The following is a 1,153,433-nucleotide window of genomic DNA, read 5'->3' as shown; positions in this document are numbered from 1 at the left end:
CAACAACAACAACATATGCAAGTGTCCAAGTGTGTAAAAATTCTCTACCAAGTGGTGTCACTCTGCGGCCACCATTCGGGTTCAACTTGAATCGCACAGCACTCATTGATATGAATGAAGTACTCCCGCTTTTCCAAACTGCTTGATTCAAATAAATAATGAAAGAGAGAAAGTGTTTTTTTTACTATCTAAAAATTTGTACGCGAACAAACCTAATTTTAGAATTGCAAAATATAAAGCAGAGAATGTCCTGCGATTTGGGAATATGTTAAAGATACGTGTGTATACACATGCAAATCACTTACCTTAAAATAGTCTGGCATTAGCATTGGCAATACAACTGCTTCTTCTAACAAACGCTTGGCATCATGCAAATCGGCAATGTCATTCCAGCGTATTTTAGGGTTACGTTGTAAAATATCACGTTCTAGAAGAATTGGTTTTTATTAGATTCATTTGATGTTAACCTTTTTTCCCTAAAAACAACCACTCACCCAAAATATCGACCAACTCAGCCTCAATGTGATTGTTCGGTTGAAATTTCTTTTCTTCTTTCTCCTCTTGATCGGGCGATTCATCATCTCTGGCCTCGTCATTATCTTTGTTCGAGCCGTTGTCTTCTTTATTGGAACTAGTGGAGTTCGTACTGCTAGCCGCCGACTTGCGATTTGTTGTCGAAGCCCGTGGTCCACTGCTATGAGTATTACCGGAAGAACGTGCCGATGATGCGGTATTCGATTTTTTATTCAAACCGTTGCTCGAAGCATTGCTTCGTGTTGGTATTGTGCTTTTAGGGGGAGCTGACTTTTTGCCAGGTATATTTCGATTACGATTCGGAACAGCGGGTCTATCAAAAGAAGGGGAAATGTGTTTGTTATATTGCTGTTAGCCTTCAAAATGCCTGATCCAATATTCCTGTTCATTTCTAGGGCACGAAGGATAGTCGAGAAGCAAGTACAAACTAAATAAAAAAATTCGATGCCTGTTTTTACCGTATTTCGTATTCCATATTTCAATTTTTATACACAACATTTTTAATATCTAACAAAGCGAATCTGAGTTCACAATTTAAGATCAAAGGAGTTATTATTTTAGAACAGGTGGCGCAACATTCTGGTAAGGCCGAAATCAAGATTATTGTGGCCTGCCCAATAATTTTGCACCAATTTTCTATTCGGTATAGAAACAAAAATAAACCCATTGCTCTAAACTGGAAGTGAGTCCAATAAAATCAATCCAAACAGCTAGTGGAATTTTTTAATATTTTTTCTGTGATTGAAAGAGGCTTGCTTATTTTTATGTTAGCGGGCTGACTCTTTCTCTTTATTCCTCTTCATTGTTTGGGGCAATGTTTGAGATCAATGGACTTGAGCTTTCTTTGACTTTGGCTTCTGAACCATGAGGTCGGAACCTATAAACTATTTACTTTTATGTTTGTGTGTTTTCGAAAGCGGACTGGGAGTGTACAAAAGCAAAATGTTTCGCAATCTCTATGGATAAGTCTGCTTTGATTTATATTTTAGAATACTTGATCTAGTTTTTTTTTTCTCCCTCATACTGCTTTTGGATATATTACGAGCTCAATTTCATCTTTTCAAAAACTTTGATTTGCTTTTTCGAAACGTATAAATGGCATATGAAACACTTATGCAGGTAATCGTATATATGCATGTAGGTTTATTGTGGGGATTGATTTTTGTTGTTATCCATATCGTAATCTATGATAAATTCTAAGAAGCTTTGCCCAAGAAACCAAAATTAAGTTTGCGGGTTTTAACAACAAAACGATTTTGATTTTAAAACTTCTTAGAAATTGTCGTAGATTACGACTTTGACTTGGAGTCTTTTTGGGCCTCACAAATTGACCGGTTGATTGGATCTTGTGAATTTTGCAAATTATTTAAAATTTCAATTGTTTATTCCTTCATGCAGGAATTAGTTCTAATTTAAGACATATCGTTGTACATACTTTTCTGGTCTTGGTGGCCCCCAAACATCAGGATCCTTGGGTGGTGGAGTCCAAATATCTGGATCCGGACGAAACCACGACGAAGGGTCTTTAGTTTCAGTTTCACTGGCTTGTGCTCTGAATTTTGATGCAAACTGTGAGCTCTGCAAATCCAAAGTCATATCCGACAATGTACGTTGTATTTCTTTGATCTGTGAATACTCCTTGGTAATTTGTTGTTTAACCTAAAATATTAAAGAAATGTTCATTAATTTAACCGATACCAAATACGTTTATTACTATTGTATTTTCAATTACCATAGTCCATTTGCCCTTTCTGAGAGGATCATTAGTTGAACTAATCATGCGTGCCAATAACCCCTGAAGACCCTCATAATATATGGATGCTGAATCATAGTCACCGGTAAGGGCCGTGTCTCTGGCCAATTTAGCATTCTCACATATTTCCGCTATTGAAGACTTGGACATCACGGTCATTCCTACACAAGATTTGGTCTTTTGCTTGCCACCTCTCAATAGCTAAAACGATAATAATGATAAACATAATAATGGATTAATCGCTTTTATAACGACAATGTACATCTACTGAGGAAAGTCGGCCATAATCTACCTTATGAAGGCCAACACCATATGGGATGTAAGCGAAATTGTGTGAGAGGTGAGACTAACGCCCCTCGTGCTGAGAAATTCTTATATCAAAAACTGATGAAAATGTTGAGTAGATGAAGAAAATTGTTGAACAGGACGTCATAAAATGATCATAATTGTCAATGGAGACGTTAAGACTCCTCAAACAGAAATGTAGGTTGGGATGACCAGGGGAATATTAGAAGTATATACTTTGGGAGTAGAGTGCGAATCATATATCCAAGTTGGAATAAGGTTAATCCAGAATGGAGAATTTTAAATTATCTGCCAAATATTGTACGAGAAGAACCCAAAGACCTAGTTTTGTAACTCTGAACATATTTACTTAAAATTTAAAATTGTAGCGAAGCTCACCGGGACAACTAGTAACTAGCTACAATAGTATATAGTCGATACTTCTGTCATTGAACCCTATATTTCGATTCCACTTTACCTATTATAGATTGGTATGGTGGGCTTAGGAAATAGTAAAAACCGTTAATGTCCTCTTCTGCGCATTATTTTATTCATTATAATACCCTTACTTTAAAGATTGTCTTCGCATAGTGTCCTGTGAACTTGCAGTTCAAATATATTTTATCGAATCCAATTTTGGTGTTTGGTCCAATCCACCCAAGCAATATATATGTAACTGCGACAGATGCAATTTCTCTAGATGACAAACAATGAAGATGACAAAGAAGCTTTACTTCCTTTGTTAGATTAAAATTTGCAACAATAGAAATAGAAAGTGGAAAGTGATTTGTGAGCATAAATATAAATTTAAAAATTATTTAACATTTACACAGCTAAATTGTTCTGGTTGGTAGAAAGCAAACTGGCCTCACATAAGTATTGTATTTAAGGAAAGGAAGTAAAACAGATCAAACACGACCTTCTTGCGTTAGTTAATCTCAAACGGTGTTGCACACAACCTATTGTTAATAATTGAATGACAATCAAGTCTATTTAAATATGTGTATGCTTGGTTGTTTGTCGCAACTTTTGATGACTCTTCTAGTTTCTGCCTACGGCTTGCCTGCTTGTATGCCAGTGCGGTCATCATTTTCTGTTATCAAGAACGGAATATCCAACGCAATATATTGCATGCAAATAGTTTAATAGTTTTATGTTTTTACATGACATTGCCGTCGTCACCTCTTCTGCCCTCCATACAAAAAGAATTTAAGATTTCTTGTTTCATTTCTAACGCACTTTTCTTCCGTGGGCTTCATCGTTGCAAAGGAAGTTACCCTATGCCCTGTTTTCTTTGGTAACTTACGGTTATTGACATGAGTATTGAAATTTCCTTTTAGCCGTTGTCCCGTACAAAATGTTTGTTATGCTTTGTTATAATTAATTTTTTTGTTTTAACTTGCGGAATTTTCAGAATTTTTCTTTAGGTAGGTGTTGCTTATGGTCGTCCAAGTTAGGGATCTTAAAGTCGACTTTCGACTAATCGATTAATCGACTATTTGTATGAGCAAATCAAAAATTCGAAGTCGACTTTTACCGGATAAAAAAAGTCCATTAATCGATTTTAGGTTGGTACCATATTCGCTTTTTGGGATATTTTTCATTCAGTAGCAAGGCGGATTTAAAAAGTTGGTCTCACGCGAACAGCCGTTAACAGCTGGCCAGGTTTGACGGTATTAAAATGTTTTTTTGTATTCACTTTGTTGTTATCTTCTTTCTCGCATATTCTCTGCTCATGTACTCACACGTATAGACACACGCGCACAAATTTCTTTGTGTGTGTTGGCAAAACTACGATGCGCAAGGTTGTTCAATCGCCAATTTATTGTGCATCCCGAGAGTGACAGGGCAAGGAGGAGAGCCATTCGCCGAGCCAATGAACAGCCATCACAATTTACCGTGGGCGAAGTTACGAATGTCATCCGAAGTTACGAATGTCATCCGAAGTTACGAATGTCATTGAAGAATATAGATTCACCTAGAGTTGAGTACCTTATTACGGTCCTCAACCTGTCTTTTTAACATTCTTTAGTTCCCGATGTCTGGAAAATGGGCAGAGTGATCCCGCTACTGAAGCCTCGAAAGGACCCAAGTTTGGGGGTGTCGTACAGACCGATCTCCTTTCACTCACCGGTAGCAAAGACGCTTGAGGCATTGCTGCTTCCGAGCCTCGTAGGAGAATTTCCATTCGCCGAACATCAACATGGATTCTGCACAGCACAAGAACAGCTTTGTAAGCCATCACCGCACATAATACACTATCGAAGGCATTCGATACGGTTAGCCATGCCAAATTACTTGTGATCATCGCCAACGCGTCCCTCCAGCCAGGCCTGAAACGCTGGGTCGCGAATTTTTTGTGTGGTCGCCAGTCATTTGTGGAATTTAGGGATAAGAAGTGGAAGCAGCGTAGAGTGAAACAGGGAGTTCCCCAAGGTGGGGTGATATCTCCGGCACTGTTTAACCTCTACCTATCCTCCATTCCACCCCATCTAGACGGCATATGGATCGTATCATATGCGATCATGGCATGAGGCCCCCCAACCATTGACATCTGCAATAGGTTGAAGCTCTACTTCAACGAACTTGCCTCATATTTCGCTGCAAGAAATCTGAAGATATCTGCCACCAAATCTTCAGCCACTGTTCACTACAAATATGTGTGAGGTGAATACTGAACTGACTGTGATGGTCGATGAAGAAATTATACCGACCATCAAGTGTTCCAAAATACTTGGCGTCACATTTGACAGCTCTTACACATTCCCCCCACATGCCACAGCAATTTGCGATAAGTCAAAAGTAGAAACAAGGTCCTCAAGTCACTTGGTAGCACTTGGGTTGCAGACAAAGAAACCTTGTTGACCACGTACAAAACAATTGGCCGGTCTGTGGTAAGTCATGCAGCGCCAGTGTGGTCTCGTCAACTTAGTGGAATATTATTCAGATCTGTCAGAATGCCGCCCTCCGAACTGCGACGGGCTGTCTCCTCAGTTCTCATGAGGACCACCTTCATCAGGAGACAAAGATCCTACCAGTGCGAAGACATAACTACATGCTGTCTAAGCAATACCTTTGCTTGTGGTTAGATATCCTCCGCCCAGAAGCCTTAAGGTAGATCTATATGATCTAGAGCGTGGGGTTCAGCGCTACAAAAGAGAACCTCTAGATCAAGCGGCGTATCAAGCATGCCTAAACAACATTCATGCAGCCACGGTAGCAGATGTGGTAAATGGCTACTGGGGAAATGTAGTCCTTAGAGAACGTCCGCCTTCCATTGCACCTGAAGAAGAAGAGTAGTTCTCGCCCAATTACATTCCGGCAGATGCAGCCGCCTCAACTCCTACAGACCAAGGATTGATGCCGACGTGCAGACCAAGGATTGATGCCGACGTGCAGACCAAGGATTGATGCCGAGCCAGACCCACTCGACTCAGACCCATACCCCTGTGGAGGCTCCCCATCTTAGTTTCAGAGTTCCTGGGTCTTGACACTCAAGCAGGCGAATTACTGAGAGTTGGTTGTATTTTTTTACGCAATAATTAAGTGCTTAGAAGATTTGATATTTTAACCATCACAATTTTCACATGCGTATTTTATTATTTCCGTAATTGATTCGGCTTTAATTTCTTTGAGCTAGAAAATTTTTTTCAACTATACATACTGCTGCCCAGTCAGCATTTGACAATACGAGTTGTAAACAATCCACCAGGGTTGCACAGAAAAATGTCGTCGTTCTAAATTCTTGCACCATGGTTGAGAGGCTCAAAATGTTATCGACAGTTTTTCTTTCTCTAAGAAGCCTGGAGCCATTAATCCTGGATTTAAATAGTTGAAAATTCTTTTTCGCGCTTCGCTTTTGTGGGATTTGTTTGCAGAGTTGAATTCCTAATGAGTGCGCATGGTATGTAACTCTAACTTAATGGCAACGAAATGCTCGTGTAAGGTGCATACCGCCCTTTAAAAAGTTGCTTGTCCTGCGCTTCCAAATCGGAGTAATCGTTGTCAAGAAATTGTTATCGAATAATCGATTGCAAAATGTCGTGCAAAATCCATTCACAGGAATTGAGAACACTAACCCGTGACCATCACGACTCACGTGTAGAGAGAGGTCGTGTCATGCTTAAGCCACGTGATTTGTGGGTGAGATTCAAATCCACGGTCACGGACAACCGTGATTCAATGTACATTCTTCGACAGTTTTCTCGTGAGTGTTTCCTGCGTGAGCAACATTTTCGTCTTTTGAGCGAACGTGAGCCGATGTTAAATGTTGGCGTGAGTAAAATTTTTTCTCATGAGCATGAGTTGAATATGACTTACGTGCACATCTCTAATCGTGATATCTCTAGGTTATCAATTCCTGTAAATGAATGAACCAAGAACAAGACCAAAACACCCTTCTAATTAGATTGAGTAGGATACAATAAAATTTCTTCTGCTTCAAACCCTCTGCTACATAGGGCTTTTCCAAACACCTAATAGGCAAAGTTAGTTATTCTTAGGGATAACTCAACTACCGCATTTCAACTCGGCAAATAATCACTTATCAACCGTTGACCGGGTTACAAGGGCATAGCAATTTGTTCGCATTTACTTGGATTAAAACAACAACAAGTTCTTCCTAATAAGGTAAATATTGTATTTGTTATTGGTTTAATTTGTTATATTGACGATTTTGAGTTCAATCATTTCATATATTACAGAAGAATAGTCCTTTAAAAATGCAACAACAATTTTTTTAACAAAATTATGTACACTAAGTTAGACGTTATGATTAGACCCAAATTTGGAGAAGATGCTCTTATTTATTTGAAAGTGATTTGAAATGTATTTATTTGATGATTATGTTGAGTTGTTTGCATTTAAATGGTGCCACATTTTTCAAATGGAAGGACAATGCTGCGACCTACAAATTATTTTAAAAGAGCTTCATATTGTTCATTGGGTTACATAAATTAGAGGCCGGCCTTTAGCCATAATTTCGACAAGTACCTTATGATTGATCAAAATCTTGAATGCGCTGCACTAGTTGAAATGAGAGCTACACGATTTAAGTTCGTTAAATTTAGCAATATAATTAGAGCCTTTTGTATTATAAATTTTACGAAAATAATCTTATTTCTAAGATGGCTGCATCCGCCGGAACATAGTTGAACCACAACCGCTCGAATTTGCCGGTGGAGGTAATTATCTTCAAGCACTTATGGGTGGCGTATGGTCTCCTAGGACGGTGTTCACTCTGTTGCCGCTTTCGCTTTCATCATATTAAAAGTAACACTTCTACTGTACCTCATATTCTCAAAACACTGTACCACCATACGGTAAGATTCTCTATTCATAGACTGACAAATAAATGATTTCGCGCAAACTACAAACTGCAGATTAAGCAAAAAAGTGTAAAAATGCAAATTTTTCCCATGAACATTCCACTAAGAAACAGGGGCAAATTTCTCACATATCAACGAGTGCACTCCGATTCAACTTTAAGCTCAATGATGGGGAGCCTCCTTTTTATAGCCGAGTGCGAACGGCGAGTCGCAGTGCTACACCTTTTTGGAGAGAAATTTACAAGGCATAGCATCGCTTAAAATTTTTTCTGATGGTCTCTCCAGAATTCGAACCCAGGTGTTTAGCGTCATAGGCGGACATGCTAACCCCTACGTGGTACTTTTCTCGGTCATTGATTGAAAAAAGATATCACGTAATACTTTGTAAGTTGTCTCCAAGTAAAAGGAGGAACAAACACTATTGTTGCAGATTTGCGGAGATAGAGCAGTCTTGTGCCAGACATACTCCTGGATAGCTCCTGGTACGCAAAGCCGTTTGCAGTGGGGATCCAAACGTCTCGAATAGCAGTGTCAGTCACAACAAGATTTCGAGCCAGCCGTAGCATAACAATGACACCACAAATGTTAGAACTTCCAGGCGCGACCACAGTTTATGGATTGTGGAATGCTTTTTTGTCAAATCGCTCGCAGTATGTAGTCTGCCGTGATCGTGTTTCTAATATTAATCCTATTTCTACTGGTGTACCCAAGGTTCTGTCTTGGGACCAGTTTTGTTTATGCTCTATGTTAACGACGTTCGTTCTTGTGTACAACATGTAGAACTAGCAATATATGCCGATGATTTTCAGTTGTTAAGTACAACTGACTCTGGTACGCTAGAAAGTTGCATCTCAAACCTCGATAAAGATATTGGACGAGTTTGTCAATGGGCTCGGTCCAATAACTTAACAATTAAGATTGGTAAAATAAAATGCGCGGTATTAAATTGCTCACGTCATCAATACTCTTCTCAAAATATTGTTCAAAGCAATGTTGTAACATCGATTGATACTATGAACTCATTGGGTTTTGTAATTGATTCCGACATTGGGTTTTGTAATTGATTCCAAACTAAACTGTGTACGTAAAAAGCTATACAACTTGAATGTTATTTTACCCACACAAATAAAATATATGCTGATTCATTCGTTGCTGATATCTAATATATTGTATGGTGCTGAGGTATATTCTGAATCCAATAGGACTTATCTGCTTAAGCTTCAAAAGTGATTCCATAGCATACTACGGTTTGTTTATGGTCGTCGTTGTAGACGAGACTACGAATATTTTGTGGATGTGCTTTTGAGCACTTTCTCAATATTAAATGCCTCTGTTTTTTCTTTAATATCCTTATGTTCCGTGAACCCAGTTACCATCTTCCTTACTTTCAATTCTTGCATTCAACCCGTAATTCTCTAATCCAACATTTCTCATAGGCAACTCAATTGCATTCGTTTTATCACTGATGATATCTCACATTTGCTGCTTTTTCTTATTGTTTGAACGGATAATTGTGCGTTAGACAATGTTACTAATTTTTTAAAAAACAATTAGTAACATTGAGAAGTGGGTAACAAATCAACACATTGCAATATTAGTCCAACTCGGACGAACGTATACATATGTCGGAGCTATATCTTAATCTGAACAGATTTTTTCTAATTTCAATAGGCTTCGACTCTAGGGCCAAATGCCTGTACCAAATTTAAAGATGACTGGATGAAGGATTGGAGGCCACCGTAGCGCAGAGGTTATCATGTCCGCCTATGACGCTGAACGCCTGGGTTCCAATCCTGGCAGGAACATCAGAAAATTTTTCAGCGATGGTTATCCCCTTCTATCGCTGGGGACATTTGTGAGGTACTTACTTTGCCTTGTAGAAACTTTTTCCCAAAGGGGTGTCGCTCTGCGGCACGCCGGTCGAAATCAGTGAGCTTAAAATTGAATCGGGCAGTACTGATTGATTTGGGAGAAGTTTGCCTCAGTTCCTTAATGGAATGTTCATGGGCAAATTTGCATATTTGGATTAAAATAGCGACCTGTAATTTGTACACAAATTAACTCGACTCACCTTGTCAGACAGACCGACTGCCTCTCTTCCTTCTGGGTGTTACAAACAAATGCATTTAGTTATGATACCTTGTACCACAGTAATATTGTTGAGTATAATTAATGCAATTTTCTCTAAAAACACAATTTCAAAGTAATTTTTTCTAAAAATTAATACTGAGTTCGAATTTTCGCCCGCAGTTCGAATTTTCGCCCGCAAAAAATGGTGACGAAGAAAATGTGAACACGTAGAAGTGGTACTGAGTTCTATGAACAAAATTGTAACGTCATGTCGCTGTGTCAATACAAATTTCGTTTAAATTAATGGCAAATGGTATTAAATGCTCACGAAGTTGCTTTTGTTGTGTGTGGAAGTTGTGGATAGTAGAATGCTTCATACGGAGTAACTGTAATTGCAGTCGCGGACAATCAGAGGTATCGAGTGGAGAGATTCAGTAAGAGGTCCGATGGCACCTGCTTAAATACTGAGTGCCTATGATGCTGCAATCCACATGCAAATGTGGCTACAATAACAACAACATTCCAATGACATTTTCCTTATAGGCCAAAACGGAATGAGCTTTGTTTTTGAGCGCTGAGAGTTGAGAAATGCTACTCTACAAATAAATTCCACAAAAGCAACGATTTTGGTTGGTTTTGATTTGAGCGTCGCGTTGCAAAAATGCAAATCTGTACAAAAATTCCACAAAAACAACGTGGAAAAGTTAAAAAATTTCCAACTTTGCCGCTTGAAAGAGACCGTCATTCCATGTTGCCACACGTGAAGTTTTCGGTCGTCAAAGTTAAAAAATTTTTAACTTTTGTGAGTTGCATTTTTCAACGCGCTCGTTCTGTTAAGGCCTTAAAGGTGGAGTTACATATAAAAACATTAAAAACGCATCTCTCTGTGCCAACAAATCCCACAAAAGCAAAGCGCAATAGTTAAACAGTTGTTAACTTTGACACCTAAAAACACTACTTCACGTATGACAGCACAGTATATGGTTATCTTAAAAATTACAAAATTTCGCACTGGCAATGCTGTAGTTGAAAGAGAAACGTGCAAGAGAAAAAAAAAATCACGACCCGTGTAAGAGAGACAGATTTTCCCAATGCCACTGAGTATCCGCACTGTAATAGCAATGTTTGTAAATTGTGTGCGTTTGTTTATATGTACTCTCCACAGGGGCATGGGGGAAACAGACATGGATACATCCATTATTTTGTGTATTTCATTGGAGCGCATCTGGCAAAAGGTTTTCTACATGTCTCGCATCGTATGTGCGCCACTAAACAACTTAACTTCCAGCCGAGCTCACAGAGAGCAGTAGTGTTCAACAGAGGTATAGCCATTGTCAGTCAGTCTAGCGGCGGAAGCGAGTGTGCAAAGTAGTCAATCCAAAGGGGAAACAAAATTTAATTGTCGTATCATTTGGTTTGGCATTAGAAAATTAAAAAAGCAAAGAAAATCTGAAACGTAACTGTTTCAAGTCTTCAAATCTGTGTTAACAGCACAACAGCCAAATAAAAAGTGTGTATAACTAAGAGGGTGATTCCTCCAAATCCCGAGTGAAAACAAGTGCCAAGGCATTTCGCAAAGAGAAGTTTTATTTAACGACCAGCCCAAATCAAAAGTATAAAACGTAGTGGCAAAAGTAAATTTGAAATTTGTTTTTTTTGGAACAACGCATTTGAGTGAGAAAATCCAAGTTATTCTTTAAAAAGCAGAGTGTCAAAAAGGTATGTTGCGTTTCCGTTAAAAGAGCATTTGAAGGAAAAAAAAACATATTGTCGATCCAATTTCTAATTTTAAGTTAATTGGTAGTTAATGGTAGAAATGGTGAAAATTATGGATTTTCCGGTTGTGTTAGCTTTGAGAATTATGGTGTGGAGTTGCCTAGTTAGGATGACACCACGCCTTTTATGGCCCAACACTTCGGGGGTCCGATAACATAACGCATGTACATGCCTACATAAGGTGCAAGCAACGAACTCTATTGGTGGCCATTGCCGACAAAGTATGTATACCCGATTTGGTTAGGAGCATAACCGTTATTTCCATACCAGCCAAACGAACGATTCGGAGCGTTCAGCACCATTACGAGCAGTAGCAGTAGCAACAGCAGCATACATAAATATTTGAGTTAAATTTTAAATGCCTTTTACAGTTGGTAATTAAATCATTATCGAGGTATCTGGCATATTTGTGGTTTATCTTCTTCTGTTTCTTCGCTTTTTCTGCATCTGCTCATTCATATTAGTATTGTTGTGGCCCTCTTTAAATGGGCTCAAATAACATCTTACATGTTCCATAGTTGTATTTGACTGTTTGTTTCTTGTGTTTTTTTTTTATTGGTGGTGTTGACGATGGTGGTCTATGGCAACAAATTTTCTTGTGTTGCGGCCAACCACCCTTTCCCCTCCCCTCCTCCCCAACACATTAAGCCTAAGATAAGGCGCATACATAAATAGGCATGGGCGAAGTGGTTGTTATTTGGCTTTGAAATAAGAGCAGCAACGCATATGGCCTGGCCTACATGTATCGATTTTCCCTAGCAGCCTAGCGAATGAACACCGAACCACTTTTCTTTTTGTCTCCTTTTAAGTGCTCCTCTTTTTTGATTGGGTTTTATGATAGGTGACATCTAATGAAGTATTTCAAAAACTCGTCTAGGTGTCATTGATTTTTGACCACTACAAATGAAAAAGAAAGTTTTTCCTTGAACGGTATTTCATAGGCAATTAATTGTTATGATATGAGTTGGGTGTATGTTGTTGTCCTGGCCACTGCAAGTTGTGCCTATTTATTTCGTTGATAGTGTTTATGGTCATAGTAAAATGTTTTGACGAACAAATTGCCGGTTTTGCAATTTTTTTTGAATTTTTTTAATGCAAGCCAAAAAATACTGCGAGGGCATTGAACTTGGCCATATGCATTGACTGTTACGTAGTACAACAGCTAAGGTTTTAACTTAGTTCGACGTTTGGGTGCATTAACCAAAAATGAGGCTAAGGTTTTCAGCTCTGCCCCATGGTTTTCCCCATAAAAACTACACAGTGGTATTTCGATAGCTTTGGGTTTTTGGGCATATTAATTCAACCATTTTGAAGCAATCCCATGGCAGCCGGTTGTGCGTACCGGATTGACCCGATGGAGTTCTCCATCGGCAAGGGCTGCCGCCTCAGTGCACAACACACTGCTACCAACAACAACCGCGGCATGGGAAAGTTGTGAGCACCACAAAGGCTGGAACATTGAGGTCGCGGACAATCAGCGGTATTGAATGGAGAGTTTCAGTGAGAGATCGGGCGGCACCGGCTCTTGCACATATACTGAGTGCCTATGATGCTCGATATGACAAGGCGTGTTATTGGCGTCTTCATATAGGAGCTTGACGAGGATCGCCACCACCACATGAAAATGTGGCTACAACAACCAACCAACAACAACCATTTGGAAGGGCTATAGTCACTGTGGTTGTTGTTGTTGCCACATTTTCATGTGGAGGTGGCGGTCCACGTTAAGCTCCTGTAGATGAGCAAGGACCAATCACCGCGGCAATCCCATGGCAGCCGGTTGTACGCACCGGATTGACCCGATGGAGTTCTTCTTCGGCAAGGGCTGTCGTCTCAGTGTTTAACACACTGCTACAACAACAACAACAACAACCGCGGGAACAGGCGCCAATAACTCGCATTGTCATATCGAGCATCATGGGCGCTCAGTATTTGTACAAAAGCTGGTGGCGCTCGATACCGCTGCTCCGTATGGAGCACTCCACTATCCGCAACCTGTGGACACGCCCGGTAGCTCGCAGCTAAGCTTCTCGTGACAACAATAAACAATGAACAGATCGGACCTCAATGTTCCAGCCTGTGTGATGATCGCAGCTATCCCGTGCCGGGAGTCACACTATAGTTAGTGACTAAGCTAATTAATTAGCAAATATATGAAAATAATTGAAATGAAATTATTCCATATGACCTACGAGTTGTAATTTGGCCTACGATCTGTAATATGACCTACGAGTTGTAAAAAGTTGTAATATTATGCGATGGCCAATAACGACAAATTCCTAGAAATATCATACGTACGCGTTCAGTTTGTGATTAGAACCCAGGGACTGAAATCTGTTTCCGACTGCCTGACTATAATACGGTCCTGCAGGTTTAGATCCTGGCGATCACGAAATGCGTGAGATAGTATTGTGTTAACACTAGGACGAAGAATGTGAACACCTTTATGTACAGTAAACTGGCAACCAGGGCAGTACCAACCAGGACGGTAAGGACTTGACCAGTCTTGGAGCGTAAGATGGAAATTAACGCCTTCTCTATAAGGCAAATGAAAGAGGAGACGATTTGGCGGTGAAGGCCAGAGGATAGTCGTCAATAAACTTGGTAAACCCGAAACCTTTTGGGTCTACGCAGGTGAAGATTGCGCTTGTAACACTGTGAAACAGCGAAACGGTCGGTAGGACGACGAAAATCTTATGGGGATTTCCGACTCATGAGAAAACGAGGCAATTACTAAAAGAAAGTAAAAAGGAGGACAGTATAACTTTCGGTATTATAACGGGAAACATAGGACTACGAGCTCAGGCCTGAAAGGCTGGGGCGCGAATTATCTGTGTGGTCGTCAGTCATTTGTGATTTTTAGCGATAAGAAGTCGAAGCACCGTAGAGTGAAACAGGAAGCTCCCCAAGGCGGGGTGATATCTCCGGCACTATTTAAACTCTACCTATCCTCGGTTCAACCCCCTCCAGACGGCATAGAGATCGTATCATATGGGAACGATTGTACGATCATGGCATCAGGCCCCCCACCCATTGTTGACATCTGCGATAGGTTTGTTCACTAAAAATACGCGTTAGGTGAATACTGAGCTGACTGTGATGGTCGATAGAGAGAAATGATTCTGACCATCAAGTGTCCCAAAATACTGGGCGTAACATTTGTTAGCTCTTGCACATTCTCTCCACATGTTACAGTAATTTGCGATAAAGTCAAAAGTAGTAAAGACTTGAGGACCTTGTTCTCAAGTCACATGCTGGCAGCACTTGGGTTGCAGACAAAGTAACCTTGTTGACCACGTACAAAGCAATTGGCCGGTCTGTGGTAAGTTATGCAGCGCCAGTGTGATCTCGTCAGCTTTGTGACACGCAGTGCAATAATATTCAGATCTGTCAGAATGCCGCCCTCGGAACTGCGACGGGCAGTCTCACCTCCATCAGGAGACAAAGATCCTATAACATGCTGTCTAAGCAATACATTTTGGGCTGTTATCGCAGAGAACATCCAAATCATCATCTCGTGGATAGTTATCGACCGCACAGAAGCCTTAAGGTAGATCAACATGATCTAGAGCATGAGGTTCAGCGCTACAAGAGAGAACCTCTAGATAAATGGCTACCGGGTGAATGTAGTCCTTGAAGAACGACCGCCTCCCATTGCACCTGAAGAAATTGACCTCCCCTGGCAAACCAGAGTAGTTCTGACTCAATTACGTTCCGGCTGATGCAGCCGCCTTAACTCCTACAGAGCAAGGATTGATGTCGACGTGCAAGATATATGTCCCTATTGCAACCGGGGACCGCACGATATACGTCACCTGTTTAACTGCCTAGCCAGACCTACTCGACTTAGATCCCTGTGGACGCACTCCATCTTAGTCGCAGAGTTCCTGGGTTATGACACTCAACAGAATCAAGCAGACGAAAGATAGAACACAACAAACTGATACAACAACAAGAGCTCACTTTTGCAAAATAGGTGCGGCAAGGGATAGCAAGTGATGTGTAGGGCATGTAAAGAGACATCGACACTTTGGCGGAGACACAATACCAGAAATGAACCAACTTAGGGTCAGGGTATGGAAGACTTTGTAAGTAGCACGGAATTCCCGACTTAGATTATCTTTTTTCGAGTTTACTTTTAGTATTTAGAGCGCACAACAAGAAGATTGAGGGCTAAGGTGTATGTCCATAGTGACATGGTGGGGATTAATATCCACACCGTCTTTTCAACCTAATCTCACCTAACCTAATTGTGTCCAGTCAAATACTTTTAGCAACACCCCAACTTTGCTGACTTTTAAATGTTTTTTGCTATGATATTCTTTGAATAGAAAGCATTAAACAAAATGGGCAATGGTATCTCAATGCGATCCCATATAAACCGATCGCTTTTTATGGTTAGATTAGGTTTAAGTGGCAGTCACTCACTTAGATGTTTTTGTTCTTTGTGATACCGCAGGAACACGAGAAAGAAGATGGCTTCAAGTTCATAACGTTAAACCACCCAGATCGATTTAAAAAGCCCAACATATCCGCCAAATCTGGCAAGTTCTCAAAGAAATAAGAACCTAAAGTGGTACTCTTTCTGCCTGCTAGTGCGGGACTCACACACATCAGATGTTTTATACAATGACTGACAACTTTGTTCTAGCCAGCACCAGCAGAGCAGTAGACCTCTTCAAGTCTAGACTAGGCCACTTAATTTTGGAGTGTTTACAATCCTCTCTTTGTGATCATCTGTCATTCGCTGCCCTTCGGCAGCAGTTTACTTCTCACAAGAGGTATACCCAAAGATTCCAGTTCCCCTGGAATGTGTAAGGTTGTTGTTGTAGCAGTGTGTTGCACATTGAAGCAGCAGCCAACGCCAATGAATGATTACATTGGGTCAATCCGGTATGTATTTACAACCGGCTGCCATAGGATTGAATGTGTAAGGTAGTTCCTAGTCTCTCAATTATATTTCTTGAGCCTCTAGAGAGCGTAATTCTTATCCAATTTGGCTGATATTTTGCACAATAACTTCTACCATGATCTCCAATATCTAAAACAAGTATGTCCCATAGCTTGATATAGCTATATAAAGAGATACCGGCCAAAAAACTTGGGAATGTGGTCTATGGCGGAGGCATTAGCGAAGGAGGGCCAAAACACTTTGAATGGACATAGAATTGGCTAAATTTTTTGAAAGTAATGAAATTTTTTAAATGTTGGGGGGAGGTGTGTGGAGATAACCTTTCTGGTGAGTGCCTAGCCAGCCCACCCCCTGAAGCCTTTCTGTGCTTATGGGTGGAGAGAATATAAAATTCGGCCCGGCCGAACTTAGTAAGCTTTTAATTGCTTTCTACTAAATTTCCCATGAACATTCCATTAAGGAACAGGGAATACTTCTCTCATATCAATGAGAGCCGTCCGATTAAAGTTTAAACTCAATGATAAGAGGCCTCCTTTTTATGCCGAGTCTGAACGGAGTACCGCATAGCGACACCACTTGGTAGAAATCCCATGGCAGTCGGTTGTATGTATCGGATTGGCCCGATGGAGTTCTTCATCGGCATGAGCTGCCGCTTTAGTGTATAACACACTGCTACAACAACAACAACAACCACTTGGCAGAGAAGTTTTAACATGGCTTACCTTACTCATGGATACCTTACCGGTATCCACCGCTGCAAATTTTGTTGATGTTCACGTCGGGAATTGAATGTCATAGATAGGCATGCTGACCACTGCGCCACGGTGGCCTCCCTTAATAGCTTTCTATGGGCTTTATATACCTTGATAACCTAAATAAAAGGGTTTGAAAACTGTTGTTCGATTTTATAGATTTTTTATAAGTACGTTGAAAATTTTCCCAAATACAAAACTTTGCAAAATTACTTTGCAAATGTTACGTACATGCATACCAACTTTGCAACTTTTAGAATAGATGACATCACTTGGCAGCTTTTTTACTCTATCTAATTTCGTGTATTTATATAATTCGCCGTTAAGCGGTCTATGGAAGCTCTACTAAATAAGGAGTGCCTAATTTTTAACATGCAAATCACTATCGAATTACATAGTTGCCCTCTCCATGTTTGTTGCAGAATTGTGTTGCATTCCTATGAAGGAAACTGTTCTTCGATACATTTTATTTTAAGTCCATCAAATGCTTAATGTTTTGTTTGTTGCTTTCTCGACTTCATTTTACAGCAAAAAAAAAGAAAAAAAAAGAAATTGTTGGAAATCTGCACTACATTTGGGGATATTTTGTATCTTTTTTCCTATTCTCTTCTAGTCTGTATATGCACCATTAATCTTCACTGAAACTCAAAAAATAACATTCACCACCCACAACTTAAGCGACTATAACACCAGCAAAATCTTGCTAGCTTAAAAGTTGACGAAAGAAATTAACTAAATTTCACTTTTGTGTCAAGTCAGAAAGAAGCAACACTTTTTTTAAACATGATTAGCATTCTTTTTATTGCCAATAGGCTATTTAGCACCATGTCCAGACAGGGACCCAGACCAGTTGTTGTATGCGGACCCTCGGGTTCCGGCAAGAGTACCCTGCTAAATAGGCTTTTCAAGGAGTATCCCAATACTTTTGGATTCAGTGTCTCACATACCACGCGCAAACCTCGACCTGGCGAAGAGGATGGTGTCCACTATAACTATGTTGAGCGCGATCACATGGAGGCGGCTGTGGCTAATGGCGAGTTCATAGAGTCGGCGACATTCGGGGGCAATATGTATGGCACCAGCAAAGAGGCAGTGCGCAAAGTACAAAATGCCGGCAAAGTCTGCATACTAGATATTGAGCCGCAGGGTGTGGAGCAAGTGAAAAAAACCGACCTTAATCCCATTTTGATATACAACAATCCCCCTTCAATTGAGGCCTTAGAGCAACGTTTGCGTAAGCGCAACACCGAAACGGAAGAGTCTCTCAAGAAACGCTTGGATGCCGCTGCCAATGAGATTGCCTATGGCCTAACACCTGGCAACTTCCACAAAATCATTCATAACGTGGATATCGACGAAGCCTATGAACAATTCCGTGAATACATTGTGGCCGAATTAAAGGCACAAGAAGCTGCCGGCATAAATATATGCTGGTAAGAGGCCCCCATCGGCCCCTTTTTACTCACTCCCAAAGCGCATTTTATTGTATATTAATCTCTAAGTAGAAAAGTACATGGAGAAATTAATGTTTGGCATTTAACTGAAGAAAAATGAAAATTACAATTGGAGTACTTAATTCATGTTTGCATTTTACGTCAATAAAAAAAAACTTGAAATTGTTTTTGTTCTATTCAAAATTTTCTATTGGTTTCTATTGGCTATGATATATATACACGCATGAAACGGTTTCTAAAAAAATAGGATAATATACACCTTTCGCTTTAGAGTATAATTTTTTGGTGTGTGCATATACAATATTCGAAAGGCTTACTGTGAGATCTCCTTTCTACTAATAAGAAAACATAAATTCCGACATAAAAAAACACATTTTTTTCTACATGGGGGAAATCGTTTTAGACATTATTTTCTTGTAAGAAATCTGTATAAAATTTGTACAATAAAAATTAATGTAAAATTGAAAATAAAATAAAACAAACATTTTAAAACACAAATATCTCTCCTTTATGTTACATTCTCGTTGTCAAAAGCTCGATTACGAATCCTAGCAAACATAATCAGAAAATATTTTCAGCGGTGGTTAACCCCTCCTAATGCTGGCTATATTTGTGAGGTATTAAGCCGTACATCAATAGAAAAAATCAAGCAAGGTTTTTGTGTGCTGCTAAGAATCGAACTTGTGTTCCATTCATCCAATGATTGTGTGTAAATGCCAAATCGGCCCAGTTTAGATATATCTCCCATGTAAGCCGATCTCCCGATTATACTTTTTGTTACCGTAGAGAGCGCAATTAACATCCGATTTGATTGCAATTTTGCGCAATGAGTTTTTATATAGCATTCAACGGATGCACCATGTACAGATACAATCTGTTTAAAATCTGATATATTGGGTTACCCAAAAATTAATTGCGGATTTTTCATATAGTCGGCGTTGACAAATTTATTCACAGCTTGTGACTCTGTAATTGCATTCTTTCTTCTGTCAGTTATCAGCTGTTACTTTTAGCTGATAGCTGACTTTTAGCCGGTTATACTTCTTGAACCTCTAGAGAACACAAAACTGTGCTGATTTGGCTGAAATTTTTGCTTCAACATACGTGCCAAGTATGATCTACATCAGTCCATAACCTGATATAGCTCCCATATAAACTGATCTTCGAATTTTACTTCTAGAGCCCTTATAGGACGCAATTCTTACCCGAGTTGAATGAAATTTTGCACAATGACTTCTACTACCTCCAACATCCAAAACAAGTGTGGCCCGAATCGGTCCATAACCCTATTTAGTTCCAATACTATATTCATATCAATCCCCATCCACTATTGCCTATAACAAGTAAAAGCGTGCCATGGATCGCATTTGTCGAGTTTTTTTTCCGGTATCTCTTTTTAGGCCAACAAAGGATAAAAGAAAATAATTGCTATACTATTGGAGCCATATCAATTTGAACGTTAGAAACCATAGTAGAAGCCATTTTGTAAAATTTCAGCCAATTCGAATAAGAATTGCGATCTTTAGGGACGCAAGAAGTAAAATAGGCAGATTGGTTTTTATGGGACTTGTATCAGGCTATAGACCAATTCAGACCATATTTGGCACGTATTTTGAAGATCATGGGAGAAGCCGTTGTACAAAATTTCAGCCAAATCGGATAATAATTGCGCCTTCTAGAGGCTCACGAAGTCAAGGTCTTAGATCGGTTTAGATGGCTGCTATATCAGGTTATAGACCGATTTGACACAGTTGTTGGAAGTAAAAAAAAGCACGTCTTGCAAAATTTCATCCAAATCGGATAAGCATTGTGCCCTTTAGAGGCTCAAGAAATCAAGACCCCAGATCGGTTTATATGGCAGCTATATCAGGCTATGGACCGATTTCAACCTTACTCAGCACAGTTGTTGGAAGCCATAACAAAACACCTCTTGCAAAATCTCAGCCAAATCGGATAAGAATTGCGCCCTCTAGTGGCTCAAGACGTCAAGATTCATGATCGGCTTATAAGGAAGCTACATCAAAACATGAACCGATATGTCCCATTTACAATAATAACCAACCTACACTAGTAAGAAATATTTGTGCAAAATGTCAAACGGCTATCTTTACTCCTTCGAAAGTTAGCGTGACTTCGACAGACAGACGGATGGACAAAGCTAGATCAACTTATCATGACGATCAAGAATATATATACTTTATGGGGTTTTAGACGAATATTTCGAGGAGCTATAAACAGAATGACGAAATTAGTGGGCCCCATCCTATTGTGGAGGGTATAAAAAGAAAAAAACGAACGAAAAACTTGACAAATGTGGGGAGGATATATAAGATTCGGCACAGCCGATCTTAGCACGCATTTACTTGCTTTACTTATCGTGTTTCGTTATATCTCCTGTTATATATGTATATATATATTTTTTCATATCTTCTAGTGGACTTCGAAATGTATTAAAATCTTCTATCTTGATATAGCCCCCATATAGACCGATCCGCCGATTTAGGTTCTTAGGCCAATCGATTTTGCTGAAATTTGGGACAATGAATTGTGTTAGGTCCTTCGACATCCTTCGTTAATTTGGCCCAGATTGGTCCAGATTTGGTTAAAGCTGCCATATAGACCGATCCTCCGATTTAGGGTCTCAGGGCCATAAAAGCCACATTTATTTTCCGAGTTTGCTAAAATTTGGGACAGTGAGTTGTGTTAGGCACTTCGACATCCTTCGTCAATTTGGCTTAGATCGGTCCGGATTTGGATATAGCTGCCATATAGAAAAATCCTCCGATTTAGGATCTTAGGCCCGTAAAATCCACATTTATTTTCCGTTTTACAGTGACTTGTCTTAGGCCGTCCAACATCGTTCTTCAATTTGGCCCTGATCGGATCAGATTTTGATACAGTTGCCATATAGACCCATCCCTTGATTTAATGTTTTGGGCCCATAAAAGGCCCATTAATTGTCCGATGTCGCCGAAATTTGGGACAGAGAGTTCAGTTAAGCCCCTACACATATTTCTGCAATTTGGTCTAGCTCCGATATCTCGATTTAATGTCTTGGCCCCAAAATAGGCGCATTTTTAATCCGATTTAACTGAAATTTGACACATTGACTTATGTCAGGCTTTTCGACATCCATGTTGCATATGGTTCAGATCGGTTTATTTTAGATATAGCTACTAAAAAGACCAATATTTTGTTATACACAATTGAACAATGACTTTTACTTATTAGTAATTGGTCCAAATTGGATCATATTTTGATATAACTGCTATGGGACTAAGGTATGCAATTTTCACCGGATTTTGATGAAAGGTGGTTTACATATATAGCCGAGGTGGTGGGTATCCAAAGTTCGGCCCGGCCGAACTTAACGCCTTTTTACTTGTTTTAATTGATCGAATTTTTTAAATTTGCCTTGTTTTGATATAGCTGCCATATAAACCGATCTTGGGTGTTGACTTCTTCAGCCTCTAGAGGCCGCAATTCTCGTCCGATTTGACTGAAATTTTGCACATAGTGTTTTGATATCACTTCCAAAAACTGTGCGAAGAATGGTCCTAATCGGTCCATAACCTTATATAGCTGCCATATAAACCGATCTTGGGTCTTGACTTCTTGAGCCTCTAGAGGGCGCAATTCTCATCCGATTTGGCACAAATTTTGTACAACAGCTCCTCCCATGGCCTTCAACATACGTGTGCAATATGGTCAGAATCGATCTATAGCTTGATACAGCTCCTATATAAACCGATCTCCCGATTTCGCTTCTTGAGCCCCGAATCGGACTGTATCTTGATATAGCTGCTCCTCCGTCCTTATTCATTATACTTTGTTTGCCTAAAAACAGATACTGCGCAAAGAACTTGACAGATGCGACCATGGTGGAGGGTATATAAGATTCGGATGGGCTGAACTTAGCACGCTCTTACTTGTTATAAGCTGACTTTTAATGACCCATTAATGCTCTCACGATTTCCCACATAAACCCGTGAGTTATTGGCCTTTATTTGAATCATGAGAAAACAGTTGCTCTCACGCAATTAATGTAACATAATTTTCAGCTTAGTTGTCTGCTTGACATAATAAATGTTGTGCGAGTTGAATAAATGGACGGGTTTATATTACATACTATGAAAGTTATGCATCATTGCATAGCTAGCACAATTTCATATCAGATAGCAAAAAATATATACATGAGTTGATTGGTGCCACAATATGAATAATATGGGTCAGGATACAAGCAAAATATTTGAAAGAAATTATGAACAATTAATTTAAGTCCCATATAGTACCGATCGGACTATATGACAGTTTAGGGGGGTTAATATTGATCTGGGACCCCATAATGTAGATATATATTCTTACACCGGTATTCACAAAACTTAATATAGATTTGAAATAGGTTTATTTGACAGATTTCCTTTATAGAACTGTCAAATAAATATATTTTATACGTTTACATTGGCTTCTAAATTCGGATTTATGGCCTTTTCGAGATGTAAGTGCTTAATCCTGGGCTTTTTTGCAGGCTTTACCATACAAAAATAAATCAAATTTTCGCAGGATTTATTTTTAAATTCCAAATAAACCCCTGAATAATCGATAAAAGTGCCAAAATATGCAACTGTTTTCAGAAATTATGTATGGATGTGTGTCATTTTTGGATTTAGTTAGATCAGGATCATAGAAATTTCAATGTAAACATGCTATTAATCTCTTGACATTCAAGTCGATCTAGGCATGTCCACTCGTCTGTCGAAATCACGATAGTGATCGAGGCGTAAAGCTATTGTAGATGGTTGAAATTTTGCACAGATATTGACGTAGGTCATTGGGGATTGCAAATGGGTCATATCTGTGCAGATTAAGATATAACTTTAATATTAGGTGATTGCTCGACTCGACTTCTTGAGCTACTAGAAGCTGCAATTGTTATCCGATTTGACTGAAATTTGCAAGTAGTATTCTACAACGACTTCCAACAATCATGCAAAGTATATTCCATAACCTGATATATCCCCCGATTTGCAAATTGCAAATTTTGCCCATGAACATTCCACTAAGGAACAGGGGCAAACTTCTCACATATCAATGAGTGCAGTCCGAATCAAGTTTTAAGCTCAATGATAAGGGGCCTCCTTTTTATAACCGAGTCCGAAAGGCGTGCCGCAGTGCGACACCTCTTTGGAGAGAAGTTTTACATGGCATAGTACCTTACAAATGTTGCCAGCATTAGGAGGGAAAACCACCGCCGAAAATTTTTTCTGATGGTCTCGCCAGGATTCGAACCCAGGCGCTACGGTGACTCCCGGTGGCCCTCTATTTAACATCTTGAAACCCCGAATACCGCAATTGTTATTCGGTTTGCCTGAAATTTTGTACCTAGAATTTTGTTATAACTTCCAAGTACTGTCGAAATCGTTTTATAACCTTATGTAGCTCCCATATAAGCCCATCTTCCTATTAGCCTTGTGTGGCCCCTGGCAGCATAAATTTTTGCCGGATTTGGCAAAAATTTGACACGTAAAGTACAACTGTCATTCAACTTTGTGTACCTTTTTGAGTTTCCAAGATTCGGGCCGGTTGAACTAAGCACGCTTTTACTTGTTTTGAACTCCATATAATGCTAGTTCGTCTAACAAACCCTCGCTCGGAGGGGTTGCGCCTTTTTTATCTTGGATGTTAAATGTACTCCATGTCTACAAACCTTTCAAGAAGTTCCACATTGCTCAACACCGAAATTCGGCTTGAATATCAGATTCAACGTTCCACTTGACCTCAAATTAAAATATCTGATTTGTGTTTTTGGTTAACTATTAAGAAGGGTGATCAAAAACCTTGCTCCTCAATGGAATATTCGGCTATGCGCAATAACCCCCAATGAAATAAGTCCTAATTCACTAGGTCCTAAATAAAAATTAAATAAGCCCTCACATAAAAAATTAAATAAAACCTGAAAAAGTTTAATAATTTAAAGATAAAAATTAATTTTTTTTTCAAGATTAGGGACTTACCTATATTTAAGGGTTAAAAATGAAATGTGTCCCCAAAAACTATGAAACTATTTCTAAAAATTTTGGGTTAATTTCACTGCGCAATAAGTTCACAAATGTATGGAATTTTTTATCTTTTCTTTGAGGATTATTTGCTTGGTTTTATTCGTATAGCCGAATGTTTATTTCGTATAGCCGAATATTCATAGGAAAATATGAAAAATATATGAGTAATAAACCGACTATTTCTTAAAACGGTTTTCGGACTATTCGAAAAATTAACTTTTTCAAAAAACTGGAATAAGTTTTGAAATTTTGAAATAAAAAACTGGTTAAACCGGCTACTTCAGGTATAAAACAAGTAAAATCGTGCTAAGTTTGGCCGGGCCGAATCTTGGGAACCCACCACCATGGATTCTGCTAAAAATTTGTACAAAATAAATTTAGTTGAAGGGCATAATTTTGTTCTACATACCAAACTTCTATTAAACCAGCAAAAATTAAAGCTTCTAGGAGTCGAACTAAGATAATCGAGAGACCGGTTTATATGGAAGCTATATCGAGCTATAGACCGATTTGTGCCGTACTTGGCACGGATGTTGGAAGTCATAACAAAACACTATGTGCAAAATTTCAGCCAAATCGGCTTCCAGAGGCTCAAGAAATCAAATCGGGAGATCGGTTTATATGGGAGCTATATCAGGTTATAGACCGATTTGGACCGTACTTGGTAGAGTTGATGGAAGTCATAACAGAACTTTACATGCAAAATCGGACAACAATCAATGCGGCTTCCAGGGGCTCAAGGAGTCAAATCTCGAGATCGGTTGATATTGGAGCTATATCTAAATCTGAACCGATATGGCCCATTTGCAATTCCCAACGATCTACATTAATATTAAATAAATATAGCGGCTAGCTCTATGTGTTCGACCGCTATCGTGATTTCGACAGACGGACGGATGAACGGACATGGCTAGATCGACTCAGAACGTCGAGACGAATAAGAATATATGTACTTAAGGGGGTCTTAGACGAATATTTCGAAGTGTTACAAACGGAATGACTAGATTAGGATACCCCCATCCTATGGTGGTGGGTATAAAAATCAATTTATGTTTGTTTGTTTGTATGCATGTTCCGCATAGACTCAAAAACGTCTGAACCGATTTTGTCGAAATTTTCACGAATGTTGTAGAAAGAACAAGTGGTGAAAATAGGGTACTAAATTTTTTGATATCTGAATGGGGGAGGACCCTCCACCTTACTCTAATTTTCAGAAATGCTGGCTTTCGGAGATGGGTGGTGCGATTTAAGCGAAATTTTGTTTGCCCTCTTATAGTAACCTAGAAACCAAAATTTGGCATCTAAATTTTGGATGGGATATCTAGGGGAGCCACCTCACCCCCAAAACCCACCAAAGATATATTGGGTTGCCCAAAAAGTAATTGCGGATTTTTCATATAGTCGGCGCTGACAAATTTTTTCACAGCTTGTGACTCTGTAATTCCATTCTTTCTTCTGTCAGTTATAAGCTGTTACTTTTAGCTTGCTTTAGAAAAAAAGTGTAAAAAAGTATATTTGATTAAAGTTCATTCTAAGTTTTATTAAAAATGCATTTACTTTCTTTTAAAAAATTCCGCAATTACTTTTTGGGCAACCCAATATATAGACCAATCACGACAATATGGGAATCAAATGAAAGGTATTTAAGATAAGAAAAGGTATATGATATCCAACTGTGGGGCAAGTGTTTGGCGGACAACCCCAACCCCCGAAACACCCCTAAATAGGACATATTTATTGACCATGGCAATAAGGGGCTCAAATTAAAGGTATTTGGTAGTAAAGCTTGAAATTTATTCCTACTTTCGGGACCAAGTTTCTGGGGTCTACCCCAAAAACAGGAATTATTTACTGACCATGGCAATAAGGGGCTCAAATAAAAGGTATTTGATTGTAGAATACGAATTTCATAACCAAGTTTCTACGAGTCCTCGCCTTCCCCAAAACATCCCCCAAATTTGAGCCCCGACCATGGCAATATGGGACTGAAATGACAGGTATTTGCGAGTACAGCACGAATCTGGTATCAACATTCCAGATAAATTGTCTATGGGTCACCCCACCCCCCATAATACCCCCCACATAGCACCAATTTGCTGATCATTGCAATATGGAGCTCAATGAAAACTTTTAATTTCTTTTGAGTAGAGCACGAATCTGATATATATTTTCAGGGTCAAGTAACTGAGTGGCTGCCTCATCCCCCAAAACATCCCCTCAACCGGACATATTTGCTAACGATTGTAATATTGGGCTCAAATGAAAGATATTTGGGAGGAAATAGGACGTATTTGCCGACCATGACAATTTTGAGCTCAATGAGAATAGAGAACGATGTCAATAGCTTTTAAGGGTCCATCCCTAATACATACCGGACATATTTGGCAATAAGGGGCTCAAATGAAAGGTATTTGAGATAAGATACCGAATTTGGTTACTAGTTTTGGGGCCAAGTGTTTGGGGGACGCCTCATTCCATAAACTTCCCTTAAACCAATGGCAATATGGGGTTCAAATAAATGGTATTTGAGAGTAGAGCATAATGCTGATATTTTTCAGGGCTAAGTGTCAGGGTCTCTTTTTGTCCATAGGCAGGTCATGTTCGAAGATGTGCTATATGGGACTATATCCTCTTGATATGTCCTATGTTGATATGCCTATAAAAGCAGGAGTCATCGTCCGATTTTGTTGAAATTTAGCACAGTGAATTATGTTAAGTCCCTCGACACCCATGCCGAATATATTGTAGTTCAGATCGGTCTATGCTTGGAGAAATTTTCCGATTGTGTTGTAAATTTTTATCATAAGACCCCTTCAAAATATCCCCGGATATAGTGCAAAAATGGAAATTTTGTCCATGAACATTCTACTAAGGAACAGGGGCAAACTTCTCACTTATCAATGACTGCAGTCCGATTCAAATTTAAGTTCAATGATAAGGGGCCTCGTTTTAATAGCCGAGTCCGAACGACGTGCCGCAGTGCGACACCTCTTTGGAGAGAAGTTTTGCATGGCATAGTACAAATGTTGCCAGCATTAGGAGGGGAAAACCACCGCTGAAAATTTTTTCTGATGGTCTTGCCAGGATACGAACCCAGGCGTTTAGCGTCATTGGCGGACATGCTAACCTCTACGCTACGGTGGCCTCCCTCCGGATATAGTGCAGATTGGACAATATTTGGATGTAACTGCCATATGGAGCGACCTCCTGAATTACGGTCGGGAATCAATATAAGGCCCATTTATTTCCACTCGTTAGAACCCTCAACCGCCATTCCAAGTTTCACATCAGTTAATATTTCGATATAGCTACATAGATTCATAAACGGATTTGGAAGAAATGTGGTTAATATAAAAATCCGAGCGGGTGGGTATCCAAATATTATTAATGCCTTTTTTCTTATTTTTACTTAAATGGAAAAAAAGGAATTGAACCCAATATGAATTTTAATTTACTTTCATTAACTTTTACTTGTTCGACAATTCTTTTCGCAAATGGAACCTTCTATTCTCTCTTATATGGAAGCTACTATTCTTTCAGTATATCAAGCCACTCCTAACTTATTATGCGTAGTAAGATCATCGTCACATTGTGTTACAAATGATATCAAGTTCAGTGACAAGAAAGCAATAGAAACTTTTCGTGAAAACATAAACGAAGTTTTACAACCAAAACAATGGGGGAGTCATTGCGAAAAGCAGGAAATAAGATGGTGAAATACTGAAAACAAAAGACTGTTAGAACGTCGCAATATCATTGGACCATCACAGTAGGAAAATTACGTTTTCAGTTTGACATTTTGGCAAATGAGAGTGAAGCTATCTCAAAAGATCTTGAAATAAATAAAACTTTCAACAAAAGGGGAAATTTCAAATTTTACAGTTGAATTTTAGTTATGTTTGTTATGTGAACAATGGTTTAAACATTTTTTAAGTGAACAATTTTAAGATTAATTTTAGTTAATTTCTTTCTAATTTGGGGCCGCTATTTGCAAAGCAATATTTAAAAGATTTCTTCTATTATAGTATAGGTTTAGGTTGAATGAGTTGCACCGTGGGATAGAAATAGAAACTAGTAATCAATCTGCCGTTTGAGAACGGGTAGAGATATCTCTTTGGTTAAATTGGTTAGAGCCGATTTGTTAACGAAATCATATGCCCTAGTTGATCTAAAAGTTGTACAGATAAAAGTGTCATGAAAAAAACAAAAAAGAAATACGGTCCAAATTTTTTTACAAAAGTACCAAAAATACTCGTTTTGGCAAATTTGATTTCAAAATCGGAATTTTTTAGTAAATTGCCTGTAGTGTTTGTTGCAAAAAATTGTTTGCATGGGAATATATGAAATAAAAAATACATAAACCCAAATGGAGGGTCTGGTCTTTTTGTTTTGAGAACTCGGAGAAATTTTCTATTTTTTTTATAAAAAATTGTCAATTGTCAATTTATCAGCAAAAAGAGTAGCAAAAATTGTAAAAAGCGAAAAATGAGTAAAATTTTGTAAAAAAAAAGGTTTGACGAAAAATATTTGAAATCATGGTCTTGGAGTAAGCCAAAAACCAAGAAAGTCACAATGTTCGAATGGACGCAAAAAAGTTAAGCATCGCCCTCGAATTCGGTTCAACCGCTCAGCTGTCGATTTGAAAGACCCATCAGAACACGTGGGCTCAAATCCCGGCACGAACATAACAATAATTGCCAGCGGTGGTTAACTCCTTATTACTGATCTAAACCTTAGTCGGGCTCCGCTCATTGATTTGAGAGGAGTATCTTCTGGTCCCAAATGGTATGTTTGTGGGAAAATTTAAAAAATGTAGTTGATGAAAAGTTAACTCTTTTTGCATTTTTAGTTAGTGCCTTTTACCCTTTTCGCCAGTTTTCAAATCACAATTTAACTGTAGCTCTTTGCCACGACGAGCCTTATAAATCGAAGTATAAGGCTCGCCGTGGCAAAGTGCTACAGTTAAATTGTGATTTGAAAACAAAACTCAAACTGGCCAAAAGGGCAAAAGGCACTAACTAAATATGCAAAAAGAGTTAACTTAGTGCCTTTTTTTCGTTTGGCACTAGGAGTAATCTCTTCGGAATTTGCGTGACCTAGAAAGCGCCATATCTAATGCACTAAGTTGGCATTCCTGTACTACATCTGCTTCAGTTGACATATGTTTATCAAATTTTACTTAAAACAAAATCTTCAACATGTCTCCTTTACAAAACACAACCAGTAAGGAAAGGCAAAAGTCGGGCGGAGCCGACTATATAATACCCTACACCACCGAGTATATGTACTATTGTAATTGACGGAACCTATGTTGAAATCTAGTCAGACTTTAATTTTGCATACCTATTCAAAGATTGAATAAAACCTTGTAAGATTTTCTTATGATAGAAAATCTTACACGCTAAATTTTATATAGAAGCCATATCGGATGAAATATACATGTGGGAGCTATATCTTAATCTTCTTCGATTTTAATTAAATTTACACACGTATTGGGACGTCAAATGAAACATCTCTCGCTAAATGTTGTAAACATCAAACCAAAATTGTGGCTACTACAGCCTGAAAAATCCATATCAGATGAAATATATATATATATATATATATATATATATATATATATATATATATATATATATATATATACATATATATATATATGGGAGCTACATATATGTATCTAAATCTAAACCGATTTTGATGATATTTTGCACATTGTGGCGTCAAATAAATCATTTTATGCATATAAATATCGGACCAAAATTGTGGCTACTACAGACTGAAAAATCCATATCGGATTTTTCAGGTTTATATCTAAATCTGAACCGATTTTGATGAAATTTTGCACACGCATTGTGACGTCAAATAACGTCATGCGTGTAAAGATCGGACCAAAATTATCACTATAGCCTTAAAAATCTATATTGGATGACATATATATATGGGAGTTATATCTAAATCTGAACCGATTTTGATGAAATTTTGCACACGTAGGGACGTCAAATAAAACAATTCATGCAAAACTTCGTAAAAATTGGACCAAAATTGTGGCGATTACGGCCTTCAAAGACCATATCGGATGAATGATATATGGGAGCTATATCTAAATCTGATCCGATTTCTTTCAAAATAGCGTTCGTTCGTGGACAAAACACTGACTTGTGCAAAATTTCATGAGAATCTGACACAAATACGAGCTGTACCTTGATTATAAGAATACATGGACAAACAGACGGACATAGCTAAATCGAATCAGGAAGTGATTCTAAGCCGATCAGTATACTTATCAATGGATTTACCTCGTCTCCTTCTTAGCGTTGCAAACAAATGTACAAAGTTTTAAAACCCTATACCGCAGTGGTGGTGTAGGGTATAAAGAAAAGGCTAAGGTATTTAAGCAGCATTTTTCAATGGAGACTAAACAATAAAAATACTTTTTAGACCAAACCAGTAAAATCGTGCTAAGTTCGACCGGGCCGAATCTTGGGAACCCACCACCATGGCTTCTGCTAAAAGTATACACAAATTATTTGGACCGTACGTGACACTTGTTGGAAGTCGTAACAGAACACTACATACAAAATTTCAGCTCCATCGGATAAAAAAATTAGGCTTCCAGGGTCTTGAGATGTCAAATCAGGAGATCGGTTTATATAGAAGCTATATCAGGTTATACACCGATTTTGATCATACTTTTCACGATTGTTGGAAGTCATATCAGAACCCTATGTGCAAAATGTCAGCTCAATCGGATAACGACTGGGGGTTTTAGCAGCTCAAGATATCAAAACGACAGATCGGTTTATATGGTAGCTATATCAGGTTATAGACCGATTCAGAACATAGTTGACACGATTGTTGGAATTTGGAACACTGTTTGCAAATTTTCAGCTCAATGGGTTAATAGTTGCAGCTTCTAGGAACTCATGAAATCAATTCGAAGGTAACTTTATATGGCGGCTATATCCAAATCTGAACCGTTGTGGCCCATTTGCTATCCCCAAAGACCTATATCACTAGGTTAGGTTAGGTTGAAAAGAGGGTGCAGATATTAATCTGCCCCATACCACTATAGACATACAACTAAGCCAGTAATCGGCTTGTTGTGCGCTCTAAAAACTAAAAAGTAACTACGAAAAATCAAAATTATAAGTTAGGAATTCCGTGCTACTTAAAATATCCTCGTGCTACTTAAAATATCCTCCGGATCACCCCATAGGATTTTCGCCATCCTACCAACTGTTTCGTTGTTCCACAGTGTTACATGCGCGTTTTTCGCTCACGCCCTTGAATCGGACGCGTTGACCCGAAAGGCTTCGGGTTAACCAAGTTTATCGATGGCAATTCTCTGGCCTTCACTGCCAAATCGTTTGCCATTTCATTCGCCCTTACTCCGTTATGGCCCGTCACCCAAACGATGCGGATTGTGCCATCCTCAGAGAAGGCTTTAATCTCCTTCTTACACTCCAAGACTGTTCGTGAACTTACCTCCTGGTTGTTATTGCCTTTATGGCAATTTTACTGTCGGTAAAGATGTTCCCACTCGACGTCCTCGTGTTAGCACCACACCACTTCACGCATTCCGTGATCGCCCGGATCTCCGCCTGCAGCACCGTTTTATGGTCAGGCAGTCTAAAACAGATCTCAGTCTCTGGGTTCTCAATGTAAACCCCCAGACCCACTCTGTCCTTTAGCTTTGATCCATCCGTGTAACATGATCTTCCAGATGGCAATACTAGGGTTCCGTCAATCCAAGACTGTGCCGATGGCAGCGAGGCACTGCTCGACTTCAAGGTTCATCTCAGGTATCCGATCGGAAACCGCTTCCCTTTCTTTCAGGTTTCCTATCGTCGCCTCGAATATACCGCGATGGCATGAGCTGCTCCCATCCTCAATCCATTCTCCCATCGCCTTAAGTCTCATAGCCGCAGTGGCTGCCTCACACTTAATCTGTATGTCAATGGGTCGGATATCTAGAATAGTCTCCAGTGCCCTAATGGGCGTGGTTCTCATCACTCGGCCTATGCCAAGAAAACATGTTCTCTGAATTTGTTATATAGTCCTAATGCTGCACTTTTTCTCCATAGTAGTCTACCAAAATACTGACTACTTACGTAAGTAAGTATTGGTCTAATCACGCTTCTGTAGAGCCAGTGGACTCTCCTCAAATTCAGCCCCTATTTTGAGCATACGGCCCGTCTGCGTAGTACCGAATATCTGTGAGCCTTCTCAGTGCGAGTGTGAATCAGTGAATGTGTCACTTCCAATTAGGTTCCTTTTCAAGATCACTTCTAAGTATTTGACCTTGTCAGATATCCAAATCGTTTTATTGAGGAAATGTGGCGCGTCAAATTGGTTCACCTTCGCCTTCCTCGTGAACAGGCATATTTCTGTCTTCTCTGGCTAGACCCCTGGGTCTAGCCCAGTCATATGCCATATGCATGGTACGGATCCTTACCCCTTAGAAGTATTATAACATCGTGTGCATAGCAGACGGGTTCAAATCTCTCCTCAGTCAGCATCCGTAATAGGTTATTTATGGTGGTCACCCAAAGGAGTGGCGATGAAATGTCGTGCCATGTTCCACTTTCTCCCTTGTATTTATGTCATGGGACCTGTAATTTATCCACCTGTTCCTTACCATATGGTTTATCCAGTCTCTAAGGACCCGCTCCACCTACGCTACTGATCTAAGGATTGGACCAATGTGTCGGTCCGCACATTATTAAACGCCCCTCGATGTCAAACCGCTAATGTGTACGTCTTGGCATCAAAGGATCCTTCTATTTTATGTACAACCTAATATAGTTTGGTTGTACATAAGAAGTATCTGTGCAAAACTTCGTGCAGCTAGCTCTATGCGTTCGACCGCTGTCATGATTTCCACAGACCGACGGACACAAGGACGGACGGACGGACGGATGGACGGAGGTGGCTAAATCGACTTAGAATTTCAAGACGATCAAGAATATATATACTTTATGAGGACACAGATTAATATTTCGAGGTGTTACAAACGGAATGACTAGATTAGTGCACCGCCGATCCTATGGTGGAGGGTATACATTTTACATGGGTTATCGGATTTGGGCATTCTTAGCGGCAAAGTCATTGTAAATGTTGTCATCAATCCAAACCACGTTTCAGGGATTTTGAGCGCTCTCCAGCAAAAAAAAAAAAAGAATTTTGGAAATCGGATCACCAATAAAGATGTGGCACCCCGAAAAAATGCCGAAGTAACCAAATTTAGGGGCCTACCAAGAGGCGCCCAGACAATCTTGGACCTTAAAATTTTGCATATGATCTCGTTAACACCTCATCTCTAACCAGTTCAAATTTCAATGAGGTTTTTCTACCCGTTATCTAACGGCAATTTTTTTTTAAATTTTTTTTTTCGATTCTATCCACAGATCTTTCCCAAGTCTTAAAGGTAGGTCTTTCTCAAAACACACGACTTTAAATTTGAGTTTAAGATATGTGTTATAGTTTCAAATACCTTCCTTTTGCTCACCATATTGTCCCGAAACATGTTCGCTTGGTTGGCTTGGAGCGACCCCCCAGACATTTGACACCAAGTTTAAGCAAAGAGGATTGAAATTACAAAGACATTTTTGTGCGGTATGTCCAGTTTTTTTTCGAAAAAAACAGGCGATTATTTGCTTGGAAGTGCTTTGTGCGCGAGCAACTTTTGTTGGATTTGGCTCATCTTTAAACACCCATATAGTTGACTGTTGTTTACTTTCGGATTCATACGCGTAAATCCACGATTCATCACCTGTCACAATGTCATAGACGTGTTTCGAAGCACCGAGTTCGTATTTTTGGAGCATTTCTTTCGACCAATCGACAAAAGCCTTTTTTTGAGCGATTGACAAATTGTGTGGGATCCAACGCGAACAAACTTTTTTGACGGTCATATGTTCATGCAATATTGCATGTATGCTTGTCCCACTAAAATCATCCTGGATTAAACTACGACGTCGGTTGAATTCACCATACCATCGATAAACACTAGTTCTTGGTGGAGCTTCATCGTCAACAATTGAATTATTAAGTTCATCGATGCACTGTTGTTGAGTTATTCCACGTCAAAAGTTGTTAACAATAATCGCACGAAAATGTTCACGATTTAATACGATTTTGGGCGAGATGAATCTTTTAAGTTACTGTAAACAACACAAATAACGCTCATATGTCAAAACGTTCTGAATACGTATAACCTCAAAAATGTCAAGCTTTACGGTAGAGCTGTCAGTTGGCCGATTGCAAAACAAGGGGTTTCCAATCCCAAATATTAAAGGAAATCCTCGTATATATAATTTATCTATGATTTAAGTATCAGATTCGTCCTCAACCTTAAAAATATCTCATTTCAATCCAATATTTTACTATGGAGTAGTATGTTGCCATTTTTATAATTGTATAAGGCCTTGTTTAGCTTTGCTGTAGAATGAATATATAAATTAAACTAAATACCGTCCGGACCGGCTTACATGCCCGATTTTGTTTGGAATGTAGGGTTAGGCCGCATATCAGTGTGCGATGGGGGATTTGGGGTACATTCCTCTAATTACTTGGGGCAAAGTTTTATATATTCGTTCTCTGCTCCCAGGGACGATATCCCCTGTTCCTTGATGGGAAATTCATGGGAAATTTAGTAGTATTCTGCTCCCAAATACCTTTCATTTGACCCATATTTTCCCAGATGTTGTATATATCTGTTTAAGACGGTTTGAGATATCAGATTACCGTTTTTGGCTTATTTATACCAAACTTCACTTAAATCGGTTCATCCATCTCTGAAATATTGCAGTAAAATGGATCTTCCGTTACCTTCAGATAGCAAAGAATTATATAGCCGTCCAGACCATCAATGAGTGCAGTCCGATTCAATTTTAAGCTCACTGATAAGGAACCTCCTTTTTATAGCCGAGTCCGAAAGGCGTGCCGCAGAGCGACACCTATTTACGGAGAAGTTTTTAGATGGAAAAGTACCTCACAAATGTTACCAGCATTAGGAGGGGATAACCACCGCTGAAGCACAAGGGAAAATCTGTTGGTAATGTGAGCGTTTTAATTTTTATGCTCACCGTAACATGGGGGTGTATTAATTTAGCCATGTCATTTGTAACACCCCGATATATTGGTCTAATATCCCATAAAGTATAAAAATTCTTGATTGTCATGACATTTTAAGTCGATTTAGCCTGTCCTTTTGTCGAAAAAACGGTAACTTACGAAGGAGTAAAGTGAAATTTTCCACAAATATTTCTGTTTGTTTGGAAATGTGATTACCTTACAAGTATCGGTAGCACTAGGAGAGGAAACCACCGCTTAAAGTCTTTATGACGTTTTCGTATGGAATGGAATTAGGGCGCCCACCGTCAGAGGCGTACATGATAATCTCTGAGCTACGGTGGCCCGATAGGAAAAATTTGAAAGTAGAGAAGTTGATGTATGTAGGTCATTCGGTACTGAAAATGGCCCATATCAGAGTTGGATAAAGCTCTCATAAAAAGGAGTCATTCGATTTGATTTCCTGAGCCTCTGGAAGACACGATTTGACATCATTAGCAGTAGTAGTCTCAAATTTGCGTAATTTTAGCTGAAACGGCAATTAGTTAAACTACGACACTTTTCTGGAACTAGCATATATTTTTTCTAAGTGTATTACAATGCCGTCTTCTAATGTTTATGTGGTATCTAAAAGCGTGAGCGCATGTCCCACAAAATGATTTCGATCACTATATTGAAACGATCAGCGTGCTTTTGAAATGTTGAGTACTGATTCGTTTGAGCACACGTGCTGCGTACACGCTCGTACGCTTCTGGTGGTTGATGTGTAGTGATCTCAAGTGATTTGGTGTAACTTAGAAAGTGGAGCATGTTGAGTGAATGAAAAGAAAAACAAACATGTGGGGCAACTGTACGTCATGCGACATAATGAAGGTTTGATGATAATGAACCAAACAATTTATGGTGGAATAGGTGTCTATCAAAGGGCCCAAGAAAGTTTTCATTTCTTTACATACTTTATTAAGTAGAAGAAGAAAAGAAATTGTAATAATTGATAAAACAATAACAAAAAACTTTGAAAAGTGCATGGAGGTTGACACATAAAATTATATGAAAAACAAAAGAGATTAGGTATGTTGGAGGCAAGACATTTCAGACGAGGTAAATAAAGGGTGTTTTTTAGGCGTGTGGTTTTCAATCTGCCCACACTTTATTCGGAATTTGTTTTGGTTTGGTAGTTGTCCCTCGATTTATACTCTGTTTGGTTTGTCATTTCATAACGTATAGACTTTTTGCTGACATACGGCTCTAAAATGCTGCAAAAGTTAGTTGAAAATTGGTCTCTGGTCTTAAATTATTCGGACTGGCCATGGCGACCACTTACCATGGGTAAGTGGAGGATATACTAATCCAGTCATTCCGTTTGTAATATTGGGTTGCCCAAAAAGTAATTGCGGATTTTTCATATAGTCGGCGTTGACAAATTTTTTTCACAGCTTGTGACTCTGTAATTGCATTCTTTCTTCTGTCAGTTATCAGCTGTTACTTTTAGCTTGCTTTAGAAAAAAAGTGTAAAAAAAGTATATTTGATTAAAGCTCATTCTAAGTTTTAATAAAAATGCATTTACTTTCTTTTAAAAAATCCGCAATTACTTTTTGGGCAACCCAATATTTCGAGATATTGACCTAAGACCAGATAAAGTAAATATATTTTTGATCGTAATGACATTCATAGTCGATCTAGCCATGTCCGTCCGTCCGTACACCCGAAAAAACTCCCAATATGATGGGGAGAAAACTGAGACAAAGTTGAACAGGAATGGCAAATGTGGCACAGGAATCTCCTTATCGTCACGTATATGCCAAGACCTTAATTTTTCCATCGCCGTTCACCACCTTCGAATTCGGGTCTTATTTTGAGCCTATGCCCCTTGACATAGCGCCCAGCAACTGTGAGCTTACTTAGTACTCTCTAAAATGAGGCCCTTCCAGTTCAGATTCATATCGAAGTTCATTCTCATGTATTTGGTCTTCTCGAATATCGAAATCTTTCTATTGAGGACACGTGACCCCAGAATTAGCCAGTATTTGTCTTTCTGGTAAAAATTCTTCAGATTTATGTTCAGAGCACTAGGTCGAGCTCCATTATGCGATCTCCAAGTCGCTTTCTGCAGACACGATTTGGATTAAAGACGAGTTCAAATTACTCTTCAGTAAGGATCCTTTCTTGTCTATTTATGGTGGTTACCCAATTGAGTCAATAATAGAAAATTGTCCACCTGTTATGTAATATAATAAAGTAACCCTTGAGTGGAGCGGACGTGTTTTCATTTCGCTCCTCGAATAAAAATATCCGTATCTCGGAATAGGCACTTAATACGAACAAATTTTAAAGCCTTTCAGGAGTAGGCTCAAAATGGACTCCAAAGACCCAACAGCTGCGGTGATGCGGTCCGCCCCTCCTTTAGGTGCGGGTGCCTTGGTACCAGCAGTCAAGAGTAATGCTTCAACCGTACAACCATTCGTCAGACTAATTAATGAGGAAGAGACGGACAGCTTTAAAGTAAAGGTGGTGTTTCCGATTCAGATTTAGACATCGACAGTGTGAATGAAACAGTCAGTCATCGCAGACGTATCGAGAGATGAGGATGGAGGGGTGACGGCAGAAGTGAGCGAGAGAAAGCGATCCGGGGCACGACGAAGGAGGCAGAGGAGTATGCACCGACAGCGCAATCGGGCGGAAAGGTGGGATGTTGGAAGGGATCGAACTGACTTTCCAGGCACTTCTGCAGAAGCTGGGAAGAAAATCAGATCTCCCGAAGAGAGATCTCACCAAGTGAGCCCTCCTGCAATGGAGACTCGAGGCAGTGTCCTGTCTCAGTCGAAACAGGTACGAGGGTAGCGCGCACGGCACCTGATTCTTCATGGAGGACTGTGACTTCCAAAAGGACGACACAGCATCACGGAAGGGAAAGATGGTCTCTGAGCTGAGCTAATTTATATAGTCATCAATGTCGGCAGTGCATCCGGTAGGATTCCATTAGATCATCGGTCTCAAGTGGAGGATCTGGTTAACGAGCGGATTTTCGAACATGTGTGGAACTCTGTAGAGAGTCCACCCATATACACGCTGCGCTTTGCGTCAGCAGAATGTATTGATACCGTTAAGAAGCTCGTCGGAAGTGTCCACATACCCAGGGGCTCGACAGCTCATAAAGGCAAGCAGATCCAAGGTTTGGTCGCAGAGAAATTGAAGGTCTTCCACAGAGAGGAGAAGGAAGAAAGAACTCTCCTTGTGGAAGGCATGGCTCAAGTCTCCGTGAAAATTTCGGCTAAGACTAGAGGCATGGCGCACTACGTGTTCAAGGCTGTATTTTTCAAGATTGAGAAGACTAGGAAGGGCGTTGATCCTCATTAATAGGAAGACTGGGACAAGCGAAGATGCCAATATTAAAACATCAGGCTGTGTGGGAGCGAGAGACTCAACGCAGCCTAACAAACAGGGACCCAACGTTGAAACCAGTACCAACTCCCTCAAGATTCGGAAGACTACACTGATAGAAAAATTACTGTACTTTTCCAATACCGCCTGGTATTATTTTGTTCGCGTCATTGCCGAAGATTTTTAATATCATTTGGTATCAATTCAATACAAGACAAAGGCGTCACATTTGTATTTGTTGTCATCGTGTGTTGTTGTTGCGCTTTGTACTTAAAATATTGACGCCATTACTGATAGAAAAATGACGGTACTTTGCCAATACCGCCGGGTATTATTTTGTTTGTGTCATTTTTAATACCATTTGGTATCAATTCAATACCAGACAAAGGGGGCTGTCAAGAATCGATGGCGTCACATTTATATTCTAGTCATTGCGCCAGAACTGTTATTGAGCTTTGTACTTTAAATATTGTCGCGATTATAAAATATTTGTTGAAAAATAAATAAAATGTTTAAATGTTTTAATGCAAAACGTAAAAACCTGTTCAAATACTCGAAAGCGGTGAAAAGGAATTCTACATCAAAAACATGATAGTCTATTGTGTGGAAAGCGATGCTGTGTTGGTGTATTCATATGAAAACCACTTCTGGGAATCGATGGATATGGAATCAATTGCTGAATACAAAGAATTGGGGCTGGTCACGGTGTAAGATTACTTTATGTAATTATTAACATAACAATCAAAATAAAATTAGATTCCAATTATTTTCATTGGTTTTTTTTTGGTTAATTAAGGGGTGGAGGGGTCAATAACGGTTTAGAACTAAAACCAATGACGGTCTGGTGCTAAAGCCGATAACAGATTTTTATTAAAACCAATTTATCCCGAAGCTTTTCTGGTCGACGCAGTCCGAGTTAAGAGCGTGGAGTACGAACGCGCATGTAACACTGTGGGATAACAAAACGGTCGGTAGGACAACGAAAATCCAATGAGGAGATCCGGATTGTGAGAAGATGATGCTATTACTTAAAGGACGTAAGTAGGAGGTCAGTAAAGCTTTCGGTATCATAACTGACGTTGGATCATTTCCCATGTTATTGCCCGGCTTTCGTGGCTTACAGACACCGGTATTTAGGTGGGGACACGATACAAGACATGAACCAACTTAGGGGCGTTGTTTGGAAGACAATTAAGGATTGTGTAAGTGGCACGGAATTCATAACTTAAATTTTCTTTTTGGAGGTTACTTTTTAGTATATAGAGCGCACAACTAGCCGATTACTGGCTTAGGGGTTTGTCCATAGTGGCATGGGACGGATTAATATCCGCACCCTCTTTTCAACCTAATTCCGCTTTGTTGATCAACACTCGGGTTATGTGCCCAATATATGTACATATGCAATAGGATGTTATGAATGGGAAAAATCGCCTTGTTATATCGAGCATCATAGGCACTTAGTGTTTAATGCAGTGCCGCCTGGCCACTCACTGAGACTCCACTCGAGTGTGCTGATTGCAGATAAAGTTACTCTGTATACTTAAGAAGCATTTTACTATCCGCAATCTGTGGACATGAACTGTATGTTGCTCTCAGCCGAGCAATCGGGCGGGTGGCTGGTAGTTGATATTGGATTTTTTTTTTGACAGGTTTTTGGTCTGGAATTTTAAGACAATAATTACTTGTAACATTTTTTTCACTTACAGAAAACAAGTTTTGAAGAAATAATTTTATTTGCATTTTGATAATACATACATTGCTTCAATAATTATGTCAACATTGTGGTTATTTCAACAATCAGTGCAGTTGGTTAAGTGGCCTCTTCATAGGCAAAGATGTCTCGATAAACGAGACATTTTGGCGATTATATCTACATTGCAATTGTTGACTTAAAGATGCATTTTTTTCTTTAAATAGCAAAAACTGTAATAAATGGCATTTTGGGGAAATTGGCGCAGACAACTTCGCCATAACAAAGTTGTAACTTGCAAATACCAGTCCACTCCATCCTTCCACCCATAGCGGCATGTCACCATTATTGCAGATAATTTATGCGGCACGAAATACTGTTCAAATGTTGTTCAAACAAATGTGAAAAATGCCATCTAGTGTACATGTTTTTGCAGACACAAGTGCAAACATATACATCCGTACTTTTCTATGTACCAGCCTGTATTTTTGTGTTGTGTAATAAAGTTGGAGAGAAGAAAAAAAAACAACTCGTTAAAACGTCGTCTATTGTGGATAAAATATGACGTCAATATGCCGGCCCATTGCTTTGGAAGATTTTATCTATGAAATGTGCTAAAACTACATTTTTGTTCAATGGATTTCATCGAAAGGGCTGCTAAAGAAACGAATTGACAGAGGGACAAGGGGATAACATTGTTGGGGAACTAAATTTTATTGTCATTATTTCCTCTGCCCCAAAGTACAATGAACTTCCCTTTCTGGTAGTTTGGGCCTAGTTAAGCAAAACAACGTAACGGGGCAATGAAATGCCACCACCCTATAAGATACCCCACAAGCACTTCCTCACATCTGTGCGCCAACAGACAAATAGACGCTTCAATACAAGTGTTTTGTATCCAACAACTTGTAAAGTACTACTTAGAGAAACTCCAACAAAAACAGCAGCAACAGCTACAAAAGCAACAACCTACGGGGGAAATGCTAAGAAGTTCAAGTGTGATGTAATGATACCTACCGTGAGTACCGCACCGTATAGTTGTGTAGTTGGCATGCTAGAAGAAGTCAGTACAGCTTGAACGAAATTATCGTAGCCACAAGAGATGTGTACATGGACGCAACCTAAATGAAATTTTTAAACTCTACACCACTACTGTGGTACAGGGTATTAAAACGTAGTTCATTTGTTTGTAACACCCAGAAGGAAGAGAGATGGACTCATTGATAAGTATACCGATCGACTCAGAATCACTTTCTGATTCGATTTAGCTATGTCCGTCTGCCCATGGTAATTTGTGTACAAATCGCAATTTTCATCTGATCATCTTAAAATTTTGTACAGGCATGTTTTTCGGCTTAGAGACGAAATGGGAAAAATGGGTTTTTCGGCTTTTGAAATGGGAAAAAATCGGTTCAGATTTGGACATAGCTCCCATATATATGTTCGTCCGATTCTCCCGAAATTTGGTAAGAAGGATTTTCTCTTGACTCTTAGTGTTACTGGTAAATTTCATAGAAATCGGTTCAGATTTAGTTACAGCTGTCATATATGTATATCCTCCGATATTCACTCCAACAGCCACTGCAAGCGCATTTATTTACCAATCTTGTCAAAATTTTGTACAACTCTTTCCTCGACGACTACCACTATATCGGAGAAGTTTGTTCGAAATCGGATTAGATATAGCTCCCATATATATGTTCGTCAGATTTTGGGTAATTTGCAATATTATTGTCATTTGTCAACCGTAGTTGCTACAGTTTGAACATATATGTCTGAAATTTGATACGGATTCTTTAATAACCCATCTAAAAATATACGCCAAGGTCCATCAAAATTGGTTCAATATTGGATATAGCTCTCACATTGTACTAATAGGGTAGTTGTAGGGTATTATAAGGTCGGCACTGTCCCACTTTTGATTTTCCTTACTGGTTGTTTTTAAGGGCGTCAGCGAAATTTTCATATGAGAAATACCTATGCAGTGTTGCATTACAAACATTGAAGAGTTTTTTTTATTAGCGTTGTATGAAAATAAATTCAATTAAATTTTTTTCGGTACTTTTTTTGAATAATTTAACAAACAGGGCTAATTATAAACAAAAAAAAATTTCATTCGGTGTTTAATTTTTATAGTTAACATAGCTGGTTTACATTGGAGACAAAAAAGTTTACAAACGCCAAAAATTAATTCAATAGCTATAAATGACATTTTGTTTACGACAAAAATGCAAGAATTTGTGTCGAATACAAAGCACGGATATTTCTTCCAGTCTGGCAACGATCGGTGCGACGGTTTTTTGTTTGTGGCATTTTTTCAGTTTGTAGCATTTTTTCAGTACTAGGCTTTTTCGCCTTAAAGCCTAGTACTGACAGCTGCCAAAACGCACTATAAAAAAATGGTGACGAAGATAATGCGAACACATTCTGTACAAGTGGTACTGAGTTCTATGAGCAAAATAGTTGCGACATGTCGCTGCATCAGTATAAATTTCGAAAAATTATACAACTCTGCTTCCATACTGTTGCCTTTGTTGTGTGTTGTTGTTTGACTTTTGTTTGTGTTCTGACAAAGAAAAGAGTCCGTCGGATTTCGAAGTAATTTAATAGTCATTTTCGCTGTAAATTATGTCCGTGCTAGGTTTAATGTAAGAAATCACTTTGGAGTTTCTATCTAAACTAAAGGAGGTCACCGTAGCGCAGAGGTCTGCATGTCCGTCTATGGCGCGGAACGCCTGGGCACGAATCCTGGCAGGAACATCAGAAAATTTTTCAGCGGCGGTTATCGCCTCCTAATGCTGGCGACATTTGTGAGATACTTTGCCATGTAAAAACTGCTCCCAAAAGAGGTGTGGCTGGCTCTGCGGCACGCTGTTCGGACTCAGCTATAAAAAGGAGATCCCTTATCATTGAGCTTAAAATTGAATCGGACAGCACTCATTGATTTATGAGAAGTTTGCCCCAGTTCCTTAATGGAATGTTCATAGGCAAATTGCATTTAGTTTTGCGAACTGTGACTGCAAGTTTTCCACCATTTTTGTTGTGAATTTTAGTAATTTCAAAACGTTGTTGATGAGCGTATTGTCGTATTTTTAATAATTGGATAGTTTCTACATGTTAAATTTCAAAGAATCACAGCTTCAAAAGTGACAGCTATCGAAATACCGGGTTATTCAAAATAACACCTCTTTTTGAAAACCCTGTATCTAAAACCTCTTTCCTCATCATGAAGGCAAAGACAGTAGATCAATAATTTAGTATGTCCTATGTTGAATTTTGAACCGCCTCTAGAATCATCATGGAATAATCTTTTGTTTCATTGTTGTGGCTGTTTTAACATACGACATAAACTAAGTCTATAACCGTAATTTATTAGCTAAATTCTGATAAATATCGAGATCTAGGAGCATTGTAATAGCAGTAGAAGGTCCTCAGAAGAAGATCCTCAATATCAAAATAATTTTTAGCCAAATTTAATGGCGCAATTGTTTTAAATTATGATTATGTCAGCTTGTTTATGCCGGTTATTTGTTGTACAAAAAGACAGCTTAAGTTAATATGAGTACAACCAGTGTTGCCGTTTTTGGTAGGTTCCTACCAAAATTGGTAGATTTTTATTCTCTTGGTAGGTTGTAGACCTCAGTTTTTTGGTAGGTTTTTCTAACATTAAAACTCCAAGTTAATTTCTGAAAAAATCGACATGGATGACTCACTCGTTAAGAGCGCAGAATGAAATAATGGATGTCGATGCTCCAAATATTGTTATAAGGGGTCTCACTGCTTCAAATTTCAGGAAAAAGGGCGCGTTCTCTGTTATTGATTATAACTGGTACTAGATTTAAGGTATCTCTTCTACATATCGTAAATTCTGGGTAGGGAATGTGGCTTTTGTGCATTTAACGCCTTTAATCGGAAAACAGGGCTATGTGGCAGCTGCATACAAATATGGTCAGATCTGGTTCATACTCATATGTTGAGGGGTCCATGCAACAGTGATGGCGAAAATTGGTTTCTGTGTTCAAACACTTAAATCGGTAGATCGCTTTATTCAAACCCGGCAGGGTTGTTCATTGAAGTCAGTTTGTTTGATTTATGGATTTACTTATGATTTAGTGGAGTGATTTCAGCAAACAGACGGTCGGAAATGTCTAGATTCTCTATAAATAACGACGATCTAGTAATTTGGCTTGTAGAACATTTGGTAGGTTTTGATCGGGTTTGGTAGGATTTTTCTTAAATTTTGGTAGGAAATAATTTTCTTGAGTGGCAACACTGAGTACAACTATAAAATTTATTGTAATTTCTGTACAACTTCTATTGAGTTGTATACTATTTAACAACAATAAAGAAATTTTCAAACCAAGGGATAGTTGGTTTTCATTATTGACTAATAGCTAGGACAAAAGTACTCCAACCTCCATGCATCGTGACCAACATAAAACTGTCAATGATTTCGTGTTCTAACTTCTCATGACACTCTTTAACACTTTTTTCGAAGGTGTGGGTTAAAGAGTGCGTTCGTGACAGTAATGCTTGGAATACATGCAACCAATAAATGTACTAATTTTGCTTATTCCTATTTTGATTATCTAGTTAATATACAATTTGCATGCTTCGACAAAAAAATAATTGTTAACCTTCAATAACAAATAAATATTAAACCAGGCAAATTTATTTCATTTAGTTCGAATGCTAATGAAATGCAATAAATTTTCTGTTTCACTACGAATTAATCTCTGTTTCACTAATCGAATTAACCAAAGAACTAATGTACAACGTAAAATTTGGTCGCACTGAATCTTCACCATGGATTACGTATGCCAAGTTCTCATGACGATGTATGTATGTTGAGAGCCATGATGTCAAAAATGGATCATACTTGGCACTTATGTTAGATATCTGTTGCAGCCAAAACGAATAAGATTGCGTCTTCCAGTGCACAAGAAATTTAATTGAAAGATCGGTTTATATTGGGTTGCCCAAAAAGTAATTGCGGATTTTTCATATAGTCGGCGTTGACAAATTTTTTCACAGCTTGTGACTCTGTAATTGCATTCTTTCTTCTGTCAGTTATCAGCTGTTACTTTTAGCTTGCTTTAGAAAAAAAGTGTAAAAAAAAGTATATTTGATTAAAGTTCATTATAAGTTTTATTAAAAATGCATTTACAACCCAATATAAAACCTATATGGGGATTTGACTGATAAGAACCATAAGTGGCATGAATGTTAGAAGTCTCTACAGCAAATTTAAGTCAAAATTAATAAAAATTATGTATACTTCAGCCTTAAGAAATCAAATTGAGATGTTGTTTAGTATAGTTGCTATATTTTTGCCTTGGCCGATATTAGCAGAATATAACAGGTTTTTGGATTCTCATCCGATTTGGAAGAAATTTTGTACAACGGCTTCTCTCATGACCTTCAACATACGTGTCTTATATGGTCTGAATCGATCAATAGCTTGATACAGCTCTTATATAAACCGATCTCCCGATTTTGCTTCTTGAGCCCCTACAAGGCGCAATTCTTATCCGAATGAACTGAAATATTACACAATGACTTCTACAATTTTCAACATTCATTTATGGTCCGAATCCGACTATAACTTGATATAGCTCCAACAGCATAACAGTTCTTATTCAATATTCTTTGTTTGCCTAAGAAGTGATACTTTGCATAGAACTCGACAAATGCGATCCATGGTGGAGGGTATATAGGATTCGGCCCGACCGAACTTGGCACGCTCTTACTTGTTAAAATCTAAACAAATACGACGAAAAGGATCTTTATTTGCAAATTCGCTTTGATGATATTGAATATTAGGCAGTTGAAATTTTCTCGTTGGTCTTAAAGGAACGTTAATATTACGCCTGCTCAATAAAAATTCGAACTTCAAATTCCCGTCTAAAACATTTGAGGTGAACTTGATGTTCAACATTTTCCTGCGGCTACTGAGAGTAGGAAGCTTTATTAAATTTAATCTAAATGTATAGGAAGGAAGTGTTTGATAATTCCAACCACGATTACGAAGGTAAAATAGTAGAAATTGTTTCTGTACTGACTCAATTTTATTTCTGTGTATAGTGTAAATCGGATCTCAAATAGAGGGCCCATATTTATACTTCGGACAAGAGAAATATATAAGTTCTTAGTAAATGATCATCAAATTCTTTACTCCAACTTTTCATAAGTCCAAGAGAACCAAAAGATTTATTCATCATCATAGAAATATGTTGTCTAAAATTCAATTTACGATCTAAGAGGATGCCAAAATCTAGAAAAGTTTCTTCTATGTCAATTCCACGACCGTTTAGATGATAACTTAATAAGATTGCGTTCTATAGAAAGACATTAATTTACATTTCAAGTTATTTAGTTCCATTAAATTTACATTACACCACAAACAAAAGTTATCAAGAACAACAGAGCGATTGGAAAATTTTGATGTCATAAGCATACATTAAGATTGAAGAATTTTTAATAACACAAGGTAAACCATTTATAAACAGATTAAAAAGAGTTGGACCCAGATGACTGCCCTTTGGAACGACGGGTTTCACAATAATTGACTTAGAAAAAGAATCGCCTAAGTGTACATTCTGAACACGTCCAGATAAGCAAGAATTATCCCAATTTAATATTACAGGAGAAAACCCTTTTAACGAGTTTAAACAAAAGTAGGCTATGATTGACTGTATCGAACGCCTTACTAAAGTCGGTATATATAGCATGAGTCTATTTCGTCTGCCTAAATTTGTAACAGTTGATCGAGCTGTTCGAAACCCGTGTTGCGCATCTGAATAAATTGAAGAAACTTGATGGGAGATGTTATTAATCATAATCTTTTCAAGAAGTTTTGGTATAGTACTTAACTTTGCAATGCCTCTATAATTTGATACATCGAACCTACTACCAGATTTAAATAGGGGAATAATATAGGATTTCTTCCATAGTTCAGGTACAAGGACTAATTTTATAGATCTATTGAAAATCTCGGTTAAAGGAAATTTAAGGTGATCAGCGCAAAATTTAAGTACACTAGCGGGTACCCCATCAGGGCCTGGTTTAAAAGAGCATTTTAGAGATTTCAAGTTCTTAGAAAAGGTATCAATAGTTATTCGAGACATAGGATTGAAGAATCTCGTACGGATATTCAGTGTTGATTACATACATTTTATCAGAATATGTCGAGGCAAAAAAGTTTGCAAACATGTTACAAATTTCTTAATTTCCTTCGGCGGTTACTGAACCATGTTTAAGGGAGTTAGGAAGAGTGCAATATCTTTGCTTCGAATTAACAAATTTATACATTTTTTTTGGATTTGATTTTACTCGTTGCTTCATGGAGCATAAATAATTACGGTAGGCATTATTATTAAGACTCTATTAGAGCTACATCAGATGTGCACAATTTCTCTGGTAATCTACGTATACACTTCTTTGTAAATGTAAATACACTTCTTTCTTTATACCAATATACGCAAACAAAGTTTCAGAGATAGTGAATGGATATCTAATAATCTGTATATAAGCTCAACTTATATAAAAGTTTTAAGGATTCCATGGTGGTGGGTTTTCAAAGTTCGACCTAACTCGGTTTTATTTACCCATTTAAATATTTTATATCTGGTGTTGGTGTCTAATTGTTCTAAGCGTGCCTTGGGCTAGTGTTCACCATATTATTTTTTGTTTTTGATTTGTCATCATCGACCAGACAAACAACCACCCCCACCTAAATACAATTGGACTTGAAGTGTTCGCTATTTGCTTATGACATCATATGTTGTTATTGTTTAGTCGCTAACATCAGTCAGTCATCATTCTCTATAGGCAGGTTTCAAAGTACGATACCTTCGAGCAACTAAATGATTTTTAAAAGGCCCAAACTGAATTCGAATATTTGATGCATTTCGCAGTTGGTAAGGTAATGGGCTAAGATGAGTTCGATTATAGTCTCAAGGAAAGGGAACCCAATTGTGTCGAACTTTAGGCCGGTAGGCAGTTCTCACAGGAAATAGTTGTGTATTTCACATTCGATTTACAAAATGTAAATGGAAAGAAGCTATGCATGTTTGGTATATGCTACTAAAATCGGAATTTGGTGCATAGGTAAGTATATACGCATATGACGCTGAACGCCTGGGTTCCTCTTCGCATTGCGGGACAACGTTCAAGCTTGTCTACAGTTAGGAGGTTCCTTATCTTGGTCTGAAATATGCATCGAACAGGCCTAAATAATATGACAAAAATCTACCTGAATTATCTCAATGGAACTGTTCAGTGTAGTTGTACGTTATATAAAAGCAGTTAAGACACAATTGTCTATCATGACCAAATTAAAAAACAAACCAAAAAAGTTAAATCCGGGAGGAGGTTTAAGATATGAGGAGGAGGTTTTAGATATGTAGGGATGGCCCTTCTTGGAACATCGCTACATTAGGTTTAGAATAGCACGGCCAACGCCGAATCCGATAAGCTTTCGGAAAACCAACTGGAAAAACCACCTGAAAACCAACTGGAGAAAATTCGTAAGACTACTCAGAGAAAGACTTGGGCAGATACTTTGAATTGTCCAAGCATAAAAGACATCGACGACAATGTCAACAGGATTACTACTGTAATAGTGGGTTCTTTCGAAGATAGTTGTCCTCTTCGAGAAAGGAAGTCACCCCAAGAAAAACCCTGGATGACCGGGGAGATTCTTAACATTGAGAAAGATGTCCGTAAAAAAGCGACAGTTTGCATTTTTTTTTGAAACGTTAGTTGACGACATGGGAGTGAGAGCAGAGACAACGGAGGATATGTTGAGGCTTTTGATGAAAACGCATTTTCCACAGTATACGACGGGGCTCACGGAGACACTGGAAGTTGGAATAACGAGGTTGGTCGAAGTCTCATTACAGAATTTATGGCAAAGGAAGCTTGAGGAGCTTCCCACCATTTGAATTACACAGATCTGATGGAATATATTCGGTGTTACTACAGATGGAGGCCGACTATTTGACGCCCCATCTAGCCACGGCTTTCACAGCGTGCCTAGGACTTGCACATGTTCCGTAAGCCTGGCATGAGGCAAGGGCGGTATTAATACCCAAGCCCGAAAAGGCAAGTCATGCGACACCAAGGCCGACAGACTTATAAGTGTTACGTCCTTTCTACTCAAAATCATGGAACGTATTGTGGATATCGTTATAAAGATTAGAACATCCAGCGAACTGTTCAAATTCAAACAGTATGCCTATGTCAAGGGAAGGTCGGTGAAGACTGCCCTGCACAAAGTTGTGCATAACATAAAAGAATCCTTCATTGGCAAGATGTACACATTGGCGGCATGCATTGAGAACGAGTGGGCTTTTAACAATTTGAGGACCAACACACTGATCCAATTTTATCGCCACTGACTAGGAAGGGATTTGAACCAGTCTACAACGCAGACAATTTTATAATACTTTGAAGGGGTGAGGATCCGAACCAGCTATGCAGAAGGGCCAAAAGGGTTTTGCAGATGACTTACGACCGCGCTAGACTTAGGGGTCTACTGGTCTAGGGGGATAGCTGTGAGCACCACATAGGCTGAAACGTTGAGGTCCGATCTGTTTTCACGAGAAGCTTAGCTGCGAGCTAACGTGCGCTTCCACAGGTTGCGGATAGTGAAAAGCTCTATACGGACAGGAGATATCGAGCGGAGAGTCTCAGTGAGAGGTCGGACGGCACCCGCTCTTGCACAAATACTTAGTGCGTATGATACTCGATATGACAAGGCGAGTTATTGGCGCCTTTAAATAACCAATGGCGGTCCTGTTCTCGCGGAGTTCGGTCCCTTGGACCGGAACGAAATTGCCCACATACAGGGGCATGAAGAGGATCGCCACCTTCACATGAAAATGTGTCTACAACAACAACAACCTTGGGGTCTCAATGTTAACCCAGAGAAGACTGAAATCTGCATGTTCATCCGGAAGACGCACCAACTTGGCCCACCTTCGTCTTCCTCGTGAACAGGCAGATTTCAGTCTTTCCTCAAGGTCAAATACTTAATAGTGTTCTTGGACAGGAAACTGAATTATAAGTATCGCATTCAGCGTACCGAGAAGGCTCACAGATGTTGGGGACTATGTATAGGGCCCGAAGTCTCGAAATGGAGCCTGAATCCGAGGTAGTCCCCTGGCTCTACAGGAGCATGATTTGGCCAATACTTACTTGCGACTCAGTAGTTTGGTGGACTGCGAAGGAGAAAAGTGCAATGTAAGCATAATACAACAGGTTCAGAGAACATTTTGTCTGGGCATAGGCCGAGCGATGAGGACCACAACCACTAGGGCACTGGAGACTATTCTAGATATCTGACCCATTCACACACAGATTAAGCGTGAAGCAGCCACTGCGGTTATGAGACTAAAGGCGATTGGAGAATGGATTGATGATGGGAGCAGTTCATACCATCGCGGTATAATCGAGGCGACGATAGGAAACCTGGAAGGAAGGGAAGAGGTTTCCGATTGGATACCTGAGATGAATCTTGAGGTCGAGTGCAAGATACTGCTGCCAGCTGAACAGTTTTGGATTGACGGAACCCTTGCATTGCAGTCTGGAAGATTATGTTACACGGATGGATCAAAGCTAGAGGACAGAGTGCGCCTGGGGTATCCATTGAGGACCCAGGGACTGAGATCTGTTTCAGACTGCCCGACCATAATAGGGTCCTGGAGACGTAGATCCGGGCGATCGTGTAGTGGTGTGGTGTAAAGGTGAGGACGTCGAGTGTCAACATCTATATGATCATCAGGGCAATAACAACCAGGACGGTAAGGTCCCGAACAGTCTTGGAGTATATGAAGCAAATTAACGCCTTCTCTGAGAATGGCACCATCCGCATTGTTTGATTTTTTGACCATAACGGAGTAAGGGGGAACTAAAGAGCAGACTAATTGGAAGTGAGCTCATAGTCCTATATGATCCATTATGCTACCGAAAGCTATACTGACCTTCTTCTCACCTCCTTTCATTAATAACCTTGTCTTCACGATCCGGATCTCCACATAGGGTCCTACCAACCGTTTTGCTGGTCCATAGCGTTCGTCGCTCACACCATTAACTCGGATTGCGTCGACCCAAGAGGCTTCAGTTTAAACAAGTTTGTTGATGTAACGCCTCTAGCCTTCCCCCAACTCCGCTGTGAAAGCGTTAATCTCCTTCTTATACTCGAAGTCTTGAGCATCTATAGGAAATCAATCTTAACCACATATATAAAAAACAAATCAAGGGATTTATTGCCAGACTTCCAATTAGCCTTTTATAGTTTCTGCCTATAAGGAGAGTCCGTTCAAAGCACTTGACAATTGGAGTTCATGGTGGAGGGTATGTATGATTCGGCCTCGCGAAACTAACGCTTTTTACTTGTTTTTATTTTTTGTATACGCACCACCATAGGATGGGACGGTATACTAGTCTAGTCATTCCGTTTGTAACACCTCGAAATATCGTAATCGTCTTGACGTTCTGAGTCGATCTAATCATGTCCTTCCGTCTGTCGAAATCACGAACGCGGTCGAACGCATAAAGCTATCCGCTCGAAAATTTGCACTCATATTTCTTATTGATGTAGGTTGTTGGGGATTCCAAATGGGCCATATCCCATAGAAACTCATTTGCCGATTTGACATTTTGAGCCTCTGGAAGCCTCAATTGTTATTGTTATTTGGCTGAAATTTTAGCACGGAGTATTTTGTTATCTATGGTAACAATACAAATCGGTCTATAACCTATTATAGTTTCCATATTAATCTATCTCCCGATATGTTTTCTATGGTCCTAGAAGCTTAAATTTTACCCTTAAACTTAGTTTATTTCACTAAATTTTAAGCAGAATCCATGGTGCTGGGTTTCCAAGATTCGGCCCGGCCGAACTTAGCACATTTTTACTTATTTTTTAACTTTCTTTGAATGTAATGGCTAAATAAAAGCTTAAAATGCATTTTTTTTCTAAATAATTTTTTTTGAGTTATGTCACTCTTCCAGTATATGAGCGTATGAAAGAATTGGCAACACCTAAACAAACGCGCCTGAAAATAGACAATAAATTTGAAACACTAATCAATACATGCTACATGCTGTAACGCATTTTCCTATTTAAAAGTAAAATAATAATGGTCTATTTAGCTGTTTCTATAAGTGTGTACAAATAATCAATAATGTGTTGATTGATGTTTACAATAACGTAAATATCATAACCTTTCGAGCAAGAGGTTATTCAATTTATTTTTGGTTTTAATTAAATTCACTTAACGATTTTTCTATTTTCTCTTTAGCACATTATGTGGTTGCCATTTAAAAATTAAAATGCCAACCCCACCATATATGCATATGTAAGAATGTACATCTGTCTGGTGTTTCGCTTGGTCATGGGGGTCATTCACTGCCTATGATGGACTGTCATATGTGCTAACGCTGTGGAAATGTGTGCTGTGTTCCAAATACCATGTAAAGCGGTCATCATCACATCCGCTTGTTTTAGTGCAATTTTAACAAATTTAATTGAATTGAATTTAATTCAACTTGTTTGTGACAAATTTTACAATGGAATTTGCACCCCCATGCCAGTCCAGCCAGCCAGTCAGCCTCACTGGCAGACAAACCCAATTGCAAATGGGTTGGATATAAAAGCGAATTGAACTCATCCATTCATACATTTTATAGTACTACGAGTATACACACAAAAAAGTACTTTATTTGGGAGAAGTTTAAGGTTAACCATTTAGCGCTGTTTTTGTTGGTCTGTTGAAAATTGTCTAGACTGGGGACATTCATGGGACGGACTTAGCGGAGCCATAGTTCTACAAATAAAGTCAGGCACAAATAACTCGTGGCTGAGTAATAAAATTAATGTAATGGCTGTATGGAAAGTGGCACTCTATCCATAGTGTCAAAGGAAAAGGGGAAGGTTGTTTAGCATAAGGGTGAACATGAAATTATAAAAGAATTGTGTTGGCAACATGGAAAGCTGTAAATATGATAGCAATGAAGTTTGGAAATTTTATGCTCACCATTTGAATGCTTTAGAAAAACACCCACACGCACAAAGTATGAATGCCAAGAAGAGTTTCGGAGTAATATCAAAAAATCAGGGTTTTGAAGTTTGAAGTTTATATTTATTGAGTCTTTTTTTAAACATTGAAGTAGAATTAGAAACATAATAAAGAAAACTTATGACTATAATGTATTATCGCAATAACATATTAGGTAGTTTCAGCGCCTGGCTTTAGCATAAAAGGTAAAATGTAATATGGATACATGAAATTAGAATTATTGACGTCCTTGCTCCCGAGACTACTATTAAATAGAAAAATCTTAATCTAGGGTTTGAACTTAAAGCTACAAATAATAAAATAAGCAAAAAATAATAACAATTATAACTAAAAAAAAAAAAAAAAAAAAAAAACAAGGAAAAGTAGGTTAAGATGTAGCTAAATTGTAATGCTATTTTTTTTGTTTGCCTGCTACTTGATTTGATTACTTTAGGCATTTTATTAGAAATTTTGTTGGAAGAGATGATTTTGACTTGTGGAATATTACTGTAAAGAAACTACCTGATCCATACATTGGTACACATTTCGAAATGGGGATGAAACGCCTATCCCTCAAGGAAGCACGCACGTGCCTTTCCGTCCCGTCCACACATCTCCAGAGACCTGCAAGGGGTACGTTCGCAAGAATACCCAGATCGCAGAAGAACCACCTCCACAGAAAGGAGAACCTGCATCTCTACAAATCCGGATATGAACAGAGCAAGTGCTCGATAGTCCCCCCCTCATCCTCATCAAGATTTCTCCTGCAGAAGTCATTGTGCAGTATACCCATTCGCGCCGCTACGCGACTTATGGCACAGTGTCCGGTTATGACCATTGTCCATGTGCTTAGCGACCTCTTATCGATCGCCAGTAACTCCTTTTCCCTTCTCCGGTTGATGATAGGCAAGGGCGCCTTAGCGGTCTGGCAACCATTCGTCGAGTCCCATCTCGCCACCTACCACGCTCTGGCCATCTCATCTACTATTTTCAGTAGCTCGTAGGTTAGACCGGCGACTGCTTCGGTCGGTGCAGACAAAACCCGCCTTGCGCATTACTCTGTCGCTTAATTTCCTGGAATCCCTTTATGTACGGGAACCGCCGTCATACTGTCTGTTTTAGGACGGTAGATCTCTTACCAGAATTTTTTAATGCGGCTACTGTAATGGCACAGACCTCTGGCTGCAAGACCGAACACTTGTCCGATAGTCTCAGAGACATACCCATGTTGAGTGCGTCGGAGTATACCCCCCAATTCAGTCCCTGACACCATCTAGGAGCCATTAGAGAAGATTGATCCTCCTCAAACACAGCATTCGCCTTCCATTCATCCCTCCTGGGAAAACGAATCCTGAATGTCCTAATCCCAATTGGTACCAGTGCCAAATATTCGGAGATCCTCCTCAGTCTTCCCTTCGCATCAAAAGCATTCACAATGGGACTAAGGCCGCACCTGTCCTCCTTCAGTATGCCTATATCTAAAAAATCATTTTCGGGGTTACCTCAACTTACTACCGAATATGCTTCTTCAGGTTTAAAAAGCGCACAGTGCCTAACGGCTGCTTTCCTCCGTATTCCTCTTCCAAAACAACTTCGAATCGAGGACTATGCTAAGGTACCTCGCATTCTTCGACAGCTGCAGGGTGATGTCTTATCTCCGGTATATTGTATCTGCATCTTCCTTGGGTTGTTCCTCAATCCATTTCTTGAAGCCCATCGCCACAATCTCCTAGTGACTCTTTCATGATCTCGCTAATAGCCGACAGAAGCCTGCCTCGGATCAGCATCATGACGTCGTCCGCATAAAGATTAAAGGCTTTCCTCTTATCGCCCGCCATCTGACTACACAATTTCCCGGGTTCGCATTATTAACCCTGTCGCAAAGCATATTATTTGTCCACTGGGAGATAATAGGGTGGATCACCTTGCGGTCTAGTGCAGCGACTTTTGATACTATCTCCCAGTTTTTGAAGGCCCCCTCAATATCCAAGAAGGCCGCCATAGTGTACTCCTTCCGCCGGTTTGACGATTTTAGGTTAGGTTGGGGGGCACGAAACTATTTAGCAACCTCGGTTGCTAGCTGCTTCACTCGGAGACCTTAGGTCCACTGTGTTCTTGATAGAGAAAATTAGAAGAGAAGAAGATGGAGAAAAAAAATATATAAACATACATCAGAGGACGAAAATAACGCATAAAACAAAAAAAAAACACCGTCAAGAGTATGATCCTGTCAGCCAGATCAAGCCTCTACAGAATTCCAGAATGACAAGAGGGCTTAAAGCCTGTAGGAAATCCAGGCTGGGAAGGAAGTGTTCATCCATTTTCTTGTGTCTTCTCCTTGCAATGATGTCTCCAACTCCTCCTCGCTATCGCACATCCTGCAATCTGCCTCTCAATGCACCCAGCGCGACGTCAAAGACCTGACGTTGCAATGAACAATCAAAACACCTACTACCAGTTCTAAGTCATGCTTTCTCAGCTTTAGGATAAGCGACGTCCTGTTTCGCAAAATACTCGGCCACAGGACCTTTGATACCCTACAATCTACAACACCAGTCCACTCCTTCTTCACGCAGTCGTCGTAAAAAACTTCCACCCTACTTACTGGATCTATAGCAAGATCTGCGGCAATCAGCGATCCATTCCTGGTCAGCTCGTCTGTCACTTTGTTCCCCGCCACACCTTGATGGCCTGGACCCAGCAAAGCCTGACAGCCTTTCCCATGGTTCTTAGAAGCTCTTTACATCTTCTAACCAGTTTTGACCTCATCTACACCAGTGCCGCCTGACTGTTCACGTATATCGTGACAGTTTGATCGGGTCGCCGCTCCCTCATTAATATCGTCTCCAGTGCCTTCAGGATCGCAAAGACCTTTGCCTGAAAGACGCTGCACCCGTCCAGAAGTCTATAAGATTCCTTGATTCCAAGGAATTCAATGAAGACTCCTGCTCCAGTGGGGACACTGCACACACTCAATATAGACCCATCCGTGTATATAGAGAAAGGCGGGGTGCCACTAACCCAGGTCAGTAAGAAGGAGGTCAGTATTGAAAACAATTAAGAATTTTGTAAGTAGCACGGAAATCCTAACCTAAAATTTTCTTTTTAGAGGTTACTTTATAGTTTTTAGAGCACACAACAAGGCTTAGGTGTATGTGGCATGGGCGGGTTAATATCTGCACCCTCATTTCAACCTAACCTATACCTCCCGACACCCGACTCGATTATGGTCTAGATCCGACCATATTTAGATATAGCTGTCGACATAGGCTCTAAAGCACAAAAAAGACAAATTTACTATTCGATTGCGCTGGAATTTGAAACAGTAAATTATATTAAGATGACTCCCGACATTCGACCCAAATATGGTCAAGATCGGACTATAGCTGCCATATAGACCAGGCTTCCAATTAAGCGTTTGATCCCACAAAAACGGATCTATTGCCTTATTTAGCTGAAACTATAACTTGTATAAGACTTCTCAGGATCTGAATCATATATAATCCAGACCAGCCCATATTTGGATATAATTATGGATATGGTATATATATCCATGGTGAGGGATATCCAAAGTTCGGCACTTTCTCCACGCTATAGAATGTTAAACAATTGATGGTGTTTTCTCAACGTTAGTAACGCATGGGACATTACTTGGCATAAGTTAAATTACCTTGACTGTTCGAACAGACTTTGTTGCAAATGCACCAGTGCTTGTGGAAGGTACTTTTGCAAATGCTTGCAAAGGTTCTTTCATCGCTGGCGGCACGTGTCGTTTTTCGGTTTTGGTTTTGGTTTCGGTTTCGTACGACGCAAAAGGACACACATTCAAGGAAATCACTTGAAGCAATTGTTTATCATTTTGATGACTCATAATTTGCCACAAGGACTCAAAGATAATATCTATGCCTGAATGTGCATAAATATGTGTGAGCTCGTGCCCCCAATGTCATTGGAATGAGACGACAATCCGCCTGGTAAGTCGAGGAGGGGGAAAATGGGGTTGCTTGCGGCCAAGACATGTTAATGTTAAACTGCAGCAATTGCTGTAAGGGGTGCTGAGTAGGGATGATATTTTGTTGGTCGTGCGCCCATTCGCTTGTCTTCATTTGTGTTTGCTTCCACCAGCAACGTTGCTTATCTTTCCCACACATCTGCAAAACATGGAGCATGCATCTGCGCATAGGCGACCTCGCCGGCAGACAACTGCAATAATTTAAAATTTAAACAAGTTTCATGTTTTTAACTTCAGTTCAACGGTGCTTTAGTGGTGGTAAGGTCATTTCTAGACATTTCAATTTCTGCCCCAAAAATGTGTTAAGAACAATTACAAATCAATTTTGGACAATTTTCAACTCATTAAACTCTCAATTCACAGTGGAGAAGTTTTTAATGTTTTACTGTTAATCTGAATTGAACAACGATACCGTTTGTCATTTAAGAAGTGATCAAGTCATGCGGCATATAAAATTCATTCCGTCAACTGAAATGCTGACAGCATAAATACCAATATAAACATCCAGGCCGAATTATGTATACCATTCCATTGTGTTGGAAATATTTCTATTGCATTGATTACCAATGAAATATATTCACATGCAATGCCAGTCATTTGGAGATGTAAAAATTGTGATTTGAAAATCAATCAAAATGGTGGTAGTGCTAGAAGTCAAATCAGTAGATGAAAATCTGGATAAATGTAGGCCGTACGTGGTTGTCAAATAGGCAAAATTGATTTTTCCAAAATTCAGAATAAATCGAATGGGCCTTTCGCACTCAATGAACTGAAAGAGTTAAGTTGTCAAATAGGCCTATACAGAATCTTCATCTTAATATTGATAGATAGGACTTGTGAAACTCATGTGAGCTGCTATCTCAAAATAGGATGAAAGTGCAAATGCTATGACATCCATATATCTAATTGTGAAGTCGGTCAATGTGGTAGTTCTAACGAAATGTCTGGACTGTGTTTGAATCCACATGTTTTGTAAAATATTAATCGAGGGTGTGGCTTGCAGTTCCAAATTTTCAAGAAATTCTAAGACAAAAGCCTTTTATGAACACAAATCGTTCAATATGTGCTCTATATTCAAATAACAACCTATTGGGACGAAATTTGTCTCAAATGTTGCTGATGCCTAGGAGAAGATGCAAATGCAAATTTTGCCCATGAACATTCCACTAAGGAATAGGGGCAAACTTCTCACATAGCAATGGGTGCAGTCCGATTCAAGATTAAGGTCAATGATAAGGGGCCTCCTTTTTCTGACCGAGACCGAACGGCGTGCCGCAGTGCGACACCTCTTTGAGAAATTTTTAGATGGCTGAAATACACAGAAAATAACCACCGCAATAAAAATTCAACTACTTTATTTGTATGTGAAAAGAGTTGATGCTCAACAATTTTGGTAACTGAAATAATGATTTTTGTTTTGAAGTGTGTCTATTGATACTTGACAGTAAAAACTTTGGAATTTTTAACAATTTTGTTTTTTTGAATAAGTTGTTGACAGTAAAGGAGCATTTTTTCAACAAACAACACACCAATTTTGTTGTTAAAAAACAAATATATAAAAATAGCAGATCTACGACTCACCGACAAATATTTTGTTATGTTTTGCGCTCATCAAACTTTATTGTTGATAATTCATATTATTTGATAGCTTTCTAAGCGAATGATTGCTGACATCCAATTTGTATCTTGGGTTGCTGAAATTTTAATTTAATTTGTTGCAGGAAAATTGACAAATTTTGTAGTTGATTTTTTAACAAAAGTTGTTGTTTTTGAAAATTGTTTTTATCTGTGTACCAAATGGTACAGTACCTTACAAATATCGCCAGCATTATGTTCTCGCCTAGGTTCGTGTTTAGGTGGGTAATAAAATGTGCACATATTTGATAACTTCGCCTCAATAAGCGCAAATCGGGCAATGCATTGATGAAATGATTCTCATAAAATTTGTTAAAAATATAAAAAGGTCTTACGGGAGTACTATGTGCCAAATTCCGCGAGGAGTGGTTAAAAATTTACCATATTATTGCAATATTACTAAAAATCGGACATGCAGTGGTGGAAAAAATAATGGGGACAACAGTTACTACGAACTATATTGAACAAAAAGAGTAAGAAAACATGGTTACTTCTATTAAAGGCTGAAACTGGTTATTCGTTAACCTGTTGAGCTTTAAACGGTGAACTTAAATAAGAAATTAAATCTCATTTAATTCACGTATGCTCGTTATAGTGATGTTTTCGGAAAATTTACTTGGAAAAAAATAATAGGGACACATCAAATCCTGGTAATTACTTATGAATTGTCTTTTTTCTGAATTTTAAATGTAAGAGGAGAGAAAAACATGCAGTTACACTACTGATTGACATGCTTTGTTGCAATATTGTTTCGTAAATTAAAGCATTAGCCTTTAAATGGTTCGCGGATTTCACACAACTGAAGAAGAGAAAAAAGTGATTAAAAATGTAAAAAAAAACATATAAAATAAGAAAAGTTTAAAATTTCTGGTATGCCCCAGAGGTTTTCAATAAGGTTTAGGTCTCATTATTGCGATAGGCCTCCCAATCTTGTTACAGAAAGCTCTTAGAATTAGAATTTCGCTTGTTTGGAAGGGTGTATTGAGTCGTTAACTTACAATAACTGTCACTTGAGTGTCATTTTTCAACTGTAAAGGGAAGCATTTTATTCCGTAAGACCCTCGTGGTAACCCTCAACACACATTTTGTCCCTAATCCATAAAATGGAATAAGGACCAGTTACAGAAAAACACCCACAAATTATCAATGAGACGCCACCATGCTTCACGGCTTTCTAGAAGGGATGCTTAGAATTGCTTTCTTTGAGCTTGTAATGCTTCAGAAGTAAAAATCGGCAAATACATATATGTATAGGGGCTATCCCGTGAAATTTCAAAGTAATGAGAAGAGTCATATGAGAATCCTTCGTGCCAGATTTCGTAAGGATCAGATAACAAATAAAGTTGCAAGAAAGAGGAAACTATAGAACATTACATGTGACCTGCGCTGGAATGAAAAAGAAGTTTCACTTTAAGTTCTTATATTTTTGAGGACTGTATATTTAGCGGATGTAAACATTGGCAAGTAATACGCCGTTCTGAAGTTATGTGGCTGGTGCAACGGAAAAAACTTGAAGTCCTCTTTCTTCTTTTATTCCTGTGGTATCATAATGGACTAAATTATCTAGCTGAGTCCGATTGCAGACCAGCACTAAAACCAGCATCAGATGATGTGGTCCTAAATGCGGCTAAGATGCGCAAACAAGCCATCCTTTGAATACCGCTGAGTATTGAACAGAAGTTGGACTTTTGAAGCACGGTCTACCAGACCACAACACCATATACCATTAAAGGTCTGACAACTGCAGTATATGCCCAGTGCATAACACGCGGTTTAAACCCAAAATTTTTGCCAATAGCTCTCTTGCAGGTGTACAGGCAATCCCATGGCAGCCATCTCAGGGTACAAAACATTGCTACAACAACAACACACCTTTTCAAAATATTTGATTTGAAGTTCGATTTTCAGTAAATGGAAAAATGACTTGTATCTTCGTACTATTTGTGTCTTACACGGATTTACGGCTAGACAACTTTTTGTAGCCCTCTTCGATGTTGCACTTAGAGCTTCCTGAAGTATATCTCTAAAAGTGCTGGGTAACTTTTTCCTAACTTTAATAGCCACGTCATCAGCATACACAGAAAAAAATATCACGGAAATTTTTCAATTAAAAATTTAATTGAAAATAAAAATGTTTTCCACTAAAAACTTAATTGAATCAATAATTTTTTAATTGAACCCGGAAATTTTTTCAATTACAATCGTGATTGAAATTTGTCATTTTCAATCAAAAAATTATCGTAACTTATTTCAATTATGATCGTGATTGAAATTATTGTAATTTTTAATTAAAAAATGAATTGATTTACCCGCCACCGAAGGATGGGGGCATATTCATGGTGATGGTGGGTATCCAAAGTTCGGCCAGGCCGAACTTAATGCCTTTTTACTTGTTTTAATTGAATCTGAACTTTTTTCAACGACAGCACTGTGATGACTTTCGGTTTATGAAACAGTCTAGCTCAAATTTTGATAAATACATACAATCTTTCTACAACCTTTTTAAATTTCTGGATGAAATTCTAATCTTATTAGTGATTAAAATATGCATATTGATGGCATTCTAGATACATTTTTTTGTTGGGTTTAATTCCCCTACGCATGTTATTCATAAAGTTACTGCCTCACTACTCTTTTTCTTTTATAATTGGGAAAACAATATTTTTCGTTTAATTTTTAGAAAAACCCTCGGAGTTGTTTTGTTTCTAAGGAGTGATCATGGACACAAACATAAACCTCATATTCATATTTCAGGAGTTTTACATATGTGAACCATGTTGCATCGAAATCGAGGGTGCGCCCTATACAGCGCGCAAAAATTTTTAAACAACCTTCGTATATTTTCCATTAAATTTTTAATTCGTCCAATAAAAAAATGAATTGCATTTTTCGAAAATTTTTAATTAAAAAAAATTTAAAAAAAAATTGTCAATCATTTTTTTATTGAATATGCAATTTTTTTTAACCATTTTTTTCAAAAATTTTGATTGATATCATTTCAGTGATTGAAGAAGTTTCAATTAAATTTTTTTTCTGCGTATGCGACCACTTTTATACCCTTTCCTTCCAGAGACAATAATAAGGTGTGATTTTTTGCTATAATCTTTTTGGCAACACTGGTTTAAACAGCTCACGTACGTTTTGTGTTTTGTTTCACAGTCAAACATCTTCAGTTTGGTCTATAACTTAACCATGAATCGTCTTACAAACGAACAATTAATGCGTGCTCTGTTAAGAAAGTTCGTCGCGCGCTTCTTCCATTTTATGGATGAAGCTTATTTTTCGCTCAATGGGTACGTAAATAAGCAGAATTGTCGACTTTGGAGTGAAGATCAGCCAGAAGCATTGCAAGAGCTACCAATGCATTCAGAAAAAATCACAGTTTGGTGCGGTTTATGGGCTGGTGGCATCATTGGACCGTACTTCTTCAATGATGATCCGAATCGTAACACAACTGTGAATGGTGAGCGTTACCGTGAGATGATATCCATTTTTTTTGCCCAAAATGCAAGAGCTTAACTTGCATGACATGTGGTTTCAACAAGACCGTGCCACATGCCACACTGCATTTTATTTCACGTTCCGGACCGGTCAATTAGCCGCCTAGATCGTGCGATTTAACGCCTTTAGACTATTTTTGTGGGGCTTAAAGCTCTATACAGACAAGCTCGCTTCAATTGGTGCATTGAAAAGAGTATGCCACAATTGGACTAAGCGGATGGATCATTTGAGGCGCATTACGGTCAACATTTGCATGAAATAATCTCAAACATTAAATTATATGAACCGTACTATCGATTCAAATAAAGATTTCAAGCATTTTTGTATGTGCATTGTATGTGTTTTTATACCCACCACCGGAGGATAGGGGTATATTCATTTAGTCATTCCGTTTGCAACACATCGAAATATCAATTTCCGACTCAAAAAAGTATATATATTTTGGATCGTTGTAAAATTCTATGACGATTTAACGATGTCCGTCTGTTGTAATCACTCTACAGCCTTAAAAAATTGAGATATTGAGCTAAAATTTAGCACAGATACGTCTTTTTGATGCAAGCTGATTAAGTTCTTGAACAGGGTAAATCGGACCATATTTGGATATAGCTGCTATATAGACCGATCTGCCGATAAAGGGTCTAATGCCCATAAATGCTTTATTTTTTATCCAATTTTGCTGAAATTTGAAACAGTGAGTAATTTAAGGCTGTCAGACATCTTACCCAAATATGGTACAGATCGGACTATATTTAGATATAGCTGCCATATAGACCGATCTCCGGATAAAGGGTCTGATACCAATAAAAGCTTTATTTATTACCCGATTTCTCTGAAATTGGAAACAGTGGGTTATTTAAAGTCTTTCGACATCCTACCTTAATATGATGCACATCGGATTTTATTAAGATATAGCTCTCATATATACCGATCTGTCGATAAAGGGTCTGAAGCCTATAAAAACTTTATTTTTTTTATCCGATTTTGCTGAAATTTGAAACAGTGAGTAATTTAAGGCTTTCCGACATCTGACGCAAATATGGTACAGATCGGACTATATTTAGATATAGCTGCCATATAGACCGATCTGCCGATAAAGGGTCTGAACCCCATAAATTTTTTATCCGATTTCAATGAAATTTGAAATAGTGAGTTGTTTAAGCCTCCCGACATGAGTCAGATCAGACTATATATATATAGCTTTCATATAGACCGATCTTCCTATTTAGAGTTTTAATCCCATAAAAAACAGATTTATTGTATGAAAATGTCTCTTGTATATGAGTTCTCGGGATCTGTATAAAATATGATCGAGACCAGCTCCTATTAAGATATAACTACGTATATAGTAGTGGAGTTATAATAAAATTGGATGATTATTATATGCTTGTTTATTTTGGTCCACATCGGTCCAGATTTGGCTAAGGGTGCCATATAGAAAGAACTCTCGATTAAAAGTCGTTGCCTATAGGGCCATTTATAATCCGATTTCGTGTGTCCTTTATGGTTCAAATCGGTTTATATTTGGATATAGCTATGGCATTTACATTATTGAAAGCACCTACAATGTCAAAAAATGCTACTATTGACATTTTTGAAAGTTTTAGTTATATTATTTTTTATATTAACTTTTAATTACAATAAATGAATATTTCTTCTATTTACAGTTAAGTCGTAAACCATGTCTACCAGTCCAAAGCCAGTAAAGAAAGTTCCCATTCATTTACAGGTGAGTTAATGTTTGTAATAACAGCGGAAATCCATTTTTCAATTTTTTGTTATTTACAGAGTGCTCAAAATCGCATTTACATTAAAAATGGCCAAATTGTTAATCACGACAAAACATTTAAAGCCGATGTTTACATCGAAGACGGAACTATCAAGTAAGTACAGTCAACGAAGTGGCTTGATTTAATCACCATCAAAATGATGGCAAAGTGGTTTTAAATGTTCATAAATAATTTCAAAAACTTAAGGGCATGGAGAGTGCCATTGATGCTAGTTTTGATGATGTTTTAACGATTTCAAATAACTTTTCGTAATTTTTCGAACATATGCCAGCTCGAGATCATATTCAATGCTTTCTATTCAAAGAATAGCATAGCAAAGAACTGAGATAAGGAGAGTTAGAGGTTAATCGATTTGACAAAGGTGTTGATGAAAATACATGGCGTTTGAAAAATCACGATCCACTTACCAGTCAAAGTGTTTTGAATAATAACACACACTTGGCCAACTTTAACAAGTTCTTTGCTATGGTATTCTTTGAATAGAAAGCATTGAATATGATCTCAAGGTGGTGTTGACAAAGGTGTTGATAAAGATACATGGCGTATCAGAAATCGCGATCCGCCATGCCAGTTGAAGGGTTTTGAGCACAGCACACACTTGCCCAACTTTTATAAGTTCTTTGCAATGGTATTCTTTGAATAGAAAGCATTGAATGTGATCTCAAGCTGGAATATGTTCGAAAAATAACGAAAAGATTTGAAGGATCAAAATAAATGAGAGCGGGCAGACATTTCAAATAGCAGCAGAAAAAATAACCACTAAAATCAGATTTGTGCTTTTAAACAAAAAATATAGGCCTAAAATTTCAGTTACATGGTGCTTAAAATCCGTGATTATGATTACCCTTAATAAAATGCTTACATATAATGCTTCCAGGTTTGTTGGACCTCCCACGGAAATCATCGTACCCGGTGGAGTGCGCATCATAGATGCTGCTGGTAAATTGATAATGCCAGGTGGAGTTGATCCTCATACTCACTTTGAGTTACGTGTCGGTGGAATTATGTCGGCAGATGATTTCTATCAAGGAACGAAGGCCGCAGTATGTGGAGGAACCACCACAATCAGTGAGTATATAAATGGTGACATCGTGAATTTTTCTAATGAATAATGACATTTCTATTGTAGTCGATCATGTCCTACCCGAAAAGGGAGAGTCCCTGGTCGAAGCCTATGACAATTGGCGTTCATGGGCTGATCCTAAAGTATGCTGTGACTATGCCCTGCACATGAGCTTAACATGGTGGTCCAAATCGGTTTCATCTGAAATGAAAATTATGTGTGACGAATTAGGTGTGAACTCTTTTAAAATGTCGATGGCCGGTAGAGGTCAGCTGGGCGATTCGGAAATGTTGGATGCTTTGGAGCGTATACGTTCTTTGGGCGCCTTGGCTTTGGTTCATGCCGAGAACGGAGACATAATTACCAAAAATGTCGGCAAATTATTATCAGCTGGAGTTTCAGGTCCCGAGGGCCACGAACTGTCGCGACAAGAGGAAGTTGAGGCGGAAGCAGTAAATCGCGCCTGCATATTAGCACATCAGGTATTTATTATTACCTAATTGCGATCCAGAAAGTCTTGAAAATTTTTAATGTATAACAATTTTTAACTGTATAACATCGAATCCAGGGGGTTCAAAGTTAGGGTGATGGTATTAGGTAAGTAGAGCAAAATCCCGAAAAGATTTAGAGTTCGCCGACCATACTCGTTTTAAGGGCAGTTTTAATATGACCTAAGCTAAAGTCGACGGTTCTTCATACTTTGCAGCATATCCGAGATATATTAGAAATGGGTGGACCAATTTATGCGAATTTTTTTTTGTATCACGATTATCCCAAAAAAAAAAACAAGTCAATATTAATATTTGAGGCATGTATCTTGAGGGAATGCCCTACCCAGAAGCACATGTAGACTTTTCGGTTTAATATCGGACCCAAATTGAAGGTATTTTTCAACAGAGTACGAATGTGATATAACAATGAGATACCAATTGTCAGGGGAGCGCGCATCACCCCCTTAAGCCCCCGAAATGGGCATTTAGATAGATAGGTAGATAACGACTCTGATATACAAAATTAGGAGCCAAATGTCGGCCCGACCCAATCCCAAAAATAATTAAACTCAAATTGGGCGATTTTTGGACAAGGGCGCTCCCCCAAGACATTTGACCTCATATTTAAATATCTGATTTGTTATTTCGGGTCCCGATTTAGTTCTTCATCGGAATGACTGCCGCCATTGTGCGTGTTCGTCCTTTTTCGTAATGGGAGAGGCACATCCTTGAGTTCCTTCTCCGCAAGTTCCTGATCCGTGCGGGGATTGAAAAGAACCCACGACCTTGGTTCTTTTCGGTTTGCCAGAACCGCCTCCAGCATCGGTCGGTATCGGCATGGGTAACCGATGCATGAAGTGGGTGCATTTCCGATCTTGCTCTTGACTTACGTCACCAGAATATGCTGCAAGGTGCTGTGCGAACATAGACACCAGTGGGTCACAAGCGACGTCGCTTTTGGCGTCCTTTGAGAGCGACCGTCTCTCATTGCACCTGAAAAAATTACCGGGAGCCAGTGTGTTTCTGGCTTAATTACGATCCGGTAGATGCAGTTGCCTCAACTTCTACAGAGCAAGGATTGATGCCAACGTGCAGGATATGTGTCCCGATTGTGACCTGGGACCACACGACAGATGTCACCTGTTTAACTGCCTTGCTAGACTCACTCGTTTCAGACCCAGATCCCTCTGGACGCACCCCACCTTAGCCGCAAAGTTGGACCTGGATACTCGACACAATCAAGCAGACGCAATATAAATAGAACATAACCCATTGCTACAACAACAACAACTATTAAAGTTCAGACAAAAATTCGCATAAATCGGATTACCCATCTCTGATATACCACAAAATATGGGAACCCTTTGCTTTCGGCTTAGGTCTTATTAAAATGGCCCTAAGAACTCTGTCCTGAGAACTCCAAACCCCTTTAAGGGTTTGTTTTACTGATCTAATACCATCGCCCTAATTCGGAATTACCCAACTCCCAAACTATGACCCTAAAATTGTTCCACAACCAGGGCTGGAGAGTCGAGGAATTTTGGATCGACTCCAACTCCGAACTCGGAAAATATATGTTTTGAATTAAAAACAATTCAAATATGTTTTTATATCCACACCATAGGATAGGAGTGGTTGGTTAATTTAGTCATTCGGTTTCCAATATATCTAAATATCCATTTTCGATCTTGTAATGTATATATATGTATATTTTTTATCATTAAATTCTAAGAAGAATTTGTCGTTTGTAGTCACGTTACAGCCTTTAAAAATTCGTATATTGAGCTGAAATTTGGCATAGACCCGTATTTTGCTATATACAGGTTAAGATATTCAATGGGCAAAATGGGATAATATTTAAGTAAAGCTGCAATAAAGACCGGTCTACCGATATAGGGCCTTGAGTCAAGAAAAGGCGCAATTATTATCCAATGTCGCTGAAATTCTACATTGTGGGTCCCTAGGCTTTCTTGACAAATATGGACCGATCGGACTGAATTTCCGATCCAAATAGGGTCCTTTTTTCAATCAACCAACACGCAGGGGATGTCCCCTATATATGCAGTGCATTGCGTTGGAGAGGATAGTTAAGGATAGGAGGGGGAAAGAGGGAGTAGTGTTTATTGACACTTGTTTTGAATTCATGGATGTCGTAAGTAATAGAAAAAACATCCGCCGGAAGTCGATTCCACATACGAAGCGTCCTTGTGAAAAAGAAATCTCGGTAGTACATGGTCCGATTAGCTGGCCAATCGATTACAAACCTGTGCGCGTCTCTAGAAATCCTTGTATTTCTGACAAACAACCTCAAGTCAGGAATCAGAAGACTGATTTCCGAATAACACACACCTTGGAAGAATCGATAGAACAGCGCCACACAACCAACATTTCGACGATGTTCAAGGGAATCAATAGAGCTGGATACCTTACCATCTCCAATCAACACCAACGCCCGCCTCTGGACACGGTCAATCAGCTCCAAGGATGATTTTGGAGCTCCGGCCCATATATGCGAGTTATATTCCATCTTCGGCCATATGTACGTAGTGTAGATATTAAGGAGATCAGCGGGAGTGAAATATTTCTTATACCGCTTAAGAAAGCCCAAGCACTTGAATGCCTCTTTCGACACTTCGAATACATGTTTTGACCAACGGACATCACATTGAATCTTCATGCTCTGAACATCAAGAGCCTCTGACTGCTTAATATCTACACCGTCGATAGATATTGACGGTTGTAAAGTATCAGTGAATCGTTTGTGGGACAACAAATCTACTCTGTTCATTCGACACCACTCAGAAATGGCAGCAAATCCTGGCAAAGTGTTACGTTCATAATCCGCTTCCTGCCTTCAATTTTTCGAAGACTCGGCCTATGTCCGAATGAAAATAAATGACAGAGGTTGCTGTCATCCGCGAACGAGTAGATCGTTTTCGAAGTCAGACCCAGTAGATCGTCAATGAAAACAAAAAAAAGAGAGGGAGAAAGGACAGAGCCTTGTGGTTCTCCTGCGGTCAATTTATTTCGTCAGATGAGAATCCATCTACAACAACTCTTATAGTGCGATCTCCGAGAAAACTTGATATAAATCGAGTGAAGTTATTACCGACACCAAAAGCGACAAGCTTTGAAAGGAATGCACCGTGCCAGACCCTGTCAATTGCCTTGGAGATATCCAGAGCCATGACCTCTCTCTTACCGAACTGGCGAATAGAGCGACTCCAATGTTCAGATAGGAATGCCATCAGGTCTACCGTGGAGCGATTTCTGCGGAATCCATATTGTATGTCGCCAAGAAGACCATTGGAGTATCTCACAAGATGGTAATTGATCATGCTCTCCATAACCTTGGAAAGCGCAGAGCATAACGCTATTGGTCGGTAATTCGCAGGGTCGGTTGCCTCACCCCTCTTGGGAATAGACTGCACGTAGGCAAGATTGAAAAGATTGCGTAAAGGATGAGTGAGCGTCGAAGAACACTTGCATAAAACAAGCGACGATATGCCATCCGGCCCGGGGATATTTACGTTGAGATTTGCAAAACCCTTTTGACTCCACGTGTTCGAAAATATATCTGGGCTATATTTAGATATAGCTGCCTTATCGGTAGATCGGTCTGTCAGTATAGGGTGTTAATCCCATAACAGGCTTTTTTATTGTGCGATATTTGGACTAGTGAGTTTTAGTAGGCTCCCCGATAACCAAACGGAATATAGTTCATATTGGAACGTACTGAGATTAGCTGCCATATTGACCAATTTGGACATGTAGGGTTTTAAGCTTATAAAAATCTGTCCTTATTGCTCGAGTTTAAGCGAAAACTTGGAACAGTGGATTGCACTATAATATATTGTGTAGATCGGACCGTATTAGTACGAGTATAACGCTTCCATAAAGACCGATCCGCCTATTATTGTCTGAGGCACATAAATTCATTTATTACCCAATATTCGTACCGAACGTGGTCCAGATCGAAGCATTTTATATATAGTTTCCATATAGTCCAATTTTATGACAAAGGGTCAATAAAAAAACATAATTTACTCGTTTTCGTTGAAATTTTGAACAGGGAGTAGCACTACGCCCTTGAATATCCATACCGAATATAGCCCAGATTGGACAATATATAGATATAGCTGCCATATAGACTGATCCCCCGACTTAGGATACTCAATTTATAAAGGCTGTAGCAAGATTTCTTTGTAGGGTCGGAAATGGAAATTTCGATGTGTTGCAAATGGAATGACAAAATGAATATATCCCTATCATATGGCGGTGGTATATAAAATGAAGAGAGAGCAAGAGTGTGTGAGAGCAAGCAAAAAATTTTGACAGTTTGCAAATTTCTGCTTGTTTTTTTTCCAGCAGCAACTTGAAGCTTCGAACAGATGTTTTTTAAAAATCAGCTGCTTTATTCAAATAAATAACGAAAGAGAGTGAATATGTACTCAAAAATTTGTGCAAATTTGCACAAATTGTTGCTAGAAGTCGTTCGCGTACTTTATTTGCCAGTAGTACAGAGCGTGAGATCGATCATAATTTTGAGTGTTTGAATGCTTGCAAATTTCTACTAGAGGTTTTTTTCCCAGTAGAAATTTGCAGAATTGAACAGCTGTTTTATGAAATTCAGCTGTTTAATTCAATTAGTTAGCCAAAGAGAGTAAAGGCTGTTCTTACCCTCCTGTAAATTTTTACTGGCAAATTTTTGCTGGAAAAGAATGTTGTCTTACTCTCTGCGAATTTTTACTGGCACAATTTTTTCTAGAATAGTACGCAGAATTGTTCTTAAAAAAGGTTTGATTGGTCGGAGTCGAATAAATTTTTTCGACTCCGACTGCAGTAAAATTCTCCGACTCCGCAGCCCTGGTAACAACATACTATTGCCTAACGTTTGGAAGAGTTCTTTTCGATGCTATTCTTTGAATATTTCCAGCATTGTGATCCAGTCTTGGACCTTAGTGGTCTAAAGCCGGATGATATCCTGTTAATGTATCCTTATTTAGCTAAAAATTTCATATAAACCTTTTTTGATGTATTTTTTCTATTAACAGATGAAAGCGCCTCTGTACGTTACATCCATTACATCAAAGTCATCAGCCGAAATTGTGGGACGCGCTCGTCGCAGCGGCTATTGTGTGTTTGGTGAAACATTGGCCAGTTCTATTGGACGCTCCATGCATGGTATTCCCAAACATGAGCGTGTTTTCTACACTACCAGTCCTCCAATTCGTGAATCACCGGAAACTCCAAGACAACTAATGAAGTCATTGGCTTAGTGAGTACTTTAAAATACTTTCCTGCAAAGAGGTGCCGCACAGTGGTGCAGAACCGTTTTAATGGGCCAACATTCTGTACAATTAGAACCGATAGTATTAATACCTTAAACCATGTCTGGGGTAAAGGGTATTATAACTGAAGCAAGAGAAATTGATCCACTGCCCAGTAGTCTGATTCGATTTAGCTGTCTATCTGTCTGTCCATGTTAATTTGTGCACAATGTACAGATCGCCATTTTCTTCCGATCATCTTCAAATTTGGCACTGGCATTTTTTTTTTGGCTAGACACAAAGTCTATCGAAACTGAAAAAGTCAGTTGGGATTTTCATATGTTTCCTATACACATATACCACTGCAATGTGTATCAAGCGAAGATCCTCGCAATTAAATAAGTGATGGAATGGCTAAGATATTATGTCATAACGACGACTAGCATAAATATCTTCTCCGATAACCAGGCGCCATTAAATCCCTGGTGAACGTGTTTCTGTATTCAAAGACCGCCCCCGACTACCGCAGATCTCTCAACGAGATAGCTGAACAATTCAATATTCAGTTTTTCTGGGTGCCGGGCCACTGAGATATCCCAGGAAATTGTAGAGAGAACGAGCTTGTGAGACTAGGAACTGCCTTACACATTGCAGGGGAACTGGAATAAGCAATACCTTCGGGTATGCTATCGAAGAAACCATCCAATCTTGTGGATAGGTATCCACCACCCAGAAGCCTTAAGAGAGAAGCCCATAAGCCCAACGCTACAAGCGGCAAGTCAAGCGGATCCAAACAACATTCATGCAGACATGGTACCAAATGCGGTGAATAGAAGAATAAATGAAGAAATTGATCTACCCCGGCAAACCAGAGTAGTTCTTCCTCAATTACGATGTGGCAGATGCAGCCGCCTCAATTCTTACAGAGGAAGGATTGATGACGACGTATGTCACGTGTTTAACTGCCCAGACAGATCCCTCTGGACGCACCCCCTCTTAGTCGCAGAGTTCCTGTAACTAGATACTCAACAGAATCAAGCAGACGAAAGATAGAACATAATATACTGCTACAACAATAACAACAGGAATCTCTAGCTAAGTGTTCAGGATCAGGCCCGTAGGGCAACAAATAAAAACAACAAAGGAGGGGTTAATTTCAAAGTTATGTGGCTTAATCTAGTGTTGAAGAGGTCAACCACTTTGCTGTCGCTGCCTAGAACAGACGTCTCAGTCATAGTGTCCGTCATGTCCGATTTTTGCTAATATTGCAGTAATGTGGTCATTTGTTGACCTATTAGTACGAAATTTGGCACGAAGAATTCTGTTGTAAAACTCGATATATAGCGCCCATTTAGTTGTATTGGCCAGCTTCCATGTAGGTGTAGGGTATTTTATAAACGTCTCTTGACGTCTTTTGCCATTCCTTACGTGTTTTAATAGTGTTATTTTACATTTGTATTTTGACGTAGCGCAGAGGTTACCATATCCGCATATGACGCTGAACGCCGGATTCGAATCCTGGCGAAACCATCAGATAAAAATTCCAGCTGGGATTTTCCCCTCCTTATGCTGGCGACATTTGTGAGGTACTATGCCATGTTAAACTTCTTTTGCACTGCGGGACGCCGTTTGGACTCGGCATTCATTGATATGTGAGAAGTTTGCCCCTGTTCCTCAATGGAATGTCCATGGGCAAATATGCATTTGCATTATTTGAGAGATACTACTTAAGCCTAGTACTGGGTTCGATGTATCGCCCGACACGGGATAACTATGAGCACCACACAGGCGGGAACTTTGAGCTCCGATCTGTGTGGTGTTCATTGTTATCACGAGAAGCTTAGCTTCGAGCTACAGGGCGCGTCCATAGGTTGCGGAAAGTGTAATGCTCCACACGGAGTAACTGCAATTGGAGACGTGGACAATCAGTGGTATTGAGCGGAGAGTCTCGGTGTGAAGCCCGGCGGCACCGGCTCTTGAATAAATACTGAGCGCCTATGGAAAGGCGAGTTATTGACGCTTTTAAATAACCAATGGCCATTATGTTCCCGCTGCGAACGGTCCTGTGGACCGTAACGAGTTTATTCACCAGTAAGAGCTTGATGAGGATATCAAGTAGATGTCTTTGCTCGATCGAACGTTATCGCGATTTAAACTACTGGACGGACAGGCATGGCTAGATCGACTTGAAATGTCGAGACGGAGGTCCCTATCATTGAGCTCGGACAACACTCATTGATATGGGAGAAGTCCCCATAGCATCCTTAATGAGATATTCTTGCAATTTTCAATTGTTAATAATTAAAATTGAGTTTATTAAACTTATTTTTGTTTTGTTTTAGTGATGATCTCCAAGTAACCGGCAGCGACAATTGCACCTTTAAGAAAGAAGATAAAGCCAAGGGTATGCATGATTTATCGAAAATTCTTTGTGGCACCAATGGTGTGGAGGATCGTATGTCCCTTGTTTGGGAGAAAGGTGTACACGCAGGACTTTTTGATCCCAGCCGTTTTGTAGCCGTCACCAGCACCAATGCTGCCAAAATTTTCAATTTATATCCACAAAAGGGACGCATAGCCACCGGATCAGATGCTGACTTAGTTATCTGGAATCCCAACGCCACCCGCACCATTTCCAAAGATACACACCATCATAAAACCGATTTCAACATTTTTGAGGGCATGGTCTGTCATGGAGTACCGGAAATGGTATTGGTGCGTGGACGAGTATGTGTTGAACATGGCACAGTGCGTGTGGCTGAAGGTTATGGCCGTTTCTTAAGCCCTGAAATCAGATCGCCCTATGTCTATGATGTGCTGGAGGGGAAGGTGAAATTGAACGAAGAACGTAATGGTGGTGAGGACCAACATGAGGAACAGTTAAATGGGGATATGAGGAAAATGAATATGAAAGCTCTGGAGATTGAGATACCATATCAAGAATCGTTATCGCCATCTCAAGGTTTGGCTGCGGCAGGAGGTGGTTCATCGTCGTGTGGCATTAATTCCCCATCTGGGGTGGGTCATGTTCAAGGATCAAGGAATATGCAAGAATCGACATTCTCAATAAGTGGTAAGTAGCAAACATGAAAATTAATTCATAAAATAATTTTGCCATAGTTTATTTTGCTCGAAGCCTTAAATGCTGATGTATTTGTGTTTTTATACCCTCCACCATAAGATGGGGGGTATACTAATTTCGTCATTCTGTTTGTAACTACTCGAAATATTCGTCTGAGACCCCATAAAGTATATATATTCTTGATCGTCGCGACATTTTATGTCGATCTAGCCATGTCCGTCCGTCCGTCCGTCTGTCTGTCGAAAGCACGCTAACTTCCGAAGGAGTAAAGCTGGATGCTTGAAATTTTGGACAAATACTTCTTATTAGTGTAGGTCGGTTGGTATTGTAAATGGGCCATATCGGTCCATGTTTTGATATTGCTGCCATATAAACCGATCTTGGGTCTTGATTTCTTGAGCCTCTAGAGTGCGCAATTCTTATCCGATTTGAATGAAATTTTGCACGACGTGTTTTGTTATGATATCCAACAAATGTGCCAAGTATGGTTCAAATCGGTCCATAACCTGATATAGCTGCCATATAAACCGATCTGGGATCTTGACTTCTTGAGCCTCTAGAGGTCGCAATTATTATCCGATTTGCCTGAAATTATGTACTACGGATCCTCTCATGACCATCAACATACGTGTTTATTATGATCTGAATCGGTCTATAGCCCGATACAGCTCCCATATAAATCGATCTCTCTATTTTACTTCTTGAGCCCCCAAAGGGCGCAATTCTTATTCGAATTGGCTGACATTTTACACAGGTCTCCAACATGTAATAATATAATAATAGCAGAGCAAATCTTTTCTTATATCCTTTTTTGCCTAAGAAGAGATGCCGGGAGAAGAACTCGGCAAATGCGATCCATGGTGGAGGGTATGTAAGATTCGGCCCGGCCGAACTTAGCACGCTTTTACTTGTTAAAATAAAATCCAGTGTATCTTACCTATATATGCATAGGTCGACCCGGTAACTAAGTTAGTAGCGTGTTCTGATTACCAGTGCGAAAATTGTGGGTTTGATTTTCAACAGAGGCCTGGTCTGTCGCTACAATGGTGTCACAATAGACTAATATAGTCTAAGTGAGTCTGCTTAGAAAATAGATTCCCACTCCAGCCTAGCCTAATATACCTATGTGTATATAAAAAGGGTACTTAATTTTTATGATATCTGAAGGGCAGGTTTACACCTAAACTAGACTAGATTTCAGGCATGGGCATTTGTTTGTGCCCTTAAACACATGCACACACCCTTTTTCATATTAACGTGTACGTGCACGAGAACATGGTCCATGCATATCACGCCCTGTAAGCTGGATTTTAAGTGGCCCCATATATATACATGACCCCAAATACTAATATCACGTTCGTACTCTACTTCCAACTTTTTATTTGCTATCCATATTGTCCTATATATTCCGATTTCCGATTGCCCTATATGTCCTTTAGGGTTTTTTTTTGTATGGGCAGTCTCCATACATTTTCATTTCCCATACACCCATATTGTCCTGATTGTTTCCAATTTTGTTTTGGGGTGGGGCGCTCCCCCAGGCTGCGTGTGTTTGGGTTAAGAACGGTACGCATCTCGAACGGAATTTTCGGTAGCAAACATAAAGTACATATTTTCTATTAAGCGTTGTTAAGTACAAATAAGTCCATTACGTGGTGTAAAAAAGATGAATTCAGAAAAAATTTCCAATGGGTTCAATGTCGCCCTGTAACAAGTATGTAAGTCGGAACTCGAAAGACAAAACAATAAATGGCCCAAGATACAGATTGCTTGCAATGATAACAGCTTGCTGGTTCTAAACGGTAGAACTAATGAAGATAAGGCAGAAGAGTTCACTTACTTAAGCAGTAGAGCAGATTCTGTTAATGATATTTGTGTAGTACTGGATATCCCGGAACACGTAGAAAACATTAAGGTTGATTGTGAAACATGGTTAGAAATCTACCAATAAATTGATGTTGAGAAAATCCTATAAAAAACCTGTACCAATCAAGGTTGGATTGTAACTTAAATAATGTTAGCCATGGTACAATTGAGAGGTAGTGTCATTAGCACATTGACATTTAAATGTCAAGATGGTTTAAGAAATTAACTTTATTTTACAAAATTTTACTTTACTTTAATTGGCTATGACAGAACATTTGTCCCATTAGCCGAACGTAGAATAGCGTTCCAATCCAAGATTCGAAGTTTCTTCCACCTCCTGATCTTTCCATCGGGTTTTTGGTCGTCCCGGTTTGCGTGTACCACCGTGATCGCCTTCAAAAGACTTCTTTACTGAAGCTTCTTCATCCATTCTAACAACATGACCTAGCCAACGCAACAAAGTAGCATCTGTTCGCCTTATTTTAAAACAGGTGTCATTCGTTTCAGTTACGGCGGTGCTGACTATCTTAAAGTTGTGGATCCAAAAATTCTCCATTTTCTTTATCTGATCGGTTGAACTGGGCGTTTTTGGAGTTGATACCATCCATTTTGTCTTATCTCCATTTACTGCCGGACCAATTTTCAACGCTTCTCTTTCGATTCTTTCAAAGGCTGCTGTTACTACTTCCGGTGACCTATCTATGGTATCGAAGTCGTTGGCATAAGCTAATTGCGTAATGCCAATTTTTTCAAAATGGAAGATTGCCAAAATTCTTCTGTGACAGTGAAATTGGCAAGTTAGGATAGGATAGGTTTAAGTGGCAGTCTGCCATCAGACTCACTTAGACGTTTTCGTCCATTGTGATACCACAGGAACCGAAGAAGGAAGATGCCTTCTATTGTAGTTTCTGCCGTTGAACCATCCAGATTGCTTTAAAAATCCCAATAATTTGCGAATGTTCACATTCGCTAAATCAGACAGATTCTCAGAAATGAGAACCTAAAGTGGAATTCCTTCTAACTGCTAGAGCGGGACACAGAAGGTGTCTATAGTCTCTCCTTCTCGATGTCCTCACAGCTTCTGCAAAAGTCTTTGCTGGCAAACTTCAGTCTGTCAGCATGTTTTCCGATTAGACAGTGACCTGTCGGACACAATGACTGAGAAGTCTGTTCCAATGACAGCAAAGCGGTAGACCTCTTCAAGTCTAGATTAGGTCACATAGTTTTGGAATGCTCGCAGCCCCCTCTTTGTGAGCATCTATAATTCGTTGTCCTTCGGACTTGGTCCTGAAAACTTAGCTTACATGTTGCTAGCGGCATACCCACAGATTCCAGTGACCCTGGAATGTGTAGAGCAGGTCGTAGTCTCGCAAGCTCGTCTGCTTTACAATTCCCTGGGATATCTTTGTGGCCCGGCACCCAGAACAGGTGAATTTTGAACTGTTCAGCCATCTCGTTGAGAGATTTGCGACATACAGGGTATTATAACTTAATGCATTTGTTTGCAACACCCAGGAGGAAGAGAGATAGACCCATCGATAAGTATACCGATCGACTCAGAATCACTTTCTGATTCCATTTAGCTATGTCCGTCTGTCTGTCTGTGTCTGTCCATATTAATTTATGTACAAACTACAGGTCGCAATTTTTATCCGATCGTCTTCAAATCTAGCACATAATTTTTTTTTGGCGTAGAGACGAAAGCTTTTGAAATTGGAAAACATAACCCATTCTCTCGAAATATGGCTGGAAATACTTTATGGTGACTCTCGACATTACTAGAAAACGGTTCAGATTTAGATATAGCTCTCACATATATATATATATATATATAGCTCTCACGTATATTGGCCAATTTTCACTCCTAGAGCCACTTCAAGAGTATTTATTGACCAATCTTCCCAAAATTTTGTACAACGCTTTCCTCGACGACTACCACAATATCTAAGAAGTTTGCTCAAAATCGGTTCAGATTTAGATATAGCTCCCATATATAGATTACTTTGAAAAGAGGGTGCATATATTAATCCGTCCCATGCCATTATGGACATACACCTAAGCCAGTAATCGGCTTATCGTGCGCTCTAAAAACTGAAAAGTAACCTCTAAAAAGAAAATTTTAAGTTAGGAATTCCGTGCTACTTTCAAAATCCTTAATTGTTTTCAATACCACTCCCCTAAGTTGGTTCATGTCTGGTATTGTGTCCCCACCTAAGTGCCGGTATCTGTTAGAGGCGAACGCCGAGCAATGACAAAGGAAATGCTTCAACGTCTCATCATCTTCCCCGCATGCCCTACACATGCCACCACTTGCCGCACCGATTTTACATAAGTTAGCTTGTAGTCCTATAAGTTCCGTTATGATACCAATAGCTATACTGATCTCCTTCTTGCTTCCTTTCAGTAATAGCCTCGTCTTCTCACGATCTCGTTTCGCTGTACCACAGGGTTGCATGCGCATTCGTCGCCCACGCCTTAACTCGGACTGCAGTCCCCGCCCCGAAAGGCTTCGGGTTAACCAAGTTTATTGACGGCAGTCCTCTTGTCTTCATCGCCAAATTATCTGCCCTTTCATTCCCCCTTTACTCCGTTATGGCCCGGCACCCAAACGATGCGAATTTTGCCATCCTCAGAGAAGGCGTTAATCTTCTTCTTACACTGCAAGACTGTTCGTGACCTTACCGTCCTGGTTATTATTTATTGCCCTTATGGCAATTTTACTGTCCGTAAAGATGTTCACACTCGATCTCCGCCTGCAGGATCGTATTATGTGCAGGCAGTCTAAAACAGATCTCAGCCCCTGGGTTGTCAATGTAGACCTCCCAGGCCCACTCTGTCCTCTAGCTTTGATCCATCCGTGTAACATGATCTTCCAGATGGCAATATTAGGGTTCCGTCAATATATATGTTCTTCCGATTTGGAGAAATATTGCAATAAAGTGCTCATTTATTAACCGATTCTCTGGAAATATGGCGGGAAGGATTTTCCTATGACTTATTATTACTGGTGAATTTCATAAAAATCGGTTTAGATTTAGATATAGTTGCCATATATGTATATAGCCCGATTTTCACTTCTAGTGCCACTACAAGCGCATTTATTGACCAATCTTGCCAAAATTGTGCACAACGCTTTCCTCGACGACTACCACAATATCTAAGAAGTTTGGTCAAAATCGATTTAGATTCAGATGTAGCTCCCATATATATACTCGTTCGTTTTTGAGAAATTTTGCAATAAAGTGCTCATTTGTAAACCGATTTTCTCGAAATTTGGCAGGAAGGATTTTCTTTTGACTCTCAAGATTACTGGTGAATTTCATCGAAATCGGTTCACATTTAGATATAGCTCTCACATACATATATCGCCCGATTTTCACTTCTAGAGGCACTGCGAGCGCATTTATTTAACAAAAAAAAACTTTGTACGTTTTCCTCGACGATCACCACAATATCTAAGAAGTTTGGTCAAAATCGATTTAGATTCAGATGTAGCTCCCATATATATACTCGTCCGTTTTTGAGAAATTTTGCAATAAAGTGCTCATTTGTAAACCGATTTTCTCGAAATTTGGCAGGAAGGATTTTCTTTTGACTCTCAAGATTACTGGTGAATTTCATCGAAATCGGTTCACATTTAGATATAGCTCTCACATACATATATCGCCCGATTTTCACTTCTAGAGGCACTGCGAGCGCATTTATTTAACAAAAAAAAAAACTTTGTACGTTTTCCTCGACGACCACCACAATATCTAAGAAGTTTGGTCAAAATCGATTTGGATTCAGATGTAGCTCCCATATATACTCGTTTGTTTTTGAGAAATTTTGCAACAAAGTGCTCATTTGTAAACCGATTTTCTCGAAATTTGGCAGGAAGGATTTTCTTTTGACTCTCAAGATTACTGGTGAATTTCATCGAAATCGGTTCACATTTAGATATAGCTCTCACATACATATATCGCCCGATTTTCACTTCTAGAGGCACTGCGAGCGCATTTATTTAACAAAAAAAAACTTTGTACGTTTTCCTCGACGATCACCACAATATCTAAGAAGTTTGGTCAAAATCGATTTAGATTCAGATGTAGCTCCCATATATATACTCGTCCGTTTTTGAGAAATTTTGCAATAAAGTGCTCATTTGTAAACCGATTTTCTCGAAATTTGGCAGGAAGGATTTTCTTTTGACTCTCAAGATTACTGGTGAATTTCATCGAAATCGGTTCACATTTAGATATAGCTCTCACATACATATATCGCCCGATTTTCACTTCTAGAGGCACTGCGAGCGCATTTATTTAACAAAAAAAAAACTTTGTACGTTTTCCTCGACGACCACCACAATATCTAAGAAGTTTGGTCAAAATCGATTTGGATTCAGATGTAGCTCCCATATATACTCGTTTGTTTTTGAGAAATTTTGCAACAAAGTGCTCATTTGTAAACCGATTTTCTCGAAATTTGGCAGGAAGGATTTTCTTTTGACTCTCAAGATTACTGGTGAATTTCATCGAAATCGGTTCACATTTAGATATAGCTCTCACATACATATATCGCCCGATTTTCACTTCTAGAGGCACTGCGAGCGCATTTATTTAACAAAAAAAAAACTTTGTACGTTTTCCTCGACGACCACCACAATATCTAAGAAGTTTGCTCGAAATCGATTCAGATTTATTTTAGATCGGGTGCAAAACATAAACAGAAAAGGGGGAATTCCCATTTTTTTATGCCTCCAAGGCGTAATATCTAACTTCAAGTCCTATTATTTGCGACGAACTTTTAGCCAACTTCTTAAAGCAACTAATGGAGATAATATGCCCTCAATAAAAGATTTTTGGAAGAATTATAGCATCAGGATGGCTGTTGAAAATATAATCCAATCTTGGATGGAAGTTAAGGAATCGTGCATGAACGGAACTTGGCGTCAATTATGGCCCGAATGCATTATCAAAGATATGGAAGAAATTAATGATGTTCCGAGCATTTGAAAAGAACTCGCAGAAACAGCAAGAAATGCTAATTTTGAAGGTATGGAAGAAGAAGACATAAGTGAGCTTCTTTTATACGACAAAGAGCTAGATAACGAGAGTTTGATATCAGCTGAGATGAATAATACGCTGGACACACATACACTTGAAGTTGAACCAGAGATTAGAAAGCTTACTTAACGCAAGCAATTGGAATTTTTAAAAATAATGATCCGAACGAAGATCGAAGTCTAATGGTGTCTAGAAATGTAACCGAAGCTATTAATTGTTATAAAGAAATTTATTTGAAAAAAAAGCTTTGACAATCCAACAAACCTTAGATAATTTCATAAAAAAATCAGCAAGTTTGCCAAATCAAACTGAGGAAGATTAAATCGACGAATTTAATTTTATATGATGAATTCCTTATTTTTAATTTGTATATTACTTCTCCCCTTTTTATTGCCTGTGAATAATTAGTTTTTTTTTTGATTAATATCTATAATAATAATAATGCTAATGTTAAGATTTTCTTATAAATTTTCGTATATTAATTTAAGTAAAAATAAAAAATTACCTCAAACAAGGCCATGGAACCGATTCAATAAAAATCAATGTAAATGTATGGGTAAACGTGTTTCGGTATGCGTCACATTTCTCCGGTCCCTATTAGCGACGCAAACCGGGATATTAGTGAATATGTTTGCCAGATTTTGGGAAATTTGCAATAATGTTGTCATTCGTCAACCGCAGCTTTACAGGTTGAACATATTTGCTTTGCTCGAAATTTGATACTGGCTGTTTAATGATCCAACTGAAAACATCCGCCTAGGTCCATCAGAATTGATTCAGAATTAAATATAGCTCCCAATTTGTACTTATAGGATAGGCGAAGGTTATTCTAAAGCGGCACCGTCCTACTTTTGCCTTTCCTTACTGGTTTAATAATGAGTTCTGTAAATGTTTCAATGTGTTCATATGTTTCTTTGAAAATGTTTCAGAATTTGCTTATTAATACATTGCATTTTGTTTTCTTCTTTGCAGAGGAACTGGACACAACCGGTAATCGCTCATGCATTAAAGTACGAAATCCCCCTGGTGGCAAATCATCTGGATTTTGGTAATTTTCGCTGTTGGATGGAGGATGACATTCTATTCGCACAATAGATCTAAGAAATTTTCACAAAAATCATTGGAAAGGAATTTATCATAAGATACCCGGAAACACACACACACTCACTCACACACACGCATTCATACATACGTATATTTATACAAGCGATTAAGAAGGAGTATTCTTCATAGGCAAAACAAAAACTGATAGCAAAGGACAACCCTTAATTGACCAATTGGCCTATTATTATTTATTTTATTGTTTTTTTTTTTATTTATTCTGATTAGCATATAATTATTATTATTATCTAATATAAATGCAAATATACATGCTTAGATGTAAGTACATGTTAAACCCATGACAACACTTAATGCTAAATACCAAAATCAAATTGTTTGTTTTTTTTTTTTTTTTTTTTTTTTTAATCAAACACCTTCAGTATGTGTTATTTATTTTTGTTAAACACTATTAGGGGATTTAAAATTTTTCGAAATATGCAAAATAGAGTCCCATTAGTGCAGCAGAGATATTCATGTGAATTTATGTCGAAGGGAGTCGTATGGATGAGCAATGAGCAATTGTACATGCACATGTGTTCAGTGTAACCAACTGGAGGGCAGGTCAGCTTCTGGTTTTACAACAATGGCAAATTTCAAATAATTAGCATAAATTTATTTAAAATCACCCAAATGGGTTTGAATTGAGTTGTTTTTATTTGTTTATTCGTTTTGTTTTTATTGTTAATGCCAAAATATTAACAAGTCCATTTAATTTCAAGTGCTTTAAACATTTAAAATTCCATTAACCGTTGATGATATGTTGATGCTAGATGACGACTGATCAACAACAAGTGTATATCGTTGATGTCCAACATGCGTTATTGGAGTTTGCAATGGGATCTCTCCGAAATTGAAAGAGATCTAAAATCATAAAAACACCCTACATTTCCTTTGAGCGATATTGAAACGCATTAAAAGCCCAGAGGAAACGCGTTAACAAAGAATGGTAGTTACCATAAACCAAATACACAATATTTAAGGCTTTTTCATATTTTTTACTTAAATATAACGAAAAACAAAACTAAATAAGAAGAGACAAAAAATAACACACCATTATTTACTCGAGCATATTAACCATTAAATATGTATTTATATTTAAATTAACAACATAGACTAGTAAATAAATACATTCAAAATAATATTACAAGCTGTCTTTTATTTTATTTTTTTTTTGGACATAAAGAAAATAGGAACAAATTTTTTTTCTAATGTCATAACATCCAGACCAAATCGGTAATTTGTAGGAATCTCTTACTCATGGGATGCTGACGCATACTGCAGCAAAGTCATTGTAAATGTTGTCACCAATCCAAATCTGGCATCAGAATGAAGATCGAACCACAAACGCCGTCGTAAATCGCCAAAAACAAGCCAATAAAAATTAAAAATCGAATATTCTCGAAACCACCCAGCAAAAACTTGGTAGGTACATTCGATTATTTTTGGCATGTAAAATAATGGATAACTCATTATCCACCGTAGCGCAGAGGTTAGCATGTCCGTCTATGAAGCTGAACGCCTGGGTTCGAATCCTGGCAGGAAGATCAGAAAATTTTTCAGCGATAGTATGCTGGCGACATTTGTGAGGTACTTTGCCATGTAAAAACTTTTCCCCAAAGAGGTGTCCCTATGCGGCACGCCGTTCGGACTCGACTATAAAGAGGAGGACCCATATCATTGAGCTTAAAATTGAATTGGACAGCACACATTGATTTGTTAGAAGTTTGCCCCAGTTCCTTAATGGAATGTTCATGGGCAAATTTGCATTTGCATTATCCTTAGATTTACTAACTTCTAAATTATAACGACTTATCAACAGGAATACCATCTGCGTTACCGGTAGTACAAATGTTATTACTTACAACATTCGATGAAGCCCAAAAATAAACACTTATTTGTAATAATAGAAAAAAATCATTATTATAACCTTGGTATTGATAAAAATACCATTAAGAAACTGCGGGCAAACTTATCTCATACCCATGAGTGCTGTCCATTACAAGGTTAAGCTCAATGACGAGGGACCTCCATTTTATTGGCGAGTCCGAATGACTTGCCGCAAAGCGACACCACTTAGTAGCACTAGGAGAGAAATACTGTGTCGGTATTAATATAAACAAGTAAGAGCGTGGAAAGTTCGGCTGGGCCGAATCTTATATACCCTCCACCATGGATCGCATCTCTCAAGTTCTTTGCGTAGTATCTCTTTTAAGGCAAACAAAGAATTATGAATATGGACGGAGGAGGATTCAAAACAAACAAAATTTGTGCCAAATTGGATGAGAATTGCGCTCTCTAGAGGCTTAAGAACTCAAGATCCCAGATCGGTTTATATAGCAGCTATATCAGGTTATGGACCGATTTGAACCATATTTTCGCATAAATGTTGCAAGTGATACCAAAACACCACGTGCAAAATTACAGTTAAATCGGATAGAAATTGCGCCTTCTAAAAGCTCAAGAAGTCAAGACCCAAGATCGGTTTATATAGCAGCTTTATCAAGTTATGGACCGATTTGAACCATACTTCGTACAGTTGTTGGAAGTGATATCAAAACACTATGTGCAAAATGTCAATCAAATCGGATAAGAGTTCCGCCTTCTAAAAGCTCAAGAAGTCAAGACCCAAGGATCGGTTCATATGGCAGCTATATCAGGTTATGGACCGATTTGAACCATACTTAGCACAGTTGTTGGAAGTGAAACGATACACTATGTGCAAAATTTCAGTCAAATCGGACGAGAATTGCGCCCTCTAGAGGCTCAAGAAGTCAAGACCCAAGATCGGTTTATATGGCAGCTATATCAAAACATCGACCGATTTGGCCCATTTACAATCCCAACCGACATACACCAATAAGAAGTATTTGTTAAAAATTTCAAGCGGCTAGCTCTACTCCTTCAAAAGTTAGCGTGCTTTCGACAGACAGACGGACGGACGGACGTACAAACGGACATGGCTAGTTCGACTTAAAAAGTCACGACGATCAAGAATATATATACTTTATGGGGTCTTAGACGCATATTTTGAGGTGTTACAAACAGAATTACGAAATTAGTATACCCCCATCCTATGGTGGAGGGTATAAAAATATTTTCAATTTTTTCTACCTCCCTACAAATTCGTTGATTGTTCCGCATGCTATGGACGTAATAATATCATCAACTAAGATAATATGTCATTATTTTTTGACAACTTATTGCATAAGCATAAGTACTCATTTTTGAACTATTGGTATGCTTGTGCGGAAGGACTTTCCTCCTAGGACATCGCCATGTAAAAGTAATTAGAAACGATGCCTAAAAATAAGTAGTTATTAGTTCTTGAATGAGCTTACCTTTCGGGTTATTTGGTAATGAGAGTTTTTGCCGGGCAGTGGAGATGTGGCATACCTCTAGCTTTTTTGTAGAGATTTTTTAACACTATCCAGCAGAAAAAGAATTTAGAAAACCGGACCACAAATGAAGTTTTGGCAGTTCGATCAATTTTTCGAAATGCCGAGCTGACTAACTTTAGGGCCCTGCCAAGAGGAGCCCGGACTATCTAGGATCTTCAAATTTTTTTATATGATTTCGATAACACATCACCTCTTACCATCTCAAATCTCAGATTTCTTCTTTCGAGGTTACTTAGTATTAAGAGCGCACAACATGCCGACTATTGGCTTAGGTGTATGTCCATATTGGCATGGGGCGAAATATTATCCGCACCCTTTTTCAACTTAACCTAACCTTAACCGTTACAAATTTGACTTTATACGATATTCAACTGACCAAGGACGCCAATGCAATGTCTGATAAGCTGCTGGTGGAATATTTTTATGCATAAATTATTATATTATCAATCGCACGTTGGAGGCCACCTTAGCAAAAAGGTTAGCATGTCCGCCCATAACGCTGAACACCTGGTTTCGAATCCTGGCGTAAACATCAGAATCAGTTTTCAGCGGTAGTTATCCCCTCCTATTGTTGGCGACATTTGTGAAGAACTATGTCATTTGAAACCAGGAAAGAAAGGCTAAAGTAGGACGAAGAAGACTTTTTATATATGAAAGCTATTTCTTATTCTGAACTGATTTTTATGAAACTTGGAGATATGTTCTGATCATTTACATAACACTCCGTGGTGGATTTTGTGTAGTTCGGTTGAAAATTGAAATTTTTACAAAAAGGGAGCTATATCCAAATCTGAACCGATCAGTAACAAAACAATCCATGCCAAACTTTGTGCAGATCGGTTGAAAATTGTAGTTACTGCGGCCATTTAAGTGCAAATCGGGTGATACATCTATATGGGAGCTATATCTATATCTAAATCGATTTTTACCAAAATCAATAGAGTTCGTCCTTGGCCAAAAAAAAATTAAATAGTCAAAATTTCGTGACGGTTGGACAAAAATACAACCTGCACCTTGACAAGAAATGTGTACAGATATGGGTAAATAGAATCAGAAAGTGATTCCGGGTCGATCGGTATATTTATCAATGGGTCTAGCTCTTGTCCTTCTTAGGGTTGCAAACAAATGCACAAACTAATAATGCCCTATAGGTTAGGATAGGTTCGATTGTAAAGAGGGTGCGAATATTAATGCACCCCATGCCACTATGGACATACACCCAAGACGGCTTGTTGTGCGCTCTTAATACTTAAAAAGTAACCTTGAAAAATAAAATCTAAGTTAGGAATTCCGTGCTACTTACAAAATCCTTAATTCTTGTTCATGCCACGCCCCTAAGTTGGTTCATGACTGGTTTTGTTTCCACCTAAGTACCGGTGTCTTTTAGCCGCGAAAGCCGGTCAATCCTAAAGGAAATGTTCCAACGTCACATCATCTTCCTCACATGCCCTACACATGCTATCACTTGTCGCGTCGATTTTGCATGAGTGAGCTCGTAGTTCTATGTTTCCCGTTATCATACCAAAAGCTATACTCACGTTCTCCTTACATCCTTTCAGTAATAGCTTCGTCCTCTCACGATCCGGATCACCCCATAGGATTTTCGCCGTCCTACCGACTGTTTCACTGTTCCATAGTGTTATATGCGTTCGTTGCTTGCGCCCTTCGTTGACCCGAAAGGCTTCGGGTTAACCAATTTTATCGACGGTCCTCTGGCCTTCACTTACAAATCGTCTGCCCTTTCATGCGGTTTATGCTCAAAAGATGCGGTTTATGTCATCCTCCGAGAAGGAGTTGTTATTGCTTATGTTATAACTTATGGCCATTTTACTGTCCGTAAAGATATTCACACTCGACGTCCTAGCATTAGCACCACACCACCTCACGCATTCCGTAATCACCCGTATCTCTACCTGCAGGACCGTATTATGGTCAGGCAGTCTAAAACAGATCTAAGTCCCTGGGTTCTCAATGTAGACTCTCAGGCACACTCTGTCCCCTAGCTTTGATCCATCCATGTAATATGATCTTCCAGGCGGCAATACTAGGGTTCCGTCAGTCCAAGGCTATGCCACTGGCAGCATTGCCTTTCACTCGACCTCAAGTGTCATCTCAGGTATCCGATCGGAAACCTCTTCCCTTCCTTTAAGGTTTCCTTTCGACGCCTCGATTATACCGCGATGGTATGAGCTGCTCCCAACCTCAATACATTTTCCCATCGCCTTAAGTCTCATATCCGCAATAGCGGCCTCACATTTAATCTGTATGTCAATGGTAATCTGTATGTCTAGAATAGTCTCCAGTGCCCTAGTGGGCGTGGTCCTCATCGCTCCGCCTATGTCAAGGCAACATGTTCTCTGAACCAGTCCATCAAAATACTAAAGCGTAAGGTCGTATTGGTCTAATCACACTCCTGTAGAGCCAGTGGACTATTATCGGATTCAGGCTCTATTTCGAGCCTACATATTGCCCAACATCTGTGAGCCTTCTCAGTACGCTCCTGAATGTGACACTTTCATTTCAGTTACATATCCTGTACCACAGTGGTGGTGTAGAATATAAAAATGTATGGCAGCCATGTAAAAGAAGTGTCGCTCTGCGGCACGCTGTTCGGACTCGGCTATAAAAAGCTTAATCTTGAATCGGACAGCACACATTAAGTGAGAAATTTGCCCCATCTCCTTAATGGGAAGATCATGAGCAAATCTGCATTTTGCATTTACGTTCAAATCGTAAAGCCATAGTCATTACCTTGCAGAGAATGCTTTAATTTTTTATGAACAGTAGTACTTCCCGGCCGACGCAGGATAACTGTGAGCACCACACGGGCTGAAACTTGAGCTCCGATTTGTGTTGTGTTTATCGTTATCACAGGACGCTGGCGAGTCCACAGTTTGCGCATAGTGGAAAGTTTCGTTTTTATGGGTAGTAGCAGCAAATGCGGCCACTGACAGTATGCAATATCGAGAAGAGAGTCTCAGTGAGGGGTCAGGTGGCAATGACTCTTACTTAAATACTCAGTGCTAATGATACTCAAAATGACAAGGCGATTCATAGGCACCTTCAAATAACCAATGGTCAACATCAGCTTCTCTTCTCGGGTTATTGGCGGCTAGAGGCGAGTATGGGATCTTGGGGCAAGCGGCTCGCGACATTGAGAGATGCGTGTTCGATCCCACATAATTGAGTCATGTGTGTTTGTGGCTGGGACTGTAACCCTTAACGATGAAGACGCACTCAAAATTAAAAAAGGACCATAATCTGCGGATCTGCACTTGGAATGACTCTTTATAAAGAAAGCGGATTGTATTGGAGGAGTATAAGGTAGATATTGCCGCCTAACAGGAAGGTAGATGGAAGCCGTTCATCAGACCTGCTAAATGTACCATCGATCCGAGGAGGAACATTCGGATCATTACCATGGTGCAGCAAAGGTTGGTACCCGTTTAAGCACGGCGAGAAATGTACGATGGGTATCAGAAGACTCACCCAAGAAACCCATGGTACGAAAAAGAGTATCGAAATTCTACACAGAGCGATTCTGCAATCAGTAGCAAAGCGCCAGATGAAGGAGAGGTGTCGGGAGAAATGGAGAGTAGTTGTTGTTGTAACCACATTTTCATGTGGAGGGGCGATCCTCGTCAAGCTCCTGTAGGTGGGCAAGCTCGTTCCGGTCCAGAGACCGATCGCCGCGGGAACAGTGGGCCATTGGTTATTTAAAGGCGCCAATCGATCATCGTAGGCACTCAGTATTTGTGCAGGAGACGGTGCCACCCGACCTCTCATTGAGACTCTCTGCTCGATACCGCTGATTGTCAGCGACTGCAGTTACAGCAACTCCGGATGGAGTTTCTCCTGACAGCAGTGTACACCACACAGATCGGACCTCAATGTTCCAGCTTGTGTGTTGCTCATAACTATCCCGTGTCGGGAAAGCAGAGTAGTGTTTCAGGACTGCTACTTTTCACAATATGGAAAGACAATATTTTTTCAGCTGCTAATGTTCGACGATGCCAACGAAGACAATACCGCAGAATAGAATGTTTACCTACTAGTCAGAATTAGGTCTAAGTAGCAGTGACCTGACTGACGAACAGCAAGGCAACAGGAGCCGATGAGTTGCCCGCTGAACTATTTAAGACCGGAGCCGATACGCTGACAATATGTATGCATTAGCTCGTCTGAGCGATCTGAAGAAAAGATTGGAATCTCAACATGTCCCATATTTTCGTTGACTACTAAGCCGCTTTGTTCAGCCCTATACGTTCAAAAGTATTTCAAGCCATGTCTGAGTTTGGTATCAAATAATAAGACTCTGCAGGAGGACACTTGCTGATACACGTTACCCAGTAAGAAAAGCAAAGAATCTCTCCGAAACATTCGGTACCAAAAGAGTTTTCAGACAAGGAGAGAGCTTATCTTGTGGTTCTCCTGCTGGAGAATATTAAACGAGATGCAGATGTCAATACATATGGTACACTTCTCACAAGAAAACACATGTTACCCGCCTATATCGACGACATCAATATCATGAGTTGGTCACCGGAAGTAGTAACTGGAACCTTTGTAAGAATCGAAAGAGAATCAGTTTAAGTGGATCTGGCAGTAAATGGATGGTATCAACTCCTTTAACGGCTAGTATAACTTTGAGATAGTCAGCAACTTTATCGTAACCGAAACGAATTACTCTAGTTTTGAAATAAGGCGAAGAATGATACTTTCAAGGCCACCTCTCGAAGGACGAAGATTGCACTATACAAGACACTGATACCACCCGTGTTGTTATATGATTCCGAGACATGGATACTTGTGAGAGCAGACGAGGTAGTTCTTGGAGTGTTTGAGAGCATGTCGAACAAGTCTTTCGAAGTCGTGCATTGCCTCAAAACTTGGTGTCATAGATTTTAGAAGCAGCGCAGACGATCGACTTTCTTGGATCGCTATTCTAAGTTCGTGACAACAACTATGTACACCCTGTCAAGCTTTATCTCTACAGTATCAGACTCGACTTCAACCTTTGTACATACCCAATATACATAAGTCACTTTAATGTCAAATACAGTACATATATTCAAGAACTGGTACATATATTCATTAACTGGATTCGCAAAAGATTGCGAAACAAATATTCAAATGATTTTTCATTGATGAAGCCTCGTGATCATCAATCATATTTTACAAAATGATCAAATTGTGCTTAAAGGCACATTATCATTTGTGGTTGCTTAATGGAATTTTATATTCGTCTCGAAAGCAAACTGAGCTTTAAAAAATTTAAAGAGAATCTAAAACCACAATGTAGTGAAATTAGCTAAACTTTTTCATACAAAATGCCTTAAAAAGCAACATGACATTTGTATCTATTTTAAGTGAAATATGATTTGCTGATTTACAGTCTCCTGACTTAGTACAGCCAATTGTGTGGTTTAGATGAAAACAAGTTTTTCACAGCGACGTAGTAACACGAGTTGCCAAATTAAGAATTTACTTGGTTTTTTTATAGCCATATTTGTGTGGGGATTTAGCGATCCTCTTCAATCTGCATAGGTGAGCAAGCTCGTTTCGAGAACGTTATGGCCATTGTGAGGTCTTATAAGTTCAGATTTTAAAAAATGGTTAATATTTCATTCATTCATTCATTTTCTATTAATCAAACATAGCCCTTCCGGGCTTTTCATTAATAGATTTAGGTTGGGTTAGGTAAGGTTAGGTTGAAAAGAGGGTGCAGATATTAATCCTCCCCATGCCACTATGGACATATACCTAAGCCAGTAATCCGCTTGTTGTGCGCCCTAAAAACTATAAAGTAACCTCTAAAAAGAAAATTTTAAGTTAGGAATTCCGTGCGACTTACAAAATTCTTAATTGTTTCATTAATAGATTGAAACATATTCAAGTTTTCATAATACAAAAATCAATATTAAAATCGAATATAATACTACCACTAAAATAAATATGTAACAAATTTATTGAATGTGAAAAAAATTCTTTTTTTTTAAAAATTAGTAACATTGTCTAACGCACAATTATACCAAGAACAAGTAAAAAGGCGTTAAGTTCGGCCGGGCCGAACTTTGGACACCCACCACCTCGGGTATATATGTAAACCACCTTTCGTCAAAATCCGGGGAGAAATGTATACTTTATGCCCCATAGCAGCTATATCGAAATATGTTCCGATTGGTACCAAATACTAATAAGTACCAAAAAGTCATAAGTTCAATTCTGTATATTAAAATATTGGTCATTTTAGTAGCTATATCTAAAAATAAACAGATCTGAACCATATACGTCACGGATGTCGAAAAGCCTAACTGTGTCAACTTTCAGTAAAATCGGATTACAAATGCGCCTTTTATGAGGCCAAGACTTTAAATCGAGATATTGGTCTATATGGCAGCTATATCCAAATCTGGACCGATTTGGGTCAATTGCAAAAATATGTCGAAGAGCCTAACACAACGGACAATAAAAGCGCCTTTTATGGACCCAAAACCTTAAATCGAGATATCGGTCTATATGGCAGCTATATTCAAATCTGGACCAATCTGGGCCAAATTGAAGATGGATGTCGAAGAGCCTAACACAACTCACTGTCCCAAATTTCCGCGACATCGGATTATAAATGCGCCTTTTATGGGCCCAAGACCTTAAATCGAGAGATCGGTCTATATGGTAGCTTTATGTAAATCTTGATCGATGTAGGCCAAATTGCAGAAATATGTCGAGGGGCTTAACTTAATTTTAATTCACTGTCACAAATTTCGGCGACATCGGACAATTAATGCGTCTTTTATAGGCCCAAAACCTTATATCGAGAGATCGGTCTATATGGCAGCTATATCCAAATCTGGACCGATCTATGCCATATTGCAGAAGTATTTCGAGGGGTTTAACTTAGCTCACTGTCACAAATTTCGGACAATAAATGCGCCTTTTATGGGCCCAAGACCTTAAATCGAGAGATCGATCTATATGGTAGCTTTATGTAAATCTTGAACGATGTAGGCCAAATTGCAGAAATGTGTCGAGGGGCTTAACTTAACTCACTGTCCCAAATTTCGGCGATATCGGACAATAAATGAGCCTTTTATGGGCCCAAAACCTTATATCGAGAGATCGGTCTATATGGCAGCTAAATCCAAATCTGGACCGATCTGGGCCAAATTGAAGAAGGATGTCGAAGAGCCTAACACAATTCACTATCCCAAATTTCGGCGACATCGGACAATAAATGAGCCTTTTATGGGTCCAAAACGTCAAATCGTGCGATCGGTCTATATGGCAGCTATATCCAAATCTGAACCGATCTAGGCCAAACTAAAGAAAGATGTCGAAGGGCCTAACACAACTCACTGTCCCAAATTCCAGCAAAATCGGATAATAAATGTGGCTTTTATGGGCCTACGACCCTAGATCGGCTTATCGGTCTATATGGGGGCTATATCAAGATATAGTCCGATATAGCCTATCTTCGAACTTGATCTGCTTATGGACAAAAAAAGAATCTGTTCAAAGTTTCAGCTCAATATCTCTATTTTTAAAGACTGTAGTGTGATTTCAACAGACAGGCTGACAGACGGACGGACATAGCTAGATCGTCTTAGATTTTTACGCTGATCAAGAATATATATAAAGGGTGATTTTTTTGAGGTTAGGATTTTCATGCATTAGTATTTGACAGATCACGTGGGATTTCAGACATGGTGTCAAAGAGAAAGATGCTCAGTATGCTTTGACATTTCATCATGAATAGACTTACTAACGAGCAACGCTTGCAAATCATTGAATTTTATTACCAAAATCAGTGTTCGGTTCGAAATGTGTTCAAAATTTGACAAATTTTGTTCAGCGATGAGGCTCATTTCTGGTTGAATGGCTACGTAAATAAGCAAAATTGCCGCATTTGGAGTTAAGAGCAACCAGAAGCCGTTCAAGAACTGCCCATGCATCCCGAAAAATGCACTGTTTGGTGTGGTTTGTACGCTGGTGGAATCATTGGACCGTATTTTTTCAAAGATGCTGTTGGACGCAACGTTACGGTGAATGAACACATTTCGAACCGAACACTGATTTTGGTAATAAAATTCAATGATTTGCAAGCGTTGCTCGTTAGTAAGTCTATTCATGGTGAAATGTCAAACCATACTGAGCATCTTTCTCTTTGACACCATGTCTGAAATCCCACGTGATCTGTCAAATACTAATGCATGAAAATCCTAACCTCAAAAAAATCACCCTTTACATTATAGGGTGGGAAATGGATATTTCAATGTGTTGCAAACACATCCTTCGGTGGTGGGTATAAAAGGCAGGAAATGTGAGATATCATCTGTGATGAAAACGAATTCAATTGAGTTGTCTATAAGAAATGTTGGATTAGCTTATACTTAAAAGTGTATTGACATACTGAGATTTTTTTAAGACTATTAGTAAGAGTATTACAATACATAGCATAGACAAGCGAATTACAAATGATCTTTCACATACAACATGATTGAGACTTTCAATAAGAATTTGAGAATTCCGGGTTGAATTCAAGAATTGAAATTGGTTCATGTCTGGTATTGTGTCTCCACCTAAGTGCCGGTATCTGTTGCCCGGGAAAGCCGGGCAATGACCAAGAAATGCTCCAACGTCTCATCATCTTCCCCGCATGCCCTACACATGCTATCACTTGCCGCACCGATTTTACATAAGTGAGCTCGTAGTCCTATTTATCGTATTTTTTTGTTATTCAACACATCCACATATTTCAAGAAAAAGATTTGGACCCCTCATCAATATTTACCAGCGTCGTTACGAAATACCTTCCCAAAATTGAAAATGAAACTATTCACCAAAATTAAAATGAAATAATTTCCCAATAATAATTTCGGGTCTTACTTCATTAATTAGAGATTGAAGCCGGTAAGGGAATTTGCTCCAAATATAAATTTAAGGCAGTATATAGGTTAGGTTTAAATGGCATGCTGCCATCCAACTCACTTAGATGTTTTCGTCCATTGTGATACCACAGGAACAGAAGAAGAAAGATGTCTTCTAGTTCCTACCGTTGAACCATCCACATTGCTTTAAAAAGACCATTAACTTGCGAATGTTCACGTCCGCTAAATCAGACAGGTTCTCAAAGAAATGAAAACCAAAAGTGGAACTCCTTCTAACTGCTAGTGCGGGACACACACACAGAAGGTGTTCTATAGTCTCTTCTTCGATGTCCGCACAGCTTCTGCAAAAGTCATTGCTGACAACCTTCAGTCTGTCAGAATATTTTCCGATTAGACAGTGACCTGTCATGACGGATTGAATGACTGAGACATCTGTTCTAGCCAATTACAGCAAAGCGGTAGACCTGTTCGATTCTAGATTATGCCATATAGTTTTGGAATGCTCACAGCCCCCTCTTTGTGACCATCTATCATTCGTAGTTCTTCGGGCCTGGTCCTGAGCACTTAACTTACATGTCGCTAGAGGCATACCCACAGATATCGGTATTCCAGGAATGTGTAGGGTAGTTCTTAATCTCTCAAGCTCATCCGCTTTACAGTTCCCTGGGATTTCTCTGTGGTCCGACATCCAGAACAGGTGAATTTTGAACTGTTCAACCATCTCGTTGAGAGATCTGCGACAGTCGAGGGCGGTATTTGTGTTTCAGAAATACGTGATGAATATTTTACAGAAAAATTTGAAGATAAATTAGAAATCATTTATTGTTATTGGATAATAATTTTTTCACTCCACTTAGCAACTATAAAATTGATTTTTGAAAATACATTGACTTTGATAACCCATAACTAAGCACCTAAAAAGCGTAGGGCCCTTACACACCTTATTTCATAGGCTAAACAATTATCTATCATATTCCATTAAAATTAATCGATTATCTTATATGGTTCAAGAGATATGATAATTGCAACAAAAAACTCAAACGGCGCCACTGTGAATTGTTTGATAACTTAATATGAATGAGAAGGCACGCGCCCCAATATTAGATTGAGGTGAGGGTTTAGATTTAATGCACACACAACGAGCAGTTACTACAGCTTTTCGAAAAATTAATAACGCATCTGTTAAAGTGGGTCTGTGAAAAAAAGAGATTAAATGTTGATGTTAGAGTTATCGTTTAATATGTCAACAAGATTTCTGAAGGACTGAGACCAAGAACACTGAATTTTGGGAACTACAGGTTCGCGGACACGAAATGTTGCCAAGTTCACACTGGTATATCTGTCACACTAGAAATGACAGCTACATAATATTTGTTTAGGCCACCAAAAGCATTTGCTTTCGAGTTTTTGATGGATTTCAAGCTTAATAGTGTGACTAACGTGGCGATAGCATGTCTGCCTATGCCGCCGAACGCGTTGGTTCAAATTCTAGGTTCAAATACCGGCGTGAACAGCAACAAAGTTTTCAGCGGTGGTTATCCCCCAACACTAATGCAGGCTGCATTTGTAAGGTATCCTGCCATGTTAAACTTCTCTTCCAAGTGGTGTCGCTATGCGGCTCGCTGATCGGACTCGGCATAAAAAAGGAGGTCCCTTGTCATTGAGATTAAACTTTAATCGGACGGCACTCATTGATTTGAGAAAAGTTTACCCTGTTCCTTAAAGTAATGTTCATGGGAAATTTCATAACTGTAGTGTGCCAGCTTTAAATTTGGCTGGAAAATCACAATCAGTTATTGTTGGCGAACTCAAAAACCTTAAAGTGAACAAAACGTTTGTGTATTGCACCACAAATCGGTATAATGATACATGTAGCGTTGCGAAACGCCATAGTGGTGGTCTAAATATAGAGCAACAATACCTGAAACGGTTCCGCGGGTAAAGGCTCGAATTCAATAAAATCCATGCCGTATTGGCCATCAAATGGCTAAGGATTTCAATATATCTAGTGAAAGGGAGCAGCATATATTGAAAAACGAGCCCGAGATTTGCCTTGTTCCAGAAGACACATGATCTTAAGCCAAAATAAAAGAGTTGCTGCACTTGCACAAACGTGGTGAATTTTTGGAACATCGTGTTTTAAGACGAGAAGAACTTGCCAATGGGGACATTTGTAAATATCCAAAATAATCACGTTTACTCAGGAGCAGCTGATGATGATGTCGTGGACAGCTATGACCGCTCTCCAATTCTTTTCATCGAGTGTTAAAGTAAATAATACTTGTTATCGGCAAACGAAAGCTGTGGGCACGTAAACATTTCGCTAGTACACCATGGACGTATCTAACAACAAAACTCGTCACTGTCACATAAAGCATGTGTAAACCAACAATGGCTAAAAAATTATGTACCGCACTTCATTTCGTCCACACAGTGGCTTTTCAATTCGCCAGATGCCAATCCGATAGACTTTTCTCTTGCGGTCATTTCAAAGAGGAAGGTAAGGACTGTAAAATATGATGTGCTGAAGAAAGGGGATGGGTCAAAATACCGGCATATGACATGCGTGTAGCTTGCTTGCATCGTTTCTTGGCTGACTTAGATCAAGAGTAATGACAAAAGGTGGTTATAGTGAATGGATTCTGAAATTTATATTACTTCCACTCATTTTACCATTTGAATCAATAAAATAATAATTTCACACGAAAAAAGGGGGTCGTTTGAATTGTAAACACTTGGTGTCAGCTACCCTGCCTCGACAACGGAGGACATGTTGAGGCTTTTGATGAAAACCCATTTTCCACAGGATACGACGGAACTCACGGAGACACCGGAATCTTGGAATAATGACGTTGATAGAATGTTTATAATTACGGAATTTATGGTGAAGGAATCCTTGAAACCATTTAAGTCACCCGGACCTGATGGAATATTTCCGGCATTACTACAGGAAGAGGCAGACTATCTGGCGCCTCATCTGGACTTGCATATACTCCGAAAGCCTGGCAGGAGGCAAGGGTGGTGTTTATACCCAAGCCTACATATCCATAAGCCTTAAGTCCTTTCTACTCAAAACCATGGAACGTATTGTGGACACCTTGATGAAGAGGAAGAGTATGACATCCAGCGAACTGCTCAAATACAAACAGTATGCCTATGTCAAAGGAAGATCGGTGGAGACTGCCCTGCACGAGGTTGTGCATAAAATAGAAGAATCCGTTGATGCCAAAACGTACACCCTGGCGGTATGCATCGACATCGAGGGGGCTTTTAACAATGTGCGGACCAACTCACTGATCCAATCCTTAGACCAGTACCGGGTGGACCCCGTCCTTAGAGACTGGATAAACCATATGCTTAGGAACAGGTGGATAAATTGTGTGTCCCATGGCATATATAAACGAGAAAGTGGCACAAGCCACGCCACAGGGCGGCATTTTAGCGTCACTCCTATGGGCGACCACCATAAATGACCTATTACGGATGCTGACTGAGGAGGGATTTGAACCCGTCTGCTACACAGACGATGTTATAATACTTCTAAGGGGTAAGAATCCGAACGAGCTATGGAGAAGGGCCGAAAGGGTCTTGCATATGGCCAGAGAAGACTGAAATATGACTGTTCACGAGGAGGATGAAGATGGGTCAATTTAACGCACCACGTTTCCTCAATAAGACGATTTCGATATCTGACAAGGTCAAATACTTAGGTGTGATCTTGAACAGGAAACTGAATTGGAAGTGTCACATTCAGGAGCGTACTGAGAAGGCTCACTGATGTTGGGCACTATGTAGACGGGCCGTAAGCTCGAAATGGGGCCCGAGTCCGAGGATAGTCCACTGGCTCTACAGTAGCGTGATTAGACCAATACTTTCTTACGCCTCAGTAGATTTGTGGACTGCTATGGAGAAAAGGTGCAACATAAGGACCATACAACAGGTTCAGAGAACATGTTGTTTGGCATAGGCGGAGCGATTAGGACCACCTCCACTAGGGCACTGGAGACTATTCTAGGTATCCCCTTGACATACAAATTAAGTGTGAGGCAACCACTGCGGCTATGAGACATAAGGCGATGGGAGAATGGATTGAGGATGGGAGCAGCTCATACCATCGCGGTATAATCAGTCTTTCAGGGGCTCAAGAAGTCAAATCGGTGATCGGTTTACATGGGAGCTATATCTGGTTATAAATTGATTTAATTGTTAAGAGTCATAACAGATCACCACATTTAAAATTTCAGCCAAATCGGACAAAAATTGCGGCTTTCAAAGGCTCAAAAAGTAAAATCGGGAGATTGGTTTATTTGGAAGCTATATCCAAATCAGAACTGATATAGCTCATTTGCAATCCTTAATAACCTACATTGATTTGAAGTATCTGTGCAAAATTTCAAGTGGCTAGCTTTACGAGTTCGACCGCTATCATGATTTTGACAGACGGACGGACATGGCTAGATCGACTCAGAATGTCGAGACGATCCAGAATATATGTACTCTATGGGGTCTCAGATCAACATTTCGAGGTGGTGGGTATAAAAACGCAACGTGCTCGCAATACCCAATTTTAGTTTCTAAAACCCGAAACTCCCTGCACTGAAGAAAAGTTGGCCGAAAACTTAAGATGTTTCCCTATTCGTAGAATTTTGGCAATGAAAATGAGCCAAAGAACCAAAACTTTGCAATAAAGATGTTATCTTTAAATTAAGTTTTCTATTTACTAACGGACATGACCATCATGATCATCATTTTGATCGCTGATTGATTCTTATTTTACTTAATAGATGATTGTCTTATTATTATTAATTGAAAAATTATTTTTTTACTTAGCTTAGTTTAGCTTAGCTTTTACTTTTAAACTTAGCACTTGAACATAAAAAAAACTTAACATTTAAAGACGGCCCTATTTGTGAGCCTATTTTGCGTCTTTACCGTTCACTGTTGTCTTGTCCCAAGATCAATTTCCTAACTTTCAACGATATTTTGACCTTCACTTTCGATTTATGTGTTTAATAACACGACCTATAGTTAAGGATTTATTAACCTATTTTTTCACAAGCCGATTATTGACTTAGGTGTATATCCATAGTGGCATGTGTCGGATTAATATCCACACCCTCTTTTCAACCTAACCTATTAATAAACTTTATTGCGTGTTGATGCCTAGAAACTAAAGCTCCTTCATCGGCCTCTATGTAGGCGGCTAGGTCGTGAAGGGCTGTTTCAGTGGACTTGCCCTTACTTTATGCATGCTGTTGCCGAGACAGGCGATCTCCAGGAATCTTTGCCCTAAGATATGTTTCTACAGACCTCTTTAGAAACTTCAATATAAAGGATGACAGACTAATAGTACGAAAATCTTTCGCCCTTGGCTGCCAAGGCTTTTCTGCTTTCAGAATGAAAATGACCTTTGTGTCCCTCCAATCCACAGGTATTTACGACATGCTGATATAAGCTGAGTAAATCTCACTTAGTCAAGGAGCCCGTCTATTGGACACAGCTTGTAATTCAACCGGTGATACAGCATCACGGTCTGACAATTTAAAGAAGTGGAAACTTTTTACCGCCCAAAGGATTTTTGACTCAGTAAAGATTCTCCCAACAACCTCCGACGAATGCATACCAGTGACAACCTCTTCTGGTGCCACATTGTTCGTTGGAGAGTTTCCCGGAAAATGTGTATCGACGAGTAGTTCTAGAGTTTTCTCACTAGTCACTGTCCATACATTCTCTGACTTCTGAATTTATAGGTTTTGAGTATAGGATCCTAGGAACCTCAGACATATCCTTCACGGAGAGGCAGTATTCCACCCAGGATTTGTTTTGAGCCTTTCTCAGCTCGCTCTTGCAAATATTTACTTAACTCAGCCTTATAGACGTTCCAATCGAGTGGTGGCTTTCGGCCTGTTGAAGAGTTTTCTTCAGCCTTTCCTTAGACTAACTATTTCTGGGGTCCTCCATTGCGGTCGCTGTTTGCCACATGTATCCAGACAAAATTGAAAAACAAATCTAGAAATCTTGAGAATCATTAACTAATCTAAGAAGCAAAAGTCTTAAGGGTAAAAAATTGAAACTTGGCAACAATTGTGCTTAGTACGGTTCAAATCGGTGTATAGCCTGATATAGCTCCCATGTAAACCGGTCTCTCGATCATCATTGTTCGGTTCCAAAAAGCTTTAATTTTTGCTGGTTTGACAGAAGTTTGGTATGTAGAATAAAATTATTTTATTTATCAGAAGCAAGTCCTTAAATATGTTTTCGTTAAGACTAGATGTGGATTCAGGTTAGGTTAGGTTGTAGTGGCAGTCTGCAATTAGACATTATTAGAGATGGGTAAATACCCGGGTATTTACCCATTTATACCCAAAAGCTAGGTATTTATAATTTTGCAGATATCTTGGGTATAAAAACTTTTTTCAAAATTTTTTTGATGATTTCGTATACTTTGTATTTATATACAAAGAAGAACTTTGTATTTACATACCCGAACCTTCTGATCTCATAAAATTGGATTTTTTATATCCGCTTTATAGACCGATCTGCAGACTTAAAGTCTTGAGGCAATAAATTGGTCGTTTTTCATCCGATTTCGATGAAATTTGGCACAGTGAGTTCTGGTAAACCCCTATTCATTTCTGTAAAGAGCGGTTCATGTCGGACTATATTTGGATATAGCTGTTTTTAGACCGACCACCCGATCTCCCGATATAGGGTATTGAGCCCGTAAAAAATCCATTTATTACCCGAATTCGATGAAATTTGGCACAGTCTGTTCTGTTAGACCCCTATCCATTCCTGTCATATGTGGGGTACAGATCGGACTATATTTGAATATAACTGCCATATATACCGATCTCCCGATATTGTGTAATGCGCCTATAGGCGCAAAAGGAGCATTTTTCAACCTATTTTGATGAAATTTGAAACAGTGAGTTTTGAAAGACCTCTACACCTGTTTTTTGAATATAGTCCAGATCGAAACATATTTGGATATAGCTGCCATATAAACTGATGTGACTTCTTGAGCCCTGGAAGCGTCAATTTTCATCTGATTTTGCACATAGTATTCTGTTATGACTCCCAACAACTGTGTCAATTACGGTCCAAATCAGTCTATAACCAGATAAAGCTCCCATATTTTGGCAGAATCCATGGTGGTTGGTTCCCAAGATTAGGCCCGGGCGAATTTAGCACGCTTTTACTTGCTTCAAAAAGATTCAGCTTTTCACGTGAACAACTGTCAAGTTCACGTGAAAACTCGAATAGAGTACCAACCCTTGGGTTAGGTTATTGTGACAGTCTGAAATTACACTCATTTGGACAATCGACAGACAGACCAAAACCTCAGGTGGAAATCGAACACACAATCACAACAACACAGCTACAGAGGCTCTTATTGGATTTAAAATGGTTAAATTGGTTAAAAGGTCTTTATGGCAACCCTATTCTAATCAATGTGTAATACAGTGATGAACCAACTTTCGCGTTTCCTATCACATGTAATAGGATTTTTTTTCTGTACTTACGACAAGACGGATCGCAGATTCGGTGAAATGCGACCGTATGTCGTGAGATGTTAATCGTTTCTCGGCATTTTGTTTGTTCTCTTTTTCTCGGGAATGTGCGATATTACCTCTCTGCTCCCGGCATCTGTGCAGAAGACGTTGTGGTTTTCCCATTCGTTCGTTGAGTTGATGCGTTTGGTGAGATCGATTAGATTCTATGGGGAGGTGTGTTTGAGTGTGGTGCAACTTTTTTGAATCTAAAAACTGTTTTTATGTTATTTGCTGTCGGTTGGTTTGTTTCAACATTTTCGTTTTCATTTCTAGTTTTCTTACTTTTTTACTCAAAGCGATCGGTTCGGTGAAAATTCAACGGAGAAAATCGACAGGCAAAGGTGCTCTGGTTCGTTCGTTCAACAATTGTTTTATAACAACACCAACACGTACCCGATATTTTTGGAAAAAATAAAAACAAATTTATACATATTCTCGAAGAAGAAGTTGAAAACAAAAAAATTAACAAATTAGAGAAAAGGTGAATGTTTTAAATATAAAAAAAAAAAATACATAGGTGTCTACTTTTGCTATAAAATTTTAAACCACATGATAAATTTAGATTTTGGTAATGAAGAGTTTTTTAATGATCAATACAATGCGTTCGATATCTAGAAAATGTTAAATACGAGCATTTGTTAAAGTTATGTCAAAATACATATTTCTATTTCTAAAAAGTAAACACATCAAATTTTATGGCAATTTGTTATTTAAAATGTTCCGGTTAATCTGAATAAAATCCCATATGAGATAATACAGTGGCAAGCAAAAGTGTTGTTGCTGTCTTTCATCGGAACCAAACAAACCCCCATTAAATTGGTGATTACTTGGAAAGAAAAAATGTAAACTAAATGTGTTCTTATCACTACCACATGGTATTAATAGTGAATTAATCCCGTTTTTTAATAATACCATATGGTATTGTAACATTTGATATTGAATAATGTTGTTGTTCTAGCAGTGTGTAATACACTGAGGCGGCAGCTCTTGCCGATGATGAACTCCATCGGGTCAATACGGTACGTACAACCGGCTGCCATGGGATTGATTGAATAATGTCATACCGATAGGTATTGATGGGTACCCTTTTTTTCTATCAGTGTAAGTATAATCAAATAAGTTCCAGCTGATGTTGGACTAAGCCAACCATTTGGTATTTTACACCAAGCGGTGAATTAAAAAATATTTGTGACAGCTACATAAGAAAAGAGTCTAGGGGTTCAAGAGGTTAAATCGAAGACCCCTTTATATGGGAACTTTATCCAAATCTGAACCGATATAGCCCATTGCTATTCCCAACGACCTACATCAATAAAAAGTATCTGTGCATAATTTCAAGCTAATTTCTTTATTCGTTCGATCGATATTGTGATTTCGACATGGCTAGATCGCCTTGGAATGTCAAGACGATCAACTATATAAACATTATAGAGTTGCAAATCAATGTTTTGAGTTGTTATAAATGGAATGTCTAGATAAGTAAACTCACCCCTTCTATGGTAGTGGTTATAACAAAAACAAAACCTATTGATCTAAAATTGACGCAATTTCATTAACAAAATAAAACAAGTAAAAATGCATTAAGTTCGGCCGGGCAGAACTTTGATTATCCACCACCTCGGGTATATATGTAAACCCCATTTCGTCACAATCCGGTGAAAGTTGGATAACTTATGCACCCAAATTCGGCACGGACATTCAGTGGTCTAACAAATGTAAGCCACTTTTGAATTTTGTATTTAAAATTTCAACAAAATCGGGTAATAAATAAAGCTTTTATGAGCTTCAGACCCTTAATCGACATATCGGTCTATATGACAGCTATATCTAAATACAGTGGCGGGTGGCCTAAAACTACTCACTGATTCATATTTCAGCGAAATCGGATAAAAAGAAAGGCTTTTATGGGCTTCATACTCGTTATTGGGAGATCGGTCTGTATGGCAGCTATATCTAAATATAGTCCGATCCGAACCATATTTTGGGACGGATGTCGGGAGACTTAAAACTACCCACTGTTTCAAATTTCAGCCAAATCGGATAAACGTAAAGCTTTTATGGGCTTTAGACCCTCTATCGGCAGATCGGTCTATAGGGCAGCTATATCTAAATATGGTCCGACCTCAAAAATATTGGACTCGGACATCGCGAGTTTCAAAACAAGTCACAGTTTTAAATTTCAGCGAAATCGGGTAATAAATAAAGCTTTTATGGGCTTCAGACCCATTATCGGCAGATTGGTCCCTATGGCAGCTATATCTAAATATAGTCCGATCTGATATTTGGATCCTATGTTGGAAGTAGTAAAACTACTCACTGTTTCAAATTTCAGCGAAATCGGTTAAAAAATAATGCTTTTATGGGCTTCAGACTCTTTATTTAGAGATCGGTCTATATGGTAGCTATATCTAAGTATAGTCCGAATTAATCCGTATTTAGGACAGATGTCGGGGTAATACATAAAGCTTTTATGGGCTTCAGACCCTTCGATCTGCCGATAGATCGGTCTATATAGCAGCTATATCCATATATGGTCCGATTTGGCCTGTTCAAGAACTTAACCAGCATGTATCAAAAAGACGTTTCTGTGCCAAATTTCAGCTCAATATCTCAATTTTTGAAGCCTGTAGTGTGATTACAACAGACGGACGGACATACACATGGATATCGTTAAATCGTCTTAGAATTTTGCGACGATCCGATATATATATACTTTGTAGGGTCGGAAATTGATATTTCGATGTGTTGCAAACGGAATGACTAAATGAATATACCCCTTATCCTACGGTGGTGGGTATAAAAATACTATTCAATGTTGGCTTGTATTTTTATTATTCCATCATTTTTTTCTAATAGAACAAAATCAGCATATTGTGTGTGGCACAAGTTATTTGGACCTATTTTAATACCAATTCGCAAACACGACATAGAGTTACGAAAGCAAGTGTTTCAACAAAGTCCTTGACCAAATTTATTACAAGTGTACGATTCATATGAACGTTTTAAAATAAAAAAATCTTATTTTACTTATTTGCTCCACATAGCATTTCTGGCCTGGTTTACCAAGTGGCCGTTGTCATAAGCATGTGCAAGTCTACACCAGAGTAACGCGCTCACTGCCGCCTATGAATTTTTTTGATGTTCCTTCCCATAACGCAGTCACTTCCTCTTCACTTGTGTGATGCTTGGTGCGAATTTATTTCTACCACATACCACATTTAGATTATTTTTAAAATAGTTTTAAATGTCAAAAATCATTAATAAAAAAAATGTAGAACACAGTGTATTTCATAGAAGTTAATCGGGTAAAATCTAGATCAATGTGTTGTATGACTGTGTACCGCAACAAATATTAAAATGAACCTGAAGGACGTAGGACTGGTTCTAAACTGGTGATTTTACCGGTATTTTGTGACCCTTATGATAGGCAGTTTCTACATGAACAAGCCACCGGAAGTTGCCTATAATGTTGAACTAGTCACTTTACCGGTTTTAAATACTGGTCATTTCACCGGTTTAAAAAAATCAGCCATTTCACCTTTAACCAATTTTAGACAGGTGTTGCAATTTCGCATCAATGACTCGGCGAACATTTACATGAATGTATTGGCGCTATGTTACTAATTTGTTTTGAAAAAAATAATAATTTTCTCAAAACGTTGCCTGTGGTATTTTTATTAAAAATTTCAAGGAACATTTTTTCCGAAAAAAATTCACTTTTATATAACCTTAATATTGAAATGGGAAGAGAGAAATATGTTATAATATTAATTTTAGTAAATTTCAAACTCCACTATAAGATACGAAAAAGTTAAAAATATATATCTTTCAATTTTATTTTTGATAATAAATATAGTGTTTGTCATATCTTTTTTTCCAACCCCGATTTTTCGGGAGCTATACTACACAAAAGGGGAGGCCACCGTCGCGCAGAGGTTAGCATGTCCGCCTATGACGCTGAACACCTGGGTTCGAAAGGAGGGCATTGATCAAATCTTCGTGACGAGTTTGGCTAAGACTAAAGGAGGGACTAAAGACTAATACGGGAGCAAGGCTGTCTTTTTCAAGGTTTGGAAGACAAGGATAGGCAAAAATTCTCATATTGAGACATCACGCCATGCAGTGGCAGGTGACTTAATACCGCCCAACAAACAGGGGGCTGACGACGAGACAATCACCGTCTCTCTCATGATTGGGAAGACTAGGATAAGCAAAGATCTTAATACGAAAACAACAAGCAGTGCAGGAGCGAGAGACCCAACACAGCCTAACGAACAGGGACCAGACGACGGACCCATCACCGACTTTAAGATTCGGAAGACTAGGATACGTAAGGATCCATATATACATACATCAGGCAGCTCAGCGACAGGAGTCCTAAAGCAGCCTGAAGAACAGGGAGCCGACGTTGGGACCATTACTCACTCTAAAGAAGCCCATATACTTAAGGTTTGGACGACAAAGATAGGCAAAGATCCTAGTATTGAAACATCAGACAGTACAGGGAATGGAAACTCAATACAGCCTAACGAACAGGCAGTGCAGTGACAGGAAAGTCAGCCTAAAGAAAGCCTAATGAGCAGGGAGCGGGTTCATTACCCATTCCCAAGAAGCCCATTTATTGGAGGACCAATGATTGAGGTTATCCCGATAAGTGGAGAAAATCAGCAAGTGCAAGATTCATATTGCCTTAATTCAGGAGCCATGGACGACCCGGAACAAAATTTCTGGACTGAACCATATCAACTACGAAGTATTCTATGCTAAAACTGGTACTCGTCCGAGGACCAACGCCGGATGCAACAGTGGTGAGACAGAGAAAAGGAGGAGCATACCTGGCATCACTTTTTCTGCCTCTCGACTCTCCGACACCATCATCTACGTCGGAGCTGTAACGGTCGGTTGGGGAAAGCAAAACAGACAGGAAATGAGGTATTAATAGGGTACGATGCGAACTCCCACCACATTTTGTGGGTTCTACTAACATTAATAAGGGGGGCCAAACCCTGGCAGAGTTCTTAATACTGAAGACCTGATAACACTTAATATTGGTAACACCTATTAACACTTAATATTGGTGGAGGTTTTAGATGTGACAATATGTTCGGAAAATCTAATCGATGAGGTTCAGGACTGGATGGTCACCATGGAACACTCTTTCTCTGACCGTCGCTACATTAGTTTTTGAATATCACGGCTAGCGACGAATCCGATAAGATTCCGGAAGAAGGACTGGCCGAAATTCGGAAGGCTGCTCAGAAGAAGACTTGGGCAAAATAATTTAGATTGTCCAAGCAAAGAAGACATTGACGAAAATGTCAACAGGGTTACGACTGCACTGGTGGGGTTCTTCGAAGAAAGTTGTCATCTACGGGAAAGGAAATCAGTCCAAGAAAAACCCTGGATGGCCGGGGAGATTCGCAATATTGGGAAAGAGGTCCGCAAACTTTTTAACAGAGCACGTCGTAAAAAAGCGGAACTTTATTGGGATGTGTATTACACACGTTTCAAGGAATACAGTAACCACCTGAGCGGCAATACGGGCCTCCTGGAAGCTTTTCTGAGAACAGGTCGATAGCATTAATGACGCCGCCAAGGTAAATAAATTTTTCTCAAAAACCCATGTCCAAACTGAAACGTTAGTAGACGACATGGGAGTGAGAGCAGAGACAACGGAGGATATGTTGAGGCTTTTGATGAAAACGCATTTTCCACAGGAAACGACGGGACTCACGAAGACACCGGAATCTTGGAATAATGAAGTTGACCGAAGGCTTATCATTATAGAATGTATGGTGAAGGAATCCTTGAGGAGCTTCGAACCAGTTAAGTCACCCGGACCTTATGGAATATTTCCGGCGTTACTACAAAAGGAGGCCGATTATCTGGCGCCCCATTTGACCAATATTTTCACAACGTGCCTAGGGCTTGCATATACTCCGAAAGCCCGGCAAGGCAAGTTTTGCGACATCAAAGGCCTACAGACCCATAAGCCTTACGTCCTTGCTACTCAAAACCATAGAACGTATTGTGGACACCATGATAAAGTGTAGGACATCCAGTGAACTGCTCCAATACTAACAGCATAACTATGTCAAGGTAAGGTCGGTGGAGACTTCCCCGCACCAGGTTGTGTATAAAATAGAAGAATCCTTTGATGCCAAAACGTACACACAGGCGGTATGCATTGACATTAACAATGCGGTATGCATTGGCGTTTAACAATGTGCGACACACTGATCCAATCCTTAGACCAGCATCGGGTGGACCCCGTCCTAAGAGATCGGATAAACCATATGCTTAGGAACAGGTGGATAAATTGTGTGACTCATGACATAATTATAAGGATGTTATAATACCTCTAAGGGGTAAGAACCATCTATGCAGAAGGGCCGAAAGGGTCTTGCAGATGGCACATGACTGGGCTATACCTAGATGTCTCAATGTTAACCCAGAGAAGACTGAAATATGCCTGTTCACGAAGAATAGAACAATTTCGATATCTGACTAAGTCAAATATTTAGGTGTGATCTTGACCAGGAAACTGAATAGGAAGTGTAACGTTCAGGAGCGTACCGAGAAGGCTCACAGATGTTGGGCACTATGTAGACGGGCCGTAGGCTCGAAATGAGGCCTGAGTCTGAGGATAGTCCACTGGCTCTACAGGAGCGTTATTAGGCCAATACTTACTTATGCCTTAGTAGTTCAGAGAACATGATGTCTTGGCATGGGCGGAGCCATGAGTACTACGCCCATTAGGGCACTGGAGACAATTCTAGATATCCGACCCAAAGATATACAGATTAAGTGTGAGGCAGCAGAAACTTAAGGCGATGAGAGAATGGATGGAGGATAGAAGCAAGTCATATCATGGTTGTTTAATCGAGGCAACGATAGGAAACCTGGAAGGAATATAAGAGTTTTCTGATCGGATACCTGAGACAACTCTTGTGGTCGAGTGCGAGGCACTGTGTCGAACTATAAAAAGGAAATTGATTTTGCTATAGTTTTGATTTATAATATTCAAATGAAAAGCAACCACCAAACATACACTTGGTTTTGCTTCCCACTGTATAAAATGGTACTTAGGTTTAGGTTAGGTTAGGTTGAAGAGGGTGCAGATGTTAATCCGCCCCATGTCACTATGTACATACACCTAAGCCAGTAATGGGCTCGTTGTGCGCTCTAAGAACTATAAAGTAACCTTTAAAAAGAAAATTTAAGTTAGGAATTCAGTGCTACTTACAAAATCCTTAATTGTTTTTAATACCACTCCACTAAGTTGGTTCATGTCTGATATTGTGTCTCCACCTAAGTGGCGGTATCTATTAGACCCTAAAGCCGGTCAATAACAAAGGAAATGCTCCAACTTGTCATCATCTTCCCCGCATGCCCATAAGTGAGCTCGTAGTTCTATGTGTCCCGTTTTGATACCAATAGCTATACTGGCTTTCAGTAATATACTTCCTTTCAGTAATAGTGCGAGTGCGAGGCACTGCTGTCAGCGACACAGTCTTGGATTGACGGAACTCTAGTATAGCCATCTAGAAGATTATGCTACACAGATGGATCAAAGCTACAGGACAGAGTAAGCCTGGAGATTTACATTAAGGAGCCAGGTGTGGTGTTAATGCAAGGACGTCGACTGTAAATGTGTTTATGAATAGTAAACTGGCCATCGGGGGGACAACAACCAGGACTTTAAGGTTACGAACAGTCTTGGATTGGATTGTTAGATGGAGATTAATGCCTTCTTTGATGATGGCACGATCTGCATCATTTGGGTTTCGGGCCATAGCGGAGTAAGGGGGATGAAAGAGCAGACGATTTGTTAGTGAAAGCCGGAGGACTGCCGTCAGAGTAAGGGGCGCGGGCGAAGAACGCGCATTAAACACTGTGGAACAGTGAAACTGTCGGTAGGACGATGAAAATCGATGAAAATGGGGAATTCCAGAAGACGAGGCTATTGCTGAAAGGAAGTAAGTAGGTGGTCAGTATAGCTTCGGTATCAAAACGGGACACATAGGTCGACGTTCTCACTTATACCAAATCGGTGCGGCTAGTGATAGCATGTGTCGGGCATGGGGGGAAGATAATGAGACATTGGAGCATTTCCTATGTTACCAAAAACATTTAGAAATTTAAACCTTCTCCTATAAGGAAACCTTATACGTATAAGGAAACATTATGTTTAGAATTTAATTTAAAACATTCAACCTAAACTCGTTAGCAAACAATTTTTACTTTATTTGTAAGCGATTCTAAACACAAAATATTGAAAGTTATAACTTAAATATTATTCATTCTACGATACAAAACAGAGGCAAAACCATTAAAATAGGATTTGTTATGTTGGATTCCTGGCATAACGATGTGCATCTTTTCAACAGAAAATTAATTTATTGCGCACATTTAGTTCGAAGAACTTAGTACTACTTTATGGTTGTTTCCGCAGACAGTTTGGTATTTGGAATTCTTTAGCCAATTTATTTGGTAGTGATTGAATAACAGATGTGGAAGATAACAATAACTCCAATATTATGGCGTAGGGTCTTCTCTTGCTATACCTGTTCAGAATAATAAATTCTATAAGAATATTTAGAATAAACAATGCCAAATTTTTTCAATGCATGATCGTATGAAAAACACGTGTTTTAAGTTCTAAGGCCCTTTTGCCAACTTCTGTTGAACATTTACTTCAAAATGTGATGAAAGGCAAAAGTCAAGCCAGTTAGAAGTGTTGACATGTCATCAACTTATATTAGACATCAACTTATATTAGAGTTTTATTAATTTTACATCTAAAATTTTACCTGTTAGCCAATTAACTTAAAAATGTTTTTGAATCATTCGCAATTTTCTTTGAATTTTTTTTTGTTTCAAATAGGATTCATACTTTGCAATTCTTTTCTTTCGACATTAAGTGATAAGTGTAGGAGCATTAAATAACTTGTAAAAAGGCGTTAAGTTCGGCCGGGCCAAACCTTGGATACCCACCACCTTGGGTATATATGTAAACCACCTTTCGTCAAAATCCGGGGATCGAAATATGTTCCGATTTGTACCAAATACTAATAAGTACAAGTCATTGTTCATTTGTGTATAACAAAATATTGATCTAAAAATAAACCGATATATACGACACGGATGTCGAAAAGCATAATATATAGGTCACTGTGTCAAATTTCAGTGAAATCTGATTATAAATGCGCCTTTTATGGGGCCAAAACTTTAAATCGAGATATCGGTCTCTATGGCAGCTATATCCAAATCTGGACCGATTTGGACCAAGTTGCAGAAAAATGTCGATGAGCCTAACACAAAATTCGGCGGAATCGGACAATAAATGCACCTTTTATGGGCCCAAAACTTTAAATCGAGAAATCGATCTATATGGCAGCTTTATTCAAATCTGAACCGATCTGGGCCAAATTGAAGAAGAATGTCGAAGGTTTTAACACAACCCACTGTCCCACAATTCGGCGGAATCGGACAATAAATACACCTTTTATGGGCCCAAAACTATAAATCGAGAGATCGATCTATATGGCAGCTTTATTCAGATCTGAAGTATGTTGAGGGGCTTAACTTAATTCACTGTCACAAATTTCAGCGACATAGGATAATAAATGCGCCTTTTAGGGGTCCAAAGCCTTAAATCGAGAGATCGGTCTATATGGCAGCTATATCCATATCTGAACCGATCTGAGCCAAACTGAAGAAGGATGTCGAAGGGCCTAACACAACTCACTGCCTCAAATGTTGGCATAATCGGACAATAAATGTGCCTTTTATGGGCGCAAGACCTTAAATCGAGGGCAGTTATATCCAAATCTGGACCGATCTAGGCCAAATTGAAGAAAGACGTCGAGTGGCCTAACACAACTCAATGTCCCACATTTAAGCAAAATCAGATAATAAATGTGACTTTTATGGGCCTAAGACCCTAAATCGGCGGATAGATCTATATAACAGCTATATCCAAATCTGGACCGATCTGGGCCAAACTGAAGAAGGACGACGAAGAGCCTAACACAACTCACTGTTTCAAATTTTGGCAAAATCGGACAATAAACGCGACTTTTAAGGGTGCAAGACATTAAATCGAGGGATCGGTCTTTATGGCAGTTATATCCAAATCTGGACCGATCAAGGCCAAATTGAAGAAAGATGTCGAGAGGCCTAACACAACTCACTGCCCCAAATTTCAGCAAAATCAGATGATATATGTGGCTGTTATGGGTTTAAGACCCTAAATCGGCGGATCGGTCTATATGGAGGCTATACCAAGATATAGTCCGATACAGCCCATCTTCGAACTTAACCTGCTTATGGACAAAAAAAAAAAAAAAGAATCTGTGCAAAATGTCAGTTCAATATCTCTATTTTTAAAGACTGTAGCGTGATTTCAACAGACAGACGGACGGACATGGCTAGATCATCTTAAGTTTTTACGCTGATCAAGAATATATGTACTTTATAGGGTCGGAAATGGATATTTCGATGTGTTGCAAACAGAATGACAAAATGAATGTACCCCCATCCTTCAGTGGTGGGTATAAAAAGGAAATTGATTTTGCTATAGTTTTGATTTATAATATTCGAAAGAAAAGCAACCACCAAACATACACTTGGTTTTGCTTCCCACTGTATATAAAAATGTACTTAGGTTTAGGTTAGGTTGAAAAGAGGGTGCAGATATTAATCCGCCCCATGCCACTATGGACATACACCTAAGCCTGTAATCGGCTTGTTGTGCGCTCTAAGAACTATAAAGTAACCTCTAAAAAGAAAATTTAAGTTAGGAATTCCGTGCTACTAACAAAATCCTTAATTGTTTTTAATACCACTCCACTAAGTTGGTTCATGTCTGATATTGTGTCTCCACCTAAGTGGCGGTATCTATTAGACGCTAAAGCCGGTCAATAACAAAGGAAATGCTCCAACTTGTCATCATCTTCCCCGCATGCCCATAAGTGAGCTCGTAGTTCTATGTGTCCCGTTATGATACCAATAGCTATACTGACTTCCTTCTTACTTCCTTTCAGTAATAGCCTCGTCTTCGCACGATAGGATTTTCGCCATCCTACCGATCGTTTCGCTGTTCCACAAATCGTCAAATCGTTTGCCCTTTCATTTCCCCTTACTTTATGGCCCGGCACCCAAACGATGGGGATTTTCCCATCCTCAGAGAAGGCGTTAATCTCCTTCTTACACTGCAAGACTGTTCGTGACCTTACCGTCCTGGTTGCTATTGCCCTTATGGTAATATTACTGTTGGTAAAGATGTTCACACTCGACGTCCTCGCGTTAGCACCACACAAATTCACGCATTCCGTCATCGCCCGGATCTCCTCCTGCAGGACCGTATTATGGTCAGGCAGTCTAAAACAGATCCCTGTCCCTGGGTTCTCAATGTCGACCCCTAGGCCCACTCTGTCCTCTAGTTTTGATCCATCCGTGTAACATGATCTTCCAGATGACAATACTAGGGTTTCGTCAATCCAAGACAGTGCCGATGGCAGCAGTGCTCGCTCTCGACTTCAAGGTTCATCTCAGGTATCCAATCGGAAACCTTTTCCCTTCATTTCAGGTTTCCTATCGTCGCCTCGATCATACCGCGATGGTATGAGCTGCTCTCATCCTCAATCCATTCTCCCATCGCCTTAAGTCTCATAGCCGCAGTGGCTGTCTGGGTCGGATATTTAGAATAGTCTCCAGTGCCCTAGTGGGCGTGGTCCTCATCGCTCCGCCTATGCCAAGACAACATGTTCTCTGAACCTGTTGTGTGGTCCTTATGTTGCACTTTTTCTCCATAGCAGTCCACCAAACTACTGAGGTGCAAATAAGTATTGGTCTAATCACACTCCTGTAGAGCCAGTGGACTATCCTCGGATTCAGGCCCCATTTCGAGCCTACGGACCGTCTACATAGTGCCCAACATGTGTGAGCCTTCTCAGTACGCTACTGAATGTTACACTTCCAATTCAGTTTCCTGTCCAAGATCACAACTAAGTATTTGATCTTGTCAGATATTGAAATCTTCTTATTGAAGAAACGTGGTGCGTTAAATTGGTCCACCTTCGTCTTCCTCGTGAACAGGCATATTTCAATCTTCTCTGGGTTAACATTGAGACCTCTGGGTCTATCCCAGTCATATGCCATATGCAAGACCCTTTCGGCCCTTCTGCATAGCTCGTTCGGATCCTTACCCCTTAAAAGTATTATAACATCGTCTGCGTAGCAGACGGGTTCAAATCCCTCCTCAATCAGCATCCGTAATAGGTCATTTATGGTGGTCACCCATAGGAGTGACGATAAAATGTCGCCCTGTGGCGTGCCCTGTGCCACTTTCTCCCTTATATTTATACCATGGGACACATAATTTATCCACCTGTTCTTAGCATATGGTTTATCCAGTCTCTAAGGACCGGGTCCAATCGGTACTGGTCTAAGGATTGGATCAGTGTGTCACATTGTTATGTGCGGACCGATGTCGATGACCATGCATACCGCCAGTGTGTACGTTTTGGCATCGAAGGATTTTTCTATTCTATACACTACCTGGCGGTCTCCACCAACCTTCCCTTGACATAGGCATGTTATTTGTATTTGAGCAGTTCGCCGGATGTCGTACTCTTCATTATGGTGTCCACAATACGTTCATGGTTTTGAGTAGAAAGCACGTAAGTAAAATGGTACTTAATAAGTTGGCAGATCAATATTTCTAAATGTTACAGACAGGATGACCATATTGGTAGACCTGGTGCTCGGTGTAAAAAGATGGTAAGTTTTGATCTGTTTCGCTTCGGTCTAGTCCAGGAAATGGCTATTATTAATATCTGTTCTATGGTGGTTTTATCAGGCATAGATAAAGTCTAATTAAGACCAAATTCTCTCATTCTGTGCTAATGGGTATAAATATCATTTTTTGTTTGTTTACAAATAAAACCATGAACACTACTTTTTTGGAGAAATGTGAGCACACACTTTTAAAGGAATAGATGTAGATATAAAATAACTATAGAAAGATCATTGAACTTCATTGCCTATGCATATGGAATAAACGGATAAATATAATCATATTTTGAAATAAACATTGAAACGTAAACACGTTCCCAAATGTCTATTTTAGTTCATAAAAAAATGTTGACCAAAAACCATTTATCAACGTCAATGTAAATGCCACTAAGCAGAGGTAGTCTACAAACTGATACATACCAAATCGCAATAGGTTCGATCGATGGCATTGTACTCGATTGACCAAAAACAACCGCAGGTCGACGTAGCTGTAGCTATCAAAAAAAAAAAAAACAATTCTCTTTCGCTGAGAGAAATTTGTCTAAAATATTTGAATAAGATAAACGTTGTGTTCGAGAGTACTTATCGTAGCGCACAAATCACAAAATTTATGACCCGAGATAGAAAAAGTCAAACTTTTCAACACATTCATTGCCAGAGTGTGCAGAGCATTTATTGTTGATTAAATATGTTCTATTTCAAAGTTTATGAGCGTTTTGCTTGTACAGTAGGGTAGGTCTTTTGTCGTGAGGCTCACAAAAGACATAACATCGAAAATGTAGGTGTTTTCAATTCCAGCTCGAGCTTATTTGACGAAGAGTAAAAATTTGTCTGGCTACCCTATATACGGCACACGATTCAGAGATACCGCCTTCAAGGCTTAAGTTGCTGGTTGAAGCCGATTCTGCAGCGAAAAAGTGCCTCTTTGTGGGAAGTGATGCTAATCGGATATTGACGAAAGGGCCGAGTTGCTTATTGAGTATAAAGGGTGATTTGTTTTGAGAGCTATAGGAATGTTTTCAAAAAAAAAAAAAAAAAAACAAGTAAAAAGGCATTAAGTTTGGCCGGGCTGAACTTTGCATACTCTCCACCTCACAAAATCACAGAAAATCCAGTGAAAAATGCATACCTTATGCCCCATAGCAGCTATATCGAAATATGTTCTGATTTGGGCCAAATACTAATAAGTACAAGTCATTGTTCAGTTGTGTATAACAAAATATTGATCTTTTTAGTAGCTATATCTAAAAATAAACCGATCTGAACCATATACGACACGGATGTCGAAAAGCCTTACATAAGTCACTGTGTCAAATTTCAGTGAAATCGGATTATAAATGTCAGCTATATCCAAATCTGGACCGATTCGCGCCAAGTTGCAGAAAAATGTCGAAGAGACTAACACAACTCACTGTCCCAAATTTCGGCGACCTTAAATCGAGAGATCGGTCTATATGGCAGGTTTGTTCAAATCTGGACCGATCTTGGCCAAACTGAAGAAAGATGTGGAAGGGCCTAACACAACTCACTGTTCTAAATTTCAGCAAAATCAGATAATAAATGTGGTTTTTATGGGCATTTGACCCTAAATCGGCGGATCGGTCTATATGGCAGCTATATCCAAATCTAGACTGATCTGGGTCAAATTGAAGAAGTATATCGAAGGGCCTAACACAACTCACTGTTCCAAATTTCAACAAAATCGGCGGACTGGTCTATATGAGGGCTATATAAAGATATAGTCCGATATAGCCCATCTTCGAACTTAACCTGCTTATGGATAACAAGTAGGAGCGTGCTAAGTTCGGCCGGGCCGAATCTTATATACCCTCCACCATGGATCGCATCCGTCGAGTTCTTTGCGCAGTATCTCATTTTAGGCAAACAAAGAATAATTAATATGGACGGAGGAGGAGGAGGAGCTATATCAAGTTATAATCCGATTCGGGGCTCAAGAAGCAAAATCGGGAGATCGGTTTATATGGGAGCTGTGTCAAGCTATAGATCGATTCAGACCATATTGCACACGTTTGTTGAAGGCCATGGGAGAAGCCGTTGTACAAAATCTGTGCCAAATCGGATGAGAATTGCGCTCTTTAGAGGCTCAAGAACTCAAGATCCCAGATCGGTTTAAATGGCAGCTATATCAGGGTATGGACAGATTTAGACCATACTTCGCATAAATGTTGGAAGTGATACCAAAACACCACGTGCAAAATTACAGCCAAATCGGATACGAATTGCGCCTTCTAAAAGCTTAAGAAATCAAGACCCAAGATCTGTTTATATAGCAGCTATATAAGATTATGGACCGATTTGAACCATACTTCGCACAGTTGTTGAAAGTGATATCAAAACACTATGCGCAAAATGTCAGTCAAATTGGATGAGAATTGCGCCCTCTAGAGGCTCAAGAAGTCAAGACCCAAGATCGGTTTTTATGGCAGCTATATCTGGTTATGGACCGATTTGAACTATTCTCAACATAGTTGTTGGAAGTGATATCAAAACACTATGTGCACAATTTCATTCAAATCGGATAAGAATTCCGCCTTCTAGAGGCTCAAGAAGTCAAGGCCCAGGATCGGTTTATATGGCAGCTATACCAGGTTATGAACCGATTTGAACCATACATCGCACAGTTGTTGAAAGTGATATCAAAACACTATGTGCTAAATGTCAGTCAAATTGGATGAGAATTGCGCCCTCTAGAGGCTCAAGAAGTCAAGACCCAGGATCGGTTTATATAGCAGCTATACCAGGTTATGGACCGATTTGAACCATACTTCGCACAGTTGTTATATCAAAACAGTACTTTATGGGGTCTTAGGCGCATATTTCGAGGTGTTACAAACAGAATGACGAAATTAGTATTCCCCCATCCTATGGTGGAGGGTATAAAAAAAAGAATCTGTGCAAAGTTTCAGCTCAATGTCTCAATTTTTAAAGATTGTAGCCCGATTTCAACAGATAAACGGACAGACGGACGGACATAGCTAGATCGTCTTAGATTATTACGCTGATCAAGATTTCGATGTGTTGCAAACGGAATGACAAAATGATTATACCACCATCTATCGGTGGTGGGTATAAAAACACTTAAAATTCAGAAAACTACATGAAATCTTTATTTGAATCGATAGTACGGTGCGATGGCCGGGGTGGCTTCGGTGGCACTCGGTAGATGGTTTCCGGACTGCGAAGGCGCTATGGCGGGTCATCGACCCAAGAAAGACGAGGGAGTTGCTGGCGTTCGATAAGAGGTCGATGAGTACTTTGACAGGGGTCCTAACCGGACACTGTGCCATGGCGGCGCGCTTTGGGATATCGCACAATGACTTCTGTAGGAGTCCTCGATGAGGATGAGGAGGATACTATTGAGTACTTGCTGTGTTCCTGTCCGGGTCTGCGGAGTCCTAGGCTCTGCTGTTCTTCTATGATCTGGGTGAACTTGCAAACGCACCTCAGGTATGTCTCCTGAGGTTTGTTCAGGGAATAGGATGGTTCCGACGGGGGGGGGGCCACAATTTCCGGCGTAGATAGATCCGTGCTTGCGTAGGGACGGCCGGGTTTTCACCCCTCGCTCGGGTTCTCCACTCCTACGAAGTCTCACATTTTCTTTCTATTCCCTTTCTCTCTCTAGGGTTCCACAATGTGCCAAACTGGAGCTATAGTGAACTCAGCTTTGATGAGCAACTTCACTCAACCTAACCTAACTAACGGTTCATTTAATTTAATTTTTGAAGATTATTTTATGCAAATGTTGCCCGTGACTGAGCCTGGAATGGTCCATCCACTTAGTCCTCGAATAAATGCTTCAATGTTATCTTTCAATGCGTCAATTGAAGCGGGCTTGTCTGTATGGACATGAGTTTTAACATAGTCCCACAAAAAAGTCTAAAGGCGTTAAATCGTACGATCTAGTCGGCCAATTGACCTTTTCCTAATGTAAAATAAACTTTTCACCCAACTCGCCTCTGAATATGTCCATTGTAACGCGTGCTGGCATGTGGCACCATCTTGTTGAAAGCACATGTCATGCAAGTCAAGCTCTTGTATTTTGGGCAATCAAAGTTGGATATCATTTCAAGGTAGCGCTCACCAATCACAGTTACGTTACGATTCACATCATCTTTGTGAACTTTTCTGGGTGCATTGATAGCTCTTGCAATACTTCTGGCTGATCTTCACTCCAAAATCGACAATTCTGCTTATTTACGTATCTTTGAGCCAAATGTATTGAACACAATTTTAGCGCGATGAACTTTCTTAACGCACGCATTTTGATAATAAAATTCAATATTTTGCGTTGTTCGTTTGTAAGACGATTCATAGTTAAGTTTTAGACCAAACTGACAATGTTTGACAGTAAAGGTAAACACGAAACGTGCATGAGCAGCTATGCTATTCTTTGGATAGAAAGCATAAAACAATGGTCTAAAGCCGGATATAAAGGAATCTCAATTAGATTTTAAGACCCAAAAAAGAAAGCGCAAACAGGCATCACTGCCTAAACACAAAACACCATTGGCAGCATCAGCCGTTATGTGATCGTAGTGCGAAAAGCAAAAGATTTTTGAGTTTGTTGCTATTGGCATTGTTGGATAAGTTGGATTTGAATAAGGGAAGTAAGATTTTACTTGTTTTCTATTGCGCTTGTGAATCAAATCGTCTTTAAGAGCCTCGTTCAAATTCAGATGTATGCTTTACTACCTACTCCTCAAGTTGGGATGGTATGTAAAGCACCATGATCCAGTGATCCGCTGATGATATTTCTTGGTCGAAATTTAAATCATGATATGGATAGACAGTCAAATGCTTCTAGCAACACCAAACTTTTGCTGACTTTTAAATGTTTTTTGTTATGCTATTCTTTGCATAGTATTTCGACAGACAGACGGACGGACATGCCTAGATCGACTCAGATCCTATCCTCCAAGTCTATTGCAGTAGAATACATTCAGTCAGAGAATGTATGGACAATGGCTAGTGAGAAACCATCACAACTTCTAATTTATACACATTTTCCGGGAAACTCTCCAACGTGAACTGTGTCTGAGTCGAAAATCCCTTGGGCGATAAATGATGATGTATCACCGGTGGAATTACATGCTGTGTCCGATAAACAGACACCTAGAAGGTTCTTTCGTTGTCAAGGAATAGCATTTCTGGACATTGATGATGTTTTCAAAAATGTAAAACCAACATCAAACATGAGGAAGCTGCAGTTTATAGGCATCAATACCTACCCTAAGAAAGTATATTAATAGGAGTGTTTTGTTTACCCATTAAGCGGATTTCCTCGCTTAGTTTGTATGGAGAAAAATGCTATCTCCGCTTAGCTAATTTTATCGCTGTTTATTGAAAGATATGGTGTCATTATTCAATTTGAATGAGAAAACTAAAAAAACTAATTATTTCAGATGTGGTGTCAGTGTTGCCAACGTTAAAGTATAAAGCGGGAAAAGCGATTTATTTATCCATAAGCCAACGAGTCCGCTAGACTGGTAAATAAAACGCGGCAAATAACTGACTTACTAAAAGATGCATTACGACAGGCTTGGAATTTGTAGATCTAACAAGTAAAAGCGTGCTAAGTTCGGCCGGCCAGAATCTTATATACCCTCCACAATGGATCGCATTTGTCGAATTCTTTTCCCGGCATCTCTTCTTAGGCAAAAAAAAGGGTATAAGAAAAGATTTGCTCTGCTATTTGAGCGATATCAAGATATGGTCCGGTTTGGACCACAATTAAATTATATGTTGGAGACCTGTGTAAAATGTCAGCCAATTCGAATAATAATTGCGACCTCTAAAGGCTCAAGAAGTAAAGATCCCAGATCGGTTTATATGGCAGCTATATCAGGTTATGAACCGATTTGAACCATACTTGGCACAGTTATTGGATATCATAACAAAATATTTCGATTCATTCATTCATTCATAAATTCATTCAAATCGGATAAGAATTGCGCCCTCTGGAGGCTAAAGAAGTCAAGACCCAAGAAGTAAAGATCCCAGATCGGTTTATATGGCAGCTATATCAGGTTATCGACCGATTTGAACCATACTTGGCACAGTTGTTGGATATCATAACAAAATACTTCGATTCATTCATTCATTCATAAATTCATTCAAATCGGATAAGAATTGCGCCCTCTGGAGGCTAAAGAAGTCAAGACCCAAGAAGTAAAGATCCCAGATCGGTTTATATGGCAGCTATATCAGGTTATCGACCGATTTGAACCATACTTGGCACAGTTGTTGGATATCATAACAAAACACGTCGTGAAAAATTTCATTCCAATCGGATAAGAATTGCGCACTCTAGAGGCTCAAGAAGTCAAGACCCAAGATCGGTTTATATGGCAGCTATATCAGGTTATCAACCGATTTGAACCATACTTGGCACAGTTGTTGGAAACATAACAAAACACGTCGTGCAAAATTTCATTCCAATCGGATAAGAATTGCGCACTCTAGAGGCTCAAGAAGTCAAGACCCAAGATCGGTTTGTATGGCAGCTATATCAGGTTATCAACCGATTTGAACCATACTTGGCACAGTTGTTGGAAACATAACAAAACACGTTGTGCAAAATTTCATTCCAATCGGATAAGAATTGCGCACTCTAGAGGCTCAAGAAGTCAAGACCCAAGATCGGTTTATATGGCAGCTATATCAAAACATGGACCGATATGGCCTATTTACAATACCAACCGACCTTCACTAATAAGATGTATTTGTACAAAATTTCAAGCGGCTAGCTTTACTTCTTCTGCAGTTAGCGTGCTTTCGACAGACAGACGGACGGACGGACAGACGGACGGACATGGCTAGATCGACATAAAATGTCGCGACGATCAAGAATATATATACTTCATCGGGTCTCAGACGAATATTTTGAGTAGTTACAAACAGAATGACGAAATTAGTATACCCCCCATCCTATGGTGGAGGGTATAAAAAGATGGGTGAGCAGAAGGACACCGCAAAGAGGTGTACTGTCTCCTGTACTTTAGAATATACCATTTTCAAAATATATTATAGTATCTGGAAGAGAAATATGTAAAAGTGGTCGCATATGCTGATGGCGTGGCTTCGGCAAGTGCTGCCATCTCAGTGTACAACACAATGCTACAACAACAACAACAATGTCGCAATTACGGTTAAGGGAAAGTTTCCCAGCATTCCTATAGATATGCTACAGGAAGTCCTACGTACGATGGTTCCCTTGCCGGTGAATAGGGCAAAATTTGCTTATCCATCCATTGGCAAAATTTGGGGATTTAGGGATTTAAACCACCTGCCAAGCATTGGGTGCATACTGGAGTCGTAAGACCTATATTATTAGATGTGTTGTGGTCTGATGGGCGGCACTTCAAAAATCCACCTACTGTTCTATAGTCAACCGAATCCAAAGGATGGTTTGTTTGTGCATTATAGCCGCTCTATGACTCTAGACTTTATTGAGATTAGGTTGCAAAGATGGTGAGGATATTAATCCGTCCCGTTATGATACCGAAAGCAATATTGACCTCCTTCTTACTTCCTTTCAGTAATAGCCTCGCCATTTCACGATCCGGATATCCCCATAAGATTTCCTTCGTCCTATTGACCGTTTCGCTTTGTTTATTGAAGGCATTTGTTTGGCCTTCACTGCCAAATCGTCTACTCTTTCATTAACCCTCTGGACTTTGTTGCTTGACTTATTGCAGCGGCCATTGCTGTGAAGCTAACGAAGTTTTCTCTTTGGTCATGCGGCGGATACGAACACTGTGTTACCCTTGATACAATGTCCGATGTTCCAGGCAGTGTTGCCACTCAAGAAAATTATTTCCTACCAACATTTAAGAAAATTCCTACCAAACCCGACCAAAACCTACCAAATGTTCTACAAGCCAAAAATGTGGGTTTTATACCCATCACCGAAGAGTTGGCCATTATCATCATCATCAAATTATACATTTTCGACCCTACAAAGTATACATACTATATTGTCGTTATAGTCACATACGATCTAGACATGTCTGTCCGTCTGTTTGTTGAAATCAGTCTACAGCCTTAAGTTTAAAAATGGCCCATGGCTTGATATAGCACCCTCTATACCGATATCCCTATAATAAAAGTCGTATTTTTGCCCTGATTTTAAGGAACAACTGTGCTGAGTTCGGATAAAGCAATCCCCGATTTAAAAGTTTGAATGACAAGAAATGCTCGTTTTCTACCAACTTTCGCCGCGATCAAACCATATTTTTATGCTGCTGCAGATGCCCCGTTTTCCGATTGAAGGCATTGAACGCACAAAAACCGCATTTCTTAGCCAGAATTTACAGAATTTGGAAGAGATCCTTTAACACTCGTACCAGTTACAGCCAATATCAGAACTTACGCCCTTTTTAAAGCAGTAAGACGCCTTGTAGCAGTATTTGGCTCCTCGACATCCATAGATTTTTTCTGCACTCTGAACGAATACTCAAAAACGACAAGAATTGAAATAATTTTTAGTTATCCTCAGCGATTTTTCAGTTATTAACATGGTATTTATAGGTTGGAAAAACATACCAAAAATTGAGATTAACCTACCAAACTACCAAGCGAATAAAAACCTACCAATTTTGGTAGGAACCTACCAAAAACGGCAACACTGGTTCCAGGTAGTGTAGATTACACATTGTCTGAAAGCTTTTTGAAAAAAAGTACTGTATCACTATTCCTGATAGAATCGATATTCGATTGGAGCTACAATACCCCTAGTTATAGCCGGTACTTGGACTTCTATTCGGATGGTTCCAAACTAGACGACCAGGTGGGCTTAGAGTGTACTATGAACAACTACTCATATCGAGAAGGCTACCCACATTCACTGCCGTGTGTATAAAGCGGAGATACTTGCAATTAAAGAAGTGGTGGAATGGGTAAGATATAATGTCATAATAACGATTGGCACAAATATCTTCTCATACAGCCATGCAGCTATCAAATCTCCAGATAATGTATTTCTAAATTCAAAAACCGCCTCGACTTTGCAGATCTCTGAACGAAATGGTTGAACAGTTTATTTTAAAGCGATCTGGATGGTTCAACGGTAAAACCTAGAAGGTAGCTTCCTTCTCCTGTTCCTGTGGTATCACCCCAGACGAAAATTTCAAAGTGGGTCTGATGGCAGACTGCCACTTAAATCTATCCTTACCACTGAATTTTGAAAAGCCTCCTTTCATTCAACAAGCTACTTCGAAGAAGATTTAAGAGAGCTTAGTACTGAGCGATTAGGACCACGCCCACTATGGCACTGGAGACTATTCTAGATATTCGACCCATAGACAGACAGATTAACGAGATACGGGCAATAACGGAATACGTACGGTGAGGACTCACCATCAGGGCTTATATAACCAGTATGATAAGGTTACGAACGGTCTTGGAGTGTAAAAAGGATATTACGCCTTCTCTGAGGATGGCACGATCCGCATCATTTGAATGCCGGGCCATAACGGAGTAAGGGGGAAGGAGAAGGTGTATAATGTAATTATACCGAAAGCTATACTGATCACCTTATTACTTCCTCTAAGTACTCGCCTCGTCTTCTCACGATCCGGACCTCCCCATGCTATTTTCATCGTCCTGATGACCTACTTTTCACTGTTCTACAGTGCTTCATGGGCGTCCTTTGCTCAGGCACTCTACTCGGACTGCATTGCCCAGAAAGCCTACGGATTCACCAAGTTTAATAATGAAAGTCTTTTGACCTTCACTGCGGAATAGTCAGAGAAGACGCTTATCTCTTTTTAAGACTCCAAGTACTTCCGTACCATCTGAAAACGGCAGAAGAGGTTTGCTGTTTTAGACAAAAATGAATGCTGTCCCGTTAGATCAGATATATTTGCTGCTGTTATAATAAATTTTTCTCAGTTTACCTATCTATGTATGTATATTGTTTAAAAGACCGGGGACTCGTGATAATATGAACTAATTAAAACCAAGCCCGATCACTTTTGCAAGATTGTTCACATTTGAAAATAGCATTAAATTTTCCTTCACAAACGTTTTTCCTATAAAAATAAGAGTTCCTTATGTTAAAATTGTTGTTTACCAGCTGAACCATGCTAGCTCCTTTGTTCATTCTTTCACTCTCTTTTATTGGAGCCCTACATTGCCATGGTCGGTAAATAAGTCCTATTTGAGGGTGTTTTGGGAATGGGAAGGCCCATCAGTCATTTCGCCCAAATGTGGATATCAAATTCGTGATCTGCACTCAAATAACTTTCTTTTGAACCCCGTACTGCCATGTTCGGTAAATATGTCCGTTTGGGGTATTTCGGGGTGGGGTGACCAGACACAATATTCCTGCTATAATCTTTCTATTATTTGAGTCCCATATTGCTGTAGTCAGACGTTTGGTCCCGAAAGTGGATATTAATATAGTGCCCCATATTTCCCTAGTGGCTAAATGTATTCGGTTTGGAGATAGTTTCAAGAGTGGGGCACCCCTCCCCCCTCAAATGAGTTCATATTTTGGAGTAATCAATGAAAGAAAACAAGTAAAGGTGTGCTTAGTTCGGTTCGGACAAATCTTATACACCCTCCACCACGGATCGCATTTGTCAAGATTTTTGCCTGGCAATCAAAGCAATATTGGATAGAGGCAATGAAAGAATAATGGATAAAAATTGCTATGCTATTGGAGCTATATCAGGTTATGGACCGATTCGGAACACACTTGGTTTGGATGTTGGAGACCATAGTAGAAGTCATTGTTGTTGTAGCCACATTTTTATGTGGAGGTGGCGATCCTCGTCAAGCTTCCGTAAGTGAGCTAGCTCGTACGGGTCCAAAGGACCTATCGCCGCGGGAACAACGTGGTCATTGGTTATCTAAAGGCGCCAATAACTCGACTTGCCATATCGAGCACAATAGGCACTCAGTATTTGTGCAAGAGCCGGTGCTGCTTGGCCTCTCACTGAGATTCTCCGCTCGATACTGCTGATTGTCCGCGACTGCAGTTGCAGCTACTCTGTATGGAGCATTCCACTATCCGCAACCTGTGGACGGGCCCGGTAGCTCGCAGCGTAACTTCTCGTGACAGCAATGAACCCCACACGAAAATCGGACCTCAATGTTCCAGTCGGTGTGGCGCTCACAGCTATCCAGTGCTGGGAGAAGTCATTGGGCAAAATTTCAGCCAAATGGGATAAGAATAACGCCCTATTGGGGCTTTACCGTAAAAAGTGAAAATTTCTATCTTAGCAATTTTAAGTTTGAACGGTCTGCTTTCAACTAAACTTAAGTTATTTGAATAAAACTTATCTAACTAATTAGTAGTATTTCGTTTGAAGAAAACAAAATTGTATCTATTGCTCCCCAAATCTTAAACCCTTCGACATCATCCTATTTCATACATATTCTAATCACACCCTTGATCACAAGTGTACCACTGAGTATTTTATATGGAGTTTAACGCGCCGTAGTACAAATGTACCAAGGCACAGTGATAACAAGTCGAAAAATATTGGAAATAATTCCAGAACTTTTGAATGGATAGGAATACGTACCTTAACACAGTCAATGTCGGGGTATTTTCCAATAAGTATGCATCATTATGGGACCCTAGTGGGTCCAGAAGCCGGTCCATGGGGCTTGAAAGTTGGTCACCTCAAGTATATCAAATTTCGGAATCCCTGCCAAACAGTTATTTATGGGTTAATCGGCTTGGTTCTCCTTTTAAAGATAAAAGCCTACAACAACTGGTGCAAAATGTCCATTCCGCTTTATAACTGAAAATTTCCGAAAAAAATAAAAATTTAGCATTTTTTCTTAAAAGTGTAACCAATGTTAAATAATAGTTTACCTCAAAACTAGTACGAAATTATTTCACAATTTCATTCATACCATCTGACATGAGGTTATAATGAAGTTTCAGCTCCTAAAATTGGCCACTGTGTATTTTATAAGAGGTGCAACAAGCAGTGGTACAAATGAAGCAAGGTAGTTAGAGGTAAAGTGTTTTGTTAAGGACTCATTCATAACAACACACATGAGGATATCATGAAGTTTCAGCTCTTAAAATTTATAAATAATATATAATAAAAGATGGGTTTAAAGTCAATATTGGTACAAATATACCAGAGATGTTAAGGTTTTAGTGTTAACTTTGGTAAAAATCTTCCAATTGTACTTCTAGAATTCATCTGATTTGTCGGCTAGTAAGTTGTGTTATTAAAATTCTAATTGCAAGAGGAAGGAACTAGGATAGGTAAGGTAGGGTTAGGTGTAGGTGATAGTCTGCCATCAGACACACTTTGACGTTTTAGTCCATTGTGATACCTCAGGAACAGAAGAAGGAAGATGCTTTCTAGTTCCTACAGTTGAACCATCCTGATCGCTTCAAAAAGCCCAATAACTTGCGAATGTTCGCATCCGCTAAATCAGACAGGTTCATCTATTATTCGTTGTCCTTCGAGACTGGTCCTGAGAATTTAGCTTACGTGTCATTAGAGGCATACCCACAGATTCCAGTATCCCTGGAATGTGTAGGGTAGTTCCTAGCCTCGCAAGCTCGTCCGCTTTCCAATAACAATAACACAGTGCCTGTAGCCGTCACATGACCAATTAGAAAGCTCCCTTTACCTCACGGCAGGGGTCACTGCAATTTGTCTAGAGGCATAAGATGTATCCAGAGGCATAAGATGTAGCATTAAATTCAGTGCATCAGATGGTGCCGTCCTCAGTGCAGCTGTGATGCACAAACTAGCCATCCTTTGGATCCGGGTAAATATTGAGCAGTAGGTGGACTTTTGAATCGCCATCCACCAGACCACAACACCATATAGCATTATGAGTCTGACAACTGCAGTATATACCCAATGCATGATACGCAGTCTAAATCCCCAACTTTTGCCAATGGCCATCTTGCAGTTGTATAGGGCTAGAGTTGCCTTTCTTGTCCTTTCCAAAATGTTGGATTTGAAGTTCAATTTGCCGTACAGCAAAATACCCAGGTATTTTGCGCTTTTTGTAAATGGAACATTCTCTCCACCCAAGGAGACAGGTTCCACAGTAGGCAACTTATTGTATATCTCCCGCTGAAAAGAACTACTTCTGTCTTACACCGATTAATACCTAGACCACTTTCGGTAGCCCACTTTGCTGTTGCACGTAGAGCTTTCTGAATAATATCTCTAAGAGTGCTGGGAAACTTTCCCTTAACCGCAATTGCCACGATATCATCATACGCGACCACTTTTACGCCTTTTTCTTCCAGAGACAATAATATATTGTTAATGGCTATATTCCAAAGTAGAGGAGATAGTACACCTTCTTGAGGTGTTCCTCTGCTGACCCATCTTTTTAGATCCACAGATCCCAAGCCTGCCGTAATGCATCTTTTAGAAGGTAAGTAATTAATAAACTTTCTCGCGGTAGAGTTGATGCCTAGAAAATCCAACTTCTTCATGGTTGACGTCGGTTTTACATTATTGAAAACACCTTCAATGTCAAGAAATGCATTGTATAATCCTTGACAACGAGGGAACCCTTTATGTAGCCGACTAGGTTGTGAAGGGGTGTTTCAGTGGATTTGCCTTTACTATATGCATGCTGCTGCCGCGACAGGCAATCTCCAGGGATCTTTGCCCTTAGATATGTTTCTATCAACCTTTCAAGAGTCTTCAGCACAGAGGATGACAGACTAATAGGACGAAAATCTTTCGCCTTCGTGTGGTAGGGTTTTCCTGCTTTCGGAATGAAAATGACTTTCGTGTCCCTCCATCCCACAGGTATATATGATATGATCTGATACAAGCAGAGTATATTTGCCTAAGCCAGGGAACTAGTCTATCAGACACAGCTTGTAATTCAACCGGTGATACATCATCAGGGCCTGGCGACTTAAAGGATTCGAAACTTCTTATCGCCCAAAGGATTTTCGGCTCAGACACAATTTCCATAATGGCCTCCGACGAGTGCATGTCAGTGACAATCTCCTCTGGCGCCACTTTGCCCGGGAAATGTGTATTTTTGCAAATTTTGAGCATGAACATTCCACTAAGGAACTGGGGCAAATTCTCACATATCAATGAGTGCAGTCCGATTCAAGTTTAAGCTCAATAATAAGGGGCCTCCTTTTTATAGTCGAGTCCGAACGGCGTCCCGCAGTGCGACACTTCTTGGGAGAGAAGTTTTACATGGCATAGTACCTCATAAATGTTGCCAGCATTAGGAGGAAAAAACCACCACCGATAATTTGTTTCTGATAATCTCGATAGGATTCGAACACAGGCGTTCAGGGTCATAATCGGACATGCTAACCTCTGCGCTACTGTGGCCTCCATCAATGTGTAATTCTAGTGTTTCCTCTCTAGACATTATCCAAACATTCTTTGACTTCTGAATATACCCCACCGTAATAAGTCTCGAAAACAGAATCTTCCTTATTCTTGAGGCCTCAGATGTATCCTCCACGAAACTGCATAATTCCACCCAGGATTTTTTCAGAGCCTTTCTCAGCTCGCCCTTATATTTTCTTCTATTCTTCTGCAGTCCTTCCTAGGACCAACCAGCTCTGGGGTCCACCATGGCGGTCGCTGTTTGCCCCTTGGTTTGGCACTAGGGCATACTGACACAAGCGAGTCATTCAGGGTCTACGTAATCCGCTTGACCACTAGGTCTATATCGTCCATAGTTTCCACTTCCTTTTCTAGTCTAGAAGGGATAGTGGTGCAGAATTTGTGCCGAAATTTATCCCAATCCTCCTTTCTTCTGTTTAGCCAAGGGACCACTACTTTCGTATTTTCTCCAAGGCTGAAACTAATATAACGATGATCAGAGAAGTCCAGTACTTCCCAGTCGCATATTCTACCACTTATATCTTCCGATACAAAGGTAATATCTAGTACCTCCTCCCTGTTCCTGGTAAAAAAGGTCGGTGTATCCCCTTTATTACAAAGCGCCAGATTGTAACTTATAATATATTCAATAAGCAGTTCACCCCTTTCGTTGACATCCGAACTTCCCCATATTTGATGATGTGCATTAGCATCACTTCCTACAATGAGGCTCTTCTTCATTACAAAAGCGGCTTCAACCAGCGACTTAAGGTTTGAAGGCGACATCTCTAAATTGTGTGCCATATGAGACTTGTTTATTTCAAGGCTGGATACTACTAAATCTTCAGTGCTTCAAAGGAACTATTGTATATAAACTTTGTTTGTCGTTGTCCATATTGGGCTGCTTGGTCAGTCTTTATTGGTTCCTCCTCCTTGCGAGGAGTTTCTTGGCCTCATTTCTTTTGAACTTGGAGTTTGAGTTTTTTTCGGCACATACATACATATAACTTTACTTGGTACCACTGTGTCTTCTATTAACTAGGGGAAAAAGATAGTACTTGTTGCTAATTTGTCTCTATGCCTAATCAGTACTTCAATGTGGTATCAAATTCAAGTAGACCCCCCGTGATAAAGGCGGCACACGACACCTCTCCCTACATCCTCACAATAGCAGTAAAAATAATCACAATTTAAAATATGGACGCAAATAAATAATTGCCGTTTCTTTTGAGAGAGAGGGTCTGCGCTTATCAGAGTCAGATGTGTGAAATTTGGAAATAGTTTTGATGTGACGAGAAACACAATTGCAACGCTGCCCAAGTGATTAGTATCAATTAGCATAGCCCCGAAGAAGGAAGATTCATAATATTTGTTGTGTACAGTATGAATAGGAATTTGCTTTTTATTTAACATATGGATTCTTCAAAATAACTACCTAAATGGCAAAGTGACATAAGTAGCAAATTTTACTTTTTTATATAGTTTTTCAAGATACTTGAAAATTCAACAACTAATTAGGAATCTTACCTGTGAAACGCCAAGAAAAAATCTCGTTTGTAAAACAAACATTCAACACAATTTACCCTATTCTGAATTCTAATTTGGCCAAATGTTATGAAACAAATTTGAGTAAATTTATATGCATTCATTATTCAAAACAGTTGAGAAAAGATTCATCAGTTCTACCTCGTTTAGTGTTGTAAATTATACCAAAAAGGATGTTATTTTATTAGATGTGCTCTTTGGCTTTTCATAGGTTAATCGGTTTGGGTTCCCTTGTTAATAATGGCTGGTTTGTTTACATTTCATTTTTATAGCATCTTCAAGACGAGTAGAGAGAAAGACTGCAGCTTAAGGTGTAACGAATTCCACCTAATTCCATATTGTTATTAATCCATCATGTTGCACAGCCCCAAACCGGTGAAGAAGGTGCCACTTCATTTGCAGGTTCGTTTTATTTAATACTTGATTTACAACACCAACTATATATTCTGGGTGTTTTTTTTCCAGAGTGCCCAAAATCGAGTGTACATTAAAAATGGTCAGGTCGTCAATCACGACGGAACATTTAAGGCTGACGTTTACATAGAGGATGGCATTATCAAGTAAGTTTTTAAAAAACATTATACATTCATACAGGCATACTTAAGACGTATTTCATACTGGAAGCTGTGTGATAGGATCTATCAGAAGTTTGACAACTCTATTATTAAGCAGCGTTATCGCTGAGATTTCTGAAAAAAATCGTTGGCAATGGAAAAATCCGCATATAGTTTTGTGGTTTCACATCCGATGTAAAATGATACATTTTAGGTATAGAATCGTAAGTAAAAATGAATGCTGCAAGTAGCTTTATATGGGTTTTACAGGGTAGCTGACACGAAGTTTTCATACGACTACATGTTTTTTGTAGAAAAATATTTTTATTTTCCAAGTTTTTTGCCTGTTAGGGCGAACATCATTAAATTTTACAATTTTTGTTGGTTTCTCTTACGAGACGACCTCAATGATCGGAGATGCAAATGGAAAAGGAAAGCCAAAGATATCAACACACACCAACCACTATGGGACGCGTTTCGTCTTTGTTTAGAATACTTTTCAACCATATTAGGTGTGATGGCTTCAAGGGCTGTGCGTTGGTATGTTGTATTTGAATCATATTAATAGCGAAAACGCATCTATGAAACAATTACCACATTAACCACGCTCGCCAACCCTGTCTATTAGCTGTACTTTTCCCAATGTATGTATTTTTGTGCAATGACAGACATTCTTTCTGTGACAAATTACACTACCTCCGTACTACACATGATTTTGTGCTTCTGTTGGAAGTTGTATTGATGGCTTCGAACGCTAAGACAACGGCAATGGCTCTCGCTGCCATTGTATCGCTGTGTTTTATGCGACGGTGCCGAGCCGAGTGGTACGTCCATTGTTGTAGTTAGTTGTGGATCACCACCATGGCTTTTAGCTACCAGTATCATTATAACCTTTTATGATGCGACACATAAATATTTTGTTCACTTTGAGGTGTTTGAGTTCGCCAACAATAGCCGTTGGTTGAACTCCATCATGAATAATATCTTTTTAAATCAACTCAGAAGCCAATACTTTTGGTGGCCTGTAAACAATGCAATGAGCTGTCAATGAAACAAATATCATTGTACTGTCATTTCAAGTTCGAAACATAAACCAATGTGATCTTGGTAGCATTTCTTGTCACCTTCCTCAAACTTTAGACACATCAGCAACAATTGAGGCGTCCGTATATAAACCTGTATTGATTAGCGCCAGTTATAATCTCAGCCGACTATGATCTATAAGAAGTATTTCTGCAAAGACCCTGTATTGGAAGATCGGTCTTTATGCCAACTATATCTATATAGTCTGATCTGGATCATATTTAGGTCAAATGTCCCTCAAATTTATGTCGCAGGACACAAAATTTATCCAACTGTTCCTTAGCATATGGTTTATCCAGTCTCTAAGAACCGGCTCTATCCGATACTGGTGGACCCGGTCCATGACATAAATATAATGGGGAAAGTGGCACAATGCACGCCACAGGGGGCATTTTATCGCCACCACTTTGGGTGACCACCATAAATGACCTATTACGGATGCTGGCTGAGGAGGGATTTGATCCCGTCTGCTACGCAGATGATGTTATAATACTTCTAGGAGGTAAGTATCCGAACCAGCTATGTAAATGGGCCGAAAGGGTTCTCAATGTTAACCCACTGAAGACTTAAATCTGCTTGTTCACGAGGAAGACGGTGGTGGGCCACTCTGACGCGCCACGTTTCCTCAATAGAACGATTTCGATATCTGCGACGATAGGAAACCCGGAAGGAATGGAAGAGTTTTCCGATCAGATAGTTGAGACGACACTTGAAGTCGAGTGCGAGGCACTGCTGCCACCGGCACAGTCTTGGATTGACGGAATCCTAGTATTGCTATCTGGAAGATCATGTTACACGGATGGATCAAAGCTAGAGCACAGAGTGGGCCTGGGCGTTTACATTGGGAACCCAGGGACTAAGATCTCTTTTAGACTGACTGACCATAATACGGCCCTGCAGGCGGAGATCCATGCGATCACGGATTGCGTGAGGTGGTGTGATGTTAACGCGAGGACGTCGAGTATGAACATCTTTACGGACAGTAAACAGGTCATAAGGGCAATAACAACAAGGACAGTAAGATAACGAACAGTCTTGGAATGTAAGAAGGAGATTAACACCATCTCTGAGGATGGCACGATCCGCATCGTTCGGTTGCCCGGCCATAACGGAGTATGGGGGAATGAGAAAGCAGACGATTTGGCAGTGAAGGCCAGAGAATTACCGTCAATTAACTTGGTTAACCCGAAGCCTTTCGAATCGATGCAGTCCGAGTTAAGGGCGGTACGATGGCGAAAATCCTAGGGGGAGATCCAGATCGTGAAGGTCATTATAGCTTTCGGTAACATAACGGGACACATAGGGTTACGAGACGTTGGAACATTGTCAATGTCATTGTCCAGCTTTCTTGGCTAACAGATACCGACGCTTAGGCGGGGACACAATACCAGACATGAACCTACTTAGGGAGTGGCATGGAAAACAATTAAAGATTTTATAAGTAGCTCGGAATTCCTAGCTTAGGGTTTTTATGCGGTTACATTTTAGTATTTAGAGCTAACAACAATCTGATTACTGGCACATGTGTACGTCGTCCATTGTGCCATGGGGCGCATTGATATTAGCACCCTCTTTTCAATCCGACCTAGGTCGGATATCGGGAGTTGATAGCCTCGTAGAAAACAGTCCGTCCGTGGCGGTGACTTTCGACCCTTTATCTACGTAGCGCCACCGTAGCGCAGAGGTCAGCATGTCCGCTCATGACGCCGAACGCTTGCGTTCGAACTCTGGCAAGAACATTAGAAACAAGTAAAAGCGCGCAAAGTTCGGCCGGCCCGAATCCTGGGAAGCCAGCTTCTGCTAAAAATTTATACAAAATAAATTTAGTTTAAGGGCATTATTTATTCTACATACCAAATTTCTGTCAGCAAAAAATTAAATTAGGTATGATCGAGAGACCGGTTTATATGAGAACTATATCAGGTTATAGACTGATTTGGACAGCATTTAGCACAGTTGATGGAAAACGTCAGCAGTCAAATCCGGATATCGGTTTATATGGGAGCTTTATCATATTATAGACCGATGGGAACCGTACTTAGCACAGTTGTCGGAAGTCATAATAGAACACTACCTGCAAAATTTCTGGCAAATCGGACAAAAAATGTGGCTTGTAAGGGTTCAAGAAGTCAAATCGGGAGTTCGGTTTATATGGGAGCTACATCTAAATCTGAATCGATATGGCCCATTTGCCACCCCCAACGACCTACATCAATATTTAGCATCTGTGCAAAATTTCAAGTGGCTAGCTATACGCGTTCGACCGCTATCGTGATTTCGACAGACGGACGGACGGTCGGTGGTGGGTATAAAAAGAACAGCAAAGTGTGAAAGTAGTCAAAATTGTGCTACTGTTGAGCTTACATCTTAGGCACGTTTTCACTGTATATACAGTGAAAATGTGTATATTGTATTACCTAATGTGGTTGAATAGGTGTGGACAATGTGTTGACAATATGTTGACAATGTGTTGACAATGTATTATAATTGTATATTTATTTTAGGTGCACCTGCGTTTTGGGCTTATCGCTATCTCCATTTCGTCTGCCACATATAAAAATATATTTAAAATGTTTCAAACTCATATAAATTTGATTTGCACATTATTTGTTCACACATCTGAGTCTTTGTTTAATTTTTATCTTTTTTTGTCATAGGTGTTTTAAATTAGTCGGGTCTGCTCTTGGTTGCACTTTTCCTTTCGCCCCTTGCAACGACTCGCGATTATCAATAGAATGGAGTGTCAAGATTTCATATTTTTTCGTCATTAGAGTTCTGACATAAAACAAAAATGTTGTCTGTCGAAACAAATAATTTTGGCGCTTTGTTTATGTGATAATAGCACAATATTGTTAAGGGAAAGTGAAACGTGGACAGTGCCGATTATCATTCAGTCATAATAGAAAACAAATGTTACTTGTTTTTAATATTTAAACAAGTTCTTTGTTGCAATTGAACAAGTAAAAATGGCTTGTTGTTGTCCATGCTTACCCTGTAGGAGTTGAGGCGGCTGCATCTGGCTTGTTATAATTGAACCAGGACTACTCTGGATTGCCGGGAGAGGTCGTTCTCCAAGGACCACACTACCGTGTCTGCATGAATGTTGTCTAGACCTGCTTGATATGCATATTGATATAGAGGTATGCTCTTGTAGCGCTGAACCTCTTGTTCTAGATTATGTAAATCCACCACAAGATGAAGATTTGGATGGTCCATGCGACAACAACCCAGAAGGTATTGCTCGGACGGCATGTAGTTATGTCTTCGCATAACTTTGTCTCCTGATAAGGGTGGCCCACCTGAGATGTAACAGCACGTCGCAGTTCGAAGAGAGGCATTCTGACAGATCTGAATATTAGTTCACTGTGTCACATAGCTAACAGACCATACTGGCGCTACATAACTTGCCACAGACCGGCCAATTTCTTTGTACCTGGTCAACCGGGTTTCTTTGTCTGCACCCCAAGTGCTGCCTGTAAATGACTTGAGGACTTTGTTTCTACTTTTGACTTTATCGTGACGCCAAGTATTTTGGGACTCTTGATGGTCGGAATCATTTCTCCATCGAACATCACAGTCAGCTCAGTATTCACCTCGCGTATTTGTAGTGAACAATGTGGCTGAAGATTTGGTGGCAGATATCTTCAGATTTCTTGCAGCTAAATATTAGGCAAGTTCGTTGAGGTAGACGTTCCACCTATCGATGTCATCAATGGGTGGGGGCCTTATGCCATGATGGTACAATCGACCGCATATGATACGATCTCTATGCCGTCTGGAGAGATGTAATGGAGGATAGTAGAAGGTTAAACAGTGCCGGATATATCATCCCGCCTTGGGGAACTGTTTCATTCCACGGTGTTTCGATTTCCTGTCACTAAATTTCCACAAATGGATTTAGATAATTCGCGATCCAGTGTTTCAGGCCAGGCAGGAGCGACATGTTGGCGATGTCCTCAAATATTGGGTTGCCCAAAAAGTAATTGCGGATTTTTTAAAAGAAAGTAAATGCATTTTTAATAAAACTTCGAATGAACTTTAATCAAATATACTTTTTTTACACTTTTTTTCTAAAGCAAGCTAAAAATAACAGCTGATAACTGACAGAAGAAAGAATGCAATTACAGAAAAAAAATTGTGAAAAAATTTGTCAACGCCGACTATATGAAAAATCCGCAATTACTGTTTGGGCAACCCAATAGTTTGCTTTGCTTGACCGTAACGAATGCTTTAGATAGTGCCACGAGGACCGTCCTATCATATGGCATGGACTGAAGCCATGGCAAATGTGTGCGGTGATGGAATGCAAAGTAGTTGTTGTGCTATGCAATCTTCGAAATCTATGCTGATACTCGCCGAATGGAAATTCTTCAGCGAGGCTCGGTAGGAGTAGTCCCTCAAGCGTCTTGAGAGAAGCGAGATCGATCTGTACGACTCCTCATTGCTCAAGTCCTTTCTAGGCTTCAGTGATCACTTTGCCCATTTTGCAGACATCGGGTACTATAAGAATCCTCAAAGACGGGTTAAGGACAGTTGTAAGGTACTCGACTCCAAGTTAATCCAGATTTTTCAGGATCTGGATTAACTTGGCGTTGGACTCCGACGAAATCACTGCATTGATGTTGAAAAATCTGGATTTACCTGGAGTCGAGTTCCTTGCAATTGTCCTCAATTTGTTTTTGAGGATTCTTATAGTACCAGATTCATTTCGCCTGGTTCACTAAAGTGGCGATTGGTACACTCTCTAAATTCGGCGCAATAGGCCTTCTTCTGATCGATAAACGTCCGGCACTTAGAGGTTATGAAGTCGGCTGGTCGGTCGATGGTCAGTATTATAGGGAGATGGTCTGATCCCAAAGAAATGACGGCTTGCCGTCACTCAGAAGATCAGGGGATGCAATGGAAATATCTGTTGAGCTGCTGCACCTCATCGTTGTCCTAGTGGGTACATCCATATACATCATGCAGAACGTGGAACCTTCGATATACTCTGCCAAAGCTATGCCCCGCTGGTCGTTACCTACGGGAGAATACCATGAAACGTGAAGGGTATAAGAGGTCCCTAGAGCCTAGAATATCTGAATTTTGTAAAATACATCAGCATGATATATCTGGGAACGTAAATGATTACCTAGGGACATTTTAAAGTGTGAAGTAGTGGGTAAAAATTAAAAGACAACCAACCTTACCAGACAGGTTTAGTTAAAGATTTTACCGAAGCTTTTGGGAGAGAGAGCCCTATATGGGCGGCCATATATATAGTCGATCTCTCTATTGACCACGGTTCAGATCTGGATATAGCTCCCATATCGATTTTTTTCGTCCGATTTTCGATAATAATGCAATAAAATGGCCATTTGTTAACCGAAATTTGGCAGGAAGGATTTTTTTACGACACTTAATATTACTGGTGAACTTCTTGGAAATCGGTTCAGATTTAGATATAGCTGTCATATATATCCAATTTTAACTTCTAGAGTCACAGCAAGCGCATTTATTGACCCATCTTGCCAAAATTTTGCTAAACGCTTTCCTCGACGACTGCCACAGTATGTGAGGAGTTTGCTCGAAATCGCTTCAGATTTAGGTATAGCTATCATATATATGTTCGTCCGATTTTGAGAAATATTGCAAAAACTGCTCATTTGTTAACCGATTCTGTCGAAATTTTGCAGGAAGGATTTTCTTATGGTGAATTTCATGGAAATTGGCCCAGATTTTGATATAGTTGTCATATATGTATATCGCCAGATTTTCACCACAAGAGCCTCTGCAAGCGCATTGTTTGACCAATTTTGCCAAAATTTTATACAGTCGGCATCGCCCGACTTTTGCCTTTCCTTACTGGTTTTTGTTGGAGAAATTCACTGTTACCATTAATTTAAATTCTGTTTTTCGGTCTAAGAACGGAGACAGGACGTGTACTTCTGTCAAGGATATAGAGAGGTGTAATAAACTTCGTGAATTGTGCCCGCATAGCAAAGTTCTACACTCAAAGAATTTTTTAGTAAAAAGAACAAAAATGTTTCAGCAGAATGCCTGCTGAAAATGGGATAGCACTAATTTTATGCTAAAACAGCAAACATTTCCAGCTGTTTCCAAATGGTAAAAAGTTAAAAAAGCTCAAAAATGTCATAAATATTTCAAAAAATTTTATATTCCATCATATCTTTCAATTTTACAAGCATATTTTTATTTTTTAATTTTCTCCAATTTGGTAAATTTTTAAAGACTTTAAATAACAGCAGACAAAATAACTGCTACTACTATTGTATATATTTAAGCTTTAAGGCAAAAAATAAAAAAATTCAAATTGGCAATTTTTATTATAAATATATAGCAAATGCCTCAATTGCTGTTTAGGAGTTCAAAACTCTTGCATGCATTCATTCAAATGTTTAAAATTTTCAATGAAATATCAGCAGACTATTTTCTCTGGGTGTATATTCTGTTTTATACTCAAACAACTTTTTTTTATAAATTTCTAGATTTGTTGGACCAGCTTCGGAAATAAATGTTCCCGGAGGCGTACGTGTAATCGATGCATCAGGACGCATGATTTTACCGGGTGGCATTGATCCCCATACGCATTTCCAATTAAAGTTCGGTGGTGCTGTATCAGTTGACGATTTCTATCATGGCACAAAAGCTGCCATTGCAGGAGGCACAACTACTATAAGTAAGTTACAAAGTAATGGCTAGTAATTCCAGACCTTATATTCCAAATTCTTTACAGTTGATTTTGTTTTACCCGATAAGGGAGAATCCTTGATCGATGCCTATCACAGATGGCGTTCTTGGGCTGATCCCAAAGTTTGTTGCGATTATGCTCTGCATGTGGGCGTTACATGGTGGTCTAAGTTGGTATCGGATGAAATGAAAATTTTATGCCAGAATCTGGGCATCAACTCCTACAAAATGTTTATGGCCTATAAAGGTCTATATCAGTTGAATGATTCAGATTTGTTGGACAGCTTTGAACGTATTCGGGAGTTGGGTGGTGTAGCACAGGTAATTAGTTGTAGCAGAGCTATAAGAAAGCTGTACTAATTTGATTTTGAATTTGAATTTTTTAACAGGTACACGCTGAGAATGGTGACATTATAGCTAAGAATGTGGGTAAGCTTTTGTCAGCCGGCATTAAAGGTCCTGAGGGCCATGAAATGTCCCGCCAGGAGGAAGTAGAGGCTGAGGCTGTACATCGAGCTTGTATTTTAGCTCACCAGGTAATTGTTTGGCAACTTTTTGTGAGAACACGAAATTATGTGCTTTCAACTTTCCCGTGCAGGTGGATTGTCCTCTATATGTGGTGCATGTCATGAGCAAATCTGCTGGCATCGAATTGGCCAGAGCACGTCAGCGTTATAAGAATCGTGGTATTTATGGTGAGACTTTGGCTGCTGCGTTGGGCACGGATGGAACCCATTGCCATAACAAATGTTTCCATCATGCCGCAGCTCATGTGCTTAGTCCTCCCTTGAGGCCAGATCCGTCTACTCCAGAGTTTATGATGAAGTTGTTGGCTAAGTAAGTTCTAGGAATTTTAATTGTTTTCTTTGGATCTCGCTTAACTTTTGGTATTTGTTCTGCAGCGATGATCTCCAAACCACAGGCAGTGACAATTGCACATTTAATAGAGAGCACAAGGAGCTGGGCAAGGACAATTTCACCAAAATCCCGAATGGTGTCAACGGTGTTGAGGATCGCATGTCTGTCTGTTGGGAAAAGGGTGTACATGCTGGCCTTCTAGACCCATGCCGCTTTGTTGCTGTTACCAGTACCAATTCAGCCAAAATCTTTAATCTTTACCCTCAAAAGGGTCGAATAGCTGTTGGCTCTGATGCCGATGTTGTCATATGGAATCCCAATGCCACGCGTACCATCTCCAAAGAAACTCATCACCATCGATGTGATTTCAATATTTTTGAGGGAATGGTTTGTCATGGAGTACCCGAAATTGTATTAGTTCGTGGACGTGTTTGTGTTGAAGAAGGCAATGTTCGAGTAGCGGAAGGATATGGAAGATTTTTGAATACACCAGTGCGTCCACCCTTCATCTACGATGTCATGGAGGGAAAAGTTCCCACAACTGAGGAAAGTAATGGCAATGCAACCAATGAGGCTTTAAATGGCAATATGAAAAATATGGATTTAAGGGCCTTGGACAGCGAAGTCTCATATCAGAAACCCATTTCTCATACATTGCTGAGCGCGGCCAGTGTTCCCGGCGGCCAGGTGTCTCCTCACAGCCCCACAGGCCTTGCTCACGTTGAAGGTGCCCGCAATATGCAAGAGTCCACCTTTTCGATAAGTCGTAAGTGATAATCCCACAACTCCACAACAACAACAACATTCCAACTAACATTCCTCGAGGGTTGCTCGTTATATACATACTTACTGCTCTTACTACATTTATTTAAATAAAGTACTCTCATACCATAGACAGCAAGTGTACGTGAGTCTGATCTATGGTTCTATCTATTTGTACATTTGATTGAGCATATACAAATTTGAATATGAGAAAAAGAACTAAATCTGTTAATTTTAAAGATAAATAAGGAACCCTAGTCTTAAAGCCGAGTCCAAGCGGCCTAGACGTAAATTGCACCAATGACGCTTATCTGAATAGGTTTGGATTTTAGTTAACAGCTTTTTAATTTGTGTCAGGTTAGGTTAGGGGGGCAGTACTTTTCTTAACAGTCTCACTTTGACAATTTTAGTCCATTCTGATACCACAGAATTGACACACCACCTCATTGGTAATCTGATCACGCTACCAACTCGTCTACCGGGCGCTCTTAATTTGTGTTATATGCACGCCATTTTTTTCTATGCTTAGCAATCGTGGATCGCATTTGTCAAGTTCTTTGCCCTGTATCTCTTTATAAGTAAACATATAATAATGAATAAAAATTGCCGTGCTATTGGAGCTGTATAAGATCATGGACCCATTCAGAGCATATTTGGTTTGGATGTTGGAGACCATACTGCAAAATTTCAGCCAAATCGGATTAGAATTCCGCCCTATACGGCCTCAAGAAGTGCAATTGGGTGATCGGTGTATATGGGAGCTACATCAGGTTATGAACCGATTCATATTTGGCACGTATGTTGAAAGTTATCAGCCAAATCAGACTAGCAATGCGTCCTCTAGGGGTTCCAAAAAGATCAATCGGGAGATCCGTTTATATAAGAGCTATATCAGGTTTTGAACTGATTTAGACCATTCTTGACACGTATATTGGAGGTCATAGGAGAAATTATTGTACCAATCGGATAAGAATTGCGCCCTCTAGTTTATATGGGAGCTATATCAGGTTTTGGTACCATTCAAACCATGCTCTACACATATGTTGAATGTCATGGAAAACGTCATGGTAGAAAATTTCAGCCAAGTCCGATAAGAAATGCGCTCTTTAGAGGCTCAATTGGGAAATTGGTTGATATGGAAGCTACACCAAAGCATAGACCAGTATGGCCCATTTACAATTCCAACCAACCTTCTCTAATAGGAAATATTTGTGCCAAATTTCAAGACGCCAGCTTTAGTGCTTAGCGTGCTTTCGACAGACAGACGGACGGGCATGACTAGATCGACTTGAAATGTCATGACGACCAAGAATGTCTTATGGGGTCATACACCAATATTTCGATGTGTTACAAACCGAATGACGAAGTTGGTATATCTCCATCCTATGCTGGAGGGCACAACAAGTAAAAGCGAGCTAATATCGGCAGTGCCAAATGTTATATACCCTCCAGCATGGACCGCGTTTGCCAACTTCCTTGCCCGGTATCTTTTTATAGGCAAAATTCGGGACATCTTAACATAGAGCGATTTGTGGGAACACTATACCAGACATGAACCAACTTAGGGGAGTGGCATGGAAAACAATTAAGGATTTTGTAAGTAGCACGGTATTCCCAACTTAGATTTTCTTTTTCGAGGTTAGTTTTTCTTTTCTTTTTTTGTATTTAGAGCGCACAACAAGCCGAATACTGGCTTAGGTGTATTTCCATAGTGGCATGGGGCGGATTAATATCTGCACTCTCTTTTTAACCTAATCTTCCCTAACCCTAACATAGAGCGATTAGGCCCATTTATAATTCCAAAAGACCTACTTAATGAGAATATTTTTTCAAAAATATTTATTTGCTCGAAAGTTAGCGTACTTTCGACAGAGAGACGGACGGACAGATCGACTTAAAATGTCACGTCACACAGTGAGAGAAAATTGAAAAAAAATATGCCATGTGATAATGGGTACAGATATTACTCTGGAATTTGAAATGGTTAGAGCTGAGGTGTGAAATAGAACGTGTGCAATATTTCAGGCCCTAGGTTGTCGGGGCGTTTGGCAGGCCCCTTTAATAGGTCACATCGGTATTCCAAACAAATTTTGTGAAGTGACTTCTGTTATGACTTCCAGTTACTAGCCAATTATCGTCTTAAGATTTTACTCTCTGAGCACATACACATAGAAAAAAATACCCACGGCGTTGTAAAGTTGACCTCTTTGGTTCATTAAAGATAATCAAAACACAGATGTTATCAAATCAATAACAAAACAAAAAAATCACACGAACTTTCCATTAAGGAAAAAGGGGCAAACTTCTCATCACACGATTGTTTGTTTACAAACGCCTTATCACAGTCTATCATAGACGCCTATATAAAATAAAAAATTTTTAAGAGTCAATTCAACTTAAGGCTTGTATGCTTACGCATTTTTAGGATGATGTTCATACACTTGGCAATACGCGTTCACAAAATCAGCCACGTACGTTGTCAATATTTTGAATAATGCCTGTTTATGATAATAACACCATTGCACAGTGGTCTCGCTCGTATGGAGAGGTGCGACAAAATTTTTCTAATGAAGCTATCGATCTGAACATTGGTTTATAGGCTTCTAGTGGGTAAAAAGAACTATTTCAAAAAGATCATCAACATTGGTCTTAGGTATAGCCCCTATAAAGTGGAACCACCCAATTTCACTTATTTTAAAGGAGTTTGATGGTATTTTTCAACAAATGTTGCTGTAGTTTGCCATTTTGACTTCTCAGAGACCAAAAAATAAGCAAACAAAAAATTATTAAAATTGGTCCATGTTTTGACATAGCCCCCATATTGCGCTGCCGCACGATTTCACCTATTTCGATGGGTTTGGCGGGTTTTTTTCAACAAATGTTGCTACAATTTACCATTTGGCTTCTTAGAGGGCAAAAAATTTGCATACCAAAAATTATCAAGATAAGCCCATGTCTTGTCATAGCCCCATTTAGCGGTACTGTCCAATTTCACATATTTTGAATGACTTTTCTACAAATGTCGCTGTAATTTGGCGAACTTTGGATGCCTACAACCTCGGGCATGTACATAAATTAACCGCATTTCGTCAAAAATCTATGAAAAATGTAATGTATTGAGCAATAAAAAGGGTTTAAGACCGCACACTCATAGAGAAAAGTTTGCTTAACATAGCAAACACTGTCTGCTGAATATTAGTAGTTAATTTAGCTGCTGTTGTAGCAGTAGTTTTGCTATTACAGCAGTCGTTCTGCAATTTCAGAGCACGGGCTGACTGCTGAAAAGTCTGTTGTTTGCTGAAAATTACTGCTGCTTAATTATGAAGTGAATGTTATAAAATACAAATGTAAATGTGTGTCTCAGTGGATGTTTTTAATAACCACTGAATGTATACATTCCACAATAGTTTTCTTTAAATTTATAGGGTGATTTTTTTTTAAAGCTAAAGGAAAGTTTTTCCAAATCCGCATAGTCCAATTTCGGCATACTATTTCCAACATTTCGGCCAGTATCTTATGAATAAATGCTTCAATGTTGTCTTCCAGTGCGTCAATTGAAGCGGGCTTGTCTGTATAGACATGAGCTTTAACATAGTTCAAAAAAAATAGTCTGAAAGCGTTAAATCGCACGATCTATGCGGCCAATTGACCGTGCTGCTACGCGTGCTGAGTGGCATGTTGCACAGTCTTGTCGAAACCACATATCATCTCACATTAGCGCTCTTCATTAACAGTTACGTTACAATTCGCATCGTCTTTGAAGAAGTACGGTCCAATGATGCCACCAGCCCATAAACCGCACTAAATTGTGCCTTTTTCTAGACGCATGAATAGCTCTTGCAATGCTTCTGGCTGATCTTCACTAAAAAATCGACAATTCTGTATATCTACGTATCCATTGAGCGAAAAATGAGCTTCGTCGCTGAACACAATGAAGCGCGCGATGAACCTCTTTAAAAGAGCACGCATTTTGATAAAAAATTCAATAATTTGCAAGCGTTGTTCGTTTGTAAGACGATTCATGGTTTAATTATAGACCAAACTGAATACAGTGGAACATAACACGAAACCTGAGTGTTTAAACCAGTGTTTCCAAAAAGAAAATAGCTAAAAAAATCACCCTTTATAACGGCAAATTTTGGAAGGACGTTTAGAGTTTGTTTTAGTTTGTGGAAGGCTTCTAAATGTAGGTTCTTTTCAAGTTTCCCGTTGGGAAAGGCACTGGTTTGAGTCGATGTGTGAGAGCTCGTTTTGTCATGGTGAACAATGACTCGTCTTCTTTTGTTTGTTTTTCGAATTTCTCGGATGACTTCAGGCACTCAGAATTGACCGTCCTACTTTGTTCACACGGTACAGTCGCCACATGACCAGTTTTGCCAAGGAAACTGGCTACCATTTGCTTCGAAGTGCTTCTTCCACGAATAACTTTCGTTAGATTTGGCTCATCTTCGAAGACCCACAACGTCGATTGTTGTTTTGTTTCGGTCTCATACGCATACATCCATGATAAGATAACCTGCGATTTTATACACAATCGTATTTTTTTAATATATCTTTGCCCGAATCGAAACGAGCTATTTTTGTGGGATCCAACGAGGATAGCCCTTTTTTACGGCCAGGTGTTCTCTGAACGGAATTCGTCTTTGAGCAAGTTTCGGCCACGATTGAATTTACTAAACCAGTTTCACAGTTATATAGGATGGTGCTTCATCGACATACAAAGATTTAAGTTCATCAATTAAAGCACTGTTGTCATGAACATCCACGTCGAAATTTGTGCAAAACGATCGCACGAAAATATTCACGAGATAATTATACCCTAGACCACCACTGTGGTACAGGGTATTATAACCTAGTGCATTTGTTTGTAACACCCAGAAGGAAGGGAGATAATCCCTATGCCCGTCTGTCTGCCTATCTCTCCGTCCGTTTGTCTGTCTGTCTGTCCATATTAATTTGTGTACAAACTGCAGGTCGAAATTTTCATCCGATCGTCTCCAAATTTAGCTCATACATTTTTTTGGCGTAGACACGAAGCCTTTTGAAATTGGAAAAAAATCTGTTCAGATTTGGATATAGCTCCCATATATATGTTCGTCCAATTTGGATTAATATTGCAATAATGTGTTGACCAATTCTACCGAAATTTGGCAGGAAGGATTTTCTCTTGACTTTCGACATTACCGATGAATCTTATCGAAATCGGTTAAGATTTAGATACAGCTCTCATATACAGTTGAATCTCGATTATTGTGGTCTCTATTAACCGGTTATCCCTGTTAACCGGCATACTGTGCGTTTGGTTTTGTACCTCTATTCACCGTGGGTTGCCTCTGTTATCTGTGCTTCAAAAATGCTACCTCCGTGCACCACTCACATTTTAAATATAAAATTCTGAAATTCCCCTTTTTACTTTGAATTAAAGTTGCTTATCAAGTTACATTTAGTCTGTAATTGAAGTTAGTCGGTCAAGATGTTTGTTCGAAATGGCTCCAACTACAAAAAAAAAAATAATTTCATAATTACTTTAAATATTCATAGATATGTAAAGGGTGATTTTTTTAGCTATTGTCTTTTTGGCAACGCTGGTTTAAACAGCTCATGCACGTTTCGTATCTTGTTTCACTGACAAGTTTGGTCTACATAATTTAAACACGAAACGAACAACGCTTGCAAATTATTGAATTTTATTATCAAAATGCGTTCTCTGTTAAGAAAGTTCATCGCGCGCTTCCTCCATTCCAACGACGAAGATCATTTTTGGCTTAATGGGTACGTAAATGAGCAGAATTTCCTATTTTGGTATGAAGATCAGCCAGAAGTATTGCAAGAGCTACCAATGCATCCAGAAAAAGTCAGAGTTTAGTGCGGTTTATGGGCTGGTAGTATCATTGGACCGTACTTCTTCAAAGACGAAACGAATCGTAATGTAACTGTTAATGGTGAGCGCTATTTTTTTTGCCAAAAATGCAAGAGCTTGACTTGCATGACAAGTGGTTTCAACAAGACGGGGCGAGTTCGGTACGCTTTTTGAGTGGCGAGTTCGGTACGCTTTTGAACTATTTTTTGTGGGGCTATGTTAAAGCTGATACAGACAAGCCCGCTTCAATTGACGCGTTGGAAGACAACGTTGAAGCATATATTCGTGCGATACCGGCCGAAATGTTGGAAAGGGTATGCCAAAATTAGACTAAAGGATGGACCATTTGAGGCGCAGTCACGGTCAACATTTGCATGAAATAATCGTCATGCACTGAAATATATGGACCGTGCTATCGATTCAAATAAAGGTTTCTTGCATTTTACCTTTGTTATACTAGTTTAAATAAAAGTCAGAGAAACTATGTATGGTACTACCAGAAATTAAAAAAAAACACATAAATAATGAAATTTTTAGAGAAAACCTCTATTAACCGTGTTTTCGATTTTCCGTGCTCAGCGCGGTCCCGAGCCAGCCGGATAATCGAGGATGAACTGTATATATATCGCCCGATTTTCACTCCTAGAACTGACCAATCTTCCAAAAATTGTCTACAATGCTTTAGTCGGCGACTTCCACAATATCTAAGAATTTTGCCCGAATTAGGTTCAGATTTAGATATAGGTTAGGTTAGATTTAAGTGGCTGTCTTCCATCCATCAGACACACTTAGGCGTTTCCGTCCATTGTGATACCACAAGAACAGAAGAAAGAAGATGCCTTCTAGTTCCTACCGTTGAACTATCCAGATCGCTTCAAAAAGCCCAATAACTTGCGATCGCTAAATCAGAGAGGTTATCAACGTGAATTTTGAACTGTTCAGCCAGGCGGTTTTTGTGTTCAGAAATAAGTTCTCCAGGGATTTAATGGTTGCCTGGCTTTCTGAGCAGATATTTATGCCAATCGTCCTTATTACATTACATTTTAGCCATTCCACCACATACTTACTTGCAAGGATCTTTGCTTGATACACACTGCAGTGGTCGTGTAACCTCTTCGATATGACCAGTTCTAGATCTTTAAAGTACACCCGTCGTTTAGTTTGGAACCATCCGTATAGAAGTCTATGTAACTTCTGTTACCAGGGATATCGTAGTTCCAATCGGTTCTATCAGGAATAGAGGTACAGTAATTTTTATCAAAAAGCGGCTCAGGTAGGGTGTAATCCACACTGCCTGGAACATCGGATATTGTATCAAGGATAACACAGTGTCCGTAGCCGCCACATGACCAATGAGAAAGGTCTCTTAACTTCTTAGCAGTGTTTTCTGCAATTTGGGTAGCCACAATGTCCAGAGGCATAAGATGTAGCATTAAATTCAGTGCATCAAATGGTGTCGTCCTCAGTGCGGCTGTGATGCACAAGCAAGCCATCCTTTGGTTAAGTATTGAGTAGTAGATGGACTTTTTAAGCGCCGTCCACCAGACCACAACACCATATAGCATTATAGGTCTGACAACTACGGTATATACCCAATGCATGACACGCGGACTAAATCCCCAACTTTTGCCAATGGCTCTCTCGCAGGTGTATAGGGCAAGAGTTGCCTTTCTTGCCCTTTCCAAAATGTTGGATTTGAAGTTCAATTTCCTGTTCAGCAAAACACCCAGGTGTGGAACATTCTCTCCAGCCAAGGAGACAGGTTCCACTGTAGGCAACTTGTATCTCCGACTGAAGAGAACTATTTTTGTCTTGCACAGATTTATACCTAAACCACTTTTGGTAGCCCACTTTGCTGTTGCACGTAGAGCTTCTTGAAGTATATCTCTTTTTTATTTTTGTCTTGCACAGATTTATACCTAAACCACTTTTGGTAGCCCACTTTGCTGTTGCACGTAGAGCTTCTTGAAGTATATCTCTTAGAGTGCTGGGAACTTTCCCCTAACCGCAATTGCCACGTCATCAGCATACGCGACCACTTTTACACCTTTTTCTTCCAGAGACAATAATATATTGTTAATGGCTATATTTCATAGTAGAGAAGACAGTACACCTCCTTGAGTTGTATTAATGGCTTCGAACGCTAGACAACGGCAACGGATCTTGCTGCTGTTTCGTGTGCCCAGTTTGAAATCACCGCTATTCGAATCTCCGATCATTGAGCTCGTCTCGAAAGAGAAACAAAACGAAAGATTGTGAAATCAAATGTTCTTCGCCCTAATAGACAAAAACAAAAACTTGAAAATAAAATTTCGGCATAGCCCGGCCGGGATTCGAACCTGGCCGCGCTGAGCAGCAGCGAAAGCCGTTGTCGTTGTTTAGCATAAGAAGCCATTAATACAACTTTAAAAGATGCATACAAATGACATGTGTATGCCATGGACGCTTAGTAGTCGCACCTCGCTTACATAGTAGACACGTTTCCGCGGTATATTCGATATAAGTACGACCTACCAATATATGACCCTTGAAGCCTCCACACCAATAATAATTCATTTAAAGATATTTTTAAAAAAAAATATTTTTTACTACAGATAAAATTTCAATTAAAATAATAAAACGGGAATTAGGAGAAAATTCATATAGAATTATTTCGTAGAAAAATGTTCGTTAAATGTTTTTCTTTCGGAACAATTTTAATTAAAAATTTTGTTGGAAAAATTCCATGAAGATTTTGGTTTAAAGAAAATTTTAATAATTTTTTGATTAAAACAATCATCTTTTCAAAAAATTTGTTGTGATACGGTCTTTAAAATTATTGCATTAACCCATTAACGGCATAAAATACCCAAGAATATAGCTGCTTAGAAAAATTATAGCTCGAGTTAGAAAAGACGTAGGAAGTTTGGATTGGCGTAAAGTGGACGACTGAAATCAGTTACAACAATTTTCCCCGTCATGTTTTGGGGGAGAATTGGATTGTCAAAAGTAGCCAATTTTTATATCCCAAAAAAATCAAACGAAAAAATTTCTCATAATTCTTAGAAGTGAGATTTCTGGTATTCCTTTTAATGTCTTATTGCATTTGGTTTCTATATTAAAAAAATAAATTTATTTGACATCAGGTGCGATTTTATGCGAAAATCATTAAAATCAGATTTCTTCGCTAAATGGTTATAAAATATAAAGAAAATGATTATTTTGGTGTAGGGGCTTAGGAAATAAGAAGTTTTTTCAAACATTTTTAAAAGTGAAAATATTTAAAACAATTGCTACATCAATGTAAATTCTCTAAATTATGATTATATAAAATGTCATCAAAATCGGACAACGGAATCGAGGGTCAGGCGTAATGGGTTAAAATTTTGTCCCTAAAATTATTTTTTGAATTTTGTATAAAGAAACAAGTAAGAGCGTGTGCTAAGTTCGGCCGGGCCGAATCTTAAATACCCTCCACCATGGATAGCATTTGTCGAGTTCTTTGCGTGGTATCTCCTATTAGGCAAACAAAGAATAATGAATAAGAACTGTTGGAGCTACATCAAGTCCGATTCGGACCATTGAATGCTTAACATTGTAGAAGTCATTGTGTAATATTTCAGTTCATTAGGATAAGAATTGCGCCTTGTAGGGGCTCAAGAAGCAAAATCGGAAGATCGGTTTATATGGGAGCTTTATCAAGCTATAGATCGATTCAGACCATATTAGACACGTATATTGAAGGTCACGGGAGAAGACGTTGTACAAAATCTCTGCCAAATCGGATGAGATTTGCGCCCTCTAGAGGCTTAAGAAGTCAGGATCGCAGATCGGTTTATATGGCAGCTATATCAGTTTATTTACCGTTTTATGCCATACTTGGCACAGTTATTGGAAGTCATAACAAAACACCTTATGCAAAAATTCAGCCAAATCAGATGTGAATTGCGCCCTCAAGATGCGGCTCAAGAAGTCAACATCCCAGATCGGTTTCTAAGGGAGCTATATCAGGTTATGTACCAATATGCGCCATACTAAGCACAGATGTTGGAAGTCACAACAAAACAACTCATGCAAAAATTCAGCCAAATCGGATAAGAATTGCGCTGAAAAGCTGAAGAAGTCAAGACCCAATATCGGTTTTTATGGCAGCTACATCAGGTTTTAAACCGATTATAACCATACTTAGCACGGCTGTTGGAAGTCATACCAAAAGACTACGTGCAGTCAAATCGGACGAGAAACGCGCCCTCTAGAGGCTCAAGAAGTCAAGACCCAAGATCGGTTTATATGGCAACTATATCAAACATAGACCTTTATAGCTGATTTACAATCCCAATCGACCTACACTAATAAGAAGTATTTGTGCAACATTTCAAGCTTTACTCCTTCGAAAGTTAGCGTGCTTTCGATAGACAGACGGACGGTCGGTCGGACATCACTAGATAGACTTGTAATGTAATGGCGATCAAGAATATATATACTTTATGGGGTCTTAGACGCATATTTCGAGGTGCTACAAGCAGAATGACGTAATTGGTATACCCCCATCCTATGGTGGAGGTTATACAAATTTTAGGAAAATATTGTTTGCTACAGATAAGCATAATAAAAATACTCTAATGCTAAATGTAGTGTCGCACAATGCAAAATTTTATTAAATTTTATTAATAAAATTTTATTTTAAAAAATAATCTCGAAGTTAAGTTGTTTTCAGAGAGTTTTTTCGCTGAAATTTTGTCCTTAAAAAATTCATTAAAATTAGTCTTTAGAAAAAATGTTATTGAAATTTTGTCTTTAGAAAGAATTTAATGAAAATGTTGTCAGAAGAAAAAATTTTATAGAAATTTTGTCGTAATAAAAATAATTTCGACGGGTCGGGTCTGTGCTGAAGTTTTGTCATTGAGGAATGTTACGCTGAAATTTTGACTTTAGAAAAATTTCATTCCAATTTGGCTCTGACCTCAGCAAAATGTTGTCTTTGTAGAATATTATAAATAAGTAATTTTGTCATGTTAAAAAATGTTAGTAAAATTTTTTGTTTAGAATAAAGTTAAATTTTTCCTCGGGGGCTCGGGACCGAGGCCCCCCCACCCTGGCTACGTCACTGGCTCCCATACATATGTTCGTCAAATATTGGGTAATTTGCAATAATGTTGTCATTTGTCAACCGTAGTTATTACAGATTGAACATATTTGCTCGAAATTTGATACGGATTGTTTATTAACCCATCTGAAAACATACGGCGAAGTCTATCAAAATTGGTTTAGAAGAAAATATAGTTCCCACTTTGTACTTATAGGGTAGGTGTAGGGTATCATACAGACAGCACTGCCCGATCTTTGTCTTTCCTTACTGGTTACAAGTAGCACGGAATTGTTGATGATTAGATGTATTTGTCAATGTTAATTTTCAGTATTTAAAGCGAACAAGTCGATCACTGGCTTAGGTGTATGTCTATAGTGGCATGGGGCGGATTAATATACGCACCTTCATTTCACCCTAAACTTAGATAGCCAAATCTAATTCAACTTTTCTTATGAAAGTATTTATTTACAATTTTTTAAAGGAACTGAAAACGACACAAATGATAGTCGTGGGCCAAAACATTCTGATGTGTTACGAACAGAATTATTAAATTAGTTACCCTCTATCTTAGTATTTTGAATGCCGCGACCTTAGCTGACAATAAAGCTTATGCCTTCTGATAGACTAAAGCTTATGCCTTCTGATAGACTAAGGCCTATGCCTATCATATTCATGCAGAATTTTCCAAAAAATTTTCCCCGATTATGAAGAAAATCCATTGTTTGGGGAAACTTCTCCTACAACGGGCAACACTAGTGGCATGGGGTGGATTAATTCCCGCACCCTCTTTTCAACCTAACCTAAACTAACCTAACTGGTGCAGAGCTTTGGTAAAATAACATGCTGAATATAAAACAAAGTGATTTAATTAATCGCTATACAAACTTTGCAATATGGCTATTAATTTCCTATTAACAAACAAAATAGTATTTGTTGGATTACACCAACAATCGATAGCATTTGAAGATAAGCATTATCACTGGTAATTCCCAATAAATCACTTATTTGTTCAAGAGTCTGATTAATTGTTTTTCATGAAAATATTTGATGTGTCAGTGAAATAGTTCTCTGCTAAAATTACGTCTCATTTATTTGTTTTTTTTTAATGTTGTTTTTTTTTCGACAATCATTTATTGCTTAAATGAAGCAATGAAAACAAGTAAAAAGGCGTTAAGTTCGGCCGGGCCGAACTTTGGATACCCACCACCTCGGCTATATATGTAAACCACCTTTCGTCGAAATCCGGTGCAAAACTCATAACTTATGTCCCATAGCAGAAATATGTGAAGGGGCTTAACTTAACTCTTTGTCCCAAATTTCGGCAACATCGGACAATAAATGCGCTTTTTATGGCCCCAAAACCTAAAACCGAGAGATCGGTCTATATGGCAGCTATATCCAAATCTGGACCGATCAGTGCGATAATGCAGAAGTATGTCAAGGGGATTTACTTAACTCACTGTCCCAAATTTCGGCGACATCGGACAATAAATGCGTGTTTTATGGGCCTAAGACCCCAAATCGGAGGATCGGTCTATATGGCAGCTATATCCAAATCTGGACCGATCTGAGCCAAATTCACAGAGGACGTCGGAGAGCCTAAGACAACGCACTGTCCCAAATTTCAGCAAAATCGGATAATAAATGTAGCTTTTATGGGCATATAACCCTAAATCGGAGGATCGGTCTATATGGCAGCTATATCCAAATGTGAACCGATTTGAGCTAAATTGACGAAGGACGTTGTAGGGCCTAACACATCTCACTGTCCCAAATCATAGCAAAATCGGCTAATAAATGTGGCTTTTATGGGCCTAAGACCCTAAATTTGAGGATCGGTCTATATGGCAGCTATATCCAAATCTGAACCGATCTGAGCCAAATTGACGGAGGATGTCGAATGGCCTAACACAACTCACTGTCCCAAACTTCAGCAAAATCGGATAATAAATGTGGCTTTTATGGGCCTTAGACCCCAAATCGGAGGATCGGTCTATATGGCAGCTATATCCAAATCTGAACCGATCTGAGCCATATTGACGGAGGATTTCGAATGGCCTAACACAACTCACTGTCCCAAATTTTAGCAAAATCGGATAATAAATGTGGCTTTTATGGGGCTAAGAACCCAAATCGGAGGATCGGTCTATATGGCAGCTATATCCAAATCTGGACCGATCTGAGCCAAATTGACGGAGGATGTCAAAGGGCCTAACGCAACTCACTGTCCCAAATTTCAGCAAAATCGGATAATAAATGTGGCTTTTATGGGCCTAAGACCCTAAATCGGCCGATCGGTCTATATGGGGGCTATATCAAGATATAGTCCGATATAGCCCATCTTCGAACTTAACCTGCTTATGGACAAAAAAAGAATTTGTGCAAAGTTTCAGCTCAATATCTCAATTTTTAAAGGCTGTAGCGTGATTTCAACAGACAGACGGACAGACGGACGGACATGTCTAGATCGTCTTAGATTTTTACGCTGATCAAGAATATATATACTTTATAGGGTCGGAAATGGATATTTCGATGTGTTGCAAACGGAATGACAAAATGAATATACCCCCATCCTTCGGTGGTGGGTATAATAAAAATACAACATATTTATACAATGAGTAGCCTTCGAAAAAAGATCATTGTTCCAATTTTTAATATTAATCGCGCATTATGTTTGGATTTTTTTTTTCTTATATTTTAGAGGAAATTGACCAAAATGGCCCTAGATCATCAATTAAGGTACATAACCCGCCTGGAGGCAAATCATCGGGATTCTGGTGAATGTTGCATCTGTTCATGATTTGGATCGTTTTGTGTTGTTTGTGAATATGCCTAAATTTATTTAAGTTAATGACATTGACGCATCTCCTAAGGTTTACATTTACTTAATTTATTGAAATAAATAAAATAAATCATTTCATCATCAACTGCAAGTAATTTTTTTTTTATTGCCAAGTAAACTTCAAACTTACTTTTTAAATGACAATTATAATAAATGACAAATGATAATAGATAATAAATTAAATGACAATTATAATAAAAAATAATTTCCATTATTTATTGGGTTTCCCAAAAAGTAATTGCGGATTTTTTAAAAGAAAGTAAATGCATTTTTAATAAAACTTTGAATGAACTTTAATCAAATATACTTTTTTTACACTTTTTTGCTAAAGCAAGCTAAAAGTAACAGCTGATAACTGACAGAAGAAAGAATGCAATTACAGAGTCACAAGCTGTGAAAAAATTTGTCATTGCCGACTATATGAAAAATCCGCAATTACTTTTTGGGCAACCCAATACATTTTTGGACATACAATACTATTTTTTTTCTTGTGGGAAACATATATTTTTAAAACCTTACCATCATTTTCAGGACTCGAACCGGAAATCGAACCCACTTTCCCCGTAATGGTAATCCCAGCACGCTACCAACTCGCCCACCGGGACGTGCACAGCCGATATTGATGATAGCATAAGTCATCTAATCTCTGTTGTGCTTCCTTGCCACTGCGGCGTAAGGGGGCGGCTCCTTACCTTTCTCAGCGACCATCTCCCCTTCATTAATGGCTGTGGCATCCCTTTGCAAGTCACTCTCCTCCATGAAGACTAAGGGGACTTGCGCTCTTCCTTCCTTGCTGTTACGACTTTGTCTCTCTCCACAGGACACTGTGGATGGAGACTCTAGAGCGGGAGGGCTGGCTTGGTCTTTCCAGAGTACTTGAAAGCGTGCTAAGTTCGGCCGGGCCGAATCTTATATACCCTCCACCATTGATCGCATTTGTCGAGCTCTTTCCACGGTATCTCTTTTTAGGCAAACAAAGGATAAAAGAAAAGAATTGCTATGTTATTGAAACAATATTAAGTAATGGTTCATTTCGGACCATAATTGAATTGAATATTGGAGACCATAGTAGAAGTCATTGTGCAAAATTTCAGCCAAATCTAGTAAGAATTGCACACTTTTGGGGGCTGAAGAAATAAAATAGGGAGATCGGTTTATAGGGGGGCTGTATTAGGCTATAAACCGACTCATACCATGTTCGACACGTATGTTAAAGGTCATGGGGGAAGCCATTGTATAAAATTTCAGACAAATCGGATAATACTTGCGCTCTCTAGTGGCTCGAGAAGTCAAGACCCCAGATCTGTTTATATGGCAGCTGTATCAGGTTATGGACCGATTTGAACAATTATCAACACAGTTGTTGCAAGTCATAACAAAACACATCGTGCTAAATTTCAGCCAAATCGGATAGGAATTGTTCCTTGTAGAGGCTAAAGAAGTCAAGACCCCAGATCGATTTATATGCCAGCTATACCAGGACATATCTGTTGAAAGTCATAACAAAACACCTCATGCAAAATTTCAGCCAAATCGTATAATACTTGCGCCCTCTAGTGGCTCGAGAATTCAAGACCCCAGATCGGTTTATATGGCAGCTATATCAGGTTATGGACCGATTTGAACTATTCTCAATACAGTTGTTAGCAGACATAACAAAACACGTCGTGCTAAATTTCAGCCAAATCGGATAGGAATTACGCACTCTAGACGCTCAAGAAATCAAATCTCCAGATAGGTTCAGGTTATTGACCGATTTGATCCATACTCAGCACAGTTGTTAGAAGTCATAATAAAGCACCTCATGCAAATCGGTCAAAATCAGTCAAATCGGATAAGAATTGTGCCCTCTAGCGGCTCAAGAAGTCAAGATCCCAGATAGGTTTATATGGCAGCTATATCAAAACGGGGACCGATATAGCCGATTCACAATCCCAACCGACCTACACTAATAAGAAGTATTTGTGGAAAATTTCTAGCGGCTAACTTTACTCCTTTGAAAGTAGCGTGTTTTCGATAGACAGACGGACGGACGGACAGACGGAAGAACAGACGGACAGATGGACGGACATGGCTAGATAGACCTAAAATGTCATAACGATCAAGAATATATATACTTTATGGGGTCTTAGACGAAGATTTCGAGGAGTTACAAACATAATGACGAAATCAGTATACCCCCATCCTATGGCGGAGGGTATAATAATACATCTGCTACCATTTTTATGTAAAAGAGTTATATTGTATAACTTGACCTTCAGCAATGTGGAAAATATCCAATATAAGATAGTGAGTCGTTGAATATGGACTTAAGTGGCTTAAACAAAAACAGTTTTATATTTTGTTAATTTCTTCTTTCTTAAAGCAAAGAGTTCATTAAAATATAAAACTCAGCACCGTTGGTTCATGTCTGATATTTTGTCTCCACCTAAGTACCGGTAACTGTTGGACGCGAAAGCCGGGCAATGACAAAGGAAATGCTCCAACGTCTCATCATCTTCCCCGCATGCCTTACACATGCTACCACTTGCCGCACCGATTTTACATAAGTGAGCTCGTAGTCCTATGTGTCCCGTTATGATACCAATAGCTATACTGACCTCCTTCTTGCTTCCTTTCAGTAATAGAATCGTCTTCTCACGATCTGGGTCCCGCCCATAGGATTTTCGCCGTCCTGCCGACCGTTTCGCTGTTCCACAATGTTGCATGCGCATTCGTCGCCCACTCCCTTAACTCTGACTGCGTCGACCCGAAAGGCTTCGAGTTATCTAAGTTTATTGACAGCAGTCCTCTGGCCTTCACTGCCAAATCGTCTGCCCTTTCATTTCCTCTTACTCCGTTATGGCCCGGCACCTAAACGATGCGGATTTTGCCATTCTCAGAGAAGGCGTTAATCTCCTTCTTACACTGCAAGACTGTTCATGACCTTACCGTCCTGGATGTTATTGCCCTTATGGTAATTTTACTGTCGGTAAAGATCTTCACACTCGACGTCCACACCCCTTCACGCATTCAGTGATCGCTCGGATCTCCGCCTTCAGGACTATATTATGGTCAGGCAGTCTAACACAAATCTCAGTCCCTGGGTTCTCAATGTAAACTCTCAGGCCCATCCTGTCCTCTAGCTTTGATCCATCCGTGTAATATGATCTTCCAGATGGAAATACTAGGGTTCCGTCAATCCAAGACTGTGACGATAGCAGCAGTGTCTCGCACTCCACTTCAAGTGTCGTCGCAGATATCCGATCGGAAACCCTCCCCTCCTTTCCAGGTTTCCAATCGTCGCCTCGATTATACCGCGATGGTATGAGCTGCTCCCATCCTCAATTCATGCTCCCATCGCCTTAAGTCTCATAGCCGCAGTGGCTGTCTCACACTTAATCTGTATGTCAATGGGTCGGATATCTAGAATACTCTCCAGTGCCCTAGTGCGCATGGTTGTCATCGTTCCGCCTATGCCAAGACAACATGTTCTCTGAACCTGTTATATGGTCATTATGTTGCACTTTTTCTCTATAGCAGTCCACCAATCTACTGAGGCGTAAGTAAGTATTGGTCTAATCACGTTTCTGTAGAGCCAGTGGACTATCCTAGGATTAAGGCCCCATTTCGAGCCTACGGCCCGTCTACATAGTGCCCAACATCTGTGAGTCTTCTCAGTACGCTCCTGAATGTGACACTTCTAATTCAGTTTCCTGTTTAAGATCACACCTAAGTATTTGACATTGTCAGATATCGAAATCGTCTCTTGGAAGCTATTCTGCGACAAGGTCGATAGCGTTAATGACGCGGCCAAGATGAAAAAATTTCTCTCAAAAAACCATGTCCAAACTGAAACGATAGTACACGACATGAGAGTGAGAACAGAAACAACGGAGGACATGTTGAGGCTTTTGATGAAAACGCATTTTTCACAGGATACGATGGGACTCACGGAAACACCGGAATCTTGGAATAATGACGTTGATCGAAGACTTATCATAACGGAATTTATGGTAAAGGAAGCCGTGTGGAGCTTCAAACCATTTAAGTCACCTGTACCCTGATAGAATATTTCCAGCGTTACTACAGAAGGAAGCGGACTATCTGGCGCCCCATCTGCCTAAGACTTGCATTTATTCCGAAAGTCGCCAGGAGGCGGAGGAGGAGGTATTTATAGTCAAGTCCGGCAAGGCAAGTTATATGACACCAAAGACCTACAGACCTATAAGCCTTACGCCCTATCTACTCAAAACCATGGAACTCATTGTTGATACCATGACAAAGAGTAGGACATCCAGCGAGCTATTCAAATGCAAACAGCATGCCCACGTCAAGGGAAGGTCGGTGGAGACTGCCTTGCACGAGGTTGTGCATATAATAGAAGAATCCTTAGATGCCAAGACGTACACATTGGCGGTATGCATTGACAACGAGGGGCGTTTAACAACGTGCGGAGCGACACATTAATCCAGTACCGGGTAAACCTGGTCCTTAGAGACTGGATAAACCATATGCTAAGGAACAGGTGGATAAATTGTGTTTCCCATTATATAAATATAAGGGAAAGGGGAACACCACAGAGGGGGCATTCTATCGCCACTACCTTGGGTGACCACAATAAATAAACTATTACGGATGCTGACTGAGGAGGGATTTGAACCCGTCTGCTATGCAGACGATGTTATAGTACTTCTTAGGGGTAAGGACACAAACTAGCTATGCAGAAGAACCGAAAAGGTCTTGCAGATGGCGTATAACTGGGCTAGACCCAGGGGTCTCAATGTTAACCCAGAGATGACTGAAATATGCATGTTTCACGTTTCCTCAACAAAACGATTTCGATATCTGACAAAGTCAAATACTTAGGAGTGATTGTGGATAGGAAACTTAATTAGAAGTGTCACATTCAGGAGCGTACTGAGAAGGCTCACAGTTATTGGGCACTATGTAGACTGGCCGTAGATCCGAAATGGGGGCTGAATCCGAGCATAGTTCATTGGCTCTACAGGAGCGTGATTAGACCAATACTTACTTACGCCTCAGTAGTTTGGTGGGTTGCTATGGAGAAAAAGTGCAACATAAAGACCATACAACAGGTCCAGAGATCATGTTGTCTTGGCATAGGCGGTGCCCACTAGGGCACTGGAGAGTATTCTAGATATCCGACCCATTGACATACTGATTAAATGTGAGGGAGCCACTGCGGCTATTAGACGTAATGCGATGGGAGAATGGATTGAGGTTGGGAGCAGCTCACACCATCGCGATATAATCGAGGCGACGATAGGAAATCTGGAATGAAGAGAAGATATTTGCGATCGGATACCTAAGACGACACTTGGGGTCAAGTGTGAGACACTGCTGTCAGGGGCACAGTCTTGGACTTACGGAATCCTAGTATTGCCATCTGGAAGATCATGTGCGATTGGATCAAAGCTGGAGAACAGAGTAGGTCTGGGGGTCTACATGGGGAACCCAGGAACCGGGATCTACTTTAGACTGCCCGACCATAATACTGTCCAGCAAGCGGAGATCCGGGCGATGTGGTGTGGTGCTAACGCGAGGACGTCGAGTGTGAACATCTTTATGGACAGTAAAATGGTCATAAAGGCAATAACAACCAGGACGGTAAGATCAGAAAACAATCTTGGAATATAAGAAGGTGATTAATGCCCTCTCTGAGAATGGCACAATCCGTTGGGGGGAATGAAAGGGCAGACGATTTGGCAGTGAAGGTCAGAGGATTGCCGTCAATAAACTTGTTTAATCCGAAGCCTTTCGGGTCGACGCAGTCCGAGTTAAGGGCGTGGGCGTCGAACACGAAACGGTTGGCAAGTGATGGCATGTGTAGGGCATGCGGAGAAGATGATGAGATGTTGGAGCATTTCCTATGTCACGTCTAACAAGTGCCAGCACTTAGGTGGGGACACAATACCAATACCAAATTCCTGACTTAGATTTTCTTTCTCGATGTTACTTTTTTAGTATTTAGAGCGCACATCAAGCCGATAACTGACTTAGGTGTATGTCAATAGTGTCATGGGGCGCATTAATAACCGCACCCTCTTTTTCAGTCTAAACTAACCTAACCTAAATGAATACCAATCCATTTGAAACACCAGATAAGGTTGACATTTTTTTTTTTAATTTTACACTTGCACTACTTATGCACAAACGACTATGTTACTTACTTCAAATACAATAGATTTAATTTATAAAATTGATCACAAAACGTTTTGTACTCATAATACTCAAAGTACGCTCTTTTTTGGTATACCTTCCAGTTGAAGATGAAATCATCTTTAAACAATAAATCGATGAAGATAGGGTAAACCGTTAAGAGACATATATATTGCTACAGCAATTAAAATGAAATAGCAGCCGATTGTTATGATATAGCTGAGTTATTCCATCAGATTTGTGTTTGTTTCTCATAGCTTATCTTTAGCATTATCCTCCGCCAATTTAAATACTATCCAAACATCGAAGAAGCTGACGATAAATATCTATCCAATCATCGGTAAACTTCTGTCTGGCTTGCAAAGTACATCTCATCACGTCCTTTTGATCCTCCCCAAAATCATCGTTCAGTTCTATGGCAACTGCCGAGGCATTAAAATGCATTCCCAGCGATGTGTGGGCACCTTGCATGGCCTAAATGTAAATTCGACTTGAAGTATTAGAGACGCAGCTGGCCAAGTGCCATTGTGAATACATACCGTAGTGGAGTAGCATCGGAAGAAGGGTCCATGGTCTTCGATGGTACTGCATGCCTTCATATTTGAACACATTTCTTCGGTTGCTTTGGCGAGCAGCCATTTCTCCAATTCGACATCAATATCCTGCTTGGAATGTTGCACCTTCAATTTACTGCGTTTACGGACAACACTTTCACAAGCTAAATGGGAGTCCATGTAGAGTAACGTATTTGCGTTTTGCTTTTCTCTATAGTCATCAAAACACTCCAAGTTTGTCCTGGTTAGCAAAAATGCCTGGCATCTACAGATGCCGCTGACAGCCACTGTGAAAATCAGGTAATTTCTTATAGCTTGTGGCATCGTTCTTCCCACCACCATGTCGGAGCACCAAAAGCTTTCTAATTGATAATGCCTATTGAATTACCATTAAATCGGACGACTCCAGTATGTCTTATCTCACCTGTGACAACGAAGGTGTACCACTGGTTGTTTTTATTAATTTAATCATGCCCAGGGCTGCGGATTTGAGCATTTTTGATTCGACTCCGACTCCGGAGTCGACTCCGAGCACTTAAAAATGCGATGTTTTTATACCCACCATACATATGGCAATGGCAATTTGCAAATCTCGTCATTTCGTTTGTAACACCTCGAAATATTTATCTGTACAGTCACCTTTTTGGCCTAAAAACGTAGCCAATTGAAATTGAAAAAAATGGGTTTATATATATGTTCGTCCGACATGGGCTAATATTGCAATAATATCGTCATTTGGGAACTGATTTTAACGAAATTTTGCGGAAGGGTTCTCTTACGGCCCTCCACTTCACTGGTGAATTTGATTGAAATCGGTTCAGATTAAGATATAGCTCCCATCAGGAACGTAGCCGGGTGGGGAGGGGCTGCCGGGCCCGATCCCCCTCCAAACTATTTTGTGTAAAGAAATAAAATTTCAGTAAAATTTTCTTTAATACAAAATTTTATATGAATAATATTCCATAAAAGCATAATTTAGCACGTCACAATTATTTTTCTAAAACACAAAATTGTAATGAAATTCTTACTTAAAACCAAATTTCATTGAAAATTTTTGTAAAGAAATTTTATTGAAATTTTTTCGAAATAGTTTTTTTAAAGACAAAATTTTATAACAATTTTTCTAAAGACTACATTTTTATAAACTTTTTTCCAGATTTAAGGATTCTATAAAATTTCTTCTAAAGATTAATTTTCATAGATTTTTTTATACCCACCACCGAAGGATGGGGGTATATTCATTTTGTCATTCCGTTTGCAACACATCGAAATATCCATTTCCGACCCTATAAAGTATATATATTCTTGATCAGCGTAAAAATCTAAGACGATCTAGACATGTCCGTCCGTCTGTCCGTCTGTCCGTCTGTCTGTTGAAATCACGCTACAGCCTTTAAAAATTGAGATATTGAGCTGAAACTTTGCACAAATTCTTTTTTTGTCCATAAGCAGGTTAAGTTCGAAGATGGGCTATATCGGACTATATCTTGATATAGCCCCCATATAGACTGATCGGCCGATTTAGGGTCTTAGGCCCATAAAAGCCACATTTATTATCCGATTTTGCTGAAATTTGGGACAGTGAGTTGCGTTAGGCCCTTTGACATCCTCCGTCAATTTGGCTCAGATCGGTCCAGATTTGGATATAGCTGCCATATAGACCGATCCTCCGATTTGGGTTCTTAGCCCCATAAAAGCCACATTTATTATCCGATTTTGCTAAAATTTGGGACAGTGAGTTGTGTTAGGCCATTCGAAATCCTCCGTCAATATGGCTCAGATCGGTTCAGATTTGGATATAGCTGCCATATAGACCGATCCTCCGATTTGGGGTCTTAGGCCCATAAAAGCCACATTTATTATCCGATTTTGCTGAAGTTTGGGACAGTGAGTTGTGTTAGGCCATTCGACATCCTCCGTCAATTTGGCTCAGATCGGTTCAGATTTGGATATAGCTGCCATATAGACCGATCCTCAAATTTAGGGTCTTAGGCCCATAAAAGCCACATTTATTAGCCGATTTTGCTATGATTTGGGACAGTGAGATGTGTTAGGCCCTACAACGTCCTTCGTCAATTTAGCTCAAATCGGTTCACATTTGGATATAGCTGCCATATAGACCGATCCTCCGATTTAGGGTTATATGCCCATAAAAGCTACATTTATTATCCGATTTTGCTGAAATTTGGGACAGTGCGTTGTCTTAGGCTCTCCGACGTCCTCTGTGAATTTGGCTCAGATCGGTCCAGATTTGGATATAGCTGCCATATAGACCGATCCTCCGATTTGGGGTCTTAGGCCCATAAAACACGCATTTATTGTCCGATGTCGCCGAAATTTGGGACAGTGAGTTAAGTTAATCCCCTTGACATACTTCTGCATTATCGCACTGATCGGTCCAGATTTGGATATAGCTGCCATATAGACCGATCTCTCGGTTTTAGGTTTTGGGGCCATAAAAAGCGCATTTATTGTCCGATGTTGCCGAAATTTGGGACAAAGAGTTAAGTTAAGCCCCTTCACATATTTCTGCTATGGGACATAAGTTATGAGTTTTGCACCGGATTTCGACGAAAGGTGGTTTACATATATAGCCGAGGTGGTGGGTATCCAAAGTTCGGCCCGGCCGAACTTAACGCCTTTTTACTTGTTTAAAAATAAATTATCGCAAAAAAATTTTTAAGGCAAACTTTTGCCCAGTTGTGGGCCCATTTGAAAATTATTTATTAAAGCCATAAATAATTTGAATAACATTTTTATGACTGCTCATTGCGACACTTCATCGTGCCCAAACTTATTAAAGTCATTTTATTTTGCTTTTCTATTCTAAATAGAAACAAAGACAAAATCCATTGGTCTAATCTGGACACAATTCAAATAACACAAGTAAAACCGTGCTAAATTCGGCCGAGTGGAATTTTGGGAACCCTCCACCATGGATTCTGTAAAAATGTGGGAGCTATATCTGGTTATAGACCGATATGGACCGTACTTTTCACAGTTGTTGAAAGTCATAACAGAACACCACATGCAAAATTTCAGTCAAATCCAATAAACATCGCGGCTAATAAGGGCTCAAGAAGTCAAATCGGGAGATCGGTTTATATGGGAGCTATATCTTGTTCTGGACCAATTTGGACCGAACTTGGCACAGTTGTTGAGAGTCAAAACAGAACACTATGTGCAAAATTTCAGCCAGCCTCATCGGAAAAAATTGCGGCTTCCAGTGGTTAAAGAAGTCAAATCCGTAAATTAGTTATGGGAGATATATCAGATTATAGACCGATTTAAACAGTACTTGGCATAACAAAACACTATGTGCAAAATTTCAGCTGAATCGGACAAAAATTGCGGCTTATAAGGGCTCAACAATTCAAGCCGGGAGATCGGTTTATATAGGAGCTATATCAATTTCTTGACCGATTTGGTCTAGTTGTTGGAAATCATAACAGAACGCCGCATGCAAAATTTCAGTCATATCGGACAAAAATTGCGGCTTCCAGGTGCTAAGAATTTTATTAGCTCCCATATAAACCGATCTCCCGGTTTGAATTCAGTTTAAAGCCAAATTGGACCGTACTTGGAAGTCGAAACTGAACACCACATGCTCAATTTCAGCCGAATCGGATGAAAAATTACGGCTTCCAGGGGCTGAAGACGTCAAATCGGGAGATCAATTTATATGGGAGCTATATCAGGTTATAGACCGATTTGGACCGTACTTGGCACAGTTGTTGTAAGACGAAACAGAACACCACATGCTCAATTTCAGTCAAATCGGATGAAAAACTACTGCTTCCAGGGGCTCAGGGGATCAGTTAATATAGGAGCTAGATCAAAATCTAAACCGATATTGCCCATTTGCAATCCCCAATGACCTACATCAATGTGAAGTGTCTGTGCAAAATTTCAAGCGGCTAGCTTAACGCGTTCGACCGCTCTCGTGATTTCGGTGTAGATCGGTTGGGACTGTAAATGGGCCATATCGGTCCTTGATTTGATATAGCTGCCATATAAACCGATCTTGGATTTTGACTTCATGAGCCAGTAGAGGGTGCAATTCGTATCTGATTTGGCTGAAATTTTGCAAGAGGTGTTTTGTTTTGATTCCCAACAAATGTACTAAGTATGGTTCAAATTGGTCTATAATCTGATATAGCTGCCATATAAACCGATCTTTGATCTTGACTTATAGAGCCACAAGAGTGCGAAACTCTTATCCGATTGGGCTGAAATTTAGCATGAGGTGTTCTGTTTTTATTTGCACCAACTGTTCTAAGTATGGTTGAAATCGGTTCATAACCTGATATAGTTGTCACATAAACTGATCAGGGGTCTTGATTTCTCGCGCCTTTAGAGGATGCATTTCTTATCCGATTTGGCTGAAACTTTGCATAATGTGTTTTGTTATAACTTCCAACAACTGTGCCAAGTATGGTTTAGATCGGTTCATAACCTGATATAGCTGTCATATAAACCGAACTGGGATCTTGATTTCACGAACCTATAAAGAGCGCAATTAATATCCGATTTGGCTGAAAGTTTGTTCAACCGCTTCTCCCATGACCTTCAACATACGTGTCAAATATGGTCTGAATCGGTCTATAGCCTGATACAGCTCCCATAAAAACTGATCTCCCTAGTTTTCTTCTTGAGCCTCTAAAGTGCCCAATTCTTTTTTTGAATTGGCTGCAATTTTGCACAATTACATTTACTATGGTCTTCAACATCCAAAACGGGTATGGTACGAATCGGCCCATAACCTCATATACCTCCAATAGCATAGCAATTCTTATCCATTATCCTTTGTTTGCCAATAGATAGATATCGGGCAAAGAGCTTGATAAATGTCATCCATTGTGGAGTGTATGTAAGATTCGACCCGACCGAAAGCTTTTATTAAAACGCTTGAATTAAAATAAACAGCAAAACGATCAGATTCCCAGCAAAAACTTGGTAAGTACATGTCATTATTTTTGGCATGTAAAATAATGGATAACTCATTATCCTTAGATTTACTAGCTGCCAAAATATAATGAGTTATCAACAGGAATACCACTTGTGTTACCGATAGTACAAATATCATTACATACAATATTCGATAAAGTTCAAGAATAAGCACTTATTTGTTATCATTATTATAACCTTGGTATTGATAAAAATGCCATTAAGAAACTGCGGGAAAAGTTATCTGATACCAACAGTATGCGTGCTGTCCGTTACAACGTTAAGCTCAATAATATGGGACCTATGATGTTCGATATGACAAGGTGAGTTATTGGCGCTTTTACATAACCATGGCCATACTGTTCCCGAAGCGATCGGTCTTTTGGACCGGAAAGAGCATGCTCACCTATAGGATCTTGACGAGGATTGCTACTTCCACATGAAAATGTGACTACAACGACAACGACGACGACTTAGTAGCACTGGGAGGGAAATATTGTGGCGTTATTAATATAAAAAAATATTTGAAATTGTTTCTACCTCCCCACAAATCGGTTAATTGTTCCGAATGCTGTGGGCGTAATATAAGGGAAATTAAAAATTTAAAAATCATTTTGCTGGTCCAAACATGTTTGAGTCTAAATAGTTAGTTTTTTGCAACGTTTAACTAAGATAATAGGGTTGCCCAAAAAGTAATTGCGGATTTTTTAAAAGAAAGTAAATGCATTTTTAATAAAACTTAGAATGAACTTTAATCAAATATACTTTTTACACTTTTTTTCTAAAGCAAGCTAAAAGTAAAAGTACAAATTTGTCAACGCCGACTATATGAAAAATCCGCAATAACTTTTTGGGCAACCCAATATATCATTATTTTTTAACAACTTGTGTGCTTAGGCATAAGTACTTATTTTTGAACTATAAGTATGCTTGTGCGGAAGGACTTTCCTCCTAGGATATCACCATGTAAAAGTAATTAGAAACGATGCCTAAAAAAATATCGTAAGTAGTTATTAGTTTTTGAATGAGCTTAACTTTCTGGTAATTTGGTAATGAGAGTTTTTGCTGGGCTACTACAGAAATATCAACATTTTAATTTTTTATTAAAACAAATTTTTGAATTTAAATTTATTGTTGAAACATTTTTCTACTTTGGCCGGAGTCGGAGTCCAGATAATTTTCTCGACTCCGACAATGGGCAAAATTGCTCGACACCGACACCAAGACTCCGACTCCACAGCTCTGATCGGGCCTGACTTTGGCACGGTTTTGTTGTTGTTGTGTCATTCACGGTGGTCGTTGTTAGTTGAAAAGTGCCTAGATCGTCGATGTCCAGCCCCCTACGGTAGAGTTGATGGCAAGTCACACGTATTCTTATTCTCTTTGTTTCAGTCGTTGTTGAGGCAGCAACGAATGAACATGCGCAGACGTATATTCATCGTTTTTCTGCTCATTCATTTTAAAAACAATGAGTTTTGTTGACCAAACCCTTGAAAGAAATAAAAAAGTGTTTAAAATTTTTAATTTTATGCCTACTTCTGCAAACCACTAATCATTCAGTCAAAAAAAAAAAGATTTTTTAGATACTGAGAGAATTAAAAATACTTAAAGATAGTAATACACATATATAGTCACATTTTCATTTTGGACATAGCTGGTCTAGATAAGAGCCGTCAACAAATATCGGCTGCCTAACACAATCATCATTAAGCATATCTCTAGACTGAAATAAAAAAAGTAACGTTTTCTACAATGACAAAGAAGAAAAAGCAAAAATGCAGATACAAATTAAAATTCCCTCTATTCAATTATATTTTGAAAAAATGAAAACGATCATTAAATAAATAAGTGTGCCTATCAACTGTTCTATTTTTTCCAAATCAGTGCTACAAATTCAAAGAAAATGATTATTACCAATAACAACAAGTAAAAGCGTGATAAGTTCGGCTGGGCCGAATTTTATATACCCTCCACCATGGATCGCATTTGTCGAGTTCTTTTCCCGGTTCCCGGATAAAAGAAGAGAATTGATATGCTATTGGAGCTATATCAAGTTATGGTATGATTCGGACCATAATTGAATTGAATGTAAGAGACCATAGAAGAGTCATTGTGTAAAATTTCAGCCAAATCGAATAGGAATTTGCGCCCTTTAGTGGCTTAAGAAGTAACATAGGGAGATTGGTTTATAGGGGGGGTTATAGACCGATTCAGACCATAATTGACACGTATGTTCATGGTCAGAAGAGAAGCCGTTGTACAAAAAATGTAGCCAAATCGGAAAATAATTGCGCCCTCTATAGGCAGAAGAAGTCAAAATCCCAGATCGGTTTATAAGGCATCTATATCAGGTTGTGGACTGATTTGAACCATATTTGTCACAGTTGTTAGAAGTCATAACGAAACACGTCATGCAAAATTTCAGCCAATTCGGATAACAATTGCCCCCTCTAGTGGCTCAATAAGTCAAGACCCCAGATCAGTTTATAGGGCAGCTCTATCAGGTTATGGACGGATTTCAACCATACTTAACACAGTTGTTGGAAGTAGTAACAAAATACGTCATGCTAAATTTCAGCCAAATCCGTTAAGAATTGCGCCCAATAGTGGCTCAAGCAATCAAGATTCAAGATCGGTTTATATGGCAACTATACCAGGTTATGAACCGATTAGCACAGTTGTTGGACGTCATACAAAAACGATATGTGCAAAATTTCAGCTTAATCGGATAAAAATAGCGCACTCTAGGAGCTCAATAAGTCAAGACCCAAGATCGGTTTATATGGCAGCTATATCAAAACATGGAACGAGAATAAGAAGTATTTTTGCAAAATTTCCAGGGGGTAGCTTTACTCCTTCGAAAGTTAGCGCGACAGACGGACGGACGGACGGATATGGCTAGATCGACTTAAAATGTCATGACGATCAAGAATATATATACTTTATGGGGTCTTAGACGAATATTTCGAGGAGTTATAAACAGAATGACGAAATTAGTATACCCCCATCCTATGGTGGAGGGTATAAAAAGTGTTGTCGAGAAACGCAACCATTGTCATTTGATAAAAAAATATATTTGTTAACATTAACAAGTGGATGTTTCTTGGTTTAAACGACAAAATTTAGAGAATTGCGCGTCACATCCTTACCTGATTATTAAGCAAATTCAGAATAAAATCATCAGATTTCACATAAAGGAGACAACCGTAGCGCAGAGGTTATGTCCACCTATGATACTGAACGACTGGGTTCGAATCCTGGCGAGAACAAAAAAAAATTATCTGCGGTGGTTACTCCCTCCTAGCGCTGGCGACATTTGTGACGTAAAAACTTCTCCGCTAGGAGATGCCGTCTATAAAAAGAGGTGCCTTATCATTGAGCTTGAAATTGAATCGGAGAGCACTCACTGATATGTCAGAAGTTTGCTTCTGTTCCTTAATGGATTGTTCATGAGCAAACTTGGATTTAATTTCACATAAAGAGGATACAAATCGAAATACCAAAAAGTAGCTTAGGTTAGAGTGGCAGACTTATTTCTAAGCAGACTCACTTATACTATTTTAGTCCATTATTATACCACAGTAGCGACAGACCAGGCCTCTGGTGGGAATCGAACTCACGATTCCCGACTGCTTCCGAAAAGAACATAAGTACAAGTAAAGGGTGATATTTTTAGGGCTACAGGAAAGTTTTTCAAAAAAAAAAACATAAAATTGGGAAAAATTCATAAGATCTTTATTCGAATCGATAGTACGGTCTATATAATAAAATGTCTGAAGATTATTTCATGCAAATGTTGACCGTGACTGCGCCTTAAATGGTCCATCCGCTTAGTGCAATTTTGGCATATTCTTTCCAACATTTCGGCCGGTATCTCACGAATAAATGCTTCAATGTTGTCGTCAGATGCGTCAATTGAAGCGAGCTTGTCTATATAGACATGAGCTTTATCATAGCAACAAAAAAATAGTCTAAAAGCGTTAAATCGTAAGATCTAGGCGGCCAATTGACCGGTACCGAACGTGAGATAAAATTTTCATCAAACTCGTCTCTCAATAAGTCCATTGTTATGCGTGCTGTGTGGCATGTGGCAACGTCTTGTTGAAACCATATGCCATGCAAGTCAAGCTCTTGCATTTTGGGCAAAAAAAAAGTTGGATATCATGTCACGGTATCGCTCACCATTCACAGTTACATTATGATTCGCATCATATTTGAAGAAGTGCGGTCCGATGATGCCACCAGCCCATAAGAAGAAGCGCGCGATGAAATTTCATAACAAAGCACGGATTTTGGTAGTAAAATTCAATAATTTGCAAGCGTTGTTCATTTGTAAGACGATTCATGGTTAAATAAATTATAGACCCAACTGAAGATGTTTGACAGTGCAACAAAACACGAAACGTGCGTGAGCTGTTTAAACCTGTGTTGTCACAAAGATAATAGCTAAAAAATCACCCTTTATTTATATATAACTGTAATAGCAGTCGCGGACAATCAACGGTATCGAATGAAGAGTCTCAGTTAGAGACCGGGTGACACTGGTTCTTGCCTAAATACCGAGAGCCTATTTCACTTACTTTTCTTAAATTGACTATGACGGAACATATGTCCCATTGCAAAAATGAAAATTTGCCCAAAAACATTCCATTAAGGAACTGGGCAAACTTCTTAATGAGTGCTGTCCGATTCAATTTTAAGCTCAATGATAAGGGTCCTCCCTTTTATAGCCGAGTCCGAATGGCGTGCCGCAGGGCGACACCTCTTTGAAGAGAAGTTTTTACATGGCACAGTATCTCACAAATGTTGCCAGCATTAGGAGAGAATGATCACCGCTGAAATTTTTTTCTGATGGTCTCCCCATCTTTGATTCTATCATAGGCTGCAGTTACTACTTACCGTCGATGTCTTCGGCATAGGCGTAGTTCTTCACATTTGCATCTCGTATAAACTTCTTCAGCAGGATATTTAAGAGATCACAAGTTAAGCTGTCTCCTGGTCTTACACCTCGTGTGGTATTAAACGGTTCGGAAAGGTTCTTTCCTAGTTTCACTGTATCAGCATAAGACATCTTGCAGAGTCTTATTAATTTTGCAGGGATATCAAACTGAGACATAGCCTAAAATATCTTTGAACGTATAGGACTGTCGAAAGCGGCTTTGTAGTGAACGAAGAGTTTGCAAGTGTTGACCTTTCGTTCTCGGGACTTTTCCAGGATTTGGCGCAGTGTGAATATCTGGTCTATGGTGGATTTAACAGGTCTAAAGCATCATATATAGGGTCCAATTATCTCTTTGACTTTAAATTTTAATCCTTCTCAAGAGTATCTTGTATGCGATAGGGAGGAGACTTATTCCAATGTAGTTGGCACATTCCATCTTGTCTTCTTTCTTGTGTACGGGAAATAGTGTGCAGAGGTTCCAGTCATCGGATATGAGTTCTTCTAGCCAGATTGCGCAGATAAGCAGATGCATACGCCTTATCAGCGTGTCGCCTCCGTTGTTGAAAAGTTGAGCGGGCAACCCATAGGCTGTTGCTGCTTTATTGTTCTTCAGTCAGGCCATTGCTAGTTGAACCTCATTCTGAGTAGGAGGTTAATATTCTATAACATCATCAGGGATTGGTTCACCGCCATCATCGGACAATAGCAGCTGGGAAAAATGTTCTTTTCTCATCCCAAGCACACTATCTGTATCAGTAATCACATTTTCTTCTATGTCTCTGCAGGAAGATGCTCCAAAGCCATCGGTTTGATTCTTTGGTAAAATTTCTGGTCTTCATTCAGACTCCTGTACATCTCAATTCGCTCACACGCACGTCTTTCCATTTCTTTTTATTTCTGCGGAATAGACATTTCTACTCTCTCTTTTTCTCCCGATACCTCTCCTTCATCTGGCGCATTGCTACTGATCGCAGGGTTGTTCCGTATGCCGCATTCTTGGCTGCAGTAGCATTTCGACACTCTTTGTCGTACAATGGGTTCTTGGGAGAGTTTTCTGGTACCCAAGTATGGATTTCGCGGTATTTTCCATGGAGTGAGCAATGGATTGGCACTGCGCCGTTACATCATCGAGACAACGAGTGCTTTCACCAAGCAGTTGGGTCAGTAAAGTGAAGTATGGCATTGCATCTGTTGTGTTTGCAGCTTTTCAATTTCCAGCTTCCGCGCAGTATCAGATCGTATTTTTCTCGCCATGCTCAAAGTAGTGTGAACCTTTGCTCAACAATCCGAATCCTAGGATCGATCGTACATCTAACATACTGGATGAATGCCTTCAATCTATCACAATGTGATCAATTTGGTTCCTTACTTCTTGAACTGGGGAAATTTGGTGCCGCTAATAACCATGTTTTTCGCCCATCTTCGCAATAAAATCTCCCTGAACGATTTTTATGTCATGGGCGGGGCAGCGGTCGTACTCTCTCTGTAGGCGCTTGTAAAAATTATCCTTGGCCTGCACGTCCTTTTCTTCCGTCGGGGCATGGGCACAAATAAGGCTTATGTTGAAGAATTTGGCTTTTATGCGGATTGTGGCTAGCCTCTCTTCCACCGGACTAAACATGGAGACAAGGTGTTTCAGTCTTTACACTGAGAACCTATGATGCTCGATATGATAAGACGAGTTATTGGCGCATTTAAATAACCAATGACCATCATGGTTCTGTGGCGATCGGTTTTATCGACCGTAACCATCTTGGCCACCTTCACATGCCAATGTGGCTACAACAACAAAATTTATATCAAGAACTATATGTATAATTTATCTCCATTTTATGCGCCACCTGAGTGCAGTAGTCTGTTAGCCGGGAAAGCCAGGCATTCACTTAGGAAATGTTCCAAAGGCAAACGCTGTCACTTGCCCAGAGCTTGCATAAAATCAGCCACTAGTCCTGTGTCCTGTAATAATACCGAAATCCATACCGACCTCCTTCCTCTCAGTAATAGCCTCGTATTCTCACGATTCATATCCCCCATAGGGTTTTCGTTGTCCTTTCAATCGCTTCAATTTTCGTTCCACAGCGCTCGTTGCGTACGCCGCTAAGAATAGGACCGGACCAGACCTTGATGGCCGTTTTTCGAACTTTTGATAGAAGACACCTTACTGTTCAATATTATGCCCCGACAGAAGACATTGAAAAAGAAGTCATACTAATTCTACAACCAAAGAATGGCATCCATATCCAAGCTCCCCATACGGGATATTTAAATAGTTATGTGTAGGGTCATTAATTAACCATCTTGGTACTTGCAGAATAGACGATTACGCCTTAGATGCTTTCCCAGCTTATGCTGTCGAAATATCTTCCGGGTTCCCTCCTTCCCCAACGGCTTGGGCTCAAGGCTGGATGAATAATACACACAGGGCTAATCGTGTGCCGTCTTGGCGCCTTTCCCTCCTCTTCGGATCGTCATAGGGAGATTTTCAGTTTCCTCCAATTCACCAGATTTAGGATGTATGGTTGATAGTTCCTCAGACAATTATGTACGATATTCAGCAACAACCGCTGAGTCGTCTCCAGATTCCCCAGCCCCACCGCTTCAATACACTTTCATCTTCAATTTGTTGAATCCGTAGGATACAACTCCTTTATGCTTGTTTAGGTCTGCGAGGAAGCCGGAGTTTAGTACGAACACTACATGTGTCCGATTGCCATCAGCCTCATCCAAATTACTACACTTCCGGTATATAGTTGAAAGATTGGAATTACACACCCTTAGTCTTCACAATATGGATTCTAAAGCATGATTTTGTGTCATTGGTCGAGAAGAAATATCTGTCTTCTTGACTTAATCCAGTGTTGCGCCTTTCCCTGAACTCCCAAACTGTTTTAGGGAGCAAAAATCCATGTCAATTGAACTTTGATCTCCGAAAGCAATGAGTTTAAATCGGCCCCATATCAGTCTTCATCGTCACAATTCCGCAAGGACGTCGGAGTATACAGAGGACAGTCCATTGACTATCGCCCTCCAATTGTTCCTAGGCATGCCGCCCTGTTCTTCTCTCTTCTCGTTAACTACAATCACCAAGCTGACTTTAGCGAAATTAGCAAAGGTTCTTGAACCCATATTACTACTGTACGCCTTAGTTCTTCTGCGGATGGTATGCCCTCGAGGTGACTTCAGTCTTTCGGCTGACTGCTATGCCGTTTCCGCAGCCAGACAAGTAGCATTCGGAGAGAGTTTAAAGATAATTCGTTTCCTAGAGTAAGGGCTAGTCAAATTATAGGTGTGCTAAGATGAGATTAGGTCGGTCTTGTCCTCAAGTCTCGAATCAGGTAGTTTTGCGTCAAAAGACCGTGTTAGCAAATGGAGCCTACGCAGTGGATAACACTATCGTATATATCCTTGAGCGGCTGTAAAATTTTTCATAGGTTAGGCTGAAAAGATGGTGCATATACTAATCCGCCCCATGCCACTACAGACATACTCCTAAGCAAGTAATCGGCTTGTTGAGTGCTCTAAATACAAAAGAAAAGTAACCTCGAAAAAGAAAACCTAAATTAGGGATTCCGTGCTACTTACAAAATCCTTAATTGTTTTTCATGCTACTCCCCTAAGTTGATTTATGGTATAGTATCCCCACCTAAGTGCCGATATCTGGTAGACGCGAAAGCAGGGCAATGACAAATGAAATGCACTAACATCTCATCATCTTCCCTGCGTGCCCTACACATGCCGCACCGATTTTGAAGTGAGCTCGTAGTCCTATGTATCCGTGTAACATGATCTTCCAGATGGCAATTCTAGGCTTCTGTCTATCCAAGACTATACCGCTGGAGTAGTGCCTCGCAATCGACGTAAAGTCGGATATCTTGAATAGTCTCCACTGCCTTAGTGGGCGTGGTCCTCATCGCTCCGCCTATACCTATACAACATATTCTCTGAACTTGTTGTATTGTCCTTATGTTGCACTTTTTCTCCATAGCAGTCCATAAATTTTTCGCAACTAACTATGTATCTCAAGGTATTCTTGCGTAGCGAAATAACAAAACGTCTGCTGCACACAACGGCTCAAAAATATGTCCATTTGAATTCGTTAAAATTAGAAAAACACTGTATCATTGATGTGTAAAAAGTTTGACCCTGTTCCTAAGTGGAATGTTCATGGACAAATTTGCATTTGTGTACTCTATATACACTTAGGTTAGGTTAGGTAAGAGTGGCAGTCCTTTACAGACTCACTTAGACAATTTTAAGTCCATTGAGATACCATAGTAGCGACAGACCAAGGCTTCTGGCTGGAATCGAACCAGCTCGGCTACCGGGGCGCCCAATATATACCCTTAAAACTAAGTGATAAGATAATATACAAGTTTTTAAAGTTTTGGTGACATTTTTAGGCTATAGTCCAACTGTCACCATCTTCAAACAGCAGAAAATGTTTTGTAAAACACCACAGTTGTCCCATTTTTAGCAGATAGTTTGCTATTGCAGCAACATATTTTCTGTTTAAAACTGTCGAATAGCGCTCTCCCTAATAGCAGCAAAAGTCAGCTGATAATAGCAAACACTGTCTGCTGACTGTTCGTAGTTAATTTTGCTGCTTTTACTGTACTAGTACTGCTCTTAGTACTTAGTAGTACTGCAATTAAGCAAAATGTTTGCAATTTCAGAACTGCATACCGACTTTTGGGACGTCTGTTGTTTGTTGAAAATATCTGCTGCTCGAATTATGATGGAATTGTTTGGAGGCGTATTTAAATACTATGTGACAAATGTTATGGAAATGACAACAGTGGAACATTGAGAGTTCGACAAAGTGACATTTTGACTTGACCGAAATTTGTAGAGGCGTTATATGGAATTTTCCGTACAACCATAAAGATTCGGGCTTCGAAAACATTATTTGATTTATTTCACATAAACCTACCCATATGAAAAGCAAATTCATCCCACCGAACGTAAAGTTCATCACACACAACCAACCCATTAACTTTCATATTAAGTGACACTCGTTCTAAGATAGGGAATGGAAAGTCTCATGCTAAATTTTAAGAGAGTGACGGATCGTCGTTCCTCCAGTGCCCTTCACGACCTGATGGGTTACATAGAAGAGTACTTGGCTGGGATACAGAAGGGGCATTTAAAAACGTGGAGTTGGGGCTCCTTTCTCGTTCTCTGGTTGATATGGGAGGCTCCCTCTTCTGGTGAACTGGATGGATGTTATGCTGATGGGGAGAATAATCAAAACATCATTGACTGAGTGGCCTTTGAGGCAGATTGAGACAAAGGGGACACCACAGGGAGGGGTTTTATCCACTATTTTGGGGCTCTTCGTTATCATTTGGATCCTCGGAGTCTTCGAGGAGGAAATAGTGAAGCTGGTTGCCTATGATGATGACGTCGTTATTTTGTTTGGTGGTCGTTTTCTCTATACTGTCCCGGATATCATTCAGGGCGCGCTAAGGAAGCTATCTAGAAGGGCGAAGGCCAATGGGGCTGCCATAAACCCCAGAAAGACAGAGCTGATGTTGTTCACATGAGGGAGTAAATGTGGAGATTTCAAGAGAATGGTCCTTGTTTGAGTGGTGCTGCAGCTCTCTCGGGAGACTAAATACCTGGACTTTATTCTTGTTTAGAAATAAAACTTGAGAAAAAACTGTGAGAAGAGAGTCAAACGGGAGCTGAATGCGCTCAACGTATGTCCCAACTCTATAGGTAGGAGTTGGGAACTTAAGCCAAAGATGATGCACTCAATGCACACGGCTGTGGTCTGGCCGATCCTTACCTACGGATACCTGGTGTGGCAACGGGCCCTTGAGAGGGTGGGTCTATGCGGCATGATGAAGAAGCTACAGGGTGTTGTGGGTGTGCTGATATCAGAGGCGAGAAGGAGTGCACCGAGGGCAGCACTGAATGCGAATGACCTGAGACCTTTGCACTTGAACGTGGATTGCGATTGGGTTGAGGACTGCCCTCAAACTGAGAGAGTCCGGGACACGGCGCTCTTCAGATTTCGGGCATTCGTTTGTTTTTGCTGGCGTGGGATAACTCACGAAGGACGCTGTGCCTTTTTTCGATGGCGATCTGGAGGTTGCCTTCCCGGGGACATCGCTTTGGACTAGGGTCACTTCGCTCTTCTTGAGTCCCTCTATTTACACCGATGGGTCCTAGCTGGATGGGGGCAGCGGCGCAGGTTTTTTTTCGAATTCTTGGAACTAGGGAGTCACATTAATATCTAAACGGGTGCAGAGTCTTTCAGGATGATGTTTTTCCAGGAGGTTCGTTTTTCCGCTCTGATAATCTTTTTGTATTCCTTGAGCCGTGTGTTATACACTTTCCAATAAACCTCCGTTTTTATACGACGTGCTCTGTTGTAAAGTCTGCGAACCTCTTTCCCAATGTTGCGAAATTCTCTGGTCATCCAGGGATTTTATTGGGCTGATTTCCTTTCTCGAAGAGTGCAACTATCATCGAGCTTTGTCGGGAGATGCAAGGAGTGTCTCGGAAGTTTGGGGGCTGCTGTAAGACTGCGCTTGGTTCGGGCCATCAACGAGTATTGGGGAACGAGTCGGCTGACAAGCGGGCCAAGTTTGAATCACAAATGGACTTTGTGGGTGTGACGCCGATGATGAATCCCCCACCAGTTTGTGGATGGATAGAGGTTCTCCGGAACGAGGACGTCGACTGCCCTTGAGGTTGCAAAGAGCTACTTTGGATTTTTAGTAGGAGTCCTTACTGGCCACAGTGATGTCAAGTCGCTGACATCGCTATGCGCTCGGTGCGATGAGAAGTGTTGTAGGGTTTGTGAGCATGAGGAGGAGTTGGAGGCGGTCAAGCATCTGCTCTTTTCTTCACTGAGCTCTCTACAGTCTTTCGACATCGAAGTCATTCTGGACTTCTGTAACGGATAGCTGACTCTATTTCGGTTTTCGTTTGTCTCTCTCTTTTCTACATGTTTTCTCTCTCTCTCTCTCGTATTTCATTTCTTTCTATGACGATCACAATGTTCTAGAGGTTTCCGAGTGAAGCGATTGTCAACGCGTGTCCCTTTACCTAACCTCACGCAATGAAGGATCTTTATAATAAACATATGGGAGCTGTATCAAGCTATTTAACAAATCAGACCATATTATGCACGTATATTGAAGGTCATGAAGGAAGCCGATGTACAAAATTTCTGCCAAATCTAATGAGAATTGAGCCTTCTAGAGGCTCAAGAAGTCAAGATCCCAAATCGGTTATATCAGTATATCAGTTTAGGTACCGATTTGCGCCATACCCAGCACAGTTATTGGAAGTCATAACGGAACACCTCATGCAAAATTTCAGCCAAATCGGATGCGAATTGCGCACTCTATTGGCTCAAGAAGTCAAGATCCAAGATCGGTTTATATCACAGCTATACCAGATTATGAACCGATTTAAATCATACTTAACACAGTTGTTGGAAGTGATACCGAAACACTACGTGCAAAATTTCAGTTAAATCGGACGATAATTGCGCCTTCTAAAAGCTCAAGATCATGACCCAAGATCGGTTTATATGACAGCTATATCAAAATATCGACCGATTTGACCCATACTCACCGCAGTTGTTGGAAAATTTCAGTCAAATTGGATGGAAATTGCGCCCTCTAGAGGCTCAAGAAGTCAAGACCCAAGATCGTTTTATATGGCAGCTATATCAAAATATGGACCGATTTGAACCATACTTATCGCAATTGTTGGAAGTGATACCAAAACACCAAATCGGACAAAAATTGCGTTCTCTAGAGGCTCAAGAAGTCAAGACCCAAGATCGGTTTATATGGCAGCTATATCAAAACATTGACCGTTTTGGCCCATTTACAATACCAACCGATCTACACTAATAAAAAGTATTTGTGCAAAATTTCAAGCGGCTAGCTTTACTCCTTCGAAAGTTAGCGTGCTTTCGACAGACAGACGGACGGACGGACATGGCTAGATCGACTTAAAATGACATGACGATCAAGAATATATATACTTTATTTGGTCTCAGACGCATATTTCGAGGTTTTACAAACAGAATGACGAAATTAGTATACCCCCATCCTATGGTGGAGGATATAAAAAGAGAGATAATATTTTAAGAAACAGCGCCGTTTTAATTAGAAAACTCCCGAAAAATCGAAATTAAAAAAGTAACAATCCCTCCATCTCCAAGATCTACCGTTTTTGAAATATAGGGTAATATTTCAAAAACGTCAGATCTTGGAGATGGGTAAACCGATTTAAGCAAAATTTTTTCCGCACTCTTTTAGTAACCTAAAAATAAAAAATTTGGTATTCAAATTTTGGGGCGGGAGGCTAAGGGGACCTCCCTACCGCCAAAGCCAGCCTCAAATGAAAGGCATTCCAGAATAAAAAACCAATCTGACATCCAAATGTGGGACCAAGGGATTTGGGAACCGCTTCAGCTCCAAAATAACCCCCACAAACGACAAATATATATCAACCATGGTAATATGGGACTCAAATGAAAGGTGTTTCGGAGTAGAGCACGTATCTGATATGAACTTTCGGGTGCAATCCCTAGATGGTCGTCCCATCCCAGTTAGGTCCCCCAAATTGGATGTATTGCTGACCTAGTCAATATGGGGCTCAAATAAAAGGTATTTTAGAGTTGAGCACGAATCTGGGCCAAGTCTCTAGATAGCCGCTGCACCCCTAAATACCCCCGAACCGGACATATTTTCTAACTATGGCATTGCGGGGCTCAAATTAAAAATGTTTGACAGTAGAGCACAAATCTGAAATTAACATTCGGGACTTATGTCTAGGGGCCGTCCCACTCCCATAACTACACCCGAATTGGACGTATTTTCTGATGTTGGCAGTTTGGGCATCGAATAAAAGGTATTTGACGGACATTTTTGCCGACTATAGCTATAGGGGGCTAAAATGAAAGGTGTTTGAGGGCAGAAAACGAATTTGGTATTCCAAATGTGGGACCAAGTGTTTGGCGAAAACCTCCTCTCATAAGCTCCTCCTAAGCCAATGGCAATATGAAGTTCAAATAAAAGGTATTTGAGAGACTAGTATTTAAAATTATACCACGTATCTGATATCTGTTTTAGAGCCAAATGTTTTGGGAACACTTCATCCAAAAAAGTCCCCTAAACCAGTTATACACATATACCGACAATGGCAATATGGGGCTCAGATGAAAGTTATTTAGCAGTAGAGTGCGAATGTGATATCCATTTTTGGGGCAAAGGGCCTGGCTATCCTAATCCACCACCGAAGCAAAGTCGGACATATTTATGAACCATGTCAACATGTGAATTAAATGTGAAGAAGTAGAGAACGATTTTTATATACCCTTTCGAAGCGAAATGACGTTCCACTCACAAAATACCCATGGGAATATCGGGCTCAAATATAGGATTTTAAAAACGGAATACATTTAACATCTAAACTAAAATCACCCAAAACCCTCTGAGCGATCTCATAAACCATCAAAGATTATATATGATATGATTTATATAAAAATATTTAGAATATTTATTCAAAGGAAGATTTGATTCGCATACTGTGAAAGAAGGCGCACCGGAGCGGGCCCGGCTCAGCTAGTTTCATTATAAAAAGAAAGTTATGCCGTTAACAATGAAAAAGAACAACAGCCAAAAGGCCACCACGACCACGCTAACAGGACCAAATTTTCCATAACCAAATAACAAAGTGGCTGCTCTATGTTCTCGAATTATACCTTTGAGGTCTTGAATCGACGATGGGCTTTTGGCGTAAACCGTATCTTTCACGTGTCCCAAAAGGAAGAAGACGCAAGATGTCACAAGATCTCGATGGCCAATTGTGAGCACCTTTTTCTTGGAAAACCCTTTATATGCATATTTCATCTAAGTTTTAATTTTCAATGTATCCAACTCCTAATGTGTCAACTATAGGACATATAGGCAACAGCCAAGTAATGGCTGGCGTTGTTATGGTTACCAACAACAAACCAACTGCCCTTTATTTATGCACACGAATAAATGTTGCTGTCAAGGATACCAGTTTTCATTTAGCCAAAATAAAATCAACAAGAAAATCTAAAGGATATCGAAACTCAAAAGTTGTACACAAACATTAATCCCCTGGGTGTCGCATCTGGCATTCGTTGGAAGATAGGAAAATGCTGCATCAAGGAATAATCCTGCGAGAAGGACATATAACACGAACTATTTATAATTTGGTAATAAATGACAATCCTTTCACTGGCTTTAACAATAATTGGGAAAAATGTCTTCTTTCCATTTTGTCAGATTAAAGACAAGCGCTATGAAGATGTCATTGAGTGTATTATCAACTTAGGGGAAGCGGCTAACACCCGGGCCGGTTTGTCCACTTTGGGTTATTGCTACTATCATGCCCAGAAATACGAGGAAGCCGCCACCTGTTATGAACAACTTTGTACTTTAGTTCCAAAAATAGCCAAATACAAGTGAGTAAGAAGAGAAAACACATTTTGCACACTTCAAAGGCATTTTCTTTTAGATTTTATTATGCGCAATCTTTGTACCAAGCCGGCATATTTGTCGATGCCCTTAAGGTCTTGAAACAAATCGGTGATAATGTTGAGCTCAAAGAGCAATGCCTGCAACTGCAGAGTGCTATTTTGTATTCGAGCGAAGATTTTGCTGGAGCCCAAAGTGTGCTCAATCAACGAACCGGTGGCACTGCGGAAACTTTAAACGATGAAGGTTGCCTGCTGTATCAGGCCGACCAGTTCGACAATGCAGTACAACGTTTCAACACCGCATTACAAGTGGGTGGTTTCAACCCTCTGATTGCATACAATTTGGCATTGTCCCATTTTCGTAAAAAGGAAAAGACACAGGCCATTGATTATACAGGTGAGTAATTGTGGTTTTTTTACTTCAGTCACAAATTGAGAGAATTCCGATTAAGCCAATTTCGTCCGTCTATCTGTCCATGTATTCTTGTAATCAAACTACATGTCTTATTTGTTTTGCCGAATGTCATAAAATTTTGAAGTATGAAGACTATATTTTAAGTAAGAATGCTATGCATGTATGTATGTAATATCAGCAGACTAATTTTTCTGGGTGTAGGGTGGGGGTATACTAATCTAGTCATTCCGTTTGTAACATCTCAAAATATTGGTCTAGGACCCCATAATGTCTGTCGAAGGCGTAAAGGTAAAGGTAAATATTGATATAGGTCGTTGGGGATTGCAAATGGGCCATATCGGTTCAGATTTGGATTAAGCTCCCATATAAACCGATCTCCCGATTTGACTTCTTGAGTCCTTAAAAGCCACAATTTTTGTTCGATTTGGCTGAAATTTTGCATGCGGTGCTTCGTTATGACTTCCTATAACTGCCAAGTACGGTTTAAATCCGTCTATAACCTGATATAGCTCCCATATAAACCGATCTCCTGATTTGACTTCTTAAGCCCCTGGAAGCCGCAAGTTTTGTCCGATTTGCCTGAAATTTTGCGCATAGTATTCTGTTATAACTTCCAACAACTGTGCCAGTGAGTTCTGGGCAGAGCCCTTTTCATTTCTGTGAAGTTCGGTTCTGATCCGACTATATTTCGATATGGCTGCCCTTAGACCGACCACCCGATCTCCCGATTGAGGCCATAAAAGATCCAGTTATTAGTCGAATTAGCTGAAATTTGGCACAGTGTGTTCTGGCAGACCCCTCCTGTCAAATGTGGTACAGATTGGACCATATTTAGATATAGCTGCCATATACACCGATCTCCCGATATTGTGTAATGAGCCTATAAATGGAGAATTTTTCATCCTATTTCAATGAAATTTTGGCACAGCGAGTTCCGGTACCCCTGTAAACCTTTTTGTTGATTATCGTCCATCTAATCTATATCTAAATCTAAACCGATTTTTATAAAATTTTGCAGATATGTTTAAATCAGATCGGTTGAATGTTGTAACTACTACGACCATTTACGTGCAAATCGGGCTATATATATATGGGAGCTATATCTAAATCTGAACCGATTTTTACCAAAATCAATATCATTCGTCCTTGAGTGAACAAATACGACCTGCACTTTGATTACAAGAATACATGGACTCACGGACGGACAGACGGATATGGCTAAATCGAATCAGAAAATGATTCTGAGTCGATCGGTATACTTATCAATGGGTCTAGCTCTTCTCCTTCTTAGCGTTGCAAACAAATGCACAAACTTATAATATCCTGTACCACAGTGGTGGTGTAGGGTATATATATAATGCCATCGATATATATATATATATATCTTTCATCCCATATACACTTTAAAGGCTGTACTTGCCGGACTTTTGAACCATTCTTCACATAATTTGTGTTAATGTCTAAACAATGTCATGTCATCAAAATCGGACCAGATTTGGTTTCCTTCTAATCTTTCAATCTATATGGACTGTAGTAGCGACAGTTTTCATCTGATCTTTACAAAATTTAGCATGAGATGTTTTATTTTAGATGTTTGTTATATTCCATTTCTCAGTGAATAAATTTGTTAAATTAAAATCTTTGCTGTTTTGCTTTTATTACAGCTGAGATTGTCGAACGCGGTATAAGGAATCATCCGGAATTGGGTATTGGAGCTCAAATAGATACTGATGGGAGTGCTCGAAGTGTGGGAAATCCCATTACTATGGCCCTTTCTGGTATAACACAGGCACTTAATTTGAAAGCAGCTATTGAGTATAACGATGGAAATGGTAAGTATGGGCATAAGGAATGAATAAATAAAATGCGTGAACTAATAAAATGTGGCCAACACATATTAATGAGGTCTAATACTTGGTTTCTAACCAACTGTTTCATGTACTTACCCGATTAATTATATAAATCGAAACCAATTTGCTTTTAAATTTTGTGAAACTTGGATATAAATGGCGTCATGTACACCCATAGAAAAAAGTCGGATGTTCGATGATATTACAGCAATATTTCTGCTGTTTTAGCAATAGCAGGCTGACTGCTGAAAACATTCATAGAAATTAGCTCTGCTGAAGGTAGCAAACACTACTTGTTGACCGTAGTTAATTCGTTTGCTGCTATTACAGAATAAGTTCGGCCTTTATAGCTAAATATTTGTTTTTTCAGAACAGCAGGCTAATTGCTGAAAGTTCTGTTGTGCCTGCTGTTTAAGTTGTAATAGGGTCGTTAAAAGGAGAGTTTACTAAAATAATTTAAAAAATAAAAAAAAAATTAAAGAACAGGTTTTAATTTTTTGAAATAAAATGAAAAAAACACATGATCGGAAACAACAAACATAAATAATAGCATAACATTTCTCAGAGCAGATGTGATCTGCGGTATGAAACAACATTCCAACAAGAACCAACTGCAAAAGATAGAGGTAGAACGTTGTTGTTGCATTGTACACAAGTTATGTGAGCTGTTGTTGTTGTGCTTACTATTAGCAATCTTCTTATCTATAAAAACCAATTTGTGTTTGTTTGGAGATGGGTGGTGCGATTTAAGCGAAATTTTGTGTGCTCTCATATAGTACCCTAAAAATAAAAATTTGGTATCCAAATTTCGGATGGGGTACTTAGGGAGCTGCCCCACCCTAAAACCTGCAAAACATATATTTACACCAATCACGACAATATGGGACTCAAATGAAAGGTATTTAGGATAAGAAAACGTATATGATATCCAATTGTCGGACCAAGTGCTAGGGGGACCACACCAAGCCCCAAAACACCCCTAAATCGGACATATTTACCGATCATGGCAATCATGGTATTTGCGAGTAAAATACGAATCTGATATCTAAATGTGGGACCACGTTTCTGGGGGTTCTCCCCTTCCCCAAAACACCTCCCAAACTGGACTTTTTTACTGTCCAGTGGAATATGGGGCTTAAATAAAAGGTATTTGAATGTAGAATTAGAATCTGATATCCAAATATGCGACCAAGTGTTTGAGGGGCCACCACCCCCCAAAAACATCCCCCAAAGGGGACAAATTTACGACCATAGCAATATGGGGCTCAAATGAAAGGTCTTTGGGAGTAAAGCACGAATATCAATATTGGGGAAAAGTGTCTATGGGGCCACCTCACCCCCACAACACCACCAAAATATTTGTATTTGCTGACTATTACAATATGAGGCTAAAATAAGAGGGTTTTTAGAGTGGAACACGAATCCGATATATATTTTCAAGAACAACTCACTGAGCGGCCGCCCATCCCCCAAAACACCCCCCAAGCCGGTCATGTTTGCCGACTATGGGACCATTAGGGACCAACTGTCTAGGGGACGTCCCACCACCATAACAATCCCCAAATAGGACGTATTTGCTCACCAAGACAATTTGGGTCTTAAAGAGAATGGAACTAAATATTTATAATTTTTAGGGCCAATACCCCAAGCAGGACATATTTACTGACTTTTGTCATAAGGAGTTTAAGTGAGATTAGAAAACGAATTTGATATCCAATTTGAGGGTTCAAATAATTGATATATAGATATATGAGAATAAAGTACATTGCTGATATATTTTCCGGGGTTAGTGTTTGGGGGACCACCCCAATCCCAAAAACACCCCTAAATTGGGCATATTTACCGGCCATGTAAATGTGGAGCTTAAATGAAAGGTATTGGGGGTAGAGCAAAAATTGATACCCACTTTCGGGATCACTTTTCAAAATGGATACCCACTTTTCCCAAAACACCCCATAAACAGCAACTTTTTAGTAACCATCGCAATATGGGGCTCAAATAAAGGCATTTGGGAGTAGAATACGAATTTGATATGCAAATATAGTACTATGTATTGAGGGCATCACCCCTTTCCCAAAACACCCCCCAAAGGGAAAAAAAATTTTCGACCATGCCAATATGTGACTCAAATGAAAGATATTTGAGATTAGAAAACGAATTTGATCACTTATTTTGGGGCCATGTGTTTGAAGGACGCCTCATCCTGTAAACTCCCCTTAAACCAATGGCAATATGGGGATTAAATAAATGGTATTTGAGAGAAGAGTACGATGCTGATACTTTTTCAGGGTTAAGTATCTGGGGGACCACCTCTCTCCCGAAAACACCACTAAATCAGACATCATGAGAATATCGTGCTGAAATAAAGTATTTTAAGAATGGAGTACACCATACATCCAAACATAAATTCGTGGACCAATAAAGATCATATGGGATTCTGGTAAAGGCACTTATATTGTTAAACTGTTAGTCAAGCGATATACTATTGTATTTTCGTAGCATGGTATTTCACAAAAAGCTCTTTAATTGTCGAAAATAAATATACCATGGAAACTTTTGTTCCATATAAAGTAAAAGAAGGCGCAGCGGAGCAGGCCCGGGTCAGCTAGTGGGTAATAAACAAGGGAAAAATAATGTGGCTAATTGCCACATTATTTTTCCATACATACAAAGTTAGTTCAAAAACAGTAAGGGAGGCCAAAAGTCGGGCGGTGCCGACTTTATAATACCCTACACCTATCCTGTAGGTACAAAGAAGGAGCTATATCTAATTCCGAACCAATGTGAATGGACCTCGGCGGATGTTTTCAAATGAGTTATTAAGCAATCCGTATAAATTTTCGAGCAAATATGTTTAAACTGTAATAAATACGGTTGACAAATGACAACAACGGCATGCCTATGTCAAGGGAAGGTCGGTGGAGGCTGCCCTGCACGAAGAATCCTTCGACATCGAAGGGGTTTTTAACAATGTGCGGACGGACACACTGATCCAATCGTTACACCAGCACGGGGTGAACCGAGTTCTGAGAGAATGGATAAATCAATCAAATCAGTTGATCAATTGTTGGTCCCATGACATTAAAAATAATTGAGAAAGTTGCACAAGGCTTGCCATAGGGTGGCGCTTTATCAACACTCCTATGGGTGGCCACCATAAAAAACCTATTACGGATGCTGACTAACGAGGGATTTGAACTAGAGCTGGGAAAATATTGATGGCACTATCGATATTTTAGTTTTTGGCGGAATATCGATTGGTATTTTTCTTATCGGCAAAGTTACACTTTTGTCAAATTGAACAAAAATTAGTGATGCGATCTTGAATGTATCCAAACCACACATTTTTTCAATCGTCTTTCTTGTTGAGTACTTAAAGTATCGTTCGAATCGGCGCATAACCTGATATAGCTTCCTTATTTTCATACTTCGTAAGCCTATGGAAGGCGCAATTTTCATTCGATTATGCTAAAATTTCGTTCAATGATTTCTCTCATGCTTTCCTACTGGCTTTATTGAATTTGGTTTTAATCTGTTCATGCATTGATATTGCTTCTATATAAATCGAAATCCTTATTTTTACTTTTCATATTGGTTTTAAATAAAGGTGATAGGAAATAAACAATAGTATCGATATTTATTATTAGAAATATCGAATGTTGGAAATATCGATAGTTTGCCAACTCTAATATGAACCCATATGCTACGCAGACGATGTTATAATGTTTTGAACATCAGGGCCTGAATCAGCTATGTAGAAAGGGGTTTGCAGATGGTATATGAATGGGCTTGACCTAAAGGTCTCAATGTTTACCCAGAGAAGAGAGAAATCCGACTGTTCATGAAGAAGACGAAGGTGTGCCAATTCGACGCACCGCGTTTCCTTAATAGAAAGATTTCCATGTCTGACAACGTCAGAAACTTAATTGGAAGTATCACATTCAGGAGCGTACCGAGAAGGCTCACAGATGTTGGGCACTGTGTAGACGGGCCGTAGGCTCGAAATAGGTCCTACATCAGAGGATAGTCCACTTGCTCTACAGGAGCGTGATAAGACCTTACATACACCTCAGTAGTTTGGTGGATTGCGATGGAGAAAAATGTAAGGATAATACAACAGGTTCAGATAACATGTTGTCTTGGCATAGGCGGAGCAATGAGGACCACTTCCAGCAGGTCACTGGAGACTTTTCTAGATATCCGTCCCATAGACATACAGATTAAGTGTGAGGCTGCAACTGCAGCTATGAGACTTAAGGCTAGATGATGGGAGCAGGTCATATAGCGTTAAAACCAAGGCGACGATAGGACACTTGCAAGAGATGGAGGAGGTTTCCGAAAGGATATCTGAGCCGAGAATTGAGGTAGAGTGCGAGGCACTGCTGAGAGAATGCATAGAGAATAGGAGCAGGTAATACCATCGCGTTAAAATCGAGGCGACAATAGGAAACCTGGAAAGAGAGACGACACTTGTGGTCGAATGCGAGGCATTGCTACCAGCGGCACTGTCTTGGACTGACGGTACCCTTGTATTGTCATCTAGAAGTTCATGGTACACGGATGGATCAAAGCTAGAGGGCAGAGTGGGCCTGGAGGTCTACATTGAGAACCCAGGGACTGAGATCTGTTTTCGACTTACTGACTATAATAAGGTCCTGCAGGCAGAGATCTGGGCGATCACGTAATGCGTGAGGTGGTGTGGTGTTCATGCGAGGACGTCAACTGTGAACATCTTTACGGACAGCAAACTGGCTATCAGGGCAATAAAAACCAGGACAGTAAGATCACGAAAAGTCTTGGAGTATTAGAATTTAAGGCTTCTCTGCACAGGTTGGGTGATGGGTCGTAGATAAGTAAGGAGGATTGAAAGGCAGTGAAGGCCAGGGGACTGCCGACAATAAACTTGGTAAACCCGAAGTCTTTCAGGTCGACGCAGTCCGAGTTAAGATCGTGGGCGACAAACGGTGGAATTTCGAAACGATCGGTAGGTTGACGAAAATCCTATGGGGAGATCCGGATTGATAGAAGACGAGGCTATTACTGAAAGAAGTAAGAAGGAGGCCACTGTAGCGCAGAGGTTAACATGTCCGCCTATGACGCTGACCGCCTGGGTTCGAATCTTGGCGAGACCATCAGAAAAATTTTTCAGCGGTGCTTTTCCTCTCCTAATGCTGGCAACATTTGTGAGGTACTATTCCATGTAAAACTTCTCTCCAAAGAGGTGTCGCACTGCGGCACGCCGTTCGGACTCGGCTATAAAAAGGAGGCACCTGATCATTGAGCTTAAACTTGAATCGGGCTGCACTCATTGATATGTGAGAAGTTTGCCCCTGTTCCTTAGTGGAATGTTCATGGACAAAATTTGCATTTGCAAGAAGGAGGTCAGTAGTGCGTATTAATGCGTAGTGGAAATGTCCATATTGAAAGTCATTAAAAACAACTACTCCTTTAAAGCCAAAATGTTGGTATTTGAAGCTACAAACTTTTCATTTTACTCTAGTTGGATAATTATTGGTTTGTTATCGTAGTATATGTGGTTTGTTGGTCCGCCGTAATATGCATTCACTATTTTGGCAGATTTTGTAGTTCAAACGGCAGATTTTTTTAATCAAAATTGCGGAGTTTGCTGAAACAACAGCCATATGTCCGCTAACGTAGCAACCATGACTGCTTTCTCATTTTCAGCTCAAAAATAATGCTGTTTGCAGACATGTTTGTTATTTTGGAAAACCATTTTCGACGAGTGCATAAATTGAATGAAAATTTTGCTCGTCTCGATCTGGCAGACGAGTTGAGAAGTACTTGCAGTCTAAATATAGGGTTTCGTTATTAGATATCAAGTCTCATGATCAACCAGAGTAGTTCTGGTTTAACATACTTCCGGAATAAGCAATTAATACTATTGTATCTATATAGGTATTCGATAGACCACGTGCTAGCAAATCCCATCGAATTTTTATCAAAGTAAAAATTTTATCGAAAAACCGTTTCCATTTAATCTGAATTTTATTTTTCTTTGGTTTTATTGTATAGTCGACTCAGCAAGAGATGCTCTACTAGATCTGCCACCAAGAGCTGAAAGTGAATTAGATCCAGTGACATTGCATAACATGGCCTTAACGGACCCTCAAGGTCCAGTGGCTGGCTTGAGGAAATTGGCGTTTCTTCTTGATTTGGGTCCACCGGCATGTCCTCGAGAAACATTTTCCAATATTTTGCTCATTTGTTGCAAACATGAAATGTATGAGACAGCAGCTGATATTCTGGCCGAGCATACGGATTTGACCTACAAGTATCTCTCGCAGGTAAGTTTTCAAATATTCGGCAAAGAAAGCTTCAGATTTAAAGACTACAACTGTTTGCCTTAGTATCTCTATGAGTTGCTGGATGCCTTGATAACAGCCCAGGCCTCTGCGGAATCGGCTGAAAAGAAGTTGGGTACCTTGGCCTCAAGTCTGGCTGGGAAATTAAGAAGTTTGGCCGCTAAAGTACAGGAAGTGAGATCGACCACGGATCAGAATGCTTTAAGGACGGCCTTAAAAGATTACGAAAATGCATTAGAGTTGTAAGTATTTGGATTCAACAGTCAAGCCCGCTTGGAATGTTAATGCGATTGGCTGTAAAAATAGTTCTCTTCCTTTAATTTCTATCATCTTTAAGGTACCTACCAGTTGTTATGGCTCGGGCTTGGATTTCGTGGCGTGATGATGATTTTGTAGGAGCAGAAAGAGAATTTCGCTCCAGTGCTGAGTTTTGCTCGGAAAATCCTGTTTGGCGCTTGAATGCAGGACATGTTCTCTTCATGCAGGGTGACAAATACAAAGAGGCTGCAGCCTTCTACGAGCCCATAGTCAGGCAACATGGGGATGATGTACGTCATCATTATCAATGAGATTTTCCTTACTTATGGCTATCGTTTCCAGATAATGACAGTCTCTGCTGCTGTTTTGGCGAATTTGTGTGTTTCCTACATCATGACTTTCCAAAATGAGGAAGCCGAAGAATTGATGCGCAAAGTCGAAAAGGCCGAAGAACTCAAGGGCAACATGGGCAAACAATACCACCATTTGTGTATTGTCAACTTAGTGGTGGGCACTCTGTATTGTGCCAAGTCCAATTACGAATTCGGTTTGTCGCGTATTGCCCACGCATTGGAGAATGGTTCGGGGGCCCGGCTCTACGCCGATACATGGCTGCATGTCAAGCGCTGCATTTTAGGCCTTTTAACTGGTATGGCAAAGCAGAACATCATCTTGGCCTATCCATCTGTACACGAAGTAATGAGTTTCCTCAAATCGTGTGAAAGTAAGTAAATAATGAAAAGTGAACTGGTTAGTCCTTAAAATGAGCATGTAAGATACGTTAAAAAAATAATAATTTCATTTAGGACCAATGTATGCTATTGTTGCAGCCACACGTTGCAAGCATACATACTGATTCTTCTTTTCTTCTCTCTCTCTCTCTGAAATAATTCTGACCCGGTAATGGCCCTCAGATCCCACTTTAAAAATGTGGCCGCTTCAATTTGAGCGGTCCACAGAGCCTCTGCAGTCAGATTTGATTGTTTCGCCGGATGATTGGTATCATGGGGTCAGTGCTGCATTCAGGGCAGATATTAGGGATAGTATCGTCCAACCTTGAGCGATACGAGTTTAGTCTGTTACACCATCCGGATCTCAGTTAGGCCAGAGTTGTTCTGGTCCTCCCTGGTGGATATTTCCTGCCATCAGCACTTGCTGGTGGGCGCCCACCACGGAATGATAAAGTCGTGCGGATTGATAGGACAGCACTAGTAACTGCTTCTTGGTGAATATTCATCCCGCAAGACCACCTTGTGTGAGGCAGTTGTAAGCGAAACAATGAAGTGTTTGTGGATGGTGTTCTTTAGCATTCAGATATTCTTCTTTTTGTTCCTGGGAGGGGGACCAGCGTGGTAAGTCGGAAGTTCGGGTGGTTCTCTTGGTAGCAGCCCAGGAGAAACTGTTCAGATAAAAGTTCACAGTGGTCCTTAACCTTAGGATCATTGTTTCCTCGTATAGATGGTCGGTGCTCGCCATATGGTGACATCCTGTCATAGTCCTTTGTGCCGTGTTTTGACAGATTTATACTTTTCGTAGTCCTTTGTGCCGTGTTTTGACTGATTTATACTTTTCGAGTGTGTTTCGGACACCGCCGCGATCCACATTGGGACCGCGTATTTTATCCCCGGTTGCCCGATCGCCTTATGGACTATGAACTGGGCTTCCTTGCCCATTCCTCGGGTGCTGCCAGCCAAAGTTTTGAGGACTCTGTTCTTGTTCCTTGCCCTTTCGCAGATCATAGTTGCGTGTGCCGAAACTGAGAAACGGTTGTCGAGGATTACTCCCAGGATCCTTGGATGCCTCATGGTTGGGACCGTTTGCCCGTCAACCTGTATTTCAAACTGATTGGTGTTCCAGATGGTGAATAGTGGAACTGATGATTTGGTGGGAAGGTTTTTGGGTTAAAGTTCCTGAAAAATTCTGTCAAGTCGCGGAGGTAAATACTCATTTGTTCGCAGAGTCCATTTGTGTTATTGCCCCTCGCCTGGGCGAAAACGCCAGAGTGGTGGAGCGAGTTTAGAAAGGTAGAGGTTAAACTGAATTTAGGAGAGGACACCCCCTTGTGATGTCCCTGTTTAACTCTACGGCGTTTCGACTTCGTATTTTTAAACTCCACATATGATTGTCGGCCGCACATATAGTTCACAATTCAACTCTTCGTCAAATTCGGGAGATCAGAATCAATGATGTGGTTGTCATATACCTTTGAGAGGTCGAGAGCTACGAGGACAGTTCATTCATGAGGTCGTTTCGCATTAAAACCGCGGCTGATATGTCTGGTGATAGCGGTGCAGAGACGAGCTCAGGTAAAAGCAGAGCTTCAAGTGTGTTTGGGACCGCGAATAAGAGAGAGGTTGGCCTGTAAGACTCTTGTTGGTCCGCAGGTTTACCCGGCTTTAGAACTGCAAAAACTTGAACAAACTTACATATGTCTGAAATCAGCAGGGTTGATCGACCACTGATCAGAAAGCTTTGAGGACGGCGTTAAAAGATAACAAGAATGCTCTAGAGTTGAAATACCTTCAGGTATTTCATTTTCACTTCACCCAATTGCTTGAGCCTCAGCATCGATATACCATCATGGCCCATAACGTTTCATGGCTTAGAACTTCTTTGATCTCGGCTTCAGTTATAGTTCAGTTCAGAACGGGAGTTTCCATGTCTTCCCAAAAGGTGATCCTTCTCGCCATGTCTCTAGGTGGGTGCACTAAATTGTTTACCAAAATGATGTGCACACCGTTTTGAATCTGGTATATGTTGTCTATTGAAGGCAATTGCGACTTGGCATGTTGTTGAGTGATCTCGCTGTCGACCACAATCTGTTGACAGTAGATTCTGTGTTTCTCGACTTGCACCAACCATATATTCCGTTTCTGATCTCTGACCAAACTGTCAATCTCTTCGTTATGTTATATGCTGCCAGGGTTGGTCAGGCGAAGCTCGTCGCGTTTCTCGGCCAATCTTCCTGCTTAGGCCGGGAAATTTTGATGGTTGGTATTTGACCAGCTGGAATATAACAGGCAGCTGCTGTCGTGATGATTGAGTATTGAACCCTTGCTGTGATGTGAACATCCGAAGGGGCGGTTTTCGCCAGAATGCATTTTCATTATAGTCTCAAACACCTGACAAGTTTGCCTTCTTCCCGATAACGTACGATATGTTCGGCACTTGGAGATTATGAAATCATTCCGTGGACGAAGCTCTATTATAATAGGAACGTGGTTTTAGACGAGGATGACAATCGTTTGTTGTCAGATCTATCAAATTTGCGCTGACTATTGTAATGTCAGGTGAAAAAGAGCAATTGGACACAACCCTGATTTGGGCGTCGTCGTTTATGGTGCAGAACGGGAAGTTGTCTATATGTTCCGCCAGATCCATGCCTCTCTAATCCTCCTCTCTAAAAGCCTGAATGCAGAAGCCCATGGTGAGAGTTAAAGTCTCCCATGGCCATGTGGTCCTAGCCCAAGAGCAATGTTCCAACATAAGGGCGATTGTCTGATTGGTAGGAGGACACTGGCAGAATGTATAGTTAAATAGTTCCATCTCGGACGGCGATCGCTTGCTATTCGAGATGTTCTCTCGGTGGATTATGAACTCTATGCTCCCCCCTACGCTTTCTCTATCGGTCTCTTCGTATGACGTTGTAGCTCACACATCTGTGAAGTCCAAAATTGCTGTTTAACTTTATCTCTTGCATCGCATCAATTAAAGCCTTGCTACATGACACTATCTGCTCTTTGCTAGCTCTGTGTTGGTTGTAACGCCTATCGGGCGAATTCTTCCTCATTCAGTCTTTTATGAACTATTGTTATATACCCATCTATTGCGTTCCAATTCTCCTCCGATTCTAGCACAACGGTTACTATATTGTCTGCCATTAGTAGTCTATTTAAGAAGAACTCCAACATGTTGCGACCTATGCCGAATCTTGAACATGTAAATACCACATGTTCTGTGTCCTCCTCCATTGTAGAGCAACTTTGGCACCGTGGAGAGGTGTCATGTCCGAAGCGATACATTTAACGATTACCTGTAAAAAATTGGGTCAGGTTGAAGTTTAGCTCCCCTTGGCTCCGCGTTAACCACTTATTTATGTTTGCAATAATTTATAAGACCAACGGCCATTTGGAGAATTATCCCCTCGGCTCTGCCAGTTTTGCACCGTTGTCACTCCCTCAGACCTTCGAATGGCCTTTCTGGGTGTGCTTTCGTCTCCGAGTACTGTTGTGTATACTGGAATGTTCCCTAACAAGCATATCAAAGGGGATCATCCCTGCTACGACATGTGCTACATAGCTTGAGATGTTTCTGTAGCCACTGCACATTCGGAGACAGTTTCGTCGAGCTATGAATGTCATGTGGGATCTTGAAGACGTCTTTAGTTGCTGTTCCTAGGGATCCATACATTAGACAAAAATGTACGACACTTGCGAGTAAGGCTCTTCGGCGTTGCCTCGGTCAGCCAATGTATGGCATCATTCTGGAAAGTACACTGGCCACATTCGATATCTCTTTGACGGCGAAATCCACGTGCTAATTGAATTTCAAGCGGCCGTCTTTCAGGACTCAATGGTATTTCGAACTTTCGGCCAATTTTATCGCCAACTTGCCCACTTTAATAGTCAGGTTCTCCTTTTTTCTCTTCCCACTAATGAGTTTTCCGTTTTATATTCCGCCAGATGTGGGTTCATTGTTGTTAACCAGTCTTGAACTACTTTGATTGCCTCGTTCCAGTACAACTCTACTTCATCGAAGTGACTTGCTTGGTCCAATATGGCAATGTCATGTGCAAATCCAACGATAGTAGCTTCTTGTGGTAATTTAAGTCTAAATATTACCGTCGTACATGATGTCCCACAGAAGCGGACCAAGTTCCGAATCTTGTGGCACTTCGGAGATTACATTAATGAAACGACGCCCCTATCTGCGCGACACATAGTACTCGGTTCGAAAACTAGCAGAATTGAAGGCGTTTTTGATGTCGAGAAGTATGAATGCGCAGTACTTTCTTCTTTTGCCCTTTGCCATAACGGCGTTTCTGACTCGGGACATACATCGTGCACGTCGGCATCAATCCTTGCTCTGTAGGAGTAGAGGAGACTGCATCTGCCGGAAAGTTATTGAGCCAGAACTACTCTGGTTTGCCGGGGGAGGTCAATTTCTTCAGGTGCAATGGGAGGCGGTCGTTCTGCAAGGACTACATTCACCCGGTAGCCATTTACCACATCTGCTACCATGTCTGCATGAATGTTGTCTAGACCTGTTTGATGTGCCGCTTGATCTAGAGGTTCTCTCTTGTTGCGCTGAACCTCACGCTCTAGATCATGTAGATCTACCTTAAGGCTTCTGGGGGGTGGATATCTATCCACAAGATGATGATTTGGATGGTCTCTGCGATAACAGCCCAAAAGGTATTGCTTAGACAGCATGTAGTTATGTCTTCGCACTGGTAGGATCTCTGTCTCCTGATGGAGGTGGTCCACACGAGAACTGGGGAGACAGCCCATCGCAGTTCGGAGGGCGGCATTCTGACATATCTGAATATTATTCCACTGCGTGTCACAAAGCTGACGAGACCACACTAGCGCTGCATAGCTTTCCACGGACAGGCCAATTGCTTTGTATGTGGTCAACAAGGTTTCTTTGTCTGCACCACAAGTGCTGCCAGAAAGTGACATGAGGACCTTGTATCTTTTTTTGACTTTATCACAAATTGCTGTGGCATGTGGGGAAAATGTATAAGAGCTGTCATACAGGGTGGCTGATGAAAGCCGCTACCAAAAAAAAATGTAATAACTTTTTTTCTATTTAATAATAATAATTTAATAATTAATTTAATTAATTAATTAATTAATTTAATTAATAATAATTTAATAATTAATTTAATAATTTAATTTAACATGAATAAAAGAAAAATGTATTCCATACACCGAAAAAAAAATGTAGCAATATTCATCATTGTAGCAATATTCATCAGCCACCCTGTATGTGACGCTAAGTATTCTGGGACACTGATGGTCGGAATCATTTTTCCATTGACCATCACAGTCATCTCAGTATTTACCTCACGCGTATTTGTAGTGAACAATGTGGCTGAAGATTTGGTGGCAGATATCTTCGTACAATCGTCCGCATATGATACGATCTCTATGCCGTCTGGAGGGGGTGGAAAGGAGAATAGGTAGAGGTTAAATAGTGCAGGAGATATCACCCCGCCTTGGAGAACTTCCTGTTTCACTCTACGGTACTTCGACTTCTTATCTCTAAATTCCACAAATGACTGGCGACCTCAAAGATAATTCGCTACCCAGCGTTTCAGGCCTGGCTGGAGGGACGTGTTGGCGATGTCCTCAAATAGTATGGCATGGCTGACCGTGTCGAATGACTTTGATAGGTCCAACAAAGCAGTTGTAGTGCTATGCAGACTTCGAAATCCATGTTGATGCTCAGCGAATGGAAATTCTCCTACGAGGCTCAGGAGGAGTAATGCCTCAATCGTCTTTGTTATTGCTATTATGGGAGAGTGGTCTGACCCCAAAGAGAGGACGGCTTGCCAGGATATGTCACTCACGAAATCAGGGGATGGAATGGAAATGTCTGGCGAGCAGCTGCACCTCCTCGTAATCGTAGTGGGGGCATCCTAATTCACCGTGCAAAACGTAGAGCCTTCAATCTGCTCTGCCAAAGTCATGCCACGCTGGTCGTTACCATCAAAGATCAAAGTCCCCTAGAACCAGACGATTATGGCCAGATAGTAACGCATTTATGTCGGGGTTGTAAGCTTGGCCATTAATTGGGACCAACCGGCGGTATGTACACGTTGTATAGCTCTATCACGGCAGTACCGGACCGGACTACTATCCCCATACACTCCATGTAAGGGCCACTAGCGCCAGGCGCAGGCGAGATGGGTACATATTGCACGGAATGGTGTATCACGAAAGTCAATCCCCCACCTCCATTCCTTGAGCGATTCGTACGTAGCACATTGTATCCATGACAAGTGTTGGTCAGCTTTGTCTCCTGGATCGCTGAGACCAATATAACTTTCCGACTCATGAAATCCACAATCTCATCGATCTTGCCACGGAGTCTGTTGCAGTTTAGCTGCAAAAACGATACACTTCCCAGCACTGGCCTGGCAATATTTGGGCCGGTATGCTGCCGTTGCGTATATTGCTGCATGGGAGAGGTCGGGGGGGTCACATAGTCCGACGACGAGGACGTAGAACGCGACGACGACGCTTGTGACCCACTGCTGGCTATGTTCGTACAGCACCTTGCAACAAAATGTACCAACTCCATGCACCGGTAACCGACACCGTCCGGTGATGGAGGCTATTCTGGCAAACCGAACAGAACCAGGGTCCGGGGTTCTTTTCAATCACTGCACGGACTAGAAGCATGCGGAGAAGACACTCCGGGATGTGCCTCTCCCATTACGAAAAAAGACGAACACGTACATTGGGGCGGCAGCCCTTGTCGATGGCGGCGGTAGCCCTTGCCGATGGAGACGGCAGCCCTTGCCGATGAATGCGGCAGCTCTTGCCGATGAAGGCGGCAGCCCTTGCCGATGAAGGCGGCAGTCCTTGCCGGCTGCCATGGGATTGAGCTCTGCTGGTGATCGTCATGGGTGTAAGACTAATGAGGATCGGTTCGCGCCAGGGAAAGTCTATGCAATTTCTACTTCTTTGGTCGTGGTGAAATGGCTACATTCTATGTGGTGCACTTAACCGATGATTAGTGTATTTGCACGCTGCATTGTGCGCAGAACCATGGTGCGGGGTTGATCTCTATTCCGAATTGGACTTGGAGCAGGATAGCTGGAAATTCTTGATACTTGCGTGAGGAGAGGGGTAGCGATTCCTAACCAGCGTCTGGGAAGGCTGGATAGTTCCGGTATCGAGTGAAGAGTTTCACCGGCTCTTGCTTAAATACCGAGTGCCTATGATTAGAAGAGTTATTGGGGTCTTTAAATAACCGATGGCTATCACGTTCCCATTCCACGTTCATCTACAGGAGATTGACTAGCATCGCTACCTCTACCTGCAAATATGTGGCTACAACAACAACAAATCAAGGGCGAACATTATTAGGTCTTAGATTAATACCCTTGGTGGAGTGCATAAAATGGTAGATCAGGGACATTTCATACAATGATTCCCGTATTGCCCGAAAAAAGAAGCATCGCGTATTTCTCTCAGCCGATACTAACAAGTAAAAAAAAGTTTAAGAACCTAAATTGTTGTTACACCCTACCCATTCAAATTAATTTTATTTTCTTGCTTCCATTACAGTCAATGGCATTTTTACACCGGCCAATATTTATAGCGCATCCGATGAGGTGCCTGCAGAACCGCTGACAATTGGCTTAGAGGCCCGCAAGTTGCGTCTGCTACTATTGAAACTAAGCGAGTACGAGAATGATTGAGACAAATGCTGCAAGCTTTCGTTTAAATATTTAAATGGTTTATTTATTTAATATGAATTTTACATTACACTACACTTTCAATTAACAAAAAAGTAACAATATTGTACGACAAGGAGAGTATAGTTATATATAATTTGATAATAAAACATAAAATGAGTTTAGTGGTGATTGGTATCGGCAAATGGATGTTTATGTTAAAGTGTAGATATAATTTGCCCAATTGGAAGTGTGACAAGAAAAAATCAATGGACATTTATAGATTTATTAGTAATGTTGTTGTTTTTTTTTTTTTTGTTTTGCTATTGGTTTGGTGTTTTCCCTGGTGACTGCTGATAGATGGCAGCCAAAGAGTAATGCACGAACAAAGAACAAATGGATTGAGGGACAACTAAAAGAGGATTATGCGCGATTTAATGTTTCACAATTAATGACCATTTGTATGATAATGCGCTATCGTTTATTTCGGTATGGATTTAAATCTCTTAAAAAAAAAACTGGCAATAAATGTCATTTCCATACCTCCTCAGGTCAGTGAATTGGTTAAACGGGGGAGTGTGAAGGGGTTTCTAGTATGTTGTATATACGAATGGATGAATAATGCACCATGTTTGCGATTATTTTAATTGTTTTTCGTTTGGATCAAATCTTCACAGACAAGTATTTGTATGTTTGTGTGTGTATGTATGTGTTTGAGTGTATAATAAATTTTATAGAAAATTGTTTGGCTGCTTCTGGACCCAGATGATGATGTTGTTGTTGTTGTTGTATTAATCATCTGCCAACACTGCACTGCTGGCCATTTCACTGACACCGCATGAATTATCGCCGCGATACACACGATAATAGCCCTGCTCACCCCATTTGCTGCCCCAGGAGTTCTTGATAATCCAATAGGGCAAAGTTTTATTGAACATGGGATAGTCAGAGACACCATAGCCCACAATCAGTACACCATGATCGAGATTTTTGTGGGAGCACAACATATGCCAGGGATGTGACACACCGCCACGATAGAATTGCATTGCATTAGCATTGATACCTAAAACGAAAACGATAAGAGTTACAATAAAAGTATCTTCTCGATAGGGTTTGAGCTCTACCTACCTATCGAAATGGGGCCATTAGCAATTAACCACTGAGCCATGGCTGTTTCGTTCTTGGGCAAATCAACGTGACCCTTTACTTTAACTTGTACTCTCGATTTGTCAAAGTGACACTGTTCTTTGCGGGCATGATAGGGATATTCACTTTCCAATTCCAAACCACCAATTTTCTCAATAGCTCTGCAAAAAAGTTAATTAAACCATTAGAAGAAGGAGAAGAAAATTTAAAATGTAAAATAACAGTTTGCCTAGCAGAATCAGTACCGTTTTCATACCCTCCAACATAGAATGGGGCTATACTAATTTCGTCCTTCCGTTTTTAACACATGGAGACATTGATCTGAGACCCAACACAATATATACATATATCCTGGATCCTCTTGACATTTCAAGTCGATTAAGCCATGTCCGTCCGCCTGTTAGTCTGTCGACAGACAGTCCTTTTGCGTGGTTACTTTCGGAGGAGTAGAGCTAGTTGCTTGAAATTTTGCACAAGTACCTTCCTATTAGTGTTGGTCGAATGGGATGGTAAATGGGCCACATCGGTCCATGTTTTGATAAAGCTGACATATAAACCCATATCGTATCTCGACTTCTGGAGCCTCGAGAGGACACAATTCCCATCTGATTTGGCTGAAATGTCGCATAAACTGTTTTGTTTTGGCTTTCAATAACTGTGGTTAGAATGGTTCAAATCGGTTCATTAACTGAGATAGCCCCATATAAACCGACCTCGGAACATGACTCTTTGAGCCTCTAAAGGGGGATAGTCTCATCCGATTTTATTGAAATTTGCCGATATTACCGAAACGTGCCAATAATGGTCTGGTTGCATGAGGTGTTTTGTTTCGACATCCAATAAATGTGTCAAGAATGGTCAAATTCAGTTCATAACCTGATATAAATGCGATATAAACCGATTTCGGATCTTGACTCTTTGAGCCCCCAAAGGGCGCAATTCTTATTCGATCTGGCTGAAATTTCGCATGAGGTGTTTTATTTCGACTTCCAATAAATCTGCCAAGAATGGTCCAAATCGATTTATAACCTGTTATAGCTGCGATATAAAACGATCTCAGATCTTGACTCTCTGAGCCTCTAGAGAGCGCAATTATTATCCGATTTTACTGAAATTTCGCATGAGGGGTTTTGTATCGACTTCCAATGAATGTGTCAAGAATGGTCAAAATCGGTTCATAACCTGATATAGCATCGATATAAACCGATTTCGGATCTTGACTCTTTGAGCCTCCAAAGGTCGCAATTCTTATTCGATTTGGCTGAAATCACGTAAACTTTTGCTATGGCTTACAACAACCATGCAATCCCATATCAGCCAGTTGTACGCACCGGATTCACCCGATGGCATCCTACATCGGTAAGGGCTGCCCTCTAAGTGTATGTGTTCGTTCTTTTTTTCGTGGGGAGCACATCCCGGAGTGCCTTCTTCGCACACTTATGGATTGAAAAGAACCCCGGACCCTGGTTTTGTTCGGTTTACCAGAACCGCAACCATCATCGGTCGGTGTCGGTGAGGTGTAACCGGTGCATAGAGTGGGCGCATTTCCGATCTTGCTCTAGCCTTACGTCACTACTGGAGTATAGTCGCACTGAATATGTTGCAAAGTGCTGTGCGAACATGGACAGCGTCTTCGTCGTCGGACTATGTGACACCCCCGCCCCCTCCCGTGCGGCAATATAAACAACAGCAGCATCCCAGCCCAAATATTGCTGGGCCAGTGCTGGGAAGTGTATCCTTCTTGCAATTGAATTGCAATGGTCTGAAAAGCAAGATCGACGAAATAGTGGATCTTGCCGTATCCCGAGAGTGACAGGGCTAGGAGGAGAGCCATCCGTGGTCTCCGAGCCGATGGACAGCCATCGCAATTTGCCGTGGACGAAGTACCATGGCACCAAGTCATCAAAAGCGTTGGGCCCCGACGGAATCTCTACACTGATTCTGAAGAATCAGGTTCTAACTGGAGTCGAGTACTTTACTCCAGGCCATGGGATAGGACGGTCCTCGTGGCAATAGACCTATCGAAGGCATTCGACACGGCCAGCCATGCCAAAGGACATCGCTAATACGTCCTTCCAGCCAGGCCTGAGACGCTGAGTATTGAATTATCTGTGTGGTCATTTGTAAAATTTAGGGATAAGAAATCGAAACATCGTAGAGTGAAACAGGAAGTTCCCCAAGGCGAGGTGTTATCTTCGACACTTTTTAACCTCTATCAATCCTCCATCAGGAGACCAAGATTATACCCTTGCGAAGATATAACTACATGCTGTCTAGAGACCATTCATGTTGCAGAGACCATTCAAATCATCTTCTTGTGGATAGGTATCCACCGCCCAGAAGCCTTAAGCCTTCTATGCTACAAGACAGAACATCTAAATCAAACGGGTCTAGACAACATTCATACAGACACGGTAGCAGATGCGGTGAATGGCTGACGGGTGAATGTGGTCCTTGGAGAACTACCGCCTCCCATTACACCTTAAGAAAAAAAAACATTGGTAAGGAAACAAAAACATTTGATTACTGTAAAATTTTGCTCGCGAAACAATTAAAAATTTTAGCGACTTTTCCAACCTAGGTTAGGTTAGGCTAGGTTGAAAAGGGGGTGTGGAATCCGCCCCATGCCACTATGGACATACACCTAAGCCATTGCCTTGTTATGTGCTCTAAAAAGTACAATGCAACCTCGGAAAAGAAAATCTAAGTTAGGAATTCCGTACTATTTACAAAATCCCTAATTGTTTTTCATGCCACGCCCTCGTGGTTGGTGATTTTCTCGTTAGTCTTGATTGGCGCTATGAATAGTGATTCACGCTCACGCACGAAGAATTTTAATACTATCACGCACGCCCACGTTATTAGATTTGGATTTCACGTGATTCACACGTGACATGACTACTCACGACTCATGTACACACCTCTACTTCCCATCCTTTCCAATACCAATACCTTTCATTTGATACCCATATTGCCTCAATCGGTAAATATGTAATTTTTGATGGTTTTTTGGAGTTTGGGCGGGCCTCCGACAGTTGGGTTCAAATTGTTATATCATGCTCGCACTCTACGCTTACATACCTTTCTTTAAATATCCATATTGTCCCATTCGGTAAAGATGTCCGATTGGGTGGGTATTGGGTAGGGCTTCCCCCAAGGTTATTTGACCCCAAAGTTTTATACCAATTTTGTGTTTTTGGATTACCATAAGGGGGCATACAAAATTTCGTTTTAATCGATGCACCCGTCTCCGAGATCTGGAGTTAGGGGGAAGGTCCGCCTCCCTAGCGGATATCCCAAAAAAAGGTACCCTATTTTCACCGGTCAAACAAACAAAGCGCAACACTTTCATTTTTAAATAATAGAAGATGTGTTCAGTGCAGAGAGGCCACCGTAGCGCAGTGGTTAGCATGTTCGCCTATGACGATGAACGCCTGGGTTCGAATCCTGGCGAGACCATCAGAAAAAATTTTAAGAGGTGGTTTTCCCCTCCTAATGTGAGGCACTATGCCATGTAAAACTTCTATCCAAAGAAGTGTTGTACTGCGGCGCGCCGTTCGCACTCGGCTATAAAAAGGAGGCCCATTGAGCTTAAATTTGAATCGGACTGCACTCATTGATATGTGAGAAGTTTGCCCCTGTTCCTTAGTGGAATGTTCATGCGCAAATTTGCATTTGTGTTCAGTGCATTAGTCTAATGAGATTTCGACAAGAGGAAGTCGTAAGTAAAAAAAAAATGGAAAAATGGAAAGGAGGCAATGGAGCACTTGCTTTATTCATGTCCGGGTTTGCAGGAGCTTAGGCTCTTCATCTTGGTTAGACAGTTTTTCTCCAATGTCAGGGAAAACATATTAAAAGGTTTCCCTAAATACATGGACAATGGTTTCGATAGGGGACTTGATAAGAACCTCATATGCTTAAATGAACATGGACACGCAGGGTCACTAACAGGCACTGGACCAGTGGTCTTCTTTTATTATCCGATTTTGCTGAAATTTGGGACAGTGAGTTGAGTCCAGTCGACATCAAACTTCAATTTAACCCAGATCGGGCCAGATTAAGATATAGCTGCCATATAGACCGATAACTCGATTTAGGGTTTTGGGCCCAAAAAAGGCTCATTTATTGTCTGATTTTGCTGAAGTTTGGTACAGTGAGTTGTGTTAGGCCCCTCGACATCTTTCTGCAATATGGCACAGATCGTTCCAGATGTGGATATAGCTGTAATGTAGACCGATCTCTCGATTTAAGGTTTTAGACCAAATTTCCGATTTCGCCGAAATTTGGAACAGGGAGTTGTGTTAGCCCCTTTGAGAGCCCTCTTCAATTTGGCCCAAATCGGTTCAGGTTTGGCATAGCCTGCCATATAGACCGAACTCTCGATTTAATTATTGGGCCCATAGAAGGCGCATTTATTTTCCGAAATTGCCGAAAATTGGGATAGTGAGTTCTACAATTTGGCCCAGAACGGATCAGATTTGGATATAGCTGCCTTTTAGACCGAACTCTCGATCAATCCAAATCGCACCATATTTCGATATAGCTGCTATGAAGGCATCAATTATGAATTTATCACCAGATTATGACGAAAGGTGGTTTACATATATACCCGAGGTGGTGGGTATCCAAAGTTCGGCCCGGCCGAACTTAACGCCTTTTTACTTGTTTTTTTATTTCTATTACTTACTCAAAAGCATTATCAGGTAATCCACCATTGCATGCTGAATCGGATGTATCACAATCTAATAGCTCTTGTTCCGAATATTCTTGTAATTTACCAGTTTTCACAGCATGCAAACCTTCAAGATTGCCGGTAACACTGAAAGCCCAACAGGAACCACATTGTCCTTGATTTTTAACCTATGAAATGAAGTGTACAAAAAAAATGAGAATGTACAATTGCTATAGGGGACAGTGCAGAACTTACAGGTGTAATGACACCCTTGTCTCTCCAATCGAATTCTCTAGGCAATTCAATGTTGGGAATTTCCGCTTTAGGTGTTAGAGCAGCCTTGGCCTGATCTCTCTGCCACATGCCGGTACGTTGTTTATATTCGGTGCTAGTTAAGTCAGCAAATTCAGTGATGCCATACTTGGCGCTACCTAAAAACCAAAGTGACAAATAATGTAGCGAGTGATTGATGATGTAACGATCAGACAGGCCATAGAAAACAAAAATTGCCTATTTTTTGTACCTTGCTCATTTTCATTTAAATCCTGAATAATCTTCAAGTTTTGTCTGAAGATACGCAGACGCATTTGTCTCTCCATGTTGGTGTGATAGCGGCGCTTATATTTGACCTGGAATTTGGAGAATAAATGTTCGACTTTGCTCAGGCTATGGTGATTTAGTTTCTTGTGGCTCTTCTTTTCAGCATATTGAAGGGAACGTCTTAAACGTTGCTTCACCAGCTTCCTTTGTGGGCAATTGACAGTGATTTCGTTCATATCTGCCCAACTTTTAGACCAAATTTGCACCTCACAACGAACTTCTTCGCCTTCCGAATCGATTAGATCACAATCGATTTTGGTCAATGTTCCAGACACCAATTGTTTGCTAGCCTTGTGTACCTTTGAAAGTCTGCAAGAGAAATGGATTTATAACAGACATTTTTAGAGCCGCAAATTGATGCTAGCTGAACATACTTATAAGAGGGTCCATCACCGGTAGCCAATTTTTCCAAAGATTTTGTAAGAAGTTCTTCGGCCTTATCATTACTGAGACTGGTAGTTCCACCGACAAGATTAGCACTACGTTTGGCACGAATCATTGGCTCTTCTTCAACCTATATGTAATTGAAACAAAAAGGAGATACATAAAATATTTGACTTTCGTAAATTAATAAAATTTTAATTTTTCATATATAAAGAAGAGAGGACACAACAAAACTACAATATGCTTCAATGTTGTATTAATGAAATACTAGCTAGCACGGTCAACTAGCTAGCGCGGTGTAAAATCGTAAAAGGAAACAAATATGACTGATGCTGAACTGATAAAGAAATTCATGTCACGAAGGACCGGAATCCACACTTGAATAAAGCCGCAAAAATACCATAGGGCGGTATTTGGACTTTATAACAAATTACGATGTAATATGTGTATTCTGCTCCCAAAGACTTTTTATTTGAATCACTTTTTATCTCTATCGGTCGACATGTTAATTTTTAGAGACATGTCCCCAACCTTGGACATAAGATTCATATTCTACTCCCAACGACTTTTTATTTGAATCTCTTATTTTTTCGATCGGCCGACATTTCCAAGATTATTTATGGGAGTGAGGCAGCCTACAGAAACTTTGTCCCGAATATTTTTTTTAATTAATTTTTTTACAACTAAGTTACATTTATCTAGTAATTTTAAAATAACGCATAAACAAATAGTATAAACTAGAAAATTTAGCCTAGTTTGAATTCATGTTGTGGAAATAGTTCATCGGATTTAGGACCTCTTAAGGGACTGGAGTCTTTTGTTGATGTTGTTGTAGCAGTGTGTTATACACTGAGGCGGCAGCCCTTACCGATGAAGGACTCCATCGGGTCAATCGTACGTACGTACAACCGGCTGCCGAGGGTGACTGGATAGCTTCCAACAATGTTGTATAAGTCAGAGTTAACATGACCCTGTAGTTTATTCGCATGGTTCAGGGCGTTGATGGAGACTTGGGATTGAGAACATTTCTTCCTTACTCCCAAGTCTCTGTGCAGATCGGTGTTACGTATGTACTATGGTGCATTAGCTATGGTACGAAATATCAATTTTTGTATTTTTGTTTTGATCTTTTCTATTTCGTTCTTGGCAGCGCAACCCCAAAGCTGTATTCCGTATGTCCATATTGGTTCGATCATTTGATTATACAAAAGAAGTTTATTTTGAATCGATATTCTATGGTCGACTAGCATCCAATACACGGGATAGCTATGAGCACCACACAGGCTGAAACGTTGAGTTCCTATCTGCAAGCTACCAGGTTAGTGGAATTCTCCATAAGGTGTAGTTGCATCGACAGTCGCGGACAATTAGCGGTATCGAGCGGAGATTCTAAGTGAGAGGTTGGGCGGCACCGGCTCTTGCATAAATACTGAGACAAGGCGGGTTATTGGCGCCTTTATATAACCAATGGCCATCCTGTTCCCGCGGCGATCGGTCCTTTGGTCCGGAACGAGCTTACTCACCTACAGGATCTTGACGAGGATCGCCACCTCCACATGAAAATCTGGCTACAACAACAACAACAGCTCGGAGAATTTTATTTTTTATTTTCTTCCTTTTTTTTCTCGCGCGCTCTTTCCTTTTAATTTTTGTGTCTAGGGACATTCCCAAATACGTTGCTATGTTTGCGAATGTTATTACTTTTCCATTTATATGCAATGGTAAGTAAAGAATATTAATATCAGATTTGTACTCTAGTCTCATATACTTTTTAATTATATTGTCCTTATTGGCCTACATGTACTTATGTGAGTTTTTAGAGGCTGTATGGGGCCTCTAAAAATTGTCCTTAACTATGAATAGTAGATCCGTGTTCTAGTACCAAAGGGTTTTCATGTCACCATTCAGCCTACTTTTCGTTTTGGAAGGTATTTTTTGGCCACCGACACTTCGTCCCAAATTATCAATATCCCGACAGTTTATCAAAAATATTACTACCTTTATTAGAGACCCATTTTGTGTGGATGGGTATCCATGTCTAGATGGCGGAAGGCTTTCCACAGACACTTGGCCCCAAATTTAGATATAGGATTCGTAGTCAACTCCTTAATACGTTTATTTCGTATCCATAATATCCTGATCGTGTGCTGCGCATGATATATCCTGGCACCTGCTTTGCCCATGTTGATGCTGCAGCGTTTGCCCATCGTTGGTTCCCTTAGCTTTTGTGGTTGTGTTCGGTCATCCGTTGATTGATTGTGAGTCCCAAGTTGAAGCAGATATGTGTGGCGTAGCCCGTGAGTGCTGCCGTGTCCTGTTTGTGTTTATCGTCCTGATGTATGTTGTTGTGGTGCATACTTTTGTATGCTGGCTTAAGGTCGGCTTTCTTCCAGGTGACCAGTACGGAACTGTTTGGGGTTCAACTGGTAGTAGTATTTTAAGGTTACTATCTGATGCAGCGACATGTCGCTATTATTTTGCTCATAGAACTCAGTACCACTTATACGGAGTGTGTTCCGTTATCTTCGTCCCCATTTTTTTTTAGTGCGTTTTGGCAGTTAGGCAGAGAAAAGTAGAAGTCAGTACAAAGCTTTACAGCAAAATTATCAAAGAGCAACATTTTCGCTGTGCCTTCTGTCACCCTCCAATAGCTTTTATTTTAACACTATTTTGGCATGGTCGGTGAATTACTCCTGTTTGGGGTTGTTACACTCAGTCATTTCCCCTAAAGGTGGTTGCCAAATTCGTTCTTTACTTCAAATATCCCATATAGCCATGTTCAAGGTCAAATGAGTCCTATTTTGGGAATGTAAGGTGGAGGACGGTCCTCCAGACAATTGACCTCGAAACCGATTATCAGTTTCGTGTTCTACTCCAAATATCTTTCATTTGAACCCCATATTGCCATGGTTAGCAAATATGTCCTGTTGGAAAAGGTTTTGGGGGTGAGGCTACCCCTAACACTAGGCCACCAAATTGAATATCAGAATCGTTTTCTACTCTCAAAAACTTTTCATTTGAGTCCCATATTGTCATGATTGCTCTTTACAACCCTTTTGCAGGGTTTGGGGGTGGGGCGGTTCCCTCAAGTACCCTACCCCAAATTTGGATAGCAGATATTTGTTTTTAGCGTAATCCATCCATTTCCGATTTCTGGCGTTTTTAAAAATAACGCTAAGGGGGAGGGTTCTTCCCAATTCGGATATCGTAAAATGAAGTACTCCATTTTCACCACAGGACAGCCACCAAACAAACCAACAGACATAAAAGGGTTTTTATATATAAGAAGATGATAAGTAGATGTTCACAACCAAGTGTTTGAAAACAATTAACTATGGACCGCATGGGATAGGTTCTCTGAATGACTTTCAAATATTAGGTTAGGTTGAAGTGGCCGTCTGCCATCGACTCACTCATACTTTTTCGTCCATTGTGATACCACAAGAACAGAAGAAGGAAGATGCCTTCTAGTTCCTACCGTTGAATCATCCAGACCGCTTTAAAAAGCCCAATAACTTACGAGTGTTCACATCCGCTAAATCAGACAGGTTCTCAAAGAAATGAGAACCTAACATGCAACGCCTTCTGATTGCTAGTGTGGGACACACACACAGAAGGAGTTCTCTCTTCTTCGATGTCTTCACAGCTTCTGCAAAAGTGGTTGCTGGCAACCTTTAGTCTGTCAGAATGTTTTCCGAATGGCTGAGACGTCTGTTCTAGCCAATGACAGCAAAGCAGTAGACCTCTTCAAGTCTAGATTAGGCCACATGTAATGCTCATAGCCCCCTCTTTGAGACCATCTATCATTCGTTTTCTTTCGGGTCTGGTCCTGAAAACTTAGCTTACACGTCGCTAGAGGCATACCCACAGATTCCAGTATCCCTGGAATGTGTAGGGTAGTTCCTAGTCTCTCAAGCTCGTCCTCTTTACAATTCCCAGGGATATCTCTGTGGTCCGGCTCCCAAAACAGGTGAATTTTGAACTATTCCGCCATCTCGTTCGGAGATTTGCAACATCGAGGGCGGTTTTTGTGTTTTGGGTTTTGTTCTCCAGGGATTTAATGGTTGCCTGGCTGTCTGAGAATATATTTATGCCAATTGTCGTAATGACATTATATCACAGGCATTCCACCACTTCCTTAATTGCAAGGCAAAAGGAATGGCAATTGCGCCTTCTAGAAGATCAATCTGAAGATCGGTTTATATGGCAGCTATAACAGGTTATGAACCGAAACACTTCATGCTAAAATTTCTGCTAAATCAAATAAGAATTGTGCCCTCTAGAGAAGCAAGATCCTAGATCGGTTTATATCGCTGCTATATCAGGCTATGTACTGATTGGACCACTCTTGACACAATTGAATCATGTTTGAAGTTGAAACAAAACACTTCATGCGAAATTTCTGCCAAATCGGATAAGAATTACGCCCTCTAGATGATCAAGAAGTCAAGATCCGAGATCGGTTTATATTGCAGCAATATCAAAACATGGACCGATATGGCCCATTTATTGGGTTGCCCAAAAAGTAATTGCGGATTTTTTAAAAGAAAGTAAATGCATTTTTAATAAAACTTAAAATGAACTTTAATCAAATATACTTTTTTTACACTATTTTTCTAAAGCAGGCAAAAAGTAACAGCTGATAACTGACAGAAGAAAGAATGCAATTACAGAGTCACAAGCTGTGAAAAAATTTGTCAACGCCGACTATATGAAAAATCCGCAATTACTTTTTGGGCAACCTCCACGATGAATCGTATTTGATACAATACAATCCCAACCGACCTACACAAATATGAAGTATTTGAGCAAAATTTTAGGCGGCTAGCTTTATTCCTTCGAATGTTAGCGTGCTTTTAACAGACGGGTAGACGGACGGACATTGCTAAATCGACTTAGAATGTCAAGACAATCAAGAATGTATATACTTTGCTGGGTCTCAGATAAATATTTCTATGTGTTACAAACGGAATGAAAAGGTTAGTAAACCCCCAAATGGGTCCTTTGACCGTTCACCCTAATACGCTTTCGCGCCCACACTCTCTGCCATATGACAAGGATACAGTGGTTGTTGTACAAATGAGAACACCTATGATAAAGGGTGATTTTTTGAGGTTAGGATTTTCATGCATTAGTATTTGACAGATCACGTGGGATTTCAGACATGGTGTCAAAGAGAAAGATGCTCAGTATGCTTTGACATTTCATCATGAATAGACTTACTAACGAGCAACGCTTGCAAATCATTGAATTTTATTACCAAAATTAGTGTTCGGTTCGAAATGTGTTCAAATTTTGACAAATTTTGTTCAGCGATGAGGCTCATTTCTGGTTGAATGGCTACGTAAATAAGCAAAATTGCCGCATTTGGAGTGAAGAGCAACCAGAAGCCGTTCAAGAACTGCCCATGCATCCCGAAAAATGCACTATTTGGTGTGGTTTGTATGCTGGTGGAATCATTGGACCGTATTTTTTCAAAGATGCTGTTGGACGCAACGTTACGGTGAATGAACACATTTCGAACCGAACACTGATTTTGGTAATAAAATTCAATGATTTGCAAGCGTTGCTCGTTAGTAAGTCTATTCATGATGAAATGTCAAACCATACTGAGCATCTTTCTCTTTGACACCATGTCTGAAATCCCACGTGATCTGTCAAATACTAATGCATGAAAATCCTAACCTCAAAAAAATCACCCTTTACAATGAGACCACCTGTAATTGTTTCGCAAAAATTGTCCCTACTGGTCCACTTTTCCTTTTGGATGGTGTTTTTGGGGTAAGGGGGAGGGTGCGCTCCCATTCCGATATCAAAATGATATAGCCTATGACTACAACACCATCTGTGAAAATTTTAAGAAATTTGGTTGGCGTTTTCGAGGCTATGCCCGACAAAAAAAACAAAAAACACGATTTGACTTTTAAATAATCGATACTTGTTGTTTTAAGTATTAGGAAGTAGAATAGAGTATTTCAAATTTATATACCAGAATTCATCTCTTTTTATACCCTCCACCATAGGATGGGAGTATACTAATTTCGTCATTCTATTTGTAATTTCGTCATTCTGTTCTGTAACATTTTATAGAAGCGCTTTGAAAACATATTAACCAGTTTCTCTGTATTCTTTTTGAATTTAGAAATTTAAAAAGATTTAATTGGCATACTTTTAAACTATAATTATCCAATATCTTTAAGTATATTCTCTTGGCTATAACTTTTAGATTTTCAAACAAATTGTCCCCCTTGGCATAACAACATAAAAAGTATGCCATCGCAAATAGTATCACTTGACGTTTTCGACATACATAATTTTGCAATGCATTTATTCATTCATTCATGCCTTTTGTCAAGCACCATTAAGTACTTATCTGGCTTAATGGAAGATCTATTAATATTTATTCATTGCCCCCTTGTGGACACACAACAGACACATTGTGGGCTGAAGTGGGAGTGGAGCAGAGGCAGCGAAGCCTCATTAGTTATATTAGAAAACGTTCATTACATAAATCACGAGAAAAGGGTTTCCAACCGACATTTATCTAAAAATATTCCCCACTACTATGGGGCAAATGTATTCAGTTTAATAGCTGTCTTAATTGCCGGTTGGCCTGTGATGTGTACGTCCGTGTGTTCACATATTGCTGTCGTTTTATTAAAGGTGACAAAAAACGGTAAATAAAGTTTAATCAGTGAATTATTTTGTTTTATGGCCCTAAACGAGGGTTGAACGCAAAGGCAGATGCTTTTGCAAAATCCTTTGTTCAGACAAATTGTTTTGGGATACTGCCTGAAAACAACCAACATTCTTAAATAGCATGTAGAAAAAAAATACAACTTGAGCTTTTCTCAAGAAACCCAAACTTAATGATGAGTTTACATGGCACATCTGATGTACGATCATTGTAATAGTATTGGTGAAAACAAAGGTGTATTCGTCACATGTACATACAACCATCATTCATCGCTAAAAAATAGAAATCATTTGATTTTTTTCGATGAATGACGTCTATCGATTACCGTTTACAAAGAAATGTGTAATCAGAACGTGTTTTTCAATATGTGTCATTTAACATATTGAAAAACACGTTCTGTGGCAAATAAGGTTAAGAAATGAGAAGTAAAGTAAGAAAAATTAAATAAAATCGAAGAAAAAAAATCGATGTACCGTTTTAGGCAAAAGCTGTAATCAACACGTACACACGATACAGTACGATCATGATGTGCCATGTAAATTCTGTTTAAAATATGCAATATCTGGGGTGGGGGTTTTTTACCCTCTTATGGTAACCTAACAACAACAATTTGTTATCAAAATTTAGGGGGTGGGGCACCAGGAAGTGATTAATGTCGCAAGCATGATTTCATTTACTAAATTTTCGCTCGAAGGAAGCCACGCATGATCACATGATTATATTTTGACCTACAGACTGAAATCGATTATCCATAATGGCTCCGGTCCCGATCATTCCGGATAATCGATTTTCCTGGATAATGGAGTACATTTATTTTTCCAGCTTTACCACATGGCTTTGCCCAGGGACTGAGATCTGCGATCACGGAATGCGTGAAGTGGTGTGGTGCTAACGCGAGGACGTCGAGTATGAACATCTTTACCGACAGTAAAACTGCCATAAGGGCAATAACAACCAGGACGGTAAGGTCACGAACAGTCTTGTAGTGTAAGAAGAAGATTAACGCCTTCTCTGAGGATGGCAAAATCCGCATCGCTTGAGTGCCGGGCCATAACGGAGTAAGGGGAAATGAAAGGGCAGACGATTTGGCGGTGAAGGCCAGAGGACTGCCGTCAATAAACTTGGTTAACCCGAAGCCTTTCGGGTCGACGCAGTCCGAGTTAAGGGAGTGGGCGACGAATGCGCATGCAACATTGTGGAACAGCGAAACGGTCTGTAGGACGGCGAAAATCCAGATCGTGAGAAGACGAGGCTATCACTGAAAGGAAGCAAGAAAGAGGTCAGTATAGCTATTGGTATCATAACGGGACACATAGGACTACGAGCTCACTTATGTAAAATCGGTGCGGCAAGTGATAGCATGTGTAGGGCATGCGCGAAAGATGATGAGACGTTGGAGCATTTCCTTTGTCATTGACCGGCTTTGACGTCCAACAGATACCGGTACTTAGGTGGAGACACAATATCAGACATGAACCAACTTAGGGGAGTGGTATTGAAAACAATTAAGGATTTTGTAAGTAGCACGGAATTCCTAACATAAAATTTTCTTTTTAGTGGTTACTTTATAGTTTTTAGAGCGCACAACAAGCCGATTACTGGCTTAGGTGTATGTCCATAGTGCCATGGGGCGGATTAATATCTGCACCCTCTTTTCAACCAAACCTACCACATGTTAAGCAGAAATTATGCAATAATATGAATAGAAAAAATTAAATAACATCAACAATTCAAAGATTTAATGGTTAATTTTTAAAAAAATTGGATCCCGAATAGTATTTTCTATAAAGTTTCACAGTGTAAAGACATTTTTGGGCGAATTATATCATCATCAGATTCATCTGAATTATTTTCTTCCTCAATCTTATCTGTGGCATTTGTTATATCTGTGATACCATTATATGACAAAATATTGAATTGAGAAGCATTATTGACACACCACCGGAAGCCACTGTAGTGCAGAGGTTAGCATGTCCGCCTATGACGCTGAACGTCTGGGTTCGAATCCCGACAGGACCATTAGAAAAATTTTCAGCTGTGGTTATCCCCTCCTACTTTGCGTGTAAAAACTTCTACCCAATGAGGTGTCGCTCTGCGGCACGGCGTTCGGACTCGGTTATAAAAGAAGGTCCCTTAACATTGAGCTTTAAATTGAATCAGACAGCACTCATTGATTTGTAAGAAGTTTGCCCCAGTTCCTTAATGGAATGATCATGGGCAAATTTGCATTTGCATATTATCACACCTGACCCATCTTTTTATTTCCTCAGTGTAAAAATCATTCATTACATATAAAGCTCCTTGTTGTGCCATTCTCTATCAAATGAACTAAGGAAATGCAATTTGGTGAAAAACATTTTTCAATGACATTTTCAGGTTTGAAATCATTTATGTTTGGATAAGCCAGTTGTCTATCAGCAGAAGGTTCATAGTTAAGACAAATTTTCTTCCAACGATCTCTTATTTCGGCAACAAAAAGAACTTTTCCTAAGGTATTTGTTTAGTGGCCGAACCATTTATAGTGGCTTTGTAAATAACAGGAAGTTAGTGAACATTCTTTGAAACTTTTGGCCGAGGTCTTTTCCAATAACTAACGCCTGGCACTGGTACGCACAATGATGCAATTGGTCACTCTTTGACACGTAATGCTCATCTACAACTGCTTCTTTATGACGATAAACGTCTGGGTTCGAAACCTGGAGAGACCATCAGAAAAAATGCAGCGTTGATTATCCCCCTCCTAATGCTGACGACATTTGAGAGATAGCAGCCATGTAAAAGCTTCTCCCCAAAGGGATGTCTCACTTCGTCATGCCGTTCGGACTCAGCTATAGCAAGTAAAAAGGCGTTAAGTTTGGCCGGGCCGAACTTTGGATATCCACCACCTCAGGTATATATGTAAACCACCTTTCGTCAAAATCCGAAGAAAAATGCCCCATAGCAGCTATATCGAAATATGTTCCAAATTGGACCAAATACTAATAAGTACAAGTCATTGTTCAATTGTGTATAACAAAATATTGATCTTTTAAGTAGCTATATCTAAAAATAAACCGATCTGAACCATATACGACACGGATGTCGAAAAGCCTAACATAAGTCACTGTATCAAATTTCAATGAAATTGGATTATAAATGCGCCTTTTATGTGGCCATGACTTTAAATCGATATATCGGTCAATATGGCAGCTATATCCAAATCTGGACCGTTTTGGGCCAAGTTACAGAAAAATGTCGAAAAACCTATATGGCACATATATTCAAATCTGGACCGATCTGGGCCAAATTGAAGAGTATGTGTGTACCAGTGCCAGGCGTACTACGAGGGGCTTAGCATAACTCACTGTCCCAAATTTCGACGACATCGGACAATAAATGCGCCTTTTATGGGCCAAAAGCCTGAAGTTGAGAGATCAGTCTATATGGCAGCTATATCCAAATCTGAACCGATCTAAGCCAAATTGAAGAATTATGTCGAAGCGCCTAACATGACTCCCTGTCGCAAATTTTGGAAAAATCGGACAATAAATGGACCTTTTATGGGCGCAAGACCTTAAATCGAGATATCAGTCTATATGGCAGCTATATCCAAATCTGGACCCATCTGGTCCAAATTGAACAAAGATGTCGAGTGACCTAACACAACTCACTGCCCTAAATTTCAGCAATATCGGAAAATAAATGTAGCTTTTATGGGCCTAAGACCCTAAATCGGCGGATCGGTCTACATGACAGCTATATCCAAATCTGGACCAATCTGAGCCAAATTGAGGAAGGATAACTCACTGTTCCAAATTTCAGCAAAATCGGATAATAAATGTGGATTTTATGGGCCTAAGACCCTTAATTGGCGCATCGGTCTATATGGGGGCTATTGGAAGATATAGTCCGTTATAGCCCATCTTAGAACTTAACCTGCTTATGGACAAAAAAAGAATATGCGTAAAATTTCAGCTCAATATCTCTATTTTTAAAGACTGTAGCGTGATTTCAACAGACAGACGGACGGACATGGTTAGATCATCTCAGATTTTTACGCTGATCTATCGGTGGTGGGTATAAAAAGCAGTTCTCATATCATTGAGCAAAATCTTGAATTGGACAGCACTCATTGATAAGTGAGAAGTTTGCGCCTGTTATGTGTGAAAATTTGCGTAAAATGTGCATCTACTCCCGTATAATAGAGGTAATCACGGATAATCCTTTCTATCTCGGATAATGGAGGTTCCGAATAATGGAGGTCCGACTGTATTTCACAAATCACTACACTCATGCGTGATTAACGCGTGATATGACAACTCACGACTTGCGTGCACACTTCAACCAGATATCTCTATATGTTCAAAAGAATTATTTTCAAGATTTTTCGACTTGAAAACACTGAGCGTTTCTGAGCTTGTTCAGGGCCTTCATTGATACTATCATGTTCTTCGGCTATGATTTTTGTTTTTGTGTCTCTCGAAATCAAAGACCAACCACTTTTCCCCTAACAGATCTGAGAAGAGGCAAAAGAAACATGTATTTTTTTTTTGAATTCTAAGTAAAAACTTTATTTGGAACCATACGGGCTGCATATCAAATGTCCAATACACCATAGACTAACTGAAACAATAAACAACACAGATTTTCTGGTTAAAGTTCAATGATAACTTCATATGCCGACCTGCCAAACTAAATGAAATATTTGGGTATTCTTTTGCAACGATACTCAGTTACATTCCCCGAATGCCCACACCCACATTCGCACACTCGTTTCATTATGAACAACAGCATAACTGAATAGGATGATATGGCAGGGAATGGCATGTAATGAAAAATCATTGCCTGGCTTAAGGTTTAATTAAAATAATCAGGTTATCATGTAAAAGTTTACCCTCTGCCCCAAGGCATCTTCATTTGCTTCTTCCGTATTGTCGCCGCCAGCTTATGCTGCTCCGCAATGTCTGGTTGGCTGTTTGTATTGAAGTCATTGTCGTCGTCATCATCGTCATCGTCGCCATCGTCGTCACCCAAAGCTATTGTTGCAATGAATTTTCACACATGGAGAAAACGCCAACACAGTGAGACGGCGGAAGGACGGACGTACGGCTCAAAGGACAAACGGACGGAGGGAGGACATGATGTTACAATACAAAACGAATGCAGGAAAACGACAAAGACAACGATGACACACAAATGACAAACGCACATAGCGATACTAGCGAAACGGCTCAAACGGTTGGGTGGCAGACGCAAAAATGGCAAGGACGACGACACATCAAACGGAAAAACATCACAAAAAGGACAAAAAGCATTTGCAGGAAACAACGATGTTCAAAAGCGTTCACACACACACACAACACTCTCTCCCTCAGACACACAAAGCCGATAACCTGAGCCCTGTATTAATGGAACACAGAGAATAAGTTAGATGTGAAGATACGCTTGTGGTAAATGTGAATGTGCCATATGGTTGGCTGGCTGGCTGGCTACATACTTTGTGAGGATTGTACTGAAATTGATGAAATGTTCATCGTTGCCATGGCTCGCTTTTGGTTTGTTCCAATCGAATGTAAACACACATTTTTAAATGTGAAATGTGCTCCAACAACGAACGGAGCAACACTCAACATTCATCACTGATTTCGTTCACGATGGGATGAACACAAATGTGATATTGCTGTCTAACGGCTATAATGTTGATGATGATTATCTTTGCAGTGCTGATGCAGATGTCAATGACAATAAACCATTAAAAAGGGTTTTGATATTTACACCGAACTTTTGAAATGGCAAAAAATGCAGCTATGTAACGGCCATAGATTAAAAATGTTCACATATTAGAAGTTAAAGAAGCTTTTAGCCTGAATTATTCCTTCAGTTCACTTTAACGCATTCACAAATAGGATGCCTATCCTTGGTGTATTATAGTCAAGTTGGTGTAATAGCACGTTTAAATTGAAATTCCTGTTCGTTTACACTGCGTTTTTGGGAATTTAAGTGACATACACAAGCGTACATGACGGTGCATATCACACACATCTATACACAATTCTTGCAACAGTTGCATATTTTGGTACTTTTATCGATTATTCAGCCATGAAACCGCGCTTATTTGGGATTTTAAAATAAATCCTGCAAAATTGGGATTTATTTTTGTATGGTAAAACCTGCAAGAAACACAGTATTTAGCACTTAAATCAAGAAAAGGCCATAAATTCGGCTTTAGTGGCCAATGTTATCGTACTTTAAGTAAGAACGGCATCAAATTTAAGTCGGTTAAAATTTTTGTATTCTATGGAATTTCGCAACAGCATGCTGGCGAATGATTTATCTGATGAAGCGTATTCGTCAACTTCATAGCAATCGAAAGATTCAAAGTCAAATCAAGAAATGTTCCATGTCCATGCTCTTATTCAGTACAGATTAAGATGCAGTCATCACATAAAATTTCATTGAGACCGAATGGGAAACTGACCTTGAGCTCTGAAAAAATCAAACGGTTTGTTTCTCAGCGACACTCCAAAACTTTTTGCCATCTTTAAAAAACCTGTGCACTTCACATTGACAGAATGTGGACATTTCCTTTACAAAAGTTGTTGTTGATTCTTATTTACAATAACAAAATGTTAAATTAATAAAAATCGGATAAGAATTTCGCCCTTTAGGGGCTCAAAAAGTGAAATAGGGAGATCGTTTTATAGGGGAGCTGAATTAGGTTATAGACTGATTCAGACCATATGTGGCACGTATGGTGAAGGTCATGCGCCCTCTAGTGGTTCAAGAATTCAAGATCGGTTCATATGGCAGCTATATCAGGTTATAGACCGATTTGAACTATACTTTGCACAGTTGTTGAAAGTCATAACGAAACACGTCTTAAGAAGTCAAGACCCAAGATCGGTTTATATGGCAGCTATATCAAAACATGGACCGATTTGGTCCATTTACAATCCCAACCGACCTATACTACTTAAAAGAATTTGTGCAAAATTTTAAGCGGCTGGCTTTACTCCTTCGAAAGTTGGCGTGCTTTCTACAGACAGACGGAAAGACATGGCTAGGACGACATAAAATGTCATGACGATCAAGAATATATATACTTTATGGGGTCTGAGACGAATATTTCGAGGAGTTACAAACAGAATGACGTAATTAGTATACCCCCATTCTAGGGTGGAGGGCATACAAAAGAACTTGATAACATCTGTGTTGATTCACTTTTAAGACCAAATGTGGTCAATTTGTCATCGCCGTGCTTGGTTTTTACTATGGGAGTATCGTACGAAGGCACAAAATGTCTTGGTTACCGGCTTAACTCTTAGAAAATCTCAAAAATTATATGAAGGCCAACCAGGAAAATTTTTTGAGACTAATGTACGAATCTGATAAAAGTAGTTGAGGCCAAGTGCCTAAAGAGCTGCCATAGGGCACTGAACGGCAATGTAGGCCGACCGGGACAAATGAAAAAGCTACGGGAGTACAGAACGAGTTGTGCAACAAAATTGACCCAGCTGTGATCTGGGTCTTTAAAATTATGTATTTTATATAATGGTAGCTGAGACGAAGTGTTACCAAATTCACTCAAATATATCTCTCAAACTAGAAAGGACTGCTACATGATATATATTTTATTGACAGCTCATTACATTGTTCACGAAGCATCGAAAGGAAATTTAATAAGAGTTCAAGGATAATAGTGTGACAAATCACTACCGGCTATTGTTATCGAACTCAAACACCTCAAAGTAAATAAAATCATTAAAATGATACTAGTATCGTTGCCAAACGCCATGGTGCACAGTGGGATAGAACCGAAAAAAAAATAGTAAAAAAATCTGCTATTGGAGAACGGATAGAGATAATTCTTCGAAATTTTAAATTACATGGTTAGAGCTGAGGTGTTATGGAGATAATATGCAAAATTTCAAGGACTTTAGAAGTCCGGTCGCCTCTTAACAGGGCTCTAAATTTGGTCACCTCGGTATTTCGAAAAATTATTCGGGTTGCCAAACGTTTATGTGAAAAATAAGGGAAAAGTTGCAATTTACTGAAAAATTCTAATTGAAAAAATTTTTTAATTCTTTTAAATTTAATTCAGCTAAAAGTGTCTTAAAAACCAAAAATAATAACCGCGCGAATTTTTTTCACAAAAATACCCATTTTGGACAAAGATGGTTTCCAACCAGGGATTCGAAGCCTGTTTTTGCCGGAGTGGGAGCGAATTTTTTTAACCCGGAGCAGAGCGGATTTTGAGATTGGAAACCGCTCCGAAAAAATTAAAATGTTTAAAATACACATTTTTTGTTTGACATGAGATAACTTTAGAGTTAGCTTTTGTTAAATCGTTATCAAAAAAATTTTAGAAATTAGACCGATTTGTACCAATTTTAAAAAGTTCTACTTTCTAAGCAAGTGAAAACGTACTAAGTGCGTTTGGTTCGAATCTTGTATACCATCCACCATTGATTGCACTTGTCAAGTTCTTTTTATAGGCGGACACTAAAAAGGATCAAGCAACAAACTTCATGGATTTTTATTTATATTATTCATTTAATTATGTTTATAACCTCCACCATAGGATGGGGGTATACTAATTTCGTCATTCTATTTGTAACACCTCGAAATATGCGTCTCAGACCCCATAAAGTATATATATTCTTATGACGATCAAGATCGTTTTAAGTCATTTTAAGTCTATCTGTCGGAAGCACGCCAATTTTTGAACGAGTAAAGCTGGGCGCTTGAAACTTTGCACAAATACTTTTTAGTAGTGTAGGTCGGTTGGGATTGTAAATGGGCCAAATCGGTCCATATTTTGATATAGCTGCCATATAAAACAATCTTGGGTCTTGACCTCTTAAGCCTCTAGAAGGAGCAATTCTCGTTCGATTTGACTGAAATTTTTCACGTGGGGTTTTAGTATCACTTTCAACAACTGTGCTAAGTATGATTCAAATCGATTCATAATCTGGTTTAGCTGCCATACAAACCGATCTTGGGTTATGACTTCTTGAGCCGCTGGAGGGCGCAATTCTGATCCGATTTGGCTGAAATTTCGCTCGAGGTGTTTTGTTATGACTTCCAAATCGGTACATAAACTGATATATCTGCTCTATAAACTGATCTGGGATCTTGACTTCTTGAGCCTCTATAGGACGCAATTCTCATCTGATTTGGCAGAAATTTTGTACGACGGCTTTTCTCATGACTCTCTCTCAACATACGTGTACAATATGGTCTGATTCGATTAATAGCTTGATACAGTTCCCATATAAACCGATATCCCGATTTTGCTTCTTGAGCCCCTACAAGGCGCTATTCTTATCCGAATGGACTGAAATATTAAACAATAACTTCTACAATGTTCAGCATTCAACCAATTTATGGTCCGAATCGGACTATAACTTGATATAGCTCCAATAGCATAACAGTTCATATTCATTATTCTTTGTTTGCCTAGAAAGAGATACCGCACAAAGAACTCGGCAAATGCGATCCATGGTGGAGTGTATATAAGTTTCGGCAATGGAGGTTTGTAATTATGCAAAATTTCACCCAAATCGGATAAGATTTGCACCCTCTAGAGGCACAAGAAGTACAATCGGGAGATCGGTTTATATGTGGGCTATAAACGGTTATGGACCAATTGAGACTATAGATTACAAAAATGTTGGAGGTCATAAAAGAAACCGGTTTGCAAAATTTCAGCCAAATCGGATAATAATTGCTTCCCCTAGAGGCTCAAGAAATCAATTCAATTTGTAAGGATATAGCCCGATATAGAAGGCGTTCAAGAATACATATAATCGGAGTTGATTATTGCTTGATATTGCAAACGTAATGAACAAATTAATATATCACGGTGTGTAGTAGAAGAAAATTTAAAAATAAAGTAAAGTAAATTTAGAAATAAAGGAGCGCAGGCGGTGCAAAAAAAAAATTTGGAAGCGAAGCGGAAAAATTTTTCAGTCATTGATAGGCAAAAATTCATTCATTTGTGCAACAGGAAACAATTTCAAAAAAAGTCAAGAAGTCGTCGCCGTAATGGACAGCAATGACCGCCAATGGCCGCTCTTCTTTATTTTATCGAGCCTGGCGTCAAAGTAAATGCGACTTGTTATCGGGAAAACATTTTTAAAGCTGCTTTGGAGCTGTGGACATGCAAACATTTCGCTCGTAGACCATGGACGTACCAACAAGACTCCGTACAGTCATATATAGCAAGGCAAACCATAAATGCCTTAAAAATCGTATTTCGTCCACAAAGTGGCTTCTATTTAATTCTATTGCGGTATCTGTTTTAAGGCAAACAAAGAATAATGGATAAGAATTGTTATGTATACTATTGGAGCTATATGAAGATATTGTCCGATTCGGGCCATAAATGCTAAATTTCAGCCAAATCGGATGAAAAGTGCGCCGTCTAGTTGCTCAAGAGATCAAGATCCACGATAGGTTTTTATGGCAGCTTTATCAGGTTATGGACCGATTTGAATCTTATTTTGCAAGTTGTTGGAAGTCATAACAAAACACTCCGTGCAAAATTTCAGCCAAATCGGATGGGAATTGCGACCTTTAGCGGCTCAAGAAGTCAAGATCCCAGATCGGTTCTGCATATACAGCTATATCAAAACATGGGCCGATATGGTCCATTTACAATCCCAACCGACCTACACTGCTAAGAAGCATTTGTCCAAAATTTCAAGCGCCTAGCTTTACTCCTTCGAACGTGAGCGTGCTTTCGACAGACGGACGGACGGATATGGTTGGATCGATTTAAAATGTCATGACGATAAAGAATATATGTACTATATGGGGTCTTAGACGAATATTTCGAGGTGTTACAAATGGAACGACGAAATTAGTATACCCCCATCCTTTCTCCTCTCACCTTTTCTCCCGATTCCGATACCGTTGATAATGAAGGTTGCAGGGTTGTCGCATTGATAGGGCACAATTATCCCATTGACTTTAGGTTTTAATCTTTCACACAGTACGCTCGAGAGTATCCTGTATACGAAGGGGAGGAGTCTTATTCCTCTGTAGTTGGCCAATTCCGTCTTGTCTCCTTTCTTGTGTACGGGACATAGTATGCTGAGGTTCCAATAATCGGGTATGTGTTCTTCCAGCCAAATTGAATAGTCAAGTTGATGCAAACGACTTATCAGCGTGTCGCCTCCGGTCTTAAATAGTTCAGCGGGTAACTCGTCGGCTCCTGCTGCCTTGTTGTTCTTTGGTCGGGTCACTGCTACTTGGACCTCATTCTGACTAGGAGGTAAACAATCTATACCATCATCAGGGATTGGTTCTGCGGTATCCTCTTCCCCGCCAACGTTGGACACTAGCAGTTGGGTAAAATGTTCTTTCCATATCCTCAGCATGTTATCTGTGTCAGTTACCAGATTTCCTTATTTGTCTCTGCAGGAGGATGAGCCTGAACCAAAGCCATCGGTTTGATGTTTAATTCTTTGGTAAAATTTCCGGACTTCATTCTGACTCTTGTTCATCTCAATTCGCTCACACTCACGTCTTTCCATTTCCTTTTTCTTTCTGCGGAATAGACGTTTCTCCTCTAACCTTTTCTCCCGATACCTCTTCTTCATCTGGCGCGTTGATAATGAAGGTTGCAGGGTTGCTCTATATGCCGCATTCATGGCTTCAGCAGCATTTCGACACTCTTGTACCATGGGTTTCTTGAAGGAGACTTCCGTTACCCAATAATTGCATTCATCAAGCAGTTGGGTCAATCGAGTGGAGTATGCCGCTGCCATCTGTTGTGTTTGCAGCTTTTCAATGTCCAGCTTCCGTGCAGTGTCATATCGTACTTTCCTCGCCATCTTCAAATGGGTGTTAAGCTTTGCAGCAACAAGGTAATGATCCGAATCTATATTCGTTCCACGGATCGATCGTACATCTTAAACGCTTGATGAATGCCTTCCATCTATCACCAAGTGATCAATTTGGTTCTTCGTGTTTTGATCGGTTGACAGCCATGTGGCTTTGTGAACATTTTTATGTTGAAATCTGGTGCTACTAACTACCATGTTTTTTGCCGCAGCGAAATCTATCAGCCTCAACCTATTACTGGACGTTATCTCATGGAGGCTAAACTTTCCGACTGTTTGACCAAAAACATCTACCTTTCCTATCTTCGCATTAAAATCTCCCAGAACGATTTTAATATCGTGGGCGGGGCAGCGGTCATATTCTCTCTGGGCGCTCGTAGAAAATATCCTTGGTCTGCTCGTCTTTGTCTTCCGTCGGAGGATGGGCACAAATAAGGCTGATGTTGAAGAATTTGGCTTTTATGCGGATTGTGGCTAGCCTCTCATCCAACGGAGTAAATCTGGAGACAAGGTGTTTCAGTCTCCGACTAACCACAAATCCACAGCCAAATTCATGTCTAGTGTTATGGCAGCTATAGTATAGTTCGTTACCACACCATCGCACTTCCTGTAAGGCGGTAATATCTGCCTTCCTATAAAGAGTGCGGACATTCCAGGTGCAGATCCGCAAATCATGGTCCTTTTTTCGTTTGCGTGGGTCGTAACGTTGGGGGGGTCCGTTTTTACTCCGGGGGCGGGTTATTGGCCCAGCGCCCCAACCGCATGGGTTTTGTGGGATTGCACATGTATTCCTCTTTGTGGCGAGCCGCTTGCTCCAAGATACAACGCTGGCCACCAGCCGCCCCTAACCTGTGAACAGACGCTGATGTTGGCCATTGGTTATTTGAAGGCGCCAATAACTCGCCTTGTCATCTCGAGTATCGTTGGCACTTAGTATTTAATTAAGAGCCAGTGCCACCTGATTCCTCACTGAGACTCTCCTCTCGAAAATCGCTGACTGCCCGCGGCCGCATTTGCAGCTACTCCGCATAAAAACGGAGCTTTTCACCATCCGCAACCTGTGGACGCGCCCGGTAGCTTTCAGTTAAGCTTCGCGTGATAACGATGGACACCACACAAGCCGGAGCTCAAAGTTCCAGCCTGTTTGGTGCTCAAAATCGAAGTGCTCACGGTATATTCTATTAATTTAGCTTTGGTCCATGAACCTTTTAATTTTTGGTTTTAAACCCCCCCAAAAAATGCCAACAACAAATTCCTAAAATCAATGCAACACTTGGCCACAAACAAAGGTCTTTGCAGTGAAAATAAATCTCTTAACAAACATAGATATTTACATATCTTCCTTCCAATACAACTTCCATAAAATTAGCTATCAAGCGAAGAGACTCTAGGACACGGAGCAATTCATTTGTTTGCCCACCACTAGTTGTGCTGGTTGTGGGAGGTTTCGGCCGCCAACGGATAATAAATTCCTAAATCCAAGTTCTAATAAAACTTTATTGGTGGTAGGCAGAGTATGGATAGATAAGAAATCCGACTCTTTGCAGAAGATATGAAGATTTTCCGCACTATCATCCACACATAAATAAGTATGTGTCCACATACATGAATGCATGCATGCCTGCCTATCTGCTAATATATTTATGTACATACATATATTTGCCTTGCCTTCTTTTATCTGGGCACCGCCGGCATCACCATCATTTTCCGCTGTGGGTTACGGAAACTTTCGAACTATTTTAGCAGCATCTTAAATGACAAGTTTTCTTGCCAAAAATGAATTATTCAAGAGCCCAATCGTGGAGAGGTGGTGTTAAGTGCTGGCTGGCGTACAGTTAGTGGTAATGGGGTTCGTCGGTCGGGGGGCGAGGTGGCAAGGTGGCAAGAAGTCATTAAATGACTCCAGCGAAAATTGTTGTTTACCAATCTAAGCCATCAGCTGGATGGATGGATGGATGAATGGAAGCAGAAACGGCAGCAGCGAAATAAGAAGACAACTGGGAGGAACTTTTGGACTAACAAACAAATGTAACACCATGTACTTAAGTGCTTACATTGGAAGGATCATGGCGAATAAATTAAAAATCATATTGTTTGTTCTTTTCACTCCCATTGTCAACAAAGAAACCCATCCCGCCCGTTCGCTGCCCTTGCACCCACTCCTCACAATCCTTTCAAACATTATCACGTTTTCGTTATATTTCTTCAGGGCCAGAAGATACAGGAATCCACAAGTCTCTGCCAACGAATGGGTTGGAATGGTGGTACAAATGGGAATCCTTTAAATTGGGTCTCGCTGCGCAAGAAAGGATTGGCACAACCAACCCTACGGGATTACACTGCACATGATTGAATTTAAGAATTGGGGATTAACGCAATTAAACATTTGCATAATCAGGACTACGACTTCGACGACGACGAAGGATAGATGAATAGAAACACATAGAATGATGTGCTGTGGCACAGCACGTTCGCAATTTTATGCAATTTAAAATAAATTTCCGATTTGACGGAATACAAGGATGACTTAGAGCCAAACGTTTTAATGGGAATAAATGCAAATCTAATAACACAGATCTACGATTTGAAAAGAACTAAAATTAAATGAGGTAAAGTTTCGGATGGTTATGTGAACACTTGGAGAAAAAAGTAAAATGTAGCATTATTTCCGTAATAAGTTTAGCTCCAATGGCAAATATTGAATAAAATTTAAATAAACAAGAAAGAGAAGGCAAAAGCCGGGCGATGTCGACTATGTAATACGCTACACCTACACCATAAGTCTTAACTGGGCAAAATCATTACATGGACGCTATATCTGAATACGAACCAACTTTATGAACTTCGGCAAAGCTGTTCGTTCGCATAGCCAATAAAACAGATTGAGTGCCCGTAAATGAAGGTCTCATAAAAAACCGGGAAATATATGCTCATTAGACTGTCCCACCTATACAGATGATTTTTTTTGCAAATAGAAAAACGCATATTATCGTTTTGATTCACAAAAACGAAATATTATGGCGATCGGTTAACGATAACTCGTGCCGACACGACGCACAGTGGGATGGGAAAAAAATAAGTGGAAATAGATCTGCCATTTTGGAACGGATAGAGATATCTTCATGAAATTCATGATTATAGCTGAGATGTTATCCAGTTTATATGCAAAATTTCAGGGCCCTAGAGGTCACAGAGGAACATTGGTGGGCCCTCAAAGTTGGTTACCTCGGCCCTACCAAATTTTGTTCGGGCTGTCAAAAACGCATTTATGGTCCGGTTTTTAAAGTTTGCCAAAAATACACTTTTGTGAAAAATAAAATTCAAATTGAAAATATCATACAACCAAAACTACTAAAGATATCGTTAAAATTTTTCACAAATTTGTAGATGAATATCTTTAAAAAAAAAATGAGTACAAATTTTGGCTACATTTCTTGATGAAAACACTCAAAATTCCCACGCTGGGGAAAGATGCATTTTTTAGTAAAATGTCCGTAGAGACCTCAATCCTAAGATGGCGCAAAAAATATTTTGCATTTAGTTTTAGTTAATACTTGGGCCAATGATAATATTTTATAAAGTTGGGGGTCTCAGTTTTGCGTTTTGAGAACTCGAAGAGTTTTCCCTGTTTTTTTTTCTTTTTTTTTTTTTTTTTTGTTAAAAAATACCAATATTGTATTTCACAGATCTCCTATTAGAGTAAACACAATTTATAAAAATTATGCATAAACGCATCTACCTTAAGTCTTCTTTACAGTACAGTAAGTAAAATTGATAGCGCTTGGCCAAGTTTTCTGTATAAAGACGAAACAACGAAATTACCTTTTTTTACAAAAAAAATGCCAAAAATTAACTTTTTCACATTTTTTCATTTGTAACTCGCATAACTTTTGACTGAAGAATCGAACCTTAGCATATATCACAACAAAAAAATAGTAAATTTTATTAGCTTTCCAAATCAAAAAATTTGAAATCGGTTCAGAAATACTTTCACAAGCAACAAAATAAGAGACCAACCTCTGCGAAAAGTTCAAAAAAAAAAAAAAAAACAAGAAAAAAGGCATTAAGTTCGGCCGAGTCGAACTTTGGATACCAACCTCAGGTATATATGTTAACCCCCTTTTGTCCAGTGAAAATTGGATAACTTAAGCACCCAAATTCGGCACGGAGTGGTCTAATAAATATAAGTCACTGTTCAATTTTGTAGAGCAAAATATTGGTCTTTTTTACAGCTATATCCAAATATAAACCGATCTGAACCATATAAGAAAAGCCCAACATAAGTCACTGCGTCAAATTTCAACGAATTCAGATAATAAATGCGATTTTTATAGGGCCAAGACTTTAAATCGACAGATCGTTCTATATGGCACCTATAACCAAATCTGGACCGATCTGAACCAAATTAAACAAGGATACAATAATCATCCTAATTTATTATAACTTCAATAGTGGCTGGTCTCGATCATATTTTATTCAGGACCGGAGAACTCATACACATGCAATATTTTCAGACAATAAATCCACACTTTATGGGATTAGGACCCTAAATTGGAAGATCGGTCTATATGACAACTATAGCTATATAATCTGATCTGACTTATATGTGGTAGTAATGTCGGAAGACTTAAACCAACTCACTATTTCAAATTACGGCGAAATCGGGTAAATATTAAAACTTTTATAAGCTTAAGACCCTTAATATATTTCTATTTTTGGGTCAGATATTTACTATATTTGGGCCAAATGGCGGGTGGCTTTAAGCAACTCACTGATTCAAATTTCAGCGAAATTGGGTAATAAATAAAGCTTTTATGGGCTTCAGACCCTTTATCGGCAGATTGGTCTATATGGCAGCTATATATAATTATAGTCCGATCTGAACCATATTAAGGTCGAATATCGGAACCACTGTTTCAACTTTAAGCGAAATCGGGTAATAAATAGAGCTTTTATGGACATCAGACCCTTTATCAGCAGATCGGTCTATATGACAGCTTTTTTTAAATATAGTCCGATTTGAACCATGTTTTTGTCCTATGTTGGGAGGTACAAAACTATTCACTGTTTCAAGTTTCAGCGAAATCGGTTAAAAAATAAGCTTTTACGGGCTTCAGACCTCTTATCGGGAGATTGGTCTATATGGCAGCTATTTCTAAATATAGTCCGATATGAACCATATTCGGGTCGGACGTCGGAAGGCTTAAAACTACTCACTGTTTAAAATTTCAGCAAAATCGGATGAAAAATTAAGCATTTATGGGCAATAGACACTTTATCGGCAGATCCGTCTATATAGCAGTTATATCCAAATATGGTCCGATTTGGCCCGTTCAAGAACATAGCCAGCGTGCATCAAAAAGACGTATATGTGGCAAATTTCAGCTGCAGAGTGATTACAACAGACGGACGGACAGACGGACATCGTTAAATCGTCTTAGAATTTAACGACGATCCGAAATATATGTACTTTGTAAGGTCGGAAATCGATATTTCGATGTGTTGCAAACGGAATGACTAAATGAATATACCCCCTATCCTACAGTGGTGGGTATAAAAAATTTGTGAGCCAAATTTCTTGGACACTATAAAAGATATCCCGCACATTGTAGGGCTGAGGTGACCAACTTTGAAGGTACTACATCCAACTTTGTAAGTAACCCAGATGAGTTTTTTATGTCCTTGAATTAAATTTGTAAACAAAGTCAAAATGTATATGCCATTTATGGCTAAGACTTGAACTGTACCCTAAGCCTATACTGTGATTGTAATGCTGAGTACTGATGGACTCAGAAATTCTTCCTAACTCGGTTAAGTGATGTCCGCCTTTCAGCGAATTCTTTCTATACCGTTTGTCTTTTTTTTTTTTGTAATCATCGTGGAGATTGCATTTGTTTTTCCAACATCACAAAACTTTTCACATATCACTTTTATAAAAACATGATATGCGAATTTTGGTAGAAATCCGTCCACATTTACATAAGGCTGAACACAAAATTCGCCCTCGACTGTCGCAGAACTCTCAACGAGATGACAATTCAAAATTAAATCTGTTCTGTGTCCCGGGCCACAGATATATTCCAGGGAACAGACGTCTCAGTCATTGTGTCCATCATGACAGGTCACTGTCTAATCGGAAAACATGCTGACAGACTGAAAGTTGCCAGCAACGACTTTTGCAGAAGCTGTGAGGACATCGAAGAAGAAGAGACTATAGAACACCTTCTGTGTGTGTGTCCCGCGCTAGCAGTCAGAAGGAGTTTAGGTTTAGTTCTCATTCGGTACCCATTTCTTTAAGAACCTGTCTGATTTAACGGAACATTCGCAAGTTTTGAACATTCGCAAGTTTTTATGCTTTTTAAAGCGATCATCTTCCTTCTTCTGTTCCTCTGTATCACAATAGACGAAAACGTCTAAGTGAGTCTGATGGCACACTGCCACTTAAACCTAGCCTAACCTATTCGGATAAGTGAAATTCGTGTCTAGTTAAATGATATAAGCATACGGGCAAGAGCATACTCAGGTCAAGAAGGGCAATGCTCAGTAGAACTCAACTCAAGAAGGGCAATGCTCAGTAGAACTCTTTTTAAGTCAGGGACAATCATAAGCGATTTATCAAAGTATGTTTTTGTGAATTTTATTAAAAACTAATTAATGACGAATTCCTAATATACCAGATAATTTCTCACAGGAATAAAGTTATCACTTATGCGATTTCAGTTTCATATTCCGACTTCCATGCATATAGTAAAATTCACAAAAGAAGACGTTGAGGAAAATTTCGAGAAGATCGATACATATGATCGTAATGCGATTGTAAAGGTTCCAGAACTTCTGTGCAGTCTAATAAAACTGCTGAGCAAAATTTGAAGATGATCGGAGGAAAGCTGCGATATTTACTTTGTTCATTAATTAACAGGAACAGAGAAACACGACTAAATTGAACCATCATGTGATTCTTAGTCATTATGTTGAACATTTTTCATATTGTGGGCTCGAATTGTGATTGCAATATCTGAATGCAGCACACTTAAACCATTTTGAATTCAAATTAACAAAGGACTCACTTTGAAAATTCTTATTTTAATCAAGTTTGTGGCAGGAAAAAGACTTGAATTACTTTCACATAGACCACAAATTTTCCTTAAATAACTAAAGTTGCATTAAAGTATACTAACTACTGAGATTGATGTAAGTCAATAGTCGGCAGCCTGTGTGTCATCCACAACTATATGACAATGCATATACTTACTCGTACTTGTACGACCACCATTTGCACTTACGATTAATTTCGATAAGCCAGGGGTGCTGGCAGATTGTTGTTGTGAAGGGACAACATATTTTAATGACCATGGATTCCCTGAAATGTCAAACACAATCGGCCCCTAATTGTAAAGAGTACGAGTAATTGACAAATGGTCTTGCAGAATAGACAAATTATTTTTGGCAGGCAGGGAGACTGGAACAGCAGTGCTTTGCCTTGTTCATCGTCGTTGATAGATTGATGACCAAATGCAGATTGAATAAATGAACAAATTGGCAGTCACGAACTTGTTTGAGAAAATTAAAAAATCCCTTCGTGGATAGGAAATTAAAACGCCATAAAGCTTTGGGATGAAATACGCTTCTAAAGGGTACGAGTAAATTAGAATGTTTCTTATTATTTGTTTTTTTTTTAAACATTGCCTAATCGACATTTTATTTGCTTTTGAAGATACTGAAGATTTAGGGTAACAGTTGATTGACTATCATGTTATGTAATGAAAAATGTTGACATTACAAATATTGGGTTGCCTAAAAAGTAATTGCAGATTTTTTAAAAGAAAGTAAATGCATTTTTAATAAAACTTAGAATGAACTTTAATCAAATATATAATTGCCATTTTGTTCGATAACCTTTTGCCATCTTCCTGGCAAATTTAGTATTCCACGCTCATAGAACTTCTGGCCTTTATCTGCAAAAAACTGAACCAAGTGCGATTTTATAGCCTCATCATTGCCGAAAGATTAACCATTTAAGGAGTTCTGCAAAGATTGAAATAAATGGTAGTCTGATGGTGCAAGGTCAGGGCTATATGGTGGATGCATCAAAAGTTCCCAGCCAAGCTCACTCAGTTTTTGGCGAGTGACCAAAGATGTGTGCGGTCTAGCGTTGTCCTGGTGGAATATGACACCTTTACGATTGACCAATCCTGGTCGCTTCTCCTTGATGGCTGTATTCAATTTGTTCAATTGTTGACAGTAAACATCCGAATTAATCGTTTGGTTCCTTGGAAGCAGCTCAAAATAGCTCCAATCCCACCAAACAGACAGCATAACCTTCTTTTGGTGGATATCAGCCTTTGAAGTGGTTTGAGCTGGTTCACCATGCTTGGACCATGATCGTTTTCGACTAACGTTGTTGTAAACAATCCATTTTTATCTCCAGTTATGATTCGTTTTAAAAACGGATCGAATTCATTGCGTTTAAGGTGCATATCACAAGCGTTGATTCGGTTTGTTAAATGAATTTCTTTCAATACATGTGGTACCCATATTAAAATTGACGCCAAACAAACAAATGTAAACCAAATTTCGCGCACTTTTTTCCTAAAGCAAGCTAAAAGTAACAGCTGATAACTGACAGAAGAAAGAATGCAATTACAGAGTCACAAGCCGTTGAAAAAATTTGTCAACGCCGACTACTATATTACCGACAATTACTTTTTGGGCAACCCAATACTATCAATCTCTAAGTAGGGCCCCAAATACATATTGGGTTGCCCAAAAAGTAATTGCGGATTTTTCATATAGTCGGCGTTGACAAATTTTTTCACATCTTGTGACTCTGTAATTGCATTCTTTTTTCTGTCAGTTATCAGCTGTTACTTTTAGCTTGCTTTAGCAAAAAAGTGTAAAAAAATCATATTTGATTAAAGTTCATTCTAAGTTTTATTAAAAATGCATTTACTTTCTTTTAAAAAATCCGCAAATACTTTTTGGGCAACCCAATATGTATGAGAAAATTGAAAAGCTAATATTCAACCTGCTTGTTGTACCAAACTGGTTTTTGGGTCAATGCCTTGCACTACGGAAACCAAAGGACGTCGCCCGATGTTTCAAGGCGATGAACTCTCCATTCCTAGTTAAAAAAAAGCAATCGCTTCTTTGTCATTGTCTAGAACACGGATCTGACTGATACTGTCTGTAATGATTTTAGTGACTATAGTAGTAGTAGTTGGAAGGTAATCTGAAAGATATAGGGCTTTCCTAGAACTTGCATATACTACGAATGCCTGGCAGGCGACAATGGTTGCAATATACCCAAACCCGGCAAAGCAAGTTATGTGACACCAAAGGTCTACAGATCTATTTCTAATCCTTTAGTCCTTTCTACTTAAAACCAGAAAAAGGTTTTGAGGCACACTGCTCCAATCCTAAGGCCAGTACAGTGTGGTCTGGGTCCTTAGAGACCGCGTAAAGCATATGCTAAGGAACAAATGTATAAAATGTGGATCCAATGATATAAAGATAAGGAGAAAGTGGCAGGGGAGCATTTAATCGCCACTCCTATGGGTGACAGTGGCCAAATATTGGGTTGCCCAAAAAATAATTGCGGATTTTTTTAAAGAAAGTAAATGCATTTTTAATAAAACTTAGAATGAACTTTAATCAAATATGATTGTTTTACACTTTTTTTCTAAAGCAAGCTAAAAGTAACAGCTGATAACTGACAGAAGAAAGAATGCAATTACAGAGTCACAAGCTGTGAAAAAATTTTTCAACGCCGACTATATGAAAAATCCGCAATTACTTTTTGGGCAACCCAATAATATGCTTGGTGGCAGGATTATTAATGTGAACCTGTGAGATAGTGTGGTCAAAATGCGGGTGACGATTCTCGCTGATTCTGTGGAACCTCGTGATGAATGAAATCCTGTTGGATCTCGGCGGAAATGACATAGTCCTCGCTTCGAAGCTGTACTGAAGGAGGAATACGTAGGAAAGAAGCCGTAAGGCACTATGCGCTTTTTACTCCTGCAGGAGGATCTTCGGTAGGAAGTGGGGGGTAACCCCCAAGATGAATTATAGGACGGATATTGTGAGACCAGTACTGATCTATGGGGCATATGTGTATTGGAGGGCTAAGAGGACTCGTACGAGGAAATTTGAGAAATTCGGAGTCGCAGGGGCACTGAGATCCGTACCGCAGGAGGGTCTGGAAGCAATATTCGGGAGCTCGACATGCTGAAGGAGGACAGATGCGAAGGGGTACACTGAAAGTTATCTCCGACTCCATGATACCTGTACCGATTGGTTTAAGGAAATTCAGGATTCGATTCGATTTTCACTGATGGCTCCTAGATGGTGTTAAAGACTGTTGTTATTCGTGTTGTAACCACATTTGCATGTGGAGGTGGCAATCCTCGTCAAGCTCGTTCCGGTCTATACGACCGATCGCCCCGGGAACATGATGGCCATAAGTTATATAAAGGCGCCAAAAACTCGCCTTGACGTATCGAGCATCATAGGCACTCAGTATTTAAGCAAGAGCTCAGCCACACTGAGTCTCTCCACTCGATACCGCTAATTGTCCGCGATTGCAGTTGCAGGTACTCCGTATGGAGCATTCCACTACCAACAAACTGTGGACGCGCCCGGTAGCTCCCAGCTGAGCCTTTGTGATAATGAAGAACACCACACAGATTGAAGCTCAAAGTTCCCGCCTTTGTGATGCTCATAGTTTAGTCCGTGCCGGGTCAGCGACTGTGTTGAAAGTCTACTCCGACTCACTCACTATCGGCATGTTTCTGAGACAAATGGACGAGTGTACGGTTTTTCAGGCAGAGGTTTTTGCTATTACAAAAGCCGCAAGATAAATTCATGTTAGGGATTTACCGCCTCAAAATTCAGGATTTATGTGGGTTCTTGGCCTTGGGTTCGAGGACGGTGAGGTCGAGGTGTATATTGGATTGTTTGAAGTGCCTGGATAAGCTGCGAGTCCACCATGTGACGCTGACATGGTTTCCTGGAGGGGTTCATCTGCGCCGGGTGAACCAATGGGACGCGGCATATAGCCGGACCGCTAGAGCGCTCAGACCTCTGAAGGACCGGAATACCGCACAATGACTTCTGCAAGGAGGAGGAAACAATCGAGCATTTGCTCTGCTCATGTCCGGGTCTGCTGGGACGCAGGCTCTCATTTACGGGTAGGCGGTTCTTCTCCGTTCTGGGTGATCTTGCGAACGTACCCTAGGGAGATCTCCTGAGATTTGTGGACGGGACGGGATAGTTCCGTCAGAGGCACCTACGTGCTTGCGAGAGGAATGGGCGTTTCACACCCCCGCTCTGGTTCTATATTCCTTCATAGGAATATAGAAACCTATATTCATTTAGTCATGCAACACATCGAAATATCCATTTCCGACACTACAAAGTATGTGTCCATCTGTATGTCCGAGTGTCCGTCAGTTGTAATGAGTTGAAATTTTGCACAGACTCGTATTTCTTTTATACACAGGTTATGTTCTTGAATGGGCCAAATCGGACTATTATTAGATATAGCTGCTATATAGGCCGATCTGACGATTTAGGGTCTTAAGCCCGAAAAAGCAGAAATTTTTGCCCAATTTTGTTGAATTTTGAAACAAGAAGTTGTACTAGGGGCCCCTATATTCAAACAGAATATCGGACCCTATTTACATATAGCTGCCATAAAGACGGATATGCCGCTTTCGATAAAATTAAAAACAAGCTTTTTAAGCCTCCGACATCCGATTCAAATATGGTACAGATCGGACCATATTCAGATATAGCTGCCATATAGAATGATCTGCCGATTTAGGGTCTTAAGCCCATAAAAGCTGCGATTATTATCCGATTTCGCTGAAATTTTAAATAGTGAGTTGATAAAAGCCTTCCGACATCCGACTCAAATATAGTTCAGATCCTACTATATTTAGATATAGCTGACATATAGACCGATCTGTCGATTTAGGGCCTTAAGCCCATAAACGCCGCAATTATTACCCGATTTCGCTGAAATTTGAAATAGTGATTTGATAAAAGCCTCCCAATATCCGACTCGATATCATACCACGCCACTAAGTTAGTTCATGTCTGATATTGTGTCCCCACCTAAGTGCCGGTGTCTGTTAGCCGCGAAAGCCGGGCAATGACATAGGAAATGCTCCAACATCTCTTCATCTTCCCCACATGCTCTACACATGCTATCACTTCTTCACATTAATCTTCCAGAAATTGTCATTCCCCTTCAACTTTGGCCAAAAATTATCATTTCTTCGTATGAATCAAATGAATGGTAATTTTGCTACGTATTGGCTAATCATAAAACAAATCTGTAAAATTGCAAATTTTGCCCATGAACATTCTCACATATCAATGAGTGCAGTCCGATTCAAGTTTAATCTCAATGTGCGACACCTCTTTGGAGAGAAGTTTTACATGGCATAGTACCTCACAAATGTTGCCAGCATTAGGAGGGGGAAAACCACCGCTTAAAATTTTTTCTGATAGTCTCCCTAGGATTCGAACCCAGGCATAGGCGGACATGCTAACCTCTGCGCTACGGTGGCCTCAAATCTGTTTCCCATGAACATTTTGGTAAAAAAGTATATCTTTCTTTGTGTTGGGCGAACAATCCTACATTTTTTAAGTAAAATTTAGACCTACCTAAATGTTCAACCAAAATGTATGCACTATACAGGTCTTTGTTCTACATTACGTTGACCACGTCTGTCTTTCGAAGAAAAGTTACAATTTACTCAAATTAGCTAATCCTTAGGACTAACATAAAATTAATAATAATAAAATTTTTAATTACGAAAAATGTTCATGACAAAATCCATAGAACCATTCACATAGCATTAATGGACAAAGTAGCAGATGTCACTAGTAGTCATAGTCCCACCTCGGACGTTTACTTCAATGAGTGACAGCAAATAAATACCGAGGATAACTTTAATACGACAATTTCTGCAATAACATTTCCTGTGCAAATAATGGCGAGCGCCATCACAAGCGCGAACTCGAGCTGGAGGCAGAGGCAGAGTGGCAATTAGTTTAAACATTGTTGGGGGAATAGAAAATATGGCCAAAATATTTAAGTTTACATCTTGGTGCGCACTCAAATGCGCGTTGTGTGATATCCCTTCGTCAGACTCGGAAAATTTCAAACAAAAAACAAGGACGACTAAATAATTTCCTAATTAAAACTGTTTTGTTTGTAGTAGGAGTTGTACGCACGTTGGGCGCCACATCTGGCCATGTATTCAGCCAACCCCACCCCTTCGTTCTTAGCTCGGACAAAACTTTGTGGAGATTCGAAAGGATTTCGGAGGTTTTATTTTCGCCTATACCCACAACCCATGATGTCGAGATGACAGCACGCTACTATTTATCTACAAATCCGTAAAGTTGTACTGCTGCTGTTTTTGCTGTTGCTACTGCTGGTAGGAAGTTCATTATGAATACAAATAATGGCCAACACGGGAGTACTTGGATGAAATTCACTTCATTCGAATAAATATGCAACAATTCCAAGTGGCGTTTTATGACCAACACCAATATTCATGAGACAAACAACAACAACAACCGGAGTGGGAATGACTACATAGAGGATGATAATGTGTGTACGAGAGAATATGTTTACCTGCTTCTGTTGCCCATCATCGGCAACAACATCAGCGCCAGCATCAACTTTGCGCCGGGCATTTAAAGAGTTTTCAAAGTTAAAGGCACCAATGGAGAAGATGTCATCCAACCACTTTTTGTCATCTTCACTTAGTTCGGGCACACTTGCCTCACTATCGTCCGAGGTGGCGGTGCTCTCAGTGCTAGTGGCAATGTTAGTGGAGGTTATTTCGGCTTCATCCACAACCGTCTCGGCTGTAGTTTGCTCTTCAGCCTCATTCTTCGCCGCATCCTCCCCTTCGTTGGCTGTTGTAACCTCCTCCTGATTTTCGCTTGCGGTAGTGGTGGATGTTGTTTCTTCCGTAGATTTATCACCATCACTGGGATTTTCCATAGGTTTTTCGTTCTGGTGGATTCTAAGGTTATTGGATGAGGAGGATGTACGTTTAGAACTTATAGCTGAGGGAAATATTTGATCTTCAAGACGTTTCATTTCTTCATTGGTGAGTTCATTGCGTGAACCCCCATTGAATACCGTACTCTTAACATACTTATCGTTTATGTCATTGGCCCGCAGTCCCGATTGACCGGGTACGTCCCCATCGTCTGCGGCATTGCTGCTGCAGTTGGAATGTTGCAATTCGCGCACTTTGTCACCCCATTCGGTGCGCAACCAAGGCTTCTCCAATATCACCAGATGGCAAACAATTTCGGCATCTTGATCCTTTGTGTCAATGGCATTGACCATTATGTCATATCTGACGCCATTGACAATCTCCCGAAAAGCATCAACGATATTGATGAAATTTATGGACAGAGGCAAAAATGTCATGGCAATATTCTGCACTCCAATTAAATTTGGAGAAAGATATTCACGTTCGCCCGGATTCAAAACATGTACAAATTTTATGGGCTCCTCCGATACGGGCTGCATCTCTGACTCCGATTCTGTTTCATTCTATTTTGTGGTGTTGTAGATGCACATTCATGTAACGTTTTGCAAGGGATGAGGGGAAATTGATGTTTGACCACAATGAAATAGAACAAAGGATATTCGATTTTAAGACAAGGACACACAAATAAAACAACATACAGTTCGTTGTTACTTTGGATTAGTAAACAAAAAAGCATCAGAAGCATTGGTGGATAAGGGCAACAAGCAGCTGTGTGTGCATGGGCATGAATACATAGCAATTATGAGTAAATAATTGGTAAGTCATAAATGCAGTGTGTAAGCCGTAGTTAATTTTAATTACATAAATACTCAATAAAAATAAATGAAGTTGAGGTAAGGTATTAACATAAAGTAAAGCATATATTGTCCGATGTCCGTCCGTCTGCCTGTTTGTCTTTTGAAATTATGATACAGTTATCATGACACACTCCCATATAGAATCATGTACGATTTCTGGTCTAAGTTTGATAACATTATAAAATAGCTCTAATATAGATAAATGGTCGCGATTTGACTATTGAGTTCGGAAAAGACTAATTTCTCAGCAAATTTGAAATGAGTGAATGATATGTGTTCTTCAGCTTATTCATCTTCGATTCTTATTCTCGTCTAAAATTGATAACATTATAAAATAGCTCTCATATCGACTATTGGTCGCGATTTGATTCTAAAGTTCGTAAAAGACTCATTTCCCAACAGATTTCGAGTCAGTAATATTAGTTCTTCAACTTTTTTTATACCCACCACCATAGGATGGGGATATACTAATCTAGTCATTCCGTTTGTAACACCTCGAACTATTCGTCTAAGACCCCATAAAGTATATATATTCTTGATCCTCTTGACGCTCTGAGTCGATCTAGCCATGTCCGTCTGTCGAAATCACGATAGCGGTCAAACGCGTAAAGGTAGCTGCTTGAAATTTTTATACTTAATATTGATGTAGGTCGTTGGGGATTGCAAATGGGCCATATCGGTTCAGATTTAGATATAGCTCCCATATAAACCGATCTCCCGATTTGACTTCTTGAGCCCCTGGAAGCCGCAATTTTTCGCTGTAGTGTTCTGTTATGATTTTCAACAACTGTGTCAAGTACGGTCCAAATCGGTACATAACCTGATATAGCTTCCACATGAATCGATCTCCCGATTTGAGTTCTTGAGATCTTCCAAGCGGCAATTTGTGTCGAATTTGGCTGAAATTTGGCATTTAGTGTTCTGTTATGATTTCCAATAACTGTGCCAAGTACGGTCCAACTTGATATAGCTCCCATATAAACCAATCTCCCGATTTGATTTCTTGAGCCCTTACAAGCCGCAATTTTTGTCCAAATTAAATTATGCCTTTCAACTAAATTTATTTTGTATACATTTTAAGAAGAATCTATAGTGATGTGTTCCCTAGATTCGGCCCGGCTGAACTTAAAACGCTTTTACTTGTTTAATCTAATGTGCTCATATATTTAAAATTTTTTATTGGAATCGTTAAATTGATTTATGCCATTTACTTTTTACAAATAGCTTCCCGTTAATGCTACCCGTAAATCCGGTTCAAATGGCCTATTAGTAAGCTCCATTCCACGTGGTTGAATAACACCGGTCCAATACTTGATAACGGATGAGCTGAGGTTAGAGGTTAGATTAATTTTTAAGTGGCAGTCTGCCATCAGACTCACTTAGACGGCTTTCGGTCATTGTAATACCACAGAACCAGGCATTTAGTTTCTACCGTTGAACCATCCAGATCGCTTTAAAAAGCCTAACAACTTGCGAATGTTCACATCTGCTAATTCAGACAACTTATCATAGAAATGGGAACCTAAAGGACTCTTTCTGACTGCCAAGGAGGGATATACAAACAGCAGATGTTGTATAGTTTCTCATTCCTCGACGTCCCCACAGTTTCTGCGAAAGTCGTTGATTGCAACTTTCAATCTTTCAGCATGATATCCGAAAATACAGTGATCTTTCATGTCGGACTCAACGACAGCAAAGCGGTAGACTTCTTCATGTCTATCTTAAGCCACTTAATTTTTGAAGTGTTTTCAACACGCACTTTGGGACCATCGTTATTCGATGCCATTCGGGCCTGATCCTGAAGACTTTGCTTACATGTCTCTAGAGGCATACCCACAGATTCCAATTCGCCCGGAACGTCTAAAGTAGTTCCTAGTCTCGCAAGCTTGTCTGCTCTATCATTCCCTGGGACATCTCTGTGGCCCGGCACCCAGAGCAGATGAATTTTGAACTGTTCAGCCATCTCGTTGAGAGATCTGCGACACTCGGGGGCGGTTTTTGTGTTCAGGAATATGTTCTTCATGGATTTAATGGCTGTCTGAGAAGATATTTATGCCAGTCGTCGTTATGACACTATGTCTTAGCCATACCACCTCTTGTGGTCGGGTAACTTTCATGATATGACCAGCCCTAATTCGTCAGACCCCAAAGCCCATCTGTTCGTCTAGTTTGGAACCATCCATAAAAAAGTCTATATAACTTATATTACCGGGGATATCATAGTTTCAATCGATTCTGTGAGGAATAGTGGTACTGGACTTTTGATCAAAAAGCGGCTCAATGCGTAATTCACACTCCCTGGAATGTCGACCATTGTATCAAGGTAGCACTGTGTCCGTAGCCGCCGCATGACCAAAGAGAAAGCTCCCCTACCTTTACAGCAGTAGTCGCAACAATTTGTCTAGCCACAATGGCATTACGTGCAACACAGGCATTACGTGCAACATTAAATTCAGTGCATCAGATGGTTTCGTCCTCAGTGCTGTTGTGTTCTACAAACAAGCCATCCTTTGGATCCGGTTGTGTATTGAACAGTAGGTGGAATTTTGAGGTCTGACAACTGCAGTATACACCCAGTGCATGACACACGGTTTAAAGCCTCAACTTGTGCCAATGGCTCTCTTGCAGGTGTATAGGGCAAGAGTTTCCTTTCTTGTCCTTTCCAAAATGATGTGTTTGTAGTTCAATTTACTGTCCAGCAAAACACCCACTTATTTTGCGCTGTAAGCAAATAAAACATTTTCTGCTCCCAAGGAGATAGGTTGGCACCTTGGGTAACTTGTAGCCCTCTTTGCTGTTGTACGTAGAGCTAGCTGAAATATATCTCTGAGAATGCTGAGAAACTTTCCACAAACCGGAATAGCCTCGCCATCGGCACACCCCCTTCATGTACACCCTTTTCATCCAAAAGACAATAATATATTATTATAGTATAGAGGAGACAGATCTACCGATCCCAAGCCAGGCGTAATGCATCTTTTAGTAAGTTATTAATAAATTTTGTTACCACTGGGCACTACTGTTATTATATTCACTTCAGTATGCATTCTAGGAACACGAGACGGTGGTTTAATGTCAAACAAAGTAAATTTGGTGCGGATGAGAACAACACGAATTGTCGATTATGATAACCATAAAAAGGTCGCAATAGACATTTGTCAGAGAGCACAAATTTTGATAATTTATGTCAACAATTTGCAGTCGTTGCTCTTTAGTGAGTTCCTTTACGATGAAATGGCAGAGTATACCGAACACATTTCATTGTCACTGATGAGGTTTGAGCCAGAGATCTACAGTTATATACCGCAAAAATACTTGTCTTTGGGAAACAATGCAAATAACGCAACCATACAACTTCAACCAACGCAAATGCCTTGTACAAAAGCACAAATGATTTTGTGGTGGTGTTGTACCGCTTTGACTTAAACGAGTGTAGTCTGAGTTTAAACTACCACCGCAAATACTTATGCTCATGTGACTCTTGTATATTCTGTGGTATGATGGGTGTGTGCAAAAAAACGCAAACACCTCGATATTGTTTTATTATAGAAAAGTTTGAAAAGTATCCAAAAAATTATGAAAGTTAGTAATCAGGAAAGAAATTACATATTAAAAATATATTTTTGTTAAAATAAACGGGCTTCCTCATCGTTGCAAAAGCAACACCGCAATTATGATTCGAGTCAGTGTGTTGTGTTGATGCGGTATTTCCATTCTCGTCTTACATTCACGCATAACTCCGCCATGGGCAAAGACGATGATAAATGCGATGGCATGCGAAGTATGAAAATCAATATAGGAATATTAATACGATGGCCACTCATATGGCGATATAGATACACACAAAAAATAATTCAATGGCCATAAACGAAAAGGAACTTTTCGGCAACTACTTTTATGAAAAACGTTGGGACTTTGTTTACGATAAAAATCGGCTGAAATTTGGCATAATGACCTGCCACGATTTTCGAACCAAAAATGGTCAAGATCAGTACATATTTGGATATAGCTGCCTTATGGACTGATCTGCCGATTTTGGGTCTCAGGCCCTTTTATAACCAGTCTTTGCTAAATTTTGGAACTGTGAGTTGTATCGAGGCTCCCAACACTTGCCCCGAATTTGGTCCTGATGGGGCTATATTTATATAAATTTGCCACAGAGACCGTTTTTCATGCGCATTTATTACCCGATTTCGCTGAAATTCAGAACAGTGTGTTTTATTAGGACCGTCGATATCCAAACCAAAAATGGTCCAGATCGAACCTTATTTGAATATAGCTGCCATATAGACCGAGCGCCTAATTTGGATCTTAAGCTTATAACAGGCGCATTTATTACCCGACTTCGGTAAAATTCGAAACAGTGAGTTGTATTAAGACTCCCAATATGTCACGATAATGGTCCATATCGGACTATATTTAGATATAGCTGCCATAGAGACCAATATTTAGCTTTAGCTAAATACCAAAAAGGCGCATTTATTCTCCGATGTGGCTGAAATTTCAATCAGTGAGCTGCTTTTAGACTACCGACATCCAAGCCAAATATTGTCCAGATGGAACCATATTTAGATATAGTTGTCATATAGATCGATCATCCGAACAATCGCTAAACGGCGCATTTATTACCCGATCTCGCTGAAATTTTGAACTGTTACTTGTATAGAGCTTCTCGGCAACTGAACCTGAACCAAATATGGTAAAGATCGGCCTATATTTGGATATTAATATGAATATAGTAGTTTTGTAATAAATGTATCCATGGTGGTGGGTATCAAAAGTTCTGCATGGCCGAACTTAATGCGTTTTTACTTGTTTTCATTTAAAATAAAATTTTAAAAATTATCACTTTCGGAGTTCGCACAGGATTGCGAACCTCCCATCACTGACTTCTGGCAGACTGAGCTTAACCTCATGAAAAAATACCGGAAATTAGTGGTTCTAAGTGGTTCTCTGCCAAATGAAAGAAATACAAGATATAAATAAACCAAAAGAACCATCTTTTCACCAAACAAAATCATAATTTTCAATAAACAAAGCATTTTTGGCTTAAAAAATTTATGCATTTTTGCGTAAAAGAGCCATCCTTTTTCACAGACCAAGTTTATAAAAGTTGTGCCAAAACCTAAGGGGCTGTTACCCTAAAAATGTGGCAAATTCACGACTAACCTTCCACGGTGGTTCGAAATTTTGCTCAGTTACTTCAATAATAGTACTTCCGCAATAAAACAGATTTGTTTTCCCCAAAGATATTCTGAACGTTTATTTTTCTGCAAATACTCATACCCCATTTTTATGAGTATACCGCAAATCGGAAAAAACACCATCGCTTGTAGTTCTCTGGTTTGGATACAATTATAAATCAAGGTTGCCAACCCAAAGAATAACTTAACTCATACAAAAGTCACCTTTAATTTGCTTATTTCAATTTTTATAAATATTAATTGCAAATTTTTATTACTTTCTTTCAATAAAAATCTTTGATAATATTTATCTGTAACTGCCAGCTTATATTTTTATTCCCCAATGCTACCTTTACTCACCCATACATAGTAGATTTTCTTTGTTGTTTGGGTCTATCATTTGCAGAGGTTTGTTTATAGGATATGTTTGGATAAATCGAGACTACAATTTGCTTTTTAAATGGGATACCATTTAAAAAACGATAAAAAATAATGATCCAAATGTTGACTTTACGCAAGTCAATATCCTGCCCCATTTTATCCTGCGTAATTATTTCCTCTCCAATGAAGGAAGACTTTAGAAATCCAGGGATTTGAGGAAGAACATCAATGAGAAAATCGAGTAATTAGGTGCAGTTTAACGTATATGTATGTGCGATAGAAATTAATTAGTGAGCACAAAGGATAGCAGCTCCACAAAGTCAGTGGCGGGATACTAAGGCAAAGAAGTAAAACGGAATTGGAGCATGTCGGAGTTACAATGCCAATGCTGGTATAAACATTTGTTTTTATTTTAATAAATTGAATGAAAGCTTAATGGTTTCTATTTTGGGAAGAACTTTTTCGGAGGTAGAACTTTTAAAATTTTCCTTCGGGGAAGGAATCGCTCTACTTGTATGCTTTTCCTTTATACAACATTAAGCTGACACCATGATACTTTGCAACTAATAATAATAATGATTCTATTGATTGCATATTGCTTTCTCTTATTTCACCCCCCCAACTCATTTATTCAGTCTTACGCACTAATTGTTTGGCATAAATATCGCAGTAATTTAAAAATAATAAGGAGCTCAACAGTCGTCGAGTTGAATTCGAAAAAAAAAATCATAATTATAGCAATTGATTGCCATTTCCTGGAAGGAAATGAAAAGTTTTGAAATAATGGCAGAGTATTGAATTCAATTATAACAAACTAATTGTATAAATAAAGGGCTCAGAGAATGAACATGTAAAGAACAATTACATAAAGACAAGTATATAGGCATCAAGGGAGAATGTATAGAATTTTATATACTTTTATTTTTGTATATAGTAGCTGGCCCTGGGTTCTTCCTTACATCTAAAACCTTAAATTTTAATTTTATTTGGTTTCCAATTAAGAATGGCTGTTTTATTTAAATCCAATCCAGTGCAAGTCACGTTTTCTTAAAATTTCAGAACAAAGTTATACTGGATGGTTGTCAATATGCGATAACACATAACAATAATAAAGGGTGATTTTTTTGAGGTTAGGATTTTCATGCATTAGTATTTGACAGATCACGTGGGATTTCAGACATGGTGTCAAAGAGAAAGATGCTCAGTATGCTTTGACATTTCATCATGAATAGACTTACTAACGAGCAACGCTTGCAAATCATTGAATTTTATTACCAAAATCAGTGTTCGGTTCGAAATGTGTTCATTCACCGTAACGTTGCGTCCAACAGCATCTTTGAAAAAATACGGTCCAATGATTCCACCAGCGTACAAACCACACCAAATAGTGCATTTTTCGGGATGCATGGGCAGTTCTTGAACGGCTTCTGGTTGCTCTTCACTCCAAATGCGGCAATTTTGCTTATTTACGTAGCCATTCAACCAGAAATGAGCCTCATCGCTGAACAAAATTTGTCAAAATTTGAAAACATTTCGAACCGAACACTGATTTTGGTAATAAAATTCAATGATTTGCAAGCGTTGCTCGTTAGTAAGCCTATTCATGATGAAATGTCAAAGGATACTGAGCATCTTTCTCTTTGACACCATGTCTGAAATCCCACGTGATCTGTCAAATACTAATGCATGAAAATCCTAACCTCAAAAAAATCACCCTTTACATTAATCGTGACTTACTATTATGTACTAGTACTAAACTAAAACAGATCAAATGTCAATTAAAATAACATATCGTATAACTAAGAAAAAGAAAACGACTACAGAATGTTATCGATTGTTGGTAGAAGCTTCGTTCAACTACCAAATCTCAAAAAACTTGTGAATGATGATTTGAGCGTTTCTAAACTAATGCAAATTTTTCCCATTAACATTCCACTAAGGAACAGGGGCAAATTCCTCACATATCAATGAGTGCAGTCCTATTCAAGTTTAAGCTCAATGATAAGGGTCTCCTTTTTATAACCGAGTCCGAACGGCGTGCTGCAATGCGATACCTCTTTAGAGACGAGATATAACATGGCATAATTCCTCACAAATGTTGCCAGCATTAGGAGCGGAAAACCAAGGCTGAAAATTTTTTGATGGTCTCGCCAGGACTCGAATCCAGCCGTGCAGCGTCATAGGCGGAATATGCTAACCTCTGCGCTACGGTGGACTCCAAGCGTTTCTCAAGTGGTGATTTTAGTAAAGATGGCAAAAACGCTTTCAAGGCAATTTATCAAAGCGGATGTAGGGAGATGCACAAGAATTAGCTTAAGACGTACAATAAATCTACAGCTAAAGCAAAGAGGTAACCCAGTATTGAATGTTGTGGATCGCTAGATAAGGCGGCCAATGACATGGCAAGGCTGACTATAGTAATGGCAAAATATCACTCCAACCCCACCTACCATATAAAGATGGAAGACGGCATCGGGTCAAGTGACTGCGAAATCTTAAGACATCCTCCTTAAAACGCATTTTTCGGGTTGCACCGATGAGGCCTTTGAAGTGCAAACCACATCGGCTCGGGTTGAGCATATCATCAATATCGGCAAGATAATTAGCCCAGATAAAGTAAAGCCTGAGTTTGCTATCCCTGCAAAATTAATAAGACTCTGCAGGATGACACTTGCTGATACGCGTTCCTCAGTAAGAAAAGGAAAAATTTAATACCAAACGAGGTTTCAGACCAGGAGGCAGCCTATCGTGTGATCTCTTAAATATCCTGCTGGAGAAGATTATACGAGATGCATATGTGAATAAATATGGCACACTAATCACAAGAGAACACATGCTACTCACCTATGCCGACGACATCGACTGCCTTTTAAAGAATCGAAAGAGAGTCAGTGAAAATGGGTCTGGCAGTAAATGGAGATAAGACGAAATGGATGGTTTCAACTCCCAAAACGCCTTGTAAAACAACCGGTCACCGGAAGTAGTAACTGCTGCTGCCTTTGAAAGAATCGAAAGAGAGTCCGTGAAATTGGGTCTGGCAGTAAATGGAGATAAGACGAAAGGGATGGTTTCAACTCTCAAAACGCCTTGTACAACCGAAATGGAGAAAGTTGGGAACCACAACTTTGAGATAGTCAAAGTTGTGTACCTTGGCACTGCCGTAACCGAAAAGAAAGACACCAGTTTTGAGATAAATCGAAGAATAATATTGACAAACAGATACTACTTTGGACTTAGTAAGCAGTTTAGAAACAAGGCCACCTCTCTACAGACGAAGATTACACTATACAAGACACTGATGCTACCCGTGTTCTTATATGGTTCTGAGACATGGGTACTTGTGAAAGCAGATGAGGCAGTGCTTGGAGTATTTTAGAGTGATTCTTCGTAAAATATATGGACCAGTTTGCGTTAATGGAGAATATAGGCGACGATGAACCACGAGTTGTATGACGACGATAGCATAGTTACACATATCAAAATACAACGGCTGCGTTGGTTAGGTCATGTTGTTGTCTGTTATCGGCTTGGTTTGCGCTCTAAATACTAACAAGTAAAAGCGTGCAAAGTTCGGCCGGGCCGAATCTTATATACCCTCCACCATGGATCGCATTTGTCGAGTTCTTTTCCCGGCATCTCTTCTTAGGCAAAAAAGGATATAAGAAAAGATTTGCTCTGCTATTAGAGCGATATCTAGATATGGTCCGGCTTGGACCACAATTAAATTATATGTTGGAGACATGTGTAAAATGTAAGCTAATTCGAATAAGAATTGCGCCATTTGGAGGCTCAAGAAGTGAAATAGAGAGATCGATTCTTTGGGAGCTGTATCAGGCTATAGACCGATTCAGACCATAATAAACACGTATGTTGATGGTCATGGGAGGATCCGTCGTACAAAATTTCAGGCAAATCGGATAATAATTGCGACCTATAGAGGCTTAAGAAGTCAAGACCCAAGATCGGTTTATATGACAGCTATATCAGGTTATGGACCGATTTAAACCATACTTGGCACAGTTGTTGGATATCATAACAAAACACGTCGTGCAAAATTTCATTCCAATCGGATAAGAATTGCGCACTCTAGATGCTCAAGAAGTCAAGATCCAAGATCGGTTTATATGGCAGCTATATCAGGTTATGGACCGATTTGAACCATACTCGGCACAGTTGTTGAATGCTAGCTTTACTCCTTCGGAAGTTAGCGTGCTTTCGACAGACAGACGGACGGACGGACATGGCTAGATCGACATAAAATGTCACGACGATCAAGAATATATATACTTTATGAGGTCTCAGACGAATATTTCGAGTAGTTACAAACAGAATGACGAAATTAGTATACCCCCATCCTATGGTGGGGGGTATAAAAAGTAACCTCGAAAAAGAAAATCTCAGTTAGGAATTCCGTGCTACTTACAAAATACTTAATTGTTTTTCAATCCACGCTCCTAAGTTGGTTCATGTCTGGTATTGTGTCCCCAACTAAGTGCCGGTATCTGTAACACGCGTAAGCTGGGCAATGCCATAGGAAATACTCAAACGTCTTATCATCACCCCGCATGCCGTACACATGCTATCACTTGCCGCATCGATTTCGCATAAGTGAGCTCGTAGTCCTATGTGTCCCGTTATGATACCAAAAGTTATACTGATCTTCTGCTTACTTTCTTGCAGTAATAGTCTCGTCTTCTCACGATCTAGATCTCCCTCATAGGATTTTCGCCGGCCTAACGACCGTTTCGCTTATCCACAGAGTTGCATGCGCACTCGTCGCCCATGCCCTTAACACGGACTGCGTCGACCCGGCAGGCTTCGGATTAACCAAGTTTATTGACGGCAGTTCTCTCAATTCTCATTCCCAATTACTCCGCTATGGCGCGGCACCCAAACGATGCTCAGAGAAAGCATTCCAAGACTGTTCGTGATCTTACCGTCCTGGTTGTTATTTCCCTTAAGGCCATTTTACTGTCCATAAATATGTTCATATTCGACATCCTCGCATTAACATCACACAACTTCAAGCATTCAGTGATCGACCGGATCTCCGCCTGTACGACCGTACTATGGCGAGGCAGTCTAAAACAAATCTTAGTCCGTGGGTTCTCAATGTAGACCCCCAGGCCCACTCTGTCCTCTAGCATGGATCCATCCGTGTAACATGATCTTCCAGATGGCTATACCAGATTTCCGTCAATCCAAGACAGTGCTGCTGGCGGCAGTGCCTCGCGTTCGACCTCAAGTGTGGTCTCAGGTATTCGGTTGGAAACCTCTTCCATTCCGTCCAGGTTTTGCTATCGTCGCCTCGATTATACCGCGATGGTATGAGCTGCTCTTATCCTCAATCCAATCTCCCATCGCCTTAAGTCTCATAGCGCAGTGGCTGCCTCGCACTTAATCTGTATGTCTATGGGTCCGATAAATTACCATGGCTATAAATAGCATTAAACCTTACAAATTTCTAGGGCCAGATGGCAATTTATAAAATGTGCCTATCCCTCAACTAGATAGCTTTGAGCTGTACACAAGTAAATGTGGTGTTACATACCATGCGCTAAAACGCCGCCGTATGCGTTCTTTGGGTTGAACTATATTAAATTAGCCTTTTCTAAATGAGAATTGTCAATAATGAGTTTAATAAGAGATTTTATAGACAAACATGGTGTACAGAAACAATTTTCAAACAGTAAAAGAACCAAATTAAAGGTAGAACGGCGTAAACGCATTTAAAATTAAAAATTGATTATATTGTCCGTCAGACGCTTGTGTGCCTTTGTTGTGTTGCTCACACGATACAAACATACTTAATTTTACTCTTATATTTTATAAGTCCATTCGGATAAGAATTGCGCTTGTAGGCGCTCAAGAAGGAAAATCGGGAGATCGGTTTATATGGGAGCTGTATCAAGCTATATATCGATTCAGACCATAGTGGGCACGTACGTTGAAGGTCATGGAAAAGCCGTGGTACAAAATTACAGCCAAATCGGATGAGAATTGAGCCCTCTAGAGGCTCAATAAATCAAGATCCAAGAACGGTTTATATGGCAGCTATACCAGGTTATGAACCGATTTGACACATACTTAGCACAGTTGTTGGAAGTGATACCAAAACACCACGTGCAAAATTACAGTGAAATCGAATAAGAATTGCGCCCTCTAAAATCTGAAGAAGTCAATACCCTAGATCGGCAAGATCTAGCGGCTCAATAAATCCAGATCCAAGAACGGTTTATATGGCAGATACATATATTGCCATATAAACCGTTAAATATATTGCCTATTTTCAGTTGTTTGGAAATATAAAGTTCCAAAACTATAAACAAAATTCAATATCCGCGATAATTAATTCTTAGGGTAAGGTGATGTAGGAGTATTTCTCAAGAACTCGATTACCCTAGCCAGCATGTTCCCATGCTGTTGGGTTGCTCACCTGTGTGAATATGCAACGTATGTATATTCACAGGGCAACGCGGATGGGTGTCCATATGCGCGAATCAGATTACCTAAGCCAGACAATGGTCATGACCAAGGCCAGGCAATTGTCTCACACATATACACACTACACCATGCTACAAAACAGACTTATAAACGCTACAATGGATAACAACATGTTGTCAAAGCACGTTAATCGTGGAACCTCTAGAGGTAATCTCACCTTTGCTATGGCTACTTATTATCAACGACAAACTTGTCAGCTTAAACGCATGAGAATAAAAGTTGTTAAATATGCTGTCTTATAAGATCACTCCAAGTATCCTGGGTTCTAGACTGTAATGGAGACGAAACATGGAAAATCGCGCTGATGAGGCAACCTAAGCAACGGTTGCCAGATTTAGTTCAAAGATTCATGGCCCCAGATTACCAAATGGGAATCCATTGATGGGCCTATAAAGTTGGTCACCTAGTTCCTTGAAAATTTTGTGCGGGCTATGAAAGTGGCATTTATGGTCCGATTATCAAAATTTTCTTGAAAGTGCTTGACAAGTCCTACAAAAAAACATGCTTTCATTTGTCTTTTATCTCTTAAAAAGTACAATATACTAAACATAAAATTTTTGTTTTTTTAACTTTTCTCTGATTTTTGAACTTAACACTAAAATTTCAAGTATATCTTGATATCGTGAATTGTATTTATCAGAAAGCTACTAAGAAAACTACTTTTGCACATGCTTACGATATTATTTTGTAAAATTAACCATTATGTTGTAAGATTATGCAACTTTCATTGATGTATTAAAAGACCAGGCCAACAACTCTTAAAAACGCCTCAAAACACCAATGATTCACGACAAAACAAAATGTATAAGCAAGTCAATAAAAACAATGGATGAAAAAAAAATTTGGTTGATTTATGCCACATATAGGCCAGGCAGAACTGAACGAACCTAACCAAGATACACAACATCAACTTTACACTTGTCTGTCTGGCGGCAGTCTCATCTTTCTTGTTGGCCAACAAAAGACAATGACGGCGACAACGTTTTTGGTGATGATGAAATGTGGTTTAATCAACTTTTGTTTAACACAGTAGTGGCTCGATGGTTCATCCGTTTGTTATTAAAATTTAATGAATACTACGCGCGCGATATTCGAAAAAGCGCGTCATTACATAGCCACACAACGAATACGGCTTTAAAGCCATTCACGTGTAAAAATGTTGATGAGTTGTTGGCGAATTAATAAAGAATGAGATTTAAAAGGAGATTTAATAATATCAAGTAATAAAGCGATAAGTTCGGCAGCGTCGAATCTTGGAGAGCAATCATCATGGATTTTATAAAAGAAAAGAGATAAGCTTTGTTAGTAAAGGATTATTTTCCCGAGTTCTATATCTCTTTATGGTACAAAAAAACGTGGAAAATTTCCCACTAACATTAAAGAACAAAGTGCAAACTACTCACATATCAAGAGTGTTGCCCTATTTAAGTTTTAGGCTCAATGATGAGGGATCTCCTTTTTAAACCGCTTCCGAAGGACGTGCCGATATAAATCGAGCTAAGTTATTACCGACGCCAAAAGCGACAAGCTTTGAAAATAATGCACCGTGACAGACCGTATCAAATGCCTTGAAGATATGTAGAGCCACGAACTTTCTCTCACCGAGCTGGTGATTATAGCAACTCCAATGTTCCGACAGGTATGCCACCAGATCATTCGTATAGCGATTTCTGCGGAACCTATACTGTCGGTCGCTAGAATGACCATTGGACTCTTAGTATCTCAAATGATGGTGATTAACCATGCACTCCATTACCTTGGAAAACGCGGAACATACCGCTATTTATTGGACGGTAACTCGCAGAGGCCACCGTAGCGCAGAGCTTAGCATATCCGCCTATGACGTTGAAAGCCTGGGCTCGAATTCTGACGAGAATATCAGAAAAAATGTTCAGCGGTGTTTATCTCCACCTAGCGCTGGCGCAATTTGTGAGGTACTTTGCAATGTAAGAACTTCTACCCGAAATTTTGTCGCACTGCGGCACCGTTAGGTTAGGTTAGGTTGAAAAGAGGGTCTAGATTTAATCCGCCCCATGCCACTATGGACATACACCTAAGCCAGTAATCGGCTTGTTGTGAGCTCTAAGAGCTATAAAGTAACCTCTAAAAAGAAAATTTTAAGTTAGGGATTCCGTGCTACTTACAAAATCCTTAATTGTTTTCAATACCACTCCCCAAAGTTGGTTCATGTCTGATATTGTGTTTGCACCTTAGTGCTGGTATCTATTGGACACGAAAGCCGGGCAATGACAAAGGAAATGCTCCAACGTCTCATCATCTTGCCCGCATGCCCTACACATGCTATCACTTGCCGCACCGATTTTACATAAGTGAGTTCGTAGTCCTATGTGTCCCGTTATGATACTAATAGCTATACTGACCTCCTTCTTACTTCCTTTCCATAATAGCCTCGTCTTCTCACGATCTGGATCCCTTCATAGGATTTTTGCCGTCCTATCGACGTTTTCGCTGTTCCACAATGTTGCATGAGCATTTGTCGCCCACTCCCTTAACTCGGACTGCGTCGACCCGAAAGGCTTCGGGTTAACCAAGTTTATTGCCGACAGTCCTCTGGCCTTCGCCTCCAAATCGTCTGCCCTTTCATTTCCCCTTACTCCAGTATGGCCCGGAACCCAAACGATGCGGATTTTGCACCCTCAGAGAAGGCGTTAATCTCCTACTTATACTGCAGGACAGTTCGTGACCTTACCGTCCTGATTGTTATTGCCTTTAGTGCAATTTTACTGTCGTTAGCACCACACCACCTCACGCATTCCATGAACGCCCGGATCTCCGCCTAAAGGGCCGCATTAAGGTCAGGCAGTCTAAAACAGATCTCAGTCCCGGGGTTCTCAATGTAAAGCCCCAGGACCACTCTGTCCTCTAGCTTTGATCCATCCATGTAACATGATCTTCCAGATGACAATCCTAGGGTTCCGTCAATCCAAAACTGTGGCGATGGCAGCAGTGCCTCGCACACGACTTCAAGATCCATCTCAGGTATCCGGTCGGAAACCTCTTCCCTTCCTTCCAGATTTCCTACCGTCGCCTCGACTATACCGCGATAATATGAGCTGCTCCCATCCTTAATCCATTCTCCCATCGCCTTAGGTCTCATAGCCGCAGTGGCTGCCTCACACGTCACCGTTAGGACTCATCTATAAAAAGGAGGACCCTTATCATTGAATCGAATAGTACTCATTGAAAATGAACCCATGAACAGCGGCAAATTACTCACATAATTTGCCGCTGTTCATAGGCAAATTTGCGTTGGCAAATTGCAGCGTTGGTTGCGTCACCCTTTTAGGGGATAGGCTTCACGGTCGCAATCTTCCAACGCGCCGGGAAAACACTCGAACGGTAAGCAAGTTTGAAAAGATTGCCTAATGGGGGAGCGAGTGTCGAAGAATACTTGCATAGTGCAAATGAAGATTAGCCATACGTGCCCTTAATTTACGTCGATATCTCTACCCTTTTGGCTATACGTGTTCAAAAATATATATTAGATATGGAACTAGACACGTCTTCAATAATGGGAAGTGATGGATCGCTTTCCGTCGGGGAATAATTTCCCGCAGACATGTTAGCCTTGTCAAATGGGTCAGTGAATATCTAGTCATCTTTAATGAGAATCCAGATAGCCGATGAGTTGCCCTTTGCTCTTTTTAAAGAGTAAATCATCGGCGGTGCTCTTTTAGCGCTGAAAAATTTCTGATGTTCTTGTTCTATATTTTAACCGAAATCTTGCAAGGCAACTGCTCTACAACTTCTTGTAATATCTACGTAGCCTCATGTATATTACGTATTGCTCCACTAGTCGTTAAGTGCCCTGCAGCATATGAGAGGGTTCTTCAACTGAGAATTACATTGTCTAAGCATTTAAAGACGGCATTTCAAACTGACAACTAAGGTATTTTCTCTGCCAGTTATTTATATTATATCTCAAATCCTATAACGTCTTTTAGTTTAAAATCATCCGCATAGTAGTATAGTAGTATCACCCGTATCGATCTAGTAGTTCCAATCGAATATCTCAGGTATTTTGGTTACTTATTACTTATTAAAAAATGATGCAGAACTCATTGCAGATCTTATGCAATGACTAGCCAAACCTCACCTTGACTGGCTATTATACTATTTTTTGTTCTAGATCTGGATTTATTTGGATACTATAGCGTATATTGGGAGGCCACTGTAGCGTAACAATTTAAAGTGTCGTCCACGGGACCACTATGTCATACAACATTATTGCTCTGACAAATGCAGTTACAATCAAGGCATGATTCGAGGTTTTAACCCTAAAGTTAGTGGTACGTACCACCAGGGCGTTAAAGTAACGTTTATTGAATGCATCGTAATGAGCTACCCGTATCATCTTTCCTTAAGACCAACCTTCATCTGTTAAACTCCCCAACAACAATGTTAAGTGAGTGTTGTTAATGGTGTCGGATTGAGACCAATGCGAAATGATGCATCATAATGACCGGTTAAAAGTCTCGGCGAGAATAAGCGATAAACTGGTAATGAAACCAAATCCAGATTTATGTTGATCGCAGAACCCACCAAAAGGTAATTCCTCTGGTAATGGTAGCGGCAATCATTGGCGGCATTTTAAATTCAAAAAAAAAAAATGCCACTTGCATTGATGAGTTTTTGTGGTTATCATCATCATACTGTAGCACAACAATTCCAATGGCCACAAACGTGTTGAAGTTGTATTAAGTGTGATTTCCGCGGGTGCACAATGTTAATACATGACATGAATGCGTTTGTGTCGTGTCATTGGAATTTGGTGATTTTTTGCCATAAAAAAAAAAAAAATTAAATTAATTTCAAAGAGGAAAATTGGATTCGAACCACCAATGAACATTGAGTAAATACTTCAACTCGACAGCAACCATTTTATTGGGTTTTATATACGGTTTGGTTATTGGTTTTGCTATCGTTCTTTTTATCCTAGCAAAAGTATATTAAATGTCCTCCTACTCCCTTACACTCCCATCCACATGCAGCAGTGAGACACAAATCAATATCTCAGATTATCAATCGCATAGGATTCGCAACAAACGAAATTAAATTTATTAAAGCGCTTAAGCTCCTCAAAGGTAGAAGCAATGGGAAAATTATGCCAAAACAACAAAACATGCGAATTCAACAAAAATTTCAAAATCATGGCAAAACAAAATCAAATCAAGAAGACAGTGGATATCTTAGCAAAAAAAGTAGAACAAAGTATATGGGCAAACATATGTATTTTTTCAACTTCTGAAAGGCAGTGCATATAATTCCCCTAAAAAAAATAAATACATCATAAATAAACAATCCTACAGCGAGGATTAGCCAAAACAAATTGATTAAAAAAAATCGGTTGAGTCAGGCTGGGATATGAACCCAAATAGTTTGAACATTAATTAAATCAATTGATTTTTTAATTGATCCAATTAAAAAATTAATTGGATTTAAAAAAATATATATATTATTTTTTCAGTTTGGTATAATTAAAAGATTAATTAAAAATGTCAATCACCTTTTTAATTTATTCAATTAAACAATTAATTAGAAATTTCAAAAACTTTCATTAATTTTTTAATTGAATAAGCATTTTTTTCAATTGAAAACTGGAAAAGGAACAGCTAGCAGGCAGGGTGGTAATTATATCACAAAGACGTTTTCGCAATAAATATGATATAAGTATAAAACACCAACGTACGTTCCTCGAAGCCTTCACACCCAATTTGGCCGATGAGTTAATTATTCTAATCAAATGACGAAAAGCCTCCCATAGTGATTGGTGTGTGTGGTGATCTCTGGCTTTCCTTTTCCATTGCAAAAATCTCCAATATTTGAGCTCGTCTCGAAAGAGAAACGAATGAAAATTGAAAAATTTAAATGATCTTCGCCCTAACAAGCAAAAAAACTTGAAAATTATAATTCGACAGGGCCCAGCCGGGATTTGAACTTAAGCACACGAAGCAACAGCGAGAGCCATTGCAGTTGTCTAAAGCCATCAATAGCAGTTCGAAAAGCCATCAACACAACTTCCAAAAGATGCCCAGAATCATATGTATGCCATGGGAGTAGTGTAGTTGTGTAGACAAAAAATCTGTCATTACACAAACACATGCATTGGGAAAGTAATAGCTAGCAGATAGGGCTATCAAGCGTGGGTAATGTGGGAATTATATTATAGAAGCGTTTTCCCAATAAATACGATATAAGTACAACACACCATCGAAAGCCCTTGAAAAATTAAAAAGCAAAATTCGGCAGAGCTCGGCCGGGATTCGAACCTGGGCACACGGAGCAACAGCGAGATCCGTTGCCTAGAGTTCGAAGCCATCAATGCCATGGAAGTAGTGTAATTGTGGCAGACAAAAAATCTGTCATTGCACGAAAACAAATGCATTGGGAAAAGTACATCTATTGAGTTGCCCAAAAAGTAATTGCGGATTTTTCAAAAGATAGTAAATGCATTTTTAATAAAACTTAGAATGAACTTTAATCAAATATACTTTTTTTACACTTTTTTTTCTAAAGCAAGCTAAAAGTAACAGCTGGTAACTGACAGAAGAAAGAATGCAATTACAGAGTCACAAGCTGTGAAAAAATTTGTCAACGCCGACTATATGAAAAATCCGCAATTACTTTTTGGGCAACCCAATAATAGACAGAGTTGTCGAGCGTGGTTAATGTTGTATTTGTATCATAGAGGCGTTTTCGCAATAAATACGATTCAAATACAACATACCAACGAACGGCCCTTGAAGCCATCACACCTTATGTGGTTCAAAAGTTTTCTAACCAAAGACGAAACGAGTCCCATAGTAGTTGGTGTGTTGCGATCTCTGGCTTTCATTTTCCATTTGCAAGAAAATCTCCGATTATCGAGACGAACACAAAGAGAAACAACCAAAAATTGTGAAATTTAATAATCTTCGCCCTAATAGGCAAAAACTTGAAAAATAAAACAAACAAAATTTTTCAATTGAAAATATTCCAATCACTTTTTTCAAAAACAGTGATTTTTGTGATTGAAGCGGATTCAATAAAATAATTAATTGCATCAATTATATTCATGGTTGAAGTGGTTTTTTGTGTTTACTTTAATTGGCTATGAAAGAAAATGTGTCCAATAAGTCCAACTTGGACTAGATTTCCAAGTGCCTCGATCTTTTTCTCTTATCGATGATTTCTCAAAATATTGGTACCAATAAATTTTAATCAACTAAAAACGAAAACAACTGCATCTGTTTTTTTGTACATGACCTCAAGTCGAACAAAATAGGAAAATATAAAATACAACAGGTCAACTATATTACACCAACATTTTGTAGGCATACCAAACTCAGACATTGCTTGAAACACCTTCCAACGTATAGGGCAGTTGAAAGCGGCTTTGTAGCCAACGAAGCGATGCTAAATGTTGACCTGCCCTTCTTGGTTCTTTTCCGTTTGTGAAAAAGCCGTTGTCTTGTCTTCTTTAATGTGAACAGGAAATAGTATGTTGAGGTTCCAAACATGGGGTATGCGTTCTTCTATATAGTTCAGCGGGCAACCCATCGTCTTCAGCTGCCTTGTTATTCTTCAGTCGGGTCACTGCTACTTGGACCTCTTTCTGACTAGGAGGTAAACATTCTAAATCATCAACAGAGATTGGTGGAGGCCACCGTAGCGCAAAGGTTAGCATGTCCACCTATGACGCTGAACGCCTGCGTTCGAATCCTGGCGAGATCATCAGAAAAAATTTTCAGCGGTGGATTTCGCCTCCTAATGCTGGCAACATTTGTGAGTTACTATGCCATGTAAAACTTCTCTTCAAAAACTTGTCGCCCTGCGGCACGCCGTTCGGGCTTGGCTATAAAAAGGAGGCCCCTTATCATTGAGCTTAAACTTGAATCGGACTGCACTCATTGATATGTGAAAAGTTTACCCATGTTCCTTAGTGAAATGTTCATGGGCAAAATTTGCATTTGCATCAAGCATTGGTTCGGCGGTATCCTCTTCGCCGCATAGTCGAGCACTAGCAGCTGGAAACATTTTCTTACCATACCCCCAGCACACTTTCTGTATCTGCAAATATATTTCCTTTTTGGTTAGAGGTTAGCATGTCTGCATATGAAGTTGGACGTCTGGATTTGAACCCAGCTGGCGAGAAAATCAGACAAATTTTCAGCGGTATTTATCACCTCCTAATGCTGGCAACATTTGTGAAGTACTTTTCCATGTACAAACTTTTACCTAAAGAAGTGCGCAAGCCGTTTGGACTCAGCTATAAAAAGGAGGCCCCTTATCATTGAGCTTAAACTTGAATCGGGCAACACTCATTGATATGTGAGAAGTTTGCCCCTGTTCCTTTATGAAAAGTTTATGGGCAAATTTGCAATTCGAGGATGTGCCTGCACCAAAAACCATGGGTTCAATGTTTGGTTTTTTTGGTAAAATTTCTAGACTTCAATCTGACTCCTTTATACCTCAATTCGCTCACGATCATGTCTTTCTATTTTCTTTTTATAACCACCACCATAGAATGGGGGTATACTAATCTAGTTATTCCGTTTGTAACACCTCGAAATATTGTATATAAAGTATATATATTCTTGATCGACACAGATGCTTAATATTGATATAAGAAGTTTGGGATTGCAAATGAGCCATATCGGTTCAGATTCGGATATATCTCCCATATAAACCGATCTCCCGATTTGACTTCTTGAGCCCCTGAAAGCCGCAGTTTTCGTCCGATTTGGACGAAAATTTTCACATGGTGTTATGTCACGACTAACACCGATTTGACTTCTTGAGCCCCTGGAAGCCTCAACTTTCATCCGATTTGCCTGAAATTTGGACATAATGTTCTGTTATGACTTCCAACAACTGTGCTAAGTACAGTCTAAATCGGGCTATAACCTGATATAACTCCCATATAACCAGATCTCCCAATTTAAATTTTTGAGCCTTTGGAAGCGGCCATTTTTATCCGATTTACCTGAAACTTTGCACACAGTCTTCTGTTATGACTCTCAACAACTGTGCTAAGTACGGTCCGTATCGGTCTATAACCAGATATAGCTCCCATGTTTTAGCAGAATCCATGATGGTGGGTTCCCAAGATCCGGCCCTGCCGAACTTAGCACGCTTTTACTTGTTCTTTCTGAAGAAGAGATGTTTCTCATCTCTCCTTTTTCTCCCGATACTTCTTCATTTGGTCCGTTGCTACAGATTGGGGGATTGCTCTGTATGCCGCATTTTTGGCTTCAACACCATTGGTCATACCATGGGTTTATTGGGCAAGGCTTCTGTACGGATTTCGAGCCACTTTCCATGGAGTTGACAATGGTTTGCCACTGTGACGTTATATCATCAGGTCAAGGAGTGCTTTAATCAAGCAGTTGGCTCAGTCGAGTGGAGTATGCCGTTGCCAACTGTTGTGTTTGCAGCTTTTCAATGTTCAGCTTGCACTGCCAGATAACACTTTTCTCGCCACTCTCAACAGGGCAATGATCCGAATCTATGTTCACTTCTCGGATCGATCGTACATCTAACACGCTGAGTGAATGCCTTCATCTAATACAATGTGATCAATTTGGTTTACTTCTTGATATGGGGACAACTATGCGGCTTTGTGTTGAAAGCTTGTGTTGCTAACTACCATATTTTTGCCGCGGCGAAGTCTATTGGACTCAATCCATTATCGCATGTTTTCTTGTGGGGGCTAAATTTTCCAACTGTTGGACCAAGGATATATTCCTTCCCTATCCTTGAATTAAAATCTGCCAGAACGATTTTAATATCATGGGCGGGGCAGCGGTCATATTCTCGCTCTAGGCGCACGTAGAAAATATCTTGCACTTGTTGGCTCAAATCCATATCAAACGTCGAACATTACCAAGGCATATCGATATAAAGGCAATCTTAGGCAAATAACTGATGACATTTCTTTGTTTACCCTCATGGTAAAACACGAAATTATTTATTTACGTTCTCATGACATTGATTAATTTTAGAAGGAAGATGCCTTCTAGTTCCTACCGTTGAACCATCCATATCGCTTCAAAAAGCCCAACAACTTGAGAATGTTCACATCCGCTAAATCAGACAAGTTTTCAAAGAAATGAAAACCTAAAGTGGAACTCCTTCTGACTGCCAGTGCGGGGCACATACACAGCAGATGTTCTATAGTCTCTTCTTCCTCGACGACCTAATAGATGCTGCAAAAATCATTAATGGCAACCTACAGTCCGTCAGCATGTTTCCGATCAGACAGTGATGGACACAATGACTGAGACGTCCGTTCTAATCAGCGAAAGTAAAGCAGAAGACCTCTTCAAGTCTAGACCAGAACCCATAATTTTGGAATGCCCACAACGCCAACTTTGTGACCATCAATCATTTGTTGCCCTTTGCTTGAGGCATACCTACAGATTCTAGTTCCCCTGGAATGTGTAAGGTAATTCCTAGTCTCGCAAGCTTGTCCGCTCACAATTCCCTAGGAAATTTCTGTGGCTCGGTACCAAGAACAGGTGCATTTTTAACTGTTCAGCCATCTCGTTGAAAGATCGGCGACAGTCGAGGACGTGACAACTGTGTTAGACTATAGAACATTTGCTGTAGGTAGGAACTAGAAGGTAGGATATCATTATGGACGAAAACGTCTAAGTAAGTCCAATGGCAGGCTGCCACATAAACCTAACCTAACCTAGTGTTAGTTTTGTTCAACATCTTGGTGATGGCTTGAGTCATGTGATTTTTCGTTGTTGTACAAAAGAAATTCCTTGTAAGTATGCCTTGGGGCAATAAGAACAGTAAACCCATAGCTGACACCATTTAACTGATAATAACAATAACCCAATAACAACTCATATCACAAACCGATAACCAATTTTCCTGAGGATTAGAAGAAACAAAACAAAGGGCCGACTGATAAATAATAACAATAACAACTGATTAGACAATTATGACAGGGAGTATATCACAAATTGTTTATTTAAACTCTGAACACTAACTTTGTGTAGCAAAATCCAAAATGTAAACAATTAAATCTAAAAACCATTATTCTATACAAATTTATCTAATCCAATACGAACGTATATATCTTTAATTTTATTGCCTTCCTGTGTCAATGTCAACTTAATTTTATCCATGAAAATCTCTCATAAACCACAGTAGGTACATTGTCATACTCCAAGCAGAAACACGTACAAGAAATCTAGAAAGCAAAGCAGAACATCATTTTAACTCGACAAACAAAGGGAAACAATGAACGCTGCTGCCAAACGAGAAAAACATAACGATAAAATGTAAAAACAAATCAATTTATGAGCATTGTTCCATGTTTAGACAAATATTGGATGATAGTAGCGTCATGGAGCGAGTATCACGGGGTACTCATCACTGTTGCGGCAGAAGCTCAAATGTGAATTCCTCGCCACATTGTTGTTGCGATAAACATATCAGGCAGAACATCCGCCCAACCAACAGGAGGAATCTTCATAGCCTGCTGCTCCTTGCAATCGTGCTTTATCGCCTTACGCAAGATGTGGCAACACATGCAAAAGAAACCGCAAACTTGCCGCTCGGCCCGTAACCTATGAAGCCCAAGCTCCGGCTTCAGGAAGTGTGGGACCAATCGAAGGGCATGGGGAAATGCTCATCATTATCATCGACAATAGCAACATCATTGTACATCATCGAGAAGATTCACATGCGTGAAGCTCATTTACATTTTATTGGCATGGAACAGTTGATGTAGCCTAATGTCCGTACCCTTCCTACTCCACGCCTCCCTCTCTTCCTCGAGCAACGGCCAACTCTCTCACACTCATCGCATATGGTATTTTTGTTTCGGGCTGTTGATGCCATAATTTACAAATTGAATGTTTTACTTAAAAATCAATGTAGGTTGAATTTTGTTAAATATTGGGGCATGCCAGGCATGCTAAACAAAATCGATGGATGGATGGCCTTCTTCTTGGCGATGGCGCGTGTATGAGCAGCGGTTACTGCATGATTGACGTTAAGCAGATTGGCAGGAGAAGATGTGCCAATAAATCAAGATTAAATTTATGGCCCTTTGAACAAGAGCATCTTCCATGTTCGATATGTTAATGTCATCGAAGAAAAGCACAAGACAAAAAATCTCAATTTTTGTTTAGGTGACTTACTTGAAAAGGCCACATAGTCAAGAAGGGTTGAAACAAACTCCTTAGATTGAAGTTAAGATAATGAAGATTAACGATGGGAAGGAGGTTTATTCTTAACTGCAAGCCTTTTCCCCACAAACATAACAAAAAGCTTTAGAGGGGAGACTTGTGCCAAATTGATAATTGCAGTAGAACAGAAATTAAAAATGGGTTTGGCGCTCCCAGGCCAACATTATTGTAGCCCTCCACCGGTGATGAATTGTCCGCAATATTTAAGATAGAGCTCTTGAATTTGAAAGAGACATTAAAATATTTCTTGGACCAGAGGCATTGAATATTGGCCATAGAAGTTCACGTTTCTATGAAACACCAACACCCAATTTAGGCTTTGAAGCCTTTTGTCCAATTCTTTCAACTCAAGTGGACAGAAAACCTACTTGCAGAATTTTTCGAGGTTTTGGTACAACACCCACATATGCAAAATCGTAATCAGGAATTCCGTGCTGATAGCTTAATCCTTAATTCATCTCCACACCACGCTCCTAAGTCGATTCATGTCTGGCATTGTGTCCCCTCGTAAATGCCGGTGTCTGTTAGCCGCGAAAGCCTGACAATGGCAAAGGAAATGCTTCAACGTCTAATCGCCTTTCCCACATACTCTACACACACTATCACTTGCGGCACCAATACTGCATAAGCGTGCTCGTAGTCCTATGTGTCCCGTTATGATACCGAAAGTTATACTGATCTTCTTCCTACTTTCTTTCAGTGGTAGCCTAGCACTCGTCTTCCAGTTTCGGAGATTTCATTCTTAACATTAAGAGCTCCAGGTCAAGCCTTTCGGTCTGCGTAGCAGACGGGTTCAAATTCCAACTCAGACAGCATCCGTAATAGTTTATTTATGGTGGTCACCCATGGGGGTGGCAATAAAATACCCCCTGCGGTGTGGCCTGTGCCACTTTCTCCCTTATATTTATGTCTTGGGACACACAATTTATCCACCTGTCCCTTAGCATATGGTTTATCCAGTCTGTAAGGACCCGGTCCAGCCAGTACTAGTCTAGTTATAGAGTTGGCCGCACATTGTTAAAAGTCCCCTCTATATCAATGAATACCGCCAATGTGTACGTCTTGCATCGAAGGATTCTTCTATTTTATGCACAACCTCGTGCAGGGCAATCTCCACCGGCATTCCCTTGACATAGGCATGCTGTTATTATTTGAGCAGTATGCTGGATTTGCTACTTTTTACCATGATATCCTCAATAATTTGTATTACTTAAAGTAGAAAGGAAGAAAGACTTATAGCTCTGTAGGCCTTTGGTGTCGCATAACTTGTCTTGCCGGGCTTGGGTATAAATACCACCCTTGCCTTCTGCAAGGCTTTCGGAGTATATGCAAATCCTAGGCACGCTGTGAAAATAGTGACCAGATGGGACGACAAATAGTCGCCCACCTTTTAAATCCCTGGAGAATGCATTTCTGAACACAAAAACCGCCCTCGACTGTCGGAGATCTCTCAACAAGATGGCTGAACAGTTCAAAATTCACCTGTTATGGGTGCCGGGCCACAGAGATATCCCAGGGAATTGTAAAGCGGATGAGCTTGCGAGTCTAGTAACTACCCTAGATATTCCAGGGATACTGGAATCTGTGGGTATGCTTCTAGCGACATGTAAGCTGGTTTTTTAGGACCAGGCCCGAAGGACAACGAATGATAGATGGTCACAAAGAGGGGGCTGTGAGTATTCCAAAACTATGTGGTCTACTACTTTGCTGTTATTGGCTAGAACAGACGTCTCAGCCATTGTGTCCGTTATGACAGGTCACTGTCTATTCGGAAAATATGCTGAAGGCTGCCAGCAACGACTTTTGTAGAAGCTGTGTGTGTGTGTCCCGCACTAGCAGTTAGAAAGAGTTCCACTTTAGGTTCTCATTTCTTCGGGAACCTGTCTGATTTAGCGGATGTGAATTCGCAATTTATTGGGCTTTTTAAAGCAATCTAGATGGTTCAACGGTATCACAATGGACGAAAATGTCCAAGTGAGTCTGATGAAGTAGCGCTGGAAATATTCCATCATATCCGGGTAACTTAAATGATTTGAGGCTCCTCATGTTTTTCCTTACAATAAATCTTTTTAATGATAAGCTTTCGATCAATCTCATTATTCCAAGATTCCGGTGAATCCGCAATTCCCGTCGTATCCTGTGGAAAATGCGTTTTCATTAAAAGTCTAAACATATCCTCCGTTGTATCTGTTCTCACTCTCACGTCGTCTACCAACGTTTCAGTTTGGACATGGGTTTTGAGAAAAACTTTTTCAACTTGGAGGCGTCATTACCGTTCGCACAAAAACTTCCAGGAGAAACGTTTTGCTTCTCTGATCATCTTATTGTATTCCTTGAGCTGTGTGTAACACATATCCCAATAGACTGCCGTTTCTTATGGTACGTTCTGTTATAAAGTCTGAGGACCTCTACCGCAATGTTGCGAATCTCCCATAGTTTTTCTTGGTCATTCAGGGTTATTCTATCTTCGAATGACCAAACTATTCGTAATCCTGTTGACATTGTCGTCAATGAATTCTATGCTTGGACTACCTGAAGTATCCTGCCCACGACTTCCTTTGAGTAGTCTTCTGAATTTTGTCCAGTTGATTTTCAACTTATTACGCAAGCTTATCCGATTCGGCCGTGCTATTCTAAACCCAACGTAGCGATGGTCAGAGAAGCAGTACTCCGTAGAGAACTTCATCGAATAGATTTTCCAAACAAATTGCCACATCTGAAACCTCCTTCCTAATTCTATTAACAAAAGGTAGCCGTGTTATCAATAATATGTGTTATTAGGTCGTTAGTATTTAAGAATTCTGTCTGTTGGTACTACACCACGAAATGTTGTGGGAGTTCGCATCGCTCCCAATTAATTCCTCATTTCCTGTCTGTTTTGTCTTCCTCACCAGCCGTTGCATCTCCGATAAAGTGATGCCCGGCATGCTCCACGCAAACCGCGACAACCAAAAGCCCAATGGAGAGATCAAGTGGTGGGAGACACCTCGAAACTTGGTGTCAGAGACTCTATAATGAGCGCACAGGTCGAGGCGCTTGGAACGCCACTTTACGTTTGGCTAGTGGAACAAATGTTCTGTCATAGCTAATTAAAGTAAAGTAAGGTATGCTCCACCGTCTCCCGCTATGCTTACACTAATATGGTAATACTAATTTCTTCTTTGTTTCTCTTATGATTTAGCACTCGAATTCTACTTAGAAACTTTCTCTTTTTACATTTGTTTGTCGACAACTTTTCAGCGGTATCTCGTTTTAAATGCCAAGTCTGAAGTGCGCTCCCCATATCTCTCTTATAGAAGTTTTACGTTGCAAAAACTTTCACGAATTTTGCTGAAAAAATTTTCTTTGTTTTAATGTTCTCGGCCGAACGCTGGCGTTTTGGCGCGATTGGCGCACCAGTTTGACACACTCCAACCAAAATATTTATAAATATTAAAAAACATTCAGCATTTGCCCAATTTGTATTCTCTTTAATTAAGGTTTTTGCTCTTAATTCACTCATTACTCTTGTTAGACTTTATTTAAGGGATTTTCATTTACATTCCACATAAACTCAACATTCTATTAATAACGTCCTTGTAGACTTAATTATGTTTATATTACAATGACATGACCAATAGCCAATTCGGCTAACATTAATAATGCGCTTGGCCAGCTTAAGCAATGTTAAGCCATTGCGACATACGGTCTATCCAATTATCTGGCTATAATTAAGGGATAGACTCCCATACATATTGCCACGATATGGCTCATTATCCGCCATGAAGTGCTCACAGCAAAGTGAGAATGGTGAAATTTGTAACGTTAAGGTGGCATTGCATTGCCTTTGTCGTACATGGTACATAGGGGAATTGTTATGAACTCGTAACGATTTAATAAAGAAAATAAACACATTCGCAAATACTTAAGGAACATGCAATAAATTTAAGACATAAAATCGATTTTTATATCAGAAGTGAAGCATAAACATATATACCTATGTATAGTTGTATGCATGTGAGTATATCGCCATACAGTAGTCCAAATACGAAGTATGTACGTTACAGACATATGTGGACAATATTTTAGCAACAGAAAATAAATTTTTCGATGTAAAATCAACCTACAACATCATCTCATTAACCATATTTTTAGTTCACATATTAAACAAAACAAGTAAAAACGTACTAAGTACAGACGAGCCAAATTTCGGCAATGAATTCCACCAGGTTGGGTTTATGTTGCAGTCTGCCATCAGATTCACTTAGATGTTTTCGTCCATTGTGATATCACAGAAACAGGAGAAGAAAGATGACATCTAGTTCCTACCGTTGAACTATCCAGATCACTTTAAAAATCCCAACACTTTTCGAATGTTCACATCCGCAAAATCAAGCTTTCAAAGAAATGAGAACCTAAAGTGGGACTTCTTCCGACTTTCAGTGCAGGATACACACACAGCAGATATTCTATAGCCTCTTATACCCACAGATTCCAGTTCCCCTGGAATGTGTAAGGTAGTTGCAATTTCTTGGGATATCTCTTTTAAACTGCTCAGCCATCTCATTGACAGATTTAAGACAGTCGAGCGCTGTTTTTGAATTACGAATATGTACTCCAGAGATTTAATGGCTGCCTGGTTATACGCTATGACACTATATCTCAAACCTACCACCACTTATTTAATTGTAAGGATCTGCACATGATACACGACTCAGTGGTCGGGTAACCTTCTCGATATGACTAGTCCTACTTCTTCAGAGTACACCACAAAGCCCTCCTGGTCGTCTAGTTCGGAACCATCCGTATAGAAGTCCATGTAAATCCTATTACCAATCAATTCGATCAGGAATAGTGGTACAGTACTTTTTATCAAAAAGTGGCTCAGGCAATGTGCAATCCACATTGCATGGAACATCAGGCATTATATCAAAGATAACACAGTGTCCATAGCCGCCGCATGACCAATGAGAAAACTCCCTTAGACTGTAGCAACAATGTCTAGAGGCATTATGTAGCATTAAATTCAGTGCATCATGAAGTGTCGTCCTCAATGCGGCTGTGGTGCAAAAACAAGCCATCCTTTGGATACAGCGGAGTATTTAACTGTAGGTGGATTTTTTTAAGGCAACGTCCACCAGACTACAACACCATATACATGGGTCGGACAACTGCAGTATATACCTGGTGTTTAATACACGGTTTAAGCCCCAAACATTTGCCAATGGCTCTCTTGGAAGTGTATGGAACAAGTGTTGCCTTTCTTACCCTTTCCAAAATGTTGGATTCGAAGTTAAATTTCCCATCCAGCAAAACACTCAGGCATTTTGTGCTTTCTTATGGAACATTATCTCCTCCCAAGGGGACAGGTGCCACTGTAGGTCACTTAAATCTCCTGCTGAAAAAAGCTACTTCTGTCTTGCATGGATTTGCGCCTAGACCACTGAAGCATCCTGAAGTTTATCTCTAAGAGTGCTGGGAAACTTCCCCCTTACCGCAATAGCCACATCCTCAGCACTCGTGACCATTTCTACACCATTTTTTCAGAGACAATAATATACTGTTAATGGCTATATTCCAAAGTAGATGAGATAGTACACCTCCTTGAGGTGTTCCCCTAAGCCTGCTGTAATGCATCTTTTAGTAAGTAAGTTATTAATAAACTTTCTTACGGTCTCAAAACTGGCCTAGAAACTCCAGCTCCTTCATGATTGATGTCAATTTTACATTATTGCACGGAAAAAGAAAAATATAGACTACTATTTGCCAAAATGCAGGAGCTATGTTTCCCATTCTCCGTACCCTTGAGTTCCAGGAGTTCATATTCCACGAACCATTTCTGGATAAAAACCACGCCAAATCCTACTGCCATTAGTAGGACCTTCATTGCCTCCGAAGCGACAAGTTTTCAACAACAACTGCTTAGTCGTCTCCTGATTCCCCAACCCCACCGTTCCTATAGACCTTCAGCTTGTTGATACAAATCCTTCAGACTTGTTGAGGTCTGCGAGAGGAGTTCAGTAGGAATACTGCATGTCTCCGATCGCCGTCAGCTTCCAGTCGTTGGTTGAAAGATTGAGATTACAGTCTCCCAATTACGGATTCAGTGTCTGAGGGATTCCTCGGTATGCATACATGTGCCATGGGATTGGATGGATTTTCCAAAAAAATTTACACAAATGAAGGCCTTAGGTTTACATTACATATAAACAATTAAAAATAAAAGCTTCTTGGGGTCGTGGAAGATTAATTGGGGAATCGGTTTATATGGGAGCGAATTCAAGCTTACTTACCACGGAATTTTCGAAAGTTATAACAGATCACTATGAGATAAATTTGAGGCCATTGCGGCTTCCAGGAGCTCAAGATATCAAATCGTGGGTTTGGTTTATATGGGAGCTATATCAGGTTATATACCGATTTGGACCATACTCACGATCGTTGGAAATAACGGAATACTATGTGCAAAATGGTAGCCAAATCGGATAACAATTGCTGCTTCTTTATATGTGAGCTATATCCAAATCAGGACCGATATGACCCAATAACCTACATCAATAAAAGGCTCTGAGCAAAATTTCAAGGGGATGTCTTTATTCGGTCGACCTTCTATCATGATTTCCGCAGACGGACGGACATGGCTGCATCGACTTTAGCCCAAACCAGAATGAGCGCGTTAAGCTTGGTTTATGAACGTTGTGTTGACAAATGCAAACAAATTGCACATAAGGAACACGCAAAAGTTAAAGAGTTTTTAATTGTGAAGACTGAAATCGAGCGTCGTTCTGCCTTGCAACCCCTGAAGTAGTGTATTTGTGCATCTAAGTTAAAAAATTTTTAACTTTTGTGCGTTGCTTTAATGCTACATCTTCTGCCTCTGGACTTTGTGGCTACCTAAATTGCAGCGACCACTGCCGTGAGGTTAAGGGAGCTTTCTCATTGGTCATGTGGCGGCTACGGACACTGTGTTATCCTTGATACAATATCCCATGTTCCAGGCAGTGTGGATTACACCCAACCTGAGCCGCTTTGTGATAAAAAGTACTGTACCACTTTTCTTGATAGAACCGATTGGAACTACGTTATCTCTGGTAACAGAAGTTACATAGACTTCTGTAAGGATGATTCCAAACTAAACGACCAGGTGGGCTTTGGGGTGTAATCTAAAGATCTCGAAATGGTCTAATCGAAGAGGTTACCCGACCACTGTAGTCTGTATCAAGCGGAGATCCTTGGAATTAAGGAAGTGGTGGAATGGCTAAGATATAATGACATTACGATGATTGGCATTAATATCTTCTCAGACAGCCATTAAATCCTTGGAGAACGTATTTCTGAACACAAAAAGCGCCCTCGACTGTCGCAGATCTCTCAACGAGATGGCAGAACAGTTCAAAATTCGCCTGTTCTGGGTGCCGGGCCACAGATATATCCCAGGGAATTGTAGAGCGGACGAGCGGATGTCGACATTTGTAAGTTATTCGGTTTTTTTAAGCGATCTGGAAGGTTCAACGGTAGGAACTAGAAGGCATCTTCCTTCTTCTGCTCCTTTGGTATCACAATGTACGTTGCTTTTGTGGGATTAGTTTGCAGAGTTGCATGCTCAAAGCGCTCATGCTGTTATGGCCTTTAGAATGTCAAGACGATCAAGAATATAAACATTTCGAGGTCTTACAAACGAAATGACTAAATTAGTATACCCCCCATTCTATGGTGGTGGGTATAACGGACATTGCTGCTATTTTCTTGACCCCCTAATGTGTATGAGCATAATTAAAGTAACTTGGCTTAAGTAAATAATACGCGTACATAAATATTTACAGCTGCTGCACATCACCATCATCCCAACCAGTCACGTCTTTTGTATGTGGCGTAATATTATCTTTCGATATAAAATAGAAACTCAATTCCAAAGATTATTTGCACAGTAAAAGGCGAATAATGAAGCATTAACTAATGCCAGCCTGACAGAAAACAGAGGGTAGGGCGACATGACAATAAAGTTAAGTCAAATTGTGACGTCCAAAGTCAAGTCATTGGAATCATCAGTCGAAATCTATTTATTTTCGTGCATTACAACACAAAAGCCGAAAAGGAAAAAGAAAATAAGGAACAGGAACGACATTTCTGCAAACATGTCTCTGGGACAATAGAAGAAAATCTGCCTAAGCAGGAAAATTATTTTGCAATTTGTTTTAGTAGATATTCTTTCGACAACACAAAATTCATGCATTCACATTCGCACACAGTTCAATTTGTGGCAATGGGAGTTGCTAATACGGTGGCAGGCAGCAGGCAATAGGAATTTTTGTTATTGCTCATACGCTGGGATTATCTGGGACGGAGAAACTGAAATCGTATCAAAATCATTAAAGTAACAGAGAATTTAAGGATTTCAAGGTATTATGGAACTATGTCTCTATCCTTGCTGCTGACGAAATTGTTGAATCAAGAGCATCATAGGTGGGTGGGCAGTTTTGTTCAAGTGAAATGTAGTGGTAGTAGGTAACTCCTCTTCAGAGTACAAATGAGGACTGATGGCTGTTAGATGTGAATGTTGCTTCAAACAATTTGCTGCAACCACAAAAACACTAGGCAACAAAAAGTTTTAGAGAGCATTATTAAGCACAAATTTAAGAGATAGAATTCATGAATTGAAAACAACATGAGCAACTGCTATCATGGAAGACGAAACAGATTGTTTCACCCAAATGTCCGTAATGAGTAGTAAGTCGTTGATCATTCTTAAGTTTTCTTTGAAAATTATTCCCACAATACAAAAAAAAAAAAACGAATGCTTTTTCAACTACCCTCGTATGTTTGTTATTATCAACATTTTGGCATAAAAAATGCCAAATGTTGCAAGCAAAATAACTCGCTGGGGGCCAAATTCAAAGAATAATGTTGATGCAAAGGCAATTCAAAAGCTATTTCATGCAATTTTGCCATTTCCCGGAATTTTAGTCAACAACAAGCTAGCTTGGAACATGTTGTGTAAATCAATGAGAAACCCTAACAAATATCTCCACTGACAACTGACAACTTTGAGGTAAATCATGTTCCGGATTTGCGATGCGTTCTTTAATAAAGGCATACGAAAACACAAAACAAATATAAGCTAAACTTTTTTTAAGATGCACACTTTTTCTGCTGATTTCTCAGCACCAAATCTGTTATTCTAGAGGGTAGCTGAAGTGTTATCAAGTTAACATAAGTACAGTTACCTATGTCTACTACTTCTTTCCTTCGCAAACCTCTCTTCCCATTTCGGTTAAAATCAGTTATGAAGTTGCACCCCAAATTGTTTTCTACGTTTTTACCCCAAATGTGCTCTGTGGGGGTGAATATTTGGGGTAATTTGCCATATTGCATTATGAAAATACACACCCCAAATTTTAAATCGCAATTTGACCCCATATTTAATATTGGGGTGCTAATTGCATTTATTTTTACGGTGCATTTGCATACTTTGGGGTGCATTTGGTTTTGGGCTCATTTGTCATAATAAAAAAGCACCCCAAATTTGGGTTCTGTTGTCATTTTCAATTTGGAGCCTAATTGTTAGGGGCCCACTGTCAGGGCTCCCCATTTTGCTATTTATGAAGGCATTTCTTGGTCGATTTTCACTTTAACTGAATTGGAAAGCTGGCTTCAAAAGGATTCTCTTTAAAAGATAATTCATTTTTATGTAATGAAAGCAGGCACTTGTATGCGTTAAACAGCAATCTTCTTTCTCTGGCTGTACATTTTTTTTATATAAGAGCAAAGAAGCAAATCAAAGTATTCTCATGATACATTTAAGACGATACAGCTCACCGGTAAGTCAGTGTAATCCCACAAAAGCCTTTTAAAGCCATGTCAACCACCAAAATACACACATGTTTCAGTGTACAGCCACTCCTGGCCCCTTCGTCATAGCATAGGAGTTTGAACATATCCTTGTGGCGCCCCCATCCGAAAGATGCCATTGACTCAAAGCGGCGACAAACAACTTCTGGCAGAAATGCCATTGTTCTGCTGCATTTGCAAGCTGACTAATTTGGTGTTTAACTAAAGCTGGATTTCTGTGACTTAATGCCTCTTGTTTCATGGAAGATTGTTAGTCAAACTGGGTCACACCTTCCACACGTTGTGGTCGAAGGGTGTACTTCAATTTCCACTAAACTAAAATGTTGACTAAATTACTGCAGATTCAGTTTTTTCTAAGGGGTTGTGGGGTTACCCTAAGTTACTGCTTAAAGTTAAAATGAAATATTTTCTAACGCCACAAAAATTAAACTCATGGGGGTGGAGAATTATTGCTGCACATTGCGGAGAATGCAAATGGAATTTAAAAAAAAAAAAAAAAAAAACAAAAAAAAAATTAGAAAAAGTGCGAATGGGTATTTAAGTTTAAAAATAGTTATCTATGACATGCCGAGTTCCGCTTAATAGAACTAAAAAAATTTCCCAAAATATATTGATATTAAATTCCATCTGCAACTAACAGAAGAAAAAGAAGGCCTTATGTAGATTTTTTCAAATGAATGAAATTTCTGCAAGGTGGTTTCGATAGCACAGAAAATAAATAACAAATGGGAAGGGAGGATACTAATGGCGCTCCCAGAAATACACTCAGAAAGAAGTCAGTGTTAGGTTAGGTTGAAAAGAGGGTGCAGATATTAATCCGCTTCATGCCACTACGGGCATACACCTAATCCAGTATTTGGCTTGTTGTGCGCTCTATATACTATAAAGTAATTTCGAAAAAGAAAATCTAAGTAAGGAATTCCGTGCTCTTACAAAATCCTACATTGATTTACATACGTCCATACGCTACGTTGGTTCATGTCTGGTATTGTGTTGTCCCTTTGTTCCTGTTCCAACTTTGTCTCCCTCCGCAAGATACAGTCTGAAGTCACCATTGCGGAAGGGCTGGCTTGGTCTTCCCATAGTACTTGAAAGCGGGGAGATCTTATTCGTTATATGATCTTAATGCAATATGGCAAAGTTCAGCATTTTAGCAGTGTTATGTTCTTGGGGAGATTTTAATGTCTTCCCAGTTTCCGTAGAAGTTCCTGGAATGTCTGTTCTATCCTCTTCTTGAAATAGTTGAAAAGTTTTACATAAGAAAGGTTGTTCCATTTTTGTACCATCTTTGAAATCGTTGGAAAGTTTTACATAAGAAAGGTTGTTTCAAAATTTCGTACGCTTAATGAAAATATTATTTTTTGCCACCTCTTTCTTCTGTCCGCGCAACTGTATGTCTATTATACCGCGATGGTTTTACCTACTCCTTTCCTCTATCCATTCTTCCATCGCCTCATGTGTCAAAGACGCAGTGACTATCTCACACTTAATCTGTGTGCCCATAGGTCGGATATCGGACGTAGTCTTTATTGCCCTAGTAAGCGTGGTCCTCCAAGTTGAGAGCTTAGGCCGCGGACGGATGAATGTCTAGTGTGACATTGGGCAACTGTGCCCTCCGCAGAGTCATCGAGAACAGGATACAGAGCACCACGGCGGTGCTGAACTCAGGCATAAGGAAAAGTGCCCCGCTACTTTTGATCTCAAGCCTTTGCACCTGTTCTTTGGAGGTGTGGCAACGAAGATCGCTCTGAGGTGCCAAGCGCTCCTCAAACTTTTCTGTTCTGCTAGGGGATGAAGTTGCGGTGTGTAGGCATGATAGGAATCTCTGGGCTACAGATAGTTCTGACTGGTTATTGCATCGTCAGGTCCTTGACGTCGCGCTGGGCAGACTTGTGCACGGTAAGCAATGACGGAGCCTAATTGGAAAAGGTCAAGTTAATCCAGTGTCACTGCCTCGCAATTGCGGTGCAATGGCTGAAAAACTCCCCCAGATACTTAGTGCTCTCGTCATTCTGGAGACCTGTAGAGGTCTGAATTGGCTGGCTGGATCTTTCTCTTATCGGTGAGAGTTTTTTCCTTGTCCGCCTGGTTCCCCCTTTTGTCTAATGCGTATGCATTTCCAACACTACAATTTAAACGGTGATTTTTTAACTTTTATCTTTTTGGCAACACTGGTTTAAACAACTCACGCACGTTTCGTGTTTCGTTTCACTGTCAAACATCTTCAGTTTGGTCTATAATTTAACCATGAATCGCCTTACAAACGAACAACGCATGAATTATTAAATTTTATTATCAAAAAAAATGCGTGCTCTGTTAAGAAAGTTCATGGCGCGGTTCTTCCATTTTATGGACAAAGCTCATTTTTGGCTAAATGGGCACGTAAATAAGCAATGAAGATCAGCTAGAAGCATTGCAAGAGCTGCCAATGCATCCAGAAAAAGGCACAGTTTTGTGCGGTTTTTGGGCTGGTGGCATCATTGGACCGTACTTCTTCAAAGATGGTGCGAATCGTAACGTAACTGTGAATGGTGAGCGCTATCGTGAGATGATATCCAACTTTTTTTTGCACAAAATGCAAGGGCTTGGCGTGCATGACGTGTGGTTTTATCAGGACGGTGCCAAATGCCACACAGCATAACAATGGACTTATTGAGAGGCGAATTCAGTGAACATTTTATTTCACGTTCGGGACCGGTCAATTGGCCGCCTATATCGTGCCATTTAACGCCTTTAGACTATTTTTTGTGGGGTATGTTAAAGCTCATCTCTATTGAGACAAGCCCGCTTCAATTGACTCATTGTAAGACAACATTGAAGCATTTATTTGTGAGATACCGGCCGAAATGTTGGAAAGAATATGACAAAATTGGACTAAGATGATGGACCATTTGAGGTGTAATCACGGTCAACAGTTGCATGAAATAATCTTCAAACAGTAAATTATATGGACCTACTATCGATTTAAGTAAAGATTTCATGCATATTTATGAATTTTGTTTTTTTTTTAAACTTTCCTATGGCTGCTAAAAAATCACCCTTTATATGTGTATATATCTGATCAACATAAAAAATTCTAAGGCGATTTAACGATGTCCGTGTGTCAGTTCGTCTATCCTTCTGACCGTCCGTGTGCCCTTCAGTAGTATTCACGCTACAGCTTTTAAAAATTAAGTTGTTAAGTTGTGATTTGGCACAGAACTGTATTATTATTAAGTTCTTGAATGGGAAAAGTTAGACGATATATAGATATAGTAATTATATATACCGATCTAATTATTTAAGGTCTTGAGCCCATAAAAAGCTCATTTACTCTGAAATTACTCTGATTACTCTGAAATTTTAAACGGCGAGTTTAATTAAGCCCCTCGAAATCCTTGCAAAATTTGGTCCCGATCGGACTATATTTAAATGAAGTCAGCCTATAGACCGATTTATCAATTCAGAGTCGTAAACCCATAGCAGCATTTGTCATCCGATGGGATTATATTTAGATATAGCTAGCCTATAGACCAATTTGCCAATCCAGGGTCTTAAGCAGCATTTGGGCCAGATTTGGATATAGCTGCCATATAGACCAATCTCCTAATCTTTACCCAAAAACAGGTGCCCTGATTTCGCTGAGATTTGAAACAGTAAGTTGCACTAGGCCACACAATATCCGAACTAAGCATAGTCCACTTCAGAACATATTCATATTGACCGATGTGAGCATATAGAAACTTAAGCCCTTAAATGCCCGCATTTATTACCCGATTGCGCTGAAATTTAGAACAATGAGTTGGACGTACCCTCACATTGTCCGAACCGGAGATGGTCCAGATCGGACTATATTTCGATATATTTAGCTGCCATATAGACCGACCTGCGGATTTTGGGTCTTTAGTCCATTAAATCTACGTCATCTATTCATTAAATCTACGTAAGTATTGTCTCTCTGGGTTATACATGGTGACGTGTACCCCAGTGGTGTGGAAAGGAACCTGAATTACAGCTCTTGTTTGAGAACCTAAGCTTTCCCGGTAATCTCGGAGCCTTAGCTCCGGAAATAAATCTAGTACATGGCACCACAAGCTAAATTTTAAACAACTCCCAAAACTATTGCACCATTCTATGGTGCATCTCTATCTGTCTTTTTTCTAAACTAAAGTTTCTGGTAACATTTTATTTAAATTAATTTTTTTTCTACAATTTATTTCTTGTTTCTCTTTCGAGACGAGCTCAATGATCGGAGATTTCCTTTGCAAATGAAAAAGAAAAGACAGAGATCACTATACACCCTAACCACTTAGGGAGCGCTTCGTAGTTTGGTTACAATTACTCATCAGCCATATTAGGTGTGAAACACGTTGGTATGTTGTACTTGTCCGAATTTATTGCGAAAAGGCCTCTATGATACAAATCCCACATTTTTACGTTTATTACTCTAAAGGTTATTCGGACGAATGAGCACGGGAATGTTATTAGAAAGGCTAGATTGTTTCTGTGAGTTGGAGAAAAGAAATTTGCTGACTTCAGATAATAAGGACACAGATTATATTCGTTGCCTAGCACATAATCAGTGACATTGTGAATTATATTCATCCGACTGACCACCTGACAGTTTCAAAGCTTGTCAATTGTAGTATTTTCTATCTACAATAGCAAAACCAAATACCAAAAGCCAGTCACTGTAAGTCAGTTTTTTGACCAATATCTCTTTTAGCAACTTTAATTTTCTCATCGTCAACCTCATTGCGGTTGGTAAATTCTCCTTTTTCTTCTTTACCATTTGGGTATGCTTTGCCAACCAACAATAACGTTTCACCAACCGCCAAATGTAGCTGTTGTTAGTTTAAAACGTGCTTAATCTTGTCTCATTTAGAGTATTTTGGGATGAAAGTGCAACGGAAAAGCGTAAATGCAAATTTTCTCTTGAACATTTCATTGGAGAATAGGGACAAACTTTTTACATAACAATGAGTGCTGTCTGATTCAAGTTTAAGCCCAATAATGGGGACCTCCTTTTTACAGCCGAGTTCGAAGGGCGTGCCGCAGCACACTGGGATGGGAAAAAATTAGTGTAAATAGAAATAAAGACATCAACGAAATTTTAGATGGTTATAGCTGAGATTTGAACCAAATTTCAGGAACCTAGAAGGCCCGGGAACCCATTAGTGGTCCTTCAAAGCTGGTCACCTCGGCCCTACAAAATTTTGTTCGGGCTGCCAAAAGCGCATTTATGGTCCAATTTTAAAAATTTGTTATATTCTGGAAAGTGCTCCCACAAAAATCAAGCTGTGATCTGCGGGATATCTTTTATAGTGTTTAAGAAATTTGACAAGCAATTTTTTTTATTTTTGAAATTTTTACAGAAGCTGGTCCCTTTTTTGTTATTTGTGCAGGCATTTCTCATTTTTTGACTAATTTGAAAAGCTGATAACATTTACTATACTTCTGTCACGATATATGTTTAAGTCCGATACTTCAGTCAAAAGTTATTGCGAGTTATAAATTAAAAAATGTTAAAAAAATTAATTTTGGGTATTTTTTGCTAAAAAAGGTAATTTCATTGTTTCATCTCTATAACGAAAAATTTGACCTAATACACTGATAGAAAAAAGACGTTGCAAAATCATACACCAATGTTGTCGTTATTATACACAGACGTTGTTGGAAATATTGTTAACAAGCGTGGATGGTTTTGTGAACAAACGTTGTTGTTTCATACACTGAGCGTTGTGAACATCATCCCTACAAAATGTGTATGTATACCAACTCTAAGTTTAAATGACTTTAAAAATATTGTATGTACATAGGCAGCTGTGGTGCAATGTGGTAAAGCATTTCTAAATATTCAATGGAATGAATGGAACACAGGTTCGATACTCAGCAGCACACAAAATCTTTTTACAATCTTTTAAAAAACTGTGCACTAGACGTTGTCAGAATGTTAACGGGTGTAAACGTTTCATTCACATATACTGTTGTTGATTGATGAAGATTTGTATATGATCTGATAACATCTGTGTGTTGATTCGCTTTTGTGAACGAATGTTGTTCCTTTGTCAACGCTGTGCTTGATTTTTTCTATGGGTGTACTTTCATTTTAGCTTAACTTAACTGTACTTAATGTACATGCGTTTTAAATGTAATTTTTATAAATTGTGTTGACTCTACTAGTAGCTCTGAGGAGTACAATATTGATGCTTTACCACATTGCAGCTGTGGTGCAATGTGGTAAAGCATTTCCAAATATTCAATGGAATGAATGGAACACAGGTTCGATACTCAGCAGCACACAAAATCTTTTTACAATCTTTTAAAAAACTGTGCACTAGACGTTGTCAGAATGTGAACGGGTGTAAACGTTTCATTCACATATACTGTTGTTGATTGATGAAGATTTGTATATGATCTAATAACATCTGTGTGTTGATTCGCTTTTGTGAACGAATGTTGTTCCTTTGTCAACGCTGTGCTTGATTTTTTCTATGGGTGTACTTTCATTTAAGCTCACTGTACCGTAAAGAGGACTTAATGTACATGCGTTTTAAATGTAATTTTTATAAATTGTGTTGACTCTACTAGTAGCTCTGAGGAGTACAATATTGACATTTTTTATGAAAAAAATGAAAACCCTTCGAGTTCTCAAAACGTAAAGCTAAAACTCCCACTTTTATAATATGGTTTTGTTACCCCAAGTGGTCATTTATAACATGCAAAAAATTTCTTACGCTATCCAAAGATTGAGGACTCTACGGTCGTTTTACTACAAAATACTAAAAAACTAGAGAGAAATCTTTATTAATTTCGGTTATTTGATGGTCTCGATTTGAATTTTGGTTTTCAAAAATTTTTACATTTTGGTCTCATTTTCTGTTTTACCTTAATAATCCGGCCTAAATTTAATATTTTGATTTCAGCTTGTACATAGTCTTTTAAAGCAAGTGCTGACCTTTCCAAAAATATATACTTTTTATATGAAACTAGCTGAACCTGGCCTGCTCCGCTGCAATTTCTTTTACTTTTTATGGAACAAAATTATCCTTTGAATATTTATTTTCGACAATTAAAGAGCTTTTAGTGAAATACCGAGCTACGAAAATAATATATGCATATCGCAAAAGCATAACAATATAAATGCCTTTATCTGAATCCCATATGATCTTTACTGGTCCATGAATTCGCTCGCAGGGTTTAGGGTCATTAACGTTTGTGTGTTAGATATACTCCATTATTAAAAGTCTTTATTTCAGCTCGATGTTGTCATGATGTCCGATTTACGGGTGTTTTCGGGGGTGAGGTGGTCCCTTAGACTCTTGGCCCAAAAAAAATATCACCATCGTGCTCTTTTCTCAAATACCATTTATTTAGATCCCATATTGCCATTGGTTTAAGGGGAGTTTATGGGATGAGGCGTACCTTTAGGAAAGGGGCGGTGCCCCAAAATACATGGTCCCACATTTCGATATCAGATTCGTATTCTACTTCCAAATACCTTTTTTTGAGCCCCATATTGCTATTGTAGTAAATTTGTCCTCTTTGGGGTTGTTTTTGGAAGGGGCCCTTGGTCCCACATTTGGATATCAGATTCGTATTCTACACTTAAATACCTTTTATTTGAGCCCAATATTGCCATGATCAGTAAATAAGTCCTGTATGTGGGTTGTTTTGCGGAAGGGGTGCACCCCCAGAAACTTGGTCCCACATTTGGATACCAAATTCGTATTCTACTCGCAAATACCTCTCATTTGAGTCCCATATTGCCAAGGTCGGTAAATATGTCCGATTTAGGGGTGTTTTGGGGGTTGGAGTGGTCCTCCAAACAATTAGTCCTACAATTGGATAGCAGATACGTTTTCAACTCTTAAATGTCTTTCATTTGAGTCCCTTATTGTCATGATTGGTCTATATATAAATTTGGTAGGTTTTGGGGGTGGAGCTGCCCCTTACTTACCCCATCCGCCGACTATGAAGTACCCTACACCACCGAGTCTACCTACTGCATTTAATAAATCGAACCGACTGTATCGCTGTTCTACAGTGTTACATGCGCGTTTGTTGCCCACGCCCTTAAATCGGACTGCGTCGACCCGAAAGGCTTCGGGCTAAACAAGTTTATCTATGGCAGTTCTCTGGCCTTCACTGTCAAATCGTTTGGCATTCCCTCTTACTCCGTTATGACCCGGCATACGATGCGGATTGTGCAATCCTCAGAGAAGGCGTTAATCTCCTTCTTACACTCCTAGACTGTTAGTGACCTTACCGTCCTGGTTGTTATTGCCCTTATGGCCATTTTACGAATACTGGTAACCATGGTGAAAAATCTAAACAACCGTGGTAACAATTTAAACAACAATTGATTTTTGGCAGAATTTTCTACAAAAATTTCGTTCATCAGCTAAAAAATGTATATGGAAGCTTCATATAAATCAAACGTCAACTAAAACATCTCATGTTTAATTTTATAATAGGAACAAAATTATGGCTTCTACAACCTTAAAAAGCCATATATATGGCTGATTTGGCTGAAATTTTGCACAATGACTTCTATTACGACAACCAACATCCATTTTAAGTATCTGAATCGGTTAATAACCTGATATAGCTCCCATATAAACCGATTTCCCAAGTTTACCTGATTTGTATGAATTTTTGAAAGTCCATATCGATCCGTAACTTTAAATAACTTCTATAGAAACCGATTTCCTTATTGGATAGTCATTCAAAGGGCTTGTTAAATGCGATCCATGGTGGAGGGTATATAAGATTCAGCCCGATCGAACTTAACCCGTTTTTATTTGTTTCCATATGTTTTTCTATGGTATTAATTATAAAAGGTGACAAATTTTATTTTTTTTTTAATTTTATACTCTACGCCTGACAACCAAGGGTATCATAATGACTTTTTACTATTATTACCAATATGTAGTTATTATTAAGCTCTGTCAATGGTTGCTTGTAATGGAATATCTATTCCCGGTAACACAAATGGTATTTCTGTTGATAACTCATTATATTTGAGTAGCTGGTATTGTTGGGTATAATGAGTTATCCATTACTTTACATGTCAAAAATAATGACATGTACTTACAAAGTTTTTGCTGGGATCGAATGAATAATTTATATGTGAGCTATAAATAAATCTGATCCGATTTTGATGAAATTTTGCATACATAATGGTACGTCAAACAGAATGCCTGATGCAAAGTATTTTAAAGGTCGGTCCAAAATTGTAGACACATCGGATTATTGATATATATGAGAACTATATCTAAATCTGATCCGATTTTGATAAAATTTTGCACGCATATTGGGATGTCAAAAAAGCACTTCATACAAAATTTTGTAGTGATCGGACAAAAATTGTGGCTTCTACAGGCTTAATAGGCCATATTGGATGAAAGATATATATGGGAGCTATATCTAAATCTGTCATGATTTTAATGAAATTTCGCACAGGTGTTAGGACGTCCAACGAAGCACCTCATGCGAAATGATTGGACCAAAATTATGAATATTCACGATTTAAAGGGCCACATCGGATGAAAGATATATATGGGAGCTGTATCTAAATCTGAAATTTTTATGGAATTTTGCGCACATATTGGAACGCCCACTTCATGCCAAATTTTTTAATGATCGAACTAAAATTGTGGTAGAAGCCAGTAGAAGCTTAAAATGAACATATCGGAAGAAATATATATATGTGAGCTATATAAATTAGTCTGGGCCGATTTTTTTCAAAAAATGCATTCGTCCTTGGACCAAAAAAGTAACTTGTTCAAAATTTTATAATAATCGGACGAAAAATGCGTCCTGTAGCTTGATTACAAGAATACATGGACAGATGGACATACCCGATCGGTATACTTATCGATGGGTCTAGCTCTTCTCCTTCAAAGCGATGCAAACAAAGTTATAATACCCTATACCACAGTAGTTGGTTAGGGTATAATTATTCCATACATTTAAAACATTGTTGAACTCAATAATTGTAAATCTCAAAGCGTTGTATCAAATGCCATTTTTCTTAAATCTGGATTGTTTAAACTAGGGTTAAGCATTTTTAAATTTTTTTAAATTGGATATAACCATTAAAAACCTCATTTTGTCTTTAAAAGCCATAATTTTTCTAGAACCAACTCATCTAAAGCAATGAAGCATTTAAATAAAAAACAGTCAATGTCAAAACAGTTGTAATGACTTAGAGTCCCAAAAATAGGTCTTGCCTTCTATTCCACTCAAGACAGCAAAGAGGTAATTGTTATCTCAAATTAACATCGAATGTGAATCACATTTTTACGATATCATTTCCATAACAATTGCCTTACTGTGCCAATATATCTTCATAGAAGCTAATACAGCAGGCAAAAACTCAATTGTTTCTTTTTATGGCTTTTGTAGGTTATAAAGGGTGATTTTTTTGAGGTTAGGATTTTCATGCATTAGTATTTGACAGATCACGTGGGATTTCAGACATGGTGTCAAAGAGAAAGATGCTCAGTATGCTTTGACATTTCATCATGAATAGACTTACTAACGAGCAACGCTTGCAAATCATTGAATTTTATTACCAAAATCAGTGTTCGGTTCGAAATGTGTTCATTCACCGTTCAGCGATGAGGCTCATTTCTGGTTGAATGGCTACGTAAATAAGCAAAATTGCCGCATTTGGAGTGAAGAGCAACCAGAAGCCGTTCAAGAACTGCCCATGCATCCCGAAAAATGCACTGTTTGGTGTGGTTTGTACGCTGGTGGAATCATTGGACCGTATTTTTTCAAAGATGCTGTTGGACGCAACGTTACGGTGAATGAACACATTTCGAACCGAACACTGATTTTGGTAATAAAATTCAATGATTTGCAAGCGTTGCTCGTTAGTAAGTCTATTCATGATGAAATGTCAAAGCATACTGAGCATCTTTCTCTTTGACACCATGTCTGAAATCCCACGTGATCTGTCAAATACTAATGCATGAAAATCCTAACCTCAAAAAAATCACCCTTTATAAGACCCCCTCTCCTTTTTTGGTCATGCAAAACGACCATGCGATTGAACGCAAATACGATGGCCACTGTTACCACACACAAAACCCTATGGCCACAAATAAGTGACACTTTTGTTTACCCAAATAAAGGCGCGGGCCCGGTGTATTTCTTCAGTGGGGCTGACCAAACAATACCAGTCGATGGGCCCTTACATTTCAAGGTGTCAAAAATACAAAGGAATACAAAGAAATCGCTTCTAAAATATGTAGACAAAGAGTATGGGAAAAATGCGCATATTAAATCTCGATTCGAAGAAGCATAGAATTAATGGAAATTAAACGATACTTGATGAGCTAAAGAAGATGTTAAGATTAAATACCTACCTACCTACTGCCATACAAACAAACCTGTCTATTGCGCACATGGCTGTCACTTCCTCTAAAAATTGCTCGTTCCAAAACACTAAATGTCAGACAAGCTTCTTCCGTACGATTTATTGCATTAAGCGACCGGTTTGCTACAAAACACACTAAAATTTTAAAGACATCATTTATTCTACCGCTCATGCGAATTCATCTCTATGGAAATTGTCTGGGTGGCTTGGTGAGGAAAGGGCGTGACTTGAATTGTTTTCCTAAAACGGAACCAGATTTGAAAATGTTCAGCTTTTGGTCGACCAAATAACAGCAGCTTCATGTATGACCTGCCTCAATAGAGCTGGTAACTTAACGCCAAAAGACAGTCACGAATTATAATTAAATGCATGCCAGCCAACCAGCCAGAGAACAAGAGCCACCAAGTCACCAAACCAGCAATTCAGCCAGCCAGCCAGTCATCAGACACGAAATTAAACATTTGGCATGACACAGAAGAAGTGCAAAATTCACACCCAAGTGACGACGATGAAGATGAGAAGTGTTATTACGTGTCACCGACGACGCCGCACAGAGCTTCGGATGAAATATAAATAAATGTATGGTCTGCATCATTTGGACAGATTGAATTAAAATAAAATAAAAAAAACATCCAAGTGGGTTACAAACAAAAATTTTATTTAAAACAAAATATTATTTTTTATGGGGGAATGAACAACAGTAACGAAAATTCGAGTCAACAAAAAATTAAGACTTCATTACCAAAACAAATATTTTGTTTATAAAACCCATCAATATAGGATAGAGGTCACCGTAGCTCAGAGCTAAGCATGTCCGCCTATGACGCTAAACGCCTGTGTACGAATCTTGGCGAGAGCAGCGAAAAAAAAAAGATTTTCTGGCGGATTTTATCCTCTGCTAATGTTGGCGACATTGCTGAGATACTGAGTAAAAACTACTCCTCAAAGAGGTGTCGCACTGCGACACGTCCTTAAATCTTGGGTACCAAAAGGAGGTTCCTTATCATTGAGCTTGAATCGGACAGCATTCAATGCTATGTAAGAAGTTTGCCCCTACTCCTCAATGGAATGTTCATGGGCCATTTTGCACCCATAGGATGGACATAGCTGACACGAAGTGTTACCAAGTTCACACTTGTATATCTGTGAAACCAGAAATGGCAGCTACATCAAATTTGTTTTGTTCACAGCTCATTCATCATTTGCCAGCCACCAAAACAATTGCTTCTGAATTAATTTTAAAACTAAAGTTATTTGTGATGGAGTTCAAGTGCATTTGCATTGAAATGGGTGAAAATCACAACCGGCTATGGTTGGCGAACTCACACACCTAAAAGTGAACAAAATGTTTGTGTATCGCACCAAAAAACGTAATAATGATACTTGATAGCGTTGCCAAACGCCATGGTAGTGGTCCACAAAAAACTGCAACATTACCTTAAATGGTTCGGCGATCTTGGCTCGAAATCAACAATCAAATGCCTATGCTCTGAAAATATTCTGTAAAAAGATGCAGCATATTGAGCTCAACGAGCTCAAGTTTCAAGTTCCAAGAGGGCACACGATCTTATACCTGAGCAAAACAAAGTTGAACTCGAAAGAGCCAAGGAGTTGTTGTGCTTGTAAGAAAGTGGTGAATTTCCGAACATTGTGTTCTCTGATGAGAAAAATTTGTCCATGAACATTCCGTTAAGGAACAGGGGCAAACTTCACACATATCAATGATTGTAGTCCCATTTAAGTTTAAGCTCAATGATAAGGGGCCTCCTTTTTATAGCGGAGTCCGAAAGACGTGCCGCAGTGGACACCTCTTATGAGGAGAAGTTTTAACATGACATAGAACCTTACAAATGTCGCCAGCATTAGTAGGACATAACCACCGCTGAAAATTTTATGATGGCCTCGTTAGGATTTGAACCCAGGCGTTCAGTGTTATAGGCGGACATGCTTTGGAGCCGTGGGCACGCAAATATTTCGGCCGAAAACCATTGATGTACCAACAACACTCGGCACCGTCACACAAAGCACGTGTAAACCAAGAATGGTTAAAAAAATCATGTTCCGTACTTCATTTTGCCCACACAGTGGTTGTTCAATTGGCCAGATAGACTTTTCTATTTGGCCATTTTAGAGAGCAAGGTAATGACTAAAATGTACGCCAGTATGAATGCGCTGAAGAAAGCCGATGTAAGGGATTGGATTACAATACTGGCAGATTACATTCGTGCAGCTTGCAACTGCTTTTTTGACCGACGCAGAGCAATAGTCGAAACAAAAGGTGGTCACATATAGCAAAAGTAAATGAATTCTGAAATTTACACTACTTCCACAAATTTTTGTCATCTAAATCAATAAATAATAATGTGCTAAGTTCGGCAGGCCGGAATTCGGTGAATCCACCACCATGGGTTTTACTAAAAATGTACACAAAAGAACTTGGAGGGCACATGGGTACTTTACGTACAAAATTTCTGCCAAATCAGCCAAAAATTAAATTAACCTTCTTGGGGCCTTAAAGACTAATATGGAGATCGTTTTATATGAAAGGTTATAGACTGATTTGACACGATTGTTGGAAGTCGCGTGCAAAATTTCTGCCAGATCGGATAATAATTGTGGTTTCCAGGAGCTCAAGATGTCTAATCGGGAGATCGGGTTGCATGGGAAGTCGTTGGTTGTTGGAAGTCGTAACTGAATACTACGTCCCAAATTTCAGCCAAAGTGACATTTTGCCTCGGCATAGGCGAAGCGATGAGGACCACGCCCACTAGGGCATTGTAGGCTATGCCAGATATCCGAGCTATAGGCACACAGATTAAATTTGAGGCAGGTACTGTGGCTATGATACTTAAGGCGATGGGAGAATGGATAAAATATAGGAGAGGGTCATACCATCGCGACATAATCGAGACAACGATAGGAAACCTGGAAGCAATGGAAGAGGTTTCCGATCGGATACCTGAGACGACAGTTGCGGTCGAGTGCGAGGCACTGCTGCCAGCATCATAGTACACTGGTATTTCCATCTGGAAGTTAATGCTACACAGATGGACCAATGTGCAAAGATTTTAGCTTAAAATCTCACAGATTCGTTAAAAATGTTAGTTGCAAGTCCTAACCCAAGTTGAAGAGCACGACAGGGATACCCAACTAAATATTTGGGATAACTGAACCCTAAGAATCTTAAGAACAATCTGAAAACCCAATTCAAGTTACAAAAACCAGTAAGGAAAGGCAAAAGTCGAGCGGTGCCGACTGTATAATATAAGTACAAATTCGAATTAGGATAAATTACCCAAAATCTGACGAACATATATATGGGAGCTATATCTAAATCTGAATCGATTTCTACCAAACTTCTTAGATATCGTGGTGGTCGTCGAGGAAAGCTTTGTGCAAAATTTTGACAAGATTGGGCAGTAAATACGTTTGCTGTGGCACAAGAAGTGAAAATCGGGTGATATACATATATGGCAGCTTTATCTAAATCTGTACCGATTTCTATAAAATTCACCATTAATATTAAGAGTCATAAGAAACTCCTTCCTGACAAATTTCGAGAGAATAGGTTAGCAAATGAGCACTTTATTGCAAAATTTCTCAAAATCGGACGAGCATATATATGGGGGCTATATCTAAATCTGAAAGGATTTCGAGCAAACTTCTTAGATATTGTGGTGGTCATCGAGGAAAGTGTTATACAAAATGTTGAGAAGATTAATCAATAAATGCGCTTACAGTGACTCTAGGAGTGAAAATCAGGCGATTTATATATGAGAGCTATATCTAAATCGGAACCGATTTCTATGAAATTCACCAGTAATGTCGAGAGTCAAGAGAAAATCCTTCCTCTCAAATTTCGATAGAATCGGTTAACAAATGACCATATTAGTCCAAATCGTACGAACATTTATATGGAAGCTATACGAATATCCAAGTCTGAACCGAGTTTTCAATGCCAAATTTCAATATGATCGGATGAAAATTGCGACTTGTAGTTTGTACACAAATTAACATGGACAGCGGGACAGACAAACAGACGGACATAGCTAAATCGAATCAGAAAGTGATTCTGAGTCGATTGGTATACTTATCAATGGGGTCTATATCTCTTCCGTCATTCGAATACTAGCAGAACCATCTGCAAATTGTTTAGCGGTGGTTATCACCTCCTAATGCTGGTGTCGCTTTGCGGCACGCCGTTGAGACTTGACTTTTGTAGGAGTTGCCTCGATGAGGATGAGGAGGAAACTATTGAGCACTTGCTTTATTCCAGTTCGGGTTTGCAGAGACGTAGGCTCTCCTTTCTGGTGAGCCGTTTCTTCTGTGATCTGGGTGAACTTGCGAACGTACCTCTGGTATGTCTCCTGAGGTTTGTTAAGGGAACAGGATGGTTCCGACGGGGGGTGCCACAGGCTCCGTCGTAGGTATATCCGTGCTTGCGTAGGGATGGGCGGTTCTTCACACCCCGCTCGGGTTCTCCACTCATCCTGTCTCTTCTTTTACTCGTGTATAACCTCTAGTCCGAAGTGTCACACCCTCTTTCTCTTCCCTTTCTCTCGCTAGGGTTCCGCAATGGGGCAATCTGGCCTCCGAGTGAACTCACCTTTGGTGGCCAACCAATTCAACATAACCTAACCAGCCCTAGTACCTTAATGGAATGTTCATGGGCAAATTTGCAAATCATAAAATATGGGATTATCAACGAAAACAAAATATGTTCATCATTCAATTTCAATAAAAAGTAGATTTTTCAAAATTAAAGACTAATTATATGGCAACCACTGTATATGTAGAGGGGTAGTTCTAATAATTTTGTGCGGATTTGCCATAATTTTGGTACCGATTGTTTTATTACCCATCAGAACACCACTACCGTCGTCAGTCAAAATCGGTTCAGAATTATATACTTCTTTTATCACTTTTTATATAAAATTTCAATATAATGATATCGCCCAATATATACTTATAAGGAAGGTGTAACTTTTTATAAAATCGGTACCGTCCGACTTTTGCCTTACCTTACTTGTTTGCAATTATCTGATTAACATATAAGGGAAAGGCTGTCGCTTTTCTAATATGAGTTCATTATACCCTACCCAACCACTGTGGTACAGGGTATTATAACTTTGTGCATTTGTTTGCAACGCTAAGAAGGAGAAGAGCAAGACCCATTGATAAGTATACCGATCGGTTTAGAATCATTTACTAATTCGATTAAGCTATGTCCGTCGGTCCGTTTGTCCGTCGGTCCGTCTGTCCATGTACTCTTGTAATCAATGTACAGGTCGCATTTGTTGTCCGGTTTTCATAAAACTTTGCACAAGTCACTTTTTTGGTCCAAGGGCTCCCATATATATTTTTCATACGATATGCAATTTTAAAGCAATAAAAGCCACAATCTTGGTCTGATCTTCATCAAATTTGGCACGAAGTGTTTTTTTAACATCCTAATAAGTGTGCAAAAATTTTATCAAAATCGGTTCCGATGTGTCTTTTTCACTCATTAGTATCCACACTTTTGGTCCGATCTTTACAAAAATTAGCATAAGATGTTTCGTGTGACCTCTTAACGTGTGTAAAATTTCATCAAAATTGAATCAGATATATAGATATATATCCCATATATATCTCTCATCTGATATGGCCTATAAAGTCTTTAGAGGCCACAATTTTGGTCTAATTTTTACCAAATTCAGCATGAAGTGCTTGTTTTGACGTTCCAATACATGCAAAACAAATTTCATTTAAATCGGTTCAGATTTAGATATAGCTCTTATATATATCTTTCATCCGATATGGCGTTTTAAAGCTGTAGAAGCCACAATTTTGATCAGTTCTTTACCAAATTTGCCATGAAGAAATTTTTTTGAAGTCCCAATATGTACACAATGTTTCGTCGGGATGGGATCGGATCGGATTTAGATATAGCTCCCCTATATATCTTTCCCCCGATATGGTCTTTAAAGGCTGTAGAGCCACAATTTTGGTCGAATCTTTACCAAATTTTCCACGAGGTGTTTTGTTTGACGTCCCAATATGTGTGCAAAATTGCATAAAAATCGGTGAAGATTTATATGTAGGTTAGGCTAGGTAGGAGTGGAAGTCCTTTGCAAAGTCATTTAGACGATTTTTAGTCCATTGTGATACCATAGTAGCAACAAACAAAGGCTTCTGGTGGGAATCGAACCCATGGCTCCCGCTCAATCAAAGCACGCCTACAACTCTGGTACCGGAGTGCCTAGATTTATATGTAGCTTCCATATATATACCTTCCGCTGCCAGAATTTAAGTCCTATTGTAAAACTTCTTGCTGTTTTATTCGATATTTTAGTAAGTATACAAAATTGAAGACTGGCAAGATTCACGACAAGGTTCTATATATTTAAAGTCGTAGGTAGACTCGGTGGTGTAGGGTATTATATAGTCAGCTGCGCCCAACTTTAGTCTTTCTTTGCTGGTTTTATATTGAAAACAGATATCGTTTTCAATGAATCTATAGATTTATTTGGCTGAGTAAATTACATGAATATAATCTTAAACAAATGCATAGTTTCACCCCATTTTAGGGTTCAGTTTTTCTCCAAGTGTATCTTCATAGAGTCTAAATTAAGAATAAAATAAAAATTCCAAAATATTTTGTCAAAATGTACCATATTGTCATCACTGCCTTGTTGATATTGATTTAAATGTGTTGATATATACACAAATCTTGTGAATGTGGTTTCTGTCTTCCTAACTCCCCCACTTTCCCTCCCATACACTTCCAATGGCCTATTGCTCAAGCAATTGTTTGAAATTTGCTAATTGTTTATAAATAATTCAATTTGAACACACCGTTTGAGAATGAGAATGTTCAAACAACAAAAAAGTGTTGTTAGCAAACGTATGTTGAAATCCCAAAATATGACTCAAAATATTTACCCAGAATCGTTCAAAGCAAAGCCAGCTTCCGCAAATATACCATGATGAATGATGAAAATGGGTTAGGGGAGGGAAGAAACAGACCATCATTCATGTGAACAATTCCAATTGTTCTTCCAGCATTTGCTACGGAGTAGAATATTATATTTTCTATTTCTAATTTAATGAAAAATGTGAAAACCAATGATACAGAAAACATTCTTTGCTCGGCAGTTCAATCGTGAGTGTGCGAATAAAGGTTGGTTGTCCTGGGCAACTTTGGTTTAATGCTTATTTGAGTGTTGCCATAGATTTGTGGGGATTTTATACGTTGCACAGTCAAACGCTAAAGAATAGCAATTACCACAACCTTCTGGTTTTGACAGTAAAAGTTTGTGCAACAAGAACAAATAAAAAATTGGATATTCATAGTTGGCGTTATTCGCTGTCTAAATGCAATCAAGTGGAAAATAATACAGGAAGGTAGGCAGGCATAGCTCGTAGTCCAGTTTTGAGTATAATACGCACATACCAACCATAAATGTAGACCACTTCGTTATTATGTGTGATAAAAACGTTGGAAAAGCCTTTTATTTCATATTTATATTTTGTAAAAAAAAAAAACAAAAAAAACAGTAAGGAAGGGCAAAAGTCGGGCGGTGCCGACTGAATAATACCCTACAACTACCCTTTAAGTACAAAGTGGGAGCTATATCCAATTCTGAACCAATTTTGATGAACCTCGGCGAGCAAATATGTTCAAACTGCAATAACTGCGGTTGACAAATTGACAACATTATTGCAAATTACCCAAAATCTGACGAATATATACATGGGAGCTATATCTAATTCTGAACCGATTTCGAGCAAACTTCTCAGATAATGTGGTAGTCGTCGAGAAAAGCGTTGTGCAAAATTTTGGCAAGTTTGGTCAAACAATGCGCTTGCAATGGCCCTAGGAGTGAAAATCGGGCGATATATATATATGAGAGCTATATCTAAATCTGAACCGATTTCCATGAAATTCATCATTAATGCCGAATTTCGAGAGAATCGGTTAACAAAAGACCATTTTACTGCAATATTACTGCAAATAGGACGAACATATACAATATATGTATATATATATATATATATATATATATATATATATACATATATATATATATATATATATATATATATATATATATATATATATATATATATATATATATATATATATATATATATATATATATATATATATATATATATATATATATATATATATATATATATATATATATATATATATATATGTGAGCTATATCTAAGTCTAAACCGATTTTCACGAAATTCACCAGTAATGTCGAGAGTCATAAGAAAATCCTTCCTGCAAATCGGGCTAACATATATATGGGAGCTATATCTAAATCTGAACCGATTTCGGGCAAACTTCTCAGATACTGTCATATTCCGCGAAGGATTCGGTTAATAGATGACCATTTTATTGCAGTATTACTGAAAATCGGACGAACATATATATGGGAGCTACATCCAAATCTGAACCGGGTTTTTCCAGTTTCCATACGCTTCGTCTCTAGGCGGAAAAACATGCATGTTCCAAATTTTAAGAGAGAGAGACGGACGGGCAGACAGACAGACGGACAAAGCTAAATCGAATCAGAAAGTGATACCAAGTCGATCGGTATACTTATCAATGGGTCTATCTCTCTTCCTTTTGGATGTTACAAACAATTGCACTAAGTTCTAATACCCTGTACCACAGTAGTGGTGTAGGGTATAAAAATAAATTTTTAAAACGTTTAAAAGTTAATCCACACGACTAATGAAAAGCGCAAATGGATAAGGATGGATTGGGATTAAATTTGTTGCATCATAAATTCCACTTGAGAGTTGAAAAAGAAAAGTAAGAAAGGAGGCTATAAAACTCCATCGTTTAAACATAGAAAGGATTTACATTGCATTTTAGAACATTGATTTGGCACACAAACAAGTAAGAGAGCTTTGAGTTCGGACGAGTTGAAACATAACCAAACACTCCTGCAAAATTTTACCTAAATCGGATAATAGTTGCTAGACCCTAGGGGTTCAAGAAGCCACATAGGAAAATTTTTTTATATGGGAGCTAAATCACGTAATAAACCGATATTGACCATATTTGCCATTGATGGTGAAGGTGTCATAACAAAACACTGTAAGCCAAATATCAGTTAATTCGTAAAATAATTGTGCCCTATGGGGGCTTAAGACGTAAAATCGGAAGATAGGTTTATATAGAAGTTATCAGGTTATGATAAAATTTTAGGTCGTCAAATGATTTGCAATAAAGAATTTTTATGATACAGGTTAACTGACGCGAAGTGTTACCAATTCCACAGATCATATTTCTTATTGATTCAAATGACGAAAATGCGTGGAAGTAAGCTAAATTTCAGAATCTATTCAACTTTGCACGATATGACCACATTTTGTCTGGAATATTTCTCTGAATCGACCAAAAAAAACGAGTTGTAAGCTGCTCCAACGCAATCTGCCTGTATTTTTTACCATTCCATACCGGCATATTTTATACCCACCACCGAAGGATATGGGTATATCAATTTTGTCCTACCGTTTGCAACACATTGAAATATCCATTTCCGACCCTATAAAGTATATATATTCTCTATCAGCGTAAAAACCTAAGACGATCTACCCATGTCCGTCCGTCTGTCTGTTGAAGTCATGCTACAGTCTTTAAAAATAGAGATATTGAGCTAAAACTTTGCAATTATTCCTTTTTTTGTCCATAAGCAGATTAAGTTCGAAGATGGGCTATATCGGACTATATCTTGATATAGCCCCCATATAGACCGATCCTCCGATTAAGGGTCTTAGGCCCATAAAAGCCACATTTATTAACCGATTTTGCTGAAATTTGGGGACAGTGAGTCGTGTAAGGCCAGTCGACATCCCAGTTAAGTTTGGCCCAGATCGGTCCAGATTTGGATATAGCTGCCATATAGACCGAACTCTCGATTTAAGGTCTTGGGCCCAAAAAAGGCGCATTTATTGTCCGATGTCGACAAAATTTGGGACAGTGAGTTAAGTTCGGCCCATCGAAATCTTTATGCAATATGGCACAGATCGGTCCAGATTTGGATATAGTTGCCATATAGACCGATCTCTCGATTTAAGGACTTGGGCTGATAAAAGGCGAACTTCCTGTCCGATTTCGCCGAAATTTTGAACAGTAAGTTATGTTAGGCCCTTCAACATTTATTTTCAATTTGCCCCAGATCGGTCCGGATTTGGATATAGCTGCCATATAGACCGATCTCTCGATGTTTTGGTCCCATAAAAGGCGCATTTATTGTCCGATTTCGACGACGTTTGGGACAGTGAGTTGCGTTATGGTCTTCAGCAACTTTCTGCAATTTGGTCCAGATCGGTCTTGATTTGGATAAAGTTGCCATATAGACCGATCTCTCTATTTAAGGTTTTGGACAGACGCATTTATTGTCCGATTTCGCTGAAATTTGACACAGTGAACTATGTTAGGCTTTTCGACATCCGTGTCGTATATGGTTCAGATCGGTCTATATTTGGATATGGCTACCAAAAAGACCAAAATTTTGTTCTACAAAATTGAAAAGTGGCTTGTACTTATTAGGCCTTTCAATATCCGTGTAGAATTTGGTCCAAATCGAACTATATGTCGATAAAGGTTATGGATGCATTAATTATGAATCTTTCACCGGATTATGAATAAACCATAACAAGTACGCACACCCAAAGACTCCGATGGGGCCGGCCCCAATAGACCCTGGCTATGTCCCTGACCAGATTAGTGTAACCCCCCATCCTATGACGGTGGGTATAAACATAAAGATATTGAGCTGAAATTTTGTACAGATTACCTAAGCAGGTTAGGTGCTTGACCATATTTGGATTAAGCTGCCATAAAAACGAATTCCCACGTGGTTGTTGTGCTAGAGGAAACAAAACTTGTTCTAACAGCCCTAATTGATACAAGATTTCTATTCTGTTTCTTGACAAGATGTTAGATCTTTGATTTTTTTTTTTGACGCCTATACAATTCACAAATGCCCACCCACAAAAAAGAAAAAGCTTAAAGATAAATTTCCGATTTGTCATACTCATAAGGATACACGGTAGACCAGAAATCAGTGTTTGTTTTTTTTTTCAGACAATTCGATTTCCTTCTTTCCTCTGAACTCCTCTTCATTTGCAAATAACTGACATACAACAGCCTTCAGGTATCAATCGAACCTTTTATGAACCCCACTGACTTTGTAATCAAAGCAGATGGTTGGTATTGAAGAAGTAAACGCCCAGCACCCTTTTGAAAGAAGAGTGAAAAAGTTGCAGCGAAATGCAAACAAGATAACTACTATAAAAGGGAAATATGAAAGAACAAAAGAGTTTCGATAACACCAAACTAGCAGGAAATTTAGCGATAGCAAGCGGAAATTGAATTTCTGTACCCTTCGCCATAGAATATTGGAATACCAACAATGTCATTCCGTTTGTAACTCATCGAAATAATGATCTGAGTCCCAACAAAGTATATATATTTTGATCGCCTTGACATTCTTAGTCAATTGAGGCATGTCCGTCCGTCTGACTGACGAAAACAAGCTAACTTTCGAAGGATTAAAGCTATGTGTTGCAAATTTTCGACAAATACTTCTTAAATGGGCCAAATTGGTCAATGTTTTGACATAGCTGCCATGTAAACCGATCTCGGATTTTGGCTAGTTGAGCCGCTAGAGGGCGCAATTATAATCGTAAAATATATAGCTCCAATATAACCGATCTCCCGATTTTACTACTTTACTACCTATAGAGGGCGCATTATTATCCGATTTGCCTGAAATTTTAACAAGACGTTTTCTACGACATCCAAAAGACATGCCAAGTATGGTCCGAATCGGTGTAAAACCTAATTAATTTGCTTAAAAATCTCCAACATTTTTTTTTAATTTATACTGCATTTTGATACTTAGAGAAAATTTCATCCAAATTTTGTTTTTTGAAAAAATTTTATTGATTTTTTTTTTATAAAAATTTCATTGACATTTTTTTTGTAGAATAATTCTATTGTTTTTAGAAAAGTTTCATGAAAATAATGTTTTTAAAACCATTTTTTTTCAATTTTTTCTCTACGAATATTTTTATGGAAACTTTGTCTTTGAAAACATTTAATAAAAATTAAGTATTTAGAAAAATTTGATTGATATTTTCTCTTTAGATTTTTTTTTAATTTTGTCGATAAAAACTGGACAAAAGCTGGACAAAAAAAATCCAACGACAAAATGAAACAACCAACATAAAAAGTAGCGCAAAAAACAGATTAATGAACGGACGGTACGTCGAAAAATGTATGCTGGGACATGCACACATTGAAACGTAACTCTTTGGCAAACGAAGATTGCTGGTTAACACGTTTGTAGCACTTGCTAATTTTTGATGTTCTTTTTGAGTTATAGATAATGACCGTTGGTGGTTTACCTTTCTTACTGCACTCGAAGAAAGGTACCTTGATATGATCCAATGTTCGTCTCAGAAAGCATGCTTGCACATTGCACAGCTCACTTATTAGTGAGTAAGTAGAAGCATGTAATCTTTTTGGGGCAAAATGGACTGACGTTGAAGCTTGGTTTGCTTCGAAATTGCGATCTCCATAGCCTGCATTCATAGGAACCACATTTTGCCTAAAACTTAAAAAAAGGTTTTTATTTTGCTTTCTATTCTAAATGAACCGGGCCAAATAATATCTTGTGAGAAGTTTTCACTGAAATTTTGTTTGTAGCAAAAATTTCATTAATGAAATTTTACACAATGACTTCTACTATAGTCTCCAATAACCTGATAAATCTTCAAAAGCATCGCATTTCTTATTCATTATTCTTTGTTTGTCTTTAAGGAGAGACTGGGGAAAAAAATTAACAAATGCTTTTCATGGTAGAGGGTATATAAGACTTTGTCCGGCCGAACTTAGCACGCTTTTAGTTGTTACAATTAAATATGCTTCAATATTCTCAATATTACTGGGCGAACAATAGTTAACCGATTCCTCAGTATTTGTGGAGATTTTCGGCTGTAATATTAACCTTACCTACCCTTTGAGTATTTTAAAAATATAAAAAATAAAGTCTACAGAATTTGTATTAAACCAACCCACGTCAAACGTCAATTGCGGCGAACGTTTGGCAAACAAACTGCTTTTCATACTACGCATCGCTTTTTTGGAATCTTTAATGGGCGAATTAAAATCCAACACCGGTCAGTAACATCTGGTGGCAATAAATTTAATTCATTTAAATTTTTGGCTCCAACACATGCAGGTCTATAAGAAGGCAGGGTAGGGTAAGAATGGAAGTCTTCGCACACCTTACATCCAAAGAAATTTGTTTGTAAAACCAGCAAAAATGTTTTCGTAACATTAGAACATCTGCAGAAAATGAAAGAGCAAATACATTTTGCTAAAATAGCAGACATTGTTGTTTTCTACTACTTTTACTACACATTTTTACAATGTGTTGGCTCATACCAGCAAACTTTAAATCTGAAAATACATTCAACTTTCAAACCCTAATGTAGTAAACAAGCCAGAGATGAATGGTGCATACTGACGATACTCACAAATGACTTTGTGGAAATAATCGAATCCAAGACATACAAGGAAGCTAAGGGAAGCTAAAATGTCCAAGAGCTCTTATGCTACAAAAGCAAAATGTTGCACAATTCGAAGTTGCGATTACCACCACTAAACAGAAAAATGAAGGAAAACTGCAATAAAAACCCATTTTCAGCACTAAGTGTTAGTCGGCAAGAGAACAAAACAAGAAAGAAGAAAAAGTGCAAGTACATCAAAGGAAGTGAAACGCATGTTATACTCGTACCATGTCCGCGAATTTCGCTTGCAGTTTTACCGTCCCAGTTGTTATTAATAATGGCTTCAACACCCACAATTGTAACCGATTCCTGATGGTGAGTTCTTTGTGCTGATGTTGCCCAACAAAAATACAGAAGGAATAACTGTGACGTATGTTTATGATTTATATAACAACACCAGTAACACAAATGTGTTTGAACTATTCCTGCGATAAAAGAACAAAAATGTGGACCATTTCTTTAAGAGAAAATCTAATGGCTTGTGAGCTTGAAAAAGTCCATTTACCAAAGCAATCAATCAAAAGTCTTTTAAGGTCAATAGACAATACTTTGTCTCATTGTTGAAATAGGATTTGCAATGATCTCTGCATGAAATGTTCTTTCGCGGCGAATGGGAATTCGGTAATGTAATGCTACGAATTTGTAGCAATCGATGTGGAAAACTGTTCGTATCTGCTTTGGACTAACATTCAATACGAAAAGGTTTATCAAAAATTATCTGTAGATATATTATTTTATAATGATCGAAAATTTTTGAAATGGAAAATGAAAGGCAGAGGATACCACATATCAAAAATGGTAAGACGCGTTCCGACCGTTTTGGCGAGAAGACTTCAAAGGCTGTACATCGGTAGTTTGTACTTATATCGAAGTAATTGCAACACTAACCAAGTTTGACCCTTTGTCACTCTATTTGTCTCTTTCTAATGCTTGTATACATGTATTCGTTGTAGTAATATCTTTCTTTTCCATTCAGCAATAAAGGACGACGGTTCTTAGGGTCATATCATCCAACCGGACAGTGGCAGAGCGCACAGCCCTTGTAATAGCAGAAATGGAGCGCCCCAGTCTCTACACTGTGAGGCGCAACACCCATAGGGGACAGGACGAGATTCAAACGGATCATACACGGGCCGTTCGAAAGAAGACTATCGAGAGATGGCAACAAAGAGAAGCGTATGAGAATCGGGTCAGGTGGACGCGACGAATAATACTCTATGTACGTGTGTGGAGAGATACGAGGGTTGGCTTTTATATTTCGGGATTAGAGAACACAAAAACAAATATTAATCATCGAAAATCGCTTTATTGGTTTTCAAAATATTCCCCATTAAGGACTATACACTTTTGCATGCGTTTGAACCAATTGTCGAAGCACTTTTGCCACTCTGATTGAGGTATCTCCAAAACATGCATTTGAACGCATCAACCGCGTCTTCAGGTGTCAAAAAACGTTAACCTCTCATTTTATTTTTAGCGTACAGGAATAAAAAGATATCATTCGGTGCCAAGTCAGGACCATACGGCGGATGACTCATCAAACCGATGTTTTAAGTGCTCAAAAATGCAGTTGTTTCGTATTTTTGGAGCATTTCTGTCGACCAATCGACACGAGCTTTTTTTTGAGCGATTGACAAATTGTGTGGGATCCAACACGAACAATTTTTTTTGAATGCTGTTCCCACTAATGCCAAAAGTTGTCTCAATCTCACGACGGCTCACATGACGATCTTGCAATGTCAGTTAGCGCACAGCATCACTGGTTTCTGGAACAACAACTGATTTTGGACGACCTTTACGAAATTCGTCTTGGACTGAACTACGACTTCGGTTGAATTCACCATACCATCGATAAACATTGATCCTTGATGGAGCTTCATTGCCAAAAATTGAATTAAGTTTATCTATGCACTGTTGTTAAGTTAATCCACGTCGAAAGTTGTAAAAAATAATCACACGAAAATGTTCTCAATTTAATTCGAGATGAATCTTTAAGGTACTGTAAACAACACAAATAGCGCTCGTATGTCGAGTATGTATTGTATAACCTCAAAAATGACGAACTTAACGATAGAGCTGTCAGTTGGCAAAGCGGCGTAGAGTATAAATGCGGTGGTCTGGACTCAGATACAACAAAGATGATATGGATTATTACCAGATATGGGGTCCACCTCGAAGTAATGCGAAAGAGGTTCCGAGGTGAAATTAATCCCCAGGCATGACACAGGGAGGGTTTTAAGCCGATGCCGTTGATAACGGAGACCGGCATAAGTTGAGAGACGTAGACGTCACATGCCTCAAGCACATTCCCCATCGTGCCTCGCAAAAAAAAATAACCACCATATTCCCGCGTCGATCGGTCCCATGGATCGTAACGAGCTTGCTCACCTATTGGAGCTTGACGAGGATCGCTACCTCAAATATGCAAATATGTGGTTAATACAACAGCATTTACAACAAATATCAACCATTTACAACAAATATCATAGGTCTAAAAATGGGTATATCCCCATATATATCGATCTCGCGATTTGGCCTTCTGGAGTTCTAGAAGAGCCAATCATTTCCCGATTTTATTTATATGCCCTACACCATCACTGTGGTACAGGGTTTTATCAGATTAATGCATGCAATGACAAGAGCTAGACCCATCGATAAGTATACGGATCGGCTTAGAATCACTTCCTGATTCGATTTAGCTATGTCCGTCTGTCTGTCCATGTATTCTTGTAATCAAGGTACAGGTCGCATTTGTTGTCCGATTTTCACAAAATTTTTAATAAGTCTCTTTTTTAGTCCAAAGACGGACGCTATTGATTTTGAAAAAAATCGCTTCAGATATAGATATAGGTCCCATATATATCTTTCATCCGATGTGCCCTTTTAAAGCTGTAGAAGCCACAATTTTGACCCAATCTTTATCAAATTTAGCATGAGATGTTTCTAAATCGGTTCAGATTTAGATATGGCTCCCATATATAACTTTCACCCGATTTGACTTGTTAAGGCCGTAGAAGGCACAATTTTGGTCCAATATTTACCAAATTTTATGAGATGTTAGAATTGGCCAATTAAAACCCCAATACATGTGTAAAATTTCATTAAAATCGAATCAGGTTTAGATAAAACTTCCATGCATATCTTTTAGGCGTTCCGACTTATAAGGCTGTAGAGGCTTCAATTTTCGTACCATCGTAAGAAAATTGTAAAAGGTTCTATTCGATATTTCAATAGGTATGCAAAATTAAAGTCTGACTAGATTTGGATATAAGTGCTATATATATTAAAAGTATTACGTAGTACGTAGCTCTGTCCGACTTTTGCCTTTCCTTACTGGTTTAAACTAATTCAGATTCAAACTCGGGTAATATGCGTAAATTTAAGCATAATCCAAGCTTAGGCTTGCAAAGTTTCCCTATCATTTATTTTCCTTATCAAGATTTTATTTTGCAAGGTTACTTATCATTAAGTGAAAAGTTTATCGCGCACAGCTTTAGTAATAATTAGATGCCTTGCGAGCGCAATGAAAATGTAAATAAGCAACCCTCCTCCTCAAGGAAGTATATGCATATTCTAACAACAATACCAATAAACACATAACCAAGGACTTTTATTAAATTTCTCTCAAGTATTTGATGTTAACTTCGATTCCCTCCTTACCCCCTTCGACACCCATCCAACACCATTAACAAAAGAAATGGCATTCGTCGTTGTAAGGCAGGCAACAAGAAATTCTTATGAAATCATTACAACTAAAATAAAATGATGATTAAAACATTCATTGCAACAGCAGCAACAGTGAGGGAAGAGGGAGGCCCTTATGTCGACCTATTTAGCAATTAAATGAAAATATTTCGAGTGAAAAATCAATCCTCACAAAACAGCAATTATATCAACAGAAACTATTGCAACAGTTGTACGGGGAAGAGAAGACGCCGAGAGATGAGCAATGGAAGATGGAAATCCTTAAGGATGAATGGATAAGAATGCAGTTGGTGTTGGTTGCTGGGTGCAAATCCTCCAAAAATTAAAATCCAATTAACTTGTAGATGAAAAATTTGCCACAGAACATTTTCAACTAAGCCCAGCTAAGACTCGGGATGAAAAACCGACTGCCAGAGGCAAAATGTCGTTGTGGTGCCAAAAACTCTAAACAACAGGTCGATAATTCCATATGCCACTCTCGCTCAGATCACCCTCGTAGCACTTAAAGCGTCTTCTATAGAAAAAAAAACACAATAGAAGACTAAATACGAATTAAATGAAGCTTAAATTAAAAACGATAAGTGCCTGTGGTGTGCTATGGAGAGCTGTGTTGTGGGAGGAGGTCTATGTGCCACACTCACCGCAGCCGAGAACCTTTTCTATTTGGGGTGGTTGTGTGGTTGCAACAACCACAACAGTGGCATAAAAATCAAACTCATTCTGGTAGTCGCAGTCGTTGCTGCTGCCTCTGTTGAATAACTGAATGAATGAAGCCAAGATACCGACAGAGTATGAAAATGAATTTGCAGCAAATGCAAAACAATGACTGCCTCCTTGACAACGGCTATAGGTACAGCAACAACGTCTATGAAATCTCTGTAAATGAAGAGGATGCGACTGATGACGTCGGGGATGTTGCCGCTGCTATTTTTTTGTTTTATTTTTTTTTTGGTTGGCGCTCTTTGGACTCTAGCCTGGATTGCCATGGATATAATCAGAAAAAATATATGCCACCATAGCTTTAGTTGCTCAAGTTATAAACAAAGATATAAGAATGAGAAGACCGGTCGCTTGACTATGATCAGAGCAGTGGAAAAACTGGTGCTCATGTACGAGGAACAACTGACAATTATTGGCACAAATGACGAACATTGAGCCCTAGAAGTCAGAGAACTCCAAAAATAAGTTAAAAGGAAATCAATAAAATAGTTTTAGTCCTGAAAATTAACTATAATTAATTATACATTTTGTAAGCCTGATTCTAAGCTGGCTATTAACAGGGACGCAGAGAAACCATGGCAATATTTTACCCAGTTACAACTTTTGTATAAGTAAAGCTGAGTTTACATGGCACATCTGATGTATGGTCATTGTAATAGTGTTGGTGAAAACAAAGGTGTATTCGTCACATGTACCATACCTTCACATAACCATCAGTCATGGCTGAAAAATCAAAATCATTTGATTTTTTTCGATGAATGACGTCTATCGATAACCGTTACAAATAAATTTGTAATCATTAAATCATAGGTATTGAAAAACACGTTCTGTGACAAAAAAGGTTAAGATGAGTACACGCGATGAGTACGTGAGTACAAAGGGCCGTCTAAAAGGGCCATAAAACCACCCAATGCGATAAAAAATTTCGATTCATTTGAATTGTCAGGACCTGATGATGACCAATGGGTGTGTAGACTGGTTTTTATTGTTGTAGCAGTGTTGTGGATATTAATCCCCCTATGCCACTATAAACATAAACCTAGGCCAGTAATCGGATTGTTGTGCCCTCTAAAAAATAACCTCGAAAAAGAAAATCTAAGTCAGGAATTCCGTGCTACTTCCAAAATCCCTAATTGTTTTCCCTACCACAACCATAAGGTGGTTCATAAATGGTATTACTTCCTTTCAATAATAGCTTCGTCTTCTCACAATCTGGATTTCCCTATAGGATTTTTATCGTCCTATGTAGGTGTTTTTCCTTTTAAGTAGTAAAACACTTTTTGTATATAATTTTTACTTAACATACGTAACATTTTGAATTGTTTGTCAAATATTTATTTCACAGAAAACTTAGATATACATTTTCTTCATTCGTTCTGGAATTGTTAACTAATAAACAACAAAAAACCGACTTTCGGATTAATCAATTTATTTCTGGAAAATTGCTGCGTAAACAGCTGTCGGATCAAACATTTACGTTGCATCCCATAACTGGCGATCCTGCCAGGAGCTATTATTGATTTTTTTTTGGAAAAGAGGCAAATTATATATTCGGATAAACGATTGCAGCTTTTTCATCAGTTTTTCTCTGTGGAACAACAGTGAGCAGTTTGAGTTTCCGCTAATTTGGTATACCAGCTCTGTGTAGCAATTGGATTTTGGATAATTCGTTACCAATTCAATTTATTTATTCAATTTAACAAATCAATTTATCAAAATACCATTGGGAATTAGCATTGGAAAATAGCAAAAATTTGGAACCTTCTCTAAAATCTAAAATTATGGCAGATTAAGCACTAAGAGACGCCAACAAAGAAATATAGTATCCTCATTTAGAAGCGGTCGTGAGTTATATAATTAAATTATCTTGTATAATTATCTATATTCATTCAATTAGGTTAAGATATTTTAAGCAAACACCAATTAACATACCACCAAACAAATTTATATATACATATACATTTACTGTAAGCTCTTCCACCAGTATGAATCCTTCTAATGTCGCAACTAATAATGAGTCTAGCACTCAAAATGGGCAGCCATGTCCTCAGCAAAGCATAGCTTCAGCCAGTCTTGAAATAGCTGCGGTCACGGTGAAACTACCTGAATTTTGGACAAGTTGTCCCGAGGCATGGTTTATCCACGCAGAGATGCAATTCGCAACTAAAGGGATTACACAATCGAATACGAAATACGAGTACATTGTCACAGCGTTGCCTCAGGAGGTTATCATGTCTGTCTTAGATTTTATTCAAAATCCGCCTTCTAGTGATAGGTACGGAGGAATTAAGCGTATTTTGATAGAGCGTCATACTATTAGTGAGAACAAAAGGCTAGACAAAATTTTGTCCAACACGGAAATTGGTGATCGCAAACCTTCAGAGTTTTTTAGATCCTTATCACTTCTTGCTGGGACAAACTTTAGTACTGATATTTTGACAAAACTTTGGATTAGACAGTTACCAAAAAAATTAAGCGTCGCTCTGACTGCGTCCAATTTAACAGATCAGGACCAGTTAATGCATTTAGCAGACAATCTATGGGATGTGTTGCAGAAAGACAACGAAATTGCAGTTGTTAAAGGGCCAACTGCGTCAGATTCAACAAAAGATAATTTGGGGAAAATTGTTAGCACTTTAGCTCAAGCCACGAATAATTTATGCGAAGGATTTAAAAGTCTATCTCTTGAAGTTAACGCAATGAGAAGAGATTGGGAGGAGTCTAGGCGGCAATCTCGTAGTTTCGGATTTAACCGAGCAAGGTCTCGTTCCAGGAGCAGAGGATGGCTTTGCAAATTCCACTATAGGTTCGGGGAAAATGCGCGGAAATGTGAACAGCCATGTCACTTCGAATCTCGACAGAATCAAACAAACCAATAAATCCCATTGTTGAGGCGACAGACAATGGGCGGTCAGATTTAGTAACTCGTCGCCTTTTTATTTATGATAAGTCTAATAAATTAAATTTTTTAATAGATAGTGGTGCAGATATCTCTGTTTTACCTGTTTCGGCGTTTGGTTCATCTAAACGAGCATCAGATATTGTTTTGTCAGCGGCCAACGGTTCGAATATAGCTACGTTTGGTAGGAAAATTCTTCATGTAAATTTAGGACTCCGACGAGAATTTCCCTTTGTCTTTACAATTGCTAAAATTGAGAAGCCGATTATAGGCGCAGATTTTCTTCACAAGTATGGTCTCTTAGTTGATGTGAAGAACGGGGCTTTATTAGATCCACCTACTAGCTTATCAACAAAGACGGTTGGCCAATTGTGCAATATTTCCCTACCCAAGGCATTTGCAGTGGAAGATAAATACACCACCCTTCTCAAAAAGTATCCGTTACTGATATCAGAACCCGACTATTCAAAACCTGTAACACACTCAACGGTACATAGACTGACAACAAATGGTTCCTTGCCATTTTCAAAACCTAGACGATTAGATCCTTTGAAATACAAGATCGCGAAAAAAGAATTTGAGTTTTTAGTTAAATCTGGGATATGTCGACCATCAAATTCAAGTGTAGCTTCACCTCTTCATCTAGTCCCGAAAAAGGAACCGGATGATTGGCGTCCATGTGGAGATTTCAGAAGACTTAACGTCGTGACTGTTCCTGACAGATATCCATTACCACATTTGCACGATTTCAATATTAATTTGAGAGGTAAGACGATTTTTTCAAAACTCGATTTAGTTCGAGCCTATCATCAGATTCCAATGGCGGAAGAAGACGTACATAAAACTGCAATCACTACTCCTTTCGGTATGTTCGAATTTTTGCGAATGCCATTTGGGCTCAAAAATTCCTCGCAGACATTTCAAAGATTTATAAACGAAGTTCTCAGAGAATTTGATTTTGTTTTCGTTTATGTGGACGACGTATTGATTGCAAGTGGATCAGAGGAGGAACATTTAATTCATTTAGAGAAAGTTTTTAAGCGGCTAGTTGAATATGGTCTGAATATTAAGCCGGAAAAGTGTTCATTTGGGGTATCCGAACTAGATTTTCTAGGCCATAATGTTTCGAAAGCAGGAATAAAACCAGCTGAGTCAAAAGTTTCAGCGATTCGAGAGTTTGAACGACCCACGTCTCTCAAACTTTTGCAGAAATTTATGGGCATGGTGAATTACTACCGTAGATATATTCCGAGGTTGGCAGAGCTCGTAAGTCCTCTTCAAGAAGTGATACCGAAATCTCAACGGTGTAAAAAGAATTCAATAGATTGGGATGAAACTGCTGAGTTAGCTTTTGATAGAATAAAAAACTGTTTTGCGACAAACGTTCTATTAAATCATTTTGTCGAGGATGCTCCCACAACGTTGACGGTAGACGCATCAGGCAGTGCAGTAGGCGGAGTTTTACATCAGATTATTGAAAATAGAGCGGGACCATTAGCATTCTTTTCTAAGAGATTAACAAAATCTGAAGTTAAATACAGCGCTTTTGATCGGGAGCTTTTGGCTATTTATTTAAATATTAAACATTTCAGGTATTTGTTAGAAGGCAGGCAATTTATAGTTTACACTGACCATAAACCACTTATTTTTGCATTGGATTCTAAGGCGGAAAGAAGTCCAAGACAGACAAGACATTTAGAATACATCGCACAATTTACAAGTGATATTCGGTATGTAAAAGGGGAATCGAGGTGCTACGAATTCGATGCAATAGAAAATTCAGATCCTAACTTGAAACGTTTTTGTATAGAACAAGGACGAGATGATGAACTTAAAGAGCTAATTCAGGACAAGGATAAACATTTAAATTTAAGATTGTGTAAAATAGGAGTTTTAAATGTGGAATTGTGGTGCGAAATTTCTATCGATAACCCCAGACCCTATGTCCCCATCAATATGCGGGAAGAAGTGTTTAGGAAATTACATTCTATTTCTCATCCCGGAACTACAACCACACGTAAATTGATTTCACGTCGTTATTTCTGGCCAAACATATCTAAGGAAATAAACACGTGGACTAAGACGTGCCTTTCCTGTCAGAGATCAAAAGTTAATCGCCACACCAAATCTCCTGTCGAGAAAATTGACATTCCTAAGGGTAGATTTGAGCACATTCATATGGATCTTGTGGGCCCGTTACCGCCTTCGCGTGGACATCAATATATTCTTACAATCATAGACAGGTGGCCAGAGGCATATCCTATTAAGGATATATCTGCTATGACTGTGGCTAAATGTTTTGTGTCGAACTACGTGAGCCGTTTTGGGGTGCCTGTACAAATAACATGTGACCAAGGGGCACAGTTTACATCACGACTTTTCTCTGAATTAACACATTTATTAGGATGTCATAAGATATCCACGACAGCGTATCACCCTCAAAGCAATGGCATGATTGAAAGGTTTCATCGACAGTTGAAAGACTCGATCTTGGCAAGTGGTCAAAAAGAGAATTGGTACGACATTCTTCCGATAGTATTGCTAGGGTTACGATCAGTGGTCAAGGAGGATATAGGTGCATCCCCTGCGGAAATGGTTTATGGACAGACATTACGACTGCCTGGAGAGATAATAGTACCAAGTTCAAATGAAACATCCTTCGACTTTGTTAACAAAATAAGGGAATACTTCAAAAGGGTAAATTCCAGATTATCTCATCACAAGAAGGCGGATGAAGATGTGTACGTTCCGGCTGATCTCGGTAGTTGCGAATATGTGTTTGTGCGTGTGGAACATAAACGTTCGTTGCAGTACCCGTACGAAGGTCCTTATCGCGTCGTGGAAAGAGATAAAAAGTTTTCCAAAATTGATTTTAATGGCAACATTCGTACAGTATCGATTGATAGGCTAAAGCCCGCTTTTATTGAGGGTCGTGGTTCAGGAGCAAGTGGTGAGGACACGGCAAAGAAAAAGCGCGTCACATTTAATTTACTTGGCATAAATTCTCTTGGAGGGGGAGTATTGTAGGTGTTTTTCCTTTTAAGTAGTAAAACACTTTTTGTATATAATTTTTACTTAACATACGTAACATTTTGAATTGTTTGTCAAATATTTATTTCACACAAAACTTAGATATACATTTTCTTCATTCGTTCTGGAATTGTTAACTAATAAACAACAAAAAACCGACTTTCGGATTAATCAATTTATTTCTGGAAAATTGCTGCGTAAACAGCTGTCGGATCAAACATTTACGTTGCATCCCATACCTACCGACCGTTTCGCTGTTCCACAGTATTACATGAGCGTTCGTCGCCCACGCCCTTAACTCGGACTGCGTCGACCCGAAAGTCTTCAGGTTAACCAAGTTTATTGACGTCAGTCACTACCAAATCGTCTGTTTTCCATTCCCCCTTACTACGCTCTGACTTGGCACCCAAACAATGCGAATCGTGCCATCCTCAGAGAAAGCCGTAATCTCCTTCTTACACTGCAAGACTGTTCGTGACCTTACCGTCCTGGTTGTTATTGCTCCAATGGCCTGTTTACTTTCCGCAAAGATGTTTTCAATCGACGCCCATGTGTTAACACCACACCACCCCGATGGTCTGTTTAGTGTCCCTAGAGATGTTTACAATTGACGCCTTCGCGTTAACACTACACCACCTCACGCATTCAATGATTTCCCGAATCTCCCCCTGCAGGACCGGGTAATGGTCAGGCAGTCTAAAACAGATCCCAGGCCCACTATGTCCTCTAGCTTGGATCCATCCGTGTAACAATGATCTTCCAGATGGCAATACTAGGGTTCCGTCAATCCAAAACTGTGCCTCTGGCACCTGTGCCTGTCACTCGACCACAAGTGTAGCCTCAGGTATCCGATTGGAAACCTTTTCCATTCCCTTCAGGTTTCTTACCGTCGTATCGATTACACCGCGATGGTATGACCTGCTCCCATCCTCTATCCATTCTCCCATCGCCTTAAGTCTCATAGCCGCAATGACTGCCTCACACTTAATCAGTATGTCTATGGGTCGAATATCTAGAATAGTCTCCATTGTAGGAGTGAGCGTAGTCCTTATCGCTCCGCCTATGCTAAGACAACATGTTTTCTGAATCTGTTGTAAAGTCCTTATGATTCACTTTTACTCCATCGCAGTCCACCAAACTACTGAGGCGTAAGTAAGTAATGGCCTAATCACGCTCCTGTAGAGCCAGTGGATACTCGGATTTAGGCCCGATTTCGAGCCTACGGCCCGTCTTCATAGTGCCTAACATCTGTGAGATTTCTCGGCACATTCCTGAATGTGTTAATCTGGGTAAAATTGTGGATTTGAACCCCGGCGAGAACATCAGAATACATTTTTTGCAGTTTTTATCCCCTCTGGCGACATTTGCGAGGTACAAAGCCATCTAAAAATTTCTCCCCTAAGAGTTGTCGCACTGTGGCATGCCGTTCGGACTCGCATATAAAAAGATAAGTGGTCCAAAAAACGCATTTATGGTTCGATTTTCTATGTTTTATGTTTGCTGGAAGGTGCTCGAAAACCCCTACAAAAAATTTGACTAACAATTTTTTTATGTTTGCCGGTTTGGCTGATAGCTTGAAGGTCACTGGTTTGAAAATTGACTCGTGAAGAGATGTGAGTCAGAAAATGAACAGCCTCCGAATTGCAATGTTCATCGGATTCCTATCATCGTTGTCTAGGGGTATTTGAGAATAATGTTTACTAGTCGTCACTGCTTTCCAGTTCAATAATTTTCTCTCACACACGTTTAATCTAAGAACAATGTTTATTGAATGTTTGTGTTAAAGAAATTGAAAGTATTTCAGATGATTTCAGTAAATTAAAAAAAAATGATAATACTATTTATAAAGAACGATAACTTCACAAGAACGATAACAAGAAGCTAACGCAGGTCAGTGTCATCTGTCTATCCTTTTCTTTATCAACTTTCCATATTGTACCAACATCGTCGGGGTTACCACCCTACATGTTGTATAGCATGCCGCAGTTGTTAGCTTGTTGTGGTCATCTTGGATTCCATAGGAATTTCCCTGTGTGTTTTAAGCTTATATAAAGTGTGATTTTTTATGAGCTATAGGAAAACACATAAAAATTCAGCAAAACTCATGAAATCTTTATTTGAATCGATAGTACGGTCTATAATTCTCTGTTTGAAGATTATTTCATGCAACTGTTGACCGTGGCGGGTCCATTCGCTTAGTTCAATTTTAGCATACTCTTTCCAACGTATCCAATGCGTCAATTGAAGCGGGCTTGTCTGTATAGACATGAGCTTTTACATAGCCCCACAAAAAATAGTCTAAAGGCGTTAAATCGCCGATCTAGGCGGCCAATTGACCGGTCCCGAACGTGATATAAAGTGTTCACCGAACTCGCCTCTCAATAAGTCTATTATTACGCGTGCTTTGTGGCATGTGGCATCGTTTTGTTGAAACCACATGTCATGCAAGCTCTTGCATTTTGGGCAAAAACAAGTAAAAGCGTGTTAAGTTCGACCGGCCGAATCTTTTATACCCTCCACCATGGATTATATTTATCGAAAAAGGAAAAGTATTGCCATGCTATTGGAGTTTTATCAAGTTATGGTCGGATTCGGACTATAATTAAATTGAATGTTGGAGAACATAATAGAAGTCATTGTGTAAAATTTCAACCAATTTGAATAAGAATTGCGCTCTTGAGGGGATCTAGAAATAAAATCGGGAGATCGGTTTATATGGGAGCTGTATCAGGCTATACACCGATTCAGACTATATATGACACGTATGTTGAGGATGGCAAAATCCGCATCGTTTTGGGTGCCGGGCCATAACGCAGTAAGGGGAAATGAAAGGGCAGACGATTTGGCGGTGAAGGCCAAAGGACTGCCGTCAATAAACTTGGTTAACCCGAAGCCTTCCGAGTTATGGGAGTGAGTGAAAAATGTACATGCAACATTGTGGAACAGCGAAACGGTCAGAAGGACTGTGAAAATCCTATGGGGGGATCCAGATCGTGAGAAAACGTGGCTATTACTGAAAGGAAGCAAGAAGTAGGTCAGTATAGCTATTGGTATCATAACGGGACACATAGGACTACGAGCACACTTATGTAAAATCGGTGCGGCAAGTGATAGCATGTGGAAGATGATGAGACGTTGGAGCATTTCCCGGCTTTCGCGTCTAACAGATACCGGCACTTAGGTGGATTTTGTAAGTATCACTGAATTCCTAACTTAAAATTTTCTTTTTAGAAGTTACTTTATATTTCTTAGAGCGCACAAGCCGATTACTGGCTTAGCTGTATGTCCATAGAGGCATGGGGAGGATTAATATCTGCACCATCTTTTCAACCTAACCTATGTTAAAAGTCATGAGAGAAAACGTTATACAAACTTTTGACAAATTGGAAAAGAATTGCGCCCTCTAGAGGCTTAAGAAGTCAAGATCGGTTTATATGGCAGCTATATCAATTTAAGGACCGATTTGAACCATGCTTTGCACAGTTGTTAGAAGTGATACCACAACGTGCAAATTTCAGCCAAATCGGATAAGAACTGCGTTCTCTATAGGCTCAAGATTCAAGACTGATGGACGGACAAACATGGCTAGATCGACTTAAAATGTCATGACGAAGTTAGATATCATGTCACGATAGCGCTCATTCTTATCATCTTTGACGAAGTACGATCCAATGATGCCACAAGACCATGAACCGCATAAAACTGTGACTTTTTCTGGATGCATTGGTAGCTCTTGCAATGCTTCTGGCTGATCTTCACTGCAAAATCGGTAATTGTGCTTATTTACGCACCCATTGAGCCAAAAGTGAACTTCGTCGCTGAAGAAGAAGAAGCGCGCGATAAACTTTCTTAACAGAGGACGCATTTTGATAATAAAATTCAATAATTTGCAAGCGTTGTTCGTTTGTAAGACGATTCATGGTTAAATTATAGACCAAACTGAAGATGTTTGACACTAAAACAAAGCACGAAACGTGCAAGAGCTGTTTAAAACAGTGTTGCCAAAAAGATAATAGCTAAAAGGTAAGCTATGAATTGTGCGCCGGCAGACGCCAGACCAAAATAAAGCACGATAGTGTTAAAAACGGGGGCCTAACCAACCTATTAAACGTCCACTAACGGTTTGAGCTGTTTCTGATTCGCCTGTGTGTCTTTTATTCTGTAATCAATAAAAATCTTGCATCTCCGATCATTGACCTCGTCTCGAAAGAGAAATAAACAAAAATTGTAAAATTTAATGATCATCATAGCGATCGAAGCCATCAATTCGACTTCCAACAGATGCACAAAATCATGTCATTACACAAAATACATGCATTGGGAAAAGTACAGCTAATAAGCAGGGTTGTCGAGCTTGGTGGTAATTGCATCATAGATGCGTTTTCGCTATTAATACGATTCAAATACAACATACCAACGCACGGCCCTTGAAGCCATAACACCCAATATGGTTGAAAAGTCTTCTAACCAAAGACGAAACGGTGTGTGTTGCTATCTTTGGCTTTCTTTTTCTATTTGCATCTCCGATCATAGAGCTCCTCTATGAAAGAGAAACAAACAAAAACCTTTCATTCCAGTGATATTCATTCTCATGTGAACTGTTTTTTTTTTTTACTGTGGTACAGGGTATTATAACTTAGTGAATTAGTTTGTCACACCCAAAAGGAAGAGAGATAGACCCATTGATAAGTATACCGATCGACTCAGAATCACTTTCTGATTCGCTTAAGCTATGCCCGTCTGTCTGTCCGTCCGTCTGTCCAAGTTAATCAGTTCGTCTTCAAATTTGGTACGGGCATGTTTTTCGGCCTAGAGATCTGGATAAAGCTCCCATACGTATATGTTCGTCCGATTTTCAGCAATAATGCAATAAAATGGTCATTTGTTAACCGATTCTCTCGAAAATGGTCATTTGTTAACCGATTCTCTCGAAATTTGGCATGAAGGATTTTTTTATGATTGTCGACATTACTGGTGAATTTCATGGAAATCGGTTTAGATTTAGATATAGCTCTCATATGTATATATCGCCCGATTTTCACTCCTAGAGCCCCTGCAAGTACATTTATTGACCAATCTTGCCAAGATATTGCACAACGCTTTCCTCGATGACTAACACAATATACAAAGAGTTTGGTCAAAATCGGTTCAGATTTAGATATAGCTACAATATATATATATATATATATATATATATTTATTTATATATATTTATTTATTTATATATATATATATATATATATATATATATATATATATATATATATATATATATATATATATATATATATATATATATATATATATATATATATATATATATATATATATATATATATATAGCCAGCAAGCGCATTTATTAATCCATCTTGCTACAATTTTGCAAAACGCTTTCCTCGACGACTGCCACAGAATCTGAGGAGTTTGCTCGAAATCGGTTAAAATTTTTAGAAATATTCCAAAAAATTGATCATTTGTTATCCGATTCTGTCGAAATTTTGCAGGAAGGATTTTCTGATGACTATTAATATTACAGAAATCGGCCTAGATTTAGATATAGCTGTCATATATGTATATCGCCCGATTTTCACTTTAGACCACTGCAAGCGCATTGTTTGACCAATCTTGCCAAAAATTTGCACAATGCTTTCCTCAACGATTACCACATTATCTGAGAAGTTTGCTCGGAATCGGTTCAGAATAAGAAATAGCTCCCATATTTAAGTTCGTTAGATTTTGGGTTATTTGCCATAATGTCATTTACCAACCGTAGTTTTTACAGTTTGAACATATTTGCTCGCCGAGGTCCATCAAAATTGGTTCAGAATTGGATATAGGTCCCTTGTAAGATAGGTGTAGGGTATTATACAGTCGACTTTTGCCTTTCCTTATTGGTTTAGAAACTGATTTAGGTAGCTTATAAATTGCTTCCACATCATATTACAAAATCCTATTCTTCAGACAAAAGTTATGGGAGTTACAAAAAAGATACATACAAAAAGACATGCTTAGCTAATAAACATTCCATTAAGGTATAGGTGCAAGATCCTCAATGGCGTACCGCATTGCTACACCTCTTTAGGGAGAAATGCAAACATGGCATAGTACATCACAAATGTAACTACCATTGAAGTTTTTTTTTCTTTCTTATGTTCTCGCCAGGATTCGAGCCCAGGTGTTTAGCGTCATAAGCGAACATGCTAACCTCTGCGCTTAGGTGGCCTCCACTTAAGCTAATTAAATTTACATAATTCCACCTGCGAAAAGTACACTTCTTCCTTAACCCCATAGAAATCTCAGCAAGTCGTTTAGTGATACCATGACATTTGCATGTCTAAATAGCATTAGAGACTAATCAAAGGATTTGTGCAATAATCTCCTAGCCTTCCCTTTCCGAATGAAGGAATATTCCAAACGATTTATCATCGATTGACAAACTGAACAGACCAACCCCCTCCAGCCATTCTACTAGGGAGCAAATAAAATAAATCGGTAGACTGCGTGACTGAATGCGATAGAAAAACGCAAACAAAAGAAATTGAAACGAATTAAATTTGTTGATACTTCCACTTCCAACTTTTTCTGTTTTCCTTCGTTTGCAAAGAATTAATGTCAATATGCATAAACATGGATACGGAGATGCGGATATACATATGTACACACATACATACATACACACATACATGTGTATTTAAGCGAATGTTTGTTTATTAAAATAAAATATTTACATATTTAACTATCAACTGAAATCAAAATAATAATAAATATGGACAAAATCATAGAATACAGACAGACACCACCACAACAATGGAACAGTGAAACGTTGTTTTTTTTTTATTCCATTAAAAGCCTACAAAAAATGTTCTAAATTTCCGTGCGAAAAAAAAAACAAACAAATCACTTATGGATAGATCCTAAGGCAAACATTTGCAACAACAAACAAGCGAATCATCTACAGGAACACAAAGCCCCATACAAAATTCAGCTAGCTGGTATTTTAAGTTGGAAAATAGAATGCATAATTAGTTAAGATATTCTTTTGTAGTTTAATGCCCAGTCGGTCGGTTCTTTCTTGAAGTGAATGGGAAATGAGCATAGCTACGAAGCATACAAAATAATAGATGAGGGACCCAGGCGTACACAAAGTTTTAAACAAAGACGCATGCTTTAAATATGAAATTTTCTTAATAGGTCCCCTTAGGGGGGGTTCAAGAAAAAACTTTGGCAATTTATTTGCTCCCATATATGATGTGAAATTTCCAATTAATATGCTTGCATCGATGTCCTATATCGAACAGCCAAGTGCGAATTAATAGTGAACTTATTGCTAAATCCAAGAACACAAAACCGTAATCTTTGACAAAGTTGTAGATGCAACAAAAAATGTACGGTCGAAATCAAAAGATCAACAAATAGGCATCTATAAAAATAAGAAAAATAAGTAAAGGGGAAAAATAAGTAAGGGCCGGAACGAATCTTATATTCGGTTGCCCAAAAAGTAATTGCGGATTTTTTAAAAGAAAGTAAATACATTTTTAATAAAACTTAGAATGAACTTTAATCAAAAATACTTTTTTCACACTTTTTTTCTAAAGCAAGCTAAATGTAACAGCTGATAACTGACAGAAGAAAGAATGCAATTACAGAGTCACAAGCTGTGAAAAAATTTATCAACGCCGACTATATGAAAAACCCGCAATTACTTTTTGGGCAACCTCCACGATGAATCGTATTTGATACAGATACAGATGTACCTTATTAGTCATGACTACTAGAAGTCATAAAAAATACCAAGATTAAAATTTCAATCAAATAATTGCAATAGGGGCAATCAGTTTACATGCGAGCTATATCAGGTTCTAAACCAATTTGGACTATAACCCGCATGGGTGATAATTACTCCTTCTAGAGGCTTAAGAAGTCAAATCTGAAGATCGATTTATATGACAGCTATATCAAACTATGAACCATACATGGCATAGTAGTTTGATGTCGAAATAAAACACTTTGTGCAAACTTTCAGCCAAATCAAATAAGAATTATGCCCCCTAGAGGCTCAAAAGTTCAACATCCAAAATTGGTTTGTATGACATCCAAATCAGGTTTTGAACAGATCTAGACCATTCTTCGCACAGTTATTGAAAGTCAATACAAAATACTTCATGCGAAATTTCAGGCAAATCAAATGAGATATACTGCCTCTAGAGGCTCAAGAAATCAAGATCCGAGATCGGTTTATATGACAGCTAAATCAGGTTATGAATCGATTTGGACCATTATTGGCACGGTTATTGAAAGTCAAGAAAAGAAAATCTCATGCAAAATTTCAGTCAAATCGGATAGAAACAGCATCCTCTAGTGGCTCCAGAAGTCTAGATACGGGATCGGTTTATATGGCAGCTATATCAAAACATGGACCGATATGGCCTATTAACAATCTCAACCGTCCTACACTAATATGAAGTATTTGTGCAAAATTTCAAGCGGCTAGATTTACTCCTTCGATAGTTAGAGTGCTTTCGAGAGACGGACAGACAGATGGACGGACATGGCTAAATCGATTCAGAATGTCAAGAAGTCCAAGTATATATATATCAGAACAATATTTCGACGATGTTTTACAAATGGAATGAGGAAATTAGTATACCCCCATTCTATAGTGGAGAGTATAAAAATAAATAAAAGCGTATTTCGGCCAAGTCGCTTAGAATTGAGAAATATTGAGTAATTAAAATTAATAACGCCTATTTTTATGCATTTATTATAAAAACAAGAACAAGAAAAAGCGGGCTAAGTTCGGCCGTGCCGACTATTGGGTACCCACCACCAAGGTTTCCACTAAAAATGTTCCCTTACAAAATTAGTTTGTCTTTTAAATTATTTTGGTCTCAAGAAGTCATATTGGTACCTAGAGGGGCCTATGTTACCATATTGACCGATTCGGATAAAACTTGGCACTGGTGGTGGTAAGGTTGGGCTAAATTTCATACATATCAGGTGAAAAATTAGGCTTTAAAGGGCTGAAGAAGTCAAATCAGGGGATCGGTTTATATGGGGGCTATATCTTTTAATAGACCGATTGGGAGCATACTTGGAATAGATGTTGGAAGTCATAACTCGAGTCTTTGTTCCAAATTTCAGCCAAATCGTATGAAAATTGTGATCTATGGGCTCAAGAAGTCAAATCCGGGGATCGGTTTATATGGGGGCTATATTTGTTTATACGTTGATTCAGATTATATTTGGCATGGATGTCATAACTCAAGTCTTCTTTCCGGATTTCAGCCAAATCGGATGCAAATTGAGGCTTCTAAGGGCTCAAGAAGTCAAATCCGGGGATCGGTTTATGTGGGGGCTATATCTGTTTATAGACTGATTCGGATCATACTTAGCATGGATGTTAGAAGTCACAGCGCAAGTCTTTGTTCCAAATTTTAGCCAAATCGGATGAAAATTGAGGATTCTAAATAGAGCTCAAGAAGTCAAATAGGGGGATCGGTTTATATGGGGGCTATATCCTATCTAAACCGATATGGCCAATTTGCAATCGCCAAAGACTTACATCAATAAGAAGTATATGTGCAAAATTTCAACCGACTAGCTTTACGCGTTCGATCGCTTTCGTGATTTCGACAGACGAACGTACGGGTGGACGGACGGACATGGGTAGATAGACTCACAATGTCGAGACGATCCAGAATATATATGGTTTATAGGGTCACAGATCAATATTTTGAGGTGTTATAAATGGAATGAATAGATAAGTATTCCCCCATCCTATGGTGGTGGGTATAAAAATTTATACAATATTCAAAGTATTATCTTTGGTTAGCCACTAATTTTTCTCATCTGTCAAGTAGTATATGGATTCCATGCAAAAGAACGGCTCCGGTTGTGAAGTAAACAAGTAAAGCGATCCAATTTTTGATACCCTATTGTGAATTAGAGCGTATTTTTATAAATGTGGCAGAGCGCTGACATGAGGGATGATTATTGCCTCATGTTGGTTTGAATATTTTAATTGTTTCTTTTTTTTTGTTTGCTCTCTTCAAACGAATCAATTTTTTATGATACAAATCGTTTGTGATAATCAGCTCCCTTCCAAGCCGACTCCAAATTACGTGCCGCTGGGCGACAGCTCCTTGCAAAGGCTTTACATGACTGAATACGTCTCAAATTTCGCCAACACCAGACATGCGATATGTTTGGTTAGGATAGGTTTTTAGCGGCTGTCTGCATTCAGACTCATTTTAGTCCATTGTGATACCAGAGGAACAGAAGAAGGTATATGGTTGCTATATTCTACGGTTGCATTGGCCAGTTTGCTTTAAAAAGCCTGATATCTCGAAAATGATCACATCCGCTGATTCTCACAAGGCCCAATGCCATGCAGCCGGTTGTACGTACCGGATTGACCTGATGGAGTCCTTCATCGGCAAGGATTGCCGCTCAGTGTACAACACACTGCTACAAAAACAACAACAACTCACAAGTTATAAAATAAAATAAAAACCCAACCTCTTCTAGAGCAGGACAGGCTTACAGCAGATGGTCTATTGTTTACTCTTCTTCGACATTCTGCAGATATCGTTGCTTGCAACTTTTGATCTATATGTATGTTCTGCCATCAGACTGTGACTTGTCATGAAGGATACAATGAGTTAGACTTTCGTTTTACCCAATGAAAGTAAAGAGGTAACACATTTCAAGTTTAGATTGAGCTATTTAAATAACAGCTCCCAATTTGTGACCATCTGTCATCCGTTGCTCTTATCTTGGACATTATCTTGAAGTATTAGGACAAATCTTGCTAGTAACATAGTCACAGATTGCAATCCACTGAAATTTTTAGGGTTATTGTATTAGCAACATAATTGCATGTGGGGGTAGCTATACTCGTCAAGTTCTTATAGGTGAGCAAGCTCGTTGCGGTCCATAAGACCGATCGCCGCTTGAACGTTGTTGTTGGTTCTGTTGAATATCCACATCCAGGAACTCTGCGATTAAAGTGGGTTAAGTCCAGAGCGATCTGAGTATGAGTCGTGTATCTCTGGATAGGCAGTTAAAAACATGGCGTGTAGTCCCTGGTCACAATTGGGACACACGTCTTGCACGTTGCATCTGCTGAAACGCAATTGAGCCCAAACAACTCCGATTTGCCGAGGAGGTCGTTTTTTTCAGGAGTATTAGGTGGTGGTCGTTCTCCAAGGACCACATTCACACGGCAGCTGTTCACCGCATCTGCCACCGTGTCTGCATGATTGCTATCTAGACCCGCTTAATATGCGGCTTGATCTAGAGGTTCTCACTTGCACAGCCAAACCTCTTGCTCTTGATTCTTGATTCTTGTCAACTGTAGATTCAGGTTTCTGGGAGGTGGATGCCTAAATTGCCGCGTGAACGTAATGTCCATTGGTTATTTGGATAGGTGCCAATAACTCGCCTTGCCATATTGAGCATCATAGACATACCGTAATTAAGCAAGAATCGGTGCTATTCAGCCTCTCACTGAGCTTCTCCGCTTGTTAGGTCGTTCCTAGTCTTACAAAATTCTCAGCTCTGAAATTTCCTGGGATAATTCCGTTGGCCGGCATGCAAGGATCTCAGCTTGCTTGTTGCTGCTGCTAGACCAAAGAGAAAGCTCGCTTCACTACGACAATGCTCACAAACAAATCATCCTTTGTAGCAATCAACTGACTATTGAACAATAGGTGGATTTTTGAAGCGCCCTTCATCGGACAGGGAGCCAAAGTAGAGCAGAGGGTTCGAATTCTGCGAGAACATTCCAAAAAATTTTTATCGGTGGTTATCACCTCACAATGCTGGCGTCATTTGTACTACTAAATTTCCAATGAACATTATTGGTTAGGTTAAGTTGAAAAGAGGGTGGGGATTTTGATCCGCTCTATGCCACTATGGACATACACCTAAGCCAGTAATCGGCTTGTTGTGCAGTCCGATTATTGTTTAAGCTCAATGAAAGGTAGCCTCCTTTTTATTGTAGAGTCCGAACGGCGTGCCGCATAGTTACACCACTTGATAGAGAAGTTTTAACATGTCAGGATACCTTACAAATGTAGACAGCATCAGTAAGGAGAAAACCACATCTGAAAAATGTTTTGATGTTAACACCGGGATTTGAATCCAGGCGTTCGGCGTCATAGGCGGACATGCTAACCTCTGCGACACGGCCTCAACGCCCGCAATGCGACATGTCGTTCAGACTCGGCTATAAAAAAGAGGTCTCTAATCATTGAACTTTAACTTGAATCGGTCAGCATTTATTGATATGTGAGAAGTTTGTCTTGTTTCTCAATGGAATGTTCATGAGCAAAATTGAATTTTGGTCCATCAGATAGACCACAACACCATATGACAATACTGGTCTTCCAACTGCAGTCCACAAAAGACCAAAATTTGCCATCAGACCCGATGTAAAGCAAAAGCTGCCAATTGCAGTCCACAACAGACCAAAGCAAAAGCTGCCTTTTTCGCCCATAACAAAATGCTGGATTTGGATTTGAATTTCATTTTCTTGTCTAGCAAATCCATATAGCAATTTTCATATACCAAACCACTACTATAGTACACGGTATGATATGTAAAAAGTAAAGGTCGCAATTTTCATCCGATCATTTTCATATTTGGCACAGGCATCTAATTTAGCATAGAGGCGAAACTTATTGAAATTCGTTGAATTTGGACTAATATTCCGATAATGTGTTCATTGCTTGGCAATGAACGGGCACGAAATTTCTTACAAAGGATTCTCCTATGACTCTCAACATAACTGGCCATAGAAATCGATTCAGATTTAAAAGGCATTTTCCTTTACTGTTTCCTGTGGTATCATAATGGATAAAAACGTCTAAGTGCGTCTGATGGCAGACTGCCCGTCCTCTACAGCTCCCACATGTATGGTAAAAAAGCATACAATATGTTTTACATAAATTTGTGACTTATACCCGAATCTTAAACCAATTCCTCATCTCGACTTCTGATTTGGCTGAAATTTATCGTACATTTGAAAAACATGGTAGTCGTAATAATCTACCATTAAACTTCAGAATATTTTTTTTAAGAAATTGCTCCAAGTTACATTCTTTTACCAATCTCAAAACGTAATTAAAAATCAATTGTTCAATATCAAGTCTTTTCTAAAATGGCTCAGACCATTATATTTCCCGCAAAGAGTTATGTAGAATCCAATAGTCATGTCAATGCTTTCATTGAAAATCAGAAAATCAAAAGCACCAACAGACAAAGCAACCTTCTAATCAGCTCGGTTGAAAACAAAGCTTTCTTTCTTTATCAAAGCGATTGGCAATAACAAAGAAAAAGAGGTATGGGGCTAGCTTTCTAGCGAGATTGGAAGATACTTGCAAAGAGTCGGCATTGTTTATATACACAATATCAATACTATGGTATGTATGTGTGTGTGTACGAAACTTGCAAAATGAAAAAGTCAACAATAATAATCTCAACCTCATACTACTGCCATCAACAAATCAACAACAATAATTATCATTGCCATTTCGCCATTTAGCTGCAATTTCCATTATTGCTTCGGTATGTCTGGGCACCTTGGTAGTTATCAAGAATCAGACGTATACCAAACACTATCAACTGGGTCATCAATATACAATAGTTGTAAACACCTAGGGGGGGAGGAAGATAAGTAATCGGAATGCAATACTAAATCCAATAGCCAACTAATTAAGTACGCAAAACAAATTTTACTTTTCTATATCTCGCTGTAAGTCTCAATTTTAATCTACGTAGTTTGAATAAATACTTGCGCAAGTCTGAGAGGCTAGAAGCATTAGTCGTCTTATTTCAAAACCATTTGCAAAATGATGGGATGCTATGAGCTTAGTAAACCAGCACTAAGTGTGACAACAATTGTCGTGTTAGTTGTTAGATGGTGGCGGTTGTGGGGGTGCATGATCCATTTGTAATTTGCATATCATCCATCATCTTCTCACACCAATTATCAACGAATCTTTTAAACACTTTGTGAGTTCATTAAATTGTTATTATTATTGTTGCTTTTGTTGTGTTATGATGTATATTTCGTTTTAGTGCTTTTACTTTTAATGTGAGCAACAAATGAACAATTTGAGTGTATTGACTCACCTCAATGGCTGCCGGCTCAGCTTCTTGACCATGAACGCCAATAAGTGCGAATGTCAGGAGCGCAACAGTTGCTCCTATTGCGTAAATTCGCATGATTATGCTTTTGTTTTATTCAACACTTTCCTCTGATTTTGTTATTTGTTTATGTGTTTTAGAAAAACGTCACTGCCGCTTTGGTGCCGTTAATATTTCATATGGTTTTTGCAATAACTTTACAACACACTCACAAACGTTTCAAATTTGCTTTGTCACAAGTTTCACTTATTATTGTTGTTTTTTTGCATGCACGACGAATAGCAATCGAACAAAGCGATATAACAAGTTGTAAAGGAAAAATCGAAACGAATGGCAGTTTAAAATTGGATTTTTTTATATTTACGAGAAATATAACGCGTTTACGCCGCGAACAAGCTTAGAGAGGATAGAGAGATACCGAGAGACCGGATGCTGCTAGCTGATTTGATGAACTTTGATGGTTAATGGCTGTGTGTTTACTGTTGGATGTTTTCCGTTCTGTCGTCTGTTTAGCTGTTTTATCGATTTATATTGTGCTTCTTCTTTTTGCACTTTGTCTTCGATTAATCGATTATTCTAGCCGATAATCACAGTCTGTAAATTAATGCCCTATAAACCATCGAATCTTTAAAAAGGCACCAAGTACAAAGAACAGATATAAACGAAGAAAATTAAGAGAAGATTGAATTTCCAGAGAATCTGTGTATGATCCACGGATATGATTTAGCTTGTTTTCAATCAATTGTGGACATATAACTTGTTTTTAAACTTTATAAAGTGGTTGCCTTTTCTTGAGAGAGGGAAAATTCATCTATAGGAATCTACTGTCTGTGATGCAAATAATCAAGGTACTATCGATTATGAAAATGAGCATCTGAGTTTCGACAACAACTCTAATTTTGCCATCGACTCTGATATTTCGAAGTTGTAATCAAGACATATTAACCTAGGTAATGTACAGCAAACAGCTGAGAACAATTTTTTCTCACGAAGTGCACTATCTGTCAACGAGTTTTGGTTGTGTGTGTGCATTGTAGTTAAGTATAGAACCATACACACACAACCAATGAAAATAGAGCGACTGGTAACACACTCTAAATCAGAGTTGCACAAAATACTGATTTTGTTGTTGTCGGGCAACTGCTCCTACCTTTAAAATTTATCTTGATTTCAATGGAATGAATTTATCGTTAGCAGTAAAAGGCTGGTACTATTTTTGTTTGTTTTATTGGTTTCAATAGTTTCTTTTTCTTTAATTATTTGCGAAAAAATTAATTTAATACACTGGTAGAAAAATTAGGGTACTTATTGATGTACAAAAACATTGTATGGAAAACGATGCTGTGTTGGTGTATTCATATGAATACCACTTTTGGGAATCGATTGAATTGAGGTTGGTCACGGTGTAACTTTACTTTTTGTAATTATTAACGTAAATAATCGAAGTAACATTAGCTTAAAATTATTTTCAATGGGGTTTTTTTTGTTCATTTGGGCGTGGAATAACCAATTACTGTTTGGTACTTAAACCAATAACGGTCTGGTGCTAAAACCAATAATCAATTGGTTTTAAAACCAATAGCAGTTTGGTAATAAGGCTAGTACCAAACGTAAATAATCGAAATAAAATTAGATTAAAATTTTTTTCAATGGTTTTTTTTTGGTTCATTAGGGGGTGGAATAACGCATAACTGCTTGGTACTTAAACTAATAAAGGTCTGGTGCTAAAACCAATAACCAATTGGTATTAAAACCAATACTAGTTCGGTAATAAGCCTAGTACCAAACGGTACTAATCATTTTATGGTTCATCCATACCATCCAGTATTATTTTAGTACCATAGGGCGTTACTTTACCATCAACTTTTCTCTGGGTGTAGAGAAAACAGTGAGCGCAGATAAAAAACGTGGTTTGTTATGGAAACAAAAACATTTGATTGCTGTCAAATTGTTCTCGCGAAACAATTAAAAATAAGCGACTATTCCGAGACCAAAATAAAATACAAACCCTAAAGCTGATGTGTTGACAAGAGCATATACAAAATTTTAGGACGCAAGGGTGCCGGATGCCTTTTGGCAGGCGCCTAAAGTTGGTCCCCCACGGCCGGCCAAGAGGCGCCCGGACCTCCTAGGGCCTTAAAATGTAAGCACCTCAGCTCTAACTATATAAAATTTCAAAGAGATATCTCTACCCATTTTCAAACGGCAGATTTTTTACTAGTTTTTTTCTATTTTATTCCACAGTGCGACGGGAGAAGTAGCAAGCAAACTCCCCACTGAAGCTCTAATTTATGCTATACTTTTGTTTTTGTAATAGCCACATATTTGCAAGTATCGATCATCGTCAAGCTCCTTAATCCCATGGCAGCCGGTTATATGCACCGGATTGACCCGATGGAATCCTCATCGACAAGGGCTGCCGCCTCAGTGTACGTGTTCGTCTTTTTTCGTCATGGGAGAGGCACATCCCTTCTTCGCAAGCTTCTGGTCCTTGGCGGGATTGAATAGAACCCCGGACCCTGGTTCTGTTCGGCTTGCCAGAACCGCCTCCATCATCGGTCGGTGTCGGTGAGGTATAATCGGTGTATGGAGTGGGTACATTTCCGATCTTGCTCTGGCCTTACATCACTACGGGAGTATAGTAATACTGAATATGTTGCAAGGTGCTGTGTGAACATAGACAGCAGTGGGTGAAAAGCGTCGCCGCCGTCGCCTTCTGCGGCCTTCGTGATACACCATTCCGTGCAATAAGACCCATCTCGCCGGCGCCTGGCGCTAGTGACCCCTACACTGCCGGGATAGAGCTATACAACGTGTACATACTACAGGTTGGTATCTGTGTTCCAATTAATGGCCCAGCTTACAACCCCGACATAAGTGGGTTACTATCTGGCCATAACCGTCTGGTTCTAGGGGACTTTAATGCGCATCGCATTTCATGGCATTCTCCCGTAGGTAACGACCAGCGTGGCAGAGCATATTGAAGATTCCATGTTTTGTACGGTGAATGAGAATGTCCCCACTAGGATTACGAGGAGATGTAGCAGCTCGTCAGACATTTCCATTGCATCTCCTGAGTGACGTATCCTGGCAAGCCGTCATCTCTATGGCCTATAATTCTCACCATCGACTGACCATCCGACTTCATAACCTCTATGCGCCGAATCAAAAGAAGGCCGATTGGGCTGGCTTCAGCTAGTAGTCCAATCGCCGCTTCAGTGAACTGGCACCACCCTCGGATGTGCTAGTTGCCGAGAGGAAATTCCGAGACATCATTAACGTAGCAGCCGCTCGCTTTATACCAGCCAGCCAGCCGAATACCCCAAGTGCGGCCCAATTAACCGGCGCAGGCAGTGGTACTCGCAAACGAGCGTGATGGGATTCGTTGTACGGACCCCACTAACCCCAGCGAGCTAAACGTGGAAATAAACAGGGTAAACGGTTTAGGCAAGCTGTGGTCTACTCTTAAGTCACTCTCGAACCCCGGTAGACGGGATGACAGGACCTCTGTCACTTCTGGCGACGTAACCGTGACTGATCCGAAGAGATGCGCCAAGTTGTTCAACCGTCAACCTTCATCCCGAGAGTGACAGGGCAAGGAGGAAAGTTATTCGCCGTATCCGTGGTCTCCGAGCCGATGGACAGCCATCACAATATACCGTAGGCGAAGTTACGAATGTCATCCGTGGCGCCAAATCATCTAAGGCGGTGGGCCCCAACGGAATCTCTACATTGATGTTGAAGAATCAAGATTCATCTGGAGTTGAGTACCTTACTACTGTCCTCAATCTGTCTTTGAACACTCTTATAATTTCCGAAGTCTGGAAAATGGGCAGAGTGATCTCGAGTTTGGCGGAGTTGCACAGACCGATCTCCCTTCTCTCACTAGTAGCAAAGACGCTTGAGGCATTACTCCTCCTGAGCATCGTAGGAGAATTTCCATTCGCCGAGCATCAACATGGATTTTGAGAACTGCATAGCACAACAACTGCTTTGTTGGACCAATCGAAGGCATTCGACACGGTCAGCCATGCCAAACTATTTGAGGACATCGCCAACACGTCCCTCCAGCCAGGCGTGAAACGCTGGGTAGCGAATTATCTTTGAAGTCGCCAGTCATTTGTGGAATTTAGGGATAAGAAGTCGAAGCACAGTGAAACAGGGAGTTCCCCAAGGTGGTGTGATATCTCTGGCACTGTTTAACCTCTACCTATCCTCCTTCCACCCCCTCCAGACGGCATAGAGATCGTATCATATGCGGACGATTCATGGTATCAGGCCCCCCACCAATTGATGACATCTGCGATAGGTTGAACATCTACCTCAACGAACTTGCCTCATATTTCGCTGCAAGAAATCTGAAGATATCTGCCACCAAATCTTCAGCCACATTGTTCACTACAAATATGCGTGAGGTGAATACTGAGCTGACTGTGATAGGCGATGGAGAAATGATTTCGACCATCAAGTGTCCCAAAATACTTGGTTGACAGCTTTTACACTTTCTCCCTTCAGCAATTTGCAATAAAGTCAAAAGTAGAAACAAGGTCCTTAAGTCATTTGCCGGGAGAACGTGGGTGCAGACAAAGAAACCTTGTTGGCCACGTACAAAACAATTAGCTGACGTGTAGTAAGTTATGTAGCGCCAGTGTGTTCTCGTCAGCTCTGTGACACGCAGTGGAATAATATTCAGATCTGTCAAAATGCCGCCCTCCGAACTGCGACGGGCTGTCTTCTTAGTTCTCATGTGGACCACCACCATCAGGAGACAAAGATCCTACCAGTTCGAAGACATAACTATATGCTGTCTAAGCAATACCTTTTGGGCTGTTATCGCAGAGACCATCCAAAACATCATCTTGTGGATAGGTATCCACCGACCAGAATCTACATGATCTAGAGCGTGAGGTTCAGCGCTACAAGAGAGACCCTCTAGATCAAGCGGCATATCAAAAGAATCTAGACAACATTCATGCAGACACGGTAGCAGATGGGGTAAATAGCTACCGGGTGAATGTAGTCCTTGAAGAACGACCCCCATTGCATCTGAAGAAATTTACCTCCTCTGGTGAACCAGAGTAGTTCTAGCTAAATTACGTTCAACTCCTACAGAGCAAGGATGGATGCCGAAGTGCAAGATGCATGTCCCGATTGTGAGCAGGGACCACACGTCACCTATTTAACTGCTCAGCCAGACCCACTCGACTCAGATCCAGATCCCTGTGGACGCACCCCATCTTAGACGCAGAGTTCCTGGATCTGGACTCTCAACAGAATCAAGCAGACGAAAGATAGATAGACAGATATATTAATGTATGTATAAATTTGCGAAGGCAAAAATATATTGTACAAGCCAGGAGGAAGGAAAATGGATTTCGATGACCTAGAGAATTTTAGGAAAGAAAACCACTGTCATATTTTTTACATACTTATTAATTTTATTACATTCACAAGCTTATTGTAAAGTCTAAAAAAATCATTGATTTGTAACTACAAGAAAGCTCTGTCCAAACTGGACAATTCATCGCCGCTGTCATTTTCTACCACAACTAAATTCGGATTTGACTTCGTCGTATTCTTCTCCTCCGTTTTTCTTTTTCCCGCATTCGACTTAGAAGAATGTGGTGTATTCGTAGGACGTGTAGAGCAACGAGATTGAGATTTTGCAGCAGAATTCGCACCACCTCCATATACTTTACGCAGAGTATTTATTTTTTGTGACATTCTCCCCGATTCTTGAGATTTGTTATCGTTCGACATAGGCGATGATTCTGCAAAGCGTTCATAATCAATGCCTGGATCAGAGTGATGGAAAAGACCACGCCTACAACTGTGGCTACGCGAAGAGTTCTTTTTGCGTCTGGTTCGTTGATTAGTTTGACACATGTGCCGTCGTCCCTCTCTCTGACAATTGTGTGTCAATTTTCCTACATCGGGCCCCCAATGTGTCGGACCTTCTAGTAGTAGGGGCGCTGATTTCACTCGCTGTCTCATTAATTCCATATTAAGATCGTATTCACGCTTTTGTAGAGCTTGTTCTGCTTTTCGAGTGGCTAAGCGAAGTTTTATTATTTCTTGATGCGTTTCGCTGGAAGACAATATAAACAAAAAAAAATTAGAATGAACAATGTAACTTCAAGCGTATTGGTAGCCACCACTATAGAATGGGGAGTATATTCATTTTATCACTCCGTTTATAAAAGATTGAAATATCGATTAGTCTAAAAACTATATACGTATATTAGGGTGTCCCAAAAAACAAAAAGTATTTGGTTTGAATCGCATATCCATTTTTTTACCTCCACCATAAGATGGGGGTATACTAATGTCGTCATTCTGTTTGTAACTCCTCGAAATATTCGTCTCAGACCCCATAAAGTATATATATTCTTAATCGTCATGACATTTTATGTCGATCTAGCCAGGTCCGTCTATGGGTCTGTCTGTCGAAAGCTCGCTAACTTTGGAAGGAGTTAAGCTAGCAGCTTGAAATTTTGCACAAATACTTCTTATAGGTGTAGGTCGATTGGGATTGTAAATGAGCCATATCGGTCCATGTTTTAAAATAACTGCCATATAAACCGATCTGGGATCTTGACTCCTTGAGCCACTACAGGGCGCAATTTTTATCCAATTTGGCTGAAATTTTGCACGGGGTGTTTTGTTATGATGTCCAATAACTGTGCTAAGTATAGTTGTTTTAGTTTCGACAATTAAAGAGTTTTTGTTGAAATTACTTGCTAATGAAAAACTTTGTTTATTAAAATAATATTTCCTATATGTAGGCTTTGCATTCATTGTAGAAAAAAATTATGTATGTATATTGAATATAATACAGATTTTTTCATTCTCTTCGTAAAGCCTATTCAATAAATACGTGTTCAAATATTTTTGTATATTCTGCGTTTTTTATCGATTCTTGGATATCCTTAACAAAGGTTATGGGCCCAGAATCAAAGGATTAATAAAAATCGCGAAGTGAATTGCAAATATAGAAAATAAAAACATTTGTTGGAAAGGAAAATCGTTTAAAATGTCGTCGATTTTTCAAATAGAAAAGCTTGAAGAAGCGAATTATGATGGATGGAAAATCCATATGCGGTCTGTTTTAATTCATGCGGATTTATGGGATTACGTAAGTGGAGCCGCAGTAAAACCAACCGATGATGCCGGACGAACAATCTGGGAAAATAAGGACCAGAAGGCGTTGTCATCAATCCTGTTAAGTATGAAAAGGTCGCAATTGAATTTGGTTAAAAATTGTCCAACTTCGAGAGACGCATGGCTAACATTGGAAAAGAAATTTCAACCCAAAGGACCAGCTAGAATGATATATCTATTCCGCAAGTTATTAGCGACAAAGATGACCGAAAATCAAACTATGGCGGAACATCAATCCAATTTCAATAATGTAGTCGAAAAATTAGCTGAAATTGAGGTGAATATAAGCCAAGAACTCTTGTCGATTATCCTATTGGATAGTTTGTCCGAAGATTATGAAAACTTCGTAATCGCAATGGAATCCAGGGATTCTTTGCCAACATTGGAGGCCCTGAAAAACAAGTTAATGGAGGAATATGAAAGAAGGGCAAGTAAAGTCTACACAGAAGGCCACAAAGAACAAGCTTTTTTAACAAAAGGGAAAAAGAAGAATTCGGAAAAACGAAAACCAGATTTCAAGTGCTACAATTGCGGTAAAAAAGGGCACACGGCTCGCGATTGTAAATCTGGACGTACTACCTCGAATGCAATGCTTAATGAAGTAAATTGTAAAAACTACCCTCGAAGTTGCTGGGTATTTGATAGCGGTTGCACCAGTCACATGAGTTGTGACAAGAAAGTTTTTCATGAGCTGAAAAAGCATCGGGAGAGAATCGAGTTAGCAGCTAATTTCTATATTTACTCTGAAGGAATCGGGCAAGTATATTTGAAAACAAATGATCAAAACGTATGTTTGCGTAACGTACTGTATGTACCAAAACTAAAGTTCAATTTTTTATCGGTGGCAAAATTGACGGAAGCAAAACTGTCTGTGAACTTCGAAACAGACGTTGTGATTGTTCAAGATGGGGACACCGATTTGCTGATTGGAAGAAAGCAAGATCAACTTTACATCTACCAAACTACGGATGAGTCTCAAATGTGTGCCAAATTACTAAATAACGATACCTCGCTTTGGCATAAACGTTATGGGCACTTAAATATACAAAGTTTGAAGGAACTGGTAAAACAAAATATGGTCTATGGCTTAAATCTGAAACAAGTATCTCCAAAATTAGAATGCACAGTCTGCTGTAAGGGTAAAATTCATGCGGAACCGTTTCCAAAAAAGGTCGGAAGAGCATCAAAAGATGTCCTTGAATTAGTGCATACAGACATATGTGGACCAATGAGTGTTACATCTGTTGGTGGTTCCCGATATTTTGCGTTGTTCATAGACAACTACTCGAGGATGATGTTTGTCTATTTTTTGAAGCACAAAGGAGATATCTATAACGCCTTTGTAAGTTTTTTATCAATGGCAGAACGACAAACCGGAAAAAAGTTAAAAGTAATCCGCAGTGACAATGGTCGTGAGTATTTGAGTACCAAATATTCAACATGTCTCGAGAAACTTGGAGTTCAACGACAGTTGACGGTCGAATATACGCCTCAACAGAATGGAGTGGCAGAAAGAGCCAATAGAACTGTGGTTGAGATGGCGCGATGTCTTCTTATAGAATCTGGATTGGATGAGTCTTTGTGGGCCGAAGCGATTGCTACATCAGTTTATTTAAGAAATCGAAGTCGAACTGTAGCCGTGGAAGGAATAACGCCTATGGAACGCTGGAGTAGTAAGAAACCTACCGTTGCTCATATTAAAACTTTTGGCTGTAAGGCAATCAGGTTGAATAAGAGACCTGGAAACACTAAATTTCGAGCAAAAGGGCTCGAATGCATACTTGTAGGGTACTGTTCTGAATCGAAAGCGTATCGTTTATTTGACCCAAAAACGAAGAATATGTACAAAAGCCGTGATGTTAAATTCTTCGAAGAGTCCCAGAAAAGTACAAAAGAAAAATGTGATGTATTTGAAACCCTTAAAACAACTGAAGAAGAAAATCTGCCCGTACTTATTGTATCTAATTCAAGTCAGCAAATCCAGGATAATTCAATTGAGGAAGCAAATGAAAGTCCAGAAACTGACCAAGTGGAAAGTGTTATAATGCATGAATCTGCTGTTGAGCCTGAAGACCAACCAATTGAAGAAACAAGAACTTGTGAAGCAAATGTAAAAGTTTTACGATCTGGAAGACGGATTGAAAATAACTTCATAAGAAATGAAAATGTTGAAATTCCGAAATCAGTTAATGAACTCGAACACCGAAATGACCGCGATCTATGGCTTGAATCAATGAAGGCGGAATATGATTCCATGATCCAAAAAGGCACCTGGAAACTTGTCGACAGGCCTGAAAATGAACCTGTTATCAAATGTAAGTGGGTATTTGCGCTAAAACATGATAAGAACGGGAATATAGAAAGATATAAATCAAGATTGGTCGCTAAAGGATGTAGTCAAAGATATGGAATAAACTACACTGAAACTTTTTCTCCTGTAACACGATACTCGACAGTTCGTTTATTACTGGCTTTAGCAGCAGAGTTCAAGATGTACGTACATCAACTGGATGTTACAACGGCGTATTTAAACGGAGAAATTGATGTTGACATATATATGAACCAACCTGAAATGTTTGAAAATAACGAAGCTCCACATAAGGTATGCAAATTACAGAAAGCTCTGTATGGGCTTAAACAATCTGGAAGGAAGTGGAACGAAAAGCTTAATGAAGTTCTAAAGAACGTTGAGTTCGAACAGTGCACACTAGATCCTTGTGTTTATACTTTGAACAAAGGACCAAATATCGTGATTCTCGTTGTGTACGTAGATGATATTTTGCTTGCAAGTTCAAAGGAGGAAGAATTAGAAAAAATTAAATCAAAGATTGGGCACTATTTGGATATTAAGGATAAAGGACCCATAGACTACTTTCTGGGGATGGAAGTTAAGAGAAAGACGCCAACGGGACCTTTGGAAGTTTCGCAAAGAAAGATGATTTTAGAATTGCTGCAAGAAGCACGCATGGAAAATGTGAGAAAAGTTAGCACTCCTCTAGATCCTGGCCAACAATTCAAGAAATGCACAGATGGTTGTGGTAATTGTAAGAAGGTTGATGCAAAAATGTTTCAATCTCTTATAGGTTCTTTGATGTATATTGGACTTTGTACTAGACCAGATATACTTCATGCCGTTACTAAATTATCACAGTTCAACAATAATCCACATATCGAGCATTTGAATGGATGTCACCATGTCATGAGGTATTTAAATGCAACTTCCAATTTGAGCCTGCAATACAAGTGTAGTGGTAAACCATTGCATGGATTCGCTGATGCTGACTGGGCAGGAGGATCAGATGACAGGAAGTCTTTCACAGGTTTCGTCTTTATATTGGCCGGAGGTGCTGTAATGTACGAATCTAAGAAACAGCAAACCGTTGCTCTGAGTAGCACTGAGGCAGAATATATGGCATTATCCTCAGCTGCTAAGGAAATAATCTATATCCGAAATCTTTTGACCGAAATCGGATTTTCAAGACTAGTAAAAAATGCAATTACACTATATGGAGATAATATTGGGTCCCAACAGCTTGTCAGAAATCCAGTCTATCATTCAAGAAGTAAGCATATTGACATCAAAGTGCATCACATAAGGGATGTTTATAAAGAAGGAAAGCTTGACTTAAAATATGTTTCATCCAATGAAAACACTGCCGATATTTTGACAAAATCACTAACAAAGGTGAAGAATCAAAATTTAAGTGGGAAGTTGGGATTGCAGTAAAAACATAAATATTTTTTCATTAAGGGGAAGTGTTGAAATTACTTGCTAATGAAAAACTTTGTTTATTAAAATAATATTTCCTATATGTAGGCTTTGCATTCATTGTAGAAAAAAATTATGTACAGCGGTCAAAAAAAGTATTCATCATTAGCAAAATTGATAATAAATTCACTTATTTTGGGTAATTGAAGAAAATTTAAAGTAAACAAATAATGCAGTTTTATGCAATAGTTTATTTTTCGTAATATGTTTTAAAATAAATTCAAAAAATAAATTTAATTAGCGCAAAAAATGCAATTTTATATAATAACACCAAAAACAGAACAAAAAAAGTATTCATCATTGATGTGCTATCATCAAAGTCAAATTCAAATATTATTTGGGAATCCCCCTTTTCTGTTTTATTTAGTAAAGGAGGCTTTGCCCTTGACAGCAAATATTTAATTTAATTGAAAATATAGTTTTTGTCAAAATGGGTCGTAAGCAAAACGAGGTTTCTGATGAGGTAAAAGTTTTGATAATAAAACACCACAGGAATGGTTTAACTCAAAAAACTATCAGTGAAATATTAAATAGACCACGATCTACTATACAATCCATCATCAGAAAGTGGACAGAAACGAAAACTGTTGACAATAAACCAAGATCTGGTCGACCAAAAGCACTTTCAGTTGGAGATGTGCGTTGGCTAGTGCGGCAAGTTCAGAAAACTCCGAAGACAAATGCGACCATTCTTCGTAAAAACACTATGGAATATTTAGGGAAGGAAGTTACTACACAAACAATTCGAAATACACTCAAAAGGCATAGTTACAGAGGAAGAACTGCACGTAAGAAGCCCTTTATAAATAAAATAAACCGAGTGAAAAGGCTAAACTTCGCAAAAATGTATGTAAAACAGCCCGAATCATTTTGGAAAACAGTCATTTTTGCAGACGAGAGCAAGTTTAATCTTTTTGGGTGCGATGGAAAGGTCATAGTGTACAGAAAACCAAATACAGAGCTTGAAGAACGAAACACAGTTGCTACTGTAAAACATGGTGGAGGTGGTTTAATGGTTTGGGGGTGTATGGCGGCTTCAGGAGCGGGAAATCTTGAAATTATTAATGGAGTAATGGATCATAAGTATTACATTGACATTTTAAAGAGGAATTTAAAAGATAGTGCTGTAAAACTTGGGCTTGGTAATAACTTTCAATATTATCAAGATAATGACCCCAAACATTCTGCTTTAAATACCAAGATGTGGATGCTGTATAACTGCCCCAAAGTCATTAAAACTCCTCCTCAAAGTCCCGACTTGAACCCAATTGAACATCTCGAACGCAAATTGAGAACGCGCAATTTTTCGAGCAAGAGTCAAATGCAACAGGTGATAATGGAGGAATGGACTAATATAGACCAAAATATAACCGCTAAATTAGTCCAATCGATGTCAAACCGTTTAAAAGAAGTTATAAGACGCGGTGGTCGAATAACAAAGTATTAATTTTTTTAAATTATGTTATTTATTTTTTTGTTTTTTTGCAATGATGAATACTTTTTTTGTTTAATTTTTTGTGTTCAGCTGTAAAATGGCCCTTTTTGTTCCAATAAATACTATTTTTTTCTTTAAAAACAATGAAATTGTGTACATATATATCACACAAGCACTACTGCATCATTAGTTTAATATGTTTTTATTCCAATTGTCTTTTGTAGACTTATTAAAAAAAAAAAACATTGAATGATGAATACTTTTTTTGACCGCTGTATGTATATTGAATATAATACAGATTTTTTCATTCTCTTCGTAAAGCCTATTCAATAAATACGTGTTCAAATATTTTTGTATATTCTGCGTTTTTTATCGATTCTTGGATATCCTTAACAGTTTTTAGTGAAATACCCTGCTACGAAAATAGTATATTTCATATAGTCGGCGTTGACAAAATTTTCACAGCTTGTGACTCTGTAATTGCATTCTTTCTTCTGTCAGTTATCAGCTGTTACTTTTAGCTTGCTTTAGAAAAAAAGTGTAAAAAAAGTATATTTGATTAAAGTTCATTCTAAGTTTTATTAAAAATGCATTTACTATCTTTTAAAAAATCCGCAATTACTTTTTGGGCAACCCAATATATCGCTTGACTAACAGTATAACAATAATAATGTCTCTATCTGAATCCCATATGATCTTTATAGGTCTATGAATTCGCTCGGAGGGTTTAGGGTCATTTACGTTTGGGTGTTAGATATACTCCATTCGTAAAAGTCTTTATTTCATTCCGATATTGTCATGACGTCCAATTAAGTAGTGTTTTCGTGATTGAGGTGGTCTCCTAGACACTTGATCTTGAAAAAAATATCATCATCGTGCTCTTCTCTCAAATACCATTTATTTAAACCCCATATTCCCATTGGTTTAAGGGGAGTTAATGGGATAAAGCGTCCTCGAACAATGTGTACTCTTTGGGGGGATGTTTTGGCAAAGGGACGGTGCCCCAAATACATGGCTCCACATTTGGATATCAGATTCGTATTCTACTCCCAAATAATAATTTGTATTGCAGCCGTTGAGTGAAAAGGAGGTGTTTTTATTTCACTCCTCAAAGAAAAAGAAAAGCCTTTTGGAGTAGGCTAGAATGCAATGAGTGCAGTCCGATTTAAGTTTAAGTTCAATGATAAGGGGCCTCCTTTTTATAGCCGAGTCCGAACGGCGTGCCGCAGAGCGACACCTCTTTGGAGAGAAGTTTTACATGGCATAGTACCTCACAAATGTTGCCAGCATTAGGAGGGGAAAACCACCGCTGAAAATTTTTTCTGATGGTCTCGCCAGGATTCGAACCCAGGCGTTCAGCGTCTTAGGCGGACATGCTAACCTCTGCGCTACCTGCGTGGCCTCCGAACAGGAACGAAGGGAGCGCGCTTTTGTTGAAAACCCATTTTCCACAGGATACGAAGGGACTCACGGAGACACCGGAATCTTTGAATAATGACGTCGATCGAAGGTTTATAATAACGGAATTTATGGTGAAGGAATCCTTAAGGAGCTTCAAACCATTTAAGTCACCCGGACCTGATGGAATATTTCCGGCTTTACTACAGAAAGAGGTAGACTATCTGGCCCCTCGTCTGGCCAAAATTTTCACAGTGTGCCTAGGACTTTCATATACTCCGAAAGCCTGGCAGGAGGCAAGGGTGGTGTTTATACCTAAGCCCGGAAAGGCAAGTTATGCGACACCAAAGGCCTACAGACCCATAAGCCTTACGTCCTTTCTACTCAAAACCATGGAACGTATTGTGGACACCATGATAAAGAATATGACATGCAGCGAACTGCTCAAATACAAACAGCACACCTATGTCAAGGGAAGGCCGGTGGAGACAGCCCTGCACGAGGTTGTGCATAAAATAGAAAAATCCTTCGATGGCAAAACTTACATACAGGCGGTATGCATTGACATCGAGGGGGCTTTTAACAATGTGCGACACACTGATCCAATCCTTAGACCAGTACCGGGTGGACCCGGTCCTTAGAGACTGGATAAACCATATGCTAAGGAACAAGTGGATAAATTGTGTGTCCCATTGCATAAATATAAGGGAGAATGTGGCACAGGGGGGCATTTTATCGCCACTACTTATGGTGACCACCATAAATGACCTATTACGGATGCTGACTTAGAGATTTGAACCCGTCTGCTACGCAGACGATGTTATAATACTTCTAAGGAGTAAGGATCCGAACGAGCTATGCAGAAGGGCCGAAAGGGTCTTGCATATGACTGGGCTAGACCCAGAGGTCGTAATGTTGACCTAGGGAAGACTGAAATATGCCTGTTTATGAGGAAGGCGAAAGTGGGCCAATTTAACGCACCACGTTTCGATATATGACAAGGTCAAATACTTAGGTGTGATCTTGGACACGAAACTGTTGGGCACTATGTAGACGGGCCGTAGGCTCGAAATGGGGCCTGAATCCTAGGATAGTACACTGGCTCTACAGGAGCGTGATTAGTTTGGTGGGCTGTTATGGATGCTATGCAACATAATGACCATACAACAGGTTCAGAGAACATACTGTCTTGGCATAGGCGGGGCGATGAGGACCACACCCACTAGGGCACTGGAGACTATTCTTGATATCCGACCCAATGACATACTTATTAAGTGTGAGGCCGCCACTGCGGCTATGAGACTTAGGCGATGGGAGAATGGATTGAGGATGGGAGCAGCTCATACCATCACGGTACAATCGAGGCGACGTTAGGAAACCTGGAAGGAAGGGAAGAGGTTTCCGTTCGGATACCTGAGATGAACCTTGAAGTCGAGTGCAAGGCACTGCTGCCATCAGCACAGTCTTGGATTGACGGAACGCTAGTATTTCCGTCTGAAAGATCATGTTACACGGATGGATCAAAGCTAGAGGACAGAGTGGACCTGGGGGTTTACATTGAGAACCCAGGGACTGAGATCTGTTTTAGACTGCCTGACCATAATACAGCCCTTCAGACGGAGATCCGGGCGTTCATGGAATGCGTGAGGTGGTGTGGTGCTAACGAGAGGACGTCGAGTGTGAAGATCTTTACTGACAATAAAATTGCCATCGGGGCAATAACAACCAGGACGGTAAGGTCACGAACTGTATTGCAATTTAAGTAGGAGATTAACGCTTTGAGTGCCGGGCCATAACGGAGTAAGGGGAAATGAAAGGACAGACGATTTGAAGGTGAAGGCCAGAGGACTGCCGTCAATAAACTTGGTTAACCCGAAGCCTTTCGGGTCGACGCATTCCGAGTTAAGGGAGTGGGCGACGAATGCGCATGCAACATTGTGGAACAGTGAAACGGTCGGTAGGGCGGCGAAAACCCTATGGGGGGATCCAGATCGTGAGAAGACGAGGCTATTACTGAAAGGAAGCAAGAAGAAGGTCAGTATAGCTATTGGTATCATAACGGGACACATTGGACTACGAGCTCACTTATGTATGTAAAATCGATGCGGCAAGTGTAGCATGTGTAGGGCATGCGGGAAGATGATGAGACGTTGGAGCATTTCCCATGTTCTTGCCCGGATTTCGCGGCTAACAGATACCGACACTTAGATGGAGACACAATACCAGACATTAACCAACTTTGGGGAGTGGTATTGAAAACAATCAAGAATTTTGTAAGTAGCACGGAATTCCTAACTTAAAATTTTCTTTTTAGAGTTTTTTTTATAGTTTTTAGAGTGCACAACAAGCCGATTACTGGTTTAGGTATATGTCCATAGTGGCATGGGGCGGATTAATATCTGCACCCTTCTTTCAACCTAACCAACCTAACCTCGAGGAGCCTATGTTTTTGCCAAAGAACGCAAATGGTCAATGTAAATGGCTGACAGAAGAAGACGATATTGGACTGGTATCGTCCTCAAGTCCCGAACCAGGTGTCTTCGTCAGAAGTCTCTGCAGACTAGTCGCCTTTTGGCTATTGGATCCAGGCACTCCATTAGTCGATGTTTCAGTAACAGACTTCGTGTTATCGCTGTTGTTGGGTCTTTGGAGTCCATCTTAGGCCTACTTCCGGTCTTTAATCTGCTGCTTCACTAGAAACAGACGGAGACAACCTACCGCTACAATGATAATTCCATTGTAGCTCTCCCTAAGTGGCTGTCAAATCTCAATGTAAAATACGTACCTATTACGAGGTGCAGAGTATTCCTGAGGAGCGACTGAGTTCCTTGTCTTGGGAAAATGTTTTTGGGTATATACAACATATACCCATAGAATAGTTGTTGTTGTAGACGTGGGTTGTACACTGAGGTGGCCCTTGTCGATGAAAAACTCCATCGGGTCAATCCGGTACGTAAAACCGACCGCTATGGAAATCGTAGCATTAAAAATTTAAAGATTTCGCTCTAATTAATCGTCCATCCTTTTAATCTCTGAAGCAAATATGTATCTCGGTAAAAATTTCCTAAAGATAGCGAACGTCAATCATAAGGAACAAAAGGAACCTAGGCGTAATTATTGTCAAAAGTAAGTTTAATAAACTTATTCAAATACCTATTACGCCTAGCTTGGGAACTATAAATATACAGAGATGTTTCGATAGGGGGCACCACAAGAAGCTGTGGGGTTACTTTGTACAAGTAACCTACAGTATCAGCTGATTGAAAAGCACAAATACCTAGGTCTCTTGGTGGATAGGAAATTAAAGAGACTTAATGCCTCTTAATACCTCACTATAGTAAGGTTAAGTGAGGCAGCGGCTAAGGGCGCCGTACTTCCCTAAATACAGTTGGCAGTTTTTCTTGCGAGTTTTTAACTTTATAAAGACATTCTTGATACTTACTTTAATGAAAGCGACTTCCATGCCGGTGTTTTACGAACTTCCCAATCAATTTGGGGTGTCTTATCGTAATAGGTGCAATTGTTCTTCAACTCTTTCACCTTCTTTCTAGAACATTCTACCCTCAATGTGGCCGCTAGATTTGGCCTAGCAACTGGATGTACAGGTGAAGGAGAAGAGTGCTGTAAATAACATAAATTATTACAAAGAAACCGTAATGAGCGTTTAGTTACCTTGGCAGAATACGTCTTTTTCGAGGAGTCCAAATCAAAAATTTTAAATGGGATTTTATATTTGTCTTCTTTGGTTTTGGATTTATTGCGCCTTTTATTATCCTCTGTTCGTTCAGTGGAAGAATCTGTAGTGGGAGTTTCTACAACAATTTGCGGCACATTTCTAAAGGAACACATTTAAAAGTAACGAGAGTTTAATATTGAACGTATGAAAGTCCATATAAACGTATTGTATTTACTCTGATAGTTCAGGTTTGGTGGTCTCCTGGAAATAGTTACTTAGTTTACTGGGATCCTGGTACGCATTGCTATTGCCCTTAAATGCCAATTTTTCTAATGTTTTTGTTTTATTACGTAGCTCGGCCAATTCTGTGGGATCGGCCAGTGAATTAAGATCATTGAAGGATAAAGTCTTTCTTAATCGTTCGCGCAATGTGGACGTAAATGTGCTTCTAACAGGCACCCTGTAAAAAATAATAAATATAAGAAAGATAATAATGAAAAGTTTCCTATGGATAGAAGAAAATCTGTGAGATAGAAAAATATGTAACGGCAAGTCATTTGTTTGTCTTTTCCAATGAACAACTATTAAACCCCATTTTGTAAAAACCGATAAGATGAATTTTAATCCGGATGATGTGCAATATTTCAAGGCTGAAAATGCGGTGGGACATATTGGTGGGCTATCTAAGTTATTTGCCTTCGAAATTGGATAATGTTTGTCATCGCTTCCAATATATCCATTTCAAATAAAGTGACAGGTGAGAAAAATAACATTAAATTTGGATAGCCACTAAATCGATTAGTCTTTTCCGAAGCCTGTGAAAAAAAAACAATTAAAGGCGTGCTAAGTTCGGCCGGGCCGAATCTTATATACCCTCCACCATGGATCGTATTTGTCAAGTTCTTTGAATTGCTTTTTCAAATAGAAAACACCAGTCATAGAAAAACACCACCTCCAAAATTTCAGGCAAATCTAGTATAAATTGCGCTCTCCAGAGGCTCTAAAAGTTAAACTGGGAAGTGGCATCTATATCAGGTTATATACCAATTTAGACCATACTTGGAACAGTTGTTGGAAATCGAAATATGCAAAAGAATTCTATTGGGTTGCCCAAAAAGTAATTGCGGATTTTTCATATAGTCGGCTTTGACAAATTTTTTCACAGCTTGTGACTCTTTAATTGCATTCTTTCTTCTGTCAGTTATCAATTGTTACTTTTAGCTTGTGTAAAAAAAAGTATATTTGATTAAAGTTCATTCTAAGTTTTATTAAAAATGCATTTACTTTCTTTTAAAAAATCTGCAATTACTTTTTGGGCAACCCAATAATAGGGTGGTCGGTTTATCAGGATACGGACTGATTTCAAAATTAAAAATTTCATGCAAAATTTCGGCCAAATCGGATGAGAATTGCGCCGTCTAAGACCACATAAACTATATATATTCTTGATCGTCATGACATTTTAAGTCGATCTATCCATGTCCGTCCCTCTGTCGAAAGCACGCTAACTTTCGAAGTAGTAAAGCTAGGCGATTGAAATTTTGCACAAATACTTTTTATCAGTGTAGGTCGGTTGGGGTTGTAAATGGACCATATCGGTCCATGTTTTGATATAGCTGCCATATAAACCGATCTTGGATCTTTACTTCTCGACTTCTTGAGCCACTAGAGGGCACAATTCTTATCCGATTTGACTTTTTGCATGATGTGTTTTATTATGATTTCCAACAACTGTTGAACTCCGTTCCACAAATTTAGAAATAAAGATATGAACATATTGAATACCTTATGAAATGAATTCCTAGACACCATAAATTTGACAAAGCGGTCACCTTAAAACCTTTCATTGTCACAAAAAGAAATTTAAGTTAACATGTTGTCCCTTTTATTGCTGAATTAAACTTAGACTAATTGTTTTATGTTCTAAATCACTATGTCTCCCTGACGCTTTGTATTTTAAACCCACTTCCGCTTAAACATCTGAACTGGTAAGCTACCGCCTTTCACAATAAACCTCAAACACTAGCACACTGTACATTGAAACCTGCCTTTTTTCACTTTTTCTTCATTACACCGATTTACATATCTGGGAGCCTTATTTAAAATACAGTCCATTCTAGCTTGAGAAATTACCCCGGATTTGTACATGGTCCTGTGCTGAGTATGGTTGAAATCGGTCCATAACCAGATATAGCTGTCATATAAACCTATCGGGGGTCTTGACTTCTTGAGCGTCTAAAGGGCCGATTTGGCTGAAATTTTTGTGGTTTAAATTCATAACCTGATATATATGCTACAATATATAAACCGATCTTGAATCTTGACTTCTTGAGCCACTAGAGGGCGCAATTCTTATCCGATTTGGCTGAAATTTTGCATGAGGTGTTTTGTTATGACTTCTAACAACTGTATCAAATATGGTTCAAATCGATCCATAACCTGATATAGCTGCCATTTAAACCTATCTGGGATCTTGACTTCTTGATTTGGCTAAAATCCGATTTGACTGAAATTTTGTACAACGGCTTCTCCCATGGCCTTTAACATACGTATCATATGGTCCGAATCGGTCAATAGCCTGATCCCATATAAACCGATTTCTCTATTTTACTTCTTGAGCCCCTAAAGGGCGCAATTCTTACTCGAATTGGCTGAAATTTTACACAATGACTTCTTCTCCACATTCTCTTCAATTATAGTCCGAATCGGACCATAACTTGATAGAGATCCAATATTAAATCAATTCTTTTCTTTTATCTTTTGTTTGCCTAAAAAGAGATATCGGGAAAAGAACTCGACAAATGCGATCTATGGTGGAGGGTATATAAGTTTCGGCCCGGCCGAACTTAGCACGCTTTTTCTTGTTTATTTCTATTTTTGTCAAAAGAAACATGTATGAAAAGTTGGGTATGCCTACGAGACCGATATGTAAGGGAAAAGCTGCTAGAAAGTCAGTCATCGTTAGTGGCGGTACAAGAAGGCAACAGTGGCCATTACTAAGTGCCACCGAATTTATAGGTACATATGTAGTCACAACCCGTGTTGCCATTTTTGGTAGGTTTTTATTCTCCTGGTAGCTTGGGAGACTGGCCTCACGTTTTGGTAGGTTTTTCCAACATATAAATAGCAAGTTACTTACTGAAAAATTGCCCAGTAATAACTCAAAATTATTTCATTTCTGTGTATTCGTTAGGAGTACAGAAACATATACCGCATTTTTGGCTTGTAGAACATTTGGTAGGTTTTGGTGGGGTTTGGTAGGATTTTTCTTAAATTTAGGTAGGAAATAATTTTCTTGAGTGGCAACACTGGTCACAACATATTTTGTATTAATATTGGTTGCCCAAAAAGTAATTGCGGATTTTTCATATAGTCGGCATTGACAAATTTTTTCACAGCTTTTGACTCTGTAATTGCATTCTTTCTTCTGTCAGTTATCAGCTGTTACTTTTAGCTTGCTTTAGAAAAAAAAGTGTAAAAAAGTATATTTGATTAAAGTTCATTCTAAGTTTTATTAAAAATGCATTTACTTTCTTTTAAAAAATCCGCAATTACTTTTTGGGCAACCCAATAGAATGAGGTATACCGGCAATATTTGTAAGCATTATATTTACAAGCAGCCTTTCCACGATATCAATCATGGTTAGGTTAGGTTGAAAAGAGGGTGCAGATATTAATATGCACCATGCCACTATGGACATACACCTAAGCCAGTAATCGGCATGTTGTGCTCTCTAAATACTAAAATAAAAATAAAACCTCGAAAAAGGAAATTACGTGCTACTTACAAAATCCTTAATTGTTCTCCAAGCAACGCCCATAAGTTGGTTCATGTCGGGTATTGTGTCCCCACTTAAGTACCGAGTGAGTTCTTAGTCCTATGTGTCTCGATATGATACCGAGAATTATACTGACCTCATTCTTACTTCTTTTCAGTAATAGCCTCGACTTTTCACGATCTGGATTTCCCATAGGATTTTCGCCTTCCTACCGACCGTTTCGCATGCGCATTTGTCGATAACGCTCTTAACTCGGACTGCGTCGACCCGAAAGGCTTCGGGTTAACCAAGTTTATTGACAGCAGTTCCCTGGCCTTCGCTGCCAAATCGTCTGCTTTCTCATTCCCAGTTACTCCGCTATGGCCCGTCACCCAAACGATGTGGATCGTGTCATCCTCAGAGAAGGCGTTAATCTCCCTCATACATTCCAAGACTGTTCGTGATCTTACTGTCGCGGATGTTATTGCCTGTTTACTTTCCGTAAAGATGTTCATACTCGACGTCCTCGCGTTAACATCACAACACCTCACGCATTCCGTGATCGCCCTGATCTACGCCTACAGGACCTTATCATGGTCAGGCAGTCCAAAACAGATCTTAGTCCCTGGGTTCTCAATATAGACCCATGATCTTCTAGATGGCAATACTAGGGTTTCGTGAATCCAAGACTGCCGCTGGCAGCAGTGCCTCGCACTCTACCTCAAGTGTCGTCTCAGATATTCCAAGTTTCCTATCGTCACCTCGATTATACCTCGATGGTATGACCTGCTCCTGTAGACTATCCACGGATTAAGGCCCCATTTCGAGCCTACGGTCGGTCTACATAGAGTCCAAAATCTGTGAGCCTTTTGAATGTGACACTTCCAATACGGTTTCCTGTCCAAGACATGTGTAAGCCGTCTGAATGTGACACTTCCAATACAGTTTCCTGTCCAACATCACACCCAAGTATTTGACCTTGCCAGGTTTCGAAATCGTTTTTTAGAAGCAACGTGGTGCCCTTTGGCCCACTCTGTCCTCTAGTTTTGATCCTTCCGTGTAACTCTGTCCTCTAGCTTTGATCCATCCGTGTAACATGATCTTCCAGATGGCAATACTAGGGTTCCAGCAATCCAAGACTGCCGCTGGCAGCAGTGCCTCGTACTCGACCTCAAGTGTCGTCTCAGATATCCCAGGCTTCCTATCATTGCCTCGATTATACCGCGATGGTATGACCTGCTCCTGTACTCTATTCATCCTCCTATTGCCTTAAGTCTCATGGACGCAGTTACTGCCTCACACTTAATCTGTATGGCTATGGGTCGGACATCTAGAATGGCCCCCATTGTCCTAGTAGGATTGTTCCTCATCGCTCCGCCTATGCCAAGGCAACATGTTCTCTGAACCTGTTGTATAATCCTAACGTTGCACTTTTTCTCCATTGCAGTCCATCAAACTACTGAGGCGAAAGTAAGCATTCTTCTCTTCTTCTCTGGATTAACATTGAGACCTCTGGGTCTAGCCCAGTCATATGCCATATGCAAGTCCGTTTCGGCTCATCGGATCCTTACCCCTTAGAAGTATAATAACATCGTCTGTGCAGCATACGGGTTCAAATCCCTCCTCAGTCAGCATCCGTAATAGGTGGTTTTATGGTGGTCACCCATAGGAGTGGCCGCCTGTGGCGTGCCTTGTGCCACACTCTCCCTAATATTTATGCCATGAGACACACAATTTGTTCACCTTTTCCTTAGCATATGGTTTATCCAGTCTCTAAGGACTGGGTCCACCCGGTACTGGTCTAAGAATTGTCGGTCCGCACATTGTTAAAACTAGAGCTGGCAAACTATCGACAATCGGAACATTCGATATTTTCCATATTTTTTTTTTCATAATTAATATCGTTAGTATCGATACTATCGTTAATTTCCCATTACCTATATATCAAACGAAAATGAGAAGTAAAAATCAGGAGATCGATTTATATAAAATCAATATCAATGGACAGACAAAATTAAAAATAAAACCAAGATTAATAAAGTTAATTGGAAGTCATGAGAGAAAATGTTAGTCTAATCGGATGAAAATTGCTCCCCCTATAGGCGCAATGTATCATAAAGGATGCATTCAGTGTGGAATTGCTTATTTTTAAATAACTTTTGCGATAGTATCCATCGGAAAAATATCAATCGATATTAAGTCAAAAAATCAATTATCGATAGTATCGATAATGCCATCGATATTTTGCCAGCTCTATATTCACTGAGGTGATTTTTCTCACAAATTGCATTTTCGTTAAAAAGTATTTAAATATTCTAAACGCATTTCAATGTGCCTGTACACGTCTCTTAGTTTAAATGAGTGCAAATGCAAATGTTGCTCATGAACATTCTATTAAGGAACAGGGGTAGACTTCTCATATATCAGTGAGTGCAGTCCGATTCAAGTTTAAGCTCAATGATAAGGGGCCTCCTTTTTATATCTGAGTCCGAACGTCGTGCCGCACTACGACACCTCTTTGGAGAGAAGTTTTTAAATGGCATAATACCCCACAAACGTTGCCAGCATTAGGGCGAGAAAACCACCGCTGACAAATTTGTTATCATGTTCTAGCCAAGATTGAAACCTAGGCGTACAGCATCAAACTCTGCGTCACGGTGGCCTCCTTACAATTATGACATAATAACGCTTCCCGTTATATGACGTTTTCAGTAAAAGCAAATCCAGATTTGTGACGAGAATTCGAAATCTTTTTAATAAATGAGCATTGCTATTAATCGAAATTGAAGGAAACATTGGTAGAGATTTCGGTCTGTGTGTTGCCGAGTGAGTTAGGATCACAAAAACCGATCCTAACTCCTCGAAAATGACGTGCGGAACAAGATAGCATTAAGCCGACGATTTAATGAAAACACAACACTTCTACTCACTTTTCGTTTGAATGTCTTATGACATTTTCGCTTTTTTCTCTTCTTTCTTTCGATGGGCTACGTGTAAAGGAGCGTGACTCTGATCGATTTAACACCGAGGAAGTTGCAGGTCTCCTCAACTCAGATTCATAGTCTTTAAGAGATTTTCTAAATCGTTCCACTTCTTCGTCCAAATCTTTTTTTATGCTGCAATTAAAAAAAATGTCGTTAAGAATTAAAAAAAAAAATAACTTTTCCCCCTTAAATACCTTTTGATATCGAAAATTCTCTCAAAAGTTTTGCTATCCGTCAATGTGTATGCAGAATCTGGCACGGTGGATCTATTATTTGTTGTATAATCCACAATACTCTCGGATTCTTGCGATTCCGACTGATTCTCACTACGAGTTTTCGATTTGTTCGATTTCTTTTTCTTCTTGCCCTTCTTAGATTTCTTAATGTGACAGTGCGAAGTCATGGAAGAACTTGTGGTGCTAGTACTGCAGCGGTCGTCTAGCACTATGGTGGTGGTTGCGATGCCGCACGAATTCGCTGGTGTCGTTCTAAATTCACGACAGGTGCTTCTCAGTGTATCCAGTGTTGAATAAAATTCCTCCTCGGTTAAGTGAGTCAGTTCGCCATAATCTGTAAAGAGCAAAGAAGGAACGGTAAATAAAATAGTTGGATTTGGGAAGCCCCATATGAAAGTAACCTGGAATGCTGTCATAGAACTTTGTCAGGGACCTTATGCCTCCACATGACCACTTAAGGTCTGTTGTCGCTGTGTCACAAGTTTTTGTTGCTAAGGCTGTTGTTGGAGTCATGGATAAGCGTCCCAAATACATTCTGGGCCTATTGTAAATTGGAGCTGGACAATTATTGCATGGGTCAATGGGCACTTTTAAGCACGAATTTATAAAGGATCTTCCCGAATGTGATGCCATTGTGAAGAATTGTTTTGCCTATTAACAACAAAAATTGGTGTTGTGGTAAATCCTGGCCACCGTTTGTACACTTGGTCGTGTTTGCTTGTATGGCCTAAAAGGTTGCCTAGGTAACAGGGCTAATTTGTTTACCTTTACCAATTGACTTAATTTCGATATTCCTTATAAAAGAATTTATTGTGGTGCTATTTTTGCTATTGTATCAGACAACAAGGGTTACTTTATGGTTGTACTCGTACGCACCAAAGTTTTTTTTCTTTTTGCTTATCTATTCTGGGGCATGCAACACATGCTGAGAGTAGTAAATTTCTAAGACAAAACAAAGTCTGCACGCAGACAGGCCATTGTGGTATAGTTTTCCAACAAAACAAAGAGAGTTTCTTATGGACACGCTTTGGTAAGAGGTTTTTTTCGCGTGGAGACACTGTCTGTCATAAAGTAAAGTGGAAACATTCATCAAAATTTAGGGAACCCATATGTTGGTATAAGTTGTTCAAAGTGTAGTTAACATGCAGGAATTTTATTTATGTATGTTCAAACGAAATAATGAAGATATCACCACTCGCTAAGGCATGGTATCAAAATTATATCCCTCAGGATAAGGCAAGCAATCGTTGACTGATGTAAGTCCTTTTAGCATGGCGCTCTCTTTAACATAAACACAAAAATTGCTAAGAGTTTGGGATCAGGAGTGTTTGAGTAGTAATCCCATGGTAGCACTGGATTGACCCGTTGGAATCCTTCATCGGCAAGGGCTGCCGTCTAGAAGTACGTGCAAATTCAATCTTGTCATGAACATTCCGTTTAGAAACTGGGACAAACTTCTCACAAATCAATGAGTGCTGTCCGATTCAATTTTAAGCTCAATGATAGGGGACCCCCTTTTTATAGCCAAGTCCGAACGGCGTGCCGCAGAGCGACACCTCTTTGGTGAAAAGTTATTACATGGCAAAGTACCTCACAAATGTCGCCAGCATTAGGAGGGGATAACCACCGCTGGAAATGTTTCTGATGTACCTGCCAGGATTCGAACCCAGGCTTTCAGCGTCATAAGCGGACATGCTAATCTCTGCGCTACGGTGGCCTCCTCAGTGTACGTGTATGTCCTTCTTTCGTCAAGGGAGAGGCACATTCCGGAGTGCCTTCTCCTCACGCTTTTGGTCCGTGCCGGGATTGAAAAGAACCCCGGACCCTGGTTCTGTTCGGTTGCTAAGAACCGCCTCCATCATCGGTCAGTATCGGTGAGGTGTAACCGGTGTATTCTGTGGGTGCATTTCCGATCTTGCTCTAGCCTACGTGGGTATAGTCGCATTGAATAAGTTGCAAGGTAGTGTGTGAAGATAGACAGCAGTGGGTCACAAGCGCCGTTGCAACTATCCGCAACCTGTTGACGCTAGCAGATAAGCTTCACGTGAGAACAATGAAACCCACACAGATCGGTGTGGTGCTTATAGATATCCCGTGCTGCGTCCTCGTCGTAGGACTATGTGCAGTGGTACTCGCGGACGAGCGTAAAGGGATTCGTTGCACGGACCCCATTAACCTCAGAATCAGCGAGCTGGGTCTGAAAATCAACAACATTAGCAGAATTAAGTGCTGGAAAACTTGAAGCAATGTAACTTAGGTTCCGATTGAGTCAAGCTGTGGTCTACTGTTAAGTCACTCTCGAACTCCGGTAGACGGGAAGACATAAACTCACTCACTTTTGGCGACGTAACTGTGGCTGATCCGAAGAAATGCGCCAGGTTGTTCAACCGTCAATTAATTGTGCATCCCGAGAGTAACAGGGCAAGAAGAGAGCCATTCGTCGTATCCGAGCCGATGGACAGCCACAACAATTTACCGTGGACGATGTTATGCATGTCATCCGTGGCGCCAAATCATCCAAGGCGTTAGGCCCGACGGAATCTCTACACTGATGCTGAAGAATCTGGATTTACCTGAAGTCGAGTAACCTATAACTGTCCTCAATCTCCTGCTCGGTTTAACCTCTACCTATCCTCCATTCCACCCCCCGAGTGCTTATTGACATTTCAAGGTTTGTATTTGTTGTAGCCACATTTGCAAGTGGATAAGGCGATCCTCGTCAAGCTCTTATAGGTGAGCAAGCTCATTACGATCTAAACGAACGATCGCCATGGGAACATGGTGGCTGTTGGTTTTTTAAAGACGCCAATATCTCGTCTTGTCGTATGAGCATCATTGACACTCAGTATTTAAACAGGAGCCGGTGCGACCCGGCCTCTCACTGAGACTCTCCATTCGATACCGCTGATTGTCCACGACTGCAGTTGCAGCTACTCCGCATGGAGCATTCCACTATCCGCAACCTGTGGACGCGCTCGGTAGCTCCAATGTTCCAATTTCCTCTTCTGTGAGATGTCAACCTACATATCAAACGAAGCAGAAGCCATTTTCGTCGGTGAAGATGCATGATGTCGCCATTATGTATCCTCCATCTCCAAAAAGTTCGGTATCCGACAAGATGGCTATTGAAGAAGATGGTGGTGTTCCTAGGCCAGCTACTGGAATCACGAAACCAGAGAGGGCAATTGAAACCACCGTAGTGAAAATCCAACTCAGTAGAAAAGTAGAAGTTACATTTTCTAAATTTCTTCACTCGAAGAGTTTTGTTAGTAAAAAAGTAAAATATTATTAAATGCAGCTAGGCCGACTCATATATACCCTCCACCATGAATCGGATTTATCAAAATTTGTGCCTGCACTTATTTAATGGGATGCTTGTAAATCCCATCAAGAAGTGCTATGTGACAAATGCTTTCATCTTAATGATAAGAGACCTATATTTCATAGCCGAGACCGAATGGTGGACACCACTTAGGAGAGAAGTTCAACATGGCTAAAGACCTAAACAAAAGTTAGACAATAAAAACCGCTTAAATGTTTTTCTGATATTCTCGCCTCAATTCGAAGCCACGGAGAAACTACTATGGATTATTTGAGGTCGTAACATTTTTATATTGGATAACAATTGCTTCCTATCGATATTGGAAAAGTCAAATGGGGTTGACGATTAAATCCTGCTGTGGGACAATAACCACGAAGACCAGTTCCATGGCAGGCGGTTGTATGTACCGTATTGAGCCAATAGAGTCCTTCATCGGCAAGGGCTGCCGCCTCAGTGTACAACACACTGCTACAACCACAAAGACTGTCCAATAACACCCCTGTTTTGAACTCGGCTAATGTGGGCGGTAATAGTGTACACAGTAGTCGTGATGCTAAGAAAATTCAGGAACAAGGATTGGGTGAAGTAGTGACACCTGCATCTTGGCTACTGGCAGGAATAGTTAAATCCCTCTGCACTATTCCCTCTTACTCGAATTCTTTCTTGGACTCAGTAGCGCCCATTTTCAAGACATCGGAAACTGTCAGAGTGTCTAGAGACGGATTTGAGTCTGGTACTCCGGATTTGAGTCAGGACTCCGGTACATCGAGGGTCTTCAGCATCAGTGTACAGATTCTTTTGGGGCCAACTTCTAGGGTTAGGTTAGGTAAGAGTGGCAGTTCTTTACTCACTTAGGCAATTTTAGGTCCATTGTGATACCACAGTAGCGACAGACCAAGGCTTCTGGCAGGAATCGAACCCACGACTCCTGCACTGGTAATCCAAGCACGCTACCAACTTGGCTACAGGGGCTCCCTTCTACGGTTATTATGATAGGAATCACATATCCTATCACGCTTGTCTGCGAGTCCTGCCCCCTGCACCGTAAAATTAGTCCACAAATTTATTTAATCAGTTTGCATAAAATGAGCAGCACCCATGTTAAGTAAGCTCAATTGCTTTATTTTTGAAGACTGTAGGGTGATTAAAGTCCTCGTTTTCTCAGAGTAATTAAATTTTCTACTAGTGTGGGTTTTATAAGCGTGCATATCGATAGCTTAATAAAGAAAGGGTCTAACTCGATTTCTTGTTTCAGGAGAAGGAAAAAACTTAATAAATTTTTTTTTTTTTTTAAATTTTAATTAAAGCGGTATGCAATTCTCTCATTAATTATTTTATTCTTAAAAAATTTTTATTGAATGCTTCAAAATGTTGTGGTATTATAGTCATATATGGTCAAACGACTTTGACCAAATAAATGAAAAATTTTTTTTGTTTTTTCTATTTAAAATTCCATTAAAATTTTTGTTGTATCTGAAATTGTACTGAATTTATCTAGTTTTCTCATCTCCTGTAAAGAAATGACCTTAAGTGCCTTTTTACATTAAGCAATCGCTATGTTAGGAGCCACTTGTTTCCGCCCGCCCCTTACCGGGAAACAGGAGCCTATAACTCATGTTGTCATTCCCTGTATCTTTAAACTGATATATGATAACTTCCATTCCCACTAGTACAAGGCTATTTTTGAATTTGAATTGCTTCGATATTGCCTTCAATTTACGGTATATGATGAATATCATGCCCACTAGTACGTGGCAAGTTATAAAGGTCTGTAGGCCTTTGGTGTCGCATAACTTGCCTTGTCGGGCATGGGTATAAATAACACTCATGCCTCCTGCGAGGCCTTCGGAGTATATGTAAGTCTTAGGCACGCTATGATATAGTGGTTAGATGGGGCTCCAGATAGCCGGCCTTCTTCTGTAATAACGCCGCAAATATTCCACCAGGTACGGGTTACATAAATGATTGAAAGCTCCGGTTGTCGCTCTGGTAATTTGATTGTATTCCTTGAGACGTGTGTAATACACATCCCAATAATCTTCCGCTTTATTGCGATGTGCCTGCGGACGACGTGTCTACGGACCATTTTTGCAATATTGCGAATCTCTCCAATCACAAAGGGTTTTTCTTGGTCTGATTTCCTTTCTCGAAGAGGACAATTATCTTCGAAAGATCCCACTATTGAAGTTATAGTCCTGTTGACATTGTCGTCAATGTCTTCCATGCTTGGTCAATCTAAATTATATTGCCCAAATCTTCTTCTGATTGGTCCTCCGAATTTTGTCCAGTAGCTTTGCAACTTATTACGTTTTATTGGGGAAGTACTAAATTCACAGTGAGCGTGTAATATTTCGTTCCACTCTAGTGAATTACCCACTTTTTGATGTAAAAGTCAATTTATTTAAAAAACTATATTCAGCTGTGGTTGACATATAACGAGGTCAGCCTTGACGAAAAACGAGAAAACGTGTTGAGAAGCACTTTCCCACTTTTCAACAATTAAAGGAGTTTGGAAATTTGGAGTTTCTTTATAGATAAGAAGCAATGAATTTCCCAATTTACTTTTTAATCCTTTTCAGTGAGTCGGGTCTTCGTATTCCAGCAGGTCATCAATAGGGTGATTGCATTTAACTTTAAATGATTATTTTTCCTTTTTTTTAAGATGGCAGCCCCAACTTTAAATCAAAGGCCCTTTAACGGATGAACCGATTCATAACAATGGAAGCGAGTGGAGCCGACATACACAAAATCCCCAAATGTCCAACATAACAATCGTTAACTATCCCCCGAAATCCATGCAATTTTCAACGTCCCTCTCGTCGATCTCGTTGAAGCCCGTCCGCTATTCCCTCCAAACCGATCCACACTATCCCTCCAACCCAGCCTGCTCCCACCCAATCTCCTCTCTCACAGGCTCCTCCTTTTTTACTCTCTCTATCCCCCTCCTACCAACCGTTATTTACGCAATCCCATAGTAGCCGGTTGTACGTACCGGATGGACCCGATGAAGTCCTTCATCGGCAAGGGCTGCCGCCTCAGTGTACAACACACTGCTACAACAACAACAACCGTTATTTACACTGCCCCCTCACTTCACTTCCTCTAAATGGGCCAATTCAAAAATTAATTGGATCAATTAAAAATTAATCGGCGCAATTAAAAAATTATTTGGAGCAATTAATTAGGTGACTGAAACCGATTTTTATTTTCTGTATGTGATGATGTTCTGTGTATGATGTTCTGAGTAAGCACTTATCAAATTGATCAAATTCATTCAATAATGTTTATTTTTGTTTGAGCTTAACGTTGAGCTTTTCAAAATCTTCGACAATTGTGAATTGTGATTTATCATCGTCTGTCAATGGGGCATTGCCCGGCCTTGAGAGTATAACAGTTTGTAAACCAGCCTGACGTGCTGCTTCAGCCTCTGGTAAAAAAAAAAAACAATTATCAAAGGAGTAAAATCTGGAATTCGTTACAAAGTAATTACCTTTTATTACATCGGTTAGAAATAGAATATCTGCTGGGTCCTCGCCCAAATCTTTGGTAATGTTTGTATACGACTGTGTTTCTTGTTTATGGCCACTAGTCGTATCGAAATGGCCGTTAATGTATGGCAGCAGGTCGCCAAAGTCACTTTGCCCGAAAAGAAGTTGCTGAGCTTTTATGCTGCCACTAGAGTAGATTGCCAAGCGTAATCCTGATTCCTTCCACCGTTTAAAGGCTGCCGGCACATCCGAATAAACACTGAAATAAAATGTGCATCCTATTAATTCGCACCATCCACAGATTCCATTAACTCTCAACTTACTGGCCTTTAATGTCACCACAGTTGTACCCCTTTTCCCACACCAATCCTTGTAATCTCTTTAGAGGTCCCAGTTTCAAGTCTTTATCAATAAGGTAGTTTACAAAATCGCTTACTGTAGATATGCCAAACGATTCTTCTCCCAGATGAGGATTTTCATTGCTATACGCTTCAAATTCAGGCAGCTCTAGTAAGTCTTGAACAATTTCGCTGGTTTCCTTGCTAATCCAGGTCTGCTCCAGGTATCCTTTTCTGTGCGATTTAGCATATGGAAAGAGTTTGTCCTGACCAAAACATAGAAATTGTCAGAAAAATTATATTTTAAAATTTTCCTCCAGCAAAGACATTTACTTTCACAAAACTAATTGATGTAGTTGTGCCCTCAATATCTGAGAGGATAATTCGTGCCGTAAGCTCTTTAGTCGGACACATGTCTGCAATCTACTATTTACTTTTGGTTTTGTATAAATAAAAAAATATAAACAGAGATAAGAATCTCAACAAAAAAAAATCGAATATCGATAATCGATTTGGCGGGTGAAATGAAATGATAACTCGAAAAACTTACCACTATTCTTATCGGATAAGTTACTGTGCAAAAACGTTATAAAAAAGTTTAGTATAAAGAATTTAATAGTTTTCATTCAATTAAGCTGACAAACTAAAGGCTGGTACTATACTCGTTTCCACAGTTGAAAACACACATTTTCACGGTTACTTTAAAGAAATCGCAATGAAAACATAATAATTTTTGAAGATTTTTTCATCAGTAAGGGGTGGTACTATGTTCGATTTTCGCCAAATTTTTTCGTGATTCTGATTTTGTTCAGTAGGACATTCCCCAATAACTTATGCGACAATTTTAATAAAAGAATTATGTTATAAATGAGATTTTTATAATGTTTCAATAAGGTTAGGTTAGTTTGAAAAGAGAGTGCAGATATTATCCGCTCCGTGCCACTATGGGACGCCCTAAAAAAACTATAAAGAAACCTCTAAAAAGAAAATTTTTAGTTAGGAATTCCGTGCTACTTACAAAATCCTTAATTGTTTTTAATAAAGTAAACTCCAAAAATATGTTTTTAACTGTGAAAAACTAACATAGTACCAGCCATCATGAGGGAATCTCCTACTGAATGAAATCAGTATGTTTTTTTCCTTCAAAATCTATTAATTAAAAAAGTAAAAGTAAGTAAAAAATGTCGCCTAAAACGAACATAGTAGTGATATGAGAATAAGAGACTAGAGATATGAGAATGGGGAGATGGGAACAAAAATTTGCATAGCCGATATATAATGTTTCTTAATGGATTGTTCATTGGCAAATTTGCATTTTGATATATAAAAGATACAATTAACTTTCATAAAAAACCGGGAAAATTTAAAATTACAATCATGACAGAATTATTATCAAAATTTCGAAAAGAGCAATATAGTCAAAATTTTTCTGGGCTGCTTAGTCAACAATCAGTGTCCTTTTAGGCTCTTACAATAAACGAAGATCAAAGGAGACTTGCCGACTGTCTCGTTCGGAGGGTCAGTCCCATTGTAGGGCAGGTAAACCAATGAGTTGATAAATGGCCCGAGTTACTGGTCTCCAACCTCAAGATTACTGTATTCAGATAGAAGGAATATGGCCGGTACTAAGTTCGTTTTTTTTTCTTCATAGTTAATACCGCAGGTTTTTTTCGCGATCACTTTATTGAAACGCTACTCAATGATAACATAATACTTTAATTAAAATCATTTCATAAGTTATGAGGGAATGTTTAACTGAATGAAATCAGCTAGTTTTTTTACTTCAAAATCTAGTACTAGCCATTAGATTTACATATTATACCGCTTTAAACTATGATCGATTTATGCACCATCTTCAAGAAAGAAATGTAAGAATTTGAACGATTTTTCTTATCCACGCATGCGGTTTTTCGACCCTTGGTTCTCACATGGAACGCGATCTAGGGATCTCCAATTTGGGACGAAAAGTCGACTTTAAGACTTTTATCAAAGTGGCAAAATTCGACTTTTAGACGTTTCGACTTTTCTGCAAAACAGTAGACATTTCGACTCATTGTCAAAAATTTGCAAAATTTTCTGAATAAGATACTTCTATTTCCTACAAGTTTACATCAACTTTTGTCACCAAGATATAATCATTTCTTTGTATTTTCAAAAAGGGGACGCATTAAGAAAAGTTTAAAATGCAAAATTGGCGCATTTTTATATCAAACCATCCCGGTATCTTAAGCCAATATGGCGAATTTTTGCTCACCAAATTTAAAAATTTTCCACATTCCCGCTTATTCTTTCCCCTTTTTTGTATTTTTATTAAAGCTTGAAATGGTCTATATACCAGTATCCTAGCCGACTTTCAACTAGTGTTTCCAGAAATTAGAAAAATTGGAATAAAAATTTGGTGTTCAGAGCAAAAATACCGAAAATTGCGGCTACGTTAATATGGACCTACACCTAAAGTTGGACCGATATAGACTATATTCGATATATTCGCATTTTGTAGGCTTAAGATGTTCAATGTGGAGATCATTTTATATGTTAGCAACATCAAAATATGGACTGGGATCAGTATATTATAATACATTTTTCCAAACTTTATTAAAATCGGACATTAAATACGCCTTTAAGGGGCTGAAGATTTCAATTTTTAAGGACGTAATCCCAAAAATTTTGCTTGGATGTGCACAAACTTTGGGCATGAGTTATTATTACCCATCTGAATACCGCTGCTAAAGTTTATCAAATCGATTCACCCATGTTATTATATTACCATATTTTGCTTTCCGTTTAAATAACTATTCAATTTAAGAAATATTGGGTTGCCCTAAAAGTAATTGTAAATGCATTTTTAATAAAACTTAGAATGAACTTTAATCAAATATACTTTTTTTTACACTTTTATTCTAAAGCAAGCTAAAAGCAACAGCTGATAACTAACAGAAGAAAGAATGCAATTACAGAGTCACAAGCTGTGAAAAAATTTGTCAACGCCGACTATATGAAAAATCCGCAATTACTTTTTGGGCAACCCAATATATTAATAGCAACGAGAGTAAACCAAAGAGCAATAAATCGTAAAAACTTTTATCTCTGTGTAGCTTTTTTCTCTGTACAACTTTCTTTTCGACTTTACAATCGATTATTCGACTTTTTAGTCATTGAAAGTAATACATTCGTATACATGAATGTGCATATCACACACAATCATACACCATTCTTGAATACAGCTCCATATTTTGGTACTTTTATCGATTATTCAGCCATGACATCTGGTTTATTTGGGATTTATAAATAAATCCGGCAAAAAATGGATTTATTTTTGTATGGTAAAACCTCCAAAAAACACAAGATGAAGCACTTAAATCTCGAAAAGGCCATAAATCCGGATTAGCGGCCAATGTAAACGTACTTAAATTGCCGAGTACACTTATCACCATGTTTAAACGATGTTTCCACATAAATCAATTCTAGGGTTACATCTCTCAAAGGTAGATCGATTTACAATGAAATTTTCCTTATTGTACAAATGCGACAACTTTATTATTGCACCACTACTTTTATCGATCTGATTTGTTGTAATGAGCCTGTTTTTCTTAGCACAGTGCAAGTAACGTGTTATTACCCGTTATCGTGTGATATCAATTATTTTTCAGTGGAGCTTTGTATCTACCCATTGCGGAACAATTAAAGCTGGTCAAAACAACCACAATAGCATGGTGCAACCCGCCATCTGATCGACGTTTCAAGCTGATCGACATTTTGCCAACATACACAAAGCAATTTGTGTGCGTGTTTGTATACGTGTGCGCAAATGAGCAGAGAATATGCGAGAGAGAAGATAAATACAAAGAGAATGCTAACAAAAATCTGACATCTTAATACCGTCATACCTGGCCAGCTGTTAACAGCTGTTCGCGTAAGACCACCTTTTTAAATCCGCCTCGGTGATTTTGTAATAAAATAGCTGGGCTCACTTTTAGTGATGCAAACTAAATAAAACAAACGCAACATCGGACCCTGCATCGGTTTATAAACATAAAGAATATTTTATGTTTATATTTGCATTATTATTATTTTCAGCTACTTGTGACAAGAAATGCATTTGTTCTTAGTTAATTGCAGTTTTTTTTTAAATAATTATTACACAAACAAGTTTGACAGCATCTGGAACCGATTGTGAGAAAACCGACACAATAACTACTTTTTCGGCACCAGAACTAAAACGGCATAGGGTTGCCAAAGCAAAAAAAAGAACCGCACTTTAGTTGTTCAGCTGCTATTGTAGGTTTTTGAATACGAAATGCTTTAGTGGGTTTATTGTACAATAATCGTTTAAAAACTATTGTGCACTTAATGCTTCATTAGCAAATTCTTGTGAATACGGCTGTTAAAATTAAACAGGGTCAGTGTACCCGTCCACTAGCTTGTAAAATACAACAAGCCTGTAGTTCAGTACACACTTCGGTTATCCGATTTAAAAAATCAACTGGACTCGTTATCGATTGTAAGACCTAATTATCGATAGTTATTGCTGTCAGTTGTTTTGGACCTGTGTGAAAGTTTTGCGTGTTCTTGGCGAAATTTATATTAATTTTTACTGTAAAACTTTGAATTTTGGGCTACATTTATTCTTTAAAGAGTCGAAAAGACTTTAAGCAACCATATAAAATCATATTCCAAAAGTATTTTGTTTTCGAAATCAATAGTTGTACAGCTTTTGCAAAGCACAAAGTTTACGTGAAGAATAACGAATAATAAAGTGAAACAAATAATTGATACTGCTACTACAATATAAATAGAAATGATCAGCAACAGTGAATAGAAGAAAATAAATAACAAAAAAAAAAAAATTCACTCAAAGGAAAACACACATTCGATTACTGAATACACGCGACAAGAACACTGAAAATTGTCTTCCGCTCACCCCTCATTTTTTTCACTCAAAAGCCTTTCTTAAGGGTTTCATGCTTGTTTGTTTATATCATTTAAACGATAGATACACCTCCACTACCAACACCAATAAATGCCGGTGCTTCTGGTTCTCTGGGTCAGTGCTAATAATAATCTCGTTAGAAGTGAAGACGCCAGAAACAGCTGTTTGTATTGAATGACAATATTTGCCGAATTTCGACCCACTTCACCGTCATCTTTGGTTCGTTGCGAAAACAATAACAATTGTCCCCCAAAAGCTCCCAAAGTCATCCAAGGCGACAACAGTAGTTGTTGCACAGAACTAACGACGGCAACAGAGCGCAGCAATTGTAACCAGATTTGTACCCCCTAATTGACCGCGAGTCCCCTGTCAAGGTTATTGTCGTGACAAGCAAAAGCAAGATAAGAGCAACAACGGCAATAACAAAACACGGCATAATCAAGCGGGTGGAAGAGCCCAACACATTGTCATTGTTTTTCACACCAACATACTCCATCCATTCAAACAAATTCATCGAAGAAATATCCGTATTTTACACGCACTACACACATACACACACGCAGACAAAGGCGACCACACTCGTTGCCTTGTTGCGATAGTCGCTGAATGCGAATAGTGTGAACAAAGTATAATTATGAGAAAGGGCAGCACAAGGACAACCAAACACTGAGAGCCATTCGAGACCATAGGAGGAAAAAACAAAAGAAAGAAGGAAACGGTTCCTTTTGCTAAGAATGATGGATTCTCAACAAGTGCTTGTTGTACCGCCACAACAGTCTTTAACGTCAACATCCAGTTTAGCACAGCATCCACTACCGGCGCAGCAGGCACTTCAGCAACCACAATGTGCAATTTGTGGTACAACACAAAAGCTATTGAGGTGCGCCAAATGCAAATGCATCTATTATTGTTCTACCGATCATCAGCATCGGGATTGGCCCACCCACAAACAGGAATGTCGCCAATTGGCCAAACAGCGACAAATCAATAACCGCCTGCAACAGCTAACAAATGGGTGTAGTGCCATGAATATTAATTCTAATTCAACGGCGACTCCGATTTCCAATTTTAATCCCACAATAACATTTACGAACCCCTCCTCTTCCGTCGCTGCTGCTTCAGTCTGCTCTAATTGGCCAACGAACTACGGCCCGTCTTCAAATTTCCAGTATGCACATAATCCTGATGGATCTTTAGTTCTGGGAACTAATGAAAATGAAATCATGAACAGTAAAGCTGAGTCAGTGACTCACCACAGCTCAAATTCTGGTGAATTTATGGGCAATTTTGTCAATTCAACAACCTCTAATCAAATGCATGCCATGCAAGGTCCTGAGCAGCAACAGCCGTTCTCTGAAAGCATTGACAATAATCAACACGCCGATTTAGCAGGAACTTATTATCAAAATTCAGAACTACAGCGCCAACAGCAAGTAGTTCTTCAACATCATATGTACGTTGCTCCGACATCATCCCATCAGCAGCAACAACAGCCCGTCCCACAGTTTAGCAATCATTTGGTAAATCAATATGAGAAAAGTTCAAGCTATCAAATTGGTGCTGCTGTGGTCGATGATAATAATCTCATGGAGAATGCCAAGTAAGTAAATGTCAGCATTAAATATTCTTATAAATAGATGAGTTAATCTTAGTAATCGTTAAAAGCCTAAAGAATTCTCCGTTAAACTGAATTACGATTATGAGGTTAAAAAAAAAAATAAAATTTTTTAATTTTTATTTATTAATTTGTTACTAACATAAGCAAGCCTATATGGCAACAAGTTTAAAATTGCAGAATACGCAAAAGGGCGATCCAGAAGAAATCTGCTACCGGGAACAAAAAGATCCGTGGATCACCATGGTGCCGAAAACAATCCATCGCGGGAGGGTTTTAATCTAGCTAATAAGGAAATACAATCTAGCTAATAAGGAAATACAATTTTTACACATTTTTACACCGAGATATTAGAAATATGCTAAAAACATGTATAAATTGGGCCGCGGAAGTACCTATGGAGTTTTGACATTACGAGTAGATTATAATTTGGAAAAATATGCTATAGAAAAAGCAATATAAGAATCAAACCATTAAAGAATTGATAAAATTTTCACAAAGAAAACATTGAGCAATTTATTCGTAAAAATTTTTTACGAGTAGATTATTAATTCGAAAAATATGCTATAGAAAAAGCTATATAAAAATCAAACCATTAAAGAATTGATAAAATTTTCACAAAAAAAAGTAATTTTTTCGTAAAAATTTTAAACCTGCGACGTTTTATTCCTTCTATGCTTTTCTTTTGTTTTGTTAGAATTTTTCCTCTACCACACCGGGGAAGCCTTAATGTGCTCCAGAGGAAAAAAATCCCCGCGGTAATTCATGGTGAATGTACATCCTTTCTAATTCCGAGTTTCTAAACCTTACTGTCCTAACCTGCAACCCATAGAATCAGACTACACCCTATTTGTCCTGGCTACATCGTTAGTCGCATCATCCCAGCCAGCAAAAGGTCAAAAATAGGCGAGATGCGTTCAGCCCAGAAATCCTTTGCAGAGAAAAAACAACGTAGATTCCATAGTTAAAGAAACATCTCTCTGGTACGTATTTCGTCACGACAACTATGAAAAATACAAAAAATCGTGAAAAAATTTAAAGAATTTTGGAAACTTTGAAAAGAAATGTCTCAAAGTAAGAGCCAGAGTATAACCAGGCAAATCGCAAATTTATATTTTGTCCGCACTCCTGCCTGTAACTGTTTTAAACGACCTACCAACAACCACCAAGCATGCTAACCCGAGAAAGCAGCTCATACGCAGAGTTTAGAAACGATAAGTTGAAGCTCCGTAGAATCAAAGAGGGAGTTTTCCAGAGAAGTTAAACATTTATCTTTCTAAGCTCCCATAACCCCCTACTGGCGTGGATAAATGTTATACCCGGCTAACTGCTCTAACTTGGCGAAGATGAATAACATCAAAGAGCTGTGTGAAAAGATAAAAATTTATAGCCAAGTCTCAGCAGAACTTTTCAAAAGTCGGAAAAATCACCCCACGAAATCGTCAGTCACACTTCTCACCACCTCGAGGAAAGCGGTCTCAATTTCTGCATTAAATTACCCGAAGATCCTAGGTGACCCTCGATGGCCACTTTTCGTGTTGTTGTAGTGGCCACAAATTTGCATGTAGAGGTAGGAATCCTTCTATATGTGAACAAACTCGTTGCGCTCTATTGGACGTATCTCCGCGGCCTTTGGTTATTTATGGCGCCAATAACTCGCCTTGTCATATCGAGCATCATAGGCACTCAATATTTTTCCGCGACTTCAGTTGGAACTACTCCGTAACCCAGTTGCTCTCAGTTGCGCTGATAACAATGAACATTAAAATTTCTTAATATAAGAATTTTGGAATTTTTTGTCATTGGACTGCTTTTTTAACATACCTACCACAGCTTTTTCAACATACCTACCTGATTATAAGCAAAATAGTTCTCTGGCAAAGGCTTTTCTTATAAAAAAAAAGCTCGAGCAAATTAAATGAAAAAAAGGTTAGCACAATCAAAAATTCCAAAAATTTGTAAATTTTGTACATTTTGAATATTTTGATTTGCCTTAACCTTTCGAGGAGATTTTTCAAATGCTAGTTTCTCAAGAAATATTGTATATCGAAATTTTGTATTTAAAAAAATTGTCATTGAAATTTTGTCGTCAGAAAAAATTTCACTGAAATTTTATCTTTAGAAAAAATGCAAATTTTACCCATGAACATTCCACTAAGGAACAGGGGCAAATTTCTCACATATCAATGAGTGCAGCCTGATTCAAGTTTAAGCTCAATGATAGGGGGCCTCCTTTTTATACCGATATGGTCTCTGAAGGTCGTAGTCGCCATAATTTTTGTTAGATCTTTACAAAATATAACATGTCGAGATGATTTACTTGACGTCAAGAACCGTGTGGAAAATATTGTAAAAATCGATTCAGATTTAGGCATAGTTCCCATATATATTTTTCATTTGATATGACCTTTTAAAGCTCCAGAAGCCACAATTTGGGCTCGACATTTATAAAACTTAGTGTGATGTGTTTTATCCTTGTACGTGTGCTAAATTTCATCAAATTCGTTTGTAACCCATCATTCAATTAGTATTTACGGAACAGAGATAATTTTCGAACAAAAATTGGCTCCGTAGCGGATGCAAGAATTAAGGCTCCTGCTCTTATATTCGTCGGATGAACTCATTACATTTTTTTACTAGATTAGGTTAGGTTGGAAAGAGGTTGTGAATATTAATCCGCCCCATGCCACGCCTAAGCCAGTAATCGGCTTCTTGTGCGCTCTAAACACTAAAATAACCTTGAGAAAAAAGTTTAGGTCAGGAATTCCATGCTGCTTACAAAATCACGAATTGTTTTCTATACCATGCCCCTTAGTTGGTTTATATCTGGTATTGTGTCCCCACCTATGTGCTGATGTCTGTTGGCGCGAAACGGACAATGACAAAGGAAATACTCCAGCGTCTCATCATTATCCAATACTAAGGTTCCGTCGATCAAGAACTGTCTAGCTGGCAGCAGTGCCTCATATTTGACCTTAAGTGTCGTCCCAGGTATCCGATATAATACCTCTACCATTCCTTCCAGGTTTCCTATTGTCGCCTCGATTATATCGAGATGGTATGACCTGCTCCTATCCTCTATCCATTTCTGCTCGTGCTACTATCCTCTATTTATTATATCCACCACCATAGGATGGGGTATACTTATCTATTCATTCCGTTTGTAATACCTCAAAATATTGATCTAGTACCCCATAAAGTTTATAAATTCTTGATCGTCTCGACATTCTGTGTCGAACTAGTCATGTGCAGCCGAGCGTCTGTCGAAATCACAATAGCGGTCGAACGGGAAAAGCTAGCTCTCCCGATTTGATTTCTTGAGCCCTTGAAGCCTCAATTTTCATCCGACTTGGCTGAAATTTTGCACATAGTGTTCTGTTATGACTCCCATAACTGTGCCAAGTTCGGTTCAAATAGCTCCCATATAAACCGATCTCCCGATTTGGCTTCTTAACCCCTTACAAGCCGCTAAGTACGGTCCAAATCGGTCTATAACCGGATATAGCTCCCATATTTAAGCAGAATCCATGGTGGTGGGTTCCTAAGATTTAGCCTGGCCGAACTTAGCACGCTTTTTTTTTGTTACCTCACCCCGGTAGCCGAGTTGGTAGCGTGCTTGGATTACCGGTGCAGGGGTCGTGGGTTGGATTCCTGCCAGAAGCCTTGGTCTATCGCTACTGTGGTATCACAATGGACTTGAATTTGTCTAAGTGAGTCTGTAAAGGAGGGCCACTCTTACCTAACCTAACCTACCTTACATTTTTCCCCTAATAGCCGAGGTTGGAAGCGGGTTCGGATTGCTAGTGCGGAAGTCGTGAGTTCGATTCCCATTGGAGGCCTGGTCTGTCGCTACTGCGGCATCACCATGGACTAAATAGTCTAGGTGAGTCTGTTAAGAAAATAGACGACCACTCAAACCTAAACTGAGCACAGCTTCCCTTTGAGTACTATTGCAATGTGTCAATTTTTCAACCGATTCTCACGAAATTTTGCATGAAAATTTCTCAGATTGTCGACATTATTATTGAATTTCATGGAAATTAATTCAGATTTCGATATATCTCCCATGTACATATTCTCCCATGTACATATTCGTCTGATTTTATTTCATGACCCTTTGCAAGCGCATTTAATGACCAATCTTCACAAAATATTGCACAAAACTTTCTTCTACGATTACCACAATATGTCCGAATTTTGGTCGAAATAGCTCACATATACATACAATATATATTTGGCCCGATTTTCACTTCTAGAGCCCTTATCATCGAATTTATTAATCGCCTAGTTAAAACTTTCCGCAATGTCTTCTTTTATGACTTCTCTTTGTGAACGGATTTTGGTCGAAATCGCTTTTGATTTAGATATAGCTCCCATATACAGTGGCGGCTATAAAAAAAGGTACAGCGTTTCTAATTTTTAAAAATTTACGTTTAATTGAAATTAAATAACAAATACACAATTTTACATTAGTTTTGTGTTAGTTGTAGCCACATTTTCATGCGGAGGGGCCGATCCTCGTTAAGCTCCCGTTGGTGAGCAAGCTTGTTCCGGTCCAAACGACGGATCGCCTCCGGAACATGGTGGCCATTGGTTATTTAAAGCGCCAATAACCCGCCTTGTTATATCGAGCATCATAGGCACTCAGTATTTGTGCAAGAGCCGGTGCCGCCCGGCCTCTCACTGCGACTCTCCGCTCGATACCGCTGTTGTGTTTTTGGCAGGATTTCAACGAACAACCTTGCCGGGTTTGGATAGGGCGATCTCTCGATTTGAAGGGTTGAGCATAAAAAAGGCTTTACTACTCATTTTCGCTGTTACATTGAGTTGCATGGACCTCTCAACATCTGAGTATAGACCAGATCTGACCATATTTGTAGGCAGCAGCCATAAAGCCCTAATTTCCTATTGAAGGAACGCAAAAAAGACGCATTTATTACCCAGTATTTACGAAATTTGGAAGAGATCCCTCAACACTCATACTAGTTACAATCAAACTCAGAACCTAGACCCTTTAACCTGAAATTTGAAGCAGTGAGACCCCTTGTAACAGTATTTGGCCCCTTGCATACATGGTTTTATTCTTTACTTTTATCAAATACACAGAAACGACATGGGGTGAAATAATTTTAGTTATCCCCGCAATTTTGCAGTATTTCAGTATTTTATAGAAAACCTACCAAAAATTGAGGTCAGCTTACCAACCTAGCAAGCCAATAAAAACTACCAATTTTGGTAGGAACCTACCAAAAACGGCAACGCTGGTTATGATTAGGAACATAAATATATAAAACAATATATGAAACAAGGTTACTGAGTTTAATATGAAAGGCAAGCAAATATTCCGTCCAATTTTTGCTTGGAAAGCTAATTAAGGACACTTATGTTTGTCATGCATTAATTAAAAACGGGTTTAATTTGTGTTACTTACATGTGTTCTTCGGGTTGTCCTTAAGAATCATAAGGCTCAGTTAACTCTAATAATTAGTTGGGTAGTCCTATCATGCCCTCATATCATACTATCTTCAACTTGGGAGAAGGGTTGCAACTAACCTTTTAGCGAACCTGGGAGATTTTTAGTCAAACTTCTTGTACATTTTGGAATAACTCATCCGAATTTTATGGCTTTTAATACAGTATGCTGAGAGGATCACACCAATACGTTTTAGTAAAAAAAAATCCAGGGTTTAAAGCACTTTGAGGCATGCTTTAGGTAAGGTTAGGGGGGTTAGGTTGAAAAGAATGTGCAGATATTAATCCGCTCTAAGCCACTATGGACATACACCTAAGCCAGTACTCAGCTAGTTGTGCGCTCTAAAAACTATAAAGTAACCACTAAAAAGAAAATTTTAAGTTAGGAATTCCGTTGGGGCATGCTTTGGATCATTATATTGCATAAAAACGAATGAAACTGGCTTGTTGTGATCCGCAAATGCTTTCTTTGACTTTTTCATTATCTCTACGGATATAGTGATACGTTCTTTAAGCATTCTTATCATGAAAAAAAACATCAAAACTATTTTGTAGCCTCCATCATGGTTTGTAGCCTTTAAAGTATACCAAAGGTCAAGTTTCTTGTTTGACTTGGACACTAACAAATATAAACGACATACTCCATGCAAAAAACTTGACTCTTAGTATACATTAGTGGACATATTCATGATGTCGAATATGAATTATTAATACCACATCCTTATAGGTAAACATATTATAAAAACACGTTGTTGGTAAATTTTAAATTTGGAGGTGCAATTTCTTTTGATCTTAAACAATAAATAAACACTCACTGATTAACAATTTTCCCATTTTGTTGGGTTAGATGGCAAGATTGCAAGGTTGCGTTTAAGTGGCCTCCATGTGGTTTTTATTATAATTGGTAATCGTCACAGAAATGCAGCCATTTTCTCTTTTATAAATGTTCACGAAATTTAGTTGTGTACTACAACTATAATTGGGCACAGTGTTTTTTTTTTAATTTTCGATGTTTTCACAGCCATTTTTTGTTTACTACTAATTAAAATTTGATACGACAATTAGAATTCATATCGTTTATGGGTAGAAATGAAAACAATGTTGGTTGCTTGAGGAACATGAGCATGTGTGTTAAGGGTGATATGTGCGAACATTTAATCCATTTCGAAGACTTAATAACACCTGTGTACAAATATCTTTATCAACTGACAAGTACCTATGTAGGTAACATACAAGAGTACATTTATTGTGTCATAAAAAGAAACATGCCTACAGTTATAATGTAATAATACAAGAAAAAGGTATCTTAATTTGGCATTAAATATTAATAAAAAAACAAGTAAAATCGAGCTAAGTTCGGCCTGGCCGAATCTTATATACCCTCTACCATGGATCGCATTTGTCGAGGCCTTTCCATATCTCTTTTTAGCAAACAAAGGATAAAAGAAAAAAATTGCTATGTTATTGGAACAATATCAAGTTATGGTTCATTTCGGACCATAATTGAGCTGAATATTGGAGACCATAGCAGAAGTCATTGTGTAAAATGTCAGCCAAATCTAGTAAGAATTGCGCTCTTTAGGGGCTGAAGATGTAAAATAGGGAGATCGGTTTATAGCTGTATTAGTGTATAAACAAATTAACCAATTCATGCCATATTCGACACGTATGTTAAAGGTCACGAGAGAAGTCGTTGTACAAAATTTCAGCCAAATCGGGTAATACTTGCGCCCTTTAGAGCACCCTTTAAATATCAAAACACCTAATGCAAAATTTCAGCGAAGTCGGATAATAATTGCGCCCTCTAGTGGCTCAAGAAGTCAAGACCCCAGATCGGTTAATATGGCAGCTATATTAGGTTATGGACCGATTTGAACCATTCTTGATACAGTTGTTGGAAGTCATAACAAAACACATCATGCAATATTTCAGCCAAATCAGATAAGAATTTCTCCCTGTAGAGGCTCAAGATGTCCAGACCCCAGATCGGTTTATATGGCAGCTATATCAGGTTATGGGCCAATTTGAACCATTCTTGATACAGTTGTTGGAAGTCATAACAAAACACATCATGCAATGTTTCAGCCAATTCGGATAATGATTGCGTCCTCTAGTGGCTCAAGAAGTCAAGACCCCAGATCGGTTTATATGGCAGCAATGTCAGGTTATAAACCGATTTGAACTATTCTTAACACAGTTGTTGGAAGTCATTACAAATCACGTCGTGCAAAATTTCAGCCAAATCGGATAATAATTGCGTCCTCTAGTGGCTCAAGAAGTCAAGACCCCAGATCGGTTTATATGGCAGCTATATCAGGTTATAAACCGATTTGAACTATTCTTAACAAAGTTGTTGGAAGTCATTACAAATCACGTCGTGCAAAATTTCAGCCTAATCGGATAATAATTGCGTCCTCTAGTGGCTCAAGAAGTCAAGACCCCAGATCGGTTTATATGGCAGCTATATCAGGTTATAAACCGATTTGAACTATTCTTAGCACAGTTGTTGGAAGTCATAGCAAATCACGTCGTGCAAAATTTCAGCCAAATCGGATAAGAATTGTGCCCTCTAGCGGCTCAAGAAGTCAACCGACCTACACTAATAAGAAGTATTTGTGCAAAATTTCAAGCGGCTAGCTTTACTCCTTCGAAAGTTAGCGTGCTTTGGACAGACAGACGGACGGACGGACGGACATGGCTAGTGTGATTTAAAATGTCATGATGTTCAAGAATATTTATACATTATGGGGTCTTATACGAATATTTCGAGGAGTTACAAACAGAATGACGAAATTAGTATACCCCCGTCCTATGGTGGAAGGTATAATAAATGGTATCTCATTTTAGCTATTGTTTCGATTGAACATTTATAACTCAAATGACTACAAAAATATTAAAAAGCGTTGGAATCGCTGCAAAAAACAAAACCTCTTCAAAGGCAAAAAGACTAGGTGAGATTTTTTTGGCTGTGGCTCCTTACATGAGTAGGATGAAAAATATTTGCAACCAAGTATAGGGGTTTCAAATAAGAGGGTGTTGTGTTGTTGTAGCACATTTTTGTCTGTGGAGGTAGCGACCCTTGTCAAGCAAACGCATTCCAGTTCATGTGACCGATCACCGCGGGAATGTTGTGGACAGCCACTTTTTTCGACGATGATACAAGTGTGCCACTTTTTTTCTGTGCTACTAAATACCATACTTTTTTAGGGTTTTGGGCCACTTTTCTACTCCTCTGTGCCACTTTTCACAAATCATTATTTTATTGTTGGTTTTCACTTAAACAACCGTGGTACATAGTTTGAATCTTGACATAAGTATCTGAAGTTTTTTCCAGAGGTCAAAAAAAGGATTTTTACGAAGAGGTGTCGCTTAGCGGCACCTGACTATGTATTGAGGGTCTCTTTTTATTGGGTTAATTCATGAATGTTCATAGGAATACTTTAATTGGCAACTATTCAAACCCAACCAATGGGGTGGGTATAAATGAGCTTATAGCTAATCGAAATAATGATCAAAACACGAGTAAGACTGCTAGAGAATTTGAATTTTACATTCCTGCCGAGTATGGTCGAAAAAGCAAATCGCTTTTTTTCCAACTGCTTTAATTTTTATACCCACCACCATAGAATGGGGGTATACTAATCTAGTCATTTCGTTTGTAACACCTCGAAATATTGATCTGCGACCCCATAAAGTATATATATTCCGTATCGTCTATCTAGCCATATTCGTCCGTCCGTCCGGCTGTCAAAATCACAATAGTGGGCGGAAGCGTAAAGCTAGCTATTTGAAATTTTGCACAGATACTTAATATTGATGTAGGTCATTGGAGATTGCAACTGAGCTATATCGGTTCAGATTTGGATATAGCCCCCATATAAAACGATTCCCCGAATTAGATTTCTTGAGCCCCTATAAGCCTCAATTTTACCTCGATTTGGCTGAAATTTCGAACAAAGAATTGAGTTATAACGTTCAACATACATGCCATGTATGATCCGGAAAGGTCTATAAACAAATTTAGCTAGCATAATAACCGATACCCGGATTTGACTTCTTGAGCCCCTAGAAGCCTCAATTTTCATCCGATTTGACTGAAGTTTGAAGCAAAGACTTGAGTTGCCAAGTATGATCCGAATCGGTCTATAGACAGATATAGCCCCTATATAAACCGATCCCCGCATTCGATTTCGTGAGCCCTTAGAAGCCTAAATTTTCATCCGATTTGGCTGAAATTTGGCCAAAAACCCCATATTATGACTTACAACATCAGTGCCAAGTTTTATCCGAATCGGTCAATATGGTGATATAGGCCCCCCCAAGTACCGATATCCCGATATGACTTCATGAGACAAATATAATTCAAATACAAACAAGGGAACATTTTTAGCGGAATCCATGGTGGTGGGTACTTTCCACACTTTTTCTTATTCTCATTTAAATGCACCTTATCGTTTAAATCGATCTTCGGTTTAAGTCTTGAGACCCTACATCGCAAAGGAGAGCAAATTCTTATTTAATTTGGCTGAAATTGTCCATGTGGTTTACTATGATGGCCTTCAATAAGCATGTCATAGTCTCCAGAGTGAAAGAAATCGTCGAGAAAACTTGTAATACATAGTCGATTACACATACGAATCGACTTAACCAAACTTTATGCCTATATAGAGTTCGCCACTTTTGTGGCATCTTTTAAGAAAAATTATATTACTTTTTCCAACGAATGCTACTTTTTGTTCCCATTTTTGAAATTTTCCAACGGTAACGCTGGTTGTGGCAATTGGTTATTTAAAAGTGCCAATAACTATCCTTGTCATATCGAGTTTCATAGTCACTCAGTAGTTAAGTAAGTGCCGGTGCCGCTCGACCTCTTACTGAGACTCTATACTCGATATTGCTGATTGTCCGCGACTGCAATAAGAGGTGTTATTTTGGTATTCATAGAAAATCCAATTTTTTGAGATAAATGATCATGTGTTTATTTCATAATAAAAAGGAAGGCATGTTGTTAAAAATGAAATAAAAAACATCGACCAAGTGGCCGCCACCTTACAGGAACATATCCTTTCATCCGCAAAGCGGCTGTGCTAAGTCCGCGATACCATCACAAAGTCTATATTTGAGGTATTTCATCGACACTGGGCTGTTGGCGTACAACCTAATCTTCACGTGGCCTCGGAGGAAAACGTCGCAAATTGTTAAATCACAAGATCTCGGTGGCCAATTGTGATCACCTCTTCCAGAGTCCTTAAAATTTTCCCGTAAAAGAGCAATGGTTTCGTTGTTTGTGTGGAACGTAACGCCATCTTGTTTAAAGTAAACGTTGTCTAAATTAATACCATCCTACACCCACCATGAAAAAATATAAATTATCTCTCGATAGCGCAATCGTAACTTTTGATCCATAAACCACACCAAATAGTCATACGTTGAGAATGGAGAGGCTTCTCAACAATAACTCTTGTGTTTTCCGAAGTGTGACTGCAAGTTTTTGACCATTTTTTTAGTGAATTTTAAGACTTTCAATGCCTTATTGGAGAGTGTATAGTTCCTTTTTAATAATGACGTAGTTTCTGCTTGCAAATGTCAAAGAATTAAAGCTTCAAAAGTGACAGCCAACGTAATACCGAATGATTCAAAATAAAACCTCTTGTTGTAAAAATCTTATGTTCGGGTGGTCGTTCGCAGGCCCAAGTTCTTGATCAAGTAAACACGATAATTTTCAACTTTTACTCATCAGAGAAACGATGTTTAGAAATTCATCACATTGATGGAAGAAGCAGTTTTCGTTTTAACTTTTTTTACCTTGGTGTGCCTTTTGGAGATTGTAAGACTTTACATTGAGTTCGTTTTTCAATATATGTATGTATAATCCATTTACGGGATATTTTCTAAACTTTAGCCATTTGATTTCCCTTAAAACGTGGATTTATTTATTTTCAACTGATGTGGCGTTTAACAACCCTACCAGTATCATAATCGCACTTTATGGTGCTATACACAAACATCTTGTGCAATCTCATGGCAGCCGGTTTTAAGTACCGAATTGGCCCGATGGAGTGTTTCATCGGCAAGGGCTGCCGCCTCAGTTTACAACAACTACATCTTGTTCACTTTGAAGCATTTGGGTTCGCCAACAATGTTGTTGTTATTGTTGTAGCCACATTTGCATGTGGAGGTGGAAATCCTTTTCAAGCTCTTGTAGGCGAGCAAGTTCCTATCATGGCCATTGGCTACTTATAGGAGCCAATATCTCGCCTTGTCGTATCGAGCATCATAAACACTTAGTATTTAAGCAAGAACCGGTGCAACGCGGCCTCTTGCTGTGACTCTTCACTCGATAACGCTGATTGTCCGCGGATGCAGTTATAGCTCTCTGATTCTCTGCGAATGCAGTTTATGCTACTACATATCAAGCATTCCACTATCCGCAACCTGTGGACGCGCCCGGTAGCTCCCAGCTAATCTCGTGATAACAAAGAACAACACACAAAGTGGAGCTCACAGTTCCAGACTGTATGATGTTATAGTTATCCCGTTCCGTCATTGGCTGTGATTTTTCAGCCAAATATTTATAAGGCAATCACAGTATTACGCTTGAACTCCATCATGACTATCTTCCTTATTAATGTATTTCAGAAGCAAATGATTTTGGTGGCAATATAATGCGCTGTCATTAATACAAATATGGTGTAAATGTCATTTAGATTTTGACAGATATACCAGTGTGAACTTGTTAACACTTTGTGTCAGCTAACCTGTATTTTGGGGTGCATTAGCATGTGAACGCACGTTTAGCAATGTGTATGAGACAGTCGGTCGGACGACGAAAATCGTATGGATTGTTCTTGTTTTTGAAATCTTGTTTTTGCATATCAAAGTAGCGATCCTAGGCAAGCCCTCATATGTGAGCAAGATTGTTGCTACTGTTGTTAAAGTAAGATCCCCCGGCCTCCCACTGAGACACTCGTTAACTTTGATTGTCTGCGGCTGCAGTTTTTTTACGTGGCTTTTTTATCGAGCATTCCACCATTTAGAACAGGTGGATATACACCCAGGAGAACTTGCTTAATATTTCATTGAAAGAAATCTGAAGATATCTGCCACCAAATCTTCAGCCACATTGTTCACTACAAATACGCGTGAGGTGAATACTGAGCTAACTGTGGTGGTCGATGGAGAAATGAGTCCGACCATCAAGTGTCCCAAAATACTTGGCGTCACATTTAACAGCTTATGCACATTCTCCCCACATGCCACAGCAATTTGCGATAAGGTCAAAAGTAGAAACAAGGTCCTCAAGTCACTTGCTGGCAGCACTTGGGGTGCAGACAAAAAAACCGGGTACAAAGCAATTGACCGGTCTGTGGTAAGTTATGCAGCGCCAGTGTGGTCTCATCAGCTTTGTGACACGCAGTGGAATAATATTCAGATCTGTCAGAATGCCGCCCTCCAACCTGCGACGGGCTGTCTCCTCAGTTCTCATGTGGATCACCTCCATCAGGAGACAAAGATGCTACCAGTGCGAAGACATAACTATTGGGTTGCCCAAAAAGTAATTGCGGATTTTTTAAAAGAAAATAAATGCATTTTTAATAAAAAGTAGAATGAACTTTAATCAAATATACTTTTTTTACACTTTTTTTCTAAAGCAAGCTAAAAGTAACATCTGATAACTTACAGAAGAAAGAATGCAATTACAGAGTCACAAGCTGTGAAAAAATTTGTCAACGCCGACTATATGAAAAATCCGCAATTACTTTTTGGGCAACCCAATACATGCTGTCTAAGCAATACCTTTTGGGCTGTTATTGCAGAAACCATCCAAATATCCATCTTGTCGCTAGATATCCACCGCCCAGAAGCCATAAGGTAGATCTACAGAGATCCTCTAGATCAAGCAGCATACCAAGCAGGTCTAGACAACATTCATGCAGACACGGTAGCAGATGAGGTAAATGGCTACAGGGTGAATGTAGTCCTTGGAGAACGACCGCCTCCCATTGTACCTAAAGAAATTGGCCTCCCCGGCAAACCTGAGAAGTTCCTGCTCAATTACGTTCCAGCAGATGCAGCCGCCTCAACTCCTGCAGAGCAAGGGTTGATGCCGACGTGCAAGATGTATGTTCCGATTGTAACCAGGGACCGCACGATACACGTCGCCTGTTTCACTGCCCAGCCAGATCCACTCGACTCAGACCCAGATCCCTGTGGACAGAGTTCCTGGGTCTTGACACTCAACAGAATCAAGCAGACGAAAGATAGAATACAACAAACTGCTACAACAACAACAACCCAGGAGATCTCATCTGAGCTTCCCATGTTAACGACGTACACCATACAAATCGGAGCACAAATTTCACCTTTTGTGATGTTCATAGTTATTCCAGGACGGGAAAATTGTATGGGTGTATCTGGATCGTGAGAAAACAAGGCTAATACTGGGGAAATGTAAGATGGAGATCCGTATGGTTTAAGAACTACGGGCGCACATATGTAAAGTGGGTTTGGCCAGTATGGACCGTTATATTGTTTATATAATGGACATCACACCCACACACTATAGCAAATAAGCCCGTAGGATAAGAAATAATGTATGAATGAGACTATTTTGATTGAGACTTCAAGCTCGAGGCCAAGGGTTAATTTGAATTGATTTGATCGAAGGACTTTATCGGGGATGTACAATGTAAAAAAAAATTAAAACAGAATCGTAGAGCATATCTCTGTGCCGATTATCACCTTAATCAATATAATCTGATTTAATCACACAGGCCGAACCGCAAAATCCCTATCGGGATTAATGTATAAAAGTGTTAATGTACCCATCACTGACATAATGTATCATTCCAAATCCAAGTCCCTTCTCTAATAAAAATTAGTCACCCCTCACAGTGGTTTCAGTGGTTGCAGCCAGCCCTTTTCTTTTCAAAATATGCAAGAGTATGCGTGCAAGAACTTTATACACCTACCGACATATATATGTGCGAGTTTTAAGTATGAATAATTTTCTTTCTTTTATGTTTTGAAATATATTTTATTTTATTTTTTTAAACTGATAACAGATACGTGAGCTTGGTGGGTGAGCGATTGTCACTTTCAATTGAAGTTCTTTGAACGAGTGGCTGGTTGTGTTGTTCGTTCGAACATTTTGTTTGAGCCACTTGGACTTGGAATATAAAAATACATCTGTTAATTTATGAGTTCAACACGAACAGAGAACGGAAAAATAAACAGTCGAATATTTACCCTGCGATTAGATTACACTTTTCCGTTGTTCTCTTTTTCTTCCTCCAGAGCTGCCTTAGTTAGGTTTTATATCTGCGGAGGAGTGTGCGACGGTGGCGGTCACAGCGATTATCATCATAGCCATCGTCACATGCAATTTTTAAGTTATTTAGGGGAGTACGTGCGAACAGAGTGGGCCATCTATCAGATAACAATCAACGATACCCGCAAAGAAGGGGGATATGACGGCCACAGGGTTGCGGTACCACGAAAGAATACACGGCGTAAAACGCAGTTCATCTACATTGTGTACACTGATTGTCATTAGTGTTTGCCTTGAAACAACAATGACTAACTGATTAGCTTCCAGCGTCCATTGAAGTGTAAACTGATGTTGATACACAGATTTTCTGTAGAAGTGTAAATACTCCTGTCTGTCTGTCAGTTGTATTTATTGTTCGAACACAACTTTAAAGAGGCTTTGTTTCGTAGAAATGCTGTCGTTGCAATTTGTCAAAAGAAAAGAATTTGAAAGTACAGTGCATCGAAGTGGGACAGAACAACAAGAACTTACGATTTTAAATTATCGCTTTATTGACATTTCAAATTGGGTATTTATTTCTGGAATGGCATGGTAAGATTTTATCACTTTTTCCTAAGATCAGATGAATATGAGCTTAAGAAATCGAATGGAAGAAATGTTATATAAGACATTAGTTCTAAATTTAACAAGTGACGATTAAAAACGTTCGCCCAGCCGAATCTTGGCCACCCACCACTATGATTCTATTAAAAATTTCCTCAAATGAACTTAGTTGAAGGGCATATGTGTGGGTACTTGACGTACCAAATTTCTTTCAAATCAGGCAAAAATTAAAGTTTCTGGAGTACGTAGAAGACTAATCGGGATATCGGTATATATGGGAGTTATTTTCAGTAAAATGTCAGCCCAATTTCACAGACTCTTTTTTCCATGTTTCAAAAACTGCAGCTACTGCTTGTGGTTTCCGCTCCATAATATCGATGTAGTCGGCGTAGGTGAGCAGCAGTGGGATGTGTGCCATACCTATTCACATCTGCACCTCTCCTAATCTTCTCCAGCATGATATTAAAGAAATCACACGATAAGGGGTCTCCCTGTCCGAAATTTGATATTGAAGGGTACGGAGGCGCTCTTTCATATTCCTTCTGAGGAACATGTATCAGCAAGCGTCATACTGCAGAGTTTTATTAATTTTTCAGGGATACGGAACTCAGACATAACTTGAAATATCTTTGAGAGTATAAAGCTGTCGAAAGCGAATCCAAGAATTTTGGAAAACCAAATTCATATTTTCCAACTTCAAGTTTTCATCTTTGTGTCAAAAGCTCAAGTTATGTGAGTTGTTTCAATTTATTGCAATCTAGGAAAAATTTTTAAGTAAAACACAGTAAAATTTTGGCTGTAAGAACGAAAAACCTGCTGAAAATGGGACAGCATTAATTTTTTTCCTAGGTTAGGTTAGGTTTAAGTGGATGTCTGCCATCAGATTCACTTTCATCCCTTGTGATACCACAGGAACAAGAGTAGAGAGATGCCCTATAGTTCCTACCATTGAACCATCCAGATCGCATTAAATAGCCCAACAACTCGTTGTGTACATCCGCTCAATCAGACAAGTTCTCAAAGAAATGAGAAGTGGAACTTCTTCTGACTGCCAGTGCTGGATACACACACAGGAGATGTTCTAAAGCCTCCTCTTCCTCGATGCCCTCACATCTTTTGCAGAAGTCCTTACATGCAGCCTTCAGTCTGTCAGCATGTTTTCCGATCAGTCAGTGACCTATCATGACGGACACAATTACTGAAAGCAGAGCGCTAGACCTCTTCAAGTCCAGATTAGGCCACATAATTTTGTAGTGTTCACAAATCCCCCCTTTATGACTATTTGTCATTCGTTGCCCTTCGAGCCTGATCCTGAAGGCTTTGTTTACATGCTGCTAGAGGCATGCGCTGGGATATTTCTACGGCCCGGCATCCAAAACAGTTGCATTTTGAACTGTTCAGCCATCTCGTTGAGAGATCTGCGACAGTTGTGGGCGGTTTTTGAATTCAGGATTACGATCTCCAGGAATTTTATGAAATTTAATCGTTCTTATGACATTAAATCTTAGCCATTCCACCACTTCTTTAATTGCAATGATCTCCGCTTGATACACGTTACAGTGTTCAGATAAACTCATCAATATGACCAGTCAAAGTTCTTCAGAGTACCATCTGTATAGAAGTCTATCTACACTCATAGAAAAAAGTTTGCTGAAAATAGCAAACACTGTCTGCTGACTATTAGTAGTTAATTTTGCTACAATTGTAGCAGTAGTTCTGCTATTACAGCAGTAGTACTGCAATTTCAGTGTAGCAAGCTTACTGCTGAAAGGTTTGTTGTTTGCTGAAAATGACTGCTGCTTAATTATGAAGGGGATGCTGGAAGAAAAAATAGAACACATATGTAAATGTGTGTCTCAGTGGATGTTTATTATCACACTAAATGTATATTTACTTTCCACAACCTTTTTTCTTTGAATTTAGATACAAAAGGCCATGCCAGTCACTAGAGCACTAGAGTTACTAGAGCAATAACAAAAATTCCAGCTAGCTCAGCCACATTTCGAAATGTATACCAATGGATGGATCAGGTAGCTTTTTACAGGAATATTCCAAAAATTAAATATCATCTCCTCAAAATGTTTAAAAAATGCCTAAAGTAATCAAAACAAGTAACAGGCAACCATAAAAAGTAGCATACAATTTTTTTCAGCAGTGCTCAAAACAGCAGTTTTCGTTAGTTGAAATAGCAGCAAAAAATGTTTGCTAATACATCAGCCCTATGTTTGCTTAAACTACAGCAATGTCTGCTTTGCCATTTTCAGCAGACAAAAACTGCTGTTTTTCAAACACTGTTTTGAATAACAAATTTGATTGAGTGTAACTTCTATTACCAGTGATACCGTAGTTCGGTCGGTTCTTTCAGGACGGAGGCTCAGGTGGTGCGTAATCCACACTGCCTGGAACATCGGGCATTATATCAAGGATAACACAGTGTCCGTAGCCGAAGGATGACCAAATGGAAAGCTTCCTTAGCCTCACAGCTGTGGTCGCAGGAAATTGTTAAGCCACAATGTCCAGAGGCATTAGGTGTAGCATTAAATTCATTACATCAGATGGCGTAGTCCTCAGTGCGGTCGTGATGCACAAACAAGTCATCCTTTGGATACGACTGAGTATTAAAGAGTAGGTGGAATTGCAGGATCCCTTGCAGGTATATGGGACAAGAGTTGCCTTTCTTGCTCTTACCAAAATGTCGAATGTGAAGTTCAATTTCCTGTCCAGCTCAAAGCCGTCAAAACAACTTTTAACAGATGCACAGAATCATGTGTAAACCATGGGAGTAGGGTAATTTGTTTAGAAAAAAAATCTGCCATTACACAAAAACACATGCATTGGGAAAAGTACAGCTAGTAGACAGGGTTGTCAAGCGTGGTTAATGTAGTGTTTGTATCATAGAGGCGTTTTCGCTATAAATTTTGTATAAGTACAACATACCAACGTACGGCCGTTGAAGCCTTCACACCTAACACGGCTGATGAGTTATTCTAAACCAAATTACGAAACGCGTCCCATAGTGGTTGGTGTGTGTTGCGATCTCTGGCTTTCCTTTTCCATTTGCAAAGAAAATCACCGATCATTGCTCGTCTCGAAAGAGAAACAAACAAAAAATTTTAAAATTTGATGATCTACGGCATAAGAGGCAAAAAACTTGAAAATGAAAACACCCTGGTATTTTGTGCTTTCCGAGAATGAAAAATTCTCTTCTCCCAAGGAGAAAACGTGCTACTGTAGGTAACTTGTATCTCGTGCTGAAAAGAACTTTAGTCTTACGTCTTTACGCAAAGACCTCTTTCGGTAGCCCACATTGCTGTCGCATGTAGAACTTCTTGAAGTATTTCTCTAAGAGTGCTTGGAAACTTTCCTCTAACCGTAATAATCACGTCATCAGCATACGCGACCACTTTTACACCTTTTTCTTTCAGAAACAATAATATTTTCCAAAGTAGGGGAGGCAGTACACCTCCTTGAAGTGTTCCTCTGCCGACCACTCTTTTTGTATCTACATAGCCGTAATGCAGAGTAAGAAAGTTGTTAAGTTGTTTCTTACGGTAGTGTTGATGTCTAGAAATTCCAGCCTCTTCATGTTTGATGTCAGTTTTACATTATTGAAAGCAAGAAATTCTACCATTATATATTCCTTGACACCAAGACAACCCTCTATGTAGGCGACTGGGCCGTGAAGGGCTATTCCAATGGACTTGCCCTTACTATATGCATGCTGTTCCCGAGACCGGTGATCGCCAGGGATCTTTGCCCTAAGATATGTTTTTGTCAACCTCTCAAGAACCTTCAGCATAAAGGATAACAGACTAATAGGACAAAAATAGTTCACCTTCGTGTGGTAAGGCTTTCCTGCATTTGGAATGAAAATGAACTTTGAGAAACACATGTGGTATATACCACATGCTGATGTAAACAGAGTATATCTCCGTAAGCCAGGGAACCAGTTTTTGGGACTACCGTAATAGGTCTCGAGAATAAGATCTTGCTTAGCCTAGAGTCCTCCGATGAATCCTCGAAGAAGCTGCAGAACTCCTTTTAGGATTTGTTCTGAGCCTTTCTTAACTCGCCCTCGTAGTTTTTAGCTCAGCCTTATAGACGTCCCAATCGTGTAGTTCCCTTGTGGCTTTCGCCTTTTTGAAGAGTTGTCTGCAGCCCTTCCTTAGACCAACCAGTTCTGAAGTCCACCTTGGCATGGCGGTCGCTGTTTGCCCCTTGGCTTGTCACTAGGAAAAGCTGACACATCCAGTCATTCAGGGCCTTCGTGATCCGCTTGACCATTATGTCTATATCCTCCCCAGTTTCCACTTCCTTTCCAGGTCTACAAGGGATAGTCGTGCAGAATTTGTGCCGAAATTTATCCCGATACACCTTCCTTCTGTTTAGCCGAGGGACCACTTCTGCAGTATTTTCCCCAAGACAAACTAATATGACGATTATCAGAGAAGCTGTGCTTATCCAACACTTCGCAGTCGCATATCCTTCTGCTTATGTGTATATATTCTGGTAATAAAGGAGTGTTTATTTTCTTTAGTAGAAATCGCAAAATTGTAATATGTATAATATATTGGACAAGTAGCTCACCCCTTTCTTTGATATCCGAACTTCCCCATTTCTAATGTGCATTAGCATCACCTCTTTCAATGAGGCTTTTTACCCTGCAGAAGCGGCTTCAAACTGCAACTTAAGGCTTGAAGGCGTCATCTCTGAATTGTGTATCATATATGGGGAAGCCAGCCAGTAATGAGACTTATTAATTTCAAGGCTGACTACTACTGCATCTCCAGTGCTTAGCGACTTAAGAAGAAAAACATTACGACTACTCTGCAAGATTACAGGCTCAGTGTCTCCCATTTCCAGTACCCTTAAGTAGTATTAATCCAGGAATTCTTAGTACACAGAAAAAAAATAACTCGTAGAAAAACCCAACTACCAAATTTGTATGCGAAACTTTAAATTCTCAACGAATTTTAGCATTGAATCGAAGACATTCTTTGTAGAAGTACGTAAGTAAGTCTCTACAAGATGCTTCACAGACAAAAAACTACCATGTAGCGCATAAAACTCCCATGCCATTCGAGTCCCCTGGTTGGCAAAAAAAAAATTTTTTTTTTCATTAAACGAATTTTCTAAAATAAATTCGGCATAAAAAATATGAATTTACAGGGTGGCTGATGAATATTGCTACAATGATGAATATTGCTACATTTTTTTTTCGGTGTATGGAATACATTTTTCTTTTATTCATGTTAAATTAAATTATTAAATTAATTATTAAATTATTATTAATTAAATTAATTAATTAATTAATTAAATTAATTATTAAATTATTATTATTAAATAGAAAAAAAGTTATTACATTTTTTTTTGGTAGCGGCTTTCATCAGCCACCCTGTAGTATTCAGAAAAAAATTTTAGAGTGGTTTTTACCTTTTTATACCCTCCACCATAAGATGGGGGGTATACTAATTTCGTCATTCTGTTTGTAACTACTCGAAATATTCGTCTGAGACCCCATAAAGTATATATATTCTTGATCGTCGTGACATTTTATGTCGATCTAGCCATGTCCGTCCGTCTGTCCGTCCGTCCGTCCGTCCGTCTGTCTGTCGAAAGCACGCTAACTTCCGAAGGAGTAAAGCTAGCCGCTTGAAATTTTGCACAAATACTTCTTATTAGTGTAGGTCGGTTGGTATTGTAAATGGGCCATATCGGTCCATGTTTTGATATAGCTGCCATATAAACCGATCTTGGGTCTTGACTTCTTGAGCCTGTAGAGTGCGCAATTCTTATCCGATTGGAATGAAATTTTGCATGACATGTTTTGTTATGATATCCAACAACTGTGCCAAGTATGGTTCAAATCGGTCCATAACCTGATATAGCTGCCATATAAACCGATCTTGGGTCTTGACTTCTTGAGCCTCTAGCGTGCGCAATTCTTATTCGATCAGAATGAAATTTTGCACAACGTGTTTTGTTATGATATCCAACAACTGTGCCAAGTATGGTTCAAATCGGTCCATAACCTGATATAGCTGCCATATAAACCGATCTTGGGTCTTGACTTCTTGAGCCTCTAGAGTGCGCAATTCTTATCCGATTGAAATGAAATTTTGCACGACGTGTTTTCTTATTATATCCAACAACAGTGCCATGTATGGCTCAAATCGGTCCATAACCTGATATAGCTGCCATATAAACCGATTTTGGGTCTTGACTTCGTGACCCTCTAGAGGGCGCAATTCTTATCCGATTGGAATGGAATTTCGCACGACGTGTTTTGTTATGATACCCAACAACTGTGCCATGTATGGTTCAAATCGGTCCATAACCTGATATAGCTACCATATAAACCGATCTTGGGTCTTGACTTCTTGACCCTCTAGAGGGCGCAATTCTTATCCGATTTGAATGAATTTTTGCAAGTATTTCGTTATGATATCCAACAACTGTGCCAAGTATGGTTTAAATCGGTTAATAACCTGATATAGCTGTCATATAAACAGATCTGGGGATTTGATTTCTTGAGCTTCTAGAGGGCGCAATTCTTATCCGATTTGGCTGAAATTTTGCATGACGTATTTTATTTTTACTTTCAACAACTGTGTCAAATAAGGTTCAAATCGGTTCATAACCTGATATAGCTGCCATATAAACCGATCTGGGATCTTGACTTCTTGACCCCTAGAGGTCGCAATTATTATCCGATATGCCTGAAATTTTGTACGATGGATCCTCTCATGACCATCAACAAACGTGTTTATTATGGTCTGAATCGGTCTATAGCCCGATACAGATCCCATATAAATCGTTCTCTCTATTTTACTTCGTGAGCCCCAATGGGCGCAATTCTTATACGAATTGGCTGAAATTTTACACAGGTCTCCAACATATAATTTAATTGTGGTCCGAACCGGACCATATCTTGATATCGTTTTAATAGCAGAGCAACTCTTTTCTTATATCCTTTTTTGCCTAAGAAGAGATGCCGGGAAAAGAACTCGACAAATGCGATCCATGGTGGAGGGTATATAAGATTCGGCCCGGCCGAACTTAGCACGCTCTTACTTGTTTAATTTAATTAATTGAGACACTTATTACTATGAAGCAGTACTTATTGATTTATTTCACCATAAAGGTGATAATGTCGGTAGGCTAGAGGATGCGTGCAAGACTACCAAACATGAGATCATGAGTTCAATATGAAAATTATTAAAATTTGTTTTTAAGGGTAATAGTAGAGAGTGACAGAGGAAAACCTGAGAGCAGCAGTAAAACAAACGAGACAGAAAAAAACACCACCCGAACAAAGCACATTCGTTGGATGGTTAGATAGTTTTTTGCGTTGCTTATGGATACATTTTTGTTGTTGTTATATGTTAGCTTGCAAAGAGTGCCTTTCAACGACAAATTTGTACTTTGGGTCGTTGAGATTCAAAATAAATTGTTGCAGGAAAATGAACAACTTTCGTAGTTGTTTTTTCGACCAAAGTTGTTGTTTTCCAAAATTATTTTTATCTGTGTACACAAACTATTCCTCCGCACATTGATGGTTCGTGGATAAAAACCACGTCAAATCCTCCTGTAAGAAGGACCTTTTTTCTAAAACAGTAAACATTTTCTGCTGTTTTCAGATGGTAAAATGTTGATTGGAGCACTAAAATGTCAAAAGTAGTTTAATAACTTGTATATGCACTCAACCAAATTTGTTATTCAAAGCAGCAAAAATTTTTGTCTGTTTTGTTTTCAGCAGTTAGCCTACTGCTCTGAAATTGCAGAACTACTGCTGTAATGGCAAAACGCTGCTACAATAACAGCAAAATTAACTACTAATATTCAGCAGACAGTGTTTACTATTTTCAACAAACTTTCCTTGAATGTGACATCTTATCTATTAATTTTATAGGTTTTCAGAATACAATTTTGCCAAATTTTCTATAATTTAATAGTTTTCTATCGATTTCAGGTAGCAGCTTACAAAATATCTACCTATGTCATATTTATGTTTTTAAACAAAATTAATTGGCAAAATGGTATGTATATACATATTCATATATAAGAAAGTCCTTCACTATTGTTTCCTTCAAAGGTCAATAATTTTTTAAATACAAAATCAGCAGACAGTGTTTGTTGATATCAGCAAACTTCTTTCTGGGTGTTGATGCTGTTCGTTCATATACACTGATAGGAAAAAGACGTTGCAAAATCATGCACCAATGTTGTCATTATCATGCACCAATATTTTCACTATCATGCACAGACGTTGTTGGAAATATTGTTAACAAGCTTGGATGGTTTTGTGAACACTTGTTGTTTTCTCATACACCGAGCGTTGTGAACATCATCTCTACAAAATGTGCATGTGTACCAACCCTAAGTTTAATGGCTTTAAAAATATTGTATGTACATAGCCGTCTGTGGTGCAATGTGGTAAAGCATTTGTAAACATTCAATAGAATGGATGCCACGCATGTTCAGCAGCACACAAAAACTTTGTGCAATCTTTTAAAAAACTGTGCACTAGACGTTGTCAGAATGTGAACGGTTGTAAACGTTTCATTCGCATATACTGTTGTTGATTGATGAAGATTTGTGTTTGATCTGATAACATCTGTGTGTTGATTCACTTTTATGAACGAATGTGGTTCCTTTGTTAACGCCATGCTTGATTTTTTTTATGGGTGTACACAAAAGCCCGGTTTTATTTTGCAAAAATAGCCGTATCTATTTTCTATTACTATGGTGTAAGCGTTTGAAATTTGGTGAAAATTTCTGCTATCCCCGAAATGTTAATGTGAATAGATATTCTCACTTGCTCTCTTCATTTGTTTTAGGAGGGTGGGAAACTAGCGTTACCCAATGTAAGGCAAGTAATCTGACTTGCACTGAATATTGATACAAGTCTTTAACTCTCAAAACAGCCAAAAAATTCAAATTTTTGGTCTAGATTATACTGGGTCACAGTGTGGAAACTACTTTTTTGTTTTTATACCTGTTTCTAATTGCTAATAAGTTAGCCTTAACCCATACCAATTAGGTTATTTCAATAAAAACATTATTTTATCAAGAACTTCTTTGACATAAGCAGGTATTAAGTCATAAAAAAATATGTATTTTTCAACTGTCGCAACATTTGTTCTATATCTGCGCATCTTAATGTGCATGTTTGCTTTATGATGTGTTTCTTGGAAAACATATTTCAATTAGCGTAGTTGTTGTTCTTGGTTTGCCAATATTTTGTATACATTTTTATACCCACCACCATAGGATAAGTGGGTATATTCATTAAGTCATTCAGTTTGCAACACATCGAAATATCCATTTCCGATCTAACAAAGCAGCTTAGGTTGAAAAGAGGGTGCAGATATTAATCCGCCCAATGCTACTATGGACATACACCTGAGCCAGTAATCGGCTTGTTGTGCGCTCTAATAACCACCAAAGTATATATACATATATATTTCGGATCGGAACGAAGTCCGTTTGTCCGTCAGTTGTAATCACGCCACAATCTTTAAAAATTGAGATATTCTATACGCAGGTTATTCAACGGGCCACATCGGACTATATTTGGATATAGCTGTCATATAGACCGATCTGGCGATTTAGGGTTTTTCCTATAACAGCCGCATTTATTACCCGATTTGGCTGAAATTTGGCATAGTGAGTTAATTAAGCCCGCCAATATTCGAACAAAAAATGGTTTAGATCGGATATAGCTGCCATATACAATAGATCGATCTGCCGATTTTGGGTCTTAGGCCTATAACATGCGAATTTTTTACCCGACTTCGCCGAAATTTTAATCACTGAGTTATACCAGGACTCTTGACATCTGTCCCGATATAATCCAGATCGGGCTATATTTAGATATAGCAGTCATGTATCCGATCTCCAGCTTTAGGGTCTAAAGACCATAAAAGGCGCATTTATTCTCCGATTTTGCTAAAATTTGAAAAAGTGAGTCAATATGGTGCATATCGGACAATATTTACATATACAATAGCTGCCATATAGACCGATATGCCGTTTTATGGTTTTAAACCTATAACAGGCCCGATTTCGTTGAAATTCAAAACAGTGAGTTTTATTAGGCCCGTCGATATCCGAACGAAAAGTAGTCCAAATCGGAACATATTTGGATATAGCTGCCATATAGATCGATCTGCCTATGGCACCTGAACCATATATGATTAAGGTCGGCCTATATTTGGATATTAATATGGATATAGTACTGTTATAATAAATTTGGATAATAAATATATCAATGGTGGTGGGTATCAAAAGTTCGACACGGCCGAACTTAATGCGTTTTTTTCTTGTTTATTTCTAATTTGTTTTGTGTGTTAACTTTAATGTGTTAAACATACAACTGCATCGCAATAAAGCTATAAAAATAATCGATGACTAACAGTGATTACCGTCCAGTTGCAAACATTTTCAATTAGTTTGCTTTAAAAAACAAAATCAGAAATTTTTGCCTTTTCGATAAGGTTACCTATACCAGGTACAATATTTTTTAAACTATTTTGAAAAAGTATAGGCCATAATAACTATGTATATAGCATTTGCATAAAAACCAAGCACTCCATTAACCCATTTAAGACGAATGGGTGGAAAAAAACCCAAGAAAAGTGCTTTCTCAGAAAAAATTCTAACTCGAGTTAGGAAAGAGACATCCTAATATAATTAGCGTAGAATGAACGAATGAAATAATGTAAAAAAATGTTTACCATCTAAAGGTCATGTTTTGGGGGGAAAATTGGCTTCTCGAAAGTCTGCAATTTTTTATAACTCAAAAAATCAAACAAAAAATAAAAAAAATTAATTTTTGGCGATAAGCCTACTACTTTTGGGAAGCAAGTGCGATTTTATACGAATGTGAATAAAATGCACTGAATTGTTAAAAAATGTTAAGAATATGATTTTTTGTTGTAAAAACATAGTGGCTTGGGAAATAAGTAACATTTTTGTTTGTTTCTCCTTCGAGGCGAGCTCAATGATCGGAGATATTCTTTGCAAATGGAAAAGGAAAGCCAGAGATCGCAACACACACCAACACTATGGGACGTGTGTCGTAATTTGGTTTACAATTACTCATCAGCTATATTAGGTGTGAAGGCTTCAAGGGCCTACGTTGGTATGTTGTACTTATACCGAATTTATTGCGGATATAAATACCACATTAACCACGCTCGACAAGCCTGTCTACAAGCTGTACTCTTTCCAATGCATGTGTTTTTGTGTAATGGCAGATTTTTTGTCTGGTCATGTGTTCCAAGTGTCGAGTGACCTATTTAAGCTTTTTGAAAAAATTTTCAGCGAAAATAAATGGGCTTTCGGGGTTCTTATGGGTCCAATATCAAAATTTGAATTTGGTTGATTTTGTATTCGAAGTACGTTTATACTATCCAAGAACCACATCAAATCCCGTCTGGATTGCTCCCATATAAAACGATCCCCTGATTTGAATTCTTGAGCTCTTCGAAGCCTTAACCTTTGTCAGATTTGCTGAAATTTGAAACGTGTTTTACATGTTTATGTCTTCAAATACCTGCACCAAACCCTGCCCAAATTCGTCTATACGTCTATATCAATAGATCTCGGATCTGATGTTTTGACTTTCTTTTACTTTAATTGGCTATGACAGAATAATTGTTCCATTAGCCGAACGTAGAATAGCGTTCCAAGCGCCTCGATCTTCTGCGCTCATTCTATAATCTCTGACACCAAGTTTCGAGGTGTCCCTCACCGCTTGATCTTTCCATGGGGCTTTGAGCCGTCCCGGTTTGCGTGTACCATCGTGATCGCTTTCAAAAGACTTCTTCGCTGGAGCTTCTTCTTTCATTCTGACAACATGACCAAGCCAACACAAACGTTGTGTTTTGATACGTTTAACTATGCTAACGTCGTCATACAGCTCATTCTGTTCGTGGTTCATACGGCGCCGGCGCTTCATCTAGCTCCTATAGGTGAGCAAGCTCGTTCCGGTCCAAAGGACCGTTCGCCGCGGGAACATTTTGGTCATTGGTTATTTAAAGGCGCCAACAACTCGCCTTGTCATAGCGAGCATCATAGGCACTCAGTATTTATGCAAGAGCCGGCACCACCCGGCATCTCACTGAGACTCTCCGCTTCGTACCGCTGATTGATATCCATCAATGCAAACTGGTCCATAAATTTTACGAAGAATTTTTCTCTCAAACACTGCTTTCACAAGTACCCATGCCGCGGAACCATATAACAACACGTAGTGTTGTTATGTATAGTGTGATCTTCGTCTGGCGAGAGGTGGCCCTGTTTCTAAACTGCTTACTCAAACCAAAGTAGCATATGTTTGCCAGTATTATTCTTCCCTTCATTTCAAAACTAGTGTCATAAATTTAGTTAATCCGAAGCCTTTCGGGTCGACGCAGTCCGAGGTAAGGGCGTGGGCGACGAATACGCATGCAACCCTGTGGTACAACGAAAATTCCATGGGGAGATCCAGGTCGTTAGAAGTCGTAGCTATTACTGAAAGGTAGTAAAAAGGAGGTCAGTAAAGCTTTCGGTATCGTAACGGGATACCTAGGACTACGAGCTCACTTATGTAAAATAAAAGCCAAGTTGAAGAAGAATGTCGAAGGGCCTTACACAACCCACTGTCCCAAATTTCAGCAAAATCGGATAAAAAATGTGGCTTGTATGGGCCTAAGACTCTAAATCGACGAATCGGTCTATATGGCATCTATTGGGTTGCCCAAAAAGTAATTGCGGATCTTTTTAAAAGAAAGTAAATGCATTTTTAATAAAACTTAGAATGAACTTTAATCAAATATACTTTTTTTACACTTTTTTTCTAAAGCAAGCTTAAAGTAACAGCTGATAACTGACAGAAGAAAGAATGCAATTACAGAGTCACAAGCTGTGAAAAAAATTTTCAACGCCGACTATATGAAAAATCCGCAATTACTTTTTGGGCAACCCAATATATCCAAATCTGGACCGATCTGAGCCAAATTGAAGAAGGTTGTCGAAGGGCCTAACACAACTCACTGTCCCAAATTTCGGCAAAATCGGATAATAAATGTGGCTTTTATAGGCTTAAGACCCTAAATCGGCGGATCGATCTATATGGCAGCTATATCCAAATCTGGACCGATCTGGGCCGAACTGAAGAAGGTAGTTGAAGGATCTAACAGAACTCACTGTCCCAAATTTCAGCAAAATCGGATAATAAATGTGGTTTTTTTTTGGGCCTAACACCCCAAATCGTCGAATTGGGGTATATGGGGGCTATATGAAGATAAAGTCCGATATAGCCCTTCTGTAGCGTGATTTCAACAGACAGACGGACATGGCTATATATATATATAATTATATATACTTTATAGAGTCGGAAATGGAAATCGATGTGTTGCAAACGGAATGACAAAATTAATATACCCCCATCCTTCGGTGGTGGGTATAGAAAGTGTAACACTATGAGAGGGTTGGGGCGATATTTGCCAAATTTTGTCACGTATAAGTGCAACATTAGTGTAACATTTTTTTCAGAATCGAAACCACCATATGATGAAACCATGGTGGTTTGGCCGAACTTAGCACGTTTGTACTTGTTTAAACAAGCATCAGTTTATATAGGAGCTATATCAAGCTATGGACCATACTTGTAAAGGCTGCTAACAGTCATAACAAATTACCACCTTAAATTTTTTAAGCCAATTAACATATTAATTGAACCTCCTAGAGGCTTAAGAATTATATTCCTGTGATCGATATATATATATATATATATGGGAGTTATATGTAAACATGGACTCACTATCAGTTTAAAGTTGGTATCTATATCCGTGATTTTTCGATCATATTCCAGATTGAGATAATATTCAATGCATTCTATTCAAAGAATACCATAGCAAAAAATTTATAAAAGTTAGGCAGGTGTGTGCTGTTTTCAAAACCCTTTGACTGGCATGGTGGATCGCGATCTCATGTTCATTCGCCATGCATCTTCATCAACATCTTTGTCAAATTGATTAAGATGCTCTACATACCCAACGACTATTGAGTACGGTTTAGGGCACGCTTTTGTTTTGAAACAGGGCCCAATAAGTCCTCTAACTCTCCTTAGCGCAGTAAGAGAGAAGAAAGCCTTACTTTCAACTATTCCGATACGAACTAATCATCAATGCTAAGAACAACAAACACATCAAAATTGTCAAACCCTTTCTGTTGTGCACTTGAACATTCATTGAATGGGACTGCAAGTGCTTTTTGTGCTTAGGCCATATTGACCTACAGCACAGCAGCGGGCCGGTTCGTTTGGTTTGTCTGTTTGCGCTCTTTTCTTTTGATCTTTAAAATCTTTCCGTGATTTTTCCAACATATTCCAACTCGAGAACAAATTAAATGCTTTCTATTCAAAGAACAGCATAGCAAAGAACATATAAGAGTTAGGCTAGTGTGTGCTGTTTTCAAAACACTTTGATTGGCATAGCGAATCGCGACCTCTGATACGCCATCAACACCTTTGCCAAATTGATTTGGTGGTAAATATATGTTGGAACATGGATCCAATAATTTTTTTTCGGTTTTAACCGGCAAGAAAAGAATCGGGGGCGTCTAAGTTCCGCCTACTCATAGCCATGTAAGAGTACTAGGTGAGATGTAGAGAACATCCATCAAATTAAAGGTTATTAACATTTCGACGCATCCGTATGTGCACGAACGCCCACATTCGAACGAAAGAATTTCTTTTAGCTCTCGCTCTCGTCCGACGAAATAATTTCGTTCAGTAAATATTCTTTTTATGTCGATGGAATTATTTTTTTTTTGTTTCTTTTTTCCATTGTATTTGTATTTTGATCGCTTTATTGGTATAAACAATAGTGAATGCGCAATTAACGATATCAGTTTATTTATGATGACATCGGGCCACTCACACCGGTTAATTGGAATATTAAAAAATGCATTCCACAAAACACATTTTGGCACATTAATGTTGTTGTTGGAGCCACATTTTAAGGTGTAAGTGGTGATCTTCTTCAAGCACCTTTAGGTGAGCAAGCTGTTTCCGGTGTATCTTCGCTCGATACCGCTGGTTGTCAGCGACTGCCAGTGCAGCTACTCCGTATGGAGCGTTTCACTATCCGCAACCTGTGGACGCGCCTGATAGCTCGCAGCTAAGCTTCTCGTGACCGCAATGAACATCGCACAGATTGGACCTCTGTTCCAGCCTGTGTGGTGCTCACAGCTATCTCGGGCAGGGCACAATTATTCTTCAGCTTTGTTGTTCAGTGGGAAATCAATTGGCTTTAAAATGTGGCATTCAATTATCCCTTTTACTACAGGTTGGCTGACACGAAGTGGCAAATGAAAAAAAAAAAAATTATGTAGAAATTTCAATAAAATTTTCTCTTGAGACAAAATTTGGAAAAAAATTTTCTTAGAAATAAATATTGATCAAATTTACTTTAAATTTGTTTTTCCCTAAGACTAGTACTAACTTCGACTTTTCGCCCCGTAAAAGTGGTATTGAGTTCTATAAGCAAAATAGTAGCGACATGCCGCTGCAGCAGGATAAATTTCGCACAATTTTAATTGTAAATGTAGTTAAATGCTCACGAAATAGACCGAATCAACTCTGTCTTGTTGTGTGTTGTTGTTTGACTTTGGTTTATGTTCTGACAAAGAAAAGAATCCTTCAGAATTCGCAATAATTTAATAAGCATTTTCGCTGTGAATGACGTCAATACTAGGCTTAAAATGCAAAAAAATTTTAAAACTTCCTTTACAGAGAAAATGTTAATGGAATTTTCCAAAAAAGGCAATTTTCAAGAAACCGTTAAGAGTATTGAGCTTAAAAACCGAATACCCGATTTTCAAAAATCGAAGTGGTCCCCCTAAGTAAAATCGAAAAAAAAAATTAATTTTTCCAAAAGAAAATGTGACTTACAATGTTCCGTTCTGTTATGATCGGAACGATAAGACAAATCGCATTAAAAATTTTTTTAACTCAACACTAGTTAAAATGAACTAAATTTGTGTAATATTGAACTTTATATAGCGCTAAATAATTATATGCTCGTCGTTAGTTCAAAAACAGCTTAACAGCTACGGAGTTTTAGTACTAACGACCATTGAAACCGAAAGGTAAAGTTATTAAAAAAAAATCACTACTTCTGAACTCTTCGGATGGTCCAATTGGAGATTGGCGGACACATCTTTTTTGAGTTGGCAATTCCACAGCCATTAAGTTTAATTTTAGTTCAAAACTTACTAACAGATTTTAAGTTATGTTTACTTCTGAGCATGTTATTGTGAACTCAAGAAATGTAAATTGTAAACATTTAAGTTACCCTATGGAAAATGGGACAGTTCCCAAACCTTTCACGGGATAAGTCCTCTGGTGATAATGACCGGTCCCAGTTCTCGTCCCCTTGCACGGAGAAAAGCCTGTCCCTTTTATAAGGGTTTGTCGCTCGATGTTATGAATTGCCACCATTCTAACACCGTAGGATAGGTCCTGGGACAGTTCGAAAAGGATGAGTATCCTTCGCAAGTTTATTTAAGGGAGATAACATTGGTTGGCAAATACATTTAACGGATTTTTATTTTAGCAATAATTTAGCGACTTTTTAAAAAATAATTAAGAATCATAAGTTATGACAATTGAATAACTCATTCCCTCTAGGATATATCCCGTGATAGGTAACTAATTCTCCAGTTTAGTACCGGTATATTTGGGGCAATTGACTACACATTTCCCGAAGGGTACATATGCGCATTTAAGTATATAACGCCCGTTACAAAAAAAGACCAAAAAGTTTTTTATTCAAATAAACTACTTTAATTTTTTTTAAATTTCAGGAAATAAGAAGATATGATAAAGGTCTTCAATTATGGTGTATCTTTTTAAATATTTTGGGTTGCCCAAAATGTAATTGCGGATTTTTTAAAATAAAGTAAATGCATTTTTAATAAAACTTGGAATGAACTTTAATCAAATATATAATTGCAATTTTGTTCGATAACCTTTTGCCATCTTCCTGGAAAATTTAGTATTCCACGCTCGTAGAACTTGTGGCCTTTATCTGCAAAAAACTGAACCAAGTGCGATTTTATAGCCTCATCATTGCCGAAAGTTTTACCATTTAAGGAGTTCTGCAAAGATCGAAATAAATGGTAGTCTGATGGTGCAAGGTCAGGGCTATATAGTGGATGCATCAAAAGTTCCCAGCCAAGCTCACTCAGTTTTTGGCGAGTGACCAAAGATGTGTGCGGTCTAGCGTTGTCCTGGTGGAATATGACACCTTTACGATTGACCAATTCTGGTCGCTTCTCCTTGATGGCTGTATTCAATTTGTCCAATTGTTGACAGTAAACATCCGAATTAATCGTTTGGTTCCTTGGAAGCAGCTCAAAATATACCACACCCTTCCAATCCCACCAAACAGACAGCATAACCTTCTTTTGGTGGATATCAGCCTTTGAAGTGGTTTGAGCTGGTTCACCATGCTTGGACCATGATCGTTTTCGACTAACGTTATTGTAAACAATCCATTTTTCATCTCCAGTTATGATTCGTTTTAAAAACGGATCGAATTCATTGCGTTTAAGGTGCATATCACAAGCGTTGATTCGGTTTGTTAAATGAATTTCTTTCAATACATGTGGTACCCAAATATCAAGCTTTTTCACCAGTCCAAGACTTTTTATGTGATAATGAACGGTTGATTTTGGTATATTTAACTTCTCTCCTATCTCACGCTCAGTTACATGACGATCCAATTCGATTAATGCTTAAAATTTGTCAACGCCGACTATATGAAAAATCCGCAATTACTTTTTGGGCAATCAATAACTTTGCACTAATCATAAAAAATGTGTAGTTTTAGTATGTAACGCCCGTTGCAAGTGCAAATATGCCCATGAACATTCCTTTAACAAACAGGGGCAAACTTCTCACATATCAATGAGTGCTGTCCGATTCAAGTTTAAGCTCAATGACAAGGTGCCTCCTTTTTATAGCCGAGTCCGAACGGCGTGCCGCAGTGCGACACCTCTTTGGGGAGAAGTTTTTACATGGCAATGTACCTCATCCCCAGGCGTTCAGCGACATAGGCGGACATGCGAATTTCTGCGCTACGGTGGCCCTCGCCCGTAACGCCCGTTACATGCAGCAAATTGTGAACACGGAGAGCAAAAAAAAATTGCAAAAATTTATTCAGAAAATGATATGAGACTCTGAAAAAGGCATTTTTGGCTCATTGTAATATTAAAATGGCAAAAATATCTTAAAACAAATAAATTTAAGCGAAATAATGTCCTTTGAAATTTTAGGTGTTAAACCACAGCTACCAAGTTGCTCGCAACTGGGGCCTCACCAATAGTCAGGCTGGAACCGAAGTTCCAGGGGCTCCTGACTCCCGTAGTACCAGATTAAGGAATCTGGTGTGACCACGTAGTCCAACTACTACCAGTTGAACTCCAGACATTCCCGGACTGGTCACCTTATGGGATGATGCACCATGCAAGCAACACGTCATTCAGAAACAGTCAGAAATTAGGTGGCATAACCCGAAATGACTCAGCACAAGTCTGAGCCAAAACAGACGTGCCACCGAAACATTCACACACACGGTATACAGTATGTTTGTCACGAGGAATAACATCGACGCCGTGTTAAAACTTTCAAAACATCAGAAATCCACACACACCCACTTGACCAGCTCCAAGACTTCCAGCCATTTTCAGCTCACCGACTCAGCTCGATGCAGCCTACTAATTGCTCATCCATACATCGTCATTTCGCTTCACCCGTCTATCACCACATCCATCTCCTCACGACGAGCTCCGAAACTGTATGGTCCAACCACCTTCAGCTCACCGACTCAGCTCGATGCAGCCTCTTCGCCTCACCCGGCCTCCCATGCCTTCCTGCCTACCATCTATCAGCTTTTTATCCCACTTTGTGTCGTATCCAGGAAATCAATTGCTAAGGAAATCCCAAAACAACACGATCCTTGGGTAGCTTTAATATTCCACTTCAGACCGTGGTGAAGAGCTATTATATACTTTTCACCTAAATGATCCACCGTGGGGGACAATAACCAATAACATGATCTTGTTAAAAGTCTTACTCTTAATAACTTTTGAAAATTGTTATTGTTTCGAATAAGGTGGATCCCATGGCCGGATTGGTAGCGTGCTTGACTACCTGTACAGGGGTGGATTACAAGACCTTTTCTGTCGCCACTGTGGTATCACAATGGACTAATATAGTCTAAGTGAGTCAGTAGCCGAATGCGTAGCGTACTTAGATTATCAGTACAGGGGTCGTGGATTACTTGGTCTGACCTGTCGCTAGTGTGGTATCACACAACAACAACAATGGACTAATATAGTCTAAGTGAGTCAGTTTAGAAAATAGACTGTCACTATAAACTAACCTCTACATACAGTATACAATCTTTATTAATTTGGTTGTTGCGCTTCTTCTCTGTATATGTTTGAACATTCATATCGTAAATCCCAAATATTTAACTCCCATAATGGGATTTTCTATTCTCTTTCCCGAATGCAATCCCTAATATTGAATAGAATATTTTGACGACAATGTCCTTCGAAAATTTGGCGTACATGACTTCCGACGAGTGCACACGGAGTCGCCAGTAACTGTTATCTCCAGTCTGTATGTTTATCTTTGTAATTATTGTGGAAATGACGAATATTTCAAAATGTGCACATTCAAAGCGCATGAATTTATTAGAGTAGGTCGATATCTTCGAATAACCTTCAGGCATGAACGTAATCGAAAAGTTCATTAACCCATTAACGACAAAGAGGCAAAAAGATACCAAAAAATAGAGATGTCTGAGAAAATTTCTGGCCTGTGTAATGTAAGGGTTATCTCAATGCTGTTTTTATTGGAAAATATCAAATATGGAAATAGTTCAATTAAGTTGTTGACCTCATATAAGGTCATGTTATGGGGAAAATTGACGCGTCAAAAGCCAAAAAAAATTTCCAAGAGAAAAGTTTTGCTTGTTATATTTAATCGGATAACTGCCACTATTTTGCCGTTAAACAGATTAAAGATAAGGGCGAATTTGGCTTTGGTGCCAAAAAAAAGGGTGCAAAACATGTTTTGGCAGCTAAATCAAAACTACAGTACTACTACGACGACCCATCCGAACGTAGCTATAAAACATACTCGTCCCTTTATGTTTGTCTGTGTAAAGTGCGAAAGTTGTAAATTATGTTTAGTTTGATTGATTGCTTGTTGTTACTTTTTAACAGGTTTTTTGTTTGTGTAAAGCCCACCTTACAGAGATTACATCCGTTTTCTGAACACAATGTTGTAACACGGGCAGAGGAACTACTCTATTCCAACAGCCACTCTGGCAGACAATGAGTTACGTCACGTAAGCATTAATGTTTATTGTATGTGCCTAGGCTACGTGGATGTTCGTTGCACATAAAAACGGGGAAGAATACTAATTGCAAACAATTCACGCACGTACGCACAGAAGAGTACAGTACGGCAAACACTATGCATTGTGGTAATTGTGTGTACGTGAAATTTGGAACGGTTCTCTATCGGCTTTTACTTTTAAAAATTCATAACGGGAAGATAATATGACATTGGTGAGCGTAATTTAATTGCAAGGCCTTGATTCTAACACTAAGGCTGAAGCAACTTATAAATGAGTTGTTTGGATTGTTTTAGTTAACTGTGCATCAACATATCATTGCAAATACGGATCTCGATTATCTCGAATCGGCAGATCCGGAAGATTTTTACCCTCCACCATAGAATGATGGAATGATAACATCATTTAGTTTGTAACACCTTGAAATATTGGTCGAGGACCCCATTAGGTTAAGTTAAAAAGAGGGTGCAGATATTAATCCGCCCATGCCACTATGGACATACACATAAGCCAGTAATCGGCTTGTTGTGCGCTCTAAAATCTATTAAGTAACCTCTAAAAAGAAAATTTTAAGTTAAGAATTCCGTGCTACTTACAAAATCCGGGAACCCATTAAGTTTATATATTTTTGATCGCCATGACATTTTAATTTGGACATGTTCGTCCGTCTATCGAAAGCACGGTAAGCTTTTTAATAGCCGAGTCTGAATGACGTGCTGTAGTGCGACACCTCTTTGGGGAGAAGTCCTCACAAAAGTCGCCAGCATGAAGAAGGGATACCCACCGCTGAACATTTTTGATTTTCTCGCCAGGATTTGAATCCAGGCTTTCGGCGTCATAGGCGGACATACTAACCTCTGCGCTACGGTGGCCTCCAAGACGTCCAATATAATATACAATAATAAAAAATATAAAAATATAATGTCCAATATAAAATGGTCCTTCGATTAGATATCTAGACCCCGAGAGGGCACAATCTTGTCCGATTTGGCTAAAATTTTGCACAATGAATTGTGTCTTGCCTTCTAACAACTCTCTCAAGTTAGGTTCAAATCCCAAGTTTGGTCCAAATATAACTGATATAGCTCCCCCAAAAACCTATTTCCTGATTTCACTTCTCGAGCTCGTAGAGGGCGCAATTTTTGTCCGATTTGTCTGAGATTTTGCACGTTGTGATCTCCAAATATAACTGATTTCACTTCTCGAGCTCGTAGAGGGCGCAATTTTTGTCCGATTTGTCTGAGATTTTGCACGTTGTGATCTCCAAATATAACTGATATAGCTCCCCCAAAAACCTATTTTCTGATTTCACATCTCGAGCTCGTAGAGGGCGCAATTTTTGTCCGATTTGTCTGAGATTTTGCACGTTGTGATCTCCAACATAGAGCCTGAAACTATCGATAATCGCAACATTTGATATTTTCGATAGTTTTAATAATAAATGTCGATAATATCGATACTATCGTTAATTTCCCATCACCTATGTATATTTCAAACGGAAATGAGAAGTAAAAATCAGGAGATCGATTTATATAGAAGGAATATCAATGCACAGACTAAATAAAACCAATAATTAATAAAGTCAGTTGAAAGTCAAGAGTGAAATCCTTGTACAAAATGTTAGTCTAATCGGATGAAATTGCGCCCTCTATAGGCGCATGTATCTTAAAATGTCGGATTGTTTATTTTTGTTTAGTTTTGCAAAAAAAAAAATGCTTTTGCGCTAGTATCCATCGGAAAAATATCAGTCGATATTGAGCCAAAAAATTAAATATCGATAGTGTCATCGATACTTTACCAACTCTACTCCAACATCCGTATCAAGTTCGCCTTAATCACTATATAACCTAATTAATTTATATAACCCATTTAATAAGCAATTCTTATCTGATTTTGGCAAATTTGGCGATTTTTACACGATGACTTTCCCTAAATAGATATACTAAGTATATTCCGAAACGATCCAAAACCTTAGATATAAAAACCGATCTCCCGATTATATTTCTTGAGCCTATATGGACAAAATACTAAAATTTCGCATGGTGACTCATTCTACGATCTCCATTATCTATACCAAATATGGCCAAAATCGGTCCATGACTTTTAAAGTATGAGAGACCACAAAAAGAAAAAATTGAGAAATAGTAGTTCTCGAAAAGGAAAAAATTGGGAATTTTTTGTGAGTAAGTATAATGAAATGCGGGCAGCGAGCGACATTGCAAGGTAGTTTACAGTCCGTATCTATAGCAGCTTAAATTTAAAAAAAAAAACAAGTTAAACCGCGTTAAGTTTTACCTGACCGAATCTTACCCTCCACCGTTGATCGCATCTGACAAGTTTTTTGAATAGTTTTTGGTAATAGCGCCTACAGTGTCTCAAGATGCCAAATCTGAAGATCGGTTTATGACATTGGTGAGCTGTATTAGGTGATTGAGCGATTTGGAGCATACTTGGCACGGATATTGGGAGTCATAACAAACATCACCTACAAAATTTTAGCCAAATCGTATAATAAATACGCCCTCTAGTGGCTCAAGATGTATAATCCAGAGGTCGGTTTATATGGGAGCTATTAAGTTCAATGCATGAATATTATGTAAAAAATAAATTAAGAATGGAATTATGAAAAAATTCCTTAAATTTTTTTTGTGTAAAGTGGAACTCCTTTTGACTGCCACTGCATGACACACACACAGCAAATGTTCCATATGATCTTCTTCTAAATATGTCAGCTTCTGCAGAAGTGGTTACTTGCAATCTTCAGTCTGTCAGCACATTTTCCGATCAGACAGTAACTTGTAATGGCAGACACAATGACTGAGACGTCTACAAGAAGTATGATCAGGAGATCGGTTTATATGGGAGCTATATCTAAACATGGACAGATGCGGCTAGCTTAAAAGTTAGCGTGCTTTCGACAGACGGACGGGCGGACATTGTTAGATCGAATTAAAATATCAAGACGATCAAGAATAATACATTTTATGAGGTCTTGGATCAATATTTCGAATTGTCATGAACGCAATGGCGAAGTTATATACACCCAGCGAAATTAGTCTGTTGATTTGAAATTAAAAATTTTAATTTATGAATGAATTGAATGAATCCAAACATATTTTTTTTAAATTCTAAACAACAATTAATGCATTTGCTATATATCAATAAACACAATTTACCAATTTTAGATTTTACTTTTTTGTTGTAAATTTATTAGTTGTTTTGTCCATTTAGAATAGAAAGTAAAAAAATTAATACATTGGGTGGCTTCGGAGACCACGATTTCGAAGCAAACCATCTAACATCAGCAACACACATGGTTTTTGGCATTGTGTAGTTTGCTGATGGTAGATGTTCTTTTTGAGTTAGAGATATTGGTGGTAGGTGGTTTACATTTTTTACTGCGCTCAAAGGAAGGTACCCTAATATGATCCAATATTCGTCTCAAAAAGGCATGCTTCTACCATTGCACAGCTCACTAATTAGTGAGTAGGTGGAAGCATGTAATCTTTTTGGGGCAAAGCGGACTGAATATGAAGCATTGGTTTGCTTCGAAATCACGATCTCCGTAGCCTGCCGTAATTTTTCTCTGAGTCGTGGGTGTCTCGTGAGTCGTGCGTGAGCAAAATGTTTGTCTCGTGAGAGTGCGTGAACGTGATTGTATATAAAAGAGTCGTGTGTGTGAGTAAATTTTTTGTCTCGTGAGCGTGCGTGAGCCCGAGTGAAAAATCACTCACTCACGTATCACCAGTGGACGGTATAAAACATTCTTATTTTGAAATAAACCAATTTAGGGGCGTGGTATGGAAAACAATTAATGATTTTGTAAGTAACACGAAATTCCTAACTTAAGGCCTGATTATGCTCTCGTAAACATACCGTAAATGTAGGAAAACGTGTCAGTTTAGCTTTAGGTTGAATGGAAAGCCCACCATGAAGAGGTAAGTTCACTCGGTGGCCAGTCTGACTTGGGGTAAAAAGAAAATGAATAATATGTGATACAAAGAAATTACATGGAATAGCTTATGCGGCGCCGTCGTATGCGCTAATCCATGTTAGCACTATGTCGTGAAACAGATGTCTTTTTACGGATTCCACACATTCCACCAAAAACTTCACTCCCTTCCCAGAATTTCCTTTGCGACTATCGTTTTTCATATACAGGATTTGTTTCTCATTCCTCCCTCCCGGGAAAATGTATCCCGAAAACACCCCACCCTTGAGGCGTTCCACTTATCGCCCGCCTTCTGAATACATTATCTCCGAAGTCCGCGCCCTGTCACGCAGCATACATTCACACAGAGAGGGCGGTGACTGTCGACACATTTCCTCGTTCTTAAATGCACCCTCAATATTCAGGAAAGCCACCATCACGTACTCTTTCAGTTGGAGAGACGTGTCGACTTCTCACACCACTTCATGGAGGGCCGTCATCGGCGACCTGCCCTTGAGGTATGCCTGAAGTTTTCCGACGTAGACCCTACCTCACATTCAAGTCTTTTTATACCCACCACCATAGGATAGGAGATGTATACATTTAGTCATTCCGTTTGCAACACATCGAACTATGAATTTCCGACCCTACAAAGATTATATATTTCGGATCGTCGTAAAATTCTAAGACGATTTAACGATGTCAGTGTGTCTACCCGTCCGTCTGCTGTAATCAAGCTACAGCCTATAAAAATTGAGATATTGAGCTGAAATTTGGCACAGATACGTCTTTTTGATTCACGCTAGTTAAGTTTTTGAACGGGCCAAATCGGACCATATTTGGATATAGCTGCCATATAGACCGATCTGCCGATAAGATAAAGGGTCTAATGCCCATAAAAGCTTTATTTTTATACGATTTCGCTGAAATTTGAAACAGTGAGTAGTTTAAGTCTCCCGACATCCGACATAAATATGGTTTAGATCAGACTATGTTTAGATATAGCTGCTATATAGACCGATCTCTCAATAAAGGGTCTAAGGCCCATACAAGTTTTATTTATTACCCGATTTCACTGAAATTTTAAACAATGAGTAGCTGTAGGCCTCCCAACAGCGGACCCAAATATGGTTCAGATCGGACTATATTTAGATATAGCTGCCATATAGACCGGTCTGCCGATAAGGGGTCTGAAGTCCACAAAAGCTTTCGATTTCGCTGAAATTTTGAATAGTGAGTTATTTTAAACCCCTCGATATCAAACTTTAATATGGTTCAGATCGGACTATATTAAGATGTAGCTGCCATATAGACCGATCTCCCGATAAAGGGTCTGAAATCCATAATAACTTTATTTTTAACCGATTTCGCTGAAATTTGAAACAGTGAACTGTTTTAAGCCTCCCGACATCCGCCCCATATATGTTTCAGATCAAAATATATTTAGATATAGCTGTCATATAGACCAATCTGCCGTTTAAAGATTTGGAACCCATAAAATCTGCATTTATTACCCAATTTCGCTGAAATGTGATTCAGTGACCTCACCTCACCCAAATATTGTTCAGATCGGACTGTATTTAGATATAGCTGTCATATAGACCGATATGCCGATTAAGGATCTTAATCCCATTAAAAGCAGATTTATTGTCTGAAAATGTTACTTGTATATGATTCTCGGGACCTGAATAAACTGTGATATAACTACGTATATAGTAGTGGTCCAGATCGGTCCAAATTTGGTTGTAGGTGCCATATAGAACGATCTCTCGATTTAAAGTTTTGGCCCCATAAAAAGCGTATTTATTGTCCGATTTCATTGAAATTTGACGTAGTGACTTATGTAAGTCTTTTCGACATCGTTGTCCTTTATAGTTTAGATCAATTTATATTTATGTATAACTGCATGTAACTGCAAAAATTACCAATATTTTGTTCTACAAAATTGAACAGTGTCTTATATTTATTAGATCGCTCAATGTCTGTGCCGAATTTGCGTGCATAACGGGATTTACATATATACCCGAGGTGGTGGGTATCCAAAGTTCAGCCCGGCCGAACTTAATGCCTTTTTACTTGTTTGTTAATAAAATTGTTTCGTTTGTAATGTCAAATGCTACGTTTTTAAATAAGCATAATTGGTTATTTACATTTACGACACATTTATTCTACATATACGAGAGTATAACCAGGTCTTTTGATTATCTATTTTTAGGTTACTTTTTAGTATTTAGAGCGCACAATAAGCCGATTACTGGCTTAGGTGTACAACATTTTTTCAACTTATCCTATCCTAACCTATTTTGAAATATTGATTATTTGGCTCGAAATCGTGACCAGAACCCTTTGTAACTTTTGAGTGTAGCCTAGTAGCGCCTTCCAAATATTTAGTGTCAAAATACACTACACCGGTAGAAGTATTCACTAATAAGTTTGTTGCTATAAATGGCTAAGTTATAATGCTTACAATAAATACCAAAAACTCAAAAGTTCTTATGACAGATGTAAAATTTCCACTTTTGATACTATTTGCTTAAAACTGTTCAAATATTTATTTTGAGAGTATGAAAGTATGCGATTTTGTCCGAATAAATTAGCGGCTTTTTAGCAGGTTTTAACAAACCTATCCAAGCATATTTATGTGGAGTCAAAGCATTGTTGAAACCTGTGTGCAGGTTTACTGAAATGTTCCTTTCACTTATTTATGTCTGTCGTACTTTTAGGAGTTTCCCAAGGAGATCACCTTTAAAATCGGCATTTTTTTCTCTTTGCCTACCATCATCACAAAAATGCTGATTATTAATTTTTTTGGTTGCTTGCTTACTCGTTTTGGCTTTAGTCCATCATGAGAGTCACTGTTTTCAACGCAATCTTGCTGTTGATGATAGGGCGAGACGTATAGTGAGTATTGTTTGCTTATGTACCACAAAGTGTCATTGTACTCATAATCGTTATAGCGTTGGGGTTCCTTTAATACCCCCCTCAAGGTCGTTGTATATTTCACAGCGTCGGCCAATTGTATGTGAATGTGGGTGTACTTCTACGTCTAGTATATTGAAACTATTGCTTGCGTTCTCTTAGTGATGCGAATTGATCATGGTAGATCAAAATATGATATTCTCATAAGCAGAAGTGTAGAAAGGAAAATAATGATATTTAAGTAAGGTATTCGCTAGACAATTTGAGTTTCAACTATTGCAGCTGATCAAATTATCTTTCAATTAGTTCACTAGTTCAGTACTGTTTTTGTCTCTTTCTTACATCACTTTGATCAACATGTGAACAAAGATTTGGATTCCGAAGTCTATATCATAGAACAAATTATTGGTATGGATTCTCTCATCTGAAGAAATCTTTACTACAACAAATCCTAAAAACAACAACGCCAAATGATGTGTCAAATTAAAATACAAAATGCACCAGCAATGTTGCCAACACCAAAAAGGAAGTGTAAAAGTTCATTTTAGTTAAAAGACAAAAAGAGATTATATTAAGGTGGGTTGTGAATAATAAGAGTTACAATCGCATTGCTGCCACCTCTTAAAGTGTCAAATACTGAGAATGAAACTGCAGTTTGTCATTAGAGAGCTGGTGAATGTAAATAAACGAATTATGCGAATTATTCCAGATGCTTCCTTTTACTGATTTTTAATTGGAAGTTGGAAAGCGCTGCCGTTCGTAATCAAATTTGAAATTTTATAGCTAATTTTCCCAATTCTTTATCTCTCGAATGGCGGACGACGCCACGCGCTCAATCATCTGCGTTCCCATTATAAAATCAGCTGTTTTTTTTACAAACAAGCGAACAAAAAAACAGTTTTAAGCGAACAGGCTTTTGGTTTGCGCGACTATGTTTTTCTTCTTTTAATAATTCATTGTTTAAATTTTTGTAATTGTTCTGAAATTAGTTTGTTCTGAAACTTTCTTTACTTTGTTGATCAAATTTGTTTTTTTTTTTCTTTTTTTTTAATATTTCAAGGTTACATTTTTATCGCTCTAATAGAAGCTGCGTTTCCTAAATTAGCTTTGAGTTGGGCTATTGACCCTAATCAGACATCATATGTGCGAGCGGACGCGTGCTGCGTATGCTTGACAGCGGTGAGTCTGTAGCCCATGTTCGATAATGCAGCCGATATTTTGTGGAAGAGAGGAACTACGAAATATTTGAGTGTTCAAATTGTATATCAGTTCTTACTTCCATCTCTAATGCTGCGGCCCTCCACCTCCTACTCCCCCTAGGTTTGCCAAACCGCACCCTCATGTGTGCCAGTGTCTACGTGCCTACTTGCGCGTGAGGGCTGAGCTAGCGGTGACTTTTTCACCATGCGACCGAATCGACAGACTATTCGTTCGTTTCCACAAGCAAACACAAGTGGTAAATCCATGAAATAGAAGTCTTTACGACGCTGCTATGAATGGACTGCTGGACTGAATGAACGATAGTGCTATAAGGGGGGTGTGTATTCGAAGTGTGAGGTGAAGGCAGGGCACAAAGTAAACAGTACTATCTATCCTCCAATGCTTGCTTCTTGCATTTATTGTTGCGCTGTTAGGCATGGCCAGGCCATAACAATAAATTGTGTAAATATCATAACATGCCTTCAACATTACCATTTGCTATGTTATTTCTGGTATTGAATTTGATTATTTTATTGATGTGCAATTACCGTTGCTAACAGGGTTACCAACAGATTGTAAATGTTACCTGAGTGTGTAGCAACATTTGTTGATTGGCGGCTTTTATTTTAGTTTAATCTAGTGCAACTTAGATGCACTGGATGAAATTCGAGTGTAAAAGTTCACTGGGTGGCTATCGATAGTATGCGATAATAGAAAATTATAACAGATAAATGTTTTGCGCTAAAATAAAGCACAGCAAATATTTAATCGATGTATATACTCTTCACTAACTCTGAGTGATTCCAGTCACGTTTAGTTAACGTGCATTCATACCATCGATAGTGTTCCAAGCGTTTTTTCAACAGAGGTAGAGTGATATTCCTCAGATAAGATTATGAAACCAATAGCACAGCGGTGAATTAAAATGGTTACTTGAGATTTGAGTTGATTATTTTCGAATTCAAGGATTTTTTTAGGGTATTGCAAACGATACAATCGGATATTGTCCGGCTGCAGACCATAGGGTAATCTGTTTCTATTATAAATAGAACACAAAAACCCCGTTTTTTAAGTTAGACAGAAAAATGGGTTTTTTGCTTTGTAATAGCATTTGACTGGTCTCCTAGCTCGCGATTTCGTTTGGAACCATCCAATCTCATCGGTAGGATCTGTCAAAAAGGTATGTCTTCTAGGTTGAAACTATGCTCTTAAGAGTATTTCCATCTGTAGCGCAGCAAGAAAGAAAATTACTTCACTTCATATGTTTCTACCAAATGAAGACATCCAACTATTACAAAGAAACACACTTGCCCAACTGCTACTCTAAGTAATCGTTGATTACCATAAGAGTAGGTTTTCAATGTAAGCATATTTGTAGCCTTCACTGTTTCCAGTGTGCCTCCCGTTCATTCACATGTTTTGCGCCAAATTAGTTTGGTCTTCAAATAATTCATACAATCGGATATTGTCTGGCTGCAGACCATAGGGTAATCTGTTTCTATTATAAATAGAACACAAAAACCCCGTTTAAAGTTTGGCAGAAAAATGTGTTTTTTGCTTTGTAATAGCATTTGACTGGTTTCCTAGATCGCGATTTCGTTTGGAACCACCTAAACTCGTCGGTAGGATTTGTCAAATTGAACCATTGAATTCATACAGGCACAAACTCTAGTAAAGTCTTATTACTTATCTACGAAGATTTTTAAAATAAAATGTGATGTAAAGATATTCTTGTCCATCTACATAGGGTAAGTGTACCAGTAGTCGGCAGTTTAAGGATTTTGCCTCTTTCCATCCATCTTCCTTCTGGCTACAAATGTTCAATTCAATTGAAATTTTTAAAATTCGAAATTTGATTTGTTTTGAATTTAATCATAAAAAACTAAATTTCTTTTATTAAATTCTTAAAATTTTCAATTTATGAAAAAAAAAAATTTGCAATGGTCGGCATGACATGTTCCTTAGTCAGCATATAGTATTTTAGTAAAGAAAATAATAATTATTTAAAATTATTGATGTACTTATTTTAAAACACAAGCTTTACATTATTAACCTACATACTTAACCCAAAAAAACAAAACGAATAACAAGCCATAAGCTCTCGCGGGACAAAGATTGAATAGCCACAACCATAGGTTTATTTCTTGTCCGAAGATTGGTCTATATAACAGCTATATTTAGCTATATTATATATCCGATATGGGCCTATCGAAAATAATGTATAAAAGTCAATACTACCAAATTTTCCAAATTTCAAGGAAATGGGTTGAAAAATACATCCTTTATAGAGTTACGAATTTCAATGGAGAGATCCATTTATATAAAAGCTATATCTAAATATGATCCGATCTGGCTCATATTGGGTGCGAACGTAAAGAGTAACATACCCTCTCTCGCGTGCTCTCTAAAAACTAGTTGAAACCCCGAGTAACACGTTCTATAGATCTGGACTGAAATTTATTGACGGGGTGAAAAAAAACTTTATATTTGTCGAAATTTCTTGCAAAAATTTATCGCAAAAAGCAAGTACTTTCATCGTAAACAAAATCCACCGTTGTTCACAAAAGAAGCTTACTTGTAGGAAATATATCTTATGTGAAACGAAATATTTTTGCGTGTATAATTCGATACAGTCGATACAAACTACAAAGGATTTACATACATTGCTCTAGCCCCTCAGGACAAACGAAAAAGTTCGCATTTTATTGCTAAAATATATTGTAGAATTTTGCCCTACATCTTCGCCCGAACAAGCCATTAGTGAACAGGAATAGCTTATTCACATCAATGATTGCTGACCGAATCAAGTTTTTGCTCAATAACCGTCTTTTTTAGCTGAGGGCGAAAGGTGCGCCGCTAAGCGAAACCTCTTCGCAGAAAAGTTTTACATACAACGCCATCATAAGCGAGGGCATAACCACCACAGAACAGTTTTTTCCCTGTTTTCGGTAGATTTCGTACCCTGGCGTTTACCACCCTAGGCAGACATATCCACCACAGTGGCATCTAGAACTGGGTATGGCATTTTGAAACTTTGAAGTGGGTGAGAGTCTATAAATATGTACAACCTTTAAAAATTTGAACTATGTATGGAAATGAAAGAAAATAGATTTTCCTCTATTTATTATTTAAACAAAATGTTATTCAAAATTGATGAATCCTATTTTCAATGTTATTTTTGCATGCAGTTAAACTTATATTCACAAAACTTAACGAAGCCTTAAAATAGGTTTATTTGACAGGTCCATAAAGGAAATTGGTCAAATAAACCTATTTCATATCTTCATAAAGTTTTTAGAATACCGGTGTAATTGTTTTTGAAATTTTTTCTATTCAAGTTATGGCAACCCTGTATTTGACTATACCCGTACTTCACTGTGATAACTCGCGCATATATTCGTTTTTACGTATGTACGTATTAAGTTTTTAGTAAGACTATTTATTTTTGTTAATTCACACAATCTTTTTTAGTTATTCTATTTACGTAGCTAAAGAGAGGATCGCAATGGATGTATGATTTAGTATTGATTTTGCACCAGTATGGCGATAATAATAGCACAAGTTATTGAAAGCTATTTTCAAACGCTCAATAACAACAAAGTAGTGAAGCAGAAACGCGCAAATTATAACAAATGGGTCAAAATAGAATATAAATTATTTGCGGCTCTGTCCTTGAAAGCTTGTAAAAAGCTCCAAAAACATCTCCATAACTTGTTTAGCACTAAACTGTTGCAGAACGGGTGTGCAGGTTAAGGTAAGAAATAATCGAACTTGTACGCTGCAGAAAAGAAGTGTTTATATTTTTTGTTTTAAAATTCAATTCCCAGAGCATGTACAAATTGAAATGTAACTCTGGTCAATTTATCTTATTTTATACACACACCATTCAATTTTTGTCTAATAGTTGTTGGTTAAGGCCGGTACGCAGCTCTAGCAAACGTTTTCTAATACAAGACGACAGAAAAAGATTCACTATTTGGCAAATCTTTCCCTCTTTTTGCTGAATCTAAACGACATTGTTGAAATTAACCGATGATATTGTGTACAAATCGTTTCACGATGTTAAACAATATACAATCAATTTGATCCCAGGCGTTGAGCGTCTAGGGCAAACATGCAAACCTCTGTCCTACTGTGGTTCGATAAAACGAATATGCAAACCGAAAATTTTGTTTGGTGAAAAATATATAGGGGTTTAGAAATCTTGAGGCTTGTTTATATACCCATCCAACTTGGGATGAGTGTGCACTGAATTTCTTCCCATATAGATCCATCGTCTGATTTTTTATTTCAAGCGCCTATTAGGCACATATTTATCCGATTTGACTAAAATCTTGCTAATAGGTATCTAAGCCCAAAACCCCCAATAACCTGATATTTAACTCGATGTTCCGATTTGATTTCATGAGCACTTGGTTTTATGATCTGATTTGGGAGTAATTTTACATATTCCGTTCTTATCTGATTTCCATTACCTATGCTTAGTATTGTCCGAAACAATATATAAACTGGTGAACCCGTTCTTCCAATTTTAGTTATTCAGCATCAATCTCTAATTTGTAGTCCAATGGCATTGAATATTTAAGTTCAATTTATTATCTTTTATCTTGTGTAATGTGTTTTTCTATAATATTGTATTTTAGGTATGCTATACTTTTGCGCATGGCGTAGTGGGATATTCTTAAAGCTGGTAATTTTTGTGCATATTTGCGTACTTCCATCAGCCATCCTCTAACAGAACTGTTTACTTACACTCGCTGTGGGAAGTTTACCCATGCGATATGACTTCATGTTTAATGTACATTGTACATATCTATACTTAGGCTCACATATGTTTAGTCTTGTATGGGTATGTAAAGTTCAGCATGAAACGAGACAATACTCGTAACCAAGATAGTCATTGGTATATGCATATATTTGTGTGTTCAAGTGCACGTCATACAATATTTTCTCTGGATTGAGAGTGATGTCAGCGTTGCCAGTGTTTTCCTTTTCTTGTCCCATAAACCGAACGTTTGTCCTAAAAAACTCCAGTTCAAATTGAATAACTGAAGTTGTGGTAAAGCTTATTCTATATTAGATAAATTAACATAGATTGATCCACAACAATGGTGGATATCGCATCAACTTAATGTAAAAAATATCACTTTAAAACAAATATTAATTTGTTTCCAGGGGCCATTAAATTGTTTAAAACAAACGAAATACTTTGTTGCAAGTTTTTTTATTGCAATCGCTTTCCGCGTAAATCTAAAACCATTTATAAACATTCCCGAAATGAATACGAAAATTACCCCAACATTTTCTAAAATCGCTAATATTTAATACTCTGAATAATTCCCTCGCCACACTGAATTGCATTTTTCCATTTATAAATATCCCTAGAGATTTTTGTATTTACAGTGGGTTTAAAAAGTTTATAATAATATCATTTGCTAGGTATTGGGTTGTTCTTAGAAATTACGAGAACTGTACAAAACAAGTAAAAGCGTGCTAAGTTCGCCCGGGCCGAATTTAATATCCTTTCCACTATGGATCGCATTCGTCAAGTTCTTTGCCCGGTATCCCTTTATAGGCAAACAAAGGATAATGGCTTAGAATTACTTAGCTATTGGAGATATATCGGATTATATACCGAATCGGGCCATACTTGGTCTGGATGTTGGAGACCATAGTACATTCCATTGTGAAATTATAAGAATTGCGCCCTCTAGTGGCTGAAGTAAATCGGTAGGCCGGTTTATATGAGAGCTATATCAGGTTATGGATCGGTTCAGACCATATGTGGCACGTTGAAGGTCATCGGAGAAGACGTTGTGCAAAATTTCAGCAAAATTAGAAGCCTTCAACACCCTTTAGTAGGGTTTCAAGAAGTATAATCGGGAGATCGGTTTATGTGGGAGCTATATCAGGTCTAAACCGATTCAAACCATACTTGGCTTGAATATGTGGCCATACTGTATATGGTATTTCTTGTTTTATTTGCAAAATAGCACTGTACCAATAATTTTTTCCATAACTGTAGAACAAAATATTAATTGGATCTTCTTGAGAATAATTGCTAATATTATAACTCACAACATTTTCAATGCACCGGATCTTAAAAGTACCTTGGAATGGGCCAAACTTTGCTCAAATCAAAGGAGCTCAATGATCCTCTCGAAAGAGAAACAAACAAAAATTGTGAAATTTAATAATCTTCGCCCTAACAGGTAAAAAACTTGAAAAATGAGAACATTAGTCAATGTTATTGCAACAGTTTGTTGTACACCTGCTATAGTATGTTTATTGAAGACTGCGCAAGGCAGTGCACATGTTTTAATCTCTTAGCTGAAAAGTACCACGATTATTTGCATTTTATTTTACGACTGTTGCCTTTTATATTTCGGCATTGGACAACCCTTGTGTTGCAATCTGCCAACTGACAGCTCTATCACAAAGCTTGACATTTTTGAGGCTATACGTACTCAGAACGCATTGACATACGAGCGCTATTTGTGTTGTTTAAAGATTCATCTCGCCCTAAAAATAGAATTAAGTCATGAACATTTTCGTGCGATTATTTTTTACAACTTTCGACGTGGATTAACTCAATTACAGTGCATCGATGAACTTAATTCACTTTTTGGCGATAAAGCTCCATCAAGGACCAGTGTTTACCGATGGTATGGTGAATTCATGCGAGGTGATAGTTCACTCTAAGTTCGTGACCTATCGTGAGATTGTGACAACCTTAGGCATATGTGCGACGTCAAAAAAATTGTTGGCGTTGGATCCCACACAATTCGTCAATCGCTCAAAAAAAGGTTCGTGTCGATTGGTCGAAAAAAATGCTCCAAAATTTTGAGCACTCAAAACATCGATTTGATGAGTCATCCGCCTGCAAATTTGCCCATGAATAGAGATGGGTTTCTACCGAGTAAATACCCAACGCTTGGGTATTTATTGGGTAAATACCTTTTTTGGGTATTTATAATTTTACAGATATCTTGGGTATACAAATTTTTTCCAAACAATTTTTGATGATTTCGTGTTCTTCGTGTATAAACCTGAAGTTCTGATCTCATAAAGTCAAATTTTAGTTATATATAGCCGTTACATTGACCAATCTCCAGACTAAAAATTTTAAAGGGATGCCAAAACTCACTGTTTCAAATTTCATTAAAATCAAATGAAAAATGCTCGTTTTATGGGCTCAATACTCTACATCAGGAGATCGGTCTATATGGCAGCTATATCCAAATATGGTCCGATCTGGGTCTACCAGAACACACTGTGCCAAATTTCATCGAATTGAGGTAATAAATGGATCTTTTATGGCCTCAATACCCTATATCGGGAAATCGGGTGGTCGGTCTATAGGGCAGCTATATCCAAATATAGTCCGTTCGAACCGCACTTCACAGAAATGAATAGGGGTCTACCAGAACTTACTTAGCCAAATTTCATCGAAATCGGATGAAAAATGACTAATTTATTGCCTCAAGATTTTAAGTCAGGAGATCTGTCTATAACGGCTATATATAACTAAAATCCAATCCAAATTATCAGAATGTCAGGTTTACATACAAAGAATACGAAATCATCAAAAATTTTTTTAAAAAATTATTTTATACCAAATATATCTGCAGAATTATACATACCCAGCTGTTGGGTATAAATGGGTAAATACCTGGGTATTTCTCTACCCATGAACATTCCATTAAGGAACTGGGGCAAACTTCTTACAAATCAATGAGTGCTGTTCGATTAAATTTAAAGCTCAATGATACAGGACCTCCTTTTTATAGCCAGCATTAGGAGGGGATAACCACCGCTGAAAACCGAATGACTTCTTTTTCTTCCCGTACGTAAAAAATAAAATGAGAAATCATCGTTTTTCGACCTGAAGAAGCGTTTGATGCGTTTAGAATGCATGTTTTGGAGTTTCCTCAATCAGAGTGGCAAAAGTGCTTCGACAATTGGTTCAAACGCATGCAAATATGTATGGATCTTAATGGGGAATATTTTGCGATTTTCGATTGATTAATATTTGTTTTTGTGTTCTCTAATACCGAAATATAAAAGGCAACCCTCGTATTATAATGTGAAAAAGATTTTTGTTAAAATTAACTAAAAATTTCCGTTTTAGTTTCTTCTTTTATTACTCACATTACTCAAAATAATATACAATATTCAATGATAAAATATCATGTATATCAAAAATTTTAAGGTAAATTGAAACAACTCATTGTTCAAAATTCCTCCCAAATAATTTTAAATCCCTGATCAAATTCCACCATTCCCCAATACTGGCAACCCTGTGTAGAAAAACCACCACAATACTCCAAAACCAAAATCCACCTCATATTATGTAGTGCGTTTGCTCGAACTCGAAAATGTCTAAACACATATCCGACCGATTCATTCACAACTTACTACTCGTAGTGTATGGAAGAAAATTAGAAACATTTTATATTTCGGGTTAAATACTGTACAAATTTTAAATGTTTATAAATTACCAGCTTAAAAATATGTTAATTAAAAAAAATAGTAAATAAAAATAAGCAACAAAACTAATGACTGTGTGCATAATATAAACAATAAATGAATGTGATATGAAAAAACATAAAATTCAATAAAAAAAAATCAAAGTCAAAAAACAACATACCTACCTACATACATCGGTACAAAACAAACAAGGTGGATTTATTATTAGTATACAATTGAAATAGCACTAAACCGTTAATAAGTGGAAAAAATAGTACACTCTGTTTGCGTACGTGATTTTTGCTACTGCGGAAAGGCAACAAATGTCTTGTTAATCCCCTTTATTTTGGCCGGCATTTGGTGGTTCATTTTGGCGTAAATGGTGAATGAACACACAGACGCTCATTTACCAAATCAACACAACAACACATGTTTAAATGTTATCTCTTGCACATTGTAACGCTCATAGATACTCATGGCTATGAAATTAAAATAGAAGAAGGTGGAGAAAGCGAGAGAGAGAGAGAGAGAGATTAAAAGACTGAAACCGAGAGAGAGCTCTAAAACAGATTGCAAAATACTGTCTGCTAAATTAACGAACAACCTCAGAGAACTACACTACGTTTGGGACCAAACCATATGTTATCATTGAAACAGTACAGTGAGAGTAAGTGTAGAAAGAGAGTTGGAGAGATACACTTCATCCAAAACAAAACAAATATTTGCTCGACCACATTTACCTGCAAATTTGAAGTTCACGCCACAAACTAGTTGCGTGTTAGCAGTCGGCAAAGAAAGACAAAATCCAAATTCTAAAGGAATTACAACTTATCTATTTACTAAAAACAACAAACACAAGTTCATAGAAAGTTTACAAATTAAAAGTATAAATCGCTTTTAAAAAGGATACCTCAAAACCAACAAAACGTATTATATTCAACTGTGATATTAACATACATTAATATAAGTGTCCTTGTTATTATATTAAAAAGAAACAACAAAAAAACAATCAACATGATTACTTCAGCCCCAACCACGGATTATAATCAATTCTTCAAACGTTCAGCACTTCCCTCAAATGCCGAACAATATTTACGCGAACAACTTGAAATTGGGTAATTATTTGTTTTTTTTTTTTTTTGTACATATTTAAAAATAAATCACTCGGATCTGTTTTTCTTTGTGTTAAGGTATCAAATGACAATGTCAATGAAATGCCGCCTTAACTTATTACTGGTCTCCTCGGAAGTGTTTTGCAATGTTTGCAACATTTTCAATGGAATTTCTTTTCGTCATTTCCAATTGAAAATCAATATTTAGACCAGGGATAACCATGACGATTTCATTATATTTGGCAGTAGACAGTCATTAGGAAATAACCAGCCTTTGATAAGCAATTAAGGATATTAACTTTAAAAATAAACCGAGCGGAAATATTAATTGTTTTGTATAGTTTATTCGGCCATTATCAGCAGAGAAAAGTATCCCCAATGTTCCTTAATGGAATGCTCGTGGGGCATATTTCTAGTTAGTAATGAATGTATAGTCAAATTCGAGGTCTATGCATTAGATATATATTTATGTGCTATTTATTAAACTGCATTTTGCAATTAGATGCAAGATTTTGGAAAAGTGTGTAATTATCAAAAATTTAAATTCGATTTTTGTTCAACAACAGCTTTGGATTCCTTGGCTAGTTCCCTACTGCGTCCAGTAAATACAAATCGTACTCAATTCTTGATCGTCGGACATTCGGGCACAATGTTGTCTATACGTCTGACAACACTTTCGAACGAGTATAGTTCTGTAGCTAAGGCTGGCTTGTCCGACTTTGACGCTGAACGCTGGGGTTCAAATCACGACGAGAAATTCAGAGGACATTTTCAGCAGTGGTTTACCCTCCAAGTGCTGGAGATACATAAGAGCTATTTACCATAGGTAAACAGTTGTGTACATTTTTCTACTAATATGGGGTCGCTCTTCGGCAAGCCTTTCGAATAGGCCATAAAAAAGAGGTCCCTTATTATTGACTTCAAACTTGTATCGGACTCCAATCATTGATATGAGAGAAGTTTAAACGTGTTCCTTAATGAAATGTTCATTGGAAAATTTGCATTTGCAAAATACATATGTATACATTTTGGAAATTTTACATAAATTGTGTGTATTAGATATTATGAGTGCTGTCGGACAAAGTAAAGTGCGGTTTAAAATATTTTATTTTTTTTTTTTTAATTTTTTGATTGAAACACATATTTGTTGTTTTTAAATGTTTATAAATTATAGTTATTTTATCTAATAATGAACTTAACATTGAATTCTTTGAATTGAATTCTTCTGTCAAACCAGGCAAAACTTAAAGCTTTAGGAACCGAACAAGAAAATCGAGAGATCGGTTTATATGGGAGCTACATTGTTGTACAAAATAAAGTGCGGTTTAAAATATTTTTAATTTTTTGATTGAAACATATATTGTTGTTTTTAAATGTTTATGAACTATAGTTTTATTTTTAATTCGGTAAATATTTTATCTAATAATGAACTTAACATTGAATTCTTACTTTATATTTTCTATTTATAATACAAACTACATGACACTAAAGGAATTTCATGTGACAAAATAAAGCAACACTTCTCTAAAAAATATTATAAACAATTAAATAACAAAAAACAATTAGCACAAAGTTGCTTCCTTCTTTGTTATTCAGGACTTCTCTCAATCTTGTCGGCATACTTAAAGCAAGTTTCTTCAAAGTATTTGTTGGAATTGTCCTCCATTCACTTTGCAATTTTTCCAAAAATATTTGAAGATTAGACTTGGATTCCATCGAGATTTTGTCACATAGGATGGTCCAAAGATGATCTATGGGGTTTCGATCGATCATTTTAGAGTAAATTTTTACGAGCCTACCAACTCCTGAAGAGGAAAAACATCCTCACACCATGAGACTTCCTCCACCAGGTTTTACAGTATGTATAAGGTTTTTTGATTTAAGCCTTTGCGTTGGTTCACACCACACTCTTTGCCATTTATGCCATTTTTTAGTTCATATTTCGACTCGACCGTCCAAATAACTGTACTTCAAGTAAATCAGGCGTATTTATATACTTTTTTGCAAAAGCCATTAGTTTTTTTTTCTATTGGCTGCTCGTAGGAGTGGTTTTTTCTTAGCGAAGGCATTTTTAACCCCCTTCCATTAAGTCCTCTTTGAACAGTTCGAGTCGAAATATTTATTTCTAGCCTTCCTTTTATATCTCTGGCTGTCGTAAAAGAATTTCTCTTTGCTAGAATTGCAGTATGATCATCCTCAATCTTCGTCGTCTTACGTTTTCTGCCACATTATTTTTCAAACTTTTTTTCACTTCCTTATTTTATACAAAGCAATAATTTTTCTGAACCCATATTCTGATATTTTCGAAAGAGTGATGGACCATGCTTATTTTCTATATATTTAAGTAATATTGTACGAAAAAGTTAGATACCTTGCTACAAATTGTTCTTTTTTTTAATAACTGACACCAAAAAATCAGAATGGCTTTCCTTTTCCATTTGCATTTTCGATCATTGAGCTGGACTCGAAAGAGAAACAAATTTGTAAAAAAACACACTTTGTTATGTCGCGAAGACTTTTTTTACACTACAAACTTTAACATCAGAAAATTTAAAATGTTTATGGAAATAATTGAGGCACTCCCACGAATAACGGGACAGTAAAAGACAGTAAATAATACACGTAGATAAAAAATATTGAGGATTAATGACATATGACGGTTAGCAATAAAGGACAATACCGCTCATGGAATATATATCGAATGAATTAAGAGAAAATTGATTATAAATATTTGCAGCGAAAATCTATAATTTAAACTATATCTTTAATTCTACTATATGCGCGGTACATTTTAGCTGAAATATATTGTATACTATGTAAATAAAAAAGGAGAAGGACATTCAACTTACAGTGGATCAAATATCATATTCATGGGCAAAATTTGCAATTTGCAAAGGTCTGCCAGTCAACAGTTAGTATTGTATCACTACTGGGTATTAGAACATAGTTCATTTGTTTAAAAAGTGAGATAGACCCATTGAAAATTATACGAATCAAGCTGTACACATTTTTCAATTCGATCTATCATGTTAATTGTATACAGAATTACGGATGGCAATTTTCATTTGATCATCTTAAATTTGGCACAGGCAAGAATAGCTCTCGTTTATATATTCGTCCGATTTTGAGTAATATTTGGGTAATGCTGTAATTGTTTAATCCTACGAATACTACGGAAGTAGGAATTTACATTTTTCTTGGCTATGTCAGAACAATTGTCCCATTAGCCGATCCTAGAATAGCTATCAAAACGCCTCGATTTTCCGCAAACCTTTTCCAATCTCTGACACAAAGTTTCGATATTCGACGTTTCTCTTATGACTGTTGACAAATTTTGTTACTCATTTTAACACATAAACAAAAAAAAATCATTCATCACAAATTCTCTTCTTGAAAGAGCGTGGAATTTTATGGTAAACAAAGTCCCAACGCTTTTAACAAAATATGTTTATTTGTCGAATATTTCGTTTATGGCTAACAAATTATTTTTTAGGAATTGTCCCTTTGTGATTTTTCCCATCTCAGAGTCATAGATTTTTGGTTTATTTAATAAGTACGACTCGTCGACTAAGAGCAACTTTTTTAAGCCGTTTACGTTGAATGGGTAGAAAAATACCTAAGAATAGAGATGTGTTAGTATAATTCTAACACGATTTAGGAAAGAGGTATTTCAATGCACTTTGAATTGGCGTTAAGTGGACGAAGGAAACAAGATTTGTAGGTCATATAATGTCATGTTTTTGGGGCAAAATTGGCTTGTCGTAAGTCGGCCATTTTTATAGCTCAAAATTCAAACACAAAATTTTCTGTAAATTCTAGGCATAAAAAAGCAGGCCCATTATCATTGAGCTTAAACATTAATCGGACTGGACCCATCGTTATGAGAGAAGTATCGCCTGTTTCTTAGAGGAATGTTCATGGGAAAATTTAGTTGATAAATTTCCCATGAACATTTCATTAAGGAACGGGAGATACTTCTCTCATATCAATGAGTGCAGTCCGAATAAAGTTTAAGCTCAATGATAATTTAGTTAGTTGCAATTAATTTTTAGTATTTCTTAATTGTCGCCTAAAAAAATAATTCATTGTGTATGGAGGTAAATTTCTTAGACAAAATTGAAATATTTACCACCGCAAGCAATTTATTTCTAAATACTGCTTGCTGCTAAATGTTTAGTACATATGTATGTATGTATACACAATTATGCGTATAAAATATATTTCAATGACAGGGCTGCCAGATATGCCTATTTTTTGCTTCAAAATGAGCGAAGTGTCGATCAGCTAATTTGCTAATTTTTTTTACTCCGAAATTGTCGAAGAGAATTTTTACATGGCATAGTACCTCACAAATGTTGCCAACATTAGTAGGGGAAAACCACTATTGAAAATTTTTTCTGATGGTCTCGCCAGGATTCGAACCCAGGAGTTCAGCGTCATAGGCGGACATGCTAACCTCTGCGCTACGACGGCCTCCTCGATTTTTAAAAATATGCAGTGCATAGTCTATAACCGTTACTCTCGTTATCCTTAACTTCTAAATTATTGCTTGATAATTATTATTTATAACGCTTGTCTTTGGGCTAAACAATTTTATATTGATTGGGTAACAAATGCGATCTCCACTTTGCCTACAAAAAAAGGCGACAGGCGGACAAATGGTACAGGAAGACACGCTAACTTTCGAAGGAGTAAAGCTAGCCGCTTGAAATTTTGCACAAATACTTCTTGTTAGTGTCGGTCGGTTGGGATTTTAAATGGGCTATATCGGTCCATGTTTTGATATAACTGCCATATCTTGACTTCTTGAGCCACCTAGATGGCACAATTGTTATTCGATTTGGCTGAAATGCATGAGTTTTATTATGACTTCCAACAACTGTGCTGAATATGGTTGAAATCGGTCCATAACCTGATATAGCTGTCATATAAACGTATCTAGGGTCTTGACTTCTTAACCGTCTAGAGGACGCAATTCCTATCCGATTTGGCTGAAATTTTGCACGACGTGTTAAGTTATGACTTTCAACAAATGTGCCAAGTATGGTTTAAATCGGTCCATAACCTGATGTAGCTGCCACATAAACCGATCTGGGATCTGTACTTCTTGTGCATCCAGAGGGCGTTATTATTATCCGATTTGGCTGAAATTTTGTACAACAGCTCTCCCATGACCTTCAACATACGTGTCAAATATGGTCCGAATCGGTCTATAGCCTGATACAGTTCCCATATAAACCGATCTTTCTATTTTACTTCTTGAGCCCTTAAAGGGCGCAATTCGTATTTTGATTATTGGGAACAAAACGAAAAAAATGGTATGCGTTTCCCTATTTGCAAAAAAAAAAATAATTTCCTTTATAGCTATTATGGCTTTATAAGAATATTCGTTTCTCATTTATGCTATATATTGTAAATGAGAGATCGTATTTTAAATGATTTTTTAAGCTGATAGCAAAATATGCTCATGTTTTGATTTATCAAAAAAATCTTCTGGCAGCCCTGTTTTGTGCGGACGTGAGGCCAAGACATTGTTCCTTAGATTGTGGTGATAATCGTAAAATTGCAATAAAATTTTTATTTTTAACCATTTCTACAATTCTACAATATTTACAACAAATATTTTAAATTCGTTTTGTTTTTTCTATTGTTTTCTTCCAGTGAACGACGATATGAAGAACTGTGCCGTAATATCATCAATGACATGAATCAGTATGGCCTTTCAGTGGTGGATGATTTTCTGGGCCAAGAAAAGGGTATGCAAATTCTTAATGAGGTGCTCAACATGTATTCGGCCGGAGTTTTTAGGGTAAGTGTTATAATCAGAAACTAAAATTCAAGCAAATTATTAATACCACTCTGTTTGTATACCACCCCCCTAGGATGGTCAATTGGTGAATAATTTTAAATCAGATCAAGATCTAAAGACAATACGTGGAGATAAAATCACTTGGGTAAAAGGCGAAGAACCTGATTGCTCTAATGTGGGGTTTTTAATTAATCAGGTAAGTTTGTTTACATACATGTGCGATAGCCAAATATGACTAATTGCATGTATTTACCCGCATTTTAGATCGATGCCGTCATTTGCCGAGCAAATGCCATGCGAAACAATGGCAAATTGGGAAATTATGTTATAAAGGAAAGAACCAAGGTAAATGTCTAATTTTTCTCCAAAAACTGCAAGATATAAGGACATTCTTTTCAATTTTTGTTAAGTGTAGCGCTCAGCAGACCTTAGCATGGGAGTATTTTCTTACGTTCCTTCTCTTTTAGTATGACTTGACCTATATTTCATACATGTAGGCCAATTCCATTCGCGGGATTGTCTCAGGAATTCATGTTTTTAGTTTTGTTTTTTTCTGGCCTTACTAAACAAATCAAGCAGATCAAAGACAAAAGCAGAAACGCTACTGCAGTCTAGAAGTGTACATCGATAATGGGAGCTATAACCAATTCTGAACCGATTTCTATAGAATTTTGAGTATGTTTTTATAGAAACTTAGCAATACTCTCCAAATTTCGGATGCTTAGATAAAAATTGTAGTTGATGCAGCCTTATAAACCTAAAACTGGTGATAGATATTAGAGCTGGCAAACCATCGACATTCGCTCCATTCGATATTTTTCTTCTTCACTATCGATAGTTTCGACAAATTTGTTAAATATATTACAAAATATGGATATTTTCAAAGTAAAAACTCGTAAATTATGTCAGACTGAGCTTTGAATGCCCGCTACAAACCTGGACACCTGTTCAACAGCCAATCAGCTTTATTCGTCATTTGTGCTGTTACTTTCTTCATCTATGTCTGTCAGATACAAAAGATTGCTCCTTAGCAGCATGTATTTCACACATGTGTTGCACTTTTTTTACACATGTTTACTTGTATGTCGGATGAAAATAAGGTCCGCTCTAACTAGAAACACAAAATATTTATTCCAACATCCGTGTTTCATTTCAATTATTTCATATGTATTTGACGATGTGTACAACTTTCAGAGATGGTTGTTGTTGTTGTTGTAACCACATATTTTTATGTGGAGGAAGCGATCATCGTCAAAACTCCAATGAGTAAGCAAGCTCGATCCTTTCCATAAAACCGATCGTCGCGGGAACGTAATGGCATTTTGGGTATTTAAAGGCTCCAATAACTCGCCTTGTCATATCGTGTATCATAGACACTCAGTATTTAAGCAGGAGCCGGTGTCGCCCGGCCTCTTACTGAGACTCTCCACTTGATACCGCTGATTGTGCGCGACTGCAGTTGCAGCTACTCCGTATGGAGTATTCCACTAGACGCGCCCGGTAACTCCCAGCTGATCTTCTCATGATAATAAACACCACAAAGGTCGGAGCTGAAAGTTCCAACCTGTGTGATGCTCGTAGTTATCTCGGCACTGGTAAATTAGACAAGTCACACGAAAAATACATATCATCAGATAGCACTTTAAGGGTCGACCGTTTAACTGTGGCATTTCATGATGTGGCTGGCTGTGTCAGTGGAGATTTGCGGATAGGTGACTTTTCTTTGGCGACCTTCTTAGACCTAGAGCCGTCGCTCTTTTCGGAGTACAAGTATTTGGGGGTGATTCTTGGCCAGAAATTAAACTACAAAGAAACGCTAATAAGAGGTCAAAAATGTCCTGAAAGTCCTCTACTTCTGCTATAAATCGATAAGTAGCAGTTGGGGTTTAAAGTGTGAAAAAGATATAGCAAACTTTCGTAGAAGAATGGATAGAGGATAGGAGCAGGTCACACCAATTAGGTATTGTCCAAGCGACGATAGGGAATCTGAAAGGAATTGAAGAGGTTTCCGATCGCATACCTGAGACGACACTTGAGGTCGAGTGCAATGCACTGCTGCCAGCGGCACAGTTGTGGATAGACGGAAATCTGGTATTGCCATCTGGAGGTTCATGCTACACGGGTGGGCAGAAAGGGCCTGGCGTTTTACATTGAGAACCCAGTGACTGAGATTGGTTTCCGACGTAGAGACCGAAAGAAGTTTCATAGGCTAGAGGGCCGCCACTTCAGCCATACCAGACCCAGAAGAAGTCCAGAATGATTCGGGGGTATAACGAGGGAATGAAAGAGCAGAAGATATGGTAGTAAAGGCATTTCATTTGTCCCAACGTTTCGTCAATTTTTGTTGACATCTTCAGGGGATACGTCTATTTAATTAAAACATTACATTAATTTCAAATCTTTATAAAAATGTAATTAACTTACAATAAATTAGGATATATTCACATGAATTTTTTCGTCAAAAGCATATTCATTAACAACACGACTTTTATTATATTAGAGACAACTTAAATTTTTATATTGCAACACGGTAACTTATACTAATATTGTTTGTGTCCTCTTTCAAGTTCATCATCCTATCTATTTCTTGTTGTATTCTTAAGCTTTCTAAAGTGTATCTCTTTCTCTCTTTGTTTTCTTTATCAACAACATTTCTTTGTTGTTATTTGTCGATTGTAGTTTTGACGTTAGAGAATATTTTTTTGTTTGTTTGATTCGCTTTGTACGCATATTTAATGTTGTTTGTTTTGTTCATTGAAGTTCTTAAGCTTTTGTTATCTGTTAATCCAGGGATGTATTTGAAGCTACAAATATCGTTTGGTTTTTTCATTCATTATAGGGTTGCCATAAGTTCTGTTTAGTTTGCGTTTTATTTCTAATATATATTATATTCGAAAATTTATTAAAAACTATTGTCTTGATGGAATTGTTCGTCACTGATGTGGAGTACTCTGGTGATAAAACTTTTAGCGGTGTTGATTATCTGTGATTTTGGTTGTGTGCTGTGATAATTCATGATTCGACCAGATGCCATAGTCGTTTGGTACCAATCAAATTGTATTGAGGTGTTGTTTCTCCATATTTTTCTATCCAGATATGCTATATGGTTGTCCTTTTTGCTTCCTAAACCACTATGTTTTTACAACAAAAGAAAGTATGAAAATGTAGCGAAGAAAAGTGGATTTTTATAACTTTGACATAAAATCGAACCTTCTGTCAAAAGTAGTTGGCTTACCACCATAAATTAATTTTTTTTTTAATATAAAAACCATCAAATGCAGAATTCTAAAAGGATTTCCAGAAAAAGCCAAATTTTCCACAAAACATGACCTTATATGATGGGAAACTATTTTTTAAACTAGTTTCATTCGTCCACTTTACTTCAATTCAAATTTCATTAGGATAACTCTTTCCCAACTCGAGCTAGATTTTTTTAGACAGCTCTATTCTTGCATATTTTTCTACCCATTTGTCGTTAATGAATTAAAGGAGTAACTATGAAATATTTTATTTTCGATGTTCTTTATTTAAATAGTTAGATTTGTAAGAGAGTAGCTTGAATATCTATGCAGATAATTTTGTAATTTATGTTTATATTGACCATGTGATGTCTTCAAATTACATGTAATCAATAAATCAAATATCCGCACTCTCTTTTCGACCTAACCTAACAAACCCAACCTAACGTTACCATAGTGAGTAAATGAAATATGTTATTCCGCTTTGCAAGTCTAAATATGAAGGATGGATCGCTATATCGGCAGTGCGCGAGTGGTAAAAGAAACAACAAACTTTTTTCAGCTGATTTTTGTGCTAATTTAAAAGAAGAAGGAAGAAACCGTATTATTCAAAGCAGGAAATCAAAAAATGCGTTTGAGACTATTATTTGCGCGCAAAACAAACAATTCTAATTATTTTCTGTTTGTATGCTCATAATTGTGAATAAGTCACCGTCATTCTCCCATGGCGGAAACATGTGTGCACTTTGCAAGGGTGTGCAATTTTGCATTTGTCCCACACCTCACCATTGGACGTTAGCCGATTAATCTTGATGACAATGACAGAGTAGGTGGTTGATATCTTCAAGGTCCTGAGGCATTACTATTCGTCATTCGTTATATAAATTTTTGAGGGTCTAATTAGTTTGCACCGCGGTTTTTTTAGATAAGAAGTCATTATGAATGCTTTCTCATTTATTGATAATTAAGATCAAAAGCTTAAACAGGGATTTGGTTAAAACAAAATAGGTCACAGAGTACAAAGAAAATAGAAAGAGTTATTGTTCCATAAGTGGTTAAGTGGTTCAAAACAAACTTGCAAGCAAATCCACAATAATTTTGGAACAAAGTCCACATTTATGATGACAAAACTTGTCTCGATTTATGTCCGTTTTGCATTGAGGTAAAAAATATGGGTTTTGTCGTTATGTTAATAAATGTCTTACGACTGGGTAAAGTCCACCAATAGGTTGATTATTTGAAAAATACGTTTATTTAAACCTGATATACTGCCGCGCATTAAGTTTTGAATTTCGTAATTTCAAAAAAAGTTTGCATGTTTAAGAATGTAATTTAGGGGAGTAGCAGCGTTAACAAATAGGCTTCCAGTCAATGAAAATTCCATTTATCTCTGACCTTGCAATTAGTCGAAAATGCAAAAACGGATGACTGTTAGCATTGTTCAAATACTCCTACCCTATGATAAGACATATTATCCACAAGTGGCATAAAGTGAATAACAAAAGTTGAATTGGTCTGCACTCTTTGATATGAGAAAAGCGTGCACGCTATACCTTTATGCAATTGTGTATTAGCAATTTGTTTTCAAAAAGTGAAAAAAAATTGTTGTCGAGGTCGTGCCCGAAATAATTGTTTTCCTAGTGCGAATTGGGTTGGCATATTTATTTACCCGAAAAACATACCAAAGAAGTCAAAAAGTCATATCCCTCAATACTTGACTGGATTGTTATCTATTGTATGATCATTGCCAAAATAGAAATTGCGTTTGATTATTTTTGCAAATCTTATCAGAACTCAAGCACATATTTTATAAATGACATTTCTTAAATGGCATACCCATTATTATAATATATACATGCATATGCATGTGGACAATAATATTCTACGTTTTAGAAATTTAACAAATTGTTTTTTTTTTTTGTTTTCTTCCTTAGGCCATGGTTGCATGTTATCCTGGTTCGGGTTCCCAATACGTGATGCATGTTGACAATCCCAATAAAGATGGCCGAGTTATAACTGCCATTTACTATTTGAATCTCAATTGGGATTACAGAAATAGCGGTGGTGTTTTAAGGTGATTATTGCGGTTTTTTTTTGGAGTTGAATGATTTTTTTAATGTTTCCTCATTTTTATGTTTTCAGAATATTTCCCGAACAAACCAAATCTGTAGCTGATATTGAACCCAAATTTGATCGTTTAATATTCTTTTGGTCGGACAAGCGTAACCCGCATGAAGTTCAGCCTGCGTATAGGACACGTTATGCCATAACTGTATGGTATTTTGATGCCAATGAACGTGAGGCTGCCTTAAATCGCTGCAAAAATACACAGAATTCAAATAGTAAATCCACAATGGCTAACACTAACACCTTGTCAGCGATATCATCTGCCTCCAGCTCCAATGACATCACCAAAGAGGCCTCCTCCCACTCATCCTGCTCTTCCTCAACAAATAGCAATGAGAGTCATCTTTCGACAAATGAAATTAGTAGCTCCCAGTCATCATCCGCCACATATGCCTGCTCATCATCAGATTCCGCAGGAAATTCACCCGCCAATGTAAGACCCGTGCAAGTGGTATTGCCAAATTGTTACAAATAACAATCGACTCTTGCTGTCTCAGTCGAGAAGTATGAGTATCATCGGCATATAGTATAGTAAAATTTTTACCAAACCATACGCTTACATTACATAAACCAGGCCCCAATATTGTGGATGGATCTAACAAAATTTGAGATTTGAGCAACCACGAGCCCAGCGACGTGAAATCTGGCTTTTGTGGATAATTCCTTGAGTTCGCATGTACCTTAGAGCCCCAAAAGTCAGAAACGTGAGCTTAGCCGACATCATAGTACTAAAGACTGCATTAGTCAGAACTATAAATAGCAAAGCTTACGATTTACTGTTTACACGCTCTATTTTTAGCCAGTCTATGCGGATGTCGGCTCTATAAACGTTTGAAACGATTCTCCATAAGGTTGCCACAAGCAAAATGAAAATCCCCAGGGCCGAATTAGGGCATAGGTGAACCAATAAAATCGTTTGAAATTTTTAATTTCGTATTATCTATTTAGTTATCGAACGAGTGTTTTGGAAATTTAAGAAGGCAAACTCAACCATAATTTGTTAACATTTTGACACTGCAATTTACATACAATATGAAAACAATATATGTAAATGCCTTATAATATGAGATTAAATGGCCTTCGATACAAAAGATTATTCGATCACGTATGCGGTAATTCGGCCCCTGACCTTTATGGAGATCAATTAAATACATACATATGTAATGAAAACAAACCACAGAGGACAAGTTCTCTCACATCTTTGGAGAAGTGTCCAAGCATAAGTCATTCATACAACCTTTTCCCTTTTCAATAATCTTCTATATTAGTAGATTATATATTCGCTTTTGTTCTTCTTCTTGTACTCTTAATACCCTTGAGTCAATACCGTTTAGATATCTAGAATAACAAAGTATTCAAATAACGAAAATAACAAAACTGTAATACCAAACAATCAAATGCAAACGCAAATTGCCTAATTTTAAAGAGATGCTTAAAGCCATACTATAGGTTCAACATCGATTCAAAATAAAAGAAAAACTGCCTTCCACTGTAGAAAACTAAAACTGGCCTAAGATCGATTTTTCGTACAGTGGAAATTTTTTTTTGAAGTTCATGCTGTTTGAAGTGGCAAGTTTTTCTCGGATGTTGATGCTTTTGAAAAATCAGCAACAAGCAACAAGGATTTGTTGATGAATTTTGTACATAGCAATGCATAAACGTATGTATACTTTTTTATATATATATGAAAAATGCTTGTAATGGTTTCTGGCAGGAAGATGGATAAACCAAAACCAGATACCAAACAAACTTGTTTAGGAGCTTTTGATTTGCTCTTTATAGGTTTATCCGTAAGAATTCCTGAAAACTGAACTATGTATACTATTCTAGATTTTTGTATTATATACTTTTAGGATCTTAGCAAATTAAAAAAAAATTGAATGCTTTGCTAATGAAAATGATTTTTTTTTTTTGTTATAAATTTAGTTTTTTATTTGTAATGAATACTAATCATTATACACACACACCATACATTTTCATGTAAATTATTTATAATACTTGTATATACATATACATTTAAATTAAATTTTAGTATGCATAAAAATAAAAGAATAATGAAGAGAACCTCTGTGTTTTAATAAAGAGTAACAGCAGCCTTTGGAAATATCAAACAAGAGCCAGTTACAATAAGTCTGGAGAAACAACAAATTGGATGGCAACAATGCTCTGAACGCCCTGTAAGCTTTGCTAACCATAGAATGGAAACTATAACATTAAGGGAGTCAATTTTTATCTAAAGGTTGGTACTATATTCGGTTTTCTCGGTGAAACTCCATATAAAAAAAAAATAAGCGGAAAACATTGATGAGAAGTGTTCGTTTCGCTATAACTTGTTTTTTCAACTAGAGAAAATTTACATTTCTCGACGCCCAAGAAGTACACAATCACAGTTGCTTCGCAACAAGTCGTTTTCGCCAAACTTCTAATTGTTGTTGTTAGTGATCTTGCTCACATGTACTGTACTATAAATAAATATACTTCTAAAATAAATAAAAAAATGTTCCTTTCACAGCAAGCTATAGCAATAAATCTGTACGAAGTAATAACGATTGTAGAAGCTAGTGTTTTGCTTTTAGTCTTGCACTCACAACAACATTATTTTGAAACAAGTGGAAGATGCTGGCAAAGGCTTTTGGAAAGTTGTGCTAATTTAACTTATACCAATGAAAATTTAATTATATTTACAAATAAAAGCTGCATTCGTATCTTTTTAAAAAGTTTTGTGATTCATGATTTATAAATTTCAAAGAAGTTTGTTTTGGTGGAAATTCCCTCCAAACATTTGGAAGTGACTTTCTCACTCCCTCCCAGAATAGTCACTTTTTAGGTCCTTTTTTATGATAGTTTGTAGAGATTTCAAGATTAACAACAACAAAATACATTACTGTCGGAATTCTATCATTCATGTTTCGCTAATTAGTTTCTCATAATCAACTGTTATTGCTACAAATTTAAAAATAGATTTTTTGTTGTTGTTTTGGACGCTAACTCAAAAAACCCCAAACAAGAGAATGTATGTTAACTTAGCCTTCTGTAATGAAGAAAGGCCGGTAGCACAGAGGGATAGCATACTCCTCACAGTCGTAAGGTTGGCTGTTCAAATCCCAGTCAGGGAAAATCATTGCAAATAAAATCTTCGATTATTAATCTTGATTTGAAAAAGAAATAAATTAGAAAAAGGCATAAAAATTAGCCTCACTCTAAAAGTTAAAAAAAACATTTGGCAAATAAACATTTATTTTTATAAATGACGTTGGTAATCGAATTTTACACTTTTAGTCACTCATGGGTATATATCGCCAAGTGGCACGTTTTCTCCCGTACCGAGACACTAATTAGAGTAAAAAATGATATCGCCTGAGATTGTTTTCAACTTCCTTGAGTGCAGATTTAGTGACTCGCACGATAGAAAATGTTTGGAGGGTTACAACACATATATGAATTTGAGAACGGTCCACACACTCACATTTGTGTGTACACATACACATAAGCAGCTGATAAATTGATTGGTGCCATATTAATTTTTATATGTAAATGGCAACATTTTGACCAAAAGATCCCAAAAAAAATCAAATGTGGTAACCTTGTCAAACCAATGAAAGAACGATCTTGGGAAATGTTCCCCACTCCCCCCACCCCTCAAAAAAACGTAGTACCAGCCTTAATTTGCCACAATAATCTAAACAACATCAGTTTTGAGATAAAACGAAAAATAATATTGGCTAATAAGTGCTACTTTAGATTAAGCAGTCAATGCATTATCGTCTCAACCCCTGTTTTTATGGCCAACATTATTTTAGCATTTTTTTTATTTGTAGTTGTAAAGCTTTTTTTAGAAAGCTAATCGTTTTGCAATCTTCTAACGGTTTGTAGTAGAGGATATAAGCTTTAAAAAAACTTAAATTGGCCACCCTGTTAATAGCATAGAGTTTGCTATTCTGGGTTATAGTTGACATATAGTGATTTTTTATTACTTAAAAACACATAACTTGCGATCTACCGCACCGATTTGATTGATTTTTTTTTAAGGAAAAAGCTTTTTGATGTTGGCAAAACGTTCAACCGACAAAATATGAGCCATTACAAATTGTTAATAAAATATGTTTTTGTTTTTTTTAGTGCTTAATTTTTAAGCTTTGTTAATACTTAAATTATATAGACAATCTTGGTTCTGAATACGAATTTCATTGCAGATTCTTATAAGTGTTACCATATGGGTTTCCGTCCTAAGTAAGCCATACCAAAATATTACCTCCATGCCTAATTTTTCGAAAATATTTTAACAAGCAGATACGAGCATCTGGTCAAATCCGAACAAAATTTAGGCAAGAGGTTAGGTTTTATAAATAAAAAATTAGAATTTGGGATCCAATTTATATGGGGGCCAGGGGTGAGGGGGCCTCGGGACCAAGCCCCCCAAAATGATTTTGCCTGGAGGAAAATTTAAATTTAATTTATTCTAAACAAAAAATTTCGGCAACATTGCAGTTAATACTATTGAAATACAACATACCAACGCACGGCCCTTGAAGCCATCGCACCTAATATGTTTGAAAAGTCTTCTATCCAAAGACAAAACGCGCCCCATAGTTGTTGTTGTAGCCACATTTTCATGAGCAAGCTTGTTCCGGTCCAAAGGACCGATCGCCTATGGGAACAGGGTGACCATTGGTTATTTAAAGGCGCCAATAACTCGCCTTGTCATATCGAGCATCATATGCACTCAGTATTTCTGCAAGAGCCGGTGACGCCTGACCTCTCACTGAGACTCTCCGCTCGATACCGTTGATTGTCCGCGACTGCCGTTGCAGATACTTCGTTTAAAGCATTCCCCTATTTGCAACCTGTGGACGCGCCGGGTAGCTTTTAGCTAAGTTTCTCGTGACAGCAATAAACACCACACAGATTGGACCTCATGCATGTGTGGTGCTCACAGCTATCCCGTGCTGGGAAGAATAGTAATATTTAATTATAAATTATTTGATTTACATAAGCAATGAAATGGAAAATTTTAAGAACTCGGAAACACAATTTTTAAACTCCGAAATAATCACCCAGATTAATTTACATTTAAAAATAGTTCTTTCAAACAAAACCATTTCGTTTTTTTTTTTCTTGGAATTCTATAATTCACAATACAGCAGTCTAATAATTTGTGAATATATTATAAATATAGTTTTATTTTACGAAATAAATACTTCGATGTCCTATTTTTATCCTAGTTTCTTGAAAATAGACGAAAATTTGTTATTTACGATAGTTAAAATATTGCGGGCAAAACCTCGCACATTTCTGTTTGAAGTTTCGAATTAATCGATAACGGATGCCATGATCCAAAAAATGCGAAATTCGATCGTAATAAGTCGATTGCGGATGCGAGAATTAGGCCCCAGTATTTAAGCCAATTGATACGGAGCTCATGGTGATTAAGAACGAAAATTCTAGTAGAAATTTGTTAATTCTGTTAGTTGGGTTTGACCGTAGCTTTGAAATATTATTTAAACATTTTAAATTTCAATTTTGAATTTCTCCCAAGAAAATCTTTTTTTCGAATAATGATTACCTATATGTACTGTTATGTACGAAAGTTTTTAATGAAATTCGACGAGCCAAATTGCATGTCCACTAAAAGGTTGGTATTAAGTTCGTGTTTCACAGTGAAGTACCCATTTTTTCACGATTGCTTTTTAAAAAAAAAATCACTTATAACATAACTCTTTTATTATAATTTATCATATTCAAATCAAATCATATTTAATGGGTATGACCCTAATTAATGAAATCAGAAAGTCTTTTTGCTTCAAAGTCTATTGTCTTCCAAAAGTAATCTTAAACAAGTAAGGACGGGCTTAACCCTACACAACATTCGATATGCAGGCTAAGTCATCGAATTTAAAATTTGATATGTGAAACGTTGTGCAAATTTTTGAGAAGATCGATTGACAAATGGTAAAATGATAAAAAGGCCTTAAAAGTTAAAATCGGGAGATGCATATATATGGGAGCTATACCTAAGACTGAAAAAATTTCTATGAAATTCATCAAATCAAAAGAGTTATAAGAGAAATCTTCTTGCCAAAGTTTGTGTGGATCTGTTTACAAATTACTATATTATTGAGCGTTATTCAAAATCGGACTAAAATATATATGGGAGCTCTATATCTAAATCTGAACCGATTGCTATTGAATTCAACACCAATACCGGGAGTCATAAGGGAATCCTTTGAGCCAATTTTCGTGTGAATCTGTTAACAAATGACCAAATTATTGCAATACTAGTCGAAATCGGACGAACGTATATATGGGAGCTATATCTAAATCTGCGCCGATTTCTATGAAATTCACCAATAATGTCGATACTTATAAGAGAATCCCTCGTACAAAATTTCATGAGAATCGGTATAATGACGATATAATTGCAATTGCAGTCCAAATCGGACGAACATATATGTGGGAGCTATATCTAAATATGAAGCGATTTTTTCCAATTTCAATAGGCTTCGTCTCTAGGCCCAAGAAAATACTTGTGCCAAATTTAAAGACGATCGGATGAATTGCGACCTGTAGTTTTTACCACAAATTAACATGGACAGACGGACATAGCTAAATCGAATCAGAAAGTGATTCTGAATCGATCGGTTTACTTATCAATGCGTCTATCTCTCTTCTTTCTGGGTGTTACAAACAAATGCACTAAGTTATAATACTCTGTACCACAGCAGTGGTGTAAGCTCATCGTCCGTTATCGCAGGTAAAATAGAAAAAACCTTTGTAAAATCATTTCAAGCCAGGTTTTAATCAATTCACAAAAATAATATATGAATACATAGGGATGGGCGATGGGTAAATAACCAAAAGGTATTTACCCGGTAATTTGGATGAATACCTGAGTATTTACCATTTATACCCAAAAGCTGGGTATTTATAATTTTGCCGATATCTTGGCCATAAAAATATTTTCCAAACATTTTTGATGATTTCGTATTCTTGTATATAAATCTGATCTTCTCATCTCATAAAATCGAATTTTAGTTATATATAGCCGCTATATAGACCGTAATTGGTAATTTTTCATCCAATTTCTATAAAATTTGGCACAGTGATTTCTGGTAGACCCCTACCCATTTGAGGTCAAAGATCAATTTTTTACCTGAATTCCATGAAGTTTGCAACAGTGTTCTGGTAGACACACCCATTCCTGTCAAATGTGGTCCAGATCGGGCCATATTTGGATATTGATGGCAGCAATATCCAAATATAAACCATTCTCCGGATATAGTGTAATGAGCCTATAAAAGGAGCATTTTTCATCCGATTTCAATGAATGAATTTGGCACAGCGGGCGGTCGGTCTAAGTGCAACTATATCCAAATATAGTCTGATCTGAGCCCAACATCGCAGAAATGGGTAGGGTTCTATCAGAAATCACTGTGCCAAATTTTATCGAAATCGGATGAAAAATTACCAATTTATAGCCTCAAGACTTTAAGTCTGGAGATCGGTCCATATAGCGGCTACATACTACTATAATCCGATTTTATGAGATCAGAAGGTCAGGTTTGTATACAAAGAATACGAATACGGGTGATTCCAAACGAAAGCGCGAACTAGGGAACCAAACAAATGCTATTACAAAGCAACAAACACTTTTTTCTGCCTAACTTTAAAAACAAGGGTTTTTTGTGTTCTATTTGTAATAGAAACAGATTACCCTATGGTCTCCAGCCGGACAATATCCGATTACACGAATTATTTCAATACCAAATACCATAAATAGGGTTGCAAATGCAAATTTGCCCATGAGCATTCCATAAGGAACAGGGGCAAACTTCTCACATATCAATGAGTGCTGGCCTCCTTTTTGTAGCCGAGTCCTAACTGCGTGCCGCAGAGTGACTCCTCTTTGGGGAGAATTTTTTACATGGCAAAGAACCTCACAATTGTCGCCATTCTTTTATGATGTTTTTGCCAGGATTTTAATCCTGGCGTTCAGCGTCAAAGGCGGACATGCTAACGTCTGCGCTACGGTGGCCTCCCTAAAAAGGGTTAAAGGTCTCAAAATATATGCAACAAATAGTAGGCTTAGGGATGTTAAAGATCTCTTATTTTTGACAAAGTTTCCTTTTTCGTTACTTTTCAAGGTGTTTTAAGGTCATGGTAACATCACCCCTAATCGTAACCAATCTTATGAATGTATACTGGCTATCCAATGAAGAAGTCTAACTTGCACCGCAGATACTTAAATTCCATATTAATGAAAAAAAAAAACAAAAAAAAACAATTTTTATATGTAATATTAGTTTAATGTTTTATTTATCATTTTATACATTTATTTCCATATCGGTATTTATTTGGTTTTTAGTTTTCTGTTTCTCGTTTTCATGTTTAAATACACAAAGCCTGTATAGGACATATAAACAATTAATCATTACGCACTACCAATAAATAAACAATAATAGTAATAATACATAATTAATTTATTTATAAATATATATTTTATGTATATATATATGCATGTATATAATTCATTTAATATGTATGTATATTATTTGTTTGCATGTAGTATGTATGTAAGTATATGCATTCGAATGTAACAATATAACATAATTATTTAAACCTATGCATTTTTGCTATAAATACCACTACCAAAAATGAAACAGAGGAGGACTAACTGACACAACGGAGAAACTAACGAAAATTGCCGCATATTTAACAAACCGGGAACAAATGTCGGGCGCCTGCCTCAACAACATTTTATAGCGATTATGCTTAGGGACACCCAATGCCAGTGGAGTGATTCTGAGTTGTTGTGGCAATGTGAAACGTCGTACTAGGTAGGCGAGGAGAGTGTGTGTGTGTGTGTTTTGGTATTTTTAAAAAATGTATTAACAATAATTTTTCTGGATCGTTTTTTCAGCATTGGTTTCTTACCTCTGACATTAGATGTCCAGTGTTTCCCAACGATTTTCAGCCTGAGTAATGGCTGCGCGGGTGGCACGGTCGCATTTTCAAATTGCTTTAACAATGTTCATAGCTTCGCATTACATAAATGCTCACTCATCAATTTAGGTTTATCGTCTATTAATTTCATATCAAAATTGTATTTCGTTTTCTTATTTTGGTGTGTCTAATATGTTGTATGAATGTTTCTCTGTGTGTGTAGATTTTTTTTCTTTAATTTTTTGTTTATGCCAAGGGAGTTTACTTATCCAGTCTACAATTTAATTGACAGAAGTTACAATACAATATAAAAATCCAAACAAGTTTTCCAATTTCATTCTTTTTGGTTTCAACCAACAAAATTTTGTTATTATACATAAAACACTACAATTAATATAATTCTTTATTTTCTGATTGATTTTTTTCAAAATTTTATTTTTCTTACCATAACAGCGCATAATTTTTAATTGTGCTTAATTTATTTTTATAATTTTTAACAGAACAATATATATCCAGCCAAATTTGAACATACTAATTGTATTCAAATTATATTGTAATGCAATCGATAACAATATTTTGTTATTGTTAAGGAATGTGGATATCGTACTTTGGTCAGTGTACAGTAATGGTCCGCCATCTATATATCTGCTATTTATTCGGGTGTGTTCTGGCATTCACTCTCACCTTCTTCCTAAAAACAAATTGTTATTACCGGCGTTGCCACTCAAGAAAATAATTTTCTACCAAAATTTTTGAGAAAATTCCTACCAAAGCCGACCAAAACCTGCCAAAAGTTCTACAAGCCGAAAATGCGGTATATGTTCATAACCTCCAGCAAATAATTGTCTTCAATAATATCAATAATGTCAATAATTATCTTCTATTATTTAAGATTGAATTTGTTGCGCTTTGTTTATTTGTCTGTTCCGTTAAGGCTCAAAAACACAGATCGTAGAGTTTGAGCCTTCGTTGAAAATAGGGTGCTAAATTTTTTGATATCCGAAGAGGGGGCGGACCCTCCCCCTTACCCGTAGTCCGATTCAAGCGAAGTTTCATAGTACCCTAAAAACACGAAATTGGTATAAAATTGTGTGGTCAACTAACCAGGGGGGCGCCCCATCTATAAACTCATCCGAACGGACATATTTACTGACTGGGGCAATACCCATATTGTCAAATGAAATGTATTTAAGAGTAGAGCACGAACTTGGCATAAAAAGTTCACCCTAAGTATCAGTGGGTCCCTCAAAACACCACCCAACCGGACAATTATCGCTTTGGGCAATATGGGTATCAAATAAAAGGTATCTAAAAGTAGAGTACAAATCTGACATAAAAATTTATTCATTTATTCATGCCTGAGGGGCCTCCTACCCTCCAAAAACCCCTCAACAGGACATATATACCGATTGGGACAATATGGGTATCACATGAAAGGTGTTCGAAAGTTGAGTACACATCTGTTACAAGAATTCCGTCCAAGGTGTCCACGAGGCCTCTGCAACCCCAAAAACGAACATGAATGTCCGACGTCACAAACTGGGTATAAAATGAAAGATTTTTGAGAGTTGACTAGGAATCTGATTTACACATTTGGGACAGAGTCTGGGACCGGCCCACTCACCTAATACGCTTCAATAGACGTGCACTTCGATCGGGATAATTGGGAATTAAACGAAAGGTCTATGACAGTAGAGTTCAAATCTAATGTTGATATAAGGATTCAAGTATATCACGGTCACGTCCTGCCATTCAGAAGTACATGTAGATCTCGACATTAAAGGACTCAAATAAATTGTCTTTTGGGTCTTAGCGTCCCAATAAAAACAACACCAAATTATCATATAGGACGATCGAGTATATATTGCATTCAAATGAAAGGACATGTCAGAGGACAATCGCTTACCCAAGAAAGGAATTAAAAATAATAAATGAAGGCCGATCAGAATAGAAAAGGACAGCAATAAAAGGCTTTTGGTAGGAGAGTACAATTTTTACCCCCAAATTGGGATAGCCACAGGAGGACCTGCGGATCTTTAAAAATGTGGAATCCCAAGGGGTAGCTTTGAAATATGATTTTGAAAGTAGATAAACAAAACAAACAAAAAATAATTAGTGTGGATCTGAACGAGACCCGTAGTCCTGAATATCTTGATCGCCACTTTCAAAATGCTTGACTTTATAGGGCTCAAACAAAATCGTGCTCTAGCACGATGCTGAATTTATTTTAGGGTCTGCCTCCTAAACTCCCTTTAAAACGGCCATGTTTGCCTACTATGGCAATAAGGGGCGCAAATAACAGGTATTTTATAGTATAAAACGAATTTAATATCCAATTTTGAGGCCAAGTATTTGGGGGTCGTCTTACACCATAAACTCCCCCTAAACCAATTACAATTGCGGTTCAAATAAAAGCAATTTAATAGTAGAGCACGTTACTGATAATTTTCCAGGGCTAAGACTGTGGGACATTTTTGTGGATTATGACAAAAAGGGGTTCAAATCTGATATCCGTTTTATGACCAAGAGTTTCATGGACGACTTATCTCATAAACTGCCCCTGAACCACACATATACCGACTATAGCAATATGTAGCTCAAATGTGATTTTATAGGAATAGAGTATGATATCCACTTTCGGGGCAAAGGGTTTGCCTACTCCAATCCACCACCAAAACCATGAGAATGAAGTAGATCTAACATCCAAATTTTAATGGGCGGACCCTCCCCTTACCCTATTTTCAAAAGCGCCAGATCTCGTAGATGGATGGAGCGATTCACGCGAAATTTAGTACGTTAATAATAACTCAAAAACAGGGGCGGCCGCCCCACCTCAAAAGCCCGCCAAATGGAAATTTAAACCAATAATGACAATATTATTCTCAAATGAAAGATATTCGAGCCTAGAGCCCGAATCTGATACCTGGTGTACCACCTCACCTCCAAAAATATCCTTATACCGGACACATTTACCGGCCATAGCAATATAAGGCTCAAATGAAAGAATTTTGGGAGTAGAACACCAATATGATATCCACATCGATTGAAAATTCAAATAGTACTCGTAATTTGATTAAAAAGAAAGTAGTTTTATTCTGCATTCTTCCGACAGGAAGTGAAACAATTTGAATTATCGCCGGCGATTTTTTCATTGATTACCATGGTGTTTATATGTTGGAAAAACCCATCAACCTACCAAAAAAAATTTAATTTTGGTTGGAACCACTAAAAACGGCAACACTCATTTACAGATTGTGGCAGTTGCCCAACAACAACAATACATTCATTGCACTATCTGTCAAAATCAGTGACAGATGGTGCACTTCGAGAGAAAAAATTGTACCCAACTGTTTATGGTAAATTATGTCATGCGTTTTTTCAGCATTGGTTTCTAACATGACATAATTAACAGGTAGTGTACCGTACACAGCTGAGTAAAATTTTTTCTTGCGAAGTGCACTATCTGTCAACGAATATTGATTGTATGTGTGTATTATAGAACTATAACACACGCAATCAACGAAAAATAGCGCGAACTAGTTACATACACAAAATCAGAGTTGCACTAATCACTGATTTTGACAGATAGTGCACTGAATATGTTATTGTTGGGCAACTGCCACACTACCTGTAAATGAATATATCTTGGTTTCTAACCTCTAACATTATATGTCTAGTGTTTGCCGAAGAATTTCAGCCTGAGTTATGACTGTGTGGCTGGTACGGTTGCATTTTCAAATTACCTTATTACTTCGCATTGCATAAATGTTAAACAGTGTTCAAACAAAAACATATAAAAATTTATGAAATGTAGGCAATTCATTTGCCCGATAACAACAAGTTGTTTCAAGGAAGGCTAGACCAGACCAGTTTATTTGTAAAATTAATCGGAACCTACAGATCGTTTTGTTTATGTGCTTAAAATATCTGGATCTGTAGTTAACAACTGAAAATGTTTTAGTCAAATCTAGGAGAAATTTATAAGTAAAAACAACAACATAAATGGCAACAATAACAAAAAACCTTATAAAAGAAAGCAGAAACTATGGAAAAATTGGTTATATCATCCACAAATTGGTTATATCATGTAGAACAAAAACTATCTTATTTTCTGCAATGCAAATTATTTAATCCATTTTCAAAAATCGCTGACGAAAAGTCTGTTTAAACCTTATTTCTGGTCTGAAACAAAAAAGGAAAACCATAATAGTAACATCTAGTTGGTGGTCTAATAAGCTGTTAGCAGTTCAAAAACTTAAAGCAGTTTTCTTCAACATTTAAAAAGTTTTTAATTTATATTAGCACACTGTATTTTTTCCTGCACTTGAGAGATATCGATATCGTGTGAAAATAAGTGATAGCACGTACTAAACTAAAGTAATGCAGGCCCGTATTTGCTTGTTTTTAAAGAAATTTTTTAAATCATGTTGTGAGAGAGGTTTTTTTTACCAATCACCTTATATGTGAAATTTTATCTAATCTTGAAATTTAATTTTTGTAAAATTTTTAAATTATCTAGTAAGAGAGGTTTTTTTACCAATCACCTTATATGTAGAATTTTATCTAATCTTGATTAAGAACTTATCAGTATGTGAAACACGGATATGAGGTTGTAAAAAAGCCATCACCCTAATGTACATATTCAACATACATTTTGTTGAAATCTGATGAAAAAATCGCCTTTTTCCAAATCCCAAGAAGTTTATTGGGAAAGCTGTTTTGTCTAGGTGCGACCAAATCGGGCAAAAAATAAATAAAAGTACGTTTACATTGGCCACTAAATCCGGATTTATGGTCGTTTCGAGATTTAAGTTAAATCCTGTGTTGTTTGGTGGGTTTTACCCAAGATATATTCATTTCCAGGTAGTGGTGGTTTCATTGTACAACAACCACAAATCATATGGTGCAATCCGCCATCTTGTCATCAAGCTGATCTTTTGGTGTGTTTTGGCAACACAACAAGAGAAATTTGTGTGCGTGTGTATACGTGTGCGTACATGAGCAGAGAATATGCGAGAAAAGAGGTAACAACAAACAGAATGCAAACAAAAATCTGTCATCTTAATACCGTCAAATTTGGCCTGCTGTTAACAGCTGCTTGCATGAGACCACCTTTTTAAATCTGCCTTTGGATTTACCATACAAAAATAAATTCCACTTTTGCAGGATTTATATTTAAATCCCAAATAAACCCAATTTCATGGCTGAAAAATCGATAAAAGTACCAAAATATGCAACTGTTTTCAAGAATTGTGTGTGATATGCACATTCATGTATACGCATGTACGCAGTGTAAGTATGTCACTTAAATCCCCCAAAAACGCAGTGTATATGGACAGGATTTGTTCTTGGATTTAGTTAAATCCAGATCATAAAAATTTCAATGTATACGTGCTATAAGGTTTTTATGGGCTGACGGCCTTAATTGGAAGAACGGTCAGTGTGGCAGCTATATCCAAATGTTATCCGATCTATATAATATATCGAGCAGATAATGAGGGGTCCAAATAAAATCACTTTACCATCCGTAACGGTCTGATAAAATATGTGTCACATTTCGGCGAAATTGTGTGATAAATGTGACTTTTTGGGGATCCAAAACATTAAATCGGTCCATATGACAAGATATATTCCTTGCAGATATATTTTAAAAAATGTTTCCTTCCGTCTGGTAATTAATTTTTTAAAGTATTTTTTCTTTTTTGTGAGCGCTAAGTTATAAAGAAAATATATTATTTGGCAATACCGATTGTATGAATTATTACAAGACCGAATAAATTTAGCGCAAAAGGAGTAAAATAATGGTAAAGCAAGTCCAGACCTCTGAAATATCTACAAAATCGGGTTGTAATTGCAAATTTGATGGGCCATGACCTTATATACAAATTGGCAAAAAATTTGTCCATAGGGACCTAGTGTACCCTGATGGGGAAATTTTAATTTTTTGCAATAGTCAAGTGATGTTACCTTTGATCAAAGGTGGATCGATTTATAATGGGATTTTTCTTATTTTACAAATGCGACAACTTTATTATTGCACCACGCCTTTCATTGATCTGATTTGCCTTAATGAGCCTGTTTTACCTTAGCACAGTGCAAATAACGTGTTATCGCCCGTTATCGTATGATATGAATAACTATTCAGTGGGGTTTTATCTATCCAGTTTGCCTTATACTTTTTATCGGCTGATATTAATTTATATCGATATCTAGTGAGTGCGAAAAACAGGCCTATTAACCACAACTCGACGAATTAAGGGCCGGGACCACTACTATTTTCCCTCTATAAAATCAGTTAATATCAAAGAAATGGAATCGAGTAACAGAAATGTTAGTTATCCTGAACCCCGTTTACGCTGCTCATTAAATCCGAATTTAAGGCTCTGGTCAGCTGATTTTAAAACAGGGGAAACAGATGATCGAGCTATTAAATCCGGATTTAAAGAGCAGTGTAAACGGGGTTCTGGTCCTTAGTACTTTTAATTTGTTCAATAAAAAATAAGTAAATGAATTAAAATGTGATTATACTACTAAATAAATCATACGAAAACTCTTACATAAGACCATTTAACTCAGCCTGATGGACAAACCGGTTAGTATGTTTACAAATTATTGTTTTGTAATATTTTCATCACTTTTTCAAAAGCAGAATACTATATCCTGCCTGCCAAGGTGAGCAAATACAACGTATATGTATGCATGTATATAAAAAGACATAACATGATTTATAAAGTGGTAAGTATCATTTCATTTCATTAAATAAATGTTGTCCTTCGAATATTAACAGGTTTGTTCGCTGACAACTGATTACATTTTTGTCTTGTATATAGATTTTTTGTTTTAATATAGTTAAGCACAATTTTTTCTCTTATGGGAGTAATAAAGCATTTTGGGGGTGGTGAAATATTATATTTGTTTGTTTCTCTAAATAAATGTTTCTTTACCAACTCTCTAACAACACATGGTAGCTGGTAATACGAGAGTCTTCAAATAAGTTTAGGTGAGTTTCATATTATGAATAATTCGCATTTAGAATTCAATTTGGGATTTTGGTTTTGTATTTTTTATGCTTCTTTTGGTCTCTCACCTCAGCTGGGAGATGATTTTTCATTAAAAATGTCACATTGTTGTTTTTGTTATATTTTTTTTAATGCCACGATACAAATGTGGTTCAGTTTTTGTTTTTAGATTTCAACATATCTAGAAAGTAATTTTTGTGTATATTTCGATCTTGTTGAATTGTGTCGTATTTTGAGGAATAACAACGGCGCACCCTGTAGTTACTAATAAGAAATTCATTTGTATATTTTTATAATGAAAAGGGGTTCAAGTTAGGGGGAGGGGCTGATAATAATTGATATATTTATATATAGTTGTGTATATGTATATATAATTGCTATATGCCTTTTTTAGTTGATTTTTAGGGATTTACTACCAAAAAAAAAAACAACACCGCATGGCTCTGTACACCACTTCCATATTTTAGGTGCTCAAAAAAGTGTCACTTCAAGCTATCAAATTTTTGGGAGGGAGAGGGTTTGAACAAAAAAATGTTTTCCAGATTTTCTTATACATGTAAGTCTTTAGTTTTTCTTAAGGGAATGTAAGGGAATTGTTATCCTTTATACATTTTCAAAAAAAAACCAAAAGTTTTAACGGGGTTTCCTTTGGGTTTAAGTTTATCTAAAGCTCAATTGTTAATAGGTTTTGTAATCTCATCTAAAAACTGCTAAAAATTTTTATTTCATATTTGTTGGTTTTATGTTTTCTTTTTTCGTTTCTATTTTCTACACATTTACAAAAATCCAAAAAAAATTTCACATTTACGAGTAATAAAGGGTCACAACAACAATTTCGTGTGTGTGTGTTTGGAGAGTATTCAAACAGTTGGGTACTGATTTTGGTTGTGTGTTTTGTAAAATGCCAACATGTTCACTGTTTGGTTGGCTTATTTTTTTTTTTGTTTTAATTTTAACACGGAACAAGGCAAGGTGGCCAATGGTAATGAATTTTTTGTGGCAAAGTTAATGTGAACGCAGTGCAAGAGATTATTTTTTGTCTACATAAAAATTTCACTTATCGTAAGAGCTACATGTTAAGGTTTAAAGGAGAAAGGGAGAGAGATCGGATATAGGTGGAGGAGGGGAGGTATGAAAGGAATAATGGCTAATAGTCCTCGTTCTTCTTGTTTTTAAACGTAATTAAAGTAAATTTATTCTGAATATAATTTGCATAATTTTGATTATTGTTTTGGTTGTTTTAGAATTTCGTGTGCGTATTGTTAATTTAATTTTGGTTTCATCATCATGTTTTACAATTTTGGTTTCATCATGACGATCGCATGAAGGAAAAGAAATTTGACTAAAAGAATACTAAAAGAAAAGCATTTAAAACAATGTTTTTAAACAAGCAAACATTTTTGAAAACACCTGATTTGTTCCCTCTCTAACAACATCCGTTTGGTGGTCTCTTGCCATCGAGCTGATCGACGTTTTGCCTACAAACACCAAAAGAAATTTGTGAGCGTATGTACACGTGTGCGTACATGAGCAGAGAATATGCGAGAAAGAAGATGACACCAAAGAGAATGCAAACAAAAATCTGACATCCTAATACCGTCAAACCTGATCGGCTGTTAACAGCTCTTCGCGTGACACCACCTTTTTAAATCCTTAAATCCAATATATATTTATTAACAGGTAATGGCAGTTGCCCAACAACAAAATATTGAGTGCACTATCTGTCAAAATCAGTGATTAGTGCAACTCTGATTTTGAGTATGTTATTAGTTCAAGCCATTTTTCGTTGTTTTTGTGTGCTATGGCTCTTAACTAGAATGCACACACATAACCAAAACTCGTTGAAAGATAGTGCACTTCGTGAGAAAAAAATTGTACTCAGCTGCTTACGGTACACTACCTGCTAATAATGTCATGCTTAAATCCACCACCTTCTAAAGCCTTGCCAAACAATGAAGAAAAACAGATTTAATAATTTTGTTGTGAAATATATCAACCCCACTTCTTAATACTGCAAAGAGGATGGAAATAATAGAGAAATTCTTGTGCTCTAAAAATGTGGCAGCAAATGTCAAGCTATAGGTGTCGGTTATTAGTTTATTTTTTTTTTAACAAGCAGCTCTGCTGAAAAAATGAAAAAATCAAATTTGCAGCAAAAAGAAAAGAAATAAAGATACACATATTAGAAGCTACGACTAGGTCAACGAGTTATGGTTGTGTATGTGTATTATAGTTAAGAACCACCACACACAAAAAACATAAAATGGCGCGAACTAGTAACATACTCAAAATTAGAGTTGGACTAATCACTGATTTTGACAGATAGTGTACTCAATATTTTGTTGTTGGGCAACAGCCACTACCTGTAAATGAATATATCTTGACACAAACTGCATGCCATTGAGAGCAGAATTCTGCATCGGCATGTTCTTAGATAATTCTCATTTATCTATATTCACAAGTGCCACCAACCAGTCAATGTGCAAAGTTCAAATTCTTTATCTATGATACAGTAAAGTCGAGGTATTCGAACACCTATTTATTTCTTTCTATCATCCCAAAGAGAGAAAGATTAAAAAAATTAAAATTTGACTCAAATTTATTTGTGAACCTAAAAATCAAATGTATAAAAATAATTTTGAAGAATTCACTCAAAACTTATAAATTTTCCAATAAATTTATGAAATGCAGACCAGTTCCGAAAACGCAAAGAAGATTTTACTTGTCTTAATTCTTTCATATATTTTTATATAATAATTTGAATGGATACTTTAATGTAATTTTTCTCCAATAAGAGAAACCTGAAGTAAATTCAAATCTTAAATGTTTAAGGTTTTGAAAATAAACGCAAAGCAATTTTTTGCGTTTTGCGAATTTGAAAATCGGAACTGGCCTGATTAGTCAGCCTTATATTCCCAGTCTGGCTAAAGTTATTTGTTCTGAATTAAGTGAACATGCCTTGCAATAATTATTTCACTTTATTCCCGACTCTACTGCACTTGTGAAATCATCATCATCCACTACTTAAATTACAACAAATTCATTCTTCATTTTCTCGAGGCACTCCGAATATATTCTCCTTTGAATTATTTGAAATATCAAAGATATGGCCGGATAATACATTGATATACCTAAATGAAAGCATACTTTTAGGATGAGACTTAATTTTTAGTACATCTTGGTTAAACAGACAGCAAAAACAATTTAAATTACTTTTCATTAGAAAATTTTTTTTACGGGATTCACTTTCACTTTTCTCTTTAAAATTTATTAATACGCAATAAAAGCCAAAATTAACTACAAGGTCATATATCGTTGCCCGGCTTGCTCGTTTAACAGATACCGATTTTTAGGGTTGGTACTCTGTTCGTAATTTTAAATGAACAACTGTCAAATTCCACATAAAAAAGTAAAAATTGAGATTGAGTGCAAGAATAACACGGCTTTTTATGCTTAGGATATAGAGATGCGAATGCAATTAGCCCATGAACATTCCATTAAGGAACAAGAGCAAACTTCTCCCACATCCAGAGAAAAGTTGATACCAAACGTGTTTATTTCTATACCATACGGTATTGGTAGAAACTAACACCGTATGGTACAAAACTATACCACATGATAAACATGAATATGATTAGTACCGTTTGGTACTACCCATATTACTGAACTGTTTTTGGTTTTAATACCAATCTGTTATTAGTTTTAGCACCAGACCGTTATTGGTTTTAGTATCAAACTGTTATTGATTATTCCACCCCCTTAATGAACCAAAATAAAAAACCATTGAAAATAATTGGAATCTTATTTTATTTCGATTATTTATGTTAATAATTGCAAAAAGTAATGTTGCACTGTTACCAACCACAATTATTTGTATTCAGCAAGTGAAGAAGTGGTTTTCATATGAATACACCAACACAGCATCCGCTTTCGAGTATTTTAACAGGTTTTTACGCACACAAACTGTATTTAAATGTTTTATTTATTTGTTTAACGAATATTTTATAATGGCATCAATATTTTAAGTACAAAGCTCGACAACACTTCTGGCGCGAGGACAAGAATACAAATGTGGCACCGTCAATTCTTAATAGCCTCCTTTGTATGGTGTTGAATTGATACCAAATGATATTAAAAATCAAATAAATACCAGGCTGTATTGGCAAGATACCGTCATTTTTCTATCAGTGTAAAGGCCATATTGGCTGAAAGATATATATGGGATCTTTATCTGAATCTGCACACGAATTGGGACGCTAAATAAAACGCCTCGTGCTAAATTTGTAAAGATTGAATCAAAATTGTGGCCATATCGGATGAAAGAAATATATAAGAGCTATATCTAAATCTGATTTTGTAAACATATGAGGACGTCAAATAAAACTCTTCGTGCTAAATTTTGTAAAGATTGGACCAAAATTGTGGCTACTACGGCCTTAAAAAGCCATATCGGATGAAAGATATATATGGGAGTTATATCTAAATCTGGACCGATTTTTATGAAATTTTTTATACATATGAGGACGTCAAATAAAACCTTTGCAGCTAAATTTTGTAAAGATAGGACCAAAATTGTGGCTTCTACAGCCTTAAAAGCCCATATCGGAAGAGAGATATATATGGGAGCTATATCTAAATCTGAAGCAATTTTGTTTAAAATCAATAACGTTCGTCTTTGGGCCAAAAAAGTTGCATAAGCAAAATTTTGTGATAATGAGACAATAAATTCGACCTGTACCTTGATCACAAGAGTACATGTGTCTGTCCAGACAGACATAGCCGAGTCCGGACGGTGTGCTGCAGTGCGACACCTCTTTTGGGAGAAGTTTTTACATGGCATAGTACCTTTTAAGTGTTACCAACATTAGAAGGGGATAACAACCGCTTACAATTTTTCTGATGTTCTCGCCAGGATTCGAATCCAGGCGTTCAGCGCCATAAGCGGACATGCTAACCTCTGAGCTATGGTGACAAAATTTATCTAAAACGGATGCCATCATAAAAAAATGTATTGAAATTTTTTACGTAAAACCAAAGAAGTTTTTGGTTTTAGATTAGGTTTAGTTAGATATACGGTGTGTCGCCACCTATAGCGGGGGTTCAGTTCTGCTTTCGGAATAATTGTGAAAAACTTAATTTAATTTTTTACCATAATTATAGCAAATATTTTGTACTAACACAGAGTTTCCTTCATATTACAGTGATGGAAAACGGACGTTACTCTGCCAATATTATTGGTGTTATTTTATTCGCGTTGGTGGCAAATATTTTAATACCATGTGGTATCAATTTAATACCAGACGAAGTAGGATATTAAGAATTGACGGCGTCACATTTGTATTCGTGTTACCGCTGCAAGTTGGGAACCACAACTTTGAGATAGTCTGTAACTTTATCTACCTCGGCACCGCCGTAACCAAAAAGAATGACACCAGTTTTGAGATAAAGCGAAGAGTAATGCTGACAAACAGATGCGACTTTGAACTAAGTAAGCAGTTTAGAAACAAGGCCACCTCTCGACAGACGAAGATTACACTATTCAAGACACAGATACTACCCGTGCTGCTATATGGTTCTGAAGCATGGGAAGTTGTGAAAGCAGATGAGGCAGAGCTTGGAGTATTCGAGAGAAAGATTCTTCGTCAAAAATATGGACCAGTTTGCGTTAATAGCGAATATAGGTGACGTATGAACCACGAGCTGTATGACGACGATAGCAATGTTACACGCATCAAAATACAACGGTTGCGTTGGCTAGGTCATGTTGTCAGAATGGAGGAAAAAGCTCCAGCAAAGAAGTCTTTTGAAGGCAAACGCGGTAGTACACACAAACCGGGAAGACCAAAAGCCCGATGGAAAGATCAAGTGGTGGGAGACACACATTGAAACTTGGTGTTAGAGATTTTAGAATGAGCGCAAAAGATCGAGGCGCTTGGAACGCTATTCTACGTTCGGCTAGTGGAACAAATGTTCTGTCATAGCCAATTAAGTAAGTATATAGCCGATACTTTCAAAACCAAACAAAAGAAACACACAAACAAATAATTGAAAAGTATCGAAATAAAACGAATAACTCAGAGTTTTTTTAAGTTAAAGCATTGCTCGTTTGTTTTTATTTTCTTGTTAAAAAAAGAAATAAAACGTAGGTATAATCATTAAAAAATAAATGACTTATAATAACAAAGAAATTATAAAAATAGAATAAATGAAATAAAAATCACTTGTTTTAATGTTTCGAAAGCTAAAAGTATTCATTCATTTATTTTTTTTCATGTAACATATGTATGCTGTATGTGTTTGTGGGGTTCTGATCTGAACGTCTACTTCTTCTCTGGTGTGGTCAAATTCTTGTGTTGTGTGTCTACTCATATCATAATAGCAAACAAAATGAAACAATTTTGAATTGCACAAACATCTTAGTTTCATTACAATTAAAAATGTTAACAATTTTTGAAGAAATAAAATTACAATTATAATATTAGGGAGTTTAGTGTTTAGTTGCAAACACAAACTCAAAGTACTACATATAGAGTTTCACAAAAAACAAATGAATTAGAAATAGAAAGTAAGTTATTGGATTAGTTTGCTCTCCAAGCTGTTAGAAAATGATGATAGTTCTGGTCGTGATTGTAAATATCGTTTTGAGAAAACATTAATGGCGCTCAAATGATAAATAAAAAATTAAAAAGAAACGTGGGCGTTTTGTTAGGTATCGAGTGTTTATTTTAATGTATCTGTTGTAAATGTTTATTTTAATGTATCTGTTGCCTACTAAATTAGGATGTTTGTTTTGTTTTGTTTTTCTTTTCTCAATCAATTCTTTTGCATATCTTGATCTTTCTTTTTTATGTTTTTCTTTTGCAGAGGTCTACAGGTAAACTTAATTTTAAATTTCAACTTAAACATAAAGCGGTTGTGGACACACAAATAAAAGCATAAACAAAATCATAATTAAAAAATGACAAATGGTACACAATTTCTTGATTGCGTTTGTTGGTGTATATGTTTGTGTGTATTTAGGAGGGTGTATACGAGTAGAATGTGTGTGTGTGTGTAAATATATAATATTTGCATGAGAAACGATTGATGACGTTATGGGGGCGATTAATTAATTAATTTACGATGTCGCTGCTGCTGCTGCTGCTGCTGCTCACAATGATTATAATCGATGATGATAATGGCAATGTTTATTATGTTCGATAATGGTGACAATGATTACGTTTAAATTTTCTTAAAATCTTAACAAAAGGGAACGCCGGAGGAGTATGTAGTCAGATAGGTTTGGTGGTAGGGATACACTGAGTTGGGCTATTAGCATGTACTAAGTTATAATAATTATTAATAATATTTTAAATTGGTGGTGGTGATTATTGTTGTTGTTGCTGCTATTGTTGTAGTTAATAATAAGAAATTGAAATTGCTGCGGGAGGGGGTTTGCGGGGAATATATCTCTTCATTTTCTTTGCTAAAAAACACCTTCAAAGAACAGCAGTTTCATTTTGTTGTTGTTGTTGTTGTTGTAGGGTTAACAAAAATTACCCTTTTCTAATGTTTTGTAGATTATCTTCCGTCTTTCTCTCCTCATCATTCGCACTTTACTAATCTTGGTTTTATATGTATATAAAAATATGTATTTTTTAAATTAATGCTACATTTTTCTCCTTGTTTAAGTTTACTTCTTTGTTTTTTTCTTCAAATTTTCAATAATTTATATGGGGTTTAGGTCTTCTCCTTCTTTGTCTTCTTGTATGCTTGTGTTGTTGTAGTTACATATCTATAGTGAAGTGGAGTTTCTTTTTCATCAGCTATCCTTAATCTAAATATATGTTGTTGTTGTTGTATTTAAAGGACTCAGTTATTATGCTGCTGTTGCTTGATGTTCTGTTTTTCTTGGTTATTATTTGTAATTTGGTGGAGTTGGTTTGTGTTGAAGATGTTGACCACGACAAGCTGGCTTCAGTTGAAAAGGTGCATCATCCATCATCCAATTGTTGAATCAACACAGAAGCACAACACAATAAAGTCTATATTGTGTTCCTTGTTTTATGTGTTTTGTTGTTTTTGTTATTTTAAACAAATGCCCAGCATTCCAGTGTTTTAATAACAAAATCTTCTTGAGGCGCCAATGGTTCATTGCCATATGTACTGCAGGATTGGGAACGGCCTTGATTTAGATCACCATCAAGCCACAGACCGAAACGACCACTGCAATTAATAAAAAACGAATAAATTACAATTAAAATTCCATTCAATTATTGACTTTTTTGTTTGTTTCTTTTTTTTTTTTAAGCGAGACTCATATATGGCCCCCTCCTAAATACTTACTCGCCAGCACCAATTGACAAACTTTCAACGTTGCCTTTGATAAAGTACAGATTTTCACCAGTCCAATGGAAAACTTTAAAGCTGGGATTGAATTTGTACAACAATGATTCGCCGGTACCGTAAAAATGATCAGACACATGCAGGGAACATGACGTTAAGGCGCCGAATACCTGAACAAGTAGAAAAAAATAAAAGATGTTATAGACAACATTAATTAGATGGAAAAGTTAAAAGTTGTACCAATTTGCAATCAAAAGAAAATCTATTACCCTACAAAAATCACTGTCCCAATCAATAGTGTGACAAGGCATCGTGCCTGGTTTGTGTCGCATTCATATTGTTGACATGTTTTTGCATTAACCTCGATATAGAGGCTCTATAGCGCGGTATTTGTCTTATGACAAATTTAGCACATGTTGAGTTGTACATGTCGTGTGATACAAATGAAACTAACATATGAAAATCATTTTTCAAAAGAGCACATGTAAGCGTGCTCTGTCTTCTGACAAAAACATAGAAAAATCAGCTGTTTTTGTTGTCAGTCGAATTAAAGGAACCCCAAATTAAATAGTTTCCACAAAAACAACACTTTAACAATTTTTACGCATAAAAAAATCATATTTGACGAACATTTTTAATTACATGTGAAAACAAAATGTGACATGTCATAATACAACTACATGTCGTGTATTAGAGGTTTAAGCAAGAACTACCAATTTACGACCTTTGAAGCCTCCACACTTAATGCGACTGCAATGGAGCGTTTTTCTGTGTTGCCATACGTGAAGTAGTTTTTAGGCGTCAAAGTTAAAAATTGTTTAACTTTTGCGCTATGCTTTTTTGACATTGGCTTGCAGAGTTGAATTTTTAACGCAGCGCTCCTCAACGCGCTCATTCTGCTTTGGCCTTTAGGCAATTGATAAGCCCCCACTAAGGGCGAACCATGGGGTGCGACGGTAACCTATGGCTTTCCTTTTTCATTGAAAAGTACCTTCGATCATTAGGCTCGTATCGAACGAGAAATAAACAGACGCATAAGTATTGGGTTGCCCAAAAAGTAATTGCGGATTTTTTAAAAGAAAGTAAATTCATTTTTAATAAAACTTAGAATGAACTTTAATCAAATATACTTTTTTTACACTTTTTTTTTGTAAAGCAAGCTAAAAGTAACAGCTGATAACTGACAGAAGAAAGAATGCAATTACAGAGTCACAAGCTGTGAAAAAATTTGTCAACGCCGACTATATGAAAAATCCGCAATTACTTTTTGTGCAACCCAATATATTACTCCACTGAGTCATATAAAAGCGTCTCGCTGTCTTTTTCAAAAGATGAACTGATCACACAAATCGTTTACAAACTGTTTGTTTTCTCATATAAAAAAACTAGGCTTATGTGTGTGTGCGTTTACCCTTGTTTCTGCCGAATCAACCACATTGCCTTCGAACGAATTTCCTACTACGAAAGCAGACGACAGGAAAAATAGTACTTTATCTGAGGCAACATGTACCCGAATACATGCATTGTACAACGTGCACTCACTGAAATCTAAATCAATTTTTCTTTTTGCTGAAGGCTTTTTTTTTGCATTCACCCATCTCGTAGTCGTGACGTCTTGTTTTCAGCTTTTTTTCGTTCGTTTTTCACCGTTGAAAACCCATGTTTTTAATAATTACTTTTTTAAGTAATTATTAAAAACAGGATGTACCACTAAAAACAGGATGTACCACTTCAATCTAAGTGGAAACTCTTTCTAGCCGTTAGCAGATCAATACAATCATACGCTGCGCAAGTATGGGGTTACAAACACTTTGAGGAAGTTGACAAGCTGCAGACATATTTCATCAAGAGAATGCTTAATCTCCCAGATTGCATACCAACATACGCCATAATGCTAGAAACTTCCATCGAAAATGGACATATATTTACACTAGATTTAAACATAAGATATGTGTTTAAAACTCTATTTGAGTACGACGAATCTCGTCTACCATTTCTTCTTTCAAAGAAAATACTGCAGAACAAATTATCCTGGGTAAAACGCCTAAATGAAATGGGAGCGGAACATGATATTGAGTGGTCAATAAACAATCTGAACAAAACAACTTGGAAAGAAAACGGAACTAAACTGCTACAAGCACTAAGAGTAAAGAATTATAATATATATATGTCGAGAAAGCAGAGCACAAGTAGGATATACAGAAATTTAGATCCTATGCAAGGAGCAAACTATTTAAAAACATCATATAAGATCGAAGACATAAGATGCATACTACAGATCAGAACAGAAACAACGATTCTAAATGGTAATATATACAGGAACAATGGATCCGAAATATGTTCGCTCTGCAACACAATGGAGATAGAAAACGTGGAACACTTCATAGGCCGGTGCCCGGTGTTAAAAGAAATTAGGAAAATATATTTTAACAAGGAAATATTAACAGAAAACGAAGTAATAAGTCTTCTTGATGGCGCAGTTGTAGAATGGATACGGCTTGCAAAATACACCAAAATGGCTATGAGATACAGGCTAAATCTGATAAATGAATTCAACTATTAAACTGAATATTATCTGTATATATATGTATAACAATAGCAAAACCCCATATGCAGACTAACGACAATATGTCATGTCTTAGAGATTAATATTAAGTATTTATTTATATATTGTACAAAATCTTACCACACATTGTATACATAAAGAATTATGAAAATAAATACTACTACTACTAATAATTACTTTTTTAAGTAATAAGGGAATGTCCTACTGAATAGCATCAACAAGTTTTTTTGCTTTAAAATCTATTATCTAAAAAAGTAATTGGCGAAAACTATCGCGAAAAACGAATATTGCACCAGCTGAGTACCAGAACTGAGTAAAGACTCAGTTCTTAATTGTCTCAGGCAATGTTGTATTTTTAAACGAAGAGTTCAGTTCCTAAAATACTCTATGATTGATAGGGTGTTTTGAAAGCAGAAATGAATGGTCTTGCAGAGGTCTTTGGTACCCATTTCGTGAATATTTAATCACATTTGCCATTAATTGAAACGACATTTATACTGATGCAGCGACATGTCGTACGCATTTTGCTCATATAACTTTACGGAATGTGTTCGCAATATCTTCATCGCCATTTTTTTAGTGCGTATGACAGTTGTTCGGGCGAAAAGACAAAGCCAGTACTAGGCTTAATAACAAATTCGCCTCTTACAGTGGCAATAACTTATACCGATAAATGCAAGTATTTCCTGTCGAAATCGGAGCACCAGAGTAACACTCTATTTCTAAGGTTCCCACTAATCTTTCTTTAAAGAAAAGCGAGAAGTTCTGGCCGATGAAAAAATTCGCTAAAACCGATTCTGAACAATCTGGGAAAGATCAATACCTCCAGAAACAGATGTTTTACACGTTGGCAATACCCCTAAAGGTGGAGTTACATACCACACAAGCTTGCGCATATGCGCGTAAACGTCGCCGCAAGAGCACTTTGGGTTTAGTTAAATAACAAAATTTGACACGTCATAAGATGTGTGATATAGGCTTAAGTTATTTTGCATAAAATGCCATTGCCTAACAACAATCTTTAAACAAATATCCATGTAATGTTGTTTGTTTACTTACATTCTGTTCTGTGTCTTGTATAACTATAAGTATGGGGCTCTCAAGCCTTTGCATTTTTCGGTATAACGAATTTAATGAGAATCCATGTTGAGATGTACTAAAGGCCAATGACCAGGAGTAGCCTTCAGCGCGTGCAGGTAAATGGCCACAAAGTTTTTCACTGCAAAATGTAAAGTGAATAAACATAATTAGAATATTATTAATAACATGTAAAATATAAAAATTCCTAAGAGTCGAAAAAAGTTACACAATACAGCTTTCTTACTGTCAAGTATATAACAAAACCGCCATGCACATATCACAGGAATTTTTGGTAGGGAACTTGAATTTCATTGAGTTCTTTTTCAATCGTATTGTACAAAAATATGCAAAATTTTCCCTTAAAGAACAGCGGTGTGACATATATCGATGAGTGTTGTATCAATTTCTGCCTTTTACGGAACAGTCCGAATATCGTGCCGCCAACCGACAACTCCCTGTAATGAAATTGTACATGGCTAAAGACTGCCATTGAAAACAATTTCCTTTTTTATGCATAAATACGAGTCAAGTCTTTAGCTTTATAGGCGGGTGGGCAATTTGAACGAATTATTAAGTCTATCCATATTAAGCACCATATAAGTATACCAAATTGTTTAATCGGCTCATAGGGAGCACAATTCCGGCTGAATTAGCGCATAAATCATATCACATTAAATATTCCTAAAATAATTTCCCGTGAACATTCCTTTAAGGAAAAGGGGATACTTATCTCATATCAATAAGGGCAGTCCGATTAAAGTTTAAGCTCAATGATAAGGGCCTCTTTTTTATGCCGAGTACGAGCGGCTTACGGCATAGCGACATCAATTGATAGAGAAGTTTTAACATGGCAGGATACTTCACTAATGTAGCCAGTTTTTGAAAGAGAATAACCACTGCTGAAAATTTGTTTTGATGTTCACGCTGCGATTTGAACCTAGGCGTTCGGCACCATAGGCGGACATGCTAACCTCAGCGCCACGGTGGCCTCCGCCTAGTAGTAAAATCCGATGTTCACATGAACGACATTCAAAACGCAAAAAAAAATTTGATTACATTATTTCATTGATTAATATTTTGCAGTGGTATAACGATTAAGTGCTTTGGATAAATGAGACTCTGCGAAATATGAATTTTTGATGTACAAATTAATGAAACACCGCAGTTGGTATCATTTTCTCCCACCTTACACTCTATATATTAATTCTGCCTATGCTCTGCGAGTTTCACACTCACACCGGCTTGTTAGAATTCTGGAGCGACAGCTGGCGGTTAACAATTCAAACATGCCGGTGTGAGTGTGAAACTCACCAACAAATAATTGATTTTGCGATTTGATTGCTAATAACACTAAAAGTCTGATCTTTTATATGATTTGGCTGTCTTATACCTGAAACAATATTATGCCAATTTCCATAATTCTCTAAATCTATCCATGTTTAGTTATCGCATTTGATCCAGCACATTAACTCTTAGGCCATAACTCATAACTAGGGCTACGCATTGATCCAATAAATACATACACATTAGGTATTATAAATACATACACATTAGGTATTACATTTGGGTTGATTTCCCCGGTAGCCGAGTTGGTAGCGACCCCGGTGACCAGTGCAGGGGTCGTGGGTTCGATTCCCGCCAGAAGCCTTGGTCTGTCGCTACTGTGGTATCACAATGGACTTAAAATTGTCTAAGTGAATCTGTAAAGGACTGCCACTCTTGCCTAACCTAACCTATGTTGTGATAACCTTGATGTACTCAAATATATTTCTTTTTCTAAAATTTGTTTTTAGGTATATTCATCATCATTTCAGTTATGTTTAATCATATCTAATTTTGATTCAACTCAGTTTCGAGTTTTTAAGCCAACTTCTTTATGGATAAACATACGTTCAATATTCAATTATTGTATTTTATAACAGATATGCCTAGTTTAAATAACATACTCACCGATGCTCTTCCGTTAGAATCTCTGTTGTTCCAATTAAATCAGGTATTGGGAAATCTAAATCAAACGATCCTGTTTGGAATATTGATGATTTGCGGTAATCATCATTGCTCATAGACAGCACCTATAAATTGGAGTGGGAGGAAAGAAAATAAAATGACGAAAATTAGTACAAAGGTCATTAAAGACAATTAAAAACCACTTAAGTAAAATACAAATAAAACAAAAACAATACTGGGTGGTGGATTGACAATTGAAAGAAACGGTACATCCTATTATAATCAAATTACAACTCTGTGGTGGGTGTTTGGTTTCCAAATTTGGTGTTAAAAACAAAAAAAAAATGCAAGTTTCTAAAATGAACAACGGAATACAAAGACAACTAAAATTTCAATTCAAATGGTGCTGCAAAGTTTCAAACGTATCTAGGGTGGATTCAGGTGGTCTGTGGTTTTGGCTGTTGTAAAGTGATTGTTCCTTTGGCTGACACACAACACCAGGGCAATTAAAAAAACAGTTCATAAAAATCAAATCTAAAATTTTAACAAAAAAAATAAAGCCATTTACACATAGGATTTTCCATAAAAAAAGACATATTTAAGCATAGATCAACGCGTGTGTGTAAACCAAAGCTCTACAAATGAAAAAAATTAATAAAAACAGCATCCAACAGTTTATTGTTATGAAAAAACTAAAAAAATTGGTTTTTGGCGTTTCAACGTTTCTCTATGTTGATCGGTCTCTCATATTATAATATATAATGGCTGATTTTGGAAATATTTTATTTACAAGAAATTTCTTTAAAATTTCTATGAAGAGCATGAGCATGGCAGTGATATGTACATGAATGTGGACGAATCTGATGATAATGGTATTGTGATGGCTTTTTAAGAGTATAGTCTCTTTTGGTTGCGCGTCTGTGTTTTTTAAATATTTAATTGAATTAAAAAATAATAATTTTCAAGTTTTTTTTTTGTTAGAGCTTGACAAACTTCTAAATTTTCAATCCATTACTTATAATGAGAAATATTATTATTTTTTTATAATCTGAGGCCTTAGATGTAGTTGTTTTTATTACTGCTAATTTTTCGAGCAATCTTCGATGCTCATTATCAGGGCATGTATTGTGAAATATATTTGACTTCTTCGTCAAACTGCTATTTTACAGTTCTACAAACAAGTCAAATGTCTTTGTATGAGCTGTATTCTCCGAAAAAACAAGAAGGTTGTAGATTATAGAATTGATGCTGTTCAGTGTGTCGAGATGGACAAAAATTTTTATCATGTTACAAAAGTCAGCCTGCGAAACATGTAAAAAGTGCTTAATGTAAGAACTTCTTATTGGTGCATCTTTTCTTAAATTGTTAGTCAATTTTAAAAACATATATCATAATACCACTTTTATAAAAACTGATTATAGAATCATCTCTAATTAAACCTGATATCATGAACAAGTCAAATGCTTTAAATTCGACCAGAACAAATCTTATAACGCACAATTTGGTTCAGTTAGTTGCATTTGTTTAGAAAATACAGGCAGAACATCGTTGAATTAACTTGTTTTTGGCGATCCAGAATCTGTATATGCAAATTTGACCATTAAAGAACAGTGAAGATATTTCTCTCATATCATTCACAGCTGGCCGATTCATGTTAAAGCCCAATTATACTTGAATATTTCAAGTTTTTGGAGGCCACCGTAGCGCAGAGGTTAGCATGTCCGCCTATGACGCTGAATGCCTGGTTTCGAATCCTGGCAGAAACATCAGAAAAATTTTCAGCGGTGGTGCTGGCGACATTTGTGAGGTACTACGCCATGTAAAAACTTTTCCCCAAAGAGGTGCCGCTCTGCGGCACGCCGTTCAGACTCGTCTATAATAGGGAGGTCCCTAATCATTGAGCTTAAAATTGAATCGGACAGCACTCATTGATTTGTGAGAAGTTTGCCCCAGATCCTTAATTGAATGTTCATGGGCAAATTTTCATTTGCATTTCGAGTTATTACATCCAGTTTCTTTTTAAAAATTTTCGATTAAAAAAGATTTATTACCATTCCACAATAAAAAACACTTGAAATTTGAATTTATTTCACTCACTTTCTTTTTTGTGTTTAAATGTTGAAGGCGGCGCGCAATGCGCAGCAAACGTCTTTCAAAAAATGTATTCTTAACCATTTTGAGAATCAAACTGTGAATGAAACGCTAGACAGTGATTTCAAATATTTATAGGAAATATTGTGGCAAATTAGAAACAATAGATTATGGCACTTCTTAGTTGAAGAGTTAATAGGTAAATACAAACGAAAAAGAAAGTCAATGTGAAGTGCACTCGAGACTATACAAGTATAAGTCAAACATGAAAAATCAAAGCAAATCAAATAATTCTCCCCATATTTGGATTATATGGGCGCTAGAGATAAGACAACATCGAGTTGAGAGTAACAGAGTGAGGGGAGAGAAGGCAATGTTTGACCACCCAGGGAATTAGAGCAATTGTGTCGTGTTGAGTGCAGAATAGGCAATTCATGTCAGAGATGCCATGTCCTTCACACTTTTTATCAGCAAATTCTGACAAAGTATTTCGTTTAATAAATGTTCAAAGTCTTTTTTTTTTGTTGCCAGCAAAGTACGTAGTTTTCTTAGATAATAATCCAAATTAAGCAATAACAATGACAAATTTTGATTTTTTTGGACAATTAAAAGGGAACACAACAAGAACTTTATTGTATCTAAGTCAATGCCGCTGTGACTAATATTTATTTAGAGACACACTTTTGTTCTAGTTATCAAATGTTTGAAAATTGGCTAAGGAAATCTTTCAATTATTTGTGACTAGACCTCCTACAAAAACAAAAATCAGTTATTTGTTGGTGCAGACAGTTAACTGTCATCAGTCACGTTTGCCATTTTAGGTTTAGCTTACTCATTAAAGAGGGACATAGCGCTGAAGGAATTGAGCACAACAATAATTGACCTATCGAAATTTTGTGGAAAGGTGGAATTTGTCTACATTGCGGACCATTCTTCTGAATCTCATCTAAACCAACCTAACTAACATACATATTTCAAAATGCAAAATGCTAAAACTTTGGGGAGTAAAATGTGGCTGATAAAGTATTTTTAGATTTCGAAACATTATACAAAAGAAGTTTCTTGTTTAAATCATTAGATGTTCTCATTTCATATTGCACAATATTCAGGCAAATAATAAAAAAAAAAATTATTTAAAATTTCCGCAAAATACAATTTATTCTCAATAATATTAACTTTTATTCTGAGAAACTTGAATCCCGTACCATCTCCGTTCGCGCCTAATTCATTTCATAATTTTATCAACACGTTTCGTATTTAGTAATAAAACTGACACAACGTCTAACACACAGCGGGTGGATATACTCGATCGATGAGTGCTCACCGCTACAAATTACTATTTAGATACAAAGTTAATATCATTTAATTAGCATTAATTATGGGAACAAGCAGAGGAGTTTTTTATTCCATCTCAAATGCTCAAACTAAATATTAATTCATATATAATAGGTCAATCAAGGAGTGATTAAAATTTTTACATAAATGCAGGTATGCGCCTAGTTCCTTGTCTCGTATTCGAAAAACACAAAAATTGTTTTCTACGCCCTCAAGTTTAAGAGTTTAGTTCCTTTTATTGAAAGATGTCAGAATATTTTCATGATGACTAGATATCGGATTACTGCAGGATAACTTACATCTACTTGTACGATTGCCATGGTATGTTTCTTCAAAATTAGAGAGGCTAACAGAAAAGTTACATTTATTGCGAATGACGGAATAATAAATTGAAATAAATTAATAAAAATTAAAAGTTATCTTAATAAATTCTATTGAATTGTAATACCACAAAAGATTGGCAAGTCTTATTTACCAATTAAAAATAGTGGGCAACAGGTTAATAAAGTCGATTTAAACAACATTTTGGCTTAACCATCAACTACGGCTTATGTCAATATGGAGGTCATATGAATATCGCTGTTCGTCGTCATGTGTTTGTAAAAATTTCGCTACAGGTTCAGGATTCACTAAAGAAAGTTGTGGGAGGTAATTCTCCGATATACAACATTTTAAACTTTTGATAGTACTTGCCATTAGGGTGTCATCTTGTTTTCTTTCTCTTTTTACGTTTTCTCCTATTCATCGGCACATTTTAACATCCTCAATGTTCATGGGGCCTTTCCACTTTTTATTTTCGGCAAAGGATATAACCTTATATTATTCAGTCAAGCTGGAATTTTATACCGGTCAGGGCTAACTAATAGAAGGTTACGCCCCTTGCCGACATCACAAAGTGGAAAGGCCCCACAAACATTGAGGTTGTCAAAATTAAGTTTTAGCTCAATGATATGGGTCTCCTTTTTTAAGCCGAGTCCGAACGGAGTGCTTCTTAGCGAAACCACTTGTTAGAGAAGTTTAAGATGGCTGGTTACCTTACAAATGTCAACAATATTTTTTAAAGGGAATAACCACCGCTGACAATTTTTTTTGGATGTTCTCGCCGGGATTTGAACCCAAGCCTTCAGTGCCAAAGGCGGATATGCTAACCTCTACGCCACTGTCAAAAATTTTAATAATTTTAACTCCAAATCCAAATTTTGCCCAACATTCCGCTAAGGAACAGGGACAAGCTTCTCACATACCAATTAGTGCAGTCCGATTCAAGTTTTAAGCTCAATGATAAGGGGCCTTCTTTTTCTAGCCGAGTCCGAACGGCGTACCGCAGTGCGACACCTCTTTGGAGAGAAGTTAATTTTAACTCCACTTCATGAAAATAAAACAAGTAAAAGTGTGCTAAATTTGGCCGGGCCGAATCTTATATACCCTCCACCATGAATCGAATTTTTCTAGTTCTCTGCCCGGTATTTCTTCATAGGCAAACAAAGAATAATAGTTAAAAATTACCATGCTATTTGAGCTATATCAGCTTATGGACCATACTTGGTTTGGATGTTGGAGGCCAAAGCAGAAGTCATTGCGGACTCAAGAAGTAAAATCGGGATAGGGGCTCAAAAAGTAAAATCGGGAGATAGGTTCATATGGGAGCTATATCAGGTTTTGGACTGATTCAGTTCATATTTGGCACGTATGATGGTCATAGTAGATGTTGTTGTACAAAATTTCAGACAAATCGGATAAAAGTTGCGTCCTCTAAAGGCTCAAGATATATAATCAGGTGATCGGTTTTTATGGGAGCTATATGAGGTTATGAATCGATTTAGACCATACCTTACATAGTTGTTGGAAGTCATAACATCTCATACAAAATCTTAACCAAATTGCATAAGAAATGCGCTATGTAAAGGCTCAAGAAGTCATGATCCAAGATCGGTTTCTTGGCAGCATACACCAATATCCCATTTACAATCCCAACCGACCTTAACTAATAGGAACTATTGGGTCTCAGATCAATATTTCGATGTGTTATAAACGGAATAACGAAACCAGTATATTCCCATTCTATGTTGGAAGGTTTAAAAAATCTAACTTTATGAATGCTTAAAATTCAATTCAAAGTTTCGAAAAGAAATGATCGAAAAATTATATAAAATTATTATGAATTAGGCTTTCTGTTCCCCTATTTTCCCATCATCCTCTTTTCTAATTATCAGCTCAATTGTTTGCACTGTCATAATTAAGATAAAAAAGAAAAGTATTAAAATTTTCCGCTAAAGCAAATAATTGTTTAAAAAAAAATGGGGCAAGAATTTTAAAAATGTAAGTTCAGCAAAGATTTGAAGTGTTTGCACACATTTTGACAAGAAAAATATTTATGAAGACATTTTCCTTTTTCGTGACGCTACCATATTTATTTGATGTATATGAATACAAAGATAGCAATTGTCGAGGGAAAGTTCAAACAAATCGTACGGTATGTTGTCATAAGGCAAATTTTATTTTTCAGTAGATTTAGCTCCTGTTTAAATTGATTCTTTGATCTGCTTTAAAACTGGTTGAATTGCATTGAAATTTGACATATTATTCTGGAAGATTCACTTAGATTCAACATTAAAAAAAACTCTACCCGTTTCAACTAACATATTTAGGGGCAAACTTCGCACATATCAATAGGTGTAGTCCGATTCATGTTTAAGCTCAATGATAAGGGATCTTTTTTTATAGCCGTGTCCGACACCTCTTTGGAGAAAAGTTTTACATGGCATAGTACCTCACAAATGCCGGGGTTCGATCCCAGGCGTTCAGCGTCATAGGCGGACATGCTTTTTCCCTCCAGAGCTAAACCCCTCAGCATTTTCAGTACTTATACGAGTTATAATACAGGATTCAGAAGAAGTTTTTTTTTTGTTTTTTCTATTTATGCCATTTTAATGGTACATTGTGACATTTTTAATCTTCATAAGGTCTTTTCACTTTTGGCTGTCTGCAAATAACGCAACCTTCTAATAGTTAAATCCTGCTACTAATTCGTTTTAAGACTCTCGTCTGTGTTTGTTTTAATTTTACATTCGTTTTATATTGACGATATTGATGGAGAATGTCATAACTTAAACTTCAAATGTTCCTTCCTTTTCTTCCGCTTATAATAACAGGGGCTCAATCTTCTTTCTATGAAACACAAAATGAAATTTTTGTTTTACGTATTCATAAAATATTTGATGCCTGTATCGGGTAAATACAAAAACAAAAAGACATTTTGTCAGCATGTTTTCATATGAAAATGAAAATATTTTTTCATTTCATATTTTGAGCTCGAGCTTTCAACAATTCTTTGAATATACTCTATAGGTTTGGAGTTTCGGTTTGTGTAAACGACAATCCATGAAACACTTTTAATTTAAAATTTATTAAATTCCAAGTTCAATGAGAACATAAGAAAACATTTTGGTTGAATAATCCCAAGAACCCATAATTAATATTCTTTAATATCGATGATATCGATAAGATTGCGAGTTTTTTCTACATATTGTTTTGTTGTCCTTTAGAATTCGTATATTATTAGTTATAACACTCATACAATACAATTACAATTTGAAAAACTCAGTCAAGGTTATTGTATATGTCTGTACAAATTCAATGCAAGAAACTGTTCCACAAAATATTCTATTTGAGACTGAACAAAAAAAAAATTACTGCCCTCAAGTACTATTGAACAAATTAAATTGAATGGCCAATACACCATTGGTTCTTGACCGTCATCAGTAGTACGTCAAGTATGAGTAAGTGTATCAATTGAAATGTTTTAAAACTATTCGTACATATAAATTAATTATAAGATATTTTTTCTATTATAAACAAACAATGAGAACAATCAAAAATGTTTAAGTTATTCAAAGATTATCAAACAACTCTATAGACACAAAATCGCATAAAGACAAATAGACGTCATAGTTTGACACATTAAAGTGAAGTGACATTTCAAACGGACATAGCAGCAAAATTGACGAGTTCATCAAACACATTGAGGACGACTACGAAGAGACAGACGTCAGCAGATAGGATGCTGCCATCTGTCGTTTCAGCGTTCTACACGGATGTTTTAATATAACAGCGGTATTCGTGAAACCAAGTGACATTGCATGCTTTCTTTGTTGTTGTCATTTGTATAGACATCGATATATGTATGCTTTTGTTGCTATGTATTTCGATTGTTGTTTGCTGCTTTTGCCATATTTCATTGTTTGATTTTCCTGGCGCCATTATACCCACCTCCCCCTTGCCTTGTCTTGCAAATGTCAATAAGTTTACAATATTTCCCAGTTTTTTTTTTTCTCCACTACAATTTAGTTAAATATATAGACTACATGTTTTTAATTGTTCCTCTTTCTTTTCTATAGACACTGCCATAGCGAAATAAAACAACAACAAAAAAATTAATAAATTTAAGTTTGGCTTTGAAAATAAAAAAAACACACACACACACAAACGTTTACAATAATACTGGCTTTAACAAAATTGTTCACAGTTGTTATGGTGGTTGATATTTTACCGTTTTGTGTAAGTAAAAGTTGTAGAAATTCCCAATTACATTCCACCTGTTGCTGGTGACGTTGTTCAAATTGAGATTTAAACAAATTAATGATCTTTGTGCATCTGGTGTGAATGAATATGTGATAAAATAAAATGGAACAATTTAATAACAGCAGCACGTAGCATGCAATCTTCATATGGAGTAGCAAATTGTTGTCTATTTTGGATTTTTATGAAAAAGTTCAAAGTCTAGAAGATGTTTCCAATTATTTAAAAATGCAACTAAAAAAAGGATGAGACATGCACGTATAGAACTTGTATGCCAACAATCGATTAAAATCAATAACAAGCTGACACTTTATAGTAGACAATAAGCAATGACGAGTAATTGTTCAGCACAAAAATCAAAGGTATCTCTTTGCATGTTTTAACAGATACACCATTTATATATTGTACAATATAATATATGCTGTTTTTTGTACTTTACACAATATGGCCTTATACAGTAAACAAATGTCATTATGGCCATGCGACATGTGCACGATATACTCGAATTACTTTTAGAGTAATCTATTTTGCAGTGAAGACTAACATTTTGAGGTTTTAACGATATTTTGGGATAAGAGATATTTTGGAAGATAGTTTTAATTAAGCTTTCGGTCTGATAAACGGGTATGCATAAACTATAGTAAACTAGGTTCAACCAATTGCAGCCTACACCACTACTATGCTACAGGGTTTTATAACTTAGTGAATTAGTATACCGATCGACTCAGAATCACTTTCTGATTCGTCCGTCTGTCTGTCCATGTTAACTTGTGTACAAACTACAGGTCGCAATTTTCATCCGATCGTCTTCAAATTTGGTATGGGCATGTTTTTCGGAGCCTATTGAAATTGGAAAAAATTGGTTCAGATTTGGATACAGCTCCCATATATATGTTCGTCGGATTTGCAGTAATATTGCAATCAAATGGTCATTTGTTGACCGATTCTCTCGAAATATGGCAGGAAGCATTTTCTCTTGCTTCATTAAAGATGAATTTCATGGAAATCGGTTCAGATTTAGATATAGCTGTCATATATGTATATCGCCCGATTTTCACTTCTAGAGCCACTGCAAGAGCATTTTTTGACCAATGTTGCCAAAATTTTGCACAACGCTTTTCTCGACGACATTAAAGATGAATTTCATGGAAAACGGTTCAGATGTAGATATAGCTGTCATATATGTATATCGCCCGATTTTCACTTCTAGAGCCAATGCAAGAGCATTTTTTTTACCAATCTGCCAATAATTTGCACAACATTTTTCTCGACGAGTACCACATTAACAAATTTTGGGTAATTTGCAATAATGTTGTCATTTGTGAACCGTAGTTGTTACGCTCGATGTTTGCTAACACAACTGAAAATTTGAAAGCAGACATTACAGCTGCTTTAGCAACCATTTGACTGCTGTGTTGGGAAAATCTGCTGAAATATTGAAAACGTATTACTGTTCAAGAGGTAAAAACATGCAAACAAATTGTTCTGCATTAAGAGCGTCGTGCATTGAAACGCATACAATAGAAAATATAAACCATCTTTGTTTTACAAATTTTGCATATAGTATTTATTTTTGGTTATTTTTATTTTATTATACTCTCTTCCACTGTAACGCAGAGGTGAGCATGTCCGCCTATGACGCTGAACGCTTGAGTTCGAATCCTAGCGAGATCTACAGAAAAAATTTTCAGCTGTGGTTTTCCCCAACTAATGCTGGCAACATATGTGAGGAACTATGAATCGGTCCATAACCTGATCCCATTTTTCTCCCATTTTTGAGCCCCTATAGAGCTGCCCTGAAATTTTGCGCGATGACTTCTACTATTGTCTCCATCATCCACCGGAAACACGGCACGATTCGGTCCATAGCCTGATATAGCTCCAATAGCAAACTAATTCTTATCCATTTTTCTTTGATTGGTCAGAAATAGATACCGGGCGAAAAACTTGACAAATGCTATCCATGGTGGAAGGTATATAAGATTCGGCACGTTTTACTTGTTTTTTATTGCAGTATGTTGAGAACATCAAACAATTGCTTGCTATACCGATTGGGGAATATTTTCAAAAGATTCATCAGGTTGTACAATGCTATTTTTCGAAGATGTTGATAATTTTTAAAAGAAAATTTCCTCATATTTGTTCACTTATCTTCAAATAGAATACCAAAAGTTTATACCAAAGATTTTATGCCCCAAATCTAACTATAGAAGTTTTATTGTTGAAATCCCTAAAATAAGCTAATAAATTTGGGTTTTTATAAACAACACATATCATTGTTGATCGCCATACTCATACACTTCTAAGCATACATGTACATTAAAATGTTGGACTAAAACTCTATAATTGCCTCTCGACTATAATTATTTAAAAAATTCATAATTTTAAAGCCGCATGGTTTTTGTTGAACTTCTATAGCGGTGACTCATTTTAATGTACATTAGAAGCTGACATTATGGTGTAATATTTTCAATTCAAAGTTATGTTGAATAACTGATGATGTAATACAGTGAAAAACCACCAATAAAAAAGATGAAAACAATAAAGGTAATAAGGCAAAACTTGCAGGTAAAACATAGTGTATAAAATATAACCTTGATTTTTTTATGGAAGAAATTTCAATACAACATTCTTTGAAATTACGATATGAGGTTTGCAAACTGTTTGCGTTGAATACATTCGCGATTTAATTAATTTTTTTGGGGCGAGATGAATCTTTTAATTTACTGTAAAACAACACAAATAGCGTTCGTATGTCAAACGTTTTGAGTAAGTATAACTGCAAAGATGTCAAGCTTTGCGATAGACCTGTCAGTTGGCAGATTGCAACACAAAGGTTGTCCAATCTCGAAATATAAAAAGCAACCCTCGTATATACATTGAAAAACCACTCATAAAAAAAAATGAAAATAATGAAGGTAATAAGGCAAAACTTTTAAAACCTTTGCAGGTAAAACATAGTCTATAAAATATTGCATTGAAGAAATCTCTATACAACTTTCTTTAAAATTATGATATGAAGTTTGCAAATTGTTTGCGTTGAAGACCACGGTGGCGCAGAGATTAGAATGTCCGCCTGTGACGCTGAACACTTGGGATCGAATCTTGGCGAGAAACTGAGATAAATGTTTTCAATGAAGGCGACATTACAAATTTCCCCTCAAAGTGGGGTCGCCCATCGGCGCGCCCTTCAAACTTGGCTACAATTTTGTGTACTCAAAAATTTTTTGGTGTCGTTGTAATTTCATTCCACTGAGACATAAAGCTTGAAAACTTTTAAAAATTGATAATTTAATATAAAAAAATATATAAACAGCTCCTGCAGCAGTGGAACAAGGCTGACTATCGATAGCAATATTTACTTATCGGACAAAAATTAATATTTATAACATTTTGATTATGACGTCTGGAACACAAAAGTCTGTTATCGGCGGATATGCATTGCCATAAACCATTTTTGTTTAATATTAAATCATTTAAAATATTCAATCACAACATGATTGATAACATAGTAAGTGACAATTAAAATTTGGCCAACGATTGTCGCATCTATGCACTTAATTATTATTGTTCAATTCTTTATCTATTCAATTAAAGTTGTTGTGTTAAAAAAAAAATCCAACCAATGTTAATTGTCTGTCAATCGATGTTCAATAAAACGCCATAACTAGTAATTGCCTTCTAATATGTACTATATTGGAGACAATTGGGTTAGCAATAAAAAGTCACAAGAAGAATGTCAAAATAGAATTTATGATAGCAAAACTGAACAACAACTTTAGCAAATTAAACATAAATTTTTAGCATCACGGTGGATAGGAAATATTTAAACAGACGAAAAGAAATGCCCCATGACATGCCACTGCTTTGAATTTCGATTGCAAATGGATGTATCAGTATATGGAAAAGTACATTTGAGAGAAAACGTGCTGTGTTATCAGTAAACATTTAATGGAATAAAAATTTTCACACACAAACAATTTACTTAGTTTATCAATATATTTGAAAAGGGTCAAAGGGTCATTCATACTTTTTACTACCGATAAGTGTAGATTGTTTAAATACAATTGCATCAAATGAGTAAATTTTCCATATTTGTAAGGAAATGGTTTTAAATACATCTGCTAACATTGGGTGACTGTTGAATTGTTGTCTTAATCTTGGGATGTTTCTATTTATTTCCACTCTTTGAGGATGACAAATGTCAAATGAAAGTTGGGTGCAAAAAAAATCCCTTTCAGGAGCAATTCTGTATGAAATTTGACCATTGTCCAAATAACAAAATAATCAGTCATATCAAATAGAATTGCAAAATGATGATAACGGAGAAACTGAGTAAAAAATGTGTTAAGTCAGTTGATTGATTTCTGATACCTGCTTTTAGCGTATCTTGGGACCTAACACTAGCATCCCCTATCGAGCGAGTTTTTGTTCGATGATGTATTACTTTCCGTAAATACTAATTGGATTATGGCTTATGAACGTAATTTGTCAAAAAGTTATCGATTTTTGAGAATAAAAAATTCGATCTGCAGAGCCTATTTTAGAATCTCAAATGTAAACAAAGCAAATGGTGGTTGTTTAAAAAATGTATTACTAGTAACAAAATAAGTAAAAATACGTTTTAAACACTATGACAGTGTTTTTATCGCTTTATTGCTGTTTCACAATAAATTGTTGTTTATGTGAAAGAGAACTAAAACATATGAGGATAACGTAGGGATCCCAAGTTGGGGATCCCTAGCAAAAGTCGACTTATTGTTGCAAAAAGTCGACTTTTCGACTTTATCAAAGTCGACTTTTGCAAAAAGTAGACGTATCGACTTTTTGTCAAATATGTCCAAAATTTTCTAAATAATTTTCTATTTCGTATAAGTCATTGTATAATTTTGCCATGAAGATAAAATCATTTCTTTGCACTTGCATAAAGGGGAGTTATCAGGAAGAATAAAAAATTAAAAATTGGCGCATTTTTATATCAAAACCACCCCGTTATCTTAAAGCCAATATGGCTTATTGCAAAATTTTCCACATTCCCGTTTACTGCACCTTTTTGTAATTGAATTAAAGCATGAAATGGTCTATATAATCTAGACTTTTATTGCACATATGAGTAACGAACATTCTCATAACTTCCTCTATAAAACCCCAAAAGAAACACAAAATTACCTCTATTCTGTCCGATTTAATGTATCCGTCTTGAAATGCTCCCCTATATGGGAGCTACTTTAAAATATTGTTCGCTTCGTCCATGGATTTGAATATTCTTTAACCATGCCAAGAAAATGTTGCTAGCTAAATTTTATACAAATTGAAACAAAAATGTGAGTTTCGTAGCAAAAGTACCGAAAATTGTGGGTACGTTAGTATGGGACCGATATCTAAAGTTGGACCCATATGAAACACATTCGCATTTTATAGGCTTAAGGTTTTTAATCTTGCACATTAAATACGACTTCTGCGAGCTAAAGATTTAAAATCTGGAAAAAAGTAACCAAATGCATCTCAGAAAATAGGAAACAATTCCTACTTAGAAGGAATAACAATAAGCAATGCCAAAGTTGTATATCTGTGCTTTCTTTTCGACTATTAGACTTCAAAATCGATTGTTCGATTTTTTAATCATTGAAAGTCGACTTCGACTATTTTACACAAAAAGTCGACTAATCGATTAGTCAAAAGTCGAAACATGTCCTGCTTCATTAAATTTAGTGGTAAAATTACATAATTTTCTGCGTTGGTCATGTTTGTCGACAATTTCATTATTTGCATTGCCAATTTTGTTTTAAGTACAAAGCTAATTTTTGTAATAATGGACAAAAATGTAAAAATTTTATAGTTATTGTTTAATTTATCAAAATAAATACTTCAATGACCTATTGTTTGCCCTGTTTCTTGAAAATATACGAAAATTGTTTGTTTACGATAAGTAAATTGCTGCGGGCAAAAAGAAGCACCTTTTCTGTTCGAAGTTTAGAATAGAATTATTCAATAACGGATGTCATCATCCAAAATATGAGAAACCCAATGGTAATTAATCGATTACGGATGCGGGACTTAGGCCCCTGGTTAACGATCAAGTTTCCTATGCTTGGTTTTCTGTATAACGACAACTATGATGTTAAAATAACGCACAAATGTGTGTTTATAACAACCAACGTATATTATGGTAGATAAGCTTGGCAACACATAAACAAGAAGTCGACAAGTGTGGAAGATTTCATAGCTGGTAAAACTACTTTTCAGCCATAGAAAAGAGAGAGAAAAGAGTCACCTTTTGATGGCTGGAGTTGTTAAGTCTTCTTAAAAAAGAATAACAAAACCATGGCATTTTATTATGCTGAATGAATGGGGAGAAAGTTGGGGATAGGTTAAATAGACTGCTTAACTTTCAGCAAATTGCTTATGCCAGTATAAAAGTATATATAATAAAAAGAAGAAATATAAATGCCAATTTATATTTTCTACAACTGAAGATGATGACGGTTGTTTCACTTCGTGTGCTTTATGCCTGGGCAAGTTTTGAAAACATTTTTGGTAAAAATGGACTGTCAATATGGTACACTGAATGTTTTCTAAAATTCTATGTGTGCTTTTTATCATTAATTTTTACTTTCTCTAACACAAAAAAACATATGCTCTATATGTTGCTCCAGACAAAATAGTCTAAAGCAAACAAATTTGCTTCGACCAATCAGAGCAAGAACTTCATTAATTTTTGAGTGTCAAGCTAGAAAAAACTAATTTTAAAATTTACAAAATTCCTATTAGCTGCAAATGCTTAACTCAAAAAACCACCAAGATGGCAGGCTTAAATAGCTCTCACTAAGTTATTGTAGCGGTCGATTGTAGCAAGTGAAGCTGACAATGAATGCTACAAAATAATTAGCTTACTACTAGCAAAGGGCTCAAATAGGAAGATTGTGACTAGAGCTCAATCACCACAAGAAGGCCTTTTGTATGACTTTTTGAAGCTTTTGGATATCCGTGGGATGTTCAGGTCATTAGAAGAGGACAGTTAAAGTTTGTTAGCTACTAAGATGACGTTGTCATTACGGTGTGTATCTCCCGAAATCACCTAGATAGGGTGGAGCCACTGCTCTCGTTGCAATGTTAGGATTTTGATGTCGCCCTGGACACATGATGGATGGTTGAGCACCTATTGCGACACTGTCCTGAAATTGCGGGACTAGGTGCAGGATTAAGGATCTTCGGGCGCATAGTCCTTTTACCACTCTTGACTAATATAGCTTTAAACGGCAGATTGTAGGGAACTCTCCGGCCCGCCTTATCGCCGTTTTATCATGCATTTTGGCTCCTTCTTCATCTAGTGTCTGACATTGTACTGACCTAAATTTTTTCTGTTTTCTTTTGCGCTTTTTGAAATTATTTCGGGTTTACTCAAAGGACCTAAGTTCCTTGAGTGAAGCTTTCAGCGATTGAGGGTGTTAGACGCGTGCTGCCAATATAACCTAACTTTAAGAACCATAACAGCAGCAAACAAAAATCAATTAACAAATATTTTTTTTAAGTTTATATGTGTAAGGCGAATTCAAAAATTAATTTACGTATCAAATTCTATCAACTGGGTTAATGCGGCCACCTGATTAATACGCCTTGATTGGTTCGAAACAAATAATTTCAATATAAAAGTGAAGCCAAAAAGAGCCGTTTTCATGTCATGCTCCATATTCCTAGCATATTTTCTGTTCCAAAACTTTACATACCTACAGGAATACAAAATAGGGATAACTAATGAATGATCTTTTAAATTGAAGCCTTTTCATAGTTTACTAGAACAATAGTATTATCAATTTTCTTTCGCTGGCAACTGATCTAATATAACTCAATGAAGGAAAATCGAAGAACTATGTATGTACATGGGACCTTCATCGAAATAATGCATTATACATTCAATAACTCAATGCGCCCTGAGCCAAAATATAAAGCAATCCTATAAAAATAGTGCGAAAATATGGCAAGATAGAATCATACAAATTGTATATGGGACTATGACTACAGCTTTGGGATTTGCAGTGCTTAAGGGCTTTAACATTAAGTTTTTTGTAAACCCTTATGATCTCTTTTTTTTTAAATCTTCAATACAAAATTTTACTTCACGCTGGTAGTAGATTATGGATGGTACAGAAAAATCAAAAAACAAAATTGTTTAACACCGACCATAATTTCCATGGACCCCATTTATCGCATAACAATTTACTTGCATGAAACTACAATAACACCAATTGTATTCATAATTTTGCAATTTATTTTAATGTAGCCTCATTGCCAGGGCAAATGATCGATTTAAAGTTTATGACAACTGTTTGGTTTCTAAGCCCTATATTGTGTACACACAATATCATGCTCTCCAATGAAATTAATTTGTGTAATCATCGCCTCTAACAATTACACCTCAACAATTGTGCTCCATATTTGAGGGTCACACATTGCAAAGCTCTGTTTGCATTGCATATAATGGACATAATTTTCAAGCATTATTATTTTATTTATTTTTTTGTTAGTTTAGACCATACAATGCATGCGACTCATTGAGTGTTAACGAAAATAGGAAAATGTTTCAACAAATAATAAAACTAACAAACAAACCAAAAAAAATATATATATATAATATAATCCAAATAAACTAGTTTACAATAAACGTAGTCGAGCAATCACACATTTATACTGACTCAAAGTTTAATTTGTTACGGAAATGAAACTGAAAATATGATGAAAATCGCACATTTTTTTCGATAAAAACAAAACAACTCTTGAACACGAGTCACGTTTTCCGTTTGTTTATTGAAACAAAATATAGGTACTATAAAAATACAAATAAATAAAAACAAAACACTGGTGTTTAGAGGAAATTGGAATCCCAAAGTAGATATTTCATAAGAAAGGAGTCCCAAATATTTCAAAGCACAGCCACCTATTGTACACATACATCTATTGTATACATACGCCAATACAAAAATCTACATAGGTAAATATTTAATTGAAAACAACTCTATAAAAACTTTATTTATTCACTTAATAATAAACTCCAACGCAGTTGAAGTTTAATAAAATTGACCATTATTTTCCAGCGTTCATGCTTCATGTTAGAACATTAACTTTTGATGACAAAATAATAACAACCAACAACCAAAAAATGTTTAATGCACTTCTAAAGGTGTCTAATTATAAAATTTAAAGTTTTTAGCGGATGTTATTGAGCTTCGAAACTGCTGAGATTTTAGTACACATAGGAGTTTGATTGAAGTTCGCATTTGAAAAAAAAACTTTTTCCAATGGTTGAAGTTGGTTCAATCGATGTAGCTTTCCATTGACTTTTTCAGTATTGTTTCCCATCTCTGCATAAACTTTCAAAACATTTAGATTTTGGTTTTTGAGAAACGACATGTATGAAAAATTGTTACAATTCTAGTTTGAGAAGTAAATGTATGCTTTCTATCGGCAATAAATAGTTGATTACCAATTAGTGTTTCAGTGTCAGAAAGATTTCCGTTCCTCATTTTTAAAATCCCTACCAAATCCCCATTTAGCCCAATAATATTTTTCAATAAAACAAGTTTTTATATAATCATAAGATATTCATGTTCTAGATTTCGCAAAGTTAATTAGCTAATGAGCCTACTATGGCGATATGAGTGTAAATGGGGTACACATGCCACAGTCGACAAAGTTATGGCGGTCATTAAAAAAAATGTAAGGCAAAATTTCTCCAAAACCAGTTAATAAGTCATCTGGCTATGGCTCTAAAATTTAAAATCCATCGAAACATATACATGGGAGCTAGATTTGAAACTGAACAGATTTCTGCGAAAATCACTAGCAACATTGAGATACAAAAGATAATCCCATGCATCAAATTTCGTAATGATCGATTGAAGAATGCATTAAGAATATAATATTGAATCGAATTGATGGTCCTTTAAGATCCATCTGACAAAATTTGGAAGAAAAGCCTATAACAACAACACTATTACTCACATGTTGTCGTATTAAATCAAGCAAACCTTAAAGCATGCTCACAGTGCTCATTAGGTAGGTGACCACCATGGGGCAGAGGTTGGTATGTTCGCCTAAGGACCGCCGTATGCTCGGATTCGAATTCTTGCGAAAACATACGCAAAAATTGTTTACGGTGATTATCACCTTCTATTGTTTGCGATATTTTTGAGTTACTGTGCCATTTGAAAAAATGGTACAGCAGCTATGTAATAACTTCCCCCCAAAGAGATGTCGTACTGCGGCACGACGCACAGTGTTGCCCCGGCGGACAAAAATGCCAAAATCGAAAATGATTATGAAACGCTACCCACATTCCGACGATGTTCAAGAGAAGCAATAGAGTTAGATACTCTCCTGTCCAGTAGATCCAAGGATTATTATGGAGCTCCTGTCCATATATGAGAATTATATTCTATCCTCGGCCTGATTTAGGTAGTATAGATATTGAGAAGATCAGAGGAGGTAAAAGATTTCCTGCACCGTTTAAGAAAACCCAAACACTTGAATGCTTCTTTCGACACTTCGAATATCTGTTTTGACCAAGAGACATCACATTGTATCTTCATGCCCAGAACATTAAAAGCATCTGACTGCTCAATATCTATACCGTCGATAGATATCAACGATTGTAGTGGGTCAGTAAATCGCTCGTGAGACAAGAAACAGTCTGCTCCATAATGCGCCTCCTGTCCACAATTTCTTGAGGACTGGGCCTATGGTCGAATGAATATGAATGACACAGACTACTGTCATTGGCAAACGAGAAGACTGGATTCGAAGTCTGACCCTATAGATCGTCAATGAAAATAAGAAAAAGTGAAGGGGAAAGGACAGAGCCTTGTGGAATACCTGCGGTCAATGTATACTCATCGGATGAGAACCCATCTACATCAGTTTGTATAGTGCGATCTCTGAGAAAGCTTGATATAAATCGAACAAAAGCGACAAGCTTGGATAAAAGTGCACCGTGCCAGACCCTATCAAATGCCTTGGAGATATCCAGAGCCACGACCTTACTCTCACCAAACTGGTGGATAGAGCGACTCCATCGTTCCGACAAAAATGCCATTAGTTCTTCCGTAGAGCGATTTCTGCGGAACCCTTACTGTCTATGGCTAAGAAACCCATTGGACTCTAAGAATCTGACAAGATGATGGATAACCTTAACCTTGGAGAGCGCGGAGCATATCGCAATTGACCGGTAATTCGCAGGGTTGTTCGCCCCACCTTTTTTGGGGATGGCTCAAAATTCCAGGTGGATATAATTGCAAATAACAAATTTATAATGATTTCAAAAAAGGCCTGAGTCATGTTTTTTTAAGCTATCGATAAAAATCATTAGATTTAAACCACATACAGGGTTCGCTTATAGTTGCTGAAAACAAAATGTGGCAAGGCCCCAAGCACATTATGAATGCCAAAATTTGCCAATTAAAAATGGAACAAATATCAAACGCAAACAAGCAATGAATGTAAACAAAGAACAAGTTGACATCCTGAATGGCGAGAATTGTCAATACATAAAAAAAGTCAGCTGATCGCTTCCCGCAACTTTATTTAGTGAGCCTGGCCTAGATATTTCAATTATTGGCAAATTAGTTATACCACAATATATTTCCGGCACGGATGGCTGTGAGCACTAAACAAGCTGGAACAATGAGGTTCGAACTGTGTAGTGTTCAGTGCTGTCACGAGAAGCATAGCTGCGAGCCACAGCTTGCGGATTGTGGAATGCTTCATACGGAGTAGCTCCATCGACAGTCGCGGACAATCAGCGGAATCAAGCGGGACAGCACCGGCTCTTGCACAATAACCGAGTGACTATGATGCTCGATATGACAACGCGAGTTATTCGCGCCTTAAATAATCAATGGCCTCCCTGTACCTGCGAGCTTGCACCCCCACAGGAGCTTGACGAGGATCGCCTCCACCACATGAGAATGTGGCTACAACAACCACAATGTATTTGTAATCCTACAAAATCCTTTTGTAGAAAAAAGGGAGACGTCTCTTTCTAATCTTAAAGAGTTATAAATAAACTCCTTCTATGTACTCAAATTCAAGAGACCAGATTAAGCGAGAAAAGGCCATAAAATATTAAAGCTATTGTAACGAAAAGGGTCTACTTCTGCAGAGATAAAACTTAACTAAGAATAGCAAATGAGAGCAAGGTGTGAAAGTAAGATCATTGATTTGACAATTAATGAAAGGTGTTCATATTAAGGGTATTCATTAATACAATTAAATATAATGAGTACTCAATCTAGTTGAATGGTGCGTTCAATAGTTTTAATGTTTACTTGTGACTTCAACCCTAGATGAACTGAGCAATATTGAAGTACAATAGACGAACAAACTTGCTGAAACGAAGAATTTGGTTAGTTCATAGGCTGTGCCACGACACGCACGTATGATTGAAGTAATATAACTTTTAAAATTGTAAATGGCCTTTGCTATCTAAATGGAAAAATTCTTCATTATTCATTGTAACTCTTAATGCACTTATTGTTCAAAAAAATTATGTGAGAGAATGTTTCTTGTGAGTAGTATTTTTATCTAGTCCAGAGTAGTATTTTAACCAAAAAAGAGCTAAATAAGTCGAGAAAAGACTTGGTTAAGTTAAAGGAAATCATAACATTTAGTCCACGAATATATGGAACTTTGTGAGAAAATATTTCGAAAACCTAATGTGGTAAAATCAGGGAGTCAAATTGATACAACACATTTGCTATGAGATTTTGGGCCATACGATCACTCAGATATTTTTTTTGAAAATTTTTACATAATGTCAGCAATCTACTGCAAAAACTGTTTATTGATTTTTTAAGGTTCTTCTAGCATAGGTTTTCTAACCAGAAATGGAGCTTACTTCAGATGTGTGCAACCCTCTGTTGTAATACAATTGTTACTAAATGTAAACAAGATTATTCCTTTCCATTACAGTGAAATTAATGTTAGGCAGCCTTCAATTTGCAATGCAGTTTATGTTGCATGTGCATTAATCCAAATATTTCAATTACACATACTTAGGTGAACATTTGTTCACACAAAAACAACGAGCTAGGCTCCATTCTAATTTGGTGACTTTGATTTACCTCACATTCCATGGCGGGATTTAATAATAATTCACACATATCTTTTTTGAACAAAGATTTGTGTAGTGAATTAGCGCCTTGCAGTCTCAGTTGGTTTTGTTTTTGTAACACCCACGATATTTTTTTATGATCTCCAATAATTTGTTTTTTTATTTACTTTTCTCGTTTCTTTGCTACACTAAACACAAATGAATATTCGTTTTATTTTTGGACCAAAAAATAATTGCTGATTACTTAAAAAATAACACAAATATCGAATGCCGGCCGTTACGCGTTTGAAGTTAACTGTAAACACCGATGAACGATTCGAATTTGAGGAAAGTTTGACTCTGACCATCCAGTGACAGCTTTCGTTGGAAACCAATTATTTTTTTTTTTCAATTTGCTATTTGTCAAATGCAAATCTTCTCCGGCACAATTCTTCTCTTTGTGCTGAACCAATGGTTTTTGTCAGAGTTTATTTAAAAAAAATTTCAATAACACAACAAACAATAACGTCTGTAAAGTTTTGCGTTTGCCAACATACTGATGAGACTAGACTGCTGACTAAGAGCAGCTGTTCGGAGGTTGGCTGTGCTGGGTACTGGGGGCCGAGTTGGCCAATCAGACAGACAAAGCTCAACACTGGCTTGAGTTTTTGTTGTGTTTTTTGTTGTCGGTGCTGCTGGCTAGCATTGATAATCGTTTGACACTGATGAGTTGCGTTCTGTCTTGGATGGTGCCACAAAGTACGTATTTACTGCGGTGTACGAGTTCGTCATCTGACACTCGTGGGGAACACATACTACTAGCAGTTAGTCAGTCTACATTTTTTAATGTGTTGTTATTGTTGTTTGAAATGCAAATAAATTTTATACCGGTTTTACTTCTACAACCACTACTCTTATTTATTTGCCGACAAAAACCAGAATCGGTCAGAAGAGATACGCGCGCCAGCCGAGAGAAACTCGAAAGAGCAAATGCACCTTCATTGTTGCTTTTTTATTGCTTTGCCTACCTATTTGTTGCTAATGTGTATTCAAGGTGGCAGTACTTGATTTCTTAACATTTTGATACCCATTCTATGTTATGAGTTGGAGAAGAGTGTGCGGTGTCATCAAAAGGGTTCAGTGATTTTGCCACTCAGACACCGAGGCGATGATTTATCAGTTGGTATAGAATTAATTTTATGTGATGGATTCGTTTTGGGGGGCATTAGCACCAATTTTGGTACGTCACTTACGAAAACGCAATATTATAAGAATTCCAACGGTACAAGCGTGGTCGCAAAAATGACAAGTCAAACGAAATCCATGAGGAGCAAATGGCAAAATTGTTACAAAAGATTTTGTAACAAAGAAGCTTATGTCGAAATTCAAGACGATTCCTTGGAAATTGTATCCCGAAAGACGGATAGGACAAAAATGACTACAACGACTCCTTCTTATCTATGAGATCAAAAACTCAATTCCTTTTGGATGTTAAAAACATTTGAGTAACCTTTAACACAGTAGTAGCGTAGGGTATAAACGAAATCATCCTCTGGGAGAGAAAACTGGGTTTATTCACTAATCACTCGCTTTGGTTTCAATCCAGTTTAAGTCATACAAAAACTTGGTATTGCGTCTAATTTTTTATTCTTTGTTTATGTCTAAAACTCAAGAGCTCATTATCATATTTAAGTGTCTGCAAATTAAATGTTCTTCTATTATCTAACCTAACAAAATCGCCTAATGGTATAAGTAGCTCGTAGGCACTCATTTTAGACAAACAACAATATTGAAAATATTTCCAATTATTAAATGATAATCTTCCTATAATCTTTGTTTCCTTTCTACTTAAACCTATTAATTGATTTCTTTATGGCATTGAAGTAAATAAGATACTTGTTAAATGCAAAAATAAAAAATATTTTAGCCTGAAAACCTTAATTGTAGTTGTGTATGTGAAAAGTGGCGTCTAAAAACCACTATCAATTCGCTTGCAGATAATGATAGAAAAAAATTTTTATGAAAAATATAAATTTTGTTTAACAAAATTTATAACAACAAACAAAAAATATATTATGGCATAAAATCTCTAGTATATATTTTAATGACAAATTCTTGATAAGCAAAATAATAGATTCGACATCATCGTATCACTCGTAAATAATATTGCAATTATTGCCGTTTTTTGTGAAATTGATTTGTTTGGTGATCGTTAGCACGTGCCAAAGAGGAAATTGTGCAAACCAAAAATGACAGATACAAAACAGACAAGATTTTGAAATCTAATGCTACACAGAGCAGATTGTGTAAATGGATGGGTGTTAATCGATGAACACTGAAAGAAGTTATCGGAGTAAATGTTCAGTTAAGACCATAGTGGGAACTTAACAAGAGCTTTATTTCATTAAATCATTAAGCTTTATTAACCCCTTGAGGAAAATTAAAGCAAAAAATTAAATATTCAAATTGTGGTGTTATCGAAATGACCGATAACTTTCTAAGTATACCCTAAGATGAATCAGCTGTTTGCTGTCATTACACGATCAGACATGTCATATGTAATTTCAAAAATAGCAACTCTGAAAATTGTACACATCGTGTGATACGTACGCAAAATTTAATATGACAAATGGATATTGGAATAAATATGGTCCTTGCTTACGTACGTACGGCCCTTGAGGCCTTCGCACCTAAAAGAATCCGTTGAGATTTTCACCAAGTATCGAAACGCGTTATACAATAGTTGCTGTTGTGGTATGAGTATTTCTGGCTTTACCATTCCATTGCAAAAATACTTCGATCATAAAAAGTTAGTTTCGAAACAAAAACAAGTAAAAAGGTATTAAGTTAAGCCGGGGCGAACTTGGATATCCACCACCTCGGATACAGCGGTCAAAAAAAGTATTCATCATTCAATGTTTTTTTTTTTAATAAGTCTACAAAAGACAATTGGAATAAAAACATATTAAACTAATGATGCAGTAGTGCTTGTGTGATATATATGTACACAATTTCATTGTTTTTAAAGAAAAAAATAGTATTTATTGGAACAAAAAGGGCCATTTTACAGCTGAACACAAAAAATTAAACAAAAAAAGTATTCATCATTGCAAAAAAACAAAAAAATAAATAACATAATTTAAAAAAATTAATACTTTGTTATTCGACCACCGCGTCTTATAACTTCTTTTAAACGGTTTGACATCGATTGGACTAATTTAGCGGTTATATTTTGGTCTATATTAGTCCATTCCTCCATTATCACCTGTTGAATTTGACTCTTGCTCGAAAAATTGCGCGTTCTCAATTTGCGTTCGAGATGTTCCCAAAGATGTTCAATTGGGTTCAAGTCGGGACTTTGAGGAGGAGTTTTAATGACTTTGGGGCAGTTATACAGCATCCACATCTTGGTATTTAAAGCAGAATGTTTGGGGTCATTATCTTGATAATATTGAAAGTTATTACCAAGCCCAAGTTTTACAGCACTATCTTTTAAATTCCTCTTTAAAATGTCAATGTAATACTTATGATCCATTACTCCATTAATAATTTCAAGATTTCCCGCTCCTGAAGCCGCCATACACCCCCAAACCATTAAACCACCTCCACCATGTTTTACAGTAGCAACTGTGTTTCGTTCTTCAAGCTCTGTATTTGGTTTTCTGTACACTATGACCTTTCCATCGCACCCAAAAAGATTAAACTTGCTCTCGTCTGCAAAAATGACTGTTTTCCAAAATGATTCGGGCTGTTTTACATACATTTTTGCGAAGTTTAGCCTTTTCACTCGGTTTATTTTATTTTTAAAGGGCTTCTTACGTGCAGTTCTTCCTCTGTAACTATGACTTTTGAGTGTATTTCGAATTGTTTGTGTAGTAACTTCCTTCCCTAAATATTCCATAGTGTTTTGACGAAGAATGGTCGCATTTGTCTTCGGAGTTTTCTGAACTTGCCGCACTAGCCAACGCACATCTCCAACTGAAAGTGCTTTTGGTCGACCAGATCTTGGTTTATTGTCAACAGTTTTCGTTTCTGTCCACTTTCTGATGATGGATTGTATAGTAGATCGTGGTCTATTTAATATTTCACTGATAGTTTTTTGAGTTAAACCATTCCTGTGGTGTTTTATTATCAAAACTTTTACCTCATCAGAAACCTCGTTTTGCTTACGACCCATTTTGACAAAAACTATATTTTCAATGAAATTAAATATTTGCTGTCAATGGCAAAGCCTCCTTTACTAAATAAAACAGAAAAGGGGGATTCCCAAATAATATTTGAATTTGACTTTGATGATAGCACATCAATGATGAATACTTTTTTTGTTCTGTTTTTGGTGTTATTATATAAAATTGCATTTTTTGCGCTAATTAAATTTATTTTTTGAATTTATTTTAAAACATATTACGAAAAATAAACTATTGCATAAAACTGCATTATTTGTTTACTTTAAATTTTCTTCAATTACCCAAAATAAGTGAATTTATTATCAATTTTGCTAATGATGAATACTTTTTTTGACCGCTGTATATATAAATCCCTTTTCGCCACAATACAATATCATAAATGAATCAGTATATATGGCAGTTATATCCAAATTTGGACTGATCTGTGCCGTATAGTACAGGAATGTCGAGGAGCCTCACCATCAGCGAAATCGGACAATAAATGCTCCTTTTATGGACCTTAAATCGAGAGATCGGTCTATATAGCAGCTTTATCTAAATATAGTTCGATCTGAACCATATTGGGTGTGCTATCGGCACGCTTAAAATAACTCACTGTTTCGAATTTTAGCAAAATCGGGTAATAAATAAAGCTTTAATGGGTTTCAGACCCTTAATCGGCAGATCTGTCTATATAACAGCTATATCTAAATATAGTCCGATCTAAACCACATTTGGTTCGGATGTCGGTAGGCTTAAAACAATTCATTGTTTCGAATTTAAACGGAAGCCGGTAATAAATTCAGCTTTTATGGGCTTCAGACCCTCAACCGGCAGCTATATCTATATAGCAGCTATATATAAATATGGTCGGTCTATATAGCATCGTTACATCGTCTTAGAATTTTACGATTAAGAAATAAAGATAAAGAATTATATAAAAATAATGCACTTTACCTTAACAGGCAAAAAATTTGGAAAATTTTAATATGATGCTTTTTAAAATTATTTGGGATTTTGTATGGCATGAGGTCATTTGAAGTCATTTCATAATCCTAGTGGTATGTTTTAATTAAAAAATATGTGAATAATTCGTCAGCCGGCTATGTTTTTGTTAACATTTTTATGTCAAGAAAAAAGGTTCTCTCAAGAAATGGCAAATTATATTGACAATTGTTTCAAGGTAAATCCAATTTTTATGTTATGGTCTAAGATTATATTTTTACTTTTATTCAAAAATTAACATCCACTTAAATCATGTTTTTTTTTTTTTTTTTTTATTTTAAAAAGGGTAACATTTTTAATCACATTTTTGATTGAAAATAATTTTTGGTTCTATTAAAAAAATGATTGAATTAATTAATTTTTTCGGTGAACATTTTATTTAACGTTCGGAACCGGTCAATTGGCCACCTAGATCGTGCGATTTAACGTCTTGAGACTATCATTGTGGGATTATGTTAAAGTTCATGTCTATACAGACAAGTCCGCTTCAATTGAGGCATTGGAAGACAACATTGAAGCATTTATTTGTGAGATACCGGCCGAAAGGTTAGAAAGAGTATGCCAAAATTGGACGGATGGACCATTTGAGGCGCAGTCAAAGTGTGAACATTTGCATGAAATAATATTCACACATTAAATTATATGAACCTTACTACCGATTCGAATTAAGATTTCATGCATTTTTCTGAATTTTATCTGTTTCTTTGAAAAACTTTCCTATTGCTCTTAAAAAATCACCCTTTATGACGTTATTAGTAATTCATTTTTTTTAGAAAAATTCCTTTGAAATTCCTGTTTTTTTTTCTGAGTTTTCTTGTGAAATACGAACTAAGAACCCACCTTAAAATTAATGTTGTATCACGGTAACAAACCCGGTAACACTGTTTTACTTTTGGCAAATAAGCGTAGATATCCCTCTTATTTGGCATAAAAAATTAATTTCAATGAAAATTCTATTTCTTAAAATTATGTATAATTCATGGAAGACGTCGTAGGGAAATACCTTTTGAAAACGTTCTAAAGGTGTTGTAAACATTGTAAGGCGAATTTTGTATTATAATTACACTGAAATAGGAATGCTACGTTCTTATTCACGACGCGTAAGAAATACACTATGAAACGACAATAGGTATCAACGAACTGAAGAGTTAATATGTGATGGATTTGGAAAAAAGGTAGTTGTTTAGCATTTGTGTAAAATAGGAATGCCGTTAATGGGTTTGAGTAACGTTTCATTTTAAATGATTCAAAAAAATCACAAAGCCAATATAAAAATGACAATAAAACATTCTAGTTATGTTTTTGTAATGATTACTTACAAAAATTATATTTTGAAAAACTTTTATCCGTATCACTTTATTCTTACTCTATGTTAATGATGCAAATCAAAACTGTATGATTATCTTCCCTATACTTTATATAAGACCCAGTCTTTTGTATAGGTAAAGGGTGATTTTTTTGAGGTTAGGATTTTCATGCATTAGTATTTGACAGATCACGTGGGATTTCAGACATGGTGTCAAAGAGAAAGATGCTCAGTATGCTTTGACATTTCATCATGAATAGACTTACTAACGAGCAACGCTTGCAAATCATTGAATTTTATTACCAAAATCAGTGTTCGGTTCGAAATGTGTTCATTCACCGTAACGTTGCGTCCAACAGCATCTTTGAAAAAATACGGTCCAATGATTCCACCAGCGTACAAACCACACCAAACAGTGCATTTTTCGGGATGCATGGGCAGTTCTTGAACGGCTTCTGGTTGCTCTTCACTCCAAATGCGGCAATTTTGCTTATTTACGTAGCCATTCAACCAGAAATGAGCCTCATCGCTGAACAAAATTTGTCAAAATTTGAACACATTTCGAACCGAACACTGATTTTGGTAATAAAATTCAATGATTTGCAAGCGTTGCTCGTTAGTAAGTCTATTCATGATGAAATGTCAAAGCATACTGAGCATCTTTCTCTTTGACACCATGTCTGAAATCCCACGTGATCTGTCAAATACTAATGCATGAAAATCCTAACCTCAAAAAAATCACCCTTTATTATCATAAAAAATTGTACAAAATTCCCCAACCCTGGAAATGTTCAAATTTCAATTCTGCAATTGGCATCTCTATTCCGTTAGCATCTATGAATATGTCTTAGGGGTGGTTTGTTTGCTTGTTTGGTGGCATTTTAAACTTGTGGTAAAAAAACACGCCTGGCTCAGTGTGTGTTACATGAATTTGTGTTATTCTTTCGCTTTGTTTCGTTTAGTAGACATTTTACACAATATTGGTTGTAATGTAATATGCCACATATGGTTGCACATAGAAGAAATACAAGTAAGTAGCCTCAATCAGTCATTCAGACCAAATAGTCGCAGTCATAATTTCAATTGCGAATCACGGAAATTAGTAGAATGGCGTAAAGCAACCGCATAGTCGTACTTTCAACTATTCATATGTTGTTCTCTTATAAAAGTGAAGCAACACCATATCTTTGGGATGGAGTTACACAAATGTGTATCATATTTCTCTGTTCCCTAGTGAACAATTTTATTGGAAAAAAGTAGACAAAGTGCAAGACTGTGAAAATATATATTATGAAATTGTTACTAAGCTACATATACAAAAATTGCATACATTAGTGTATATGTACCTGTAGGTGCACAAAAGATTAAAATAACTTTAAGCGACTGTGTATTTTTTAGTTCATGATTAATATTGAAATATGAATTTTTGAAGATTTGAAATTTCTTTTGCCTTTTATTCAGATATTGTAATTTGGAGTTACAAACAGATTGCCATGTACTATTCTTTTTATGCCCGTTTGCTACACATCGAATATTCAATTCCGACCCTATCCTATATATATTCTTGATTAGCGGAAAAATCTAAGACGATCTAGCCATGTCCGTCCGTCTGTCTGCTGAAATCACGCTAGTCTTTCAAAAAAGAGATATTGAGCTTAAATTTTGCACAGATTCTTTTTTTGTCCATAAGCAGGTTAAGTTCGAAGATGGCCTATATCTTCATATGGCCCCAATATACTTCGATCCGCCGATTTAGGGTCTTAGGCCCATTAAAACCACATTTATTATCCGATTTTGCTGAAATTTGGGACAGTGAGTTGTGTTAGGCCAGTCGACAACCTTCTTCAATTTGTGTTGCTTAAGGCTATATTTACGATATTCATATTTAATTTTCCCCAAGAGTGGCCGCGTTTTCGATTTGTTATATTAAAAAGAAGTAAAGTTTTTAAGAAATATGACAATACTCTTCTTAAATGATAAATGGCTGTTGAAACTTTGCAAATTCAAATTTGCCCCACAGGGACAAACATCTCACATATCAATGAGTACTGTATGATTCAAGTTCAAGCTCAATAATAAGGTGAATCTTATATACCCTCCACCATGGATTGCATTTGTCGAGTTCTTTTCCCGGTATCTCTTTATAGGCAAAAATATGATATAAGAAAAGAATTGCTATGATATTGGAGCTATAATATCAAGTTATCGTCCGATTCGTACCATAATTGAACTGAATGTTGGAGACTATACTAGAAGTCGTTGTGGGAAAAATGTCAGTTAATTCGAATAAAAATTGCGCCCTTTAGGGGCGGAAGAGAAGTCGTTGTACAAAATTTCAGCCAAATCGGATAATTCTTGCGTCTCCTCCTCTAGAGGCTCAAGAAGTCAAGATCCCAGATCGGTTTATATGGCAGCTATATCAGGTTATGGGCCAATTAAAACTATATTTTACACAGTTGTTGAAAGTCGTAACAAAACACCACATGCAAAATTTCAGCCAAATCGGATAGGAATTGCGCCCTCTAAAGGCTGAAGAAGTTAAGACCGCAGATCGGTTTATATGACAGCTATATCAGTTTATGGGCCGATTTAACCCACTCTTTACAAAGTTGTTGGAAATCATAACAAAACACCTCATGCAAAATTTCAGCCAAATCGGATAAGAAATGCGCCCCTAGTGACTCAAGAAGTAAAAATCTAAGATCGGTTTATATGGAAGCTATATCAAAACATGGACTGATATAGCCCATTTACAATCCCAAACGGCCTACACTAATAAGAAGTATTTTCGCAAAATTTCAAGCGGCTATCTTTACTCCTTCGAAAGTTAGCGTGCTTTCGACAGACAAACGGACGGACAGACATGGCTAGATCGACTTAAAATTACATGACGATCAAGAATATGTATACTTTATGGGGTCTCAGAGTAATATTTCGAGGAGTTACAAACCGAATGACGAAATTAGTATACCCCCATCACCATAGGATGGGTATAAAAAGAGAATATTACGTTGGTTCATTATTAACCTATTGTAATCAAAAGATTTTCGAGTAAAGATGATTTATTTGCCAATCTTTTGATTCTTGCTACCAACAACTGTAACAGTGGGCTCATCCATGCCCAATGTTGAAATTCTAGAAATGTTTAAAACATTTCATATTTGTTATTTGCCGTATCAATATTTTCATGTTCACATACATATAAACACATTGCCAAAAAAAAAACAGAGTACGTGTTAAATTAACGATAAATTAAAAACAATTAAACTATAAAATCATTAATTAATTTTACAATGAAATTGTGAAATAAACATTTTGGCACAAAATGAATGCAAAAATTGCATGATCTGTAAAACAAAACAAAAAAAGCACACGATGGTGTCAGCTGACCAGTTGATGTATTCAAATTTTCTCAATTGAACATCACTTCGAATTTCTGTGAATTGAGTAGCGTTTTAAAATTACTGATTTATATCTTTAATAGGTAATTATTAAAAATTCAAGTAAATTATGCAATTAATTATAGTTAAAATGTAATTATTAAATTTGGCAAAATTCTAGGTATGGGGATTTCAAAAAGTTTGTACTTTCATTTAAAGTAAACAGTTCTTTTAAGTTCTCATGGAACAGACGTAGATATGTATGTGCTCGTGTGTAGGAGGTATATCAACATTTTGCCCCAAATTTAGGTCAATGAAATTGCAAGTTGTGCTGCTCATGCGGAAGTGGTTCAGAGTTTCTCAAATAAAATGACTGTAACACGTCAATGCAATATAAATATTAGACATGGTGCCACTTTGAAATAAAAATCGGAAATTTTGCCACTTCGATTTGAAAAAATTGGCCAAAATTATAATATGTGTTTATTAAATGAAACTCATAGACGCCTTAACGGTTGGATTAACTTTACACCATTATGGATATATTTTTAACCTAAGTAAAACAATAAGTTTGAGCTATATAGCTTATATGAGCTCAAGGGGTCAAATCAGGAGTTAGGTGTGTATGACACGTTTATCCAACTATGAGCATATTCAGCACGAATTTAGAGAGGTCTAATACAACCAAAGCTTCCAAATTTCGAATGCGATCAAAAACTTAAATCGCTAGATCGGCCTATTTGGTAGCTATCCCGGCAAGGGTTAACTATTAGCACCACACGTCTAAGAATCTTTGAGCTCACATTTGAGTGGTGCACAAATAGCAATAGTTATTAAATAACTTCAACATCCTCCTTCAGTTTATTTACTGAAACTATTCACGTGCAATAAATACTACCGAAGCAAGAAGATGTAGTTCTTAAGATTGTTTCTCCGTAGTGACACAGTGAAATAAAAATCAATGACCACACACTTAAAAATTCCTTTTTTATCAGACCCTCCCATTAAGAATTGACCCCCTAACAACGAATAGAGTGCCATAGCATTGTAAGTGTTAAAAAAAATTATCGCAATTGCTTCCATCAACATCATTTACGCTTCAAATGCCCTGCTTAAAGTGTGCGTGTCCAACATTCAGAAAGGGAGCTGGCAAGTGATACAATTAAAATTTTTAGATAAGAATAACTAAACTTCGTAAAACGAAGAGTGCTCAAGTACATACTTGTTTTTGTTTACAGTTAGATAAAAACGACAAATATAATACAGTTTTATCACCCTTGCTGCTTCTGCTTGTGCCGCAACGCACAACACCATCCATATAGGTAATGTTATCGGTCAATAAAATGTACGGTAGCCATCAAAACGGCGGTGGTGGTGGTTGTATGTGGGTGGGTACGTGATTGCAGTAGCACAAATTGCGAGAGTGCATATGGTTGATGAACTTGACTTACCGTTTCGTGCATTTCGCCACTTTCGTCGAGCAAACCTTCCAGTGTCTCATCATTCTTAACCACCGAAGGCGAAAGTGGAGGAGTGGGCGCACGATTTTTGCCTGCCAACATCGAGCGCGGCAAAATAAAGCGGCCATAGCGCAAATAAAGCCAACGACCCCATTTGCGACCGGCCAAAACCATTCCCACGGCACAAATACAAAATGAAATCAGGAACCACATGTTGGCAAAGTTTACGCAACTACCTCGAAGGTTGCAAAGAAAGGACACAAATTATGAATGGTGTCCCTATGGACTTCGTTGCCACGAACCAACATAAAATACTTCGGGCTCTTCGTCTCTTAAATCAACAGGTTGTTTTTGCTGTTCGCATACAAAAGCAATTTCGACGGAAGTCAAAGCTTTCAGAGAGTGAGAGCTAAAGAGCAAAACAAGTTAAACATTTGTTTACTTTGTTTTACCAAAGTAAACAAAAGAAGAGCATACGGTAAATCAAAGCTTTTCTTCTCTCACTCCATACGATATACTATCCACTCTCTTTCTTTGTTAAATGTGTTATTTTACTTCACACTCTCATTCGTTTATAGTTTAGGACAAAGTTGTCAGCGGAGGAGTGGGTTGGTCGTCAAAATTCATTTTCCAACTTTTGGTGGTCTTGTGACTGACTTTCTGTTGGCTGCTGCTGTTTTTGGTGTTGTTAGCGACGACTTTTTGTCGGTCACCACACATCCATTTCACTTTGAATGTGTTTCTTTCTAGGAGAAACGAAAGAAAGACGGTTTCTTTTTTGTTTACATTTACATTTTCTATTGCACAATTTGCAAAATTCGCTTGCTATTGTTTTTATTTTTGTTTTCTTTACACATCACAATGGCGATTACAGCGCACACAAATTGAAACAATCGATTACAAAATTTTCTAATTTTCTATGTGTGTTCACGTTCGTGTCTTGTGCTAACTGACAGCAGAACTAGCCAGCTGTCATCCAATGCCTTTTTTGTGTATGTGTAGAATTTTGGGTAAATGTCAGATAGACACAAAGAAACCAGAAAAAGCTTTTTTTCCTTCCCATGTTAAAGCTAACCGCATGGAGTCGGCTACAGCTGGTTAACATAGCAAGTGGTGCAAATATAGAAAAGCAAATAAAAGCGCTGGAATCATGCATGAGGATTGCTAAAAGAACGATTTTATCATTTCAATAATGAAATACGTAGATTTCCATGGCGAAACCTAGTGTTTGATTATTTTATCTTAAATAAATATAAGTACGCTAAAAACAAACAATATTATATATTTGAAATCCGATTTCATAATATTAAGGAGTGTGATAAGTACAGCTGGGCCAAATCTTATATATATAGAGATCATAATAAATCGGTATATATTCAAATCGGTATATATTCTCATATATAATGTGTCTACGTGTTTGTTCGAGAGATTGAACAACTTTCACAGTTGCTATCTTAGAAAATACATATCGTGTGATAACACTTTTAGTATGTTGGATGCTGGGAGTCATAAAAGAGCTCAACATTTTATCCAGATCGGATATGAACTGTCCCCTCTGGAGGTTCAAGAAGTATAATCGGTAGATCGGTTTTCATAGGAGCTTTAAGGTTACGGACCGATTGGGACCATACTCGATACAGCTTTTGCGGCTATAGGAAAAATTTCAGCCAGATTGGGTTAGAATTACAACCTGTAGTCTCAAGTGTATAATTGGGAGATCGGTTTATATGGGAGCTACATTTATGTAGATGACAAAATTGGTCCCATTAATAATCCCAAACGGCCTACATCAATAGGAAGTATCTGTGCAAAGTTTCGAAAGTAAGCGTGAGTTTTTAGAGTGCACAAGCCGATTACTGGCTTAGGTGTATGCCCTTAGTGGCATGGGGCGGATTAATATCTGCACCCTCTTTTCAACCTAACCTATCCTAGGGTTCTTTTAAAAGACTGACGGACGGACATGGCTAGGTCGACTTAAAATGTCATGAAGTCAAGAATATATACTTTATGGCGATTTATACATATATATTTATATATATATATATATATAGTTTACACCCGTCTTATTGTGGAGCGTATACAAAATTGAACAGCTGATGGGCTATAGACCAATTCCACACAAAACATTTAAAGTTCGTTTATTTATTATATTAGTTTCTGACAATAAAAAACGAACAAGTATTAACGGAACGGGATCGAACTTTTTAATTTTTTTGCGATTTTCGTTCCAACTCGTACTGATCCGTCGTTAACAGACGGGAACCTTAGTTAAATTGCATTGGTAATTGACAAATTTACATTACGGATAGCAACTATCGACTGAATTTGTTATATCAGATGCGAAGAAGAGGATTTTTCGCATTTTTTTATCTGTATGATATTCATCGTTATCACGAGAAGCTTAGCGGGAGCTACCGGGCGGGTTCACAGGCTTCGGATAGAGGAATGCTCTATATGTGGATATCGAGTGAAGGGTCTCAGTGAAAGGGCGGGCGGCTCCAGTTCTTGCTTAAGTACTGAGTGCCTATAATGCTCGATACGACAAGTCGAGTTATAGGCGCCTTTAAATAACCAATGGCCATCACCCATATAACAGCTTGACGAGGATCGCTTCCTCCATATGCAAGTATATTTTACTATTGTTTGTTATTGTTATTTATCGCCATCAATGAAGAAAAGTTGCCATACACATACATAACAATGTTATATATATTTTTTTCTATCTGTAAAATTTTTCCAAAAGCGCTATAACATCTAAATAAGCTCTATGTAAGCAACATTTTGAAAAACCTAAAATGATACTGTGGCAATAAAATGTCTGCTAACATACATCACTCTCTCTCCCTCTCTTCATTACAGTTGTATGTAGAGACAGCTCTGTGTGCGTTTCAAATGTGAATGGATATCGTTCTTGATGGCAGCGACCATGTTCATTCATATGTTATGTGATGGCATCTGTCGATCACGGCAAAGTGGATGAAAAGGGAATTGTACAAAAATCTTTTTCTGACGCGTGGAATGGCGTTTTGCATGCGAACAAAAGAAACATTTGATAAACAAAAACAAATCGAACGAATCAACAACAACAATGCGCCAGACAAACGCTCTCCATGACATTTCGTAAATTTAACGGCAAATGTTAAATATACACTTTAATTAAGTGGTTCAGTGGGCTGTTGTTGTTGTGGTCGTTATTATTGTTTTGTCTCTTGGTTTCGTTTATTTTGCTTTTGGTATGTATTGATAAACAAGTTTTATAAAATAAGAGTACACTTGTTGTTGTTGCCATTATTCGGCCGTTGTATGTTGTTCGCAATCGCTCAAATGAGGACATGCTTTGAATATCCAACAAAAGACATACACACACGAACATGCCGGGGAGGGCCACAATGGCACTGGAGGAGAGAAGCAATTTCGCGTCATGGTTGAATGATCAGAATTCGGGCGGGTGAATTGAGTCTGATTAGACGTACTCAAGGCGTATAATTAATATTTTAATTATAATATCCCATGACACTCTCAAAAAGTATAGAACGACATCTGGTGTCTACTAATTTTGACAAAACAATAAACAGTAGCGTCCCACTAACCACCCAAGAAAGTGGAGGCATTCCAATGTTTTCAAATACAAACGAGTTTGCCTTCACCTTTCGATAGCTAACATTTGTGTTACATAAATGCTAATTACACAATGCCATTTCAAAAAAAGTGATACTTTCCAACGAAAAATCTTAAACTCGTCATGTTGCCGATCTGGCATCGGCAACAGTTGAGTGTCAACTGTGTGTGTGTATTATGACATTAGGAGAGCGATAACGATACAGATTGTTATTTGTTTGGCCAAAGAGGGGAGCTATGTACCTAGTTGAAATAGAAACTCTGCTTCAGGTGATAAGTTTTCTAACAAAAGTTCTGTTAAAGTTAATTGAATTTCAATTCTGTTTAATGACATCAGCAAATATGTACATAGAAGAAGAATGTTTATTGACAAACAATAACACAAGAAATTGTTTTTCTAAAAGCGTTGGGGAAAATGCAAACAATTCTATTAAAATGTCATCGTTAAACTGTCAAAATCTATCAATTGATCATTACCATCTGGTTTTTATTTGATAAATCTCTCAATTTCAAACGAAAGGTTTAGGTATTTGTATTTCCCTCTCTCTCTCCCTCTCTCTTTCTTTGCTTCTAATAAATACATTAAGTATCTAGATAAGGATATATTTTTTTCGGCCTGTGTGATTAAATCAGATTATGATGATTGAAACTTAAAGCTGAAGGCCAAAGTATATAACATTTGTTATCGAAATCTTGTTAACATTTATTGTAAGACTTGTATGCATTAATTCGATTTTTCTTTCTAAATACTTTGTGAAAGAGGTACTGCAAAGAGATCAGCTGACTTACAACTTGTTTTCGTCATTAATTTCTTTGAAACAACAAATGATTGACTTGGAATTTGAATATATACACAGTGCAACAATTTTTGAAAGTCTTCAGTCACATATTAATCAGGTTAAAAAATATACATAGTAGAAGAATAACTTGTCAATATGTCCTAAAAATTAATTTTTGTATATATCTAAGTTTTCCACTATAAAAAATATAAGTTATATAGTAATATACTACATGTATCTAGGCAAATATACACAAAGTAAAGTCTTTAGCCCAACAACAACGAAATCAACTATACATCCCTGTGGGAATGGTGGTGCAGATTCCCACTAGTCTGTCAAATTTCTTGACACTTCCCAATAGAAATTCTAGTTTTTTTTTTGTAGCAGCCACAAGATCAAAGGATTTATTATATTATTTAAATTATAAATTAAAATAATTAATATGTGAAAAAAGGAAAGCGTTTGACGTTCTAGTGGGATTTGAATACAACTCTGGAATTAGAATTTTATCAGCTGGGCTAATGACTTTACCATGTATAAATTTACCTAGACATATGTATATCTAGTTCAGCGATAGGCAAAAACATATACACCAATGCACATCATTGTGTACGTACACAAGAATATAAACCAATACAAGCAAATGGGTGCAAATGTGTTAGTTTATCCACCACTGATGTAAATACATAAATAATCGACGCAACTATTTTTGATATTTCAAGTTTAGTTTTATGTAAAAGTTTTAATCTTTACAGTGGGAAACATTCGTTATTGCCGTGGATTGTATTTCATGGGCGACCTGTAGACGACCCTGTGCTTTCCCTAAGATACATTAAATTTGTTTATTAGATCGGTCTGGATTTAAAAATCTGAGGGACATAGATGCTACCAACACGCAGGGGATGTCCTTTATGAATGCAGTGGATTGCATTGGCGAATGGAAATTAGGAATTGGAGGGGGGAAAAGGATGTAGTGTTTATTGACATTTGTCTTAAATCTCTGGATGTCATATTGGGTGGAAAAAACATTAGCCGGAAGTCGATTCCACATAGGAACGGTTCGGGCGAAATAAGAATTCTTTCTACAATGCCTTGTCCGGTCCGCTGGCCAATCAATTGCAAATGGTTCTAAAGGGTGATTTTTTTGAGGTTAGGATTTTCATGCATTAGTATTTGACAGATCACGTGGGATTTCAGACATGGTGTCAAAGAGAAAGATGCTCAGTATGCTTTGACATTTCATCATGAATAGACTTACTAACGAGCAACGCTTGCAAATCATTGAATTTTATTACCAAAATCAGTGTTCGGTTCGAAATGTGTTCTCGCTCGTTAGTAAGTCTATTCATGATGAAATGTCAAAGCATACTGAGCATCTTTCTCTTTGACACCATGTCTGAAATCCCACGTGATCTGTCAAATACTAATGCATGAAAATCCTAACCTCAAAAAAATCACCCTTTATGTTCATGGAATGTCTAGTATTTGTGACAAACAGCCTTTCATCAGGAATAAGAAGACGAATATCAGACGAACACTCACCATAAAAGTACCGATAGAACAGCGCCAAACAACCTACATTAAGACGATGTTCAAGGGAGGCAATAGATTTGGACACCTTAATGTCCCCAATCTACGTCATCGCTCCCCTCTGAACACGGTCCAGTAGCTCCAGAGATGATTTTGAAGCTTCAGCCTATATATGTGAGTTGTACTTCATTTTCGGCCTAAAAGTGGTATGGATGTTAAGAAGATCAAAAGGAGTGAAGAAATTCTTACACCTTTTAAAGAAGCCTTAGCACATAAATGCTTCTTTCGACACTTTGTATTTTCATGCCCAGAACATCTGAAGCTTTTGATTCCTCAACATCTATACCTTTGATAGACAAAGATGATCGTCGATCGATCGATTTTCTTGATATTGAACCCATACGTAATGCACTCTTCCGAGATTAACGGAGATAAATTTAAAGATTGTTTTATGGGGGAACTATGGCTGCATAAATTCAAAAATTTTTGAAAGGGATTTCCAATTTGTGTGAATATGCAGATATATGTATACACATATGAATTTGCAAAGCAATATGTGGCAAAGTTGTCTTCAAATTGCATAAGAAAAGAGTAAATTGTAAATTGGCGCTAAACATTCCATTTAAGTTCAATTATTAGGGACTTCCTTTTTTATTGCTGAGTCCGAACGACGTGACGCAGAGCGACACGACTTGTAGAGAAGTTTTCAAAAGCCTGTATACCTCAAAAGTGTGTGTCTCGCACTAGCAGTCAGAAGGTGTTCCACTTTGGGTTTTCATTTCTTTGAGAACCTATCCGATTTAGCGGATGTGAACATTCGCAAGTTATTGGGCTTTTTAAAGCGATCTGAACAATCTGGATCCGATGAAATTGCAACATTTATGACTCCAGAGCTGCTTTATCGAAACATGGTTCGATTTAAACCAATCTCGGCACTGGCGTCGATGGGTTCAATACAATTCTCTGTTCAAGACGGTAAAGCAGAATATTGGTCTATATGGCGGATTTATCCAATCATATTCCGATCGCCACCATAGGAGTATTGTAAGGGTCTAATACAACTCATTTTGCCGAATCTCGGATAATATATGCAACTTTCTGTGAGTAAACAACCTCAAATCGGGAGATGGCAGCTATATATAAATATAGACTTATGTAAGTCACATTCAAATACGGATGTCGAAGGGCCTAATACAGCACACTGTTCCAAATTACAGCGAATTCGAATAAAAAATCCAGCTTTTATGGGCCCAAGAAATTATGTAGGGGTATCGGTATGTATGGCGGCTATATCCAAATATAGCCCGATCTTGACTATACACGGTGAGATTGTTAAGGTACCTTTCACAACTCATTGTGCTAAATTTTAATGAAATTTGATAATAAATGCACCTTTTATGAATCTAAGACCTTAAATCGGGCATACCTCAAAAATAACCACCACCGAATTTCTTTCTTGATGTTCTCGCCGGGATTCGAATACAGGCGTTTTCCGTTGCAGGCGAAAATGCTAAAACTACGAAAGCCTCCAGAGTACCTTAATCAATGAGAATCTTAGGTTCACATGGTATAGCCATCTTAGGATTTAATAGTCCCATCGGTTTGTTTATATTTTGGGGTACATTTATTGTCGATTATATTAAGTAAAGTTTACTTCATGGATTCTTCACCTCATAATTGACCAAAGACCAGTCTAATGTAAACACACATAGAACTTATTCTATGTTCCCATGAACGTAACGTAATACCATTGCCTTATATGAGCAATTAACTAGCAGCCTGTTTTGGTATTAAATCCGCATTCTTGGTAAGTGTTTTTTTTTTTTGTTAATTACATGCAGCCCCACCAGCCATATTGTTGGCAGTAAAATACCCTAGAATTAAATCAATTTCTGGAGCATGTTATAATAATTTGTCAGAATTGAAAAATGAAACGAAAAAAAAAAAACAGAATAATAATAATAATATGAGAATGTATGGCACTAATTACACACTGTCAAAAGAGAGATTAATGGTAAAGTATTTATAATGATCTGTCATAATAAAATGGGTACAAAAAGAGGTGACTTCCTTAATAAGAGTGAAGTTAACAAGGTTTAAGAAAATACCATATGGTACATTTTTCATATATATGTGGACCACCAGCACAACACGCATTGTTTTTTATATGGACTTTGTAACAATCTCTAGCAAAGATGTGACATATGCGCGATTAAAATTTTAGAACTCATATTGATTTGTCAACTTATGAACTTTATATATGGGAGAACTAGTGTTGCTTTTTATTTCAACTCCTATTGCCATAGTGGCAAGCGGTTTAAAAATGCTTCTGGTTAGTCATTTATGAATTAATAATTGTTTATATAGAATTGTTTTCGTAGAAACTCAAACTTCCCCACATCCACGCTGAAGAAATAAAAGGCGGCTGAACAACAACAAAAAATTTACGAATTAAACAAGTAAAAATGCGTTAAGTTCGACCAGACCGAATCTTATACACCCTCTACAATTGATCGCTCGTGACAAGTTCTTGGAATGACTTGTTCAAATATATGGGAGCTATATCAAGTTATAGAACGATATGGAGCATACTTGTCATGGAAGTCATACAAAAATACCACATTCATAGTTTCAGCCAAATCGGAAAATAATTGCGTCCTCTTGAGGCTCAAAAAGTCAAATCGGGAGATTGAATTATATGTGAGCTTAATCAGATAATGCACCGATTTGGACCATACTTGGCATGGCATAGCAAAGGTTAGGTTAGGTAAGAGTGGCAGTCCTTTACAGACTCACTTAGACGATTTTAAGTCCATTGTGATACCACAGTAGCAACAGACCAAGGCTTCTGGCGGGAATCGAGCTACCGGGGCGCCCCCAGGCATAGCAAAATGTTACGTAAAAAATTTCAGCCAAATCGGATTATAATTGCGGCCTCTAAAGGCGCAAGGAGTCAAATCGGCAAATCAGCTTATAAGGAACTTATATCAAAACATGAATCGAGAAGTAGTTGTGCAAAATTTCAAGCACCTAGCCTCATTCCTTCAAAGATTTGCGTGTTTTCTACTGTCAGACAGACGGACGGATGTAGCTAAATAGATTTGGAATGTCAAGACGATCAAAAATATATATAATTTATGGGGTCTTAAACCAATATACCGATGTGCTACTAACGTAATGACGAAATTAGTATACCCCATCTAAAACTATGTATTCTAACTTATCCATTCAACAAGTAAACATGAATTTAAAAATAAGCATAGGTCAAAATATTGTTGGCCCCGGCTCTTAAATTAAACCAACAACTTGGCAACCAAGTATTATCTCCAACTAAATTCAAGCAGTTGAGTTTTCAAGTGTGTTTAACAATGAAGATAATTAAAAACTCCCATTGAGTTTTTAGAAACCTTGGTGGCATTACTCATTTGTTTATATGGTAACTAAATTAGGTTGAGCAATTTTGTTGAAACTAATTAAGGAGAAAGATGAACATGATAATAAAAGCACCGCCACTTTGGTTTAAAAGAAAAAAAAAATACTAAACCTTCATTTAAAGTCTGTATGTATTAAAAAAAAACAAATACTTTCGATAGTATAAATATTGAAAATTCTTGTAATGAAAATTCAATACAAAAATTCAATATATCGAGGCCTTAATTTTTAAGTTTACATTTTGCACAATCATAAAACGTGACTTTAGTAATGCATCCATCGTACGCTTGCCAGCCAACAATGACCACCATCTGTCAAATTGTTCATTTCTGTTTTTTTTTTCTTTTTTCAACATAGAGACCTTTAACAGAAAAATGTAAATAAATACCAATTTAAACAAATAAAATTCGAATAACTCAGTGTAGGTATAAAAAAGTTTTCAACGCTGAAGGGCATCACACACGAACACTCATATGGTTAAAACTAAAGTAGACCACATTTTTGGACTAGTACGCAGCTAAACTGATAATTTTGTTGTGGAGCTACCAAACTGTTAATTTCAAAACTAAATTGCTTAGATCTGCATATAGCTCATGGGTATTCTTTTAAGTGTAACACATATATTAGATCCGGATACATAGGTAAAAAAAATCAGGAGTTTGTTCTGTAATTAACCGGTTACTGGTGGTGGAAATTGACATCGTGATTTTTTTGAAAACCATGCCAATGCATTTCGTGTTCCTAGATTTTTTTTTAAAACAAATGTAAAACATATGCATTAATTGACACTTAAAATTTTAATTCTGGTCAAAGTACAGGGTAGCTGGCACGAATTGCAACAAAGACTACACCGGTACATATATCATTCAAACTAGAAATGACAGCTACATGATATTTGTTTAATTGACAGTTCATCATATTGTTTACAAGCCATCAAACGCATCTGCTTCTGAGTTTATTTTAAAAGAAAACTATGCGTGATGGAGTCCAAGCGTAATAGTGCGATTGCGTTATATTTGGATAGAATAAACAAACGGTTATTGTTGGCACATTCAACCACCTCAAAGCGAACAAAATGTTTGTTTAACGCAACATAAATCGACCATAAATCGAGACTAGCAGCGTTGTTAAAGCGATTGCGTTATAATTGGCTGGAAAAATACAAACGGTAATCGTTGGCACATTCGCACACCTCAAAGCGAACAAAATGTTTGTTTAACGCACCATAAAATCTAAAGCTAAATGGCTAAGATCTGAAAATATCTCGTGCAGGGATGCAACAAGTAAAAGCGTTTAAAATTCGGCCGGGCCGAATCTTAATACCCCCACCATGGATCGCATTTGTCAAGTTCTTTGAATGACTTTTTCAAATATATATGAGCAATTCCAGTTATTCAACGATATAGACCGTTTTTGTAATGGCCGTTAGAATTCATAGAAAAATACAATCTTCAAAATGTCAGCCAAATCGGGTAATAATTGCGCCCTCCAGAGGCTCAGAAAGGGAGATCGGTTTATATGGCAGCTATATCAGGTTATCAACCGATTATGATCATACTTGGCGCAGTTGTAGGAAGTCGTACCAAAACACCACAGCCAAATTGGATAAGAATTGCCCCCTCTAGAAAATTCAAGGAGTCAAAACCGAAGATTGCTTTATATTGCAGTTTATCAAAACATGGACCGATTTCGCCCAATCCCAACCGACCTACATCAATAAAAAAGTATTTGTGCAAAATTTCAAGCGTCTAGCTTTACACCTTTGAAAGTTTGCTTGTTTTCGACAAACAGACGGACCGACATGCTTAGATCGACTTAAAACGCCATGACGATCAAGAATATATATACTTTGTGGGGTGCTACAAACGGAATGACGAAATTAGTATTCGCCCAACCTATGGTGGAGGGTATAAAAACGATCTCAAAGTAAAGCTTAACAAGTTTCATGCGGCACACGATCTTGCATATATGCATTGACATATCCTAAGCAAAATTTTCGGTTTTCTTCGCGTCACAGGGTGACATTGAAAGCTCTGGATATTTTTTTAAGATTAATTGTAAGAAAACTCATTTTTTTCACCACGTGATGGATGTATTACACCAAAAAAGTGTGTCAGCTAGCGACATGTGTTAGCTAGCGAATTGATTCGCTTGGGGTACATACTGGGCCTTAGTGGTGAATTCGCGAACATTGTGTTCTATGAGGAGAAAAATTTCTCAATTCAGCAGTTCCCAAAATTATCATGTTTACTTAACCAAGCGCACCTACGAGAATTTAAGCCCACGAACGACCATCCGAAGTAATTGTCCATCACTAACGATGTTCGCCGATGACCGCTCTACAATCGAGATTGGTATCAAAGTAAATGAGACTTCTTATTGGGAAAAAATTTTGGAATCAGTTTTGGAACTGTTGGTACGCAAACATTTTGATCGTAGACCATGGACGTGCCAAAAAAGCTCGGCACCGTCAAATAAAGCACGTCTAAATCAAGAATGTTAAAAAATTATTTTCTGAACCTCATTTCGCCCACACAGTGGCTATCTAATTCGCCGGATCCCAATCCGATGGACTTTTATATTTGGATCATTTTAGAGAGCAAGGTATAAAAAATATGCTAGTACTCGTATGGATACCCCAAAGAAATCATTGCACGGGAATGGTCCAATATGCCCGATTTGACCTCTTGAGACCCTGGATGCCGTAATTGTTACACGATTTGGCTTAACTTTTGCAAACAGTGTATTATTTTGACTTCCATGGTAGGTATTGCCTAAAAGAGAAATGGGTAAAAGGGAAAAGAAGATATGAAAAATACGCATTTTATGGTTCCGAGATCCAAAATCGAAAGATCGGTCTATATCCCAATATGGTCCAATTTGGATTATATTCGGTACGGGCCTTGAGATGTGTAAAATAACTCACTGATTCAAATTTCAACATAAACGGCTGAAAAATAGGTTTTTTATTGGCCAAAACTATTAATCGTCAGAACGGCCTTTATCTTTAGAAGTCTTTATTTCAAATTTGAAGGAATTCGGATAGAAAATGAGCAATTTGTGGTTTTAGGAAGTAAAATCGGTAGTTCGGTCTATGTGGGACCTATTCCATAACGTGGAACTATATGATTCATTTTTAGTCCACCATTTCATCCACCTACGTTAACTCCTTCTATTTTTGGCCAACTTTACTATGAACTCACGACACTGTGCGGCATGTTTCATTCTAGATGCCATTGATGCGGAGGGTAGACTGAGGAGCATCTCCGACTATCTGGCACCGTTACCGATTGAGATTAGGACATTCAGGATTCGTTTTCGCCGGGAGGGATGAATGGAGGGCGAATGCTTTGTTTGATGGGAATAAGACCTCGATCTTCACTGATGGCTCCAAGAGGGAGTCAGGGACTGAATTGGAGGTCTACTCCGACGAAATCAACATGGGTATGTCTCTGGGACTACCGGAGGAGTGTACGGTCTTTCAGGCAGAGTTCTGCGCCATTACAGTAACCGAAAGAGAAATTCTTGTTAGAGCCCTTAATGACCTCAAAATTCAGGATTTATGTGGACAATATGACAGAGCTCAAGACCTTAGGTTCAAGGACGGCGAGGTCGAGGTGTGTGGTGGATTGTTTCGAGTCCCTCCGGACTGACGTTGTGACGTTGATATGGGTTCCCAGACATGAAGTGATTCCAGGGAATGAAGGGGTTGACGAATGCGCCAGGAGAGGATCGTCTGCGCCGGGCGAACCAGTCACCGTTTTTTTGTCTACATGCAATTTGTCGAGCTTTGAACATAGTAGATGACATGACCAGACCGGGGTCGGTGGCGAGATGGTTCTCAGCGGGTGGTTGCTGGACTGCTAAGGCGCTTTGGTCTGTCATCGACCGGAGAAAAACGAATGAGTTACTTGCATTCGATAAGAGTTCGCTGAGCACATTGATCATTGCACATTGATTGGGGTCATAACCGGACACTGTGTCATAGGCCGCACGGCGGCGATATGCTCATATACCGCACAATGTTTTCTGCAGGAGTTATCTTGATGGGGATGAGGAGGAGATTATCGACCACCTGCTCTGTTCATGTGCGGGTCTGGTGGGACACAGGCTCTCCTTTGTGGGGAGGCGGTTCTTCTGCGATCTGGTTGATCTTGCGAACGTACCTATGGGAGGTCTTCAGAGATTTGTGTACGGGGCAGGACGGGATGGTTCCGATGGAGGGTGGATATGATCCGTCGAAGACACATACGTGCTTGCTTGGACCGCCTGCTCTTGTTCTCCATTCATTCTTTTTTTTTTAGTTCGTGTATAACCCTTGAATATAGTCCGAAGTCTCACTCTCTTTTCTTGCCTTTATTTCTAGTCTATCACAATGGACCTATGTTGGGAAACCCAGCCTACCTAACCTAAGTGTGGTGTTTTGGTTATCGTTAATGGTAAAAGGTCGCCCCGGTAGCAGAGTTGATAGCGTGCTCGGATTACCAATGTGGCGATCGTGGGTTCGATTCTCAGCCGAGGCCTGGTCTGTCGCTTTTGTGGCCTGGTCTGTCGCTATTGTGGTATCGCAAATTGTATAAATGAGTCTGTTTGGAAATTTGACGTCCACTCTTACCTCTAATATTCATCTGATAAAGAGAATTTTGCTTCTTCTAGTAAATTAATGCAATTATTATCACCAAAGAAAAAGTAGTGAATTTGGTGAATTCTATTATTTATATTAATAAAATAAAATTCCACATATTATTTGATCGATAAGCATTTTTTATTTTTAAAGCATTAAAAACTGTGCGCGAAAAAGTAAACATCAACAATGCAAACAAGCGCGAAAATCGCTTTGGAGCTGTTTTCTCGCGCTCAATCGGCTTTGCTCTCCGCTTTGCTCGGCGTTCACTATGTAATGTACAAGCTTATTGTATTGACTTGTTTGTAATCAGTTTTCTCGCACGAACAATCTTTATAGTATTGACTAGCTCGGCTCGGCTTTCAGCACGCATTCTAATCGCACCCTAATGGAAACGCATTTGAAACAACCACACAGTCACCATGTCGTATACATAACGTAAAATAAAATGCGTATACGCTCCTTTGGCTAGGCCAACTTAAAGGATAACCGTAAAATATTAATCTAAATTCATCTATTTTGACAGGAGCCGTTGAACTTGTAGAGCCAAACAACTATAAAGGTAAAAAAAAGATGGACAGAAAGGAAACGGAAAATTGAGACTCTATCTTTTCTATTGCAGCTATATTTGCAGTGGTGTTTTATCGTTAACCAAAACGTTGCCAAATTTCACTGAAAGCAAACTGTTGAAAAGTTTTTATCTATATTTTTTAATCATTTTTGAAAATCAACTTATTCGTGGGTCATCCTATAGTATTGGAGGAATAAGAATCTGTTTTCTTTCATGTTGGTTTGTCAAATTCTATTACTCCTGAAGTTTCCCTGTATCTGTATAGCATATATACATATGCAAATATTTCAAATTTTGGTTAAGTGTTTTTATTAGTCTTTGGCAACGCTATAGCTTTAACCTACTCATACATTTAGTCGGCTTTATTCACAACATCCCATTAATTTTGTATCCATGCATGATGAGTATGTAAACGATGTGCTTATGCACGTTGTGTGCACACACCATACCTTAATGCGCAATGCGACTACACACCGCGTGTTGTCACAACGATAATTTGAAACTAAGCCCAAAATATTGTACATATCTTTTTGATATGTAGGTTGTGTTATGGTTCAAACATAGTTTTGGCAAAATCACACATATCTTTGGAGAATATTAATAGATCGACATACCAGTTAATTGATAAATATGTTGTGAACAGTTATGAGTTATTTTTGAATATGGTCCGAAACTACTTTTGACTAAAACAGCTGGTTTGCAACGCATAGTGGCGTATGCAGAAGATTTTTTTTTAATTTTATAATAACTTGTTGTGGTTGGAACTAGTTTAGTCACAAAATGATAACACTATGTTACAAAATAAAAAAACAACTCCTGTGTTTTAGGAAGTTCAAAAATTGGAACGTTAAAAAAAGTTTAAGTAAAGTCAGCACACTGTGTTTTCTGATACCAGCAGACAGTGTTTTCTAAATGTCAGCAGACCGTGTTTTCTAATATCTGCAGACAGTGGTTTCTAATGTCATGGAATTTATTTCTCTGGTTGTACGTCTGTCTTCAGGATTGCCATGGCAGGTGTGGCCTACTAAACCAATAAATCTATTGTGAATGACATAGTAGGTTAGCTTAGGTTTATGTGTAAGTCTGCAATCAGGGCTTCGGTTCCTATCGTTGAGCCAGGCAGATCACTTTAGAATGCCTAACAACTTCCAAATATGTAAACGTGCCTAAGGAAATCGAAAATGTTAAACTATGCTGATTGAAAATACAACGAATAAGAGAAAACGTAAACACCAACAAAAATGTAAACAAAAAGAAGTCCGCAAGGCTAACGGTTGTAACTGTCAAAAAATCAAAAAATTAAATGTCGCTGATTACTTTTGCTACCTTATTTTGCGAATTCTGACAAAAATAAGCTCATTTGCATATGCTTTCTCTCCTCTTCTTAATAGGATTAGTCGAAGCAACGTAATTATCTTATAATTACTTTTTACAAATGAATACATTTAAAAAGGTCTAAAATCCATATTTCTCGAATATTAGGCATATGGGATGAAAAATGAATTTACCACATCCTATAGTGGTGGGTATGAAGAATTATTTTTATCGAAATAACAAATGATTCTCATTTAATCATTTGTTTTGGTTGAAGTCGTATGGCACGTTTTAAAGCCGTTACTTCTAAAGTCATTTCCAAAATTAAATTGACATTAAATGCGATAAAAACAAATTTTTTTCAACTACAACTTTTGAAGCAAAAAAATTACAACACATCAAATAAAATATCTCAACGCTGTCAAATCTTTTCAATTTAATTTATCATTCAATATGAAGGATTCAATTGGATTTGTTCGGATGGGTTTGAACTTGATTGGTATGATAATGAAGTTCTTGACACGACAGGGGTGTGTGTGTCTGCCGTATTAATATTCGAATTAAATTTGTTGCATGTCTCATATACTTTATTTTCGTTGTTTAATTTGACTAAAAGCTTACAAGAGCTGGGCATAATAATGGGATAATTATCAAATCTTTATAATAAAGCAATAATTATATATTTTATATATATATATATATATTTATGACTCCCAAACGAATGTAAAGGAATTAACTAAAGCTGATCAAGAAATAAATGACTGTGAAAAAAAATAAAATCAAAATCAATGTTGCTACTGTAGACGCTTTGGAATTCAATGAAATTATTGTTCTGAAACAGGTTCAATTAACACATTTCAAAGGAGTTTAGACAATCTAGCTGGCAGCACTTCAAGTTAGCTCCTAATCACATACTCATTGTAGGGGTGGTCCCTCAAAATTACTGGTTTTGTTTAATATCCCAAACAGAAGATTGAAATTTGCAGTTTAAGCAGCCGGCAGAATAAAAAAAGAACAATTTGGTTAGCAACTCCCTATCTTAGCGAAACGAAATGGAAGTGTGGGTTGATATTTAAGCATTTTGCTAATGCTTATATTATCATCAACAACATCATCATCATTGGCGGCATCGACTTCGTCATCATCACAAAAAGCCAAACAAATTTAAACAAAAAAAAAAGATAAAAATCATGCAAATTTTGAGGAAAGACCAAAAATTTCGAGAGATAATTAAAATCCGTGAGTTACGATAAAATAAATTGCAACTGTTTCTGGCGATGGCCGAGACCCGTACCAGTTTCTTTTTTGATATCAGGAACGGTATTCCAGATCGATTAACGAAATGATCTGGATTGTTTGTTTTAGTTAAATGACATTTCAAAGCACAAAACTTTACTCTCTAAATTTAAAAGAGAATGCGGCATGTGTAGTCCTCGTATGTATGCAAAGAGTATAAAAATTTCGCTCAAAATTTTACATCAAATGTCAAGCGTATATATGGCGTTCATTATTCTATTTTTCTTCAAAGCAAGAAGCTTAGCCAAGAAAAAAAATTAATTTAAAGCAAAATAAGAACGAAGTAAAAAAAAGAAAGATATTCATATTGGAAACTAAGACTGATGAGATTCTATATAACCCTGCACGGCAAATAAAATAATAGATAATATGCAAACGACGCAAACAGCATGCCATTCAGCGCAAAATTCTGCTTGCGGCATGAACTTGGTAAACTCCCATTTACCTTTTCTCACATGTGCCAACTACCAGTCTATTTGTGAACTTCAAAATGTTTATTTATCTGTAATTTATCCATGACGTACATATGTGGCTATAATACACCGTTGCTAGGGAAGAAATACGAAAATGTCTTCTTTTAACTTATTTGAGTTTTTTGGAATCTTATTTCGAAATTTCCAATTCATTTTTAATGCATGGCTAAAGATTGGGTATAAAGAAAAATCGTTTAGCTTTGGTAACAAAATTATAATCTTAAATATTCACTTTGTTTTTTCACCAATATGAGTACGCTTAAATTTTTATCACCAAGTTGTCTTTATGGTCTGGTCATTTAACCTTAACCAACGAATTTGTATTGACCGGTAGAACAACATTTTTATACCCAATACCCATTTTTCGGTGAATCTAAAAAAATTAAAGAATTGGTAAAACTAGTTTTTTTCGAGCAAAATGTGTTGAGGTTCTTTCGACGATCTGTCAGAAAGGTTACTGAAGATACTGTCGAGTTGGTCTACGAGAAATGAGTTAAGGACGAGTCGTCGATAGTGAATTTCTTGGGCCTTGCCTTCGAATCGAAATTTCTTTGGAATAGGAACATTAGCCGTAAGACAGTGTTCCCTTACACTTGGATAGTTGTAAGGAATTAACCAAAATATGATTTCCAAACGGTAAAAGACGGTGACTTCGAGGCCTGATATCACTACTTACTTTGCATCTGCGAAGCCTGGTCTCCGAATTCCACGTTTATATCAGTTTAACATTGAGTGACGTTGCCGGGATAGTATTTGCCTTTCACGGTAAAAACATGGCCTTATGAAGACAGAATTACTGCTTAAAAACATTAAGAATAGACACTCACATGTGTCCCATATATTTTATGTGGTACTTAAATTTTTAGATGTTGCAAGTTAGTCCTCTTGAAAACATCACTTTGGAATGAATACGGCCTTTCTATTAGAAGGCATACAGTTCGTCTATGAGAAGGCCTTGAAGCTCTTTTGCCAAGCCTTATTTAAGCCGACCTTGCTAGTTTTCCCATTGTGTTATTGAATGTACCTGGCTATTTACAGGCCGGGGCTGCTATATGAGACACTTCGGGACAGCTGTCTTGTATAACGATCTCCAATACAAAACTCGTTCTGGGAACGATTTTTTCTATTTAATGTCTGTTGGTCAATGATATGCACACAAACACTGCTGAAAATACTAAATTGTGTTTGTATGAGCGGCAATAAATCCCGAACAATCAACCATATGTTAAACAACAACAATGCTATGTAAATAACAGCAACGCCTCGACCGAACGAAGGCACACGAAGTTGATTACACTGTACGTGTTCATTGCGGCGGGCATAGGTAAAAAACAAACATCTTTGCTGTAGAGGTAAATCTAGGCTAGTTTGCAGCAGTTCTAATTATAATACTGTATTACCAATTCTCTAAACAAGCTAACATCACTTACAAATTTCTCTTTCCCGTAATTGGGTAAGGATTAAGTTTGATTGTCTAGTAGCTCTGATGAAGAATGAAGTCCTATTCTTGCCGAAAGGATTATAATTGACTCTCATCCAATTATCCGTAATCCAACGCAATAGAGCGTCTGGAATCTAGCTTCTTTAGATTTAAGTACAAGGTGGAACGACTTAATTATCGTATTTTATTTGGCCGTTAGGGCGAGAATAAATTTTCTAATGATGTGTTAATTTCTCTTTCGCGATGAGCTTAATGATTGGAAATTTTATACAATGGAAAAATGAAAGCCACCGGAGATACTCCACACCCACCATGATTTGACGTGTTTGGACCCTTTGGTAAAGGGGGTCACTATCAGAAATCTTTAGGTGTGAGGGCTTCAAAGGTCGTACATTGGTAGGTTGTATTTTCGTCGAAGAAATTGCGACAGAACCTCTATGAAATGCATAAAACACACTAACTGACACTTTGTCCTACTGACTGTGTGACTTTTCCAATGCATGTGTGTTTGTCTTACCATTTTGTAATCTTCTGCATGAGTAAATCCTTTTTTATACATTCACCAAAATCAGACTTAGGGATTTTTGTAATTCATTCGATTGTACTGTCAAAATTCTGTTAGATTCCTAACTGAGTTCGACTAGCTAGCAAACGATGCCTCTTGAACACCATACACATATTGCTTAACTCTCTGCGGACAATTATTGCTGGGTTACTACGATAAAAAGAAAACAGTTTTTCAATAGCCGTAAAACAATTTAAGGAAATTCATTAAAACATTAGCATCACGCAAATCATACAACTTCTTGCTTCTAAATTGTGAGATAATTTGTTCTAATTTGCTGCTGATGATGATGATGACGACGACGATGTTTGAGTTAAATTTGGTGTGATTTTTATTATTTAATGAAAATTACTTAAAGTAGTCATGGGCAATATAATAATGCGGCATATTGTGCAGGAAGCCCAAAGGGAATTGATAAATAAAAGCTCGAAAACACAACAAATTTCTTTAAACGTTTTTGCATGTAAACAATTAATTGTTTATTTATTTTTTGATTGCAATCATAGGAAGAAAACAACGCATAAGTAAAAGATAAAATACAGGAAAAAATCTATTGGAAACGCCTAGGAAGAGATCGATCTTTGGAACTCTGGAAGATACATACATACATACATGCACAAAAGCATGCCATTGCCCATTCTCTTTGAATCATGGAAAAAGACGATTTTGAAAGTCAAATAGTTTCTTTTTTTTCAATTGCTCAAATGCCATTATAGTGAAAATTACTTTTTTACTCAAAGACATTTTGGTTGCTGCAGGTGTGAGGCGTCTCCTTTAAATGCTTAATAGCCGTCTTTCGCTTTTTCGTTGTAATGATTTTATTTGAACTTGATTACAATACTTGTTGCCTTAATTTATAAACATTTTAAGCACGTTCACGTTTCAAAGTGTTTTTTTGGCATATTTCAAAAACAAAAAATCAATTACAACTTTCACTTTGTTTACACTGCGCGGCAAACGGCGGCGGCCAAAGTTTACAGTAGCTACTGCAAATTTTTTCTATTTAAACAAATTTGACCGATGTCTTTCATGCTAAATATCGTGGAAGCAACTAAAAGCGAATTCCCATACGCTGGCAATGGTGATGGTGATGATGAGGTTGATGATTCGTTTTTTTTTTTGTTTTTTTGAATTTTCAACAAGAAACAATTTATGGTAACCTCGAAAAGAATGTGGGTCTGTGTGTGAAGAAAAATAAGATGTTTTCGTCTGAATAAAAATAGATGTCTATTTTATTGTGGCTCTTCTTCCAATTTATAGTTGTTGGCGTTTTTGATTATTGTAAACAGAATAGGACAGCAAAAAAGAGCAAACGGAAATCAGACAATATATACACACACTAAAAATTGAACTACACTGTGCTACCATCTTAAACTCCATGAGTTTAGTGAATACAAAAGAAACGCGTAATACATCAAAAGTTGCGAAAGCAGACTGTATCAAACCAACTGTGTAAAATATAAACAAAACTTTGCTTAACTTCTAATACAATCATGGTTTTCTTCTTCAAACAATAAATAGTGGAAACTGTCAACATCGCTTTCAATATGAAATACAGTTATGCAATGATACAACTTGCACCACTTAGAGATCAAATAGACATTAAGATTACACCCACACCATGGCGTTGAAAGTCTGGTTTCAAACACTAGGTCGTGCCCTAGTCCAAATGTTTTTGGCGGGGTCTATCTTAGTTAATTGCCAAATGCTTGCATTTCATGTGAGGTTAGAAGTCCTTGGTAACCCCGTTATGGGGAGGAAGGGCGTTCCGGTGCTTAGACCCAATCATTGGGGGAACTGTTAGGTTGTAGTGATAAGTTGAGGTTCAATTTATTGAAAAAACAAATGGAGAAAGAAAGGAAGATGCCACTACTTGCTACCATGAAACCAATCTTCGGCACGGGATAGCTATGAGCACCACACAGGCTGGCATATGGAGGTCCGATCTGTGTGGTGTTCATTGCTGTCACGAGAAGCTTAGCTGCGAGCAACCAGTCCACAGGTTGCGAATGGGGGAATGCTCCACACGGCGTAACTGCAACGGCAGTTCGATTTTTATACTCACTACCATAGCCACTGTGGCGCAAAGGTTACCATGTCTGGCTATGATGCCGAACGGCTGGATTCAAATCCCGGAGTGAACATCAGAAAATTTTTCAGAAGTTGTTATCCCCTTAATGCTGGCCACATCTGTGAGGTATCCTGCTATGTTAAAACTTCTCTACCAAATGGTGTCGCTATGCGGACGCCGTTCGGACTCGGCATAAAAAAGGAGGCGGCTTGTCATTGAGCTTAAACTTTAATCGGACTGCACTCATTGATATGAGAGAAGTATCCCTTGTTCCTTTATGGAATGTGCATTTTCATTTGTGGACATTTTTAGCAGAATCCATGACGGTGGTTCCGCAAAATTCGACCCGGACGAACTTTGCACTTTTTACTTGTTGTGTCTCATCTTGCAAACTACACATCTACTAATGCAGTTGCGGACTTTATAAGAAGAGAGCACCAGAAGTTACACAGAATGATTTTAGTAGTTCGCTTTAGGATTCTCAACACTTTGATAGATAGGTCGTTTTGTCACTATGGGTGAATTGGTTGAAGGAGTTTATTTCTCATGACAGGCCAAGACAGTCTGTTTCTTTTGTCTATGATTCTGATTCAAGCAACTTATAAGTTCACAAGATATCCTTTAGCAGAATGCTAGTGCCCTGAATACGAAATTGCACTCTTCATGGTTGTTTGTCTTGCGAGTACGAAGTAATTCCATTTACTGAGACTTGGTTAATATTGATTTTCAAGTTTACCGGAACGCTCGATGGTTTTGATGCCCGATATGATTTTTGCAGTCACTAGAGTCCGTACTTACTCTCTTTTGTTTCAATTTTTAAAAGCGTGTGTTTGGTTGTTTATTGCCCCAATTATGATTTTAAAATTTGCAAAAATCGGAGCGGGATTTCTCAAATATCAATGAGGGTTGAATGATTCAGGACTTATCCTTCATTTTATAACCAGAGTCCGAACAGAGTGTCGCTGATAGATATGTATCTTTTAATAGAAATGCTGGTGACATTTGTAATGTAGGTGCGTGAGTGGAGAGTAATAACCGTCGAAAATGTTTTTCTTCTATTCACCCGGATTCGAAACTAGGCACTCAGCGTCAAAGGCGAATATACGCCACAGCATTTAAATAGTAGCGTGTTAAAGGCAAACCTGTAGCACGTATACTAGCACACATAATGCCCAATTTTGAATCCCTGCGATAAAACAGATATTAAATACGCATTATTTTAAATATAAGAAGTTTGCCTTAATTTGTAAAAATTTCTAAAACGATAAACAATTTCTAAAGTTTTTGACAGATTCTTCTGAAACAGACCTTGTGTACCGCTTAACTGTATTACGGAAATTTCCTTTAGAGTTTTATCTGTCGTCTCCGATTTAATCATGTAACGTGCTGCATTTAGTATGCAGGCATCAATTAAAGAAAAATAGTTTTGAAATAATGAAAATGCTATGAAAGGATGTACAAAAAAGGTTTTGCTATAGCCCCTACTACTATTTTACTGCATACTTGATTGCTTTTGTCGCACAGTGTAATTGGATACTTTAGAGTTGAAATTGTCATTGCTTTATTTACCTTTTTTCTGATGTATTTGGCAATTTTTGACAGTTTCTTCGATTTGGCGCTGATGTCTGGCTTTTCTAAACCTATTTTGGCCGGTGTGACTGGAATTCCTTGGAATTTCGACACATGATCACCACTTAAGGAAAACATTTTCTCTTTGGAATTTTGAATTTCAACACAAATACGTAAAATGTATTTTGTAATAAATGGATGCACTTTGTATATCACAGTTGTTGGCTATGTAATGTAGTAAATTCGTTACGTGATTTCTTAAGGTAAATTATTTTGGGGTAAAATTTTTTAGGATACTTTCGGATATTTTCTTTCTTTTACAAAACTTATTTTTGTGCATAGATAAAAAAAATTAAGTCACATTTTTGCCACAAAATTTTGCTTTCTTAGGCAAAGAAGAGTCGCCAAAAAATACCTAGCGAACCGTATCGAAATATCTTTTCCACGCTGCTTATTGCGTTCGTATTTGTTTATTATTTTTCTGAGTTTTTTCTACTTTTTTTGCTCCTACTATGCAAAACGTTTAAAGCAATCTCGTCGACATGAAACGCGTAAGAAGCACAAGTTGTGACTGCGCATAAACTGAATGAACTTGTCTGTCGCAACGCAAACTGGACTCAGTTTCAACGGCGGTACGACAACAACAACGTTGTCGGCACACGACGACGACGATGATGAAAACAGATAGCGGCGGCGTCGGCGCTGTTTTGACTCTTGTTTTCTTTGTTAGGTCTTTTGTATGACTTGGCTGGCAAGCCGAGCCCTGAGACTTCACTTCTGTCTGTGGTTAAGTTAAATTCGCTTAACACTTGGAAGCCTATTGGTGGCACCCAATTGTATTCCGTCACTCAGCTCAACGTGCTGTTCGAGGGTTCTGTTGTTTTGATTTTGGTCACTCGCCTGATGGGAAATTATAAAGACAAAAGGCTGTCCAAAAACACAGACAGAGAGCGAGAGCGAGAAAGAGAGGAAACGGAATGATTTGGTTTCTATACTAATGCCGCCTGCCTAAACCACCACCACCATTACCATGGTTTTCATAAAACATCATCATCTGGTCGTTGAGAGTAGCATCAGCCAGCAGAACAGAATTAAGTAGAGTGAAGGCAAAAACACTTTAAAAGCATTGCAATTCATACTAGTCCGGCCGCCTGTAGATGGGTGACATGATAATGAGTGATCATGATCAGATGGTCGATGATGCTCATACATCACATCCGTTCGACAGCCGGCCTTATTGCTGAGAGATGGCACCAAAACACACACACCCAACAAATGGACAGATATTGGGCGGCGCAATTGATCGACGGCCAAAATCGTCCCCAATAGCCAACAATGAACAAACAAAAACAATCAGCCATTGTTGTTGTCGTTTATTTGGTTTTTACTAATTTAGAATTTTAAATGACTTGCTGCACTCGCACTCTCCCAAACCCTCTTTGGATGTTTTCCAATGAATCTTTTATTTACATCGCCCGGGCGGGTATTTGTGCCTCTTGTGTTTTCTCGGTAAATATGGTGCCACAGATCATCAGGTAAATATTGTTGAATGCTCGTGCAACAGTGACGGTCGCCCGTTTCGAGTTTATGTTCACGCGTGATTGCCATGACATGCAGTTGTATTTGAAATTGGATTTATATGGATGCTACATCAGCTTATAGACCCAATCGGGCCACACTTGGCTTAAATGTTGGAAGAAGGCAAAAGTAGAAATGAACGTAAAAAACTTCTACTAAAACCGATAAGAATCTCGCCTTTTAAGGGTTCAAAAGTAAAATCAGGAGATCGGATTATATGAAAGCTATATCAGGTTAGGCACCGATTGAGACTGAAATTACAGCCAAATGGGAGAATAAATGTGCTCTTTAGTGGCTCAAGAAATCAAATCGGGTGATAGGTTTTTATTGGAGCTATATCTTAACATGAACCGATTTAGCACATTTACAATCTCCAACGACCCACATCGATTGGAATTTTTTGTGAAAAATTTCAAGCGACTTGATTTATTCGTCTAGACGCTATCGTGATTTCTACACACGGACGAAGGATATGCCTAAATCAACGTAAAATGTCATGGTGATCGCAATATGCAGAAAGCTCTGCAATAAACTGTCTGTCCTGAAAATGAGCTGTATTTTTCTCGCTCTTATACCAAAACCAGCTGGTTTCATTAAATAAAAGCAGGGACAGGCAGAAAATATATTGCGAAGTGCACTATCTGTCAATGAGTTTTGTTTGTGTGTGTGTATCATAGGTAAGAACCATAGCACACACAAACAACAAAAAGTGGCGCGAAATAGTAACATACACAAAATCAGAGTTGCACTAATCACTGATTTTGACAGATAGTGCACTCAATATTTTGTTGTTGGGCAACTGCCACTACCTGTAAATTAATATATCTTGGTATTTAGGCTCAGTGAACGAAGCTAAGCCGATGTCAACCGGCGGCGTGCCAAATTATTTTGCTTCAACCGCGCCTCCGCCGTTTTCAGCAAATAAATTGGCTAAGCCGAAATAATAATACTAAAATCATCACATTTTTCTCACTTGCCTCTTCTTTTTTCTTTGAATATTTTTAGTCCAACAATATAAAACGATTAATCATTTTTGGAATTGGCTCAGTCGACGAGCCGCCGCCGCCGATCAAGATTATGGCCAAGCCCCTGCCGCCGACAAAAAGCCACATAACTCATAAGATTTGCAATAATGGGAGTTACGTCCAGCTCGTTGAACTATAGAACACACGATTATGTCATGATTTTAAGGTATTAGCGAAAATTTGAGGTGAAAATTTCTATTATACGAAATTTCCAAGAAGAAATCTATATCATAAATTCAGGTTTTTGGACCACTTTTTCACACCTTTGTGTCACAGTTCAAAAATCATATGCTTATTACGTGTTTTCAGTAAAATAACCGTTGCGCATCCTTCTGAATCCTGACTTAAGCATCTGAAGTATCTTTCAAAGGTACTAATCCTCTCACTATCTAGTTGTGCTATGTTAGCAATACATTTTTAAATATTAGATTTCTGCAAAGAGGCGTCGCTCATTGGCACACAGTTCAGACTCGGGTATAAAAAGAGGTCCCATTTTATTGGGCTAAATCTTGAATGTGCGTAGGAATATTTTCTTTGAAACTATTCATTCATTCAATCCACCCATTGAGATTCACCATTCCGCTTATAGCTAATCGAAGTTTTTGCACAAATAATTCAAATCAATGTATCTTAAGTCTTCTGGCAAAAACCTCAGCAAAACTTTTCAATTGATAGCCGATTAATGTAGCATCGGACAGCACTCATTGATATGCGAGAATTTTATTGCATAGTGGAGGACGTACACGAATCGGCTACACCGAACCTTACGCCTATATAAAGTGTGTCATCTTTTTAGAAACACAACATAAACAAATGAAACTTTTTGTGCCAATTTTTTACTTTTTTTCAATCTTTAAGTTCGGCTCGAGGGAAAAATAAACAAAAAAATATAAAAAAATCTAGTCACATAACTTCGGTAAATAAAATCATCACAAAACACTTTTTCAATGAAGATTAGACTTTGCAAAAAACATATTCAAATATTTGTCTAGTTTTTTGTTGTTCTATGTATTACAGTATTTGTTGTGTCAACAGATATTTTCGTAATAGTTATAAACTTTGGCTTAAGGAACCAAAACAATGGACTTCGAACAAATTTCTAAAACACGGAAGAAATAGTAAAAACAACCCACTATTAAACATAGGTACAGTTTTACAAATAATTGTTCTTTTTTTGTTTATTTGCGATTTATATTTTAGTGTAACGTATTTAACAATATACAGTTTGAGCTTTTTAGTCCGAATACATGTATGTATTTGATTAAAAACCTTTGCGGTTAGACCTTTAATTGTACAGTTTAATACCATAATTTATTACGATATTAAACTTTGTAAATAACTATATAAATAAATAATGAAAATATATATGTGGTAATTTTTAATAGAGTATTATATATTACCAGTAAAATGTATTGTCGATTAACTGTTATTTAGTGTTATCCATGATACAGCAACTGTTAAGCTATGCCAATTGAGCTATATATACTATATAGAGGAATAATTGGTTTCAAACTTCATATTCATAAACATCAACATTGATCAAACAGAGTTAGCAAAAAGGAAGGTTTAATAAAACCAGAACTTTTCTAAAAAGTTCTAAATTATTTCAATTATTGTATTTAAAGAGCCATCGGTGTAGTATTTAGTATAGATTTTATTGTCAAAACTTTTCTTTTCGTACCAAACTCCATATAAAGACCTCTAGGTTTGAAAATTGAAGATTGGATTATATGGGTGCTTGCTTATTATTGTTATCATTACAGTGATTGGAGGATACATCTAAAGAAAAATTTATACCGTATGATACCAATGGTATTGATAGTAAAGCAATACCCGGAATTAATACCAAAATAATACCGTATGGTATTAATAATCCTTTACACCATCCATACCATATGGTATTGTTTTGGTATTAATTTACTAGCAATACCGTTGGTATAAATTTTTCGTTCGTGTATACATTTATTTCGCATTCCAAATTAAGATAATTATTAAAACATCTGGGTGATAAAAAAAAATACAAAATCAAATTGCTCAATCAGATCAAACCTGTAGCTCTAAAATTCAAATTTCGAATACGGTTGATGCTTTCAGGAGTACAGAAAAGCTAGTTAAGGAATCAGTTTATTTCGACGCCATATTAAATTATTAACCGAAATGGCCTATTTCAAACAATTTTAAGAGGATAGGCGTTAGAAATTGCAGGACTAGGCTTTACAGATTGAATAACTATATATGGTGTGAATTATAAAAATGCAGCTATTATTATTTCTAACTCAAGTTTAAGAACTACGGAAAATTTATATCGTTATAATTGCCATTTCAATGCATTAAGGAACATTGCGGAGAGTTATCCCATACCAATCCATGCTGTTCGATTAAAGTTTAAGTTTAATGCGGAGTGTACTCCTTTCTATAGCCAAATTCGAAAGGCATTCCAACTCATCGCAGAGAAGTTTTACTCCTCTGCCTCTTCAATAACCAAGAAGAAAGGACTTCACTTACATTGTGCATTCATACAATTTGTAGGGTAGGGTATCATACATTTCACTCATATCGTTATAGTTTCAATCAACATACTAAAATATATGAATTTATAACAATATTACGTTGTAAATACTTGAACGCTGTGCCAATTATATTTCAATAATTTAACAACAAAAAAGACCATGAGAGAAAGTTGATTGCAGTTAAAAAAATATATATGTCGTGTAAGTAGGTTAGGTATGATTTCATAAACATGTTTTGTTAATTAATGAAATTACGCGGTCGTAATATTGCCGCTCATATATGGTGCATTTAATTAAAAAAAAAAAGACTTAATTAAAACAAAACAGACATTTAATGGCAGATACTTGGTTACATGTTTTTATATTAAACAGTGCTTTGGATATTTCTGTAGGGAAATTAGTATACAGGCACTTATAAAGGGCATAACACTGATAACCTATATAGGGAGCAAGTTTACGAATATTTTTGAATGCAAAAATCCTAAGAAACAACGCTTTGTTTAACCAACTTTACATTTGTAAGCTACATATACAGCTTACCTTTTAGAACACCCTATACTATTTCTTCTTACACAAGTAAGTACTAATTATTATAAAGTTCTCGTACATAGTGCTTGTCAATATAATTAAATCAGCCTTGGGTAATAATTTAAAGGGGAAACCAAACCGAAAAGAAACTATAAAAAATATTACGGCATTATGATGCATTCAAACAAGATTTAATACTAATACATATAAGTGTAATGTGAAGAATTATTGTAGAAAGATTTGAACTTTAAATTTATTCATAGAGCGGCACACCCACACTACATATATACATTCTAAAGTTTCCTCTTGTTCGACATCCTCAGTTTCTGCAAAAATCGTTAATGGGAACCTTTAGTCTATTAGCAGGTTTTCCAATTAGACAGTGACTTATTTCACTGTTATTATGACTGGAATTCTGTTCTAGTCAACAAAGACATAGCGATAGATTGGGTCACGTGAAGCCTCTGCTGTTACTAAGAATGCCGGAAAACTTCCCTAACATCATTAACATTCATAGCCGCTTTAATTCCTCTTTCTTTCAGCAACTTCACAGAAAAATGATACAAAACAGGAGTTTCTCTACTGACCCATCTGTGTAAGTAAACTTTCTTACGGTAATATTAAGGCAAGGCTAGAGTTTTCATTGCCTTCATGTTTGACAATGGTATTACATTATTGAAAACTGAAGAGGGTGTCCTTAAATCTTCAATAATATTCTATTCTATCGAACCCAGCTTGTAATTCAAATGAGATATGGGCCTTGCGATATATATATATTCGTTAAATTTTTTATGTACCACTTCAAATTATTCTATTGCAGTATTCTATCATATCTTACTTAAAAAATCTTCAAATGTCAGTGGTTTGAAATGCATGTGGTCTTATATAACATTTTGAATGTTTTTTAAATTGATAGGAGACATTTTCAATATTTTTTCTTCATATTTCATATATTTTTAGTTACATTTCATTTCAATTTGGCTTCCTTCATAGCAATGAAGATATTTTTATCTATCAAATAAGTTGGTCTTTGTTCACTTGAGTAAAACAACAGGGTAAAAAAAGAGAAGTAGAAAAAACATCAGCATTTTTTTCTGTTTCTTGCAACCAAAACTCATTTCCTATCGAAAAAAAATTGTTGGCTGCCTGTTCGAATAAATCTTACATATATGATCGATAAAAACAGTTACTCAGTTACCAATTATGGGAATAAAGGGAAAAGTGTATTTGACTTTCGATGTTCAGAAACTGAAAACAGGATAAATATTAAAGAACTGTTTTTTGTTCTTTTTACGTTTTTGTGGCAATGTTCCCCACAAATCGTATATAAGTTTTTTTTTGGATTTAAGTCTCTCTACATTTCGACGTGTATACAAAATGGTATTTCAAAAATGAATTCACTACTTAAATTAAAAACAATATATATTTGCATAATATTTTCAAATGAATGAATACCACAAAATCAAAGAATGGCTGGAACGTTAAAGAAATGGCATTTCTAAAACTTAAGCAAGAAGACTCGCTGGCTCTTCGCTAGCAGAGACCAAAAAAAATCTTTTTGTGATAAATAATGACTTGTAAAAAGGCCACGAACTTGATCTTCAGAAATGATAATTAGAAATGAATTTGTTCGGTCAAATGTATGGTGGGCTTGCGTGATTTTTTTTATTTATTTTTATCTTTTTTTTGTATCAACTTGCAAGATGATCTTGATGTTTTACAACAATACAAACACAAAAATAACAATCATAACATAACCAAAATTATTGAGAAGAACCTGTTTAATAATTACTTTATTGGACTTAAATTGACTTTGAGTATTGTTATATAGCAATGTGGAAAGCAATGAACCGGTCTTTGGAGATACAATAATACTATTTTTCTTTAATACTTTTCGGAATGCTATTCAATTAAAGTATTTATAATAGAATTTGGGTAATGAGATATTTGAAAACCTAATGAATTAGAGGTGTTAAACAGACCCAATGATAATGGGTATTAATAAAATGATTGAACAAATTCGAATACATTAAAAATTTAAATTTGAAAGGTAACGCAAAACTGATTGCTTCACCAAATCTGTATATATCATCTCAAAACTAACGCGGAGTATACTAAGAGCCTATCGTAGTTCCAATATATGTATGAGGAAAAAAAAAGAAATAACAGGAAATAGTCTCTTTCATAAATTGTATAAAGTTGATTATCTTATGTAAATAACAAAAAAAAAATACCATTTTAATGTCATTTTAAACATCATCATCCAAGCCTAGATAAAATATTTCATAGATAAATAAGAAGGATTGACAACAACCACCTATTTGCCATTAAAATTATGTCTTAGTTCGATATTTCATCAAGCTAGTCGCAGATCAAAGTTTCAGCTGAAACAAGATCATCAATGAAAAGAAAGAAAGGCCTCTTAGAGTTGTTTAGTATCAAACTGTTAATAACCTATTATTAAACTTTTTGAATATGTTGCATGTGAAGGGTTCTTGTAATAATGCCCAAAAATAAATAGTTTAAACTAATGATACAATACGATGAGCCTACCATTAGCCGACCTAATAAAGCAAACATAACCAATTAGGGAACATTTATTTTTATTTCTCAACATTATCTCCCTTTAGATCGATACAGTCCATTGAGCATGCAACAACTTTAAACCCCAGTTTACAAGGTGGGGCCAGTTTGATTACTTCAAGAACATGATGTAGTAGATGAAGTAAATATTCCAAAATACCATTACACATAAAACTCTAATTTTTACCTAAGAGAGTTGTACTTTAACATAAACGTTACAACCAGTATAATATGATCAATAATTTGACCGAAAATTATTCTATAACCACTAAATCTTATGCTTAGGTTAAATTAAGTGGGAAGATGGCTCGTTCTGGCCCATTCTGAAAGCCCTTGAGTGAGGAAAAAAATAAGAAAGGGTAGTGTATGATTTCATTAGCGAAAGTAAAAAAGGATCGGTATCGAGTCCATACAGTCGAATCCTCTAACCAAAAACAGGATTAGGTGTGTTTCCCTCCCCAAAGTGCTGAACCACAGGGCCTTTGGCATCATGCGATTCATTGTATCATTGACGCTATCATCATACAACGCATTGATCCTTCAAGGGGGCACCATAGATTCAGTTGTATGTACCCGATCCATCACAGCCCGACAGTCTGGCAGGGTTGACATTCCTGCGCCAAAATCGTTCCCAGAACAGAATATGTCGACGAAAACTCCCCAATGGCTAACATCTCGATAAGTGCTAGTGGTTTCGTCAGTCATTCTTGGGCCAGTCCATATAGACTTAGGTACAAACCTTCCTGTTTGATGTCATATTCGAAATGTAGTGCGCCATGTCAAACATGACTCGTCACTGGGCCATACCATCAGTTTCGAGCAGAATTCAACTGTATCGGAACTCCCTCAGTCTATGGAAAATAGATGTCTCACGCTACAAAGGAGAATAGCGAAACGCATATTTTATATATTTTTAGAGTTACATTGAACCACAGGGCCTTTGGCATCATGCGATTCATTGTATCGTTGACGCTATCATCATACAACGCATTGATCCTTCAAGGGGGCACCATAGATTCAGTTGTATGTACCCGATCCATCACAGCCCTGACAGTCTGGCAGGGTTGACATTCCTGCGCCAAAATCGTTCCCAGAACAGAATATGTCGACGAAAACTCCCCAATGGCTAACATCTCAATAAGTGCTAGTGGTTTCGTCAGTCATTCTTAGGCCAGTCCATATAGACTTAGGTACAAACCTTCCTGTTTGATGTCATATTCGAAATGTAGTGCGCCATGTCAAACATGCCTCGTCACTGGGCCATACCATCAGTTTCGAGCAGAATTCTACTGTATCGGAACTCCCTCAGTCTATGGAAAATAGATGTCTCACGCTACAAAGGAGAATAGCGAAACGCATACCCTGTATATTTGTCTTTTGATCTCAATTAGCGAAATGCGAAATGTATTTGCAATCGGTTATTGATCGATTAAGCCAAGTTCGCCTGTCTGTCTTTCAGTCGATGTCTTTGTAATCGAAGTACAGATCACATATTCTATCCAATTGTCACAAACATCACTTTTTTGGCCCAAGGCGGACGCTTTTGGTGAAGATGGGGTTTGATTAAGCTAAGTTTAATCGCTTCTGGGAAATAAAAATTGGGGGAGTTATGAATGAATTGCATGTTTTGTAGCTTCAAAGCGACATATCCTTGGTCGAGTGCTGTACGCCATTTTGATTAATTAAGCTAGGTGCTTTAGAAAGGGGTTTCGTCATACTCTTGCAGAATTTTTGGTACATTTTCTACTTGAAGCTCCTATAGTAATTTTCTTCTATGTCGACTTTACGTTGCGTTTTTCTTTTTCAAGATCTTTTTTAAATCCGCTTTTGTAAACCATTTTAAAAAACAACGGTGAAAATATTGTACCTAAACAGCAATAAAAGAGTGGAATAAAATTCACTGGAAATGAAGTAGGAAGTGGGGCGGTAGCTGTGAAACACAACATTTGGTGCAGTCTTCGTCAGATCGCCAAAAACTAGATTTGTTTCTGCATCTTTGGAAGCAAACATTTTGCTGGGAATGTAAGGACCATTTATTAACATCCGTGCTGTATATGGTCCATATCGGTCTGTAATTGAATATAGCTATCATGTATACCGATCTGCTGATTTTAGTCAAGAGGCTTTAAATGGTGCATTTATTATCCGATTCGCTTATATTTGGCACAATGAATTGTGTTGAACTCATCGGTAAAAGTGGCCGATATTGTTCAAATCGATCTATATTTGGATATAACAGTCATATATATCGATCTTTCGAGTTTAGTCCACGGGTTATAAAATGCGCATTTATTACCCGATTTCGTTGAATTTATATTCATCATATAGACCAATCACCCGTTTTTTGGTGTAGTGCAGTAAATTGTTTTAGAATTCTCGATGCTCCTGGCGAGTTTGGTTCAGATCAAGGTTTGACGAAATTTTGGCCCGGTCGAACTTAATACATTTTTGCTTCTTTAATTTATCCGAAGTTTGCAATATTGCGAAGTGCGGATAATTGAGTTGACAATCTTAATAATTTTTTCAAAAAAGTGACTCTATATATTAATCTAGTGATCTCTCGCTTAAACGTCTAGTGTGTTATGGATGTTGTACAAAAGTTTAGCGAACCTAATTATCAAGGACGAAATGGTTTCGATTCGAGATCTGGGTATGGAGACATGGTCGTTTATTACTTTGTTCTGTCGAAAAAGGATACCGAGTGATACATTTTCAAGGTCTGCTAGATTAGAGTAGATCCGAGTCCCAATGCGAAGAACCTCTGCTACTGCGAAACCGCATATGTACAAAGCAAGTGCTCAACTTTTTATTCTTTATCTTCATCTAAGAGAGCTTCTATGGTAGCCATTATACGTTAGTTCCAAGTGCAATAAAAACTTCCGTTAGAGAACTCTGGCCAAAGGCTTATGTTCGATCACGGAGTCTTAAAGGTTTGACATTTATGTATTGATTCCCACCTTGGCTTTATTTTATCAGTAGCAGTAGTAAGTTTGGTTATTTTAGAGCGAAAGCGAAATGAAAATCCTCAACCAATCGGAAACATGCAATGCATTTTATGAAACAACTATCTTGTGTGCCTTCAAAATTCACAATTCCAAGAAACCAATTTGCTATACATATAATTGAAACATAAGCAGTTTTCTGTTTTTATTTATCTCGTCATAGTTCTTTCACCCTTTTTAAACTGCGCTAACTTATACCGAATTTTATATGTGTAACCAAAAAATATTGTGGGTCCAAATTTATGTGGGGGTTGAATGGTTTATGCCAATTTTAACCAGTTTGAATATCATATGTTGCTGTTGTTAGTAAATAAAAGCAAGGAACACTAGAAGTCCGGCGTCGTCGTTATTATAATACCCTACCGAGTTAATGAATTGTACTTTTAAATAAAGAAATTGTTAGGTCGAATTCGAATTAAAATAAGGCAAAATACTGGAAATTGGTTTCAATTATCCGATAATTTCAATTATGCGAGTACGAAATACTATAAAAATTACTCGTTATATGTAAGGTGAAATAAACACAATAAAAATACAAAACTTTTACAAACATTTTTTTCACTAAGCGGAGTGATATCTCGAAATTTGACTTTTTTAACATATTTTGTATTTTAAAGTGTTTTTCAATTAAACGATTTTCAATAAAAACATTCCCAACCAAGCGAGTTTTTAGTGTGTTAAAATTTCTAAAAACCAATAAGACCAAGTAATTTTTTCAATCAATTTTGTTTGATTTTTGTGATCGAACGGTCTTCAAGCAAGCAGGTTCTCCTGTATCTGGATCTACTGAATTAATAAAGATAAAATTCAAATAATAATTTATCGTATATCGATAACATTAAAGGCACATATTCGGTTCTGCTCTTGGTTTCCTTTTCCCTATGTTTAGAGATGAACGTCTTTCCAATAATCCCCCAAACATTGGATATTTCGGAAATTTACTGGGCAAATACCCAATGCGTGGGAATTTATTGGATATATGCCTATATCTACCTATTGGGTTGCCCAAAAAGTAATTGCGGATTTTTCATATAGTCGGCGTTCACAAATTTTTTCACAGCTTGTGACTCTGTAATTGCATTCTTTCTTCTGTCAGTTATCAGCTGTTACTTTTAGCTTGCTTTAGAAGAAAAGTGTAAAAAAGTATATTTGATTAAAGTTCATTCTAAGTTTAATTTAAAATGCATTTACTTTCTTTTAAAAAATCCGCAATTACTTTTTGGGCAACCCAATATATTCGTCATTTTCGCATACACAATATGCCAAAATCAATTTCTTCTGCTGAAAACAATTTTTGTTTCGTATCGGAATCAAGGCGCGAAAGGAAAAATTAACCCCAAATCACATTCGTTTGTCATTCAAAATAGAATATATCATAAGACTGAATAAAAAAACAGATAGTAATGATTGGTGTAAAGTTGTGACTATGACAGCTCTGTAAATGTAAATTGGGAGAACTATAATTATGGAAGTATATATTCTACATCTGAATCGATGTGCTCATCCTAGATTGAAATTGATAATTGATTGATTTGCTAACAAGAATACATGACTCGACACACGGACCTGACGAATATGTCTGAATCGAATCAAGGAGTCACTCGTTAATACATATAATCAAAGTAATTTCACTTAACAAAGCGTGGTAACTCTACTCCTCTTAAGCATTATATACAAATCAAAAAGGCTTTAATACCCACTTAATTATACCCTATGTTATAGGGTATAAGATAACAGATCTAATTTAAAATTTATTTCTAGCGCGAGCCACTGCTCACTCGCTCGAACCTGACTCTGCTGACGATGACGACTTTTGCTCGTTTCCCTTGTTTGATTATAGCCCAGACTTATTCAAATGGATTCAATTCTGCTCACATACTAAGCCTGATAGAATTCAAAAATTTTAATTTCAATAGCCAAGCGATCCATAAGATTTTCTATCCACCATTTAAGTATTCACAGCATACCTCAGTATTTAAAGAATTCAAGAATAGATATGATCTGTATTTTTATGTGCGTTCACATCTAAATAGGGAAACGACCACCTTCCTGTAGAAAAACTTGTTTTTAATTTCGTAATAAATTATGAATAGTTGTAGGTCATTTTCTATTGTATCTTTAGGTTTAATTGCACAATTTTGTTTCTCTAGAAAATTCCTAGTACAATCTTCAGGTGAGTGGCCCATATTTTTGTTTGGTAGTTTTTTTTATTAATATGTATGTACATAAATTAGAATAAAAATGGACCAACAAACATGTTTGTTGAAAAACTGTCAAATCTATTATTAATTTGACTATCGTTAAGGGCAAGCAGGTATTCTTTCTTAACATGACAACAAGATTTTATAAAGATCTTAAGTGACACTATTTAACATTTTGATTTTTAATATTAAAATTAATATATTAATTTGATGGAAAGTCATGTCTGTTAGAGATTTTAAATCACAAAGTTAATTAACTTCTATACTATATTGGAACGTGCAAAAGTCTAAAACCAGGGTAAATAGCTGGCTAGCTAATGTGTACAATTATATATGGTATATATCGTTTTGTATGTTGCCTTTAAAGAGAGAATGGAACAAAAAGCTTGTTTATCAGAATCTTTACAAATGCAAATTTCCACATGAATTTTCCATTAAGGAACAGGGGCAAACTTCTCACATACCAATGAGTGCAGTCCGATTCAAATTTTAAGCTCAATGATAAGGGACCTCCTTTTTTTGCCGAGTCCGGACGGCGTGCCGCAGTGCAACACCTCTTTGGAGAGAAGTTTTACATGGCATAGTACCTCACAAATGTTGCCAGCATTAGGAGGGGAAAATCACCGCTGAAAATTTTATGATGGTTTCTTCAGGATTTGAATCCAGGCGTTCAGCGTCATAGGCGGACATGCTAACCTCTGCGCTACGGTGGCCTCCAATCAGAATCATTACGGATGATGAATATGTAGAAGTTAACTGGCTATGGAACCGACTTTTATTCAGCGTTAAACCAGGACACTTGAAGCAGTGATACTTTAGTTTATTATTTTTAAGTTAAAGTCAACTACAAACAATTTTTTAAGCTTTTCGAACCGAAGGTAGAACTTCATTGGTCTTTTTAGTCTTAAAAGTGACTGAGTAATGCAGAATTCGCCATACCTAAAGCAAAATTTCTGAGGGGTTCTGCTTAGCACTCCAATTAACCCACAAATATCCCACTAAGAAATAGCGGGGAGACTTTTCTCAAACCAGTGTTGTCGGATTCAAGTTTCGACTCAATGGTAAGGCTCCTTACCTAAAGGCGAATCCAAACGACGTACGAAATCTCTTCTTAGAGAAGTATTACAAGATTGAAGACATAAAAATGTAACCAGCCTTAGAAATAGAATCACCATAGCTTATACCAGTTTTCCAGATATTGGATCAAAATAGATAATTTAGAAGCCATCGTGGCGTGGAGTTAGGCATGTCCGCCTATAAGGTTACGCAGAATGCTTGTCCTCGAATCCTGACAAGAGAATTAGAACATTTTTTCAGTGGTGGTTATAACCTCATGTTTGCGTTGAAAAAGCCTCAGAACAAATCCTGAATAGAATTCTGCAGCTACGTGCAAGATAAATCCGAGGGCTCTAGTCTAAATTAGATTGCAACTTGCGCACCTATAGCAATAGAATACATTCATATGTCAAAAATGCGTGGACAATGTCTCGTGAAAAAACACTGGAACTACTCCTGAATACACAATTGCCGGGAAACTCACCAATGGACAACGAGGAACTGGTCGTCACTGACATGCATTCATCAGCGATTTTCAGATCCTTTAAGAGCTCAAAAGTTGCGACCTTTAAAATGCAAAGCCCAGATAACGTATGGTCAGTTAATTTGTAAGCTGTGTCTCATAAATTTACTCCCTGGCTCTGGAAGATATACTCCGCTTGTATAGGTATGTCATGTGCGGAATGAAAGAATACAAAGACAATCTTCTTTCCAAAAGCAGAAAAGCGTAACCAATCGAGAGTAAACGACGGCTCGGAATCCTACGGGCCCATAGCAAGGCACTCTCGCTGTCAAGAAATCTACAATGGTAGAATTCCTGGACATTATGGAGGAGCTGGAAACTCTAGGGACTAGTTTTAACGTAGGAATGTTTATTAATAATTTACCCACAAGTATTGTGGGAAGCTTGGAGTATATATAGTGGCACAGAACATTCTACATACCCCACTCAAAAAACAAAACGAAACTTTTGTAGGAAAAGGTTTTTCTGTCAAATATCGTTTGTTGCTAAAATTGTTTACCTTGGTTCCCAGTATCATATTTAGTTAAAATTTTTGGGGTAAAATCTCATCCTTGGTACGTTATTGTCAGTTTACGTAACTGCTATTTCTGAAAAGGTATGTAGACATATCTGTTCCACTACGCTGATGTGTCAATAGAAGTACGTTTAATAGTACTGTCTCCATGGCATACTTCCCACATATCAATGAGTGCTGTCCGATTCAAGTTTAAGCTCAATGATATGGAGCCTCCTTTTTATAGCCTAGTCCGAATGGCATGCTGCAGTGCGTCACCTCTTTGGGGAGAAATTTTTACATGGCTGCCTCACAAATGTCACCAGTATTAGGAGCCGATAACCACCACCTAACATTTTTTCTAATGTTTTCGCTAGGATTCGAACCCAGGCATTCGGCGTTATGCTAATCTCTGTGCTACGGAACGCTGATTACCTAAGGTAAATCTCTTACAAGTGCCGCCAGCACTTTGAGCTCCTGCGTTCAATGTCAAGGCGGACATGCTTACCTCTGAGCTACGGTGAACCCATCCCTGCTAATAGATGAGCACGTGCGCTTTGGGGTATAATGTAAACAAGTCGAAATTATCTTATCGAGTTGGTTATCCGATCACTATAGTGTGGATCCTAACAATTGAATAAGTGATGGAGTGGCTATTATGTCTAAACGATGTTTGGCATAAATATCATCTTAGACACCGAAGCAGCAATAGGATCTCGGGACAACGTATTTCTGTATTCGAAAACCACCCTTGACTGTTGCAACTCTCTTAGTGAGATGACAGAAATCAAAATGTTTTGGCTGATGAGATACCTTAGAGAATAATAGAGCAGAGGAGCTTGCAAGACTAGGAACCAACGCTGCCTACCCCGACATCGGGTGAGAGCCAAAGTATTTAACCAAAATCGAAGTCAGATTCAGAGTCAAGTAAGCTTACTCTGTCTCCGCAGCGACATGAAAACAATTTCTTTGGGATAGGCCCCTAAGGACAAACGATGACAGTTGAACACAAATTAGGAACTGTAATGCTCCAAGATTATGCGGCCTATCTAAATTTGAAGAGGCCTACCGTTTTATGTTATTGGCTAAAACAGAAGTTTCACTCTTCGAATCCGCAATGACCAGACACTGTTTGATTGCAAATCACTCTATTAAACTGGAGGTGGCAGGTACGATTTCTGTAGAAACTGTGATGACTTCAGAAAAAGGAAACTATAGAACACTGGCACGAAAAGGAGTCTTTAAATTCCTATTTTTTGGAGCCTTAATGTTGGTAGATAAGAAGGCAACTTCCTCTTGGGCCTCAAATACAGCCCAAAATAAAAAAGGAAGTGGACTCCAAAGTTGGTGTGTTATGTATTATAAAAATAAGCCCAAAACAAAAGCACACCGAAAATTCAATTTGATCCTCAATATTAAATTAGGGTCAAATATCGTTTTAGAATATGGGGGGTATTTTCATAAAAGAATTTCAACCCAAACATTAACATGTAAAAGACGCCAAAGTTTGCATAACTACCCCAAATATTTTGTTATTGTACACAGTCTAAACGTATAAAACAATTTTAATTTCATTTAATCTGGCAAAAGCGTAAAATATTTTTCTTTTTTAAAAATATTCAAAATACCACAGGCAAAATTATTTTCAAATAAAATAGCGAGAAAGTGCCATTGGCGGAAAATATTTTCCAAAATCGCTCAATTTTTTGAAAATATTTTTTTAACGTGTCACAAAGTGCCGCAGGCAAAAATATTTACGATTTTTTATATGTTGCAAAATGTGCCAGAAGGCGACGCAAGCTAAAAATATTTTCAAAAACCTTGCGATTTTATGAAAGCATTTCTTTTGTTATGATTACATGCAAAGTACTGCATTGTTATCATGTAAACATTTAATAGTGTGTTTAAAATGAATGCCATTTCACACAGCAATCAATTGCCGTTCTTTACTTAAATTTCAGAAAATGTGCCCCAATTTATTGTTTTTGTACTAAAATGAATACATTTGAGTCCCAAAATAGTAAAAAAAGGCTCCAAAGTATAATGAAAATATACCCCAATATTATATACCTCCACCAGAGAAATTAGTCCGCTGATATTAGCAAACACTGTCTGCTGATGTTAAATTAAAAATTTCAAACTTTAGATTGAATTCATAGTCTTTGAATTTCTAAACAACAACTCTGGCATTTGATATATGTTAATAAACCAATTGTCAATTTTAGGTGTTAACTTTTTGTTTAAAAGCATATAATAGTAGTGCACTTAGAGAAATTTGTTTCTAAAAACAGCAAAAATGTTTGCTATAACAGCAGAAAGTCTGCTGAAAATGGGACACCAGTAAATTTTTGCTAAAATAGCAAACTTTTTCTACTGTTTTCAAATGGTAAAAAGTTAAGAAAAAGCTCGAAAATGTCATAAACAAAAATTATATTCCATCTTTATTAAAGGTTCAAAAATGGTGTATGGATTCAGTCAAAAGTTTAAAATTTTAAATTTTATATCAGCAGACAGTGTTTACTGATATCAGCAGACTAATTTTTCTGAGTGTAGTTTTATTGTTGTTGAAAATTGGAAAAAATTTTGCATTATATGCTTGTAAAATAGGATGGAATATAAAAAATTTCGAAATATTTATAAAATTTTTTAACTTTTTACCATTTATAAATAGCAGGAAATGCCTGTTTGTTTGTTTTAGCAGCAAATTACTGCTGTCCCATTTCAGCACACATTTTGCTATTACAGCAAACATTTTTCTTATTTTTACTAATAATTTTCTCTGAGTGTCCCAATTTAATTTGAAAAGTTACTTAAGGAAAAACTCAGTTGGCCCAAATGGCTGTTTGAAAAATGGCCCCAAAAAGGCGAAAATGGAACCCAGAAGTTTTGTTGTTGTTCTCCATATACCTGTTTGGAATATATTTGTACGTTTGGAGTGAAATTTCGTGGGGCCAATCCGCCTAAGTATTAATCTGATTAAGAGATTCATATTGTTTTTTGAAATAGCTCCCATTTTAAAGGGATTTAGGGCAGAGTGGTCCCCCAGGTACAGATGCAAATTTGCCCACAAACATTCCATTAAGGAACTGGGGGCAAAGGAAAAAATAAAGCCAAAGGAAACACGATGAAGTCTATCTTAAATTCGGCCCAAAAGAAGTTAACCCTATATTACTTGTTTCCAATAATTCTAGATTTTCCACCAAAATAGAAGCAAAATTTTTCTAAAAATTGTCTATAGCAGGAATAACCGAATGCATGTTTCTCCTCCCATAGATAAATATTTCTCCGCGTCCAAAAGAAAATATACATGTTTTTAATGATAAAAATGTTTTGCCATCTAAATATTTTAATGAAAAATATCAAATATTTATAGAAAAGCTCGGGAGACACATTGCTTAAATAATAAGAAAAGGAAAATGTTTTGATCAAACATTTAAATAGGCAAGATGCACTATTGACTTAAACCCAACACCATGTGTTGTCATGCTCTGCTGTATCAAAGCCATTCTTCTTCTGTTCAAACAATTCTTTTTTTTTGTCTAGATTGATTATTATTCAGCAAGAATAAAAAAAGAAACGACACAATTCAAATATATTCGACAACACAAAAGTTTTTTTTTTAATTGTCTCGCTAGCTCTACCAGCTGTATAAACAAGAATGCGAAACAATGATGCCAGGCACTAAGAAGATTAGAAAGTAAATAATAAATTGCAAGGATCGGAGTTTCGGGGGAAAGGAAGAGAAGAGAGCGCCTCGATCTAAAATATCTTTGCATCCTTAAAAATAAACAAAATTCTTCTTATAGAAAACATCTGGAGAAGCCTTAAAGAATTTCGTTCATGTTTAAATTGAGTTGTTTAGCTTGAAGTCTAATCAATTGTTTCTATTTTAATCCATATTCATTGAATAAATGGCGTTTTATGTATTCTTATATGGCAGCCAAAACAAAAGCAAAACAACTTAAATAATAATAAATAAGTTTATTAGCACAATTTTGGAGAGGTCTTTGAAAAAAAAACAAGCAACAATTGCTTAACCCCCTGGGGCCTTTGGTAGTTCGAAAAACGAAATTAGTTTTGCCCAAGGATTGGTGGATTTTGTTCCTAATACTTTTTGCCTTTGGCGCTTAACAAGTGATACATGGGTGGAAAATAATGTCTTTATAACCCCGAAGGGTTAAATTTAAATATTTTGACTTGCAATATGTATCAGTGGAACAAACGTTTAATAAAACGCAAATTCTTGGTGGCTCCACAAACATAAATCAATGTGGAATGTTTAGATTCAAGCATGCCACCACACAACATCTGGAATTTTCCTCTATTCAAAAGAAAGTGTTCGTTTCTTAGCGCACACATTATGCCATTGCAAATACGTGAGGATTATTCACGTCAAACGCAAGTAAATATTGAATCGATATTGTTTAGCTATTTGTCAACGCCAGACATTTCGACAATGGAAACAAACACATCCAGCTTGAAATCTTCTATACGAAAATATGTGGAATAATTTACTTAAGAACAAGACATTCATATAAAACAAAACTAGTAAGAAATCCTACCTTACTTCAATACATTAGATTGTATTGAAAATAATGCAATGCTTTATTCTCAAAAATAAATCAACGCTTCATTCAGCTAGATATCGTTTAAAAACATCATCCTATAGGGTAAGTGCACCTAAATCGGCATGTACCAGAAGTTGGCACTATTGTTTGTTATATTAAAAAGCTGGTCAATAAACGTCAATAATATTCTCGGCTATCTTTATAAGCAAAAGTTTTTGAGCTGAGTTTACGGATTATGTCGGAATTTCGCTTTTAGTGAGAGGGTGTTCATGAATAAGGGTGAAATTAAGAAAAAAAATTAGTAGAAGTATCGAATTTTTAAATTAAAAAAACGTAAAAAAAAATTAAAATTTTAAATCAAAAATAATTTTTAATTGTAAAGAACAATCAAACGAACATTGTAGTCATAAAAATTATTATAAAAAATATTTTTATATTGTTTTATTTGATGCCGCCTTTAGGGATTTTCCAGTAGTCGGCATTTGAGTGCCGGTTGGAAAATGGTTCTTCTGCGCTCTTCAGGGATCGAATCGGCAGATCGGTTTATAAGAAAAATATATAAAAAATATTGTCCGATATATCCAATTTTCCAAATTATCCCTATGGATAAAAAAAAGTCTGTACGACGTTGGAGGCCTCCTTGGCGCGGAAGTTAATATGTCCTTCAATGATTCTCTACGCCAGGACTCGAATCCATGAAAACTAAGAAATTTGGCTGAAACTTGGTATAAATTACTTTCCCATCCATAGTCAGTTTTAGTTCGATAAAAGATGCCCATTTTTGATCTTCATATATAGCCTCTGTATAACCGATCACCCGATTTACGTTTTCAGTTCTTAAAACGAATATTTTTACCTAATTTGTTCGAAATTTGCAACAATGTGTTATAATAGATCTCCCTTCAATCGAAAATGGTCCAGAACGGATCATATTGTGATAAAGCTGCCATATACACCTATCTCCCGATTTAAGGTTTTGAACTTATAAAAGGCTAATTTTTAATCCAATATCACTGAAATTTTAATAAATGCTTTGTAGAGAGAGAGAAGGCGAGGGAGGGTATGATACTCTCTACATTCGCATCGAATATGATCCAAATCGGATCATATTTAGATATACCTTCTATATAGATGAATCTCTCGATTGAAATTCTTGCCCTCATAAATTATGTATTTTTCAAACGATTTCCTTGAAATTTGAAAAATAAGATGGTATTGACCGTTCTATATTCTTTCCCTACAGGTCCATATCGGATTTTACTTGAAAATAGGTGTTATATAGACCGATATTCGAATAAGAAATCTACCTATGGTTGTGGGTATTCAATCCTTGCCCATCTAGAACCTATGATTTCTTTTTTCGTTTTTTTTTTCTTGTTTTTTATGTTAAGCGTGTAAGTTAGTAATGTAAACCGAGTGTTTTAAAATAAGTACATCAATAATTTTCTTTAATAATTATTAATTTCTTTACGAAAATACAATATGTCGACTATAGGAACATGGAACTGGTGAAAAAAATCTTTTTTTTTATAAAATTAAAAATTTAAGGAATAAAATAAAAGAAAGTAATTTTTTACGATTACGTCTTTAACAAGCAAAATTTCGAATTTTAAAAACCAAATTTCAATTGAATTTCACATTTGTACCTGGAACGAGGATGGTTTGAAAAAAGCAAAATCCTTATATTGCCGACTACTGGTACACTTACCCTATCATAGGGAAACAAAACAAACCGGCGGAACTAATTGACAGATGCTGATTCAATTTAAGACCAATGACAGCGTTGAGAAATTTAAGAACATTGTTGTCGAGAATCTTCGATTTACTACTAAAGAAGTTGTTGAGTTTGTCGATATATTGGTTTGCACAGGCCAACAACTTGTTCGTTAGTTTTGAGCATGAAGCTTGTGCTGAAGCGGATTTGCTTGGTGACGAATCATTGTCAAACCAAGGCCCGGGAAAGTCAAGCCAAAAACATGCCACACTCAAAATAATGTCAAGGTTTTGTTTACTGTTTTCTTCGATTAGTGTGGCGAAGTACATAATAAGTTTTTTGCCACGTACGTAGTCGTGCTTTTAATTGTCTTAAAGTTAAAGCACCGCTTGCGAGAGAGAGAGGGAAAAATTCAAATTAATGTCATCATATCCAGATGGTGCAACGATAATGATTTCATTAGAAAATTTGTTCTCTCAGTTGATTTTATGTTCCTTTTCGGTTCGGTTTGGTTCTATGTCCATTGATATTTCTTTTCATTCAAATTCAGTACAAGCTTATATTTTTGATTTATCGCAAAAATACTCTTAAATACGACATTTTTGAAATATTGTTTAGCCAATTTAAAAGAAGAAAAAAAAACCAAAATACCACATATAGAAAACAGCAGTCACAAAATGTTTCATATATAAAATATTATAAACGCATCAATTTGCCTGGTAATTTATGCAAAATATTTTTGCAACAATGAAAATGCCTGCCGGGCCCATCCGTCAATGGATGAAGATGCTGTCACAAATGAATTTGTCAGTGCTACGATGATGCGAGTAATACTCGTAATGATCTTATTGACATGCATTGATAATATCAAAAGCAAATAGGTTATCAGTGAAACTTTAAAAAAAAACTTCCGAAGAGGTGCTTCATATATATCTAGCACATTTTTCATATATTTCCTACTAAATGATTGTGCAAAAATTTAACACGCAAATAATAAATTATTAACAATGTAGATTTGCAAATTAAATATTATCTAATTAATTAATTAGAAAATTATGTGCTTACTTTTACACATACAAAATGTAATTGTTAAAACAGAATTTTTAGCATAAAATTTTATGTGAATACAATACAAAGGCAGAGGTTAGCATGTCCCCCCATGACAATGAACGCCTGGGTTCGAATCCTGACAAGAACATCAGAAAACATTTTCAGCGGTGGTTATCCCCTCCTAATGCTGGCTACATTTGTGAGGGACTATACCATGTTAAAACTTACCCCCAAAGAGGTGTCCCACTGCGGCACGCCGTAAGGACTCGGCTATAAAAAGGAGGCCCTTATCATTGAGCTTAAAATTTTAATCGGACATCACTCACCGGTATGTGAGAAGTTTGCTCCAGTTCCTTAGTGGAATATTCATGGGTAAATTTGCATTGCATTTGCATATTGCCCTAGTAGCTAGTCCGATAATCTGTCTCAGGACGAAAGTTGTTCTTATCAGCAGAAGATACAAGGTACTCACGATGGCACCTGCACAACCTAATGAACTTCAAATCCAAAGGCAAACATTTCCCATACACCTGCAACAGGACTATTGGCAAAATATGGGGGCTTAAGCCAAGTGCCAAGTCAGGGCTGCACGGCGGATGACCCGTCAATTCGACGTTTTGGCCGTGGGAATAAGAGCTGGTTTGAGCCAAAGTGTGAGAGCTGACATTGTCATCGCGAACAATGATTCGCCTTCTTTTGTTCGTTTTTTCAAATCTTTCCCTCGACTTCAGAAAATCAAATTGTGATGTACCACTAACAATTCACCTGGGCCAAGTCAGTGCTATACGGCGGATGACACATCAATTCGACGTTTTGGCCATGGGAAAAGGAGCTGGTTTGAGCCGAAGTGTGAGAGCTAGCATTGTCATGGTGAACAATGATTTTTCTTCTCTTGTTCGTTTTTCGAAACTTTCCCTCGACTTCAAACAATCAAATTGTGATGTACCACTCACAATTGACCTTTTACGTTGTAAAAAGGGGAACAGTCGCCACATGACCAGGCCGAAGAAACAGGCGACCATTTGCTTCGAAGTGTTTTTTTGCCTTCGGACTCGTACGCATAGATCCACGATTCGGCACATGTGACGATCTTCTAACGTTTTGAACCACCGCGATCGTATTTTTTAAACATTTTTTCGCACTAATCGACACGAGCCTTTTTTGAGCGATTGCCTTTTTGTGTGCGGAATCCAACGAACGAATCGAATGTACCCGTTGGAAGAAATGCCCAAGAATGCCTCTATCTCAAGGTATGTCACACGACGATTTTGCATTATAAGTTCACGCATGGCATCAATTCGACTTCGAGCGAGCGTCGATTACGACTGAATTCATTAAACCCGTTTTTCACAGTGCTATTGAATGTTGCTTAATTGCCGTACAGAAGTTGACGTACATCAACGCACTCTTGTGGCGATAATCTACGCCGAAACTTATTAGAAATGGTCGCATGAAAATGTTCACGAGTTATGGCTGGTACTATATACGTTTTTCACCGTCGAAAAACAATGTTTATCGAGATTACTTTTTTGAAATACGACAAAAATCTCAATGATTAAATAACCACAAGTAATGAGAGAATGTCCTACATAATGAAATCAGCAAGTTTTTTTGGCTTTAAAATCTATTATCTATAAAAAGTAATCGCCGAAAAATATGGTGAATAGCGAATATAGTACCAGCTTTTAAGAATATTTTTTGTCAAATTAATTTTTTAAGTCACTGCAAACAACATAAATAGATGATCAAAACGTTCTGATATGATTATGCTAGAAAATTACAAACTTCCGTATGGTTATGTCAGATTGCACCTGGCAACACTTAGCATTGCCTTAGCTAGAAACTTATATAGCAGCTCTCGTATAATGTCGTAACGACAATGGATGAAAACTTAAACCTACCCTAAACATATACTCGTATTCTTTGGCCCAAAATATTTACTTAAATCCTTCAATCAAGAAAAAAACTAACTTTTTGTAATCTTGTTTGTTTGTCTTTGGTAGAGTTCTCTGATTACTTCTCTGTTTTTGTTGATATGTTTTTCTCATAGTTCTCTTCGTTGCCTATGTGAGTTCAAGATCATGTGCTTTTGGTTGGCATATACCACAGGGATAATTACCAAAGCAATGGTTGTCCAACTTATTCATATGTTGGTATTTTCACCCACAGTTGCCAACTGATAAACAATTTGGACAACCATTGGTTTGATAGTTATTCCAGTCGTAAATTTCAACCAAAAACATATGATCTTAAACGCACATAGGCAACGAAGAGATCTCTGATTACTCCAACAAGTTCATAACCGGATAATGTGCGGTGGCCCTATGGAAACTACGAGGACTTTGAGGAAGAAGTGATTATAGAACATCTGCTGTGTGTGTGTGTGTGTGTCTCGCAGCCACAAGAAGTTCCACTTTAGGTTCTCATTTCTTTCAGAACCTGTCTGATTTGGCGGATGTAAACATTCCCCATCGTAGCGCAGTGGTTAGCATGTCCGCCTATGACTCTGAACGCCTGGGTTCAAATCCTGGCGAAACCATCAGAAAAAAATTTTCAGCGGTTGTTTTTCCCTCCTTATGCTGGCTCTATTTGTGAGGTACAATGCCATGTAAAAACTTGTCTCCAAAGAGGTGTCGCACTGCGGCACGCCATTCGGACTCGGCTATAAAAAGGAGATCCCTTATCATTGAGCATAAACTTGAATCGGACTGTACTCATTGATATGTGAGAAGTTTGCCCCTGTTCCTTAGTGGAATGTTCATGGACAAAATTTGCATTTGCATTTACCTAATATTGATGTAAGTCGCTAGAGAGTGCAAATGGGCCATATCGGTTAAGATTTGGATATAATTCCCATATAAACCGATCTCCCGATTTGACTTCTTTTTGCACATAGTGTTCTGTTGTGACTACTAAAAAGTGTGCCAAGTACGGTCCAAATCGGTCAAGAACCTTATATAACTCACATATAAGCCGGTCTCTCGATCATCCTTCTTCGGTTCCTAGAGCTTTTATTTTGCTAGGTTGACAGAAGTTTGGTATGTAGAATAAAATTATGCACTTCAACTAAAATTAATTTTGTATACATTTTTAGCCGAATCCGTGGTGGTGGATCCCAAGATTCGGCCGAACTTAGAACGCTGTTACTTGTTTACTTTATATTAAATTTAAATTAAAACCTGTTTACAGTCTATTAACGAATACAGTCAAAATTGTCACAAAATATTTTTTTTTGTTTAATTTTTATGAAAAAGTCTTATTTATATAAAGCTTGGTTTAGCTTCTTGAAGAAATTATTTTCTTAATATAAAATATGTAAAACCAAAATAAATATTTAAAAAAAATGAAAATTTTAGACAAATTTGAGATCTGAATATCAAATGTTCACTTTCGTATCTAATTAAATATCTGCCATCAGATATAATTGGATCTGACCATATCAATGTTTTAACTGAGGTTTATAAAACTACCTATGGGTCGATTATGGATGGCAACCCAATTTCAGTTGCGTTGCCAACGGCCAAATTCTTTACAGAAATTTCAATTTTTACATTGAGTTACGTACTTTTTTACAAATTTCTTAGTAGCTGGACTTTAAAAATACTGATATTGAATGAAATTGACAAAAAAAAATTCGAACTTTAAACAAATTTTTACTTCGTGGTTTTGCTTCCAGGCAACTCAACTGTAGTAGCAAACAAAACAAAAACTAATTATATTTTCAATATAGAATTCATGATAAATTTTCACTTTTCATCGGGAATGTTGAAGCAATTGATAGTATTACTTAAATGACTTCATTACATTATATTGCTTTTTAAAAAAGAAAAATTCCTAAGATCTTCCATTTCTGGGTTACAAAGCACACAGAGAGCGTGTAAACACTCATTTTTATAACTATGAGATTGGGCATGAGCAGCAGAAATTCCTTATTCAGGCTTTTTGTAACGTCTTAAAATAACTTGAGAAAATATGGATGCAACGCACGTAACCAATATTTAGGGTGTAGTAAATATATGTTTTTTTTTTTGTTATTGCAGGCGACGACATGGTAATGAATTGAACCTTAGATGAAATGAATCATTGATGACAATGGGGTGTCACTTATATGCAAATGAGAAAAGGAATAGTTTAAACATTTTCCTACTATTATAAGTAAAATTGGGTGCTCAATGTAGACACTGTTATGTGATTTGATACAGAGGAAGACTTTTGGCATCAAACAACTCGATTCGAAAATAAAAACTAAAAGGAAGCTTAGCGAAATTTACGAGATAGTTGACTTTAAGGATTTTTCCAACTAAGCAAACACCTACATTAGACCTTTTCACGTCAAATAGGAGTTTTTTTTGCAAATAGGGAAACTCATACCCTCCATTTTTTTCCTTCTGATTCCAATTAACAAAACGCGAGATATTATGGCGATTGGTGAACGATAAGGCGACTGAACATCCAAATTTGGATGTAGTGCTTTCTAAGGAATCCAGATGAGTATTTTAGGTTATATCATGAAATTGGTAAATTTGGTTAACAAAGTACGCATTTATTATAAAAACGTGAACTGAAACCTAAGCCATTAACATGGCTGTGATTAAAATATATGGTTCGACTCAGAAATTCCTCCTGGTTTGGCTTAACCATGTCCTAGACGTCCGCGTATACCTTTCTGTGCCCAAAGTGGAAATTGCATTTATTATCCAATCATCACATTTTCGCCAATATGACTCAGTCGATTTCGCGTATATGAACGCAGCTACTACTATTTTCAAAATTTGCAATTTTGCAGAAACGGAATTTGAAGTGTCACATTCAGGAGCGTACTGAGAAGGCTCATAGATGTTGGGCACTATGTAGACGCGCCGTAGACTCGAAATGGGACCTGAATTCGAGGATAGTCCACTGGCTCTACAGGAGCGTGATTAGACCAATACTTACTTATGCCTCAGTAGTTTGGTGGACTGCGATGGGGAAAGAATGCAACATTAGGATTATACAACAGCTTCAGAGAACATGTTGTCTTGGCATAGGCGGAGCGCCTACTAGGGCACTGGAGACTATTTTAGATATCCATCCCATTGACACCGATTAAGTGGGAGGCAGCCACAGCGGCTATGAGACTTAAGGCGATGGGAGAATGGATTAAGGATGGGAGAGGCTCATACGACGACAGGAAACCTGGAAGGAAGTGGAGAGGTTTCCGATCGGATAACTGAGATGAACCTTGAGATCGAGTGCGAAGCACTGCTGCCAGCGGCACAACCTTGGATTGACGGAACCCTAGTATTGCCATCTGGAAGATCATGTTACATGGATGGATCAAAGCAAGAGGACAGAGTAGGCCTGGGAGTCCACATTAAGTACCCAGTGACTGTTTTAGACTGCCTGACCATAATACGGTCCTACAGGCGGAGATACGGGCGATCACGGAATGTGTGAGGTGAAGTGGTTCTAACGCGAGGACGTCGAGTGTGAACATCTTTACGGACAGTAAAATTGCCATAAGGGCAACAACAACCAGGGCGGTAAGGTCACGAACAGTTTTGCTGTGTAAGAAGGAAATTAACGCCTTCTCTGAGTGTGAAAAAATCTGCATTGTTTGGGTGCCGGGCCATAACGGAGTAAGGGGGAATGAAAAGGCAGACGATTTGGCGGTAAAGGCCAGAGGACTGCCGTTAATAAACTTGGTTAACCCGAAGTCTTTCGGGTCGACGCAGTCCGATTTAAGGGCGTGGGCGATAAACGCTGTGGAACAGCGAAACAGTCGGTAGGACGGCGAAAATCCTATGGGGTGATCCGCATAGTGAGAGGACGAGGCTATTACTGAAAGGAAGTTAGAAGGAGGTCACTATAGCTATTGTTATCATAACGGGACACATAGGACTACGAGCTCACTTATGTAAAATCGGTGTGGCAAGTAATAGTATGTGTAGGGCATGCGTGGAAGATGATAAGACGTTGGAGCATTTCCTTTGTCATTGCCTGGCTTTCGCGGCTAACAGATACCGGCACTTAGGCGGAGACACAATACCAGACATCAACAAACTTAGCGGCATGGTATGGAAAACAATTAAGGATTTTGTAAGTAGCACGGAATTTCTAATTTTGATTTTCTTTTTTGGGGTTACTTTTTAGTTTTTAGAGCTCACAACAAGCCGATAACTGACTTAGAAAAATCCATTAGACTGCAAATGCTTGCGTACATAACAAATCTCGTAAATTTCGCTTGATGTTGTAAATATAAACTCACAATAAAAATGCCACTACTTGTTAAAAATACACATTAATACTGATTCATTTTTCAAGCCTAATATTGTTTTTTTGTTTCTTTGGAAAATACTACAAACAAAAAAAGTTGGTGTGTTGAAACAAAGAAACAAACAACATAAATTTCCAATCCATCTAATTTTGTGGGTAGGTTGAGATAATTTTGAAATACGTCTCAAAAACATTTAATGTTTCGGTGTTATTGATTTGTTACGAAACATTTTTTTTTTGTAAATAATACAAATTCAGTCCTAACCTCGCCGCTTAATAAATCCAAATCAGCAGATGCGGCATTTGATGCCGTTTTAATAATGTTGTAGGTCTTGGCAAATGGAGCCTTAATTAGCTGATTTTTTTTTGTTTGTTATGGGAGGGATTAACGTACATATATAAAAAATGATTTGAAAAAAAGTAAAACAAAAAATTATTTTCATAAAAACAATTTTAAAAAATATTTCTTGTCGATTGAGAAGTTTTGAAAAAAATTCAATTAATTAAATATTGGAAAAAAAGAATTTTTATAAAGCGGCTTTAAAAAAGATTTCAAATATAGTTTATATATATATATATATAAATTTATAATAGTATATATAGTAGACATTAAGAAATGTTATAAAGAAAACTATTGGAATTTAAGAGAATAAGAAACCTAGACATTTTTTTTCCATCTCACTGCCTTAGAAGTCATAGTAGGGAAAAAGAAAAACCAACTTACCTCCCAAGATTCTCTTGTTAGATCACTTATTTCTTCACCCTCTTGACTGCCGGTGCGAGCTCCGGATTTCGTGGTGCCACTCTGAGTCCATTCGGTGTCATCTTGTATCAATTCAAAGCCACGATTTTTAATTTGTTCCTCATCCAATTCGCCATAGAGATGAGCAACCCAGGTATTTATGAAACGGTATAATTCGTCAACGCTGCAATGTAAAGGCCGACAACAATTAGCCATATTTCTTGTAACATTACCAGAGTTAAAGGAAAACATTGAAATTACCGATTTTTAGGTACACTAAACCAGTATTCTGGTCTCAATTTGTTTTTGCCATACGACATTACCGAGGTGGGCAAAGGTATGGCTTTGCCTACTGGTTTGCCCATTCTCAAGCGCAAATACAATGGTGGATCTGGGCAAGCGCGCGCAGGTCTTGGTATAAGTTCTATAAAAATAATGGGGAGAGAGAGAAAAAAAAAACAACCAATTAGCCATTTATCAATTATGTGTCAATTATCCAAATGACATGCCATAAAATAACACATACACATATTCTTTATATGTATATACAATGGGTATATGGGCATAGATGTGGTAAGCAAAGAAACAAGTCGAACACCAAATTACCAGCGATCCCGTCACAAAGGAAGTGTGGCCAAAGTGTTGTTTAAGGGGAATATTGGCATACAAAACAAATATTTTTTTGCACATCACTAAAAAATTGCTCCAGAACAAGGATATGGTATATGCTCTATGAAGATCATTGAATCTTATATATAAAATTCAATTTGTGTTTGTTTATTCCGTATAGACTCAAAAACGGCTGATCCGATTACCTTGAAATTTTCACAGATTTCACGCCCCAGCCCCAAAACCCCCTTAAAATAGGTTTATTTGACGATCATGACAATATGGGACACCAATGAAAGGTATTCGGGAGTAGATTACGAATATGTTCAGGAAATAGGAATAGGCTTTATAATTTATTGATATTGATCACGCCAAAATCACCACTCAAACTCAAAAGTGGACCGATAAGGACAATATGGGTATCAAATGAAAAGTATGCTGAAATAGATAACGAATCTGGCATACAAATTCAAGTCGAAGTATAGGGGGTCACCCCACGCCCAAAATGGGCACATTAGCCAATCACGTATATATGGGACTCGATTTGTTTGTTCCGTATAGACTGAAAAACGGCAAAACCGATTTTTTTTCGAAATTTTCGCATATAGTGTAGGTTGGTCTGGAAGGAAATATAATTTTTCGGTATCGGAAGGGGGATGGACTCTCCCCTTATGCCAAAAACACAACCCAAAATTTAAAGTGGACCGATCGGGAAAATATAGGTATCAAATGAAAGGTATTGGAGAGTAGAATACGAATACGCCCCATCCCCAAAACACCCTGCAAACGGTTCATATTTACCGGCCATGGCAATATGGGGCTCAAATTAAGAGGATTTGGAAGTGTAGCACGAATTTGATATCCATATTTGAGTAGGAATGTCTGAGGTGCCATCCCTCCCTTAATGAGAACATTACCGCCAAAAACCGAGAAGGGGCAAATTCTCACACATCAATGAGTGCTTTCCGATTCAAGTTTAAACTCAATGATAAGGGACCGTATTTTGTAGCCGATTCCGAACGGCGTCCCGCAGTGCGACACCTCTTTGGGGAAAATTTTTTAAATGACCATGCATGGCATTGTGCCTCGCAAATGTCGCCGACATTTAGAGGGGAAATATACCGCTTTGTCCGGACGAAGTGTCCCCATCCTAAAAAGTTATTTGAGCTAAATAAGGCGCAGCGGAGCGGGCCAGGTTCGGCTAGTACTATATATAGATAGTATGGTGCACAAGGCAAAGGAGGAGAAAGAAGACAATAATGGACCCCCTGAGATGGTGTTTACTTTTAAATTGTTAAAAATGTCTGAAAATATAGTAAGAATCTCCTTTTAAATTTTAAAGAAAAGGAGACTATTTTTGTTTTTTGTAATTTTGAATAAAATATTTAATTTTTTGAAACGTTATAACTCGCCAATAAAAAATTAGTTCCAAGAGATAAATGGCAGCCGGTTGTTCGCACCGGATTGACCCGATGGATTCCTTCATCGGCAAGAGCTACCGCCTCAGTGTACAACACTGCTACAACAATAACAAAATTATTGGCTATAATCTTCACGCAATAAGCACTTTAACTTAGTTAAAGTGTTTGTAATACCCAAAACGCGAAGAGATCGACCCCTTGTTAAGTATACTGATCCGCTTAGAGTAATTTTCCAAATGTTAACGCCATATTAATCCATATTAATTAGTGTACACAGTACAGATAGCAAGAACGGCTTCGAGATAAGTTGTAGAGTGAATTCGGGTATTTTACTTAGAGAAAGTGGACATATCAGCCTCTTTAAAGCTGTCTGAGTAGTTCAGTCTATTTCAGGTGGAGATACTGGCCATAAAGAAACTTTGCATCACACTTAAGCAATATCACATTGCCCGGTATCACACAGGCTGGAACTTTGAGCTTCGATCTGTGTGGTGGTCATTGTTATCACTAGAAACTTAGCTTCGAGCTTTCTGGTGCGTCCACAGGTTGCGGATAGGAGGATGTTCCATACGCAGTAGGTGCAATTGCAATCGCGGACAATCAGCGGTATTGAGCGGAGAGTCTCAGTGAAAGACCGGGCGGCACCGGCTAATGTATAAATACTGAGTGCCAATGATGCCCGATACGACAAGGCCAGTTATTCAATGAGATCGAATATAGTCACGACAATGTTTGTTAGATAGTGTAAGGAAGCAGTAAAGGGTGAATTTTTAAGAGATATAGGAAAGCTTTTCAAAAAAACAAAAAACCCATAAAATTCAGAAAAATACATGAAATCTTTATTTGAATTGATAGTGCGGTCTATATAATTTAATGTTTAAAGATTATTTCATGCAAATGTTGACCGTGGCTTCGTCTAAAATGGTCCAGCGGCTTAGTCCAATTTTGGCATACTCTTTCCAATATTTCGGCCGGTATCTCACGAATAAATGCTTCAATGTTGTCCTAGAATGGGTCAGCTGAAGCGGGCTTGTCTGTATAGACATGAACTTTAACATAACCCCACAAAAAATAGTCTAAAGGCGTTAAATCGCACGATCTAGGCGACTATTTGTCGGTCACGAACGTGAGATAAAATGTTGACCGAACTCGCCTCTCAATAAGTCCATTGTTACGAGTGCTGTGTGGCATGCGGCACCGTCTTGTTGGAACCACATGTCAGGCAAGTCAAGCCCATTGCATTTTGGGTAAAAAAGGGGGATATCATCTCACGGTAGCGCTCATCATTCACAGTTACGTTACGATTCGCATCATCTTGAACGAAGTAGCTGCACCGGCTCTTGCACAAATACTGAGTGCCTATGATGCTCGATATGACATGGCGGGTTATTTGCGCCTTTAAATAACCAATGGCCGGAGGCCAACGTAGCGCAAAGGTTAACGTGTCAGCCTAGAATTCTGGCGAGTCCATCAGAAAAAATTTTTCAGCGGTGGCGATCGGTCCTTTGGACCGGAACGAGCTTGCTCACACAGGAGCTTGAAGAGGATCGCCATCTACACATGAAAATGTGGTACAACAACAACAACATGGAAGAAGCGCGCGATGAACTTTCTTAACATTTTGATAATAAAATTAAACAATTTGCAAGCGTTGTTCGTTTGTAAGACGATTCATGGTTAATTTATAGACCAAACTGAAGATGTTTGGCAGTGAAACAAAACACGAAACGTGCGTGAGCTGTTTACACAAGTGTTGCCAAAAATATAATAGCTAAAAAATTACCCTTTAGCTTTGGTCGTCTGGCTAGAGTAGTTCTCACTTGGATCTCCCGTCATATGGGACTTGGGAATGAAAAATGTCGTTTACAAAGTCTCTTATCACCCTCGATCTATGGAACCTGTCAAGACTTATCGCAGTGCTAGCTGAGCACTAGTCGAGTACTAGCCTATAGAAAATCATGTAAGGTGTATGAAATCTACACACAACGGACACAGCTGCAGTTGCAAAGAGGAGGCAGAGGAGACATATGAACACCTTCTCTGTTCATGTCCTGCGCTGATTAAAGGTAGACTTAGAGCCCTAGGTCGCCCTTCCTTTATGACGTTGCTTGGTAAAATTTCTTTTAGCACTATACACCAAACTGGTTTGAGTAATATAATATCTATATTCCCCCTTTAGTACCCGAACTAAAGGCTTCCTTTTGCTTGATTCATTTAAACGGCTGTTTTCCCACAACGAAAACCGTTCGTTCAAGTGATTCAGTCTGGTCTGCTTTGACTGTTAGTGTAACTTCAATGGCAAATGAAATATTTGATATTTTCAAAAATTTATCTGTTTCATTCGAACAAACGGCCATATAGCCGTTCTACACTGCTAATTCAGCTGATTTTATATAAGAAGCGTCCAAGTGACAGTCTTAGTGGCTATGGCTGTTAGTCCAACTCCCAACATTTTGTCATCGACAGCGACTTTGTTGTCCGACTTGTTTCTTTGGCTCATTATTATTCAGCCTATTATTGTTTTGCTCTATATAGAGAGTAATAAAGTTATTCGCTCTCATTACATGTTTCCAGAGCAACAATTTAAAGCAGCGATGTCCAGCGTGTTCTCATTCTCTTTGTTTCAGTCGTTGTTAAAACAGCAACGAATGAACGTGCGTAGGATATATGCATCAGTTTTCTGTTTTTATTTTAAAAACAATGATTTTTGTTGATTAAACGTTTGGAAAATATACAAAAGTATTTAAAATTTCTAATTTTATGTTCATTTTTGCAAAACAGCAATCATTCAGACCATAAAAATTATTTTTTAGATACTGAGAGAATAAAAATACTTAAAGAGAATAATACACAAATACAGCCTCATTTTCATTTTGGACACCGCTGATTTAAAGCTACACATACATATGTACATATATGTATGTGGAGCCAGGCAACGCCATCTAGATATCACTCGAGAACAGCCAATAACTTGTATTCTAGTTTATATTAAGCAAAACATAAAAGGCCTACTGTTAATCTTAAATTTTTATTCATTTTATAATATTTACATTATAAGTATGTTTAATATTTTAATAGTATACTTATTTATTATTATCGGTTTTATTTGGGGTTTTATATACAAAAAAACAAAAAACGCCAACACAAATTAAGCATAACACCTTAATGAGGAAAATAAATATTTTGTAATATGTATCATCAGATCTTTGTCCGTTATATATATATACTTTTGACAATAAATTGTAGATGTTTTTAAAATTTTTTAAACGTACCAACTATGTCAAAATTTGGAAAATGTGGTGCTCGTACTACGGTAAATTGTGTATTGTTGATGACAATATGAAAAGTGTTATAGCAATTGTTTCATTTACAATAATAAAAAAATGGGTAAAAATATTTGATTTTTTAACAAAATGATACTTTCAAGTAAAACGCATTTATTTGTGTACAGTGGTAGCAATAATAATCTGTTCTTAAAAATATTAATTAAATATTAACAAATGGAGCTTATACATTTTGGGTCACAATTTATCTTAAGCCTACATTTTTAGAGAAATTTTACAAAATGCCAAATTTCAAAGTGAAAATCGGATCTCAACCTAATATGACTTGTCTACAGTACAGCCATCCTATCATACAGTTTCAGTTACATTTAAAGCCGTAAAGTTATAAGTCTTGTTATTTTAACATAGGCCTCAGTCTGGGCGATCCTAAGGCAAGCTTTCTCTGTAGACTTGAGAACGAAAAAAAGGATGATTGAGTGATTTGCAGAGTAAGGGGTGCGCAGAAGCAATTTAAAACCTATATGTGGTAGTAAATTCGTGTTTTATAGTGAACATCGAATAATGTTTTTTATTGTTGACCTTAGGTTTTAAATTTGCAAATTAGTTTGGCTTTAGGTTCGTGATAAAAAGACAAAACAATGCTTTTAAATTATATTTTTATTTGTCTGTTTGCGCTTTCTTTTCTTGGTCTTAAAATCTTATTGAGATTCAATTGTAGGATATTGTACGGCTTAAGACCACTGTTTAATGCTTTCTATTCAAAGTGTAGTATAGCAAAAAAACATTTAAAAGTCAGTAAAAAGAGTGTTGTTGCTAGAAGCATTTGACTGGTTTCTTGTATTACGATTTCATTTTCGACCAAGAAAAATCATCAGCAGGAGACGTCAAATGGATCAACCATTCCAACTAGAGTAAGTTGTAAAGCACACATTTGAATTTGAACAGGGCTCTTTAAGACGACTTGATTCATTAGCGCAATAGAGGACAAATCAAATCGTACTTCCCTTATTCAAATCCAACTTATCCAACAAACACAAACATCTTTGGCAAAACTCTTTTGTTCTTCGCACGGCGATCGCTCAACGGTTGACTCTACCACTGCTGTTTTGTGTATAGGCAGTGTCCTACACCACATGCGACGTGCCTTTCGTTTGATTTGTCTGTTTGAGCTTTCTTTGTTTGGTCTTAAAATCTAATTGAGATTCCATTGCAGGATATTGTCCGGCTTCAGACCATTGTTTAATGCTTTCTTTTCAAAGAATAGTATAGCAAAAAAAAAAAAAAAACCTATAAAAGTTAGCAAAAAGTGTGTTGTTGCCAGAGGCATTTGACTGGTTTCCTGTATCGCGATTTCATTTTCGATTTGACATTCTCCTGCTGATGATTTTTCTTGGTCGAAAATGAAATCGCAATACAGGAAACCAGTCAAATGCATCTAGCAGCAACACACTTTTTGCTGACTTTTAAATGTTTTTTGATATACTATTCTTTGAATAGAAAGCATTAAACAGTGGTCTAAAGTCGGACAATATCCTGCAATGGAATCTCAATTATATTTTTATTGAAATTTCTTCTTGATATTTCAATTGACATAGTCAATCATCGGCAACCATCTGTTACATGGATACAAAAAACATATCTAACATCACAAAATACGAAGTCACAAAATTTATATTTACTTTAAATTTTTTTGCACTAATAACTATCAGCCTAATATCTCTTCCACAAGCTTTTCGTCTGGCTATACTTTCTCCGTCAGTTTTTATTAACAATGTGTATATACATTTGAGAGCATTTATTCGTGTCAGCTTTATAATTCACTCTCTTCTCAGAGGGAAAATCTATTATGTGCAACAAAGTAATTGCGGATTTTTTAAAAGAAAGTAAATGAATTTTTTATAAAACTTAGAATGAACTTTAATCAAATAAACTTTTTTTACACTTTTTTTCTAAAGCAAGCTAAAAGTAACAGCTGATAACTGACAGAAGAAAGAATGCAATTACAGAGTCACAAGCTGTGAAAAAATTTGTGAACGCCGACTATATGAAAAATCCGCAATTACTTTTTGGGCAACCCAATATATTGAGGTAATGTCCCAGTAAATAAAACCTAAAAAAAGTATTCGTGAACAAATATTGGTTTCCCTGTGAAACACAAACTTAATCCCGGTCTTAAGCTAAAAATATATTGTCGTTGATTGTGAACCCGCGTGTTTGGTGTGCGCAGAGCCTAAATTACAATCACAGAGTAGAACATATTGTCCCGCATATTCTAGGTCAACCACAGATCATGTCATAATTTGTATCCCCCGTGCCTCATAACGCAATATCATATATGCTATATTTGTTCCATTTTTAATTTTGGTGCCTTTTCTTCTTCTTCTTGATTTGTAGCACAACACATTGCTAGAGATGGGATTCTATCTTTTTGTGCTAAATACTTTTTATGGATATTTATAACATTTTGTTGGGAATGCTTTAGTTTGCCAAAATATCTGCAAATTAAGTTATCCAATTTTTGGGTAAATATGAGGATATTTACCCATTTTCCCCAATTTAACAGGGGGAAAGAGAGAGGTATGGTACATTGGCGCAGATGTCTATCTCTACGGAACTGGTGAAAAGAATTGACGAATTTTTCTACGCCTTATCCGCTGTTAGAATTTACACCACCACCGTGGGATAGGGTATTGCATACAATTTACAATCCCATGGCAGCCGGTTGTACGTACCGAATTGGACCGATTAATTCCTTCGTCGGCAAGAGCCGTCACCTCAGTATAAAACACACTACTACAACAACAACATATAATTTGTTGCGTTTGTTTGTAACGCCCAAAAAAAGAAGGGATAGACCCATTGACTTAGAATCACATCTAGACTCGATTTAGTCAGGACCGTCTATCTGTCTGGCTGACTGTCTGTCTGTCCATGTTAATGTGTGTACAAAGTACATATCGCAATTTCTATTGCGGCCTAGAGTCGAAGGCTTTGAAATTAGAAGAAATTGGATCAGATTTTGTTATAGCTCTCATATATTTGTTCGTCCGATTTGGACTAATATTGTCATTTGTCAACGGATCTTCATAAAAAAGGCAAAAAGGATTTTCTTTTGTCTCTTGACATTATTGGTATATTTATTAAAAATCGTTGTATCGTCTGATTTGCAGGAAGCTGGGAATTACTGAATTCGACTTTTAGATTTTTTTTTAAGTTTGACCGGTTAATACCTCTGCTTAAGGCACCCCGGTAGCCGAGTAGCGTGCTCGGATTGCCAGTACGGAGGTCGTGGGTTCGATTCCCACCGTAGGCCTTGGTCTGTCGCTACTGTGGTATCACAATGGACTTATAATTGCCTAAGTGAGTCTGTAAAGGACTGCCACTCTTGCCTTACCTAATCCTACATCTGGCTATGAGCCTAGTTTTACCATACTTGACATGAATGTTAGAAGATAAGAATTTCACATCAATTTTTAAATACGAAACATTAAATGCTTATATTCGCGCGAAAGAGGCTGGGGATTGCAGAGTGGAAAAAGCCCTGTGGTCGAGTATTTCGCTTAATATAATGGTTGCGAAAGCATGACTCCGGACTCCTGGTAGGAGTCCTCACATGTCTTTGATGTCACACTGGACATAGGAAGAGGTACATTTCTGCGGGGTGCGCGATGACGAGGAGTAGTTGGGGACGTTTTATGAATATATCAAATAGCAAATGTAAATTTTGGGCATGAACATTCCACTAAGGAACAGGGGCAAACTTCTCACATATCAGTGAGTGCAGTCCGATTCAAGGGGCCTCCTTTTTATGGCCGAATCCGAACGGCATGCCGCAGTGCGACACCTCTTTGGCGAGAAGCTTTACATGGCGTTGTACATCTCAAATGTTGCCAGCATTAGGAGGGAAAAACACCGTTGAAAATTTTTTTCTGATGGTCTCGCCACCTCTGCGCTACGGTGGCCTGTGATATGATAGCTGTGATGCACACAGCTATCCCTTGCCGGATCGCAGTTTTTATTCAAATATATAAGTCCATATAGATTTCCTGTTATAACCTCAAATTATTGTGTTTTAGTTTCTCTCTATAAAGAGAACACGCGCCAAGAACTTGAAAATGGGCAGGGTATATACGATTTGGCCCGGCCGAACTTAGCACGTTTTTTACTTGTTAAAGTTAATTTAACCATTCTTTAAAAACTATACATGGCGATTTTTGAAAGCAGGGCCATAACTTTTTCTGGTATCAGTATAAACACTTGCTGAGGCTCTTTAAAGGTTTTTGTTGTTTGCTTTTCTAATCGAAATAGAAGCAAAAATAAAAACACATTGGCCTAAGCTGAAAGAAATTCATTGACAAAATGAAATAATTTTGTGACCAAACAAAAGAAGCGCAAAAACAAATGATTGCACGAACGGCACGGCACGTCGAAAAATATGTAGCCGTAATATTCTCATATTAGAAAGGTTATCCTACGGCAATCGAAAATTATCTGGATAACAGGTTTTGGCTTTGTGTGTGTTTCTGTTGTTAGATGTCTTTTTAAGGAGATGTTGGCTGGTGGATTTTAATTTTTTCTTACTTTTTTCTTCTTTGTTGTCAACAACGTTTTATACACTGCTCGCTAATTAGTGAGTATGTGGAAACATGTAATCTTTAATAAGCCACATAACAATCTGATGATGCCCCTGGTAAGACCGAAATCGCGATCATTGTAGCCTGCTCCAGAGCACATTTAGTACACTACACTTGCTGAGACTCTTTAAAGGGGGTTTGTTGCTTTGCTTTTCAAAAAAAAAAAAAAAACAAAAAAAAAAACACTTTGGTCTACGCTGGAAGTAATCCAATTACAAAATGAAGCTTGCTAACAATAAAAAAAAACATTGTTTTTTTTGAGAAGTGGTCTCTGATAAATGTTCTGCATTTAATAAAGAAGGTTTATCCTATTTCAAGATAATGCAAATAAACTACCAGAATCTACACTAGATGGGAATTAGCCAAACAAATGTGAAAACTTGAAACTTAAACCAAATATGATAAGACACATATCAAATACTTACTGTCGACACTGACAAACAGGCCAGGTTTGTCATCTACTGAAACCATTGAACGGTAATCCAATTTCGGCTGTGGTTTTGTGTCCTTTAATTTTGTAGTAGATGAGGTACCCTCCGAAGATAATGGACGTATAAAAGTACCAATAGAGGAACGTCTAAATAAAGCGAATAGCAATGGTAAATATTAGTGATCGTCATCTTTGAAACTACATACATATATTGAAGGCGCATATAGAAAGTTCTCTAGTTAACATATTTGAGGGTACACAAAATGGTAAAGATCTAGAAAATTTCGATATATAGGGTGAACGAAGTAAGTATGAAGTGATAAATGAGCCTATGACATTTGATGAAAAAATGTGAAAAAATTCGAATATAGTAGAAGGAGAGGAAATAAGAAAGGAGTATATCAGTTCTGAGAAGACAGATGAGAGAAAGAGTGGAGTCTGGTGATAAATATGAAGACAATGCGTTATATGGACATGTTGCAAAGATGGTTTTTGACGGTAATCAGAGATGAAAGATGAGACCTAAATGATGTGATAGAAACTTATCGGAAATCAGATGTTACGTTATTCTTAAATAGTAGTAAATGGCAAAAACAGTGCTCGTCTAGCATTAAAAGGTTTTTGTTTTTGGTGGATATTGAAAAATATTACATTTACATTGGAAAAAAACATCAAGTTATTGTCGTTTGTTTTGGTTTGGTTTCTTTTACGATCGTCAACAATATTTACATGTAATCAAAGGCATACAAGTAACAAAGGAAATGATGAACAACAAACAGTTTAAGACCCTAAGTAAGTAACAGTATGAATTCTTACCCAGTCGAATAATGACCCTCGGAATGAGTAGAATGTGGTGTCAAAGGTGGCACCGGAGAGCCACTCGAATCTTCGGACGGTGTTTTGGAAAATAAATTGCCACCCAACTCTGAGACCAAAGTAATGGGCGAACTGATTTGGTGTGTGATTATTGTTTTTCGTATTTTTTTTTAATGTGGCAATATTTTAATAAAGGAATCAAACGTGGGGTTTACAAAAGTAAGGAGTATTTATGTGTGTGGGTGTGTGTGAAAGTGTGGATTTTCGAGTTTTTCAAAAAAAAAAATCAAACCATAGAAATGTGAAATTGTGTGTTTTTTTAAAAGCCGAATCCAAAATATGAAAGCATTTTTGTTCATTAAAAATTTAAGAAATAAAATAAAAGGAATATTGAAAGAATAAACATGAGATAGAGGTATTACTCGACCATTCAATTATTCTGCATGACATTTTTGTGCTGTCGCACTGACTTACCTTGAGAATACTTTTGAGAATACACTTTGATTGGAATCGCCGGTATTAGGGGCTGATTCGGTATCTTGTGACTTGCCTACACTGCCACCAGAAACTGGAGCACCATCACCGGTAAGACCTTCAACCCAAGTCAGGGGATAAGACAAACGCTTCAGCATCTACAAATGGGGGAGGCAAATGAGGTTTAGATCTTTTATCTTTTTTTATTCTACTACCTTGTTCTTTTTGTCTGCAGCATTCTTGTCAGCTTGGGTTTGAGCTTGTGCTGGTTGTGCGGTCTCATTGTTGTCGTCCACACTAAAGCTGACACTTGAAGTCTTTTTGCGGGCACCGGCCACAGCACCGGCATCCAAGCCGCTGGTGCGTGGTGGCGACTCACCGAGCGGTGTAATCGATGAAATCGGTTTTGGTGGCACCCAGTCAGAACTTAATACAATATCGGCATCACTATAAACTGTTTTCTTTGGTATCGGTTGAACATTTGGTATGGGATCACGTATGTCAATGCCAGAGTCGTAACATGATTGTTTTGACAATTGCTCCAATTGTTCCAGATCGCCGGCATTAACTACGCCACTGGCCAAGTTGGCCATAATACCGCTAATGGATGATGTGGCCGAATGTGGTTCCTGACCACGTGCCCCACTATCAGCCGTTGTATTTGACTCATTGTCTCCCTCATCTTCCGAGGATCTTCGGGAATTAGATAAACATAGTCTAAGTTGCGGTATGCATGTACAGTTTGATTTTGTTTTGTTTATGGTATGGTATAGCAGGTGGGTAGGTCGGAAGGTACACAACAAGAAAAGTATGAATTTATGATATTTGAAGCCCCCAATGCCAAATAACCGGTGAACGTATATATAATACGAACGTACCCACAGCGTATGAGATCATCATGAATTGACATAGTGCATAATTACGTATAGGACATACAATAGAATATATGGTGCAGATGTCGATGTTGATGCGTGTTGATAAAAATCAAAAGCGTACAGATGATAAAAATACATATGAAAACAAAAACAAAACATTAAATTAATGAATATTTAAACTTAAGACATACATCTAAATTGCTAAAAATTACAAAAAATAGGCGAAATTATAAAAAAAAACCTTTCGAAAAAAATCGAAGGCAAGATTAAATGTTACATAAGGATACAATATGTTGTCCTGGATATTCATACTTCGAGAAAAAATTTGCTGTTGTGCAAAACTAAACTAAGAACTAAAACCTCGAAAAAGAAAATTTTATGGTAGGAATTTCGTGCTGCTTACAAAATCCTTAATTGTTTTCCATACCACGCCCCTAAGTTGGTTCATGTCTGGTTTTGTGTCCTCACCTAAGTACCGGTGTCTTTTAGCCGCGAAATCCGGAAATAACATAGGAAATCCTCCAACGTCCCATAATCTTCCCCGCATGCCTTACACATGCTATCACTTGCCGCACCGATTTTACATAAGTGAGCTCGTAGTCCTATGTCTCCCGTTGTGATACCGAATGCTATACTGACCTCCTTCCTACTTCCTTTCATTAATAGCCTTGTCTTCTCACGATCTAAATCTCCCCATAGGATTCTCGCCGTACTGCCGACCGTTTCGCAGTTCTGCAGGATTAGATGCTCATTCTTCGTCCACGCCCTTAACTCGGACTGCGTCGACCCGAAAGGCTTCGGGTTAACCAGGTTTATTGACGGCAGTCCTCTGGCCTTCACCACCAAATCGTCTGCCTTATTCCGTTGTGGCCCGGCGCCCACACGATGCGAATTGTGTCATCCTCCGAGAAGGCGTCAATCTCCTTCTTACGCTGAAAGACTGTTAGTGACCTTAACGTCCTGATTGTTATTGCCCTTATGACCATTTTACTGTCCGTAAAGATGTTTACACTCGACGTCCTCGCGTTAGCACCACACCACCTCACGTATTCCGTGATCGCCCGGAACTCCGCCTGCAGGGCCGTATTACGGCCAGGCAGTCTAAAATAGATCTTAGTCCCTGGGTTATCAATGGATTGGATTGCAAACTTTATTCTGCCTGCCAAAACTGAGGTTATGAACCTCTTTTTAAACATCCCAATACTATACAAGATCAATCCCATGGCAGCCGGTTGTTCCTACCCGATGGATTCCTTCATCGGCAAGGGCTGCAGACGCAGTGTACAACATTGCTACAACAACAACAACTACAAAAGATATAAGATTTAGAAATCTTTTTTTCTGAAAAACTTTGTCAAACTAATTTTAGTTTCAGCATTTTTAAGATTAGGTAATCGTTTATTGACGGATTTAAGAAGGTATAGCCAAAAGTTACACCTAAGACGGTATAGCCAAAAGTAGAACACCTCATTATAGAGATGTTTGAAGATATCAACAAAATTTAGTTAGTTTGTTTGGTGTTCTCGAACCCAGGTGCCCAAAGTTGAAGATGACATGTCTGCGCCCCATGTTGTTTTTAATAACATTTTTTTTTATAGAACTAAACAATGTTGGTTGGCCATGGCAGGAGAGAATGTCACTTTTACTTGGGCTAAGGAGACTCGACCTCCGAATGCTAATATCACTCCTGACTGGTCAGTTCAAAGTTAGTTATGCCTTTGACGGACTTTAGTAGACTTCTGCAGGGTCTGTAGTAGAGCTTATTTTGTGTCATTGTCCTGTAATTATAAAGAGAAGACTCAGAATTTTGAGTGAACACGTCTTTCCGCGCTCTTATGAATACGAGCATGCGACGTTGTCCCTATGTTGTGGCCCTGGTCAAAAGCATGTGACAGGAAACGAAAAGGGTGATTTTCTGTCGAGAAAGGGAGCAAATCATTTCTTGTTCTTGACTACAGATATTTTCCGCTTCTATAAGGCTGTCCGATTACGATATACAAAATCGATGCGGAAGATGCACATTGCATCGGTCATTGAGTTTATTACATGACACTATAAACTGTGTGTGGAGGTCACCGTAGCGCAGAGGGTAGCATATCCCACTATGACGCTGAACGCCTGGTTTCGAATCCTGGCAGGACAAAATAATTTTGAGCTGTGATTTTCCCCTCCTTATGCTGGCAACATTTGCGAGTTACTAAGTTGTGTATAGAAGCCATGTAAAAACTACTCCCCAAAGAGGTGTTGCACGCCATTCGAACTCGGCTATAAAAAAGGAGTTCCCTTAGTCCGGGCGGCATCGGCGTTTTCTTAAATCCTCAGTGCCTCAGTGCCTATGATGTTCGATACGAAAAGGCGAGTTGTTCGCGCCTTTAAATAACCAATTGTTGTTACCATACCAAGGCGATCCCATGGCAGCCAATGGTACGTACGAGTTGACCCGGCCATCATCGGCAAGGCCTGCCACCGCAGTATACAACACATTGCTACAACAACAACGGATCCCGCTGCAATCAGTTGAATGGACCGAAACAATTTTGCTCAACTATTGGTGCTTGAAGAAGAACGCTACTTTTACATACAAAAGTGGCTCCTACAAAAACAACATCAAAAAAAAACAACTTCGCCTCCTTGGTATCCTTCGATTTAAACTTATGCGATGGTTTCCGCTTTCCTTCTTCTTTCGTTCTATCTTTATTCTTTGTGTTCTTGTTTATCTTTTTCTCCTAGGATGCACAAACTGGACCAACGTTTCCCGAGTGAGGGATAGTAACCTGGTTTGCTTGTTGAGTACACCTCAACCTAACCGAACCTAACTTGGAAAATGATCTATTGGGTTGCCCAAAAAGTAATAGCGGATTTTTCATATAGTCGGCGTTGAAAAATTTTTTCACAGCTTGTGACCTTCATCAACGAAATTTGTCAAATGGATTATGGTGCTTTAAATACCTACAACTAGTGCGCACGGTTGTTGTTCTTATTGTAGCACTGTGTTGTGTACACTGAGGCGGGAGACCTAGCCGTTGAAGGATGTCAACGGGACAATCCGGTACGTACAACCAGCTGCCATGGGATTGCACGGTGTAACAAATATCTGAGTTAGAAAAAGCGCTCTTTAAGTTTACCTGCCTCTCAAGCGCAATTAGAGACAAGCAAAAACGTACTTTCCTTGCTCGGATCCATTTTTTAAAAAAAGATAGATCCGAATTTGCATTGTTCTACCAAAGCATTAACTATGCATCAATTGTATAAGTGTATGTTATCAAGTGCAGCGCCTTGTGATAACTTTGCAATACAAAATCTATAAGACACTTAAGCCTCATCGATTCGAATAGATTTCCAAGCAAATCTATACCACGATTTCGAGATAAAGTCTTCAAGTGGCAATCCCGCAAGTATCTAATCACTATTTTAAATAATTAAACACTACCACATAAATAAAGCAAAAAAGAAATGAAAACACAACAAAAATAACAAAATAAACCCGCTACCCTAAATAGAGATAACAATGTCAGTCATTAAAAATGACGACAACAGATAGATGGGCATTGTATTAAGAGAGAAAGTGCACAAGCCACATACACATACCGATCTTTACTGGGTATGGCCCAATGGTGATCCAGTAAACTTTTGCGTCTTTCTTCTAAAGTGGTACGAGTATCGGCTATATTGAGATTTTTCTTTCCCTCATCGTCCTCGGTGTCATTGGTACCAGTACTGGCCCCATCGACATCAGTCTTCGTGCTTTCTTTGGCTTCCGTAGTTTTTTCATCATTTTTCTAAGGAAAAGATTTTTGTTGATTATTGAATTATTAAATATAATTGAATGACCAAATAACTAACCTCTGAACCAGAACAAATCGACACTTGATCATCGGTTTTAAGTGGTTGCTGCTCTTCTTTGTCTTTGTCATCTTCTCCCTCAGCTTGTTTGCCGTCCACGGCATCCGCACCTTCCCCTTTGGCCTTTTGGGCGTCTAATACTGATTTTGGATAATAAATTTCAGGTTTCTCTGTTGAATTTGACTCATCGGCAATTCCACCAGATACGCGCATATGAGCAATATCATGAAATATGGCAGCATTCACACACAATTCCATAGGAGCAATGACACCATAACTCTCTGGACCATGCTCAATAACTAAAGGATCGGATACGTTGGGATCGAACATAACAGCATTTGGTGTGACCAATAGAACGCCACCCACAACACCTTGTCCATCGGTTATATGGCGTACATTGATCTTGAGGAAACGTTGTGTAATGACCGGATCATTGCCGCCCTCGGCACGGCCGGCCGGATCAACACGCTCAATGTGACCTGGCTTGGGTGAACCGGGGCGTAAGCTATCCAAAATATCTGCAAAGACAACGAAATGAAAACGATTTTATAATAAATTTATACAGTAATGTAATGTAATAGTATTTAAATTTCGTAACAAATTGTTCGCTTTTATTAATGAATAATAATTTTCAGCGCGTGTATTATTTATTGTTTTTACGATAAGATAAGACATTCAAATTTAATTATGGGCATTTGATTTAAAAAAAAACGTTAAAACTTTTTCCCGTCATGAAAACGTATGACACATTTTTGAGATGCACTGATATAGCTGATTGCCCGCGATTGCCATTGCAGCTTCTCCGTATACGAAACATCCCACCATCCGCAAACAATGAAACCGTAGGTTGGTCTGTCGGACGCATATGATTCATGATCAGCATGATCTTAAATCAATCATCATCCTAAATTAATCATCGAAACGGGGCCAATCGCAGTGCAAATTCTGCGTCCTGATTTGTCTGAAATGCTGGCATTCCTTTAGAATCCTCTTTCTGCACCACATTACCCTTCAGAGAGTTTTCTGGGAAAATTTATTGTTGTTGTAGCCACATTTTCGTGTGAAGGTGGCAATTCTCGCCAATCTCCTGTAGGTGAGCAAGCTTGTTCCGGTCCAAAGCACCGATCGCCGCAGGAACTGGTTGGCCATTGGTTATTTAAAGGCTCGAATAACTCGCCTTTTTATATCGAGCATCATAGGCATTCAGTATTTATGCAAGAGCCGGTGTCAGCCGGCCTCACAATGAAACTCTCCGCCCGATACCTCTGATTGTCCACGTCTGCCGTTGTAGTTCCTCCATATGGAACATTCCACTATCCGCAACCTGTGGACACGCCTATTAGCACGCAGCTAAGCTTTATGTGGCAGCGACGAACACCACACAGATCAGACTTCAAAACTCCAGCCTGTGTGGTGCTTACAGCTATCCCGTGACGGTGGGAAATTTGTATCCAGTAGAAGTTATACTATGTCCTTCCTAGATACTGTCCATATATTTTCCTACTTCTAAATGTATCCTATAGTAATAGGTGTTGAGACTAGAATCACTGAAGCCTAGTGGCCACGAATTTAGCAGTCACGGCTCGAACAACTCTTGGGAGCATGTAATGGGAAATCCACAGACATATCCAAAGAAATTTTAACAGAATTGATCGATGAATCAACTATTTATTTATCCAATCCAAAGACATATTTGAGCTAAATTCAAACTTGCATGACGGAATCATTCAATTAATTGGAATATTTATATTTCACTCACTATTTATTGTTTCGTAGAGGGCACTAAACATTACACTCAAATTTTACGGAGTTTTTACCTCAACAATAAATGTGAAGCAGTAACAATTCAAGTGGCTGAAGCACTACTACGTATCGTTTGTCAGGCATATTAAATAGAGATCTTATACATTTTAACAAAGACAAAGAACAATTTTTAACTATTCTCACAAAGTATTAAACGTAAGTATAGGCCTGCAAACACGACTTGAATATACCCTTAACCAACTAACATTTTCATACCCTCCACCATAGGATGGGGGTATACTAATTTGGTCATTCTCTTTGTAACAACGCGAAATATTCGTCTCAGACCGCATAAAGTATTTATATTCTTCATCGCCATGGCATTTTATGTCGATATAGCAATGTCCGTCCGTCCGTGTCTCTGTCGAAAGCATGCTAACTTTCGGAGGAGTAAAGCTAGCCGCTTGAAATGTTGCACAAATGCTTCCCATAGGTATAGGTCGGTTGGAATTGTAAATGGACCATATCGGTAAATGTTTTGATATAGCTGCCATATAAACCGATCTTGAATCTTGACTTCTTGAGCCACTACAGGGCTCAATTTTAACAACTGTGCAAAGTATTGTTCAAATCGATCCATAACCTGATATATCTGCCATATAAACCGATCTGGGATCGTGACTTCTTGAGCCTTTCTAGGATGCAATTATTATCTGATTTGGGTGAAATTTTCTACAACGGCTGCTCCCATGACCTTCAACATACATGTCAAATATGGTCTGAATCGGTCTATAACCTAAAACAGCTCCCCCATAACACGATCTCCCTATATTACTTTTTGAGCCCCTAAAGGGCGAAATCCTTATTCGATTTGGCTGACATTTTACACAATTACTTTTACTGTGGACCATAACTTGATATAGCTCCAATAGCATAGCAATTCTTTTATCCTTTCCTTTCCTTTGTTTACTTAAAAAGACACACCGGGATAAGAACTCGACAAATGCGATCCATGGTGGAGGGTATATAAAATTCGGCCCAGCCGAACTTAGTACGATTTTATTTGTTCTATTTAATCATACCAAAACTCAAATGAAACGAATTCAAATTGGGGACGTTCTTAAAACCATGTATGTTCATGACGGTCGATTATCATATTTTTTGTCTGTTAATCACATGTTTAGTGAAGGCCACCAAAATAGATGCACATAAAGTAAATCGAGTAAGGCCGTTATATGTATTCAATTTATCGCTATACCCATGTATCTCCTTATGTTGAACGATTTTTGGGATGTTCCTTGATTTCAGATGTTATTGATTTCAGATGTCTGATATTTTTCCACAAAATATTGAAAGCGCAACACCCGGTTTCATTTACTTTTGGTCGTATGCGGTGATATCAAATAAACATTCCTATGGCCAAAGCCTATTTGAAAAAGCCATTTCAAGTTAGAATTGCCAGATAATACAACTGTCTTCGTAAAAACTTAAAAAGAGTTTTCGATTTCAGATAACACTTATCGAAAAAGATTATTCCGTTATTTGGCAACACCTACATAGCGGTAATCCTATTTTTTATTACTTTGGCTGCGTTGATGAATTACATACATACATACACATACATTCAGGTGTTTTTTTTTTCTTTTTCATTCTCTTTTTTATCTAGTTGGGAACTCAAATATTTTATCATACTGCAAATTTTGTATTTTGTCATATTACTTTCTTTTTTACTAAGAATATTTTGAAATAATAATATTAAATACTTTTCGAATGTTTTCGAATACCTAGTTTATTTTGTGATCTTTCCCCGGTATTTACAAAACTCAATGTAGCTTTGAAATAGGTTTATTTTACAGATTTCCTTTATAAACCTATTTTAAGGTTTTTATGAATACGGCTGCTAGTTTTTCAAGTTACATTATCCGGATAAAAAAAATTAAATTGAGCAGTGTTTTTTGTTTATAAATGGCACATTGTTTTTGTTTTTTTTTCGACCAAAATGTTATTCCATGTTTCAAATGGTATTATCAACTTTTTGTACCCTGTAGCATGCGATGGGGAATTGTGAATCATTTTCTGAGCAAAAAATCTTATAAATCTATTTAAATACAGTCACAGTCATTTAAAAAATACTAATGCATACTGATTAATGCAGAATAAGCTAAAATAAAAAGAAGTCGAACGTAGACTGTTGCAAATATGATGTTTTCTTTGGGATGCAGACAAAAAAGTTTGAATACACCATTAGATTAATTTGTTTTTAAAAATTTTGCATATTTACATATGCCGCAGCAAAAACAAAGCAAAAAAATTCACTTAATCTGGTGATTATAGAGGGTTCAAAAATGGGGGCTAAGGTTAGGTTAATTTAATAAAAAGAGGGTGCAGATGTTAATCCGCTCCATGCTACTATGGACATACACCTAAGCCAGTAACCGGCTTGCTGTGCCCTCTAAATATTAAAAAAGTAACCTCGAGAAAGAAAATGCCTGTCAGGAATTTGCTATTAACAAAATCCCTCTTTATTTTCCATACAACGTCCCAAGTCGGTTCATCTCTGATACGGTGTCCCCACCATCCTGATTTGTCTGAAATGCTGTAATTTTTTTAGAAACCTCTTTCTGCGCCACGTTGGCCTTCAAAGAGTTTTCTGGGAAAATTTGTTGTTGTTGTAGTCACATTTTCATGTAGATGTGGCAATCCTCGTCTAGCTCCTATAGCTGAGCAAGCACGTTCCGGTCCAAAGGTGTCTGTTAGCAGCGAAAGATGGGCAGTGACATAGGAAATGCTCCAACTTTTCATCATCTTCCCCACACGTCCTACACAAGTTATCACTTGCCACACCTATTTTGCGTAAGTGAAGCGAAAGCTATGCTGACCATTTTCTTACTTCCTTTCAGTAATAACGTCGTCTTCTCAGCTTTTGGATGTTTTCCGCCTATGCCAAGACAACATATTCTCTGAATCTGTTGTATGATCCTTATGTTGCAGTTTTTTCCATAGCAGTCCACTAAACTACTGAGGCGTAAGCAAGTATTGGTCTAATCACGCTCTTGTAGATCCAGGGTACTATCATCGGATTCAGTCCCAATTTCGAGCCTACGGCCCGTATACATAATGTCCAACATCTGTGAGTCTTATCGGTACGCTCCTGAATGTGACACTTCCAATTCAGTTTCCTGTCCAAGAACACACATAAGTATTTGACCTTGTCAGATAACGAAATTGTTTTGTTGAGGAAATGTTGTGCGTCGAATTTGTCTTCCTTGTGAACACGCAGATTTCATTGAGACCCTATTCTAGCCCAGTCGTATGCTCTCTCCAAGATCCTTTCGGCCTTTCTGCATAGCTTTTTAGGATCCTTACCGCTTAGAAGTATTATAACATTGTCTGCGTAGCGTAGCCCCGCTTTGGCGTTGGAAGATCTAATGAGATTTACAATAGTACAATGCACATTAGCCAATCCGGTACGTACGAAAAATACACCTAGGGCCTTAGAAACCGCAGTAACCTGGAGTTTATGCCAGTAGCTTTCCATAAGCATAGAAAGAAAGCAGCCACTCACCATGATTATGATGGTGCCATTCACCATGATTATGATCTGCCCTTTCAGTAATGTATCAAACCAATACAACATCCTTATGTCAACCAGGGAGCCATGTATAGATTCCATCTTCAGATTGTTAAAATGACATTAAATGTCCAAGAAAGCCTCCAAAGTGAAGCTCCCTATCCCCATTTCTTTTATACCCTGCACGCGATGACAATGAGCCCCACACGGGTTGGAACTCTGATTTGTGTGGTGTTCATCGTCATTACGAGAGGCTCAACTCATCGGTCACGTCCACTGGTTGCTGGCAGCGGAATATTTTGTATACGGTGTAGCTGCAACTGCAGACGATAACAGTGAGCGATATCGAGTGGAGGCGTATTATTGCAGCCTTTAAATAACTAATAGCCAAATCGTTCCGGCGGCGATCGGTTCTTGTTGTTGTTGTAGCCTCGTGTCTATGTGTGGTGGTCTAGCTCCTATAGGTGAGCAGGCTCATTTTGGTCCAAGGACCGATCGCCACAGCAACAGGGTGGCCATCGTTATTTAAAGGCGTCAATAACTCGCCTTGTCATATTTAGCATTATAGGCGTATGGTGCCTATGGCCTCTCACTGAGACTCTCCGCTCAATACCGCTGAGTGTCTGCGACTGCAATTGCAGCTGCAAAGCATTCCACTATCCCCAACCTGTGGACACGCCCAGTAGCTCGCAGCTAAGCTTCTCGTAATAACAATGAATTATATGCGCCTCAGGTAGTCTAACCAGTCTTTAAGATAAAGGATGAGAGACTAATTGGCAGTTCTTGAGCAGGAAGTGGTTCGCTTTTCACGCCTTCGCGTTGACACGTAGTTTAGTAAAACGCAGCCTCTAAAAATCACCTCAAATCAAATACTGCATTTTGCAACATATAAGGCAGTATGCCATCCGATTCCGCCAACTTGTAAAGTTTAAACGAATTCGCCGCCAAGCCTATCATTCCCTCCGCTATTATGTCATCAACCGCCGGCAGTGCCTCGGCACTGTGTTGTTACCGAGAGACGTCGAGGTCGTCCGAGTACATCGATCCACAAGCCACAACTGATCAACCCAATCCCATGGCAACCGATTATAAGTTTCGGATTGAACCGATGGAGTCCTTAAGTGTACTACACACTACTACCACATCAGCAACAACTGATTAACGTAGAAAGCGCGTTGCATGTGAAGGTAACGTCATTCTTTAGAACGCTTTCAAAGGGTCCTTAGAGAAGATCCTGCGAAACCTGTAGGACTTTCACAAACTCAATGAGATCCTCTTGGCCAAGCTTACTTATCTCTTGTACTTGTTCAGGGTTTGCCTGTACAGGTCCCAGTTCATACTTGATTCTATTCATCTTTTTGAAGAGTCTTCTCGCAATCTAATTTAGCTTCATCGAATCCATGTACTGTGATCTCCTACCCAGGTAGGTCAATGGACAGTTTTCCTCATAACTACTTAAGATGGTGCCTGTAAACAGGTTGGCCGTCGATTTAACTCCTTCCTACCATCAAGCGTGTGATATTATGCGAACCTCCGCGTTGCAGCTCTAACCATAACGGATCTAGGTAGTCCTTCTGGGGTTATACAACGTCTAGATCATGCAACAGTGAGAGGCCTGTTAGCACCTGAGTGCTTGTGATACTCCATATGCCAAGGACGAACTTTCTCACCTACAGGAGCTTCACGATTATCGCTGCCTCTACTTGCACACATGAACAACAACACCAAAGCGCATAATAAAATATAAGTTCGAACATAGAGTCGTAGCTTCTGTGTCAGCCAGATATGTAGGTAAGTCATTTAGTCATTTCCAACGCTATTTTGGTCGAAAAACAATTGTTTTCGTATGTTATCAAAGACTCTGTTTGGAATGTTTATGGCGCGGCTGCAACCATCCATCATCCGCGTGTAGTGCACACCTTTCGAAGCTTTCATACATAAAACATACACTTTATCGGCTGGAAGCAAACTGAAGTCGTATTTATTCTAAAACACACATGTTGGCATTGTACTTGGAAGACTTAAAAAACAGACATGGTAAACAAGCCAAATAACACATTTGTATATTTACATGTGTACGTACGTACGTACATTCGAATTATATGCTTGAACATCAGAAACGAGGAAAACATTTGTATGGACAATGGCATGGACAAAAAAAATTACATGGGAATAAAAAATAGAGTATGGGAAAACTAATTTTATTACCAATTTCCATTTGCCTTTTTATAGAAATTCGCTAAGTCAATTTATGTCTTTTCTTTTCTAAGAGAAAAAATTAATTGACAGTGGACTAACAAATTGGTCACGTCAAATTCCACAAAAACCCTAAAGGCCTGGTTAAGCTCTTGTAAATTGTAGCACAAATGTATCGTAAATGTAAAGAGGCAATTATGCTTATTACAAAACGTAGCATTTGTCATTTCAAACAAAACAATTTTTTTTAACAAAAAAGACTTGAAGGTGCGAAAGGGTCTGACGTCAAAGAACTTTAGGCATAACTCAAGGGCAGGTGGGAAAAGACGGCCTTCCACGCAGTAATGCGAGAAGTTGAGACGTCTCTCCAACTGAAGGAGTACGCGATGGCGGCCTTCTCGAACATTGAGAGGGCATTTAACAACGAGGAGATGGGTCGACAGTCACCGCCCTGAGCCGCACGGGGAGACAGAATACGGCCAAGTTTCTCTTCGGGACACTATGGATGCGGTGGGCAGACTGAGGAGGGTTTAGTAGACAGGGACTGGATTATGGCTATACTACGACACACACAACATTTCAGGGAGAGCTATGCGCCATAACCATAGACGCAAAAGAAATTCTGGGAAGGATTTACAGTTTTCGAAATAAGTTGTTGTTGCTGATGTTGTAGCCACATTTGTGTGTGGAGGTAGCGATTCTCGTCAAACTCATCGATCGCCACGGGAACGTTATGGCCATTGGTTATCAAAAGATGCCAAAAGATCGCCTTATAACGTCGAGTATCACAGGCACTCAGTATTTAAACAAGAGTCGTTGCTGCCCGGCCTCTCACGAAGACTCTCCCTTTGATACCGCTGATTGTCCGTGACTGCAATTGCAGTTACTCCGTATACGAAGCCTTTCACTAATCGCAACCTGTGGACTCGCCCGTTAGCTCTTAGCTGAGCTTCTCGCAATGACAATTAACACCAAACGAATTGGAGCTCAGAGTTTCAACTGATTAGGTGCTTATAAACATCACGCGCCGGGTGGAAATCAGTATGTGTATATGGCGGCCCTCTAGGCCGTGGGCTCTAGTACAGTGAGGTCGAAGTGCGTGTGATGAGGAATTCCTGAATTGACCCCAGTTTCACGACATAGTGCTAACATAGATTAGCGGATACGACAGCGCCGTGTTGGCGCTCACCCCTTACTCTCTTCTTGCAGTTTATTGTTATCACATATGTCTCACTTTTTCATTAACTTTTGACTACAAGTCAGCCTGGCCACCTTTTCATGGTGGGCTACCCAATCAACCTCTGTTGTTAAAAATAAATTGTAATAAATTCCGCAGATTATCACCTGACACAAAAACGGAATGTACATTTTTATTTTTACTGAATTCTACTTTCTGCTACGGTCGACAGACGTTCGGTAATCGTTTGCAAGTGTTTTTATAAAGCAAAACAAAACAGCTGACACGATTTCCTACATTTACGGTATGTTTACGAGAGCATAACCAGGCCTTAAGACCACCTACTGTAACCGAGGTGATAGTGTGCCTGGTGGTAGATTCAATTCACTGCCGAGGTAGCTTCACAATTATAAAACTGCCACTATAACCTAACCTAAATCAAAAGTTTTTGGTTGATATCGCCTGCTATATTTCGACTTCAAATTTGATTTCTTTCTACCTAGAGGAGTTTTTAAACATTTGCTGAATAGTCTATACACTCATTGGTTTATAACGATATGCCTTAAATTAACAAAAAAGTGGATATGTGCTATATTTAAGAAAAAACCTCTCAGCTAAATGCATCCACATTCATATGTAACTACGCTTTTTTGATATACATTTCCAATTAGTTAATTAGACGTTACTATGGGAAACGAAGTTCAAATAGTATGTCTAAGGGTTTCCTATCGATTAATTCACAGCCAAAATTAAAAACAGGCAGTGGAAATAAAATAAGTTTTAAACCAACAACATGTGCTTATCCCTACTTTTTTCATGTGTGAACAGCTCACCCGCGTTGTTCACAAAATTCGAATTAAAGATTGACAAACGCCTAATTAGAACAATGATAAGAACGCAAGGTTGGGGGGTCTGCAGTAAAACCACCTATTACATTTTTTGTATTAACAACAATTTAAATATGACGAAAAACGAAGTCTCTGTGACAAATAAATCGCTTACTTTCTGTTTAGAATTTTATCAGTATTCTGCAAAAACCATAAACAATCCAAAAATGTGACTTTATAAGGTAGCTGGTTGAAAATTAACAAAAATTTACTACACAAATTAAGATAAAAACGTCTTCTAAATAAACTAAATGTCATACACGCATACACTCATGGTCACACCGCAATCGTCTCTCACTCCTGAAACGGCAGGGGAAAGCAGATATCTTAAAAACAAAATAACTCAAGGTTCTTTTCAACATATTATATTCATATGACGGACTAGATAGAAACCTAATTCAATTTATTGCACCCTGAAATAAAACCTTTGGCTTCAGCTGGACAAAGAAATCAAACAGTTAGTAAAATTATTAAATATTATAGCATTGTTTGGGAGCTAACCAGTCTCATTTTATTTGGCGTCCAACTGGTACAAATTTACATAAGCAGGTCGTATCGAAGAACCTTAGCAACGGATATCAGGAAACCACGCGATTATCCGAAGTTTTGCAGTCGACTTCACCTTTCATGTGAGTGTTTTACCTAACAGAGGTGAAATGTAATTCAATTGCAGAATAATAGATGCCTAAATTGTACACAGCTTTCGCGATTATTAGGAGGCCACCGTAGCGCAGAGGCTGGCATGATGCTTTACTCGAGAACACCAGAAAAATGTTCAGCAGTGGTTATCCCCTCCCTTTTCTGGTAACATTTGTGAGATACTTTGGCAAGTTCGTTCGGTCTCGGATATAAAAAAGGGTGCCCTAATTATTAAGCCAAAAACCTGAGTTGGACAGAGCTCATTGATATCTGAGAAGTTTACCCCTGTTTTTCATTGAATATTCATCGGCAAATTTGCATTATGATCATTTCAAGAGGAGTTTGGCCCTAATCATGTCTCCCAATTATCATATAAGTTAATTTGCCTTTTCATTTATTCGGAACTTTATCAACGCTTAAGAAACTTACAGTGAAGGGAACAAAAGATTGAAAATCATCAATCACATTAATGGCAATAACGATCGTTCAGGGGAGCGGAATAGTCTGGTTGTTGTTGTGTCTGTTAAATATCCAGATCTAAGAACTCGGTAGGATTGGCTTAGCGAAGAACAGTAAAGTGCGTCGTGTGGTCCAAGGTTAAATGCTGGACAAACATGTAGCACGTTGGCGTCAATCCTATTCCAGTAGGCGCCTGCAAAAGTACCAAAAGCTACTCTGGTTTTCCTAGAGGTTGGCTTCTACAGGTACTGGTCTCCAAGAATGGCATTCACTCGGTAGCTGTTCACTTCTTCCACAACTATATGCCTGTGAATGCTATTTAGATATTCTAAAACGATGCTTGAGACACCATTTTGTAGTGCCAGACCTCTCGCTCAAGATCATGAAGATCCTTTTCCTGACGTCACTGGTGGATGGTTGTAAATCACCACCATATTTTTTTCATGCTGCTGCGATAACATCAAACATTAAAAAAATAGCATTCGATTGGCTATCACACAAAAAGTTCGTAATCAATGTTTTTAGTCTCGGCTGGAGACTATGCCGCAAAGAGCTTAGCGTAGACGAACGTATCGAAGTAATTCGATACTGTCATAACGCCCATCGGTCATAAGGACCAAAATTAATATCATCCATTTTATCTGGACAGTAAAACAACGCTCAAGGTCATGAATTCGAGGAAGTGAGTTCTTTATGGTGACCTGTCATAACGCCCAACGGTCATAAGGCCCAAAATCAATTTTGGGCTTTATGAATGCCATACCGCGGTTGTTGTTGTTGCAGCCACATTTTCATATGGAGGTGGCGTTAAGCTTCTGTGAACGTTCCGATCCAAAGAACCGATCGCCGCGGGAACGAGGTGGCCATTGGTTATTTAAAGGCACCAATAACTCACCTTGTCATATCGAGCATCATAGGCAGTCAGTATTTGTGCAAGAGCTGGTACCACCCGGCTTCTCACTGAGACTCTCCGCTCGATACCGCTGAGTGTCCGCGACTGCCGTTGCAGCTACTCCGTATGGAGCATTCCACTATTCGCAACCGCGATAGACCCTATGGCGACACCCATGGGAATCCCATATAATGATTACCAGCAAAGTGGTGTGGATGAGAATGAGGTAAAGCAGGTGTTCTTCACTTTTCCTAACTTGAAGCTCTTTCCAATATAATTCTCAGGCAGTTTTATCAATTACACTGAAAGGATGGATTGATTCCAAAAGGGAACACGATAAGATCCTGCATAAACACAAATAATGTATCTGAATCCCGGCACGGGATAACATGAGCACCGGTTGGGACTTTGATTTGTGCAGAGCTACCAGGCGCGTCCACAGGTTGCGCATAATGGGATGCTCCGTAGCAAAAGCTGCAACTGCAGTAGTTGTCTATCAGCGGTATTGAGTAGAAGGTCTCAGTGAAGAGTGCCTATGATACTCGATATGACAAGGCGAACTGGCGCACTTAAATAATCAATGGTCATCATGTTCACGTGATGATGGGTCCTGTGGTCCGGAACGAGTTCGCTCTCATATAGAAATTCGACGAGGTTCGCTACAGCTACCAACAACAACGCCGACTTGGCTTCCTGACATAACAAGATTACAGAATGAAATTGTTGTAATTGTTCATAAACCAAATAAACATTAAAAATTGGGGTTTATCATTATAAGTTCATTTTTTGAATCACCCATTGCCAACACTGAACACTGTATCGTATTTCATACACGAAACGATTTTATTTAAAATAAATTGTTCCTATGACCAAACACTAGAATTTTCCTCTCCTCGTTCAAAATATTTTAACTACGCCATTGAGCTAAACATTATCGCTGGTGTTTGTTAAGGCCATTAGAAATACGCACACACACACAAAAACACTAACAACAGCGGCAAAACACATTGAGGAGTTAAAGATATTTTCTGAAATATGGTGTATTAATTAAAACAAATAAGAATTAATTTGTGGGAGAACGGGTGCTAAATTACAAAAATAACAAATGGTCACCTCCGTTGCGCCAAAACACAGCCGTATGCATGACGATGATGATTATGAAGTTATCGTTCGATTTGGTTGTTCGTTGTTTTTCGTCAGTCTCGGTAAACAGATTAAAAATTGCTTTAGTTAAATGTTTATTTCCGTTACAAATATAAATATTTATTCGTTTCGTTTTCAGAGTGATTTTTGCCACAACACAGACACTAGTTTTTAATCAAAACTTGTTCTTGATTCATTGACTTTTGATGTTTTTTTTTTCCTCTTGCCAAACCAGGCCGAGTTGTCAAACGAAAGAGTTAAAGAATAACAATAATAAACATCTGATTTGGTGTGTCATAGGCAGTGAACGAACCGAGGCTTTTCGTCGGCGGCGGCTCGTCGACAGAGACGATTCAAAACGGCGGCAGTATAAATTATGATTTGTTCATGATAAATCGTTCAATTTTGTTGGACGTAAAATATTCGAAGAAAGTGGGAAAGATGTGATAATTTAAGATATTATTATAAGTCCGATTTTTTTTTGCTGAAATCGGCTGCTCAATTTACTTTAAAGGTTGGTATTGTATTATGCTTTAGGAATAGTGGAGGAAATTTTTAATTGTACCGCGAGCTTTTTTTATCTTTACTTATTATTTTCTCTATTTAAATTAGTTTTTCGCCAATAAATAAACAAAAACAATTAAAACCAATAAAATATACAAAATTAATGCCGACAATGGTTTCAAGTGTTGGCACTTTGATTTTGTGCCATTTTCCTCAAGATATATTCATTAACAAGTAGTGCCAGTTGCCCAACAATATATTGAGTGTACTATCAGTCAAAATCAGTGATTAGTGCAACTCTGATTTTGTGTTAGTAGTTCGCGCCATTTTGTGTTGTTTGTATGTCAGTGTTCTGAACTATAATAATAAAAAGCTGAACAGAATACTTTGCTTTTTTTTTGTTAATTAACTTAATTAACAAAAAAAGGTAACAAGAAAGTTAATGTGTTTTGTAAAAGTAATTTAAAGTTTAAAAGCAAAAAAGTGTGCACAATCGGATTCATTGTTCATACACAGTTCTGTTGAAATTCTCTCTTCTCTTAATTTTCTTCGTTTTAGAAATATATCTTTGTACTTGGTGCCTCTTAAGAGTCAAAGGTTTATCTATTATTCATTTACTGTCTGTGATTTACACTAAATTTACGAATGCATAACCAAGCCATGTCAAAAACATTTATGTGCTACCACCACTTGAAAGGCGTATCTACACCAAGCACACATTCTTGGCGCTACCATTTTTCACAACAGATGGCGTTTGAAAGAAAAAAATTTAATAACGAACTTTTTCGATTTATTAGTCAAGCAGACTTTTATAATGTTGTGTGCAGTGTGTTGAACACTGAGGTGGTGGTCTTTACCGAAGAAGGTCTTCATCGGGTCAATCATAATTGAGCGTTGTTTTATGCAAACTAAACTCTGTAGGGAAAAAGCATCAATTTATTAGTTTTCGGAAAATCACTTGTATGACAATGTTAACGAACAAAGTGGTACTGAGTTCTACGAGCAAAATAGTAGCGACATGTCGCTGCATCAGGATAAATTTCGCACAATTTTAACTACAAATGGACCGAATCAACTCTGCTTCCTATTGTTTGTTGTGTGTTGTTGTTTGCTTTGGTTTGTGTTCTGACAAAGATATGAGACCGTCGGATTTCGCATTAGAGAGAAGCTAAGCTGCGAGCTACTGGGCGCGTCCACAGGTTGCGGATAGTGGAATGCTCCATACGGAGTAGCTGCAACGGCAGTTGCGGACAATTAACGGTATCGAGCGGAGAGTCTCAGTAAGGGGTCGGGCGGCACCGGCTCTTGCACAAATACTGAGTGCCTATGAAGCTCGTTAAGACAAGGCAGATTATTAGCGCCTCTAAATAATCAATGGCCACCCTCTTCCCGCGGCGAGATTGCTCACCTACAGGAGCTAGACGAGGATCGTCACCTTTACAAGAAAATATGGCTACAACAGCAACAACATCATCAATGTAGGTTATTTGGGCATTGAAAATGGGCTGGATCGATCCATGTTTATATATGGTTCTCATATAAACAGATTTCTGTATTTGATTCTTTGAAAGTCTAGAGGGCGGATGGTTTTCCCTTTTGGTTCAAACTTTATAAAATAGCGCCTCGTACACACCGTAGCGCAGAGGTTAGCATGTCCGCCTTTGACGCTGAACGCCTGGGTTCGAATCCTGGCGAGACCATCAGAAAAAATTTTCAGTGGTGGTTTTCCCCTCCTAATGCTGCCAACATTTGTGAAATACTATGCCATGTAAAACCTCTCTCCAAAGAGGTGCCGCACAGCGGCACGCCGTTCGGACTCGGCTATAAAAAGGAGGCCCCTTATCATTGAGCTTAAACTTGAATAGGACTGCACTCATTGATAGGTGAGAAGTTTGCCCCTGTTACTTAATGGAATGTTCATGGGCAAATTGCAATTTTTCCTCCTACACAAATGACATGTATGGTTCAAATCGGTTCTTTACCTGATACAGTTCCTATATAAATCGATCTCCGGATTATACATCTAAAGTCCCTAGAGAAGGTTACAGTTCTAATAAACAATAACTTCGCCTAAGGAACATCCATGCCGAGTGTGGTCTGAATCGCTCCATTTCCTGACATAGTTTCCAATATTTCGATTTGACTTCTTGAGCACCTACAAATCTTATCCAAATATAAAAAAACCATGTGATTTATTGCTTGACCTTGCATTTTCCCTTTTTAGTCCTTTTTGGTTAATGGTCAAAAACCATGCAAAGAACTTCATATGGTGTAGGGTTTATAAGGTTCGCCCCAGTCGAAATTTGCAGGTGTTAAGTTGTTAATGTTTTTCCCATATTCTAACACCGATATTTGCAAAACTTGATGTAGATTTGAAATAGGTTTATTTGACAGAATTCCTTTATAGAACTAACGTAAACCTCTATGATTTTTTTTTACAATATTCATATGACGAAACATATTGTCTTTGCTTTTGTTCAAACATTCTGTACTTTTGAACAAAGAGTATCAATTTAATGACTCTTTGCTTTTGAGAACGTTTTCGCGCTATTTGAATGAATCGCAGTGTTTTTGTAAATATCTCATTTTATAGTGGCCACCTGTCGGAATGTATTGCAACTATAATCTGGATTTTTACGCATGTTACCACACTAAAAAGTTAAGTGTTGCCAAACATACATACTGTCACTTTATTAACCTTAGATGGCACTAAAGGCTAATTGCATGTTAAAAAAAAAGGTAAGTGTTGCCAAACATACATACTGTCACTTTATTAACCTTAGATGGCACTAAAGGCTAATTGCATGCAATCTTACCTCCAATAGTGATTGGATATTAGGAAGGCATTATAAAGAAGTAGAGAAAACAGAAAACTTTGGATTTAGGACATATTGTGTATTAGCAGTATAAACATTTTTACACCTTCTGTACATGATGATGTGCCCAGGGGCTTTTTTTCAATTTAATACCATTTTTTTGGCGTAGAACGTCACGTCACCATACACATGCATTTTTCATAAATTAATTGTTATGAGGCTAGTCGGACTTATTTTATAAGGCCCCATGTGACCCTGGTTTATGTTTGCATTGCGATTTTGATCAAAATAAAACAAAAAGGCTTTAAATTTCGCTTCTTTAAATGTAAAAATTACTTAACAGCACTCCAAGATAAGTAAGTTGGGTAATTCTGCTATATCGGACTTTTTGGTATGTTCCAGGTTTCACTTTCCATTCATCCCTTGTTATTATCAAATGAAGTTTCGAAATTTGTATAAATTTTTATTAAAAGATCTCTTAAATGACGCCCAAAAAGGAATTAACTTGTGTTATTTACCAACAAGACTTAAGTACAATTTCTGGTAAAAAGCTTAAAAATTAACAGTGTTTTTAAGACAACCCTTAAAAAGGATCTTTTTAAAAAGTATCTTTAGTAAATTCACGGAAATCAGTGTTAGTTTGAAAATTTGAGCGATATTGAATATTAGAGAGATGAAAGGCAAAAAAGTGCATCTCAACCTGTGTTTGTGATACGGCCCATCAATAAATAGTAACATTTTGTACCCCATTAATAATAGACCAAAAAGGGTTAAGTTATTGTGAACATTAAGATTAAGATTTTTGTGAATTTTGAATATCTGCGGGGTGAGTCTTAAATTAAAGGCATATGGGAGAAGAGTTCAAATCTGCAATACATATTTGTGTTTTAAATTTCAAGGCCGTTCCGCACCTTAGTGAGAGTTATCATATAAGTGTGTGTGTAGAGCATGAATCCGGTATTCAAGCTTGAAGTTAAAGATGCTTCACAATGAAATATATATGTAAACCGACCATGACTATAAGAAAATCAAGTGATAGAATTTGGGTATGCACAAATAATAGGATGCAGACCTACCCTAAAAAAAATCCCGGGCAGGTAATTGCGAGTATAGTAGATTAGGTTAGGTTTAAGTAGCAGTCTGCCATCAGACTCACATAGACGTTTTCGTTCATTGTGATTCCACAGGAACAGAAGAAGGAAGATTCCTTCTAGTTCTTACCATTGAACCATTCAGATCGCTTTAAAAAGCCCAATAACTTTAAATCAGACAGGTTCTCAAAGAAATGAGAACCTAAAGTGGAACACCTTCTGACTGCTAGTGCGGGACACACACACAGTTTCTGCAAAAATCGTTGCTGGCAACCTTCAGTCTGTCAGCATGTTTTCCGATTAGACAGTGACCTGTCACGACGAACACAATGACTGAGACATCTGTTTTAGTCAATGACAGAAAAGCGATAGACCTCTTCAAGTCTAGATAAGGCTCTTTTGTGATCATCTATCATTCGTTGTCCTTCGGCCTGGTCCTGAAAACCTAGCTTACATGTCGCTAGAGGCATACCCACAGATTCTAGTGTCCCTGGAGTGTGTAAGGTAGTTCCCAGTCTCGCAAGCTCGTCTGCTTTAGAATTCCCTGCGATATCTCTGTGGCCCGGCACCCAGAACAGGTGAATTTTGAACCGTTCAGCCATCTCGTTGAGAGATCTGCGACAGTCGAGGGCGGTTTTTGTGATTTAATGATTACATAGCTGCCTGGCTGTATGCCAATTGTCGTGAAGACATTATATCTTAGCCATTCCATCACTTCGTTAATTGCAAGGATCTCAGCTTGATACACACTTCAGTGGTTGGGTAATCTTTTCGATATGACCAGTTCTAGATCTTTAGAGTACACCCAAAGCCCACCTGTTCCTTTAGTTTGGAACCATCCGTATAGAAGTCTATGTAACTTCTGTTACCAGGGATATCGTAGTTCCAATCGGTTCTATCAGGAATAGTGGTACAGTAATTTTTATCAAAAAGCGACTCAGCTAGGATGTAATCCACACTGCCGGGAACATCGGATATTGTATCAAGAATAACAACGTGCACGTAGCCGCCACATCCTCCTTTACCCTCACGGCAGTGGTCGTGGTGGTGGCAGTGGTTCAGAGGCATAAGATGGCATTTAATTCAGTGCATCAGATGGTGTCGTCCTCAGTGCGACTGTGATGAACAAACAAGCCATCCTTTGGATCCGGTTAAGTATTGAGCAGTAGGTGGATTTTTGAAGTGCCGTCCACCAGACCACAACACCATATAGCATAATAGGGCTGACAACTGCAGTATATACCCAATGCATTACACGCGGTCTAAATCCCCAACTTTTGCCAATGGCTCCCTTGCAGGTGTATAGGGCAAGAGTGGCCTTTCTTGCCCTTACAAAAATTTTGGATTTGAAGTTCAATTTCCTGTCCAGCAAAACATCCAGATATTTTGCGCTTTCTGTAAATGGATCATTCTCTTCACCCAAGGAGACAGGTTCCACTGTAGGCAACTTGTATCTTCTCCTTAAAAGAACTACTTCTGTCTTGCACGGATTTATACCTAGACCATTTTCCTGAAATAAATCTCTTAGAGTGCTGGGAAACGTTCCCCTAGCCGCAATTGCCACGTCATCAGCGTACGCGACCACTTTTACGCCTTTTTCTTCCAGAGACAATGGCATATTGTTAATGACTATATTGGCTAAAGTAGAGGAGACAGTACTCCTCCTTGAATAGTTCCTTTGCTGACCCATCTTTTTAGATCCACATATTCCTAGTAAAAAAATTTCTAAGACAAAAAACCTGCGAAAAGCCAATCGATATCCAAAAATGATAGCCTTCCCCTTGAGGAGTAGTATAAAAAATATTTTGTCGCATATATTATATAAAAATTAAACATTCACAGATGGTAGAGTTTAGCCCCCAGTGAAAATAGAGAACTTAATTTTGTGATATCCTCGAGGGGGGCGGACCCTTCCCCTAACCATTATTTTCAAAACGCCAGATCTCGGAGATGGATGCATCGATTTAAGTGAAATTTTGTTTGCTACCTTATGGCAACCCAAAAGCACAAAATTGGTATAAAATTTTAGGGCGAAATAAACGTAGGGACGCCCTACCCCAAAACCCTCCCAAACGGACATGTTTACAGATTGGGCAAATATGGGTATCCAATGAAAGTTATTTAAGAGCAGAGTACGAACTTGATATAACAATTTGACATCCGACCCGTCCCAAAAAACCACCCAAAAATAAAATTTTTATATGACTTTCAAATGAAAGGTTATTGGAAATAGCACACGAAATTTATAGAAACATTTACGGTCAATTGCCATGGGAGCCGCCCACCTCAAAAATCACTCCGATACGAAAATGTAGGCCGATCGGGACAATATGGGATTCAAACGAAAGATTCTTTAGAGTATAATACGAAATTTATATAAAAGTTTGAGATCTATTTCCGGGCGGGTCGCCCCACTCCAAAATGATGTACCAAATGGACATTGTAATGAAAACAAGTAAAAGCTTGCTAAGTTCGGCCGGAACGAATCTTGGAAACCCACTACCATGGATTCTGCTAAAATATGGGAACTATTGGGTTGCCAAAAAAGTAATTGCGGATTTTTTAAAAGAAAGTAAATGCATTTTTAATAAAACTTAAAATGAACTTTAATCAAATATACTTTTTTTACACTTTTTTTCTAAAGCAAGCTAAAAGTAACAGCTGATAACTGACAGAAGAAAGAATGCAATTACAGAGTCACAAGCTGTGAAAAAATTTGTCAACGCCGACTATATGAAAAATCCGCAATTACTTTTTGGGCAACCCAATATATCTAGTTACAGACCGAATTGGACCGTACTTGGCGCAGTTGCTGAGAGTCATTACAGAACACCATTAGCAAAATTTCAGCCATATCGGATGAAAATTGAGGCTTTATATGAGAGCTATATGGGGTTCTTGATCGATTTGGACCGTACTTATCCCGGTTGTTGGAAGTCATAAAAAAACACTATGTGCAAAATTTTAGACAAATCAGACAAAAATTTTAGCTTCCATGGGGCCAATATGGAAGTTTATATGGGGGCTATATATCTAAATTTAAACCGATATGGCCCATTTGCAATCCCCAACAACCTACATCAATATAAAGTAGCTGTGCAAAATTTCAAGCGGCTAGCTCTACGACTTCGACTGCTATCGTGATTTCGACAGACGGGGGGACGGGCGGACGGACATGACAAGTTTGAATCAGAATTTCGAGACGATCAAGAATATATATACTTTATGGGATCCTAGATCAATATTTCGAGGTGTTACAAACGGAAAGACCCCATCCTATGGTGGTGGGTATAACAACAAGTAAAGGCGTGCTTAGTTGGGCAGGACCGAATCTTCTATACCCCTCACCATGGATGGCATTTGTCAAGTTCTTTGAATGACCTTTTCAAATATATATGAAGCTATAGAAGTAATAAAAAAATACCACCCAGTGGCTCAGAGAGTTAAATTGGGTGATCGGTTTAAATGTCAGCCATATCAGGTTATGGACCGATTTAGACCATATTGAAAGCTATACCAAAACGACATGTGCTAAATTTCAGCCAAATTGGAAAAGAATGGCACCCCCTAGAGGATCTAGAAGTCAATATGGCAGCTGTATCAGGTTATGAACCGATTTGAACAATACTTGGCACAGTTGATGGAAGTCATAGCAAAACACCTCGTACAAAATTTCAGTCAAATCGGATAAGAATTGCGTCCTCTAGAGGTTAAAAAAGTCAAGATCCTAGATCGGTACACTAATATGAGGTATTTGAGCAAATTTTCAAGCGCCTAGCTTTATTCTTTCAAAAGTTTGCGTGTTTTCGACAGACGGACGGACATGGCGAAATCGACTTAACATGTCAAGACGATCACGAATATATATATAATTTGTAGGGTCTCAGGCCAATATTTAGATGTTTTACAAATAGAATTGCCAAATTAGTAACTCCCATCCTAAGGTGGAGAGAATAATTACATAAATCTTCAATGTTTTTTTTAATGTGCTTCATTAGGGAGATCAATATTCAAGTGATAACGAAATTGGTATTGAAACCAGAACGGTTTGGCACTAAAACCAATAACAGTTTGGCTTTAATAGCAGTACTTGTTCGATAATAGGGCTTGTACGAACTATACTAATTTACATATATTGGTATATTTCATCCATACCATGAAGTATTGATTCGATGTCATACGGCTTTGCTTTACTAGCAATACTGTATGGTACTAAAATGCGCACATTTGGTATCAAATTTTAAGATTTCGGAGTTCATGGGCGAATTCGCCAATGAGCATTCCATTAAGGAACAGGGGCAAACTTCTCACATATCACTGCGTGCTGTCCAATTCAGATAAGATTAATGATAAAAGGCCTCCTTTTCATAGCCGAGTCTGAACGTCGTGTCGCAGTGCGATACATCATTGGGGACTATTTTAAGACTATCCCTGAGTTAATATTGCATCTTCACTAAAGGCAGACCACCAATCAATTATATTGGGTTGCCCAAAAAGTAATTGCGGATTTTTCATATAGTCGGCGTTGACAAATTTTTTCACAGCTTGTGTCAGTTGTCAGCTGTTACTTTTAGCTTGCTTTAGAAAAAAAGTGTAAAAAAAGTATATTTGATTAAAGTTCATTCTAAGTTTTATTAAAAATGCATTTACTTTCTTTTAAAAAATCCGAAATTACTTTTTGGGCAACCCAATATATCTAAATATAGGCCGATTTTTACCATTTTCAGTACGAATGGCGAGAAACCTGACACAATACCTGACATATATACCGATCTCCCGAGGTAAGTTCTTGGGATCCATTTCGCTGAAACTTCAAACGGTGGGCTGTTTTATGCACTTCGACATTCGTGCTTAATATGGCCCAGATCGGTTTATATTTAGATATACCTTCGATATACACCGATCTCAAGATTTGAGACCTTCGACCTATAAAAAGCTCATTTATTGTACGATTTCGCTAAAAATAAGCACAGTGAGCCCTTTTAAGGTCTTCAAAATTCATGCCCTATATGGTTCAGATCGGTCTAAATTTGGATATAGCTGCCGTATACATATACCGATCTCCCGATTTTATTTCTTAAGCCCATAAAAGATGAATTTTTTAACCGATGAATTTGAACAAAGAGTTGTGTTAGGCCCTAACATAGCTTTCCTGAATATGGTGGAGATCGGAGTATATTTTCAAAATCAATTAAAAAAAATTGTTGAAACAATTAATTTTTAATTGAAAATCGCAAAAATTTCAATCAAGATCGTAATTGCAAAATGGTCCGGATTCAATTAAAAAAAATAATCATTTAATGTTTTTCAATCATGATCGAAAAAATCCGTATTTAATTAAAACAAGTAAAAACTTGTTAAGTTTTGCCGTGCCGAACTTTGGATACCCACCACCATGGATAAATAAACCATCTTCTTTTATAACAAATTTCACTACCATATCCATTATGATATGCAAATCGTAGGTGGTCTGGATCATATTTGATTGAGGTCCCGAGAAGGACGGAAGGCTTAATAAAAGTCACTGTGTCAATTTCCAGCGAAATCGGGTAATAAATGTTGCTTTTATGGACTAAGACTCTTAATCTGCAGATCCGTCTATATGGCAGCTATATCGAAATATAGTCTTATCCAAACCATATTTGGGATATGGCAGCTATATCCAAATATAGTTTGATCTGGCCCATGTTCTGGTCGGATGACGGGAGACTTAATACAAATCATTGTGTAAATTTTCATCGAAATCAGGTAGTAAATGTCGCTTTTATGGACTAAGACCCTTAATCGGCAGATCCGTCTATATGGCAGCTATATCGAAATATAGTCCTATCTGTACCATATTTGGGTCTGATGTTGGGAGGCTTAGAACAACTCACCATCTCACCATTTCAGCGAAATCGGTTAATAATTGGGTTTTGTTTTTTCTTAAACCCATTAAGACCCTAAATCGAAAGATCGGACTATATGGCAGTTTTATCTAAATATAGTTCGATCCAAACCATATTTGAGTTGGATGTCGGCAAGCTTTAATCAACTCACTATTTAAAATTTCAGCGAAATCGGATAATAATTGCGGTTTTTATGGGCTTAAGACCTTTTATCGGCAGATCGGTCTATATGACTGCTATATCTTAATATGGTCTCATCTGAACCATATTTGATTCGGATGTCGGGAGGCTTAGAACAACTCACCATTTCAAATTTCAGCGAAATCAGGTAATAATTGCGGCTTTTATGGGCTTAAAACCCTAAATCGACAGGTGGGTCTATATGACAGCTATATCTAAACATTGTCCGATCTGAACCACATGTAAGTCGAATATCGAGAGGCTTTAAACAATTCACCGTTTCCATCTTCAACTAAATCGGAGAATAAATGCGCCTGCTACGGGCTTAAGATCCTAAACCGGCATATCGGTCTATATGGTAGCTATATGTAATTATGGTCCGATATGGGCCATATTCGGTTTGAATAGTAAAACTTCCTGTTTCAAATTTCAGTGAAATCGGATAAAACCTGCAATATATGCAACTCTTTCGATTTAAACAAGCTCTTATTTCATCGAATGTACATACATGTCTATAAAAAAAATACAATACATATCGGAGGCCGCCGTAGCGCAGAGGTTAGCGTGTCCGCCTATGACGCTGGACGCCTGGGTTCAAATCCCGGCTAGACCATCCATCAGAAAAAAATTTTCAGAGGTGGCTTTCCCCTCCTAATCCTGGCAACATTTGTGAGGTACTATGCCATGTAAAACTTCTCTCTAAAAAGAGGTGTCGCACTGCGGCACACCGTTCGGACTCGGCTAGAAAAAGGAGACCCCTTATCATTGAGCTTAAACTTGAAACGGACTGCACTCATTGATATGTGAGAAGTTTTCTCCGGTTCCTTAGTTGAATGTTCATGGGCAAAATTTGCAATTTGTACATATGAGAGCACATGGCGATTGGAGTTCTCTTCGTATTTGAGGTACACAAGGAAAGTAAAAAGCCGCTATTACATGTAATGTAGTTGTCTTATAACTTTAATATTTAAAAAAATTTAAATGTTAGCCAAATTGTCAATTTAGATACGATTTATCATTTTTGTTATCATGTATGTTATTAAATCATAAATTTGTGAAAACAATTTAATTTCGGCTTGCTTTCATTCGACTGACAAAAAAACAGCTGATTTCTTTATATTTTTTGTCAGAAGACATAGAGCACGCTCTACACCAAATAATTACATGTGCTATTTTGAAAACTGATTTTCATATGTTAGTTTCATTTGTATCACATGGCATGTACAATTCAGCATGTGCTAAATTTGACATGGCATAAGACACCTACATACCGTGTAATAGAGCCTTTATGAATTCAGAAAGTGACAGTACGTATGTAACACACATATCGTGTGATAGCAGCTTTAGTACTAGATTTAATTATGACGAAGGCCACTCTGGCACATAGGTCTAAATGTCCCATTATGGCTTAACACCCAGTGCTTGAATCTTGGCTTATCAGCAAAGAGATGCCAATTTGCTGCACGTCTTTCAGAATCACTCAGCAATGATTGAAAAGGATAAGTCTTCCCATTATTTCATAGAAGTAATGTTAGTGTTAAGTTTGTTATTTGCATATAGAAATTCTTAAACATTTCTTGTGTTAGTTTAATTTAGACAAATTGTCGCATTGTTCGTAGAATGAGCACTCTCCATATGAATTTTGAAGAAAATTATAGTTATTGACAAAATTTTTTAACAGAAGTTTGGCCATCCCCTTCAGAAAATTATGTTTTAAAAATTGTAGCTTTATTTAAAAAACAAGTGCCATCATTTGCTCCGATTTTTTGAGTGCATTTAAGTAAAGAGTTCCATTGCACTTACCATCGACGTCATTTTGTTCCTCCACCGATAATTTGCGATCAACTGGGCTCGATTTTCCCGAAGCACTGGAGCCACCGGCTTTATCGTCGGCAGAACTGGTGGTAGAGACATTGTCTTTGGCACTCTTGTCGGGTACCAACAGCTGTTGACCGGGATAGATGAACGAACTGTTCAAACGATTCAAATGTGTCAATTCCGATGGGGTTGTATCGAAACGGGCTGCAACCGAGGTCAATGTATCGCGATTGCCCACCGTATAATTGATGGTGGGAATAGTGGGTAGTGAAGATTTCTTACGTTCATCTGAAAGATACAAAAATCACAAGGAACATGAGATATGTACGTGGTTCATGCAAATGAGATGCGAATATCTCCAGTTACATAGATGTGTATGTAGGTATCTGGAGTAAGTTTCACAAAGATGTTAAGAGTATGCTATTACTTTGCACTGCATATGTTGTTAGTAGGCTTTGCTCGAAGATCACAAAATCCTCTAGGAATTCATCCGATTGACAGGGGTCATCAAAATTTTCATGCGGAAATACTGGAGTCACATAAAACACCACATAGTCGTATTCGAATTCACTAGTTATCAAAGGATTACTCACAAGACGGCGGTAAATTTTAATGGATTCCATAATGCCGGTTAACAATTCATTCTTATTTTGCTATTATTATTCTTTTTTTTTGCTATTTTTGTTATTTTATTTTCCAGTTGATATTTCTGTAATTCTGCAACGTACGTAATGTTTATTATTTTGCCCCGATCAGTGGCAGAATAGTAAAATAACTGACTGCACAAACTGGCTGTTGTAGTATTTCATATCTCGCAAATGGAACAACAAACACGAACTTGAACACTCGTTGGCTCTCTCTCTCTCTCTCTCGCGCGCTCTCTTCTCTGCCCCCTCTTGACGAAAAGAAAAGTTATCGTAACTCAATTAATTTCAGTGGGCGCAAAATTATGCTAATTTGTCAAACACGGAGAGTTGTATCGGCAAGTGGTCTCAATGTGTTAATTGGTTTTAATTGGGTATACCAATCTATTCATTCCGTTTGTAATACTTCGAAACATCTATCAACGATCCCATAAAGTATGTATCAGACCTGTTCTGGAATTCGAATTCCCAAAACGCCTTCTACTTTTAAGATTTAAAATCATTTGAGGCTCCTCTTTCTATGTTGAAATCTATCCCTGCCATGGGGACGCACAGTGTTGCCCCCTAGTGTATTTCTTGGACAAAAATAGTTAGAGTTGACATATTGCTCTAAAATTTTGCACAGAGTTATATTTGAGTGTTATATAGAAAAAAAAGGAGTATGGTTCAAATCAGTCTATATCCTGATATAGCTTTCATATAAACCTATCTCCGGATTTAGGTCGCAATTATTACCCGATTATTACCTGATCACATCTGTTTCAACAACTACCATATGTACCATATGTACCATCGGCGGTTCGGTCTATATGTACCATATGTGTATGACCCAAATAGGCCTATAACCAGATATGGCTCCCATATAAACCGATTGAACCATTAAACATCTTGAGCTTCCAGAGGGTACAATTATTATTCGATTATCCGTGAAACGAAAACACGTATAACTGACTTCTGGCATTTATGTTAAGTTTTAGGTTTCGGTATATTCAGGGGACTATAGTAGAATTTTCCGGCGAACATTTTTGTAAAATATTTTGATATGCTAAATCCTTTTTTAAAGGAGTTTTTTTACCTTTACCTTTAAAAAAAGTACGTTTTTATACCCACCACCGAAGGATGGGGGTATATTTATTTTGTCATTCCGTTTGCAACACATCGATATATCCATTTCCGATCCTATAAAGTATATATGTTTTTGAACAACCTAAAAATCTTAGACGATCTAGCCATGTCCGTCCGTCTGTTTGTTGAAACCACGCCTCGGTCTTTAAAAATTGAGATATTGAGCCGAAACTTTGCACAGATTCTATTTTTGTCCATAAGCAGGTTATTCAGCAGGTTATTTCGAAGATGGGCTATATCGGACCATATCTTAATATAGCCCCCATATAGACCGAACCGCCGATTTAGGGTCTTAGGCCCATAAAGCCACATTTATTATCCGATTTTATTGAATTTTGGGACAGTGAGTTGTGTAAGGCCCTTCGACATTCTTCATCAATTTGGCCCCAATCGGTCCAGATTTGGATACAGTTGCCATATAGACTGATCCGCCGATTTAGGGTCTTATGCCCATAAAAGCCACATTTATTATCTGATTTTGCTGAAATTTGGGACAGTGAGTTGTGTTAGATCCTTCGACATCTTTCTTCAATTTGGCCCAGAGCGGTCCAGATTTGGATATAGCTGTCATATAGACCGATCTCTCGATTTAAGGTATTGTGCCCATAAAAGGCGCATTTATTGTCCGATTTTACTGAAATTTGGGACAGTGAGTTGTGTTAGGCCCTTCGACATCATTCTTCAATTTGGCCCAGATCGGTCCAGATTTGGATACATCGATCTCTCAATTTAAGGTTTTGGGCCCATAAAAAGCGCATTTATTGTCCGATGTCGCCGAAATTCGGGACAGTCAGTTAAGTTAAGCCCCTCGACATGTTTCTGCAATTTGGCCTATATCGATCAAGATTTGCATATAGCTGCCATATAGACCGGTCTCTCGATTTAAGGTTTTGGGCCCATAAGAGGGGCATTTATTGTCCGATGTCGCCGAAATTTGTGACAGTGAGTTGTGTTAGGTCCTTCGACATTCTTCTCCAATTTGGCTCAGATCGGTCAATTTTTGGATATAGCTGTCATATAGACCGATCCCTCGATTTTAAGGTTTTGGGGCCATAAAAGGGGCATTTATTGTCCGATTTCGCCGAAATTTGGGACAGTGAATTGTGTTAGGACATTTTTCTGCAACATGCACCAAATCGGTCCAGATTTAGATATATTTACCATATAGACCGATCTCTCGATTTAAGGTTTTGATCCCATAAAAGGCGCATTTATAATCCGATTTCACTGAAATTTGAACATATTTTGATATAGCTGCTATGGGGTATAAGATATGAATTTTTCACCGGATTTTGGGGAAAGGTGGTTTACATATATACCCGAGCTTCGGATACCCACCACGTATCCAAAGTTCGGCCCAGCCGAACTTAACGCCTTTTTACTTTTTCAAAAATTAAATTAAACATGAAAACAGAACGCCTTCCCCAAATCGGAGTGTATCTATTCTAAATTCCATCTAGACTTCGCTAAATTTGGTGCAAAAATCTCTGTTCGTGAAATGTACCCTTATATGGGAGCTGCTATAAAATATTGTTCGATTCGTCCATGGATTGGATTAAACTGTTATCATGCCGAGAAAAAGTCGTTCAGAACAAAAATACCGGAAATTGTGGGTACGTTAGTATGGGATCTACGCCTAAAGTTTGATCCATATGGACCACATTCGCATTTTATAAGCTTAAGAATTTCAATCTCGGTCATTAAATACGTCTTGTAGAAGCTGAAGATTTCCAGCCTTTATGGGTATAATGAAAAGATATAGTCCTATAGAGCCCATCCTCGAACATAAACGCTTAATGGATAAAAAATACATATGTGCCACAATTCAGCTTCCATAAACAAAAAATCGGAATCTTACACTAACAAAGACGTAATCTCTAAAATTTTGCTTAGATATGGCGCGAAATGTTATTACTATCTGAATACCGCAGCCGAAGGTAATGTTTAAATGTTTAAAAAACTATTCAATTTAAAATAAATATTTATGGCACAATAATAAACCAAAGAGCAATGAATCGTAGCACTTGAGGACATAGTACCCAAATGCATCTCAGAAATATTGAAAACAATTCTTATCTAGCAGCAACATAAGCAAAGCAAAACTTGTATCTCTGTCCAGCTTTTTTTTCTCTGTGCAGCTTTATTTTCTACTGTTCGACTGCAAAATCGATTATTCGACTTTTTTAACATTGAAAGTCCATTACGACTTTTTTACACAAAAAGTCGACCAATTGATTACTCGAAAGTCGTCTTTGGGATCCCTAATCAATACTGTCGTTGGATAGACTCATGTGAAACTACGAGAATTGTAGATAATTCACTTGTTCACACCTCGTAGCACACGTTTTGTTATGGCAAAGTCATTGCTGGTACCGCGTTTAGTATACGGTAGTGTGCTTTTTGCTCATTGCGAATCCCTGAGTCGGCGCAAGCCAAACGTGGCATACAATAATATAATGCGTTATGTGTATGGTCTAAGTAGGAAGCAACATGTATCGTCTTTTACCAACTCCCTTTACGGATTTAGCTTTGCTACTCTTCTTGATATAGAGGCGCTCCAAACTCTGGATAATTTTATTTTTATGCACAAACCAGAATGTCTTTATAGAAGACTCATGGGATCGAAAAGAGGGAGAACTAGTTAGAGCGTGCTAAGTTAAGCAAGGCCGAATCTTACGTACCTCCACCATGGATCGCATTTGTCGAGTTCTTTTCCCGGAATCTCTTTTTAAGGGAAACTTAGGATAAAAGAAAATAGCTGCTATGCTATTGCAGCTATATCAAGTTATGGTTCATGCGAGACAACTGCTTCTCGCAAAACAAATTTGCAGCCAAATCTGATAACAATTGCGCCCTCAAGAAGCTCAAGAAGTCAAGATCCCAGATCGGTTTATAAGGCAGCTATATCAGGTTATGTACCGATTTGAACCATACTCAGCGCGGTTGTTGGAAGTCATAAAGAAACACGTCATGTTAAATTTCAGCCAAATCGGAGAAGAATTGCGCCCTCTAGAGGCTCAAGAAGTCAAGGTCGGTTTATATGGCAGCTATATCAAAACATGGACCGATATGGCCCAACCGACCTACACTAATAAAAAGTATTTGTGCAAAATTGCAAGAGGCTAGCTTTACTCCTTCGGAAGTTAGCGTTCTTTCGATAGACAGAGGGACGGAAATGGCTAGAACGACTTAAAATGTCATGACGATCAAAAATATATATACTTTATGGGGTCTTAGACGAATATTTCGAGGAGTTACAAACAGAATGACGAAATTAGTATACCCCCACCCTATGGTGGAGAGTATGTGCTTAGTATGGTTCAAATTGGCTCTTAACCTGATATATAAAGCGATCATGGGTCTTGGCTTCTTCAGCTTTTATAGAGCGCAATTCTTATCCGATTTGGCTGTAATTGTGTATGTGGTGTTTTGGTGTCACTTCCAATAGCTGCGCAAGTATGGTTCGAATCGATAGCTGCCATAAAAACCGATCTGGGATCTTGACTTCTTGAGCCGCTAGAGGGCGTAATTCTGATTCGATTTGGCTGAAATTTTACATGAGGAGTTTTGTTATGTCTTCCAACCACTGTGCTTAGTACTACGCAAATCGGTACATAACCTGATACAGCTGCCATATAAACCGTTCTCCCGATTTTGCTTCTTGAGCCCCAACAAGGCGCAATTCTTATCCGAATGGATCGAAATATTTCACAATGACTTCTACAATGTTCAGCACTCAACTCATTTATGGTCATTCATTTTCAAGTTATCTATCTGTTAGGGCGAAGATCATTAAATTTTACAATTTTTGTTTGTTTCGCTTTCGAGACGAGCTCAATGATCAGAGATTTTCTTTGCAAGTGGTAAAGGAAAGCCAGAGATCGCAACACACACCAACCACTATGGGACGCGTTTCGTAATTTGGCTGCAATTACTCATTAGCCATATTAGGTGTGAAAGCTTCAAGGGCCGTACGTTGGTATGATGTACTTGTACCGAATTTATTGCGAAAACGCCTCTATGACACAAATACCACATTAACCACCGATCGTTTTTGTGTAATGGCAAATTTTCTGTCTGCACAAATTTTACTACTTCCATGGTACTCACAAGATTCTGTGCATCTGTTGGATGTTGTATTGATGGCTTCGAACGCTAGACGACGGCAACGGCCCTCGCTGTTGCTTCGTGTGCCCAGGTTCGAATACAACTTCCAACAGATGCACAGAATCTCTTGCGTACCATGAATTGATTCAACCATTTTTTTAATTGAACCTGAACATTTTTCAATTGGTTGAAATTTTTGTCATTTTTAATTAAAAAATTAATTGATTCAATCATTTTTTAATTGAAAAATTTTTAATCACCTTTTTCTTAAACTGTGATTGTATTATCATATTCGTGATTGAAGCAGTTTCAATTAAAAAATTAATTGGATCAATTAATTTCGTTATTGAAACCGATTTTTTTTGAGGAATAATCGACTTTCAAGTCGGAAAAAGTGGAAATCGAAATAGATTCAGTTTCAAGGCGATTTTTGCTGCCGACTGCTTCGACTACAGATGTTCAATATAGATAGATGTGCTAGCGACCAAGTACAAATATTAGAAATAAACGAAGAAAGAACCATGAACCAGATCAATTTAGTTCTAAACCGATTGTTTACACTCTTTGTTTTTAATCTTTTAATTATTTTTTCAAAACACAATCTAACTTTCGTGTTAGCTTCATTTTGTTAATTTACTTGCGTTTTTCTACAGTTTTTGTGTTTCCCCAATTCATCTTCTCCTCTCATAGGTGATTCTTAAGAATGAAATAAAGGAAAACGTCAGATTTTGTATGCTTGTTTGTGGCTTTGTACATTTGTACAGATTTACATGACATGTTCACAGATTGTGTAGGTTGGTCTGGAAGAAACAATGGGTTATATATTTTTTTAATATCGGAAGGCGGCTGGACCTCCCTTCTCCTCCAAGAAACACCACCCAAAATCAAAAGTGGATCGATCTAGAGTATATGGGTATTAATGGTATTGGAGTAGAAGTGGAATACGATTAAAATTGGGTTCAGGAACCCAGGGGCCGCCTCAACGCCAAAACTCCGTCAAACAAATATATTGACAGTTCATGTCAATATGGGGCTCGAATGAAAGATATTGAGACGTAAATTACGAACATGCCATAGAAATTCAAGTCCAAGGAGTGTGGGGTCTGTCGAGCTTCCTCCAAAAACCACTCAATGGAAAGGTAGTTGGGAGATTACGAATATGACATTAGACCTAGGAGTGCCGTCAAAACCCACCAATTTGATATAAAGACCAATCATGACATTATGAAAGATATTTGGTAGAACACTCAGAGAAATTTGTTAGTAAAAACAGCAAAAATGTTTGCTTTAACAGCAAAAAGACTGCTGACATATGGGAAATCAGTAATTTGTTGCTAAACAGCAAAAATTTTCGGCTGTTTTCAAATAAACAGCATACAAAATAAATACTACTATTATACTTATGCTTCTAAAAACAAAAAAATAACGCTTAACATTGGAATTTTTTATTAATATATAGCTAATGCCTTAATAGTTGTTTAGAAGTTTAAAAATTTGGAATGGATTTGAATGGATTTATTCAGAAGTTAAAAATTTTTAATGTAATGTCAGCAAACAGTGTTTTGCTGATACCAGCAGACTAATTTTTCTGGATGTAAAAAGGAGCCATTTGTTTGGGTTGCTGTCCCATTTTTTCCTATCATGATAATATGAGGCTTAAATGCAAAGTACTTGGGAGTTGGCACGCAATTGCTATCCACTTTCGGAAATGTATTTGAGAAAAGTATTTGAGCACGAACATTTTACTTACTTTAAGAGACAAGTGTATGGGTGACCAACCTTTCCAACCCTCGAAACACTTCTCAAGCGCGCTTTTTGTTTTAGCCAACAGCTCCTGTTTCGATTTTTCTTTTACCTTCTCAATCGTAGCAAAACACTTTTCTTTCATCGATGTCTTCAGTTTTGAGAAGAGGTAAAAGTCTGCGGAAGCCAGGACCGTTGAATACGGTGGTTGAGCCATGATAAAGGTTTTGCTGATTCCATGATTGGTTTTTCCACAATTCTGTGCGTTTCCTACTAATAGCTTCACGCAAACGGCGCATAACTTCAGAGAAGTATTCCTTATTCGACCTTGTGGTAAGAACTCATGATGCACCACGTCATTGAAGTAGAAGAAAACAGTGAGCAAAACCTTCACATTTGACCAAACGTGAAGTGCTATTTTCGGTCTTGGCTCTTCTGGACGTTCCCATTGGGATACTTTTGCTTTGGCTTCAATGTCATAGCCATACACCCATGATTTTTCACCAGTTATGATTTTTTTGAAGTAATCTGGTTCGTCGTTGACGATGTTCAACAGCTCTTGGGGATGTCCATGCGACGTTCTTTTTGCTCAAAATATAGCAATTTTGGAACAATCTTCTCTGCCGCACGTTTCGTACCTAAAACATCCGTAAAAATAGCTTGGCAAGAGCCGAACGATATGCCAATGTAGTAAGCAACCTCTCTGATAGTGATTTGACGATTACCCAAACCCATTTTCTTCACTGCTTCAATATTTTCATCGGTTGTTAACGTGCTCGGGCGATTAGGACGAGCATCGTCATCTTCTCGGCCTTCCCCAAGTCGATTATGTAGGGTGTATCGTGAACCGATAGGTGTAGGGTATTATACAGTCGGCACCGCCCGACTTTTGCCCTTCCTTACTGGTTTCAAATGGCATTGTTCCTCATAAATGCAGCCAGCATTAGGAGGAGATAACCACCGCTGAAAATATTTTCTGATGGATTTGAACCTAGGTTTTTAGCGTCATAGGAGGACATGGATTCGGATTAGAAGCTGTATCAAGTTAGGGCCTGAATAAGGGCATACTTGGCGCAGATATAAGGTCATAAAAATTTGTTTAAAAATTGCGTTCTCTGCGTCATGTTAATTAAAACAAGTGAAAGAGTGCTAAGATCGGCCGGGCCGAATCTTATATACCCTCCACCATGGATCGCATTTGTCAAGTTATTTGAATGACTTTTTCGAATAGAAAAACACCAGTTATGGAAATACACCACCTCCAAAATTTCAGGCAAATCGAGTAATAATTGCGCCCTCCACAGGCTCAAAAAGTCAAACTGGGAGATCGGTTTCTATGGCACCTATATAAGGTTATATACCGATTAAGACCATACTTAGAACAGTTGTTGGAAGTCATACCAAATTGACATATGCAAAATTTCAACGATATTGGATAAGAATTTCGCCCTCTAAAAGCCCAAGAAGTCTGATAGGGAGATCGGTTTATGTGGTGGCTATATCAGGATATGGACTGATTTAGACCATACTTAACACAGTTGTTGGAAGTCAAAATAAAGAACTTCATGCAAAATTTCGGCCAAATCGGATAAGAATAGCACAATCTAGAAGCTCAAGAAGTAAAGACCCAAGATCGGTTTATATGGCAGTTAAATCAGGTTATGGGCCGATTTGAACCAAAAAGTCAAAAACAGAAAACTTCATACAAAATTTCGACCAATTTGGATAAGAATTGCGCCCTCTAGAGGCTCAAGAAGTCTATTTGGGAGATGGGTTTATATGGCCGCTATACCAGGTTATGGATTGATTTACACTATACTTGGCACAGTTCTTGGGAGTCATACCAGAACACTTCATGTAAAATTTCAGACAAATCGGATAATAATTGCGATCTCTCGAAGCTCTAGAAGTCAAGACCCAATGTCAGTTTATATGGCAGTTATATCAGGCTATGAACCGATTTAGATTTTACCTGGCACAGTTTTCGGGTGCGATACCAAAACACCACATACTAAATTTCAGCCAAATCGGATAAGAATTGGTCAAGAGGTTAAGACCCAAGATTGGTTTATATGACAGCTATATCGAAACATGGACCGATTTGGTTTTGGCGATAAGAAGTAGTTGTGCAAAATTTCAAACGCCTAGCTTTACTCTTTCAAAAGTTATCGTGCTTTCGACAGACAGACAGACAGACGGACATTGCTAGATCGACTTAAAATGTCATAACGATCAAGAATATATATACTTTTTGGGGCGGCATATTTCGAGGTGTTACAAACGGAATGACGAAATTAGTATACCCTCCATCCTATGGTGGAGGTTATAACAAGTAAAAACGTATTGCATTTGCCCGTGTCGAACTTTGGGTAACTCCACTATGCATACGGGCCAGTTTGGTTTGGTTCATATTTGGTTGAGATGTCGAGGAACCTTTTACATACCCCTTTCAGAGGAACCGGTTAATCGATGCACCTTTCAAGGGTTTAAATTGACAGACCGGTCTATATGACAGCAATATCTAAATAGCATCCGATTGGATCGGTTCGGATATGTTTCAAATTTCGCGAAAACGGATAATACATATATGTGCCTGAAATAGCTTTAAGACCCTATGTTATGAGGCCGCCATATTTTAGTCCAAGTTCCCAAGAAATCGAGTAATAAATGCGTCTTTTATGGGCTCAAGAATCGGGACAACGATCTATATGGCAGCTATATCCAAATGTGGTCAGATCTAGCCCATTCAAAATCTTAAAATGCGTATCAAAAAAATGTGAAACTGTCAAAAACTTTTGTACAATATCTCAATGTTTAAAGGCTGTAGAGTGATAACAAAAGACGGACAGACACATGGCAAAAACATACATTTAATTTCAATGCAATTTTATTATTTAGCTACTATAATTAAGCTGTTCATCTAAACAGATAGGCTAAAAAGATAGTTGCTGAAATTTAGCATTGGTTGTTAATTTATTTGCTCCAGCTATTGGGTTGCCAAAAAAGTAATTGTCGGTAATATAGTAGTAATATAGTCGGCGTTGACAAATTTTTTCAACGGCTTGTGACTCTGTAATTGCATTCTTTCTTCTGCCAGTTATCAGCTGTTACTTTTAGCTTGCTTTAGAAAAAAAGTGCGCGAAATTTTGTTTACATTTGTTTGTTTGGCGTCAATTTTAATATGGGTACCACATGTATTGAAAGAAATTCATTTAACAAACCGAATCAACGCTTGTGATATGCACCTTAAACGCAATGAATTCGATCCGTTTTTAAAACGAATCATAACTGGACATGAAAAATGGATTGTTTACAACAACGTTAGTCGAAAACGATCATGGTCCAAGCATGGTGAACCAGCTCAAACCACTTCAAAGGCTGATATCCACCAAAAGAAGGTTATGATGTCTGTTTGGTGGGATTGGAAGGGTGTGGTATATTTTGAGCTGCTTCCAAGGAACCAAACGATTAATTCGGATGTTTACTGTCAACAATTGGACAAATTGAATACAGCCATCAAGGAGAAGCGACCAGAATTGGTCAATCGTAAAGATGTCATATTCCACCAGGACAACGCTAGACCGCACACATCTTTGGTCACTCGCCAAAAACTGAGTGAGCTTGGCTGGGAACTTTTGATGCATCCACCATATAGCCCTGACCTTGCACCATCAGACTACCATTTATTTCGATCTTTGCAGAACTCCTTAAATGGTAAAACTTTCGGCAATGATGAGGCTATAAAATCGCACTTGGTTCAGTTTTTTGCAGATAAAGGCCAGAAGTTCTATGAGTGTATAACACTAAATTTGCCAGGAAGATGGCAAAAGGTTATCGAACAAAATGGCAATTATATATTTGATTAAAGTTCACTCTAAGTTTTATTAAAAATGCATTTACTTTCTTTTAAAAAATCCGCAATTACTTTTTAGGCAACCCAATGTTTAAGGGGGGCGGAAAGCATTGGCAAAATGACAGAAGTAATCTCTTGAAATTAGCAGTCTCTTCAATGAAATCCATCGGAAAACACTTTCGATTCGTAAACAATGATGGTGTGTTCGTGTGTAGGCTACGACAACAAACCCGAAGTAACGCTCGGTGCAAAATGAGCAACAATTTAACACGATCAAATTATGTATCCGCAAAGTTGACAGGCGTTCCCGCTTACTTAGCTGATTAAATTACAAATATTATTCAAAAACATATTAACGCTCAGTTATTCTCGTCTTAGAATTTTTTCTCTCGTATAGATTTGTGTTTATTTATTTTGAATTTTTTTGTTTTGTTTTTGTACTCTGGATTTTTGTTGTGCTTGCATTTTCAGCTCAGTTGTTTGGACTCTCATTCCGATTGTTGTTGGATTTTTTCACTTGCAATTCACACTTGTTTTGAGAACGTCGCGACGGCCAACGAACCAACACAATACCTAATTCCTTTTTGTTTTTTGATTTTTTGCTGACTGTTTTTTCGTTTCACATGTCGATTCCATGCACTCATACATCATAGTAGACAGTTACTCGTTGACCGATAATTTTTTTACTTCTACAAATTAGTTTCAAATTCTGCAGCTTACAAACAAGTAATTGGTTGAATTTTGACTGGACAATAGTCCAAAAAGTTTTTTCGCAGCATTTTTTTTTTTTTTTTTTGAACTCAGATCAAGAAGGGGCTTAGTTACCTATCTATCATAGTCGCTGAGGCGTTCATCACCATTACTACCGTTGGGAGGAGATAAGATAACGGTATCTGTAAAGTGTACCCAATTAAACGGCAAGTGGCAATCATTTGTGGTGAGAAAGAAGCAGAGAGAACAAGAGGCAGACATACGTTTTAAGTTTGCTAAAAACCCACAGTCGAGTTTTTTTTTTCAATTTCAAATGAAATTAATTATGTACGTGTGACTGAAATATACAATTGATTAAAAACAACTGTTAGCCATAGCACCTAGCATATATCGGTGGACGCGGGTGGAAAATTTGTAGTGAAAACAGAAATTCTGCAGGAGGAAAAGCTAATAGAATGTGGTTTAGAGTTTTATACCCTCCACCACAAGTTAGGGTGTAGTAAATTCCCTTTACGATTGTTACACCTAAAAATAACTATTTAACAATCCTGGAAAGTTTTGCTGGTGAAAAGCACTTTATGTAATGAACGAATGGCCTTCTGACTCCAATGTCCATGAGAAGTATGGTCTAGCAGAAAGTAATAAAATACATATTTAGAAACATCCTGTCCCTAATATATAAGCGGAGGTTAAAAAACCCTTTTCTAACTTCACATTCTAATATAACTGTATATTCGTTATCTCGTCTTCATAACTTATGTTTAAATAAAATATAGTTAATATTTGATAATTTTCAACTCTCCTCCCCACTCTCCCGAAATATTAAGCTCAGTTTTGCATACTACATCAACTGAGGGTTTGGGGTGGAACGTCCCCCATTTTTATATCCTACACCCTACTGTGGTACAGGGTATTATAACTTAGTGCATTTGTTTGTAACACCCAGAAGAAAGAGAGATAAACCCATTGATAAGTATACCGATCGACTCAGAATCACTTTCTGATTCGATTAAGCTATGTCAGTCTGTCTGTCCATGTTAATTTGTGTACAAAGTACAGGTTGTAATTTTCATCCGATCGTCTTCAAATTTGGCGCAAGCATTTTCTTGGGCCTAGAGACGAAGCCTATTGAAATTGGAAAAAATCGGTTCAGATTTGGATATAGCTCCCATATATAGGTTCAACTGAATTGGACTAAAATTGCAATTATATTGTCATATGTAAACCGATTATCACGAAATTCTGCACGAGGGATTCTGTTATAAATCTCGACATTATTGGTGAATTTCATAGAAATCGGTTTAGATTTAGATACAGCTTGCATATATATGTTCTTCCGATTTGGACTAGATGCAACAATGTGGTCATTTGTTAACAGATTCACACGAAATTTGGCACAAAGGATTCCCTTATGACTCCCGGTATTGCTATTGAATTTAATACAAATCGGTTCAGATTTAGATATATGTAGCTTCCATTTATATTTTCCTGTTTTTTGAATAATACTCAATAATTTAGAAATTTGATAACCGATCTTCACTAGATTTGGCACAAAGGTTTCTCTCTCTGTTGAGATTTAAATATAGCTCCCAAATATATGCATCTCACGATTTTCACTTTTAAGACCTCTACTAACCCATTTATCAAACGATCTTCTCAAAAATTCGCACAACGATTTACTCTATGGCTCCTACAATATGTACGGAATATGATAGAAATTTTAAATTCGACGACTTTGCCTGCATAACCAATTTGGTATAGGGTATAAAAATGTCGGATTCGTCCCACTTAAGCCCGTCCTTACATGTTGAATTTCAGATTGAAGTTTTTGGATTACAACAAAGATTCTTCCTTTATTTAAGGCTCGCTTGTTTCCACGATAGCACGTAAATAGCACGGGCAAGTCCATATATCCATATTTACGGATGAATCGGAGATAGGGATGGAATGGATTGAAGTGCATGTAGCATCAAACTAAACATCAATGTCTCCTTACGCGTGCGGGACGAATACAGGAGTAAAAAAACTGGTTAAAGAGTCCAAAGTTCTGCCGCGTCGAATTTTATCTTCTTTGCTCATAATTATGTATAATGGATAAGAATTGCTATATCAGGTTATGAACCGATTCGGACCATACTTGGTTTGGATGTTGGAGACCATAGAAGAAGATCAGTTATACGGGAGCTAAATCCGGTTATGAGGAGGCCGCCGTGGCACAGAGGTTGGCATGTCCGCCCATGACGCCGAACGCCTAGGTGCTGTCCGATTCTAGTTTAAGCTCAATAATAAGGGGCTCTTTTTTTATAGCCGAGTCCGAAGGGCGTGCCACAATGCGACCCCTCTTTGGGGTGAAGTTTATTATATGGCTGCTATACCATTTTATACCCACCACCATAGAACGGTGGTTAACTAACCTAGCCACAATCCGAGGATAGCCCACTGGTTCTACAGAAGCGTGATTAGACCAATACTTACTTACGTCTCAGTAGTTTGGTGGACAGCTATGGAGAAAAATTCCAACAGTTTCAGAGAACGTGTTGTCTTGGCATAGGCGGACCAATGAGGACCACTCCCACTCCCACTAGGGCAATGGAGACTATTTTAGACATACAGATTAAATGTAAGACAGCCACTGTGGCGATGGGAAAATGGATTGAGGATGGGAGCGGCTCATATCATCGCGGTATAATCGAGGCAACGATAGGAATCCTGGAAGGAATGGAAAAGGTTTCCTATCGGATACCTGAGACAACATTTGAGGTCGAGTGCGAGGCACTACTGCCAGCGACACAGTCTTCGACTGACGGAACCCTAGTTACACGGATGGATCAACGCTAGGGAACAGAGTGGGCCTGGGGTTCTACATTGAAAACCCAGGGACTGAGATCTGTTTTAGACGGGACGTTAGAGCATTTCCTATGTCATTGCCCGGCTAACAGACACCGGTATTTAGGTGGGGACACGATACCAGACATAAACCCACTTAGAGAAGTGGTATGGAAACCAATTAAGGATTTTGTAAGTAGCACGGAATTCCTAACTTAAAATTTTCTTTTTCGAGGTTACTTTTTAGTTTTTAGAGCGCCCAACAAGCCGATTACCGGCTTAGGTGTATGTCCATAGTGGCTGAGGCGGATTAATATCTGCTCTTTTCAACCTAACCTAGTCACTCCGTTTGGAAATATTGATCTGAGACATATATTCTTGATCGTCTGGACATTTTGAGTCGTCCGTCCGTCCGTCTGTCGAAATCACGATAGAGGTCCAACGCATGAAGCTGGCCGCTTGAGTACGATTGAAATCGGTCTATAACCTGATATAGGTTACATGTAAACCAATTTCTCGATTTCACGGCTGGATCCTCTAGAAGCCACAATTTTTGTCCGATTTGGCTAAAATTTTGCACGTGGTATTTGCCAATAATTGTAGCAAGTACCCTCCATATCATTTTTTAACCTGATGTAGCTCCCAAATAAACCGATTTCTCGATTATCCTTTTTCGGTTCCTAGAAGCTTTTATTTTTCGCTTGTTTGGCAGAAATTTGGTACGTAGAGTAAAATATACCTTTCAGCTAATTTCTAGAACTTCGATCAAGAGATAGGTCAACATAACTTCTATATCTAACTATAATCAGATCATAAACCGTAATTTAAATAATAATTATTTAAAATTTCAGGGAAGCGGGGCAATATTGGGAAGATCGATGTATTGTATATGTGGACTATATTAAGACAAAGACCGACTTGGGCCATATTCGGAACGAATAACGGAGATCTTAACACAAATTTTTGGCATATCGGAGATCTTAACACAAATTATTGTGCCAAATTTCATCCTAATTCCAATTAAAAACCTCTGCTGAATTTCATCGAACGGTACACATAGCTCGTATTGTGGTTTTTTAAACATTTTTAAATAAGAATATTGTCAATTTTGTTCGGCTCCCCAAACTAGCCGGTAGGATGTTTTGTGATTTGTAGATTTTTCTTTTTTATGATTGGGTAACAAATTCGATATCCGCCTTGATTACAGAAAAACTGCCGATGGACAAATGCTACAGAATGTAAACGCGAACAGACCGACATAAATAAACCGATTAAGGAAGATATTCTGAGTTGAACCTTACACTGCAACACAGCTTCAGAAGTGGCGCAGGGTACAGTATAACCATAAATGCTACATAAAGGTGTAAATTGCATAATAATTTCATGCTAGAATCTAAAATCCACATCGGGATGTGTTTCAAGTAAAAAAACGTTACTAAATGACGTGTTACGGTTGATATACTGAGATGTGTCAGTAGAGGGACACTTCCATGAAATGTATTATCTATACAGCTTTGGAATATTGTCAGAAAGGTTCCCGGCACTATAAAGGAAATTTTCCAAAACGTTCTCCACACGAAATGGCTTAAATCCTTCTAAGAGTGAAGATGTTTTTTTCCGCACAATATATAAAGATAACACTATGGTTCCAATCATCGATTTATTTTTAGCCAATAGTAAAATTTTTTGATTTGTACTAATAGCAAACACTTAAAAAAGGTGTGAAATATAACTATTTGTTTAAAATGTTAACAAACCTTCGGCCAGGGGGCGTATATATGAATAATCTATTACAAATCAGCCAATATACATACTATGTACGTATTCTGCTAGTTTGATTATATACACTCACAGAAATTTGTTTGTAAAAAGAGCAAACATGTTTGCTGTAACCACAGAAAGTCTGCTGAAAATGGGACAGCAGTAATTTGTTGCTATAACAGCAGACATTTGCCGTTGTTTTCAAACGGTAAAGAGCTAAAAAAATTACAAAAATGTCATAAATATCTACAACTTGCAAACTTTTGAACGAATTTAAATAACAGCAGGCAATATAGCTACTAATGCTATATTTATGCTTTTAATTAAAAATTTCAAATATAAAACTTGCAAAATCTTTTTATAAATAGAAGGCAAATGCCTCAAATGTTGTTCAGAAGTTCAAAAATTTTGCATGCATTAATTTATTAAAATTTTTATTTTAACATCTGCAGACAGTGTTTGCTGATATCAGGCGACTAATTTCTCTGGGTGTACATTCAAACTGGTTATAATGGAAAGGAACTTACAAGAGCTTTTAAAAAATAGTTTTATATTTATGAGCGTCTCGTGTATAGAAGACTACGATACGGATGTTTTCAAACTAGACGAGCAGGGGCGCTTTGTGATGTACTCTGAAGAATTAGACTGATCATACCGAGAAAGTTACACTATCACTATAGTATGCATCAAGCGGAGATCCTTTGAATTAAAGGAGCGATGGAATGGCTAAGATAGATTGTCATAACGACGACGGGCATAGATAAATTTTCAGACAGCCAGAAAACCTTTAAATCTCTGGGGAACACATTTCTAGGAATTACCTTATACATTCCAGAGGAACTGGAGTCTGTGGGTATGCCTCTAGCGATATGTAAGCAAAGTCTTCAAGATCAAATCCGAAGGGCAACGAATGATAGATGGTCACAAAGTGGGGGTTGTGATCACTCCAAAATAAGGTCTACAGGTTTGCTGGCTAGACTTCTGAGTCATTGTGTCCGTCATGACAGGTTACTGTTTGATCTGAAAACATGATGACAGACAAAAGTTTGCAAGTAAGACTTCAGCAGAAGCTGTGAGGATGTCGCGGAAGAAGAAAGTATAGAACATCTGCTGTGTGTGTGTTCCGCACTGACAGTCAGAAGGAGTTTCACTATTGATTCTCATTTCTTTGAGAACTTGTCGGCTATAGCGGATGTGTACTTTCGCAAGTTGTTGGGCTTTTTAACTAGGGACTAGTAGGAATAAGGAACGGTAGAAACTTGAAGGCGTCTTTCTTGTCCTGTTCCTGTGATATCACAATGGACGAAAACGTCCAAGTGAGTCTGATGGCAGACTACCTCTTACACCTAAACTTTCACTTTATCAACTGCCAAGATCTGCATTAACAAGTTTCGCCCTTAAAAGCCTCTCAAATAGCATTATTTTAGTTCTTCTTCGATAAAATGCTTATTATTCTGCCGATTTAAATGAATCTTTCATTTTTGGGCCTTTATTCCGAATAACTACATGTGATTTGAATCGGTTTAGTTTTGGAAATACTGCGGTGGTGGTATATTTTTGGCACTGTGATACTTGGATTTCCATTTTATCCCCTTTTACGTCGTTAAACAATGTCTTCACTACCCAGCGAACCAAATGTCTTCCGAAACGATCTTACCGAGTTCGTTCCGAATTCTGTTTGACATTCTGAAGGAAATTTTGCAACGACAGTTCTGAAAGAAATCTGAACGATATCTGACAGTCTTTTCGTATGGTGTTTTTTTAATTTTTCTTCCGACAGTTCGGAAGGTATTCTGAACTTTTTCTGCACTGTTTGTCGGTAGGAATTTTTGTTATAATTTTTTCCCAAAGGGGGAAAGAGCAAATTTGAATGAATATCACAAGTAATGAAGGATTTTTATTGATTACTGAAAAGGAATTGCCAGACAGCAGATGGGATTAGATCACATAGATTAGATCATTGTGAACGTTTCTAAGGTGGCTAGTCTAATCATCAGTACAATAGTGCTGCTCTCTATGCTCCCGTCTGTCGGCCCTACAGTTCATAGCATGTTAATTTGTAGCCTTGAAATTAGGGATGTATATCCCAATTTGGAATATGGAGATTTTAATTTTGCTACCACAAGCTAATCCCTTAATTTTTGTTCCGACAGTTCCGAAAGAATTCTAAACGATGTCTGAACGTCTTTTTGTCTTTTTTGTGATTGTCTTCTTTTTATACCCACCACCGAAGGATGGGGATATATTCATTTTGTCATTCCGTTTGCAACACATCGAAATTTCCATTTCCAACCCTATAAAGTATATATATTCTTGATTAGCGTAAAAATCTAAGACGATCTAGCCATGTCCGTCCGTCTGTCTGTTGAAAGCACGCTACAGTCCTTAAAAATAGAGACATTGGGCTGAAGCTTTGCACAGATTCTTTTTTTGTCCATAAGCAGGTTAAGTTCGAAGATGGGCTATATCGGACTATATCTTGATATAGCTCACATATAGACCGATCCGTCGGTTTAGGGTCTTAGGTCCATAAAAACCACATTTATTATCCGAATATGCTGAAATTTGGGACAATGCGTTTTGTAAGCCCTTCGACATCTTTCTTCAGATCGGTTCAGATTTGGATATAGCTGCCATATAGACCGATCTCTCGATTTAAGGTTTTGAGCCCATAAAAGCCGCATTTATTTTCCGATTTTGCCGAAATTTGGGACAGTGAGTTTTAGGCCCTTCAACATTCTCTTTTAATTTGGCTCACACCGGTCCAGATTTGGACATAGCTGTTATATAGACCGATCTCTCTATATAAGGCTTTGTGCCTATAAAAGGCGCATTTATTGTCCGATTTCGTCGAAATTTGGGACAATGAGTTGCGGTAGGCCCTTCGACAGCCCTCTTCAATTTGGCCTAGATCGTTCCAGATTTGGATATATCTGCAATAAAGACCGATCTCTCTATTTTAAGTCTTGGCCCCATAAAGGCGAATTTATATTCCGATTTCGCTGAAATTTTACACAGTGACTTCTGTTAGGCTTTTCGACACCCGTGTCGTATATGGTTCAGATTGGTCTATATTTGGATATGGCTACCAAAAAGACCAATATTTTGCTCTACAAAATTGAACAATGACTTGTACTTATTAGATCACTTAATATCCGTGTCAAATGTGGTCCAAATCGGACCATACTTCGATAAAGCTGCTATGGGGTCATAAATTATGCATTTTTCACCGGATTATGTCAAAATGTGGTTTACATTTATACCCGAGGTGGTGGGTATCCAAAGTTCGGGCCGGCCGAACTTAACGAGTTTTTACTTGTTAGAATTCCTTTGGAATTCCATAAGAAACTCGCAAAGTACAAAATTTTATTCCAGAATTCAGTCAGAAATAGATAAGACAAGTTGGAAAACACATCCGTATTCATTAAGACACAACATCAGATTTCAGTCAGAAGTCATAACGACAACTCAAATATCCCTTCCGAATTTCCCATAATTTTGGTTCAGAATTCTGAAAGGGGTCTGTCAGAAACTTCGGCAGAAACATCAAATTTCCCTCCGACATTTCGTTTCGACATCGTGTCCACCACTCCATATATTTTTTCGGACAGACTTCCGATCCTAATTCGGAAAACTTTCGTACAGACTTCTGACCGTATTCTGAACATTGTCTTCTCTGGGTAATTTCAATTTCTGTATCCTTGAAGGCCACCATAGCGTAGAGGTTAGCATGGCCGCCTATGAGCTGAACGCATGGGTTCGAGGTGAGGTACTATGCCATGTAAAAACTTTTACCCAAAGAGGTGTCGCACTGCGTTCCGCCGTTCGGATTTGTCTATAAAAATGACGCCCCTTATCATTGAGCTTGATCTTGAATCGTACAGCACTCATTGTTATTTGAGACGTTTGCTCCTTTTCCTCTGTGAAATGCTCATGGGCAAATTTCGATTTACGTCTTCTCAGTAATTTTAAAACAAATCTCGGGATCCCCCTATTTTGGTTAATGTTTTTTTTGTACAATTAAAAAAAATAGTTCTAATTTTAAAGATTCGTTTGAGGTTTTGATTCTTTGGCTCTCTTTAAAAGGCTAAATCCAATAAATAGGAAAAATCTAAAATTTTGGGCAAACGTTTTTTTCTGTGTATGAATGCGGACTTTGTTGATATTTCGTATATGTGCCAACAATTACAACAGAAATCCAGATATTACTGCAAAGTAAATTTTGCTATTCTTCCAACAAGTGCATAAACGCAAAATCTCAGACCGCAAACCACAAATCGAAACGCGTTTAAATAGTAAACATTCAAATCTTGGAAATTATAGCAAAACAAAATGTTGCGAATTACACCCACGGCCATATCAAGAAGTGGGAGAGAATATGTGAAACTTTTGTAGAAAAAACGATTTCTTGCAACTTTGTTTTGACCCTTCCTTCATTTATCTTGGATTATGCATGGAACTCGTATCAGCTTTTAGCGATAATCGCTTCATGGGCTACAAACGAAAGAAAAGAGCAATTTTACTCATATCGGAGACGGCTATAAAATACAGTTTAAATTGCACGATAAGAGAATTTCTTTAATTGAATGCTATTGCAGTATACATGAAATGCCCTTTGCGACCTCTTGAGTATAAGTTTTATATGAAACTAATTGAAAAAAACTGGGTCGAGACAAAATAGCTAACTGCAATATAAAGCGTTCGACAGGGGTGATATATTCAAGGGGTGAGTTTCTCTCATCCGAAATTGGGATAGCAAATTTTTGTTTTTAAGTTACTATAAGAGAGCACACAAAATTTCACTTAAATCGCACGACCCGTCTCTGAGATCTGGTGTTTTTGAAAATTAGTGTAAGGGGGAGGGAATTCAGATATCAAAAAATTTGGTACCCTATTTACACCACGGGATCATTATGCACCATCTGGGAAAATTTTAATAAATTTCAGCCGTTTTAGATAACGTAGAAACAAACAAACCGACAAACAAACACAAATTGATTTTTATAAATAAGATTGGAAAAACCCCTCGAGTTCTTAAGTTCTAAAAACCCAGGTGCCCCTTTTAAGTTTCTGTTTTTGAATCCATATAGCCTATACACCCATTTAAAAACTTTTTTGCACCTAACAGTATTTGTAGCCTCCACAGCAAATTAACTAAAAAATGCCAATGTGGAAACTATCTTTGTCCAGAATGAGAATTTTGGGGATTTTTGTAAAAAAAATAAATAAAAAAAAATAAATAAAAAAAAATTTTGGGCAGAATTTATTTTTAGTCTGTTAAGAACATTTTTGTCTGCAAAATTAAAAAAAAAATGCTAAGATATTTGTATTCTTTTTTTTTACAACAGCTTTAACCATTTTAAAGAGTTATCTCAATCCGTTTTCAAATGGCGAATTTTTGATGCAAAAGTATATTTATTAATGGTAAAACCTTAAGGAACTTCTTTTGGGGTAAAGGATAGATCTATTACACGAAAAAAAAAACATTTTTTTTGTCAAAAATGTTTTTGCAGCAAAAAATACTTTGCTACCCGAAAAGGTGAATAGTTTGCTTAGTTTATCTCTCGCATTTCTTCCATTTGGCAGAAAGTTAGAGGGCGTGGTTGTATAGAGGAGTACGGTCAAATGTCACATTTTTGGTTTTTTCCATTGAGCAATGGTCGGACAGCCAGCAATTAGTATTGGTTCCACTGCTGTGGTATTGAGTATTATAAAATAAGGCATTTGTTTGAAGAAAGATACACCCATTTTATATATATATAGATGTGGATAGATCCAGAACCACTTTCGTTTTTACCATATTAGGATCAAAAATATTGAAGTGTTTTTTCAAAAAAAGTAAGGTTTTTTGGTCCTTTTGTTTCGTTTTTCTCTTATCGGGATCAAAACTATTGAAGTGCTTTTCAAAAAAAAAACTTAAGGTTTTAAGGTCCCTAGTGCATATGGACTAAGAACAGTGAGCTATAATTTCATTTTATAAAGTTGAAATTTGTTTTTCAATAAGCTGTAAATGGTGAATTTAGTAAAAAATACTGCTCCGAATAATATCACTCAGTAATTTCCCTTTGAGTGGTGCTGATGCACACAAACACACTGACCTATTAAAACCACTCAAACAATAATTTTATTGCAGCGCCTAAAAGTATGCTATAAATGTTCTTATGAAACAAGTGAGTATCGGATATCAGAGAGTTAGTAAATACACACACACATGTATATATGCAATTATACTTACTTGATAGTCTGTCAACACTTTCAAAGCGTCCTTCGACTTTTGAACGCAACGAATCCAAATCGAATGGCGCCGCAAGGCCGTGATCAACACTGCGTGATTTACTCCTGAAATACAAAAAAAAGACAACAATATAGAAACAAATCACAAATGGAATACAGATCAGATCAGATTAGAAAAGCAAAATTACAAAGCTTCTGTGTAAATTATTGGATGGCATTATAGATCATTTCGTTGAGAGCACAAGTGGAAATAACCAAATTTGGCAAGTGGTGGAATTTTTTGTTATGGAATAAAGTGATGGCGATAAAATCGCCATACCCATACAGGTAGGTAGATAAATGTATGTAGTTACATGTGTAGTCTCAAATTGGATTTTAATTGTTTGCAATAAACAATTCAAACAAAATCATAACTAACAAGTGTTAGAGAGTATATGAGTCGATATGAAAACAATAAAATTAAAAAAATATTTACTAAAACCTTTAAAGGTGACATAGAAACACTTATTATAAATTCACAAACTTCACCTCCTATTGCCCCATTACAAGCACCTTAGATGCACGGCTAAGTTATGGTTTTCCTTACATTTAACTTATGGCATTTTATCTTGTCCTTTAAATAGTTTCATTGATATGCGAATGTGAATCAAAACGAAACGCACTGCTGGCATTTGTGTACAATACAACCGTAACGGCAATTAATGTATTGTAGATATTAAACATCTTTGATTGGAATTTCAAATTTCGTATCGTATTGATTAAGCGTTGTGGTTGGTCTTGTTGCAGTTGTTGTTTTTAAGAAGCTGACTACCAAGTGCATTTCCGTACAATGAGAAACAATAAAAACTGTCATTCAATCTTAATTGAAACATTAAAAAATTGTCTAGATTCATACATATGTATGGCCATATATGCCTTATCTACTATATTAAGAAAGTTGTTGACACATTAGGGAGGCTCTGCTATCATTCCACATCACACACTGACTATTGTTGATATAGCAGATAGTTTAGCAAAAAATCAAGTAAGAACTAAATTTGATGTTCTTTTTTGAAATATTTAAAGATGAGAAGCGCAAAGACAAAAAAAAAAAAAAACACAAAGACAGATGAGATTAAAAAATAAAGACGTTTCTAGGTTCAGTACGATTGAATCAATCTTGGGCATCCACCATCGTGAATTCCCTTAAAAATGTTCACAATTTAAATCAGTTTACTCTCTCTCTTTCGAAAAAGTGATGTAAAAAAATGGCCACGTAGTTTATGGTCAGCAGTTGACTTTTCTATGGCGATGTTGGTTTAAACCACGTTTATTGCACTGCCTTTTTAATGTACTTGATGGACGTAAAATGTTGTGGCTAAAAGGCGCTTTAAATCCATCTAATCTTCAATAATCATTTGGATCCAAAGGATAGCTTGACTGTGCATCACAGCCGCACTGATGAGCATGAGGATCTAAATCACTGAATTTAACGTCACTACTAATGCCTTTGGAGGTCCCCCGGTAGCCGAGTTGGTAGCGTGCTAGGATTACCAATGCGGTGATCTTGAGTTCGATATCCCACAGAGGCTTAGTCTGCCGCTACTTTGGTATCACAATTGACTAATATATTCTAAGTGAGTCTGTTTGGAATATGAATTGCCAGGAATTTAAACAAGCATTTTTCTCTAATAAGTCAGATGAAACCAGAGAAAGGATCATGCCATGCGAGAAGAGATTATGGGAAAATAAGTGGCTGCATGAAAGTCGGGGAAGGTCGACCCGACATCTTATCCAGGATGTTGAGCAAAAGGATGCTCGATGTTTTAAGATTACCTGACACAAGTGTTGTTCGGCCTTGTGGTATGTGTACGTAATGATATAGTGTTCAATAGACAACAACACCTAGGCTCATAAGATCCAGAATTTAAATCTCTTTGGATTAAATTCAGGATTGGTACACACGTATTGCATTACGGATTTCTCTATAGAAGTTCAAAACACGGAAACGCAGGCTACCATAAATGGCTTTGACGATCTTTCTGATTCAATTAGTTAATATTAAATTGCGAATGTTCACATCCTCTAAATCAGAAAAGTCCTTAAAGAAATGTGAACCTAAAGTGGAACTCCTTCTGACTTCCAGTGCGGGACACACACAGCATATGTTCTATAGTCTTTTCTTCCTCGACGTCCTCACAGCCTCGGCAAAAGTTGTGTGTAAATGTTATTAGACGCGGAAAGTTTCTTTACGAGCAAGTTATAGCTTCTCTAAGGGGAAGAGCTTTTGGTCATTTGTAAAAAGAGTAAAGGACAACTCGTTGACTATTCCGAATCTCATTAAAGATGACCAGATATTCACTGACCTTTTTGATAAGACTAAACTACTGGCTGAAATGTGATATTCTTAGCGATCCGCGGTATGTGTTCCGCAGAAATCGCTCCACGGAAAACCTGATGGAATTTCTATTCGAACGTTTGGATCGCTCCATCTACCAGTTTGATGAGAGTAAGGTCGTAGCTCTAGATAACTCCAAGACATTTTGATAGGGTTTGGCACGGTGCACTTTTGTCAAGGGTAGTCGTTTTTGGTATGGTTCGTTCGATTTATATCGAGCTTTCTTCGAGATCGTACTATACGAGTTGTTATATATGGGTTACCATCCGATGAATATTAATTGACCGCAGGTGTACCGATAGGCTCTGTCCTCTCTCCCTGTCTTTTCCTTATTTTCATTGACGATATTTTGGATCACACTTCGAATCCGATCTACTCATTAGCGGATGACAGTAATTTCTGTCTATCATAAGTTTTCGATCATATGTCGAGTGTTCAAGATATTGAAGACAGGAGAAGGATTATGAACGACACACTCTGCCGTGACTTGCTGGTCGTTTCAGAGTGAGGTCAATTGAACAGAGAAAATTATAATGCGCGCAAGACGTAGTATTGTTTGTTGTCCCACAAACGATACACTGCGGAGGCTCTTGATGTTTAAGGCATGAATTCGATATGTCGAAAGAAGCATTCAAGTGCTTGGACTTTCTTAAGCGGTGCAAAAAGTATTTCACTTTCTCTAATCTTCTCAATATTTATACAACCTACATCAGGCCTAAGATGGAATATAACTGACATGTATGGGCGGGGGCTCCAAAGTCCTCCTTGGAGCTACTTGACCGTGTTCAGAGGAGAGCGGTGGATTGATCGACGATGGTAGGGTATCCAACTCTATTGTTTATTTTGAGCACCGTGGGCAGAGTGAAGCTGTTTTATCGATTCCATCATGGTGTAGCTTCCCAGTAGGTCCACCAGGCACACAAAATTTTTTATAAACGCACACCAGGATGTGAAGAGGCCATCGTAGCGCAGAGGTTAGCATGTCCGCCTGTGACGTTGAACGCCTGGGTTCGAATCCTGGCGAGACCATCATAGGAAATTTTCAGGGGTGGTTTTTCCCTCCTAATGTTGGCAATATTTGTGAGGAACTATGCCATGTAAAAACTTCTGTCCCAAAAGGTGTCGCACTGCGGTACGCCGGTCGGACTTGGCTATAAGAAGGAGGTCCCTTATCATTAAGCTTAAAACTTGAATCGGACTGCACTCATAGATATGTGTTCCTTAGTGGTTCATGGGCAAAAGTTGCATTTACTCCAGTATGTGATTGATTAGCCAGTTGACCGAATCCTGAATTCCCGTGAAAACTCCTTTTTTTGCCTCAACAATTCGAATGTGGAATCGACTTTCGGCAAATATCTTTCTCACTACTAACTTCCAGAAATTTGAAACAAATGTGAATAAACACTATTCCCTCTTTCCCCCCTTCGACTCCAGATTTTCCATTCGCCAACGCAATGTACTGCATGTGGGACATCCCCTGCGTGTTGGTTAAATATAAAAAAAAAATGTTTGATGCCCATTAAGCTGCAGACAATGCAGACCATACGTTTTACACTATGGGCGCCGCTTGGTCTAGAGACGCTGGAAAATCTGTGTTTACCGAAGTTTGGGACTAGGAGGTGTTGATGAGATGCGTCCAACAAGAAGAGATGAGATATAGAAAGAAGACTAACCTGTACATAGCGGCGCAGAGGAAAAAGGCGTACGCCTGGTCGCAGACACGATAGAGGTTAAGTCGTAGAAGAAGACTTCGCCCAAAATTTTAAAAAGATCGTTGATTATCGCGCCGACTAGATGATCGAGCAATATATATACAGGGTGGCTGATGAAAGCCGCTACCAAAAAAAAATGTAATAACTTTTTTTCTATTTAATAATAATAATTTAATAATTAATTTAATTAATTAATTAATTAATTTAATTAATAATAATTTAATAATTAATTTAATAATTTAATTTAACATGAATAAAAGAAAAATGTATTCCATACACCGAAAAAAAAATGTTGCAATATTCATCATTGTAGCAATATTCATCAGCCACCCTGTATATATATATATGAGAGCTATAATTAAAATAGGAAGGGATTTCTAAAAAATCGCCATTTATTTTAAGAGTCATAAGAAAATCCTTTGTTCCAAATTTCACGAGGATCGGATGAAAAATTAACACAGTGAAGCAATATAAGTCCAAACCGGACGAACATATATACATGGGAGCTAAAGATGAGGAAATAGACACAAGAGATAAATAAAGACGAGTCATGTTTTCGTGTAACACGACATATTTTATTGTAAACTAAACCTTTTTGGCATAAACGAATTTTTGAATCTTCGGAAAAACAGACTCTATTTACGACGGACAATGTTCCTAAAGTTTTTACCATAAACAAAGTAACTTTTACATCAAAAAAAGGCAAAATTAATAACTAATATTCAACAGTGGAGGGAATATAAAATTTCTAGTTACAATAAAAAAAGTACTTCAGCAGATTGGTTTGTCGCAAATATATTCCAACGTTTTATTTTTTTGCGACGAGCTCTGAAAATGTTTTGGCCCTGGCCGGTCATAAATGCATAGGCTTGAGTCAGATCAAAACTTGGCAAAGTCAGCGGAAAATTCAAATGTATTGCTAATTTTACCAGTTTATAATTTTAAAGGAATTAGAAAGCTATTGCGACTATTGCATCCGATATAAACTTTCTTGATGTTTGTTTGTAACCACGTACTTATTAAGATGTTTGTTTTGATAATAATGAGAACTTGTATGGGCGATTAACAACTAAAAATATTTCAAGTATCTATATTCGATGATATCAGGGTGATGATATTCGAAAATATCTCTTTAGACATTAATTTCAATTATTCATCGATGAGGGTTTTAAAAATGAATTAACAGTTATTTGAAATAAATTTTATATAATCCGCTAGGGATCCCAAAGTCAACTTTCGATTAATCGACTTTTTGTGTTAAAAAGTCAAAGAGCCAAAGTCGACATTTAAGTAGAGCTGGTAAACTATCGATAATCGTAGCATTTGATATTTCCGATAGTTTTAACAATCGATAGTATCGTTAATTTCCCGAATTACAAATTTTGGCCCATGAACATTCTACAAAGGAATAGGGGCAAAAGTTAATTTCCGTACCATATCGTTAATTTCTCATCACCTATATTTCCAACGAAAATGAGAAGTGAAAATCGGTAGATCGATTTATATAGAAGCAATATCAATGCACAGCCCAAATAAAACTAAGATTAATAAAGCCAGTTGAAAGTCATGAGTCAAATCATTGTATAAAACGTTGCCCAAATCGAATGAAAATTGCGCCCTCTATACGCGCAATGTATCTTAAAAGCTACATTTTGGCTACGAATTGCTTATTTTTGTTTAGTTTTGCAAACAAATTAACTTTTGCGGTAGTATCCATTGGAAAAGTATCAATCGATATTCCGTAAAAAAATTAAATATAGATAGTGTCGATAGTGCCATCAATATTTTACCAAGTGGAATAATCGATTTTGAAGGCGAATAATCGAAAAAAAGCTAATGGCGACTGGAAATGATTTATCAAGCTGCACAGAGATACAAGTTTTGCTTTACTTATGTTGCTGGATAAGAAGTATTTAAAAATTTACTGAGATGCATTTGGGCACTTTATTCACAAGCGCTACGATTCATTGCTCTTTGGTTTATTCTTGTTGCCTTAAATATGTTCTAAAAATTTAATAGACTAAAAGTCGACTTTTCGTCCCAACTTGTGATTCATTTTACCCACTTGAAATCGATATAACCAATTTACTTAAAAACTGCTTCAATTGCAATCGTTTTTGTAAATAGTGAGCGATGTGCTTTAGGAAGATTGTAATGAGCATATTGAAGTTTGTCGACATTAAAAACATCAGATTCATTTAGAAGCCCCAATAATATAAAAGTTATCTTTTCCTTACCAAAATAAATTATCGATAATAATCGATTATTGTAAGAAGGGAATAAGAAGAAGCATGGGAAAATGAAGAAGGAACGCTTCACTTGCACAACACTAAGTTCAAATTGTTCCCAGACTGTTGTACGTTGGCAGAGAAACAAGTCATTTTCTCTATGTTAAGTGTAAAAGTGTCTGCATTTGTGTATAAAGATCAACAATTACAGCATGTCGGAAGAGTAAAGATATGCAAACGATATGGTACGGTAATTAATGTTGATTTATCGCATTTTAGCGAATACCTTATTATAACCTCCACCATAGGATGGGAGTATACTAATTTCGTCATTCTGTTTGTAACACCTCGAAATATGCGTCTGAGACCCCATAAAGTATATATATTTTTCATCGTCATGTCATTTTAATTCGATCTAACCATGTCCGTCCGTCTGTCTGTCAAAAGCACGCTTACTTTCGAAGGAGTAAAGCTAGCCGCTTGAAATTTTGCACAAATACTTTCTATTAGTATAAGTCGGTTGGGATTGCAAATGGGCCAAATCGGTATATGTTTTGATATAGCTGCCATATAAACCGATCTTGAGTCTTGACTTCTTGAGCCTCTAGAGGACAATTCTCGTCCGATTTGACTTAAATTTTGCACGTGGTGTTTTGGTATCACTTCCAACAACTGCGCTAAGTATGGTTCAAATCGGTCCATGTTTTGATATAGCTGCCATACAAACCGATCTTGTGTCTTGAATTCTTGAGCCTCTAGAGGCGCAATTCTCGTCCGATTTGACTGAAATTTTGCACGTAGTGTTTTGGTATCACTTCCAGCAACTATGCTAAGCTGTCATATAAATCGATATTGGAACTTAACTTCTTGAGCCAATAGAGCGTGCAATTCTCATCCCATTTGGCTGAAATTTTGCATGAGGTGTTTTGTTATGACTTCCAATAACTATGCTAAGTATGGATTTACGCCATACTACGGTATAGAACCTGATATAGCTGCTATATAAAACCGATCTGGGATCTTGATTTATTGAGCCTCTAGAGGGCGCAATTCTCATCCGATTCGGAAGAAATTTTGTACAACGGCTTCTCTCATAGCATTCAACGTGTCTAATATGGTCTTAATCGATCAATAACTTGATACAGCTCCCATATAAACCTAACCCCGATTTTGCTTCTTGAGCCCCACATGGCGCCATCCGAATGAACTGAAATATTGCACAATGACTTCTACAATGTTCGGCATTCATTTATGGTCGGTCGAATCGGACCAATAGCATAACAGTTCTTATTCAATATTCTTTGTTTTCCTAAAAAGAGATACCGCGCATAGAACTCGAAAAATGCGATACATGGTGGAGGATATATAAGATTCGGCCCGGCCGAACATAACACGCTCTTACTTGTGTTTGTTCACAACTATCAAAGGTTGGTTGACTTCTACAGTCAAGAAAAGGAAAGTGTCAAGATATATGCCAAATTAAAGCGGCATTTCTTTATAGTTCCTGTAATGCATGTAACATACCTACATCTGTGTGTAATACTAATTCATAAACAAATGTTGTGTTGACTTTATATGGGCAGGCCTATGCGCGTAAACACATTTAGACTTAACACAACATTGCAAACAAAAAATCCGTTTTTTCATGTTAAGAAATTATCACGGAAACAGTGTGCAAGCATTGTCGCTCCCAAAGATGGGACATGAAGGAACAAACTAAATGTTGCCGACAATTCCCAGGAAATTAATATTGTCAATCAAAACGAACGTAGAACTAAATGATTCAACGAACAAGTGACAACGTTCGTTGTCACTAAACTAGCCCAAATAAAGTAAATGTTGTATTTATTTCAACTTTCCAACTTCAAGCAAAGGCGTTGGTGATATTTGTCATTTTAAAGAAAAAAAATTCTCTCAACGATTGCCTGTATTAAGATGGTAACTAAGGCGTATTTAAAAAGGTGGCCGCATCAGCACAGCTGATGGAATTTGATATGTCAAATCATTTTTGAATTCGCCTTATAAAAATTTAAACTTCAAAATACATATTTTGCTGCTGGCTTGGTTCTTAAACTAAGGTTTGAGGTTGTTAGATGCCTCAATCGCTATCAGCTTCATTCGCGGAACTTAGGTTAATTGCGTCGCCCCCGAAATTGATTCAAAAAGTGCTGAAGAAAAAAGACACAAATTTACGGTGGTACAATGCCAGATATTAGAATGAAGAACATAAGGAGCCAACATTTTTTTTTTTTTTTTTTTTTATTTATTTTCATTACAACTGAGTTACACTCATCTAGTAATTTTAAGATAGCGTATAGATAAATAATACAAACTAGAGAATTTAGCCTAGTTCGAATTCATTTTGTGGAAATAGTTCAGTAACTACATCCTAGTTCTTGGGATTTAGGGCCTCTTAAGGGACTAGATCCATTGGTATAGTTCTTTGAAGTCTTCTGGTGGCTGGATAGTTTCGAACAATATTATTTAAGTCAGAGTTAACGTGACTATGTAACTTGTTCGCATGTTTCAGGGCGTGAATGGATATTTCCTCTGATATTGACCTCACTCCCAAGTCTCTGTGCAGATCGGTGTTTCGTATGTACCAAGGTGCATTAGCAATGGTACGAAGGATTAAATTTTGGGTTTTTTGAATCTTTTCTACTTCATTCTTGGCAGCGCAACCCCAAAGTTGTATTCCGTAGGTCCATATTGGTTTGATCATTTGATTATACAAAAGAAGTTTGTTTTGAATCGATATTCTATTGTCCACTAGCATCCAGTACAGCTCTGAGAATTTTATTTTTATTTCCTTATTTTTTTTCTTCACGTGCTCTTTCCATTTAATTTTAGTGTCTAGGGTCATTCCCAAATATTTTGCTGTGTTTGCGAATGGTATTACTTTACCATTTAGATATAACGGTAAATAACGAAGTTCTTTGTTTGTGAAAAGTATGTGGATTGACTTGTTTTCATTTAGATTCATCCTCCATTTGTTTATCCAAAGTAAAATGTCCGACAGAGCTGCTTGAAGTTTATTTGTAGCTTCAATTTCACTATTGGCAGTCGTAAGAATTGCAGTGTCATCGGCAAATGTTGCAATTGTTGCATCAGGCGGGTTTGGTATATCTCTGGTGTAAAGAAGGTATAAAACAGGGCCTAGGACACTCCCCTGAGGTACTCCAGCCTTTATTGGTTTCAGTTTTGAATAATTATTTTCTATTTTTACTCGAAAGTGTCTGTTGGTTAAGTATGATTCCAAGATTTCATAAAATTCCGTTGGGAGATCGTTATGAAGTTTGGTTAAGAGCCCTTGGTGCCAAACTTTGTCAAATGCTTGTCCCACGTCTAAAAACACGGCAGAGCAGACGAGTTTATTTTCAATGGCTCTTTCGGCTATATCAACTATTCGGTGAACTTGTTGTATAGTTGAATGATTATTTCGGAATCCAAACTGATGGTCAGGTATGAGAAGCCTACTTGTTAATAAGGGACGCAATCTTTTTAATAGCAACTTTTCAAATATCTTTGACATAACCGGTAGTAGCGATATCGGACGGTATGATGTTATTTCATGATCAGGTTTTCCAGATTTCTTGATTACGATAACTTCTGCAACTTTCCATTCTAATGGAACATGTCGCAGACGAAAACATGCATTTATTATAAATAAAAGCTTTTTAACAGCTATATGTGGAAGCTTTTTAAGTATTTTGGTTGTTATTAAGTCATAACCTGGAGATTTCTTAGCGCTCAGATCTTTGGCGATGAGATTTTCTAGCTCTTTAATTGTAGCTGGTTTAATGACTTGGTTGTCACATTTTTCTAATTTATAAGTTTCTTCATTGTCAGACCTACATTCAAGTGGTTTAAATATGTTGCTAAAATAATTTGCAAACAAATCTACTTTTTCTTCGGCTTTTTTTACCCATGATCCATCTACATTTTTAAGTGGTGGAATGGTTGGGGAAGCTTGATTTAATTGCCGCGTGGCCTTCCATAGATTGTAGTTGGTTTCTTTGGTTGCTGTTAGGTTTCCTAAGTATCTAGACATAGCCTTATTTTTTGACTCCTGTGTGATGCGTTTGAGTTCATTAACAAGCCTGTTCAATGTTCTTTTATTTTCGATTGTTCTTTCTCTTTGCCATTTCTTCCTAGCTTTTCTTTTCTTCGATAAAAGGTCTCTAATTTCCTTCGGATATGTGCCAGTAGTGTTGGTATGACTTGTAGTAGGAGTACTTTCCCATGCAGACGTTTGTATTGCGTTGATGAAGCTTGTCAACTCTTCATCAATTTGATCTTTGGTTCTAAGGGGAATCTTTAGTTCAATTTTCTCAGACAATATATATTTGAAAAATTGCCAGTTAGTACGATTATTCGAGAGAAAACTTGGAGTTTCTTTTTCGATAAAATTATCACTGACGGTAATTATCACTGCAGAATGATCCGATGATGATAATGCAGCTGTGTTCTCAATGTAAATAAAGTTTTTAGGTATATTTTTAGTAACAAAAAAATCAATTAAATCTGGAATACGTTGCTCATTCGATGGCCAATACGTAGGCTCGTTTCCTGAATATATCTCACATTTTAGAGCTCTGCATGCTTTGTGAAGTTGGTGTCCTTTGGGTGTAGTTAATCTAGAACCCCAGAGTTTGTTTTTAGCATTGAAATCTCCTCCTAGTATAAAGTGATTTTGAAAACCTTTTAAAACTTCAATGTAGTGTTCGCTTTTAATGTTATGCCTTGGAGGTGAATAGATAGCACATATTTTAAAGGTCTTATTATTTTTTAAGCTCACTGATACACATGCAATTTGAAACATTTCATTCTCTATTTTCTCTTCTTCTTGGTGTTCAATATTATTTTTGATTATTATTGAGGCTCCTCCTCTCGGTCTTTGGGAAGGATGAACTGCATTATAAATCATGTACCCTTTGACACTGACATGTGTATGTCTAGTCAGATGGCTTTCTGAGATTAATAATATATCAATTTTGTGGTCGTTGAGAAAATATTCTATTTCATTAATGCGGCTCACTAAGCCATTACAGTTCCATGTTGTTATTCGCAGAGTAGCCATTATTGTGGGACTATATTTTGCGCGTTTATTATGATAGCGTTTATTTTATCTATTAATTTTTCATTTAATACCGCTTGATCATCCAAACGGCGATTAATTTTTTGCATATTTTTTAGGATTTCGTTTAAGATCAATGAATTATCTGTTGCATTTTGTGCGTTGTTTGGGCTCAAAGCCTCTGCAAAAGTTTTTGGTTGCATGTTTTGCCGGTTCATTCCTTGAAATGGTTGTTGGACAGGTGCTTGTTGGAGTCTTTGGAAGGTTTGGTTTTGATATTGAGGTTGTAGCAATTGGTGGTCTCTTGTCCGTGTTCCCAGTGGTTCTTCGTTATCCTGAATTTTTCTTGTTCCCTCTTTCATGAGTCTATTTTTATTTCTCATTTTTTGCAGTTCCTTTGCCACTTCGCAACCTCTATAGCTGGCTGGGTGGTTACCTTTACAGTTAATACATTTTGGAACTATTGTTTTAGGCTTTTCACAGTTTTCTGTGTCGTGTTTACCAGCACATTTAACACATCTCGCCTCCTTTTGGCAATATCGTTTAGTATGATTGAATCCCTGGCACCTTTTGCACTGCGGAATTAATCTCGTTTGTGCACGTACCGCTTCTACTTTAACTCTTAAGTTGAGAATGCTAGTAATTTTAAAGATATTTTCCATGTTATCATCTCTGTGGAAAGTGACTCGAAATATAGGCAGTTTTCTGTATGTATAAGAGTTGCTTTCTTCTTTTCTCTCTTTCTTTAAAATGTTAACTGCATCAAGGGGATTGAAGCCTTTGTTTTGAAGATCTTCTACGATGTCTTCTTTAGTGCATGTATGGTGGAGGCCTCTTATAATTACTTTGTTTGGCCTCTCTGTTTTATTTTCATATGTGTACCATTCGAATTTCATTGAATTTAATGTTGCTGATAAGTTTCTGTACCCTGTTGAGTCAGAAGTGTTAATTTTCCACACATTATTGTTCAAAGAAGTAATAGTAACATTTTGGACATTTGCAGATTTTAGAATGTTTTTTATTCCTTCATAGCTAGTTACTCCTACAACATTAATTGGAGGAGGTTTATCAACCCATCCTTGTTTCACTGCGTTTTGTTTATTTATATTGTTGTTTTCACTATTAGTTTTAGGTGGGTTGTATTGTTTATTACCTTGGTCTTGGTTGACTTTGTTAGCAGTTGATCTGTTCTTTTTTGACCTCTGGACGATCCAATTAGTTTCCCTTTCTAGTTCCTCTTCATCTGTTACATATTGATGAGCATTTACATTCACGTTTTGTTCCTCTTCGGAGTTTTGATCATAGTTTACGATGTTTTCATCAACCATGGAAGCGCTATCACTATATCTTTCATGTTGAAAATCGTTATTGGAATGCAATTGTTCTTTAAGGGCAATGTTTTCGTGCTTCAAATGTTGTAGTTCAGCAAGAATGTTATCAATAGAATGCTGCATTTCATGAATTTGCTGCTTTAACATAGTTGAGCTTCTAACAAGCAATTGCAATGTCAAGACTTTGAAATGCCTAAATTGGTTCAGGATAATGGCTAAATGAACTCCTTTTTTCCTGTCTAAATTATTTCCACGCACATAGCCCTTTTGCCATTTTTGACTGCTATAGGGGCTTGCAATGGCAGATTGGAGGGAACTTCTGCCAGATATTAGAATGAAGAAGATAAGGAGCCAACATGAATGACAATAATGGTCAGCCCGCCTGGCCCCCATTATTGTCATTCATGTTGGCTCCTTATCTTCTTCATTCTAATATCTGGCAGAAGTTCCCTCCAATCTGCCATTGCAAGCCCCTATAGCAGTCAAAAATGGCAAAAGGGCTATGTGCGTGGAAATAATTTAGACAGGAAAAAAGGAGTTCATTTAGCCATTATCCTGAACCAATTTAGGCATTTCAAAGTCTTGACATTGCAATTGCTTGTTAGAAGCTCAACAGTGGTGAGAGCGATAGATACACCCCATCTAGGAGACACCCCCTGGACACATCAAATTACTTCATATTGGTGAATAGCAGCAACTTTATCTTTCGGGGATTGGCCAATCTTGGAAGCATACCATATGCTCTCTGAAGGGCGACATATCAAGATAAAAACGCCATCCTTATAGCCAACAAAATTTAACCCCTTCCTTTTCAAATGACCTAAAAATCCCACAATTATCCAAAACCCCCAAAAAGGTTACAAAAACCGACTTTGAGCTCTAGTCACTCCTTTGCTAGTGGTTCGCTAATTATTCTGTCCATCAACATCGTACTAACTCAATGCAGGTGGAAGCCTTATATCCACCAAAGAGTCATGCATTTGACGCATGTGATATGTGGCCCCTGGCTATAATAGTGACAGACGTCTATGACGTTGGAATCAATCCCAGCCCCATAGGAATTGAGCTAGAACTACCCTGGTCGACTGTGGCAGTTAAATGCATTCTTGGTAGTTATTGGTAGCTAGTTAACCGCTATAACATCCTAGTGAAAAATATTTAAACCTGCCATCTTGATGGTTTTATCTGGAGCTAATAGGAATTTTGAATATTTTTAAATTTGGTTTTTTTTTGCTTGACACTCAAAAATTAATAAACTTTCTTCTTGCTCTGATTGGTCGAAGCAAATTTGACGAAAATTTTAAATGTCACGGCGAATTGAATTTTCTTTGCCCTGTTTTCAATTTTGACATATCAAGTTCCCAAGAAAGATGCATTGTTGTAGCAATTCGCCGATGCGGCCACCTTATAAATACACCTTGGTGGTAACTATTGGGTTGCTCAAAAAGTAATTGCGGATTTTTTAAAAGAAAGTAAATGCATTTTTAATAAAGCTTAGAATCAACTTTAATCAAATATACTTTTTTACACTTTTTTCTAAAGCAAGTTGTAAGTAACAGCTGATAACTAACAGAAGTAAGAATGCAATTACAGAGTTACAAGCCGTTGAAAAAATTTGTCAACGCCGACTATATGAGAAATCCGCAATTACTTTTTGGGCGACCCAATATTAAACATTTGAAATTATCGTTATTATACAAGGATTAACCTATTTTTTACTTAAATCTAAAACTAGTTATTTAAGCAATTGTAAGGTTTGTTGCATTTAAGATGTTTATATTCTTATTACTGTGTTTTATCTTAGACCTGTCCAGTCAGATGTAAAGGGTGATTTTTTTGAGGTTAGGATTTTCATGCATTAGTATTTGACAGATCACGTGGGATTTCAGACATGGTGTCAAAGAGAAAGATGCTCAGTATGCTTTGACATTTCATCATGAATAGACTTACTAACGAGCAACGCTTGCAAATCATTGAATTTTATTACCAAAATCAGTGTTCGGTTCGAAATGTGTTCATTCACCGCAACGTTGCGTCCAACAGCATCTTTGAAAAAATACGGTCCAATGATTCCACCAGCGTACAAACCACACGAAACAGTGCATTTTTCGGGATGCATGGGCAGTTCTTGAACGGCTTCTGGTTGCTCTTCACTCCAAATGCGGCAATTTTGCTTATTTACGTAGCCATTCAACCAGAAATGAGCCTCATCGCTGAACAAAATTTGTCAAAATTTGAACACATTTCGAACCGAACACTGATTTTGGTAATAAAATTCAATGATTTGCAAGCGTTGCTCGTTAGTAAGTCTATTCATGATGAAATGTCAAAGCGTACTGAGCATCTTTCTCTTTGACACCATGTCTGAAATCCCACGTGATCTGTCAAATACTAATGCATGAAAATCCTAACCTCAAAAAAATCACCCTTTATTTAATAAAATCAGTTCAAATTTGTACTGGTAAGACATCGATATCATGCGATAACAGATAATAAGAAACGATTAATCGTGATTTGCACTTTATTGTACTAAAATAAATCTCAGTAAATATTTATGTATCCAAAAAGTTTGCTAGACTTCGACAATATGGTAATGATTTATTTTCGTCATTATTTGCCATATCGGTAATGCATGCCATGTGGTTGTAATGCAGTGTTGCACAAAATTAAAATTTCCCTTACGCGAGCGTTGATGCTCAATCCACAAGTATTCTTATTCTCTTGGTTTCAATGGTTGTTTAGACAGCATAGGGATGTAAAGTGAAATTGAAAAGTCAACTTTTCGAATTTTTTCGATTATCAAAAAGTAAATTTTTTAAAAAAAAAAAACAAAAATTTTAAGGCAAATTCACGATGCCCATGTGTATGTCGTCCATCTGTATTTCGCTCTTTTGTTATCACGCTACAAGATCTAAAAATTTAAGTACGCAGGCGAAATTTGCCACAAATCCATGTTTTCCCATACGCAGGTTCTTATGCGGATCATACTTAGATACAGCGGTCAAAAAAAGTATTCATCATTAGCAAAATTGATAATAAATTCACTTATTTTGGGTAATTGAAGAAAATTTAAAGTAAACAAATAATGCAGTTTTATGCAATAGTTTATTTTTCGTAATATGTTTTAAAATAAATTCAAAAAATAAATTTAATTAGCGCAAAAAATGCAATTTTATATAATAACACCAAAAACAGAACAAAAAAAGTATTCATCATTGATGTGCTATCATCAAAGTCAAATTCAAATATTATTTGGGAATCCCCCTTTTCTGTTTTATTTAGTAAAGGAGGCTTTGCCCTTGACAGCAAATATTTAATTTCATTGAAAATATAGTTTTTGTCAAAATGGGTCGTAAGCAAAACGAGGTTTCTGATGAGGTAAAAGTTTTGATAATAAAACACCACAGGAATGGTTTAACTCAAAAAACTATCAGTGAAATATTAAATAGACCACGATCTACTATACAATCCATCATCAGAAAGTGGACAGAAACGAAAACTGTTGACAATAAACCAAGATCTGGTCGACCAAAAGCACTTTCAGTTGGAGATGTGCGTTGGCTAGTGCGGCAAGTTCAGAAAACTCCGAAGACAAATGCGACCATTCTTCGTAAAAACACTATGGAATATTTAGGGAAGGAAGTTACTACACAAACAATTCGAAATACACTCAAAAGGCATAGTTACAGAGGAAGAACTGCACGTAAGAAGCCCTTTATAAATAAAATAAACCGAGTGAAAAGGCTAAACTTCGCAAAAATGTATGTAAAACAGCCCGAATCATTTTGGAAAACAGTCATTTTTGCAGACGAGAGCAAGTTTAATCTTTTTGGGTGCGATGGAAAGGTCATAGTGTACAGAAAACCAAATACAGAGCTTGAAGAACGAAACACAGTTGCTACTGTAAAACATGGTGGAGGTGGTTTAATGGTTTGGGGGTGTATGGCGGCTTCAGGAGCGGGAAATCTTGAAATTATTAATGGAGTAATGGATCATAAGTATTACATTGACATTTTAAAGAGGAATTTAAAAGATAGTGCTGTAAAACTTGGGCTTGGTAATAACTTTCAATATTATCAAGATAATGACCCCAAACATTCTGCTTTAAATACCAAGATGTGGATGCTGTATAACTGCCCCGAAGTCATTAAAACTCCTCCTCAAAGTCCCGACTTGAACCCAATTGAACATCTTTGGGAACATCTCGAACGCAAATTGAGAACGCGCAATTTTTCGAGCAAGAGTCAAATGCAACAGGTGATAATGGAGGAATGGACTAATATAGACCAAAATATAACCGCTAAATTAGTCCAATCGATGTCAAACCGTTTAAAAGAAGTTATAAGACGCGGTGGTCGAATAACAAAGTATTAATTTTTTTAAATTATGTTATTTATTTTTTTGTTTTTTTGCAATGATGAATACTTTTTTTGTTTAATTTTTTGTGTTCAGCTGTAAAATGGCCCTTTTTGTTCTAATAAATACTATTTTTTTCTTTAAAAACAATGAAATTGTGTACATATATATCACACAAGCACTACTGCATCATTAGTTTAATATGTTTTTATTCCAATTGTCTTTTGTAGACTTATTAAAAAAAAAACATTGAATGATGAATACTTTTTTGGACCGCTGTATACCCGTCATAAAGACCGATTTTAGGTTGTTATGGCCATAAGAAGCAAATTTATTACCCCATTTCGCTGAAATTTAAAATGAGTTGTTTAGAGTCTACTCATATCCGAACCGAATATGGTCCAGATCGGACCTTATTTCAAAGTAGCTGCCATATTGACCGATCAGTTAATTTAGGATCTTAACTAATTAACATTTTTTTTACTAATCGCAATTTTCGTAACGATGACCATTTTATGATTATTTAGCAAAGAAAAGTGGATTTTAAATACGATGTCATAATTCTTCTAAGGGGTAAGGATCCGAACGAGCTATGCAAAAGAGCCGAAAGGGTCTTGCAAATGACATATGACTGGGCTAGACCCAGAGGTCTCAATTTTAACCCAAAGAAGGCTGAAATATGCCTGTTCACGAGGAAGATGAAGGTGAGCCAATTTAACGCACCACATTTCCTCAATAGAACGATTTCGAGGTCAAAGACTTAGGAGTGATCTGGGACAGGAAACTGAATTGAAAGTGTCACATTCAGGAGCGTACTGAGAAGGCTCACAGATGTTGGGTACTATGTAGACGGGCCGTAGGCTCGAAATGGGGCCCGAATCGGAGGATAGTCTACAGGAGCGTGATTAGACCATTACTTACTTACGCCGCAATAGTATGGTGGACTGCTATGAAGAAAAAGTGCAACATAAGGACCATACAATAGGTTCAGTGAACATGTTGTCTTGTCATAGGCGGAGCGATGAGGACCACGCCCACTAGGGCACTGGAGACTATTCTAGATATCCCATCCTTTGACATACAGATAATGTGTTAGGCAGCCACTGCGGCTATGAGACTTAAGGCGATGGAAGAATAAATTGAGAATGGGAGCAGCTCATACCATCGCGATATTTAAAATCGAGGCGACGATAGGAAACCTGGAAGGAAGGGAGGAGGTTTCCGATCGGATACCTGTGCTGCCATCGGCACAGTCTTGGATTGACGCTACCCTAGTATTGCCATCTGGAAGATCATGTTACATGGATGGATCAAAGCTAGAGGACAGAGTGGGCCTGGTGGTTCACATTTAGAACCCAAGGACTGAGATCTGTTTTAGACTGCCTGACCATAATACGGTCCTGCAGGCGGAGATTTTGTCGATCAAGGAATGCATGAAGTGGTGTGGTGCTAACGCATCTTTACCGACAGTAAAATTGCCATAAGGACAATAACAACCAGGACGGTAAGGTCACGAACAGTCTTGCAGTGTAAGAAGGAGATTAACGCCTTCTCTGAAGATGGGAAAATCCGCATCGTTTGGGTGCTGGGCCATAACGGAGTAAGGGGGAATGAAAGGCAGACGATTTGGCAGTGAAAGCCAGAGGACTGCCATCAATAAACTTGGTTAACCCGAAGCCTTTCGGGTCGACGCAGTCCGAGTTAAGGGAATGTGCGACAATTGCGCATGCAACATTGCAGAACAGCAAAACGGTTGGTAGGACGTCGAAAATCCTATGGGGGGATCCAGATCGTGAGAAGACGAGGCTATTACTGAAAGGAAGTAAGAAGGAGGTCAGTATAGCTATTGGTATCATAACGGGACACACAGGACTACGAGCTCACTTATGTAAAATCGGTGCGGCAAGTGATAGCCTGTGTAGGGCATGCGGGGAAGATGATGAGACCTTGGATCATTTCCTATGTCCATCATGGGGCGAATTATAATCTGCACCCTCTTTTCAACCTAACCTAATTACTTAGACATGAATCGTTCCTGCTGTTAAAAGTAATGGACTAATCGGTCATTTATTCTTTAATATAGAAACCATTAATTGCAACAAGACACTAAAAGGGTTTCCAGAAATCTAACTCGTACAAATTTTGAGAAATTTTGTTGTTTGATTTTTTTGATATAAAAAATGCCGACTTTAAACAAGGCCATTACCTTATATGACAGGAAATTTTTTTAACAAGTTTTATTCATCTACTTTACGCTAATCCATATTTTAAAAGGATATCTCTTTTCTAATTCGGGTATTTTTTACCCATGGGTATTTTTTTTACCCATTCGTCGTTACTGGGCTAAGTCCATAAAAATCGCATTTATTAACCGATTTCTCTGAAACTTGAAGATGGGACTTGTATAAGGTCTCTGGGCATCTAAACTAAATATGATACAAATTGGTTCATATTTGGATAATGGATGTAGTGGAAACAATATGGTATTAAATGTATCCATGACGGTGGGTATCCAAACTTGCCATGACATGGAAGGCGCAATATTTTCCCAATTACTATGACTTAACATCTGCATTAAGTATGCCCTAATTATGTCCGTAACTTGATACAGGTTCTTATCTGTATGCAAAACAAATCTATGCATTATTTTGCTAAGACAGTTAATTATTATCAGATTCGTTTTTATACCCACCACCATAGGTTGGGGGTATACTAGTTCCGTCATTAAGTGCGTAACAAATCGATATATTTATCTGACCGTCTTGACATTCCAAGCCGTTTTAGCCATGTCAGTATATCCGTATATCTCTCAAAATCACGCTTACTTTTGAGGGAGTAAAGCTAGGATACTTCTAATTAGTAAAGGTCAGTTGGAATAGTTAATGGGCCAAATCGGTGCGTAACCTGATATAGCTTCCATATAAACCGATCTCTTTATCTGACTTCTCGAGTCTCTAGTGGGCGCAAATAATATTCGATTGAGCTCAAATTTGGAAAGTGGAGTTTTGTTTCGACTTCCAATGTTCACGATAAGTTCGATTTAAATCGGTCCAAAAATTGATATTGATATATATTATTATGAAATATCTTTCATTTGAGGAGTTTGTTTTTTGGGGTGAGATAGGCCCTCAAACATTTCGCCCCAAATTGGATACACGCATCGTGCTCCACCCCCAAATAACTTTAATTTGAGTCCCATATTGCCATTATCGATAGATATGAAGTTTGGTTTGGGACCACCAAACACTTGGCTTCAAAATTGGATATCAGATACGTTTCATATGATTGATACTCTCAAATACTTTTCATTTGATTTCTATATTGTTACGTTGGATCAATAAGCCTATTTAAGGTGATTCTAGAAGGTAAAGCGCCACCTAGGTACTTGTACACAAATGTTAATGCCATATTCAGTAGATTTCGAATATGTTTCATTTCATATAGCCATGATCTGTTTATATGCCCATTTGGAGAGTTTTTTGAGCTAGGGCGATCCCCTATTACTTGAAATTAATTTTATATACTATATTCGTAATCCCCAATACTTTTTATTAGCCGTATTGCCATATTGACCTGATCGTCCAATATGTCTGTTTGGATGAGTTTTTTGGTTGGAGCGGCCACCAGGATACTTGAACTCAGTTTTTAATATCACATTCGTATTTTACTCTCCAATACCTTTTATTTCATACCAATATTGTCCCGATCGGTACATTTTTGATTTTGGGTGGTGTTTTTGGGGTTTTTTGACTTTCTTTTTTAAAAGGTCCATTTCGAGTTATTTTTGCTATTTTACTTTGTAGGATCACTTCTGTAACTATTGCAACCATAGTTAAAAAAAGTCGGAGCAGTCTACCTAAAACTAAATCCATTTAGACTTTTCGATTATTTTTACTTTTTTCGACTTCAATGTAGTTTATTCGACTTTTAAACAGTAAAAGTCGACTTCGACTTTTTTAAACAGTAAAAGTCGACTTCGGCTTTTTCATTAAAAGTCTATTGATCGATTAGTCAAAAGTTGACTTTAAGGTCTGTTATAATTATGTTATAAAATAAATTTTCTCTTAAAAACCATCAATCTCTTTGTCGGATAATTGAATTTTCATTCAAAGAGAGAAATATAAAAAAAATTATGAAAAGTAATTCACGCATTCCGTCTTATTTTCAGTTTGTGCACCACTGTTCTAATGACAGGGAAACTTGTGTCCTAGATAATTACATACTAAGTACTCAAAGGTTTTTTGTTGTCCTAAATGCGGAAAGGATCGCTTAAGTATTTCCCTAATGATTTCTTGTCTAACGCCATAAGTATTTTCCGTATTTTATAGGTCAATGTTGCTCCAGATATTGTGCATCAAAATTCTATATCGAAGTCGGCCTGCTTTTCATTTCGATTTAATAGTTTTAACAAATGCTTGAAAATGATTGTGCCCTCTATCTTTAACCATATTATTTTCTTATCGATTGCATAGTGTTCATGAGTAAAAAGTACAAGTCGAGTAATCGTGTCATGTCAAATTTGACTGAAGACCAATCGGCGATTAGATATATACTGCTGCGTGTCTCGACAACACTAATGTAGTGCAGGGTTTTTTAGCTTAGGGCATTTGTTTGTAACATCTAGAAAAAACAGAAATAGACCCATTGATAAGTAAATGGATCCACATAGAATCACTTTCTGATTTGATTTAGCTATGGCCGTCTGTCGGTCTGTCCATGTTAATTTGTGTAAAAAGTACAGGTCGCAATGGCGCAGCCATCTTTTTTAGGCCTAGAGATGGAGCCTATTGAAACGGGAAAAATATCGGTTAAGCTATGAACGTCTGTCTGTCTGTCCATGTTAATTTGTGCCCAATGGCACAGCCATCTGTTTTTTGGTCTTGAGAAACCGAAAATCGATTCAGATTTGGATATAGCTATATATATATATATATATATATATATATATATATATATATATATATATATATATATATATATATATATATATATATTGCAATAACTCTCTCTTTGCAAACGACTTTATCAACAGATCTTCTCAAAATTTTGCACAGCGATTTCCGCTACCCTTCCCCCAATATATACGGATTTTGGTCATAATTCTTCAGTTTAAATTTAAACAAATTTTAAATTAGACGACTTAGCCTACATAAATAACACGGTGTAGGGTATCAAAAGGTCGGTTTAGCTCGACTTTAGTCCGTTTTTATTTTTTTTTTATTGGTTCTCTATTTAGTTTTTATCATCTTACTGGAGAATTACGCCGCATATAATACGACATTAATTATAACAAGTGGTTCTACACAACATTTGTGCAGACACGGTGTCAGATACGGTCAACAGCTACCGGTTGAATGTGATCCTTGGAGAACGACCGCCAACCATAGTACCTAAAGAAATTGACCTCTGCCGGCAAACCAGAGTAGTTCTGGCCCAATTGCGTCAATATTCCTATTGAATGGCCATCAACACTTGGAGATGCAAACAGGATTTCAAGCTTTTATAACAGGATATTAGGTAAATACCTTTTGACTAGCCTGTAATCTCTTCATTATCCTGAAGCTTGTAACGAGCCAATTTTGAATCGTACATTATACACCTTTCCGTTCACTGTGCCTTAGTGGTCATGTCCGAATATTACGTTTTAATATGCGTGCATTTATTTAACATGTTATATAGTTAAACTTAAATTAACGTTATGTCTCTGTTTACTTTGCCGGAGTAGCCTTCCGCGTCCAAAAAGCATGGTATACTTGTTTAGTTATATAAACACTCATGGGCCAGCCACACAATCATTCCATATGAATATACGCCGGCAGTGGTTATCAACGAAGGTGATAAACAACCACACTAACCAGTATAAAGGGCATACGAACTAATGTGAGTATGAGCATTTAGTTCATTGGCACAATTGCTTACACTGTATGTGGTTATTCGACGTTTATTTGAGCAAGGCAACTTGAATAAATTCTCACTTGGTTCGTTTGGCAATTGCTACTTAATATCACATCTTTCTGCGGCTGGTCATTAGCCGTTGAGGAAACAGAATAGTAAGACGTTCGCATCCCAACGCTGACTTGTTCGCATCCCAATGCTGACTTGTCTGCATCCTAACGCGAGTCTTTCGCATTCTAAAGCTGATTCGTTCGCCTCCTAAAGCAACTCGTCCGTGGAATTCGGCTGAATTTCTTCCACCCTACGAAAACCGCTTGAAACTTATCGACTCACCAACGCTCGAGAAGAGACGCTTGATGCTTAGGGCTGTATGTATTGTGAAATTTTTGGGTAGCCAGATTGATTCCCAATTCTTAGCTGGCCAAGTAAATTTTAGTATTCCTCTCCGAAATGCTCGGCATTACATACCTCTTAGACTTCCCTTAGTGAGATCTAATTACGAATTAAACAATCCGTTTTGCTCTTTGTGTGATGTGTATAACAAATTGTATAGTAGTAAATCCTTCGCCGATGCTATTCATTAATAAAGAATTCTATCCTTCGTCTGAAATTTGTTATAGAAGTTGCCAGAGAAAACTGTTCATCTTAGTGTCCTTTCATTGTTGTGTAATATCTATGTTGCTTTAGGTATTGATCTAACTTTCTGTAGCCAGTATTATCCTAACCCTCGATAGTTCGAACTATGGGGTGTATGCATGCCTACGTAATGAAAGAAAAAGGATTTGAGCCTAGCAAACATCACAACGATCAAGTAACTTTACAAATATGTCCAGTCATGGCTCTAGCGACATATAAGCTAAGTTTTCAGGACCAGGCGCGAAGGACAACGAATGATAGATGGTCACAAAGAGGCGGCTGCGAGCATTCTAAAACTAAATATATGGCCTAATCTAGACTTGAAGAAGTCTACTGGTTTGCTGTCATTGGCTAGAACAGACGTCTCAGTCATTGTGTCCGTCATGACAGGTCACTGTCTAATCGGAAAACATGCTGATAGGCTGAAGGTTGCCAGCAACGACTTTTGCAGAAGCTGTAGGGACATTGAAGAAGAAGAGACTATAGAACACCTTCTGTGTGTGTGTCCCGCACTAGCAGTTAGAAGGAGTTCCACTTTAGGTTCTCATTTCTTTGAGAACCTATCTGATTTAGCGGATGTGAACATTCGCAAGATGTTGGGCTTTTTAAAGCGATTTGGATAGTTTAACGGTAGGAACTAGAAGACATTTTCCTTCTTCTGTTCCTGTGGTATCACAATGGACGAAAACGTCTAAGTGGGTCTGGTCGCAGACTGTCACTTAAACCTAGCCCAACCATGCTCAGTCATGGATTAATAGACAAAGTCCACATGGTCATTTAATTTGGAACTATTCCTCAAAAAAGTCTACATAACTTCTATAACCCGAATATTGCAATTATACTCTGATATATCAGTATGCGTTGAAAAGGAATCTTTACAAAGTGACATATTCATTGTTTCCTTGAGATTTATAGAAGATTTCTACAATCGATTTTGTGCCACTTTTACCACTGTTTTGTGTGATTGCGGGAATTGTGTATTCAAGTGGTGCTACTATTCAAGTATCTCTGGCGCTTTCAAAGCCAGTGTCCTTTTATGTTTCCTTATCTTGCCGCATCAGTAGATAGCATAGCGTTAATGATAACAGTGTTTTGTTAGAAGGGTGCCATTTTTTCTATTCTCGTTTCTTAAGTGTAAACAAATTAACCATTTGGCTGGACTTTTGTATTGATATTGTGCTTGGTCGATAACCGCACGTGAATGTTTCAAAGTCCACATGAAGCGTAAAAGAGGATAAGAGCAACTTAAAAAACGACACTAACCTATCCTCGTTATATTGCATCCGATATAGTATTTCTTAAAGTTTGTTTGTAACCATGTACGTATTAAGAAGTTTGAATTGATAATAATGAAATACTATATGGGTGGTAAAATCCTAGCAAACTTTCAAGTGTCTACTCTATTCGAAGATATCAGTGTGCTGATATTTGAAAATATCTCTTTAGATCCTATTAATTTCAATTATTCATCGATGATGTTATTGAAAACGAATTAACTTAATGACATGTACTTGAGATCGAATTTGTATTATCCACTTGAAATCGAAATGAAACATTTACTAAAATGTAAATAGTTTGTGATGTGCATTTGGAAGCTTGTAATGAGCTCGTTGAACACTTGCCGACACCATCTACGTTTAGAAGCCCCTCCTATACAAGACTGATCTTTTCTCAGAGAAAAAATTTTATTCGAAATGATTAATCGGAGTGAGCTTAATCATCTCCAGTGTTTAGCATGGCAAAATGTATAAAGAACGACTCACTTGTACAACAGCCAGAAGTCTGGCATTGATTATATGGTTCAAGTGGCACTGTCCTTCTTGTGATGTCACCTGAGGTAGCTATCTACAAGATCCACATGCACAAACATGCGTTGCGCGTTCTACATAAGAACCACAATAACATGGTAGAAGTGGTGAACTGGTAACCCTTGTAGAATAGGACAAAATAGTCTAAATAAGTTAGAGCGTGCTAAATTCGGTCGGGCCCAATCTTATATACCCTCCACCATGGATCACATTTGTCGAGTTCTAGGCGCGGTATCTCTTTTTAGGCAAACAAAGAATATTGAATAAGAACTGTTATGCTATTGGAGCTATATCAAGTTATAGTCGGATTCGGACCACGAATGAATGCTGAAAATTGTAAAAGTCATTCTGTAATTATTCAGTTCATTCGGATAACAATTGCGGCTTGTAGGGGCTCAAGAAGCAAAATCGGGAGATAGGTTTATAAGGGAGCTGTATCCAGCTATTGATCGATTCAGACCATATTAGACACGTATGTTGAAGGTCATGAGAGAAGCAGTTGTACAAAATTTCTGCCAAATGGGATGAGAATTGCGCCCTCTAGAGGCTCAAGCAGCCAAGATTCCAGATCGGTTCATATGACAGCTATAGCAGGTTATGTACCGATTTGCGCCATACTAACCGCAGTTAGTGGAAGTCATAATAAAACGCCTCATGCAAAATTCCAGCCAAATCGGATAGGAATTGCGCGCTCTATTGGCTCAAGAAGTCAAGATCCAAGATCGATTTATATGGCAGCTATACCAGAATATGAACCGATTTAAATCATACTTAACACAGTTGTTGGAAGTGATACCATAACACTACACGCAAATCGGACGAGGATTGCGCCTTCTAGAGGCATAAGAAGTCAAGATCCAAGATCGGTTTATATGGCAGCTATATCAAAATATGGACCGATTTGGCCCATTTACAATCCCAACAATAAAAAGTATTTGTGCAAAATTTCAAGCGGCTAGCTTTATTCCTTCGAAAATTAGCGTGCTTTCGACAGACAGACTGACCGACATGGCTAGATCGACTTAAAATGACAAGACGATCAAGAATATATATACTTTATGGGGACGCAGACGCATATTTCGAGGTGTTACAAACAGAATGACGAAATTGGTATACCCACATCCTAGGGTGGCGGGTATAAAAACAATGAAGAGAAAAAACGGACCCTGCAAATAATTTAAAACCATGATTTCAGAATCTGCATCTGAAATGTCCGACCTCTAAACAGTGTACGCACTGGTGGATGTACTGGAAGAGTACAAGTCCCACATTATCGCTTTACAGTAAATGCAATGAATTGGTAAAGGCGTAACAATAAAATTTCATCGTAATAGGATAATAAATGTAACTTTTGTGGGCCTCGGAAGATCGGTGTATGACAGCTATATCTGCAAATAGTCCGATCTTTTCCATACTCCTTACGAATGCCGAGAAGTCCAACGCAACTCAATGTGTCGAAAATTCTAATACAACTCATAAACATTCCACTAAGGAACAGGGGCAAATTTCTCACCTATCAATGAGTGCAGTGCGATTCAAGTTTACGATCAATGATAAGGGGCCTCCTTTTTATAGCCGAGTCCGAGCGGCGTGCCGCAGTGTGACACCTCTTCGGAGTGAAGTTTTATATGGCATATTACCTCACATATGTTGCCAGCATTAGGGGAAAGCCAACGCTGAAAATGTTTTCTGATGGTCTCGCCAGGATTCCAACTCAGGTGTTCAGCGTCATAGGCGAACAAGCTAACCTCTGCGCTACGGTGCCCGCACCACGTTTCCTCAATAGAACGCATCACGTTTCCTTAATAAATAGAACGATTTCGATATCTGACAAGCTCGAATACTTAGGAGTGATCTTGGACAGGAAACTGAATTGAAAGTGTCACTTTCAAGAGCGTACTGAGAAGGTCCACATATGTTGGGCATTATGTAGACGGGTCGTAAGCTCGAAATGGGGCTTGAATCCGAGGATAGTATACTGGCTCTACAGGAGTGCCATTAGAACAATACTTGCTTATGTCTCAATAGTTTGGTGGACTGCGATGGAGAAAAAGTGCAACGTTAGGATAATACAACAGGTTCAGAGAACATGTTGTCTTGGTATAGGATAACGCTTACTAGGGCAATGGAAACTATTCTAGATATCCGACCCATTGATATACAGATGTGAGGCAGCCACTGCAGCAATGAGACTTGAGGCGATGTGAGAATGGATAGAGGTTAGGAGCAGGTATAATCGTGGCGATGATTGGAAATCCGGATGGATTAGAAGAGGTTTCCGATCGGTTACCTGAGATGACACTTCAGGTCGAGTGCGAGACACTGCTGCCAGAGGCAAAGTCTTGGATTGACTGATTACAAGAGGTTTCCGATCGGTTACCTGAGATGACACCTGAGGTCGAGAGCGAGACACTACTGCCAGAGGCATGGAATGGATTGACGGATTTCTGGTATTGCCATCTCGAAGACCATGATATACAGATGGATCAAAGCTAGAGGACAGATTGAGAAGCCAGGGACTGAGATCTGTTTTCGACTGCCTGGCCATAATACTATCCTGAAGGTAGAGATCCGGTCGATCATGGAATGCGTGAGGTGGTGATGTGTTCACGCGGGGACGTCGAGTGTGAACATCTTTACGCACAGTAAACTGACAGAACGCTAGGGTCACGAAAAGTCTTGGAATGTAAAAAGGAGATTAATGCTTTCTCCGAGGATGACACAATCCGCATCGTTTGGGAGGCGGGTAATAGCGGAGTAAGGGGAATGAATGCAGACGATTTGGCAGTGAAGGCCAGAGGACTGCCATCAATAAACATGGTCAACCCGAACTCATTCGGGTCGACGCAGTCCGAGTTAAGAGGAGAAAGATAGGGCGGCGAAATCCTATTCGAGATTCGGATCGTTAGAAGTCGAGGCTATTATTGAAAGGAAGTAAGGAGGTCATAACGAGACACAAAGGACTAAGAGCTCACTTCTGAAAAATTGGTGGGGCAATTGATAGCATGTATAGGGCATGTGAGTATGATGAGACATCGGGGCATTTCCTAGTCATTGCCCGGTTTTCGCGGCTAACTGACACCGGTACTTAGGTGGGGACACAATACCAGACATGAATCACCTTAGGGACATGTTATGGAGAACTTTGTAAGAAGCAAGGAATATCTAACTTAGATTTGTTGTTTTCGAGGTGAATTTTTAGTATTTAGAGCGAAAGCCGATTATTAGCTTAGGTGTGCATCCATAGTGGCATGGGGCGGATTAATATCCGCACCCTCTTTTCAATCTTACCTAAATCTGACATTTCACTCTCAACTGATTGTTGTTGGTGAAAATGGTTGTGAAGCAAATTCAATCACTGCAAAATTTTAAATCTCTGCTTTTACCTTTAGTTTGCTTTTATTTGCACTTAATCGATATGAATGTAGTCGAATATTATTGATGGAAAATTGAAACGTAATTTTTCTTTCTTTTTCCATATTTCTTTGAAGTGAAATATTTGTTTACAAGTAACTTGTTTACCTATCATTAACGCATACATTAATAAAATGCTGACAGTTTAACAGAAACCTCATCATGTATTTTAACAATGATATCAAAAAGTCAAATTCGACAACTTATCGCATTTGGAGAAACATACAGCATTGGACGGAAGTGTTTTTAGCACACAATGCTAAAAAGTTAAATAAATAAAACTGCCGACTTACTACTGACATACTTTACAAATTTACTTTTAACCCCTTAAATGCCAACTAATCTGGTTTTAATGTTTTCCCCTTCATTTATATTTAATACCATCACATGCTAAACTGGTCGCAAGTATGTGGGTATGAGTGCATATGTACATACATATGTACTATATGTGTGTACCTTTATCAATTTCCCCTTATGTTTTTTTTATCGCAGTAATGCCAATGACCCACTCGTTACTTCAAATAAATATTTACCCCACTGAGGTGTTTACCACCTAAAGCTTCTTTACATTATTGGAGCATATGCTTTACAAGCCTACCGTCTCCCTCTGAAATGAACACCTTAATGTACTTTTTTCCACCTATTGTGAAAGTCTACAACACCGCCTTTTAAGTCTGGACGATTTAGGCCATTTCCATTGGTTATTTCCACTGTGACCTTGAAGTATTGGGGAAAAAATTAGTATTAATAAAAAATTAAAATTTAAATGGCATGCCTTATTTGCCATAATTGTGTATTTATAAACATTGAACATACATTTTAAATGTGTAATTCCATGAAATATCATGCAGAGTGCCTTAAAATAATTGACCAAACATGCATACAAACAGAAACATACATACAAATATAGCATACATATACATATGTGCATTCAAGCCTTTACAGAGCCCTCTGCTACTTACAACACTCCATCAGATTACAAAATAAAGAAAAAATAATAATGTTCGATATTGTGCGTGCTATGTTGTAATCATAGTGAATTGAAATCAATTTTAAGTTCCATTTTATTGCGTTGAGTTGTTGTAGTTTTTTCTTCTTCTGCTTATTTTGTACAGTAAATATGGTACTTACCGGCGTACTGGAATTGATAAATTATCAAAACTGCGTGACATAAGCGAAACATCTTGACTAGCCCTACGTGACCTATATAATTTGATGAAAACAAAAAATAGAAAAAATAATGATAACTTAAAACAAAACAAAAAACAAATAATAAAAATAATTCAATGTTTAAGTAAAAATTACAAAATTTATGTTTTGCAAAATTTACTTTAAATAAAAATGACTAATAGAAACTCAATGGATATTTTGTGTAAATAATGCCTTATACTTTCTAAAACAACAACTAGACATAAGACCTAAGCACAATTGAACTGATTGATCGATATTAAAGTTCGAAGATTGCCTATAAATGATAGCTAGTTAGAGCAAAAAAGTTCTTAAGAGATATCTGGTGCACTAAAGTAGTACATCTACTTCATGGTTAGCCATTGGTGTGTTCAATTAAAAATATACATTTATCATGATGAATAGAATATACTGATCTTACAGTTGGTTACTGATCTTCTGGCCTTCGCCGTCAAATCGTCTACCCTTTCATTTCCCCTTACTCTGTTATGGCCCGGCACCCAAACGATGCGGATTGTGCCATCCTCAGAGAAAGCGTTAATCTCCTTCTTACACTGCAAGACTGTTCGTGACCTTGCCGTCCTGGTTGTTATTGCCCTTTGGCAATTTTACTGTCGGTAAAGATGTTCCCACTCGACGTCCTCGCGTTAGCACCACACCACTTCACGGATTCAGTGATCGCCCGGATCTCCGTCTGCAGGAGCGTATTATGGCCAGGCTGTCTAAAACAGATCTTAGTTCCTGGGTTCTCAATGTAAAGCCCCAGGCCCACTCTGTCCTCTAGCTTTGATCCATCCGTGTAACATGATCTTCCAGATGGCAATACTAGGGTTCCGACTGTGTCGATGGCAGCAGTGCCTCGCACTGGACTTCAAGATTCATCTCAGGTATTCGATCGGAAACCTCTTCCCTTCTTTCCAGGTTTCCTATCGTCGCCTCGATTATACCGCGATGGTATGAGCAGCTCCTATCCTCAATCTATTCTCCCATCCCTTTAAGTCTCATAGCCGCAGTGGCTGCATCACACTTAATCTGTATGTCAATGGGTCGGATATCTGGAATAGTCTCCAGTGCCCTAGTGGGCGTGGTAACTGATCTTACGGTCAATTACTGAACCTACAGTCTATTACTGAACCTTCAGTCTATTACTGAACTTGTACTCTCTCTAGCATGAATTGTACAGTGAACTCATTAGTTGTTATTGAGGATGCCACTTCCAATACCTGGCAGAGACCATCAAAAAGCCAAGGTTAGTTTAGGTTAGGTTTATGTGGCAGTCTGCCATCAAACTCACTTAGCGGTTTCGCTCATTGTGATACCACAGGAACAGAAACAGAAGATGCCTTCTGGTTCCAAACGTTGTATCATCCAGATCGCTTTAAAAAGCCCAACAACTTGCGAATGTTCACATCCGCTTGGGAGTGGTACGACCCCAGGGTGGTGGTTGGATAATGTGTACGAATTTCGTGCTCTACTTCCAAATACCTTTCATTTGAGCCCCATATCGGTAACTATGCATGTCCGATTTAGGGACATTGATGTTGGGTGTGAGGTGATCCCTCAGACACTTAGCCCGGAAAAAATATCAACATCGTGGTCTATTCTCAAATACCATTTAATTACGCCCCATGTTCCCATTAGTTTAAGGGGAATTTATGGGATAAGGGGCCCACAATATATTTGCTAGGTTTTATGGGTGGGGCGGCCCCCGCTAGTTACCTCCACGAAATTTGGATACTAAATTTTTGTTTTTAGATTACTATAAGAAAAAAATGTTGCTTTAATCGCACCACCTATCTCCGCTATTTGGCGTTTCTGAAAATAAGGGTAAGGGTGAGGAACCGCCTCTTTAGGTATCGAAAAATGTAGTACCCTATTTTCCCCACGGGATCATTATGCGTCATCTGTGGAAATTTCAATAAAATCGAAAATACATATAAACAAACAAACAGAAATTGATTTTTATATATAAGATATCTTAGCCATTCCACCACTTGTTTAATTGCATGGATCTTCGCTTGATACACAATACAGTGGTCGGGTAATCTTCCTTCAAAGCCCCCTGGTCAACTAGTTTGGAACCATCTGTATAGAAGTTTATGTAACTTGTATAGTCCTGGAACATAGGGCTTGGTATCAAGATTAACACAGTGTCCGGAGCCGCCAAAGAGAAAACTTCCTGAACCTCACAGCAGTAGTCGCAGTAATTTGTCTAGCCACAATGACCAGTCATCTTTTGGATCCGGCTGAACATTGAACAGCAGGTGGACATTTGAAGCGCCGTCCACCACACTACAACACCATATACCATCACAGGTCTGAAAACCGTAATATGTACCCAGTGCAATTTAATTTCATGTCCAGGAAAAAACCCTAGTATTTTCGCTTTCAGTAAATGGAAAATTCTATCTTCCCAAGTAAACGATTACTAAAAGAACTACTACTGTCTTGCAGGGAATTACCACTTTCGGGAGCTCACTTCGCTGTCGCACGTAGTTTGCATTTTAGAAATCTTCCAGTCTGTAGTTGAAAGATTAGGATAACAGTCTCTTAGTCTCCCTCGTATGGATTCAGGATCTGAGGGAATCCCTGGCATCCAAGCGTGTGCCTTGTTGATTAAATCCAGTGCTGCACTTGGCCAGATCTCGCCATTAGCAAAGGTATTCGTTTGTTTCTCTTTCGAGGCGAGTTAAATGATCGGAAATTTTTTTTGGAATGGGAAAGGAAAGCCAGAGGTCACTACACAAACCAATCACCATGGGACGCGTTTCGTGAAGGTTTCAAGGGCTGTTGATTGGTATGCTGTACTTATATCGTATTTATTGCGATGCCTCTATGATATAAATACCACATTACCCACGCTCGACAACCCTGTCTTCTAGCTGTTTCTTCCCCAGTGTATGTGTTTGTGTAATTTTTTGTCTACACATTTACACTACTCCCATGGCATACACATAAATATATGCATCTTTTGGAAGTTGCACTGATGGCTTTGAACGCTAAACAACGGCAACAGCTCTCGTCGTTGCTCCGTGTCCCCAGGTTCGAATCCCGGCCGAGCACCGCTGAATTTTCACTTTCAAGCCTTTTTGCCTGTTAGGGCGAAGGCAATTTTTATTTTACAATTTCCGTTTGTCCCTCTTTCGAGAAGAGCTCAATGATTGGAGATTTTTTTGCAAAGTTCTTATTGTTCATCATAGTTCTTTGGGCATGGGACGCCTCGCAGTTGACCGCAACCTTTTGGCTGACTGCGGTACCGTTTCCGAATCTAGACGTGTAGCCTTGGGGTAACCCGCGCTGCGAATCTCCAAGCCCAATTAAGGAAGCCTATCTCCTTATCGAGGGGAGTTTTAGAATCATTCGCACCCAACCTCTCAATAAACCTGAGAGCGATACGCATTTTGTTAAAGAGCGCATTGTTTTGCCGGAGTAGGCCGACGGCCTAGGCAATTTATAGGCATGCGAAGATAAAATAGGACCGGTTTAGTTCTTAAGACTCGAACCAGATGTTTTCGTCAAAAGCCCCTGCTGACCAGTGGTGGACCCTAGAGCAGCAGCTCCACCAGTTGAGATTTTGAGTAGTAGACAACATGCTACGGCCTCGAACCACTACCGCAGCTGTTGGGTCTTTGCAATCCATTCTAAGCCATCTCCCGGGTTCTAGATCTGCCGATCCGATACTTACACGCTCCCGAACAAAACCAATTAACTAACCAACACGAGTGTATCGTTTTACAATACACGTTTTCATCATTAGCAAAAACTCAATAGTATGCAGAGATGCATTTCTTTCAAATTTATTACGAGTGTGGGGGAGTCCACTTGTGACTTGGAAAAAAGGCAAACATTTCTTGCCGTGGCTTATGACAAATTGTCAATATGAATGCTTGTGTCAAAGCTAAATATTGAATTGCATGAATAATCGTTAATCGATTAATATAAAACTGAAGATGGGAATTAAGTCTAATTTCAGAAGTGAAGCTTAAATTCTGCTCTCAACAGCAAGAACATTGAAAAACCAAGAACATCAGCACATCCTCTTAATCTGCTGTAGTGACATTAAAGTGGGGGTATTGTTCAAAAAATTTTCATTTCAATCGAAACTGATTGTGACAGCTTCAATGGCAGACAACGACGGCTGTGGTACGTGACAAGAGTCATACAACGACAAACGCTGTGATTCGAATGTTTGTTTTTTTTTAAGACTTGAAGTGGGAGCCATTGTTCAGACGTAGATTACAAAAAGAGCATTTGGAATACTAATACTAACAAATGCAAAATATTATTAGAGTTTAAATTCGAGTGGTGATTTGACTAAGTTTAGTATTTTATTTTTAAGATTGCGTGGTTCAAAAAACATTTGCAACATTGTTTAAAAACATACAAATAGTTTTGTTAACCTTTTATGCTGTCTACATGCGCTGTAGCATAGCTTTTGTTCAAACAGCTGGTTTGGCAGTTCATTGACATTTGAGTTGAGCATATATTAAAGAGTATTAATGATCAGAGGCTTTGGTTTGTTATGTTTTTCAAAAGTAGATGTCACTATTTTGCTAACGGGAACTATCCCGAAATTTTATTTAATATTTTGGGACGAATTATTCAAGATTTATTTGTTTAACTTAGGATTCCAAAAATAGTCTGAATCCAAAAATAGTCAGTTTCTGAGTGTTTTTTGAAGCAAGAAATATTTTGTTGCCATATGACAATAACAGGAATGTTAGGCTAAGGGTTTTTTGTTTAAGAAAATTTCAAATATTTCTTCATTTTATTGAAGAAGAAAATAAATGTCCCGTCTTGGGGCCAATTGTGAGACGGATTATATGGGAGCTATATCAGCTTGTTGATCGGCATGGACTATATTTGATACGGATCTTGGAAGTCATAGCAGAAGTCATCATGCAATCCCAAATCTTAAGAGAATTGTGCCCTCTAGTGGCTCAAGAAGTCAAATCAAGATCGGTTTATATGGAAGCTATGTCAGATTATTGGCCGATTTGAACAAAATTTATCATATATGAGGAGAGTCATGACAGAAGACATTGTCCAAAGTTGTATTTAAATGGACTAAACTTGCGACCTCTAGGGACTCATGAAGTTAAATCGTTAGATCGGTTGATATGGGACCATTATCTAAAGGTAAACCGATTTGGCTCAGTTATAATCTCAACCGACCTACATTACATTAGGCAAAGTATCCGACCAACCTTCCAGAAGCTTGCAAGATGAGAAGATATTTCAGTGACATAGTAAACTGAAATTCTGCCTGACGGAGTATTTAAGGTGTCACCTGAAAGTTGTATTTATCGGAAGAACTTTAACTCATTTACACAAAAAATGTAATCTCACTTAGATGGATAAATCTGGAAAACCGACTTCCCACCGTGACATTGTCAGCAAATCCTGACCATCGTTAACATTCTGACCATACCAAATTTTTTTTAGCAAAGAGCTGTAGCTCAACGCCTTTTCGGTTGGCTGTCGGCTGTAAAAAGGAGATCCTTTGCCAGGAAGTCCATTATAATTAGATACAGAAGGGAGTATTCCATCCAATCAGTATAAGAACTGCATATTTTATGTAAACAAATAGTCAAATCGGAATCAAGGTTATATTGAATTCATACGAAATTGTAGAAAAATTGCATTACAAAGCAGTAAAACGGTATTTTTAACTGAACGCAAAAAAAATTGTTTGCGGCTTTTTCACGACAAACAAAATACTTTTATCATAAAGATTATTTTTTTTTGTAAACGAATAACGTTTCGCTTCACATATATCAATCGTTAGCCATTAATGTAGCATTATTGAACGTAACTAACTTTGTTTGTTGTTAACCTCTTAGCAGCTTCGCCTATGGTAAAAGGGCCTTTTCTCTTGTTGTTAAACCAAAAATTTTTTAACTATGAAAGTGTCTCGATAGCCGCAAACGATTATTCCTGTACCGGACCAATAATTATTGTCATGTGTTTCTCCTACTGAGAGAAAGAGTAAGTATTTGAGCGTATAGACCAATGGTTGACAAAAATACTCACACTTTCCACATTATTTTGTACGTATACAAGAAATTCAATTCAAAGCAGGCCTATGGGCTTACAAATAATTGCAATTGTGTGCTCTTCACATTCTCGCATACAACAGTTTTCTTTTTTTGTTTTGACTGAGCAAAGAGCAATCTGTATTTTGGGCAACTCGCAAGATATATTCATTTACAGGTAGTGACAGTTGCCCAACAACAAAATCAGTGATTGGTGCAACCCTTATTTTGTGTATGTTACTAGCTCGCGCCATTTTTCGTTGTTTGTGTGTGGTATGGTTCTTAACTATAATACACGCGCGCAAACTCGTTGGCAGATAGTGCACTTCGAGAGAAAAAATTGTACTCAGCTATTTACGGTACACTACCTTGTAATTATGTCATGGCAGGAGAGCTATATCCAAATCTAAACTGATATGGCCCATTTGCAACCCCAACGACCTACATCAATATTAAGTATCTGTGCAAAATTTCAAGCGGCTAGCACTAGGCGTTCGACCGATATCGTGATTTCGACAGACGGACGGACATGGATAGTTCGACTTAGAATGTAAAAACGATCAAGAATATATCCACTTTATAGGTGGATCAAATTTCGAGGTGTTACATTAGTACACCACAATTCTATGGTGGTGGATATAAAAATGCTGATATTTCCAATGATAAAAACCATTATAACAACAGACAAATGGCTGCCAAGTACAAGAAAACACAACAATAATTTCTAAGGCACATACATTGCTTGGTAATATTTACGCGATAAAGAAATATCAAATGTGCGAAAACAACAACTCCCATAAGTAATTTTTGTTTTATTTTGTTTGTTTGCGCTTTCTTTTTTGGTCATAAAATCTTATTGAGATTCCATTGTTTAATGCTTTCTATTCAAAGAATAGTATAGCAAAAAACATTTAAAAGTCAGCAAGGAGTGTTTTGTTGCTAGAAGCATTTGAGTTTCCTGTATCACGATTTGGTTTTCGGCCAAGAAAAATCATCAGCAGGATAGGTCAAATGGATCATGGTGCTTTACAACAATTGCAACTAGAGTAAGTTGTAAAGCACACATCTTAGTTTGAACAGGACTCTTTCAGTCGACTTGATTCATAAGCGCAATAAAAAACAAATCAAATATTACTTCCCTTATTCAAATCCTTACTTCCCTTATTCAAATCTTACTTCCCTTATTCAAATCCAACTTTACCCTGGATATCTGGGTAAAGCTGTGACATTGATTTTATTGTAATAAGCTAATACTTCTCAAACCGAATGAAGAGGCTACATAAATTCCATTGCATTTCATATAGATGTTGAATTTCAAAAACCAAATTTATAAATTGCTTACCAATACTGTTGAGTTGTTGTTACAAAATTTTGCATGGTTGAAGAAATCTCCGTTGAACGATTACAGGCATATATGGGTAGCAGTGATATTTTGATTTATAAAGTCAATTTATTTGCATACAGCAGTGTTTAGAAACTCAAAATGGTATTCAATTAATTATTATTGAAGCACTTTACAGACTGACTGACGTACATTAGCGAATCATTCAATCTTTCGTTCATTACAATTTGATTCAATCGATGTGATCACTCTATGATAAATATGTTCACTGTTCACTGAGCTGAAACCTTTTCATGGTGATATTTGTTTAATTAACCTCCTTATGTCAATAAAATGTCGTTTCATGTGGCGCTTATTATTTTACTTTTAAAAAATAAATATGGGGGTTTCAAACAAACAAAAAACCGTTATATGGTTGGCATTTTAAGATAAATTTATTTTCAATTTCATGAACAAAGAGAATGGCATACTATTGTGTGTTGTTGTATGTGCTCGGAGATAGTCTTGATTTGTGTACAACATTTAGCGAAATTTAATTTTTTTTTTAAATTTAAAACTTTACAGACATTTTATGCCAACATCTTGACAACATTGAGAAGTAAGCATGACAATCTAATGTCACGTATTCTGCAGTCATATTTAGGTATTTTGTTTTTTTTTTCATATTTCTCTTTATCATTACCCTTGGCTGTCACCATGAGCGTAGAAAAGGCTTTTGGCGGTGGGATAAGCACCCCCCAGAAAAGTTTTAGCCCAGCCAGAATTTTTGTTTAAAATTACGTTGCTTTCGACAAAATTACAAATGTTGGTGCTATTGAAAGGTTTTCACTAACACACCCCCACCCTTCTAGAAACATGGGCTGGTTACGCTAGTGGCTGTTACGTGAATTGCAGATAGGGTAAAATAAGCGCCACTCTTCTACTCTTGAGCAATTAATAAATACATACTAGAATGCCTACTAGTATTGCGCTTAGTAAATATTAGCGTAACTTGGTATCATTATGCCACACAATTTTTAAAATTAATTGGTTTGTTGGCTTATTTTCAGTTAATACTTTAGAAAACATTTTGGCCTACACGCAAAAAATAAAACGTTTCGGAAATTTTTACAACAAACACAATACTTTTATCACTAAGTTTTGCTTTTATTTTGACCTTCTAACGTTTCGCTTCATTACTGGCAAACATATGCTACTTTGGACTAAGTAAGCAGTTTAGAAACAAGGCCACCTCTTGACAGACGAAGATTACACTATACAAGACACTGATACTACCCGTGCTGTTATATGGTTCTGAAGCATGGGTACTTGTGAAAGCAGATGAGGCAGTGCTTGGAGTATTTGAGAGAAAGATTCTTCGTAAAATATATGGACCACGAGCTGTATGACGACGATAGCATAGTTACACGCATCAAAATATTGGGTTGCCCAAAAAGTAATTGCGGATTTTTCATATAGTCGGCGTTGACAAATTTTTTTACAGCTTGTGACTCTGTAATTGCATTCTTTCTTCTGTCAGTTATCAGCTGTTACTTTCAGCTTGCTTTAGAAAAAGTGTAAAAAAGTATATTTGATTAAAGTTCTTTCTAAGATTTATAAAAAATGCATTTACTTTCTTTTAAAAAATCCGCAATCACTTTTTGGGCAACCCAATACAACGGCTGTGTTGGCTAGGTCATGTTGTCAGAATGGATGAAGAAGCTCCAGCAAAGAAGTCTTTTGAAGGCAACCAGGGTGGTACACGCAAACCGGGAAGACCAAAAGCCCGATGGAAAGATCAAGTTGTGGGAGACACCTCGAAACTACGTGTCAGAGATTTTAGAATGAGCACAGAAGATCGAGGCGCTTGGAACGCTTTTCTACGTTCTGCTAGTGCAACAAATATTCTGTCATAGCCAACTAAAGTAAAGTAAGTAAGTAAGTAACTTTTCGCTTCAACATATCAAACATAAGCAATAAAAGTAATATTATTGAACGTAACTAACTTTGTTTATTGTAAACCCTTTAGCAGTTTCGTCCACAGTAAAGGGACCTTTATTTTGTAGTAAAACCAAAAACTCTTTCATTGCCAAAGTTCTTTGATAGCCGCAAACGATTATGCGTGCACTGGACCAATAATTATACTGTTGTGTCTCTTCTACTAGAGATAAAGGACGAGTGTTTGAGCGTATAGACCAGTGGTTGGCAAAAATACTCACACTTTTCCACAAAAATTACAATTGCATTTTTTTGCTTGTCACTGGTATAGAAACATTCTCAAACACTTAATTTTTTGTTTTGACTGACCAAAGTGCAGTCAGTATATTAAGCGGCTCGGACGAGTGTGGGTGTTTATCTCAGAAAGAGAAATTTTTTAAGCTTCTATACAAAAATTTTGGTATGTCCAATGACAAAAATCATTAGAGCAACACACAAATGGCTGTCAGGTACAAGAAAACACAAAAAGGATTTCAAAGGCGCATACATTGTTTGGCAACATTTACGCAATAATGAAATATCCATTCCAAAGTAGGCATTTAAATTTGCGAAAACAACAACAACTATTTTTTGTTTTATTCATAGCATAACGAATATAGCAGATCATAATACAAAACCATAATGAAGTTATGCGAAAATGGAAGGCTTTTAGTATTTATCCTAAGTTAATCATAACATCAAAATAAATCCAAAGATCTGCTTATAATTCGTTAAAACTTGAGTTAGAATTATGTTAAAACCAAGGCGTATTTTCGAGACGTTCAAGTTCTGACATTGCAATGGCTCGTAGGCACCCCTATCAATAGTGAGAGTGGCAGCTCCACCACATGTAGAAGTGGTTCCCAGGACACACCAAGTTACTTCATATTGGTGAATAGCTCCAACTGTATCTTTCGACAGTTTACGCCAAGCCCTTTGGCCAATCTTGACAGCATACTATATGCACTCCAAACGGACGCACACCAAGATTAAAACGTCATCTTCGGTGAAAAACATACCGTAACCCCTTCGTTTTCAAATGATCTGAAAATCCCACAAATATGCAAGAGCCTCAAAAAGGGATACAAAACCCGTTCTTGTGGTGATTGAACTCTAATCACAATATTCCTATTTGAGCCCTTTGCTAGTGGCATTATCCTGCTCATCAAAATAGTATGAACTCAATTCAGGAGGAATCCTAATGTCCACCAGAGAGTCATACATTTGACACAGGTGATGTGTAGTCCCTGGTTACAATCGAGACACACGCCTATGAAGTTGGAAACAATGCCAGCCCAATTTGAATTGATCCCGAACTACCTGGGCCTGCACTTGGTAGCTATTTCATCGCTACAATAACCTAGTGAATACTATTTAAACCTGTCATCTTGGTAGTTTTGTGGGAAAAGCCTCAGGAATTAATGGAAATTTTAAACATTTTTAATTTGTTTTTCTTGCTTAATACTCAAATATTAATAAACTTCTTTTTCTTGCTCTGACTGGTTGAAGCAAAATTTGCCATTAATTTAAAATGTCACGGTGAATCGAATTATTTCACCCTGTATACACATTTTGACATATCAAGTTCCCAAAAAACATGCTTTGTTGTAGCAATTCGCCGATGCGGCCACCTTATAAATATGCCTTAGTTAAAATATTTAATTGAACTTGCCAACATTTTCAATTTTAGACGTTTGACGTTAACTTAATTTATAAATAAAGAAAAACTAGTTGAAACGCCTAATAACATGTTTTATATATCAAGAATAAAAGGTATTGTCGGGGCAGAGCCCGGCCGGAATTCGAACCTGTGCACACAGAGCAACAACGAGAGCCGTTGTCGTCGTCGAGCGTTTGAAGCCTTCAACACAACTTCCAACAGATCCATTACACTGGAAGTAGTGTAATTTCTGCATACAGAAAATTTGCCATTACACAAAAACACATGCATTGGGAATAGACAGGGTTGTCGAGCGTGTTTAATATGGTATTTGTCTCATACATTGCGTTTTCGCAATAAATAAGTACAAGTACAACATGCCAACATACGGTCCTTGAAGCCTTTACACCTAATATGGCTGATGAGTAATTGTAAACAAATTACGAAACGCATCCCATAGTGGTTGGTGTGTGCTGCGATCTCTGGCTTTACTTTTCCACCATAACAAGCAAAATACTTGAACAAATGTTTTTTTTATCGCAAATTATTGCCAAAATTATATTAAAAAAATGTACTTTTATATTAAACAAAGTCCAACGTTTTTCACAAAAAAAACTTTACTTGGCGAAAATGACCTTTATGTCAAACGAATGATTTTTTTGCGTGTATTAATGCTTAAAAATACATCTTTTTTTTTCAAATGGTATTTAAAAAACATGAAGTTTTTTACAAAGTGTTCTGCAGAGGGCGTGAAAAGCTCAATATGTTGGCTTCAGTTTGTGCACAAAGAAAGAAAAAATAAACCAAAACATTCCAACTTTTCACCAAGAATGGACTAGTAGCCATCTATTCCGATGCGATTCATGCTGAAAAGATTCATTTTGAAATGAACTTCTTATCAAACTAAAAAAATAATGTTTTTGTGTTTTTTTTTTTTATTTTCCCACCCATAGATTATGTATGGCATAATACAAAGAGACACTGAGATATATATGCTGTTCAGATTGCGTTTGTTTGCATAGTAGAACTATGTGGCCACTACTGGTTCTACGCTGTAATAGAACGATAGCATTCCTATTGGATTGTGTTAAGTTTGTTAAGTGTTCTTTCAATCTTCCTTCTTTTCTTTTCGGCGGGTGACAATCACCAAATGATATCAACAATATCATAATAATCATAACGACAGATTGTTGATTGATGGCATGGGGTGGCAACAAATTGCGAGTGAGCAAGCGAGCGTATGGAAACAAATTTAACAAAGTCGTCAAATCATTACCAATAATATATACAAACATACATATGTGCGAATATATATGCACCAGTGTATGTACAGGGTACGTTAGCCGCCAAACATATTTCCAATTTACGTCAGTCATTTATTGTTATTATCATTGATTATTAAATCATAAAAGGAAATAGCAAAAACGCCAAAATCCTAATTTGAGATTTTTATATATATTTGAATATAATGCACACCCATACACACACACACACACACATTCTTAGATAGCAACACGATATGCATATCAATGTTTCGCCATTGAAACAAGTTGAAGGAATGTAATTATTAAGACGCAAAAAACGGAAAAATAAAAAGGAAATGAATATAAAAAATTAAGACATACACATTTCCTTAAGAGAAGTGATACTAATATAACTTAAGGTGGGTCCAACTGCACACATACATAGGGCACAGATATTAATCCGCCTCATGGCACTATGGATATACACCTAAGCCAGTAATCGGGTTGTTGTGCGCTCTAAAAGCTATAAAGTAACCTCATAAAAGAAATTTTTAAATTTTTGTTTCCAATGCCACTGCCCTAAGTTGATTCATGTCTGGTATTGTGTCCCCACCTAAGTGCCGGTATCTGTTAGACGCGTAAGCCGGGCAATGACAAAGGAAATGCTCCAACGTCTCATCATCTTCCCCGCACGCCCTACACATGCTATCACTTGCCGCACTGATTGTACATAAGTGAGCTCTTAGTCCTATGTGTCCCGTTATGATACCAATAGCTATACTACTGACTTCCTTCTTGCTTACTTTTAGTAATAACCTCTAGTCTTTTCACGATCTGGATCCCGCCCGGTAAGATTTTCGCCGTCCTACCGACAGTTTCGCTGTTCCACAATGTTGCATGCGCATTCGTCCCCCACTCCCTTAACTCGGTCTGCGTCGATCCGAAAGGCTTGGGGTTAACCAAGTTTATTGACGGCAGTGCTCTGGCCTTCACCGCCTAATCCTCTGCCCTTTTATTTCCCCTTACTCCGTTATGGCCCAGCACCCAAACGATGCGGATTTTGCCATCCTCAGAGAAGGCGTTAATCTCCTTCTTACACTGCAAGACTGTTCGTGGCCCTGCCATCCTGGTTGTTATTGCCCTTATGGAATTTTTACTGCCGGCAAATATGGCGTTAGCACCACACAACTTCACGCATTCCGTGATCGCCCGGATCTCCGCCTGCAGGACCGTATTATGGTCAGGCAGTCTAAAACAGATTTCAGTCCCTGGGTTCTCAATGAAGAGCCCCAGGTCCACTCTGTCCTCTAGTTTTGATCCATCCGTTTAACAGGATCTTCCAGATGGCAATATTAGGGTTCTGTCAATCTAAGATTGTGCCGATGGCAGCAGTGCCTCGCACTCGACTTCAAGGTTAATCTCAGGTATCCGATCGGTTTCCTATCGTCGATTCGTCGATTATACCGCGATGGTATGAGCTGCCCCATCCTCAATCCATTCTCCCATCGCCTTTAGTCTCATAGCCGCAGTGGCTGCCTCACACTTAATCTGTATGACAATGGGTCGGATAGCTAGAATAGTCTCCAGTGCCCTAGTAGGCGTGGTCCTCATCGCTCCGCCTATGCCAAGACAACATGCTCTCTGAACCTGTTGTATGGTCTTAATGTTGCACTTTTTCTCCATACCGAGGCGTAAGTAAGTATAAGTCTTATCAAGCTCCTGTAGAGCCAGTGGACTATCCTGGGATTCAGACCCCAAAGACCACTGGCTCTACAGGAACGTGATTAGACCAATACTTACTTACGCCACAGTAGTTTGGTGGAGTTGTATAAGTCTTACATAATTTTGAACGCACACAGAATAAAAATCAATCACGAAATTAATTGATCCAATTAATTTTTAAGTTAAAACTCCAGAGTTCAATCACGAAAATAATAATATCAATCACTGTTTTTGAAAAACTTATTGAATAAATTTTCAATGAAAAGTATTGCATATTCAATTAAAAAATGAATGAAATATTTGACATTTTCAATTCACTTTTTAATTGATTCAATCCGTACTACTTACAAAACTATTAAGGATTTTGTAAGTCAGCTTTGAGCATGTTTCATTACATTTTCCGTTACATCTCTGTGGAAATGGTGATCCATTCTGTGAGTATTCTTACTTTTAGGAACCACATCATACCATGAAAAAGAACCCAATACTCATTATGTTGCCTCCATCAGGATTATGGCCTCTAAGTTTCTTGTTTGACTTGTATGATAAAATACATATGTTATCGTCCAAACAAAAAAATTGACCCTCAGTATACTTTAAAGGCTACAAATTCTGATGGAGACAACATTATGATCATGGTATTTTGTGGTTCCTAAATGTAAGAATTCTCAACGAATGGATCACCATTTCTATAGAGATCTAACGGTAAAAGCAATGAAAGAATTTCTGGTCCACAACATGCCAGCTGCATTCGTTATTACACAGAAAAAAGTCCCCAAAATTTTTTCAATTAAAAATTTTATTGAAAATAAAATTGTTTTCAATTAAAAAATTAGTCGATTCAATAATTTTTTTTTTTTTTAAAGAAAGTAAATGCATTTGTAATAAAACTTAGAATGAACTTTAATCAAATATACTTTTTTTAAACTTTTTTTCTAAAGCAAGCTAAAAGTAACAGCTGATAACTGACAGAAGAAAGAATGCAATTACAGAGTCACAAGTTGTGAAAAAATTTGTCAACGCCAACTATATGAAAAATCCGCAATTACTTTTTGGGCAACCCAATACATACCATGCGAGCGCACCTAAAACGCATTAAAAATGCAACTCTGCAAACAAATCCCACAAAACCAAAGCGAAAAAGTTACGAATTTTGAAGATTGAACTCATGCGCCATTCTGTTTTGCCATACGTTTTTTAGGCGTCAAAATTAAAAATTCTTTAACTTTTAGGCATCGCTTTTGTGGGTTTTGTTTTCAGAGTTGCACCCCAAACACCTTAAGGGTTTGTGTACACTTGGTCCGACTTATTTCTAAGTAAATTCTGGTATTATTTCCAAATGTCGAATGTGTTGATGTCGCGTCTTCAACGTTATTGTAACGCTTCAAACTTTTGTTTTGCATCTTCTTCAAGACCTTGTGCAGAATTTGCGTCTTTTACAATGTCCTGCTGTTTGTTAAGTCGTGTGACTTATTATGATGGAAGTTAAAATAATTTAATTATTTATACAACTGTTATGATTTACGATGGAATCGTGTCTACGTTGCTATAAAAAGCATACGAGTGTCATAAATAAAGACAACGTCAACGAAATCACGAGATTATTTAAAATAGAAACCACAAAAAGCAAAAGTCTCTTCAGCTTGTTGTATGATGATATGAATGCCAAGCTAAGGAATTCACATGATAATAAAAAAGTGTCTATGACACGGCAAAAATAAAGGAAACACACATAGTTTTGTTGTTGTGAATTGGCCATTGCACTGAAAGAAATAAATTAATTTTATTAAAGTATTCTCTATGAATGGACACAATTAACAGTCACTATACAACATTTCTCTGTATCAACCCATTGATATCAATACATAGATGCATACAGCTTTAAAACTAATTGTTTCATGCCAATCAATCATCTGATTGATATTAATATCTACCCAAGTATCTATGTATTTCTCTCTCGAGATGTTGTATGCCAACGCCATACCCGTCTGTAAGCATTCGACAACAAGAAAGTCATGATCCAAGCAGATGCGAATGTTATTGCCAATTATACAAACCATCCATGCGTCTGTCCAGTCTTAATTATCTCGTAAATCATATGTTAACAGCATCACAAATTTGCGCATGCGTGCTAATCACAAAAATAAATGAAGAAGCAAATTGAAAGTTGTTGTTGTTGCTTATGATATTGGAGATAATGCAATGTGTGTGATCAGGCCTCTGGCATCCGTCTTCCACTTTTTGCTACTTCATGATTTACAGGCAAATTCAAAACTTTTGGGTATATTTTATAAATACAGCCATGAAAATGCTAAGAAGATTTTGAATGTGGCTTGCCATGGCAATTGACTTATTAAAAATAAACAACGCCTTCATTTAAAAAAAAAAATCTCTTTTTAACATAACATTGAAAGAAGGTCTATTGATGTTGGGCAAGCAACACGATCCTTTCATTAGAATGGCAATAAACTCGAGGCTTATTACAAATGAATGTGAAGAGAAGATATGAAACGATTATACTATTAAGGTGAAACGAACATGCCCACCACGATCATGCGAGAGTGGGTTATACTTGCAGATGTATAGTAACTTGAAACATATTTCCCTTGTTTAAGGCGTCGTTGCAAATATTGTCAACATGCGGGGATGATTTATTGAAGGCACGTTGTTGATTTCATGCACCGTGCTTTATGAACATCATCCCAATGTGGTAAGCTGTTTGTAAACAATCATGGGATGGTTGGGAAAAACTGTGCACTATACGTTGTTAGAATGTGAACGAGTGTGGATAGTTTCGAAAATTTTGTTTACGAAAAACTGTTGCTGATTTATGAAAATTTGTGGTTTATCTGATGACATCTGTGTGTTGATTCACTTTAATGAACCAAAAAAGTCCATTGTAATACTACAAACGTCACAAACAAGAAGGATTTTGCCGTATAGTTCCTAACGTTGTAGATCGCTTTAAAAAACCCAACATCTTGCGAGTGTTCACATTCGCTAATTCAGAGAAAGACCTCTACAAGTCTAGATTAGACCACATAATATTGGAGTGTTCACAACGCCCACATTGTGATCATTTGCAATTCGTTGCCCTTCGGTTCATTCTGATTCAAATGACTTAGCTTACATGTCCTTAGAGCCACACCCACAGATTCCAGTTCCCCTGGAATGTACAACTACGCCATCTCTTTGAGAGACCTATGACAGTCGAATTCAGAAATACATTCTTCAGGGATTTAATGGCCTGGGTGTCTGAGAAGATATTAATGCCAGTCGTCGTTATGACCTTACATCTTAGCAATCAAAGAAGTTGCAAGGATCTCCGTTTAATACACACTACAGTGGTCGGGTAACCTCACCGATATGACCAGTCCAAGTTGTTCAGAGTACATGCCAAAGCTATAAATGGATCACTATGTAGGGCTTGTCGGCACTCTTTCGCTGTTGTGTCTTCATTACAACGTTAAATAGGGACTGCTTAATTGATTTGCGGGCGCTTAAAAACGCCACTGCCAGAAAAGTAAGCTTTCGCTTTGCAGGCACAACAAGTTGCCTTTTTAAAACAAGTAAAGCCAGTGAAGGTCAGAGGACTGCCGTCAATAAACTTGGTTAAACCGAAGCCTTTTGGGTCGACGCAGTCCGAGTTAAGGGGAGTGGGCGACGAATGCGCATGCACCATTGTGGAACAGTGAAACGTTCGGTAGGACGGCGAAAATCCTATAGGGGAATCCAGATCATGAGAAGACGAGGCTATTATTGAAAGGAAGCAAGAAAGAGGTCAGTACAGCTATTGGTATCATAACGGGACACATAGGACTACGAGCAAAAAATTGCAAATTTTGCCCGTGAACATTCCACTAGGGAACAGGGGCAAACTTTTCACACATCAATGAGTGCAGTCCGATTCAAGTTTTAAGTTCAATGATAAGTGGCCCCTTTTTATAGCCGAGTCCGAACGGCGTGCAGCAGTGCGACACCTCTTTGGAGAGAAGTTTTACATGGCATAGTACCTCACAAATGTTGGCAGCATTAGGAGGGGAAAACCACCGCATAAAATTTTTTTATGCGGCATTTAGCGTCATAGGCGGACATGCTAACCTCTGCGCTACGGTGGCCTACGAGCTCACTTATGTAAAATCGGTGCGGCAAGATGATGAGACGTTGGGGAATTTCCTTTCTCATTGCCCGGCTTTTGCGTCTAACAGATACCAGCATTTAGGTGGGGACGCAATACCAGACATGAACCAACTTAGGGTAGTCGTATTGAAAACAATTAAGGATTTTGTAAGTAGAAGGGAATTCCGAACTTAAAAATTTCTTTTTAGAGGATACTTTATAGTTTTTAGAACGCACAACAAGCCGATTACTGGCTTAGGTGTATGTCCATAGTGGCATGGGGCGGAATAATATATGCATCCTCTTTTCAATCTAACATAACCTAAAGCCAGTTCAGTCTCTGTTTGATTTCTGTCTTTTATTTCCATTTCATTGTCTTTATATACTTATTTCACATAACGGTACTTAGTCTATTCTTACAAACTAATCCATAAAAATAAACAACAATTCTAATCATATGGTAATTTAGCTGATTGATCTAGTTAACCTAACATATGAAAAACATATGGCTATAACATCACACAGGTTGGAACTCTGCGCTCCGATTTGTGTAGTGTTCATCGTCATCATGAGAAGCTCAACTGAAAGTTGCTCGGTAACTTTCAGTTGAGTTTTGACGTGTTGCGAATAGTGGAAAGCTTCATAAAGATGCGGAATAGCTACAGTCGTGAACAATCTGTGGTATCTAGTAGAGTCTCAGTGAGATGCTGGCAGGCACCGGCTCTTGCTTAAATACTGAGTACCTGGGATATCAACTCCCAAAACGCCCTTTACATCTGGACAGATAAAACAAAATGGAGAAAGTTGGAACCACAACCGAAACGAATGTCACCAGTTTTGAAATTAAGCTCAGAATAATAGTGGCGAACAGATACTACTTTGGATTAAGCAAGCATTTTAGAAACAAGGCTACCTCTCGACAGACGAAGATTACCCGATACGAGACACAGATACTACCCGTGTTGTTATATGGTTCCGAGGCATGAATGCTTCTGAAAGCAGACGAGCCAGTGCTTGGAGAGTTGAGAGAAAGATCGTTCGTACAATTTATGGGCCAGTTTTCATTGATGGAGAGTACCGGCATCGCATGAACTACGAACTGTGTGAGCTGTATGACGACGTTAGCATAGTTAAACGTATCAAAATACAAGGGTTGGATTGGCTAGGTCATGTTGTCATAATGAATGAAGAAGCTCCAGCGGAGAAGTTTTTTGAAAGCGCTTACCTAGGTACAAGCAAACCAAAACGACCAAATGCCCGACGGAAAGACTAAGTGATGAAAGACATCCCGAAACTTGAAGTCAGAGATTTTGAAAGTAGCGCAGAAGATAGAGACGCTTGCAACGTTATTCCAAGTTACGCTAATGGGACAAATGTTCTGTCATAGCTAATAAAAGTAAAGTAAAGCTTGTGATATTCAATATGACAAGGCGAGTTATTGGTTCTTTAACTATGACTTCTTCGCGGCGATTGAATTAATGGACCGGTATAAGTATGCTTACCTGTGGAGTTTGACGGGGATTGTCAACTTAACATACGAATATGGCGACAACAACAACAGTCGTCAAACAACGCTTACGACTAAGTTCGTAATCTTAGTTCGGAATCTTTACTGTCGCGCAGACAGGACTACTGTACGGCAAGCAAAGGCAAGCAAAATGATAGCTTAATGACCAAGTAAGGATCGAAGAAAACCCTTCCGTCAAGGAAGTTTGCTCATGTTCCTTAATGGAATGTTAATGGGCAAATTTACTTTTTTACATCCATTTATTCAATTTCAGCTAAATTATATGAAACTTTAGGCATCCAGGGGCTCAAGAAGTCTAATATGTCAATCAGTTGATATGGTGCCTAATCAGTTTAAAACCCATTTCGGAGCATACTTAGCACATATTTCGAAAGTCAGAACAGAAGTCTTTGAGGCTTCTAGTGGCTCAGGAAATCAAAAATCTGAACCGATGTGACCCATGTACATACCGGCAGCCGGTTGTACATACCGGATTGACTCGATCCTTCACCTGCAAGGGCTGTCGCCTAAGTATACAACACACTGCTACAACAACAACTTGCATCAATAAGAAGTATTAGTTATAGTGTTAGAACGCTATCATGATTTCGACAGACGGATATGAGTTGATCGACTCAAAATATTAAAACGAACAAGAATATCAGATTTATATATCGAGGTGTTACATAGGAATGAATAGATTAGTAATTGAGCAATTCGTAAACTGCCAAAAAAATCCTGTTTCCATAACCGACCGCACGTGCGTGAATTTGGGCCTACGAACGGTCATTCGAAGTAATTTTCCATCACATGTGAGGGTATGGGTAACCGAGCGCACGTACGTGAATTTGGGCCTACGAACGGCCACCCGATGTAATTTTCCATCACATGTGAGGGTATGGGTAGATGTGACCGCTGAAAAAGTCAATACGACTTACTATCGTGAAAACAACAGGAAGTCACTTGGACCAAAGTGAATGGATTCTGAAATTAAGAGTACTTCCCCACTGTTTGCCATTTGAATCAATAATACAAAATATTACAAATCGTGCCAGTTGCTCTGTAGGTTTTGTTAAACCCGAATTTGTCTCAGCTAACGGTTGTCCGTTGCAGCAATTTTTCCTACTTATCCAATTAAAAAGCTTTATAATTTAATTACTTGATTTTGTTTACGTTTTACGGTACCATAATAAAATTTGTTTGTAAATATTTAACAACAACACACAATAAACTGCATTAATACTACGCCAACATGCCACAGGTTTATGCAGGTTTGCATATCACAGGCAGGGCTTCTCAGATGGTATTTAATTGAAATTAGTCATTTATTATCTTGCCAAACTGTTGCTCTTTCCTATTGTTTTTATTTTGATATAAATAGTGAATATTAATTTGCCATAGATAAGAAAAAGTTATCAGTAATTAAAGTGGCACTTTCACACACACATCCACAAAGTATTCCCACAAAAAGAAAAAGAAAAAAACGAAGACAAGAACACAGAAAATCTCTGATCAACTGGTATGAAAATTTTAATTAATTTTGTTTTCGGTAAACCGCCTTGATCGTTAACTTTCAATACAATATTTATATATAAGAATACTCGTATGCGTTTTGTAATGTTGCTACAACTAAGTGATTCATTTCATTTCACTTTATTTAAATTTGTTTTGTTTTTACTCTTATATTTCACTTGTAAAGCACTTATATCTGCACGGGTGGTAACGATGTGTGGTTCATTCATTCATGGATTCACCGATTCTGTTACGTTTTTGTGTCTCCTTCGGCGACCGTTCGCGTTAAACTAATTGGATGTAATAATCTCTCGTCCGTCTTGCTGAAAAAAAAATTATGATGAGTGTTGCCAACGCACATTTGTTGTTGTCGTTTCGTTTGCCATTGCCTCTGACGTTTGGTTGTGGCTGGCGACATTGGAAGGAGTGTTGAATGTAAAGAGGTTTCGTCAATTCTATGACCGGCAAAAGTGATATAGGTTTTGCATTTATTAATGCAACACATTATTGAAAGAAAATGAGGCGAAATTTGTTTTTATTTTCCCAAAAAAGCAACTAATGGGTTATAATATAAAAAAAAGTAAAATTTTTTATTAAGGTCCCGGATGCAGCTTAAAGCAAATTTGCTTTTATGAGACACTGCATTAGCATTCTAGGATAACAGTGCAAGCATTGGATATTGTTTTAAAATTCATTGGATAAGGAGGTTCAGAGGTTGTGAGGTTGTTGATTCAGAGACAACTCAACAGGTTTTGCTGAAGATTAATCTGAGGAGTTACTATTAATATTGGTAAAGTCTGGCGGATTACTGAATATAAAAATTAAAAGAGGCGGAGTAGTGGGGGAAAAGTTGCAGAGACAGGAAAATAAAGGTCTATTTCAGAAACCAGGATTGATGAATTTGGCCCGGAGCAGCACTTGATTTTGTCCAGAAGAATCCAAAGAATCCTTTAGATCGCGAAACACAGATCACATTTGATCGAGCCGGTTTCTCATTCTCCGTTTACAATTTATTATATCGATATTCCTCTAGCTAGGAGGCCACCGAAGCGCAGAGTTTAGCATGTCCGCCTGTGACGCTGAACGCCTGGGTTCGAGTCCTGGCGAGAACATCAGAAAAATATTTTTAACAGTGGTCTCCTCTCCTACTTCTCTAAAGAGATGTCGCACTGCGAAACGCCGTTCGGAATCGATTATATAAAGAGTTGCCCTATCATTCAGCTTAAAATTGGATCGAACAGTACTCATTAATATGTGATTAGTTTTTCCCTCGTGACTTAACGGATTGTTCACGGGCAAATTTGCATTTGCGCTCGCTTTAGTAAACGCCATCATTTTGGGAGTTTACGAATTGCTCCATTGGGAAATTTTCTCGCCAGATAACACGATGTTCGGAAATTCATTACTTTCGTGCAAGCCCTGCAAATCCTTTTCTCTTTCGAGTCAAACTTTTTTTTGCTTTGGTGTAAGGTCGTGTTCACTTATTGTAGGAACTTGTAAGGCTTTAGGTGTTGTTAGAGTTTTTTTGTAACACCATTATAATGATTTATGGTTCGGAACACAAACATTTTGTTAACTTTGAGGGGTTCGAGTTCGCCAACAATAGTCGGTTATGTTTCTTCAGCTCAATATTATGTTATCACGCTATTACGCTTGAACTCCATCTTGAATAATTTTCTTTTAAAATTCATTCGAAAACAAATGCTTTTGCTGGTTTGTAAACAATATCCGATCATCATATTTTTTAGAAGCCACCAAAAGCATTTGCTTCCGATTTAATTTAAAAAAAATTGTTCAAGATGGAGTTCAAGCGTAATAAACATCATATAGCTGTCATATAGCCAGTGTGAACTTGGTAACACTTCGTCTCAGTAAGCCTGTATGTGATCCTGAGTTTGTATTGTTCCCTCAATTAAGAATTTATTCACAGCCGCCACGTTATCCGCAACAGCATCTTCGTCAAAAGGAATTTTGGACTTTCCTACTTCCTCGTTACCAGATTGGTACTTCGTAGCTAACAAAGACTAGAAACAATTTGAATTCAAATATTTTTGGACTGATGGTCCTCACTAACTGCTGTACTTTGGTATATTTCATATCTTTGAGTTCTGAATAACGAAATTGAGCATAAGAAAGAAGAAATCGTTTCTAAACTATCATACCCCGCTTGCTTTCAAATATGACAACTGCAACCATAACTAGTATAATGACATCTCTTTAAAGTGGACACTCCTCGCATGCATTATACGCCTGACAATTATGTGACAATGGAAATTGTACTTGGTATTCCAGAAACATCACAAACATGTTGTTATTGTTGCTGTTGATTAATACATTACGAGTTTTGTTTTGTGTGTGTGTTTTGATGCCTACCCACAGCACATTATTTCTGCACGAAATGCAATCAGAGGCTCAGAGCACATGTGTTATCACCGTTCAAACGTATCTTTACTTAAACTCTCCATCCTCTCTTCACTTTCTCCCTGTCTCTTTCTTTTCACAAGGTTCTCATTGTAACCAACCATAAGAGATGAGGAGAACCTCTTTATCTTTTTTAAGCGTTCGGAGTGAACGTGTTTAAAAAAAAACACATGTCAACATGATTGCATATGCCATGCATGCATGCGTTCGTCCATCCATACGTATGTTCTTTACTATCAGCTGATTATTTGTCCTTACCGTTACTTAAAAACGGCTTTGGCCATGCTCATTATGTTGCCGCGTATATAAAACCCATTTCTTAAACTGGACACAGGCGTTCACCATTAGATGAGCTGGGCTGTCTTAATTGGCCCCATGCTACGAGTACTATATTATCTAATGTTTACACTTGCCATTCAATTGAATTGAATGTTTTGTGAGCATGTTCTACCTACCATATTTTATTTGATGGAGGGTGAAATTTATAGCTGCAAATTGACACCTAAATTAAGATATTGAACTGATATGACACCATTAATCAATTTTTGTAGGAGGGGGGGCGGGGAAAATTCCACTGACCCACTTTATCCAAATTTCAATGTGAATGACGAAAATTCAACTACTACATGTGAGATAAATACGCTCAAGCAGTCACGTCAGAGTTGCGTCAAAGATTCAATTCGACTTGTTCTGCTTTAACAAGGCATCGTAAAGTAAAGTAGGGAATTATTGTTTTCTTTTCTTTTTTTTATTTAATTAAAAGCAGCGATGACATTTATCAGGGTACAATAAAAAACAAAAAAGTTAATCGATCATCTGATTGAAAACGACATTTTGATAATAGGGAAGTAAGTCAAAAATTTTAGAAACACTAACAACTAGAAAGGCCTTAGAGGAATGAGCGTAAATTCAGTTTAATCGTTTTTTTTTTCTTAAATTAAAAAAAAGTAAAAGTGTGTTCAAGTTGCTATCACACGATATGTGCGTTACATATGTGCTGCCAGTTTCTGTGTCCGGAAGATATATATTGTTTTTTTTTTTTTATAGACATGTGTCTACGTGTATGTTCGATGAAATAAGAGTTCGCTTTAATTGAAAGAGTTGCATATTTATTCGAGAATCAATTTTTCATAGTTAATTTTTCGTACGTATCACACCATGTGTACGACCTTTAGAGTTGCCATCTTTGAAAAAAGATAAGACAATACATATTGTGTGATAAAAGCTTAAGCTCGACAGGACCGAATTTTATATACCATGGATAAAAAAAACAAGTAAGAGCATGCTAAGTTCGGCCGGGCCGAATTTTATATACCCTTCACCATGGATCGCATTTGTCGAGTTCTATGCGCGGTATATCTTTTTAGGCAAACAAAGAATATTGAATAATAACTGTTATGCTATTGGAGCTATATTAAGTTATAAGTCCGATTCGGACCACATGAATGCTGAACATTATAGAAGTCATTGTGTAATATTTCAGTTCATTCGGATAGGAATTGAGCCTTGTAGGGGTTCATGAAGCAAAATTGGGAGATAGATTTATATGGGAGCTGCATTAAGCTATTGATCGATTCAGACCATATTATTAGTCAAGATCCCAGATGATCCAGATGATGTATGGCAGCTATATCAGGTTATGTACCGATTTGAATCATACTTAACATAGTTATTGGAAGTCATAACAAAGCACCTCATGCAAAATTTCAGCCAAATCGGATGAGAATTGCGCGCTCTATTGGCTCAAGAAGTCAAGATCCAAGATCGGTTTATATGACAGCTATACCAGATTATGAACCGATTTGAATCATACTTAAAACAGTTGTTGGAAGTGGTACCAAAACACCATGTGCAAAATTTCAGTCAAATCGGATACGAATTGCGCGCTCTAGGGACTCAAGAGGTCAAGACCCAAGATCGGTATATATGGCAGCTATATCCAAACATGGTTTGATTTGAACCATCCCATTGTAAATGGGCCAAATCGGTCCATGTTTTGATATATGACAGCCATAAACCGATCTTGGGTCTTGACTTCTTGAGTCCCTAGAGTGCGCAATTCTTATCCGATTTGACTGAAATTTTGCACGTGGTGTTTTGGTACCACTTTTAACAACTGTGCTAAGTATGGTTCAAATCGGTTCATAACCTGATATAGCTGCCATATAAGCCGATCTTGGATCTTGATTTCTTGAGCATCTACAGGGCGCAATTCTTATCCGATTTGGCAGAAATTTTGTACAACGGCTTCTCCCATGACCTTCAACATACATGTCCAATATGGTCTGAATCGATCTATAGCTTGATACAGCTCCCATATAAACCGATCTACCGATTTTGCTTCTTCAGCCCCTTCAAGGCGCAAATCTTATCCGAATGGACTGAAATATTACACAATGACTTCTACAATGTTAAGCATTCAATTCAATTTTGGTCCGAAAAACTTGATTTGTAGCGGTAGACCTCTTTAAGTCTAGATTAGGCCACATAGTTTTGGAATGCTCACAGCCCCCTCTTTGTGACCATCTATCATTCGTTGTCCTTCGGGCCTGGTCCTGAAAACTTAGCTTACATGTCGCTAGAGGCATACCCACAGATTTCAGTATCCCTTGAATGCGCAGGGTAGTTCCTAGTGTCGCAAGCTCATTCGCTTTAAAATTCCGTGGGATATTTCTGTGACCCGGCACCCAGAACAGGTGAATTTTGAACTGTTCAGCCATCTCGTTGAGAGATCTGCTACAGTCGAGGGCGGTTTTTGTGGTCAGAAATACGTTCTCCAGGGATTTAATGGATGTCTGAGAAGATATTTATGCCAATAGTCATAATGAAATTATATCTTAGCCATTCCAACACTTCCTTAATTGCAAGTATCTCCGCTTGATATACACTGCAGTGGTCGGGTAATCTTTTCGATATGACCAGTTTTAGATATTTAGAGTACACTCCAAAGCTCACCTGGTCGTTTAGTATGGAACCATTCGTATAGATGTCAATGTAACTTCTGTTGCCAGGGATATCGTAGTTCCAATCGTTTCTATCAGGAATAGTCAAAGATAACACAGTGTCCGTAGCCGCTATATGACCAATGCGAAAGCTACCTTAACCTCACGGCAGTGGCCGTTGCAATTTGGGTACCCACAATGTTCAGAGGCATATGATGAAGCATTAAGTTGAGTGCATCAGATGGTGTCGTCCTCAGTGCGGCTATGATGCACACACAAGCCATCCTTTGGATCCGATTAAGTATTGAGCAGTAGGTGGACTTTTGAAGCGCCGTCCACCAGACCGCAACACCTTTCATTTCCCCTTACTCCGTTATGGCCAGGCACCCAAACGATGCGGATTTTGCCATCCTCAAGGAAGGCGTTAATCTCCTTCTTACACTGCAAGTCTGTTCGTGACCTTACTGTCCTGGTTGTTATTGACCTAATGGCAATTTTACTGTCGGTAAAGATTTTCACACTCGACGTTAGCACCACACCACTTATTACGTATTCCGTGATCGCCCGGATCTCCGCCTGCAGGATCGTATTATGGTCAGGCAGTCGAAAACAGATCTTAGTCCTTGTGTTCTCAATTTCCTCTAGCTTTGATCCACTCTGTCCTCTAGCTTTGATCCATCCGTGTAAAATGATCTTCCAGGTGACAATACTAGGGTTCCGTCAATCCAAGACTGTGCCGATATCACTCGACTTCAAGGTTCCATTCTCCCATCGCCTTAAGTCTCCCATAGCCGCAGTGGCTGCCTCAAACTTAATCTGTATATCAATGGGTCGGATATCTAGAATAGTCTCCAATGCCCTAGTGGGGGTGGTTGTCTTCGCTCCGCCTATGCCGAGACAACATGTTCTCTAAACCTGTTGTATGGTTCTTATGTTACACTTTTTCTCCATGGCAGTCCACCAAACTACTGAGGCGTACGTAAGTATTGATCTTATCAAGCTCCTGTAGAGCCAGTGGACTATCCTCGGATTCAGGCCTCATTTCGAGCCTTCAGGCCCCATTATGAGCCTTCTCAGTACGCTCCTGAATGTGATACTTCCAATTCAGTTTCCTGTCTAAGATCACACCTAAGTATTTGACCCTGTCAGATATCGAAAACTTCTTATCAAGGAAACGTGGTGCGTTAAATTAACGTACTTTCGTCTTCCTCGTGAACAGGTATAAATCAGTCTTCTCTAGGTTAATATTGAGACCTCTTGGTCTAGCCCAGTCATATGCCATATGCAAGACTCTTTCGGCCCTTCTGCATAGCTCTTTCGGATCCTTACCCCTTAGAAGTACTATAACATCATCTGCGTAGCAGACGGGTTCAAATCCCTCCTCAGTCAGCATCTGTAATAGGTCATTTATGGTGGGCATCTATAGGAGTGGCGATAAAATGCCCCTTGTGGCGTGCCTTGCGCCACTTTCTCCCTTATATTTGGTATATGGTTTATCCAGTCTCTAAGGACCGGATCCACCAGGTAATGGTCTAAGGATTGGATCAGGGTGTCGGTCCGCACATTGTTAAAAGTCCCCTCGATGTCAATGCATATCGCCAGGGTGTACGTTTAGGTATCGAAGGATTCTTCTATTTAATGCACAACCTCGTGCAGGGCAGTCTCGACCGACCTTCCCTTAACATAGGCATGCTGTTTGTATTTGAGCAGTTCGCTGGATGTCCTACTCTTTATCATGATGCCCACAATACGTTCCATTTAACTAACGCAACTATGATGGGCACGAAACCCGAAATCCCTTCATATTCAATATGAATGTAATGAAGTTTGATTGTTCTAAGTTACTACTTATATATCGAATGTCTTTGCACAAGATGGTTCTTTACTTCAGTTGAACAAATTATAACAACTTTGCACTTTGCATGTCATGGTATTACCGAGCCAGGACACTTGTATTTTTTGTTCAAAGATCTTTTTGATGCATGTATAGCTTTCTGGTTGTATTCATCAAACATCTAAATTTTTGTTCTTTATTTTTATTTGTTTGCTTATGCGGTAACTTACAAAATTGTTTCCGGTAAAAATGATGTATTGCTTTCACCATGAATCTAAAAATCGAATGTAAATTTAATAAGAGAGCAATATATTATATTTTTGCAAATATAGACATATATTCTTTAATCACCGCCAATGTGTCTATACATTAATCTTTGTTAAATTGCTGTTAATTGCAGTGCTCATATGCACAAGCGTACACATTTGTTGAATTTGTTTTTATTTAATTTTCTTGATTTTTTTGCTTTTCTTTACTTAAATACGAGTACATATTTGCAATGCATGTTTGCCGCTTTAATGCGAATTAATTGCATTTTATATGAAAGACAAATATATATTTATCTCTAAGAGTGTCTGTATTTAGTATAGATTTTAACAACAACGACGGAAGCAGTAGCATATGCTCTGTGGGTGATTTGGGTGAATATAAAAATATATCATTTTATAAATATAATATACTTTATTTTATTTATAAATTATAAACAAATGCAGCTTTAATCTTGTTTTCTAATGAGACACCAAGTTGAGAGTTGCATGGATGCATACGCATAGTGAGAGGCAAAAGTTTAATGACATCATTGCATTAGAATGAGTAAATAGAGTATTACGATTTTTAAAGATTTAGAATAGGGCGATCCATTGTCATAGACTTAAGTATAGGATTAAACTATGAGAAAGATGGCAATACATGAGGTAGTGATGGTAAAATTAATGCCTTCCGGTACTACGGTTTACAACCCTTTTTAGATTGAAAGGCGTTGTGAAAATTTTCAAGCAGCCTTTATCTTATAAAAATAATGCTTGCATAGAGGAGTCAAATTTTATGTTAAAAATACCAAATTTTTCGATGTGACCGTAATAGAAAGTCAAAATAAGCTGGAGGGGGAGTTTTGATTGCAATTTCTTTGGAATTTACTTCGGAAATAATTCACTAACCTAATAATGATAATATTGAATTATTAGCAGTGAAAATACGTATAAAGAATTCCTTTTCATTTGTTACATGCTCCTACATCCCACCAAATTCTTGTCCTACTATTTATGATAATCATTTATCTGCTATGATATCTGTTTTTAAGTTATCAAAACCCTCTGATTTCTTGCTTGCGTTTGGAATCAATAGACTGACAGCAATGTTCTCCTACCTGTTTTTGCTAATGTTGTTAGTTGTGATAAAATTGAACCTTTGCTTAATTATGGTATGTTTTAAGTGAATCGTATATTCAATACTCAGAACAAATTATTACATCTCATTTTCGTTAATCAGCCTCATGATGTTTGCATAAATTTTTGTAATCCTCTAGTGTTACCAGAAGACAAGTTTCACCCAACTATTTATACAAAAATATTTATATTTTTTATTCTTATATAATAAGATGCAAGTGGTAAAGCCTACCTTTTTTCCTAAAATAGATTATGTAAATATGAATAGTCTTTTATCCAATATCGTTTGGGAGGATGTATTATCATCTAATAATCCTACTAATGTGTTGCATAATTTTTATGATACACTATTTATATGTTTTTCTAGTTCTGTTCCCAAAATCTCAAAACAGACGTGGACTGGACCTCCTTGGTATACTCCTAAACTTGCCAAACTTAAGAATAGAAAAAACAAGTTATTTAAGAAATATAAAATGTCTGGTTCTTCTACGGATTTTTCCATGTATTCAATTTTAAGGCCGGAATATAATACTGTAATTGATTTATACTCCATGAAGCAACGAGTAAAATCAGATCCGAAAAAATTTTATAAATTTCTTAATTCGAAGCAAAGATGTTGCACTCTTCCTAACACCCTTAAACATGGTTCACTAATCGCCGAAGGAAATAAAGAAACATGTAACATGTTTGCAAACTTTTTTGCCTCGACATATTCTGATAAAATGTATGATATCAACTCTGAATATCCGTACGAGATTCTTCAATCCTCTTTAATTAGTATGCCTCGAATAAATATTAATACCGTTTCTAAAAACTTGAAATCTCTGAAATGCTCTTTTAAACCAGGCCCGGATGGGGTACCCGCTAGTGTACTTAAATTTTGCGCTGATCACCTTAAATTTCCTTTAACCATGATTTTTAATAGATGTATAAAATTAGGCTTTGTGCCTGAACTATGGAAGAAATCCTATATTATATCATCTGGAAGTAGATTCGATGTATCAAATTACAGAGGCATTGCAAAGTTACGTAATATAACAAAACTTCTTGAAAATATTATGACTGATAACATCTCCCATCAAGTTTCTTCAATTTATTTAGATGCGCAACACGGGTTTCGTAAGCTTGATCAACCGTTACAAATGTTTTACAGTTAGTAACTCTTGTCAATGATAGATTTTGAAAATTTTGCACATGAACATTCCACTAAGGAACAGGCGCAAACTTCTCACCTATCAATGAGTGCAGTCCGATTCAAGTTTAAGCTCAATGATAAGGGGCCTCCTTTTTATAGCCGAGTTCGAACGGAGAAGTTTTACATGACATATTACCCCACAAATGTTGCCAGCATTAGGAGGGGAAAGCCACCGCTGAAATTGTTTTCTGATGGTCTCTAATGTTTTCTGATGATGCTAACCTCTGCGCTACGGTGGCCCATAGGCAGAGGCAACAGACTGATGCTACATATATCGACCTTAGTAAGGCGTAAGGCGTTCGATAAGTTTGGACAGCCCATATCTTACAAATCTTTATGCATGGATCGCGTTTATTCAGTTCTTTCTTCTAATAAGGTAGCTGAACAATTTCAAATGCACGGAGATATTACAGGAAATTGTGGAGGAACTTGTAAGGATCTACCTTTCACATTCATATCTAAGTTAAATCTACAAGATAACGGATTATCACAAATTGGGGACTGTGAATGCTTTATGATGAAATGGCCCATTTTAACTTGAAAAAAGAAGGTCTCCTATCATTGAAATGAATCTTGAATAGCATAATACTCATTGATATGAGAGAAGTGTCATGTGTTCCTTATTGGAATCTTCATGGGCAGATGTGCAACTTTACTTAAAGATATCATATTACTTGGCTGTCGGTGTCTAGTAGTACAGGACACTGCATAATTGATAAACATGCTGAGAGACAAATAGTTGCAAGTTACGATTTCTGTAGAGGTTGCAGGAACGTCAAGAGACAGGAAACTATCTTATATCTGCTATATGCGTGCCGTGCACTGGGAAACAGAGTTTTTCATTTCTTTGAACAGTTGTTTGCATTAGCGTATTTGAAGATTTGTAAGCCACATGAACTTATTCCAAGGATAATCACTCCCTGCAAGGGTTTAGGCCATTAGATGGCACGCATTTTGCAACAAATTGTTAACCATCAATTTCGGGGAGCCCAAACGTATTTAACTAAGTCATGCATTGGCAATCTAAAAATAAACTTTGATTACTCACATGCGCTTATTATAAATCCTCCGACCAATAAAAACAGAAGAACCCGTGCATGTTGGCATGACCACTTGGGAAATTGATTGAATGCCTTGCCGAGTTCCTATAATAAATGTTATATGGTTTTTTGTTTTGTTTTGTTTCAATGGTAGTAGTATAAACAATAAATTAATATTTTATGGTTATACTTCATGGTCGACATGAAATTTCAAACTCATAAATTGTGTTTTTGTTTTCAGACAAAAAATTAAAAAGAAAAAAGCGCAAGAATTATGGCTGCAGAGGCCTTTCTGAACTTCTGAAGCGATTATAATGTTGTCAAGAAAAATCAAACGAAAAGTTCAGCTGTACGGTATGGAATTCAAATGACCAGTGATACCTTTATTTTAAAGTGTCAACATAAATCCTTTAGAATGACAATGCCAAGTAGGAACAAATCATAAAAATTCACTCGTGATCATCACAGTTCTTCACGATGTCAAACAGAATGAATCAAACACCCTTCAGTTCAGAGTTATTCATTGGGAGAACATATCCAGAAATGAACTGAAGATATCACACATGATTTTACTTTGACAACCAAATCCTCAGATATTCATCGGAAATCCCAAAGTGACGCATAGCAACCTGTTCCTTTTTAACCTTAGGGATTTTTCATCCATCTACTTGCACGCTTTCTTTTTGGTGTAGTGTTTACTGTGTTTCTTATAAGTATTTGATTAATTAGGTTTATTGGTCGGCTATATTATCTAAAACAACTGAAGTGACGGGAAGTGAAGGCTATAAAAAAGTCTATCTCGAATTATATTTTGTATTTAGGCTAATACAATTTACCTGATAAGGAAGTTTTTTTTAATAAGCTATTATCAAAATTATATGGCTATTTTTGAGTTAGGGATGTCAGACATCAAGCGTAGTTATGCATACATAAATTGGAAGAAATTCGGAATCTCTAAAGAGTATACCTATCAACTCTTTAGAATGTTCTACCAATTTCTTTAAAATAGGATATCTTATGAAACTCACCTATATACCAATAAAAGTTCAACGATAAGCTAATAAAGTTTAGTATTCATTATTTAAATTTAGTATGCATTTTAGTATATATTATTATAAGCGCTGTGTGGGTTGGTCATCCAGTTGGACTGGGCTCAAGGTGTGCGCTAGCGGGGAAGGACCGAACTCAAAAAGTACTTAGACAGAAGCAGCTAGTGAAGCATCTAAGGAGGAATCGTCCAAAACGTAAGTGTCCAGTGTCTTGAGGAAGAGTGGTTCCTCTGCTTTCTCACCAGCCCCTGGATGGGTACGGAATCTCATCATGACAAGATCTAACGAATCTTGTGAGGATGAACTACTGGCGGAATTCGAAGACGAGGCTAACACAACAGTGGTAGAAGTTCTGAATCCTGACTATGGTCCGGTTTCTACTGATAAACCTTCACCATTGTAATGCCGCTTCGGCGGCACTTAAGGTCCTCCTGATGGCAGGGGGATGATGTGGTTCTTATTCAGGAACCATGGGTGCGTGGGCTAAGAATTCCAGGATTAAAACTACTCAAGGGTACGGGGAATGGGAGACACAGAGTCTGTATTCTTGCAGAGTTATCTAAATATTTTTATACCAACCACCGTAGAATAGGGGTTATATTCATTTAGTCATTCCGTTTGCAACACATTGAAATATCAATTTCCAACCCTACAAAGTATATATATTTCGGATCGTCGTAAAATTCTAAGACGATTTAACGATGTCCGTGTGTCTGTACGTCCGTCTGTTGTAATCACTCTACAGTCTTTAAAAATTGAGATATTGACTGAAATTTGGCACAGATACGTCTTTTTGATGCACTCTGGTTAGGATCTTGAACGGGCCAAATCGGACCATATTTGTATATAGCTGCTATATAGACCAATCTCCCGATCAAGGGTCTAATGCCCATAAAAACTTTAATTTATCAGCAAAATCGAATGGAAAAACTTTGAAAACAACTTACCCACATATGGTTTAGATCGAACTATATTTAGATATAGTTACCATATAGACCAATCTACCGATAAAGGGTCCATAAAAGCTTTATCTTTTATCCGATTTCGCTGAAATTTGAAACAGTGTGTAGTTTAAGGCTTCCCGACAACTAACCCAAATATGGTTCAGATCGAACTATATTTAGATATAGCTACCATATAGACCAATCTCCCGATAAAGGGTCTGAAGCCCATAAAAGCTTTATTTTTTATCCGATTTCGCTGAAGCGTGCGGACGGACATGGACATTTGAAACAGTGAGTAGGTTAAGACCTCCCAATATCCGACCTAAATATGGTTCTGATCGGATTATATATTGATATAGCTGCCATATAGACCGATCTGCCGATAAGGGGACTGAAGCCCATAAAAGCATTATTTATTGCCAAATTTTAAGCAGTGAGTTTTTCTGAGCCTCACAATATCCGACCTTAATATGGTTCAGATCGGTTTATAATTGGATATATTTGCCAAAAAGACATATATATTAGACCACTCAATGTCCGTGCCGAATTTGGGCGCTTAAGTTATCTAACTTTCATCGGATTGTGACTATATGGGGTTTACACGAGGTGGTGGGTATCCAAAGTTCGCCCCGGCCGATCTTAATGCCTTTTTACTTGTTCTTCTTCAGTAGATAAGCATTGAGGATTCAGTAGTAGCCAGTCTCATTACTGGCTGGCTTCCCTATATATGGCACACGATTCAGAGATGACGCCTTCAAACCATAAGTCGCTGGCTGAAGCCACTTCTGAAGGGAAGAAGAGACTCATTGTAAGAAGTGATGCTAATGCACATCACCAGATATGGGGAAGTTCGGATGTCTACAAAAGGGATGAGCTGCTTATTGAATATATTATAAGTTGCAATCTGGCGATTTGTAATAAAGGAGATAAACCGACCTTTATTACCAGGAACAGGCAGGAGGTACTAGATATTACCTTTGTATCGGAGGATATAAGCACAAGAAGAATGACCACAGCTTCTCTGATCATCGTTATATTAGTTTCAGCCTTGGAGAAAATACTGCAGAAGTGGCCCCTCGGCTAAACTGAAGAACGGCGGATTGGACTAAATTTCGGCACAAATTCTGCACGTCTATCCTTTCTAGACCAGAAAAGGAAGTGGAAACTGCGGAAGATATAGACATAATGGTCAAGCGGATCACGAAAGCCCTGAATGACCCACTTGTGTCAGCATGTCCTAGTGCCAAGCCAAGGGGCAAACAGCTACCGCCATGGTGAACCCCAGAACTGGTTAGACTAAGGAAGGACTACAGAAAACTCTTCAACAGGGCGAAAGCCCCAAAACATCGCACGTTTGGCACATCTAGAAGGCTAAGCTAAGAAAATATAAGGGCGAGCTGAGAAAGGCTCTGAACAAATTCCCAGTAAAATTCTGCAGCTCCGTGGAGGATACATCTGAAGCCTTTAGGCTAAGATAATTTTCGAAGGAGTAATATATCACAGTATATAATCAGAAGTACTTCCTACTTGTGTAGGTCAGTTGGGATTGTAAATGGGCCACATTGGTCCATATTTAGATATAGCTGTCATATAAACCGATCTCCCGATTATACTTCTTACGCCTCTAGAGGCTCAATGCTTATTCGATTTGCCTGGAATTTCGTATTATGACGTTTTCTATGACATTAAACAGATGTGCCAAATATGGTTTAAATCGGTCCATAACCGAATACAGCTCCCTCATCGGCCAATCTCCCGTTTTTACTTCTCGAACAATTATAGGGCGCATTTCTTATCCGAGTTGGTTGAAACTTTGCATACTGACGTCTACTATGGTCTTCAACATACAAGCCAAGTTGCGATCGCAATTCCAAAGTGAAAAGCAAGAACCACGTGGTATTGCCTTGGTGAACAAAAGACCTACATAGAACTTTCCTACATACACCTGTCATATTGCTAGGTAACCTAGATATTCCAGGAAATCCAGGAAAAAAACTAAACTAGGAACCATTTTCAGGCTTGATGATAAAGGCAATTAAATGTGTATGTGAACGATATTTCTGGCATTTAAAAAGTCAACATTTTGTTAATCTCAAGAAATAATTGCTTAGAAAGCTTTAGGAATGGCTAAGATATAATATCATTACTACGATTGGCATAAATATCTTCTCAGACAGCCAGGCTAGCCGCACTCGACTGTCGCAGTTCTCTCAACGAGATGGCTCTGTGGTGCCGGGCCACAGAGATATCTAAAGCAGACGAGCTTGCGCGACTAGGAATTACCTTACACATTCTAGGGATACTGGAATCTGTGGGAATGCCTCTAGCGACATGTAATCTAAGTTTTCAGGACCAGGCTCGAAGGGCAACGAATAATAGATGGTCACAAAGTGGGGGCTGTGAGCATTCCTAAACTATGTGGTCTAATAAATCCCATGGCAGCCGGTTGTACGTACCGGATTGACCCGATGGATTTCTTCATCGGCAAGGGCTGCCTCCTCAGTGTTTAACACACTGCCTAATTGTATATAACATGCATTGCTACAACAACGTGAAAACGTCTAAGTGAGTCTGATGGCAGACTGCCTCTTTAAGCTAACCTAATTTAATGTTGCAACTTCTACGGGACAACATTTTGCAAATATCGACCCAACCCTCTCATAGTGTTACACTTTTTGTATTTACAATCGAACATGTTCATATGTAGTCATTTCGGCCAAACAATACGATAAAAATCTCATCCTCATCTTTGGATGATGAACTTTCTTGCAATGCATGTTATATACAATTAGGTTAAAAAAAAACCTCCACCATAGGATGGGGTTATACTAATTTCGTCATTCTGTTTGTAACTCCTCGAAATATTCGTCTAAGACCACATGAAGTATATATGTTCTTGATCGTCATGACATTTTAAGTCGATCAAGCCATGTCCGTCCGTCTGTCCGTCCGCACGTTAACTGTCGAAGGAGTAAAGCTAGCCGCTTAAAATTTTGCACAAGTACTTCTTATTAGTGTAGGTCGGTTGGGATTGTAAATGGGCCAAATTGGTCCATGTTTTTATATAGCTGCAATATAAATCGATCTTGTATCTTGACTTCTTGAGCCACTAGAGGGCATAATTCTTCTCCGATTTGGCTGAAATGTGCTCAGTATGGTTGAAATCGGTTTATAACCTTATATAGCTGACATATAAACCTATTTGGGGTCTTGACTTCTTCAGCGTCTAGAGGGCGCAATTCCTATTCGATTTGGCTGAAATTTAGTACGACGTGTTAAATTATGACTTCCAACAACTGTGTTAAGTAAGGTTTAAATCGGTGCATAAAATGATATAGCTGCCATATGAACCGATCTTGAATCTTGACTTCTTGAGCCGCTAGAGGCCGCAATTCTTATCCGATTCGGCTGAAATTTCGCATGACGTGTTGTGTTCTGACTTCTAACAACTGTGCCAAATAAGGTTGAAATCGATCCATTACCTGATATAGCTGTCATTTAAACCGATCTTGAATCTTTACTTGTTCAGTGTCTAGAGGGCGCAATTCCTATTCGATTTTGCTGAAATTTAGCACGACGTGTAAAATTATGACTTGAAATCGGTTTATAACCTTATATAGCTGTCATATAAACCTATTTGGGGTCTTGACTTCTTCAGCGTCTAGAGGGCGCAATTCCTATTCGATTTGGCTGAAATTTAGTACGACGTGTTAAATTATGACTTCCAACAACCGTGTTAAGTAAGGTTTAAATCGGTCCATAAAATGATACAGCTGCCATATAAACCGATCTTGAATCTTGACTTCTTGAGCCTCCAGAGGACGTAATTATCATCCAAATCGGCTGAAATTTCGTACAACGGCTTCAATATACGTGTCAAATATGGTTCGAATCGGTCTATAGGCTGATACAGCTCCCATATAAACTGATCCCTCTATTTTACTTCTTGAGCCCCTAAAGGGCGCAATTCTTACTTGAATTGGCTGCCTTCTACTATGGTCTCCAACAGTCAGTTAAAGCATGGTCTGAATCGGATCATAACTTGATATAGCTCCAATATTATAGCAATTCTTTTCTTTTATCTTTTGTTTGCCTAAAAAGAGATATCGGGAAAAGAACTCGACAAATACGATCTATAATGCAGGGTATATAAGATTCGGCCCAGCCGAACTTAGCACGCTTTTACTTGTTGTATATTTATTTTTAATATTTTGCCACTTTTTCCAAACATTCAAAAAATGTTGTCTCCTTCTGATGTTAAGTGTGACATTCTCCACCGTAGACTTGGCACGATGTAAGATATGCAACATTTTTCCACTCTCTGTAGGCAAAACCATTACAAACGAAAACTACTCCCGGTGGTAGGGTTCGTTTTGGACAAACGAACACGAAATTTCGATTTCAGTGCAACATGTCGAAAAAATGCTACACTTTTTTGCACAATCGAAATCACCATTTCGATTGTACATTCCGTTTCGCACAATGGTCATTCACCATTTGTTTACACTTGTTATCCACTCTCGATTATTGAATTTTATTTTTATTATATGTAGGCATGTAGTCATAAATGCGATACTAAGTTCAGCATTGTTTATTGTCGTCCATTATAAGGTTTATGAATGTCGTCTTCCATTCTATCGCGTGCTGTAAAAACGTGTTTTTCAATTCTTTGCATTGAATGACGAGTGTGTTTTGTTCGTAGACACTTCTTCACTATGGGAAGAAGAATATTCAAAATATTCAAACAAATCAATCAGTTAATTGAATCATTGAATGGTGATGACGGTTATGCAAACAAGACAAAGGCAAATCACATGATTTCATTAGAATTTGAAGCAAAAAAAAAAAAAAAAAAACATAAACAAACATAGTTCCCATGCAGAGGTTCTGTAGTAATTTTTCTTTACTTACGCCAAAAATCATAATTAGGTTTCCCTTTATTATTCCAGTTGCAATGGAAAGTTCATACCCAAGAGTTTGTTTAGAATATTCTCAAAACATGATACGTATGCCTTATCATCACATAGGCATAGGCAAAAACAAAACATTGTTGGCAGTTTGCTCCAGTTTACAAATTTAGACATAACAAAGTAGATGATGCAAAAACATAATAAGTTGTCCATGCTGTTGGTTGCTGGCGAATAAATGGTGTTCTTATTAAGCGGAAATTAATTTTTGTCTGAGGATAGTGTTCACACAAAAGAGCACATCAGCATAAAAAGAAAATTATCTGAAGAAATTTCCCTCTTAAAAAAAAAACACTACTAAAATCAATGAAAGTTTGAAAACATATTTCCAATAAATGTTAGCTACAATTAAAAAACATTCATATATACAGTAATACCTTGATTAAAGTCTTCAAAAAATACATTCACCCAACATTCGACTTACGTCTTCTCTGGAGTTTCAAAACAAAATCCGGGTAGGCTCATTTTGAACTCGATCGTTTTCATCGCGACTCTTGGGAACCAATGTCCAGCTTTTCTTGTGGCAAACCTACCAAACACTGTAACTGCATTATAATTTACGATAAAGGATTAGTTGCCCACTTATACGCCCAAAGACAATTTATTATGTGAGTCAGAAACACTTAAGTTCTTTATTTACATTTCGCCAAGAATTCACAAAAATATCTTGAACATATTAATGACGAGCGTCTTGACTTAATGGATGATGTTGATAAATATGATGCAACAACAAACAAAAGACATATTAATTATACATTCACTTCATGGTGGTTATTGACCGTTATTAATCATAACTTTTAATAACAGTAAGTTCAACAAAAATAAATCAAGGCTGCATAGAACAATTGTTTGCTAATGTGAATATGAAGTTATACAAATATTGTTAACAAATGTTAAGGCTCAGAATGTCCAAAAAAAATTTTGAGATAAACACAGCTTTGTGGTTATTGATCAAGTCATCATTTCCTTACTTAATATGTAGTGCAAATCAGATTAATCTGTTTTTATTAACTGATCGCATAATATCTACAATTATCCAGGACATCTTTATGCTAAAATTGTATATATAACAACTAACTTGCACTATATAGAACTAGAGTTAAACACCGTAACTATTGACTTTTACATTTCGATGGACTAAAGACCATGATATTTTTAACATCATTAGTGCAAAGTTGAACTGGATATGCATCGTCCAGTGCGTAATGTATGTATCACTCAATGTGTAATCGGCTGTTATGATATCGCGACAATACGCGATAATAAATATTAAAGAAAATATGTATATTATACCCTCCACCATAGGATGAGGGTATACTCATTTCATTATTCTGTTTGTAACTCCTCGAAATATTTGTCTAAGACCCCAAAAGTATATATATTCTTGATCGTCATGACATTTTAAGTCGATCTAGTCTATCAAAAGCACGCTGACTTTCAAAGAAGTAAAGCTAGCGGTTTGAAATTTTGCACAAATACTTCATATTAGTACAAATACTTCTTATTAGTACAAATACTTCTTATTAGTGTAAATGGGCCATATCGATCTGGGGTCTTCACTTCCTGAGCCTCTAGAGGGCGCAATTATTATCCGATTTGCCTGAAATGTTGTACAACGGCTTTTTCCATGATCATCAACATACGTGTCAAATAAAGCCTGATACAGCTCCCATATAAACCGATCTGCCTATTTTACTTCTTGAGCCTCTAAAGAGCGCAATTCTTATTCGAATTGGCTGTAATTTTACACAATGACTTATACTAAGGTCTGTAACATTCAATTCAATTATGGTCCGAATCGGAGATTTCCTTTTCTCTTTTGTTTGCCTAAAAAAAGGATCCAGGAAAAGAACTCGACAAGTGCGATCCATGGTGGAGGGTATATAAGATTCGTCCCGACAAAACTTACCGCGACTTTACTTGTTAAACCCTCCACCATAGGATGGGGGTATACTAATTTCGTCATTCGGTTTGTAACTCCTCGAAATATTCGTCTAAGAGCCCGTAAAGTATATATATTCTTGACCATCATGACATTTTAAGTCGAACTAGCCATGTACGTCCGTCCGTCTGTCTGTCGAAAATACGCTAACTTTCGAAGGAGTAAAGCTAGCGGCTTAAATTTTTGCACAAATACTTCTTATTAGTGTGGTCGGTTGGGATTGTAAATGGGCTATATCCGTCCACGTTTTGATATAGCTGCCATATAAACCGATCTGGGATCTTGATTTCTTCAGCCGCTCGAGGGCACAATTCTTATTCAATTTAGTTGAAATTTTGCATGAGGTGTTTTGTTATGACTTCCAACAACTGTGCTGAGTATGGTTGACATCGGTCCATAACCTGATATAGCTGTCATATAAACTTATCTGGGGTCTTGACTTCTTGAGCGTCTAGACGGCGCAATGGCTGAAATTTTGCACGACGTGTTTTGTTATGACTTCCAACAACTGTGTTAAGAATAGTTCAAATCGGTCCATAACCTGATATAGTTGCCATGTAAACCAATATGGGATCTTGACTTCTTGAGCCTCTAAAGGGCGCAAGTATTATCCGAATTGGCTGACATTTTTTACAACGGCTTCTCTTATGATCTTTAACATACGTGTCGAAAATGGCATGAAACGGTTTATAGCCTAATACAGCTCCCCTATAAACCGATCTCCCTATTTTAGTTCTTCAGCCCCTAAAGTGCGCAATTCTTACTAGATTTGGCTGAAATTTTACACAATGACTTCTACTATGGTCTCCAATATTCAGTTCAATTATGGTCCGAAATGAACCAAAACTTGATATTGTTCCAATAACATAGCAATTCTTTTCTTTTGTCTTTTGTTTTTAAATCGTTTTGACATCCGGTTGTAGTTATAATGGCAGCGGCTTTGGAAGCATTCCTGGATATGTAACCTATAGAGGTCTATATTCGGAACTATTCCGCCAACGTAGCGCTTAGACTAAAGAAACCTGGTTTCGAGGGCAACCCTATGAAATTCTACAAAAGCGGTCATGCATGGGTAGATGAGCAGGACAACTTATTGGCACTCACCGAAATAGCCACCCAGATCAGAGCGTACCAATACCCTAGGGATGCATACACGCATCCCTAGGGTATTGTATTGTAATTGTTTCTGATATTTTCACATATTTCTCACTTCTTCTTCTCACTCGCACTTCTATTTACACCCACCACCATTGGATGGGGGTTATACTTATCTTATCATTCCGTTTATAACACCTCGAAATATTGATCTACAACCACTTAAGGCTTTAAGGCGCCAATAACTTGCCTTGTCATATCGAGCATCATAGGCACTCAGTATTTATGCAAGAGCTGGTGCCGCCCGGCCTCTCATTTAGACTCTCCACTTGATACCGCTGGTAGTCCGCCGTTGTCGTTGCAGCTACTCTGCATGGAGCATTCCATTATTGGCAACCTGTGTGCGCGCCCGGTAGGTCTCAGCTAAGTTTCTCGTGAAAGTGAAGAACACTAAACAGATCGGATCTTAATGTACCAACCTGTGTTGGGATAACAAATGGGCCATATCGGACCGATTTGGATGTCTATTAACTAAATTTCCCATGAACATTTCATTAAGGAACAGGGGATACTTCTCTCATATCAATGAGTGTAATCCGATTAAATTGATAAGGGGCCTCCTTTTTTATGCCGAGTCTGAACGGCGTGCCGCATAGCGACACTACTTGGTAGAGAAGTTTTTACATGGCAGGATACCTTACAAATATAGCCAGCATTAGTAAGGTGATAATCGTCGCTGAAAATTTTGTTGATGTTCATGCCGGGATTTGAACCCAGGCGTTCGACGTCATTGGCGGACATGCTTAGCTCAGAGGCACGATGGCCTCCTTGGATATCGATTTCGATATCGTTTTCATATAAACCGATCTCTCGATTTTACATATTGAGGCCCTGGATGACACAATTGTTTTCCGATTTGACTGAAATTTGACATATAGTGTTTTGTTATGACTTCCAACATTCATGGTAACTGTTGTCCAAATTGGTCTAAAATCTGATACAACTCCCATTCAAAGCGTTCTCCGAATTAGCGATGTACGACCCTTAAAAGCTTCATTGTATGTCTGGTTTGGCGGAAACTTGGTACGTGAAGTACAACTATACCCTTCAACTAAGTTCATTTTGTGTACATTTTTTAACAGAATTTTAACAGAATACATAGCGGCAGGTTCCCAAGATTCGGCCCGCCGAAATTATCTCTTTTAACTTGTTCTCTCTAGGTTATTACAATGGACCAGTATGGCCTACAAGTGAACTCACATTTTCATTCAAACGAAACCTAGATATATAATCAGGCTCACTAAGACATATTTGTTTGTCCAATCAGATTCCACATTAGAGATTATAATCGGGTGCAACAGCTGCATATATTGTAGTATGGGAAAAGTCAGAGGAATTAAATAGTAAGACTGGGTGGTGTAGGGTAGAAAATATATTGTTGATATTTGTGAAAATTTAAATTTGCAAAATTTTTAAATAAATCGGTGTCGCTATGGGGCTTGCTTAAGTGTTTCCCCAAACATCCCATTGCGGAACAAATTGGAGGGAAACTAACTTCTCACAATATCAATTGAGTGCTGCCCGTTGCAAATTTAAGCTCCTGTTTTATGCCGAGTCCGAACGGCGTGTCACTGAAAAGTGACACCTCTTGGTTGAGAAGTTGTATAATGTTGCCAGCATTTGGTGAGGGGATAACCACCGCTGAAAAATGTTTTAAGGTGTTCTCGCCGGCAAGATTTGAAACCGGGCGCTTGGGCACGATAGGCGGGCGGGCATGCTAACCTATGACAAAATATCGATAACCTCAACATTCGATATTTCTAAAAAAAATATCGATAGTATCGATGCTATCGTTAATTTGCCGTCACCTATATTTCAAGCGAAAATGAGATGTAAAAAAACAAGAGATCGATGATATAGAAGCAATATCAAGACCGAAAAAAAACAAATTTAAAAAGTCAGTTGGAAGTCATGAGAGAAATCATTGTGCAAAATTTTAACCCAATCAGATGAAGATAGCACACTCTATAGGCGCAAAGAATCTTATAGATGCATTCAGGGTCGGAATGGTTATTTTTGTTAAATTTTGAAAAAAAAAAATTACCTTTGCCGATGGTTTCGATAGGAAAAATCGATATTTTGCCAGCTCTATATGGGGCTCGTTGTTCAGAACCGGCTGGCTTTTTGTATTTTACAAAACATGGTATTAGAATATATATTGACCCTACTATAAAAACGCTTTTGGCACTTGGACCTATATTCTGCCAAAATGCTAGCAAAAAAACAAGCCTTTTTTATTAAATAATGAAATTAAACTTTTAGTAAATATAAGAATAACATAAAGAAAAACATTGGCAACAATGGCCGTCAGCGATTAAAGCCTTTATTTCACATGAATTCGCCAAATATTTTGTATAATTTCACAAACACAAATAATTTCCATGAAGCCTTTTTGGGTAATATTGGGTTAGATTAGCACACTCCCCTTTGCACATTGCTTCGTATTTAACAGGGTCATTCCTTATCACTAGGGTTATTATTCATTCTTAAGTAGTATTAGGCATTATTTCACAAAATTTCATATTATTTTCACATTAGTAAGACAAACGCAAACCAAATTAAAAAAACAAACCAAAAAAAAAAGAAGAAAACCAAATCAAAATGAAAATATTCACCTGTTTTTAATATTATCTGGTACGAATATATTCCACCATGAGTGGCGTTTTTGCCTAGGGAAGTAGGCCGAGTGATTGGGATCGATATCGTCATAGCTAATATCGCCTGTGGATGAGCCGATGCCGGTCGTACTATCATTGGCCAAATCGGTTTGTAAGCCATTTGCCTCTTGCGAACCTTGTTCGAGAGTGGAAAAGCTAACCTCGAAATTCTTACGACGACGTCTGTCTAACTTTGTTTGCAAAGAACTACGTCTTCGACGATTGCGTTCTTTATCGATGGGTGTATCATAGGGACTGCTGTTAAGGCCAATGCCCTTGACAGCACTGCGCACATTTGTGCCGTCATCGAAATAGGTGACTTTGCCGGGTTCATTGGGGGACGAAGAGCGTATATTCTCTTCCGAGCTGTAAACTATATCAGGTGATATGGGTGTAATGGAGCCATCACTTTTCTCATGTTTGACAGCTGATTCATAGGAATCTTTGGAAGAATGCTAAAAATTAAAAAAAAAACAAACAAAAAAAAAAAAAAATGCAATAAGAATCAACGTTCGTTGTTGTTTGGCGTTAAAACTCTATTTCCTACCTTGTTGCTATCACGACGAAAGAATGAAACTGCTATGGAGCTTCGTCTCTTTTGACTTTTATCCGATTTGCTAGAGAATAAACCCAATGCCAGCGAACTTCTTCTGGGCGGCTTTTGTGGTGGCAATGCTGGTTCGGTGACATTAATTCCACTCTCGTTCTCATCATCCGCATTTTCATCGATATCGACCAATGATGGTATCGAGACACTGGCCCAATCTTTTTTCAGGCGATATTTTCCATTATCTATGGCACTCATTTTGTCTGTGGAGGCAATTTTTGTATTGCGTAACACTTTCTTGATTTAATTTAAATATAATCCTTGGGGGATAAAAACGCGAGAACAGTTATTTTGATATTTAAATCAAACTCAAATCAAATCAAGAACGTCCAAGGCGTTGAAATTATTAAAAAACTCAAAAAAAGTTTTTGCTACATAAAAGAAACGTAAAAAAGAAAAATTATAATTAATAAAAATTGGAAAATTAAAAATTATTAACGAGATGTATCAGCATTATGTTGAATAATATGAAAGTTGTGTTTCTTTGGGTTGTTGTTTATTAAAATTTTGGGAAAAAGGTCCATTTAATCCTGATCCTCGAAATAGATTTGTTCGATTTGGATGAAATTTAAAAAATAAATAATACTTATTTATTAAAAACTGTATCTATTTCTGAAGGCTTCCCAAAAGCGTACAAAAATCCACTATGCACCTATTAAAACCGAATTATCATATCTTTCGCTTAGGTAAGATTGGTTTAAAACGGCATTCTATTTGCTTAATGTGTGTATTTAGATCATTTAAGTCCATTATACTACCACGTATCAAAATACGACGGTTGTGTTGGATAGGTCATGTTGTCAGAATGAATGAAGAAGATCCAGCAAAGAAGTCGTTTGAAGGCGATCACGATGCTACACGCAATCCGGGACGGCCAAAAGCTTGATGCAAGGATCACGTGGTGAGAGACACCTAGAAACTTATTGTCAGAAATTATAGAAGGATCGCAGAAGATCGAGGCGCTTGGAATGCTATTCTACGTTCAGCTAATGGAACAAATGTTCTGTCATAGTCAATTAAAGTAGTAAAGTAATACCACAGTGGCGACAGACCAGGGCTCTGGGGAGAATCGAATCCACGAAAACCGCACTGGTAATCCGAGCACGAACCAACTCCGCAAGCGGAGCAAACATCATTCACTTAACTCGTAGCAGAATTCTCTTCTATTTAAAATAATTTCTTTATTTAAATACAATATAGCAAATGCACAGAAGGACTTGTGTTCACAATATAGCTACATCAAGTGTTACCAATTTAAACGATCACATTTGTTTTTTTTGGGTGAAAATATTTTTTAATTGATTCAAATGACAAACATGTGTGGAAGTAATCTAAATTTCAGAGTCTGTTCACTTTTGCCCTATAAGACCACCTTTTACCTAGACTTTTGCACTGAGTCTGTCAAAAAATGAGTTACAAGCTGCTAAAATGTAATCTGCTGGTATTTTGGCCGAGTTCCTTCCAATGACTTTTTTCAGTGCAATCATACTGACATGTTTCGTAGTCCTTTTCTTACTCTCGCAAAAAAAGTCTAGCGGATGGCCCAACAAGAAAAATCTAACGGATTGGATCTGGCGAACTGTGTGGACGAAATGAAGTGCGGAAAAGATTTTTTAGCCATTCTTGGTTTACATGTGCTTTAAGTGAAGGTGCTGAATCTTCGTGATATATCCAACTCCTATCTAAACCAGCTTGCAAAAAGTTTTCCTGAAAATATGTCCCATTACTTTGATGTCGGGGTCATTGAAAACAATTGGAGATCGGCCATCGGCAGTCACAACTGTCCACACTATTACTTGAGAGAAGACGACAATAGGTGCCCTAAAGGACGTAGTTGAAGTTGTGGAAACAGGCCAACGGCTGAACCCAGATGCATATTCCTATGGTCAACGCTGCACGTCAAGAACGCCTCTAAAAGCGTCAGATGGGAGGACGTATTACAGGCCATGAAGATGGACTGTAAATAGCCCAAGTACCTGATGAGGATAATGAGAAGTTATCTGAGAGACCGGGTGCTTTTCAATATATCCACTGAGGGTATGGGGAGGTATAAAGTAACGTTGGGTGCTGCCCAAGGGTCTATACTTCCGCCCGACCTATGGAACATCAGTTATGATGGCATACTCAGGATGGAGATGCTAGTAAACACATTTCTGGTTACAGCAGACCATGATCAGAACTAGACATTGATTAGAATCCCACGGGCCATAACTGCGAAATGACTGAGCTACTTCTGCAATGAAAATGACTGAGCTACTCCTGCTCTCGAGAAAACACATCGCCACACATAAAGATATGCAGATCGAGGACGTCGTCTTACCCAATAGAAGGCACATGAAATATATAGGGGCATGACTCGGCACCAAACTGACATTTACAGCCTAGACGGAATAGGCGGCAATAAGAGCGGCGAAGATAACGGTCCAATTAGGGCGACTAATTGTGCACATCGGAGAATCTCTACCAGGCAGGTGCAAGCAAATAATGGGGGCTAATGATGCAATAGTACTCTTCTATATGAAAACGAACTTTGGGGTGAATTCCAAAAAGGATTCCATTTGAAATTTGAAAGATATTCGACAAGACACGCTGAGCATTTGGTTAAAATAGATTTGGTTGCCACTATGAACATACACCTAAGCCAGTAATCGGCTTGTTGTGCGCTCTAAATACTAAATACGAAAAAAAAATCTAAGTCAGTAATTCCGTGATATTTACAAAATCCTTAATTGTATTCCATACCACATGAACCACTTACATGTCTGGTGTTGTGTCCCCACCTAAGTTCTGATGTATGTTAGCCGCGAAAGCCGGGCAATGACAAAGAAAATGCTCCAACGTCTCATCATCATCCCCACATGCCCCACACGTGTCATCGCTTGCCGCACCGATTTTGAATAAGTGAGCTCGTAGTCCTATTTGTCCTGTTTTGACGCTGAAAGGCATACTGATCTTCTGTTTACTTCCTTTCCGGTGAAATATGAGCGTAAAAACTAACAACGAAGACGTGCAGTTCCAAAGATCCCCGCAGATCGCTTGTCGCGGCGGCAGCATGCATATAGTGTAGGCAAGTCCACTGAAACAGCCCTTCACGACCTAGTCGGCTACATAGAGGGTTCTCTCGCTGTCAAAGAATATACAATTGTGACATTTCTTGACATTGAAGGTGCTTTCAATAATGTAAAACCGATGTCATTGGAGTTTCTAGACATCAATTCTATCGAAAGAAAGTTTATTAATAACTTAATTACTAAAAGATGCATTACGGCAGGCTTAGGATCTGTGGATCTAAAAAGATGGGTCAGCGGAGGAACACCTCAAGGAGGTGTACTGTCTCCTCTACTTTGGAATATAGCCATTAACAATATATTATTGTCTCTGGAAGAAAAAGGCGTAAAAGTGGTCGGGTATGCTGATCAAGTGGCAATTGCGGTTAGGGGGAAGTTTCGCAGCACTTAAAGAGATGGTACTCCCGCAATCATTTTTCTAAAAGCTACCCTTCTCTTTTACAAACTGCTAGGCCATAGTTCACTGGATAGTGGTAAAATAAACAATCCTTTAACTGCACGAGGAAACTTTTAGTGCTATAAATCACTATAAAAGAAAACTGTATACGAGTAGATAAAACAGCGCCATATAAGTACTTCTAGAATATTAAAAAAGTTACATCTACTACTCTATTTGCATGCAAATCTTTAAATTATCATCGAATAGACATGTAATCGATTGTAAATCAACTGTAAAGCAAATACATACAAATTCCCTTGAGACAGCTGGTTAGATTAATGATTAGGCAGGCTGCAGTTCCATGGAGCTGCATCTTAATGTCGAAAGTTAATTAGCATTTTAACAATTGTTACAAATTGATGTCGTATGGCAAATAGCAATGTCGAATACCATCTCTAACGCCATAGGTGATATAAGCTATGCACAAGCTGTCACTTAGGCCAACCAGCGTCTAATTTCCCAAGTCACACTCGAGCAATTATAAGAAACAAACGATCTTCATGTTCTCACTCACTTCACAATCACCCCTCGCACTAAACTTGACAGTTATTGCATGGCAAATTCCTCATGCATATGCAGTAACTACTCGTAGGCAGCGTTTACACTAAATCACCGATAACTTCGCTCTTTGAGCAGCCAACAAAGTCGAGAACACGCCTCATGAAATCGAAATTGGAGGAAAAACGAAGCGAACGAAAGTATTTTTGGAAAACGAAAGTGATAGATTGTCGAAGGTGATTAGGTTTCAATGACTTTACACCGACACTTTGTCTCGGCTGTGTTAAACTGCCAGTTTGACATTAATTTGAACATCTATTAGCAAGCCAACTGTTTTTCAAGTACCCGCACATTGGTTAGACTTCGTCGCCGACAATTTTTTCCTCTCTGGTACTGTCATTTCATGAGGCTTGTCGTGGCTGGCTGGCTGGCTGGCTGGCTGGCCGGTTGCTAACTAAGTAATTACCTGCAAAATATTTGTCTATTGTTTTCGGTTGAGATTTTCTCACAGCTCACAACTCTTAACAAATGGCAAGTACAAAATGTTCTGTTTGTTTTTGTTGGCTTTGGTGTTGGGAGTAAATGTCAGAATTTCACACGTTATTGTTTCATATTTTCGCTTGCCTTTATTATTTTCAAATACGCTAATCGTTTCTCTACTACTAGTTAGATTATATAGCTCTGGAACAGTTTTTTACTTCATCATTCAACGCCCCAAATTAGTTCAGTTTAAAGCAAATTAACGGTGATTGAATGAAATACTGCCGTTACACTATGACGATGTCTGTTTATGACTATTGTGAATCAATTAAATAATTACGTTTGCATTTGTTAGCAGGCGGGAGGACGACGGGCGGCAGGGTTTCATTAGTAAGTAAGTGCAATGCATTGAAGTGTTCCACCCTGCGGGAATCTTAGTCGTATTGTCACAATTACTAATTAGCATTTACACTAATTTGGATGTTTGTCCGACTCACAGTGTCAATTAGTTGTTTGTTTAATTGTTCTAATATTAAAGCAATTAATTACAACTCATTAAAATGGGGAGAATGTGTGTTGAATTTCAAAATAATTGCATACACAGACCCTATCCATGTGTGCCCGGTTCCAATTGCCACCATTTCAAGAATATAATCACAATAATTATTGAGTTTCGATATAGAACAGCAGGCTTTAGAACGCTTGTTTGCATTTTGCTGCAGATAGAGAAAAACCTGAGCTATGATAGGTTAGATTAGGTTGAAAAGAGGATGCGGATATTAATCCGCCCCATGCCACTATGGACATACACCTAAGCCAGTTGTGCGTTCTAAAAACAAACAAGCAAAAAGGCATTAAGTTCGGCCGGGCCGAACTTGGGATATGTAAACCCCATTTTGTCACGATCCGTTGAAAATTGGATCACTTAAGCATCCAAACTCGGCACGGACATTGAGTGGTCTAGTGTATATATCACTATTCAATTTTGTAGAACAAAATATTGGTCTTTTTGGCAGATATATCCAATTATAAACCGATCGAACCTTATTATCGGATATCGTGAGGCTCAGAAAAACTCACTGTTTCAAATTTCAGCGAAATCGGGTAATAAATAAAGCTTTTATGGGCTTCAGTCCCCTTATCGGGAGATCGGTCTATATGGCAGCTATATCTAAATATAGTCCGATCGGAACCATTTCCAATTTCAGCGAAATCGGGTAATAAATAAAGTTTTTATTAGCTTCAGACCCCTTAGCGGCAGATCGGTCTATATGGCAGCTATATCTAAATATAGTCCGATCTGAACCATATTTAGGTCGAGTGTCAGAAGGCTAAAAATAGCTCACTGTTTCAAATTTGAGGGAAATCGGTTAAACATTAAAGCTTTTATGGGCTTTAGACCCTTAATCGGTAGATCGGTCTATATGACAGCTATATCTAAATATAGTTCGATCTGTACCATTTCAAATTTCAGCGAAATCGGGTAATAAATAATGCTTTTATTAGCTTCAGACCCCTTAGCGGCAGATCGGTCTATATGGCAGCTATATCTAAATATAGTCCGATCTGCACCATATTTAGGTCGAGTGTCAGAAGGCTAAAAATAGCTCACTGTTTCAAATTTGAGGGAAATCGGTTAAAAAATAAAGCTTTTATGGGCTTCAGACCCTTAATCGGGAGATCGGTCTATATGACAGCTATATCTAAATATAGTTGGATCTGTACCATATTTGGGTCGGATTTTGGCAGGCTTAAGACTGCGCACTATTTCAATTTTCAGCGAAATCGGGTAATAAATAAAGCTTTTATGGCCTTCAGACCCTTTATCGGGAGATCGGTCTATATGGTAGCTATATCTAAATAAGGACCGATCTAATCCATATTTAGGTCAGATGTCGGGAGGCTTAAAATAACCCAATGTTTTAAATTTCAGCGATATCGATTAATAAATAAAGCTTTTATGGGCTTCAGGCCCTATATCGGGAGATCGGTCTATATGGCAGATAGATCTAAATATAGTCCAATCTAAACCTTCAGACCCTTTATCGGGAGATCGGTTTATATGGCAGCTATATCTAAATACAGCCCGATCTAAACCATATTTGGATCAGTTGTTGGAAAGCCTTAAACTACTCACTGTTTCAAATTCCAGCAAAATCGGATGAAAAATAAAGAGTTTATGGGCATTAGACCCTTTATCGGAAAATCGGTCTATCTAGCAGCTATATCCAAATATGGTCTGATTTGGCTCGTTCAAGATCTTAACCAGCGTGCATCAAAAAGACGTATCTGTGCCAAATTTTAGCTCAATATCTCAATTTTTGAAGCCTGTAGAATGATAACAACAGATGGACGGACAGACACACGGACATCGTTAAATCGTCTTAGAATTTTACGACGATCCAAAATATATATATTTTGTAGGATCGAAAATTGACATTGCCATGTGTTGCAAACGGAATGACTAAATGAATATACCCCCTATCCTACGGTGGTGGGTATAAAAAGTAACCTTGAAAAAGAAAATCTTATTTAGGAATTTCGTGCTACATGCAAAATCCTAAATTATTTACCATACCACGCCCATATGTTGATTCATTTCTGATATTGTGTCCCCACCTAAGTGACGGTGTCTGTTAGCCGCGAAAGCCGGACAGTGACATAAAGAATGTTCCAATGTCTCATCATCCTCCACCACACATGCTATTACTTGGAGCACCGATTTAGCATAAGTGAGCTCATAGTCCTATGTGTCCTGTTATGATACCGAAAGTTAAACTGAAAGCAGAGCTAACTATCGGTGGTTATTGCGTTGTCCTCGCCGACACGGGATAACTGTGAGCACCTCACAGACTAGAACATTGAGCTTCGACTTGTGTGGTGTTCATCGTTATGACGGGAAGCTCAGCAGTTTGTATAAAGCTTCATATTTATACGGAGTAGCTGCAAATGCGATTGAGGGCAGTAAGCCATTTCGAAAGGAGTCTCAGTAAGGCATCAGGTGGTACTGACTCTTAATTAAACACTGAGTGCCAATGATACTCAAAATGACAAGAAGAGTAATTGACTCCCTTGAAAAAAACCAATGACCGACATCGGCGTCTGTTGTCATGTTAGAGGCGGCTGGAAGTGGGCGTCGGATCTAGAAGCAAGAGGCTCGTGACATTGATGAATACATGTGTGATCCCACATAACCCATACTGGCGAATATATTGGAAAAGAACAAGGAAGATATTAGTGCCTTAGAAGAAGTGCGATGGATCGGAATAGGCTTCGCAACAACACCAAACGGTGACGAATAATACTATAGCTGCCTTGACACGAGGCATGAATTCGGCTGTTAATTTGTGGTTATTCGGAGACTGAAACACCTTGTCCCCAGGTTTACTTCGGTGGATGAGAGGTTATTCGCAATCCGAGTACAGTTATAATTCTTCAACATCAGCCTTATTTGTGTCCACACCCCAACGAATGCAACCGCAGTCCAGCCCATGATAATAAAATCGTTCTGAGAGATTTGAAACGGAGATAGGGTAGGAAAATATCTAGGTCCAACAGTCGGAAAATTTAGACTCAACGAGATAACGTCGGATTATGGATTAAGGCTAATAGATTTCGCTGCGGTAAGAAACATGGTAGTTAGCAGCACCAGCTCTCCTTATAAAAAAATTTGGCGAAGCCATATGGTTATGCCCAGCTCCAGAAATAAGGAATCAAATTAATAACATTGTGGTGGATGGAAGGCATTCATCCAGCCTGTTAGATGTATGATCGATCCTAGGAGCGAACATTGATTCGGATCATAAACTTGTGGCATCAAAGATTCGCACCTGTTTGAGCGTAGCGAGCAAAGTACGATCTGACACTGCACAAAATCTGGACATTGAAACGCTGCAAACACATCAGATGTCTACGTCATACTCCACTCGACTGACCCAAATGATTTATGAAAGTTATGCAGGACTCCTGTTACACATCGAAGAGCGCGTCAAGAAAAAAAACTGTTTCGCTTGATGGTTTGCAAATAATTCTATTTTACTTAGAAGCAAACCTCAATGCCTAATACTTGTCTTAAATCCTACTATCTATACAATACTTAATAACAAAGGACAACAAATACAGAATACATGTAGCCTATTTTCACACACAGAGTATTTCACGTAGTCAACTATGTACCTGTATTTGACGAAAAATATGCACTCTTCAAGACTACGATGATCTCCATGACCTTACTAATTATGTGACCTTCAAAGCAAAAATCGTCAAGAGTCAAAATGCTAAATTTTGGCAAAAAATCGTTAAAAAGACGTAAAATCGTCACGTCTGGCAGCCCTGTACATACTTCAAACAAATGTCTATGATTTGTTGGTCTAACCTAAAACTACAATACAAAACTGTACAAAAGCACTCCTTGTTCCGATGATATAACGGCACAGAGGCAATCCATTGTCCACTCCTGGGAAAATACCGGAAATTCGTACTTAGGTACCACTCTCTCTCTCCCAAAAAAACCTATGGTACGTCCAAGAGTATCGAAATGCTACTGAAGCCAAGAATGCGACATACAGAGCAACCATACAAGCAATAGCAACGCGCCTGGTGAAGGAGATGTATCGGGAGAAAAAGAGAGGAGAAACGTCTATACAAAAAAAAAAAAAAAAATAAACATCAAACCAATGGCATTCCTCCTCCTGAACGGAATGTTGGTTCCTCCTCCTCAATGGAATGTTCTTCGCCTCTCCCTCCTGGACAAACAAAGAAGGAAATCTAGAAACTGATACTGATAGTGTGCTTGGGATATGGAAATAACATTTTTCGCAGCTGTATGTACCACTCCTAGTCAGAATGAGGTCCAAGTAGCATTGACCAGAGCGAAGAACAACAAGGCAGCAAGAGTCGATGAGTTGCCGCATCAAACATTAAACCAATGGTGTTGGTGCAAGCACATCCTCCTGAAGTATCGTCTGTTCCTTAATGGAATGTTCGTGGGAAAAACATCCTCCTGGAGAGACAAAAAAAGAAATCTTGTAACTGACATCGAAAGTGTGTTCGGGATATGGAAATAACATTTATCGCTGCTACTAGTGTCCGAAGATGGTGGTGAAGAGGATACCGCAGAACCACTCCCTGTTGATGGTATAGAATGTTAATCTTCTAGTCAGAATGAGGTCCAAGTAGCATTGACCCCAATGCAGAAAAACAAGGCAGCCGATGGGTTGTCGCCTGAACTATTTATGACCGAAAGAGAATCAACGAATTTGGGTATGGCAGTTAGAAGGAGATAAAAGATAAGGCAAAGTGGATGGTATCAACTCTCATAAAGTCCTGTACACCTGAACAGATAAAGAAAATGAAGAAAATTGGGAACTACAAAATTGAAATAGTCAGCAAGTTTATCTAACTCGACAACGCCGTGCATGAAACCATTGACACCAGTTTTGAAATAAAACGAAAGATAATATTGGCCAACAGATGCTACTTTGTATTGAGCAAGCAGTTTAGGAGCAAAGCCAGCTCTCGACAGACGAAAATCACACTATACAACATACTGATAATACCTGTGCTGTTGTATGGCTCTGAAGCATGGGTACTTGCTAAAGCACATGAGGCAGAACTTTGAGAGAAGGGACCAGTCTGCGTTAATGGAGCAAATAGTCGTCGTATGAACCACGAGCTGTATGAGCTGTATGGCGACGATAGCATAGTCGAACGCATCTAAATAGAATAGTTGCGTTGGTTGGGTTATGTTGTGAGAATGAATGAAGTAGCTCCAGTGAAAAGTCTTTTGAAGGCGACCATAAAAGAAACGCACAGACCAAAATTCCGATAGAGTGATCAAGGGCAGAAATATATCTCGAAACTGGGTGTTAGAGATTGAAGAAGGAAGTAAGGTATTACTTAAGTTGTGCCATTACAGAACAATTTTTCCAATCTCTAACATTTAGTTTCGAGATTTCTTTCTCCAAAAAGAGAAAGAATGAAGAGTTACACCTTTTCAGTTAAAATAATGACTTTTTATTTCTGTAGTTTAGAAATCTTCAATTTAATTGCAGCAAACACCATTTAACTAATAATAACACACTTCTTTCAATTGGTTTTACAGGCATAGCTTAATTATGATTTCATTATGGAGTTTCTATAACATCGATTATGGAGTTTCTATAAGATGATGAAAGACATCTTGAACACAACTAACATTTTTTACATCTTCAATAAAATAATAACACAACAGACCTTTATGATACAATTCACACAAAAAGAGGGGTTATTGACATATGAAACAGACAAGTGGATTAAATTAGTTCAAGGTAACTTCCATAGTTGAAGGTCAATAGACGATGCAGTACAGGCCAATGAAAGCACACATGTTTTTAAAATTAAACACAAATATGTAATAGAACTATTCAATGAAAAACATTAGAAAAAATTGAAAAATTAACAACAAAGATGTTAAGTAATAATAATTAGTAGCAAATAGCTTGTCGAAGTAGTAGAAAATGATTTGCCACTGTTCCTGTTCCCTTTTTCACTTGAGGAAAATTACCGACAAAAGATGTGAGAAAATAATTAAAGCGCTATTTTTATACTAGGAACACTAAGAATAAATTTATCCTTGAGTAAAATGATTGTGTAGGCGCCCCCGTTGGCCGAGTTGGTAGCGTGCTCGGATTGCTAGAGCGGGGGTCGTGGGTTCGATTCCCACCAGAGCCCTTGGTCTGCCGCTACTGTAAAGTGAGTCTGTAAAGGACTGCCACTCTTACCTAACCTTACCTATATGATTGTGTTGTAAGCAAAAACATGCTGTAAAATTATGAAAACGCTTGGAAAGAAAATTCATTTTTAAACTAAACATTTTCCTCCTATGTCGTTTTTACATAGTAGACCCCTAAGGGGAATAAGCAAAAACTTAACTTTATCCAAAAGTGAATGACTTCTTTTTTATGTCACTTGTAACCACGTTCCTTTTCTTAACATACATCAACTTTGTGGCCAAACATCATTGAGGAATCACACAAGCGTCACCGTCATAGCTCAATGCTGATGACTTGACTGAATGATGATGGCAAGCAAGCAAATAAACAAAAATACAATTTATTTGAATTGTAAATTCAACGAATCGATTGAGCCTGCTCTGAGCTCTTTTTTCTTTTATGGAATTGTCATGTAGCTCTGGGTAACCGTGACATTGACATAGAAAGCCAAAAAGCATAAAGGAGAAATAAATAAAAGCTACAACCAACAATGTGCACCTAATAAGCCCGCTCACCCAAAAGCTAATAAATCCATAAATAAATGGCCAAATCGAAAGACGAAGTGGCAAGAAAATGTAAAATTTCATACTAAGACTGGACGTGTTTCCCTTATTCATCCAAATGAAATATGTCAAGGGGTAAAAATGGATTTTCGCTTTGATGGCATTCGAATGCATACTCAGTGATCACTGTAAATCGATTTGTGGAATTTCGTTATTTGCAAAAATTCAGGAAGGGAGAATAAGCATAATTCGCAGTGTCTATAGAAAAGCTAATATATCTTAGTTATACACAAATACGAATAGAAAAAAAGTTATGTTAAAACAAACAGTCCCAAATCGATATGACTGCTGTTTTAGCAAACATCTGTTATAGCAAATATTTTGCTTTGTCATCTAAATGAATAAATTAGTAGAGAGTGTAAGCTATAGAGGAAGTAGGTTATTATAAAGTTTCGCTTATTTGATATAGGCCACCGTAGACCTCTGCATGTCCGCCCATGACGCTAAACGCCCGGGTTCGAATCCTGGCGAGACCATCAGAAAAAACATTTTTCAGCGGTGATTTTCCCCTCCTAATGCTGGCTATTTTTGTGAGGTACTATGCCATGTAAAAACTTCTCTCCCAAGAGGTGTCGCACTGAGGCACGCCGTTCGTACTCGGCTATAAAAAGGAGGCCCCTTATCATTGAGCTTAAACTTAAATCGGACTGCACTCATTGATATGTAAGAAGTTAGCCCCTGCTCCTAAGTGGAATGTTCATGGGCAAAGTTGGCATTTGCTATTTGATGTATTCTTGGGTTTTTCTTAAATCACTGTCCTGCCTATGAATGTATTTGACAAATTTTTAAATAAAAACAAAACATTCAATGAAGATGTTAACATTTCAGAGTTACGTCCAATCGTTATGCTTGTATTGCAATAAGATGCTGTTAAGTATTTATTAGCATCTTTACGCTTCATAGCTTCTATTTTCAAAACAAATTGATTATGCGCAGTTTAATGCACACTGCGAGAAGTTAAATAATTAAGTCCATTGTCAAACAGTTATATTTTTACTAAGTTATATGACAATTTTTATACCCTCCACCATAGGGGTATACTAATTTCGTCGTTCCGTTTGCAACACATTGAAATATTCTTGATTGTCTTGACATTCTAAGTAGTTTTAGCCATGTCCGTCTGACTCTCCGTCAGCCTGTTGAAAGCACGCTAAATTTCGAAGGAATAAACCTAGACGCTTAAATCTTGCACAAATACTTCCAACTAGTGTTGCTTGGTTGGGATTGTAAGGGCTATATCGGATATAGCTGCCATGTAAACGAATCTTGGATCTTGACTACTTGAGCCTCTAGACGACGCAATTCTTATTCTATTAGGCTGAAATTTAGCATGAAGTGTTTTACTTTGATTTTCAACATCTGTGCAAAGTATGATTCAAATCGGTTCATAATCTGACATAGCTGCCACATAAACCGATCTCCGATCTTGACTTCTCGAGCCTTTAGGGTACGCAAATATTATTGGAATTGGTTGAAATTTCGCATAGTTGAAATCGGGCCATAACCTGCTATAGCTCCCATATACATCGATATCCAGATTTTACTTCTTGAGCCCCAATAAGGCGCAATTTTTACTCGATTTGGCTGAAATTTATCACAAAGATTTCTACTATGGTCTCCAATATCAAAACCAAGCATGGTCCGAATCGGCCCATAACCTGATATAGCTCCAATAGCATAGCAATTCTTATCTATTATCCTTTGTTTGCCTATAGAGAGATATCTTGCAAAGAACTTGCCAGATATGATCCATGGTGGAGGGTATATAAGATTTGGCCGAACTCAGCAAGCTTAGCATTCTATTATCAGCGGATAGTGTTTACAGACTAATATAAGCCGGATATCCATATTAGTCTCCAACACTCTCACATGCGTGGTTCTCATCGCCCCGCCTATGCCAATACAACAAATTCTTCAAATTTGTTTTATTAACCTTATACAGCACTTTTTTCTTAACCCAGTTCATCAAACTATTGCGACGTAAGTAAGGGTTGGTCTTATCACGCTCCTGTGGGTTCGAGCAATATTTAATGAACCGGCCGGCTTCTAAAGTAGTGCATCAGAAAGCTCTTCGCATTACGGAAAGTGGATTGAGCAAAATGGCGCAGATTAGTAATCCGTCTAAAATTGAGGCTATAGCCCTTTTATACCTGCCTCTTTGAGAGGGAGCGAAATTCCATTTTCCACATTCGCAAAATATTTTTTTGCTTTACTTGACGGCTCATTGAGCTCGAGGCCACCGTGGCGTAGAGGTTGGCATACCCGCCTAGGACGCTGCTAAAAGCCCGGGTTTAAGTCTTTACGAGAACATTAGTAAAAATTTCGCGGCGGTGGCATAGAAGCCACAGAACTGCATAAGACCCAAAAAATTTGGCATTCAATTGCCACTTAGGCCAAAGCAATTGTCTGTTACGCATGCCACCTAAAAACAAAGTTAGCTAGGAACACACGCACATATACTTGAGAGCGTGAAAGATAACTGAACATTTTAGTAATGTGTTGATGGGGATGTGTTTGTGATATACTTCGTTGTTTTTTTTTGCGCTTTCTTTTATTTTTGGATGAAAATTGCTTTTATCAGTGACATACGTGCTGTCTGTCTCCGTCTGTTAATAGAGTCACTTCTTTTCTAAAGCCATTACAAACTTTAAACTGTAGCTATATGTGTGTGTCTTCTATTCAGTTGCAGCCAATGTGAGCCCTCGTGAGTATTGCTTAAATTACAAAATACGACCAGCAGTCATTTTATGCTCATCAGCAAAAAAACTCACAATAGCACAACGAATTTAAAGCGTCAACAACGACCGCTGGTATAAGGTGTGAGCTTGCCAAGTTTGTCGAGTGAACTTATTTTTTAGGTGACTTGCTGCTGTTCTCTAATAGAAGCCAGGTAAAAACTTATCCCCAAAAAGGTGTCGAACTGCGGCACATCGTTCGAACTTAGCTATAATAAGTAGGTCTCTCATCATTGAGTTTAAAAAAAAACTTCAATCGGACACCACTCATTGATACATACGAAGTTTGCCCCTGTTCCTTAATGGAATTTTTAATGGACAAATTTGCATTTTACCTTGAACTTTAAATGTAATGTATTGCAAATAGCAAGTATGTAAAGTCTTACTCTATGCATACCATGATATACAAGAGAGCTGGTGGCAATTGTTGTAGATTTGAACAGTGTGTATGCATCAGTAGTATAATGGAGACTAAGAGTATATTATATTGTAGTCTGGAGGACGACACTTTAACAGTGCAACTACTGTTCAGCACATAGTCGGATTCAAAAGGATGGTGCATCCCAGCGATCGTAATTCTCTATTTAATGCTACTGAATATCGTGTTGTCGAACACTACCCTCCGATAAAGGTAGTTCAGCTCTGGTGAATTTACAGTGTTTTCCTATATACAATGTCTTATATCTAAGATATACACACATTTGCTAAGCTACGGTAAAAAGTATTGTATAAGTTATTTAAGGACTTCTAGAGAAAATAAAATGTGAAGTTTCCTTTTGGGTTTTGATGTTACTATAGAATTGATTTGTGGTACCTCTATGGAGTAGATTGTATAACTAAGTCTGCAAGTTACCTACCATAAAAAGTTTAATAGTGATTTGTTAATGAAACTGATTGGGTTTTGTAGTTTTTTAGGTTATGATAAATCATAAGAATTATTGGTGTATTATAATAAGCTGCTAAACGATATTCTATTTCTATACCCTCCACCATAGGATGGGGGGTATACCAATTTCGTCATTCCGTTTGTAACACCCCGAAATATGCGTATAAGACCCTATAAAGTATATATATTCTTGATCGTCATGATATTTTGAGTCGATCTGGCCATGTCCGTCCGTCTGCCGGAAGCCGCTAACTTTCGAAGGAGTAAAGCTAGAAGCTTGAAATTTTGCAGAAATATTTCTTATAAGTGTATGTCGGTTCGGATTGTAAATGGGCCAATCGGTTCATTTTTTGATATAGTTGCCATATAAACCAATCTTGGATCTTGACTTCTTGAGCCATTAGAGGGCGCAATTCTTATCCGATTTGGCTGAAAATTTGCATGTGGTGTTTTGGTATCACTTCCAATACTTTGCTAAATATGGTTCAAATCGGTTGATAACCTGATATAGCTGCCATATAAACCGATCTCGGGCCTTGATTTCTTGAGCTTCTAGAGGGCGCAATTCTTATCCGTTTTGGCTGAAATTTGGCATTAAGTGCTTTTTGTTTTGTTATGACTTACAACAAATACGCTGAGTATGGTTAAAATCGGTTCATAACCTGATGTAGCTGCCATATAAACTGATCTTGGATTATGACTTCTTGAGCCACTAGTGGCTCACCACTTCTCATCTGATTTGGCTGAAATTTTGCATGAAGTGTTTTCTTATGATTACCCACAACTGTGCCGATCTTGGATCTTGATTTCTTGAGCCAATAGAGGGAGCATTTCTCATACGATTTGCCTGAAATTTTGCACGAGGTGTCTGTTGTCACTTCCAATAATTGTGCTTAGTATGGTTGAAATCGGTACATAACTTGATATGGCTGCCTATAAGCCGATCTGGGATCATGACTTCTTAGGTCTCTAGAGGGCGCACTTCTCATTCAATTTGGCTGAAACTGTGCATGAAGTGTTGTGTTATGACTTCGAAAAACTGTGCTAAGTATGGTTCAAATCGGTCCATAATCTGATATAGCTGCCACATAAACCGATCAGGGATCTTGACTTCTTAGCCTCTAGAGGGCGCAATTTTAATGCGATTTTGCTGAACGGCTTCTCCCATGACCTTCTACATACGTATTCAAAATTGTCTTAATCGATCTATAGCCCGATAAAGCTCCCATATAAACCGATCTCCCGATTATGCTTCTTGAGACCCTACAAGGCGCAGTTCTTATCCGAATGGGCTGAAATATTTCCCAATGACTTCTACTATGGTCTTCAACATTCAATTCACTTATAGTTCGAATCGGACTATAACTTTATATAAATCTAATAGCATAACAATTCGTAAGTATTATTTTTTGTTTGCCTAATACCGCGCAAAAACTCGAGAAATGCGATCCATGGTGCAGGGTAAATAAGATTCGGTCCGGCCGAAATTAGAACGTTCTTACTTGTTATATTTCTATACCCTCCACCATAGGATTCTATTTCTATACCCTCCACCATAGGATGGGGGGTATACCAATTTCGTCATTCCGTTTGTAACACCCCGAAATATGCGTATAAGACCCTATAAAGTATATATATTCTTGATCGTCATGATATTTTGAGTCGATCTGGCCATGTCCGTCCGTCTGCCGGAAGCCGCTAACTTTCGAAGGAGTAAAGCTAGAAGCTTGAAATTTTGCAGAAATATTTCTTATAAGTGTATGTCGGTTCGGATTGTAAATGGGCCAATCGGTTCATTTTTTGATATAGTTGCCATATAAACCAATCTTGGATCTTGACTTCTTGAGCCATTAGAGGGCGCAATTCTTATCCGATTTGGCTGAAAATTTGCATGTGGTGTTTTGGTATCACTTCCAATACTTTGCTAAATATGGTTCAAATCGGTTGATAACCTGATATAGCTGCCATATAAACCGATCTCGGGCCTTGATTTCTTGAGCTTCTAGAGGGCGCAATTCTTATCCGTTTTGGCTGAAATTTGGCATTAAGTGCTTTTTGTTTTGTTATGACTTACAACAAATACGCTGAGTATGGTTAAAATCGGTTCATAACCTGATGTAGCTGCCATATAAACTGATCTTGGATTATGACTTCTTGAGCCACTAGTGGCTCACCACTTCTCATCTGATTTGGCTGAAATTTTGCATGAAGTGTTTTCTTATGATTACCCACAACTGTGCCGATCTTGGATCTTGATTTCTTGAGCCAATAGAGGGAGCATTTCTCATACGATTTGCCTGAAATTTTGCACGAGGTGTCTGTTGTCACTTCCAATAATTGTGCTTAGTATGGTTGAAATCGGTACATAACTTGATATGGCTGCCTATAAGCCGATCTGGGATCATGACTTCTTAGGTCTCTAGAGGGCGCACTTCTCATTCAATTTGGCTGAAACTGTGCATGAAGTGTTGTGTTATGACTTCGAAAAACTGTGCTAAGTATGGTTCAAATCGGTCCATAATCTGATATAGCTGCCACATAAACCGATCAGGGATCTTGACTTCTTAGCCTCTAGAGGGCGCAATTTTAATGCGATTTTGCTGAACGGCTTCTCCCATGACCTTCTACATACGTATTCAAAATTGTCTTAATCGATCTATAGCCCGATAAAGCTCCCATATAAACCGATCTCCCGATTATGCTTCTTGAGACCCTACAAGGCGCAGTTCTTATCCGAATGGGCTGAAATATTTCCCAATGACTTCTACTATGGTCTTCAACATTCAATTCACTTATAGTTCGAATCGGACTATAACTTTATATAAATCTAATAGCATAACAATTCGTAAGTATTATTTTTTGTTTGCCTAATACCGCGCAAAAACTCGAGAAATGCGATCCATGGTGCAGGGTAAATAAGATTCGGTCCGGCCGAAATTAGAACGTTCTTACTTGTTATACCTTACACCACCATTGTGGTACAGGGTATTATAATTTTGTACATTTTTTTCAACGCTGAGAAAGAGAAAAGCTATACCCATCGATAAGTTTATCACTTACTGATTCGATTCAGCTACGTCCGTTTGTATGTCTGTCAATGTATTCTTGTTATCAAGGTACAGGTCGTATTTGTTGTCCGATTGTCACCTCTATGGTCCTTTTCAAAATTTAGCCTGAGGTGTTTTATTTGACGTCCCAATATTCATAGCTCTTATACACATTTTTAGCTGATATTTTGCTTTAAAACTGCGGTGGCCACGATTTCGATCCCACCGTAAACACATCTTGCTCGATATTTCACTAAGTATACAAAATTAAAGTCTGACACAAGATTTAGACATAGCTTCAATATATTAAAAGTAGAAGATAGAATATAGGAGTCGAGCTGTATGACGACGATAGCATAGTTACACGTATCAAAATACTATGGCTGCGTTGGCTAGGTGATGTTGTCAGAATGGATGAAGAAGCTCCAGCAAACAATTCCTTTGAAGACAAATACGGTGGTACACGCAAGCCGGGTCGTCCAAAAGAATTCCGATGGAAAGATCAAGTGGTGGAAGACACCTCCTAACTTGGTGTCAGAGATTATAAATTGAGCGCAGAAGATCGCTCAAGTGCAAGTGGAACAAATGTTCTATCATAGCCAATTAAAGTAAGTAAGTGGGTAGACTCAGTGGTGTAGGGTATTATATAGTCGGCTGAGCCCGACTTTACGCTTTCGTTACTAGTTAATTTTATAAATGTCCACGACACCAAATGGCCCAGAGAATCCAAAGTCCCACCCTATGTTCTGAAAAAAATGCATAGTAGTCCAAGTACAACTGATTGCAGCAATTAAATAACATGAAGGGTATGAATGAGCATTAACTACTGAACTTGGTATAATTGCTGTTAACCGCATGATTAGTGTTTGCTATCGCCCCCTCTTAGTTTCGAATGTCTATTTTTATCAAAACTTTTAAATATATTTTGTCATAAACTTGTTTTCATGTTTTTTTCTTCGCGGGCACAGCAATGTTAGTGTGTGTGTGTCTTTTGAGGGATATTTATCTAAGTTCATCAAATGATGAAATTCATTGGATCGATTCACAAATATGACAGCGAGCAACATACTCCCGTATCACATCTCAAAATCTAAAATAAACGATGTGTGAGTCTCGCTTGGCTGGTTGGTTGGTGTTTTGGTGGTTTGTATTGACTAAAACAAATTGTTTATAAATTTATTTGCACTCATGAATGAACGAATGAATGGCAAAAAGCACGTGTTTTTCGTATTGTTGTACTCACAGTTGATATGTGAACAAAAAAAAAAAAACGCCACTGATATCGCTCGTTATTTATTTTGTCTCGTCTATCTTCTGAACAGTGTCAAAGTTGAATAAATTATTGGTTTATGGCTTAATAAAGTGGTAATGAATTGTTCCCATGATTTTAGCCAATTAATCAATGGTGGTAGAAAAAACTTCAAGTTCAAGCATGGCCAAGAGTACATAAGAACAGAACCTTTCATACCTATAAATAAGTGAATCGATATCGCGATGCTTAGAATTCTGGGAATTAGAATAAAATTTTGGTTGCAACCAGCTGCTAGTGACGCATCTTAAGAAAGATACCTATTTTGGGCATAGAAGATTGAGGCGCTTGAAAATCTATTCCGAATTAGATTCGTTCGTATGCTATCGTAATATCTACAGGCGCACAGATTTGCGGATTGATTCGTTTATAAAGTCGGTCAAAGCGTCTAAATATGTAATTTAGCTTATAACATAAGCGGAGCTACTAGCCTTAGAATGGAACAAAATTAGGTGCTGTACACTCACCTACACATTGCACATAAGATTTAATTACATTCGATAGGTTAGGTAAGGTTGAAAAGAGGGCGCACAGATATTACTATGTCTAGTCTATTACTAGTCACTATGGACATAGACCTAAGCCAGTAATCGGCTTGCTGTGCGCTCTAAAAACTATAAAGTAACCTCTAAAAAGAAAATTTTAAGTTAGGAATTCCGTGCTACTTACAAATCCTTAATTGTTTTCAATACGACTCCCCTAAGTTGGTTCAGGTCTGGTATTGTGTCTCCACCTAAGTGCCGGTATCTGTTAGATGCGAAAGTCGGGCAATGACAAAGGAAATGCTTCCCCGCATGCCCTACACATGCAATCACTTGCCGCACCGATTTTCCATAAGTGAGCTCGTAGTCCTATGTATCCCGTTATCATACCAATAGCTATACTGACCTCTTTCCTGCTTTCTTTCAGTAATAGCCTCGTTTTCTCACGATCTGGATCCCCCCATAGGATTTTCGCCGCCCTACCGACCGTTTCCCTGTTCCACAATGTTGCATGCGCATTCTCCGCCCACTCCCTAAACTCGGACTGCGTCGACCCGAAAGGCTTCGGGTTAACCAAGTCTATTGACGGCAGTCCACTGGCCTTCACGTCTGCCCTGTCATTTCTCCTTACTCCGTTGTGGCCCGGCACCTAAACGATGCGGATTTTGCCATCCTCAGAGAAGGCGTTAATCTCCTTCTTACACTGCAAGACTGTTCGCGATCTTACCGTTCTGGTTCTTATTGTCCTTATGGCAATTTTATTGTCGGTTAAGATGTTCACACTTGACTTCCTTGCGTTAGCACCACACCACTTCACACATTCCGTGATCGCCCGGATCTCCGCCTGCAGGACCGTATTATGGACAAAAATGCAAATGCAAATTTTGCCCATGAACACTTAGCAACAGGGGGCAAACATCTCACATATCAATGAGTGCAGTCCAATTCAAGTTTAAGCTCAATGATAAGGGGCCTCCTTTTTATAGCCGAGTCCGAACGGCGAGCTGCAGAGCGACACCTCTTTCGAGAGAGAAGTTTTACATGGCATAGTACCTTACAAATGTTGCCAGCATTAGAAGAGGAAAATCAACGCTGAAAACTGTTTCTGTTGTATAGTATAGTCCTTGATTTGCACTTTTTCTCCTAGCAGTCCAGTCCACTACTGAGGCGTTAGTAAGTATTGGTCTAATCACGCTGCTGTAGGGTCAGTGGACTATACTCGGATTCAGGCCCCATTTGATAACACATAGATAATTTTTTTTTTGTCATCACAGAGCAAAATAGGTGACTTAGCCACCAAAATGTTAATGAATGTCAATAATTATATTATATATACTTAATAATAATGTATGAAGTTAGTACAAGGTATCGACTAAATAATGTAATTAACTTAACAATTCGCAAAGCATGATCTATAAACTTCCTCTTTATAAGCTAATTAAAAAATTTTGCCATCAACTTTAACTTTGATTGATTTATAAGAAAATTTCACTTGAAATTGAAGGCAAAAATAAGCAGAGAATTGAATGTTTCCTTCAAGCTCCTAAGGTTTTCTTATGCGCCAGCTGATCATTGCGTCCTATCTTTAAGAGTTGCTAGTGTTTTTAATTTCATTGTGGAAAATTTCCATTCAAATAAAATTCTTATCATTGTCTGAATTTCAAGCCAGGAATACATTACCAGCTATAATAAATAATAGGTTTGAAATTGTTTTTCCTTGCCACCCGTCTCATACATAAACTTTAATGTCTCTTTACGCATTTACAGCAATGCGATGCAGCAGACAGTTACAGCAATAAATTGTAACCAATCCATAAAGTTCAATAATCGTTATGCCATCTAGAGAAGAGAGTACACCCAAAGAAATTAGTCTGCTGATATCAGCAAACATTGTCTGCTGATATGAAATTAATCAAGATCCATCGATTTATCGATCGATTTATATGCCAGTTATATCAGGTTATGGATCGATTTGAACCATACTGAATACAGTAATCGAAATCGGATAGGAATTGCTCAAGAAGGCTCAAGAAGTCAAGACTCCAGACAGGTTTATAAGGCAGCTGTATCAGGCTATAGACCGATTTGAACCATACTCAGCAAGGTTGTTGAAAGTCATAATAAAACATCTCATGCAAAATTTCAGCCAAATCGGATAAGAATTGTGCTCTCTAGTGGCTCAAGAAGTCAAGATCCAAGATCGGTTCATATGACAGCTATATCAAAACATGGACCGATATAGCCCATTTACAATCCCAACCGACCTACACTAATAAGAAGTATTTGTGTAAAATTTCATGCGCACATGGCTAGATCGACTTAAGATGTCATGACGGTCAAGAATATATATAATTTATGGGGTCTTAGACGAATATTTCGAGGAGTTACAAACAGAATGACGAAATTAGTATAACCCCATCCTATGGTGGAGGGTATAAAAATGTTAAACTTATGAATGAATCCACACAAAAATTTTAAACTTCTAAACAACAATAAGGGCATTTGCTACACTCAACTAAATTTGTTATTCAAAACAGCAAAAATGTTGGGTATAACAACAGAATTTTTTTCTCTGCTGAAAATGGGAAAACAGACAGACTGCTGCTTTAGTAAACTTACGGCTGTTGTATTAGCAAACATTTCGGTCAGCTAAATCAGCAAACAAAATCTGCTGTTTTAAGTGAATAAATTTTCTGCTGAAAAAAATTGTATGCTATGTTTTATGTTTACCTGTTACTTGTTTTGATTACATTAGGCATTTTTTAGAAATTTTGTGGAATATTACTGCAAAGAGCTACCTGGTATACATTTCGAAATGTTATTTTTGTTATTGCTCTACTAATGTGTAGATGACTGGCATGGCCTTTTGCATCTAAATTTAAAGAAAAAAGATTATGGAAAGTTTATATTCAATGGTGATTATAAACATCCACTGAGACGCACATTTACATATGTGTTCTATTTTTTTTTTTCTAACATCGCCTACACAATCAAGCAGCAGTAATTTTCAGCAAACAACAGACGTTTTAGCAGTAAGACTGTTGGTCCAAAATTGCAGAACAACTGCTGTAATAGCAGAACTACTGCTACAAATGCAGCAAAATTAACTACTAATATTCAGTAGAAAGTATTTGCTATTTTCAGCAAACTTTTTTCTATGAGTGCATATATTTATAGAAACAATTTGCCAATTAATTGTTTGTTTAAAAGCATAAATATAATTGCTATAATTATCTTGCCTACTGTTATTCAAGTTCGTTCAAAAAATCAGCAAATTATAGAAAATTGGAAAAAAATTTACATTACATTCTTGTAACATTAAAAGATAAAATGGAACACAAAAATTTTTCAAATAATGATGCAAATTTTTTACCTTTTTTATACCTTATTTTAAATGAGCAAAATTTATTGCTGTTTTAGAAAAAAATTACTGTTGTCCCAGATTTTCTGCTGTGTAACAGCAAACATTTTTGCTGTTTTTACTAACAAATTTTTCTGAGTGTACTTTGTGGCCAAGAATGTAAATAATGGTAAAATCGAAATCATAGAAAGATGGTATACATACTTCAATGCAAAGCCATACAAAAACCGAGAGCCAATGTTTACTCAAGTTGAAGAGGGTTTATTACTGTATACAAAAATTCCAGAAAATTTTACTTAAATAATTTTATTATTTATTGCAAGTTTAAATATTTGCAATGATTCGCTTCAAAAGTTAAAAAAAAAAAAAAATAATTAAACAATTAAAAAAAAATTTTTGATACAGGTATTCACCCACCTCGAATATATATAGATTAACCCCATTTCGCCAAAATCCGGTAAAAAATGCACCACTTAAGAACCCAAAGCAGCTATACCGAAATTTGGTCAGATTTGGACAAAACTCGGGGAGGTGTCTAACATAATTCACCCTTCACCCATATCCGCACCCTCCTTTCAACCTAACCTAACCTAAGACAATTCACAGTCCAAGGTCATAAAATGGGATATTGATCTGTATATATCAAAATATAATTACACCAAAATATAGTTTGATCTTCACCATATTCAAGAAGAATGCATAGGACCTATTCTGTATGTGTCTTATACAACTCATAGTATAAAATTTTGATGAAATCGGATAATAAATGCGCCTTTTATGGGCCCAGTACCTTAAATCGAGACATCGGTATATAAGCCAGCTACATCCAAATGTAGTCTGGTCTAGATAAAATTGAACACGGATATTGAAGAATTTAACGTACTCCACTGTGCCAAATTTCCCATCTGGATCATATAGAACACGGATATCAAGGGGTCTAATATAGCTCACTGTACCAAATTTCAACGAGATTGAGTAATAATTGCGCCCTTTATAGGCACAAGGGCTTAAATCAGGAGATCGGTATATATGGTATATATAACCTTGACCACACACGACACGGATATTGATGGGCCTAGCACAGCTCTAACTGCTCCTAAATTTCCCATGAACATTCCATTACGGAACAGGGGATATTCTCTCATATTAATTAGTGCAGTCCGATTAAAGTTCAAGCTCAATTAGAAAGGGTCTTATTTTTATGCCGAGTCCGAACGGCATGCCGCATAGCGACACCACTTGGTAGAGTAGATTTAACTTGGCATGATACCTCCCATATGCAGCATTAGTAAGTGATGTTCACGCCGGGATTTGAACCCAGGCGTTCGGCGTCATAGGGGGACATGCTAAACTTTGCGCCACGGTGGCACAGCTCACTATTCCAAATTTTGGGGAAATCAGGTAATAAATGCACCCTTTAAGGGCCAAAGACTTTAAATCGGGAGATCGGTATTGGCAGCTAATCGAAAGATATTCCGATCTGAAGTTGGACAAAAAATTCGGCTTTAATGGGTCTTAGACCTTAAGTCGACAGATCGGTCTATATGGGAGCTATATCAATATATATTTCGAAACAACCCATCTACGAATTTAACTGGCCTATCGACAAAAAAAATAATGCAAAATTTCAGCTCAATATCTCTATTTCTAAAATTGTAGCATGATTTCAAAAGACAGATGGACAGACGGACGGACAGACATGGTTAGATCAATGGCCTCAGATTTATACGATGATCAATTATATATATATATTGTAGAATCCGTAATGAATAACGAAATGAAATGACAATATGAATATACCCCCATTCTTCGGTAGTGGGTATAAAAATAAAAAAACATAAAATTCGGCCGGGCCGAATCTTATGTACCCTCGCCCATGAATAGCATATGTGAAGTTCTTTGCCGGGCCGAATCTTATGTATCCTCACCCATGGATAGCATATGTGAAGTTCTTTGCACGGCATATCTTTTTAAGCAAATAAAGGATAATAATAAAAATTACTATGCTTTTTGAGCTATACCAGGTAATGGACCGATTCGGGCCAGCCAAATTTCATAATTAGCCCAAATGTTGGAGGTCACAGAAGAAGTCATTGAGCAAAAGTTCAGCCAAATCGTATCAGAATTGCGCTTTTTAGGGACTCAAGATATATAATCGATATGTCCCATTAACCAATCTTAACCGACCTACACTAATAGGAAGTATTTGTGCAAAATATGAAGTGCCTAGCTTTACTCCTTCAAAAGTTATCGCGCTTTCGTCATGTAGATAGACGATTAGAAATATGTGTATGTACTTTGTTGGGTTTCAGATCAATATTTCTATGTGGCAAAAACGAAATGACGAAATGAGTCTATCCCCATTCTATGGGTGTAAACATACACAGATAAAAATTATTTTGAGAAACAATAACTTTTGTCGAAAAAACGACGACGAAATTTGTTAATTTTCCTGCAACAATTTATTTTGAGTCTCAGTGACCGAAAGAACAAATTTGTTGTTGAAAGGCAATCTTTGCATGCCAACATATAACAACAACAACTATATTCATAAGCAAGACAAAAAACCCCACATGTGGTGGTTTTTGTCTTGCACCACCAAACACCGCTTCGGTGTGTTAGTATTTTGCATTTTTTTTTTGTTCGGCTTGCTGCTGCTTGTCTCGTTCGATTACTGCTTCCCTCTCGGGTTTTTTTTTCTGTCACTCTCTCTACAATAACCTAAAAACCAATTTTATTAAATTTGCCGACGCGTGATTTTGAACTCATGATCTCATGTTTGATAGCCTTGCATGAATCCTCTAGCCTACCGACATAATTTTATGCATGATGAAATAACTCTATGATGATAATTCAATTAAAAAATAAATGTAAAAACCACTTAAATTTTTTTTAAAAAAGAAATACATATTTTTTGGCCGAATTTTCTAAATAATTTGTTGAAAATTCAAAAAATGCCAACTATTTTATCTGTCAAATCTTTACAAACTTTAACAATGCCAAAATTCGTTGAGAATTTTGAAGCTTCATATACAAATTTGGTAGTAGGTTTTTTCTAAGTGTTATTTTTTTCTGTGTATTTATCATACAGATAAGGTATGAGGTAGCTGCTATGAGACTGTGGGCGAGGGGAGAATGGATAGGAGCAGATCATAACAAATCTGAAAGGAATGTAAGAGGTTTCGAATCGGATGCCTGAGACGAACATTGAGGATTCGATTAACGGAACACTGGTATTGTCATCTGGTAGTTCATGTTATACGAATGAATCAAAGCTTGACGAAAGAATGGACCTGGTGTTCTACATTAAGGACCCAGGAACTATCCAAATCGGAATCGATTTTTTCCAATTTCAATAGGCTTCGTTTCTACGACAAAAATAAAAATAAATTTAAAGACGATGGGATGAAAATTGCAACCTGTAGTTTGTACACCAATTAACATGGACAGACGGACCAGAACCAGAACCAGAAAGTGATTCTGAGTCGATCGGTATACTTATCAATGGGTCTATCTCTCTTTCTTCTGGGTGTTACAAATAAATGCATTAAGTTATAATACCCTGCACCACAGTGGTGGTGTAGGGTATAATGATTTATAGTGCCAAACACATGTGACTTGAGATAGTCGAAAGTAAACAGCGCCGTTCACAAGTAACACTTATTGGTTTTGAAAATATGGAAAAAAATCTATAGTTCCCCAGAACTTCTATTTAATCTGCCGTTTTATGCCCTGTGGTAAAAACAAAAATTTAATCTCACCCTATGTTTGGAGTTTTCTGCGTCCTCACATCGCCTTCACTATTTGCTTCAGCATTGGGCCTTTACTAACATACTTGCATACATACAGACTCTTATCACGTGCTGGCTGGCATATACAGCTTTTCCCTGCGGTTTAAATTAAAATTATACAATATTTGCTGTAGTTTTCCATCACGATCCATCAGCCAGCAATGTCGTCGTGAAGTGGAATACATAAAAGTGCTATGCACGGATGACGGATGATAAGAGCGGAAAAATTGACTCCAAGTGACAGTTCGAATGTCCATGAGGAGAGGAGCCTCATTAATTAAAATGTTTAATGACCTATGATCTATAACAATTTTATACAGCCATACATACTTGCACTCGTACATATGTAGGTATGTTAACCATGTGTAAGTGCACACATACATATAAACGTACTTCATTTTTCAACGTTGAGATATAAACTTAAAAGTACTCGTAAATACTTTTTATGACCATGAGAGATTGCCGCCCCACAATTGCAAAGCCAAGAAAGAGAATAAAAAAAACACTGCAATACTAAAGGCCTTTGGTTTAAGTAGAATGGAAAAGCAAGCTGCCATTTTTGCCGTAAATGCTTAATCTGTGCAGATTTTGTTCGTAGAACATAAAGCGCAAATCGTGCACAATAAATGGACAAAGCCAAAAAAAAGCAACACTCACAACGTAAGCGATTAATCATTACGCAGACCAGAGACCATCAACACATTGGGGATATTCGATGCCACGACACAGAGCTTGAGGTAATGATGGGCGTTACAACAAAAACCCAATAACGTGTCAATCCTCACGTACAATCGCAAAACACATACGTAACTGTAAAAGCAACAGCTGTCTTTTGGTTGTTTGAAACTCTTAGAAAAAGAAAAAGACAGTTCAACATTTGAAACTACAAAATTAAAAAATTATATAAAATAATTGCATTTGGAAAAAATAAAACTAAAAATCGAGCATGGATCTAATTATTTCATACCTAACAAAATTTAATGATATAATTTCTTTCTTAAACTATTGGGTTGCCCGAAAAGTAATTGTGGATTTTTTAAAGAAAGTAAATGCATTTTTAATAAATCTTAGAATGAACTTTAATCAAATATACTTTTTTTAATCTTTTTTCTAAAGCAAGCTAAAAGTAACAGCTGATAACTGACAGAAGAAAGAATGCAATTACAGAGTCACAAGCTATGAAAAAATGTGTCAACGCCGACTATATGAAAAATCCGCAATTACTTTTTGGGCAACCCAATATTTCGGCTTGCTCAGTAAGTCTTTATATGAAAAGGGTTAAAATTTCTTGTAAAAATATTGTTTGCAAAGGCCAGTAGGTACCAAGTTCAGCCGTGACCTGGTACTCAATTCCATGTTTATATTTACACTCATAGAAAATTGTAAGTTTAACTAGCAAAAAGTGGGACAGTAGTAGTTTTGGCTGAAACAGCAAGCATTTTCTGCTGTTTTTTGATGATGATAAAAACAATTCAAAAGGCGTTAAGTTCGGCCGGGTGAATTTGGATACCCACCACCTCGTGTATACATGGAAACCACCTTTTGTCATAATCCAGTTAAAATTGTATACTTTTTGCCCTCATAGCAGCTATATCGAAATATGGTCCGATTTGGACCAAATTCGACACGGACATTGAGTGATCTAATAAGTACAAGTCATTGTTCAATTTGTAGAACAAAATATTGGTCTTTTTGGTAGCTTTATCCAAATATAGACCGATCTGAACCATATAGGTCAAGGATGTCGAAAAGTCTAACATAAGACACTGTGTCAAATTTCGGCGTATCGGACAATAAATGCGCCTTTTATAGGCCCAAGACCTTAAGTTGAGAGATCGGTCTATGTGGTAGCTATATCAAGATCTGAACTGATCTGGGCCAAATTGAAGAATGATGTCGAAGGGTTTAACATAAATCACTATTCCAAATTTCGGCGATATTGGACAATAAATGCGCCTTTTTTGGGCCCAAGACCTTAAATCGAGAGATCGGTCTATATGGCAGCTATATCCAAGTCTTGGCCAAATTTGAGAAGGATGTCGAAGGACCTAACACAACCCACTGTCTCAAATTTTGCCGAAATCGGACAATAAATGCGCCTTTTTTGGGCCCAAGACCTTAAATCGAGAGATCGGTATATGCGGCAGCTATATCCAAATCTGAACCGAAATGGGCCAAATTGCAGAATGATGTTGAAGAGCCTAAAACAACTTATTGTCTCAAACTTTGGCGAATTCGGACAATAAATGCGCCTTTTATAGGCCTAACCCTCAAATCGGGAGATCGGTCTATGCGGCAGCTATATCCAAATCTGGACCGATCTGGGTCAAATTGAAAAGATGTCAGAGGCTCTAACTCAACTCACTTTTCCAAATTTCGGCGAAATCGGACAATAAATGCGCCTTTTATGGGCCCAAAACCTTAAATTGGGAGATCGGTCTATACGGCAGCTATATCCAAATCTGGACCGATCTAGGCCAAATTGCAAAAAGATGTTGAAGAGCCTAACACATCTCACTGTCCCAAGTTTCGGCGAACATAAATGCGCCTTTTATTGGTCCAAAACATTTAATCGAGAGATCGGTCTATATGGCAGCTATATCCAAATCTGAACTGATCTGGGTCAGATTGAAGAAGGATGTCAAGGGGCCCAGCACAACTCACTATTTCAAATTTTGGAAAAATCAGACAATAAATGTGCCTTTTATAGGCCCAAGACCTTAAATCGAGAGATCGGTCCATATAGCAGCTATATCCAAATCTGAACCGATCTGAGCCAAATTGAAGAAAGCTGTCGAAGAGCCTAAAACAACTCACTGTCCCGAATTTCAGCAAAATCGGATAATAAATGTGACTTTTATGGGTCTAAGACTCTAAATCGGCGGATTGGTCTATATGGGGGATATATCAAGATGTAGTCCGATGTAGCCCATCTTCGAACTTAACCCGCTTATGGACAAAAAAAAAAATCTGTGCAAAGTTTCAGCTCAATATCTCTATTTTTATACCCTCCACCATAAGATGGGGGGTATACTAATTTCGTCATTCTGTTTGTAACTACTCGAAATATTCGTCTGAGACCCCATAAAGTATATATATTCTTGATCGTCGTGACATTTTATGTCGATCTAGCCATGTCCGTCCGTCTGTCCGTCCGTCTGTCCGTCCGTCCGTCCGTCCGTCCGTCCGTCCGTCCGTCCGTCCGTCTGTCTGTCGAAAGCACGCTAACTTCCGAAGGAGTAAAGCTAGCCGCTTGAAATTTTGCACAAATACTTCTTATTAGTGTAGGTCGGTTGGTATTGTAAATGGGCCATATCGGTCCATGTTTTGATATAGCTGCCATATAAACCGATCTTGGGTCTTGACTTCTTGAGCCTCTAGAGTGCGCAATTCTTATCCGATTGGAATGAAATTTTGCACGAAGTGTTTTGTTATGATATCCAACAACTGTGCCAAGTATGGTTCAAATCGGTCCATAACCTGATATAGCTGCCATATAAACCGATCTTGGGTCTTGACTTCTTGAGCCTCTAGCGTGCACAATTCTTATCCGATCAGAATGAAATTGTGTACGACGTTTTTTGTTATGATATCCAACAACTGTGCCAAGTATGGTTCAAATCGGTCTATAACCTGATATAGCTGCCATATAAACCGATCTTGGGTCTTGACTTCTTGAGCCTCTAGAGGGCGCAATTCTTATCCGAATGGAATGGAATTTCGCACGACGTGTTTTATTATGATACCCAACAACTGTGCCAAGTATGGTTCAAATCGGTCCATAACCTGATATAGCTGCCATATAAACCGATCTTGGGTCTTGACTTCTTGAGCCTCTAGAGGGCACAATTCTTATCCGATTTGAATGAATTATTGCACCAAGTATTTCGTTATGATATCCAACAACTGTGCCACGTATGGTTTAAATCGGCCCATAACCTGATATAGCTGTCATATAAACAGATCTGGGGATTTGACTTCTTGAGCTTTTAGAGGGCGCAATTCCTATCCGATTTGGCTGAAATTTTGCATGACGTATTTTATTTTTACTTTCAACAACTGTGTCAAATAAGGTTCAAATCGGTTCATAACCTGATATAGCTGCCATATAAACCGATCTGGGATCTTGACTTCTTGACCCCTAGAGGTCGCAATTATTATCCGATATGCCTGAAATTTTGTACGACGGATCCTCTCATGACCATCAACAAACGTGTTTATAATGGTCTGAATCGTTCTATAGCCCGATACAGATCCCATATAAATCGTTCTGTCTATTTTACTTCGTGAGCCCCAATGGGCGCAATTCTTATACGAATTGGCTGAAATTTTACACAGGTCTCCAACATATAATTTAATTGTCCGAACCGGACCATATCTTGATATCGTTTTAATAGCAGAGCAACTCTTTTCTTATATCCTTTTTTGCCTAAGAAGAGATGCCGGGAAAAGAACTCGACAAATGCGATCCATGGTGGAGGGTATATAAGATTCGGCCCGGCCGAACTTAGCACGCTTTTACTTGTTAAAGACTGTAGCGTGATTTCAACAGACAGATCGTCTTCGATTTTTACGCTGATCAACAATATATATACTTTAAAGGGTCGGAAATGGATATCTCGATGTGTTGCAAACGGATCGACATATTAAACACATGGCCATAAGTCATATCTGAAAAATCAAAATCATTTGATTTCTTCGATAATTGGCGTCTATCGATGTGTAATCATAACTAGTCAGATATTGGAAAACACATTCTGTCCAAAAGAAAGTTATAACAAGAGAAGAAAAGTATGGAAAATTAAAAAAAAAAAAAACAAATAATGAAAAAAAAAACTCGGTGTACCGCGGTAATCAACACGTACATCGATAAGTACGATCATGATGTGCTGTATAAACAGCCTATTAAAATAAAACACGGCAATTGTCTCTTCGATGTTTTGGCATTCGATAAAAATCCGATAATGATCGACGAGGAACAATGTAAATTAATCTTATTTAGAACCTTAAAATAGTGCACTCTTTGGAAAATCAAACTTATATCAATATATTGAAAATTATTTTATGGTGATGCACTCTTGGCAAAAGAATATTCACTTGAGTAAATTTGCTTGCTATGCTCAAAGTTTCATACTTTAATCTACCATAATTGAAACGAACATCGCATTTTGAATATCCCACCATGGCACAGTGGATGGCATAGACCAAGCAGACTACATTGCACTGCATTCACTTTCGATTTTCTATGTCGACGATTTGCAAAAACAAAGTCAAATCCGCAAAAAAATAAAAAACACTAAACAGTGTTGCATCGTAGTCAAAAAGCTAACCAATATGGTAAATACAAGAAAAACAAAATGCAAAACACACACACACACACGCTTTGTATGAGTATGTGTGTATGTATATACGGATAGTAGATATAATTAACAAAATATGTAACCTTACAAACGAAACAAAGCAAATTAAAAACAAACTCAACTAAAAAGAGCAACAATAACAAACCGCCCCAATACATACGTAAAGTGCAATTTAAATAATTTCAGGGGAATCAAAAAAACAAACAACAAGAAATACCTCCATCTCAACAAGTAAAAGCATCGAGTGGGCAGTGAGCCAAATATTTCGACAACGATGAAAATAAAAATTGGTTTTTTTTTGTGTATCGTAGGCAATTTCAAATGCAGAAATATTGCACACACTCGTACACTTAGAGAATAATATGAAGGAGATTCAAACTTATAAAAAGTCTTATAAATAAAGCAACTTGATTTTGTTACAATATTAAGCAAGCAAGGGCATGCAATAGCTGGAAGGTGCTATGGCTACAACTTAAAAGAACCCCAGGCAACAAGGGGGCACCTATTGAAATAATACACCCGGACACATTGCCTGTTTACATAGTTTCATCTTAGGTTCTCAAAATTGTTCAGTGGTGACAAATTCCCAATCCAAACCGGTCATCATATTTTTGTTTTCCTAAAAATTTTGAAGAGATTAGCAAAAATGTATTGGCTAATGAAACTTGAAACTAAATAACAAGTCAACAAACAAAGACAAAATGGAAAAAAGAAGACAGACAGACAGAATTAAATCCGGCACACGATTACAAAAATGGAAAGAAATGCTGGTCTCTACTCGTTGTTCTTCTGACTGCCCCGCGGCACCATAGTGTTGGACAATTATTGACAGTACAACACCTAAAACAGTAGTGAGTCGCAGTTGTCAATATCAATCATATGACGCTGACATGAGAACATGAGGAGTAAATAATATCAAGTTTTAAACTGAGCCAACGGCATTAAAATTGTCATTAACCGGAGCAAAAAAACCACAAAAAAAAAAAACAGACGAAAGCAAATTCCAATTTGTTATGGATTGTTTTTGTCTTTTAATCTCCATACATTCATAGAATTTTGTTTTCATTTGAGACACCCTCTTGAATAAGTCATTGAACTTTATCGATACTAGCTAACATATCAAAATATTTGCCTAACACATTTCAATCATTGCTCAATTGATGTTGGTTTTTGTTCAGTGTATTATGCAACAAAGGTCGTTTTCGGGCGCAGTTTCTTCAACTCAGATGGGTGTGTTTGACAGTCTGTCTGTGTTAATGTTTCGTTTTTTTTGTGTATTATTTTTTGTTAACTTATTGTGAAAGATGTCTAAATGAGTCTATTATTCCAATGTTAATATCTGTATAAGAATTTTGAGCAGCCGCCAGTGTTTTACATTCTTACATTGACAATTATGGTTGTGTATCAATAACATGTGCCCAATTTATTACAAAGTCAAACCTGTAACCCCCTCAAAGAAAAAAAATTCATTAGGCCTTAGTTGATGTAGTCATTGTGGTTTTCAAAGACATGCCATGGCGTATCATCATCACTCAGAAGTTTTTAATCTTAAATGTTGTAATGAGCCTTCTTATTTTATATTACCAATACTGCTGGCAGATAATGTCAAATAAATCAAATAAATTTTAGTAAGCGTAGACGACTTTCCCAGTATTCTGAGGCATGGATTATTTGGTAATTACAGCCTTCATTACAAGGTATGAGGTACACCAACTATGTACATCATTCCGTATTTAACACTTGGCAATATTGAACTTAATTCCGAAACGACCACATTGTTTATATGAAAATATTTGCTATACCAATTACCGTAGGATGTGGCTATACTTATCTAGTCATTCCGTTAGTGACACCCTGAAATATTGATCTGCGACCCAATAAAGTAAATTGCAAATTTTTGCCCATGAACTTTCCACTAAGGGACTAACTTCTCATCTATCAATGTGTGCAGTCCGATTCAAGCTCAATCTCAATGATAAGGGGCCTCATTTTTATAGCCGAGTCCGATGTGGGTGACGCAGTGCGACACCTCTTTGGAGAGAGGTTTTACATGGCATAATACCGCTGAAAATTTTTTCTGATGGTCACACCAGGAATCGAACCTAGGCGTTCAGCGTCATAGGCGAACATGCTCCTCCTCCTCCCTGCGACCCAACAAAAACAAATTCTTTTTCTTGATGTAGGCCGTTGGGGATTGCAAATGGGCCACATCGGTTCAGATTTGGATACAGCTCCCATATAAATCGATATCCCGATTTGATTTCTTGACCCCTTGAAACCGGAATTGTTATCCGATTGGGCTAAAATGTTACACGTAGTGTTTCGTTACGACTGCCAACAATTGTGCAAAATATGGTCTTAATCGGTTTATAATTTAAAATTTTGCCTGATTTAGTCGAAATTGATAGCAAAATCCAAGGTGGTAGGTTCCCAAGATTCTGCCCGGCCGAACTTAACACATTTTTACTTGTTATTGATTCAAATGAGAAAAATGTGTGGAAGTCACTCCTTTTACCTCGACTATGGCTCTGAAAAAGTGAGTTTCAAGGTGCAAGAACATTGACCGTCTTCAACGCATTCATGCCATAAGAAAATCCTTCCTGCCACATTTCGAGGCAATCGGTTCAAAAATGAGCTCTTTATTGCAATATTTATTAAAATCGGACGAGCATATATGAGGAAGCTATATCTTAATCTGAACCGATTTCGAGCAAACTTCTTCAAATAGTCGTGGAGGAAAGCGTTGTACAAAATTTTGGGAAGATTGGTCAATAAATGCGTTTGCAGTGGCTCTAGGCGTGAAAATCGGGCGATTTATATACATGAGAGCTATATCTAAATCTGAGCCGGTTTCTATGAAAGTCACCAGTAATATCGAGAGTCAAGAGAAAATCCTACATGCCAAATTTCGATAAAATCGGTTAAAAAATGTCCACATTACTGTAATATTAGTTTAAATCTAACGAACATATATATGTGAGCTATATCCAAATCTGAACCGATTTTATCCAATTTCTATAGTCTTCGTTTCTACACCGAAAAACATGATTGTACCACATTTAAAGACAATCGGACGAAAATTGCAACCTGTACTTTGTACAAAAATTAACATGGACAGACGGACATGAAAATTTTTTTCTCTCCGGGGTTCGAACCCAGGTGTACAGCATCATAGGCAACCATGCTAACCTATGCGTTGCGGTGGTTTCATATAACCTAAACTTACCTCTATTTTGGTCGCCCGGTAGCTGAGTTTGTAGCGCGCTCGGATTACCAGTGCGGGATCGTGGGTTCGATTCCTACCAGGGGCTGGTTTGGCGCTATTGTGGTATCACAATGGAATAAAATTTTCTAAGTGAGTCTGTTTGGAAATAGACTGCCACTCTTAGCTAACCCAACCTAACCTCTATTTCACTTCGCCATACATTGGGTATTGGCATTAATTGCACTAAGGTTTGAAAAAAAAGTAAAAAATCCATTGATAGTGAAATATATTGAAATGTTTAGCCATGGATTACGATTTTGCACCACTGTGCTTCATTAAACAAACAATTCACATTCTCTTTATGACTCACCCTATTTCTTAAAGATCACAAAAACAAACAATTCCAATTGACCCAGCGTTGGTTTCCGCATCTCTTGGCCTCTTTTGTTACAGATAATAAAACAGCTTAAAAAACCTACGCAGGTTTCAACGTTAAGGAAATTCCATTGCAAGAAAAAACAACATCAAAAGCTTAAAGTTTTTGTTGTATGACTTCGTGACTATTCTTTCGACCAGTACTTGAAGTAGCAACCTTTCAGATAACACCAAGCTGATGCTATGAGACACGCAATCACACAAAGACCTGACCAAACAAAGGAGATGACGAAAGAACTCCCCTATATGCAGTTAAGCGTAAAGCAGTAAATACTAAAAATCAATTTACTAAATGCAAATAATGTTAAAACTTTATCTACAACATCCACCAATGGCATGCTTTCCACTTGTGGGCAAAGTGCAAGAAAAGTATTAACAACAAGATCTGGTTAAACTTCCGTAATTATAAGATTTTTTTTGTTGTTTTATAGTCTGGTGTTTTTCTATAGCGGCGACTCACCACTCTTACTGATCAATAAATTTTGTACAAAACACACAAAAAAGCTGCTCTAGAGAGCATTCTTCGCCCCCCCGGCCTTCCTGAACGTAACCGCAATGTTGTGGTTAAAGACCTTTGGTCGAATAATGCCGCTGTCCATAAAAAACGGCGGCCACCAGTTAGTGACGTCATTCGCAAGGTGTGTCCCATTGAGAAGTTGCCCTCCCCAAATTGCTTGCGTATTTTAAATTCGAATCATATGTGTCCATTAAAATTATAATTCAACATGAATGATATACGAGCATGCTTAGACTACACACAGAGTGAGTGATATTTGCTATAACAAAGAAAAACTGGAGGAAAGTGTGTGTGAATTTGTAGGTTAGGTTGAATGGGTTGCTCACCATTGGTGAGTTCACTCGTAGCCCAGTTTGGCTCATTGTGAGTCCCCAGATAAAAAGAGAAAACAAAGAAGATGTGAGACCTCGGACCATATGCAGAGGTTGTATACGAATAAAAGAAACAGGAAGAATAGCGAGAAGGGTGAAAAGTCTATCTCTCGCTCAAGCACGAATGTACCTCTGACGGATCTTGTCGCACCCTGCGTCGGAACCATCCCGTTCCATTCACAAATCTCAGAGATATGTTCACAAGATCACTCAGGTCGCAGAAGAATCGCCCTTTCCACAAAGGAGAGCCTGCAGACCCAAACATGAACAGACCAAGTGTTCGATAGTCTCCTCTTCATACTCATCAAGACAACTCCTGCGCGATATTCCCACGCGGCCTATGGTGCATTTGTAAGGAAAAACCTGTAAGGAAAGGCAAAAGTAGGGCGGTGCCGACTATATAATACCGTACACTACCTAGTGCATGTAGTACTTTTTATATGTAGAACTTTCTCGAAATCTAGTCAGACTCTAATTTGGATACCAATTTAAATAGCAATTTATCTACAATAGGACAAAAGATTTGGATTTCCACATATTTAAAAGGCCATATCGGATAAAAGATTATATGGGAGTTATATCGATACCTGTGCCAATTTAAAAGACACATACTGAGGCATGAAATAGAATATTTCACGCCCTATGTTGTAGAGATGTGACAAAAATTGTGAATTTTACTGCCTTAAAAGTTCATATCGGATGAAATATACACATTGGAGCTATATCTAAATTAGGACTGATTTTAATGACATTTTGCGCACGTATTGCAACGTCAATTTAAACGTCTCATGCAAAATCGGACGAAAATTGTGGATTCTACAGCCAATTCGGGTGAACGATATACAATATATGGGAGCTATATCTAAATCTAAACCGATTTTTATGAAATTCTGTACACATATGAAGACGTCAAATAAAGCACATCGTGCAAAATTTTATAAAGATCGGACCAAAATTGTGGCTTCTACAGACTTAAAAGGCCAAATCAGACGAAAGATATATATGGGAGCTATATCTATATCTGAATCGATTTCTATGGAATTTTTCACAAAAACGACTCCACGCCAAATTTGGTGAGGATCGGACCAAAATAGTGGCTTCTACAACTTTAATAGTTCAAATCGGATGAAAGATATATATGGGAGCTATATCTAAATCTGAGCCGATTTAGATTAAATTTTTCACACATATTAGGACGTCAAATAAAACACCTCGCGAAAAATATTTTAAAGATCGGACTAAAACTGTGGCGTCTACAGCCTTAAAAGTTCATATCGGATGAAAGATATATATGGGAGCTATATCTAAATCTGAACCGATTTTTATGAAATTTTGCACACATATGTAGACCTCAAATTTTGTAAATATCGGACGAAAATTGTGGCTTCTACAGCCGTAAAAAGCCATATAGGATGAAAGATATATATGGGAGCTATATCTTAATCTGAACCTATTTTTTTCAAAAACAATAGCGTTCGTCCTTAGGCAAAAAAAGTGACATAAGCTAAATTTCGTGACAATCGGACAAGCAAATACGACCTGCACTTTGATTACAAGAATACATGGACTCACAGAAGGACAGACGGACATGGCTAAATCGAATCAGAAAGTGATTCTGAGTCGATCGGTATACTTATCAATGGGTCTAGCTCTTCTCCTTCTTTGCGTTGCAAACAAATGCACAAATCTATAATATCCTGTACTACATTGGTGGTGTAGGGTTGGTGGTTTATTAATAGAATTTCTGAAATTACGAGCCCTAGAAAAATGATTAAAAACCAACCAAACCAAACAATAGGTTAGGATAGTTTGAAAAGAGGGTGCTGATATTAATCCGCCCCATGCCACTATGGTCATACACCTAAGCCAGCAATCGTCTTGTTTTGCGCTCTTAATACTAAAAAGTCATCTCGACCAAAAATTAACTGAAATCTCGCTCTGCAAGGCATTGGTTCTACATGTTATACTCGCATATTATAGAACACACAAATGGGTGCTTGCGAAATCAGATGTGGTTAGAATTAAAGCAGAAGCGCACAAAACTGTAGCGTTTGAAGATAATTATGACTGTGGCATCACAGATTCGGTCTTGGTCACCCAAAAAAATTAAGTGAGAATGGGATCTCTTTAAGATATTTACAACATTTTACTCTGTATGGTTGATTTGTTACATTTCAAGGAAATATTTTTACTTTGATCTCATCAAGATGGCCCCAATCCCTATTTGAGATTTTCAAATATTTGTAAATATTTTGTGTTGTTGTTGTTATTGCTCTGGCTACTGTAGTTGCTGTTGTTGTCAAAATCGATAAGGTTTCATAATAGTATTTGGATTTTTTTGTGTAAATCTTTAATGAATTCAAAAATTCGAATTCCGACAGCACATCAAAACAATGTATTGACCAAAGGTGGGAATCGCGCTTAGATTTGTCGCGGCCAGTGACCAAGCACAGCAATAAGAGTATAAAACTTTCAAATCGTATTGTTTCGAGTTTTTTTTTTGTTTTAATTTTGAAATCGATAGTACTTTTGGAACACTTAACAAACTAAATAGTTAGTTTTCAGAGGTCATTGGCACCACCAGTGGTTGAAAACGAATTAACAAAGACAGCCGGACGGATGAATGGATGGACGACGTTCCATTGCTTACGCGCTGAAGACACAAGTATTTATTTTTTGCTGTTTTCTTTAGTTTAATGCCATCAAGTGAGGATAGAAACACAAATAACAAGAAATTGTGTTTTTTTTTTTTTTTTTTTTGCTTAAGCAATTATCTTCGGTGAAATCCAATCAGAATTAATCAACACTTTGATTAATTTATTATTGATTGAATTCAATACAAACGTTGGCCGTTTGTACAAGTATTCGTGCATATGTCATACTAGATATGGAGCATTCCCGATGAGATGGAACGATCTTAGCAAATCAAACCTACAGTTATTTAAGACTATAAAACGAACTAGTGCACTACATTTGAACTAAAGATAGGCAAATCCAAGTTAGATATCTAAAATGTAATTAAAATAATTTAGTGAAATGTAATTCTTCTATTCCATTGCCATATATGGAAAAGATGTACCCATAGGTGTGTTAGAATAACAATATATATACCATATGTTATTGATAATAAAGCAACTCCGTATGGCATCAAAACAAAAACATACCGCCTAGTATGGAAAAATATAAAACGATAAGTACACAAATTAATTGATTCAATTTTTTTTTAATTAAAACTGCTGCAATCAAATTTTTTTTTGAAAAAGGTGATTAAAAAACTCTTAAATTAAAAAAAATTTGCGTATTCAGTTACAAGAAAGGATTGAAAACTTTTGAAATTTCCTATTAATTTTTTTTATGATCCAATTAAAGAAATAATTGAAATTGTTGCAATTCTCAATTCATTTTTTAATTGATCCAATTAAAAAATGATTGAAATATTCGTAATCGTAATTGGAAAAAAAATTAGATTCAATTAAAAAAATAATTGAATCAATTAATTTTTTAATTGAAAATGACAAAAAAATTTAATTACGATCGTAATTGAAATATATTCAGATAAAATTTAATATATTATTGAATCAGTTATTTTTTTATTTGAAAATTGCCTTAACTCAATCACGAACCTATTTTCTTTAATGACAAAAATTAATGCAAATAATACTCTTCAAAGACAAATTTTAGGTCAGGCCAGGGGCTCAATTCTTGGCGACAACAGGTATGCAACCCTGTGGAACAGCGAAATGGTCGCTAGTACGGCGAAAATCCTATAGGATGATCCGGATCGTGAGAAGACGAGATTTTTACTGAAAGGAAGTATGAAGGAGGTCGGTATAGCGAGGAGCTTACTTTTGCAAAATCGGTGCGGCAAGTGATAGCATGTGTGGGGCATACGGGGAAGGTGATGAGACTCTAATGACACTTCCGTTGTCATTGCACGGCTTTCGCGTCTAACAGATACCGACACTTAGGTGGGGACACAATAACAGACAAGAGCCAACTAAGGGGCATGGTATGCAAAACAATTAAGGATATTGTAAGTAGCACGAAATTCTTAACTTAGATTTTGTTTTCGAGGTTACTTTTTTTTAGTATTTAGAGCGCACAACAATCCGATTACTGACTTAGGTGTATGTCCATAGTGGCATGAGCGGATTAACATCCGCACTGTCTTTTCAACATCCGCACCCTTCGCACTGCGGCAGTTCGAACTCGGCTATAAATAGGAGCTTAAACTTTAATCGGAATGCATTCATTGATATGTGAGAAATTTGCCCCTCTTCCCTCTCCTCTTCATGGGCAAAATTTGTTGTTTTTTTGTTATATGCTCCATAACTTAAAATTTCCAAAAAAAAACAAATTACGAATTGTGACAGCAAATTTAAAAAAATTATTTTTTGGTTGATAATTTTAAAATATTTAGGCCATAAAAAAGGAAAAATTTCAAAAATTGAAAAACAAAAATTTTTTTCTCCACTTTTTTCACAAATTTTGCCTTTGATGGGCCATAACTAAGCACCTACAAGGCGTAGCACCCTTATCAAACATATTTTTTAGGTTTAAAACTTATCTGCCATATATGAGCCGATGGGCCAGTTTCTGCGCTTATTAGCGACTACAATCAACAAAAAATTTTAGGTATCTTTAACAATTTTACAGTAACAAAAGAACTTTGACAAGTTTTCGTTTTTGGAAAATGTGGTGTGGCCCCACCCAAAATAGAATCCTGGCTACGTCCCTGGTCCTTCGGTTTGACAGCTAGAGCCCTTTGATTATCTTATATTTTGCATGTAGTGTTCTGTCTTCCTGAGTCTGCGCCGAGTATGATCCAAATCGGCCCATAAACTGATACAGCTGCCATATAAACCGATATCCCTTCTACAACCCCTAGGTTAGGTTTAAGTGACAGTCTGCCATCAGACTCACTTATACGTTTCGTTTATTACGATGCCACAGGAACAGAAGAAGATGCCTTCTAGTTTCTACCATCCATCCCGATTACATTACAAAGCCCAACAACTTGGGAATGTTCACATTCGCTAAATCATTAAAGTTCCCAAAGAAACGAAAACTTAAAATTGAAATTAGCCATTCCACCACTTCCTTAATTGCAAGGATCTCCGCTCGATACACCCTGCGGTGGTCGGGTAATCTTCTCGATATGACCAGTCCTAGTTCTTCAGAGTACATCTTAAAACCCACCTAGTCGTCTAGTTTGGAACTATTCGTATAGAAGTCTATGTAACTTTTACTACCAGGGATATTGTAGTCCCAATCGGTCCTATCAGAAATAGTTGTACAGTACTTCTTATCAAAGAGCGGCTCAGGCAATGTGTGGTCCATACTATCTGTAACATAGGGTATTGTTTCAAAGATAACACAGGGTGCTACAGCCACTATAGCTTACATTTTTGCAGAAAATTGATAGGTGGACATTTTAAGCAAAATCCACGTTGGTGGGTTTCCAAGATTCGATCCGGCTGAACTTTGCACGTTTTTATTTGTTTCTACCTCTATAGGGTCCAATATGGCCCAAACTTATTATGCTTATATTCAGAACATTGCTTTCGTAAATACACAACATAACACAATTTAGTTCACGATCTTAACTTAGGTTTAGTTAAAATTTGTTAACGGTTAAGAATTTAAACAAGAGAACATTAGTAATCAGTAATATAGATGAAATAGTTTATAACTCAGGTTGGCGTTTATTTCTACATGAAATGACCCATATTGTGCCCTGATGGCATCCATATACCAATACGTATGAATTCGATTACCTAGCATGCCCGAGCAGCTCATAACGAATTCATTCGCATAAAATAATAACATTTGATAATAAAATTAAACAAAATATGCGAGAGACACCAACAATTTGACACAGACCGTAGAGCCATTAAAAATGAACACAGACATCGTGGCGCTATTGTCTATGAATGATCAAACAACGAGCGTTGGGACGGACGTAGCGTAGTACCAACAACTTCCTCTTCTTGTCTTTCGTTTTCAATGGCAAGCGAGATTCTTGTCACGAATTCTTGTTTTCGCCGTAGTCTTCGGCGTCGGGTAGATTGTAGATGTCGATGAATTGAGCGCAAAAGCAAAAATTTCAAATAATCACACTATTATCACACAAGAAGGTGTCACTTGAGTGAAGAGCTACAGTTATGGCTACAGCACCAGCTATAGCTCGTTATGATTGAGTTTCATTTTTTGTTTGATTGTTTATTTCGAAAATTACCATTCACAGCTCAAATCATACCTGTGTCCATACTTTCGTGAATACGAGTCTTGTTGCCATTGGATAACTCAATAGAATTTAAATGGAATTATTAAAAACTGTATGGAAATAATACAGCAATTCTTTGTTCAATTCTCTCGTTGTCATCTATCTTAGTACATGGCATATGAGTGCCCTATCATATAAGCCGATAAACACTTTTCAACATGCTCATATTGTAGAATTTGGCGACAATTGTCTTGTGTTCTTGCCTTAGGCACATAGGAAGTCTTTTAAGCCAATAAAGCCAAAATTCAAATTGAGGCTGACAATAAAGAAAACTTTACAAAATTCTTGAAAGGAAGTATTTTTGTTCTTGCCAATCAGTCGTCAATTAAAATCTAAGGAATTTGAATACATCAATTAAAAGTTAATGGCCAAAAGGGCGAAACAGAAAAGAAGAAGAAGAAGCAAAGAGGAGAATACGATTTTTTTAATATACGATACAAAGATTTGAGGGACGTGAGTCAATTCAAGTGGCGAAAACAGTTAGAGCAACAGGTCTAGGGCATTTTGTCAGTTTGAGAACTTTTGTAACCACTTCCAAGTTGCCAACAAACCACTAACGATTCTAATGTCTGTTTTCTGTATTTAAGTGGAAGTCTTTTTGGAGGCCCATTTTTGCGACAGCCCGAAGGAGTTTGTCGACTACAATATAGCATATGGATCAAAAAATCACACAATCGACTTTTGATCAATTAATCGATTTTTGTGAAGTTGACTTGCGACCAAAAGTCGAATAATCGATTATGAAGGCTGATGGTTAAATTTGCTCACTTTGAAAAATTGATCCGATGAAGGGCAAGTCGAAATTTGTACTCTTCAGTAACAGAAAACAAGTTGCGCCCTCTAGCGGCTCAAGAAGTCAAGATCCCTGATCGGTTTATATGGCAGCTATACCAGGTTATGAACCGATTTGAACCATACTTGGCGCAGTTGTTGAAAGTGGTACCAAAACACCACGTGAAAAATGTCAGTCAAATCGGACGAGAATTGCGCACCCTAGAGGCTCAAGAATTCAAGACCCAAGACTAGTTTATATGGCAGCTATATCAGGCTATAAACCGATTTCAACCATACTTAGCATAGTTGTTGGAAGTGGTACCAGAACACCACGTGCAAAATTTTCAAATCGGACGCGAATTGCGCCCTCTAGAGGCTCAAGAAGTCAAGACCCAAGATCGGTTAATATGGCAGCTATATCAAAACATGGACCGATTTGGCCAATTTACAATACCATCCAACCTACATCAATAAAAAGTATTTGTGCAAAATTTCTTGCACCTCCTTCTAAAGCGTGCTTTCGATAGACATACGGACGGACGTACATGGCTAGATCGACATAAAATGTCATGACGATCAAGAATATATGTACTTTAGGTCTTACACGCATATTTCGAGGTTTTACAAACAGAATGACGAAATTTGTATACCCACATCCTATGGTGGAGGGTATGAAAACTTAAAATGTCGACTTCTTGGTAATCGTAAAAATTCTAAAAATTTACACTATAGATCCCTAATATAGCATAATCCAAAGGAACTGCTTCTGTGAATGATGGTGCAGACACTATACACTTGCTATTAGTTTTAATCAGCTGGACCGCATGGAATTATTTCGGTACTTTTGCAGGAATCCCTTGTAATTAGCATGTCATAGCTGAAACAAAATTTGAGGCTGGTATTGTCCTTCACACCGAGGCCATGAAGTCAAGGAACTCTTTATCCCTAAAGTAGGGAAACGTGAACAACAGTATGTTGAAGGTTTAGAGGCCAATAAGTTTGTCACCGTTTTTACTTAAAACGACGGAAAGACGGTTTGACTAGAGAGTGAAAGAGGTATTGATACCAAATAACTTCAGTTGGGTACAACAGTTCGGTAGAAATGACCCTCGCCGAAATGCTTCGAGTTTTCGAGACGCCTCTTACGAGTACGCAGTATAAACCTTCGCGAATATCAACTAAGTTTTTAAAATGCTATGCAGCGTGGGCGTTCTCGCCGATTCATGGAAATCCTTCTCGCCGATTATCTGGAATCTCGTGATAAACGGAGTCTTAATGGTATGGTAAGACGTAGATATACGAAAATTCGCCGCAGGATTGCGGTTGTGATAGAACTAGCTCTATACAAGGAGACCAAATGTTACTCGCTATTGTAATAGAAAAGAGCAAAAAAAGTGGGAGAGTAAATATGAGTCATAAATCGAAATCCTTGAGGCCGTGGATATAAAATTTGATAAAAAAAACTCGGCTTGGAGCCCAACCGCGTCGATGAACTGAAAAAAATGGAGATTATAATCCACATACTCTTCCACCGACACGAACGTAGAGAATATGAAGATTATGAAGAGCCCACGGGCGCTCTTTAACGATAATGAAGCTAAGGAACGATAATGAAGCCTCCGGTCCCAATTAAATACCAAGGTCCTCAGGCAGATAGCTGGAAACAGAACGGAATTTCTTCTAAGAATGTTCAACTAGTGTCTACTAGAAAGAGGATTTTCGGATGTATGGAAATAACAAATGCTAGTGCACATTAGAAAAAAGTGAATGTGATCCTACATCCCCGTCCTCATACTGGCCACTCTGTATGCTGGATATGGCCAGCAATCTTTTGGAACGACTCATAAAACCACGTCTCCAGGACGTCATTATTGAAGGTGGTAACCTCTCAAAGAGAGAACTTGGCTTCTGGAAGTTCGGAACTCTCAGAGATGTATTTTGGTAGGGGCGGACAGGCGAAGAAACCCCTACACCATGTCAATTATCCTCTTGACCACAGATGGTCTGAAAAAATAATTCAATTGCCTCGGATGATCTGACGCCCTCCGGGTACTCAGAGTAGACTTTAATGAACGAGCGTATCTGATAAGTATAATGAGAAGTTCCTTGTAGAACAGGATCCTAATCTATAACTCTCTAGATGGAATGTTTGAATATGAGGTCACATCAGGTGCTGTGCGGAGCTCCATACTAAGACCACGTCTCTGGAATCCCAGTTATGGAATACTGCGAACTGAAATGACAGATGGAACTTTTCCATTTGGATATGCTGACGATATCACTGCAATCATTTCGAGGTTTTACAAACAGAATGACGAAATTTGTATACCCACATCCTATGGTGGAGGGTATGAAAACTTAAAATGTCGACTTCTTGGTAATCGTAAAAATTCTAAAAATTTACACTATAGATCCCTAATATAGCATAATCCAAAGGAACTGCTTCTGTGAATGATGGTGCAGACACTATACACTTGCTATTAGTTTTAATCAGCTGGACCGCATGGAATTATTTCGGTACTTTTGCAGGAATCCCTTGTAATTAGCATGTCATAGCTGAAACAAAATTTGAGGCTGGTATTGTCCTTCACACCGAGGCCATGAAGTCAAGGAACTCTTTATCCCTAAAGTAGGGAAACGTGAACAACAGTATGTTGAAGGTTTAGAGGCCAATAAGTTTGTCATCGTTTTTACTTAAAACGACGGAAAGACGGTTTGACTAGAGAGTGAAAGAGGTATTGATACCAAATAACTTCAGTTGGGTACAACAGTTCGGTAGAAATGACCCTCGCCGAAATGCTTCGAGTTTTCGAGACGCCTCTTACGAGTACGCAGTATAAACCTTCGCGAATATCAACTAAGTTTTTAAAATGCTATGCAGCGTGGGCGTTCTCGCCGATTCATGGAAATCCTTCTCGCCGATTATCTGGAATCTCGTGATAAACGGAGTCTTAATGGTATGGTAAGACGTAGATATACGAAAATTCGCCGCAGGATTGCGGTTGTGATAGAACTAGCTCTATACAAGGAGACCAAATGTTACTCGCTATTGTAATAGAAAAGAGCAAAAAAAGTGGGAGAGTAAATATGAGTCATAAATCGAAATCCTTGAGGCCGTGGATATAAAATTTGATAAAAAAAACTCGGCTTGGAGCCCAACCGCGTCGATGAACTGAAAAAAATGGAGATTATAATCCACATACTCTTCCACCGACACGAACGTAGAGAATATGAAGATTATGAAGAGCCCACGGGCGCTCTTTAACGATAATGAAGCTAAGGAACGATAATGAAGCCTCCGGTCCCAATTAAATACCAAGGTCCTCAGGCAGATAGCTGGAAACAGAACGGAATTTCTTCTAAGAATGTTCAACTAGTGTCTACTAGAAAGAGGATTTTCGGATGTATGGAAATAACAAATGCTAGTGCACATTAGAAAAAAGTGAATGTGATCCTACATCCCCGTCCTCATACTGGCCACTCTGTATGCTGGATATGGCCAGCAATCTTTTGGAACGACTCATAAAACCACGTCTCCAGGACGTCATTATTGAAGGTGGTAACCTCTCAAAGAGAGAACTTGGCTTCTGGAAGTTCGGAACTCTCAGAGATGTATTTTGGTAGGGGCGGACAGGCGAAGAAACCCCTACACCATGTCAATTATCCTCTTGACCACAGATGGTCTGAAAAAATAATTCAATTGCCTCGGATGATCTGACGCCCTCCGGGTACTCAGAGTAGACTTTAATGAACGAGCGTATCTGATAAGTATAATGAGAAGTTCCTTGTAGAACAGGATCCTAATCTATAACTCTCTAGATGGAATGTTTGAATATGAGGTCACATCAGGTGCTGTGCGGAGCTCCATACTAAGACCACGTCTCTGGAATCCCAGTTATGGAATACTGCGAACTGAAATGACAGATGGAACTTTTCCATTTGGATATGCTGACGATATCACTGCAATCATTACGACAAGAGACACGGAAGTTGCAGAGCTCAAACTGCGACAGGTGATGCAAACGGCAAAAAACTGGCTATAGTTCCACGCTTGCAGCTTGAGATGCAGAAGACGGAGTTGCTGCTCTTAACGAGAAAAAAAATATCCCAGTGCAAGTGGACATACGCACAGACGACATACTGGTGAAGACCAACAGATCGTTGAAATATAAAGGAATTGTGCTGGAAACAAAGCTTTTTCATGCAAAACAAATCCGGAAAATGACGACAAAAGCCGTGAGGATAGCGGTGAAACTCAGTCGACTGATTACAAACATTGGTGGGCAGACTCTTAATGGAGATATGCAGTAGCATCCACCTCTGTGGGAACGAAATATGGGGCCAGACACTGCAGACGGCATGCCGAGCAAAATCCCTGCTCTCGTTATAGAAAACGTTAGATCTTAGAAACTATCGTCCTACCAGGAAGAGAAGGAAATCCCTGCTCTCGGTACAGAAGACGGCTGTTCTTAGGATCTATCATCTTACCGGGCAGTGGAGGAACCCACATCTCTTGTAATAGCTGAAGTGGTCCCAATAGACTTACAGGACTAGAAGCGGGCATGGCTCTTACACAGCGAGGTGCAAACCGCAGAGAGCATAGAGTGAGGTTTAAAACGGATTATACACGGTCCATACGAGAGATCATAACAAAGATCGATAAATAAGAGCCAGGGCAATTTGCAAATTTTGCCCATGAACATTCCACTAAGGAACAGGGGCAAACTTCTCACATATCAATAAAAGCAGTCCGATTCAAGATTAAGCTCAATGATAAGGGGCCTCCTTTTTATAGCCGAGTCCGAACGGTGCGCCGCAGCGCGAAACCTCTTTTGGAGATAAGTTTTATATGGCATAGTACCTCAGATATGTTGCCAGCATTAGGAAGGGAAAACCACCGCTGACAATTTTTTTTCCTGATGGTCTCGCCAGGATTCGAACCCAAACGTTCAGCGTCATAGGCGGATATGCTAACCTGTGCGCTACGGTGGCCCCAGAGCCAAAGCAGGCGACGATATACGGATGGGAAGATATAGGAATCAGGGTAATGTCAACTATTACGTTACATGTCATGGTTACTTCCGGGAATGCTTACATATGATACTTCTAGCTTTTTGAGGTGTTTGAAGTTGCAGGCAATGAAGATCTACCCTTCTTTCACTACGAACGCTAGTTCAGGGAACTGGAAATAGCGATTGGCGACATTTCACCTGGGACAATAGTCCAAAGAATGTTAAAGAACTAGAAGAACTGTGCAGGAAAAAGATGAACCTGGATGGAGCGGTATAGAGCAGTATAGAGTACAAATGCGGAGCTCTGGACGCAGATACAATGAAAACTGAAAATTTTCAACTTTTTGCGGGTTAGGATGGGAAAATATCTGCTGCATAATCACCAGATATGGGGTCCACGTCGAAGTAATGCCAAAGCGATTTCGAGGTGGAATTAAATTCCCGGGATAACACAGGGTGGGTTTTTAGTTGGTACCATTGACACCAACGAACGCCAGCATACGGCGATAGAAGTAATCGTAAACATTTTCACATCCTAACCCGCAAAAAGTTGAAAATTTTCTGTTTGAAATCAGCAGACAGTGCTTGCTGATATCAGAAAAATAATTTCTATGGTTGTATGATGAATTCTATTACGACTGGCAAGTATGGGCCAAGTAGGTCCAAAACCTGATAAAACTTCAGATTTTACAACGTGTGCCCCAGCAATTCTCATCCGTTAGGCCAAGTATAGGCTAATTCTAATACAACTCCCCAATCCATGTGGACGGCATACGAAATTCGGCCAGCCCAGAAGGTAACACCGTTTAACGTGTGCCAGTAAGTTTATGAAAATTAAATGTTTTCCTAATACAACTTTGTCGTAGTGTCCACTAGCAATTCGAACAATAATAGGTACATACGTATTTGTGTAATTTAGAATGTCAATATACTCGAAGGTATGTACGCTAAACAAACACTGCGCTATTTGTAATGTAAAAATATAATAAATTACTTAAACCTGTAATAAAGGTGTCAAGGTAATGTAAATTTATTTTTTTTTTAGTTTCATATAAAAACTTTACTGCCGGTTTTCTTGTTTTCTTTTCGCGCAATCGATTTTTTTATTACGTCTTAATAAATAGCTTCAAGGAAAACTATTATCGATGTTGCCAAACCGCAAGCAGGTATAGAAAATCCTTATCAGTCTGTTTTTTTCGATGGTAGAATAATTTTATATACATAGGCCGTGGATGGTGTGCTGCATATCTTCCTGGTTTTACAAGGTACCAAGTCCTACAACTTGTTTGAGATATTTGTTACGCTGCTGGTCTTAAACATTCCTACAAACAGCATGAAAAGTAAGTTCTCTGTTTTCACGTTATCATCTGACGATCATTGTTAAACGAGATCAATTACGTTATTGATTTGTTTTTTTGCTATTCTTTTTTCTTTCTGGTTTTCACTCCCTCGAGAAAACAACAAATTTGCTTTCAATAAATTCCCAATCACACGGTTCAGTTAATGACGAACACTGATCTTGGAACCATTTGGCGTTATATACGCCAGGCCACCCCCTTGCTTTGTGGAGGCAGTCTGGCGTGTCGCATAGAAGACGTGGACAATGGAACAACAATGTAAGCTAACAATGTGGCATGCTGGACCTAAAACTAGAAGTGTGGAATTTGTGGGTGTGATTAGAACACGAGTAAGCTGGAGAGCATTGAATAACCAGTTTGTGTGAGCCTTATTTTATGACCTGTCACATTTGTTAGGAGCTTATAATCAATTGTAATTAATCTTGGAATAAGTTTAGTTTCCCATGAGAACATAGCCTTGAGACTATCTTGAAGTTATTAAAAGGAAAAGTAACTCAAAATGTCATAAACTCTCCAAGTAGAGTGGCATACCATTCGTCAATCCACAAACAGACGCTGCATATAAAATGTATTTCCATCATATGGTTTTACCAATGAAACTGATTTGAATCATTAAAACGTTCAAGGGAGTGAAGATTGGTTATCAGTTATGGTTATCTAAGTGCGTTCAAAAACCCTTATATAATGCAGTACAGAGTAGCTGACACGAAGTGTTACCAATCTCATACAGGATATTATAACTTAGTGAATTTGTTTGTAACACCCTAAAGGAAGAGAAATAGACCCATTGATAAGTTTACCAATCGACTTAGTATCACTTTCTGATTCGATCTAGCTATGTCCGTCTGTCCATGTTAATTTGTGTACAAAGTACACGGCGCAATTTTCATCCGATCGCCTACAAATTTGATATAAGCATTTTCTTGTGCCCAGAGACAAAGCCTATTGAAATTAGAAAAAATCCGTTCAGATTTGGATATAGCTCCCATACATATGTTCGTCCGATTTGTACTAAAATGCAATTATATTGTCATTTGTAAACCGATTCTCTCCATAAGTCTAGACATTATCGGTGAATTTCATAGTAATAGGTTCAGATTTGGATATAGCTCCCATATATATATATATATATATATATATATATATATATATATATATATTTTCGTCCGATTCGGACTAAAATTGCAAATTTATCGTCATTTGTAAAACGATTCACACGAAATTTTGCACGAGGGATTCTCCTAAAGTTCCGAAAATTTAAATTCGACGATTTAGCCTTCATATCCAATATTGTGTAGGACATCAAAAGGTCGGCTTTGCCCGACTTTAGACCGTCATTACTTGTTTTGTTATGGAAAAATTTTTTATATTGATTCAAATGACAAAAATTCGTAAAAGTAATCATGTCCGTGAAGATAAAGTTAACTTTAACTAGCAGAGACACAAACCCATTCAATTAGCAGCACACTGTTACGAGCTTAGCAGAGCTATGCTAACAATTTAACAGAAAAGATCTAGAAATAAAATCAAGAAAAATAATGAAAAAATTCATAAGAAACGACAACAAGAGCACTAAAAGGACCACAAACATTGCGAATTTTGTAAAAAACTATCTAACAAAGTAATAAATGCATAAGAAACAAATCTTCAACACCAAAAAGTCCAAAGCGAAAAGTAGAAAAACTAAGAGGGGTGCCGGGTACCCACTTATAGTGAAGGAAGCTCTTGATGCCTAGGATCTAAATCAAAAAGCAAAATATGCAAAAAGCCGCCAGTATTTGAGATAATTGCCATTTAAAGTTAAAGTTAGAATTAACAGAATGGCCCACTGTGCAAAAACTAAGAGGGGTGCAGGGTACCCACTTATAGTGAAGGAAGCTCTTGATGCCTAGGATCTAAATCAAAAAGCAAAATATGCAAAAAGCCGCCAGTATTTGAGAAAATTGGCATTTAAAGTTAAAGTTAGAATTAACAGAATGGCCCACTGTGCAAAAACTAAGAGGGGTGCAGGGTACCCACTTATAGTGAAGGAAGCTCTTGATGCCTAGGATCTAAATCAAAAAGCAAAATATGCAAAAAGCCGCCAGTATTTGAGATAATTGGCATTTAACGTTAAAGTTAGAATTAACAGAATGGCCCACTGTGCAAAAACTAAGAGGGGTGCAGGGTACCCACTTATAGTGAAGGAAGCTCTTGATGCCTAGGATCTAAATCAAAAAGCAAAATATGCAAAAAGCCGCCAGTATTTGAGATAATTGCCATTTAAAGTTAAAGTTAGAATTAACAGAATGGCCCACTGTGCAAAAACTAAGAGGGGTGCAGGGTACCCACTTATAGTGAAGGAAGCTCTTGATGCCTAGGATCTAAATCAAAAAGCAAAATATGCAAAAAGCCGCCAGTATTTGAGATAAGTGGCATTTAAAGTTAAAGTTAGAATTAACAGAATGGCCCACTGTGCAAAAACTAAGAGGGGTGCAGGGTACTCACTTATAGTGAAGGAAGCTCTTGATGCCTAGGATCTAAATCAAAAAGCAAAATATGCAAAAAGCCGCCAGTATTTGAGATAAGTGGCATTTAAAGTTAAAGTTAGAATTAACAGAATGGCCCACTGTGCAAAAACTAAGAGGGGTGCAGGGTACCCACTTATAGTGAAGGAAGCTCTTGATGCCTAGGATCTAAATCAAAAAGCAAAATATGCAAAAAGCCGCCAGTATTTGAGATAATTGGCATTTAAAGTTAAAGTTAGAATTAACAGAATGGCCCACTGTGCAAAAACTAAGAGGGGTGCAGGGTACCCACTTATAGTGAAGGAAGCTCTTGATGCCTAGGATCTAAATCAAAAAGCAAAATATGCAAAAAGCCGCCAGTATTTGAGATAATTGGCATTTAAAGTTAAAGTTAGAATTAACAGAATGGCCCACTGTGCAAAAACTAAGAGGGGTGCAGGGTACCCACTTATAGTGAAGGAAGCTCTTGATGCCTAGGATCTAAATCAAAAAGCAAAATATGCAAAAAGCCGCCAGTATTTGAGATAATTGCCATTTAAAGTTAAAGTTAGAATTAATAGAATAGCCCACTGTGCAAAAACTAAGAGGGGTGCAGGGTACCCACTTATAGTGAAGGAAGCTCTTGATGCCTAGGATCTAAATCAAAAAGCAAAATATGCAAAAAGCCGCCAGTATTTGAGATAATTGGCATTTAAAGTTAAAGTTAGAATTAACAGAATGGCCCACTGTGCAAAAACTAAGAGGGGGGCAGGGTACCCACTTATAGTGAAGGAAGCTCTTGATGCCTAGGATCTAAATCAAAAAGCAAAATATGCAAAAGCCGCCAGTATTTGAGATAATTGGCATTTAAAGTTAAAGTTAGAATTGACAGAATGGCCCACTGTGCAAAAACTAAGAGGGGGGCAGGGTACCCACTTATAGTGAAGGAAGCTCTTGATGCCTAGGATCTAAATCAAAAAGCAAAATATGCAAAAAGCCGCCAGTATTTGAGATAATTGGCATTTAAAGTTAAAGTTAGAATTAACAGAATGGCCCACTGTGCAAAAACTAAGAGGGGTGCAGGGTACCCACTTATAGTGAAGGAAGCTCTTGATGCCTAGGATCTAAATCAAAAAGCAAAATATGCAAAAAGCCGCCAGTATTTGAGATAATTGGCATTTAAAGTTAAAGTTAGAATTAACAGAATGGCCCACTGTGCAAAAACTAAGAGGGGTGCAGGGTACCCACTTATAGTGAAGGAAGCTCTTGATGCCTAGGATCTAAATCAAAAAGCAAAATATGCAAAAAGCCGCCAGTATTTGAGATAATTGGCATTTAAAGTTAAAGTTAGAATTAACAGAATGGCCCACTGTGCAAAAACTAAGAGGGGTGCAGGGTACCCACTTATAGTGAAGGAAGCTCTTGATGCCTAGGATCTAAATCAAAAAGCAAAATATGCAAAAAGCCGCCAGTATTTGAGATAATTGGCATTTAAAGTTAAAGTTAGAATTAACAGAATATGGACTGGACTGGAGTTTAGCCCTTATAAATGCTATTTTAGGTGTTTTTAACAGGGAAAAAAATATATGCACCATGGAGAGCTATTTAACAAATTGCTATTGGTCTTGTTGGAAGAAGCATAGACCAAAGTTTGTAATAGTCCAAATATGCTGTGCGCATTTCATGAAAATAGTCGTGCAAGATTTAAAAAAACTCCAAGTAGAAGATGAAGTTTTTCATTTCTTTAAATGGCAACTAAGCGTTGCAGTAAATACCAGTAATTTAAAGGAATTTTACGCTTGGCTACAGAATGTATTTATTATATGTGTTAATAAGAATTATACCGAAGAGGTAAAGCAATCTCATAATTCTTTAAAAAAAATTAAAAATTTGGTATCAAATACAGAATTTGTGGCAAGCGAAAAGAGTAATTTAAAAGTGCCGAACGCGTTGTTTAAACGGAGTCCTTTCTACAGAAGAGGAAAAATCATTTTAAAAAATGTAAGAGCTAGGAAAGATACCAAAGACGGACTTATTCCAAATAAGTTTTATTGTCCAAAACTTGCTGATGTTATGTTAGACAAATATGTTCCGTACGCACCACTTTGGACGAATTTAATGGGCAGTTTTGTAGACAAGACAAGGACAAGCGTTGCCAATAGCCCGGCTGAAGGTTATTTCAATTTGGTAAAAAATGTTAATTTAGATGGCGGCGCTAATATACGCGCAACAGAGTACGTCCGTAAATCCCTTACTTACGTGAGAGCAAAGCAAGCCGAAATAGATGAAGAGTTTTTAAAAGGGAAGATTATTCCAAAACAGACAATTAAAAATAATATAGAATTGGAAGAGGACGTTTGGAAACGAACACCCAAAAAGAAAAAAGTAATTTTTAATAAAAAACTATGCTGCACTGTAATGACACAAAATTTTATTAATTTGCCTAGGAATATTAAACGTAAACGGAGGTTTGTGGTTTTGAAGTTCCAAAATGTCCACGAAAAATTAGGCAATAATTTCCCATTAATTTCAGAATTAGATGTTGTTGAATTTAAAAGCATTGAAGGGCGAGAAGAGCTATACAATTCAATAGTAGACACATTTATTTCAATAACAATATTATCAATGGTACCTCCGAGGGCACACGCAACCACCTGTGAAGAAGGTTAAAATTTTTTCTATGGTTCCGAAGAAACCACAATTCCGATCAACTCACATGAACAAATATTTATCCCAATTTTACATTGCTCTCACTTTACCTTGGTATATCTTAATGTCAATACGAAAGAATTCTCTTATTTGAACCCAGCACCAAGCATAGCAAACAAAGGAGATACTATATTTAAAACTTTCCAACAAAAAATTCAAGATTCGTCCTGGACTTGTTATAGAACACCCACATCAAAAAGATAATTTCAATTGTGGCGTCTTTATAAGTTACTTCGTGGAATCAATAGTAAACAAAACACAAATGGCGAGTTTAGACCCAAAACAATTTAGAAACCATATCAGAAATGTTCTCATAGAAAATGCAGACGATATGCAGCAAATTTGTTTGCATTGCGGTGCATCTTTACAACCTGAAAACATCTGTACTTCATGCAAGCGTCCAATATGTTCAGGATGTTTAGAATATTATTACACCGAACCCCAAATCAAACCGTTTCAATGTGAACTATGCCGACACTCAAAGAACTAGGTTACTTTAAAATGATAGATTTAAATGATTCCAATCAATATTGAAATAGTTGCGAAAAAACATAAACTAAGTAACATGGGTTCTGGCCATAGCTTAAGCATTAGAACTATTTAGATGGATATATTTACAACCCTAAAAGCAATCGTTCTAGAAATCAGAGATCTCTAAATTTTTGGTGGGAGTCATTTTAAATGACTATATTACGTACTATAAATATTAATAATTTTAATTATGTGTTGATAAAAAAATGTAGCAAAGCTAAATTTTCCACACATCTAATCTATAAAATTAGCTTTAATTATATTGTAATTTTAGAATTTCTGAGTATGTATTTAATTGGAAAACATCAACTTTTTGTTCATTTCTTGAATCAACGACAAAAAGGCAAAATCATAAATGTTATATTTTTAGTGTTTAAAAAGTTTTCTAGTAATAAGCTACATTTAATAGTACCTTAAAATTAATAAACACTAATTTAACCGAAATTAATAAGCTTAAGTTGCTTTAAATTTTTATTAACAATCAAATGAGCTATATGTGATAATATATATTAAATAGTATTTTAAATCATACCGGCCTTATAAGCACGAATAGAAAAAATGCTATACAAAATAACATATATATGATATATATGAAAATGTGATAAAATATTAATTTTTGTGGGTCATTCTGTTTATTCTAACTTTAACTTTAAATGCCAATTATCTCAAATACTGGCGGCTTTTTGCATATTTTGCTTTTTGATTTAGATCCTAGGCATCAAGAGCTTCCTTCACTATAAGTGGGTACCCTGCACCCCTCTTAGTTTTTGCACAGTGGGCTATTCTATTAATTCTAACTTTAACTTTAAATGCCAATTATGTCAAATACTGGCGGCTTTTTGCATATTTTGCTTTTTGATTTAGATCCTAGGTATCAAGAGCTTCCTTCACTATAAGTGGGTACCCTGCACCCCTCTTAGTTTTTGCACAGTGGGCCATTCTGTTAATTCTAACTTTAACTTTAAATGCCAATTATCTCAAATACTGGCGGCTTTTTGCATATTTTGCTTTTTGATTTAGATCCTAGGCATCAAGAGCTTCCTTCACTATAAGTGGGTACCCTGCACCCCTCTTAGTTTTTGCACAGTGGGCCATTCTGTTAATTCTAACTATAACTTTAAATGCCAATTATCTCAAATACTGGCGGCTTTTTGCATATTTTGCTTTTTGATTTAGATCCTAGGCATCAAGAGCTTCCTTCACTATAAGTGGGTACCCTGCACCCCTCTTAGTTTTTGCACAGTGGGCCATTCTGTCAATTCTAACTTTAACTTTAAATGCCAATTTTCTCAAATACTGGCGGCTTTTTGCATATTTTGCTTTTTGATTTAGATCCTAGGCATCAAGAGCTTCCTTCACTATAAGTGGGTACCCTGCACCCCTCTTAGTTTTTGCACAGTGGGCCATTCTGTTAATTCTAACTTTAACTTTAAATGGCAATTATCTCAAATACTGGCGGCTTTTTGCATATTTTGCTTTTTGATTTAGATCCTAGGCATCAAGAGCTTCCTTCACTATAAGTGGGTACCCTGCACCCCTCTTAGTTTTTGCACAGTGGGCCATTCTGTTAATTCTAACTTTAACTTTAAATGCCAATTATCTCAAATACTGGCGGCTTTTTGCATATTTTGCTTTTTGATTTAGATCCTAGGCATCAAGAGCTTCCTTCACTATAAGTGGGTACCCTGCACCCCTCTTAGTTTTTGCACAGTGGGCCATTCTGTCAATTCTAACTTTAACTTTAAATGCCAATTTTCTCAAATACTGGCGGCTTTTTGCATATTTTGCTTTTTGATTTAGATCCTAGGCATCAAGAGCTTCCTTCACTATAAGTGGGTACCCTGCACCCCTCTTAGTTTTTGCACAGTGGGCCATTCTGTTAATTCTAACTTTAACTTTAAATGCCAATTATCTCAAATACTGGCGGCTTTTGGCATATTTTGCTTTTTGATTTAGATCCTAGGCATCAAGAGCTTCCATCACTATAAGTGGGTACCCTGCACCCCTCTTAGTTTTTGCACAGTGGGCCATTCTGTTAATTCTAACTTTAACTTTAAATGGCAATTATCTCAAATACTGGCGGCTTTTTGCATGTTTTGCTTTTTGATTTAGATCCTAGGCATCAAGAGCTTCCTTCACTATAAGTGGGTACCCTGCACCCCTCTTAGTTTTTGCACAGTGGGCCATTCTGTTAATTCTAACTTTAACTTTAAATGCCAATTATCTCAAATACTGGCGGCTTTTGGCATATTTTGCTTTTTGATTTAGATCCTAGGCATCAAGAGCTTCCTTCACTATAAGTGGGTACCCTGCCCCCCTCTTAGTTTTTGCACAGTGGGCCATTCTGTCAATTCTAACTTTAACTTTAAATGCCAATTTTCTCAAATACTGGCGGCTTTTTGCATATTTTGCTTTTTGATTTAGATCCTAGGCATCAAGAGCTTCCTTCACTATAAGTGGGTACCCTGCACCCCTCTTAGTTTTTGCACAGTGGGCTATTCTATTAATTCTAACTTTAACTTTAAATGCCAATTATGTCAAATACTGGCGGCTTTTTGCATATTTTGCTTTTTGATTTAGATCCTAGGCATCAAGAGCTTCCATCACTATAAGTGGGTACCCTGCACCCCTCTTAGTTTTTGCACAGTGGGCCATTCTGTTAATTCTAACTTTAACTTTAAATGGCAATTATCTCAAATACTGGCGGCTTTTTGCATATTTTGCTTTTTGATTTAGATCCTAGGCATCAAGAGCTTCCTTCACTATAAGTGGGTACCCGGCACCCCTCTTAGTTTTTCTACTTTTCGCTTTGGACTTTTTGGTGTTGAAGATTTGTTTCTTATGCATTTATTACTTTGTTAGATAGTTTTTTACAAAATTCGCAATGTTTGTGGTCCTTTTAGTGCTCTTTTTGTCGTTTCTTATGAATTTTTTCATTATTTTTCTTGATTTTATTTCTAGATCTTTTCTGTTAAATTGTTAGCATAGCTCTGCTAAGCTCGTAACAGTGTGCTGCTAATTGAATGGGTTTGTGTCTCTGCTAGTTAAAGTTAACTTTATCTTCACGGACATAAAGTAATCTTCCACCTGGAAGATCATGCTACACAGATGGATCAAAGCTATAAAACAGAGTGGGCCTGGGGTGTACATGGAGAACCCAAGGAATAAGATCTGTTTTTGATTTTCCACAACGATTTTCTCTATGGCTCCTACCATATGTACGTATTTTGATATAAAATTCAAGCAAATTTTAAATTCGACGATTTAGCCTGCATATCCAATATGGTGTAGGGTATCAAAGGTCGGCTTCGCCCGACTTTAGCCTGTCCTTACTTGTTGTGTTATGGAACAATTTTTTATATTGATTCAAATGACAAAAATTCGTGAAAGTAATTTTCCATCTGGAAGATCATGGTAGATTGGGCTTGGGGTCTACATAGAATGAGATCTGTTTTCGACTGCCTGACATAAATACGATTTTGCAGTAGCACGGACATAGATTTTCCTTTTCGAGCTTAGGTGTATGTTCATTGTGGCATGGGGCGGAATAATGTCCACACCCTCTTTTCAACCTAAACCAGCTTAACCTAATCAAAATTTTAGGATATAAACACGAGTTTTAGCCATTCTTGGTTTACACCAAATTTATGTGACGGTGGCGAGACTTGGTGCATCCATAGTGTGTGACAGAACGGAATATCTCGCGTTCTTTTTCTTATTTACCACACAAAGGGCTTCTATGTTCTCTGCCTAGTGTGGTACATACGTACCCCCTTCCTCATCTCATTCTCTTTCGTGTCGAGTCATAAGCAAACTTGTTATACCCTTCACCATAAGATGGGGGTATACTAATTTCGTCATCCTGTTTGTAACACCTCGAAATATGCGTCTGAGACCCAATAAAGTACATATATTCTTGATCGTCATTTTAAGTCGATCTAGGCATGTACGTCCGTCTGTCCGTCCGACTGTCTGTCAAAAGCACGCTAACTTTCCAAGCAGTAAAGCTAGCCGCTTGAAATTTTACACAAATACTTTTTATTAGTTTAGGTCGGTTGGGATTGTAAATGGGCCATATAAACCGATCTTGGGCCTTGACTTCATGAGCCACTAGAGGACGCAATTCTTATCCGATATCCGATTGGCTGAAATTTTGCATGATATGTTTTTTTGTGATTTCCAACAACTGTGCCAAGTATGGTTTAAATCGGTCCATAATCTGATATAGCTGCCATATAAATCGATCTTGAATCTGGACTTCTTTACCCACTAGAGGACGCAATTCCTTTCCGATTTGGCTGAAATTTTGCATGAGATGTTTTTTTTTTGTGATTTCCAACAAATGTGCAAATAATGGTTCAAATCGGTCCATAACCTTACATAGGTACCATATAAACCGATCTTAAACCTGGGCTTCTTTACCCACTGACATTTTGCATGAGTTGTTTTGTTATGATTTCCAATAACTTTGCCAAATAGGGTTCAAATCGGTCTATAACCTGATATAGGTGCCATATAAACCGATCTGTGATTTTGACTTCTTGAGCCTCAAGAAGGCCTAATTATTATCCGATTTGGCTGGAATTTTGTAAAACGGCTTCTTCCATGACCTCCAATATACGTGTCAAATATGGTCTGAATCGGCCTTTAGCCTGATACAGTTCCCCTATAAACCGATCTCCTTATTTTACTTTTTGAGCCCCTAAAAGGCACAATTCTTATTCGATATGGCTGAAATTTTACACATATACTTGTACTATGGTCTCCAACATTCAATTCAATTAGCAAAGCAATTATTTTCTTTTATCCTTTGTTTATCTAAAAAGAGATACCGGGAAAGAACTCGACAAATACGATCCATGGTGGAGCGTATATAAGATTCGACCCGGCCGAACTTAGCACGCTTTTACTTGTTTTTAAATACTTCTTATTGGAAGTTTTTATTAAAAATTTAGTAAGAACATTTTTAATAACTTTCATTTTTGAATTTTTAATTTTTGTTCACTGTGTTGCGTGAATTTCGTTGGATCCGAGTCTTCATGCGACGAACCTTTTCAGGTGTTATTGAACCATCAGCATAGCGTTTGCATACGCTACCAGTATCATTATAACGATTTATAGTAAAGTACACAAACATCTTGTACACTTTGAGGTGTTTGAAGTCGCCAACACACTATTATGCTTGAACTCGCACAGTGATCCAAGATCGAAATTCACCGTCATAATGTCCACAACTTCGGTTCTACTGAGAATTTTTGGTTTCGTAAAAAATTTATTGTATACAGGAACAAAATTTTCTCAACATTTAAGCCTTAGCTTTAAGTTTCGTGGAGCATTTTTTAACAAATTCTCCCAGTGGCAAAGTCCGGAAAAAATATTTTTAATATTTTTAATTTTTTCTGTTTTTTCATTATCATTTATTAATGCATATGGTTTAAACACTAGCTATGATTAAAGAAGCATCGCAAACTTCCTTCCATTCTAATAGCAAAACCGCACTTTCAAATCCCATTACCTTTTTTTAATTCCTGCTGCATTTGTAGCATAAACTAAATTTGTCACAATGGCATTTTTTTTGCTTGGGATAATGAAACTCAAATCATTTCGAAAAATCCAATTCCTTAATGACAACACTAAGCTTCTAGCAGAAGACGCAAAAATATGTCAATTATAAGAATTCTTTTGTGTCGCTGATAGTAAGTAGAGAGAAGAATATAATAATAATAATAATAATTTCATTTTATTAATTTCGTGTGATTGTTTTAAGAATTCTACCAAAATAGATTTATTATTTTTGAATTCGTAGTCAGATGTGACTGTCATACAAATAGCCGGAAATTTGTTGATTGACCAAACTGCCAGCCATACTCGGCTAGTAACAGCAAAAAATATCAAAGAAACCTTCTGAATACCTAACAACAAAGCCATTGTGAATTATCTTTATTTGTTTTCAAAGAGGACCTGGCGTTTCGCTTTAGAATTGTATTGCCCATTTGTGTATCAAATCTGGCTAGTGGGGCCAATGAAATACTTGTGCCTGTCTAAATGATTAGAATAAAAACTTTAATTGACGTTTTAAACAATAAAAAACTTAAGCTCACCTTAGTACAGGTGCAGATAGTGAGTGTATTATCAAAATCAACGAGTGGGAGCAGCTTAGCTTAGGAAGTGATTGATTGTGACAGGTTATAAGTGTCGTATGACAAGTAAACAAAATATTTGCATAGAACTAGTTATAAACTAGTTGAAGTATTTTTTTTTTGAAAATGAGGAAGCAATAGATACATTGCTATAAGCAATATCATTGCAATTCCTTAAACCTATAACTTAAAAGGACTCTTACTAAAATGTATACCCAATGCTCTAGGAAGCCATCGTAGCGCAGAGGTTAGCATGTCCGCCTATGACGCTGAACGCCTGGGTTCGAATTCTGGCGAGAGCATCAGAAAAAAAATGTCAGCGGTGGTTTTCCCCTCCAAATGCTGGCAACATTTATGAGGTACTATGCCATGTAAAACTTCTCTCCGAAGAGGTGTCGCACTGCGGCACGCCGTTCGGACTCGGCTATAAAAATGAGACGCCTTATCATTGAGCTTAAACTTGAATTGGACTCCACTCATTGATATGTGAGAAGTTAGGCTCTGTTCTTTAGTGAAATGTTCATGGGCAAAATTTGCAATACCCAATGCTCTATTATATTTCTGTACCAATTAAACCACTTCAAATATTTTTGATAAATTTGAAACCTTGACGGCCCTTGAAGCCATCACACCTAATATGGTTGAAAAGTCTTCTAACCAAAGACGAAATGCGTCCCATAGTGATTGGTGTGTTTTGCGATCTCTGGCTTTCCTTTACTATTTGCAAAAAAAATCTCTGATCATTGAGCTCGTCCCGAAAGAGAAACAAAAAAAAATTGTAAAATTTAATGATATTCGCCCCAACAGGCAAAAAAATAAAAAAAATGTAGCAGTGCCCGGCCGGTATTCGAAGGCATCAATACAAGGATTCGAAGCCATCAATACAACTTAACAGATGTACTTAATCATATGCTACCATGGGAATAGTGTAATTGTCGCAGATAAAAAATCAGTCAGTACACGCCCACATGCATTGGAAAAGGTACAGCTAATAGACAGGGTCGCGGAAAACAGATTACTCTTCTCGAATATTTGAACGCAATTTCCTCTTTATGCGATTTGCGAAAATCTCTTCCAAGATATATTCATATGCAGGTAGTGGCAGTTGCCCAACAACAAAATATTGAGTACACTATCTGTCAAAATCAGTGATTAGTACAACTCTGATGTTGAGTATGTTACCAGTTCGCGACATTTTTCGTTGTTTGTGTGTGTTATAGTTCTTTACTAGAATGCACACACACAACAAAAACTCATTGACAGATAGTGCACTTCGCGAGCAAAAATTGTACTCAGCTGCTTACAGTACACTACCTGGTAATTGTGTCATGATCTCTTCTAGGATTGTGTAGGACTCCTGCTGTTCAGCGAAGCACATGGCAGAGACAACAAAAAAAGTACAGCATTGACATAATTGTTGGAAGTCATAAGAGAACACTAAATGCCAAATTTCAGCCAAATTGGACAAAAATTGCGGCTTCCAATGGCTCAAGAAATCAAATCGGGAGATCGTTTATATGGGAGCTATATCTAAATCTGAACCTATGTGGCCCATTTGCAATCCCCAACGACCTACATTAATAGTAGGTATCTGTGCAAAATTTCAAATGGCTAGCTTTTCGCGGCTAGATCGACTCAGAACGTCAAGACGATTAGGAATATATATACTTAATCCGGTCTGAGATGAATATTTCGAGAAGTTACAAACGGAATGACTAGATTAGTATACGCCCATCCTATGGTGGTGGGTATAAAAAAGTGCAGATTCAATTAAAAACAAGTAAGAAGGCGTTAAGTTCGGCCGGGCCGAACTTTGGATACCCACCACCTCGGGTATATATGTGAACCACATTTCGTCAAAATACAGTGAAAAATGCATACCTTATGCCCCGTAGCAGCTCTATAGATATCCTCCGATTTAGACCAAATGCTTATAAGTACAAGTCATTGTTCAACCGAGAGATCGGTCTATATGGCAGCTATATCCAAATCTGGACCGATTTGAGCCAAATTGAAGGCAAATATCGAAGGGCCCAACACAAGTCATTGTCCCAAATTTCGGCGACATCGGACAATAAATGCGCTTTTTATGGGCCCAAAACTTTAAATCGAGAGATCGGTCTATATCGCAGCTATATCCAAATCTGAACCGATCAGGGCTAAATAAAAGAAAGATGTCAAAGGGCCTAAGGCAAATGTCTGTCCCAAATTTCAGCAAAATCGGATAATAAATGTGGCTTTTATGGGCCTAAGACCATAAATCGGAGGATCGGTCTTATGGCAGCTATATCCAAATTTGGACCGATCTGGGCCAAATTGACGAAGGATGTCGAATGGCTCAACGCAACTCACTGTGCCAAATTTCCGCAAAATCGGATAGTAAATGTGGCTTTTATGGGCCTAAGACCATAAATCGGAGGATCGGTCTATATGGCAGCTATATCCAAATCTGGACCGATCTGAGCCAAATGTTGAAGGGCCTAACACAACTCACTGCGCCAAATTTCATCCAAATCGGATATAAAATGCGGCTTTTATGGGCCTAAGACCCTAAATCTGAGGATCGGTCTATATGGCAGCTATATCCAAATTTGGACTGATCTGAGCCAAATTGACGAAGGATGTCGAAGGGCCCAACGCAACTCACTGTCCCAAATTTCAGCAAAATCGGATAATAAATGTGGCTTTTATGGGCCTAAGATCGTAAATCGGCGGATCGGTCTATATGGGGGCTATATCAAGATATATTCCGATATAGCCCATCTTCGAACTTAACCTGCTTATGGGCAAAAAAAGAATCTGTGCAAAATTTCAGCTCAATATCTCAATTTTTAAAGACTGTAGCGTGATTTCAACAGACAGACGGACGGACATGTCTAGATCGTCTTAGATTTTTACGCTGATCAAGAATATATATACTATCCATATACCGATATATAATATATATCGGAAATGGATATTTCGATGTGTTGTAAACGGAATGACAAAGTGAATATACCCCCATCCTTCGGTGGTGGGTATAATTATTGAATCAATACATTTTTTAATAGAAAATGACAAACACTTCAATTACGATCTTAATTGAAAACAGTTCAGATTCAATTAAAACCAGTAAGAAAGGACAAAAGTCGAGCGGAGCAGACTGTATAATACCTCACACCTACCCTATAAGTACAATGTGGGTGCTATATCCAATTCTTAACCAATTTTGATGGACCTTGGCGGATGTTTTCAAATGGTTTATTAAACAATCGGAGGCCACCGTAGCGCAGAGGTTACCATGTCCGCCTATGACGCTGAACGTCGAATCCAGGCGAGACCATCAAAAAAATTTTCAGCGGTGGTTTTCCCCTCCTAATGCTGACAACATTTGTGAGGTACTATGCCATGTAAAACTTCTCTCCTAAGAGGTTTCGCACTGCGGCACGCCGTTCGGACTCGTTCGGACTAAAAAAGAGGCCCCTTATCTTTGAGCTTAAACTCGAATCGGGCTGCACTCATTGATATGTGAGAAGTTTGCCCCTGTTCCTTAGTGGAATGTTCATGAGCAAAATTTGCATTGCATTAAACAATCCGTATCAAATTTCGAGCAAATATGTTCAAACTGTAAAAATTACGGTTGACAAATGACAACACTATTACAAATTACCCAAAATATGACGAACATATGTATGGGAGCTATATTTAATTCTGAACTGATTTCCAGCAAACTTCTCAGATAATGTGGTAGTCGTCGGGGAAAGCGTTGTGCAAAATTGAAAAAAAAACTAAGAGTCATAAGAAAATCCTTCCTGCCAAATTTCGAGAGAATTGGTTAACAAATGACCATTTGTAAATTCAATAAGTTATAATACCCTGTACCACAGTAGTGGTGTAGGGTATACAAATTATCGAATCAATTAATTTTTTAATTGAAAATTGCCAAAATTTCAACCACGATCGTAATTGAAAACAAGTAAAAGCGTGCTAAGTTCGGCCGGTCATTTGTCGAGTTCTTTTCCCGGCATCTCTTATTAGGAAAAAAAAGGATAAAAGAAAAGATTTGCTCTGCTATTAGATCGATATCAAGATATAGTCCGGTTCGGACCACAATTAAATTATATGTTGGAGACCTGTGTAAAATATCAGCCAATTCGAATAAGAATTGCGCCCTTTGGGGGCTCGAGAAGTAAAATGGAGAGATCGATTTATAGGGGAGCTATATCAGGCTATAGACCGATAAGACGTATATGATGGTCATGAAAGCATCCGTCGTACAAAATTTTAGGCAAAACGGATAATAATTAGGTCCTCTAGAGTCTCAAAAAATCAAGATCCCAGATCGGTTTATATGGCAACTATATCAGGTTATGAACCGATTTAAACCTTATTTGGCACAGTTGTTGGAAGTCATAACAAAACACCTCATCCAAAATTTCAGTCAAATCGGACGAGAATTGCGCCCCCTGGAGCCTCAAGAAGTTAAGACACATGATTGGTTTATATGGCAACTATAACAAAACATGGACCGATTTGGTCCATTTACAATCCCAACCGACTTACACTAATAAAAAGTATTTGTGCAAAATTTCAAGCGGCTAGCTTTACTCTTTCGTGCGTGCTTTCGACAGACAGACGAATGGACATGGCTAAATCGACATAAAATTTCACAACGATCAAGAGGATATATACTTTATGGGTTCTCAGACGAATATTTCGAGTAGTTACAAACAGAATGACGAAATTAGTATACCCCCATCCTATGATGGAGGGCATAAAAATGACTGATTCAATTAATTTTTAATTGAAATGTTTTTATTTTCAATTAAAATTTAATTACAATTTCTGTGTACCTTTCTAAATAGTTCTTTGATATTTAATATGATATTTAATTATAAAATCATTGAACTTTGTGATCTATTTTATTACCAAATAAGAAGAAGCGTAGACAGATCTAAATTATGTTCTTCAATAAACTATCCTAACTATAAACCAAACCTGCATCCCCATCAATATTCATACAAGCCATGTTTATTCTTACATAAGCATATGACATATCGAAACGCCGATTGAAACAGTATTATCCACCAGTGATTTTAATTAAAACTGCATATCATTAAGTGGCGTTTATTACTTTTATTATCATTGGAACTTGAACAGTTAAAGCTTTGTTTGGTATTTTCTGGAATTCGAAAACGCCATATATCCACAGTATATAATAATTCATAACGTAATGTGAATACCTGCAAGACTGCGCATTGAGTGTCACTTACACAAGTCAGGATTTATTGCAAAAATCAAACTATTACGTATTCGTAGTACTCCTAAAGCCAATAATCAGAAGAAAATATTGGAATATTACCTAATGCGTGACATTGAAGAATTTCTAAAAAAACCGGATAAGAAATTCTTCAAATTAAACTAAACTTAACTATGCAGAGAACATGTTCTCTTGACATAGGCGGAGCGATGAGGACCACACCCACTAGGGCACTGGAGACTATTCTAGATATCCGACCCATTGACATACAGATTAAGTGTGAGGCAGCCACTGTGGCTATGAGACTTAAGGCGATGGGAGAATGAATTGAGGATGGGAGCAGCTCATACCATCGCGGTATAATCGAGGCGACGATAGGAATCCTAGAAGGAAGGGAAGAGGTTTCCGATCGGATACCTGTAATGAATCTTGAAGTCGAGTGTGAGACACTGCTGCCATCGGCACATTCTTGGATTGACGGCACCCTAGAATTGCCATCTGGAAGATCATGTTACACGGATGGATCAAAGCTAGAGGACAGAGTGGGCCTGTGGGTATACATTGAGAACCCAGGAACTGAGATATGTTTTAAACTGCCTGGCCATAATTCGGTCCTGCAGGCGGAAATCTGGGCGATCACAGAATGCGTTACGTGGTGTGGGCTAACGCGAGGACGTCGAGTGTGAACATCTTTACGGACAGTAAAATTGCCAATAACAACCAGGACGGTAAGGTCACGAACAGTTTTGCAGTGTAAAAAGGAGATGACGCCTTCTCTGTGGATGGCAAAATCCGCATCGTTTGGGTGCGGGGTCATAACGCAGTAAGGGGAAATGAAAGGACAGACGATTTGGCGGTGAAGCCCAGAGGACTGCCGTCAATAAATGTGGTTAACCCGAAGAGTTAAGGGAGCGGACGACGAATGCGTATGCAACATTGTGGAACAGTGCAACGGTCGGTAGGACGGCGAAAATCCTGTGGGGGGATTCAGATCGTGAGAAGACGAGTCTATTACTGAAAGGAAGCAAGAAGGAGGTCAGTATAGCTATTGGTATCATAACGGGACACATAGAACTACGAGCTCACGTATGTAAAACCGGTGCGGCAAGTGGTAGCATGTGTAGGGCATGCGGGAAAATGATGAAACTTTGAAGCATTTGCTTTGTCATTGCCCGGTTTTCGCGTCTAATAGATACCGGCACTTAGATGGAGACACAATACCAGACATGAACCAACTTAGGGGAGTGGTATTGAAAACAATTAAGGATTTTGTAAGTAGCACGGAATTCCCAACTTAAAATTTTCTTTTTAGAAGTTACTTTATATTGGGTTGCCCAAAAAGTAATTTCGGATTTTTCATATAGTCGGCGTTGACAAATTTTTTCACAGCTTGTGACTCTGTAATTGCATTCTATCTTCTGTCAGTTATCAACTGTTACTGAAAGTAACTTGCTTGCTTTAGAAAAAAAGTGTAAAAACAGTATATTTTATTAAAGTTCATTCTAAGTTTTATTAAAAATGCATTTACTTTCTTTTAAAAAATCCGCAATTACTTTTTGGGCAACCTAATAGTTTTTAGAGCGCACGACAAGCCGATTACTGGCATAGATGTATGTCCACAGTGACATGGGGCGGATTAATATCTGCGCCCTCTTTACAACCTAACCTAACCTAACTATGCAAAAGGCTTACAATGAACAGAGTCGATAATGCGGCGAATTGGCAAGCAATTGTTGAAAAGATCAAGTGAAGAAACGCATCTTTAAACTTTGAGAAGAAGCGCGCAAAACCGAAACGTTTGGAGAAATTTAGATACTGACATGGCTATGGAAGTATGGAATCTAAATACGCCGTGTTTGCTGGGAAACTTGCTACCATGGAAAAAAAGGTTGGCAAGCTTAATGTAGAGGTCATCATCTTTTGTTCGAAGAACATCACATGACTTTGGCCACTTATTCGTTTTAAAGAAAAAGTCAGATTGTTAACTTTTAATGTGAAAAAAAACATTCTTTATTTGTTTGTTAGTTTGCAACAAACCTCTTAGACAGCTACTGTGTACAGCAAGCACTTTATTCAAAACAAACAAAACAAATGCATTAAATTGTGCTTGAAATTCATTTTGTTTAAATGCAAAAATACTACAAAAAAAAAATAAGAAAAACATATTTATTGTTATTTTAAATAGTATTTTAAAATTTATGTCAAAAACGTGCCGAATGCACGAATATGTTTGGTGCACACATACAAATAGTCGCGACAATAATTTATTAGATTTATTTTGTGCCGCTTACTGCTTTTAGATAAAAATCAAATCTTCCCGCAACGTTTGTGGCGACAATAATAGTGGCGTGTAGTAGTGGTACTAAAAGTAGTAGGAGGATTAGATTATTATTAACTCGGCCCACTGAGCAAAAGGGGTTGGTTTTGGCAACAACAAAAAAAAACAACACAATTCGAATTTTTATTGATTTCTTAGATTTATGGCGCTAATTATAGCCAATCGGCAATCATAGCCAGTTGGATTTGTAAATTTACGTTTTGTTATTTATTTGTCCTTTTGAGTCGTATCAAGATGAAATGTCATTTTCGCTGGACATTTCGCCACTTGTATTGAAAACGACGATAATAAATCGTTGGGTGTTCTGATAATCCGATACGGATTAGATTGTTGTCATAAATACATAAAAATGTCTATTTATATAAGCATTCGTTGTTGTGTTAAACGGGGCCCATTGTGGAATACCGCAATGAACGATTAAAATTTATTAACCGCTTCAATTAATTGCGTCCAATTTTGGACATACGTTAATAATTAGTGACGCAATATTTGGAAAAACCTTTAAGATAATGTTCGATATAGCTCCAATGCCTATCTACTGTGGACGACTTTTTCCATAACCAGATTAGGGGAGCTATATCAGGTAAATAAGCGATTTGGATCATACATTTATGTTGCAAGTCATTAGTAACAAAATGGCGATTTTTAGCTATCATCTTTTTGGCAACACTGGTTTAAAAAGCTCCCGCACGTTTCGTGTTATGTTTCACTGTCAAAACATCTTCAGTGTGGTCTAAAATTCAACCATAAACCATCGGGCTATAGACCGATTAAGACCACAGTAAATACGTATGTTGATGGTCATGAGAGGATCCATTGTACAAAATTTCAGGCAAATCGGATAAGAATTGCGCTCTCTAGAGGCTCAAGAAGTCAAGACCCAAGATCGGTTTATATGGCAGCTATTTCAGGTTATGTACCGATTTGAACCATACTTGGCACAGTTGTTGGATATCATAACAAAATACGTCGTGCAAAAATTCATTCAAATCGGATAAGAATTGCGCCCTCTAGAGGCTCAAGAAGTCAAGACCCAAGATCGGTTTATATGGCAGCTATATCAAAACATGGACCGATATAGCCCATTTACAATACCAACCGACCTACACTAATAAAAAATATTTGTGCAACATTTCAAGCGGCTAGCTTTACTCCTTCGGAAGTTAGCGTGCTTTCGACAGACAGACGGACGGACATGGCTAGATCGACATAAAATGCCGCGACGATCAAGAATATATATACTTTATGGGGTCTCAGACGAATATTTCGAGTAGTTACAAACAGAATGACGAAATTAGTATACCCCCATCCTATGGTGGAGGGTACAAAAAGTAACCTCAAATAAGAAAAGTTAGGAATTCCATGCTACCTACACAATCCTTGATTGTTTTCCATGCTGCGCCCCTAAGTTGGTTCATGTCTGGTATTATATCCCCACTTAAGTACCGGTGTCAGTTAGCAGCGAAAACGTGTCATCATCTTCCCCACATGCCCTACACATGTTATCACTTGCCACACCGATTTTACAGAGGTGAGCTCGTAGTCCTATATGTCCCGTCGTGATACCAATAGCTATACTGACCCCCCTCTTGCTTCCCTTCAGTAACAGCCTCGTCTTCTCACGATCTGGATCCCCCCATAGGATTTTCGCCGCCCTACCGACCGTTTCGCGATTCCACTGGGTTGCATTCGCATTAATCGCCCATGCTCTTAAATTGGACTGCGCTGACCCGAAAGGGTTCGGGTTAACCTAGTTTTTTGATGGCAGTCCTATGGCCTTCACCGTTAAATCGTGTGCCCTTTCATTCCCCCTTACACCCGACACCCAAACAATGTGGATTTTGCCATCCTTAGAGAAAGCGTTAATCTCCTTCTTACACTGCAAGACTGTTCGTGACCCTACCGACCTGGTTATTGCCCTTATGGAAATTTTACTGTCAGTAAATATGTTCATATTCGACGTCCTCGCATTAGTACCATACCACCTCACGCATTCCGTGATCGCCCGGATCTCTGTCAGCAGTCTAAAACACTTTAATCGACCTACGTAAATAAGCAGAATTGTCGACTTTGGAGTGAAGATCAGACAGATTTGAGTGAAGATCAGAAAGAAGCATTGGAAGAGCTACCAATGCATCCAGAAAAAGTCACAGATTGATGCGGTTTATGGGCTGGTGGCATCATTGGAACGTACTTCTTCAAAGATTATGCGAATCGTAACATAACTGTGAATGGTGAGCGCTACCGTGAGATGATATCCAATTTTCTTCTATACAGACAAGACCGCTTTAATTACCGCATTGGATGACAACATTGAAGCATGTATTTGTGAGATACCGGCCGATATGTTGGAAAGATTATGCCAAAATTGAACTAAGCGGATGGACCATTTGAGGCGTAGTCACGGTCCACATTTGCATGAAATAATCATCAAACATTAAATTATACGGACCGCACCATCAATTCAAATTCAAATTGCAGGCATTTTATGTGTTTGTTTTTTAATATCCCTATAGCTCTATCCCAATCCCAACCGACCTACACTTATAAGAAGTATTTGTGTTTAGCTTTTCTTCTTCGAAGGTTAGCGTTCTTTCTTCAGACGGATCTTTGAAGCGCCGTCTACTGCTCAATAATTAATCGGATCCAATGGATGGCTTCTTTGTGCATCACAGCCGCACTGAGGACGACACCACCTGATGCACTGTGGTGCAGTGTGGATTACACCCTACATGAGCTCATTTTTGATAAAAATTACTGGTAGAACCGATTGGAACTACGGTATCCCTGGTAACAGAAGTTACAAAGACTCCTATGCGGATGGCATACTAAACGACCAGGTGGGTTTTGGGGTGTACTCTAAAGATCTAGAACGGGTCATATCGAAGAGGTTACCCGACCACTGCAGTGTGTATCAAGCAGGGATCCTTGCAATTAAGGAAGTGGTGGAATAGCTAAGATATAATGTCATTGCGACAATTGGCATAAATATCTTCTAAGACAGCCAGGCAGCCATTAAATTCCTGGAGAAGGTATTTCTGAACACAAAAACCGCCCTCGACTGTCGCAGATCTCTCAACGAAATGGCTAAACAGTTCAAAATTCACCTGTTCTGGGTTCAGGACCTCAGAGATATTCTAAGGAATTGTAAAGCGGATGAGGCGGTGAGCATTTCAAAACTATGTGGCCTAATCTAGACTTGAAGAGGTCTACTGCTTTGCTGTCATTGGCTAGAACAGACGTCTCAGTCATTGTGTCCGTCATGACAGGTCACTGTCTAATCGGAAAACAAGCTAAAGGTTGCCAGCAACGACTTTTGCAGAAGAAGAAGAGACTATAGAACACCTTTTGTATGTGTGTCCCGCACTAGCAGTTAGAAGGAGTTCCACTTTAGGTTCTCATTGCTTTGAGAACCTGTCTGACTTAGCGAATGTGAACATTCGCAAGTTATTGGGCTTTTTAAAGCGATCTGGATAGTTCAACGTTAGGAACTAGAAGGCAACTTCCTTCCTGTGGTATCGCAAAGGACGAAAACGTTGAAATGAGTCTGATGGCAGACTGCCAATTAAACCTAACCTAACCTTCGACAGACGGACAGACATGGCTAGATAAAAATTAAGGACGATCAGGATAGAATGGGACAGCAATAAAAGGTTTTTGCCTGACATTTTGGGGCTCAAATAAAATCGTGCTCTAGCACGGTGCTGATATTATTTCAGGGTCCGCCCATTAAAGTCCCTTCAAACCGGCCATGTTTGCCTTTTATGGCAATAAATAATAGGTATTTGATAGTAGAAAATTAATTTGATATCCAATTTTGAGGTCAAGTGTTTCTTTCAAACGAAATTTAGTTTGTTTATAATAAGTCAACAACAGAAATTTGGTATCCTTATTTAGGGTGGGATATCTAGGGGCGCCCCGCCACCTCCAACGACCGCCAAATGGAAATATAAACCAATAATGACAATATGGGGCTCAAATGAAAGATATTTAAGACTAGAGCACGAATCTGATACCAAACATATTTACCGACCATATAGAAAAATAAGGATCAAATGAAAGGTGTTTGGGAGTAGAGCACAAATAAGGCCGTACCAGCACCCCAACCAGGACTTATTTCCTGACCGTGCCAGTATAGGGCTCAGATAAAATAGGTGAGTGAAAGATGGCGCAGCGGAGCGGGCCCTGCCCAGCTGGTATATAAGTATATCGCTATCGGTTTAGATCAATACATCGAGGTGTTGCAAACGGAAGTATTGGGTTGCCCAAAAAGTAATTTCAGATTTTTCATATAGTCGGCGTTGACAAATTTTTCACAGCTCGTGACTCTGTAATTGCATTCTTTCTTCTGTCAGTTATCAGCTGTTACTTTTAGCTTGCTTTAGAAAAAAAGTGTAAAAAAAGTATATTTGATTAAAGTTCATTCTAATTTTTATTAAAAATGCCTTTACTTTCGTTTAAAAAATCCGCACTTTTTGGGCAACCCAATATATCCTCATCTTGTGTTAGAAGTTAACAAAGTTTGCAAGCTTTTTAGTTGAACATATCACACAAACATAAACAGTAAAAGATTGAATCTATTCCTAGCAATATTTTTAAATTATTAAACTAGGTTGATAACTTTAACCTTTAAAAATCTTAATAACATTTAAACAACTGCATATCCACCTTCATCGATCTTTCCATCGAGTGGTGACTTACACAATTTTTCTTGTCTATCCGTTGGTGTTTCTGGAACAGCGTAATATGTCGAGGTTGTTTAAGACACTAAAAAAATGATGAATTTTAACAATTCATTGGTAAAACCCAATGAAAAATCCAAAAACAATCAACATTTATGCTGTGTCATCTATCAAATGACCTTTATGTTGTTATTCTATAAATACTATGCTTGGTACATGCAGCAACCTCAATGTGGTGATATCTTTTAATTTAGCATGATAGAAGTTATCAATTAAAAAAATGTTTGTTGTGTTAAAAAAGGGGATTGATTAAAATGCCAATTTCTACGATTTAGTATTTAGATGTAGGAATTTTAAAAAAAAATCATCTGGTCTCCCAGTACCAGGGGTACCTGTATCCCACTTTTGAGAGCTTTAGCTCAATCCGTAGAGAAGGTATCATTTTGTACGTTTAAAACCCTAAATGTACAAAATCTCCAAGCCCAACATATATTGTCAAATTATACATGTATCCCAAATTTCAAAGCTCTAGATCACTCTATTAAAAACTACCACTTAAGTACGTTTTCTTCCACTACTGGTTCGATTTCGTATTTGGTACAACTTATCGCATTTTTGTCAAGACTACCACCATTTTTACCAAATTATTTAATTTTACCCGTCTCCTTTCACTGAAAAAGTAAATAAGCTATATCGTACTATTTAGTACTTTTTGGTACCAAAATGTACGATGTATGAAAAAATCATTTAGTTACCAAACATATATTTCCTAGGTGTATCTACATGTTAAAATTCGGAGCTGTTACTCAATCCACCGTAGCGCAGAGGTAAGCATCTCAATCTATGAAGCAAAAAGCCTGGGTTCGAATCCTCGCAAGAACACCAGAAAAAAATTGTCATAGGTGGTTATCCCCTCCTAATGGTGGCGACATTTGGAGTTACTGTACCATTTGGTATGGCAGCCATGTAAAAACTTCATCCCAAAGAGGGACGCCGTTCGGGCTCTGCCATAAAATAGACGTCCCTAATCATTAAGCTTAAAAACTTGAATCGGACAGCACTCATTGATATGTGAAAAGTTTGCCCCTGATCCTTAATGGAATGTTCATGGGCAAATTTCCATTTGCATAGCTCAATCCGTAAAGAAACTAAATGGTACCAAATGCGGTACTTTACGTACGTTTTCTCTCGTTTCCAGTACTATTTTTCATAATGTTTCTATTTCTTTATTTCGCAACAACAATCATTTATACCAAATTTCGGAGTTCTAGCTCTAACCGTTCGCCTAGTGCAATGTTCACCTATTTCGTTCCTTTTTGATGCCTTTCACCACCCTAATGTACAAATTTTCAAAAACCCATATAGTCTCCCAACTAAGGTTGCTAAAGTGTACCTATAAACGAAAATTGAGAGCTCTAGCTCAACCCGTAAAGAAGGTACCAAATATTACCAACTGCGGCACTACTCGTACTATTTCTCCCACTTCGGGTACTATTTTGGAAAATTTTTATTACCAAATCTTAGTTTTTCCCATTTGGGCTGGGCAAACATTCATCATTTGGTACTTTTTAATAAACGTACGAAAATCACAAAATCCGGTCTTATCACGCGATTACGACCCAAGACCCACATTTGTGTCAAGTTTTATGATTCTAGCTTCAGCCAATCGGCCTGTCACGAAACTCTTTTATGTATATATATAGATACCCACCATAGAAGGATGGGGTGCATAAGTCTAGCAATACTGAAAAGTCGGTCTGCGACCTATTCGGTAAAATCTTTGGTACCCACCACCATGGATTCCTCTAAAAATTATCCGTTATTATCTGAGTTTGCATTTGAATTATTTTGAACTCAAGAAGTCATTTCGGGATGTCAGTACTTAGAGGTATATATCACCATATTGACCTATTCGGATAAAACTTGGCAGTCATAAGATAGGGGTTTGCGCCAAATTTCAGCCAAACAGGTGAAAATTTGGGCTTCTTAGGGCTGAAGAAGTCAATTTCTGGGATCGGTTTATATGGGGCTATATATGTTTCTAAACCGATTCGGATTATACTTGGCATGAATGTTGGAAGTCATAACTCAAGTCATTGTTCCAATTTTTAGCCTAAACGGATGAAAATTGATGTTTCTAAGGGCTCAAGAAGTCAAATCCGGGGATCAGTTTATATGGAAGCAATATCAGTTTAAAGACCGTTTCGCATTATACTCGGCATGGATGTTGGAAGTCATAACTCAAGTTGTTGTTCCACATTTTAGCCGAATCGGATGAAAATTCAGGCTTCTAAGGGCTCAAGAAGTCAAATCTGGCGAATTTGCAAATCCCCCAAAGACCTACATCAATAAGAAGTATCTGTGCAAAATTTCAAGCGGCTAGCTTTACGCGTTCGGCCGCAATCGTGATTTCGACAGACGGACGGACGGACATGGCTAGATTGAATCAGAATGTCTAGACGATCCAGAATATATATAGTTTATGGGGTCGCAGATCAATATTTCGAGATTAGTATACCCTCATCCTATGGTGGTGTGTATAAAAACACGATAGTATCCGAACGAACAAGAAAATCCATTTATTAGATTGCACAGGCGTATTTTGTTGTATTGGGGCTCCAATGTTGCCAACGCTTTACGATTACAGGTTTATGGCTGGTACTATGTTCATTTTTCACAGTTGAAAACACATGATTTTCGCGATTACTTTTTCGAAACCATACAAAAATAGCAATGATAACATAATACTTTTATTAAAATTGTTTCATAAGTTATGGGTGAATGTCCCACTGAATGAAATCTGAAAGTTTTTTTGTTCAAAATCTTTTATTTAAAAAAGGTAACCATGAAAAAATTGTCGCCTTTACATTGCAACCATTTTGATTTTTTTAATCAAACGATGATAAATATTTTGAAAATTTGATACATTGCGAAATCTTGTAGGTATAACGCTTAGCATCAAAAATTGCTCATTTTATTAAAAAAAAAATATGACAAAAGAGTAAAATTAATGTTTTGTTATTTAATGACATCGTTGTAGCAATATTCTAGAGACATACATACATATGTATGTATGTATGTAGATGTCTTGCATGTTATGCGACAAATGGATCTTCCGACATACATAAATAAATGGATGGCTGTAACCTCGGAATAATTTAATAGCATTCTCTATGGACATCACTCAACTCAATGTCGTCAGCACTAAAGCAATTCCGTTTTTTTCTTTAATCTGTTACTTAGGCTGCCAACGGATTGTCCAAACTCATCAATCAGCTGATTGGTCACAGCAACATGATGCTTAAGAATAGCCTGAAGCTGTTAAAATGCAGTCATACTTCAATCGACCGACCATTATTTTTCTTTTATTTTTATTATTTGTCATATGTTTAGGGTGGATAGAAGTCCAAAATAAAAGACAGAGTGCAACTCATCGATAAACCAAAAACACAGAGCCACCAGTAATACCTCTTATGGTATGAGTTGGCAATAGTTTAAAGAAAAACAAATGGAAGCGAACAATAACCAAATATTTCCTAGCTCTGCCATTACAAAAGCCAGTTACAATGAGCGGATCGGCTCTTTACAGCCGGTTGATTGTGTATGTGAGCGTTTTTTCCACCACTCAAGACACAAAGCGAATCAAATCATATTTTTTTTATTGTGCTGATGACCTTAAGAAGCCCCAAAACACACTCGAAGCGCTAAAAATCCAAAGCCGCTGCCGCAGCTCAACTTCCCAAAACAAAAAGTCCCAAAGACGGTCGGTCAGACCTGCTTCTTGCCTACCGCCTTGTTTTGTGGCCAAAACGAATTAATGACTTTAAGTTAGTAATTGTTGGTTTCGTTTTGGCATTTTGATTTGAAATGTATTGAGGTGGGTTTTGTTTTTTCTTCTTTTGTTTCGCCCGAGCCTGCTGCCTCTAGAGTTGCCTCCAATTTAGGTGGTGGGCCATTGAGGCTAGTCTGCCGTGGAGCCAGACTGAATTGTAATAACTAACCATTTCAAATGACAAGCCGAAGCATAAGAAATGGAAAACAAAAGACCAAACCAGAAATCACAAGGCGGAAAACGAACCGGCCACCAAACGAAAAGCCACTCAACATAATCACTTCCCTAGAGAGGGGGTATCGCGGTATCGCATGTATTAATTTTTAAAAAGGAAAACGAATTTAACCACTGCGTCTATTCCTGCTTTGGTATAGAAATTTTTATATTTCCACCTGTATAAAAACCGGTGACAAGTAGACCATTGGCATACCTAATCCACTGACCAGCAGCGTGCGTTCAAGCACAGATGTTTTCTTACACTCAAAAAAAATTGTTAATGCAAAATGCGAAAACCAGATTTATACGAAAGCGAAAGTGAAGTTGTGAGCGTGAGTCCTAAATGAGCTACAAGCAGTTGAGTTCAGTTTGTATGACGCGCTTCTCAGTCGCTAAAATTGATCGGTACGCGCCAACAAATTTGACGGCGTAGCATCGGCAACATCGTTTGCTGAACTCCCCTAAACGGCAGTTTAGCTTCTGTTTGGCTCTCTTGGGCAGAGAAAAAACCGTTTATTACCAGTGTTGATAATTTAGCGATTTTATATGTAGCGATGATTTTATTATAATCATACGATCATTGCATTCGCAAAAGTACTTATTTACAACAAAATGTATTTGTTTCGTAGGCTGATTCGTTGCATCAATAAATAATTATTTTAAATGTTAACATTTTGAATCAGCCTTATTGCTGGTCGTTGGGGTGGGCTATAGTAATGGGTGGTAATAGTAATAAAGCCAACTACCAGTATATCGTACCCACCAAAATAGGATGGGCAGTATACCAGTCTAGGCATTCCATTTGCAACACCCCGAAATATTGATCTGCCATCCTTTAATGTGTATATATTTATGATAATTTTGACATTCTAAGTCGATCTAGACAAATCCGTCCGTCCGCCTGTAGAAATCACTATAGGGGTCGAACGTATAAAGATGTCCGCTTGAAATTTTGTTGGGGATTGCCAATAGACCATTTCTCTTTAAATTTGGATATAATAGCTACCGTATAGGGAGTCTCTTTCTTATATGATTTGGCTGCAATATTGCACATAGTATTCTGCTACGATTTCCAACAACCGTACTAAATACAGTTTAAATCGCTCTATAATTTAATATAGCTTCCATATAGACCAATCTCCTTATTTTACATGGAAGCCATAACTATTATCCTAGTTGGCAAAACTTTTTCACGAAGTGGTTTATTATGACTTTTAACATCCATGGTAAGTTTTGTCCAAACTAATCTACAATATAACCTGGTACAGTTTCCATATAAATCGATTTCCAAATTAGTCCTCTACAGCCCCTAGATATATCAATATTTGCCTGATTTGGGTCCTATTGCACACAAAAAAGTTCAACGTGTGTGTATGTATGTTTGAGAACTGTTGCAAGATTTTTTGGGGTTTTTATTTTTTGCGGCTGATAGGTAATTGGAACAAAATATAAAAAGAAAATGGTCATATCTTTCCAAATATTGCTGGTTGCTTAAAGAGTATTTTGTATAGAATATTGGAAAGAAATTAACATATTTTACATTTTTGGCAAAAATATCAAAATTTCACTTAAACGATTGGCAGGTAAGTCCAAACTTCTGTATTGAATGAAATGTATGTTTTTACTCATTGTCATGCAACAACTAATCATAACGGTAAGAAGTAGGTATAAATTTTCTATGGAGAGAAAATAGTTTACAGATTTAGAAAACGGACCATTTTTTGGCATTTTAAAGGAACAGCATCGTCTATAAACATTTGTTTAGGTCTCCCCAATTTTCAAGTTATTTATCGCGCCCACAAAGAAACTACAATTCTTATTTTAGCCTTTTTTATACATGTCACGATTTGGCAACACTTGTGCTGGCGATTAAGCTGATCGAGATAAATCATCACTCAGCTGACCTGCCCCAATTTACCAACAAACTTTATTTATGAGAGAATGATTTTGCAACAATTTCAAATTGTTGGTGTACAAAGATTCGTTCATATCGAGTTAATGGCACTGTTTGAAAACAATGGCCGGCATTATCATACTCTCTCCGTTTCTTCTGACCATGTGCTTCGAAGTGCATATAGCTTAACAGTATAGGTTGCTATCCCAAAATAAAGAGCCGCATATAAGGCACATGTATGTATGCTTGTATGTCCGTGTCTAATTTTGCATATTCGGAGCAAAAGAGTTGGGTGCATTACCGTGAGCAGCCAGAGACGGGAGTTACACATTCTGTCTGTCAATGTAATTATGGCGTTAACGATGACGGACAGAGGTGTTGTTGATTGGAGTGCGCGTATGCGTGTGGTGCATTGTTGTTATTTTTGGAGATATTAACAAAAAACAATGTCATAGCGGAATTTGCAAAACAATTTAAGGTCAAACAAAATTGTTAGTCATTTTTCCTCTCTCAGTTGCAAAACATGCACACATTCACGCATGGCAAATTGCTTGACATTTGTGTGTGCCTGCGTGTTTATGTTTCTCCGGCTAACAAAATAGAAAAAAAGAAGCCTGGACAGACATACAATAAAATAATTAAGACAATAACCCAAAGCAAAACAATTCATGGAAATGGTAATTTGAAATTAATGATGGATGTCTGTCCGTCACCTTAACAAAGACGAAATACTTTGGGGCAACTCTTAAATATACATACATTAAAATTTTAATTAGGCTAATAAAACAAACACAATGCCCCATGGAATGTTTTATTTTTTTGGCCCTTGTCATATTCTTTACCCAAAAAGAAACACAGCTTTGATTTTTTCTATTTATATATAAAATATAGTATGCATATGTACGTATGTCAAATATGTGATTTACCAACCTTTTTGTTTAGATTTGCAAATTTGCAATAAACAGCTTTGCTTTTTTGTATACTTCTTTCACTTGCTGTAAAATGTAGTTGTTGTTGTTGTCGTCGTAAAGAACACTTTTTGCTTGCGTTGTTGTTTGTTAGTGTGTTATATATAAAATAAAAATTAGTCACATTTCAAAATATTTCAACAACTTGGTAAAACTTTTCTATAAATTCGTTAATCTTCGTATTGCATTTAGGTAAAAGCACTTGCGAATTATTTGGATTTTATTCTTTTTTGTAGATATTTTTGAATTTACGTTTAAATTTATTGACTTTTTTCTCTTTTTCACATAAATTTATCACGAATTCACTAGAAGAAAAAGTAGAAATATATATATATATATATATAATTATAAATTTTTTAATTTCTTTTTGCAAGGAGGCATGGTAAGAGAGACACGAATAACCAACCGAGATTTCTACAAGATTGCAACATTGCGCTTCTATTTGTCATAAAACGCATAAAGCCTAATGCGGAGTTCGACTGTTGGACCGAACAACTTTCAAAACGCATAATAAAAGTTAGATTACATTCCACGCGCAGCACGTATGCCCCCAAATGCTTTCTTTGGGTTGAGTTACATATCATGTGCCTTTTGTTGTATATGAATTTCTAAAAATCAGCTTATCTATGATATTTTCAAAGCTAATTTCAATGTAAATTTTATATTGGGTTGCCCAAAAAGTAATTGCGGATTTTCTAAAAGAAAGTAAATGCATTTTTAATAAAACTTAGAATGAACTTTAATCAAATATACTTTTTTTACACTTTTTTCTAAAGCAAGCTAAAAGTAACAGCTGATAACTGACAGAAGAAAGAATGCAATTACAGAGTCACAAGTTGTGAAAAAATTTGTCAACGCCGACTACATGAAAAATCCGCAATTACTTTTTGGGCAACCCAATAATAATGTTGTCTAAAATGAGTTTAAATAAAGGTTTTTTGAAGAGTATATTTAGCGGTTTGAACGCGTTTAAAAGTTGGTTAACTTTGTCCTTAGTTGTTTAAAGTGTTTCAAAAGTAATAGCGACAAAATATTAATTTTTAACGCGAAAAACTAACATAGTACCATCTTTAACACACACAATAGCTGTGTTTTATTGTAGTACTAAATAGTGCAGTGCAATGAAATTTGTATGAATATGACATACATGTATCGAGGACAACGAAGTTCTGAATAAATTGTCAGTGAAGGCTTACATAGAACGTCTGTCGTCAGGATTGCCATGATATGTTTACAATGTGAATGGCAAAATAAAATGAAAACCAATTATTTATAAAGTATTTGCTCACATATTTCGGGCAAATTTTTTTTATAAATTTTACATATATTTTTCCAATTTTCCTCCTATTGTTTTTGATAGGTTAGCAAACGGTCTTACCACCACATTGCAAATGAACAGACTTGCAGTGGAATTTTTTTTTTCGTTTAATTTTAGCCCTTCACGGCTAGTCTATCCAGTACTAAAATAAAGCAAAGCAAATATAAAGCTTCTTATTTTAACTTATTTTGACAAACATGCATACGTGCGCAAACGTGCTGCGCGTGGTATATAACTTCACCTTAGGGTTGGTATTTTATTCTGCTTTCGGAATAGTCGCGGAAATCTTTAATTGTTCCGCGAGCGAAATATGACTTTTTTTCTGCACTTATGGTTTTACAATTTTTTTCGCAAAAAAATAAAAAAACAAAAAGAAAAAAATGAACCATCGGAACCAATAAAACAAAAATGATGCCGACAATGATGTCAAGCGTTGCCACTAAAATTTATTTTTACCATTTTCCTCACTATAAACAGAGTACTACTTTTTCGCCTATTTTCCTCCAGCGTTTACGCCTGAAAAGCTGAACAGAATACTCAGCTTTAGGGTTGGTATACTATTCTGCTTTCGGGATAGTCACGGAAACATGTTTTAAATTTTTTCTCGAGCGAAATTTTACAGCAATCAAATGTTTTCTCTATTTAATTTATTTTCGCAAATAAATAAAGAAAATCGAACCACTGAAACCAATAAAACAAACAAAAATGATGCCGGCAATGGTTTCAAGAGTTGTCACTAGAAGTTTTCTCGCCAATTTTTTCACAAAAAGCAGAGTACTGCTTTTTCCTCGACGTTTTTTTTATATGAGAAGTTTGACAGCATTCCGCTCGAAAAGCTGAACGGAAAACTTAACTTTAATGGTGGAGATGATGCAGAAACATTCCGCAAGAAGTAAAAGCGAAAACCAAACTTCCAAGTGCAATACAAATGCAATGGTACAATTAAGAGGTAGCGTCATTAGCACAACAACAAAAATCGACCCCCAAAGAAACTACTTTGAGTGGCAAATGCCGTAAATTGAAATGTCAAAATGGTTTTAGAAATAAACTTTGTTTTACAACGCATCTTCTTCAAATGTGCTTTATATTTGTATTTGTATTATACATAAAAATTGTGTACAAAACTTTGATTTGTAAAATTTTCTTACTAAAAGAACAAAACAATCCGTTTAAAAATAGCATACTAATACAATATTATGTTCTTATTTAGCAACAATGTTCTGAATGAAATCTTATGGTAACAAAAACAGCTGATACTTTCTGTTGTTATATCAAACAGAAAGTTAACAAAATATCAGGCAGTACTGCTTTCATAACAAACATTGGATTTTTAAGTACCAAAACTTTTTGAGTGTACGAATTTCTTCCCTTTGAAACGAGTTTTTCAAAATTTAATTTGATTATCTCTCCCTTTCTAGCCAATTTTGTTATTTATTTAATTATTTATATTTAATTATGTCTAAGACAATAATATTTGTAAAAAGATTTGTATTAGAGAAATATTAATTAAATGAGCATTTTAATTCACCAATAATTATTATTAGAATATAATTAAAAAACATATTTATATACATACATATTGGTGAGTTCAGTTTAGGATTGAAATTTTGTTTACTTTGAGAGTAAAGAGAAATAAAATCAATAAAAACATCTAAAATTTATATTTAATGGAGATGTTAAAACCGGGTTAAATTCAGTAAAATGATTTGGGACAGTTACAACTCCAAAAAGGAAAAAACTATTGTAATTAAGTAAAGAGAATTAATTGCCAAATCTATATCAAAATAAATAAAATCAGCTGATTTTGACATACTAAACGAAGCAAGATTTTCATAGGAAAAAATATAATGTCGATCTCTATACTACCTTATTTTTTTATAATTTAATTTGAGCCCAACTCGTATTTTCAAGAACGAATATTCCGACATAAAAACAACTTCCTTCAGTCACATCTACCGTTAGAAACAAAAGACATCTTAAATAATTTTGATGACAAAATCAAGTTTAGTGATTTAATAGACTTTTTTATTCATATGGGCCAAAGCTTTTACAATATTTGTATAAAAACAAATAAAAACTACTCTGGTTTTAAACTATAAAAAGATAAAAAAGTTTAGGATGTATGTATGCCAGGCCTAAAAGTGGTATTTTTGATATTTATTTGTGTATTGATATGTTTTTGTTGTTCTCGATAAAAGAACACAAATTAAAAAAAGTTTATAAAGTTATCAACTTGTTCTTTTTTGTAGGTTAAATGGAACAAATTTTCTATCAAAAAGAAAAAAAAAACTTAATGTTATTAGTTAAAAACCCGATGATACCTCAGAAAACTGTTTAGACAAGAGGAGTTTTGTGAAGTATTTTTTACAGTGATGAAAAATATTAATTGTATGGTATGAGCTGATTAAATGTTGGGGTTTTACAAAAAAAGGAAAAAAATGCAGCATAAAAGGGGGTCGGTTCAGAGGATGAAATATTCGGAAGAGATTTTAAAAGACTTAAACTTTGTTTCCCTTTATAGGAGTTCGAGAAGTAGAATAACGGGATTGTTATATATGGGATCTACAGGCACTCTAAGCTAACTTGAACGCAACTTATCTTTCAGGAGTCAGACAAAACTGTTAAGAATGGAGTTATGTGAACACTTTTTTAAGAAATGGCAATTACACATTAAAAAAGGAAAACATTCATCATTGATTTATCGTAGCAAAAATTAGAAAACAAAAAGTCAAATATCAAATAACGTTAATCATTCCACGGTGCACGATGGTATGAAGCACTTTAAAATCAACAACTCCGTTCGAAATAAGTCTCGTACGGAAGAAAGTAAATGTTCCCAATTTCTGAGTGCAGCCAAAGCTGAAAATTAATTGGTAACAAGTAAAAGCATGCTAAGTTCGGCAGGATCAAATCTTGTATACCCTCTACCATGGATCGCATATGCCAAGTTCTTTGCCCGATATATATATAAAGGATAATTGATAAGAATTGCAATGCTATTGGAGCTACACCAAGTTATGAACCGATTGGGGCCATACTTGGTTTGGGTGTTGGAGACCAAACCATTGTGTAAAATTTCAGCCAAATCGAATAACAATTGCTCCATCTAGAGGTTCAAGAAGTGTAATCATAAGATCGGGTTATATGGGAGCTATATCAGGCTATGAACAGATTTAGACCATACTTAGCACAGTAAAACACTTCATGCTAAATTTCAACGGGTAACAATTGCGCCCTCTAGCGGCTCAAGAAGCCAAGTTCGGATATCGTTTTATATGGGAGCTATATCAGGTTTTGAACCGACTTAGACCATTCTTTACACAGTTGTTGGAAGTTAAAACAAAACAGTTCTTGTAAAATTTCAGACAAATCGGATGACAATTGCGTTCCCCAGCGGGTCAAGAAATCAATATCGGTTCATATGGGAGCTATATCAGGTTTTAACCAGACAATTGCGTTCCCCAGCGGGGAACTTCCAACAACTGTGCCGTACTTGGCACAGTTGTTGGAAGTTAAAACAAAACGCTTCATGCTAATTTTCAGCGAAATCGGATAATAATTGCGTCCTCTAGTGGCTCAAGAAGTCAAGATCGACTTGGACCATACTTGGCACAGTTATTGGAAGTTAAAACAAAACTGTTCATGCCAAATTTCAGCCAAATCGAATAAAAATTGCGCCCTTTAGAAGCTCAAGAAATCAAAATCAAGGATCGGTTTATATAGCTGCTATATCAAAGCATTGACCGATAAGCCCATTTTCAATCCCCCCGACCTACACTTATAGGAAGTATTCGTGCAAAATTCCAAGCGCCTAGCTTTATTCCTTCGAAAGTTAGCGCGCTTTCGACCGACGGACGGACAGGGCTAAATCGACTTAGAATGTCATTGCAATCAGGAACATGTATATTTTGCTGGGTCTCGGATCAATTTTTGGATGTGTTACGAACGGAATGAAGAAATTAGTATACCCACCATCCTCTGGTGGAGGGTATACAAAGTAAGTCCTTCAATTACATATGCATGCAATGTCCTTTATAAGGCCGATCAAACTAGAGCTGGCAAAATATCGATGGCACTATCGATATTTTATTTTTTGTAGGAATATAGATAGTTATTTTTGTTATCGTTATTATCGGCAAAGTTATTTCTCATTTTCGTTTGATTGATATAGGTGACGAGAAATTAGCGATAGTATCGATATTTCTTATGGAGTCCGAACAGAGTGGGACACTTCTTTAGGGAGAAGTTTTTACAAGGCATGGTACCTCACAAATGTCACCAGTATTAGGGGAAAATTACCACCGCTTACATTTTTTACCCTAAACACTTAGAAATCTGATGTAGAGTTTACAATCTCTAATACCCACATCGTGTAAGGACCAGATAGGTCCATAAATGGATATAGCCCCTAGATGAACCAAACCTCTTTTTAGCCTCTTCGTGCAATACATTCGACGATATGCTTCCTTTAAAATATTTCTCGTTTAAACTAAACTTTTTAGTGGAACTACGGTAGGTCTTCAACGTTTGCCCCACTCCAACTTAACACTTGAATAGGGTGCACTTGAAGATCCCTATCTCACAGGTCACTGCGTACCGTTAAGTATTCAGCGAGTTGGACGAAATGTTGAAACGACATTCATGTTAATATTTGGTAAGCAAATATTCTGGAGTACGTAGTATTTTCTATGACTTTCACTGAAAAACTCGAACTTAGTAATCATATTAAAAGGTAAACAGATGTCTTAAAACCCCAGATTGACATTAATTTAGAATAACTAATTTTCTTTGTATTTTGCGTAAAAGAGATAGAACATCGTTGCAATGCATTTCTTACACACTATTCAACTGAGGTTTTCCTCTGAGTTTAGACTTTCCTGCATTTTATGTGGAAAACAAGGTTAATTAAAACAATTTTTTCGGTTTCAGTTTTATTTATATGATGGATGTCCACATATTGAGGTCTAAACACACACACACACATATGTACACATGCATGCATGGCTATATTTGTTCGCTAAGAGGCTGTGCCAAATGGTAACAAAATACTATGGTGAGATGTAAAAATGACATGGTAGAAATATTTTTCCACTGGTGAGAAAAGAAATTTAAACGGTATCTTGTCATTCTATGCAAATGTTGACGTTTCTGCCAGCCAAAAACAAGCCACTCTACTTGGAATCATCAAAATGTATTGAAAATCATCAATTACTTGCGTATAAAGCAATAGTTTAGTAAACTTGCAATTAGAACAATTAAATACTTGGGAATTGTTGATAGAAAACTGTCTATTTTGGATACATGCTCTTATTATTATATCAAGATATTAACACATATGTAAAAACCAATTGATTGCCGATGACGACACCGTCCAAAAAATATTTTACACAGCGGTTCGAAATGTCTCTAATAAAAACCATTTCCCATATGTTTTCCTAAATTCTTTCAAAGATGAAGCATTTATTATTTATTATTAATTGACAATGTAATATTTTTTAGAATATTGTCATTAATACAAAAACTAATTATTGTGGATAGCAATCGCCACAGGTAAATATGAATTAGACCTGTGTATCTATTCACAACTTCCAATATGCAACTATTGCTCTATAAACGTCAAAATTTGCATTGCTGCTGTCAAAAATCTTACTTGCCCCTAAAGATGTTCAATATAGATAGGTGTATTGACTAGTTTTTAATAGCACGTTTACATTGAATTTTGTTATAATCTGGATTTAACTAAATCAAAAAACAAATCCTGTCCGTTTGAACTGCTTTTTGGGAAGTAAGCGACATACACAAGCGTACATGCGTATACATGAATGCGCATGTCACACACATCCATACAACAGTTGAAAACAGTTGCATTTTTGGTACTTTTATCGATTATTCAGCGATGAAATCGGGTTTATTTGGGATTTAATAATAAATCTTTCAAAAAACGTATTTATTTTTGTATGGTAAAAACTGAAAAAAAAACACAGGATTTAGCACTCAAATCTCGAAAAGGTCATAAATCCGAATTTAGCTGCCAATGTAAACGTACTTTAATTGATTGTGGATACTGTTATTTTACAACATTAAATTATTTTTGCAAAACACTTTTTAACTTTCTTGTTGGCTTCTTTTTGTTAATTTATTTGCGTTTTTCTAGTTTTTATGTTCTAAAAAACAAAAAAACTCAAGTATCTAATCGTTTATCTATTTTAAATTTATAGTCTATGCTTGCGCCCTGGGTAGATCTAAGAAGGTAACGTCACAAGCCCAGCGGACAAAAAGTTCAAATTTCAGAGTTGTATCCAAGTACACTCTTATGTCAAATGATTTGTTTATTTTTTCACATTTTTAATGTTTTAGTTTATAATCAATACGTTTATAATCACAAATCTCTTAATTTTATGACTGCTGTACGTGGCAATGCAAATAAAAACTAAGATATCAATTGACAGTGTACAAAAGTTTGACAGAAGACTGGGAATTTCTATACCCATTCCTACAAGGTTGTATCTTTGATTTCGTTGTTGTTGGGCTTGTGACTTTAAACTCTACCTAGCTTGCGCCTAGACTACTTAAAAAAATGTTTACCACACTCAAATGTCATATTTTTGCCAACCCTTAAACTTTTTTACCATTTGGCACACGCTCTAACTAACATACTGATGCACAAAAGTGCAAACGCCAGAAGGAAAACAATGCAAATATGTAAATTGTTTTTAATTTAAAAGAGAAAAACGCTAATAAATGCATGTATGCAGGCATAAAAACAAAAGAAAAAAATAAAACTTTGAATAAATTAAAAAGAATATTTCACTAAAAACAGGCATAAACAAATTTTAGCAACAATTTTTTTAACAAAAACAGTTAAAAAAAGTAAAAGGTGTTGTCTGAACGAGACAAGAATATCTAGAGTTGATTTGTTATGTGACATTCTACTCGAAGCATTGCAAATTTGAAGTCGAATGGTTTTTATTTGTTGGTAACAAAACTGAATAATTTTTTCGCGCGGTGTTTTGTTTGGTCTTTGTTATTGTTGGTGTTGCGGTTTTAACGGTTGTTTTCCTTTTAATTTGAAATTGTGCCTTTGTATGACAATTCGTTGACCATTTTTGGTTGGTGGTTGGTTATTTCGTATTCTCTCTTCTCCTCTTCTTTTTGTTTTCATGTTTTAGGTGTTTAAGATTTCTTTGTTGCCAAAAACAAACAGTAAAAATCACACTTAAAAAAAATAATTCAAAAATTTTTCTCTTGTAACATTTACACATTTGGCTTTTTTAAAAAATTTGTTTTGTATATAAGGAGGGGGTTTTCAAGCGCAATCGTACCGTACCGTATTAACGCGTTTAAATATTGTGGTTTTCTTCTTGTATATATTTTCTTTTTTTTATTATTTCTTTTTTTGCTTGTATTTTTATGCTGAGGAAGGAAGGTATCGTAAATTTTCTTTGCTTGCGTTCGGGGCAAATGAAAAACTTAAACTGATCGAAAATTTCTCCGTCAACGTCTCAGAAAGTAACCAAATTTACTACTACGAAAACAGACGACAACAAAAACAGCATCGGTAATAACAACGAATTCGTTGAACAACGACGAAAACAGCAACGGCGTCGTCCATGGGGGCTTGTGTTAACGACGGCAGCGACAACCATGACGCCAACAGTGATATTCTTGAGCCTAAATAATCGAATCGAATGCGAACAAAAGTAAACAACAAAGAATTGTATACGGCATGCAGTGGAGGCGGCGTCTACGTTGGCGGCTATTAAGAGCGCACCAGCTCTGTCGCAGCGCCAAACAAACCCCAACGATCGTTGGCTAGTCAGTTCCCTTGCACACTTTAACAATACACATTTACAATCACCTCACTGTCATATTGGCAGACAAACCACCAGTTGGTCGGTCAGTCATAACTCATGTAGCCCCCCGCCCCCAAAAAAAGAGCAGCACACATAAGTTTGTGGCCCAAACTCGTTCCTTCATCGAGTGTTTGGCTCTCCATAGTGTCGGTTTTTTTTGGAGAGCAATCGTCCATGTTTGATGCACATACATACATACCTGCAAACTACAGCTGTTAAGTGCATTGAGTAAACGGTAGCCGAATCAAAAAGACACCAAAGTGGCAGCATTGATTTTGGAGCACCACTATACTCAAGTGGCATGTCTCCATCATAGGCAGCAGCATCAACATTGACGCAAACAGCGTTGTCATAGTGCACAAAATCAGAGATGTAGCGCCGCTTAGCTTCGACGCCAATACAAATACCCCATACTTGGGAAGTCAGTATGTACGTGCATGTGTATGATGAAGTTGCGGGAGAGTAAATAAACGTTGCCCATGATAATGGAGTAGATATGTATGTTTTACAAAAACGACTGCAGCGTACCCAACATTGACGGCAATGTTTTGTTTTGAGAGAAGTGGACTTTTGTGAGATTATAAGAGTATTGATTATTTTATGATCACTTGCGTTTTCGTTAGTTAAACATTTGTATGTGTGTGTGTATTGGGGGTCTCTTTGATTCTTAAAGATTATGATATCTGTACTCTCGTCCAACCACACAAAACAACAAGTAGCGTTGCCGATTTGGGCTTTTTCTAGCAATTTTGGTAGGATTTACTTTCAATTTTAAGGGTTTGGTCGAATTCACGGCCAATTTCGGTTTTGGTAGATTTTTAGCGAAATTGTATTTTTAAACCCACCACCATGGGAGGGAGTATTCATTCAGTTAGCAACACATCGCAATATCCATTCCCCACCCAAAAAAATGTTTGTATATATAACGATGTCTGTGTTTCTGTCCGTCCGTCTGTGTGTTAATCTGTTGTAATCACGCTATAACCTTCAAAAATTGAGATATGGAGCTAAAATTTGGCTCAGATCCGTAAATATTCTATACGCAGGTTAAGCCGTTCAACGGGCAAAATTGGATTTTTATTGGATATAGTTGCCATATAGACCGATATATCGGTTTAGGAGTCTTCCATCCATAACAGCCGCAATCGTTCTCTGATTCCGCCGAACTTTGGAACAATGCGTTGCAATAGGTCCTCAGATATTAGGACCTAATATGGTTATTATCGAACTTTATTTCAATTTAGCTGACACATAAATCGATCTGCGAGGTTTTGAGCCCATAGAGGGTGGATTTTTTATTTGTTGAAATTTGGTACAGTGGGTTGCATTAGGTGATACCTGTGCCGAGTATAGTAAAGATGGTGCGTTGTATTTGAATCTTAGGTCATGGTCTTGTAAAAGACTCTGTTATTTTCCGAAATTGACAAAATTTAGCACAGTGAGAAGTTTGGGTCCTCTCAACATCCTTCACAAACATTAACAAAATTTTGTACTACTACCGATGGATGGGGATATATTAATTTGTCATTCCGTTTGCAACAAATCGAAATATCCAGTTTCGATTCTTTAAAGATTATATGTTCCCTATCGTCGTAATAATCTAAGACGATCTAGCCAAGTTCGTCCGTCTTTCTGTTGAAATCACGCTACAGTCTTTAAAAATCGAGATATTGAGCTACAACCTTGCACATACTCCTTTTTTGTGCATAGACAGATTAAGTTAGAATATGGGCTATATCATCATATAGCCCCTTCATAGACCGATTTGCCGATTTAAGGCCCATTAAATCCACATTTGTTATCCGATTTCGATTGAAATTTGGGACAGTGAGCTGTGTTAAGCCTCTTGAAATTCTTGTTCAATACGGCCCAGATCGGTCCAGATGTTAATATAGCTGCCATATGGATCGACCTCCCGATTTAAGGTCTTGGGCCAATAATAGACGCATTTATTATCCGATTTCCCTACATTTTGGGAAAGCGAGTTGTGCTAGGCTTCTAGACATCCCTGTTCAATACAGCCCAGATCGGTCCAGATTTGGATATAGCTGCCATATATACAGATCTTCCGATTTAAGGTTTTGGGCACAATGAGTTGCGTTAGGCACCTCAACATTCGCACCGATTATGGATAAGATTGATCTATATTTCGATATGACTGCCATATAGACCTATCTTTCAATGTAAGGTCTTGGGCCCATAATAGGCTCATTTGTCGTCCGATTTCGCTGAAATTGGAGACAGCGAGTTGCATTAGGCCACTCAATATGGGGTACCGTTTCACGAAAATGAAAATCTATTTAACGTATTTGGGAAAATTTGTGCCAGCTGCAACATTCCTTCTCCCAAGCTCAAAACGATTCACCGTTTGAAGAATAGAAATAATACAAAAGAACGCAATTCACCAGATGCCGTTATTATTGCCACGTTTATGTCTCCTTATGACAAAAATTTCTTCCTGAAGTCACTGTCTGCTTTCAGGAAAAAAAATGGCAATTCCCTTTTGCTCCGTTTATTAGGTCTCGACTCGGATCACAAATTTTACATAAACGAGAACCTATCGAACACCAACTACAGAATACTTCAGGATGCTGTATCGCTAAAGAAGAAAAAACTTATTTACTCGGCGTTCACATTCAAGGGACTCGTGTTTGTTAAACATGGCCCCAACGATGATCCTGTAGTTATTGAACATGCTGACGCCCTAAATAGATTTCGGCATAACGAATTCTCACCGCATTTTGCTAATACCAACGTTCAGTAAATTTTTCAAACTTCACGGAAATTACACAATACTTTTTTCAAACTTTATAACTAGTTTTAAATCATTTTTTAAATTGTTTACCTATTTAATTTTAATATTTTATTTCTTTTATCACTATCTTCAATTTAACAACTTTTACAACATTAATTGTGATCATTTATTCCTCTGCAGCTATACTGATGGTAGAATTTTGATTTATTATTTTATCCTAAAATATGGCGAGCCTAGCTAACCATAACACTAGGGACTTGACGGCGAATATGATTAGAATTCTGGCAGGCCAACGGAGTGGTTTGAAGATATGTCACATTAACGCCCAAAGCCTGAATAATAAGATTGATGAATTCCGATTTATCTTTGAGAATTCAGGTTTGGATGCTATTTGCGTATCAGAGACGTGGCTGAAGGAGACTACTCCTGATTCTTTCATTGATCTTGTTGGGTATACTGTCTACAGGGCTGATAGACCACGCAGAGGAGGCGGCACAGCGATTTATGTCCGCGACAATCTGAGGACTCGCATTTGTGCCAGATCAGTGGCTGATGATAGCATTGAATATGTGTTTATAGAATTATCTGCCACGGAAAGGAAGCTGTTACTTGGTTGTGTCTATAGGCCAAATAACAATATTGACATACACCCATTCTTGGAAGTAGTGGAACACCTTACGTTTACCTACCCGGATGTCATTATTGCAGGGGATCTAAATTCCAACATTCTTTTGGACTCAAGTCTCACAGCCCAGATGTCTTCATTGGGCTTATTACCTTTCAACACATCCATGCCGACTCATTTTTCGTCCAGTTCCAGTACCCTCCTTGATTTGTTTTTTGTCAGTGAGATTTCTAAAGTTTCATTGTATGACCAACTGTCCGCATCGTGCTTCTCCAACCATGACTTGATTTTTCTGTCTTACAACTTTGAGATCCTTGGAAGGGAGGAGTCTTACTCATATAGAGATTTCAATAGTCTGGACCACGAAGCCTTACCTTCTTTGATTTCTGATATCGATTGGAGTCTGCTATACCGCATGGAATCGATAGACGATCAGGTGAACTTTTTATCTAGAAATGTGTGCGCTGTCCAAGATTTTGTGCTCCCGATCAAAATGAGACAAATTTGTTCGAAGACTAAACCTTGGTTTTCGGCAGATATTCGTGTTGCAATTGAGTCCCGAAACACTGCATACCGTAGATGGAAACGTTTTAGGACGTCGCACCTACGAGAGGAATATCGCTCCAACAGATCCCGTGTCAATAAGTTGATAAGAGCTGCCAAGATCAATTACTACCTCAGACGTTTTACCTCTGCGATCGGTTCGAGGAAGACTTGGAAGACCATTCACGACATTGGTATCGGTCGCAGATCCCCCGATAACATCACTGATGTGGATGTGGACCAGCTTAATGCTACTTTCACCAATATTCCAACAAACCCCATAGATCCTAGTTTCTATGACTTTGAGTTGACTCTTGGGGATCGTCACAGTGAAGGTTTTGAATTTTCGGGTATAGAACAGAACGATGTGGTACTTGGTTTCTCCATGGTGAAGTCAAATGCAGTTGGATTCGACGGCATTGAACCAAGATTTCTCAAGGTACTATTACCATTTATTTTGCCATACATTACCCACATTTTTAACAGCATTTTGACCAGAAGTTCATTTCCGGTGGCATGGAAGTACGCTAAAGTTATACCCTTACCCAAGAATTGTAGGGAGTTTCGGCCCATCTCCATTTTGTGTTTTCTGTCCAAAGTCTTTGAGAAGATAATGTATAGACAGATATTTTCGTATATAAATGAGAACTCTCTTTTATATGAGAAGCAGTCAGGTTTCCGTCCCGGACGTAGTTGTATAAGTGCTCTAGCAGATGTGGTGGAGGATATCAGGAGTAACTTGGAGAATGACGAATTGAATTTGCTTGTTCTCCTCGACCATTCAAAGGCATTCGATACGGTCGATCACACTATGTTGGCAGCAAAATTAAAAAACCTGTTTCATTTCTCGTCTTCGTCTGTTCGTTTAATCATGTCATATCTCTCCAATCGTACCCAATCCGTGGTTTCGAAGTCATCAGTTTCTAGTCCCTTGCCTGTTATTCGAGGAGTGCCCCAGGGTTCAATCTTGGGTCCTATTCTATTTTCTTTATATAGCAACGACCTGCCAGACCAGCTCTCATTTTGTAAGACCCACATGTATGCTGATGATGTGCAGGTCTATATAAGTAGCACGAAGGAATGCTTAGACGACCATGTCAGGATGCTGAACCATGACCTGTCCAGAATTTATGAATGGGCAAATGCTAATGGCTTGTGCCTTAATCCTCTCAAGTCGAAGTGCATGGTTATTAAGAAAAGGGTTTCACGTTTCACTTGCGATCCTGTTGTTGTTGTTGCTAATGAGAGGTTAGAGATCGTGGCTCGTGCAAATAACCTGGGGGTGACTTTCAACAGTACCTTGTCGTGGACAGACCATATTAATGCCGCTGTTGGTCAAGGGTATTCAAAGCTTCGCTCGCTTTGGTCCACTCAACAACTTACTCCTCTTTGGGTAAGAATACTTTTGGCAAAGTCATATATTATACCTAGCCTACTCTACGGTTGTGAGCTATTTGCAAACTGTGATTCTCGAAGCAGTCGTAAGATCGATACTTTCTTCAACAGTGTGGTACGCTATGTATATGGTCTTCGTCGACGAGACTCCACTTTCCGTTTCTCCAGATCCTTATATGGTGTATCATTTCGTGATGTTTTGCTCATGAGGTCATTGACCTTTTTACATAGGATAATATATACACAGGCACCATCTCATTTATTTGAGAGAATCAGATTTGCAAGGTCGAACCGAGGAAACAAATTGATTCCAATGATACACCGTAGCTTAGTCTCTCAATGGCATCTATTTATATTCGCCGTTCAGCTCTGGAACTCTCTCCCGCACGACCTTCAAACCATCAGTAACGTTGTAACATTTAAAGGTAAATTACTAGATCACTTTAGGGATTCTAGATAAGTCTTGTTAAAAATAAATATGTCAAGTGTTAATTTTGATTTGTGAGCGGTAAATAATTGTATACCAATATTTTTCTTATTTTTGATTTATTACTCAAATTAACATCCTATTTATATTTTGTTAGTTTCAAGCTTATTATATTTGATTTTTTTTTTTTTTCTTTTTTTTTTTTACATTTATTTATTTATACTTTGTCTAACATTGTAACTTTAAAAGGATTAATTTCCCGTACTATAATCATAAGAACATGCGTTCTTGTTGTGCGGGTGTCAATAAATTACAAAATTACAAAATTACAAAATTACAAATTACAATATTCCATAAAGACCAATCTCCCGATTTAAGTTCTTGGGACTATATCAGCACGTTTATTATTCGGTTTCGCTGGAATTTCACACAGTGGGCTGTGTTAGGCTCTTAGAAATTCGTGTTCAATATGGCCCAGATCGGTCTATATTTATATATAACTCCTATATAGACCGATCTCCCTATTAAAGGACCTATGAAAGGCTCATTTATTGCCCTATTTCGCTGAAACATGGCACAGTGAGGACTGTTAAGCTCTTCGTTATCCATGTCCTATTTCTTATGATCGGCCTATATTTGGAGATAAGTGCCACACACATAAACCGATCTCCATCGTCTGAATTTGTTTGGCCCATAAAAGTTGAAGTTTTTGACCAATGAATTTGGTAAAAAGAGTTGTGTAAGAACTTTTTATAGCCTTACTGAATAAATTAAATATCGGTCTATATTTACATATAGTTGCTATGGGTCAATCGGCCTTCATGACAGTTTTTTATTGGGAAGAGCGGATTGGTTCCCCCGACCTTGGACCCCTATTGTTAACATTAAATGATTGCTCTACTGTCAAATACTTTTGTCCCATTGAAATGCTGGACATGACCTATGTACTTGGATCGTTATATTAATATCAGATTCTTACTTTACAGCCATATACATTTAAGTCTCATATTGTCCCGATCAACCTCCATGGCCTATTGAGGGGTATTTAGTTGGTGGGGCGGTCTCCCGACTCTTAATCTCAAATTTGAATATCAGATTCGTAGTCTACTCCCAGAACACAAGCTACTCGCCTATGCCGAAGACATCAACATCATGGGTCGGTCACCGGAACTAGTAACTGCAGCCTTTGAAAGAAACGAAAGAGAGTCAGTGAAAACGGGTCTGGCAGTAAATGGAGATAAGACGAAATCGATGGTTTCAACTCCCAAAACGCCTTGTACAACCGAGCAGATAAAGAAAATGGGGAAAGTTGGGAACCACAACTTTGAGGTAGTCATCAACTTTATCTACCTGACGACGATAGCATAGTTACACGTATCAAAATACAACGGCTGCGTTGGCTAGGTCATGTTGTCATGTTGTCAGCGTGTTTGAAGGCAAACACGGTGGTACACGCAAACCAGGAAGACCAAAAGCCCTATGGAAAGATCAAACGGTGGGAGACACCTCGAAAGTTGGTGTCGAAGATTTTAGAGTGAGCGCAGAAGATCCAGGTGCTTCGAACGCTATTCTTCGTTCGGCTAGTGGAACAAATGTTCTCTCATAGCCAATTAAAGTACAGTATAAGTCTACTCCCAAAGACCTTTCATTTGATAACCATTTTACGACGTTGGACATACATGAACGTTTTTGGGGTTGGAAAGGGCCCGTAGGCTACTTGGATCAAATTCTCTTATTAGATATGTACTCTACCTCGAAATACCTTTCATTTCATACCCTTATTGTCCCAGTCGGTAAGTATGTTCTGTAGGGTGGTTTTTGGTGGTTCAGATTTGTACTCTATTTTCAAATACCTTTCGTTTGATACCCATTTTGCCCCAATCGGTGTACATGTCCATTTTGGGGTAGTTTTTTGGGGTTTGGGAGACCCCCCGATGCTTGGGGTCAAGTTTTTGTACTCTCCACCATAGGATGGGGGTATACTAATTTTGTCATTCTGTTTGTAACACCTCGAAATATGCGTCTAAGACCCCATAAGGTATATATATTCTTGATCGTCATGACATTTTAAGTCGATCTAGTATGTCCGTCTGTCTGTGAAAAGCACGCTAACTTTCGAAGGAGTAAAGCTAGCCGCTTGAAATTTTGCACAAATACTTTTTATTAGTGTAGGTCGGTTGGGATTGCAAATAGGCCAAATCGGTCCATAACCTGATATAGCTGCCATATAAACGGATCTAGGATCTTGACTTCTTGAGCCACTAGAGGGCGCAATTCTTATCCGATTTGACTGAAATTTTGTACAACGGCTTCTCCCATATACGTGTCCAATATGGTCTGAATCGATCTATAGCTTGATGCAGCTCCCATATAAACCGATCTCCAGATTTTGCTTCTTGAGCCCCTACAAGGGCAATTCTTATCCGAATGGATTGAAATATAACGCAATGAATTCTACAATGTTCAGCATTCAATTGTTTGCCTAAAGAATTGTTTACCTAAAAAGAGATACCGCGCAAAGAACTCGACAAATGTGATCCATGGTGGAGGGTATATAATATTCGGCTCGGCCGAACTTAGCACGCTCTTACTTGCTGAACCAAGTTCTTTTTCTACTCATTTGATACCCGTATAGCTCCAATCGGTAAATATATCCGTTTGGGTGGGCTTTTGGATGGGGCGTCCCCCTGGTTATTTGACCCCAAAGTTTTATACCAATTTTGTGTTTTTGGGTTACCATAAGGGGTCCAACGAAGGTTTGCTTAGATTGATGCACTCATCTCCGAAATCTGGTGTTTTTGAAAATTGTGGTAAGGGGGAGGGTTCGCCTTCGAATCTCAAAAAATGAAATACCTCATTTTCCCCGGGGAGCCAAAATCTAACATCTGTGAAAATTTCATGAAAATCGGTTCAGCCATTTTCAAGACTATATGGAACAGCTTTGTTTTGCTTTTGTCCTTAACGTTGGCAGCACTGACACACTATCGAAATAATCAAATATCAACAAAACAAACAAAATACGTCATTTTAATTTTAAATAAATGTGTCTCGGAGGTCATAAATGTTGATTTTTGATTTAAGGGCCGTATATTCACTTTTAGCGAAATTTTTTAATGAATGTAATCATAGATTTTGAAGCAAAAAAACATGCTGATTTCGTTCAGTAGGACATTCCCTTATAACTTATGAAAAAATTAACATAGATGTATTATGTTATCATTGAGATTTTTGTAGTGTTTCAAAAAAGTAACCGTAGTGTTTCAAAAAAGTAAAACATGTGTTTTCACCTGTGAAAAACGAATATGGTACCAGCCTTTGGTTAAAAATTTTGATCCGCTGGGTGGGAATTTGGTAGATTTTTTGAACAATTTTGGTCGGATTTTTTTTTGTAGTGGCAACGCTGACAACAAATAAAAAAATCGAAATTCAACCAAGCTACATACACTCTTGCTGGGTGTTTAGGCTTCATTTAATTATGAGCGAATTTCATTTTTTCTACCAACGAGTTGGGCTCTCATTTATGTACAATACATTGTTTGATGTGCTCTCATGTTTGCCTACTTAGTAGCTTTTTTCATGCTTTTGTTGTTTCTTTTGCAAGCTGTTACAGAGAGATGGAAGTAACGAACGTTTTTATATGCAGTTGTTTATTTTTAATGGGCTTTTGGGTCGCTTGGTACCTAATGCCGTTTGAGGAAATGCATAAGCTGCGTGCTAAGTCCACAGATAAGTCAGTGACGTCTAATAAGTGAATAAATCGGGAGGTGCACACAATAGAAAAAAAAGAAGACCCAAAAATTATTACAATTCGTCCACAAGACTAAAAACCAAGCTCAAAATGTCCAGATCAAAGAAGAGAACATCTATGTTAATGTTCAAGAAAAGGGCAGATGCTTTGCCAAAATGTGCCCTTTGGTATTAAAAGACCGAGTCACTAAACCCTCACCTAAACTTACAAAAGGTGACCTACCTAGGCGGTCTGTTGCTTTATTAGGTTATTTCTAAACCCTCTTCGATTTATGAATCGCGGAACCCGGTTGAGAATGTAACTCCATATTGAACCTCACCAAATCCAGCAAGTACAACTGCCTTTCTGACTTCCATGGTAATGTGTACATGGATTAAAGCAATTGCCAATAATTGAAATGGCTGTTGAATTGTGATTATTAGGTCTGTTCGCGTACTCTTCCAGTAAAAGTTTGTGCAAAATTTCTGCTGGGATAAAAACCCCAATATAAATTTGCAATCTCACAATTCTCTCAACATTAAGCTTGGTCTCATTAATAAAGAACGCAAACGACTTCCGGTAATAATTTGTGAAATTTGCACAAATATTTGAGCACACTTTAATGTTATTTTTGTCCCTAGTTAAAACTCAATGGATCTATTTTTATACCCTCCACCATAGGATGGGGGTATACTAATTTCGTCATTCTGTTTGTAACACCTCGAAATATTCGTCTGAGACCCCATGAAGTATATATATTCTCGATCGTCATGTCATTTTAAGACGATCCAGTCATGTCCGTCCGCCTGTCCGTCTGTCTGTCTGTCGAAAGCACGCTAACTTTCGAAGGAGTAAAGCTAGTCGCTTGAAATTTTGCACAAATACTTTTTGTTAGTGTAGGTTGATTGGACTTGTAAATGGGGCAAATCGGTTTATAATCTGGTATAGCTGCCATATAAACCGATCTGGGATCTTGACTCTTGAGCCTCTAGAGGGCGCAATTCTAATCCGATTTTGCTGAAATTGTGTACAACGCCTTCTTTCATGACCTTGAACATACGTGTTCAATATGGTCTGAATCGATCAATAGCTTGATACAGCTCTTATATAAACCTATCTCCCAATTATGCTTCTTGAGCCCCTACAAGGCGCAATTCTTATCTGAATGAACTGAAATATTACACAAAGACTTCTATTATGTTCAGCATTCATTTATGGTCCGAATCGGACTATAACTTGATACAGCTCCATAGCATAACAGTTCTTATTCAATATTCTTTGTTTGCCTAAAAAGAGATACCGCACTTAGAACTCGACATATGCGATCCATGGTGGAGGGTATATAAGATTTGGCCCGGCCGAACTTAGCACGCTCTTACTTGTTTTTACTTAATCCTTTGACTTGTGTCTGTATCATCTTGATAAGATGCGATGTTATCGAAGTAAATTTGTTTGTTCGGACGTAAGTGATTGAAGCGGGTACTAAATCATTTCACGCCTCTGGTGTCGATAGGATTTCGTTTTTTTTGCATTGCATTCCGATTTGCACAAACAAGTTTTACAACAAAGTCGTTTCTTCTCATCCTCTTACGTTTCTCTTGCCTAGAAGCCAAAGCAAACAAGAAACGAAGCAACCATTAAAAAAAGCCGCCAAGATACCCACATGACCATTAAAACAAAATACTAGCCGTTGCGGGAGAATAAATGCCGCACCACGATCGCTGGTGGTGTTTGTGGCTGCGCTACACTTGGACTAGAAGTTCAGCAAGCCTTTAAAATGACGTTCTAAAATTTAAACGCACTCTCGTAAGCTGTTGGCTTTATGGATACGCTTGGATGAAAGCGAAAACTTGTTTTCATTTTTGCTATGGCAAAGAGGGTTGCCATTCCGCGCATATTATCCCTGTTTTATTTTAGTACTATACAGTGCAGTGCAGCAAAGATTGTATGAAAATTACATTTTTCCAGTATGAGGGAGTTCTGGATAAATTACCAGTGCAGGCTTATGTAGAACATTTGTCTTCAGGATTGCCAAGATATGATTTTAACAATTAAGTGTGGCCACCTGCAGAAATACCTTTACTATGAATGGTTGAATAAAATTGAAACCAATTGTTTTTAAAATTGCACAAATATCAATAAATTTTATTTGACTTCTATTCCCTTATATGCTCAATACTTAACCGGATCCAAAGGATGACTTGTTTGTGCATCACAGCCGCACTGAGGACGACACCATCTGATGCACTGAATTTAATGCTACATCTTATGCCTCTGCACATTGTGGCTATCCATATTGGAACCACCACTGCCGTGAGGTTAAGGGAGCTTTGTCATTGGTCATGAGTCGGCTACGAACACTGTGTTATCCTTGATACAATATCCGATGTTCCAGGCAGTGCGGATTACACCCTACCTGGGCCCGCTTTTTGATAAAAATTACTGTACCACTATTTCTGATAGAACCGATTGGAACTACGATATTCCTGGTATCAGAAGTTACATAGGCATCTATACGGATATTTCCAAACTAATCGACCAGATGGGCTTTGGGGTGTGCTCTAAAGATCTAGAGCGGGTCATATCGAAATGGTTACCCGACCACTGCAGTGTGTATCAAGCCGAGATCTTTGCAATTAAGGATGTGGTGGAATGGCTAAGATATAATGTCACTACGACTATTGGCTTAAATATATTCTCAGACAGCCAGGCAGCCATTAAATCCCTGGAGAATGTATTTCTGAACTCAAAAACCGACCTCGACTGTCGCAGATTTCTTAACGAGATAACTTTTTAAAGCGATCTGGATGGTTCAACGTTAGAAACTATAAGGCATCTTCCTTCTTCTGTTCCTGTGGTATCAAAATACAAACAAATTTTACACATGAACATTCCAATAAGGAACAGGGGCAAATTTCTCACATATCAATGAGAGCAGTCCGATTCAAGTTTTGAGCTCAATGATAAGGGCCTCCTTTTTATAGCCGAGTCCGAACGGCGTGCCGTAGTGCGACACCTCTTTGGAGGTGCCAGCATTAGGAGGGGAAAAACCACCGCTGAAAATTTTTTCTGATGATCTCGCCAGGATTCGAACTCAGGAGTTCAGCTTCATAGGCGGACATGCTAACCTCTGCGTTACGGTGGCCTCTTGTGGTTCCTGTGGTATCACAATGGACGAAAACGTCTAAGTGAGTATGATGGCAGACTGCCACTTAAACCTAACCTAACCATTCCCTTATACTGGTTTGGTAGGTTGACAAACGGTGTCACCACCTGTAGTGGTATTTGTAAAATGTTTTAACGTAAATCGTTTAGTTAAAAAGCGATAAGAGAAAAATTATCGAATTTGGTATTCAGTAGCCACTTTTAACGATAATCAACATTATTAAAATACGCTGTTTTCGCTAACGAATAAAAAATCGGCATCTAAACGTGGGACAATTATTTGGTGTTTACTTTAACGACGAGAAATAAAAATCATTAATTAGAGTGACTTTAGAGAATATTTCTGAAGATAAAGAGATAAAGCGAAGAATAATACTGGCAAGCATATGCTACTTTAGATTAAGTAAGCAGTTTAGAAAAAAGACCACCTCTTGACAGACGAAGATTACACTATACAAGACACTGATACTACCCGTGTTGTTATATGGATCTGAGGCATGGATACTTGTGAAAGCAAATGAGTCAGTACTTGGAGTGTTTGCTTTAATGGGGAATATAGGAGACGTATGAACCACAGGCTGTTTGAGCTGTATGACGACGATAGCATAGTAGAAGCTCCAGCAAAGAAGTGTTTTGAAGGTAAACACGGTGGTACACGCAAATCGGAAAGACCAAAAGCCCGATGGAAAGATCAAGTGGTGGGAGACACCTCGAAACTTGGTGTCAGAGATTTTATTATCAGGTTATATGATCGCCCGAAAGATTAATTGATTGAATGAAATAAAAAGAATTTCGCTGAGAAAACCAAAGCCAAATCAGAGTCAGTGGCCAAAAACAAAAATCTATGCCGAACAATTAAAATTAGCAAATAGTCTAACTCTGCTAGTATTAAGCTGAAACAAGAACCAACCAGATAACTATGAACATCCTGATAGTTTGCAAATGCACGCATCCATGAATTTAGAAAAGCCTTCAATGTATAAGAACATGAATCAGGACGCCATCTTTTTGTCACTTCAGCCCACGTGCACATCAGATGATCTTTAGCTTCCTATTCCTCGACGTTCTGATAGCTTATGCCCAAAATCGGTATTTGCTACCTACGCAATAGCTAACACCACGTTTTACCAAGTTCACACTGGTTATCTGTCAAACTAAACTAGAAATTAAGAGGGATTTTACTCTTTTGAAAAAATATGCCAGCAAAAGTATGCGAACTATTTCCAGTACAAATTTGCAGAACAACAGCTGTTGAGATAAAATTTGATTAATTTTCTGCACCAGAATAATGGTTGTAACAACGCCAATTGTAATGAAATAAATGTAAATATCACAAATAACCACTTTATTACTTTCTATGGTTTTTGTGGTTAATTTTGCATTTTCATTAAACAGCTGACCTTCATAAAACATCTGCTCAAAGTTGCAAAAAACTCCCAGCAGATATTTGGAGGTTATCAATTTTCGAACATTCAAAAGTTGCTTTCTCTCGCTAACGAATTCCAGTAAAAATTGCAAAAAATTTTAGGTACACGAAAACACTTACTGACAGCTCATTATATTGTTAACAAGCTACCAAAAGCATTTGCTTCTAAATTTGTTCTAAGCTAGTTATTCTTGATGGATTCTGAGCGTAATAGTGTGGAAAATCACTAACGGCTATTGTTGGCGAACTCAAACACATCAAGGTAAACAAAATGTTGGAGAATCGCGCCATAAATCGGCTAGTGATGGTCCAATACAATTGCAACAATACCTGTAATGGTGCAGCGGTGGCGGCTCGAATTCAACGAAATCCACGCAATAGTGGCATAAGGCGGTCCCAAAAGTTACCGCACTACAAAGGAAAGACAACAAATTTGCTCATTTTTTTTGTTTATTTCTCAACATAATCTCCTTTAATCGACGCACATTTTCCAGCGATCTTCAGTGGCTTCGATTCCCTGTTTGTAGTAAGATCTGTCTTTTACTTTACTTTTATTGTCAATGGCAGAATAATTGTCCCATTAGCCGAATTTAGAATAGTGTTTCAAGCGCCTCTATCTTCGGCGCTCCTTCTCCAATCTCTGACACCAAGTTTTTAGATGTCTTTCACCACCTGATCATTCATTTGAGTTTTGTTCGTCCCAGTTAGCGTTTACCACAATGCTCGTCTTTAAATGACTTTTTCGCTGGAGCTTCTTCGTTCATTCTGACCCGCTTTCTTTGATTCTCTTTCGAATCTGACAAAGGCTGCAGTTACCACTTCCGGTGACCGACCCATGATATCGATGTTGTAGCATGCGTTTTCTGGTGATATTTATTCACCTTTGCACATCGAACCATCATCTCCAGCGGGACATTTAAAAGATCACACGATAAGCTGTCCCCTTGCCTGAAACCTCCTATTCTTACTGAGGAACGTGTATCTGCAATGTCATCCTGCAGAGTCTCGGTAATTTTGCATTGATACCTAACACAGACATGGCTTGAAATACCTTAGAACGTATAGGGATGTCAAAAGCGGCTTTGTGATCAACGAAGTGTAGATTTGTCCCTCTCGGGTCTTTGGTGCAGTGTGAATATCTGGTCTAGGGTGGATTTCCAGGTCCAAAGCTGCATTGGTAGGGCCCGTATATCTCATTGACTTCAGGTTTTAATATTTCACACAGTACGCTCGAGATTATCTTGTATGCGATGGGGAGGAGACATATTCCCCTCTAGCTGGGAAATTTCGTCTTGTCTCCTTTTTTGTGTATGCTGTGATTCCAACCATCGGGTATGCGTTCTTGTAGCCAGTTCGCCCAAACGAGCTGATGCATGTCGCCTTCGGTCTTAACTAGTTCAGCTGGCAACCCTTTGGTTCCTGCTGCCGTATTGTTCTTCAGTCGGGTGACTGCTATTCTATACCATCATTAGGGATTGGTACTGTGATATCATAGCTTCTCCAAATAGGCATCAACCAAAATATAAAAATATTTCCACCGAGCCAGTTTTTTAAATTTGGGAACAAAACACGTATGAGCCGAGCGGAATTAGAATTTTAATTCATTAATTCAGGTCGGCTAATTTTGTGACCACTATCTTACGCGATCTTACACCAAAGCAAACAAAAGAGTTAGACTCGAGTTAGTGCGCCTGCACTAACTCGGTGTATTTCCGAACATCGTGTACTCCAAAATGACTGTGGAATTTGGGCCTGCGAACGGCCGCCCACCTTAAGTAAGTTTCCATCTGAAGTGATGGTATGGGGAGCTGTGATAGCCGATGCACAATAACTTTTATTATGACCTAGAAATTAAAAATTTTAATATTGGAACAAATCAGTTCGGATTTAAGCTGAGTATTCTGTTCAGCTTTTCAGGCGAAAAATTTCGGCGAAATGCTGGAGAAAACACGGGGAAAAAGTAGTACTCTGTTTATAGTGGGGAAAATGGAAAAAAGAAGGGCCTTTAAATCAACCTCAAATGTAGCAAAACAAACTCTAAACGTCCTTCCAAATTTTGCCATTATATAAGACCTTGTAGCGAAACCTTTTCACTTCACAAAAAAACCTTCTAAAAGAGCATTTCTTATGTTTTTACACAAGTAAACGAAAGAAAATACGAACAACAAGTAAAAGCGTGCTAAGTTCGGCCGGGCCGAATCTTATATACCCTCCACCATGGATCGCATTTGTCGAGTTCTTTTCCCGGCATCTCTTCTTAGGCAAAAAAGGATATAAGAAAAGAGTTGCTCTGCTATTAAAACGATATCAAGATATGGTCCGGTTCGGACCACAATTAAATTATATGTTAGAGACCTGTGTAAAATTTCAGCCAATTCGTATAAGAATTGCGCCCATTGGGGCTCACGAAGTAAAATAGAGAGAACGATTTATATGGGATCTGGGCTATAGACCGATTCAGACCATAATAAACACGTTTGTTGATGGTCATGAGAGGACCCGTCGTACAAAATTTCAGGCATATCGGATAATAATTGCGACCTCTAGGGGTCAAGAAGTCAAGATCCCAGATCGGTTTATATGGCAGCTATATCAGGTTATGAACCGATTTGAACCTTATTTGGCACAGTTGTTGAAGGTAAAAATAAAATACGTGATGCAAAATTTCAGCCAAATCGGACAGGAATTGCGCCCTCTAAAAGCTCAAGAAGTCAAATCGCCAGATCTGTTTATATGACAGCTATATCAGGTTATGGACCGATTTCAACCATACTTGGCACAGTTGTTGGATATCATTACGAAATACTTCGTGCAAAAATTCATTCAAATCGGATAAGAATTGTGCCCTCTAGAGGCTCAAGAGGTCAAGACCCAAGATCGGTTTATATGGCAGCTATATAAGGTTATGGACCGATTTAAACCATACTTGGCACAGTTTTTGGGTATCATAATAAAACACGTCGTGCGAAATTCCATTCCATTCGGATTAGAATTGCGCCCTCTAGAGGCTCAAGAAATCAAGACCCAAGATCGGTTTATATGGCAGCTATATCAGGTTATGGACCGATTTGAACCATACTTGGCACAGTTGTTGGATATAATAACAAAACACGTCATGCAAAATTTCATTCTGATCGGATAAGAATTGCGCACGCTAGAGGCTCAAGAAATCCAGACCCTAGATCGGTTTATATGGCAGCTATATCAGGTTATGGACCGATTTGAACTATACATGGCGCAGTTGTTGGATATCATAACAAAACACGTCGTGCAAAATTTCATTCCAATCGGATAAGAATTGCGCACTCTAGAGGCTCAAGAAGTCAAGACCCAAGATCGGTTTATATGGCAGCTATATCAAAACATGGACCGATATGGCCCATTTACAATACCAACCGACCTACACTAATAAGAAGTATTTGTGCAAAATTTCAAGCGGCTAGCTTTACTCCTTCGGAAGTTAGCGTGCTTTCGACAGACAGACGGACGGACGGACAGACGGACGGACATGGCTAGATCGACATAAAATGTCACGACGATCAAAAATATATATACTTTATGGGGTGTCATACGAATATTTCGAGTAGAATGACGAAATTAGTATACCCCCATCTTATGGTGGAGGGTATAAAAAGCAAGCCGATATCAAACACATATTTGAATTTTGACGAAGTCATTGTTCGCTGTGCGATAGCCCAGTAAATAGCACATCGGTTTACCGAACAGAGGGTCAGTGGATCAAATGCCGGCGAAAGCAAATTAAGTTTTCGAAAATGTAAAAATAAAATTCTCATTCTAAAAATAGATTTTCGGAGATTCGAAAGAGAAAAATTTTAATTTAAGTTGTCTCTCTCAAAAGGGATCATTATCTTTGTTGTTGTTGTCCTACACGTTCAAAACCTCCTTCGGCATTAAGGCCTTCTGTAAGCCTTACTCTTGGATATGAGCAGAGAAGGCCCTATATTCTTGAACACGTTTTGTTAAATAGCAAGGATTAGGGAAGGTCTCTCGCATGTCTTGTGTCTCCAAAATAAGCCATTTTATAAGCAGCTCTTACTCCTGAACTTTCCCGGTTGGTTAGTCTAAAAACATACCTATTTGTTGTATTTTTTTGGAAAGATGTGGTAACACCTCACTTTTTAGTACACGAATCGCCATAAAATTGAAGAGAATCGCAAATTCGAAATAATAATCTCTTCAAGTTATCTATGGCAACCAATTCTCTGAAGACTAATTTGTTTAAAGTCTTACTACATTTGCAATCACCGAATGCGCTTGTCTAATAACCATCTCATCGGCATAGACAGTTGCGAGCAAATGAGCCAGCACACAGAGACTCATGACTTTTTCATTTTCTTTTGTTTGTTTTAATTTTTTTCAAGCTTGACCAAGTCAACAGACTGCAAAACAAAGTGACACCGCCAACATTTGCATAAACGGAGAAAATATTAACTCGTAAACAGAGTCAGATTTGTCTGATGTCGATTCACTGCCTCTCGTCAACAGCATAAGATTTGATTTTAAAGTTTATACTCCTATTTTATACAATCGTACGGCTGCAGACCATAGGGTTCTCTGTTTATAGTTAAGCAGTAAAGGCGTTGCTGTAATAGCATTGACTGGTTTCCTAGGTAGCAGTTGCGCCTGGCACCACTGGACACATGGCTTTTCTCATCTGCGAATACACTGAGAATTGCATGTCTTCTAGGCTGAAAACACGCTCTAAAGAATATTTTCTTTTTGTAGTACAGCAAGAAAGAAAACAAATTCCACTTCAAGAAAAAAATTTATGACGTGGAGTTTGTTTTCTTCTTCCTGCGCTAACAACGAAACGGTTACTATGGGAGCTATATCAAGTTATAGACCGATTTTGACCATACTTACCACGGATTTTGAAAGCCATGAAGTATAGCATTAGGAGGGGATAACCACCGCTGAAAGTTTTTTTCTGATGATCTCAACAGGATTCGAACCCAGGCTTTCAGCATCATATGCAGAAATGCTAACCTCTGCGCTACGCTAGCCTCCAGTGGCATTCCGTTTGCAGCACATCCAATGTCCATTTCCGATCCTATAAAGTATATAAATTTTTCTCCTTTGTCCCTCCTTCGAGATCAGCTCAATGATCGGAAAATTTTTGCAATGGAAGAGGAAAGCCAGAAACCACACACACCAACCACCATGGGACGCGTTTGGGGGGCGCCCCGGTAGTCGAGTTGGTAGCGTGCTTGGATTACCAGTGCAGGGGTCGTGGGTTCGATTCCCGCCAGAAGCCATGGTCTGTCGCTAGAGTGGTATCACAGTGGTCGCTGCAATTTGGGTAGCCACAATGTACGGAGGCATAAGATGCAGCATTAAATTCAGTGAATCAGATGATGTCGTCCTCAGTGCGGCTGTGATGCACAAACAAGCCATCCTTTGGATTCGGTTAAGTATTGAGCAGTAGGTGGATTTTTGAAGCGACGTCCACCAGACCACAACACCATATAGCATAATAGGTCTGACAACTGCTGTATATGCCCAATGCATGACACGCGGTCTAAATCACCAACTTTTGCCAATGGCTTTCCTGCAGGCGTATAGGGCAATGGTGGCTTTTCTTGCCCTTTCCGAAATGTTGGATTTGAAGTTCAATTTTCTGTCCAGCAAAACACCCAGGTGTTTTGCGTTTTCTGCAAATGGAACATACTCTCCACCCAAGGAGGCAGCTTCCATTGTAGGCAACTTGTATCTCCTACTGAAAATAACTACTTCTGTCTTACACGGATTTATACCCAGGCCACTTTCGGTAGCCCATTTTGCTGTTGCGCTTAGAGCACTCTAAGTACATCTCTTTAAGTACATCTCTTAGAGTGCCCGAAAACTTTCCCCTAACCGCAATTGGCACGTAATCACCATACGCGACCACTTTTACACCTTTCTCTTCCAGAGACAATAATATATTGCTAATGGCTATATTGCAAAGTAGAGGAGACAGTACACCTCCTTGAGGTGTTACTCTGCTGACCCATCTTTTAAGATCCACAGTTAACAAGCCTGCCGTAATACATCTTTTAGTAAGTAAGTTATTAATAAACTTTCTTATGGTAGAGTTGATGTCAAGAAACTCCAACTCCTTCATGATTGACTTCGGTTTTACATTATATTCCTTGACAGCGACAGAACCCTCTATGTAACCGACTAGGTCCTGCTGCTGCCGCGAGAGGCGATCTCCTGGGATCTTTACCCCAAGTTATGTTTTTATCAACCTCACAAGAGACTTCAGCATAAAGAATGACAGACAAATACGACGAAAATCTTTCGGCTTCATATGGTAGGGTTTTCCTGCTTTCTATGACATTCTGATACAAGCAGAATATATCTCCTTAAGCGAGGAAACCAGTCTATCAGACACAGCTTGTAATTCAACCGGTGATACATCATCAGGGCCTGGCGAATTAAAGGGGTCGAAATTTCTTATTGTCCAAAGGATTTTCGGCTCAGACACAATTTCCCTGATGGCCTCCGACGAATGCATATCAGTGACAACCTCTTCTGGTGCCACGTTGTCCGTTGGAGAATTTTCCGAGAAATGTGTATCAACGAATAGTTCTAGTGTTTCCTCACTAGACATTGTCCATACATTCTATGACTTCTGAATATACCCCACCGTAATAGGTCTCGAGGACAGAATCTTCCTAAGCCTCTTATTAAGCCTAGAGGTCTCAGATGTATGCTTCATGGAGCTACACAATTCCACCCAGGACTTGTTCTGAGCCTTTGTCAGCTCGCCCTTATATTTTCTTAGCTCGCTCTGTAGATGTCCCAATCGTGTGGCTTTTGCTCTGTTGAAGAGTTTTCTGCAGTCCTTCCTTAGACCAACCAGCTCTAGGCTCCACTATGGCGGTAGCTGTTTGCCCCTTGGCTTGGCACTAGGGCATGCTGACACAAGCGACTCATTCAGGACCTTTGTGATCCGCTTGACCACTATGTCTATACCATCCTTTCTCTTGCTTGCATTATATACACATTTCCCCCTCACAAAAGGGTAGTTCTCATACCAAGCCAATCAAACGATTTATAACATTTACATGGTGAAATTAATAACAATCTTTATAACATTGTAGCAAACCGTTCTGTAATTGTAACATATTTAATTTTGTTACTTTTGTTAACTGTACAAAGGGGAAAATGAATTGACTGGCATTGGATACCATACGAAGCCGGTATTGCATCCCATTCGCTTTTCATTCTTCCCACATCATCAGCCTATGAATTCGATCCATGAGTAATAAGGAAATAATTATAGCTAAAGGTTAGTTGAATTGTGTTACAAATGAGCTATGCGCCATCGTTCAATTCATGGGCACCAGCCCGTATGAGGTACAGTGTAATTGATTAACCTAATTAAGTTTGATTTTGTAAATGTCGGGAATGACTTTGACTGGCATCTATCTTAGGTTACTTATTAAGGCCATTCGCGGAGCCAATGCTGGGAGAAGGTTGCAACAACACATACTCGTACATGAAAAAGGAAGTAGTATGGCATACAAAAAAATTATACATTTCCAGGGAAGCTGTTTTTTTTGCTATATTCGCAATTTGCTTTTGGCAGTGGTGTTGGCGCAATTTAAATGGGTGCTTTTAATCGGAGTAAGCTAGCAGTTGTGTATACCCTTGAAACTAGCCACTTGCAACAATTACTGGGTAAATTGTACAGATGCAGGGATGCCAAAGCGCAATGAGGAAAACTCAAAAAGAGATTTGGACTCATTTGCGTTCATTCTATTTTTAGCAGTAAGTTTAAGTAAAACATATGAAAGGAAATCTTAGTGCATTATTTAATCATTTCAATAGATTTGTTATATCCCCACTCGCAGAAATAATCTGAACCGTCATCCCTATTTTTTGCACTTTGCATAAACACATGAGCTTTAGAGAATGATTGAGACCTTGCAGTAAACGAATGTAAAATGTAATAAATTAAATACCGAGATACGAATCTATGCAGCGCTTAAATTATGATTTGTTTTGCTTTAGCCGATGATGACAGCCATAATTCTGATTTGCAAACAGGAAAGTTATATTTTTGACTGGACAATGTCATTTAATTGATAGATGTTCTCTCAAAAGTTGAAACTGTCTAACAAGACAGAATAGATCTTTTCGGTTATGTGGTGATTATATAAATAGTGAGGAAAGAGTTGTTTAACCGATGATATCATATACTTATTAAGTAAACTTACTTACTTCAATTGGCTATGACAGACAATTTGTCCCATTATCCGAAATTAGAATAGTGTTCCGATAGAAGATTGTAACGCTAGAAAAAGTGTCTCACACTCAATTGTTGTTGTTATTGTCGCTACAATTGTTTGTGGTCTTTGTCAAGCTCCATACGAACGCAGGTTTGGCAAACATGCCAGTATTATTATAACGATTTATTGTGCGATACACTAATATTTTGTTCACTTTGAGATGTTTGACACGGCACGGATGTCGAAAAGCCTAACATAAGTCACTGCGTCAAATTTCAGCGAAAACCGTTTATAAATGTATCTTTTATGGGGCAAAGACTTTAAATCAAGAGATCGGTCTGTATGGCAGCTATATCCAAATCTGGACCGATTTGGGCAAAGTTGCAGAGCAATGTCGAAGAGCCTAACACAACTCACTGTCCTAAATTTCGGCGACATCGGACAATAAATGCGCCTTTTATGTCCCCAAAACCTCAAATCGAGAAATCGGTTTATATAGCAGCTATATCTAAATCTGGACCGATCTGAGCCAAATTGAAAAAAAGATATCGAAGGGCCTAACTCAACCCATTGTCCCAAATTTCAGCAAAATCGGACAATAAATGTGGCTTTTATAGGCCTAAGACCCTAAATCGGCGGATCGGGCTATATGGGGCCTATATCAAAATATAGTCCAATATAGCCCATCTTCGAACTTAACCTGCTTATGGACAAAAAAAGAATCTGTGCAAAGTTTTAGCTCAATATCTCTATATTTACAGCCTGTAGCGTGATTTCAACAGACAGACGGACAGACATGGCTATCTACCCATTTAGATTTTTACGCTGATCAAGAATATATATACTTTATAGGGTCGGAAATGTACATTTCGATGTGTTGCAAACGGAATGACAAAATGAATATACCCCCATCCTTCGGTGGTGGGTATAAAAAGTAACCTCGAAAAAGAAAATCTAAGTTTGGAATTCTGTGCTACTTACAAAATCGTTAATTGTTTCCATGCCACTCCCCCAAGATTGTTCATGTCTGGTATAGTGTCCCCACCTAAGTGCCAATATCTGTTAGACGCGAAAGCCGGGCAATGACAAAGGAAATGCTCCAGCATCCCATCATCTTCCCCACATGCCCTACATGCTATCACTTGCCGCACCGATTTTACATAAGTGAGCTCGTAGTTCTATGTATCCCGTTATGGTACCAATAGCTATACTGACCTCCTTCTTATTTCCTTTCAGTAATAGCCTCGCCTGTTCACTATCAGGATTCCACATAGGATTTTCGCCGTCCTACCGACAGTTTCGCTGTTCCACAGGGTTGCATATGCAATCGTCGCCCACGCCCTTAACTCGGACTGCGTCGACCCGAAAGGCTTAAGGTTAACCAAGTTTATTGACGGCAGTCCTTTGGCCGTCACTGCCAAATAGTTTGCTCTTTCATTCCCCCTTACACCCAAACGATGCGGATTTTGCCATCCTAAGAGAAGGCGTTAATCTCCTTCTTACACTTATGGCAAATTTACTGTCTGTAAAGATGTTCACACTCAACGTACTCGCATCCATTGTAAGAATGGTTCAAATCGGAAAATAATCTGAGAGTTCCCAGTTCTCGATTAGCACTCTATGGCCCCGAGAAGCTTAAATGTTTGGCTGATCTACAAAAAATGTTGAACTTTATCTACACTTGCGCCCTCGTACTAAGTTCATTTATGTAAATTTCCATAGTGGTGGGTTCCCAAGATTTGGCCTGGTCGAGCTTAGCACATTTTTACTAGTTACCTCCAAGTTCCCTCTGCCTTTCTTCTGGGGTTTTGTTATCAAGGATACTTCTTGACTTTGACTTCATTCAATGCAAGAATAATGAGAAATTAAATCTTTGAATGCTTTTTACTTAAACAGGACATTTATTGTCCATCGTTTCAGTGCAAGGCTCCTTCATTTCCCCTCACTTTGTTGGGTTTAAATAACCGCTGCCAATTATACATCGTGTACTGTGATTGGAACCGTATTTATTTGTTTACTTTCAATTTCAAGTGCTGTCGATGACATCCGGTGTTGGTTTGGGGCGGTGTTGCAATTGTCTATTTCGGCTGCCTTTGCTCGAATGCTGCGGTTACAATAACCCACTGGCGCTTGAGGAAATTGCTTTTGCTTGTGTATACGCTGATGTTGTTGTTGTTTTTCTTTCTTTCAAGCTCTCTATTTGTTTGCAGTTTTGGTTCCTGTTTGGCGAGTTTTACTCGTTCATTCAAGCGTATTGCAGCAATGAATGGCAGTGGTCATCACTAAAGTGACTTTAATCTGCAGCTGTGATGATGTTGCTGATCTTTTTGATGTCGAAACGTATTAGAAAAATGTTTGCCACATTCCATGGACTACGTTTTCTTTGGTCAGCATTTCTCATCATGTCTATCAATCATACATACAATAGTATGAGGGAATGAATGCCCATTATGACAGAGAATGTTGATAGACGTGTGAAATACGATGGAAAATAAATGATTAAACTTCCTGCTTGCCATTTCATATCCTGAATATTTCGAGGACTTTTTAGGTAATACCTTAAAGTGGAATCTTCTTTAAGCAAGTGAAAATCCTCACCCGACACCGAATCTATAATACATTTGTTACTTGTTTATTGCTGTACTTGATGATTTACAAGCTATGGAGAATTACCCTTGAGTTTTCTAAAATTTCCCTATCGAAAATCAATATTAACGCTTGTAAAAAATTTTATTGCATCATTCGAATACACCTGTTATAGCATGACACATTTTCGACATACAAACCATAAAATTGTCAATAACACTGAAGAAATTTGTTCGCATCAAATGTAAAGGTGACATTTAGACATCGATATGTAATAAATTAGTCATAACTGAGTACATTTATACATACACTAATAGTAGAGTCAAGATAATTAAGATGATGCAACTAGGCCTGCTTATGTTTAATGCGAGTAGGGATTAAGTTAGATAGGAATCTTCCGGGGACATTGTGAAATTTTGAGGTTCCAAATTGAGATTTAGGGTTGAGCGAGGAACTGCTGCCAGCTTCTCAGTATTGGACTGACGGAATCCTGGCATTACCATCAGGGTGATCATTCTACATAGATGGATCAAAGCTAGAGAATAGAGTCGGCCTGGGGGAAAACATTGTGAACCCAGGGACTAAGATCTATTTTAGACTGCCTGACCATAATATGGTAAATCCACCCTAGACCAGATATTTACACTGAGCCAAATCCTCGAAAAGACCCGAGAATGACAAATCAACACCTAACATCTCTTTGTTGACTACAAAACCCATTTCGATACCCCTTTACGTTCAAAGATATTTCAAGCCATGTCTGAGTTTGGTATCCCTGCAAAATTAATAAGACTCTGCAGGCTGACACTTGCTGATACGCGTTCCTCAGTAAGAATAGGTAAGAATCTCTCGGATCCATTTAATACCAAACGAGGTTTCAAACAAGTAGACTGTCTATCGTGTGATCCCTTTAATATCCTGCTGGAGAAGATTATACGAAATGCAGATGTGAATAGATATGGCACACTACGCGTAAGACAACTCATGCTACTAGCCTATGCCGACGACATCCACATCATAGGTCGATCATCGGCAGAAGTAACTGCAGCCTTTGAAAGAATCGAAAGAGAGTTAGTGAAAATGGATCTGGTAGTAAATTGAGATAAGACGAAATGAATGGTTTCAACTGCAAAAACGCCTTGTAAAACCGATCAGATAAAGAAAATGGAGAATGTTGGGAACCACAACTTTGAGATAGTCAGAAACTTTATATACCTCGACACTGCCGTAACCGAAACGAATGAGACCAGTTTTGAGATAAAGCGAAGAATAATACTGGAAGAATAATACTAATACTTCGGATTAAGTAAGCAGTTTAGAAACAAGGCCACCTCTCAATAGACGAAGATTGCACTGTACAAAACATTGATACTACCCGTGTTGTTATATGGTTCTGAGGCATGGGTATTTGTGAAAGCAGATGAGGCAGTGCTTGGAGTGTTTGAGAGAAATATTATTCGTAAAGTATATGGACCAGTTTGCGTTAATGGAGCATACAGGCATAGTATGAACCACGAGTTGTATGAGCTGCATGGCGACGAGAGCATAGTTACACGCATCAAAATACAATGGCTGCGTTGGGTAGGTCATGTTCTCAGAATGGATGAAGAAGCTCCAGCAAAGAATTCTTTTGAAGGCAAACACGATGATAAACGCAAACAGGGACGACCAAGAGCCCGATGGAAAGGTCAAGTGGTGGGAGACACCTCGTAACTTGGTGTCAGAGATTATAAAATAAGCTCTGAAGACCGAGGCGCTTGGAACACTATTCTACGTTCAGCTAGTGGAACAAATGTTCTGTCATAGCCAATTAAAGTTATTAAGACCATAATACGGTCCTGAAGACAAAGATCTGGGCGATCATGTAATGCGTGAGGTGGTGTGGTGTTCGCGTTGAGTGTGAATATCTTTACGGACAGTAAACTGGCCTTCAGGGCACTAACAATCAGGACGGTAAGGTCACGAACAGTCTTGCAGTGTAAGAAAGAGATTAACGCCTTCTCCGAGGATGACAAAATCCGCATCGTTTGGGTAGCGGGTCATAGCGAAGTAAGGGGGTATGAAAGAGCAGACGATTTGGTAATGATGGCCAAAGGACTGCCGTCAATAAAATTGGTTAACCCGAATCCTTTCGGGTCGACATACTCCGAGTTAAGGGCGTAGGCGTCGAACACGGAAACGAACGTGGAAAAGCGAAACGGTCTGTAGGATGACGAAAATCCTATGGTGAGATCCGGATAGTGAGAAGACGAGGCTATTACCGAAAGGAAGTAAGAAGGACAACAGTATAGTTTTTGGTATCATAATGGAACGAAACCCTAGTCGTACTAGGGAGAGACAAGTGATGTCTGTGTAGGGCAAGCGGGGAAGGTGATGAGACGTTAGAGCATTTCCTATGTCATTACCCGCCTTTCGCGGCTAACACACACCCTCACATAGGTGAGGACACAATAGCAGATATAAACCAACTTAGGGTCGTGATTTTATAAGTAGCACGCAATTCGTAACTTAGATTTTGTTTTTTGAGGTTACTTTTTAGTAAGAAGAGCGCATAACAAGCCCGGTTAATGGCTTAGGTGTATGCCCATAGTTTCTTAGAACGGATTAATATCCGCACCCTCTTTTCAACCTAACCTAACCTACTGAATTGTTTTGTTATTGATATTTCTAGCAAAAAATCCGACCGAAATCCCTACTATTGTATATAGATTGGTACACTACCAACATTTGGTAGTGGAACGAACAAGTCTACATTTCCATTGCAATGCAAAGTTATTGCAAATGTTATGTTTAAAGTTTCGCAAGCAAAAATTGAAATTTATTTGTCTGCTTTCAAGAGTCAATAAACTAAAATTGTATTTTCATCGCATGTATATGCATGGAAAAATCATAGTCACATATGAATGTGTGTGTATGTGTTTGCATGTATTACGTGCATATCTAACCCCCTTGTATCTATCTATCCGAACGGGTGGAACAAACGAAAACAAATGAAAATCATGCACACTCGAATGACTTCGAAGACCTCATGACTACTGTTGACAATTTAAGACCAGACAGACGGACCGACAGCTGATAGAGATAGTCATAGATACTCATGTCTAAACATACATATGCTTAAAAACATATGAGTCGTTTTGCTGGATATAACCAAGTCATTAAACAGGCTAGCTTACACGATGTGCTACCAAGTTCACATTGACATATCGGTCAAGCTAGAAATGACAGCGTCATGATATTTGTTTTATTGGCAGCTCCTTATATTGTTTACAAATCACAAAAAGCATTTGCATCTGAATTTATGGAACAAGTAAAAACATGCTCAGCAGGGCCGAATTTTGGGGCTCCATGGATCCATTCTGGATTTCGCCAAAAATTTACCATTATTAACTCAGTTAGCATTTAAATTATTTTGTAACAATAAAATCGGGAATAGGCTTCTATGGTCTCAAGAAATCATATCGGGGTAACGGTATTTAAGGGATCCTATATCAGTTTATAGACCAATTCGGATCATACATGATACGCACGCTGAAAGTCATAGCACAAGTCTTTGTGCCAAATCAGGTGAACATTGGGATCAATAGGAGCGAATGAAGTTAAATCCAGGGATCGGTTTATATGGGGGATATATCAGTACATAGACCGATTCAGATCATACTTACCACGGATGTTGGAAGTCATAGCAGAAGTAAGTGAACTAAATTTCAGCCAAACTGGTTGACTATGGTGGCTTTTAGGGGCTCAAGAAGTCAAATCAGGGAATCGGTTTTTATGGGGGCTCATTTATAGACTGATTCGAATCAAACTCGGCAAGGATGCTGAAATTCAGAACACAAGTTCTTGTGCCAAATTTTTGCCAAATCGGGCTTTAGGGGCTCAAAAAGTCAAAACTGGGGATCGGTTTATACGGTAGCTTCATCTGTACCGATATGACCTATTTGAAATCCCCAACGACTTACATCAATAAGAAGTATTAGAACAAAATTTCAAGCGGATATCGTCATTTGTTTGAACGCTATCATGATTTCGACAGACGCACGGACAATGGACATCAACTCAGAATGTCAAGACTATCAAAAATATACATATATACATTATGGGCTTTACGATCAATATTTCGAGTTGTTAAAAACGGAATGACTAGATTAGTATACACCCCATCCTGTTGTGTTGGTTATAGAATGAAAGTTATTTGTGATGATGTTCATGCTTAATAGTGTGATTGCGTTACATTTGGCTGGAAAATCTAAATCGGCTATTGTTGACGATATCAAACACCTAAAAGTGAACAAAATGTAAATTAATCGTACTATAAATCACCAATAAGATACTGACATCTTTGCCAAATGCCATGGTGGCGGTCCTAAAAAACTACAACAGCAAATGAAATGGTTTGCCGAGTGCAGGCTCGAATTCAACGAAATCCGTGGTGATCCTAAAAAACTACAATAACACCTTGAATTGTTCGGCGAATGAAGGCCCCAATTCAGTGAATTTCAACAAATGGCTGAAGATCTGAAAATCTCCCTTGAAAAGGTGCAAAATATATTGAAAAGTTCCAAAAGGCACACAATCATGAATTCAAAGAAATCCGTGGTTGTCCTAAAAACTACAATAAAACCTTAAATTTTTCGGCGAGTGAAGGCCCCTATTCAGTGAATTTCAAGAAATGGCTAAAGATCCGAAATCTCCCTTGAAAAGGTGCAAAATATATTGAAAAGTTTCAAAAGACAATCTTGAAGAGAGTAAAAAAGTTTGACTTTAAAGAGCAAAGTATTCGCTGCGCTTGCACAAACGTGGTGAATTTCCGAACATTGTGTTCGGAAGGCAGCCATTGGTTTTTAACAAGCTTGACGTCAAAGTAAATGGGACTTATTATCGGGAAAACATTTTGGCAGCTGCTTTGTAGCCGTGGGCACGCAAACATTTCATGCATATACATCTTAAACTGAACAAATTTGAATGAATTTCATACATCAGTCATCAGAAGAGTTAGAAGAGAAACTTTCCTGCCAAATATTGCGAAGATAGTTTAACAAATTACTAAATTATTGAGTATTTTTAAAAATCGGACGAAAGCATGTATATGGGGGTTATATCTAAATCTGAACCAATTTTTATTAAATTCAATAACAATACCGGGAGTCATAGAGGAATCCTTTGTGCCAATTTTCATGTGAATCGGTTAACAAATGACCTAATTTTTGCAATACTAGTCCCAATCGGACAAAGATAAATATGTGAACTCAATATGAACCGATTTCTATGAAATTCACCAATAATATTGAGTCTTATAAGATAAACCCTCGTGCATAATTTCGTGAGAATCGGTGTACAAATGACGATGTAATTCCAATTTCAATCCAAATCGGACGATTATATGGGAGCTATATCCAAATCTGAACCGATTTTTTCCAATTTCAAAAGGCTTTGTCTCCAGGCTTATGAAAATGATTGTGCCACATTTGAAGACCATCGGATGAAAATAGCGACCTGCTCTTTGTACACAAATTAACATGGGCAGACAGACAGACGGACATAGCTAAATCGAGTCAGAAAGTGATTCTGAGTCGATCGGTATGCTTATCAATGGGTCTATCGCTCTTCCTTTTGGGTGTTTAGAACAAATTCACTAAGTTATAATACCCTGTACAACAGTAGTGGTGTACATTATCAGATTACTTCCACACATGTTTATTCCCTACCCCACTACTGTGGTACAGGGTATTATAACTTAGTGCATTTGTTTGTAATGCCCAGAAGCAAGAGAGATAGACCCATTGATAAGTATATCGATCGACTCAGAATCACTTTCTGATTCGATTTAGCTATGTCCGTCCGTCTGTCCATGTTAATTTCTGTACAAACTACAGGTCGCTATTTTCATCCAATCGTCTTCAAATTTGGCATGGGCATGTTTTTTGGCATATATATATATATATATATATATATATATACATATATATATATCGCCCGATTTTCACTTTGAGAGCCATTGCAATCGCATTTTTTGACTAATCTTGCAAAATTTCTCGTTTATTTTTGTTTTTATGAAAATTGGTTCAAGTTGAGATACGGGTTCCACATATATCTTTCATCCCATATGGCCTTTTAAGGCTGTAGTCGCCACAATTTTGGTTCGAACTTTATGAAATTTATTGTCAGGTGTTTAACATCCAAGCACGTGTGCTGAATTTCTTTAAAGTTGACCTAGATTTAGATATATATCCGATATGGCCCTTTAAGTCTGCGATAGCGACGATTTAAGTCCTATCGAAAAAAAAGAAATCTTACAAGGTTCTTTTCAGTTTTCTATAGGTTTCAATTGTTGAAGGTAGTATGTATGTTGACTCGGTGGTGTAGGGTATTATATAGTCTGCACCGCCCGAATTTTGCCTTTTCATACTGGTTTTCATTTGAATCTTTTATTCAGACCATTGGCATGCATGTTGAAAATTTCAGCCAAATCGGATAAGAATGGCGCCCTCTATAGGCTCTAGAAGTATAATCGGCAGATTTTTGTGTTTAAAACAGCAGATTTTGTTTGCTGATTTAGCTCACCGAAATGTTTGCTAACACAGCAGCACTGTGTTTGCTGTAACAGCAGTAATGTCTGCTTTCCCATTTTCAGCAGACAAAAACTGCTGTTTTCGCTAACATTTCTGCTGTTTTGTATAACAAATTTGGTTGAGTGTATAAAAGTACTCAAATATTTCCTAATTTCAAGTAATTCAGTAAAATTTTCCCAAAAACAATAGCCCATGGTTTTTGCCACAATTTTCTTTCTCCGCATCTGTAATCTCGTCGATAAATACCTTCACTATATGATACTATATTGCTATGGTTTTTTCATAGTGGATCTATTCGTTCATGGAATTTTCATGCACCATAGACAAGTAAGAACATTTTCTTTAAAATCAAGAGCTTATTACATAAAAAAGTGTCTATAAATACTAAAGTACAAATTGTAAGATAAGTATCAAAGTAACATAATTTGTGCCATGAAAGTTTGAAACATATGGATTCTATTTACAATGTTTTAGTACATTTGAGTTGTAGTTGTATTGTATTGCATTGGCAGTAAAATACTTTTAAATTCAAAAATTTCAAATCTATTGGCTTGCCCAAAAAGTAATTGCAGATTTTTCGGTCGGCCAAATGAAGTTGATGATGACCAAATCAAAGCATTAATCGAATTGGATCGTCATGAAACTGAGCGTGAGATAGGAGAGACATTAAATATACCAAAATCAACCGTTCATTATCACATAAAAAGTCTTGGACTGGTGAAAAAGCTTGATATTTGGGTACCACATGTATTGAAAGAAATTCATTTAACAAACCGAATCAACGCTTGTGATATGCACCTTAAACGCAATGAATTCGATCCGTTTTTAAAATGAATCATAACTGGAGATTAAAAATGGATTGTTTACAACAACGTTAGTCGAAAACGATCATGGTCCAAGCATGGTGAACCAGCTCAAACCACTTCAAAGGCTGATATCCACCAAAAGAAGGTTATGCTGTCTGTTTGGTGGGATTGGAAGGGTGTGGTATATTTTGAGCTGCTTCCAAGGAACCAAACGATTAATTCGGATGTTTGCTGTCAACAATTGGACAAATTGAATACAGCCATCAAGGAGAAGCGATCAGAATTGGTCAATCATAAAGGTGTCATATTCCACCAGGACAACGCTAGACCGCACACATCTTTGGTCACTCGCCAAAAACTGAGTGAGCTTGGCTAGAAACTTTTGATGCATCACCCTTATAGCCCTGACCTTGCACCATCAGACTACCATTTATTTCGATCTTTGCAGAACTCCTTAAATGGTAAAACTTTCGGCAATAATGAGGCTATAAAATCGCACTTGGTTCAGTTTTTTGCAGATAAAGGCCAGAAGTTCTATGAGCGTGGAATACTAAATTTGCCAGGAAGATGGCAAAAGGTTATCGAATAAAATGACAATTATATATTTGATTAAAGTTCATTCTAAGTTTTATTAAAAAAGCTTTTACTTTCTTTTAAAAAATCCGCAATTACTTTTTGAGCAACCCAATAAGTACAGATAATAAATATGAACCAAATTTAGTTCGTTTGTCCCAGTAGTTTAAACTGAGTGACTCATACGCTGAAATAAAATGAAAACTTACACACTCGTATATTGTTTGGTGATTTTAATTCGTTTCAACAGTGAATATGTACTGCATAACATTTGTCATTAATCGTTGTTAAGATTTGATTTGTATTTTTGTTTTGTTTTTTTTTTTTTCATGCAGTTTGACATTGACCCACAAAGAACAAAAATAACGACAGAGTAAAAGTCAGCAGAGTTTATGATACAACTGCTATCATTTTGTTATCCAGGCGCCATGAAAGTGTGCACATATTATGGCTCCTGGTATTTAATTGATGTTTCATTAGCAAAAAATTAATACATATACATTTAAGAATGATACCTTCCAAATTACTACTAAATTACAAAATTTCCCATGAAACTTCTATTGAGGAACAGGGAATACTTTAATAACCCCCATGCCACTATGGACATACACCTAAGCCAGTAATCGGCTTGTAGTGCGCTCTAAATACTAGAAAGTAAACAAGTAAAAGCGTGCTAAGTTCGGTCGATATAAGAAAAGATTTGCTCTACTATTAGAGCGATATCAAGATATGATCCGGTTTGGACCACAATTAAATTATATGTTGGAGACCTGTGTAAAATGTCGGCCAATTCGAATAAGAATTGCACTCTTTGGGGGCCCAAGAAGTAAAATAGAGAGCTCGATTTATATGGGAGCTGTATCGGGCTATAGACCGATTCAGACCATAATAAACACGTATATTGATGGTCATGAGAGAATCCGTCGTACAGGCAAATCGGATAATAATTGCGACTTCTAGAGGCTCAAGAAGTCGAAATCCCAGATCGGTTAATATGGCAGCTATATAAGGTTATGAACCTATTTGAACCTTATTTGACACAGTTGTTGAACATAAAAATAAAATACATCTTGCAAAATTTCAGCCAAATCGGATAGGAATTGCGCCTTCTAGAAGCTCAAGAAGTCAAGTCCCCAGATATGTTTATATGACAGCTATATCAGGTTATGAAGTGATTTGAACCATACTTGGCACAGTTGTTGGATATCATAACAAAATACTACGTGCAAAATTTCATTCCAATCGGATAAGAATTGCGCACTCTAGAGCTTCAAGAAGTCAAGACCCAAGATCGGTTTATATGACAGCTATATCAGGTTATGGACCGATTTGAACCATACTTGGCACAATTATTGGATATCATAACGAAACACGTCGTGCAAAATTTCATTCCAATCGGAAAAGAATTGCGCACTCTAGAGGCTCAAGAAATCAAGACCCTGATCGGTTTATATGGCAGCTATATCAAAACATGGACCGATATGGCCCATTTACAATACCAACCGACCTACACTAATAAGAAGTATTTGTGCAAAATTTCAAGCGGCTAGCTTTACCCCTTCGGATGTTAGCGTGCTTTCGACAGACAGATGGACGGAGGGACTAGCTCGATATAAAATGCCGCGACGACCAAGAATATATATACTTTATGGGGTCTCAGACGAATATTTCGAGTAGTTACAAACAGAATGACGAAATTAGTATACCCCCCATCCTATGGTGAAGGGGATAAAAAAAATCTTTGTTAAGAATTCCGTGCTTGTTGCAAAATCCTTATGTTTTCCATATCACGCCCCTAAGTTGGTTCATGTTTGGTATGGCCTTCCCACCTATGTGCCGGTGTCTATTAATCGCGAAAGCTGGAAATTGGCGTAGGAAATGCTCTAACTTCTCATAATCTTCCCCACCTGCCTTATATCCAGAAAATTTGGTCTGCTGATATCAGCAAACACTGTCTGCTGATATTAAATTTGAAATTTTAAACTTTTGAATGAATCCATACAACAGATTTGAACTTTTAAACAACAAATAAGGCATTGTTATATATTAATGAAAAAAGTTGACTCTTTAAGGGGTCAATTATTATGTTTAAAATCACAAATATAATGCTCGTAGTAGTAGTTATTTTGTCTGCTGTTGTTTAAATTCGTTCAAAAATTAGCAAATCATAGGAAATTGGAAAAAAATTTACGTTTGTTAAGATGGAATCTAATTTTTTTTATATTAATGATATTTTTGATTTTTTTATACCCACCACCATAGGTTGGGGTATACTAATCTAGTCATTCCGTTTGTAAGACCTCGAAATATTGATCTGAGACCCCATAAAGTATATATATTCTGGATCGTCTCGACATCTGATTCGATCTAGCCATGTCCGTCCGTCTGTTGATATCACGATAGCAGTCGAACGCGTAAAGCTAGCCGCTTGAAATGTTGCACATTTACTTCTAATTGATGTAGGTCGTTGGGGATTGCCAATGAGACATATCGGTTCAGATTTAGATATATAGCTCCCATATAAACCGATCTCCCGATTTGACTTCTTGAGCCCCTGGAAGCCACAATTTTTGCCCGATTTGTCTGAATCTTTGTATGTGGTGTTTTGTCATGACTAATACCAACTGTGCCAAGTACGATCCAAATCGGTCTATAACCTGATATAGCTCCGATATAAACCGATCTCCCGATTTGACTTCTGAAATTTTGCATGTGGTATTCTGTTATGACTTCCAACAACTGTGCCAAGTACGGTTCAAATCGGTCAAGAACCTGATTTAGCTCCCATATAAACCGATCTCCCGATTTGAATTCTGGAGCCCCAGGAGGCAACAATTTTAGTCCGATTTGGCTGAAATTTTGCATGTGGTGTTCTGTTCACAACTGTGCCAAGTACGATCCAAATCGGTCTATAACCTGATATAGCTCCCATATAAACCGACATTTCGATTTGAATTCTTGAGCCCCTGGAAGCCACAATTTTGGTCCAATTTGGCTGAAATGTTGCATGTAGTGTTTTGTTATGATTTCCGTCAACTGTGCCAAGCAAGGCCAAACACGGTCTATAACCTGATGTAGCTCCCATATAAACCGATCTCCCGATTTGACTTCTTGAATCCTTACAAGCCGCAATTTTTGTCCGATTTGGCTGAAATTTTGCACATAGTGTTCTATTATGACTTCCATGAGGTGTTCCGTTATGACTTGCAACAACTGTGTCAAGTACGTTCCAAATCGTTCTATGGCTAGCATAGCTCCCATATAAACCCATCTCTCGAATATCTTTGTTCGGTTCCTAGAAGCTTTAATTTGTGCTGGTTTAACAAAGTTTGGTATGTAGAATAAAATTATGCACTTCAACTGAATTTATTTTGTATAAATTTTTAGCAGAATCCATGGTGATGGGCTCCCAAGATTCGGCCCGACCGAACTTAGCACTTTTTAATTGTTTTATAATTTACCATTTGAAAACAGCGGAAAATGTTTGCTGTTTTAACAAAAAAAAATAACTGATGTCCCATTTTCAGCAAACTTTCTATTGCTATTGCAAACATATTTGCTGTTTTTACTAACAAATTTCTCTGATTATACACATGTTATCACATGCCACACGGATTTTGCATAAGTGAGTACGTAATTCTATGTGCCACGTAATGATATCGAAATCTATTCTGATCTCCTTCTTATTTCTTTTCAGTAATAGCCTTGTCACCACTTGGTAGAAAAGTTTTTACATGGCAGGATACCTCACACATATGGCCAGCATTTATTAGAAGATAACCCCCGCTGAAACATTTTTCTGATGTTCAAGCCGTGGTTTCAAACTATGCGTTCGGCGTCAGAGGCAGAACTCTGCGCCACAGTGGTCTTCTAAATTACCTTTTTTTAATTACCATTGCCTGTAATGTGTTTGAAGTCAGTCTTACTGCACAAATATTGCTGATAATAGCAAACATTTCTCAACTCATTATCAATTGTGGGTTGTTTCTTTTTTATATGCTAGGGATTATTCGTATACAACTGCCCTGATCCGGTAATTTAAATTTTCTTTATGGCTGCAATTCAGGAAATATGTGTTTTACTCTGTGAAGAAATAGCCTAGAAAAATTATTTTTGTTTACAAGATGGTGCTTAAATATCGAAGGCCTAGAGTAGCTATTCTGAATCACAGCAAGATTTGGTATTGAAATTCTATAGGAAACAGACTCAGTTGTTGACAAAAGGTTTCTGATTATATTATCGATTTGGATTTTTTCTTTTTATTGTCAGCATTTATTTAAGATTGTATACATCAGTCCTGATCCGGAATTTCTCTTATCTTCACGGCATGCGTTCAATAAAATACAACACTCAGCAGGAAACAACTTTTGGGAAGAATGTTTCCAGTGTTCTCGCAATCTTAATGGCTTAATCCTAGTTTGATTAAGAAGAAACGATTCCATTAATATCAGAAATGCAAATGAGTGATTATCTCAAAAGACAAGACTTCATATTTTATGAAAATTACACCAAAAAAAAAAGGATCGAATGATTTTGGTAATGATTGCCAGCCAAAGAATTATTTTTGTATTGATATATCTTCCATTTCGATTTTCGATTGCTGCCTGAGACTCATTTTACTTCAAAGATGATTCTAAACTTTTCTTTGCTTGGAAACTCCTATTTTTTTAAACTAATCTTATCATTAAGCTAAAAACTTGAATCGGACAGCACTAATTGATATGTGAGAAGTTTGCCCTAGTTCCTTAGTGGTAGGTACATGGACAAATTTGCTCGTTGATTTATTAAACTAAGAATGTAAAGAAAGGACAAAATTGAGTTTAGTGTATCTAGGAACAGAACAAAAATAAGTTTCCAGGGGTTTAGGAACTTAAATCTTGAAACCGGGTTATATAAGACATTTATCTGGTTGGGGCTACTTTGAGCCATGTTAAGGTTAGAGTACCCCAAATCTGGTTGGTCTAAGGAAGGACTGCAGAAAATCTTCAACAGAGCGAAAGCCCCAAAAGGACCACACGATTGGGACATATATAAGGCTGACCTAAGAAAATATAAAGGCTCAGACCAAATCCTGGGTGGAATTGTGTAGCACCGTGGAGTATATATCTAAGGAAGATTCGGTCCTCGAGACCTATTACGGTGGGCTATATTCAGAAGTGAGATATTGTATGGATAATGTCTAGTGAGGAAACATTAGAACCGCTTGTTGGTATATATTTCTCGGGAAATTCTCCAACGGACAACGAAGCGACAGAAGAGGTTTTCATTGCTATGCATTCGTCAGAGGTTATTATGGAAATTGTGTCTGAGCCGAAAATCCTTTGGGCGATAAGAATATCATCGGTTGAATTACAAGTTGTGTCTGAGAGACTGGTTCCTTGACTTAGGGAGATATACTCTGCTTGTATCAGCATGTCATAGGGTCACGAAGGTCATTTTCATTCCGAAAGCAGGAAAACCCAATCACACGAAGGCGAAAGATTTTCGCCCTATTAGTTTGTCATCCATTATGCTGAAGACTCCTGAGGGGTTGATAGAAACATATCTTAGGGCAAAGATTCCTGGGGATCGCCTGTCGCAGCAACAGCATGCATATAGTAAAGGCAAATCCGATGAAACTGCCCTTCACGACCTAGTTGGCTACATAGAGGGTTCTCTCGCAGTCAAGGAATTTACAATGGTAGCATTACTTGACATTGAAGGTGCTTTCAATAAAGTAAAACCGACGTCAATCATGAAGGAGTTGGAGTTTCTAGGGATCGAATCTACCGTAAGAAAGTTTATTAATAACTTACTGACTACAAGATGCAATACGGCAGGCTTAGGATCTGTGGATCTAAAAATATAGGCCAACAGAGGAAGACCTCAAGGAGGTGTACTGTCTCCTCTTCTTTGGAATATAGTCATAACAATACTTTATTGTCTCTGGAAGGAAAAGCGTAAAAGTGGTCGCGTATGCTGATGATGTGGCAATTGCGGTTATGGGAAGTTTCCAAGCACTCTAAGAGATATTCTTCAGAAAGCTCTACGTGCAACAGCGAAATGGGCTACCGAAAGTGGTCTAGGTGTACATCCGTGCAGGACAATAGTAGTTCTTTTAAGCAAGAGATACAAGTTGCCTACAGTGACACCTGCCTGCTTGGGTGGAGAGAATGTTCCATTTACAGAAAGCGCAAAATATCATGGTGTAGGACAGGTAATTGAATGGCAACTCTTGCCCTATACACTTGCAAGAGAGCCAGTGGCAAAAGTTCGGGGGTTTAGACCGCGCGCCATGCATTGGGTATATACTGCAGTTGTTAGACCTACAATGCTATATGGTGTTGTGGTCTGGTGGACGGAGCGTTAAAAGTCCACCTACTGCTTAATACTTAACCGGATCTAAGAGATGGCTTGTTTGTACATCCCAGTCGCACTGAGGATGACACCATCTGATGCACTGAATTTCCTGCTACATCTAACGCCTCTCGATATTGTGGCTAAAAAAATTGCTGCGACCACTGCCGTGAGGCTAGGGGAGCTTTCTCTTTGGTCATGTGGCGGCTACGGATTCTGTGATATCTTTGACACAATGCCCGATATCCCAGGCATTGTGGAGTACACATTGCCTGAGGTGCTTCCTGATAAAACCGATTGGAACTACGATATCCCTGGTAATAGAAGTTACATAGACTTCTATATGGATGGTTCCAAACTAGACGACCAGTTGGGCTTTGGGGTGTAATCTAAAGATCTAGAACTGGCCATATCGAAATGGTTACCCGACCACTGCAGTGTGTATCAAGCGAAGATCCTTGCAATTTAGGAAGTGTTGGAATGGCTGAGGTATATTGTCATAACGACAATGTTGATGTCATGTCGCTGATCTTCCAACGAGATGGCTCAACAGTTCAAAATTCACTTGTTCTTGGTGTCGGGCTACGTGAATATCCCAGGGAATTGTAGAGCAGACGAGCTTGCGAGAGTAAAAACTATTTTATACATTCCCGGGGAACTGGAATCTGTGAGTATGCCTTTAGCGACATGTAAGCTAAATCGAAGGGCATAGAATGACAGATGGTCACAAAGTAGGGGTTGGGTGGCCCAATCTAGAAATGAAGAGGCCAGCACTTTGCTGTCGATGTCTAGGAGGTCTCAATTATTGTGTCTGTCATGACAGGTCACTGTCTAATGGGCAAACATGCTGACAGACTGAAAGTTGCAAGTAAGACTTTTGCAGAAGCTGTGAGAACATTGAGGAAGAAGAGACTATAGAACATTTGCTGTGTGTGTGTTGTGGCAGTCAAAAGGAGTACCAATTTAGATTCCCATTTCAGTGAGAACTTGTCTGATTTCAGTAATAGCCTAGACTTCTCACGATCCGGGTCTGTCCATAGGATTTTCGCTGTCCTACCGACAGTTTCGCTGTTACTAGTTAGTAGACCACGTTGTTAACTCGGACTGCCTCCACCCGAAATGCTTTGGGTTTCCCAAGTATATTTACCACATTCCTCTGGCCTTTACTGGCAAATCGTGTGATCTTTCATTCCCCCTTACCCCGCTACGGCCAGGCACCCAAACAATGCGGATCGTACTATCCTCAGAATAGAAGTTAATCTCTTTCTTAAACTCCTAACCGTGACCTTACCGTACTTGTTGTTATTGCACTGATGGCCAGTTTACTCTCCGCAAAGATGTTCACACTCGTGGTCCTCGCGTTGACACTCCACCACCGCACGCATTCCTGATCGCCCAGATCTCCGCCTTCAGGACCGTAATATGGTCCGGCAATCAGAAACAGGTCTCAGTTCCTGGTTTCTCAATGTAGACTCCCACGCCACACTATGTCCTCTAGCTTTGATCCATATGTCTAGCATGAACTTGGAGATGGTAATACTAGAGTTATCTCAATCCAAGACTGTACCGCTGGCAGCTGTGTTTGAATTCAAGTGCCGCCTTAAGTATCCGAGCGGAAACCCCTTTTATTCCTTCCAGGGTTTCTATCGTTAGCTCAACGATAAATTGAATATAAAATTCTTTGATTTTGTTGCATAAATTGAAAGAAAAAAAACTACAACGGAAGCTGCCCAAAACAAGAACAAACAGAAACGATTGCCTCGAGACACGTTTTTTGAATACCCCTAAATAGCCCCAACTTTCAAACTTCGAAATTCGACCTTATCAATTAACTTATTGAGGGTATGGTTAAAAAGACGGCTAAGATTTATCGGTTGCCATTTGTCTTTTAAATTGCCATAAACGCAAAAAATCTAGATTTCCAATGCGAAAATATTTCTTATCCATTGTGTCCGTTTGCCTGCCTTGCTACCGAATTTGTATTTCAAGTTTGGGTTGGTCCCCAAATATTTGCTGAAGATTTTGTGAAAGTCAAACATTAGACTGAAAAGCAAATGTTGTTTGCCCGAATCTTATCTCGTGGATGGGCACAATTAATAGAAGAGATAACGAAAATAAGAGCAAATAATGTGGGGCCATATGTTAGGGTTTGAAAATTGTAACGTATATTCCATTCCAATTTGATCGGAAAATAATATTTGAAATTTGAATGCATCTCTACGCAAAAACAGTGTTGGAAATGGGTCTACCGATGTGGAAGAATGAGTTGAGAAAATAAACCAATGAATGTAGATGAGTGGAAAAAAAAAAAAAAAAAAAAAAAACGAGAGAGAAGAACAAAAACAACGCTGGTATTGACATTCACATTTTTTTTTGAGAAGTTTTTTTTTTGGTTGGGCTGACAGCCGAAAAATAGAGCAAGATCGTGGTTACAGAACAATTAAAAAAAAAAAAAAAAAAAAAAAAAAAGAAAATAATAGCATAACTAATATCTGTATGCAAAAACAAAGAAATAAAATATGTTTAAAAGAAAAAAAAAAAGATAAATTAAGCAAAAATATGTATATATATGAAGAATTGAGAAACCAGTCAACATCACAGCATGCAAAAGAAAATAAAACCTTAAAATAAAATCATAGGTTATGTTAAGAAAAAAAAATCAATGTGACAATGGTGCTATGAATATAAAAAAAAAGAACGATTGGTGCCGAGACCACCAGAGTTGAAACAAAAAGAAAAAAAAAAAAAAGAAGTACATGCAAGAATCTAAAACCTGTTAAGTCTTACAACAAAACTATGTAATAAAGTCCCAAGACCACAAAATAAAACCGAAGGAATTGAAAGTGAACGTGAAAGTACACATTCCCCCCCCCAATTGCTCTTCCTTTGGTTGCCGTACCATGCCGTTAAGTCGAGACCTAAGAAGCCATTTGCAGAAGTAAAACAAATAAACATCTTATTGAGAGTTTGAAATTATAAATTTTATCTTTTGTATAAAAAAAAAGTAAAAAAAGAAAGAAAATACAGAAATATGTAATTTTTTTTAAATATAGGCATTTATTGAAATTATGAAAAAGTGTAAATATATATGTATACAACAAAAAAAAAATAATTGAAGTATGTACCCATAAATTAAATACATACGAAAAAGCAAGATTTTTGAAGCTGTCCAAGCAAGATAATTTTTTTTTATTTTTTTGTTTAACACATAAAAGAAACAGTATTATGAGGCCAAGTTTTTTTGTTTTTGTGGCTTTTTTTTATAATTTGCTTTAAAAAAAAAAAAATTGTCTTCTCCAAAAGAAAGGAATGATAATAACACAAACCAATGAAATAAGAGTTATTCGAAGAGAATAAAGAAAAATAAAAAAAAAAAGAAATAAAAATAAGAAATGTCAATGAGAAACTTAGTAAGAGAGAAAAAAAAAGAGATAGCAGAAGTTTATCAAAGAGAACTGTAAAAAAAAAAGGGAGTTTATTTGCAATTGAACTCTTTCAGAGTATAGGCCTGTACTCTTAAAGGGTGAGTAAACAAAAAACAAAAAAAAAGGAAGAAAAATAAAAGAAAAAAGAAAAAAATATATACATTTTATTTAATAGATGCATCTATGATCTCGTTTTGTTGTAATTTTTTTTTTCTCTATTGTAAATAAACATGCATGTATATAACCCTAGTTTTAAGCATTTATTTGTTAAACATTTTTTATATAGGCTTGAATGAATTATAATAAAAATTTTATAGATATAATTCTTATGAAAATGGAATCTTTTTCGCTCACTCTCTTAAAGAAAATGGGAATGTCAGAGTAAATTTATTCGATGTCGGTACAGGGTGTTGCAAATGATGGAAGTAAGTAGTGTTGGAATGTGGTTTAATACTCGGGTCCAATGATGGCTAGTCAGACGTACTGTTTTGGTAGGGTATTGTTTTGGAATGATTGAGCATCAAACAATACATGGCTGTTTGGTTATTAGCCGGCAGAAGGGGTGGGAAGCTCAAACCAAATGTCTGACGTTAATCCCCGAGTGTAGGCCTTTATTGGTCGTGTTTTCTTTTATATTGTCAGTCCGATAACCTCAAATCCTTTTTTTTATGTATTTCTGGACACGAAGAATTTATGTTTTCGTTTGCAAGTGTATTTCACGGTGAAGAACCTACCCAAATCGACGAGTAGCCGGCAAAGCCACCGTGTCACCCTACACCTTTCTGAAATATGCACCGTACAACAAGCAAACGTAACATATGGCGCCCAACGTCAGGATACCTTGTGTAAAGTTTTTTTTTGTTATTGTCAACTTCCTATAAAAAGAGTTAGACTGAAATGCCATCTATTTCCTTCAAAGGGTTTTGTTTGTGAATTTCAGTCATTATCTGTGTTGAGAAATACGGATTAATAGCACGGCACGAGTGCCAAATGGTTCTGAGTTTCTTTTATTTGTAATATTGTTTTTATGGGGTTCCCCGGTAATGTGGCAATCCGCTTACAACGTGATCCTATAAATTTTTGTATTTTTTGTTTTCTAAAAAAAAAAAAAAAAAAAAAAAAAAAAAAAAAAAAAAAAAATTTTTGGTCAGCCTTGTTTCTATTCCAAGTCGAACTTTTCATGATGTGACCAGACTTTTTTTGGGAAGAATTTTGTTTTTATTCTTTTCACGTGCACCACTAACCGAAATCATTTGCAACACCTAAACTATCGACTAAATTATATAAACAAAAGGAAATTATTTTGAAAATTTTTTGAAGTTATGTATATGGATACATTTTATCTTATTTTTTAAATTACATTTTTTTTAATAGATTTGCATTGAAAATCATATTTTGGGCAAATTAAATTTTAATTTTTTTTGAATAGATTTGCACTCAGTTCATGTTTTGGGTTTTGTAACCCTATATTGTTTGAGGAAATTGTATATGGATAAATCGAAAGGTCAATCGGAGAACCCACTTAGTGGAATAATTTCACAGGATAGAAGGGTAACTAGAAGTGTGGCTCGAGCATTAGAATCGCAGGTCGTAGGCTCTATTTTGACACAAATTGACACAGGGATAGAGAAAGATATCGATTTTGTCCCAACTGATTTTTTAAATAGGTGCGCCAACCGCATATTTGGTAGGTTATCAGGACCTGCTACTAGTAGTACACCTGGCAACACTATAGGAAGTAGCACAGCAAGTGGTGACGAAAGTCAACTTAATTTTTCGCAGAAACTAGCTAGGGTTATCAATATGTCGCAGGATCAAGGTACCGCTCCTTTGGCTCAGAATCAGGACGAGAATCCTTCGGGTGGTTCAGGTCCCCCCGACCAGATAAGACAATTAATGAGCGTTTTGTACCAGCAAAGTCAGATGATGGCATCATGTATGAACGAAATTCGTCAAATGAGAGGTGATATGCTTTCGCTTAGCCAACGCGTAGCTGAGGTTGAGCATTCTGGGAATGCGTCAGCAATTATCCCTCCCAATGGCTCGAGTTCGACCCCAGGAGATCCTGATAGAGAAGCTAACGTGGCCCAAATTGGACCTAGAAGCGGTCATGCACCGGAAATAGATGAACAGCAGCACCAGTCTACACCGAATCGAGATGGTGCGAACAGGGGTAGGCCAAGTCAGTCCAATAGAGATAGGGATATAACCTATAGTGCAAGAGAGCTTGATATCCGGAAACCTATTGATTTGGACAGGTGGCACATCAAATTTGATGGTACAGGTCGTGACATGACAGTAGAAAGTTTTATCTTTCGTGTAGAGAGAATGCGGGAGCAGTATAATATTTCTCATAGCCAGTTACTTAGTGACTTTCATTGTTTAGTATCTGGTAGTGCTGCCAAATGGTACTGGCAGATACTGGAAGATAATGCTGAAGATATGGATTTTGACTATTTTGTTTTGAAAAAGGAGTTATTGAAGCACTTTAGGTCTGCAGATACTGATTATGAAATCATAAAAGAAATCATGGAACGGAAACAACAGTCCGGAGAGGGGTTTGAAGAATATTACGCGGATGTCCATAATCTCACCTTTCGACTCCGTAAAAAGATCCCTGAGGCTGATTTAGTGAAAATAGTTAGGGGTAATTTGAGAAGCAATTTGGCCAGCCTAACTTTTTCTGCAAATATAAGTACAATTGCTGACTTGAGGACCGAATGTAAAAGGGCAGAACGACTCTTGAAAGAAAATAGGCAACGAAATAGACAAGTAAACGAAATCTCAGTGTGGAACACTAATGAGGAGGGAGTGGATGTTTCCTTAGAGGCTATGTCTGCTCCAAACAAATTTATGAATAATACGAAGGTTTCTAAAACACCAAATGGACAGCAGTTTGCTAGAAACCCAACTGCAGCCAATAATAGATATGTTCGCAATGAGACTTCCCAGACTAGTCAGCCCTCTCAAATATCACCTGAAGAGAGATTTTGTCTTTCTCCCTTCCATCTGAACCTGTGCTTTAGTTGTGGTATGCCAGGCGATTTTTACAGAAAAAATTTTAAGGATCTAAAAACTGAAAGTGTTTGCCGATCGACATTTCATGAAATGAAATGCTTTGCGTGTGGAAAAGATGACTCTTTTTGCACTTTCACGCCAAAAAAATTGGATGTGGCAGAAAGGACCGGGAGTTTCTGTCAGGAAATGAAAATTCCGGAATAACTATATTGAAAAGGGAAGATAATAGTACCTTAAATGCCCATAAAGAACCACCAGTGAATTATAAAACATTGCATCAAAGAAAATTGGATTATCAGGATGCAAGGGCAAGAATATTTGGAGATGAAATTAAGAAAACTAGTAAAAATTATAAGAAAATTGGAAAATTGAGGCAAAAAGTTTTGAAAATTAAACAAGGGAAGAGGTTGTGTGTAGAGACGATAATAACCTTAGACGGGGACAATAGATTCTTCGCTAGCACAGATGTTGGAGGTAAGCGGGTTACAGCATTGCTGGACTCTGGCGCTGGTGCATGTTGCATAGGCAAAAATGCCATGGAGTTTGTAAAGGGTCTTGAAAAGGATATTATTATACTAAAACAACAAAATGTGAGAACAGCAAATGGTGGAACTGCTAAAGTCTATGGTATGATAACGCTACCAGTTGTGTGGGAAAAGCAAACACAAGAACTAGACTTTTTGATAGTCCCTGGCTTAGAGCAAGAATTTTACTTTGGGGTGCAGTTCTGGAAGAAATTTGGGCTCTCAGTTGTAGGAGAACTAGGCTGTAGCACGACTGAGATTAGCGAGGTAGTCGTACCAGAAACTAATACTAATCAGCACATTCTAAACGAGGAACAATGTAAACAACTTGAATCTGTAATGACTAGATTTCCTTCTTTTGCCATCTTGGGTTTAGGCCGTACTTCATTGGAGCAGCACGTGATAATAGTGACCGATGAGGACATCCCTGTTAAGCAGAGACACTATCCGGTATCACCCGTTATTCAAAAGCTCCTGTTCGACGAGTTGGACCGTATGATTGAGCTTGGCGTCATAGAGCCCAGTAATAGTAGCTGGAGCTCTCCAGTTACTCTTGTGAGGAAAGAGACAAAGAATCGTTTGTGCCTCGATGCCCGAAAGGTGAATGCCAGAACGGTAAAAGATGCATACCCTCTTCCTCATATAGAGGGTATCCTTAGCAGGCTTCAGGAGACGACGTATATATCTGCCATAGACCTAAAAGACGCTTTTTGGCAGATTCCACTAGAAGAAAAGTCGAGGGAAAAAACCGCATTCACAGTCCCTGGGCGGCCATTATACCAATTTACGGTAATGCCATTCGGCTTGTGTAATGCCGCCCAGAGAATGTGTAGACTGATGGATAAGGTTATTCATGCGGGTATTCGCGATAAGGTCTTCGTATACCTCGACGATCTTCTAGTGGTTTCTGCCGATTTCAGCTCTCATATGGACCTTTTGAGTGAAGTGGCAGGATATTTGACAAAGGCAGGTCTCACAATAAACCTCGAGAAAAGCAAGTTTTGCCAACGAGAAGTTCGTTATCTGGGATTTGTAGTGGGAGATGGATGCATACGGACAGACAAGGATAAAGTGGCAGCTGTCAGAGAATTTCCGGAACCGAAAACCCCGAAGCAGTTAAGGCGATTCCTGGGAATGTGTGGGTGGTACCGCCGCTTTATTCAGAATTATGCTTCTATAGCGGCACCACTCCACGAATGTTTGGTTAAAGAGCGTATTCGCAGTTTTTCCTTGTCGGAAGATGCAAGGATTTCATTTGAGAAATTGAAGGATAGATTGACATCTGCTCCAGTATTGGTGAACCCGGACTTTTCAAAGCGTTTCTACGTCCAATGTGACGCGTCCACGTTAGGAGTCGGCGGTGTCCTTTTCCAATTGGATGAAGAAGGGCATGAACATCCCATAGCCTATATGTCCACTAAATTAAATAAAGCCCAGCGCAACTACAGCGTGACTGAGCTGGAGTGCTATGCGGCTGTTCTAAGCGTCAAGAAGTTCAGGCCCTACATAGAAGGTTTGCCGTTCACCATCATTACCGACCACGCGAGTCTCAAGTGGCTCATGAGCCAAACGGAATTAGCAGGGAGACTGGCACGATGGAGCCTAAAACTACAGGCATTTGAATTCCATATTGAGCATCGTCGTGGGTCACAGAATGTAGTACCCGACGCTCTGTCCAGAGCTCATATGGAAGAGATTCTTTTGATGGACCGTTTACTGGACCTTGATCTTACTAGCCCATATTTTGACTCAGAGGAGTACGCAGGTCTCAGGAATAGTATTGAGATGCATAAGATAGTTATGCCGGATGTTTGTGTATCCGAGAAATACATCTACAAGAGGATGAACTTTGCTACGGGTGATGCATTAGCAGAGGACAAAGCGTGGAAACTTTGGGTGCCTAGAGAGTTAAGGGATGCTTTAGTTCAAGCCGCTCATTGCTCCCCATCATCTGGTCATGGTGGAATCCATAAAACCTTATCCCGTATCCGAGAAAAGTATTACTGGCCTGCAATGGTAAAGGACGTTCAGTTGGTGGTTAAAATTGCGATACCTGCTGCACAAATAAAAACACGAACTCTTTTAAAAGACCGGTCATGGGCAAACAGTTCATATCCGAACGACCCTTCCAAAGGGTATACATCGATTTTATGGGTCCCTACCCAAGGACTAAGGATGGAAACACTGTGCTATTTGTGTGCCTTGACCATTTTAGCAAGTTTGTTTTCCTGGAGCCAATGAGAGCTGCAACTGCTGTGAATGTTGCGAAATTCTTGGAAAAGCATGTCTTTCACGTTTTCGGAATCCCTGAGTTTGTCCATTCCGACAATGGTAAACAATTTACCTCAGTTTTGTTTAAGGACCTTCTAGACAAATATGGTGTAAGGCATATCCGCACGGCAATGTATGGACCCCAATCTAATGCCGCAGAGAGGGTAAATAGATCGATCCTTCAAATGATCAGATCGTATATTGGACCAGATCAGCGAAACTGGGATCAAACCATTAGCGATATAGCATTTGCCCTCAGGAGTACATCGCACAGTTCCATAGGAATGGCCCCGTTCTATTCATTATTTGGCTTAAACATGGTTCAACATGCATCCTCCTATGCTATTTATCGCAAATTGGATACGGTTAAGGATGCAGATTTTGCTTTACGCACAGGGGACCGACTTCAGTTGATTAGGAATCAGGTATACAAGAACTTGGACAAGGCATATGAGGAATGTGCTAGGAAATATAACTTAAGGTCAAAAGAAGTATCATTTAAGAAAGGGCAGGTCGTATATCGCCGGAACTTTAAGTTAAGCAGCAAAGTGGATAACTATAACGCTAAGTTAGCTCCTGCGAACGTAAAATGTGTGGTATTAGAGGTCCTAGGGAACTCCTTATACAAACTTGGAGGTTTAGATGGTAAGCTGATGGGAGTTTACCATGGAAAAGATTTGTTTGTGCTTTGATTGGAGACGATATTACCCAACTAGCTTTTGTGCGTGGGTCGAAGCCACACATTTTCAGGATACCAGAAGCATGATATCGAATTTTATCTTTATTAACAACCACAATAATTTTCTTGTTTTACGCACACATTCCATACCTGGAGTCAGGTATCGATGGATGCGAGCCTGTAACGTATATTCCATTCCAATTTGATCGGAAAATAATATTTGAAATTTGAATGCATCTCTACGCAAAAACAGTGTTGGAAATGGGTCTACCGATGTGGAAGAATGAGTTGAGAAAATAAACCAATGAATGTAGATGAGTGGAAAAAAAAAAAAAAAAAAAAAAACGAGAGAGAAGAACAAAAACAACGCTGGTATTGACATTCACATTTTTTTTTGAGAAGTTTTTTTTTTGGTTGGGCTGACAGCCGAAAAATAGAGCAAGATCGTGGTTACAGAACAATTAAAAAAAAAAAAAAAAAAAAAAAAAAGAAAATAATAGCATAACTAATATCTGTATGCAAAAACAAAGAAATAAAATATGTTTAAAAGAAAAAAAAAAAAGATAAATTAAGCAAAAATATGTATATATATGAAGAATTGAGAAACCAGTCAACATCACAGCATGCAAAAGAAAATAAAACCTTAAAATAAAATCATAGGTTATGTTAAGAAAAAAAAATCAATGTGACAATGGTGCTATGAATATAAAAAAAAAGAACGATTGGTGCCGAGACCACCAGAGTTGAAACAAAAAGAAAAAAAAAAAAGAAGTACATGCAAGAATCTAAAACCTGTTAAGTCTTACAACAAAACTATGTAATAAAGTCCCAAGACCACAAAATAAAACCGAAGGAATTGAAAGTGAACGTGAAAGTACACATTCCCCCCCCCAATTGCTCTTCCTTTGGTTGCCGTACCATGCCGTTAAGTCGAGACCTAAGAAGCCATTTGCAGAAGTAAAACAAATAAACATCTTATTGAGAGTTTGAAATTATAAATTTTATCTTTTGTATAAAAAAAAAGTAAAAAAAGAAAGAAAATACAGAAATATGTAATTTTTTTTAAATATAGGCATTTATTGAAATTATGAAAAAGTGTAAATATATATGTATACAACAAAAAAAAAATAATTGAAGTATGTACCCATAAATTAAATACATACGAAAAAGCAAGATTTTTGAAGCTGTCCAAGCAAGATAATTTTTTTTTATTTTTTTGTTTAACACATAAAAGAAACAGTATTATGAGGCCAAGTTTTTTTGTTTTTGTGGCTTTTTTTTATAATTTGCTTTAAAAAAAAAAAAATTGTCTTCTCCAAAAGAAAGGAATGATAATAACACAAACCAATGAAATAAGAGTTATTCGAAGAGAATAAAGAAAAATAAAAAAAAAAAGAAATAAAAATAAGAAATGTCAATGAGAAACTTAGTAAGAGAGAAAAAAAAAGAGATAGCAGAAGTTTATCAAAGAGAACTGTAAAAAAAAAAGGGAGTTTATTTGCAATTGAACTCTTTCAGAGTATAGGCCTGTACTCTTAAAGGGTGAGTAAACAAAAAACAAAAAAAAAGGAAGAAAAATAAAATAAAAAAGAAAAAAATATATACATTTTATTTAATAGATGCATCTATGATCTCGTTTTGTTGTAATTTTTTTTTTCTCTATTGTAAATAAACATGCATGTATATAACCCTAGTTTTAAGCATTTATTTGTTAAACATTTTTTATATAGGCTTGAATGAATTATAATAAAAATTTTATAGATATAATTCTTATGAAAATGGAATCTTTTTCGCTCACTCTCTTAAAGAAAATGGGAATGTCAGAGTAAATTTATTCGATGTCGGTACAGGGTGTTGCAAATGATGGAAGTAAGTAGTGTTGGAATGTGGTTTAATACTCGGGTCCAATGATGGCTAGTCAGACGTACTGTTTTGGTAGGGTATTGTTTTGGAATGATTGAGCATCAAACAATACATGGCTGTCTGGTTATTAGCCGGCAGAAGGGGTGGGAAGCTCAAACCAAATGTCTGACGTTAATCCCCGAGTGTAGGCCTTTATTGGTCGTGTTTTCTTTTATATTGTCAGTCCGATAACCTCAAATCCTTTTTTTTATGTATTTCTGGACACGAAGAATTTATGTTTTCGTTTGCAAGTGTATTTCACGGTGAAGAACCTACCCAAATCGACGAGTAGCCGGCAAAGCCACCGTGTCACCCTACACCTTTCTGAAATATGCACCGTACAACAAGCAAACGTAACAAAATCCGTAACCGTAACGCTAAGAGTTTATCATTGAAGTTCAAGCTTTGAGCAAGAAAAACAAAAACAGAAGCTGGAAGTATCAACAAAAAATATGCACCATCTACAAAATATTTATATTTTGAGTAGCTATAATGAGTCACGGATCTGTATGGGAAAAAGTTTAGAGTAGAGCCAAATCTTAACTATCGCCAGTTAGCTCAATCGGCTTTGCTACTTCCCATTTTTTTGCAGTTTATACAAATGTTGTGCTGTTAAGCCATTTTCTTGGGAGATCTGCGACTATTGAGGGCGTTTTTTAAATTCAGATATACGTTCTACGGATTTAATAATTGAGGAGATCTCCTCATACATTACATTGATCGGGTAAAGTCCTCGATGTACCTTTGCTCTTTAGAGTGTAAGCAAAAGCCCACGTGGTATTTTAGTCTGGACCAATGTGTACAATATAAGTACTATTGTTCTTTCATTCGTTGTTATCGGATATAGTGGTACAGTATTTTTAGCCGCTCAGAGAATACCTTGAATTTCAGACATTGTATTAAAAATCCTTAACCACTATCAAAAGTGCGCTTCACCACTAAACAAAATTTTTTTGTGAAATGTGGTGCTCATTTCAGCCTATTGATCGATGGTGCGACGCGCTTGATGGGCGTTCGTTTTCAAGTCTTATCCGAATTGAATTTTGTAAACTCTCTAACCAAAATCCACCAGCAAATTCTTCCACAAAGTGTATGGAAGCAAGTCCAATTGGGGCGCGCGATGTGGTTGAACTTATTTGGGTCTTCTTCGTTATTCTGTTCCACAACGCAAATACTCCTTAGCCGCATACAGTATGGCGTCTCTCAGGAAGCGCATTATTCTTTAGAATAAACGTGTTTCGAGATCGATATATATTTGCTTCAATTACCCGTTCGTGTTGCGTCGCATGAAACGGAGTAATTGAAATGGCAATCTAAATTGCAGTCAAACTGAAAACTATACGTCTAAAAAAATTATACGTACTTATACTATTTACTTTAATACTTCTTGGCAACGAAAGGGCTTTCAATGAAATCGACCCATGCAGGGCCTTTTCAGTAGAATTGCCCTAAGAAATCTTGGACCTAAAATATCTGTATATTGACCTCTCCATAATCTTCAACTTAAAATTGAAGCTTCTATGGGCCGAAGAAGATTAATAGCGAAATTGGTTTTTATGGGAGCTATTTGAGGTTGTTGGAGGCCACCGTAGCGCATATGACGCTGAACGCCTGGGTTCGAATCCTGGCGAGACCATCAGAAAAAAATGTCAGCGCTGGTTTTCCCCTCCTAATGCTGTCAACATTTGTGAGGTACTATGTCATGTAAAACTTCTCTCCAAAGAGGTGTCGCACTGCGGTACGCCGTTCGGACACGGCTATAAAAAGGAGGACCCTTATCATTGAGCTTAAAACTTGAATCGTACTGCACTCATGATATATGAGAAGTTTGCCCCTGTTCCTTAGTGGAACGTTCATGGGCAATATTTGCATTTGTATTTGAGGTTGTAGACCAGTTTGGATAATAAATACGTACCATGGATGTTGGGAGTTTTACCAAAAATCTATGACCAACAGTTTCAGGGACTCCATATCAAATCAGGAGATCGGTTAATATGGGAACTTAATCAAGTTATAGATCGATTTAAACAGTACATAGCACGTTTTTTGGAAGTTCTAACAAAATACCGCGCAAAATTTCAGCTTAATCCGACAAAAACTTCAGCTTTTACACTCATAGAAAAAAGTCTGCTGATAAACACTGTCTGCTAACTGTTAGTAGTTAATTTTGCTGCTATTGCAGCAGTAATACTGCTATTGCAGTTGCAATATGCAGTCTGACCGCGGAAAAGTCTGTTGTTTGCTAAAAATTACTGCTGCTTAACTAATGATGGTTTTGTTAGAAGAAATAAAATGAAAGAGAGGAAATAAAATGAAAATTGAAAAAAATGGTTCCGGTCACACTCCTATCCTACACACACTGATGTTAGTCATTTGTTGCTGTTTATTGCACACGCTGTTTGTAAAGTTGGAATTACATACCTCGCGCATCACTTATGCGTACTTACGAGTGCATGGCAGAAAAAACTTAAAATTGTTTAGTTTGTATTGTGTGAGTTACACAACAAACGCACGCACGCAACTGACAGAAGAAGGTAACGAACTCTCAACTTTGAACGCGTTTCAAGGCGCAAAACATATGTTTTGAATATGTTTACTATTCGAAAATTGTTTTGCAGTCGGCAAATTAGAGAAATTGTTTTACTAAAATCATATTAAACCACATCATTGCCAATTTCCGTTGAAATTCACTTGGAAAATGACATAAATAACAATATTTTTGGAAATTCGTGCGCAAAAGAACGTATGTGGACGCTTTAGATTGCTCAAGTACGCATGAGTGCTGCGCGTGGTATGTAACTCCAGCTTAAAAGAGTTTTAAGCATACGCCAAAGGGTCATCGTTATTGTAAACCATACACAGTACACGTGCCTCATAAGCATAAAATAGTTATGAAGCAATTATGCGGCATTTCCCTGTTTAAAGAGATGGATTGTTGTTGTTGTCTTAAAATGTAATTGTGCCTTGTTGGGGCTCAAGAAGCAAAAAACGTTGCACAAAATTTCTTCCAAATCGGAAGAGAATTGCGCCCTCTAGAGGCACAAGAAGTCAAGATCCCAGATCGGTTTATATGGCAGCTATATCAGGTTATGTACCGATTTGCGCCATACTTAGCACAGTGGCACCAAAACACCACGTGCAAAATTTCAGTCAAATCGGACGAGAATTGCGCCCTCTAGAGGCTCAGGAAGTCAAGGCCCAAGATCGGTTCATATGGCAGCTCTATCAAAATGTGAACTGATTTGGCCCATTTACAATCCCAACCCACCAACACTAATAAAAAGTATTTGTGCAAAATTTCAAGCAGCTAACTTTACTCATTCAAAACTTAGCGTGTTTTCGACAGACAGACGGACGGACATGGCTATATCGACTTAAAATGTCATGACGATTAAGAATATATATACTTTAAAGAATGACGAAATAAGTATACCCCCATCCTATGGTGGAGGGTATACACTTTTTTTTGCACAAGAAGGAAGAATTTTGAAGAAGATTCTTGAATGAGATATTGACCAGTAGGCAAATGGAGATGTGTATGTCAATGGCTGTTTCCATTCCATATGGTTTTTCATATAATATCGATATAAGTAGAAATGAGCCACAAAGCCATTGCATTAGCCAGGACAGTTGGTCATTAGCAGAGCAATAAAATTGACGCTTTATAAAAAATGCCAAAAGTAATCAAAGCACATGACCGGCCGTAAAATGCAAATTGCCGATTTGCCCATGAAAATTTCATGAACAGGGAGGGGCAAAATTCTCACATATCATTGAGTGCTATCCGATTCAAGTTTAAGCTCAATGATAAGGGACCTCCTTCTTATAGCCGAGTCCGAACGGCCTGCCGCAGCGTGACACCTTTTTACGGAGAAGTAAAATACAAACATAAATTCTTATATACAATATAAAAATCAATTTCTTTTTGTTTGTCGGTTTGTTTGTTTGTGTGTTCCTGATAGACTCAAAAACGACTGAACCGATTTTCATGAAATTTTCACTGATGGTGCATAATGGTCCCGTGGTGAAAATAGGGTACAACATTTTTTGAAATCGGAAGGGGGCGGACCCTCCTCCTTACCCTAATTTTCAGAAACGCCAGATATCGGAGATGGATGGTGCGATTTAAGCGAAATTTTGTGTACTCTCATATAGTAACCTAAAAACAAAAATGTGGTATCCAAATTTCGGATGCGGGCCGCCCCCAAAATCTACCAAATAAATATATAGACCAATCACAATAATATGGGACTCAAATGAAAGGTATTTAAGATTAGAAAACGTATCAGATATTTAATTGTCGGACCAAGTGTTTGGGGAACCACCCCAACCCCAAAACAACCTTAAATCGGACATAGTTACCGACCATGGCAATAAGAGATTCAAATGAAGGGTATTTGCGAGTAGAATACGAATCTGATTTATAAATGTGAAACCAAGTTTCTGGGGGTCCAACCCTTCCCCAAAGCAACCCCCTAGGCCGGACTTATTTTCTGAACGTGGCAATATGGGGATTTAATAGACGGTATTTGAGTATCTGAGCACCAAGTTTTGGGGGGTCGCACCTCCCCAAAATAACCCTCAAAAGTAGACAAATTTACGATCATAGCAATATGGGGCTAAAATGAAAGGTCTTTGGGAGTAAAGCACGAATCTGATATCAATATTTAGGAAAAATTGTCTATGGGGCCACCCAACCCACAAAACACCACTCAAATAGGAAGTGTTTGCTGATCATTGCAATACGAGGCGCAAATAAGCTTGGTTTTAGAGTAGAATACGAATCTGATGTACTTTTGTAAGGCCAAGTCACTGATTGGTCGGCCCATCCCCCAAAACACCCCCCAAACCAGTCATGTTTGCCGTCTATCAAAATATGGGGCTCAAATGAAAGGTATTTGGGAGTAGACCACGAATCTGATATCAACATTCGGAACCAAATGCCTAGGGGACGTCTCACTACCATGACAACCCCCAAATAGGACGTTAAAGGAGCTCGATATTGATAGTTTTTAGTGCCCATACTCCAAACCTGACATATTTGCTGACTTTTGCAATGAAAGGTATTTGAGATTAGAAAACGAATATAATATCCAATTTCGAAGCCAATGGCAATATGAAATTTAAATAAATGAATATAATAGATATATGAGAATAGAGCACGATACTGACATATTTTCAGGGCTAAGTGTTTGGGGGACCACCCCACTCCCCAAAACACCCCAAAATCGGGCATATTTATCGACCATGTCAATGTGGGGCTCAAATGAAAGGTATTCGGGAGTAGATCTCGCAATTGATACCCAATTCCGGGGGTCTACCCCTTTCCTAAAATACCCCAGAGATAGCAATTATTTACTGACTATCACAATATGGGGCTCAAATAAAGGTATTTGCCAGTAGAATACGAATCTGATATCCAAATGTGGGATCATGTCTTTGGGGCACCCTTCCCTAAAACCCCCCCTAAAGGATACAAATTTACCGACCATGCCAATATGTGGCTCAAATGAAAGGTATTTGAGATTAGAAAACAAACAAACAAACAAACAAACATACAAACAACATGGTGATACAAACGGAGTATATATCCTTATGCCGGAACATCTTGCACAGCTTGTAATTCAACTAGTGATACATTAACTGGGACTGGCGAAGTAATCGTCATACCATATTACACTGTGAAGCACAAACTTAATACCGACATTAAAAGAAGCAGGTAGAAATGTCATTTCTTTTAAAATAGTTATAAGCTTTTTATTATCTTATCTTTAGACCCGGTTTCTTATTTGTTTCGGAATCTTCATATCACTCACTATTAGCCATGTTGCCTTTAAGCATTTTTAACTGCATTAACGTTTATTTACATTGTCAGGCAAGCTATGGATACGATGCGTCAACTTTTCAAAAATCCACAAGAACGCCACCGCATCCCAGCACCAATGAAATGGCTGGAATCCACACATGCTAGGCAAACACTAGAGAATGAAATAAAGAAACATTGCGAAATGATTTTTCGGCAGAAAAAACATTAAATAAAAATTTGCCAAAGAAAGATAGAAAAAAAATATTTGTGCGGCTTACATAGTTTGGTTGAATATGATATGATTTTTTTTTTGACCCTGACATGCCATGATTTTTCATAAGAAGTTTCTTTGCCATTTCCACAAAAGTTCTTAAGAGCAGAGGTTTCAAATGTTTAGAATTTCGTGGCAGATCGTTGGACAATGACTGGAGAGAACGATAAAAACTTGATGTGACATTCAAATACATTTTAAAGGCATAAAAATAATCACTTCCGTTAAAATGCCTGTTAAGCCTGCAAACGATTTTCATAGAAAATGAAAAAGTTGTTCATAAATTTATGAATTTAAAGAATTTGATTTCAAATGTTTCATATGTTTCATTAGCTGTTTTGTTTTTTCGCATTCTGAAAAGGATGCCCCAAATCGTTGTAACTACGAAAATTGTCGTTGGTTGTATTCAGGTTAGGTTTAAGTGGCAGTCTGCAATCAGACCCACCTAAACATTTTCGACATTTTGTGATACCAAAGGAGAAGGAAGATGCCTTCTACAATAGTTCCCACCCTTGAACCATCGCTTAAAAAGCCACACAAATGTTCACATCCGCCAAGTCAGACAAGTCCTAAAAGAAATGAGAATCTTAAGTGGAACTTCTTCTGCCTGCCAGTGCGGTTGTTTGTACTCAGAGATGTCTTGGAAAACATTTGTCTAGTTTATTATCTAATTTTTGTTCTTTTTGTACGAGGAAATTAAAGATGCTGCGTATTTTTAATATGTTTATGGTACGTTTTACAATTCACACAAATTTCCGAAAAAGTCAAGCAAAAAAATTGAATCATTTCCATGTATTTGCACTGCATTTACGAGTGTGGCATACATTTAATGAACGTGTTTTTTTGTTTTGAGAGGGAATTCGGAGAACAAACCTCCACACAAGTCTGTGGAATTTTAAATAAAGTAAATACAAATGGAAGACAAGCAGACTACAAGTAGGAAGAGCAGAATGTTGACTTTTCCAAATGACAGACAACAAATACAGACTTAAATGCGGGGATAAAGAATTCAAATCTTCGAAGGTGTCTGAATTATGCGTAATACAAAGTTATGCTATTTTAAAATGCAAAGCCATTTGGGTAAATAATTCAAAAGGTGGTGGAGAATGACATCAAATACGATTTCCGTTGTAAAAATTGATTTTCGAATACTAGATCTACGATTTTTTCTTTTAAAAATTTGAAGTCTACTTTAGGGCTGCTATTCTGTCTGCTGTGTTGTGAACATTTTTTACACCAATATTATAATTTGTTTAAGCTTTTTTAAAGAAAAATTTTTGCACCAACTCAATCCATATTTCGTCATAGACTAGGATTAATTTTTTGTGATAGTTTTGGGTAAATCTTTGTGAAAAAACAAGTAAAAATTAGCTTAGTTCGGTTGGTCCGAATCTTGGCCCACTTAGTCAAGTCACATCTTGGGATTAGTTTATATGGGCAATATATAATATTTTTATACCCACCACCGTAGGATAGGGGGTATATTCATTTAATAATTTCGTTTGCAACACATCGAAATATCAATTTCCGACCCTACTAAGTATATATATTTCGAATTGTCGTAAAATTCTAAGACGATTTAACGATGTCTGTGTGTCTCTCCGTCTGTCGGTTGTAATCACTCTACAAAATTGAGATATTGAGCTGAAATTTGTCACAGATACGTCTTTTTAATGCATGCTAAAAAATTTCTTGAACGGGCCAAATCGGACCATATTTGGATATAGCTGCTATATAGACCGATCTGCCGATAAAGGGTCTAATGCACATAAATGCTTTATTTTTCATCCGATTTCGCTGAAATTTGAAACAGTGATTAGTTTTAGGACTATATGTATATATAGCCGCCATATATACTGATCTGCCGATAAAGGGTCTGAAGCCCATAAAAGCTTTATTTATTACCCGATTTCGCTGAAATTTTAAAGAGTGGGCTAGTTAAATCCTCCCGACATCCGGTCCAAGCATGGTTCAGATCGGACTATATTTACATATAGCTGTCATATAGACCGATCTCCCGATTAAAGGTCGGAAGCCCAAAAAAGCTTTATTTTTTAACCGATTTCACTGAAATTTGTAAAAGTAAGTAATTTTATGCCTCCTAATATAGGACTCAAATATGGTTCGGATCGAAATATATTTAGATATAGCTGCCATACAGACCGATCTCCCGATAAGGGGTCTGAAGCGAATAAAAGCTTTATTTTTTATCCGATTTCGCTGAAATTTGAAACAGTAAGTAGTTTTAGGCCTCCCCACATCTGACCCAAATATGGCTCAGATCGGACTATATTTATATATAGCTGCCATATATACCGATCTGCCGATAAAGGGTCTAAAGCCCATAAAAGTTTATTTATACTTAAAAGATTTCGTCCATTTTGATACCACAGTTCCTACCGTTGAGCCTTTCAGATCGCATTAAAAAGCCCAACAAGTTGCGAATAATGAGACAAGTGCGGGACACATATATAGCAGATGTTCTATAGCAGTGCTGGGTACATGTGCTAGTGTGCGTAATATTTCCAAGCCCATGGGCTTATATTCTTGTTCGCGTACACAAATTTGTGTAATAGGTTGTGTGCATTTGCACTCCACTTTCCTATGGTCTCTTCTTGCTCGACGTCCTCACAGCATCTGCAGAAGTCTTTACTTGCAACCTTCATGCTGTCAGCATGTTTTTCGATCAGAATGTAACCTGTCATGACTGAAACAATGACTGAGATGTCTTTTCGAGTCAGTGACATCAAAGCGGTGGTCCTCTTTAAGTCTAGATTGCAAATTTTGCTATGAACATTCCATTAAGGAACAGGAGCAAACTTGTCACATATGAATGAGTGATATTCAGTTCAAGTTTAAGCTCCATTATAGTGAGCCGAGTACGAACGGCTTGTCGCAGTGCAACACCTGCTTGGGGAGAAGTCTTTACATGGCAAAGACCATCCCAAATGTCGGCAGCATTAGGAGGAGATATCAACTACTGAACAATTTTTCTGATGTTCTCGCCAGGGGTCCACTTTTCACATTTTTGTGATTTCCAAACTGTATAACTTTTAACTGAATTATCGTATGTTGATGCATACTGCTGCGGAAACGTTGCAAATTTTGTCAAGTTCCAATCCAAATTAAAATCGAACCGTAAGTGTCTTCGTAAATTGCAAAATACGTAGCCAATCTCGGTCTAAATTTCTACGAATAAAACTTTAAACTCGTATATACCCGAAACCAGTGGATAAATTGTATACCTCAAGCAGAATTTTTGTAGCAATATTCAGAAAAAAAAGAAATTTCAAAACCGGTCCATAAATGAAGACTTGGACAATCTTTCAAAATGCCGAGGTGGCCAACTTTAGGGGCCTGCCAATAGGCGCCAGGACCACTAAGTTTCTTGAAATTTTGAACTTGATCTCGATAACACCTCAGCTTTAACCATTTTACATTTCAAAAAGTTGTATCTATACGTTCTTAAATGGCATATTTTTTAATAGTGTTTTTCGATTTTCTCCCACTGTGCGGTGTGCAGCACTGCGACACCTCTATGGAAAGAAGTCTTTATATGGCAAGGTACATCACAAACGTCGCCAGCATTAGGAGGGGGTAAAAGGCGTAACCTTTGCGCTACGTAGGTCTCTTTAAGTCTAAATTCGGCTACATAATTTTGGAATGATCACAATACCTCTTTGTGACCATCTCTCATTCGTTGTCTTCAGGCCTGAATCAGAAGATTTAGCTTACATGTCGCTAGAGACATACCCACAAATTTCAGTTCCCCTGGAGTGTGTAAGGGATATCTCTGTTGCCCGGAATCCAAAATAGCTGAATTTTGAATTATTGAGTTATCTCGCTAAGAGATCTGCAGCAGTCGAGGGTGGTTTTTGAATTCAGAGAAGGCATACCCACAAATTCCAGTTCCCCTGGAGTGGGTAAGGTAGATCCTAGTCTTGCAAGCTAGTCTGCTCTACAATTCACTGGGATATCTCTGTTGCCCAGAATCCAAACCAGGTGAATTTTTAACTACTGAGTCTTCACGTTAAGAGATCTGCGACATTCGAGGGCTGTTTTTGTGTTCAGAAATACGTTCTCCAGGGATTTACTGGCTGCTTGGTGGTCTGAGAAGATATTTATGCCAGTCGTCGTAATGACATTGTATCTTAGCCACTCCACCTCTTCTTTAATTGCAGGGATCTCCGCTTGATATTCACTGCAGGCCATTCCCAGTTCTTCAGAGTACACCCCAAAGCCCCCCTTGTCGTCTAGATTGGCACCATCCGTATAGCAGTCTATGTAACTTCTGTTACCAGGGATATTGTAGTTCCAATCCGGCTCAGGCAATGTGTAATCCACACTGCCTGCATGAAAGCAATACAACACTCTTCCTTACGACATTGGAAACTACCAAAGTGTATGATTTTTTGTTAGAAGACATTTGATGATAAATTCGTGCAAGAATTTGTGCAAAAATCTGAGAAGATGGGTTGATACATACAATGAAAAAGGCTAATCTTCTCCTGTAACAAAGCGTCATTTGTTGCAAACAAAACTTTTTTGGCTTAAATTTTTTTTGGATTGTCGCGTCTTATCACGGACATAGTTCCTAAAAGTTTTGCCATAAACAGACTGACTTTTACAAATAATGGCAAATTCATGACTAACGTTCAACAGTGGAGGGAAATATTACAGTTACTATAAAAATAGTACTCCCTCAATAAAACAGATATTTTTGTCGCAAAGCTATTCTAAACGATTTATTTTTTGCGAGTACATATACAAGAACTCCTGTGTAGGTTTTTACTTCTTCCACCGTCAAAACCACAGCCTGTCCTCGTACTTAAGGAGGGTTCCAAGAGACACACATGAAAGATCGCCAAGATTGGAGAAAAACCGTCTCACCAAGCTTCCGTAGATCTGGACATGAGCAGAGCAAGTGCTCGATCGTCTCCTCTACTTCACCTTGCAGTAATCATTATGCGGGATTCCCCTATGTGCGGTCATATGGCCTATAGCACATTAAGCGGGATTCCTCTATGCGAGGTCATGCGGCATATAGCACAGTGCCCGATTATAACTCCTGTAATAGTACTTAGTTACGTCTTACCAAAGGCCAGTAGATTCTTTGCCCTCCTCCTGTTGGGGTTAGAGCAGAGTGTCCCTACAGACTCTCACAGCGCACCCGCCTCCGTAATGGCCATCCCTTCCAGTGTGTCCAGTAGTTAGACAAGAGGCATATATGTCATTCCTAACATATTCGTCCGCCTTCTCTTTGCCCGAAATACCATCGTGATCGGTAACCCAATTCTTACGCACTTCGGCATCCTCGAAATTAAGGCCTTGAGGGCCACAATACTGTCCACATAGATCCTTAGTTTCGACCACGGTATTTCGATTCCCAGAATTTTTCTAGCGACTATTGTTATGGCACAGACCTTTCTCGAAAGACCGTATACTCGTCCTGCAGTCTCACCGACATATCGATGTTGAGTGACTCGGAGAATACCTCCAATCTAGTCCCTGACTTTAACTTGGAGCCATCTGTGAATAACGATGTCTTATTTTCCTCAAACACAACATACGCCTACCACTCCTCCCTACCGGGAAGCGAATTCCAAAGATACTCTCTCGAATCGGTCTCGGCGCCAGCTAGTCTGAGATCATCCAGCAAGTCTGCCAACCACAGAAGAGAACTGTTGTTATAAGAACTGTTATGCTATTGAGGCTATATCAAGTTATAGTCTGATTCGGACCATAAATGAATGCTGAACGTTGTAGAAGTCATTGTGTAATATTTCAGTTCATTCGAATAAGAATTGCGCCTTGTGGGGGCTTAAGAAGCAAAATCGGGAGATAGGTTTATATGGGAGCTGTATCAAGCTATTGATCGATTCAGACCATATTAGACACGTCAGTTAAAGGTCATGAGAGAAACCGTTGTACAAATATTCTGCCAAATCGGATTAGAATTGCGCACTCTAGAGGCTCAAGAAGTCAAGATCCCAGATCGGCTTATATTGCAGCTATATCAGGTTATTTACCAATTTGCGACATACTAACCACAGTTATTGGAAGTCATAACAAAACATCTCATGCAAAATTTCAGCCAAATCGGATGAGAATTGCGCGCTCTATTGGCTCAAGAAGTGAAGATCCAAGATCGGTTTATATCACAAATATACCAGATTATGAACCGATTTGAATCACATTTAACACAGTTGTTGGAAGTAATACCAAAACACTACATGCAAAATTTCAGTCAAATCGGACGAGAATTGCGACCTCTAAAGGCTCAAGAAGTCAAGACCCAAGATCGGCTTATATGGCAGCTATATAAAAACATGGACCGAGTTGAACCAAACTAAGCGCAGTGTTTGGAAGTGATACCAAAACACCACGTGAAAATTTTCAGTCAAATCGGACTGGAATTGCGCCCTATAGAGGCTTAAGAAGTCAAGACCCCAGATCGGTTTATATGGCTGCTATATCAAAACATGGACCGATTTGGCCCGTTTATAATCCCAACCGGCCTACACTAATAAGAAGTATTTGTGCAAAATTTCAAGCAGCTAGTTTTACCCCTTCGAAAGTTAGCGTGCTTTCGACAGACAGACGGACGGACGGACATAGCTAGATCGATTTTAAATGACATGACGATCAAAAATATATATACTTTATGGGGTCTCAAACGCATATTTCGAGGTGTTATAAAGAGAATGGCGAAATTAGTATACCCTCATCCTATGGTGGAGGGTATAAAAATACTATGATGACTACGATATACACTACTCCAGTTAATATTCCCCAAACTCTTAAAATTGTGTTTGAAATTAATATGCAGAATTATAACAATAGTCAATAGAAGGCAATAGCCGCACGTGTTTCGCATTGACTGGCAGATAAGTTCTTCTTTTTATTCCTGAAAAAAAAATTTATTTTTGCTATCATCTGTCTGTCTGTTTATCTACCTAGTCGTTCTTGGACTAGACCATTTGTCTTTTTTCATGGGCATAAAGGCCATTTTCAAATTTTTGGGATGTGGAAATACTAAATGTATCATTCCGTTTGTAATAGTTCGAAATGTTGATTTAAGAGCACAGAAAGTGTATATTTTTTGATTGTCATGAAATTTATAAACAATCTGGTTATGTTAAAACTTTTTTTGCTGCTATCTGCTGCAAAGTGTGCACAAATTGTTCGAATTGATGCAGGTCGATTGGGATTGTAAATGAGCCAATTTATATCCCATTTGGCTGAAATTTTGTACGCAGTGTACTGTTATGAACTCCCACATCCCTGCTAAGTACGGTCTGAATTGGGCAAACTTCTTTTTGTTACTGCCTATGAAGAAATCTTTAAAAAGATTTTTATAGTTCGATACATGGTGGAGGGTATATGTAATTCGATCATTTGTAGCTTAACTCATTATACCCTACACCACTACTGTGGTACAGGGTATTATAACTTAGTGAATTTGTTTGTAACACTCAAAAGGAAGAGAGATAGACCCATTGAAAAGTATGCCGATCGACTCAGAATCGCTTTCTGATTCGATTTAGCTATGTCCGCCTGTCTGTCCGTCCGTCTGACTGTCCATGTTAATTTGTGTAGTAAGTACAGGTCGCAGTTTTCATCCGATCGTCTTCAAATTTGTTACAGGCATGTTTTTCGGCCTAGAGACGAAGCCTTTTGGAAATTGGAAAAATCGGTTCAGATCTGGATATAGTTTCCATATATTTGTTCGTCCGAATAATGCAATAAAATGGTCATTTGTTAATAGATTTTCTCGAAATTTGGAAGGAGGAATTTTCTCTTAACTCTTAATATTACTGGAGAATATCATGGAAATCGGATAAGATTTAGATGTAGCCCGATTTGCACTCCTAGAGCCACTGCAAGCACAACACTTTCCTCGACGACTACCACAATATACATAGAGTGTGGTAAAAATCGGTTCAGATTTAGATATAGCTCCAATATATATGTTCGTCCGATTTGCAGTAATATTACAATAAAATGGTCTTTTGTTGACCGATTTTCTCTTGACTCTCAATATTACTGGTGAATTTCATGGAAATCGGTTCAGATTTAGATATAGCTCTCATATATATATATATATATATCGCCGATTTTAACTTCTAGAGTCACAGCAAGTGCATTTATTGGCCCATCTTCCCAAAATTTTGTAAAACGCTTTCCTCGACGACTACCACAGTGTCTGAGAAGTTTGCTCGAATTCGGTACAGATTTAGATATAGCTCTCATATATCTCTCTCCGATTTTGACAACTATTGAAAAAACTGCTCATTTAATAAGCGATTCTGTCGAAATTTTGCATGAAGGATTTTCTTATGACTCTCAATATTACTGGTGAATTTCATAGAAATCGGCCCAGATTTAGATATAGCTGTCATATATGTATATCGCCAGATTTTCACCCCAAGAGCCAATGCAAACGCATTATTTGAACAATCTTGCCAAAATTTTGCACAATGCTTTCCTCGACGACTACAGCATTATCTGAGAAGTTTGCTCGAAATCGGTTCAGAATTAGATATAGCTCCCATATATATGTTCGTCAGATTTTGGGTAATTTGCCATAATGTTGTCATTTGTCAAGCGTAGGTTTTACAGTTTGATCATATTTGCTCGCCGAGGTCCATCAAAATTGGATCAAAATTGGATATAGCTCCCTAATTGTACTTATAGGGTAGGTGTAGGGTATTATACAGTCGGCACCGCCCGACTTTTGCCCTTGCTTACTGGTTTTTATTTGTTTTGTTTTATTTTCTAAAGATAATGAATTTTCTCTCAGTAGTAACAGAGAATTGAAGTAGTTTAGCAATTCTAAATATCTGAACTTTAAAATCGGCTTTCTTATCAGTAATTCACTAAGTTAATGGATGATTAGGTGTCTTTTGCACATTGCCAATGGTCCGTCAATTATCTTTGGATAAGATTGGCTATATGTTGGCCTTCTATATATTTTTACTTCAAGAATACAAAATTTTATCAGGTTTGCTAATTTCATTACAGCTGGTGGAAAAGTATCGCGTGCTCCCTAGCCTTGACCCTTTATTTAACTGATTTCTTTGTTTACTCTTATCCAAGTTATGACGGCTATTTATACAGAATTTTTTTAATATTTAATTATATTTTGTCGGTGTTGAATCTTTCCGAAGAAGTACGCGTACGGCAACGCATGATCGCTAACAATATTTCCTCTACTACAATTGGGAAAATGAAAAGTCTTTTACAACATAAACTATAGAGCCTGGATAAGCATCGCTACTATTTAAAGTTGGGGAACACTTTATACCTAAACCAGATAATGTTAGTTGTACAATATATGCACCTTAAATCCTTAGTCTCAAAATCTATTGGTCAAGGAATGGAGAAGGTGTAAAGATCTATCACAGTCAGGACTGGGTTGGCGGTATAATCAGTATGTCGGTGAGCCTGTTGAACGAGTGTTGGTCTTTCAGGCAGAGGTATGTGTCATTATGATAGCCACAAGAGAAATTCTGGGCAGGGATTTACCTCTTTCGAAGAAAGTGACGTTGAATGGTGTGGCGGAATGTCGGATGAACTTATATATGGGAGCTGTATCCAAATCTCAACCTGTTTCTTTTAGTTTCAATAGGCTTTAGGCTAAAAAAATGTATGCCAAATTATTGAATAACAAGTAAAAGCGTGCTAAGTTCGGCCGGGCCGAATCTTACATACCCTCAACCATGGATCGCATTCGTCGAGTTCTTGCCACGGTACCTCTTTTTAGGCGAACAAAGGATAAAAGAAAAGAATTGCTATGTTATTGGAACAATATCAAGTAATGGTTCATTTTGGGCCATTGTGTAAAATTGTGTAAAATTTCAGCCAAAGCTAGTAAGAATTGCGCACTTTAGAGGCTGAAGAAGTAAAATAGGGAGATCGGTTTATAGGGGAGCTGTATAAGGCTATAAACCGATACATGCCATATTCGATACGTATGTTAAAGGTCATGAGAGAAGCCGTAGCACAAAATTTTACCCAAATCGGGTAATAATTGCGCCCTTTAGAGGCTCAAGAAGTCAATATCCCATATTGGTTTATATGGCAGCTATATCAGGTTATGGACCGATTTGAACTATTCTTAGCACAGTTGTTGAAAGTCATAACAAAATACCTCATGCCAAATTTCAGCCAAATCGGATAATAATTGCGTCCTCTAGTGGCTCAAGAAGTCAAGATCCCAGGTCGGTTTATATGATAGCTATATCAGGTTATAGGCCGATTTGAAGTATTCTCAATACAGTTGTTGGAAGTTATAATAAAACACATAGTGCAAAATTTCAGCCAAATCGGATAGGAATTGCGCACTCTGGACGCTCAGGAAGTAAAAACCCCAAATAGGTTTATATGACAGCTATATCAGGTTATGTACCGATTTCAACCATACACAGCACAGTAGTTTGAAGTCATAACAAAACAACTCATGCTAAATTTCAGCCAAATCAGATAAGAATTGTGCCCTCTAGAGGCTCAAGAAGTCAGGATCCCAGATCGGTTTATATGGCAGCTATATCAAAACGTGGTCCGATAAAACCCATTTACAATCCCAACCGATCTACACCAATAGGAAGTATTTGTGTAAATTTTCAAGCGGATAGCTTTACTACTTCGAAAGTGAGCGTGCTTTCGACAGACAGACGGACGGACGGACATGGCTAGTTCGACTTAAAATGTCATCAAGATCAAGAATATATATATTTTATGGGGTCTTAGACGAATATTTCGAGGAGTTACAAACAGAATGACGAAATTAGTATACCCTCATCCTATGGTGGAGGGTATAAAAATTGTGATCTGAGCCTGTACATAATTTTACATCGACAGACAGACCGTTCGCATACTTTTATGAATTAATCTGTATACACGCAAAAAAACAATTCGTTTCACATAAAGGAAATGTTTGCCAAGTAAACTTCTTTTCTGAAAAATGTTGGACTTTGTTTAAGATAAAAGTACATGTTGTTTTGCATTGAATTTTTGCAAGAATTTGTAACAAATATAAAGTTTTTTTTACCCTGACTATACTTTTCATTCTTGATATATAGAACATATTATTCGGGGTTTCGGAGCCCACCGTAGCGCAGAGGTTAGCATGTCCGCCTATGACGCTAAATGCCTGGGTTCGAATCCTGGCGAAACCATCTGAAAAAATCGGTCTAAGGGCAGCTATATCCAAATATAGTCCGATCTGAACCGCAATTCACAGAAATAAATAGGGGTCTACCAGAACTCACTGTGCCAAATTTCATCAAAATCGGATGAAAAATGACCAATTTATTGCCTCAAGCCTTTAAGTCTGGACATTGGTCTATATAGCGGCTATTAGTATATATATATATATATATATATATATATATATATATATATATATATATATATATATATATATATATATATATATATATATATATATATATATACTAAAATTCGATTTTATGAGATCAGAAGATCAGGTTTATATACAAAGAATACGAAATCATCAACAATTTTTTGAAAAATGTTTTTATACCCAAGATATCTGCAAAATTATAATTGCCTAGCTTTTGGGTATAATAGGTAAATGCCCGGGTATTAACCCAATTTACCGGGCAAATATCTTTTGGGTATTTACCCATCGCCCATCTCTACACATGTTAAATCTTCTCTACCAAGTGGTGTCGCTATGCGGCACGCCGTTCGGTATAAAAAAGGCGGCTCCTTATCATTGAGATTCACTTTAATTGGACTGCACTTACTGGAATGAGAGAAGTATTCCGTGTGGAATAGTCATGGAAAATTTTGTAGTAATTGATTCAACTAATTTTTTAATTGAAACTGATTAAAGTACGAAAATGATAATATCATTTACAGTTTTTGAAGAAGGTGATTAAAAATATTTTCAATTAAAAAAATATTCAACATTTTTTGAAATTTTTAATTAACTTTTTTATTGGATCGCTAAAAACTATAATTGAATGCATCGAAAATATACAAATTGTATACTTGGGGCGGTTTATGTCTGGATAGTGATACCAAGTAGCAGTAATTAATATATCTTATTAAAGTATATTTTTGAATCACATCTATTGGGGAAGTCAACCCAATGGAAAAACATTTGTCTAGAATATACTGTTATAATTAGATTGGATAAGGACAAGAATTGCGTCAATAGATTCAATAAGCAAATCGAAAGAAATATTTGGCATGGTTTCGAGCGGCTAGATGTTTTTCGAAAAACAGACAGATATAACTTTGCTTCATTGACAGGACGAGTAATAATTTATACTTTATAGAATCTAAGATTGTATTTGTTATTTAAAAACTTTTCCGATTCAATAAAAATATTATTGTAATAACTAAACATTTAATTGAAAAAGATACAAATTCCGATTACATTCATTATGAAAATATTTTCAGTGTCAATAAAAAAATTATTGAATCAATTAATTTTTTTTACCGCAAATTGCGCACATTTCAATCATGATCGTAGTTGAAAAAAGATCAGATTCAAATAAATAATGTTCGAACCAATTAAATTTTTAATCGAAACTTTTCAGTTTTAATCAAATTTTAATTAAAGAAACTTTCGTGATATTTTTTTCTATGTACTAAACGGAAATCGCCAGAGAACTTTCGATGCATTGGAAATCGAAGGACAATGTCATTATATCCCCATCATATGACGATGGTTGTAAAAGTCGTTATGTGATCAATATGCATCAAAAATACATGTTTTATTCTGTTGAAATACTTTACATTCGTTTTGATTTTATTTGTTGTTTTTTCAATAAAAACATTCATCTTCCTGATTGATCTCTTCAGGAAAACAAGTTACAAAGTTGGAAATTACAGGTGAGTCAATGACTATTTTGACAGCTGCATTATGTGGAAACATTGCAGTTCGGTTATTAGGAGGGAAAAGGCTTTAATAGACCGGTGTCAGGTTTTATAATGGAAATTTAGCAGGCAAACTATTTTATGATTTCTTCTTTACATAATCACAGTGAAAGAGGGGTCAAGTTTATGTATTCCTGATATGCTAGTCTATCAATATTTTGACAACAACAAATGCTTCAAAGGAGCTAACGCTATAGAATAGTGTTATTCAAAAATTAAAAGAATTATATAAACATATTTTGCTCAGAAAAATTAAGTAGTAGACGGAGATGGATATGCCATTATGAAGATTTTTTTAAGGGCATTAGGAGCACCAAATTGTATTGGAAATAGAGTGAACAGAATATTCCAAGAAACTCATTCTTTCTTTAATAAGGATGCGATCTAAATAAAATTATCCAAAATATCTGCTACGTTCTTTCAATTGATCATTTAATAATGATATCTATCTAAGAGTACTCTTTTATTCCAGTAGTCGATCTAATGTTCATGAATATGGATTTCATTCGCTAATGCATTGATTCATCGACGCATAAAAACAGAAACATTTCAATTGTAATATGTGTGTCTATGAAATATGCCATGAATGCAATTCGCCTTAATCGATTTATTATTTTTCATTACAGAAAAATCTCACTTGGAACATTGTGGGAATATGCAACACAGAGCACAGAAAAGCCATAAACATTGACAATATGCCGCGACTACTGAACAACAACAATAATAATAATTGCAAATTTTAATTGATTCTCGTTAAGTTGCTGGACCACTGCCTGATGAGAATCGACTGGCGGCGTGTACCGTTTGCATACTTTCACCATGCCTGGATATGATGCGATCGCATTGGAATGATCTGCTAAATTGAGATTTGTTCGTTCCATTTAGAAAAAATAACAAATGAAAAGGTTACGCTTAATAATAGTCTCATGAGTGAAAATTAATCACATATTGTTGTTTTGCATTTCCTTAACAATTTAAATTGCTTAACGCTTACACAAAGAGACCGACGTGGTGCAGTCAATTTTATAAAGTGCGGAAATTTGTTCTGGACTAAGTTGTTTATTGGTATCTAATCTTCAGCTTGATGCAATATTTTAGTTATAGTTGAACCGAATGAAAGAATTGAGAACCAGTAAAAAAGTATTAAGTTCGGTCGGGCCGAACTTTGGATACCCACCACCTCGGGTATATATGTAAACCCCCTTTCGTCATAATCTGATAAAAATTGGATAACTTATGCACCCAAAATCGGCACAACTATATCTAAATAAAGTTCAATCCAAACCATATTTGGGGCGGATGTCGGGAGACCTAAAACTACCCACTATTTCAAATTTCAGCTAAATCGGATAATTAATAGGACTTTTATGGGCTTCAGACCCTTTATCGGGAGATCGGTCTATAGAGCAGCTATATCTAAATATAGTCCGATCTGTACCATATTTAGGTCAGATGTTGGTAGGCCTAAAACTACTCACTGTTTAAAATTTTAGCAAAATTGGATCAAAAGTAATGTTTTTATGGGCATTAGACCCTTTTTCGGGTCTATATCCAAATATGGTCCGATTTGGCCCGTTCAAGAACTTAACCAGCGTGCATCAAAAAGACGTGCCAAATTTTAGCTCAATATCTCAATTTTTGAAGCCTGTAGACTGATTACAACAGACGGACAGACACACGGACATCGTTAAATCGTCTTAGAATTTTACGACGATCCGAAATATATATACTTTGTAGAGTCAGAAATTGATATTTCGATGTCTTGCAAACGGAATGACTAAATGAATATACCCCCTATCCTACGGTGGTGGGTATAAAAATGATTAAATATTTAGAAATAAGGCCTTTGTGGGGTGGGGCGTTCCCCCAACTAATTGAATCCTCAATTGTATATGAGGTTCTTGTTTTTGGGTGGGTCATACCAAGCAACGGCGATGAGTGACTTTAACTTGGGAAAGTCCAGGCCTATCTTGGTTCCTCCCTCATCTAAATTGTGGACTTATTCAACTGAGGTAGTTGACTGATGTGTGCGGCGAAGCTCACATATTTTTATAGTCCCCAAACTAAATATATAAAAACATTATTAAGGCACGGGGCTAGCAACCTGTCCTTGCAGAAAATACTAATTACTGTAATTACTGTGAAAACCAAAAAAGAGAAAAACCAGCTATACTAATATTGACAACCCCCGGCAGCAAATGAAGGAACACAATTTGGGAATATGCACCTGTAATGTCCAAACTCTACACAAAGAAAGTGCAGTGCACTGGCTGATGTATGGGAAAAGTACGAAGCCGAAAATACGCGTTAGCTGCCATGATACGAGACATGAGTATGACTGTAGATTTGTGGTTGGTCGGAGATCGAACACCTTGTCTTCAGACTGACTTCGGTGGATCGGCATAAAAGCCAAATTCATTTATATCAGTCTTACCTGTACCCATGCCACGACGGAAGACAATGACGAACAGATCAAGGATACACTTTATAAACGCCTAGAGAGAGCATATTAACGCAGCCCCGCACCTGACATAAAAATCGTTCTAGATGACTTTAATGCCCTGATAGGAAAAGACAAAACCTAAGTTTAATAGTAAAAAATTAAGCTTTCATTAGAAAACATTGGATAATGGATTGAAACCCATAGACTTCGCGGCAGCAAAAAACGTTTATCAGCGCCAGATTTCAACATCGAGATTTTTACAAGACGATATCGTTGTCCCCCGATCAAAACGTGAACAACCAAATTGATCATGCTGTGATAAATTGAAAAGAATTCATCCAGCGTATTGGACGTACAATCAATTTGAGGAGCGAATATTGGTTGAATATCGGATCATTAACTTTCGCGCGAGAAGGGTACGATCTAGCACTGCACGTCGAGCAGCTGTAAACGCAACAGATGGCAAGGGATGCTCCACTTGAATGACCTACTCCATTCCGCGATATGTTTAGGTTAAGTTAGGCGGAAAAGAGGGTACGGATATTAATCAGCCCCATGCCATATGGATATATACCTAAACCAGTAATCTGCTTGTTATGTGCTCTAAATACTAAAAAGTAGCCTCGAATAAAAAAATATCAGTCAGGAATTCTGTGCTACCAACAAAATCGCTAATTAATTTCCATACCACGCTCCTAAGTCGTTTAATGTCTATTATTGTATTCCCACCTAAGTGCCTGTTGCGAAAGCCGGGCATTAACATTGGAAATGTTCCAACTTCTCACCATCCCCACATGCCCTACACAAGCTATCACTTGCCTCACCGATTTTCCGTAAGTTAGCTCGTAGTCCTATCTATGCAGTGATGATACCAATAATAATATTGATCTCCTTCTTACTTCCTTTCAGTCTTCTCACGATCCGGATCTACCCATAGGATTTTCGTCGTTCTACCGATCTTTTCGCTGTTCCACAGTGTTACATGCGTTAGTCGCCCACGTTCCTAAATCAGACTGCCTTGATCCCAAAGGCTTTGGGTTAACCAAGTTTATTAACTGCAGCATTTACTGCCAAATTGCCTGCTCTTTCATTCTCCCTTACTCTGCTATGGTCCGGTACTAAAACAATGCGAATCGTTCTATCCTCAGAGAAGACGTTAATCTCCTTCTTATACTCCAAGGCAGTTCGTGACCTTGCGGTCCTGGTTGTTGTTACCCTGATGCCCAGTTTTCTGTCCTTACAGATGTTCATAGTTGAAGTCTTTCTATCGGAAACGGATCTCATTTCCTGACGTGATAAGTTTTCAGTGAGTGTCAATCTCCTCTCCTTTATCCATTCTACCGTCGCCCTAAGTCTCATAGCGACAATGACTGCCTCACACTTAATTTGTATGGCTATGCGTCGGATATACGTCCTAAGTCAGCATCCGTAATAGGTAATTTATGGTGATCACCCATAGGAGTGGCGATAAAATGCCCCCTGTGTCGTGCCCTGTGCCACTTTCTCACTTACCTGCACATTTTATCCCCCTGTTCCTTAGCTTATTGTACTAGTTTAAGGTTTGGATCAGTGTGTCAGTAGGCACATTGTTAAAAGCCATCCTCGATTTCAATGAATACCGCCAATCATCGAACGATTCTTCGATTTTATGCATAACCTCGTGCAGTCCCAGCTACGCTATTTTCACAGCGTGCCTAAGCCTCGCATATATTGGGTTGCCCAAAATGTAATTGCGGATTTTTTAAAAGAAAGTAAATGCATTTTTAATAAAACTTAGAATGAACTTTAATCAAATATACTTTTTTTACACTTTTTTTCTAAAGCAAGCTAAAAGTCACAGCTGATAACTGACAGAAGAAAGAATGCAATTACAGAGTCACAAGCTGTGAAAAAATTTGTCAACGCCGACAAAATGAAAAATCCGCAATTACTTTTTGGGCAACCCAATACTACGTAAGTCTAGCAGAAGGCATGGGTGGTATTAATACCCAAGTCCGGCGAGGCACGTATTCCAACACCAAAGGCCTGCAAACCTATACGCCGTACGTACCTTCTACCCAAAACCATATAACGTATTGGGAATATCATGATAAATATTGGGTTGCCCAAAAAGTAATTGCGGATTTTTCATATAGTTGGCGTTGACAAATTTTTTCACAACTTGTGACTCTGTAATTGCATTCTTTCTTCTGTCAGTTATCAGCTGTTACTTTTAGCTTGCTTTAGAAAAAAAGTGTAAAAAAAGTATATTTGATTAAAGTTCATTCTAAGTTTTATTAAAAATGCATTTACTTTCTTTTAAAAAATCCGCAATTACTTTTTGGGCAACTCAATAGTAGGCAATCCAGGGATCTGATCAAATACAAACAAACAGAAGAATCCTTAGATACCAAGGCGTACACATTGGCGGTATTTATTGACATCGAGCTGACACACTGTTTAATCTTGAGACTAGTACCAGATGGACCGATACTGGTCCAAGCTTTGTGTACCCTACTTGGGTATCAATAAGACTCCCCAAAGAAATCCATGGTTAGACTTTGAGTGGCATAGAAGCAACTCTAGAATTAGAAGCAACGTGAGAAATGAAGGAGTGATTGTGAGTGAAACGCCATGTACAGGAGTCAGTATGGAGTTCGGAAATTCTACCAAAAAATTTAAACATCTAAACGATGGCTTTCCTACTGGCCATGCTCCGGCAGAGACAATGAAGGAAATCTAGTAACAGACACAGATAATGTGTTTAGAATATTGGATGAATATTTTTTCCCACTGCAAGACGAGGTTAACGCAGAATCCAGTCCTGACGACGGTATAGAATGTATTCCTCTTAGAAAGACGGAGGTGCAAGTAACAGCGACGCGATGTGGCAAGAAGCGTGTGGAAGAAGCGTCTGCGTGATCTGGAACCACAGCAACCTATGCGAAGTACACAAGAAAAGTATGAGCCAACTACAGAGAAATAAGTCTCCACCCATCACATGCAAGATACTCTTGAGAGTGGTGTGTGAGAGATTAAAAGTCAAAGAGATAATTGAGCCCTATCATTGCGGCTTCGGACCGGGTGAATCCACCATAGAATAAATATTAAACAAAGGCAAATTTTGCCCATGAACATTCCACTAAGGAACAGGGGCAAACTTCTCTCATATCAATGAGTGCAGTCCGATTCAAGTTTAAGCCCAATGATAAGGGCCGCTTTTTTATAGCCGAGTTCGTGCCGCAGTGCGACGCCTCTTTGGAGAGAAGTTTTACATGACATAGTACCTCACAAATGTTGCCACCATTAGGAGGGGAAAACCACCGCTGAAAATTTTTTCTGATGGTCTCACCAGAATTCGAACCCAGGCGTTCAGCGTCATAGTCGGACGTGCTAAACTCTGCGCTACGGTGGCCTCCGGTGGTCTGTATTTGGTATTCCTGCAAAATTGATAAGATTCTGCTGAATGGCGCTTGTTGATGGTTCTCAGTTAGAATAGCGAAGGACCTCTCTGAACGAAGCGAATGACACCAGTTTCAAAATAATCCGAACAATAATATTGGAGAAAAGTTGCTTGAATTAACCAAACAATTCAGGTATAAAGCCACCTCTCGACTTACAACTATACAATAAATACACTGTTGTTATATGACTTCAAAGCATGAGTGCTTGAGTATCAAACGAGGTAGTAATTGGAGTGTTTCAACGAAAGATTCTTCGCAAAATATATGGTCCAATCACCGTTGGTAGTGAATATCGACATAGTATAAACCACGAGCTATTTGACTACGTTGGCATAGTCAAACGTTTTTAAATAAATATGGAAATGAGTACGTTGACTGTGAATAAAGAAGCCCACGCTAAAAAGAAAATGAAGAGGAACCTGATATTTTACTTCGAAGACAGAAATTCTGAGGAAAGACCAAGGGCAGAAAGACATCTCGAAGCTGGGAATGAGTAATTGCAGAAGGAGAGCAGAAAATCGAGGTCCTTGAAAATCTTTTCCGAGTTTGGGTGGTGAAAAAACTTCTGTAAATACCAACTAAATAATCAAGCCTTGTTTTTGGGTTGGAATAAAAGTGAGTACAAAATTTCGTTTTAATTAGAACAATTATCTTTGAAATCTGTCATCTTCGAAACAGGGGTCCGCCCCCTTTTTGATAACAAAATTTGAAGTAATCCCTTGCTTTTCCAAAAATAACGTTCTGTGAATATCTGTTTGCCCATTTTTGTGTCTATGCGCCACAAACAAACAAAAAAAGCCGTTTGACTCCCATATCTAATTTTTTGGTTGCTCATAAAAACCGGATTTTGATTAGGATTATTGTTTTGGTCGAGAGAGCCCGTCTATAAGCGTTATATTTACGGACATTTTGCTTTGGGCATGTACCAAGCCTGCTTAAATACGTCCAATTACCATTCGTTGAATGATCATAATAATCCTTCAAGAGCCCTAAAACAAATTGTATTCATTCTTTATTTTGTTTCGCATATATAAGAGAACTTTTGGTTGAAGTTAAAAAAAGTAAATTTAGAAAAGCTTACACCGTATTTGACTATAATGTTGGTGCACAAAACCTGTCGCTTCCAAAACGTTGTACAAGACAAGTGTTGTGCGTGTGATAATTCATATTTGATACCCGTATGATGACATGTTTATTCCATAATAATTACGTTATTTTTAATTTATATTAAATTAAAAATAATCGTTGTACATGTGTATGTTGTTATGGCACCATTTTGAACAACTTCAATTAATTTGTTAATTAAATGTTTTACAATTCGCCGTACATGGCAGTTAACAATTGAGTAGATTTAATTAATAACTTCCATAAATGTAATGAAAGAACGAACATGCAGTTGCTAACATTCTCATTCTAATGTAATTTGCAACATTGTATGTTGACTCTGTTCACTGGCAACATGACCACCTCCTGCTGTAACTACTCTCTTGTAGTCATGGTTTCCTCTAAATTCCCGATTGTTGCAAAGACTGCCTTTGCAATTTTGTCGCTCTTGACAATGATGTAGCTAAGGCTTTTATTTAGGCAATTGATGTCTAGGGACAGACTGTTGGAAGCAGCAGCAGACACAGCAGATCAAACCCTGAGGCTGGTGAATTCTAATGCCTGCAACTCATATGTCTGACTTTTGATTTCAGCCGCTCGCATTCCCCGTAGACTGAAATGTCAAATGTACATATGCTGCAAACACATGTTTGTGTTGTTTGGCGACATGAAAGCTGTCTATTGATCGAAGTGTTGCCAACCTTTGTTTAGTCTGTCACTGAAACTCGATTTGCCCGAATAGTGCGAGTTGATGTTTGCTCGCGGTCTACAAACATTTTGTGACATTATTTGGTGCGACATTTCCCCAATGACTTAATTACGACGACACAAAACTCAAAACCGATGCATTTTATGCCAATTTCACACTCAATTCGGTAGGTTTCCTTTGGTGGTGGTGGTGAATTAAGAATAATTGTCATTTTTTTTACCAAACGCTATGTGTTGATAGAAAAGTAATTAATTAAATTTGTATTCATGTCTGCTTTTGTGTCTAGATCCGCCTCCCTTTCCTCGCTAGCACGGGCATCGCCATTGGTGCGGCATCATTACAGGCCGACTTGTGAGTGTGTGTGTGGCCAATTGAAATTCCAAATATGCACAGGTTTCGATAAACACACATAAAATATTGATTATTGCAAATAATTTGGCATTCGCTAGTTGTGCGCCAGTATGAATGTGCATACAAGTGAGCGATTGTTTATTTATGGCATTCATTTGGACAATTATTATCTGTCACTTGGTATTTTCATTTACAAATAATAAACAAACTAAACGAGTAAATATGATCACGTGGGACGATGCGGAAATTTCCGCATCAAATTTGTATATATGACCAAACTAAACGTATGTAAATAAGCACAAACACATATAGAAGTCCCCGTAGGAGATGTGCGGAAGATTATTTAATGCTACGTAAGTCAGTGCAGTAGTGTAGGTGTTGAAAAAAAATACTGTCTGTCGATTATTTTTCCACCTCCACATGCATTAGCATAGCTGACAATCATCAGAGCGATCAATGAGAGAACAAATCGTCGATCCTGTTGTGATTGACGTTTAGTTAAATCAAGTGTGTTTTTCGTACACCCGACGGTAGATCTGAGTAGCTATCACTGATCATTGCTTCCAAATAGCCAAGGCGGATTTAAAAAGGTGGTCTCACGCGAACAGCCGTTAGCAGCTGGCCAGGTTTGACTTTATTAAGATGACAGATTTTTGTTTGCATCCTCATTGGTGTTATCTTCTTTCTCGCATATTCTCTGCTCATGCACGCACTCGTATACACACACGCACACAAATTTCTTTGCGTGTGTTGGCAAAAGTACCATCAGCTTGATGACAAAATGGCGGATTGCCCCATATGATTTGTGGTTTTTGTACAAATAATTGTTTCGTCATGCCAAATAGCCAGGATTCCCTATGATTTCGTGCAATAAGCCTAGTGCTGACTTCGACTTTTCGCCCGAAATACTGTCAAAACGCATTTTAAAACAATGGTGACGAAGAAAATGCGAACACTTTCAGTAGAAGAGGTACTGAGTTCTATGAGCACAATAGTAGCGACATGTCGCTGCGTCAGTATAAATTTTATTTTAATTAATCACAAATGTAATTAAATGCTCACGAAGTGGTCAGCAATCAACTCTGCTTCAACGCTGTTGTCTTTGTTGTGTGTTGTTGTTTGACTTCTGTTTGTGTGCTGGCGAAGAATAGAGTCTGTCGTGCTTCGCAATAATTTATTTGGCATTTTCGCTGCAAATGAAGTCAGTACTATAAGAAGCGTACGACCTGACGCAGAACACTGAGGCTAGACGTGGCTTAACTTTAAATACATCAGACGGCTTCGGTATATTCAATTCGACTCAGTCAACTGCTTGAAGTAACCATACCTCGTTCCTAAATACAAAATTTCCCATGAACATTCCATTAAGGAATAGAGGATACTTCTCTCATAGCAATGAATGCTGTCCGATTAAAGTTTTAAGCTCAATGATAAGGGACTTCTTCTTTATATCAAGTCCGACGGCGTACCGCATAGTGACACCACTTAGTGGAAAAGTTTTTAACATGGAAGGATGCCAAATGAAAGGATCACAAATGTAGGCACCAGTGGTACGGGAAAAACCAGCGTGAAAAAATTTCTGATGTACACGCCGGTAATTAAACCCAGGCAATAGGCGTCTTAGGCGGATATGCTAACCTCTGCGCCACGGTGGCCTCCTATTTTATCCCGATAATATTATTACATATTAATCAGCATTGCCAGTTCTTTGGAAGACGTTGGGAAATCTATTATTGCACCCATGGTGCGACTAGTGATGCCGTAGCAACACGTAGTATAATGGAGAGGTATCGGGAGAAAATGGCAAGGAGAAAAGTCTTTTCTCGCATAAATTAGAAGAAAAAAGAAAAACGCGGTTCTTTGGAGCTGTAATAAAGTACAACTCACAATTTAAATAGAGAGTATGCTATGGATATGAAGAGAATTTTTTTAGGACTGTTGGTAAGCAGGCTTTTGGATAACAATACGGCGAATAGGTTGCCAGTGGGTTTATTTAAGACCATAGGCGACGCGCTGGTAAGATGCCTGCGACAGCTTATTTGATTTTATACCTACCACCATAAGATGGGGGTATACTAATCTAGTCATTCCGTTTGTTACATCTCGAAATATTGATCTGCGACCCCATAAATTATTTATATATCCTTTATAGTCTCGACATTTCAAGTCGATCTAGTCATGTCCGTCCGTCTATGGAAATTACGGTAGCGGTCGAACGTGTAAGACTAACCGCTTGAAATGCACGAATACTTCTTATTGATGTAGGTCGCTGGGGATTGCAAACGGGACGTACGAGCATGGCTAGATCGACCCATAGCGTCGAAACGATCAAGAATATATACATTTTATGGGGTCTAAGTCGAATATTTCGAGGTGTTACAAACGAGGACATCGTAGCGCAGAGGTTAGCATGTCCGCCTATGACGCTGAATGCCTGGCGAGATAATCAGAAAAAAATTTTCAGCTGTGGTTTTCCCTCATAATGCTGGCAACATTTGTGAGGTACTATGCCATGTAAAACTTCTCTCCAAAGAGGCGTCGCACTGCGGCACGCCGTTCGGACTGGGCTATAAAAAGGAGGCCCCTTATCATTGGGCTTAAACTCGAATCGGACTGCACTCATTGATACATGAAGTTTGTCCCTGTTCCTTAGTGGAATGTTCATGAGCAAAATTTGCAATTTACAAACGGGGTGACTAGATTAGTATACCCCCATCCTATGGGGGTATAAAACAAAAAAAAAAATTAGCTGAAATCCCAAATAACATGTTTTATGTATTAAGAATGAAATAAATAAATAAATCTCTATATTTGTCACAGTCTCTTGAAAGAATTTATCCCAAAACGCATGTACTTTTATCGTAAACAAAGACCAATGTTGTTTGGAACACAAGTTTACTTGGTGAACATTTCCTTTATGTGAAACGAATTATTTTTTGCATGTAGTTACTTGCAACCTTCAGTCTGTCAGTATGTTTACCGATCAGACAGTGACCTATCATGTAGGACACAATAACTGAAACGTCTGTTCTTGCCAGCGACGGATAAGCTGTAGACCTCTACAAGTCTATAATAGGCAATATTTTTTTGAAATATTCACAACCTCCACTTTCAGACCATTTATCATTCGTTGCCCTTCGCGCCTGATGCTGAAGACCTAGCTTACGTGTTGCTAGAGGCATACCCACAGATTCCAGTTTTCCTGGCATGTGTAAGTTAGTTCCTGGTCTCGCATGCTAGTCTGCTCTACAATTACCTGGTATATCTCTGTCGCCCAGCACCCTCAACAGGTGAATTTTGAACTGTTCAGCCATCTCGTTGAGAGATCTCCGACAGTCGAGGGCGGCTTTTGAATTCATTGGTACGACATTATATCTCGGCCATCCCACCACACAGGAAAATTCGAGAGGAAAAGCCTGTACGACACCATGTTCTCAGTTAAGGCAAATTGGTCCATATATTTAACCAATCTGCCTTAACGGGGAAAATGATATCGTATATACCTTGAGCGGTAAGAGTCGTCTATATTGAAATACCTAAAAGTATTCAAACAAAATGCCTATGTTGGCAAGGTCATGTTGGAGAATGAAGAAGATGCTACAGTCAAGAAATAGTCTATCAAATAGGTAAGAAGGAATCTTAAATGAAAATAACCAAGAAATAAAGATAACGTGAAGTTTAATGTTAAAAATTTGGAGAAGTTCTTTGGACCGAAGCGTTTGACGTTGGAATCAAAGATTCAATCTTGGTCAAATTGGAAATTAGTAAGTAGAAAAATTGACAAATTTGATATAACCACAAATACTACATAGGAGATAACTACCCCTTTGATATATTGCAATGCCGTATCAAACGATGATCCAAAGTGATTAATAGACCCTTTTTATATTTGATTTGTCATGACAAAGTGATTTCAATTAACAAAGGCTAACATTTATACCGTCTGGTTGAATTGCTTCTGGTTGAATTGAATTGGAAAAATTTCTATACAATATTACAATTCGAATTAAACTTGAACTTATTGAAAACGTTTTTTCTTTCTTCTCAAAATGTTTTTCTTGTTTTGTTACAATGAGGCAAATGGGTTCGAAGTGGTCTGTGGGTTAGTGTTTATATCGTTTAATACAGAATAATCTTAGCTGTCTTCACCTAGGGAGATGTAATGTAGTCTGTACTACTGGGTAACCCGTCTGTTTTGTTTAAAAGGAAAGTGAAATGGTCAGTTCACTAAAAATTATCTAAAAAGACTTCTACGCCCAATAACTGTTATAGTTGTAACTCGGCGCTAAGGTCCATTTCCGCTGTAAAGTCTATACCCAAGCACCTGTTAATCGACTCCTTCACTTCCTAATAGAATAATTCATCTTGCACTGGACTTAATTTCTTACATAATTCAGTAATGTACGAAGAAGCGTGGAGTATTTCATCCTTATTTCAGTTCACTTTCTAAAAATTCATCCTTATTTCAGTTCACTTTCTAAAAATTCTTCACCAGCGCCTCGTACTCTATTGACCAATAGGGGCCTGCCATCTTTGAGACACAAATTAAAATGTTTTAATTTTATTTCTAATCTAGAAGCTGGCTATTTAAAAATAAAAATTTCCACTCACTGATTGTCATCTATTTTAATGGGTGCGATCAATTTAGCCCGCTTCGTTCGATTGGTACATAAATATTTTGTTGATGTTGATTTAAAAGTTGATGTTGAGATATTTAAGTCAATTGGGATTTGGATTATTTTTGATTCATTTCATAAAGTGGAAAACCTTCAATGATGTACAACATATCTATGCATGTATGTAAGTAAATTGTGCATTGTGGTAAGAAATAAGTGTAGCACAAACATCAAAAATAAATTAATTGCGTAGTGTTTTTGTTGTCGACGCATTTTTTCCAATTTACTAAATTGCCATTTAATAGGGCAATTAATTACGGATCAGTGCTAGAAAAGTCGGCTTAAATTCTTAGAACAAATACCATATTGAATGACATTTGTTAAATCAGATAAGGCATTGACATTCAGAACATTGATATACAAATTCAATGTTAAATGAATTGAATATGAATTTGAAATTCTTATATAAAAGAGAGTGTCAAGTGTCTGTCTAAGAAGCCACACGCCTGATTATGAATAATGACAGGAACATACGAAAAAAATCGCTACATTAGGTTAAGAATAGTACGGAATAAGGAATAAGGAGAAAACCAACCAACAAAATTCGGAACACTACTCAGAAGAATACTTCGGCAAGATACTGGGAATTGTTTTAAAATAGAAGACTTTGACTACAAAACCAACAGGATTACTTTCTTTCGAAAATAGTTGTCCTCTTCGAGAAAGGATATCAGCCCAAGAAGAACCCTTGATTCAAACGATTGGAAAAGTCGTCCGCAGACTTTATAACAGAGCACGTCATAAAAATCGGCATTTTATTGGGATGTGCATTGCACAAGGCTCAAGGAATACAATAAGCTGATCAGAGCGGCAAAACGTGCCTCCTGGAATCATTTCTGCGAAGAGGTCGATAGCGTTAATTAGGGCGCCAAGATGAAAAATTTCCTCTCAAAACCTATGTTCAATCTGAAACATTAGTAGACGACATGGGAGTGAGGGCACAGACAACAGAGAACATGTTGAGGTTTTATCAAAACGATTTCTTGGACAGGAGACCGAATTGGAAGTGTCATATGCAGGTGTGTACTGAAAAGGCTCACAGATGTAGTGCACTATTCCACTGGCTCTACAGGATCGTGATTAGACCAATACTTATTTACTTACAACTCAGTAGCGAGAGAATGGAGAAAATGTGCAACATAAGAATAATACAACAGATTCGGGCCACAGAGATAGCCCAGGGAATTGTAAAGCGGATGAGCTTGCGGGACTAGGAACTACTCTACACATTCCAGGGTTACTGGAATCTGTGGGTATGCCTCTAGCGACATGTAAGCTAAGTTTTCAGGACCAGGCTCGAAGAACAACGAATGACATATGGTTGCAAAGAGGGGGCTGTGAGGATTTCAAAACTATGTGGCCTAATCTGGAATTGAAGAGGTTTATTGCTTTGCTGTCATTGGCTAGAAAAGTCGTCTCAGTCATTGCGTCCGTCATGACAGGTCACTGTCTAATCAGAGAACATGCTGACAGACTGAAGGTTGCCAGCAACGACTTTTGCAGAAGCTGTGAGGACATCGAAGAAGAAGGGACTATAGAACACCTTCAGTGTGTGTCCCGCACTAGCAGTTAGAAGGAGTTCAACTTTGAAAATCCGTCTAATTTAGCGGATGTGAACATTCGCATTTGAAGGCTACCGTAGCGTAGAGGTTAGCATGTCCGCCTATGACGCTGAACGCCTGGGTTCGAATACTGGCGAGAACATCAGAAAAAATTTTCAGCGGTGGTTTTCCCCCACTTATGCTGGTAGCATTTGTGAGGTACTATGCCATATAAAACTTCTCTCCAAAGAGGTATCGCACTGCGGCACGTCGTTCGGACTCGGCTATAAAAAGGAGGCCCCTTATCATTGAGCTTAAAAACTTGAATCGGACTGCACTCATTGATATGTGAGAAGTTTGCCCCTGTTCCTTAGTGGAATTTCATGGGCAAAATTTGCAATTTTGAACATTCGCAAGTCATTGGGCTCTTTAGAGCGATCTAGGTTGCCCAAAAAGTAATTGCGGATTTTTCATATAGTTGGCGTTGACAAATTTTTTCACAGCTTGTGACTCTGTAATTGCATTCTTTCTTCTTTCAGTTATCAGCTGTTACTTTTGCTTGCTTTAGAAAAAAAGTGTAAAAAGGTATATTTGGTTAAAGTTCATTCTAAGTTTTATTAAAAATGCATTTACTTTCTTTTAAAAAATCCGCAATTACTTTTTGGGCAACCCAATAGATGGTTCAACGGTAGAAACTAGAAGGCATATTCCTTCTTCTGTTCCTGTGGTATCACAATGGACGAAAACGTCTAAGTGAGTCTGGTGGCAGACTGCCACTTAAACCTTATCTAACCTCACCTAGTTACGTAGACAACTTTTAGCTTACTCCGAATTTCCGCTGACAATTTTTAGAGCTGCTCTAAACCGTTCAAACAACTTACGTTACGGTATTGCAGATTAGTTCTGAATCATTATTGGAAACTTAAGCCGAGATTTTGACGACCGAACACGGTAAAACACTCGACAAGAATCGTTTACGGCGGTAACATGTGTCGTCTGATAATATTCCCTAATTTTCTTTATAATTATTTCGAATGTCCTCACAGATTTGTTATCCAATTGCAATAACCGAAGACAGTTCTGAGTTTTCAAGCAAAACCCAACCACAAAAATTTTTATTCTGGCTCAGCGTGTCGGACTCGGCTATTAAAAGGGGCCCTTTGCCATTTATTTTTGGGAAGGTTTGTGGCGAATAGTTATTTCCATTGTCGACCAATTGTAGTTTAGTAAATGGGTTTCCTTTCAACCTTTCAATTGTGAATATTTCTTCATCTGATGACCATGAAAATGGTGATACTTAGGCATATGTTTTGAACATTGTTATTCCCACTTCATGGAATCGCAAGTCCATGATAACTAATATATAGTCTTTTGGAAAAACTATTAGACTACATATTTCCATATGCGGAAGCAGTCCAATAAACGCTCCATTAAGCCAAAGACAAAGTGTTTTCGTATTCATTGGTAACAACGTCATCACCATTTAACATTGAATTTGTGTAGAAATTGGGTTTTCATTAATGGTGTTAATGGCATCATTTGCACTTTCGTTTCATGGCCAAGACATGGCTGTGATAGCCCTCCAGGATGGCTCTTTCTCCCGCAGGGTTATGTGTGCGACCATTTGAATAGTATTTATGTGCATGCCGAACCAATTTCAAATTCCTTTGCTGATCATTTTGTTTGACAATCAAATGATGTCTTCTAAACATGAATCTTCATTTAGTATAAGTTTGTGTTGATAGTTTTTTTCCTCCGAAATTGCTACATTTCGTTTGGGCATTGTTGTTGCATATAAAATAGACACTTACTTCTTGCCCCAGGCTATACTGAGAGTGGCGTAGTGGGGAGGTTGTTACTAGCATCCCTGTTTTTTTTTGGGGTGGACCAAAGTATTTTGCCTACGATTAGTGGGCGTTTTGCCCTGTCTACAAATCGAACTTCTCCACGTCCATGGCAAGACTAACAGTCAATGCTAGTGTGAAAAATGTCTGCTATGTGTTACGAATATTAAATGGACTTGATCTTCCTTTTCCTTGGAATAAAAAAAACACCAACACTAGTATGTGTGCGTGTCTGTGGCTGTTCAATGTGATTTTGAGGTGTTGCCAAAGGCATGCGTTACTTTATCTGTCCATCTGTAGAATCCAATGAGTCGAACGACTGTCACATAGCCGTGTCGCTGTCGATTTTGACGACGTTTTCCGCCGCTATTGTGCCTACAATTGTTTTGAATTCTAAATTGAAACAAATGCCTTTTTGAGATAGTGGAAATGTTTTGTTTCACTTTTCGACATTACAATTGCGGATGTGCGTTGCATATTTTGACATCGTTCATTTGTTTTTTTTTTTATTTTTGTCAACTCAACATTGAATCAACAAACGACCATCTACGAAATATTGCAAAAATTAAAACAATGCAGACAGCATTTAAAAAAACATGGTTAGAAAGAGTGATGCTGTATTGAATATTCGAAAACGTCCATTATATGAACGCTATATCTAATTCTGAAACGATTTTGAGTGACTTCGACAGAAGTGTTCAGATGGGTAATAAAACGATGCTTTCCAAATTTCCGGCAAATCCATGCAAATTGTAATAACTACTGATCTATAAGTGCAAATCGATATAAGGGAGCATAATCTAAATCTGGTTCGAATACTTTTTCTGAGAACATCAAAAAAAAAACTCCGTGCCGGGTATCGCCTCCTAATGCTGACAACTTTTATGAAGTATTATGTGAAACGCCGTTTATGCTTGGCTAAAACAAGAAGTTCCTTATCATTGAGCTTAAATTTGACATGTGTGAAGTTTGTCATTGATATGTGCAAAGTTTGCCCCTGTTTTCTCCCCCTTACTCATTTAATCTATATACCTGCCCTATGAGGACAAGAACCTGCCGAATAATTGATCTTGGATTTGCATTGGGAACTTGCACCACTCACAATGGGGAAGTTCGGATATCAGCAATAGAAGTAGATAAGAAGTGATAGACATAACTCTGGTGAGTCTCGATAATACTGTTTTGACGGATTAGGGAGTGTTCGAGGAGGTCTCCTTCTAAATAACTTTTTCGCTTAGGCAATGGCAGTTTCATATAATAACGATATTTGGGATGTAAAATTATTTCAATAAAGCGAGTTATGTTTTAGCTTTTGGGTATTCAAACAAATCATTGAGCTTAAATTTGAATCTATTGATAATATGAGAAGTAAGTTTCCTATAATATGTTCTGTACTGGGATGAAGAGGTATGAAGAGGTGTGGAGCAATTTTCGCAAGGGAAAACATGCTGCTCGCCATTCCGACAAAATCGATATCATGGGTCAGTCATCGGAAGTGATGACTGCAGTCTTCGAATTAAGCATGTTTGTACAGTTGGAATGTTTAAGAGAAGGATTCCTCGCAAAGTTTAAAGATGAAAGAGAATATCAGTGTCGTATGAACTTTAAATGAGTGAAGAAACTCCACCTAAGAAATCTTTTGAAATACTCATAAAACATTGAGATTGATAAACCACCCACAAGGTGGATACTACCACACTGATTTCAACAAAATATATTTCTTATTTGTTCATTTCGCTCGTTGATCGCAAACAAATTTCATTGGCTAACAGACAGTATAAAAATAAAACAAAAAGTCTGACATTCGCAAAAGCGAAATTCATTTGCAATGCGTAATGTAAGCGTCAGACTGGAGCGTTACATTGACACTTTCTGACAATACAACTGTTGCAGCTGTTACAACTAACGTTCGGCCTATTGGCATGTTTTTGCTAGTATTTAGGTGATGTTTGCTCCTTAAATGGCAATCAATTTGTTAACATTTTTCCAATATCGCCTATAGATCTTTTACGTAATCCATGTGGCTTGAACAACCAACACTTTGTTGGAATTTTTAGGAAGTGTAACGGTGGGGCGGAGTGGCCTATTTCAAAGCAATTCACAAAACTAGTAAATCTTGCGTCTTTTTTTGTCTAAAGTCTGGACTCTTTGGCTTTGCAACGAACGCATTATGAATTTTAATGGCATTCAATGCAAAATGGCTTCTGCGACTGATGTGGCTGCTGCCGCTGCCAATCATTATTTTTATTTATTATTTTTCTTTTTTTATTTGTTTGTTTGTTTGTTTATTGGCTGTTAATTGCTTTATTTTCTTCATCTTTATAAGGTACTGACAAATTGATTAATTTCTCGTCTTCTGCATAGAAATGTTAGCCAACCACATCGACAAAGCACCTGAACAAATACGCATTGAACGAAGCCGGCAAGTGCGTTTGCACTTTACAAATGTGTAAACGAGGGTTGACCGAAAAGTAATTTGCATGCCAAAGCAGTGAACAAGAGGTTTGTGACTGATGTTTGAGGGCGAATATCTCAAGAAACTAAGAATAACAAGTAAGAGCGTGCTAAATTCGGTCGGGCCGAATCTTATATATATCTTATGCGTGGTATCTCCTATTAGGCAAATAAAGGATAAAAGAGAAGAATTGCTGTGCTACTGGAGATATATCAAGTTATTGTCCGATTCGGACCATAAGTGGTTTGAATCTTAAATACCATAGTAGGAGTCATTGGGTAATATTTCAGTCTATTCGGATAAGAATTGCGCCTTGTAGGGGCTCAATAAGCATAATCGGGAAATCGGTTTATATGGGAACTGTATCCGGCTATAGTTCGATTAAGACCATATTGGACATGTTTGTTGAAGTTCATGGGAGAAACCGTTGTACCACATTCAGCAAAATCAGATAAGAATTGAGGCATCTAGAGGCTTAAGATGGCAAGATCCCAGGTCGGTTTATATGCCATCTATATCAGGTAATGAACCTATTTTTAGGATACTTAGCACAGTAGTTGGAAGTCATAACAAAACATTTAGTACAAAATTTCAGCCAAATCGGATGAGAATTGCGCCCTCTAGTGGCTCAAGAAGTCAAGATCCCAGATCGGTTTATATGGCAGCTATATCAGGTTATGAACCGATTTTAAGCATACTTAGCACAGTAGTTGGAAGTCATAACAAAACATTTAGTGCAAAATTTCAGCCAAATCGGATAAGATTTGCGCCCTCTAGTGGCTCAAGAAGTCAAGATCCAAGACCAGTTTATATGGCAGCTATATCAGGTTATGAACCGATTTAAGCATACTTAGCACCACATGCAAATTTTCAGTCAAATCGTATAAGAATTGCGCTCTCTGGATGCTCAAGAAGTCTAGACCCAAGATCGGTTTATATGGCAGCTTTATCAAATAATACACCGATTTCGCCCATTTACAATCCCAACTGACCTACACTAATAAGAGATGTTTGCGCAAAATTTCAAGCGTCTAGCTGTACTCCTTCGAAAGTTAGCGTGCTTTCGACAGACAGACGGACGGACAGACATGGCTAGATGGACTTAAGATGTCATGACGATCAATATACTTAATATGTATATACTTAATATGGTCTTAGCCGCATATTTCGAGTGGTAACAAATGGAATGATGAAATTAGTATACCCCCATCCCATGGTGGAGGGTATATCGGATGGAGGGTATGTCGGATGAGAATTGCTCCCTCTATTGGCTCAAGAAGTCAAGACCCAAGATCGGTTTATATGGCAGCTATCTCAAATCATGCACCGATTTGGACCTTTTACAATACCAACCGATCTACACTAATAAAAAGTATTTGTGCAAAATTTTAAGCGGCTAGCTTTACTCCTTCGAAAGTTAGCGTACTTTCAAGAATATATATACTTTATGGGATCTTAGACGCATATTTCGAGGTGTTACAAACGGAATGACGAAATTAGTATACCCCCATTCTATGGTCGAGGGTATAAAAATAATATTTAAGAAATATTTTTGGAAATAAAAAAATTAGCGTCTCAATAAAATTTTCTGACATACTTTATTTTTAATAACGGCTAATAACGTTTCTTGCTTTTAAAGAGTGGTACTTAACATTGCTCTTTTCTAACTTAAGTTATTTCATATGTCGTAAGCACTATAAAGTGAAAATGCGATTTAATTTGTGTGCTATTCGCTTAACTGAAAATTAATTTTACTTATCTGAGCTACGCATAACGGAAAAATACGGATATGTGAAGCAGAAATTTCACGTTTTCATCGTTTCACTTATTCGGTTTCTACTGTATATACATATCCTCTATTACATGAGGGCTTGCACAGGTCCTTTTTATTTGTCATTGTTGCTTCTTGGCATAACCGAATTCCAACCATTGATTTCACTGTATGGAGACATCATCAATTGAGGCCTTCATCAACATTGGTCTGGTTACTTTTAGTGCCACATTTCATAACGAAAGTTTAAGGCCTTTGGATTTCTGTCTAAGTTACGAATTCACATTCGATAAGCCACCCTCGTATACATTTTAGATCTACCCGGTTTGTTTTGCCACAGCAACAGTCACTTGGCAATTGCAGATATGAAAAGTGTATCCATAACATTGTAAAAATAGCGAAATGTGAATAAGCTTTTTTGTATTTTTATTTACTGACAATATCACATGGCTATGCAAGGATGTTGTCTAAAGAACAATAAAAATATAAGTTTTTTTTTACACATTACGTTTAAAAATACTTTAGCCTTCTATTTCAGGCGTTACGTAGTGCCATATGATAATCGCTCTAAAATATACAAAGTCAATAAATTGACCATAGACGGCCAATGTGAATCAATATCGTCAATGACAGTGCATTGTAATTGTATGTTTAAAAAATCTATTCTTTATACTCAGAATTTTAACAATTCAAATGCGGGCTTAAATTGACATGCATAGAAGTCATGATGATGATGGCACTTAAATCAAAGATTGATGTGAAGATGAGATGAAAAAAAAAAAAAAACAAATTTGGACAAGATCTCTTACTTGAGTATCATATATTGTAAATGCATTGAATGTCGAAAGTCATACTTTCAGCGGTTTTTTTCTGACCAAAAACCTCAAACATGCCAAAAGTTATAAAATAAAAAAAAAATTAATTGTAATATATTTGAAATATTTCTATAACAGCAGAAAAAATATCTAGTTATATAATATTTATCTTAACGGATAGTAAACAGGCCATAGGTTGGGTAAGAGTGGCAGTCCTTTACAGACTCACTTAGACAATTTTAAGTCCATTGTGATACCACAGTACCCACGACCCCTGCACTGGTTATCCAAGCACGCTACCAACTCGGCTACCGGGGCGCCCAACAGGCCATAAGGGCAATAACAACCAGGACGGTAAGATCACGAGGGAGATTAATGCCTTCTCTGAGGATGGCAAAATCGTTTGGGTGCCATGCGATAGCGGAGTAACTGGGAATGAAAAAGCAGATGATTTGGCAGTGAAGGCCAGAGAACTGCCGCCAATAAACTTGGTTAACCCGAAGCCTTTCAGGTCGACACAGTCCGAGTTAAGGGCGTGAGCGACAAATGCGCATTTAACCCTGTGAAACAGCGAAACGGTCGGAAGGACGGCGAAACTCCTATGGGGAGGTCCATATCGTGAGAAGACGAGGCTATTACTGAAAGGAAGCAAGAAGGAGGTCAGTATAGCTTTCTGTATCATAACGGGATACATAGGACTACAAGCTCACTTATGTAAAATCGGTGCGACAAGTGATAGCATGTGGGGAAGATGATGAAATGTTGGAGCATTTCCTGTGTCATTTCCCGGTTTTCGCGTCTAACAGATACCGGCTCTTAGGTGGGGACACAATACCAGACAAGAAACAACTTAGGGACGTGGCATCTTAATAATTAAGGATTTTGTAAGAAGCACAGAATTCCTAACTTAGATTTTATTTTTCGATGTTACTTTCTTTTAGCATTTAGAGCGTACAACAAGTCGATTACTGGCTTAGGTGTATGTCCATAGTGGCATGGGGTGGATTAATATCCGCACCCTTTTTTCAACTAAACCTTACCGATCCTAATATGTATGCTTATAAACAAGAAATTTACATCTAAAATTGCGATAACTGTTTGGAAATGATCTATTTAAAGTTGAGTTAGGTTTAAGTGGCAGTCTGCCATCAGGCTCACTTAGAAGTTTTTGTCCATTGTGATATCACAACGTCCTACCTTTGAACCACCACTCCTTCTGACTGCAAGTGCAGGACACACAGTAAATGTTCTATATGTTCTCGTCTTCATCGATGTTCTCACAGCTTCGGCAAAATTCGCTACTTGCAATCTTCGGCCTATGAGCATGTTTTCCGATCAAACAGTGACCTGACGGACACAATGATTGAGACGTCTGTTCTAGCCAATGACAGCAAAGCGGTAGACCTCTTCAAGTCTCGATTGGGTCTTATTATTTTGGATTGTTCACAACCCACACTTTGAGATCAAGTGTCATTAGTTGCACTTCGGGTCTGATCCTGGAGACTTAGCTTAGATGTCACTAGAGGCATACCCACAGATTCAAGCTCCTCTGGAATGCGGTAGCTCCTAGTCTCGCAAGCTCTACCACTCTTCTATTCCCAGAGATATCTATGTGGTTCGGCACACAGAACTGGTGAATTTTGAACTGTTCAACCATCTCGTTGAGAAATCTGCGACAGTCGAGGGCGGTTTTTGGATTCTTAAATATGTTCCTTAGAGATTTAACGGCTGCCTGGCTTTTTGAGAAGGTATTTATGCCAATCGTCGTTATGTCATTATATTTTAGCCATTCCTCCACTTCTTTAATTGCAAAGATATCCGTTCGATGCACACTGCAGTGGTTTTTCAATTCTTCAGAGTATAACCCAAAGCCCACCTGGTCATCTAGTTTGGAACCATCCGTAAAGAAGTCTATGTTACTTCTATTACCAGGGATTAGGTATTTTGAAAACACTCTACCATGAATAGTGGCACCGTACTTTGAAATGGCTCAGGCGATGCCTTATCCACACTGCCTGGAACATCGGTGATCAAAGAGAAAGCTCCCTTAGCCAGCAAAGGTCACAGTAATTAGTCTAGCCACAATATCCATAGGTATTAGGTCTACTATTCAACTCGGTGCATCGCATAGTGTAGTCGTCAGTGCGGCTGTGACCCACAAACTAGCCATACTTTGGATCCAGCTGAGTATTGAACAGTTGGTGGGCTTTTGAAGCGCCGTGCAGCAGACACCACCACACCATACAGCATTATGGGTCCGCGGTTTAAACCCCTCACTTTTGCCAATGACTATCTTGCAGGTCAATAGTCGCCTTTCTTGCTCCTTCCAAAATTTTTGATTTTAAATTCAATATCCTTTCCCGCAAAACGGCGTGGTATTTTGCGCTTTTAGTAAATGGAACATTCTCTCATTCCAATAGAAATTCTCACCTGTCTCGACACTGGAAAAAACTTGTATGTACTGCTGAAAAGAAAAAAATCTGTCCTAGACGGTTTTACGCCTAGGCCACTTTTGGTAGCCCACTTCGCTGCCGAACATAGAGCTTCCTGAAGTAAATCTCTATGAAACGTCACACAAATGCAAATTTTGCCCATGAACATTCCACTAAGGAACAGGGGCAAATTTCTCACATATCAATGAGTGCAGTCCGATTCAAGTTTAAACTCAATGATAAGGGGCCTCCTTTTTAAAGCCGAGTCCGAACGGCGTGCCGCAGTGCGACACCTCTTTGGGGAGAAGTTTTACATGGCATAGTACCTCACAAATGTTGCCAGTATTGGGAGGGGAAACCCACCGCTCAGAACTTTTTCTGATGGTCTCGCCAGGACTCAAACTCAGGCATTCAGCGTCATAGGCGGACATGCTAACCTCTGCGCCTCCAAGAAACGTCGATTTTCTACCATGAAACGTCACACAGTGGTAGAAAATCGAAAAAAAACGAGTAAAAAATATGCCGTGTGGGGACGGGTAGAGATATCTCTTTGAAATTTGAAATTGTTAAAGCTGATGTGTAGCGAGATTGTGTGCAAAATACAAGGCCCTAGGTTGTCCGGGCGCCTTTTGGCAGGCCCCTAAATTTGGTCACCTCGGTATTTCAAAAATTTGTTGAGGCTGCTAAATCTTCGTTTGTGGTCCGTTTTCCAAAATTTTTTGTTGCTGGATTGTGCTCAAAAGTCTCTATTAAGCTTGAGGTCTTTTTTTTGCAATTTTGACCGAAACCTTCTTCGATATTGCTGCCTAGAAACTTCAGCTCCTTCATGACTGACGTTGTAAAACCATCGTTAATCATGATTGAAAGCACCCTCAATATTAAGCAATGTTACCTTGCATGCATGCTGTTGTCAAGACAGGCGATCTCCAGGGTCTTGACCTAATATAGGTTTCTATCAACCTCTTTTGGAGTTTTCGGCATAATGGACGACAGACTAATAGAACAACAATTTTTCGGTTTCCTTTGGTAAGATTTTCCTATTTTTTAATGAAAATTACCTTTGCGTCCCTTTATCAAACAGGTATATACGACATTGGGAAACAAGCGGAGTATATGTCCCTAAGTCAAGGAGCCAGTCTATCGGACACTGCATGTAATTCAACCGGTGATGCATCATCAGGGCCTGGCGACTTAAAGGAGCCGAGACATTTTATTGTCCAAAGGATTTTCGACTCAGACTATTGTTGGGTAGTTCCGCATGGAACTAGTTCATTGGAACCTATCCAAGTCGGGAACTGCTGGAACTAGTTCCATCTCTTTCCTTCTTATTGTTCCATAGTTCATTTTTTTGCTTTTCTTTTGCTCATTATTGATAATTTGTAGACCAGCTGATTGACATGCCATATTTTTCAGTTTCATACAACAACTAAAAAAAAGCGTCAACTTTTTTAATGGACAACAATTGTGTACGTTGTGATTTAGGTGAAAGGAAAATAAAATATTAGTGGCAATCACATTAAAAGAATGTGGTGGCACAAATATTGAAACGTGATGGCGTCCACATATTTTGTTTTTTATTGTAAGCAAATCTAAATTGTTTTGATGCGCTTCGATTCGTGTTTTTTCAGCATCGAGACTTAATACTCGTTTAAAACAAAGTACAAAAACTTAATTTAAATTCTATTACATATACAGTCGGAATGTTTGTATCTATATGTATAATATAAGACACTCAATTTGAGTTTCAAAACAAAATTCAAAGTTCCTTTTTTGTTTTGTATAAATGAATCAAAAAAGGGGATCGCAAATGAAAAAGGAGCTAAGGAACTAAGAAAAGGAACTAGTTCCTTTTGTGGAACGGAACTAAAAGGAGCGATCACTTACAGGAACTAAAATGCGCACTTCTAATGCATTCAAATGACAACCTCTTGCGCCAAGTTGTCAATTGGAGGGTTTTCTGGGAAATATTTGTCAACGAGTAGTTTTAGTGTTTCCTCACTAGATATTGTCCAGATATTCTCTGGCTTCTGAATGTATCCTATCGGTTTCAAAGATACTCATAGGATATTTATTAAAAACCGTTTAGAAGTATTAAATCTTGAAGAAAGATTACAAAAATAACTTATATTTAAAACTTTGCTGATATCAGCAATTTTACTTCTCCAGCTGTGTATCATTTGACCCCTGACGTTTGTGAAACCTATACCAACGTTTGTGAAACCTATACCAACCAACTAATCAAACATTGATCACGCAATCCAAGGTGTTTACTTAATGATGACAAAAACTCTCGATATATTATAGCTGGTTATAAGGTGTGTATTGTGAAAGAATTGAGGACCACTTCAATTGGCTGTTGTTCTTAAATTGAATTTTATTTAAACAAAATATTTCTAAGCTAGCTTAAGCCTAGCCAGCGTGTTCCCATGCTGTTGGGTTGCTCACCTGTGTGAATATGCAACGTATGTATATTCACACGGCAACGCGGATGGGTGTCCATATGCGCGAATCAGATTACCTAAGCCAGACAATGATCATGACCAAGGCCAGACAATTGTCTCACACATATACACACTACATCTCCCTTTTCACAAAAAAATGATTACTTGCTAATCATTTTTTAATATGTACAAAATTACTTAATAGATAATTATTTCTTATGGAAAATATAAACGTTTTTAATAAAATCTTAAAGTTAAAAAAACAATAATTATTAATTCTACAATTTAATTAAATGTTATGTGTTAGTTAGATTAATTTTCTTAAAATGACAGAATATACATTTAACAAAATTACAAAAAAAAAATTAATAATAAATGCTAAAATTAACTTAATTATGGTACACGAATTTGAATATATTTAAAAAGAAATACCAAAAAAAAAAAAAAACTATGAAAATAAATTGGTGAACAGGCCTGTCTCTAATCTATTTTCTAAATATTTTTAATCTATCGCTATGAACAGTAATAGTCTTTTTGCCCTTTATAACGTAATTACCATTTTTCATCACGTCAATTATGTTATAAGGGCCTAAATATTTACTATCTAATTTGTGACCAGTTTCATTACGAAGAAGCACAGTATCACCTATATTGAAAATTGGTTCGATTTTTCCTTTATCATGCCTTTCTTTACGCTCTATTTTTGCCGTTTCCAGCAATTGCCTTGCCCTTTTATACGCCATTTCCATCCTGTATCTTACTTCCTTGGAGTAATCCTCAGGATTATACAATGGTTGAATATCCTTAATTTGATTAAATACCTGAAACATGTTCGGAACCCTGCCGAATAACAGTTCATAAGGGCAATATCCGTGAGAAACTGAAGGTGTCGTATTGTAACAATACGTGAAGTACCTTAACCACACATCCCAATCGTCCTTGTCAATGGATATGTAAGACCTTACATATTCGTTGAAAGTCCGATGGCTCCTCTCTACTGTCCCAAGAGTTTGATGATGGTAGGCTGTGGAAGTAATGTTTTTCACTTTCAAATATTTGCACAAGTGTTCAATCAAACTGTTTTTATATTCAGTACCCATGTCAGTAACTATAGTTCTCATAGGCCCATAAGTCAATATATGAGACTCAAAGATTGCTTTAGCTACTGTTTTGGAATTTTTGTCCGGTATTGGCAAAGCAACTAAGTATTTTGTGAAATCACAAATAAGTGTTACTGCATACTCATTGCCTGTTTCGGATTTCGGGAAGGGTCCAATGGTGTCAATCAACACAATATCAAAGGGCTGTGCTGGCGTATGTGTCAATGTCATCGGAGTTTTGGTATGTCGGGTTACCTTTGAGAGTTGACATTTCTTGCATGCCTTAACATATCTGGTAATATCCCGAACCATACCTTTCCAATAATAGTGTCTTTTAATCTTCCCGTAAGTACGTGTAATACCAGCATGACCTCCTTCAGCGGCATCATCATGGTATCTTGTCAAAATAGTCTTTTTTTCTTTCTCATTATTTCCGTTTATAATGGTCACCATAGGTAGTAGCGCTACTTTTACCCTATTTAATATCTTCTTGCTCGTTTTCTTGAATAAATCAAGTGGAACAAATTTAAATATTTGTTCGCTTGGTGCCATCTGAAGTTGGGATATTTTCAGTGAGCCAGCTTCTCTATTAAGCCTGTGGAAAAATTGATCTAAATCAAAATTCCCATTAGCACACAAATCCACAACATGAATTCGTTTTAAAATCACTTTGCCATGTTTTAAGCAACACTGGTTTAAAGATAACTTTAATTTTACGAATTTTTTAACATCATTAAAATTAATGACGTCATAAACGTTGGGCTCTTCGATTGAAATATTTCCACGAGTATCGTCATAAACGTGGTTTGGACTATTTCGACGAGTTTCAGATCTTGTCACGACTTTATATACTCCAACTGTCTGTTCATATTGCTCTTTTAGCTCATTAAGAGTGATGCGGGAAAGAGCATCCGCTACAACATTTTGTTTTCCCTTGAGAAATTCCACGGTAAAATCATATTCCTCCAAATCCAATCTTATTCTCGTCAACTTGGAACTTGGATTTTTGAGCGAAAATAAATATGATAAGGGCTTGTGATCCGTTTTCACTAAAAAATGTGTTCCGTAAATGTACGGCCGGAAATATTGTATTGCCCAATGAATTGCAATTAACTCTTGTCCTGTCACGGTCGCCATGTGAAAGAATTGAGGACCACTTCAATTGGCTGTTGTTCTTAAATTGAATTTTATTTAAACAAAATATTTCTAAGCTAGCTTAAGCCTAGCCAGCGTGTTCCCATGCTGTTGGGTTGCTCACCTGTGTGAATATGCAACGTATGTATATTCACACGGCAACGCGGATGGGTGTCCATATGCGCGAATCACATTACCTAAGCCAGACAATGATCATGACCAAGGCCAGACAATTGTCTCACACATATACACACTACAGTATTTGTAAATTTAAGTGACACCTCATTTGATTGGAAATGAACATCACATAACTAGCAATTTATCAACAATGATTGCTTTTAATGGATTCCACAGTATCATTGCGTCAACATTCCATTAATTATGCAGTAGGAGGAGGCTTTCATACTAGTGGGGGAAATTACCATGAGTTACAATGATATTAAAAATCGAGAAGAATGAGTTGATTAGGTACCAGGCACCAGACATGCGAGTATTCCTCTATGGACTATTGCCTATATATTATAGTGTTTGGTTGGCAGTATAAGCTAATCAATTATATAGAGTCATATGGCACAAACGTGTCGCCGTCATATGCTAAATACAAAATAAATTCTATAATTTCAACGAACCCTAACTAAAAACTAAAATTTGAAAGTGAATAATAATTTCTAGAATTAAGGCAGCTTTGTAGTTTATTCTGTGAACCGCAGTGGCGCAGACGGAAGCTGTTCTTTTCAGCAGGAGGAAGAAGATACCTCTAGTGGCCCCGTCTCCCTGCGAGGAAAGAATGATGCATTTATTGAAAGTGCAATCAGTTTGCTTATTTTGCTGGACAGGAAATTGAAGCATTTTGGAAAAGGGCGAAAAAGGCAACTCTGTAAGAGAGCAATTGGTTTAACTTGGGGGGCTAAAGTGCTACGTCCCGGCTGTGCACTACCGTTATCAGACATACAACACTTTAAAGCCATTTATTCTGTCTGTTGTTATTTAAAATCTTAAAAAATTTTTAAAATTTAAGAAAATTGGAAAAAATTGTACGCAACTGTAGGAGACGATGAAATGCAATGTATAAACTATTTTAAAGTATTTATGACATTGTTTGACTCTTTTCAACTTTCTACCATATGGAATGTTTGCTGTTTTAGCAAAAAATTTCTGCTCTCCCATTTTCAGCACATTTTCTATTGTTACAGCAAATATCAGAAGGGTTGGTATAAACATCCACTCAGACAGCCACTAAATCTCTGGAGAATGTATTTATTGATCAAAAAGCCATTACTGACTTTTGGGAGCTGGACAACAGAAATATCCCAGGGAATTGTAGAGCAGAGGAGCCAACAAAACCAAGAGCTATTATACACATTCTATTATACAAGCTTTGGGTATGCTTTTAACGACATGCACGTTAATTCCCCGAGTTGAAGACCGAAGAATAACATCTGGTAGACACTCACTAACATTCAAAGATTATGTGGCTCAACCTTAACTTAAAGATGTCCACCGTTTTGTTGTTATTGACTAGAACAGAAATCTCATCAATCATATTCGTCATGACAGGTTACTGCCTAATTGTAAAACCGGCAAATAGGTTATAATTTTGGCAGGAGCTGTCAGGACGTCAAGGAATTAGGCTATTAATAGGAGGTTTCATTGAGCTAAAACTTGAATCGGGCATCGATGTGGTTGTAGTTGTGTGTTGCTGAGGTAAGGCGTACACGGCTACTGCTCCATCCTGGAGGCCATGAATGTTGGAAGTAAACTGAGGAGGGTCTCATACGACTTGTCTCCAAGACTGATTCGAGAGAGGTTACTCCGGATTCGCTCTCCTGAAACGGAGGAGTGGGAGGCGTATGGATGGGACTGGGACTTTACTCGGAGACACTCGATATTGGTATGTCAATTAGAATACCGGAAGAGTGCACCATCTTTCAGGCAAAGATCTATGTCATTACGTTGACCGTAAAGCAGATCTAGAGAGAGTACTTTCGAAATTCAAGAAATATGTGGGTGGTATGGCGGCCCTCAAGGGATGGAATTCAAAGACGATGAGATCGAAGTGGGAGTGTTTGGGCTTACAACGTTGTGTTGGCCTGGGTTCGCGGACACATTGGTGTCCTGGGGAATGAGAAGGCGGACGAGTTTGCCAAGAGGGGATCCTCCACTGCAAGCAGACCTGTGGTGGGTCTTGCACACGTGCCTTTTGTCGAACTACTGAATATAGTAGAGGAAATAGTCAGTGCGAAGGCAGTGGCAAGGTGCGAGTCTGTGGATGGTTGTCCCAGGACAATCTGGCCAGCTGTTGAGTGGAAGAGGACGAGGAAGCTTCTGGCCCTCGATAAGGGGTCACTAAGTACGACTACAGAAGTCATAACTGGACACTGTGTGATAGGCCGCGCAAGGGAGATCCGCAAAACGACAACTGTGGACGATGTCTTGGTAAGGAGTGGCAGCCGATGATCGAACACCTGCTCATTAAAGCCATATTTATTATTCGATTTCGATGAAACTTGGTACAGTGAGTTGTGGTAGATTTCTTGACATTCTTGTCAAATGCAGCCCAGATCGGTCCAGATTTAAATATAGCTGCCATATAGATTGATCTCTTGATTTTAGTTATTGGACCCATTAAAACTGCATTTATTGTCCGATTTCGATGAAATTTGGTATAGCGAGATGTGTAATGCTCCTCGAATTTCCTGTTCAATGCGGCCCAGATCGGTCCAGATTTTGATGTAGCTGCTTTAAATACCGATCTCTCGATTAAGGTTTTAGGCGGATAAAATGTGAATTTATTAACTGATTTCACTGAAGTCAGGCACAATGTTACATTAGGTCCCTCGGTATTAGTACCGAGTATGGTTAAGATCGGTCTATATTTCATTATAACTGCCTTATAGACCGATCTCTCAATTTAAAGACTTGGACCAAATTTCTTCTATACCAAATTTCTTTGAAATTTGGTATAGTGAGTTCTGTTAGGCTCTTCGACATCCCGGTTCAATACGGCCGAGATCGGCCCACATTCAGATGTAGCAGCCATATATACAGATCTTCTGATTTAAGGTTTCAGAGCCATAGAAGTTGAATTTTTAACCAATTTGAAATTCAGCACAATGAGTTCTATTAACCCCTTCGATATTCGTACCGAATATAAGATCGGGCTATTTTTCGATATAGCTGCTATATATACCGATCTCCTATTGTATGTTTTTGGGATAATAAAAACACGTTTATTACTAGGTTTCCCTGTGATTTAACATGGCGAGCTGTGTTAGGCTCTTCGACATTCGTGTTCAGTATGGTTCAGATTGGTCTATTTTTTGATAAAGTTCGGCCGGGCCGAACTTTGGATACCCACAACCTCGGGTATATATGAAAACCAACTTTCGCCATAATCCGGTGAAAAATGCATAATTCATGCCCCCATAGCGCAGCTTTATCGAAGTATGGTCCGATTTGGACCAAACTCAACACGGATATTGAGAGGTCTAATAAGGACAAGTTATTGTCCAAATATAGACCGATTTGAAACATATACGACACAGATGACGAAAAGCCCTAACACAACTCACTGTCCCAAATTTCGGAACAATCGGACAATAAATGCCCCTTTTATGGGCCCAAAACCTTAAATCGAGAGATCGGTCTATATGGCAGCTATAGCCAAATCTGGACCGATCTGAGATAAAATGCAGGAAGTTGTCGAAGAGCCTAACACAACTCACTGCCCCAAATTTCGGCGAAATCGGACAATAAATCATTTTATGGGTCCAATATCTTAAATCGAGAAATCGGCCTACATGGCAGCTATATCTAAATCTATACCGATCTGGGCCAAAAAGAAGGAGGATGTCGAAGGTTCTAATACAACTCACTGTCCAAAATTTTGGCAAAATTGGGCAATAAATGCGCCTTTTACGGGCCCAAGGCCTTAAATCGAGAGATCGGTATATATGGCAGCTATATCCAAATATGAACCGATCTGGGCCAAAATGAAGGCGGATGTTGAGTGGCCTAAAGAAACTCATTGTCCAAATTTTCAGCAAAATCGGATAATAAATGTGGCTTTTATGGGTCTAAGACCCTAATTCAGCGGATCGGCCTATATTGGGGCTATATATCAAGATATAGTCCGATATAGCCCATCTTCGATCTTAAGCTGCTTATGGACAAAAATAGAATCTGTGCAAAGTTTCAGCTCAATATCTCTATTTTTAAAGACTGCAGCGTGATTTCAACAGACAGACGGACGGACATGTCTAGATCGTCTTAGATTTTTACGCTGATCAAAAATATATATACTTTATAGGGTCGGAAATGGATATTTCGATGCGTGGGAAACGGAATGACAAAATGAATATACCATCCTTCGGTTGTGGGTATAAAAATATCTTTGGTAGCAAAGTGGTAGCAGTGCCTTTTGTGGAGCGTGGATCAATGCTGAATAACAAATTCCTGTGTGTATACCATCAGTTATCCGATCAACTGGTTATGGACATTATTTGTGGGATAACAGATTTACAGTTCTCACCAAGATGAGAGAGGTTACCCGATGAGTGGAATAAGAAAAGGGAAAAATGGGTCAGGTTGATGTTACCAATTTTATGGCTGACTCCAATGCTACTGCTGACGAAGTGGCCGAGCTTAAGGCTCTATTACACGATATATAAATGTCTAATGACATGCGGATTAATATCCGCACCCACTTTTCAACCTAACCTAATCCAATTTTGACTACTTTGTTTTCTTTTTAAAAATCCGCCATAGCTAGAAATTCCACAAACATCCTGCCAAAAATTTATACTGGCTAATGACTTTGATGCTCTTATCTTTTCGTCCTCCATTGTACATCATACATCTTATCGCAATCCATGCTATTCGCCTAGAAAAACTAAGAGCTTAAAGTACGACATTTCTCTGGTTAAATCCTGGTAGCATTGCTGAACTATAAAAAAAGTCGAGTCTGGATGACAGTTCTGCCGACTTGAGTGTGTACAACTATGATAGGCTTCTTCCTTGTTTGTGGTTTAAACGAAACCATGTTCCTATCGTATCCTTGGATTTGAGTGCTCAAATGCAAATTGCTTGCTGTGGTAGGGTTTGCTGCATTTAACTCATTTTATGTTCATGCATGTATGGTGGCATGGCTAACACGCCTGGAAACAGCTGTACATGATATGACTTACAATGACAGAAACAGGACATGACAATGAGCATTGAGTACAAGAGAATTGCTTCTGTTTCCAGTTATGTGTCATCATGGGTCAGCTTAGCCTACAGCATTGTGATATAACTAAATCCTGTTTGGAGAGGGATACAACACCGAACGAGGCAACAAAGGATTCTCAATTTTGCTATGGGGATATTTAAGAAGGTAAGACAAGCACAAGGCTGCAGCTACAACAATAATTTGCAAGAGTTGATCTGACAATGTGGTCGGATAAGAAACAAATTAATTTCTTGTTGTCTTTTCATTCAATGTTGTTCTTTTTTTCAAGTATTCAAGTGAAACATTCTTCAGATTATGCTTGGCAGTATTTAATTTTGCTTTAAGGTCAAGAGCATTTTTCGCTACTCATTGGGATTTGTCCTGATTGTTTTGATATGTTTTTAAATTAAGACAAAATTGCTATGAATCCAATATTACAGAATAGCTTTACTGCGAACATATTAATCAATGAGAGATTTAAAGATATGAATTTGTTGAAGATTTTTTATGAAACTTTGATCGGTTTCAAAGTGGCAAAATCTGAGGTTAGGTTAAACAACACGCCCTAGCACCCGTGCAGCTTCACCTGGAGACCACTGATCCATTGTGTTCGCCATAGAAAGGAATGAAATATGAGAGGGAGATATGAAGGCAGGTAAAGAAAGATAAGCGAAGATAGAAAGAAGTCTCACCGGTTAGACAGTCGCCCCGTCGACATCCCAGGCCCTTACAGAAGTGCAAAATGACTAGGGGTTCGAAAAACTGTAGAGAGCTTAGGTGTCTACCCATAATCCTATGCCTTCTCTCTGCCAGCGCAGGCCATTTGTACAGCAATTGCTCGACCGTCTCCAATTTCTACTCATCCTTACAAACAGAATCCTCATCGTCCCAAGCCCAAGCCGGTCAGGACTCCCATCAACAATTCAAGTACCCGATTCTCCAGCTCAAGGACAATCGACGTCCTCGTTGCAGAGAACCTCGGCAACACTGCAGCCCACCACAAGGCAGCGCATTTGCTGTATTAGGCATCCACCATCCCAAACAGCCAACAGAGAGGGCGGTTCTCCAACGGCTTCGCACTCACACAGTCCATCGACGATCCAAACCTGACCACTTAGGCGGCCGCTTCGTACCCCGACAATAATAACGTCAATCAACCTTAGTTCTATCACAACCATCGTTAAAGAGAATTAATCACAGTAAATTGTAAGAATCGGTCTAAAATCGGGCATATGATAGCTGAATTTTTGGACCTTTTGAACGATTATTTGAATAGGTTAGGTTTTTTAGGTTGAAAAGAGGGTGCGGATCTGCCCCAATGCACTATGGACATACACCTAAGCCAGTAATCGACTTAACTATAAATTTAAAAGTAACCTCGAAAAAGAAACTCTAAGTCGGGAATTCTGCTCTATTAACAAAATCCCAGCCTAAAAAGAGTTTTAATTTTTAACACATTTTTCATTTACATTTTTTTTTATATGGAGTTTGACAGATGTTCACACGAAAAGCCGAATAGAGTACCAACATTTATCCGCTAAAGCCGGGCAATGACATAAAAAATACCCCAATGTCTCAACAATGTCAATATGCCCTACACATGCCATCACTTGGCGCACCGATTTTGCATAAGTGAGCTCGTAGTCCTATGTGTTCCGATATGAGACCGAAAGCTAAATTGACCTCCTTCTTACTTTTTTTCAGTACAAGCCTCCACTTCTCACGATGCGTCACGATCCAGATCCCCCCATAGAATTTTCGTTGTCTTACCGGCTGTTTTGCTTACCCACAGTGTTATATCCGCTTTCGTCATTCACACCCTTTACTGGGTATGCGTCGACTCGAAAGGCTTCGGGTTTACCAAGTTTATTGGCAGTTCTCTGGCCTTCACAACCTAATCGTTTGCTTTTTCATTCCCCCTTACTCCTTACCCAAACAATGCTGATCGTCCCATCCCCAGTGATGGCGTTTATCAGCTTCTTACACTCCCAGACTGTTCGTGACCTTACCGTCCTGATTGTTATTGCCCTTATGGCCAGTTTACTGGTAGTAAAGATGTTCACTCCCGACGTCCTCGAGTTAACGTCATACCACCTCATGAATTTCAAGATCGCTCAGATCTCCGTCTGCAGCACCGCATTATAGTCAGGCAGTGGGAACAGATCTCAATTCTTGGGTTCACAATGTAGACCCCCAAGCCCACTCTGTTTTCTGACTTCGATCCATCCAGTAGTATAAACTTCCAGAGGGCCATACCAGGATTCCGTCCATCCATCCCTCGCCCTAAAGTGTCGTATAAAGTATCTGTTCGGAAACCTCTTCCTTTCCTTGCAGTTTCCCCATCGTCGCCTCGACTATACCACGATGGTGTGACTTGCTCCTTTCCTCTATCCATTCTCCGATCACCTTAAGTTCATAGCCGCACTGGCTTCCTGGCACTTATTCCGCATGTCACTGCCTCGCACTTAATCTGAATAGCTAGAATAGTCTCCAGTGCCTTGGTGGACCTGGTCCTTATAGCTCTGCCAATGCGAAGACAACATATTCCCTAAACCGGTTATATTCTCCATACATTGCACATTTTTCCATCTCATTCCATCAAACTACTAAGGCGTATGTTGGTATTGGTCTAATCACGCTCCTGTATGGTCGGTGGACTAGCCGCGGATTCGGGCGCCTACGGCCCGTCTAAACTCATAGAAAAAAGTTTGCTGAAAATAAAGGCAAACACTGCCTTCTGAATATTAGTAATTATTTTTGCTGCTATTATAGCAGTAGTTCTACTATTACAGTAGTAGTTCTGCAGGCTGACTGTTGAAAAGTCTGTTGTTTGCTGAAAGTGACTGCTGGTTTGTTAAATTGAAATAAAAATTTCTTTAAATTTAGAAACAAAACGCCATGCCATTCATGAACACATTAGTAGAGCAATAACAAAAAATGCAAGCGAGCTCACCCACATTTCGAAATGTTTACCAATGGATGGATTAGGTAGCTTCTTTATAGTAATATTCCAAAAATTAAAATCGTCTGATCCAACACAATTTTTAAAAAAATGCCTAAAGTAATCAAAACAAGTAACAGGCAATTTTTTTCATCAGATTTTTATACTTAAAACAGCAGATTTCGCTTGCTAATTTAACTGACCGAAATGCTTGCTAATACAGCAGCCCCTTGTTTGCTGTAACAGCTTTCCCATTTTCAGCTGACAAAAACTGCTGTTTCAGCAAACATTTTTTGCTGTATTTAAAAACAAATTTGGTTGAGCGTACATACTGTCCAACATCTCGGTACGCTGCTTAATGTTACACTTCCAATTCAGTTTCCGGTCCAAGATCACCCCTAAGTATTTGGCCCTGTCATATATAGAGATCGTTCTATTGAGGAATCGTGGGGCGTTAAATTGCTCTATCTTCGTTTATTCTGTTAACAGGCAGATTTCAGTGTTCTCTGGGTTAATATTGAGATCCCTAGGTCTAGGGCTCTAGGTCTTTCGACCCTTCTGCATAGCTGATTCGAATCCTTACTCTTAGAAGTATTATAGCAACGTTTGGGTAGCAGACGGGTTCAAATCCTTGCTCAGTCAGCATCTGTAATGGGTCATTTATGGTGCTCCCTGCGGCGTGCCCCCTGCCACTTTTTCCCTTATCTTTGGCCTGAGGCCACAATTTTTTTACCTTTTTCTTGGCATATGTTTTCCAGCCTCTAAAAACTCGTTCCAAAGATTGGATCAGTGTGTCGTTCCGTACAGTGTTTTAAGTCCGCTCAATGTCAATGCATACTGGCAATGTGTACGTCTTGGTATCAAAGGATTCTTCTGTAGTAACGCCTGAAATATTCCATCAGGTCCGTGTAACTTAAATGGTTGGAATCACCTCAAGGCTTTCTTTACCATGAGTTATTCCAATGTAACGGTGTCTCCGTGAGTCTCGCTGTATACAGCGGAAAATGTTTTTCGTGAAAAAAGCCAACACTTCCTCCGTTACTCTGCCCTTTTGGACATGGGTTTTCGAGAGATACTTTCCAGCGATATTAACACTATCGACCTGCTCGCAGAAAAGTTTCCAGGAGCCACATTTGGCCGTTGTGATCATCTTATTGTATTCCTTGAGACGTGTGTAATACAGATCCCATTAAATTGCCACTTTTTACGACGTTCTCTGTTATAAAGTCTGCAGACCTCTTTCCCAATGTTGGGAGTCTCCCCGGTCAGCCAGGGCTTTTCTTGGGCTGATTTCATTTATCGAAGAGGACAACTAGTTCAGTGAAAGACTCCACTAGTTCAGTCCTTATCCTGTTGACATTGTCGTCAATGTCTTCTATGCTTGGACAATACGAATAAGTCGTTGAACTTAAATGTCCTCACATCACAAAACGACTCTCCCATTTGTGAAAACGAAAGGAAGATTTCAATTGGACAAAATACAAATTTATTTTGTTTTCTATTATTTTTCATCCTCCTAAGCGTATTCTAAATTGGTCTCTTCCATTGTTCCCACATTGATATCTCAATATGAGTAATGATTTATGATAGCTTTTTTGCGGTGAACAAAGCACATTATGTTATTGATATTGCTGAACTCATTTGAACTCTTGAAAGCACTAACTCACAAGCTCACCAACCTTAAAGCCAGATCTTAGCATCAGGCAACCGAAAACGAAGGCTTGTTGCTTTAGCGTCCATTGCCGGCGGTTGTGTTGGTCCATTAATTCAAACCTATTTCAACCAAAACACGAACAAATTGAAAGTAATGGCCCTGAACTTTATCCACACAAAAAAGTGGGATCGTATGCTGCCCCAAAAGCACGCGTATATCAGCCAAATGGTCTTTGAGCCATATTTCGAGAAACTATGTGGCCACGCTTGTACGTGCAATAAGTTACCCAATGACTCGTCCATTTGAAACTGAAAGTTGAAAAAAGAGACATTTGTTAAAACGATGGAGGTTACTGACATGTAAGCCCAAAATAGAACTCATTAAGGCCAACGTTATCCATATATTTCTCTTCCTCTCTCTCGACTCTTGCTAGTCACTCTGCCAGCCAGCATCCGAAGGAAGTTTTTCCCTTCCCAGACAGGATGGTACATCGACCCACAAGCTGAATGCTGGGTGGTTCTAAACGAATCAAAGTTACTCGGGCTAAAGTGTTTTAATTTCCACACCATCAAAAAGGCATCAACTTAAAAAAGATAACACCATAAGCATGACTAACGAATACATCGCCATCCAAACCCCATTAACACTGAATGGCCTTTAGGCGCAATGCATTGCGAACGTGGGTGTGCTTACTAAGTGGTTCTGATTGGAAATGGTGTCATTAAAATGATGACAACCATAATCCTATCAACCGGTTGGTACTTTACGCATTTTGAAGTAATGGTTTGCGACTTTGAGGAATTTCGGAATTTAATGGGAAAGTGTGGTTTAACTACGTTTCTGAATCCATGATAATTATCAACATGTTCAATTTAATTCAATAATGTGTAGCTATCTCTTTCGAGACGACGCACAGTGGGCCAAATGGCAAAAAAATTGGAAATAAGTCTACAACTTTTTATCTGTTGATTTTAGCCATACAAAATGTTCTAGACATTTGTAGAGGAGGACATAGGCTTTCAGAAAAGTGCTGTTGTTGGTCCATATCTTTAATACAGGGTGAGCTACAGGGTGTCAAAGTTGACCACTTTTGACTTCTCCAAGCTTCTGGGGGCCATAACTTTCGATCTACTCAACCGATTTACATGATTTAGGACTCTAGAGAAAGAGCTTGACAAGATCTAAAAAACTTATGCATAAAGTACCATGCCATCGTGTACTGTTAAGGAGTTATGAATTGTTTAATTTTAAAATATGAAAATTTGGCCTTGGTTTTTTTCAGTGTTTTTTAAATAACTCCGTCAATTTTAAAGCTATAAACTTCATACTTCACACAAATTATGCCAGCATATGTGTGCATAAAATACAAAAGGAATCACGTGAATATCTTTGGCGGTTTAAAAATGGCATCGTTTTCAATATGAAAAATATTTTTTTTGTCAAAAAATTGCAAAATTTTTCAAAAAAGATACTCCCATTTCCTTTAAGTTTTCGCAAACTTTGGCCATCAAAGCATTATCATTTCTTTCCATTTTCACAAAGTCGAGGTATTAAGAAAAGTTTTAAGTGCTAATTTGGCTAATTTCGATATCAAACAACACCGTTATCTTAAGACCAAAATGGCCAATTTTTTTACTAAACTTCAAAAGTTTCTCACTGGAAAAAAAGTTCCACGGGGATTTTTTCGCTTTTTTTGAACTTAAATGAAAGCTTAAAATGTTCCCAACATTTTAAGGTATGTCTCGCCATATCCTAGCCATAAATGAGATCGTAGCGATCAAAATACTGAAAAAAGTCAATTTTCAAGTAGTGCTATATTCATTGCTAAAAAACAAGTATTACGTCACATTTTATTGCAAAGATGTTAAATAAACTTTTATTTGGTAACACTTCTTCTACAAAACACAAAAAGAATCATGGAAATATCTCTATTCTATTCCATTTTATGGAACCGGCAATAAAAAAGTCAATTTTTCAAAAAAGTCGAATTTCCCAAATTTTGTTTTTGTTGTCCTAATTGCACATGACACACTATAGCCATATTTACGCAACATACCTTATCGTAAAGGAAATTTTCATACCTTTCCAACGATGTATAAAACATTTCTCAACTCGGATTCTATCTACTCTAAAATTCATTTACACTTCATTAAACTCTATATAAAAATGTCTATTTGTGAAATGGAACCTTATATGGGGCCTACACTAAAACATTGATAGATTTGCCCAGGGTTTACAATACAAATGTGTTAGAATAAAAAAAGGTCTCCTGCCAAAGTTTAAAAAAATTGGAATAAAAATATGTGTTTTAGAGCGAAAACACTTCGCATCGGCGTGCGTTTGTATAGTACCTACATCTATTTTTAATGTAAGCTGATGATTTTTGAATAAAAAGTAACCTAGAAATATACCTGCATATATATATATATTTGTGTTAAGATTTGATGCAGACAAATGTTACCTGTTTCGCTATGTCGAATTCCCAGGAAATCCACCGTATCAATGAATGTGAAAAAACCTACCCATAAAAAATTCATTGTCATTTTTTTTAACCAAATTCGAGTCCAGGTAAATAATTATAGAAGAGTAAGTAAAAAGAGGCACTTTGGACCCCTTTTTACGATTGCGTCTGATACCTGAAATGGGTCATTAATTGTGAATATATTGCATAAATATTTGAACAAAATCCAAATTTTCTTCATTATATTTTGTAGAGGCGTAAAGGACATTTATAAGTTATGGAAGTCATACTGAAGTATTCCACTCTTTCGAAAATTGTATGGGACATCAAAAATGATTCCAAATCATACACGGAGTCATTTAAGGAACTTGTTTACACTTTGGACCACATATATGGAATAAGGCTAAATAAAGACGCTTTAGACAAACTTGAAAAATTCTACAAATCATTTGAGAGAAGGTTGCCAGAATGTTCATTCGCAAAAATCAAGTTTTTCAAAATGTATGAGAAGTGGCTGAAATCGGATCTACTTATTGAAATTAAACCGCTGATTCCCGGCCGGCCTAGCAAAGCATACGACGAAGTTACGGAGAAAACCAAAAAGAAAAAACAAGAGGAACTATTGGCGGCACATCCGCCAAATTTAATAAAAGATACGTTCAAAACAGCATTGTTAAAAACACAACCAAAAAATGTTGGACGAATTGTCGATGTTTTACCATTAGCATCTCCGAAAAGGGTAAAGAGAATGGTAGAAAGTATTCCAACTCCAAAATCGACTACAGAATTCACGGAGGAAGATGCACTGGCCCTGATTTTGAACCTAGGCCTCTCAAGAAACAAATACTCAACAATGAGGAAGGCTCTTCGTGAAAAAGGATGGGGTTGTTTACCCTCAAAACATAAATTGTACAACACCAGGACGAAAATGGTGCCATCAAATATATACGTGGACGAATTAAAAGCAAGAGTGAAACTTGCTGATCTTGTTGAAAATACAGCTGTTAGAATTATTTCTAATTTTACTGAAGAACAGTTGAACACATGTAATAATTCCGAAGTGGTTTTGATCAGCAAATGGGGTTGTGATGGATCATCTGGATTTTCCGAATATAAGCAACAAACAGAAATAGATACCAACTTCGCATCAATTTTCATGGCATCATTAGTACCATTGAGAATGAGATTGTACAAGGACCAATCTTCATCATCGAAAGAAAATGCATTTCAAGATATATGGATAAATAGAACACCTGGGTCAAAATATTTATGTCGCCCAATTCGGTTTGAGTATACAAAGGAAGACCGGAACACAACACGATCTTTGGTGAACGAAATAAAGGAAGAAATTGCTGCATTACCCATGATTGTTATAAACCAATTGGGAAGAAATATAAAAGTTTCGTTTCAACTACAACTCACTATGATCGATGGAAAGGTGGCAAACGCATTAACTGGCGTTATGTCCAATTGGAGATGCAATATTTGTGGCAAGAAGAATGGGCAATTCGAGGACAAGTCTGATGAAAATTTAGTAAACGAAAATGCGCTCAATTTCGGTATTTCGCCCCTGCACTGTAGAATTCGATTCATGGAGTATTGTTTGCATTTATCGTATGACCTTAAATATCGGACTAGCCCTGGAAACCGCGATGTCTCTGCTAGAAACAACCAAGATCTTCACAAAATGAGGCAGGAAGAGAAGAATCGAATCCAGTTGGAGTTTAAACAAAAGGGACTTATAATAGATAAACCTCTTTACGGATACGGAAGCACAAATGATGGCAACTCGGCAAGGCGGTTTTTTGAGGACCCCGTATCGACATCTAAAATAACCGGTCTTGATGAACACTTGCTAAGACGATTCAAAGTGATTTTGGCTGTAATCAATAGCAAAAAGATGATAAATTCAACCAAATTTGAAGCTTATAGTAATGACACAAAAAACATTTTATCTGATTTATATTCGTGGAAAGCTTTAACACCGACAGTACATAAAGTCTTACATCATGGCAAGGAAATTGTGGAATACAACATACTTCCGTTAGGAGAACTTACAGAAGAAGCTCAGGAATCCCGTAATAGAGATGTTAAACAGTTCCGGCTTTTCAATACCCGAAAGAGCACCAAATTTAACCAAAATTATGATTTACTTCAATATTTATTGTTATCGTCTGATCCGGTACTATACAGCATCAGAACTAAATGGCTACCAAAAATATGTGACGATATAGATAAGGACGATCCCGATGCCATTCAAATTAAAGAGCTTTTAAATTTTGATACCTTAGATTATTTGGTAGAGAATAAAATCAAATAATACAAAACTAAAATGCTTTTTTATTTTGGGAGTAGCTAATATACATATAAACGCACGCCGATGCGAAGTGTTTTCGCTCTAAAACACATATTTTTATTCCAATTTTTTTAAACTTTGGCAGGAGACCTTTTTTTATTCTAACACATTTGTATTGTAAACCCTGGGCAAATCTATCAATGTTTTAGTGTAGGCCCCATATAAGGTTCCATTTCACAAATAGACATTTTTATATAGAGTTTAATGAAGTGTAAATGAATTTTAGAGTAGATAGAATCCGAGTTGAGAAATGTTTTATACATCGTTGGAAAGGTATGAAAATTTCCTTTACGATAAGGTATGTTGCGTAAATATGGCTATAGTGTGTCATGTGCAATTAGGACAACAAAAACAAAATTTGGGAAATTCGACTTTTTTGAAAAATTGACTTTTTTATTGCCGGTTCCATAAAATGGAATAGAATAGAGATATTTCCATGATTCTTTTTGTGTTTTGTAGAAGAAGTGTTACCAAATAAAAGTTTATTTAACATCTTTGCAATAAAATGTGACGTAATACTTGTTTTTTAGCAATGAATATAGCACTACTTGAAAATTGACTTTTTTCAGTATTTTGATCGCTACGATCTCATTTATGGCTAGGATATGGCGAGACATACCTTAAAATGTTGGGAACATTTTAAGCTTTCATTTAAGTTCAAAAAAAGCGAAAAAATCCCCGTGGAACTTTTTTTCCAGTGAGAAACTTTTGAAGTTTAGTAAAAAAATTGGCCATTTTGGTCTTAAGATAACGGTGTTGTTTGATATCGAAATTAGCCAAATTAGCACTTAAAACTTTTCTTAATACCTCGACTTTGTGAAAATGGAAAGAAATGATAATGCTTTGATGGCCAAAGTTTGCGAAAACTTAAAGGAAATGGGAGTATCTTTTTTGAAAAATTTTGCAATTTTTTGACAAAAAAAATATTTTTCATATTGAAAACGATGCCATTTTTAAACCGCCAAAGATATTCACGTGATTCCTTTTGTATTTTATGCACACATATGCTGGCATAATTTGTGTGAAGTATGAAGTTTATAGCTTTAAAATTGACGGAGTTATTTAAAAAACACTGAAAAAAACCAAGGCCAAATTTTCATATTTTAAAATTAAACAATTCATAACTCCTTAACAGTACACGATGGCATGGTACTTTATGCATAAGTTTTTTAGATCTTGTCAAGCTCTTTCTCTAGAGTCCTAAATCATGTAAATCGGTTGAGTAGATCAAAAGTTATGGCCCCCAGAAGCTTGGAGAAGTCAAAAGTGGTCAACTTTGACACCCTGTAGCTCACCCTGTATTAAAGATATGGACCAACAACAGCACTTTTCTGAAAGCCTATGTCCTCCTCTACAAATGTCTAGAACATTTTGTATGGCTAAAATCAACAGATAAAAAGTTGTAGACTTATTTCCAATTTTTTTGCCATTTGGCCCACTGTGCGACGCCAGAGGATACCATAAACTAACCACGGTATGACGCGTTTTGACGTCTTGGTAAAGGAGGCTATCATCAAATACTGTTTATGGTGTGAAGGCTTACAGAACTTGCATTGGTAGGTTTATACTTTATTGAAGTAATTGCGACAATGTCTTTACGAAATTAATACGAGGGTTGCCTTTTATATTTCAGGATTGGACAACCCTTGTGTTGCAATCTGCCAACTGACTGCTCCATCGTAAAGCTTGACTTTTTTTAAGTTATACGTACTCAGAGGAGGCCACCGTAGCGCAGAGGTTAGCATGTACGCCTATGACGCTGAACGCCTAGGTTCGAATTCTGTCGAGACCATCACAAAAATTTTTTAGCGGTGGTTTTCCCCTCCTAATGTTGGCAACATTTGTGAGGTACTATTCCATGTAAAACTTCTCTCCAATGTGGTGTCGCACTGCGGCACGCCGTTCGGACTCGGCTATAGAAAGGAGGTTCCTTATCATTGAGTTTAAACTTAAATCGGACTGCATTTATTGATATGTGGGAAGTTTGCCTCTGTTCTTTAGTAGAATATTTATGGGCAAAATTTGCATTTGCATAATTATTCAGAACTTTTTGACATACGAGCGCTATTAGTGTTGTTACTTAAAGATTCAACTCGCCCAAAAAATGGAATTAAATCGTGAACTTTTTTGTGCGATTATTTTTTACATCTTTTGATGTGGATTTATTGAACTACAGTACATCGGTGAACTTAATTAAATTATTGGCGATGAAGCTCCATCAAGAAGTGTTTATCGATGGTAGTGATTTCAACCAAGGTCGTAGTTCACTCCAAGACGAATTTCGTGGAGGTCGTCCAAAATAAGTTGTTGTTTTAAAAACCATTGATACTGTGCGCCAACTGATATTGCATGATCGTAATATGACCTATGGTGAGATTGAGACAACCTTAAGCATTAGTGGGACCAGCATATGTTCAATAATGCATTAACATTTGGCCGCCAAAAAAATTTTTTCGCGTTGGATCCCACATAATTTGTCAATCGCTCAATCGAAAGAAATGCTCCAAAAATACGATAGCGGAGCTTCGAAGCACGTCTATGACATCGTGACAGATGATGAATGGTGGATTTATGCGTATGAGCCCAAAAGTAAACACCCGTTGACTGTATGGGTGTTTCAAGATGAGCCAAGTCCAACAAAGGGTGTTCGCCCACAAAGCACTTACAAATAAATGATCGCCTGTTTTTTCGGAAAAACTGGACATGTCGCAATCGTACTACTAGAATAGCACAGAATAGTCAATTTTGAATGTTACACAACTATTAATTTGCCAGTTGTCTTCCAAGAAATCAGCAAAACCAACCACCGGAAACGGATCACTCTTCACAACGACAATGCGAGCTCTCACACATCGGCTCAAACAACTGCATTTTTGAGCACTCAAAACATCGATTTGATGAGTAATCCGCCATCTAGTCCTGACTTGGGAACAAAGGACTTCTTTTTATTCCCATTTGTCGAGCTACTGAACACGGTAGAGGGGATGGCCAGGCCGACGTCGGTGGCGAGGTGGGACACGGTAGATGGTTGCCGGCCAGCGAAGCCGCTATGGCCGGTCATCGACCGGAGGAGGACGAAGGAGTTGCTGGTGGATGATAAGAGATCGATTAGTACTTTGATACGGGGATACCGCACAGAACTTGCTTTGTTCCTGTCCGGGTCTGCAGAGACGTAGGCTTTCCTTTCTGGGGAGCCGTTGAGCCGTTTCTTCTATGATCTGGGTGAACTTGCGAACGTACCTCTGGTATCTCTCCTGAGGTTTGTTGAGGAAACAGGATGATTCCGATGGGGAGTGACACAGGCTCCGACGTAGGTAGGTTCGTGCTTGCATAGTGTAGGGCGGTTCTTCACCTCCCGCTCGGGTTTCTCCACTCCTCCTGTCTTTTTCTTTTTATTCGAGTATTACCTCTAGTACGAGGTGTCACATTTTCCTTTTTCTTCCCTTTCTCTCTCTAGGGTAACACAATGGGCCGAATGAACTCACCTTTGGTGGGCGACGCATTCAACCTAACCTAACCTGGTTAGGTTGAATGGGTCGTAAAAAATAAAAAAAAAATAAAATGAGAGCTCAATGTTTTTCAACGAATGCATGTTTTGGAGATACCTCAATCAGAGTGGCAAAAGTGCTTCGACAATTGGTTCAAACGCATTCAGAAGTGTTTAGATCTTAATGGGGAATATGTTGAAAAACAATAAAACCATTTTCGATGATTAATATTTGTTTTTGTTCTCTAATATAAAAGGCAACGTTCGTACAAAACTAAGTCCCATCACACTAGATGTATCTTTTTATTACATGTGCTCTGTTACAGCGATGTATCTCTTTTCCATAGATCTACAATTACTCCCAGGAGCTACATAGAGTCTGTGCATCGCTTGGAACTTGTGTCTTGGGCTTTGAAAGCCAATACGACGGCAACCGTTAACTTTTGCTTGAACGTCTTGGGTTAAAATCCCGGCCGGGTTCAGCCGAATTTTTATTTGAAATTTGTTTGCCTGTTAAGGCGATAAGTTTATTCGTGTTTCGAGACAAGCTTAGTGATCAATCAGTAAGGAAGGGCAAAAGTCGGGGGGTGCCGACTGTATAATACCCTACACCTACCCTATAAATACAATGTGGGACCTATATACAATTCTGAACCAATTTTGATGGACCTAGGCGAGCAAATATGTTCAAATATATATATATATATATATATATATATATATATATATATACATATATATATATATATATATATATATATATATATATATATATATATATATATATATATATATATATATATATATATATATATATATATATATATATATATATATATATATATGTATATATATCTAAATCTGAACCAATTTCAATGAATTCACCAGTAATATTGAGAGTCAAGAGAAAATCCCTCTTGCCAAATTTCAAGAAAATCGGTTTACAAATGACCATTTTATTGCATTATTACTGAAAATCGGACGAATGGGAGCTATAACTAAATCTGAACCGATTTTGACCGCACTCTATGTATATTGTGGTAGTCGTCAAGGAAAGCGTTGTGCAATATTTTGGCAAGATTGGTCAATAAATGTGCTTGCAGTGGCTCTAGGAGTGAAAATCAGCCGATATATATAAGAGTTGTATCTATATCTGAACCGATTTCCAAGAAATTCACCAGTAATGTCGAGAGTCGTAAAAAAATCCGTCCTGACAAATTTCGAGAGAATCGGGTAACAAATGACCATTTTATTGAATTATTACTGAGAATCGGACGAACATATATATGGGAGCCATATCCAGATCTGAACCGATTTTTTCCAATTTCATTAGGCTTCGTCTCTAGGCAGAAAACATGTCTGTACTAAATTTTAAGACGACGGATGAAATCTGTGACCTGTACTTTGTACACAAATTAGCATGGACAGACGGACAGACAGACAGACGGACGGACAGACAGACGGACATAGCTAAATCTAATCAGAAAGTGATTCTGAGTCGATCGGTATGCTTATCAATGGGTCTATTTCTCATCCTTTTGGGTGTTACAAACTAATTCACTAAGTTTTAATACCCTGTAACACAGCAGTGGTGTAGGGTATAACAATATTGTAATGTTATGAAAAATGGATGCCAGAGGATACCACACACCAACAATCCAAACGAACAATGTTATTAACGAATGGCTGGGTTATATAAATCTCATCATATGAACTTATCTGTGCCTCATATGTTATGAGCATTGAAAGACATGAATGAACTTATCTACCAAATGACATTCGAGAAAGAAGAAGTAAAATCAGAGAAATTTTTAGGGTTTGTATATACTTTTATGAAACTATACGGACGGCATTTGAAGTAAATATTGTAGGGATTTAAAGTACATAACTCTACATTTTGAAGGCAAAGCGGGAAGACCAAAAGCCCGATGGAAAGATCAAGTGGTGGGAGACACCTCAAAATTTGGTGTCAGAGATTTTAGAATAAGCGCAGAAAAACGAGGCGCTTGGAACGCTATTCTTTGTTCGTCTAGTGGAACAAATGTTCTGTCATAGCCAATTAATTTAAGTAAAGTACCTTACATATCGAAGGTTTAAGCTTTAAGGTTTGCAATGGCTCAAGAAAGCAAATCGCACGATAAGTTTATAAAGACGATATCTTCAAATTTGAACTGATTTAGCCCTGATTTGCAATTCTCAAAGACCAATGACCTGTTCCTTAGCGGAATGTTCATGGGCAAAATTTGCAATGTAAATAAGAGGATTCTGTGCAAGCTTCATTAGTTAAACGCCACCTACGGACAGACATTTCTAGGTGTTGTAAACGAAATAAAGATATTAGTATACCTATGATGGTAAGCTATTTACAAAATCCATTAAATCCAAATTTCAATTGTTATCCTTCTGCCCTCTTTGAACATCACCAAGTTGCTAACCATATTAGCAAAAAATTTCGTATTTGCTCCAATGTTGTGTGTCAAATGGCCAGTGACATGGTCATGCTATGGTAATTTAATGGTGCTTGCGAAAATCCGCAGTTGTTGCTCTAGACAAAGTGTCCTTTTGTGTGGCGGTATTAAAGCAGCTCTGCATTATGTTCAAGTTCAAATCTGATGAGAATTGCGCCCTCTAGAGGCTCAAGAAGTCAAGATCCAAGATCGGTTTATATGGCAGCTATATCAGGTTATGAACCGATTTGAATCATAAATAGCACAGTTGTTGGAAGTCATAACAAAACACCTCATGCAAAATTTCAGTCAAATCGGACGAGAATTACGCCCTCTAGAGACTCTAGAAATCAAGACCCAAGTTCGGTTTATATGGCAGCTATATCAAAACAATCTCAACTGACCTACACCAATAAAAAGCATTTGTGCAAAATTTCAAAGGGATAGCTTAACTCCTTCGAAAGTTAGCGTGCTTTCAACAGAAAGACGGACAAACGGACAGACATGGCTAGATCGACTTAAAATGACATGACGGTCACGAGTATATATACTTTATGGGGTCTCAGACGAATATTTCGAGGTGTTACAAACAGAATGACGAAATAAGTATACCCCCATCCTGTGGTGGAGGGTATAAAAATTAAAGCGCAGACAGATAAACCAAACGAAAGGCACATCGAATGTGGTGTAGGTCACTGCCTATATACAAAACAGCACTGGCAGCATCAACCGTTGGGCGATCGCCGTGCGAAGAACAAGAGGGTTTTGCAAAAGATGTTTGTATTTGTTGCTATTGGCATCGTTGGATTTTAATGGGGGAGGTAAATTTTGATTTGTTTTTTATTGCGCTTATGAATCAAGTCACCTTAAAGGGCCCTGTTCAAATTCAGATGTGTGCTTTACGACTTACTCTAGTTGAAATGGTTGTAAAGCATCAGGATCATTTGACACTTCCCTCTGATGATTTTTCTTGGTCGAAAATGTAATCCCGATACAGGAAACAAGCCAAATGCTTCTGGCAACAACACACTTTTGCTGACTTTTAAATGAAAATAAAAAAGAATGCAAAGTTCGGACCGTCCGAATCATGGGAACCCACCACGATGGATTCTGCTAAAAATTTATACAAAATAAATTCAGTTGAAGGGCATAATTTTATTCTACATACCAAACTTTCGTCAAACCAGCAAAAATGAAAGATTCTAGGAACCGAACAAAGATAATTGAGAGATTGGTTTGTATGCTTACAGTTAATAGACCGATTTGGACCGTACTTGGCACAGTTGATGGAAGTCATAACAGAACACTTTGTTAAAAAAACAAAAATTGCGGCTTCCAGGGGCTCAAGAAGTCAAATCGGGATATCGGTTTAGATGGCAGTTATATCCAAACCTAAACCGATATGTTTCATTTGCAATCCTCAACGACCTACATCAATATTATCTATCTGTGCAAAATTTCAAGCGGCTAGCTTTACGCGTTCGACTGTTATCGTTATTTCGACAGATGGACGGAAATGGCTAGATCGTTTCAGAATGTCGAGACGATCAAGAATACATGTACTTTATGGGGTCAAAGATTAATATTTCGAGGTAAAAGCGTATTAAGTTCGATCGGTTTTCAAATTGTGAACCACTACCTGGCAATGTGATTCGTTGTTATACCTACTACCGAAGGATGGGGGAATATTCATTTTGTCATTCCGTTTGCAACACATCGAAATATTCATTTCCGACCCTATAAAGTTTATATATTCTTGATCAGCGTAAAAATCTGAGACGATCTAGCCATCCGTCTGTCTGTTGAAATCACGCTACAGTCTTTAAAAATAGAGATATTAGGCTGAGACTTCGCACAGATTCTTCTTTTGTCCATAAGCAGGTTTAGTTCGAAGATGAGCTATAGCCTCCGTATGGACCGTAAAAGGCGCATTTATTGTCCGATTTTGCTGAAATTTGGGACAGTGAGTTGTGTTTGGCCACCCGACATCAGCCTTCAATTTGGTTCAATCTGAACCAGATCGTGCAAAATAAAGTAAACATTTTTCTAAATAAAAATGCCTTTTGCATTCCAAAAGGGGGAAATTAACCTACCTTCACCTGAGCTTAAGATTTTCTCCTCTCTCATAGCTGCAGCAGTAAACTAAAGTCAAAATTTGTCTACATAAAAATGTCTTTGCATTTTAAATAGGGAATTCAGGGGATACTTTTTGGATGTTAAGAAATTTTCTGAATTTTTTAACTAACTTTATATATAAGAAAATGTTACAAAGCCCAAAAAATTAAATGGATAACTTTTGGGTGTTATGACATTTTCTCGATTTGGGTATTATGGCATTAGTAAAGTTGGGTGACACAGTTGTTTTTGGATATTATGACATATTGGAATCTTAAAATGACACAAGCCATTATGTCCGATTTCAGAAAAATTGGAAGGTCGGTCTATATGGAGGCGATATTAAGATACAGACCGATCTGGACCATATTCAGCATAGATGTCGGAGATCTTACCGCAAATCACTGTGCCAAATTTCGGATAATAAATACAAGTTTTATGAGCCTAAGCCACCAAATCGGGAGATCGGTCTATATGGGGGCTATATTAAGATATATTCCGATATAGCCCATTTTCGAACTTAACCTGCCTATGGGCAAATAACGTAGCTGTGTAAACAGCTCAATATTTTCGTTTTTAAAGACTGTAGCGTGATTTCAACAGACAGACGGACGGAGACACATAGCTAGATCGTTTTTATACCCTCCACCATAGGATAGGGGGTATACTAATTTCGTCATTCTGTTTGTAACTACTCGAAATATTCGTCTGATACCCCATAAAGTATATATATTCTTGATCGTCGCGACATTTTATGTCGATCTAGCCATGTCCGTCCGTCTGTCCGTCCGTCCGTCTGTCTGTCGAAAGCACGCTAACTTCCGCTTGAAATTTTGCACAAATACTTCTTATTAGTGTAGGTCGGTTGGTGTTGTAAATGGGCCATATCGGTCCATGTTTTGATATAGCTGCCATATAAACCGATCTTGGGTCTTGATTTCTTACGCTATTCTTATCCAATTTGGTTGAAATTTTGCATGAGGCATATGTTTTGATATCCAACAACTGTGCTGAGTATGGTTGACATCGGTTCATAACCTGATATAGCTGTCATATAAACTTGGGTCTTGACTTCTTGAGCCTCTAGAGTGCGCAATTCTTATCCGATTGGAATGACATTTTGCACGACGTGTTTTGTTTTGATATCCAATAACTGTGCCGAGTATGGTTCAAATCGGTCCATAACCTGATATAGCTGTCATATAAACCGATCTTGGGTTTTGACTTCTTGAGCTTCTAGAGGGCGCAATTCTCATCCGATTTGACTGAAATTTTGTTTTGATATCACTTCCAACAACTGTGCGAAGTATGTTTCAATCGATCCATAACCTGATATAGCTGGTATATAAACCGATAGTGAGTCTTGACTTTTTGAGCTTTTAGAAGTCGCAATTTCTATCCGATTTGGCACAGATTTTGTACAACGGCTTCTCCCATGGCCTTCAACATACGTGTGCAATATGGTATGAATCGATCTTGACACAGCTCCCATATAAACCGATCTCCCGATTTTGCTTCTTGAGCCCCGAATTGGACTATAATTTAAAAAAGCTCCACCTCCTCCTCCGCCAATATTCATTATTCTTTGTTTGCCTAAAAAGAAATACTGCGCAAAGAACTCGACAGATACGATCCATGGTGGAGGGTACTTGTTAATTTTAATACCCTCCACCATAGGATGGGGGTATATTAATTTCGTCGTTCTGTTTGTAGCACCTCGAAATATGCGTCTGAGACCCTAAAAAGTATATATATTCTTGATCGTCATGTCATTTTAAGTCGATCTAGCCATATCCGTCCGTCTGTCTATCAAAAGCACGCTAACTTTCGAGGGAGTAAAGCTAGCCGCTTGAAATTTTGCACAAATACTTTTTATTAGTGTAGGTCGATTGGGATTGTAAATGGGCCAACTCAGTCCATGTTTTGATATAGCTGCCATATAAACCGATCTTGGGTCTTGAAGTCTTGAGCCTCTAGAGGGCGCAATTCTTGTCCGATTTGACTGAAATTTTGCATGAGGTGTTTTGTTATGACTTCCAACAACTGGGCTGAGTATGGCGCAAATCGATAAATACCAGATATAGCTGCCATATAAACCGATATGGGATATTGACTTCTTGAGCCTCTAGAGGGCGCAATTCCCATACGAATTAGCAGAAATTTTGTACAGCGGCTTCTCTCATGACCTTCTAATATGGTCTAAATCGATCAATAGCTTGATTCAGCTCCCATATAAACCTATCTCCTGATTTTGCTTATTGAGCCCCTACAAGGCGCAATTCTTATCCGAATAAACTGAAATATTACATAATGACTTCTACAATGTTCAGCATTCATTTATGGTCCCAATCGGACTATAACTAGATATAGCTCCAATAGCATAGCAGTTCTTATTCAATATTCTTTGTTTGCCTAAAAATAGATACCGCGCATAGAACTCGCCAAATGCGATCCATGGTGGAGGCTATATAAGATTCGGCATGCGCTTACTTGTTACATATTTTTATAGGATCGGAAATCAATATTTCGATGTGTTGCAAATGGAATGATAAAATTAATACACAAATATTGGGTCTCCACTTTAATTTTTGAGATAACACTACACAAGCGACACAATTTACCAATAAGCTAGCGGCAAAACATGTGATGGTATATGTTTTTTTATTGCAAAAAAAAGTTTTTTGAGGATTTTTACAATAAGAGAAACAATGAACGAACTTAATACTTACGGTATTTTCAGTTTAGCGATGTTAAACATTTGAATGTTGGATATAAATAGGGCCTGTGTTATGCAGTATCCTTTTATACTACCCTTCCCTAATCGCGAGCCTTACAAAATGTAGAGAAAATATGTAACAGTATTTATTACGGACGTTCTATTCATTCAAACTCAAACCCTACTCCAATACCCACAACCTAACACTGGAGATATAAATACATGCCCGGTAAGCCTAACGTTAGACCCCCTTTGACATTGAATAGAAACAGTGGGCGGAAGAATTCACCCAAGTGCGGACATTGTCGTCGCCGGTTTACTCAACTGCCTGTTAGAGAAGAAGTGAGAGTAGGCGCAGCAGCAAGAGGGTAGCTGTTATTTATAATTACTTTCACATTTGAATTGTTCAACGCCCAAACCAAGCAGCATACTGCTTGGCTGTCGTTCTTATGTGTACTTTCATATCTTTGCAAAATTTATGACCACTTCGTTTATCCTTTTGGCTAAGAAAGGCTAAGGCCAAGGATATCTTGATGGCCATCAAAAGCCTGCAAACAGACAAACATACGCCGGAATTTACATTATTTCAAGTTGAAATTTTATTTACATATGTAAGTTGCATGTGTGCGATTACTTGTGCGTTATCGTTGTGCCGTTTAATTCATTTTATCCTTTCTAATGGCCTAAATTGTTAATACGATAATGAACCCACATAACAATTTGCAATTTAACAACATTCAGTATGTGCGGTTCTCATGGGACAAAAGGCCGGAGTCTAGACTAGCAATGCTAGCAAGCCGAAACGTTGACCGTAAAATCAACTTGAGTGAACCGAATTAAATGAAATGAAATATTCAGGCTTCATTTCGTATGTTAACTTTGGCATTTATTCTCAAATGTGAAAAGAAGTTATTCAATAAAACTTGACGACTTCATTGCCGGCGCAAAGTCAGTCAGTCAAGTTATGAAAAAACGGCGCTCGTATGTGAATTTATTTTAATGTCATTGTTGGGTGCAAAGGAATTTCGAAAGTATTAGAAATTATTTTTTCTTCATCCAAGTGTTTCCCCAAACTATTTGGAACAGTCTTTGTGCTTAGCATTGCCTCCAGAATTGTAATCGAAATGCATAATTTTTTAAGGACAGCAACATTGAATTAAATTGAACCCATCTATGACATACTTTATATTGGGTTGCCCAAAAAGTAATTGCGGATTTTTTAAAAGAAAGTAAATGCATTTTTAATAAAACTTAGAATGAACTTTAATCAAATATACTTTTTTACACTTTTTTTCTAAAGCAAGCTAAAAGTAACAGCTGATAACTGACAGAAGAAAGAATGCAATTACAGAGTCACAAGCTGTGAAAAAATTTGTCAACGCCGACTATATGAAAAATCCGCAATTACTTTTTGAGCAACCCAATACGTCGATGTATGTTTGCAAATTAAGAACAAAATTTCTCAACATCCCCAAATTAAATAGACCATTTAATATCTTATATGTTTTTACTTAGGTATGCACCTCGGAGGCCACCGTAGCGCAGAGGTTAGCATGTCCGCCTATGATGTTGAATAATGCCTGGGTTCCAATCCTGCCGAGAACATCATGAAAAATTGTCAGCGGTGGTTATCCCCTCCTATAGGTGATGACATTTGGGAGGTGGTGTACCATTTGGTGTGGCAGCCAAGTAAAATCTTCTCCACAAAGGGGATGTGTCCCTTATCTTTAAGCTTAAACTTGAATCGGACAGCACTCATTGATATGTGAAAAGTTTGCCCCCGTTCTTTAATGGAATGTTCATGGGCAAATTTGCATTTGCATGCACCTGAAACGAGATTTTCATTGCCATAAGAAATTTCATCACTTGCAAGTACGCAGCTCAAATGAAATTTTCAAATAAACACGGTTTATTTCAGCACATACATATGTACGCTATTAGCCAAAAATTACTAAAAATCGGGCAAAATAGTGAATCGATATTTGTGGCCATATTGTGGCATACACAAATATTTTCCTGTAAAGATATAAATGTCTTGGCTACAACAGTGTTGCCACTCAAGAAAATTATTCCCTACCAAAATTTAAGAAAAATCCTGCCAAACTAGAGCAAAGCTTACCAAATGTTCTACAACCCAAAAATGTGGTAAATGCTTATATGCCCGCCACCTTAGACTAGGCCATTTTGCCATTCCATTTTAAACACATTAAATTTTACATTTTCAACACTTCAAACCATCTAGTACCGTCGTTATTCATAAAGGATCTAGCCATGTCCGTCCGTCTGTTTGTTGAAATCACTCTATAGCTTTACGTTCAATCAGCAGTTCAATAGCACCCTTTATACCCGTATTTTTGCCCCAATTTCAATGAACAATCGCGCCGAGTTTGGATAAAGATATCTCGTATGGGCCCAAAAATGCGCATTTACTACCAATTTGCGTCGTTACAGTGAGTTGCATCTACCGCTCAACCTCTGCCACATAGGCCTATTTACCGATTGAAGGCTCAAAGCCGCATTTCCTACCCAGAATTTACAAAATTTGAAAGATATCCCTTAACACCCGTACCAGTTACAGTTAATATTCCCGACACGGGATAGTTGTGGAGGAAGCTTAGCTGAGAGCTACCGGGTGCGTCCGCAAGTTGCGGATAGTGGAATGCACCATACAAAGTAGCTGCAACGTCAGTCGCGGACAATAAGCGGTATCTAGTGGAGAGTCTCTATGAGAGGTCGTTCGGCACCGGCTCTTGAGCAAATACTGAGTGCTTATGATGCTCGATATGACAAGGCGAGTTATTGGCGCCTTTAAATCACCAATGGCCACCCTGTTACCGCGGCGATGAGTCCTTTAGACCGGAACGAGCTTGTTCACCTACAGGAGCTTGATGAGGATCTTAACGTCCACTTGAAAATGTAGCAACAAAAACAACATTCAATATCAGAACTTACGCCCTTTTTACCAAAATTTAAAACAGCGGGACACCTTGTAATAATATTTGGTCTCTCGACATCCATGATTTTGTTCCGCACTCTCAACGAATACGCAGACGCGACAAGAAGTAAATTAATTTTGAGTTATACCCTGTAATTTTTTCAGTAATTAACTGGGTTGTTGTTGTAGCAGTATGTTGTACACTGAGGCGAAAGCCCTTGCCAATGAAGGAGTCCATCGGGTCAATCCGGTACGTACAAATCCGACTTTTTGAAGAGGGCGAATAAGGCAACTTTTTCCTTCATATTGGCAAAAGTTGGGCGTTTTAACCGAGTCAGATCTATAATGCTTTATGGTGTTGTGGTCTGGCGGACGGCACTTCAAAAATCCATCTACTCTTCAATATTCCTGATAGCGCTAGAGATTCCAGCTATAATATTCCTGGCAATAAAAGCTGCATACAACTTTATACGAATGTTTTCAGAATGCATGTTCATGGGGGCTTCGGGATACACTTTGAAGAACTGGTAACAGGTATATGAAGAATATCACCCGATAACTTGATAAGACAAATTGTTGCGGCCACTACTGTGAAGCTAAGGGGGCTTTACCTTTGGTCATGCAGCAGCTACGGACACTGTATTACCCGTGATACAATGCCCAAGGTTCCAGGCACTGGGGATTACACATTGCCTGTGCCGCTTTTTGATAAATAGTACTGTACCACTATTCCTGATAGGAACGTTTTCCCTGGTAATAGAAGTTAGGTAGACTTCTATACGGATGGATCCGAACTAGACTGCCAAGGGGCTTTGGGATGCACTGTAGTGTATATCAAGCCGAGATCTTTACAATTAAAGAAGTGGCAGAATACCTGAGATATAATGTCATAACGACGATTGGCATAATCAGGCACCGTTTAAAACTTTGGAGAACGTGCTTCTGAATTCAAAAGCATCTCTTGACTGTCGCATCTCTTAGCCTGATGGCTTAACAGTTTAAAATTTATCTCTTCAGGGTCCCAGGCCAGGTCCCAGGCCAGACCCATTGGAGAGCAGACGAGCTTTCGAGACTAAGAACTAACTTTTATATTCATGGAGAGTTGGTAACTGTAGATATGCCTCTAGCGACATGTAAGCTAAGATCAGGCCCAATAGGACATGACTGTACCTTTACTTCTACTTCTACAAGTAAACAGTAATAGTAGTAGTGGAAATAAAAGAGTGCTGAGGAGCGGGCCTGGTTCGGCTAGTTTTTTTTTTATAAAATTCCTACTCTACTAAGAGTAGATACCTTTCATTTGATATCCATATTGTGCCAGTCGGCAAGAATGTCCGTATGGGTGGGTTTTGGGGTGGGGCGTCCCCCGATCCTATAGTGAAGAGTAAAAAAAATCATGGGACCTATTTTTACCTGCCATCTGTGAAAAATTCATGAAAATCAATACACACGTTTTTGAGCCCATACGGCCTGTTTGGGATATACGCAATATCGTAAAGAGCCTAAGCATAATATAGATGTGATGTCATGGTAGACTAATACGCGGTGTAATAAAGTTAGTTACCGACAAAGCCCATATTTGGATTATACCATAACGTCTTAAACAAGACTACTTTACATACTATGACACATATCAATGCAAGAGTTTGAGAAACATTTATCTTTCCAACGACCTCCAATCCAATGCAACCCACAATATCCGTCGAATACCGCTGTTTATCCCTGGAACTAAAATAAAACCCTTATTGTGGTTTAGCGAAAATCTGACTGTTGAACAATAATGCCCGGCTCAGGGTGAATATTTTATGTAGATTTATTCTAATTTTAGCACTTCTGAATGTCAATGTAGGAACAAACAACAGGCGATGAAGACATAGGCTGCACTGGCTGACAGTCTGCATAAGTAGGTGACCTAGAGCTGGGCTTGTCTGTAGCGACGCTGTTATTCGCCAACGTACAGTAACTGAATTTAATTCAAGGATACAAATGTGAGATAAAATTTATCCGTTAAATAAGTGCTCTGCTCCGGCCGATTTGTGTATTCATGATTAACATGTTGTTCACAACACAAATCTCATGGCCTCTCGAATGAACGAACATTCCACATGTGGTACTCATCCTCATCAACAGCGACATTGGCATCAACGCCATCATCATTCCACTCGAAGGAGATCTGATGGAACGAAAGCAGCAGCTAAAGCCACCACATCGGAGAGAGGGGCGGGCTGTCGGTCGACTTATGGATGTTGCAATCAGTGCAATTCTTTTTTGCCCTGCAATGAGCGACGAGAAGAGCAATAGATGGCGATGAGGAGAGGCTGACGAATTGAAAAACAAAACAGACAACAACACCAGAAAACAAGACCAAACTACTCGTCGCAATTCACGACACACAATGGGGAATGCTGCCGCCGTTGATGATGATGATGTTGCCCTTGAAATCCTGAAATGATTGCTGTTTCGGCCTCAGCCCCTGACTCTGCTTCGGTGAGATTCAGTGTAGCTTTATTTTTTCTTTATGTTTGTGGGTGCGTGTGTTTGTACCCGATTTTGTGGCATTATATAACCTTGAACATTGACATGTATTTATTGCTGCTCCTCCATACCCTTTGCCCCCCATCTCGTCAATAACTACTTTGTTGCCACACTCCTTTGGCTACTTTCCCCTCAGTATAGGAACACCAAAAACATGTTCATGTTATCAGTTTAGCAATGTATGGCATTTTTTTCTTTCTCGACAACATCATCAGCTTCCCCATCACCACATCAGTGCGTATGAAACTGAAGGTGCTGGAATGGGAAACATTAACTTCCATATATGAATCTAAATTCAATTGTCGGGGTATGCTTTAATTTTATCAACTTAAAGTTTGCATGCAATCTCTTTATGGAATTGGTTGTGAAAAAAAGTTGTTCAGCTATAAAGTATTGCAGTAAGCTTCTCATTCTAAAAATAATTTCATGCACGAAGTTGGTGAACCCGTCTCCTTCTTTCAGTTAAATATTTTGTCCTTATTTAAAGAATGAGTACAAGTGAAAACTAAAACCTTTTCGTGGAGATCTCTGCTTTGGTTCAGAGAACCTGTTGTATGGTCTTGGCAAAGGCGGAGCGATGAGATGATGATACTAGAGATCCGATCCATTGACATACAGATTAAGTGTGAGGCAGCCACTGCGGCTATGAGACTTAATGCAATGGGAGAATGGATTGAGGATGGGAGCAGCTCATGCAGTCTCGGTATACTCGAGGCAACGATAGGAAACCTGGAAGGAAGGGAAGAGGTTTCCGATCGGATACCTGAGATGAACCTTGAAGTCGAGTGCGAAGCATTGCTGCCATCGGCGCAGTCTTTAGTGAGATCTGTTTTAGACTTCCTGACCATAATACGGTGCTGCAGTTTACCCGAAGCCTTTCGGGTCGACGCGAAACGGTCGGTACCACGGCGAAAATCCTATGGAGAGACCCAGATTGTGAGAAGACGAGGCTATTACTAAAAGGAAGAAAGAAGAAGGTTAGTATAGCTATTGGTGTCATGACGGGACACATAGGACTACGAGCTCACTTATGTAAAGTCGATGTGGCAAGTGATAGCATGTGTAGGACATGCGCGGAAGATGATGAAATATTGGAGCATTTCCTTGGTCATTGCCCTGCTTTCGCGTCTAACAAACTTCGATACTTAGGTGGGGACACAATACCAGACATGAAGCAACTTAGGGGCGTGGCATGGAAAACAATTAAGAATTTTGTAAGTAGCACGGAATTCCTAACTTAGATTTTCTTCTTCGAGATTACTTTTTATACCCTCCACCATAGGATGGAGGTATACTAATTTCGTCATTCTGTTTGTAACACGTCGAAATATGTGCCTGAGTCCCCATAAAGTATATATGTTCATGATCGTCATGTCATTTTAAGTCGATCTAGCCATGTCCGTCCGTCTGTCTGTCGAAAGCACGCTAACTTTCGAAGGAGTAAAGCTAGCCGCTTGAAATTTTAAACATATACTTCTTATTAGGGTAGGTCGTTTGGGATTGTAAATGGGCCAAATCGGTCCACATTTTGATATAGCTGCCATATAAACCGCTCTTGGGTCTTGATTTCTTGAGCCTCTAGAGGGCGCAATTCTCATCCGATTTGGCAGAAATTTTGTACAACGGCTTCTCTCATGACCTTTAACAGACGTGTCTAATATGGTCTGAATCGATCAATAGACTGATACAGCTCCCATATAAACCTATCTCTCGATGTTGCTTCTTAAGCCCCTACAAGGCGCAATTCTTATTCGAATGAACTGAGTATTACACAATGACTTCTACAATGTTCAACATTCATTTATGGTCCGAATCGGACTATAACTTGATATAGCTCTAATAGCATAGCAGTTCTCATTCAATATTCTTCGTTTGCCTAAAAAGAGATACCGCGCATAGAACTTGATAATTGCGATCCATGGTGGAGGGTATATAAGATTCGGCACTTAATGAATGAAATGATTGGCGGAGAGTTAAAACAAGTAAAGGAACGAGGGTGAAGTATTTTTGCTTACATTCTGTGATGGGTCCCATATGTTTTAAGGTAAAAAATTATTATCTTTTTGCATGTTTCTATATTCGTATAAGCCACCACTATATTGGAGGCCACAGTAGCGCAGAGGCTAGCATGCCCTCTTATGACGGTGAACACTTGGGTTCTATCCAGGCGGGAACATCAGACAAATTTTCAACGATGGTTATCCCCTTCTAATGCTGGCGACATTTGTGAGGTACTTTGCCATGTAAAAACTTCTCCCCAAAGACGTCGACACTTCTCTGGGAAGTCCGCGGCACGCCGTTCGCCTATAAAAAGGAGGTCCCTTATTATTGATCTTAAAATTGTATCGGACAGCACACATTGGTGTATGAGAGGTTTGTCCCAGTTCCTTAATGGAATATTTATGGGCAAATTTGCATTTGCATATTCGTATAGACTTAGATTTAATTGTAATGTTCAGTCAGATAGTTTAAAATGATCATGTGATAAGGTAGTGCGCTTAATATTTCAATACCAGAAGGTGGTTGTAGTGTGAGGGACCACTACAACCCAAAGCTGAATATAGCACGATCTGGTAATATGGGGTCTCAAATGGATCGCAGAACGAATGACATAAAAATATGACTTTAAGTGTTTGGGGTCATCCTTTTTCCTTAAACTACCTATCATGACCATGAGGGTTTTACAAATAGATTACGAACCTTACTTCGAAATGGATTCAACTTTCAGAGCCCCAAAAGGCACCAACGGACATGTAGGCTTGCAATGACAATATGGGACTCAAATTCAAGATATTTGAGAATAGAGTAGGAATTTTAAATCGAAGTTTAGGGCCAACAATCTCAAGTGCTCCCAAGCCTGCTCGAAATGACGTGTTGCCGGTTTAAGAAAATTTGGGTCTAAAGGAAAGGTTTTAGGAGTAGAGTACGAACGCAACATTCAGACATTTAACAAGTGTTTGAGATTCCGCTTTATACCTATGTCGGCATGTAGCCTAATAATGGCAACATGATATTCAAACGAAGGGTATATGGCAGTAGGGTAAAAATGCTCCGTCCACATGTAAAAGCTCTAAACGGTAAGTATGGTAAGCACCGGAAATGGCTTTATAACGCGATAATAACAATATGGGGCATAAATTAAAGGGGAGGGGTACGAATCATACAAATTATTAATGAAAATGAGAAAAAACCATTTTAAACTAAGTGCCAGTGCGGCTGCACAATCTTAACTTTTATGAATATCCACCGCATTCAACCGAAAAGTATTGACAAGTTGTGTATGCAAACAATGTGGAGTATATTTGAAATAAGATACACCCATGAGACCTAGAAGCTTAGATTATAAATATAAGTTAATTTTTTCTGTGTATTGTAGAAGTCACAGTGGAACGTGCTTGGATGGGCTAGTTTCTATTAATGTAAAAATTGAGTATCGTGGGATTTTGTTCATATACAAAGCAGCCTATCTTTAATTTCTCTGAAAGCTCAGTAAGACTTATTTTATAGGATTGGTAGAGTATCTGAATCTTTACATGCTTTATGAGGGCTTCAGAACTCGTTCTTCCCTTTTTGTTTTTGAAACCAACATTAGTGACTTATCACATTTTCTGACTCATAGCAAACTTCATACATGTGTATGCTAACAATTCGCAAATCTTCATGGGTATTGATATTGGTGTACTGAACAGTTGCGTTAATAGACTTAACAAGGATCTTAGATCAATACATGTACAGGGCGGCAGCCAATGGATAATACATACATATATGAATCCAACGCAGTGGATTCAGAGGAGAATACTTGCACACAAAAAATTACACTTTGAAAAACCCAACTACCAAATTTGTATTTGGAACTTTAAATTCTCAACGAATTTTAGCATTGAAACGAATACATTATTTGTGGAAGTTCATAAGTAATTCTCTACAAGGGACTTGACAGAAAAAATTATTGAAATTTTGTTGACTTTTAACAAATTCTTTAGTTGAGGAAGTTGTTAAAATAGGCATACTATCATTTAGACCACAAAACTCCCATGCCATTCATGACTTGCAAGCACAGGTTCGAGTCCCGCCAAATAAATTTTTTTCATTAAAATTATTTTATAAAATTCGGCATTAAAAATATTTCGTATTCAGAAAAAATTTTTTGTTATTGTTGTTGTTATATGTTGGCTTGCAAAGAGTGCCTTTAAACAACAAATTTGTACTTTGGGTCATTGAGATTCAAAATAAATTGTTGCAGGAAATTAACAACTTTCGTAGTTGTTTTTTCGACCAAAGTTGTTTTTTTTTTTTTCAAAATTATTTCTATCTCTGTGTAGTTGTAGGCAGATGCAATCTTCTTCTATTGAATTTCGAACCCAACCTTGCTTAGGTGGCTTTTGAAAATCGTTCATCAGAATTGCTACGATGAACCCTTACCATTCACAATAGTTACACTTCAACAATTATCTCTCATTTGTTTCAAGTGCTGTTTCGTATGCAATACAGAAATGAATTCCTTTATGCAACATTTAAGTGCTCCCCCAGAAATGGTAAAATCTGTTTTTGTCTTGTTTTTGTTTTCTGCCACAGCGGATAATAATCACGATGATGATGATGATGGATATGAACCGTTGGTTGCACCCAGTAAGTAAATACGCGCCTTTGATATTCCATAATTACTTGCATTGGTTAGCATGTGTTTGTTTTTTGTTGTGTTTTTGTTGCGTGTTCCGACTGGTTGTGCAGATGTTAACATTAAATGCAACGACAACACCATGAAGGTCAGTAAATTCGAACGAATCCTGTCATTCACTGCAGTAGGCGTAATGCATTGCACACAAAATATACATTATGCTAACGACTTACTGCAAGAGTGTAATAACTCAAATTGACATTTTGATAGCATTCATTTCAGTAATTCCCAGTAATGGTTAAACTAAAGCTAAGTAAAAAAATTGCCCATAGACGTCAGTAACTTTCGATCATGTTTAACTTGAAGCGAACAGGATGTAATATGACGATTGCAAACTTTGCGTTTATTTCGACGAATTAATACATTAGGTTAGGTTAGGTTTAAGTGGCAGTCTACTATCAGGCTCACTTAGACGTTTTCGTCCATTGTGATACCACAGGAACAGAAGAAGGAAGATGCCTTCTAGTTCCTACCATTAAACCATCCAGATCGTTTTAAAAAGATCAAAAACTTGCAAATGTTCACATCCGCTAAATCAGACAGGTTCTCAAATAAATGAGAACCTAAAGTGGAACTGCTTCTAACTGCTAGTGCGGTGTGTGTTCTATAGTCTCTTCTTCTTTGATGTCCTCACAGCTTCTGCAAATGTCGTTACTGGCAACCTTCAGTTTATCAGCATGTTTTCCGATTAGACAGTGACCTGTCATGGCGGACGCAATGACTGAGACGTCTGTTCTAGCTAATGACAGCAAAGCGGTAGTCCTCTTCAATTCCAGATTAGGCTACATAGTTTTGGAATGCTCACAGACCCCTCTTTGTGACCATCTATCATTCGTTGTCCTTCGGGCCTGGTCCTGAAAACTTAGCTTACATGTCACTAGAGGCATACCCACAGATTCCAGTATCCCTGAAATATGTAGAGTATTTCCTAGTCTCGCAAGCTCCCCGGCTTTACAATTCCCTGGGATATCTCTGTGGCCGGCAGTCAGAACAGGTGAATTTTGAACTGTTCAGCCATCTCGTTGAGAGATCTGCGACAGTCGAGGGAGGTTTTTATGTTCAGAAATACTTTCTCCAGGGATTTATTGGCTGTCTGGCTGTCGGAGAAGATATTTATGCCAATTGTCGCAATGACATTATATCTTAGCCATTCCACCACTTCCTTAATTGCAAGGATCTCCGCTTCTATACACATTGCAGTGGTCGGGTAACCTTTTCGATATGAACAGTTCTAGATCTTTAGAGTACAATCCAAGTACTCTATGTAACTTCTATTACCAGGGAATTCGTAGTTCCAATCGCTCCTATCAAAAATAATGGTACAGCACTTTTTATAAAAAGGGAGCCCAGGTAGGGCGTAATCCACACTGCCTGGAACATCGGACATTGTATCAAGGGTAATACAGTGTCCGTGACCGACATATGACCAAGAGAAAGCTCCCTTAACCTCAAGGCAGTGGTCACAATGTCCAGAGGCATAAGATGCAGCATTTAATTCAGTGCGTTAGATGGTGTCGTCCTCAGGTTCCGGTTGACTAATGAACAATAAGAGGACTTTTGAAGTGCTATCCACCAGACCACAATACCATATGGCATTATAGGTCTGACAACTGCAGTATATACCCAATGAATGACGCGCGGCCTGTACCCCCAACTTTTGCCTATGGCTCTCTTGCAGTTGTATAGGGCAAGAGTTGCTTTTTTGCCCTTTTCAAAATGTTGGATTTGAAGTTCAATTTCCTGTCCAGCAAAACACCCAGGTATTTTGTGTTTTCAGTAAATGGAACATTCTCTCCTCCCAAGGAGACAGGTACCACTGTAGGTAGGTAACTTGTATTTCCTGCTGAAAAGAACTTATTCTGCCTTGCCCGGATTTACGGCTAGACCACTTTCGGTAGCCCACTTCGCTGTTGCACGTACAGCTTACTGAAATATGTCTCATAGTGCTGGGAAACTTTCCCTAACCGCAATTGCCACGTCATCAGCATACGCGGCAACTTTTACATATTTTTCTTCCAGAGGCAATAATATATTGTTAATGGCTATATTCCAAAGTTGAGGTGTTCCTCTCTTGACCTATCTTTTTAGATCCACGGATCCCAAGCCTGCCGTAATGCATATTTTAGTAAGTAAGTTATTAATAAACATTCTTCTCCTTGACGTCCTTCTTGATTGACGTCGGTTTTACATTATTGAAAGCACCTTCAATGTCAAGAAATGCCACCATTGAATATTCCTTGACAGCGAGGCAACCCTCTATGTAGCCGACTAGGTCGTGAAGGGCTGTTTCAGTAAATCTGCCTTTACTATATGCATGCTGCTGTCGAGACAAGCGATCTCCAGGGATCATTGCCCTAAGATATGTTTCTATCAACCTCTCAAGAGTCTTAAGCATAAAGGATGATCGACTTATAGGACGAAAATCTTTCGCCTTCATGTGGTAGGGTTTTCCTGCTTTCGGAATGAAAATGACCTTCGTGTCCCTACATCCCGCAGGTATATATGACATTCTGATACAAGCAGAGTATATCTCCCTAAGCCAGGGAACCAGTTTATCAGACACAGCTTGTAATTCAACCGATGATACATCATCAGGGCCTGGCGACTTAAATGAGTTGAATCTTCTTATCGCTCAAAGGATTTTCGGTTCAGACACAATTTTCCTATTAACCTCCGACAAATGCATAACAGTGACAACCCATTCTAGCGCCGCGTTGTCCGTTGGAGAAGTTTCCGGGAAATGAGTATCAAGAAGAAATTCTAGTGCTTGCTCACTAGACATTGTCCATACATTCCCTGACTTCATAATATACCCACCGTAATAGGTGGGTATATCCTGCACGGAGCTGCAGAATTCCACCCAGGATTTTTTCTGAGCCTTTCTCAGCTCGCCCTTGTATTTTCTTAGCTCAGCGTTATAGATGTAACAATCATGTGGTGCTCTTGTGGCTTTCGGCCTGTTGAAGAGTTTTCTGCAGTCCTTCCTTAGACAAACCAGCTTTGGGGTCCAAATTTATGGATTACTAAATGGATATTCTATTGTTACCCAAAACTCTTTTCTAAAGCATATTACAGTGGGCGACGAATGCGCATTCAACATTGCGGAACAGCGAAACGATCGGTAGGACGGAGAAAATCCTATGGGGGGATCCAGATCGTGAGAAGACGAGGCTATTATTGAAAGGAAGAAGAAGGAGGTCAATATTTTCAACAACGTCTGTGTATGATAATGACAACATAGGGGCATGATTTTACAACGACTTTTTTCCATCAGTGTAGGCAGTAGCAGCCGGTAAATTATTTCAAATACATCTTATAAATGAAGAATCAGAAAATTCCAAATTAAAGATAGCAATGATATCATATGTGAATAAACGCAACTTATCTAAGAAAATTATTGAGATTATTTTACCAATAAAAAAATAGATTCATCACTTTATTCCTCCAATTCCAACCATTTAAATCTCTAGATAAACGATTTTTTATGTTTTATGATGGAATATGAAACAGCGCATTTTTACAACTAATTTAATTTTATTACGCAAAAAAAAATTGTAAACGTATATCTAAATGACTTACGGAAGGCGCCTTCTATTAAGCACCTTCATCATCTGTGAAATGGGACATTATTTTCAATTTAAATATGCTTGCAATCGATTGTAAAATCTCAAATCAAAAAATGTCTAAACATGTGCTCCAGAATGCCACATATTCAAATGTACATAAATGTTACGGATCTAATTTTGATGATTAATGTGCATTTAATGGATTTGAACTGTTAAAGCTTTTTCGTTTCCGAATATGAAGGCAATATCGCCAAACATTCATAAGCAAAATGCACGAATAAACTTTGCTGTCACTTTTTGGTATTGTGACTTGTAATGATAGCGTTAATAGTTTGAGATCTCATATTCGTAGCGAAACATTCATATGCCAATCAATCAAATTGTCAGATATCAAAGTGGGGAATGAGACCTCATTTACATATACACCGTACACCCAAACGGCAAGTGCCATAATTCGTAAAAGTGATGTTGGTTTTCTTTGCTGTTGGAGACGGCAACAGGTCAGCTATGACAAAAATCGTACTTTGGGTGAATAAATTTTGAGCTGAGATAACGTCATATGAGAAATTTGGTGGTGAACTAAATGTATTCATATGTTATGGAGCGGGTAGTTGAATTTTGTCGGTTTATCTATTCCTAAGGTAAATGGGAATAGAGTTTTGAGAAATGCCATATGCCAGTAATCGGCTTGTTGTGCGCTCTAAAATCTATAAATTAACCTCTAAAAAAGAAATTTTTAAGTTGGGAATTCCGTGCTACTTACAAAATTCTTAATTGTTTTCAATACCACTCTCCTAAGTTAGTTCATGTCTGGTATTGTGTCTCTACCTAAGTGCCGGTATCTGTTAGACGCGAAAGCCGGGCAATAACAAAGGAAATGCTCCAACGTCTCATCATCTTCCCCACATCTCCTACACATGCATACACATGAGCTCGTAGTCCTATGCATCCCTTCTTACTTCCTTTGAGTAATAGCCTCGTTTTCTCACGATCTGGATTCCCCCATAGGATCTTCGCCATAGGAATGCATGCGCATTCGTCGCCTACGTCCTTAACTCGGAATGCGTCGACACAAAAGGCTTTGGGTTAACCAAGTTTTTTGACGGCAGTCCTCTGGCCTTCACCGCCAAATCGTCTGTCCTTTCATTTCCCCTTACTCCGTTATGGCCCGGCACCCAAATGATGCGGATTTTCCCATCCTCAGAGAAGGCGTAAATTTCCTTCTTACACTGCAAGACTGTTCGTGACCTTACTTTCCTGGTTGTTATTGCCCTTATGGCTATTTTACTGTCAATAAAGATGTTCACACTCGACGTCCTCGCGTTAGCACCACACCACCTCACGCATTCCGCGATAGAGCGGATCTCCGCCTGCAGGACCGCATTATGGTCAGGCAGTCTAAAACAGATCTCAATCCCTGGGTTCTCAATGTTACATGATCTTCCTGTAACATGATCTTGCTGGCGGCAATACTAGGGTTCCGTCAATCCAAGACTGTGCCACTACCAGTAGTGCCTCGCACTCAACTGCAAGGTTCATCTCAGGTATTCGATCGAAAATCTCTTCCCTACCTTCCAGGTTTCCTATCGTCGCCACGATTATATCGCGATGGTATGGGCTGCTCCAATCCTCAATCTATTCTCCCATCGCTTTAAGTCTCATAGCCGCATTGACTGCCTCACACTTAATCTGTATGTCAATGGATCGGATATCTAGAATAGTCTCCAGTGCCCTAGTGGGCGTAGTCCTCATCGCTCCGCCTATGCCAAGACAACATGTTCTCTGAACCTGTTGTATGGTCCTTATGTTGTACTCTTTCTCCATAGCAGTCCACCAAACTACTGGGGCGTAAGTAAGTACTGGTCTATTCACGCTCCTGTAGAGCCAGTGTACTATCCTCGGATTCAGGCCTCATTTCGATATCTAGATACATAGTGAGCAATATCTGTAAGCTTTCTCAGTATGCTCCCGAATGTGACACTTCCAATCCAGTTTCCTGTCCAAGGTCACACCTAAGCATTTGACCTTGCCAGATATTGAAATAGTCTTATTGAGGAAATGCGTTGCGTTAAATTGGCCCATCTTCGTCTTCCTCGTGAACAGGCATATTTCAGTCTTCTCTGGGTTAACATTGGGACCTCTGGGTCTAGCCCAGTCAAATGGCATATTCAAGGCCCTTCCGGCCCTTCTGCACAGCTCGTTCGGACCCTTACCCATTATAAGTATTATAAGACCGTCTGCATAGCAGACCGTCTTTTGAGTTAACACCTTGGCACTTTTTCTGAGCAGACGGGTTCAAATCCCTGCTCAGTCAGCATCCGTAATAGGTCATTTATGGTGGCCACCCATATCGCCACTCCTCTGGGTGACCATATTACGGATGCTGACTGAGGAGGGATTTGGACCCGTCTGCTCAGAAAAAGTGCCAAGGTGTTAACTCAAAAGATCTCTGCGGCCATTTTTGATCACCTCTTCCAGAGATAACACGAGCCGAAAACTTAATGGTTTCGTTGCTTGTGTCTTATGTAGCGCCATATTGTTGAGAGTAAACGTTGTCAATATCAATACCCTTCAGCTTCAAGCATAAAAAATCATTAATCATCTCTCCATAGCGCAATCCATTCACCGTAACTATTGATCCAACCTTATTTTCAAAAAAAAATGATCCCGCCAGACCATAAACAGCACGCTCTAGAGGATCAAGAAGTTAAATCGGGAGATCGGTTTATTTGGAAACAGGTTATGAACCGATTTGGACCATGGATATTTGACACAGGTATTGAAAATCATAATAAAACAATATGTGCAAAATTTCAGGATAGTAATTTCGACCTCCAGAGGCTCAAATTTTCCATGAGTTCAAAATGGAGTGAGGGTATAAAAATCCATTTTCTTCTTGGAAAAGTGCCAATTTTGTTGATAAGGTTAGACATTGGACTTGGATATACTCCGAAAGACTGACAGGAGGCAAGGGAGGTGTTTATACCCAAGCCCGGCAAGGCAAGTTATGCGACACCAAAGGCCTACAGACCCATAAACCTTACGTCCTTTCTACTCAAAACAATGGAACGTATTGTGAATACCATGATAAAAGGTAGGACATCCAGCGAACTGCTTAAATACAAATAGCTTGCCTATGTCAAGGGAAGGTCGGTGGAGACTGCCCAGAAAATATGCATTGACATCGAGGGGGCGTTTAATAATGCGCGGACCGACACATTGATCCAATCTTTAAACCAGTGCCGGATGGACTGGGTGCTTAGAGACTGGATAAACCATATGCTAAGGAATAGGTGGTTAAATTGCGGGTCCCTTGACATAAATATAAGGAAGAAAGTAGCACAGGACACCCCACAGAGGAGCACTTTATCGCCACTCCCTTGGGTGACCACACCATAAATAACCTATTACGGATGCTGACTGAGAAGGGATTTGAAACCTCTGCTATGTAGACGTTTTTATAGTACTTTTTTGGGTTTAGGATCTTAACCAGCTATTTAGAAGGGCCGAAAGGGTCTTGCATACCCAGAGAAGGCAGAAATCACCTGTTCAGGACTAAGATGAAGGTGGGCCAATTTGACGCGCCACGTGACGCGGAAGTGTCATATTCAGGAGCGTACCGAGAAGGCTCATGTTGGGCACTATGTAGACGGGCCGTAGGCTCCAAATGGGGGCTGAATACGACGATTGTCCACTGGCTCTACAGGTGCGTGATTAGACCAATACTTAGCACGTTTTTACTTGTTAGTTTTTACTAACACGCACAACAAGCCAAGCTTAGATCTATGTCCATAGTGGCATGGGGCAGGTTAATATCTGCACACTCTTTCCAACCTAACCTAAGAATAGAAGCAGTAAGGAAGGGCAAAAGTCGGGCGATGCCAGCTGTATAATACCCTACACCTACCCTATAAGTACAATGTAGGACCTATATTGAATTCGGCGAGCAAATATGTTTAAACTGAAAAAACTACGTTTGGCACATTGCCAACATTATGGCAAATTACCCTAAATCTGACGAACGTATATATGGGAGCTATATCTAATTCTGAAACGATTACGAGCAAACTTCTCGATAATGTGGTAGTCGTCGAGGAAAGCGTAGTGCAAAATTTTGGCAAAATTGGTGAAACAATGCGCTTGTAGTGGCTCTTGGCATGAAAATCTGGCGATATATATATGACAGCTATATCTAAATCTGGGCCGATTTTTATGTAGTGTAGAGAGTCATAAGAAAAAATTTCGACAGAAACGGATAACAAATTATCACTTTTTTTACTGCATTATTACTGAAAATGGGACGAAATGAGCTGTATCGAGATCTGAACCGATTTTTTCCAATTTTAAAAGGCTTCGCCTCTAGGCAGAAAAACATGCCTTTACCAAGTTTTAAGAAGATCATATGAAAACTACTAATTTGTACACAAATTAACATGGACAGACGGCCGGACAGACAGACAGACAGAAATATCTAAATCGAATCAGAAAGTGCTTCTGAGTCGATCGGTATACTTATCAATAACTTTTGTTTTCAAAAGTTATCCAAATTTCCAAAGTTTTGGGTCATGTTTGAACAAGTACAAAAAATTGTAATAAGCCAATCTCCGGAGAACCCTTAACAAATTTTAGAATTTAAACGAAAAAATTGTTTTTAATATGGCTTTCGCAACATCACTTTAATTTTTTTTTTTATTAATTTTATCACAAAACGTTCTAAACAAAAATTGTATATCATCTGTACAAAAAATACACTATACAAAAATATTAAATTGTTGTAAAGTGGTCAACGTTCTTAGGTTAGTTAAATTATAGTATATACAGAGGAATCTATGATCCGGTTCCATTTTATCAAAGATTCATTTGGTTTTTAATTATCATGTTCTTGTGCTATAATTTCTAAGGGAATCCTCTTAAAAGTACATTAATGTCAAGTGCAATTATCTACTGAAGTGCTTGAAAAGAAATTCAATTTTGAAGTGCTCTTCTAATGTGCAAAGATAATTTCTATTCAAATAAATAAATGAACAAACAAAACATATTGAAAAAAATTGCAAAGGTTTTAAATCTTTTTGTTTTTTAAATGGTTTTTGTAACTACAAAAAAAATCCAACCAATTAGATTATTCAAACAAAATACAAAATGGAAACGGAAAATCCAAAACAAAGGGGGAAAATTACTAAGGAAATGCGTCACTTACTGCCATGAAAAACTGCCGGTGATGCCGTCTTTAAGACGATCTCTTAAAGAGCGTTGTCTACTTGGTCCCGAACCAGTCAAAGGTGGTAGCATGGCGGCGTCATCGCTACCATCTTCGTGAACGGTGGTAATGTTGGAAGCTGAATTTGATATGGGCGCACTGCCGCTGCCAATGCCGCCACCAAAGAAGGCGGCAGCAGGGGCATTGGCATTTGCGTTATTTCCTCTTCCGCCTGTTGGATGCTCCATTATGGGTGGCTGGTGTACGGGCGAGAAATGTTGATTATGCGGTGGCGTCTGCTGTTGGTCTCTGGCTAAACGTCTGATACTATGACGCGGTGAATTTTCGCGTGACATTTTCGTAACGTTTCGGTTTTGGGTATGCAAAAATTCAAAATTTTTTGTAAGGGTTGTTAGTTGTTGGGGTTTTTTGGTTATTGATGATGATGTAGTTGTTGTCAAATTATTAGCGAAAAAAATTATTTTAATTTAGATTTGGTTTTTATGCGGATCTTACGAAATCATACAAAAGTTTACAGAGACAAATAAACATTCCAAAGCATAACTTCTTATTTGTGTTTGAATCTCTTTTTTTTAATTTCGATAAAAAAAACAAGTATTAAAGGTGGTATTTGAAAATTTCATTAAAAAACTTCGGTGAGTAGTGAGGAGTTATGAGCCAATCAAAAAAATTCTTGAAATAAATTGCAATGTTTGTAGCTTTTAAAATTATTCTTATTATTGTTGTTTTTTTGTTTGCAAATAAAGTGCTTTAAATAAATTACAGTTACGGTGATTTGTTTTCCATATATGTATGTATATCAAGAAGTTTAAAAAAAATTTAAAGATGAAGCAGCATTCTTTAGCATTCCAAAAGGAGATTTCGTTTTTTTTTTTTTTTAAATAATAAAAAGTCTATCACTAGTATAGTTTTAGTTGGTTTTGCTGTTGTTGTTTTTGTTTTTGTTATGCCTTGGCAAATTCACATTCAATCCACTGCAATCAGATAAATGCGTTCATCATTTCGATAAAAAAAAGAACAGGGAAGAGCATGTCAACACAGGAAGGAAGAAGAATTGAAAGAAAGCATAACGGAAGACAGAGTGGAGGACAGGAAAAGATAGATTTGCATAAATCAGAAGAAAGCTTCACCACAAAGCTGTTTATGTATATGTGTGTGTCGTGTGTCGTGTGGGTGGGCATACATCTTTAAAATATGTATGTATGTATATATATCCAAGTATTCAAAAAGAGAAATGTTTTAAATAAGGAGCTTGAACAGTAAGTTTAGTTAAAAAACTCTTTTGCAGATATAAATTGTTAACAATTTTTGTTGTATATCCACGTTTCTTAAGAGCATGTGTTCTCTGGAAGCTTTTTTACCATTCGAGTATGTTGAAATGCAAGTTTTTTTTTTGTGTGTTTGTCGGAAATATATCAAAACTAATACAAATTGATATTTCTACCACGAGCATACGTAGTTACCAACTCTTACCTACAGATGGGAGCAATTGTATATCCGATGCTGTAATAAAAAGTTACCTCATACAAAATTTAAAATACAAATAAAAACTTCAACTTTAAAGCTTAAAATTTCTTATGTATTTTTCAGACTTTACGCCTGAAACACGAATTCCCAAGGAAATGTTTGCTGGCTTAACTTTCAAATGGTCACAACGAAATATGCAACAAACCTATATTTAGTACTCAATCATATACACTGTGGTTCCCTAGCATAGAATCATTGAAATTTCGGCTAGAGAAAGTTTTCAATACAAAGAACGTAGCGAGAACTTTAGCTTTTACAACTTTATATTAACGCTTCATTTTCATTCTTTTTATTTAACACACTGGCTGACACGAAGTGTTACTAAGTTCTCACTGGAAAATCTGTCAAACTAAAAATAACAGATGTTTCTTCTTTTTATACCCTCCACCATAGGATGGGGGTATACTAATGATGTCATTCTGTTTGTAACTACTCGAAATATTCGTCTGAGACCCCATAAAGTATATATATTCTTGATCGTCGCGACATTTTATGTCGATCTAGCCATGTCCGTCCGTCTGTCCGTCCGTTCGTCTGTCTGTCGAAAGCACGCTAACTTCCGAAGGAGTAAAGCTAGCCGCTTGAAATTTTGCACGAATACTTCTTGTTAGTGTAGGTTGGTTGGTATTGTAAATAGGCCACATCGGTCCATGTTTTGATATAGCTGCCATATAATCCGATCTTGGATCTTGACTTCTTGAGCCTCTAGAGTGCGCAATTCATATCCGATTGGAATGAAAATTTTGCACGACGTGTTTTGTTACAATATCCAGCAACTGTGCCAAGTATGGTTCAAATCGGTCCACAACCTGATATAGCTGTCATATAAACCGATCTTGGGTTTTGACTTCTTGAGTCTCTAGAGGGCGCAATTCTTATCCGATTGGAATGAAATTTCGCACGACGTGTTTTTCTATGATATTCAACAAGTGTGCCAAGTATGGTTCAAATCGCTCCATAACCTGATATAGCTGCGATATAAACCGATCTGGGATCTTGACTTCTTGAGCCTCTAGAGGTCGCAATTATTATCCTATTTGGCTGAAATTTTGTACGAAGGATCCTCTCTTGACCATCAAAATACGTGTTTATTATGGTCTGAATCGATCTATAGCCCGATACAGCTCCCATATAAATCGATCTCTCTATTTTACTTCTTGAACCCCCAAAGTGGGCAATTCTTATTCGAATTGGCTGACATTTTACACAGGTCTCCAACATATAATTTAATTGTGGTCCAAACCGGACCCTATATTGATATCGCTCTAATAGCAAAGCAAATCTTTTTTTATATCCTTTTTTGCCTAAGAAGAGATGCCGGGAAAAGAACTCGACAAATTCGATTCATGGTGGAGGGTATATAAGATTCGGCCCGGCCGAACTTAGCACGCTTTTACTTGTTTTTTTTACGGTTCATTACATTGTTTACAAGCCACTAAAAGCATATGCTCCTGAAATTATTGGAAAAGAAAACTGTTCGTAATGCGGATCAAGCGTAGTAGTGTGACTGCGTTATCTTTGGCTGAAAAATCACTATTAGCTGTGTTGAGCGAACCCAAACAGCTCAAAGTGAACAAAACGATGGCATTGCAAACTGTAAGCGTTGCGACATGTTGGTGCTATTCAATGAAATTCAGACGGAAGAGGCAATCTAATAGTTTATCCAGTGAAAGGGTACGACATATATTGAAAAACGAGCTCAGTGTAAAGCATTCGAATTTGCTGTTCTTCTGGGAAAATATTTTTTATTTTTTGATTCAATTAACAACAAGTAAGAGCAAGTTCGGCCGGGCCGAATCTTATATACCCTCCACCATGGATCGCATTTCTCTAGTTCTAGGCGCGGTATCTCTTTTTAGGCAAACATAGAATATTGAATAAGAACTGTTATGCTATTGGAGCTATGTCAAGTTATAGTCCGATTCGGACCATAAATGAATGCTGTATATTGTAGAAGTCATTGTGTAATATTTCAATTCATTCGAATAAGAATTGCGCCTTGTAAGGGACCAAGAAGCAAAATCGGGAGATAGGTTTATATGGGAGCTGTATCAAGCTATTGATCGATTCAGTCCATATTAGACACGTATGTTAACGGTCATGAGAAGCCGTTGTACAAAATTTCAGGCAAATCAGATAATAATTGCGACCTCTAGAGGTTCAAGAAGTCAAGATCCAAGATCGGTTTATATGACAGCTAACCAGATTATGAACCGATTTGAATCAAACTAAGTAAAGTTGTTGAAAGTGATACCAAAACACGACGTGCAATATTTCAGTCAAATCGGACGAGAATTGCGTTCTCTAGAGGCTCGAGAAGTCAAGACCCAAGATCGATTCATATGGCTGCTATATCAAAACATCGTCCGATTTGGCCCATTTATAATCCCAACCGACCTACACTAATAAAAAGTATTTGTGCAAAATTTCAAGCGGCTAACTTTACTCCTTATGAAGGCCCTGAATGACTCGCTTGTGTCAGCATGCCCTATGCCAAGCCAAGGGGCAAACAGCGACCGCCATGGGGGACCCCAGAGCTGGTTGGTCTAAGGAAGGGCTGCAGAAAACTCTTCCACAGAGCAAAAGCCACAAGAGCACCACACGTTTGGGACATCTATAAGGCTGAGCTAAGAAAACATAAGGGCGAGCTTAAAAAGGCTCAGAACAAATATTGGATAGATTTGCATCTGCAGCTCCGCGGAGAATACATCTGAAGCCTCTAGGCTCAGAAACATTCTGTCCTCGAAACTTATTATGGTGCGGTATATCATGAAGTCAGAGAATGTATGGAAAATGTCTAGTGAGGAAACACTAGAACTACTCGTTGATACACATTTCCCGCGAAATTCTCCAACGGACAACGTGGTGCCAGAAGAGGTTGCCACTGATATGAATTCGACGGAGGCCATTAGGGAAATTGTGCCTGAGCCGAAAATCCTTTGGGCAATAAGAAGTTTCGACTCCTTTAAGTCACTAGACCCTGATGATGTATCACCGGCTGAATTAAAAGCTGTGTCTGATAGACTGGTTCCCTGGCTTAGGGAGATATACTCTGCTTTTATCAGAATGGCATATATACCTGTGGGATGGAGGGACACGAAGGTGATTTTCATTCCGAAAGCAGGAAAACCCTACCACACGAAGGCGAAAGATTTTCGTCCTATTAGTCTCTCATACTTTGTGCTGAAGAGCATGCATAGAGTAAAGGCAATTCCACTGAAACAGCCCTTCACGACCTAGTCGGCTACATAGAGGATTGCCTCGCTGTTAAGGAATATACAATGGTAGCATTTCTTGATATCAAAGGAGCTTTCAATAATGTAAAGCCGACGTCAATCATGAAGGAGTTGGAGTTTCTAGGCATCAACTCTACTGTAAGAAAGTTTGTTAATAACTTACTTACTAAAAGATGCATTACGGCAGGCTTGGGATCTGTGGATCTAAGAAGATAGGTCATCAGAGGAGTAGGTGGATTTTTGGAGGAGGTGTACTGTCTCCTCTACTTTGGAATATAGCCATTAACAATATATTATTGTTTCTGGAAAAAAGGCTAAAAAGTGGTCGCATATGCTGACGACGGAGCAATTGCGATTATCGGAAAGTTTCCCAGCATTCTAAGACATATACTTCAGGAAGCCCTACGTGCAACAGCGAAGTGGGCTACCGAAAGTGGTCTCGGTATACATCCGTGCAAGACCAAAGAAGTTCTTTTTAACAAGAGATACAACTACAGTGCAACCTGCCTCCTTGGGTGGAGAGAATGTGCCTTTAACAGAAAGCGCAAAATACCTGGGTGTATTCCTGGACAGGAAATTGAACTTCAAATCCAACATTTTAAAAATGGCAAGAAAGGCCACTCTTGCCCTATACTGCAAGCGAGCCATTGGCAAAAGATGGGGATTTAGACCGCGTGTCATACATTGGGTATATACTGCAATTGTCAGAGCTTTTATACAATATGGTGTTGTGGTCTGGTAGACGGCACTTCAAAAATCCACCTACTGCTCAATACTTAACCGGATCCAAAGGATGACTTGTTTGTGCATCACAGCCCCACTGAGGACAACACCATCTGATGCACTGAATTTAATGCTACATCTAAGGCTACTGGACATTGTGGCTACCCAAATTGCAGCGACCACTGCCGTGAGGTTAAGGGAGCTTTCTCACTGGTCATGTGGCGGCTACGGACATTGTGTTATCCTTGATACAATATCCGATAGTGTGTATTGCACCCTACCTGTGCCGCTTTTTGATAAAAATTACTGTACCACCATTCCTGATAGAACCGATTGGAACTACGATATCCCTGGTAACAGAAGTTACTTAGACTTTTATACGGATGGTTCCATACTAAACGACCAGGTGGGCTTTGGGGTGTACTCTAAAGATCTAAAAGATCTTTGCAATTAAGGAAGTGGTGGAATGGCTAAGATATAATGTCATTCCGACGAATGGCATAAATATCTTCTCGGACAGTCAGGCAGCCATTTAATCTCTGAAGCACGTATTTCTGAACAAAAAAATCGCCCTCGACTGTCGCAGATCTCTCAACGAGATGGCTGAACAGTTCAAAATTCATCTGTTCTGGGTGCCGGGCCACAGATATATACCAGGGAATTGTAAAGCGGACGAGCTTGCGAGACTTGGAACTACCTTACACACTCCAGGGACACTGGAATCTGTGGGTATGCCTCCAGCGAGTTTTCAGGACCAGACCCGAAGAAAAACGATTGATAGATGGTCACAAAGAGGGGGCTGTGAGCATTCCAAAACTATGTGGCCTCATCTAGACTTAAAGAGGTCTACTGCTTTGCTGTCATTGGCTAGAACAGACGTCTCAGTCATTGTGTCCGTCATGACAGGTCACCGTCTAATCGGAAAACATGCTGACAGACTGAAGGTTGCCAGCAACGATTTTTGCAGAAGCTGTAGGGACATCGAAGAAGAAGGGACTATAGAACACCTTCTGCGTGTGTGTCCCGCACTAGCAGTTAGAAGGAGTTCCACTTTAGGTTCTCATTACTTTGAGAACCGGTCTGATTTAGCGGATGTGAACATTCGCAAGTTTTTGGGCTTTTTAAGGCGATCTGGATGTTTCAACGACAGGAACTAGAAGGCATCTTCCTTCTTCTGTTCCTGTGGTATCACAATGGACGAAAATGTCTAAGTGAGTCCGATGACAGACTGCCACTTAAATCTTACCTAACCTATAGAGCGTCCTCGTAGTCTGTCTAAATCTAAGTCTAAATAGTCCGTCGGATTCCGCAATCAATTATTAATAGGAGACAAAGCTGTAAATAAATTTTGAACTTGGCCTAAAATAGGGAAGAGCTTCGTCCACTCATTCAGTACTAAACGAAGTTTAAGACAAAGAGGTTCGAGTTAATTGGAAAGTATGAAATATGAAAGGTTATTTAGATATTTAACGGAGCTTTTATATAATTGCTGCGAAAAAAGATATAGCTTCAATAATTGCAAGTAAATCAATTTTTTAACTTCGAAAATAAAAGTGTCTTCAATTCGATAAAGTACAAAGGACATGGATTTGAAAAAAACTAAATTTTGACTGACCGAATACAAGTGTTTAATTGTACGATCTGTATTGTTAACATTCCTGTTTCCTAGATTTCGGATGTCGGTGTGGTATTGACAACAAATTTCTACTACAGATGTTGTAATGTATTCGAACAAATTTTTGCCTAGAATTCATGATATTTTATTAAACATTTGAATTATTTCTCAATATGCGAAGAACATATAGATGTGGCACATTTCGCAAAATGATTAATTTCAGGTCGAAATTTTGAAAATTATAGGTATAAATGCTGGCCGCCAGCATTTATACCTATAAGAATATGTCGATATTAAAAAAAATTTAAGTTCTCATTAAAAAAATAAAAGGTTGTGAACTGAACTATCTCTTGATGATTTTAAATTGATCTATGAGTCATTTAAAAAAAGAATTAACAAAGTTACCAACTACCAAAATATCTTTAGTGCACCTACTACTAGTATATCGTTGAGTTAATTTATTATTTCAATATAACCTTAGATATAGCATAAAATCAGTTAAAATCACATTTTAATTAGTGCTTTCATTTCTGTTAAAATCGAGAGCATCTATTGTCTTATAGTTCATAGTGTATGAACATTAAATATAAACATCGCTTTATTCTATCTCAGTGAACCACACTGTAATAGCTGTTACTAACCTCTTTATACAATTGTTGCTGATTTCAAGTATTTAGTTGAATTTTTAAATTTTCAGTATTTCTCATTTTATTTAGTGTATACATTTTTTTTAAATGTGAACTACTATTACGCGCAAGCAGTGTACTAAAACGTTTTTGGTTCTAATTATGTTTTTTTTTTCATTATAAAGAAAAAAGTTCGCCTTTGCATTTTCAATAAACTCTATTATGATTTGATTTAATTAACTTTATAAATAGAAGTTAAGCACTTGTCACTATTTTTAAAATGATTTTATTATGATAAGTTACTATGTATTTACAAAGATTGAGAGGTGACAATTTTTCATAACACATGTATTTTTTTTATGATAATAAAGTGCTATTTTCTTACTTTCCGCTACAATTTTATTGAGGCGTAATATCAAAATTTTAAAATCTGCTTGCAAAGCACATAGCTCTTAAGATTGATGGATCGTCAACAAATATGGGCTCTTTTTCATAAAAAGATTTAGAAGCATTTCCACGAAATGATCAAAATAATTAAATGTGTAAATGTTTATTAGGGCGGGTCCATTTGTAAAAAAAGCTATAAATGACAAAAATTAAATATCGAATAAAAAGTGATTTTTATGTAAGCGGAAAGGACTATTACGGTTAGAGGAAAACGCCATAGGGGTTAGGGTTTTCCAGCCTTCTTGTGAAAAATCACCTGGAAGATAAACACTCCCTATTCACAAAACTCAATGAAGATTTGAAATAAGTTTATTTGTCAATTCTATAAAGAAATCTGTCAAATAAAACTATTTCAAATCTACATTAAGTTGTGTGAATATGGCTGATAATGCTTCCGCCACCTTATTACCTTGATTGAAAAGGAAATTGTATTTACTAAAAGTGCAGAACACCTGGGTGTTTTGTTTGAAAGAAACACAACTTCAAATTCAACATTCTGTAGGGGGCATAATTTGTATCCCTTTGCTGCAAGAGGGCTTTAGGCAGTCATTGGTTGCACTTGATATACACTTAGCCCATAAAGTCGGCGTTCACTTGACAAACTTTAATGATTGGTTAAAGAACATAAAATAAAATTATAAATCAAATCAACTCTTTTACATATATTTTTTCTTCATATTCCTAACATTAAAAAAACAAAAACAAAATTCAAAGTTTGGTTAAGCACTTTCACTCTAGAGCGATTTAAATATGATAACAATTAAATATAAGCACCACAAAGTCTGCGTTCAGTAATTAAAAATAAACAAGAGAGTTATTTAAACACAAAATAAAAACATATTAACACATTCCTAATATTTGGTATGATAGCCACGTTGTCTATTGTCTGCACTTAGTCTATTTGGCATGGAGTTTACCAACTTTTCTGTTTCCTCAGATGTTATTTTCGCCCATTCTGCCTGCATGACACTTCTTAACATCTCCTTGCTGGTTATAACATGCTGACGATTTTTTTTCTCCGATAGATCCCAAAGATGCTCAATGGGGTTGAGATCTGGTGATTGGGGTGGTGTTTTAAGCTGCTTTGGAGTGTTGTAGAAGCCAAAGCCTAACAACCTCCGATGTATGCTTTGGATCGTTATCTTGTTGGAACCAAAATGTCGTTGCTAACTCTAGGTTAGCAGCATTTGGTTTAAACATTTTTTTTTTCAAAATATTGAGATAACCCCATTTATCCATTTTGGACTCAATAAATTCTAATTGACCCACTCCACTAGTAGCCATATACCCCCACACCATAACTCCACCACCACCGGTTTCTTTGTAATTATTAATTACGCGCTGGACAGAAGAATACGTTCTTTCACCTGTTCCACCAATATTTCTAAAGCTTTGTCCTTCTTTCCACAATTTAATAATTATTTCTCTTTCAGATATGCAAATTTCCTTTCCTTTAGTTTCCATGTTTCCAAATTTATTAATGTTTTAAAAAAACACGTGTAACTATCACTTGTTATGATAATGAACTGAAACTGATCAAAAACAAGAACAAGCAGAGCAAAAGTAACGATACTTTCGAAGTAAACAAAGTGAACGCAGACTTTTTGGTTGTCATTATTTCTTCTTATGAGACAAAAGTACCGTTAGAACAAAAAAAGCAAAAGCAAACTTTTATTTTTGTTTTTGTTTTCTAATTTAAGAAATATAAAGAAATAACATATACAATAAAACTTAACTTTATTTATTGTTGTGTTGTAATATGTTGTTTTTTAATCATTAAAAAGTCACATGAACGCAGACTTTATGGACTATGTGTATTTGCTATATACTGGAGTTGTAAGATCCATAATTCTATATGGTGTTTTGCTCTGATGGATGACGTCTAGTCTATGGATGACAGCAGTACACAGACAACACCGTTTATAGCACTAAATGTACCCCTTTATCTATATGCAGCGATCACTGCCATGAGATTGAGGCAACTTTCTGCTTGGTCAAGAGACATCTACGAAAAATGTGCAATCATTGATACAACGTCCGATACGCTGTACCATTGTATCTCTGATAATAAAGAGTATTCTAAATGGATGGCTTCAGACTAGATGACTCTAAAGAACATGGACTGTTTACCCGATCACTGTAATGTGCGATCCTTGCAATTTAAGAAGAGGTGAAGTGGCTACGGAATAACTGTGAGCACCAACCAGGCTGGAACTTTGAGCTCAGAATTATGTGGCAAACTTAGGTTAAAGCTACCGTGCGTTTCCACTGGTTGCGTATTTATGCGGAGTAGCTGCAAATGCGGTTGCAGGCAGTCAGTGTTTTCGAGAGGAGAATCTTAGTGTGGGGCCGCGTGGCTCTGACTCTTAATCAAATACTGAGTGTCAATAATACTCGAAATGACAAGGCGAGTTATTGGCGCTTTCAAATAACCAATGGCCAACATCAGCGTCTGTTGCCAAGTAAAGCCTAGTACTGCCTTCATTCACAGCGAATGAACAAAAGTCAAAAAACAACACACAACAAAAACTTGATGCAGGGACATGTCGCTGCTATTTTGCTCACAGTACTTAGTACCACTTGTACGGAATGTGTCACGCATTATTTTTGTCATGCGTTTTGACAGTTGTTCGTGTGAAAAGTGGAAGTCAGTACTAGGCGGCTAGGGGCGGCTGAAGGCGAGCGTCGATATTTAGGGATACATGTACGATCCCACTTAAACTATTTGGGGCGCTGTGCCAGAAACCCGCACCAGGGTTTCTACCGAAACAGAACAAGTAAAAAGCCGGGCCGAACTTAATGCCTATCTAATGCCCACCTATCCTGCGGTGGTGGGTATAAAAAGAAATAGTAAAAGGGTAGTGCCCCGTCGTTTACGTCCCAAGTAAACGAAAAAAGGATCATGATATAGCATATCCGGACACTTAATAGAGAGGGCTCAGTATATGCACTGGTGTATATATTGAAAAAGTGCAAGACAGATATTACCCCTGCAGGAAGTGCAATATATATGGGGAAAGGCGACGCAAAACGCCAAAAATATTACTGTGGATTTATGGTTGGTCGGAGACTGAAACACCTTGCCTCCAAGTTTACCCCGGTGGATGGAAGGCCAGCTTCAATCCGCATAAAGACCAAATTCTGTAACATAAGCCTTATTTTGCTCGAAAGTTATTTTCTACGAGTTCCTAGCGAGAAAATACGAACGCTGCCTCGCCCATGCTTTTAAAATCGTTCTGAAGATTTAAATGCGAAGATAGGGAAGAAAAATACCAACAGCCGGAAAATTTGCCTCCACGAGGTAACGTCCGATAATCGGTTGAGGCCAGTTTGCTTCGCGGGCGGCAAAAAAAATGGTAGTTATCAGCACCGGATTTCACAATAAAAAATTTAACATAACCTCATGGTTGTCCCCAAATCAAGAAGTAGGCAAACAAATTGATCACACTGTAATACATGGAAGGCATTAATGCAACATAACATAGATTCAGATCACTCCCTTAGTGCAGCAAGGTTTCGCACCCTTTTGAGCACGGCAAGAAAACTACGAAGTGGTCCCGCCCTAATATAGCTGTGTTTGTACACTTGTTTGTTTGTGGATTTATGTAAATGTATAGGAATTAAATGTCATATGCAATTTGTCGAATAATGTATGTATGTTTGCATGTATGGCTCGGCATGCAATATAAAGATATAATTTTATTCATTTGTAAATAGGTGGAGAAGAGTGATCGAAAAATATTAATGCGAGTCTAATATATTCTTGTAGAAAAGCGTATAAAAAAAGACGATGACGAAAAAAGACATTCATATGGCGGATATACGGCATGTACGAGTATGTGTGTATGTATGTATTCATTATGAAGGTATGTTTAGTTCATTGTGCATTTGGTGTAGTCGATATGCATATACTATTTATGAGGAGCAGGTAAGGCTATAAATATGTTTGTAATATGTAACTTTGGTGTAAGTTAGAGAGTATAGACTTGAACATACATTTATTAACATTAATATGGCATTTAATTAGCAGTTGCTGGATATGTACGTATATATATTTATATATTTATTTATTATTTGTTTTTATTTTGTGTGTTCTCTTATTGCTTTGTTTATTTATGCACACTGTATCTGCTCGAAGGATAGGAATGAGGTATCAAATTTGTACTAGTCCTGGGGTGTGTGGGGTTGTATAGGTATTGTATATTTGTTTGGGTCGTTAGGCTTCGTGGTGTCTGTGGTAGAGCAAAATGTCTCGTCACAACGACTCCGATGAGAGCTACATGGTAGGAAAGGTATCGGCAACGTCGATTTTGGTTTGGTAGTTTATGTGGAAGTTAGGCTTTTCGCAAGTCTTTTGTGGTCTCAAATGTGTACAGGGGTGTGCGGGTGTGTGTTGTATGTGGGTGTCTAAGGTGAAATGTGTTTGCTATCCTATTATGTTGTTTGTGGTCTGCTTTTTGGTTTGTTTTTGTATATTTTGATGTCTATGCAAGCTCCTTATAATTGTAGCTGTTATGGTTATTTAGAGGTTATTTATTATTGCATGAGCGTGTGTGTTTGCGTGTTGTATGGACAAGCCTTTATGGTTCTTTTTGTTGTTTGTACAACAGCTATTCTAGTTAAGTATGCACATGTACAGGTAAATAGATATGCTAGCATACATATATGTACATATATATATAGAAGTATATAGCTTATGTTGTTGATTATTAGATATTTTTGGATTTTTGGTTTGCTTGGCTATTTAAAGGTAGAGTATTAAATATTAAGGCATTTCAGCATTCAACATGGAAACCGTTTGTTTGAAACGAACCTGCAAAGAGAAAGAAGGGATACAAATAATTAGAAAAGCCTTAAACAATGTAAACAAATAATAAATTCCACAACATTAACAATTAAAAACATGCTGAACTTTGGATACCCACCACCATGGATATATTAATCATCCTATTTTATTAGAAATCCACTAGCATATCCAAAGTTATATCTAAATAGGGATTGATCCCTATTCCCGAGAACTTATATATAAAAATAACAGTTGCAGGGAAATCAGGCAATAAATAAATCAAATTTCAGCCAAATCAAGTGAAAATTTAGGCTTCAAAAGGCTGAAGAAGTCAATTCCGGGGATCGGATTAGACGGGGGCTATATCTGTTTATAGACCGATTCGTATCATACTTGGCATAGATCTTGGAAGTCATAATTCAAGTCTTTTTTCCAAGTTTCAGCAAAATCGAATGAAAACAAAGAATTCTAAGGGTTCAGGAAGTCAAATCCGGGGATCGGTTTATATGGTGACTGTATCTGTACATTCGGAAATACTTGGCATGAATGTAGGAAGTCATAATTCAAGTTTTTGTTCCAAATTTCAGCCAAATCGAATGAAAATTGAAGCTTCTAGGGGCTCAAGAAGTCAAATCGTGGGATCAGTTCATATGGTGCCTATATCTAGTTATAGACCGATTTGTATTCATACTTAGCATGGATGTGGAAAGTCATAACACAGGTCTTTGTTCCAAATTTCAGCCAAATCGGATGAAATTGAGCCTTCTAATGGCTCAACAATTCAAATCTGAATCATACTTGATATGGATGTTGGAAGTCATAGCATAAGTCTTTGTTCCAAGTTTCAGCCAAATCGGATGAAAATGAAGGCTTCTAAGAACTCAAGAAGTCAAATACGGTGACCGTTTTATATGGTGGCTAATCTGTTTATAGGCCGATTCGGGTCATACTTGGCATAGATATTTGAAGTCATAATTCAAGTCTTTTTTCCAGATTTAAGCGAAATTGATTGGATATTTCAGCCAAATCGGATGAAAATAAGGCTTTTTAAGGGCTCAAGAAGTCAAATCCGGCGACCGGTTTATATGGTGGCTCCAAATTTAATCAAAATCGAATGAAAATTGAGGCTTCTAGGGGCTTAAATCAGTTTATATGGTGTCTATATCTGGTTATAAACCGATTTGGTTTCATGCTTAGCATGGATGTTGAAAGCCATAACACAAGTCTTTGTCCAATTTTCAAATCGAATGAAAATTGAGATATTTAGGGGCTCAAGAAGTAAAACCAGGGGGTCGGTTTATATGGGGGCTATAGGGGAGGCAAATCTGAACCGATATGGCCCATTTGACCAACGACCTACATCAATAAGAATTATATATGCAAAATTTCAAGCGGCGAGCTTTACGAGTTCGACCAATATCGTGATTTCGGCAAACGGACATCGACGGCTAAATCGACTCAGAATGTTGAGACGATCTATAATATATATACTTTATGGGGTCTTAGATCAATATTTCGAGGTGCTACAAACGGAATGACTAGACTAGTATACTCCCATCATATGGTGGTGGATATAAAAACTGCCGAGTGGGGTCGAGAGTGCGCGCACCACGAGGGAAAGTCCACCAGTTTGTCATTATGCTGTCGTCTAGGAAGCAGCGGGCTTTCGCCGTCGAGAGCTTCTTTTCTAACAAACAACATTCGCGATGCCATTACCAACATACCGATTGATAGGCTGTAAAGAGTGTACACGAATCTCAAAAATCGACTGTAATTAGTGTATGCTCAATGAAGATTGCCATTTACCCGGCGTCATTTTCAAGATTGAATGAAAAAATTTCTGTTTTTATTGACTCCCAAATAAGTAATTTTCTCTGGCACACTCTATACATGGGCACATTGTGTAGCACAATTTTGTTTATTTCATAATTTGTTTGCGTGTTTGTAGAAATAACTGTATTTGCTTGTATATTGATATTTATCTACTTCGTTTAACACATGAAGTTCGACTCGGATGAATCTCAGGAAACCACCACTGAGGACTTTACTAAAAATATGCACAAATGAATCCAATTTACTTTTGTTTCCCTTTCGAGACGAGCTCGAAGCCCCGTACGTTGGTGTGTTGCATTTGTATCGTATTTATTGCGAAAACGCATCTATGATACAAATACCACTTTAACCACGCTCGACAACCCAGTCTATTAGCTGTACTTTTCCCAATGCATGTGTTTTCGTGTAATGACAGATTTTTTGTCTGCAACAATTAAACGACTTCCATGGTGCACATAATTCTGTGCATCTGTTGGAAGTTGTGTTAATGGCTTCAAAAACTAGACAACGGCTGTTGCTGCGTGTGCCCAGGTTCGAATCCCGGCCGGGCTCTGCCGAATTTTTTCATTTTCAAGTTTTTTGCCTGTTAGGGCGAAAATAATTAAATTTCACAATTTTTATTTATTTCCGAAGAACTCACAAGAAGACAGAGAAAGCAACCCAGGCACGACGAAGGATGCTGAGGAATATGCACCTGCAGCGCAATTGAGCGAAAGTGCAGGATGCTGGTAGGGATAGAACTGACATTCCAACCACTTCTACGAAAGCTAGAAAAAGAATCAGATTCCCCGAAGAGCACAATACTGTTTAACCCATTTTAGCAAGGTGTTGCATTTATGCACCACTCATTTGGCAAACATTTACATGTACGTATTGGTTATATGTTACTAACTAGGGATTGCTCTGACTCTACATAGAATAATACTTTAACTAATAATCCAAAAAGTTGCCTGTGGTATTTTTGTTATATTTTTTCGTACAATAAGTCAAGGAAATTGTTTTTCGAAAAAATTTAAAAAAAATTTCACTTTTTTGCAACTTTTATATTTTGATGGAAATGAGATATATGTCATCATATTAATTTAAGCACATTTCGCAGTCCACTAGAAGACACAAAGATTTAAGAAATATAAATATAGTGTGTGTCCTATGATTTTCATATCCAATTTCTCGAGAGCTATACTACAATAAACAAGTAAAAAGGCGTTAAGTTCGGCCGGGCCGAACTTTGGATACCCACCACCTCGGGTATATATGTAAACCACCTTTCGTCAAATCCGGGGAAAAATGCATACCTTATCACCCATAGCAGCTATATCGAAATATGTTCCGATTTGGACCAAATACTATTAAGTAAAAGTCATTGTTCAACTGTATAAAACAAAATTTTGCTCTTTTTAGTAGCTATATCTAAATATAAACCGCTCTGAACCATAAACGACCCGGATGTCGAAAAGCCTAACATACGTTACTGTGTCAAATTTCAGTGAAATCGGATTATAAATGCGCCTTTTATTGGGACAAGGCTTTTCATCAAGATATAGGTCTTTATGGCAGCTATATCCAAATCTGGACCGATTTCGACCAAGTTGCAGATAAATGTCGAAGAGCTTAGCACAACTCACTGTCCCAAATTTCGGCGAAATCGGGCAATAAATGCGCCCTTTATGGCCCCAAAACCTTAAATCAAAAGATTGGTCTATATTGCAGCTATATCCAAATCTGGACCGATCTGAGCCAAATTGAAAAATAATATCGAAAGTTTTATCACAACTCACTGTCCCAAATTTCGGCAACATCGGACAGTAAATGCGCCTTTTATGGGCTCAAAACTTCAAATCGAGAGATCGGTCTATATAGCAGCTATATCCAAATCTGAACCTATCTGAGCCAAATTGACAAAGGATGTCGAAGGGCCTAAGACAACTCACTGTCCCAAATTTCAGCAAAATCGGATAATAAATGTGGCTTTTATGGGTCTAAGACCCTAAATCGGAGGATCGGTCTATATGGCAGCTATATCCAAATCTGGACCGATCTGTACCAAATTGACGAAGGATGTCGAAGGGCCTAAGACAACTCACTGTCCCAAATTTCAGCAAAATCGGATAATAAATGTGGCTTTTATTGGTCTTAGACCCTAAATCGGAGGATCGGTCTATATGGCAGCTATATCCAAATCTAGACCGATCTGAGCCAAATTGACGAAGGATGTCGAAGGGGCTAAGACAACTCACTGTCCCAAATTTCAGCAGAATCGGATAATAAATGTGTGTTTTATGGGTCTAAGACCCTAAATCGGAGGATAGGTCTATATGGCAGCTATATCCAAATCTGGACCGATCTGAGCCAAATTGACGGAGGATGTTAGGGGGCGTAACACAACTCACTGTCTCAAATTTCAGCAAAATCGGATAATAAATGTGGCTTTTATGGGTCTAAGACCTTAAATCGGAGGATAGGTCTATATGGCAGCTATATCCAAATCTGGACCGATCTGAGCTAAATTGACGGAGGATGTTAGGGGGCGTAACACAACTCACTGTCTCAAATTTCAGCAAAATCGGATAATAAATGTGGCTTTTAAGGGTCTAAGACCCTAAATCGGAGGATCGGTCTATATGGGGGCTATATCTAGATATAGTCCGATTTGGCCCATCTTCGAACTTAACCTGCTTATAGACAAAAAAAAAGGATCTGTGCAAAATTTCAGCTTAATATCTCTATTTTTAAAGACTGTAGCGTGATTTGAACAGACAAACGGACAGACGGACGGACATGGCTAGATCGTCTTAGATTTTTACGCTGATCAAGAATATATATACTTTATAGGGTCGTAAATGGATATTTCGATGTGTTGCAAACGGAATGACAAAATGAATATACCCCCATCCTTCGGTGGTGGGTATAAAAACACAGACTGTACATTTTATTGATGAGGGAACCGAAAGCTTCTTACAGATGAAGTTACAAAGCGATTCCAACCCCAGAAGGGAAAGTGCTCTGAAATGGGCTAAGCGCTTAAAAAGAGCTACGTGCTTTCAAGTACTCTGCGAAGACTAAGCCAGCCCTCCCAACATGGAGACTCCAGACAGTATCCTGCGGAGGAAGATAAGGCGGAACGGGTACGAAGAAAGCGCGCACATGAATCTTCATGTAGGACTCTGTTTTTCAAAAAGATCCCAAAGCCGTCTCGAAAGGGAAGATAGTCGCTGAAAAAGATAAGAAGCCGATCTCTTACGCCAGAGTGGCAAGGATGCAGAACATACGATAGGAAACCTGGAAGGAATGGAAGAGGTTTCCGATCCTGAAACCACACTTGAAGTCGTGTGTGAGTTACTGATTCCAACGGCACAGTCTGGAATTTACGGAACATCTGCAAAATCATGCTATACGGATGAATCAAAGCTGGGGGTCTACATTGAGAACCATGGGGCGGAGATCAGTTTTCGATTGCCTGACTATAATACTGTCCAGCAGTCGGAGATCTGAGCGATGACGGAATGCGTGAGGTGGTGTGGTATTCACGAGAGGACCTCAGCTGTTAACATCTTTACGGACAGTAAACTGGCCATGAGGGCAATAACCACCAGACTGTAAAGTCACGAACTGTCTTGAAGTGTAAGAAGGAGATTTTCGCCTTCTCTGAGGATGGCACGAACCGCGTCGTTTGGCTGCCGGGCCTCCGCGGAGTAAGGGGGAATGAAAGAGCAAACGATTTGACAGTGGAGGCCAGAGGACTACCGTCAAAAAACCAAAGCCTTTCGGACCAACGCAGTCCGAGTTAAGACCGTGGTTGACGATCGCGCTCGCATTTCGCCAGCGAAACGGTCGGTAAGACGACGAATATTCTTTGGGGAGATCCGAATCGTGAGAAGATGGGACTATAAGGGAGAGAACAGTATGGCTTTCGGTTTTATAACGGGACATATAGGATTACGAGCTCACTTATGCAGAACTGGTGCGGCAAGTGATAGCATGTGTAGAACATGTGGTGAAGATGATAAGTCGTTGCACATTGGGATAAAACTGGAAACAACTTTTCAACAATATGCCGTGTGAAAACGGGAAGCAAAATTTCAAGGCCCTAGGTTTTCCTAACGTCTCTTGACAGGCTCATAAAGTTGGTCTCCTCGGTATTTCGAAAATTTATTGGGTCTGCCAAATCTTCATTTGTGGTCCGATTTCCAAATTTTGTTTTTGCTAGATAGTGCTTAAAATCGCTACAAAAATTTAAATCATGCTTCAAAATGAAAATCAAACAACAAATGTCTACATTAATTGCAAAATACAAAGCCGGTCTCGGTAAAATTTGTAAAAAACAAGTAAATGCGTGCTAATTTCGGCCGGGCCGAATCTTATATACTCGCCCTCTTGAGGCTCAAAAAGTCAAGATCCCAGAACGGTTTATATGGCAGCTATATCAGGTTGTGTACCGATTTGCGCAATACTAAGCACAGTTATTGGAAGTCATAACAAAACACCACGTGCAAAATTTCAGTCAAATCGGAGGAGAATTACGCGCTCTATTAGCACAAGAAGTCAAGATCCAAGATCGGTTTATGTGGCAGCTATATCTGGTTATGGACCGATTTGAACCATATTTACCACAGTTTTTGGAAGTCATAACAAAACAACCTCATGCAAAATTTCGGCCAAATCGGATAGGCATTTCGTCCTCTAGTGGCTCAAGAAGTCAAGATCCTAGATCGGTTTATATGGCAGCTATATCAAAACATGGACCGATATGGCCCAAATTTAGGGACCTGCCAAGAGGCGCCCGTACCACCTAGGGCGTTAAAATTTTGCACATGATCTCTATAACACCTCAAATTTTACCACTTCAAAGAGATATCACTATCCGTTCTCAAATGGCATATGTCTTACTAGTTTTTTTTTTCGATTTTATCCCACTGTGGGTTGTGGCATTTCCTATGTCATTGCCCGGCTTTCTCGGCTAACAGACATCAGCACTTAGGTGGGAACACAATACCACACATGAACCAACTTGGAAGCGTGGTATGGAACACATTTAACGATATTGTAATTATCGCGGAATTCCTTGCTTAGACATTTTTCGACATTATTTTCCAAAACTTATTTATTAGGACATTAATTAATCAACAATCAAACTCTAAGCCCAACCTTGTCTTCTAGAAATACAAATTATATTTAAACGTTTTTCCAATCTCGACATAAAGCGTAGCTAGATGTGTATATTTTGAGTTAAAATAAATGCGGCAGCTTTCTTCAAGTGCCATATTCCGCTGTTTCTGCTTTTGTTTAAATATTATTTCATGAAAACATGAATGTTGTCAACTCAAAACGTTTAATTTCTCATGGAAATGCAATTACCAAAGGCTTCTTTGAAGTCATGCCCAAAGGCTTAATTGGTATACAACGCCGTAATTGGATTACCTTTTGAGAGAATTTAAACGGAAGTTTGCATTTGACAAACGCAAAATAAACAAAAACGTTGTGTGGCGCTTAAAGGCTGTGTCATAAACTGCGTTTTCCTGTTTTTGTGTACTTTTCAAGAAGGCTACATTAACTGTTTGTAGTGTTTTGAAGTACGACTTTTAAGCCGTTAAAACCTCGTACAATGTAGGAGTCATTTCAAACTAAAGGAACATTAAACAAACCCAACGATTCAATGGCCAACTGTTCTCCAGGAACAGTGCAAACTGTTAAAAGGAAAAGAAATTTAATGGAAACAAATAAGGTCAGGCAAAAGTCAGGAGGTACCGACTACTCGAATCGAGTGAAGCGTATATATGGGAACATATCCTCATCTGAACGGATTTTCATTAAATTGGCATAAAATGTATCACAGTCATATGTTCGAAGAAAGTAGAGACATACAAGATCGATTAAAAATGCACTTAAAAGGTGAAGTAGATTAAGAAATGAAAGTCGGTAAAATCATACCTGAATATATATATATATATATATATATATATATATATATATATATATATATATATATATATATAAAATTTAATTTGTGTTTCTTTATTTGTTCCCTATAGACTCAAAAACGGCTGAACTGATTACCTTGATTTTCACAGATAGGCTATATAATTTTTATACCCTCCACCATAGGATGGGGGCATACTAATTTCGTCATTTTATTTGTAACTACTCGAAATATTTGTCTGAGACCCCATAAAGTATATATATTCTTGATCGTCGCGACATTTTACGTCGATCTAGCCATGTCCGTCCTTCTGTCCGTCCGTCTGTCCGTCGAAAGCACGCGATCCATGGTGGAGGGTATATAAGATTCGGCCCGGCCGAACTTAGCACGCTTTTACCTGTTTGATATCGGGAGGGGACGGACCTTCCCCCTTAACCCAAAAGTACTACCCAAAAATTAAAGTGGATCTATCGGGACAATATGGGATTCCAATGAAAGGTATTCAAGAGTAGAGTACGAATTTCATAATAAAAATTGGATCCAAGTACCGGGGGGCTGCCGCAGCCCCCTAAAATAGGTTTATTTGACGATCGTAACAATATGGGACTCAAATGACAGGTATTCGGGAATAGATTATGAATATGGTCAGAAAGGAGAAATAGAACAAATTGATTTCGGAAGGAGGCGGACCATCCCCCTCACCGAAAAACACCACCCAAAATCAAAAGTGAACCGATCGGCATAATATGGGTATTAAATGAAAGGTTTTGGAAAATAGAATACGAATATAGTATTAAAATTTGGATTTAAGTACCCATTGGGACACTCCAACGCCAAAATTCCCCCAAACAGACATATTGGACGTTCATGTCAATATGGGTCACAAATGGAAGGTATACGGGAGTAGGTTACGAATCTGCAATACAAAATCAGATCGAAGTATAAGGGGTCATCCTACCGCCCAAAAACGCTTCAAATGGGCATATGACCCATCGTGACTATATGGGACTCAGTTTTTTGTTTGTTCCGTAGAATCAAAAATGGCTAAACAGATTTTCTTAAAATTTTCACAAATCAAAAGAAGACCGACAGGCACAATCAAATCAAAGGTATTGGAGACAAGATAACGAATATCGTACTAAAATTTGGGTCCAAGTACCCAGCGGGCCTCCCCAACCCAAACTCCTCTAAAAAGATATATTCGACATTCATGTGAATAAGGGCCTCAAATGAAAAGTATTCGACAATAGATTACAAATATGGTATAAAAAATTAGGCCCAAGTAATGGAAGGGATTGAAAGCAGAAAACGAATTTAATGTCCAATTTTGGAGCCAAGTGTTTAGGGGTAAGCCCTAAAGCACCCCCTGAACTGAACTTCATTTCCGATTATGGCAATATGGAGCTCAAATCAACGGTATTTGGGAGTAAGTAACGAATTTGGTATCTATTTTCGAGACAAAGTGCCGATGGCCTCCCCAGCAACACCATCCAAACAGTTCGTATTTACCGACCATGGCAATATGGGGCTAACATTAAATGGATTTGGAAGTGCAGCACGAATTTGATATCCATGTTTGAGTCGAAATGTCTGAGTGCCATCCCTCCCCTAAAAGGCACTTCTCATTACACCACATCTCGGAGGTTGGTAATGCGATTCGTTCGATTTTTTTTTTGCACTCTCACAGTCAAAACAAAATATGGTTTCTATTGTTTGGGGTCGGGAGCCTCGGGGGCCGCCCAAAACCCGCCAAATGGGTATATAGACCAATCACGACAATATAGAGCTCAAACGAAAGGTGAAAAAAAACGAATTTGATATCCAATTGAAGAGTCATGTGTTTGGAGAACTGCCCCCATCCGAAAACATCTCCCTATTATACAAAAGCTTTTTGACGTTTAAATTGATTGACTGTTGGGAAATTAATACTCATTATCGGGACAAAGTCCCTGGGGTCCACCCCACCCTCAAACAGAATTTATTGAAAGATCATGCCATTATGGGGTTCATATAAAATGTATTTGCAAGTAGAGCACGAAGCGTATATTTACATTAAAGACCAAGTGTTTCTCTAAAGCGGAAATATCAAAAGGAAGGTATTTGGGAGTGGAGTAAAAATTTACCCAGGAACCAAGAAGGGGCACACTTCTCACTCATCAATGAGAAGTTTCCGATTCAAGTTTAATATCAATGATAAGGCACTTTTTTATAGCCGATTCAGAATGGCGTGCCACAGTGCGACACCTCTTTGGGGATAATTTTTTACATGGCCATGCATGGCAAATGTCGCCAGCATTAAGAGGAGATAACCACCGCTTTAAATTTCGTCAGATGTTATCGCCAGGACCGTTGACCGCAGGCGTTCAGCGTTATAGACGGACATAGGCTAGAGTAGCACGAATTCGATATACACATTCAGGGCGAAGTGTCTCGACCCTAAAATGATATAAAAGAGTTAAAGAAGGCGCAGCGCGGGCCCGGTTCTGCTAGTATATATATATATATATATATATATATATATATATATATATATATATATATATATATATATATATATATATATATATATATATATATATATATATATATAACGGAGCAAAGAGTTGTGTCAGTCAAGAAAGCGTTGTGATAGTCCTAAAGGAAACCGGTTTGAGATGATCGGGCAATAAATTTAGAATCTTTCTCGCCAAATTTCATTAGGACCGGATAAAAAATAACCAGGTTATTGCAATATACGTCCACATGGGACGAATATATATTATATAGGATATTTATCCAAATCTCAACCGATTTCTTCCAATTTCAATGGAATTCGTCTCCGGACCAAAAGAATATCTGTGCCAAATTTTAAACTGATTGGATACAAATTCTGAACACCTCAAGTAGCAAGTTCGGTCCATATAGCAGCTACATCCAAATATAGCACGTTCAAGAACTTAACCGATGTATAGAAAATAAGTATCTGTGCTTTAAGAGGCTATAGTATGGCTACAACTGACGAACGGGAGACTACAAATTACATATGTTTTGTTGATTCACAAAAGAAAATAATTTCCTATGCCTTTAGTCCCAAAAACATAGAAAAGATCGAGATAGAGAGACCATGAGCAAGAATATCACTAGATTGAAAGGTTTTTATTGATTACAAACAAGTAAGAGCGTGCTAAGTTCGGCCGGGCCGAATCTTTTATACCCTCCACCATGGATCACATTTGTCGAGTTCTTTGCGCCGTATCTCTTTTTAGTCAAACAAAGAAAATTTAATAAAAACTGTTATGCTATTGGAGCTATATCAAGTTATAGTCCGATTCATATATTCATCCGATTCATATACTTCAGTCAATTCGGATAAAAATTGCGCCATGTAGGGGCTCAAGAAGCAAAATCTGGAGATCGGTTTATATGGGAGCTGTATGAAGCTATTCATCGATTCAGACTATATCAAACACGCATATCGAAGGTCATGTGAGAAGCCGTTCTACAAAATTTCTGCCTAATCGGATGAGAATTGCGCCCTTTAGAGGCTTAAGAAGTCAAGATCCAAGATCGGTTTATATGGCAGCTATATCAGGTTGTGCACCAATTTGCGCCATACTTAGCACAGTTATTGGAAGTCATAACAAAACACCTCATGCAAAATTTCAGCCTAATCAGATAAGTATTGCGCCCTCTAAAAGCTGTAGAAGTCAAGACCCCAAGGCGGTTAATATGGCAGCTATATCAGGTTATTAACCGACTTCAACCATACCACCAAATACAATATTTCAGCCAAATCGGAAGAGAATTGCGCCCTCCAGAGGCTCAATTAGTCAAGACCCAAGATCGGTTTATATGGCAGCTATATCAAAACATGGACCGATTTGGCCCATTTCCAATTCCCAACCGACCTACACTAATAAAAAGTATTTGTGCAAGATGTCAAGTGCCTAGCTTTACTCCTTCGAAAGTTAGCGTGCTTTCGACAGACAGGCGGACGGACAGACAGACACACGGACGGACATGGCTAGATCGACTTAAAATGACATGACGATCAAGAATATATAAACTTTATGGGGTCTTAGGCGCATATTTCGAGTTGTTACAAACAGAATGACGAAATTTGTATACCCCCATCCTATAGTGGAGGGTATAAAAAAAAATTGCCCGACATACAGGCGGAATGGACACAGACCAACACACCATTGGCGGAAGTTTCGGGTGCTTGGTTCACTGAGCCTCCCGTCTGCCAGCTCACAGTTCCCAGCTTGCTTGTCTCTGGTATATAGGTTTAGAGCACAAAGGGGATTTCCTATGGAATCTAAGTATACCACACCTAATGGAATGGAATATTTCCGGCGTTACTACAGAAGGAGGCCGACTATCTGGTGTCCCATCTGGCCTGTATATTCACAGCGTGGCTAGGACTTGCATATACTCCGAAAGCCTGGCAGAAGGCAAGGGTGGTATTCATACCCAAGCCCTGCAAGGCAAGTTATGCGACACCAAAGGCCTACAGACCTATAAGCCTAACGTCTTTTCTACTCAAAACCATGGAGCGCATTGTGGATACCATGATAAAAAATAGGAAATCCAGCGAAGTGCTAAAATACAAACAGCATGCCTATGTCTAGGGAAGGTCGGTGGAGACTGACCTGCATGTGGTTGTGCATAAAATAGAAAAATCTTTCGAAGCCATGATGTACACACTGGCGGTATGCATTGACATCGAGGGGGCTTTTAACAATGTGCGGACCGACAAACTGATCCAATCCTTAGACAAGTACCGGGCGCACCAGGTGTTTAGAGACTTGATTAACTTTATGTAAGGAACAGATGGATAAATTGTGCATCCTATGACATAGGTATAAGGAAGAAAGTAGCACAGGGGAGCATTTTATCGTCACTCCTATGGGTGACCACCGTATATGACCTATTACGGATGCTGGCTGAGGAGGGATTTGAACCCTCTGCTACGCGGATGGTGTTATAATGCTTCTAATGGGTAAGGACCCGATCCTGCCATGCAGAAGAGCCAAAAGGGTCCTGCAGACGGCATACGACTGGGCTAGACCTAGGGGTCTTAATGTTAATCCAGAAAAGACCGAAATCTGCTTGTTAACGAGAAAGACGAAGGTGGGCCAACTTTAGGATTATACATCTGTTTCAGAGAACATGTCTTGGCATAGGCGAAGCAATGAGGACCACGCCCACTAGGGCACTGGAGACTATTCTAAATTTCCGACTCATAGATATACAGATTAAGTGTGAGGCAGCCATTGCGGCTATGAGAGTTAAGGCAATAGGAAAATGGATAGAGGATAGGAGCAGTTCATACCATCGTGATATAATCGAGGCGACAATAAGAAACCTGAAAGGAATGGAAGAGGTTTCGGATCGGATACATGAGATGAACCTTGAGATCGAGTGCGAGGCACTGCTGCCAGCATAACATTCTTGGATTGACAAAACCCTAGTATTGCCATCTGGATGATCATGTTACACGGATGGATCAAAGCTAGAGAACAGAGTGGGCCTGGAGGTCTACATTGAGAACCCAAGCACTGAGATCTGTTTTAAACGGCCTGACCTTAATACGGTCCTGCAGGCAGAGATCCGACGCGAGGACGTCGAGTGTGAACACCTTTACTGACAGTATAATTGCCATATGGGTATTAACAACCAGGACGGTTAAGTCACGAACAGTCTTGGAGTGTTAGAAGGAGATTAACGCCTTCTCTGAGGCACAATCTGCATCGTTTGGGTGCCGGGCATAACGGAGTAAGGGGAAATGAAAGGGCAGACGATTTGGTGGTGAAGGCCAGAGGACTGCCGTCAATAAACTTGGTTAACCCGAAGCCTTTCAGGTCGACGCAGTCCGTGTTAGGGGCGTGGGCGACAAATGCGCATTTAACCCTGTGAAACAGCGAAAAGGTCGGAAGGACGGCGAAAATCGTATGGGGAGGTCCAGATCGTGAGAAGACGAGGCTATTACTGAAAGGAAGTAAGAAAGAGGTCAGTATAGCTTTCGGTATCATAACGGGATATATAGGACTACGAGCTCACTTATGTAAAATCGGTGCGGCAAGTGATAACATGTGTAGGGCATGTGGGGAAGATGAGATATTGGAGCATTTCCTATGTCATAGCCCGGCTCACGCGGCTAGCATACACCGGTACTTAAGTGTGGACACAATACCAGACATGAACCAACCTAGGGGAGTGTTATGGAAAACAATTAAAAATTTTGTAAGTAGTATGGAATTCCTAGTTTAGATTTATTTTTTCGAAGTTACTTTATAGCATTTAGAGCGCACAGCAAGCCGAATACTGGCTTAGGTGTACGTCCATAGTGGCATGGGGCGGTTCAATATCAGCACCTAGTTTTCAACCTAATCTAATCTAACCTAAGTATACCACAACAAACCAACGACTGTTGCCTGCAGTACAACATCCCGAAACGTCCGCCAATGGTGGGCTTTTCTGTATCCATTTCGCCTGTATATCTGGCAATTTCTTTTCTGTCATCGATAAAAAAAAAACCTTTCATTCTAGTTATATTCATTCTCATGGTCAAATAGCCAGTATCTTTCCCTAATGGGAGATATATGAAATCAATGACAACGAAAATAATTTCCGTTTGACTCTCCATTAAATTGGAAGTTTGTATTATATAAGCCTACAAATTCTGTGCCAGAACTTGTTCAATGTAATTATTAGCTTTACAAAGTTTTCCCTCGATCTTCAACTTTTTCTATCTTTAATGCAGTAAATTTTCATTTGATGAAAAATTTCGAATATCCTATGCACACAAAACATTTTTTGTTTCTTGTTCCTCAACAATCCGTAAACGAATCATTTGCATAGACTTGGCGTAACTTGGCAAAAAAAAAAACTAAAAGCTCTAAGCACGTAGTTTACTCAAAACTTATTCGAGGAAATCGCAACTAACTTCTAAGCGAAGTGATTACGGAGCTGTGTGTATAACGCATAGAGAAACGAAAGTGTCCTCCTCTTTTGCGACCCTTGTTCCGGCAATATTTTAACTGTACAATTCACTCATTCACGTAATGCCAGCGAAAGGAAGTCAAACAACTTTGTAGCACTCCATCTTAAAAAGAATAGAAAGAAGGAAAAAAAATGAAGCCAACTACGACACAAGCACCGGATATGATGCAAGTACGTGCATTTAAAGTGATATAATTTTTATTTATTCATTTACTTTTCTCCTTCCCATCAAGGCAGCACAAGAAAAAGCCAAGGACATCCTTAAGATTTAAAAAATAAAAACAATGTGTAAAGCACATAAAACGACGGAGAAAACTTTAGTTTGTTATGGTCTCAAGCGGTAGACAGTATATGGTATACAAGTTTGTAAATGCGGGAAGGAAAGACAATAAAAATAAATAAACCTCAGAATGCGCAACTCTTTGCCTGGACAACCATGATGTATACAGTTGATTATGTATTTTAAAGCCTTTAAACTTTACAACTAAAACTTTCACCAAGAGAAATATGTTCAAATGGAAAGGTGCATTTTGCAATCTAGCAAATCACCTTGAGAAAAGGACCAATTTGCGTTAATGGAGAACATAGGCGTCATATGAACCACGAGCTGTATGACGACGATACCATAGTTAAACGCATCAAAATATACGCTTGTGCTGCCTAGGTCATGTTGTCATAATGGATGATGAAGCCGCAACATAGAATTCTTTCGAATGCGATCACGGTGGAACACGCAAACCGGGACGACCAAGGGCCCAATGGAAATATCAAGAGATTTTACAAGGAGCGCAGAATGTTAAGACGCTGGGAACGCTATTCTACATTCGGCTAAAGAGACAAATGTTCTGTCATAGCCAATTTAAATAAGTAATACTATTAGAAAAGATGCAAAGGAAGTCGTAAAAGTAGTGTCGTAAATTTTGTGCATTACGCAACAACGATCCAGACTTGCTTAAATGACCCACAATTGGCTAAGATCTATTACGACATCGAAGCAAAAGTTCAACCGTGTCATTGAAAAAGTCCAAAAAAAAGCAAAACCGAAAACACAACGTAAAGTTGGATCAAATCTAAAAGTTGTACTCACTGTTTTCCTCGAAATACTTGAGGTCGAACTCCAAATGGTTAAGTTCGGCCAAGCCGAATCTTTTATACCTTCCACCGTGGATCGCAATTTTCCTTTGAACGATTTCTCTTCAATGGCAGAAACTAAACATGTAAAAAAGGCATTAAATTCGGCCGGGCTAAACTTTGGATACCCACCACCTTTCGTCAAAACACGGTGAAAAATTCATCATTTATGAACCTATTGCAGCTATATCCAAATATGGTCCAATCTGCACCATATTTAGGAAGGCTATGTAAGGGAGCAATAAAACTCAATGTACCAAATTCATCGGTTAAAAAATGCAGCTTTTATAGGCCTAACTTAAATTGGGAGATCGGTATATATATATAGCAGCTATATCCAAATCGGTTAAAAATATGCAGCTTTTATGGGCCTAACTTTAATCGGGAGATCGGTATATGTAAATGACAGCTATATCCAAATATAGACCGATCTGAACTATATTGAACAAGAATGTCGAAGAGCCTAACACTGTCAATCAAATTTCAAAGAAATTCAAATAATAATCGTGCCTTTTTGATTCAAGAACTGAAATCGAGAGATTGGTATATATCGCAGGTAAATCCAAATTTAGGGTCTAATAGAACTCATTGTGGTAAATCTCAATGAAATCGGTTAATAAATTCACCTTTTATGGGCCTAAAACCTTAAATCGGGAGATCAGTATATATATAGAAGGCCACCGTAGCGCAAGGGTTAGCATGTTCGTCTATGACGCTGAACGCCTGAGATCGAATCCTGGCGAGACCATCGGAAAAAATTCTTAGCGGTGGTTTTCCCCTCCAAATGCTGGAAACATTTGTGTGGTACTATGCCATGTAAAACTTCTCTCCAAAGAGGTGTTCCACTGCGGCACGCCGTTTCGAACTCGGCTACAAAATGGAGGACCCTTATCATTGAGCTTAAACTTGAATCGGACTGCACTCATCGATCTGTGAGAAGTTTGCCCCTGTTCCTTAGTGGAATGATCATGGGCAAAATTTGCATTTTTCCTGTATATATGCCAGCTACATGCAAATCTAAACCAAACTGAGCCGTGTTGAACAGGGATGTCGAGGAGCTTAACCCAATTCGTTATTCCAAATTTCAGCAAAATCCGGCAAACAATACCCCTGTTATGGGCCCAAGACCTTTAATTGAGAGTTCGATCTAAATTGAGAGATGGGCCGAATTAAACAAATACGTCGAGAGACCTAACATAACTAACTGTCCCAAATTTCAGCTAAAATCGGACAATAAATGCGCCTTTTATGAGTCGAAAACCCGAAATCGAGAGATCGGTCTATATGGCAGCTATATCTAAATCTGGACCGATCGGGACCAAATTAAATAAAGATATCTATATCACTGTCCCAAATTTCACGAAATCGGATAATAAATGTGGCTTTAATGGGCCTAAGACCTTAAATCGTTATATATGGGGCCTATACCAAGACAAAGTCTAATATAGCCCATCTTCGAACTTAACCTGCCTATGGACAAAAAATAATGTGTGCAAAGCTTCCGCTCAATATCTCTATTTTAACAGACTGTAGTGTGATTTCAACAGTTAGACGGACAGACGGACGGACATGGCCAGATCGTCTTTGATTTTAGGACGATTAAGAATATATGCACGTTAAAGGGTCAGAAATGAATATTTCGATGTGTTGCAAACAGAATGGCAAAAAGAATTTATCCCCATTCTTTGGTGGTTGGTATGAAAAAAGGTAATAGGAGCTCATAACAAGAAATCCCCATTGAATTTTTTTATATGCTTGGATAAAATTGCGTTCAGTAGAGGCTCAAGAGCAATATCAAATTTTTAACCGTTTCAAACCATATTTGGTACATCGGTTGAAGGTCATATTTCAATTTCAAGTGCATAATTTTGGACCGCTTCGCACCATACTTGGTACATCTGTTAGAGGTCATATTTCAATTTCAAGCGCCTTGTTTTACTCCTTCAAAAGATAGCGTGCTTTCGTCAGACGGACAGATAGACGGACGGACATGGCTCGGTCAACTTAAAAAGTCATGACGAGCAAGATTATATACTTATATATACAAACGGAATGTGGAAATTGGTGTACCCCATTCTATGATATAGGATATAAAATTGCGTATTAAATTAGAGTTGTGTGCCACTTGGGAAGAGCCTTAAAAAGAAAGCCTGGAAAACGCCGGTTGATACATATATGTATATGGGGGCTGTTTGAAAATCTGAGCCGATTTCTATGAAATTTACTTATACTGTCGGGAGTAATAAGATTAGCTTTCATGACAAATTTCGTGAGAATCGGATCAAAAATTATTTTGTTAAAAAAATTTTAATCCTGAAAATATGGCAACACCGCATTGCATGAACTTAAAATTATGCTCTTCTTTCAGTTTTTACATGTACTAAAACACTTTTTTATTGGCCAAAAAAAATTTATCATTTCTAAAAATTCTTGAAGATCAGTGAAAAATTTAAGCTACCATGATCTGATTCGAATCGGGTAATTCATCAATGGGAGCCATAACCAAATCTGAAACGATTTTGATGAAATTAAGTAGACATGCGAGCATTTGTATGGATTTCGAATACGGCTTAGAGCAACAACTGCTATGCATGCTATCACCTTTCACATTTGCCGTGGTTTCGATCAGCCCACAGGACCTATTGAAAGCATTCGACATTGTCAACCATGCCAAACTATCTGAAAACATTGCTAACACGTCCCTCCAGCCAGGTCTGAATTGGTGGGCCACGAATTATCTGTGGGGTTGCCAGTGGTTTATTGAATTGAAACACAGCAGTGAAAACCAGAGATTTCCTTAAGGCGGAGTACCGGAGATATTAACCGCGAACTATATTTCATTCCACCACCTCCAGACGGCATTAAGGGCGTAAACGTCTACCTCAACGAACTTGCCGCTTATTTCGCTTCGAGAGTTTTAAAGATATCTTCCACCAAATCTTCGGAAACATTGTTCACTTTATACACGCATGAAGTGAGTAATGAGCTGAAAGTGAACGACGGTGGAGTAACGAGCAAGTGTCTCAAAATACGCAAGTATCTCAAAATACGTTGTATCACATTTGACAGCTGTTACACATTCTTCTCACGTGACACTGCAATTTGCAATAAGGTCAGAAATACAGGGTGCGCCGAAGAATCTTACTTGTTTGAAAAAACTCCCGAGCAGGCAGGTAGGCGAGGAGGAGATAGAGAGGTGGCGTACCTGGAGGAGAAAGTCCCCAAATTTGTTTCTCTCTCTAGTCAGTTGCCATCATGCTCTGCAGTGCACCTTCTCCGCCAAGAGCTTCTTCTTTAAAGGTCGCTCACTTGTTGCAATGCAAAGTGCCTTCGGCGCACGCCTTGAGAATCTTTCTCACAGACTCGTTCCTGGCCCATTTTGCCCATGAACATTACACTAAGGGACAGGGGCAAGCTCAATGAGAAGAGGCCTCCTTTTCATAGACGAGTCTGAACGACATGCCGCAATGCGACACATCTTTGGAGAGAAGTTTTTACATGGCATTGTACCTCATAAATGTTGTTAGCATTAAGAAGGGACCACCACAACTGAAAACTACTTCTGATGGTCTCGCCAAATTAAAATCCAGGCGTTCAGCGTCAAAGGCGGATATGCTTACCTCAACTTATTTCGAGAGAGTGGAAGTGTCGCCAAACCCGGAAATGATCAGAACTCCCGAAAATATCAAAATAATGAGACTGTCAGTTGTGCGTTCTCTGTAACGTTTGGGAATTTCTGACACCACTGTTCAACGAATTCTCCATCAAGACCTAAAATTACATTCCAATCAATAGGCAGTTGTGCTAAAATTAACTGAACCTGATTGACAACCTGCCTGAAGATGCGGTAGTTTTTTCCAGTCACGAGGCTCACTTTAAGCTGTGTCAACAACAAAACACATAGCTCACTTCAAGAACAACATTAGCGATGCCATTCCCAACATTACTATTCTACTTAATCAGTGTATGCCCTATGGAGGTCGCGATTAACCCGAAGCCATTTTCAAGACTGCATGGGATATTGCATGCTCAAATAAAAAAAATTTAATATTTTATTTCTATTGAGTTTTCAAATATGTAAGTTTCTCTGGCGCACCCTGTATATGGATGCTGTAGTTGAGACAAGCAATCTACAGCAAACTTTGCCATGCCACGAGCTCATAAACCGCACCAAACTGTGACTTTTCTGGATGCATTGGTAGCTCCTGCAATACTTCTGGCTGATCTTCACTCCAAAATTGACAATCGACAAGAAGCGTGCGATGAACTTTCTTAACAGAGCACGTATTTTAATAATAAAATTCTATAATTTGCAAGCGTTATTCCTTTGTAAGACGATACATGGTTAAGTTATGAACCAAACTGAAGATGTTTGACAGTGAAACAAAACACGAAACGTGCGTGAGCTGGTTTAAACCAGTATTTTTTATTATTTTAAACGACGTCAAGCTTTTCCTTTCAATTAAAACTCTCTTTTTGCAGGGGTAATGTGTTCCGAAATATGTGATCTATACTACTTTCCTGATATTAAATAAATCTTGTCACGATACATCAAACGAAACAATACTCCTGACCGAATCCACAATTGTCCATTGCATGATACGTGCCCCAATTTGTTGAGGTATGAAATTTAATTGGCGATTTTGTCTCATTTGCATTGCTGTAGTTCATTTCGGATTTGCCCGTAGATAGCAAAGAGTCAACCAATGACTGGCAGCACGCAGAACTAATTTATTGCAATGCTAACTAAGCAATTATCCAAATGCATTCGTAGTTGCAAACAGTTATAGCTGTGTCCATAGAAAGAATATGGACGCCATTTACAAAAACGTGATTAAATGCAGCAGCTCAATTTAGTTACTTTATTGCAATCTACTGGGTAAAATTTCCACACCAATTTTTAAAAACGAAAACCCAAAAGCTAATTATTTAAGTTTTAAAATATTTTCATAACACTTAAAAGAACTTCAAGGGGCCGAAGCAGAACATTGGGTCTTAAAGCTTTCCTGTTTGTGGTAATTCAACTTAGAGCGAATATTAGGCGCACCGACAATTAACTGTACGTCGCTACACCCTTAAATTATATTCGAATTTAACTCGCAAATACCTTTTATAAGGTTCCCTTATTGTCCCATTTGGTATACCATGTACAGATGGGGCATAATTTTGAAGTGGAGCGACCCCCGGGATAGACCTAAATTTCCTATTCTACTCTCAAATACCTAACGTTTGAGTTCCATATTTTTCCGTTGAACATGTCCATTGGGGCATAATTATCGGGTGTAGCGACCCGCCTGGGAATAGACCCCAAATTTTTATATTAGTTTCGTATTCTACTTTCAAGTACTTTTTGTTTGAATCCCACAATGTATCGATCGGCTTACATGTTCGTTTAGACTAGGTTGAAAAGAGGATGGAGATATTAATCCGCCCCATGCCACAATGGACATACACCTAAGCCAGTAATCGGCTTGTTGTGCCCTCTAAATTCTAAACCTTAGTTGGTTTTTGTCTGGTATTGTGTCCCCACCTAAGTACCAATGTCTGTTAGATGCGAATGACATAGGAAATGCTTCAACATCTCATCATCTTCCCAACATGCCCTACACATGCTACCACTTGCTGCTCCGAGTTTACATAAGTTAACTCAAATTCTTATGTGTCCTGTCCACCGAGAGCTTTAATGATCTCCTTCTTGTTTCCTTTCAGTAATAGCCTCGTCATCTCACATTCCGGATCTCCCCATGGAATTTTCCTCGTTCTGCCGACCGTTTCACGGTTCCACAGGTTTACGAGCACGTTCGTAGCCCGAGCCCTTTACTCAGACTGCGTCGACCCGAAAGGCTTCGTGTTAACCAAGTTTGTTGACTTCAGTCCTCTGGCCATCAGTGCTAAATAGTCTGCTTTTTCATTCCTCCTTACCCCGCTATGGCTCGGCACCCAAACATATTCGTTTAGGAGTGATTTTGGGGTTGGGCGGCCCCCCTGGGATTTAGCTCCAATCTTTTATACAAGCTTCGTATTCTACTTCCAATTACCTTCCATGCTGCTTGCCATATCATTTTTGGCGGTTTTTTTGAGAAGGCGGGCCTCCTGACACTGGGGGTCAAATTGGTGTATCAAGTCTGTACTTTACTCATAAATACCTTTCATTTGTTGCCCAAACTGTCTCAATCGGTAAGCATATCGGTTTGGGTGGGTTTTGGGGCAGGGTGTCCTCACGGTATTTTGACCTCAAAGTTTTATACCAATTTTAAGGTATTGGGCTACCATAAGTCTTTAAATCAAATTTCGCTTAAAGAGGTGCACCCATATCGGTGATCTGACGTTTTTGCAGATTGGGGCAAGGGGAGGGTCCGCTTTCCCTTCGGATATAATTAAATGGGGTACCCTATATTCATCGGGGGGACCAAACTCTACCATCTGGGTCAATTTCGTGAAAATCGTTTCAGCCGTTTTTGAGTTTATAGGTAACATACAAACAAACTATTGGGTTGCCCAAAAGGTAATTGCGGATTTTTTAAAAGAAAGTAAATGCATTTTTAATAAAACTTATAATGAACTTTAATCAAATATATAATTGCCATTTTGTTCGATAACCTTTTGCCATCTTCCTGGCAAATTTAGTATTCCACGCTCATAGAACTTCTGGCCTTTATTTGCAAAAAACTGAACCAAGTGCGATTTTATAGCCTCATCATTGCCGAAAGTTTTACCATTTAAGGAGTTCTGCAAAGATCGAAATAAATGGTAGTCTGATGGTGCAAGGTCAGGGCCATATGGTGGATGCATCAAAAGTTCCCAGCCAAGCTCACTCAGTTTTTGGCGAGTGACCAAAGATGTGTGCGGTCTAGCGTTGTCCTGGTGGAATATGACACCTTTACGATTGACCAATTATGGTCGCTTCTCCTTGATGGCTGTATTCAATTTGTCCAATTGTTGACAGTAAACATCCGAATTAATCGTTTGGTTCCTTGGAAGCAGCTCAAAATATACCACACCCTTCCAATCCCACCAAACAGACAGCATAACCTTCTTTTGGTGGATATCAGACTTTGAAGTGGTTTGAGCTGGTTCACCATGCTTGGACCATGATCGTTTTCGACTAACGTTGTTGTAAACAATCCATTTTCCATCTCCAGTTATGATTCGTTTTAAAAACGGATCGAATTCATTGCGTTTAAGGTGCATATCACAAGCGTTGATTCGGTTTGTTAAATGAATTTCTTTCAATAAATGTGGTACCCAAATATCAAGCTTTCTCACCAGTCCAAGACTTTTTATGTGATTTTGGTATATTTAACTTCTCTCCTATCTCACGCTCAGTTACATGACGATCCAATTCGATTAATGCTTTGATTTGGTCACCATCAACTTCATTTGGCCGACCTGAACGTGGCTCATCTTTAAGTGAAAAATCTCCAGAACGGAATTTGCGAAACTAATTTTGACACTGTCTTCCTTTTAAGGCTTTAACACCATACACATCTCGTAACTTTTTAGCAACCTGCTCCGCGTTTTTTTCCTTTACGGAAATAATAAAGTAAAAAATGACGAAAATGCTCCTTTGTGGGCTCCATATTAAAATCGACGCGAAACAAACAAATGTAAACAAAATGTCGCGCACTTTTTTTCTAAAGCAAGCTAAAAGTAACAGCCGATAACTGACAGAAGAAAGAACGCAATTACAGAGTCACAAGCCGTTGAAAAAATTTGTCAACGCCGACTATATGAAAAATCGGCAATTACTTTTTGGGCAACCCAATAACAACGGTGCATTTTTATCAAAGGAAGTCGGTAATAACTTCGTTCAATTTATACCAAGCTTCCTCAGAGAACACACTATACGAGCTGTTGTAGATGGGTTCTCATCCGATGAGTATACATTAACCGCAGTTATGCCACGAGGCTCTGTCCTTTCCTTTCCCTTCCCTTTTTTTACCCTTTCCCTTTTACAATGTATTGGGTCAGACTACGAATCCAATCTACTGATTTGCCAATGACAGTAGTCCGTGACTTGAACCGGAGGCGCATTATGGATGAGGCGCTCTCGCATATTTTGTTGGCCATTTCCGAGTGTGGTAGAATGAACATAGTAGAACACAGAAGACGCAGTGTTGTTTCTTGTCTCACAAGCTATTCACTGACCCACTACAATCGTCGATATCTGTCGATGGTATAGACATTGAGAAGTCAGATGCCCTTGCTGTTCTAGGCATGAAGATATAGTGTGATGTCCGTTGGTCCAAACACGTATTCGAAGTGTCGAAGGAAGCAAGAGAAGTGTTTCACCTATTCTGATCTTCTTACTATTTATACGACCTACATCAGGCCGAGGATGGCATATAACTCTTATATATGGACATATATGGGGAGGAGCTACAAAGTCATCATTCTAGCTACTTGAACGGGTTCAGCGGGTTCTTTTAATCCTTAACTTTCCTAATTGCCAACGCAATGCACTACATATATAGGGGACATGCCCTGAGTGATGATTACGAGGAAAAAACAAACAAAGCGCAACACTTTAATTTTTATATAATAGAGATAAACATGAAATATTTATTAAAATGATCAACTTTGCTGATGGGATTGGGCTGGTATATAAAGCACCATGATCCATTTGACAAATTCTGATGATGAAGATTATTGGCAAATTATAGATTGCGATATAGATAGCCGGTCAAATGCGTTTAAGCAACATGGCACATTTTCCCTTACTTTTGAAAGTTTTTTTGCTGTGCTATTCTTTGAACAGAAAGCATTGAACGAAGTGGTCTATAGCCGGACAATATCCTGGAATGGAATCTAAATTTGCTGCATATATACTATTGTAATAAATTAACAAAAATAAAAATCTGAGCACTGATATTTATCGATAGTGTAAGCGAACAAATATAAAAAAAGAAACACGCGCCAAAAGTTAAAAGTTTTGCAGCCATTACCATTGCGTTCTGCCAGAAAAAGTCGATTTGCCTTGTCATAGGGAAAAGAGTGGAAGTAACCTTTATCGCCTTTTACAAAAAACGCAATACACTTATGATGCACTTATTCTGTTGTTAGGCTCTATTCCTTTTGAGATTATAAAATGAGCGCAAAAGATCGAGGCGCTTGGAACGCTACGTTCGGCTAGTGGAATGAATGAATGAATGGAATGAATGTCATAGCCAATGAAAGAAAGAAAGAAAGATTCCTTTTTTAGAAATATAAACAAAAAACTGGACTCCGTTGCGTATGAGTATTACCAGCGCCCATATTTCGCTTAACAGAATGACTCATACGCACCATGGGCATACTAAATAACCAAATAAAAAATTAAATAAGCGACTATTGGCATCAGTTGCATTGTTTGCAAGAAAATAATGGCCTAGTTGAATTATAACATGACAGATAGACTATTAAAAAATAACTATTTCTACGAAATTAATACAAAGATAAACAGAGAAATGATGAGAACTAAACTTGGAGAGACAAATGTGGAAAATGCAAGTCGGTATAGAGAGTTTCTAGTAGCAATTATCTCTCAGATCGGAGAAGAGTCATCTTTCCAAGTGTGAAAGTCAGCGTTTGCCTACGCTGACTTTGCCAAGCAAGCTAACGAGCTAAATTTGGCAGCAATTTGGAGATCTGCTCAACGAGCGGATTTTCGAACATGTGTTAAACTCTGTCCAGGGTCCACCCACACAAATTATGAGCAGCGAGTATAGAAAGGGACATCTTGATGCTACGCTTTGCGTCAGCAGAATGTAGTGATAGCGTCAAAGAGATCGTTGGAAGTGTCCACATTCCCAGGGAGGGCGCAAAACTCGACCTGGTAAAAAGAATGGACATATCCCAGATCCCAAAGGCAACGGTATTCATAAAAGTATGGGATAACAAATTCGCGACAGAAAGCATGGTAAAAGTCTTAAGCACACAAAACCACGGTTTTGTCGCGGAGAAATGGGACATCTTCCATAGGAAGGGAAAGGAGGAAGCAACTTTCCATGACTTGGGCCTTGACCAAGTCTTCTTGGAAATTTTGGCTAAGACTAAGTGCATAGCGTTGTATGCGTTGAAGGCTGTCTTTTTCAGGCTAGGATACGCAAATATCCTAATATTGAAACATCAGGCAGTGTATTGTAAGTTGACCCAATATAGCCTTACAAAGAGGGATCCGTCGATAAGACCATCAACGACATTCTCATGATTGGAAAGGATAGGATAGTTAAAGATCCCAATATAGGAACATCAGACAGTGCAGGAGACTCAATACCATAAGAGGAGCCGACGACAAGCCACCAAATTACCCATCTAGGGCAAAGATGATTTCAAAATCATCACTTTTAAGTAAATTGGCAGTGGAGGCTGCAAATATTGTTTGGTACCAACAAATATTTGAATGTGTTTTGGGGACATATGGAATAAACAAAACGTAAGCCCGAATTAGGTATTTTGAGAACTCGAGGGGTTCTTACAATATAACAAAAAAAATTGTCTATTTTGTAGTACATATTGCACTCATTTAAATTGGACCATCCTTTTCAAACTTCACTTAAAACGCATCTACAATATGACTTCTTTACAAAGGAAGAAGAAAAAGTAAAGGTATTTAAGTAACTTTTTTTACAGACTAATCAATGATTTTTTTGGCAAAAAATGCAAGAAAAAATCACTTTTTTTGTCATTTGTCAACAATCCACATCATGCATCAAAATGAAAATCGAACCACAAATACCTTCGTAAATCGCAAAATACGATGGCAAAATTGGCCAAAATTTAAGAAACAAAAATTAAAAGTCGAATTTTCCCAAAACCAGTGGAAATATTGTGGCGCATAGGTAAACATGTCCGACTATGACGCCAAACGTCAGGTTTTAAATCCCGCCGTGAACACCAGAAACATTTTCAGTGGTGGTTATCCCCTTACTAATGCTGGCTAAATTTGTGAGATATCTTGCCGTGTTAAGACTTCTCTACCAAGTGGTTTTACGTCGTTGGGATTCGAACTTGAACATTAATCGGACTGCGCTCATTGATATGAGTAAAAAATCCCCTGTTCCTAAATGGAACAGAAATTTTAGTGATAGTGGACATATTGTATAATTCAAGCTAACTTTTTTGAGAATGCACTATCCAGCAAAAAAGGTTTTTGGAAATCGGACCATAAATGAAGATTTTGTAGTTCAAACAATTTTTGGAAATGCCAAGGTGATCAATTTTAAAACCCTGAAAAAAGGCGAACGGGCCACCTTGGACCTTAAAATTTTGCACATGATCTCGAGAAGACCTTAGCTCCAACCGATTCAAATTTCATATGGCATATTTTTTACTAGTTTTCTTCAATTCTATCCCACTGTAAGCAGACCTTTACTTGAAAGACCATAAACTCATCCATGAGTGTCGACGACTTGCCGTTATCGTAATAAAATACGATTTGGCTTAAATTTCGCATGTAGTGTTTTTCACGAGTTTCAAAACTTATGCCAAGTACGGTTCAAAGCGGTCTATAACCTGATGTAGCTCCCATATAAACCGATCTCCCGATTAGACTTCTACGACCCCAAGTAGCTTTAATTATTGGCTAATTTAAGTTTAGTATAACTTAAATAAGTATATAAAAATTTTAATTTTATTTTTTATTGACACCTAAAGGTAGCCCCAGAATTGGTAGCGTGGTCGAATTACCAGTACGAAAGGCGTGGGTTCGATTATCAGCATAAGCCTGGTTTGTCGCTGCCGTAGTATTACAATCGACTTCAATAGTCTAGCTAAGTCTGTTAAAAAAAGACTGCCATTCCAACATAATGGATACTCATCTAAGCAACTTATGCACTTGTAATGGCATGCTGCCCTAGGGCCTTCCTCACAGTATCTTATTACGACTTTGTAAGAGTACTCAGACTTTCCTTCGGGTCTAGTAATTAGACAATACCCTTTGGATTTATGGTCATGCGACAATAAGTCCTTCCAATAGCGTATAGTCTATAATGGTTAATACAAAAAAAAACCATCTTGAACCGTAGTTAACAGCATTTCCGTCTTTACGTTGACAAAAGCTCTGAGAGCACCTTTAAACATATGGTTATATCTATTATCCTTTATATTGCAATGCATGCCAAGCAGACAATTGTCCACAATCTGCGGTCTAAGTGATTTGAAGCATGTTTCCCTTTCATTTTTTTCTTTTTTCTTTTGGTTACCATAGCAATTACCATCATCATCAGTCATCGAGTACATTCGCAGTAAAGCCAGCGTCAGTTACTTAAACACGCGTCCCACATTGCTCTCGAGGGAGTGATCTGCATTTCTGTGTGTGAAAAATAGGAGTGAGGAATGTGGCAAGGAAAGCATGCACTGATAAAATTTACAGTTGAAATCTTGATAGCAAAACTTTAAGAATATTCATGTAAAGTAAATGTTTGCCAATGCACCAGAGATGGTAGAGCTCAGATTCCTAAAGGCCCTAGAGCTCATAGGTGGATGCATCACTATGCCTTGTGGAACTATGTTTGAGAGACAAATCATATATTTGTGGACGAATTTTCATTAAATGGTCCAAGATTACTACCTAATGTATACAGCAGGGAGTCTGACCTCGACTCCGAACATCGAATCAAAACATTCTCAATTCTTAGACTACGACTCCGTGTAAATTCTTCAAAGCCAATCTCGAATCCGTCTTCAAAATCTCGGTTTATTTTCATTTAAAGCACAATCTACATAAGCAGATAAATCAGTAAGGTAAAAGTCGGGCGCAATCGGCAATATAATTTTTTGTAGAATCCATGGTGGTGGGTTCCCATGATTCGGCCCGGCCAAACTTAGCAATTTTCTTTCTTTTTCGATATTTCAAAAGTTTTAGAAAATATAGCCTTGACTAGATTTGGACATAGGTTCTATGTATTTAAAGTTGTAGTTAGACTCGGAGGCGTAGATGCGAAAGAAAAGTGCTAAGTTCGGTCGGACTGAATCTTGGGAACCCATCACCATGGATTCTACTAAAAACTTACACACAAAGAACTTGTGATTTCACCCTACTTCTCTAATTTCTGCCAAATCAGGCAAAAATTTAGGCTTCTAAGAGCCGTAGAAGTCTAATCGGAAGATTAGTTTATATGGGAATTATTTCAAATATGCAAATTTCAGCCAAATCAGATTACACTTGCGGTTTCCAAGGGCTCAAGATGTAAAATAAGATCGGTTTATATGGGTGCTATATCAGGTTACACACCGAATTAGTTCATACCTTGCAAGAACATGGGAAGTTGTAACAAAACACTACGTGCCAAATTTCAGACCGATCGGATAATAATTGCGGCTTGAAAAGACTTAAGGAGTCAAGTCGAGGGACCACTTTATACGGGGGGGAAAAAAATCTGAACATAATATGGCCCATTTACAATCCCCAAAACCCTACATTAATAAGAAGTGTGAAATTGCAGGCATTCGTTTGACAGCTATGGTAAAGGACGGACGGGCAGACGAGCAGATGGGTGGACAGACGGTCAGATAGATGGACGGATGGACAAACGAACGGAACGCTAAGGAGCGTTAGTTGAAAAAATGCAGCTCTACAAACAAATTCCACAAAAGCAAAGCACAAAATTTATAGAATTTTCAACTTTGACGATTGAAACCGAGCGTCATTGAGTATTGTCATACCTGAAGTAATATTTTTAGGTCGATCCCATGACAGCCGGTTGTAACCAACGGATTGACCCAATGGAATCCTTCATCGGCAAGGGCTGCCGCCTCAGTGTCAGTGTTCGTCTGTTTTTTCGTCATGAAAGAGGCACATCCCGGAGTGCCTTCTCCGCACGCTTCTGGTCCGTGCCGGGATTGAAAAGAACCCCGGAACCTGGTTCTGTTCGGTTTGCCAGAACCGCCTCCATCATCGGTCGGTGTCGGTGAGGTGTAATCGGTGCATATAGTGCGCACATTTCCGATCTTGTTCTGGCCTCACATCACGACGGGAGTATAGTCATAGTGAATATGTTGCAAGACGCTGTGCGAAAATAGACAGCAGTGGGTCACAAGCGACGAAGACACAAAACGATTGCGCCTGCCTTCAGGCACAGGTAGGTATTGCTCCACCCTTGTTTATCATTATTTTCTTCAAATTAATAACATATGTTATTCATGTGCATTGAATACTCACCGTTCTCATTTGAAACAATGCACTTTTTCTCTCAACGTTTAACAAAATTTTTGGTGCGAGTATATCCTGATTCTCAGTTAAACACACATTTTATTAAATTTACATACGATTAGGCTTAGGACGTTGTGTAAATACCCTCATATGTATGTCAAAGTGCAGAGTGGGAAAAAGTAGTAATGTTGCGCCATTTGAAATAATGCCATAAAATCGGCCTGCAGTAGGCTTTTAACAGTACCATCACACACAATAGCAAACTACTACATATACATAAAAAAAATCTTAAACGCCTTGTCCTTGCCTTGTTGTGCTAGTTCAAACAAATACGAATATAGGGAAGTGATAAAGGCGAATGAGCATTACCTCAGCCTTCATGTATGAACATCTTTAGCTTTCCCCCTCTCTCGCTCTCACTCTCTCATCCTCCCCTCATTTCTCTTTTTTCTCTCACTTATCTTATTTAAGTGCATGGCCATGTCGCAGGACCGACATTGAAGGATTTAACATGTTTATGCCTGACAAGAGGCTGTAATTGCGATTGTTTGCAATGCAATCGTTTCATTGTTCTTAGCTGCAGCATGAAGCTTGAAGACAAACCTGTATAGATTTAGTGGTTTTGGCTAAGTACCGAGATTACTGCAAATCTACATACATGAGTGCCAATGAGTATATTAGGTTGTATTGAATTGAAAGTGGATCCAATGCTGCAAGCAGTCGTGTATGTGATTTGCTCCAACCTTATCTATATCTATTTATGAACCAAATCAGATATAATGTTCGTTTTGATAGAATAACATATGGATACGGATGTTATCCTTAACTATCCTCTCCAACGCAATACACTGCTTATATAGGGGACATTCCCTGCTTGTTGGTTGATTGAAAAAACAAAATCGGGAGGTCGTTTTATATGGGAGCTATATGAGATTATAAACCAATTTAGACAATATTTATTGGAATGTTGGAAGTCGAAATAAACCAATATTTGCAAAATTTCAACCAAATCGGATAGCTCGGGAGATCGGTTTATATAGGAGCTGTCAGGTTATAGATCAATGTGAACCGTATTCAACGGCTTTTGGAAGTTGTAACAGAATACTACACATTTTGAATTGTTGAGTGGAGCGGACGCCTTTGTTATTTCGCTTCGCATGGGAAAAGTTTTAAGTCATTCAAGGATACCTATCTATATTATTATATTACACATTAGGCGTTTAATGATCTGCGTCTATTTCCAGTGAAGCGGCAGATCTAGAACCCGGGAGTAGGCTTAGAGTGGACTCCAAAGACCCAACAGCTGCGGTGGTGGTAGCAGAGGTTGGAATAATAAAAGGCGCTTCGCTGTCAGGTTTATTGAGAGGCTTGGCGCAAATGGTCCTAAGACTCTCCCTAATAGGGAGAGATACTCTCTAAATTGGGCTCGAGAAATTGCTGCACAGGCTACTCCAAAGACTACACGTCTAGATTTGGAAATTGCACCGCAGTCAGCCAAAGGCTGCGGTCTCGTAAAGGGCATCCCATGCCTAAAAGAACTAGGGCGAACAATAGTAAGGTGGTCCAAGAACCTTTACTTATGTTGCTAGGCACTATTTGGTGATGGCAGTTGTCGCTAAGGGAGAAGAACTGGGCTGCATGCCTAGGATTAATTGGAGTGGGATAGTCAATGGACTGCCATCAATATACCACGATGTCCTTGCGGAATTTCCTGGGTCTCCTCCAGTTTGTGACGATGCAGGCTGGTATCGGGGCCGATACAGAATAACTGCCTTCGTGAATCAACGCTCAATTATATCGTTGTGCGCTAAAAAAGATTAGAGAGAGAAGGAAGATATTCCTTCTCGACGAATGGTGCATGCTTGGATGCCAAGGATTCCCTCAGATTCTGAGTCGATACTTAGAAGACTAAGGGAATGTATTCCTAATCTTTCAACCATTGACTGGAAGATTGATAGATTGGATGAGGCTGATGGTGACTGGAGACATACAGCATTTGTACTCTACTCCGGCTGTCTCGCAGACCTCAACCAGTCTGAAGGGGTTGTATACTACGGATTCAACAAGTTGAAACTAAAAGTCGATAGAAGTGTTGGATTTGGAGAATCAGAAGACGACTCAGCAGTTGTTGCTGAACACTTGTCTGAGGAACTATCGACCAAATCTCTTAAGACTGGCGGAGTGCAGGAGACGGAAAGTCCCCTTGTTACGATCAAATGCGCTTACATTGGGCCCAAGGTGTGCGCCTATGGGGAAGGACAGAACTCAACAGGCATATAGTGAAGCATTTAAGGAGGAGTAGTCCACACCGCAAGTACCCAGTGTCCTGAGAAAGAAAGCTTGAGAAAAAAAGGCGAAGAAAGAGACAAGTTGAGAAACCAGTCCTGGTTCCGCTGCTTTGTCAACTGCCTCTCAATGCGTGAGGAAACTCACCATGACAATATCGAACGAATCTTGGAAGAATGGACTCCTGGCGGACTCAGACGACGAGGCAAACGCAACAGTGGAGAAATTCTGAATCCTGACTAAAGTCCGGTTTCTGCAGATAAATCTCCACCATTTTAAGGCGGCACTAAAGGTCCTTCTGATGGCAGGAGGATGTGACATGGTTCTTATCCAGGAACCATGGGTATGTGAAGATAGGTTCGCGGACTAAGAATTTCGGGATTTAAACTAAAAAGTAGTCTAAATGTTTTCTTCTTCCGTCGCTAAGCACGGAATATTCAGTAGTAGTCAGCCTTGAAATAAATAAGTTTCATTACTGGCTGGCTTCCCTATATATGACACATTCTTAGGAAGGATATATAACTGAGAAGTGTTGGATAACCTCAGCTTCTAAGATCATCGTTATATAAGTTTCAGCCTTGGAGAAAATACTGCAGAAGTGGTTCCTCAGCTAAATAATAAATAAATTTCAGCACAAATTCTGCACGTCTATCCCTTCTAGACCAAAAACGGAAGTGGAAACTCCGGAGGCCGATCGCGATGGCTCTGAATTACTCGCTTGTGTCAGCATGTGGCGCCGTCGGGGGTTAATGGGGAAATTGTGTTTGAGCAGAAAAAACGAGCAACGACTTTTGCAGAAGCTGTAGGGTCATCGAGGAAAAAGAGACTATAGAACATCTTCTGTGTGTGTGTCCCGCACTAGCAGTTAGAATTAGTTCCACTTTTGGCTCTCATTTCTTTGAGAACTTGCCTGATTTAGCGGATGTGAACATTCGCAAGTTTTTTGGCTTTTTAAAGCGATATAATTGGTTCAACGATAGGAACTAGAACGCATCGTCCTTTTCATGTTCCTGCGGTATCAAAATGTCTAAGTGAGTCTAATGGCAGACTGCCACTTTAACCTAACCTAACCTAGAATATTTATTATGCATTGTAATTTGTAATTTAAAGAGAAGAGAAAAAATAATAAATTTCCCATTTTTGTAAATTTAAAATTATAACGAAAAATAAGTATCCTTATAAACTATTGACACAAATTATGCCGGAAATTTTATGTTTTCAAAGCATACTTTTAGGCACCCCTCAAATTCCCTTGAGTTTAGCTTGAAAAAAGTATTTCAGCAAAAAAGCTTAAATCATTGACCCAAGTTAAATGGAGGATTAAAACAAAAAAAAATCAATGTTAAGCCCTAAAAGCAACAGTTTTGAATATTCGCAATGGCGTGCTATGAAATAATACTCATTCATTTGCTGTTTTTTCTTATTTTCTCTGTTGATGTACATTTCATGGATATTTTCCCTCAAGCATTATTTAGTGAAACTTTTATGGTTTCCGTAGTTGTCAAGACCACCACAAAAACGTGACCAATTTGTTTACAATGATATTTTCAAAATAAATGTTGTATTTATGCTCGCAATAAACTATGACACAAATATTTCATTTAAAATGTTTAATTTGTATTTTTTTCATGTAAGATTAGTTCAATAAAAAATATCGACCGTAATCGTTGTTTAATATAAAATATATAAAAAATAATGAATTGGTTTATCTCACAGTGCGGCACAGTGCCAAACTACTGCCCACTCCATGGAGAATGGTTTGCCACTGCGCTGTATACCATGGGAGGGAGAAGGAAAGAATGCTTTCTTCAATCATTTGTTAAAATCATGACTAAGCCAACTTAAATGGCCGGCCCGTTACAAGACTTTTAGACTGACATTCTATACTAATGAAAATTTTCGCCATGAACATTCCACTAAGGTACAGAGGCAAACTGCTCACATATCAATGAGTGATGCCCGATTAAAGTTTAAGCTCTATGATAAGGGCGCCTCCTTTTTATAGCCAAGTCCGAACGGCGTGCAGCAGTGCAACACCTCTTTGGAGAGAAGTTTTATATCACAAAGTACCTCACAAATTTTGCCAGTATAAGGAGGATTTTGCCACCGTTGAAAATTTTTTTTGATGGTCTTACCAGAATTCGAACCCAGGCGTTTAGCGTCTCAGGCGGACACGCTAACCTCTGCGCTACGGTGGCCTCCCTTACATGCTATGTGCAATTAAATTTATTTATAAATTGACCCGACGGTGAAAACATAGAAATAAAAAATTTATTTCCTACTCATATTTTGTACCGCCACATTTTTTAATTGATAATATTTTACGTCACTTTTCATTCATCCTGTGGTTTAAGAATTTCAGCACAAACATGTGTTCCATTTCCGTTCCTTCAAACTTTAGCACTCTCGTAAAGCAACGAAGCAATGGCAATTGTTCGTTACTTTGACATTGCATGAATGCAAAGGACGTCACGCACCGGTCATTGCATGCGACACCGTCCTATTTACTCGATAGCAACACCCCTCCCCAGTCTATTCAAGCGTTACTTTTTTTCGTGAGAAAAGCAAAGTAATTTAACTGGTCAATAAATAATTTCAAAAAAAATTAAAAAATAAAAGTGAGTTTTTCGAAGGTAATTGGAGTGCCACAAATCCAGAAACAAAGTAAGGGTCATAAACATGGACTGGGTGTGTTCGTGTGTCTGCAAGTAACAATTAAATGTATCGAACCTTTTCATCCCCCCTCCCTACGAGATCGATCTTTCGAAGAAACTTCCAAGATTCATGGAACTGGCAGCAAAAGCAGGACAATCAGGGAAACACATGAACAACATGGTAACAAGTCTCAAATTAAATGTTACAAGTTTCGCTACTCAATACTATTTATGAACATAGAAGTACACACCCTCCCGTTGGCCAGTCCGACTCCGTCGCCCTGTTTGGAATCCACTACAAAATTATGGACAAAAGACACGCACGAAATTCCCAAAGAAAAACATAAGATGGAGAGCCCAAAACTGTTAGGGCGAAATAAAAAAGGAAAAAAACAATAACAATAAACTACAATACACAAAGAGACATGCGGGAGCATAAGTCGAAGCAGCAGAGGACGACGAGGAATGCTGATAAAAAACGCTCTTAAAAGACAGCAAAGATAAAATATACAGACGCGCTGTGGTGCACACTTACACACTCACACCATAATTTCACCACCAAGAACATTCTCAAGGACAAATTCAGGACCGTGATCTATGTGTACGTCTCAGGATGAGATATGCGAGAGTAACAACAAACCGAACCGACAACAACAAAAAACAATAACAAAAACAAAAGCAGTACCAACCCAAACAAAAACAACAATAAGCATATGGACTTGAATATATAAATCAGCTGTGTGAGACTGTGAGGATGCGGGTTGGAGAGAAGGCCATTCGTTTAGTAATGACAAGTTTATTGAATGAACAACAAAAATTTTAAAAGAGAAAAGTAGTGCGAGAGCGAATAAGATGCCAGAGAGAGGCAGAGAGAGCATAAAAACGTTATTAGCAATTGCGCATGAGTTAATCAAATGTTTTTAACATTTTTCCAAATTTAACCTTAAAATATCACTGTTAAACTTACTGCTGGTAAGCAGTTACTCCCACACAATATTTGGTTGTAGTAACATGGACATTAAGGGGCCTTTGTTCTAAACGTACACAACACAACCTCGACTCTTGTATTTGAACAAACGCCTTAGTTCGCTTTTGTGAGAAATCATCTGATTTTGTAAAAGGAAAACAGCTGTTTTGCCAAGCAAACGAAAGCAAATAACAATGCAAATTAGATGATAAAGTTTAAAAACACTTTTACTCACTTAACTAGCTCCCTCAAGGAGTCTTTCTGAAAAAGAACTTTAATCCAGTGCAAGCTTTCTGCGCAAAAGTAATCCGTTTAGTAGTAATTTTCGAGGGCCTGAACCAGGCCCACTCCGTTTAAAAACACTTTAACTCGCTAAACCAGCTCCCACAAGGAGTCTTTCTGAAAAGAACTTCAGGGTAATAGAGAGTTAAAGTTTTTAATCCATTGCAAGCTTTCTGCGAAATAGTAATACGTTTAGTAGTAATTTTTGAGGGCCCGAACCAGGCCCGCTCCACTGCGCCTTCTTTAACTCAAATATCTTTTTAGGGTGGGCGAATTAGTGCCATTGTAGCCTATGACGCTGAAAGCGTTCGAATTCTGGCGAGAACATCGGAGAAAGCAGTGGTACATGGTCATGCCATCCCTTTAATATGAGCCCCATATTGCCATGGCCGGTAAACATGAACCGTTTGAAGGGTGTTTTGGGGCTGGGGCGGCCACCGGTACTTTGCACTGAAAATAAATATCAACTTATTTCTTTATTCCCAACGGAAATGAAGTTCAGTTTAGCGGGTGCTTTAGAGCGTACCCCAAAACACTTGGATATCAAATTCGTTTTCTACTCTCAAATACCTTTCATTTGAGTCCCATATTGTCATAATGGGTCAAAAACCCCATTTGACGTATCTTTAAGAGGAAAAGCGCTACCTAGACTTGAACGCAAATTTTAGTGTCATATTCGTTATCTACTCCCAAATACCTTTCATTTAAGTCTCATTTAGCCATGGTCGGCTAATATGCCCATTTGGGATTGGACGACCTTCCATTACTTAGACCTAATGTTTTATGCCATATTTGTAATCTACTGCCTAATACCTTTCATTTGAGTCCCATATTGACATGAACTTCGAATATATCTGTTTAGAGGAGTTTTGGGGTTGGGGGGCACGCTGGGTACTTTTACCCAAATTTAAATACCATGTTCGTTATCTGGTCACCAATACCTTTCATTCGGATATGGGTGACGTTTTTGGGGTGAGGGGCAGGGTCCGCCTCCACCCGATATCTATATTTATAAAGGCTATGTTTCCTTCCAGACAAACGTGCACAATCTATGAAAATTTTAAGAAAATCGGTTTACCCAAGTATCATATAGGCATAATTGATCTAATGGCGTTTTTGATTTTCTTTGCCAGATTCGAAATCTAGTCCCGAATACCTTTCATTTGAGCCCCATATTGAAACGAACGTCCAATATGTCTGTTTGGGGGAGTTTTGGGGTTGGGGAGGCCCGATGGGTTCCTATACTCAAATTTTAATACCATTTTCGTATTCTACTCTCCAATACCTTTCATTTGATACATATATTGTCTCGATCGGTCCACTTTTGATTTTGGGTTGTATTTTTGACATAAGGGGGAGGTTCCGTCTCCCGTCCGATATCGAAAAATTATATAGCCTATGTTTCCTTCCAGACCACCCTGCACAATATGCGAAAATTTCGAGAAAATCGGTTCTGCCGTTTTTCAGTCCATACGGAACAAACAAACCGAGTCCCGTATATTCGTATGCCAGATTCGTTATCTACTCCCGCATACTTTTCATTTGATACCCATATTGTACGATTTAATGACGTCCTACACAAATTGCGATGTTGCGCTGATTTTTGGCTCTAATTCATATTTTTCCACACACAGGTTAAGTTCTTGAACGGGGCCAAATCGGACCATTTTTGTATATTCACCTAAAAAAATAAAACGTTTGGAATAATTTTCCAAAAAAATTTTATTTATTTGGAAAGTACTAATTTTATAGTAAATACGCAACATTATCTTCCTCGGATCATATTTGGATATAGCTGCCATATAGACCAACCTTCCGATTAAAGTTTTAAGCCCACAGTAAACACATTTTTTATCCCATTTTGCTGGTTTTTCCAACTGTGAGTTTTGTTAGACCTCACGATACCCGTGTCGGGATCAAGATTGGATATTGTTGCCACGTAGGTCGATCTCCCGATTTAAGGTCTAGAGCCCATAGAAGGCGAAGTTTTCACCGAATTTCGCAGGATTTTGTGACAATGTGTTGGATAAGACCCTAACCATGGGCTCTTAAAACCTTTTGTTATAAACCAAATGAAAAATAAATGAGTTTTTATACCCACGAACATAAGGTTGATGGGTTTACTAACCTAGACATTCCGTTTTTAACACTTCGAAGTATTGATCAAGCAACCCCATAAAGTATATCGAAAATATATCGATCGTCTTGAAGTTTAAGTCTGTCGAAATGACGATAGTGGTCGAACGCACAAAGATATCAGCTTAAAATTTTGCACAGAGGCCGTTTATTGTTTAGGTCATTTGGGATTACAAACGGGTCATATAGATATAGCCCCCATATAAACCGATCTCTTGTTTTGACATCTTTAGCCTTAATAGGCCCCAATTCTCGCTGAAATTTGACACAAAGCCTACAGTTACGACTTCCAACGTTCGTGCCTAGTATGGTGTAAAAATTGCTAATTTTGCCCATTAACATTCCACTCAGGGGCAAACTTCTCACATATCAATGAGTGCAGTCTCAATGATAAGGTGCCTAAGCTCAATGTTAAGGTACCTCCTCGGACTCGCCTATAGAGTCCGAATGGCGTGCCGCAGTGCGACACCTCTTTGGAGACAAGTTTTACATGGCATAGTAGCTCACAAATGTTGCCTGCATTAAGAGGGGAAAACCACCGTTGAAAATTTTTTTCTCATGGTCTCGCCAGGATTCGAACCCAGGCGTTCAGCGTCATAGGCGGACTTGATAACCTCTGCGCTACGGTGGCCTACTGCGTAGTATGGTGTAGTCCCCATTAAACCCGTTCTCCGGATTTAAATTCTTGATTTCCTAGAGGACTCAATTTTCGTCGGATTTAGCTCTTGCAATGCTTCTGGCTGATCTTCACTCCAAAATCGGCAATTTTGTTTATTTACGTATCCATTGAGCTTTGTCGATCAATGGCTGAACTTTCTTAACTAAGAACGCATTGTGATAATAAAATTCAATAATTTGCAAGCGTTGTTCGATTGTAAAACGATTCATGGTAAAATTATAGACCAAAATGAAGATGTTTGACAGTGAAACAAAACACGAAACGTGCGTAATCTGTTTAAACCATTGTTGCCAAAAAGATAATAGTTAAAAAATCACCCTTTACTTTCCGAATAAAAGAGATTTTTTGGACGCAAAGATTTTCCACACTTTTCATTTTTTTTTTGTATGTAAGCCAAATGGTTATAATCTATGTACATCTATGTATGTATGTGTTTCAGACAAATCAAGTTGATCTTGCCATTCGAGGAAACACGTCTATCAATGATATGATATCTGTTATCCCGATTATCTGAAGCTGGCAATTACCTCTTTGGGGTAACAAACGACCAAATTTTTTCATAAAAGTTTAACCATAACCGAAATGACTTTAACAACAAAATGTCGCAAATTCACGAATAATGTTCAAAAGTGGAGAAAAGCATTGCACAGATACTACAAAAATAGTACTTTTCCAATACATCAGATTTGTCTATTCGCAAAGATATTCCAAGTGTTTAGTTCTTGACGTGAAGGAACAGAGTTGTGTGCAGTGTTCGGTAATGTTTTACGCTACAAAAAAAATGTCCATTCTGAAATGAATATTTATACATGGGAAAACAAAACAACATCTCGTAACTACTTTTTATACCCTACACCACCTTCTGTAGTACAGGGTATTATAACTTAGTGAATTATTGTAGTTTGTAACACCCAATATGAAGAGAGATAGACAAATTGATAATTATACCGATCGACTCAGAATCAACTTCTGATTCGATTTAGCTATGTCCGTCTGTCTGTCTGTCCGTCTGTACATGTTAATTTGTGTACAAAGTACAGGTCGCAGTTTTCATCCGATCGTCTTCAAATGGGAAAAAAAGGTTCAGATTTGGATATAGCTCCCATATATATGTTCATCCAATTTTCAGTAATAATGCAACGAAATGGTCATTTGTTAGCCGATTCTCTCGTAGTTCGGCAAGAAGGATTTTTTTATGACTCTTTACATTACTGGTGAATTTCATGGAAATCAGTTCAGATTTAGATATAGCTCTCATATATATATATACATGCATCGCCCGATTTTCCCTCTTAGAGCCACTACAAGCGCATTTATTGACCAATCTTCCCAAAACTTCGTACAACGCTTTGCCCGACGACTGTCACAATATGTGAGAAGTTTGCTCGAAATCAGTTCAGATTTAGATATAACTCCCATATATATATTCATCTGATTTGCAATAATATTGCAATAAAATGGTCTCTTGTAAACCGATTCTCTCAAAATTTGGCTGGATCGATTTTCTTGTGACTCTCGATATTACTGGTGAATTTCATGGAAATCGGTTCAAATTTATACATAGCTCTCATATATATATACATCGCCCGATTTTAGCCTTGGAATCACAGCAAGCGCATTTATTGACCCATCTTGCCAAAATTTTGCAAAACTGCTTTCCTCGACGACTGCCACAGTATCTGAGAAGTTTGCTCGAAATCGGTTCAAATTAAGGTATAGCTCCCATATATATGTTCGTCCGATTTTGGCAAATATTGCAAGAAAGTGCTCAGTTTTTAATGGATTCTTTCGAAATTTTGCAGGAAGAATTTTCTTATGACTTTCGACATTACTGGTGAATTTCACAGAAATCGGCCCAGATTTAGATATAGCTGTCATATAGGTATATCGACTGATTTTCACCCCAAGAGCTACTGCAAGCGCATTGTTTGACCAATCTTGCCAAAATTTTGCACAATGCTTTCCTCGCCGACTACCACATTATCTGAGAATTTTGCTCGCAATCGGTTCAGAATTAGATATAGCTGCTATGTATATATGTTCGTCAGATTTTGGGCAATTTGCAATAATGTTATCATTTGTCAATTGTAGTTATTACAGTTTGAACACATTTGCTCACCGAGGTTCATCAAAATTGGTTCAGAATTGGATATAGCTCCCACATTGTACCTATAGGGTAGGTTTAGGGTATTATACAGTCGGCACCGCTCGACTTTTGTCCTTCCTTACTGGTTTGATTTGCTTAAAGATATTTCTTATGCACATAGCTCGTTGGGGATTGCAAGTGGGTCATGTCGGTTCAGATTTCGGTATAGCTGCCATGTAAACCGATTTCCCAATTTGAGATCCTGGCATAGTTCTTATGCGTCCTCTGGAGACTGAAGAAGTCAAAATTCAAGATCGGTTTAAATGGCAGCTATATCAAAACATGGACCGTGCAAAATTTCAAGAGCCTAGCTATATTCCTTCGAAAGTTAATGCTCTTCCAACAAATAGACGGACAGACAGACGGACATGGATAAATCAATTTGGCATGTCAAGAGGACATGCTGAGACTTTGTTGGGTCTCAGATCGTTATTTCGATATGTTACAAATGGAGTGACGAAATAAGTATACCCCAATTCTATGGTGGAGGGTATAGAAAGACGATTTTTTTGTTGTAAACAATTCCCAATGTTTCTCACAAAAGTCTATACCAGTCTACTGGCCGAAAATTTCGTTATGGCTAATGAATTATTTTTTTGCGTGTGTGTATGTATTTCTTCCTTGGCCCAATGAAAATTGGGCTACATTTTTAATGATAAGGAGCAGCAAAAAACATAACCCTCATTTCTTTTACCCGTAACTTAGCAAATGACCTTTGGGTTTTTTCCCACATTTACTTCGTCTTTATTTCGATTTTGCACTCACCGTCAGTCAATACGACATTGGAACAATTGTGTGCGCGTTTCATAATAGAAGTGAGTGCCTAGACCCCAATTCACCATTAGAATAGTTTCATTTGCTTTTATTGTGCCATAACTCTTGGAAAACTTTTAAAAGCCAAAACAACAACAACAGAAACAGAAGCAGCAATAATTCAAAGCAAGCCTTTACCTTCCGAGCAGGCGAACAACTGGCATAGCCGGCAGCTTGCCCTGGGGTTAGGTGCCTTTTCCTGCTGCCGCTGCAGATGTTAAAGAGTGTCAGTTCCCCCATGGCGTGCTGTTGAGGGTAACAATGAATTTGCAAACACTGTGCTGGATTTGGACTTGGCTTTCAAAGACTGTCGACGAGTTTTTCAGTTTTCTCTTTTTTTTACAATGAGTCCTGCTGGGTCGGAGTACTCCATGGAATAACCTTTTCTTCCCTCATTTTTCTGTACATTTGTACTCACATTAAAAAGTATTTATGGTGGCCATCAACGCATAGCCTGCGACATACACAAAAATGTTGAATTATAATGGTGTAATGCCAACCACCTCTACTCACCTCAGCTCATCTTATCGCACTTCATCCTTGCCTCCTATCACTTTTCTTAAAGAGTTGCTCCCTTCACAATTACTTTTAAGTTAAAAGTACAAAGATATGCGTTGTCATTTTCCACCAAGGAATATATCGTCCCACGCTTGATAAGCTTTGAGGAGACGGGAAGAAGGGGTGGGTCAGAGGTGTTATTTTAAGTTCATGCTAACCATTATTTTTTTATGCGCCACACTGAACCAACCCACACAAACACACACTCTCTCACACTGGCGCAATGGAGAAGGAGGTGTGATCGAAAATATTAAATGAATATTCCGTGGTTTGGCACCTCAAAATTGCCGCGTCGTTGTTGGGCGGCGGCGGTGGCGGAGGTGGATATAGTGTTATGGAAAGTCAGTCAGCACTTGAAAAAGCCTGGTGGTTGGCTGGCTGGCAGCTCTTCAAGCCAACAGTTCGGCAGCCACCCGTGTCATGTCTGTGGCATTTGCGTCAATTACAGAGTCCTTTTTGCTGAATGTTGCCTCGGTGTGTCGTATAATTTCTTATTTACGAGTTGACATTTTTTAGATAGCTTAGCCCAAATCAGACTTAATAAAAACAAATGGGGATATTAGAGATGCCCTTCAGGTGGGCCGCATTAAGCACACACACACACACATTCACACGCGCACGCATACACCAAGTCATTTCGTCAACCAGTCACTTCTTTATGCCACCCCACAAAATTAAACGAGCCATTCAATTTCGTGCAATTTATCGTGAGAAACACCACATTGCTAAGCGAAAAAGAAAAGGAAAAACCAACATAGTCACATGACCTTGGTGACCCATAAAAGTTTAGTCCTTTAAATAATGTATCGATATTCGTAGGTGGATAAGTGCCAGAAGACGCTTCAGGGTAAGTCAACTGCATGAAAATCCTCGCTGCTGCTAATGATCAATATTACAAAATTTCTCCTTCAATCCACCTTCACTATACAGTAGATATGGAGTTAAAAAATACAGGACATCAAATTCTTACCTCGATGTCCAGTCATCGGAGAAAATACGTAAAGCCAAAGGTTCTTTTGCTAATCTTCGAAAAATTAAACACTCGAACCTATAGAATGGGCAAAGCAAGCATAGTATTTGTAGATCAAAACGGTTGTTCTATGTGGATTTGACCAAAAGAGCATACCCAAAGAGCTAAAATCCTTTGTAAAGGTTTGTAACTATTTGTCAAAGGACGATCTTAACAGATGTTGCAATGATTCTTCGGAAAAACGGAGTTTACAGGGAAAGTGGCAAAAGATTTAATTTATTGCATACCCCCCTAAAATGAACCGAAGAAAATGAATGCCTCCTTTAAATCACCCTGCCATGATGATGTATCACAAGTTGAATTATAAGCTGTGTCCGATAAACTGGCTCCCTGGCCTAGCGAGATGTATCCACATGTCATATATACCTGTGGGATGAAGGGACATAAAGGTTAATGTCATTCAGAAAGCAAGAAAACCTTAACACACGAAGGCGAAAGATTTTCGTGCTATTAGTCTATCATCCTTTTTGGTGAACACTCTAAGAGGAGGGTATGGAAACATATTGGGTTGCCCAAAAAATAATTGTCGGTAATATAGTAGTAATATAGTCGGCGTTGACAAATTCTTTCAACGGCTGGTGACTCTGTAATTGCATTCTTTCTTCTGTCAGTTATCAGCTGTTACTTTTAGCTTGCTTTAGAAAAAAATTTTGTTTACATTTGTTTGTTTGGCGTCAATTTTAATATGGGTACCACATGTATTGAAAAAAATTCATTTTACAAACCGAATCAACGCTTGTGATATGCACCTTAAACGCAATGAATTCGATCCGTTTTTAAAACGAATCAAAACTGGAGATGAAAAATGAATTGTTTACAACAACGTTAGTCGAAAACGATCATGGTCCAAGCATGGAAGGCATGGAAGGCAAAAGAAGGTTATGCTGTCTGTTTGGTGGGATTGGAAGGGTGTGGTATATTTTGAGCTGCTTCCAAGGAACCAAACGATTAATTCGGATGTTTACTGTCAAAAATTGGCAAAGATCCCTGGAGATAGCCTGCCTCGGCTACAGCATGCATGTAGTACAGGTAAGTCCTCTGAAACAGCCCTTCACGACGAAGTCGGCTACAAAGAAGGTTCGCTCGCTATCAAGTAGCACATTGCTAGCATTCATTATTGGAATCACCCTCATAGGAATAAATACTACCTCAGGAATCAAGAATCTGTAGATCTACAATAATGGGTTAGCAAAGGAACACCTCAGGAATATGTTCATTAAAAATATGTTATTATCTCTTGAAGAAAGAGGTGTAAAAGCCGCGTATACCTTTGATGTGGCTATTGCCGTTTGGGGGAATATCTCTTACAGATATTCTTCGGAAAGCCCTACATATGACAGCAAAGTGGGGTCCGAACGTGGTCTAGTTGTAAATCCGTCTAAAGGCTGGTACTATATTCGCTTTTCGCGCTATTTTTCGCCGATTACTTTTTTTAGATAATAGATTTTAAAGAAAGAAATCTTGCTGATTTCATTTAGTAGGATATCGCTCAATACTAATGGTAAAATTTTAATAACATTGTTATTTGATCATTTTTTGTGCAGTATTTCAAAAATGTAATCGCGAAAAAATGGGGTTTTAACGGTGAAAACGAACATAGTACCAGCCATAAGGCGGAAGTTGTTATTTTCAGCAGGAGATACAAATTGCCATCAGTGGCACCTGTCTCATTAGGATCCCCACGGGGGACCACTAGGTGAAAAGTAAAGGGTGATGTTTTTGCTATTATCTTTTTGGCAACACAGCTCACGCCCGTTTCATTTACGTTTGTTTCACTGTCAAATATCTTCAGTTTGGTCTATAATTTAATCATGAATCTTCTTACAAACGAACAATGCTTGCAAATTATTGAATTTTATTATCAAAATGCGGGCTTTGTTATTCCATTTTATGGACGAAGCTCATGTTTGGCTCAATGGGTACGTAATTAAGCTTCTGCTTATTTACGTCGATTTTGGAGTGAAGATCAGCCAGAAGCATTACAAGAGCTAGCAATGCATCCAGAAAAAGTCACAGTTTGGTTTGGTTTATGGGCTGACAGCATCATTGGATCGTACTTCTTATACGTAAATAAGCTTCTGCTTATTTACGTCGATTTTGGTGTGACGATCATCCAGAAGCATTGCAAGAGCTAGCAATGCATCCAGAAACGTCACAGTTTGCTGCGGTTTATGGGCTGGTGGCATCATTGGACCGTACTTGTAAATGTGAATGTTGAGCGCTACCGTGAGATGATATCCAACTTTTTTTTACCCAAAATCCATGAGCTTGGCTTGCATGATATGTGGTTTTAACAAGACGGTGCCACATGCCACACAGCACGCGTAACGTTGGACTTATTGAGAGGCGAGTTCGGTGAACATTTTATTTCACGTTCGGGACCGGTTAATTGGACGCATAGATCTATTTTTTAAAGCTCATATCTATACAGACAAGCCCGCTTCAATTGACGCATTATTCGTAACATACCGGCCAAAATGTTGGAAAAAGTATGCCAAAATTGGACTAAGCTGATGAACCTTTTGAGGCGCTGTCACGGCCAACATTTGTATGAAATAATCTTCAAACATTAAATTATATAAACCGTTCTATCGATACAAATAAAGATTTCATGCTTTTTTTTTTAATTTTATGTGTATTTTTTGAAAAACTTTCCTATAGCACCCTTTATATAAAATCTGATATATATACCACGGTCTGAAGCGGAAGATTAATTCTACCCGCGCTCAAAAGGAAAACGTTAGAGGTATTTATACGAAAAAAAAAATTATCACGAAATTGTCTTTTTATTGTAGCCGTCTAACGTTTCGCTTCAACATATCAAACGTTAGCCATAAACGTAGCTTTATTGAACGTAACTAACTATGTTTATTATAAATCCTTTAGCAGCTTCGTGTACGGTAAAAGGAACTTTCCTTTGTTGTAGAACCAAAGAGTTTTTAATTGTAAAAGTGCTTTGATAGCCGCAAATGATTATTCGTGTACTGGACCAATAATTATTCTCTTGTAACTATCCTACTAGAGCGAAAGGCTGAGTATTTGAGCCTAAAGACCAGTGGTTGGTAAACATACTCACTCTATTGCACAAGAAAATAATCCCATACAGACCCATAGACTTGCAAATAATTGCAATTGTGTGCTCGTCACTGATAAAGACACATTCTCACACACAATAATTTTTCCTTTTTTGTTTTGACTGAGCAAAGGGCAGGCAGTATATTGAGCAGCTCGGACGAATGCAGATGGTAAACTAGGAAAGTTATATTTTTTATAGTTTCAGTACAAAAATGCGGGTTCGTCCAATGACAAAAATCATTAGAGCAACACACAAATAGCTGCCAGGTACAAGAAAACTCAACAAGAATTTCTAGGGACCAAACATTGTTTGGTAACATTTACGCCATACAGAAATATCCATCACAAAGTAGGTATTTAAAAGTGCGAAAACAACAAAAATTATTTATTATTTTATGAAATCTTTTAATATAATTGTGTGTCAAAGCATCGAAATAAATCCAAATGTACTCTGAAAGAGTTTGAATTAAAGAAACTTGAGTTTGAATTATGTAATAACATTAAACGGGACTTCCTTAACAATTGATCTCCTGGATACGACAGTGGTGTTTAAATGATAGATAAAAAATAGTGCTGGTAATCAGTCGGAGTAGAAAGGTAGACGGTAGGATGGATGGTAGGAAGGTGATGTACCCATCCACCATCCTATGGGCTGTAGAAGCGATGGGACGGAGTATGGATGAGTGGTTAGTAGACTTAATCGACAATGTCGATAAGTTGAAGACTACTGTACTGCTAAAGTCTTCGGAGCTGGTCGAGTGGGTATGCGTGTAGAAGTTGTGATGGTTTTGTTTTTACACAAGGTGTCGCTGCCATTCCTTGCAAATAACAGAATGTATACCATGTAATTTGAATATTTCGGTGGCATTGCTGTTTTGGCTCAGTCTTGTTCAGAGTCATTTAATGGTTATGGCATCTGATTTCTGATAGTTTCTGAATGACTAGTTGCTACGGAATGGTGCTTGCATCGCAGGAAGGGCATTTCGATGTCCTGTGTATTGTTGCATGTACTCAACCGGGTGACGTGACCCATAGATCGGAAGGAGTTTTAGAATGTGCTCCACTCCTAAGCAAGGGGAAATCACGTCCAAACATCGCACAGTGGTAGAAAATCGAAAAAAAACTACTAACAAATATGCCGTGTGAGAACGGGTAGAGACAACTCCTCGAAATTTTGAAATGAATAGAGCTGAGGTAGGGCTTTAGGACCCTATGTTGTCTGGGCGCCTTTTGGTATACCCCAAAAAGTTGGGCACCTCGGTATTTCAAAAAAATTATGGGGCTGCCAAATCTTCATTTCTAGTCCGGGTTTAAAAATTATTTTTTTGATGGATAGTGCTCAAAAATCTCTACGATAAGTTTGCTTGTGGTATACAATACCTGGTTTCGGGGATATACGAGTTCAAAGTTTTATTTATCGAAATTTTGTCCGAGATAGCCTTCGTATTTTCAATTTACAAAGGCATTTGTAGTTTGATTTTCATTTTTATTTATGGCTAGCTGAATCGCGCCAGCTCCGATGCGCCTTCCTTAAATCTCTAATATCTTTTAAGGGTGGGAACACTTCGCCCTTAATGTGGATATCGAATTCGTGCCACTATATCCCATGTCCGCTTATGACGCTGAACGCCTGGGATCGAATCCTGGCGAGACCATCAGAAAAAACTTAAAGCGGTGGTTAGCTACCCTAATGCTGGCAACATTTGTGAGGTACTAAGTCATGAAAAACTTCTGTCCAAAGAGGTGTCGCACTGCGGCACTCCGTTCGGACTCGGCTATAAAAAGGAGGCCCCTTATCATTGAGCTTAAACTTGAATCGGACTGCACTCATTGATATGTGAGAAGTTTGCTCCTGATCCTTAGTGGAATGTTCATGGGCAAAAATTTGCAATTTTGGTTATCCCTTCTTAATGCTGGCAACATTTGCGAGGTACCTATGTCATGCATCTTCATGTACAAAATTTTCACCAAAGTGGTGTCGCACTGCAGCACGCCGTTCGGACTCTTTTGAAAATCGGACCACATATGAAGATTAATCAGTCCGAACTATTTATTGAAAATTCCGAGGTAACAAACTTTGGGAGCCTGCCAAGAGGAGCTCGGACCACCTAGGGCCTTAAACTTTCTTGTAAATTTGTTCGAAATTGGTTCATATTGGACTTAAAAAGAAGAAAAAAATATTAAAATATTTTAAAAATACTTTTATTTTCTCCAAATAAGAATGCCGAACAGCAAGCATCTGCGACTAAATCCGAATATTTTGATTGAAACTTCATTTTATTTAATCCAACATATTGTCCTTATATCGGAGATATACAACGTTTAAAATCAAAACAAAATCTCAGATTTTATCTCTGTGTAGACTGTCACTCAGTGGGAAAGAATAGAATAAAATAATAAAAAATTTCCAGTTGAACAACGAGTAGAGATAACCCTTTAAAATTTTGAATGGTCTGAGTTGAGGTGTTAACGAGACCACGTCCAAAAACAAGCCAATAGATGGCCGGGTCGTCTTTTGGGACCCTAAGGTTTGTCACCTCGGCATTTTAAAAATTGGTACGGGCTGCCAAATCTTCATTTATTGTCCTATTTCCGTTAACCCCTCAGCTCTGACCAACCAATTTCTTGGAGTTATCCCTTCCCGTCCTCAAACAGTTATCCCTTCCCGTCCTATCCCATTGTGCGTCGCCTCAATAGTCACCTTCCGTTATAATGGAAATAATTCGATCTAAAAAACGCTATAATTTTTAAATTACTTAAGGGATAAAGTGGTGAAAATGATCAACCTTCCAACGCTCTATGCCATCCTATGCTAAAAATATAAGCCAACAACAACATATTACATAGCTTACATTATCTATATATATAAAAATGAATTTGTGTTTGTTTGCTTGTGTGTTCCTTATAGATTCAAAAAAGCTGAACCAATTTTCTTGAAATCAGATCAGGAAGATGGTGCGATTTAAGCGAAATTTTGTGTGCTCTCCTGGTATCCAAATTTCGGATAGGGTACCTAGGGGGGGGGGGGGGCGTCCCACCCCCAAAACCTACCATATATATACACGAATCACGACAATATGAGACTCAAATGTAAGGTATTTTAGATCAGAAAACGAATCTGATATTCCATTGTCGGACCAAGTGTTTGGGGGACCCCCCAACCCCCAAAACACCCCTAAATCAGACATCATGAGAATATCGAGCTGAAATAAAGTATTTTAAGAATGGAGTACACCTTACATCCAAACTTAAATTCGTAGACCAATAAAGATCAAATGGGATTCAGATAAAGGCATTTATATGGTTAAACTGTTATTCAAGCGATATACTATTTTCGTAGCATGGTTTTTCACTAAAATCTCATTAATTGTCAAAATAAATATTTAAAGGAAAATTTTGCCCCATATAAAGTAAAAGAAGGCGCAGCGGAGCTGGCCCGGTTCAGCTAGTAAGACATAAATAAACAACTAAAAATATGAAAAAGTTAAAACTTAATATTTTAACACCGGTAATCACAAAACTTACATTTAAAATAGGTTTATTTGACAGATTTCTTTCACAGATCTGTCAAATAAACCTATTTAAAGCTTCTTTATTTTTTGTGAAGACGGCCTTTAAAGTTTAAAATGTTGATTTCTCTTCGAGAGTACCTTTTAGAGCTTGAGCATTATATTAGCAAAATTATTTATATGTTGAGAGGTCATTGACATCAAATTCTAAAGTCTGCAACGTGCTTACAAAACACTCTATTTAAAATCCAATTTGTCAGAAAACTTTGGAAATTCTCCCTTACATCCACGAGATTCGGCAATGGCCTAAACTCAAGGAACTTGGTAAGAAATCCCTTAGGATTGTATAGCACGAAAGAACGTATGTCACATTTCTTAATTCTTGACTTAATCTTCAACTTGTAACGAATTCTCTCAAAACATCCATCAATTTTAATGAATTTACGTGCCACTGCCTCTTCCTTTTTAGATTGAATAAGCTTCTGCGTGTCCGTGTGTGTGTGATATAAAGGGTGATTTTTTTGAGGTTAGGATTTTCATGCATTAGTATTTGACAGATCACGTGGGATTTCAGACATGGTGTCAAAGAGAAAGATGCTCAGTATGCTTTGACATTTCATCATGAATAGACTTACTAACGAGCAACGCTTGCAAATCATTGAATTTTATTACCAAAATCAGTGTTCGGTTCGAAATGTGTTCAAATTTTGACAAATTTTGTTCAGCGATGAGGCTCATTTCTGGTTGAATGGCTACGTAAATAAGCAAAATTGCCGCATTTGGAGTGAAGAGCAACCAGAAGCCGTTCAAGAACTGCCCATGCATCCCGAAAAATGCACTGTTTGGTGTGGTTTGTACGCTGGTGGAATCATTGGACCGTATTTTTTCAAAGATGCTGTTGGACGCAACGTTACGGTGAATGAACACATTTCGAACCGAACACTGATTTTGGTAATAAAATTCAATGATTTGCAAGCGTTGCTCGTTAGTAAGTCTATTCATGATGAAATGTCAAAGCATACTGAGCATCTTTCTCTTTGACACCATGTCTGAAATCCCACGTGATCTGTCAAATACTAATCCATGAAAATCCTAACCTCAAAAAAATCACCCTTTATATGGGTACAGAGATGCTCATGCTATGCCCATGCAACACCAAGTTGACTGATGTTGCTCACATACATATGCAGGACGATTACAGAACACAACAGCTCACGACATATCCTTAACAGTCATTTGGCCATGCTTCAAAAACTAGGCACAAAAGAAAAATCGGAAAATGTGTGGGTGATTTGAATGTATCGGTGAAGGCACCTCACTCTCCGTTCTTCGTGTTTTATTTTTTTTTTGCAAAGAGACTTTTGTGTGAATAGAGAGCCTTGATTTTATCGCTTTTTGTTACAGCTGTTTTTGTTGCCCTCTTCTGCTTCTTTATTTTGCTTTTTTGCCTTCCACACACATAGAAATGAATATGTCCATGTTTGCATGTGTAATATATTTTTGTATTTGTAACAAAAATGTATTGTATACCTTAAGTTGCGAACATACCTATATATGTATATTAATAAATGTTTACAACTTTTATGTATACAACATTTAACTATTTTCAAAGAAAAAAGGTACAGAAAGATTCTAACAAAATCTTCTAACAGCCAGTACTATGTGGTTTAGTGTTTTCCAAACATCCCATTATGGAACAAACTAGAATGAAACTAACTTCTCACTATATCAATTGACTGCTACTCGATTCAAATTTAAGCTCAATGATAAGAGGAACTTCTGTTTCATGCCGAGTCCGAACGGCTTGTCACTGAAAAGTGACACCTCTTTGTTAAGAAGTTGTACATGGCTGAAATGGTCACAAATGTTGCCAGCATTTGGTGAGGGGATAACCACCGCAGAAAGATGTTCCAAGTATTTCCCGCCGGTGGGAATTGAACCCGGGCGTTTGAATGCGATAGGCGGGCATGCTAACCTATGCACCACGGTGGCTCCCATACCATACAGCCAGTTGGTATGTTCTATTTACCAATCTTACGGATTCGGTAGCTCTTCCCGCAAAATTCTGTGTATAATTAACGTTGACCAACACTCACACTCATCCGAAAAAATTAAATATCAAAAAAAAATAACAATTAATTTAAATTATAAATAAATTTTTTCGAAGTTCGAAATGTATTTTTATTAAATTTTTTAGCAATTTTTGCATTCCAAAACGTTTAATCATTGAATAGATTCGTTGCCTTCATCCTCTTTAAGCCATTGTCGGTCGGTAATCGATGATATACAGGGATAAGGTAAGCCACTTAGTAAGTATTTTTCTCCATTCAAAATAAGCGAAAAAAATCAACCAATAAATAGGCGTGTAAAGAGATAGCAAGTAAAAAGTTGTAGGTGGTACATTCAGCCGGGCCGAATCATGAGAACCCACCACCATGGATTCTGACAAAAATGTACACCCATGAACTCAGTTAAAGGGCATATGAGTTCTTTATTACCAAATCAGCCAAAAATTTAAACTGTTGGGGGCTTAGAAGACTAATCGAGTTTATTTGGAAACGTGCTTGATACGGTTATTGGGAATCTTAACATAACACTACGTACAAAATTTCATGCCAAATCGGGAGGTAGATGATATGAAATCTTTATCAGGATTTAAACCAATTAAAACCGTACAGACAATAATTTTGACCTCAAGAAGTCAAATCGGGAAGTATGTTTAAATAGTAGACTGATTTGGACCGTATTCGGCGCGGTTGTGGGAACTCATAACAGAAATCTACGTGCAAAATTTCAGCCAAATTGATTTAATTTTTTCTTCCTGCTTAACAAGATAAAGATCTTATAAATTATAATACAGGACAACAAGAATCAGGAAAATATCCAACTTAACCTAATACAAAAAGTATATTATTTTTATACCCTCCTCCATAGGATGGGGGTTTACTAATTTCGTCATTCTGTTTGTAACACCTCGAAATATGGGTCTTAGACCTCATAAAGTATACATATTCTTGGTCGTCATGACATTTTAAGTCGATCCAGCCATGTCAGTCCGTCTGTCCGTTCGTTCGTCTGTCTGTCGAAAGCACGCCAACTTTTGAAGGAGCAAAGCTATGCGCTTGAAATTTTGTACTTATACTTGTTATTAGTGTAGGTCGATCTTGGGTCTTTCGATTTCACTGAAAATTAGCACGTGGTATTTTGGTATCATTTCCAACAACTGTGCTAAGTATAGTTCAAATCGGTTCATAACATAATATAGCTGCCATATAAACCGATCTTGGGTCTTGACTTCTCCAGCTTTTGGAGGGCGCAATTCTCATCCGATTTGGCTGTAATTTTGCACGTGGTTTTTGATATCACTTCCAACAACTATGCTATGTATGGTTCAAATCGGTTTATAACGTGGTATAGCTGCCATATAAACCGATCTTGGATCTTAACTTCTTGAGCCACTAGAGGGCGCAATTTTCATAAGATTTGGCTGAAATTTTGCATGAGGTGTTTTGTTATGACTTCCAACAACTGTGCTTAGTACGGCGCAAATCGCTACATAACCTGATATCGCTGCCACATAAACCGATCTGGGATTTTGACTTCTTGAGTCTCTAGAGGGCGCAATTCTCATCAGATTCATGAGTGTGGAAAATACTAGGAGTTAATATAGTGTTGAAAAATGTCATGTTAGGTAAAAGACAGGGAAGGAGAATACGAATGAACGCCGTATAAATGCAGTCAGCACTAATGGCATGGAAGACTTCATTATTGGTAACGCAGCGAAACTCAAAAGATCCTTCAACGGATACGTTCCCAGCATTTGCATCAAGAGCACCATAATAAGAGGGATCTAACGGAATGGTTGCAATATTTGTGAAAGATTTGTTAAGATCATCCACATCAACCTGAGCCGAGGAACAAACCCTTGGTTTTCGAGCACCAATCTCTTGAATGACTCTCCACTTACTCTTAGAGTCTAATGTAGAATTAAATCGGGTGGAGTAATAATCAGCCTTAGCACGGTTATAATAAAGGGTGATTTTTAAGAGCTATAAGAAAGTTTTTCAAAAAAAAAACACATACAGCGGTCAAAAAAAGTATTCATCATTAGCAAAATTGATAATAAATTCACTTATTTTGGGTAATTGAAGAAAATTTAAAGTAAACAAATAATGCAGTTTTATGCAATAGTTTATTTTTCGTAATATGTTTTAAAATAAATTCAAAAAATAAATTTAATTAGCGCAAAAAATGCAATTTTATATAATAACACCAAAAACAGAACAAAAAAAGTATTCATCATTGATGTGCTATCATCAAAGTCAAATTCAAATATTATTTGGGAATCCCCCTTTTCTGTTTTATTTAGTAAAGGAGGCTTTGCCCTTGACAGCAAATATTTAATTTCATTGAAAATATAGTTTTTGTCAAAATGGGTCGTAAGCAAAACGAGGTTTCTGATGAGGTAAAAGTTTTGATAATAAAACACCACAGGAATGGTTTAACTCAAAAAACTATCAGTGAAATATTAAATAGACCACGATCTACTATACAATCCATCATCAGAAAGTGGACAGAAACGAAAACTGTTGACAATAAACCAAGATCTGGTCGACCAAAAGCACTTTCAGTTGGAGATGTGCGTTGGCTAGTGCGGCAAGTTCAGAAAACTCCGAAGACAAATGCGACCATTCTTCGTAAAAACACTATGGAATATTTAGGGAAGGAAGTTACTACACAAACAATTCGAAATACACTCAAAAGGCATAGTTACAGAGGAAGAACTGCACGTAAGAAGCCCTTTATAAATAAAATAAACCGAGTGAAAAGGCTAAACTTCGCAAAAATGTATGTAAAACAGCCCGAATCATTTTGGAAAACAGTCATTTTTGCAGACGAGAGCAAGTTTAATCTTTTTGGGTGCGATGGAAAGGTCATAGTGTACAGAAAACCAAATACAGAGCTTGAAGAACGAAACACAGTTGCTACTGTAAAACACGGTGGAGGTGGTTTAATGGTTTGGGGGTGTATGGCGGCTTCAGGAGCGGGAAATCTTGAAATTATTAATGGAGTAATGGATCATAAGTATTACATTGACATTTTAAAGAGGAATTTAAAAGATAGTGCTGTAAAACTTGGGCTTGGTAATAACTTTCAATATTATCAAGATAATGACCCCAAATATTCTGCTTTAAATACCAAGATGTGGATGCTGTATAACTGCCCCAAAGTCATTAAAACTCCTCCTCAAAGTCCCGACTTGAACCCAATTGAACATCTTTGGGAACATCTCGAACGCAAATTGAGAACGCGCAATTTTTCGAGCAAGAGTCAAATGCAACAGGTGATAATGGAGGAATGGACTAATATAGACCAATATATAACCGCTAAATTAGTCCAATCGATGTCAAACCGTTTAAAAGAAGTTATAAGACGCGGTGGTCGAATAAAAAAGTATTAATTTTTTTAAATTATGTTATTTATTTTTTTGTTTTTTTGCAATGATGAATACTTTTTTTGTTTAATTTTTTGTGTTCAGCTGTAAAATGGCCCTTTTTGTTCCAATAAATACTATTTTTTTCTTTAAAAACAATGAAATTGTGTACATATATATCACACAAGCACTACTGCATCATTAGTTTAATATGTTTTTATTCCAATTGTCTTTTGTAGACTTATTAAAAAAAAAACATTGAATGATGAATACTTTTTTTGACCGCTGTACAATTCAGAAAATTGCATGAAATCTTTATTTGAATCGATAGTATGGTCCATATAATTCAATGTTTGAAAATTATTTTATGCAAATGTTGACCGGGACTGCGCCTCAAATGGTCCATCCGCTTAGTCCAATTTTGGTATACCCTTTCCAACATTTCGGCTGGTATCTCACGAAAAAATGCTTCAATCTTGTCTTCCAATGGGCCAATTGAAGCGGGCTCGTCTGTTTAGACATAAGTCTTAACATATCCCCACAAAAAGTAGTCTAAAGGAGTTTAATCGCAAGATCTAGGCAACCAGAATGTGAAATAAAATGTTCACCGAACTCGCCTCTCAAATAGACCATTGTTACGCGGGATGTGGCACCGTCTTGTTGAAACCACATATCATGCAAGACAAGCTCCTGCATTTGGGCAAAAAAAAAATTGGATATCATCTCACGGTAGTGCTCACCACTCACAGTTACATTACGATTCGCATTTTCTTTGAAGAAGTACGGTCCAATAATGCTACCAGCCCATTAACCGCACTAAACTGTGACTTTTTCTGGATGCATTGCTAGCTCTTGCAATGCTTCTGTCTGATCTTCACTCCAAAATCAAGAATTCTGCTTATTTACGTACTCATTGGGGCAAAAATGAGGTTCATCCATTAAATGGAAGAAGCGCGCGATGAACTTTCTTAACGCGTATTTTGATAGTAAAATCCAATCATTTGCAAGCGTTGTTCTTTTGTAAGGCTATACATGGTTAAATTTTAGACAAAACTGAAGATGTTTGACAATGAAACAAAACACGAATCGTGCGTGAGCTCTTTAAACCAGTGTTGCCAAAAAGATAATAGCTAAAAAATCAGCCTTTATAAGTCTTACATAACTTTGAGCGCTCACTCACAGCACTGGTTGTTTCGGGAAATGTTAATTAGATATACATCTATTTTCAAGTGGGTGGGTCTTCAAGCATTTGGGTAGTCATTCAGAGCTACAGATTGATTTTCAATATTCTTAGTGCGGAACAATTAACTGTTCAACCAATAATCAGCCCCTAAGTTAGAAATTAATGAACAGATTTCGGGCTTCAGGCATCAGATAAAACGCATAAAGAGTTAGAATGGTACTAGAGTTTGGGCGTGTATTGCAGAAATTCGGTATCTGCTTATACTTTACAAAAGGGATTTTACTCCTTTCAGTAATATACCGGAAGACACGAGTGAGGTGGAAGAGAAACTTCGTGTCATCTCTCGTGCCCCCTGTTTCCTTAATCTTAATTTTACCATTGCTGAAGGCTGCTTTCAATTAGTCATAATTGCTCTTCAAATCCTGCCAAAAGAAGGAATTATCAAACAAATTCTGGAGCCCTTCTAGGATTCTGCTCGCAAAGAGTTTCTTCTCCAATCCTACCAAGTAACCCTTCACCCGAGTAGCTGTCTTTTAGATGGCCTTTTGGATCCCTGGCTGACATGTGGTTGGGACTTCAATGCCCTCAGAGGAAAGCTGATGGCACACCATTGCTGCCCATTGGGTCGACAGTTTTGAGCTTCTTTCATTGCATTATCCGTGATATCTCTGTAGAAATGGTGATCCATTCTTTGAGTATTCTTACTTTTAGAAAGCACCCAATACCTTTAAAATATACTGAGGGTCAAGTTTTTTTTACTACCATACATAAGATGTCCTCCAAACAAAAAATTTAATCCTCAGTATACTTTAAAGGTTATAAATCCTGTACATTGCACACACTCGACGTCACGGCGTTGACCCAGTACCACATCACGCATATCGTAATCGCCCGGATCTCAGTGCCTCGTACTCGACCTCTAGCTTCGTCTCAGGTATCAGATCCAAATCCCCCAAGCCATCCACGTTTCCAATCGTCGAGTCGACTATTCAGCGGTGCAAGGCGTCTAAAAGTCTCATAAAACGACCACTGCCACAGTTGTGGAGACGAAGAGGAGAAGAATATTCTTAAGCATCTTCTTTGTTCCTACCCAGCACTTATAAAACGTAGACTAAGAGCCCTAGGTCGTTCGTTCTTGCATGGCCTTGTTGAAATAATGGTGTTAGTTTTGGGTGACCTGGTAAAATTTCTCAACTCTTCGGACTGGATATAACCGAAATTGGAGTACAACGAGATATCAGCCACCACACGCATGATATGGTTTTCAAAATGGTATGTTTAACATACTAATTGAGGCTATATGAATTGTAAGCCACCACGCGAACCAAACATCTCGCAATGGTTGCAATTGACAACGCCCATTCACAAAATCATTCACACACGTTATCAATATTTTCAACAAAGGCTGTTTTTTTGGATAGTGGCGCCATTGATTTTGCAACTAATTTTCTTCTTCCAGTGTATGTACATAAACATGTTCAATTATGTCGACAATATACCGATTTGGGTACACTCTTTTGGGCACCACAATACGCACTTGAGGATTATGTGAACACACATTCATTCATTGAGTAGTTACTAGAGTAAGCACACACATTGCTAAACAGCGATTCTAATCTTTGTACCAATTTATATGGATAACGTACTCTTTGACTTCCTTGCAAACAAATAAAGTGCAGAATTTGCTATTTTTATGTATGTTTTAGATTCAATAGCCTAGAACTAGTGATAAAATGTACACTGCACAAACAACGCACAGATAGAAAGAAAATTGTGATTCCCCAAACACCGCATTATTTCAGCTAACTATTTGCAACTATTGAAGGGTTTTCGGTTAAAACCACTCAAATCAATATTCTATAATTTAATATCAGGCAGAGCCAAAATGGAAAAAAGGCAATTAAGGTTATCGTATACATGTTTAAGAAATAATACTCTTTGTGGTGAGCACTAGACAGCTATGTAAAATTGCAAATTTTGCTCATGAACTGGGCAACTGCACGAAAAAAATAATTCGTTTCACATAAAAGAAAATTTCGCCAAGTAAACTTCTTTTCTGATAAACGTTGGATTTTGTTTATGATAAAAGCATTTTTTTTGCTATAAACTCTTGCAAGAATTTGTGACATATATCAAGTTTTTTTCTACACTGGCAATATCTTTCATTCTTCATATATAAAATGCTATTCAGGGTTTCAACTAGTTATACCCACCACTGTAGGATAAGGGGTATATTTATTTAGTCATTCCGTTTGCAACACATCGAAATATCAATTTCCGACCCTACAAAGTATATATATTTCGGATCGTCGTAAAATTCTAAGACGATTTAACGACATCCGTGCGGCCGTCCGTCTGTTGAAATCACTCTAGAGCCTTAAAAAATTGAGATATTGAGCTGTAATTTGGCACAGATATGTCTTTTTGATGCACGCTGGTTAAGTTCTTGAATGGGCCAAATCGAACCATATTTAAAAAGAGCTGCTATATAGACCGATTTTCCGACAAAGTGTCTAATGCCCATAAAAACTTTATTTTTCATCCGATTTTGCTGAAATTTGAAATTGTGAGTAGTTTAAGCATCCCGACATCTGACCTAACTATGGATTATATCGGTCCATATTTAGATATAGCTGCCATATAGACCGATCTCCCGATAAAGGATCTGAAGCTCATAAAGGCTTTATTTAATACCCAATATCGCTGAAATTTAAAACAGTGGGTTATTTGAAGCCTCCCAACATCCGACCGAAATATGGTACAGAACGGACTATATTTAGATATAGCTGTGATATAGACCGATCTCTCGATAAAAGGTCTGAAGGCCATAAAAGCTTTAATTATTACCCGATTTTGCTGAAATTTGAAACAGTGAGTAGGTTAAGACCTCCCAACATCCGACCTTAATATGGTTCTGATCGGACTATATTTAGATATAGCTGCCATATAAACCGATCTGCCGATAAGGGCAGAAATTTTAAACAGTGAGTTTTTCTGAGCTTCGCGATGTCTAACCTTAATATGGTTCAGATCGGTTTATAATTTGATATATCTGCCAAAAAGACCAATATTTTGTTCTACAAAATTGAATAGTGACATATATATTAGGCCACTCAATGTCCGTGCCGAATTTGGGAGCATAAGTTATCCAATTTTCACCGGATTGTGACGAAAGGGGATTAATATATATACCCGAGGTGGTGGGTATCCAAACTTAATGCCTTTTTACTTGTTTTTCTTTAATTATGAACTAATTTGACGACATGCTTATGTATATATATTTAAAAGTAGTTATTTTGTCTGCCGTTATTTAAAATCATTAAAAAATTAGCAAATTGTAGAAAATTGAAAAAAATACGTTATATGCTAAGTACAGCTTGGAGATGGTAGATGTCGACAACAAGTTGAAATTAAAGGTGTATAGTAGCTGTGGGGTTGAGGAATCAGGAGACGACTCAGCAGTTCTTGCTGAAAACTTGTTTGAGGAACTATCAACTACATCTCTTAAGTTTGATTTTGAATTAGCAGGAGACTAAAAGTACCTCTGCCACTATCAAAATAGGAGGGAAGGCTTCGAAACGGGACCCGTCGGTGGGTCCTCTGTTGGTATTGTGCTCAAGGTTAACACCTTGAGGTCGGACCTCAAAAAGTACTTCGACAGCAGCAGCTATCGAATAATCTTAGGTGAAATCATCCAGTGCCCTGAGAAAGAGTGGTCCAAATCCATCATGACGTGATCGAACGAATCTTGTGACGGTGAACTCTTAGCAGACTCAGAAGACTAGACAATAACAACAGTCGTGGAAAATCCGAATCCTGATTATGGTCCGATTTCTGCAGATAAATCTCTACCTTGTAAAGCCGCTTCGGTGGCACTCAAGGTCCTTCTGATGGCAGATAATAAAGGGTAAAAACCGACTGCTATTACCGGGAATAGGCAGGAGTTACTGGATGTTATCTTTGTATCGGAAAATATAAGCGGAAGGATATGCTACTGGGAAGTGTGTTTCAGCCTTGGCAAAAATATTGCAGATGTGGTCCCTCGGCTAAACAGAAGAAAGATAGATTGTGAAAAAATTTCGGTACACATTCTGCACAACTATGCCTTCTAGACCTTGAAAGGGAGTGGAAACTGTGGAGCAGATAGACATAACAATCTTTCAAGCGGCTAGCTTGATACGTTCGACCTCTATTGTGGTATCTGCGACTTGGATTATCAAGACGATCAAAACTTTATACACTTTATGGTGTCTCAGATCAAAACTTCGAGGTGTTGCAAACGGAATGACTAGACTATTATATCCCATCCTACTGTAGTGGGTATAAAAACAGTTTTTTAAATATGAAAATTGTTGCAACATTCATAAAAAAAAAAAACAAAAATACCAAAAAAATAAATACAAGTGCGAGCTGAGAAAGGCTCATAACAAAATCTACGTGGATATCTGCAGCTCCGTGGAGGATATATCTGAGTCCTCTAGGCTAAGGAAGATTCTGTCCTCGAAATCTATTACGAAAGCTATTACGGATATTTCACATTTCCCGGGAAACTCTCAAACAGACAACGTGGCCCCAGCAGAGGTTCTCACTTATATGCATTCGTCGGAGGTTATTGGAAAAATTGTGTCTGAGTCGAAAATCCTTTGGGCTATAAAAAATATCTACCCCTTTAAGTCGCCAGGCCCTGATGATGTATCATCGGTTGAATTGTAAGCTGAGTGCAATAGACTGACTCCTTGGCCTAGCGAGAGATTTTCTGCTTGTATCTTCGTGTCGTATATAGAGGGACACAAAAGTTATTGTCATTCCAATAGCTGGAAAACCTTATCACACGAAGGCGAAAGATTTTCGACACATGCTGTTTAATACTTAACCGGATCCAAAGGATGGCTAGTTTGTGTATAATAGCCACACTTAGGACGACACCATCTGAAGCACTGAATTTAATGCTACACCTGCTGCCTCTGGGCATCGAGGCTAGACAAATTGCTGCAACCACTGCTATGAGGCTACGGGTGCTTTCTTTTTTTTCATGCGGCGCCTACGGACAGTATGTTCCCCTTGATACAATGCCCAATATCCCGCACAGTGCGGATTACACTATGCCCGAGCCGCTTTTTTGATAAAAAGTACTGTACCACTATTTATGATAGGACCGGTTAGAACTACGATATCTCTGGTAATAGAAATTACATAGACTTGTATACGAATGGTTCTAAACTAGACTAGCAGGTGGGCTTTGGGATGTATTCTGAGGAACGTGTACTGTCCATATGTAGAAGGTTACCCACCTTCTGGCACAGAAGGAATTCAACTTTTTGTTCTCATTTCTTTGAGAACTTGTCTGATTTAGCGGATGGGAACATTCTCAAGTTGTTCTGCTTTTTGGATGGTTCAATGGAAGGAACTAAAAGTCATCTTGCTTCTTCTGTTCCTGTGGCATCCCAGTGAACGAAACTAGTCTAAGTGAGTCTGATAGCAGGCTGCCACTTAAACTTTACCCTACGTTATATGCTTGTAAAATTGAAATTAAAGATGAAATATAAAAATGTTTCAAATATTTATGACATTTTTAAGTTTTTTTTCACTTTTTACCATTTTAAAACAGCAGAAAATGTTTGCTGTTTTAGCACAAAATTACTGGCGTCCCATTTTCAGTAGACTTTCTGCTGTTTTAGCAAACATTTTTGCTTTACTAAGAAATTTCTCTGAGTGTAGTAGTATATAAAAACTGTCACTTGGATTATATCCATCTGTTATTATATCCATTATTTTGAAACGGACACAATTCATCAATATAAAGGGTGATTTTTTTAGGATTTTCATGCATTAGTATTTGACAGATCACGTGGGATTTCAGACATGGTGTCAAAGAGAAAGATGCTCAGTATGCTTTGACATTTCATCATGAATAGACTTACTAACGAGCAACGCTTGCAAATCATTGAATTTTATTACCAAAATCAGTGTTCGGTTCGAAATGTGTTCATTCACCGTAACGTTGCGTCCAACAGCATCTTTGAAAAAATACGGTCCAATGATTCCACCAGCGTACAAACCACACCAAACAGTGCATTTTTCGGGATGCATGGGCAGTTCTTGAACGGCTTCTGGTTGCTCTTCACTCCAAATGCGGCAATTTTGCTTATTTACGTAGCCATTCAACCAGAAATGAGCCTCATCGCTGAACAAAATTTGTCAAAATTTGAACACATTTCGAACCGAACACTGATTTTGGTAATAAAATTCAATGATTTGCAAGCGTTGCTCGTTAGTAAGTCTATTCATGATGAAATGTCAAAGCATACTGAGCATCTTTCTCTTTGACACCATGTCTGAAATCCCACGTGATCTGTCAAATACTAATGCATGAAAATCCTAACCTCAAAAAAATCACCCTTTACATTGTTCGAGATTAGTCTAATAATCAAACTTTTCATTTATGTGGAAGAGGCATCGCAGCAATATGGGTTGTAATAATGTAAATATTTCAGAAACAACAGTCAGTGGTATCTACGAAGTTACTCCCAAACCTCACAAAGCCTTTAAACTTTTCTTCGCTTCTCTGAGCACATAACCTGAAACAGAAATCGTGGGTCTTTAAGCAGATGGCTGAGAATTATTTTCCATTGAAATCCATATTGTGTGCAATTTTAAAATTGTGATTGCACGAAATTGAAACATTGATAATTGCGATGGTGATGATGATGTTGATTCCACTCCCATAAGCAAAAGATGCCTTGATTACAAAGATAGACCGAAATGCGTTCAAATGTCTATCTACAAATACAAATGTCTCTATTTTCGTACATTGAAGGTGGTTGTCTCTGTGGGAGGGTTTTCTGAAAGTGTGTGTTCCTGCTATCGTTTGGAAAAGAAGAAATAATTGTCAGTTACTGCTTGTCTACACACTTGTCAAGCCGATCGGATATGTAATAATCGTCAATGCAGATACTTCAATCGATGTGCCTCCTTTGAATGTATTGGCACGCGTACGTTTTTGTATGCGCACTTGTATGTGTTTCAGTAACCTTTCGACTAACGTATTCCCTCCAAGGCCCTAACATCACAATACGGAGGACATGACAAGTTCAACTCGTCACAAACATGACAGCAGAGTTGTCAACAGTTACTGGGAGAAGCAATGTAAGCTCGGCGAGGGGATTGTAATTCATTTTCTTTGATATATCAAAGCAATCCCATACCAAACCCCAGGAAAACGGTTACAACAGTAGCGATAACGATAATATTTTGCCTCCACCCATGAAACAAAAAAAAAACGAATTTCAGAAAATCATTACGAGCATATACATGTAGGCTTATTTGTATGAGGGGTAATGTGTCTTATCAATGTAAGGACCGCCATTTCATTGCGTGCGATTGCAGTAAACAATCCCATATTTCCTAACATTGACCATTTTTACTGCAAAACCCCAATTAAGAATCCACCAATTCTTAGCATATTGCGATATGGTAATCGTAACGACTTCACAATAATACATGGCGGCAAATAGTACTCAAACACATATTGGAAAAATTTTTATAGGTTGTTCAAATGAACGAAATTATGTAATGTCCTCATCCCATAGATATATGGCTGGCGACAAGAGATTTGCAAAGAGCAATTTCCTTGGGGCGAATTGTCAAAAATCGATACAATTCCAACTATGGGGTTTTCTTTATGTTTCCAATGGAAAGTAATGAATGGAATACAACTTTAAAGCAATTACAGGCGCATCAAAAATGTACGATTTTTATAGAAGATGTATCTATGATATATGCCACCGTAGCTGAAAGTTTAGCCTGTCTGCCTTACACGCTAAACGCCTGGTCTCAAATCCTTAAATTGTAGATTTACTGCTGTAATAGCAGAACTACTGTTGTAATAGCAGAACTACAGCTTTAATAGCAAAACTACTGCTATAAAAGCAGAACTACTGCTGTAATAGCAGCATAATTATCTACCAATCCTCAGTAGACAGTGTTTGCTATTTTCAGCAGTACTTTTTCTCCAACGCAATCCACCAAACTGCTGAGGCGTAAGTTAGTATTGGTCTAATCACGCTTCTGTAGTGCCAGTGGACTATCCTCCGATTCTGGTCCCATTTTGAGACTACGGCCCGGCCCGCCTAATGCCCAACATCTGTGAGTCTTCTCGCTCCTAGATGTGACGCTCCTGTATGTGACACTTCCTATTCAGTTTCCTGTCCAAGATCACTCCTAAATTTTTGACCTTGTCAGATATCGAAATCGTTTCGTTGATGAAACATGGCCCACCTTCGTCTTCCTTGTAAAGAAGCATATTTCGTCTTCCATCTCCAAGACCCTAACGGCCCTTCTACATAGAAGGTTCGTATCCTTACTCCTTAGAAGTGTTTAAATCTCTCCTCAGCCAGCATCCGAATAGGTTACTTATGGTGGTCACCCATAAGAGTGTCCCCCCTGTGCCACTTTCTCCCTTATATTTATGTCATGGGACCCACAATTTATTTTATAAGGACCCGGTCCATCCGGTACTGGCTTAAGGATTGGATCAGAGTGTCGGTCCACACATTGTTAAAAGCCCCCCTCAATGTCAATGCATACCGCCAATGTGCAAGTCTTGGAATCGAAGGATTCTTCTGTGCTATGAACATCCTCGTGCAGGACAGTCTCTACCAACCTTTGCTTGTCATAGGCATGTTTTTTTGTATTTGATTGATGGCATCCACAATACTATGGTATTGAGAAGAAAGGACGTAGGGCTTATAGGTCTGTAAGCCTTTGATGTTGCATAGCTGGATTTGTCCTAGGCACGCTTTGAAAATAGTGGACCATCATCTCCGTGTGACTTAAATGGTTGGAAGCTCCTCTAGGCTTCCTTAACCACATCCTGTGGAAAATGCGATTCCATCAAAAACTTCAACATATCCTCCGTTGTCTCTGCTTCCACTCCCATGTCGTCTACAAACGATTCAGTTAGGACATGGGTTTTTGAGAAAAAACTTTTTCATCTTGGCGGCGTCATTAACGCTATGGACCTGTTCGCAGAAAAGCTTCCAGGAGAAACGCGTTGCCTCTAGGAAAATCTTATTGTATACCTTGAACCGTGTGTAATATACATCCCAATAAACTGCCACTTTTCTACGACGTGTTCTGTTATAATGTCTGCGGACCTATTTCCCAATATTGGGAGTTCCCCGGTCATCCAGAGATTTTCTTGAACTGATTGCCTTTCTCGAAGTTGAAAACTATCTATGAAAGACCCCACGAATGCAGTCGTAATCCTGTTGACATTGTCGTCAATGTATTCTATGATTCGACTATTCACGTATCTGGCCCAAATCTGAGTAGTCTACCGAATTTTATGAAGTTGGTTTCCCCTTATTACGGAAGCTTATCGGATTCGGCGCTGGCCGAGCTATTTTTAACCTAATCTAGCGATGGCGCGAGAAAGAGTGTCCCATGGAGACCATCCAACCCTGAACCCCATCGTTTAGATTTTTCGTCACATCTTAAAACTTTTCCCAATCCTATTAAAAAAGGTAGCGATGTTACCAATTTTAAGTTTTATTACGGCCTCAGTATTTCAATGTTGGTACTACCACAAAATATGGTTAGAGTTCGCATCGCACCCTATTTGTACCTCATTTCCTATCTGTTTTGCCTTCCTCGCCAGCCGTTGCAACGTCGACGTGGCTGGCGGTGTCGGAGAGTCGAAAGATTGATAAAATGATGCCAGGTATGCTCCACAGCCTCCCTTTTACATCACTACTGCATGTAACGTAACTATGAGACATAAATATAATTTAAATTTGTATGACAACTAACGCAGGTCCTCGGTCGAGTTCCCTTTTTAGCACAGAATAATTGATAGTTGCTATGGTTCAACCTGGAAACTTTGTTCAAGGTCGTCCACGGCTCCTGAAATAAGGCAATGCAAATCTTGCCCTTGCTGATTTTCTCCATCAGAGCCTGTGTAGCCGTCTCGTACCGGTGAAGGTTTATCTGGATGGGCTCCTTTAGAGTGGGTGATGGTCTCATCATCATGATCTCACGCTGTACGTTAGGCTATATTGTGTCTCCTTTCACTGCACTGCCTGATGTTCCAATATTAGGATATTTGCTTATCCAAGTCTTCCCAATCTTGAAAGAGACAGCATTGGTTGAATAGAACGTCGTGCCATTACTAACTCAACCAAATTTGTTGAAAATGGGAAAGCAGACAATACTGCTGCAGTAAACATAGGCCTGCAGTATAATCAAACATTTCTTACTGCTGTTTTGAGTACACAAGTCTGCTAAAAAAAATATATCCTACTTTTTGTGGTTGCCTGTTACTAGTTTTTATTACTTTAGAATTTTTTTTAAGAAATTTTGTTGGAAAGAAGATTTTAAGTTGTAGAATATTATTGTAAAGAAGCTACCTGATCCATCCACATTTTGAAATGTGCTGAGCTAGCTCGCATTTTGTATTATTGCTCTACTAATATGCATATGTCTGGCATGGCCTTTTGTATCTAAATTTAAATAAAAGACACACTACATATGTGTTCTATTTTTTCTTCTAACATTCCCTTCATAATTAAGCAGCAGTCATTTTCAGCAACCAATAGACTTTTCAGCAGTGAGCCTGCTACTCTGAAATTGCAGTACTACCGCTGTAATAGCAAAACTACTGCTACAGTAGTAGGAAAATTAACCACAAATATTCAGCTGACAGTGTTTGCTATTTTCAGCAAACTTTTTTCTATGAGAGTAAACTATATTTCCCATGAACATTGCATAAAGGAACAGGGGATACTTTTCACATATCAATGTGTGCAGCCCGATTAAAGTTTAAGCTCAATGATAAGGGGCCTCCTTTTTTATGCCGAGTTCGAACGGCGTGCCGCATAGCGACACCACTTGGTAGAGAAGTTTTAACATGGTAGGATACCTTACAAATGTAGCCAGCATTAGTAAGGGGATAGCAACTGCTGACGATTTTTTTCATGTAGAGGACCTCCCATTTCTCCGAAACCAAACCTTGATTGTGCTTGCTTAAGAATTTCACTATACTTTCTGTCGCGAATTTGCTACCCCATCCCTTAATGAAGACTGTCTCTTTTGTTGGCGCCTTCCGAGATGGCTGTGGCGTCCTTTTAAATGTCACAATCCTTAAAGAAGACTCGGGGCATTGCGCATATCCTTCGTACCTGCTTCGACTTTGTCTCCCTCCGTAGGACACTGTCTGGAGTCTCCATCGAAAGCGGGGAGCTCTTTTTCAATGTTTTAGCAGTGTTATGCCCTTTTATCCCAACCAGCATCCTTCACTTTCATCCGATTGAAGGATAAGGCGTGCGGCGAATATTTTGGTGTAAGGTGGATTTGTCAGTTCTAAAACAGCACTGATAGAGCCCTATTTTATCATAAACCTTAAAGTTCAATCTCTTACAAAATACGCTCTATAATCTTTTGTGTCGATGGGCAGGAGACTCATTCTGATTTGTCTGTCTTCTGAGCTTAGCAAACTGAGGTTCAGGTCAAGTATGCACTCTTCTAGCTACATTTTAGAGGCCTTATCAGCGGGCTGCCTTGACTCTTAACTAGCAAAGCTCGCAACCCATCGTATACCTTATAATATTTATAGCCTCCAACCTTAGATGGGGGTTGTCACACCTCGAAATATTAGTCAAATATCCCATAAAATTTATATATTCTTGATCGTCATGACGTTCTAAGTCTAGTTAGCCATGTCCGTCCGTCTGTCAGTCTGTCGAAAGCACGCTTACTTTCGAAGGAGTAAAGCTAGACGCTTGAAATTTTACACAAATACTTCTTATTAGGGCAGGTCAGTTGGAATTGTAAATGGGCCAAATCACTCCATGTTTTGGTATAGGTATACAAACCGATCTCGGCTTCTTGAGCCTTTAGAGGGCGCAATTCTCATACGATTTGGCTGTGTTAATTATAGTTCAAATTTGACTGATTTGACTGTGCTAATTATAGTTCAAATCGGTCAATATCATATATAGCTGAAATCGCTCTACGGGTGACCTCATGGCACTTCTGTCGGAACGTTGGAGTCGCTCAATCCACAAGTTTGGTGAGAGTAAGGCTCTGGATATTTCCAAGATAGGGTCAGGCGCGGTGCACTACAAAGCTTGTCGCATTTGGTGTCGATTATGGCTTCGTTCGATTTATTTTGAGCTTTCTCAGAGATCGCACTATTCGAGTCGTTATAGATGGGTTGTGATGCAATGAGCACAAATTGACCGCAGGTGCACCCCAGGTCTCTGTCCTATCTCCTTCTCTTTTTCTAATTTTCATCAACGATCTGTTGGGTCAGACATCGAATCCGATCTACTCATTTGCGGATGACAGTAATATCTGTCATTCGTACTCATTCGACCATAGGCCAAGTCTTCGAGAGATTGAGGACAAGAGGCGGGTTATGGACGATACACTCTGCCAGGATTTGATGGCCATTTCTGAGTGGGGTCGAATGAATCGAGTAGATTTTAGTGCACGGAAGACTCAGTTCTGCTGGTTGTCACACAAACGATTCGCTGAACCATTACGATCATCTTTGTCTATCAACGGTGTAGATGTTGAGCTATCAGAAGCCCTTGATGTTCTGGGCATGAAAGTACAAAGTGATATCCGTTGGGCTAAACATGTATTCGAAGTGTCGAAAGAAACATTCAAGTGTTTAGGATTCCTTAAACGGTGTAAGAATTACTTCACTCCGTCTGATCTTCTTAACATCTACACAACTTTCATAAGGCCGAAAATGGAGTACATCTCACATGTATGGGCTGGAGCTTCAAAATCATCCCTGGAGCTACTGGACCGTGTACAGAGGAGAGCGATGGCGTTGATTGGGGACAGTGAGGTATCCAACTCTATTGCTTCCCTTCATCATCGTCGCAATGTGGGTTGTTTGGCGCTGTTCTATCGGTACTTTCATGGTGTGTGTTCGTCTGATATTCATCTTCTTATTCCTGATGTAAGGATGTATATCAGGGATACGAGACATTCCAGGAACTCACACCCGTTTGTAATTGATTGGCCAAAGGACAGCACAATGCATTTTTGATTCCACGGATTTAAGGCAAATATCAATAAGCCCTACATCCTTTCACCTGATATAGATTTAATAGCATGGCAAATTTTATCCGTTATCCTTTGTTTGCCTATAAAGGGATATAAAGCAAAAAACTTGAAAAATGCCATCCATGGTAGAGGGTATATAAGATTCGGCCTGGCCGAACTTAATACGCTATTACTTGTTTAGTCTAATTACAACACATTCTTGATGGCGATAATATTTTGCACATATTAACAATATCGTTGGCGATTTTTGGTTCGAAGTTATCGCAGTCACCGCTTAAATCGGATCCAAACAGTTTAGAAAAAGAATCTTTACATAACCTCAGCACACATTCTCTTTCTCTTTTCTAAATACAATTGTTCAGTTGAATGTTTTATTCTTTGGCAAAATTTTCGGATTTAATTCCGGCTTTTGTCTGTCCGACTTTACTTAGACTTATGTCTTTCCATGTTTTACCTATTCGAAGGTACCTCTGGTTTTCCATATATATCTCTTTATTATACCATGTTGCCACTGACTGTATAGTACATTCTTATACTCATTAGAATGGGTTGCCTGATGGCGACTTCATGTATTCCAGTTCTCATTCTTTGCCATTGTGTAGTAATATTGTGAGGCCAAGAAGTGATTTTTTAATAAGTTAGGTCAGTTGAGCGGAGTATGCCATCAGTTATGTCTATAGCTTACCAACAACTCGCTAGGGTTAGTGTTACTTTTGACTTTCTCATTTCATGGCCTATCCCAATTTGCTTAAGTTATTGTTTCAAAATAACAGGCGGAATTTCTCGAAGAATTCCTTTTAGGTTCGCCGTAGAAATGAAAAAACTCATATCGCTTGTAACCAATGACAAAGTGTTTGATATCTATACAAGAGCAGCATCAAATGGGCTCCATTATCCCACGCACGTACACATTCACAGCGGGAGCCGAGGTAGAAGGTGTGGTTATGCGTAAGGATTGCTCTATGGCGCTCTGTCTGTCCGTCAATCACTTTTCTTGGAACATTCAATTTTATTTTGCCATTGTTGTTTTTGTTTTTTTTTTGTTGGTTGTTTTTCCCCAAAAATAAAAGTAGGTCAATTTTGTCGTGCTCCAAACGGAGGTAAAAAGGGAAATTCGCATTTTGTTTGTTTTTTTGTCAGTTTAGGTTTTTGGGGTTTCTTATTTCCGGAATAAATATCTCGTCTTCGTCATTGCCGATAACAACAACGGTAAGGAGGAAGAGAATGAGACAGGCCTCACTGCGGGTTGTGGATGTATATACAGTGGCGAGCAGAAATTAGTACATTTAACAATTCATGCTTATTTCGCCAATTAGAAATCAATCACTGGGCAAATTTTATTACCCAATTTTTTCGAAACATGTTAAATAGAAAGAATATAAGGGCAGGTAGGTTGGAATTGAAAATGGGCCAAATCGCTCCATGTTTTGGTAAAGCTGCCATATAAACTGATCTCGGATCTTCACTTCTTTAGCCTTTAGAGGGAGCAATTCTTATCCGAGAAAAAAAAACAGCAATAGTTTTTGCCCAATGGTTGATTTTTAATTGGTGAAACAAATAGATATTTGTAATATATACTCACTTCTGCTCCCCACTGTATGTGTGTGTGGCGACATGGAGTGGCGTTGGCTTTTCTTATCTCATGTTTGAGCTAAGTTGTTTCGTCTTTATTGCTTTTAGCGCCATCGTTTGTGGTGTCTGCTAAACGATGATGTTGTATGTGCGGTAGCCCCCTCGTTAGAGCACCGACGGATGGAGGCTCGATTGAGGATACTCTTATTTGCAAAGTATACACACTTTGTATTGTGTGTATTAAGTTACTTATTTGGAGTAAACACTAACACAACCAGCCATAACCAAAACAACAGCAACAACAAATAATTATAATGGAAACAAACAGTCACTTTTCCAACGCTGTTTTGTTCTTCGCTTCCTGGGTACACCCAAAGTATAAGTGATGCGAATTTTTTTTTTATTACTTATCCGTCAGTTGTGTCATTCATGGCTAAACATTTTCAGATCACTTTCTTTCACGCCGTTTGCTTTCTTTGTTCCGTCTAATGAAAAGCTCAATTTAATATTTATTTTAGAGTTTTATTAACGCTGTATACACCATCGCTTGCAGTTGAGTCTATTAAGTTTTCGCTAAATTATTCAAAATTCCTTTTAATGTGCATTCAAACGTTAGCATCTGCTTAAAAATGTCAAACGAAGAATTTTGGGTAGGCAACTTTTCAATAAACAATTTAATTGAATTGTTATTGATAGGGATGTATGTCAATTAGATAAACTAATGTCCTAAACAATGTTTTAGGGTCACTTTAAGCTTGGAAATAGCGTAGATAAATAACGATTAACCCTTTCGGAATGCAACACGAGTATGTTAACCCATTAGTGCATAGTGTCCGTTTTATTAGACTTTTTATTTCGTAAACTACGTCGTCATTTGTATAAATATTTTGAAAAACCATATAGAAAAGAAGTTGAACCTTATCCCAATTCACAGTTGTTCTATAACTTTGATCAAGTTTTACCTTTAAAGTTCTTGTTTACTAACAAACATGGACAAAATTTAAAAACATCTAAAAAAGTAAGGGTGGCGTGTAAATTAAAGCAAGGAGGACTTATTTAAAATCAATGGTACGTTAACAGGACGAATATTTTTACCTTTGTGGCTAGTGGAGATAAAAATTCTTACAATATGCGCGTTCAAATTATGATGAAAATGGAGCAGACTGACCCATATTAGGTTCACACACTGCATAACACCTTTTATAAAAGACGCTTTATATAAAAAATATTTTTTTAAATTGAATATACTGTGCTAGGGAGCTTTATGCACTAATGGGTAATGTCACACAAAATATGTTAATGTAAAGAGTCAGCCTTGACTAAACTGTATGAATCACACACACACGCATCACATCAAGTATTCGTCACAAGGCAACAGGTTCAGGGGCCGTACACGATAGTTGCTAGTTAGTTTTTTAATAATTATATTTATAACTACATTAGCTGAAAGCGGGGCCAGCTTCGCAGCGATTTCTTTTAAAATATACGGAACATTGTAATACCCTACACCACTGAGCCAGCTAAGTATACAGATCGACCTAGAATCAGTTATTGATTCGATTTAGCTGTGCCCTTCAGCGAAATTGGCTTATATTTAGATATTGCTACCATATATATGAGGCATTCTCCCAAAAAACCACAAAAAAGTGCTCATATTTGTTGGCAACTACGTGCAAAATTTTATGAGAATCGCGTAGACAAATGACGATGTTATTACAATCGGACGACCATTGAGAGAGTGGGGTGACCAGATTAATTAATTTGTATCGCTTACAAATGCGGCTTGCTTGTATCAGAATGTCATATATACCTGTAGGATGGAGATACAAGAAGGTCATCTTCAAAACCCTACCACACGAAGGCGAAAGATATTCGTCCCATTAGTCTATCATCCTTTATGCTGAAGACTCTTCAGAGGTTAATAGAAACATATCATAGGGCAAAAACCCTGGAGATCGCCTGTAGCGGCAGCAGCATGCATATAGTAAAGGCTAATCCACTGAAAGAGCCCTTCACAATCTAATCAGCTACATACAGGGTTCAAAAGGGATGGGGATTTAGACCGCGTGTCATGCATTGGGTACATACTGCAGTTGCCATACCTATAATGCTATATGGTGTTGTGGTCTACCGTAAAAAAGTTTATTAATAACTTACTTACTAAAAGATGCATTACGGCGGGCTTGGGATCTGTGGATCTAAAATGATGGGTCAGCAGAGGAACTCCTCAAGGAGGTGTACTGTCTCCTCTACTTTATCAATATATTAAGCTCCTGTGGTCGCGTATGCTGATGACATGACAATTGCGGTTAGGGGAAAGTTTCCCAGCACCCTTAGATATACTTCAGGAAGCTCTACGTGCAACAGCAAAGTGGGCTACCGAAAGTGGTCTGGGTATAAATCCGGGCAAGACGGAAGTAGTTCTTTTCAGCAGGAGATACAAGTTGCCTACAGTGAAATCTGTCTCCCTGGGTGGAGAGAAAGCTCCATTTACAGAAAACTCAAAATACCTGGCTGTTTTTCTGGACAGGAAATTGAACTTCAAATCCAACATTTTGAAAAGGGAAAGAAAGGCCACTCTTGCCCTATACACCTGCAAGAGAGCCATTGGCAAAAGATGGGGATTTAGACCGTGTGTCATGCATTGGGTATATACTGCAGTTGTCAGACCTATAATGCTATATGGTGTTGTTGTCTAGTGGACGGCGCTTCAAAAATCCACCTATTGCTAAATACTTAACCAGATCTAAAGGATGGCTTGTTTGTGCATGTACAAATCCGAGAGTGGCTTCTGTAATGGACTGTATATCTTTAAGTGTTTGACTCCCAGAAAAGTATTTCCAAATAGTAGATCCGTATTCAAATAGAAATAGAAACAAAAAATGAAACAAAGGTACAGGTTCAGTTTGATGTGTTTGAACAGTTTTATTAGAGATTACTCCTTACCGCCTCCTGTCAATGATGCTGCACAAGTGAGTTCTATGAGGCTAAGTCAGCATAAAGCTGGGTTCATAATAGTTAATTTCAGCTATTAGGTGAAAGTTGGAGTGAGACAAATAGGCTTATAGTACTAAATGAAAGCTTTTATCTGCGCTGCAGGCTAAAGCAATGAGTTGCCATATTCTAGCATTAATCATACAAATATGTAGGGGAAATTCAATACAGTATAATAATTCATTTGACTTCATTTAAATTCATTTAAGATAATAATGGTGTTGAACTGGTTTCAACATGCCGGCCGCCTTGCATGAATGCAACATTAGTAGCGACAAGCTCCAGAAATTGTCCAGCCGAATATTGTGCTCTGGGCTATAGGCATACTTGAGGAAGTCTGGATCATCCCAGCTCGCAATATTCTTGGTATTTGGTCATTAGCCAGCAAAATTTCGACGTTGCACGGATTGTGGAAGTTCGGATCTGCTAGATCGGTAATGTGGTCGTATATGGCACGCAGCTTTGGTTCGCTGATTGGTTTGGGGAGAGTTGTTCGGAACTTTTTTTGGACCATACCTATGATCTGGATTTTTGCTAAAGGATCTTGGTATGATTCCAAATTCAATGTGCAGTACTCCTTGTTATCCTTTCTGGTTGTGCGAAGATGCAGTCGCTCGACTAGGGTTTGAAGAATCATTGTTTGAACCTCACCGGAATTCATGAGAATTCTCGTTTTTGCTGGGCCATCGGGTGTTGGGATCCTAGCTAGCAATGTTGGAAGAAAAACGTGCTGTCTTGTCCGATGGCTTAGCCGTTCTCTGAAGTGTAGGTGCGGTTCCTGATCTTGAGCTTTGGATTTTGCACGGTGCTGAGTGCTGTTGGGTTTGCGACTGTTGCACGAACGGCCATTTTTTTCGATCTTGCGTGTAGTGTTTTGGGAGTGTTGATGCATATGTTGAAGAGTGGCTTTAGGAGTTGAGGATTGGTCCACATGTACCATTGTATGGTGGTTGAGTTGACATACCATGCACTTATTTCGTGATGGACACCAATTCCGGGTATGAGCGGTACAGAGGCAATTAAAGCAAAATCCCTTTTCTCTGATTACCTCTCGTCTCCTTACCACAGACATTCCTTGGAAGGCGGGACAATGTTTGAGGAAATGTCGATCCTTGCAAATTCGACATTTGGGTGTGCTAAAGGTTAAGTTAAAAATGTAAGAATTATTGTATGTGTGAACGGAATAGGCTAAGGCTAACGTCTAGGCATTGGGTAGGATACATAGTTTCACCAAAGGACGAATCAATGTTCCGTTTTGTGTGCGGATTTCCGCTACACGTACATTGGAATCTTTACCAGTGAAAACTTTGATGACTCTTCCCAGACACCATTCAGTAGGGGGAAGATTGTCATTTTTTACAATGACGAAATCGTTCTCTTTTAAGTTTACTTGGGCAGACTTCCATTTATATCGTCTCTGCAACTCGCACACATATTCATTCTTCCACCTTTTGGCAAACAGAAGTTGCAAAGTTTTAAGTCTTTGCCAGCGATTTAATAATGATTGGTTGTCTGAATATTCTTCCGGGATAGCCATTAATGCAGCGCCCCGAAGTAAGTGGCCAGGTGTAAGTGGAAGTAGTTCAGACGGATCCTCGCTAATTGGGGACAGCGGTCGGGAGTTGAGTATACTTTCGATTCTCACCAGTAACGTAGAGAACTCCTCGTATGTAAATTTAAGACCGGAAGCAACTTTTCGTAGATGGGACTTCATACTTTTGACAGCTGCCTCCCACAAACCACCCATGTGTGGAGCGTGAGGCGGAATGAAATGCCAAGTGAACCCATGCATTCCATACTTCTCTGCAATGGATTTCTCAGTTGCCTTCAGAAATTCCCTGTATTCCTTCATAAGCGATCTACTCGCTCCAACGAAATTAGTTCCGTTGTCGGAAAAAACTTGATTAGGAAACCCCCTACGGCCAACAAATCGATTAAATGTGGAGAGAAAAGCATCTGTGGATAAGTCCGAACAAGCCTCCAAATGAACGGCACGTGTAGATAAACAAACAAAAATAGCAGCGTAGCCTTTCTGCAACTTGGCGTTTCGGAGTTTAGATGACTTCAAATCGAATGGGCCCGCGAAATCGAGCCCAGTATGAGTAAATGGTAAAGAAAAAGTGCACCGTTCCGCTGGTAGAGCGGCCATTATTTGATTCCGTATTTTATGTTTGTAAATAGTGCATATTTTGCAGCTTCTGACGCACTGACGAATAGCACTTTTAAGCCGAATAATGTAGAACTCCTGCCGTATTGCCCGTAGCATTATCTGGTGCTCAGCATGCAGAAGTATTTTATGGGTAAAGTCGATGAGAAGCTTGCAAAACCTAGAAGTTTCCGGTAGTATTATAGGAAACCTTTCATTGAAACTTAAATCAGAATTAGCCAACCGACCATTGACTCTTAGCAGTTTATGTTCATCTAAATATGGATTTAGAGTTAGAAGTCTACTTTTGGAGCTTATTGGTAGCCCAGACTCCAAAGCTCGATATTCAGAAGTAAAATGGCAAATCTGAGCCAAGTGAATAAGTCTAAATTTTGCAGTCAGTATCTCTTGGGGAGTAATGAAATCGTTTCGTATCTCAGAAGTATTTCTTTTCAGACATTTCGCCACAAATCTCAACATATAGCACACAACACGCAGTGCTCGAGCTAAGGACGAAAATCGGTCCAGTATATCTTCAGCCATAACTTGTACTTGGCATGTGATGATCTTTTTCTCAAGGGTAGGTTCCTTATACGAAGTTTGCTTTGGCCATGACTCAGGTGGTTTTACTAACCATTGTGGCCCGTGCCACCATAGTGAGTTTGCTTCCAGTTCCGAAGCTGTACATCCCCGCGTACCGATATCAGCGGGATTATCGTTCGTTGGAACATGTCTCCAGTTTACGTTGCCAACATTTTCTCGAATCTCAGTAACTTTGTTTGCCACAAACGTTTTCCAGTGAAAAGGAGGCTTTTGTAACCATGCGAGTGTTATTGTTGAATCTGACCACAGGTAAGTATCGGAAACAGTAAAACGTAAGTTTTGGCAGACAGATTTCAGAAGTTTAGATAGTAATGTAGCTCCACATAACTCCAACTTGGGTAAGCTTATAGTTTTCAAAGGAGCTACCTTGCTTTTTGACACTAGCAGATAGGACGAAGCATGATTGTTTGGATATTTTGACAATACGTAGATACATGCGCAGTACGCCTTTTCCGAGGCGTCACAAAACCCATGAATTTGCAGTTTACATTCAGGGGAGAAATTTATCCAACGAGGAACTTTTATGTTTTCAATTAGAGAGAAGTTTGATATAAATGTTTCCCACTTTTCCAAGGAATGTGGTTTGACTTCTTCGTCCCAGTCCGTTCCATCAATCCAGAGCTGTTGCATTAGCATCTTCGCCATAACGATAATCGGAGCCAACCAGCCCGCTGGATCGAAAAGCTTCGCTACAATGGATAATATTTTCCGTTTGGTAATAGGAGTGGAGGGAACAGAGATCGTGGTAACTTTGTAAAAGAATTGATCCGTCATGGCATTCCAACGAATACCTAACATCTTTGTATCGCTAGTTTCTTCAAATTTTAAAAAATCTTCAGTTAGAAGATCCTCCGGGGGCAAGTCTCGGAGAATTGTGGAGTGATTTGCCGTCAATTTCTTTAACGGAAATCCAGCGGATTGTAACAAATCAATAAGTTCCAATATATATGACCGTGCCTCGATTAAAGTATGACCCCCAGAAAGTATGTCATCAACATAGATTTGACTTTGAAGAATTGACGCAGCTGTTGGGTGTGTAGATTTCCCATCGTCACTCAGTTGTAACAGTGTTCGAATCGCTAAGTAAGGTGCACAGTTTACACCAAAGGTCACAGTGTTTAAACAAAAATCCTGAACTCCCTCAGTTTGAGAGTTCCGAAACAGTATTTTTTGAAATGGTCTATCCTCCATATGAACGTGAATTTGGCGATACATCTTTTCAATATCACCATTGAATACATATTTAAAAAATCGCCAGCGAAGGATCACGTTCATCAGGTCATTTTGAAGCGTTGGACCAGTGTGTAAGATATCATTAAGGGAAACTCCGGTAGATGTTTTCTTTGAGGCATTAAAAACCACTCTTACTTTAGTAGATGCACTTTCCGGCCTAACCACCGCATGATGTGGCAAATAAAACGAACAATACTGATTGTTTTTGTAGATTTCAGTTGATGGTGCGGGGTCCATATGGCCTAGTTTTAGGTACTCCTCTAAAACTCTTGTGTATTCCGAAGCTAGTTCAGGAGAACTTTTCAATGTTTTTTCCATTCTGAGATACTGTCCCATAGCAGCACGCCGTGAAGATCCTAGAAACATTTCAGCGTCAAGATTCTGTCGAAAGGGCAACCTGACTACGTACTTCCCATCCGCCAAACGACTTGTGGTCTTTTTGTAATATTCCTCACACCAAGCATCGTCTTCTGACACACTTCTTGCAACAGGAACTTCCTCCAACTCCCAAAACTTTCGAATATCCTCATTAAGTGAGTCATTAGACGTCACCCACGAAGCCAAAGTAGTAACAGTGCGAGTTGTTGGCGGTCCGCTGATTAGCCAGCCGAATTCCGTCTCCTGAGCCAAGAGTCCACCAGAAACGTTTTTTCGGATACCAGATCGAATAATTGAAGGTAATACGTCGCTTCCCAAGAGCATATCTATCTGCCCCGGTTTGGAAAAGTTCGGATCTGCCAATTCAAGGCAATTCAAGCTTGACCAGTCCGAAATTTGAGTGGGAATTCCAGGCATCAATTGATTAAGGCTCGAAACAACTATGGCCGAAGCTTGAAGCCTATAGTCCGACCTACGAGACTTCAAAGTAATGACACAAACTTTGGAGGAGTTTTCGAGAACAGCTCCCCCTAGGCCGGAAATCCTCGTGAAGGATTTCTTCGTTGGTATAGACAGTCTGTTTATTATTCTGTTAGATATAAACGACTCCTGAGATCCCTGATCTATGAAGACCCGAATGGTAAACAATATACCCAAGTGCTCAATGTCAACTAATGCCGTGGGCAAGACAGTTGACTCTCCTGAATCTGAAAAGTATAATTGGACATTGGAAGTTGGACATGTTGTGGAATTTGCGGCAGCAGACGTAGAAGGCTCTTCTTCATAGTCGGCTTCAAGATGATAGGTCTCAGTCTGATAATGAGATTCCCGTTGATTATTCACAGTTTCAGGCTTTGAGGGTCTAAGATTGTCATCATGGTTTCCAGAATTACACGACTCCGGGTGCAGCATTGTGTGATGTTTCTGTTGGCATTTCTGGCATACATGTTCACTTTGACATTTCTGGTCAAAGTGTCCGTAAGAGAGACAATTTCGGCATATCTTATTATCAGTTACGAATTTCAGTTTCTCCTTGAGTGGCCATGATTTAAATTTAGTACATTGTCGCAAAGTGTGATTCAGACGACAGACCTTACAGGGACGGAAGTATGAATCAGATTTAGTATGGAAATTTTGGGCCTTGTTAGACGATGAAGAATCCCTTGAAGGCCTCCTCATGTCTGAAATTGATTCCAGCATACTCAAGCGCTTTGATATGAAATCGTCTAACTGGGACCAACTTGGCATCTGTCTATGATCATGGATCGAGTTTTCCCAAGCTGTAAGGGTTTCCTCCGGCAGTTTGGAAGAGACCCAATAAACCAGGAAAGGATCCCACGTTATTATAGAAATATTGTATGTCCTTAAGACCGCGAGACAGTTATTTACTATGTACAGGAGATTCCTTAATCCTTTCCCCTTTTCCGACGTGACAGGGTCAATCTCAAATATCTTTCTCAGTTGATGGTTTATGAGAATGCGGCGATTCTCATACCTCTGACGCAGAGCCTCCCAGGCTAAATTGAAGTTATCATCAGTGAGAGCGAACTGTTTTACAATCTGGTTCGCTTCACCTCGTGTTTTAGCCCTTAGGTGAAACAGTCTTTGGGCTGGAGATAGCTTAGGATGTTTCGTGTAGATGGCCGTAAACATGTCCCTAAAGCTGGGCCATTTATCATAACCTCCACTGAAAAATTCAGTATCACATGGAGGGACTTTTAAAGCGTAACCACCTTCCTCTGTCACTTTCATGCTGGGCTCATCCTTTGAAGTAGTCTTCTCAAGCTTTTGTCTTTCAATATGCATAAGATCAAGAATAGATGCTTTACAGTTCTTGTAAGATTTACAAGATTCTGAAAACTTTGCATGGATTGATGAACGTACTGCCTGGGTACAACCCGGGTCTTCGGATGTCATCTCGGTCTCATATATCTGGACCAGTTGGCGCCACCGACGTTCCAAATCATCAAGCTCGACTTGGAGACCTGAGAATGAATGGTCCTCAATTGGCATGTCGGAAAAATTGGCACAAAGGGTGACCACCTGGTCCGAAAAGAATATAAATTTCTGAGAAGCCATTCCGTAGCTTTGCAAGTTCCAACTGATACAAATTGAAAATAATTCAGAGAATTCCCCGAGATGTTCCGTTTCAAACAATCTGCGTACGTACGTTCAAATTCCTAACGAAATAAAAGAGTGGTGAAGGCTGCTTCAATTATGGAGATATAACCCGAATCTTCGGCTCAGTACAAAATGAGAGGCTCAGTCTACTTAGCCCTTGTACTCGCTCCAGCAAACCAGACCCAAGACCAAACAAAATCTTCTGAAGAATATCCCTAAATACAGCGGACAAAGAAAGGCAAAGGATATCGTTATACCACACAGTTTGTTTCAAAGTTTCCTTTCAATACACGGGAATTCACGAATATTAGTAATCCAATTTTGTTCAAATCTGCATATATGTAAATAAGTATGTGTATATATAAGTGATCTTAATCACTTCGCTTTATGTGGTCTATATGGTTTTGTCGTCCTTATGGAACCAAATACAAATTCAAGGTCCTTATCCGATGTCCAAGTTTATCATTAAAAAATACGGCGAAATAAAATGTCCTTCCCTTTTCAATATCTCACAAATTCATTTCAATATCTTAATTCCGGAACGTAAAAATCGAATTTTGAAATATGATAATTTTAAGTTATAAACACAGTAATTATACCTTTTATATGCCTATTGCGGCTAAAAATTCATAATCGTAAATAATCGATAGTGGAGTGATTATATCAAGAAATAATATCCAATTCAGTTAATATATATTTATTCAGTCAATATATATTTGTATGTATGTATCACAGAATATGTATCAGTAGAAAATGTATTAAAGTAGCGTTCTTCTAGACGTTCAAGCGTGTTTCTACCAGCGCTTTTTATCAGGAATTTCTTACACAAAAGTGTACTGGAATTTGTCTAATCGACAAATTTATTTGAAAACCCAATTTTTTCTTCCAATCATTAATACAGCAATGCAAATCTAGTTAGGTTTGGGCCTATTTCTCGAGATTTATACCAACAATTTTCCTAACTGTTATAAACCTGCATGAGGAAAATATTTAACAGATACAGTTTATTGTCCGAATATTATGGGATCGGCTTCTACATGCAATTTTCCTTATTTAAGCAACTTTTTTGCGCAATTAAAAAAAAAAACGAAAAACAAGTAAGCTCTACTTGCCATGTGTTATCTCTATATTATTACATTCACACTCACCAAGCTCTCTTCATATGCTGCTCACCCCACAGTCAACTTTGTCCACACTTTATGCCAATGCCTTACGCCGTTACGCCAAATTCCAAATCTTCATGCGGTTTTTATCGTTTTCTCGTAATCCAATATTTTTTTTTAACACAATTAATTTCTTGCCTTCTCTGCTCTTTTTAATATTTTTAATCTTTTCCTTATTTTCTTTGCTAATAAGGTATATTTGGGCTAAAATGTAAAAAATAGCTTTTTTCTCACTATTATAACGTTTCGTGTTAATCAATTCATCACCAATTTAATACACCATATTTTGCACATATTTCTATTAAATATCAACAAATTTTCATATTCTATTATCCAATTCTCCTTTCTTTTTTCTTTTTTAGTTTCGGTCACCTTCGATTTTAAATTCTGTACCGTTTGTTATTGTTAGGCTCCTTTACAAATTTATAACTATCCCATCCATCTTCATTTTATCACTTCACAACTAGAATGAAGGGCCGGCAATCACTTGACATTTGTCTAACCAGTTTTTGCTTCTATCGAAATTTGGCGAGTAGGTGATGGAAAGTTCAGGTGGTATTGGTGAGCTTGCGAGAAAATCGAAAAAATTAACAACAATGAAGAGAGTAATCAAATCGATCTCTGAGTTAATGGACAGAGCAGTAAAGAGTTCTTTAATTGCGTAGGTGGACATGCACTGCTGCCGTTGCAGAGCCTAGAGAGCAATGGCGTCGTCGTCGGCGTGATATTGACTTCTCTTCTGATAATTGACTTGGTGTTTCTCTTAGAGCTGACTGGCCGCTGTTGAATCGGTTGGGTTTCAAAGAGGGCGAATGTAAATATTACAGAGCATGATATACGTGAATGTGCATTTATGATAGCTATGCGTCCCTCTTTAAATAGGTAGTGTTGCCTTTGGTATGAAGAGAACGCGGTCTGAATTTTGCAATGAAAAGAGATTGGGAATCTATTTTCATTACCGTTGCTGCTTCTTGCCCAAGCAATGGTGCGCCATGTAAATCAAGAGTTCAATATGAAATTACACCATATAAAGAATTAGAAACCTAAATCGCTCTTAAAGTGGGTATCTAATTTGTGTTCCACAAACAAGAATTGGTGCAATGAACAATAAAGCAAGAGGAAGATATTTCGTACCTTGCCCTTTCCCCTTCTTCACATCAATGTTTGAGGTTATCTTCGTAGTCATACAAACGACAATTTCATGCTCGTGGAGCACTTTATTTCAAGTCGTTTTAGGGTAAGAGAAATAAATGCGCTTTCGTGAAAAGCTATTTTTAATACAAATTTGGTAATCTGCGGACTAAATGCGAGCCAGAAGGTGAAAATGCTGGGTAAGTGCGAAATTTCTATTACTTCAGAAATTCAGTTATGGCAAAATTTTCAAAAAAAAAGACAATATTTTTTTCAGTTTTTCCTTCTTGAAATTTGAAACCTTTGTATAAACACAACCCTATCCGTTCACACATCAATAAACCTTACATACCTTTTATCCATTATATATTGATAGATGTTGCGGGAAAAGTAAAGGTTAAGCGGTGGACGTGATCCAAATATATCTTCTTGCGATTGATTCGGATCCGGTTCGAAGGACCATGTACAAATCCGAGAGTGGCTTCTGTAATGGACTGTATATCTTTAAGTGTTTGACTCCCAGAAAAGTATTTCCAAATAGTAGATCCGTATTCAAATAGAAATAGAAACAAAAAATGAAACAAAGGTACAGGTTCAGTTTGATGTGTTTGAACAGTTTTATTAGAGATTACTCCTTACCGCCTCCTGTCAATGATGCTGCACAAGTGAGTTCTATGAGGCTAAGTCAGCATAAAGCTGGGTTCATAATAGTTAATTTCAGCTATTAGGTGAAAGTTGGAGTGAGACAAATAGGCTTATAGTACTAAATGAAAGCTTTTATCTGCGCTGCAGGCTAAAGCAATGAGTTGCCATATTCTAGCATTAATCATACAAATATGTAGGGGAAATTCAATACAGTATAATAATTCATTTGACTTCATTTAAATTCATTTAAGATAATAATGGTGTTGAACTGGTTTCAACAGTGCATAACAGCCGCACTCAAGACGACACCATCTGATGCACTGAATTTAATGCTACATCTTATGCCCCTGGAGATAGTGACTACCTAAATTGCAGCGGACACTGACGTGAGGTTAAGGGAGCTTTCTCACTGGTCATGTGGCGGCTACAGACACTGTGTTATCCTTGATACAATATCTGATGTTCCAGGCAGTGTGGATTACACCCTACCTGAGCCGCTTTTTGATAAAAATTATTGTCATAGGGCTTTTTAAAGCGATCTGGATGGTTCAACGGTAGGAACTAGAAGGCACCTTCCTTCTTCTGTTCCTGTGGTATCGCAATGGACGAAAACGTCTAAGTGAGTCTCATGGCAGACTGTCACTTAAACCTAACCTTACCTAATATGGCTATCCCAAAATTTTCTTTGTATGTTAGAAAGGTGATGAAATAAGGAACATTTTGAGATATAATTGAAAAGAATCAAAGGGGGCATAAAGTGTTAGAAATTACAAAAAAAAAAATAAAATTTTTTATGAAAAAAATCTAATTTTTGTGATACATATTTTTAAAATTTAGGAAATTTATCCTAAAAATCTAAATCCTGATAGTGTAAAACCCTGTATCACACTGACCTAAAATCTTACTAATTCTTTTGATTTTTACTTGTACTAAAACATATATAGTTGATGACAATGTCAACTTTAATACAACTGCAATAGTGGGGTATTTCGAAGATAGATTTCCCTCTTTTTACGCCGGGCGTAAAACAGCAGCAGTTTAAAGGGATATGTATTACACATGGCCTATGGAATGCAATGAGATGGTAAAAGGGGCAAAACATACCTCCTGTAAACTTCTCTGCGAACAGATCGATAACATTAATGGCGCCGAGATGAAAAAGTTTCTCTCAAAACCATTGTCCAAATTGAACAGTTAGAAGACGACATGGGAGAAAGAGCAGAGACAACGGAGGTCATGTTTAGGCTTTTCTTGAAACACACATTTTCCACAGGATACTACTAGGGGAATTATGAAGACACCATTATTCAAGAACAATGAAGTTGATCGAGGGCTCATCATTATGGAATTTACCTTGAGAAGCTTTCAATCACTTAAGATACCAGGAACTGATTGAATATTTCCGGCATAACTGTAGAGAGAGGCGGACTTACTGGTGCCTTACCTGACCGCTATATTCAGAGCGTGCCTAGGATTCTGGCACGAAGGCCTGGCAATAGGCAACGATGGTGTTTATACCCAAGTCCGGCAAGACAACCATATAACGTATAATGAACATCAGTGAACAATATGAATACCAACAGACTGATCCAATCGTTAGTCCAGTATCTGGTGGACATTGTTCTTAAAGACTGTATGCTAAACGAAAGGTGGATTAATTGTTGGTCCCATGGCATAAAGATAAGGGAGAAAGTGGATGCAAATGCAAATTTGCCCATGAAGATTCCATTAAGGAACAGGGGCAAATTTCTCACATATCAATGAGTGCAGTCCGATTCAAGTTTACGTTCAATGATAAGGGGACTCCTTTTTACAGCCGAGTCCGAATGGCGTGCCACAGTGCGACACCTCTTTTGAGGGGAAGTTTTTACATGACATAGTACCTCACAAATGTCGCCAGCATTGGGAGAGGATAACCACCGCTGAAAATTTTGTATGATGGTCTCGCCACGATTCGAACCCAAGCGTTCAGCTTCATAGGCGGACATGGCACGTTACCTCGGCAGAACGATTTCGATATACGACAAGGTTAAATATTTAGAAGTTATCTTGGATAGGAAAGTAGACGGAAAGTGTCAAATTCGGGAGCGTGCCAAGAAGGCAGATTTTTGGCACCAAGGACAGTCCACTGGAGTCCACGACCAATACCAACCTACTCACAGTGGGATAAAAAAAATAAGTGGAAATGAGTTTGCCATTTTAGAACGGATAAAGATATCTTAATGTTAGTGTTAACCTGCTTATATACAATAAATTAGGGCCCTAGAGCGCCCAAGGGCCATTGATGGGCCTTCAAAGTTGGTCACCTCGGCTCTTCAAAATAGTGTAAAAAAAAATTCGACAAACATTTTTTTTTTTGCATGTTAGGGCGAGATCATTAAATACAATTACAATTTTTGTTTGTTTCTTTTTCGAGACGAGCTCAATGATCGGAGATGCAAATGGAAATGGAAAGCCAAAGATAGCAACACACACCAACCTCTATGGGACGCGTTTCGTCTTTGGTTAGCTTTTTTTTTTGAAATTTTCGCAGAGGCTGGTCCCTTATTTTGTTGTTTGTGAAGGCATTTCTGCACAGATTTCAACTGATTTTGAAAGCTGATGAAATTTGCCACATATTTTAGCCACTTTATATGCTAAGGTCCGATTCTACGATTATTTAGTCAAAAGTAATGCGAGTTAAGAATCAAAACTTGTGAAAAAATTAAATTTTTTGCATTTTTCGTCAAAAAAGGTAATTTCACTGTTTCGTCTTTATAAAGAAAATTTTACCTTATACTTCATTTATCTTGCGGTACTGTAAAAAGGGCTTAATATAGATGCATTTTTAATGTAGTTTTTATAAAATGTATTGACTCTAGTAGGAGATATGTAAAGTACAATATTAGCATTATTTTACAAAAAACTGGGGAAACCCTTCGAGTTTTCTAACGCAAAGCTGAGACCCTCAACTTTATAACATACGTACTAGCTAGCCTGGTGTGCTTCGCTACACCCATAAGTGTTTGCGGCCCCCTTTTGAGATGATCAAAAAACTTTCATTAGAATCCCATGTTGTCCCGTTTGATATACATGTCCATTTGGGCATAACTTTGGGGTGGGCGTTTTCCCGGAAAACTACCCACATTTTTATATTCTTTTCGCATTCTACTCTTAAAACCTTTCGTTTGAGTCCCATCCTATTCCGCTATGTGTACATGTCCATTTGGTGCACAATTTTCGGGTGGGGCGACGTTCATATATTATTTTTAATTCCTTTATTTTGGGTAAGATGGGGGAAGGTGAAGAGGTTGATTGCTCTCTGACACGTCCTTTCATTTGAGTACAATATATTCTCGGTCGTCCAGCATGACAGTTTGGTTTTGCTTTTATTGGGAGGAGAGGGTCGGTTCCCCCGACGCTAAATGAGAATTTGTTTGAGTCCTTTATGGTCGCGATCTACATGTCCTACTAAACAGCAGGACGTTACGCAGATAATTGAACCCTTATATCAACATTATATTCAAGCTCTACTAGAATGGATCCTTCTATCAATTCCCATATTATCCCGGTTGAACTACACGCCCTATTGAATGGACCGGTACGAGACTCTGTCCCAAATGTGTAAACCAGAAATGTAGTCAACTCCCAAGGACCTTGCATTTAATGTCCATTTTGTTAGTTGGATAATCATGCCAATTTTAGGGGTTTTTGGGGTTGGGGGTCTCGTAGACACCTTGAACCAAATTTTTAAACAGATTGTCCCATATTATCCCAATCGGAAAATATGTCCTGCTGGGGGATTTTGGGGATGAGAGGCCTCTTAGACACCAATGAATAATTTTTTTGTAAGATTTGTACTCTATATTAAAATCGTTCCAATCGGTAAACATGTCCGTTCGGGTGGGTTTTGGAATGGTGGGCGTTCACCCAGGTTATTTGAACCCAACATGTTATACCAATTTCGTGTTGTTAGGGTACCGTAAGGTAGCATACAAAATTACGCTTAAATCGGTGCACCCATCCCCGAGATCTGGCGTTTTTGAAAATGCGGGTAAGGGGTAGTAACCCATTTTCACCGAGGGTTCCAATTGTACCATCTGTGAAAATTTTATGAAAACCGGTTTAGCCGGTTTTGAGTCTATACGAAACAGACAAACAAAGTAACAAACAAACACTGTGCAACAATTTCATTTTTAAATAATAGATTTCATTGTCCTAAGTGGTTAAGAATTGAAAAATGCCAATTTCGCAAAAACATATATACGCAGTATGAGGATTTTGGGTATTTCCGTCAAGAAATGTGGATAACATTTATACTCATGTTTTTGAAGAGACAATTGTCTATATCTTTATTGGTTTTGATTTTATGATTATTTCAATTTGAATTTTTTGCTTTCACAAAATTCCACATTTTTGGCTCATTTGGGTTTTATTCAAATAATTCGACGTTTATTTAATACTTTTCTTTCATCTCAAGCGTTTTATTATAATACATGTCATGACCTTTCCAAAAATATATATTTTATACAAAAAATATTTTAAAATATTGGCAAAAATTACTGCCCAATGTGGACACCTCGGTGATTTTCCTGTATACTCACGACAAATTACGCACTAGGAAGACTTAAAAGATGGGAAAAACAGACTGCCATTGCTTTTGGCAGCCCGAACTAAATTTTTTTGGCCCGAGGTGATCAACTTTGAAGGCGCAACAATGGACCCTCGGACGCTCTAAGACCCTCATTTTTTTTGTACATAACCAGAATATCACTTATATTAACATTTTTCGCATCCCACTGTGTGTTGGAGTATTTCCTATTTCATTGCCCAACTTTCGCAGTCATCACACTCAGGGCACTTAGGTGGGAGGACACAATAGCAGACTTGAACTAACTAAGAAGAGTGGAATGGAGAATAATTAGGGATTCTGTGAGTGGGACTGAATTTCTGGCAGAGATTTTTTTGAGGTTTATTCTTAGTATTTAGAGCGTACAACAAGCCGATTATTAGCTAGGTGAATGTCTATTAGACTATCCCACTCCATAAAGGAGAATTTTTTCTCAAATTAGGCAAAGCATTTTTCATTGAGATCACAATAAGCACAATAAACCCTCCATACAATCGTTGAGGCTCTTAAACCAAACAAAAAAAAACGAACACATGCAGCACCGTAGGCTCCTTATTCATTGTCTTATTTCCCAAATGAGTTGTCAATCACAGAACGAATAAATATCAAGTTAACAAATTAAACCTTTGATCCCTCTCCCTTTTAAAACCCTTGACGAAGCAAACAACAAATAAACTGAAAGTTGAGAAACAAACAGAAAAGACAAGAAAATAAAACTTTCCCTTTTTTCTCAATCAATGCTCATACTAACTTTAGCATTCAAAAATTTTTAGCGGAGATTTTAGGAAACCCCTGTCCATGAGCTCCTCCATCAATTTGTCGTACGGCCCAAAAGTGGATAAATAATCAATGCATGGAGAAAAGAGAGAGTAAAAAAGGACACGGATGTGTGGGCATTCTCAAATATCCTTAAGAAATTCTCACAACTAATAAAATATGTATTCAGTTCTAATCGGAAATGAAATTTGATTGCTTCATTCTTCTTTACAAGATTTTGCACTTTCGCCAGGGAATTGGGTGTGTGTGTATATGGGTCTATATATGGCAACACGGGATAGAGAAAAAAATCAGATTGATGGCATTTTAAATGCGAACTAGAAATCAACCTAAAAAATGAACCAAACAAACCAACTGGGGCAGCATTTGCCACCCACAATGAATCAAAACCTTTGTGTTCGCCAACAAACATGCCTTTCACACACGAACAGAGTAAAGTAAATGGAAACATTTTTTTGCACTTAATATGTAATTAACTTTTAATATAAATGTGAGATGTATAATAAGTGAACGCATGATAAGATCGGCTGGACCGAATCTTATATTCTCTCCACCATGGATCGCGTTTGTCAAGTTCTCTACAGGCCGAAACTGGAGATAGATAATGGGAGGCCATAACAAGAAATTTCCATGGATTTTTATATATTTGTATAAGAAATACTTTCTGTAGGTGCTGAAGATCTCAAATTGATGGGATCACACTTAAAATAGATCTTGGAGGTCATAAAGAAAATTAAACGAACAAAGCTTCAGACAAATTTGATGAGAATTAGGCTCTCTAGAGGTTCAAGAGATATGCTTGGGAGACTAGTTTATATGGGAGCTATATACGGTTATATCTCTAGTTAACCATAAACGTAGTATAATTGAACTTAACTTTGTTATGGTAAACCCTTTAGCAGCATTTTCTGCGGTAAAAGGACCTTCCTTTTGTTGTAAAACCAAAAACTCTTCGCAAAATTACTTCGATAGCCTCAAACGATTGTTCATGTATTTGACCAATAATTATTCTCTTGTGTTTCTCTTACAAGAGAGAAATGGTGAGTATTTCAGCGTATAGACCAGTGGCTGGCAAATTACTCACTCTATTGCACATTACTTCGTACGTGCACAAGAAAATAATCCCACGCAGACTCATGGGCTAGCAAATGAATGCAATTGTGTGCTCGTCACTGATATAGACACATTCTCACACACAACACCTTTTCCTTTTTCGTTTTGATTGAGCAAAGAGCAGTCAGTATATTCAGCAGCTCGGACGAGTGCGGAAAGTAAACTCGGAAAGCGATAATTTTAAGAGTTTCGGTACAAAAATGTTGGTATGTTCAATGACAAGCATCATTAGAGCAACACACAAATGGCTGCCAGGTACAAGAAAACACAGCAAGAATTTCTAAGGCACATACATTGTTTGGTAACATTTACACGATAAAGAAATATCCATCACAAAGTAGGTATTTAAATGTGCGAAAACAACAACAACCTTATTTTGTTTTATTTATAGCATTAATGGAGTTATGCAAAAATGGAAGCTTTTAATATAATCGTGTATCACAACATCGAATTAAATCCAAATAGCAGTCTTGGATTGACGGAACTCTAATATTACCATCTGGAAGATCATGGATCAAAGCTAGAGGACAGAATGGGCCTGGGGGTTTACATTGAGAACCCAGAGACTGAGATCTGTTCTAGACTGCCTGACCATAATACAGTCCTGCAGAAGGAGAGCCATAACTGAGTAAGGGGAAATGAAAGGGCTGACGATTTGATGGTGAAGGCCAGAGGACTGCCGGCAATAAACTTGGTTAACCCGAAGCCTTTCAGGTCGACGCAGTCCGAGTTAAGGAAGTGGGGGACGAATGCGCATGCAACATTGTGGAATAGCGAAACGGTCGGCGGTGAAAATCCTATGGGGGGATCCAGATCGTGAAAAGACGGGGCTATAACTGAAAGGAAGCAAGAAGCAACAGCTATACTGATCAGTATCTCTCTGCCCGTTCTCACACGGCATATCATACGGGACACATAGGACTACGAGCTCACTTGTGCAAAATCGGTACGGCAAGTGATAGCATGTGTAGGGCATGCGGGAAAGATGATGAGACGTTGGAGCATTTCCTTTGTCATTTGCCCGGCTTTCGCGTCTAACAGATACTGGCACTTAGGTGCAGACACAGTGCCAGACATGAACCAACTTAGGGGAGTGGTATTGAAAACAATTAAGGATTTTGTAAGTAGCACGGAATTCCTAACTTAATATTTTTCTTTTTAGAGGTTACTTTATAGTTTTTAGAGCGCAAAACAGACCGATTACTGGCTTAGGTGTATGTCCATAGTGGCATGGGGCCTAACCTAATCCAAATATAGTTTCAAAGAATTTGAATTACCAATTGAGATCTGCTTATAATTGGTTACAATTTGAGATTGATTTATGTTCTATACATCAAAAATACAATTTTTTGTCAAGGTAAAAAAATTACATTTGTCACAAATTCTTGCAGAATTTATCGCAAAAAACATGTTATTTTATCGTAAACAATGCTCAACGTTTTTCAGAAAAGAAGTTTATTTGGCGAAAATTTCCTTTATGTCAACCGAATTATTTTTTCCATGTACGGAGTAAACAAACAAAAACCCAAATGGGCGATCTGGGCTTTGAAATTTGACAACTCTCTGGATTTTTCCAATTTTTCAATAAAACGTTGCCTATTTGGAAGTACATATAGCACCCCCTTTAAGTTAACATATATTGTTCAGATTTCGCTTAAAATGCATCTACAATATTTCCCCATAACAAAAAGGCAAAAATTAAGGTATTTAAGTAAGTTTTTTCAATAAAGACTAAAAAAATACTTTTTTTTTTTTGACCAAAAAATGCAAAAAATAAACGTTTTCGCATTTTTATACCCACTACCGATGGATGCCGATTAAGGGTCTTAGAACCATAAAAGCTACATTTATTATCCGATTTCGCTGAAATTTGGGGCAGTTAGTTATGACAGGCCTCTTGACTTCTATGTTTAATTTGGCCCAAATCGGTCCTGGCTTGGATATAGCTGTCATATAGACCGATCTCTCGATTTAAGGTCTCGGGCCAATATAAGGCGCATAAACTGTCCGATTTCGCAGAAATTAGGTATATCGAGTTGTGTTAGGCTCCTCGACTGGCCCAGATTTGAATATAGCTGACATATACACCAATCTCCCGATTTACGCTTTTAGACCCATAAAAGGTAAATTTATTAACCGATTTTGCTAAAATTAGGCACAATGAGTTGCGGTATGACCCTTGACATTCGTACAGAATATAGTTAAGATCGGTCTATATTTGGATATAGCTGTCATATACATATACCGATTTCCCGATTTAAGTTCTTAGGCCCATAAAAGGTGCATTTTTTAACCGAAAAAAAACTAAAAGCCAATATCCCGAAAAGAGACAAGATATTGTAGAGCTCAAGCGAACTTTTTTGTAGGGATTTTAGGTGGCTTTAAGGGCCTGCCAAACGTGCGGACCATCTTGGGCCTCGATCTCGCAAACATCTCAGCTCTAACCATTCCAAATTTTAAAGAGATATCTCTGCCCGTTCTCACACGGCATATTTTTTAACCTTTTTTTCAGTTCTATCCCACTGTGCAACGCTGAAAGAGCTCAGAGCCAACATTGAAGGGGAAATAGAGACCATTTCGTCTGAAATGTGTGGTCGAGTCATTGAAATTGGGTCCAACATATTGACAGATGCAAACGCGCTCGAGATGGCCATATGGACGAAATCATGTTGCATTTACAAATGTTTTTCAAATATCTCAAATGGTTTGTGATTTATTTAAAAAAAATTGTGAAGTCCCTTTTGGAAAACCCGTTAGTACGCCCTATTTGCACTTACATGGATGTAGCTACAACATTTTTCACCCGATTTGCATAAAAAAGGTTTCATATGTTTCATTATATCTGCAAAATTCCATAGATTCGGATATCTCGCTAATCGTTAAAGATATTCCAGATATGTAACCTTTTTTTGTAGATTTTTATAACCTTTTACATTTTAAATAAAAAGTTAATGGGGCCATAAATGCTGATTTTACAAACAATTCAAAATTGGACGTGTTTGAGGTGACCAATATTCAAGCACCATGGTTCCACCCCTGAACCCAGTAGTGGTACCACATTTTGCGTATTTATAGGAAAAACCTAAATATTGTCTATGTTAAATTGCATAATTTTTTTGCCGTTCATCTTTTCACAAATTTCTGAAATTCCAAAATAACATTTTTATACATTTTAAAAAACCAATTTCCTATTAAAATTTATGCCTACAAAATTGCATTATTGGGAGATGATATCTCAAATATACTTGAATCTCAACTCACTGAAACCTCCTCATTTTGCGAAGATACTGCAGATGAGAAAAATTTGGTCAGCTGAAATGTAAAAGGGAACAACAACAATATCATAAAAACAGAAAAAATGGTGTTAAACTTGGCTTTTCCAGCCGACTGATTCAGAATAACAAATTGCCAAATCGTCTGCCCTTTCATTCCCCATTACTCCGTTATACCCCGGCGGTATAACCGAGTAATGGGGTCGGTAGGGCGGCGAAAATCCTATGGGGGGATCCAGATCGTGAGAAGACGAGGGTGTTACTGAAAGGAAGCAATAAGGAGGTCAGTAGAACTATTGGTATCATAATGGGACACATAGGACTACGAGCTCACTTATATAAAATCGGTGCGGCAATTGATTGCATGTGTAGGGCCTGCGCGGAAGATAATGAGATGTTGGAGTATTTCCTTTGTCATTGCCCGGCTTTCGCGTCTAACAGATACCGGCACTTAGGTGCAGACACAATACCAGACATGAACCAACTTAGGGGAGTGGTATTGAAAACAATTCATGATTTTGTCAGTAGCACCGAATTCCTAAGTTAAAATTTTCTTTTTAGAGGTTACTTTATAGTTTTCAGAGCGCACAACAAGCCGATTACTGGCTTAGGTGTATGTCCATAGTTGCATAGGGCGGATTAATATCTGCACCCTCTTTTCAACCTAACTTAACCTAACCTAGTTGAATGTGATAGTCGAAGGCATAAGAATTCCGACCACCAAATATACCAAAATACTTTGTGTCACATATGACAATCTTTATAAATCATCCGCGAATGCCACTGCAATTTGTGACAAGGTCAGAAATAGAAACAAGGTCCCCAAGTCATTTGCCGGCAGCACTTTGGGTGCTGAATAACAAAGGCTGCCATAGTAGAGACCATACCAATCATCATGTTGTGGATAACCACCCACCGCCCAGAGATATCACGGTGGATTAACATGATCGAGAGCAAGAGTCTCATCGCTACAAGAGAGAACCTCTGGATAAAGTGGCGTTTCAGGCAGGTCCAGATAGCATTTACGCAGACATGGTTGCAGAGGCGTTAAACAGCTACCGACCTACATCCATTGCACCTAAAGATTAAGCTTCCCTCGACAAATTTTTATAGTTCTGGCTCAATTGCGTTCGGGCAGATGCAGCCGCCTCTACCCCTAGAGAGTTAGGATTGGTGCCAACGTGTTCAATGTATGTATGTCTCGAATTTAACCAAGGTACACACGAAGCATGCCACCTGTTTAACTATCCATCCTATCCTACTCGACTTAGGACCAGATACCTGTGAACGTACCCTAACTTAGTTGCAAAATTCTAGGCCTGAATACTTAACAGAACCCAGCAGACGAATGGATGAGACACAACACACTGCTACAACAACAACAAATTGCCTTTAACATAACCAACAAAATCATAAAGGGCACACTAGACAATCGGCCCTAAGTGCAGGCATACCGATAGCTACATATCAGTGTCAGTTCGAAAGGATTTCTATTGTAATGCACATGTCAAGAATTCATTTAGATGAAGGAGAATAATGAAAGAAGGCCATTAAGTTGAAGGAGAAGAATTGAATGTAGTTCTGTAGTCCTTGAACGGGGAGAAGCTAGGTTTCCTTGTTTTCGGGACGAAAACCAGCCTAACCTCCTGCCATCTAGTTGGCAAGTAGTCTTCCAAAGCCCAGCTCCTACAAATCACCTCCAGAACTCGTATGGGTACCCGGTTCTCCCGGTGCCATGCGGTCTAGTCGACCTATAGGGTTCAAGACATAAACCGGTACCGGTTATTGGACCCTTTAAATAATGCAATGGCCACCATGTTCCCGCGGCGATTAGACCTTTCGACCGCAACGAGCTGGCTCATCTACAGGAGCTTGACGACTATCGCCACCCCCACATGCAAATGTAGCTACAACAACAAACAGCTAAACCATTTCTAATTAAATTACACCGTTCAAGATCTTCACTTCTTTGACTGACAAAACTGCCAACATCAGTTATATTTTGCAAAAACTCCTGTTAAGCCGTTTTGTATTTCACGATATAATATATATCAATTTCTCCAGCACTTCAGCTTGGTGAACTACACAAGGGGGAAAATCCTTAATCAAATGTGTGTACTTCGTGTATTAATTCTCAGCATCCGTGTAAGCCTACTGTGTGAACAACAACATCTGTTAGATAACAGATTATGCACGCGTTAAGCTCTCGCAGGAGGAGACCACCTACAACGTATCCGAAAATCAATGCATCATTTCACTTTTAAGCTTCTTTTGTTGCGGATGGAAATCCTCCGAGCTAAAGTCTCACGATAGGCCAACAATTTAAGAATCTCATAGCACTACACAAGAAAGTTGAGTAAGGCAATAACTGAAACGTTCTTTGTTTTGCGCGGCTGCGGATGTGTGGGTATTCAACGGGAATACGAATATGTAACCAAAAGTAATGTGCGCTATAGAATCCAGTGAAAAGCGAAAAGACACAATGGCATATAAGTATGTATTACACATATATTAAAAAAAACGGCTTTTCCCCATTTAAATATCGGTAGCAAGAAACACAGCGACGACGACGACGAATAAACGAGTGAAAGAATATTAATTGTCCCTTAATACTAAAGTACTGGTGATGGTGTGGTGTGGGATGGGGTGAAGAGTAGAGGGGAGGGTGTTGCCTCAACTGTGCCTGACCGACTGACTGGCCACAAAGGACGAATAAGACGAAATAAATGAGCAAAACATCAAAAATAAGCCAACAAACAATAGAACAGAGGAATGAAAGGTCCTCGTGGTGGTCATAAATTTTTTCAATTTTTCAATGTCATCCACAAACAAAAAAAGACACAATTTTACAATCACAAGGATATTTTGGTGTTGGTTTGCTATTGCCGCCCGCCTTCGCCTTTGTTGTGCTGGCAATGGTGATTTCTTTTTGCTTTTTTTTTATTAACTATGTATTATTGTGTGGTCGCCGCTGCAGTAGTTTGTACTTTTACTGTTTTGTTTACTTAAGACAAGAACATGGAAGCCACAACACAGAACACAGAAAACACAATGTACTTGTTTTTACGGTAAATTTAAAACTCAAGGATACTAAACACATACACTCCCACACAAACGCAATCGAACCACAAGATTATAAAACAATAGTCCTATAACTGCTGAAACACAATAGAAAAATGTCTATTAAAACCGCTTAGCAAAGATGAAAAGGACATCCTTGGCATATCTGATTTGCCTTGATTCTTGAACTCAAAAGTCATGGAATTATAAGAAAAAAAAAAACAACATGAGCCTTATTAATTTTTCAGATGTAGGATAAAAGATTTTCTATATAAAATTTCCAAAGCGTTGCACAGTAGGATGATTCGAAGTCAAGTCTGGATGTAGTTCTTTCTAGGTAATCCTAAGTAGAGGATTTTGGATAGTAGAATGAAATACTAATGCGTGTTGGTTCAAACAAAGACGAAATTGGATCAGATTTAGACACAACACACACATATATTGTGGTAACTAGAATTTTCTACATTTGAAAGGAAATGTTTTATTACTCATCTAAAAACCTTTGTCAAAATTTGTCAAAATCGATTCTATTTGGATACAGCTACTATATAATGATAGAGTGTTGTTGTTGTCGAAGTAATCAGATATTAATATGTGAAGCTCCTGTAGGTGCGCAAACTCGTTCTGGAATTGTGATGGCCATTGGCCATTTAAATCGCCTTGTCATATCTATGGTTATAGGCACTCAATATTTAAGCAAGAGCTGGTGCCGACGGACCTCTCTCTGAGTCTCTCCTCTTGATATCGCTGATTGAACGAAACTACACTTGCACACGAAGGCCCGAAATGACTCGCTTATATCGGCATGAGCCAAGCCAAGGGGCAAACAGCAACCGCCATGCTAGACCCCAGAAGTGGTTGGTCTAAAAGAGTGTTGCAGAAAACTCTTCAACAGAGCGAAATCGCACGGTCACCACACGACTGGGTCGCCTTTTACCAGGGATCCGGAGCAGGTACCTTTTTTCCGTTCCGCTCCGGTCCCTTTTAGTCAAAAACTTTTTCGCTCCACTATACGCTCCGATCCGGTAATTTTTTTCACTCCGATCTTCTCCACGCTCCCCTCCTGCTCCTTTGCATTTAAATTGACTATTTTGTTTTTCAATTTCCTTTACATACATATCGTCATAGGGCAAGTCATATACTAATGTTGTTATTACATTTACAACATCAAGCAAATTTCAACCCCGATATTCTTGATAGCCGTCTATATCGGACTATATGTTTTTAAAACGCCCATATAAACCGATCAACCGCATTGATTTCTTGAGCCTATAGAGGGCGCAATTGTCATCCGTCTTAGCTGAAGTTTCGCAAACCGGTTTCTTTTATGACCTCCAAAACTCTTGTCAAGTATAGTCTCAATTGGACCATAAACGTATATAGCTCCCATATAAACCGTATATAGCTCCCCAATTCCTACCGAATTTGTCTGAAAAATTGCATAATTTCTCCAACATCCTTGTCAAGTACGGTCCAAACCGATTTTACTTCCTATGCCTCTAGAGGGCGCAATTATTACTCGATTTGGCTGAAATGTTTCTCCTAATGATTTCTCCTATAACCTCCAACATCTATGCCAAGTATGATCCCAATCCGTTTCTATTGCTCTCATATAAACGGATCTTACAACGCTACTTCTTAGGCATATTCCGCAATATACAACCAATTCCTAACCAAATTTATAATAAACAACAAGTAAAAACGCATTTAATTCGGCCGGACACCCACCACCATGTCACTGTCTCCAGCGAAATTGCGTAACAAATGGGGCTTTTATGGGCTTAAAACCCTAATTTAGAAAATCGTATACAACATCTATGCCCTAACATATACCGACTTGGACCATATTCGGTTTGGATGTCGACGATCATAATAAAACTCAATGTTCAAAATTTTGCTCCGCTCAGCTCCTCGTTCCACTCCTCTCCGAATCCATGCCTTTAATGTTGATCTTAAAAAATACAAGGGCAAGCTGAAAACGGCTCAGATCACATTCTGGGTGGAGTTCTACACTTCCGAGGATATACATCTGAGGCTCCTAGACTATGGAAGATCCTATCCTCGAAACCTATATCCCATATTCAGAAGTCAGAGAATGTATGGACATTGTCTAGTAAAGAAACACTGGTACATCTCGTTGACACACATTTCCTGAAAAATTCTTCAACGGAAAATGTAGCTCTTGAAGAGGTTGTCATTGATATGCATTCGTCAGAGCTAGTAGGGGAAATTGTGTCTGAGTCGAAAATTCTCTGAGCGATAAAAAGTTTCGAATCCTTTAAATTGCCAGGCCCTGATGGTGTATAATCGATTTAACTGTAAGCTGTATCAGATAGACTGGCTCCTTGGAGCGATTCCCTGGTTTAGAGATATATACTCTGTTTATATCAGTATATCGTATATACCCGCGGAATGGAGAGACACGAAGTTCATTTTCATTACAAAAGCAGGAAACCGTACCACACGAAGCGAAAACTGTCGTCCTTTTTTTCCGTCATCCATTATGCTTAAGACTTTAGAGAGTTTGATACAAACATGTCTTAGGGAAAGATCCCTGGAGATCGCCTTTCTGGGTAACAATAAGCAGATAGTAAGGGCAAGTCCACTGAAACAGGCTTTCACGACCAAGTCGCCTATATAGAGGGTTCTGTCGCTGTCAAGGAATATACAAAGGCATCATTCCTTGTCATTGAAGGTGCATTCACTAATGTTAAACCGACATCCATCATGAAGGAGCTGGAGTTTCGGGGCTACCCTCAGAAAGATTATTAAAAACTTTCTTATTAAAAGATGCATTACGACACGCTTGGAAAGTATAGATCTACAAAGATGAGCCATCAGAAGGACATCTGAAGAAGGTGTACTGTCTCCTCTACTATGGAATATAGACATTAACAATTATTGGCTCTGGAAGAACGACAGTGAAAGTGGTCTAGGCCAGTGAAAGTGGTCTTGGCCAGTGAAGGTGGTCTTGGCGTAAATCCGTGTAAGACAGAAGTAGTTTATGGAGACCACAGTGGCGCAGAGGTTAGCATGTCTGCCTATGACGCCGAACGCCTGGGTTCAAATCCCGGCGTGAACATCATTTTCAGCGGTGCTTATCCCCTCCTAAAGCTGCCGACATTGGTGAGTAACTATGCCATGTAAAAACTTCTCCCTAAATAATTTTCGCACTGCGCCACGCCGTTCAGACTCGACATTGAATTTAAATTTGAATCGGTCAGCACTCATTGATATGTGAGAATATTGCCCCTGTTTCTTAGTGGAATGTTCATGGGCAAATTTGCATTTACAGAATTCTATAGAAATGGTTCCAAACTAGACAACCAGGTGGTCTTTGGGGTGTACTCTGAAGAACTTGGACTGGTTATATCGAGGAGATTATTCGACCACTGTAGTGTGTGTCAAGCGGAGATCCCTAAAAATAATGAAGTGGTTGTTATTGTTGTTGCAGTAGTGTGTTGTACACTGAGGCGGCAGGCCTTGCTGATGAAGGACTCCATTGGGTCAATCCGGTACGTGCAACAGGCTGCCATGGGATTTAAGGATTGGTAGAATCCCCAAGAGATAATCTCGTAACGACGATTGGCATAAATATCATTTCAAATGGCCATTAAATCCCTGGAGATCGTATTCGAATTTAGAAACCTTCCTCGACTCTCACAGACCCCTCAAGTGGCAGTTCAAAATTTACAAGTACTGTGTGGCGGACCACAGACATCTCTCAGAGAATTATAGGGCGGACTGAAGTTTGTAAAAATTTATGTTCTCATTTCTTTGAGAACTTGTCTGATTTAGCAGATTTGAACATTCGCAAGTTACTGGGCTTTAAAGCGATCTGGATGGTTCATCGGTAAGTGAGTCAGATGGTAGTCTGCCACTAAAATTTTACACTAAAACCTTCCTGTTTTTCGTTTTTTTATGAAATCCAAATTATTTTCTGGTTTTTATGCAATCAGAATTATTTTCAGGATGTCCTAAACAAGCATCGCATGCTCTTTCGACCAAATAGCAAAAATTTGGACTCATCTGTGCTAAGAACATTCCGCCATTTTTTCTGGAGCCACCCTACATGAGCTTCAGCAAAAGCCAATCTAATAGCTGTGTGTAAGTGGAAAAAGGAGGTTATTTTCTTGGTTTTTGTCGATCTAGCCATGTCCGTCCGTCTGTCTGTCGAAAGCACGCTAACTTCCGAAGGAGTAAAGCTAGCCGCTTGAAATTTTGCACAAATACTTCTTATTAGTGTAGGTCAGTTGGTATTGTAAATGGGTCATATCGGTTCATGTTTTGATATAGCTGCCATATAAACCGATCTTGGGTCTTGACTTCTTGAGCCACTAGAGGGCGCAATTTTTATCCAATTTAAATGAATTTTTGCACTAAGTATTTTGTTATGATATTCAACAACTGTGCCAAGTATGGTTCAAATCGGTTCATAACCTGATATAGCTGTCATACAAACAGATCTAGGGACTTGACTTCTTGAGCTTCTAGATGGTGCAATTCCTATCCGATTTGAATGAATTTTTGCACTAAGTATTTTGTTATGATATCCAACAAATGTGCCAAGTATGGTTCAAATCGGTTCATTACCTGATATAGCTTTCATTTAAACAGATCTAGGGACTTGACTTCTTAAGCTTCTAGAAAGCGAAATTCCTATCCGATTTGGCTGAAATTTTGCATGACGTATTTTATTCTTACTTTCAACAATTGTGTCAAATAAGGTTCAAATCGGTTCATAACGCGATATGGCTGCCTCTCATGACCGTCAACATACGTGTTTATTATGGTCTGAATTGGTCTATAGCCCGATACAGCTCCCATATAAATCGATCTCTCTATTTTAATTCTTGAGCCCCCAAGGCGCAATTTTTATTCGAATTGGCTGACATTTTACACAGGACTCCAACATATTATTTAATTGTGGTCCGGACCATATCTTGATATCGCTCTAATAGCAGAGCAAATCTTTTCTTATATCCTTTTTTGCCTAAGAAGAGATGATGGGAAAAGAACTCGACAAATGCGATCCATGGTGGAAGATATATAAGATTCGGCCCGGCCGAATCTAGCACGCTTTTACTTGTTAATCCTAACGTGCTCACTAAAATGTCCCAAATAGGAAAGTCCATCGGATTGGCATCTGGCGAATTGGGTAGCCACTGTGAAATGCAGTACCGAACATGATTTTCTATACATTCTTGGTTTATATGTGCTTTGGTTTACATGTGCTTTATGTGGTGGTGCCGAGACTTATTGGTACGTCCGCCACTTCTATCGACTTCTCATGTGGCATGTTTTTCCAAAGTAAGGCTATAAATTTACCCTCTGCCAAGACATTTTCCTCTTCTAAGCACGTTATGAGGGCAGAGTGCTGCGCTAGTGTTGCTTTAGCGCACTTGATTTTCTTCCTGCAAAATAAACCAATAAGTAAAAGCCAAAGTCGAGCGTTGCCGACTATATTATACCCTACACCACCAAGTCTATCTATTACTTCTAAAAAATAGAACCTATGTCTAAGTCTTGTCAAGCTTTAGTTTTGTATACTTAGTGAAATATCGAATAGAACAGCAAAATGTTTCCACAATAGGACCTTAATTCCTGTTGCAGCAGTTTTAAAAGCAAATATCAGCTAAACAATTTATATAGGAGCAACACATAAATCTGGACAGATTTTGATGCAATTTGACGCACAAATAAAACACCTCATGCAAAATTTTGTAAAGATCGGATCAAAGTTGTGGCTTCTACAGTCTTAAAAGGCCATATCGGATAAAATATATATATGGGAGATGTATCTAAATGTAATGCGATTTTACACACATAATGGTAAGTCAAATAGAATACTTAATGCAAAGTTTTGTAAAGATCGAACCAAAAATGTAGATCCTGAAGACTTAAAAGGCCACATCGGATGAAAAATATTTGTGGAAGCTATATCTAAATCTGAACCGATTTTGATGCCATTTCGCAAACGTATTGGAACGTGAAGAAGCACTTCGTTCCTAATTTTGTAAAGATCGGACCAAAATTGTGGCTACAGCCTTAATAGGCCATATCGGATGAAAGATATATATGGGAGCTATACCTAAATCTGAACCGATTTAATAAAATTTTGCACACATATTGGGACGTCAAAAAACTCACCTCGTACAAAATTTTGCAAATATCGGACTAAAACTGCGGCTTCTACAGCTTTAAAAGTGCGTATCGCAAGAAAGATAGATATGGGAGCTATATCTAAATCAGAATCGATTTTTTTAAAATCAATAACATTGGTCCTTGGACCAAAACAGTGTCTTGTGCAAAATTTTATTACAGTCGGACAACAAATGCGACTTGTACCTTGATTACAACTACGCATGAACAGACAGACAGACGGCCATAGCTAAATCGAATCAAGGAGTGATTCTCAGCCGACCGGTATACTTATCGATGGGTCTAGTTCTTCTCATTCTTAGCGTTGTAAACAAATGCACAATGTTATAATACCCCGTAAACATTCATTAAAAAACGAAACTTAAAATTGGGTATACTAACACTGACTTCGTATAAAAAATTAAAATATAATGGATCATTATACTTGAAGCTACGTCCATCTCATCTCCTTCTTAGCATTGCAAACTAATTCCACAAAGTAATCATAGCCTGAACTACGGTATAAATTCGATGTAGCTAAATCCGTCGGTCTGTCAGTCCGTCAGTCTGTCTGTCCGTCTGTCCATGTTTATTTGGTGTACAAACTACAGGTCATAATTTTCATCAGATCGTCTTCGAATTTGGCACATGCATTTTTTTGGCCTAAAGACGAAGCCTTTTGAAATTCGAAAACATGGGTTCAGATTTGGTATAGCTCCCATATATATGTTCGTCCGATTTGCAGTAATTATGCAATGAAATGGTTATTTGTAAGCCGGTTCTCTCGAAATTTTATAGGAAGGATTTTCTCTTGACTCTCAAATCTGAACCGATTTCTATGAAATTCACTAGTAGGAGTATATATATATAGGAAAGGATTTTGTCTTAACTCTCGAGATTTCTGTTGAATTTTATAGAAATCATTTAGACATAGCTGCCCGATTTTCACTCCTAGAGCCACTGCAAGCGCATTTATTGAACAATCCTCCCAGAACGCTTGCACAACGCTTTCCTTGACGACTTCCAAAATATCTATGAAGTTGGGTCGAAATCAGTTCAGATTTAGATATAGCTCCCATATACATATTCGACTGATTTGCAGTAATATTGCAATAAAGTTGTTATTTGTCAACCGATTATCTCGACATTTAACAGAAAGTATTTCCTTATGATCGTCGATATTACTGGTGAATTTCATAAAAATCGGTTCAGATTTAGATATAGCTGCCATATATGTATATCGCCCGATTTTCAATCAATCTTGCCAAAATTGTGAAAAACACTTTCCTCGATACCCACCACAATATGAAAGAAGTTTGGTAAAAATCGGTTCAGTTTTATATGTAGCTCCCATATATATGTTCGTCAGATTTTGGTAATTTGCAATAATGCTGTCATTTGTCAACCGTAGTTATTACAGTTTCAACATATTTGCTTTGCTCGAATTTTATGACGGGTTGTTTATTAACCCATCTGAAAAAATCTGCCGAGGTCCATTAAAATTGGTTCAGTATTAGATATAGCTCCTACTTTGTTCTTATTGGGTAAGTGTAGGGTATTATATAGTCGGCACCACCCGACTTTTGGCTTTCCTTTCTTGTTCATATTTTTATATCCTCCACCATAGGATGGGGATACACCAATTTCGTCGTTCTGTTTGTAACTCCTTAAAATGTTCCTCCAAGACCCCAAAAAGTCTGTCTGATGAAAGCGCGCTAACTTTTGAAGTAGTAAAGCTAGCCGCTTGAAATTTTGCAAAAATACTTCTTATTATTGTAGGTCGGTTTAGATCGGATTGTAAATGGGTCATATCGGTCCATGTTTTGATATATCTGCCATTTAAACCGATCTAGGGTCTTGACTTCTTAAGCCCCTAGAGGGAGCAATTCCTATCCGATTTGAACTTTTGCATGACGTGTTTCGTTATGACTTACAACAACTGTGCCAAATATGGTTCAAATCGGTCCTTACTTGATATAGCTGCCATATAAACCGATCTTGATTCACTAGAGGGCGTAATTCTTATCTGATTTGGCTGCAAGTTTGCGTGACATGTTTTGCAAGGAGTTACAACAACTGTACCAAATATAGTTCAAATCGGTCCATAACCCGATATAGCTGCCATACAAACTGATCTGGGATCTTGGCTTCTTAAGCCTCTAGTGGGCGCAAATATTATCTGATTTGGCTGAAATTTCATGCATGACCTTCGGCTTCTCCCATGACCTTTAACATTCGTGTCAAATATGGTCTGAATCGGTATACAGCTCCCCAATAAACCGATCTTTTTATTTATTTATTTCTTGAGCCCCTAACGGGCACGATTCTTATTCGATTTGGCTGAAATTTTAGATATGGCTTCTATGGTCTCCAACATTCAATTCAATTATGGTCCGAATCGGACCATTAACTTTATATTGTTCCAATAGCATAGCAATTCTTTTTTTTATACTTTGTTTGCCTAAAAAGAAATACCGGGAAAAGAACTCGACAAATGCGATCCATGGTGGAGGGTATATAAGATTCGGACCGTCCGAATTTAGCACCCTTTTACTTTCATTTTTTTTTAATATTTTTAATTGGAAGTCACTCTTTTCTATACATTCTTTCTTTCTTTTCTATCCTGTAGTTGAGGATATAAAAATATTTGTTTAAATTGCTTTTTGTAAATTTATAAATGTGTTTACTTTTTTACATTCGTACTCCACGTAAAATTTTTTTTTAAAGAACCGAAGAGTTTTTACATGGCCTAGTACCTTACAAATGTCGCCAGCATTGGGAGGGGATAACCACCGTTGAAAATTTTTTTGATGTTCTCGCAGGGTTTCGAACTCAGGTGTTAAGCGTCATAGGCGGACATGCATCCTAACCTTTGTGCTTCCAAGTATAACATACCAATCGAATGTGTTAAAATACTTACATTGTTTTGTAAAGAAGGATGATTTATTATGTATAGAACGTATCCAAAATCAGGTGGTTAGTTGGTCTTGAATTGGTCTCTTTGCTGTGTTTTTAGAACAATTAATTTTTGCCTTTTTTGGTTTGCTTTTAGATCCTCTATTTGCACTTTTGAATTTCTGGATGTCTCTTTGGATTTTCTTTCACACAGAGAAATTTCCACTGCTAAGTAAACACAAGCACTTTTTCTTTCCGATTGACACAAAACAACAATAGGAAATATAACAAATTTATTTTTAATACAAACAATTTTTTTTAATTGAAACACTTTTTTTTCGAGGCGTTTTCATATATCGGTAATTGACAATTTTTTTAATTTTTTTTGTTGTTGCCAACTTTTACCAACGTTTGACACCCAAAAAAAATTTATGTTCTTTTTTTCTCTTATAATTTTAACCGAATTACACACGAAATGATTGGTTAGCTGCTTTTCGTTAAGAAAATCCACCGTACGCTATATGCACGAGTATCCCGTTATTTGAAAACTGTGCAGCCAAACATATCTCATATGTCCAATGTGACCAGAAGATATTTGTTTTAGTTGTTGTTGTTATTTAAACAGCTGTAAAGGTTTGGCAATTGACACTAGAACGAGTGTGCGCTTTATAACAAGTTAACTGAGAGTAAAAGAGAGGCAATGTAATTACATACAGTGATGAAAAAGCAACCGTAGAATGAACACGCGCCCTTATCGAAGAGACTGAGAGCCAAAAGTAACGTCACACTTGATGACAGTAGGAAGGAATTTTAATGCAGACCAACCAAGTGCTCTTAATCTCACACAAAAATACAAAACATTTCAAAATAAGACACAAGACGCACAGATTTATGTAACAACTTTCTTGTGTTATGCTTTGTTTTCGATTGATTTTTTGCTTCTTCCTCTTCTTTTCGAATGGTTTAAACGACAAAATAACTATGAAAATAGCAAATTTTATTGATTTTCTACTTTTATATGAACCAGCAACTTGTACAAGTTATTATTTATTTTTGGTTTTTCAAGAAGTTTAGGTTTCAAATTTTTTCTTTTCAAATATTGAATTATTTTATTTTTTTTTTAATTATTCTTTTTTACAACTGATGACAACTTGTAAATAATATGTATTTCACAACATAATTTTAAAATGTATTGCCTTTTCTTCCTCCACTATTTTCTTTTTTTTTTAATTTTTGCTAAAAGTTTTCGTTTTTTTCGCTTTTATTGTAACAACTGCTAACCTCAACTGTCACGGACAGACTGAATGGATGGCAATGTTAGTGTATTCAACGGTGAATTTCTTCAATTGTCAGCATTGAAGTACTCAGCATTCTCTGTTTACAAACAAAGTTTGACAGTTTCAAAAGCTATACATCGCCAGCATAAATTGTCGCTCTCGGTCCATCGGTCTTTATCTCTCGCTGTGCCCTCGCAGGCACTTTTCCTTTTGTTAACATTGCTTTGCATAGATAACATACATGTCATACGTTAAATGTATCTGTTTGGTATACCTTGTGGTTAAAATGTTACTTCTTAAAGCTGACATTTTTCATGGAAGTTTAGTGAACATTCCATTAATTCAAATAAATAACTTCATATATTTTGTATGAAAAACTGGGCTTTGTGAAAAACGTAAAAGTAGGATATTGGTATTCAGTCATGGCAAACAGAATATTGTTGAGCATTTTGTACCACTTAAGCAGTAACGTGAAAAATGGAACAAGCAAAAAAAGAATCTTTACTGCATTTGGACATAACATACCAACCATTGTTCTAGCTTCACATGTACAAAAGCTTATATTGTATACCAAAAGTGAATGATTGCATTCCTTTGGAATGAAGTTATGTAGTCCATACCTCTAGATATGACAGTTAAACTGTATGCTTCTAGCAACTGCTATGGATTTATCCTTGAAACTTCATCCGGCAAATTTGCAAGTCTGCCGTCTTATTTTATCCCCTTCAAAGTATTCTAGCCAGCCCTTTTTTCCAATCCTTTTTCAATTCTATGGCCCTAAACTCTGTTTTCATCTTCTCAATCGTCAGTAGTAAAGCGCTGCAATTTCATGGGTCTCTTTAATTTTGGGAAAAGGAGGAAGCCGATCACAAAGGCCAGTATTGGCTCCTTGTAACGTCCTAGCAGGATTGAAATGGAGGTGAGAAGGTAACAAGTAAAAAGGCGTTAAGTTCGGCCGGGCCGAACTTTGGATACCCACTTTGGAAAACACCTTTTGTCTTAAACCGACAAAAAATTCATAATTTATGCCCACATAGCAGCTTTATCGAAATATGGTCCGATTTGGGCCAAATTCGACACGGATATTGACTGGTCTAATAAGTACAAGTCACATTGTTCAATTTTGTAGAACAAAATATTGGTCTTTTTGGTAACCACATCCAAATATAGACTTATCTGCATCATATACGACACGGATGTCGAAAAGCCTAACATAAGTCACTGTGTCAAATTTCAGCGAAATCGGATTATAAATGTGCCTTTTATGGGGCCAAGACTTTAAATCGAGAGATCGGTCTATATGGCAGCTATATCCAAATTTGGACCGATTTGGGCCAAATTTAAGTGGGCTGTCGAAGAGCCCCAAATTTCGGCGAAATCGCATCGAAATGCGCATTTTATGGGCCCAAAACCTTATATCGAGAGATCAGTCTATATGGCAGCTATATCCAAATCTGGACCGATTTCGGCCAACTTGAAGAAAGATTTCGAAGGGCCTAGCGCAATTAACTGTCCTAAATTTATGCAAAATCGGATAATAAATCCACCTTTTAAGGGCCCAAGACCTTAAATTGAGATATCGGTCTATATGGCAGCTACATCCAAATCTGGAACGATCTCGGCCAAATTCCAGGAATATGTCTAGGTGCCTAACTTAACTCACTGTCCCAAATTTCGACGAAATCGGACAATAAATGCCCATTTTATGGACCCAAAACCTAATGTCGAGAGATCGGTCTATATGGAAGCTATATCCAAATCTGGACCGATCTGGGCCAAATTGAAGAATGATTTCGAAGGTCCTAGCGCAATTAAATGTCCTAAATTTTTGTAAAATCGGATAATAAATGCACCTTTTATGGGCCCAAGACCCTAAATCAGGAGATAGGTCTATATGGCAGCTTTATCCAAATCTGGACCGATCTGAGCCAAATTGAAGAAAAATGTTGAAAATTGTTGAAAATTTCGACGAAATCGGACAATAAATGCGCACTTTATGGGCTCAAAACCTTGAATCGAGAGATCGGTCTATATGGCAACTATATCCAAATCTGGGCCGATCTGGTCGATCAAACTGAAGAAGGATGTTAAAGTGCCTAACACAACTAACTTTCAGCAAAATCGGATAATAAATTCGCTAATGGGCCCAAGATCTTAAATCGAGCGATCGGTTTATATGGCAGCTGTATCCAAATCTGGACCGATCTAGGCCAAATTGAAGAAGTATTTCGACTGGCCTAACACAACTCACTGTCCCAAATTTTAGCAAAATCGGATAATAAATGTGGCTTTTATGGGTCTAAGACCCTAAATCGGCGGAGGCTGGAGGCTATATCAAGATATAGTCCGAAATAGCCTATCTTGGAACTTAACCTGCTTATGGACAAAAAATAATCTGTGGAAAGTTTCAGCTCAATATCTCTATTTTTAAAGACTGTAGCCTGTCTTCAACAGACAGACGGACGGACATGGCTAGATAGTCTTAGATTTTGACGCTGATCAAAGATATTTCGATGTGTTGCAAACGGAATGACAAAATGAATATACCCCCATCTTTCGGTGGTGGGTATAAAAAGAAGTACAGACAAAGAGTGAGTCTCCAGATCAGCGGCCGAATTACGATGTTCCTGAACAATGAAAATAGTTCGAAATCTTCCAATTGTGATTTTTGTTTATTGAATTTTTGAAATCCAAGAACGCAAATGTTTTAACCTATCATAATTTATTACAAATTCATAACTTATAAAATGTGTATAAAAAGCTGGATGGATGTTGTCATAAAATACTCAAAGACATTTTATTTGAAACAAAAGGGTTAACAATCACGTATGTGGTAATTTGGCCCAGACCTAGAGACCAGTTATCAAGGTGAACAAATGTAAGAAGACAGTAGAAAGCAAGCACATATCCCGAATATAGTGAAGCCCTCGGACATTCAAAAAGAAGACGAGTAAGGCGAAGAAAATTTCTTGCGATCACGACATCGCAATACCTACACATGTGGCCTTGACGGATGACCTCATCAGGGACATCGTTGAAGAATAGTAGGTAGTGTTTACAGTCCACACTTTCGGACAATTTAAATCAGTTGGAAGTTGCTATCTTGAAGGTAATGTTGCAAGGATGGATCAAAGCTAGAGGACAGAGTGGGCTTGGGGTCTATATTGAGAACCCAGGGACTGAGATCTGTTTCAGATTGCCTGACCATAATATGGTCCTGCAGGTGGATATCCGGGCGATCACGGAATGCATGAGGTGGTGTGTTGCTTACGCGAGGACGTCAAGTGTGAAAATCTTTACGGACGGTCAGGTCACGAACAGTCTTGCAGTGTAGGTGGGAGATTAACGCCTTCTCTGAGGATGGCAAAATCCGCATCGTTTGGGTGCCGGGCCATAACGAAGTAAGGGGGAATGAAAGGGCAGTCGATTTGGCGTTGAGGACTGCCGTCAATGAACTTGGTTAACCCGAAGCCTTCGGGTCGACGCAGTCCGAGTTAAGGGAGTGGGGGACGAATGCGCATGCAACCCTGTGGAACAGCGAAACGGTCGGTAGGACGGCGAAAATCCTATAGCGGGAATCCAGATCGTGAAAGGACGAGGCTATTACTGAAAGGAAGTAAGAAGGAGGTCAGAATAGCTATTGGTATCATAACGGGACACATAGGACTACGAACTCACTTATGTAAAATCGGTGCGGCAAGTGATAGCATGTGTAGGGTATGCGGGGAATATGATGATACGTTGGGATATTTTCTTTGTCATTGAACGGCTTTCGCGCCTTACAGGGTGGGAACAGTGTCTGGTTATAACTTCTTCAAAATTATTTACTGACACAATACCAAAATGCAGCAGGCCCTGCTACAGTTAGGCTTGATCCAACCATGCCACAGAATATGCACTGGGGATAGCATTTGTTACTACTTCTATGTTCATAGTTTGACAAATGGCACATATGCGAGACTAGCGACAGCTTCGCTCGCCATGGACGAGCCCTTCCTAACATATCCGTATATCTTCTCTTTCCCGGAAATTCAAGTCAGCGCTATATCATAACCCCGGAGTTCATTCAAAGATTTCAAACATTCTGCCACACACCTCTACCTCTCTGTCCTCAAATACAAAGTCTTAACGCAGCACAGTGGGATAGAATCGAAGATATCTCTTTGAAATTTTAAATGGTTAGAGCTGAAGGGTTAAAGAGATAACTTCAGTTTGACAATAAAGCGAGATTTCCAGATTAGAAAAAACAGGATTTGCATAAGCGGAGAAAGGTCTCTTTTAGTGTTGCGACAACATTTGCATTTTACTATAGCCATTAAAGTGCACATCGCCTGAAAGATAAAAAAAGACAATAAATTGCACGTGCAAAATTTGATGGTAATTAGACAACATATGCTACCTGTACTTTGATTACAAGAATACATGGACAGACAGACGGACATTACTAAATCAGCAAATAATTCAAAGCCGATTGCTATAATTAACAATTGGTCTAACTCAGCTCCTTTTAGCGTTGCAAATGCACAATGTTATAATACCCTGTTCCACATTTGTGATGTAGGGTAAAAAAACTTATATAAATTGTACTGCATAATCCAATCCATAAAACGACATTATGATTCGACGATTCCAAATTTCTGCGAAAATGAGGTAATTAAAACACTATTATGTACTTGACGTGTTATATATTTTAAACATATATGTGGCATTTGCGGCGCATTGGATATATGGGTAATCCAATGCGTCGCAAATTCCGCTTAATATCTTTATTTTTTAAAACTGTACCGAGAATACAACTTACGGACGGACAGTCAGACATACAAACTCCTATTGTGAAAATTTTAAAACCTCTCTAAACATTCATTGGTCAAACAATATTTTTCGGATGTTTTGGCCCTCCTCTAAGATAGGCGAACATAAAGTAAACAAACCGACACATTATTCAGAAATATATTCAACTGCTGTGTAATGTCCACATCCTTAAGCATAAAATATGGTTACATTTTCACAAAAGCTTGATTTGAATAATTGCTTAGATTAGCAGAAATGTCCATGCAGAATGCATTATCCAACTAATTACCGACAACCTCAATCTCAATTTCAAAAATTAAATTTGCCATCAGGAAGATTCCAAAATAAAACAAGAGAGTAAGGGATGCCAATTCCCAAATATTCGGGTATATTTTTTGGAATATCAAAATAGGATGGGGGCTACATTTAATAAGGTAGTCATCGTAGCGTAGAATGGAGGGTACTCAGATTTAGTCAACACTTAATTTTGACCTCAGACCCTTTATAACGTATTTAATCCATTATTGCATAGTGTCTGCTTTATCTGATGTTTTTATTTCTTATGCTTCGTGTTCATTTATATGAATATTTTGAAAAAGAAGAAAAGAAAAGAAGTTGAAACATATCACAATCCACAGTTGTTATATAATTTTGATCACGCTTTGACTTTAAAGGTCTTATTTACAAACAAAAATAGAAAAAAATTAAAAACATCAAAAAAGCAGGGGCGACAGGTAAACAATAGCAAGAAAAACTAACATAAAATAAGTAAGTTCGGCCGGGCAGAATCTTATATACCCTCCACCATGGATTGCATTTGTCGAGTTCTTTTCCCGGTATCTCTTTTTAGGCAAACAAAGGATAACAGAAAAGAATTGTTATGCTATTGGAGCTTTATCAAGTTATGGTCCGATTCGGACCATAATTGATTTGAGTGTTGGAGACCATAGTAGAAGTCATTGTGTAAAATTGCAGTCAAATCGAATAAGAATTAGACTGACGGACGGACGGGCATGGCTATATCGATTTAATGTCATGGCGTTCAAAAGTATATATACTTTATGGGGTCTAAGACAAATATTTCGAGGAGTTACAAACGGAATGGCGAAATTAGTATACTACCACCCTACGGTGGAGGGTATAATTAATGGTATGTTAACGAGACCAATATTTTTAATTTTACAGCTGGTGGAGACAAATCCTAGCAATATGCGCGTTCAAATCAGGGATCCGGAGCGGGTACCTTTTTTCCGCTTCGCAATCGCTCCGGCAAAATTTTTCCGCTCCACGGTCCTCTCCAGCTCCTATGCTTTTAAACTGATTATTTATTTTTAAATTTTATTCTTAAATTTTCTTCTTTATGCAAATCTTTTGTATAATTTCAACTACGACCTCCAACTCCCGCGTAATCCGACCTCCTGATTTTACTTCCTAAGCGTCTAAAAGGCACAATTAATATTTGATTTGACTGAAATTTTGCATAATGCTTTTTCCCCCAACATCAATGTCAAATATGGTCTGAATCCGTGTCTATTGCTCCTATATAAACAGATCATCCTTCTTAAGCACATACCGTAAGCAATTCCTAACCAAATTTAAAAAAAAACCACCACCATGAATATATTTATTATCCTATTTTATTATAAATATACTATATCTACATAATTAATGTCCAAATATGGGCCCAGTTGGATTATATTCGGTTCAGGTACCGAGAAGTTTATAGAAGTCACAGTTTTAAACTTCAAGGAAATCAGGTTACAAATGAGGATTCTATGGCTTAAGATCCCAGATCTGCAGATCGGTTCATATGGCAGCTATCGAGGATATCGAGTGGCCTAGTGCAACTCCATGTCCCCAATTTATATCAAAGTGTGGTGCGATCTGGACCAAATTTGTTTTAGGACAGCGGGAAATCAAGTCCAACTCACTGCAATAAATTTCAACGAAATAGGAAAATACTATTTATGGACTTAAGACCCTGTATCGGTAGATCGGTCTATATGGCAGCTATATCACAATTTGTTCCAATATAGACTATGAACGCAGTCAATGTGTTCATAGTCTATAGTGCAACTACTGTGCAACTCACTGTTTCATATTTCAGCGAAATCGGGTAACAAATGTAACTTTTATGGACTTTAAACCACCGGTCGATCAATAAAACAGATATATTTAAAAAATGGTCCGATATGTACCATGTTCAGCTCGGAAAACAAGAGGCCTAGTGTTACTCTCTGTTCCCAATTTCGGCGAAATCAGGTAACAAATGCGTCATTTATGGGTTTAAGGGCCTTAATCGATAGTTCGGTCTATATAGCAGCTATATCAAAATATAGTTTGATCTGCACAAAACTCGTTCCGGATGTCGACAGGATGTTACTGGTCAAAATTTCAGAAAAAAAACCCTGTAATAAACACGCCCTTAAATTGGTAGGTTGGTCTATATGGAAGCTATATCTAATTATTTCCCGATATGGATCATTTTCGGTTCGGATATCGGGCGCCTTAGTACAACTAGCGGTTTAATTTCAACATCGAATAATAAATGCGGCTTTTATGGGCTCAAGACCCTTAACTGGTAGATCGGTCCATATGGCAGCTTTAAATAAATATACGATTTTGATTATTCAAGAACTTAACATGCCTATAGACAAAATACGAATCTGTGCCAAACTTAAGCTCAATATCTCAATTTATGAAGGCTGTAGCGTGATTACAACAGACACACAAACATCGTTAAATCATCTTAGAATTTGACGACGATCCAGAATATATATATACTTTGTTGGGTTGGAAATGGTACTTCGATGTGTTGCAAACGAAATTATTAAGTGAATATACCTTCTCTCCTGTGGTGGCAAGTATAAAAATCCATGGAGTTTGTTGCTTGACGTTTTTTTAGTTTCTGTCTATAAAAACAACTCAACAAATTCGATCAATGGTGGATGGTATACAAGATTCGGCCCTAACGCACTTATCCCGTTCTTACACCCAGAGAAAAATTGATACCAAACGTGCTCTTTTCAGCACCATACGGTATTGATAGTAAAGCAACACCGTATGGTACAAAAACAAGTAAAAAGGTGTTAAGTTCGTCCGGGCCGAACACATACCCGGACCACCTCGGGTATGTATGTAAACCACCTTCCATCAAAGTCCGATGAAAATTGCATACCTTATGTCCCATAGCAGTTATATCGAAATATATTCCGATTTGGACCAAATACTAATAAGTACAAGTCATTGTTCAATGGTGTAAACCAAAATATTGGTCTTTTTTGTAGCTATATCTAAAAATAAACCGATCTGAACTATATACGACACGGATGCCGAAAAGCCTAACATAAGTCGCTGTGTCAAATTTCAGTGAAATCGGATTATAAACGCGCCCTTTATGGGGCCAAGAATTTAAATCGAGATATCGGCCTACATGGCAGCGATATCCAAATCTGGATCGATCTGCGCCAAATTGAAGAAGGACGTCGAAGAGCCTAAAACAACTCACTTTCTCAAATTTCAGCGACATCGGACAATAAATTCGCCTTTTATGGCCCCAACACCTATAACCGAGAGATGGATGTCAAAGGGCTTAACACAACTCACTTTCTCAAATTTCAGCAAAATCGCATAATAAATGTGGGTTTTATGGGCTCAAAACCTTAAATCGGAGGATCTGTCTATATGACAGCTATATCCAAATCTGAACCGATCTGGACAAAATTGACGAAAGTTGTCGAAAGGCCTAACACAACTCGCTGCCCTAAATTTCAGCAAAATCGGATAAAAAAATGTGGCTTTTATGAGCGTTAGACCCTAAATCTGAGGATCGGTCTATATGGCAGCTATATCCAAATCTGGACCGATCTGAACCAAATTGGCGAAGGATGTCGAAGGGTCTAACACAATTCTTTGTCCCAAATTTCAGCAAAATCGGATAATAAATGTGGCTTTTATGCACCTAAGACCCTAAATCTGACCCTAATCTGGACCGATTTAAGCCAAATTAACGAAGAATGTCGAAGGGCCTAATACAACTCACTGTCCCATGTGGCTTTTATGGGCTTAAGACCCTAAATCGGCCGATCGGTCTATATGGGGGCTATATCAAGATATAGTCCGATATAGCCCATCTTCGAACTTAACCTGCTTATGGACAAAAAAAGAATCTGTGCAAAGTTTCAGCTCATTATCTCTATTTTTAAAGACTTCAGCGAGATTTCAACAGACAGACGGACGGACATGTCTAGATCGTCTTAGACTTTTACGCTGATCAAGAATATATATACTTTATAGGGTCGGAAATGGATATTTCGATGTGTTGCAAACGGAATGACAAAATAAATATACCCCCATCCTTCGGTGGTGGGTATAACAATACCGGATGGAATGGATGAAACATTAAATGATTAGTATCGTTTGGTACTAGCCTTATTACTGAATTCGATTTGGTTTGAATACCAATCTGTTATTGGTTTTAGCACCAGACCGGTATTAGTTTTAGTAAAAAACCGTTATTAATTGTTCCACCCCCTAATGAACCAAAAAACCATTGAAAATAATTTTAATCTAATTTTATTTCGATTATTATGTTAATAATTACAAAAAGTAATGTTACACCGTGACCAACCTCAATTTTTTGTATTCAGCAAATGACTTCATATGCATTGGTTCCCAGAAGTGGTTTTCATATGAATACATCAACACATATCGTCCTTTATAAAGAACACATTTATATATGACAAATATTTTTTAAGATCGCTCATTAGTCAGCATGTTGTTCTAAAACTAAGTTCGGCCGGGCCGGCCGCGGTATCTCTTTTTAGACAAACATAGAATATTAAATAAGAACTGTTATGCTATTGGAGCTATATCAAGTTATAGTCCGATTCGGACCATAAATGAATGCTAAACATTGTAAAAGTCATTGTGTAATATTTCAGTTCATTCGGATAAGAATTGCGCCTTGTAGGGGCTCAAGAAGCAAAATCCGGAGATAGGTTTATATGGGAACTGTATCAAATGATTGATCGATTCAGGCTATATTAGACACGTATATTGAAGGTCATGAGAGAAGCCGTTGCACAAAATTTCAGCCAAATCGGATGAGAATTGCGCGCTCTATTGGCTCAAAAAGTCAAGATCCCAGATTGGTTTATATAGCAGCTATATCAAAACATGGACCGATGTAAACCATACTTAGCGTAGTTTTTGGAAGTGATACCAAAACACTACGTGCAATTTAATAAAATCGGATAAGAATTGTACCTTCTAGAGGCTCAAGAAGTCAAAACCCAAGATCGGTTTATATGGCAGCTATATCAAAACATGGACCGATTTGGCCCATTTACAATACCAACCTACCTACACTAATAAAAAGTATTTGTGCAAAATTTCAAGCGGCTAGCTTTACTCCTTCGAAAGTTAGCGTGCTTTCGACAGACAGACGGACGAACGGACGGACGGACGGACATGGCTAGATCGACTTAAAATGATATGACGATCAATAATATATATACTTTATGGGGTCGCATATTTCGAGGTGTTACAAACAGAATGACGAAATTAGTATACCCCATCCTATGGTGGAGGGTATAAAAATATTTTTTTTAATAAACTGTGCTAGGGAGCTTTATTCACTAATGGGTTAATGTAATGTATGTATTGTAGTGATACACAAGAATGATTTGCCTTTCCTAGTCTTTGATATGGAATATAAGTGACCAAGGTGGCGTATGATTGTGGTATTTCCATTGTCGAATTGTAATCATACGCACTTAGTGCCAAAAAAAGGTAATGAGAAACCCAGTAAGGAAAGACAAAAGTCGGGCGGGCCGACTATATAATACCCTACACAACCCAGAATACGTGCTTCTTTCAATATATGGAACCTATGTTGAATTTTGCAAATCTATTGTAATATGAAATAGATTATTAATTAACAAATTTTTTTGAAATAGGACTTAAATTTTGGCTTCTACAACCTTAAAGGGCCATATCGAAGAAATATATATGTCGGAGCTACATCTAAACCTGGACCGACTTTGATGAACATTTTTTATTGTTCTTACAAATTCCGTGAATCCAAATTGGTGGACCCATGAATATTTTTTCAGGTAAAAATACCAAAACTAATTCAAAAATTTTTGCCAATATCGAGTAATAAAAAACGCTTTTAATGGGCTCAAGACCTCAAATTGAGAGATCACCCATAAACATGACAGTTATAACCAAATATTATCCGATTTCAACCATACTCAGGACGAGTCCAATATGGAGGGGTCCAATATAACTCATTGTTCTACACTTCAGTGAAATCGAATAAAAAATAAACATTCTAAAGGGTCAAAGCTCTAAATCGAGAGATCGGTGTATATGACAGCTATATATGGGTCTTCCTGAACCATATTCAGATCGCATATTAGGGATTCTAGTGAAACTCACTATTTCAAGTTTTGACGAATGCGGCTGTTAAGGCTCAAACCTCGAATCGGCATTTTCGTCTATATGGCACCTATATCTAAACATTGTCTGATATAAACCATATTTGTTTCGGATATCGGGGGGCCTAGTACTACACATTGTTCAAAATTTCAGCAAAATCGGATAATAAATGCGACTGTTACGAGTTTAAAACCCTAAATGGGGAGATCGATATATATGGCATATACATATGTATATCTTCACTCAGAGAAATTTGTTAGAAAAAAACAGCAAAAAAATTTGCTGTAACAGCAGAAAGTTTGCTGAAAATGAGACAGCAGTTTCAAATGATAAAAGGTTATAAAAAGCTGAAAATTTTCTTAAATATTCCAACAAATTTTATATTTCACTTTATCTCTCAATGTTGCAAGAATGAAACGTACAATTTTTTCTAATTTTCTATGATAATTGCTAATTTTTGAATGAATTTTAATAACAGCAGACAAGATAACTACTACAATTATGTTTATGCTTTTAAACAAAAAAAATAACCCCCAAAATATTAATATAATATATAGTAAATACCTTTATTGTTGTTTAGAAGTTCAAAGGTATTTCAAGCCCTCAGACATGGCTTTGGTATCCCTGCAAAATTAATAAGACTCTGCAGGATGACACTTGCTGATAAGTGTTCCTCAATAACAATAGCAAAGAATATCTCGGAACCATCTAATACCAAACGAGGTTTCAGACAAGAAAACAGCCTATCGTGTGATTTCTTTAATATCCTGCTGGAAAAGATTATTCAAGATGCAGATGTAAATAGATATGGCACACTTGTCACGAGAGAACACATGCTACTCGCCTATGCCGACAACATCATCCAAAGAGAGTCAGTGAAAATGAGTCTGGCAGTGAATGGAGATAAAACAAATGGATTGTTTCAACTTCCAAAACACCTTGTACAACCTAGCAGATAAAGAAAAGGGAGAAAGTTGGGAACCACAACTTTGAGATAGTCAGTAACTTTATCTACCTCGGCACCGCCGTAACCGAAACAAATGACACCAGATTTGAGATTAAGCGAAGAATAATACTGGCAAACAGATGCTACTTTGGACTAAGTAGGCATTTTAGAAACAAGGCCACCTCTCGACAGGCGAAGATTACGCTATACAAGACACTGATCCTACCCGTGCTGTTATATGGTTCTGAAGCATGGGTACTTGTGAAAGCAGATAAGGCAGGGCTTGGAGTATTTGAGAGAAAGATTCTTCGTAAAATATATGGACCAGTTTGCATTAATGAAGAATATAGGCGACGCATGAACCACGAGCTGTATGACGACGATAGCATAGATACACGCATCAAAATACAGCGGGTGTTTTAGCTAGGTCATGTTGTCAGAATGGATGAAGAAGCTTCAGCAAAGAAGTTTTTTGAAGGCAAACTCGGTGGTACACGCAAACCGAGAAGCCCAAAAGCCCGATGGAAAGATCAACTAATTACTTTGAATGTAAAGAGAGCAACTCAGTATACCAAGTTGCAGCGAATTTTTGGCAATGCATGCGTCTTTTATAGACTTAAGATCCTAAATCGGGACATTGGTCTATATGGAAACTTTTTCTAAATATGATCCGATTTGGCCCGTTCAACAATTTAAGAACTAGAGATCTGTGCAAAATTTCAACTCAATAAGTCAAATTTTGACGGTTGTAGCGTGATAACAACTGACGGATGGCGGCCAGACAGACATCGTTAAATCGTCCTGGAAATTAACAACGATCTAAAATACACTATATACAGTGTAGGGTCGGAAATTGATATTTCCGTTTGCTGTAAACGAAATGACACAATTAATATATCCCCATCTTATGGTGGTGGTATCAAAAAATCCAAAGTTATAGAACTAAGTTTCTCCCAAAAACAAAAACTGTTAGATTTGGAAATAACGCCAATTGGAGATATGTTACAATTCGTTAAACAGTGTTGTCTGTCTAGACAGCAACCAGTCCTCTTCTACTACAGAGCAAGCTTTAGATATCGTTGGAGATTTAAAAATGGACTGCGGAGTCAACCGGACTCGGAGTATTGAAGACGGAGTAGGAGAACTTGTCAGCAAAAATATACACAACAATAAACGACTCCAAAGCAAAGCAAAAGTAAAAAAGACCTAGTTCAACGCTCGAACCGAAGATTATGCTAACAACTTACATATTATCAATTCAGTGTAGGTCCCACATGGTGAGCATGTATGACGCTAAAACCATGGTTAAAGTCTTGGGGTAAACATCAGAAAAAAATGGCCAGCGGTGTGACCCAGTAGCTGTGTGACCCAGTGACCCAGTAGCTGTGTGCTTTGGCATGAAATGGACTTAAATTGTCTATGTGAATCTGAGCACACCGTTCGTATCCTAGAGAGAACATCAAGTATGAAGAGATACAAAAACTTCTCTTCTAATTTCAGACTGCCACTATTACCTACTCCCTACCCAGTATTTTCGCTAGCTCCCGTAGTCCCACAATAGTCCATTAACCTTACATTCAGGTCTAGAAATTAACATTGGCTTACCCTGTGGCCACCTAAAGGTACGGACCGTGGTGCTAGTCCTCCCGATCCCAGTTATCGGTGATCCCACTACGTCACTAGTTAAGTGCGCTCAGTGGCGCAGTTCTTAGTGGACGATTCTTAAGAAAGTAAGTTCGACCGGAAGGATCTTGGATACCAACCACCATGAATACCGCTAAAGATTTGCCTTTGTTAACTCAGTTCGTATTTGAATTATTTTACAACAATTAAATCTGGAATTGGTTGTGGCTGCTTTGGTCCCAACTAGTCATATTATCCAGATCGGTTTATATGACAGCTATATCAGGTTAAAGACCGAATTAAACCATACTTTGCACAGGTTTTGGAAGTCATAACAAAACTCGTCGAGCCAAATTTCAGCCAAATCGGAGAAGAATTGAGCCCTCTTGAGGCCCAAGAAATCAATACCCCTGATCGGTTTATATGACAGCTAATCAGGTTTTGGACCGATTTGAACCATACTTAGCACAGTTGTTGGAAATCATAACAAAACACTCATGCAAAATTTTAGCCAAATCGGATAAGAATTGCGCCCTCTAGTGGCTCAGGTGCAGGTTTTGGACCGATTTGAACCATACTTTGCACAGTTGTTGGAAATCATAACAAAACACTCATGCAAAATTTTAGCCAAATCGGATAAGAATTGCGCCCTCTAGTGGCTCAAGAAGTCAAGATTCAAGTTCGGTTTATATGGCAGCTATATCAAAATATAGACCGATATACCCCATTTACAATCCCAGCTGACTTTCACTAGCAAGAAGTATTTGTCCGAAATTTCAAGCGGCTAGAGGCTCAAGAAGTCAAGACCCCTGATCGGTTTATAAGACAGTTATATCAGGTTTTGGACCGATTTGGACCTTACTTACCACAGTTGTTGGAAATCATAACAAAACACTCATGCAAAATTTTAGCCAAATCGGATAAGAACTGCGCCCTCTTGTAGCACAAGAAGTCATGATCCAAGATCGGTTTATATGACAGATATAATAAAACATGGACCGATATGGCCCATTTACAATCTCAACCGACTTACACTAATAAGAAGTTTTTGTGCTAAATATCAAGCGGGTAGCTTTATCCTTCGTAAGTTAGCGTGCTTTCGATAGACAGACGGACGGACATGGCTAAATCTACTGAAAATGTCATGAGGATCAAGAATATATGTACATTATGGGCTCTTAGACGAATATTTCGAGAAGTTACAAACAGAATGACGAAATTAGTATACCCCCCATCCTATGGTGGAGGGTCTAAAAAGGAGGCGCCTTTCTTAAACAGGAGTTGGAGAAGTAAGAGTATGCCAGCTCCTCTCTTTATATGAGGGATCGGTTTTGGCAGTCATATCTGTCTGGAGTTTATTCAGAGTGGATATTGTAGATTCTTGGTGTGCTGTACATTTAAAATATCAGCCAAATCAGACAAAATATAAGGCTTATAGGTAAAAAATGGAATCGTGGAATCGGCTCATATGGAGGTTATATCTTTTTGTATCTCATGACAAGGAAAAACTAAACAAAAGCTATTTTTAGTTTAAATACCACTAAAAGTCTTCATCATTGACAACCCTAACAAATACAACCGCAATTAAATACTTTCAAAGTTTAACCTTAAAATTGAAAGTCTACCCATCAATTTCACTCACGAGCTCGTACGGTCGGCTGTTGTTGTTACTGTCAACATCTGCTGCTTCGACTTCGACCATTAAAGCCATTTTTGTTATTCTGTTATTGTATTGTTATTGCCGGGTTGCCTTTGAACGGGTGGCATTGGTACGGGTATCGTAGTAAATGTTTTCCCTTTCAACGCAACGACGAGCAAAGACCATTGTTTATGCATGCAATGTACACCACCGTACACCACTGTTGTAAATGTATTTAGAAATGTCCTGTCATTCAACTGTCATTTGCCTTTCATCTTTCTTCTCAGTATTTTTTGTTTTTTTTTGTTTTAGATTATACCTTAGTGTCCATGGTTGTGTGTGTGTGTGTGGTGTGTGTCTGCCTGTATGTTTCAATCATTTTGAGCTGGTACGATGGTAAGAGTGTTGATGTTGGCACGAATAGGTTCTTTATGGTTTATTCACAAACAGCCAACAGCACGATAGACATTTTTCAAATACATAACTGTTGAAATTATGTACACTAATGAAATTTCATTTTTGCCCCCGCCGAGCGCCGAAACAAGAGCAAATCATTTGACTGACAAAGCTTTTACTTTGCTTGTCGGCCTTTATTTCTTTTCTCTCCTTTCTCTCACACTGGCCCTCGCTCTCTCCTCCTTCCCTATATTTGTCAAAATAAACAAAACAATGAGGAAATTTGGGATGGTTTTTGCTGCCAGGTTACTCTCTCTTGGGTTATGATAATTGTTGACAATCAGTGTGGGCCAATTATTTATTAATTACGTTTAATTTTTTTGCTGCCCCTTCTGCTTGGACCAATGGCGTAGTTAAACATTTACCTGGGGGGACCTACGAAATATGAATATGAAATACGAAATATGAAGAGACCATCAGAAAAGTTTTTCAGCGGTGGTTTTCCCCTTCCAATTCTGGCAACATTTGCGAGATACTATGCCACGTAAAAACTTCTCTCCAAAGAGGTATCGCACTGCCGCACTCCGTTCGGACTCGACTATAAAAAAGAGTCCCCTTATCATTGAACATAAACTTGAATCGGGCTGCACTCATTGATATGTGAGAAGTTTACACCTGTTCCTTAGATGAATGTTCATGAGCAAAATTTGCAAATTGGATGGATCTCCAAGGTGGCTATCACTTCATCTTTTCAGGAACGAAAACCCACCGAATAAATGGGGTCGGTCTTCTAATTGTCTCCAAGGACAGAGCGAGCTTTCCTATCATACAATTTAAAACCTGAACGTATCATGACGGCAACATTAAACTTAAATTTCGCAAGGTATCTACTTTAAAATGCTACGCACCAACCGAACCCGATAAAAAAGGATCAGTTCAATTTCCAACTCGAGTCGGTGACACTTTCTCTATCAAAGCGAGACATTAAACTTGTTGTGGGGGATGTCAATGCCAAGGTAGGCAATAACAACAATAATATACAATCAATCATGAAAATGCAAGGACTTGGCGATACCCGAAATGCCAATGGCGACAGATTGGTTGGCCGGCTCTTTTATGGAGGCACATAAAATGAAAACACATATTCTTTGAAATCACCAGATGGAAACACCCTACGTATTTATCAGCAAACTCTTTCTGTGATTGGTTAGGTTAGAATAGGTTACATAAGCGAGCTCGTAGTCACATGTGTCCCGTTTTACTTCCTTTCAGTAATAGCTTCGTCTTCTTACGATCTGGATCCCCCCGTAAGATTTTCGCCGTCCTTCCGATCGTCTCGCTGTTCCACAATGTTGCATGCGCATTCGTCGCCCACTCCCTTAACTCGGACTTCGTCGACGCGAAAGGCTTCGGGTTAACCAAGTTTATTGACGGCAGTCCTTTGGCCTTCACCGCCAGATCGTCTACCCTTTCATTCCCCTTACTCCGTTATAGCTCGGCACCCAAACGATGCGGATTTTCCCATCCTCAGAGAAGGTGTTAATCTCCTTCTTGCACTGCAAGACTGTTCGTGACCTTACCGTCCTGGTTGTTATTGCCCTTATGGCAATTTTACTGTCAGTAGAGATGCTCACACTCGACGTCCTCGCGTTAGCACCACACCATTTCACGCATTCCATGATCGCCCGGATCTCCTCCTGCCAGACCGTATTATGGTCAGGCAGCTTAAACATGTCTCAGTCCCTGGGTTCTCAATATAAACCCCCAGGCCCACTCTGGCCTCTAGCTTTGATCCATCCGTGTAACACGATTTTCCAGATGGCAATACTAGGGTTCCCTCAATCGAAGACTGTGCCGATGTGCGAGGAACTGCTGCACTCGACTTCAAGGTTCATCTCAGGTATACGATCGGAAACCTCTTCCCTTCCTTCCAGGTTACCTATCGTCGCCTCGATTATACCACGATGGTATGAGCTGATCCCATCCTCAATCCATTCTCCAATCGCTGTAAGTCTCATAGCCACAGTGGCTGCCTCACACTTAATCTGTATGTCAATGGGTCGGATATCTGGAATAGTCTGCACTTTTTCTCCATAGCAGTCCACCAAACTACTGAGGCATAAGTAAGTATTGGTCAAATCACGCTCCTGTAGAGCCAGTGGACTATCCTAGGATTCAGACCCCATTTCGAGCCTACGGTCCGTCTACATAGTGCCCAACATCTGTCAGTTTCCTGTCCAAGATCACACCAAAGTATTTGACCTTGTCAGATTTCAAAATCTTATTGAGGAAACGAGGTGCGTTAAATTGGCCCACCTTCGGTTTCCTCGTGAACAGGCATATTTCAGTCTTCTCTGGGTTAACATTAAGACCTCTAGGTCCAGCCCAATCGTATGCCATATGCAAGACCCTTTCGGCCCTTCTGCATAGCTCGTTCGGATCCTTACCCCTTAAAAGTATTATAACATCATCTGCGTAGCAAACGGGTTTAAATCCTTCCTCAGTAAGCATCCGTAATGGGTCATTTATGTTGATCACCCATAGGAGTGGCGGTAAAATGCCCCCCTGTGGCGTGCCCTGTGCCACTTTCTCCTTTATATTTATGCCATGGGACACACAATTTATCCACCTGTTCCTTAGCATATGGCTTATCCAGGCTCTAAGGACCGGGTCCACCCGGTACTGGATCAGTGTGTCGGTCCGCACATTGTTAAAAACCCCCTCGATGTCAATGCATACCGCCAGTGTGTACGTTTTGGCTTATCTTTCCCAATATTGCGAATCGCCCCGGTCATCCAGGGTTTTTCTTGGGCAGATTTCCTTTCCCGAAGATGACAACTATCTACGAAGAACCCCACCAGTGCAATCGTAATCCTGTTGACATTTTCTCAATGTCTTCTATCCTTGGACAATTTAAATTATCTTGCCCCAGTCTTCTTCTGAGTGATTGGTTGATGAATGTATAAAACTAGACCCTAGACTTAATGACCATATGCACTTAGTGACCAGTCTACCCCCAGCCGTCGTGAATATGACTCAAACAAGAAGACCAAAATTCAACCTCTTCCACCTTAAAGACCCCGAAACCGCACGCATTAATTAAGAAGGTGTTAAATAACTGCATTAATTAAGAAGCTGTTAAATAATACCCATACAAGGGTCGACATTACAGCACTATGTACTGAGATGCCCAACTCTATCATACGTGTGGCTAGTCAATGCCACAAAAGTGGACAAGCATCAAAACTATAGAAAAAATAAAACACCGGAAGCGTCTACGCCAAGCTACCGGCGAAATCAAGTGCAAAAAACCCACAACCAGTACTGAATATCGAGCCTCCTCTTCGTTGGTCAAATGCCTTGTTAGCTGAGCAAACTGAATAATAATAATAATATTTGACACATGCGTGGTGCTTACGAGTCAATAAAACATATGAACGGCAACAATATAGGGTTAGGACTAGGACTAGGAAACAAGGCTAGGAGGAGAACCATTCGTCGTAACCGTGGTCTCCGAACCGATGCATCAAAATTTGCTTAAATTTGATTTTTTTGAAAAGATCAATTGATAAATAGGTTATTAGAGAAACCTTCCTGCCAAATTTTGCGAAGATCTGTTATAAATTTTCTAAATTATTGAGTATTATTCAAAATCGGACAAAATTATATATGGGAGGAGGGGAGGAGGGGATTTCTATTAAATTCAATAATAATACCGGGAGTCATAATCTTTTGTGCAAATGTTTGTGTGAATCGGTTAATAAACGACCAAATTATTGCAACACTAGTCCAAATCGGACGAACATATATATGGGAGCTATATCCAGATATGAAGCGATTTTTTCTAATTTCAATAGGCTTCGTCTCTAGGACAATGAAAGTGATTGTGCCAAATTTGAAATCGTTCGGATGAAAATTGCGACCTGTACCTTGTACACAAAATAACATGGACAGACGGACAGACAGACAGAAGGACATAGCTAGATCAGAAAGTGATTCTGAGTCGATCGCTATACTTATCAATGAGTCTACCTCCCTTCTGGATGTTACAAACAAATTCACTATACCCTGCACCACAGTAGTTGTGTAGGGTATAAAAAGATTTGCAGGTCGTTAGGACTAATGCCGTTTTATATAATATCTTATATATAAAAATCAATTTGTGTTTGTTTGTAGGTTTGATTGTTTGTTTGTTTGTTTGTTTGTTTGTATGTTTGTGTGTTCCTTATAGACTCAGAAACGGCGGAACCGATTTTCTTGAAATTTTCGCAGATAGTGTATAATGACCCCGTGGTGAAAATAGGGTACTAAACTTTTTTGGTATCTGAAGGGGGGCGGACCCTCCCCCTTACCCTAATTTTCAGAAACGCCAGATCTCGGAGATGGGTGGTGCGATTTAAGCGAAATTTTGTGTGCTCTCATATAGTACCCTAAAAATAAAAATTTGGTATCCAAATTTCGGATAGGGTTCCTAGGGGGCCTGCCCCACCCTAAAACCTACCAAACATATATTTAGACCAATCACGACAATATGGGACTCAAAAGAAAGGTATTTAGGATAAGAAAACGTATCTGATATCCAATTGTAGGACCAAGTGCTAGGGGGACCACCCCAAGCCCCAAAACACCCCTAAATCGGACATATTTACCGACCATGGCAATATGGGACTGAAATCAAAGGTGTTTTCGAGTAGAATACGAATCTGATATCCAAATGTGGGATCACGTTTCCGGGGGTTCACCCCTTCCCCAAAACACCCCCAAACAGGACTTATTTACGACCATAGCAATATGGAGCTCTAATGAAAGGTCTTTGGGAGTAAAGCACGAATTTGATATCAATATTCGGGGAAAGTGTCTATGATGCCAAAATTAGGGACCTTCTGTCTAGCGGACGTCCCACCACCATAACAACCCCCAAATAGGATAGGATTGTCACCAAGACAATTTGGGTCTTAAAGCGAGTGGAACTAAATATTCATAGTTTTTAGGGCCAATACCCCAAACCGGACATATTTGCTGACTGTTGCAATAAGGAGTTCAAATGAGATTAGAAAACGAATTTGATATCAAATTTTGAGGCCAATGGCAATATGGGGTTCAAATAAATGATATATGAGAATAGAGCACGTTGCTGATATATTTTCTGGGCTTAGAATTTGGGGGACCACCCCACTCCCCAAAACACCCCTAAATCGGGCATATTTACCGACCATGACAATGTGGGGCTTAAATGAAAGGTATTGGGGGTAGAGCAAGAATTGATACCCATTTTCGGAACCAATATTCTATGGGTCTACCCCTTTCCCAAAATACCTCACAAACAGCTATTATTTTGTGACCATCGCAATATGGGGCCCAAATAAAGGTATTTGGGAGTAGAATATGAATTTGATATCCAAATGTAGGACCATGTATTTAGGGCATCATCCCTTTCCTAAAACACCCCCAAATGGAAAAATTTTTTCGGCCATTCCAATAGGTATTTGAGATTAGAAAACGAAATAGATAACCTATCTTTAGGTCATGTGTTTGGGGGACGCCTCATCCTGTAAACTCCTCTTAAGCCAATGGCAATATGGGGTTTAAATAAATTGTATTTGAGAGAAGAGCACGATGCTGACATTTTTTCAGGGCCAAGTATCTGGGGGACCACCTCTCCCCCGAAAACACCACTAAATCAGACGACATGAGAATATCGGGCTGAAATGAAGTATTTTAAGAATGGAGTACACCTTACATCCAAACTTAAATTCGTAGACCAATAAAGATCATATGGGATTCAGATAAAGGCACTTATATTGTTAAACTCTTAGTCAAACGATATACTTTTTTGTAGCATGGTATTTCACTAAAAGATCTTTAATTGTCGAAAATTAATATTCTAAGGAAACTTTTGTTTCCTTTTGAATATTCATTTTCGACAATGAAAGAGTTTTTAGTGTAATACCATGCTGCGAAAATAGTATATCACTTGACTAACAGTTTAACAATATAAGTGCCTTTATTTGAATCCCATATGATCTTTATTGGTCAACGAATTTAAGTTTGGAAAATGTACCTCATTCTTAAAATACTTTATTTCATTAATTTAGGGTTTTTTTCGGGGGTGAGGTGGTCCCCCAGACACTTGGCCCTGAAAAATATCAGCATCGTGCTCTTCTCTCAAATGTCATTTATTTAAACCCCAAATTGCCATTGGTTTATGGGGAGTTTACAGGATGAGGCGTCCCCCAAACACATGGCCCCAAAATTTGTTATCAAATTCGTTTTCTAATCTCAAATACCTTTCATTTGAGCCACATATTAGCATGGTCGAAAAATGTTTACCCTTTGTGGGGTGTTTTGGGGAAGGTGTGATGCCCTAAATACAAGGTCCTACATTTGGATATGAAATTCGTATTCCACTCCCAAATACCTTTATCTGAGCCCCATATTGCGATGCCCAGTAAAAAATTGCTGGTTCTGGGATGTTTTGGGAAGGGGAAGGCCCCCAGAAAATTGGTCCCGGAAGTGGGTTCAATTCTTGCTCTACCAGCCAATACCTTTCATTTAAGCCCCACACTGACATGGTCGGTAAATATGCCTGCACATTTAGGGTGTTTTGGGGAGTGAGGTGATCCCCCCCAAATACTAAGCCCTGAAAATATATCAGCAACGTGCTCTATTCTCATATATCTATATATGATTTATTTGAACCCCATATTGCCATTGGCCTCAAAATTGGATATCAAATTCGTTTCCTATTTAAGGGTTGTTATGGTGGTAGGACGTCCCAAAGTCCCGAATGTTGATATCAGATTCATGGTCTACTCCCAAATACCTTTCATTTGAGCCCCATTTTTCCATAATCGGCAAACATGATCAATTGGGAGGGTGTTTTGGGGGATAGGCGGCCACTCAGTGACTTGGATTTGAAAATATATCAGATACGTGTTCTACTCTAAAATACCTCTTATTTGAGACTCATATTGCAATGGTCAGAAAATACTTCGTATTTGGGTGGTGTTATGGGGTTGGGATAGCCCCATAGACACTTTTCTCAAATATTGATATCAGATTCGTGCTTTACTTCCATTTGGGCCCCCTATTGTTATGGTCGTAAATTTGTCCTTTTTGGGGATGTTCTCGGGGATGGACGGCCCCAAAAATACTTGGTCCCACATCTGGAAATCAAATTCAGATTCTTCACTCAAATTCCTTTAATTTAAGCCCCATATTGCCATGGTCGGTATATATGTCCGATTTAGGGGATACGTTATATATATATATATATATATATATATATATATATATATATATATATATATATATATATATATATATATATATATATATATATATATATATATATATATATATATATATATATATATATATATATATATATATATATATATATATATATATATATATATATATATATATATATATATATATATACATATATATGGTAGGTTTTGGCATAGGCACCCCCTAGGCATTCCATCCGAATTTTGGATACCAAATTTTTGTTTGTAGGTTACTATAAGAGAGCACACAAAATTTCGCTTAATTCGCAGCACACATCTCCGAGATCTGGCGTTTCTGAAAATTAGGGTAAGGGGGAGGGTCCGCCCCCCCTTTAGATATCAAAAAGTGTAGTACCCTATTTTTACCACGGGATCATTATGCACCATCTGTGAAAATTTCAAGATAATCAATTCTGCCGTTTCTGAGTTTATAAGGAAAACACAAACAAACACACTAAAAACAAACACAAATTGATTTTTTAAAATATGATAATTTCCTTTCGAAATTGATTTCATTTTCCACTGAAATCGAATTCCCAATTCGTACTCATAAATGTTTTGACGCATTTTTCTCACATTTGTTCTAAACATCCATGAAGTAAGGTTAGGTTAGTTACTAGTAGTATCATGACAAAAATTTTATTGATTCTATTAATTATTCATTGAAAATTAAAAACGGATTAAGTTTGGCTTTGCACAACCTTATATATCACCCACCTAGGATGGCATTTGTTATGTTCTTGGGACTTATAAGCTGAAACAAAAAGCTCATTCAAGCTCATTTCGGATTACGGACTATTAGTCATAGCAAATGTCTTTGTGTACAATCTATGCTAAAACGGGTAAGATTTGCAGCTTCTAGGGGCTGAAGAATTCAAATAGAAAGATCGGTTCTAATCCAACTGGTACATCAATGAAGTATTTGTGGAATGCTTTGCTCTCTTAAAAGTAAATGTGATTACTGATTTGTAATGGCAAACATTATACAATTACCCTAAATTGAAATTTCCATTTCAAAATTTTGCCTACATCGCCAAGTACAAGTCACAAATTTTGCAGCAATTTTCGAAAAAATTTTGAACTCTTAGAATTTTGCTCGCTCTTTGTCAGAACTCGACCATAATTTATATCGGCCTTATATACTTCGACATTTTTCTTCAATACTTGATACTTTTAAAAGTGGAATATATTTTATTTGTTCTGTAGTTAATTTAGATGGAAATAAGCGTATAATTATTTAACAATATATGTACTGAAGAAAATTCTGGGAGGATACAGATTCTATGGGGTGGCTTAACTTCCAGGACCCCCCTTGCTGCGCCAATGCCTTGGACGTACCGGCAGCTCTGATATGGTTCGTTGTTGTGACGGTTCAAATTAAGATTTCCAACGAAGTGGTTAAGTAAATGCTCTCAAGTAAACCTTTGAGATTTAAATGGATGAACTCGTGAATGTGCACTTATTGTTAACGCTGAAAGATTGGTATATGTATGTAATGGTTTAATTTAAGTGCCGTAATGGAAAATGGATGCCAATTTAATACAGCACCAACGTATATGAATTAAATGGGGTGATGAGAGAAAGACTCACATTTACTTTCGGCTTTTATTTACAATGACAGCTTTTCAGATAAGTCTCAAACATAATTCGAAAACGAATCCATGGTCTCACCAAGATTACTCCAACTGAAGATATGCACCCGATGTCCTGTACGACCACTACTAAATTAGAAAATCCGCTTATTGCAAAATTGTCCATGAACATTCCATTAGGGAACAGCGTATAAGAGTGAAGTACGATTCAAGTTTTTTAAGCGCAATAATAAGGGGCTTCTTTTTATTGTCGAGTCCGAATACGTGCAGCAGAGTAGCACCACTTAATAGAGATGTTTTACACGGTGAGCACAAAAAGGTGATAGCTGAAAACTTTTTTCCTTTGTACTTGCCGCGATTTAAACCCAGGCGTAATACGAGAACTTAAACAACATTGTTCACAAAATTTAATGAAGCCTTAAAATAGATATATTTGACAGTTCTTTAAAGGAAATCTTACAAATAAACCTATATCAAATCTGTATTACGTTTTATGAATAAGGCCGAAACTCTTAATCGTCATGACGTCCTTCTGTCTATCAAAAACACAATATCGTTCGAAAAAACCATAATAGCTATATCCCAGACGGTTGTCTTGCATAGGCAAGGGCTGCCACGTCAGTGTACAACACACTGCTAAAGGAACAACATGGTCCAATCTGAACCAAATTCGCCAGCAACGTCAAGCGGTCAAACATAATTCACTGTCCTGGACTATAAAACGGGATAATAGTCTATATGGTAGCCACATTCGGTCTACACCATATTTAAGATGTGTGGGGGTCTAATACAACTCTTTGTACCAAAATTTAGCGAAATCGGGTAATAAATGTCCCCTTTATGGCCCTTAGACCTATATTGGGAGATCAGTATATATGACATCTATATATAAATATAGACTGATCTTGCCCATATGGTGCACGGTTGTCGAAGAGCGTAACGCATCTCACTATGCCAGAATTCAGCAAAATACGGGCCCGAGAACTTAAATTAGGAAATCGGTTTATATGGCATCAACATCCAAAAAGCCGGGTCTAGACCATACTCGGTACAAACGTCGAGGAGCCTAACACAACTCATTGTGCCAAAATTCTGTGAAGAGCCTAACATAGCTCACTGTGCCAAATTTCAGCGAAATCGGTAAATAAATGCGTCTTTTATGGGCCCAGAGCCTAAATCGAGAAATCGGTATATATGGCAGCTATATCCGAATATAGCCCCATCCGAACTATATTCGATACAAACGGCGGGGGCCTAACACAATTTATAGTGTCCAAATTTCCAAGACCTTAAATCGGGAGATCGGTATATATGGCTGTTTTATCTAAATATAGACCGATTTAGGCTATAGTTGTTGAAGAGCCTAATACAGCTCCCTGTGCCAAATTTCAGCGAAATTGGTTAAAAAAATCACATGTTATGGGCCCAAGAACATGAATCAGGAGATCCGTTAAAGGAGTCTAAATCAAAATATAGTCCGATATGGTGTATCTTCAAAATGAACCGACCTACAGGCAAAACAAAAAATAAAACGTTTTAGGAAATTTTTACGAAAAACAAAATACTTTTATCACGAAGATTTGCTTTTATTGTAACAGTGTTACATTTCACTTTTACATATCAAAGTTAGCTATAAACGTAGTATTATTGAACGTAACTAACTTTGTTTATTGTTAACCCTTTAGCAGCTTCGTCTACGGTAAAAGGACCTTCCTTTTGTTGTTACAACAAAAGGAAAATCTTTAATTGCAAAAATCAGATAAGAATTACACCTTCGAGGGGTTCAAGAACTCATATTGATCGATCGGTTAATTCGGGGCCATATTCAAGTCAATAAATTACAATCCCTAATAAAAACATCAATGGCTAAATGCAAAACAATAATTTATTAGCCCTAAACGAAATTTTCGACAAGTTAACTTCTTTTGTGGAAAACGTTGGGATTTTGTTAACGATAAAGAATGTATGTATATACTTTATAGAGTCGCAGATCAATGTTTCGAGGTATTACACACGGAATGAGTAGATTAGTATACGGCTTCCTTGAAAAGTACGAAGCTGCCTTACGGATAGTTGCTGGATTGAGAAATTCCTCAAAACCATACGAAAAGGCGATGCGTTCTACTACTCGCAACAAAATAATTCTTTTAAAATAAAAACAAATTTTCGACATGTAAACTTCTTTTCTAAAAAAGGTTATATTTTGTATACGATAGATGTACACTTTTTTTGCGAAAAATTCTTGCAAGAATTTGTGACAAATATATAGTTTTTTTACACTGACAAAGATTTCATTCTTGATATTTACAATGTTATTCGGGGTTTCAACTCAAAGTCAAATTCTTTAACATCAGCCTTATTTGTGCCCATGCCCCGACGGAAGACAAAGACGAGCAGACCAAGGATATTTTCTACGAGCGCCTAGAGAGAGAATATGACCGCTGCCCCGCCCATGATGTTAAAATCGTTCTGGGAGATTTTAGTGCGAAAATAGGGAAGGAATACATTTTTGGTTCAACAGTCAGAAAGTTTTGCCTCCACGAGATAACGTCCAGTAAGGGGTTGAGGCTAATAGATTTCGCCGCTGCAAAAAACATGGTAGTTAGTAGCACCAGATTTCAACATAAAAATATTCACAAAGCCACATGGCTGTCACCCGATCAAAACACGAGAAACCAAATTGATCACGTTATGATAGATGGAAGGCATTCAACCAGCGTGTTAAATGTACGATCGATCCGTGGAGCGAATATAGATTCGGATCGGAAATGGAAAGACGTGAGTGTAAGCGAATTGAAATGTACAGGAGTCAGAATGAAGTCCGGAAATTCTACCAAAGAATTAAACATCAAACCGATGGCTTTGGTGCAGGCACATCCTCCTGCAGAGACAAAAAAGGAAATCTGGTAACTGACACAGATAACATGCTGAGGATATGGAAAGAACATTTTACCCAACTGCTAGTGTCCGATGTTGGCGGCGAAGAGAATACCGCAGAACCAATCCCTGATGATGGTATAGAATGTTTACCTCCTAGTCAGAATGAGGTCCAAGTAGCAGTGAACCGACTAAAGAACCACAAGGCAGCAGGAGCCGACAGGTTACCCGCTGAACTATTTATGACCGGAGACGACACCCTGATAAAGCGTATGCATCTGCGCAATCTGGCAAGAAGAACGAATACCCTATGATTGGAACCTCAGCATATTATGTCCCGTACACAAGAAAGGAGACAAGACGGAATGTGCCAACTACAGAGGAATAAGTCTCCTCCCCATCGCATACAAGATACTCTCGAGCGTATTGTGTGAAAGATTAAAACCTAAAGTCAATGAGATAATTGGGCCCTATCAATGCGGCTTTAGATCTGGTAAATCCACCCTGGACTAGATATTCACACTGCGCCAAATCCTGGAAAAGACCCGAGAAGAACAAATCAACACCTTCCATCTCTTTGTTGACTACAAAGCCGCCTTCGATACTCCTTTGCGTTCAAAGGAGTCTGAGTTTGGCATCCCTGCAAAATTAATAAGACTCTGCAGAATGACACTTGCTGATACGCGTTCCTCAGTAAGAATAGGAAAGAATCTCTCCGAACCATTCAATACCAAACGAGGTTTCAGACAATAATATATTAATATCCTGCTGGAGAAGATTATACGAAATGCAGATGTGAATAGATATGGCACACTAATCACAAGAAAACACATGCTTCTCGCCTATGCCGACGACATCGATATCATAGGTCGGTCACCCGAAGTAGTAACTGCAGTCTTTGAAAGAATCGAAAGAGAGTCAGTAAAAATGGGTCTAGCAGTAAATGGAGATAAGACGAAATGGATGGTTTCAACTCCCAAAAAGCCTTGCACAACCGAGCAGATAAAGAAAATGGAGAAAGTTGGGAACCACAACTTTGAGACAGTCCGTAACTTTATCTACCTCGACACCGCCGTAACCGAAACGAATGACACCAGTTTTGAGATTAAGCGAAGAATAAAACTGGCAAAAAGATGCTACTTTGGACTAAGTAAGCAGTTTACAAAGGCCACCTCTTGACAGACGATACTACCCGTGCTGTTATATGGTTCTGAAGCATGGGTACTTGTGAAAACTGATGAGGCAGTGCTTGGAGTATTTAAGAGAAAGATTCTTCGTAAAATATATGGACCAGTTTGCGTTGACGGAGAATATAGTCGACGTATGAACCACGAGCTGTATTGGCTGTATGACGACGATAGCATAGTTACACGCATCAAAATACAACGGCTGCGTTGGCTAGGTCATGTTGTCAGAATGGATGAAGAAGCTTCAGCAAAGAAGTCTTTTGAAGGCAAACACGGTGGTACACGCAAACCGGGAAGACCAAAAACCCGATGGAAAGATCAAGTTGTGGGAGACACCTCGAAACTTGGTGTCAGAGATTTTAGAATGAGCGCAGAAGATCGAGGCGCTTGGAACGCTATTCTACGTTCGGTTAGTGGAACAAATATTCTGTCATAGCCAATTAAGGTAAGTAAGTAAATTAATTTTTTAATGCTACAGCGTGATTTTAGTGAAGGACACACAAACGGACGGACGGACAGACACAGGGACATCGTTAAATTGTATTAGAATTTTCCACTTTGCAGGATCGGAAACGGATATTTCGATGTGTTCCAAACGGAACAAAAGTAAAATGAATAAAATATAATTTTTATTGGTTTTTAATTCCATAACTATATTTTTCGAGTGTCGCAGTCGTAAAAATTTCAACTTCGTGCTCGGAGTCGAGCTTCAATTGCCCGTCTCCGCAGCCCTGGTTAAACAATTATCCTTCGCACATTTCGAGCTAATAATACAGTTGCCGTAAACACAAACACACCCACGCTTCTCAACCACAACCACTTCAAACAGATACCCCCATTCTGAACACCTGTGTGCAAGAACTTTGCACACTTTGCTATCGGCCTTCATATCCCAAGCCGAAACCCTTGAGCCCTATTTTTGTTGCTGTTGTGTAAACCAAACTCAAACACCAACAGTGGCAACAACAACAATAAATGTTTTCTAAACGAAAATGAAGCAGAAAACGAACAATCAATAAACAATAAACACTCCCCCATTCGAAGGACAAACTCACCTTTATGAAAACAACAACAATTACACAATATCAACAACACTACGTGTACACATTCCGTACTGCACAACGTTCATCCATGAATAGACTTCAATTGAACACACCAGTCCTTAGGAACATTGAGTCGTGTCCTTAGGTATAGAAACATGAAGTGTGTCGCAAAGAAGAACTTCATTTTAATTAGTTTTACTCCTTTACAAACATACAAAAATATGTCCGCTTTGTAATAGCGAAATGGGTTTTTAGGGCGATATGAAGTTTGACCTCAAGAAACATAAATCCCAAACCTACACAGAAAAAATAACTCTTAGAAAAAACCAACTACCAAATTTGTATGTGAAACTTTTAATTCTTAACGAATTTCAGCATTACATTTTTTAGAGTGGTTTTTACCTATTTTTTAATTTAATTAAATGATACACTAATAACTGTGCTGCAGTACTTATTGATTTATTTCGTCGTAAAGAAGGTGATGTCGGTAGGCTAGAGGATGTGTGCAAGACTACCAAATATGAGATCATGAGTTCCAATACTCTGCGGCTCCAAAATTATTAACATTTTTAAGGGTAATAGTGGAGAGAGTGACAGAGAAAAAGACGACAGCTGCTGTAAAACAAACAAGGCAAATCAGCGCGAGCCGAACAAAGAAATAACAAGTAAAAGCGTACTAAGTTCGGCTGGGTCGAATCTTATATACCATTGATCGCATTTGTCGAGTTCTTTCCCGGTATCTCTTTTTAGACAAACAATTGCTATGCTAATTGAATTGAGTGTTGGAGACCACAGTAGAAGTCTATGTGTAAAATCTCAGCCAAATAGAATAAGAATTGGGCCTTTTAGGGGCTCAAGAAATAAAGTAGGCAGATCGGTTTATAGGGGAGCTGTATGAGGCTGAAGACCCATTCAAACCATATTTGACACGTATAATGAAGGTCATGGGAGAAGCCAAGAGCCCAGATCGGTTTATATGGCAGCTATATGAAAACATGAACCGATATGGCCCATTTACAATCCCAACTGACCTACACGAATAAGAAGTATTTGTGCAAAATTTCAAACGGATATCTTTACTCCTTCGAAAGTTGGCGTGATTTCGACAGACAAACGGACGGACATGGCCAGATCGATTTAAAATATCATGACGATCAAGAATATATATATACTTTATGGGGTCTTAGACGAATATTGAGGAGTTACAGAATGACGAAATTAATATACCCCCATCCTATGGTGGAGGGTATAAAAACACCACCACTCGAAGCAAAGTACATGCGACGGGCTGGTAGATGGTTTTTTGTCTTGTTTATGGATATATTGTTGTTGTTATTATATGTTGGCTTGCAAAGAATGCCTTTCAACTGCAAATTTGTACTTTGGGTCGATGAGATTCAAAATAAATTGTTGCAGGAAAATTAACAACTTCCGTAGTTGTTTTTCAACCAAAGCTTTTGTTTTTTTTTTTAAATTATTTTTATCTCTGTAAAGTTAATGTATGCTTCCACTTGATATATGGGGAACAACTGCAGGAAATAAACCTATTTCTTGGAGCCAAACTTCATACAGGCGTTAGCCATTTCGTTCTGCAGAAAACGAGTATAATAATAGCGTATGTAACTATACTTCAAAGAGAAAAATGACTTCGTTCGATTTAGGTAAGGTTAGGTTAGGTTTAAGTGGCAGTCTGCCATCAGACTCACTTAGACGTTTTCGTCCAATGTGGTACCACAGGTACAGAAGAAGGAAGATGCCTTCTAGTTCCTCCCGTTGAACCAGAAATCAGACAGGTTCTCAAAGAAATAAGAACCTAAAGTGGAACTAACTGCTAGTGCGAGACACACACACAGAAGGTGTTCTATAGTCTCTCCTTCCTCGATATCCCTACAACTTCTGCAAAAGTCGTTGCTGGCAACCTTCAGTCTGGCAGCATGTTTTCCGATTAGACAGTGACCTGTCATGACGGACACAATGACTGAGACGTCTGTTCTAGCCAATGACTTTTAAGTGGCAGTCTGCCATTAGACTCACTTAGACGTTTAGTCGTCCATTGTGATACCACAGGAACAGAAGAAGGAAGATGCCTTCTAGTTCCTATCGTTGAACCATCCAGATCGCTTTAAAAAGCCCAAAAACTTGCGAATGTTCACATCCGCTAAATCAGACAGGTTCTCAAAGAAATGAGAACCTAAAGTGGAACTCCTTCTAATTGCTAGTGCGGGACACACACACACAAGGTGTTCTATAGTCTCTACTTCCTCGATATCCCTACATCTTCTGCAAAAGTCGTTGCTGGCAACCTTCAGTCTGTCAGCATGTTTTCCGATTAGACAGTGACCTGTCATGACGGACACAATGACTGAGACGTCTGTTCTAGCCAATGACAGCAAAACAGTAGACCTCTTCAAGTCTAGATGAGGCCACATAGTTTTGAAATGCTCAAAGCCCCCTCTTTGTGACCATCTATCATTCGTTGCCCTTCGGGCCTGGTCCTGAAAACTTAGCTTACACGTCGCTAGAGGCATACCCACAGATTCCAGTGTTCCTGGAGTGTGTAAGGTAGTTCCTAGTCTCGCAAGCTCGTCCGCTTTACAATTCCCTGGGCTATATCTGTGGCCCCGCACCCAGAACAGGTGAATTTTGAACTGTTCAACCATCGCGTTGAGAGGTCTTCGACAGTCGAGGGCGGTTTTTGTGTTCAGAAATACGTTCTCCAGGGATTTAATGGCTGCCTGGCTGTCTGAGAAGATATTTATGCCAATCGTCGTAATGACATTATATCATAGCCATTCCACCACTTCCTTAATTGGAAGGATCTATGCTTGATATACACTGCAGTCGTCGGGTAGCCTTTTCGATATGACCTGTTCTAGATCTTTAGAGTATTCCCGAAAACCAACCTGGTCGTCTAGTTTGGAACCATCCGTATAGAAGTCTATGTAACTTCTGTTACCAGGGATATCGTAGTTCCAACAGGTTCTATCAGAAATAGTGGTACTGTAATTTTTATCATCCACATCCACACTGCGTGGAACATCGGATATTGTATCAAGGATAACACAGTGTCCGTAGTCGCCACATGACCAATGAGAAAACTCCCTTAACCACACGGCAATGGTCGCTGCAATTTGGGTAGCCACAATGTCCAGAGACATAAGATGTAGCATTAAATTCAGTGCATCAGATGGTGTCGTCCTCAGTGCGGCTGTGATGCACAAACAAGCCATCCTTTGGATCCGGTTAAGTATTGAGCAGTAGGTGGATTTTTGAAGCGGCGTCCACCAGACAACAACACCATGCGCGTCTCGGTGTAAAACACACTGCTACAACAACAACAACCATATAGCATAGCATATAGTTCGATTTATATCGATCTTTCTTGGAGATCGCTCTATAAGAGTTATTATTAATGGCTTCTCATACGATGGATACAAATTAACCGAAGGTGTATCACAAGGGTCTGTCCTTTCTCCCTCCCTATTTCTTATTTTCATTGACGAACTATTGCGTCAGACTTTGAATCCGATCTATTCGTTTGGAGATGACAGCAACCTCTGCCAGGATTTGCTGGACATTTTTTGGGTGGTGTCGAACGAACAGAGTAGATTTTATTGCACGGTAGACGCAATGCTGCAATCGCCAATTACTAATGATGGTCAATCCCATGGCAGCCGGTTGTACGTACCGGATTGACCCGATGGAATCCTCCATCGGCAGGGGCTGCCGTCTCGGTGTGAAACACACTGCTACAACAACAACAACAACAACTAATAATGGTGTAGGTATTGAACAGAGAGAGGCTCTTGATGATCAGAACGTGACGATAGAATGTGATGTCCGTTGGTCGAAACATGTATTCGAAGTGACGAAAGAAGCACCAAGTGCTTAGGCACTCTTAAGCGGTGTAATAAATATTTCATTTCCTTCGATCTTCTTAATATATACACCATGTACTTCAGACAAAAAATGGAATACAACTTGCATGTATGGGCACAGGGCTTCAAGATCCTCGCTAGAGCTGCTGGACTGTGTACAGTGACGAGAGATTCTGTTGATTGACAACCCTTTTGTGTCCCATGTGCATCGTCAGAACGTGGGTTGTGACGCTGTTCTATCGATTACTTCTTCGGTGTGTGTTCCTCGGAGATTGGTCTTCTTATTCCTGACGTGAGGTTATTTGTCAGAACCAAGATTTCCAAGAAACTCACACCGCTTTCTAATCGATTGCCCAGCTGACCGGACCATAATTCGTATGTGGAGTCGTTTTATATAATTCTTTTTTAAATAATTAAACCGAACAGCGGGATCTCAAAAAGTTTCTGTCAAATCAGCCAAAATCTGAAGCTTCTTGGGGCCGTATAAGGTAAATCGGGAAATCGCTTTATATTGAAGTTATATCGGATTATAGATCGATTTGAACCATACTTACCACTGTTGTTAGAAATCATAACATAGCACTAATTGCAAAATTTTAGCCAGCATGTCATACTACAATAGAATGTTGAAGATCAAATGGTGACCTTCGTCGAATCAAACCCGTCCTATCCACGTATCTGAGGAGACTTCCCAGAGACACATCTGCAAGTTCGCCGAGTTGGGAAAGCCTATGTCCCTGTAGACCCGGGCATGAGCAGAGCAGGATTTTAATCTTCTCCTCCTCATCCTCATCAAGACATCGTCCACAGTAGTCGTTGCGCGGGACTGCCATGCGAGTGACGCCTTATTAGCCTGCAACTCCCTCGTCCTCTTTCGGTCAACAGCTAGCCAGTGTGTAAATGCAATCCGGTAACCATCCACAGACTGCTATCTTGCCACCGCGTCCGCATGGACCTTCTCGGTCTTGGAGACAGATAGTCTGCGACCCTCCTCAGCCTACCTCCTGCAACCATGGCATCCAGAACGGGACATTGGTCGTGTCCGCCTTCTCTCAGCATGCCAACTTGACACAGCCCGGAATATAATATACCTTAACAGGTCCTAAATTCAGCACCGTCTCCAGACCAACCACCAGACCTTCCACCATTCCGCTTCTCCATATGTCAACTGATTTCACAATGGCCTGCTTTCCTTCCTGAGTACCTTCAGTTGCGGTGTCCACCATGATTGACCCATCTTAGGCGGCGGTACCCGTTCCTCTTTCAGGCTCTCCGTAACAAGATTCACTGCGGACTCAAGTTCCCTTGCGTCCGATATAGGTCCTCTAGGGCATGGCTGCGGGGTAGAGCAATTTTTACTGGACTCCGCCTCCTGGAAGATTGCTCGACTCCGACTCACATCCAGAGACGACTCCGAGCATTTTATTTTTTAAATTCATAAAAAAATTCAAAAAAAATTAGCCAACATGCTTTTATAACAAACAAGTAAAAGCTTGCCAAGTTCGACCGAGCCAAATCTTGAGAACCCACCACCATGGATTCTGCTAAAAATGTATACAAAATAAATTTAGTTGAAGGGCATAAGTATCTGTATATATCGATCTATACGTAATGTCGATGTAGATCGTTGGGGATTGCAAAAGGCCATATCGGTTCAGATTTAGATATAGCTTCAATATAAACCGATCTCCAGATTTCACTTCTTGAGCCACTGGAAGTCGCAATTTTCATCCGATTTGACTGAAATTTTGCATGTAGTGTTCCGTTATGGCTTCCAACAACTGTGTCAACTACAGTTCAAATCGGTCTATAACCTGACTTCTTGAGCCCCTGGAAGCCGCAATTTTTGTCCGATTTGGCTGACATTTTGAACTCGGTGTTCTTTTATGATTTTCAACAACTGTGCCAAGTACGGTCTAAATCCGTCTATAAACTGGTATAGCTAACATATTAACCGATCGCCCGAATTGACTTTCTGAGCCTTTACAAGCAGTTTTCGTCCGATTTGGTTGAAATTTTGCACGGAGTGTTTTGTTATGACTTCCAACAACTGTGCCCTGGAAGCCGGAATTTTTGTCCAATTTGGCTAAAATTTTGCACGTAGTCTTTTGTTATGACTTCCAACAACCGTGCCAATTACGGCCAAAATCAGTCTATAACCGGATATAGCTCCCAGATAAACTGGTCCCTCGATCATCATTGTTTGGTTCCTAGAAGCTTGAATTTTTGCGGGTTTGACGGAAGTTATGTACGGCTACAGAGCCTTGGCAACCCTGCAGCCTCTAGACGAATCATTACACGATTTGACACAGTAGATACATTTTCATGTGGAGGTGACGATCCTCGTCAAGCTCCTGCGGGTAAGCAAGCTCGTTCCGGTCCAAAGGACCGATTGCCGTGGAAACAGGTTGGCGATTGGTTATCTTAAGGCGTCAATAACCCGCCTTGTCATATCGAGCATCATAGGTACTCAGTACTTGTGCAAGAGCCGGCGCCGCTTGGCCTCTCACTGAGACTGTCCCCTCGATACCGCCGATTGCCATGGCAACTACTCCATAAGGAGCATTCTATTATCCGCAGCCTGTAGACGGGGCCGGAAGCTCGCAGCTAAGCTCGTGACAATGAACAGCACACAGATTGGACCTATCCCGTGCCGGGCCAAATTAAAAGGCATTTAGTTCATATAAATTTAAACAGAACTCAATATTTTGTACAGCCGAACTTACTTAGCACGTTTTCACATGTTTTCACAATCACAGCTAAAAAAACTTTTGATCAAATGTCGTATTTGTATGTGTCTAAACTTGCGTTGCTTGTAGATAAAACCATGAAATAAAAATTAATAAAAAATTAAAATGTATGTATGTCAGTTTCATTTAATATCGGTGTTTTGAAAGTTATTGTAAAAAAGTATGAAATTCAATGGAAATTTCTATTATAAATTTACCCGTTGGCAACGCAACTAAACGTGCGTTGCAATTCAAAATCGACCCATTGGCATCTAGGCTCCTCATCCATGTGGTGGCAAAACGCTTAGGTGTACAAACATAAAACGAATTTATTTGGTCTTCTTATAATACATTTCATACAGTATTTCTTAATTCCAATTGTCACATCTCAATGTATCTCAGAGCAATTAGTAGTAGTAGTAGTAGCCAAGTAATAATTTATTAAAATAATTCAACTAAAATGTGCCTTGTGTCGTTCAGATGCCAACTACAGCACATTTGATCGATGATAGCCTATAACAGTTGGGAAAAGAACTTCTCACAACTCAGTGTGAATGTATTCAGTCTCTTTTTCTTTGGGCACAATGAAGAGGCCCTCGGCTGTTGTCCATCTTGTGCCATGCTGGGGATTGTTCATGCCCACGACTTCCATTTGGCCGGAGATAGGACGACCAAATGTTCGTCCCGATATGGATAAATATGCGCCCGTATCTACATGTCTGAATCGGACTTGAGCATCACGCATCCAGCTATCATTAGAACAAATTAGTTCCCAATGGTCACCGGAATCACCAACACCATTTTCTCCATATGCAGATACCTCTTGTTCCCCAGACAATGGAGATGAGAAAAAATGCGAATGCAAGTTTTTGTGTGTACTTAAATGCTCCAGTCTTATGATATCGCCACACTTAACAGGTTCGCCCCTTTCACAGTATTTATTTGTGGCTGCCTTTATTGTCCAATGGCTGTTTACGTCTTCCTTCAACTCTATTGCGGTGACCGATTGTTGTCCAGAGCCAGAACCATACTTGACATCGTGTGAATGTAGCCGCATGCTGTAGTCAGTATTTAGCAACTTGACAATGGAACCGCAGGTGACAAAATTCTTTTTCGCAGCTGCAAATATGAACAAAAGACAGATGGTTACAATTTTCATTGATAACAGAATATATCATTTGTTTTCAAAGAATTTTGGTTTGTATGAAGAGGGGGCGCAAATGACCAATCAGAGCAGACCACAACATTTTAGCGTTCCGGTGGCGAATAACTTACCAAAGGCTGTTTGGATTTTGCATAAAACTGCAAGTAATGTTACCAAAAGTATTCGATTTCCTTTGTATTTCATATTAACAAAGTTTATTAATAATAACTTAAAAACAAAGTAAAATTCGTTATTAACTTTCGCAACCCCTTTTATTAACAAACAAACACGTATAGCCAATGCGATAGACACGCAAACATATGTCAATTCTGTAATAATATAACGAAGTCAACTGTCATAGTGTACAGACGGACAAGATGTAACAACGCCAAAATGAATGTCCTCTAAATCGAACCGCAATTAAAGAAAGCATTAAACCACGTTTACACCAGAGCCCAAAAACTGCTGTAGAAAATACCGATAATAAATAGTATTCAATACAAAGACAGTGTTGCATCTCACTTTCGGAGGAGATTTGCTGCAAATCTCCTCAAATAAGTAGATTTGTTCACACTGAAAATGTATGGGACACCAGATACTTTTGATGTGGCTCACTTTTAAGGAAAAGAACCAATTAAAAATAACATCATTTTAAATAACCAAACATCTTTGAAATCGAATCGTATTTCTTTCGAATAATTGCTATAATGGGACAGCATTCAAAATGGTACCGCAAGAAGAGCAATGGAAACCAAAACAAGTAAAAACGTAAAAAGTTTGGTCGGGCTGAATCTTGGTGGTGGGCACCAAGGATTCTGCCAGAAATGTGCGCAAATGAACTTATTTTAAGGGAAAATTAAAGCTTATTTTGGCCATGAAGGGATAATTGGTAGATCGGTTCATATGGGAGCTATATCAGGTTATTGACCGATTTGGACCGTACTTGGCACGGTTGTTGAAAGCTATAACAGAGCATCACCTCGAAAATTTCGGCCAAATCGAATGAAAATTGCGGACAACAAGGGCTCAAGAAGTCAAATCGTGGGATCGGTTTATATTGGAACTATATCCATATCTGAACCGATATTGCCCATTTGCAATCCCAAAGCGATCTACAGCAATAACAAGTATCTATGCAAAATTTTACGCCAGGTGGACATGGCCAGATTGTCTCGGAATGTCGACGCGTATACCCTATCATATGGTGGTGGGTATAAAAAATAAATCTGTGGCATTTTAAATATTTTAAAATATTTGAAAGTAATATTTTTAAATAAAATGTTGCATGTTTGTATTTGTAAATAAAGTTAAATTCATTAAATTGCTTTTGAGTTCTTCGAACTAATCTAGATATAAACTATGTAAATGTGTTATTGTTGTAACCATTTAATATGTGGAGGCGGCAGTCCCTGTTATGGTCCATAGGTGAGCAAGCTCATTCCGGTCCATAGGTCCGACGCGGGAACATTATGCCAATTGGTTATCATAAGGCGCCAAACACAGGCACTCAGTATTTAAGCAAAAGCCGTTACCCCCCGGCCTCCTACGAAGAATCTCCACTGGATACACGACACACGACTACAATTACAGTTACCCCATATGGAGAATTCCACTATCCGCAACTTTTGGACGCGCTGAGGCTTGACGGTATTAAGATGTAAAATTTTTGTTTCTTTGTTGTTATCTTCTTTCTCGCATATTCTCTGTTCATGTATGCACACAAATATCTTTGTGTGTGTTGGCAAAACGTCGATCTGCCTGATGGTAAAATGCACCGGCGGATTGCATCGTATGATTTGTGGTTGCTGTATAAATGCGACCACCTTTAATTATTTCGCCATGCTCTGATTGGTTAAAGCAAATTTGTCGAAAATTTTAAATTTCACGGCGAATTGAATTTTCTTTGCCTTGTTTAAAAATTTTGACATATCAAGTTCTCAAAAAAGATGCTTTGTTTTAGCAATTTGCCGATGCAAGGTGGCCGCATCGGCATATATACGCCTTTTAGATAAAAAGGAACGATTAATCAAGATTTGCACTATACAGTTCTAAAATAAAGCACGACAACTATAAAAATAACCATGCATAATGATGTGCCCTGTAAACTCAGTATTAAAATAAATAAACGAATAACCGATTCATCGAAAACCGACATTTTACAACACATAAAAATTCAGCTGATTGCTTTGTTTAGCCAATTTGTATTTCTCAATTGATCGAATACTCTGACTTTTTCATCTGCATCGAGAAACTTGATTTTTAAAATTCACTTTTTTCGCAAATTAATGGAGTACAAACGACTTTTTCTATTTACAGTATTATTGGCGATATGTTATTTAATTGGCGTGACATGGGTATGTCTAGATTGTTTAAATTTTTGTATGGTAAATAGAAAGTTATTATTTTTTTGTTTTGCTGGATATCGCTTTAGGCTGACACGGGTACGGCACCTAATGCCACTAGCAGCCCAGCACCAAAACCCACAACAGCTACACCGCTACCAAAAGTATTAAGCTCGGCCGTTGCTCCTTTAGCGAATACGACATCAGCTCCAAAATGGTATGTTCTATCAATTAATTTAGCTTATTAAACGAGAAGTGTTAATTATTCACACACTTTCAAACATAATATATGCTCTATATTATCATTCGCTTTTTTTTTGTTAAATCAGCCTCATATCTACCATGTATTAGTAAAAAAAAACTCCCCTTATATATTTCAGTGTTTGTGATGGCGCACTTTTACCACGTCTAGGAGAAAATGGAAAAGAGTTGGAAATATGTCCGGAATGCAAGTGTAAACATGAAGCCAGAAATACAACATTGATAAAGGTATGAAAGTAATAAAAAGTCCATTCGGGGATTTATATTTATTTGAATTCATATTTATTAGTCGCTATTAATCTGCAAGTTAGACAAAGTTATTTCAAAGGAACCTAAGAGTTTAGTTCTTTAGAATGTGAGTACAAAAAAAGGAATCGAGTCAAAGCAATAATTCAATTAGTTCACTTTTACAAATGTTTGAAAGATTTAAATAGTTTAGGATCCTAAATCTTTTCTAACTTATCAAAAACTTTTTTAATCATATTTCTTTTTTAATTAAAAAACTTAGATTGGTGGGCATTTTATATATGGTGGGTATCTTGTTACGAAATTTGTGCCCAAGACTTCATTAGCATTAACACCTAAAAATGGTCTGCGGAGTTCACGCAACTGTAGAAGAGAAAATAGTGAATAAGAAATTAAAAAAAGTATGAAAACCATAGAGGAAATGTCAAATATTTTCTTTTTTGACGCCAGAGAAGCTTTTAATAAGTTCCGATGATTGCGATATGCCTTGAGATCTTGGTACAGAAAGCTTTTGGAAATAGAATTCCGCTAGTCTGGAAGAGTGCTTTTAGTCGCTAACTTACATGTAGTATCACTTAAGTCGCATATTTTTCCAGTAAAGCTGAGTATACACCTCTAGGAAAATTTTTGGATTGCAGCCAAGACGTATGAATACGTAAGAATACAAGATGGCGACAAGCATAAATTTACCAATTTTGCCGAATTTTAATCATTTTGGCCAATATAGTAGATATGTGCCTTAATTTGCAAATAACACTATTACATGTTGCATGGAGCTTTAAAAACATACATTTTCATTCGCAGTTGCAAGAAACAAATTTACAAATGCCTATTATGTCACCTTGTTACGCAAAGAAAATTTCATTTGATCTGCGTAACTGCAAGCAAAATTTTCGGAAACGGTACCGTAACGAAAATTGTGTTTGGATATGTCCGTGCATTTCCAATTAAATAGAAACATTTTATTCTTTAAGACATCGTCATAATCCACAATACCCATTTTGCTCCTAATACAGAAAATGGGTACCAGAAATACGGCCACTAATAATAAGTGAGACTCCATCATGCCTCACGTCTTTGTAGGGTGCTTAGGATTATATTGTTTGGAAAAATGCGTTCCATTAGAACTCTGTTTTTGGGTAGAATAATACCCAAAAACAGAGCTGTCTTAGAAAATTTATAGCTTGAGTTAAGATAGAGTTATCCTAATTGGATAGGCGTAAAGGGGACATATGAAACTAGCTAAAAAAAATGATTCCCGTTATATCAGGTCATGTTTTATTAGAAAATTGTCTTGTCGAAAGTCGGCATTTTTTTTTATAGATCAAAAAATCTAACAAAAAATGTTCTCAATGTTCTTTAGAACGAGATTTCTGAAAACCGATTAAGTGCCTTTTTGCATTTGATGGATTCTATATTAAATGACTATGGCGATAAGCGATACCAAAGCACTTCAGATTTTCATCAAAGTCATCAAAATCCTCTTTTTTTTCGCTAAATGATCATCAAATATTAAGGAAAGTGCTTTGATAGAAGGAGGAGGCCACCGTATCGCAGAGGTATGCATGTCCGCCTATGACGCTGAACGCCTGGGTTCGAATCCTGGCGAGACCATCAGAAAAAATTTTTAGCGGTGGCTTTCCTCTTCTAATGATTGCAACATTTGTGAGGTACTATGCCACGTAAAACTTCTCTCCAAAGAGGTGTCGCACTGCAGCACGCCGTTCGGACTCGGCTATAAAAAGGATACCCCTTGCCATTGACCTTAAACTTGAATCAAGCTGCACTCATTGATAGGTGAGAAGTTTGCCCCTGTTCCTTAGTGGAATGTTCATGGGCAAAATTTGCAATTTGCATTTGATTTGATATAAATTAAAAAGAAAATCTTAAATTAATTTTTTTTTCAAAAATTTTAATTTTATGCTGTAAATAATGATTATAGATAACATTACTGTATATAGATAATTACAGTTTTTCCTGGTTGACAAGGCGTAACGAGCGTCATCCATATTTTTTTTATTTTCATTAACTGCCAGACTCTTTTGTCTTTTTTATAAGGCTGCAGTTACTACAAAGTCGTATCAATTTTGCAGGGATACCAAGCACAGACATGGCTTCAATACAATTTGTAATCGACGAACAGGTGGCAAGCGCCGATCTTTTCCACGGTTTGACGTTATATGAAAATCTATCTGGTATATTGTGAAAATCTATCTGGCATTGATTTAGCTATAGGGGGTATATTCATTTAGTCATTCCGTTTGCAACACATCGAAATATCAATTTCCGACCATACAAAGTACATATATATCGGATCGTTGTAAAATTCTAAGACGATTTAACGATATCCGTCTGTGCGTCCGTCTGTTGTAATTCAAAAATTTAGATATTGAGCTGAAATTTGGCACAGATACGTCTTTTTGATGCAGCTGGTTAAGTTCTTGAACAGGCCAAATTGGACCATATTTGGACCTTAATATGGATCAAATCGGAATATATTTAGGTTTAGCTGCCATATAGGCCGATCTCCAGATAAAGGGTCTAAAGCCCATAAAACCCCAATCAACCATCATTCAATCTTTACATTTATATACTAGATCCAGAATATTTTGTGATCTATTTTGACTATTTGAGAATGGACTTTGGAATGCCTGTTGGCATGTTTATGTTTATTTGTCGCGCTTCTGCATTCTTTTGCAAAATGTCCCCTTTTCCGCAGATGAAACACTTATGTTTTTTGTTGTTGCCATCAGTGTTACTATCCTTTACTTTTTGTTTGATCGTGCTACAAACGCATGTTGGCAGCAACATTTTGTTGTTTTCAATGGTTTCCCTGTTTTAGCAGATTCAACTTGAGCACGGTCAATATGGGAAAATTGTCTCTAGTCTCCATTGGTATCAAAAAGTTTTCGTATTCCTTGGGTAGATTTGAAAGCAAAATTATTACGAGTAATTCACCACCAAGTTGTATACCAACCTCAGGCAATTTGTTGATATTTCTGAGAATGTGTTGATGAATTCTGCCATTTGTAAAAAAAACTATTCAATTTCTGGCCATCCCTACTTAGAATTCGTTACCATTTTCAAACAAAAACTTTGGTTTCTCTTCTCTTTTAAGGGGTTTCCATTAAAATAACTTAAAAATATGTTAAAATTAAATTTTTACTTTTGGCCAAAAAAATGGGGCATTGGGACCATGTGCAGTGGTGTGATTGATGTTCCCCGATTGCGCAGCTCTTGAAACAATCTCCCCCATCTAATAATATTCTGTCAGTCATTAGCCTCATCATACCCCAATGTGATATAACAAAAAAAAATCATATATCATTCTTATAAATATATTAACTTCAAGATTTAATATTGTATTAAGGCCCATATCTTTATATGTACGTTGCGATTTTAACTGGCTTATTTATTTCAATCGCAATGTTCTTCATTTCATTAGAAAAATCTACTTACATATATACAAAAGTGAATAACAATTCGAGCATAGCTTTCATAACATGCTTGAGGTGTAAAAGGAGTATTAAATAGTTGTTGCATATGCATATGTAATTCAATAGAATATAAGAATATGAATATATAACAGCTCTTTCATTTCCATTTTTGAGGTTCTCTTCTTATTCTTGCGGATCATCGCAAAGTATTGATTATTTCGGTGTGTCTTGCTCATTGGTCGTATTTGGAACATAATTCGATATTAAGGGTGATGATGGTAGTTCTGATGTAGGATTTTCATTTGTGCTTGTAGTAGCATTCAAGGTGTCGGTTTCGGGAGCTAGTCTGATAAAAATGTTTTCGGGTGTGATGAATCTTGTAGTCGCAGTTAGATTGGTAGGTGTATCAGGTTCATTCGATGTTCCTTCTTGTCGGCCTCCTCCTCCAGCATTTGTCCCTATTTTTTTTCATTTGATCGATATGGCGTTTCCAGGTTCAACATTATCGTCCAATTTCACTTTATAAGGTAATTCAATAAATGTTTTCATCACTGATCCATATTGCCATTTTTCTTTGCCCAAATAATCACGAACGGCTACTCGGTCATGCACTTCAACGTCATTCTTTGTTTCTGATTAAGGTTAATGTGTTCTCCGAATAGGAGACCACCGTGGCGCAGAGGTTTGCATGTCCCCCTATTACACCGAACACCTGGTTTAAAATCCCGGCGTGAATATCAAAAAAAATTTCAGCGGTGGTTATCCCCTTACTAATGGTGGCTGCATTTGTAAGGTATTCACCCATGTTAAAACTTCTCTGCCAAGTAGTGTCACTATGTGGTACGCCGTTCGGACTCGGCCCTTATCGTTGAGCTTAAAATCCAATCAGATTGCACTCATTGATATGAGAGAAGTATCCCCTGTCCATTAATGGAATGTTGTAGACAATAGCAAATCTTATCTAAGATCTAATCTGACGTCCAAAAATGATATTTGCTGGTGACTTTTCCATTTTTGGATGAATAGCCCTGCGATACGCAAGTAAAATATTAGCTATATCCTTCCCAAGTTCCGAAGGTTTGTAGTCGATAGCAGTGAGTTTATTCTTAATGGTTCGAACGATGGTCCAAAATTCCATTTGATTTCAGGAAGCGTTGGAATTTTTCCGATTTAAATTGAGTCTGATGGTCTGTTACAAAAATGTATGGTAATCCAAACCTTGAAACAAATCTCTACACATCTTTACAATAGTTCATGTTGTTAGGTCTTGTACTAAGTAAACTTCTGGCCATTTGCTATGATATTCATCTTTGAATGGTCCTGCAAAATGTGCATGAACTCTTTCGATTACTTTTTCTGTAGGTGGCCACAAATATACAGGCTCTATTATCTTCCGGCTTTACGCGTTCGCATTCGGCGCGATTTGCAGCACGGTATCAAAAGCATCGTCAATCCGTTCCCACCAACAATTCGCTCTTACCAGAGTTTTCATGTTCGAAATTCAAAAATTACCGGCATGTAATTCTAATAAAACTCTCTATCGAAGCAAGTATTAAAATGTCCTGCAATAAATTTGAAGTACGATTTTTAACGGAACTAATCAATTACTTTTTCCCCTCCTAATGCTGGCAACATTTTGAGGTACTATGCCATGTAAAACTTCTCTCCAAAGAGGTGTCGCACTGCGGCACGCCGTTCGAACTCGGCTATAAAAAGGAGTCCCCTTATCATTGAGTTTAAACTTGAATCGGACTGCACTCATTGATATGTGAGAAGCTTGCCCCTGTTCGGAATGTTCATGGGCAAAATTTGCAATTTGCAGTCAATTACTATGGACGCTTTACTCTGAATTTAAGAACAATACTATACCCATTGAACAAGTTACTGGAAAAAGAATGTGCCATTTATATGGAGAAAATAGTGTTTGAATGATTTGAAAACCGCAAAAAAGCAAATGCAATCAAATGTTGTTTTAACTCATTTCGACACAAGGCTTTCGCTTGTATTGGAGGAGGTGGAGGTCATGGAGTTGCAGCTATGTCAGCCATAAAATGTCGAACGAAAAGGAAAAACCAATACAGAGTGCTTTTGAAAAACCTTTACCAAAGTGCAACAGAAATACAGCCAAATCGATCAAGAAGCTCTGGCTATTATTTTCGGAATTAAGCGGTTTAACCAATATCTCTTTGGAAGGAAATTTACCTCAATTACAGATAATAAACCAATTACGCAAATTTGTTCACCACACAAGGGTTTGCCTTAGCTTTCTATATCAAGAATGCAACAGAATCATTTACATTTGGTAACCAACATAAAAATCCAAAGACAATGGTAATGTAAACACAATGTCTTGGTTAGCACCAGATGAAAAGCCGAATGGAAAGAATATAAGTATGTTGAAAACAAATTTAGAGGGAGGAAATAGAATTGCACCCGTTAACGACGTAAGAGTTGAGCGAGGAAACCAAGAAGGACCAAGAAACAAAATTCTTAAGGGAATGTGTGGAAACAGGTAGACCATGTGACCGAAAAACAGATTCAATATAGACCAGACCAAATTTGTATTAAATCTAGGTTGCTTGATTCGGAGAGTTTTATTAGAATTACATGCCGGTCAAGCATAGCTTTCATTACAAGCTTGACAGTTTAAAATGGGTTTTGAACAGTATTTGCATGTGTAATTCATTAGAATGTAAGGTATGAATATATTACATATTGAAATATAAATTTTGTACGAACTTTGTTTACAGTTCAGCCATAGAGAAATCCATTACAACTTGAAATTTATTTATGTATGTGAGAGGCATTTATGATAATAAAGATGTATGTTTTTGCCCTATCTTTTCAGGTGGTGGTCATTATTGTTATTTGGATAATATCGATACTTGTGATATATATGCTATTCCTCATGTGTCTGGATCCGCTGCTCAATAAACGTGTCAAAGCGAACTACCAGGAGCACACAAACGAAGATGTACATATGAACCGTTATTCAAGCGTTAAATATAGTTTATTAGTAGACGACAATAAAGATTCCGACTGATTTTTGTTTACACTTTTTTGTTTGTTCGTATCAAGAAAACAAAAATACACCATTCTGTTATACTTTCGGTTCCACTGTTTCTGTTACTCTACTACATCTATAATTGCTTTTATTTTATTAACTATATTTCGGGTGTCATCTTTTTATTTCGGTTTTTGTTTTAAATTAACCCATACTCCAATTGCCTTGCTATTATTGCCTACGCTTATTTCGTTCTTACTAAATTAAATTTTTCTCTTCAATTCTTTTCTCCATTTAGGATGATACCACTTCTGCTTCTCCTCCTATGACTTCGTCGGCAAATCAAGAACTCAATTCAAGGGCCAATGTTCTTAATCGGGTGGGCCACCAACAGGATAAGTGGAAGAGACAAGTTCGTGAACAGCGTCGCCACATCTACGACAGACGTACAATGCTTAATTAAGGCAATAACAATGTTAGTGGCCCATAGGTGGTGGCAAAATAGCATATGTAGTATATACGATAACCCAATAACATATAGAGACATAGATGTAAATCCATTACCTTTTTATTTAAAATATGTGTGGTTAAAACAAGACGTGTTTTCGTTATAAGGAAAGTTTTCCTCTTTTGCGCGGGAAAAGGTTATACCAAATAATATTTAATCTGCTCTGCATTTTTATTGCAAGCTTATCCAACATTCAAATGAAAACACGCCTTTCACAAATTATTTGTTTTGACATGTTAAATTAATTTTGTTTTCCGAATAAAGCCACGAAAGTGTTGCGGAATTACACACATATAGAAATTAGTAAATCGGAAAAAGAAATAATCGGTAATAAATAATGAGTATATTTAATAACCAAGAAGCAAATGTACTATACTAGCTGATAGATTGGCTTAGATTATGGTGGTAGGGCGATCAGAATTCCTAAACTTTGTGGAGAAAAATTCGACAATATGACATCCAAATGCAGTATGTAAGGTAAGATTTTAAAGAAAATTAAATAAATGTTTTGTATAACTACATTGTCAAAGGCAAAAAAGTTCCATTAAAGAGTGGTGCGCATAATCGTGCGTAACCGTGGTTGGATGAAATCATTGGCACGACAGAAATCACCGCTGCTATAATCTAGAGCAGTGAATAGCTATCGGGTGAATGTAGTCCTTGGAGAACAACCGCTTCCCATCGCCGCCTCAACTCCTACAGAGCAAGCATTGATGCCGACGATCAGGATGTATGTCCCGATTGTAACTAGGGACCACAGGTCACCTGTTTAACTGCCCAGTCAGACCCACTCGACTCAGAATCAGATCTCTCTGCACGCACCCCATATTAGTCGCACAGTTTCTGTATCTGGCAACTCAACAGAATCTAGCAGACGAAATGTAGAATACAACACACTGCTACAACAACAACAACTAATCACCACTCACAATCCCGGCACGGGATAGCTGTGAGCACCACACAAGCTGGAAAATTGAGTTCCGATCTGTTTGGTGTTCATTGCTGTCCCGAGAAGCTTAGCTGCAAGCTAAGCGTCCGGGCGCGTCCACAGGTTGCGGATAGTGGAATGCACCATCTGGAGTAGCTGTAACTGCAGTCGCGGACAATCAGCGGTATCGAGTGAGAGGTCGGGTGGCACCGGCTCTTGCACAAATACTGAGTACCTTCGATGGTCGATATGACAAGGCGAGTCATTGGCGCCATTAAATAACCAACGGCCTTCCTGTTCCCACGGCGAACGAGCTTGCTCACCTACAGCAGTTTGACGAGGATCGCCACCTCCACAAGCAAATGTGGTTACAACAGCAACAAACACTCACAATAAGATCACAACTCACGAGAAAAAGCACGACTCACGAAACCCGACACGAGATAGCTGTAGGCACTACATAGACTGGAACTTTGAGATCCGATCTGTGTGGTGTTCATCATTGTCACGAGAAGCTTAGCCCCGAACACGGGTTGCGGATAGTATAATGCACTATACGGAATAGCTGCAACAGCGGTCAGTGACAATCAGCGGTATCGAGCGGAGATTCTCAGTGAGAAGCCAGGCGGCGCCGGCTCTTGCATAAATACTGAGTGCCTATAATGCTCGATATGACAAGGTGAGTTATTGGCGCCGCTAAATAAGCAATGGCCACCCTGTTCCCGCGGTTATCGGTCCTTTGCTCACATACAGAAGCTTCACGAGGATAGCCAAAATGTGGCTACAACAACTCACAAAAAATTCTTGGGTTGCAAAATTTCTAGAGACCCAACGACGTGCTTGTATATTTAGGTTTTTTTTTAGAGATCCCAAATAACAAAAATTTTTACTATACTGTCAAAAAACCTTTGAGACCCATGTTGTCACGATTGGTCTACATGTCCAGTTAAGCGATGTTTTGGGTGCAACAATCCAGGGTTGCACCAGCAGCAACCCAGATACTTTATGCCTGGTATTCACAGAAAAAAATAACAGTACATTTCTGGAAACTCCCTGGAAATAAACTCCCAGGGAATAAATTTCTCCCTCGAATAAAGTCCTACTATTCTGATTGAATGGGGAGAGGAAAAATATGAGATCCGATGAAGTTTTTAAGTGAAACTGCTTCAAAATGATAACATCAAACACCGTTTCCGAAAAAACCAAAATTTTTCAATTAAAAAAAATTGCTATTCAATCAAAAATTAATTTGTTTAACGCAAATTCCAATTAATTTCAATATTTGGTGCACAGATTTTTACCTCCTGCAGCATGAACTTGTGATGCGTTGTTTGGGCAAAGGTCTGTAAACACCCGTGTCAAAAAAATTACCCCGCGGGAGTTCTCTAAATAATTTCGGGTGTCAGGTAGGGGTGCCCTATAGATTTTTTGTTGTTGTTGTTGTCTTGGGAGTGTGTTGTGCACTGACGCGGCAGCCGTTAACCGATCAAGGACTCTATCGATTTAATCGGGCACATAGCACCGGCTGCCATGGTATTGCTATAGATATGTCGATATGTGGGACGTATGTGCCTTTGGAATCTTCTTCTCTTTATGTTGTAGGGGAAAAATAGTCTTTAATTGAATTTAATTTAAGCATCCTATCTGAAAAACTAAAGATTCGATTAAAAAATGATTGAACCAATTAATTTTTTTAATTGAAAATTACAAAAATTTCATTACGATTGTGACTGAAAAAATTTTCAGATTCAATTTAAAAATTAACTGAATCAATTTAATATTTAAATTGAAAATGGCAAAAATTTAATTTGAAAAAATTCACATTCAATCGAAAAATGATTGAATAAATTATTTTATTAATTGAAAACTATTTTATTGTCAATTACATTTTTAATTGAAAATTGTTTTGCGACAGTTTGTTGTTGTTGTAGCCACATTTTCATGCGGAGGTGGCGATCCTCGTCAAGCTCCTGTAGGTGAGCAAGCTCGCTCCAATGAATCGCCTTGTCATATCGAGCAACACAGGCACTCAGTATTTGTGCCACCCGACCCCTCACTGGAACTCTCCGCTCGATACAGCTGATTGTCCGCGACTGCCGTTGCAGCTACTTTGTATGGAGCATTCCATTATCCGCCAACTCTGCACTCGCTCAGTAGCTCGCAGCTAAGCTTCTCGTGAGAGCAATGAACACCATACAGATCGGACCTCAATGTTCCAGCCTGTGTGGTGCTCACAGCTATCCCGTGCCGGGGGACAATTCGTCCAAAATATTTATTCAAGATTCTTAGTCTACTCCCTTAAGCCTTTCATTTCAGACCCAATTTGTATCATTGGATACACGTCACCGTTTAGGGATGGGACGGCCCCCCACACAACTTGGATCAAAATGTTTCAAACGGACAATTTGTTATAGAAATTCGCATTTCTATATATTAAATATAAGTTAACAATTTACTTAGTTTAACTCTCAAAACACTGATATTGAATGAAGCAGAAAAATTTCCAAATTTTTATTTCAACTATACTTGCTCGACCCTTCAATTTAACCTTAGCTATTGTATTCTCCATTGCAAACTCAAATCTTTTGTTGATTTTATATAAAACATAATTTTTTCTTTAAATTTAATTTAATCACACTCCAAAAATTTTTACACAGTTAAAGAATGGTAAGTGATTTTTAATAGCCCTTAACCATAGTTGCTAATTGCCAGTTTTCGTTTACATTAAATGGTCCTTGGACTACACTTCCATCCTTGGTACAAACAGCAACGGAATATTTTGGCATTGATCTACAGTCACGGTAGTACAGAACTTCCATACATTTACGTAGCTGAAAAAACATAGTTGAAACTGATAGAATCTTGTGATTATTCCATTTTCTCTTACCACTTCGGAAGCTTGGTGTTGTGTCAGTTTTTGTCCTTCAACCAAGTGTTCTCGCACTAAAGGCAACGCTAAATGCTTGCCAAATCCAGTGGCGACCACATCATCCTGGTAAGCACGTCCACGTAGGTCAACATGTCCTAAGAAAGGTTCACCGTTGTCCAAACCACCTACTACCATTTCCAACCACAATGGATTGATGCGACTGCGACGATTATAAAAGACGCGGGTCAACCAGTTGTACAAAGATTTTGGTTTCATCTCAAGTTCATCTTCGTGACACATGTCTTCAATCATCTTCTGGTCGATGGAACGTTTTAAACTCTGAAAATCAGCAAAATCTCCTCCAGCTCCCATGATTGTTTTGTTGTTCACTTTGAATACACGTTGGACGTCTTGGTAGCGAGCTAAGGAACCATACGATACCAAATTATCAGCAGCAATCATGACGCCACCATCGAATCGAATGCCTACTACAGAGGTGCCGGTGGTAATGGGAGATCTATTAATGGACCGATTTTTATTAGTTTCCACGAAAATCACTAAGAGTTATGATGGGACTTACGAACTATGCTGGGTCCCAAAAAGGCCTGGAGTAGTGTACTCTTTGCAGTTGTTATTCAGGCGTGTTGTTGCTAGCCCACCGTAGCCTCCTGTGAAATTGTAAAATTGTCCCGGGGCTGGGCCGTTTCCCCATAATTGCTGCGAAAAAAGTTGATTGCCTCCGTACATTATTCTAATACAAATTTTTCCCTTTACGAATCAAATTTTGCAAGTTGTCGGCAGTCGACAAAGATGTTAAATTTTGGATGACAAACAGAAATCGTCTTCACAGTTGCAAATTCTAGGCACAAAAAACAATGTAGCATACATTGGTTTACAAAAAAGCGCAGTAAAGAGCCATGCAATAGGCGTGTTTGATTTGGCAACTGAGCGAATTTTCTCATTTTTTGTTGTTTTCTTTTGGTAATATACAGTACAATTAGGATGTTGTAATCTGTACTCTACAGTCATAAACAGAATGAGCGTTTTTCAGCGGTACAAATCCGTTGTTGTGTCTACACAGCTACTACGCTTTTTAATTGATTTTGCATACGTATCCAAACTGTTAGAAAAAAACAAGGGAATTGTACTCAAAAGCCATCGTGGCGCAGAGGTTAGCACGTCCGCCTATGAAGCCAAACGCCTAGGTTCAAATTCAGAAAAAATTTTCAGCTGTTGTTGTTGCAATCTATACGCTACTACGCAAGGTGGATTTAAAAATGTTGTCTCACGCTAACTGCTGTTAACAGTCGGCCAGATTTGACTGTATTAAGATGTCAGATTTATGTTTGGTTTTAGAAATAAACTTACAACTTATCTTCTACAAATATCTTTTATATTTGTACTTTCATCATTATAACACTGTTTTGTTGCATATGTGTGAAATATGGGATCAAATAGAACATCTGTTTAAGAATTTAGAAAAATATTACAGCTGTGAAATCAGGATTTACTAACAAAAAGTTAGGTCACTTGCGAAAATATAAAGTGGATAAGCCCCATGAACATCATCATGGATGTCAAATCTGTCGATTGAAAATGTTATCAAATGTAGAAAACGTAATCAAAGAATGAATGTAAAGAGAGAACAAGTTGACAACCTCAAGGCCAAGTACCACCTAAAATTAAAAAATTGTATGTCGGCTGATCGCTCGACTTAACCTTATTCAGTGAATCCTGCTGTGAAATCAAGCCTTTGACATTTAGATTCACTGCAAAATCAAAACAAAAATAAAAAAATTGTACTCAGCTATTCGCATGACCTAATTTTCTTCTTTCTCGCATATTCTCTGCTCCCCTACGCACACACACACGCACACAAATTTCTTTGTTTGTGTTGGCAAAAGTCGATCAGATGGCAAGGTGGCGATTTCACCGTATGGTTATTATATTGTTGTACAAATGAGACAACCTTTAAAATAGTTCAGCCATGGCTACTACCAAGGCGGATTTAAAAAAGGTGGTCTCACACGAACAGCTGTTAACAGCCGGCCGGATATTAAGATGTCAGATTTTTGTTTGCATTCTCTTTGTTGTGATCTTCTTTCGCTCATATTTTCCGTGACGAAGATAATGCGAACACATGCCGTACAAGTGGTACTGTGTTCTATGAGCAAAATACTCATTTACCCGTGAATCGCACCAGTGTGGATGCCCAATTCATACATATTCTTCATGACATAATTACCAGGTAGTGTACCGTAAACAGATGAGTAACATTTTTTCTTGCGAAGTGCACTATCTATCAACATGTTTTGGCTGTGTGTGAGTATTATAGTTAAGAACTATTACACACACAAACAACGAAAATTGGCGCGACTTGTAACGCATACAAAATCAGAGTTGCACTAATCACTGATTTTGACAGATAGTGCAGTCAATATTTTGTTGTTGGACAACTGCCAGTACCTGTAAATGAATATATCATGATATTCTTATTCTCTTGGCTTCAGTCGTTGTTGGTACAGCAGCTGAGTTTTATTTTAGTTCCATATAGTGCAGTGCAATGAAATTTGTATGACAATAACAAAGGATAACAAAGTTCTAGAAAAATTACCAGTGCAGGCTTGCCAGGATATGTTTTTCACAAATAAGATAGGCAACCTGCAGAAATCCTCTATTGTGAATGGAAATAAATAAAATAAATTGAAATAAAACCAATTATTTATACTATTGCGTGTACAAATCTTAATGAATGCCTATCTTAATAAATGCTATGCGCAAATTTTACTCTTCGTCGAATGGCAGGTCGGCAGGCAGGTCGGCAAATGACAAACAAACAGACTCGCACAAACAAACAAACAGACTCAAATATAGGTGGCGGCAATAACTACAAATATCCATTTAATTGAAATGCTTGAACATCATCTCCTTCAGAGCCCTCAGTATATCATATAGTATTTAATATTAAAGACATGAACCAAGTACAGTGAGTTCGAAATTATTTAAAATATAGATGTCGGACATTAGCAAAGCTAAAATATTTTGAAGTTCACAAATAGACTTGAGTTGTCTAAGTGCGCTTGCCGATTCTCATAAATCTTTTATTCTGGAAATCATACCTAATGCCTACGAGATGGATTTTCGGTGAACGTTATACTGACAAAAATTGAGGGTTGGTTGGACCTCCGTGAGCCTTTCATGGAAATCGAATGAATGAGCCCTTCGTGATCACAAAAAGGCAAATTAATAAATTGATCAAGTATATGGCGGCTAAATTTCGGGATCCTTGGGGACTATGGTTGGAAGGGATATATTTAAAAGTAATCTAATAAAAAATACGTTCTATGTGTCTTCAAGGGGTAAAATTTCCAAATTTCCGGTCTATATGGGAGTCATCTCAAAATATAGTTCGAGTTCAGACTCGGTCATAACAAGGACGACATATATCAACGAACTGAAAACTTAAATCTGACAGCACTTATAGATGAAGTATTCCTACTGTTCTTTAAAGAAATTTTCGTGGCTAAATACACTTGCATTATATACGATCAAAATGGCCTGCGCACTATTTGTATTCCCCACTGTTGTCTTTGAACGATTTTTTTATGTTATGAGAGGAAGTTACAACCATAAGAAGTGACCTCAAAAAGTACATTCTTAACTTGGCTTCAATACCACTTCGCCAACCTCATTTATCATTCCTGATGAAGTTAACAGTTAAAGGCTGTCACTATATTTGCTTTTCGTGATATTGTTCGCGATTACTTATTTTAGATAATAAATTTTAAAGTACATCAACTTGCTGAATTCATTCAGTAGGGAATTGTTGTAAAATTTTAATAAAATTGTTATTTTATCGTTGTTATTTGTGTAGTAGGAGGCCACCGTAGCGTAGAGGTTAGCATGTCCGCCTATGACGCTGAACGCCTGGGTTCGAATCCTGGCGAGACCATCAGAAAAAAAATTTCAGCAGTGGTTTTCCCCTCCTAATGCAACAACAGGTAAGATATGCCATGCTAAACTTCTCTCCAAAGAGGTGTCATACTGCGGCACGCCGTTCGGACTCGACTATAAAAAGGAGGCCCCTTATCATTGAGCTTAAACTTGAATCGGACTGCACTCATTGATATGTGAGAAGCTTGCCCCTGTTCCTTAGTGGAATGTTCATGGGCAAATTTTGCAATTTGCATTTGTGTAGTTTTTCAAAAAAGTAATCACAAAAAATGGGTGTTCAACGGTGAAAGACGAACATAGTACCAGCCTTAAAGAGTAATCTACACGGACAGCAGAGCTAACATGGTTCTCGCATGCAATAACCTTAATCTTCGACGTTTGTTTAAAAAGAAAAAATAACGAAAAAAATGCTGAGCCCAGTTTGCGATATCTCACACCCTGCAAATGTTCTCTTTGAAAACTTACGAACAATTGTAATGAATATGCAGTCTATGTGTTATATTAATAAATTGTTTATTGATACATAAAAATGCCAATACATACGAAGGGGAATGTTAAGTTTACTAAATCCAGCAATCGTAATTAATTTCTGTTTTTAATATCACTAAGACAATGTGTAATTTGTTTCTTTGAGAAATATAATATTTTGGGAATTATAGTTTAGTACATAAAATAACAAAAAAAAAACAAATCACCATATTCGTGTGTTATATATAAAACGATTTACAATCTTGTTTACTAATCTATTCTATTCTACATTATAACTGAACTATACAAACAATGAAGTAAAAACAGCCTTAAATTGTATCACACATAATTTCTACCTATCTATATCTATAATATCTGTATATCTATAATATAATCATGGATTAAATAGCGCCCTCTATCCATATGTGTACGTTAGTATTTCTTATGTATCCGAGTGACAACAGCAGAATATTGATTTGTTATCCGAATTATTTAACGATGGTTTGCTGTAAATGTATGGACCACGCATAAAGACATCAATTAGTTGTCGATGTGAGCTGAAAGTAAAAAATAGATTTTTTTATTTTTATAAAATATGGACTTTTTAAGTATGAAATCAAATAAAAGGTAGGAAAATATTTCGTTTATCTTATTAACATTCAACCAGGGCTGCGGAGTTCAATAAAAAAGAAATTGAAATTGCTCGGATCCGACTCTGCCTCTGCACTAAAAATGCTGTTTTTATACCCACACCCTAGAATGGCGGCATGCAAATCTCGCCATTTCGTTTGTAACACCTCGAAATTTATCTGTGGCCTAACTAAGTATATTTATTCTAAATGGTCTGCAGATTTTAATTCAGTCTAGCCATATTCGTACGTCAGTTCAACAGATAGCCGAAATCAAGATGGCGTTCGAGCGAATGAGGCTATCCGCATTAAATTTTTCATAGATTCTTCTTATGGAATAAGAAGCTAGTTGGCTGTTGCGAATGGGTCATTTGGTCCAGAAAGATTTTAGTTTACAATACTAAAAAAAAAATTTTAAGTACTTAAAAATTGTTTCGTTCTGCGTTTCTGAGTATGGACTTTCAACCTTTATAAAAAATTGAGCTTATTCAAAAAACCGGTGCAAGTTTTTAATAATTTTATACACTACCCCTACACCACTACTGTGTTAAGGGTGGTACCACACAGAAAAAATTAAAATCGGGTTCAATCACGAAATTACTTGATCCAATTAAGTTTTAATTTGAAATTGATTCAATCACGAAAATGATAATCACAGCATTTGAAAAAGGTGATTGAAAATAATTTCAATTAAAAAAATTGCATATTCAATTAAAACAAGTAAAAGCGTGCTAAGTTCGGCCGGGCCGAATCTTATATCCCCTCCACCATTGATCGCATTTGTCGAGTTCTCTTCCCGATATCTCGTTTTAGCAAAACAAAGGATAAAAGATAAGAATTGCTATGCTATTGGAGCTATATCAAGTTATGGTCCGATTCGGACCATAATTGAATTGAATATTGGAGACCATAGTAGAAGTCATTGTGTAAAATTTCAGTCAATTCGAATAAGAATTGCGCCCTTAAGGGGCTCAAGAAGTAAAATAGGAGAAAGGTTTATATCACGTCATGCCAAATTTCAGCCAAATCGAATAAGAATTGCGTCCTTAAGGGGCTCAAGAAGTAAAATAGGGAAATCGGTTTATATGGGAGTTGTATCAGGCTATAGACCGATTCAGACCATATTTGCCACATATGTTGAAGGTAATGGGAGAAACCGTTTACAAAATCCCAGCCAAATCGGATAATAATTACTCCCTATAGAAGCTCAAGAAGTCAAGATCTCAGATCGTTTTATAGGGCAGCTATATCAGGTTATGGAGCGAATTCAACCATACACAGTTGTATGGAAGTCATAACGAAAGACGTCATGCCAAATTTCAGCCAAATTTGATAGGAATTGCGCCCTCTAGAGGCTCAAGAAGACAAGATCCAAGATAGGTTTATATGGCAGCTATATCAACACACGGACCGATTTGTCCCATTTATAATCCCAACCGACCTACACTAATAAGAAGTATTTGTACAAAATTTCAAGCGGCTAGTTTCGCTCCTTCGAAAGTTGGCGTGCTTTCGACAAACAGACGGATGGACATGACTAGGTCGACTTAAAATGTCATGTCGATCAAGAATATGTATTCATTATGGGGTCTTAGACGAATATTTCGAGGAGTTACAAACAGAAGAACGAAATTAGTATGCCCCCATCCTATAGTGGTGGGTATAAAAATGATTGAATTAATTAATTTTTTAATTGAAAATTGCCTTAATATCAATCACGATCGTATTTAAAAAAACATCTGGAACATCTTTTCAACCAAAAAATTTATTGAATCAATATTTTTTTAATTGAAAAAAAAAAAAATTTATTTTGATAAATTTTTAATTGAAAAAACTTTCGTGATATTTTTTTTTAATTATAATATCGTTTACTCAAATTTTTTCATGATTACTGTTTTTAGATAATGCATTTTGAAGCAAAACGTGCCGATTTCATTCAGTAAAAGTAAAAAAAAGTAACCGTGAAAAGCATACGTTTTCACCTGTGAAAAACGAATATAGTACCATCCTCTACAAGGAAGAAAGATAGGCGCATTAACAAGCAAACCGAACGACCCACAATCAAAATGAAATTTTGCCCATGATCATTCACATATCAATGAGTGTAGTCCGATTCAAGTTTAAGCTCAATGATATGGGGCCTCCTTTTTATAGCCGAGTCTGAACGGCGTGCCGCTGTGCTACACCTCTATGGAGAGAAGTTTTACATGGCATAGTACCTCACAAATGTTGCCAGAAAGAAATTTTTTTTTGAAAAATTTTTTTAATGGTCTCGCCAGGATCCGAACCTAGGCGTTCAGCGTCATAGGCGGACATGCTAACCTCTGCGCTACGGTGGCCTCCACGACCCACAATCACTTCTTGATTCAATTAAGCTATGCCCATTTGTCTGTCCGTTCGTCTGCCTGTCCATCCGTCTGCCTGCCTGTCTGTCCGTCCGTCCGTTTTTTTTTTGTGAAATTGGAAGAAATCGTTTCAGATTTGGATATAGCTCACATGTCACTACAAAATTAACTCCAATCAAATAATCTCCAAAGCAAAAAAAAAAAAAAAGAGATAGCCCCCAATAGTAATTGGGGGAATATTTCATCTTTTTTGGTTTTTATTTCGTCGACGCTGCTTGGATATTATTTCATTATGAAACAATTCCCAAATAAAGAAATGAAACAAACTCCAATGAAAAAAGTTTTAGAGATTATTTCATTCATTGGGGGCTGGTTAAACATTTAATTTTTACCGATTTATTATAATTCATTCAATTTGTTTTCGACTCCAGTAAAAGGCGTTGGAATAATATTTCTGCCTATTATTATAAATTCAAAGTTAAACCCGAAGCGAAGAATATGATTATGGAATTTGAAATCATTGCCAGTAGACGCAGAAACAGCAAATTTTTGTATATTCCCAGTGAAGGGCGACAATCTGTTGCTAGAAAATCTAGATATTTAGAAGGATGCTGATGCTAGATGATCTTTTTGAGTTAGAGATATTGGCGTTTGGTGGTTTACCTTTCTTAGTGCGCTCGAGGAAAGGTGCCCTGATATGATCCAATGTTTATCTCCAAAAGGCATACTTTTACCATTGCACCTATCTCACGTATATCCTTTGTTTACCTAAAAATGATACCGTGGAAAGAACTTGACAAATGCGATCCATGGCGAAGAGTATATAAGATTCGGTCCGCTCGAACTTAGCACGCTATAACTTGTTATGCCCTCTACCATTGGATGAGGGGTATACTAATTTCGTCATTTCGTTTGTAACACCTCGAAATATGCGTCTAAGACCCCATTAACTATATATATTCTTTATCGTCATGCCATTTTAAGTCGATCCAGCCATGTCCGTCCGTTCATCTGTCGAAAACCCGCTAACTTTCAAAGAAGTAAGGCTAGGCGCTTGAAATGTTGCACAAATACTTCATATTAGTGTGGGTCGATTGGGATTGTAAATAGGCCAAATCGGTCCATGTGTTGATATAGCTGCCATATAAACCGATGCAATTCTTATTCGATTTGGATAAAATTTTGCACGTGGTGTTTTGGTATCGTATCCGACACTTGTGCCAGGTATGGTCTAAATCGGTTCATAACCTATTATAGCTGCCATATAAATCGGCCTTGGGTCTTGACTTATTGAGCTTCTAGAGGGCGCAATTCTTATCCAATTTGGCCGAAATTTTGCATGAAGTGTTTTACTTTGACTTCCAACAACTGTGCTAAGTACAATCTAAATCAGTCTATATCCTGATGTAGCCGCCAAATAAACCGATCTTCCGATTAGACTTCTTGGGCTTCTAGAAAGCGAAATTCTTAGCCAATATGGTTGAAATTTTGCATATGTCGTTTTGGTATGACTTCCAACAACTGTTCTAAGTATGGTCTAAATCGGCATATAGCCTGATATAGCTGCTATATAAACCGATCTCCTAGTTTGACTTTTTGAGCCTCTGGAGGGCGCAATTATTACTCGATTTGCCTGAAATTTTGGAGGTGGTGTTTTTCTATGACTGATGTTTTTCTATTCGAAAAAGTCATTTAAAGAACTTGTTTTATTTAATTTATTTATCAATATTACAATGGAATGTAAAGGGTGATTTTTTTGAGGTTAGGATTTTCATGCATTAGTATTTGACAGATCACGTGGGATTTCAGACATGGTGTCAAAGAGAAAGATGCTCAGTATGCTTTGACATTTCATCATGAATAGACTTACTAACGAGCAACGCTTGCAAATCATTGAATTTTATTACCAAAATCAGTGTTCGGTTCGAAATGTGTTCAAATTTTGACAAATTTTGTTCAGCGATGAGGCTCATTTCTGGTTGAATGGCTACGTAAATAAGCAAAATTGCCGCATTTGGAGTGAAGAGCAACCAGAACCCGTTCAAGAACTGCCCATGCATCCCGAAAAATGCACTGTTTGGTGTGGTTTGTACGCTGGTGGAATCATTGGACCGTATTTTTTCAAAGATGCTGTAGGACGCAACGTTACGGTGAATGAACACATTTCGAACCGAACACTGATTTTGGTAATAAAATTCAATGATTTGCAAGCGTTGCTCGTTAGTAAGTCTATTCATGATGAAATGTCAAAGCATACTGAGCATCTTTCTCTTTGACACCATGTCTGAAATCCCACGTGTTCTGTCAAATACTAATGCATGAAAATCCTAACCTCAAAAAAATCACCCTTTATTTTCAAGATATTATATATCCAAATGAGAAACAAAACACGATTTTCATGTAAGATATATCGATAAATAATTTCAATAAGCAACAAAACGACATCGAGCTTTAATTTAGAAACAGCAAAATTGAATACAACAGTCTAGTATAAAAAAAAACAACATTTTATGTTTTTATTCTAAAAAGTTTTTTTTTTATTACTTTGTCCAGAGTTGAGATAATTTTTTTCGACTCAAACTCCGCTGCCCTGGTTACGTCTTATTCTATTGTAACGATTGTTTCAGTCAGCTATGCATGATAAAAGTCACTACTTTATATAGGTAGGTATCTGGGTCGTGGTAATAACACTTGTTACCAATTATTGTAAATCAGCTCAGATACCTAACATTCACACGTGTGGGTGCCAGCCTTTTCTAGTAAGCTCAGCAACAAAATGTATTAATTTAATTATAAGTAATACTTACGTAATGGTTATTTCCAGATCATTTATGACCTCACCATCACAATTCCAGGAGGAGTATAAGCCCTCTGGTCTATTCGCATCTGCTTCGGCATATGAGTCGGCAATGGGTTGGCAAGATCCTCGAATACTGTTGTAATCTTGTGGTGTTATATTGGGCTTTGCTTTAAAAATGAACTGTTTTGTGCGATAAACCTCAATGAAGGGCAAGTTACGCTAAAAAATAAAACATCGATTATAAAGTTGGCTCTCTGGATGACATAGACTTTTGTATACTCACAATGTCGCCATTTCGACCCATTGTGTTGATCACAAATCGTACATTGTTCAGAAGGTTAGTCTTTCGTACCAACACAACATCCAGGTGACCATCGCCCAAGTGACAGTACTTGGACATGCCATTTGGACTTCGGGTGCAGGCGCATGTAATATTAGTGGCTGTGATCATGAAAAACTCTCCCCGTATGATGCGCCATTTTGGCACGTTGTTTCCAAATTGTGAGTCACTGGCTGCAACCTGCAGATATTGAGGTTGTTGTGCATTATCACTACTTGTTGATGTACTGCTAGGTGATATAGGTCGTTCCTGGTCCGAGGTGATGACATCATCGTAGTCCTCCTTAATTAAAGCCTTTATTTGCGTCTGTTTCTCCATGGGTTTGTTGGAATAATCTTTGTCAGAGTCATTGCGATCGAGATTGCGGGAATGTTCGTTGTCAATGGTGCTTTTAGTTTCCATTTTATGCTGAAGATGCAACGAAGAATGTGATGATGAGGGTTTGTCTGCATCAATGTCATTTGAGGCTAGTTTGCGGCATGTTTCACAATTCGCATGGCATATCAGCTCACCCTGGGATGGCGATAGGGTTCCTTTGGTTTCATCATCTTTGAGGAGCATTTTCACCTCGGCTTCATAGCCGCGATTTGACAGGAATGCCTTGACGCCTGTATACTCATATCGCTTTGTTCCCATCCAACGATATTGCTCACTTTTAGCTGCCACATCACCCAAATATCCATAGCCCATGGCACTAGCGCAAAAGCGGATAATGCCGTCGTTATTCCTGATACTGCACACATCTAAACCACGCCTTTGGCCTAAGACCATGTGAATGGTCGCTGTCTGAGCATCAGATGTACCATGCAAACTATAAACTATAGCATCGGTGCTACCTGCGGGAATAATCGCTATTGGCAGGTGGGGCTTTGGAATGTCGTCTGGTTTGCGCAAGCAAACATTGCGATCTTGCATGGCCCTCAATATGAGGCCATTGATCATTTCAGCGACTGTGCCATCACCACCTACGCAACAAACAGCATCGAATGGAGTCAAATCATGGGACATGAGAATATCACGTATTTGGTTTGCTCTCTGGGTAATAATGCAAGAGGCATCGATGCCAGCCAATTGGATAGTGGGTTTACAAGAACGCTCAAAAATCTGCAGACCCATTTTTCGACCTCCATAAGGATTAATAAACACCAACAAACGTTTGACACGCGTTTCACTGTATCTTTGTAATAGACTCTGCAGATTCTCATACCATTTGGCCACAATATAGGGATCATTGTTGTGTAACGTCAGACGTCGTATGTGCCAACGATTGCAATCGGTTGAGGAAGCGACAATGCGCTCGGCGTAATAAACTGACAGGTATTGATCGGTAGGTGTGGGCGTGGCATGACCCTGTGCTTCTCGTGTTGGTTGTTCCAGAGTTTGGTAAGCATTACGTACCGTGGCCGATTTTGAGCTGCCCTTGGCTACACGTACAACCTCACGTAAATGGACAACATTGCTAAGGCTTCCATAGGTTGCCCTTTGAGAAAGTTGTTCTCGTTCGTACTCGGCTTCTGAAATGAAGCAAAAGTTTTAATTTTTTACTGTCAAGAAAAATGTGGCAAACAAAACGGAAAACAACAATATGAATTCACTATCTGGATGGATGCGTTGAGCGGCCTGTCAAACACATTAGATAAGATAGTAAGCATATGCAACCAACATTCATGTTGTTCTTACTACAACCAAAGAAGAGAAGCCTACACCGGTAAGCATGCACGAATTTTACCTTGGTGAATGATGAACCAAACCCGGTATCTCTATATAAAATTTTGTTCTTTCTTATTATTAAAAAAATCGTAAAATAAGCAAAAATATGACGTGATTAGTGTTGCTTTTTTTGGTAGGATTCTAGTAAAATTGGTAGGTTTTTATTCTCTTGGTAGGTTGGTAGGCTGACCTCAACATTTGTTGGTTTTTCCAACATAAAGTTAATTAGAGAAAAAAAAATGCCGCAGATATGTTAGGTTAGGTTAGGTTGAAAAGAGGGTGCAGATATTAATTCGCCTCATGCCACTTAGGACATACACCTAAGCCAGTAATCGGCTTGTTGTGCGCCCTAAAAACTAGCGTAACTAGACCATAGCGTGTTGTCCTCCCCTTCAATAGATGTGGGTGCCTTGGCACCTGTAGTCGAGAGTCATGCTTCAAGCCCACATCTAGTCGTCAGACTAATTAATGAGGAAGAGACGGATAAACTAGAGGGATGCACAGTTCGTCCCCAGCCTTTAAGTAAAGATGGTGTTTCTGACTCGGATTCAGACAGCGACGGTGTCAGTGAAACATTCACCACAGTTGAATCGGGAGATGAGAGCTTACGGCAGAAGTGAGCGATGGCTTTGCTAAGCTCATAAACAGACCGAGAAAGCGATCCGGTGCACGATAAAGGAGACAGATGAGTATGTACCGACAGCGCAATGGGGCGAACGTGCAGGATGCTGGAAGGAATAGAACTGACATACGGAAGCTGGAAAAAGCATCAATCCTCCCGAAGAGCATAACACTGCTCAAATGCTGAAAAAGAAAAAAGAGCTACCAGCTTTCAAGTACTCTGGGAAAACCAAGCCATCCATCCCGCATTTGAGTCTCCAGACAGTGTCCTCCGAAGGTAGACAAAGTCGGAACAGGAAAGAAGGAAGCGCACACGGCGCCTGAGTCTTCATGGAGGACTGTGACTTCCAAACTGAGGCCACAGCCATCCCGCATCCCGGAAGGGGAAGATGGTCGCTGAGAATGCAAGGAGCCACCCTCTTACGCCAGAGTGGCAAGGAAGCACAACAGAGATGAGCTGACTTATGCAGTCATCAATATCGGTAGTGCATCCGGAAGGATTCCACCAGACCATCGGTCCTATACAAATGATGAGCTGCGGTTATAGAGGAGAGATCTTTACGCTGTGTTTTGCGTCGGCGGAATGTATTGATATCGTCAAACAGCTCTTCAGAGTTATTCACGCTCCCTGGGAGGACGCAAAGCTCGACCTGGTGAGAAAGAAAGATATCCCCCAGCTCACAAAGGCGACAGTCTTCATCAAGGGATGGGACAGTAAATTTGCGACGGAACGCATGTTGGGATTCTTGGGCAAGCAAAACCAAGGTTTGGTCGCAGAGAAGTGGGAGGTCTTCCAAAGAGAGGAGAAGGAGGAAGAAACTCTTCTTGTGGTTGGCATTGATCAAATCTCCGTGACGAGCTTGGCTAAGACTGAAGGCATGACGCACTACGGGAGCAAAGCTGAAGATTGGAAGACTAGGACAGGCAGAAATTCTCATTTTAAGACATTAGGCTGTGCAATGGCAGGTGACCCAACACCGCCCAACGAGCATGGGCCGACAACGAGACAATCACGGATTCTCGCAATATTGGAAAGACTAGGATATGCAAAGATCCTAATACTAAAATATCAGGCAGTACAGTGGCGAGAGACCCCACACAGCCCAACAAACTGGAACCCGACGAGGGACCTTGTCACCGACTTCAATATTCGGAATACTGGGACAAGTAAAGATCCTAATATTGAAACATTAGGCAGCGCACCGACAGGAGTCCCAATGCAACCCAACGAACAGGGAGCCGATGATGGTACCATCACCTAGTCCCAAGAAGTCCATTTACTTAAGGTTTGGAAAACTAAGATAGGCAAAGATCCTAGTATAGAAACATCAGGTAGTACAGGGAGTGGAAAACCAATACAGCCTAACAAACAGGGACCCGACTATGGAACCATTACCGCCTTTATAAAGAGCGGAAGACTAGGAAAGGCAAAGAATCTAATACGATGACATTAGGCAGTGCAGTGACAGGAAAGTCAATGCAGTCTAACGAACAGGGAGCAGATGATGAGATAATCGCCTACTCTCAAGATGCCCATGTACTGGAGGACCAATGATTGAAGTAATCCAGATAAACCTCCACCGGAGCAAGACTGCAACACACTCTGATGGGGAAAATCAACAAGGGCAAGATTCATATTGCTTTAATTCAGGAGGCATGGGCGACCCAGAACAAAGTTTCTGGACTGAACCATATCAATTATCAATTATTCTATGCTAACACTGGTACTCGGCCGAGGACCTGCGTGAATGTCATAAAAATTTAAATTATGTATTTTCTCCAGAGTTGTTAACGTCGGATGCAACAGTGGTAAGACGATGGAGCATACCTTTCATCACTTTATCTGCCTTTCGACTCTCCGACACCGGAGCTGCCTCGGTTGGCGAGGGAAGCAAAACAGACAGGAAATGAGGTACTGATAGGGTGCGATGCGAACTTTCACCACATTTAGTGGGGTACCACCAACACTTATAAGCGGGGCCAAGCCCTGGCAGAGTTCTTGAATACTTACGACCTAATACTATACTATATTCGGAAAATCTAATCGATGAGGTTCAGGATTGGAGGGTCTCCATGGAGCATTCCTTCTCAGACCATCGCTACATAAGGTTAAGGATAGCACGGCCGGAGCCGAATCCGAAAAGCTTCCGTAATAAGTTGCAAATCAACTGGGCAAAATTCGGAAGACTACTCAGAAGAAGACTTGAGCAAAATAATTTAGATTGTCCAAGCATAGAAGACATTGATGACAATGTCAACAGGATTACTACTGCACTAGTGGAGTCTTTCGAAGATAGATGCCCTCTTCGAGAAAGGGAATCAGCCCAAGAAAAAACCTGAATGACCGGGCAGATTCGCAATATTGGCAAAGAAGTCCTCAGAATTTATAACAGAGCATGTCGTAAAAAAGCAGAAGAATATTGGGATGTGTTTTACACACAGCTCAAGGAATACAATAATATAACAAGAGCGGCAAAACGTGCCTCCTGGAATCTTTTCTGCGACCAGGTATAGCGTTAATGACGCCGCCAAGATGATAAAGTTTCTCTCAAAAACCCATGTCCAAGTTTCTCTCAAAAACGACATGGGAGTGAGAGCAGAGGCAACGGGGAACATGTTGAGGCTTTTGATGAAAACTCATTTTCCACAGAATGCAACGGGACTCACAGAGAAACCGGAATCTTGGAATAATGTGGTTGATCGAAGGCTTATCATTACGGAATTTGTGGTTAAGAAAGTCTTGAAAAGCTTCAAACCATTTAACCCACCCGGACCTGATGGAATATTTCCGGCCTTATATCAGACAATGTTAACCCAGAGAAGACTGAAATATGCCTGTTCATGAGGAAGACCAAGGTGGGCCAATTTAATGCACCACATTTCCTCAATAAGACGATTTCGATATCTGACAAGGTCAAATACTTAGGCGTGATCTTAGATAGGAAACTTAATTGGAAGTGCTGTTGTTGTAGTTGTAGCCGTATTTTCTTGTTGAGGTGGCGATCCCCGTCAGGCTCCTGTAGGTGAGTAAGCTCGTTCCAGTCCAAAGAACAGATTGGACTGGACGAGAATAGGGTGACCATTCGTTATTTGAAGGCGCCAATAATCGCCTCGTCATATCGAGCATCATAGGCACCCAGTAGTAATGCAAGAGCCGTTGCCATCCGACCTCTCAATGAAACTCTCCGCTCGATACTGCTGATTGTCCACGACTGCCGTTGCAGCTACTCCGTATGGACCACACAGATCGGACCTCTAAGTTCTAGCTTCTGTGGTGCTCACAGCTATCCCGTGCAGGGAATTCCTAACTGAAAATTGTCTTTTTTAGAGGTTAAAGGTTTTTTAGAGCGCACAACAAGCCAATTACTGGCTTAGGTGTATGTCCATTGGGGGATTGGGAGGATTTTTATCTGCCCCCTTTTTTCAACCTAACCTTACTTAACCTTACTAAAGATAACGGAATTTTTGGCACTTACATCTTTATCGCTGTCACATGAATGACATAGTATTAGTAGAAATAAGTGCGATTAATACCATTGTTTGAAAGTAAGCTAAAACTGTCAATTTGGAACATAGAGTCATATTACTCACCTTCATATTTGTGCCAAATTTTGTTCATATTCGACCATATTTGGATATAGCAGCCATAAAAACCGATCTCCCGATTTAGGGGCTGAAGCTCATAAAAATCGCATTTATTTTCCGATTACTATGAATTTTGGAATAGTGAATTGTTTAAAGCCTCGTGCCATCCGAAACGAATATGGCCCAGATCAGACCCTATTTGAATATAGCTGTCATATAGACCGATCTCCCAATATATGGTCTTGGGCCCAAAATAGGCGCATTTGGTATCCGATTTTTAGAAAAGAGATTTGTGCTAGGCAGCCCTTGCCGATGAAGGATTCCATCGTGTCAATCCGGTAGGTACAACCGGCTGTCTTGGGATTGAGATCGGAACGCAATATCATATAGCTGATTTCTCGAATAAAATTCTTGCGTTATAATAGTGCTTTTTTAATGGATTTCGGCCCGGTCGAACTTATCGAAATTTTTTCAAGTTTTTTGCCTGTAGGCCAAATATCATTAAATTTTACAATTTTTGTTTGTTTCTCCTTCGAGAAGAGCTCAATGATCGGAGATTGCATATAGAAAAGGAAAGCCAAAGATAGCAACACACACCAACCACTATGGGATGCGTTTCGTCTTTGGTTAGAAGACTTTTCAACCATATTAGGTGTGATGGCTTCAAGGGCCGTGCTTTTGTATGTTGTATTTGAATCGTATTAATTGCGAAAAAGCATCTATTATAAAGGGTGATTTTTTTGAGGTTAGGATTTTCATGCATTAGTATTTGACAGATCACGTGGGATTTCAGACATGGTGTCAAAGAGAAAGATGCTCAGTATGCTTTGACATTTCATCATGAATAGACTTACTAACGAGCAACGCTTGCAAATCATTGAATTTTATTACCAAAATCAGTGTTCGGTTCGAAATGTGTTCATTCACCGTAACGTTGCGTCCAACAGCATCTTTGAAAAAATACGGTCCAATGATTCCACCAGCGTACAAACCACACCAAACAGTGCATTTTTCGGGATGCATGGACAGTTCTTGAACGGCTTCTGGTTGCTCTTCACTCCAAATGCGGCAATTTTGCTTATTTACGTAGCCATTCAACCAGAAATGAGCCTCATCGCTGAACAAAATTTGTCAAAATTTGAACACATTTCGAACCGAACACTGATTTTGGTAATAAAATTCAATGATTTGCAAGCGTTGCTCGTTAGTAAGTCTATTCATGATGAAATGTCAAAGCATACTGAGCATCTTTCTCTTTGACACCATGTCTGAAATCCCACGTGATCTGTCAAATACTAATGCATGAAAATCCTAACCTCAAAAAAATCACCCTTTACAATTACCACATTAACCACGCTCAACAAATCTGTCTGTTAGCTGTCCTTTTTTCCAATGCATGTATTTTTGTGTAATGACAGACTTTTTTTCTGTGGCAATTACACTTCTTCCGTACTACACATGATTTTGTGCATCTGTTGGAAGTTGTCGACAACCCTGTCCATTAGGTGTACTTTTTCCATGCATGTATTTTTGTGTAGTGACAGACTTTTTTTTGTGCCAATCGCCCTTCTTCCGTACTACACATGATTTTGTGCATCTGTTGGAAGTTGTATTGATGGCTTCGAACGAAATTTTGGTCATTTATATATATGATGCCCCATTTTGCAGAGATAATGGCCCACTGTGGCCAACTGGGAAATAATGGGCTGAACCCGTCTACAGGAAATATAATATGGACCATGATCTTTCCGAATCTATTCAATTTGGAGTCCTAAGTATTAAATTTTTTAATTTTGTATTTTTTGTGTACATTTTTTAGAGTTTCGTTAAATTTTTTACTTCAAATTGGAGAGAATGAGATACTGAATATAGACTAATATTCAGAATCTCACTCTCTATAAATTTTTCTATTCCTCTAAGGTTTTTTGCAGTTATTATCTCCTTACCATTTCCTTCACCTTCACATTAATTTGCATTTGAACTCATAAAACGCTTTTCATTTGTAAAATATGTTTCTTTAAATCGTTTGTTTATTGTATTATTGTTTTTCGTAAATTTCTGGAAATACCGGAATATTATATATGAAGATTAAAAAGGCTTTAACATAAATTTATTAATATTCCAAAAAATAAAATATGTAATAACATAATTTACAAATTGTATTTCGCGTAATGTCAAGTCATGCATTTGTGTCATCTTCACATTTTATTGGCTTTTCAACTCGTTATTTTATAAAGGAGTGCCTTACAAACGTAAAATTCATCGCTTATTATCCGTTCAAAATATATTGATTTTATTGTTTGCTTGACTGCTTGTTTGTTTATTAAACCCTCCACCATAAGATGGGGGCATACTAATTTCGTCATTCTGTTTGTAACTACTCGAAATATTCGTCTAAGACCCATAAAGTCGACATTTTATGTCGATCTAGCCATGTCCGTCCGTCTGTATGTCGAAAGCACGCTAACTTCCTAAGGTGTAAAGCTAGCCGCTTGAAATTTTGCACAAATACCGGTCCATGTTTTTATATAGCTGCCATATAAACCGATCTTGGGTTTTAACTTCTTGAGCCTCTAGAGTGCGCAATTCTTATCCGATTGGAATGAAATTTTGCACGACGTGTTTTGGTATGAAATCCAACAACTGTGCCAAGTATGATTCAAATCGGTCCATAACCTGATATAGCTGCCATATAAACCGATCTTGGGTCTTGACTTCTTGAGCCTCTAAAGTGCGCAATTCTTATCCGATTGGAATTAAATTTGGCAAGACGTGTTTTGTTATGATTCCAGCAACTTTGCCAAGTATGATTCAAATCGGTCCATAACCTGATATAGCTGTCATATAAACCGATCTTGGGTCTTGACTTCTTGAGCCTCTAGAGGGTGCAATTCTTATCCGATTTGAATGAGTTTTTGCACGAAGTATTTTGTTATGATATCCAACAACTGTGCAAAGTATGGTTCAAATCGGTTCATAACCTGATATAGCTGTCATATAAACCGATCTTGGGTCTTGACTTTTTGAGCCTCTAGAGGGCGCAATTCTTATCCGATTTGAATGAATTCTTGCACGAAGTATTTTGTTATGATATCCAACAACTGTGCCTAGTATGGTCGAAATCGGTTTATAACCTGATATAGCTGGCATATAAACCGATCTGGGATATTGACTTCTTGAGCCTCTAGAGGTCGCAATTATTATCCAATTTGCCTGAAATTGTGTACGACGGATTCTCTCATGACCATCAACATACGTGTTTATTATGGTCTGAATCGGTCGATAGCCCGATACAGATCCCATATAAATCGATCTCTCTATTTTACTTCTTGAGTCCCCAAAGGGCGCAATTCTTATTCGAATTGGCTGACATTTTACACAGGTCACCAACATATAATTTAATTGTGGTCCAAACCGAACCATATTTTGATATCGCTCTAATAGCAGAGCAAATCTTTTCTTATATCCTGTTTTGCCTGAGAAGAGATGCCGGGAAAAGAACTCGACAAATGCGATCTATGGTGGAGGGTATATAAGATTCGGCCCGGCCGAACTTAGCATGCTTTTACTTGTTGTGTTTTTGTTTTTGTAATTTCTAGACTGAATTATTATTTTTGAAGACTAGATTGGAATAAAACTTGTTATTTCTATAGAAATGCGCATATAATATGTAAATATTTTAATAATTTAAAAAAAAAATCTGAACACAAAGTTTTGTTCATACATATGTATAGATATATATATCATTTTATTAATTTAAAAATAACCTCATTTTTAAAACTAAACGAAAAACTAGCAAAGCAAAAAAAAAAATTAAAGAAAAATAATTCTAATTTACTGCATATTTCTTGGTTTCTTTAATACTTAGGGCTCCAAGTTGAACAGATTCGGAAAGAGCGTGGTCCATATTATATTTCCTGCAAACGGTTTTAGCCCACTATTTCCCAGTTGGCCACAGTGGGCCATTATCTCTGCAAAATGAGGCATCATATGAAAAATGACCAAACAATGCCAAAAATGGCCAATATCTTGGTTTCTTTAATACCTAGATTCGGAATGAGCGTGAACCGTATTGCATTTCCTGTAAACGGTTTCAGCCCACTATTTCCACAGTTGGCCACAGTGGGCCATTATCCTGGCAAAATGGGGCATCATATATAAAAATTACCAAAATTTGCAAAAAATGGCCAATATCTTGGTTTCTTTAATACTTAGGGCTCCAAATTGAATAGATTCGGAAAGATTGTGGTCCATATTATATTTCCTGTAAACGGTTACAGGCCATTATTTCCCAGATGGCCACAGTGGGCCATTATCTCTGCAAAATGGGGCATCATATATATAAATGACCAAAATTTGCCAAAAATGGCCAATATCTCGGTTTCTTTAATACTTAGGGCTCTAAATTGAATATATTCGGAAAGAGCGTGGTCCATATTATATTTCCTGTAAACGGTTTCAGCCCACTATTTACCAGTTGGCCACAGTGGGTCATTATCTCTGCAAAATGGGGCATCATTTATATAAAGGACCAAATTTTGACAAAAATAGCCAATATCTCGGTTTCTTTAATACTTAGAGCTCCAAATTCAATGGATTCGGAAAGAGCGTGGTCCATATTATATTTCCTGTAAACAGTTTCAGCCCACTATTTCCCAGTTGGCCACAGCGGGCCATTATCTTTGCGAATTGGGGCATCATATATATAATGCCAAGTGGCTAAAAATGGCCAATATCTTGGTTTCTCTAATACTTAGGGCTCCAAATTGAATAGATTCGGAAAGAGCGTGGTCCATATTTTATTTCCTGTAAACGGTTTCAGCCCACTATTTTCCAGTTGACCACAGTGTGACTATTTTTTTCTTTTGAGTGATGAATTAAATTCGACATCCATATTTCTTTTACGACTTGTATTTTATTTTGATTTTTATAATAATTTCATTTTTCGTCATATTTGTGTTTGAATTTCTTTTTTTATATTAGAATTGTTCCATATTTGCATTTGGTAGTTATTACTTTTGTATTAGGATTTTCTGTATTATAATTTTAAACTTCACATGTAGGTGGCGCTCAATCGTGAATTTTTATATTATAATATATTTTCACATACATTTAGCTATAACAGCAGAACTGCTGCAGTAGTAGTCAAATTAACTAACATCCAGCAGACAGTGTTTGCTGCTATCAGCAGGCTTTTTTCTATGAGTGTGCGTTTAGCATCCAATATTTGAAGGCCCCCTTTGTGAATTGACCCCATGTAGTCCTTTACCGCTTTAGTGTACAACACACCGCTATAACAACAGCAACGAGCAGAGCTCGTAGATTCGATTATCTTCAGGGGCATTGGTCTACCGTTACTGTGGTATCACAATAGACTATCCATTTTCTAAACAAGTCTGTAATGAGTTGCCCTACTACTTAAGCCAACATCCAATATAGATATAGGGGAAATATTCTGAATTGGACCATACAATATACAATTCCATCGGTACAATAAAGGTATATACGAAAGTTAATATCATACATCAAAAGAGAAGACTTAAAAGTATAAAAATCTGTGGTTGCTAATGGATTTTACACATACTAGTGCCGTTTTGTTATTTTGCATACCTTTTTGCGCTGCCGCTTCATTCACTACAGGTAGCGCAGATGCTGGCGTCTTTTCGCTGTGTCTCGCATTTTTCGAGGCGCTGCTGTGTTTCGACTCCAATCGCTCCCACACAATGTGATCACAGTTAAGCAGTACTTTATAGCGTTTCTTTTTAATTTGAAAAGTATTTAAAAGTATGTCACAGTTTTGCTGCTGAAAATTTCGCTGCTTGTTCTCCACCTTTTCGCTGTGTATGTGGTTACCAGAGACCATATTGCCTTTCACATCACTTGCGAGTTTATCGTCGCCGGCAGATGCTGGATTACTACTGATCATTATATCTGTGGTGAGCAGGAAAGTTGTTAGTCACTTACGGTCTTCTCCCTCGCATTTCTCTGTCGCGCCACAGAGTGAATGTTGGTAAGTATGTGCTAAAATAAAAAAAAAAAAAATAAAAATTGAAAAATAATGGAGGATAAGTCATCATTTCGACATCATGTTAATGCATCATTTTTAAGTGTTTAAACATTCACAAGTACAAACAGTACCGCACAAAAGTATAAGCACAGTACTATGTTTTAAAACCAAAACCAAATTGCAAATTTTGCCCATAAACATTCCAGTAAGGCACAGGGGCAAACTTCTCACATATCAATGAGTGCAGTCCGGTTCAAGTTTTAAGCTCAATGATAAGGGGCCTCCTTTTTATAGCCGAGTCCGAACGGCGTGCCGCAGTGCGACACCTCTTTGGAGAGAAGTTTTATATGGCGTTGTACCTCACGAATGTTGCCAGCATTAGGAGGGGAAAACCACCGCTGTAAATGTTTTTTCTGATGATCCTTGCAGGATTCGAACCCAGACGTTCAGCATCGTAGGCGGACATGCTAACCTCTGCGCTACGGTGGCCTCCAAAACCAAAAACCACAAAAATTAAATAAAGAAAAATAAAAAATATATCCATTTTAAATGTGCACTAATTGCTACGATGATATCTCATGATGGCAGCATAAAACTATATATAATTAAATATTTATATATTAGAAAAACAATAGAAAAAAATACTTCATGATTTTTGAAAAGTGAGGGTTTGGCAATCGGAAGCAGTCTCCAAGCACTGCCTCATCTGCTTTCACAAGTACCCATGCTTCAGAACCATATAACAGCACGGGTAGTATCAGTGTCTTGTATAGTGTAGTCTTCGTTTGTCGAGAGGTGGCCTTGTTTCTAAACTGCTTACTTAGTCCAAAGAAGCATCTGTTTGCCAGTATTATTCTTCGCTTAATCTCAAAACGGGTGTCATTCGTTTCGTTTACGGCGGTGCCGATGTAGATAAAGTTACTGACTGTCTCAAAGTTGTGGTTCCCAACTTTCTCCATTTTCTTTATGCAAGGCTTTTTGGGAGTTGAAACCATCCATTTCGTATTATCTCCATTTACTGCCAGACCCAATTTCACTGACTCTTTTTCGATTCTTTCAAAGGCTGCAGTTCCTACATCCGGTGACCGACCTATGATATCGATGCCCTCGGCATAGGCAAGTAGCATGTGTTCTCTTGTGATTAGTGTGCCATATCTAATGACACCTGCATCTTCTCCAACTGGATATTAAAGAGATCACATGATAGGCTGTCTCCTTGTCTGAAACCTCGTTTGGTATTAAATGGTTCGGAGAGATTCTTTCCTATTTTTACTGAGGAACGCGTATCAGCAAGTGTCATCCTGCAGAGTCTTATTAATTTTGCGGGGATACCAAACTCAGACATGTCTTGAAATACCTTTGAACGTAAAGGAGTACGAAGGCGACTTTTTAGTAAAAAAAGATATGGTAGGTGTTTATTTGTCCTACTCGGGTCTTTTCCAGGATTTGGCGCAGTGTGAATATCAGGTCCAGGGTGGATTTATCAGGTCTAAAGCCGCATTGATAGGGCCCAATTATCTCATTGACTTTAGGTTTTAATCTTTCACACAGTACGCTCTAGAGAATCTTGTTTACGATGGGGAGGAGACTTATTTCCCTGTAGTTGGCACATTACGTTTTGTCTCCTTTCTTGTGTACGGGACATAGTATGCTGAGGTTCCAATCATCGGGTATACGTTCTTCTAGCCAGATTGCGCAGATAAACTGATGCATACGCCTTATCAGCGTGTCGCCTCCGGACTTAAATAGTTCAGCGCGTAACCCGTCCGCTCCTGCTGCCTTGTTGTTCTTTAGTCGGGTCACTGCTACTTGGACCTCATTCTGACTAGGAGGTAAACATTCTATTCCATCATCAGTGATTGGTTCTGCGGTATCCTCTTCGCCGCCAACATGTTATCTGAGTTAGTTACCAGATTTCCTTCTTTGTCTCTGTAGGACGAAGTGCATGCACCAAAGCCATCGGTTTGATGTTTAATTCTTTGGTAGAATTTCCGGACTTCATTCTGACTCCTGTACATCTCAATTCGCTCGCACTCACGTCTTTCCATTTCATTTTTCTTTCTGCGGAATAGACGTTTCTCCTCTCTCCTTTTCTCCCGATACCTCTCCTTCATCTGGCGCGTTGCTACTGATTGCAGGGTTGCTCTATATGCCGCATTCTTGGCTTCAGTAACATCTCGACACTCTTGGTCGTACCAAGGGTTTCTTGAAGGAGGCTTCCGGTACCTTAAGTACTAATTTCGCGGCATTTTCCATGGAGTGGGCAATAGTTTGCCACTGCGCCATTATATCATCGGAACAAGAAGTGCATTCATCAAGCAGTTGGGTCAGTCGAGTGGAGTATGCCGATGCCATTTGTTGTGTTTGCAGCTTTTCAATGTCCAGCTACAGTGCAGTGTCAGATCGTACTTTCCTCGCCATGTTCAAACGGGTGCGAACTTTTGCAGCAACAAGGTCGATCGTACATCTATCACAACGTGATCAATTTGGTTCCTCGTGTTTTGATCGGATGACAGCCATGTGGCTTTGTGAATATTTTTATGTTGAAATCTGGTGCTACTGACTACCATGTTTTTTGCCGCGGCGAAATCAATCAGCCGCAACCCATTTTTTTCGTATTAAAATCTCCCAGAACGATTTTAATAACATGGGCGGGGCAGCGGTCATATTCTCTCTCTAGGCGCTCGTAGAAAATATCCTTGGTCTGCTCGTCTTTGTCTTCCGTTGGGGCATGGGCACAAATACGGCTGATGTTGAAGAATTTGGCTTTTATGCGGATTGTGGCTAGCCTCTCATCCAAGGGAGTAAAGCTGGAGACTAGGTGTTTCAGTCTCCGACTAACCACAAATCCACAGCCAAATTCATGCCTCGTGTTATGGCAGCTATAGTATAGTTCGTCACGGTTTGGTGTTGTAGTGACGCCTTTCCCAGTCCATCGTAAATTTTCCGCCTGAGCAAAAACAAGCCCAGCTATTTTAAAACAATTGTTGCTTAAAAACAATTATTTAATAAACTTGCAATAAGAACAATTAAATACTTAGGCGTTGGTCACAGATAAAAGTTTTTTGGATTAACGATTTTATTGTACCAAGATTTAATTTACATGTAAAAGCCGAATGATTGCTGATACCGACGCCGTCCGACAAATGTCAACGGGTGCGGACGTTCAATCACAAAAACTGTTGTCGGTTTATGAACATTTGTAGTTGATCTGATAACATTTGGGTGTTGATTCACTATTACGAACGAATGTGATCAGTTTGTCAACGCCGTGCTTGATTTTTTCTATGGGTTTACATTGTGCTACTACATGTAAAGTTTTTGCCATTAATAATGCTTGACTTATTGTAAAAATCGTTGAGTGGATCAGACGTTTTGTTTTTTCGCTCCGCAACTCGTAACAGGGAGTTATTTAGGGACAAATTTTAATTTACTCAAGAATAGCTCCGATAGTGTCATCTACTAGACGGTAAATAATCTACGTCTGTTTCCAGTCGAGCGGCAGATTAAGGGCTAGGAAGTAGGCTTAGAATGGACTCCAAAGACAGAACAGCTGCGGTGGTTGTTATTGTAGCCACATTTGTATGTGGAGGTAGCGATCCTCGTCAAGCTCCTATGAGTGAACAAGCTCGTTGCGGTCAATAGGACCGATCGCTGGGGGAACGTGTGGCCACAGGTTATTTAATGGCGCCAATAACTTGCCTTGTCATTTCAAATATCACAGGCACACAGTATTTAAGCAAGAGTGGGTGCCGTACGGGCTCTCACTGAGACTCTCCAGTCGATATTGCTGATTATTTGCTGCGGTAATTGCACCTACTCCGTATTGAGCATTCCACTAACCGCAATATGTGGACGCCGGTAGCTCGCAGCTGATGACCTTCACTTGGAGGGCATTCCATGACCAAAAGAATAAGGCGAATAATAGCAATATGGTTCCAATGTCGCTTAAATTGGTGATACCATCACCAACAATTGGAGTGGGATAGTCAATGGAGTATCATCTGTATATTCCGTTGTCCTTGCGGAATTCACTGGGCCTGCTCCAGTTTGTGATGATGCAGGTTGGTATTGGGGCCGATAAAAACTAATTGTCGGGGATCAATGTTCAATTGAAATGTATCGATGCGCCCTTAAAAAGATTAGGAGATCTTGCCAGGCGCAGCACTGGATTTAGTCAAGAAGGAAGATATTCCTTCTCGACCTATGCCACACGCATGGATACCAAGTATTTCTTCAGGTCTTGAATCCATCGTTCAACCACCGATTGGGAGATTGTTCAATTGGACGACGGCGAGTATTCTTTCTAAACTCCGGTGGTCTCGCAGCAACAAGTCTACGGTTTCAAAAAGCTGAAGCTAAAGGTGTAAAGAAGCTGTGGACATAGGGAATCAGGGGACGAGCAGTTGCTGCTGACCACTTATCTGAGGAACTAACGGCCACATCTCTAACATCTGGCGGATTGGAGGAGATTGAAAATTCCCCCACCACGATCAAAACAGGAGGGGAAGGTGCTGAGGCGCGACGCGTTAGGCCATCTGGTTGTGTCATTCAGTTGGAATGGGCCCAAGGTGTGCGCCAGCAATAAAGGACGGAACTCACTTCGACAGCAGGAGTCAATCTAACAGTCAATCTAACACTCACTTCGACAGCAGGAATCGTCCACACCGCAAGTGTCCAGTGTCCTGGGGAAGAGTGATTCCACTGCTTTCTCAACTTCCCCTGGATGCATAAAGAAACTCTTTATGACAAGATCGAACGAATCTTGTGAGGCTAACCTCCTGGAGGACTCAGAAGACGAGGCCAAAGGCCTAAACAGAATGAGCGCGTAAAGCAGTGTCGAATGTCAAAAAATCAACTAGCATAAATTTAACAATTGTTAACTTTGATGACTAAAACACTACTTCACGCGTGGCGGCAGAGACTGACTCTCGCTTTCAAGCGTCAAAATTGAAATTTTTTTACATCTCGCGTTGCTTTTGTGAGATTTGTTTGCACAAAAGCAACGCGAGATGTAAAAAATTTTCAATTTTGACGTGGTTCTTATTCAGAAAGCATGGGTGTGTGCAGGTATGGTTCGTGGCGAAGAATTCCCGAAGTTAAACACTCAAGAGTACGGGGAATGGGAGACACAGAGTCTGTATTCTTCTTCCGTCGCTAAGCACTGAAGATTCAGTAGAAGCCAGTTTTGAAATTAATAAGTCTCAATACTGGCTGGATTCCGTATATATGGCTTATAATTCAGAGATGACGCCTTCAAGCCTTAAGTTGCTGGTTGAAGCCGATTTTGCAAGGAACAACAGCCTCATTGTAGAAAGTGATGCTAATGCACATCACCAGATATGGGGAAGTTCGCTTATCAACGAAAGGGGTGAGCTGCTTATCGAATATGTTATAAGTTGCAATCGGGCGAATTGTAATAAAAAGAATAAACCGACCTTTATTACCAGTAACAGGCAGAAGGTACTAAATTTAACTTTTGTATCGGAATATATATACGGAAGAATATGCGACTTTGAAGTGTTGGATCACCACATAATAGTTTAAGCCATGGAGAAAATACTACTTGGTTAAACAAAAGAAAAGCGGATTGGGTTAAATTTCGGCACACAACCTGCACGAGTCCTGTAGGCTAACGAAGATCCTATCTTCGAAACTTATTATGGTGGGATATATTCAGAAGCCGGTGAATGCATGGACAATGTCTAGTGAGCAAATACTAGAACTACTCGTTGATACATATTTTCCAGGAAACTCTACAACGGACAACGTGGCGCCTAAAGAGGTTTTCACTGATATGCACTCGTCGGAGGTTGTTGGGGAAATTGTATATGACTTAAAATCGTCAGGTCCTGATAATGTATCACCGGTTGATCAGCAAGCTGTGTCCGATAGGCTACCTACCTCCTTGCCATATAAGGTATGTTGTATACTGCAGTTGTCAGATCTATAATGATGTAGTCTGGTACACGGTGTTTCAAAAGTCGCTCAACTGTTTAATACTCAGCCGGATCTAAAGGATGGCTTGTTTGTGCATCACAGCCGCACTGAGGACGACACCGTCTGATACACTGAATTTAATGTTACACCTAATGCCTCTGGACATTGTGGCTAGACAAATTGCTTCGACCACTGCTGTAAGGCTAAGGGAGATTTGTCTTTGGTCATGCGGCGGTTTTGGACACTGTCATCCTTGATACATTGGCCGCTGTTTCAGGCAGTGTGAAAGAAAGTACTGAACCACTTGTACCACCATTCCTGATACAACCGATTGGAACTTAATATCTCTGGTAATAGAAGTTACATAGACGTCTATACGAATGGCTTCAAACTAGGGCTTTGGGGTGTACACTGAAAAACTAGGATTGGTTTTATAGAGAAGGTTACCCGCCCACGGTAGTAGGTAAAGCGGAGATACTTGCAATTAAAGATGTGCTAGGTTAGAGTTGAAAAGAGGGTGCATATATTAATCTGCCCCATGCCACTATAGACATACACCTAAGCCAGAAATCAGCTTGTTGGACGCTCTTAAAACTACAAAGTGCCCTCGAAAAAGAAACTTTTAAGTTGGAATTCCGTGCTACTTACAAAATCCTTAATTGTTTTTCATACCACTCCCCTAAGTTGGTTCATGTCTGGTATCGTGTCCCCACCTAAGTACCGGGGTCTGTTAGCCGCGAAAGCCTGGCAATGACATAGGAAATGGCTAAATGGTGAATTGGCTAAGATATATTGCACCAACAACGACAGTTCAATGCACATTTGTATAAGTATTTGTACAAGTATTTGTTTCATGCTGCTAGCTTTAAATGTTCACAAGTTTATGACACAGACAATTTCGACAGACGAACATCGTAGAATCGAGTGAGATTGCCAAAACTAAAAAAAAAATGTCTAAACTGTAAGATAAACGTTTCTAGGTATAAAATGACTATGTAAGTAAGCCTCCCATTTAAATGTGGAGTGTGAAAGAGCAATTTTTAAAATATGTTATCTTAAACCATATACGGTCTTATTCACAAAACTTAATATAGATTTCAAATAGGTTTCTTTGACAGATTTCCTTTATAGAACTATCAAATAAACCTGTTTTAAGTCTTCATAAAGTTTTGTGAACAAGATCGATAGTATTCTTCTAAAATGTTGCATTACAATATATGTATATGAGAAAAAAATTCGATTTATGAGAAAAATTTCGATTTTGTTCAAATGACGAGCGTTTTATTGTTATTTAAAAATTTAAACGTTGAAAAAATATCCAATTATTGTTGTTTGTAAAAATATATTTAAATAAATCAACTGCCAACAAGATGAAAACATTGATAAGGAAGTACAAATAATTTCGTTCGTATTGGATGTAATCACGCAATTAGGAAAACAAAGTGCTTTTTCTGAATCAAAAAACGGTTGTCATTCAATTTATAATGAGTACATTAGCGGAACATAGAAAAACACACTTATGGCTGTGCGATAGTATCGAGCCAAAAATATTTTTATATATCTGTGTATTTTTTTTAACTTTTAAGGTAGGTATAATGTACGTTCACCAGTGGAATTTTTCACAAATTTTAGAAGTTCAGTGAAGTCTTTTCGCATTTCTGATTTAGGCCTCACAAAAACCCCATTATATGTTCCACCATCAAAATTTATTTTCGTAAATTAGATTGTTTATGTAGTTATGCGATGAAAAAAAATGCAAGCAATCATTATTTATTGAAAAGACAATGAACGAAAAAGCGACTAAAACTCATATTTTTTTTCATATTAGCTCAAATTGAAAAATGTTCGGTGCACGCTTTTAATGAATCTCATATTTCCACGCAGAACTTCCATGAAGAACTTAGTACCACAAACGAAATCGTTTTCACAGATTTTTTTCACTACTTTTATGGAGTTTCACTGTGAAATCAGAAATTGATACCCCAGCCCAGCAACCGTGGTGCATAAGTTAGCATGCCCGCCTATCGTGCCCAAACGCCTGGGTTCAAATCCTCTCGGCGAGAACACCTTAAAGCATTTTCTGCGGTGGTTATCCCCTCATCAAATGCTGACAACATTTTTGAGTATTTCAGCCATGTACAACTTCTCACCAAGAGGTGTCACTTTTCAGTGACACGACGTTTGGACCCAGTATAAAACTGAAGGTCCCTTTATCATTGAGTTTAAATTTGAATCGGGCAGCACTCAATTAATATTTTGAGAAGTTAGTTTCTCTCAATTTTTTCCGCAATGGGATGTTTGAGAAACTCTCAATCTAAATCTATATAATATATAATGTTTAAAAGCAAAAATATGGTTTGGGCACATATTTTGCCTGCTGTTATGGGGAATTGTAAATAAAATCATATTACTGAAAAATACATTGGACAAATACATAAAACTAAAGAAAAAAAGCTACTCCCAAATATTAAAATCAGGAAATCTAAGCCTATTATTGACCGTTAGACTGTCATTTGAATACTAATTTCCCCTAATGTTTACATTCCATTAAAATTGACAATGGGAATACACACAGCAATCACTGCCTTGCATTGAAGTTTATTTATCTCGCTTGAGTGCCGGCAGAGCGAGTATTCATTTGTGCTAAAACGACAAAAGACTGGAAGATGTCAAAAGCAAGCGTCGATTTATACAAGTTCAAGTTCATCATGGTTCACCTTCAAAACAGGTTTGTAATTTCGGATATGTGAGTGTGAGTCACTCTGAAAAACATTTATTTCTTTTTGTTTTTGGTATATTAAATTGGTACATGCGGATAGATTGTACATTAACCCGGCTTATAAATTACTTTCAACTTTAGGTTTACTTAATGTACTTTCTTCATCAATGCATTTATAATACCTTGAATTATTGTTTGAAAGCTCTTAAAGTGTATTTATTTTTGTTCGTTCTGCGTCTATTCTCATGGTTCAATTAAGAAGGTTAAGTCATTTGCCCAGCTAATGGAATTTTCCAATTCCAGAGTTGTATCCAAATCCCACTAGAACGTCAAATGCTTTAATTGGATTTTAAAATTATTCCACCTTTTGTCCCTTTTTCATCATAAATATTATGATCTTGTGGTTGATAGACATGATTATGCAAAAAAAAAAACTAGAATGTCAATTAGGAAGTGTCCAGATATTTGACTGCCTAGTGGGAATTTGCGTCACCATCTCCATAGGGTTATGTTATTGTTGAGCAAAAGATTTAACCTTCTTAATTGAACCATGTCTATTCGTTTATATATACAGTTATGTTCGAAAAAATAGGGACAGCGGCAAGACATTAAAATAAAGGATTCTAAAGCGAGTAAATTGAGAGCTAAAACATGGTTCATCGCAATTTGTATTGCACAGCACTGCAAAAACAGATCCCATTATGAAAATGTGAAAAAAAATGTACTGATATTTCGCAAGACAGCACTGTAATAGTAGTTGTATATTTTATTCGTTATCAAAAATTGTTTACATTTAGGTAAAAGTATTTCAAAGCAAGGAGGCCACCGTAGGTTAGCGTGTCCGCCTATGACGCTGAGCGACTGGGTTCGAATCCTGGCGAGACCATCAGAAAAAAAATTTCAGCGGTGGTTTTCCCCTCCTAATGCTGGCGACATTTGTGAGGTACTATGCCATGTAAAACTTCTCTCCAAAGAGATGTCGCACTGCTTTACGCTGTTCGAACTCGGCTTTAAAAAGTAGGCCCCTTATCATTGAGCTTAAACTTGAATCGAACTGCACTCATTGATATGTGGGAAGTTTGCCCCTGTTCCTTAGTGGAATGTTCATGGGCGAAATTTGCTATTTGTTATTTGAAAGCAAGATATATATGCTGAGAAAATAAAAAATTATATAAATATATGTAGTTTTGAAAAACATCTCAGCTGTTCACACTAGTTGAGACGTTTTAAAAAACTACTTTTCACACTCCAACATAAATGTTATGATGCACTATTGTTAAGATTTATTTATCTTGCTTTATCTGAAAAATTTTATAAAGCCCCGTTTACACTACAGTTAAAATTCGGATTTAATGGCTCGATCATCTGTTTTCCCTTTGAAATGAGCAGTGTAAACGGGGTTTTAAACTCAATTTTTATTTTTCGACATTATTCAAGGCTGTGTTTATTTGGGCTCATATGCTTTGAATGAATCGTTTTTGTGGCAAACGAGACGTTCTGCCGTTATAAATCGTAAAGGAAAAAGGAGACGTTTTCAGAGCACTATAAAAGGAAAACGAGTCGTTTGCTCAAAACAGCTTTGGTCCGAATATTTTGGGTTGCCCAAAAAGTAATTGCGGATTTTTCATATAGTCGGCGTTGACAAATTTTTTCACAGCTTGTGACTCTGTAATTGCATTCTTTCTTCTGTCAATTATCAGCTGTTACTTTTAGCTTGCTTTAGAAAAAAAGTCTAAAAAAAGTATATTTGATTAAAGTTCATTCTAAGTTTTATTAAAAATGCATTTACTTTCTTTTAAAAAATCCGCAATTACTTTTTGGGCAACCCAATAGTATTAACAATTATGCACTGACATATAGTCGTCCGCACCGTTACCGTTGAGAATTTTGAAATAGTCACATAAAAAGTCGTTTTTTTGTAAAAAGGTCGCATCAAAACGTCGTTTTTCCAGAAACCAGTAGCGCGTTTTTGTTTTAGGATTTAATTAAAAACAATATAAACTTAAAAAAGTGTTAAGTTCAGCCGTGCCGAACTTTGGATACCCACCACTAAGGATATATTAATCATCCTATTTCATTATAACTCCCCTTCCATATCCATAGTTATATCTAAATAGGGGCTGGTATGCATCATATTTTATTCAGGTCCGGAGAACTACTACACAAGAAGTAGTTTCAGCGAAATCAGGCAATAAATCCGTTTTTTATGGGATTAAGACCCCAAATTGGGAGATCGGTCTTTATGGCAGATGTATCCTAACGAAATCGGGAATTAAAAGCAGCTTCTTCAGAACCTTACTGGCAGATCGGCCATAAAAACATTTTTTAAAACATCTGAACATTTAAACAAACAGTTTAAAAAATTGTTTTTCTTAAAGTAATAACATTTCATATACATTTTAAGAGTATATACATGCATATTTATGTATTTTAATTCTATGAGACTTGAGTTCCGTATTTTTGAACAAGTTCATCTCATGGAATCCAATTGTCAATTTCAACATCCAACAAATTTGAATCCGATAACATATATTCACAAGTTTCTACTTTTACTCCGGTATTCACAAAACTTAATGTAGATATGAAATAGGTTTATTTGACAGATTTCCTTTATAGAACTGTCAAATAATCATATTTTAAGGCTCTACTAAGTTTTGTGAATAAGGCTGTTAATCTATTTGTCAATTTATTTTTCATCAAACCCAATATAGAAGAAATTCTTTCGACGCATGCGCATTTATGAGGCAAAGCTAATGCGTGCGCTACAAATACATATAAATTGGTCAATAAAAATTGGACTGACACAGCATTAATCGAATCTACATTTAGTCCTCTTTTAGAAAAAAAAAAATAAAAAAAGGTTATGAAGGAAATAATAATATGACTTTTGGCAAGCAATTTAAAATTTTACATGCTCGAGATGACCAATTTTTAAGTCCCATGGAACAGCCTCTGGAGACACTAGGGTTTCCAAATTATGCATGCTTTTTGGAAACACCTCAACATTTACTATGTTAAGTTAGGTGTGTATATCTCTATCCATTTAATAGATCTAAAATTATTTCCTAGGTTTTAATTTTAAAAATTGAATTCGGATAATAATAGATCTCTATATTGAATACAAATTCTTATGAAAAACGTAAGCTGACTTCTGGACAATGATTAAGAAAAGGCTGCAAATTCTCGCTTTCCATCGTGTTACACAGAGCGTCGAGGGCATAAGGGGTTTTGAATTGGTTCATACATGTTAAGATTTAGTTTTAGCATATCACTTCCAGCTTCTAATGTCCACATTTGCTGCTGTAGAGTTACTTGCAATTTAATATATTGGGTTGCCCAAAAAGTAATTGCGGATTTTTTAAAAGAAAGTAAATGCATTTTTAATAAAACTTTGAATTCACTTAAATTAAATATACTTTTTTTACACTTCTTTTCTAAAGCAAGCTAAAAGTAACAGCTGATAACTGACAGAAGAAAGAATGCAATTACAGAGTCACAAGCTGTGAAAAAAATTGTCAACGCCGACTATATGAAAAACCCGCAATTACTTTTTGGACAACCCAATATATCAGGCCTACTTTTGGGCTCAACTTCGAGTAAAAACAGTTAGTCGATCTGCCTCTATTAAGTCACTGCACCAATATTTTGATTGTAATGTTCAGCTGAGGTTATCTTTCTTTGCAATTATTTGACCCTTTATATTGAAAAGTTCAATGTAATTTGCCTGCAAGAGTGAGTTAACGCAAGAAAGCACTATTGCTGCAAGAAGTCAAATTTTAGGTTGTACGAAATAATAGAGTCATTAAATTTAGAAAATTCATTAATACCTGTAAATCAAAGTGAATAAAAAACAGTTATTTGTTTCTAGAAATGTTAAAACAAGAGTTTAGGTTTAACATTTTATTTTAATTAAAGTTTTTCTACTTGTAAACTAGGTAAATCGAGGCACCGTGGCTCTGTTACAAGAAACAACTATCGAAACGTGGTTCAATTGCTTACAGCTTCGAAAATTCGGATGCAAAATGATTTAAAATGGATACCCAATTCAGATACTTGCGTCAGAAACTCAATAATTGTGAGGCGAAACATAGAACGATCAGAAAAAAATCTTTACATAATCTAAACACAAAAATAAAAAGGTTGGTAAATATTGAAGTTGTTACTTCAACTCTTTGAAAAACTTTAATTCCTAAAACTTAATGAATAAAAAGGAAACCTTTGTTCTCAAAATTTAAAGATTATTCAACAAAAGTTGATGTATTTGAAATAATCAAATATGATATTTTCAGCTGATCAATAGTCTGATAATTAATAATTATATTTAATAGCCCAAATAGGGGATACTATCATGTAATAAGACCGGTTAAAGCCACACCAAACTTCTAATGCAGCATATAAAATGTCAAACATGTCAGTGGGAATAAGCCGAACCATCCCTAAAATTATTTTACAGAATTGACACAATATCCGAAGACAATAGGTAGTTCAGATAAATTTTCCAAGTGGATAACACTGAAATGCCTGTACTGGAGTGGCTCCCAAAGTTTCCGAATTTAAATTCGATGAAAAATCTGGAATATTATTATACTCAAGTACAAAGATTACTTCCGTTCAACTCAGAAGAATTTTGGTTGTTCATCTAAGCTTCGTAGGCAATTATACCAGTTTCGGTTCGCCGGAACTGAGTTGATTCTTAGTCTAGGGTGATCAAGGCCCGTTTTAAACATAAGAGATCCTTAGTAACTAAAAGGCTGTTAGAACATAATTTGTCTATATTCTTAACTTAAAACTTGCCTTTTTCTAATTTTGCACTTTTTCGTTTAAAACCCAGAAGTGTCCGAATAATTTTTCACACGTTAAATTTTGATATTATGTTTAAAATGGAAAACAAAAAAAAAAAACAGCACATATTTGACATTTTCGTGCTTTTTTAATCATACGGTGTTGATCAACTTTGACTTTGGCCAATATTGAGATATTTAGATTCCATAATAGATCCCAATTGCGCATTTGTCTTTGCTTTATCGATAACTGAGTGCCGTTTCCCCAAATTTCTTTTTAAGTCCTGGCAAGGTAATGGAAAAGGCACTGCACTGACTTGTATATTGCAGTTGTCAGGCCTAAAATGATAATGTAATGGTCTGGTGGACGGCAGATAAAAAATCCCACCCCTTTTCAATACTTAGCAGGATTTCAATGTGACTTCTTTGTTCAACGCTGGGGACTACACCATTTGATGAATTGAACTTTATGCAACACTTAATTTATCTGGACATTGTGGTTATGGAGTTATGCCTAGAAGTTTGGCATCAATTTGAATCGCGTGTAATGTACTGGCTGTATACTACACTTGTCAGTCCTATGGCATAGTGTGGTGGACGGTGCTTAAAGAATCCATCTTCTGTTCAATACTCAGTGGATCAAAAGAATGACTTTTGTCCATCGCTGAGGATGACATCTAATATTAATGTTACACTTTTAATGCCTCTGGACAATGTGGTTATGAATGTGCGTTTGAGTGCAGACTGCCTTTAAAATCCCTACTTATCCTTTCAAAGGTGTGTTCAAAATATGCTTTAGGTCTAAAATCCTTCACCATAGTTTAAGGGTACACAAGCTTTATTATTCCGTTTATAACACCTGAAAATATTGGTTAAAAATATAAAGTATCTACTATAAAGATATACTATAAGTAGTACTTATTCTTCATTGCCATGCAATCAATGTTGAAGTATGAATAGGTTAAGGGCACACAAACTTTATTATTCCGTTTATAACACCTTGAAATGCTGGTTAAAAATATAAAGTATCTACTATATAGCATATACTATTTATAAATTATCTATAATCTTCATTTTTATGCAATTCTACGTTTATAAGCTATCAATGTTGATTATGAATAGGTTAGGTTACACAAACTTTATTATTCCATTTATAACCCCGGTTAAAAATAGTACTTATTCTTCATTGCCATGCAATCAATGTTGAAGTATGAATAGGTTAAGGGCACACAAACTTTATTATTCCGTTTATAACACCTCGAAATGCTGGTTAAAAATATAAAGTATCTACTATATAGCATATACTATTTATAAATTATCTATAATCTTCATTTTTATGCAATTCTACGTCTATAAGCTATCAATGTTGATTATGAATAGGTTAAGGTTACACAAACTTTATTATTCCATTTATAACCCCGGTTAAAAATAGTACTTATTCTTCATTGCCATGCAATCAATGTTGAAGTATGAATAGGTTAAGGGCGCACAAACTTCATTATTCCGTTTATAACACCTCGAAATGCTGGTTAAAAATATAAAGTATCTACTATATAGCATATACTATTTATAAATTATCTATAATCTTCATTTTTATGCAATTCTACGTCTATAAGCTATCAATGTTGATTATGAATAGGTTAAGGTTACACAAACTTTATTATTCCATTTATAACCCCGGTTAAAAATAGAAAGTATCTACTATATATTGGGTTGCCTAAAAAGTAATTGCGGATTTTTTAAAAGAAAGTAAATGCATTTTTAATAAAACTTAGAATAAACTTTAATCAAATATATAATTGGCATTTTGTTCGATAACCTTTTGCCATCTTCCTGGCAAATTTAGTATTCCACGCTCATAAAACTTCTGGCCGTTATCTGCAAAAAACTGAACCAAGTGCGATTTTTTAGCCTCATCATTGCCGAAAGTTTTACCATTTAAGGAGTTCTGCAAAGATCGAAATAAATGGTAGTCTGATGGTGCAAGGTCAGGGCTATATGGTGGATGCATCAAAAGTTCCCAGCCAAGCTCACTCAGTTTTTGGCGAGTGACCAAAGATGTGTGCGGTCTAGCGTTGTCCTGGTGGAGTATGACACCTTTACGATTGAACAATTCTGGTCGCTTCTCCTTGATGGCTGTATTCAATTTGTCCAATTGTTGACAGAAAACATCCGAATTAATCGTTTGGTTCCTTGGAAGCAGCTCAAAATATACCACACCCTTCCAATCCCACCAAACAGACAGCATAATCTTCTTTTGGTGGATATCAGCCTTTGAAGTGGTTTGAGCTGGTTCACCATGCTTGGACCATGATCGTTTTCGACTAACGTTATTGTAAACAATCCATTTTTCATCTCCAGTTATGATTCGTTTTAAAAACGGATCGAATTCATTGCGTTTAAGGTGCATATAGGTGCATAAGGTACACAAGCGTTGATTCGGTTTGAATTTCTTTCAATACATGTGGTACCCAAATATCAAGCTTTTTCACCAGTCCAAGACTTTTTATGTGATAATGAACGGTTGATTTTGGTACATTTAACTTCTCTCCTATCTCACGATCAGTTACATGACGATCCAATTCTATTAATGCTTAAAATTTGCTTAAAATTTGTCAACGCCGACTATATGAAAAATCAGCAATTACTTTTTGGGCAACCCAATAGAATATACTATAAATTATATATTAATCATCGTCATGCAATTCTAAGTCGATAAGTTCATCAATATTGAAGTATGAATACCACAATTAAAATTATTTCGAATATAAGAATTTGGGAAAACCCAAATTTTGAGGAATTATTTAAGAAATTTTAAGAAATATAATTTATTTATTTTGTCATGTTAATAAAGCTACATACCCAGTAGAACCTCTCTTCCATATTATTTCATAGAAAGATTATCACAATATTTCAATTCAGATATTTTTATAATTTACGGCTTCTGATTAAAAGGGCTTTTGTTAACTAAAAAAGTCAGTCAATATTTTAATAAAAGTTAACAGCAAATATATTTAAATTGAAATAAACCAGTAAGAGCGTGCTAAGTTCGGCCGGGCCGAATCTTATATACCCTCCACCATGGATAGCATTTGTCGAGTACTTTGCGAGGTATCTCTTTATAGGCAAACAAAGAATAATGAATAAGAGCTGTTATGCCATTGGAGCTACATCAAGTTGTAGTCCCATGAATTGAATGCTAAACATTGTAGAAGTCATTGGGTAATATTTCAGTTCATTCGGATAAGAATTGTCCCTTATAGGAGCTCAAGAAGCAAAATCGGAAGATCGGTTTATATGGGAGCTGTATCAAGATATAGATCGATTCAGACCATATTTCGCATGTATGTTGAAGGTCATGGGAGAAGCCGTTGTACACAATTTCAACCAAATCGGATGGGAATTGCGTCCTCTAGCGGCTCAAGAAGTCAATATCGAAAATCGGTTTATATGGCAGCTATACCAGATTATACACCAGGTTTAAACCGTACTTAGCACAGTGGTTGGAAGTAACACCAAAACACCACGTGCAAAACTACAGCCAAATCAGATAAGAAATGCGCCCTCTAAAAGCTGAACAAGTCAAGATCCAACATCTCTTTATATGGCAGCTATATCAGGCTATAAACCGATTCGAACCATACTTAGGACAGTTGTTCGAAGTGATATCATGTGCAAAATTTCAGTCAAATCGGAAGAGAATTGCGCCCTCTAGAGGCTCAAGAAATCAAGACCTAAGATCGATTTGGTCCATTTACAATCCCAACCGACCAACACTAATAAAAAGTATTTGTGCAAAATTTCAAGCCCCTAGCTTTACTCCTTCGAAAGTTAGCATACTTTCGACCGACAGACGGACGGACATGGCTAGATAGACTTAAAATGTCATGACGATCAAGAATATATATACCTTTTTGGGGTCTTAGATGCATATTTCGATGTGTTACAAACACAATGACGAAATTAGTATACCCCCATCCTATGGTGGAGGGTATAAAAATGATCATTTCTTGACGGTATCATTCGCAATCAAATGGGTAAATTGAATCGGACAGCACTCCATGATATAAAAGAAGTTTCGCCTTGCTCAAAGGGCATGTTGGCTTACTTAAGGGTGAGGAGGTTTAATGTTCAAGCTTTAAAGTAAGTATAGTTAACAAAAAGATTTACCAAATCATATACATATAAAAATTAAAAAAGGAAGTAAACTATTTATTTCGAGTTTTAATATTGCAGATTGTAATTGTACTAGTCATTAACAAAAATGTAAGCTTAATCCAACCGCACCAAAAACATAGAACAACAAAAACTCTCGTGGAAGCCAAAAAAGAGACAATGCAAGGAGAACAATAGTTTCAAATGAAAAATATGTAGTACTGGCAATAAAACATAATATCGCTATGAACAGTCAAAAGTTTATGTTTTTACACAGTTTCCAAACTTAATTGGTTTTTGTCATCTACACTCACTTATCGAAATTAATTTAATGCTTTTTATTTAGTTAGTCACAAGTTCAGGCGAGAATAACCTCACAGCCGATAATAACAATAAGCAAAACAAAATGCTTTTTAACGCGCAAATAACACTTGTGTTATCTTAAATGTTTATACGATATTGGAAAGCAATTGATACAAAGTGTATGGTTTTACTTCCTCAGTTGGAATACCAAAAATGCCAAGTGGCGGTTAAAGCGAATATACAAAAGGAAAAATTATTATTTCAGTTAATTATCGAACAAAAACAACCCAAATTTAAGTTTGATTAAAAAGGCGATATACAAATTATTGCAGTTTCATGAAATACTACACAGTTGTGGAAAAATTAATAGGGACATACACTGTTTTCATATATTTTGTTTACTCTTCTTTTCTTCAATACTTTGTAATTAAAAGAACCATTTGGCCTTCATTGAACAACAACAAATATAAGTCCATATTGGGCAAAAAATAAGTCCATCTAAACATAGCCGTAGTTTTCAAATGTTATAAAAAAAATTGTCGACATGAGTTCATTAAATATTGATCAAAGATGTGATGTCTTTAGCTTCCTACCTCTATTTTCAAAAGAAGTTTATAATTGGGTTTTAACGTTTTTATCACTTTTCTATCTTCTTCAGTTAAGTGTCACTTCAACCCATTTTAAGAGTAAAGTTTTTAGTTACGAAACGAAATGCATAAAAACCATGTTAAGACTTTAACCCGTAGGTGTTCTTCTCCTTTCCAGTATTTTTAAAAATATTATTACATTATAAATAAAATTGTTTATTAAAAAAAAAGGATGAATACTTCACCGTTACTTCACATATTTCAATTGATGCTTCAGGGTCTCAAGATGTCAAATCGAGAAATAGAATTACATGGAAGCTGTATCAGGTTATGGATCGCTTCAGGTCATACTCGATCGGGCACAATTTCAGCACATTCGAAAAAAACTACACCGTTTATGGACTCAAGAAGTTTGATTGGGAGATCGGTTTATATGGGAGTTATATCAGTTATGGATCTATTTGAACCATACCTGTCATGGATGTAGGCGGCTATCGGAATTTTAGGCAATTTGGATAATAATTGTGACCTGTAGGGGCTCAAGAAATCAATTCTGAGATCGGTTCATATGGCAGCTATATCTAAACATTGACTTAATTTCCCTATTTAGGGAAGATTCGGGCACTTGAATCCTTATAAACATGAAAGTAGACAAAATTACTTTTCTGCTGTGGTATACATTATACATTAGGTCGGGCAAACAAAGTTGTGCTCCAAGAAGCACGAGGAAAATTACGAAAACTTCATGCAAAAGGCGATACACATTTACACCCAAAATTATAGTCCACAATAATAATTTACAAAATATTCGTATTTTTATACCCACCACCATAGGATGGGGGTATACTAATCTAGTCATTCCGTTTGTAACACCTCGAAATATTGATCTAGGACCCATTATAGTATATATATATACTCTTGATCGTCTCGATATTCTGATTCGAACTAACCAGACTGTCGAAGTCACGAAAGCGGTCGAACACGTAGAGGTAGGCGCTTGAAATTTTGCACAGATACTTCATATTGATGTAGGTCGTTTGGGATTGCAAATGAACCATATCGGTTCAGATTTGGATATAGCTCCCATATAAACCGATCTCCCGATTTGATTTCTTGAGCCCATGGAAGCTAAATTTTTGAAATTTTGCACATAGTGTTCTGTTATGGCTTCCAACAACTGTGCCAAGTACGGTCCAAATCGGTCAAGAACCTGATAAAGCTCCCACATAAACCGATCTCCCATATAAATCAATCTCCCGATTTGACATGGAAGCCACAATTTTCATCCGATTTGGCAGACAGTTTGTGCATGGTGCTTTGTAACAACTCCCAACAACTGTGCTAAGTACGGTTCAAATCGGTCAAGAACAGGATATAGCTCCCATATAAACGGATCTCCCGATTTGACTTCTTGAGCCCTTACAAGCCGCGATTGTTATCCGATTTGGCTGAAGTTTTGCATATAGTGGTCTGTAATGAGTCTCAACAAATGCGCCAAGTACGGTCCAATTCGGTCTATAACTAGATATAGCTCCCATATTTTAGCAGAATCCATGGTGATGGGTTCCCAAGATTTGGCCCGGCCGAACTTAGCACACTTTTACATGTATCAATTGTATCTCTGTAGGAGCATTATAGGTATATATAATTATAATATACTACAAACTTTTGTTTTGACACGCAAATGTTTATTTTCCAAAATTTGGTTTAAAAAAACAAAAAATTAAATACAATAAATACAAAGTTTCCACCTAGGTCCAATATTTCCTTCGAGACTTATAAGGATAAAATAAAGCAGCCGATTATACGTACCGGATTGACCCGATGGAGTCCTTCATCGGCAAGGGCTACCTCATTGTACAAAAAAACTGCTACAATTGTCTAAATGAGGCTGTAAAGAACCGCTACATTTACTTAACCTAACCTAGTTTGAGGCATCTTATTTAATCTGACATTTACAATATTTTGCGCCTGATGTTCTAGTTTAAGTACGAATATGTGTGCACAAAATGTAATCAAAAATTTTTGATGATTTAAATTGGATAAAATATTGGTTTTTCAACCGATATCTGTCCCCTGAAGAAACGTTGACCATAATTTCTTTGGAATGTTCCTTATACCCACCACAGAATGGATGGTATACAATTTTTTTCAGCATATTTTGTTTGCTGATTTGTTTGACCGAAATATTTGCTAATACAGCAGCCCTATGTTTGCTGAAACACCAGTAATGTCTGCTTTCCCATTTTTAGCAGACAAAAACTGCTGTTTCAGAAAACATTTTTGTTGTTTTGAATAACAAATTTGGTTGAGTGTAGTGACTCAAGCCGTCAATACCGGGGATCGATTTATATAGGGGCTATCAGCTTAGGTTTAAGTGGCAGTCTGCCATCAGACTCATTTAGACGTTTTCCTCCATTGTGATAACATAGGAACAGAAGAAGGAAGATGCCTTCTAGTTCCTACCGTTGACCAATCCAGATCCACATCCGCTAAATCCGACAGGTTCTCAATGAAATGAGAACCTAAAGTGGAACTCCTTCTGACTGCTAGTGCAGGACACACACACAGAAGGTGTTCTATAGTCTCTTCTTCTTCGATGTCCTCACAGCTTCTGCAAAAGTCGTTCCTGGCAACCTTCAGTCTGTCAGCATGTTTTCTGATTAGACAGTGACCCGTCATGAAGAACACAATGATTGAGACATCTGTTCTAGCCAATGACAGCAAAGCGGTAGACCTCTTCGAGTCTAAATTAGGCCACATAGTTTCGGAATGCTCACAGACCCCTCTTTGTGACCGTTCATCATTCGTTGTCCTTTGGGCCTAGTCTTGAAAACTTGTTTACATTTCGCTAGAGGTATACCCACAGATTCCAATATCCTTGGAATGTGTAGGGTAGTTCCTCGTCTCGCAAGCTCGTCCTCTTTACAATTGCCAGGGATATCTCTGTGGCCTGGCACCCAGAACAGGTGAATTTTGAACTGTTCAGCCATCTCGATGAGAGATCTGCGACAGACGAGGACGGTTTTTGTGTTCAGAAATACGTTCTCCATGGATTTAATGGCTGCCTGGCTGTGTGAAATATTTATGCCAATCGTCATAATATCATTATATACAATATTAGCCATTCCACCACTTCCTTAATTTAAATGATCTCAGCTTGATACACACTGCAGTGGTCGGGTAACCTTTTCGATATGACCAGTTCTATATCTTTAGAGTACACCCCAAAGTCTATGTTACTTCTGTTACCAGGGATATCGTAGCTCCAATCGATTCTATCAAGAATGGTGGTACAGTACTTTTTATCAAAAAGCGGCTCAGGTAGGGTGTAATCCACACTGCCGGGAACATCGGTATCAAGGATAACACAGTGTCCGTAGTCGCCACATGACCAATGAGAAAGCTCCTTTTACCTCACGGCAGTGGTCGCAGCAATTTTTCTAGTCACAATGTTCAGGCATAAGATGTAGCATTAAATTCAGTGCATCGGATGGTGTCGTGGTCAGTGCGGTTGTGATGCACAAACAAGTCATCCTTTGTATCCGGTTAAGTATTGAGCAGTAGGTGGGTTTTTGAAGCGCCGTCCACTAGACCACAACACAATTAATCATTATACAATAGGTCTGACTACTGCAATATGGATGACCCGCGGTCTAAACCCCAAACTTTTGCCAATGGCTCTCTTGCAGGTGTATAGGGCAAGAGTGGCCTTTCTTGCCCTTTCCAAAATTTTGGATTTGAAGTTCAATTTCCTGTCCAAAAAAACACCCAGGTATTTTACGCTTTCTGTTATTGGAACATTCTCTCCACCCAAGGAGACAGGTTCCACTGTAGGCAACTTGTATCTCCTGCTGAAAAGACTTATGTCTTGCACGAATTTATACCGAGACCACTTTCGGTAGCCCACTTTGCTGTTGCATGTAGAGCTGAAGTATATCTCTTAGAGTGCTGGAAAACTTTCCCCTAACCGCAATTGCCACGTCATCAGCATACGCGATCACTTTTACATACTTTTCTTTCAGAGACAATAATACATTGTTAATGGCTATATTAAAAAGTAGATGAGACAGTGCACCTCCTTGAGGTTTTCCTCTGCTGACTCATCCTTTTAGATCCACAGATCCCAAGCCTGCCGTAATGCATCTTTTAGTAAGTAAGTTATTAATAAACTTTCTTAGAGTTGATACCTAGAAACTCAAACTCCTTCATGATTGACGTCGGTTTTACATTATTGATCTGATGCAAATCTGATCTGATATGGCCCAACGACCTACATTTATAAGAAGTATATGTTCCACCGCTATTATGATTTCAACAGATGGAGGGACGGGCATGTCTAGATAGACTGAGAATGTCGAGACGATCAAGAATATCGCAGTTCAATATTTCTAGGTGTTACAATCCGAATGACGAGATTGGTATCCCCCACATTCTATGGTTTGTTTTTAAAAAAATCTGTTTCAAAATACTATGTCAATATCATTGCTCTAAATAACGAATTTATGAAATTCCCTCAAATCGAATAAGACAATCGATGGTCAGGTGATTATGGGTTAATACTTTTGAAGAAAAAGAGAAATTTTATTGATTCTAAATCATTTCGTCTATACTATTTTTGGTTTTAGTATAAAGTTAAGTTAGCAACGAAATAAATATATACGTTAAGTACGGCTATCAAAATTAGTTTTAAATTTGTATGACCAACGTGTCACAATCAACAATATTAGTGTTCGAAATTGCTCTAATAGTAGTGGGCTACAGTATTGTGATGTCAAAATGGAAATTTCTCGGGCTTTTAATACAATAAACATATTAAACCGGAAATTCTAATTACACTTAGCAAAGAACATGTTTTTAAAATTTGGTAAATTAACAAAAAGTGCTACACTCACAAGACCATGAAGGTCTCCTATTTATTTATAATTTACTACGATTCCCCCTCTCCCATGTTCGTTTGAACAATTAGTTACTTTTTGCAAAAGATGTAAAGAATTTGGTGAACTGTTGCAGACATATTTCGCCATGGGTATTTTGTTGTATTATATATTAATGCTGCTTCCTTGTATATTCACCAAATTTTATTAAAATCAAGTTTTTATTGTACACATAGATAAATGTTATGTATGTCATTTCTTAAGCAAAGAAGATGTTCTTTTTTCTTAATTTGGCTAATTAACAAACTTGAAACTTGTAACTTATTATTTGTGCTCACAGACAATTTTCTTTAGTGTATTGGCAAATATAAAGTTCAGCTGGTAAGGCAAACTTGGAATGTCAACTATAGCACTGTGTAGCACATATTTGCTACAATAGATACTTCTCTTGTAGTGGGGAAATGCAGACAATGTTTACTACTGCTAGAACTTTTTATAAGTACAGAGACATATATCGATTCCGAATCGATATAAAGAAGAAAACGTTACATACGGTCTGATCTATTGTTAGCGTGTACAGATGCAATATTTAAAATTTTCGACTACTCGAAAATATGTTGCGAGTTATAAAGAACGTCTTAAATACATTCTAACTAAAACAATTGTCTGACTTTTTAATTTAAATATTAAATAAATGTGCAACACTGTGTAAAATTATTAAGAACATTTTTTATGGCAATATCTACACACATTAATGAAGTATTGTTAATATGTGAATTCATCCAAACATGTGTTGGGTTATAACCACATCACATTTTCAGTAAATCGAGTTTCAGGTTTGTGGAGAAACTCATAGCTGCTCATTCAATCTTTTATATTTATCTAAAGATTAAAGCATCTCGTGCGAAAAAAAACGACAAAACGAGTTTTACACACAAAAAATAAAACGTTTGAAATGTTTTTCAAATATAAACATATAAAAGCAAGTTTGAACAATTATTTTTCTTTCTGCGCGCTAAATAAATGAACAGCATTGTTTTTTTTTAATTTTGATGCGTACTCAGCAAAGCTTGCAAAATATCGATGATCTTTTAATATTGATTGACATTTTTCTTGTCAATACTATCAGCTAAGTTTATTTTTTTACAAAATTTAACAAAAAAAGCGATCCGACACTGAAAGTATCCCATAAGATACATTGCGTCTATAGAGGGCGCAATTTTCAATGATTTCTCTCATGACTTACAACTGACTTTAATAAATTCTGTTTTATTCGGCCTGTACATTGATATTGCTTCTATTTAAATCGATCCCCTGGTTTTTACTTCTCATTTTCGTTAGAAATATAAGTGTTGGGAATTTAACGATAGTGTCAATACTATCGATATTTATTATTAGAAATAACGAAGGTGTCAAATGTTGCGATTATCGATAGTTTGTCAGCTATAGTACTCAGCGCATGTTCATGACTTGCTGTCTCAACAACGATGGAAAAGAAGAAAATAAGAATATGTGTGACTTACCATCAAACAATACCGCAAAGGACTGAAAGTTGCTGCTTTAGAATCAAGAATATTTTCTGTGAATAATTTTTAGTCACATTTTAAGTGTGAAAAAGTCTTTAACCTGTGACAAAAGCAAAGTGTTTTGTTTACCGCAAAGGATAATACTTTTACCACGTATAGTGGGTTGAATTGTTTTTTACTGGCCAAAAACCTTGAACTTTTGAAACAAAAGAGATTTTTAATGGTTCTTTTTTTCGACAGATCACACATGAAGCTTTCAGTTTCAAAATGATAAAAATCAGTTCAGTAATTATTGAAAATTTTGAGGTCAAAGTTGAAAGTTTGATTTTGGTTACATTTATATATATATATATATATATATATATATATATATATATATATATATATATATATATATATATATATATATATATATATATATATATATAAATGTAACCAAAATCAAACTTTCAACTTTGACCTCAAAATTTTCAATAATTACTGATATATATATATATATATATATATATATATATATATATATATATATATATATATAAATGTAACCAAAATCAAACTTTCAACTTTGACCTCAAAATTTTCAATAATTACTGAACTGATTTTCATTAAAAATCTCTTTTGTTTCAAAAGTTCAAGGTTTTTGGCCAGTAAAAAACAATTCAACCCACTATACGTGGTAAAAGTATTATCCTTTGCGGTAAACAAAACACTTTGCTTTTGTCACAGGTTAAAGACTTTTTCACACTTAAAATGTGACTAAAAATTATTCACAGAAAATATTCTTGATTCTAAAGCAGCAACTTTCAGTCCTTTGCGGTATTGTTTGATGGTAAGTCACACATATTCTTATTTCCTTCTTTTCCATCGTTGTTGAGACAGCAAGTCATGAACATGCGCTGAGTACTATAGCTGACAAAAAAAATATATATAATATCAAAAAAAAAAAAAAAAAAAAAAAAAAAAATATATATATATATATATATATATATATATATATATATATATATATATATATATATATATATATATATATATATATATATATATATACATATTTTTTGATATTATTTTGTTACATAGTTTATTTACCAAGGGATGGTTATGGTTTTGTCTTAAAAAATTAAAAGAACAACTTTGACCTCAAATTTTTACATTTCATGTGCATTGCACACATGCTTTAAATCATGAAATAAGACAAATATACCAGCTTTTTAGATGCTCCTCAGGACCAACTAAAACCATTCTTGCTTATTCATTGTTTTGTTTGCTCTATAATCAACTGAGCTTGCATTTTTATCCTTTTCTTATATGAATTGGAACATACTACATATATTCATATAAAAAGCATAAACAAATTTGAAAAGGTATAAACACTTTAAGAATACACTGAAAAAAAAGGTTGAAAAGTTTTAGATTTTTTCTTATTTTTTTATTTATTTAGCAATGAAAACGAGCCAAAGAAACAAAGCTTTAAAATAAAGAAGCTACCTTGTAAGTAATTTTCCTATTTAATAACAGACATGGCAATCCCTTTCAAATTTTGATCGGTGATTGATTCTTATTTTACTTCATAGATGATTGTCCAATTATTATTTTTTGAAAAATTTTTTTCTTAAACATAGCATCTTAACCCAAAAAAATAAAGATTAAAGGACATTCCTATTTGTAAGGTGCCTTCTTTATTTCGAGATTGGACAACCCTTGTATTGCAATCTGCCAAATCACAGCTCTATCGTAAAGCTTGAAATATTTGAGGTTATACGTACTCAGAACGTTTTGAAATACGAGCGCTATTTTTGTTGTTTATAGCAACTTCAAAGATTCATCTCGCCCAAAAAATAGAATTAAATCGTGAACATTTTCATGCGATTGTTTTTTACAACTTTCGATGTGGATTAACTCAACAACAGTGCATCGACGAACTTAATTCAATTTTTGGCGATGAAGCTCTATCAAGGACCAGTGTTTATCGATGGTGTGGTGAATTCAACCGAGGTCTTAGGTCACTCCAACACCAATTTCGTGAAGGTCGTCCAAAATTTTGTTGTCCAGTTGTTGTTCCAAAAACCATTGATGCTTTGTGACCTATCGTGAGATTGAGACAACCTGTGGCATTAGTGGGGCCAGCATAGATTCAATATTGCATGAACATTTGACCGTCAAAAAAATTTGTTCGCATTGGATCCCACGCAATTTGTCAATCGCTCAAAAAAAGGTTCGTGTCGGTTGGTCGAAAGAAATGCCCCAAAAAACGAAACAACTGCATTTTGTGCACTCAAAACATCGATTTAATGAGTCATCCGCCGTATAGTCCTGACTTGGCTCGGAAGACTTCTTTTTATTCCCGTACGTAAAAAAAGAGAGATCTACCTTTTTCGACAACTGAAGAAGCGGTTGACATGTTAAGAATGCACTGTTGTCTCATGCCAAATTCGATTTCTTAACTTTCAACGATATTTTTATCTTTGTTCAGACTATTTATAAATTACCATTTAGAATAAAAAATCCTCAACTCGAAGGAAATATTTTTCACCAAAGATCTTTGAATTAAGTTTACTAATGTTTGGCTCAGATCTTTAAAATAACTTTTTCAGATTTCAGATTTGTCCAATTTTAGATTCATATTGGTTGCCCAAAAAGTAATTGCGGATTTTTCATCACAGCTTGTGACTCTGTAATTGCATTCTTTCTTCTGTCAGTTATCAGCTGTTACTTTTAGCTTGCTTTAGAAAAAAAGTGTAAAAAAAGTATATTTGATTAAAGTTCATTCTAAGTTTTATTAAAAATCCGTTTACTTTCTTTTAAAAAATCCGCTCTTACTTTTTGGGCAAACCAATATAAAAACTGAATTTGGGTGTACAAACTTTTTCAATTTAGCGGTATGTCCAGTTAGGCAATTTTTCACTTAAGCGAATTCAATTGCATTGAATAACACCAAAAATGATTGGTTCTTTCCATGAAGATTCACTAAAGTGGTTAAAGGTATGCGGTTTCGACTGTACTTTCGGAACGGTTTCTGGTAAAAATATATATACAAAAACAGGAAAAGAACACCAAAGAGCAAAAGGTTAATGATCAATTCCATTCAACAATTTCGGTTCATACTTTACTGCAGCAAAGAATATAAATAAAAAAAGCACAATGTTCAGAAGGCAACTTTTTATTCACCCCTACAAACATTCTAATTGTTTTCTAATTTTTGTCTCAATGGGTACGTAAATACGAAGAATTTTGGATTTTAAAGTGAAGATTATCCAGAAGCATTGCAAGAGCTACCAATGTTTCCAGAAAAAGTCACAGGTGCGGTTTATGGTTCAAAGGCTTAAAAATACGGCTGTGTTTTTTTTTTAATCGTAGAAAGATGTTCTTTTTGATTACACATTACAACAAATCAGTTTAATAATAATGAAAATACACAAATAAAACACATTTAAAGAAGATAAGTTGTAAAACAAAGTTTAATTCTAAAACCCCTTTGACATTTCAATCATTCAAATCTACCACCAGGTAGTTTTGTTGGGGGTAGATTTTTGTTGTTGTGCTAATGACGCATTTATTCGTGAGATACCGGCAGAAATGTTGGAAAGAGTATGCCACAATTGGACTAAGCGGATGGACAATTTAAGGCGCAGTTATGGTCCATAAATTATATGGACAGTACTATCGATCAATAAAGATTTCATGCATTGAATTTTATGTGTTTCTGCTTTTAAATGGTGAAAAGTTAAAAAAACTCAACAATTTCATTAATATTTCGAACATTTTTATATTCCATCTTATCTTTCAATTTAAGAATCATATAACGTAAAATTTTTTCCAATTTTCTATTTCAATAATAAAAGAATTACAACAATTATATTTATGATTTTGAACAAAAAATTACCGCCTAAAATTGGCAAATGTTTTTATTAAAATTAGCACTCAATCATATTTGTTATTTAAAAAAGCAAAAATGTTATTTAAAAAAGCAATTATGTTTATGATTTTGAACAAAAAATTACCGCCTAAAATTGGTAAATGTTTTTATTAAAATAAGCACTCAATCATATTTGTTATTTAAAAAAGCAAAAATGTTATTTAAAAAAGCAATTATATTTATGATTTTGAACAAAAAATTACCGCCTAAAATTGGAAAGTTTTTTTTTTATTTTTTAATAAGCACTCAATCATATTTGTTATTTAAAAAATCAAAAATGTTTGTTTAAACAACAGTTTTTGTCTGCTGAAAATGAGAAAGCAGACATTACTGGTATTTCAACAAAAATAGGGCTGCTGTATTAGCAAAGATTTCTTATTGTTATTTCAACTGACAAAATCTGCTGTTTTGAGTACACAAGATTTGTATTCCACTTTTTATGGTTTATGGTTACTTTAGGTATTTTTTAGAATCTTTCTAGAAATTTTATTGGAAGAGATGATTTTAATTTGTATAAATATTATAGTAAAGAAGCTTTTAAATGATCCATCCATTGGAACTCATTTCTAAATGTGGCTGAGCTAGCTCGCATTTTTAGTTATTGCTCTACTAATGTGCACATGATTGGTATGGCCTTGTGTATCCAAATTTAAACAAAAGAGGTTTTGGAAAGTATGCATTCAATGGTGATTATAAACATTCACTGAGACACACATTTACGTTGATGTTCTATTTTTTCTTTCTTCTCCCGGCACGGTATAACTATGAGCTCTGATCAGTGTGATGTTCATTGTTATCACGAGAAGCTTAGCTGAGAGCTACAGGGCGCGTGCGCAGGTTGCGGATAATGCTCCATACGGAATTGCTGCGGAGAGTCTCAGTGAAAGGCCGGGCTTGCATTAATACTGAGTGCCTAGGATGCGCATTGACAAGGATTACAAGGCGAGTTTTTGGTGCCTTCAAATAACCAATGGCCATCATGTTCCCGCGGCGATCTGTTTTTTGGACCGGAACGAGCTTGTTCACCTATAGGAGCTAGAAAAAGATCGCCACATTTCACATTAAGATACGTGGCTACAACAACATTTTTTCTTCTAACATCCCCTTCATAATTAAGCTTCAGTCATTTTCAGCAAACAACAGACTCTCCAGCAGTAAGCCTCCTACTCTGAACTTGCATTACTACTTATGAAATAGCAGAACTACTGCTACAGTAGCAGCAAAATTAACTACTAATATTCAGCAGATAGTGTTTGCTATTTTTAGCAAACTTCTTCTTCTTTAAAGTAATATTTCACAAATTTAAAATATCTCCTCCAACAAAATTTCTAAAAAATACCAGAAGTAATCAAAACAAGTCGCTGTCGAAAAGAAAAGAAAGACAATCATTCTAATCCAGATTCATCTATATAGACGTTTTTGGTATTTACTTTCGATAATTTGTAAGCATTTTTGATATTGACGAATCTAATTATAAATCGGAGCTTTAATAATGCAAACTTTTGAGTTACATGAAAGTTTGACTTCGAGTTCTGCAAACAGGCCGTATGTCTACATCGTAGTTTTGAAAAATTCTCAATAACACGAGCTAACTTACTTCTTCTCATGGAATATAGTGTATATTAAAAGACCCAATAGGTTTGATTTGCTTTATCGTTGTTGTTGTTGTCGTTGTAGCAGTGTGCTGTACACTGAGGCAGGGGCCCTTGCCGATGAACGACTTCATCGGGTCAATCCGGTACGTAAAACCGGCTGTCATGAGATTGTGCTTTATCGTGGCCGGCAATTGTTTGGGCATCTCGCCGATGTCGGTAACAATAAGGTGGTTAACTTCCAACAACAGATGCACGATTCCAATGAAATACACCTCAAAAAATTTGATCTCTTCAGCATATTATTTTCATTTCAATTCCAAACGCAAGGTGCTCATGGATACATTGGGTTGCCCAAAAAGTAATAGCGGGTTTTTTAAAAGAAAGTAAATGCATTTTTAATGAAGCTTAGAATGAACTTTAATCAAATATACTTTTTTACACTTTTTTTTCTAAAGCAAGCTAAAAGTTACAGCTGATAACTGACAGAAGAAAGAATGCAATTACAGAGTCACAAGCTGTGAAAAAATTTGTCAACGCCGACTATATGAAAAATCCGCAATTACTTTTTGGGCAACCCATTACTTCAAGGTACATATGTAAGTAGATGCACACATAACTAATTATGAACATTCTACATACATATTGAATTGAATAGGGTTAACGGAATTTGAGTGTTTCGTGCAGTGACTGCAGCTGAATTCCATATGTATATAATGCAACGGCAAACAAGAGAAAGACGAAGCCGCACAATGAAACGAATTGTTGTTGGATAAAAACACACTTCATGTGTATGTACGTAAATAAGTGCTGATTGATGTTCGTTTGGTAGAGAAAATTGTTCTGGATTTTATTATTGGTCAACGCGGAAGAGGGGTTAACATTAAAATAAAACCCTCTTCGAATGTTCGCCCAAACAATGTCATCATCATTGCTTGTTGGTGACTTCGGTCGCAAGTCTAAAGGAGAGAAAATATCTAGTACTGGTGTGACGGCATGGCGTGAGAGTTGTCACTCACCCACGAAGATTATTTTCTTAGAAACCATTAACTTAAAATATATTTTTACCCTCCACCATAGGATGCGAGTATACTAATTTCGTCATTCTGTTTGTAACACCTCGAAATATGCGTCTGAGACCCCATAAAGTCGAAAGCACGATAACTTTCGAAGGAGTAAAGCTAGGTTGGTTGGTATTGTAAATGGGCCAAATCGGTCCATGTGTTAATATAGCTGCCATATAAACCCATCTTGGGTCTTGACTTCTTGAGCCTTTAGAGGGCGCAATTCTCGTCTGATTTAACTGATTTTGCACGTAGTGTTTTGGTATCACTCCCAACAACTGTGCTAGGTATGACTCAAATCGGTTCGTAATCTGGTATAGCTGTCATATAAACCGATCTTGGATCTTGACTTCTTGAGCCAATACATCGCGCTATTCTAATCCGATTTGGCTGAAATTTTGCATGGGGTGTTTTGTTACGACTTCCAATAACTGTGGCGGAAATCGGTACATAACCTGATATATCTGCCGTATAAACCGATCTTGGATCTCGACTTCTTGAGCCTCTGGAGGGCTCAATTCTCATGACCTTCTGAATCGATCAATAGCTTGATACAGCTCCCATATAAACCTATCACCCGATTTTGCTTCTTGAGCTTCTACAAGGCGCAATTCTTATCCGAATGAAATATTACACAATGACTTCTACAATGTTCAGCATTCATTTATGGTCCGAATCGGAAAATAACTTTATATAGCTCCAATAGTATAACAGTTCTTATTCAATATTCTTTGTTTGCCTAAAAAGAGATACCTCGCAAAGAACTCGACAAATGCGATCCATGGTGGAGGGTATTTAAGATTCGGCCCGGCCGAACTTAGCACGCTCTTATTTGTTATATTTTAAAATTACATTATTAAAATTACATCATAAATAATGAGAAATGGGGAAATCTTCCGCTGAATTCAATAAGCATAGCGTTTGCATCAAAACTCAAAAAAAGATATCGCCCTTGGCTAAAATGCATTTCGTAGGGTGCACCCCGATTTCATATTTGCCATGTAAATGTGGTTTGACCCCAAAAATACGAGAAATACGATCTGAAGTCCTTTTTGAGATAAAGATAGGGGCCAAAACCCCCTTGGTGAGAAAAATTTGTGTATGGAATGATTTAAAGATTAGATTTTTTTAAAACAAGCAAAACCCCCCAAACTTACATGTAACAAAATCAGGACAAAATGTTTGTCAAAGGTATTTAAGTGTAGAGTACCAATTTGGCATTAAAACGTGGGGAAAAGTTTATTATTAATGATTTTGAACAATACACGTAGCCATTTACTAAGAAAAACGTAATAAATGGTGTTTTTCCTTATTGCTAAAAAACGAGCCAAAATGCTGCAAGTGTTCGAAAATTATTTTATTTACTAAAATTTTTTAAAAAAAATTTATTGAATCATACGGCAACATCTTTGGTGTGTAAACTGAATCGATTGTTTTCTGATACCACTATCGCAAATCTTCAACTCAGCGCTCTAATTGATAACTTACCTTGTCAGAATTGTTGTTTGGTCGCTGTTTATCTATTTCCTATTCTCTGCTCCTCTCTCTCTCTCTCTCGGGTAAATATTATTCGCGTATATCCACTATGTGCCACACATTAATATACCGGTTATCAACGTATTGTAAGTTAAGGCAATGTGATCCGAAATGTAACAATTAAATTCTCGCCGAACAACAACAAAACAAACAAGGTGTTGTTTTCTAACTAGTTAACCTACTATTCTCTGCCATTTATTATTGTCTTAAAGCACGGAACATTTGAAATAGCTTTTTCGTAAGAGCAGCTAGTTTTTGCAAATAGATATTGCCTCAATTTGTATTTCTTACTTTGCGAATAACTCTTGCGGTTGTTAAAATCGAACCGTAGTTCGTACGTGATGTAGAGGAAGTAAAATAAACAAATGCAATGAATGTAGCGGCGTTTTTGTGAAGCGTTGCAGTTTTTATGTATATATCGGCAAGATTCTCAACAGTAGACAATATTTTACATTGGTATTAATGATGTGTAGCCTAAGCAAAACTCTACAAAAGACAAATTCATTGATGTAATTATTATAGTTTTCTTATTACACCTTATATCGTTGTAGTTGATTTATTGATTTATTCCTTGAGAACTTGTTAGGCATTTCAACAAATTTTTCAGATAGTGCCTTGCATAAAAGATTTTATCGCTTTATAAAAACATTAATTTCAATTGAGAGGTTGCTGATTTTTTTTTTTCATTTTCATATTATGATGACCTTTTCCATTAAATTTCACACACACAATTTTTTAAACTTTGATTCTTTCCCTTAAAGCAGAGGTAACAGAACATAAATGCACAACACAACTCATTCACTTAATCACGCGACGGACCCAAAAGAAAACAACAGACGTATACCGCCATCATCTACATCACTGTCGGAGAACAAGAATTGAACTAACTTTTGAGCATTGTACTGTGCAAACATAAACCCACACGTCATTTGCTATTATTCAGGGTTGGAAAGTCTACTTTCAATAACTTAATACGGAAGATACGCAGATACTCGACGTTCTAATGAGAAAAAATGCGTCTTTAGCTAATGAAATCCCGGGGCTTATGAAGCCTCAAAAGAGGTTTATTTGACAGTTCTAATAAGGAAATTAACCTATTTAAATCTACACTAAGTTTTGTGAACAAGGCCGTTAGTAATTGGTTTGAATTGTGCTTAGGACAAGTTAACAGGTAAGAGTAGTTGCCCAACAACAACACCAAATAGAGTGAACTATCTGTTAGAATCAGTATTTAGTGTAATTCTGACTACTAGTTTATTATTAGTTCGCACCATTTTTCGTTGTTTGTATGTGTTATGGTTCTTAACTATAATGCAACCACATAACCGAACGTTATTAAAACTCTTTAACAGATAGTTGACGAGAAAAATGTATACTCAGCTGTTTGCTGTACACTGCCTGAGTTAATATGTCTTGCTTAAGACTACAGCGCAAGCTGGTAAAATGCCATGGCGAAACAATTAAAGGTGGTCTCATTAGTACAACATACACAAATCATATGGTGCAATCCGCCATCTTGTCATCAAGCTGATCGACGTTTTGCCAACACGCACAAAGAACTTTGTGTGTATATGTGAGCAGAGAATATGCGGGAAAGAAGATAACAACAAAGAGAATACAAACAAAAATCTGACATCTTAATACTGTCAAATCTGGCCGGCTGTTAGCAGCTGTTCGCGTGAGACCACCTTTTTAAATCCGCCTTGAACCCACCCCTTCGAAATTGATAAATAATAAAAAAAAAACTATTTAAAAAGGAGCGAATACAGATTTTGTAGTATTTTCATTTGTATAAGTTAAATAAGCACAACATTCCAAAAGCCTTTGCCAGCATCTGTATCAAAATAATGTTGTTGTAATTGCAAGACTAAAAGCACAACACTATCCATGGCGAAACAATTAAAGTTGACATCAAGCTGATCCACGTTTTGACAACAAACAAAAAAATTTGTGTGCGTGGGTGTACACGTGTGCGTACATGAGCAGAGAATATGCGAGAAAGAAGATGAAAACAAAGAGAATGCAAGCAAAAATCTAACCTCTTAATACCGCAAACCTGGCTAGCTGTTCGCATGAGACCACCTTTTTAAATCCGCCTTTAACACTATCTTTCACAATGGTTATAACTTCGTACAGACTTATTGTAATAATGCAGCAACTGTGGTTGTGCTCTTTTGAGGCGTCGTGAAATGCAAATCTTCCCTAGATGAAAAAACAAGTTATAGCGAAACGAAAACTTTTCATCAATATTTTCCGTTAATTTTTTTAATATGGAGTTTGACAATGAAAACCGAATATAGTACCAACCATGGTTCAATTAAGAGATAGCGTCATTAGCACAACAGCAAAACTCGACCCCAAAGAAACTTCCTTGAGTAGCAAATGCCGTAAATTGAGATGTCAACGTGGTTTTAAAAATAAACTTTGTTTTACAACTTTTCTTCTTCAAATGTGATTTATTTTTGTATTTTCATCATAATAACACTGTTTTGTCACTTATGTGTGGAATATCTGATCAAATTGAACATCCCCTTGAGATTTTAGAAAAAAATCACAGCTGTGTTATCAAGCCTTTGACATTTAGATTTACTATAAAATCAAAACAAAAATAAAAAATATTATTCAGCTGTTCGCATGACCTCACCTTATAAGTACATCCATGTACCAACCTTAAATAAAATATCCCTTTTATTAAGTGAACCCTGATACAGGTATTTGTCCATTTGTAAAATCCGACTTTCGACTAATCGATATAAAGAAGACGTCGACTATTCGATTTTTTAACCACTAATCGAAAGTGCAATACCAAAAATCGATTAGTCGACTTTTAGATCCAAATTTTTTATAAGAAGCGAAGCTACCATTTAACATCAGCAGCGTTATTCCTAAGATTTTGATTATTAAGTTAATTTAGCACATAAAATGGATGACGGAGATTACGACAATGATGAGTAAGTGCAGATTGTAAAATAAAGAGAACTTACCTTTCGTATTTAGTTCGAAAAAAAGTTTCTTGCTTGGATAGATAGAGCTACACGTTTTTGTTTCTTTATAATTTGTTTTCTTTTCACGTTTTTAGTGTTGGTGGAGATGAATTCGACGACGTCGATGAGGAAGACAACATTGATGAAATTAACCAAGAGGAAGAAGTAGATAATATTGAAATTATTGCTCCGGGAGCTGCTGGTGGTGGTGTTCCAAAATCTAAACGAATCACCACAAAGTACATGACCAAATATGAAAGAGCGCGTGTGTTGGGTACTAGAGCGTTGCAAATAGCCATGTGTGCTCCTATTATGGTTGAACTGGAAGGTGAAACGGACCCACTTCAAATTGCTATGAAAGAACTGAAACAAAAGAAAATTCCCATTATCATTAGGCGATTCCTACCCGATCATTCTTATGAGGATTGGAGTATAGATGAGTTGATCATTGTAGATCATTAGAAGATAATTGAATATAAAAATAATTGGTTAGCTCTTAAGTGTAGATTTAATAAAACTTAAACTTTGTTGAAAGAACAAAACGATATACCTGACGTCAAATTATATTCATTCCAAGATGTTTTCACGTGAAATGTGAAGGACTTCAATTTTGTAATATTTGACACATTCGTAATATCAAATGGTTTCTCAGATGGTAAACACACGTTCGAAGGTTTTTTACTCATAGCGGGTTTGAAACTTGAAAGTAACTGCCTGGGGGATGTTTTAGGTTAAATCGAAAACTTAAACATGTTACCCACAAGAATAAACTTCAGAAAAATAAGAAACTGTCTTCTAATGAGTTGGGGTAGTGGATTAAAGTAATCACAGTGCACAACTTAATAGGTCAAATCGGGGGATCGGTTTACATGGGGGATATAATATATATGTATCTTATCTGGGCGGTATTGGGTGAGTGCTGGAGGGTGTCAACGTACCTCACATTCTATATATCTATCCAATCGAGTAAAAGTTAATATGTACTTCTGGGAGCTCAAAAACATCTAATCGAATGAATACTTTATATGCGAGCTACAATATCCAAATCTGAACTGGACATAAAGTGATCATAGGAGAAGCATTGTTCAACATTTCAGTTAGATTCGCAAAGAATTACGCCCTTTAGGGCACAAGGAAGACCAAACAGGAGATCGAAACGGAATGACTATATGATGTTGGGTAAAAAGTGGATGGTTGTTGCCAACTTTAATTTGCATAAGCTATAAGTATACCACCTGGAGGCCACCGTAGCGCAGAGGTTAGCATGTTCGCCTATGACGCTGAACGTCTGGGTTCGAATCCTGGCGAGACCATCAGAAAAAAATTACAGCTTTGGTTTTCCCAACCCTATGCTAGCAACATTTGTGAGGTACTTTACCATGTAAAACTTCTTCCTACGGACTCCGCTACAAGGAGGCCCCTTATCATTGAGCTTAAAACTTGAATCGGACTGCACTCATTGATATGTGAGAAGTTTGCCCCTGTTCCTTAGTGGAATGTTCATGGGCAAAATTTGCGTAAGTATACCTCCTATCCTATTGTGGTTGGCAAAATTCCATTTGCATAAAACATTTTGCCTGGCAGGTTCTTTAAAAAATTAATAATATTTATTTCTTAGAAGCATATTTCATGTAAAACCATTTGGAAAGGTTTGTTTAATTAATTGGCAATCTATTATAAAAATGTCAATGTCTTGTAATTGCCATTCTGCCGGTAACAAGCCCCTTTAGACCGAAATCAGAAAAGTTTAGGTGGAAAAGTTTTATGAACTATCAGTAGTTCAAAACTTTTGCCTAACTTGTCCAGATGCTGCAGATTGTAAAAAAATTAATACTTATTGAAATTTGTTGTAAAAAATCGCCCTTACGCTACCAGCACTCACAAACGTGTAAAGAATAGCCTTCATGATGATTGCTAAAAATGATAGCTAAAAATTTATTGCCGAAAATGACATCTTGAAAGAAAAATCTCACAGAAACGATCTGAGGCCCGAATGGTTTATAAGCCAAAGCTAGCTCCACGCATAACCGTATTCCTTGTCATAACAAACACGCTCCAATAGAGTAACAGCTTGACTTCCTGTACGGCACATGTTTTCCACAACATAGGCTTGTAGTCCACAATCTGAAAGATTCTCCTTGCCAAAAACTTGGCCAGCAGCATTATCTTCGCCACCATTATTTGGTTCCGTCTTTCCAATTTCTATGTTTTGATTCTGACCCGCAGAATCGTCCATAAGCAGTTTATGCGTGGCTTTACTAAACGCCAATGTGTTCATTGATGAAGCTAATGTGGCGCTAAATGTGTCTTTAGTCTCTCCTAGTAATTGACAAACATATGGGAGGAAAGACGGCAATATAGTTCCTTTAACCTCTATGCTGCAATAATCCACACCATCCATGCGCACTTTACTTGATCGTGTTGTTAAATGTTGCATTGTTGCTTTGGGAAATGCAACCGGGGACAACAGCGTTGGGGGTACTCCAGCCAATCGGCCTACTGAACTAATTGTACTTTTTGCATTCAACAAAAAGCTAAAGAACCCCTGGCATTCCACTCCTTCGATTAGTAGCAAAGAGTTGTCACTAAAGTCTTCTGCCATTTCTTGCACCTTAAGTTTGCGGTGGTGGGCTGTTTGTATTTTACGTATTTCTTTCTCGTCCACCCCAAGACTCTGTAGCCAATCGTCTCCCTCTTCTTCATCATCGTCTTCATCGCCGTCGCTTTCTTTGGCATCATTAATTACTTCCGATTTAGTAGTGAAACCATTTGTAGGTGAAGTACTGTTGTCTTCTCCCTCTAGAGATTTGTTAAGTCCTCCAGGACCATCTTTTTTTAAAGGCATGGAGTATTCAATGCCCTCTTGGCGTAAAGCTTGGCGCATACCTCTCGTAGATGGGGTCATGAAGGCATGGATTTCTGCCCTTCCACCAGTTCCGGCCGCTCTGAATAAAACAGTAAAACCATTTGCACATAAATAAAAATAGGCACATTGCCTAGCGCGCAATAATTGGAATAGACCTCTAAAACTATAGTCCCAGTCTTCGGCCAGCGCCTTACGCTCCCGTTCACCAATAGTGATGCCAGTGTTATCACGAGAATTTCGAGGAAACAATGTCATCCATGGTATATGAGGATGTTGCCAGTAATATGTGGCCTGGTTAAACCTCGTCGCTGGAGAAATGTCCAGTCCATTTTCATCCTCTTTCTGAGTGTCGAGGCAACGCACAAAACTTGTCAAACCACTGGCAATTTGACTGGTTTTCAACTGCGTAGCAGGTAGTTCGGAGCGACAAAAGAAACGCACCCTCGTTTTAATGCTCCAGTCCATGGGTAAATGCTTGGTTATATTCTGTTCGACTACTTCAGTATCATCATCCTCAACACCAGCAGTTGGTTGTTGCAATAGTTTTGCAAACGAACTTGCATCGAATGGTTGCAAAACTAATTTGGCAGGCGGGGGTCGAGTTGGAGTCTCCTTTATAAATGCTTCCACTTTGGGAACGGCCGGTGATCTAATAAAATCCATAAGGGAATCTTCTAAATCTGGTTTTAAGTCAGTTTTGGCTTTTTTGCTAGTTTCTGTTGATCTAAAAAAAAACATTTTACAAATGTCAAGGGCGTTTGCAAGTCATACACAAATCTACTTACTTGGCAAAGGGATTCTTACGTTTTTGTGCCATCTTAGCCTCCAGTAGCGTTGCTTTGTCCGTTTCCGTAACTGTATACTTAGCATTATTATTATTGTTGTTGCAATTAAAACGTGCGGCCAGTTGTTTTTTCTTTTGCTTCAATCTCTGCAGTCGCATGAGCTGTAAGACATCAAAACAGACATTTAGGTATTTGAGCAAAAATACTCCATAGAACTATAAAGCATAACACACCTCATCCGGTCGCTTCCAGTTCTGCGCCTGACTTCCCTCCTTAGTTGCCATGTTTGAGCTTAAATTTGTAACGATCAGGTTATCTTAATAATAGTATTATTTATTATTTTTGTATTATTATAAAAGCTTAACACAAAAAATAAATAAATAGGCGCGTAAAAAACGTTGCAAAAAGCCTTCTACATTTGTATTGTTGTGGAAATGCCGAAGAGTCAAAGCCAACTTTTAGAGGTAAAAAAGACAATAATCGGTTAAGAAGTCGATTAATTGGATTTGTTGTGATTTTTTGCTTTGTTTATCTATTGTGAATTTTTTTGTTATCATCATGGTAGAATCATATAAGGTGTGTTCGAGTACTAGAAAATTATCGCAAATTTGCACTACAATTGTTACTGGAGGTCGTTCGTGTACTTTATTTACCAGCAGAAAAGAGGGAGAGTACGTGAGAGCAAGCACAGTTTTGAGAGTTTCGTAGTTGGGAGCTTTCAAATTTCTAATAGATGTTTTTTTCCTAGCAGATATTTGCAGCATCGAACAGCTGTTTTTTGAAAACCAGCTGTTTTGTTCAAATAAATAGCAAAAGAGATTAAAGGTTGCCTTTACTCTCCTGCAAATTTTTTTAAACCAATAAGACACACAAAAATTATGCCGGCAATGGTTTCAAGTCTTGCCACTTTGATTTTTTGGCCATTTCCTCACTATAAGCAGAGTACTACTTTTCCGACTATATTTAGCCAAATTTTTTTTATAAGGAGTTTGACAGCATTCCGCTTGAAAAGCTGAACAGAATACTCAGCTTAATGGGGGAAATACATCACACCTAATATTGCCCAATGTCATTCATAATAGCTCACATGAGGTATTGTACTGTGTAGTTTATAAGAAGTACAACATGCAGAAGTGCAAATGTAACAATGGTGGGTAGGATTCACTGAATAAAGTTAAGCCCACATATATTTTTTTTAATTTTTGCCACTAAGCTTGTCAAACTTGTCATTGTTTCCGTTTTTCTTACCGGCTAGCAATGCGCGTTTGTTTGTATTCAAATATATTTTGAATTAATAAAATATAAGAAATTTAAACATTTCAAGCCGTATTTGGAAAAGATGTGAAATAAAAAGAAAAAAAAAATAATGCGCGGTTATGTAATATGCTGAATTTGTAAGAGAAAAAATTAGACTGGCATGTGTTTACATTCACAATTGGCAGATTTTGACAATCTCATGGGCATATCCACTATATGGTTTTGTATGTGACTTAACCTTCTAATATTGAATACTGATAGGTACACAACTTGGATGGAATATCAAAATGAATATAAATTTACAAAGTAGGTTTAAGATTACCGCAACGCACCTTTGTTTAAAATTTTAACGATCCAGCTCAATTTGCGAAGAACTTACCAAATTGGGGCTATTAGATTTAAGGCGATGGTAGAATGAATAGAGGATACGAGCAGGTCATACCATCGAGGTATAATGGAGACGACGATAGGAAACTTGGAAGGAATGAAAGAGGTTTCCGATACCGGATTCCTGCGACGACACTTGAGGTCGAGTGCGAGGCACTGCTGCCAGTGACACAGTTTTGCTTTGACAGAACCCTAGTACTAGCACAAGATGGATCCAAGCTAGAGAACAGAGTGGGCCTGAAGGTCTACATTGAGAACTGTGGGACAGAGATCTGTTTTATACTGCCTGAACATAAATCGGTCCTGTAGGTGGAGATAATGGCTATATAATGGTGGAATGCGTGAGGTGGTGTGGTGCTAATGCGAGGATGTCGTGTGTGAACAGCTTTACGTACAGTAACCTGGCCATAAGGGTCAATAAGAGCCAGGTCGGTAAAGTCACGAACAGTCTTTGGAGTGTAAGAAGGAGATTAACGTCTTCTCGGAGAATGGCACGATTCGCATCGTTTGAGATGTTGTTGTAGCAGTGTGTTGCACACTGAGGTAGCAGCCCTTGCCGATGAAGGATTCCTTCCGGTTAATCCGGTACGTACAACCGTCTGCCATGGGATTGCGTCGTTTGGGTGTAGGTCAATACCGGAGTAAGGGGGAATGAAAAAACAGGCGATTTGGCAGTGAAGGCCAGAGGATGCCGTCAACAAACTTGGTTTACCCCAAGCTTTTCGGGTCGACGCAGTCCGAGTTAAGAGTGTGGGCTACGAACGCACGTAACACCGTTGTACAACGAATTGGTAGGAAGGACGACGAAAATCCTATGGGGAAATCCGGATTGTGAGAAGACGAGGTTATTACTGAAAGGAAGCAAGCAGGATGTCAGTTAAGCTTTCGGTATTTAAATAGGACACATAGTACTACGAGCTTACTTATGCAAAATCGGTGCGGTAAGTGATAGCATGTGTAGGGCACGCGGCGAAGGAGCATTTCCTATGTCGTTTCCCGGCTTCCGCGGCTAACAGACACCGGTACTTAGGTGGGGACACATTACCAGACATAAACCAACTAAGGGGCGTGGTATGGAAACAATTATGGATTTTGTAAGCGGCACGGAATTCCTGACTTACATTTTTTCGAGGTTACTTTTTTGGCATTTAGAGCGCACAACAAGCCGATTACTGGCTTGGGCCTAGTACTGACACCATTCACAGCGAAAATGCCTATTATATTATTGCGAAATCCGACTGACTCTTTTCTTTGTTAAAACACAAACAAAAGTCAAACAACAACACACAACAAAGATAACAATATTGAAGCAGAGTTGATTTGGCCGATTTCGCGAACATTTAATTACATTTCCAATTACATTATGCGAAATTTATCCTGATGGAGCGTCATGTCGCTACCATTTTGCTCATAGAACTCAGTACCACTTGTACGGAATGTGTTCGCATTATCTTCGTCACTATTTTTTTATAGTGTGTTTTGACAGTTTTTCGTGTGAAAAGTCGAGTCAGTACTAGGCTTTAGGTGTATGTCCATAGTGGCATGGGGCGGATTAATATCCTCATCCTCTTTTCAACCTAAATCGTCCCAATCTCATGGCAGCCGATTGTACGTACGTATATATTCTCCACGGTCGAAAAAATGTTTAATCTACTTCCGACGCTGATACACAACACTGATATTTCGATATCCGTTTCCTATACAATGAGACTTTTTAATTGGTACCAAATGAACATGGTTACTTTAGTAAATAACCCCTAAAGTATGCAATCTTTTTACCACTGAATACACACACACTTGTTGGCTGGCTAAAAGAAACATAAAACCCGGAAAATCAATAGCGGTAAGAATAAAAAGCACTCAATTGACTGTGGAAAGGAAAAAAATCTTATCATCTTCAACTTAAAAATATTGAGCAAAATATTTTAAAGTTAATAAAACTTTGTTAACAATTTTCTTTCATTCGATATTAAGGCAGTCAATCGGCAACAGTAGTCATGGTTAAAAAAATAATAAGCCTACTAATGGTTTTAACAGCTGGCCACTTGGTTTTGGCTTATGCACCTACCATTTCAAAGGAGAGTATTTTTGCAGATGTCCTTCTTACTGAACTTTTAAATCGTATGGAAAAAGACAATGATCCACTCAACAATTATTTCGACATAGATGCAGATTTGCCAAAAAGTTTGGACCTGGTCTCGCGTTCGTCTGGTCAAAATGTACCCGAGGATTATGAGTATCGCAATATTTTTCCCGGAGGCCCCAATCCATCGATACGTGATCAGGAATTCATGCAGCACAGCTCACTATGGGGTCACCAATATGTCTCTGGTGGCATGGGGGAAGCACCTAATCATTTTCCAGGTTTAATTAAAACCGACGCAAGTCTTCCTGCTTATTGCAATCCCCCAAATCCTTGTCCTCAAGGCTATGACCAAAGTGCTGGCTGCATTTCCGATTTTGAGAATACCGCTTTGTTCAGCCGAGAATATCAAGCAGCCCAAGATTGTACTTGCGATAGTGAACATATGTTTGATTGCGCTGGTCAGGATTCCAGTGCAGGCAACAGTGAGATGGCTTCCACAATGGAGAAATTTCTAATGCATCAATTTCAAAGTGACAATACCATCGACAATTCGAATGCACCTGTAAAGAAACACTTTGGCTTTGGTTCTCCCGCTGCCGTAGGCCCTAACCCATATTTAGAAGGTGATAAATTGCCAATTGCTGCCAAAAAAGGCAATCACAACCATTTCAAGGTCTAAGCAACCACTCATGGTTTATAAATGGAATAACGTAAAATCATCCTAAAGCAACTGAAATGAGTCATCGTCAGGTATAAATGGTAAAGAGGATAGATTTTTCTAAATGTATATATCAATACATATGTAAATCACATGTCTGCAATGTGTAACATTTATTAAGCATGTATGTTGTATCAATTTCTATTAGCCTCCCCCCTCCCCTACCACATGTTAGTCCTCAAGTGGAATATTTGGAATTATGCTATTCGTTATAGTTTGAATGAGACGGATTGTAGAACTACCAGCTAGAGTATTGAATTTTAACATTTTAAAATATAGTAAACTACTTGAAATGTTTTATTAGATTCGTTGATCTTTTATTTATCATCTTTAAACTGTTTGCAAATGTGCTACACAAATATAAACATATATAAATATATATATATCAATAAAATATCACAATAGTTTTTCATTCAATGGACGATTGTTGTGGTCCTTGCCCTTTTAATCATTGGCTGCTCTGATAAATTATTGGGTTGCCCAAAAAGTAATTGCAAATTTTTCGGTCGGCCAAATGAAGTTGATGATGATCAAATCAAAGCATTAATCGAATTGGATCGTCATGTAACTGAGCGTGAGATAGGAGAGAAGTTAAATATACCAAAATCAACCGTTCATTATCACATAAAAAGTCTTGGACTGGTGAAAAAGCTTGATATTTGGGTACCACATGTATTGAAAGAAATTCATTTAACAAACCGAATCAACGCTTGTGATATGCACCTTAAACGCAATGAATTCGATCCGTTTTTAAAACGAATCATAACCGGAGATGAAAAATGTATTGTTTACAACAACGTTAGTCGAAAACGATCATGGTCCAAGCATGGTGAACCAGCTCAAACCACTTCAAAGGCTGTTATCCACCAAAAGAAGGTTATGCTGTCTGTTTGGTGGGATTGGAAGGGTGCGGTATATTTTGAGCTGCTTCCAAGGAACCAAACGATTAATTCGGATGTTTACTGTCAACAATTGGGCAAATTGAATACAGCCATCAAGGAGAAGCGACCAGAATTGGTCAATCGTAAAGGTGTCATATTCCACCAGGACAACGCTAGACCGCACACATCTTTGGTCACTCGCCAAAAACTGAGTGAGCTTGGCTGGGAACTTTTGATGCATCCACCATATAGCCCTGACCTTGCACCATCAGACTACCATTTATTTCGACCTTTGCAGAACTCCTTAAATGGTAAAACTTTCGGCAATGATGAGGCTATAAAATCGCACTTGGTTCAGT

The 1,153,433-nt window shown here is 38.0% G+C and overlaps 19 protein-coding genes and 4 long non-coding RNA genes across 76 annotated transcripts in view; 10 read left to right on the top strand and 13 right to left on the bottom strand.

Annotated features, from left to right (window-relative positions):
• LOC106081459 (katanin p60 ATPase-containing subunit A-like 1) overlaps window positions 1-4,042 on the bottom strand; it is a 9,658-nt gene extending 5,616 nt beyond the window's left edge. The window contains exons 1-5 of the mRNA XM_013243426.2: window positions 3,879-4,042; window positions 2,267-2,488; window positions 1,970-2,193; window positions 495-847; window positions 306-427 (exon numbers count right to left, since the gene is read on the bottom strand). Of these exons, the coding sequence (XP_013098880.1) occupies window positions 306-427; window positions 495-847; window positions 1,970-2,193; window positions 2,267-2,488; window positions 3,879-3,890 (933 nt within the window). The 5' untranslated portion in view covers window positions 3,891-4,042. The remainder of the gene's footprint in view (window positions 1-305; window positions 428-494; window positions 848-1,969; window positions 2,194-2,266; window positions 2,489-3,878) is intronic.
• Window positions 4,043-6,947: 2,905 nt separating this feature from the next.
• Window positions 6,948-19,361, top strand: LOC106081376 (guanylate kinase). Of its 4 annotated transcripts, none has more exons than XM_013243299.2 (2): window positions 6,948-7,201; window positions 18,222-19,361. In XM_013243299.2, exon 2 carries the CDS (start codon window positions 18,235-18,237, stop codon window positions 18,844-18,846), a length of 612 nt encoding a protein of 203 aa, XP_013098753.2. In that variant the 5' UTR covers window positions 6,948-7,201; window positions 18,222-18,234; the 3' UTR covers window positions 18,847-19,361. The 4 variants fall into 4 exon arrangements, with proteins under 4 accessions (XP_013098753.2, XP_013098735.2, XP_013098761.2 ...); XM_013243281.2 differs by having other exon boundaries at window positions 18,023-19,361; XM_013243307.2 differs by lacking the exon at window positions 6,948-7,201 and adding an exon at window positions 11,599-11,688.
• LOC106081367 (dihydropyrimidinase) lies at window positions 11,599-84,129 on the top strand. Of its 4 annotated transcripts, XM_059362430.1 has the most exons (9): window positions 11,616-11,688; window positions 34,333-34,352; window positions 64,950-65,011; window positions 65,071-65,165; window positions 65,950-66,140; window positions 66,202-66,617; window positions 71,681-71,904; window positions 74,239-74,969; window positions 82,862-84,129. In XM_059362430.1, the coding sequence occupies exons 3-9, from the start codon at window positions 64,964-64,966 to the stop codon at window positions 82,939-82,941; spliced, it is 1,785 nt and encodes a 594-aa protein (XP_059218413.1). In that variant the 5' UTR covers window positions 11,616-11,688; window positions 34,333-34,352; window positions 64,950-64,963; the 3' UTR covers window positions 82,942-84,129. The 4 variants fall into 4 exon arrangements, with proteins under 4 accessions (XP_013098723.1, XP_059218413.1, XP_059218415.1 ...); XM_013243269.2 differs by lacking the exon at window positions 34,333-34,352 and having other exon boundaries at window positions 11,599-11,688; XM_059362432.1 differs by lacking the exons at window positions 11,616-11,688; window positions 34,333-34,352 and adding an exon at window positions 42,065-42,088.
• An 18,862-nt stretch (window positions 84,130-102,991) lies between these two features.
• On the top strand, window positions 102,992-155,304 carry LOC106081466 (dihydropyrimidinase). 7 transcript variants are annotated; one of them, XM_013243464.2, is made up of 9 exons: window positions 103,099-103,313; window positions 131,775-131,904; window positions 131,968-132,062; window positions 139,628-139,818; window positions 139,876-140,150; window positions 140,219-140,365; window positions 140,428-140,666; window positions 140,732-141,453; window positions 155,079-155,304. In XM_013243464.2, exons 2-9 carry the CDS (start codon window positions 131,857-131,859, stop codon window positions 155,156-155,158), a joined length of 1,797 nt encoding a protein of 598 aa, XP_013098918.2. In that variant the 5' UTR covers window positions 103,099-103,313; window positions 131,775-131,856; the 3' UTR covers window positions 155,159-155,304. The 7 variants fall into 7 exon arrangements, with proteins under 7 accessions (XP_059219484.1, XP_013098918.2, XP_059219482.1 ...); XM_013243447.2 differs by lacking the exon at window positions 103,099-103,313 and adding an exon at window positions 131,251-131,333; XM_013243455.2 differs by lacking the exon at window positions 103,099-103,313 and adding an exon at window positions 131,278-131,338.
• A 6,061-nt stretch (window positions 155,305-161,365) lies between these two features.
• On the bottom strand, window positions 161,366-162,278 carry LOC106080956 (uncharacterized). Its single transcript, XM_013242587.2, has 2 exons — window positions 161,921-162,278; window positions 161,366-161,855 (listed from the first exon to the last, which is right to left on the bottom strand). The coding sequence occupies exons 1-2, from the start codon at window positions 162,275-162,277 to the stop codon at window positions 161,667-161,669; spliced, it is 546 nt and encodes a 181-aa protein (XP_013098041.2). The 5' UTR covers window position 162,278; the 3' UTR covers window positions 161,366-161,666.
• A 19,636-nt stretch (window positions 162,279-181,914) lies between these two features.
• LOC106081278 (tetratricopeptide repeat protein 30 homolog) lies at window positions 181,915-200,611 on the top strand. The gene is made up of 9 exons (XM_013243140.2): window positions 181,915-182,040; window positions 182,111-182,289; window positions 182,343-182,701; window positions 184,384-184,551; window positions 190,603-190,874; window positions 190,938-191,134; window positions 191,230-191,440; window positions 191,493-191,874; window positions 199,451-200,611. Exons 1-9 carry the CDS (start codon window positions 181,981-181,983, stop codon window positions 199,582-199,584), a joined length of 1,962 nt encoding a protein of 653 aa, XP_013098594.1. The 5' UTR covers window positions 181,915-181,980; the 3' UTR covers window positions 199,585-200,611.
• Window positions 199,601-323,844, bottom strand: LOC106081263 (putative cysteine proteinase CG12163). 3 transcript variants are annotated; one of them, XM_013243119.2, is made up of 9 exons: window positions 323,325-323,844; window positions 239,071-239,477; window positions 238,539-238,935; window positions 206,353-206,492; window positions 205,902-206,287; window positions 205,634-205,809; window positions 205,394-205,566; window positions 200,689-200,867; window positions 199,601-200,623 (listed from the first exon to the last, which is right to left on the bottom strand). In XM_013243119.2, the coding sequence occupies exons 1-9, from the start codon at window positions 323,415-323,417 to the stop codon at window positions 200,352-200,354; spliced, it is 2,223 nt and encodes a 740-aa protein (XP_013098573.1). In that variant the 5' UTR covers window positions 323,418-323,844; the 3' UTR covers window positions 199,601-200,351. The 3 variants fall into 3 exon arrangements, with proteins under 3 accessions (XP_013098573.1, XP_013098563.1, XP_013098581.1); XM_013243109.2 differs by having other exon boundaries at window positions 238,539-239,477; XM_013243127.2 differs by lacking the exons at window positions 238,539-238,935; window positions 239,071-239,477 and having other exon boundaries at window positions 323,325-323,839.
• Window positions 323,845-328,754: 4,910 nt separating this feature from the next.
• LOC106081356 (uncharacterized) lies at window positions 328,755-348,389 on the bottom strand. Its single transcript, XM_013243248.2, has 7 exons — window positions 348,158-348,389; window positions 347,715-348,090; window positions 347,467-347,652; window positions 341,014-341,238; window positions 340,775-340,937; window positions 340,545-340,723; window positions 328,755-329,427 (listed from the first exon to the last, which is right to left on the bottom strand). The coding sequence occupies exons 1-7, from the start codon at window positions 348,387-348,389 to the stop codon at window positions 328,830-328,832; spliced, it is 1,959 nt and encodes a 652-aa protein (XP_013098702.2). The 3' UTR covers window positions 328,755-328,829.
• Window positions 340,664-354,351, top strand: LOC106081362 (uncharacterized). Of its 2 annotated transcripts, none has more exons than XR_009396978.1 (4): window positions 340,664-340,957; window positions 341,022-341,072; window positions 341,133-341,535; window positions 353,741-354,351. It is a non-coding gene; the product is annotated as an uncharacterized LOC106081362 (long non-coding RNA). The 2 variants fall into 2 exon arrangements; XR_009396979.1 differs by lacking the exon at window positions 353,741-354,351 and adding an exon at window positions 347,896-348,209.
• On the bottom strand, window positions 354,260-355,395 carry LOC106081346 (enolase-phosphatase E1). Its single transcript, XM_013243237.2, has 4 exons — window positions 355,238-355,395; window positions 354,890-355,170; window positions 354,569-354,825; window positions 354,260-354,505 (listed from the first exon to the last, which is right to left on the bottom strand). Exons 1-4 carry the CDS (start codon window positions 355,316-355,318, stop codon window positions 354,363-354,365), a joined length of 762 nt encoding a protein of 253 aa, XP_013098691.2. The 5' UTR covers window positions 355,319-355,395; the 3' UTR covers window positions 354,260-354,362.
• Window positions 355,396-359,441: 4,046 nt separating this feature from the next.
• LOC106081319 (hypoxia-inducible factor prolyl hydroxylase) lies at window positions 359,442-427,260 on the top strand. 2 transcript variants are annotated; one of them, XM_059362171.1, is made up of 7 exons: window positions 359,442-359,583; window positions 359,898-361,434; window positions 420,511-420,658; window positions 420,732-420,854; window positions 420,923-421,003; window positions 425,832-425,971; window positions 426,040-427,260. In XM_059362171.1, the coding sequence occupies exons 2-7, from the start codon at window positions 360,569-360,571 to the stop codon at window positions 426,497-426,499; spliced, it is 1,818 nt and encodes a 605-aa protein (XP_059218154.1). In that variant the 5' UTR covers window positions 359,442-359,583; window positions 359,898-360,568; the 3' UTR covers window positions 426,500-427,260. The 2 variants fall into 2 exon arrangements, with proteins under 2 accessions (XP_059218154.1, XP_059218153.1); XM_059362170.1 differs by having other exon boundaries at window positions 359,442-361,434.
• A 20,967-nt stretch (window positions 427,261-448,227) lies between these two features.
• LOC106081014 (TLD domain-containing protein 2) lies at window positions 448,228-1,034,148 on the bottom strand. 28 transcript variants are annotated; one of them, XM_059361902.1, is made up of 20 exons: window positions 771,409-771,619; window positions 762,795-763,137; window positions 681,009-681,439; window positions 680,420-680,916; window positions 635,777-635,848; window positions 605,813-605,916; window positions 582,793-583,095; window positions 557,804-558,321; window positions 557,549-557,739; window positions 553,301-553,802; window positions 553,086-553,243; window positions 552,612-552,743; window positions 551,791-551,942; window positions 541,679-541,841; window positions 541,400-541,601; window positions 540,941-541,030; window positions 455,905-456,026; window positions 453,934-454,093; window positions 450,309-450,478; window positions 448,228-450,188 (listed from the first exon to the last, which is right to left on the bottom strand). In XM_059361902.1, the coding sequence occupies exons 3-20, from the start codon at window positions 681,264-681,266 to the stop codon at window positions 450,053-450,055; spliced, it is 3,930 nt and encodes a 1,309-aa protein (XP_059217885.1). In that variant the 5' UTR covers window positions 681,267-681,439; window positions 762,795-763,137; window positions 771,409-771,619; the 3' UTR covers window positions 448,228-450,052. The 28 variants fall into 28 exon arrangements, with proteins under 28 accessions (XP_059217885.1, XP_059217888.1, XP_059217887.1 ...); XM_059361905.1 differs by having other exon boundaries at window positions 553,301-553,778; XM_059361904.1 differs by having other exon boundaries at window positions 771,473-771,619.
• On the bottom strand, window positions 651,570-652,049 carry LOC106081125 (uncharacterized). Its single transcript, XR_001220317.2, has 2 exons — window positions 651,850-652,049; window positions 651,570-651,780 (listed from the first exon to the last, which is right to left on the bottom strand). It is a non-coding gene; the product is annotated as an uncharacterized LOC106081125 (long non-coding RNA).
• LOC106080957 (uncharacterized) lies at window positions 758,781-759,387 on the top strand. Its single transcript, XR_001220289.2, has 2 exons — window positions 758,781-758,861; window positions 758,963-759,387. It is a non-coding gene; the product is annotated as an uncharacterized LOC106080957 (long non-coding RNA).
• Window positions 1,001,822-1,011,592, bottom strand: LOC131994883 (uncharacterized). Of its 4 annotated transcripts, XM_059361921.1 has the most exons (3): window positions 1,011,330-1,011,592; window positions 1,011,043-1,011,174; window positions 1,001,822-1,003,051 (listed from the first exon to the last, which is right to left on the bottom strand). In XM_059361921.1, exons 2-3 carry the CDS (start codon window positions 1,011,051-1,011,053, stop codon window positions 1,002,181-1,002,183), a joined length of 882 nt encoding a protein of 293 aa, XP_059217904.1. In that variant the 5' UTR covers window positions 1,011,054-1,011,174; window positions 1,011,330-1,011,592; the 3' UTR covers window positions 1,001,822-1,002,180. The 4 variants fall into 4 exon arrangements, with proteins under 4 accessions (XP_059217904.1, XP_059217903.1, XP_059217901.1 ...); XM_059361920.1 differs by lacking the exons at window positions 1,011,043-1,011,174; window positions 1,011,330-1,011,592 and adding an exon at window positions 1,009,545-1,010,934; XM_059361918.1 differs by lacking the exons at window positions 1,011,043-1,011,174; window positions 1,011,330-1,011,592 and adding an exon at window positions 1,003,212-1,005,113.
• A 3,092-nt stretch (window positions 1,034,149-1,037,240) lies between the features above and the next one.
• LOC131995235 (uncharacterized) lies at window positions 1,037,241-1,039,087 on the bottom strand. Its single transcript, XR_009397303.1, has 3 exons — window positions 1,038,879-1,039,087; window positions 1,038,158-1,038,810; window positions 1,037,241-1,038,085 (listed from the first exon to the last, which is right to left on the bottom strand). It is a non-coding gene; the product is annotated as an uncharacterized LOC131995235 (long non-coding RNA).
• Window positions 1,039,088-1,071,227: 32,140 nt separating this feature from the next.
• Window positions 1,071,228-1,072,387, bottom strand: LOC106085812 (stromal cell-derived factor 2). The gene is made up of 2 exons (XM_013250232.2): window positions 1,072,192-1,072,387; window positions 1,071,228-1,072,035 (listed from the first exon to the last, which is right to left on the bottom strand). Exons 1-2 carry the CDS (start codon window positions 1,072,262-1,072,264, stop codon window positions 1,071,455-1,071,457), a joined length of 654 nt encoding a protein of 217 aa, XP_013105686.1. The 5' UTR covers window positions 1,072,265-1,072,387; the 3' UTR covers window positions 1,071,228-1,071,454.
• A 1,869-nt stretch (window positions 1,072,388-1,074,256) lies between these two features.
• Window positions 1,074,257-1,082,146, top strand: LOC106085822 (uncharacterized protein CG1161). Its single transcript, XM_013250246.2, has 5 exons — window positions 1,074,257-1,074,414; window positions 1,074,492-1,074,619; window positions 1,074,783-1,074,891; window positions 1,081,195-1,081,320; window positions 1,081,649-1,082,146. The coding sequence occupies exons 1-5, from the start codon at window positions 1,074,346-1,074,348 to the stop codon at window positions 1,081,811-1,081,813; spliced, it is 597 nt and encodes a 198-aa protein (XP_013105700.1). The 5' UTR covers window positions 1,074,257-1,074,345; the 3' UTR covers window positions 1,081,814-1,082,146.
• A 3,122-nt stretch (window positions 1,082,147-1,085,268) lies between these two features.
• On the bottom strand, window positions 1,085,269-1,086,506 carry LOC106085821 (proteasome subunit beta type-4). Its single transcript, XM_013250245.2, has 3 exons — window positions 1,086,236-1,086,506; window positions 1,085,674-1,086,172; window positions 1,085,269-1,085,617 (listed from the first exon to the last, which is right to left on the bottom strand). The coding sequence occupies exons 1-3, from the start codon at window positions 1,086,400-1,086,402 to the stop codon at window positions 1,085,465-1,085,467; spliced, it is 819 nt and encodes a 272-aa protein (XP_013105699.2). The 5' UTR covers window positions 1,086,403-1,086,506; the 3' UTR covers window positions 1,085,269-1,085,464.
• Window positions 1,086,507-1,089,932: 3,426 nt separating this feature from the next.
• Window positions 1,089,933-1,141,987, bottom strand: LOC106085818 (ceramide kinase). 3 transcript variants are annotated; one of them, XM_013250241.2, is made up of 6 exons: window positions 1,141,815-1,141,987; window positions 1,141,063-1,141,596; window positions 1,107,718-1,108,128; window positions 1,096,135-1,097,705; window positions 1,095,859-1,096,070; window positions 1,089,934-1,090,634 (listed from the first exon to the last, which is right to left on the bottom strand). In XM_013250241.2, the coding sequence occupies exons 3-6, from the start codon at window positions 1,108,031-1,108,033 to the stop codon at window positions 1,090,520-1,090,522; spliced, it is 2,214 nt and encodes a 737-aa protein (XP_013105695.2). In that variant the 5' UTR covers window positions 1,108,034-1,108,128; window positions 1,141,063-1,141,596; window positions 1,141,815-1,141,987; the 3' UTR covers window positions 1,089,934-1,090,519. The 3 variants fall into 3 exon arrangements, with proteins under 3 accessions (XP_059218432.1, XP_013105695.2, XP_059218431.1); XM_059362449.1 differs by having other exon boundaries at window positions 1,089,933-1,090,634; window positions 1,096,135-1,097,702; window positions 1,141,063-1,141,987; XM_059362448.1 differs by having other exon boundaries at window positions 1,141,063-1,141,987.
• A 1,945-nt stretch (window positions 1,141,988-1,143,932) lies between these two features.
• Window positions 1,143,933-1,144,641, top strand: LOC106085813 (DNA-directed RNA polymerases I, II, and III subunit RPABC2). Its single transcript, XM_013250233.2, has 2 exons — window positions 1,143,933-1,144,061; window positions 1,144,190-1,144,641. Exons 1-2 carry the CDS (start codon window positions 1,144,033-1,144,035, stop codon window positions 1,144,554-1,144,556), a joined length of 396 nt encoding a protein of 131 aa, XP_013105687.1. The 5' UTR covers window positions 1,143,933-1,144,032; the 3' UTR covers window positions 1,144,557-1,144,641.
• A 1,039-nt stretch (window positions 1,144,642-1,145,680) lies between these two features.
• On the bottom strand, window positions 1,145,681-1,148,551 carry LOC106085809 (protein downstream neighbor of son homolog). 5 transcript variants are annotated; one of them, XR_001221024.2, is made up of 5 exons: window positions 1,147,979-1,148,551; window positions 1,147,746-1,147,906; window positions 1,146,068-1,147,684; window positions 1,145,977-1,146,008; window positions 1,145,683-1,145,903 (listed from the first exon to the last, which is right to left on the bottom strand). XR_001221024.2 is itself a non-coding variant. In XM_013250224.2 (4 exons), exons 1-3 carry the CDS (start codon window positions 1,148,027-1,148,029, stop codon window positions 1,146,106-1,146,108), a joined length of 1,791 nt encoding a protein of 596 aa, XP_013105678.2. In that variant the 5' UTR covers window positions 1,148,030-1,148,551; the 3' UTR covers window positions 1,145,681-1,146,008; window positions 1,146,068-1,146,105. The 5 variants fall into 5 exon arrangements, 4 of the variants coding, with proteins under 4 accessions (XP_013105678.2, XP_013105679.2, XP_013105677.2 ...); XM_013250224.2 differs by having other exon boundaries at window positions 1,145,681-1,146,008; XM_013250225.2 differs by lacking the exon at window positions 1,145,683-1,145,903 and having other exon boundaries at window positions 1,145,996-1,146,021.
• A 2,574-nt stretch (window positions 1,148,552-1,151,125) lies between these two features.
• Window positions 1,151,126-1,152,589, top strand: LOC106085810 (neuroendocrine protein 7B2). 2 transcript variants are annotated; one of them, XM_013250228.2, is made up of 2 exons: window positions 1,151,126-1,151,232; window positions 1,151,364-1,152,589. In XM_013250228.2, exon 2 carries the CDS (start codon window positions 1,151,387-1,151,389, stop codon window positions 1,152,152-1,152,154), a length of 768 nt encoding a protein of 255 aa, XP_013105682.2. In that variant the 5' UTR covers window positions 1,151,126-1,151,232; window positions 1,151,364-1,151,386; the 3' UTR covers window positions 1,152,155-1,152,589. The 2 variants fall into 2 exon arrangements, with proteins under 2 accessions (XP_013105682.2, XP_013105683.2); XM_013250229.2 differs by having other exon boundaries at window positions 1,151,132-1,151,232; window positions 1,151,368-1,152,589.
• The last annotated feature ends 844 nt before the right edge of the window (window positions 1,152,590-1,153,433 follow it).

The sequence above is a fragment of the Stomoxys calcitrans genome, chromosome 2, assembly GCF_963082655.1.
Source record: "Stomoxys calcitrans chromosome 2, idStoCalc2.1, whole genome shotgun sequence".
Lineage (NCBI taxonomy): Eukaryota > Metazoa > Arthropoda > Insecta > Diptera > Muscidae > Stomoxys > Stomoxys calcitrans.
This window is presented reverse-complemented; position numbering and strand designations above follow the sequence as displayed.

Excerpts from the sequence above, each read along its gene's own strand:
- LOC106081376 (XM_013243281.2), top strand. The coding sequence starts at position 18,193 with ATGATTAGCATTCTTTTTATTGCCAATAGGCTATTTAGCACCATGTCC.
- LOC106081367 (XM_013243269.2), top strand. The coding sequence starts at position 64,964 with ATGTCTACCAGTCCAAAGCCAGTAAAGAAAGTTCCCATTCATTTACAG. Across the intron at positions 65,166-65,949 it reads ATCGAAGACGGAACTATCAA|GTTTGTTGGACCTCCCACGG; the intron begins GTAAGTACAGTC and ends TAATGCTTCCAG. Across the intron at positions 74,970-82,861 it reads ATCGACATTCTCAATAAGTG|AGGAACTGGACACAACCGGT; the intron begins GTAAGTAGCAAA and ends TCTTCTTTGCAG.
- LOC106081466 (XM_013243464.2), top strand. The coding sequence starts at position 131,857 with ATGTTGCACAGCCCCAAACCGGTGAAGAAGGTGCCACTTCATTTGCAG. Across the intron at positions 132,063-139,627 it reads ATAGAGGATGGCATTATCAA|ATTTGTTGGACCAGCTTCGG; the intron begins GTAAGTTTTTAA and ends ATAAATTTCTAG. Across the intron at positions 140,667-140,731 it reads ATGATGAAGTTGTTGGCTAA|CGATGATCTCCAAACCACAG; the intron begins GTAAGTTCTAGG and ends TTTGTTCTGCAG.
- LOC106080956 (XM_013242587.2), bottom strand. The coding sequence starts at position 162,277 with ATGGTGGTGGGAAGAACGATGCCACAAGCTATAAGAAATTACCTGATT. Across the intron at positions 161,856-161,920 it reads TCCGATGCTACTCCACTACG|GCCATGCAAGGTGCCCACAC; the intron begins GTATGTATTCAC and ends ATTTACATTTAG.
- LOC106081278 (XM_013243140.2), top strand. The coding sequence starts at position 181,981 with ATGCTGCATCAAGGAATAATCCTGCGAGAAGGACATATAACACGAACT. Across the intron at positions 182,290-182,342 it reads CCAAAAATAGCCAAATACAA|ATTTTATTATGCGCAATCTT; the intron begins GTGAGTAAGAAG and ends ATTTTCTTTTAG. Across the intron at positions 182,702-184,383 it reads ACAGGCCATTGATTATACAG|CTGAGATTGTCGAACGCGGT; the intron begins GTGAGTAATTGT and ends CTTTTATTACAG.
- LOC106081263 (XM_013243109.2), bottom strand. The coding sequence starts at position 323,417 with ATGCGAATTTACGCAATAGGAGCAACTGTTGCGCTCCTGACATTCGCA. Across the intron at positions 239,478-323,324 it reads CTGAGCCGGCAGCCATTGAG|AATGAAACAGAATCGGAGTC; the intron begins GTGAGTCAATAC and ends ACCACAAAATAG. Across the intron at positions 205,567-205,633 it reads ACAAGGGTGTCATTACACCT|GTTAAAAATCAAGGACAATG; the intron begins GTAAGTTCTGCA and ends TTCATTTCATAG.
- LOC106081356 (XM_013243248.2), bottom strand. The coding sequence starts at position 348,389 with ATGGCATCACATTCGGGAAGATCCTTTATAAATTCGTGCTTAAAAGTG. Across the intron at positions 348,091-348,157 it reads GTTCTATGACAGCATTCCAG|ATTATGGCGAACTGACTCAC; the intron begins GTTACTTTCATA and ends TGCTCTTTACAG. Across the intron at positions 340,724-340,774 it reads AAAAGACGTATTCTGCCAAG|CACTCTTCTCCTTCACCTGT; the intron begins GTAACTAAACGC and ends TGTTATTTACAG.
- LOC106081346 (XM_013243237.2), bottom strand. The coding sequence starts at position 355,318 with ATGTGTCCGACTAAAGAGCTTACGGCACGAATTATCCTCTCAGATATT. Across the intron at positions 354,826-354,889 it reads TGTGGTGACATTAAAGGCCA|TGTTTATTCGGATGTGCCGG; the intron begins GTAAGTTGAGAG and ends ATTTTATTTCAG. Across the intron at positions 354,506-354,568 it reads TCTAACCGATGTAATAAAAG|AGGCTGAAGCAGCACGTCAG; the intron begins GTAATTACTTTG and ends TTTTTTTACCAG.
- LOC106081319 (XM_059362171.1), top strand. The coding sequence starts at position 360,569 with ATGATGGATTCTCAACAAGTGCTTGTTGTACCGCCACAACAGTCTTTA. Across the intron at positions 420,659-420,731 it reads ATTCGGCCGGAGTTTTTAGG|GATGGTCAATTGGTGAATAA; the intron begins GTAAGTGTTATA and ends CCACCCCCCTAG. Across the intron at positions 421,004-425,831 it reads TTATAAAGGAAAGAACCAAG|GCCATGGTTGCATGTTATCC; the intron begins GTAAATGTCTAA and ends TTTCTTCCTTAG.
- LOC106081014 (XM_059361902.1), bottom strand. The coding sequence starts at position 681,266 with ATGAGTGCCATAGATAATGGAAAATATCGCCTGAAAAAAGATTGGGCC. Across the intron at positions 680,917-681,008 it reads TTCGTCGTGATAGCAACAAG|CATTCTTCCAAAGATTCCTA; the intron begins GTAGGAAATAGA and ends TTTAATTTTTAG. Across the intron at positions 541,602-541,678 it reads TTTAGTGTACCTAAAAATCG|CGTTGACGAATTATACCGTT; the intron begins GTAATTTCAATG and ends TTTACATTGCAG.
- LOC131994883 (XM_059361918.1), bottom strand. The coding sequence starts at position 1,004,604 with ATGGCTGAAGATATACTGGACCGATTTTCGTCCTTAGCTCGAGCACTG. Across the intron at positions 1,003,052-1,003,211 it reads AGTCATCAAAGTTTTCACTG|CACACCCAAATGTCGAATTT; the intron begins GTAAAGATTCCA and ends CTTAACCTTTAG.
- LOC106085812 (XM_013250232.2), bottom strand. The coding sequence starts at position 1,072,264 with ATGAAATACAAAGGAAATCGAATACTTTTGGTAACATTACTTGCAGTT. Across the intron at positions 1,072,036-1,072,191 it reads CAAAATCCAAACAGCCTTTG|CTGCGAAAAAGAATTTTGTC; the intron begins GTAAGTTATTCG and ends TCATATTTGCAG.
- LOC106085822 (XM_013250246.2), top strand. The coding sequence starts at position 1,074,346 with ATGGAGTACAAACGACTTTTTCTATTTACAGTATTATTGGCGATATGT. Across the intron at positions 1,074,415-1,074,491 it reads ATTTAATTGGCGTGACATGG|GCTGACACGGGTACGGCACC; the intron begins GTATGTCTAGAT and ends ATATCGCTTTAG. Across the intron at positions 1,081,321-1,081,648 it reads AGGAGCACACAAACGAAGAT|GATGATACCACTTCTGCTTC; the intron begins GTACATATGAAC and ends TTCTCCATTTAG.
- LOC106085821 (XM_013250245.2), bottom strand. The coding sequence starts at position 1,086,402 with ATGTACGGAGGCAATCAACTTTTTTCGCAGCAATTATGGGGAAACGGC. Across the intron at positions 1,086,173-1,086,235 it reads TTTGGGACCCAGCATAGTTC|ATCTCCCATTACCACCGGCA; the intron begins GTAAGTCCCATC and ends GTCCATTAATAG. Across the intron at positions 1,085,618-1,085,673 it reads AACACCAAGCTTCCGAAGTG|CTACGTAAATGTATGGAAGT; the intron begins GTAAGAGAAAAT and ends ATGTTTTTTCAG.
- LOC106085818 (XM_059362448.1), bottom strand. The coding sequence starts at position 1,108,033 with ATGATCAGTAGTAATCCAGCATCTGCCGGCGACGATAAACTCGCAAGT. Across the intron at positions 1,097,706-1,107,717 it reads TGAAGCGGCAGCGCAAAAAG|AAGCCGAGTACGAACGAGAA; the intron begins GTATGCAAAATA and ends GCTTCATTTCAG. Across the intron at positions 1,090,635-1,095,858 it reads GATCTGGAAATAACCATTAC|CTCACATCGACAACTAATTG; the intron begins GTAAGTATTACT and ends TTTTACTTTCAG.
- LOC106085813 (XM_013250233.2), top strand. The coding sequence starts at position 1,144,033 with ATGGATGACGGAGATTACGACAATGATGA. Across the intron at positions 1,144,062-1,144,189 it reads GGAGATTACGACAATGATGA|TGTTGGTGGAGATGAATTCG; the intron begins GTAAGTGCAGAT and ends TCACGTTTTTAG.
- LOC106085809 (XM_013250224.2), bottom strand. The coding sequence starts at position 1,148,029 with ATGGCAACTAAGGAGGGAAGTCAGGCGCAGAACTGGAAGCGACCGGAT. Across the intron at positions 1,147,907-1,147,978 it reads ACTGGAAGCGACCGGATGAG|CTCATGCGACTGCAGAGATT; the intron begins GTGTGTTATGCT and ends GATGTCTTACAG. Across the intron at positions 1,147,685-1,147,745 it reads CGTAAGAATCCCTTTGCCAA|ATCAACAGAAACTAGCAAAA; the intron begins GTAAGTAGATTT and ends GTTTTTTTTTAG.
- LOC106085810 (XM_013250228.2), top strand. The coding sequence starts at position 1,151,387 with ATGGTTAAAAAAATAATAAGCCTACTAATGGTTTTAACAGCTGGCCAC.